Here is a 1114566-nt window from a genome sequence, read left to right as displayed (position 1 = left end):
CCTAAACTCCCTCTCTTCTGGGCAGTATTCTGCAGAACAAGTGTTTACTTGTCTTACCATGAGCCCCAAAGGCAGGATGTTTATCTTGTTCTGTTCTCCCCAGCTTCCAGCACCTAGAACCTTGCTGGGCACACAATCTGTGCCCAGAGACACATGCTGAGTGAGCGGGTGAACAGGGGTGGAGCCAGCACCCCCAGCCCCGTCCATTCACCCCTTTGCCGAAACTCCCTATCTCTGTGCAAACCGCCCCCACCCACCCCCTAGCCTGGGGAGACCTCGTACCTGCTTCCTGGATGAAGGGAAGCCTCTGGCCTCGTGGCAGCTGGCCCCCGCACCCCGCCTGGCTCACAGGGCTGTCTCCCCAGGGCTCTTGCCTCCGGCTGGGCCTCACTGTCCCCGTGCTGGTCCCCAAGCTGCGGCAGGTGCTCCAGGGCGCTCCGGAACAAGATCCTTGCAATAAGTCCATAGAGCACTGTGGCTGCCAGTAGGGATGTGAGGAAGAAGACGGTGAAGTCCAGCAGGTAGATGGGCAGGTACAGGCTGCAGGCCACCGGGTAGCCGCACTACAGGCCCCGGCACCCGCCAGCATCCAGGTCCACCAGGAAGAACCAGAGCAGGCAGTACACGGACGTGGTCCCCCAGATGCCCACCACGACTCGCTTGGCCCATGCCGTGGTGCACATGGTCTGTGCCTGCATTGGGTGGCAGATGGCGATGTACCTCCAGGCCACAGGGCGGTCCCGTGACCCACCTGCCCTCCTGGGCTATTGGGCTGCAGTGGGGACACCTGATGCACTTGGACAATCAGATTCCCCGATGAGGAACCGAAAGTGATGTGATGGTTTAATCGGCCCTTTCACTATGGACCTGGGAGGTTGTGGAGATCTGGGGAGCGGAATGGCCACGTTGAGGCAGCCTCGGGGGCTGGCAGAACAAGGCACCAGTCTCAAGAGGGGAAAGTGGGCCCGAGTCAGAATACACAGCCCCTTAAGGTCTGGCCAGGCCCACGAGGCAGAGGTGCCCCTGCAAAGACCTTGACCTCTGTGCAAGTTCCAGCAGGCTTCCTACTGCTCACCACCAAAGGTCTCGGGCTAAGTTGTCAAGGACACTATGATCCCAGATGGCACAGTGGGAAAGAGGCAGGACTGGGCCAGCGTATGTAAGTCAGAGGCCTGGGTTCTGTCCCCAGTCTGTGTGGCCCTGGATGAGACACTGAGTCTCTGGGCCAATGTGCCAAAGGCCAAACAGCTGGGAAGGAGCAGAGCTGATACTGAACCCAGTCAGCGGGCTTCAGCATTTACTTCCTGAGACACTGAATTGCCTCTCAGGTGTTAACTTCAGAGCTGGAACAGGCCCGGGGACTGTCCGGTCCAGCGCCCACATTCCCAAGGGGAATACTGTGCCCAAGGAGTGCCAGGCTGCCTTGGCATCCCACAGCAAGTCAGCAGCAGAGGTGAGATGAGAAACCCACTTCCAGGCACCTGCCCCCCTCCACCGGGCTCCTCCAGGGTCTCACCCAGAACCCCCTTCATTAAAGGAGAGCAGCCTCAGTTTACCAAGGACCACAGCCAGGAAGTCCTGACCTGTTGGCGGGGGCGGGTACTGGGGGTGCACATACCTCTCCACCGTGAACACCAGGATGGAGCAGGAGGAGGCATTGATGCCCAGATACTGCAAATAGGTGATGCCCAGGCAGCCGCAGTACACCCACTGCCCAGCCAAGCTCTCGGAGACATTGGGCAGCCCTGCAGCCACCAGCACAGTGAGGTCTGCCAGGGCCAGGCTGACCAGGTAGCAGCTGGTGGGTGTGTGCATGTCCCGGGTGGTCAGCACCACCAGGACCACTATGGCATTGCCTACGATGCCCACCACACACACGGGGAGCACCAGGAAGACGGAGACCACCTTGTACGCAGGGCTCAGGACAGCCTCACTGGGAGCCAGGGACATGGTGCTGGGGCTGCCTGGCCCGCTCCCATTCTCCATGGTGGCTTCTCAGGAGCTGGGGGAGCAGGGGGATTCCAGGAGGTGTCCACACCGTTGGCTGGGGCCTCGTGCCACTGGACAAACACCTGCCTCTCCTGAGAGCCCGGCCCCCGGGGACATACAGAGACCCAACACGCATGACGTGACTGCTTGGCCAAGAGGACACAACAGGGACGCTCCTTCCAGTCTCTGCCGTAAATGTAGCCAGCGAGTCACCGGCTCTGCCAGCCTCAGTCTCCTGGTGCATAAATACAAACGGTCGTGCTTAAGACATGAGACAGCGAGGAGACTAAACCCAGAAGGACACATGTCTCACCCCAACTCAGTGCCTCCTGGGTGCTCGGCGGCCCACAGTCCTTTCACTAGGAAGCCACGTGGCATCTCTAAGCCCCAGCCAGGTCGTCTGTGAAACTGCTTCTCAGAGATGCAGTGAGATCCCCACAGAACCAGGAGACACAGAGAGTTCTGGGCCTGGAGCCTGGCTCTGTCCCACATCTGTTCCTAATGTTAATGTTAAGGCTTTAATTCCCCTGGGCCTCAGTCTCCACACCTGGAGACCCTAACAGTAGCTCAATCCCAGGGGGCTGTGCAGAACGAAAGAGACAGGCCCACCAGGGCATCGGGGGCCGCACACAGACTCCGCTCCCCCACCTCTGGAAATGCCAGTCAGCCACCCCCCACTCCACCCATCACAGGGTGATGGAGCAGTGAAGTCATGGCTGGGACTCAGGCCAACAGGTGAGGTCCCAGGGCCCACACAGCCCTACAGCACACCTACACACGCACACCACACACCACCCACTCCTCCACCCTTTAATCCTGTGGGTGTCACTGCCAGAAGGGCCCCCGCCAGCTCCCTCAGAGTCCCGTCTGGGCCCCTGGTGGCCGAGCGACCCAGGACCAGAACAGAGCCCGCCTTGCACAGCAGCACACAGAAACCCAGGCACGCACGCAAGACACACACAGCACACGTGAAACAAAATCGCCCCGTACAGCACATCCAACACACACCGACGGAGCCCAACACACACACGTGTTCCCACTTTGGTGCAGACACAGACACACACTCAACTTCGCACACACACGTACCAACAACACAGGGACCAAATGCACACATGGGCACATAAATGCACATCACAGCTTGCCCACAACCCGAGCATCTGGTTACAACTACAGACACACACTGTCCACGCTTATTTACCCAGGTGCTCAGAGACACAAATCGCCACGTGCCTGTGCCCCCAGGCGCCTGCAGCCACTCCCTACACATGGAGCCACACTGCCCAAGCCCCTCGCCATCCTGAACACAAGCCTCCCTTCACTTTACCTGGAGGAGACTATCTTGCCCTGGGAGCCCAGCAGCCAGCACGATCCCAAAGGCTGAATTTCCCTCCAGCTGACAGAGGCCAGCAGCCCTGGGTCGGGGGGATGGGGGGTGGAGGAGAACCCAGAGCTCTCCCAGAAACCCCTCTTCCCCCATGGGCAAGGCCCCCTGCCCCCAGAGATGGGGGCTCACTCATCTCTGCCACCTCGGCATCCCAGGGTCACCCACCTCCCCACCTCCGTCTCTTCCTCCCCTGCACACTAGCCTTTCTCCAAAGAACATTCCCCCAGGCGGACAGCCAGGACCACTTTCCCCCAGCCCAGGTCAGCCCCCAGGAGAAACTTGCAGCGCTGAGAACTTACCGGGTAAGGAGCCTCGGGGCCTTCCCCCTCCTCCTCCTCCAGGGGAACAGAGGGAGGGGAGAGGCGGTACTGTGGTGCAGCTGCACAGGCTTCTGTTCTGCAGGCTGCAGCGCTGCGCAGACGTGCTGGGTGCTCACAGACATGCACGTGGCCCTGCCAACTTCTCCCGCCCCCTGTCGTCCCCCCTAGTCCCCCCTCACAGGGCTGAAGTCAGCTGATGTGGCTTCCCCAGCAGGGAGACCCCTGAGAAGAAATCCCAGGACCCCTGCTTCCCCCAGAGCACAGGCTGGCCAGGCTGGGAAGGACCCCATTAGCTCGCTGAGCCTCTGGAACCCCACAGGATGAGGCAGAGACCCGGGGAGGGTGGGGGTGGACCAGTCCTTTACTCCCTGGGGGGGGGCTCCCACTTCCATCTGGAGAGAAGGGGGTACAGAGCTGAGTGCCTCCTGCAGCATGTGCCTGCGGGGAGACTGGAACTGCGGTTGGGGCGTGAATGTTTCAGGTGAAGGAGTGGGACTGGGCTTGGGCCTGGGGGCTCCAGGGAGCAGGGACCCCATGCTTCCTGCTGGGCTGGGGCTGCCGCTGTGTTCCCAATGGCTGGCACACCTTCTGTTGGCTAGCTTTCAGGAAGAGACCCCAAAGGGACCCCTCAGCTGGCTCAGAGAACAGGAATCCTGCTGTGGCCCCCAAATGGCCAGGGGCCTGGCTCCTCTGAGGCATTTAAAGTGCAGATTTCATCCCCAGGCCCATCCATGGGCTGTGAGTCGCAGCCTGCACCCCAGGAACCCAGGAGGAGCCTGGGAAGGATGCACATTCCTGGTCACCAGGTCCAGCATCCAGGAGCCAGGCCCTTGAATTGTGTCTCCCACAAAGTCCAACAACACCAAGTGTCTTAATCTCTTTTTTTTTTTTAACATTTTGATTTTGGAATGTAATGTACTCATACAACTATGCTCAAAATACAAAATGACAATCGAATGAATAAAATGGGCGTGTGGATACCATCACCCTGCCAGCCCCACCCCTGCCCTGGCTTACATCCTGATTGCTGTCCTCTGCTGTGACCGTTGGGTGCTTTCTATAACCAGCACAGTGGACTGTGTCCTGCTCATTCCACCAACACTGGCAGGTGGGCATCTGCCTGACTGTGACTGTCCGGCTCATCCATTCCCCTGTGCTGTATGACTCTTCACTGTAGGACTGGGCTGCAAAGTGTCCACACAGGATGGACTGTTGGTGGACTTCTGTGTCATTTCTAGTTTGGGGGATCACAGATGCCACTGCTGTGAACTCTCCTGTACATGAGTCCTGGATGAGTGCATTTTGGGAAAGGGTGGCGGAAGAGATGGCAAGTCCCCCTGCCCCGGAGGGGGCACCCCAGCTCCCCCTGGGGCTTCCTAGAATGATGGGAAGCCACACGGAGGGCTCCACGGTGCGTGGTGGACAGACGATTTCCCTGCCTCTCCTTGGGACCACCCCCAGCCCACCCCCCCCCCACCACCCCTCCTCCAAACTGGCCCTCCCAGGGAATTCCCTCCCAAGAGAGCTCTCAACTGCTGTCCTCCTGGCTGGTGCTGAAATCACCTGGTTGGACTAGAATCTGCCTTCAGCCTCACACGGGGCCCTCTCTCTATACCACTCCTCTTGCCCGTTGGTGTGGGGGTCTGGCTCTTCTTTTGGACAGGAAAGACAACAGAGGCAGAGGCATCGCCACCCAGCACCTACGTAGAGAGCACCTCACTTGCCCTGAGTGCTCACACATTAGCTTGCCTGTAGACAGACCACATTCTGCAGTTTCCTGTGTCCATACCCTCTGTGTGTCCCAGGAGTCCTGCAGCCAGCAACTCCCTCCCCAGCAGCACAGAAACTCTCTGTGGCTTCTCCAGGTATAATGTGGTCATGGAGTTCTTGTTCATAATAAGAGAACTCACTGACAACTTAGATGTCCAGAGTGGTGAGGACCTGATGCTATTAAAACTGGCTGTTAAAACTGATGCCTTAGAGAAAAACTAATTGGCACATGATCCATTGAGTTAATGGGGCTTCCCAGGTGGCTCAGATGGTAAAGAATCCTCCTGCAATACCGGAGACCCAGGTTCAATCCCTGGATCCAGAAGATCCCCTGGAGAAGGGAATGGCTACCCACGCCAGAATTCTTGCCTGGAGAATTTCATGGACAAGAGGAACCTGGTGGGCTACACTCTATGGGGTCACAAAGAGTTGAACACGAGTGAGTGACTAACACTTTCACTTTTCCATCGAGTTAGAGGGCAGGCTGCAGATAGGCAAGTGTTCCCTCCTGTTTGAAGAATATATTAGTGTCTAATAGCAGCCGTCCACCAGGAGCTTGGCATGTGCCAAGCATGCGGCATGGCCCTAGGCATCTTGTGTAACCTTCACAACTGTCCCTTCATGCTGACAACTTCTTTGTTGTTTTCCGAAAGAGAAAGCAGAACCTCACAGATGCAAGTCGGCTGCTCAAAGCCAAGCAGCTGATCAAAGGCAGAGCTGAGGTGTGAGCCCAAATCTCTCCTTCTACAAAGTCGGTGTCCTCAACCACAGGGTGGATGGTCACCACTGTGCCTGTGCTGTGACTCCAGAAATGCCTGGAGAAAGGGAACACCCGGTGCCTGGGCGCCTACACCGATGAATGCGGGTGATTCCGTAGTTAGAAAAAGCAACAAAACGCCCGGATGAAGAGCTGCCGGCCTATATTTTGTCCCAAGGCCACAGTAGGGTGCAGGCAGGAGGAAGGTGACACTTCTTAAAATGTCAGCCTCGAGTCCTTGGACTCAGGGGCTTAGCAAGTGGTGTGAACATCCAGCTGGGGGGTTCCAGGCTCAGGATGTCACAAACAGCACACCCTGGGGTGCTCCAGGGCCCAGGGGAGGGATCGGTGTCTGGGTGAAACCCCAAAGAAACACCACGTGTCTGACTGGCACACATTAACATGGCCCCTCAGCTACCCTCTGTCAATACCCAAGGCCCTCCACCTGGCCGTGCCGACACCTGCTGGAACTGTCTAGATGTCCCTGCAGCCCAGGATCCAAAGAGTAAATGTGTGGCCCTACATCAGAGGCCCTTCTGGCCAGCCGGTGGCCATGCTGTCTGGTTATCAGTGAATATCTGAGAGGCATGCCTGGGTCTTGAGTGATGGGGTCTACTGAAATCTGGACAGAGAGGAGTGGGTGGCTCCAGGCCTGGTGAGGAAGGGGTCAGGTGGGAAGTGCTCCTGGGGGGTGACATCATGTTTGTGCAAAAGAAGCTGGAAGCAGAGATAGAAGTTTGCATAAAGACATGAGGCTGGTTGGTGTTAAAAGGCAAAAGTCACACTCAGGCAGTGAGCTCACACAGAGCCTGGCCCCCACCGCAGCAGTGGCCCTACAGCCTTGGTCCTCTGATGCTGGGGGGCCAGCCACCGCAGCAGAGGGCTGACACTACAGTTTCCTTGTCATATGCTCTTCTGAGTGTGGTGAAATCTGGGGCTGGGGCTGTCCAGGGCTGGTACTCACACACCCGGTGTCTGGCAGAGAGGATGGGCAGGCTGGCTGGGGCCTTGGGCTCTTGATGCAGTGGCACCAGCAGAGGATCCGGGTCCCTACAAGGCAGCTCTGTGCTGGGTCCTCTGCACCCACTGGCCACCAAACGGACTAAGGGGCTGCTTGGGACCACGAGTCCCCACAGGTGGGCTGGTGGGTTCCTGGGGCTTTCCTGGAGCCTGGCCACCACAGCCTATTGGTCTTCAGGATAGGACCACAGAGCTTCACCCGAGCAGGTTCCCTGGTGGCTCAGTCGTTGAAGAATCGGCCTGCAAGGCGGGAGACCCTGGTTCAATCCCTGGGTCGGGAAGATCCTCTTGAGAAGGGAATGGCTACCCACTCCAGTATTCTTGCCTGGAGAATTTCATGGACAGAGGAGTCTGGTGGGCTCCAGTCCATGGGGTCACAGTTGGACACAAATGAGTGACTAACACACACAAGGTGAAGGAGGGTGTTGGGGTGAGAAGTGCCATGCCCGGATCGTCACCGTGGGAGGAAATCCGGGGCCCTTGATGAAGGCCTGCCAGTGGGAACTGAGCTGACCTTTATCCCTTAGTTCAATTTTCATTCATTCATTCTGCCCAGGCCCTGCCGTGCGGGTAGCCCTGGGGCCACAGAGACAACAGAAGCCCACAGCCTCAGGCAGGGAAGGTCCCAGAGCTCTTCCCCCTACCTCCTGGAGCCTGCAAACCTCCTGAGACCGGCAGGGATAGGGGGCCATTCCTCAGTGGGTTTCAGGGTTGCCCCTGGATGTCTCCAGGGAGGGAAGGAGGCCAGGTGGAGTCTGTGCCTCAGAGGATGGAATGGAGCCTGTAGGAACGAGGTCCCCACTGAGGTCAGCACACCTGATGGTGAGCCCACCTTTCCGCAGCCTCTCACTCCATCTGCGTGGGGCTGTGATGTGAGTGGGGTCTGGATGAAGATGGGGGGTGTATGCACATGTGCACAAGCCTGCACACACCCGTGCCCCTCACCACGTGACCATGCACCAGTACAGGGGACGGAGAGCCTGTGAGTGTCTGAGAGTCTGAGGCCCACCCAGCCGGGACCCCAAATGCTGAGGTCTGGCTGGGGCGCTCTCTGGTGACAGCACAAGGCAGCCACAGAGGCCAGCAGGGGTTTGGCCACTTGAAGAGGCAAGACCTCCTGGTTCCCACCTCCGGTGGATCCTTCCAGAAGATCCACTTTCCCAACTGCAGTTTTCAGACAGTGGCCCTCGTGGGGAGCTCACCCATGCCCCTGGACACACTTATAAGGATGCACACGCTTGCGTTGAGGCACTTGGAGGCAGGCACTTGCGGGAGGAGCGGCAGCAAGGGGATGAACTCTGAGCCAAGGGAGAGGACTGAATGAGCCCCGCGCCCACCCTGGTGTTGGGCACAGCTTGCTGAACTGAGGAGGCGGGACACACCCTCAGAGGCTCAAGGGGAAGCTCCCACCCTGGGGAAAACCTCGGGGACAAGCGGAGGGCACTAGGCAGGGCAGGTGGGAGCAGAGCCAGAGTGCGTGTCCCTAGGAGAGCCAGGCTGCAGGTGGAGCCTGCAGAGAGGGAGGTGGGCTCAGGCCCTCTCCAGGGAGCGCAGATCAGCCCTGGTGACGCCGAGAAGCAAATTCACCTGGGCAGCGACCTGCTGGAACCAACTGCCGGGAAGAGCAAAGCCTCACCTTCTTTGGGAGTAGATAATTCATCCACACAGTTTACATTTCTCTTACTCAACAGCCCCAAGCAGGGCACCGTGATATGGCCACTTGGGTTTTGTGATCGGGCTGCCCAGGCTTGAATTCCAGCTCTGCAATGGTACAGCTTCTATTTCCCTGCCTGTACAATGGAGAGAATGCGGGGGCTGCCTCCCAGGGATTTCATGAGATGCAGGGCACCAGGCAGGCGGTGATTCAGTGCTCCACACAAGGACAGATGCTTGGCACCTCATCTCTTCCTTCATCCTGAGAGGGAAGCAGCAGGTGTGAACTGCCCCACTTTGAAGACTTGGAATGCTGAGGCCTGGAGAGCACTGCCTGCATCCTTCACCTGGGGCCTGAAGGTCAAAGGATTTGGACTCAGAGACCTGGGCTCTGATCCCACCTTGGCCACTTTCAGTCTTTCTAAATGCACCCTCTCCTGCCCCTGCTATACACACATACTCTGGATGTTGTAACATGGTGCCTGACTTGGGGTTATGGGCGATCCAGGAGCTCACGGCCCAGCTGCCAAGACAGCCAGGGGCCTGGGAGGAGGTCCATTGAAGGTGTGACCTGGAGAAAGGAGTGAGCCTGGTGAAAGGTGGAAGGCTGTTCCAGGTGGCAGGAGTGGCTCCTGCAAAGACCCAGGAGCACAGAAAGATGTGATGAGTCCAGGGCAAAGGAGTGAGCACACGGGCGGAGGGGCAGGTGGGGGCTGGGTGTACAGTGTAGGGGCGGCATGCTGGGGGTAGGGGGAGTTGCTGGAGAGACCTCCAGCTGGAGTGATGAGACTGGAACCAACCCGAGATTTAGAAAGGCGGTTCTGAGTGCCTGGGAGAGGCTGGGAGTCAGGGGCTGTGACAAAGCAGGAAACAGGGGCGGGGGGAGAAATGGGAGGACACTTCGAGGTCCAGCAATGAGGAGTCCCCCGCTTCAAGCCTCTCCCACTACCTCTCGGTTCCCAGTTGGGGTTTTCCCTCACCTCCTCTACTATATCCCTTCTTTTCCTTAAAAAAAAAAATAATAATAGCTTTATTGAGGAATAACTCATACACCATAAAATCCACCCTCTTAAAGTGCACAACTCAGTAATTTCTTAGACATCCATGAAGTTATACAACCATCACCACTAGCTGACTCCCGAATATTTTTATCATCCCTGAAAGAACCTTTGTTCCCATTAAGCAATCACTCCCCAGCCCATCTCCCCGAGTCCCTGGTAACCTCTCACCTACTTCCTGACTCTGTGGATTGCCTCTTCTGGATAGTTCATGTAAACGGAATGTATTAGTCAGCCCAGGACACCATAACAGACCCCACAGACTGGGGGGCTTAAACAAGGCACCTATTTCTCACAGTTCTGGAGCCTGGAAATCTGAGATCTGGGGTCTGGCAAGAGCTCCCTTCCACTTTCTTGTGTTCTCTTACCATTGGGCGGTGGTATCTCTTCTTAGACAGACTTCACCCTTTTATACTGCTGAGTAGTATTCTACTGCATGGATAGCCATTTTGTTTTTGTTTTTTTGGCCACACTGCATGGCTTGTGGGATCTTAGTTACCTGACCAGGGATTGAACCCAGGCTCTTAGCAGTGAGAGCCCTGAGTTCTAACCACCGGACCACAGGGAATTCCCTGGACCACATTTCTTGGCCCATCATCAGTTGATGGACCCCTAGGCTGTTTCCACTCTGGGGCTGTTGTGAATAACACTGCTGGAAGATTCGTGAATAGGTTTCTGTGTTTCATTTCTTTGGGATTGACATCATAGGTCGTATGGTAGCTCTATGTTGATGACCTCAGTTTCTTCCTACCCTTATTAATTCATGCAGGGCCCATTGCAAAGTGAAAATGATTTGATTTTCTTAAAAAATGATACAGTATTTTAAGGCGAGGACAGCAGAGCATTTGACTAAGCCCAGGGTCCTTCTAAGTGCAGGTTCCTATTCTAACAGGGAGAGTTTGAAGCTCTGCAGGAGGCTTGGTGGGGCTCTGCCCAGGGGACTGTGAAGGCAGTTAGTAAAAATGCTCCAAATGCCTCATAATGTCCCTCTGATCAAGGAAAGGCAACATCATATTAAGCTGATTGCATTTACTAAGATAGAGTTGTTGATCCCCATGGAAATGGTATAAAATTTTAAGCTCTGATATTTAAATGCAGTATCTAAAAAATTAACTTTTGTGTTGAGCTGATTACTATTTTTTTGTTTCTTGAGTTAATTTTTTTTTTTTTTTAGGCAAATCAGTCTTACAGTTCCATTTTATTTAGAAGATAGCAGGAGAGTGAGAGAGAGAAAGAAAAGAGCGCACGCATGCAGGAGAGAGAGTCCGAGAGAAAGCACTTTGGCTTTGAGTTAATTTTTTAAAAAGAAATCAGTGTTTAAAAAACTCAACTGAGTAAATTTGAAGATCTAATTAGCTTTATTCAACAATTTATGAATCAGGCAGCATCCCATTTAGCAAGCAGAAAGGCTTCTAGAAGCTGTACAAAATGGAGATTTTTATGGGCACAGTTCAGTTCAGTTCAGTCACTCAGTTGTGTCTGACTCTTTTTGACCCCATGGACTATAGCATGCCAGGCTTCTCTGTTCATCACCAACTCCCAGAACTTGCTCAAACTCATGCCCATTGAGTCAGTGATGCCATCCAACCATCTCACCCTCTAGCATCCCCTCCTCCTCCTGCCTTCAATCTTTCCCAGCATCGGGGTCTTTTCCAATGAGTCAGTTCTTCATATTAGATGGCCAAAGTATTGGAGTTTCAGCTTCAACATCAGAACTACCAATGAACACCTAGGACTGATCTCCTTTAGGATGGACTGGTTGGATCTCCTTGCGGTCCAAGGGACTCTCAAGAGTCTTCTCCAACACCACAGTTCAAAAGCATCAATTCTTTGGTGCTCAGCTTTCTTTATAGTCCAACTCTCACATCCATACATGACTACTGGAAAAACCATAGCTTTGACTAGATGGACCTTTGTTGGTAAAGTAATGTCTCTTCTTTTTAATATACTGTCTATATTGGTCACAGCTTTTCTTCCAAGGAGCAAGCATCTTTTAATTTCATGACTGCAGTCACCATCTGCAGTAATTTTGGAGCCCCCCACAATAAAGACTCTCACTGTTTCCATTGTTTCCCCATCTGTTTGCCATGAAGTGATGGGACTAGATGCCATTATCTTAGTTTACTGAATGTTGAGTTTTAACTTCTTTCACTTTCATCAAGAGGCTCTTTAGTTCTTCTACTGTTTCTGCCATAAGGGTGGTGTCATCTGCGTATCTGAGGTTATTGATATTTCTCCCAGAAATCTTGATTCCAGCTTGTGCTTCATCCAGCCTGGCATTTCGCATGATGTATTCTGCATATAAGTTAAATAAGCAGGGTGACAATATACAGCCTTGACATACTCCTTTCCTAATTTGGAACCAGTCTGTTGTTCCATGTCCAGTTTTAACTGTTGCTTCTTGACCCATATACAGATTTCTCAGGAGGCGGGTAAGGTGGTCTGGTAGTCCCATCTCTTTAAGAATTTTCCACAGTTTGTTGTGATGCACACCGTCAAAGGCTTTCGTATTGTCAGTAAAGCAGAAGTAGATGTTTTTCTGAACTCTCTTGCTTTTCCTATGATCCAATGGGTGTTGGCAATTTGATCTCTGGTTCCTCCGGTTTTTCTAAATTCAGCTTGAACATCTGGAAGTTCACGGTTCGTGTACTGTTGAGGCCTAGCTTGGAAAATTTTGAGTATTACTTCGCTAGTGTGTGAGATAAGTGCAATTGTGCTGTAGTTTGAGCATTCTTAGAGGAACTTCCCTGGTGGCTTAGACAGTAAAGCGTCTGCCTGCAATGCAGGGGACCTGGGTTCAATCCCTGGGTCAGGAAGATCCCCTGGAGAAGGAAATGGCAACCCACTCCAGAAGGAAATGGCAACCCACTCCAGTACTCTTGCCTGGAAAATTCCATGGACGGAGGAGCCTGGTAGGCTACAGTCCATGGGGTCGCAAAGAGTCGGACACGACTGAGTGACTTCACTCACTTTGAGCATTCTTTGGCATTGCCTTTCTTTGAGATTGGAATGAAAACTGACCTTTTCCAGTCCTGTGGCCACTGCTGAGTTTTCCAAATTTACTGGCATATTGAGTGAAGCACTTTAACAGCATCATCTTTTAGGATTTTAAATAGCTCAGCTGGAATTCCATCACCTCCACTAGCTTTGTTCCTATCGACGTTTCCAAAAGCCCACTTGACTTTGCATTCCAGGTTGTCTGGCGCTAGGTGAGTGATCACATCATCGTAATTATCTGGGTCCTGAAGATCTTTTTTGTATAGTTCTTTTGTGTATTCTTCCCACCTCTTCTTAATCTCTTCTGTTAGGTCCACACCATTTCTATCCTTTATTGTGCCCATCTTTGCAAGAAATGTTCCCTTGGTATCTCTAATTTTCTTGAAGAGATCTCTAGTCTTTCCCATTCTGTTGTTTTCCTCTATTTTTTTTGCATTGATCGCTGAGGAAGGCTTTCTTATCTCTCCTTGCTATTCTTTGGAACTCTGCATTCAATTGGGTGTATCGTTCCTTTTCTCCTTTGCCTTTCACTTCTCGTCTTTTCTCAGCTATTTGTAAGGCCTCTGCAGACAACCATTTTGCCTTTCTTCATTTCTTTTTCTTGGGGATGGTCTTGATCACTGCTTCCTGTACAATGTCATGAAGCTCCGTCCATAGTTCTTCAGGCACACTATCAGATCTAATCTCTCGAATCTATTTGTCACTTCCACTGTATAATTGTAAGGGATTTAATTTAGGTCTTACCTGAATGGTCTAGTGATTTTCACTACTTTCTTCAAGTCTGAATTTGGCGAAAAGGAGTTCATGATCTGAGCCAGAGTCAGCTCTCAAGTCTTGTTTTTGCTGACTGTATAGAGCTTCTCCATCTTTGGCTGCAAAGAATATAATCAATCTGATTTTGGTATTGACCATCTGGTGATGTCCATGTGTAGAGTTGCCTCTTGTGTTGTTGGAAGAGGGTGTTTGCTATGACCAGTACGTTCTCTTGGCAAAACTCTGTTAGCCTTTGCCCCACTTCGTTTTGTACTCATAGGCCAAATTTGCCTGTTACTCCAAGTAGCTCTTGACTTCCTACTTTGCATTCCAGTCCCCTATAATGAAAAGGACATCTTTTTTGGGTGTTAGTTCTAAAAGGTCTTGTAGGTCTTCATAAAACCGTTCAGCTTCAGCTTCTCAGCATTACTGGTTGGGGCACAGACTTGGATTACTGTGATACTGAATGGTTTGCCTTGGAAACGAACAGAGTTCTTTCTGTTGTTTTTGAGATCGCACCCAAGTACTGCATTTTGGACTCTTTTGTTGACTATTAGGGCTACTCCATTTCTTCTAATGGATTCTTGCCCACATTAGTAGATAAAATGGTCATCTGAGTTAAATTTACCCATTTCTGTCCATTTTAGTTCACTGATTCCTAAAAGGTTGATGTTCACTCTTGCCATCTACTGTTTGACCACTTCCAGTTTACCTTGGTTCATAGACCTAATGTTCCAGGTTCCTATGCAATGTTGTTCTTTATGGCATTAGACTTTACTTCCATCACCAGTCACATCCACAAATGTGTGTTGTTTTTGCTTTGGCTCCATCTCTTCATTCTCTCTGAAGTTATTTCTCCACTGATCTCCAGTAGCATATTGGGCACCTACGGACCTGGGAAGTTCATCTTTCAGTGTCGTATCTTTTTGCCTTTTCATACTGTTCATGGGGTTCTCAAGGCAAGAACTCTGAAGTTGCTTGCCATTGCCTTCTCCAGTGGACCACGTTTTGTCAGAGTTCTCCACCATGACCTGTCCATCTTGGGTGGCCCTACAAAGCGTGGCTCATAGTTTCATTGTGTTAGACAAGGCTGTGGTCCATTTGATCAGTTTTATTAGTTTTCTGTGATTGTGGTTTTCATTCTGTTTGCCCTCTAAGGGATAAGGATAAGAGGCTTATGGAAGCTTCCTGATGGGAGAGACTGGGGGGAACTGGGTCTTTATGGGCACGGAGGGTGGAAAAAGGAAGCTAAGAGGATAGGTTGCTCCAACAAGGGTGCCTTACCTTAGGGAGGGGACAGGTCTTACACAGGGCACCTCCCTAGTGCTGATCAGACTGTTGGGTTGCAGACTGATGGGTTTAAATTTCCACTCTAGGGACAGGCTTCAACATCAGTTAGATTAGGTATTAAGGCTTGATAAGTGATTAGATCTTTGACCTGTTGTACTTTTCAACAGCATGGGGATTAGTTTAAAACTTTTAAGCTTTGACATTTAAAGTGAAGAGGTCTCTCAGTCGTGTCCGACTCTTTGCAACCCCGTGGACTGTAGCCTATCAGGCTTCTCCGTCCATGGGAGTCTCCAGGCAAGAATACTGGAGGAGGTTACAATTTCCTTCTCCAAACTCAGTATCAAAAAAATGATTAAATTTTGTGTTGGACTGATTATACTTGATAAAGCAAGAGCTATTTAGTACCACAGAAAGTTTCTAAAATGTTTAAACTTTGCAATTTAAACTCAGTTTTTCGAAAACGATTACTTTCGTGTTGAACTGATATTTAACACAGAAGGAGGTATGCAGTCCCTAGTAAGCAATTTTAAATGTCTAAGTTTTGCTATTTAAACTCATTTCCCGAAAAGGATTAACTTTATGCTGGGGGCTCTTCAGCAGGACTGGAGAAGGTAAGCTCTGAGCCGGGACGTCGCAGGACCCACCTATGCCTGGTCGGATCCAGCGGGAACAGCAAACCGCTCGGGGGGAACCTGCGCCAGCACTTCACATGACTACGCGCCGCGGACACCCTTCCTTGCACCTCGACGGGCGGTACGCGCGCTCTGAGACCTGCCCCAGGGGCGGGGCCCCGGCCGCGCCTGCGCCGTGACTGGTTTGGGCGGGCGCGCCCTGAGGGGGCGGGGCCGCGCGGGGGCGGGGGCGCGGAGGCCGGAAGGAAGCAGGTGGGGGGCGTGGCGAGCGAGGGAAGCCCGCCGGCCCGCAGATAACCGTCGCGGCCTGATGACGTCGCACAATGGCCGGCCCCCGCGGCTAGTGGAGCCCGTTTGTTCCGCCCGCGTCGCGCCTGAAGCCGGAGCCTGTGAGCAGCGGAAGGGCCGAGAGACGCGTTCTCCGCGCCGTCCCGACCCCTGCGAAGCCGTGGCCCCCTATTTGCCCTCGAGCTGAGGTAAGTGGTGGTGGTGGCTGGGAGGCCTGGCCGGCGGGAGAAGGAGGCCGAGGCGGCCGGGCAAGGAGCGTGGCGGAGGTACTGAGCCGAGGCCCGGAGCCTCGCCGCCTCTGCCTCCGGGGAGCACTCCAGGCTGCCCCTGGCCGAAGCGTGACTCTCGGGCCCCGGGAAGAGGACGCTGAGCTAGGCACGATCCAGGTTCGGTCCGGGCGAGCTGGCCGGGGGTCCTGAATCCCCCTAAGCTCGAGCGCCTGGCGGCTGCCTCCGCACTCCGTCGTGGGGTTGGTCTCCCGAAGCTGTCATTTCTCTTCCGGGACATTCGCGTGGCACTGTTTTCCGCCCACAAAGATGGGGGTGCGGAAGGAGGCACGCAAGTTCGCCCTCCGGACTGAGGATGGGCTGTTTGGGAGCGTTGAGCTCTCTGGATCCTCCTGGAACTTGCTCCCTCGACTTCCCAGGCGGCACAGGTTGCATCTATTGGCTGTGCCCCAGGACGCACGCCACTCTTTGGAATAAACTTCCCTGTGCCCCTTTGGTTAAAAACCCATTGGATGCCGGGTCATTGCTGGGAGAACCTGACTTAAAAACTTCCAGTTTTACTCCTGCTAAAACTTAAGTTTTCCTGAATACTTTATGACAGCTGAGTTTGCCGGATAGAGTGGTTGATCACTTTATATGAGCTGTTCAGCTCTACATCTGTGAGAGCAGGTCAGTCTTTAGATCCATTTGGGGAGAATGGAAGAAGAGTGCGTTTGGGGGCATAGCAGTGGCTTTCATCCTTTCTCCTTCGTGTTGCCTGTGAAGTGGTCCTGTCCCAGAGCAGAGGTTGGGATTCTCAGGGTGAAGCTGGACCCAGGCCAATTCCTGCTTCCCAGGCAGGGGCATCGTTGCCTGATGATGTTACAGTCTGAGGACAAGTGTGGAACCCACCAGCTCTGGAAACCAGTCACAAGTGTCCTGGAGGCTAGAATTCTCTCCAGTTTTTGGTGGGTAAGGTAGCTTTGTGAAACCATTCCAGAGAGCAAAGGAGGTGTTTTCCTTTTTCACAGATCATCTCAAGGTGAGTGCTTCCTCCCTGAGAAGTCGTTTGATTCAAGCTTAGTCTTTTGGGGATGATGTCTATCACCAGTCTTGACATCCTTCCTTTGGATGTTGTAAATCCATGAAGTTACGAACATGAATTTTAACCAAATGTACCAGAACTTGGGCATTCAGATAGGGACAGCTCTATTAAAAATTGTTGTCCTGAAAAGTTAGACTTGTATTTCATTGGTACTCTTTTGCCAGAATCTCTTTAGAAGTCCTGTTTTGGTAGTAAATATGCAAGCCATAGGAGAAAAATCAGTCTTGTTCAACAGTCACACCACATGTTTGACCCAAAATCATCTTACCTGGCTTGGGAACTCACCTCACTTAACCACACCAGGCTTTGAATGGCTTCCTGCTGACCCACCTTGAGAGAGAGAAGATTTGCTGCCACTGAGAGTGCCCGGGGATTGTTCTGCATGTTCTAAAGTTCTCTGGGAAAGAAAAGTTCCCAAATGTTCTGTACTTTAGCAGTGCCCTTGGAGTCAGGATGCAGCCTTCCAGAACGACCCCTGGAAAATGAGGCAGCACCACTCTGTGTCTCCGTTCCAGAATAGTCTTCTAAAAAGTAGACACTAATTTCAAGTTTGTTTCTGGCATGCAACAGGTAATTTACAACCCAAGGAGACTTTGTGATTTATTTGACAAGCATCTATCAGTCTCCGTCTGCCAGTGTACTACGCTGTGGAGACACAATGATGGACACTGTTATTCTCTTTTCCAAGCAGTTTCACTATCTCATGGATCAAAGGCCTAAAAAGTTATAAATTTTGCCAAGAATGCCCGACGATAGGGTGATTGTCTGAGAAGAACACGCTAAGTAAGAGTTGTGAGCCTGGGATTTGTGAAGACGTGCCCAGAGGACCCTGTGTTTCACTATGTACACTCAGTAGACCACATGTTTTCCTGACTCCTGACACATAGCACTTACTCAGATTATTGCCAAATTGAATTAATCTCGGAATAGGACACTGATGCCCAGAGAACCTGTTAACTCTCCCAGAGTTGGCCTGGAACACAAACTGCATTCTGACCCCCAGCAGTACTTCCCTCCTGCCCAACAAGGTGTCACTCAGGGTGCTTCTGATAAGCAAGTCAGTTCTTTGGTATGTTTTCCTCTGCAAGCTCTTCGCCTGGATGTAGCCTCAGATTGTAAAATCCCAGGAGATTCCACAGGGAGAGAAAAAGTGGGTCTCCTTTCCCCAGGAGAGTGTCAGGGCCACCTACGGGTGACTGTGTCCTCGTATGCCTAGGAAGGCTGTGACTCGTGCCTGTGGGAGTTGTCAGCAATGCCCCAGGTTCAGACAGTAAGTTGTGTGGTAGCCATTTGCTGAGTTCAGAGGACCCAGGAGAGTCTGAGTCCTTCCACTCACGCCCTTCATGGGGGGATGTCTCCCCAACAGACTTTGCAAATGATAATGGCAGTATAGCGTGGTGAGTGTGGGTACCTGATAGAATACTGCACAACATACTCAGGGCAGTAGTTCTCAGTCTAGGGAGGTTTTGAACTCCCAGAAATGGGAGATAAATTGCTTATGTCTAGGTTTTTCTAGGGAGAGGAGCCATCCCCTTCCTCAGATTCTCAAAGCCATCCGTGACAGCACTTGTCCACCTGGATTGAAGCGGGTGCACAAAGGGCCTTTTGCTAAAAACAGCCCTTGAGAGGAGGGAAGATAGCTCTGTGCTTGGGGAAGAGGGTGAAGTGATTTCCATAATACAAACTGGGGGGCTCATTCAGGCTCTGCGAGGACTTCTTTCCACACACCATCCAGCAGCCTTGGGATTTTAGTTTGAGGCAGCGTTTCCTGTGGTGTTGGTATACAAGTGTGCACCTTTGGGGGATTTTTTTGTTAAGTTTACCTTTAGATTTAAGTGCCTAAGTTTCAAACTTGAGACACATTTAAAATAAGTGGTGTCACAGGTTCGATTTCCGTATGATTATCACTATTTTTTACCTAATAGTCTGTATAGACCATATAGTAACTTTTCCATCTCTGTAAAAAGCTGTCTTTTGGGTTCTAGAAGGGCTCGGACAGGAAGCTAGATGGATCAGCACAAAACTTGAGAAGGGAGAAGAGAACAGCAGACAAATCTCCTGGGTCAGTGGAAGTCCCCGGTTGATGTGAGGGCTGTATTCCAGAACAGAATTTGTAGAGTCATTTGGCGCTCAGGTCCCGTTTTCCTGTAGAACAATGGTGATGTGTGGCAGTTAGTCCCAGGGCAGGTAGCAGGAGCTCATGTTCTGCATCGGGCCGGCTCCAGGACTAAGCAGCAGAGTAGAGACTCCAGCTTGGACTGCACTCAGTGGCCAGGTGACCTCGGTTTCCTTCTCTGTGAGGGGTAGCATTGTTTGTCTGAAGGGTCGACGTGAGGGACTAGATGCAGTGCCTGGCAGAGTAGTAGTCTCACCGCAGGTAGGGTGGCTGTTGATTTTGCTGCAGAGTTGTGAAGACGTGATCGTGCTGAGTCCGTTCTGTGATATGTGTTGGGTGACTGGCCCTTGGGCAGTCTCATGGGGAGTGTTGGACACGGGTGTTGGAAGCCATCAGCTTTGTCTCATCTCACTGCTGCAGTGACTTCTAGAGTGGGTGCTGTTTCCCCATATTTCAGATAAAGAAACTAGAGTCTGGCAAGTTTACGTAATTCGTCCAGGATCCTAAGGCTGGGAGGCAGTGGAGCAGGGATTCGGGTTCTGACTCAGAAGCCCACACTGATCCCCATGTCCCGGAAAGACACGGTCCACTTGCTTGAGTTTGTATATTTGAAGCTAGGGGCTCTTTTTCTTCCATTTCTTAGCCTAGGATTTAAATCCAAGTTTGTCAAAATGCACAGAGCAATTTGGTTGGACCTAATCATGACAATAGAACCTTTTGGCACCTGGGCCCCAGGAATGGTCTGTTATCATGTTACTCGCAAGCAGCCTTAGTGCCAGGAGTGAACAGGATAGTATGCGGCAAGGCTCAAGTAGCAGTTATGTGGATTTTAAGCTAGTTTAAGAGGACATTTAATTTTGGTTCAGTTAAGTTCAGTCGTTCAGTCGTGTCCGACTCTGCGACCCCATGAATCGCAGCACCAGGCCTCCCTGTCCATCACCAACTCCCGGAGTTCACTCAACTTGGTTCCCGAGGTTACCGTTAGACTGTACGATGTGACAATCGGAATTTGTCTGAGGCTTAGTGACCAGTTGTATGTGACTGCCTGCCTCAGGGTCCCGGGGGCCAGCCTGAGCAACTGGGGAGTGAGTCCCTGCCTCTCTATGGAGAGGTTTCTTACGCACAGTGTAGTAAAAGCTATGCTAGGGTAGGCATAGGACATTGTACACCAAGGAAAATCTCATACATTTCATTGATACCATCAGCGAAGGTGGGGCGGGAGGCTGCTGGTTTGCCACTGGCCTCCAACTGGTTGCCGTATGTCCAATGCTGTGTCTGAAGGAGGCGAGGATGTGGGCCCTGTCTTGGTAGCTTTCTCACCTTGCCGGTCGCCCTGGTCTGCCAGAGGGATGTATGTGGTGACAGGCTCTCCCCTGTGCAGAGAGGCAGCAAAATACAGCACTTTAGGACTGACTTTTTAATATTAATAATTCCTTCAATTGGCCTACCTCTGGACAGTGTCGTTAGAAGGCCGCAAAGGGAATCATTTTGCAAGCTGTCTACTTTTAAGTGACTTTGAATGGATTGGTTTGTAAATTCCTTTCACTGCTGACTGTTTATAAAGTGATGAACTTTTAAGTGATTTGTCCTTATGTTTGCTGAATTTTAATAATTTCCGTTATCAGCAAAAAAACTTTTTTTAACTCTGGGTTCAGATACCAGTTCTTGATATGTGCATCTTTAAACGCACGTTCTTCTTTTGAAGGTGTACATTTAAAAGATATATTTTAAAATTTTGGTTGTATATAAATGCATAAATAATTATACAAATATGGGTATGTGTGTTTTCAGGTTTCATCAAGGTACCATGTAACATGACTGTGGCATACATTGTTTTAAATAAAAAGTCTTGAAGACTCAGGTGAATATTAAACCTTTCACTGTTCCTGCTCTTTCACACCAGCTTGATGGTGACCCCCAGCCTGGTGGATGGTCAGTGTTTGCTTATAGGCTGTGTGGTGTTGGTTGGCTATTTGGTGTTGATTTCACACACACACACATGGACACACACGCACACGCACACACACACTCTCTCTCACTCCAGCTTATGCAGCCTGCGTTTAGAACAAATGGGACAGTTTTCTGTCTTTGCACATTAGGCTGGGAAAACCAGGAAGTAGTCAGTTTATAATTAAATCTAGATAGTAAAAATAGAAAAGAAATCTTTTAGGATGACAATCAGTGTTTTTATATTTGAAACTACTGAAACACATATGGTTTTCTGCCAGAGTTGTTTCCTGCAGCATGCCCATCCTGGAAAGGTACTTCTTGAGAATCAGGGTGCATGGAAGCCTTCTGGCGTCCCTTGGTGGCTCCAGAAGGACCTGTGGTTTAAGGATCACCCCCAGTGATTGTGACTTGGCAGTCAGGGCTAGGCCTGGAGAGACGCATACAGGAGCAGAGACAGCCTGCATCCCGGGGACTGTCCGAGGCAGTCGGGTTTGTGTTCCAGACTCTGGGGGCTCCACACAGTGGTCAGGCATGCTGCCTTCTGTGTTGCCACCTTGTTCCTAATGCACATCCTCTTGAATTTCAAAAGAAATTACTTTAAGAGCCCAAAAAGCTATTGCTTGTGGTGCCCATCTTCCTGCTTACTGTCTGATAAGCTTGGGTTGTCCTGGGAGGAGGGGGGCATGCTGGGGCTCTTGCCACCTGGTGGCTCCCAGTGTGGGGCTCAGCGAGCCTGGCCTGGCCCCATGGAGGCCTGGGCTGTGGTGCCTGGTGCCACTGGTCTGCGGAGCGCAGTCTGGGATGTGGAGGAGCCGGGCAACCACAGGTCCTAGCCCTCCTGCAGATCAGGAGCCCTCCTGGGGCCAGGAGACCCGCACGAGATTGACTGGCCCTTCTGCTGGATGCTCTGAGTGTGTTCTCTTTCTTTTGCAGAACCGTGGGTACTGATGGATGTGGCCGAGAGCCCTGACCGGGACCCTCGCTCTCCGGAGGACGAAGAAGAAGAGCAGCAGGGGCTCTCGGATGATGACATTCTGAGGGAAAGCGGGTCTGAGCAGGATCTGGACGCGGCGGGTGGGAGGGCTTCCGACTTGGAGGATGAGGAGAGCGTGGCCCCAGGACTGAGCCAGGAGGACGAGGAGAGTCGCTCCGACGAGGACGACCGGGACTCTGAGGCTCAGGAGCTGAGCAGGGGCCCGGCCAGCCCCCCTCGAGCCGAGGGGGACTGTGCCAGCGACCTGAGGGACGAGGCCTCGTCAGTCACCAGGGACCTGGATGAGCATGAGCTAGATTACGATGAGGAGGTACCCGAGGAGCCAGCCCCCGGTGCGCAGGAGGACGATGCTGAGAAGGCCGGGCCCGAGGATGACGAGGAGCGCGGAGAGGGGGCTCCTGGGGAGGAGGGGAAGGTGGGGGTCCGCACCGTGGAAGACAAGGAGCCCCCGGAAGCTGCCAAGGAGAAGAGGAAAGAGGATGACGACGGGGAGATCGACGACGGGGAGATCGATGTGAGTAGGCGCGGTGGGCGCCCTGAGGAGGGGTCGGGGGGCTGGCGCTGGGGCCCTTGCCCTGGTGGTGAGGCACTGAAGGCACGGAGACGAGCCTGGCCTGGAGTCGGCAGCTGGCAGAAGTTCCACAGACCCTCACTCATCTGTCTGGTGCTGTTCGTTGGATCGTGTTAAAACTTGGGATTATTTTTTTTAAAGCATTTTCTGCCTTTTGTGTGTGTGTGTGTGTCTTTAAGTACTATTTGAGTTAGTGTTCAACTAGAACCATTGTGGATTTCAATTCCTGTTACATTCTTGAGACTGAGGAAACTTCCTTCCAGTTTTGTCTATTATTTTGGCCATTTTTCTCTTTGTCCTCTGCTGAGGGTCTCCGCTAGACCAAGCTTCCTTGGAAGTGTCTCCTCAGGACTGCAGAAAATGGGATTGTGTGTCAGAGCACTTTGACTTTTGACCATCACATTCTTGTAACTTTATTTATATTAATCTGGCCTTTCGGGTTAAGGAGAAGGTATCTGGTAATAATCGTCTTAGTTGTGGGCAGTTGGGCTTTTATGACAGATAATCCTGATGCAAGAACTTCCATCACCATCTTTTAAGAGGTTGAATTCTGGGGAGGGAAGAACCTGAAGTCCTGCTGAGAAATGCTTTTACTAAAGGAGGGGAGAGAGGGACAGAGCAGATTGACAGGACCTGGAGTTTTACTATCCCAGGAAGGAGGTTCTGCTCGTGGGAGAGGCACTGAGGGGAGAGGCGTGAGGAATAGCTCCCAGAAATGCTCTGGATTGCAGAGGGAGGGGGTTGTTGGTTAAGTATGGGAGCTGGATTTGCCTGACATGCTGGCTTCTCCGGCAGCTAGTACATATGCCGCGTCTTGGGGCCATGGTTGTGCCTGGTACTGCTTCTCGAACTTCACGAGAACAGAACTTTGTGGGGTGTTACAAGCTCATGTGTGTAGTTACAAGCTTAGAATTTTAGATCTTTTGTCTTCTCACAACTAAGCGTAGCAGGTGGTCTCCTAAGCCAGTAGGCACTGCTTGTCAGTGTTATACTTACTTACAAGGCTGCTGTCGGGACATTGTCTGTGAGCCTTCTTAGGTTCTGCCAGCTGTGCTTCCCTTGCAGTTTGGAAAATTCTCAACCAGAGGGTTACCAGAGGAGAAAGAGATGCCACGAGACTCCAGTTAATCAGTTTGGACGACATTTGGGGCAGAAGACAAAATCATTGATGGAGGTTGCCCTTGAGTTTGGTCTCTCAGTTTACAAAAAGAAAAGCTGAGTCAGCGTCCTGGCCCTAGGACGTGGGGCTCCTGGTGACGGGACGTGCGGCCGGCAGGTCTGGGCAGTCCTCCCCCGTTAAGAATGGACGAGGTGCAAGCTCTTCTTGCTTAAGCTGTGAATAGTGCGTAGGGGAAGTTCATTGGCTTCTCAGCCTTTCCATGCTCGCATGCGGTCAGATATCTCCCCACAGGTCCTGGGGGCTCTCCCACTGCACTGAGTTAGATGTGGTGGCCTAGGACATGGCGTTGACCTGAGCTGGCCCAGGAAAACACCTGTTGTTTGGAGATAGCTGGTTTCTTCAGAAACAACATGAGAGGTAAACATCCAGGTTGACTTTCTTGCCCACTTGACCCTAGATGGTTGTTTGGTTTGGCTTGTACCTGCCTGGCCTCTAAAGAGGGCCCCAGAGCCCCGCTGGCCCCAGGCCCAGCTTCATTCAGCCACAGGGTGGCGTGTCCGTCCACAGGCACCCCCATGGGCCCTGCAGTGTGCTGGGCTCATTGTGACACGTGGGGGTGTGACCAGGCAGAGCAGAGCTTGTCGCCCCTCCAGACAGGCAGGCCTGGACAGGGCTGGGCGCTACGAATGGAGACTCGGGCCTTCATGGGAGCCCCTCTGGTTCACTCGTGCCCAGCTGCCTGCATTCCAGGCTCCTCCCCATTCTTTGATCACTTGCTTAGATGTTACGCCCTTTCTATAGGCTCTGCCCCTGACTGTTGTGTCAGGCTTGGTGCCTTTGCTGTGATTCCATAGTCTGAACTGACTGGGTCATCACTGTGTGTGTTCCTGTTGCTCTTTAGCACCCTCACCTCCGAGAACACAAGTGATTTACCCTTCTTTTAACTGAGAAGTACTTTTCTCTGTTGGGGTACACTGACCTGCTTTTTTCCTTTGTAGGCTTTGGGTCACTGGGACAGGTCAGTTGGTTTGGCGGGAGTAGGCTCCCTCTCCCCAGCTTTTCCACTTTCTTGGTGGTTTCCTTGGTAGTGACATCAGTTTGTACAATGAACCTTTGACATTCTTTTGTTTGAACCACGTGGTTTATAAGTCAGGCCTTGAGTGACTTGTACGTGCTTTGGTGAGCTACCTTCAGATACCAGTGTCCTTCTGGAAGTGCCACTTCCCTGCTGCAGTGGGAGGGGATTTTGCAAACAGGATTGTGGGCCAGCTATTTATAGCATCTAGCTTATTTGTGGAGGGGGCCGAGGGTCCCCGCCAAGGGACAGCTGAAGCATGGGTGAACTTGACTTAGTCAGCGGTCTCACCTGTGCTGGCAGCTCAGACAGCTGGATGGCGCGAGCGGCCGTGTGTGCCTTGTGTGGTCCTGCACGGAGCCTCCTCCCTCAAAGGAGCCTTTGCAGACTCCAGGCCTTCCATCTTTGGCCCTTCCATCGTCTCCTCTGCTTTGTGACTTGATTCTGTTTTTATGTCTTGCATGTCATCTGGTTAACAAAACTTTGGCACCTGGAGCATGCCATCCACTTGGGAAGGGGCGGAGTATTCTGTTCCCTTCCTGCTCTGGTCAGTGACTGTTGCACTGGTAGGGTGGCTGCTCAGAGACGGCGGGACAGGGCCCGCACCCCGAGTGGACTGTCCACACAGATCCTCAGGCAGAAGTGATGGCTCTTGGCCCAGCCAGGGATGAACACACCTTGGAAGCCTTTTCTTTGCATATGGGCTTTGTCTTTTCTCATGTTCACTTCTGCCTGCTCCTTTCATATCTGGACATATAGTATCTTCTACCAAAGGATTTAGGGGCTTAGGAATCTGGGGCATTCGCAGCACTGCCCTCTGGTGGGAGGCGGAGAAGCAGCCGCGGAGGCCTGGCCCCAAGGGATTCAGTCAGGCCTGCCGCCTCCCTCTGCTTGGCTAGTGGGGGCTGGACCACTGTGCTTGCTTAGCCCAGCAGCCCAGAAGCTCTGGGGTAGGAAGGCTACGCTCCAGCCAGCACCCAACATGCTGGAACCTGTTTGTGGTTTGTGTTTATTGCTTCGTGCACAGGTCCTGGGTCCCCTCACAGGTGCTGCTCCACATCCCATCACCGATTGGAGACCAGAACATCGTCTCTGGCCCCGAAGGGTGTGCATGCAGGATTATAGACCTGAACTGCTACCTCACTATACAGGTGCAGAACTGTGGGCTCAAGGAGCCCCTGGTTGGCCCGGCGGCCCCTGGGCCTGTGCCCTGGTGCACGTGCCTGCATCTGCTTCCTTATCTGCTGTGGCCGGGGAGGTGCCGGGTTGGAAATGAGTTCTTTTTGTTGTTGAGGTCATACCCCGGCTTTGTGGTTTTGTTTTAAGGAAAATAACCCACACAAAGGAGAAGGTAGAAGTCACCTGTGCTCCCCTTGCTCACATTTGACGTGTTGCCTCTGAGGGGATTTTCTTGTCACGATGCTGATCACCCACCACGTGTGTCCCCTAAGGCCTGGGTGGGAGCTCTGGATGCTGGAAGGGTGGGGAGGAGGGCAGGGCTGGGGCTGGGGGGCCAAGTCCACGGTCATGGTAGCAGGAGGAGAACCCACGCCACCTCATGCCCTGTGCCCCATGCATACTCAACCCAAGGAGTTACCTTGTTCTCCCCAGATTTGTAAACTGTGGAGGGGCCTGGCGCAAGCTCCCTAAGTTAGTTGTTGGTGCCCTTTTAGCTGTTTATAGACCCACCAGTTTGCTTCTTGGGACACCTGCTCTCTGCTGGCTCTGCTCTAGGTCATGGGATCAGGGGCTACCCACTGGAATTCCTGCCAGTTACAGCCCTGACCTGGTGCTGGGAGCACCGGGGGGCTGGCTTTAGAGACATCCTTCTTGAATTGTATTAGCTTGAAACCCTTTATAAGATCTCAGAACTCCTTGTGTTCGTCACTCGAAAGGCCATTGTGCTAAATGAATGGTTAGTTGATGATTGAGAATATTCTCCTGCTGGGTGATTTATTGATGCTTTCGTCTGGCATCTGAGAAGTGGCTGAGCTGGGCAGCTGGCTCCTGATTGCTCTTGTGAATATTGAGAGTAACATCTCTGCAGAAACAGATCTCTAACCTGATCGAGTGCACAGGCTGTGAATCTTGGTTTTTTAAAAGCAGTTGCTCTGTGCTCATCATTTCAATTCCTGTGCATTGATTTCCAAACAAAACAGAAGAGTTGAATGAGTTCTGACCTCTCAAAAGAGTTTTGTTTTTCTGATGAGAACAAACAGAATCCGCTCTCAGCTCCGATGTGAGCATCTGTATGACCCGTGACAGCACATGAGGTGGTAGTGTAGGACCCATGCCTGAGGAAAGCAGGAAGGAGGACAGGGCTGGGAGACGGGGGTGGGGGGACCAGGGGGTGATGTTGATCACAGGGTACAAACTTTCAGTTATTAGGTGAATAAATTCTCAGGACCTTTAAAAAAACTTGTTACTTTCTCTAAAAGAAATCATTCTGCTGGTTCTCTTAAGAGAGAGAGCTCTCAGGCATCTGTTCTTTTTTTTTTTACAAAATACTTCTTAATAACTTGGTGTTTTTAAGGCAGAAATTACACAAATATTTAAGCTTTGGAATAAGTCACCTTAAGTCCAGGGTTTGTCTCCAGTGTTTCTTCACTCAATGAAAAGTGTTTATGGTGAGTCCGATGCTGCGCTTGGAGCAACAGCAAAGAAAAGCGAATGGCTCCATCTGATCAGCAGCCGCGGCAGCTGGGGCTGTGTCCGGGGTTGGGGGCTGTGGGGCCTCTGACTCAGGCTGTGTGTTACCCGCCGGGGAGGAGAGGCGAGAACATGGTCAGGCCGGACTCACCGCGGTCACAGAGCTGTGGGGAGTGTGCGGAGGGGTCACGGGTGTGGGTGCCCATCCAGAAGCAGTCCCTAAGGTGAGTGGGACAGGCAGTCATTTGGACGAGGGCAGTGCTCCAGATGAGAGGAGGGTCTCCCAGGCCTCTGCCCTGCTTGTGGTTCCCTTGTGTTGACCACACGAGGGCGCTCTGGAATGGGCTGGGGCCTGTGGACCAGGAGGGGCTCTATCCTGGACTTAGCATCTTAACTACATCAACAGGGCGCTGGATCCCTGTTCGGGTTAGGGGCCATCCTGGGCTGGGGTTTCAGCTCAGGGGCACAGGTTGGGGGCTGGGGAGAGTGCAGAGCAGTGGTCCAAGTTGCTCTCTGAAATTCCTGGAGGAGAGACCCACCCCGACTGTGGTCTTGAAACCCTCCTGCATTATAAAACCAAGGTTAGGAACTCTGGGCCAGAACAGAAAGAGAAGGCCCAGGTCTAAGCTGAAGCGGATCTGCTTGCTGACCTGAGTCGCCTAAATTACCTCCTCCTCAGCCCTAGACTTGTAAATTAGAGAAAGTGCCTAGTTTAAATGACACAAAATATTTTGTCCTATAAATTTTAAGTGTAAAAAATATTAAAAACCTGAAGTGTGGCCATTTCCTGCCCAGAATTGCTAATTAAGAGAACTGTGATGACAGCCTGGCCTGTGTCGCACGTCACATACATCACAGAACGTTGTTTCTTGGTGTTCGCTGTGACGTGGCAGTCTGTGGGTGAGCTTTGATCATCCCCATCGCCCGATGAGGAGGAGTCTCAGGTTTGGAAGTGTGTATGAACGTGGCCACGTGAGTCGCGTGGCTGTACCCTTTCTGGTTTAGGGAGTGCCGTGTGCATTGGTAGGTGTCCCTCCCGCCTCGTCACCTCATTCAGATGAGTCTGTCTTGTTTGTCAAGATGACACTTTCTTTGTCTTGATGACACTGTCTCTGTTTCAGGACGATGATCTGGAGGAGGGTGAGGTGAAGGACCCCAGTGACAGGAAGGTGAGGCCTCGTCCCACCTGCCGATTCTTCATGAAAGGTAATTGTCTGCGTGAGGGGCCTCTGTGTGGCCCATTGGTGTGACCTCGGCCATTCCCGGGACAGAGGTGGTGGTTCAGCCCTGAGCCTGGGCAGGGCTGTTCTCGGGGCCGCGGTGACCGTCTGTGGTGGTAGCAGTGGCAGAGCCTTGCTCTCAGCCGTGGGCCTTTCCTGGTCACTCTTGTGCCTTGCTCGGAGGGCAGCCAGCCTGCTTGTTTCGCCCTGGGCTCCAGCCCATCCGCCCAGCACAGACCCGTGTCTCCACTGTAGACAGCATCACTCCTCGTCTGAGTGGTCCTTTTTCTAAGACCACGTGCCCCAGCCGCCAGTTGTGACATTTCCCAACTCTGTAAGGAGAGTTCCCGCTTGTTACCAGGTGTCAGAGGCTGGAATGGAGCCTGTAGAAGGGTCGGCCTCTGAAGGCAGCAAGGCCCCTCGCTCCTGCAAAGCGGACGGAGTGAGTTGAGTGGCTATGACAGAGGTGTGACAAGGGGCTCTCAAGCCCAGGATGCATGTGTCGGGGCTGCTCCGGCACAGCGCCGTCCGGCATGTCTGTGATGGAGCGGCCCCTTGCACCAGAGGAAGATCTTCTGCCCAGGCTTGCTGTGACCCTAGACACCTCGCGCACTGACCCAGCCTACCTGTGCAGCCTAACGTTCACGAGAGCTTCCTGTACTTCTTTTCCAGATGTTGTGACACCATTGTCCACTCCTCCACCAATATCAAATTCCATACCATTCAGAGGCCAGGTTAAAGGTACAAAATATATGATATTCATCTCTCTAGTACCGCACAGTCCCCCTGCTCCGGAGGCCAGACTCCTTTCTTCTGGATCCAGAATCCTGCCATGACGCCAGGGGTAGGGGGAGGCTCCGAGGGCAGGCTCGCAGGGGCCGCGTGCACCTGCACGGGGGGCGGGGCGGGGTGGGGGGCGGCAGTGGAGCCCCGTCCTGCGGTGGCCTCTAACGAGCCCTTCCCTCATACCAAGGTGACCAAGGATGCAAGCGCCTGGGAGCGCTCGGGGCCCTGGTCAGCGCGTCCTCTTGGCTGTGCTGTTTCTGTGCTGCTCGTTGCTGCTGTGGGGTGGCCCCCTCTGTGCAGCCACGTGCGCCGTTCCCTGGATGGGAGCACAGCCACCCTAAGGATGCAGATGAATGTGCAGCACCTTTTAGAAAGTAAATGCTTACAGCTTCTCAAAGCCTGTGGTATTTGAAGTGTCAGTATTTCAGAAAACGTAAACTTAAGCCAAAGACTTTCTTGCCATAAAGAGTTCAGTCTATCTCTGGAATTTCTGGAGTAAATCAATGGAGCCCATGGAGCCTAACACACACGCATGCACACACATGTGCTGCGATCATTTCCAGATAGCACTGTGCACAGACCTTGTGGTTAGAAGTCTGGCCACGGCCAGGACCTGCCGGAGGCCCCGTGACAGCAGAGCAGGAGGCTGCAGCATCCACCTTTGAGGGCACAGAAGCTCTGGTCAGGTGCTTGGTGTCTCACTGCTGAAGGACTTGCCAGAATTTAGCTCCAGAAGCACACACACTACAAAGCGAAGCTGGTGGCCGTACCCAGAGGAGTATCGCAGTGTGCTGGAGGGGGTGCCCTCTCCAAGGACGTCTGCGGGTGGGGGTGGGTCACAGCACAGCAGGGGAGGGGCCTCAGATCCTACTGAGTGCCCGGGTGGGGTTTCAGGGAGTGACACCTCCCACACAAAGTGTCAGGCCTTTCTTGGTAGAGAAGTCAGAAGCTACTGGTAAGCAGTGTTTTTTGCAGTTTAATTGGCCACATTCAGTAACTTGTTTCAGAAATATACTTTTTAATTTATAGTGACCCTTCCCCAAATATTCTATACATTCTATAGAATAATGTGATAGATACTTCTTTGGATGTTTTGAGACATATCTCTTGCCTTTCCTTAGGAGAAATTGTGAGTGTAAACGTTTTTGCTTGTATGCAGTTTAAAAGATTATAAGTTGAGATGAATGCGTTTCGGTTCTCTCCAATAGCAAGAGTCACTGTAAAATAAAGTTTGCTGTGTCTGGTGAGGATGTGGAGAAACAGAACCTTATACCCTGGGCACAGCTTGCTCAGAGTGTGTGATGAAGAGGGCTGCGTCTGAGCCAGCCGCTCCCCTCCTAGGTGTGTCCTGAGCCACACGGAGACTTGTACACAAATGTTCATAGCAGCATAGTCACAACAGGCAGAAAGTAGAAACAGCTCCAGTGCCCATCAGCTCGTGAAGGGATAAACAGGATGTGGTCCTTCCATACCAGGGAATAATAAAAGCAGTATGGTTGAACCCGAGGACACTGCTGGTCACTAACAGCCCATATTGTATGATTCCACTTATGGGAACTGTCCAGGGTGGACAGATCCATAGAGACAGAAAATGGGCTGGTTACTGTCCAGGCCAGAGCGAGAGGGGCAGCCACTGAGTACAGGGTTTCACTTTGGGAGGTGGAATGTCCTAGAATTATGTAGTAGCAATGGCTGCACAACTTTGTGAACATACTAAAACCCACTGAATGGTGCCCTTAAAATAGAGGTATTTTATAGTATGCGAATTATATCTTAATTTGAAAATACTTAAACAATGTTTGTTAGGTATATTTCTATTACAGGTTGTGATCTGCAGATTGTTAAGTTGCCCAATGGCACCCCACTCCAGTACTCTTGCCTGGAAAATCCCATGGACAGAGGAGCCTGGTGGGCTGCAGTCCACGGGGTCGCTAAGAGTCGGACACGACTGAGCGACTTCACTTTCACTTTTCACTTTCATGCATTGGAGAAGGAAATGGCAACCCGCTCCAGTGTTCTTGCCTGGAGAATCCCAGGGACGGAGGAGCCTGATGGGCTGCGGTCTATGGGGTAGCACAGAGTCGGACATGACTGAAACGACTTAGCAGAAGCAGAAGTTGCCTAAATGGACACATTGATATTTGTAACCAGTGAGAACAACAGTGTACTTAGAAATACAAGTTGAAACATTTTAAAGTACCCGTACTTTGTTTATGGTATATTTTCACCTCTTACCTACTTAGATTGAGTCATGAAAACATGAAGTTATGTCCGCAAAGGCATAAATAGCGTTTTCTGTCAATTGTCCTTCTCCTGGGTCTCTGATTACTTGGCTGTCAGTAGCACCCAGCCTGTTCTGCAGACCAGGCCTCCTGTGTCTGCTTCTTCCTGCTCCCACCCCCACCCCCACCCCCACTTTCTTCCTCTTGATAAAATTGTGGTAAAAAACGCAACATAAAATTTACCATCTTACCTGTTTTTAAGTGTCCATTTCATTGGCCTTCATTGTGGCCATCACCACCATGGGCCTCCAGAGCTCCTTTCATTATGGGAACCTGCAACTGTCTGCACTAGACACAAGCTCCCAGCCCTCGGCCTCTGCCCACCTTGTCCCCATGAAGTTGAGTACCCCGTGTGCCTAACAGAAGTACAGTCTCGTCCTTTCGTGATGGGCCCATTTCACTCAGCACAGTGTCCTCAAGGTTCACCGCGCTGTAGCAGCGTCAAGATGGAGTAACAGTCCATGGTGGGGGTGGATCACGTGCTAGCCCAGCGCCCGTCAGTGGGCACCTCGGTTGCTTCCTTGTTGGACCTGTTGTGATAATGCTGCTGGAACATGGGTGTGCAGACGTCTCTTTGACACCTTCCTCTCCAGTCTTTTGAGTATACCCCCAGAAGTGGGATGGCCTGGTCGTGTGGTAGTTAGGTCTTGAAAGTTTTAGAAACTGCCCTACTGTTGTCCACGGGGCTATACTGTTTCACATCCCACCACGTCGCCTGGGGTTTAAGCTCTCTCCTTGTTGACGCCCATTTTCTGGTTTTGCAATAGTGAGTGTCATCATGGGTGTGGTGAGGTGTCTCCCCTGGGTTCTGATTTGCATTTCTCTCTGATAAGTGATGTGGAGCATCTCTTCAAGTGCTTTTTGGCCATTTGTGAATCTTCTTTGGAGAAGTGCTTACTGCCCATTTTTTAACCCCTGTATCCTCTGGTGTTTAAGGCAGGAGGTCTCCAGGTATGTTCTTGCGACCTAGGGGCCCCTGAAGTCAGAGCCTCAGTGAGACTGAGTGCACCACTCGGTAGGGGCCATGTGCTGCACATGCTGTGAAACAGCGTCCGTGATTAGTTTGAGGTTAGGTCTTTTCGTAAATAACTTTATTGAGGTATAATTGCCGTGCCATAAAATCCATCTACTTTAAGTGTCCAGTTGAATGGTTCTTATTAGTTTAGCAAGTTGTGCAGCCAGCACCAAAGTCCAGGTGTAGAATATTTCCTTCGCGCCACCACAGCCCCTCAGTGTGTGTCTTTTTGCTTTTCTAACAAAACTGCAAGCACTCACAGAGCTCCTTCGCTGCCCCTGAAGCTTGAGGGGTGCTTCCAGGGAGGGCTTGCCAGGTGTGGCCATGAGCCCAGTCCTGTTGCCTACAGGACACTGAGAAGGCCAGGACAGTGGCTGCTGATAAGGTCAGGCTCTCAAGTGAAAAATCAGCGTTAGGAAACTTGACAGCTTTGCAGGATTTGATGACTTTTCCAAGCGACTATTGTGTGATGTCACAAAGTCATACCTGGGTAGAAAGCCATTCACAGTTCAAGATGGAGCCCCCCAGGAGTCAGAGAAGTTCAGTGGCAGGGGTGGGGGAGTTCCTGGCCAAAGCCTCGGAGGGCATGCAGAGTCTGGAGAGGCCTCAGGGTCTCCCAGCGGCTGCAACTCTTCCCCTGAGCCACCCCCAGAACAGGCTAAGTTTCCTCAAAATATGTTGATAAAACCTTTATGTTAACAAATATTGTTAACATAAATTACATAGGTTATATTTTGTGTCTTCAAATTTTCTCAGTTTTAATATCAATAAATAAAATCATTATGGAGACTCTTAGGGATCCTGAGACCGAAAAGTTACACAAACCACTGTTTTCAAGTCTGTCATTTATAAAGAAGCAGCCCAGAAACTATTTTTATTCTTTCAACTACCATAATGAATAATGACTATTCCTGAAGAAGTCGAAGCAGCTCAGCACAGATGACCTGGTTGTCTGTCTTTGTCACAGTTCTGTGAGGAGGGGCGCACGGACTTCTGGGTTCTTACATTAAGTTTGTGTTCATTGAGTTTTATGCCTTTTAGAGGAAACATTTGTAGAACTTGGGTTTTTCCTTACTAGATTTTTATATATTCTGTTTTCAAGAAGTATTTTTTTAAAAAACCATGAAGCACTTTAAACTTATTTTGACAATCCCTATTTTTATTAGTTATTCTGAGTTGTTCAAATTAACAGGAAATGGGACCGAGGAATATCTAAATAAGTCTTGTTTATAAACAAGAAAGTCTTTGTTTAAAATTCTAGTGTGAAGAAAGCATTTTGTGTGGAAGCCAGAGGGAGAGTGTAAAATCATCTCCGCTGTTGTGGGAGGCACCACAGGTGTGGTGCCATGCTGGTTAGAAATGCCCGCAGAGGCACCTCACTGCCCTCTGGTCAGACTAGCAGTCAGAACTTTTAAGGTCTGGTGGTGTTTCTGACCGACAGGGGCTCCTGGGTCTGCTGTGTGGGGCGTGCTTTCTGTCATCTGTGTTTGGGTCTTTGGTGTCTGCTAAGACTGAGGCAGGCTGTGTGTGTGTGTGTGTGTGTGTGTGTGTGTCTGACAGGCACCTTTGTTGACATGTATTCCTGTGACCCTCCCACCCACCACTACACTGTGTCCTTTTTTTTTTTTTTTTACCTTTGGCAGCACCACTTGGATTGTAGCCAAGTCCTCTGCTTGTTCCCTTTGGGCTCCTGTCCCTGTCTGTGCAGATCCCTTACCGAACTGTAATCCTGTTTCATCATACATTCACAATCCACATAAATTTTCTGGTAGTAAAATTTCATTTAGAAGCAGAAGAGAGTTTTTAAACCTGTAAATCTATTTTTGCTTCCATTTCCTGGAGAATTTTTTTCCCAAACAAATTGCTTTCTTAAATTATGAAAGTAATGTGTGCTGACAGAGAGTCAAAACAGTTATCCTGATACAGTTGGGGTGTATCCTTATAGACTTCTTTCTGCATAATTGAAAATTCACTTTTCAAAAGGCTGGTGGGATTGCACTGTTCTTGCCACTTTTCCTGCCTGCAGGCGCGGGACGCCTGCCCTTGCATGTATATAGACCGCCCACACTTCCTGGAGCAGCCTCCTCCTTCTCTTTGGAGGCCCTGGGCCCAGACACAGGCAGTCTCAACTCCTCTCTCTGCTCATTCACCGTCTCCTCCTCCCTGCCCTTAAAACCTGAGGAACCAAAGAGCTTTTTTGTTAGTAGGTCAGGGGTGATGTTTTTGTTTTGTTTTGAAAATTCAAATACAAAAAGAACAAAGAATGACATACTCATTTACCCCCACCCATATATTAGATTATTTTAGATTTTAAATATTATAGAAGTGCTGTGGTTTATTTTGTTAATATTTTTATGTGCTTGCAATTTTTTTGTTACTTTTTAACTGCATGAGCAGTGTGAACTGTGATGGGAGTTTATGAGAGTCAGGCGATGAATAAGTGGATATTTTGGAATTCTTTATTTAGATGTATGACTGCATATTCTTTTTTATTTAAAACTGTCTGAGTCTCTGGGGTTTTGAAGCCCCTGTAGTGTTTCCCAGTCTCTGTCTTGCATGTGATCTCTCAAACACTTTTAGAAATTATAAACTTAGTTGGTTATTTTTGCATTCCCAGAGAAGCAATTTTTTTTAAGCATACTTTATTCCTTATTTAATTTGGAGCCATATGTTATTATGTTGGTTTTAATACAAATTGAAATGCTCATAATGTTTAAAAGGTAAAATTTAGTGTTTCCTTAAATATCAAATGATTATTTCTCTTAAATTTACATGATATAAGGAAAAACTTTTTTGACAGAAATATTCAAATGAAATATTTTGTTTAGGAGTGAATATATATTAAAAGATGGCTTACAGTTTAACTACGTGCTAACCAATGAAAATGTTTTCTAAAACCACTTAGATATTATATGCCATATTTATTTTTTAAGCCTGTGCACATATTACCTATTCAAAAAATTAAATTAAAAAAAACCATTCACTCACTAGTTAAATTTAAAATGTAGTCTTCTCTGTCCTGAAAAGTTAAGTGGTTTTCCTGAATCTTAGTGTTCTGTTGCTGAATAATGCTAAAAGTCAACCCTTTTAGTTCTTTGTTGTAAAGTATAAACACCGCATTTATTATAGTTGTCTATGTGTTCTCTCTCTAACCCATTTTTTTAAGTACCAGAAATAGCCTGCAGTGGCTTGTTAGGAGAAATGCAGATGTACAGAGCTGGTAAAGATCACCCTGGCATAAACTGGCAGAATTCTGATCGCTCTCATACTTCTCGATGATTTCTGTTTCAGTATGGGGCTCTCTTGAGTCAGAATCACAACCCTGTCTGTGCACCTTCGGGTGTGTATGTCCTGAGCTGTGAAACCCGAGGCAGGGCCACCCCGATTACCGGGATGCTCTGGGTGTCTCTGTTTAGGGGAGATGAGCTGCTCTCATGGTGACTGTGGGGGCAGGGTCCTGTGTGAGCCCTAAGGTGCTGCTCGCAGGGCGGCCCAGACTGTCCAGGCCTGCCTGCATGGTCTCGTGGGATGGACAGGGCTGCGCTCGGCCCGCTGCCTGGGTGTCGTGCCGGTGTCGTGGAGCAGGGGGAGCTGAGCTGTGCACATGGGCCAGGCCCCCCGACCTGCCTCTTGTTTCCACAGGGAACTGCACCTGGGGCATGAACTGCAGGTTCATACACCCCGGGGTCAACGACAAGGGCAACTACTCCCTCATCACCAAGGCCGAGCCCTTCCCCCCCAATGGGGCCCCGCCGCTCGGACCGCACCCCCTGATGCCTGCCAACCCATGGGTATGTGAACACCATGAACGCCATTCCTTGCTGGCAGATCACATCTAAACTCTGTTTGTGATGTTCCAGCTCAAAGACATGAATACATCTTGTGTGTAAGACATTTCTAGGCTGCCACGGAGGCCAGAGCTCCCTTCCAACCCCCTGGTTGTCCCCAGCTAGAGGCCACCATAGGCTTGGGGCAGCCAGTCAAGGGAGGGAGGGTGAGAGAGGAGAGCAGGCAGGACCCGCTGGGGTTTCACTTGATATTTTTGCTCCCGCATTTCTAAGTTTCGCTTCCTGTTGTAACTTTTTGCTTACTGTTTCTTATAGGGCGGGCCTGTAGTAGATGAAATTTTGCCTCCACCCCCTCCAGAACCCCCCACAGAGAGTGCCTGGGAACGAGGACTCCGGCACGCAAAGGAGGTAACAGACCAGCGGAAAGCCTGCGAAGAAAAGCACTAGTGGTGGTCCTCGCACAAAGCCAGCGTTTCTGCCTCTCCGAGGCTGCTGGGTCATCCAGAGGCCGGGGCCATGCCGCTTCCCCTGTGGCCTCTGGATCTGGAGAAGCCATCTTTCCTGGGGAAGCACAGTGTTCACCCACCTCCCCCTTCTCCCTCATCCTCAGCCACACCTGGTACCTGGCACCTGGCTCCCGGTGCCCAGGCTTACCCCGCTTGGCTCTGGGCCTTCCCTTCAGGGAAATGACCGGCTAAAGCAGAGCCGTTCCCGCCCACTCCCCGAGCTCCGCCCCACTCTGGGTGCCTCTCCTGCCTAGAGAACCTTCCCTTGCCCCCTCACTGAGTGCATGTCTGGAGCCCCCAGTTCAAGGCCAGGACTAGGAACAGGAAGTCAGACATAGGTGAGCTGAGTGCAGGGTGTGCTGGGCCTCCAGGGATGGGGCCCTTGTGGGGTCCCGTGTGCCTCCCAGCACAGAGCTTCAGCAGATCCCTACTGGGCGCTTGGTCATGCTCCTCTGGCATGCCAGCCCAGGCATCAGGGGTCAGTCAGGATAGGACACCCTGTGTTTCCTTAGCAGTAACAGTGTTGGCTTCTCTTTTTACAATGGTAGGTTTTGAAAAAAGCAACCATTCGAAAAGAACAGGAGCCTGATTTTGAAGAGAAAAGGTTTACAGTGACCATTGGTGAAGATGAGCGAGAGTTTGACAAAGAAAATGAAGTTTTCCGAGACTGGAACTATCGGATCACGAGAGATGTCAGAGACACAGCGTAAGGAGTGGTTCTGCCTCTGCTTCCCCCGTTGAGAGCTCAGCGTCCCCGGCTGGGTGGGGCCCAGGCTCTGGGGAGCAGCAGCACAGAGGTTCCCAGGGCCTGGGGTCCTGTCCACACCCCTGGGCTGAGAATGGCCTTCTTGAGGTGCTGCAGACAGTTTGCAGCTGACTTTCCTTGTTTTTCTTCTGAGAGGATATGTTTGAGTGCCATGCCAGGGCCTTGGGACTGTAGAGGGCTCACATCCATTGGGGTTCCTATGAACTCTGAGGGGGTTTACAGCTGTTCCTAAAGCCCCTGGGCCCCAGGTCTCTCCCACCTTCCCCCAGGCTCCCTAGGAACCAGGAGAAGCTGTAAAATTTGTCCCAAAACCCAGGAGTGTGGCAGGTTTCTTCACTGTTGCTTCCAGACATTTTATCATGGGCCTTTTAAATAGATTGCAGAAGCACATGTGGCTGAGACCCCCGTCAGCCCTTGAGGAGCTGTGTGGTGCCCCCACACAACCCGGGCCCCAGCACCTACTCCGTACTCAGCCTGCTCAGCTTCAGGCAGGGCGGGCCAGGTCTCTCCCCAGCAGGCGGCTTCAGCAGCCCCCTGGTCTCACAGCAACACCGTGCGAGGGGCCTTCCTACTGGAAAGCACAGCCCTGGTTTCCGGCTGAAACAACAGTCAGGGGCACAGAGAAAGGCTGTGGGATCAGCTCTGTGTTTCCACAGTCACTGCCACAGCCGCCCGTCTAGGCCTGAGGCTGGAGGGTGTGGAAGCTGTCTGGCTATTGGGAGCGAACAGGGCTGTCACCTAGCAGCACAGCCCCGGGTTCACCCCACCAGGGCCCCAGGAGTGTGGGGGGAGATGCCCTAGAAAGTAGCCACCGGAGGCTTTGTGGAGGCAGTGCAGGCTGGAGGGGGCCATGGGCCTCTCTGAGCTCTGGGCACCTCTGTTTCTCCTACTAGTTTACCCAACGGGAAGGGTTAGTCTGGAGCCAAGAATCCCTGAAAGAAGCTTGAGGGCCCAGCTGCTGTTGGGTGACCATCCCCTTCTCACACACGCACGTGTTTGTGCGCGCGCACACACACACACACACACACTCCTGGGCTCCAGGCCCCGTGCAGGTCCTCTGGGTCGGTGTGTGAGGAGGGCCCTCCTCTTCCAGGGCATAGGAGCATCCTGTCCCCATGGCTGAAGGTCCACCTCTGTCACCCACACCAGGGTCTGCGCCCAGACCTCCTGTTTTATTCCTTGGATCTGTTGCTTCATGACCTGGCCCATCTGTGATGTTGTGAGGTCTCAGAGGGTGTCTTTTTTTCCCCCCTAATTTTTGGCTGTGCCACGTGGCATGAGGAATCTTAGTTCCCCGACTAGGGATTGAACCCGTTACCCCCTGCAGGGGAAGCGTGGTGTACTAACCCCTGGACACCAGGAAAATCACACAGAGGGTGTATCTTATCCTTCCCAGGGTTTCTTGGCTGGTCTTGCATGTCTTGTGTCCACGTGAACCTGAGGATCAGTTGTCTACCCACATGAGGAACCTTGTCAGCATTTTTACTGAGATTGCCCTAAATTTATAAATTAATGAAGGGATTTGTAAATTAACTGACTTCTTGGTGACAGTCAGTTTTCCTTTGCGAAGATGAGGGATGTGATCTTATTCACCTGTGCTTTTGTGTCTGTCGAGAGTGTTGAAGTTTTCCTCAAGTAGGTTCTGCGTGTTTCTGGTTAAATGTATTGTTACCTTGTTCCTCAGTATGTCTCCTTTCTTGCTGGTTAAATGGGGTTTTCTCTACCCTCCTCACTGGCTATTGTCTAGAATTATCTATGTGCCTTACTGGGCTCTTCTTGCCGCTTGAATTGGCTTCACCATCATGTCATGGCTTTCACATATGGTGTCATTTAATCTGCACATTGAGATGGCTTGGGGGCTCCTGGAGTCTGGTTGCGGTGGTGCCCCCAGCACACTGGGTTGTCTCAGAGGCACTGGCCTTCCTTGCCCATTGGGATCTTAATGGGAACACCTCCCTGTTTCCAGTGAATAAGGTGCTGGCTTTAATTCTTCAGTGTATAAACATCAGTATCTATCACATTAAGAAAGTGTCATTTCCTCCTCTCATTGGGAAGGGGTTGGGTTTTTGTCACAATCGTTTTCACCATCTGTAGGTGTTATCCTTTGATTTCTCTGTAGGTCTGTGATTTTGTTTAGTATATTCAGTTTCTAATATTGACTCAGCCTTGCAGTCTCTCTCTTTTTTTTTTTTTAACGTGTCTAAATCCTGGCAACTATTTTATGTAATGTATTTGCATTAACGTTCCTAAGTGATAAGCTTGACTTTTACTGCTCTTTTTCAGACTTGAGCCTTATGCAGACCCTTACTACGACTACGAGATAGAGCGCTTCTGGCGTGGCGGGCAGTATGAGAACTTCCGGGTGCAGTACACAGAGGCCGAGCCGTACCATAACTACCGGGTATGTAGGTTGGCACTTCACTGGTGGACCCTTTCAATCACCCGTTTTCATTTATAGGGCTTTATATGGGCTGAATTGCATGAGCATGGAGTACTGATTTCAAGTCCCAGTTGACCATCTGTGCAGAACGGATTCTGCTCCGTGAACGGACCTTGTGGTGAACTGAACAGCTCCTTCCCTGAGCTGGTCTGTGCTCTGGCTCTGTTTTCACCGGAGCCTCGGGGTGGGTGAGCAATGCCAGCAGCAGGGGGTGTGCCTCTCTCAGGCTCAGGACCACCCTTGGTGGGTCGTGGCCATTCCTGTCGGCACTTCCCTAGATGTGGTAGGTTTATGAATATATGTGCTTCACCCTCTGAGACCCTGACCCTGTGCCTCTGACGCGAAGCTGCCGCTTGGAAGAGGTCATTAGAAGCAGGTTAGCGGTTTCTGTGCCACAACTTAAGTGACAGTCCTGAGTTTTTAGGGCCAAAGGGGAGTGACTGGTTGGGGACCCCATCAGACGGTGAGCCTGTGCGAGAAGAGGACCTGGCTGCTTGCCCTGCTGTGCCCCTTCCCCCGGCGGTTAGAGCAGACTCCTCACTCACTGGGGCCGGGCCACAGGGCTGTGGGTGCCTCCCACCAGCCAGGGCAGCCTCAGAGGGTGCGGGGCCTGCTTGGGTCCCCTGAGCCCCAGGCTGGGTTGCCTGTGCACAACCTTGGTGTCTACCTCTCGAGACAGGAGCTGAGGTCCAGGAGGCCTGCCAGGCCCACAGACCTGGTGCTGACGCTGGAGAGCCTGCTTTGCGGGCCCCCCATGTGGCCTCAAGTCCATTTCTGGCGCAGAAAGGAGACCCCCACCCAGGTGTTCTGTCTCCTCCACCCGCTCTCGCGTCCTGCCCACGCCTCCCCTTCTGAGGGTCTGATCCCGCGTGTGGGTGTGTTTGGCTTTTCCACGAAGGAAAGAGAGCGAGAACGGGAGCGGGAGAACAGACAGCGCGAGCGGGAGCGCGAGCGCGAGCGGGACCGGGAGCGGGAGCGGCGTCAGCGGGAGCGCGAGCGCGAGCGGGAGCGCGAGCGGGACAAGGAGCGGCAGAGGCGGAAGGAGGAGTGGGAGCGCGAGCGCGCCAAGCGGGACGAAAAGGACAGGCAGCACCGCGACCGCGACAAGGAGCGCGAGAAGGACAAGGAGAAGCCCAAGGCCCGCTCCCCGCAGCCACCCAGGTAGGAACCGAGCCTTCCGGCGCCTGGGAGCGGGAGGGCTGCGGGAGGGGCGGCAGCCCCCGTGCGGCGCTCTGCGGAGCCGGAGCCAGGCTGCGCACCCAGGTAGAGGGCTGGCCTCCCCGCGCTGTCTGGACCCCTCCTTTGGTTGTGCAGAAGCTTTCTAGTTAGATGCAGTCCCGCAGGTTTATTTTTGCATTTGCTGTTTGTGCTTTAGACATCATATATCTAACATTGCTAAGACCCATATCATGAAGCTTTTACCCTCTGTTTTCTTCTAAGAGTTGTGTGGTTTCCCACCTCACATCTTTTTTAATCCATTTCAAGGTAGCTTTTATTAGTGGTTTACGATAGGGTCTAATTTTCTTTTGCATGTGACTGTCCAGTTTTCCCCGTTGAGTGTTTTTAGCTCCCTTGGCAAATATTAGTTGCCTGGATATAAAGGGCTTTGTTTCTGGCCTCTGCCTCCTGCTTACATCTGTGCTTCTGTTTTGACACCGGTGCCACACTGCTTTGATTACTACAGCTTTTAGCACAGCTTTAATCAGGAGGTGCGGTGCCTCCTGCTCTGTTCTTTCTCAGGATTGCTTTGGCTATTTCAAGTCCTTTGTGGTGCCGTACAAAACTCTAGGGTGGTTTTTTCTGTTGTATGAAAAATGCCATTGGAACTTTGGTTAGGACTGCACTGGATCTGTGGAGAAGGCAGTGGCACCCCACTCCAGTACTCTTGCCTGGAAAATCCATGGACAGAGGAGCCTGGTGGGCTGCAGTCCATGGGGTCGCTAGGAGTCAGACATGACTGAGCAACTTCACTTTCACTTTTCACTTTCATGCATTGGAGAAGGAAATAGCAACCCACTCCAGTGTTCTTGCCTGGAGAATCCCAGGGACGGAGGAGCCTGGTGGGCTGCCATCTCTGGGGTCGCAGAGTCGGACACGACTGAAGCGACTTAGCAGCAGCAACAGCACTGGATCTGTAGATTGGTGTGGGTGGCACAGACGTTGTAACCATATTTTTCTGATTTAATGAGCTTGGTGTGTGTTTCAGTGTTTTGTGTCTTCTTCAGTTCCTTTCATCAGTGTCTTATGATTTAATTTATTTCTAAATATTTTATTATTTTCTATTATAAATAGGATTATTTGTTTTTTATGTAGTTGTTAGTGTATAAAAACACAACTGGTTTTTGTACATTGATTTTGTATCCTGCATTTGCACTGAATCTCGTTCATTAGTTCTAACAGTTTTTGGTGGAAAAGCCAGACTCTTATCCCTGATTCTTGTCCTTGCCATTGAACAGAGTCCTGTCCTGTGTTTCTGAAAGTAAACGTCAGGACCATATAGTCTTTCATTCTCGTCTTTTGTTAAGTATGGGTTCTATTCTCGTTCTTTAGGTGACAGTGAACTGACCTCCCTGAATTTGCTGTTTTTTCCTAATGTTGGGCAAAGTGATATATTTTCAGAACATTCAGAGTAAATCATATTTTAGATGTATTGAAAGAGTTCTTTCTTTAATTTTTCTGTTGTGGGGCCCTTTGAAGCCCCTTTTTGGTAGACACTGCCTTCTGTCCACATCGCTGGCCAGCCTCTGCCTCCTCTGGCCAGGCTCACCTCAATCTTTGCTCTGCCATTCCCCTGCCTCTGGGCTTTACCTGCTACTCAAAGAGGTCTGCCCCCACCCCACCCCCATTCCTGCTTTATTTATTGTTCTAACACCTCTTATCTCCTTCTGACTTCATAGTACTTGCTTACCTATTGTCCTCTGTGGTCTTTGTAGAGTGGAACCCTGACAGGGCACTGCAGTCTCAGGGCCCGGCACAGGGGGGCGCCAGGAGTTAATCTGTGTGTGACCCCAGGGCCTACCCAACTTAGGAGGAGTCTTGTCTCGAAAGACCCATTGTACGTTAAAAATGCATCTGATCTACTGAACAGTGTAAAGTGTGGAATCTTTCGTGAGGCTTATGGAAAGTTGTACTAAGGTGGAAAGCTAAAGGATTTCCTGGTTCCAGAAGAGCTCGTCTGCCCTGTGGACATGTGGGTGACCATGAGGAGGAGCTGTGGCTCACTGCCCAGGAAAGATCAAAATGCAAAATTCAAAGCACAGCTTCTCCTGAAGGCATGCCGCTTTCCACTGTTGTAAAAGTCTAGCCATCATAAGTCAGAGACTACCTGTAGCTCATGGACAGATGCCTGTGTTCACTCTCCACGGGGAAGTCTAGGGACATCAGACCCACAAGGAGGGTTTCTTGAAGGCAGTGGCAAGTCTTGGCCTGGCCCCCAGCAGTGGAGCACTGAGAGCAGCCGCCAGATCTGATGTCTGCACAGCGACAGGGTCTTCTATGAGGAAGGGCTCAGCGACAGCACAGCTGAACTAGAGGGTCAGGGTTCAGGGAACTTTGTGAATTCCTCCTCAAATCAGAGGCAGCTTTTGTCATGGGCTGGTGTGCTCTGCTGCCGGCCTCTGACCTGGTTCACTTCCCTTCTTTGGGCTCAGTTCTTCTCCTGTGGACCCCCTGCTGCCCTCAGTAGAGGGGCACATTCCATCGCTTGGCCTCAGTTCAGCCTGGCTCACTGGTCTTGGAAGTCTTGAATTTCATCTTTGATCACCCTGGCTGGGGCCCCACCAGCCCTGCCACCAGCCTGAAGGGTGGGGTTTCACCAGAGCAGAATTTCCAACACAGTCTCCTGTTTCCTTTCTTTTGATCAGCCCAAGCTGGTGTGACCACTGTGTCAGGAGGTGGCCAGGCTCCCTGCCGTAATTCCTTTACATGACCTCCCTTTTATGGAAGGGTTTGTTTGCTTAGCCTTTAACAGGTTGGCAGTTTTTCGTCAGCAGCTGGATGTAGAGAACGTGGTGGCTTCCCAGCTTTCCCAGTGGTAAAGAATCTGCCTGCCCATGCAGGAGACACAAGAGGTGCGGGTTTGACCCCTAGGTCGGGAGGATCCCTTGGAGGAGGAAATGGCACGCCACTCCGGTATTCTTGCCTGGAGATCCCATAGACAGAGGAGCCTGGTGGGCTACAGCTCATGGGGCCACAGAGAGTTGGACGTGACTGAGCACGCAGCAGCACACACCTGAGAGAGGAAAAGGCATAGCTTTTGCTGCTGCGTGCGGGCTGTGGACAGGGCGGCGTCTGTCGGGGAAGGTTCCACACGTGGGAGAAGAGGATGCCATTGGGTGTGGCGCTGGATCTTCCCTCATATCCACGACCAGTGAGAGCTCCCAAAACCCAGCTTGTGGCCAGAAGGGGGCTAGCAGCACACAGCAGGGTGGGTCCTGGCTCTGCCGGGCCGGGTCCCCCTCACCCCCCGCCTCACCTGCCCGAGCTGCCTCCTGTGGAGCGGCTGCCACAGGGACCGCCTGTTGGCGCTTCTGCAGGCCTCCGGGCCAGCCCCCGTGTTGCTCATTTGGAGTCGGCACCCCCACCTTCATTGAGGCTCACCTTCCTGATTGGGCCTTTCCAAGCATCTTGCCCACTTCTATAACTGGGCTGTTTTTAGAGCAGAGCCTATAGCCAGTTCTGTGAGAGGATCGCTGTGACGGAGGAGCACTTCCATGAAACCTTCTCCCAGCCAGGCCGGCAGGTGTGTTCTGTGGGTAGGGCGCCGCAGAAAGGAGGATGTTCTCAGACAGGTGGATGAATGTCATTCCAGACACAAATAGTAACCGGGACCTTCCCGAGGACTCGCCCAGACTGCCTGTTATCTTCAAAGCTGTTTACTGAGCATTCGAGTGCAGTGAGAGGTTTGGGGTCCCTTGGGGTTGAAATGGCCAGCTTCTCATCGCCTAGGGACCAGGGTTCTTCATGAGGCAGTGCTGTTCCCACTTCCTCACACTCCCCATGGCCTGGCGACTGTCACCTGGATGCCAGAGAGGTGACCTGCTCAAGTGCGCCCACCCGGGAGTCTCAAGGCCCTGGGAGCATGGAGGTTACTGTTCAGTTGACCAAGCCACGGCCCACGCGCTCCGTCTGGCTCAGACTGGTGCTTGGCCGAGGGTGATGGCCACTCAGGTCTCCTCTGACTTCCGTGGGAAACATCAGGTCCCCCTCTGCTTTCGGTGGCCTTTCCCTCCCTGTTTCCTCGAGCACCTCACCTCTTGCCGTGGCAGCTCCACCTTCAGTGCCATCTGTCTTACTTGTGGAATTCATGGGATCCCATGGTGGTGTTACCCGCCTTTGCTAAATAACACCGAGGGTTCCAGGCTCTCACACCCAGACAACTGCCGTGTTGGCCAGGCCACAGGGGCCTCCCGTTCCGCACTGGCTCCATCCTTGCACTTAAGGAGTTTGATCCCAGCTCGGACTTTCTGCTAGCAGGAGACACACTTCCTGGGAGCTAAGGAACCTTGTTTATCTTTCTCATCTCATTCCTCTTTCCCAGTCATGGCTTGCTTCCTCCTCTGGGAAAGTTATGCCCAGGGCATTCTCGAGGAAAAGTGGATCTGTGTGGATCCTGTGTTCTAACTTCTTGACTGATGCACAGAGTTTGCCCAAAAATGGAGAGACTTGTGGTCTCTCTCAAGTTCTGACCCGAGTGCCTACAAGCGGCCTTGGTGGGAACTGCGTCAATGCATGAGGTCACAAGAGCAGTCAGGCTATGACTGCCCTCCACGGTGGGAGCGCGCTGGGCCTCAGGGCCACCCCAGACTAATGCTGCTCCTCAGCATTAGTGGGCTTGGGAACGATGGGCCTCGCTGTGGAAACAAAGTCTTCAAGGCCCCACCCAGAAATTAAAAGTCCAACCTCGAGGTGGAGTCAAAATTTGTTTTCAAGTCTGAGGAATAAAGCGATGGGTCTGTGGTCCCAGATGCCCCTCCCTGGGAACTGCCCTCACCGTCCCAGGCCCCTGTGGGGGGAGTCGGGGGACCTGTTTGCTCCCTGCTCGTCTGTGCATGGGTCCCTGGGAGCTGCTGGCCTGGAGGAGGCTGCTGGGCAGGTTGTTCAGGCTCATGGCATCCTGGGGACCATCCTGGGAGCCGGCTCCATGTCCACGGGGACCCAGGGTGACCTTGTCCAGAGTTTGGAGGTGAGCAACTCGTGGGGAAGGGCCCGCGGGAGGCGTGAGCGAGTGCAATGGGTAAACCCACTGACGTGCTGCCCATTCGCTGTCTGCGCGTCTCTCTGAGCTCATCACCCTTCCATCTTAAAAGAGAACCTTCCTCCTTTTTATCTTTTCTTGTCTTTGACCTCAAGCTAGGCCGCTGCTCGAGGGTTTTCAGGCACCCCGACTGTGACCGCCGCGCCTCACACCTCTGCCCTGGTGTCTTAAGGGGACTCAGGCCCTTTGCTCCTCAGTGTCCTTCTCGTGTGGCCTTAATAAAGGCTCAGGAGCCTGGCAGATAAGACTGCTCGTGGCTTTGGCCAGGGGGAGGGCTGCTCAGAGATTATGGGAAGGTGTTTCCTCCTCTCTGTTCAGAGGGCTTATGCAAATGCCGAATCTGTTCTGTCAGCTTTCAGTGCCAGCATGGCTGACGGCTGTCCTCCTCCCAGCTGTCCCAGCGCACGCAGGTTTCCTCCCGTGTGGCCCCAGCTTCCTGTGGGCGGGTGGCCTGTGGGAAGAGCCCGGTGTGCCTGCCGTCCTGCGTCCCCATGTAGTTGCTGTTGCGGCTGCCTGGTTTCCCAGGTCTCTTTCCGCTCTCCTTGGTGTTGTCGGAGAGCAGGATAGCCCAGGCAGTAGCTGCATGTCGGGCGCCAACTCGGCCCCATGCTCTGTCCCTGTTCCCCAAAGCCTGACAGCGCGGGCCTGCCTGGTGCCCCTGCCCTTCCCCAGTAGTCTAGAGACAGCTTCCCCAGTCAGTATTGTGAATGAACTCTCTTGATTGTTCATCCAGTCCTTCTTCCCAAAACATCTGTCTTTAAAATGATTGTTTATAGTTTGTATCCAGGTGTGAAACCACTTCTCCCTGGTTTTGAGACCCCAGTCGGGGGAGGCGATTTGGGGCCCAGCTGGCTCATTCACATCCCACTTTGGTCTGCAAAGTGCCCTCCCTGTCCCACAGGTGTTCCACCTGCATGATTTTCTGTTTCCAGGTACCACCTACACTATTGATTCATATTTTAAGATATTTCCCAGGAATTCCATGGTAGCCCAGTGGTTAAGAGTCCATGCTGTCACCACCGAGCACCCACGTTCAGTCCCTGGCTAGGGAACTAAGACCCCACAAATTGCGTGCTGTGGTCAAAAAACCTTCATGGGATTAAAAAAAAAACTTCCACCTTTTAAACTTAAATACATTTTTAAAGGAAATTTTACACCCTTAACATGTAACACACCAGGTAATTTGTCATGGTGAGTCACTGTAGAAACGAAGTAAGAAATAAAAATAGTTTTCTTCATACTAATTAAAATCAGGAGCCCGGTTTCCCACATTTTGGGGAACACGGGCGGACTTGGAGAATGGGTTCCCGAGTGTCCTGGGCTCGTTGTCAAGCTAAAGGAAAGTGGCATGGGCCTTCAGCTCAGTCAATGCAAGGCCAGCTCTGGCCCGTCCATGACACTAGCCGGAGATGTGGAGGTCAAGGGATGCTTCCAGGTCTGGTTCTGGCGCTCATAAGATAGCCAGACCATCTTACTGCAGCCAGAGTGAGGAAGCCTTGCCTTTCAGAGGTTGGGGGGCTGCGCGGCACCTGTCTGGCCATGGGTGCTGTGTTCTGCGAGGGGAGAGGGTCCAGCGTTCTTTTGCTTCCCTGTTGCTGACGCACAGCCCTTAGTACTCACACAGCTCCAGTATGAATCACACACGCCTTCGGTGCCCAGCTGTTTCTCTCTCCCTGTATTGGAAGAGCCACAGGTTGACAGAGCTGGGCCATTTTGATGACTCATGAAAATACCAGTGACCAAGGTGTTTCCTTTGCTGTTGTCTTTTCAGAATGAGAACAGCACAGGAAGTGTAAAGGTGAAAGCAGCCTGGGATGGCCTGGGACTGGCACAAGTCAGCACGCGGGTTTCACTTCCTTCCTGGACTCACTTCCAGGAGGACACGCTTGGAGCCAGCGGGGCAGTGGCTCAGCATGTGGAGGCCGAGTTACAGGGTTTTATGCCTCCGTTCAGTGTCCTTAGGGTGGTTTTAAATGCTGGATGTTGTTCCTGGTGGGGGCTCTTAGCAGATAGTTGGCATGGCATTGGTGGATAGACTAATTGAAAAGTTCTGAAGATATCAGCAGACGGTGATTGTTTTATGTTGTGTGAATAAAACTGATGTTTTGCTAGCACTCATGGAAAGTGGGGGTAAGTGTCAGGACCCTGTTCATATGTCCGACACGGTTCTGATCCAGAGCCCCACGGGTCAGGCAGGGCTGACAGTGCTGCTACAGTTGTTCTCTAGGTAGATGGGCAGGACACTCCAGAAGCCTCTGAGAATTAGCATGTCTGGAATTGTCATGATGTGGTGGTCCTGTGTGCAGATCAGGTTCTGGAATAAGAAAAGACAGATGAATGGGGGAGCACAGCCCCTCTGAAGAAGAATCTGTGCCTGGAGATGGCATCACCCACACCTTCTGGAGGGAAAGCAGGTTCCCTGCCTGTGGGCGGGAAAGTGCCAGGCTCACAATATCCACACACACCCCCACCCTGGCCCGCACAGAGCACGGCAGCCAGCACACCACACTGCAGGGGCAGGAGAGGGGTTAAAGAAGAAAGACAGTGCCTCTCAGTCAGCTAGAAGCCAGCCTGGCTCAGGTGGAGAGGGCTCTGTGAGCCTGAACGAAGCTGATAACACTTGGAACAAGTGTCAGCAGCGCCAGTGAGCGGAAGCCGGTAGCCTGGGAAAATACCTGACAGCAGGGAGTTCCCATCGTCATACCCCAGGAGCTTCCTGGAAGACTGGCCAAGCACGGGCATGGCCGAACCCCCAAGTGGCCTCCCGGAAGCGCTCTGTGTGCAGAGCTCATAGGAGTCAGGTGTGCTCCTCTCTGGGCACGGTGGTGCTCCTGGTGACACGGGACCCCAGTGTCCCCAGGCAGGGAGTGTGGGGCAAGCACCACGCTGAGCCCAGTGTGAAATGCTTTCACTTCCAGGGAAAATATTTGATAACTTAGCAAGAACCTGTTAAAAAGTTGCCTCTTGCGGCCCCCTGATTCCACATCTTAAAAATTTACCCTCAAAAAGACAAGTCATTCATAAAGACTTAATAGAAAGGGTGACTTTATTGTTTGTGTTTTTAAACACAGAAATAGCTAACGGTAGAGAAGCGTCCAGGTTATGTGACACCTGACGGTGAAGCACTGCTGTCCGTGGCCAGGCAGGTCCACTCCAGGTGGGGCTGTCTCCGAGCAGCCCTGGCTGTACCTGCAGGGTCCTTGGTGGAGAATGAACACAGGCAGAGGGGACACTCGGACACGCCAGGAACGGCTGTGCCAAGAGAGCCGGATGACGGGGGTTATTGCCCTGCTTCACTTTCTGTGATTTTTATCTGATCGATGTGTCACGAGGCCAGCAGGTACCTTGGTATTGAACTGCTGTTGGTCTGGGACCCTGTGCTCTGGGTGTTGCCCTGCCGACCTGCCGCCCGGCCCCCACCCCTGTTCATGCGCTCAGGACTCAGCTGATCCCACTCTCCTGTCAGGCTCGGCTGTGAGCGTTTCCGACTGGTGGTGACCTGTGGTGGGGGCAGGTTGTTCTGACACTGTTGACTTGCCCTGCCTGGGAACAAAGGAAGTATCCAGGGCTGAGGTTTATATTTACAGAGTTTCTAACTCACTTGAAAACCAGGATTTCTTTAGTCACGTTAGCATCCTAAGTGCTGACGGTGCTGCCATCGTGCGCCTGTCTCTAGGGCGCACACGCACGGGCCCCTTCCTCCCGCCCTGCCCAGCGTCTGTGCTGTGGGCAGGGTGGGGATTCTGAGGGGCACTGCTGGGTGGCCAGCTCCCCCGTGGCCCTGTGAGACAGTGCTCGTGGAGAGAGCCCCGCGTGTCCGGTTCCGGGGCGGTCTCCCGTCGACAGTGCCTGCTGCCTTGCGTGTGGCATCCCTGGAGTGAGCCTGTAGGTCCTGGTCTCTCCCCCCACACAGTTTCTTTCACCAAATGGCAGAGTTGTCTGGTGGGAGGTGGCCCCAGACCTATTAACCCCTCTGTGATTTCAGCCGTCAAGCTGAGCCGCCAAAGAAGGAGACTGTGTCCACAGGACCCCAGGTGAAGAGAGCCGACGAGTGGAAGGACCCCTGGCGCCGGTCCAAGTCTCCGAAGAAGAAACTCGGGGTGTCAGTCTCCCCTAGTCGCGCTCGACGGCGTCGAAAAACATCAGCCTCGTCGGCCTCTGCTTCCAATTCCTCCAGGTAAGGGAGGTCAGCAGGACTGAGTGTGTGTCTTCTCAGCAAGGCCGGGTTCTGGAGCATCGCCAGCTAACAGGACTGACACTTAGCACTGAGGCGAGGCCTCCATGAACCCCAGAATAAACGGTGAGGTGAGCCAGGGTGCAGGCAGCCCAGAGCGGAGCACAGGCCTGGACAAGGGTCAGCGAGGGAAGAGGCACTGCTGGCGGAAGAGCCAAGAGCAGCCTGACCCGGTGTCCAGTCAGTTCACCCATCTCCTGCGAGCTCAGGTCGGCAGCTCTGAGGTGTGTGTGTGCACCAGGTCTGCACAAACGAGGACGCTGTGGGCGGTGAGAGTGGGGGCACTCCCTGAAGAGGGAGGAGGCTGGAGGTGTCTGTGGACTCAGCATTTCCACTACCTGCCCTGGTGGACACGCAGATACACACGTGTGTATCTGCCTGGGTCAGACTCGCTCATCAGCACTCACGGGGACATGTCCTGGCTCTGTGTCCGAGGGCCTGGGAGCTGTGTCACTCTTCACAGTGAGCATACCTAGCACCTAGATCTTGGTTTCTGAGCACCTCTCCCACGAGAAGGGGGCTGGACCGCAGAGTGTCCACAAGGTGCCCCTAGGTGGTGTGTCTGCATGAGCGGGGGTGCGTCTTTGTGAGAGGGGGCATGTCTGTGGGAGCAGGGGCGCGTCTGTGTGAGGGGGGGCATGTCTGTGGGAGCGGGGGTGCGTCTGTGTGAGAGGGCGCATGTCTGTGTGAGAGGGGGCATGTCTGTGGGAGCGGGGGCGCGTCTGTGTGAGAGGGAGCATGTCTGTGGGAGCGGGGGCGCGTCTGTGTGAGAGGGCGCATGTCTGTGGGAGCGGGGGCGCGTCTGTGGGAGCGGGGGGCGCGTCTGTGTGAGAGGGGGCATGTCTGTGGGAGCGGGGGCGCGTCTGTGTGAGAGGGCGCATGTCTGTGGGAGCGGGGGGCGCGTCTGTGTGAGAGGGGGCATGTCTGTGGGAGCAGGGGTGCGTCTTTGTGAGAGGGCGCATGTCTGGGAGCGGGGGTGCGTCTTTGTGAGAGGGGGCATGTCTGTGGGAGCGGGGGGCGCGTCTGTGTGAGAGGGGGCATGTCTGTGGGAGCAGGGGCGCGTCTGTGGGAGCGGGGGTGCGTCTTTGTGAGAGGGGGCATGTCTGTGGGAGCAGGGGTGCGTCTGTGGGAGCGGGGGCGCGTCTGTATGAGAGGGCGCATGTCTGTGGGAGCGGGGGGCGCGTCTGTGTGAGAGGGGGCATGTCTGTGGGAGCGGGGGCGCGTCTGTGTGAGAGGGCGCATGTCTGTGTGAGCGGGGGCACGTCTGCGCTAGCAGGGCAGGGGAAGACGCCTCACCTCTGCTCTCCCCGGGCCAGGTCCTCCTCACGGTCGTCGTCCTATTCCGGCTCCGGCTCGTCCCGCTCCCGGTCCCGCTCCTCGTCCTACAGCTCCTACTCCAGCCGGTCCTCCAGGCACAGCTCATTCTCAGGCAGCCGGTCCAGGTGAGCTGTGGGGAGAAGTGTGGAACCCAGCTGAGGAACCTGGGGGTTCTGGCGATCTCAGGGTGTGGGGCTCACCCATAGCCAGCCCTGTGTGAGCAGTGGGTGACGCTGGACCCACGACAGAGCCGTGTCTGAGCTGTTCTCACAACGTCAGGGACACTTTCTTCACTGCTGACCCTTCCCCCAGGCTGTGTCCGAGAGCCCCATGCTCGGCAGCGTCCCCGCCAGCTCCCCCATGACAGCTGATGGGGTGCTGTCTGCCCCCAGCATCTTTCACCAGAGGTGCATTTCAGGAAATGAGCACGAGCCACCCCAGGCTGAGTAGTTGCCCTTCGGGGCGTGGACGGTGGGGTGCCCCCTTCACACCTCTGCTCCCCAGCAGGTCCCGGTCCTTCTCCTCATCCCCATCGCCATCCCCGACGCCCTCCCCACACAGACCTGCCAGAGCCAAGGGAGAGCCAGCTCCACCTCCCACGAAAGCAGGGTGAGTTCTGCCAACGGGCCCTGGGGAAGAGGGGCAGGCCTGGCCTTTCGATTTCTGGACCTCAGGCCATGGGCCACGTTTCTTCTCCATTGGGGACATGGCCCTGCCAGGCTCCCTGTCATCCTTTACTTTCTTCACTGCTCCTGCCATTGGTCCTTCTCAACAGACGTGTCGAAGGGAGGGGTTAGAAGCGTCTAGAACTTGGCACATGAACCGCATGGCAACTGGCGTGCAGGGTCAGGGAGCACTGCCCCCGACACTGGCTGTCCCTGCACAGGTCTGCCCCAACCCCGCTGCAGGGCTTCCTCCTGAGCAGGGTCAGCTCCGGGGCCTCAGGCAGCCCCCTGTTAAAAAGTGAATGGTGTTGGGGTACAGCCTCCATCCCAGACACTGCAGCCACCTCCCCAGTGCCATCGGCCGCGAGACCCCAGCGCAGTGCCGGGCCCGGCCCCGAGCCTCACAGGTGGGGCTGTGTGTGGGCAGTCCTGCCACCGCGCTGGGCAGCTGCCCGTAACCCAGACGCTGTGTCCCACCAGCAACTTCGCCCACACGTGTTCAGGGCGCTCAACACTGGCAGGGTATCTTCCCCATGCAACAGTGAAGAACTGCTTTGGGGCCATTTTCCTGCCTGCCTAAGGTCCCCACACACGAGCACACCCAGCCTTCCCTGAGGGCCGCCGCCCCCGCCATGCAGGGCAGGGGTCAGGGTGCCATTACTGAAGGAGTGTGGCCTGGCTGGTGGGCTGTCCTCCAGAGCTCTCCCAATGGCCCCCATCTTCCTCCTTCTGCCTTTGAGGAAGAGGCAGGTGATGCTTGGTGTGGGGTGGGGTCTGCAGGAAACAACGCCTCAGGGCAGGGGGCAGGGGAAGTGTGTGTGTGTGTGTGATACCCACTCCCCGAGGTTGGCCAGCAGGGCTGAGGCCTGCCCAGCAGGGTCTCAGCTCGCTGTGTCCCACATGACAGAGAGAAGCTGCTAAAGAAGCCAGCCCCTCCTCCAGCCCTACCGCAGGCCCCCAAAACCACCACTGCCCCCGAGCCCACCAAGCCCGGCGGAGACCCTCGGGAAGCCAGGAGGAGGGAGCGGCAGGCCAGGAGCCCCCCCAGGAGGTGAGTGTCCCGCCTTCCAGAGCTGGGGGAGGGGTGCTCCCAGGGACTCGGCATGTCTCCCAGCCTTGGTGTCCCAGGAGCTTGACGGCGGAGTCCCTTCCTGGTGGTGGCAGGGGAGTGGGAGCTGGTGGGGGTGTGGTTTGACTCACTTTGAGAGGGAGTCCTCTATAGAAGAAATCCGAGTCCCACCTGATTTCGGTGGCCAGTCCCTAGTGGAGTGTTGGTCTCGGGCCAGTGAGCCCTGGCTTTGGGGGCGCCGTGTGTTGAGGCCCCAGAAACGTGAGCCGCGGCCTCTTGGTTGTGTTGCAGGCGCACGGTTAGCGGCAGCGGCAGTGGCAGCAGCTACAGTGGCTCCAGTTCCAGATCCAGGTTGTTGTCACATCTCTCCTGCCCCCATCCCATCCCGGCAGCCTCTGCCTGCAGTCAGGGTCCAGGAAACCCTGCAGAGGCCACCTCGGGTGGGCGCGGCCCCTCCCTCAGGCTGGCCCTCCGGCTCCGCAGAGCTCCAGCAAGGACGAGCAGGCCGAGGCAGCTGGGGGACAGCCTATTGAAAAAATCTGAGACAGGAACAAGCAGAAGAGAATTCTGTCATTTAGTTTAAAAAGAAGATGGTATCAGATTAGCCCTGAGATTCCTTGAATTCAATTTTCTGTTTCACTTGTAGGCAGCATGTGGTATACACATTTGCCTGAATCTCTCCGAGTAGGTCTGCAACCTATCTAACTTTCAAGAAGGCAGGGCTCTGGGCTTCCCTGGTGGTTCAGTGGTTAGGAACCCACCCACCAGCATAGGGGACACGGGGCAACTGAACCTGTGCACCACTAGAAAAAGCTCTTGAGCGGCAGCGAAGATCCAGCACTGCCAAAAATACTACGTACAAAAGGCTGCCTTTTGCCTTCCCCGCTGGAGCTCAGGACGTGGGGCGGGCGGTTTTCTCAGGGAGTGGAGCCCTCGTATAGCCTGGGTTGTGACGGGACTGGACCGAGGAGACCATCCATGTCTCAAGCCTCCTGACTGAGGAGACCATCCGTGTCTCAAGCCTCCTGAGCCAGCCCCTCGGGGCATCTCTGACACAGCGTCTGCTCGTCCTGCATCCCTTCCTTGCCCTCTGTTGTGTGTGGGTCACACCCAGTCGTGCATCCCTGCCCAGCTAACAGAACGGTCACCATGAGCACAAGGGCCTGGCCCCAGCCATGTAGGCGTCCCCTCACTGGGTGGCACCTGTAAACTGTCCAGAGCCCCTAAAGAGTCAAGCTGGTGGGTTCGCCTCCCTTGGGGTTCGGGACCGTGTGGGCACAGACGTGTTTGTGTGTGCAGATCTCTGAGCGTGAGCAGTGTGTCCTCGGTGTCCAGTGCCACATCAAGCAGCAGCTCAGCGCACAGCGTGGACTCAGATGACATGTACGCAGACCTGGCCAGCCCCGTGTCCTCGGCTAGCTCGCGGTCCCCCACCCCAGCCCAGACCAAGAAGGAGAAAGGTAGGTGCCCACAAGGTGTGCTGGGCCTTGGGGTCCAGAGAGGAGAGGTGGTGTGGGCTGGTCATCCGCTGTCTGTTGATGACACCTCCCCAAGACAGCACGCAGGCAGCTGCCTCACTGGAAGAGAGGCTGAGAGAGCATTTTTCGTTGGCAGGAAAATCTAAGAAGGAGGACGGTGTGAAAGTGGATAAGCGGAAACGGGATTCGTCCACACAGCCGCCTAAACCCTCAAGAACCCCCGCGGGTGGCAGGTCCTCCCAGCAGCCCACCACCCCCCAGCAGGCACCACCAGGCCAGCCCCCAGCGGCCACATTCATTGCCCACAAGGAGATCAAGTTGACGCTGCTGAACAAGGTGGGGCTGTGGGCAGTGCTGTTGGGACCCCAGGACCCACGGCTGGGCCAGCTAGTGGCTTTCCACACTGCCTGGCTCGTGATGCCCTTATGGACAGCCTCATGGGCAGCGCCACGTGGGCAGGGGGTTGATGGTGGGAGATGAGCCAATTACCACAGGACAGCCCTGGGACATGGGTCGGGGGGCAGAACAGACATGGCCTCTCTGAGTTGGCATCCACAGTGCCCAGGCGACTGGAGGGCCGAATCCCATCCCTGGCATGGAGGCCCGGAGACCATGGGCCCTGCCTCACTTGGGGCCCTGCGGCCCAGGGGCCCCCAAGGAGGGCCCGCGGGAGCGGAGAGCAGGTGGCTGCCTGCGTCCGCTCAGGCCCTGGTCCTGACTGCACACCCGTCACTCCAGGCCACTGACAAGGGGAGCAGGAAGCGCTACGAGCCCTCAGACAAGGACAGGCAGAGCCCACCGCCAGCCAAGCGCGCCAACCTCTCCCCAGACCGAGGTGAGCCTCTACCTCTGGAGCCGCACTTCCTGTGCCCTGAGAAGTGTTGAAGCCCCCAGGGGGCTTCTGACCGGGTGGTCTGCATCCGTCAGCATTTAGTTTTAGAAGTGAAAACCATAGTACTCGTAACAGTAATAGTAATATGATACTGTGTTTTGACACAAGTAAGGTTTTTTTATGGAAAATACATTTTCACAAACAGAAGCTAGCAGGCGTAGCACTGTTTTTTTGTGATGTGTTTTCCCCAATCTCCTTATGGCTGGGGTCGTCTCTTGTGATCACACAAGTTGCTCAACCTAGGAAGCCCCACCTGGGCTTGTGAGGCCATGAGCATGTGGAGGGGGTGGCATCTCAGTGCTGCAGGGCGTGCCTGGCCGCCCCCATACTGCTCGGCCCAGTTGCAGAGAGAGCCACTGGCCCAGGCAGAGCCTCTTCCTGGCTTGCTCCACTAGTAAAGTGAAACCCCAAGTGTTGCCAGAGCATCTTTCCCCCTAAAATAGGAGAGGGCCCAGCATACCCCACCAGGAGCAGGAGGAGGACACGGTGCACCCCTGAAACACACACCCCCGCCCAGGCCGCCCACATGCCTCTTGAGTGGTGGGACGCCTCTGTGCGCCCTCACTCGGGCCCCACACTCAGGGCAGCAAGCACTTCTGTTCTTGATCTTACTACGGTCTGTAAGCAGCCGTGTGTTTTTGTTCCACTTGAAGACCTGCACTGTGAGTTTCTTCCAAGTCAGTGTAGGAGGGTTTTGGTCTGCTTGGCCTTGCATACTGGAAGCTCCTTGTTTTGAACGACACTGATGGTGGCTCAGGAAACCAAAACCCAAATTAGACCTGGGTACTTTTGAGAATGAGGAAGCTGAGCTGAACGGCCGCTGCTCTCTGGCGTGGGGTCACCGGGGGCCAGAGAGAGGCTGCTGCTTCCCTGTGTGTGCCCTCTAGCCCCTGCACAGCTGGGCCCACATGGAGCTGGGACCCTGGTTTTATGTTGTCCCCTGTCACTCAGGTTCTCGGGACCGGAAGTCAGGTGGGAGAGTCAGTTCCCCGAAGCCAGAGCGGCAGAGGGGCCAGAATTCCAAGGCCCCCTCAGCCCCGACAGACAGGTGAGTGTCTCCCCACAAATCCCCCTCCCCCCACCCTGGGCACAGCACATCAGGTTCTTGGCCGCAGAGAGAGCCAGCCGAGCTTCCTCCCCAGGCGGAGGCCTGAGCCATCAGGACTAGCTAAGGGCAGGCTCAGAGGTGCTGGGAACATTATGCCGGCCCATGTCTTCACCCTGGGCCACCAGCAGGTCCTAGAATGCAGAGCAGCCCGGGAGCACGTGGCTTGCAGCCTGAGGACCAGGAAGCAGTTGGCAGCAGCTCTTCCCTCCCTCCCACTCAGCTCAAGAAGCAGGAGTGGGGCTCACCTTTTCCCTGGAAGCAGGCTGAATCCCTGCGCACCAGCACCCTGGGTTTGGGTGGGGGGGCCGGGCAGGAGGGCACAGACACAGCCCCACACCCCCAGCCCTTGGCCCATAGCGCTGCTTGAAGTCAGGGTCAGCAGTGTGGGTTCTACCTCAGCACAGGGTGAGGACCAGAGTGGGAGGACCAGGTCGGTGGGCTCCAGGCGAGCGCTGGTACTGTGCCTTCCACCTCGCAGGTGTGCTCCGCGATCGGGGCATGGGAGGAGCACGGGGGGCCATGCTGACTGTGGCCAGAACCCGAGCTGGACCCTGGACGCTCGTCTGTGGTGGGGGCCTCATCCGCTGGGGAGGGGGTGCCTTCTGTCTAGCAGGTGCAGCTCCTGGGACCCAGGCCCCTGGCAGGAGGCTCTCAGAGAGCAGCCCTCTCTCATGGCCTCCCCACCCCTGCAGGAAGCGTCCGCTGTCACCCCAGTCCAAGAGCTCCAGCAAGGTCACCAGCGTGCCTGGCAAAGCCTCGGACACCAGCACCACCGCCACTGCGGGCACCAAGTCAGGGAAGGCCAGCACACTGTCACGGCGGGAGGAGCTGCTGAAGCAGCTTAAGGCTGTGGAGGACGCCATCGCCCGCAAGCGGGCCAAGATCCCCGGGAAGGTGTAGCCCGGGCTCTGCTCCCCGAGGCAGGGACTCACCTGTTTTTATAAATAGGGTAAGCGCAGCCATTTTGGATTTTGCAGTTTATGTCTTATTTTGGCTGTGATTCTTTTTAAAAATTAAAAAAGAAAAAAAAAGTTTCTCAGCTGGAAAAGAAGCCACACATGTAATGAAGATGACGCTGAATCCCAGACTGAACCAACCCCTTCCCAGAGCAGAAGTCCTGCGAGCCAGGTGGGCGAGGGCACAGCGGCACCGAGGACCAGCTCCGATTTTATGTCAGTTACGAGTCCTCCCTCTGCTCAGGCAGGCGTCCCCAGCTCCGCCCTCCTCCTGTAACCAGGAACACTTGAGTGCTGCCGAGCGTCTTCCCCACCCCGCCTTCCCCAGGATCAAAAATATATATATTCTTGACTAAAGTCTGATTGGGAAATACTCCTGTCTTTTATTTTAAGCATCAAATTGTTTTAGTTGATTTAAAAAGGAAAAAAAGAAAAACACAGAAAAGACTGAAAAGAAAAAAAAAAAGGCCGAGGGTATTGTTGGGCATCTGTCAGATGTGGAGGGTCTTTTTTTGAGGGGTCTCCTAAAATAAAATATTTTGATAAACAGCTGTGTTGCCCTGGTGGTGATGTTTGCCTGTGCCTAGCCCCACTGCATCCTCCCCTTGGTGATGCCCACTGAGCATCGCTGGCTGAAGGAGGCTGCTGATACGCCCCTGGAGCTGCTAGTGTGGCCCCGCAGCATGCTCACCTGGTTTCCTTGCAGTGGCTGGCCTGGCAGGGCTTTCTGAGGGCCACCTTCCCGGTGGGCCCTGGACCAGAGATTACTCCAGCCTACAAGCCAGTTCTCCACCGAGTGCCTCACACGAGGTTGGACCCTGCGCGGACGTGCAGGTGTCTGTGCGTGAGACGTCCCAGCCGGGCCATGCTACCATCCCAATGCAGGGCAGGAACGCCACCACGCCCTGCTCAGCCCCTGCTCCCCTCCCAGGGGACCAGGACCACTGGAGGGAGACCCTCCCTTGTGGGTTGACTTTGCAGAGTGGTGCCAGGGGCCTGGGAGTGCCCTTGCCCAGACCTGTATCAGGGCCTTTGCCCTCGGAAGACTACCTTTAAAGCAAGTCCCGTGAGTCCTGGCAGACAACTCACCTCCCAGAACTTCACTGTGGGGGTGTCAGGAGGAGCCACCTAGGGCTCTGGCCTGGGGTCGTGACCCTGGAGCTGCATGCAGTGACCAGGTCCTCTGCCCCAAGGCTGCATGGCCCTTCAAATGTGGGACAGGAGAGCTGGGCGGGAGCCAGCGCCGCAGGGCCTCCAGTGGCCTGTCTGCAGCGCCGGCCCCGCAGCACAGCACACGTGAGGCCTCTTGCACCACCGGCCTTATCATGGCGTGTGTCTGGGTAATTCTTCAGGTCTTATCTGGTTTGCCATCAGGTCAAAGCCAGGTGCAGAGGGAACTCCCATTCTCCAAGTGGGCGGCCTTCGAGGACATGGGGCCGGAATGCACGGCACCTCAGGTTGACAGCCTGGCCCTGCACGCTGGGCCCCACCAGCCAGCCAGGCAGTGATGACATCTGAAGCCAGGAGTCCACAAGTGAGCCCCCAGGCAGGTCTCTGCACTCAGCCGAGGGGCTGGCCTGACCCGACCTTTCATGCCTGGGCTGGACCTGTGGCCTTGGGTCCCTGGACCGGGGCTGGGTTTAAACTGGCAGCTTGCCCTCTGCCACCTGGGAGCAGGGACCTGTCCCAGGAGGGCTGAGATCACACCCTGAGCCAGCTCCACCACAGGTCTAGTGGAACGAACATTCCAGGCCAAGCATCTGGGTAAAGGGAGGCTCCGTGGTGTAATGGGTTCTCAGCATCTCTGCCCTCCGGGGAACGTGCGGCCAGGCTGTTCACCTTCGAAGATAAAGAGCCGCGACCTGTTCCTCAAGCCCAAACTCTGCTTCCCGCCCCTCTTCCAGCCCTCCTCCTCCAGCCCTCCTCCTCCCCTTCTCCTCTGCGGCAGACCCCGCCCCTCCAGCCTCCTCCTCCGCGGCAGGCCCCGCCCCTCCGGCCTCTTCCTCTGCGGCAGACCCGGACCTGACCCGAGCCTTCCCTGCCCACTGGCATTCCTCCCACCCCAGGGCCTTTGCACACACTATTTCCTGTTCCTGGAACTCTGACCCAGCTGTGGCCCACACTTCCTTTCACAGCTCCAACCCCTCCCTTGTCCACTGCTCGAGTGCCATCCTCGAGCTGGCCCTCTGGAGGGTAAACTGAAACCCCAGCCTTCTGAGTTTTCTCATGTTAACCCTCCTCTTCTCCAGGGAAGGGGTCGGGTCTCAGTTACACCTCCCCGCCCCTGGCTGGTGAGCGGACCCCACCCATGAGGAGCAGCAGCCCTCAGGACCTCTGCCCACCAGGCCACCCCGCAGGTCCCGCTACCAGCTTCAGATGAGGCCTTCTCCCCTTTTCTTGAAAGGGTGAGAAAAGGAAGACACCATGTTTTTAGTTTATAATTTTTCTAACTCAAATGTGAAGTATAGTCTCCAACGTATGAGTGAACACATTGAGCTAATGGGGCAGCTCAGTTCAGTGACAGTGAAGTTCCCTCGGGTTTCTCATGATGGGGGTCACACCTGCCTGCCGCCCCACGAGCCTGCTATCATCTACCACTGACTTGGACACCCCCTCCCGCCCTGTGCCAACTGTCCAGCACCCCCGCCCCCAGGCCTGTACACCCCAGATGACGGCAGTCCGCCTCCATTGGCAGGAGGAGTTGGGCTGAAAGGAGGCACAAGCCCTGGGTATACGAGCGGGGACCCCCACCCTGGTCAGCCAGCCCCTGAAGGGCCATGGACTAGGACAAGGCAAAGAGATTGCTCCTGACAGTGCAAAGTTTGGGGAGCATAAGAAAACTGGACTGTGGCATAGACTCACTGTGGGCAGTGCTGCCTGGGCCCAGTGGTCGAGAAGGCCATGCTACAGGAGGGAAGGGGGAGGGGATTGCCACCCCCGCTTTACAGACGGTACTGAGGTCTGCCCCTAGGTCTCCCCATAAGATGAGGGAGAACTTTGAGCCTGGAGTTGCAAGAGCCTAGAGCAAACCTGTCCTGCAGGCCACCTCCCCAGCTCAGGCCCACTTGGGCTGCTCCTGTCCAGCCAGGGCTGTAAAGGCTCCGAGTCATGGGCAGGGACATAGGGACTGTCCCTGCTGAGTCTGTCTGTGTGTCTCCTGCCCTGGATCTGCCTTTTTCTCTCTCAGGGCTCCGAGTCATGGGCAGGGACAGAGGGACTGTCCCTACTGAGTCTGTCCATGTGTCTCCTGCCCTGGATCTGCCTTTTTCTCTCTCCACTGCCTTCTGTCCACAGTGTCTGCATCTGTCCGAGTCTCCTTGGATCTCTGTGCCTATCTTCTTCCATCCCTCCTCCCATACCTCCATTTCCCACTCTGTCCCCCCTCCATCCCTTTTCTGCATCTCTCCAGGCAGGGACTTGGGAGCATGGCCCTATGGGTGCAGTCTGGGGACAGGGATATGGTGGGTGTGGTTTAATGGTCTGGGGGTGGAGCCATCCAGGACACCTCCTCCACAACAGCCTTCTGGCCTTCCTCCTGCAGCTCCCTTTCCAGTCTTGCCCAACCTGGTACTGGTATGCTTGCCTCAGCCACCCGCAGGAATGAGGCACTGCTGGGCCCCGCCCTGTCTTTCCGGCTGATGCCCCAGACCCCGACCCCAACCCCAACCAGCCCGCCAGTGCCCACAGAACAGCTCAGGGCAGCGGTGAGGGAGGCACATGGCCTGGCCTCAAGACTTGTCCCTGACTCTCCCACTCACTCAGCTGTTCAGAAAGACACAGAAATTGCCAGAGCTCAGCCCTTGGCGTAGGGACCACTGCGTGAGCGAGTTCTACAGCCTTTCACTTACAAAGATCCTGTGTGGGAATCCCAGCCACACAAAGGCAAGGCCACTGCTGGGGCCACCTCCCCAGTCTCCAGGCAGCTTCTCCCCAGGGGCTGTTGCCAGGCACAGGTACCACTTCCCCTCACTTGTGGGGCCCAGGCAGGAGGGACTGGAATTTCTGAGGTCCGAGTGCCCTGTAGGAAAGCGGGGTCTTTCTCAACCTGAGCATCTGGCCCAGGGGAAGGTATAAGGGGCTCTGTTGTTCCCCTAAAACCATGCTGCTGCTGCTGCTGCTGCTAAGTTGCTTCAGTCATGTCGAGGTCCTAATAGCCCCAGTGCCCATGAGGAGTGTGCCTTTATCTGAGGAAAGGGTCTCTGCAGCCGTGGTCAAGGTCAGATCTTGATGATATCATCCTGGATTTGGAGAGTGTGAAAGCTGTGGAGGAGAGATACCTGGGGAGAGAGGCACCCGCGGGACCTCCGAGGACCACAGGAGCCACCAGGGCTGGGAGAGAGGCCCTGCCTACACTGACCTGGGGCTTCCGGCCTCCAAACCTGAGAAAAGACACTTCTCTTAAGGCCCCCACTTGTGACGAATACAGGTGGTGAGCTCCCCACTGCAGGAGGTGTATCAGCAGAAGGTGGGTGGCCATGGGCAGGGGCGTGGTAGGCAGGAACAGCCTGGGGACTCAATGTGTCCATCCATTCATCCGGAAGAAGCCAGGAGAACAGCTATGATGCAGCGCCTGCTTCGGAAAGGTTTACTCCAGATCAAGGCGTGGAGGGAGGGTGGACTGGAGGCCCAGAGTCACGCACTGCCCAGTAGAGGCCCTGGGAGGGCCCAGGTGTTACACTGCCTCTCCCAGTGCTGCCTCAGGGGTCTTCCTATCCACCGAGTCTGGGCCTCCAAACTCAGACTGGCACCTTGATGGTGTGCATTCTGCCTCCTGCGGGCAGGTGGGAAACCAGGAGAGCTGACCCCATGCTCCACAGCAAGGCCCTCCTCAGCTGGACATGTGGTACAGATTCGAGAGACCAGGGCAGACAGGCCCTCCCAGGATGGCGTCCAAACCTAGCACTCAAAACTTTGCAGAATCTGGCTCCAAACTGGCTCCTTTTCAGGATAATGAAGCCCCCCACCCCAGCACCCCCAGCCAGCTGCACAGAGTTGCTACAGGTGGGTTCCTGGGGCCTCCTTAGAAACCTTCCTAGGGCACCCTGCATCTTAAAGGTTCCAGGGCATCATCACCCCCTCGCGCTTAGACTTACACTTTGTTGATAAAACCACAAAAGCCCAACAGGGAAACCTAAAGACGCTCACCGACCCCTGTCCCTTCTGGAACCTCCCTCTTGGCAAGAAGAATGGATGAGAGAATCAAGCCTGGTGGGGGACTGGACGGCAGCGCAAAATGAAGGAGCCCCTCGCCCCCCGGGCACCAGGTCCAAACCGCAGAAACATACAAGTGGCTAGGACTCGATACAGAAGGTTCAAGAGTGTCAGGCAAGACCCTTCATTCTCAGCCACATTTGCAAGTGCTCTGCCTGAGGCAGGGTCCCCCTGGGGGGTGCAGGGGAGGGACGGGGGAGAGATGGGGGTGGTGGCGGAGGATGGAGGAGGAGGAGGGGAGGGGACGGTAGCAGGGAGGGAAGGAGGAAGCACGGCCAGGCACTTCCCGAGGAGGAAGCGGTGCCCGGATTTTCCCCAGGTGTGGCCCCAGGTATAAAGGGCACCACAGGCCAGCCGCCGCCAGGTCAACCACCAGGGACGTGCTGGAGCCGGGAGCCCAGAGCCCAGCCCCTGCTGCAATGGTAAGATGCTCCTCTCCCCGTACCCCCACCTGCACCCTGAAGGGCTGGAGGTTCACTGACCCCCCAGGCTGAGGATGCTGGGGGTAGGGTCCAGGAAACCCATCAGATCTCGGGGTCAAAGGGAGCCAGGATCCTGGATCCCAGGTTCACTGGCGAGCTTGGGCTGAGAGGCTGGCCCCTCTGGACCTCCTGTTCCCTCAGCCGTAAAGGCTACACCTCCCCCACCCCATCCTTCCACCGGGAGCAGAGCCCGCGGGTGGCAGTGGAGGGCCCCATCCCTGACCACCCCTGACCACCCCTGACCACCCACCGCCTGTTCCACCAGCTCCTCCCTGGCCTCCTGCTTCTGCTCTGGCTTCCCGCCAGCCTGGCTCGCCACAGCCCCTCACTGCTGGTGGGGGCCCACACCCACCCCCACAGCCCTGGGACCCTGCGCTGCTACTCCGCCGAGGAGCTGCCCCTGGGCCACGCCCCCCCACACCTGCTGGCCCGAGCTGCCAAGTGGGAGCAGGCGTTGCCGGTGGCCCTGGTGTCCAGCCTGGAGGCGGTAGGCCGCAGGAGGAGGCACGCGGGGGGCCCGGCCGGGACTCAGTGCCCCGTGCTGCAGCCGGGGGAGGTGCTGGAAGCTGACGTCCACCAGCGCTCCATCTCTCCCTGGAGATACCGGTGAGGGCGGGCTCCTGGGGCCTGGGCGCTCTCCCTGTGACCTCCGGCCGGCGGTTCCAGCTCCGTGAGGGCAAGGGTAAGGCTCCACGTGAGCCAGTCCTCGCCTCATGTCTCAATCGCAGCCCAGACCTGGGACACCAGGGTCCCCTGGGTTATTTTGGGCTCCCTATCTGAGTCCTTGCAGGGGTGAGACTGGGACAGGTGGGAAGAGAGCAGGCTTCCATGCTCTGGGAGGCCATGGGGCACGTGCATACCCGCACTCATTGGACACCAGCTGTGTGCCACGTGCTCTCAGTGCCCCACACCGCAGGCCCTGGGCCCTGAGTGCATATGGCTGGGTAGGGGAGCGTGGGGAGGGAGGGAGGCACCCTCCAGGCTCTCTGACACCCCACTTGTCCTCGCAGTGTGGACACGGACGAGAGCCGCTACCCACAGAAGCTGGCCTTCGCCGAGTGCCTGTGCCGGGGCTGTATCAGCGCTAAGACGGGCCGTGAGACGGCCGCACTCAACTCAGTGCCGCTGGTCCAGAGCCTCCTGGTGCTACGCCGCAGGCCCTGCTCCCGGAACGCCACGGGGGCGCCCACGCCTGGGGCCTTCACCTTCCATGCTGAGTTCATCCGCGTGCCTGTGGGCTGCACCTGCGTCCTGCCCAGGTCGGCCCGGTGACTGCCGCTTGGCTCCTGAACTGGCCTCCAGGGAGGCCCTCCTATTTATGTGTATTTATTGGTTATTTATGTGCCCCTGGGGTCTTGGGCAGGTACGAGCCTCCAGGAAGGGCTGGCTCCAGTAAAGGCTGGGGTGAGGAGCGGGGCGGGGGCCTGTGCCCGGCAGCCCCCACCTCGAAATTCACAGTTTACCCTTTCACAGAAACAGCCAGGCTAGAAGGAACATTTTCACTGTTCTAGGACTTGTTAAAACACCTACAGAAAAGGGAAACTGTGTTCTGATGGCTGCCTCCACCTCCAGGCCCCTGGGCAGCCCTCACCCCAGCCCCTTGGGAGGAACAAGTACCCCTGTGTTTCTAAAACAGCTTTTCATTTTCCATGTGAATCTAAGTTGTTTACTTGATAAACCGCCCCCAGAACACAGACCTGGATGGCACAGAGGGCAGTGGGTGAAGCCCCTCTCTCACTTTCACCCCCGCCAGGCCCTCTATACCCATCTGGGCCCAAGGGGCAGTCACTGATCACCGCCCGCCAGGGGCAGCCGCTGGTGTGGTGTGTCCTAGAAAGATCTGTGCATGATCCCAGGCGCACCCAGGGCGGGGCAGGTTTCAACAGAAGAGCCCAAGTGTGCCCTGATGGATGAGCAGTGGTTCCCGGGCCTGGCGATGGGCCACACTCCCAAAGCCCAGCCCTCTATTCACAGACATGGCTGTGGTCCCTGGGGACCACCTCCCCGCCCCACGGACAGGTGTCCTCAGGGTAACTTCAGGGCAAGTGGTCAACTCAGGGGACATGTCTTTAACTTGGCTGAGTCATGCTCCCCCAGCCCCAGTAGGGGCCCAGAAAACTCTAGACACCCCCCTAGGGTTTCTGTGCACTGTAGGTGACCTGCTAGAGAGGGGCAGCCAGGCTTACCAGCTCAGGTGCCCCATCAGCTACCGAGGAACTGCCCGCCCACTCGTGGCAGGATATCCTGGACCAGAGCACATTCCAGGCAGAGTTCAGAGTCTGAGTGCACAGCCTCAGCACAGCCTCAGTCACGACCCCCTTTAGAGTCTCAGCCTCCCGCTACCTGTGATGCACCTCAGTTCCGAGGGCTGATGCCGAGCCGCAGGGCTGCAGGACGGTTGTCTGCACCCCCTGCCGTTTTCACCCGATGACTGACACCTACTGTGTGTAAGGCCCAGGAAGGCGGGAGGGTCTCAGAGAAGGCTTCCTGGAGGAGGTGACTATGTCTTGAGCCTGGAAGGAGTCTTCAGTCAGCACTTACGCCCAGCACTGGGAATGGAGCAGTGACAAAACGCGCAGCCCCCCGCCGCCCTGAGGGTGGCTCACGGCCGCAGGACCCGTGGCAAAGCGCTTGGCCTGTTGGTTGTGAACACATCAGGAAGAGAGGCGCTGCAGTGGAGGCCACCTGGGGAGGACCCGGCTGGCCACCCAGGGCCCTGTGCTCCAGGCAGAGGGAGCGGACCATGCAGAGGCTGTGTCTGGGAGGTCAGGGTGGCTGGAGGCCAGTGGGCAGGGTGATGGGGTCCAGAGCAGTGGGGCTGGGGGTAGGGTGGGGTCTGCCCTGTGTGTCTCTGGGCTCTGAGCCGGGCACTGGGCAGGCCCAGGTAGTGCTGGGAGTAGCCAGGGGGTGGGGAACGGTGAGCCCACTGGATTTATGCTGAAGACAGAGTGTTGGTTGATGGGCAGGGTGCCCTCCGGGACAGAGGTCCCAGAGACCCCGGTTCTGAAACTGTGAGAGCAGGAGGCCAGTGACTGAAGGATTTTCCCAGACTTTGGGGGACTGAGTATCCAGGAAGGAAGGGCCTCGCAGGCTGGGTGTGAGCTGATGAGCTTTGGGGCCCCTGCCATGGCTTGTATGGTGTCTGTGTGGTGTGTTGGAGTAAGCAGGGGACATGTGTGGTGTGTGTGTGTGTTGTGGAACCAAATTTGGGTCTCTTGTCTGTTGATTACCCACCACCCTCCCTCACTGTCCTTAAAAACCTTTCCCTGAAAGCCATGAGGGGGCTGGGGGTCTTCTGAGCATGAGCCGCTTGGCCTCCTAGCTCAGCACCTGCGATAATGCTACGCTTTCCTTCACCACGACCCAAGTCAGTAGGTTCGCTTTGCTGCACGGGGGTAAGAGGACCTGCATTTGGTTTGGTAACAGTTTTGGCGACCCAGAGTGGGCGGAAGTTCTTGTGCGGGCGTCTTGCCTATGGCACATCAACCCTGGGGTGGTCTGAGGGGTGCTCCAGCAGGTGAGCCCTGGCAGATGGGGGATCTGGGAGGACACAGGCCCTCCCCCCAGACCCGAGACATTCATTTCCAGAGCAGAAACACAAACACAGGGAATTCCAGGTACATGATTCATGGAACAGGCGAGGCACCGAGACCCCAGCCCTGCTGTCAAGGAACCCCAAGGAGGCTGCAGGAAAGGGGACACCCCTGGCTGGGCGCCACACACCCCCACCCACCCACTAGCCTGCCCACAGGAGGAAGGACCTTCAAAGCTTCAGCGGGCCAGAGCGGCTTGAGGTTCTGGTCACACGACCTCGTCATTCACTGGCATGGGGTTTTCCTGGGGGCCACCCGTGGGGACCCCCGCCGCCTCCTCACTCGGCTTCTTGCGGGCCTCAGCCGGGGGCCGGGGTGGAGGGTTGCTGGGCGGCTGCTTGATGGTGCCCCCAATCTGCGGCCGCTCCTTGGGCTTGGGCTCAATGGGGCTCCACTGCTCCCCACGGATGGCTGCCTGCAGGACACACAGGCTGGGCGTGGGTCCTCCTGGGCCGCCCCCTTACCCAGTCCCTGCGCTCCCCTACCCCCGCCAGGGTCCAGAAAAGGACTGAGCTCAGCAAGACCTGAGGGGCTGTAGCTCAGTGAGGTTATGTGCCAGGCCTGAGGCTACATGGTCAGAACCCAGCTGTCTCACCAGCCAGGAGACACCTCAACTCGAGAGGGGGACAGTGGAACTCTGGGGCTTCTGAATGACCCCTGGAGGCCACTGCCAGGCGCACAGCCCAAGACCAGGCTTCCTCCCAGGGACTAAGGGCTGGGAGCAGGACAGGAGCCCAGGCCTAAGGGGCATGATGATGAACTGAGGCCAGCAGCTCTGGGTGGGGGTCGGGGGTGGGGTGGCAGGAACAGTGTGGGAGGCCAGGGGCCCAGGCATGTCAAGGGGGGAGACTGCAGCCCAGGGAAGTTGCCGAAATGCAGAATCCTGGGCCTGCCCCACAGCCATAGGCCAAGTGGACCTAGAAATGTATATCTCTAACTTTGTATCCCATAATAGTTGATTAAAAAAAAAAAGTGACGACATATAATTTATGAAGTATAAGAATGAAAAGAGGTTCTATAATCACACCTCCTAAGTTAAAGACTAGAACACTCTATCCCAGAAGCTAAAGCTAGAAAATTAAAGGAAGATAATGCAGGGAAATACAGCAGACAGGCAGCAGGGGGAGAAAAGCACAAACCATAAAGTAGAAAAACAACTTAGATGACAAACTTGTGTTCTGCTCAGTGAAGAATCCAAGGATCCCTAACAGAGAGGAAGTATCCTCAAAAGCTAAAACCTACAAAGGGTTCACAATGAAAGCACACTCACGGTTCCTGCAAACTAACAAGAAGACAAAACCCCAACAGAAAACATGGGGGAAAGATTGGAACAAGCGGCACAGGACTCAGCTGCGATGTACGAGGTGGGCGCCTGGAGTTGGAATTAGTAGAGCAATCGAGTCAAAACTGACTCTGGGAGGCTGGAGGCTGTGTCTGGGTTGGAACCCATGCCTGTGGGCTGACGGCGGCAGGCAGCATGCGAACAGTGGGCGTTCAGCAACCTGTGCCTGGCAGGGATCCTCGTCCCTCCCCCCTCCACTGTTGTAGCTCCCCGCCCCCTCCTCCCCACCTCCCAGCCTCCCCACCCTGCTATAAAGATGGCCTTAAGGGGCCTTTTGCATAACCTGGACTCCAGGCAAACCCAGCCCCGCGTGGCTTATGGCACCACCCAGGCTCATGAGTCCCAGGGAAGTGCTCCTGGCAGCACCCTGAACTAGATAGAAAACTCAGCAATGGATCCCACTTCAAGCAGGGCTCGGCGGGCCAGCCAAGTCCCCTCTCCGAATTTTTGCCGCTTGTCTGTAAAGTGGGGTTCCCCCCTCCCCTGTCGAGGCTCTGTGGCATGGGTTACAGGAGGATGTAGGGGAGTGGCTAGCACATTAGATGGGCCACACATGGAGGCCACAGTGTCACTGTCCCCACAACGTAAGCCAGGACACGGGCTCGGCTTGCAGGGCCAGCAATGAGGCTGAGGCTGACTGCAAGGATGCTACCCACCAGCAGATAGATGCCGCTTGCGATGGCCAAGCAGGCTGTCCCCAGGATGGTGGCGAGCAGGAAGCCAGCAGGTACCGCCAGCCTGGAGTAGGGGTGGAGGGCAGTCAGAAGGGACAGGGGAGACAGAGGATGGTCAGAGGGGGTCCGCAGCTCCCCCGCCCCCGGCCCGGGTCAGACAGCACAGGATCGCAGGACCCTGAATGGAGGGGAGGCCCAGTGCTACGGCTGGACTTCTAACTCCACCCCGAGCTGTTCTCTACCTGGTCTGCACCTTCCCGAGTCTTAGGACAGGGCTCTTGGCCCCTGGCCACCACCCTGGGAAGAGGTCTCGGCAGCATGGCGGTGTCTCCAACAGACTCACCGTGGGCAGCTGAGCCCGGGGCACCGATTACCCCTGAGTTAAGCTATCAGGCTGGGGTGAAGTGTTAATGGCAGATACAAGTTTGGGGAACCCCTGGCAGAGCCTGGGACATGGGTTTTTGTTTGGAACGGGTTCTGGGCTGGGAGGGGCCTGATTGACCCCAGCAGTCCTCTGCCGGTGGTGCTGGGGGGTCCCAAGTGGGTGCAGGCTCACCCGAGGTGCAAGAAGGCCCGGATGTAGTAGTTCCTGGTGAGGGGCCCAAACAGCTTCACCACTCTGGTCAGGTACTTCTGTCCACTAGGCGGGAGGGGGAGACAGGCCATGTCACCCTCCACCTGCCGCAGCCTCTCAGACCACCCAGTTCTTCGTCCCGGGGAGGGGAGGGGGTCTCAGGCTCAGTGGCAGGGCAGATCCTGAGTGGGCTAGTGCTGGAGCCTCGGAGAGACAGGAGTGACAGGCTCCTCGTAGTGACAGCTGGTGGGGGTGGGGGGGTGGTGCCCAGAGCCCGGAAGGAAACTCACCACCTCTCCATGGTGGAGCCCTTGCTCCTCCTCCCTCGAGGGTATTCCAGCAGGCAGACCAATACGCCCGCTGCTCTGAAGCGGAGGTTAAGGAACAGCCCAGATCAAGCCTGAGAGGCCCCAGGGAGTCAGCTCTTTTGATGAGAGAACAGAGAGGTGTGGCCACTGCCTGAGGTCCACAGGATTCCAACAGGGCAGCCTCCCTCCCCCATGCCTGCCTTGGCGTCTGGACGGCTTGTAACAGCTGGACTGGCCGGGACAAGTGGGGCTCGGTCCCCTGGGGAGGCCCGGCCAGTTGGGGAGGGTGACTGATAGAAGGGAATGTGGAGGGACCCCGAGCATTCTCGGGCCTCAGTGTCAGCCCTCAGGTGCCGCGGACACCTCCCTCCCTTGCCAGGGCCCAGGTCCCCAGGCTCTGTCACCTCCCTGCTCGGAGCCCCTCCTGCCTTCAAGGGGCAGCAGCCTCTGTGGCCCCAACCCCGATCTGGGTCTGCAGCAAGAGGATACATGGAGTAGGCGCCCAGGTACCACTGGGTGAACTGACCGGCTGTGGCCACGATGCCCCCGGTGATAAGGACTGTGGGCAGAGGAGAAGGAGGTTAGTAGGTGCCATACCCCATCCCTGCAGGGGCTCTGGCCACCTCCCCAGGGCTCCCTCCCCAAGGAGGGCCACCAGTCCACCACAGAGCTGCCCTGTCCGCCCCCGTGTTAGCCCAGGAAGGGGACCCAGGCGGGGGAGACCTTGGTAGATGATGGGGGTGGCTGTAGGCATGGGCGTTGGGACCCTTCCCCAAGAGCAGCATTTGAGGCAGGGAGGGGGCTGAGGAGCTGCTGAGAGGGAGGCAGGGCCTGGCTCCAGCCTGGACACACCCCCGAGGCCTGTGAGCCGCGGCACCCTGAGCGTTTGCTCAGTGCATTTAAGGACCACCAACCATTTAAGGTTGACTTTGTACCAGCTGCATGGACCCTCTCTCCCGGCCCGGGTGTGTGGACTGGTCCTGTTCGTGTGCTCTGTGTGATGCCGGGTCGGTGGGCCTGGTCTCTCTGGCCCTGTGTGCACCTGATCACAGCCCACCTGCTGTGAGCATGTGCATCGCCCCCGTTCCTCCCCAGTGATTTTCTTCTACAGTGGTAGCTTCAGCGTACCGCTCAGAGGCGTGATGCACACTCACACTTGTCACTCCGTCACGGCCACCCATCCTCAGGGTTCCAGTCACTTACCGAGGTATCACAATTACCTAAAGTGCACAGACTTTTAACACGTGTGACCCCCATCATGTGACCTCCACCCATATCAAGATTCTCCCCCACCCCAGGTTTCCTGGGGGCTCTTCTTTTGCTGACAGAAGGTTGGTCCAGGCCCTTCCTGGGGTGGTTTGCACAGAGCTTCAGCTCGCTGTTTGTCTCATCGGGTAGTTTTCCACAATTTATTTATGCATTCTCCTGCAGTACTCTTGCCTGGAAAGTCCCATGGACGGAGGAGCCTGGTAGGCTGCAGTCCATGGGGTCGCTAAGAGTCGGACACGACTGAGCGACTTCCCTTTCACTTTTCACTTTCATGCATTGGAGAAGGAAATGGCAACCCACTCCAGTGTTCTTGCCTGGAGAATCCCAGGGACGGGGGGCCTGGTGGGCTGCAGTCTCTGGGGTCGCACAGAGTCGGACACGACTGAAGCGACTTAGCAGCAACACCAGCAGCCTTTGGGACATGTCAGTTGCTTCCAGTGTTGGCCCTTTATGAATCAGCTGATGGAGTTAAATTCTTCACCCTTTAAGCAATCTGATAGTGAATTTGACACATTTTATTGACTGTGATCACAAATAACTTACTTTGTTATCTTACTTGGGTTTCCTCTTGAACAAGCTTTTCTTTTTTTTTTTTGAACAAGCTTTTCTTGTTGCTTCTCCTGCCTTCTACTGACTTGATCAAACTGTAATTTTAAAATTCCTCTTCCTGAACTAAATGTGGACTTTAGAAGGTTTATCTTTAATCTCACCCCAAATTAGCCACAATTATTAATTATTTACAGTCAGTGTCTTCACAGTGGCATAGCCATCTTCCCTCTGGATCCAGCTTCGCCCTCGCTGGAGCACGCCCTTCAGCACTCCTTTCTGATGACCTGAACTTCGCTGGTGGTCCCTGCAGCACAGTGGGAGAGGGCAGCCCCTGCCCCGTGTGTAGCACAGGCCTGAGTTTCCAGCGGTTTTGTCTTCCTTGTGACTTTCTTCATCCAGGCTGTGGTGGCAGATAACACAACTCCTTGGAGGGGACGATCTTTTGGTCTGTTTCGAGTTCAGGCAGCCTTTCCCGGTCTGGCCTCAGAGTCCCACGAGGTAAAAGCTCTGACCCCCCGCCCCTCCCTTCAGCCCCTGAACCCTGGCCTTCTGCTGGTGTCACGTTCATTCACACTTGCTGTGCTGGAGGAGGGAAGAGCCATTGCTCCTGCGTTCAGGCAGTGGCTCGTCCACTCAACCTGGGCATGCAATTTCCTTGGCCTGAGCCTGCGTCATTAGCGGTAGCCTCAGCTCTCAGAGGGCGCTGGGGTCTCTCGATGGGGACAGACACTTCAGATCATGGAGAATGAGGTGGGTGGCGTGGCTGTCAGGCTGGGAACTCTGGAAACACTTCTCTGAGCAGGTGGATGTGGGCAGAGAGGTGAAGTGGGGGGAGCCAGCCCTGTGGCAAACACCAGGGTGGTGGGCCCCCGAGGCCAGAGGGGTAGGGGCAGAGTGGTGGGAGATAGAGGGACCGTGATCTGATCAGATGCAATTCTCTACAACATAAAGGGCCGGTGGGCTGAGATGCTCATGGGGCCTGTAGTTGGTACTGAGTCAGGAGTTAGCAAGAGGAGGAATTTAGAGCCAGAAGGTTGTGAAGGAAGACGAGCAGTAGTCATTGCGGTGGTGATGGGGAGGGGTGGAGAGCAGAGGAAAAAGACAGCTCTGGGCAGAAGCAAGGACAGCCATGTACTGACCCACTGGGTTCTACACCATCTAGAAGCCAGGAGGGGGCTGCCCTGCCTGGCACCCCAAAGTTGCCCACCCCCCAAAATGTGACCTTAAAGTACTCCCTCCCCACACGCAGCCCAGCTTCGCAGGCTCCTTCCTTCAGTCCCCAGGTTGGTGGTGGGGGCCTCAGGGTGGGTCCCAGGTGAGATGCGGTGGCTGAGACCCTCCTCATCACTTTATCCCCGGGTCCTCTCGCCCGCCCACTCCCACTGGGGGCGGGGCCTTCCTGGGAGGGGCGGAGCCACGGGCGGCTTCCTCAAGCCTCAGGCCCCACCCTCTCCTGAGAAGTCGAGTCCAAGTGCGTACCGCGGTTGAGCACAGGGAAGCAGGGGGGACGGCCGCCTTCCTACCCAGAAGCAGGCCCTGGGAGCTGGGTGGGAGGGGTCACATGGGTCGTCCCCCGCTGCCTTGTGCAATGTCCTTCTGAGCAGACTCAGGGTTGCGCCCCGGGAGACAGAGCGGTCACCCAGTGCCATGGACCAAGCCCCTGGCCAGGAGGCAGGAGGAGCCCACCTCCGCAGCCCAGGAGCCTTAGGGGCGGGAGCTTCCATCCGAGGGCAGGAGGGTCACTCCAGGCAAGGGTGGGTCGTGCTGGGTTTTCCCAGCCCTGCTGGGCGGTGAGTTCTCCGGAAACCACGGGGGCAAGCGCTTCTTCCCCAGACTGAACTTCCTCTTTTGTGTGTGTGTGGGGGCGGGGGAGGAGGAGGGCAGAGGATGGGGGTGTGGGTGTGCACGGGGTGCAGGGGCAGGAGGGCCCCGAATCCCCCTCCCCAGCCCCAAGGCTCCTCTTGGCGGCTGCAGCCTGCTCCCAACAGAGGCCTCCAGCCCCCTTCCCACCGGCGCTGCAGGTCGCCCACTGGAGCCTCCGGGCCCGGAGCCCAACCCCAGGCTCCAGCCAGGTGTCTGTGGCTCCTCAGGACCCCTGCTCCCGTCCCTTCTCCAGCCTGTCCTTCCCCCTTTACCTCTCGCAGCCTGGGGTCTCCAGGCCCCTACTTCCCCAGCCCCAGCGCCCCCCTGCACTGCCGAGGCGCTCCGCCCCCAGGCTCAGCAGTCCCTCTGCAGCCCCCGCCCAAAGTGCGAGCGCCCCCCACTCACTCAGACCGGACGCCAGCGCCTGCTCGTTGGCCCACATGGCCCACTCGATCTGCCCCATGGCGGCAGATCGGCTCGAACGCGGCTCGGACTCTTCAGACCCCAAGGCCCCAGAGCTCAGCAAGCCTCCCGCCCCGCCCAAGTTCCCCAAGTTCCGGCGCCGCCCCGCCCCGCCGCTGGCTCCGCCCCAACCCGGTTCCCCAGGTGACAGGCCTGCGGCAGATGGGGTCCCAGGAGCCTTGCCCCCACTCCTTCCACGGGACCTCAGGTCTTCTTCCCCTGCAGGCCCAGCCAGCCCGGCCTCGGTGGACTCCTGGAGGGGAAGCTGGACTCCTGGAGGGGAAGCAGGGCTTCAGGCCAGCCCCTGACCTCGTGGGGAGCCTCCTGGGAGGCCGGCCGCATCCGGCCCTGCGCTAGTGCAGGTGTGGTGGCCTTGGCCCCATTGGTAACCCTGGACTAACTTGGGGGGAAGGGCGGGTGAGTATGGGAAGCTTCTGGGAAAACCCAGAATGTAGTAGTGCTGGGCCCTGTCCTTTGTCACCTCCCTCCTTGGACTCCCTTTTGGGTCAAGGTCAGAGGGCTCAGAAGCCCTCCCCCTACTTCCCCCAGCTGGGTTAGGACAGTGGAGAAGAATGGAACTCACTTGGAAGGGGGACATGGACCGAGCTTAAAGCCAAACCCGAATCATTTCCCCAGCCTGTCGGCCTTAGTGACCACGTCCACCCAGCACCGTGTGGCTGTGGCCTGTGCTGAGCATCCCACCCATGGCAGGGAGGCCCCAGCCCCGCCCCCTACAATGGCCACCCAGCTCCCTGGGTGAGGGCTGCAGAAAGCACACCAGGCCAGGTGGAGTCCTCAAACTGTCTTTACTCTGGCCTTGGCACTGCTCCCCGGTCCCGCAGATACAACACTGCACCCGCTCAGGGGCCTGGGCTCAGAGTTGGGGGAGCACCTCATGGAGCTGTCCTGAGGTCGTCCCCTGCATGGTGACCCGGCTTCCAGCTCTGAGGGGTACCCCGACATGCCATCACCTCCTGTGGCAGTGGGGTGGCCATGAGTCCAGAGCCCTAGAGCCCTTCATGATCGATGCACCAGCAGCTCCCTGCCGGCTCAGTCCCCTAGTCTTGGATCGGGGTCCAGGTCCCCATCTCAGCAAGCACTGGGTGCAGGTCAGGGAAAGGTGAGGCACTTGGGGGGCTGCCCCTGATCACCTGGGTGGCTGCAGGCGTCATTCCATCGCCCAGTTCGGCCACAGCACATGGCCCGGCCCAGAGCAGGCAGTCACCCACAAATCCCAAAAAGCGTGGCCTGTTGACCACCACACCCAGCTCCCAGTCCCAGCGAAGCGGCCCCTTCTCCCAGCGGCGGCCGGGCCCCATCAAAGAGGTGCTCAGGCAGCTGGCTTTGGCAGACCGTCAGGACCCAGGAGATGAGCACCAGGGTCATCCAGGACCTGAGGCCCGGGTCCCACCTGTGGGGTTAAGAAATTATTATCAGGGAGGGACAGAGTGCATCTGCCCTTCCAGGAAACGCAGGCAGGTCAGACACCCTGGTGATGCTGGGCCCACCCAGGGCCCAATCCTCAGGCAGAGCCTCAGTCCCTCTGGGAAGACATGGAGTGGACAGCAAGTCCAGGGCGGTCGGCAGAGGCCAAGGCCTGGGGAGCATAGGTCACAGGTCTGGGAGTCAAATGGGACCCTGACTTGCTCTGGAGGGTACCCTACAGTCCAGCCCCACCCCTGCATACCACAGGCATCCATCAGTCCTTAAATATCCTTCATGAGTGACTGAGGGGAACACTAGGTGCTGTGAAACCAAGGAGCAGGGTCACAGCTACCTCACTGACCCTCCTGTGGATGCCCTGGGGCAAGCCTGCAGGGCGCGTGCGGTGTGCAGCCAGGACTCACCTGGGTGGCAATGATGTATCTGATGCTGCCAGGGACGGGGTCCATGCCCAGCGCAGCTTTAAGCTCATCTGAGAGCAGGACGGGCTCCACGGGCAGCCCCTTCAGAAACCTGGGGTAAGAAGGCAGGGCTGGACTGCAGTCCAAGGACGGCAGGGGTGGGACGTGTGCAGCACAGGCAGATGCAGGACTGCTGGGGGTCGTGACTGCCAGCGGGGTTGGGGCTTTGGGGCTGATGAACAAGGGTGCTCAGCCTGTTCTTAACGCCACTGGGCTGCACACCTCGAGGTGGTTAAATGGTGGGTACAGGCACACACGGAGTGAGAAAGCCAAGGCCTAGCTGTCTCTGAGGGGAGGGCTTCAGGAGACCTCCACGAGGCTATAGTACTGCCCCTCGCCCTGGCCCACCATGCTGCCATGCCCCGTGGGGACACAGCTTAAGAAACGGCTTCAGTTCAAGCTTAATCTCACAAACCACCCCCGCGGTAACCAGGGTGATGAGTCCAGAGCCCCCACATCCTCAATTGTGGGGCCCATCCTACACAGTATGGGAGCAGTACTCAGCTCCACCTACCAGAAGCTTCACTGCCTCCTTAGGGTGACAGATAAAAAGAACCCACACACGCTTCTCACATCGCTAGTGGGTCAAGTGTCCCCACACTGAGAACAGGGCCCCTTAAACAGCTGGGAGGGAGAAATCCAGATACCTTCGTCATCACAGGGGCCGCTGGAGACAGGCACGTATGTGCCCCTGAGGCTGGGCCAAGTGGACGAGCATCCACAGCCACATGGGGACACATGTGGGGACACTGCCTGTGGTCCTCATGGCTGCTGCCTGCCACGGCCTCCTGGATGGGGGCCTGCAACTCACTTGTCTCCGTTCGACTCAGGGGGGAAGCTGTGCCTCACGGCAGCCACAAACTCAGCCACGGTGTCATCCAGAGTGAAGACCACAGCGTTGGGACCCGCATCAAAAGTGTACGCCACCTGGAACCGGGCAGTCAGATGGGCTCAAACCAGCTTCCAGGACCCAAGGGCCACCCACTCAGGATGGGGAGTGGAGTTTTTCCAACATGGTGGCTGTGCCACCAATGAGAGTGAGATGGAGACGCAGCCCCCAGCAAAGCAGGCTCCTTGAAGCCCGCCTGGGACGCCCAGCCCCACACCTGCCTTGGTCTGCCCATGGTGAGCGTTGAAGCGGTGCACCAGCTGGATGATGCGCCGGGATGTGTCACTGAGGTAGGAGATGGGCGGGAAGGTGTCCAGGCAGGTGGCGTGGAACTGGTTGCTGTCCTTCATGGTCAGCTGGCCAAAGGCCTGGAAGTTGCGCTCCCTGATGCAGCGGGTCATCTCGGCCATGCGCGGCGGCACCAGTGCCTCTGCCCGGAACTGCAAGGCAGATGGCCAGCCTGTGAGCTGCATGGAGCCGTGGAGCCTGGTTTCCGAGCACCCCTGAGGAGCCGCCCGCCCAGCTGCCCACTGGCCTCACCTTGAGCAGGGCACTGGTCTCCACGCTGGTCTGCATGCCTGCCGTGCTGCCCATCGGCTTCCTCTCAGCGCTCACCTGCGGTGAGGGAGGGAGGCTTTCACCATGCCTGCGGCCCAGGGAGCCTGGGAAGGCCCTCTCGACCCCGGCTGGGCCCCCCACTCACCACGAGGATCAGGACTCGGAGCTCCGGCCAGTGTGACTCGGGGGCCACCTGACGGGCGACGCTGTCCTTCCCATCAGGGCGCTCACCCATCTGCCACTCCACAAAGCCACCGTACAGGCTGCGGCAGGCGCTGCCTGAGCCCCTGCGGGCCACTTCCGACAGATCGCTGTCCACCCCATAGACCCGGGCCAGGGTGTAGGCTGCAGGTGGAGGTGGGGGAGGCTCAGATAGGCTGGGGGTGGGGGAGTGGTCTGTGCTCAGTGACAGAGAAGGGGGGCACCTGGGGGATGGAGCCTCGGCCCTCAGCTCCGTGGCTGGCATTCAGCACCCATGTGCTCACAGGCTTAGCCTCCACAGAGGGCTCTCAGGGTACATGAGCTGCTGGGAGGAGGAGCCCTCTGGGGACCAGGAGGCCTGGGGCTGCTGGCAGTGCTGGGCGTAGGCCAGGACTTCTTAAGGGCATGATGCCGGGATGCGGCCCTGGGGTGTCCACAAGGCAAGCTGTCTGCCCTGGTTCACTGGTCTCAGGGCTACGTGGAGGACGTGACCCAACCACCCACCGCTGTGGTGACCGGCTTTGCCCCCAGCTTTGGGGTGGGGGGTCCTGCTAGAGACTGAGCCACAGGAGGGCAGGGCAGAGCAGGGATTCCGAAGGAGCAAGATGGGCTTCTAATAGGCTGTCTGAGAGCCTGGAGCCTGGAGCCACAGCCCTGGGGTTCTGCTACGTAAGCCAAGAAATCACCCTCACTTAGTTTAAGCCAGTTTGAGGGGGATTTTGTCATGTGCCAGGTCCTCCCTTCAGAGCCCCCAGAATATCTCAGCGTTCAGAGGTGCGACATGGCTGAGGCCGTGGCCTTGCATGCAGGGCAAGCACTGGGACCTGTCCTGGGGCACCCACCTAAGCAGGCATAGCCTGCAGCCGAGGAGGCCAGGCCTGCAGCCGTGGGGAAGTTGTTCTCCGAGGCCACATGAACCTTGTAGCTGAGGCTGAGAGGCAGTGGGTCTTCATGGCCGTCGCTCCTCCGCTTACGGGCCAGGCGGCGGACTGCGAGGAGGGAGACGATGCCTGGGTCAGCACAGGGGGACTGGCCTCTGCCCGAGCTCCTTACACAGACCTCCCCCTTCTCGGGAGACCCCAGGCCCAGACCTGGCCAGGCTGACAAGCATCGGCGGCCCCTGAGATGTGAGGTGGGGAGGGGCAGGTGACAGCAGCGGCTTCTGTGCGCTCAGACCCACCCAGCGCGAGGAAGCAGCACAGGGGTAGGGGCAGGCTTGTCCTAACCCCAGCATCCCCAAGGAACCTACTCACTCTCCCTCAGGCAGGCCTGGAGGCGAGGGTGCCCCATATCCTCCTCCCGGCCATTCAGCCAAATCCGGTCCTCTGTGAAGTCCCTGCTGATGGCGGCCGTCGTGGTGGTTTTCAACTGGGAAAGAAAGTTCAGGGCACCTCAGTGGTGGGTACCGGCCAAGCCCCCCTCTCTGTGGGGCCTTTCCTCCCCTGGTCCCTCTTAGTCGCCGGCTCAGGGCAGTGGCTTTGCTAGAGAACAGGGACGTGGAGGTGGAGGCCAAGGCAGGCCAGGCTCAAGTGGTGGGGATGCCCCGTGGGTGTCCACTACACAGGGCAGGGCCCACACGCCCATCTCCCAGCAGAGAATGCAGGGCAGGGACCTCCTAGGAGGGCTCAGCATGTACGTGCCCGTGTGCTGAGCACACCTCACAGTGGGCGATGGGACGGATGGCGTTCGTTGGCTGGAGATGTACTGCTACCATCTGTAAACAGGGGTTTTGTAAATATTTTTTCGATGTGTAGCATCAACCCATGCTCACCTGATCCTGGTGCAATGTGACGCTCAGAGAGGAATTGATGGGCAGGATCAGCTCCTCATCTCGCTTTCCCCCTGGAACAGACGGCCCGCCGCAAAGCCAGTCAGTGTCCCAGCCCAGTGTACCAGCACCCTGTTGCTCTCGCCCACCAATTCCCTGCCCCTCCCCACCACCACCGCCACCTCATAGATCCCCAAGTTGCCTGGATCTTGCTCTTTCACTGCACAATCTAAGTCCCCCTCCTGTTGTGCCCCTGCCTTCAGGAATCCCTCGTCGATTGCTCCGTACTTCACTTAGCTCCTGAGAGCAGAGCTGGAGGCCAGTCCATCCCTTTGCTTCACTGCTTCTGTTTTGTTTTTCACTCATTCAGCAAGTATTCTTGGAGTGCCTGCTGGGTGCTGAGTGCTCTGATTTAAGTCTGTTCCCTTTCCCTCCCAAACAGAAGAAGCCCCATTTACTGAAAATTTTTTAAATCTCCCTGCTTATACCCCGGGAGACACTCTGGAATTACCCCCACTTCTGCTGAGCTCTTCCACTCCTGCATATCACAGCAAATACGGAAAACCTTCCAGAAAGTCCAAAATCTCAGATCCACTGTTAGGCACAGGTGGGGACAAAAGGGTCCCCACCTTCGTCTTTGGGGTGGCGGACAGTTACAGGACATGAGGAGAACGATCCTGGTAGGTAACCCAGGAGAACCCAGAACGATCCCCCATAAACATGCCCAGTTGCTTGCTGACAAAAGTGCAAAAGCAGTTCCTTGGAGGAGGCGTGCGGCCTCTTCTGAAAATGCCGCTGGGTGACTGGACATCCATGGCCCAACACAGCCACGCCTCAGTCTCATGTCTTGAACAAAAGTACTCAAAATAGATCAGACTTCAACTTAAAATGTAAAAGCCTAAAACTTTTAGGAAAAAACATAGTAAAAACTCCTCAGGATGAAGGGCTAGAATCAAGACGTCTCTGACTTGCTACCAAGGATGGAGCAGATGACACATTGGCCCCCACCACCATTTAACAACTTCAACCCTTTGAAAGGCTCTGTTAGGAGGATGAAAAGAGAAGCTACACGGCGGGAGAAAATATTTGCAAACCTTGTATGTAGCAAGGATTATTATCTAAAATACAAAACGAACTCTCAAAACTCAATGGTAAAAAGCAGACAGTTCAGTTAGAATGTGGACGAAAGTCCTGAAAAGAGATTTCACCTAAGACTCACGGAGAGGAAATGAGCACACAGAACGCTGTTCAACATCACCGAGCAGCAGAAGAAACAGGCTAAAGCCATAGTGTGATGTCACCATCAGAATGGCCAAAATAACAGCTGGTGACAACAATGCGTGCCAGAAAGCTGGATCACCCATACCGTTATATGTGGTTGGCGGGGATGAAAAATGGTACAGCCAAATGGGAAGTTTGTTTCTTTAAAAAACCAAATATGCAACCACTCTATGGCCTAGCAAGTGTACTCCTGGGGCATTTATCCAGAAGAATGAAAACTTACATTGACACAAAAACCTGAACACAAAAGTTTACAGCAGCTTTTTCCATAATTGATCCCAACTGGAAACAGCCCAGTTGCCTTGCAAAGGCATATTGCCAAGCAAATTGTGGCCCCTCCCCCCGGGGACTCCAAGATTCACGCGGGTGACTCTCCAGAAACTAGTGAGGGAGAGGAGCCAGTCCCGGGAGCATTCTTGAGACCTGAACAAGACAGACACCGAGAGCAGGTGGAGGTGGCAGGGTGGGCGTGGCCGTGGGAATCAAGCCCCCACGGGGACCGGCGTCCTGTATGAAACACGTCCCCAGGTCTCCTGGCTGCACGTGGTGCCCAGCTCCGCGATCGCACCGCGGGAGGGTCCCCACATCTGCACGCGTACCCACAACCACGTCCACACGAGGGCCCAGCCCACCTGCCGCTGGCCGGGGACCCGGTCCACCGCCCAAACAAGCTCCTCCCAGCCTCAGTTTCCCTGTCCGCAGGGCCCCTAGATCCTGCGCCTCACGAGCCCACCACTCACAGTACTTGACGACAGCGATGTTGACGGGCGCGGTGCAAGTCACCACCACGATCGGCTTCTCTGAGGCCATGGCCGAAGAACAGAGGGACCCCAACCCACGGCAGCCGGCCTTCCAGACCCGCGCCGCAGCGGGACCGGCGATTGGTCCTCAACGCCCCACCTGCTCGCGTGTTGCCCAGTCAAAGACGGATCTGGCCCATGCTCCGCCTCTCAGCCAATGAGTGGCATCGGAAGATAGGCTGGCGACCCTGAGCCCGCCCCCGCTAGCCCGAAGACGCGGTCTGACTCTGCGCAGGCGCAGGGATTGGTTCGCCTCCGCCCCCCGCCCCGCACACTCACGCGAAGTCCGCGCAGGCGCGAGCTCTGCGCAGGCGCCTGGCGGTGCCGTTCCCCAATCTGCGCGGAGGTTTCCAGGTGAAGACTCTGGGTGAATGACGCTGTCAGCGCCGTAAGACATGCGCTCCGCCTCCCGAGGTCCCTCACGCCTCGCCGCCCTGGGTTTCCCTCACCGAGCCGCCCGAAATTCCCCTCACCCGGCCGCCCTGAGATTCCGTCGCCCGAGTTTTCCTCAGCCCGGCTGCCCGGGGTTCCCACAGGCTCCCCACCCCCTCACCAACCAGTTCCTGGGTGAGGGGCTGCTAAGGGAGGAACTTCTTCGGAATAGGTACTTTCCAGCCCTACCCCCGTCTTTTAAAGCTCCGTACCAGCCGGGATTCTCTTTTCAGGGTTAAAGTTCAGTCGCTCAGTCGTGTCCGACTCTCTGCGACCCCATGGACTGCAGCACGCCAGGCTTCCCTTTTGAAGTGGGTTGCCACATTTATAATGACTCTTATTGGTGTAAAACGTACCATTTTAACCACTTTGAAGCTTGCAATTCTGTGGCATTAAATACCTTCACATTGTTGGGCAACCATCACCACTCTCCAACTCTAGAACTTTTTCGTTTTCCTAAGGTCAAATTCTATTCCTTACACAACAACTCCCAGTTTCCCCCTTCCGTTTGTAAGAATTTATTTTTGGCTTTAAAATGATTCGGTTTTCAGTGAAGATAGGAGCGCAGCCCGCACCCACCCCCCCACCCCCCACCCCCGCCCCAGTTCTGTTCCTACAAGTATAGCAAATAGCTTTCTTCTGATTAGGTGTTTTTTGGAGACCATCCTGAAGATCTCCATTTGCCATAACTTGTCCAACTGGTCCCCTGTTGGTTGACAATGAAGTTCTTATCAGTTTTTGGACACAAGCAGCTTTCTTGTGCAAGTGTTGAGTCCTTTTTTAGGATAAATCCCTGAAATTGGAATTGCTGGCCCTAGCAGGATGTACCTGAAGTAAAGCTGATAGCTCTTGGCAAGTTCCCTCTGGAAGTTCCATTGATCCCAGCCGCCAAAGTAAGGGATCTGGAACGTTCCCCAGCACAGCAGCTCCCCGTCAACCTGACTGGTGAAAAATGGTATCTCACTGTTTTCAGTTGTGTTTCTGATGGTTGTTACATTTTTCTTGGAATCACTGTTTTGTTTCATGCAGACCCATTAAAACTTCCTTTGAAGAGCCGTTGGTGCATTTCTCTGGACAGTGGTCACAGTGTATTCTCTGAACTATAGAAGCAAGGTCGCCTATGAATATCAGTGATTTGTACAGTGTGTGGCAGTGATGAAGGGACCTCTCACACGTTCATGATGCCATCTGTTTTGCATCAAGTACTGTGCCAGGTGTCCCACTCTGGGGGACTTCACCTGGGGGACTTCATTTTATTGTTTATAATTTAAGTATTGACTATAGAGTGAAATGTGTCACCCCACGTTCATATGTTGAAACCTAACCCCCAGTATGATGGCGTTAGGAGGGGGCCTCTGGGAGTGATGAGGTTATGGGGGTGGGGCCCTCATAACAGATCCCACAGAGTTCCTCACCCTTTCTCCAGGTGAGGGTACCATCATGATCCAGGAAGGGGCTCTCGTCAGACACCAAGCCTGCCAGCACCTTGATCTCTCATACTTCCAGTTTCCAAACTGTGAGAACTCAGAGGTGGTTGTTTAAGGCCCCAAGTCTGTGGTATTGTTTGTTACAGCGTCCTGAACAAACTAAGACAAAGACAGTATTATATGTACTTGATTTAAAGAGAGAATTACCAGACACTCTTCTATGCTTAACCCCAGGTTCGGCAGCCACTTTATTTTTTAACTTATTTTGGCTGCACTGGGTCTCCATTGCTGGGCGCGGGCTTTCTCTAGTTGCGGCGAGCAGGGGCCACTCTTGGTCGCGGTGTGCAGGCTTCTTATTTTGGTGGCTTCTCTTGTTGCGGAGCACGGATCTAGTTGCCCCATGGTGGGATCTTCCCAGACCAGGGATGGAAGGGACACTGTGTCCTCCTGCACTGGACTGCCAGGGAAGTCCAAAGGCAGCCACTTTTACATCTGTTATTTTCCTCCGTGTTACTTTTCTTTCTTAATTGATTGTTCTGGCTGCACTGGGTCTTCATTGCTGCATGTGGGCTTTCTCTAGTTGCATCTGGCGAGGGCTGCTGTCCAGTTGCGGTGCATGGGCTTCTCATTGCTGTGGCTTCTCTTGTGAAGCATGGGCCCTAGAGTGCCAGCTCAGTAGTTGTGGCACATGGGCTTAGTTGCCCCGTGGCATGTGGGATCTTCTTGGACCAGCGATTGAACACGCATCCCCTGCATTGACAAACAGATTCTCAACCACAGGGAAGCCCCTTCCTCCATGTTTCTAAACAGCCTACTTGTTTCCTTCTTTCTTTTTCTCCTTCCTTTATTATCATTTTTGATGGCATCTTTTGATTGTCACCAAGCAGAAATGAGGAATTGTTTTCTATCCCCGCCACAATCCATCCTCCCCCATACAGGTAATGTTCTCAGTGTTATGATCGTGTGAACCATGTTCACAGTTGAACATATAGGTATTAAGTGCCTGACTGTGCATTTGTGTAGTGGGGAACCTTGAACAAACAAGCCCCCTGAAAGAGGGCTGGGCATAGACCCCAGGTTGACACCATCAGCCCTTGCTCTTCCGAACAGTCAGCCTTCAAGCATGTAGAAGATAAGCTCATCACAGGGCCTCTATTTCTGGGGCTTTTTGTTAACTAGATGTGGGTTAATGCCTGTTCTGCCATAGTGGGAGTGATAAACCAAAGGACAGAAGCTTTTACAGATGGTCACGTGTTCTGATTTGCTCCATTAAAATGTATTTCATGGTGATGTGGTAGGTGCCTTGACACCTCAGGGAGTCAGCCTGAAGTGTCAAGGCTGCAGGACAAGAACAGAGCCTGGAGCATTTCTCACAGCCTTCTTCAGACTTCCTGTCTTATTTCAAAGCATTTTTTAAATGTAAAATATATAACATGAAATTTACCTTCTTAACCTTTTCCTTTAAAAAAAAAATTTGGCTGCACTGGGTCTTAGTTGCAACATGTGGGATCTAGTTCCCTGACCAGGGATTGAACCCAAGTCCCCTGCCTTGAGAGCACAGAGTCCTACCCCTGGACCCACCAGGGAAGTCCTTAACCATTTTCAAGTGTGCAGTTCAGTGGCAGTAAGTGCACTGACATCGATGTGCAGTCATCCCCAGGTCCGTCTCCAGAACTTTTTCCTCTTCCCAAACTGAGACTCTATGCTCAGTAAACTGAGTGTGAATCTCCTCCTCCAGCCCCTGGCAGCTACTCTTCTACTCTCTGTGTCTGAATCTGTCTGCACCAGGGACCCATGTAAGTGGAATCCGGTGTCTGGCTTATTTCACTGCGTATAATGTCCTCAAGGTTCATCCATGTTGTAGCAGATGCCAGAACTTCCCTGCTTTTTAAGGCTGAGTAATATTCCATTGTATGGATGGACCACATGTTGTTTATCCAGTCATCTGTTGTGGGTATTTGTGTTGCTTCCACCCCTTGGCTGTTGGCGAGTAGCGCTGCTGTGAACGTGGGTGTCCACTGTCTCTTGTTATAGTTCCTCTTATTTGGTTCTTTGGGGTACACACCCAGAGGTAGAGTTTCTGAGTCATGCGGTAGTTCTGTGTTTAATTTTCTGAGGAACCTCCAGTTTTTTTCCACGCTGCTGCCCCATGTTACCTCCCCACCAAAGTCCCCAGCTTCCATTTCCTGTGTCCTCACTGACACTTGTTCTTTCCCTTCCTTCCTTTTTTGCGCAGACTCCCTAACGGCCGTGAGGTGTGAAGCCATGTCTCCTTGTGGTTTTGATGTGCATTCCCAGATTTCCTTTCATTTGCAGTGATTTCTCAGTGTTGCTAAGCCAGCGCGTGGTGTGGCGTTGCCCAAACATTAGTGTGAATACCGGTCACCCAGGGAGCGTGTTGAAATGCTGATTCTGAGTCAGGAGGTCTGGAAGACTGCCTATGTAGCCAGTGTTCCGGGTGTTCAGGGCAGAAGCTTGCTGGTCGAGGGCCACACCATGAGTAACAAAGAGCCCAGGACACACAGGGGCTCTGCAGTCAGACCAACCCCGTGTGTACATAACTTTGCAAGCCACGGAGAAGTGTTTCCTACAGCAGAGCAATTCTCCCTCCAGGGACTTAATGGACAGGAGGTGACTTGAAAAGATGATGTGTAGAGTTTTCTTTATTGCCCTTTCATTTCAATTCAGTCCACCCTGGAGACGCTCAGCAGCGAGGTTTTTTTTGGAATCTGGGGGTGAAACATCACAGAGCGTGGCAGTGAGAGACAATAAGGGAAGGAGTCTTCTCTCCTGGGAGATGACCGTGGGGGCGGGGGCAATCTGACACTTACAGAAGAGGTGGCGGTGCAGAGGTGCAGGAGACTCCACCGTGCGGTAACTCGGGTGAGGCCCACAGCATGGGCTGCGGTGAGTATGTAAGAGGAGTCGGCAGTGGGAGCTGAGGTGGCCGGGGCACCAAGGAGTGACGCAGGCGGGGCGGTGTGCCAGCGAAAGGTGGGAGGGACGTTCTGGGGACGCAGGCAGAGGGGAGCGGACTGAACAGGAGCGCGCCATCCCTCCAGGAGGAAGTCCATCTCTTCCTCAGGCCGAGCTGGGAGCCAGCAGGCGGCCAAACCCTCCTGTGCACTGGTTGGGAGCACCTGTTCAGAGTGAGAAGGGCCCAGAGCCCCAGACTTCACCTCCCCCCCATCTCATTTTCTTGTCCTTTTCATTATCTCCTAAACTCCTCAGGACTTAGTATCTTGGCCTTGGGGATTAAGGCCTTGAACTTGGTGATCTCTAAAGACCCAGGACTTGTACTCTGTGCCCGCACAGCAAGCAGGTCTCCATGGGTCATGACAGAGACACGGAGGCATGACACTTAGAATATTTCCTGGCCACAAAATCTTTTGATTGTTTGGTACTTCTTTTTTTAACAGAATTTTTAAAAATTTCCATTGTAACCATTTTTAAGTGTACAGTTCAGATGCTTTAGGAGCATTCACGTTGTGGTATGGCCATCACTTCCGTCTGCTTCCAGAACTCCCTCACCTTCTCAAGCTGAGACTCTCTTCCCACTAAGCCCCTCCCTACCCCCACCCCTCCTTCCCCAGCCCCCTACAGCCACCATCTACTTGCTGTCTCTGTGACTGTGACTCCTTTAGGTCCCTGTATCAGTGGAATTGTACAGCACATGCCTTTTTGTTTCTGGTTTATGTCACTGAGCATCATGTCCTTGGGACACCCCCATGTGGTGTGTGTCACGATTTCCTCCCGTTTTATTGCTAAGGAATGTCCCTTTGTACGGATGGACCATGCTTTATTCATCCACCTGTTAACCACTGTGAATAATGCTGCTGTGTCTTCTGCTTTTTTCGGACACAACCATCCTCAGCTCATGGGCTGTCCAGAAGTAGGTGGGAAGAGCTGGGTTTGGTCTCTGGGCCATGGCTCACTGACCCTGCTTGCAAACATAATCATCCCCGATCACGTTCTGTGCTCAGCTTTGGGTCTTTCTGTGAGTCCCTGGGGACATTCCCATCCAGAGGAAAGGCTCTGGGTGGAGTGGCCCAGAGCCGAGGGCTGACCATGTCTACAGGCGGCCCCCGTTGTGCGCACCGTACCGCGGGCTGCTTCCTTGCGTCCCCTTTAGCCCCATGCCCGCTGTGAGCAGCCCACAGTCACCTGACTCAGAATCTTTTCAAGCTCTTCTATGGACCCATCACCCTTTTTAATTACAAAGTGTTCCTGTGAATTACGACTTCCCTGTAGCTCAGACGCTAAAGAATCTGCCTGCAATGCAGGAAACCAGGGTTGGATCCCTGGATCAGGAAAATCCTCTGGAGAAGAGAATGGCAATCCACTCCAGTGTTCTTGCCTGGAGAATTCCATGGACAGAGAAGCCTAGTGGGCTACAGTTCATGGGGCTGAAAAGAGTCAGATACGACTGAGTGACTAACACACACGCACATACACACACACACGCACACACGGACCCATCACTCCGACCTCCCTCTCCTCTTTTTCCTCTGCCTCTCTGTCTTGTTTCCCAAACTCTGGTCAGCTCTGAGTGGCTTCCTTCCGGCCTGCTTCCATCTGCAAGCCCTTCCTCCTCCCTCAGCCAGGCATGAGGGTCCCTGCCCACATGGCTTCCAGAGCTCCCCTCCCTGCACATCCTCCCAGCCCCTTAAGACCATCTCACCCCACGCCGTGGCCCCGGGTTAAAAACAGTATCTGCCGTTCTGATCTAGTGTGTTATTTCTGATTTCCAAGTAAAAGGAAATTCAAAATTGCTTACTGAAGAGCAGTGTGGTTTAGGAGCCAGGACCCTGGAGCTGGAAATCCCAGTTCTGCCACAGGCCTGCTGTGTGACTCTGGGAAAGCTGCTTCAGGCTCTCTGTGCCAGCACCCTCCCTTATAGGGGATAAAAACACGAGAGAGGTCATGTCAGTGCCGCGCCACGTGCATCTGCAGTAACTGCTGGTCACTCTTCGTCCCCAAAGGAGCTCTCAGGTAAGTCCAGTCGCTCTTCAGAAAAACTGTTAATTTGGTTAAATCAGGAGTAAGTTACACGGAGTCCGTCACTTCCAGCTCCCCCAAGCAAGAGCTCCAGACATGGCATCACGTACTGTATGCACGAGGTGGGGACGCCTGGCCAGCCGGGACCTGCAGCTGGCATCTGCCCACACTCCTGCCTTCCCGCCAGAGCCACCGACTGTGGAAACTATTCCCCTCATCCAGGAACACGTGCACCCAGCTCACCTGCTTTCAGACGCCCGCACGTGTGCTCCAGCACCCCAGCCACCCCTGTAAATAGATCTGGGGCTTGATTCCTGTGGCCTGGATAAACCAGGAGACTGCTTTGCAGGCCTCCTGGGGCTGATGATGGTATTTCATTTGTGCTAAAGAGAGCAGACCCCTCTCCAAGGCTGGGAAAAGCCCTGATATCTGGATTAAAAGGGGAGGAAAGTCTGGTTACGTCGAGATCGCCTTGTTCCGTTTATTCCCTCCTTCTCTTGATGGTTTTCAGGTGTCTGTCCAGGATCTGGTGGAGGTCAGGCATGGATATGCAGGCTGCCACTGCGCGGCAGAGGTCATGGGGGAGAGTGGCTTCATATGTGCTGCTGAGGATGTCAGGCTTGAACTCAAGGCTGCAGGACAGATAGACAGCCCATCTGAGGCTGCAGGACAGATAGACAGCCCATCTGAGGTTGGAGCAGCGCTGGGTGAGTGGGTGGTGGAGCTGCACCGGCGTGCAGGGTGGAACATGGATGCAAGATGGACCTGGGGGCCAGGAAGATTCTTCCGCTGTCAGCCTGAGAAATTACGAGAATGTGGACTGTGGTGCAGGCTATGAGGGTTGAGGTGAAGATGCTGGTCTGAGAAAGGCTTGGGAGGTGGAATTGGGTGACTGTGGGGTCAGGAAGGTGAATACAGGGGTGAGGAAGTCACATGGCCTCAGAGTTGTTCCCAGAGTCAGTGAATAAAGCAGAAAGCATCTAGGCAGAGTCACCCCCACGTGACCAGCCAGTGTCTCCCCTGGAGCGATGGGCCCACCGCCCAGCTCCTCCTGGGGCTGCCCACCTGCTGCTCCAGCCCCAAGAGCTCACGTTCACATGTCAGGGTCACACAAGGGACAGGGATTGCCACGCTGTGCATCTCAGGGACCCTCACACCCTCACAGACGATTGAGGACCCCAAAGAGTGAATGTGTGTGTGGGGGGACTCCTATTTATTTTTACCTGCTTCAGAAGTTAAAGGTGCTAAGTTTCTTAAAGATTTTGTTTATTTATTAAAAAAATCACAATAAACTCATCACACCTTAACATTTTGTGAACAATAGCTATTTTCTGAGACAAAGCTGTAATGAGAAGAGTGGCAGTGTTTGGCGTTTCTGCACATCTCCGCCTTTGGCCCCATGAACATCCTCCTTGTAACACTCTGCCTGATGGGTGGGCTGTACTGTAACCGCTTTTAGACAACACTGCTCTGGTTGGAAAGGACGAGATCTCCTCCAGGTGCACTCTGATCCTGGCACTGGGCAGTGAGCTTCCTGTGCGCTGCTCGTCTGTCTGCTGCTTTGTCTTTGGTGCAGGCAGGGCTTTGTGGCATCTACATTGGTCATTTGGAAAATACTGCTTCACTGACTAAGCAGAGCTTCCAAATGCCGACGAGTTTCATTTTATAGTATCAAAAACTCTCATCCGAAAAGTCCTTAAACTTGGGAAACTGCCAAGCTTCTAGGGAAGACAGACGTTTCCAAAATTGCCATTTTTTTCTTGAAAGCACAAATGCTTGTCACTGGCAAGTGTAGTTCTTCACTCAGAAGCTCAGAGGGACCAGGACTCAGGGACTGAAGATGTCCTGAAGCTGATGTGCTTTGTGTGGGTAGGTGGTGGTGAACTGTGGTGCCCTGGTGTGTGTGGAGCCTCTGGCAGTGCGGCCCCCCAGCTTCTGCACTGTCCATGGGTGTGGTGGCCGTAACCAGCCCCCCCCAGCGCAGCCCCTGGTCTGCTGACCACCTGAAGAACTGCTGGTGTAGGAGTGTGGGTTAAGTTCTGCAAGAGAAGGAGGTAGATGACCCCTGAGGTGACCAGAGCTGAGCGGCTAGCTGGCCGTGCCTCCCCAATGCCAGCGGGGTCACCTGACTGTCCTCAGTCTCGGGCTCTTTCTGACTGGTCCCAAGCCGCTACATCTCAGAGGCTGCCCTGCAGCGCTCACAGAAGAGCCCCTGGGCTCTATGACCCGCCTTCCTGCAGCCTCCCATTTCTGAAGCACAGGTGTGACTGTGTCCTGGGCCCCAGACCTGTTCCCAAGGGGAGGACAGGTGGCAGGTGTTTGAGCTGCAAGCAAGAACTGAAGTGATTCTGCATCTTCCTGAGCACTAGTTGCAGGCCATCCTTATGGGGGACAAAAGAGCAGCCCTGAGGGGCGGAGGCGTGGGAGGGGTCATCCTGGGGAGAGCGGGCTGTGAAACCCAGTCGGAGGCTCTGACTGACCCACGGGAGGACCGTCATCTGTTCTACATGATACCCAAGGATGGACCCTGGTGGGAGCCCCCTCCACTCTTGCCCTCTGCCCTCCTGTCCTCCAGCTCTGCCCAGTGCTCTGCGGGCACCTGGGGATGGATGCTTGGGCAGCTGCCAGACCACCTCTCCAGCAGCTCAATGGGCCAGGCGGAGGCAGCTGGGAGGAGAGGTACACTGGAGCTGGAACTTGGTGGTCAAGAATGGACAGAGCATCCGGGAGAGGTTAAGGGTGGAGGGTCTCCCTAGAATGAGCAGTTGTGTTGTGTTTTTGGCGTCTCCTGTCTCCTTGGCTGCCATGTCCCCCTGGCCCCTCTTGAGTTCTGCAGCAGAAGCTCACCTACTTTCTCGCAGACACCGAGGCGTCGCAGTAGAGTGAAGCTCAGCAGAGCCACGAGGCTGGAGCCAGCATGCCTCACTGCTCACCTGGCAAGGACTCTGTGTTTGCCGGCAGAGGCCTGCAGACCCCCGACTTGTAGAGGGGGTGCTGCCCGCCGCGCCCAGGTCCCAGCCTCTCCCTAGCACCTCTCGGTTTTGGCTGCCATGGTGCTCTCCCTGGAATGCTCCACCATCTGCAAGGTGATGGAGGCTGGAAACTTTTGTTCCACTGAACTTTGCCAGGGAGCTATACTTAGCCACCAAGTGGAGGCCAGGAGTGGGCTCTCTGAGTATAGATAGTAACCAGTGGGCTATTTTCAAACTTCCAGAGAACCCCCGGAATATTCTGGGCCAACCCGATATTTATGGAAGCCTCTGGGCTCCCTAGTGCGTCTACAGATTCAGGAGAGAGGTCTCAACAGGGAGTGGGGGGCAGCTGGGCCCCCAGGAGGCCGGGCATCCCTCCCACACCTGTCCTGGGATCTGAGCCATAAGCCGGGCGCGAGCGTCCCAGTCAGAAGGCGGCCCCAGGGGTTTTTTGTCTGCCGCCCCTCACGCGCCTCCCGGGAGCACTTTTCATATGGTGCAGATGCCGCCCCCACCCCAATTCTCTTGTCCAGAATCCTGCGGATTTCTTAGGCTCCTGCTTTTGCCCAGACTTAGCCCACTGCCTCCGAAACACCTGCTTCCTATTCCTCAGGTCCTGGGGCTCCTGTCCCCCAACCCAGTCTCTTGCCCTGGAGAGAGGCACTGACAGTATGCGTGGAGCAGTGTGATCAAAAGGCCTTCCGACGGGAGAAAAGAGAAAGTGTGACACATAAAAATCTGGGTAGAGAAAAGAAAGCCTGTAGTTGCAGGGCAGGAGACCCAGATAGCAGTGCCATACCTCACGTGGGGTCAAATGTGAGTGAGGGTTGGACCCCTTCTTGATCCCCACCCGTGGGTGTTGGGAGTGGGCTCCAGAAACCCGAACACTAAGCGAGTGTCCTGGGTCAGTGCTGCTGCTGACTAGGCAGAACCACGAGGAACAGAGAGGTGGGAAGCTGTGAGGCCTGAGTGGCCAGCGGGGACGTGGCCCCATGGCAGGGACGCGGTGTGCTGACTGCGGCCACCCTGCTCGGAGGGGAATGTCTCCCCCATTCATTCCACGTTGGCTCCCTGGCAGGTGCCCGGGCCTGTCTTCACCCTGCCTGCCAACCCACCCTCCGCCAGCCCAGATATAAATATAAGAGCATTTTCCATGGGCCAGCACAGAAGGGCAAACATGGGACTTTATTTTAGGCTTGTGAAATTCCCTTCCTCCATCCCCAACAGGTGCATCGGCTTCATTTAGATATTGGTGCTCAGAAATAGAACACAATTTACAATATAGCTTCCTTCAGGCATCTGGATGCCATTTTAAAAAAGCCGTCCAGCGCGGTGGTCGGACACAAACACAAGTGCAGTTGGAGCTCAGCCTTTGCCAGGAACCAGCAGAGGCTCCCGAGCCCTGGGTGCCCACCCCACCCAGCAGCGGCCTGGGCACTTCAGGAGACGGTGCGGGGTGGGGGTGGGGTGTCCCTGTAGGCCAGAGGCCCCTTCTTACCCGCAGTGGGGCCCTGACCAGGACAGTGGAGAGGAGGTGGGGTCAGGCACCAGCAAACTCCAGAGGGGGCTGTGGGGGTGGGCTCATGCTGCCTTTGGCGAGGTGTTTCTTGTGAGATGGCTGCCGCCTCGACCCTTCGTGCCTGAGGGGAACAGGGACCCACCCGACATCTCTGGGCAAATGTATGTTGTCGTCAGCTGTTACAGGGTGAACAGTGCCCCCATTCATATACTGAGGTCCTGACCCCAAGGAACCTCCGAATGTGGCCTCATTTGGAAACCGGGTCTTTGCGGATGTTGTCAAGAGGAGGTCATCAGGGTGGGTCCTCGCCCAGTCTGACGGGTGTCCTTATAAAAAGGGGAGATCTGGACACAGAGACAGACACACACGCGGGGAGATGGAGGCAGAGATGGGGGTGATGCTTCCATGAGCCACAGAATGTCAGAGGAGCCAGCAAAACAGGAGCTAAGAGAGGCCTGGGGCCCCAGAAGGGACCAGCCTGGCGGGCACCTCAGCCTCAGACTTCCGGCCTCCAGGCTTGTGGGGGAGTCATTCTCTGTGGTCTGAGGGCCCCGCTCTGTGGGTTTGTAACGGCCACCCCAGCAAAGGGCACATTTCCTTCAAGGGAAACGTCCGGTTCCTGCCATCTGTCCTCGAGAGAGGCTGACTCCTGTGAGGGGGGCAGCGGGCCTGGGAACGCGAGTGTGGCTTCCTCCTCAGGGTCTGTGTTGTCAGCAGATGCAGTCTGGTTCAGGCTGGATCAGGGGCTCTCCTGGGTGGTTTCATCAGGGTCACCCTCGGTCCAAAGAAGCCCAAGGTCCAGTTTCCTCTGGCATGTCCCCGGGTCCCTTCTGACGGCCGGATCAAACCAGCCACCTGGGGCCTGTTGGCCCCCTGATGTGTCCCTCAGGGTCTGTGTGTGCAGAGCCGGGGACGGTGTGGTCCTGTCACACAGGACACAGGAAGGGGGTCAGCAGGTCCAGTGGCTCAAGGCTGAGAGCGGGGGCCTCTGCCACTTGCCATGTGACTTCACCCTGGAAGCGGGACCGAGGTGCCTAACTCTGTCCCTTGGCCAGGACCAGCCCTCCTGCAGAGTGGAACAGGCGTCCCCTCCTGGTGTCAAGGACTCAACCCATCTCTGCCAGACTCAGGCTTCCTTCCTGGTTCCTGAACGCCACCCCACAGGGTCCAGTGCAGACGACTCAGACACGCTGCCAAGAAGCCGGGCCAGCCCAGCAGGTGACTGCCCATAACAAGGAAATGGGGTCTCAGCGTCTGAGTTAGCTTGGAAAGCTGTGTTCTGGGTGGGATCAAAGATGGGCTGTTCGCTGGTTTGAGGGTGCTGCAGCCTCAGGAGGGCGCTGCAGCCTCAGGAGGGCGCGTGCAGGAAGGAGGCTGGACGCTGAGTGATGGGCTTGGGCCGCGGGCAGGGGGCACTGTAGTGAAGCTGTGTCCGTGGTGGTCAGTACAGATGCTGCAGGCACAGCATGGACTGTCCTCTGAGTTAGGCTTTGAGGAGATAAACGCCCATCACAGACAGCCGGCCTCGGGTGCTCTCTCACACCCTCACCCCATCCCTCGTCTGCGTTGAACTGTCCCCACGTCCTTCCAAGGGAAGGTGCCCTGCTCACCTGGGGCTGCCAGCCCAGAAGGACCGCACAGCTCAAGGCCCTTGACCCTCGGTTTCCCCTACTCTGGCCAGAAGCCCGGATCATCCAGGTGCCCTGCAGCTGCAGCAGCCTGTCAGAGCTCAGCCTCTTCCGTGGACCTGGGGGACTGGGCGAGCCTCAGAGGCCAGCGCATCGGGAGTGCAGGCTCTTTATCACCCTGAATCCACCCGCCTCGGGGCCTCCTGCTGCTCCCTCCTCAGGACAGCCTAGTGAGGAGGCAGGGGGATGTGTGTCGTGAGTGTGCGCCTGTGCACACGTGACATGAAACAGCTTGGCCCACCCCCAGGCAGGTGGAGGTGAGCCTCGAGGTAGCTCTGCCCGCGGGTGGCCCCCAGGGATGTGCTTGGCCCAGGTCAATCTGTCAGTCAGGAGCGGAGGGCACCCAGGGTAGCCCCGGCTTTGTCAGCCTCGCTCAGGGGTTGCCTGTGTCGGCTGAGCACGGAGGTTCTAGTCAGGATGAGCGTCTTCCCTGGAGAGAAGCCCCTCACCTGGGCAGGGGAGGGCGCCGGGCTCCTCAAGGACACCCCTCCCCTCTCAGGGGGCGCAGCAGCCAGCCTCCTCATGCCGCGCCAGGAGCGCCATGCGGGAGAAGGTCTTGGCGCAGCGCTTACACCGATACTTCTTTGTGTCCGAGTGTGTCTGTAGGTGGGCCCGCAGGTTGGAACGGTCAGCGAAGGCCCTGCTGCAGTGAGGGCAGGTGTAGGGCTTCTCACCTAGGGGAGCAGAGGGGACACCGGTGAGGGACCCACTTGCAGCAGTCAGAACACTGAGGGGGAAGCCCCCGCCTTGTGAGTGAATAACTGCCCCATCCAGAGGCTCGCTCAGCCCCCCAACAGGGACTCCAACGCCTTCCTCCCCATCGCCCCCTCCCTCCGGATAACTGATGGGGGGGTCCTCTCCACGCCTGCCCTCAGCCGAGGGGTCACGTGCCCAGTAACCTGGGCAAGACCTCAGCAGCTAAAACACAGACTTTGGTGAGATGGCTCTTCTGCTGGAGCTCCCCAGGGCCCCTGCCACCAGCCCTGGGCAGGAGAGGCGCTGCGAGCCTTCTGGCAGCTGTGCCCACCCCCACCTCCCCCCAAGCCTTGAGAGTGGCCATGCGCGGGCAGCATACAGGCCCTGGAGTGCACCCGTGTCCTCCAGGCCGCCTCCAGTCAGGGCAAGCGGGGATTTGGACAGAGTCCTTCTGCTGGGACCTTCTGTTAGGCCGACCCAACAGGTGTAAAAGGAAGGTCAGTGAGAGTCCTCTGTTCAGCTCTGCCTGTGTGGAGAGTCCTGCAGGGCCCTGAGCATCACGTTCCCGCTGCCCAGCCCTTGTGTTCCCAGAACAGGGCGCTGACCCCTGACGGTGTGATCGGGCGCCCGGAGGGGGACATCCTCAGTGAGTGGTCAGGGAAAACCGGATGGATTTCCAGCCTGAAGAAAGGCTCCTATGAAACCCTCCTTCCCGTCCCTCATTCAGTACGACTCACAGGGCTGTGACCGAGGTGTAAGGGAGGGTCCAGTTATGGAAAGTGTGTGTTGTAAGGCCCGGAGCTGCCTCTCCGTGCCTGTCTCTCAATCACCAAGTGCTTCACAAAGCCCAGGACTCGAGATGAAGAGTCCCCGAGGGCAGGGCAAGGCTGGGCCCTTGCAGTCTTTCTGGGCTGTTTAGTTTACCACTAAGACGCGGCTCCCTGCCCCACATTCCCCTCCCATCTGCCCCTCTTCTGCAGCACTTGGCACTCCGCGGCCACCCTCTCACCCAACGATGGGTTTGCTCCAGAGTAACTCCCAGCCCCCGTCTCTGTCCCTCAGACAGACTGTGCGATCCCCTGGGGTCCTCCTGCCCAAGCCAGGCCCTTCTGGCTCCTCTCCTTTCCTTCTCCTCCAGAATCTGGAAAGGCCACGGAATGTGAGAAGTCAGCCCCTGCAGACGCCCTGTGCATCCCACCAGGTGTATGAGTTGATACTGGAGACAGGAATGTCCCCAAAAGGATGCCTGTGTGTCCTAAACCCGGGTACCTGTGAGCCTGGGGGTGTGGGCCTTTGAGCCGCAGCCTCAGGACACCAGGAAGTAGAAGCAGTGTGTGCATTTGTCCTCTTGCTTATGAAACCACCCCTCTCCCTGCACCTCCCGCTTTGAGAGCCAGGCCTCACCCCGCCCCCAGCTAGCTCCTGGGGGGCCCGCGTCTACCTGTGTGGGTCCGGAGGTGGCCCTGGAGCAGCCAGGGCCTGGAGAAGGCCTTGCCGCAGATGGCGCAGAGGCAGGGCAGCGTGTGCGTGCGGATGTGCATCTTGAGGGCGCCCAGGCTGCCGTACTCCTTGTCACAGAACTTGCAGGTGAAGCAGCGCTGGGCCTGCAGGTGGCAGTGCAGCTGCTGATGCCCGGCCAGGGCGGCCGGCGCGTGGAAGGGCCTGTGGCAGGGGAAGCCCCCCGGGCTGCAGGGGGCCCGCTCGGCCCCCGGCAGGCAGCAGCCCGGAGCCTGGGCCCCATCTGCGTTCAGGATCGAGGGCCAGCGCGTGGGCAGAGCCAGCAGCGGGGGCAGGTTGAGGTGGTTCACGCTGTCTCTGAGAGGTGCGCTGGGGGCCCGGCCAGCCCGGGGGTCCTCCAGGCTGACTTCCAGGGGGCCTGGCCCCAAGGCCCTGCCAGCTTCCTCATTACCCAGGAATGTGGGGAGGGGCAGGGAGACGTGGGCAACGACGGAGGTGAAGTCCCAGGGCTGGGGAGGGTCGCCAGATGTGGACGGGGCTGCCTTGTCTGGGAGGACGAAAGGCACCACCAGCCCCCCACAGGCTGCACAGGCACCACTGGTATCTAGAAGCAGGGCAGGGAGACAGGGCACGGTGAAGTCTGAGTCCCAGTGCTGGGAGTGCTCCAACCCGCCTTCCTGGCCCAATCCCACAACCAGGCCTTCGGCAGCCCTGTGCAAAGGAGGTCCTCACCAGACAGAAGTGTGGGCCACTGGGTCAGAGCAGGAATCTCAGCTCCTCTTTAAAAACAAGGACAGAGAAACATCTCACAGGGTCCCAGAGCAGCCCTCAGGGGCCAAGGGAGACCCCCTGACCCCCTGGGCAGGACAGGCCCTGTCTCTGAGCCCCTGCCCCAGCTCAGGGCCAGCTCAGAGCTCCGTCCTGCGGGCTCCCACACAGCATTAATTCACAGCACTTGGCAGCAGGCCGATGTATGTAAAATAGCTAATTGGCCTCCAGTCACCTCCGACCCCGCTTGCCCATCACAACATGGGTGCACACAGCCTCCTGCAGATGCTCCCAGGTCAAAACAGGTTGTTCCAGCTGGTGTCTACTGCCTTCTGGGTTGGCCTTCCCTCAGGCTGTGGGCCAGCATGCCTCATGCTTGACCCAGGGGGCAGAAGCCCCCAGAGTAAACAAGTTAGGCAAGTTCAGTTCTGCACTTCCCCAAGATCAAATCTCCAAACAGCTCTCAATCTATTTCTTATTTCATGTGTCAAAATAAATCTCTGGCCCCATTTCTGTGTCCGCACTATTGCTCTGGGTTGAGAAAGACAGACCATAGAATGGGGAAAATATTTGCAAATCAGATATCTGATAAGGAATTAGAGTCAAGAATATATAGGGAAACTTTGCACTCAACAATGAAACAACAAATAATCCAATTTTTAAATGGGTAAAGAATCTGAATAGACATTTTTCCAAGGAAGACATACACACAGCCAATAAGCACCTGAAAAGATGCTCAGTGTCCTTAGCCTGCAGGGAGATGCAGGTTAAAGCCATAGTGAGGTGCCACATCATACCCATCTAGGATGGCTAGAATTAAAAATAGGCAATTAGATGTGTTGACGAGGATGCAGAGAAATGGATAAGTGAAGGAAGTTTTCCCTTTCTCCACCCTCTCCTGACTTCACTGTTTCCCACTGCAGTCTTCCCAGTGATAACATCAACACACCAGTTTCCTGTCCTTCCAGAAGTGGAGGCTGGACAGTGACTAGCTAAGGGATGAAGTCCAAGGAATTTCTGGAGACAGCACTGGGGTGCCCAGAGAGTCTAAGGGCCCTTGTATAGGAAGAGAGTCACCTTAAGTCTCTGAGGCTCAGCTACTACCCAGGCCCCAGGTGCCACCATGGAGCCAAACCCTATCTGGGGGCCGGTGTTGACCCCACTGGGAGGGCAGGGGAGAGGCAGCCATCTGCTGGGTGCTTGTGACTGCATGCTTCTGTTAATACTTTTCTTTTTAGTTAATTAATTACTTTGGCTGCGCTGGGTCTTAGTTGTGGCATGTGGGATCTAGTTCCCTGACCAGGGATTGAACCCAGGCCCCATGCATTGGGAGCACAGAGTCTTAGCCACTGGACCACAGAGGAGTACCTCTGCTAATACTTTAAATGTTTCCCCATACATCCTGGGTTAGCTAGATTGTTTTATTCATCCTGTAGCTCAGATTCCTGGGAGAATAGACTTTTAAATTCCCTTCTGGCTTCAGGGGTTTCCTGGGGAGGCCCAAAAGGGCACTTATTGAAAAGTGAAGAATGCTGCTGCTGCTAAGTCGCTTCAGTCGTGTCCGACTCCGCGCGACCCCATAGACGGCAGCCCACCAGGCTCCCCCGTCCCTGGGATTCTCCAGGCAAGAACACTGGAGTGGGTCGCCATTTCCTTCTCCAATGCATGAAAGTGAAAAGTGAAAGTGAAGTCGCTCAGTCGTGTCCGACTCTTAGCGACCCCATGGATGGCAGCCCACCAGGCTCCTCCGTCCATGGGATTTTCCAGGCAAGAGTACTGGAGTGGGGTGCCATTGCCTTCTCCAAAAGTGCAGAATGGGGGACCCCAAATCCAGCATCTCAGGTCTATGCTAGGGTAACTGCCTGACAGAAAGAGGGTCACCACAGCCATTTGGCCTCAGGAAGCTGGTGCTCAAGGCTGAGGGAGAGGGGTAGGGAGCAGAACACTGGTGGCCCCAAGGCTGCTCCCTGACCATCAGTCACTGGGCCTTGGGCGACTGTGGGGTCTGCACAGATGAGTGGGGTGCCTGTGACACTGGACTCTAGACAATGGTTTTTCAGCCTGTAAAGCCACGACCCATGTGAATTATGTGTCCTGTCATACATGTATATCCAAAAGAAAAGTTTCCTTTACCATCTGCATTGTATTCTGATGGTTTCTGTTCTTTTTTATTTTATAAAATTGCTGGTGGTGACTCAACTGGATTTCTAAATGTGAAGTTGAGAATCCCAGTCCTAGACTCTGCCCACTGGTGACAGCACCCGCTCCCCCAGCCTGGACTGTCTCCCTGCTGCCAGTCCTGAGTGGGCACCGACTCTGTGCTCTAGTCTCCACAATGTCCCTCCACCCCGCTCTGAGACAGCAGTACCCCAGAGGGTCTTCACCCCAAGAAGCTATGGAGCTGGGGGCAGCTCTGACCACTCCGGAGAGGCCTTTGCCCTGGCACCTCCACGTGTTCTGACCCTAAAGGGAGTGGAGATGAGTGCACAGGCCTGGTTGCTGGACGCCCGTTTCCCCACCTGGGTGAGGACTGTCCTCCCTTAGTCCAACCTACCCTGGGCAACCTTCTCTAGGGTGAAGGGAGGTGGGAAGGAAGGAGACCCCCAGAAGAGGTGAGGAGGCATTGGAGGGGGCCCAGCAAACTACTGGGCGAGCTGGGGCTTGGCACCAAGGGCCCCCTGGGTCACTCTTCCCATTCCCTCTGCTCACCACCGACGCCAGGATGCTCTGGGGGCCTTTGGAGAGCAGCCTGGGGTCACGTCGTCTCTCTCCGCAATATCTGTGGGGCTCTCTCAAATATCTTGTCCCAGGAAGATGGCCCTGGGGTCCTTTTTCTAGGATGAACATGCCAGGCCATAGCGAAGAGCCTCAGAGTGACTAGGGGCCTGGAAACTTATCTAAGTGGACAGAGAATCCTCACCCACTCTGCCTGACGCGAGGCCGAGGTCCCTGGAGTGCACAAGGCGCCCGCGGGACACCTTCCTACCTTCAGCTCCGTGGTCCCTCCTCCCACCTGGGACAGGTGTCCCGGCTCCCGGGGGGCGCGGGCGGGCGGGGACGAGGCGTCTCCCCTCTTGCCCCGCGGGAGTCGAGCTCTGGGCGGGGCAGGGAAGCGAGCAGCCCCTACCTCTCTGCGTCTCCAGCTGCCCGTAGTTGGGGACCCTGTGGCTGGAGTGCGTCTTCACGAGGAAGGAGCGCGGCATGGTGCCCTCGCGCGGGTGGCGCTCAGCGTCCGCCTGGGCCCGCGGGCTGCGCGTCCCGCAGGTGCCTGGAGGGTCAGGTTATTAGCATAGCGCGCCGCCTCGGCCAACCAGCGCGCGGCGCGGCCGGGCCTGGGCGGGGCCGCGGGGCGGGGCCTCGGGCCACGCCCAGGACAGGTGCGCGGGCCGCGGGGGAGGGAGCGCGTGGCTGCGTGTCCAGCCCACGGGACTTCCCTGGCGCGCGCCATGAGTCACGCCGACCCCGAGACCTGGCGCGCCCACTCGCCGTGGACTGAAAGGAGGAGGTCAGGGCTGGGCGGAAGCCGAGCTGGGCTCAGTCCACCCTGTGGTGGGAGCGTGAGCAGAGTCCAGCTTCGGAGAACCTGCTCCAGCCAGTTATAAGCCCGCCCCGCCTCCTGCGCAAACCCTCAAAGGTAGGTTTGATGAGCGCCAGCCCTGAACTGCAGAGCTGACCCTGTTGACCCGCTAGAGTGGTGACCAGGGGCTCGACCGGCCTTGGGGAGAGTGGCCCTCTCCCAGTGGGAGGGGACCCAAAAGAGACAGTACTTTAGCAGTTGGCTCCAGAAAGCTCATTTGGAGAAAGGACACCACCTGACATTCCGGAATTCCGAGGGTTCAGACAGGCAGTTGTGGGAAGTGGTGTGAGAGGGCAGTGTGCGTGCACCCGCTGCCGCAGCCTAGTCTGTGTGACCCAGGCAGCCTCACCTTCTGTGTCTTTTGGAATTTTCAGTGCCACCAACAGCCGGCCATGCCTGCATGTCTGGTACCTTCTGATGTGGACATTTTATGAGTTCAGGGGTCCCTCTCTGGCGGGGGTGGAGGAACACACTGCCAGGCCCCTAAGAACCACCAGGCACTTCCCTGGCTGTGCAGCAGGCCTGCCTTGAGAGACACAGGCACCATGTGCAGCCTGATGCTTTGCCAGCCAGGAGCCTGGGGGTGAGTGGAGGTGGTAAGGAGTCCACAGAGGAGCCTCAGAGAGACGAGGGGAGGGAGGCCTGAGTCACATCGGGTCTTATATGCCTTCAGTTTTGCAGAAAAGAAAACGTGCCAAGGTAGGCTACAGTGGGACTGGGACTGGGGCCGGCACTTCCAGCCTCATTCAGGGTGTCTGTTGCTTGGTTAGGGCTCATGGAAGAACAGACAGGTGGGGCACAGATGGGAGAAGATGTCTGTGTCTCCCATCACCTGGCTTACCACCGGTTGCCACTCGCTTGCATTTCAGAGAACATGTGGCTGCCTTCTGCTTGTGTGTTTCTCCCGTGGCCTCGAGCTTTCCATGTGTACCTTCCCTTCCTTTTCTTCTTCCCAGATGTAGATAACACTTGCAGATACCCAGGCCAGCCCTGCACCCACACCGTCCTTCTTCGCCCAGTAAGCCACTGTGTGGCCACCCCAGGTTGACTTTAGTCCCCAGAGGGACTCGCGCACTCCCATGGAGAACCAGCTGATCTCATCCAGGAAACACCCCAGGGATTTCGAGGACCCTAGATCACCTCTGGGGTGGGGTGCTCCTTTCCGAGGGCTGCCATGAGCAGTGACCCAAAGGGAAGTTTGAGGTCCCTGCCTACTGCTCAGAACTGCCCTCCTGTGGTCACGCAGACTCCCTGTTCAGCTGTGACTCACAGGGTTGTGTCCGGGCCAGGCTGGAGTAGGATTCACAGAGGAAAACCCGAGTGTCTGCCCTGTTCGCACCCGGGCAGCGCTGGGAGGTCGGTGGCAGTGCCCCCTCACCCTGCTCTGTGTCCTCTGTCTTCAGTATGACCACCTTGCCTTACAGCTAGGCCCCATGCTATGCTGTCGGAAGCTCACTCCCCCCGGCCTCCTGGAATGGTGCTCCCCATCAGAGCAGGACGTTCAGGGACCCCAGCGTCTGCCCTTGACACCTGGTGACTTCTGCTTGTGGTCACATGCCCGCTTGCCTCTATCAGACACTGAGCCAGCAGAGGCCAGGTAAGATTGTTACAATTCCTCCTACACTGGTGTTCTCTTTCTTTTACAGGTATGTTTTGTTCTTTTCTGTGCTTTACAATGTGGCTCTGGGCTTGTGCACCTGTATTCTGTTAAGCCTGGATTTTCTACTGCCTGGGCTTCCTGGCCCAATGTGTAAAGCCCGTCTCTGTTAGATGCAGCCCAAGGGCTGGAGAGGTGGGACGCTCTCGCCCTCCCCCACAGCGCCTGGGCGAGGTTGGGTCTGTGGTTGGGGCTCAGCAGTACCTGTCAGATTAGATGGAAAAGTGTCAGGTGTGGTCCAGGCATGCCCCTCCCCAGGGATCTCTCAAGTGTAGACACGTGGGTGAAGGGACCTGGCCCCGCGGTGGGCCTGGCTCTGGGGCTCAGAATGGCACTCAGAACCTGGCCTTGCAGCTGGGGCTCAGCTGTCCCAGGACTCGGGGCACTTGCCCTGGTGGCGTGGCCCCTGTGTGGGTGTGTGGTGTATTTGTCATGAGGGCGTGGCTGTGACAGCCTGGCTTGGAGCATCCTTGTGGCTGGGTCCAAAGTCATGGACACAGTGCTCTGGCTCAGGCTGGTGGCCAGTGTGTGTGTGGTCACCCCCAGAAGGGGCTCACAGCTGCTGACAGCTGCAGGATCGCTCTAGAGGGCTGGTTGTTAGAGGTGATACTGGTTCTTAAATGGGGGGAGGGGTTCACATGCTGTGTGACATGGGGTTTCTGGGAGGGGACCCTGACCTTCACCCACAGCTGTGACCCACAGTGGGTGTATCACCAGGCACTGAGCCTCGCGGGTGATGCAGGGCTGAGGAGGGATGCATAGGTGTGCATGCATCAGTGCTCGGGGGTGTGCAGGCCTGCACTCTGGCGCGCACACAAGCAATGCCGCAGGAGCTGTTCCAGGTGTCACTGTGGTTGGGCTTCCGCAGGTACGCCGGGGTTTGCAGGGGAGTGTCTGCTGGTGCACAGCCGAATTCCCAACTCTGGGCCCCATGGCACCCTCTCAGGGCCCCTTCCCTGTCTGGGCCCTCGTTCCTGGTGGCTTGTGGGAGAGACCAGAGGGCCACGGGGCGTGGCTCTCTTCTCTGTGATTGTGAAGGCAGCTCCTCCTGGTGGGGTCCCGGCCCTGGCAGCTGGCTGGGCTGGAGAACAGGGCTCACCATGGGTTCTGGGCGCGGAAGCTCGCTGTCGGCTGGTGCTGATCACACGCTGCTGGGGATGTGTTATCAGGCCCACGGTGTGGAGGTGTCTTTGGGCCCGTTAGTCTGCACTGCCTTGTCATGAGGGAGTTCAAGGCTCCTTCCAGGGAGTACGTTTCGTGGGCAGATGCGTGGTGCTCAGGTATGTCAGAGTCCAGAGGAGGCGCTGCAGCCTGGGCGTCACCCCCGGGGACTGCCAGCCTGCTGTGGCCAGGAGCCCTTGGTCGAATGCTGACATGGTGGGTGCTGAGGCCTCTACAGGGCGAGACTCGGGGACAGACACCCGGGCATCGCCTCCTCGAGGGCACTGTGAGGTCAGGACCTGCTGAGGCTGCCCTAAGGCTGCCCCTGGGACTCTCTGGGCACCAAGGGTTGTGACAGGCACATGAGAACAGCTCCATCCTCCCCAGGTGGCCTGTGGGTGGCTGACCAGCCTGGCTGTGTCCAAGAGGGGAGAACGTAGCTGCCACCAGCCCCGCTCCCAGGGCTGGAGGCTGAACTGGGGCTGGGACACGGGCCCAATGACCCCAGAACCCCATGTATCCCAGACACGACGTGCTGGCAGCTCCGGGGTGGCAGGGGGAGAAAGCGACAGGTCCTGGATGGGGGCAGGGTGGCCAGCCCCGGAGGAGTCAGCAGTGATGACTGCCGGGGGCAGGGGAGGTCGTGGCGGAGTGAGGTGCTGGGCTGGTGGGGGGAGGACGCAGGGCAGCGTCTGCACCTGTTTTCTGGAGCCGGGCGGTCCCCACGCTGCCCCTGCTGGCTCCAGGCCCTGGGTGACCTGCCAGGGCCACCCCGAGGCTCCCCTACCTGCACACGGGGGCCTGAATCCCAGCCCCTCAGCCTCCTGCAGGAGGGGGACTTCAGCCACACGCTTCCTTTCCCTCCAGCCCTGGGGAAGCTGATGCTGGGCCTGGGTGGCCCCCGGATCATGTCACAGCCTCTTTTGGAAGGTAGCAGGAAGGACGGGCTGGCAGGTGGCATCTGTGGCCAGTGGGGGGCGGGGTGCTGGTGGCTCCTGAGGAAGGCTTTCTATAGCGGCTGAGCCCCAGGCAGGACGGTCCTCTCGTGGAGGCCTCTGCTTGTCAGCCCTGCCATGGTCAGCGGGAGCCTCACCTTCTCCTGAGGGGCAAGGTCCAGGGCACAGGTAGGGGAGGCAGGCAGGGACAGCTCAGCAGCGCACCAGGACCCTGACCACACGGGGTTCTCGTCGCGTTTTAAAGGCCTGTGGTGACTTGGAAACAGCAGGGGGCTCCTGGCATTGATGTTGGCCTGAGACCACCGTCCCTGGATGGATGTCTGAGAGGAGGGCTGGCTCCTGGGCTGGAGTGAGGGCACATGCTGAGGGCACAGCCTAGCAGGCTGCCTGGGGAGGCTGTGGGAGCCTCAAAGGTGGAACTCCTTGGGAAGGACACATGACCGCAGGCCTGCAGCAGAGGATGGCCTCCTGACCCCACTCCAGCCCTCTGCTGTTAATGTTTGCTGAAAGAAACGCACTGGTCAGGCCGCTTGAGATGCTTTGAAACGTTTTATTTAAATTTTTTTTTTTTTTTAAAGACAGCAATAATTTACTCCAGGAACCAAACGAAGGTGCCAGTGAGCATTTTCTGGCCTGACCAGCCACTGCCCCGGCCCCGCGTTCTGCCACCCTTGGGGGTGGCCCTGCCTGGGCCGGGAGGCTGTCAGCTTCAGAACAGTGACTGCGGGGCTGAGGCCGGGACCCAGGCGGGGGGCCAGGAGCAGACCCAGCTGCCTCCGCAAGTGGCCAGACATTGGGATTTCTTCTGGCTGTTATCACAGGGCCCCTGGGGAACGGCGAGGTGACCTGGGCAAGTAGTCACCTTGGTCCCCAGGCACAGCCGTTGTCCCGTCTCTCCCTTCCTTCCCCCACCTATCCCACAACCGTTCATTTTTGATTGTTTTTTTTAAAAAATATAATTTTGTAAATGTTCCATAAAAATACTATTGTTCCTAGTCAAACACAGATATTGCAATATGAAGGGTAACTGCTCTGTCTTTGCTCTAGAAAATGTGAAAAGGTCATCACACCGGATAATATAGAAAAGTGCGGAACCTCTAGGTATCACAAAAGCCAGTACCGAGCGCGCGAGGGGGAAGCGTTGCCAGGTGCTGGGCTGGGCCCCTGCGTGTCCCTGCTGGGTGGAGGGGCCTGAAGGGTCCTCTTGGCAGGGAGGACAGCATGGCTTTGAGACATGGACAGGGGCCGCACTCGCCACCCCACGAGGCCATGTGCTCAGCCCGAGCACCGAGGAGCCAGCAGCGCTCAGCAGGAGCGCAGGTGGTGGGGACGTGGCCTCTCCTCTGGCAGCAATGCGGTTCTGCCCGGCCCTCGAGGCGCCTTCCCAGGCGGGTCTGGGCGCAGGAGCTGGCGGGCTCTGTCCTTGGAGGTGGGAAGGCTCAGCCGGTGGTGGCACCGTCAGTTCTCGGAGAGAGACAGGGCCAGGGCGGCCTGGAAGGCAGCCTCCTCGTCGATGCTATAGTCCTGGAAGACGGGGCGGAGCTGGGCGGGACGCGTGGTCACTCAGGGCCACCCCTGCCCGGTCACCTCAGACAGACTGGAGTGCAGTCCCCCCGCCCTGCCGCTGTTCAGCCTCACAGTCACGGGTCCTGGGCACCTCGTGGCAACTAGTAGGGGATGGTCTGGCTGCCCTGAGGACACTGCGCCCGGTGACGGAGGGCTGGACAGACTGTGCGCGGTGGACGCGAGGAACGAAAGCTGTCCTTTCCCCCCAGATTCAAGGACGGCAGGGTGGGGAAACCAGCACCCCCGTGTTTCTACCATCAGGACCAGGTGCGGGCAGAGTGGAGGCGGGAGCCTACAAGGCTGGGTGCCCGCAGGCTGGCAGGGGACGGGAAGAGCAGACCTCGGGGCGCACAGGAGGGGAGCGTCTGCAGGCGGGATGTGGCTCTTTCCCAGTGGGCACTGGAGGGGCCTGTCCCCAAGGAGGGTCTGTGTCCCCAGGCCTCAGTGCAAACCCGGGGAGACGGTCCCCCTGCGATGGTGCCTCCCCCAGAGGACCCCCCGAGTGAGGAGAGCTGGTTGGCCCGTGGGTGAGAGGCCCACTCTGCACAGCCCAGGGTCCCCAGGCCTCTGCTGGCCCTGCAGACCCACCCACCACCAGCGCTGGGAGGGCAGGGGGGGGCGGGTCACCCACCACAAAGGTGTCGTAGGAGAACTTGTGCCTGTGCAGCAGGTGTTGCAGGAAGTTGGCGCTCTTGTAGCTGGGGTCACCCCAGGGCATGGCCGAGCAGATGGGACATACCTGGGACAGAGCCGGGGGTGGGGGGTGAGCCCACGGGGCCTGGGAGGCCGTGCGTGCGGGGAGCAGGGTCTGGGGCGCAGGCAGGCTTACCACGCGGTTGGGGTCGCTGCGGTGGTTGTCCACGCAGTGCTTCACCAGCTCCTGCTGGTCCAGGTTGCGGGCGCCACAGTAAGGGCAAGCGAAGGTGGACCTATTGGGGACGGCGCTGGGGCGGGGGCGAGGGGTGAGTGGCGCTGCCCCTCTTCCTACGGCCTAGCCGGCTCGCCCTCCCCCGCACTGTGGGCCCTGTGGTCGTGGAGCCCGTCCTCCTCTGCACGTTCCACCAGGACCTCCCACCTGGTAACTCCCAGTCTCTCCTTCCTCGACGTGGCTGCCCGCCCAGAGTGGTGTCTGTCTGGCCCCAGCCTAAGGACTGCGCTCCCATTAGGGGGTGACAGGTAGGCCAGGCCAGGCCCTCCTGGGTCCCCACCTGCAGGGGTTGAGGCCCTTCAGAGCCCTCCCACCTCCTCAGGGTTGAGCCACGCTGCCCATCCTGTGACGTAGGCCAGAAACTGCCCCAGAGGATGACCTGCGCGGGGCCTACCTGGGGATGGGCTGGGACGTGGGCACCACGGGGACGAACTTGGGACAGTTGGCCATCTGCTCCTGGACCTTCATGCAGGAGGACACGTGCACTCTCATCTTGGCCAGCGTCACCTGGGAAGAGAGAGGGGAGGGTCGGGGCGGGGGCTGAGGCCCTGGCTACTGACACCCCGGCCAGCACCGTGGCTGGAGAAGGAGGCCAGTGCACCCAGGGCTGCAGAGCCGCACCCAGAAGCAGGTGCTCACAGCTCACGCTGTGGTCATGCAGGGGGCAGGGGGCCTCCAGGGAGCAGCCCTGACGGGGCCCCTGGGGAGCTGGGAGACATGGGAGGGTTGTTCGTTTAACTGGTTGATTGATTTGGCTGCTCTGGGTCTTAGTTGCCCCACTTGGGATTGTCAGCTGAGCCTTGTAGGGTCTAGTTTCCTGACCAGGGGCCAAACCCGGGCCCCCTGCATCAGGAGCGTGGAGTCTTGGCCACTGGACCACCAGGGAAGTCCCATGGGAGGGTATTTACTTGTGAAAAGTTACCCCTCATAACGGGAGCCAGCAGACAAAATTCTAGGCAGTCAGATGTGCTGAAAACTCCTTACTAAGAAGCAGAAAAGCTAATGTGACACAGCCTTCTCAATCACCAGGTTGCCCGCTCCGGCCAGAGGTGGAACCGGCTCAACAGGGCAGGGCAGGGCGCACTGGCTGCCCGGGGCAGGCAGGAATGAGTGGAGAGAAAGAGGCCCGGGCAGCACTCCCAGGTGGCACAAACGGGAACCTCCAGGAGCGCCCACCCAGAGCCTGCGGTACAGGGGGAGGGCCTCTTGACACCGGCCTGGCCCCCCTCTGCCCAGGGCTGGGGACACTGCATGAGGCCTGCCCCTCTGATCCCACCTGTGTGGAAAGAACCACGACACAGACCGAGCGCGGGGGCACCTCATGCTGCTCCTGGGCTGGGAGGGAGGGGCGCGAGAGCCTGAAGGAGGCCCCTGGACATTCAGACCTGTGACCCTGAGGACAGAGCAACCAGGGCCGCTTCCTACTGTGGTAACTCAGGAGAGTTAACCTGTTAACCTGAGCAATGGCGGAATCTGAAAACCTCACTTCATGTTTTGCTCCCAGGCTGGGTCCCTTGAGAGCTGGTACACCTGCCTGCAGGAACAGCAGGTGTCGGGCGGACTGGGGGGGCTCGGGTGCTGGAGGGATGGTGGGCCTGGGCCTGCCTCAGTCACCGCCTGCAGCGTGAGGGTCACTGGGGTGTTAGGCTGCATCTAGGGCGGGCTCAGCTCAGCCCCCATCCCCGCATTGGCCACAGCCCAGAGCCTGGGCCACGCTCGGGAAGTGAGTGGAATGGTAGGTTGCTCAACAGGACTGGGGGGTGGCCTGCACCTGGTTCCCCCATGCACCCGCCAGGAGCCCAGCCAATACCTTCTTACTGCAGCCTCGGCAGGGCGCCTTGTAGGACGCGAGCTGCTTCTCCACGTGGGCAGCCTTGTCCACCTTCTTGGGGTCAAAGGGCAGGCGGCACAGCGGGCACAGCGGGGACGGCACCTGCAGGCAGGGCTGGAGGCACTCCCCACAGAACCTGCAGGGGGGACACGGGCCTGAGGGCTGCGCACCCCTACGTCAGCAGGTGCTTCTGTGCGGGGCCTGAGGGCGGAGTGGGCACTGTCTGGCTGAAAGATGACCACTGTCCCTGCCCCATCATGGGCTCCTGAGCTGCAGCCATGACCCCCTGTCCTGTGCTGGCTCCCAGACTTGGTCCCAGCAAGAGCACTGGCTGCGGGAGGGCCAGGGCCCACCCTGCCCATCTCACTGCCACGGGTGATGACAACACCTCGGGGGCTCCAGGACAGCGTGGGAGACCCAGGAGGCCCTCCACCCACTAAGTCTGGGGGTAAAATCACTAACCCCCAGTGCTGAGAGGAAACCACAGGGCCCCAGGGCCCAGCACTCACTGGACTGAGCAGGGCCAAGGCTGGCCAGGAAGCGTCACCAGTCTTGGGACATGCCCTGTCCCCAGGCAAGCAGGGCTCAGGCCCTGAGCAGAGGCAGGGTGGCAGAGGGGCTGTGCCCAGGTGCCCAGGCTCCTCTCGGCTCTGAGCTCTTAGCCACGTCTCTGGAGGTCCCATGTCCTACACCCTCAGGTGCTTGGCCACAGCAGCTCGTGTTCACAACCAGCCCTGTGCTGTGGAAGAGCACACGCCGCAGGTCAAACATTCTCAGCTGGGAGACAAGAGGGACTGAGAGCCTGATCTCAGGACCAGCTTGGTCTGGCCTTGTAGGAAGTGCTGAGGGGTCTGCTCAGCAGAGACTGGGGCCTCGTCCACAGCCCACAAGCTCAGCCCCGCAAGAAAGGTGGCAGCTTGGCGGCCTGCACAAACCCTGCTGGGCACTGGGGTTTGTACTGTTCCCCACGGGTCAGGCAGGTGGGGCTGCGGGCATTTCTAGGGGCCCAGCTGAGCGCAGGGTCCCCATCCTTCTGCCTCAGACTTTCACCTCTTCTCAGGAAGAGGCACCTCAGGCGATCCAGAGGCCCTTCTCCTGCATGCTGGCTTCCGTGCAGCCACCTCTGTGTGCTTTCAGTGAGGGATGTGTCCCCTGAGCCACAAGCAGCTGGAGGAAGCTTGCAGAGCGCCAGGCTGAGGGTGTACTCAGGACAAACTGGTCTTGGGTCAGGGGAGGGGTGCCTGGTAGGGATGGGAGGCAGGGAAGCTGCGGTTCCAGAAGCAGGATGAGCCCCGCCTGACCCGCCCGCCACACTGCCAGCTCATCTTACTCCCTAAGGAGCCGGGGGCAGAAGGAGGTGCAGCACGGCCCCTGCCCTCGCAGGTGCACGGAGGCCTGGTTAGGGGGTGGGGGCGCGGCCCGTCAGCTGGCCGGAGCCTCTTCTGCGTGGGCCCATCGCTCAAGTGCTGCCCCCACTGGTGAACCCCTGCACAGACACAGGGGAGCCACCTGGGACCCTGAGAGGCCACTGAGCCTGTGGACAGAGGCCTTGCAAACTGAGCAGAGAAGCCCGCCCCAGGCTGGTAAATGCTCAGCAGTCCCGGGTCTCTGCAGGCACTGGACCACGGGCGCTGGGGACTGTGGCCACAGAAGGGGCCTCAGTGACAGGGTGAGAGGCTGGCCTGGCCCAGTAGCCTGAGCTCCAGCCTCGGCTTTGCTGAACGCCTGGGGATTGCCCTCGGCTGCCCCGATCTCCTTTCCCTTGTGCTGGAAGAGTAACAGCACCTGTCTCCCAGGGCTCTGCAAGCAGGGAGGACTCAGAAAATGTCTGTTACCACCATTCTCTACACATCTCCTGACGCATAAGTGTGCCAGTTTTCTACAACTTCTGTTCATTAACAGACTGCACGTGGGGACACTTAAGCGGGGGACAATGTGACGGCACTGACCAGAGAGGGCGACAGAAGAGGCACAGTGGCTGGAGGCAGCCCAGGCAGAACTCTGGCCCGAATACACTGGCACTAGGGGAGGCTTTGTCAGAGCATTAGAAACAGGAGGTGGCTTCTGGTTCCAGATGCGGCTTACTGCCCAGGGCATCCCCTGAGTGTGACAGATTACTGGCTTATCTGGGGACTTCCTGGGAGCGCTTTCACAGTCTCCACCGAGGAGCCCCCTTGCCTCTGGGCTCCTGCTGGAAAGCCCTCCCTATGACCTGCCCCTTCTGTCGGGTGCTAGAGCAGGAGTCCAGGCCCAGGCAGGGCTGCTGTCACCTCCAGAAAACCTATTTTGTGGAAGGAAACTGCTTAGTTAGGTAGCTGTGGGGTGAGGCAGATAACCAGACCACCAGCAGACTTTTTAAAAGGAAAGGTGTGTCTTTAAATCTTTCATGTTCGTTTGTGCTGCTGCTGCTGCTGCTGCTAAGTCGCTTCAGTCATGTCCGACTCTGTGCGACCCCATAGACGGCAGCCCACCAGGCTCCCCCGTCCCTGGGATTCTCCAGGCAAGAACACTGGAGTGGGTTGCCATTTCCTCCTCCAATGCATGAAAGTGAAAAGTGAAAATGAAGTCGCTCAGTCGTGTCCGACTCTTTGCGACCCCATGGACTGCAGCCCACCAGGCTCCTCTGTCCATGGGATTTTCCAGGCAAGAGTACTGGAGTGGGGTGCCATTGCCTTCTCCTGTTTGTTTGCACACACGCCTTCAAACCATCGGACAAGAAACTTATAGAAAGTAGGCAGCAGAGATAACCAGCCAGGAAGTTTACATCAGCAGTAGGGTCAGGAAGGAAATATTTCTAAGGCAGAAGCTAAAGAAGAGGCTGCTGCAGGACCAGCTCAGGAACAGGAGCAGAGGAGTCTGATTCTGCCGAGAAAAGTGTGGGGAGAGGGTATTAGAGAAGAATATGCTTTCACAGCAGTTTGTGTAGTTCTGTATTCTAAAAAGACTTATTTGGGAAAAAAGGCTTGTGTCTAGGGCTGGGTGAGTGTTGATAGAAATCCTAAGCCCAGGAAAGGCTTTCTAAAATTGGGCCCCAAGACAAGCTCTGCAGCTCTCTCAACGATTGGCTGGAAGAAGCTGAACACACTGTGACAACACCCACTGATGTGTGTTGATGAGAGAGGTGCTGTTCAAAGGCTGCCCCTGCCAAAATGTCACAAATGGCATGAAAAAGTGAGGTGCAGCGCCTTCAGGACTCGTCAGCAACGCTCCCCCAGGATGCGCAGGTGGGTGTCTGTGCCGTGTGTGTGTGTGTGTGTGTGTGTGTGTGTGTGTGTGTGTCTGTGCCGTGTGTGTGTGTGTCTGTGTGTCTGTGCCATGTATGTGTGTGTATGTGTGTGTGTCTGTGTGTCTGTGCCATGTATGTGTGTGTATGTGTGTGTGTGTGTGTGTGTGTGTGTGTGTATGTGTGTGTGTGTGTAGGCTTCCCGACTCCTGACACCGTCCTGCAGCACGAGGATACACAGCATACACACCTAGCAGTTCCAGTTCCCTCTCTGCATCAAGACCCTCCTGGGCCAGCTGCCTTTGTTTGCAAAATGTTCTGGGGCCTCCTACTATCCTGGGTGCACCTTGGCCCCACCTCCTCAGCAGCTCTGCGGGCAGCCAAGCCCTCCTGTCCCCTCTCCCACCCTGCTATTTTCACTCAAGAGCTGTGTTATTCAGCCTTCTGGAGAGTTGGAGACCACACACTCTGATCTCAGGCCCCTCCCAATCAGGCTGGCAGCTCCCAGAAGACAGGAGTGCAGCTCTCTGCTGGGAGAAGAGCTACATCCTCAGGTTTGTGTTCCTGAAACAACTGGCCCTGGCGCAGCTTGAAACCCTAGCAATGTGTGTGGCATGTGGTCCACCGAGGGCCAGCCTGCCTGGCTGCTCAGTGACCCATGGTGACCCAAGTTCTCCATCAAAACAAAACAGCACCAGACTCCAAGAAAGCCTTTGTCCAAACTTTAGGGAACTCCTCTCCTCTGCAGTCACGACAAGCTGACAGCAGATCCAAAAAATAGTTGACAGCAAAAGCCACAAAGCATTTATTTACAATTGCCCACCCCAGTCTCCATTAGACCAGAGGGAAGGCGACCGGCACAGAGGTCGCACCCGCTGCCCTTTGAGTTCCCAGGGAGGCCCGCCGAGGCCGTCAGCGGCTCCTGGCACACGAGACCGGGCAGAGCTGCAGGTCGGCCCTGTCTGCCGACGGGGTGATCGGGGTCGAGCGCCCGGGGCGGGCGGGCAGGACGCTGGGCTGAGGCGGATGGACGTGCCCAGAGGGCAGAAACGGCGCTGCGCGTGGAACCCCTCGCCCCGCAAGTTCTCGCGCGCTGGGACTGCGCTGGGGTGGCCTCAGACCTCCCCACGGCGGCGCCCGACCCCGCGGCCTCCCGGAGGCCAGCGCACTCACGTGTGGCCGCAGCTGCCGATGGCCACGGGCCGGTGGTAGACTTCCAAGCAGATAGGGCAGCTGTACTGCGCCTCCAGGGCGCTGTCGCCGCCAGCGGGCCCGCCCGGCGGCTGTCGCTGCTGAGCCGAGCCCACCAGGCTGCGGAACATCGCCATCCCGGGGCCCGGCCAGCCGCCGCCGCCCCTGTCCCGGCTCGGCCTGCGCGTCACGGCCGCGCCGGCGCCGAGTTGACATCAGAAGGCGCGCCCGCCCCCAGCTCTCGAGTCACGGCTGCGCCGGCGTCGTGTTGACGTCATAGAGAGCGACCGCCCCTCGCGGCGGCGCCTAGGTGACGTATCAGGATGCGCCCCGCCTCTGCCGTCGAAGCTGTCTGCTAAGCGACACAGCGCAGCCATGTGCGAGATGTCTGAGGAGTACCGGGAGTCCGCCCCCAAAGGGCCGCCGCCGCCACGGCTTGGGTAAAAGTTGGGCAGCTGCACCCGCCACTTCCTTTCCGATCCTCCGGCAGGCGGCGAGCCCTGCCCCGAGGGCCAGCCCGTACGCGCTTTGCGCTCAGTCTCGGGGGCCACGCTCCGGGAAGCCCGGAGACCGCCCAGGGCGGGTCCTGGGAGTCCAGGAATCTCTGGTGTGGGGTGGACCTCGCTCTTCAGCATCCGGGGAGTGCCTGGCAAGCCCGTGGTAAACACTTGGCGCGCTCGCACCTCTAATTTTTGTAGCCAGTGGAATGGTTCCGCCTCTGACCAAGCTGTCCTTACTTGGCGAGGAAAGTCGACCTGCCGGCCGCTTCTGCACTCTGGTTCCAGTTCTCCCCTCCAGCGCCTCCCAGAGCTAGCTGTCTCTTTTCTCGTGCCAGTCCTAAGAGACAGAGCCCACTGAGCTGGCTTTGACGAACTGAAATCCCCTTAGGGCCCTGGTATTTCCTCAGCGGGGTAGTCTGGAGAAGAATACTAGGTCCGGTCTGTGAGGTGCAGGCTCCTTCCTCCCCACCCCGACCCCCACCACGGTCTCTCTGGTACAACAGCTTGGGATGAGAAACCGGCTGCCGCCTCCCTGAAGCCCCTGAGCGCATGTAATCAGTGTCCTGGTCTCTCTTCTCCCAATGCCTCAGAACTGGGGATCAGAAGTGTGTGAAGTGCAAGGAAGGCCTGCCTGTGGTGGTGATCCGGGCTGGAGACGCCTTCTGCAGGTGAGGCCTGGAGGTGGGAGGTGACCCGGCACACACAGTCTCAGTAACCAGGACTGCCTCCATTTCTGCGGCTTTATTTCTTGCTTTTGAAAGCATTTTACTCCTAATGTCCAGGGGTGGGTGAGTGTGTGTGTATGGCTGTGGGTGTCGGTTTTTGTGTGAGTGCGTTCTCCCAGGTGTGCATCAGGAGGCAGGAAGGTCCGAGTGGCGCTTACAGAGAGTTGGGAGCGAAGGTGAAGAGGAGTGTGGTGCAGGCGAGAAGAGCTCCTCAGGGCAGCTGGAACGTATTCAGGGGCAGCTTGGAGCACCCTGGGCTTTCTGGCAGGCGCTCTGTGTGTTGCCTGTATTACTTGTGAGAGAGGGATGAAAGGGGGAGTTCTAACCTCCCAGCTGTGGGGGCATCTCTGGGGATTTTTTGTTTTATTTATTTGGCTCCATCAGGTCTTATTTGAGACATGTGGGATCTAGTTTCTTGACCAGGGATGGACCCCAGGCCCCTGCATTGGGAGCACAGACTCTTAGCCACTGGACCACCTGGGGCAATCCATGGGGGGACCTCTGGACAGGAGCAGGGGCTGATCCCTGGTCCCAGAGAGGCCTAGCATGTTCCGTCTGATCTGAAGCTGTCTATGGCCCTGTCACGTTGGCCATGAATCATAACTTTCAGTGTCTGGTCATGTTTATGGGATACGTGGGTCCACAGGGGTCAGGCTCGTCACCTGCTTTATGAAATTTAGGTGACGTGACATGCATGGCAAACAAACACGTTGAATTATTTGACCAGCTCACATTTTTAAATTGGTCTCCCAAAGTATCAGACTCTACTTGTTAAGTTTCTGAAAAAGAAGCTAAAGGAATAGAATAAGTTGTTTTCTCCCAAACTTTCTCACAGTTGCCCATTTTTGCGGGGCTGGGTAGATTTGCTGTGTGCTGTCAGGAAATATGTTTTAGATACGAAAGTCACTGCTTTAACCACATAAGAGCATCTGGAAATGACGGTCTCTCCAGTCTGCTTGGAGAGCTCCCCGATGAAGAGGAGAGAGGCCACAGCGACTCCTTCTGGGCCCAGGGCTCCCCTCCCCTGCTCGCTTAGTCTGGAAAGAGGTGATAGGCTGATCTTCCAGGTTGCAGATTTTGGCAGTCTGGGTTTTGAGCAAGTTCCTCATTGGTGGAGAAGGTCAGCATGTAGGAAGCCCTTGCCTTGCCTGACCAGAGGGAGAACGTGGTTTCTGGGGCCTCATGGTGCTGTGGGGGGCACGGCTGTGGCAGCTGCAGGGTCCTCTCTGCCACTGTGATCATCCGTGTCTGCCCAAGGAACCTCCCGGGGCCCTGACCTTCCAGGAGCCACCCCGTGGCGGATCCCCTGGGGTCCCTGGAGCCTCAGTGTTCTGCTGTTGAGTTACTGTCCACAATGCCTCCATGGGGTGTTTGGTCAGCTATTCATAAGCAGGGCCTGCTCTGTGTTGGGGGCTGTTGTGACACTAGATCGTCTGACCAGCAAGAAGTAAATGCTGTGGGGCACAGCCCCAGGCTTGGCCGCTGTCTGGGGCAGCGCTGCTCACCTCTGCTCAGGTCCCTCTGCTTGGGTCCCTCTGCTTGGACCCCTCTGCTCCACCTGCCTGCCTTCTGGGTTGCTGGGGAGGGAGCTTGCTTTCTCTCTGCTTGTCTCTCTTCTCTCTTTCTTCTCTTTCCTCCCTTCTTTCCCCTTTTTCCTTTCTGTCTCTTTCTCTTCCTTTTTCCTTTCTTTACTTGCATTTTTTTTTTCTCATTTCTACCCTCGTACATCTTTGGGTGCAGCTCTTACTGTCAAGACATTGCTTTAAGGGTGGAAGTTGCTAAAAGAAAGTGTAACCTGGTGGACTCTCAGGCTGTGCCTTCGAGGTGTTGGTGGGTGGCCTGGGCTGTGTTGCCGCGGCTGCCAGTGTCTGTGTTGCAGGGACTGTTTCAAGGCGTTGTACGTGCACAAGTTCAGAGCCATGCTGGGGAAGAGCAGGCTGATCTTCCCAGGAGAGAAGGTAGGCTGTGGCGCCCCCCTCGCAGGCGGCCCGTCCCAGCCGCATCGTGCCAGCCCCTCCTACGGGCGCACACCCGGACTCCTGGGGGACTCACGTCTGGAGACATCCCTGGGCGGAGTAGGGGGCCATGTTGGAGGTGCGGTGCCCCCAGTGATGTTCCTTCTTCCGCAGGTGCTCTTGGCGTGGTCTGGGGGGCCTTCGTCCAGCTCCATGGTCTGGCAGGTCCTTGAGGTATGTCTCCACACCATCCTCCTGCCACGCCTAGCCAGGATCCAGTGTGGGGGGCTGACACCAAGGGACTCTTGCTTGGGGCTGGAGAGAAAGGTCCTATTCCCAGCCAGGATGCTCGGGGCTCCTAGATGCGGGCACGTGGACGCTGGCCCTGGAGTGGTATGGGGAGTGCCCAGCCATGTCTGGGTTTAGTGCCCTGTCCCTTTGCTCGAATGCAGACATGTGTTGCTGGACAGCACCAGGCACCAGGGTGGCACCAGGGCAAAGCGCCCCTCAAGGCGTCCAGGGGCGTTCCCCTGGTCCAGGGACGGTGTCAGAACAAGACAGTAAAGCAAGAGCAGGTGCCCCAGGGACCTGAGGGCTTGGGGGTTCAGGGTGGCTTCCTTGAGCAGTTTAAGGGGGGGCTTGGAGAGGCAGGGTCAGGGTCTCAGGGGTTCAGTGGAGAGACAAGGGGCATGGGGGCTGTGCTGGCCCATCCACAGGCCTACTTTGGGCACTGGAGGCAGTGGGACTCCTGGTAGCCCTGGGGCACTTGGGAGGCCTTGACTCGCGTGGCACATACCTGTACCCCTGCGCACCCTCTAAGGGACGGTGGTGTGGCCTGTACCAGGGCTTCCCGGAGGCGGCACTTCTGCGCTTGGTTTTCTGCCCTTGCCTCCTGGTCTCCTCAACCTGGCCAGAGGGGGTGAGACCAGCCCCCTCCCCGCCCTCGCCTGGCGGTGCTCTTCCCCGTGACCAGAGATGCCTTGCTGTCATGGTCTCTTCTTGCTCTGAGTGGTCTGAAGGGCTTGGCAGGGGCTTCTCGGGTGTTGCCAGGAGGCACAGACAGGCTTTGAGAGCGGGTTTTGCTTGGAGGGGGACAGAGGTACCCCAGGGAGTGCCACTCTGAAGCGCGCTGGGCTGTGCCTCTGCCCTGTGGGCCTGCGTGGAGTCCGGCACAGCACAGGGGACACTGCTGCCCTTTCCTGGGGCCCTTGGTCTGGAAGGAGCAGAGTCTGCAGCAAAGTGCCTGGTGGCTTCTGGCCTTGGAGCTGAGGCCCTGTCACATCCCCCCAGGGCCTGAGTCGAGATTCTGCCAAGAGGCTGCGTTTCGTGCCAGGGGTTGTCTACATTGATGGTACGTCTCCTCCTGGGCCCTGGTGTTCAGATGGGCCTGCTGACTGCTGGCGCTGTGCCCATAGGAAGCCCTCCTGGGGGCGTTTCTCTGGAGACAGTGAGCGTGTTCGGCAGACAGCACTGCTGCTGTCCTAAGTCTCAGACCATCCAGGGTTGGGCAGAAACGTCTACTGAGTGTCCACCACGGGGTCCAGGGCACTGAGTGAGAAGGGCGAGTTCATTGCCTGAGGGGACCTGCCCTTCCGGCCTCCACCCCATCCCCAGAGAACTCACCAGCCACTCTGAAAATGCCCCCCGAGGAGACAGGTCAGCATTCAGAGACTGCTGCCCCCACAGGGCTGTTGGTCCTGACCACTGCCCACATCTCTTGAAGCCTGACTCTCTTTTTCTGCCTGCGGGTCTCAGAGGGAGCCGCCTGCGGCCAGAGCCCCGAGGACAGAGCGAGAACTCTGGCGGAGGTGAAGCTGGCCCTGCAGACCACTGGCTTCCCATGGCATGCTGTGGCCTTGGAGGAGGTGGGCGGGCCGTCCCTGTTCGAGGGCCTGGGGGCGAGCACTGGGTGCCTGAGGGGCACGGTCTGCTTCCCCCACGTTGGGTGGGTCTCACAGCTCTGCCCTCCTGCAGGTGTTCAGCCTGCCACCCTCTGCACTGCGCTGCTCTGCCCAGGAGGCAGCGGGGACGGAGGGAGCCTACAAGGCAGCTGTGGACAGCTTCCTGCAGCAGCAGCATGCACTGGGCACCAACGGGGTAGAGCGGCAGAGCCAGCACTGTGCCCAGGACCCCCAGAGCCCCGCTGGGCCACCCACGACCGCCCAGACCCAGGCACTGTCCAGGTTGTTTGACTCAGTGAAGACGCTGACGGCCAAGGAGGAGCTTCTGCAGACCCTGCGGTGAGTCTGTCTCGCCCTGCCCCCCGAGTTCTGGGCCTGTCTCCCTGCGCTCCTGAGACCTCCCGCCTCGATCCACAGGACCCACTTGATTCTCCATGTGGCCCGGAACCACGGCTACTCCAAGGTCATGACGGGGGACAGCTGCACCCGCCTGGCCATCAAGCTTATGACCAGCCTGGCACTGGGGAGAGGGGCCTTCCTTGCCTGGGACACGGTGCGCCTGCAAGCTGCCCAGGGGTCACCCAGGAGGCGGGCAGAGGTCGGGACCCCCCAGCAGGCAGGGACAGCCGAGTATAGTGAGGAACACTGTCCCCCTCACCACCCCCAGGGCTTCTCAGACGAGCGACATGGTGACGTGGTAGTGGTACGGCCCATGCGTGAGCACACGCTGAAGGAGGTTGCCTTCTACAACCGTCTGTTTGCCGTGCCCTCCATCTGCACGCCGGCCCTGGACACCAAGGTGGGCAGCGTGCATGCCCCTTGTCGTAGTGGAACCCGCGTGGGGCATCCCTGTGCTCCCGGAGTGGGGGTTTGTGGGGGTGGGGTGAGGGGCAGGACGGGCTCTGTCAGGGTGCCTGATTGAACGGGGGGGCGCTCTAGAAGTGGGGCGCCTGGTTTGCTGCACAGCAGACTCTCAGGGCTGATGCTGTGAAGTCCGGGGTCCACGCTTCTCTCAGGTGGGGCCCCTCCCACAGCTGCCCCCTTGTCTCATTGCCCCAGGCACCCGAGAAGGCCAGCATCCACCGGCTGATGGAGGCCTTCATCCTCAGGCTGCAGGCCCAGTTCCCCTCCACGGTCAGCACCGTGTACAGGTGGGTGCGTGTAGGCACTGGGGGTGGGGGCGCTGGGGGGGTGGGGCCCCCGGCCAGCAGTGTCTTAGAGCCCTGTTCCCACCCCAGGACAAGCGAGAAGCTGGTCAAGGCCCCCAGGGCTGGCTGTGCCGCCGGCCCCCGCTGCCTGCTCTGCATGTGCACGCTGGACGTCGATACTGCTGGTCTGTCCTCACCCGTGCGGTGCTGGGGCAGAGCACCCGCGAGTGCTCTTGGGGTTTTGTGGCCCCCGAGGTCCCCTCAGCTCCTCTCTGTTTGCAGATAGCGCCACGGCTTTTGGGGCTCAGACCTCACATCTCCCCCAGATGCAGACCCCTGTCACACAGGCTAGGGCGGCTGCCGGGCCCTGCTGCTGTGCCGGAATGGGTGGGGCCCCCGGCTGCTGCAAGAGGTGAGTCCCTGCCTCGACCTGTCGTGCCCCCCACCCTGCTGTGGTCGGTACCTCGTGGTTGCACAGTGTGGGTGCGCCCTGGGATCCTCACTGAGGACCAGGCCAGGCGCTCAGTCCAGCGTGCTCTGCAGGGAGGACCCCCGGGCCCAGGTCATGGAGCAGCTGTGCTACGGCTGCCGAGTGAACATGAAGGACTTGGTGAGCGGCCACCTCTCTCCCGGGTGAGGGACAGGTGGGCACTGGCCAGCCTCGTGCCTTTCAGCCCCTCGCCTGTGCTAACTCTCTGTTGCAGCCCTCCTTGGAGCTCTTGCCACCCTATATCCTGTCCGAGGCCCAGCTCCGCAGCCAGAGGTACTGCCTGTTCTGCTGGGGAAGGGAGCATAGGAGGGGTCCTTCTGGGTGTCCGTTCCTACCATGCAGTTCCCCCAGGGCCACAGCCGAGCAGGAGATCCGGGAGTACCTGCTGGGGGACAGCGAAGACGAGGCCGGGACTGGCGAGAGCTGAGCTCGCGGACCAGCACCTGGGACAAGAGACCCCCCGGGAGCAAGAAGGCAGGCAAGGCTGGGCAGTCGGCATGTGATTGCCCCTTTGTATAAATAAAAACGTTTTAATTAGAAAACTACAGTACGCATGGGGGTGGGGGACAACATGAAGGGCCAGCAGTCCTGCGCCGAGCGGGCCGCGGCTTCCTGTGACAGCAGCATCAGGCTGGGGCCTCGACTCCACCCATGGTGGCTCTATTCCTTGTCGCGCGTCCACTTGATCATGGTCTCGGGTGAGCGGTACAGGAAGATGAGCTTGGCGTAGAGCTCCTCCTCCAGCTCCAGCTCCCGCGTCTCCCGCACCAGGAAGATGTCCTGGCATAGCTTGAGGATGCGGTCCACGCAAGGCAGCTCCTCAAACATGATGGAGTGCGAGATCTCGCTGAAGAAGCCGCGCACGAACTTGCCGATGACCAGCACGATGGACACGTACAGCCCCATGATGCTGGGGGCAGGTGGGTGGGCAAGTGAGCCTCGGGGCTGCTGCTGGCCTGCACCCTGCTCCAACCTGCCCCCCAGCACCACCACACTCACCCATAGCCGGCCAGGAAGCCCAGGCTGGGCGGGCTGACCTTGTCACTGAAGATGACCATGGGCAGTAGGTTGCAGTTGGCCTGGCAGTCCTGCAGCTCAATGACCCACCACTCGAGGAAGCCAGCTGCCCCTGTGCCCACACGCTCCCTGCGCAGCTGGATACGCACGCCGAGATAGTCAGCCTCCTCGTCTAGGTGGGAACCGGGAGGTGTCAGGGCCCCCGGCTGTCCAGGGCCACGGCCACAGCCAGCACCCCCACCCAGAACCCCTGCCCCGCTCACTGGGCTGCAGCTGCTTCACGGGGTTGGCTTCAGGCCCACTGGGGGCACGGATGTACTTGGGGAAGAGGTGGGGGATGACCCTGTGGGGAGAAGTGGTGAGTCAGGCCTGGTCCAGCCCTCCTGTGGCCTCCACGCCCGGTCCCCCCACCCACTCACACGGACTGGTCCGAGGTGCCTTCCAGCAGGCTGGCCAGCTGCCGCCGGGCAGTGCTGTTAGGGGCCAGGTCCAGGGTGTGCTTCTCGTTGGTGTACTCCACGCTGCCGCCCTTGGCCAGGTCCCTACAGCGGGGGCACAGTGTGACCTGGTGGGGTGTGTGACCCTTTGAGGTTGCCCTCTGCCCAGGACGCACCTCTGAAGTTCCAGGTGAAGGGTGGGGTGCCCCCCCGGACGCACCTCTGGAAGTTCCAGGTGAAGCGCAGGGTGATGTCGGCCGTGCCGTTATACAGCTCCCGCTTCATCTGTGCCCGGCTTGGCGGGCTGATGCGCCACAGTGCCCCGGAGCTGCCCTCGATGTGCACTGTGACGATATCCTCAGGGCTGTACTGGCTGATGAACTGCATGGCCAGCTGGGTGCAGGGCAGCATCTCAGTGGGGAGCAGCCGGACCCTCCCTCCCACCACAGGCAGACGCACGGGGGGCCACTCACTGGGTGGGGGTCAAACTGCTTGGACAGCTCCTCGTAGGCGTGGTGCGTGAAGGGCACGATGGATGGCTGCTGGGCGCTCATGGTGAACAGGGGCTGGCGGTGGGGACATGGTGACCTGGCGCCCGGAGAGGCCCCCCAGCCCCGCCACAGCAGCAACGTGCAGCCAGACCCCCTTATGATGCTCACCTCATAGCCGCCCAGCTTGAGGGTGACGGTGACGTCGATGGGCTGGTTGACGACGCCGACCACAGAGCGCACCAGGGACATGAAGAGCAGCGGGAACCAGATGATGGCCACGAGGAACAGGATGATGAGGCCGCCCATGCCGTACTTGACAATCTTTTTCTTCTTCTGCCCCTTGGGCTGCGGGTATTTCTGGGGGTGGGGGGTAAACACAGGTCACCCGCCTGGCCCTGTGCCAGCCCCTGACAGCAGGCATCGTGGTCTCAGGCTCCCCTGTGACCCCACAAAGTCAAGCCTTGACTATACATTGAAACTGAAGCCATAGCGGTGAAGACAGCTGACCAGGGAGTAGAGCCCAAAGCCAGAACCAGCCCTCACCTTGAGGCCGTGGGGAAGGAAAGCCTTTGCCACAGAGGGTACTGGTCACCCACATCCTTGACAAAGATGAACTCATGGGAGACCTAAAGCAGTAGATGCTTTCAGGGCAGATCTGCCTGATAAGGGTCTGACTTCCGGGATGCATAAGGAACCCTCACAATGACCAAAAACCACCCAAGTAAGAACCAGAGAGAAACCTGGACACTGTCTCTCCAAAGACAACGATACACAGGTGACCAACAAGCACAGGGAAAGATGCTTGATGGGAAACAGAAGTCAGCAGGTGAAACAGAAGGAGAAGCACAGTGCGACACCTCCCTGCCAGGGCGTGGCGCAAGCAGGCTGGCGTCCCTGCCATGCCACAGCCACAGGGCTCGGCAGGGGCCCCCAGAGACACGGTTCTTTCCTAAGCGCACACCCAGGAGATGTGAAAGGCTGTGGAGGCTTTTTTTTTTTTAGGACATATACAAGTCTTAACCACAATGGACTACTACTTAGCCTTGAGAAGAAACTGTGGTACAGCTGTATGGATAAGCTTGGACCACACTGCGCTGCGAGAAGCCAGTTGTGGAAGGCCATGCATTGTGGGTCCATGCAGCTGGCGTGACAGGAACAGGTACACCTATGTAGGGGTGGATGGGGGCCGGGGGCCAACTGCTTGTGGGGCTGAGGTTTCTGGATGATGAGTGTGGTCTTAACTGTTCTGATGTTTGTGGAGATTTGAATATACTAGAAACCATCCACCTGGTGATGTGTGAATGTTATCAATAAAACTGATGAGAAAGCACAAAAGCCCAGTTAACAGATCAGTGCTCACACTGTGACCCACAACAGTGAGCCAGGGCCCAGAGGCCAGGCCTCCTGCTCAGTGTTGGCTCTGGCCCCTCTGTGGTTGGGCCACCCCTGAGGCAGCCTCAGTCACCGTCCCCTGGGAGGAGCCCTTTCTGGCCACCAGGAGGATTTTAGGACAGTGCCCTCTCGACTTCTGCTGTGTGGGCAGTGAACCCCAGGCGGGACCCCAGTGGGGGTGAGTGGCCAGTGCCCCCTGGGGCCCCGGCACCTTCTCAGTCTCTCGGCTGCACTTGATGATGAAGATGTTGGCGTAGATGTCCTCCACGCACATCCAGTTGGACAGGGACAGCGTGGTGTCCGTCCACACCCAGTCCATCACTGCCCGCAGCTCCACCAGGAATGGCACCAGCCGGAACCTGCCCAAGGTGGGGCACCATCAGGAGGGCCGGAGGGATGATGCCCCCTACCCCCAGACCAGCACCCCAGGCTGGCCACACTCACCCCTGGAAGAGGAAAAGGTTGAGGTGGTTGTACTTCTTGGTGAGGAAGTTGCCGAGGATGCGGGTGGGGTAGCCACAGCGGATCTGGTAGGCGGACAGAGCGAAGTAGATGCATTTCACAAAGTACCACAGCTGGGCCACCGCGTTCTGGCTGAACATCCTGGATGGGACCGGGAGGCCAGGTCAGAGGTCAGGGTGCCCATGCCCCCAACCCTACCTCCACCAGGCACCACAAAGCCTGTGTCTGGGCAGGGCCTGCACCCTGGCACGCACCGCTCAGTGACAGCGGGCAGGATGAAGAACATCCAGAGGTGGACGGCCAGCACCAGGACGACCTGGAAGGCCAGCTTGCCCAGCACGGTCTTGCGCAGGTAGAGGGCGCGGTCAATGACCATGGTGCTGAACTGGATCAGCAGCATGACCAGGAAGGCCTCGGGCACCTGGTCATCTGACAAGGAGGACGTGATGTCCGTGGCTGCCGAGTGCTTCTGTGGCCGGGAGAGCAGAGGTCAGAGGTGCTGGGGAGGCCGTGGGGCCTGGGCTCACCAGGGCAGAGACCCAGCTCACCCCAAAGGCCCAGAATCCGAAGATGATGATGATGAAGTCGATGACGTCGGCCAAGAACATGAGCGCGTAGACGTCGGTCGCGGCCCGGTACTTCGTGTGCAGGATGTCCTGGAAGAAGCGCCGCACGGGCCAGTACATGCTCCGGGCCCTGCGGGCGGGCGGGCTCAGTCCAGGCCCTGCTCCTCCCACCCTCGCCTGGGCGCTCCCAGCAGGGCACTCACAGGGACAGGCAGAAGCTCTGCAGCCGGACCCCCAGCACCCTCACTCTTTCCTGGGGGCGACTCCGCCTCTTCTCTCTCCGCAAGGTCGCTGCCCCCGCCGCCACCACCGCCACTGCTGCCTCCTCCTCCTCTTCCTCGCCTTCTGTGAGGAGCAACCGCCACTGACGGTGGAGCCTGCACGGCACCGGCTGGCCCAGCTCAGACTCCTGACCGTCCCAGGAAACCCCGAAGGGGCTGCCAGTGCAACCAGCCCACTTTGTACAAACCAAACCGAGTGCAGGGACCTCCCCAGGGTCACCAGCAGAGGGTGTGAGGGCTGTGGGATGTGAGCGGCTCCACCGGGTGGGCCCTCGTACCAATGGCCTGTCCTCTGGTTTCCGTGCTCTCCTTCCTCCTCCTCCTGAAACGGAGGCTGATGCGCCTCTTGCCGCCGGGCTCTAGGGGCCCACCCTTCGCTTCCGCCTGGACATTGTCCTCAGCAGGGGGCCTGGCCGCCCCTCCTGGCTCCTCCTGGGGCGCAGGCAGGGCTGGCTCCTCCTCAGCCCCCTTCTCCTTTGCACTGCCCCTATCGTGCTCCTTGGACAATGGGGGGTCCTCATGGTCCCAGAGGCCGTAGCACTGTGGAGTGAGGCAGGCTGGTGAGGCTGGCATGGCCACCCTGGGCTGGGTGAGATGGCCAGGCCCACCCTGGGCCCCAGTATGTCCCGCCTGCTTCCTGAAACAAACTGGCTGTGTGTGTGCGTGTGTGTGCGTGTGTGTGTGTGTGTGTGTGTGTGTGTCGACCTACGTGTGCAGGTGTGTGTATGAGTACTCACCAGCAGCTGTGCGCGGTGGAAGAATAGCGCCATGAGCTGCAGCAGGTCGTACTTGACGTAGCTGTCGCTCTTCTCCAGGCCCAGGATGCGCGGCGGGAAGTAGGGCTTGTTTTCATAGCGCCGCAGCACAGCGTGGCTGTTCCAGGGGAAGAAGCCAAACTGGAACAGATACTTGGCGACCACCGTGACCTGCAGGGGTGAGAGGTCAGCGTGGCGCCCGCACCCTCCCCCACCCCCACCCCTCCAGCGACGCCCACCTCCGTGAAGATGATGGCCGTCATCCAGAAGCGCTTGCTGGGCCGCGGGATGGAGAGCATGGCCCACAGGAAGACCAGCACGGGCAGCACAAGGGAGGTAGCTGAGGCAGTGACCATGTGGTTGAGGACGATCACGAAGTAGCACAGCAGCTCCGAGTGGGCAGCCACGCACTGGTACAGGGCCTCCAGCAGCCGAAGCGCCCGGCCCCGCCCCGCCGCGAACTGCTCCGCCTCCTCCAGCTCCGGAATGTGCACGCGCCTGCGGGGGACCGGGCTCAGGCCTGGCGCAGAGGCCTGGACGGCACCAGCACCCAGCACCGGCACCGGCTCGGAGCCTCGGGGGCCACCTGCTGTGCACCCCTCCCTGCTCACCTGTCCACCAGCAGCTCGCTGGCCGTGCGCATTCGGGCGCGGCTGCCAGCGGGAAGCTCCCCAGAGCTGCGCAGAGAAGCCCCAGGCTCGGTGACCACCTCTTCGCTGCTGCTGCGGGTATTGTAGCCAGTGCTCAGGGGGCTGCTGGTGTCCTCGGTCACGCTGCTCAGCGGCTCCTCCACCCCCAGCCCGCTGCAGGAGAAGGCAGCTCACAAGGCGGCCTGTGCTCTGCCCGGGCTCTGGGGGCAGTCCTGGAGGGCTTCTGGGTCTCTGGTGGACAAGGGCCCAGCCGGCTACCGCCCCCTGTGCAGCAGCTCAGGCGCTGGGGCTGGACAGGCCGCGTGAGGTGAGTCCCCACTGTCCTGAGCCGCCCGCCTCCGCTCCTACCTCGATGCTGTGCTCAGCGCATCACGGGCTGCCTCAGCTTCGTTGGCGTACAGCTGGTCCAGCACGTCCCGGCGCACCTCTCCGCCCTGCAGGGCAGCCAGGGTCTCAGGTCAACCGACTTGGGCAAATGGGGGGCGTGGCAGGCGTCTGTGCAGGGGCGGGGCATGTGGTGGTGGGCGGGGCGTCGGTGTAGGGGGCGGACCCCGGGGAGTGGCAAGGCGGGGCCGGGGCAGCCCGCTCACCCGGAGCAGCTCCTGCGTGAGCAGGTAGCGCTCTGCGCGCAGTACGTCGCTTATGGCGCGGTGGTGCCGCGTGAAGTCGTGCAGCCAGCGCGTCAGCCCGTCCACCAGCGCCTGGCCCAGCACCCACAGGAACTGCACGGCGCTCAGGACTCTCTGCATCACATGGCTGCGGCCTGCGGTGAGGGTTGGGCAGGAGGGCATAAAGGAGCGGTCAGCGGGTAACCCCCACTCCCTGACCCCAGCCCTTGGCACCAACTCACCGGTCACCTCGTCCTCCAAGCCCTCTGCCGGCCCTGCTTCCTGGCTTGGGTCGCCTCCTAGGCACAGGGGACCTGATCAGCGCTTTGCCTCCCCACCACCCCACAACCTGCCCATAGCCAGACTCACCTGTGCGCAGCTGCTCGGCCCTCTGCTGCCGCTGCTGCCGAAGCACCGTCTGCGCGTTGGTCACCCACGCCTGGTAGGCCATCTGCAGGCAGGGCCCTGGGTTAGCACCCCTCCACTCCTGCCATGGGATCCCATTTACCCACCTCTGCCTCCCGTCCAGGAGCAGCCTGGGGTCAGGAGGCCAGAGTGGGGGCCATCAGATCCCTGGGGGGCTGTGGTGGGAAGACGGGGGTGGTACATGAGCCACCCAGCACATCCTGGCTTCCACTCAGTGCCAGTCCCCATGCTGAGAACAGGAGCCCAAAGGTGGACAGGAAGGGTGTGTCTAGCAAACAGTGAGCCTTCTCAAGAGACCAGGGTGGTCAGTCAGGGCCCGGGGAGGTGGGCAGAGAGGCACACAGCTGCCCATGACCTTTACCCCTAGATCCTGCCTTCCCCCCCATATGTGAGTGCAGGAGGTCTGAATGGGCTGGGTAGGTGCCCTAGGCCTAGGGAGTGTCAGGCCCACATGCTCACCTGAAAGGCGCTCTGTGACGATGGCCTGGGGTCCTCGGGCTGGGCTTCTTCCTCCTCCTCACTGTCCGACTCGAACAGGAAGTAGTCCCCAGAGTGGATAACTGCGGGCAAGGGGGGCACTGAGAGCCAGCCACCCTCCCTCCTCCCGCCAGACCCTCAAGTTCATCTCTTTGGTTTGGGATGGGTCCGGTAACAGTCTGGCTATTCTGGCCAGCTTGGGACCCTCAGCAGCCCGTGACCCTGGGGCAAAGGCCCGCAAGCCACCCTCCTCAGAGGGACGGCCACGGGCAAGAACCAGGGAGTGGCAGGCCGGGGGACAGCAGCACATGCACAGGACACAAGCAAGAGCAGGGGGGGACGAGACCAGACTGGACGAGAGGAACACGAGCGAGCAGGACTGGGAAGGAGGGACACTGCCAGCCAGCAGCCAAGACTCATACTTCTGAGTCCAAGAGTTAGAAAGCAGAAGACACACAGAGCCTGTTGTAGGGATGTGGCCCCTGATGACCCAGAGGCTCAGTGTGAAGCCTGAGAGCAGGGCTCCTGGGAGGTGCCGGCCAGGTCAGTGCAGGGCAAGAGGGAAGCCTGCCTAGCGCACAGCGGCTCTGAAAGGGTGGTCAGGGAAGGCCAGGTGGGAGCAGTACCTGTGGCGTGGTCCAGCCAGGGCCGCCACCACTGTTGTTGTGGCGGGGAGGAGCCCCCTGGGCTGCTGGGCCCTGTGGAGGGGCAGGGTGCGCATGAGCCAGTGGGAAGGGGCGCAGGCGGCCCCTCAGCAGACACAGACTCGGAGCCCCTGGGCAATGAAGGGGCTACATGAAGGGCCACGGTGGGTGGAGGACAGCCCACAAGTGCAGACGGATAGTCATGGTCCGGCCATGTGGCCTGCAGGGACAGAATGACCACACAGCACAGGGTGGATGGGCCAGAAGCCCCATGGGACATCACACAGCACGGACATGGCTCCAGCGGGCATGGACACATGGGATGTGGGCGCCGAGGCTCTGTCCACACTCACCTGGCTCTTGGCCGGGGTCCGGGGAGCCCTGAAGGCAGCCTCGGTTGGCCCGGCCCTGCCTGTGCTTCTCTTGCTTGGCCCGGATCCGCTCCATCCTGCAGAAGGGGAGGTGGCTCAGCATTGGGCAAGTCGGGAAAGCCCTGGCCTTGCCCACATGGCACCTACTGTCTTTTCAGCTGGGCCAGTGACTTCTCCTCCGCTCTGCGGTGGAGCTCGATGGTCTTGAGATTGGCAGCATTGTAGAGGGCAAAGCCCCTGTAGGGCAGCAAAGCTGCGTATTAGCTACGGCCTGGCCCAGGGGGCTCAGGTCCTAGCCGCCCACACCCCTCCTTGTCCTGCTGTGGGGAGAGGGAAACCCTCCTAGAACCTCCAGTATCACAGGGAGGGAGGGAACAGGAGCAGCCAAAGCGCAGGGCTGGGGAGGAAGGCCTCCCAGTGGGGACGCAACCTCAGTCCAGCCAACAACCAAGAGGGGGGCGAGACCGCGCCTCGCCAAGGTCCTGAGAAGGTCCCAGGGGTTCTGTCTCCTTGGTTCTCCCTCTAGGTGACAAGTCAAGTCACAGAGGGGCGGCACACCTGGAGGCCTGCAGGGCGGTGGCGCGGAGCTCAGCCTGAACGTGCAGGAAGTAGTAGCTGAGGAACACCCTGCGCTGCAGCAGCAGAAACAGGAAGCAGACGCTGTCCCACAGGACGCCCGCCTCCTCCACGGGCAGCAGGCAGTCCTGGTCGCGGCCCAGCATCTCCTTGGCTGCGTACAGATAGGGTCCAGGTCAGGGTCCTGTACGCCGGCTATCCCGGAGCACCCCCGGAGCCCCGGCCGCCTGCTTCGCCCACTCACGGTCGTAGTAGCCCTTGACGGTGCATACGAGGCTGAAGAGCTGGATGACCCAGCAGAAGCTGCTCTGCATCTGCTCCACGAAGACGCAGGACAGGAGCTGCGGGTGGAGGAGGGTCAGTCTGGGTGGCAGGGTGGGGCGGAGCCAGGGGGTGGGGCGGGGCCAGGCGAGATGGGGCGGGACGGGGCGGGGCCGGGCTCACAGAGAGCATGTTCTTGGAGACGATGACAGTGACATTGTAAAGGATGAGGCAGTCCCACAGCACGAGGCGGGCACGCGTGTCCTTCTGCTGCAGGCTGGTGCCGAAGAGCAGCAAGTAGAAGCAGGCCAGTAGGTAGCCCAGCCCAAAGACGCTGATGCGCGTGGCCCCCGTGATGAACACCACCACCAGCACCAGCCAGAAGAAGTAGCGGAAGACAGCCACCTTCAGCATGTCGAGGTAGGACCTGCCGAGTGGATGTCACCGTGGACCCAGGTCACCACCACTTCCCCAGCAGCCCGGGACCACGGCCCCAGGAGTCCCACAGCCTCTAAGACCCCCACCTGCAGTGGATGAAGTTGGGCACGGGGTTGGGCTCCCCCCGCAGAGGCTCCAGGCGGTCAGTATTGACGCCAGCCATGTGCCGCCACTCCTCCATGCGCTCGGCCGAGAACACCTGCCACTGCTGGGAGGCGCAGAGCAGCAGCAGGAAGTCACCTGTGGGCAAATGAGAGGCCACTGTCACGCCCTGGAAGTGCAGTCCACTTCCTGCCAGCTTGGCCCTTATCCTGGGGTGATGGGTTGTGTGGGCAGCTGGGCAGAAACGCCCATGCGTATTTACGCCAGCATCTACTCACCGTGTGGATGTGCACACGGGTGTCAGAGAACATACCTGTGTGCATTTTCTGTGTGTACATGTAGATCTACATACACACACACACACATCAGGAAATAGGCCAATGCGAGCCTAACTGTATGCCATGTGGCATCAGTCTCCACACCCGTGTCCGCCCATGTCCACTCCTGCATGCACACCTGTGCCCACACCAGTGAGCAGACATGTGTCTGTGTGGTGGACTGTGTACATGGGAGATGGGCCTGTGGGACGGGGTACATTCATGGAACACAGACCCCACAGGGATGGCAGGACTGGACTGCCTGGTGAGGCCTGGACAATGGGCCCCTTGCTGGCTGGAGAGGAGGGTTGGTGCCCACCCGCTGACCATCCCATGGGCATCTGCAAGGTCTCAGCATGGCTGGCAGTGGCACGTGTGTGTGAGGGGCTGGGGACTCACTGATGAGGTTGGTGGCATTGGGGGTGCTGAAGAAATCAGGCAGGTATAGCCACTTGATGAGCGCGGAGTTCATGGGGACGGCCCGGCTCCAGCGCCACGGGTAGTCTGTAGGCAGAGGGTGTGGTCACCCACTGTCCCAACCCACCTCCAACCCCAGTAACCCCAGGAGTCGCACATACACACCCTCTTGCACACAGGCCCAGGGAGCCCAGTTCTCACAGACATGCGCTCCAGACGCCCTGGGTGGGCGGGGGGATGTGGGTGGGGCACAGGGGTTGAGGGGGGTGGGGCCGGAGCCCTGCGTGTGGGCCACAGCCCAGATAGACCCAAATGAGGCTTCACTGCACACCTGTCAGAATCGCTAAAACAGTGTGGACACCCAGTAACGGAGCAGAGGGGAACTGGCAGGACTACCGGGGGTGATCACCCCAGAGAAACAGAAACCACGGCCCCACAGACACCTGCACACTGGTGAACAGCAGACCTCTGCAGCACCTCATCCCCGACATCTCCTGCACCTCTTCTGGTTCCTAACTTGGGTCGCTGTGCCAGGTCGAGTCAGAGGCTGACGCTTCACAACTACGTGAAGCGTGTTTACAAGCTCTGTTGTGCTTCTGCTGCTCTCTGTCAAAACTCACAGACTGTCAACCAAAAGCGGCATTTCCCGGGCCAGGGATCTGCCTTCCACAGACACTGAGGGAGGAAGGGCCTGCCTGGGGGCTCCAGGCACCGCCGAGACGCTCCGAATGTGAAAGGGAGCACAGGACATCACAAGGCGTCCAGAGAAACCCCTGTACCTGCAGACCACAGGAAACAGCAGGAGGGGGAGAAACCCCAACTCCTCTCACAGAGAGGACAACTAACGAGTGCGCCAGGAGTAACGGAAGTCGGAACCGATGTGCACCGCACGCAGGCCTGCCCCCAGCAGGGAGTCTGCAGGTGTGGATGTGCACACACAAGACTGCGCGCCAGCCCCTCAGCACGCAGGGCTGATGGCCGCTCACTCCCCCAGCTGTGGGCCGTTCCTGCCCACGTGTTCACCAGCCTCTAAGCCTGGGGCACAGCCCACAATTCCAAGATCAGGGCTTTCTGCCAGCCCGTGGCCTGACCCCGGAAAGGTCACAACAGAAAGGTGACGGAAGGAGATGGCCAAGCGCTCCTGTCAGGTCCTGCTCAGAGCCAGCAGCCACCAGGGACACGGCCTTGAGGATGCGGCCACTGAGCTTGGATGGCACACCAGACCAAGGTGTCGTCCAGGGATGGGCGGCCGAGCATGGTCACCGCCCTGCACACAGAGGCCTCCACCCTGGGCATACTGGACATGGACTCCAGACAGCCCCCACTAGCCAAGAGGAGCGCACGCCCAGACTATTTTTCAAACTCTCAACCTCTCTGATCATTTGAAACTTTTCAAAATAAAATTCTTGGCAAAAAGTAAACAACGGATTCAGGGAGACCAGTGAATGAGGGGCCAGCACTGCCCGCTAGAGCTGGCACGGCTGCAGCCCACAGAGCCCACGGAGGGGGAGGGGGTGCAGGTGGGAGGGGCCTGACGCCACACCAGTGGCCAAGGCACCCAGCGTGTGCCCAGCCAGCGGCCCACTCACCAATGCACAGGGCGGGGGGAACACCCAGGCACAGCAGGTACTGGTACAGCAGGAAGAGCGCCAGGAACAGGCAGTAATTGGGCCAGAGGCGGGCGATGGCCTCCCGGCGTCGGCGGGTAAGGATGGCCACCAGCCAGCAGCCGTGCAGGATGACCATGAAGTTCATGCGCTGCCCGATCACGTTCACGGCTGCCAGGAAGCAGACCTGGGGGTGGCAGAGAGGAAAGGGGTGGCCAGGGTGAGGACATTGAGCCGGCGGTGGGGGTGGGGGGTCCTCCTGACTCTGCCTCTGGGTGGCCTTGGGGGGCAGAGGGTGTTGTGCCCAGGACGGGGGCAGCGGCCCAGACCACTCTCCTGGATGAGAAGAGAGGCTAAACACGTCTCCATGCTGGGGGAATCAAGGTGGGTGTCCCACGACAGAGTTGAGCCCAAGCCCAAGCCCACCTCCAGCTGGGGCACCTGGCCCCCTTGGTCTGCACCCCCCCATCCCCTCTAGCCTTTGCTCAGCAAAGGCCCCACAGAGGGTGGCAAGGACCCCTGCGGCTGAGCCCAACCCCATGGAAGGGGCAAGAGTTGACCCCCGCCTCACCTCCAGCCCAAATTTGTAGAAGAAGAAGTTCACGTAGTACTTGAGGCAGCTGGGCAGGTCGCGGTCCAGCCGCTGGCGGGTGCCCTCGGCGCAGACAGCCTGGGCAGGCAGCGGGGCCAGCTGGTGCCGGCGGCGGTGGTAGTCCTGGCTCCGGTACACCATGGCCTCAAACACCAGCAGCAGCAGGATCTGCAGGTGGTTCTGAGGGGCAAGGGCAGTCAGGCCCCACCTACCCCACAGCGCCCCCTACCCGGCCCACCTGCCTGCTGCACTCACCTGGATGTAGCCCAGGTTGGGGAAGCCCTTCCGCACCCCAAACCAGTTGGCAGGGTCAACAGGCCCGCGATACAGCAAGGACTGGCGGATCTCCGTCTTCTGCAGGTTCGTACTATTGGGGAAGGGCTGGGAGAGGAGCGGCGGGCACTGCATGCTGACCCCAGGGATGGACCCCCACCCAGGCCCTCTGTGCCCGCCCTTCCACTGTGACACGTACCTCCGTGCAGTTGCTGGCGTACTCGTGGGGGTTGACCACCTTGAGCTGGTACAGCATCTTGCACACGATGATGATGCAGGTCCACACAGTGGCCAGGCATGAGGCCATGGGCCGGAAGCGTGGGTAGGGCAGGGCGAAGGCCCAGAGCACGACCAGCAGGAAGTTCAGCACCGACACCTATGGGTGGCGGCGGCCGGATCAGTGCCCTCCCCACAGGCCCCTTGCCCCCCTAACAGCACCCAGGGGGCCCAGGCGGGTATGCGAGAATGTCCACACTCACCTCCTTCAGGGCCACCCACACGGTGTACAGGGCCACCAGCTTGAAGACGTGCAGCTCCAGCAGGCGCCGCACCAGCACCTGCACGCGGGTGATGACGTCCGAGAAGCCGGTGGCCAGGTCCAGCAGCCGCTCAGCCACCAGGCCCCACTTGCTGGCTGGGGGGGCATTGGGGGGACAGTGAGGAGGAGGGGCCTGGGCCATCCTGTCCCATGCAGATGGGGCTCCGGGGCTCAAGTCTGGGCACCTTGAACTTACCCTCTGGGACCTGTGTGACCTGGTTGGGGCTGGCCGTGCCCAGCCCCTCGTTCCTGGGTACCTCCTCCTCTTCCTCCTGCTGCAGCAGGGGGGTCCGGCTCACCGCGTCCCGCCTAGGACAGGGCCCCGGAGTGTCCTTCCCACCCGCGCTCCTCAGGCGGCCCTGCAGCCCCTTCCTCTCCTGCCTCCCCCTCCCCAGCTCTGGGACCCTGGCTGTGGGTGCTGCAGCCACCAGGTGGGAGCATGGGGCCTGCTGATCTCCTGACCCCTGTGACCCCATTGGGGCACTGAAGGCTATGGCTGAGGCCCTACCCCCATTCCAGGTCTCCTGCCCAATACCACCAGCCTCTGCAGACCCCAGCCCCAGGGGCCAGGCCTACCCGGGAACCCAGCGTGGGGTGCAGGCACCAGGTAGGGGCCGGTGCTCGGGGTCGGTGAGCTGCATGAAGGGCCGGTGGAAGTAGTGCAGCTGCAGAATGCAGGCAAGCAGGAAGAAGCCGGGGACCAGGATGCTGGAGAAGAGCTCGGACACGCTGAACTGCTCCAGGCCCAAGTCCCCCAGCCTGGGTGGGGGGGCGGGGTAGGGGTCAGCATGGTTGCATGGCCCCTATGGTGGCATCCCACCGCCCCCAGCCCCATCCCAGACTCACTGCTCATCGGTGAGGCCCGTCAGGTTGCGCCAGTAGGCCGGGAAGTCCTGGAACTGGAAGGTGTAGACGGCCACCAACACCAGCATGGTGTAGGCCACCACCAGCCACCAGAATGCCTTGAGCAGCTTCCGCCACAGGCTGTAGTAGACCTGCCGGCCAACGGGCGCAGTGAAGCCGGCTGTGAGGCCCAACCGCCTGACTCCGTGCCCCTCTGTGCCCCCACCTCCACCTCTCTGTGCCCCGTGCCCCCACACCTGGAAGAGGATGAGACAGAGCAGGAAGAGCAACATGTAGACGATCTTGTAGACCACCAGGCGGCCAGCAAAGCTGACCACGATGAACATGCCTGCGCACACGTAGATCCAGTACTTGGCGTAGATGCCCCTGACCAGCTCCCCCAGGCTCCGCAGCAGCATCTGCGTCCGCGTGGGCTCTGCAGCGGGTGGGGCACGGCATCAGGACCAGGCAGGTGGGAAGGAGCTGCCCCCCAGTCACCCAGCCCTCCCACCCGCTCACCCGTGGCGGCCACGGTGACCTCCGTCAGCGCCACAGGGGCCCGTGCCCTCCTCAGCAGCTTCTCCTTCACAAACTGGCGCAGCAGGAGCCAGAAGGTCAGGGTGCACAGCAGCTGGGGAGACGGGGGCGGCATCACTGAGGGGCCCAGGCAGGGGAGCCGGAGGCGAGACTAGAGCAGGAAGGTGTCCCCCAACCTGCCATCCTCCTCACAGGCACAAGTTCACAAACAAACGCGCACACACTCCCACACAGTGGCTCCTACTCACACATGATCTTGTGTGCACACAGACCCACAGGTGAACACGGGCTCACATGTGTTTGCATGCTTGCATGCCCGTGGACTCACATGGTGAGGTGTAACCCACACCCCCCACATGGCCACCGGTGGCATGGATGCCCAGGTGCAGTGACCTGTCTCACAAGGGGCACCATGAGGGCACAGAAACTCACTGGGACCTGGGACCACATGCAGTGCTCACAGAGCCTGTCTCAGGCAGATAGGATGGTGCCCCCAGCAACGTGAGGTTGTCACACATTCACTCGACAAACACCGATTGAGCAACTATGCTGGGCTTGGCCAGGGGTCCAGGTGACACCCAGACACCCACACACCCAGACACCCAGACACAGGCCCTGGGCTGTAGCATGCCCACCACACTGGGAGCCGGGGGAGGGCCGGGCGGACTCACCATGGCACCCAGGTCCAGGCAGGGGTAGCGGGTGTGCTCCAGCCCCAGCTGGCGCAGGCTGACGGGGCCCAGGGCGGTGGGCAGCTCGGGCCGCAGGTCCATGGCCCACACGTAACGCAGGCAGCAGAGTGCCAGCCCATAGAGCAGGATGAAGGGCGAGCAGAGCATGGCCAGCTGGTGGCGGCTGCGTACCGTCCAGATGAGGCAGGCCCAGAGCAGCAGCACGAAGGTCAGCCAGCTGTGGTAGGTGATGCTCCACACCTGCGGGCCGGGCGGGGCAGGGCTGCACGCACGCTCCCCAGGCCAACAGGAAAGCAAACCCGCCCTGCTGGCCCACCCACACACCCACCGCACAAACGTGCACACACAACCACGCAGCTGCTGGCTGGCCTGGACGGCTTGTGGCCCAGCAGGCAGGCCACAGTCCCACCCGCTTCTGGCGACAAGGCACCAGGCCTCTCCTGGAATGCCGTGAGAGCCCGTGGGAAGGCCCAGCCCTCGGCTGGTCCGGGCCAGTGCCCTTACCATCATGGCGATGAGGGCACACACGTAGCTCTGGTCCATGATGAGGTGGCCCAGGCCGTGCAGCGGAGACGTCTCCTTTGGCTCAGCCAGCCGGGGGCATGCTAGGGTGAGGGTAGGGGTCACAGGTGAAGCAGGATGCCTGCTGGGGAGGCTCCAAAATCAATAGGGCAGAGCCCCTCACCCATACCTGACTCAGCCCCCAAGTGCAGACAGTGCTGGAGCTGCAGTCTGGGGCGGGGGCGGGGGGAGCCATGCTTAGCACAGTCTCATAGGGGCTCTGGGGGCAGAAAAGGGTCCAGGTTCCTGTCTGACCCTGTTCCCAATGTGTCGTGGGACCCTGGCCCATTCTCACCCCCCCTCCCAGCTTTGGTTTCCAAGACTCTAGAGGGACAGGGTGGACGAGATGGCCTCAGTCCTTCCAGCTCTGTGAGTGCCCACATCCCCCGAGGCCAGCAACTTCATCCCCTTTGTAAGATGGAAATCGAGGCTCGGGGCAAAAGAAAAGAAAGAAAAAGCACCGAGGAAAAACGCCCAGACCTGCCCTGGAGACACAGAGCCAGCCCAAGACAAAGCAGTGAATAACTCTGGGACTGAGAGGCAAGCGGACAGGCAAGGGAGATCCCTGCAGGGTCTTGGGTCCGTGAGTAAGTGAGTGAAAGTCACTCAGTCGTGTCCGACTCTTTTTGACCCCATGGACTATACAGTCCATGGAATTCTCCAGGCCAGAATACTGGAATGGGCAGCCTTTCCCTCCTCCAGGGGATCTTCCCATCCCAGGGATCGAACCCAGGTCTCCCGCATTGCAGGCGGATTCTTTACCACCCAAGCCATGAAGGTCCGTGGGCAGCCCCAAAGAAGGGTGAAGCTAGAGAGGCCGATACGGCAAGGCCGCCAGGGGGCAGCACTGCACGGCTACATATACTTACAGGTTCGCTGCTGGACGGCGCTGTGGCCAGTGAGGTCGTGTATGATGCAGTTGTCCTCGGGGTCTGGTGTTGTGGGAGTAGGCATTGTGTGCTGTAGACAAGCCAAGCCCATGAGCCAAGCCCGTGGGCAGAGGGGTGCCAGCCCCACCTCTCAGTCCCGACAGCTCACCTGGGCAGCCCCTTCCTCCTTGATGGCCACAACTCTGGCCTGACCCTGGGGCCACTGGTCCACCTCTGTCAACTCCACCTCCCGTGTGTCATTGTCCCCGGCTGCCTCCTTCCTCTGTGGAGACCAGAGGTGAGGCTCAGCCCCCTTGCCCTGGCCCAAGGGGGTAGGGGACGCAGGGCGCTGGCCTGGGTGCTCACCTGGTCCACAGGCTGGTGGGCATGGAGCTTCAAGAGCGAGGTCACCGTGTAGCAGAGCAGCAGCAGGATGCCGGGGCTCACGTACACGGGCCAGTCGTGGTTAGCATTGATGACCAGCACGTTGGGGCTGGAGCAGTTGGTGGGGGCCAAAAAGTCCTTGAGACCAAACACCCTGCCCAGAGAAGGCGTGTTGGTGACTGCGGCGAGGGGTCATGGGTGCCGGGTGGGCAGGGCTGGGGCGAGGGCAGGGCGGTGCCTGGGGCGAGCCCTCACCTGGCCCAGATGCCAGCAGGTGGGAGAGTGGCCTGGGCGAGAGGTGTCTGGTAGCAATAGAGGCAGATGAGATGGCCGGTGCCAATGCAGCTCACCATGACGCAGAGTGTGTTGAAGCCCAACAGGCTGATGGGGAAGTGACAGGCCCACCAAGTGCCAATGGCCAGGAAGAGCAGGAAGTAGACACTGGAGAAGGCTGAGGGGTGGGCAATGCCTGCGGGCCAGGCAGGGGCACACAGGGTCACTCCTGGCTGGGGTGGTGTGACCACCATCTCACTGGTCAGTGGGGAGCTTGGCTGCTGAGACCCCTCCCAGCGTGATGGTCAGAGGTGGGGTCCCAGCCCCCTGCCCAGTGAGTACCTGCCAGTGCGAGCAGCATGATGGCCAGAGTCCGCCCAGCTGCCACGAGCAGCCAGTGAGCTGTGATCCGGAACCGGGCGGCCAGCCGAGATCTCCGCGTGAGGGACAGTTCAGGGGCTTCCCGCAGCTCCCCCAGTGAGCCAGTGTCCAGTTCCTCACTGTCATCGTCCTGCCAAGGTCATGGGAAGAGCAGAGGTCAGGCACATGGTGGGGGAGGGGGAGGAGGGAGGAGGGAGTAGAGAGCGGGAGGGGGAAAGAAGGAAGGGGGGAGGAGGGGGCAGGGAGGGAGAGGGAGGTGGGGACAGGGAGGGAGAGGGAGGAGGGAAAGGGAGGAGGAGGGAGGGAGAGGGAGGAGGGAGGAGCCCACCCCTGTGGCCATCTCCCTGGCCCCCCTTCACACCCACTGCTGACCCTCTGAGGTCACAGGGCCACTAGCCTGTGTGCACCAGTGCTGCCCTCCATGCCTGGTCTGCCCACCACCTTCCCATGGCCTCGCAGCCCTGGAGGCCTTCCTGGAGGTGGCCCACTGCAGCAGCGACAGCTTCCTGCCAAGGCCTGGCACTCAGATGACCCAGGTGCCCCTCAGGTGTGTCTTCTTTATCTCCCACCTGCTCCAGGGGCCCCACAGGCTCATGCATCTGTGCCCCAGGCCCCTGGCCTGAGAGCACCCCAGTGGGTGTCCCCAGTGGACGCATGCCAGGACCACAGGTGCTCCTTATTCTATGGTCACAGAGCAGCTCCACACCCTACTCCTGGCCCACAGCACCTTCCTTATAAGAACGGCAATGGAGGCTTGGGGGTGGGGGGACTCAGGTCACACTGTCAGGGGAGACTGCGCCAGGGGACAGCCTGCTCTCATTCTGCTGCCCATGGGGCATCTGGAGAGTGAGGTGGGCCTCCTGGGTGTCCCTGGCCAGCCCTACTGGCCTCACCTGTCCGCAGGCACGGAGACCCACCAGGGTCTGTCTCCTTGGCCCTGCCTCAAGGTTTCCCAGAACAGACTATTTCGTGGAATTGGGGAGCCGGAGGGAGGCAGAAAGAACAGCCTCTGTGTCAGAAGCCCAGGCCCTGGGTCTCCACCTGAGATGTGGGCGCTGGCCTGTGCCTCACCTGTCCTGGCCAAGGCAGCCCTCGGTGTCCAGGCTGAGAGCGTGGGGGAGCCAGGAGCCCTGGTCACACCCCAGCTCCACATCTCCCAACTGGGCAGCCTCGGCAAGCCCCCTAACCTCTCTGAATCTGTCTTCTGCCTGTCAAACGTAGGTGGGGAGCTGGGCAGGCCCCAGGGAGTGCTGCTGGGCCATATCTGTTAGTGTGGAGGGGACAGGGCAGGGCAGGAGGCCCAGCCTTGGGGTCAGAGTGGTGCCCAGGGACATACCCCTCGTTATGTCCGGGAATGGGAGTGGGGGGTCAGCCCTAGAAGGCACAGCAGCCAGGCCTGAGCTCACTCCACCCACAGCCTGGCCCCAGCTCTGGGAAAGCTGCCGTGGAAAATGAGCGCTTCTGGGTGTGGGAAGAACAGAAGCAGCTGCTGGGCGAAAGAACAGGTGCTGGGGGCCGCTAGCAGCGTCCAGCCTGCCTTGGCCAGTCCCCCAGGCCGCACCCCCCACTGCAGCCCGTCTGAAATGCAGGGCAGGCATGGATACACGTGTGCCAAGTTGGGATGGGTGCATGTATGCAGACGCATGTACTATGGCCCTGCCAGGTGGGGTCGTCCGCAAGGGGTGCTGTGCCTGCTTCTGGCTCAGGCCTTAAATGCTGGGTGCCTGTAATGCCTTGCTCTGAGGTCCGAGGGGCGATGGGCAGGGTGGAGTGGGGGGCTGGCATGGGGAACCAGCTAGCTCCTTCCCGTCAGAGCTGTTCCTGGAAGCCCTGGCTCTGCTAACGAGGAAACCAGAGGCTGCCCTGTGCCTGCCAGTGCCACACGCCATAGGGATGGAGGGAGCCAGCCAGTCAAGGGGCTGCCCCAGCCCCCACTTGACCCCTACAAGTACCTGGAAGAGCTGCTTGATCTCCAGGCCCCATGTCCTCTGTGAAATGGGGGTGCCAGCCTTGTCCCCCAGGACTCAGGGGATGGGCAGTCAGTTGCAGGCTGAGCCCCACCCCAGTCCGTGACAGGAAGGGCCCCCTCTCTGGGGACTGAGGCCCTCATTTCCACTAGCATCAGCAGCCTGACCAGAGGACACTGGGGCTAAGGGTGTGAGCCTGTGTCCCCCACCGCCTCCTGGGCAGGGACCCTCCCTGGATATCACAGACCTGACCCAGCCCTGGAAACCAGGTCCTACTGACAGAGGCCGAGGCCGAGTGTGGGACCCAAACGGGGCTCAAGACTACAGCCCTCATGCAGGGACAGGAGAGCTGAGCCTTTAACCAGAGGACACGGAGGAAAGACCCAGGGTGGGACTCTGATGCAGGGCCCTGCTCTAGGCCTCCTGCCGACACAGCCTCTGCCTTGTCCACAAGCCCATCGACGCCCTTGCTGTGGGTGGTGATCCTCAAACATCCGTCTGTCTGTCCATCCGTCAGTCCCCAGGTGCTCCTTGACGGCCACACACACGGCCTCCCAGCACCACTGATTCCCTGTGGCCTGCATCCCTGAAGACCCTCCTCAGGAGCAGCTCTTGGGGCAGATGCTGCCTGCAGCCCCCGCACGTTCTGGGACCGTGCGCTGCGATGCCAGTGCCCCGCGGGACACACACTTGACCTCTCCGCTGCTGTCACGTCTCTCCACGGTGGGCACATATAGGCTTTTACAACTAAAATGTCCACGTTTGTTTAAGAAAAGAAAAGAAAGAAAGAAAGAGGACGTACAACAGTCCTCAAACGGCTGGGACCTGGGGTGCCCCATAGCCCTCACCGGCTCCTGGACGTGCTGGCTGCGCCGGGCTGTCCTCGTGAGGCGCCTGCAGACCCCAAGGCACAGGGAGGAGACTACTAGGATGCCCAGGTCAGGGGCCACCAGGCGGATGGCATTGGGAATGTCCTTCAGGTCCAGCCTGTAGAGGGCAGGGAGAGCCCATGGTGGGCTTAGTGGGGCTGGGGCCAGTGGGGGCACCCCGGAGCTGGAGGCCCCCACCTCAGGCCCAGGAAACCCTGAGGGAGACTGAGGACTCTCACCTCGTGACCCCAATGAGCCGGGAGATGGCATCCCAGGTGATGGTGTCCCCGGTGCTGCCTGCAGAGAGAGGCGGGGGAACCAGGTCAGGCAGGTGGGCGCCAAGAAACCCTCTCGTTGCCAAGAGGCCCTCAGAAGCCCTTAAGCCACAGGCCCCCAGGTTTCCAGGGATGCTCAAGAATGCTGCTTATGCTGGTGGGGAAACAGGCCCAGCCAGGGAAAGTCTGGTAGGTCAGAGGCATATTAGTTCTGCCTAGTGGAATAGGGCTCACAGCCCAGCTGGGCGCTGTGTGGCCATGGCAGGGCTCTCAGGTCTGTTGGCCAAGGCTGACTGCTCCTTGGGAGCCGGAGGGGGCACACATGGGAAACCTGGTCTCAGAGCCACCAGGACCAGAGAGCCCTCAAGGCACCTGACTTCCAGTGTCTAAGCTGCAGGAGACACACGATCTTCACAGAATGAAAATGGGAAGCCAGGTGGGACATCCTGCCCTCCACAATCCAGGCGGGACATGGAGGTGGGAAACCCCTCCTCCGAGCAGTGGGGATGGGACCCCAGGGCTCCGTCATCTGCACACTGGGGTGCTGGAGTCAGTGGAGGTGGGAGGGCTGGGTGCCAGCTGGAGATTCTGTCCACAGGTTGAAAGGGTGCAGGATGGTGGGCGGGCAGCTCACCTGGTCTGCTGGCATCCCTGTCCCCCCAGCCTAGTCTCTATGCCTCCAAAGGCTCAGGAGGAAGATGTGAGCAGGTGGGGCCTGAGAAGACCAGGGCTGTCCAGTGAGCCAGACGCCAGGCTCAGTTTGGTGTTGCTGATGTTCAGCCCAGCCCCATGGCCACCTGTTACTGGGGCAGTTAACCTGGGCCCATTTGCACTGGATATAAATAGTGGATAGACACTCAGAAGTAGACAAAGCCTGGGTGAGGCAGGGTGGCCCCTGAGGCTGGCTGACCTTGCTGAAGAGTGTGAGGCTCCCCAACCCTGCCCAGGCCCTCTGGTAGCTCAGGGAGACCATTGGCTCTCCCCCAGGCCTGCTGCCCTCAAGCATCCCCCCAGGCCCCCTGGTGACTCACAGTTTGGCTCCAGAAGCTGGTCCAGGCGGGGCACAGTATGCAGGCATATCTGGAAGGTGATGTGGGCTGCCAAGAAGAGGAGGCTGAAGCCCAGCAGGGCTCGGAGGAGGCGACCAGTGTGACCTGCAGGCAGAGTGGGCAGGGGTAAGGCCAGCATGCAGCTGAGCCTGTGGGAGTACAGGGAGGCGGAGACCAGTGAAGGCCAGTTAGCCCTGGCTGTCAGCCCTGAGCCAGGCTGTGTCCACCAGCCTAGCATGGACCCAGGGTCTGTCAGCAGAGAACTCAGGCAGCACACCCCTCCTACACCATCCCACTGATCACTCACAGCCGCCCCATGGTCCTGAGCTATTGTGACCTCACTTTACAAAGAAATGGGCACAGAGAGGTGAAGTCACTTGCCCACAGTTATACAACAAGGAATCAGTGGAGCACAGCACACCCAGCCTGCCAGTGCTTGAGTCTCGCCCCCTACTTGGGGCATGGGACATGGGGGGCAGAGCCAGCACCAGGAGGAAAGGTCCCCTCAGGCCGGAGGCCACCTTCAGGTCTGGTCACGTATCCAGCAAACATCTGTGTTGCTACTTGACCCTGGCAGCATGGTACTGCCTCACCCCCAATGTGGGCTGAAAACATGCACCATGCAGGGAAGACCCTGTCTGACACTCAACCACATGACTTATCAAACCTGCCCACAGAACAAAGCCTCAGATTTCCAGAGGTGACTGTACCCCAGGAATTCACATGATGGATGGGGGACAGATGGAGGGACAGACGGAGGGATGGATGATGGCTGGATGGAGAAGAGGATACACTGGATGGATGAGAGGATGTACCATGGGAATGGATGGGAGATGATAGATGGATGAATGAATAGATTAGAGAAGGGATGGATGGCAGAAGGTCGATGAGAAGACAGAGGATGGGAAGTTGGATAAATGGATGGGCAGCTGTGATTATGGACATATGAATGGATTGGATGTATGAGAAGATGGATGGATGGGTAAATGAGGAATTGATGGAAGGATGGAGAGATGGATGAATGGGAAGAAGGATGGTGGGAAAGATGGGATGGATAGATAGGAGGACGAGAGGTTAATGGATGGGGATGGATGGATGGATGGATAGAGCAGTGGGTGAATGGATGGAAGGATGGATCAACAGGTGGAGGATGGATATATAAGTGAATGGGTGGGTGGGAGGATGGGTGGATAAATGGAATGATGGATGGAGGATGAGAGGGTAGCAGGATGGCTGACAGCAGAGTTGGGTGAGGCCGGGAGGCAGCTCTAACTTCAGAGGGTGGAGGGCAGTCAGGCTGGTGTGGGGATCCTGAGAGGGTGGGGCGGTGTGTGTGGGTCCTGGGCCACCCACTGCAGTTGCTGGAAGCCCTGCCTGCCTCTCCCCTAGATCTGGGGTCACTCGTTTGGTCTTGTGAGGCCTGCAGGGCACAAGGAGCGTGGTGGAAGGATGGCGCCCTGCCTTGGTGGGCAGGCGACCCCCACCTCTGTCATGCAGGGGAGGGGTCACACAGAAGTGTTTCCTTCTGAAGGATCCAGGATGCCGCTCAGGCCAGAATCTCTGGAGAAGCAGGAAATGGGGCTGGGAGGCTGGGGCTTCAGGCGTGGAGGAGAGGGAGCTTGTGGGGGTGCAGAGAGCATTTGACCAGAGTGGGCACTGGGGCTCAAGCCCCAAACCTCCCTGATCTGACCGCTCAGTACTCAAACACTCCAGGACAGCCCCACTCCCATGACCCTGTTCTGGGGCAGCCTGGGACCCCTGTGAGTGTGGTGCCCACCTGGGCCCAGCTCTGGTACCATGGTGAGCTGCTGGTCGACCTCACCCTCCCAACATGAACTGGGTGAAGGGTGCTAAGGGAAGGGGAGTCCCCTACTCATCCGAGGCCCTATCACAGGGAGGATGGTCCAGAGGTGGGGGGCATGGAGGGACAGGGCCAGAGAAGGTCAGAGCCTGAGCTCGAGGCCCTGGGAATCTGCTATGCCACGCCTGGCACATTGTCCGCCCAAAGGCAGGAGGGCACAGGTCTCGGGAGGACAACAGAGCCTCTCATCCCCTCTTCCAAAGAGCACTGGGTTCTCCTGGGGCGCCGTTCTGTGACGTGAACGAGGTCTGCCCTCCAGACCCTCCCGTCCACGGCCCCCAAGTCCGAGCAGAGCCCAGGGCTCCAGGGAAGTCACCCTCTCCGGACAGCAGTTGCAGGGCCTGGCCCCTCAAGTCCCTGTTAATCAGGTCACAGGAGCTGACCCTCAGGTTTCCCTGAAACTTCTGCTGCAGCTGTGCTCTGCTGGGGCACATGGCCCACAGTGCCAGCAAAATGACCGAGGAAATGCTGGAAGGTTCCCGAGGATGCACTGAAATGGACATGTCTCTGGCCAGCACAGGGAGCTGGGGTCAAGCTGACACCCACGTGAGAATAGAGCCAGGAATCAGCACCCACAGGGGACCCGGGCAGCCTCAGACCTTCCACCCAGAGCTGGCGCCAAGGCCCAGCTGCAACACGACTGTGACCCTGTGGCCAGGCACTCAGGCATGGATGGGCCTCACATTTTCCTCTCTCCCACCCGGAAAAACCCAGCAGGCTCTCTGACCCTGAGGGCCTCTGAGGCCAGACAGATGGACAGAGGGAGGTCAGGCAGGCGAGTCTTCCCAGTGCCCTGACCCTTCCCCACCCTGGACTCCTGCCCTGGCTGAGAGCCTGTGCTTCTCCCAGCGCCAATTAGAAGAAAGTGTTCCCCATCACTGCAGGGCATGAAATACAATGGAACAAACAGCTGAGAGCTGAGACCCTGGGAACGGGGTCCACGGAGAGGAGGGGAGGGCCTGGACTGCCCGCAGTCTCCCCAGGTTGGCCCGAGCTGCGGATTGGGGAAGGGCTGGGACAGCCAGCTGTACAGGGTTGTGGCCTGGAGATCCCCGTGGCTCCCAGCCCTACACCTGTGTGGGACCCCTCCCTGAATTCTCCCTGCACTCCAAGGTCAGGGCCCCCCCATACCAGTGCCCATGGGAGCAGAGAGTCTGACCAGACACCACAGGCCGGGGAGGGGGACCTGTGACCCTGTGGGAAGCAGGTTGACACCCCTCCAGGAGGACCCATGCCCCAATCCTGGGACCCTGTGAACATTCCCTGATGCAACAAAGGGGAACCAGGAGTGCCAAGCAGCTAACCTTAAACAAGGGCTGCTCCTGACCACCCCCACCCAGGGCAGGCCCAGTCTCACTCCAGGGTCCCAACCATGGAGACAGGGCAGGAGGGCCCAATCAGAGTGATGGGGGGTGATGTTCAACTGGCCATTGCCAACCTGGATGATGGGGAAGGAGCGCCGAGCTGAGGAGCTGGAAACAGGAACCAGATTCTCCCCAGATCCCCCCAGGAGGGACCAGCCCGGTGACACCTGGGTTTTCACTCCAAGAAGCCCATGCTGGACTCTGACCCCCAGACTGTGAGCAGGGACCTGCAGGTGGCTGCTGGGTGTGAGGTGGTCTCTGCAGCCACAGGACACACCTGAGGCCCTGGGCGGCCAGCCTGCCGCCAGCACCTCCCAGGGGCAGCAGGTGTGGGCCTGGCTCCCTGCGGCGGTCTTGGTGATCCCTGCCAGGCTATTCTTCCATGACCTCTGTCCGGAATGGGATGGGGGTCACACCACTGACAATGTGCTCCCTGGGAACCCTCTTTTAAGCCTGGGCATCTCTCTTCACCCTGGGAAACCTAAGGGCCTCCCTGCCCATGGGGCACAGAGCCATCCACAGCACCTGTCCTTACTGAAAAGCCAGGACAAAAACTGACCCGGAAGCACCCCGAGAGTGGCTGGTGGGACTCCGGCCTGAAGGGGCTCCTCAACCACGCGCCTCGTGCTGTCAGCCTGCAGGTCTGCGTTCCCCTTCACAGGGACCTGTCTGTGCTCCACAGGACAGGGGGCAGGGCGCCCTCCTACTCTGGGATCCTCTCCACTCTCAGCCCCTCTCAGATAAGCCGGTTCTCTGGGCCTCACTGTGCAGACTGCCCTGGGGGCAAAGGCACCCTGACAGGCTTTCCCACACATCTTGTCCGCCTGGTGGACTCAGAGGCCACCCTCCAGGAGCTCAGAACTAGGTGGGGACCGCCGGGCACCCAGTTACCCTGACAACAAGGTGGTCAGAGGAAAGCACTGCCCCACAGAGCACCGAGCACACATGGATGGAGCCTGAGTCCACAGTGGGGCAGGGGCGCTGGTGAGGTGGCTGGACTTAAGGGTTGGCCAGAGCCGCTCAGGGCAGATGGGCTGCAAGGTCAGTGCTGGGACCGGGTAGGAGTCAGGGGAGGGACCTGGCAGGAAGGTGGCCCAGCCCATGGCCGGAGGAACACGGCATCGGCCCTGCAATATGAGGTCACAACAGAGATCTGAAACAGCCAAGGGTCCACCATGAAAAACGAACCTAGGACCACTCATCCTTCACCAGTGGCTCTTCAACCACAGAGAACATAACCCCTGCCTGGTTCAGCCATGGCCCAACTCTCCCCTGCCCCGGGCATCTGGAGAAAGAGCTCTGAGACCCCTGAATCCACACCCCCACCCCCACCGAGCCCCACCCACCCTTACCTCGGATGCTGTGCCGGGAGGGGCCCGGGAACCAGGGCAGCAGCAGCAGGAACAGCAGGTAGACCAGGGAGAGCGCGTTGACCCGGAACAGGCAGGCTGCGGAGGAGACGGGACAGTCATCAGGGCTGCTCGGCAAGGGAGGACAGCCAGCCCCACACCCCAGCCGCTGCCCCGAGCCTCCCTGCCACAGGTGCGGTGCTTGTCACCCCAGGAGGCTGCCCACCTCCCTCCACATGTGAGAGACCACACTCGGTACAGGACGAGTCACCTGCCCCGAGAGCCCTGTGTCTGACCTACGACAGGCTCTGTTTACACTGAGCAGGGGGCCCTCATGCTGCACATGTAGCAGGACTCGCTCTGCAGAGCTGCCCCCTGCCCCCAGGGCCAACACGGAGGTCATGACAACCTCCCCGCTTGTTTTCTCTCCTTTGTAAGACTTTACGTCCCCAGGCAACATACAGCATGGCTGACTTTGGGGTCTAGCTCTCTAAATCTCCTCCCTCCTGCCCGACCTCCACTTCCTGGACACCCTGGTGCACCCACTGGGGCCGTGGCCATGTCCCCCATCACGTCTCCCAGGGGAACCACGGCATGACCCCTTCAAGCCATGCATGCATCCACAACTCACTCCCGGAAGCCTCCCCAGCGCCATCCTGACAGAGTGCAGCGGATGCTGGGACTGGGGAGGCTGGGGAAATGCCAAGTGTCCCAGCTCGGGGCTCATCACCCAGAAACCAGCCCTCTCAGCCTTTCCCAGGGGCCTGAGAGGGAGCTGGGCCAGGAAAGCCAGGCTACCAGCCCAGAGGGTACTGGTATCCCTGAAAGCGGCCCCTGGCCTGGAGCCACCTCTGCCCATTCCACTCCTCAATCCACGGCCAGCAAGTGGCCCCAGTGACCTGGCCCTGCCCACCCACCCCCCAACCAGCCCAGGACAGAGTGGACAGATGCGGGTGCCAGTACCCACCACAGACCCAATCTCACCCCTAGACAGTCCAGCGTCTTGGCCCTGTCATCGTGACTGAGCAGAGTGGCACAAGGGTAACCCCCCCCTCAGACTGGCCTCCCAGGGGTGCTATCCCACTTCCACTCTCACCCCTCAGGCTCCCAGGTGGGGACCGTGAACCCAGCAATAGCTGGACCTCCGCTTAACAGCCCTCTGGACGTCCTGGGCCAAGACAAGCTGACCTGAACCTGGCCACACCATCTCCCCAGAGCAGTCAGCAGGGCCAGATTGGGTGTTCAGTCCCCAAGCCCTCCAACCACCCCAGCATCAAGGTAACCTGGAGAACCATATGGGAAGAGCTGCGACCCTGAACTCTGATCAGCAGTCTTCCTTTCTGGACACCACCATGCTCTCCTGCTCCACGGAGCACCCTGACATGAAGCTGCCTCCTTCCACGAGGTATACTAGCCATAGCGACCAGCTCAGTCAAAGCCTAAAACTGCTCACACTTACACAGTTGCATAAAAAACAAACAAAAAATCAATCTGATTTGGCCCGAGAAGACCAGGGAAGAGCATTTATGGCAAAGGCTTCTAATGTTCTGTTCTGTTCTCCAGGGCCGCACTTTTACCCTCTGGGCTCTGCCCCCTGCACCCACAGTACCAGCCAGGTGATGTCCACCCATCTGACCAGGTAAATTTCCTCCTAAGGGTGCATCCTGCTGGTCTCTGTACTGAGGTGTTCCTGTTCTGATCCGCCAGGGACAACAGCGCTGGACAAGCACTTGAGCCCCTTTGACAGTGTGCACAGGCCCGTGATAGGGAGGCTAGCTCAGTGCAGCCCTGGGGAGCTCCTGGCTCTGACACCAACCCTGAGCTGGAGGGATGGTGTGGAGAGAGGCGGAGTCAGAGTTTCATGATGAGGGCTGCAGCCTGGAAGACGCAAGGTTCTGGAGGTGATGGTGCCGGCTGCACGATGCTGAGAATGTAATTAATGTCACCGAACCATCCACTTGAAAATGGTTAAGGAGGGGACTTCTCTGGTGGTCCACTGGTCAAGACTCCACACTCCCAGGGCACAAGGGTTCCATCCCTGCTTGGGGAACTAAGACTCTGCATGCTGCATGGTGCGGTCAAGTAACTAAATCAGTTAAATGGTTAGGATGGTGAACTTCATTTTACGTGTATTTTACCAAAATAAAAGAATAAATGGTCCCAGAAATCAGTGAAGGATCTCAGACCAGAACCGGAAGGGCAGGGGCCACCCAAGCCCCCTCCTCTGCCACTAGTGGGGCCACAAGGCATGCGGAGCTGGGCCTCTAGGAAAAGACTCTAGAAGCTCCTTCTGCCAAAAGCAGGAAATCAGAGATGAAGGGTCAGAAGGGAGGGCGTGGGAAGACAGGACAGACACAGTCACCCCATGTGGGTGCTGCCGGGCACTGCCCTACCGAGATGGTTGCCAGGCACCAGAGTCCACATAGGGCCTGCCCTGGAAGGGGGGAACAAGGACCCCTCAGTCATTCATTCATTAGACGCAAAGCTGTCGGCCCAACGGGAGTCCTGTCTCCATGAGGATACGGCAGAGAGCTAGAGAGAGTGTCCCAGGTGGTGCTAGTGGTGAAGAACCCTCCTGCCAATGCAGGAGATGTAAGAGATGCAGCTTCCACCCTGATCAGAAAGATCCCCTGGAGGAGGGCACGGCAACCCACTCCAGTATTCTTGCCTGGAGAATCCCATGGACAGAGGTACCTGGCCAGTTCATAGGGTCGCAAAGAATCAGACACAACTGAAGTGACTTCACATGCATGCATGCACTGCCAACACAGATGAGGAAACAGAGACCCTGGGGTGTCCAGGAGTGCAGCCCAGCTGCTGGCCCCACAGAGACAGGCTGAGAGATGGCCCCCCGACCAGGAAACTGGCACCACAGGCAGTTGGTGCCCGGACAAGCCCTGGACTTGACCCAGGGGACGTGAGCTGGGAACGTAGCCCAGGGGTTGTGGGCCCACTGGCCTCCAGCCCCAGCAGGGCAGCCCTGGGCCAGGATGAGAGAGGCTGAGGTCACATTCCCAGACCACCTTCCCTTCCTGTTATCAGGGCCTGGGGCGAGAGGCTAGCAGAGCAAGAGTGACAGGGGCCGGCCTGGACACAGAGACTAGAGGCAAACTGGCCTCTTGGGGGAAGCCAGGGTGGCTAGAATCAGGTGCCTGGGGGCAAGGGGTTCGGATGGGAGACCGGGACTTTGGTGTAGACTCCTGGCTGCATACCTGCCCTTGGAGTCACTGGTCTAAATGCCAAGGACATGGACTCACTGTGACTCTGCAGGACCAGGAGACTCAGGGCATCTGAGCAGGCTGCCTGGAGGAGGAGGCACAGCTTTTGGTCTTGAAGGCCAACTAAGACTCAGGAGGTTTGGGTCGGCCCCAGCTCCCACAGAGAAGGAAGATGCTCAGCTGGGGAGGCAGTGGGGACATTCTGAGACAGGGGGACAGGCTGCTCTGCCCAGGCAGCTCCCACCTCCCCAAGAGAGCTGCCGGTGGCTGGTGACCTCATGGGGGAGATATGCCTTTTCCTGAGCAGGAACAATGGGGTGGGGGAGGGCTGTGCCTGCAGGGCTCTGCCGGCAGGAAAGGCCCTGCAACCCCTCCCCGAATGCTTAACCCTTCAGAGCCTCCCTGCCCCTGTCCTGCAGGTGAGGCAAGTGAGGCCTGCGGGGAGAGACGGAGTCCTGGTCTCGCTGGTGCCTGGCCAGGAAGGGAGGCGGCATGGAGGGTACAGACACCCGGACACTGCGTGCAGAGCTGGACCCCACCGCCTGGCCTGCAGGGAGACGGGGTCCCTTGCTGGGGGCTGGACTCTAGAGACCCCAGGCCTGCACGTGGTGCCATGACACAACCCCGAGTCTGGCTTGCGTGTGCCACCCCACCAGATGGGAGACATGTGGACAGTGAGGCCCCATCCTCTGCTCCCACGCCCAGCCCTGATTTCCCTGCCTGTGAGGTGGGTGGGGGCTGCAGCTCTGCCCGTGCCCTCGGGGTCCTCATCGTTACCCTCTGAGGGGTCTTTCAGCCCATCTGCAGGGAGGCCTGAGCATCATACCACCTGGCTGGTGGGACCCACACACAGGGTGGCACAGGTGGGTGACCCCAGGGTCAGCAGGGATGGCAGGAGGAGGCTCAGAGGTCATGTCAGACCTGCATCAGCATCCAAGCTGGAAGGACGGAGGAACTGGGAGAGACTCCTGGAGAGCACAGAGGTCAGGAGTGGGGGACGCACAGCGGCCACCACCATGACTGTCCTGGCACCTCCTCTTCGTAGATAGGGAGACAAAGAGAGTCCCAGGCACAGGGGCTAACGTTCCCGCCGGGGAAGTGGTGTGGGTCTAGGTGGCCCAGGGTGTAGAAGCAGGTGGGTGAGGGTCACTTCCAGGCCAGGCATTAGGACCTGCTGAACCAGCTCTGGAGAACAGCCGGCAGTGGACAGATGGGGCAGGAGGGCTGGACCAGGACTGGCAGACCTGTGGGGTCAGCTGCGGACAGGGGCCCGACGTGGGAAACCAGGCCCCGGGAAGAGCTGCCACACCCTCCACCAGGCTAGGGACACCAGGCCCCTTCCAGGGCGGCAAGCACCATGGCACCCGGAGAAACAGGGAGGAGGATGCATGGGCGTGGGGCCCAGAGTCCGGGGCAGCTGCAGCTCCCTGGCCCTTCCTACTCTCCCCACTGGTCCTGCTCGAGGTCAAGGGGAGAAGAGCTGTGGGCCTCCGCTTGGGGATCACTTCTGGTGTGAGGCGGCTCAGGAGTCCAGAACCTGGACCCCAGACCACGAAATTCTTCCTTGAGAAATGACTGGAGGAGACCCAGTCCTGCAGGAGACAGGCCGCTCCAGGCCGCTGTCTCCCCAGCCGCTGGGTGGGGTTGGAGGGCTCATAACCACCCTGAGGGGCTGCTGCCATGGGGACAGCGCCAGACGGGCAGCAGAGAGAACTAGCCAATCCCCAAGGTATCATGCAGGATGGAGGCCGCAGCTGGCAGCCACGCCCACCACCACTCCTTGTGTAAAACTTAAGTGAGAACAGACACACGCACGTGTAAACATCACAATTGCCCAGAAGAGCCATGCCAGCGGAGCCAGTGTTTACCTGCACAGGAGGGACCTTGCTTGCCCAGGAGTTTCCTCCTCGGGGGTGTGTTACTGGGCTTGTTGGCAGTGTGACAAAGAGGGTGAGACTGCAGGACACACCACAGAGCCGTGGGTCCCCAGGCCCAGGCTTCCCGGTCACAGACGTGGCGGGAGGCTGGGGAGGATGTGCGTCACTGGAGTCCCCAGGCGGTGGCAGGACTAGGCCCGGGGTCTCCTGACCCGACAACGGGCACCCTTGGGCCACCTCTGTGCCAGCTCTTCCGGGCAGAGCCGGGCGGGGCCCAGAGGCTCCGAGTCCCCAGGGGCCCGCTGCCAGGCCACAGCAGCAGCCAGGGCGGGGGTCCCGTCCGAGCCTGCCCTCCCCCAGCCTGCTGCATCTCCCGCCAGCTTGTTCACCCTGCCTTATTTGGCCTGGAGGAGAAACCCATAAACACTTCCCTGCTCACTTCGGCCAGGGGCCGGTGGGTGGGGCGAGGGAGGAAGAGGAAGACAGAAGAGGGGAGACAGACACAGTGGGACCAGCCATCCCCTGCCATCTGTGGGGCCGCACGGCCTCGGAGCGCCCATGGCAGCGCCCACAGCACTCGGTTGCTGCACCTGCCACCACTCCCACCCACACCAACCAGGCCCCGACCCAGAGAAAACCAAGACTCAGATCAGACCCGACTTTCTGAAGAAGAGGGCAAGGAGATGGGCTGAGGGCCCCCCAGTGCCTCCTACCTCAGGGGACAGGAGCCCGGGGCCAGCACAGGCAGTGCGGGTAGCACCTCAGGGCCCCTCAGAGGGCGTGCAGGTGGCTGGGGGAGAGGGGAGTGAAGGCCCTGCTGCCCAGACCTGCCTGCGGCCAAGACACCTAGCTCTTCAGCTGCACTTCCTCCACTGCCTGCTGCCTACCCCGTGCTCCATCCAGCTCGTGCCCGCCTGAGACCCCGTCCCACTGGGGTACCACTTCCACCGGAGCTCACCTACCTGAGACCCCATCCCACTGGGGTACTACCTCCACTGGAGCCCACCCAGCTGAGGGTTGCACACAGGCGTCCAGAGGCTCCCTCCATGGCCACCCTTGGGGTGGCGGGGGTACACTGCACGGCAGGAGGGACGAGGGCAGTGCAGGGTAGCCTCCTCCAGCTCAGGGACCAAGGAGGATGGGCCCACAATGCCCTGGAGCCTCAGTGACCTTCACAGGAGTCCCCTTCCCTCCACAGTAGAAGCTGAGGCCACAGGCGAAAGGAGGCCACAGACACGGCCGCAGGCTCGTAGGGGTGCAGGACGGAGTCAGGGGACAGGAGAGGCCAAGGGACACAGCTACCTACTTGGAGCCCTGCCAGCAGCCTGGGCGCCCAGGGCGGGCGGAGGGTTTAACCACCACCGCGTCCAGGTTTAATGAGCTCGGTGTCCAGGAAACCAGGTTCCACAACTTGCCTGAGTGCGCACAGGTGGCCGCCCCTTCCCCACAGCACGGGCTCCAGGAAGCATGGTGATCAAAGTTCCAAACAGCGCGGCCCAGGCCAGGGGACACGGCGGGGGCCAGGGGTGCTGAGAGAGCTGCTCCTGGGGTCAGGCATGGGCTTCGGGGCTGTTCACAGGCCTCCTAATTCAAAGGAGAGCCGCCCGCAGCCCATGCTCTGCCAGGGAGACGTAGGGGAGGGGAACTTTGGCACCTGTCCCCCCCAAGGCTGCTCAGACCCCTTCCCCCAGAGCTCAGCCTTCCCTGAAGACCCTCAAGCACTGCTGGGAATGAGCCGGTCTCCCCAGACCAGGGCCGCACTGCTGTCCCGAAAAACAGCTGCCCCCCAGGCCTGTGTCTGGAGCTTCATGTATTCGCTGTGGTCCGAAAGGGTCAGGGCTCCCACCCCAGCTAGCCCTCCACAATGGAGAGGCTGGATTCCAAGCCTGGGGTGGGAACCACATTCCACAGGGAGGGACAGAGAACCCCTGCCGGGCCCCCAGCCTCCCCGGGGCAGGAGGAGACAGCACTTATCTCAGTCTCTGCAGGTGGGACTAAGGGAGGACAGACACGCCCCTCCCACCCCTGCCCGGATGCGGCTTGACCACGCGGCCCTCCCCAGCACCTGGAGCCCAGGGCCTGGCAGACACATGGGTCACTGCTGGGGCTTCACGGAGGGCCACAGTGAGCAGGCGACAGTCAGCCGCGTCCCCAAGGCCAGCACCCAGCAAGAGGAACCCACCCTCCACAAGGGCAGACAGGGTCCACCGGCCTCTCCACGCGGGTCGGCTCTGGGCATGGCTCCTGCCCTCCTGGACTCCCCAGGGACAGGCAGGACCTTCTCCAGCCTCAAGGAAAGGGGCTTCCAGCTGAGCTGCACCCCCAGACTGAGGGGAGTACACCCCACTGCACACCGTTGCACACTGCCACCCCCAACTCCAGGCTCTGTGCCAGCAAGGGGCTCCTGCTGGCCATTAGTCAGGAGCAGAAGCTGAGGCCCGGCAGGGTCCACATTTAGACCTCAGGGCCTCCCACAGCCCGCTGCTTTTCCGGTGACCAAGTTCTGACCACCTCCTCCAGGCACCAGCCTCACTCGGCAGGTCCCACCTGCTCTCCCCTAGACCCTGTCCCCAGCCCCCCAGATCAGATCAGATCAGATCAGTCGCTCAGTCGTGTCCGACTCTTTGCGACCCCATGAATCGCAGCACGCCAGGCCTCCCTGTCCATCACCAACTCCCAGAGTTCACTCAGACTCACGTCCATCGAGTCGGTGATGCCATCCAGCCATCTCATCCTCTGTTGTCCCCTTCTCCTCCCACCCCCAATCCCTCCCAGCATCAGGGTCTTTTCCAATGAGTCAACTCTTCACATGAGGTGGCCAAAGTACTGGAGTTTCAGCTTCAGAAATCCCAGAGCTGATCTCCTTCAGAATGGACTGGTTGGATCTCCTTGCAGTCCAAGGGACTCTCAAGAGTCTTCTCCAACACCACAGTTCAAAAGCATCAATTCTTCGGCGCTCAGCCTTCTTCACAGTCCAACTCTCACATCCATACATGACCACAGGAAAAACCATAGCCTTGACTAGACGAACCTTTGTTGGCAAGGTAATGTCTCTGCTTCTGAATATGCTATCTAGGTTGGTCATAACTTTTCTTCCAAGGAGTAAGCGTCTTTTAATTTCATGGCTGCAGTCACCATCTGTAGTGATTTTGGAGCCCAGAAAAATAAAGTCTGACACTGTTTCCACTGTTTCCCCATCTATATCCCATGAAGTGGTGGGACCAGATGCCATGATCTTCGTTTTCTGAATGTTGAGCTTTAAGTCAACTTTTTCACTATCCACTTTCACTTTCATCAAGAGGCTTTTGAGTTCCTCTTCAATTTCTGCCATAAGGGTGGTGTCATCTGCATATCTGAGGTTATTGATATTTCTCCTGGCAATCTTGATTCCAGCTTGTGTTTCTTCCAGTCCAGCATTTCTCATGATGTACTCTGCATATAAGTTAAATAAACAGGGTGACAATATACAGCCTTGACGAACTCCTTTTCCTATTTGGAACCAGTCTGTCGTTCCATGCCCCCAGGAGCCCCCCAAACCCCGTGTATCAGCTCACAGGGGATGGACAGGCAGCCCCCAACAACCAGAGTGCCCATGTGCCCCCCGCAACAAGGTGCCTGCCTGGCGGATGCAGACAGAAGCGGCCGTGGTGACAGACAGCAGCCCAGGTGCTCAGCTCTGCGTAAACAAGGATGCTCACGACCCGGGCACTCCCACCCCACCCCAAACCTCAAGCCAATTGATATGATGGGGTTCCTACGGGGGTGGCCCCAGCATGGGGTCCCCTTGAGATGCCCTGTCCACAGTGTCAGGAGCGGGGTGAGGAAGGGCAGTGCCATATAGGGGACCCTCCTGAGCCAGCACTGAGGCATGTCAGCCCTGGGGCCTGAGGTAGCCTCAGCCACCAGCATGCCTCCCACAGCCTCAGCCAGGGCCTCCCATCCCCGAGCAATGTGAACAGGTCACAAGGTCATGGAGAATGCGGGGAGAACGGGGAGGAGACGTGAAGCCACGGGAGGTGCTGCTCACACGAGTCTGGGCAGAGCCTCCCCTCCGGGGTGGGCAGGCCCTGGACCCGGGCCTCCTGCACAGACAGGGTTCTCCAGCCAGCGGCCCAGATCCTCCCCAAAGTTCTTCACTGTGACCAGATGTGGCAGAACCCGTCCTACAGAGCCGTGGTCCTCCCAGTGGGTTCCCAGGCCACCCCATTGCATCCCCTGTGGATCTGGCAGCGAGGCCCAGCTTGCCCAGCCCTGCATGTTGTGACACAGCCCTGCGGGACTTGCCTGCAGACAGAAGGTTACCCAGACATGGAAAGAAGCAGGTGCGTGGTTCTCCCAACAAAACGGTTACTTGTGGGACCCCCTGCTACAGCCTAGCCTGACCTGCGGCATCTTGGCAAACAGTAACCCCCAAGTGCCCCCAGGAGAACAAGCTGCCTCCCTGAGTCCTTCATCTCCCGCAAGTGGAGGTGATGTCCACTGTGAGGCTGGCCTCAGCAGCCGGGGCTGAGGCCTCTGAAGGCTGAGGTGCTGACTCAGATCGCCCGCCCTGTGATTCAGCACCCCAGTCCCTCAGCCTCTCCGGTCTGGCTAGTGCAAACAGCCCCAGAGCCTGGTCACGGTCCCCCCACTCTCCAGGGCCCTTCCTGGCATCTAGTGAGGAATGCCACCCAGCCGCCTCGGCTGGCAGGTGGGGGCGGGCTCACTGGCTGAGGGAGGCAGGCTGGCCAGCAAGAGAAGGTCTGCAAGTGCCTTCAGAGCTCTGCCCTCCCCATGAGGTGGGACCTGGGGGAGAACAGTGTCCTTGCCTGGGCATTTATTTATTTTCAATCAGTTTATATTTTAAATTGGGATAAAGCTGCTGTATGACATATTGGTTTCTACTGTACAACCACGTGAATCAGCTATACATATACATAATTAAACACCGTCTTCCAACAACACAAGAGACAACTCTACACATGGAAATCACCAGACGGTCAATACTGGAATCAAATTGATTATATTCTTTGCAGTCAAAGATGGAAAAGCTCTTATACAGTTGGACAAAATAAGACCTGGAGCTGACTCATATCATGAGCTCCTTATTGCAAAATTCAGCCTTACACTGAAGAAAGCAGGGAAAACCACTAGGCCATTCAGGTTTGACCTAAATCAAATTCCTTATGATTATACAGTGGAAGTGATGAATAGATTCAAGGGATTAGATCTGATATGGTGCCTGAAGAACTATGGATGGAGGTTGGTAACACTGTAAAGGAGGCAGTGACCAAAACCATCCCAAAGAAAAAGAAATGAAGAAGGCAAAATGGTTGTCTGAGGAGGCCTTACAAATGGCTGAGAAAAGAAGAGAAGTGAAAGGCAAAGGAGAAAAGGAAAGATATACCCAACTGAATGCAGAATTCCAAAGAATAGCAAGAAGAGATAAGAAAGCCTTCTTAAGTGAACAATGCAAAGAAACAGAGGAAAACAATAGAATGGGAAAGACTAGAGATCTCTTCAAGAAAACTGGAGATACCAAAGGAACATTTCATGCAAAGATGGGCACAGTAAAGGACAGAAATAGTAAGGAGCTAACAGAAGCAGAAGAGATTAAGAAGGGGTGGCAAGAATACACAGAAGAATTGTACAAAAAAGGTCTTAATGACCCGGATAACCACAATGGTGTGGTCACTCACCTAGAGTCAGACAGCCGGGAGTGTGAAGTCAAGTGGGCCTTAGGAAGCATTCCTACAAACAAAGCTAGTGGAGGTAATGGAATTCCAGCTGAGCTATTTAAAATCCTAAAACATGATGCTGTTAAAAGTGCTACACTCAATATGCCAGCAAATTTGGAAAACTCAGCAGTGGCCACAGGACTGGAAAACATCAATTTTAATTTCAATCCTAAAGAAGGACAATGCCAAAAAATGTTCAGACTACCGTACGAATGCACTCATTTCACATGCCAGTAAGGTAATGCTCAAAATCCTTCAAGCTAGGCTTCAACAGTATGTGAACTGAGAACTTTCAGATGCATAAGCTGGATTTAGAAAAGGCAGAGGAACCAGAGATCAAATTGCCAACATCCACTGGATCATAGAAAAAGCAAGAGAGTACCAGGAAAACGTCAACTTCTGCCTCATTGACTATGCTGAAGTCTTTGACTATGTCAGTTCAGTTCAGTCGCTCAGTCATGTCTGACTCTGGACCCCATGGACTGCAGCACCTCAGGCTTCCCTGTCCATCACCAACTCCCAGAGCTTGCTCAAACTCATGTCCATCAAGTCGGTGATGCCATCCAACTGTCTCATCCCTCTATAGTCCCCTTCTCCTCCTGTTTTCAATCTTTCCCAGCATCAGGGTCTTTTCTAATGAGTCAGTTCTTTGCATCAGGTGGCCAAAGTATTGGAGCTTCGGTTTTAACATCAGTTCTTCCAATGAATATTCAGGACTGATTGACTGGTTTGATCTCCTTGCAGTCCAAGAGACTTTGAAGAGTCTTGTCCAACACCACAGTTCAAATGCATCAATTCTTCAATGCTCAGCTTTCATTATGGTCCAACTCTCACATCCATAAATGACTACTGGAAAAACCATAACTTTGACTATACAGACCTTTGCCGGTTTGTCATAGTTTTTCTTCCAAGGAGCAAGCGTCTTTTAATTTCATGGCTACAGTCACCATCTGCAGTGATTTTGGAGCCCAAGAAAATAGTCTCTCACTGTTTGCATTGTTTCCCCATCTATTTGCATGAAGCGATGGGACTGGAAGCCATGATCTTGGTTTTCTGAAATGTTGAGTTTTAAGCCAACTTTTTCACTCTCCTCTTTCACTTTCATCAGGAGGTTCTTTAGTTCCTCTTCACTTCCTGTCATAAGGGTGGTGTCATCTGCATATCTGAAGTTACTGATATTTCTCCCGACAATCTTGATTCCAGCTTGTGCTTCATCCAGCCCGGCACTTTGTATGATGTACTATGCATATAAGTACTCTTGCCTGGAAAATCCCATGGAGGGAGGAGCCTGGTGGGCTGCCATCTATGGGGTCACACAGAGTCAGATACGACTGAAGTGACTTAGCAGCAGCAGCAGCACTCTGCATATAAGTTAAATAAGCAGGAGTGGATCACAACAAAATGTGGAAAATTCTTAAAGAGATGAGAATACCAAACCACCTTACCTGCCTCCTGAGAAATCTGTATGCAGGTCAAGAAGCAACCGTTAGAATCAGACACGGGAAAACAGACTGGTTCCAAATTGGGAAAGGAGTACGTCAAGGCTGTATATTGTCACCCTGCTCATTTAACTTTACACAGAGTACATCATGCAAAATCCTGGGCTGGGTGAGTCACAAGCTGGGATCAAGATTTCCAGGAGAAATTTCAATAACCTCAGATATGCAGATGATACCATCCTAATGGCAGAAAGTGAAGAGGAACTAAAGAGCCTCCTGATGAAGGTAAAAGAGTAAAAAAGCTGGCTTAAAACTCAACATTCAGAAAACTCAGATAAATGGCAACCAGTCCCATCACTTCATGGCAAATAGATGGGGAAACAATGGAAACAGTGGCAGATTTTATCTTCTTGGGCTCCAAAATCACTGCAGATGGTGACTGCAGCCATGAAACTAAAAGACACTTGCTCCTTGGAAGAAAAACTGTGACAAACCTAGACAGCATATTAAAAAGCAAAGACATTACTTGCCGACAACGGTCCATATAGTCAAAGCTATGGTTTTTCCAATAGTCATATATGGATGTGAGAGTTGGACCATAAAGAAGGCAGAGTGCAGAAGAACTGATGGTTTCAAATTGTGGTGCTGGAGAAAATTCTTGAGAGTTCCTTGGACTGAAAGGAGATCAAACTAGTCAATCTTAAAAGAAATCAACCTTGAATATTCACTGGAAGGACTGATGCTGAAGCACCAATACTTTGGCCACGTTATATGAAGAGCCGACTCACTGGAAAAGACCCTGATGCTGGAAAAGACTGAAGGCAGGAGAAGGGGGTGACAGAGGATGAGATGGTTGGATGGCCTCACTGACTCAAAGGACATGAGTTTGACCAAATTCTGGGAGATGGTGAAGGACAGGGAAGCCTGGCGTGCTGCAGTCCATGGGATCACAAAGAGTCAGAGATGACTTAGCAACTGAACAACACCAATACATAATCCCGTCCCTCAGGGGCCTTCCTCCCACCCCTCTAGGTCACCACAGAGCACCAAGCTGAGCTCCCTGGGCTACACAGCAGCTTCCCACTAGCTGTCTGTTTTACACATGGTGGTATATATATGGCAATGCTCCTCTCCCAGTTCAGCTCACCTGCCCCTTCCCTGCTGCGTCTGCAGGTCCATTCCTACGTCTGCGTCTCTATTCCTGTGTTGCAAACAGGTTCATCAGTACCATCTTTCGAGATTACACATTATGCGTTCATATACATTTGTCTTTCTCTGACCTACTTTGCTCTGTATGACAGACTCTAGGTCATCCACATCTCTGTAAATGACCCAGTTCCATTCCTTTTTATGGATAAGTAGTAATCCACCGTATATATACGCACTGCATCTTCTTCATCCATTCATCTGTCATTGGACATTTAGGTTGTCTCCGTGGTCTGACAGTTGTAAATAGCGCTGCTGTCCACACTGGGGCATGCCTGGGCATTTAGGGAGGAGGCCCTGTTTGTGTGTGTGTGTGTGTGAGATCAGGAGATGAAAGGGGACATTCATGGCCCTCTGCCCCACGACCATCCTGCTTTTGAGGAGGTGCCTGCCCCAGCACGGTGCTGACCCCAGAAGGTACCCCACAAGTGTGTGACTGAGTGGGTGCCAACAGCAGGGAGCAGCTGGAGAACCTGGCCACCCTCTTCACTCGGGTGAGGGTGCTAAGGTCAGGGGATGGTCTGAGAGCCTGGAGGTGTGACCAGAGACATCACATGCCAACCAGCTCATGCAGATTTCTTCTCCTAGAGAGGCAGACGGGCTGAGAGCTTCTGCAACGGGCCTCAGGCCTGTGAGGTGCTTCATCCCGTATCCATCAGAAGCTGGAGGATGGCGGATACTTCCTCATAGTAAAGCCTGAGACCCCCAGAGAAGGACGAATTCTCCAGCCCCTTCAGAGTCTGGACACCAAACTGCAACACCAAGGCTTGTTCGAATTTCCAGCCTGCTGGGCTCCCTGCAAATTTCAGACTTGTCTCACAATTGTGCAAGCCAATTCTTTAACACAAATCCTTCTCTCCCTCATGAGTGTATGTATATGCCTCTTCTGTAAGACACCACACCCACTCTATCCCTCTATTACTGGCTCTGTTTCTCTGGAGAACCCTGACTGATCCACCGGCTCTCGGGGATTCTACACTGTGAGCCACTGGCTGACCTGCCCGTCTCTGAGGTCTGGGCCCTGGTGTCTGCAGGGCTGGGGCAGAAAGGGTGTCGGGGCCCTACTTGGGCTCTGGGACTGCAACAAGCTCAGAGTTACTGAGGGAGAAACCAACACCATCTAGTCCTAACAACCAGCCTGGGCAGGGTGGCTCAGCCTGGCTTCTCCCCCAGGGCACCAGCCCCTGGGGCAGAGAAGCAGCCCATGCTGCTCTGTGCACCCACCCCCAAGGGCAGGATGGCCGGGGGCAGGGCCTCCCCAGGCCTGAACTCTGGTTCCGTCAGGCCAGGAGTGGGCGATCTCTTCCCCTGGGCAGGAAAGGGTGCTGACCAGCTCACAGAACATTCACTTTCCTTTCCTTCCTTTTCAGAAGTTTTTTAGATGCGGAGAAGCACAGAAATAACAAACAAGTGAGTTCCACTCCTCCCGCTCCTGTGGTCTGGCTGTCACACAGTCCTCCTGCCAAAGCACGTCCCTCCAGGTCACACGTCACCCTCGGTCGTCACACTCAGCCCGAGTGTCCTTTGCTTATCTCCCCAGGCCTCCTCTCCCCTCTCTGAGAAAAAAACGCGCATGAATTTCAGGATATCCTTCCAGGAAAGAGGCACTTCTGGGCTCTGGAATTCCATCTGGGGTGGTTTCCAAGGGGGCATCTGGGCCTGCAGCTGCTGTGTGTTGAGCCGGAAAGAAAAAAAGAGCCCTGGGCATGAGGGGCCCCCTGGCCAAGCCCCAGGCCCACCATGGAGGGTGGGCCACCCTCACCCAGGCTCCCAGGGGCCTGTCTCAGCCCCTCCCCTCCTGTCTCCCAGAAGACCAGAACCCAGAGGACCCTGCCGGCCTGCCCGACAAAGGTTGAGCCGGTCTGGGGCTTTCTCCCCTTTTAAATCTGCGCTGAAACTTCCTGAGGCATGAATTTTGAGCCTGTGGAGAAGGGGCTGGGGAAGGGTGGGGGTCAGGGGCAATGATCAGCTTTGCTGGAAACCCCTGCCCCTCGGCTCCATGTTCTCAGATTCTCCAAGTACAATGCTATCAGCGCTCACCCAGGGCGCCAAGACAAGCCCACTGCTATCTGCTCATGGAGGAGGGAGGTCTTGCAGGTCACAAGTGACCATGGTCGCTGGGCCAGTGAGTGACCAAGCCAGGCCTCTCACTGCGTACGGGGCAGCCTCTCCGCAGCGGGAAGCAGCAGCCCTCTCGTGGAGGTCCTCTTGGGACGAGGTCTACTCCACAAGCTCCTCTGTGTAGCTCCTGTTGCCTACAGACAAGTCCACACTCCTTACTGTGCCCCCAGCCCCTCCAAGCTGTGCCCACAGCTCCACCACCCCTGGGCTCTTCCCTGAACTAGCCATGAGATTCACACCCTTCCCCATGCACAGAGGACCTGCCCAACCCCTGGCTGAGCTCTTCACCACCTCTTGTGGACAATGGACCCTCCAGACTGAGGCTGAAATCCCCAAGGGTCTGTGCTGTCAGGCGAGAGGCCAAGGCCAGGCCATCTCCCCCTGTCCAGCATCAGTGGCTGAGAGGTGTCCCCCTCCAACTTGCCCAGCTCTCAGACCACATGGTGGGAGTGTCCCTGCCAGCTCCTGATGATGGAGTCAGCTCCCCAGACAGAAGAAGCAACCACTTAAGAGCAGAGAGCACTGTCCCCGCACCCCAGGGGGAGGCAGTGGGTGAGGACAGGGCAGTCCTGGCCAAAGCCATACATTCAGTTCCTGGAAAAAGAGGCGTGACAAAAAAGATCGAACACTGCCTCTCACCCACCACATCCTGTTTTTATGGAAAACTAATCTAATTCCTGACAGCAAAGCAAGCAGCAGACATCCGCGGGGGTCCCCAGGGACCTGATGGATAGGCCCCCATAAGGCGTGAGGTGGAGCCAGCGCCCACCCCCCGCCCTGAGCAGCCCCACACCCAGGGTCAGAGCCCCCATCTAGCATCCCTGACTCCCCAGGGAGGCCGGGATTGACAGACCTTCTTTGGCAGTGAGGGGCAGGCCAGCTCCTGTCTACTTCCCCCTAGTCTCAGCTGGCCCTACTCCAGAGGGCCTTGGCTGGTCAGCACACAGACAATGGTCACCATAGGGCTGCCACCCACAATGGATGGGTCATGAAAGATGAGGACGCCCTGAGCTGCGAGAACAAGCTCCCAGGTGGGGCAGCCTCATGGCCACAGGATTCTGGCTCAGGAGTCCAGTAGCCTGGGCTGGGGGGCTGTGAGGTGGGGACACCAAGACCATCCATCCTAGAGGCTGGCTCATGGGTGGTTATCAGCTGGTGGTTCTCTGGCAGCAGGGAGAGAGCTCGCTAATGCCTGCCGGAAGCCTGGCCTGTGCTTGGTCCACCTGCCCAGAGCCCAGGGGCCCTGGGCCCGGAACCCAGCCTCAGGTCACCTCCCACCACTGCCACCTGGCCCTGGACTCCCTCCCAAGCCCACCTGCTCCTAAGGGTCAGTGCCAAGCCTTCGGGAACATGCAGGCTCCAGTCATCACAGGGAGGAGGCCACATCCAGACCTGGCTGCCGTTGGGTCCCCGTGGGGTACTCGCTACACAGGGACAGGCCACATGGTCTATGTTCCATCCAGCTGCTGCAGCCAGTGGCGGGAGACCAGGAAGGCCAGAAAACTGGAGGAGGCCCACAGAAACCCGCTCCCAACGCCCCGCAGAATGTCTCTCCACCCAGAGGGGCTCCCGAGGCCTGAGAGGTCCCCCATACAGACATGCCCACAAGCGGGGAGCCTTCTCACTCCCTTTGCCAGCTGAGCATGTGATTCCATCCTCGCACCCTCATCAGACGAATCCCTGGGAAGCCTGGGCAGGAACCTGACCCCAGGACTTCCCGTCCTTGTGCACCCTGATGCCAACCGCACACCCACCCCCCTGGATGGGTCACAGCCCCACTGACTTCTGGTTCTGAGGATCCAGTTTGGGACTGGGAACCAGCTCAGCTTCTCTGGGCTGCAAGACTCTCTTCTGCTCCCTCAGAGTCAGGCTGAGGCAGACAGACTCTTGTGGGGGTGTGGGGGGGGGGAGCGCCAGGAAACATGGCCAGCTGCCACAGCCCCAGGAGCCCCTGGCACCCCCACCCAGGCCTGGGCTCCAGGCAACATCCTCCATTCTCTCCCGGCCTCCGCCAGCAGCCCAGGGCCGGCCACGTGGTGTCCAAGCTGCTGTCCCAGGGGAGTGCCTGGCCGCCGTGACTTTCAGACCCAGCTGGTTCCACTGCGCTTGCCTGAGTGAGGTGTCCTCACCCCACCGCCCTCGCCTCAGCCGGGATGTCACCAGCAACCCTGCCCCAGATTCCCCCCTGGTGAGACCGCCGCATGTCCTGAGGCTCAGGGCACCTTGATTAAAGCACTGGGCGGCCAGGCTTCCTGAGAGGCGCCTGGGGGTGTGGGCGCAGCAGCACAGCAGCCTCACACTCAGCGACTCAACTGAATATTTCCACCCACGTCACCTGGCAGGTCACCCCGAGGGCCGCGGGGCCAAGCAGGGTAGGTGCTAGTCTCACAGCTAGAGGTTACGACAAGCAGGCGCAGAGATGCGGGAGCCTGGCGCAGAGCAGGCTCCGCACCCTGGCTCCGCTCCGGATGGCCTCCCCGCAACCCAGTGTGTCCTGCTTCTAAAGGTGAGGTGTGCAAGGCCCAGAGAGGCTGCGTCACTTTCCCCAGGGTGCCCAGCAGCAGAGCCAGGGCTTGGCCCAGCTGGAGACTGGGAGTGGAAAGGTGACAGAAGTTTGTCCCGGGAGCCTTTCCACCCCACTCCTCTGCTCTGAAGGTACCCGCCACCCAGCAGGCAGAGGGAGGAATGTGCGGCCTCAAAGTACGGGTGCTGAAGTCCCGCCGGCAGGTGCTGGGCACACTGCGGCCACACTCACTGGGGCCTGAGTCCTGGCCCAGTGGCGCCTGTGACAGCACTCAGGGCCAGGCAGGGACCGCCTGAGGTCCCAGGACAGGCCTGGTGGGCCCCCACGCCCCGCATGCAGAACAGGACCGGGCAGGGCACCGATGTGCAGGAGTGACACGGGGTTACGACATCCAAACACCCGTTCATAAACACCCCCGAAGCCCCGGGACCATCCCGGCGGGAGTTGGATTCCAAGCAGGGTGCTGGCACAACCATCCGCTACCTCTGGGTCCAGCATCTGTGTCTCCAGACCTGACAATCCAGGTCTGTGGTCAGAACGAGGAAGAAGTAACGTGACTCCAGGACCCCGTGCCAGGCAGCAAGTGAGGAAGCTGATGATATGCCCTTTCCCACACGGAGAGCCCAGTGGACTGTGGTGGCCTGGCCATCACAGGAGCCACCGGAGAGAATGCAGGGCAGAGAGGAAAGCAGCTTCAGGTTACAAGGAACCAGCAGACGGGCGCTGGATGCCTAACTCCTGGTGGCCTTGCTCACAGCGCGAGGCCCCTCGCCCGCAGACAGGAGAGACAGAACAGCCTCAGCTCCATCCCCCTCCGTGGCTCCAGAGCCTGCCGCTTCCTCGCTTGAAGGGTGGCAATGGCGCCCCGGCCCATGGCCTCAGGTCACCCCTGCGAGGGCGCACCTGCTCCCAGCCCGCCCCTCTGCAGCAGCACCATCCCCGGGGCCCCTTCATCTCCCAAGTCCCAGCACCCCGGCCCACGGCCCAGCCCCTGTAGGCACCCTTCACTTCCTGAAGACACGAATGGGCTCCCCCTGCCCACCCTCCACACACCCCCCCAAATGCCTGGAAGTGTCTCAGGCTCTGGAATGTGACACAGCCTGTCCAGCCCAGAAGCTTCCGGGAGCCGCCTCCAGAGGCAGCCATTCCTTCTCTGTCTGCCTCGTGTGCCTTCCAGGCCCCTGAGGTCAGAGGGCTCCTCCATTCAGCGTGGGCACCCTCCTCCCCAACAACTCTTGGCCTCCAGCCTTTCATGCCTCACTTTTGCGAGGAAGGGAGCAGACGAGGTGGGGTGGGCACTGCCCCCCTGGTGTGGTCACCCTTCTAGTCTTCATGGTGTGAGGGAGGCGATGGTGAGGGCAAAGGGGCCGCGTAGGGGTGAGGTGGGAGGTGCACCCCCCGGGGAGTGGAGCACAGGCTTCTCCCTCCCTGTGTAGCCCAGGTTTCGTTCATTCAGCGAAAGCCTGGACAGAGGATCCCCCAGCTAGAGACTCCACCTGCAACCCTGGGACAGAAGCCACCCCCCAACCAGAGGCCCCAGTTCCTAAGGACCGGAGTCTGATGGGGCAGCTGCTGACGGCCCCACAGAGCCAGGGTGCAGCCCCCAGGGGAGCAGGGGACACCAGGACAGAGGATCCAGGGCCCAGGCCCTCCCCCGACCCCAGAGCTGCCTCCAAGCCAAAAGATGCCCCAGCACTTTGCTTTCAGAGCTACTCCCGCTTCCTGAGGTCACATTATCTGCCCGTTTGTCAGGACGAGGTTTCAGAGGCAAGAGAGGCCCTGGCTGGGGTCACCTGTGACGCTGCCCACCCCAGGGCCCCCTCTGGGACCACTCAGGGGGCCCCACAGGGTGTCAAGACCCTGTCTCTGGATCACCCACACCCCTGCCAGTGTCCCCGGCCCCTGACCTCCAGAGATTAGGGCCTGACAGGCCAATTCTCCCCGGCGGGGAAGGTCTGCACCACTGATAAGCAGCAGAACACTCCTGGAGCAGGCAGGGCTCAGAGCCCGCAGGCCTCTGCCTCAACCACTTCCCACTCGCAGGGCTGGGCACGGGCCCACCCTGGCCGGGCCACAGCAACAGTGACAAGGAAACAAGCGCCCAGGGACAAATGGGCACCACCCCGACAGCAAGGGTGGAGATGAACCGTGAGGGCGCCTCCGCACAGGGTGGAGAGACGGGCTAAGCGTGTGCCGAGCTGGGCAGGGCCCAGAGGAGACAGGAGCAGGCAGGAGGCAGGGTGCCGGCCACCCTGGACGTGGACCGGCCCCCGGGACCAACCACCTCCCCAGAGGCTCACATGAGACTCACACCCCAGAGTGTGCATCCAACAGCAAGGCTGTCCTGTCCTCGGACTTGGGGGTCCGACTCTGGGGGGGCTTATGCTTGGGGGTGGGGAACAGTCAGGAGGGAAAGCCAGTGAACAAGAGCTGGTCACGTGTCCATGGGGACCACAGTAATTGAGGTCAGGAGGCCAAGACCATCTCTGCAGCGCTTGAAATGGACCCACTTCATGCCATCAGCGGCTGTGGGAGGTCACACGTCATGACAGGCAGAATGAGGGTCCCAGCGGCAGGACTGACACCAGGACAAGAGCCTGCCGTGGCAGGACAGAGGCCCCGGAGGAGGTCTGAGAGCCGGCAGAGCCCTGGGTGGGCAGCAGAGGCGGGTGGGATGGGAGGGCGAGTGGAGGGTGCAGGAAGGGCAAGGGCAGGGTGCGGCGGAAGCGGGCAGGCCCAGCCCAGTGAGTGGGGGGCCCACCCACCAGGGAACACTCAGAGACCCCGCCACCAGCTCGGGGGAGCAGGAGAGGATGTCCCAGCCAGTAACATCTGAGTTCACGGGACTTTGAGCTAAAGACACTTGCCCTTAACCGGACACCATAAAGATGACGATTAGCTCGTAACCGGGCACCATAAAGATGACAATCAGGATTGTAAGCCACAGGCAGGGAAAACCACACGCAGTACAGAAGGGTGATAAAGAGCTTACAGTCTCACATCCACAAAGAACCCCCCGAGTCAGAAATAAGAAGATAAACAATCCATTTTTTTTTAATGGGTGCAAGATTCTTAGAGACACATGCCAGAGAAGATACCAAGGTGATTAGCATCATTGGCATCAAAGTAATGCAGCCTGAAGTCTCAGGAGATGCCACCTCACGCCCACAGACCAGCTGGAATCAGAGGCCAACACCACATGTGGGGCGCCCTGGAACATCCCCAAATGACAACCAGGAGGACAGATTGGAGCATACTTGCAGTGGACAATCGAGGCCCGTGACCCGGCAACCGATGCCCAGGAGTGAATGAAACACATGTGTGTCCGTGGAGATGCACGCGCTCGCAGCCTACGCCGACTCGCCAGGAGGGTGGGTGACAGGATAAGCAAATGTGGCGGTACTTCCAGGGGACAAGCCAGCGCCAGAAGGGACCACCGCCATGCGGTCACAATCACACAAACTCAGTACTGAGGAGACAGCAGACACAGCAGTACACGCCCCCAGGGGTCCCTTAAGCATGGACCCCCAGAGCAGGCAAAACCAAGTTGAGGGCGGGGGGGTGGGGCAGCGCAAGAGGTGGAAACGTTTTCCAAGTCCTTGGGGAAGGTGGTACGTGGCTGCACTGGACTGTTAACCCAGCCTCAACTGTGAGGCCTGCCCTCCACCCCGAGCTCCAGCTGTCCCCATGGAGAGCTTGATGTGTGGGCTGTGCTGTCCTCCCCTGGGGGCTCTGTGGGGACCCCAGAGACTCCTAAACCTGGGCCGAGCGAGTGTCGGGGGGCCAGAGGGGTGGCCGTGGGAGGTGGTGGCAGGGGGACAGCTGGCAGGTTCCAGGGTGAGGACAGGTTCGGGGAGTTGGTGGGCCAGATGGAAGTTCTGCAGGCAAAGAGCTGCAGCCAGAGGAAGGAACCGAGGAGCCTCCCATGTGCTGACAGGCGCCGGGGCGGGCGGCTCCCAGGAGGCAGGGGTGTCACGGCCAGAACTCTGGCCCTGAGTGCTCATCTGTGACACGGGGCCACTACTGCCCACCCTCAGGAGTAGAAAAGTGAGTGGAGACTCATCCTGAGGGGAGACTAGAAAGCTGGGGGGCCCTGTGCCAGGTGAATGCAGCAGAGACGGCATGGTGGGCAGCAGGCAGTTCTCGAATGACTGGGAAGGTCACCTTGCCATGGGATGCATCTGGGAGCAGAGCTGGGAGCCTGGGGCCCCCGAGTGTCCAAGCAGAGGCTGTGATGCCAGTGGACGTGGATGGAGGCTGCAGGGTTGGGGTTGAGGGGTGAGTGGACACTGAGGCAGAGACATGATGCAGAGCTGTGTGCCCACATGACTGGAGGAGATGGTCAGTGCTGGCTGCCCACACAGGCACATGACGGTTAGGGGCCTGGGGACCTGCCCGGCAACATCACAAAGGCAACTTGTGCAAACCTTGTCCCAGCTGCCCCTGGGCCCATGGGAGCCCGCTAGGGTCTCTGCCATGAGACTGACTCGTTCCCCCATGAAGCAACCTAGGGATACTCCCCAGCAGGGGAGCCAGGTACATGCTGCACAGCCTCTGAGGGCTCCTGGGAGCACCCCGTGGTCACTATGACCCCTGGCCATTGACAGGGAGGAGCAAAAGGGGAGGATGAAGCAGCTGAAAGGGGGAGTGGAATAGGAGAGTGTGCTTCCCTTTGAAAAGCATCCTTTAATGCTGTTGTAATGATGTGTTGTTTCAGTGTTTTAACCATAAATATGAATCAAGTGAATGAGAGGACGGAATTGGGAGGGTGGTGGATGAGGGGGAGGGATGGGGGTGAATGAAGGGGAGGGACTGGGGGGAGCGGGAATGAAGGCAGAACAGGAGCCTGAGCCCCAAGGGGAGGCTGGGGTATGACAGGGCCTAACCGACAGGTCACAGGCCTGGTGGCTCCAGGAGGTGAGAGAGACTGAGACTCAGGCCTAAGGCTGGTGAGGCTTCTGCTCCGAGGCCCCTGCCCAGGAGCCCAGGCCGTGTGCTCTCTCGGTTGGTCCCTCCAGACTGGGCTGTGATCCTGGCCACAATCACAGGCCTTTGGCTGCTCATGCGGGCCCAAGGAATCTGTGCACATAGCAGTTCTGTTCTTTTGTTTTCCCTCAGAGGATCCACCAGAGGCCACCGAAGGGCAGGGGAGGTGGGGAGAGCCAGGGAATGGCCGCCGGTACACCTGGGCACTGCCACAGTCACAGCTGAGCCTGGACAGGGCCCAAGAGGCGCGTCCCTCACAGCCCACCACGCGGTCAGCGGTTCCGGACTAGGGACAGACCCCCACCTGCTCTCGAGGACAGAAGCCCCCAGGCCCCTCCCGCTCTGCGGAAGCTACGGGGCCTGGTTCAGCCGCCTGTTCACTGGCAAAGGAAACCACAGGAGGCGGCTGAGGTGGCCACGGTCCCGCTTTAGCCTGACCCCAGGGAAGGAGAGGAGGCCCAACTATATATACTCTGGGAGACAAACAGCGCAGGTCTGAGCCTGGTAAACAGCCGGCCGTTACAGGGAACTAAAAATACTCCCTATAATTATGTGATTAAAACACACCAGAAAAATCGACCCGCCCCACTCGGCAAAGGCCCGAGACGGTGCATGGAAGTGGGAGGCCACGCACGTCGGCCTGAGGTACCCGGGGCGGCTGGTCTGGGCCAGCACTGCCCATCGCATGCTGGTGGCTTTCCAGGGCTGCCCGAGTGCCGGGCCTCAGCCTCGCAGCCTCCTCCCCAGGGCAGAGGCTGGCGACCCCAGGCACCCGCAGAACCCCAGCCACAGGGCACTGCCATGGCTCCAAATGCTGAAGCCACCTAACCTCAGGAGGGGGACACAGCAACCTCAGGCCCTCACCACCGACCAGGGCCTTGCTTTGGACAAAAGGGAGAAGAAAGGATGAAAGAAGAAGAAACTTACTCTCATCTGATTTAACTCTTGGCTATTTTAAGACAAGTATTCATACGTTACTTTTGTAGTGAACAGTTAATACAGATCAAAACGTGGGGAGGGATCAAGTCCCTCCTGCCTGACTGTCCACTGGGTGCTGCCCCTTCCTCTCCACCCCACCTCAACCCTCCGACTGGCCACTCGGGGGACTGGAGCCCCCATCTGGAGGCCATTCACTGACCTCCTTCCACAGACGGCCTGACCCTGGCTGCACTGGTCTGGAGCCTTGGATCTGCCTTTCTGCCCCCTGCCCAGCATGGTGGACAACCTCTCTCCCTCCGGCAGACTGGTCTTGCCCGGTGCCCACCCCCACTGCGTCCGCCAGCCCCCTCCAGCCCAGACCTCGATCTGTATGACATTTACTAGGGGACATCCCCGGGGACGGCGTCACTGACAGCACCATGTTTCTCTCCCATCTGGACTCAGCACAGCGTGAACAAACACGGCAAAGGCCCTTACAGAACCAAGGTGCCGGAAGCTGGGGGGATCCACACCTCCCTTTATACCCAAGGAAACCTTGGCCCAGTTACAGAGGAGAGCAGGCCCAGGTCCTTCCATCCCACCGCCACGGGCCCTGAACCAGAGCCTAGGAGGCTGCCCGGAGCTCCGTCTCAGGACACCTGGTGAGACAATGCTTGAATGAACTTGGGAACACGTTCCACGTGAGCACAGGAATCTGGGCAGGCAGGTGTCAGGCAGGGTAGCCCGGCTGGCCCTGGATACCACACCTCCTGCCCTGGAAACCACCTGTGGCCAGTGGGCAGCCGAGAGGGTTCGCGAGTGTCGCGGACCCACTCGGCACCCCCAGCACTGTGCAAGGGAGGGCTGCCCGGCCCTGCCCCGTCCAGAGGCCAAGAGATCAGAGACCTGGCATTGGCCTTCAAGCTTTTACTGTCTTGTTTACAGGTGAGGAAACTGAGGCCCAGAGAGAGGGGCGAGGGCCTGGCAAGTCAAAGCAAGGCAGAGGCTGGCACCACCTTGAGCTCGTCCCGCAAAGCCAGCCCTTGGCCTCCCTGAGGCTGCCCACCCTGGGCTCTTCTACAGGTAACACCTGCCAACAGGTATGCAACTCACTTGCCCTGGGAAGGAAAACCCGCTTGTGTTCTCATCCCCCAAGCCCCCGCCCACCCTCATCCAGAGAGCAGGCTCAACTCAGAGGGGTTCAAAGGTCAAGAGTGGGAGGAGCTCACACAGAGGGCACTGACCTACCTCCTGGCGGCACTCAGGGCAGCCTTCTCACCTGCTTCTATAACACCTGGAGCCTGTACCCCAAGGAGGAAGGAAAACTGCTTTGGAAACCAGAAGGGAGAAGTCTACATACAAAAGAGTCTACATAAAAAATGTCTAGGAGAAGGAAATGGCAACCCACTCCAGCACTCTTGCCTGGAGAATCCCTTGGACAGAGGAGCTGGGCGGGCTACAGTCCATGTGGTCACAGAGTCGAACACGACTGAGCTACTGACACACACACAAAGTTGAGGAGATACTTGGTGGCACAAGTGTATACTTTATCTATTCTCCCATCTCCTGTAGGAAGCAGGATGGGGCAGGCAGCACCAGGGGGCAGGATGGCTCACCCCCACCATCCCTTCTGGAAGTCTTGGGGCCTCAGTGCCTGCAACAGCTGGCCTTGGGCAAATAAAAGACTTAAGTGTTTTTTTTTTTAAGTTTATATATTTCTAAAAATAGAAAACACAGAAAAGACCAATACTTCATCGGACGAGGGTGGTCAAGAGTGGCTTCCTGTAAGAGGCAGCTCACACTGGGCCCTAAAGATAAGGGGCAGGCCCAGGGGATACCCTCAACCCTTGCAGTGGCCCCGCCACAGAAGGCAGTCCCCTGCAGCTGCACACAGAGCAGAGGGCCCCTTTCCCTCTCCATCTCTGAGCACTGAAAGTGTTAGAGGAGTGACACCGCCCAGGAAGCAGCCTCAAAGCCAGGACCCAAGACGTTGCCCACCGCTCCATCAGCACTTCCTCTGCAGGACCCTTCCGACTGGTACAGATGCCGGTGGGGTGGCCATTCTCAGCTCCCGGGCTGACCCCGGCCCCTCCCTGATCACACTGATTCCTCAGGGCCCATCAGCCAGACACCTGAGTCCTGCAACATAATTAGTCCTGGGAGCAGGCAGGGGCTGCCAAGGCTGAGTCTCCTCCCTAAGGTGGCAGAGGAGAGCAAGACCCACCCCTAGCTCTGGGGGGGTCTCTGAACGGGACAGCCTGGGCTTGCTGCTGACTCCAAGAGCCTGGCAGCCCGGGAGCTGAGGTGGACTCTTGGGGCTGCATTCCTAACAGGGGCCCCTGTCTTAGGACTGCCTTCTCACTGCCTTCCTCACGGCAGCGTTGAAACAGTAACGGTGAATACCCTACGTAGAGGAGGAAGCATCCCCATTCTAAACGGTGACACAGCAGTGACAGGCTGGCAGGTGACGTGGCGTGCGGTGGGCGTGCCCGAGAGGCCGGAGCCCCATTCCACAGGAGGAAGCCATGTTGCCACCCTGCACATGTCTGCCGGTCAGTGATACAGTTACCACCTTCTCACCACCTGCCTCGCTGCTACAGTGCTACCTTCAGGCTGCCCCTGCCCCGTTAGGTCAAGAGTTGGGGGCGGGGCCGTTCCTGGGGAAGTCACAAAGCGTTCTGTCCTGACGTCTCTCTAGAAGCTTTCGGCTCTGGGTCCTGACCCCCGCAGGGCTGCAGGGACAACAGGTGAAATGATGAAGGCAGTCCTGGGATGGGGGACTGGGGAGCCTCTGACGTACTAAGGAAGTGGAAGTGGGATTTTGGGAGGCTAGAGGTGCCCTAGGATAACCCAAAGCCTCAGATGGCCTCATCCAGCACCCACTACTCACTTTGAAAACTCTGCCGAACTAACCATTTCTACCAAAGCTCATCACAGAGCAAGGGGTGCTCAGAAGGCAGAACAGTGACCATCCCGCCTCGAGCCAGCAGCACAGCAAGATCCCTCGGGAGCTACCCGGCCCTGAGAGCTGGCCTCCGGCCTCCACCCTCTCAGGTGTCACTGGGCAGGGCTCTTGGCCAGCTCTACATCACCCTCGCCTGAAGCTCAAGAAAAAACATGGAAGTCCAAATCCTACACCCAGACACAGAATCCGTGCGGGGTACGGCCTGGGTATCCAGGCTTTAATTAATAGACTTTATTTGGGGGGACAGTTTCAGGTTTACAGAAAAACTAAGCAAAGGACACAAAAAATTAGTCATCAGGATGTGAAAAGCTCCCAGGAGACTCCAATACACCCCAGGTGGGAACCCTGAGTAGCTCCACCCGGCATCCAGAGAACTAGAGACCTACCCTCCCCCCTACTCCATCACCCACTTGAGTTACAGCCAAGGGCCCGAAGAACACAGATTAATTCTCGGGGTCAACAAACCTCAGCTCTCAGTCTGAGCCTGGCTCCACCACTTGTTTTGCTGCAGCCCACAAGCTAGGAGTGGTGTTTACATTTTTTAATAGCTGGAAAAAATATCAGAAGAGTTGATGATGTGAAAATATTTACCATCCAGCTCATCAGAGAAAAGTCTGCTGACCCTGAACAAGGAGACTGCACCGTGGAGGGAGGCATGCCCCTTCAGGAGGGAGGCCCCTCTCGCACAGGCCAACCCGATTCCCCTCGTGTCTTCGGAGTCTAAGGAGAATGCACGTGTGCTGCAGGCCGTCAGAGGCAAGCCTGCAGTGAGAAGGTTACGGACTTTTGAGCCCAACCTCCAGCTGGGTCTCTTCTCCTGGCTTGGTAACGTGTGTTTTCCCAAGGCGAGAGGAGAAGGACAGGCCGGCTGACCCTGCGCTCTTCCCAGCACATCCTGGGCTGTTCTGTCCACACAAGGCTGACTCAGACCCTCCTCCCTGACCTCAATGGTTTTCATTGATTCCTGTCCTGAAAATTTCCCCAAGTTTCACCACCTTTCTCTGCTACAAATCAAAACACAGTCTGTGTGGGAGTTGGTGCCGGCTGCTCTGGGCCCCCATATTCCTGGCCCACTGGAGCCCACACCCACCTATGACAGAAGTGGGCAGAGTCCACCTGGAGAGATTTAAGAGGCTCTGCAAAGGCTTTCAGAGTAAAACCACCAACACCCACCACGGTCTGACGGATTTCCACCCAACAGGCAGACTCACAGTGCAAACCATTCCCTGTTTCTCTGAATTAATCAGACCACTCTTCAGTTCACACCCAGTAGAGGCAGCAGCCCCAGAGGAGGGAGCTGGGGACAGAGGGCTGGCGTGTGAAGGGTGAAAGGAGGCTCCGGCACTCTGCCCTGGGCACAGGGAGGCCAGGAGGGGCGCAAAGGGGAGGGGCCTTGAACAACAAGAACCACAGCTAGAGCTTTCCGGAAGGGGCGCAGATGACAGCTCAAGCTGGAGACACTGATGCCAGGGTGGGGACCTCAGCTCTGGGACCAAGACCAGAGTCTTCTGGGGGCACCCTCTCCCCCAGCCCAGATCAGAGCCACCCCCGGCCCCTCCCGCAGCTCTAGAGCCCAGCGGAGGAGCCCAGGCACCGGGAAGGCAGGGAGGAACCCGAACTATTTTTTCCAGAGCAAGGGCCTGCCCTAGTCCGGCCGGGGGTGGGGACGGGAAGGGGAAGAGTGAGGGGGGCCGAGCCCAGGGCACAACGACGTTAGTTCTGCTCCAGAGGCTCCAGATTAAACAGCTCCAGGCAGGAAGCCCGCCTTCTCCCAGATTGGTCAGGAAGTCGTGATGCAAGTTTGCGCTTTTTTTTTTTTTTTTTAACACGAAAGAGAAAAAGAGATTCGTGCCCCACTCACCGACACCCCAGCCCCTCCCATGAGGGCCCACATTCCTCCCCCTGTCCCCGTGTCCCTATCCCCAGCGCCGCGGGCCGAGGCACCCGCCGCCCTCTCCGGGGGGCGCTCGCCGCCGGCCTTCGTGGGCGCCAGAGTGCCATCTGCCCGCCACCCCGCCGCCGCCGCCCTCCCAGCCTGGCGCTCGGACGGGGCCCCGGCCTTCCCGGCGGGCCCGGCGCTCTCATGCTTCTGGAATGCGGGCGCCCAGGGCCGTGCGTCCCGGGGAATCTCCGCGCCCGCCCGCGCACCATCCTTGGCCCGACCATTCTCGCCGGGTGGCCCGGCCGGAATGCCGGGAGCGGGGACGCAGACCCTGTCCCAGTCCAGAGCCCTCCACGCACGCCCCCACTCACCGGCCAGAAGCGCGAAGGGCAGCAGCAGCCAGTACAGGACGGCGCCGAGCACGTGCGGCTCCATGCCCGAGGGGCCCGGGGGCCGGCCAGGGTCTCTCGGCCGGCGCGGCGCTAAGGGGCGGTGCCGGGGAGCCCCGGCCGGCGCATGGCGCACAGGGCGGGTGGCCGCACGTGCCGCGCGCCGCGGCCAGGACCCCGGCTGGTCAGCAGGGACCTGAGCGCCTCCGCTTCCTCCTGCTCCTTCTCCCAGGGCCGGGGTCCGCAGCGCCCCGCCGGTGCCGACGGCCGGGGTCCGCGCTCGCTCCGGTGTCAGCCCTGCCCCGTGGCGAAGCGCCGCGCGCGGCTCGCGACTCTCTCGGCGGCTCGCGACTCTCTCGGCGGCTCGCGACTCTCTCGGCGGCTCGCGGAGGCCGAGCAGGGCGGGACGCGGCTCGGCGGCTCCCTCCTCCCTCGGCCAGCCCGTGGGCCTTTATAAGCTCGGCCTCCGCCCTCCCGGCGTGCCCGCCCCCGCGCCTCCCCGACTGCCCGGCGCGCCCCGGCACCCACTCTGCGGCTCCACGCGGCCCGCGCCCGGTACTGGCCCTCACGGTACGGGGTGGCCAGTAGGGGCCGGAGACCCCCGCTCGGCGCACTTCCCTAGAAGATCCCCCACCCTCAGTAGCCTTGGCGGGGCCTTTCGGAGTCGCGTGGGTGCGGGCGGGGACAGCTTCCTCCCCGGCCGTCGCAGCCAGGAGCGCTCGGTACAGGTGCCCCAACCCCGGGCTTCTCGGACAGCACCCCACTCACAAGTGCGCCCCGCGTGGCAGGAGCAGCCGAAACCTTGCTCCCCCGGCCCGCAGCGCCCCCTGGGACCGTGGAGTGGCTCGGAGGCTTCCACCGGCGCCTCCGCCTGCCACCAGCACCAGCACGGGCCCTGCCGTAGGAAGGAAATGAGAGCTTCCCTTGGGTCAACAGGCCAGGGTCTGAATCCAGGCTGCACTGGGCACTTCACTTGGCCACCCCAGTTTGGCCTTCTCCACCTTGAGTTGGGCTGGGAAAGGAGAAAACAAGAGCCGCCCAGTGTGCAAGGCAGAGCGCACGGAGGTGGCAGGACTCAGGGCCCAAGGACACCTGAGGAAGCCGGCGCTGCCTGACCAGCTCCAACACAGGCCCAGACCCTCCCACTCTTCAAGTCAGAAACTTTCAGTGGACTTTCACGAAAGCTAGGATTTCAGTGCTGATCGTGTTTCTCCTTGCCTCTCTGCTTGCTCGTTCCTGGAGTCATGTCTGACCCCGGACTTTTTCTGGACCCCTTGAGACTTTAGCTTCAGGGTTCCTCCCCAGGTCAGAACCCAAAGGAGTCTGGGGACATGGGGTTGAGCTCACTGAGAGGCCCAGGACTGCCTGTAAATGCTACCTATTCCCAGCCTCTAGAGATGGCTGGAACCTGGCCACCGGAGCCATCCCTTCGCAAGGACGTGGCCAGAGTCTCTGAGCAGCACCAGCATCAACAGAGAAAACTGCAGGACAGCTCACAGCGGCTCCCCTGGGTGCCGGCCTTCTGCCCAGGAGGCCACCTGCCTCTCCAAGCCTCAGGGGACATCTGTGAGATGGGGTGGGGGCTCAGCTGCAAAACTGTGAAGACTTCAGACAAAGCCATGTAAAAGTGATGTGAAGTGACACACCCCCCTGAGGGGTCACCATCAGTCCCCTAGGTGACCTTCCATCATCCTTCTTTCCTGGGGTATGGGCTGGAGAGAAGGGGGCAGAGGGAGCGGGGCTTACCCAGAGAAATGGGCAGAACAGACTCAGCATCAGGGTCAGGGCTCCCTGAGCCCTGTCCTCTGCCTGGCCTGCCCTTGGCATGACTGGGGCAGCCGAGGGCCCCTCTCAGGACATGGGACACAGGGCCTTGTCTGCATAAACAGTTTAAATGCAAAAACAACAAAAAGCTTAAAAATCACTTCTTAAGCTGAGTCCATCTAAGGCCTGGGGTACAAGGTTCTAGACTCTGTCCCAAGAGCAAAGCCTGAGAGAGAAGCAGGAGGACTCAGAAAATGAAGACGAGGGGAGGAGAGCCCCGGGCGAGCAAGCCCCCAGACCCACCATGGCTTCAGGGACCTGGCTCACAGCGCTTCCCACCTTCCAGTCCGGCTCCAGAACAGAGCGAGAACTCTCCCTGCAAAGGAGCACAAGGTATGCTTCCAAGAATTGTGAGCAGCATGATTGGAAAAAAACTAACTGTTCTGGCCAAGTTAGGAGCCCTTAAAGAAATCACAGTGTATCCTGCAGTGGAGGCTTCAAAGCAGTTAGAGACCCAAGCAACTCTCTGTGTATCAATATGGAACAATTCCTAAGATACAGTGTTACAACTGGGGAAAGCAACCCCCTTGGACCCAGCCTGCCGCAGATATTCCACTCTCTGGGAGGCACACAAGCCTTAACCAAGCTTTGGGGGATATTATCAGATAGGAGGAACAGCGGAGAAGGCAATGGCACCCCACTCCAATACTCTTGCCTGGAAAAATCCCATGGACGGAGGAGCCTGGTAGGCTGCAGTCCATGGGGACACTAAGAGTCGGACACGACTGAGCGACTTCCCTTTCACTTTTCACTTTCATGCGTTGGAGGAGGAAACGGCAGCCCACTCCAGTGTTCTTGCCTGGAGAATCCCAGGGACAGGGGAGCCTGGTGGGCTGCCGCCTATGGGGTCGCACAGAGTCGGACATGACTGAAGCAACTTAGCAGCAGCAGCAGGAACAAAGGTCGCTGAAATGCCCTTTTATGTTTTGGGTTTTTTTTTTTTTGGCTGCACACATGTATCATCTATTCACATAATAAATTCTATATGAGCACAGTGGGGACAGATCCTCAGCAGAAGAACTTCCCCACCTGCCAACTTGCCAAGTATCAGGTGGGGGGAATCCTGGCTGTTCAGTAACACAGATTCTAATCCTTTGCAGAGGAGGACACAGGGGCCTGACAGGGGGACGTCTGCTGCCAAAGGCCAGGCCAGGCCTTGAGGGTTCCTGATTCCAAGTCCAAAGCCATTTCTGCCCCACCACCCCATGGCTTGGCGTCCTACCACATTTGTTAATTAAAACAGAAATTTAACCACTATGGAGAACAGTATTAAGGTTCCTTAAAATCTAAAAATAGAGCTACCATATGATCTAGCAATCTCACTCTCGGGCGTATGTCCAGAGAAAACCACAATTCAAAAAGACACAGGCACCCCAGTGTTCACTGCAGCACTATTCACAACAGCCAAGACATGGAAGCAACCTAAGTGTCCATCAACAGAGAAATGGATAAAGAAGATGTGGTCCATATATACAGTGGAATACTACTCAGCCATAAAAAGAGTGAAATAATGCCATTTGCAGCAACATGAATGGACCTAGAGATGATCATACTAAGACAGAAAAAGATAAATATCATATGCTGCTAAGCTGCTAAGTCGATTCAGTCATGTCCGACTCTGTGCGACCTCAGAGACGGCAGCCCACCAGGCTCCCCTGTCCCTGGGATTCTCCAGGCAAGAACACTGGAGTGGGTTGCCATTTCCTTCTCCAATGTATGAAAGTGAAAAGTGAAAGTCAAGTCACTCAGTCGTGTCCGACTCTTATCAACCCCATGGACTGCAGCCTACCAGGCTCCTCGGTCCATGGGATTTTCCAGGCAAGAGTACTGGAGTGGGGTGCCATTGCCTTCTCCGAAATATCATATGGTATCACTTAAAAAATACAAGTGAACTTATTTAAATAAGTTACAACTTATTTACTTATTTAAAAAGACTATTTGAAGAAACAGACTCACAGACTTTGAAAACAAACTCACGGTTACCAAAGGGGAAACAAGAGTAGGGGGGATAAATTTGAGGAGTTTGGGATTAATGTATACACACTGCTGTATGTAAAACAGATAAACAACAGGGACCAACTGTACAGGAGAGGGAACTCCACTCAAAATTCTGTAATAACCTATATGGGAAAAGAACATGGAAAAGAATGGGTATATGTATGTACAACTGGCAACTGTACACCTGAAACTAACACAACATTGTAAATCAACTACACTTCAACATAAAATAAAAATTAAATTACAAAAATAGTACTTTAGTCGTGGAAGAGCAGGAACTGTCAGGCCCCCCACGGAGAGAGGAAGGGCCAGGGCAAGAGCGTCATCAGAGGGGATTTCATCATTCAGGCCTAACTTTTCCCCAAGGAGATCACAGTTATCCTTACCTGTCTCTATACTTACAAATTATTTCTGAATGAACCCAGATACTCATGAACAGATGAATGAGTAAAGCAAATGTGATCCCTCCACACAATGAAACATTATTTGGCCATAAAAAGGAAAGTCCTATTGCTACTACAACCTGGATAAACTCTGGGAACATTCTGCTCAGTGAAAGAAGTCAGATACAAACGGACAAGTATTACACAGTCCCACTTAGATCTAAAATAGACAAATTCATAAAAGCAGAAGCTAGATTAAGGGTTCCTGGGGCTGAGAGGAGGAGGGAGTGGGGAGTTATTACTTAACAGGTATGGGTCTTCCTTTTGGGATGATGAGGAAGTTCAGGAAATAGTGGTGGTAATTACACAACAACGTGAACGTACTTAATGCCACTCAATTGCATGCTTAAAAATGGTTAAAATAATTCATCTTGTATTATGGATTTTTCCCACTTTAAAAAATTAATGTGGGGGATTTGCATGTAGCTAAGGTTTCCCTGTAGCCTACACCAGGAGCCTCCCTGCTGCTGCTGTTGCTAAGTCACTTCAGTCGTGTCCGACTCTGTGTGACCCCATAGACGTGACCCCATAGGCGGCAGCCCACCAGGCTCCCCCGTCCCTGGGATTCTCCAGGCAAGAACACTGGAGTGGGTTGCCACTTCCTTCTCCAATGCATGAAAGTGAAAAGTGAAAGTGAAGTCGCTCAGTCAGGTTCGATTCTTAGTGACCCCATGGACTGCAGCCTACCAGGCTCCTCTGCCTCCCCAGGCAAGAGTGCTGGAGTAGGGTGCCATTGCCTTCTCCAAGGAGCTTCCCTAGAGGCTACCAAGTTGTCTGTTTCTTCTGGATGCTGTCTTCCTGATTCCTGCCCAGAGACTTGATGAAATTGGGGATTATTTTTTAATTTCCCCGAGTACATTCCCACTGAGTCTCCCCAGACCCCCTTTCCTGGAAACAAGACCAGGAATCAATCCAGCAGAGAATAAGCCCAAGTCGTGCTCCTGTCAGTGGATCCCAGGCCAGGCTCCTTCTACAGGACACGTCCCCCCAAGAGCCCCCTCCCATCCAGCTGCCCATGAAGGCCTAGCCCTTGGCCCTGTCCCTGCTCAGGACGTGACTGGACCAGAGTCAACACTGGTGCTTGGTTCTGCACTCAATGCTCCCAGCTGGTCTGGAATCTGCCCGCTGACCGCACGGGCCAGCTGAGTCCAGAGGCTGGAAATCGGCGCCTACAACACAGAAACATGCCTATGGGGCCTGTGGCCGCAAGCTCTTCACGAGCCATCACCAGGAATGGCGTGGGCACTAAACCCACACTGTGGGAAAGGTGGCCTGCTGAGTAACTGAGTTTTCCATGTGAAGCCAATGTTCAGAAGTTGGTCAGTGGTTTCCCTACCCCCATCTCAGCAGCCAAACAGGACTCCAGCTGGACAGGATGACAGAGGGACCGGGCCAGAATGGCCTTGTGGTGCTGATGGCCCGGTCCCAGGCGGCAGATACTTCCCAGCTGCAGCAACAAAGCGGGCCAGCGCCCAGCATCCTGTGGCTGACAGGCCAACAGGGACAGTAGGCTGAGGGGCCTCACAGAGGTGACGGGCACAGCTGAGACTCATGGCTCTGCCCAGCCCCCCGCTCTGCCTGGGAGGGCGGTGGAGGGAGACTATGCCCACAGCAGGGGCACTGGCAAAGGAGAGGGGGTGGCCAGGGGCGGAGACAAGGCTGAAGCACAGCCCTCCACACGAACTGGGGTCATTTCCACCATCCCTGTGAACTGGGGTCGTTTCCGCCATCAGATATTTCTTGGGATTATGAGGGTAGGGATGCTGTGAAAAACGTCCAGCACTAAACTTGCACAAAGCAGGTGAATGAGGGAACAGAGGAGGCAGGTGACTGTGGGCAAGAGTGAGATGGCCTGTCACCCCTTCATGGATTAGCGCCTGGGGGCCTGGAGTCAACATTTCACCCGTGGTTCTAAAGAAAACTGGGGACTCCCTGGTGGTCCAATGGCTAAGAGTCCATGCTCCCAATGCAGGGGGCCCGTGTTCAATTCTGGTCTGGGAACTAGATCCCACATGTCCCAACTAAAGATTCCACAGGTCACAACTAAGACCTGGCACAGCTGAATAAATAAATAAATCTTAAAAAAGAGAGTAACACATGTGTTTGTTTCTAACACCTGAAGAAACTGAGCTCAGAGAAGGGGTTGCCAGGCCCAAGGACAGTCCAAACTGACCTGCCCCTCTGCCGGGTCCCAGATGTAGCAGAGGCTCGGGCTGGCTTTGAGGACTCCAGGGCCTCTCTGAGCAGAGGACCCCTGCCCCCTCAGATCCCACTCAGGCTACACCGAGTAAGGCGTGACAGGCAGACAGCAGTGTCTTTCATCACTTCTGCATCTTCTTCACCTTGGTTTTTGGGGAGATGGTGGTGTTCTGAGCTCCCATTGCCCCAGCAATATGCTGAAGGAACCCAGGGCAGACCACCAGGGTGTCCCAGGGCAGCTCCCCCCACCCCTGGGCAGAGCAGCAGGCAGATGCTACCCAGGATGCAGCAGCCTCAGCGACCAGGCACTCCAACCCAAGCCTGGCAGGACAAGGTGGGCATCACCAGGTGAGCAGGTCAGCTCATGGTCCTGCTGGGTCACACTCACCCCTCCTCCCTTCCGACACTGTCCGATCTCAGTAGCCAGCCTGCCGCAGCCTCCTCCAGGCCTCTCACCCCACAACACCCTCTGCACAGCAGTGGACTGGTCTATTGTTAACACGGATTTGCCTGCCGCTTTCCTCCCCACCAGCCTTGGAGAAAGTTCAAGCTTGATCACAGTATTCTGCGTCCTCTGTGGGCTGGTGGTCACACCTGCCCTGGCCACACTGTCCGTCCTGCCTTCAACTCCCGAAGTCGTGGGCTGGGCCCTCCTTATCCAGTCCTTGGATGTGCCAGCTTTGCCCCGTGCTGGTGACCAATCAGTTCTCGCACCCAAGCACTGCCCTAGAGGCAGCAACCTGTATGCTGGCCCTGCGGACACACAGGATGCCCTCCTGGGCGGTGCACTCACCCGCACGAGGGCACACAGCATCGTGTGGGAGAGTCGGCCTGTGGCCTGATCTTGGGCCTGCCCACTCCTCTCATCCAAAGCCAGGGGCTTGTGCCCAGGTGCCTGCAGCAACCCCTGCCTTCCTGCCCAGGCTTCCTGCCCAGCCAGGACAGTGTCTGAAAATCCTGCCAGCATGCGGCTTCCACTGCCCTCAGGAGAGACCAGATGCCCTCTGAGGCCAAGCCCGCCCCCTCCCACCAGCAGATAGCCCTCACTGCCTGGGCTCCGGGGGCCCCTAGCCCAGTCAGAGCCCACGGCGGCGCCCCCCCGGGTGTCACTGCACCCAGTCCACCTCGGCTGGGTCCTGCTCCCCTTTATACACTTGTTCAAGGTATGTTTCTGCCCTGGCGGCTCCCCGAGGTCCCCTGCTCGGAGCACAGTCGGCGCTCCGCGAATGCTGGACGAACGGCGGCCTCACTCCAGCCCCAGTTCTCAGCACCAGCTCACCTTCCACTCGGCCGGTCTTGAGCCCTCAGAGGCCGGACACCCCCCTGCTCACAGGCGGCAGGCCGTCAGGGCGTCAGAGGGACGTTTACAGAGCCTCGGGGGTAGTCCACGGGCCGCGGCTACCTCAGGAGGGGTGCCCACCGCCACCCTCCGGGGGAGGGAAGGAACCCCGCTGGGCAGACGCTGGTGTCATCTGGCTTCCGGAGACAAGCCCCTCGGTCTCAGGAACGTCTCTGTTGTCTCAGGTTGTTCACGCAGGTTTAGGACGTCTCGCCACGTGGGGCCACCCTGTGGGCAAACGGTGCGCCGGGAGGGCAGCAGGTGACAGGACTCGGGGTGGTCAGGGCAGGCAAGCCGGAGCGTGACAGGACCCTGGGACTGTGGTGACCAGGTAGCCCGGCGCCCCCTGGCGGCAGATGCCGTGACTGAGGTACCCTGTCCGGCGGCAACTCCTGGAACTCTCCCGCTTTGGCGCGCGGCCCCGCCCCTAGAGGCAGCCACGCCCCTGAGGGCTCGCCCCGCCCATCACGTGGTTCCCCACCGCCTGGGTGGGCAACGCCACGTGACGGACAACCAGGCCCCTAGCCTAGCCCCCACTAGTCCCGGGCCTGCGAGATTGGCAGCTCCAGGGTGCGTCGCTCTCATGCCCCGGGTGGTGCGCGTCCACTCGAGGGCTGCACCCAGGATTGGCCCTCACCTCCGGCCGCCTCTTCTTGCGTCGCAGGGCCCTCGCACCGTCTCTTCTTTGTGTCAGGTCCCTGGTCGTCCACACCGCTTCTGCCTGCTCCTGGCTCCACAGGCCGGTGCGCAGTGGGGGGCCTCTGGCCTGCTCTTGCATTTGCCTTTAGCTAATTTTAACACTTTTTGCCCTTATTGGAAAAATTTAAGTCTACTTAGAATAACTTGGGCACGTGATTCCACTCTTCCAATTTCATGATTTCAAAATAAAGATCGAGTATTTCCATGACAGTTTAGCACGCTCCAAATTGAGATGTGCTGTCAGTGTAAAATCTGAGAAGGCCATGGCACCCCACTCCAGTACTCTTGCCTGGAAAATCCCATGGATAGAGGAGCCTGGTGGGCTGTAGTCCATGGGGTCGCTAAGAGTCGGAAACGACTGAGCGACTTCACTTTCAATTTTCACTTTCCTGCATTGGAGAAGGAAATGGCAACCCACTCCAGTGTTCTTGCCTGGAGAATCCCAGGGGCGGGGGAGCCTGGTGGGCTGCCGTCTATGGGGTCGCACAGAGTCAGACATGACTGAAGTGACTTAGCAGTAGCAGCAGCAGTCAGTGTAAAATACAGGCTTCACTTCATATGATTGGTACTAGTGATTAGTACTTCGTGATGATGATGGTAATAGTAAATTTTATATTGGCTTGTTGAAATAACATTTTGGAAATACGGGTAATTTATCTCACAACTGTCACCTTATCCTTTATACCTTTTTAATGCAGCTACTAAAAAATTTAAACTACACTTGTGGCTCCAGCTACATTTCTTTTGGACAGCACTGTGGTAGACACTGACATTGGAGCAAGACAGTCCCCCACCCCCACCCCAACCTGCTCTGAAACTAAGAGGGCTGGTGACAGTATCTGTCATCATCACGTAAGAGTCTCAGGCTCAGTTCCCTTTTCCATGATTCTCACAGTAGCCTGCTGACACCAGGTTCCCTTTAGGTCCCCCTGGTATGGGAGGGGGGAAGGGGAGACTTCTTGGGTCACTCACACTGGAGCCAGTGGCTTCCACTTTGTCCCATCCTGTTATGGAGCCCAAGGTTGCCTGGTGGACAGTGAGCGAAGTGCAGATGGATCCTGGCTGAGATCCAAATGTCTTCACTGAAGGTGAAAAACCACCTCCATACTTGGCCACGGACCTCGTGTGACAAGCCAAGACCACTAAATGCACCCTGGTGGCTGCCAGTGGGGGCTTTTGGTCAGGTCCATGGGAGTCCCCAGAAGCCTGAATTCCACCACAAGTCTCTGACTGCAGAATAAAGAGCAGCAAACTGAGAGGCAGAGGTAGGGATACAGACACAGCTTCCCAGTGCACCTGCTCTGTGTGCCGGGAGAGTCGGTTTCTTCACCCAAAATGGGAGACCACTTATAGGGTGAGACAGATAAGGCATTCCACTCACAGGGGCCAGGGCCTGCACACAGCACACCCCAGCAGAGGCCAGCTAGTTTTGTTTTCTGAAACTGTGTAAAATCTGTAAGTGGCTACACACCCTGGGTAGTTGCTGTGACGTGTAAATGGTGCCAAGGTACAGAACTGGGGATCAGAGACACAGGTACTAAGGTGGCAAGACTGGCAGGAGCAGCAGTGGGGCTGGGTGGACCCTAGGGAGGTCAGACATGGCTGTGGTCCAAACTCGGAACCTACTGCAACTCTTCGTATTTTGCAGTGTGGCTAAAGTGATGGTGGTGATGGTGATGATGGCAAGCCCCATCTGCTTGGACTGGCTGTGGTCCGAGCACTGTGCTGGGCACTTCACCCACACTAATCCTCATGGGCCAAGTAGTATTACCATCCCTTGTTACAGATGAGAAGACTGTGGCTAGGGTGATGCAGCCACCTGTGTGGAGTCACATAGCCAGATTCCACTTGGGCTGTTTGACTGAAGATCCTTCACCCATTCAGACCCCAGCTGTACACCCCTAAAAATTACTGAGGACCCCCTAGGGGCTTTTGTTGATGTGGGTTATAGCTATCAATATTTGCCATATTAAAAGAGGCTTTAAAAGCCTACGTATTAAATCATTAAAAATAACAGTGATGGACCCACACTTTAAAAAAATGAAAATGAGTTGTACTTCCCAAGACAAAAAATGTTAGTGGAAGAGTGGCATTCTTTTGCTTTTTGTCAGTCACTTTAAAGTCTGGTTGAATAGGAGGTGGCTGGATTCTTACAGCTGCTCCACGTCCAATTTGCTGTGATGAGCTGTTTTGGTCAAAGCATATGAAGAACATCCAGCCTCACATTGGGGATGCTGTCTGGGACCAGGGCACAGTGATGGAGGGAGTGAAGCACCAGATTGCCGGAGTCTGTAAACTTCAGCTTGTGGCCTGATGAGACCAAACCCTGGGCTGAGGAATTCTGCAGGAAAAGCAAACTGGAGACCACAGCAGTCCCCTTGGCCAACCTCCAGGTTGAAAGTTTAGGTCAGCCCACAACCAGTGATGTTCCTGTATGTAGATCCAGAACAGGCCTGGCTGACAGAGATTAAGCCCACAGGCCTCTCAAGGAGCTGGTGGAGGGACCAAACTAAGTCATTCCAGTCAGGGATGGGGGTCACCTGGGTGGGCACAGGCTCTGGCTCACCTCAGATGGGTGGGCTGGCCAGCAGTGGGGGCATGGGTTTGAATTTCAGTTCGGTCTCTTGCAGGGTCTGTGACCTGAAACAAGTGGCTCAGCCTCTCTGATCTCAGTCTTCATATCCATGAAATGGGCATATCTGTAGAATCTATGTCCTAGGTAGCTGTGTGCGTCAGATGTAGCAGTATATATAAAGCTCTCAGGACTAGACCCGGCACGTGGTAATCACACACACTTTGGTCATTAATATTCAATGCCTGAGTCCCTTCTCCTTGTGGTCCTTCGTCACTCAATAAACACTGGTTGACCAAATGACTGAAGGCACAGTCCCAGATCTCCAAGTTTCTGCAGGGTAAACATCCACAGACAAGGACCCTGGCCCCTCTGCCATTTGGTCCCTCTTGCCCAAGCATTTCAGCCAGACTGTCCTCTCTGAGCATTCCACACCTACAAACTAACCTGACATGTCAGAGGAACCTTGTCACAGAAGGGGATCTTCCCAACCCAGGGACTGAATCCGCATCTCCTGCATTGGCAGGTGGATTCTTTACCACTGCGCCACCTGGGAAGCCCCAAGACTCCTTGGGTTGGGAGAAATAGAAATCCACCTGGCACTTTAAGCTAAAGAGGCGGGTGTGTGGGACGGAATCGAGGCTACCTCAGAAAACGTGGGCCCCACAAGAGATCAAAATGAAAAGAATAACAATCTGAGTTAGTTCTTCTCTGGGGCCACAAGGCCCTTACTCTGTCTCTACGCACATGGTGAAGGTGGCGGTCCTCCTCCATCTCACTTTTTGCCACCAGAGAAGACAGAGGGGATTCCAACTCCAGAGTCCTGGGTCCCAGAAGAGGTTCTGATTGGCTCAGCTGCCCCTCAGACCAGAGGGCCATGTAGGGGAGGGCTGACACACTCCATCACTGCAGGTGGGTGGGCAGTTCTCTTGAGAAGTAACTGGCCCCAGGGTTAAAGTCACCCCCAAATGCCTACTCTCCAGGGTGTATATATATATATGTGTGTGTGTGTGTGTAAAATATCACCGTGCTATACAGCAGACATTAACTCAACACTGTAAAGCAACTGTATTTCAATAAAGTAAATTAAAAAATTTTTACTGGGTGACACGAATACACACACCAAAACAAACGTGTAGCAAAATGTAGCCTTATAGCCTCGGCCCACGAATAGCTTGCTCCTGTCTGTTAACAAACTACGGATCTAGTTGCGGACACCCTTTATTACATACGGGAAACGATGCTTCTATATCCACCTGTCTCGGGGGCTCCCAACTTTATCAATCTCGTCATTTTGCAAACAGCAGCCCGACAGATGTTTCTGTTCCTTTAACTTTTCTAAAGGCACAATTCACACTCTTTACACAAAACTTGGCAAAGATGGCAAAGTAAAACGCCAGTCTAGTCTCAGTTTTCACCCCCTCCCAAAGACAACCCTTGTGATTTAGTTTCCTCCCAGACCTGCGGTCAGACTTCAGGACCGGGCTAACTGCATTCTTCTATGATGGGAATTCCACAGACACGGAACCTGCCAGATAGCCCGATAATCACGTTCACCCTTAAAGAAGTGTGCAATTCAGTGGTTTCGGTCAGAGAGGCGCACCCCCGCTGCCTCAGGGTCCGGGTCCACACACTGAGCCTCAGGCCTGGCCCAGGATGCGCCTCCCACATGCACAGCACCCTCCAGGTCCGAGCAGCCTGATGCCAGCTTTACTGCACCGTATTAGCTTAAATTTCCGCTGGAAGCAGCGTACCATTTCCCTCTTTGCCAGGACAGCACTAGCTTGGCGCCCACTCGCGCAGACCCGGCCACGGCCTGGAAGATAGCAGGGGGACAGCCAACGTCCCCAGGCCCTCCCAGTGGCGCATGCGCGGGAGGCGCAGCCCAAGCCAGAGCGGCGCGAGAGAACCACCGCGCATGCGCCCCGGAGCGTCTATTTCGCGCCAACTCCCCCGGCCGAGGTGCCGATGGTCCCGCCCATGGCGGGGGCGGAGCCAGGGCGCGGCGCGAAAATCCGCGGGAAGCGCAGCTCCACTTCCGTCCGCCGGCCCACCACGGTGCTCCTGCTGCTCCAGATCCCGCCGCTCCCGCCATGGCGCAGCGCCGCCTCACCGACTTCTTTGCGCGCCGCCGTCCCGGGGGCAGCGCCACGCTGCCGCGCGCCAAGCCGGCGTGGCGCACCCCGAGCCCCGCCAAGTCCGCGCCCTGCGCCGCGGCTCCAGGTCCCGGCAGCAGCCGCAAACGCACCCGCCCGCCTGCCGAGCCCACGCGCGACGAGCGTGTGCCGCCCGCGCGCAAGAGGCTGAAGCTGTCGGCTGACGCGGTAAGAGCGCGGGGCGCGGAGGGGAGGGGGAAACTGAGGCCGGGGTGACGGACAGACGGGAGGGAACCCGTGGAGAGGGGATTGGTGCCGGGCGGGAAGGAGGCGGGGCTGCTGGAGAGAGCAGCCCTGGAGGAGGGCACCGACAGGTGGCCTGGAAGCCCGGGGTGAACCTAGATCCACCCCCAGTGGGAGGAGGGGCTGGGCCAGGTCACGTGCACCTGGCAGGCGGGGTCCTCCCTTCCAGAGGACGTCCGAGATGCGGGGATGCCGGCCGGGTCTGACCGATGTTGGAAGAGGGCCAGCGGGCTGGTTAACACCAGGCTCGTCTGCAAGACTGGCCAGGGGTCGGGCCTGGATGATTCGACCTGTCTGTGAGTGGGTGTTTACTGGTTAATTGAGGGGACTGGAGAGACGCTTTCTGGGAGACGGTGCACCCCAGGGTCTTGTGGTTTCATCACCTTTGGGGTCCTTCCCATCAGGTCTCTGGCCCCAGTTCCCCGGCTGCCCGTGGCTCCCCAGAGCACCCTTCTCCCCAGAGCAAGGAGACAAAGAAGGCTGCCCGCTCAGCTGGTGGGCGACCCTGCTTGGCAGCCCAGGAAAACAAGGTGAGGAGGCTGGACCGAGGGGAGGGTAGGTGGACTAGAGTGGGCTGACAGGCGGGCTGAGGAACCCTGTGTCCACAGGTCCCTTCAAAGGTCACCTTATCTGAGCTCAAGTCGTGCCTGCAGCGGGCACAGGAGCTGGGGGCACGGTTCCAGGAGCTGAAAGCAAGTGCACAGAAGGATGCTGGGGAACCCAGCGCTCCAGAGGATGAGGGACGCCTGGAGGAGCCATGGTGAGTCCTGAGTGGCTAGGCACCCCAGGAAAGGGTAAGCTGATGGGAGGCCTGATGAAGCTGGGCTGAGCTGGGTGTAGGGGGACAGGATTGCTCCTTCCAAGGGGGTCAGCATAGTCCACAGGTCTCAGCTTCTGTCTGTCAGAGCCGGGCAAAAGTTACTGGGTACCTTTTGCCCGGCTGCATGCTGTCTTCCACCCCCAGGTCATGTGGTTATCATATGCCTCTTAGAGGCAAGGAAGCCAGGGCTGGAGGTGGTCGCGGACCTCCCTGGGTGACAGCTGGGTTTGAAGCCATGCTTTTGTCTCTGTCCCTTCGTCGTGCCAGGGAGGCATGTTGGGGCTTTGTAAACTGGAGTATAGTGTATCCTGGGGCAGCTCTGGGTTCTCCCCCACCATTCTGCCCGCCGTTGAGCGCTGGAGGGGGTGGGTCTGGTGCTTCTCTCACAGCCCTGCTCCCTCCCTGGCAGTGGAGAGCAGATGCCAGCCTACCAGCGCTTCCATGCCCTGGCCCAGCCGGGGCTCCCGGGCCTTGTGCTGCCCTACAAGTACCAGGTGCTGGCCGAGATGTTCCGCAGCATGGACACCATCGTGGGCATGCTCTACAATCGCTCCGAGACCGTGACCTTCGCCAAAGTCAAGCAGGGCGTCCAGGACATGATGCGCAAGTGAGCGGGGTGGGCCAGGGCCTCGTCCTGCCCTTGAAGTCTGTGTGCCCTCTGGCCCCGGCTTTCTGACCCCTGCACCCTCATCCCACAGACGCTTTGAGGAGCGCAATGTGGGCCAGATCAAAACTGTGTACCCCGGCTCCTACCACTTCCGCCAGGAGCGCTTCGTCCCCACTTTCAAGGATGGCATCAAAAGGTCCGATTACCAGCTCACCATCGAGCCGCTGCTGGACCAGCGTGAGTGTACCAGGCCTCAGGCTCCTGACTGGGACACTGCCTGCTTTGAGCATGGGTGTGAGGTGGCAGGCACTGGGCCTCATCTGAGACCCGCAGGTGTGGGCTGGGTGACTGGGTAGGCCTGGCCCCGGGGCTCAGGCCCTGACTCTTCCTGCAGAGGCTGGCAGTGCAGCCCCCCAGCTCACAGCGTCGCGCCTGCTGCAGCGGCGCCAGGTCTTCAGCCAGAACCTGGTGGCCCGAGTTCGGGAGCATCACAGGGTGAGCAGGTGCCCCAGCTTCAGTGCTCAGTTGTCCCTGCTATTGCAGTCGCATCAGATCCACAGGCAATGGGCTCCTCCCAAGGCTGAATCCTAGAGTTCTTCTAACTGTTCTCCCTGGCTGTCTTCTACACATGGGTGGCTGTAGGGCTGGGCAAACTGGGAACTCAGGGCTGCAGCCTCTGGCCCCCGGAGGCTTGGGAAGAGTCCCAGAGATGCTTCTGGGTGCTCTTTGCTTTGCCCCCAGCCTAGCTGAGCCCCTGCAGCTCAGAGGTGAAGTAACTTGCCCATTGCTTAGCTGGGACAGGAATTGGGCAGATGTGCCCAGGGTCACCAGCTGGCCCCTCTTCTCACATAGGCCTTCCTGGCCTCCCTGAACCCCCCCATGGAGGTGCCAGAGGACCAGCTGACACGCTGGCACCCCCGCTTCAATGTGGATGGGGTGCCTGACATCGAGCCAGCTGAGCTGCCCCAGCCGCCCGCTGTGGAGAAGCTGACCACCGCCCAGGAGGTCCTGGCCCGTGCCCGTAGCCTGATGTCACCCAGGGTAAGGCTGGGGTGGAACGGCCTGACCCCCATGTTGGTGTGTGACAGGCTCCACCTTTGGCCATAGGCCTCAGAGTGGGCGGACGTGCCCTTCCCACTGTGGAGCACCACCCACCAGCAGGCACTGCCCTGCGCAGGCGAGCATGGGCCCTGGATGTGCTGGAATGAACCTGGGCTGGATACAGGGCTCCTGCGGGCTCCCCTGCAGCTGGACGGGGGAGGCTTCTGACCTCTCCCTTCGTATTTGTCCCAGATGGAGAAGGCCCTGAGTGACCTGGCCCAGCGCACAGCTGAGCCTAGCAGCCCCAGGTCCCCCAGCCTGGCACAGCCAGCCACCCCGCCAGCCACTCCACCTGCTGCCCCGCCTTCTGCCCTGAAAGGGGTGTCCCAGGCCCTGCTGGAGCGAGTGAGTGTTCAGCGTTTCTATGGTGGATGGGTGTGGGGTGTGTGTGTAAGAGAGGAACAGGCCCCTGAACACCCATGCCCACCTCAGATCCGGGCCAAGGAGGCGCAGAAGCAGCTGGCACAGATGACACGGCGCCCAGAGCAGGAGCAGCGGCTGCAGCGGCTCGAGCGGCTGCCCGAGCTGGCTCGGGTGCTGCGCGGCGTGTTTGTGTCGGAGCGCAAGCCAGCGCTTACCATGGAGGTGGCCTGTGCCAGGATGGTGGGCAGCTACCGAGCAGCCATGAGCCCTGGTGAGTGTGGAGTGAGGGTGGGCACCGTACCCTTGGGGTTACCTCCTGAGGCCCCACGGGACTTGCCTGTTCTTTCAAGGCCTCTGGTCCCTCGAGGCAGGGCAGCCCATGGTGGGGTCTCTGTGGGAGCACGAGCTGCTGGGTGAGGCTGCGGGGTCACTGTGGCATCTTCTCCTGTCTTGTTATGGGAGGTTTGACAGGGTCCTGGCACCCAGCCTCATGCTCCCCTCTCTCTGCAGGGGAGATGGAGAAGCACCTGCAGCTCCTCTCTGAGCTGCTGCCTGACTGGCTCAGCCTCCACCGCATCCGCACGGACACTTACGTCAAACTGGACAAGGCCGCCGACCTGGCAGGTGTCATGGAGCAGCTGGCCCACCTGGCCCGTGCAGAGGAGACACTGTGAGCCCGGTGGACATGTGCCTGGCCTGTGTCTTACTCCCTTTTGGAAAATGATGCACTTTGCTGTCCCTGTCCTGAGTCTCATGAGGGCCAGGCTGGCCTGGGCTCAGGCTGCTGAGCTAGAGGGTCTCTGGTGGAGGCCCCTTGCCTTGTATACAGGATGCAGGGAAAAGGGGGGGTGGGGGAGGGTAGTGTGACAGCCAGAGTTACCCTCTTGGGGGCCCACAGGGGCTCCTGGAGGACCCAGTATCACACATGTTCCCACAGAGGGAGGCCTATGCAGAATCTGAGATTGAGTCTCCCTGCAGCCTCCAGGAGGAAGCAGCTGTGCCCTCCCATGCCCCGGATCTTGTATTTGGTCTCTAGACTGTCAGATAAAGTTGTTGGAAGTAAGCATGTTTGTGTGATGAGTTACAGCAACAGGGGAAGGCAAGTTGGGGTGCCCCTGTGCGTGCAGACAGCTCACAGGGCTTGAGAACCACCAAATGCTAACATCAGAAAGTGCCCAGCCTGCTTACTGGGCCGTTTCACCCCGTCGCTGGGAAGTAAACTCTGCTCTAGAAAGTTGTTTATTCTCATTCCATTATCAATCAGCAGGCAGCTCCTGGCCTCGGGGGTTCCAGAGCCTCAGCAGGGCCTCCGGGGCAGCCCCACCCTGAAGAAAGTCACTCAGCCACAGACCAGGTGAGAAGCCAGTACCCCCTGGTGGCCAGTGGGGGTTGCTGCATCTGCCCATGCTGGTCCTCTCTTCTTTCAGGTGGCTTGGGGCTGGGGTCACTCGTACTGCAGGAGGGAGAAGAAGGGCACAGCCCCCAGCTTCTCCCTGCCCTTCAGTGAGGTCAGCTCCACCAGGCTTACACACTCCAGCACCTCAGCCCGCAGCTGGCCCAGCAGCTCACAGGCTGCGCACATGGTTCCTGGTGGGGGAAGAAAGGGACCATGGAGACAGCCCCTAGGAGACTAGAGCTGAAGCCTGTTCCCACCCGGACACCAGGCCCACTGCTGGGAAAGACCCTCACCACCAGTGGCAAGCAGGTCGTCCACAACCACCACCTTCTGCCCTGGTTCCAGGGCATCTCTCTGGATCTCCAGTTCACCCTGCAAAGTAAAGTGGACATGTGACCTACAAGTGTCCCCAAAAAACGGCCTTGGTACACAGAGCTAGGGAACTAATAAGTGCCACCTCCTAGGCCCAGTTCTAACCCACCCTATCTCTTGGCTGTGTCAATCTGGCCCAGCTCCTCAGCCTCTCTGAGCTCCCATGTTCACTACAACCACAGTGGCTCCACTGGAGTCCATGGCTTTCCTTTTGGAAATGCACGGTCCACAGAGGCACCCCCCGGCCTTCTCACCTTCCCGTATTCCAACGCATATGAGGCGCACACGGTGGGGCCTGGCAGCTTCCCTCGCTTGCGGATGAGAATGCAGCCCAAACCCAGCTCCTGGGCCAGGGATGGACCAAACAGGAAACCGCGTGAGTCTAGGCCTGTTGGCGAGACCTGGGGTGTTGGGGAAAGCCGTGTACTACAGCAGCATTGCAGTCCCCGTAGTTAGGGCTGGACAGTGACACGTAACCATCGTGACACAGGACACATGGCCTCGTGGGCTCCAGGTGAAAGACCAACACCACCCATCCACTTCGGGGACGTTGACAGATTCCCCTATCACCCCAGGACTGCTGTGTGCTGGAGAGCAAGAGGTCAGGAGCTGGGCAGGGGCCACTCCATACAGCCATGTAAATAGCCCTGTGGCCTGGGGTAAGTCACCTGACCTCTCTCCAAAGTTCAGCTGCTCACCACTGGCTGGTGGTACCTGAAATGCCCTTTGCAGATGGCTCAGCATCTGCCCTAGGAACTTCAAGTCCAGGAGAGGCTGTGACTGCACGGGCCACCTCGGGGATGGACTGAGCCCTTCTGGGGGAGCTCAGGGTCTCCTCCCCACGTGGGAGTTTTGGCTAGGGAGGGAGGCTTCTGGAGGAAAGACCACCTCTGCTAGCCAGAGCCCCTCCCAGTTCCAGGGCCCAGCAGTTGGCCCCTCGGGGTATTCAGGAATCTAGTGACGGTTAGACATGGGGCTCTCAAGAAGACACATGACCTGACAGGGTCTTCTCGGATCTGCTGCTGCTGCTGCTGCTAAGTCACTTCAGTTGTGTCCGACTCTGCGACCCCATAGACGGCAGCCCACCAGGCTCCCCCATCCCTGGGATTCTCCAGGCAAGAACACTGGAGTGGGTTGCCATTTCCTTCTCCAATGAGTGAAAGTGAAGTTGCTCAATCGTATCCGACTCTTCCCAACCCCATGGACTGCAGCCTACCAGGCTCCTTCACCCATGGGTTGTCATTGCCTTCTCCCTCGGATCTTCTGGGTTTTCATAAAACCCTCCACTTGGTACAAGGCCTGGCACAGGGCAGGCGCTCTATAGGCAGCAGTACAAGAACAAGCAAGCATGTTTGGCCCTGGGGAGTCAGCCTGGGAGCCCCATCTGTCCAGGGCTGGGGCAGGAAACTGGGGTGCAGTCCTCAGCCCGCCGCCGGCAGCCACCGAAGAAGCCGTTCCCAGGCTGAAGGGGCCTATTGCCCCACTTTGGATTGTTAAGTGGGCGTAGGGCAACGGGTCTGTTCTTACAACTTCATTGGGGGCGTCTGGTAGGTCCCCCCTCCCCCCTCATCAAAGCCCTCCCCTAAGCAGAATGCGGCCGCCCTCCCAAAGCCTGCCCTGCCCAGAGTAAAGGACCCTCGACACCGCGCCCTCGTGGCGGACACGCGCAGCCTCGGGGAGGGTCCGGGGACCCAGCGAACGCCCGCCGCTCCACTTGCCCGCGATGTAGTCGATCCTGCCGCCGTGGGCCTTTTTCAGGTGATTCGCCAGGAGGTTGATGGAGGCGCGGAAAGAGGTGGGGTCCTTCAGGACGGGCGAGATGTCCCTGGCACGCGAGGACAGGCTTGGTGACTGCCGGACCCACGCAGAGGCCACCGCGTCCCGACAGCCCTGGCCGCGCGGACCCGTCAGTCCCTCCCGCCGCCCGTTACCTGAACAGCACGCCCGGGATGGGGAAGTCGGGGAAACTGCGGATGCGCCGCGCCACCAGCTGCAGCTCAGGATCCGCCATCGCCACTTCCGCGCGTGTCGCTGGCACGACGGGCCGGCTCGGCGGCTCCGCGCCTGCGCGGAGTGGCAGCGGAGTCCAGGGGGTGGGGCCGGACGCCAGGGGCAGGCTCAGCAGCTCCGCGCCGGCGCGGTGGGGGGGGGGCGGGGCGGGACCCCAAGGAGCGGGGCCACTTCCTCCCGCAGGAGGTACCGTATTTCATCGAGTCTTAAGTACGGTCGGTTTTAAGACGCTCGCTTGTTTCTGGTGCCCAGAACACAAGCGTCCCCGCCTCGAGGACGTTCGCGCAGGGCCCAGATGTGAGTCTGGGTTGATGAAGTACAGCGTCTACGCAGGCCCAACCAGAGTTTCGGGGAAATACTCGCCCAGTTTCAGCCGAGCCGAGAGTGACCGCAGGTCTTCGGCACAGCTGTGGCCGAGACCCCAGGCCTTGGGTGGCGCGCACCGACCGGCCTTGCCCACTCGCCTTCCCTCCCAGCGGGTCTCGGCTGAGCTCTGGCAGAACCATACGAGAGGGCCTTCCCCCCAGGACCCCCGCCTCCCCGCCAGTCCCCGGTGCCTGAGGACCGGAGCAAGAAGGGGTTCGGAGCAGGGCCTGAAGGGGAGCAGTTCAGAAGACTCAGGGCTGAGAGAGGGGCGAGCCAGAAGTGGAAGCCCAGGCATTTGGCCCATTCCAGCCCCCACCATGGCACCCAGGGGGCCACCTTCCCTAAATAGAATTTGTTTTTTGAAAAAGCTAAATGCCTGTTACTTTATTCTAAACCCGTTTTCTTCACCATTCCCCAAATCTTAACAGTAGAGTTGGCAGGGCAGCCTGCAGAGCGGAAACCACCCCATGGGAGTAGCCCACAGGCCCTTAGGGTGGGTCCCCTGGAAGCTATGCACAGGCTGGCTCAGGCTCATCTTCAAGCTTTGCCACCCTGGACTCCACAAAAGGAGGGCAGGCAGGGAACCTCTGAGGCACAGACAAACCCCAGTGTCTAAGATGTCTAAGGGAGGTGCTGGCATCAGCAGTCCCCACTGGACTAGGGAGGCTCTGGGTCAGAAAGGCCCTTGGCCACCCCCATCATGTTCACACCACACCCCTGCACCATGGGGGTGGGGTACACGGGGGAGGTGCTGGGGGAGGCCCTGTGCACAGCGCCAAGGAGCAACAGGATGGGAAGGCAGCCTCAACACCAGGACCACAGTCCTCGAGGGGCTGCATCTCAGCCTCTGGGTCCAGGGACAGAACTCAGACCCTAGACGAGGCGGCCATGAGGTAGCTGGAGCAGGGTGGGAACACGAGGCGGGTAGCCTCCAGTTCAGGGGCTGCTGTGGGCCTCAGGCAGCAGTCAGGCGGGCCAGGACAGCTGGCGAGAGACTCCAGGGCTGGGCTTGGGCAAGTACCGCTGCTGGCTACAGGCGACGTCCGTCTGGCAGGCTGGCAGGGCAGAGGGAGTTGGTGCTCTTCTAGCCGAGGGCCCTGAGGCCAGAGCCTTCCTAGCCCGGGGCTTGGGCCTGGCCTGAACCCAGGCTGTCGCTAGTGGGGCCAGGAGCACTTCTCCGGGACAGACTCCGGGGGTGTCAGGCACTTCCCTAACTTTTCACAGCCTGGGGGCGCCCAGTTCTAGGTAATGAAAGTTCAGAAAGAGGACATGCAGTTACTCCAAGCACTTTCAGACTAGGTACTATCCAGACTCATGCCCTGCCCAGGCCTGTGACCTGCCCCATCCCAACAGATGGATGCCACGGTGTGGAACCACCTGTCTCATCTCCACCTGGCCTGGAAGCAGCTCTGCGCCCGAGGCTGGCACAGGAGACACTGCCCTGCGGCGACCCGGAATTAACATGGCCTGCTTGTCACTGAAGGGGACAGTCTGCTAACTGCCCAGCACCATGGCCTCTGCAGGCCCCCAGGTGGTGGAGGGGGTGGGACAGACTCCTCTCTCCCCATAAGCTATGTAGGTGGTGGCCTTGGTGCCTCTGCAGGCTTGCCCAGCTGCACCTTCGTGCGCAGACTTGCTTTGTGTGGCCATGATTTCCTGGCAACAGGACACTCACATCCCTGAGAAGGAGCCTTCGTGGCTTTGCTGGGTCCCCCAACACAGGAAGTGTGCCCTCCCCAGAGTCACTCCACCCACTCTCGCCCCCCTCAGACCTTGAGTCTGAATTGGAGCATCAGTGCCTGTGAGAACCACGGCTCAAGTCTCCCCTGCCCTGAACACCATCAGGTGGCTCTCTGGATGCACAGCCACCTGGCAGAGCCAGGTTTAGGAAAGGGAGCAGTTCCCAACCTTTGAGGCAGGGCAGAGAAAGGGGTTGGGTGCACGCAAAAGCCTGTGCGCCTGGGGGTCAGGGAGGGTGTCTGTTGAGGCCCTAGGGAGACGGGCTGCAAGCTGCTCTTGTCCTGAGAGCGGAGGACACGATCCAGAGTCTACGCGCTGGTCCAGAGGAGCTGGGCGGAGCAAAGCACGGAGGCTGGGGAGTGCTTTGCACACTGGCGCGCACATATAGCTGCCCACATGTGTGTAAGCCGCTGAACCTCTTGTGGCTGAACCTCTTGCTGAACCTCTTGCTTCAGAGTCTGAGCCCAACCCCCACTGTTCACTCACTTGGGAGCCGTGGCAGTTCCTGCCACGCCCAGGAGGTGGCGGCAGCGCCTGTCAGGTTGGCCCCTCCCCATCTGCTGTACTGTCATTCTCTGAGCCACCTGGCCGCTACCTGGAGACTCAGCCCACAGGAGATGGTGTGCTGGGGTGGGGACAGCACCATGTCCAAGACGACAAGATGGGCTTGGAGGGGGCACCGGGGGCTCTTCCCCGGGTGGAGGTCTCTCAGCCACTGGGACCTGAGGGACCTCGGTGGTCCCGAGACGGGGCCCTTCTGCTCCATTGCTGAGTCCAGGGGCCAGAATGCCAGCCTGGTGTCCTTCTAAGGGACAGGGAGGCCCTGCTGGCCCCTGCCCCGAATCTTTCCCTGTGAGCCCTGGATGTGGACCACAGTGACCAGGACACCCCCAAGGACAGCTGCCCCCGGCACTCCTCACCCCCAGGGAATACATCCAATGTCCTTTAGTTCTTGTCCCCGCTCCTCCACCCAGCTCAAGGCAGCAGCTCGGGCTGCACATCCATCCTCACAACTCCAGCAGGGTTTGGTGGGGGTGGGTGAGGAGAGGGGCTCACAGGCTGGCCGTACCCCAAGCCATCCACCCAGCCGGTCCACACCCACATCCCACACAGGTTTGGCTCGTCTTGCTCCTGCAGAGAGGCCAAGAGACCCTCTGCCGCTCCTGTGAGGTTGGGGCCAGAGCGGCAGGAGGGAAGTGGGGCTCATGTCTGAGGCAGACAGCTCAGCACACACGCAGCCCTGGGCTGCCCCCACAGTCCACGTACAGACCACTCACCATGACTGCCCGGTTGCACACATTGAGCTGGGGCTGTCCGGGGACCAAGGCCTCCTGGTGCTGCTGGACGACTGGGGTGATCCTGCGAAGGGCGTCCAGGTACTCGATGCTGGCAACACTGCAGGCAAGCGGCACCAGGTCACGAGGTAGGGGAAGGGCAGAGCGAGCCTGGCAGCCCGCTCAGGTAGACCAGGGTGTGGGGAGACTGAGGGGACAGTCCTGCTCCAGGTGCCACCATATGGCAACCTGCCAGGAAGACAGGCTGGGGCTGTGGTCCCCCCTTGTCCTGCCTGCCCACCCTGAGGTGGGCACTCAGGAAACCATCCAGCAAATGAGGGTTCAGGCAGAGCCAGGGGCCCAGGACAGTGGCTGTGACTCTTCAACCTGCTCCTCAGCTGGAAGCCCTGGAGTGCTGCCCAGAACTGGGGGGCTCTTTCCTCTCTCGGGGTCCCTTTTAATCCTCTGGCCCAGGCTCCTTTTTCTTGGAGCAACTGGTCCTGGCGGATTTGACCGAGCCCACTTGGCTCCTGGGCCCTCGGCGTCCTGCTCTGTTGGCTGCACTCGTCCTACCAGCTAGTCTCCCCAGGATCCTGTGTGACGGCATCGGGGGAGACACCTGGGAGACCTCGTGCTCAGCCCTGCACACTTCCCAGACAGGTGGCAGCTCCAAGGGCTTCTTGCCCAGAGCTCTGTCCCCCAAATCACCCCATGCAAGTCATGTGGTCTCCCCACTGGGGGAGCCTGGTATCCACGCTGGGCCCTCTTCTTGGGCCAGTGACCCTGACAGTGATGGTGGGGTCTCCTGGGGGCACTGGCAGGTATGTTCCTTGGGACCTCGAATTTCAGGAGACACCATCTGGCCAGCTCACAGCTAGCTCACAGCCAGGGGCAGGGCTCGCTGCTGCCGCCGCTGCCGTCTAATAGGCACTTGTATTGGAAGTCACGTATCTCCCTCTCTCTCTCACACACACACACACACACACACACACACACACACACACACACCTGCCATCCAGGGTGGGGTCAGACGATGTCTCTCCTTATTCCCCACCTGGAGACCTGGAGGCCCACACTACTCATCTGTGAGGCGGGCTAAAGGCCTTGGGGCTGCCGGGGGTGGGATCATGTGCCCCACCTCCACCATGGCCTGGCCGGAACAAACATCGGGAGCAACAAGCAGGTGCTGGGAGGTGACTCAGGGGAAAACCCAGGAGATGGAAAACTATGGGGTGCAAGAGAGCAGGGCCAGTGACTCACTGGCCTTGACCTCTGGGTGGCCCCAGGGGGCAATCAGGCTGCTGGGGCCCTGTAGGCACAGGGCCTGTGGTCTGCTCTTGCCAGGTCTCAGCTCCACACTGACTCCCAGGCTGCCTCAGCCTGGTTGTAACCTCCAGCCTCAGTCTCCCCGACCTGTGCAAGCGTCCTGGGCCCCACAAGCCCCAGGCTCACCTGAGGGGGAACCTCTCTCCGGGGTCTCGGCCCAGGTGGAAGATGAGGGGCAGCTTCGTGTGCTCCTCCTGTGAGTGGGTGGTGACCCCTGAGACATTCTGCCCGGGACAGAAATCAATGCCCTGAAATGAAAGGTGGGGGGGTGCAAGTGAATGCTCGATCTATGGGGCTCCTTGAGGCGGAGCAGGTCACAGGACGGCAGCAGCCGGCGAGCCCAGCAGGAACCGCAGACGGAGCCTTCTCACACCCGGCCCAGAGCTGCACCACCTGCCCTGAGCACCGTCCCCTAGGGTTTCAGTACTTTTCTGTGGGGAGGGGTGAGTCTCTTTAAAATACTTTAGTCCACATTCTACCTTTTTTTTTTTTTTTTTTTTACATTCTAATTTCTAGAACAAAGCTTCTCACGTCCACCCTGTGAGCCTTGTAGTGATGAGGTACATGGCGACCAGCATTCGTCCGAGACCCCTTGGCTGGCTAAGGAGGAAGGACTACGGACCTGAAGCCAGAGGAAATACAGGTGATCCCAACGCCCGCCTTTAACAGGAGTTGGAGCATCTGTTCCACCAGGCTTAGGGTCCAGCCCTGCTCCATGCCCTCCGGGTGGCCTCTGCCCTTGGGTTCAGCCTTTGATGCTCGTGTGAGATGGGGTTCCTGTGCCAGTGAGGCCCCCAGGCTAGAAGATGCCCCCCGGGGCTCCCTGACTTAGTTCAGGGAACTGCCTGCTGCTATCCTGGGTGAGTCAGGTGAGGCTAGGGCAACCCTCCGGAAGGACTGGGACCCCAGGGCCCCATAAACAGCTGGACAGAGGTCTCCAGCCACCATTGGACATCGTTTACAGGATCTGGAATGGAGCCCTGACTGGGCACGTTAATCCTGACCAGGGCTGGGGACACAGTGGTGCTCCCTGCTCCTTCTGACAGGCGATCCTCCCAATACCCATGTGTCTCTCCTGGCCAGCCAGTCAGCAAGTATTCTGCTGTTCAGTAAAGCAGGAGCCGAGGAGCCTGGGAAATTCCATTGTCTGCACCAAGCTATAGACCCCAAAGTCCGTCTAAGCTGCTGAGGGCGGCGAGAATGGACACCCAGGTGGTTCCCAAGTGGGTGACTCTCTGACCTTCTGGGAGCAGCCCAGCTGGAGAACAAAACGGATTTAATGGTGGGAGAAACAACTACGTTCAGCGTAAAAAAGATGAGCAGTTAATGGAGAAGAATCCAAGTCTAGATAGAAGACACAAATTATAATTTGGATGCAAATCAAATAAGCTATTTAATTAAGAGTCCACTAATTAGCACTGGATTTTTCTCTTACGACTGCTCACGGGAGGGAGGCCTTGCCCCAGGGGCATTGCAGCTGAGCGCCACCACCGCAGCCCAGCCAGGCAGAGAGGGGTGCGGAGAGGCCCGCCCAGCACAGCGCTGGCTTCTGGAGGGCAGGGTAGAAGGAGGGAGAGAGGGAGCAGAGTTGTGCCCTTGAGCTGACCTTGTGGGTTTAGTCCATAAATGCAGAAGGTCACGTGGACACACAGACCCTCCTTCCTGCCTCAACCCCTAGGCATCAGACACCCTACAAGGGGAGGTCAGGGACTTGGTGGGGACAGGCATGGCACAGCCCTTCTCCTCCCTCAGTCTGGCACCCAGTACCTGACCCAGGACACCCTCAGGTGGCTCCCAGGATACCAGGCCAGGGGCACGGAGCCCTCCCCAAGAGGCTCCATGGGGCTGAGACCTCTCACCTGTTTGAACTCCTCCCAGGAATTAGTCCAGGTCCAGAAGTGGGCCTTGTACTGGCCGAGCGTCACTGCCATCAGCGTGTTGCCGCGGTAATAGAATATCGGCCTGTTGGGGGACCGGCAGGGTCAGGAGAAACGGTCCCTGGGCTTCAGGGGAGGTCCCCCGGCAGGCCCATGATCCTTGGTTCTGGGGAGGCTGGCAGCAGAGTGAGGGGGTGGTGCCTGGGCTTGGCAGGTGGCCTGGCAGGGAGGGCCATGGTGGCCGGCACCTCCCCAACCCCTGACCCTGCAGTAACAAGCTCTCATGGCAGGTTTTAAGACAGAAAAAAGGGAGCAAGCTGTCTGCTCCCAGCTGTAAACCTGCTCCAGCTATGCTGTTCACACTTTAGAAACTGCACTTGTTCACAGCACCCAGGAGAACTGATTTTGTTTGAGCACAACAGTAGTTGGTCTTGAGCTGGAGAAAATGACTGGACAGCGCCCGGGAGGAGCTGGACATGAGCAGAGGGTGGTGAGGGACACCGTGGGGAGGAGCAAGGCCTCTTGGCCCCACCACGCATCTCACGCCCAAGTCCCCTGTATCTCACCTCCCTCTGGGCAAGGATATCTACCTATCTGTCAGGCGGCCCTGCAGCATGGCGGGCAGGAGGTCCAGGCCATCGATGGCCCTGTCCCTGGGCGGCTCCAGGCCTGCGAGGGACAGGCTGGTGGTGAAGAGGTCCATGATGCTGCCCAGCTGGTGGCTCACCTGCAATGCATGTGGTTCTGTGCTGCCCAGATGCGCACAGTGAGATGCACACATACACGTGTGCACACACACACACACACATGCAGTTACATCCCACACGGAGAACAGAGGCAGTCCCTGACCGATGACACATACATGTGCCCTGGTGAGCACAGGGAGAAGCCCAGGAGGGGACAGAGCCTTCTTGCCCCAGGATGACCACAGGCCTGGCACAAGGCCCGCTCTGACTCACCTGGCCGGCAGGGATGTGTCCGGGCCACCAGGCTATCGCAGGCTCCCGCATCCCACCTTCAAATGTGGTCTGCTTCCCGCACAGAAAGGGCCCGTTGCTGCCACCTGGGGAGACAGCTGCCCATCAGCCCATGTGCCTGAGTGCCCAGGGTCACACATGCCCTGCCGGGCACTCGACCTTGTGACATGACTGTCCGCCTGGCTCCCTGCCCGGCCCTTCAGAGGTGCTGAGCACCAAGGCCACCTTGGAGACAAAGGACCAACCCTGGGGTTCAGGCCTCAAGTTCAAGGTCGGAATGACTGGAGATGGCTGTGACCTAGAGCTGTGGTTGTAAGGCTGTGCCCCTGTGGACAGCGACCATGGATGCACAGAGCATGTAGACTGTTGGTGAGACGTGAAATGTGAGACAGTTAGAACCCCAAGCGTGGCAGGTGCTGGACCCTCAAACACCAGTGTGCATAAGCAGTTCCTGTGCGCTGGGCTCTAGGGGAGCAGACCCCGTCTTTCTGATATGCCCCACTCTGAGCAGGCGATCCTTGAATCTCTGGGCAGAGGGCGGTCAGCCCGGCTCTGGCTAACAGTGCCCGTGACAGAGGGAGGGTTCCTGCCCCCTGGGGACCTGGGGGACAGGGAGATGAACGCAGTAGTGCAATGTTCAGCAGCGACCCCATGGCTCATCCCTTCCCTGCAGCCCAAAGCCCACCTTGCTGGTTGGCACAGGGCCAGCAAGGGTCACTGGCCAGTGGCCGACAAGAGCTGTTCCTCGTGTTTCTCCAGCTGCAGGTGCGTACACGGGTCGTCACCGTACTGTCCCCCCCCCTGCAGCTCCTTCTCGGCCAGTTGCTCTGGTCCTGTCGCTGAACATCCCCGGGCCCCTCTCTGCCCAGGACTCACAGCTGCAGGGTCTCCCAGGGCCTCCCCATGCAGGCGCAGCCCCGGAGGGTTTCCAGCTCCTTACAGAGCTGAATGACTCAGGCCCTCCTGGGGCCCCCAGCGTTTTTAGAGACACGTCACCACAGGGGTGTGAAACCCTTATGGGACCATGAAAAGCCAGGTATAACAACCTCCCTCCACGATGTGGAAAAGCCTCAGATCTGAGCGGCCTGGAGTTCAGGGTTCTGAGCAGGCCTGCAGTGGGCCAGGAACTGAGGGGCCCCAAGTGGACCCCATCTGCTGGGGCACCTGCCTTGTCTGGGCGCAGAAATGAGGGCGGCACCATTGTCAGACGTGAAGAAAACAAAGGTGTTCTCTGCGATGCTCAGGTCCCGGAGGAGACGCAGGATCCTCCCGACGCTATCGTCCAGCTCACGGATGGCGTCCCCATACCTGCGGGAAGAATGGGGCAATCAGTGGGGGCCAGCGGCGTCAGGACCCAAGGGCGGTCAGAGCCTAACCTCAGGGATGGAGAGGAAGGGGCACGCGGGTCAGTCTCAGGTGGAATCAGGGTAGCGCCAAGCCCTCCGTCCACCCCCTGGAAGAGGCACAGATGCTTCATCACCCACAGCTGATGGTCACTTGTGACAGTGACTCTGCCCTGCAGATGATCAGACATGGCTGACCACCCCCCTCGCCACTCCCGCCCCAGGGGTCCAGGTCTCTGGGGCAAAGGGCTCACCGCCCTCGTTGGCTGGTGCCCAGGAAAGGCTTGGAGGCGTAAACGGGCGCATGTGTAGCGTCGACAGCCCAGTAGAGAAAGAAGGGGCGGTGGGCTGCCTGCTGCCTCTGAATGAATTCCAGTGCCTCCTAAGGAGAAGGGATGACGGTCATCTCCACCGGAGACCACCCCAATCCCTGGCCCGGGGCCCACCCAGCACCATCATCCCTGCCCGAGACCACCCTACTCCCTGGCCCAGAGCCCACCCAGCCCCAATATCCCCACCCAAGACCATCCCACTCCCCAGCCCGGAGCCCACCCAGCCCTGTCGTCCTGCCCAAGACCACCCCCTCCCGGGCCCAGAGCCTGTGTGGCACTGGCAGCCGTCACCTGCAGATAGATCTGGGTGAGGTTCGCTTCTCCGGTCTTCAGGTTAATTGGAAATTCTTCATAAAATCTGAAAACAGTACAGACCCAAACAAAGATCAGCCTTCACTGCAGGGAAGCCCCCTCCCTTATCTCCTGGATAAGTCTCCCTTCCTCTCCTGGAGGAAGTCAGAGCCTGGAAGGTCCCAGGTCCTGGGGGACCAGGTCGGGGTGGGGCTGAGGCTGCGCCCCTGCCCGGCGGACAGGCAGGACTGGGAGAGGAAGGGGTGGGTCCCCGGGGCTGTGGAGGGCACAGGGCCTTTCTCTGGGGTGCAGGGGAGTGGTGCTGGGTGAGCTACCCAACTCTGTGGTGCACTGACGTGTAATAAGCTCCAGCAAAATACAAATAATAAAAAGGAACAAAGAAAGGGAAGTTAACCCAAACCCCGCCCCGCAGCCGCCCGATGGTCAGAACAGGTGGTCCTGCAGCTGATGGCCCCTGGACAGTGGATTAGAATGAGGCTGATCATTTGGAACACAGCCCCCTGGCCGCTTCAGGGGTCGGGCCTGAACCCTAGAAGCCGAGTAAAGCATCTGGGGCTCTCAGCACATTTCCTGAGACTGTTAGAAGCCCCCTGAGGTGGGGCGCTTATCAGCCATGGCTTACAGGACAAGTCTGGGCGTGTGCAGGAGCTGGTGGAGTGGAGCTCAGGACTCAATACCTGCCGACCATCTCCTGATCCCGGTACACCGGAATGTTGGGCCTCGCCTTGTTGTCGTAAGGTCCAAAGTGACAGTTGGGGGATCCAAACCACTCATCGAATCCGTGCTTCAGGGGGTGGAACTGAGGTCGGTGGCCCAGGTGCCTGGAGACAGGAACCCAGGGCACTTCAGGGAGCTCCGCAGAGCAACCACCCTCGCCTTTGGAGAAAGGCTCAGGAGACGAGGTCCTGCCAGCCCAGGGTGCCCTGAGTCTGGCACCCGGAGGCCACAGCCCCTCCCTCCTTGGCCACCCAGGAACAGCAGAGGGGAGCACACCCTGGGGCTGCCTGGACCAGGTCTGGTGATTGTGCTCAATGCCTGGGCAGGAGCCAGTGGAGACAACAAGAGAACATGGCGAGATGCCTGCAGGGCGACAGCCCAGCTGTTTCCTGAGGCTGTGCTCGGACCCACCCCCTGGTCCCACCCAGGGGCCCCTTCCCACGTCGGGTCCTTCTGCCAGAGACTCTTGAGAAGGTATGGCTTAGGAAAGCAGCGTCCAGGCAAGGTGCCCCCACCCTGGGAAGTGGACAGGTCTTCTAGAGTCACGTCTGCAGGGTCGCAAGCACAGGCTGACCCCAGGTGACCATGAGCTCGCCGCGCTGCTTGGTCACTCGGCCAGGATGGATGTGGCCAGGGCACCAGGGCAGGACAGGGCCAGAGCTGAGCTGGCCAGCAGCGGAGTCTGGGTGCCTATAAGCAAACCTCTCAGTCCCCCACTGTGGGTCCTGACCCACTCTGCCTCTGAGGGATGGCTGCCGGCCTCTGCAGCCCTTGTGTGGAGCAGGGTAGGGGACACCGCACCGGCTCTGCCCTGAGCTCTCTTTAGAGGTGCTTCCTCTCTGGGCCGCAGCTACACAGCAGGGCTGGGCCTGAGTCCTTCAGCCCAAACGGCCTTCACGGAACAGAAACACCCATGAAGGTCCAGCTCGTGTGAAGCTGTTGATTCAAAGAGCTGGTCCCAGAGTAGCTGTGGGGTCAGCACTGTCTGCAGGTCTCAGAGCCTATCCTAATCCTGGCCAGGGCCATCCTGACCCCAGCCCGTCCACCTCCCTGAGTCCACGCCGGCTGCTTCTCTAGGCCCTGCCATGCCCTTTCCTGCCCCAGAGTCCGCCTGCCTCCAGAGCTCATGGGGACAGGTTCCCCCTCCAGCTGGGGCAGCCCGGAGTCACTGACCATGAACAGAAGACTGCTGGACCAGGGTGGAGCTGCCAGGCTGGGCAGGGAGCACCAGTCATCACAGGCACTCCCTCTCTGTGGGTACAGCCCTGGCGCAGCCCAGCCACTGTCTCCCCGGGCCTTCCCGTCTCTGCCGGAGCCATGCAGGCTTCTACAACCCTCGTGCCCTCTTCGGCTTCGCGCTGCAGCCACCACCCTCTCCCAGCTCGTCAACTCAGCAGGACGGCTTCCGCCTGGTCTCAGGAGTGAGGAAGTGCTCCTGAAGCCTCCAGACTCCCCGACTCGCTGAGTCTCCTCTCCTGGCTTCTGCAGATCCCCCTGCCGCCACAACAACCAGGTGGAGCAGGGGCCCCCAAGAGGTACAGATGAGGTGCTTGAGAAGGTGCGTGCCAGGGGGCTGAAGGGGAGAGGGTCTGAAGCACAGCAGCAGCAAAGGAGACACAGTCAGGTCTGGAAAAGCAAGGGAGGTTTCCTGTAGACAGACAGGCCTGGTCTCTGAGGGGTCCAACGATCAGGAGAGGGAAGAGAGGACATCCGACCTCTGCATCAACCTCCAGGGCCAAGCATGGGGGTGTCCCCGGGGAGCAGGAGAGGAGACACCTCACAGCCCTCTAATCATCACCCCGATGACCCAACCACATGACCTTCCACCCCTGCCTGCTTCCTGGTTTCACCATGAGACAGAGCCTCCTGACGTGTCCTCCGTGATGGCATGTGTGTGCAATAATGGGGCTGCTTTGGTGGTGCTGTGCAGCCAACACCCCAGCCTTGTCACAGAGTTGGCTGGCGGGGTGTGGGACTCACCACTTGCCCACGATCTTGCTGGCGTAGCCAGCTCCCTTCAGCAGTGCCGGCAGCAGGAGCTCCGAGTCCGGGATGCCCCCCACTATCTCCTGTGGAGTGTAGGCTGCAGAGCAACACAGCCCGTGAGCTGCGCGCAAGGGAGGCCACGCACCGTGAGGATCGAGGGGCAGAGCCCTGGTGGGGGTGGCACCGCCCGGGCACTTTTTGGGTCTTCCAGCTATACCTCACTGTCAGCACTGTTACCGGGGTAGGACGGGCAAATGTGCCCCCCGAGGGGGGTCTGGACCTCAGGAGAGGGCCCACCCCGGGGTCTCTGGAACACACCCTCCTCCAAGGACCATGGGAAACCCCACCAGGTCAGGGAGCCCGCCCTGGAGCCTACCGTTCCTGGCGTGCCCATTGGTGGTATAGAAGCCGCTGCGGATGGGCAGACGTCCGGTGAGCAGAGCTGCCCTGGCTACACAGAAGGGACACAACAGAAACATGTGTCACACGTCCAGCCTGAGGCTGGCCCTGCAGTACCTGAGTCCCGGAAGCCCCTAGAGAGCCGGGTGGGCACACAGCCTCCCGCCTCATGCTCTCCAGCTCCTGGGACAGCCTGTGGGTCATGGCCAGCCCCACCAGGATTACTTCTCATCCTGAGATCAGAGATTCTCCTCACCTGTAGGGCCCCCACACCTCTGGCTGACAACCACTTCCCCAGCCCAGCGCCTCCCCTGAACGAGCCGCTGAACTCAGCTCCGTGAATGAATAGCTGCTGCCAAGGTCCCCACAGGCTCCAAGCCCTTGGTGACCTCTGACAGCTCTGGTGGCCCCATGTCCGCCAGAGGGTGGATCCTGGGAGCTCCCCAGCATCAGGGTTCGATGGACACCTGAGTCAAGGCTGCCCCTCCACACCCCCGCCCCGTCCCATGCCTGCCCCCTGTATCCCACCTCCCGGTCTGCAGGTCCCCCCACCCTGCCTCACTTCACTGCTGTCTCCCTGTTCCATGTGTGCCCCCTGCCCCCACGCCCCAGTGGCCTGAGCCAGCCCTGACTTACATGGGGAGCACAGGGGGTTGGCCGTGTAGAAGTTCGGGAAGAGCATCCCCTCCACGGCCATCCGGTCCAAATTCGGGGTCTCTCTGGAAGGTTCTCCATACACCCCCAGGTCGCCCCACCCCATCTGCAGGAAGGAGCATGTGGAGGTCGGGTGAGAACACAGCCGGAGCCGCTCCTGGTACCCCAAGTACGGCCAGGACACAGTCTGCCGCTTCCCCGGTGCAGATGCCAGCCCATGTGCTCACAGGGCACCAGCATCAAGACTCCTCTGTCCTCCACACAGACACAGAGGCCGTCCTACTCCATGGGGCAAACTCAGATTTGAAAACAGCGGTGAGGGCCCACAAAGCCAACCCAGTGAGGCCCCGAGACTCGCAGTCCCTCCTGAGCTTGCCACCTGGAGAACCGAGCCGGCCGGCACCCAGACACGGGGCAGATGTCCACAGCAGCAGGACTCCCAACAGCCCTAAGAAAACACCCGAGTCCATCACTGATCAACAGTGGACAGAATGTGGGCTGTCCACCTAGTACCGGGGTGAACAGAGGCCCCCCGCAAGCTTCTTTCCATTCAGAACCTGTGAACGTAACTGTATCTGGAACACAAATGTATCAGCCTGCCTGCACCTGTGCAGAAGGCAACCGGACCCCGGCCCTGTGGTTCCCCTCCTGCCCTCCACCTTGCTTTCCTTAGTGGGACGTTCAGGGCTTCTGGGCAGTACAGGTGTCACACGTGGCTATGAGGAATGATCACGTGCGCGCGCACGTATGTGTCCACGTCGACACATTTGGGAGGAAGCCCTGGAGATTCAGGACACTGTGGGGACCCAGAGCTGGTGTTTGTACAGCTCGGCCTCACACCTCCCAGGAGTCATGGGGGCCTCCTTAGTCCTGTTTTACGAGTAAAGAACAGAGACACACACAGCGCTAGGGTCCAGGTGGGCAAGAGGGAGCTCTGTGCCCCGGCCCACAAGCCACAGAGAACGGAGGTGAGCCAGAACCACTGAAAAAAGCTACTCAGCATCTTCTAAGAACTTCCATGAGCTGATACCTACTGGGCCTGCACTGGGTCTGAGGACCTGCGGGGGGGCACCCCCAGGCCTGATGACCGTAGGGGTGAGGCCGGGTGAGGACACAGCACTGTTGGGGGCCTGAAGCCTGTCTGGTCTGGAGAGCTGTGTTCCCCACTAATGCTCAAGTTGCTTTGAGTCTGTTTTCTAACATTCACTGACCAGGACAGAGGTCTCCCCAACTTCTCTGGGCTTCAGCTGCCAGAGTCACAGGAGGAGATGACACAGGAGAGGTGGGGGCACCAGGGTCTTTTGGCCTACTGTTCCTGGTTCCTGGGGCCCACCCTGGGCACCCAGGTGGACAGTCCCCCGGTCAGCCCCCTTGAGTAAGATGTGCCCAGCATTGGTCCCCCTCCACCACTCAAAGAATGCAAGAGAGACCAGGAAGCCACCCGCTAGGCCTGTCACCCAGCAGCCCCAGTAACAAGCAAAGAGAAACACTTGGTGTGGGCACAGGTTTTGTTTTGTTGCTTTAGCTGAGCAGGGCCTTAGTTGCTGTACATGGGACCTTCCATCTTTGTTGCAGAATTCGAACTCTTAAAAAAAAAAAAACTATTTATTTGGCTGTGCCAGGTCTTAGTTGCCGCACCCAGGATCTTCAGTCTTCACTGTGGCATGTGAACTCTTAGTTGCGGCAAGTGGGATCTAGTTCTCTGACCAGAGATTGAGCCCCAGGCCTCCTGCATTCGTAGTGCAGAATCTTAGCCACTGGACCACCAGGGAAGTTTCCAGGTTTTTTTTTAGCTCCATAAATCCAGGAAACGACCATCTCAACAAGCCTGCAGCGTCAGTCTTTCCTAATGAACCGTCACCTTGGGGAGAGGAGAGGCAGAAGTGGGAGAGGCTAAGGGCTCAGCTTGATTCAGCCTCGATGATTTAAGTACTTAAACAGCCTTCCTGCCTGGGAACCTCAGCTCTGAGAAGGCTGACCCTGACACAGCAAGCATTTCCAAGACCCACGTATTGGTTATGAAGCAAAGTTTCCTAACCAGCCATCAGACGGGCTCCCAAAGAGAGGAGCTTTGGGGCCCCTTTGGGAGCCAAGGTGTCTGAACAGCTGTGACTGAACTGAAACACATTCTATCTCACCTCTGAGAGGAGCCACTACATATTGGTGGCTCTGCGATCTTTTCTAGCTTATCTGAATGTTGTTAGCTTTTTGTAATAAAGAATTAGGGATTCCCTGGTAGCTCAGCTGGTAAAGGATCCGCCTGCAATGCAGGAGATCCTGGTTTGATTCCTGGGTTGGGAAGATCCACAGAAGGGATAAGCTACCCATTCCAAAGAATTACTTTGATAATAAAAAATGTTGCATGAAATATATTTTACGTTTTTGTCTTATAGTAGATGTTTGAAATCTGAGAGTTTTACACACACAGAACCTTGCAATTCTGACAAGCCAGGAGCGTAGAGCAGCAATGTGAGGCTCGTGGCCTCAGTCCAAAGACTACTGGGAGTCTTTGCTGGCCTTTTGGGGGAACTTTGAGATATTTTTACTCGCAACTCTTCTGACACTAAATGTGTGTGGGAACCTCCATTTCACTCATCCAAAATACATTCCTGGCTTTCTTGGGAAGGAGAATGAGGACCAAGTCATAAAGAAGCTGGGAACAGCTCGGTTTATCCCCAGACTTGGCTCACCAGAGTGACCAGGGTGACCAGGGGCCACACACATGCTCAACGGGGGACATTCCTCTGGTTCAGTTCTTTACCACCCCACAAAGACCAGACCTTTGGCCAGAAATCCCAGCAGAGGCAGAGCAGCCAGATCAAGGAACTCTGGTCCAGTAGGGCAAAGACAGCAGAAGGGACTTTCAGAACAGGCAGGCCGGAGTCTCAGTCAGCTCTGCACTCTTTTTCTGCTACCAACGCCCGGAGAATTGGAGGGCAACAGGTGAGCAGAGGTCCTGGAGATCTGGTCCTCACGTGGCCAGCACCACAGTTGGTCTGGGCTGCCACTCAGACCTTCCTGCGCGGTGTGGGGCAGGGATGGGGCAGTGGAGGCACAGGGCAGAAAGGTCTTCTGGTCCGGCCCGCAAACGCCCACCTCACTTCAGCTTCACTCAAGAGCCACGCTGCGGACGGCAGAACCAGGCATGACCCCCACACCGCTGGCCGCCCTTCCCCTGCCCCCGACCCCGCGCCGAGCGCAGCAGCCCTCCCCGGAGCCCGGCTCGCGCGGACACTCACGTCGTCCATGAGCAAGAGCAGGATGTTGGGGGGCTGAAGGGCGCGCGCGACCCCCAGCTCCGCGGCGCTTAGCACCAGAAGCAGCCACCACCTGGTCGCCACAGCAACCGCCGCCATGGCAACCAGGCCAAGTGCCACGGACCCCGGAAGCTGCAGGAACCTGACCGGCGAAGCAAGCTGTCCTTCCGGCCTGGCGATGGGGCGAGGCCATAATGTCTGAGTGACAGGAGGGGCGGGGTCAAGGCTCTTACACTAGAGTTGGGGGTGGGGGGTAGGGCGGGGTCAGGCCCACTGAATACCAGAAGAGGCGGGGCAAGGCCGGCTGAGTGACAGGAAAGGCGGGGTCGCGGCCGACTGAAAGACTGGCGAACGGGGCGGGGCCTGGCCGGCCTCGTGACCGGCGTCGTCGTCATGTGACGCGGCCGGTCGGGCTCCCAAGATGGCGGTGTGTGTAGCGGTGATCGCCAAGGAGGTGCGTATGCGGGCTGCAAGGCCCGTTCCACCGTCACCCTCTTTCTCCGCCTTCCCTCCTTCCCTGCCTCGGGGACTCCAGAGGGTGGGCTCCGGGACTTTGCCGAGCCTAGGTGGCCGGGGCGGGCCCGGGGTAGGCGCCGCGCAGACCTACACCTGCCGCTGCCGCAGCGTCACAGACCGGGTCCTCCTCTAACGTCCCGGCCCCTGCTCCGCCCAGCCGTCGTCGGCGGGCTCTGTGGTTTCCTGCTCCGGAGTCTAGCCGTCCACTTCGGTCCGTCGTGCTCCACCGCGCGCTTCCACTGGCCGGGCCATCGCTTACCTTCCACCCCAGACGACTGACTCGCTTTTCTCCGCTCGGCAGCCACAAATGTACCGTGACACACCCGTGCCTAAAATCTCAACAGTGGCTTCTCATTGGAATCACGTCTGAATAACCTTCCTCCCATACCAGTGACATCCTCCACTCCAGCCGACGGAATTACTTGCAGCTCCCCTGCCAGGCTGTGCTCTCTCACTGGGCCTTTGGACCTGAAACCCCACCCTGCCCTCCTCCACTCGCGTTCCCTCCACTGGCCACCATAGATTTCACTTTCTCTAGAAAGCTGTTTCTAAATCCTACGATTGAGCTGCGTGGCCATCCACCCGCCACAGTATACTGCAGGGAACCTTGGTAGCCTCACAACCTTTTGTTAAGACAAGGTTTCTGAGGCAGTTCTCCCGTGAAGCTCTTGCTACGCTGGGTTCTGTGTTAGCACTTGCTGCGTTACTTGTCGGTGGGTTTGTGGACTGTCTCCTTCACCCGATGTCATCCCTATCAGTCAGGGTAGGGGCAGTGTTGTGCACACTATATTTGTGCAGCACCAGGCCTGTGGCAGCCTGGAAAGATGCTGTTTAAACTCCAGGGTCAGTTCAGTTCAGTGGCTCAGTCGTGTCCGACTCTTTGCGACCCCATGAATCGCAGCACGCCAGGCCTCCCCGTCCATCACCAACTCCCAGAGTTCACTCAGACTCACGTCCATCGAGTCCGTGATGCCATCCAGCTATCTCATTCTCTGTCGTCCCCTTTTCCTTCTGCCCCCAATCCCTCCCAGCATCAGAGTCTTTTCCAATGAGTCAACTCTTCTCATGAGGTGGCCAAAGTACCGGAGTTTCAGCTTTAGCATCATTCCTTCCAAAGAACACCCAGGGCTGATCCCCTTTAGAATGGACTGGTTGGTCTCCTTGCAGTCCAAGTGACTTTCAAGAGTCTTCTCCAACACCACAGTTCAAAAGCATCAATTCTTTGGCGCTCAGCTTTCTTCACAGTCCAACTCTTGCATCCACACATGACCACTGGAAAAACCATAGCCTTGACTAGATGGACCTTTGTTGGCAAAGTAATGTCTCTGCTCTTCAGTATGCTATCTAGGCTGGTCATAACTTTTCTTCCAAGGAGTAAGCGTCTTTTAATTTCATGGCTGCAGTCACCATCTGCAGCGATTTTGGAGCCCCAAAAAATAAAGTCTGATACTGTTTCCCCATCTATTTCCCATGAAGTGATGGGACCAGATGCCATGATCTTCATTTTCTGAATGTTGAGCTTTAAGCCAACTTTTTCACTCTCCTCTTTCACTTTGATCAAGAGGCTTTTTAGTTCCTCTTCACTTTCTGCCATAAGGGTGGTGTCATCTGCATATCTGAGGTTATTGATATTTCTCCTGGCAATCTTGATTCCATCTTGTGCTTCTTCCAGCCCAGCGTTTCTCATGATGCACTCTGCATAGAAGTTAAATAAGCAGGGTGACAATATACAGCCTTGACGTACTCTTTTTCCTATTTGGAACCAGTCTGTTGCTCCATGTCCAGTTTTAACTCCAGGGTCAGGTTGCTCCAAAATGGCTCTGCAGAGATGGAGGTCTGAGCTGACCCTTGAAGGATCTAGAATGAGTCTGCCAGCGCCTCTGCCCAGGTGACAATTGCAGGAGTTGGCATGTTGGGAAACAGCCAGTATCATGGGGTTAGGAGAAGGGCACCCACTAGAGTGGGGCCTTGTTTTCTGGGCCAGTGCACCCAGGGTGGATCCTTGTCACTTCAGCCACCATCATCCTTTTCTTGCAGAATTATCCTCTTTACATCCGCAGCATCCCCACGGAGAATGAGCTCAAGTTCCACTACATGGTGCACACATCCCTGGACGTGGTGGATGAGAAGATTTCTGCCATGGGAAAGGCCCTTGTGGACCAGAGGGAGCTCTACCTGGGCCTGCTCTATCCTACAGAAGACTACAAGGTGTATCCTTGTGTCTGTCAGCGACTTCAAGTCTGAGGATTTTCTGCAGTCTCAGAGTGCACTGTAGCATCAGGTCCCTTTGAAAAGCATCTTATAACGTCACTTGGAAAGGAAAAAAGATGTGGGCTTTTGATCAATGGGGAATTAGAGCAGCTTGAGACCAATTACGACCTCATACCCCTTTTCCTTCAGTTAGGAGGATGATGTGGGAACAGCCAGGCTTGAGTTGCCTGGAGAATTGTGACAGTCCTCACTTGTCCCTGGGGTTTGTGGAGGGACTGGGGACTCTCTAGCATCATGCCTGCAAGGATGCCTTCCTGTGCCGTCCCAGCAGGGCCACCACCTCCTGAGCCAGGGGTCTTCGTTCACTAATCTCTTTTTTAGGCTCAGCCCCACCTGTCACTGTAAGATCTTGACCAGTCCTCAGGACATATTATTCCAAAACCCATGGAGTTCAAAGACATTCCAACAAATATTTCATAGTAATGACCTTGCCCAGTGTCACTGCCTGGGAGCCACTGGTCCACAAGACAAAGTAGCCTTTTGAGGTGTGGGTACCTTAGGCTGACTGCACCTCGTTTGTGCAGCCTCTGGTTTTGCAGTTAACTCTCTGGGGCCAGGAATTGGTGCAGAGAGAGGATGAGGTGCCCCAGGGTTTGGGCAGGTTGCCCCAGGACTTGAGTTGTGACAGGCCTTAGTTGCCTGCCCTCTGCTCCTCCAGCAAACACCGGAAGCTGTATAAGGAAGTGTCAGGTCACACCTGGCGTGGCCCTGTGACCTCCTGGCACTGCAAGACAGGCTCAGCCCAGGGCTGGTGCTGTGATGCAGGTTGTCATGCACCTCCAGAGCAGCTGAGGAGCTGGGAGACATATGCAGATGGCCCTGCACTCACAGACTCTGCAGTGATGAGTCCCTGTGTTAAGAGCGAATTCCCTAACCAGCTGTGCAGATACGGCTACGTGACCAACTCCAAGGTGAAGTTTGTTATGGTGGTGGATTCCTCCAACACGGCGCTCAGAGACAACGAGATCCGCAGTGTGAGTGTGGGGACTAGTGACTTGATTTTCCCTGTTTCTTTAGAAATGCTGAGAAGCCCCCAGCGTGGCAGCAGCTGTGCGTCCATGTGAAGTAAACATGTTGCTTCTTGTTTCAGATGTTCCGGAAGCTGCACAACTCCTACACAGACGTGATGTGCAACCCCTTCTATAACCCGGGGGATCGCATTCAGTCCAGGTGGGCGTGGCACCTTCTCTGGTAACCCCTGACCTGCTGAGAGGCAGCAGTTCTGAGAGGGATGGAGAGAGGGAAGGCCTTTTTAAGCAACAGGCACTGTGCCTCTAAGGCAGCTGTTCTGAAATGGCAGAACCCTGTTTTTCCAAACAGGGTTTGGAAATGCTTACAAGGATCTCCAACACATGAAACGGAAGGGGAGTTGGGGAGCAGGGCGGGGGCAGAGCTTGTCCATCTGGTCTTCCAGGTGCGCCCAGCAGGTACTGGGGCACCTCCCCAGATCCCAGTGAGGGCCCAGGCATATGGACAGGAGCCTTCTGGCAGAAAAGGTTCTCTTGCCAGTGCTGATTTTGTCTTTGACATTGAACTTGGATGATTAGAAAATTAGATTACAGATATCTTCCAAATAGCCTTCAGTTAAACACAGACAAAACATTGGAATGTCAAAAAAGATGTTTCCCAAAGAACTGTTCATGCGTATGTGCTCCAGAACTGCTCCTGGGAATTCCCTGCGTTCCCAACAGGTGACTCCAGCCAGACCCTTCCTGTGGCACCTCCCCTCAGTGGTGACACGGTGTCTTGGGTCATCCGGGTTCCCACCCCTGACTGGAGACCCAGCCAGGGCAGCTCTGTGGAAAGTCGCGCAGGAGTGAAGCAGGAGACTCAGATTCTCACCACCCAGTGTGGGAGGATGCACACGTGGGCCTCAGCCAGCTTCACTTACCCGGACCTGGGAGACTGACGTCTCTGCCAGCCGGGGATGGAGGGTGGGCGTAGGTCTGCCTCTTTGATTGGTCCATTTTTCTCTCCAGGGCCTTCGATGGCATGGTGACCTCCATGATGATCCAGGTCTGCTGAGCAGAGCTCTGCAGCCCCTGGCTGGAAAGAAGGGTTCTGTACATAACCGCATTGTCCAAATGTCTGTTCATCTCACTTGCCTCTCCTGGGGGTTGCTGGGGGCAGGGCCTCATGCTCGGGGCATGTTGACTAAAGGTCTTGTGAGATCAGCTTTGGGTTTTTCCTTCTGAGACAGCAGAGGCTTGAATTAAAGAGAGTTTAGGGACTCCCCTACTGGTCCAGTGATTAGGACTCTGAGCTTCCACTGCAGGAAGCCCAGGTTTGATCCCTGGTGGGGGAACTAAGATCCTGCAATCTATGTACTACACCCCAAAAAAGAGTTTATGTGGAACTTTACAGGGGACAGAGCTGATCAGGGACCAGATGGAACAGGAACTCTTGTCCCCACTAGGCACGAAGGGGCAAGGAAAGCCTGGTGGCAAGAGCTCCTGGAGCTTGGAGCCCTGAAGAGGCTGCGAAGGGAGGGGCAGAAGACCTGTAGACCGGCCACCCTGCTGCATCAATGCCGTGGCTGCACCCCCCAGTGACTGAGAAGGTGGGCTTGTCTGGAGGGGTCAGCCTCCTGTGCCCAGAGCCCAATTAGAGGGGCACGTGGGATGGCCTGCACACCTTCCCCTGGGGGTGGGGCTTGCCCTTTTTGGTTTTGCTCCACCCTGGAAGGCTGCCTTCCAGAGACCGTGTAGCTAGCATCTCATCAACTGCTGGTGGGCATCAAATGAGCAAACTCTGAGAGTTCCCTTCTGCCTCCTCAGTCACTCTGGAGGGGGTCTTTGGCCAGGAAAAGGGTGGTTTAGACTCATTGGGAGTGGGAAAGCTGTGATCTGTGAGTGTTGGCAGCCCAGGGCTAGATCTGGGGTGCATTCTGCTCCGCTTATCTTTGGGTTTACTAGCACAGATGAGATTTTTTTATAATTACAGAAATAAAAAAAATTAGCTCAGAGTGTGTGTGAAAGACACAAGTCCCAGGTCACCCCCCCCCCCCCCACCCTCCACACACACATACACACACACACACAAAGGTGGGATCATAGGACCTAGACGAGGGCCGAGAAGTGTGATCAGCAGGTATGGGGCTGATGCAGCCATCTTCATGTGGGCTTTCTCCCCAGTCCATCGTCAGAACTCTGGTTGAGCTGTTACTAGTAATCTGTCCTGCCTGAGGAAATGACCAAAGCAGGGATTGCAGTTTGCTAAGCCGACATCCATTTTGTCTTGTTTCTTTACTAATAGGTCCCCAGTGTTATTGGGGACAATTGGTCAGACAAAATATACTTCCTGTCCTCACACGGGTTGGTCATTGTGGCATGTAAGTGGATGGTGTTGGGAGGCACTTGCAGGAAAGATACTTAAAAGAGGGATTTAGCTGGCAGTATCTTCACTTTTCCTCTTCTATCCTGGAACTGGATGTGATGGCTGAAGCTTAGGAAACTATCTTGAGAGCATGCAGACAAGATTCATCCTCTAAAGATGGGGAGCAGAAAACTAGGCAGTGTCTGGGTCTTTGCTGACATATCAGTCCTGAATGTTCAGCATTTTTTTTAAATTAAAAAATAAAACCCCTATCTTGTTGAAGCTACTGCTGTTTGGGTTTTTCTTTGGGTGGAGCCAGATCAACCCATAAATTGCTTTATATTTATGGGTTTTCACATGCATTTCCATTTTCAGCCTGAGAAGATAAGGGTTAGAAGTAATGTGCTTGCCTTTGCCAGCAGAACTCTCAGATAGCACTTTCACCTTAACTTCTTTTTTCTTTGTACCATGAGGCTGGCCTCAACAGAGCCCGCCTGCCTGTTCGTCCCCACCTGCCCCAGGCCCATCCTCCCTCCAGGGGCTGAGCCCTGTCAGATGCAGCCCCTACTCAGCCCTTGGCTGTTGCACCAGTGATTTCTGTTGAAGTTGGTCTTCCCTCCCCATCAGGAATCCTTCTCCCTTCTGTGCCAGGCCAGATGGACCAAGAGGATGCTGCGTGTCTTGGCTTCCTCTGGGCACAGCTAAGGAAGTGTGGGTCGGAGCCCTGGCCGCCCATGTGGGCTGCTCAGACCTGAAATCCAAGGGAAAGGAGGGCCTCCCGGATCCATTCTCCTTGAAGTGGCCATACAGAAGGGATTAAGAAGGTACTTCTGAAAAGGGACCAGTTCCTTGGGGTAGATGGCTTGTCAGCAGGTACTTACAGAAAAGTAACATGCAGGGACTTCCCTGGTCATCCCAGTGGCTAAGGCTCCACACTCCCACTGCAGGGGGCTGAGGTTCAATACCTGGTCAGGGAGCTAGATCCCACACACTGCAACTGAGAGTTGGTGATAACTAAAGATCCTGAAAGTTGCAACTAACAGATCCCACATGCCACAACTGAGACCCAGCACAGCCAAAGAAATACACGTTTTCTAAAAAAAAAAGCAACGTGCACAGTGACAGTGTGTAGCCTGCTTGCCAAGGAGGGTACTGACCTCGTGTGTGGAGCAGCAGGAGCGGGTGCTTCACGAAGTTCAGCTCCAGAGTGTGGTGCAGGCAGCCTGTCTCTCCTGCAGCCCCCTAAGTGCACATGGTCCTGGCAAGGGCCTTGCCACTCAGCCCCTCCCACCCATCTCCAGGAGTGGGTAGTGGTGTGTATGTGTGAGCATGCTGGTGCGTGTGTAGAAATAGAATCTAATTCTCTCACACGGTTCTGGGGGGCAGAGTCAGAAACCTAGGGGTCAGCAGGGCTGGTTCATCCTGGAGGCTCTGCTGCTAAGTCGCTTCAGTCGTGTCGGACTCTGTGCGACCCCATAGACAGCAGCCCACCAGGCTCCCCCGTCCCTGGGATTCTCAAGGCAAGAACACCGGAGTGGGTTGCCATTTCCTTCTCCAATGCATGAAAGTGAAAAGTGAAAGGGAAGTCGCTCAGTCATGTCTGACTCTTAGCGACCCCGTGAACTGCAACCTACCGGGCTCCTGCGTCCATGGGATTTTCCAGGCAAGAGTACTGGAGTGGGGTGCCATTGCCTTCTCCAGAGGCTCTGAGGGAGGGTCTTTTCAGCCTCTCCAGCTTCTGATGATGGCCAGCAATCATCATGGCTCCTTGGTTTATGGACACATCACTGCAACTTCTGCTGTCTCCACATTGCTTTCTCCGTGTGTCTCATACCCAGTTTGTGTCACTGGGTTTAGGGCCACCCAGCTGATGCTTAGTTGCATCTGCAAAGACCCCTTTTCCAAATAAGATCACATCTACAAGCACCAGAGATTACGATGCAGACATATGTGGGGGGAGGTTTGTCATTCACTCCTCTATAAGGACCATTGCTGACCCCAGATCAGCAGGGGAATGTCAACCTGGCCTGATGGACAGGTGGATGGAGAGTAGAGGCCTACTGGCCCTCCCGAGAGAATGCTATCTTCACTGGTGCTGTAAAGACACCAGGGACTGGGGACCTTTGGGGCTTGGAGCCCCAGAGCAGCTGTGTTCGAAACTTGAGGAGCTGATAACTGAAAGATTACAAGGCAAAGAGGGTTGCTTTAGAGAAGCCCACGGAGAGGTTTTTTAGTTACTTAAGGCCGTGACCGAGTGTGTCTGCAGCCCAGACCCACAGCTTCCTTCCTCAGCTCTGAGCTGAGCGTAATCAGTGCACACTGCCCCTTCAGGGAGAGAGTGGGGCATCTGTCTGGGGGTGGGGGTGGTGGTGCAGGGCACAGGCAGGGGCCCAGCATGGAAACCTCTGTATTCAGGTCTCACCAGGGCTGGGCCTGTGCCAGGTGTACCATCCCTCTGCCCCTCGTCATGGGGCAAGCACGTGTCCAGAGGCCACCAGACCTGGGGTGAAGACACACGACAGCTTGCCCCTACGGTGTGAGGAGGCTGCCCATTGGCTGTTAGCGTGTGTCTCAGAGTGAGACACCCATCAACTGCTTTCTCTGCACCTGAGGAAACAACGTCCAAGTGAGGCGAATTAAAGGGGACACTCTTGCCATGTGCTTTTAAAAAATATTCAAGTTTAATAATTTATGCTTTACCAATAAGATACATATTTCTACTTTTCTATAAAAGGCGTTAGTGGAACATCCCTGATTAAGTCAAGCCAGCGCTGACCCCGTGGTGCCCGGACCTCACCTGCCCACAGCTTCGTCCCATGCCCTTCAGAGCCCGGACTGGCATCCGCGCCAGGCCCACCCTGTGCCCCGCTCCGTGCACGGTGGCATCGGTGGGGTCCGGCAGTCCTCCAGAGGAATGAAGGGGGCGGGGAAGTTATTCTTAGGAGCACCGCTGTTGATTCCTGACCCAGCGGCAAACCCCACTCTCAAAATCCGGTCCTCACTTCAATATGGAGAAAACCACGGTGAGAATCTTCCGCGTTCCCTGCAGGAAGGAGAATGGGAGGTGAGCGGCCTCCAGAGCTCCGCCCACCGAGCCCCGCCCCGCCCCAGTAGGTTACCGCCCTCCCAGGGCCCCGCCCACCGGCTCCGCCCTCGTGGCCTGAAACGGGCCCCGCCTTGAAGGCCGCTGTAGGGGAAGGATCCCACTCTGGCGCCTGGGTGTCCCCGAAGGCCCCCGCGGTCCGTGGAACTGATCCCTGGTAAATTGGTCCTTTTGGGCAGCACCTGGAAACAAAGGCCAAGTCCGCCTAAGACCTCTGTTCTCATATCCTCCTCCCCACCCCTAGCCGAGAGGAAGGCTAAAGCTGCCTTCCTGGGTTTCCCTGCTGAAGGCTCTTAAGCAGGTGAACATAGGCCCCAGGGCATGAGGCTGCCTGAGGCATCAGACCCTAGCCTGGTCCCAGTCCTCTCAAGATCTCCACTTAGGCCACAAGAGTACAGCCACAGCCTCAGTCAAGCCAGTATCTCCCCTGCAGGTGGGGTCTGGATCAGGAAGGAAGCCTCCCCCAGCAGTCCAGCTGATGTGCCCAAACACCAGAGACTGGCAAAGGGCCAGGCTGGGGCAGCTGTGTGTCCTTGCCACTCGCCCTACCCCCACCCCCTCGCCTTGCAGTGACACACACCTTGATGACCCGGCCTCGAAAGATGCTCTTGTCCAGCTCCACGGCGGCCTGGGCCGAGCTCTCCGTGGCAAACTCTATGTAGGCATAGCTGGGATGGAGCAGGGGCCAGTGAGGGCAATGCTTACCCAGGCACAGCTGTTCTCCCCGGGCACCGGACCCTTCCTCGAGGTCCCCTCCCCAAGGCCCCACACTGACCCCTTGGGGTGTCCAGAGAACTTGTCACACAGGATGGTGACCCGGTGGATCTCCCCACAGTGGTTGAAATAGGCCTCCAGCTCCTGGGCCGTGCCCCCATAGTCCACCTGCCAGGCATGGGCCATGGTGGGGGGCCTCGTGCACTGGCCTCCCCCTCCCAGGGGCTCGTGCAGCACGTTTTCTTGGTAGAGAGGGGTTGATCGGGCCCCGGGGTGGGGGGTAGTAGCTTGGGCCTCTGTCCTCCACCCCTGTTGGAGGAGGGGACTGGATACCTAGAGGAACGCTCCCCAAGTTCACTGGCCTAGGCAGGGGTTGTGTGGCTTTTCCCAGTGGAATTCGTTGCCAGTGATTTGCTCACTGGGAGACTGCATGTGGAAACCCTGAATCCCAGGCTACAGTGGGTCTGACCACAAAGGGTCCACACTCCCTCTTGGGGATGCCCCCTCATCGGACCCCCAACCCAGGCCACAGTGGGTCTGACCACAGAGGGTCTCCGTTCCCTCTTGGGGATGCCCCTTCATCAGACGCCCCTCCTGTTTCTCCCTTGCAGGCCTGTGTGGCTTTGGAGTCTGCCCCTGAAATGCGGCCCTTCGCCCTTCCTTTAATCCTCTCAGCCAGGAGGGGGCTGCAGTTGCCTTCCTCCCCTCACTCACATTGCCCACGTAGATGGATCTGTGGTCAGCCTCTGCCTTCTCCAGGGGGCTGTCTGTGGAGAGAGGGGCTTCAGGACCAGGGGCTTGTCTTGGGCAGGGGGCTCCTGGCAGCTGCTAAGGGCAGGCGCCCCACCTGGGTGGCTCAGTCCTCACTCCTCTGAGAAGAGGTGCACCCGCATCTCTCGGGGGCTCTTGGGGAAGACCACCTCTTGGGGCTTATCCAGAAGGCCCCACTGCCAGGCTGGACCTCATGGAAACCCCGGCCTCTCCCTGGGAGTTTGCAGTCATCCCAATTTACCAGGAAAGGGGTGCTCAGAGCCATGCAACCGAGGACTCAGCCCCACGGCCCAGGACAGCAGTCAGCCTGGCCTGCCGGCTCCTACCTGTCTCGGGACTCAGTAGCTGCCTGGCCAGCAGGGCCCCGGCGGCTTCCTCTCTTTCATCCAGGTTCTGCACCCTGGGCGGCTCCGGCCCCTGGGCCTGCTCCATGGCCCACAGCTTCAGTTTGATGGCCTCCAGCTCCTGCCAGCACATGGCCCAGGCTGAGCCTCGAGGTGGGACGGCCCCCAGGCTTCCCTGGAGCAAGGACAGAGGGGATGGGCCTGCCTGTCCTCAGGTCATGCTGGGGCTCCCCGGAGGGGCGAGGGAAGCCGTGAGGACCCGGGCCTGCAGAAAGCCCCTTTTTGACACCCCAACACACAGAGGCCTCTCCAGCTTATGTGTGGCGGGTGTCCCTACACCCTCCTCCAGGCGGGGGACAGTGGCCTTCTAACCCCTGGAGGCAGAGCTGCAGCGGTCTATCCCCCGGCCCCAGGCACCGGGTTCTTCCGGTTCCCAAGATCCCACTGGCTTCCCCCAGGCGTTCTGCTCAGTGGTTACCTGGTCAGGCACTGGGCACTCAGCCAGGCCCTCCCTCTCCAAGAGAGACAGCAGGAAGCCGGCATCTTCCTCATTGTCTTCCTCAGCTTCCCCTGTCTCCTCCTCCTCCCCGCCAGCCCCCGGGTCCAGATGGGTCTTCTCGGCTGGGCTCCAGGCCCCCCAGCCCTGGGCCTCAGGGTCTGAGGAAGCCCTCTGGAGCCAGGCCTCAGTAGGGGGAGGGAAGAGGGTGCGGCTGAGGAAGGGCCACATGGCAGCAGGGGCAGGCCAGGCTTCCGGGCTCACTCCACGCCAGCACCTGCCCGCACCCTCCTGGGTTTTAAGCCTGCCTTCCCAGGCCAGGTGTTCTCACTAGAGGCTTCAGCGGTCTCCTGGCTGGGGCCAAGCCTCCCCTCTGGCTTCTGGGCCCTGAGGGATCAGAGGCCAGACCCCCAGTCCCAGGCCTTTCTTCCTCGCAGGGTGGCCCCTCCGGGACACATGAGATGGAGAGGGTGCAGCTGAGGTGGGGGGTGGGGCTGGGAGGTCCGTCCCCCCACAGCTCAGCCTCACCTGCCAGGATGCAGGAGTTGTTGTCCATGGGGTTGTCTATGGGGTTGTTGTCTACACGCCTTGCTGTGTCAGGCCTCCAGTGGTCGACCACCGTCAGGATGACACAGGCACAAGCAAGTTGTCTGAGTGTGCAGAAGCGAAATTGGGGCATGGGGGTCAGAGCAGGCTTCCCGGAGAAGGTGGCATTCGAGCCAGCCTTCACAGATTGGGTCAGGCAGAGCCGAGGCGAGTGTGGCCTGGGTGGAGGGAACAGCTTGAACAAAGGTCTAGGGGTGGGGGTTGGGTGCCACGGGGTCAGAGGTCTTGCAGAGTGGGGTACTGGGCCAGAGGAGAGACATCCCTCCTCTTGACCCCCCTGGATCCCCCACGGACCCTCCCCCCTCAACCCTAGCTCTTAGGTGGGAACCCTTGACAAAACTGCAGGCCTGTGGAGATCAGGCCTGGATACCGGGGGCTTGACGGCAGCTTGTCAAATCCTGGCCTCTTCCCCGCACTCTCCTCAAGGACGGCTGCAGACCTGTGTCCCTGGGTGCCCTGGTTTCCGGTCTCCCCTCCCAGCAGCTGCTCTGGCCTCTTTCTCGCCCTGGTATGGCATCCTCCTGAGTGTTTGCTCACCCAGCCCATATTGCACCCTCTAGGCTGTAGCTGGTAGGTCCCCTTGGACCAGTTGGGGTCTCTTCCCTGGGATGTGGAGCTGGGGGATGGGAGAGCTGAAGCCTGTGGACCTTGGGGGGCCATTGGTGGGAGGGTGAGGCATGTGCTGTGGGGCCCGCGGTGGCTGCCTTTCTCCTCTTGGCTCTGTTCTCACCTCTGGGGAAGCTGAACTAAGCCTGCATCATCCCCCCTCCATCCCCCGGGGCCCTGGAGGGAAAGGAGCCGGCCTGAGCTGGCTACCAGCCTTTAGGCATGGCCTGCTAGCTCCCAGCCCTCCTGCCTGCTCTTCTCCCCTTGGCTTCACATGGTTTTATGCATTTGCATGTCTGAGGTCCCCGGGGCACTACTGCCACTGTGTTGCTGCTTCCAGGAAGCCCTCCTGATTGCTCCCTCTGTGGCCACAGTGCCCAGGCCTCTGCTGGTCCTGTGTCAGGCACACATCCCCAGGTCCCCCCAACCCCGGCTGGCCAGAGCACCTCAAGGGCAGCACTGAGGACGTGGCCCCGGCCTGAGGGTGGTGGACGAGGACAGAAGTGTCGCTGCCGCAGGTCTCTCTCACAGCTCAGGGCAGTCAGCTCCCCTCACTTGCAGGCCGAGACTCCATGGAGGGGTTCTGGCCCGGGCGCCTCCCTCTACCTCCACATGGCTAAGCGACAGCATGGCGGCTGTGTCCGAGCCAAGGGCCGGCTGGACTCCGGCCTGGCCCGGCAGGCTCCTCTGAACTCAGATCTCTGCAATGGAAAATTGCTGTCATCCCCTCTGTGCCGGCACTGCTGACGCACCAGGCCCGCTGGGGCTCCCGCCAGCCGCCTGGCGTGGGGACAGACTCGCCCCCACGCTGGCCTTTCCAGTGGTGCCGTTCAGAATACACCATGTTCCAGGCTGGGCTGGAGTATTAATAACAGCCTCCTCCCAGGACCGCCCCGGAGCTCGGAGCCCTAGCCCGGGACACCCGCTCTAGGCAGGACCTGCCCTGTGAGCCGGGACACTACGGCAGGGACACCCCGGCTCTTTGGGGTCAAGGTGTCCCTTCCCTTGGTGTCCACCCTCAGAGCTTGTGGATGGTGCCCACACGGCCACAGGGAGGGGTGTTCGGGCCCTTGAAGCCTTGAAGTCAAGGTCGTCCCAACCACCTCGAGGACACACCTTTGAGCGTGCACTGTCCTCCCCCAACCCTTGGCCAGAACTCAGGAGGCAAGTCATCTGCCCTGTCCTGTGGACACTCCCACCCTGTGTCACATGTTCGCCCATCCTCATGGGTCAGGGTCTTGTCCCTCTTGCCTGGTCCCGAGAAGGCCCCCACACAAATCTGTGTGAAATGGGTGTAGATGGAGTTGCCAGACACTCAAGGAGACGCGGAGCCCGTGCTGGTGAATGGTGGCTTTATTCCATGACACAGAACCCACGGGGCCTCGAACAGAGAGATGGGGGGCGTGGGAGGGCGGCTGCCAGGACCCTGCCCAGGACTGAGGAAGACAGACTGACCCCTTTGGGAGAATTAAAACATAGCGTGACATAAAAAGAAGAGGAAGTGGACAGTCAGTCCTTCCCCACCAGGCTGTGTGTGGCTATGCCTGGCTGGGCTCCCACTGCCTGAGCCCCTCACCCACGGAGGCTGGCCTGGCTGGGCCCCTAGCCCTGCATTCAGATGTTTAAGGTCAGGCTCCCACTGAATCCCTGATGTTGCATTACTGCTGTAGGGGTCTCTGGTGAGGCGCCCCAAGGGGCCGACTTAATTGAAATGAAAAGAACAGGAAGCAGGCAGACAGAGTTTTCTGGAACACTTCGGACTGTATGGGTTGCTCCAGACAGCCGGCTCCCCAGGCCACCTCTGTGTGGGGTGTCCAGGCCCCTCGACTCCTCCGCCTCCTCCTCGGCCAGCAGGACAAATCTGGTGGAGGGAGGGGGTACTGGAAGACACCTGTGGGCTGTGGGGGCCTGGAGGCAGGTATGGGGCCGCAGGGGCCAGGGAGAGATGGGGTGGGGGCTGCACTAGGCCTCCAGGGTCCTGGGAACTCCGGCCTCATCAGCCTGGGCGGGGTGCCTTCTCCACTCTCCAGCTCTGAGGGGCTCACTCCCAGCTCTGGGACCCCCGGATGGAAGACAGGCAAGGGGGAAAGGTGGAGCCAACAATGAGCACCCAGAGACGGGGCTCTGGGAGCCCTGGTGTCTGGTGCCAGCCAGCTTGGGGCTCTGTCTCCCTCCCTTCCTGGAGACGCCTCCGGGCAGTGACCCTGATGACAAGGAAAGCAGCAGGCACCGCCCCCTGCAGTGTCCAAGTCTTGTCAGGGAATGTGACTCCCTGACGGACGGCCCTGATCACAGGGCCCCTAAGCAGCTGTGTGGGCCACCTCCAGCACCTCTCCTGGCCCAAAGCCACCACACTTGCCAGGCGGGCCCAGAATGGCCAGAGCTGTTGCTACAGTGTCGGTCCAATCTGCCCACAATGCCTGTAGTGGAACATGGTCTGTCCCTGGAGCAGGCCTGGATCCATGGGAGGGGCACTGGGAGGGGATGGCCAAGGTGGCTTTGGGTCACTGAGGGTGTTGATGCTACACTGGGTCCTGGCTGGGGATGGACTGAGGCGTGGTTGTGTGGGTTAGATGGAGACACATGCATGGAGTGCAGACGGGCGGATGGTGGAAGGATGAATGGGGGCTCAGGTGACAAAGAGTAATGGACAGACGGACAGATGGATGGACGGATGGGTGAGAGACTGGATGGCCAGAGAGGTGACCAGATTGGCTGGAGGGATGAACTGATAAAAGGATCAATAGATAATTTACAGATAGCCTGAAGAGATGGGCAAAACAATGGGCAGACACACGTGCTATAGAACTGGGTCAGGCAAGGTGACTGGTGCCAGGGCCTGGACTCTGGTGTCCTTTTGAGGATATATTGGAAGAACTGGCAAACAGGAGGGAGTCAGAGCCGGTCCTGACCTCTCTCCACAATGTCATTGGGATGAAACCAGAAGGCCCCTCTCCTGGCCCCTTCCCAGAAGGCCGGCTCCTCTGTCCTACGGCCCGTACCCTCCTGGCCCTGAGGCTTTCTCCAGCTCTCCTCTCTGCCCTGTAGCACCTAAGGCTTTCCTTTGGTCCTGGTGGGCCATGGGGACAGGAAGCCTCTTGATTCCGATGGGGTCTGGGGTGTGCCAGCCTGCCTACACAGGGAACGGGGGACACTGGTCTTTGCCAACAGAATACCCCCAGACACCACCTGGGGACAGTGACACATCCTAGGAGAACGGCCAGAGAGCACAGGGGGTGGGCAAGGTCAAAGGGCCTCACACCAGGGGCTTTCCGCATGGGAGTCAGGGGGCCCAGGCCAGCATCTGCCACCCTGGCCTTGCCATCCTCCCTGGCAGCTGTGGCTGCCGCCTGCCTCTCTCTGCCCTCCTGTCCTCGCTTTGGCCTCAGAATGGGGGTAAAGCTGCTGTTTCGGTCTGACTTGCGGGGAGGGAGACTGCCAGCAGCCGCATCCCACAGAGCTTTGGGGTCACCAGTGTGTCCAACCTGGGCCTCCTGGGAAGAGATCCCCACACACGCACCAACCACCGGAGAGCCTAGGGGTAGCAGGGCAGGACGGCCTCGGGGCACAGAGAGGAGGGGGACCCCTTCTGTCCAGACGTCCTCTTGGCTTAAGAAAGTTAGCTGCTGTAGAAGCAAACTGTGGGAAAACACGGACCCCCAGTCCCCCTCCCACCAGGGCTACTCATTCTGAGTTTGCCTCTTCAAGCAGGGCCTGAACGCAGTGACTAACAGAAACAGGCTCCCAGGGCACAGAGGAGGCCTGCCTGTGTGACCCGGCCCACACCTTTGGGATCTGCTGACACGGCACCCACTGGGACGCCCCCTCCCTCCCGCTCTGGGCCTCAGCCTTCAACTGTGCTGCCCACCCAGCCACCACCCTCTGACCCTGCGGCCACTCGCTGCCGGCAGGGGCTCCATCCGTTGGCCTATGGCCGGCCCCTCACGTGAGGCTTCTGCAGCCCCGGCCAGCGGCAGGTCTTAGTGTATGAGATACGGGTGTGGGGGCCACACCAGGAAGAGAGCCTTCCCCGGCGGGCTTGCAGCGACCTCTTCCCAACCACTGGGGTGGGAGGGGCCACCCCAGCTCAGACCCTCAGCCTGTGGTCTGGTCCCCCAGGCTGGTCTGGACTGAGGCCACCATCTGGCCAATGTGCCACCACCCCTGGTGTGCCTGCCTGTCCTTGAAGAGGAGCAGAGGCCAGCCAAGCCCACCTGCAGGGCTGCAGTAGTCCTGACGTCAGGGCCTCGGACCCCCCAACCAGACCCCGGGCTGCCCTGGGCACCACCCGCTCCTGCCTACCTGCAACCTCATAGGAACAGAGGCCAAGGGAAGGTGGGCCTACATCATAGCATGTGCGAAACTGCCATTTCAACAGGTTCAGCGCTTGTAAGAGAGCAGACTGCCCACGTGACAGGTGCCTCACGAGAGCCTGAAGCCCACACAGCCCCTGCTCTTCTGAAACCCACAGAAGCAAGCCTCTGAGAGGCTGGCAGCCCTGTGCAGCTCACAGGCTTCTTGGAGGGTGAGAGGTCTAGCTGGGCGGTCAGAGTTAGGGCTCCTGCCAGGTGGGATTTGAACAGCACCTGGTCTGTGGCGATCGGATGGAGTCCTTCCTCTCAGTACTCAAAGGATAAGTTCTCACAACTCTGGAAAGTAACAGTGATCAACACACACATCGCTGCCTGGTGGACCACAGTTCGGATTTCTCTGAAAACCTAATTCCTATTCTTTACATACTTCCATGGTTTCTCTTAATTTTTTATTTGGCAAACATCTCTTCTTTATTATCATCATCATGAATATCATCATTTGGACCTCTGCAAGGACTATATACATTCACATTATCGTATACCATTGACTTCTTGCCTCTCGGCAGGCCCCTGGGCTCTGGGTTTCAGTAGCTGGTCACTATTGCACTCCAGTCCTGGAACTTCTTACAGCCATGCAGTAAAATCCCGATCAGAGACCGTGTCTGCTGTTTATTCTCCCACTGAGTACAGATCAGAATTTCCTTATTCCTTTATTTCCTCCTTGAGATCGCTGGGGGAGCGAGTGGGATGGGGGTCAGGGTGAGGCATGGGGCGGGGACTTCAGAGAGACCATCCCCTGAGGAAGAGCTGGACAAAAATGCAGGTTTATATACAGCTGGTCAAGTCTCCAGAAGGTGCAGGGAGGGCAAATTGCTTTTCTTTGTGGGTTTTTTTTTTTCCTTTTTCTGCAAAAGTGTGAAGACAAGAGAGGGGCTGCAGGAAACACGGGGGCTGGGATGGAGAGACGGGCTGGGCGGCAGGCTTGTGTAGCGGGCAGCAGAGGTAGAGGAGGACGAGGAGGAGCAGCAGTGGAAGGCGTGGTGGCTGTCTCCTCACACTCAGAAAAGCAGTCGAGAATCAACCCGAAAGATTGTCACAGTTTTGTCTCGGAATTATATTCTTTCTCGGAAGGACACATTAGCACTTTTTTCACAAGTGGAAAGGATGAAATGTGATGGAAATTCACAGAGGGTGTGAGGACGGACAAGATACCCTTCCTGAGCGTGTGCAGATACATGCTGGGTGTGCCCCAGTGGACATGCACACACACGCTTGCACACACGTGTGGGTGCCGAGGGCCTCACTGCCCACCCCACCTGGCCCCAGCGGAGGCGCTGCCATGGAGTTGAAAAGAAAGAAGTTGCTTCCTGTTGGACAAAACACTCCAAACCCCAATACCCCATCGCCCCCCAAACAGAATCAAAGCAAGAGAAAAGACGGACATTGGAACAAGCCCAGGCGTGGAGGAAAACAGTGAAAAACATCCTTTGGCAGTGACAACAAAATTTTGGATTTTGACTTCTTGTGTATGTTTTTTGGATTTCCTTTGGAGCAGAGGTGTGTCCGGCATCCTTGGCTAGCTAGCTGGCAAGGTAGTTTACAGGTATGCTTCCTTTCAGTTCAGTTCATTTCCGTCGCTCAGTCATCTCTGACTCTTTGCGACCCCATGGACTGCAGCATGCTTCCTTTACCTTTTTTTTTTTCTTTTTTTAAAAAAACTTTTTGGGTTTCTACTTAAAGCCAAAGAATTTGACATTAAAGGAGAAAAAAATCTGAAATGAAAAATTACGACTTGAGTCTGACATCTTTCTCACCAGCCTCACCGCACTGGCCACACACCCCTGGGGCGGTTTCCATGAACTGGCGGCTCGGATCTCCGGCTATGAAAGAACAGTTTTCCTTTTCCCTTTTGAATCAGGCAAGGGGAGAAAACCCCAGTTTTCTTTGTCCATTTCTGAGTAGCTCTCTTGCCACAAAGTCCCCCAAAATTCTTCAATGAAAATATAAGCCACCAAACAATTCGATTTTTTCATTGAAGAGAAAGTATGTGAAAGTCATAAAGAGATAAAAACAAGACAGAGAGCGAGACAAGGAGGGAGAGGCGGTTGTAGACGAGCTGGTCACCTCTGGCCAGCATCCATCCGCCACCTAAAGTTCAGCTGGGGGCTTCTGAGGATTCGGAAGAGGTCGAGGTGTGATCGTCAGGTAGCTGAGGAAGTCGTGTGGATGCAGTCTTGTTGGTTCTGTTTTCTTTTGGAGAGAAGCAGTAGCAGCGGTGACTCCCATGGTCGGCTCCCAGGGCTGGGTGCGCATCCTGCTGGGCCGGGCGGGGCTGGGCAGTTTGATGGACATCAAGTCCTGGCGGGTCAGCGGGGCGCTGCGTCCAGGGGGCCAGGTGGGCCAGGGGAGCCGGGGCGGGAAGGCCCAGTGGAGCCCGCCTCGCTGGGGCTGGCAGCGGCTGGGGGCAGGCAGGGGCCCAGGCCTGTGGCGGTGTCGGACTGTCCGGGCACAGGCTCAGCCACGGCGGCCGCGGGGCCCTGCAGGCTCTGTCCGCACACATGGTGGTGCTTCTCCCAGTCCTTGTGCTGGCAGAAGGAGCCGCAGTAGCGGGCCGCGTTGCAACCGCTGCACGTCTCGCTGGCCTTGCGCCCACAATTCCAGCAGCTCTGGAGGTGAGGGGGGACGATCAGGGTGGCCTGGGCTTGCCCCGTTTCCCCCAAGCACCCACCCAGCTGCAGACCAGGCACACACTCCAAACACACCGGCTCAAACCCAGCCAAGGCATCACCAAGCAAGAAGAGAAAAAAACTCCGCTCCCAGGCTCGCAGGTGATCCTCTGCAGACAAGGCCCCTTGGCTGGGCCACTCTTGGGGGACAGGTTCCCACCACCCCAGCCCACCCCAGACAGGTTCATGGTGTGCCATGGCCCCTTCCAAAGGGGATCTTTCAGTAATCCCTCCTAGCACTGACAGGGCTTTGATACCAGAATGTCACAGTCTGGGCAGAGTAAAGGGGCGGTGAGTGCCCACAGCTGCTGGAGTCCTTTCCCTACCACTGGGCCTCTGCTTTTTTTTGGAACAAGCAATGACCCCAGCCACCCACGTGAGCAGAAGGTGGGCAGGGATTCTACCTTCAAAAGGCCGGAGGCAGCAGCGTGGGCTGTAGGGTGGGGAAGCCAAGCCACCCTAGGAGGAAGGACCACGTGCCCAGGCAGCCTCCCGAGCCTCCTGCTGGCCACCCTCTGCAGGTGTGCCCCCAGCTCCCGCCCTCGCTGCTCCCTGCATTCCTGCAGGCTCACTCCCTCCAGGACTGCCCGGACGGACGACCCTGCTTATGGGCTTCCCTGACACCCACCGTCCCCCCCATGCACGTCCATGGCCTGAAGCAGCACAGGCCATACTCCTGCGTCCCCACTCCCTTGGCCCCTCAGACCGTCAGGTCTTTCTGCTCCAGCTGAGAGCGCAGTGGAAAAGAGATGCAGATGGGCACCACCTGACCGGAAGTCATCTCCTCATTCCCTCTCAGGGCCGGCCCAGCACAGACAGGCCCAGGGGATTTTGGAGAAGTGCCCTCCTTGAAGAGAGTCCAGGGGCCCCTGAAGAGGGCCGCACCCTTCTCTTCACCTCTCTGCCTTCCGAGCCATTCTCAGACAAACAGAGAATGTACTTGGTCACTCAGGGTTCCCACCCGCCCTTCTGGACCAGTCCAGCCCCCAGACACACAGGTGCCAGGACGGTGACTTGTGCACCCTTCTGCTTTCATGGGTCAGAGAGATCATGGGCTTTGGTGTCAGCCAGCCTGGGTTTGAACAATGGTCCTGCCACTTCCTGGGCAGTGACCTGGGGTGAGCCAGACTCTCTCTGGAGGCCTCAGTTTCCACATCTGTACAATGGGAACACCCACAGGATCCAGCTCACCAGGCCACGTGGAGTCAAGAGGCCCTGGGGCTGCACAAGGTCACGTGGCTGGGAGGTGGTGGAGCCGGGGTGGTGCCCCGAACTGGGGGCAGGGGTGGGGGGCGGCCCTACCTCGCTGGAGTCCTCCTGCTGGTTGACCACAGTGAGGGCGTCCTCGGATGCCTGCCGCCGCGCCTCGGCCAGGGCCCGCTCCATCTTGGCCCGCTCTGTGCTGATGAGCTCGTGGGCCTTGCGCTCAGCGTCAGACACGGCTTTCTGCAGCTCTGACATTGCCTGCCGCTTCACCTCGTTCACCGCCTCCTCTGAAAAGGACACCTTGGGCTGTTCGTCTCGTGCGCCAGCCCAGCTGGGTCTCCCCTGCCCACAACCCCAGAGGGGGCAGGCAGGCATGGTTATGGGGGAATCTCCAAAGCCTGCCCTCTACTGTGTGCAGAGCACCACACCCTAGAGGGTGGAGAGTCGGTCAGCAGGCCTGGGAAGGCCCTGCTGGGCCCCTCCAGCATACGGGGAGGGTGGGAGTCTGGGGCTCCAGGCCATCCACACTCACCCGCCTTCCTCCAGATCTCCTCGGGCATGTAGCCGGACAGGGTCCGAGGCATGAACTCCCGGTGGACATCTGAAACACAGGGGCACCAGCGTCACACACAAGACAGGGCCACGCCCTCTTGGGCCCTGGGGGCAGGGTGTGGGAGTGATCTTGGGGGTCCCTGAGGTACACAAGGGGGAAACCCTGTCTCTGCAGCTGGTGGAGGCGGGAACAGAGCAATGTCATGAAGGGAGACTGTCGGGGTCAACGGGCCTTGGATTTGACTGGGAGCTGGGCCAAGATGGCCTCTCTCAGGTTCCACGGTCATCAGGCCCCCCGGGGGCCTCCCAGTGCCGAGACCCTGTCCCATCGGAACCAAGAACTGGTCCTCCCTGCAGGTCAGGCAGTGTGTGTGCAACAGAAGACCTTTCTTCTTCAGGTGGGGCGATTTGGGTGCTATTTCCCTGCAGGGCCATGACCAGTGATGGCCTGGCCCCTGATCCCCCTGCTTCGGCCCCACACGTGCCCCCCAGCACACCTAGCTGAGCACCCTCTGTGCCCACGGAGCTGCCGAGGGGCCTGGCAGTTGGCCCAGGGCCCTTCTTGCTGTCCTCTGCCACGTCGCTGCAGCGCCGGATCCAGTGGTTGAGCTCCTCGCGGTCAGCCTCCTGGCAGCGGCGCAGCACGGTCAGCGACCGGCGCGTCTTCTCGGCCATGTCCATGATGCAGTTCAGGAGCTGTGGGCGCCCAAGGTGAGTAAGCCGTGCGCAGAGGACAGCTGGGACACTGTCCCACACTCCGGCCCGGTCCACCCGACCGTGTGACCTGCCCACGGCTCTTGACGCATTGGCTGGAAAACCCATTTCTGCTGCTGTGAAAGATCCCTGAGCACCTGGACAAGGACTGGGGAGGCACCCAGGGCTCCCACTGGTGGGGAGACTGTCCAGGACCCAGAGCTGGAGCTCTCCTTGCAGCCCTGGAGTCGCGGTCTGCCCTGTGGAGCAGAGGGGTCAGCGCTGCTCTGGGGACCGCCCTTTTCTTGGGCTCCCCTCCCCAAAAGGACGCGGGGCAGGCATGACCTGAAAATGGTGTTGAAGAGGTCCAACCCTTATGGTCAAGGGAGACAGTTCATGGTGGCCCAGGGGGGAGTGTTCTGAGGGCTGGCCAGGAGTGCAGGGGAAGCAGAGGTGTGGGCACAGCGGCCTGCCCCTGTAGCCCCTGCAGATTGGGCAGAGCGCCTGGGAGTGGCTGTGGCACCCCGTGGCCTGAGCCTGGACACTCACGTTATTGAGGTGCTTCCACTCTTCCGCCCACTCGCGCTCCGTGAGCCTGTGGTCAATCACTTCCTCAGGCCGGGATCCGTGCATTGCTGAGGAGGGAGAGGAAGCTCAGGCCCGGCTCCTGCTAATCAAGCCACGCCCCTGCTCACGCCCCCACCCCAGGTCCCGCCCACGGGCTGTGCCCTCCTAGGGAAAGTGGGGAGGTGAGGAAGGGAATCCAGGGCTCTGAGCCTCTCTCTGCCCACCGCCCTGGGTGGGGTGGGTCAGGAACAGGCCTCTCCTCTACTCATGCTTGAGAGGAAGAAACCAGTGTCCCCATCCCTCGCTTTGACTACTCCTTCTCCCCCAAATCCAGCCACTCTCTCTTTCTGCCCCCTGCTGCCAGAGAAGTGTCCGTGGACCTCACTTAAGGGGTGTCTCCACTGCTCAGGGTCTCCTTGTGGCTTCCTGGCTTCAACTCACACTTTACTGCTTTTTCTGAGCTAGCTGAACTCCTATGCGCCCTCCAAAGCCCAGGTGGCAGGCTCCTTCCTCCTCAGCAGCCTTGGGCTCCCAGATTTCCTTGAGCCCTATATATCTCTGGTTGTTTAGTAATCACAGGTGCTTCCTTGTTTATTCTCAATCACCCAGCAGACTGTGTCAGTCCACAGGGCAGGGCTGGCAAGGCCTGTTCCCCTCTGTGGGTTGAGCTCCTGGGCTGAGCTCCTGCTTGGTAAGAGGGGTGCATGGCTTAATCTGCTGGGCCTCAAATGAGCAGCTCCAAGTGTGCTCTCCTGGGAAACAGTGGGGCTTGGAAAAGTCAAAAGCCCTGGCACTCATTCCCCATGGGGCCTAGGCCCCTTGTCTTACCTGTGGCCTCAGTTTCCCAGCCTCCCTGCCTCCCTAGTGGGAGGGGAGAGTCCCTGGTGTGGATGGAGGAGGGCTCTGTACTTAGGGCTTTATCCATTCATCCCTGCTTCATCCTCTGGGGGAGGGGTTCCTGCCATTATTTCCACTTAACAGATGAGGAAACTGAGGCTGGTTAAGGGGACATGTTGATCAAGGTCAAGCAAGGTCGACTGGCACTGGGGCTGTGCTCTTAGCCACTGGCTGGTACAGCTCCAGGGACTGAAACAATGGGATGCCCCCACCCCATAGTCAGAAACAAAACAACCATGAGCTGAGAAATTCATGCCAGAAGGGCAGCATCTGGCGTTCTCACAGCTTCTCCTCTTATACTACTTGAAATACCGAACACGATCACCCTCACTGTGACCCAGCATGCTCCATGCTTCCTGGGCTGGGGTCTACTTAGGCCTTTCTTGGTCCCCAAACCTGAAATGCCTCCTCAAATTGCAGCTGAGGTGGGAGGTGGTAGCCACAGGCCGCTGTCCACCCACCACCCTGCCCTGCTGCCCGCAGAGCTGGGGCCCGCGCCAACGCCCCAACCAAAATAGTGGCTGAGATCTGCCTGACAGCTGGCGTTTATTTTTGCGTTAGCAGAAGCGGATGGGAATTAGCACCTGCCTGACCCTGCTGTGGGGAGCCAGACACTGTCACCTGCTGCCTGGGCCCAGGCCCTGGCAGCTCCCATAGGGAGGAGGAGGGGAGACGGCCTGATAAGGGGCAAGGCCTCTGCTGACCCTGCCTCCGGGCCCCCGGTTGGTGTGCTGGGCCTCCGTCTCAGGGGCAGCCTTTGCAGGCTGGTCTTATTCATCTCTTTGACCAGCACAGAGGAGGCTCAGAAGGCCAGTCGTCGTTGCTAGGCAACTTTGGGCATGTCCATTATCCCTCCGGGCCTCAGTCTGCCCATCTGTGATGTGGGCGGGCTAACACATGACACAGGTGTATCAGAACACGTTGGGGATGCCGCCTTCTGGAGCCCAGTAAAGCATACAGTGCCAACCAGACTTCCACCAAGAGCTGTCACCCTGCCGCCAGCACAGCTGGGCCCTATGGCACCCACTCTGGACCCAGCCCTCTATTAACCCCTCATGCCCCAAGGGCAGGGCTGCTAATCAGCAGAGAGGCTGCAGGTGTGCAGGGGTTGGGGGGGCTGTGACTTGCCCAGGGGCACACCTAGGGAATCTCAGAGCTCAGAGGACCAGGCAGTCCTGCCCCTAGGGGTGTGGCCCCAGTGCCCAGTCTCTCTCATCTCCCTCCTCTGCTCAGGGACCACCCCCTACGGATCTGGTGTTTTGGTGTTGATGCCCATCCCGTTAGAGGGCAGAACTGGCTGTGTGTGATCAGCGGTGCCTTCATGTTCCCTTGGGGCACCCAGGCCTTGGAGGCGAGGCCACAGCTCCTATGACTTGGGGACCCCCACGTGCCAGGTATTTCCTGGTTACCATGCACCCCGAGAGGCTCTAAGTCCCCCAGGACAGGTACCCCTGCAGCCATGGTGCCCCTCCCTCCATGGGGAAGGGTCTTCCTGGGCCTGGGGGATGTTGGGTTGCCCCCAGGACAGAGTCTCAAAAGATGACTGTCCCTCAGGCTTCCAGGCGCAGCCCAGCTGGGGTGGGGCGCAGATCCTTCCTCTGCACCGTATTCTCACGTCCATCCTTCCAGACAGACATGTCCAGGTGGCGCCCGCCTGCAGGTACACACAGCCGCCCTGGCCGCCCCTGCCCACACCACTCACCCAGCTGCCGATGGCGCTCCCGCAGCTCCCGGGGGTCAAGGTGGCGGTAGGAGTCCCGGAAGTGGTGGGCCATGGCCATGTCCTCCAGGCGGTAGTGTGGGGGCGGTGGCGGATGGGGCAGCCCATTGCTGGGGCTGTAGCGCTGGGCGGGGCTCAGGGTGCACGGCCGTTTGCTGAGGTGGTCTGGGTGCAGTGGGTCCCGGTCTGACCCATTCTCTTTGGTCCTGGTCCAGAGAGCAGGTGGGGGTAGTGGTCAAGGGACCACGAGCCACGGACCCAGGGGAGAGAGGGAGGCAGGGGCGTGGACAGTGTGAGCGAGCGGGAGACAGACCTGCCCACTGGGGGCCTGGCTCCCCCTCTCCCCTCCTTCTCAGGGGTGTGGGCTCCTGGGACTTGGGAGTCAGGGTTCTTGGGTCTTCTTGGAGAGAGCAGGGAGAGACAGCCTTCCTGGCAGCAGGACACACACCCGCGCTGTGACCCAGCAGTGGGCATCAGCCCAGGCATCTGGGGACCTTGGGTTGTTGGACGCTCAGGCACACCTGCAGGGAACTCCTGCCAGGTAGACTCTCTCCTGCCTCCTCCCTTGTCCCCCCGGGGTGGGGTGAGGGGCATCTGAGTCCTCAGGAGGCCTCGCCACGGCCGGATAGCATGGCCTCCCGGTGGTCAGCCTGTGCAGTTAAGGCTGAAATTGACCAGCCCAGTGGCTGCAGCCACAGAACACAACACGGTTTCCACCTGCGTTCTCAGCCCTGGCACTGGGCGCCCGCTGAGCCTTGGCAGGAGGGCAGCTCTCAGGAGTCAGAAGGGGAGGGCGCTGCCTGTTGCGCCCCTAGGTACCTGTCGGGGGTCCTCCTCTTGCCGTTGTCGTTAACCTCCAGCAGGAGCTCCGAGGAGTCGACAGGGGAAGAGGCGTCAGCATCCAGCAGGGCTTGCTCGTGCTGGGCCAGGTACTGTGCAGGGCTCTGCTTGGCCAGACGGGCGCAGTGCAGGAGCTCCCGCTGCAGCAGGGGCAGGTTAGCCTGCGGGGAGGGTGGGACCGGCTTGGATTGGCTGCTGGCTGAGGTCAGGGCACGAGTGTGCTCAGATGTGAGGCAGGGAGGCCAATGGCCAGCCTTGCTGTGTGACTTTGGGCAAGATGCACGACCTCTCTGGGCCTCGAATTCCTCTGCTACAGCTTGGGAATGAGGGCAAGACCATGCCCCTAGGGGATGTGGGTTTTTCTTCCAATCACTAAACTCCCTTCTGCTCCGGCATCAGGAGAAGGTGAGGAGGGCTCCTCCTCAGGACCCACTGCCTGTACCCGTGGGAGCAGGTCTTGGGTGAACCCCTCTCGGAGGAGGGGGTGAGGCTCAGAGCGGAGGGGCGGCCCCCAACTCGACTTGCACCATGGAGGAGCAGGACTCCAGCATGCCTGCCCCAGATGGCTGGCCCCTGCCTTCCCACTTCCTGTGGGTCCCCAGCCCGGCCTGGAATGAAGGCTCTGTGTGCCCACATCACTGAGGTGACATGTGGTCACCTCCCGGGGGAGGGGGGGTCTGGACATGACCACTTGGCTCCACATTTGTGGGTTAGGGCACCACAGCACAGGAGGGCGTGGTGTGTGTGGGGTGGGTACAGGATTCGAATGCAGATCTGGCCTGCGACAACCAGACGTGACCGCTGTGCCCTCCAGCCTCTGCCCTCACCAGGCTCTGGGCCTGCCAGCTGGGCCGCAGGGGGCTCTGTGGTCTTCCCAGAACCACCACTGGGTGAGGGGTGCAGGCTGGATGGGGGCCCAGCGGCAGGCCGCTGGGGACAGCCAGAGTTCTGAGTATTTGTAAATAAATGCAGTTCCTCAACTTTCTCATGGTGTTTCCAAGCTGCCTCGTGGCCCCTCCCACCTCCGCCTCCCCAGCCCCCGCCCGCCATCCACCCGGACGGATCAAGCAGCCGAAGCGTTTTTGTGAAGCAGCACCGGCTGCCAGGCCTGTTTTTCTATTTGGATAGCTGAACAAGGGCCAGCCCGCCATCTGTTGAACACGTTAGGAGCATGAGCTGGGAAAGGAGGTCCCGGGAGATCGGAAGACGCCAAACCTCCTCCCTCCCGCTCCTCTCCCGGCACAGCAGGGCGGGGACAGCACGGCTGGCCACTGGCTGCCCGCCACCCATGGAAACATCTGGATTCCTGGCCGGCTGGGGCCAGCTGGGAGCGGGGGCCCTGGGCAGAGGGCCGGCCGGGTGGGTGGCATCTCCCGGCTTCTGGAAAGCCCACCACACAGCCACGCAGAGTGTCAGGCTCAGGAGAGGATGCAGGGTTCCTGGGGCCCCAGGCTGGGGGAACAGGGACCCCAGGCCGGAAGAAATGGGTAGAGATTGGGGAGCCTCATGTCCCTCCAAGACAGCAGCCCGAGTGCTGTCTCCAGAACTCAGGATGCCTGGGATGCCTCACTGAGATGTGAACGCTGCTCTGCCCCTTGATCAAAGGCTCCACCCTGCCCTCTTCCCAGAGGGGAACTCAGGCCGGTGTCAGTTGAGCAGATGTCTCTCATGTAACGAGGGTTTATGATGTTTCCATCATCTCCACTGCACACACAGCCTGCGTGACTGGGGGCCCTGTGTCAGCCCACCCTGGCTATGCTGTGTGACTGTGGGCAGGTCACTTAACTTCTCTGATTCCTGCCTCACCTGCAGCTGGAGCTTCGAGAAGCTGTGGCTCCTCCCATTCCTCGTGTGAGTTAAGACCAGTCCCACCTGGGGAGGTGGGTGGTCACACCCAAGGGACCCGGGAGGGAACTGGGAAATGGGGGTTTCAGTTACCCAAGGGCAGAGCTGGTTGTGAGCCTGGTGGACCGGATGCAGCTCCTGCCTCTTTCCTGGGAAATGGCCCGGGGAGCCACCATGCAGGTGCACCATGGTGGGCCTGGGGGGCCATCAATTCACTGGAAGGCACTGTCCCTGCTGCTCCAGGTCACAGGCGGGAAAACTGAGCCCCCCCCCACAGCAGGCCGGCACAGCCTGCAGGCTCCCCAAGGCACTCTGCATTCTGAAGAGGCCAGTGTTCTACAGTGAATGGGGGTCAGGGGAGGGGCACTCCCTGGGCAGGGCTCTGGCTGGTGCCTTGTCCACAAGACCAGGGAACAGGCCTGATCTGCCCAGAAGCCCCATGTCAGGCAGGCGAGTAGACTCTGTCCCTGACAGCACCTTGGTCTAGGGCCCTGGGCAGGGCCATGGGCATTCAGTGTGGCCAGCACTTCCCTCACCCCAGTTGCCCGTTACTGGGAGGGCAGTCAGGGCACCAGAGTCCTGACAGCCCCATGGCTGTGCTGTGGGCAGAGGGGACACCGAGGCAGGCGGTGCCAGGTTGGGTGTGTCCCTGAGAGGAGGCAGGGGGTGGCCGAGCTCAAGGGGCAGGAGGCTGTGGGCCTGGTTGGGTGAGAGCGGGGATGTGTCGTGTTTTCCCTGCTCCTGGATAAATGTGGGCAGCTGACATGGGGGGGTGACATCTGCTGTAAATATCTGATCTGACAGAAGCAGGCGCACGGTGTCCCCAAAGATGGGGAGCGAGGAGTCAGCAGTAAGTTGAAAGGAGGAGCGGGAAGGGCTCCTGATGAATGCAAACGACTGCCAGATGGGGAAGCCTGGGCCCAGCTCAGCGTGAGCTCAGCAGGGTGTGGGCGGAGGACAGGAAGGCGAGTGGAGGCAGCGGATGTGGGGGCATGATGTGGGGTCCCTTCGGAGCAAGGTGCGGGCCTGGGGCACACCCTGTGCGGGCCGGGGGGCTTGGAGTCAATGGATCCTAGTACCCCTCCACAGGCGGGGGCCTCAGTTTCCCTGCTTGTTAACTGGGCACAGTGGCAGCGTCTGTGTCGCCCCCTGAGGGCTCCTGGGGGCTTGGTGGGGGCAGCTGCAGAAGAGTCTTGCAGGGGACACCTGTCTGTGGAACCCCTGAAATCCCCAGATGAATGGAGCACATGTCAAATTCTTTGCCTGATCGCTCCCTACCACCTTCCCAACAGCCAAAGAATGGCTCCCAAGTTCCAACCACAGACACGGAGGCACTCCATTAGTGGGACTCGCTGGGCCCAGGACCACAGGGGCTAAGTGGCAGGATCAGGGCTTGAACCTGAGTACATCTGCTCTGGCCTGTCCCCTGGAAGGCAGGCCCCACCAGGGCACAGCGCACATGGAGGGATGAACCCACAGCTGTGAGCATCACTGTGGCCCAGGAAACAAGAGCCCGAGGCGGGGATGTCAGCCACACTCAGGGCGGACGCTTCCCAAGTGCGCTGTGGAACCTGACCTGGGGAGGTGAGAGAGCAGAGGCGCCTGTGGTCAAATACTTTTGGGGAGCACCTTGTCTCTATCCACTCTGGGGGATGTGCGGTGCTCACAGGGGAGTGAAGGCCCTGAGAAGTCCTGCAGGGCAGACTTGGGTCTGATGCTGTCTGCACGCACACTCCTGGTTTTGTGCAAAAGCTTTGCTCGATGCTTTGTTCAATGCAGATTCTGACTCGGGGCGTCTGGGTGGGGGCCCAGAAGCATGCATTGCTCACATGCCCTGGTGTAGCTGCCACCAACCCAACATCAACTGCTCCTGCCGAGAGGCCCTGGGCCACTGTTCATCGCCCTGGGCCACTGTTCATCTTCCCTGATGACCACATCAGGTGGCTTCCCAACTGACACCCAGTCTTACCCATCTGTCTGCTCACTTACAAGCCTGCGGTCTGTCCACTGTCCTGATCCCCTCACTGTTCCAGGCACAGGATCGCAACACAGCAGGCACACACACCCCCCCATCCCCCACCTCAGGGCCTTTGCAGGCCTACCCCTGCCTCAGGGCCTTTGCAGGCATGCTCCCTGCTCCCTGGAAGGTTCTGCTCCCCGCTCTCCTCCTTCATTGAAATGCCCCCTGCCCGCAGCTCCACAGAATCTATGACAGGTTGGCTAGCACACAGCAGTTGCTCAGAACATAGCTGTTGAGAGGCTGAGTGTCCTGGCCACTAACTGCAGGACTGGTCCTGGGAGCTGTATGTCAGAGCCTGGGGTCAGGGGAGGACGGCTCCAGCCCAGCAGCAGGTTTGAAGCAATCAGCCGATGGGTTAGCACTGCTCTCCCTGGGGGGTGGGGGATTAGAGTTTTGAGGGTGGGGCTGATCTAAGCTGGCTGAGGACAGACTCAGGCCTCCTGGGGCCTCAGGGTGGGGAGGAGGTTTGGTCCCTACCTTCAGGAAAGGGATGACAAATGGCCGCAGTGGGAAATTGGTGGCCTCCTGGAGCTTGGAGTGGAACTCCTCGATGGTCAGCGTAGAGTTCTGGGGAAGAAGACGCTTGGCTTCAGCCTGGGGAGGGGAGGGCAGAGACCGAGGCTGGCCCAGCCTAGGGCCACCGCATCCCCACCCGACTCACCACGAGCCCCAGCACCAGTGTGCGCACGCGCTCCCCAATCTCTGGGGAGATGTCGCTGCCGAACTGCTGCAGAGTGGCCAGGAAGCGCTTGAGCTTGCTGAGCTGCCGGGCCCCGCAGGCTGGGGGCAGCTGCTGTGTGGATAGTGCGGCTGTGCATGAGGTGGCCGGGCCATTGCTGAAGCCGTTGGGTGTGGACGGGGCGCCGCTGATGGCTGTGGGCGAGTGGCTGCTGCCATTCATCACTGCGGGGGGAGGGGGTGAGGATGCAGCAGAGCGCCATGGACTCCACAGACACCCTTTACATACATGCAGACTGGGGCTCCGGTGCAGGCAGGAGCCGAGAGTGGCCACCCTCCAGATGTGCCCCCGCTCAGCTGTCCTTTGGCCTTGCTCTGGGCTGTGTAGTCAGGCCCTCCATACCCGGAGACACCTGGGCCCTCCCACTGCCTGGCACCCATGCATCTCCGTGAACAGGTGGAGGGGCTTCCCTTCCATCAGGCTCTGCTGGCCCATCTTCTCATTCCCCTGAAGGTCAGTGACCCTCATACCTGCCATGATGGCCCCAGGCTGTGTCCCAGTGCCTACACAGGCCCCACTGCCTGCATGAGGGCCCCAGTGCCAGGCTGACGGGGCTCAGGGTGGGCCAGAGGAGCCCGGACCCCAGGACAAGCTGGGCTGGATGCTGGCAGGGGCTGCTGCATGGCGGACATGTGTGCCCATGGGCCCTGTTGTGTGTGGAGGACAGGCTGGTGACCCGAGGGGTCTTAGATGAGCTTGTGCAGAGCTCCGGGAGCAGCACAGTGGGTCCCAGGGTGACAGACACTGGGGTGCTGTGAAGTGGTCCTGGGGCAGGACCATAAGCTCAGGGGAGCCTATCCCCAGGGGCAGGGAGTCCTCCCATGCCTGGCCACATGCAACCTGTCTCCTGGCCTCAGAGCCTGCACAGAGGTCAGGGGTAGAGGGCTTCCAGGGTCCTTGATGACAGGGGAGGGGGCTCTGGACATGGACACCTCTGGGAGTCCTGCAGCGCAGCTCATAAACTCAGCGGTCACTCACACCTCTGCAATCTGCTCCTTCAAGTTTGCACACTCGGCCTGAGTGTGCTTGCCCGCCAGCTCCTCCCTATGTGACCCTCCCCCTCACACATGCCCTTCATTCCCCATGCCCTCTCTCCCTTAGCATCTTTGCACGCACACTCTTACAACATACCAAATACACGTGCACTCATGCTCGTATACATATACATACACGTACACACAACACACACATGCTTGCACACAGGCCTATATGCACCACACACACACACACATGTAAGTGCACATGGACATAGTGCACACCCCACATGCACAAAGATGTATGTATGTTCACACACAGGCACACAGACACCACAAGCATACACCCCCATACACACCTGCACACATGTACACCTGTGTGTGCACATAGGCATGATGCAGTGCAGCCCCACAGCACACACGCATGCATGCGCACACACAGCACACACCTGTGCACACCTGCACAGTGAACACGTGCATGTCAGCATGGTGCATACATGCACGCACCTGCACAGCACACACACATGCACCAACATGGTGCACACGCACCCACATGGTGCACACACATGCACCGACACAGTACACATGCACCCGCATGGTGCACACACACATACATGCCCACAGAGTGCACGCATGTGCGCGCCTACACAGCACACGTATATGTGCACACGCATACCTCTCACTCGCTCTGCTGTGGTTCCCAGGCTGGCCCTGCCCCTACCCTGTCCCCAACCCTCCCCGGGCCTTGTCTGGCTGGGTCTGTGCAGAGGCCGTGCGCTCACACCTCATGGCGGGGATTCTGGGGGTGCTCAGAGCCGCTGCTCCCTCAGGGCTGCATTTCTCTGAGGCTCCAGCATCCCCTGGTGATGAGGGAGCAGGAACCCTTTCCTTCACGATTGGGACGTTGCTGAGCTGGGCTCTGGGAAGTGGCCCCTCCAGAACAACCACCTACAATCATTGTTTACTTGGCCACCTTGGATGGCAGGAGTGTCAGTTTGCCCCTCCAGACCACACAGCCCTGCCATCCTGCCCTGGCTCTGGGGGTGACCTCTGCGGACCGTCTTGGCCTTGCCAGCCTGGAAGGGCGGGAGCACGTGAGGTGGGGCCACACGCCTGCCCCCCTGCCCCGGGCCTCGGCTCTCCCAGGGCTTGGCTCTCCAGGTCCCTGTTACCGGCTCCAACCGCCCCTGCAGGCCCAGGGGACAGAGTTCCCGCTGTCTCCAGCCCCCCTGGGCTCTGGAACTGGCCCACCCTGTTAACCCTGAGTCTGCTGTCTGGTTGGCTCTGCCCACATCTCCAGCTTCCATGACCCCCTGCCTGCAGCGACACCCGCAAACACCCTCCTCCCCTCACTGAGCAGCAGGTCAGGGACCACCCCCTAATCCACAGACGGTGGGCCTCACGGTCCCTGCACCCTGAATGCATTGTTTAAGGTTGCCTTTTGCCCTCAGGTGCCCTGGCACCGTGCCGCTCCTCAGCGGCAGGCTGACATGGCCCTGCCCCCCAAGTGCCCTGGTCAGGAGTGGACGTCCCGAACCAGCCCAGATGTGCTGTGGGGGTGAGACTTGGTCCTGGCCTCAGTTTCTTCATCTGCAAATGGCCCTTGGCCCGAGCCAGAGGTGGGGTCTCGGGGCCGGGATGACGGTTTCTGGCCTCCTCTGTCTCATGCCCCTGCTTGTAGAACACAGGTCATCCTTCTCCCACCAGAAGGGGCTGGAAATGCTTGACCTGACTGCTTTCACGTGCTGGGTGATCGCTCATCCAGAACTGGCCCCCACTTGACAGATGTCTGGGAACCACTGATTGAAGGCCAGGTTCAGCACCAAAACAGACGTGCCCCCTGCATGTCCTGAGGAGGGCTGGCTGTAGGCAGGGGGCCTGCTCTGCCCCTCGGCCCCATCTTCCACTTGGCCCTTGGTGCTGCTGCTCCCTCCCATGGAGACGCAGTACGGGTTGAACTCTGTTTGCTCCCGATGGGCTGGGGGACCCTAGGAGCCCTTTCTAGAACCCACAGGTGACACCCTGGCTCGGGGACAACCCTGAGGACATTGTGCCTCATTCTGGGGATCCCTCTTGCCCGGGGATGGGTAAGCTCCAGACACAGACAAGAAGGGCCCCGTCCCTCATCCTCTCCCAGGATCCGGGGACCAGAAGACCCCACAGTTGTGCTACTTTTCTCTGTCCCTTCAGAGCTCCACTGATCCCCTTGGTGGACACCAAGACACACACACACCCCGACTGGGACTGATGACAGCCACTGGCGGTCACCCAGACAGGCTGGGGGTGGCCTGCTGCATGGGGACCTCACCGCAGCAGGGCCTCCTGGTCAGTCGCAGCAGAGCTGGGCTGTCACTTGGGGTCTGGCCTTCCAGGGGCTTCAAAGACCTGTGGCTGGCCCCGCCGCCTGGGCACCCCCCCGGTGGCCCCTGGCCCAGCCTCTCTGTGGCACCCTTACCCGCTGGCCTTCGGTGCCTGGTCCTCCCGTGGCTGGCCTGCCCTCGCTCGCCGAGTTCCCTCCCGGGCTGCCGGGCAGTCTCAGCAGCTTGCTAAAGAGACGCCGAAAATAACCCCCGGCCACAAGTGCTTTCATTCCCACAACAGGTGTGTTACTAAGATAGACCACACGTGTCCCGGCCGAGGTTTTTGGGGGCATGGAGCAGCATCCCCATGGCTCCCCCAGGCCCAGAGCCTGAGCGGGGTGAGGGGGAGCTTAGGATGAGGCATCGAAAACAGCCCCTCCCGCCAGCCCCCCACCCTCCTTCGGGCACCATCCTCCTGGCCACACAAAGCACCCAGGCCTGGCAGTACCGCAGCTGCATGGACGCGCCGGGCCCCAAATGAGGTCACACACCTGGGCTTACATAGCTGCACGTGCAGGCTGATACACTCCCAGCATCACCCTGCACGAGCCTCCCCTATGGCACCAGCTGCAGCCCAAGCTCTGTGATGGGAATGTCCACTGGTGACCAATACCCGTGGAGCACCCTGCATGTGCCAGGGACTCCCATGACATGACCAGCAGCACCCTGGGGCTCTGTGTCATTGCCTCAGCGCTGGGCCCATGACTCCTTTTCTACAGGTGGGGTTCCCTGCCCGAGGACATAGTGCCTGGAAGGGTAAGAGCGGGGTCCACCCTGGGAGAGGCTGCAGACTTGCTACTGGCATTCAACCATTCTGCAACTCTGGGACCCACCTGATTCGCCCAGTTCTGAGTCAGGGAGATGGGGGCTCAGAGAGGCCATCCACCTGCCCAAGGTCACAGTGTGTGGGCGGCAGGGCTGGGTGTGAACCCGGTCTGTGGGCTGCAGACCCCACTGCTCAGTCCTCCTGGTCTGCCCCTGGGCCCTTGTTCCCTAAGGGAGGCAGGCCTAGCATGGCAGATGCAGGGGGCGCAGACAGGGCAGTGGGCACTGGGCAAGGACCTCTGGGAGACCAGTGGTTTTTGTTATTTTACTTACAGAGACAGACCATAGACCATTTTAAGCAGCCATGAAAACGGCCATGGGGCAGAGACATCGCAGGCCCGTCCTCTCGATCTGTAAGCAAAATAAGAAAAACACGCTGTGAGGAAGGAGGCTGGGCTCCAGACCCTGCCCGGGGGGTGTCTGCAGCCAGCCCCTCCCCTGCTTCTCGACAGCGTTTTGGGGGTTGGGCCTCTGTCATCACCTAGGGCCAGTCCACTCCCTTCTCTGGGCCTCAGCTTCCTCATCTGTGAAATGGGTGGATCAGGGATCTCCTGGGGCCACTTTTGGTGGGAACTTCTGGGGCTCAACCGGAATTCTGGCTCCTCGTGGGCATGAGGGGACACCCTGGCTCTTAAACATCTGTTTCTGGAAGGTGCCTGGTGATCCCACTTGGCACCATCCTCAGGGACCTGGAGCCCAGGCTGAGGGGCTTGGGGTTTCCATCGACAGACAAGCCAATGGTGGTTCCAAAACAAAGGCCAGGTCTGAGCTGCCGTGAAGGGTGGAAGCACCAAACAGGAAGAGAGATTTGATTTGTCTGAGCTGAGGTCAGTGGACAAAAGCCACAAGGAGAAAAGCCGTACCACCAAAAACAGAGAGTGTGCCCCCTGTTGCAGGGGGTAAGGGCAAGATGGAGTGTTTGCCCCTTAAGGGTCCTCCCAGCTGCAGAATGGCTCCTCACATCCCTCCCCAGAGTTCTCTTGGCACTCCTGCCACCTTCCTGTGGCCACGCCACAGCTTCAACTCCAAAATAAATTTGTGCCCAGGGCAGTCACTGGGCAAGAAAAAAACCACAGCCCTCAAGCTGTGGCTCCCAGTCAGTCCCTGGTCAGCTTGGCTTGCAGGTCGGTCCTGGGGCAGCGGGGGAGGTTCTTGGCAGGAATCTACGCGGAGTGCAGAGGATCCATCTACGCTGGGCACCACCAGCCAGGTGCACAGATGAGATGAGATGTTAACCTCACGTTAACATCCTGCTTTCAGGGAATTCCAAGGGTTAGGGAACAAACCTGAGGCCACCCCAGAGGCAGCCTGACACTCAGACAAAAGCTCCCAGCGGCCAGAGGGAACTAGGTGTCGGCTTAGAGAAGAAAGACCCGTTCTCTCACAACCTGCATGTTCTGAACAGAGCCAGGACCCCGGCCAGAGGGGATGGACCCCACGCCACACACGGGCCTGCCACTGCATATCTGTTCACCAAGCCCAGTGGCAGCCCACCCCAGCCCCATCCACAACCTGGAACATCTGGTTCCCAGACCAGCGCCTTCCGGAACATGGGCTCCTGGACTGAGAAGAAAAGCAGGCCACAGAGCCACGCCCATGAGGATCGGAGACCCTGGCTCAGAGCCCTTGGCCAGACCCTCCAAGGGTCCACTGGTCTCTCCCACTTGGAACCGGACAACAGAGTGGGGCGTCATCATCCCAGAGGGACCTGCTGCTGCCCCGTCAGGAAAATTCCTTTTCCCGCCTGGGCTGCACGGACACCCTGGGCTGCATGGATGCGGGTGAAACTCGGCCAGGCCGGAGCCTCACCTCTCTACCAGTGAGGCTGGACAGGGCAGCTGTAGTCAGTAGACAGAGATCGGCCCACAGTTCAGCCCGAGGTGAGGACTGACTCTTCTGAAGAAGAGGGAGGGGTGACCGGATGGCCAGAGTCCCCAGGTGAGAACAGTGAGTGAGCCAAGTCTGGCCACCTCTGGCCCCTCCTGTGTGGCCAGTGCAGGCCGGGCACCTAGGGGTGGATGGCAGGGCCCTGTCTTGAGGCAGGAGGCAAGTGTGGGGACACGGGCTCATCCCAGTGTCCATCATGTGTGGGGCCCCTGGCTCAGACTGACCCCACTGGGGAGAGGTGCTGGAACTGTTTGTGCCAGACAGTCCTGTGTTCAGCTGGCCGCACCTGGGAGCAGGTAGCATTTTCCTGTTTACCAGCAGAGACCAGCATCCTGCAGCAAGGGACCTAGCTGGACCCCTCGTCCAGATGGGGGCCACTGCCCAGCCTCTGATGGCAGGACCAGCACCATTCACAACCAGGAACAGATGGAGCCAGGCCAGGGCCTGGGCTCTGGGAAGAGACATGGACCCCAGTGAGCGGGGTGGGGCCTGAGGAACCTGGGGGTGGCCAGGGGCCACCAGGCTGAGGAACTGAGATTCCTGCTCCAGGGAGGGGCTTCATTTGGGTCCAAAGCCTGGGGAAGGGAGCCCCAGTGCAGGGCTTTCTGTCCTCTGAATGTGTGGGTGGGAAGGCACGCGGAATGCCCAGAAACACTTAGGACACATTGCTGAGCCCCTGGTCTTAGGGACAGGGAACATTGTCCCCCACACAAGCACAAGCCGGGGGTCTCCTTCCCAACTGCTCCGACTCAAAGGCCCAGGGCTTCAGGGGTGGCTGTGGACTCCGCAAGCCCACCTATACCTGCTGTGTGCACCAAGATGCTCAACCATGGCCCAGTGCCAGTGAGGCACCACCTTGGGGTATGGTCTGCCTATCATGTTGCTGGCAGCTAAGGCCCTGCGGACCCAGTTCCTGGCCCACCCACACACCTGGCTCAGGACTGGCCGCAGAGCTCTTCCAAGGCCAGAGATGCCTCCAATTGCCCCTTCAGGGGGTGCAGGCCAAACAGGATTCGCCCACATGCAAGTAGTCTGCTGTGTGACCACGGAGAAGTCCTCGTCCCTGTCTGAGCACCGGTATAGCAGCTAACCTTGATGGAAGGTTTACTGTGTGCCCACCCTGCTGAGAACTATTAACTCACTCATCCTCACAGCAGCTCAGTGAGGCAGGGCCACAGCCAGCCCTGCTTTCCCAGTGAGAAACGCCAGGCCCAGAGAGGTTAAGAACTTTGCCCAAAGCCATACAGCTACCAAGTAGAAGAGCTGGGTCTGAACCATAATGAGATCCTCCCTCTCAAAGGCCCAACGAGGGGGCGTTTACAGGTCCAGGTGAAAGGTCGGACCTCAAACGACTCAAGGGATCCCCCAGAGGTGACTCACCCCAGTGCCCCCTTGAGACCCAGCCCTGGGGTTACTCACTTGTGTGGGGCGTGAAGGAGGGGTGTCGTGTGGCCCCCTGGGATGCGGCAGGCGGTGGGGGCGGCATGCTGGGGGGCGTGGCCCGGGGCTGCGTCTTCACCTCGGCCGGGGAGTCGGGCATCGCGGTGGCCTTCTCCTTCCTGTCTGCTGTGGGCACCACCGGGGGTGGGGGACGGAAGAAAGAGACAGAGAACAGGTTAGTCAGGCCAAGGGGTAGAGGGGTTGGCACAGCCCAGGCCCACCTGGTTCGTGGGTGAGGCCTCAAGCAGCTGGAGACCGGGCAGGGGACACTCTGCCCACAGCCCGCCCTGGAGAAGCCTCAGGTGTGCTCACAGGTGGCTGGCATCCCACCCACCTGGGATCAGACAGCAGGATGGGTCAGCCGATTTCAGGCACTGGAGGGCATAGCTTCAAGAACCCGGGCAGCTAGAACAGGCCTGGGGTTCTCATTGTGGGGGTGGCCCTTGGGAGCTTGGGTTTTCTCAACTGCAGACCAGGGAGTTGGGGGCACCCCCTGAGGCTGTGGTGCCCCCACTTCCTCAATTAGAAGCTCCTGGAGGGCCTGTGTGGACGACCTCCCCACCCCCATTTCTGATTTTGCAGGTGCGGGGCTGGCCTGAGACTCTGCATTCCTAATAGGATCCCAGGGGAACCCCCGCTCAGAGACACCCTAGCATTATCCATTCTAGAGCAGAGGCTAAAAGGCACGTCTGGGGGTCTTCCCCGGGGAGAAGACTGGGAGGCGGGAACCTGTATTTTCACCATTTCCTGGCCCAGGCAACCCCTGGGGACCAGCCAGGCCAAGGACACATTCGGTTTCAGGCCATTCTAGGCCTGGCCATCCAAGTGTGGTCCACAGAGCAGCAGGTCCTGCCCCGGACGCTGTGTCAAAGATTCCACAGAATCCCGCTGTGTCAAAGATTCGGATGCTCTGCTAGGAGTCAGGGGTGTGGAGATAGGGTGGAGACATGGAGAGACCCCGGCCTGACGTGCCCCCGAGCCCCTGGGCCCACAGAGCAGGCCCTGGGAAAAGGCCTCTGGGTGACTGACCGTCCACACGATCCCGAGGCAGCAGCTGCCTAGGTATTCTCAGCTGGGGGAGGGAGCGAGCCTCTGGGCCGCCCCCCACCCTACCCGCTCCCACCCCAGCTCAGCGTCAGCCAGCATCAGGCGACCACAGAGACCTGGGAGGGCAGCTGGGACTACAGGTGGGCGTCCCCGCCCATTACAAACTGGCCAAGCCTGTGCTGCCCGCCCTTCACCCCCGCCACTGCCCATCCTGCTAACCCTGATGGGGTCTCACCGGGAGCCAGGGGGTGACGGGGCTGGGCTGGACACCTGTCAACCCATTCACTTCTTCCCCTCCTCCTCCCAGGGGCCCCATGTGATCTGGGCCACCTGCCTCCATGGACAGTGACTGCAACAATAAAATGTTTGTGTCCCAGACTGAGCAGACCTCCTTCATTGCCCCCACATCCTCCATACCGGAAGGAGACACCCACAGCACCCCGGGGCCCCTGGGGTTGGAGCAGAAAGCCCCCCCCTCGCTGGCCCCACAGAGGGGGAAGCAGGCGGTCACCGGCAGCCACCGGGCCGCACAGCACCTGCTGTGCCCTCAGCTGTCCCCCCGCCGCCAGGCGCCCTGCCCCCCGCCGCCGCCTGTCAAGAGCTGACGGCCGGGCACACGTGCGCTGCAGCTGTGCGGGCCTGTCAACACCATGCCTGGCTGCAGGGCCGGTGGCCAGTCCCCAGTGACAACCAAAGAAGGCAAACGTGGCCAGCGCCACAGGCCCTGGGCCACCCCTGTGGGGTGCAGTCCTGCCTGTCCTGGCCAGCCCTTCATCTGACCAGGCCACCCTGGGGCAGGCAGTCCCGCCAGCAGGCTGTCCAGGGAGGGTACTCAGGACGCCAGGCTGGGACGCTGGGGACATGGCCTGTTTTGACCTTTCCAAGCCCTTCCACACTGGGGCTTCGCTGGAGTGTCACAGGTGAAGCAGACCAGAGACCCTGGCTCAGGGGGCATAGGGGAGGGGTGGACTGAGTGTGCCTGTGTCTCATGGAGCCTCTCACCCATCCCTCAGGTGTCCACGGACCCTGAGGGCGAAGCTCCAGGCTGCCTACCTATGGAGGAGACATGCCTGCACTTGGCAGATGAGTCATGGCTCCTGTTATCCTCAGGAAACCCAGCACGGGGAATGCTGCTTCCAGCCCCATTTTACAGGCACAGAGAGGTGCAGCCATCTGCTAAGGGCACACAGCATGTATGGGTGCGTCCCTGCAGGGCATGCAAGTCCGCAGGGTTTCAAGGACTGGTTTGCATCAATGCGAACTCTCCTTGCAGGAGAGGAATCAAACCCAGGTGGATGGAGGCTGCAGGTTAGTGGGGGTGCATCCCCACCTCCCACACTGGGCCTTGGGTCCCTGGGCTGCACACAGTGGGGCCACGGGTGCAGGAAGCCTCACATATGTTGAATCTTGTTTGAGTCTGGCTCTATTGCCTGCTGGCTGTGTGATGTAGGGCAAGTCACTTCACCTCTCTGAGCCTTTCTACTCCTCTGTAATGGATGATGGTGAGCTCTCAATGCAATCAAGAACAGTTTATGAAGCAATGCAAGTGCTAGAACCCTGCTCTTGAGGTTGGCCTCGGCCTAGATCCAAAGCAGAGCGTGCCGGAGGCCTCAGGGAAGAGCAAGGGTGGTGTGACGACTGCAAGGAACAGAGTGCACGGGCCTCTCTCTAGTCGTGCAAAGAATCCAGACGAAGCTGGCGGGTAGTAGGGAGCCCGTGAGGGTGTGCACAGGCATCGCCTCTGCCGCCTGAACCCTCAGCAGCTTCCACTGCACATGGGGCTCCCCGGGGCCTACCCCCAGCCCTCCTCCCACCACACCCATCTCCTCACCCACCCCTACACCCAGAGCTGTGGTTCCGAGCCCCCACCTCCCCCCATCTCCCCTTCCCTCCTGGGTCTTCAGCTCTGACCTCACGTCCTCAGGAGAGGTGCCCCATATGAGGGTCTTTGGCTCCCCTGGAACGTGATCCCCTCTGAGACGACCCTGCTTCCTGACCGCTGCCCCCCGGGCCCAGGGTCTCTGGCTGGGCTGGCACTTCCAGAAGGCTGCCCGTGCACATGCCGGAGGCCAGGGGAGGACTCAAGAGTGAGGTCACTGCTGGGCAGCCCTCTGAGAGGAGGGGCTCCCTGCTCAGAGCCTGGATGGGGCAGGTCAAGGGTCCTGGCTGCCCCAGCCCCAAGGTGGACCGACCCGGGGGGCTGTGGATGCAACCATAGCTCACCCTGGACACTTGCCTCCTCAGGGCTGGCCAAGCGAGGACAGTAGGGTGTGAGGGGGCTAGAGGCCCACCCTCCAGACGAGCGGCCGCCTCTAAGCTGGGCTCCTCGTGTCTACATGGGCACACTTGTCACCCACCTCCCGGGGTGCAACATGGGTCAAATGAGATGGAGAAGTGTGCTTAGCAGAGGGCAGGGCACCCACCATGGTCGCACCATCATGGTGGCAGCTGTTAATTGCTGTTATTAATTACTGCCCTCTCTCCACCTCTGCAGCCCTGCCTGCGTGTGGAGGCCAGGCCTGCCCGTCTGCCAGCCTGCATGGTCTGAGGGCACATGGCTAACAAGCTGCCAGATGGGCAGCCTCAGTCTCCTGAGCACCGGCCTCCTGACCAGCCCCTAGCTCCTTCTAAGGCCCACAACCCCCAAGGGTTCTGGCACAACCTGACTGCCTGTCTGGCCGCCCTATAGGGCCACCCAGGGGGGACCCTGAGCTCACAAACCAGCGTGAGCAGGAGCTGGCCAGGTCGTGGGGGCTGGGGAGGGGCCCACTGAGTGGTGCTGAGGGCCAGGAGGGGGGCAGCTCCCACCGCCGTGAAGACTCCTGAGGGTGCCAGCATGGTCAGCTGGGCACAGCTCCCGGTGAGGTCCAGACTCCACCCAGAAGCCTGAGCTGGCCGTGTGGGGCCGCTCTCTCCCCTCCCCCATTCTTAGGTCCTCCGCCCTCCGGGGTCCACTCCCAGGTGTCCCAGCCCCGGGGGAGCTGGGTCCTGTGCCCTGCACGTCCACGCAACCTCTCATTACACCCTCATGCCCTCCCCAGAAAGCGCCGTCAGTCCCTGTGCCTGCCTGTGAGAAACATTAGACACGTCTGTGGGACACCCCCCCAGCTCGAATGGTCCCCCCATACCCACTCTGGGTCTGTTTCCCCACTCCTGATTCTGAAGTCATTGGGGACCCTCAGTCCCACATATGCCCCCACCCAAAATCAGGATATCCCCTACACAAGCCCCCTTTTAGGGAGCTCTGACTTAGCAGGTCAGTGAGGGGGCCCTGGCAGCTGAACCTATGTCTAGCTTTAAGTTCTTTCACTTTTATAAGATTAACATATAAATAACAGCTCCCCAGGCGAGGGCTTGGCACGTGTCCCATGCACATCAGTGTGCCCACTGAGGGTCCCAGGCACGACTGTGACCCGGAATGCCACGCCCTGAGGGAGGATTCAATGCGTCTCCACAGGGGCCCCCATCAGGCCCATTTGTGGATGGGGAAACTGAGGCTCGGGGAGGACAAGTGTTCAGGGTCTCAGAGCCTGACAGACAGCAGGGCCTGAGCCCGGGGCTCTCCAGGGGTGCCTCAAGCACCAGGCCCCACCACCACCTGGGAGATTAGAAAGTTCTGTAGCCACCTCATGCTCCCTGGGGAACATCATGTGGGCTGACCAGACATAGAAAGGGTGGCTGCCTGGGGTTTGAGGCTAGGGTGGGTTTGCTGCTCTGAGTCAGTGGGTGATGCCCTGGGTGCCCCAGCTTTGCAGCAGGTTAAGTGCGAGGACCATCTTCCCAACTCCCTGGGCTCTTCCTAGATGTTCCGGGGGAGGGGGGAAATTGGAGCAGCCTTGGCATCCCTGGGCCTCCGCTGGCCCCATCAGCAGTCAGGGGCCATGGCGTCCACAGGACCCCATGGAGAAAAAAGCGGGAGATGGGGCGGAATTGGAGAAGACATGTCTGGGCTTCTCCCTGACCAGGGTCCCTGTCAGCTCCCCCGGAGCCCGCAGAGTGCCTTGCCAGAACAGCGGCCCTTATGCTGGTGTGTGGTGGGGGGAACTCTCGGGGTGCTGGCCCCTTCCCTGTGGTCCCCTCCCCGTGTGCTCAGGGGGCAGGAGTGTGCCGGGGGCCCAGCCAGGAGTCTGACCGTCCCACAACGTGGCAGGCAGCCCGGCTCTGCTCCATCTGACACACAGGAAACAGGCACAGAGAGGATGGGTGACCCGCCGAGCTCACACAGCTGACAGGGGGCTGGAGGTGGCCCAGAGTCCTACCCACCCGAGGCCTGCTGCTCCCTCATTCGCTCCTCTTTGAACTGTCCATCCCTCAATCCTGGAGGGTGGGGGCCCCCATGGTGTCCTGATGTCTGGCTGCAGTGCAGGAGCCAGAGGGTGAGAGGGGACAGCCTACTTGGTCGCAGCCCCACCACTGGCCCCGGCTCCAAGCCCTCGAGAACATTCCCAGACCTGGGCGGTGCTCCCCAGGTCCCTGGGGACCCTGCGCGTTTCCCAGACAGTGGCTCCAGTTCCCACTAAATGTCACTAACCCATCGTCAGAGGAAGCCGCTCTCCGGGGCCGGGCGGAGCCGGTGGGAAAGAACACGGAATGTGCCGGAACAAGCCACCCCATCCATCATTGTCCCTGTCCGCCTGTGTTCCCAGCCCGCCCTGCGCGGCTGAGAACTGGCCACAGCCCCGCGCTCCCAGCCCTGGGGTTCTAGAACCCTCCATGGGAGGGGGCCCTTAGCATCAACACAGCCCATCCCCCACTGGTGCTGTTGCGGAATCAGGGCTCACTTTGGCCTCTCGTGGTCTGACTCTTCCTTCATCTCATCTGACCCTCACAGAAGTGGCCAGGTAGGCCCAGTACCAACAGGTAACCCTGCTCCAGGGGCAGGGCCCTGACTGTGAGCCCGGCCTCGACCTGTGCACCCCACACAGCCCCTAGCCTGCTAGGTGGCCAACAAGGAAGCCCAGGGCCCAGAGGCCACTCTCTGCGGAGTCTCGGGCTGTGACCTGTGACATGCCCAGACCCTGTTCCTGGCACTGACCTGCAGGCAGGCAGGGTTCCCCAGGCCCGTGGAGGCTTGGCAGGGAGCCCTGCACCCCAAGGAGGGGCCCTGCTCCCCGGCCCCAGTGAGCGGGTGCCCCTGGGCACACTGCCCAGCTGCAGCTTCCACAGCTGCAGGTGGGGACGAGGACAGAGCACCAGCGGCCCAGGCCCTGATGTCCTGGCCTCCGCCCCGTGCTGGGGAGCAGGCCGAGGTCCAGAAGCTCCTACCAAGGCGGGCAGAACGCTGGACTTTCCTGGAGGCAGAGGGGCGAGCTGGCCCCTAAGACACGTCACCTGAAACCATTACCAGGTGGCCCCTGCCTCTTGGCGGGCATCCTGAGTGCCCTCAGGGACTTTTGTGACTGGCCGTCCCCTCCCTGCCCTCATCTCCCACGTCTTTGTCTGAATGTGACTGTCTTCCTCAGTGAAACAGTGTGCAGGGCAGGGCCAGGCACACAGCAGGTGCTGCATAAACGCTGTGGAGTCAGGACCAAGAAGGGAGATGGCCCGTGGATGGCAGGACAGTCCCGCCTCCCAGCTCCACAGGCGCTCTTTCGCCAAGGACAGCCCCGATTCCTCTGCCCTGTACATCGGCCAGGGACTGGAGGGAACCTCCCTGGTCAGGTCAGGTGTCCCCTGGAGCCCCGTCCCCGTCCTCCAAAGGTCCGGGGGTGGGACAGCAGCGGGCTGGTGTCAGGTGTCGGGAGCGACGGCAGGCACCACCTGTCCCCGGCGCCTCCAGGCACACTCTGTCCTGCTCAGGCCAGACTCTCCCGGGAGGATCTCGGCGTCCTGGCCTGCAGACACTCTGCCCGGGGCAGGGTACAGCTGCCCGTGGGAGGTGCCCCTCTGTGAAGGCCGCACCTGGGCTTCCAGGATCCTGACCATGAGCGGGGACTCCGCTGGCAGCCCTCGCCGGTCCTGGAGGAAGACGCACTACCACTGGGTTTACAGATGGGACCCCAACACTGAGAGTCGCAGAGAGCTACGGGCCTCCAGGGTCCAGAGACCACCGTGCCTCCCACAGTGTCCCAGCTCCCTGTGCGGTACTCAGGGCCTCACACAGCCTCATCCCATGTCCTCCACAATGGCCTCCAGAGCCAGCACCTTCCAGGCTCCTCCATGGGTCCAAGCCCCAGGCCAGGTGGGCATGACTGCCCACTGAAGCAGTGAGGAGATCGAGGGGGCAGAGGTCAGGCTTCCTCCAAGGCCGCAGCTCCGTGAGGCTGCAGAGCCCTGACTACAGATTTCCTCTTTTCTCCCACTCTTTCCTCCAAGACCTTCTATTACAGCACCACCATGAGCCCCAGAGCCCCCTCCTAACTACGACAGCTCCGGAACCTCCAGAAGCCCAATGCCACATTTGTGGAAGAGACAGAAGGTGGGTGTGTCTGAGGGGATTCAGGCCTCACAGCGCTCAGGGAGGGGCAGCTTCAGGGCATCCCTCCTGGGCAGGACCCGCTGGAAGACACCCCCACATGTCAGGGGTGGACCCGGTGGGGCCCTTGGACCCCAGCGCAGTGCACTCCAGCATGGGCGTGGTCCCCTGGCAGTGACAGCACGTGGAGGCAGGAGCCGGCTCCCCTGGCTCGCAGATGGCCCTCCTGAGCTCTGAGCGTCAATGGGATCCTCCTGCGTCCACGTGAGGGGTGGACATTGTTCTTCTCATGTCGTCCCAGGCAGGCTTCTGGCCGTGTAACTGTTGGGCCAACCTTGGAAGTCATGAGCAACACAGCAGATGTGGGTAGTGCAGCAAGTCTTTCCTGAAGGCCAGCCCAGCCCAAGTACCTCCCTACACTGCCTCCACCCCTACCCCCGGTGACAGATTCACCTCCTCTGAGCCCCTGACCACCGCACACTGCACACCAGCCACTGCAGGGCCTGGGCAAGGTGGGACATGTCCACTGCCAGCACACAGGGGCTAGCAGGAGGGGGGGCAGATATTTTGGGGGGCATCTGAGCCTCCATATCGCTGCTTGGGGAGCTTCTGCCCCCAGAATACCCTCCCTTGCCCTCAAGGCTTCTTGGAGAGTAGATGGGGACTTGTACTCCTGGACCCTGGGGATCTGGAGCAAGCCAGGCAATCTCCCCAACCAAGGGCCAAATTCCTGGGGCAAGGAGGGGCACGGACTCTCCTGGAGCCTCCCAGTGGGTGTGTTGGGGATGGAGGGAAAAACCAGGCATGCACCCCAGGAAGCAGCCATGACTCAGAAGGGACGGACAGGGCTCCCAGGCTGAGGCAGAGGGACTCAGGGAGCCCTGAGGACATGGGGTTGACCCCCCACATCAAGATGGGTGGGTCTGACCAGGAGGCTGACCCCTCCCTCACCCTCCAAGGCCAAGGTCAGGGATGGCTTGTCTTTGATCCCCAATGCTCTGCAAAGCAATGAGAATTTTCAGGGGGGCCACAGCCCTAACGAGTTCCAGGCGCTGGAACTTGGACCGCTGCCCACATCTGGTTTCAATCAGCCTCCGCCGCCTGATGAATCAGTGATAATACACACAAGGATTAGTGTTTCCCTCCCTTGGTCCAGGCGGCCCTCCCACCCCCACGAGTGCTCCAGCCACGTCCCCTGGATCCTCTGCCCAGCCCTTCCCAGTCCTGGGGTCTGACCGGGCTGCTGTTCCTCTGCCTGTTAACGCTGTGACCCTTCCCACTACACAGTGCTAGGCCTCTCTGGCCCTCCTTCCCCCAGGGACCCCATGATCCCCTGGGCCTGCGGGTGACAACACCAAGGATGCTGGTTGCCGTGGCAACATCACTGGACCAAAAGCCAGGAAACCTGCTCTGTGACAGACTGTGAACTGGGGAAATCACCCCAGCATGGCCCAAGCCTCAGTATACCCACTGATAAAATGGGCCCGTAACTCCTGCTTCTCAAGGTTGGGGGCAGGTGATGGGGGTAGTCTTAGACAAAGGACCAGAAGGGGAAAGGCCACCATGGTGCCCATGACACAGAGCTTCTGACTGGCCTCCCTCCACCCTATCTCAGCCTCTTGGCCTGAGTGTCACTGACTTTTCTACCCAGGACTCAGTTTTGTCACCTGTGAGATGGGGACAAGAGCAGAGCCCCTGCAGTGGCACAGAGGGATGGGACAAGCCAGCGAGAGGCTCCTCTGAAAGACCTGGGTGCTGAGCGGGGCCCAGCTCTGATTGAGATGGGCTGCCTTCTGCCGGGAGTGGTGTATATGCCTGGGTGCTGAGACCTCCTCATTCTGATAAAGCCCAGACAAGTAAGACCTGGGTTACAGACAGGGAACTGAGGCTCACAAGATGTAAGCCTGGATCACACGGCTGTCACGTGGCAGCTCCCATGCGTGTCCAGCATTCTGGCTGACCCACTGCTGGGCTCAGGCAGGGTCATCACTGTGGACCCTCAGAGCCTGGCCAGAAGGGTGGCCAGGAGGGTCCACAAGAGGATGTCCTGCTGCACAGGGAAGACCCTCGCAGCCCCAGAGGGGACATCGCGGTGGCTGGGCTGCCCCCTGTACCAGCAGCGGATTGCGAATCTCGCCAGTGCTGGGAGGGAGCCACCCTCCTGGACAGGAAGGTCCCTACCATCGAGATGCCACCGAGGTGCGGTGAAAGTGAGCCAGACCCAGTCTCACCACCATCCTCCAGCCCAGGGTCCCCTCAGAAAGGGCCCATACTCTCCTGACCTGACTGTGCCTCCAGTCTGGGAGGCCCGGCTAGACTCTCCCGGGCGGGCTTGGGGCGTCTCCACCTGCTGGGATGCTCCCCTGTGCTCCACAAGGCCGTTCCCTCCTCACTCAGGATCGAGCCCAAATGTCCCCCCTCAGAGGACCCCTGCCCTTCCCACTGCATCACCCACTTAATTTCTTGGGGAGCACTTGTCAGCACCTGCCATCGCGGTCTGTGTGGGTCCTGTCTCCCCGAGGACATGGGCCTTGTCTTTCTGTGCACTGCGAAGTCCAGACCAGCGCCGACACCTGGTGGTCATCGAGACGCTGCATGCAGGTGTGCTGACCGGCCTGTGAGAAACCCAGAGAGGCCCCGCCTGCCCCTGTGCCGTCTGGGACCCTGGCCTGTTGCCTTGGAGGCTGTGGCGGGAGCCTGGGCAGAGCTTGGGTCAGGAGCTGCCCCCTGCCCGGTGGCCTCAGTGGGCAGCTCCCCCATGTGTAGGGCGTGGGGACCAAGGAGCTACTCTGAGCCTACCCATCATCAGTAAAGTTCGGTTATGGCGGATTAAGATATCCTCCACCTGGGGGTGGATGCATCACAAAATGGCCTCAGTTCTCCTCCCCAACCACATACACCCCTTCTAATGTGACTGCAGCTCTTCCCGCCAAGCTGCTGTTGCTGCTGCTAAGTCACTTCAATAGTGTCTGACTCTGTGTGACCCCATAGACGGCAGCCCACCAGGCTCCCCTGTCCCTGGGATTCTCCAGGCAAGAACACTGGAGTGGGTTGCCATTTCCTTCTCCAATGCATGAAAGTGAAAAGTGAAAGTGAAGTCGCTCAGTCGTGTCCGACCCTCAGTGACCCCATGGACTGTGGCCTTCCAGGCTCCTCCTCCATGGGATTTTCCAGGCAAGAGTACTGGAGTGGGGTGCCATTGCTTTCTCTGCTTCCCACTCAGAAATGGGCTCAATTCCCTGCCCTTAGATCCGGGCTGGCCAGGGACTTGCTCTGGCCATTAGGATGAGGCAGGATGATGGCAGTCAGCTCTGAGCTGGACATGAGGCAGTCAGTACCTCTGGCTGTCCTGCTGAGCCTGCTGAATGGGAAAGCTCACTTGGGCGAGTTGGCCCACCTGCCCTAGGTAGGGATCCAGGAGTGTGAGGGCCCGGCCACACTCAGCAGAGCTGCCGACCTCAACCCAAGAGCAAGCCCTGCTGGGACTGCCCAGATGAGCCACCCAGTGGGACCCTATGGAGCCTGAAATCACGTGGTGGGTACCTTCACTTTGGAAACTGCTTTTCAGCACCCACCAGCCTGAAATATTGTGCACCCATGGCTCAGTGATTTGCTCTGAGGCAGGGAATCAACAGAAGAGCAAAGAGCCCAGCATCGGCAGCAAAGGATAAGAATACTCACTGGCCACTGTCACAGAGGTCCATTAGGAGGTCAAGGGGCAGATCCACACAGCAGAATACTACACAGCAAGGAAAAAGCACACACATAACCCCACACACCAATTTGTCAAATGTCACCAACACGTGGCTGAGTGAATGACACCAGACCCCAGAGAGGATGGGCCACATGCCTCTACTTACGGGCATTACAGTCAAGGTGGTGGGCCCACGACCGGCAGTGACCCGGGAGAGGGGCTCAGGGCCTGGGGCAGGTCAGGGAATGCTGTCTGTTAACCTGCACACTCTGAACCTTCATGCACACAACACTTTTCTGTGTGATGTGTTGTACTTCAAATAAAGAAAAATCAAAAGAAGTAGAAACACATGTAACTCCATCTTGCAAATGAACATACGTGCAGAAAATGACAAGAAATGAAAGGTGACCACAGCTCCTGGTAGAAGGCCGGTCAGAGCCTGTGTTTGCAGAAGGGGTCTGAGGGTTTGGTTGGGCCGAGAAGCCCAGAGCTGCAGCCACGTACAGACGCTCCAAACGAGTGGGGCAGGGGTGGGACTTCCTTCTCAGACGAGCTGGGATGGTCATGGAGCTGGGTCCGGGATGCCCTGGTGCTGAGCAGAGTTCCGAGGTGGGGAGGGTGGAGCGCGCTTAGCGGCTGGAATGGAAACCCTCCCTGCTCTCTGCCGGCCGCAAACGTGATCCAGATGTCCCCTGCTCGCCCCGCGGCTGGCGCACGGAGGGAGCACATTCCTCACCCAGCTGCTGGGGCTACGCTGCCAAGAGCAGCTCCCGAGAGCTGGCGGGGGGGGGGGGCACCCACCATCTGGGCCGCCTGCCGTGTGTGTGTGTGTGGGGGGTACCAGTGGAGGGGAGGGCCGCCCTCTCCCAGCACCTGGGACCAGCACTCTGGGGCCCTCTCCTGTTCCCCCATGCACACCTGCCACCAAGGGGGCGTGGCTCAGCTGCAGGCTGGCACACCCAGCGAGTGTGAATGGGCTGTGACAAGAAACATGGTGGACCCTGGGTGGGCTTGAGGGGTGTGGGCATGTGGACAGAGAGAGTCACGAGTGACTGAGCGGAGGTGGGTGGATGGTGGATGGGTAGGTGGATGAGTTGGGGGGGTTGCATCCTGACCAAAGCATGACACAGAGCCCCCTCCTGGAGCTCAGTGGTGGGTACACAGGCCAGCCCAGGAAGTCGAGTAGTAGTGGGAAAAACCCAGCTTTGGGGTCTGGCAGGCCTGAGTCCAGCCGCGGCCTCATCACTCGGGTGGCCTTGGCCAGGCTTCCTCCTCTGAGTCTCCTCAACTGTACACTCGGGCTGACGTCACTGTCAGGATCGGGCCAGTGCCTGTTAAGCCAGCTCTCTGCTTTGCTCACATACACACCTGGCAGGGACGTGAGGGGCGGGGGACCCTGAGACCCCAGGAGGCGCCCCAGCAGATGGGGGTTGGGGGGAGGTCCTCCTAGAGCCAAGGACCACCTACAGTTAGTCTGAACAGAAGACATGTCCCCCGAGGGGTTGTGGCAACATGGGGCAGAGTGTGGGCAAGCGCATTTCCTGGGGGAGGGGTGCGACCCCAAAAAAGACCACAGGAGCCCCTGGAATACAAGATGATCCAATATGTACAGAGTGTCTCTAGAAGGAAAAAGAAACAGCCCCTGGAGAGGGGCAGCAGGACCCCCTCCTCTCGGCCTGCCTCTTGTACCAGCAGCACTTCTAAAGTAATTCCTGATTTATTGTTAAACTGCCTGCTGCCCACCAGCACTGTGCCCACCCCAACTCTGACCAAGACAGACAACTACAAAGTTTCACTTAACAGATACACTCGTCCAGATCACTTGTTTTCAAGAAGGAATTGACAAAACTCAAGGAACAGCTCGGCCAGGACGCCTCTGAGGCCAGTCAGTGCTCAGATTCGCATGAAGCAGAAAGTCCCGCGTCAGCGCTCACACATCTGGATCGGGTGCTCGGGAGTCAGGGAGCCTCCCGAGAGGAGGAGAACCTGCACTTGTGTGCACGCCTGAAGCCAGGAAGGGCGTCTAGCAGAGGCACAGCTTGGGGAAGTCGGGGCAGCGGGAACTCTGTGCACGAAGGTGGGCAGCGATCGGGGAGGCTGGGGGCTCTGGAGACCCAGGCCGCATGGTTAGGGGTTCCCCTGCTGGCATCGAGGCACCACGGAAGGCTGACCTGAGTCCCAGAGCATGTTCATTGTTGGAAAGCATGCAGACTGGCTGCATGTCACCTTGAACTCCCCAGAGGAATGTTGCCAAAATATAAACTCATTGCGCTGCCCCTGCGAACACTAAGCAGTATTTAGGGCTGGTGGTTCATCCCACATGCACACCCCTCTGAGCGCATCCCTGAGAGCGAGATGATCCTCCCACCAGCTCCAAGCCACAGAACTGCCACCCTCGGTACACACAGCCTGTGAAGGCCCCGATGACCCATGATGGGAGACATCAATGCAGGATGCTGCCCCCAAGCTGGAGGGACCCCAAGTGGTGAGAGGCACCAGCTGGAGCAGGTTTGAGGTTGGGGCTGAGTAGGTGGTCTGGGCAGGCTTTGCTCAGGGGACCAGGGGCGTCTCCGATTCTCACGCCCCGCTTTCATAAGGATGACATGAGAGCTGGTTTGGCTCAGCTGTGATGAGTGTCAGCCTGACGTGGTGTGTCTTGGTGCCCACTGCGGGACCCCCGTGGATCTGGCGAGATGCCCAGAGACACCCAACCCCTCTTCTATGCTCTCAGTTCCTGGACATGGAAGGCCCTGCCCAGGGCCCTCCCAACCCGCATACCCAGGGACCAAAACTGGCCCAGGAGAGACTTCATCGCTGCAGGGCCCCAGACCCTCCCATCCTCCTGCCTCTGTCTTCATGGGCGAGGCTGGGGCCCCTGAAAAACTTGCGCTTCTTTTGGCAGAGAATGTGGTAAAGGTGGGAGGGGAGGCTGTAGGGATGTTTACATTTATGTCATTGTCCTAATTGTAGTCAAAGCTCACAACACTGGGGAGACCATCACTGCCTCCCTTCCCAGATGCTCAGAGAGGTTGAGGTCTGCACCTGAGGTCACACAGCACTGGTGCAGGCTGGAAGCTCCTGAGAATACCACTGGCACCTCTGGCTGCAGCAACTCTGTCTGCTGCTCACCTCAGATACCTGCGGTTACTCTTATGACTGAATCACAGCCATGCCAGAGAGGCCTGGCAGCGTGGAAGGAGAACACTAAGCCCCAGCCTCTCTAGTGTCTTGGGTGCGGAGCTCTGGGTGCCAAGCTCTGGGTGCCATCTTCCCAGGGCCCTTCTCCCAGAAGGATTCCAAACAATCCATATTCCCAGGAACCATCGAAATGTTCCAGAAATTCCAATCGTATGTCACCCCAATGGCACGGCCCAGACCCTCCCCTGCAGGGGAGGCCAGGAGCCTCTGGGGTCCCACGTTTTCTGGGACCCTGGGGTCCCAGACCTCTGGGGTCTGCCCGTTTTCACTGCAGAGAGCTATCTGTACGTTTGTTGAGTTCCACGGGCCATGTGCTTCACCCGCGTCACCTCACACAACTCCTGGAACCCCACTATTTCCTACTTTCAGAGTCAGCGACGTGTCCCGTGGTGAGCATGGCAGCTGGCCCAGCTTGGGGTTTTAGTCACACGGGAAAGGCATGTTCCCAACCGCCCAGCCCCCACCCATGGTAACCACTGTTGACGGGTCTATGGACCCCTCTAGATATTTCCGTGTGAATATAACCCTCGGTACGTGTACTCGCAAGGAAGGGGCAGCCACGACGCATACCCGTCAGCTCTACAAGCTGCGAGTTTTTCCGACGAGACCTGGAAGCTGTGTGCTCAGTCCAGCCTCAGGTTCTTCACCTGTGAAATGGGGAGATGAGCCCCACCCCCCAGGGTTAATAGGAGCTGGAGAGTAATAACCAGCATACACAGCAGCCAGGCATACAGCAAGTGCCAAATGAATGCCAATCTATAGACAGGAGTCACTCTGAGCACTCGCTTCTTGGAGGTCCTCCTTGGAGCCCTCTAAGGCTGACTCTGCTCTTCCACCCAGGGACATCCCCTAAAATGGCCAAAGGGTTGGACTCCGGGAAGACAGGGGCTGCTGGCCGGACACCACAGTCCCCAAGCTGGCCACGTGATGGAGGAACATGGAGCTGCCACAAATGCAGGTGGAAAGGAAGCCCCCCTCCCTGCCCAGAGGAGCCCCTGGCTTGGCTGGACAGGGTCCCCTGCTATTTCCCAGCCCTGCCTCCCATCCTGCTGGGTGGTCTCCCCGGCCTTGGCCCACCCACCCAGGAGGTCAGAGCCCCCTTGGGCCCTGGGGATGACACCACAGCAACCCCCTGGAGAGGCATCCCTCTAAGCTGGTGTCCCCACAACCTGGGAACAACCTCCTTCCTCTGGATATAAGGCAAACAGAGTCCTCTGGAAGCAAACCTTTTAAGCAGATGTTTCCTCTTGGCACGCACCTCCGGGCGGGGCCTACTGCTCTCACATGGAGGCACAGGGGAGACCGAGTGATTTCAATTCTTCTTTTTAGGAAGGGGGAGGAAAATATTTTAAAAAATGTGTTTTACAAGCCTGCTTTTGCCATTGTTTATGTAAACAGGTAAATTGTTTCCTGCCTCAATTAAAAACATCTGCCACATAAATGAATACCAATTAACTCATCCTGTTTTTAATTACTCTGTTAATTACACGCAGGCAGCAGAAAGGATGGCTGGGAGTAGGCGAAGTCGAGTGCACGCCCTCCCCCCAGTTGGCAAGGATCCGGACTGTGTCTGGCTCCTGGTGGATGAGGGTGGCAGGGAGGTGGTGGCGCAGTGCCAGCCGGGATTCCCTGATCTGGGGCTGCCGGGTGGGCACCTCCTCCAAGGGCCCTGGATGGGGGCCGGCCAGGGCTCCCAGCTCACTCTAGGGAGTGAGGAGCCCCCTCCTGCAGGCCCTTCTGCCCTCCCCCTTCCCACTCTCACCTCCTCCAGCCACTCTCCTCCCATCACTGGAGAGGAAGGAAGGGCCTTAAGGGGGCCCGTCATGTCTTGGCCATATTTGTTGGGGGAAAGGGGGCAGCTGGAGATGGAGGCCTGCACCCCCTCCAGGAAGGCCTGCCTGGGGCTGGGGGAGGGGAATACTGCTCTGACAAATGCTGCCTGGTGGCACCCTGAGCACCAGGACTGGGAGCCACCCCCGGAGCACCCCTCGCCGACCCATCACCCACTCTCCTTGTCCATAGCCTTCACCATGGTTTGTAATTTCTCTCCCCTCTCCTGCTTGCTTCCCTGAACCCGGCCCAGGGCAGGCAGGCAGGAGGCGCCCGAACATAAGTCTCCGAGTGAACCTTATCCAGGGGTGCTCACAGAGGAGGTGTCATTATTCCTATAGATGGGGTTGGCTTGGGAGAGGACCCTCTGAGGTGTCACATGGTTGCACCAGCCTTCATGAGGGGCTGGACTTGAACCCAGCAGGAGCCCTACTTCCAGGATGCGTTTACTGCACTGTCAACATCACCAAGGCCAAGCTAGGAGTCATGCTGTCTCCAGGGGCTGGAGCTGCTGGGCCCTGGGGTGCCCCCTCCCCCACCTCCCACAGATGCTCTCCCCACCCCCTCCCAGGTTACACGGCTTACAGAAGCAGAGGTGGTCAGAGCTGGCTGGCCCTCACAGTTGCCCAGCTGGTGTGGTTGGTGGGTTTCCACTTGGCCCATCAGAGGTAGGCAGCAGAGCATCTCTGTGAGAATGATGCCACTGCCTGAGGTGGGCTCAAAGGGAAAGGTGTGCCTGACATTGATTGGTGATGTCTGCCACAGCCATTGGAGTGTGCAGATTGACTCGCCATGTCTGCCAGTCACATCACATATGGAGTAATAGGGAGGTACCAGGATCCAGTCCACTTTCACAAACAGTGCTCCAGAACAGAGAACAGTCTGCCTCTCCTACTGCCTGTGGGCACCTGCTCAGGGGGCTGCCTGCACCAGCCTTCACTGAGACATGGGTCAACAGTCCACAGATGGACAGGCCAGAGTCCAGGGGCCAACCCCTTCCAGGCCAGGTCCCAGCTCACAGTCCCCACCCAGAATCCTGTCCCAACCTTGGAGCAGGGCTGGGGAACAGCAAGTACCAAGTGATCCACAGTTTATTAGCCCATTTAATCCTTCCAACAGCCCCATGAGGCTTTTCTGTTATTTAATAGTAACAGTGAAATGTAAAACATGTTATTACACCCATGTTACAGGTGGAACAACTCACAGGTTCAGTAACTGCGGGGCGCATGGCTGGAAAGGGCAGGGCTGTGAGTCTGACCCCATCGTGCAGACATGCACAGGTCTGGCCTGAATTCACCCTGCTGCCTGGACCCAACCCACTCCCTCCAGATTTCCAGTCTCCCAGACAAGCGACCAGGGGCAGGCATAGCCTCCAGGTTTGAGTTGGGCATTGTCCAGTTTCTGGCCATAGGCTGTGAGCAAGTGCCTCCACTTGGCTTGGTCTCAGCATTTTCCCCTGGAAGACGGGGGACGCTCACCCTGCCTCGCAGCACTGGCATGAGCATACTGGGGCTTTCCTGCCAGCCTCTCTGCCCACCGCTCCCCTCCTGCCTCTCCTTCCAGGCAAGCCACCAGGCTGAACACCAGCATGTAGCTGGGCAGTCTCCTGAGCTGCTAGAGGCCGAGGCCAGCGTGGGTCAGGGCCTGCCCTGCAGGCTGTTGGGGAGCCTGCACCTCAGCCTTGCCCGGTGGGGGTCCCTTTCAACATCCATCAGTCATCCAGATACTGGGCCATTCTCTCTGGGGCCTTTTAGCCACTTTCAGCCATAAGACATGTCTAATAGTAGCTCCTGCAGCGTGCTGGGCAGCTGGGTCTGGTGTGGGGAGCCGCGTGCTGGCCCACCTGACCACGTCTCCACACCTGGGGCTCACTGAGGAGCAGCCAGGAGCAAAGCCAGCTCCAGGGCTCCTTGGCAGCCCCTGTGTGGTTGAGAGGGCCCGCCAAGCTGTGGGGAGGAGCCCAGACTCACCGGTCAGGAGTTCAGAATGGTGGTGGCCACAGGAAAAGGGCCACAGGAAGAGGGCCACAGGAATCCTCGGGTACAGCCCCCAACCCAGGTCTGTGGCAAGGGCACACGATGACCAGAGTCAAGGGCAGGGACTCTGCACCCCAGAGGCTGTATCTTCCCAGGGAGGGCTGCACTTCAGAGTTTAAACCTTAGTGACCTCCTCTCTGTGCGAATGGAAGACCCACCCCCTCAGAGGTGACAAAGGCCGTGTGTGGCAGTTATAACAAGGGGCTGTCCCGCAGAAACCAGAAACCACCAGCCAGCTCACTGGTCAATCAAGTCCAAGGTTCAGAGTGTCCACATGCAACACCAGCCCCAAGGGGGAATCACTGTGCCACTTCTGAGGGGCACAGAGAGAGCGGGAGCCAGCCCGGGGTCACACAGCAGTGGAATCACACAGCGGCAGCCTCACCCGCCAGCCCTCAGCCCTGACCCGGAGAACAGGCTGTGTCCCTGGTGGACAGAGGGTCTGTTTCCAGCCCCTCCTCCCCGCCTTGGACGGCCCAAGGCAGGCAGATGGGCCGGCGCTGGTGCAGCCGCGGTGGCAGCTGCTCTGGGGGAGGCGAGCGGGAAGCCGGCTCCATGCCTCCCTCCCCGGCGGAACCTTCTGGATGTTTTGACTCATTCCACCACATGGTCTCCCAGAACCCCAAGGAGATCTGGGGGTGGGGCCCTGCTGAGTCAAAACAGCCTTGGGGGTTTTCGGCAGAGGGGCGTGGCATCCTCCTGCTCTGCCTGGAGTCTCCCCTCTTGTCTCTGAGAAAGCTCCAAGGCCATCTCCCCATTTGACAGCAGGGAAAACCGAGGCCACTGCTGGCCCCTGGGGTTTCCCTTCTGACCCAGGGAGGCTCCGTCAGGCCTGTCCTGAGCCCTGGGGCACACGTGGAGTCCACAGCACTTCATCCAGGGCTGCACCTCATCTCCCGTGTTCCCCTGGGGGGAATCTTCCCAAGGCATAGAAATGGGGAGACCATGGTGGCTTCAGAGGCCGCGGGGAGTGCCCAAAGTCACATGACACCTTCTGCCTGGTCAGTGTGAACATTTTCACAGGGATATTTATTGTAAAACAGAACGACTAAGGAGGTCCTGGTGCCTTGGATGGAAAATCTCTCCGTGTCCAGAGGCCTCACCCCAACCACACCCATAGGCTGTGGGCGGCCTCTGCGTGCCTAGTAGTGGAGAAGGGTGTGCGGGACTCGCTTGCTCCTCTTTGACCAGGGATACCCCACGGCGGTGCAGGTGTGTGAGCTCAGGCAGTTCAGACTTGCAACTCTCCAGCACAGCAAGCTTCCAGGGAGCCAGCAGGCTTGACCCGAGCGGCAACCAGGCTCAGTTGTGGGCTATTCCAGCTCCACCCCCTTGGTTGCCAAACCCCTCAGGATGCCCATGGGGCCTCCTAGTCTCTGAAATGTCCATCTTCTGACCCTCTCCAGGCAGCACAGGGTTCAGGGAATAAGCGACTCTCCTTCCTCTCCTCCCGCATGAGGGACCCCCGAGGCCTCGGGACAGATGGAGCTGGAGCACCGGTGGTCAGCTCAATCAGGAGGGTGGAGTGAGCGCCAAGCCCACCAGTGGTGGAACCACATAATAGCCGGCAGAACGGCAGGACCGGTTTTGGGTCCCTCACCCTGGGCTCCCACACAAAGGCTTTGGCTGCTGGCCACAAAGGCACAGCTCCGGGCGGAGATCTCCCCCAGGGACAAACTGGCCACTGCCGTGCAGTCGTGAGGAGGCATCAGGCAGACCCCCAGGGGAAGCCAGGATGCCTGCTGGATCAGCTCTACGAGTCTTCAGTGCAAACCCCCAGTGCACAGGAAATGCACGATGTTTTCATGCCTTAGTATTTATGCCACCACCTCCACCAGCTGAAGCCCTCAATGCCCACAGGCAGCTCCCAGGCCATCCTCCATCCCCTTGCCCTCCTCCCTTGTGCTTCTCCTCTCCACCTGCAAGGCCGCCTTGCTGGCCCGCAAATGTGCCAGGCGTGCTCCTGCCCCAGGGCCTTTGCACTGGCTGTCCCCTATGCTAGAGGGCTGTGCCCTGGTGGCCCCCTGGCTGCCTCCCTTCCAGGCCTCAGCTCAATGTCACCTACTCAGAAAAGCTGCATCTGGCAAGGACAGGCCCCACCTCCCAGACCCAGGCCCTGTCCATTCCTTGTTTCCTTCGTTTATTGTCCATCTCTCCCCAAACAGAGTAGCAGCCACACGAGGGCGGGTCCATCTGCTGGATTCCGGAATAGCGGCCGACACATGGCAGGCCCTCAGTCGCTATTTGTCAAAGGAACAAGCGCCTAAACCAACTACGTTCTCATCAACAGTTTATCTCATCTAAGTGTCACCCAGCTCTGAGCTGGTGCCTCACAGCCGCTGGGCATGCACTGTGCCAGGCAGCAGTGACTCCTACCCTGGGGTCAGCCTCCTGGGCTTCATCCGGGAAGGAAACAACAGTTGGAAAGGAGGGTCATCCTGGGAGGGGCACCCATGGGCAGATGTGAGTGGTGTGGGGGCGTGGCCAGTGCCTCTGGAGTCAGAATGCAGGTCCCCCAGGCCCTGTGCAGCTGAGGGTCGTGTGGCTTCCATCAGTCCCACCCCACCCCCACCAGCAGGGAGCTCAGAGGAAGAGCGAGGAACTGAATTTCTGCCATACATCGAGAGCTACATGGTCTTCTGATGTGCAGAAAAATGGAAAATGATTATTTCACATACCCTCACCAGCGCCTGGGTATTCGAATTCTGGCCTGTGTCCAGACAGGCTGGGGGAGGGGCAGGTCCACCTATCCTTCTCCAGGGACCTCCCTACCTGGTCCCCTGGCCCCCCGTGAGGTGACAGCTGGGATGCCCAGGGGGACAACAGCTGTGTCAGCTGATGGGGGATGGGCACACCACCAGGTGCCAACCTGGTTCCGTCCAGGCTCAGCGGTGACCCCAAAGCCTCGGTTTCCCTGGCATGCTGGGAAGGAAACACCTAATTTCTTAGCGGCTCCACGGGGGTGGGAGAAACGTCTCAACTTGGGAGACTGAAGCAAAGGTGACCCAGGGTGACCTCCACTGCCCTCCCCTCCTCTGCCCCAGACCAGTTCTGTGGGGTCTCCTTTCCCAGGGGCCTGTCCTGACCCCTCCACCCTGAAGCCTTCCATAATTCTTCCTGCAGGACCGGGGCTCCGGCCCCACCACACGGGCTCCTCATGCACGAGGAGTTCCCAGTCCTGGGCAGCCAGATGGAGGGGCAGAATCTGACAGCCGGCACCTGGTGGTCTGTGCCGTGGAGTGTGGGGTGTCCTGGCCACGGCAGTCAGGGCTGTGCCCTCTCCTGTCTCCGAGCTGCCCATGGAGTGGGCCCTCAAGGAGCTTTTGTTTGCGAGTGAGTGGGGTCAGGTTTCAGCGAATGGCCCTGCAGAACCCTGGCCACCTCCTCTGTGCTCCCATGAGGGCACAACCCTGGCTGCCTCCCTATATGCCCTCACACAGGCAGGACCCTGGCTGTCCATCCCTCCGTGCCCCTACGAAGGCAGGATGCACGACCCGACTCCAGGGCTGGAGAGCAGATGAGATAGCTGTTTGTGGAACCAAATACAGCGACAGCTTGCAGGCAGGCGGGCCCTGCTGTTCAAACAGCACTCTCCCAGCACCCAGCGAGGGCGTCCCTGCAGCCGTGACCCTGGCATCACTGCCTGGAGATGGGGCGCTCACAGGTGACACACGTTCCTGCCCGCCCCAGGCCTCCTGTGTGTCAGGTGCCTGCCTGGGCTCTGAGGCAGTAGGGCCAACAGACAGCAGTCTTGCCCTCACAGAGCTGACCTTCTGGGGAGGAAATGTGGTAATGTGCAAAGAAGAGGGGGCGCTGAGGGCTGTGGGGACACGGGTGGGGGTGGGGATGGGGGGCACTCAGAGCAGAGGGGACTTCTAGGTGGGTTGGAGCAGTATGGTGGGAGCCATGTGGATGTGGGGCGGGACACACAGGCAGAGGGACCCTCCAGTCCCTGGGGTGCTGGGGACGCAGCAAGGCAGGTGGGTCAGGATGAACATTTAGGGGGAGGGCTATGTGGTCTTGAAGTCACTGGCAATCTGCCTCTGTCCCTGGAGGGGGCCTCTCTGGTTGACACATGGTGGCCCCAAACTACTTCCTCTGAGTTTGGGGGGGTGGGGAGAATGAAACCAGAGAACAGGTGCAGAATCTTGTTCATGCCAAGGACCTGGGACGCGGGTGCCAGGGAGATTCAGTAAGTGTTTGTAGAACCAAACACAAGGACAGCTTGTAGGCAGACGAGCCCTGCTGTCCCAACCACCCTCAGGCTCCTGGCAGGGCGTCCTGCCAGCCAGTGACTTGGACAACTGCATGCTCCCCACCCCCACCTCCAGGCAAGGGTGTGGTCACCTGTGGAAGGGGTGAGCTGACCCAGGGACGTGATGCAGGGAAGCCAGGTGACCAGGGCAGGAGGCTTTTCATGTGAATTCATTCCTTGAAACCCGGAGGACAGTGACCTAAACTGATGACCGCTCAGCACAGCAGATGCTGTCCCAGGAGTGACCCCAAGAGAACTGAAAACACACACCCACCCAAGAAGGTGCTTGGGAAGGTTCACTCCAGATCATCCACTCTCACCAAAGGTGAAGTGGCCCAGCGTCCATTGACTGATGATGGACACACAAAATGTGCAGATCTGAGTCACTGAATCTCAGTCATTAAAAAGAAGGAGAGCAGTGACACATGTGACAACATGGACGGACCTCAGAAACATGGGACCAGCCTGCGGCAGCGCTAACTACAAGGGTCCTGCCCGTCTTCCCAGGCGTGGTGATCTGTTCACCTGGGGGCCCCACCTGACAAGCGGGCAGGACAGCTTCTCCCTTGCTGACCCCAATCCAGCTGGGCTGGCAGGCCCAGGAAGGAAGATGGTGAGGACAAGCCCTACCGGTTGGTGACCCGCTACCTTCCAAGGCATGCCCCACATCCAGATGTGCACCCTTCAGAGGCCAAGAGGAACCTTAAGATGGTCTCCCCTAATAACCTCCTGAACCAGGAGTCTAACTGGGATGATGTTCTGTGTAATGTGAGGATTATTAGCCAGAAAGAGGTCCGGGCGGCAATGAAGGGACCTCAGCCACTTTTAGACTCAGAGAAAAGCCTCCTGAACGCAGGGTCAGGCCCAGGACCTCATGACCACCCCGACCTGTCCCCTCCACTCTGAAGCCCCCAGGACCATGCTGATCAGCAGGGCCAGGAGCTGTGCTGGTACCTTACCAGGGATTGAATGATTACGATTGTGGAGATGTCAAAAAGGAGTTTTCACATTAACAGAGAGGAAACCGAGGCTCCAAAAAACCACACAATGTACTGCAGCTGGGGGTGAGCCTGTGGGCCGAGATTCCACCTGGGTGCCTGACACCCAAATGAGGCTCTCCTATGACAAAGCCACACAGGTGTGAAGTTACAGGCATCCTGGGAAAGTCCTTATAGATGGTAGTGACAGGCATCCTGGGACAATCCATGCAGATGGTGACAAGTGTCCTGGGACAGTCCTTATCTGTGTGCAGTGACAGGCTTCCTGGGATAGTTGTGCAGATGGTGTTGACAAGTGTTCTGGGACAGTCCATGCAGGTGGTGGTGACAAGTGCCCTGGGACAACCTTGTCTGTGTATAGTAACAGGTGGCCAGGGGAAGTCCTTGTCTGTGTGTAGTGACAGGTGGCCAGGGACAGTCCTCATCTGTGTGCAGAGACAGGTGACCAGGAACAGTCCTTGTCTGTGTGCAGAGACAGGTGGCCAGGAACAGTCCTCGTCTGTGTGCAGAGACAGGTGACCAGGGATAGTCCTCGTCTGTGTGTAGTGACAGGTGGCCAGGGACAGTCCTTGTCTGTGTGTAGAGACAGGTGGCCAGGGACAGTCCTTGTCTGTGTGTAGAGACAGGTGGCCAGGGACAGTCCTTGTCTGTGTGTAGTGACAGGTGACCAGGGACAGTCCTTGTCTGTGTGTAGTGACAGGTGATCAGGGACAGTCCTTGTCTGTGTGTAGAGACAGGTGGCCAAGGACAGTCCTTGTTTGTGTGTAGAGACAGGTGACCAGGGACAGTCCTTGTCTGTGTGTAGTGACAGGCATTCAGGGATAGTCTTTGTCTATGTATGCGTGAGCTGGGTCACCCTTCACAAGTGCTCACAGGGTCACTGTGAAGCTGGGCTGGGACGCGTAGGTGGGATCTGGTACAACACGCACTGCTGCAGCCGTCAGAGTGTAGACATCTAGACGGGTCACATGGCTCCTCTATGAGTGTCCTGGGCAGCTGCCCTAGGGACAGTCAGGGAGATCACACATCCTCCTTCTGCCTGGTTTTCACAGCCTTGCACACATACTTACCTGCCCCGTGTACACCCCCTCACGTGCACACTCACACACAGGGCTCCCATAGAAGGTGATATCCACTGTGGTCCCTGGAGTGAGCTGCTCCCCTCCTCCCAGGGACCTCCCTGCAGTTGCCCTGCCCCCTCTCTGCCACCAAGCAGAGGGAAAGGCAGGGCACTGGGAAGAACAGCTTTTCATGATTAAGCGCCCTTGCTTCAGACCATTCTACCAACACCCAGACCTTTGGACACAGTGGGGGGCTTCTCCACCTGTCCTGGGGGCTCAGGCTCAGTCTGCAGAGCTGGGGGCGCCTGCTTCTCCTAGACATGGCCTTGCCCTCCGAGCTACCTGTGTCTGGATGTCGCCTTCCTGGCCCTGTCCCCCTTCACCTGTCCCCCAGAACCATCTTCTCAAAATGCAAACCTGATCAGCTCCCACCACTCAGCTCCACTTAGGGGCCTTCCCTGGGCCCTGGAGACTCCAGGGACGAAGGCCAGAGTCCTGTCCAGGTCCATCAGCCCCACAGTCCTCCGGTTTGGTCCCGGCCCCTCCTCTTTGTGGTTGGTCACCTCTACACAGTCGTCCCCAACTACACGTCTCAGAGCCGCACGCCTGCACCACCAGGGCCACCACAGCGCCCCTCAGCAGAGCCGCCATTGGGGAACTCCCTGTGTCCTCACCCTGCTCTGTCTGACACAGTAGTCACCAGCTAACCAACAAGTTCGGAACTCAGACTCAAAGCAAATGTAAACACATGTGGAATTTCAAAGAGTTTTTTTAAAAAGATCTCAATACTTTAAAAAAAATCAACTACATGCTGAGATAACAACATTTTGGAGACACCAGGTTAAATAACACATATCACTAGAATCATGTGGGTTTCCTTCTTTTCTCCTTTTTCTCCACGTGGCCACAACCCTAAGTGGCACATGTCTGCTCTGCATGGGCACGGCTCACCAGGCCATGTAGGCTGATGCATCCCGGGAGAAGCTGCCCTTCAGAGCATCTCCTGTGGTCACAGTCTTGAGGGTCCCAGGGTGCGCATGGCAAGTCCCACCCAGTAATAGCTACTCGGATCACAAGCCAAGCAAACAAGCTGCAAACTGCTGAAAGCCTCTGAACGGTTCAAGATGACACCGTGTGTAAAGAGTCTGTCTCAGAGCACGGGGACTCCCTGTCTACACACAGTTGGACTCCAGGGAGCTATCTGGGCAAAGACCACATGGGGGGACAAGACCAGCGGTCAGTGGGCCATATGGAGAGGGTCTCAGACCCCCAACCTGAGCCTTCACAAGTGGGGATCTGCCGTGGGTAAGAGTAATACCTGCAGGGCTGCCCGGTCCAGTTCGGGCTCCCAGGGGCGTGGCAGACGGGGTCACTGCAGGGCAGTGTCGTCCTGTCCCCTGCCTGGAGACAGGCGCCTGGTGGGGTAAGGCAGTGCTCTTCGTGGGAGTGAAAGGGACCGCATGCCCTTCGCTCTCCTCCGATGTTCTCCACGCGGCAGAAGGGCCTCTCTTGCACAGCCAGGCATGCAAGTGTCAGCACACGAACCGCTGCCCTTCCCACCACCCTGCACACAGCCAGCTTGGATGCGGAATGCTGCCCTCCAGCCCACTCTGACTCCTCAGAGGCAGGGAGGTGGGGAGGAAAGCCCCTGGTTCACTCCGCTCACGAGTCTGGCAGGGCTGGGTGAGGCTGGGGAAGCCCAAGGCCCCCAGAAGAAGTCACAACAGCCACCTGGGGACTCAGGTATAGGGAGAAGACAGAGGTTCCCGAGTCAGAATCCCACCTCTGCCACCAAGTAGCCGTGGGATGCGGTTTCCCACTGGGAGGGGCGGAGTGGAGCATGGTCCCTGGGGACACTCAGGTCCTGTGCTCTGAGCTGTGTCCCCAGCATGGGGATGGGGTCAGCAGGCACAGGGGTCTGGGCTCCACTGAGGACACAGCCTGTCTCTCTGGACCTGGGGCAGGAGGACACGGGGGTAGGCTGGAATCAGAGCAACAGGGTGTGACATGGAGCTGCCCGACACTCACACCCACCAGTGAAACCCAGGATGCACTGAGTGTCCCCCAGAGAAGGCCTGTGACAACCACATCTAGAGCCACCCGTCAGTCAGATACACAGGACCATCCACCCTCCTCACAACCCCAAGAGGGAGGAGCCAGTGAGACTGTGTTTAGCATCGAAATAGATTCAGAGAGGGTGAGTGGTGTGCTGAGGGTCACACAGCCACCACCAGGAGGGGAATCAGGCTTCAAATCCCAGTAGCTCATAGAAGCCAGGTGGTGTCCCTCCCCCTCCCCCTGCCCACAGCCTGGATACACAGGGCAGAAGCTCCCCAAACTGCATGCGAGCTACAGCCTCCTCTGGTCCTGAACACCCCCACTTCTCCAGCCTCTCAATATGCTCCCCGCCCGCCTGTCAGAGGGGCCACTGCAGCCAGAAGCCTCTCCTTTCCTCCCTGGCTTCACTCTGGATTTTCTGGGTCCTCCCGGGTCGGGACCACCAGGTGAACACTTCCTGTGGGCCCCACGCATGGCCTGGGGCCTTCAGGTGCATAGGGAGCTCCACAGCCCTGCCCCGGCAGCTGTGACTCCTGCCCTACCCCCGCTGTGGACTTTTCTCTGCCCAAGTAAACAGAAGGCACCCAGGGCCGGACATCCTCCCAAACCTCCTCCCGCCACGTCCACCATGCTCCAGCCTCAGGGGCAGTGGGGGGTCTGAGAACCCAGGCCCTGGGGAGGCTAGGCGCATCCGTGGACAGGGAGTGGGATGGACAGCGGTGGCTGGGAGCCTGTGGGTGGACAGTCGATCAGGGCTGCGGACGCCCCGGCCCCAGGAGGCGGCTTTCTTATCACAGCCAAATGCATCTTTGCTTTCCTTCCTGCCGACATCTGGCCCCCGGCGCGTCCCCGGTTACAGCGAGCAGAAGTCCCAACGTCTGTTTTATTGCCAAAGGTCATCGGAGGCCCCACTCAGCCATCAGCCCGTGCCCCGTGCGTGCTGTGAACTCAGAAGCAAGAACTGGGAACCCACGACTCACTTTCCTTGTCCCGAGTTTCCATCCTGAGCACCAGGCCTCTGCCTAGGTCTTTCCACTGAGGCTACAAGAGTGACACCAGCCCAGAGTTTGCTTCCAGAAACCAAGCTCTTGCTGCCATTGTGGTCCTGGAACAGGGCCAGGCTGCCTTCTGAACACAGCAGACAGCTCCAGGGGTCTGTCCACCCCCTGTGCCATGGGAGCAGCACCCACCTCTCGTGAGCCTCTCCCGGCCTCAGTGTTCCCATGTGGAGAATGGGACGGCAAGGGTGCCCACCTTCAGGGTTGTCCTGAGGTCAAATGAGGGGCAAAGCCTGCAGCCAGCCTGGGAGCTGTTGTTGGGGCTGCGTGACAATGACTCTGCCCCCTGCCTGGGTGACCCTGTGTCCAGTGACACAGCCATGAGTGACAAGCGCCTTCCAGGTCAGTCCTGTCCAGTAAGTCCGATCGTGGCCACATTCCTGCATTTACCAGTTTCAGAGTTCAGGATCCTCCTCCACCTCCCACCCCCACGCCTCCAGGTCTGGGAAGTGACACTAGCTGCCCAACAGACTGTTATGCCTGGATACCCTGCTGAAACAGCCAGACAATGGCCAATGCCGACGAGAGGTCCTTGAAAGGACACCAACCCCCTAAGCTCCTACACTGGGTGGTGGGAAGGGGAGGGGGCTGGCCTCAGGCCTCTGCAACCCAAACAAGGCAGAAGGTGTTCATCCTCCCGGCCCTGATCCCCGTGGTCCCTAGCCCCAGGGAGTACCCTAGGTGTCAGTTACTGTGCCCACGTGCCAGAGTCTGTGTCCAGGTGACAGTGCTGACATCTGGGGCACTAACCCCTTGTCAGTGCCCAGCAGGCGTGGGAGGAATCCTTACAGGCAGGCAGGGGGCCAGGCCCACAGGCACGGATGCCAGGAGGCTGCTGTCTGGAGGGAGCACCGGGGCTCCTCTCGTGGGATCAACAGCCTGCACCTCCCTGGGCATCTGTGAAACAGGGAAAGTCCCCCCATGGGCTGTCCTGCAGACTCGGGGTGGTGAGTTCAAGCGCAGAGCCTGGCTAGACAATGCCCCGGGGTGACTTCTGCTGCTGGGGGCTGGAGAGGAACCATGCGCCTGAGAGCCACGCCACAGGCAAGATGGAGCTGCCCCATGGAAGCGCCTGTTCCCTCCTCAGAACAGCACTCATTTAGCACCTACTGTGTGCGAGCTCTCCAGCACACCCGTTTTGGATTCTGAGCATACACGTGTCTGCACACACACACACACACACACACACACACACACACACTGATTGGTGAAGAAATTCAGAAGAGCTGAATTCAACCACCATCCCGCAGGCCCGGGAGGAATCAGCCAACCCAAACACAACTGGACAGAGGAGGGAGGCCGCCGAGAGTGCCAGGGCACTTCCAGGTAGTAGGGAAATGCCTCCTTGGATGCCAGCGGCCCTCCTTGACTGCCCAGGAACCAGTAGCGCTCAGAGCCAGCCCCCTCTGCCCCTAGGGCAGCCTCACGGGCTTGGATCCTGCGGATTACTGACCCAGCCTGCCGGCGTCTCCAGATCCTTGCGTAGGAAGGAAAATTAATTTCTTCCAGTCATGCAGAAATGAAAATATGTGCAGCCAAATCAGAGAGATTTCCTGGAGGTGGTAACTCAGTTACGTGGATCACCTGGTGACAGAGGGAGGGCTGGCAGGTGGCCTGGGCACCCCCAGGGGGTCCCAGAGGAGGACCTCCGCCCCGCATCCGCCAGCTCGCTGGCCTGGGGGGGAGGTGCCCTGGGTGGGCCTGTGAGAAATGTCCCCTCCCCCAGTCACACACAGATCGAGGCAGCTCGAGAGAGAGCCGGATTCTGCCAGAAAACTGGTCCTAATGTGACATTCCCTCCCACCCAAGTCCGCCTAGCTCTCGGGAGCCCCGAGTGCCACATCTGTTCCTGCACTCAGCACCCCTCCCCTCCTTGTCCCTCGCACGTACGAGGGTGGCTCAGCCACACAGCCCCACGCAGCCCGGCTCTTTACGGACCGGGCTGTTGGCTGCACAGAGCAGAACTCTCTGCCTCCTGGGGGTCTCCAAGCAGAGGACAGAGGTGGGGGTTGGGTGACACACAAGACCCTCCTGTCCATCACAGTGCCAGCTCTCTGTGGATGTGCCCTGCCCCAGAAAGGATGCCCCCAGGGCCCCAGCCTGAAGAAGTTTCTCAAACCTTGTGACAACTTGGGAGAGCAACGCAGGAACCCAACAGCTGCCCATCCTCTGCCCCTGGCCAACCCCTGTCCTTTGAGGGCGGCCGCCCTGGGAACCTCCTGTTTCTGGGTCCAGGGAGGAAACACACGCCCAGTTAGACATAATGATTTGGCATCCTGGCTGCCGGTCAAAGTGGGGGCCTGACCGTTGCTCAGATCACCCCAGACAGAAGCACAAGATCTCTGTTCTCAAAGGAAATATTTTTCTCCCCGGCCTCTAGAACAGGCCAGAGGTCAGCCAGCCTCAGCTCCGATGTTGGGGAATACAGTTATCCTGGAGGGGAGGTCGGGGGGTCTGGCATTCCTCTGAGCACACACACAGTTTGCGGGGGGCCGGAAGGAGGGACAGCCTGAGGCTGTGTGTTCAGAGCCGGCGGCTCAGAGTGTGGCTTGCCACCAGCCCTGCTGCCTTCTGCTCCACGTAAGCCCGTCTAGGGCTGAATTTCCAGCCATCTGTCCCTCCACGTCGGCTCACACCTCCCTCCCCGCCGTTCCCACAGCCTGGCTCTGGGCCTGCCCAACATGCAGATGGACGGTTCCCAAAGCCTGTGAGTGGGACCGCTGCCACCGGGCTTTGCCCGAGGCCCGGGAGCTGACAGGATCCAGGGGCTGTTATTTAAGATCTTCTCCCCACCCTGGGAGCCGGGGCAGGACATCCCCTAGGGCAGTCTTCACCCCCAAAAATGTTCAATGCCTCTGCGCTGGGCGGCATGTCCAGGGACCAAAACAAGAAGGGGAGGGGCTAGAGGGAGCTCTGGCCCGCCTCCCCAGCCAGGCCACAGGCACGTCCATCTCTTCTAGGGTCACCTCCTGTACCCCCCGACTGGTCCCCTGTCACCTGGCCCAGGCCCTCTTTGTCAGGAAGCGCAGGCAAAGCAGGGGAACCCTCAAGACTCCCCACCTTCCACGCGCAGGTCCCACCTTAGGTCTGACCACACCCCCAGCAGGTCAAGCTCCGGCTCACCTGGGGGGTGGTCAGTGGGCGGGCGCTGAGTGGGCTGGCCCCACCCCGCTGTGGGCTCCAACTTTGCAAAGTGGGGAGGGGGTCCCCGGGAGGCCTATGCACTCTGTGCAGCTTCAAGGAGACCCCGGGACAGCAGCCACGGATGGAGTCGAGTGACAGCGGCGGCAGCGCGGACGGACGGAGGAGGCACTTACGGTCCAGAGGTCTGGTAGACCGGAGGCGATTGCACTCTCGCGACCCGGTTCTTGTAGTGGCTTTTCCTTCGAACTCGGTCCCTGCCTCCGTAACTTGGGGGCAATCCGCGCGCTGTCTTCTGGCGCCGACCGCACTCAGGCGCGAGGCGGGGCCGCGGCGCGCGGGGCGGCCGCCCGGGCCATCCCCAGGCGGGTCTCCGGCCGCTCGCTCCGCCCGCCGGCCGCCCGCGCGGGAACAAAGCGCGCACGCCGCCCCGGGCGGTCTCCGGCCTCCGCTGCCCGCTCCGGGTCCAGCCGCCGTGCCTTTGGCTCGAGGGCGCCGGCTCCGGCTGCCGCGCGCTCGCCCGAGCGTCTCACGGGGCTCCGCGGCCCCCGCCCCGCGCGCCCCGCCTCCGCCTCCTGTCCCCCGCCGCCGCCGCTGCGCCACCTGCCTCCCGCCCGGCGCCCATCGCGCTCAGCTCCGCCCCGGGGCGCCGGGCTCCGTGCGGGGCCGGCGCGGGAGAGTGGCTCCGCCCGCCGCCGCCCCAGCCACTCGGGCGGTCGCGGACCCCGGGGCGCGCCCTGAGAACTCAGCCGAAGGCGCGGGCCAGCCGCGGGGGCCGGAGGCTCTAGGGCGCAGCCGGCGGCCAGCAGCTCCGGTGCGAGTGTGAGGGCCGCGCGGGCGGGTGTGAGTCGGGAGAGCGCGGGTGCGCGGGGTGCCGGGGTGGGCGCGCTGTGCTGTGTGGAGAGAGACGCGCGCCGCTCGGTGGGGAGGGATGCCCGTGAAGGGAGCGTGGGGGCCGCGGAGCCGGGAGCGCAGAGGGTGCGGGAAAGCGCGGTGGCGTGCTGGGACGCACGGGCGCCGGGGCGGGGGGTGGGTGTTAGTGTGGGTGCCGTGGGCGGGGAGCGCGGGGTGCCGTGAGGAAAGCCGTGAGGGTGCCTTGCAGGGAGCGCGGGAGGCGCGCCGGCGGGCCCCTCGCCCGTGCCCACCCCCGCCGGCTCTTCAAGCCGCGCCCTGGGCGGCCGGGTGGGGGCCCGGAGCAGAGCGCGCCGCCGCGCACACCCACCTCGGAGCAGTCGGCGGCGCCCGCCTCGCAGTTTTACGGCCGCGGCGTCTGGAGTCCGGGAGGGAGGAGAGCAGCAGGCGCCCCTCCTCCGGCCGCCGCACCCCCTCCACCCCCGCAGCGTGGGCCGAGCCGGGGCCGCCTCCGCGCTCTGCCGGCAGGGGGCGTCCTCCCGCCGCGCCCTGTTCTCAGTGCCTGTGGCCTCGGGCCCATGCTGACCCAGTTACCCGCAGGAGTGCGGGGACACTGGACCCGGGCCCACAGCCTCTGGCCCGGGGCGTTTGCATGTGCTCTGCGTTATCTGCATCCCATTCGCTTAATTTCAGTCTGCAGGACTTCCCCAGCCGCTGCCCTGGCCTCTGTGCGCCCCCTTCTCTCTGCCTTGCAGCCCTCACCGTACCTCATCCCCCGCACCTGTTTGCCTCTTTCCCTAAAGTGCTTTGCAGTATATCTGATGCATCTACCCGGTTAGTACATTTTGGTTAAATCGGTGCCACTCCCCCTTTTCGCCTTCCCCAACCCACACAGACTGTTTCCTCGAGACAAGCTGGGGGTCCCAGGGTCGGGTCTTAGGAGACAGAGGGTCCAGACCTCGGAACAGCAGAGCCCTGATCTACATCTCATTTGGCATAAATCTGCATGTGAAAGTCCAAGGTCCCCAATTCCCAAGTTCAAAAATACAGCAGTATACCAAAAAACACCTTTCTCTTTGAATGAGCCCCACCCCCACCCCCACTCCCGTCACTGGGGCGAGTTGGGCAAAGGAAGCCAGTGGAAACACAATGCAAGGCTCTGGGCAGGGGGTCATCCCTGCCTCACCCTCGTGGCCACTCCCAGGGGCACTGGACAGAGTCTCTGGGTGTGTGGCCCCTGCCAGTCCCTGACCTCCTGCGTCTCTATCCTTGTGGAAATAAGAGAAGTGTGGTGAAGGATTACTTGGAACACAAGTTTCTGGCATCTCCCTTCCCCTGACTTTCCGAATGTGATCAGGTGTGGACCCCTCCTGTCCCAGGGGAGAGCAGACGGTCCTGAACTTGTGTGTGGAGATGACAAATAGATTTAAGAGATTAGATCTGGTAGACAGAATGCCTGAAGAACTATGGACGGAGGTTCATAACACTGTACAGGAGGCAGTGACCAAAACCATCCCCCAAAAAATGAAATGCAAGAAGGCAAAGTAGTTGTCTGAGGAGGCCTTACAAATAGATGAGGAAAGAAGAGAAGGGAAAGGCAAAGGAGAAAGGGATGCAGAGTTCCAGAGAACAGCAAGGAAAGATAAAGCCTTCTCGAGTGAACAATGCAAAGTAACAGAGGAAAACAATAGAATGGGAAAGACTAGAGATCTCTTCAAGAAGATTGGAGATACCGAGGGAACATTTCATGCAAAGATGGGTCACAGAAGAATGTGGATTTAAAAGTAAGCGTCCCAGACTTTACACACCAGGGTTCATTGATACCAGCTCCCTTACTTCATGGACTCTGAAGCACCACTGATGTTAAGATTCTCCTCATGTCATGCACCACTAAGAAAAGAGAATGCTCTCCTGGTTATAATCCTAAGACGCCTCTAGATTTCAGAGATGTTAGCAAGCCACCAGTGGACCAGGTGGGGCACTGAGCAGCAAGCAGACACCCTGAAGCCCACCTTGGTGCTCCCAACGGGGCAGGGAGGTGGACTGACTGACAAGCACCAAATTCTCACAGAGCATTAGCAGAAGCCGGGCCCAGCCTGGGGCCCGCTGCATCTCATCCCCTGCAAACAGCACATGGTTGTCAGTTCTTTGTGTTAAATTGCCAGTTGCAACGTCACTGATTTAAGCAGGGTATTGAACACCACTGGAGATGTGGCAGATCTCAAAACACCAGGAATAAAACAGCAATCATCAGCGACCACACGCTCAGGCCCCGAGCCAGCCCAAAGGCTCCTGAGTTCCTGCCTGGGAGGATTGAGGCCTGCGCTGAGTGGTCACAGGGACAGCCAGGCCAGTTTGACCTCGTCAACAGTCATGGTGAGTCATGGCAGGAGCTGTCACACTGAGGAGGGTTTGCTGACGGTGGGCACTGAGCTGAGTACTTAACTCTCCCTCAGCTATCAGGCAGATGCTCCTGGAGCCCCCATATTACAGGTGGAGGGACAGAGGCTCCGAGCGGCTGCATGGGTGGAAGCTGAATGCTTTACAGCCTCTACCCTTTGGGCTCCCTGTTGCCTCCCCTGGGCTGGTTTCTCAGGCTGGAAGTGGCCTCAGCACAACCCCTGGGTCTTTGGCAAAGCTGAAGTCCCACCATGCCAGTTCAACCTGGGCGTCCAGCCACTGCAGACCACTTGTCTGTAAAAATAATTCTGGGACTTCCCTGGTAGTCCAGTGGCTAAAACTCCACACTCCCAATGCAGAGGGCCCATGTTCCATCCCTGGTCAGGGAACTAGATCCCACATGCTGCAGCTAAAATCCTGAATGCCACAAGGAAGATAGAAGATCCCATGTGTGGCAACCGAGACCCCGCGCAGCCAGATAAATAAATATTAGAAGAAGACAAAGTAATTCTGAGTGATGACGGACTTCCTCAAATACATTTCTGTTGTACGTAGAAATCTTCATCAGGAGTTTAAATAGTTGCCAAGAGGATAAAATCTGCCGCACCGTTAAGCACGGATATTTCAAAATAAAAGAGAATATGCTGGTCTAGTAGTGATAGCCTTTTGATAGCCATCCTTGTCCATTTAAAAATCCACAAACTAAATCTTCTTTAACATCTGAATTTTCACCAACTTCCAAGCTGACACAATGAGCTTTTTAGATACAATATCAAAAGCATGATCCAGGAAAGAAAAATTGGGTCAGTTGGACTTCATTAAAATTTAAAACTTCTGTGAAAGATACTATTAGAATGAAAAGACAAGCCACAGAATGGGAGAAGAGATTTGCAAGACACACACCGGATAAAGAACTGTTTTCCAAAATGTATAAAGCCTCTGCTTCTCTGACACCTGACTTCACATAGCCCCTTCCCCCTCGCTGTGTGTTTCCATTCTGCCCAACAGAATTTTGCCCTAGTTTCAGTTTGAAATTATTTAGATTCCTGTATCACACAAAACGATGTAAAGACATCGGGATCTCAAGATTTAAACATTCTCTTGTGTTCAAGTTTGTCTTCTAGATTGGGTTATTGTTTTAATTACAAGTGGTATGTAGCTGATACAAATAATGTGAATTTATTACACATTTTGAGAATTATTAAACATAAAAGGTAATTTTTTAATTAGAAATTCCTAATAAATGGGCAGGTTTTTTGGAGTAGTTTGTGTATCCACCCATACATATTCCTTATTTCCAAGAAAAGAAGGAGTACAACACAAATCCCATTCCTATACGGATTTTTACTGTGCAACTGTAAGAAGTCCCAGTTACACAAGTAAACAGATCAGCAGAGGATGAGATGGTTAGATAGCATCATTGACACAGCGGACATGAATCCAAGCAAACTCTGGGAGATGGTGAAGGACAGGGAAGCCTGGCGTGCTGCAGTCCATGGGGAGCAGAGTCAGACACGACTGAGCCACTGAACAACAATGAAAGGTTCGTGTGCTCTCGTGACACCACCGTGGCCTCCTTCCATTAGTTTTCTGCCCTGGACCTCAGGGTGACCAGTCACAAGAATGATTTTTAAGGACTGTCAGCTGACAAATTCATGGGCCTCTGTCAATTTTGTGGCAAGGAGTGGAAACGGTCTGAATTGCAAGAAGATATGTTTGCTGCAAGCTGGGAGACAGAGAGGCATCATGGGTAAGCCCAGCAGGGGGTACTGACCTTTTTTGGGGAAGTGAGAGAGGGGTGACTATGCAAAGAAAGCTGGGAAGAGGGGCTGCACCAGGGCCCAGGTGGGCAGCGTCCTGCCCTGGCCATCAACTGAGCTGGTGTGGGCACCAGATTCTGTGGCTTTAAGTCAACCACAAAGGCAGGGAAAGAGCCTAAACAGAAAGAGTCTTAGGCTCCAGCAGGAAGCTGCCTGGACCCGGGGGCATCTCTCGGTTCCCCAACCCACCCGGATCTAGGGGTGGCTCCTCCTGCAGAAGGGGAGGCTCACTTAGAGCGCCAGGCAGACACAGCAGGAGGGCCAAGCAGGAGCGCCGTGGAGGTCATCCTGTGTGCCTGGCATCAGGGCTGCAGAGTGCAGCTGTGCAGGGTCCCAGCAGACAGGCAGGGAAGGCAGGTGAGGCTGTATTAGGGGGCAGAGGTGCCTGACTTCACGACCCCAAAGACAGCTCTGCCTATCACCAAGGGGCTCTGTCAACCACATCTGAAACACCTTCTTGGGGTGTCCATGGAGAACACTGCCTGCCTGGGCCTTTGGCCCACCACCCCACTGTCTCTCACCTCCTCTTCCACCTTCCAGGCACAGCACCAACTCCCCCGCCCCCGCTTTAGGTCTCCATCCTGACATGCCCACGATCCCTCCAGGACTCCAGGATACCACCCAGCACTGGACCCTGCCCAGCCAGCCCCAGCCTTTCTGCAGGTTCAGAAAGAAGCTCATTCTTGGCTCAGATGTGAGTCTATGACGCACTCCAGTCAATGGGATGTGCAGAGAAGGGGTTCTGGGGACTGTCCTGGCTCTCACGTGCCAAGAGGAAGCTGCTGTGTCCTTGCTCCAGGCACTGCTGTGTCTGGAGGGGGCCTGTGGCCAGCACCGAGGGTGATGCTGATGCAGGAGTGGGGCAGACAGATGGAGGGGATGGGGCCCGTCAGAGCATTGTTCAGCTGCTGAATCAACCTGCAACCTGTTTTGTCCCTGAAACCCACCCTTGTTCTGGAACTCTAGTGCAATAATACACTTCCTATTGTTTAAGCTGGTTTTACTGAGTCTGCTTCTTGCAATGAAACGCACCTGACTTTATGCCTTACTTTTTAGGCAGTCTTGATCTCAGCCATCTGAGGGCTGCTTTGGCTTATTAAGTATCACCCTTGATGCAGAGGGTCTGAAATTTAATGTACATTAGGATCACCTGGAGTGACTGTGAAAACGCAGTCTCCTGGGATGGGGACCTGAGAGGCATCAAAAGACTCCCCTCAGTGGTTGCGATAAGTCACATTCTAACCCAATATTTTAAAATATTAGAAATAATGACAAAATCCATGTGAGCAAAGTATCAAAACTTTAAATAAAGATGAGATCACCATTACTCATGTCTCCCTTTGGGTCAGGCTCCAGAGCCCCCATGGCTGGCTCCTTCCCCAAGGTGGGATTAGAAGGGCGGGGCATTAATCAATTACCAACCCACCATTCCCACCATGTGATGCTGGGGGGCTGGGGGTGGGCTAAGGCCACACTGTGGGAAACAGGACCCCAAAGCAGTCTCAAGTCATGCACAGGCAGGCTTCCCATGGATCAGGCCTTCCCTTTAGGTGGAGTCAGCTTGGCAGGTGGGCTGTCTAAACCAACTCCTCCCTGGATTCTGGGAATGAGAGACAGGCTTTGGGAAATGGGGCACTGTCTTATTTGGTTCCCCCAGAGGGTGTCTGGTCAAGGCCAGGAGGCAGGGCAGGGGAGTGGGAGGGAGGGAACCAGCAGCAGTCCACCCAGGGTCAAAGAGGTGGGAGGACACAGATTTATGCAGCAGCTCCTGCCCCTTCTTGCGGGGTTGTTCCAGGGACCCTCACCCCGCCTGCGTCCTCCCTGGCAGGCGCAGAGGGAACACAGATGAGGGTGGTGAAAGCTGATGGTCGCAAGCAAGTTGGTATGCGCAGAAGGGGGGGACAAGGCGATGTGGGCGTGGCTGGGAGTGGGCGGGGCCGAGCAGGGACTGACGACGTGGGCGGGGCGCAAGGACAGCTGCCTGCTGAGCAGAGAGGCTGGATGGACCCCTGCCAGGCTGGATGGACTCCATACTCTTCCATGGGTCTCCCTTCACTTGGCCCAGAGCTCCTCAGAGTCCTGGAGTCCTGGGAGATGCCTCTGGGGACTCGCAAGCACTGACTCCAGGTCACTGTTTTTATCTACATCAACCTTTGTCAGAAATCAGGATGGTGGCCACCTTGTGAGAATTGGGAAGACATGTTCTCCAGGCAAAGCCATTAATTATTCTGTGTGCAGAGCCAGGCAGCTAAATCCCCAGTTCCTGGCTGGGCCAAGTGCAGCCTGGGCTAGGTGGCCCCAGAGGCACTCTCTCATGGCGGGGGAGAAGCCACCTGGTGTCCCACCTGTGCAGGGCAGTACTGGGCGCTTCAAAAGCGCTTTCATCCAAACCCTGGAACAACCCCCGTGGCAGCTTTCTGCAGAGGAGGAGACCCAGGGAGGCTGAGAACCCACAAAGGGTGGTGGTGGGGCTGGGGTAGAGTGGTCCTCCCAACTCCAGCCTAGGCCCCTCTTTGCTGCACTGCCCTACCTTGCTCACTTCTGCCCTGTTATCTGGCTGGTCACACCCTGCCACCTCCTGGCCTGCCCATCTAGCAGCCTGGCCATGCCATGGGCGACAGCCATAGGAAAGGAGGCTGTAGAAGGGCAGTCCACGGGCCTCCAGATTGTGGGGAGGAACCAAGACAGAGGTGGCTCTTGAGGGCTGGGCACTGAGGGAGGCCCAGGAAGACCCAGATGTGGCTCCTGCCCAGGGGCGCAGCATAGCCACACAGCTGCAAGGCGGGCTCTTGCTGTGGGGGTCAGACCCGGTCACGGCAGCAGTTTGTTTCCTGCACCCGGTTCTCTGAGCGATTCTCGATGAAGTCAGAAAAGGAAGGTTTTCATAGACTTTCTCTGAAGTGCCCCAGACCCCAAGGCTGTAGGAAAACACGGACCCTCACTGGTGACCTCAGGACTGCTGGCTAAAGAGACAGATAAGCTCCCCACCCAGAGAAAGGGCCACATTGAAAAATGAAGGTGTCCAGGGACTCCCCTGTGATCTAGTGGCTAAGACTCCCTCCTCCCAATGCAGGGGGCCTGGTTCAATCCCTTGTCAGGGAACTTGAACACACATGCCGCTACTAAGACCTGGTGCAGCCAAACAAATAAATTTTAAAAGTATTTAAAAAACATGTTCAGTGTGGGTGAGGGTGCCGGTAAACAGGCCATGTGACATTTCAGCCATAATGACCCAGAGCTGTAAACAGACCCAGCAATCCCTACATGCATATTGGTGTACCAGAGGATATTTCCGCCGTGAATGTCGCAGTGCAACAGTGAAAGTCAGAAGTGGTTACCAAGCCCACCTGAAAGAAGCATACGCACATGTAATAACTTTCTCCACTTTCAGGGTTTTCCTGCTAACCCTCCCCAAGCACTAGATTCCATCGCCCAGGGTCTGACCACAGTAAAACAGGAATAGCCATCAGGTTGCGGGGCATGCACCCTGCACTGGGCGCGCCTGCGTCTCAGCGCCCCTGCTACCCGCTCTCAGGCCTGTGCCCAGGCCCAGCCTCCGTCAGGAGCACCGTGGACCTCCTGTGAACTCGCGAGGCACCTGTCCTTCATTACCGCTTTCAGATGTTTACCTGTGGTTTACCTGTTCCCTGGTCTCTCTCCCCCGGGGCAGGGAGTGTCTGTCTATGCCCCATCAAGTCCCCAGGGCCTCGAAAGGCCCACACCCTCAAAGAGTATTTGTTGAACGACTGCGTGACCTTGTTTAACTTTTATGCCAGTCTCTGAGAGGTTTCATTATTCTCACTTCATCTTCACCTTCCTTTCTCTTATCTGCATGTTTGGATTTATCATTTTATCTTAGCATGTTAAGTCGGGGAAAATAGCAGTTCTGACAGTGCACTTTCAGGGCATGATCAGGATGGCTGCCCCATGCCAGGCCTGTGGCTTCTCAGCTCACCCCTCCACCCCGCTGCCGGCTCTGGTCTTAGGCCCCAGGGCTGCACCCAGCTCAGAAGGCCTGTGGGCAGCACAGACTGGGCCACGAGGAAGGCATGTGACCTGGCCGGGCCAGTCACGATCCTTGTCTGGGATGTTTTGAACTGGACCAGAGAAGGGGACTTTCTCTTTGCTCTGCTCAGGAGGCTCCCTCAGAGCTGCCCAGGGCCATCTGCTCTGAGAGGCGAGAGGGCCTGCCCTGATCGTGTGCTGGCTGGACCAGGGCCCCTGAGGCCAGTTCCACCCCATCCTTCCTGAAGCCTGTTATTGAGCCAACACACCTGGGTCCTGCCTGAGCTCCAGGACGGGGTCTCTGTCACCTGCAAGCCTGGCACCCTTGCTGCACGCCCTGGCTTCCACTGGTCCTGGCCCCTGGCCACGCACACTGGGAGTTGTTTTGGGAGCAGCTGGCGGCAGCCACACTCCGTGCCTGACAGGGTGAGAACAGCCCGCCCACAGCAGCTCCACACCCGGGGCAGGCCCAGCTGGGCCATCTCAAGCCCACACACATCTCCCACTGAAACGGGTGTTTATTACCCCTGGGGCAGGGGCATCCGCAGGCCTTCTCCTGCAGGGGGCCTGGTGCCATCACCCCCGACAGAGACCAAGTCCACCTCCTGCGCGGCCCCTCAGATACCCGCAGCTCCCTCCACGTGGACCCTCTTGCCTGAAGCTTCTCTCTGCCTCAGAATCTGCCGAGAAGCCTTCCCGAGTCAGGGGGATGCCCTGCTGTACCCCCATGACAGTCGCATCGCAGCTGCTCACGTGTTCAAGGAGGCAGGGTGCCCCTCGACTCGTGGCTGTGGCTTCCTGCGCCCGCTTGTCCCAGGGTACGAGTGTGCAGGACCCGCACACGGGCTCTGCCAACACTGCTTTTCTGTGTCGCCCTTGAATGAGCAGCTGACAGAGGACCACCCTCACCCACAGAGAAAACCCTACTGGTTCCCCATTTGTGCCTCAAATATCCCTTGAACAATCCCTCCTTCCCCCAGGGGCACTAACAGAAGATGAGGCAGGAGGCAGGGAGGGTGTGTCTGGAGACGGGGTTCCCCCCGCCGGGTGCCCCAGATCCCCCTTCATCTTCTCTGTCCTTCAGTCTGTCTGGGGATACCCCCCATTGTCCTCGGTTTGTGACCTTCTTGGGGGGGGGCTCCCCATACAGGTGACAGACCTCGGAGCTGATTTCACAGCTCTGATTTCACTGATTTAACAACCATGCCCAGGCCAGGTTGTTGGCCGTTTCTTCCCAGGCCATCTCATTTCTGGGACTGCAGGAGTCTGACGGGGATGTAACCCCCAAAGGCCTTTTCCTGCCAAGAGGCCAGCCCAGCAGGGGTCTGACGGGGAGTGGTGTGTGGCTGACCTTCCCTCCTGCCCATGGGGCTAGTCTGGGAGCAGCTCTGAGGCTGGATGGAGCTGGAGCCAGGTCTGCCCTAGCTCTGCGGGAGAGCTGGGCTTTCTTGACAAAGATGAGGGGACGTTGCCTCCTCCCTGGTCTGCCCTGGGGAAGCCGGAAGACAAAGGTGGCCATGCCTGGTCCCCCAGTCAGCCCCACCCCCTCCTCTTGTGTAAGAGACGAAACCTCAGCTCGCGAAGGGGGCAAACCCATGCCCAGGCCCAGGGACACGCCACTGTCCCCACATTCCCGCGTGGGCCCAGGCCGGCTGGGGATTGATGAGCCCCTGGAGCTAGCGTGTGGGGCGCTGACCAGTGCTCCCCAACCTTCACAGACCTCTCCCCAACCCCAGCCACAGTCTACTTGACACCCCTGCTCAGGATGGGCCAAATTCCAGAGACAGCCCCCCTCCCACCCACACCCTGGAGTCTGGACACAGTTGGGTGTTGGGGGAAGGGAGGATGTGGGCAGGATCTGAATGCAGTGGGCGGAACACAGATGCTCACTGCAGGGCAGGCCGGTCATTTCCCACCCACATGGGGCACTTCACCTGTGACCCCCACGGAATCCTCACACCAGGCCCAGGCAGTAGACCTCACCTGAGCTGAGGCCCAGAGAGGGGCAGCCACTCCCCACCCGAGACACACAGCGTGTAGGCGTGGGCTGGATCTCACCAGGCTGCCACACACTCTGAACAACGGAATAGGATTCTCCAGAAAGAGGAATGATGAGCCCTGAAAGCATCACGCTCAGTGAAGGAGCCAGACACAAAGGCAGCACATCACAGCATCCCATTGATGTGAACCGTCCAGAGCGGGCGGATGGAGAGACAGGAGGAGACAGGGGTGGGTGAGGGTGACTGCTGAGGGGCACAGGGGTTCTTTTAGGGGAGATGAAAATGTTCTAAAATTAGACGGCAGTGACGGTTGCACAGCTCTGTGACCAGACTAAAAGCCACTGCAATTGGGCACCTTGCATGGGTGAACTGTATACTATGTGAGTTATCTCAAGAAAGCTGTTTTTAAATCAAAGCAGACCCAGAATTAAGGCACCTTCTGAACCACAGTCCACCCCTGGCTCCCAGGAGAGGGGGCAGATGAGGGCCGCGGTCCAGCCTCTCTCCACCATGGCGGGTGGGGCAGGCAGCCATGGGTCTGGAGGCTCGGGGAAGGGAGTTCCATGTGGCCGGTCCATGCAGAGAGGCAGGGCCGGGGTGCAGGCGGGTGGGAGGAAGACCTGAAATAGCTCTCAGAACCTGAAACTCCGGGGAGAAGCTGAGGGCAGTGTGGTGGCCGTGAATGGGGAACTGGGCTGCTCCGAGGGAAAGGAGAAGTTCTACTGGGGGGGTGTTGGAACGAAGAGGCAGGGGAGGGTGGCAGAGGTAGACAAGCAAGGATTCTCTCGTGGGAACACTCACATTTCCAGAGCCCCTGGGCACCACTCACTAGTTTGTTTGTGGAAGGACCCGGAGAGAGTAGGGGGGAGTTCCATTCCTCAGATCTGAGACCAGGGTGGGGGCTGGGGGAGAGACCAGTGCAGCCCCAGAGGAGAAGGAGGCCCACCCTTTTCCATCTGTAAAGGGGCAGACTCTGTGCCAGGCCCCAAGGGCACACGGCAGGTGCTGTGAACTCGGACAGGCTGTGAAAGGGTGGAGCCTTGAGTGCGGAGACCGTTTGAAAACTGCAGAGAAGGTGCGAAATGAGAAGTCAAAAAGTCCTGGTTTGGGAAGGCACTTCAGACTGGGGATTGGACCCCTGTCCTGGGCGAAACCAGAAGTCTGCTGCCTGGGGCTTCTGCAGAAGCCTGCTTTTCCTTATATGAAGGGGCTGGTCCAGTTTTGTTCTCTGCATCTTCTCTCTTCCTCTTTCTTCTTGCTTGGAAGGCAGACGTGATGCCTGGAGGTAGTGCAGCCACTTTGCAGCTAGGAAGCCACTAGTAAATGGAGGTGGAATAGAAAGAGCAAAGCAGCCTGTGTCCTGGATGGCCACACCAGCCTCGACCACCTGCTTCTGAGCTTCTGTTACGTGGACAAAGACGAACAAACCCGGTTTCTACTGCTGTTGGGTTTTCTGCTATTTGTAGTTGAATGCAATCCTGTTGGAGACAGGGTTGAAATCCTTCGTGGGGAGGGTTGCCAGATTAATACTCAGTTAAATTTGAATTTTAGATAAGCAGTGAATAGTTATCAGTATAAGTGTCTCCCAGGAATTATTTGGGATATACTTATGTGAAAATATTGTTTATCTGAAATTTGACTTTTCATGGATGAAGTAACGGATCCCAGAGAGCTTTCACATCTTGTCTGAGAGCTTGTCCTGAGCGGTGTGGGGGTGGGGACATAGCTGTATCCTTGTGCTCTGGGGACGCTAGGGCTTCCTAATTCTGTTGTTGTTCAGTCGCTCAGTCCTGTCCAACTCTTTGTGACCCCATGAACTGCAGCACGCCAGGCTTCCCTGTCCCTCACCACCTCCTGGTGTTTGGTAAAGCTCATGTCCATTGAGTCAATGATGCCATCCAACCATCTCGTCCTCTGCCGCCCTCTTCTCCTTTTGCCCTCAATCTTTCCCAGCATCAGAGTCTTTTCTAACGAAGGACTTCCTAAAACCTGCCGTAAAACCATGCACAAAGGAGACTCATTGCCCAGGACAGAGCAATCCAAACCAAGTGTGGTCCGAAGACAAGACTCGAAGAGAAAGCGATGATCGGTGGTGGAAGCCTCTGCCCCAGTTTTACGTGGTCATGACATTTTCATCCCATTTGACTAAAGTGCCAGCTGTGGATGAGGGGACAGTTGTTCCCCATGGACAGTGTGTGACCACCAGTCAGGACTAGCCCTGGGAGCACTCTGCTGTGAGTGATGCCGAGACCTCATCCATGCTCCACAGAAAACTACCGGGATTGATGAGCCAGGCCTGCCCCGAGCTGACAGAGGGGCGCAGGCTCCCAGGTGACCTGCAACCAGGTCAGCCAGGGGACCAAGCTGCCGAAAGTCCACACGCCAGGACTGAAACATGTCCAGGTTCCAGGACCCACCTTTCAGGGGTCACACTCACTGGGCCCCACGGAGCATGGTTGCCCTCAGCATGCCCTTTAGCCCTGGGGGCGCCTGGCAGAGCCTGATGTCACAACAGCAGGCAATCTGGTCTGGTCTGTGGCTGGGGTCTTCCCAACTGGCAGGCGTCTAAGATTCTCCAGAGACCTGGCCAAAGGTGTGTGACGGAGGCCTGGGGTCCTTGCCTTCCAGGCCTGTGGTCTGCCCCCTCCTCTCACCTCTCCTCTCCTGAGCCCCTCCTCCAGTGAACAGTGAGTCTCTTCCGCAGGCTGGACCACACCCGAGGCTCTGCCTCAGGGCATAAAGACCCAGCCAGACTCCTCTCCTCCTCACCTTCCTCTGATAGAAATGCCAGTCTCGTGTCCCTGTGTCCAGTCAGGCTTCCACGGTCAGTGGGCATCCCACCACGGGCCTGGATGTCTTTCTGTTGACGCTGATTGGGCCCCAGACGCTACAAGTTGAGAAATGGCAACCCACTCCAGTGTTCTTGCCTGGAGAATCCCAGGGACGGGGAAGCCTGGTGAGCTGCCGTCTATGGGGTCGCATAGAACCGGACACGACTGAAGCGACTCAGCAGCAGCAGCAGCAGCAGGAGAATCCCAGGGACGGGGGAACCTGGTGAGCTGCCGTCTGTGGGGTCGCACAGAGTCAGACATGGCTGAAGTGACTTAGCAGCAGCAGCAGCAGGAAACCGACAAGTTGCAAACCATTTATGCTCACAGTGAAGACTGTGCTTTACCGACTGTGTTTAGGGGTCTCAGGGTGGCATTCTCTCTTCTTGGGATGGAATGTCGCCCACATTCTTCCTTGAGTCACCTTTGCCTCCCAGCTGGCTACCTCAGCAATCACACAAACACAGACACACTCTTCATAGAAGAGTGGTGTTTTTAGCTTTTCAAGAGTTTGCTTTCACCTGCCTTCCAGCTTCCTTCGTTTTCTCCCCATCCACCCACCCGTCTGCCATCCATCCATGTACATCAGCAGTGGAATTCCAAAGTGAGATGAGCTGAGTCATTTAATAACATACTTATTTGAATTAAAGCTGACAAATGTCAGTCTTGTTGTTCAGTTGCTAAGTCGTGTCTGACCCTTTGTGACCCCACGGACTGCAGAACACCAGGCTTCCCTGTCTGGGCCTGGAAAGTTTGGTTTTGGGGCAATGCTTCCACTAATCCAGGTGTAAACCTGCAACTGCAGCCTCAGGGTTTCCATGAAAATAAGCCCCGAGCATATGTGCAGCATAAAACATATGACACGCTAGACCACATGACCTGTTAGATGGTAAACACAGTGTTAGATGTTGCAAGCCAGACTGTTGGCATCATCGCCCAGTCTTAGGAAGATGCTGGTGAAATCACTGCATTTTCCTAATCACCCAAGATCTCTGCTCCTTGAAATAATCGGCTTTTACTTTAGTCTCCCAGGCCACCATGAGTCTCAAAAGTCTGACTCAAGAGCAAATGATTACCCCAAGATCTCTGCTCTTTGAAATAAATGGCTTTTGCTTTAGTCTCCCAGGCCGCCCTGAGTCTCAAAAGTCTGACTCAAGAGTGAATGATTATGAAATATGAAGATGTAGAGGAAAAGAATTCATGTTGGGCTTGGAAATCGATTACAATTTAGACTATAAACCAGCCACAGAGCAGAGTCACTGAACTCCCACTTCCCTGAAAAATCTGGATAAAGGTCTGACACACGTGGGCTTCACCAGTGGCTCAGTGGTAAAGAACCCGCCTGCCAATTCAGGAGAGGCCCGTTCGATCTCTGGGTCGGGAAGATCCCCTGAAGAAGAAAATGGCAACCCGCTCCAGTATTCTTGCCTGGGAAATCCCGTGGTCAGAGAAGCTGGGTGGGCTACAGTCCATAGGGTCACAAAAAGTCGAACACGACTGAGCACACACACATGCACAACCGCACGCTGACACACATTCTGAAGTTGTTTTCAAGACCTCCGCTAGGTGAAAACTCCCGATACAAGCATGTAGATCCCAGACCAGGTGGAAAGCAGAAGGCTGATGATGCTCGAAACTTCACCTTGATGCCAACCAATCTGAGAACTGTGCACCAGCTGTGCAGACACCCTGCAGCCCCTCCCTCACCTGGCCTCTGAAGCCCCTTCCCTGAAAGCCATTGGCGAGTCTGGGTCTTTTGAGCTTGCGCTGCTCGCTCTCCTTGCTTGCCACCTGTAATAAACATGGTACTTTCCTTCATCACAATGCGGCATCAGGGGACGGGCTCTGCAGCCTGCGGGCAAGGGGACCTGAGTTGGTTCAGTAACAGTGGCAGCAAGATGCCCACTCGGAGGCCCCAGTTGGGCCTCTGCGACCTCATCTTGCTTTCTTCCGAGGGGCTGGGGCACCTGCTCGCTACCGCACATCTCACACATATTAGCCAGCAGGAGTGTTAAGGTCACTCTTTTCGCGGCCAGCATGTGGGGTGAAGCCAGCCATCACCGTCCAAAGCTTCTGCAGCGGCAACGGCTCCTGTCATACCCAACACAAAAGCAGCAGCCCAGGGCTGGTGTGACTGAGCTGGGTGAGGCCGCTTTGTGAGAAACAGCACCTTACAGGGGACTTGATTTTTAAAAGACATTTTAGGGAACATGCCAGCCAAAAGTCACGGAGCCAGCCTCAGATCCCCTGGCTTGGAAGCCAGATCCTGGCATCCAGTACATGGCAGGGCCATGGGAGTGAAATGGGGTGCTCACATGTCTCCTTTGTGGGAACAGGGAGAGCTCGGCGAGGTGCCACTACTATTACAAATGCCCCACCCCCTGCCTCTGGGCTCCGTCCTGACGGCAATACCCCATCTGCACACCCTCCGCAGCAGGGGCTGTCCTGCCAGGCCCGGGCTCCAGCACAGCCTGTCATGTATTCCTGGCCTTGCTGAGGGGTGCACGGGTGTGTCTGCTCAGTAGAGCAGTCTCCTGACTCCTCCAGGACTGGCCATGGCCACCTCTGTGCAGTGCTGTCTGGGGGAGGCCTGGGGAGGGGTGCTTAGGCAGCCAACGGGCAGATACCAAAGTCCCCTTGGCCACCTCTTCCTTCTAGCATCATCAAGGGGCCACTCAGAGTGCCATTTCTGGCTTCCTGGAGTGGGGTTTCCCAGCTTGGAGACCTCAAGCCTGCTGCTTGGCAGCCACACCACCAGGACTTTCCACCACCCAAGCCTCACACTGAAGGTCTGGAGCAGAGCTTGAGTTGGGGAGGGGAAGGTGCAGACCGAGGGAGACCACACCAGCCTCTCCTCTATTCATCACAGCCAGACTCCCTGCCACAGCCTCACCCAGATGACCGCTGAGCTCACGTTCAGAAAAGGTCGGATCAGGTGGGCCGAGGCCTCCACCGGCTCGGTGCTCAGATGCCACCCCACCTCCACCCACGCTGGTTTCCGTGGGTGGGGCCTCCCCAGCAGCCACGGGGATTCACAACCTACAGAAATGCCCAACATTGCGCTGGACACGTGACTGTACAAAAGGCCTTCTCAACAGGAGCTATAAGGGGTCACCTCGCAGCCCCACCCTCCAGCTGCCTGGCTCAAGGGGCCACCAGGCAACATGGCCACGCCGGTGCTGATGCCGTGTTATCTATCATCATGGGGAGAAAAAGGAAGATCGCCGGACTCAATACTTCTATGCAGCAATTTAAAACACAGACAATTACAACGTATCTGGGAAAGACACACAGATAAAACAGTTCCTTGGACAGTTCCACAGGTGGGCGACTCTGGTGTTGACATGCGACACAAGCCCCATTTTACATTGAGGATTCAGAGCCGAGTTTGGGGGACCGACCTCACAGGGCATCCTGAACTGGGTCTGGGACCTGCAGCCTGGCTTTCAGTGATCCCCAGGTTGGGGCAGGGGGGCAGCCTCCAGGGCAGTGGGCACTGGATCTATGAGCAACTCCTTTTTATGAAGAAGTGCGATGAGGGAGCAGCTCTGGGTCGAAGTGACAGCTTGTTTCCCCTGCTTGGGATGGGGCTTTCCTGATGTGGGCAGATTATTTCATAATTTAAATGAAAGGTGGCCCAATGGCAGGAGTGGGCAGCATGTCAGGGGCCCCCCGCAGATGCCGACCAGGCTGGTCCCTCTGTCTCCCAGGTCCTGCAGGCTCAGCAGCCTGTGTGGTAGAAACTGGATGTGGCCTGCGTGTGAAATGTTTCATATTCTGGCAGAGAAATCGGCTTTAAATCGTCTGTTAAATCTGGTCTACCTGAAACGTTATCATTTTCACTTGTATTCAAGTTAGAAATTATTCAGGTATCTGTTGCATCCTGCTTTTGCCCAAAGACTTTGAAATCCCATGCCAGGGTATCTCCGGCTGGACGGGCAGCCCCAGGGGGTGGCAGAGCCTCAGGGCTGGCTGGTCTCATCTGTGCTGAGGGTTGGGTCAGGGGCTCAGGGAGGTGCGTCGCCATAGTGACGGGTGAGAAGCAGAGTCTGGACCGCGGACATTTGCCTGAAAGGGAGGCGGCTGGGCAGGGCAGGGCTGCAGGACCTCGTCCAGCTGTCTCTGGTCCCCGCGGGAGGGAGGGAAGCACCTGGCAGTTTCAGTTTCCACAGGAAGCTGCCTGCTCCCGTCTCCCCTCCAGCCAGCTGTGCTCTCTGCCCTGCAGCTTCGAGTGGCGGCCCCCCCCTGGAGAGCCCCCCAGGTGGGGACAGCCCCTCGAGCTGCAGACGAGGAAGCCCGGGTCGAGGGGCCAGAGCTGAGCAGAGTCCCTCCCTCCTGGGCCTCAGAGGATGGAGCAGGGTGCGACGCACCTGGGGGCTGCGAACTGGAACGATACTGTTCTGACTTGCAGTTTTTTGTCACCTGCTTTAGAATATCAAGTCCTGACCCTGGGTCTAGAAAACACTGTGGTGGTGGAGGGGTGGAACGGCGCCTGTCCGTGCATCCGTCTGTCCAGGCCTCCTAAGAAACAGGAGCGGAGAAGCGAGGGTTGTGCACACGGAGCCTCTTGGGGAGGCTCCTAGCCCAGAGGCTGAGGCGCTGCCTGGCAGGAGTGGGTGTGCGGTCAGCAGTGGGGCTGGGGTGGCGGGCAGTGTCCTGGGGAGGTGGGCCCTGGGACCACTCAGTAAAGGGTGATCTCTCTGAGGTCTAGGGTATGGGTGTTGGGGTTCCTGTGTCTGTGCTGTCGCTCTGCTCACAGCGAGCCTGGAACCTTAGACCTTTTGTCTTAAAAAGAGGACCCGGATGTGGGGAGACCCCCACAGCCACAGCCCCTGAGCTTTCTGAGGGGCCCTGTCGGCCTGGGAGGCAAGCGTCCCAGTGCCCCTCCTGCTTGGCCTCCCCACTGCCATGCTGCCCCCTCCCAGGGCCTGTGAGGTTGGGGCTTTCCATGCACTCAAAATGCACCCTGATTTGGGAGGAAAGGAGGAAGCGCTGGGAGTCCCAGGGCGGGCGAATCCCTACTTCCTTCCACGGGGCCCCTTCTTCACTCCCACCAGGGGCCTTGGCCGGGGAGGGGGTACAGACAGGGGGTCACAGCCAGGATCCTGCAGGCTGAGAAGGGTGGGTTGGGCCGGGTGGGTGCCGGGGTCCTCCCTCTCCATCCCCAGCTTTTCGGGGGCTGGCTGCCACCCCCACATCATAGACGAGAAGACAGGCCTGTGGGGTCCTGGGCAAGTGATGGAGCTGGTTTCCAGCCCGGCCCTCCCCTCCTGGTTCTGACCTGGTCCAACCTGAGCAGACAGGTCTGGAGGGCGCATCTTCAGGGTGGCCTCCCTGACTCCTGGCCAGCATGAGGGCCAGGCCTTGGTTCCCTGTCCACCGGACCAAGGGCACCAAGGACACTGGTCACTTCTCTAGGGCAACAACAGTCCATCAGTGTGGCTCCTGCAGCTGTGAGCCGGTGGGGCCCAACTCTCTGCCGTCTGACATGTGCGCCTTCGTCCACCAGCCCCCCCAGGCCGTAAGCCCCCCAGGCTGTGAGCCCCCTGGAGCTTCCTCTCAGGAAGGGACCCCTTGCTGCACCCACAGAGTGAAAGCCACAGTCAGAGTCCCCCTTGCCCCATGAGCCCTCAGTTGCATGGAGTGGCCCTCAGAAAGCCCGAGCTCATTTCAAGGGCAGGCAGGAACCTGGCCGGGCCTGGTTTTCTAAAAGTTGCAGAGTAGCAAGGAGCACAGGGCTTTGCCCTGAGGCCTGGGGTGGGCGGCCCTCGGGCATCAGCGGGGGCGGTGCTCTGTCCAGCTGTCAACTGGGGTGCCGGCAGCATCTGCTCGGAGCTCCCTGGCATAGAGCCAGCAGACCCCACCATGGGCTTTCAGAGGGCTCAGCCCAGGTGCTAGGCTGCCAGGTGTGGCTCCCACACTGGAGTGCTGGGTGCCAAGGGGGTCCCTTTCCTGAGGCCCCACCCAAGTGCATTTCCTCCCAGGGAGGGTGCTGGGCAGACAGGGAAGCTCCAGCCCTCCTGGGGACTGCTGTGTGACCTTGGGTAGGTTTCTTGGCCCCTCAGATTTGCCTTCATGTGTGCAGCCAGGTCAATGGTGCCTTTGAAGGGTTACTGGGCAGAAGCCATGCCCAGGGCCAGGAAGGACTCTGGAATGGAGCAGCCCTCTCCTCTGCCTCCACCCTGCCCCCTCCTCCAGGGAGCAGCCTGTCCTTGGGGAACAACCTTGGCAGTCCCTCCTCTGTCCCTGCAGAGGCCCTGAGCCTCTGCTGTCCAAGGAGCAGGCCTACAATACACAACCCAGTCATCACCCAAGGATCACCCAGACCCCAGCAGTGTCACCCAAGCCCTCCCATCCGGAGCAGAGGTGGCCACGACTGAGGGATTCTCCGCTCAGACGCTGGCCTGGGTGGGTGAGTCCACATCTGACCCACCCTGCTCCCACTTAGGAACTGGGGGAGGAATGTGTGCACCCTGGGTGTCTGACCCAGTCCTCCAGGGCCAGATAGGTGAGGTACGAATGGGCCTGGGTGGGCTCTGTGGCTGAGTAGGTGCTGGGATGGGGGTCAGCAAAAAGGTTCCTCCATCCCTGGGATGTAGGATGGTTAGCAGGTCAGTGTTTGCAAGGCAACAGGACCCACCAGGATGGCGGGAGGTGCCTGCCCTCCCTGCAGTAAGCATCCCCATCTGGCCACTGTCCCTTCTCATCCCTCCCTGGGCCTTTCCTGGAAGTGCTGCTTGGTGGTGGTGGGGCACAGTGGACCAGGGAGCTCTTATCACACATCAAACCTGCTGGCACGTGATCTTGGATGGCCAGCCTCCTCATCTGCTGTTTATAAGCCGCCTGCCTGGGTGTTCTGTGGCTTGGCAGTCCCTTTCCCTTTCTGGGCCCTGTGCCCCCCTGTAGAGGACACGGGGAGGGAAGACGGGAGGGCAGGTGGCCCAGCACCATCCACGCCTCTGGCTGCGGGGGAGGGAACGCTGGTGCCCGTGGGGAGAGGCTGGGACGGGCTGCCCCGGTCTCACCCCCAGGCCTGGGTCCGACTCAGCCCTGGGGCCACATGCTGTCTGACCCCTGGCAGGTCACTCCCATCTCTGGGCCTCAGCTCCCGTCTGACAGCAGCTGTGATCTAGCATCTAGAGACCAACACAAGCCACTCACCAGGGCCCCTGTGCTGATCAGCGCACTCGCTGTCTGCGGGTGGTCGAGTCGCCTGGACACGGGGTGCACTCTCCACCCAGTGCTGGGCACCCTGGCAGTGCCGCTCCAGGTGCTGAGAGTGCCATGGCAAGCAGACAGCGGAGCCAGCACACCAGGGAGACAGGTTAAGTAGACACGGAACTGCTTCCTTCGTCAGATAGAGTAAAAAGTGAAGGGGAAACAGCAGGAAAGGAGGACTGGGCACACAAGTTGGAGGGGAGGGGAGGGTAACCAGAGCAAAGACTTAAAGAGGGGGTGGGAGGGAGCCAAACGGAAGACGAGCCCATGGGGAGGGAACAGTGCCATGGCGGGAGGGTGTCTGGGGTGTTGGTGGGGTGGCCATGTACCAGCTGGATAGAGGGAGAAGGGTGGGCATGGGAGGTGGGCAGGGGAAGCCCCCAGAGGGCGTGCACACAGTGGAGAGGTGATCCGGCCTGACTTTTCTTGAATTCAGTCTTGTAAACAACGGAATGGCAAATTGACTCCCCAAAGTCCCATGAAAAGAGCCTGTCAGCACCCCACCCCCAGAAGACCCTTGGATGGGGTCCCCATGGATGCCACCTCCATTCTGGGCCACCCTTTGCCGATCACTGCCTGCCCCAGGATGTCTGCCTGCCCTGGCTGTGCCGGTGAGACTGTACGAGGGGTTTTAATGCTGAGACTTTGATTAGCGTCATTGCAGCCCTACCTCTGGCCCCATCACCTGTGTGAATGAGCCCGAGTCCAGCAGTGGCCCCTCTTTCCCTTTCCTTGGCCTCTCCTCTGCCACTGCAGTTGTGGAAGTGAAGATGTGAGAGGTTAACACCAATGCCTTTCTTCTCAGTCAAGACACTTTGAGAAGTGAAAGTCTTTGCCTCCTCTAGCTACCCGCCAAGGGACCACTTCCTTCAGGAAGCTGGCCTGGATTGCACCCTGTCCCCTGGGCATCACTCCTGCCCCCAGCTCTGTCTTCTGAAGTTTGGATTTGTTGTCTAACAGGTGGGGAGGACGTGGGTGGCTGGAGTCCTGCTGGCTGCCCCCGGAAGTCTTTCTCCCAGGACTGTGGGATGGGACAGCGTGGAAACTGCAGGTCTCAGGGAAAGAGTGCTCCACATGTACCCTGGGGGTAATGCACTCCTCCCAGGACCTGGGGTGGAGTGCAGCCCTCCCTCCCCAGACTTACGCTGGGTCCTGACCCTGGGCATGGGGGGATGGGGGCAAGCTGCACCCCTGCTCCCCTGGAGGCTGGCCTGGGGCAGGTCAGGAGACCCTAGGAGATGGGCATGGAGGGAACACACGGGCGTTTGTCCTGCCGTCCTCTCTCCAGGGTTCTCCCACTCCGTTCCTCTCCTGGCCCCTCTCTTAGCTCATTCCTCTCCTCCCTTCCCACCCCTCAGGTCAAGGAGTGTCCCCCAGACTTCTGTGCTGGCCGGGCGACTCTGTTTGATCTGTGTCAGTGGTTTCTCTTCAAACTGTCCACACTGTTGCCCAGTGGTCATGTGAGCAGTTTCCTGCCAGGACCAACTGATCTGGCAGGTGTCCAGGGCTCCTTCCACTGTAATGGGCCCCCACTCCCATCTGGCCCTTCATCCATCCTGTAGGGTCAGTAGAGCCGGGTCCAAGCCTGCCTCTGCTCTTGCCTGCTGTGTGCCCCTCGGAACCTTGGTATCTTCTTCTGAGATGGCAGTCACAACCTCACATGGGGCTCGGCAGCCCTGAGCCGATATCCTGACACAGGAGCCCCCAGCACCATGTGGTCAACAAGCAGTGGAGATGGGCCTGGGGAAGGGAAGGAAGCCTTGCAGGATGTGAGCAGAGCAGGGACAGGACAGCCGTCCCACGTGAGGCAACGGTACACGAGTCAAAGGACAAATCGCTTGCAGTACTTTGCACAGAGATGCAGATGGACGGTCACTGTGGGGCTCGGTTCTCAGTCCCACACTACAGAGAGGGGCTGTGGACTTTGCCGTCCGCCCAGGCACATGCCAATCCCAGACGCCCTGGGCCCTCCCAGTATGAACTCCCCAGTATCCATAGCTGACTGTCTCCTGACAGCCCTGAAAGCGTGGCCAAGGGCCTCGGCTGATCGGAAAGTGGGGTGGCAGGCGGGCAGTGGGGCAGAGAACACACTGGATTCTGATAACCTGGCTCCCCTCTTGCAGGGTGCAGCCCTTGAGGCTCCGTGACCCCCATGGCAGCTGGAGGCCATGAGCCCAAGCCCTGGGCCTGGCTGTGCCGAAGGCAGCTGTGCAGGCCATGGGCTCCTTTGCCCCAATCCTGCCACCTGGAACACAGACAGGATGGTTGGAGCTCGGTCATCTGGAATGGGGTGGCCCTAGATTCCAAAACCGCTTTTTAGAAGAGGAGGAGAGGCCGCATTAAGATGGGGGCAGAGATGGGAGGGATGCAGCCACAAGCCAAGGATGCCTGGAGCCCCCAGGAGCTGGAAGAGGCAGGTGGGACCCTTCCTCGGAGCCTCTGCAGGGAGCCTGGCCCTGCGACCCTCCTGATTTCAGACTCTGGCCTCCAGAATCAGAAGGAGATTTCTGTTGTAATTCACCCATTTGTGGTGATTTGTTACACCCTTCCCAGGAAATTAATACAGCAGGGATCGGCATTCCAGACAAAGAATGTTTGTGGCTGGAGTGGGGAGGGGGTGGGGGGGTGGGGACAGGAGGAGGGGGACAGGGGAGGGAGGACAAGGCCACTTGGTAACAGTGGTGACCTCTGAACCCCACCCCTGTGGCCAGGTGACCCAAGGTTCGCAAGATGGCGCCCTCCACGAAGCTGTCTCGCTTGGACCCTCCAGTGATGGGACACTCCCTGTCTCCCTGTCACTCCCCTGTCCCTCTCAGGTGACACTGAACAGGCCTGACTCAGTTTCCCCTTCAGGCACTGCCCCTGAGCCTCCTTTGCCCGAGGCACCCCTGCCAATGTGCTGGCTCCACCTCTTGTTTGTGGGGTTCAGCTCCTAGCACACACGACTGGCACTTTATTTTTGCCCACACCTTGTGGCATGCGAGGTCGTAGCCCCCACAGTGGAATATAGAGTCTTACCACTGGGCTGCCAGGGAAGCTGGGCACCTAATAAGCCTGAGTACAGTGAACACCCTCTAACCAGCACTGTTCCTTTCTGTCTGCTGCCCGGCTGCACACCCCTCGGGGATGCACCAGCAGGGGTGGGTCTGTCCACGGGTCTGTCGTCCCCCCACCCTCAGCACTGCCCCCGCTTCCTACCAGCAGGAGGGCAGCGCAGGGTTCACACACGTTCTCAGACAGACAGACTCAACTTTACAAGATACTACTTACTATTCTTTTAGTGGTTTAGGTGCTACTTGACGTTTGGAATCTCAAAGCTTTTCACAGACTCTTGGGAAGGCTGCAGGACAGACCCACTGACCCAAGGCCTGTCCTGGACCCCCCGGCTCCCATGGACTCCAGCACAGCCCCACCTGCCACTTCCCATGGTGGAGATGTCTGGCACCTGGGGACCCTCTGCCCCTTTGCGGGGGCATGGGGAGCTGGACGTCTCCCCACGTGTCTGTGTCTGTCCCACGGAGCCAGGTGATTTAGAGAAGATGGGCCATAAGTTCCTAAAAGCCGCAGTCCCAGGACGGGGACCCCGTGCCCAGGCAAGCCCCCAGCTTGATGCATGAGTGAAATGCCCACTGCTTTCCCTCCTGTCCGTGAAGCGCCCCAGGAAGCTCCAGAGGCCCGCAGCCCAACCCCTGGAGTGACATTGTGAGCGCCTCAGGTGCATCACGTTTCCCGGCCTCAGACCCCTTCCACGCGGACATGCCACCATCCATCTGAACACGGCCACGGCCGGCAGCTCACACACCCTCACCCGCTACCCCCTGCCCACCCCTGGCCTTGAGAAGCAGCTTCTTGACCCTTTCATGGAGCCGAAGGATGGGGCCTGACACACAAGGAACCTGAGGCCCAGGTGAAGAGGGACTGGTCCCAGGTGAGGAGCAATGAGTGGTCCCAGGACAGTGGGGTTCAGGCAGGGCCACCCTGGGGAAGAAGGAACAGCTGTGTGGTCGCAGCTAGAGCTGGACGGGACCAGAGACTGTGGTCAGCCCGAGCGCAGGGCAGCCATATCCCAGGCCAGTGACTGGAGCCTCCCTGGCAACGTCTTAGAATCATCAGCAGCACGCTAGTGACTGTGGAGAGGCAGGCTTTGCACACCCTGGGGCCCCAGTCCTGGATGTGCTGAGTGCCAGGTGGAGCTGGCCCTCGGGTCCCTGGCTGGGGCAGGTGGGAACCCGCTTAGGGCAGGTGGTCCCTCTGCAGGGGAGATGGGCTGTCTGGGGTTGGGGTGCTGGGGTGACTCAGGCCTGCTTGCACTCTGCAGGCTACTGCAATGAGACTTGCGGATCTGTGTTCCTAATCCATGGCCACGTGGCTATGGCTGGTGAGCGGGGCCTCCTGTGTGCAGTTCTGTGGGCCCCTGAGTCCCGGGAGAGCCGGGCAGGTGATCCTGCAGCTTGGGCCCACAGCCTCCTGCACCCCCTAGTCAGCAGCCCCTGGAGGTCTTCCCTGTGCGACCACCTCTCCCTGGCACTGGCTCCGCTGGTGGGAGCCCTGGAGGGTTACTCCTCATTGAGGGCGGAGCAGGTCCTGGACCACCACTCGCTCCTGGGGCCCTGGACCAGCCCCTCTCCATCTGGCCTCAGTTTCCTCCTCTGACCTCCAAGTCTTAGGGGTCCCCAGCGCTCTGCACACCACCTTTCTCGCCGACTCCTGGGGCCCTGCTCACTGAGCAGCCTCCACCTCCAGCGTCTGCCTCTGGGTGGGGCCCACGGGTGGGGCCCACCCGTAGGCCTGGCACCTGCTGGCCCTCCCCGGCCACCTGCCCCAGCTGCACAGGTCTGTGCCTGGTGGGAGGCTGTGCTGATGTTGGACATGAGTCAACAGGCCGGGAAGCACAGCAAGGAGATGTCACTGCCTCATGCCACCTGCTCAGCGCCGCTTCCGCCCCAAACCGGTTCCATCCCCTTACCTGGACCGCCCTTCCTGGGACCCCGGGGCGTTGAACAGCTGGTGGATGCTGAGGGCCCACTGTCCAGCACGGGGGACGCCCGGGACATGGAGCCAGAGGGTGGGTTCAGGAATCTGAATCCTGCTGAGGTGGGAGGTGGGCAGCCCTGTGGTGGGCAGCAGCGTGGAGCCTGGTGAGCCGCACACTAAGTGCCCTTCTCAACCTCGTGGGCCCTCGAGGGAAAGACACAGGCCTCAGCCAGCCTAGGCTCCTCTGAACTAGAGGTCTCCGTCCCCCAGACTGCTTCAGGCCTTCTTGCAGCTGCCTGGGGAAGGGGCGGGCAGCCGCAGGGGCTCATGTGATGCGGGGCGGGCCTGGGGAGGCGCCGGTGGGGGAGGTCGCCTGCAGCCTGCGGCGAGGCAGCCAGCTGTGTCACCGTGATAGTGCGGCCGGCCGGGGAGCAGCCGTGCAGCTGTGCCCACTGCTTCCTCAACAGGAACCATCTGGGCCCGGCCCTGCCCGGCCTCCCCTCACGGCAATTCCGTTCTGACTTCCCAACAACTTCCTCCTCCAGCCCAGCCGGTGACACTCCACCCACCCTGAGCCTGGCCCACTGGGCGTGCTTCCTTGACCTGGGGTGGTGCAGGGGGGACGTGAGGGCACAGATCAACAACAGAGGGACAATGTCCACCCTGGCCAAGCCTCCCAGCCCAGTTGCGCCTGCCTATCTCCTCTCTGGCCTGGCTCATCCTGCAGCCTGGGGTGGTCCGGGGGTCTCCACCCTCTCCTGACCTCAGCCAGACTTCTCCCAAGGCCCTCCTCCCAGGGCCAGCTGTTCTTGGGCCTCACTCGTAACCTTGAACCTGACTTCTGGGTCAGCCCTGGTCTGATCCTGGTCCTGCCACTCTGGCCAGCCCCTGTACTCAGGCTTTCCCCTGCAGCCTGGAGGTCCTGGCCCCCAACCATCCTGAAAAGTGCTGCCCACTGGGCTGGACAAGGAAACCCCCTCTCTGAGCTTGTCCTCCTGGCTGGGGTCTCCTTGGAGATCCTCACCCCATTTCCTGATGGACACCTTGGGGAACAGTCAATTCAGACTCACAGGTGGAATTTGCTGAGCTTGAGGCTGCTCCCTAGTCTGAGGGATGACAGAAAGCATGCCAGGGCCCTCGGTCACCTCTCAGACTAGACACGGGCGTCCGAGACCCCTCACCCAGCACAGAGGAGGTGAGGCTGTGCACAGGCACACAGTCACTTGGTGAAGGTGGTGACCACCATGGGAAGACCCCTTGAAGGAGACAGCGTGCCCCTTGCCCTCCACTGGCCTGTCAATCAGGCCCTGGGGACCCAAACTTGGTGTAGGCTCAGGGCCTCAGACTGGCCAGAGGTGTGCAGCCTGCAGCCCCAGAGCTCATAAATTTTGACAAGCTGAATTGAATTTCTAGGTAATTCCTGCCCGTGGGGAGCAGTCCCAGCAGTGCAGAGGGCGCAGGGCACCCAGGGAGAACCCCGTCCATGCCCCTGCCTCTGTCTTTCCCCAGAGGCACTGCCTCCACAGGTGGGCATCCTTCTAGAGCCTGTGCAGCACAGACCCTGTCTGTTCCTGGAAGGGGCCGCCACGTGCACGTCCCCTGCGGGCCGGGCTGCCCTGAGTCCCCAGGGTTCAGATGGAGAGGACGGTCACGGGAGCCAGGGCCCAGTCCCCGGTGTCTCTGCTCTCCTCACGGCCCCTCCTGGTCTGCCCTGCTCCAGGTTAGGGTGGGATCCAGGGTCACACTGGCCACCAGCTCCCCCACCCCCCAACCCAGTTTCCTCGGTGTGTGTGATGCCCTGATCACCGTGGTCCCAGCTCCCAGGCCGCTCAGGGTGGAGACTATGGAAGATGTCGGGCACGGCCTGCATCAGGGTCCGTGGGGCAGCTGTGACCCCCACTGCTACTGGAGCCCTGGGTCACCCCATTTTCCAGGCTGCAGATGGGACCTCTCTAAGCTGGGGAGTGAAAGGGTCTTAGGGAGGCGCAGGCTCCTCCCCTGTGAAGGCAGTCCCCACCCTGGCTCTGGGCAGATGTTCAGGGCACCTTGCACCTGCGGGGCACCCCAGATGGGACACTTCCACTTTCGTGAGAGGCCTCTCATCCTGCCTGGTTTTCTGATCAGCGGGGCTGACAGAGGTTGAGTTGAAATAGAAGAAAGTTGTCCACGAATGGGGAGCGGGTGCCACACTGCTCTTGGTGGCCATCTCTGGAGTGTTTGCCTGCTCCCCACTCCCCCCGGGCCGGGCAGTTGGGGCTTGTGGGGAAGCAGACGTTGGTTGTGGCTTTCGGAGCTGGGAGGCCCAGGAGATAAGGCGCCCAGGAGGAAGCGGCTGCAGTAGGAGGGGTGGGGCCGCTCTCTCCAGAGGCCACGGCTGCCAGCACCCCGTGTGGCGGGGAGGGGGCGAGGGGCCTTTTCTCCCACGGGAGGCAGACATTCAACCAATAAGCCCCTAAGAGATGTGGCCCATGGGGCAATCAGGGGAGGTGATTTGGAAGCTGTGTCTCAGGGATCAGAGCTGCCCCTGGGGAGGTGAGAGCAAGTGCTTTCCAGATAGAAGGGCCCTGAGGTGGTCACAGCTCCAGGCTTTCAGGATTCTGTAGGACAGCCCGGGTGCTGGAGGGAGGCTAGTGGAGGCCAGTGGTGAGAGGCCACTAGGCGGAGAGGGGCAGGGAAGTCACTAGGATGGGTGTCTTATTTCTGCCTCCTTTCCTGTTCTGTAGGAGCCCCATGATTGCTGAGTGAATGACTGACTCGATGGAGGTGGATAGATGGATTAATGGGTGGATGGATGAATGGGTGGGGTGGATAAATGATGGATAGGTGTATAGATGGGTAGATGAATGGATCACAGGAGGATGGTTGGGTGGATGGAAAGATGGGTGGGTGGTGCATGGATGGCTCACAGGAGGATGGGTGGAGAGAGGGATGGGTGACTGGTGGATGGACCAGTGGAAACACAATTCTATGCAAATCTTAGGTAAGCTGTGCTTTAGAGAGCAGGGACTGCGACTCACAGGGGTGACATTCCCAACCACAAAGCAGCCCCCCAAAGAGGGATATGAGACACAGGACAGCCCCAGAGAAGGCCCGATGGGGAGATGTGAACTACAGGGGAGCCAGGACAGCCCAGCACTCTTCAACCCACAGCCTGGCGGGTGGCTAACCTCTGCTTCCAGGTCTGGAATGAAGTTGTCTGATGATCATAGTGTGCTCGCTCAGGACTGACAGGCGAAGCCAGTCCAGGGCTGGACTCCTGGCCCACCACTCCCCAGTCAGAGTGTCACAGAGCAAACTCAGGGTCACAGGGAAGGGCCACTTGCATCCTGGTTTGATACGTGGGAATCCCTCACACGAGGCAGGGCTCCGGGGCTCCTGGAGGAAGTTGGCACACTTACTGGCAGCAGGAGTTCTGTCTTTTGGGGCCAGAGGCTGGAGCCCACGCAGACAAGCAGGAGGACACTGAGCTGATAGCAGGTGTCCCGACCCTCTGGTGCTGTGGGCACCTCTGGTGTCTGGTGAAACCCATGAGCCTCGACTCAAAGCAATGTTGGGAACACGAATACATTCACAGAAGTACAAAGGAAACTCCTTTCATCCAAATACAGATGCCAAACTGTTAAGATCTTTCTGATGTAGCAATATACATGCTTCTCTATTTACCATAGATGTGAGTGAGAACTGTGACATCAAATGTCACAGCAGCCGAAATACAAGACGCTAGGTTGAACCCCATGAAATTCCTGCTACTTGACTGCTGCTGACCTACAAATGTGACAAACGCAGCTGAGTCTGTCTGTGCTGAGCTCACAGGAATGGCTGACACACCTGTGTTCGTGGTAAAAGGAAATGCTACACTTTGGTTAGAGGTTAGTGAAGTACAGGTGTAATCTTTTTTTTTTTTTTTTAATATTTATTTACTTGGCTGTGCCAGGTCTTAGCTGCAGCATGCAGGATCTTCATTGCATCACACAAGGTCTTTTGATGTAGAGCATGGGCTTAATTGATCTACGGCAGGTGGGTGGAATCTTAGTTTCCCGAACAGGGATCAAACACACATCCCATTCATTGAAGATGGATTCTTAACCACTGGACCACCAGGGAAGTCCCTGTAATCTTTTCCTTATCCAAGTTCATAGACCCCTCTCCCTCAATAAAGAACCACTGTTCTAGCTCATGTTGAAGACCCCTCCCTTCCAGTGCTTCAGTCAGGGCCTTCCATCCCTGGAGAACCTGCCACGTGGAGGCCTCGAGTCAGAGACCCCTGGGGTCACACTGTCACGTTAGCTGTCTTTGCTGGATACTCTTGGGCTGGCTACTGAACCTCCCTGGGCCTCAGTTTCCTCAACTAGAAAATAAGAGGACCACACGGCACACCTCACAGGGTGCGGTGCATGTTCAGTGAAACCACTCCGCGGAGATCCTGCTCTGCCGAGGCTGGCTGTGGTCTCTGTGGGCATGCTGTCGCCAGAAAGCTCATCCTGAACAGAGTTCCAGTCAGATTCCCTGAGAATTCTGCTTGTCCAGCTCAGGACCCTGCCCAGGGAAGCCCTTTGGGAGTGAGGGCTCCCCTCCCCTACTCCCCCTCCCTCTGTCCCCCCCTTTCACTGTCTGCAGAGACCTCCTCCCTCCTCTCAGCCCCCTGGCTCCTGCCCCCTACCCCCACCCACAGCAGAAACATCTGCCCAAATTACACAGTCATCACCAACTCCTCTTCATAAACCTTCAGGGGCTGCCCAAGGCCCCAGGACGGATGCCAAAGGCGACCCTGGATACCACCTTGCTCTACTCCTCTCCGCTCAACAGCTGTCTCTCTCATAGGAACTGCTTCTCTCCCCAAAGTGCCTTCGTTATGTCTGACCTTTCGCAGCTCCTCCCACAGACGGGTCCTCACCTGGCAAACTCCTACACGTCCCTCAGAGCCCTCAGGAAGCGCCTCTCCTGTGCCTCCACAGTCCTGGATGCCCCATCACAGCATTAGTACCTTGGATTGTGGTTGCTGTGAGCCAGCCTCCATGGACAGCAGGAGAGCAGCCCCAGGGTGGAGACCTCACCCTTCTTGGCGATGGCTGCGTCCTTGGCGTGCAGCCCAGGATCCACCTGAGTGTGGTGGAAGGCCGAGTGTGTGCACACACACCATCTCTGGATGCCCCCCACCCTTCTATAACCTCCCAGGCATGAATTCTGCCCTCAGGACTCCACTCCCCACCTTCATGAAGAAGACAGAAGGAATGACCACCTCTCCTCAACCTCCAACCCCAGTGGTCCAACCAGTTCAGGGGAAGTGGGTCCCGAGGCCCAAGAACCTGAGTGGGTTGCCTCTGGAGACCTGGCCCCTAGAGGGGTGCTCCAGGCTCAGGTTCCGGGAGGTAGAGGCATGGGGTAGCGTCCCCTGAGTTTGGGGACCAGGGCTCGGTAGCCTGTGCTGGGTCAGCGTGGGCCTCCCGAGCCCGGAGGTGGGTGTGGAGTGGGGGAAGCCATGCCGCTCCTCTTGCCCTGACCGTTGCCTACTCAACAAGCAGGACGGGGGCTTTGGGCTGAGCCCAGTGAGGACAGAGTGTGAGGATGGAAATAAGATGCTAGCAGTGATAGCCAAGCTCCCCTGACTTGGTGCTGAGATGGTTCCCCGGTGTGCTCCGCACCTGACCCAAACACCCTCGCCACCACTGTCACCCAGAGGCTCAGCAGCCTGCTCACGTCACCAGGCAGTGCACGAGTCTGGGGTCTGGTACCAGGCTGGGTCCAGTCAGACCCAGAGAGGGGCTGGGGAAGCCGGGCGGGTTGGGTAAGGACCTGCTTCACTAAGGACCCCAGCCCTCCCTGCCCCACCCCTGGTCTCTGCTCCTCATCAGCCCCCATCCTTTCCAATGGGGTCGAGCCTGGACAAGGTTGTCCATCTCTGGGGATGGGAAACTGAGGCTCAGAAGGGAAGACTGTCACCTCTGCGTGACCCCAACCCTCCTGGGGACCCGCCCACCTGCCTGCAGAGTGCATCCTCTGAGTCATGGGGAGCTGCCCACTCTGCTCCCTTGAGCAGCCAAGCTGCAAAGGGGAAGGCCCCTCCCTGAGGAGGCCACTTTCCCTTTGAGGAGTCCCAGGTGGAGGGTGGGGTCGGCCCTGTCCGGTCTTGGTTTCTCTCTGACTATGGGCTGAGGTTTCCCGCGTCCTGGGCACCACTCAGCCTCATGCCCCGAGCTGCCTGCCTACAGAGAAGCCGTGTCTGCCCCCATCTCAGCACTCAGCTCATACTGCATTTCCTCTGAGCCCACCAGACATGAGGCAGCAAATCTGGTGCTGTGTTTGGTCCAGAAAGAATTAAAGTCGTGGGCAGCTCCCCACGACTCAGAGGATGCACTCTGCAGGCAGGTGGGCGGGTCCCCGGGAGGGTTGGGGTCACACAGAGGTGACAGTCTTCCCTTCTGAGCCTCAGTTTCCCATCCCTAGAGATGAACAACCTTGTCCAGGCTCAACCCCGTTGGGTAGGGTTGGGGCTGGTGAGGAGCAGAGACCAGGGGTAGGGCGGGGAGGGCTGGGATCCTCAGTGAAGCGGCGTCCTTACTCCTCTGGGATCAAACTTACTCCACTGGGCACAGATGTCATTTTTCCTCCCTTTGCCCCCTTTTCTCCTCTCCCTCCAGCCTTGGGGTTGGCACCATCTCCGGGTGAGGAGATTTTCTCACTCATGTTGTTTACTGCCTGTCCCTCCACTAGAAGGCCAGCTCTGTGGGGCTGGGTCTTTTTCTCTAAAATAGACTACTTTTTAGAGTCATTTTCAGTTCACAGAAAAATCAAGCACCTGTCCCTCCACACTCACAGCCTCTCCCATTATCAATCCCACCAGGTGGTACTTTGATTACAACAGATGGACTTGCACCACAATCACCCAGAGCCCACAGTCTACACCAGCGTCCCTCCCGGTAGTGTACGTTCCATGGGTTTGGACAAGTGGATAATGACCTGTACGCACCATTATAGTCGCATGCAGAGCAGCTTCACTGCCCTAGAAATCTTCTGTGCTCCACCTGTTCATCCCCACCTCCCCCAAGTCCTAGCCACCACTGATCCTTTCACAGTCTCATAGTTCTGCCTTGTCCACAGTGTCTTAGAGTTGGAATCACACAGTCTGTAGCCTTTTCACATTGGCTGCTTCACTCAGTAACTTGCATTTAAGGCTCCTCCCTGCCTTTTCACGGCTTGACAGATCATTTCTTTTTAGTGTTGAGTAATATTGCACTGTCTGGATGAAGCATAGACTTTTTATCCATTCTCCTTGAAGGACCTCTTGGTTGCTTCCAAGTTTTGGGGACTGAATAAAGCTGCTGTAACCATCCAGGTGCATGTTTGTGTGTCTGCAGGCCCCACGTCTCTCTGTGCATCCAAGTCCCCTCTTCTTAAAACAACACTGGTCAGACTGGATCAGGACCATCCCAGCAGCCTCATCTTCAAATACAGTCACATTCTGAATCATTGGGGCTCAGGGCTTCAACCTACCAATATGTGGGGGGACACAGTGTGGCCCAGAAGCCTCTTGGAGCCTTTAGGTGGAGCGCAGCCTGTGGACACTTTGATTCTGGCCTCCCTGCCTCCAGCACTCAGAGGAGACAGCGTTCTGCCACTCTCAGTCTTCTGCACAGCCCAGAAGGCGAGGCCGTCTCATTGGTCATCCCTGCAGCCAGAGGCCAAGGGTCTGCAGGAGCTTGCCCCACATTCGGTGGTCCACGTGTTGCACACGCACCTCCCGAGCACCGACTGCAGCTGGATGCTGCTCTCTGCGCTGGGGCGAATGAGGCCATGTCCCACCCTTACAGGTCTGAGGACACCTCAAGAGGAAGGTCAGCAAAACAAGAAACCACAGTAAAAGTAACATGTCATATGCAGCGAGGCATGGAGGAGAACAGTCTTGCTTCGAGGGTACGAAGTCTTGAGGTTGACAAATCTCAGGGAAGGGCTGTCTCGCAGGAGGGAAATCTCGTGGGAGGGAAGTCTCGAGAATGGCAAGTCTCCTGGGAGGAAGTCAAGAGCTTTGCAGACCCTCGAACCCACATGGACTCTTCCCACCTTTTCTGTGGGGAGTGCTCTCGAGCAGAGCCAGCTGCTTCTAAAGACCCTGAGGCCAAGGCACTTGGCAGGTCATCTTTTCAGAACCCTGAGGTCCTTTCTGGGTCCCCTCCCAGGCCCCTGTTCCTTAATGCCGGCCTCTGGTAAGACTCATCAGCTCCCCTGAAAGGCAAGACCCTTCCTTAGAGGCCTCACAGCCTCCCAGGTGGTGGGGACAGACTCCCAGACTGGCTTGAGGCAAAAATATGACGCATTGGGACGTATTTGGATGTAAATATTTTCAGCTTCGAGAGTAGCTGAGAGATGAGGTCTTGTTCCCGGCGTCTCTGCAGAAGCCGGGAATCCGGGCCATCTGGCGCCTCTTCAGCTGCCCCCCTCCCTCACTCGGTGGGGAGGGAGGCTCCACCTGGCTCCGGGGCATCTGAGCCTCCCCAGCCTCACTTTCCCCATCTGTCCAGTGGGGGCCTGAGGGTGAGATGGGGCAGCAGCCTGGTTACCTTTCCTCGCTCATGGATCTGACCTAGTACAGGGGAACGGCCAGGTGTAGCCTTGTGGGTAAACCAGATGGCCTGTCGTGGGAGCAGGCGGGCTTGGCTGCCTCCTTGGCTGCAGGGAGGACCCCGGGATTCACACTCCTCCCCACCACCAGAGCAGACTCCTCCAGCAAAGCTCGAGGGCAGCCTGGGAGTCAGGGAGCTCCCAGGATTCAGCCTGGACTGGGGGTGGGGGTGTCCACTCATGACTCATCCCTGGCTCCCCCTCCCTTCTCAACCCTGATTAAGCCGCCTAGTGCTTGTCTCCAGGATGGCTCTGGGCAGTCTTTAGGAAGTCCACTCCCCTAGAGGGGCCACCACCTGCCTCCCCATGGCCAGCTCAGCTCTCTTCTGCTACAGTTGTGGGGTCATGGCTGATTCAAGCTGGCAAAGCCCTTGGAGAAGGCTCAGGGCAGTGGTTCCAGGCAGGGGTACACTGGAGGGGGCTTGGGGTCAGGGGGTGGGTGCTGGCCCCCCTCCAGTTTCAAATGGGGAAGCAGGACTTCCCTGGTGGTCCAGTGGTTAAGAATCCGCCTGCCAGTGCAGGGGACAAAGATTCAATCCCTGGTCCAGGAAGATTCCACATGACACGAGGCAGTTAAGCTCGTGTGCCACAGCTACTGGCCTGAGCACCACAACTGCTGAAGCCCATGTACCTAGGACTTGTGCTCTGCAACGAGAGAAGCCACCAGAATGAGAAGCTTGTGCACCACAGCTAGAGAGTAGCCCCCACTCGCCACAGCTAGAGAAAGCCCTCATGGATCAATGAAGACCCAGCACAGCCAAAAATAATTTTTTTAAAAATGGGCGAGCCCGGTGGGGGTGGTTTCAGTATTGGCCCAAGGTCACCAGGCAGTGAGTGGCGGGGCTGTCCTGGCCTCATCTCCAGGTTCTATGTCTTCTCCACTGGCCTCCAAGCAGGGCTGGCAGTGGACCAGGTCGAGCCTGGGAATTCAGTTACTATGCTTTGCATTTCCTGGGGATGCTTTCAGCTTCAAGTAACAGGAGGCCCAGCTAACAGAGGTTTAACAGACGCACTCACTAGTTCTCTGGAAACTTGGAGAAAGTGATGCTGGATTAGGTGCAGTGAGTTGATGTCATCATCAGGGACCCCGGCTCTCCCAGTCCTCATGCTTTGCTATCCTGAGTGTTGGCTTGTTGGCTTCTGGCTTGCTGCCTCGTGGTTCTACAATGGTGGTTGTGGCTCCAACCATCACAACTTGTGAACACTGCATTCAAAGAAGAAAAGGAGCCAGGGAGAAAAATCTTTTTCAGAAATTTTCAGAGTTCTCCCTTCCAGCTTATTGGTTAAACTGTGGCTGTGCCTAGATGCAAAGGAGGCTGAGAGCATCCCATGAGGTCCCTGCCTTTGGGAGGGGAAGATCTGGCCATGTGCACTTGAGAGGGAGGGGAAAGCAGCCAGGGGCCAGAGGAGGCAGGACTCGCAGGACCGGAGGACCGGGTGGAGAGGAGGATCTTCCCCGAGGGTGGGACAGAGGTGGGTTTAGGAGGGCAGGGAGGAGGGCTGGCCCTGCTGGTGCTCAGCACTCAGGCCTGTGTGGGGCCAAAGGTGTGTAGAGGGGTGCCTCAACAACAGTGCATGGTCCCTTCTCTGGACCTGGGCATGAACAACACAGCTGAACTGACGAGGGCCCTGTCCTGGCAAGTGGCTCAGGACAGCTCCGCTGGGATGTAGACAAAATGTGAGTTGCTTCTTGTTTCCAGGGGCCGAGGAGCAAACTCACAGCTGCAGAGCAGACATGTTCTTCTTGTCCTGGCCAAGGGGCCAGAGGAGGCACACCCCTGACTGATGCCCAGGGGTGTTTCCCTCTGCCCAGCTGGACACTGCCTGCCGCTGGGCATCCTCGGGAGACCCTGCTCCTTCTCAGTACAATGAGGACCCTCAGACCAACAGAAGGATGCCTTCCTCCTATTGCCTGCCACCTACTAAGAGCCCCAAAGAGATTAGCTTTTATTATTTGCCCTGAAAATCTCAATTCTTCCTTTTCAAATGAAGAGTCCTCTGATTCCTTTAGCTATTAATTCACGTACCACATAGGGACGTTGTGTCTATGGAGGGCAAGCATCTGTCTCTTCACTGATGTCCCATGCCCCTGGAACTGGGTCTGGCATACAGTATGTGATCGATAAGTGCTCGCTGAATGAATGAAGGAAGGAACATGTCAACCGCAGCCTCCCCTGTACCAGGTCTGGGAGGCCTGCGTGCACTCGTTCTCGTTATGTCTGTGTGTATATACGTGTGTACAACATATCAGTCTTCCTTCCCAGCTGGACAGAGCCCGAGGACAGGGAGTCCTCTCTGAGCACCACCCCTTGAGGACCTCACACCCAGCTGCAGTCTCTGGGGCCCTGGGAGGCAGGTGACTGATGCCTATGGACAAGGGAATCTGCACAGAGTGAGCTGGTTCTTGTAAGACCATCAGGCCTGAGAGGGACACAACACCACAAGCCAATGAAGCACACAGCTTTGCTCTCAGCCCACAGGGTCTGCAGCCCCGGCCTGCTCAGCTGTTGTTTGGGCAGGCTCCCTGGCTGCCCTGGGCCTCAGTTTCCCCAGGGTCAGCCGAGAGAACAGGTGTTGTCAGAGGAAGCAAGCTGTTCTCTGCAGGAAGAGCTCGGGCGGGGCAGGTGGGTGGCTGCTACCTGGCTCAGGACTTCAGCCACGGGATGGACATCTTCCTGCAGGGTCCCCCAGGACCCGGGACAGCACTGTCTCTCCATGGCAACAATCACATCGCCATGGGGTCACTGTCTGCAGGGTCCCGGTTGGAGCTCCAAGTCCAAGGCTGCATCCGGCAGACTTATCTGGGTCCCTGGGAACTTCCCCCGGGGCCAGCCGCAAAGGTGGCCCCAGAGATACTCAGCATGGGGGGTGGGTGCTTTCCTGCCTGTGACATGATTAAGTAACAAAAGCAGTTGCTGGTGGGAACATGAGCCACTACACTGCCATCTGGCCCTGCCTGGCCCCTCTCTGCCTGCTGACCACCCGCTCTCACTCCCAGGATGGACAGGGGAATTACTGCATCCTGCGGTTTGCAAGAAGCTTATAACAAAATCTGCGACCAAACCCAAGGTGCAGAATGAGGCTCCTTGCCCACGGGCACCTGGAGCCTCTCCAGCCAGGCTCTGGGGTCTTGCCTGGAGCCAGTCCCCGTCCCCCGCCCCTGGGACAATCTCCTCCCACCCTGCCTGCTGCAGGACGATGTTTTGCTCGCACACCTGCACTCTGTATGGTTCACATCAGCCCCTCAGTGTAACCGAATCCAAAAATATTAAACCGGGACCCATCTGTTGGCCAACTGATGAGCGCAGATGTGCTCTGGATTTCAGAGGCGACTGGCAGCCCATCAAGGCTGTTAGAAGTGGCACCTGCTGCCTGTTCCCCCCTTCCGCTGCCCCTCCCGGGCCCAGGAACCTGTGCCCAAAACAACCCCTCCCAGAAGGGGCTGGCTCTCCCCACCGAGCAGGAGGAGCATCCCAGGGCAGAACCCACAAAGAGCCTCACCCACCAGCGGGAGCAGGGACCCCCAGGTGCAGCTGGGCCCCTTTGCCCTGAGCCCCTGCAAGCCCGACTGCGGGGTTAAAGCAGGGACAGGCCCAGGGCTCCTCCGAGAGGCGGTGGCCGCAGCCAAGCGCCAGGCAGGCTACCTCAGGGCGTATGCACCTGCAGGGCCTCTCCCCGGAGCTCTCCCCAGGGGGCTGCATGCCCGCTCCCCACCTCCCGCAGGTCTTTGCTCAGACAGGACTGAGACAGATGAGTATGACTGCTTCTGTCTTGCTTTGAGACTCACATCAAGACTGTCTGCCTCACATTGTGAACATCTCTACTGGTCTTATCACAAGAGGGGACGAGAACAGGAAAGGCACAGGTCTTCTCCCCAAGACAGTGGCAGACACGGGGGGGACCAGCAAGAAGGCTATGATTCAGAAGCTGGAGGACGGGGCTTGACCAGGAGGCAGAGGTGTCAGAGGTGGAGAAGGTGCTGGAGTCGGAATGTAGCCAGAGGAAGAAGCAACAAGACTGCCCAGGGAGAAAGCTGAGGAATGAGAGGTGGTGCCCCCATCCCGAGTGCCCCTGTGGTCCACACCTGCTAGGCGACAGCCAGGTGAGCGGCAGCCCCAGGCCCAGGGGTCTGAATGGCTGGTCAGAGCCAGGGCCTGCCCAGAGAGATGGGCCGTTGAGGCCAAGTCCTGGGCATCTGTCCCCCACTGGACAGGCGGGAGACCTAGGTCTAGGCAGGGGAGAGCGTGGCAGCCCATCTGCTGTCCACCATCCCTCCGCTGTGGGCCGGCAGGAGGGCCATCTTTTAAGGCTCTTTCCTCTGTCCCTGAGGGCCATGATCTCCTAGGCCAGAGACAACAGAGCTGGAGTTCAAACTCAGTGCCTCCTCAAAGCTCCAGACATCCACACCCTCTGGTCCCCAGATGGCCGAGATGTGGGACACAGGCCAACCCTGCCTCGCTGAGCAGGGGACCAGACATCAGAGCTGCAAGCCAGAGGCCCTGCCTTCACAGCTGGTCACTCACTTCCCTTGGAGGGACCCAGAGCAAGGACTCCCCACCCAGGGACCCGGGAGCTCCATCTGTCCCCAACCCCTCAGAAGTCTAGGTTTCCTCACCTGTCAAATGGGAATCAGAACAATGGTCCTGGTGTTTTACTGAGAATTGCCCAGATCTGTGTCTTTAAAGCCTTTTTTTCTTTTTTTTTGGTAAGTATCACAGAGATCTTAGTGCCCTGACTTCCTGGACCCTCTGCATTGGGAGCATGGAGTCTTAACCACTGGGCCACCAGAGAAGTCCTGGTTTTCAAGCCTTTTTGAGTATGATCTATTGTGAGAATACAGTTTGTATGCTGCCCAATGCTTACTTGCTCCTGTGTGTTACATGCATTTGCTGGCACCTCTGATGTTCTACAGCTCACTGTGTGCATGTCTGCCTCTGTGTCCAGATTTCCCCTTCTTTATAAGGACACCAGTCAGACTGGGTGAGGACCCACTGTGAGGACCTCAGGTTAACTGACTGCACCTGCAGGGACCCTGTTTCACAGGTGCCAGGAGGACTCAGTTCAGCCCAGAGTTGTCAAGTTCCCTGAATTTCCCGCAGACCAACCCGACTTCCCAGAGTCAACGGTGTGGGGATACAGCAGGATCTTGAGGGGTGAGGGGCTTGGGCTCTTGGGTGGTGGGGCTGCACCTCGGGCACCCTGAGGCCCCTGTCCCCACCCCCTGCCGTGGCTTCCTGCTTGCAACTTTCCTGTGAGTCTCACTCGGGTGGCTTGGACAGACCCTGGAGGAGCTGGTCACACTCCACTGGGCCAGTAATACGGGCTCTGAGCCTGAGTCAGCGGAGCTCTGATTGCTTCCACCCCACTGGTGCCCCATACAGGCTGCTCATCCGGGCTGCCCAGCACACACGGTCCCCAACAGCAGTGCCCATGCCTGGCAGACTCCAGCCCCAAGCCACCATGATTCTTCTCCGTTGTGAGCGTGGGAAGGGCCAGCGGCCCAGCCTCCTGTGGGATCCACCTGGGCCGTGTGGGGATGAATTTTCTCTCTATTACTGGGGCTGCTTGCACTCAGTTTAAGGACTGATTTCCAAGGCCTTCTGGGGTCTGAGATGGAGCTCAGGCAGGCAGGATTTGAGAGGGTGTCAGTCAGGTTCCCCTGACTAGCCGAGGCTGCCCAGGAGGCTCCACAGTCAGCAGAGAGGTGGACAGGCTGCTGCGGGACAGACCTCCAGCCTGAGTTTATGCCCTTGATCAAGAACTGGGAGGGCAGGCTGGCCTCCCTACCTCTGAGTCTCTCTGAAAGCCTCACAGGGGTGTTGAGACCCCTGTCCACAAGCAGGAGGGGACTGGAGTCCCTGTGAGCTGTGGCCCAGCCCTCCCGCCCTCTCTCACTTCCTCTCTCTCTCCTTCTGTCTCTGTCTCTCTGTCTCTCCCTCTCTCTCTGTCTCTCCCTTTCTCTCCCTCTGTCTCTGTCTCTCTTTCTCCCTCTGTCTCTGTCTCTCCCTCTCTCCCTCTGTCTCTTTCTCTCTGTCTCTCCCTCTCTCTCTCTTCCTCTGTCTCTGTCTCTCCCTCTGTCTGTCTCTTTCTCTCTGTCTCTCGCTCTCTCTCTGTCTCTCTCTCTCTGTCCCTCTCTCTCTGTCTCTGTCCCTCTCTCTCTGTCTCTCTCCCTCTCTCTGTCTCTCTCCCTCTCTCTGTCTCTGTCTCTCTCTCTGTCTCTTTCTCTCTGTCTCTCCCTTTCTCTCTGTCTCTGTCTCTCTGTCTCTCCCCCTCTCTCTCTCTCTCCCCCTCTGTCTCTCTGTCTGTCTCTCTGTCTGTCTCTCTCTCCCCCTCTGTATCTCCCTCTCTCTCTGTCTCTCTCCCTCTCTCTCCCTCTGTCTCTGTCTCTCTGTCTCTCTCTCTCTGTCTCTCGCTCTCTCCCTCTGTCTGTCCCTCTCTCTGTCTCTCTCTCCCTCTGTCTCTTTCTCTCTGTCTCTCCCTCTCTCTCTCCCTCTGTCTCTGTCTCTCCCTCTCCCTCTGTCTCTCCCTCTCTATGTCTCTCTCTCCCTCTGTCTCTGTCTCTCTGTCTCTCCCTCTCTCTCTCTTCCTCTGTCCCTGTCTCTTCCTCTCTCTCTCTGTCTCTCTCTCTGTCTCTCACTCTCCCTCTGTCTCTCTCTCTCTGTCTCTCCCTCTCTCTCTGTATCTCTCTCTCTGTGTCTCTCCCTCTCTCTCTGTATCTCTCCCTCTCTGTCTCTCTGTCTCTCTCCCTCTGTCTCTGTCTCTCCCTCTCTCTGTCTCTCTCTCTTTGTCTCTCGCTCTCTCTATGTCTCTCCCTCTCTCTGTCTCTCTCTTCCTCTGTCTCTGTCTCTCTGTCTCTCCCTCTCTCCCTCTGTCTCTGTCTCTCCCTCTCTCTCTGTCTCTCGCTCTCTCTCTGTCTCTCTCTCTCTCCCCCTCTGTCTCTCCCTCTCTCTCTCTTCCTCTCTCTCTGTCTCTCTCCCTCTCTCTCTCTGTCTCTCTCTCTTCCTCTGTCTCTGTCTCTCCCTCTCTCTCTCTGTCTCTCTCACTCTGTCTCTCTCCCTCTCTGTTTCTGTCTCTCTCCCCCTCCCAGCCCCCTACAGTACCTGCTATTCCTCGTCACTCAGGCAGGCCATCATTCCTCAGCCAACTCTCTCTCATGATTATAAGAGAAATCTCCCCTCGAAAGCCTCCGAGTGTTTGTGCATCTTCAGGGCCTGTGGGCGGCACTGTCATGGTTGTGCCCAGTTAACAGTGAGGAGACTGAGGCCCGGACAGTGGAGGCAGCTGCCCAGGACCCATTTAGCTTGGTCTCAGAGCTGGGACTGACACCCGGCTTTGTCACCTACCCTCACACACTCCATGCTGTGGCAGTGTCAACAGGAACGTCCCCCCAGGAGGACGAGTGTGTCACCGCTGAGGATGGGCTTTGAGGACGCACAGAGCTTCTGTCCCGTGAGTTGCTGAGTCCACTTGCTTCTTACAGAAAATCTTCCCTGATTGAGTTGCAGTTGGTTGTGTTTTCGAGGGAAATTTTAAGAGAAGTGAAGACTGTGTCCGTCACAGGACACCACTCACTCTGGATCCCTCACCACGAGTCTTCCTGGGGGACTGGGCCCGCGGTTGCCAGGCTCTTCCTGGCGAGGCTGCCCATCACCCCTGTGAAAACTGGACACAGGAGGGGTGCAATGTGAAGCAGAGACAGCGGTCATCACAGGAAGTTTAAAACAACAGTGATTAATACATTAAGGGATCTAATGGGAAAGGCAGACTGCGTGAAGGACAGATGGGTGATGTGAGCAGAGAGATGCAAACTTCCTGAAAGAAGAAAAAGGAAACGTGAGAAACGAACGTGCAACAGAGATGAAAATGCCCTTCTGCAGGCAGGTTAGTCAGCCCAACGTGGTCAAGGAGAATCTGCCAACTTAAAGGCAGGTCGACAGAAAATTCCTAAACTGAAACAAAAGGAGGGGAAAAGGGAGAAATCAACCTCAGAACATCCAAGAACTGTGGTACAGTGTCGAAAAGTGTAGAGCACGCAGGATTGAACCAGGAGGAAGAGGCAGGGAGAACAGAGCTGGAGAGCCACGTGACGTAATCACGGCAAAGAACTGTCAAGAATTAACGCCCGACACCAAACCAGAGGTCCTGGAAATCCGAGGACACCCAGCAGGATAACAGCAGTGTGGCAAACCCCACGTCTGGGGACATTCTATTCCAACCTCAGGAAGCCAAGGACAACGAGGAAATCTCGAAAGCAGTGAAGAGGAGACCTTACCTACAGAAGAGCAAGAGCGAGCATCACAGCGATTTCTTGTCAGGCTCCAAACAAGCCAGAGGGGCGTGGAGAGAACGTTTCAGGAGTTAAAACAAGAAGACCCGCACCTAGAAATCAGCAAATTATCCTTCAAGGTGAAGAAAAAGCAAAGACTTCTTTGCAGAAACCGGGAGCTCATCTCAGCAGACCTGCCTTGTGGGAAATTAAGAGGAAGTGACCCCCTTGGTCTGCGTGACGGTGACTCACCCACCTCACTGAGCACCTACTGTGTCAGCGTTTTTTCAGGCCCTGGGGACATCTCTGAAGTGTGCCACCTGAGGAAATTCAGCCAGGAATGGGCTGGGGGTGCAGGGGCTCTTAGTGGGGACTCCTTAGAGCAGACTCGAAGGAAGGGAGGGAACAGGGGCCCAGGCAGGGGCATGGCAGGTGCAAAGGCCTTGGTGTTCAAGGCCAGTCTAGCCAGAGCAGAGGAGGGAGGCTGGGGGCGCAGGGTCAGAGGTCACATGGGGTCTCAGTGCTGGCCAGGGTGAAACCATTGGTGCCAGGCAGTGGGGAGAGGCTGATTCTGCTGACAGAAGGGCGGGAGCTGGTATAGGACGATGCCAACCGTGCGGGAGGGTAGGCTTCTCAGAGGAGAGACAGGCGACGGGGAAGGAGACGAAGGAGATGAAGGAGTTTACTCTGCAGGTTTGGAACCAGAGGGGAGAGGGGATCCGCAGAGGGAGTGGCCGCAGATGAGAGAAAGAGACCAGAGCTGTGGGTGCAGCAGAGGCCCTGCCGGAAGGCCAGGTGGCCAAGCATCTCCAGAGAAAGAGGTAGGAGCAAGGGTGGGGAGGCACAGAGCGGGGTGCTTGGTGGAAAGAGGGGGACAGCAGTCTCACAGGCGCCTGGCACAGCCCTAGTGGCCCTCCTCCTCCAGAGCCAGCCCCAGCCCAGAGGCCCATCCTCACCAGCCTGCTGGCTTTTTGGCCAGGCGGCCCTGGCCTGCTCCCCTGCGGCGGGCTCCCCAAAGTGAGCCCACTCCACTGCTCCAAAGCCTTGCCTACATCCCGGCTGCAAAGCCTTGGCTCTAAAAATAGGTGCCACCTGGGAGTGGAGACAGATGGGAAGCGGTGGCCCCGCCATCAGCATCCTGGCACACAGCTGGCTGGCTTGGCAGCTCCCTCAGCTGGCAGTGGGCCGGGCAGGCCCCGGTGGCTCCCGCATGGTCCAGTGCGTCCCCAAGTGGCAGGGGAGGCTGGCAACGTGGTGTGTGGGCCCCCAGGCTGGCTCCGGCTCACCTCTGCCTTCTACACCCCAAGCCCCTGTTGTGGAGTGTGTCCCACACTGGCAGGCCCTGGGCCTCACGCTGGCCCTTCTGCTCACTGCACACCTTGGACAGGTCCTAGGGCCTGTCTGGTCTGTGTTTCCTGCTCCTTCACCTGGCAGCGCCCACCCCAAGGGCCCGGGCAAGGGTCTGGGTAGTTAAAACACAATGAACGCCCAGGGCAAGAGGTGCTGTGACCATCACTGTCCCCAGCCCAAGGCTCCTCACCCCTTGGCTTCGCTTGTCTGATCCCCTCTCTCCTGGCCACCCAGGTCCAGCCTGGAGTCCTGGGGTGTGGCAGGTGGTGCAACTCTGATGATCCCCTCCCTGGCCTTCCTCTGATGGGATTACCCCTCAGTATGTACACTTGGGGCATCACTCAGCAACCAGAGGGAGCCCAACACACACACACACACACACACACAGTGTGTCCCTGAACTGGTAAGAGCCCGAGAAGGCAGGTACAAAGAGCATGCTCTATTTAGACAAAGTTCCACAAGCAGCCAAACCAATGTTGTAACAATAGGAGGAGGGCAGTGATTGAATTGGGGGTGGGGGGTGTTGATTTTAAGGAGGGGCAACATGATGGAAATATATCCTCATTGGAGAAACAGTTTACCTGTCAGTTCACACTCAAAAAACTGAAAATATCAGCTGTTGGTGGGGCTGTGGAGTAACCAGCAATGCCCCGAGTGTAGACACACCACATCACGACTGTCCACCACCTACACTCGGCATGGTCACTACTGTGGATGAATGGAGCTGCTGAGGGCATCTGTGTCTTGGTTTTTAAAAAATTTTAGTCTTTCTAGTAGGTGAGCAGTGATGGCCTGTGAGTCCGCTGGATACTTTCTCTGGTGACCAGTGGTGTTGAGCATCTTTTCGTGTGCTTATTGGCCATTTTTGTGTGTCTTCTTTTATTGACGTGTCTAAGTATCAGGGCCACATTTTGTTGGGTTGTTTGTATTTTTATTATGGAGCTGTTGAGTTCCTTTTTAATATTCATTTTTATTTGTTTTATGTCTTTTTCTGTGCTAGGTCTTAGCTGTGGCACACAGATTATCAATCTCTGTTGTAATGTGCAGGATCTTTAGTTGTAGTATGTGGGATCTAGTTCCCCGACCAGGGATTGAACCCGAGGCCTCCTGCATTGACAGCATGGAGTCTTAGCCATTGGACCACCAGGGCAGTCCCGGAGCTCTCAGGTTTCTTTATAAACATCCGTAGGAGCCAACTCCTGAGGACTGGGAGAGAGGTCGCTGCCCTCATGCCCCGAGGAGCTCTTGTCCAGGTGGGGACAGTGTGTTTGTCCTGGGGGGTGGGGTGTCTGAAGGCCTCATGCCCCGAGGGGCTCTTGTCCAGGTGAAGACGGTGTGTGTCCTGGAGGGAGGGAGGGGGCCCTGATGCCTTGATGCCCCAAGGGGCTCTCATCCAGGTGGGGATGGTGTGTGTGTTCGGCGGGGGGGCAGAGAGAGGGGCCTGAGACAACAGAGATCTACTTCCTCCCCATTCTGGGGGCCAGAGTCTGAAGCTCAGGTCCACCTCTCTCTCTGTTGGTTCTGGGGAAAGTCCCTCCTGCCTCTTCTGGTTCCTGAGGCTCCAGGCGTCCTTGGCTGGTGGCCGCCTCCCTCCCATCTCAGTCTGTCCCCACGTGGTTGCCACCTGTGTGTCTGAATCTGTCTTGTAAAGATTTCAGTCTTTGGGTGCAGAACCCCCTCAGCCCAGGCTGGTCTCATCCTGAGAGTCTTCACTCAGTCCACCTGCAAAGGCCCTTGATCCAGACGTGTCACGTTCCCAGGCTTCGGATATGGACATGCCTTTTTGGGAGATGCTTCAACACAGACAGAGGCATCTGTGAGACTAAAGCAGGGACTGGAGGGAGCTCAGCCCCTCTGCCCTCCCGCTGCCAGCCATTTCCGCGAGCTGTTCCACGCGCCGTCTTGGTGAGTTGTTGTGACAGGGGTGTGATCGCATGTGCCACGGATACAGGGAGGCCGCAAGTGGGCATCCTCTGTGCCTTCCTGTGCCGCTCAGATGCTCTGGCTCTGGCTTTGCACTTCCTGTCTCTGTCACGCGTCGCCAGCATGGAGCCAGGTGACAGCCAGTGATAACCTCTCGGAACCTCTGCTTCCTTGTCTGGGAGAGGGAGACAATGTCCCTCCAGATCAGTGGGGACGTGAAGGGAGGGAGGCTTGAACTGCCAGCTCCCCAACTGTGACGACCGTGTCTCGGATGGCACCCCCACCAAAGCCCAGGGTCCCCAGGGGCTGTGGGTGGAGTTCTTCATCAGGAACCCCTCATCAAGCTGGGCTGCATGAAGCATGAGGACTTGGATCTGGAGGGTGCAGATCACTGGGGAAGGATCCCATGGCAGGAGGAGAAGGTGGGAGAGAGGATGGGGGTGCACAGGTGGAGAGTGGGGGGTCAGGAGCCCCTCACCCCATCCTCAGCCCTCCTCCCCACTCAGCCAACGGGCAGCAAAAAGATGTCAGCCACCGACAGCCCTGCCTCGTTGCAGAGAAAATATTCCCTGAAAGACATTAAAATGAAGTAAATAAAAGAGATAAAAATGGAAATATCAAGGCAGCAACTTCTTCTCTTCTGATTACAAAGCAGGCGGCGGGCGGCGCGGGCCCTTGAAGACGCAGCTGCACAGCCGGGCTGGCCTGATAAGGGCCCGCCGCCTGTGCCCATGAGATAAAGCCGTGGTGCTGCCTGGCTCAATCCTGCCCGGCCATCAGTATTCACACGCGGCCGCTGGCGCTCAGATAGAGCAGAGACGGCTGCCTGCCGCCAAGCCCCTATTAATCCGCTCACAGGCGTTTAGACTCGGTGGAGAGTGCCTGAGTCCATCTCGTCCCTCCTCCCACCCTCCTTCGTGTCGCCTCTGAGACAGCAGTTCACTGGGAAGTGAAGTTTTCAGCTGCAGGGGAGGGACCAAGAGGGGCGGGGAAGGGGGTCCCTGCGCCTGCACACCTTCAGGGAGCAGGCAAGGGTAGCCCCCCACCTGCCCCAGCCTTGGGGGGCTGCAGTGATTCCGGAAGGAAATGACTCCTGTTGGTTCCGCAGAGCGAGCCGGTGGCAGGGCTCCGCACCTCCTGGTCTTTTGTGTGCTGGAGCCACCCTTTCCTCCCAAGCTGTCAGCAGCCGGCAGGGACCCAGGCCAGCAGAGGAACACAGGCAACATGATGACAATGACGGGAAAGGGGCACTTGGGCGTGACAGGAGCTGGGAGGACACCCGGCTAGGCTTGTGCTCATACCGCCGGGGCTCCAGAGGCCTGGCTCCTTCCCGGTCCTCAGCATGCTGGGCTCACTGAGCTCAGGGTTTCTGCTCGTGCACCTGCCTCCCCGAGATGTCCACTGGGCCCGCTCACAGAGGCCCTCCTGACCACCCTGAGCCTCAGTGCCCCTCCCCCACTGCACTCACAGTCACAGGCACAGGTGTGTGTGCCGCTGTGACCCTGCCGACCCTGGAGCTAGAGCGGTGCTGGCATGCAGCGAGTGTCCGCTGGTGCTCACTGAGAGAAGGAGGGAGGCCAAGTGGGGCACCTGGTTCAGACGCTGGGAGGGAGATGGGTGTGGGAATGTGGATGGACGCGTCAGTGGTGGACAAACGGAGAGTAGGAGGAAAGACCTCCAGGCAGAGGGACTGCCCTGTGTGAAGACCTCGAGGTAGAATCTGATGCCGTTCGGGGGTTGCTGAGGCGGAGGATGCAGGTGGGCCAGGAGACATGCCTCAGGCTGAGAAGGCTCGGAGGGGTGGGTTCTTCCCAATATCAACAAGAAAGCTTGTCCAGCTCCTCTGGGCACCCTGCACCCCTGCACCCATATCCAGCACACACACAGCACCTCTGCACCTGGCCAGGTACTACTGCATCTCCGAATCAATGATTCTGGTGGAATCCCAGTCCTACTGACTAACCTCAGGAGATGCCTCAAGCTGCCCTGCACCCCTCCCCCAAGGCTGCCCATCTGGGGCTGCGGCCCCTGCTCAGTGCCCTCTCCTGCCCATGCAGGGAAGAATCTGGATGGATTCTTCCATCAAGTCTTACCATAACCAGGTTTCCATGGGGGCGCACCAACAGGAGGGAGCACCTTTCCCCAAAATGAAGCAGGACCCTGGAGGGAGGCTGTGTCCCGGCACAGTCTCCTTCCAGGAGGGGTCCTGCCCATGTCAGCAGCAGTGTTTCCTGGAGCCGAGGTCTGTGGGTTACCTCTGTGGGCGAAGACCACTATTCTAAGTATAATTAGGACACACCACTCATGGAAAAAGCAAACACTGTGAGAGCTGGTTTTGGGGAGATATGCCCAAGTTTGGGGATGCCCAAGACTGCTTGCATCCACCCTGGACTGTTCTGCTTTGCACATGTGCACTGGTCCAGGCTCATAGCCTGCCTTCACTGACCCCGGTCCACAGCCAAGGAAACTGAGGTGCGGAGCAGTTAGCCTGCATGAGGGCAGCTCAACTTCGCAGTGGACAGACGAGGCAGGTGTGCTGGGTGTGTGCTTCTGGTGGGATGCCCCCAGATCAGTCTCCTCTCGTCTCTGAGCGTCCATTTCCTCATCTGTAAATAGGCGCTGCTGCTGTCACTGCACACAGCTCATCCCCACTCCCCCTGCCTCCTCTGGTGCCAGAGGCAGAAGGGACGAGGCCTCACCTCCTGGTTGAGGTCATAGCAGCCAGCACATCCAAAGTAAAATGTACGAAATGCAGAGAGGAAATATTTTAGAAAGTCCAAGGGCACAAGAATAGCCAAACTCCTAATTTTTCTAGTCAACAAAGTGTATATTTAGTCTTGCGAGCCTCCAGGTCTGGGAAGCATCAGTCCTGCATGTGAGGGCAGTTATCCTCTGGGCCGAGGCACTGCCTCCTCCAGCGTCTGTGCTCAGAGTTGCCCTTCACCTCCTGAAGGGAGCAATGGCAACGCCAGTGCCATTGCTTCCCTTCCCTCAAGTCCAGGCTGCTTCCGCATCTGGCTTCATTCATGAGCAAATGCCAAGTCACCCAGATCCAGAGCTGCTAGTCAGCTGGAAAGCTCTGTGCAAATTTCAGCATCATTAATAATCACTGATGAGAACTATAAATAAATGAGAATTATAATAGGAAGGTCTTTCTCAATAGTCAGTACCCAGGGAGGCACAGGGAGCCTTGGCTGATGCACCTGGCTCTCCCTGACTCCCTGTCACCAGCTCTGACTCTTGCACCCAGGCCAAGCTGTGGGCTGCTTCTGGGGGTTGTGGCTGTCAATGGTGATCTGACCTCTTCTGTAGCTCCTCTTTCTGGCTCCAATGCACAAGTAACCTCAGTGTTCTCAGGTGTAGTCGGCATCCCACCAGCCTTGCAAGGAGAATGCATGAAATTGTGGGTCCTATGTCTGGGTCTGACTCCTCTTCTTTCAAGCTGTGAGACTCGGGGCAAATCACTTCCTGCTCTGAATCTGAGATTCCTTATCTGTAAAGTGGACATGACAAGGCTGCCCTCACAGGCAGTTGTGGAGATTAAAAGAGTTGACACAGGTGGTGCACACTGCACACCCAAGCACGAATGGAGCCACAGCTTTTGGTATTGTGGCCACAGCCCCAAACTCCCCCGGATGAGCCTGCACTGGTCCTTCTGGAAGTGCTGCTCTGTCCGTGGTCCTGAACCAAGGTCTTGTGTGAAAAGTTGCTTCCTCCACCTCAAGATCCAGGCACCCTGTCCAACCTCCCCAATGCAGTCTGTGCCAGGTGAGGGGCAAGAAAGTGTCAGGAAAAGTGAGTTAGCAGAGTAAGGAGAGAGAGAAGAGGAAGAAAGACACAGACAGTGGCAGACAGACAGAGAGGGTCAGTCAGAGGATGCCATCTCTGCAGCAACACATCTTGTGGGAAGCCAAGCCTCTACTTTGTTCTCATGGATCTCCAGCCATCCATCTACCCTCATACCCACCCATCCAGCCTTTCACCCACCCACCAACCCACCCACTCACTCACCCACCCACATTCACCCGGCTGGACCATGTGAGCTGCTGTGCCAGCTGTTGGGAAGCAGAGCAATGACAATACCAGGTACCAACCATCAATCTCCCAATCTAAGTTGGGGCTCCAGGCAGGGGTGCACACACCCTGGGGGCTGCAAGGAGGGAGATGTAGGCACCTCTGTTTGCATGAATCTGAGCTCATCCCATTATTATTATTTTATAAAACATTTTCTTCTTTTATTTTTGGTTGTGCTGGGTCTTCCTTGCTGCATGTGGGCTTTCTCTAGTTGTGAGCTCGGGCTCAGTAGTTGTGGCACACAGGTTTAGTTGCCCTGTGGCATGTGGAATCTTCCTGGACCAGGGATTGAACCTTTGTCTCCTGCATAGGCAGGTGGATTCTTTATCACTGAACCACCAGAGAAGTCCCCATCCCATTATTTAAACAACTCCGTCTGTGCCTCTGTTTGCAGGGAGGGTGGTGCTCAGCCCATGTCTCCTCCAGGGACTGCAGTCAAGGGAGTAGCGACTCAGCCAGATAAGCATGAACTCAGCAGCTCAGCCTGGAAGAGCCTCTAGAGAGGGCTGTGAAGCTGCAGGACATGCGGTGTCCAGAGATCTAGGAGCTCTCCTAAGAGGAGGTGAGGAAGCGTGGGTCTTGGAGGAGGAGTCTGTGGGGTGGAGAAATTGATGAAGAACGTTCCACAGGCAGAACCAGCACAGCAGGGGCTGGACACTGGCAGGCACCACAGGACTGCAGAGTGGGCAGCTGCTTGGGCTACTGAGTGTGGGGCCGGGGAGCAGCAGGGGGCAGGGTAGGGTCAGTTCAGCCTTTGATGCTGGTTGGCCAGGCAACTAGAACTCCACCCTAGCGGGTGACAGAAGCTGCTAACGAGGACCTCAGAATCAGATCTCCCACGTCAGCATGTGCATGAAGCTCTGTGGGGCCCCAAGAGGACAGCGAGGCTGGCCCTGCTGGGGGAGATGGGGGATCAGGCCATGTCTGGGGAGTCAGGTCTGCTTGTGTTGTGTATCAGCTGATTCTTTATTTTAAAAATTATTTATTTGGCTGTTGGGTCTTAGTTGTGGATGTGAGGACTTCATTGCATCATGCAGGATCTTTTGTTGCAGTGCATGCCCTCTAGTTGTGGCGTGTGGGCTTATTTGCTCCCCTGCATGCGGGATCTTAGTTCCCTGGCCAGGGGTCAAACCCACGTCTCCTGCTTTGCAAGACAGACTCTCAACCATTGAACCACCAGGGAAGTCACTATCAGAATCTTCCTGTGTAGCAAAAGCACCCCTCATCTAAGTGGCTTCCGACAACGGCAACTGATTGTTTCTTGTGACTGTGGGTTGGTGGCTTCTGCCTGGGTTTATGCTGCAATCACTTCAGGTAAAGGATCTCTGGGCTTGACAGGCCATGACAGTATTGCTTACACGCTGGCAGGTGGAGTCAGCTATCCAGGGTCTCAGCCCCCATGCGCTGCCCAGCCTTCTCCCACGTGGGCTCACGGTGGCATTCCAAGAGGGTGAAGTGGAGGCCGTGTGACCTCTTAGGGCCCAGGCTCCAAACTCACATAACATCACTTTTGCTACGATCTATTGGCTAAAGCAAATTAGAGGCCCACCCAGGCCTGAGGGTGGGGGAGATGCACCACTTCATGGGAGTTTCCACACATCCTTTGCAGGCACATTTCATCATCAGGTATCTCTGTGCCGAGGACTGTGTATGCTAAGTGCTCACAGGTGTTTGCTGAGTATCTGGCTCTGGGATGTTGCAGGAAGGGAGAGGGGAGAGGCGCACACCTGCAGAAGTGCAGAGGTGTGAAAGGACAGGTCAAGGGAACCTGGAGGGGCTCTGTGAGCTGGAGCTGCGGATGGAGGTGGATTTGGGAAGGTGGTCAGTTAGGAGCTGGCCAGGTGAGCAATGGGGGAAGTCTAATGTGGGAGGGGTAGTGAGGTTGGGGAGAGCCATGGAGGGAGAGTAAGGGGCCTTAGGGAAGGCTGACATCCACCCATCTGGCTGAGGGAGGGATGCAGGACAGCTCCTGGCTCTGGTCTCCTACTGTGTTTCCAACTCTCTCTGCTCCTGGCCCATGGGGTCTTCCCAGGTCCTGAGGGAGACCCGATTCTGTCTCTTCACTCCCACATGAGCCACGCATCCAGCCCAGAGAGGAAATATCCTCAGATCCAGAAACCACCAGGGAGAGCTTTAAAAAATGCAATTAAATGGAAAATAATTAAATCCAATTAAAAATGAACCTTGGGGGGACTCCTGCCACTGCTGTTGGCTGTTTTCCGAGTGAAGGCCCAGACCACCTCCACCCTATCTTGGCAGCCTTCCCGGTGCTCACCGGGCTGGGTTTTAAGGTGGAAGGAAGAAGCTGAGATCCCACTTGCCAAGGAGCAAGTAAGCCCCTGCCCCCAACATTCACAGGGGCCCAGAATGCGCCTGGTCCTTCCCTGCCTCTCTGGCTTCCCAAAGCCCACCCCGCCTCTTGCTGGCCACCTGGTCAGCCTGTTTCTCCCGAGTCAGGAGCCCATCAAGGAAGTGTCAGAAGTGTATTTGTTCAGCGCTGCCCCAGCCTCTCGGGGTTTGTGATCCTCAGAGCCACCCAGTGTGGTGAAATGCAGATTCACCGGCCCCACCCTGCCCAGGCTGGTGAATCTCAGGGCTCTGAGTTTACACCAAGCCTCAGGGATTGTGCTGGACTGTGGCCCTAGTCCAGGGCCTTCCCTTCAGAGCAGATTTGTTGGTGGCCCAGAGAGGGGGCCTGGCTGAGGCTCTCAGGAAGCATGTGGGTCTGGGAGGATGCATTTGGAGAGATCGAGGGCATCGGCCAGTGGGGGCAGGTGAGGAGAGCAAGGGTGCCCTTTATATCTGTACACCCCACCTAGGAAACAGCCAGCTGTGATGGGCTTTCTCAGGAATCTGATGAATCCCTCCCCTGCCTCATGCATTCCAGGCAGGGCCACAGCTGTTTGCCAGGTGGGGGCTGAGTCCCAGGCCAAGAGTCCACGAGGCTGTCTCCCCAGGGGCCCAGCAGTCTGTGAGACTGAACTGCTCAGAGTCATCAGTAGGACAGGCTGTGGAGGGGACATCTGGAACCTCTGTCCCTAGAGACCTGGGGACCAAGGTGGAAATCCCATAGAGGGTGGCTGAGGAGGCCTGTCTGCCCCCAAATAATGCTCCAAGGCCGTCACTGACCAGAAATCCCAGGCTTGGAGGGAGGACAGAGTCTGGAGAAGGTATCCTTCTTGTTAAAAAATGTAATGCAAGTGGAGAACACATATGTGCCAAAAGCAACATGTGTGTGTGTCTGTCGTTTCAGTCGTGTCTGACTCTGTGCGACCCCATGGATTATAGCCCACCAGACTCCTCTCTCCATGGGGTTCTCCAGGGAAGAAAACTGGAGTGGGTTGCCATGCCCTTCTCCAGGGGATCTTCCCAACCAGGGATCGAACCCATGTCTCTTACATCTCCTGCATTGGCAGGTGGGTTCTTTACCACTAGTGCCAGAACAAAAGCAAATGACCAGCAAAGTCAGGCAGCTCCCAAGGCGTCCCTTATCCCTAACCCTCCAGGAGACCCCCAGAGAAGACCGACCCAGTGGAGGAATGGAGCTCCAGAGCCAAGGGCAGAATGGCCAGAACCCTGTGAACGGGGTCACTTAAGTTTTGGGGCTCATGACCTGTTCCTCCAGCCGAAGGGCTGGCCATGGAGGAGAAGCCGGCCTCCATGGCACCCCTGCCACGTGTTGGAAGGATGCTCAGACCCCTGCCCACCATTCTGCAGGCAGCTCACACCCCGGAGGTTAAAGGAACTGGGGCTTGGCTCCGGGTCTCCAGACGGCCAGGTTATCGGTGCCGAGGGTCTCTGGGTTCTGGGTCCCTCTTCCCACCTGTCTCTTCCTTCCTCTCGCCACCTGGGATCCCACTAGCACCCCCGGTGGACCCCGACCTCCCCAACGTCCTGCCTTCCAACCCCGCCTGCAAGCCTTCCTTCCCAACACAATGCAGGCATCTTGCTAGACTATGAGGGAGGCGGCCCTCCCGAGGTAGATCTGTGGACACATGGCTGGTTGCTCTGGATCTCCCTCTTCCACCTGCGCAACAATTTCCCGAAAGGTGCGACGGCAACTCCTGCGCAGGCCCAGTGTCTCCTGATGCCCATTGGGTCCAGCACGTGTCAATCATCTACATGGTAGAGGAGGAGCTTAAGCTGACCGGAAGTTGGGCTGGCTGCCATTGGCTGAGAGGTCTGACGGAGCCCATCTCCTCAGGTTGTCGAGGCAGATGAGTCCAGTGGTCAGAGCAAGGTTAGGACCCAGAGGGACTGGCCTCCCTGGTCTGGGCCACGTGAGGGGCTGGTCCTTCAGTCACTCCTGCCCTCACCCTATTCCTTTCCCCACAGGAGCTTCGTGGGGGAGGGGCTCAGATGGACTCCGGGAAGCGACTGAGGGTCCAGCTGCCGCGCTAGCGCTGCCTGACAGAGACATCCCTGGTGGTGCAGGGCGCGTCCTGGCGAGGGGGCCACGGAGGAAGGCTCTAGGGCCGCCAGCTGGTGACAGCTGGAAAAACGGACAGGGAGGTCAGGCCCTGCTGGCAGGGGCGCCCAGCCCCAGCGGCTCCTCAGCACAGGGGCAGCCTGAGTCAGGGCTGACTGCTTCCCTGGGGAGATGCCCCCCGCCCCCCCCCCGCCGCCCTCCAGTCAGATGCCTTCTGTCTCCAGCAAGCAGAAATGGCCTGGGGGTTCCCGCCTCCTTGGGGCCGGGCCACTGGCTTCGTGACGTTCCGGGAGCTGCTTGAGGCTCCCTCGAGGAGGGTCTGGCTGCTGGGACACGGTGGTGAGGGGAGGTGGCAGAGCCAGCAAAGAGGGCTTTCACGGGCTGAAGTGCGAGCTGCTTTGTCCTGAGGGGCTCACGGGCCCTCCGGATGGATGTCTTCGACAGCAGGTTCAGAAACGGGCATGAGATCCTTTAGAGGGAGACTCCTGGGAAACGTGCTTCTGGCTCTTCAGGGAGGTCCTGGGAGGACCACCATCTTTCTATGTGAGTCACCCATGTTTGCATGTGATGCCTGGATTGCTGAGGCTTCTCAGACCAGCCCCAACCACTGTGGGGACCTGCAAAGGGTCTGAGGGTCATCAGTTACTCCACCCTGGTTTCGAAGATGCTGGCAGGACACTAGCATCCTGGACCAGAGCCAGAGGGCTGTGTCACCCACGGCACAGTGGGAGCTGGACTTTCCTCGCGGCCCTGATTTCCCTCCCTGGACGTGGTGCAGGTAGGTGTTGTGCATGCCGGGGTGCCTTAAGAATGGTGAGCCAAGGAAACCTGAGAGCATCGTGTGGGCTGCAGGTAAATGGGCCTGTTCTTACCTCAGAGAACAAATCACCCTGCCCTCCACTTGGAGGGGTGATTTCTCTGTCAAGGCCGCTTGATGGGCCAAACAGGCATCCTGTTTGATGCCCATGCCCGTAGCTGTGCTGGTGAGATGTGCAGATGTGTGCAGGGCCAAGGCTGAGAGGGAATGGGGACTCTGCTACCCAGCCCGTTCGTGGGCTTCCATTTGGGAGGAGACTTTTCCTTATTGTCTCAACGTGTTTCCGCAACCATCAACATCGGCAGGGATCTGATTTTCTCTCCATTCAGTTAGTCTTACCTGCTCTTGACAGTGTGACCTGGGCAAGTAATGAAAACTCTGCTTACCATGCTAAGGGGTGCCTAGAGTCCAGTGGAATTTTGTTGGCAAAAGCATTTAGAAAACTACAGATTGTGTCAGGAGACACGTGAGTGTCTCCATTTCTTCTTTTCCTTCTGGTCAAAGATTGGGATCTGGATTCATTTCCTGGGTGCTTTGTTCCAACAGCTGAGATAAGTGCACAATCAGAGGGAGGAGCCCCTCCTTTCCCGCCATCCCCCCTACCCTTGGTAGATGTCTGTCAGAGCAACCCTTGGCCCAGCCAAGGCAGAGGCTGAATGTGGCCGTGCAGGCAGAGAATAAATGTGCTGCCGGAGACTGAACACTGTCTTCCCAGATTCACGTTTTTAGACTCGACCCCTGGTGTGATGGCATTAAGGGGGCCTTTGGGTTGATGAGGTCATGGGGGAGGAGCCCCACATGGGCTCCCTCCCCACTTCCTGCAGGTGAGGGCACGGACAGAAGGTGCTGTCCTCAAGCCAGGAAGGGGCTTTCACCAGACCCGGAGTGGACTTCCAGCCTGCAGAACTGGGGGAGCTCCATGATGGTTGTTTGAGGCCCCCAGTCTGCCGTATTCTTGTCATAGGGGCTAAAACGGGGGATGGGGTGGGGGTGCTGGGTAGGAGAGAAGTGAAGACCATCCTGGGCACATTTGTGTTCACCACTGGCAGGTGATGCAGGGTTTTGCTGAGCAGTGGCAAGAGGGTGAGCCCCGCAGGGCTAACTAGCACTATCTTGGTGGGCACAGCGGCATCCCCAAGGCTTCTGTTTGAGTGTCACCCATTTGCAGATCTTCCTTGTATAGAGTCTGTCTGATCCGTTGCCTCTTTTCCTACTGACGTGTCAGGGTTCTTCATGTATCTGAGGAGACAGCTTATTTCATAGCAATGGGGCAGGAGGCAACACAGGTCACTGTGCACCAGCCTCTCCTACATACGCAGCGAGCAGGGGACCACGCAGAGCTGTTGATCACAAGAGGGGCTCTGACATGTCCTGGGGGAACAGACCGGCTCAGCCGTGCTCCACCCGGTGCTCCGCGCTCTCACTGACCAGCTGTAGGGAATCTGTGAGCGTCCTCAGAAGGCTATGAGGTATGTTCTGAGAAATGAGTGGGAAATGCTGACCCAGCCTGGTCCTACCTGGAGCAGGACTCATGGACAGGCTCATGTGTACGTCACCCACCACACACACAAATACACATGCACACACCACAGACACAGCACGCACACACGCACACACAACACACACACACACACCCACACTGAGCCCTCCAGCGAGCATCCTGGGGCCCCTCCCCAGGGGCTCAGGGCACCCCTCCTCCTCAGCCCCTCCCCCACCCCGCCTGAGGCTGGCTCTGCCACGCGTCACGTCCCCTGAGCTCCACGACAGCTGGCTGAGCTTAATGAAGCCCCACAGCACGCCAGGGTCCACCTGGCGAGGAATTTCCAACAATAACAAAATAGCAGACACTCGAGGCGGGGTGAGGAGGCCAGGGGTGGAGCCTCCCGAGTAGCCTTCAGGTCCTGGCTGCACTGACCCACTCAGATACCACATGCCAGCCAGGGTGGTGGGCCTGGGTCTGCAGGCCTCCCATCCTTCACTGTGAAGGGAGGAGGAGGCTGTGGTGCCCATACCTGGGTGCTGCCCAGGGCACAGGCATGTCCCTAGCTCACAGGGTTCAGGCAGGATGACACGAGAAGACTGAGGCCTATTTCTGGAGGGGGTGGAAGGGGCTCTAGATTTGTCATGAAAGCAGGGGGCCTCCCTCCACGATGTCTTGTCTTTCCACAGGGAGTCAGGGAAAGGTGGTACCAGCAGAAGGGGTCCAGAGTGGGGGCTTGGAGGAGCAGTGAGGTCCCCTGGACAGCTCATGGCCTTGGAGATCCTTTAGCTGACAGATCCTTGGCTCAGCAGAGGGCCTCCAGCGGAGGGTGTGGGGATCCTGAGTGCAGCCTGCAAGGCTGGAGCTCTGTTCACTGCCCCTGATGCACCCGCCAGCCCCCCATGATGGAGAGGAGTCTCTTCCTGGCTTCAGGCACTGTGTTGACTTGAGAGAGGAGGGCACGGGGGGAGACCCACCTGGGAAGGCACTTTGCAGGAGCCTCAGTGCTGGGCAGGGCTGGGCAGTGGAGCTGGAGGGCCACCTGTGCACCCAGGTTGGTTCCTTTAGAAACTGTATTTATGACCTGCACCCCATCTGCTTCCAAAAGGGCTTTGGGGAAACAAGAAAGCGAGAGACTGTGGAGCAGAAGTGGCGGGTTGACACTCGATCGACTTGGGGTCCTGGCATCTAAGGAAAAAGGGCGGCAAGGATGTGGCAGCTACAGAGTCATGTTTGTGATTCAGATTTCCCAGGGAACTGTATGAGATGGAGTCGCTTTCAAGGGAAAGCCCTGTAAGGCCTGGAGTGAGAATGACACCGTCCACCTGCTCCCCAGGTGGTGGGCGGGCACAGGGCTGATGGCCAGAAGCTCAGTGAAAGTGGTGACATGGCTGTCACTGCCGTGGTTATTGTGTCCTGTCGGATCCCTGGAGAGCACCTCCTGCTCAGGCTGGTCCTGGTCTGTGCCCGTCGTCCTGAGGTGACCACCAGTGGTGCCCCTTTCACTCTCCAGGAGTCTTGGTCTGGTGGATAAATGATAGGGTTACCATACGTGTGTAGGGCATTTATGTTTCTGCTTTATTACCAGTGCAGTAATAAAACGGAGCCCCTCACCTCCAGGGGCACTTGCTACCAAAGAACCGACAGGACACAAAGTCCAGAGAGCAAGAAGGGGTGTCGCTGTCAGAGGGGCCTCTGTCCTTGGTCTGGAAGTCGAAGGTGAAATGGAAAGATGCAGGAGCCCAGATTCAGCAGCTCCACGCGGCCTCCCTGCCACGGGCACCGGGAGAGCTCTGCCCACGCTGCGTGACTTTGGCAGGAAATGAAATCTCTTTGAGCCTCTTCCTCTCATTGTGAACCCAGGTTGCCGGGAGGGTGAGCGGTGGTGGGTGCATCCCCAGGTGGTGCCCATGGCAGATGCAGGGGGAAAGCCACAGGCATTGGGCTCACACCACCGTCCGTGTATCGACCCTTCCCCTGTGCCTTCCTCAGCAAAACCCAATGACTCACCTTCCTGGCTCCAAACAGCTTCCAATTATGAAAACAAAAAAGTTTTATTTATTGTTTTTTGGCTGCATTGGTCTTGGTTGCTTTTCGGGCTTTTTTCTCTAGTTGTGGCGAATGGGGTGCTGCTCTCCAGTTATGGTTCACGGGCTTCTCATTGTGCTTCTCTTGTTGTGGAGCATGGGCTCTAGAGCACACGGGCTTCGGTAGTTGCAGCATGTGGCCTCAGTAGTCGCGGCTCCTAGAGCACAGATTCAATAGTTGTGGCACAAAGGCCGAGTTGCTCTGTGGCACATGAGATCTTCTCAGACCAAAGATCAAACCCGTGTCCTCTACACTGGCAGGCGGATACTTTACCACTGAGTCACCAGGGAGCTCCAGCCTCCAATTTTTGCCATGTGGAGAGGGGTTCAGTCATGAAATTCATTTTAAAAAATCAGATGTACATCTCTTCAGAGTTTCTGTTTTCTTGTATCAGTTTTAGTAATTTGTATTTTTGAAGGGGTTTGTCCATTTTCTCTGTGTCAAATTTATTGGCACAAAGTTTATAATATTCCTTTGCTTTATTTTAATGTCTATACAATCTGTGATGATAGCCTATCTTTAATTCCTAGTATTCATAGTTTGTTTCTCTTCTCTCTGTCTCTGTTCCTCTTCCCTTGAGTAGTACAACTAAAGTGAAAGTGAAAGTCGCTCAGTCATGTCCAACTCTTTGTGACATTGGACTGGACAGTCTATGGAATTTTCCAAGCCAGAATACTGGAATGGGTAGCCTTTACCTTCTCCAGGGCATCTTCCCAACCCAGGGATTGAATCCAGGTCTCCCACAATGCAGGAAGATTCTTTACCAGCTGAGCCACCAGGGGAGCTACCAGAGAACCGAACCTTAGATCACTTATTAAAAATCATTCATCTTTTCCAACATAAACATTTAAAGCTGTCAGTTCAGTTCAGTCGTTCAGTCATGTCCGACTCTTTGCAACCCCATGGACTACAGCACAGCAGGCCTTCCTATTCATCACCAACTCCCGGAGCTTGCTCAAACTCATATCCATCGAGTCAGTGATGCTATCCAACCATCTCATCCTCTGTCATGCCCTTCTTCTCCTGCCATCAGTTTTTCCCAGCATCATGGTCTTTTCCAATGAGTCAGTTCTTTGCATCAGGTCACCAAAGTATTGGAGCTTCAGCTTCAGCATCAGTCCTTCCAATGAATATTCAGGACTGATTTCCTTTATTATTGACTGGTTTGATCTCCTTGCAGTCCAAGGGACTCTCAAGAATATTCTCCAACACCAAAGTTCAAAAGCATCAATAGTTTTCACTTTAACCACTGCTTCGGCTCTAGCCTACAAATTTTGATATGTCATGTTTTCATTGTTATTTAGTTCAACATATTTCCCAGTGTCCTTTGTGATGTTTTATTCATGGGTTATTTAGAAGTTTTTAGTTTAATTTCCAAGCATTTGAAGGCATTTTACAAATATCTTTATCTAATTGATTTCCCGCTGTACTAGGCTAGAGTATATTTCATATGATTTTAGTGGGGGGGTTTTTTGGCAATTATTGAGACATATTTTATGGTGAATAATCCATGTTCATTTGGGGAGAAAAGTGTTTGTTCTGCTCTGGCTTGGTGGAATGCCCTATAAATGTCACGTAGATCATTTGGTTGATGCTGTTGCTGAAGTCTTTAAACCCCTTGCTGACTTTCTGTCTCCATGGCTAATCACTAACTGAGAGAGGAATGTTAAAATCCCCAGCTGGAGTTGCAGATTTGTCTCCCTTTAGTCTGTTAGTTTTTGCTTCACAAATTTTGAGGCTTCTAAGTGCATACTCACTTACGATTATGATGAATTGAAAACACACTGTATTTCACCTGCAGTTTTAAGGACTTTTTTGTGCAAGATATAGACTACCAGGCCCACAGATGTCACTTTTTGTACTGTGGACTGCATTATTTTGATGAGGAGTCAACTGTATTTCTCATCCTCGTCTCCTTGTGATATGCTTCTTTTTGAAGTGATCCCAGTATAGTTGGTTTTAGTATATTCCTGGGTATGAGTAGTTGGGTTTTTGTTTTTGTTTATTTTTCTTGGTTTTATTGATTTGTGGGTTGATATTTTTCATCAAATTTGGGAAATTTTTTTTTTTCTGCTCCACTCTCTTCCCTCTCTTTCTGGCACTTAAATTGTTTATATATTGAACTGCTTGATATTGTCCCATCGGTCACTGGGGGTCTTTGTTGTTTTTTTTTAAAAGGCTTTATTTTTCTCTCAGCTTAAATTTGGATTGTTGTTATTGGACCTGTCTTCAAGTTCACACGTCATTTCTTCTGTAGTCCAATCTGCTATTAGACTCATCCAGTGAATTTTTCATTTCAGACTTTGTGTTTTTCAGGTCTACATTTACCATTAGATTCCCACCATTATAGTTTCTGTTCTGTTGAGAATCTCCCTCTCCACACTCATGTCTTTCTTTTGTTTGAAATCTTTCTTCTGTAATTCCAACATCTGTGTTATCTCTGGATCTGTTCTACTGACTGCTTTTTTTTTTTTTTTTCTTTTCTGGTTACATTTTCTTGCTTCTTTGCATATCTAGTAATTTCTTTTTGTGTGCTGGACATTGTGAATCCTATGTCGTTGAGGGTCTGAGTCACACTGTGTTCTTTAAAGAGTGTTAAATTTGTTCTGGTAGAGTTATTTTACTAGCAGCTTGGCCTGATCTGTCAGGGCTTGGCTTGCGGCTTTTTTAGGGCAGGAGCTCAAGCAACCCTTACCCTCAGACTGGAATAGCCCTGCTCCTGAGAACTGTCATTCTGGGATATTCAGCACATTCCCTCCACTCAGCTGTCTGGACTGCTCCGTGCCTCCCGGCACCGCATCAACTCTAGACTCTCCAGTCGACTTGCAGTATAGTGGTTCTCTGCTGGGTCTTGTGCATCCCCTCCCTGCACATCTATGGCTGACTGTTCAAAGACTCAGGGAGCCGTGCAGGCTCCTGGGCCTTCTTTGCACAGCTTCCTCATCTCTGTACTCTGCACGTTACAGACAGCTCAGAAGCCCCAATTTTACCTCTCTCTCCTCTCCTGTTGAGACATTCAAGTATGTTGGGGCTCTGCTTCAGGAAGCTGGCGTGAATGTGGAGCTATCTATTGTGCAACATCTGGAGACAGTTTCTGCTTGTATTTAGTGCAGTTCAACAGGTACTTATAGCAGGAGTGTAAGCCTGTGCCCATTACGTGTATCATAACCAGAAACAAGAGCCCAAGCTCTACTTTTGCAGCCTGTTGCCTTCCATTTGTATTGGACTTCCCAGAGACACCCCCACCCCAGGCCCAACCAAGCCCTTCTTTTCTCTGGACACCATTCAGATGCTGTGTCATCAGTCACACTTCCCTGAGTCTCATCACATCCTCACAGGCCTCTTGTTGGCTGTTTGCCTACCTTCTTCTGGACCGTGAGCACCTCGAAGGGACCATGCACTGCACTCTGTAGAAACCATTTGCGGATCCTGGCACAGCACAGCTTCAGTAAATGTGGGGGTTGTATTATTGCTAAAGCAGGGACCCCTCTATCTCTGTTGCTGACCTCTTAGTTGAGCTAGAGTGGATGTGGGAGAGACCAGGGTGACAGTCCTCAAGGACAAGGGACCTGTGTCTTCGATTTCTCTATGACGTATAGGCCCAGAGAAGATTTGTGATGTGTTTCAATGATGTTATTCATTTATTCACCCTTTAACAAAAAGTTTTGGAGCACCAACCGTACATGAGGGAGGAGTTTGTGGAGGGGCCAGGGACTTGGCGGGTAGTGTCCAGGGTGCAGGGTGGGCTCACCTGCAATTTGGGGTAAGGGCTTTGTGGCCAGAATAAGGAGGGTGGATATAATCTGTGTGGTGGTGAGGAGCCGTGGGGAGAGGGTGGGCTCAAGGGGGACTGGGAGGTGGATGGGAAGTGCTCGCCAAATGCCAGCTGGATGTCTCCAAGCTGTACCCTGCAGGGTGCCCTGTGTGGACAGATGGGCTCACAGACAGGCGGTGTCTGACCCAGGTCCACGCAGCTGGCCTCCTAATTCCAAGCAAGGGCTTTCTGCACACGCATTCTGGGCATCCACCCCGCACTGCAGGGCTGTGCAGCCACTACTGCACACATGTGCTCACAGGTGCACACCCACATGAGTGTGCACACATTCACTCTGAGTGCAGGTGGAGGGGCGTCAGGGGGTTGCCTGGCCCTAAGCCTAACCCATAAGGTGTGGCCCCTTGTGCACGTTTCAGGCCAGCCTCCTGTCAAGCGATGGCAGGTAACTGTGCCAGGGCACCGGGCCAGCCCTGCACAGAGGTTGGTGAGATGGAGGTCCCACAGCTGTGCCCCACCCTGCGCTCGTGGGAAGACAACTGTTGTGACTGTGCTCCTCAGTCTTTGGGGCCTGGGGCCACATGGCTTGTCCACCAGAGAGGGCCAGGCAGAGCCAGCATGCCTCCTCAGCACATCCTGGTCCCAGGGTGGCTGCACTCTTGGGGTGCAGGGTGTGTCCCCAACCATACACCCCGGTAGGCCCCGCCTCTCCCTCACCCCCAAGTTCCTTCTCTTTCTCCCTCGCCTTCTTCTTCCCTGTCTCCCTCCCTGAACACCCTCCCTCTCCTCCTGCAGCAACAAAGAAATCAACTGTCAGCCACCCCCCACCCCACAGTTCACTCCCTCCTGAGATGCTGATGCACAGACCTGGTCATTAACCTGCCATCTCCCTCCCCTCCTGCGGACAGTCCTCTCTCTCTTTCTCTCTCTGTCTCTCTTTCCTTCCATCTCTCTCTGTCTCTCCTCATCCCCCTTCCCCACCTCCCCTCTTGAAAAGCAAGAGCATTGGGAGTCAAGATCTTCTCTTGGTGATAATTATTGAAAAGTTCAGTGTAGACAGAAGCGATGCTGTGAGGAGGAGAGGAGGGGAGAATATTAAAATGCATGTGCACAGCTTGGCTTTGCAGCAGATGTTGGCATAATTAGAGAGGAAAAAATTATGAAATTAATTTGTGGTTCAATGTAAATTTCAGCAATGGGGGAAAGCTGGGCTCCAGTCACCTCATGTGCACGGATAGACACACACACGCATGCACACACACACACGCATGCAACACACCCCAGCTGCCAGGGAAGTGGTAATTGTCAGAACCCATCCAGGGGGAGAAACTGGCATGAAAGCCAGGGAGGGGGCCGAGGGTGGGATTCGTCCTCTTAAAGGCACAGTGGCTCACCGCAGGAGGAGACTGGAACTGAGCAGGGACCTTCTGGCTAGTTGGGGTCTGAGCTCAGGCCCCGATATCACAACAGCCCGAGGATGACCCTCTGGCCTCAGCTGAGGACAGATACACCACAGGGTGCTGGGCCCTCACCCTGTGGGCATCACTTCTCCCCACATGTGGCCTGTCCTCCAACTGTGGGAGGCGAGGGTGGGTGGTACCGTCACACAGGGCCATCGCCGGATCAGAACAGAGGGTCCCTGCTGAGGGGCAGCAGCCCACCCGGTTCTGTGAGCTCAGGGATCCCTGAGCAGAGGCAGGGGTGCCAGCTGAGACATTGCTGGAGTGGCACGAGGGAGCCAAGGAAAGTTGCTGAGCAGGGGAGGGGTGTGGGAAGTGTGAGGCCCCTCTAGCCAAGCCTCCCAGCCTCTCTCTCTTGTACTCTCTGTCCGCCACCATCCCAGTTCCCTCTCACTTGTCAACTCATCTCTGGGGGCACCCCCTTTCAAGGAGTCGGGGGGGTGCCTAGGGCAGGTGGCAAGGCAGAGACTCACCTCCTGCTGTACCATGGCCAGGCTGGACCAGCCTTCCCCTCCTCCCCCTACTGTGCCGGACCAGCTGAGAGACCCTCTGGGCCTTGGTGTCCGTATCAGCCCAGGGAGGGCTGGCCTGGGCTCTCCATCTGCATCCTGGGTGCCGCTGCCCTCTGCCTGGCTGCCACTGCGCCCCCGCCCTGCCGTGAAGCCTGCCAGTAATGACAAACGATTGTGAATGTGGCCCCTGCCGCCTGCTCACCACATCCCCAGGCTGAGGAAGGACCTTCAGCCCAACCTGGGGGCTCCAGCCAGAGCCTCAGACCCCCCAGGCCTGCATCTCCACCTGCTTGGACCCTGAGCCCTCCTGTCACCCCTCCTCAACTGGGCACATCCCTTCCAGGTACTCTGGTGCTTGTCCCTAAGGACATCGTGCCCTGTGGCCCTTGTGAGCTGTTCCTGCCTGCAGCGGGCCTCCCCCCTGGGCCCCATCACCCCCCCGCTCCCGCCATCTCATCCTCTGCCACCTTATACACTGACCTGGGTCATTTTGGCCCCTGTGTCCCCCTGGTGAGCCCTCCTCCAGGAAGTCATCCCTGACCACCCTCTGTAGGCATTGTCAGAGATGTCTGGGCCCCTCCCCTCAGGACCACAAGCCTCTTCAAACAACTCCAGGTACACTGCAGGCCCAGAGTGCCTGCCCACAGGCCCCTAGGGGTGCCCCCATCCTCCTGGGAGCCGTGTCCACACGTCCTAGATTCATCATCAAAGTCACTGACTCTCCTTTGACCCTTCTGGGACCTGAGGAGACGGTTGGCCTCCCCAAGCCTCAAGCATTGGTGTTGATGAGGACCTGCCCACGGGCATCTGAGCTGTTTCTGTGGGACATCCAGCAGTGGCTCCACCCCAGTTCCATGGGTGGTCACTGGTCGCAGAGTTGCCCAGTGGCAGCTTCGTCACAGTGCAGGGCAGAGGGGGCCACCAGCCCCAGACAGGTGCAGAGGAGACAGCTGGGTGGCCTAGGGGCCCCGTGGCTTGTCCATAGCCTTCATGGCTGGAACCCACATCCATGTGGACAGAGCACCCGTGTGTCTGCTGCCTTCTCTGGACGGGGACAGACCTTGTGCAGGACTCTGGTCAGAGCCAGAGCCTCTGTTGAGAATCCCAGTGAGTCTAGCCCTGCCTGGGACCAGGGCTCAAAACCCTGGGGCCAGGCAGGTCTCTAGCCCTCCTCTCACACCTGGTCAGCTGGTCAGCATCAGGCTGATGCCACCTCCACACTCAGAGCATGAGGAGAGAGAGGCAGACAGACCAACTCCCATGCCGTCCTAGCAGGACCAAACCATGTGGCCCGAGCTGACTGTGCCCCCCAACTGTCTGAGGCCCCCTCGGATCCTGGGAGGCAAAGGGATGATGATAGAGTTGGGCTCCAAGGGCCCAGGTGGAGCAGGTGACTCCCCCTGCCCGACCCCAGCGGGGCTGCCCCCAGTCACAGGCAGGGAGTGCCCAGCCTCCTTGTCGCTCTGTTTCTTTGTTTCAACCTCTAAACTTATATCCTTATTTATAAGATAAGTAAGAAGTGGCAGGGAGGCTGGGGCTTGGTGAGAAATGTCTGTGTCCATTCTGGTGGGATCCTGTAACGTGTGTGCAAGTGGCCGTGGTGGGGGCTGCGTGTAGAGGATGCTTGTGCAGCAGCCACGGTCTGTGCACCCATCCTGTGCGTCTGTGTCATGTGTGGACTTGCCTGTTCTGGGGTTACTCCCAGCAGCCCCCACCCACTCCACCCCCCATCTCATTAAGGCTCTCCCATTATTCTGACATTTGTGCGCGTCACGTACCGGCAAGAAGTAATTTACTTAGAAGAAATTAAAAGTTCATTTTAATTGAGCGCACACTGCAGTATGCAAATGAGCGCATTATGCACCCCAAGCAGAAGAAATAGATGCAGTGCTTAACCCTCCGCTCGCCAGGCTCCTCAGCTCAAGGCTGGGGTGCTCCCAGCCTTTCCGAGGCCTCCCGTCCCCAGGTGCCCAGGTGGGAGGGGGCCGGCCACACAGGGAGCCATGCGTCCCTCCTGAGCCCTCCAAGAACTTTTTCCAGAGGTAACAGCTGCGTGAGCACCGGCGCCCAGGGGCCACATGAGTTCCAGCACCCTTGGGAGACACCCCAGCTCTGAGCCCATGTGGGCTCAGCCAGGTGCCAGGCTCTCTGGGGCAGGGGCTAGTGTCACCCCAGCTCCAAGAGGCCCCGAAACCAGGCTGAGTGCAGCAGAGTATCCCCAAGACCCGACTGCAGGGGGACCCCAGCATAGGGAGCGATCCTGGCCCCCCCAGATCTGTGACCGGGACTGGTGTCCAGCATGTGCTCCAACCCTGTGAGCTGAGACCCCGAGAGCTGGCACGTCACCACAGCCCAGGGTCTGGTCAGACAGGTCGAGGGCCGGGCCCCCCATGTAGACCCTTCCCCGTGCCCAGGCCAGACGCACACACCCGCCTCCTGCCGTTTACAGTTGTGGCCCCCGAGGTTCAAAAGGGACGAGCAGCTTGTCCAGATGATGAAAGAATCTCAGGAAACAGGGCTAGTGTCCATCCTTGGGGCCTGCTTGAGTGCCGTTGCGGCCATGTCACCCAGTTAGGGCACCAGGGACGCCTCTTGTGACCACGGAAAGACACATTGGCTACTTCTCTGGGCCCTGGGGATCCCCCCATGGGTGCCTCTCTTGCACCCAGGAGGGCAGCAGGCCTGGTCTCCAGCACAGGCCTCTACCAGGAGGTCTGGTGGAGGTCGGAGGCGGGTGTCAAGTTCCAGCTGGGTGCCGGTGGCATGGGGCACCTCGTTTGTCAGTGGGGTGTGTCAGGCTACCCACCATGGTGTCCAGCATCCCGCAAGGCCTGAAAGTATGGCCTGGGGCTGGTCTCTGCCCCCATGCACGTGCTTTCCTTCTCTATCCCTCCCTCTGCCTTGCTGTCCCCTGTTGTCCAGCCCTAAGGTGGGGATGACAGGTCAACACTTACACAGAAGGGCAGGGGAGGGCAGAACCTCACCCCCCACCCCGGCTTCCAGAGGGGCCTGGCCCCTGCGCCAGGAGCCAGGCTTCTGCTTGAGCTGTGGTTGGTCCCTAGGTGGTTGTTTTTATGTTGGATTTTCCCTACCTGTCAGACTTGGGATTTTTAATGACAGTGAGAGTGAAGCTGGCTCCCGGGTGTGCACTGACAGCAGCTGCAGGAGGCACACAGAGCATCTCCCGACCAGCCCACAACACCCACAGACGCAAACAAAGGTGCCATCATGGCGCACATGGATGCGTGGGCACAGCAGGGCCGAGCAGGCTGTTCCTGCCGTCCCCGGGTGTCTGGCCGACTGGGCACAGTCCCTCGGGGCCACTGACCACCTGGCTGCAGCCCCCTCCTGCCCTGCCACTCCACACGTGGGAGTCTGTGCTCCCCCCAGCAACGGCCACTCACCTCTGCCCCGCCTCCCAGTCCAGAGCTGTTTCATCTCACAGGTTCCTTGAAGAGGGAGGTGCAGGAGTGGGAGGCCGCCACCCCCAGGTGAGGCTCTCAGGCCCTGGGTGGCCAATGACACTGGGAGAACCCCACCAATCAGGCAGGGGGACCCTGGAGGGTGGGGTGGCTTCACAGGGCCTGGGAGTCTGCATTCTGAACATGTGCCTTGGGAGCAGGTGAGGCTCGCCAGGACCACCCCGAGAAGCCCTGTGAGCCGCTGGCCTGGGGTCCATGGTGAGCTCTCCACCAGCTCACCCCTCCAGGTCACCCTGAGGGGTACCCTGGCGGGGGCACAACCAGGAACCCATCAGCACCTTTTCCTGGAGGCTGAGGGAGGGGGCAGTGATCACGGGCCCATGAGAGATTGGGGTCAGCCTTGGGGCACCTTCCTTCTTGTTCTGCCAGACACAGTGCTGAGTCCCAGACCCTCCTGAGTTCTCCGGGCCCCTAGTTGGGAGGGTGGCTGGTTTCTCTGTAGCTGCTGGGTTCCTGGTTGTGCCCCTCGCCAGGGTACCCCTCAGGGTGACCCAGAGGGGCTGGGGGCAGGCAGTCCTGCTGCTCAGGCAGTTCCCGTGCCCCATGTCTCCCAACCCAGAGCGGGGAGCTTGGCTCATGGGGGCCCGTCGTGAGGGGCCAATCCTGGGGCCTGTTCGACTAGGAGACTGAGGACTTGTCAGGACCACACCACGTGTGGCCAGCTCCCCCCACTTACTGCAACTGCAGCTCCCAGGCGCCCACGGCTTCCGGCCCATTGGTGCACACCCACCACCTGCCTCCCTTCCCGCAGCCGTGCCCTGTATCCTCGGGCCCCCCGAGCTGGGCAGTTCCCACCCTGTGTGCATCACTGTGGCCCTTGCACTGCAGCTCCTGGCACCACAACCTTCCCGTGTGGGCGTACTGAGCTGTCCCGAGCGTGTGCAGCGTGCCCTATGGAGGCATCTCATCTGTGGCCCTGAGGCCTGAGTTCTTGGTCACATGCCTAGCTCAGAGGGGATGGAGGGGGTGTGTGGCTGGGGAGCGCCCCCCGGGGCAGAGTGCCGGGCAGACCTCACACCCCTGCAGGTGCATCTGGCCGCTGTGAGGGAGCTTGGTGGGAGCAGGAAGTTTCTCTTCTGTGCTGGCAGCCACGTGGGCTCCCTGATACCTGATGCGGGGCAGAGACTCACCCTGAGGGTCATCCAGGAGCTCATCCAGTCCAGGTGGCCAACAGCTGGTGGGCAGTGACTCCCTGGAATTCCCATGGGTGGTGGGAGAGGCTCTGTGATCGGTTAATGATGTTTGCCCTGACTCAGGAAGGGGCCAGGCCTCTCGTCAGGGACAACATGGCCAGCCTGGCCTGAACTCTCCCTGTGGATGCTGGTTTCTGTCTCTGTGGCCAGCCCTTCGCTCGGGCCTCCCAGGTCTTGTGGTTCACAGGCCAGTCCCGATTCTGAAGACGATGAAGTCCTGCGTGGTCCTGCGTGGTTTGGGTGGTGTCTGCATCCGTGATGAGGAACAGCCTGAGGCAGCTGGTTGCCACCAGGCATGTGGCAGGGCCCCTCCAGTCCTGCTCACCATGTGGGTGGGCCGACTGGCCTGTGGTGCACACTGGGCCCCAGGGGTAGGAGGCTGGTGTCCTCGGGCCTTTGCTGTGTGAAGAACTGGCTTCTGTGAGCTGTCACTCCTGGGGAGCCGGAGCTGCTCATGTGGCTCTGGTGCATTTTGCCCTTCTGAGCGGGCATGCTGCTGTCCACCTGAGTGGGAAGTGACCGCAGCGCGGGGCAGGGTCACCTGAAGACACCAGCCGTGCCAGCCGTGCTGGTCGCACTCAGTGTCTCGTTCTGTTCTGTGACAACCTTTGGAATATTACTGTCCCCCACAGACGAGATGGGGCTCAGAGCAAAGCGGGTGGATCCACGCCCCGCTTCGCTTGGTCCATCACTGGGTGCCTGCATAATCCCTTCTGGCTCTTGAGACCTCAGAACTCAGCTCCCCAAACGTCTCCCTCCTATGTGCCCCCTACCCTAGCGCCCTCCACTCACCAGTTCACTCCTACAGGGCCCTCGGCAAACACCACCTCGGCCTGGAAGCCCTCCCACCCCTCTGTGCATACCAGCTTCTTGCTCTAGTTGGGAGGCAGCTGTGGGTACCCTCCATAGTCCTTGGCACTGGGCAAATAAACAGGTGATGGTGGGGGGGTGGCTCAGGGGCCCCAGGAATCTCCAGTCCCGGAAAAGCATGGGTCAGGGTCAGTGGGGAGGGAGTGAGGTCAGTTCCCATGTTGTCTGGCCCCTGAGGAGCCCACATGGGCCCTGCAAAAGGAGGAAGCTGCAGCCTAGCACGTGCAGGGGCTGCCTGGGGTGGGACACAGGGGAGGCTGGGGGTAGTGGGGGCCTTTGGGGGGCTGATTGCGCCCCAGGCATGCCCTCCTGGCAAGGCTCCAGACAACAAGCAGGAAAGAGTTAAGTCCTCTGTGAGCGACTGAGAGAAAGAAGTGGTAAACAATTTTTCTCTCCCTCGGCTAAATTAATATGCAAATTCCTAAACCCCCTCCACTCCCTTCCCCTGCCTTGAAATTAGCGAGGTAGGATGCTTGGGCTAATTACGCATTCAAACGAGCGGGCTGTTCGGGCGCGGAGAGGATGCTGAAATGATTGTGCGAAGATGGGCGACATTCGAGCGGCCCTCCTGCTGCATCTGGAGCAGCTCTCCTGTGCTGTGTGGGCAGATGCCCCCCCAGCAGGGGCCGAGCCCCCAGGAGGGACCCGCCGGAGACCCCACACCCTGTCCCTGCTCCACCCTCCCCACAGCCACAAGCAGGATTGCCTGCAACCCCTGTGGGGCTGGCACCCGGACTCAGGACCCGGGCTGAGGGGCTCCAGTGATGGCTGCCACACGGCGGCTGGAGTGGGCAGGGCAGCCCGTTCTGCTGGCGGACAGGGCCTCCGAGCAGGGTGGGCAGGTGGCTGAGCAAGCAGGCCTCTCACTTGCAGCCCCTCTCAGCAGGGCTCTCACAAGCTGCTTTACGTACTGTGGCTCTAGGTTCACCTTCATCCCCAGAAGGTGTTTCTCTGCCAAGTGGGCATCTACATAACAGGAGAGGGAACAGGCACCAGAAGTGGGTGGTGTGAGCAGGAAGCAGGCAGGCCCAGGAGCTGACAAGGGCCAGAGCCGGACCACTCTCCTGGTCCTTCCTCTGCCCACGAAGCTCAGCTCGCTGTCCACCAGCCCAGGGCATCTGCCCCATCCTTCCAAACACCGCCCCTCCCTCTCGGGTGCTCACATGAGACTCCTTTTTCCTGTCTCCTCCCCCACTCCACTTCAGTTACCCCCCAGGGCCCAGCACCAGAGCTGGTGCCTGAGCCCCCTACACCCTGGGCCACTTCTGAGAAACCTCTCAGAGTCTGAGATGGTCCCCCCAGTTTGCCTCCAAGCCCTGCAGGACAGCGCCCCATGCTGGGCTCTGTGGCTCTCCTGGTCCTTGGCCCCTGACTCAGGGCTTATAGATCTGCTCGGGGGTAAGCCAGTGAACAGGCTGACCAGGTACCCTGCTTTGCAGGACCCCAGGAGTCACAGAGCGGAGGGAGTACCCATTCAGGAGTTTAGAAACTGCAGCAGGTTAGGAGGAGGCTAGGTGCGGGCAGATGGGTGGATGGGCACCAGCATCCTTGCCAGGCAGGCAGAACAAGGATCCCCAGGGCCCGGGGGCTGCCCTAGGCTGGACAGGGGTGCAGACCCTCACTTTCCCCACCTGGATGCAGAGGCTGGGCCGGGTTCTGAAGGGCATGGGAAGGGTAGTGGACAGAGCCTGTGCATGGTAGGCTGGTCAGCTCATGCCCTCCACACTGGCCTGTCTCCGCATCTGGGCTGAATTAGAAGCTGTCCCGAAACCTTGCCTGGTATATAGTTCTGGACCCAGAACCTCTTATCCCACTCGTTAAGCACTCGCCGAAGGCCTCAGGGTGCCCAACACCAACCTCAACAGAAAACGCACAATTCCAGGGCAACCCTTCTCCCGGCAGAGGAGAGACAGGAGGCAGAGGGGACCAGCAGACAGGCAGACACCCCGGCCCTGCACACCTGCCCTCTCTCTGCCCATCCCGAGGGCAGCCAGGTTTCCAGAGTTGTGGGGTGGGGGGTCAGGAAAGCAGGAGCAGGGCTGCAGGGATGGATGGATGGAAGGGTGACATCAAACATTCAGTGGGGTGGCAAGGATGTGGACCGCGGTCTGACCTTCCCTGACCCCAGAGGTGGTACTCACTGGGTCAGAGGGCGGAGCGGCCGAGGAAGGCAGATCACCCAGGGGAGGCAGTGCGTCTCAGTGTGGTCACCTCAGCTGGGAGCTGCAGCTCCGAGCTGCAGCGGTGATACTGCAAGTGGACGGGGACTGATTAGGAGAGAACCCCAGGGGGAGGAGAGCCCAGAGGTGGGGTGTCCTCAAGGCCTGAGAACACAGGGTCCAAGGCAGCGCTGGTCATCCACCCCACCACGTGTGACCTGGGTTCCTGGAGGAGGGGTTAGGGTTAGGTAAGATGGCTGGCCGCACCTGACCCCAGCCTGGACCCCACTCCTGACGCAGTGCTGGGCACTGGCTGCCCTGGGCAAGGATCTCCGGGAAGGGGGAGGGGCCAAAAAGCCGATCCTTTGGCTTCCTGGAGCCGGCCTCCTCCTGGAGGTGAGGGCTACCCCTAGGGGCCCAGGGGCTTTGTCCCTCTGACGGTGATGCATGGCCCCAGTAACTCCCCGAGCGAGCTTGTGGCTGAGAGTTCTGGCGCAGCTGCTGCCCCCCCACCCCCACCCCCAGGCGCTCAGTGATGCCAGGCTGCGGTGCAAATTAACACCATTTGTTCTGCAGAATGTGCTTCATTTCTGTGCTCCACACAGAGCTCATTACCTCGAGGCAGCTCCTCCATCCCCAGCCCACCTCCTGCACTGCACGGGGGAGGGTGCTGGGCCGGGTTCTTGGACCGTGAACTGGAAGGCTGGTGGGCTCTGGGAATCGTTTCTGGGGGGCTCCCGACCTGACACTCCTGCAGCATCATTTCTGCACCTCCCAGACCTGTGGCCTTTGGCGGGTGGGAATAGGGGTTGGGAGTGATTTGACCTCTCAGTCCCTGCACTGGCCTCCCAGACAATCAGACCACTTGGCCAAACTGGAGCTCAGCTCTCAGGAAAAGGCATCGAGTCTTATTTTGTCACTGTGGGTGACAGTTGTCAAGGTCAGAGCAGGCAGTTAGACAAAGACTCCACCCAGAGGCCAGGCCAGGCAGTCAAGGCCCGGGTGGGTTCGGGGAAGGCTGGCAGCCCTGGAGCCCCTGCGTGTGGCACAGTGGGTCCAGGAACTGGCCACCCACCTCTGACTCTGGGAGGTCTCCAGGATGGGACCCTGAGGGCACTGGAGGGGGCTGGGGGTGAGTACCTGATGCCCAGGGAAGGCCTAGGGGCAGGACTCAGGCCCCAAAGGGCACAGCCACCCTGTGGTCACCACCTGCCATGGGAGCCTGGGGTCTTATGGACCCCCTCACATGGCGACTCTCACCATGGTTCCCTGCTTCCAGGGGGTCTCAGGGCAGCCACTTGCCCCACCAACTGTCCCTCCAGAGCTAGGAGACTGGGCTAAACAGAGGGACCCAGCGCAGGATGGCGGCTGGACCCCATAGAGGATCTCGTTAAAGACCTGCCCTGCACTGGCTTCCCCGACTTAGACCTGGGCCCACAGGACCGCCTCCCATGGGCCCCATGTGCTGGCCTCAGCCTTCCTCCACTGGGCTTCCTCACCACCTGCCCTGCCCCAACCTGGGGGCTGGGGTCCCAGGGAGGTGCACCTGGGGAGCTCACACTGTGTGTAGAAGCTGCTTATCCCCAGAGCATCCCCTGACCAGGGCAATTCCCCCTGGGGGCTCCAGAGTTCTGGAGTTCTTTCCCTGATAGTAGTGACATGGAGGCCACTGGGCCAGAAGGTTCCACAGGGCTCCCAGGGCTTCCGTGGTCCACCTTGAGGATGGTCCGGGGATAGAGGTGGCAGAGGTTTGTGTAGACCCAGGGTGGCCAATGGCAGTGGCTGGCCTTGGCCAACCGGAGCCTGGTCCCTGACCACTGGCTTTTCCTGGGGGCAGTTGGGGTGCAGCACCACCCTTCCATGAACTCAGATTTACAAATGAGAAAGTGGAGGCTCAGAGAGGGCAAAGGTCACACAGCAAGCTGGGAGCTGAACTCGGCATCGAGCACTTTGCTGCCCCCCCGCCCCACCTCCACTCCACCCCCTGCCCCTGATGAGCCAAGACCAGGTGGTACAGGCATCGGTGTGGGGGAGCCACCTGAACTCCAGGCCTGAGCTCCGCCCACCTCACCCTCCTCTCCTGTCTGTCCAGCCCCCACCCCATCACCCAACAACCCAGCCTCCAGCACCAGCAGAACCTCGGCTTCAAGCTCAGACCACCACAGCCTTGTATCTGAGAGGTGGGAGGAGTGCTGTCCCGCTCAGGAGCCAGCGTCAGATCAGGGAGCAGAGGAGGGGCGCCTAGAGGCAGTCACTGCCCGAGTGGAGCTGCAGAGGTGCTGGCTGTGGGGCCGCTCAGGTGGGGAGAGTGACAGGGGTGGGGAGTGTCAGGATGTGCCTGGCACCGTGGGAGGGCACCTGCCCAGGGCACCGCTGGCAGGAGGCTCTTGGTAGCCGTCCACGGGCTCTGACAGTTGGGCAGTCAACACCTGTCCCGAGGGATTTGGCTGGGTTGTTTGGTTCTCCCATTTCGTAGAATGCTACACTGGGACTTGGGGGATCAGGATCCATGCATGTGGAGCACTTGGCCCATCTGTGAGCAGTGGCTGAGGCCACTCAGGGCCAAGCCCTGGGTCATGAACCCCCAGTCATCCTGTCCTTGGTCCCACCAGACATGGCTGGGGCAGGGTGCAGTGACTGTGACTCTGTCTATTGCGACTCAGGGACATGGTGGGGAGACCTGGGGGCCCCCTCACAGGCTGCAGATGGCAGTTGGGGTTCTGTGTGGACTTTCCAAAGGTCTGGGGATGCCCAGTGTGACCAGCATGGGGTAATGTAGGTGTGCGTGGCCCAGAGCATGGGGTTGGGTCCAGTCTGCTCCATTATGAAGCCATGTCTCCATGCATGGAAGCCAGCACATAGCTGTTTGACTGATACAGAATAAGCAAGTGGATGGACGGATGGACAGATGGATGGGTGGATGGCAGGTGACCAGTGAGGCCACACACAGCAGGTGGGACTTTGTTGGCTGTGCGCTGGTCTTGGTGTGAGGCAGGGGGCCATCAAACACCAGAGCAAATCATTGAGGGGAACTATAGATGCCTTTCTAGCTGGGGCTGCAGAGCAGACGGCTTGTCCCCATGGGGCAGCTGGTGCTCACGTGAGGTGGCCAGGGTTTGATGCAGTGGGCGGAGGATCTGCCCAGCAGACGCCCGCTCATTCCCGGGACCTTTCTGGGAGGCTGGGTCCCAGGCTCACTTTCTGTGTTGTGGGAAACTGCAGAGCCTGTTCTGTCAAGAAACAGAAAGACTCCATGAATATTTCATTAGGGGGTGCTGTGCTGGCCTCCAGGAATGTCTGGCAGGGTCTCCAGGGAGCTGGGAGCCCCCTGCAGGAAGCAGGACTGTGAGATGCTGGGGGCGGGGTGGGGCTTGGGGACAGTGGGGGAGGGGTGGCGCCAGCCTCTGCCCCTGCAGGTGGCTCTCATGTCCAGCCGACTGGGGTCCTTCATGCTCTGCCTGTCACCGTGCTGGCTTGAGCACCAGCCCATTTCTGTGGACAAAGACTTGCTGACGTGAGGGCAGAGGTCCTGGGCCAGCTTCCTCATTGCCCGCAGCACAGCTCCCATGGCCCACACCCTGCCCCACCCAGGCCCGTGGCCAGATCAGAGCTGCTTAGGGAGCAGGGGATCCCAGAGAGGGGCGAGACCTGGTGAGGCCATGGAGCTGGAGCAGCATTGGGACCAGGGTACCCAGAAAGGCTTGATGGGGAGGTGGGCTGTGGTTGGGGGGGGCTTGCACCCATCACTGGGAGCACAGTGGATGGGCACAGTTGCCTAAAGACCCTGGTGTTCCGAAATCCCCTGCTGGGTGCTCAGACTAGGGCTCACCTCTGCCTGATCAGCACCTGGCCTGCTGGCTGGAGTGTCAGGGAGGGTGATGGAGAGACCTGGGGCTAGACAGGTGACCCCTCAGCCTCAAAGACCCGGCCAACCCACAGAGCGGGGAAGGCTCTCCACAGGGCCCCGCTGTCCCACTGGCAACTCACCCAGGGGGCTGCCCACTGAGGCCGGGAGCCCTTGCTCTCCTGCTGCTTCCAGGAGCCCCTAGAGTGCTACCCACCCAGTGCACTGAGGCTGCTGGCCCAGTTCCCAGAGATGGTGGCTGGGCTGGGTGCCTCCTTCAGACCCCCATTACGCACCCCATTACCCGCCCAGTGAGGGGGACAGCCTGCCATTGGGAGCCCCTTCCCTCTGCCCAAGTGACTACTTGGAGCCCAGACCCCTCTCTGCCCCTCAAAGCCAGGCCCCTCCAGCCCCGCCAAACCCTGCACTTGGCTTTTCAGTCTCTTCCTGACTTGGCAACACTGGGACCAGCTGCTACCCCGGGTGCAGGCACCAAGGGGGAACCACCACACCCTGCCCTGCCACTCCCCTCATGCACCTTCTGTCTAGGTCTATAACTGGGTGCTCTGAGTGTCAAGGAGAACAGCGTCCAGCCCAGTGGTCCCTGGGGTGGCAGTGGTGTCCTGCCTGCTCCTGTGCCCCCGGCCAAAACCTGCATCCCTGTGCCCCTCGACCGAGGTGCTCAGGGGCTGCCCCCCACCCACCACTACCACGGGTCTTGCCTAGGGAAGGGTGGCCAGGCACCTGCAGGGCTTTGTCCAGGGAGCCTCTGACACGAGTCCTCCCCAGCCAGGCGGCTCGCCCCCACCCCATGCCCTCGACAGCTGGGCTGCTTGGCACCGCCATCCGAGCTCCTGTGATGGGCACGCTTGGCCATGGTCCCACGGGTCTGCACACAGCCCTGCTGCGCCAGGCAGGCGGTGGGGCTGTGCAGACAGGAGGAGGGAGGGGAGTCTCGGGATCGCCCAGCCCCTCCAGGTGTCGCCCTCCAACCACCTTTCCCAACCCTGCCTGATTTCCCTGGGTTGGTCTCCAAGAAGAAACAGACATTCAAGGACGGTTTGGGGACGTTCCAAAACGGGGGACAGAGAGGACCTGGCCCTGAGAGCCGCAGGGCTTCTCGGAGTGGAGATGACACAGCCACAGGACCCCGGAGGGAGGCCCGAGCACCAGAGCCGGTGGTGCTGCCACGCGGAGCCAGGGACCCGGGCGTGGCTACTGGCCGCTTCATTCCCTGCTACAGGGGCGACCGGCCCACTCCCGCACCCAGGACAGCGCTTGGGGAGCCTGGGACTGAGAGAGCCAACTGCACTGGCCCAGACATGGAGGGCCCAGACCCCCACCGGTCCCCGAAAGCTGGTGCCGTGTCATCCGCACCCAGGCCAAGACCTGGCCACCTGCTGGATGAGCCCCACGCGGCTGTTACCTGTGCTGCGCTGGCCGCCTGCTCCCAGCCGGTCCTCCGTGGCTCCTCTGCCAAGCGGCTGCCGCCTTCAGGATGGGCTGCCAGCAATTTGCCGCGGGTTTTGTTTGTGAGTATCGGCCCTGCGCGCCCGCTGGCACCCAAGAGGCCCCGGCCCTGCCGCTCTTTGTGGCAAGTGTCCATCCTCTCCTCCTCGGCGGCCCCTCACCTCGCCCTCCTCCCGTCCCCACCACACCAGCTCGGACGGAGCCGGCCAGCCTCTTGCAGCTGAGTGCAGCCACGCTTCCTTTTTCCGTATTTTAAACGCACACACATACTCTGGCACATGCACACGCGCACACGCCAGGCCCCCGCCCCTGACGACACGCATCCCGTCTGTCGGGAGTAGCTCCAGCCAAGACAGCCCGGCAGTGGGCGGTGGAGACCCAGCTTCTGCACGCCTCCTCTTGCCATCGCCTCCCTCTTCCGCCAACCAGCGGAAAGGAGACAGGCCTGAGTCACACCACCCTTCAGAGACCCCACACAGGTCCACCTGGTCAGCAGCCTGGTCCCTCCGCACCCCGCCCGGCCCCAACATCCCACTGTCCTGCTGTCCCAGTGATCACACCCACTCCCCATCCTTCCCTGAGGGGTGCCCATTTGCGGCGGGCCGACCGCGGGGCTCATGCTGGGCAGCCAGCTGGGCAAGCATGGGGCCAGCCTCCTGGAGCCCAGTTTAGCAGACATGGTGAAGCGTGGCTCTGGGGACACACGTGTGCTGCGTGGGGATCACTGAGTCTGCCTGAGGGGCCAGGGCGGGGCCCCAAGTGGGCATGAGTGTCTGGACCGACCTCAAACCAGGACCAGAGAGGCTGGAAAAGGGGCCTCGCTCCAGGGAGAGGATGGCAGGGTAGATACCCTGCTGCCAGCTCTGAGCCTGCCCTAGGTCACTCCTGGAACCCGACGTGGTCGGCACTTAGCTACTTCTGACCCAGGAGTTGGCCGTGGCTGCCAAAGGCAGGGGATATGGGCAGGTGCAGCTCCCATCCCGACCTCAGGACGCAGAGCAAGGAGTTGGGCTTTAGTGATGCCCCAGCAGCTCTTTCCCCTGGGCCTCCCGCCTCCCTCCTTCCACCACTGAGAAAACAACCCCTGCTGGACCAAGCCCCTAGCCACGGTCTCAGGGAACCTGCAGAGACCACTGTGCCCACAGATGCAGGTGGGAAGCAGGCAGCTCTTAAGATTGTTCCTGCCCTCCTCTGGCTGGGGGTCTGTTTGGGTCAAAGATCACCCAAGGAAATACCTGCCATCCCTAAGCACCTGCCCTTGCCAGGAACCTCTCTGATCTTCTGTCTCCAGGCCTTGCTTTGCCCTTCTCTCTATGAATTCTTTTCCTACCAATTATTCTAAGCACTAGAAAACTGTAATTGGCTTCAAAACTCCTTGAAGAGCCCCAGGTGGTCAAGAAGGAGAAGTTGCTGCCGGACAGTCCTTGTCTGTGGGGCTGAGGCCCAGCGGCCCCTCTGCTCTGCCTGGGCCTGGCCCTCCGCACCATCCAGGTGGCTCCAAGTTGACCTCCAGGGCAACCTCTGACCTTGAGCTCACTGGGTTCCCTCTATGTAGGGTGGGCCCAGCCCCCACTCCCCACCCTCGTTCTCTGGAACATGCCAGCAGCTCCTACTGAGATAGCCCTCTTCCCTCCCTTCTAAGGGCCCTGTTTTAAATTGTGTTCAAACACTCATACAAGTCACCATTGAAACCACCCGGGAGAGCAGAGGTCAGTGGCATCTGACTGGTCCCCAGGCTGCGCGGCCACCAGCTCTGTCCAGTTCCAGAAAGTTCCGTCACTGACCCCAGCACAGCCACGTCCGCTTCACGCCTGGGGTTCCCCACAGGGTACCACCCACACACGGCTCCCCTCTGGGGCGCTTCAAGGCTGCTCCGCACCATGGCCTGCAGCAAGCCGCCTTCCTGTGGGGCTGATTGGCTCCTCCTTCAGCAGCCCTGCCTCCTCCTGTGCAGCTGGTGGCCCCGTCCACAGTAACCATAGGGTACGACCTAGTGGGGCTGTGACAAGAATGAAGCTTTTTAGTGACTCAGGATGGCTCTTAGCCTGGTGGGATAGGAGGAGGCGTGATTCCCTGAAAACAAGCCCGTCTGTCTCAGTCAGGTTGAGGGTCACCCTGCCCCGGAACCCCCTGCCCCTTGGATGAGGTCATACAACTGACTGTGCTCTTTGTCCAATTGGGTGCACCCAGCCCCAGGGCCCGAGCCCCACGGCCACCCTAGCGTCCACCCCTGTGGGGTGAAACAGCTGCCATCTGTGTATGGTTGTGGGAGCCAGGTCCTGTGGAATTGAAGAAGTGAAGGTTCCAGATGTCCTGCTGACCACTGAGCAGGGAGAGCAGGTGTGGCCGCGGGATGATGAATCCATTGTGGGCCTGAGGCTGGCGTGCTCAGGGCAAGGTCAATAGGAGGGCAGCCCATCAGGAAGGTGGACCGGCAGCCTTGGTCTGACCACCGAACTACACTGGCAAAATGGCCCCAAGCCCAGCGTCCTTGGGATGCCTGTGTGTGCAGTTCCCGGAGGCCCAGCCTCCCCCCAAGGCCCACCCCCAACTCGCCGGGGCTCCATCTGTCATGCTGATGGATGGGCTGAGTCAGGGGACCCCCAGCTGGGGTCAGTGCCCTGCTGCCTGTGGGACTCATGCCTCATCCATCACCAGGGGCTCCTGGCGGGCTGGGTGGGGCAGCTGCACGAGAGCCCAGCACGTGCCTTCAGAGGCCACCAAGTGGGACCCTCCTCCCCATCCAGGGTGGATGGGTGCATGGCCAGCCTACACCTGCCTCCCTCAGCTTCCAGAACCCTGGCCAGGCACCACCTGGCACTGTCTGCCATGGCAGAGAGGCTTTTGGCAGCCTGGCTGCAGGAGGGGCGAACCCCGGGGCCTGTGCAGTGGGCAGAGCCAGGAGTGGGGGAGGCTGCCTGCAGCCGCACCTGGTGACTGCACACGCGAGACACAACCAGCAACCTCAGTCCAGGTTCAGCTCTCCCGGTGCGGCCTCGCAGTGTCGCACCTTCGGTGGCCTCTGGGCCTTGGCCTCCAGGCGGCTCTGACAGTGCTGCTCCTGAGGCCTCCAGAGGCTGAGGAGAGCTTGGACAGAAGAGGACCACGTGCAGGTGCGGTCTGCCTGCCTGTGGGTGCTGTGGACACACTGAGCGCATGGGCTCCAGGTATGCATGAACCCACAGGCCGTGTCTGTGAGTAGGACGGGTCCCGAGTCCTTCCACGGCCCCCTTTCCACCACCGGGCTCCCCAGGGCTGGAAGTGATCTCAGGGTCAGCCCGTCCAGCCCTGCAGTCCGTCCTGAGTCCTGGGACCCCACGGCTTTCCCAGCTCTGCAAGGCTGACCAGTGACACACGATTAGACGCTGACACCAGAGCCTTGATACGTCTCTCCCACCCTCGTTGGTTCAGGTTGGCCTGGCTGTGTGGTCTTGTGTCTGGTTCTGTCCTGATTTGCCCTTGGCCTAAGGGAACATCATGCACAGTGAATCCTGGAAGCAAATGGCAGGCATTTCCTCTCCTTTCATATCTTCTGCTGGCCCCTCCAGCCTGCCTGCTCTCCCTGGAGCTCGCACTGGCTTCTGCCCCAGAACTTTTGCACTGTGGCGCCATCAGCCTGGAAGTCACTTCCTCACCAGGCTTCCTGGGGAGCCTCCAAGAACTTTTCACATGCCCACACCCCCTGGACTTTCTTTGAGGTGCTGCCGCTGAGAAGCGCAATGTTACTGACCCCCAAGAGACTGGCAGCTCCATGAGGGCAGGTGCATGGTCACAGACCGAGCTGCAGCTGGTAGCTGAATGAGGCAGTGGATGGGAGGGAGCTCCCTGCCCATCCATCAACTGTTGGCTTCCTTCTGATGCTGGAGGCCTCTGGCTCCCACTGAGGGTGCCCTGGGACTTGCTGGGATGAGGCCCAGAAGTTACCCCTTGGGGCCTGCACTGAGGCATGGTCAGGCAGTGGCTCTTACCATCTGGGGGCTCCCTGTGTGCCAAGCCCCACAGGTGAGCGTCACCTGCAGTCCCTTCCCCAACAGCCTGGGATGTCCACACAGCCTTCTCCACTTAGACGAGGAAACCCAGGCTTGGACATGAAGTGCCCACAACTCAAACTCCAGGGGCCTGATTGTGACATGCACAGCCCCCTGCCCCGCCTTTGTGGGTGAGTGGGTGGGACCTCCCACACCCTGTCCCCCAGCTAGGGTGGGTGTGCGTCTCTGCACGTGTGCTGGGCCATGTGAGCTGTGCTGGGGAGTGTGCAAGTAGTCAGGCTGCCAAGGACCACCAGGTGCTGCTTGGCGGTCCTGCCAGTTTCTAAGACATCTGTCCTCCCACCTGGCAGACACCCAGCCTGCTTGTGAGATCACTGGACTCAGGGTGGGGAGACGGTCAAGTGGTGCTGGGAGTTTAAGTTGATTTTCATTAAGGAAGGAGGTGACATAGATGTTTTGAGGGGTAAGAAAGCATCGTGTCTGCAACTTCACAATAATGTAGAGAGAATGGTAAAGAAATGTCAAATATTAATAATTGGGGGAACCAGGAAAAGGTGTGTGACATTTTTCCTATGATTCCCCCCAATTTTCTGTCAATTTGAAATTATTTCAAAATGTTACAAAATAACAAACATGATAATGTTATCAAGTGGGATTTTCTCCTCTGATGTGTTGATGTGAGGAATTCCAAAAACAGGTCCCATGTGGAACTACCCTGGGGTTTCTACTACACTTGGAAATGTGCAGTGTTCTTTCAAATACCATGAGATTCAATCTCGAGTATTTGTTTTCAGTGTGTTGCTTTCAAAGAGCAATCTGTATTTTCTTTTCTTTCTGTGTTATCTTTATTTGGTTTTGCTCTCAGGGTTAAGCTATCCTTGTAAAATAAATTGGGAATTGGTTTTCCTTGACTCTTTAGAAGAACTTGCCTGTAAAACTTTCTGAGCCTAAGGCCCTCCTCAGAATAACCTCTAAATTATTTTTTCAGTTTCTTCTTTGGTTGTGTTTATTGGCTTATTTGGATTTTCTACTTTTTTAGATCAGTTTTGATCACATACATTTCTAAAAAATTATGTATTTCAGTAATATTTAGAGTATATTGGTATAGAATTGCGCCTGTTCTCTTGTAATTTTTAAAGTTTTCTCATTGGTTATTTTGCCCCCTTTCTTAGGCTTTGCTCTGTGTTCCAGTTTCTTGTTTTCTGGATCAGATTAAGTTGAAGTTAAGATACTTTACTGTTTGCTTGTTTAATCAAGAAATATCTCTCAGTTAAATCTACCAGTATGCATTTTTCTGTTTCCTAATTTATTATTTTCTGCCTTATCTTTCTTTTATTGAAACTTTCTTTGGGTTTATTTTTCTCTTTTCTAACTTTTGATCTGAATGCCTTATCAGATCAGATCAGATCAGTCACTCAGTCGTGTCCGACTCTTTGCGACCCCATGAATCGCAGGGGTCGCAAAGAGTCGGATATGACTGAGCGACTGATCTGATCTGATCTGATCTGATAAGGCATTCAGATCAAAAGTTAGAAAAGAGAAAAAAAAATTATTTAGCATAGTAATGTAAGCTACAGCAATCAGACAAGGAAAAAAAAAAAGAGGCATCAAAACTGGAAGGGAAGAGGTAAAACTGTCACTATTTGTAGGTCACATAATACTCTACGTTGTTGTTCAGCTGCTCAGTCGTGCCCAACTCCCTGCGACCCCATGGACTGCAGCACCCCAGGCTTCCCTGCCCTTCACCATCTCCCAGAGCTTGCTCAAACTCACGTCCATTGAGTCAGTGATGCCATACTCTTAATGTAGAGAACCCTAAATTCTTCTCACAAAGACTATTAAATGAATTCAGCAAGGTAGCAGGATACAAGATTAACATACAGAAATCTGTTGCATTTCTTCACACTAATAATGAAATATTAGAAAGAGAAAGTAAAAAAAAAAAACATTTAATATCCTGTCATAATATCAAAAATATCAAAAACCAAAATACCTAGGAATAAACTTAATTGAGGATGTAAAAAACCCATACACTGAAAATTATAAAATATTGATAATGAAAACCGATGGTGATTCAAATAAATGGAAAGATAATCCATGATCTAGGATTGAAGGGATTAATACCGTTAAAATGGCAATACTACCCAAAGCAATCTGCAAATTTAATGCAATCTCTATCAAAATACCCATGATATTTTTCACAGTACTAGAATAAGAAATCCTAAAATTTATATGGAACTACTGTGTAATAAGGAAAATATTTCATAATAATGAAAATATTTCAAGTGATGTGCCTTTCTTGCCTGGAGAATTCCCATGGGCAGAGGAGCCTCCGGGCTACAGTCCATGGGGTTGCAAAGAGTCGGACATGACTGAGCAACTAAGCATATATGCCTTTAAGTTCAGCTTGAACTGTATCCCATAGGTATAAAAACGTAAGAATTTCATTGTTATTTTCTAGATACCCTGTAATTATAGTTTTGCTTTTCTTTTTGTTAAAGTAGTCAATTAGGTTATGTTTTACATTCTAATAGAGAATTGTAACAAACATTTAATTATCAATTTTAATGTGTTGTGGTCTCTGGATTCTGTCTGGATAGTATCTGGGTGTCCAGCCATCCTGGTTTTCTTGGGACTGAGGGGCTTCCAGGACTCAAGTCCTTTGATGCCAAGCAAACCAGGATGAGCTGGTTTCCCTAGCCACTATGGCTTTCTTTGTTGCCGAAAATGTGACTTGTATTAGTACTTGCTGCAAAGGAACTTGTGAAGAACATGTTTCCGGATTGTAGGGTGCAAAATTTAAATTTAGATCTACTTAATTAACTTAATTAATAATATTTCTCAGTTCCTCAATATCTATTTTTTTGCTAATTTGATTAGTCAAAAATTAACAGAAGTGCATTAAAGTATATCACCACTGCTGTTGTATCTGTCAATTTTTTCAAACATATTTTGCCTTATAGATTTCACTGCTATTATTTTTCACTTAAAAGTTTGTTATCACAAAATTGATAAACCCCTAGCAAGACTGATGAAACTAAAATGAAAGAAGACTCAAATCACCAGTATCAGAAATGAACCAGGGGACTTCCCTGGTGGTCCAGTGGCTAAGAATCCACCTGCCAATGCAGGGGACATGGGTTCATCCCTGCTCCAGGAAGATTCCTCGTGCCACGTGGCGACTAAGCTCGTGTACCACAACTTACTAAGTCTGTGCTCTAGAGACTGCAAGCGGCAGCTGCTGAAGCCTGAGCACCTGGAGCCCGTGCTCTGCAACAGGAGAAGCCACCGCAGTGAGAAGACCACACCACAGTGAGAGAAAGTCCAGGCACAGCAACGAAGACACAGCACAACCAAAAATGAAAAATACAATAAATTTTAAGAAAGGAAAATGGGAAAAAGACATGAAGAGACATTTCCCCAAAGAGGAGATGGCAAATAAGCACCTGAGAAGATGCTCAAATCTTTAGTCTTAGGGAAATGAACACTAGAATCACTACACATTACATATCCCATATCTATCAGAGTGATTAAAATAAATAGCAACCACACCAAACGCTGGTGAGGATGCAGAGAACGTGGACCTCTCCAACGTTGCTGCTTTGGGAGCGGGTCATGGTGCAGCCTCTCAGGAGGGCAGTGTGGCAGCCTCCCACAAAACAGTATAAGCAGCTTCCACATGACCTGGCAACTGCACTCTCCAGCATTTACTGCATAGAAATGAAGACTTACACTAAAACCTGTCCATGCATATTCACAGCAGCTTTATTTGCAACAGCAGAAAACGGAGAACAACCCAGATGTCCACTGACAGGTGAATGGTTAAACCAATTGAGGTACAGTCACATCAGGGAACACCCTTCGGCAAAGGAAGAAACAAACCACGTGTTCATGCAGCACCTTGGGTGGCCGCCAACAGAGTCCCGAAAGGTTGCATACTGTGGGGTCCATTTGTACCCCATCCCTAAAATGACTTGCCAGGGGTCACAGAGAAAGTGGGGCGGGAGGGAGGCTACCAAGGGCAACAGGAAGACTCCCCACCAGGGTGGGGATGTTCTAGGTCCTGAGTGCACTGTGCCAGCACCCCAGTGGTGACGTTTTTATGTAGTTTTGCATGATGGGATAAAGGCCACACAGGGTCTCTGTGTTATTCCTTACAGCTGCATGTGATTCTCTAATTATCTAAAAAAAATTTAGGCAAAAAAAAAAAATGACGGTAAGGACTAGAAAACCTTGGGAATAGGCCATCTGTGATGGTTTGGGGACTCTGCCATTAGGACTTAGACACAAGTATGTGGTCCGTACAACTTGTTTGTCCATTTGCTACATACCAGTGAGCGCCTTTGAAAGGATTACTGCTGTGGTTGTACACTTCATCAATAAGAAGTGGGCTTAGCTGCCTCAGGGCGTGTGGGATCTTAGGTCCCTGACCAGGGATCGAACTGAGTTCCCTGCACTGGAAGGCAGATTTCTTAACCACTGGACCACCAGGGACATCCCAACACTGAAACTTTTATCTCCTTTGCTCTGCACTCGCTGGCCTGTCTTGTCTCATGTAAATTTAACCTTTCTGATTTCCTTTCTTTTAGATATTCTCTTATAGAATTCAACCGTATATAATTTTTTAAGACCAAATCTAAGCTCCTTTGTTTCCCTGGTGTCTCAGACAGTAAAGAATCTGCCTGCAATGCAGGAGACCCAGGTTCGATCGCTGGGTTGGGAAGATCCCCTGGAGGTGGGCATGGCAACCCACTCCAGTATTCTTGCCAGAGAATTCCATGGACAGAGGAAACTGGCGGGCTACAGTCCATGGGGTTGCAAAGAGTCAGACACAACAGAGTGACTAAAATACACACACGCACACACTCTCCTTTGTCTTTTGTAAAAAGCACCAAGTCTGTTTCTGGTTATTGATACACAAGCCAGTGACGTGGTAGTCATTTCTCCTTCATCTCACCTCGGGGTACTTGTTCTGGTGTTCTTTTCACCGTGTGTGCGTATGAATGCGTGCATTTGCAGATTGACTATATTTAATTTATTTTCAGTAGTTGCTTGGGAGATATTATTCCTGTTCTTAATGTTCTTGGAGTTACCATATTTAAAAAAAAAAAAAACCACATTTGACTCCTGTGTTTCTGTCCACTGCATCGGTTACGAATCCTCTCTGGGCGGTTTGAGGAAATTCGCCCACATCGCTGCCCGCTCCTGCCCCCTCGCCCTAACCCCACCCTTCCTTGTTTTCACTGGCACATTAGGCAAAGGAGGCCGGGCTGGCGGACAGTGTTTGTTTTAGCATGTTATATTTTCTTCTTGAGTCATTTCTGGCAATTTTATCCTGTTTGTTTTTTTAAACCACATTGTAATGGTGACCTGGATTTGCCTCTAAGAGTAGGCATTTGTTGCTCAGTCTTCCTTATTCTTATGGGTGTCCCACCTCACCTCTCATTGGACTGGGGTCACCTGGGGCATCATTTTGGGGCTTTTGCATGAGTGGAAATGTCTTTCTGCTGCCACCACACCAGGGAACACCTCGGTTTTACATAAAATCTTGGACTAGAATCATTTTCTCTGTGAGCTCTCACAGTGTACTCCCTATTCTCAGAATTTATTATTTTGAGGAAGTGATGAATTTAACGTAATCATTTTTCTGCCTAGAAGTTAATAGAATTATTTCTTTAGTCTCAAGACTTAAATTTTTTTTTCTTTCTGAGAATCACCTAAGGCTTTTTCCTTTCATTAGCTTCACCAGCTGCAAGACGCGGGGCTCCACTTTGATGGGAGGTTTCCCCGTCACGTGACACACGCTCTTCTGCCCCCACTCTCGGCCCTTCCATGGATGGCAGCCCCTGCCCACCCCCGACATCCTCCGCCTCTCCCTCACTGTCCTCCTGGCGCCCCAGCTGCTTCTCCTTGCTGTCCAGGCACTGACACCACTTTTTAAACAGATTTATTGGGACATAACTGACACAGGATGAACTGTACACATTTAAAAGATACGATTTAAGTTTTGACATTTGCATCCAGTTGAGACCATCACCACAACCGAGATCATCACCCACCAAGCTTCCTGTGCACCTTGGGGACGCCGGGGGCCGGGGAAGAGGAGGCTATGGAGGGGATGAGGGGAGGGTCCTGAGAGTCCAGGGCATAGAAAGTCCCAGAGGTGGGCACCACGGGGGTGCTGTGGACACAGCCAGATGGGACCCTCAGGACAGAGATTCCCCCACCCCGTGTGTGGTCACTGGGGCCATGATGCCCAAGCGGCCCCAGAAGGTCCAGGATAGGTAGATAGAGAAGAGGCCGGGGGGCTTCCTGGCACAAAGGCCTTAAGATGCTTTGCAGGAGTCCATCTGTCCTTTGGTGTCACAGTGCTCCCGGCTGCTCCGACCTAAGAACAGACCCAGGACCCCTACCATAAGGGTTAGCTCCCCACACCTGATGGGCCTCTTCTGGGACAGCCCCCCTGGGTGGAGGGAGACCACCGGCCTGAGGGCTGGAGATGCTGGAGGCTCTCGGGATGCAGGAGTAAAGCCCAGCCCGCCAGGGAGCACAACGCGGAACCCAGAGGCCCGGCCCCTGGCCTGGCCCTTGGGCCTGGTGGTACCTCCTCTGTGGGTCACCGGCGCCCGCAATAAGGCCGCCCAAGGCCCCACACTGTCTGAGCTGGGTCATTGTTGGGCTGCTCACTGGCCGTGTGGCTGGAGGCCAGCTCTGGGCCAATGAGGAGCACGGGGGTCTCCGAGAGAGCCTCACCTCACACCCCCTCCTTATGGGAGGAGGCTGCTGGCTCTTGGGCCCTGGGGTGCGGGGGCGTCCACAGGAGGAGGCACAGTGGGCAGGGCCGGAGCCCAGGTGTCCGACCAGGCCAGGCCGGAGGAAAGAGGAAGGCAGGCGGGCGCGGGGAGTTTCCCAGCCACACAGCCAACCCTTTAGACGCTTCCGGGGACCCGGAAACACGGGCTGGCCTTCAGTCGAGCCGGGCTCGTGACCCACCCCTGCCGACCGGCCCTCGACCATGCGATGGCAGGACAGGCTGGGGCCACGTGTCACCTAGGGAAGGGAGGCCACCCCAAAGCTCTCATGTGGACCCGGGATGCCACAGTCTGCTCACCAAGGGGCCTGGGAAAGGAAGGGACCTGGGGGCTCCTCTGAGACTCGGAGTCCAGTTGTTCACATCAAGCCCCAAAGTGGGCCCTGAGCAGGGCAGGGCTCAACTGGACAGGTGATAGTTGGAGTCCAAGACCTGCCACCCGCTGGCTGTATGTGTTCCTCTCTGAACTTCAGTCTCTTCTTCTTCTGGCTGGGAGTGGGGGTCCCTAACACAGCTGGTCTGTCTGAGAGGACCCCCGTGCTAGTTCCTGTTCCTTCCCTGACCCGCACAGCCTTCATTTCAGGGCATGAGAAGCTGTCCTTTCTCACCCAAGAGTGAACTCCCTCTTGGGGGGCCATGTGGTGATTCTAGAAGACATTTATCAAGGAAGTGTCTCCTAGGCCTGTTACCCGTGACCCTCGGAGCTTTACAAGCATTCGAGTGTCAGGGCTGTGCAGTGTCATGGGTGTTACTCCTAAGACACCCACGCAGAGCCCTTGGCCTCCCCTTTGCCGAGACCCCTCTGGCCTCTGCAGGATCAGAGTCCCAAAGCCTGGGTGAGTTGACCGCTGGGTGGACACTCAGTTCTGAGGATCCTTGATCCTGTGGAAACAGCAGAAGCAAAGACTGGCCCCAGGGGGTCAACCGCTGCCCCCTGGGTCTCCAGGACTGATCGAGGCAGCCATCCCACAGGGAGTCAGGCCCCTGCTGCCCTCTGCCGTCGTCCTGGTGACCCAGAGAGCTGAGCGCTTGTCCTTGTCCCAGCAGGTGTGCGGCCACATCTGACTGGGACCAGGCTTGCCTGTCACATAAGGGTTTCCTTCCATCTGTCCCAGGAGGCCCTTCCAGCGGCCAGGAGGACACAGAGGCTGCAGGAATTACCCTGAAGAGCCCAAGATAGCCAAGTCCTGTGGAAGGGCTCAGCTCTGGCCACATTGCTTGGCTGCTGCTTCTGGAAGTTTCCATGAACTGAGGCATGTTAAAATGAACCATTTTCCTGTCTGATCACATACTGACCCTGCTGCAAGGAGGGTGTCCCAGGCCTAGGGCCTAGTTTGGAGGCCCTAGCCACCCCTCCCCCAGCACAGCCCTTCTACAGCTGGTCCTGGCCCTGGGGAGTGACCATCTATGCGGCTGCAGCCTCACAGACCTGTGACAGTGGAGGGGCAATCCGGCCAGCCCACGTGCTGGCAGCCGTTCCATCAGGCGCCTTGGGCTCCGAGGCCCGCGCCCCAGCTGCACCTGCGCGGATGCGGGCGCTGCGTGGGCGCAGGGATGTTCCGCCCGCTGCGCCCTGCCCACCGGCACTGGGAAGTGAAATTGCTGGGTGGGCGGGCGAGGGGCCGGCTAGGGGCGGGAGGGTCCACAGGCGAGGCTGCCAAGGCGTCATGGGAGGCTGGTCTTCTGCCCAGGCACAAGGGTGGACTCCAGTGTCCTCCGCATAGGATCTGCAGGCGATGGACCGCTGGGAGAGTGGGAAAGAGACCCCCGCCCTGCCGACATGCCTCTGACCACCGACCAGCCCAACCACAGGGAGAAGAGATGATTGTGCAGCCAGATCCACAATGCCCATGCACATGGGTGGCCTGTGGGTCCGGTGTCCCACATGGCCGGTCTGGGGGAGAGGGTCCACTTAGCCTCATCACTCATCACAGCCCGGAAGTGGCTTAGTTATCCATGCCCTCCCCTTGTGTAGATGAGTAATCAGGACCAGACCCAGGGCCGGCTGCCTCCTCCGTGCAGCCCATGGAAAATGAAAATTCAGGCCCTTGTCTAAAAAGTATGAAGCATTTCAAGACGTTAACAGCTGAGTCTTAACCAAGTGTAGGTGCTCCTGACCCTTGCAGAGGGCCACGGGCTTGCTCCTGCACAGCCCCCAGCAGGCCAGTGCCACCTCCGGGCACTCCCAGGCCAAGCTAGGGGTCTGAAGCAGCCTAGTCCAGGCACTCTCAAACTGGGTTCCCTAGAGAATCAGTTCCCATGGGCCTCCCAGAGGTTGCCCTGGGGGGTGGCCAAGCAAAACCTCTAGCTTCCACCACTGGACCCCCAGGAACTCCAATTCTAGCTTAGGTATTTGTGGTCAGTAGTTTTTTTGGAGGAAAGATGGTTCAAAGAGTTATATGTGTTAAAAATGTAAAACATGGATTTCATCCAAGCCCTGATTTCAACGTGAAGGAAACTGAGGCCCCAAGAGTTAGTGGGAGCTCCTGCAGGGCTGACCCAGGGTCCAGGTCTCCTGCCTGGTCACTCAGAGCTGCTTGGACAGGCTGGGAGCCAGTCCTCTGAGTCGGGTCTGGGGGTCTCCTTGCTGGCTGGAGGGCTTCTCTTGTGGCTTAGCTGGTAAAGAATCCACCTGCAATACAGGAGACCTAGGTTTGATCCCTGGGTTGGGAAGAGCCCCTGGAGCAGGGAAAGGGCACCCACTCCAGTATTCTGCCCTGGAGAATTCCATGGACTGTATAGCCCATTCACAAAGAGTCAGACACAACTGTGCGACTTTCACTTTTACTTGCTGGCCAGAGGTGCTTCAGGACTCCCGACACCATTTGCAGCACGTCTACATCCACACACGTGACTGTCGACCAAGGTCCCTTCTTGTGGGACTGTGTCACTCTATCTTGAGATGCCTGTCCCCTGTCGGGGAGCAGGACCCATGTGTGGAATTGCCTCAGTTGAGGAGGGGCAGGTAACAGGAGGCCAGCCCATTCTCACAGCTGGCTGCTGTCCCCATCCCCACCAGCCAAGGACCAGGAGCAGTGACAGTAAAGGGAAGCCCAGCAGGTGCAGGCCAGAGGATGAGTGGGGGCAGGGGGAACAGGAGGGCACACCCTACCAAAGAGACCAAACTTCCCAGACGTCACTGTGTGCTGGCCAGGCAGCGAGTGTGGCCAGGTCTGCGGTTCAGGCCCCCGCCCCGTGCCTTGCAGGCCCTCCTTCCACTGCGTGGGGATGTGGGCACACCCCACCCGCCTCATCGCTGCCAGCAGCAAATACCAGCTGTGCAGCTGTGGGCCACTGTTCTGGGGGTCAGAGCTTGGATCCCACTCTGCAGGGGGCCTGCTGTGTGGCCCTGGCAAGCTGCTGGGCCTCTCTGAGCTTCAGTGTCCCTACCTGTAAAATGGGCAGTATGCTCAGAGCGAATGAGTAGATCACACATGTGAAAGGCTGGCCCAGGGGAGGCTCATTCAAGAGGCATTTTGCTTGGGTTTTTTTAGGAGTAAGTGTCTCCTGTGAGCCTTGCAGCTAAAGCAAGATGAGGAGTGGGCAGGGGATGGCCTCTAGGGAACTGGGGGTGCTGACCAGGTCATGTGAATGGTGCCAAAGCAGTGCCCAGGCTCTGGACTCTAGCTGCCGTGGAGGCTGTCTGTCATCTGGTGTGCACCTCCAGTGCGGGGGCCTGGTCTTGCTGCTGTGGCAGGGGCCCTGTGTGCCCAGGCAGATGTGTGGCAGGCTGCCACCTAGCCCTGCCCCATCACTGTGGCTCTTGTCTGAAGAGTGTGTTGCTCAGAGTGGCCAGGCCTCCCTGTGGCAGCTCTGCCCCGATCGTGATGCCCAGGGCTGCAGGCAAACCTTTAGTGGGCAGCTGCAGCCCTTACCTGTTCTGTCCTCTACTGGGGCTGCCAGGTCCCCTCCCATGCAGGAACTGCCTGCCACTTACGCAGCCCAATGTGCTGACCAATGAGGGGTGATCACCGAGTCCCAGGTACCATGGGAGACTCGGGGGCAGGGGGTTGGCCCAGTCCCAACACTGAGGTTGTGCAGGGCTCTCAGCTGGAACACTTAAGTCCCAATGCCCAGGCTCAGCCAGACCAACCCATCAGAACCCTCATCAGCCAGTGCCTGGCATCACTGACATGCACTCAGAACTGAGACAGAGCGATGAAAAGACGGTTAGGAAGGGATATGAACAGAGTCCAGCCCTGGCCAGTCCCAGGGTGGTTTTCCAGGTCCATCACCCACCAGCTCCGAGGCCTTAGCAGATCCCTGCCTTCCCTAGTCCTCAGTTTCCCCATCGGTAAAACAGACGGGAGTACTTTCACCCTCCTGGATTCTTGGGAAGATCAGACAAGAAGTCAGCCACCTGATATGTACTGTGGTGTCATCCGCAGAAGCCAGAGGTTTTGATCCTCACAGCTACCTAAGAACAGAGGCACTGTTACTGCCACTTACAGGAAAGGGGACAGCGCAGAGGCTCAGCAGTTCACAGTTCATGAAGCCATGCAGCCAACAGAGAAGGGAGCTAGGGATTCAACCAGGATGATGATGGTGACGGCAGTGATGATGGTCGTGGTCGTGATATGTAACACGTGCGTGTGTGCTAAGTCCTTCAGTCGGGTCTGACTCTTTGTAACCCTATGCACTATAGCCCGCCAGGCTCCTCTGTCCATGGGATTCTCCAGGCAAGAATACTGGAGTGAGTTGCCATGCCCTCCTGCAGGGGATCTTCCCGACCCTGGGATGAAACCTGCATCTCTTATGTCTCCTGCATTGGCAAGCGGGTTCTTTACCATTAGTGCCACCTGGGAAGCCCATGTAATTCTTCCATAGCATTTACTCCACACCTGTCACTGTTCTTAGCAATTTATACATGTTAACTCCTTTAATTCTCACAACTAACCAATGATCATCTCCAGTTTACAGGTGAGGACAGGGAGGCATAAAGAGGGGGAGTAAATCACCTGCTTAAAGCTACACAGCCAGGAAGTGACAGAGCAGGGATTCAGAGCAACAGAATTTGTAGTCTGTGTCAGGAGCTCCCCGGTGAAGCTATCCTGCCTCCCACAAAGGTACCCAGTGAGAACAGCATAGGGCTGAGCCTGGAGTTGAGAGTGAGAACGCTGTGGAGGGGCCAGGGTTGTGCAGGAGATAAGGTTTGAGCTGTGTTTTGAAGGATGCATATAGGGGCTAGGTGGGAGGGTCTGCCCGGTATGGGCGGGGCTCTCTAATGGACCCTCACAGAGGGAGTCCCACTCCAGGGAGCTGCAGCCCCCCGAGTCACTCATCCCACTGACCAGGAGGTTCCCTCCTGGGCTTGGGGTTTAGGGCCTCTCTGCCTCAACCCTCCCACCCACCTGGAGTCTTGCCTTCAGACCTGATCTGGGCCACGCCTGGTGCCAGATGCGCTGGAAGTTACTGGACTCAGGCAGGGACAGTGGGCCCCCAAGGGGGCACCACCAGCAGGCTCAGGCCTCGGATCCCCTGCCTCCAGAGCCCAGGCTACCCACCTCCTCCCTGTGCCTCACTGTTCCCTTGGCCACACCGCAGGACACAGCCAGAAAACTCCAGACTTGGGAAGAAACCTGGACTCCTCGCCCCCCACCTCAGTTCCTTTTCCTGGATATACACCCGCATTCAGCAAACACCACTGGCTGTCTCGTTCTCCCTCAGCAACCCGGCCCAGATCTGCCCCCTGGAGTGACCACCCTGGCTCAGGTGGCAATGTGGCCGCTGGCCTAACTGGCTGTTGGTAGGACTGTTTGGCAGCAAGGCCTGGGGTGTCCATTGGGGGTTTCCATCTCTACTTCTGCCAGGGAGCACTCTGGGGAGGTCAGCTGCTCTGGGTGAGGGGCAGAACAGGTTCCCAACTCTTAGTTCTTAGGCCAGTTAGTCAGGCTTTTGGCTGCTTGCACCCATGGCCACCCCATCACCTTCTTGTCCCGAAGATCAGTGGGACAGGGGTGGGACACCTGTGTTGGCTGGGAGGCCGGGCCCTCGGGCTCCTTCCTGAGTTCCTCTTTTCCAGTGGGACTCTACTTGAGAGACAGAAGGAAAGACAGAAGATGTGTCTGTCGACCAAGCTTGCCTCCTCGATGTTCTCATTCAATCCCCCACCCCTCTGGAGGTCAGTGCCTCTGCTCAACCCATTTTACAGATGAGCACATTGAGGCTCAGGGAGGCTCAGTGGTAAGTGATGGAACCCGGACCCCCTCTCCTCTGCTGCCCCTCACAGTTCCTGAGGCTGCTTTCCCTTCTGTTGGGGCCCCAGCTGCAGCTACTTCTGTTCGGCACCCCCTTCCCTCACCCCATGGGGCCTGTCTGTGGTCTAATGCAGTGGTGTGTCTATCCATACCTCTATAAGGAGGACAGTCTCCGCTGCCTGTCACTCACCATGTGTGGCCCCCCAACCCCTGCTCTGCTTCCTGGGCTGATCTGCACTGGGCAGTTTTGTGGCCTGTGCTGAGCTTGGTGAGTTACTCGTGTCATCACTGCCACGCTCACCATCAGTATCACCCTGCCTTGTTTCTGCAGGGCCCTAAGGGCCCAGTCCATAGTGCTCTGGACCGTCAGATGACAGCCTCCTATGCCAAGAGTCAGTCTGACCCATGGCCTCTCCCGAGCCCAGGTACCCAGGGAGCAGCTCCCGTCTGAGACAGGACGGGGTCCTGCACAGGAACCGTCTGGTCCAGCATCTGGCCCTCCGGGCGGGGGACAGAGGCACCAAGGGGTGGTGGCACGGCAGGCAGGGGAGTGAGGACAGGACAGCTGTGCTGCAGGCTGGCTCGCCTGCAGCCCACTCTGGAACGACCTGGGGCGAGGGGCCCAGGGCACTCAGCTGTCATCAGACGCCCCTCCCACCGGTGCACACATGTCCTGGGAACATTTTAATGAAAAGCACAAGGATGGAGAAGTGTTTCTAGGAACCGCGTGGGGCTGGGGCAGGGGCAAGCAGGCTGTGGGGTCTCCAATGCTCACCCCTGGCCAGTGGTCCTGGGCAGGGAGGTCCTCCCGCCTCTGCCCACTGCTTCCAGCCACTAGAACAACCCAGACCTGCTTGGCAGGAGCTGGGCAAGTGTTGAGCGTGGGCCCGGGGCCACCTGGCTCCCCTAAGGCCACCCAGGGCGATGCCTGGGTGGAGCATGGCCCCTGTGTTCTGAAGACTCTGCCCTGGGTCTGGAAATGGGGCGTTGAGCCCAAAGTGACCTGAATTCAAATATCATTCCGACAGAGAAGAGCAGAGAAGACCAGGAGCGGAGGCTGAGTCCAGGCCCCAGGATGGGGAACTTGAGGCCAGGCCCCAGCAGGTGCGGCATGTCCGCAGCAGCTCAGAGCCTGTGCTTGCTGAAGGGTCGGGCGGGGCCCGGGCCCGGTGGGAGGGGAGGGGCCTCGTGGGGGAGGGTCCTCATCGGAGGGGAGGGACCTCGTGGGAGGGGTGGGGCCTGCTGGGCTAAGGCTGTGATCTGCACTCAGCGGACTTCCTGCTCCAGGCTCGTCCTGTCTTATGACATGGACGTGAGCCGGGCAGGACCCCGGTCCAGAGCCACCTGCTGGGTCCAGACTACGGCAGAGCTGGGCCCTGGACTGGTCTGGAACCTTGCCAGGACATGGTTTTCCCAACAATAAACTGCTCTGAGGAGCTGGGGTGACCCTGGAGCCCAAGTGACCACTCAGCCTCTCATCCCCATGGCTCTGCCCTGGGAAACCCAACATCTTGCTGGACCTGGGGACACTGTGGACGAATCCCTCAGCTGCTGGCCTCGGGGGTAACTCTGAGCTTGTGACTGATGTAGAAAGACCCATGGAGGAGTCCAGGTGCATTGTCTGGTTTACTACTGCCCTCCGCCTCACTCTTCCTGCTCCATCCTCCACAGACTCCTAGCACCGCTCACCTTGCTGCCACTGCCACCTCCGTCCCTGCAGCTGCCCAGACTCCACCTTCTTCTTCTCAAGTGAGAAGCTGAGACTCAGATTAACTTACGCGCTATCACTATAATTAGTGGAAGCAGGGTAGTGGCTTTCTGTTACTATGTTCAAATCACCCCACACTTAGCAGCCGCCATGGCACACACTTATCATCTCACTGTTTCTGTGGGTCCAGAGCCCAGAAGTGGCTTGGCCTTGAGTGAGGCTGTGTCTCACCTGGAGGCTTGACCAGGGCTGGAGGCCCGATTCCTGGGAAGCTCTACCCCTGGCTGTGGGTGGGGCCTCAGTTCCTCCCATGTGGATTCTCCCTCAGGCTGCCTGAGCACCCTCACTACATGGCTTCCCCAGATAAGCAATCTGAGAGACAAGAGGAAGTTCAGGGCATCATGGATGTGCCCGGAGCCACTCACATTCCTGCCCAGGTCAGCCGTCTTCAGCTGGGACAGACCGTACATGGCAGGGACACCAGGAGGTGAGTCCAGTGGGACTGGACCTCCCGTCTTGGAGGCTGGTGGCCACAGACAGGGTGGAAACCCAGGCCTTGCCTGACTCTAACCCCAGCTGCTGACCGGTCTGTCCTCTGTGTGTCCAGGGCCCACTTGGCGCCCTCAAACCTGTTCCCCACATGACAGCCATCCCTCTTCAGAGGGAGGCTCCATGCTCACAATCTGCAAATGTTCCCCTCCCGAGAACGCTGCTGCCAGCACATCTGTGTTTTGCTTTAATCAAGTGAAAAGGTGTGACCCAGACACCCCCAGCAGTTTGGGCTCATTAAGCTGGAGGTGTGAACAGAACCAGTGGAGGAAAAGCCTGCTGCCTGGTCTCCTGGGCCCCCAGGTGCTCCAGCTGGAAGGGTTTCCCCAGGGGAAAGCTGGAGGTCAAGAATGGAGGGGGCCTCAGGGCAAGCTGTCAGGTGGGGAGGCTCCAGTCTCAGTTGCCCTCTGTGGAAGCATCCCATTCATTCCACTCCCACTGACTGAGGACCTGCTCGAGGTCTCTGTTGAGGGGCGGGCAATAAAGATGCTGGTGACGCCAGTAGCAGAGAGTGTCCACAGTTAGCACTGATGAACAGCTTTAAGTGTCCTGAGTCCTGGATCCTCCCAGCAGGATTGAACCAGGAACGGAGGTGGGAGCTGCCATGACCTATTTCATGGACCAGAGTGTGCACGCCAGCAGCACTGCCACACGTCCTTAGGGCTCTCAGTTGGAGGCAGGTGCGGACTGAGTGGCCAGTACCCCACAGCCCTGCCGAGGCTGCCCCCCACCAATCCTTTCCCCGGGCACTTCTCCTCCCAGGGTCAGATCCAAGACCAGCTCAGGTCCAGAACAGCTGGACTCCTCCAGATGCCCCAGGAGCAGGGAGGCGCTCATCTTTTGTGGCCTCCCAGCTCCAAGGGGCTGCCATGCAAGGCCGCCCCCAGCACTGTACACACAGGGATGGCCCCCTCCTGACCATGTAGGTGGCCATGGGGAGATCATAGTGGCCAAGATCCCAGCAGCCTGTCTCTTCCTCTTTGCAGCCACCCCATCCTTCAGGGCGTGTCCGCGTGCTCAGCGAGACACCTAGTGCACATGGTTTTGTGTTCCAGTTTTTAAGTGTTAGTAGCTAGGAGTTATTTTATGCTATTAGTATTCAGCCAGCGATGGCTGTGAGCAAGTCTAGCATTTCTCTGTGGCTTCGCTACTGTAGTTTGCGTGGCCCTGTCGTCTTGCTGTTTTCCTCTCTCCTGACTCAGCATGCCCCAGGCAGTTCTTAGCTTGTTTCCTGGTTGTGGAAGCAACACCTTTTGAGGACACAGCTGTGGAGACCACTCATTCTTGATGGAAGGAGCTGTCTTGCACTGTGTGGGGAAGACTTTGGTTTTAAGCACAGCAACACACACCCGTTCATTCACTCAAGAATCTCACAGCCACAGAGAGACTAGACACCCAAGACAGGGAGCAGAGCTCTGTCACTTTGTCAGAGGGAGTGTGGACACTGGGAGCCTCAGTTTCCTCATTTGTAAACTAGGGATGACGCGGTCCTGGTGTCACATGCCCTCAGAGCCCCCGCCTGGTGGTGTACCCCTCCCAGGACCCTGGGACCTCCATGTCTGCAAGCCCCCATGGCCTTGCCTGACTTGATTTTGGTCCAGGTCACTGTCTGTCTTGGCTCGGACGGCCTGTTTCTCACACTTCTGGAGGCTGGACATGTGAGACCCTGTGCCTGATGAGAACTCATTTCATGGCATCTTCTCACTGTGTCCTCACCGGCTGGACAGCAGAGGGAAGCAGGCTCTCTTGTGACTAATCCCATCCTGCGGGCTCCACCCTCATACCTCAAATAACCCCATCTCCCAAAGACCCAGCTTCTTAGCACTGTCACACTTAGCACTGTGGGGTTTCAACATGTGAATTGGGTGGAGGAGATTCACTCTATAACATCAATGGCGTATGACTTGTTTGTCTAACTATTCCCTTTTCTTCTCCCCATGATCATGTTAAGTGACAGGAGGGCAAGGGCTCTGTTTACATCCTCAGTAGCCAGACCATACCTGCGGACACAGCAGCACCAGCACAACCACCCACTGGCCTGTCGTGAGCTGTGGGAGGCCGAGGGGTCCTGTGTTGCTTAGCTGAAGTTGGTGGCGTGATAATAAGAATTTGTGATGGCTGCTGATTAGGCTCCTTTTCCCATTGTGTGCCTGGTGGAAGGAAAACCCTGGGAATCCTAGAAGTGTTTTGAGGACTGGAAGTGAGAGTGCAGCCACGGAGACTCAATGATGGGCAGAGGCTGCCTGGAGACGGAGAGGAGCCATGTTCTTGTGGGCATTCTTGAAGCGTTTCCCTGTCCCCTCCCCATTTAAAAGTTACTTTATAGTCTAGATGAACTTTTATCTTTATCGCAGGCATACGCAGCTATTCATCCACACAGTTGAAGAAACCACCCTTCCCTTCCCAATCACCAGAGGCACGACTTTTGGCTGATTCCTTGATATTTACCACCATGTGTCCAAAGAGTCTCCAAGGTCGCCCTGTTACAGTTTGCTTCTGCGATGGACACCTGGCTTCACTCTGTCCCTCCATCCCACACCCTTCCTGTGTCCCCATCCCTCCAAGGCAGGCTGGGGGGGAACTGCCTAAACTCAGATAGATCAGTGTCAATGTTTGCATTATTTGTTGTCATTCAGTTGCTCAGTCATGTCTGACTCTTTGCGACCCCATGGACTGCAGCATGCCAGGCTTCCCTGTCCTTCACCATTTTCTGTAGACTGCTCAAACTCGTCCAGTGAGTTAATGATGCCATCCAACCATCTCATTCTCCGTCACACCTTCTTCTCCTGCCTTCAATCTTTCCCAGCATCACGGTCTTTTCCAATGAGTCAGCACTTCTCATCAGGTGGCCAAAGTGTTGGAGCTTCAGCTTCAGCATCAGTCCTTCCAGTGAATATTCAGGATTGATTTCCTTTAGGGTTGACTGGTCTGATCTCCTGGCTGTCCAAGGGACTCTCAAGAGTCTTCTCCAGCACCACAGTTTGAAAGCATCAATTTTTCGGTGCTCAGCCTTTATTGCAGTTCTGCAAATGCTGTCTGAACCAAGCCTCCTAGAGCCACAGGATACTTTGCCTTTACTGCTGTTTTCCCAGTATTTAATTATCACCTATTTCCTCTTGACCAGTTTTCTACATATTTATCCTTCTTCTACCCCCAAACTCTCCCTCGATGCTTCAGATCTTCTCTCAGTAGAGCAAATGCACCCATTATTGCCCCAGCTTCACCTTCCTGAGGATGACTGGTCCTGTCTGTCTGGTGGGAGACCCAGAGTCCAGGATGCTAGGATCTGACTCAAGTGGTCCCTGGACCACTCCAGTTGCTGTGCTGGGAACAGACTGAGGGGGTTGGGTGTGCAAGCAGGGAAGCCAGGAGGAGGCTACTTTAGTAATTGGGGTAAAGGACCAGGCTCCCTTCTCCTCTGTGGTTGCAGTGCTGGTGGTGGTGGAAGTGGCTGGACTCTGAAAGATGCTGAAGGAGAAACCAGCAGAACTGCACGTGAGGCGGGAAGGAAGGAGAGGAGAGGAGTGTGCCTGACCCCACAAATGATGGATGCAACACTATCAATGATTAACATCCTCAGTCAGTCAGTTCAGTCGCTCAGTCATGTCCGACTCTTTGCAACCCCATGAATCGCAGCACGCCAGGCCTCCCCGTCCATCACCAACTCCCAGAGTTCACTCAGACTCATGTCCATTGAGTCAGTGATGCCATCCAGACATCTCATCCTCTGTCGTCCCCTTCTCCTCCTGCCCCCAATCCCTCCCAGCATCACAGTCTTTTCCAGAGTCAACTCTTCGCATGAGGTGGCCAAAGTACCGGAGTTTCAGCTTTAGCATCATTCCTTCCAAAGAAATCCCAGGGCTGATCTCCTTCAGAATGGACTGGTTGGATCTCCTTGCCGTCCAAGGGACTCTCAAGAGTCTTCTCCAAAACCACAGTTCAAAAGCATCAATTCTTCGGTGCTCAGCCTTCTTCACAGTCCAACTCTCACATCCATACATGACCACTTGAAAAACCATAGCCTTGACTAGACGGACCTTTGTTGGCAAAGTAACGTCTCTGCTTTTGAGTATGCTATCTAGGTTGGTCACAACTTTTCTTCCAAGGAGTAAGCGTCTTTTAATTTCATGGCTGCAGTCACCATCTGCAGTGATTTTGGAGCCCCCAAAAATAAAGTCTGACACTGTTTCCCCATCTATTTCCCATGAAGTGATGGGACCAGATGCCATGATCTTCATCTTCTGAATGTTGAGGCGCAAGTTCTAGTCCATCCACACTGTTATAACAGATGCCGCAGGCTAGGGGGTGGGGCAGGGAAGGGGGATAGTTATTCCAGTTATGGATGCCAGAAGTCCAAGGTCAAGGTGCCAGCAGACTCTGTGTCTGGTGAGAGCCCCTTCCAGGTTCATGGAACAGGTCCTCTTACTGTGCCCTCACCTGGAGAAGAGGTGAGGTAGCCCTGTGGGGTCTCTTTTCTAGGAACACTGATCCCATTCATGGAGCCCCTGCCCTAATGACCTAATCACTTCCCTGAAGGTCCCCACTTCCTGACACCATCACATTGAGGGGTCCGAGCTTCAACACACGAATTTGTTCGGGCACAGACATTCAGGTCATAGCAAGGAAGATCCCAAGTTCAGGTGGGGCCACGTCCACGTGGCTATCAGGTCAAGTGGGCGGTTAGGATCGTCCCCACCCCCAGGCTCGGAAACAGCCCCGTTGTTCGCCCAAGGGCTGTGGGTCTATTGCCACTCATTCCCACCAGGAGGTTCTGCTGATTTTCTTGAATTTCTTCGGTGATTCCTCCTTTGTCTTGTCTGCGGTCCCTTCCTGAAACTATTACACTTTTCTTACTGGACCGCTCGGAGGCCCGGGGATCTTGTCATTTTTCCTCTCCGTCGCAGTCGTTCTGCTGCTCCTGGGAGATTCCCAGCCTCTCTTCCCTCAGGCTCCCGTCTTCAGCCCCCCGGGGATTCACGACCCCGAGGGTGCAGCGGCCCAGCCCTGAATCGGCCCGCCCCGACCCGCGGCGCCCGAGAAGGAGGCCGGGAAGCGCGCTGGCTCTAACCGTGTGTCTGCAGCCCCACAGAGTGCGTGTTTATTGATTTGTTACTTAGGAGAAGTCTCACGTTTCGGTCAAGTGGACTTCGTGCCCAGCTCCGCCCCACAGGGACTTAGCACACCTGCGGCGCCTGATTCCCAGCCCGCTTTGAGGCCGGGAGCGGCGCCGACCCCTGAGGGGAACGTTCGCACCCGGAACCCTCGCCGCCGCGCCCCGTCGCACCGGGGGAATGCGCTTGGGTGAAGGACGAGCGGTGCGCGAGTACCGCGGTTCCTGTTCCGGTTTTGACCCGGCTAGGAGGAGGTGCGCGACCCCGGCCTGCGGAGGTAGAGCCCGCCCCCTCACCCCTCACCCTTCACCCCCCTCACCCCGCCCACCGCATCCCGCCCCGCCCCGCCCCCTCCCACGCAAGGGCCGCGTCACGTGGGGACCCTGCCTGGCGTTCTCGGCGCTGAGGCGACGTCCAGGCCCCTTTGGTGTGGAAGGGAGTCGAGTTCAAGTTCAGCCAGCGTTGGAGGGGAACTTGATCTGTTGTGACGGAAGTAGATCCATTTCCTTCCTCTTTGGCCGCTGGAATCCTCCTCGAAGCACCCCGCCCCACAGTCTTTTACACTAAAGAGAAGGTGGTAGTGAGGGGGACTCTGAAGGATGATTAGGAGTTTACCGAAAAGGGGAAGGATGACAACGTAGAGGTGGAAAGAGGAATCACGTGTTTGGGAAGTCTGTAGCTTTCCAGCCCGGGGAAAGGGCGATGTTTGTCTGGAGGCCTAGGCAGGGACATTTGTGGGTAGGGAGCACCGGTGCTGAGCCCAGGAGCACACAGGTCCACAATTGGCTTCCGAGGGCCCCTGGCGGTTCTGATGTGAAACTTGACAGACCAGCAAGTCTAGCGACCTTTTCTCAGCCCCTGCTGGGCCCGGGCAGCATGCAGAAGATCCACTCTTCAAGGCAGACAAATTAAACCACAGGCCAGGGGTCATAAGCTTCTTCCCTCCAGCTGGCATCTTTAAAATGGTATTTTATGTCCAAATATGGATATGAGTTTAGCATTTGTTTTCTTCCTTTTTTTTTTTTTAATACATTGTGAATGTCTGTTACTTAAAAATGTAACTTTGAAAACAGCTCCCAAACCGCAGGTGGCGTGCTGAAACAAGTGTTCCACCCCAGAGGGAGAGTGTGGTCCCCTCTCCTGCCCCACACTTCCACCCAGGCCTCAAGACAGCAGGCAGGAGGGTGGGGGGAAGGTGGTGCTGACCCATCAGGTGCCATTTTACTCATTTCGAAACCAGCCGCCTTCATTTGAATGCAAGTATCATTCTTATCGTGTAATTTTTGTCACACGGCTCCGTGGTGAGCAAGGTGCTGAACATGGCTGGTCCACTTGCCTCCCCCCTCTGTCCGTTCTCACAGGAACTGAAGGCTCAGACAGGTGAGGAAAACTCAAAAGGACCAGTGAATGTTTCAGTCTGGGTCTGTTTTGACTAAAATCTGTGCACCCGGATTAGGACATGAAAGATGTTATCATCTTCCAGGTGTCAGGCTCGTGTCCTAAGAGGGCCGTGTGCCTCAGTGCTCTGACCCAAGAACCTGATGGTCAGAGCACCGAGTGGCCTCTGCCGCATCTCTGCTGGGCTCCAGCCACCTGGCAGAATCTGAACGCAGGGTGGCCTTCCCAGGAGCAGGCGTCTGGCTCACCACAGTTCAGGTTTCCATGCTCTTGGCTGGGATCCTTTCTTGTTGCACACCGTGACAGTGGTCTCATGATGTCGGTTGACTGAGACAGGGAAAATTCATGGCCATGTTGCACTTACTTGGTGGCAGCATCGCTCCAGTCTGTACCACGGTGGTTGAGGGCAGCCCGTAACAAAGCGCACCTGTGGTTAGGAGGCAGGGCTCTTCCTGAGGCTGCTGGTCTGTCTGGACCTGGACCTGCTCAGGACACAGTCCTCTGCCCTGACCTGATGCTTTTTGCTGCTCCCCATTACCTTGGACACGTCTGTGACCATGGACAGAAGAGCCTGGCAGGCTATAGTCCATGGGGTCGCAAGAGTCGGGCACGAGTTAGCAACTAAACCACCACCATGACCTTGGAGGTTTTAGCTCTGTTGAATGACTGGAAGATGAGTGGCTTCAAGAGCACATGAAGCTGTTCTGAAGGGGTGACCCCTGTTCCCACACATTTGGCTGGAGAATAAGTTAGTGCAGCCTCTGTGGAGGCCACCTGGGCCATATTTACCCATTTGAAAGTCACTGTTGTGAGGCTCAAGGGTGAGCAGGAGGGGCCCTTCTCAGCCTCTGCTTCACAGACACCCCTGGGTGACCACAGCTAAACATCCCCCCAGCTTTCTTCCCTGCAGGCTGATGTGACAGGTTCCCTGTCTCCCCAGCTCCAGCCACCTGTCCCACTGTGCCACGGATCACCCGTCTCCACATGGAGCCAGCGTACCTCGCCACCTCCCAGCCCTGGCACTGGGGTCAGGTCACTGCTGCTGGATACCACCTGGCGGTGTTCTGAGCACCAGTGTAGCAGCCTTCCAACTGACTTGATAACTGACTTCTTTATTCTCCACGTGAGACTTCGGTGAACCGCTAGCTTTAATTAAGAGAAGAAGGCCATTGTCTCATTTTTATTTGCTTCTGTCATTTTGAAAAATTGAAGAGTTATCGACAATTACAAACACCCTGTAGATACACCATCCAGAACACATAATTTTAATATTTTCCTGTTTCTTTTCTGTATCAAAATGTTTGTGCTGGGGTTGAAATAGCTCCATTTTAAAATATAAGCATCATTTACTAAGTTTTTATTTTCTTGGGCTCCAAAATCACTGCAGATGGTGACTGCAGCCATGAAATTAAAAGATGCTTGCTCCTTGGAAGAAAAGCTATGACAAACCTAGACAGTGTATTAAAAAGCAGAAACATTACCTTGCCACCAAAGGTGTGTATAGTCAAAGCTATGGTTTTTCCAGTAGTCACGTATGAATGTGAGAGTTGGACCATAAAGAAGGCTGAGCGCTGAAGAATTGATGCTTTTGACCTGTGGCATTGGAGAAGACTTGAGAGTCCCTTGGACAGCAAGGAGATCCAACCAGTCCATCCTAAGGGAAATCAGTCCTGAATATTCATTGAACAGACTAATGCTGAAGCTGAAGCTCCAATATTTTGGCCACCTGATACAAAGAGCCAAAGCCCTTGATGCTGGGAAAGATTGAAGGCAGGAGGAGAAGGGGATGACAGAGGACAAGATGGTTGGATGGCATCACCGACTTGATGGACATGAGTTTGAGCAAGCTCTGGGAGATGGTGAAGGACAGAGAAGCCTGGAGTGTTGCAGTTCATAGGGTCGCAAAGAGTCAGACACGACTTGAGAGACTGAACAACAGCTAGACTTTTAAAATCTGATCACAAAAGTCATACATGCTCATTGCATAAAAACTGCAGAGAGTGGAGAAGCACGAAGAAGAAAACAAAAGCCACCTGCCACCTGGGGCTCACCTTCCCATCCCGGGGTGGGATGTCCCTCCCCTGGGCCTCACTGAGGGCTGTGTGGTCAGACTGTGGCCCAGCCCCACACACATGTGTATGCCCTGCTCCCCTCAGATCTTCCGGATCACCCAGGTCAGCCCCAGTTTTTCAGTATCAGAAATAATGCTGCAGTGAAGACCCATGGTGAACCTTGACGTACATCGCTGATTATTTCCTTAAGATGCATTTGAAAAGCAGCCGTAGGAACAGAGGGCCTGCATTTCCTATATTCATGTTTCATCTTGAAGGGACTACTGATGTCCACTCAGATGGCTGGGCCGAGGCCCCAAGCCTCACTAGGCTGGGGTGCTGGCCAGTTAACGTGCAGTGTCCCTTGGGGCAGCTCGCAGCATGGTTTTGACCTTCCTCACCCAAGGCCTTTCTCACCACTCATGGTGTTGCAGAGTGGTCAGGGCCTACGGGCCAGCCGGGCCTGGGTCTGGGAGTTGCTTTTCCTGCTCCTCTGTGGCCCTGGGCAGGTGGCTTCACCTCTCTGTCTTCCTTGGAGGCACTGCTCTGACCGCTGGCTCACTGCATCCATTCCTGCCTGCCCCATGTGCAGTCAGAAGTCAGCTAGCCCTCCTGCCCTGGCCAGGGTGAGGGGGTGGGCAGGGAAAGTGGGGTTCAGCCCTGTTTTTTCCAGTTCAAGTCCTAGAACCCCAGCTTTTCGCTGGGGTGGTGCAGCCCCTGATTCCCCAGAGGGAGCAGGCAGACGGCTCGCCCCTCAGCCCCTTGTGTTAGAGGAAGGCCGCTCCAGTGGTCTCGCTGGCAGCAGTGTGACACTGCCCATGATGCCCTGTGAAGCCTGGTAGGTAGATCGGTGGGAGCAGTGGCCACTCCTGGCCGTCCATCTGTCTGCTCCTCTGCACCCCAGAAAATGCTGCCACTTCAGCAGGCATCCCTGAACATCTCTCTTGCATTGTCACCAGCAAAAGTCAGGCCTCGGGCCGTAACCCAGAAACAGGCAGTTCGTTTTCTGTTTACGGTTTCCGTTTGTTTTCGTTTCTCTGCCCTTAAAGCAAATAGAGAAGGATTTGCTAGAAGTGAGAAGGGGAAGCACTGAACCCCTGGTTTGCTTTTCAGTGGCTCACTTTCTCTCTGAAACTGTCACGTCCCACATGTTCATCACATTTCTTGTTTTCTCTGGTCCAGGCGAGCTGTTTTCTTAGAACTTGTCATATTTATGGTAACAAAAATCCAGAGGTGTGAATGGCTATGAGCCCACCTCTGAACCCTGCATAGAGGGTAAGCCATAAGACACTCCGGCTTTTGGTCGCTGCCTCTGAAAGGGATGTGGGCCATGTGCCCTGGAGGGGCCATGATGGTGGAGGCCTGGAGCCTTCCGGAGCAGCTGCTGGGCCGGGCAGGTGTCTCCCCTGTTCCAGGCTTCTGCCTGCTGGGCCTGGAGGCTGGCAGACCTTGTGTCAGGAGCCCCTGCTGCGGGGAGCAGGTGGCCAGCAGGCTGCACAGGGAGGAGCTCAGGACAGGCCTTTACTGCTGGGGGCTGTGTTTGTTTTGTTAGGTAATTATAGAGTGCTGTGTGTAATCTTTTTTTAAATGAAAAACAGAGGGCAAAACTGTTTGGTGTGGTATAACAAACACAACATATTCTCTTTCCCCTGGAGCAAGTTAGTGACAGAGAAAGTGAGGCTTGTCAGGAACAGGATGCCTGAATCCAGGGCAGGGAGGAGGGGGCTGGGGTGGGGGGCAAGCCACCAAGCCGTGGGTGAGGGTCCACCTGCTCATTTTAGCCTCTGACATTCAGAAGAGCCCTCTGGGGTGCCTGCGCCTGTCCTCTGTCCCTCGAGCACGGAGAGATGCTTCCCCCCACAGTGCAGCCAGGATCAGGCCATTTCCTTGTGCTCTCGTGGGCAAGTAGGATGTGGGGCCTGGCGTGGTGGCTGATGGGGAACGATGGCTGGGGGTGAAAGGCTCTGGCTGGACTCTGGGCTCTGATTTAGGAGCAGGCCGACTTGGAATTTTCTCATGGGTGAGATAGGGTTACCAAAGATTGCCCTGTTTACTGAACAAGGCAGTTGAAGATGAAAACACATCATGATATATTAAGTGTAGTATCGCTGTCAAATAACACTTGTTAAAAAACCTTTAGGAGGACTTCCTTCGTGGTCCAGTGGCTAAGACTCCACTCCCAGTGCAGGAGGCCTGGGTTCAATCCCTGATCAGGGAACTAGATCCTACATGCTGCAACTAACACCCACTGCAGCCAATTAAATAGATATTTTTAAAAATCCTTTGGGAACAACTCGGAAAGCTGGTCTACCCATCATCTCCTAGTCAGGGGCGCTGCTCTGGCCAAGAGCACTGAGGTGGAGCAGAGGTGGGCCTTGAGACAGGGCAGGCAGTGGTCTGTGGACCTCGCAGGCTGCCCTGGTGCTTGGAGGGCACCATCTTCAGTGGTACCGGGTGGCAGGCGGGTTCCTGACTGCTCCAGTTGCGGGGAGGTGTGGAGAGGGTGTGCCCTGGTCCCTGGCCACCCAGGGTGGGTGGGGTCCTAGGGCAGGGCTCAGAGTCCGGCTGGCCCTTCCCCAGGCTTCGTCCTCTCAAGCAGTCTGATGAATTCCAGGTGCGTGTGGCGGGTCACGGCCCTCCTTCTGGCTGTGCTGCTTGTTGTTTTGTCATCAGGTTGTGGGGGAGAAGGAGAGAGTTCTCTTCTAGCTTAAAGAACAGATGCACAGACTGTGAGCATGCTGCCTCTGAGGGTCTGCTCTGCTTTAGACAAGTTCCTGGGTGACCTCAGCGGGGTGAGTGTCTGGAGCAGAAGTGAGCCCTGTGTCTGTATCCGGCTCGCTGGAGCGTCCAGGCCCCTGCTGAGGGCGAGGGGGCACAGTTTGGGGGCTGGGGTGGGGGTTAAGGCACCAACCCCACACAGCTAGAAATCCAGGTAACCTCACAGTCAGCCCTCCTGTGCATCCCCAGTCTCCATGTTCATGTTGTGGAAGGACGTAAGTAGTTGAGTTCTGTTTCTCCTTGACTTACCTAGTTTAATTCATTGTTTTAGAATCTTGTGTTTTTAAAATCCTTAACATAATGAGATTAAATAAAAAGCCATTTAAGTTCCAAAGGCATGCATCGAGAGGGCGTTAGTGTTTCCTGTCTTGGGACTACCCCCGACTGGAGGTGAGGCCGCCTCTCCTGGCCACCATGGGAGTCAGGCCAGGGCAGGCTGTGACCTCAGTGCCTTCTTTTCCCGCCCAGGTACCACCAGCTGGCGTCTGCTGCCGCAATGCCATCGCCATACGTGGGGATGGCCCTCCGGCGCCTAGCCTGGGCCGTGGCTTCCTGCCGGCTGGCCCCCTGGACACGTGGAGCAAGTGGCCCCCTGCACTCGGCCCCGGCCGCACGCTCGGACTGCAGTGCCCCGGTCTTCATCCGCGCCCCAGCCTTCGGGGACAGGCTCGCCCTCATTGACCAGCACGGCCGCCACACGTATAAGGACCTCTACTTGCGCAGCCTCCGCCTATCCCGGGAGATCTGCCAGCTCCGCGCGTGTGCCGATGGGGACCTCCGGGAGGAGCGGGTCTCCCTCCTGTGCTCCAACGACGTCTCCTTTGTGGTGGCACAGTGGGCCGCGTGGATGAGCGGCGGCGTGGCCGTCCCCCTCTACAGGAAGCACCCCCGGGCCCAGCTGGAGTACTTCATCCAGGACTCGCGCAGCTCCGTGGTCCTTGCCGGCCCGGAGCACGTGGAGCTTCTAAGCCCGGTGGCCCAGAAGCTCGGAGTCCCGCTCCTGCCTCTCCCGCCCACAGTCTACCATGGGGTGGCCGAGGACCCTGAAGAGGGCCTGGTGCTGGAGCGGAACTGGAGAGACCGGGGTGCCATGATCATCTACACCAGTGGGACCACGGGGAGGCCCAAGGGCGTCCTGAGCACCCACGACAACATCAGGGCCGTGGTGAGTGACCTGGCCACCACCTTCGAGAGGGGTGAGCTGGGTCCCTGTGGTCAGTCCCTGCAACAGCCATGGCCGGACAAGTGACTTCCTGGTAGCCTTCTCTTCACAGGCCCATGACAGCTCTCATCATCACCCCCACCCTGCTGGAAGCACCCAGAAATGTAGGGCCAGGGCCGTGGGACCACCAGCCCCACTGGCCGTGTAGGGGCGCTGTGCCAAGGTGCCAGGGTTATGGGCCCCCCCAGGCTCCTCCAGCACAGGATGGGCCACTGTACGTGGGGGAAGGTTTTCAAAGAAACCAGCTGCAAGTGAGTACCAGGACGGTGCCCTCAGCACCTGGAAGCGCAGCTTCTTTGGGAAGCAAGAGAGCAGGAGGTGCGTGCCACGGCTCAGGTATTACTCTGCATACTCAGTTACCATCTTTGTAAAGCTTCGCAGCTGCTTTATTCATCTGTAGTTTATACTCTTCTTGCTTCCAAAAAGTATATGCGTGTACAGCAGGAGTGGGAAACAGAAGTTCAGACCCACCAGAGGGAGGCCAGAGATCTGGCTAATTCAGTCCGTAAGTCAGCGTGAACCGAGTCGGGCTGGCTGCAGGCCAAGCGAGATTATAGACTGTCTCTGTCCCCCAGGAGAGGCCATCTCTGGGCCAGTATTTCTGGGGGGTGGCAGTCACCGTGGCACACGTGAGGACAGGCTCGGCAGTGACTCAGGAGTTTTTGGTGGAGCTGGGGAGAAAGAGGTGCTGGAATCAGCAGGGTCAGACTGGCAGCTGGATTCAAGCCTGGGCTTGAATCTACAAGAAGCACATGTAGATTCTCTGACCGCCTTGGGGGAGAGCTGCCCAGAGTCTGCAGAGGCCTTGAAACCCCAAATCTAAGGTCCTTTTAAACTGGCTGAAACCCCTGACTGCATGCAGCCCTGCTCTCCAACAGAAGGGCTGGAGTCTGGACAGACAGCCCCAGGTCATTTCATTATCAGCTCCCCGGGATGCGCCAAGGGCAGGCCAGCCGGTCTCCCCATCCCCCGCCCGCCCCTCCCCTCCCCCTCCCCCTGCCACCCTCTCCCCCTCCCCACCTTGGCTAGGGAGGCCAGCCCTCCTGCCCTGAGGCTGTGCTGTCGTCCTGCAGGTGACGGGGCTGGTCCACAAGTGGGCCTGGACAAAGGACGACGTGATCCTCCATGTCCTCCCGCTGCACCACGTCCACGGCGTGGTCAACAAGCTGCTGTGCCCACTCTGGGTAGGGGCCACCTGTGTGATGCTGCCCGAGTTCAGTGCTCAGTTGGTAAGTTGGGGATGAGCTCTCAGTGTTGCTGGCTGGGCCCCTATGGACCCGGCACCTCCTGGGGGCGCGCAGGCACCCAACGGGGAGTTTCCTGTTGTTGTTGGAGCCAGGGATCCCGAGTCAGGGCTTCAGGCAGTACAAGTTATTCTGTCAGTTCTGGAAGTCCACGTCCAGAAGGGTCTCACGGAGCTGGGGTCCAGGTGTCCCAGGCCTGATTCTGTCTAGAGGCCTCAGCAGGATCTGCTCCCGCCTCTCCCAGATGGGGAGGCACCTGCATCACTCGAGCCTCCGCTTCTGTGTCCTCGTGGCCGCCATCCCTTCTGTGGTCAGACCTCCCGCTGCCCCCCTCCCATAAGAACCATGTGGTTGCATCGGGCCCACCCAGCGTCTGGTCCCCGTGCTGTCGTCTAGCGTGTCTCGCCATCCCTTCTGCTTCTAGAGGTGTGATGCCAAACTGTCTCCCGGAGTGGCGGTAGTGTCCACGTTCTCACCAACACTGCACGAGGCCTCCAGCCCCCCATTCTCACCAGCATCGTTATCTCACTGTGGTTTAAGTTTGCATTTCCCTGATGACCGAGGAGAGTGAGCATTTTCTCGTGGTCTTATTTGCATTTGTGTATCTTCTTTGGTGAGCTGTCTATTCAGATGTTTTGCCCTGACTAAAGTCAGGTTGTTTGACTTAAGTTTGTTTATTCTGGATGCTAGTTCCTCATCACACAGATGGTTTGCAGGTATTCTCTCCCATTTTGACTTGTCTTCTCATTTTTTTAATGACATCTTTTGAAGCACACATGCTTTTAATTTTTTTGATGAAATTCATTTTATCAGTTTTTTTCGTTTCTTAGATCATGTTTTTGCTGCCATACCTAAGAAATCTTCGCCTAACCAGAAGTCATGAAGATTTTCTCCTATGTTTTTTCCTTCAAGTTTTATGGTTTTAGCTGATACGTTTAGGTCTCTGACCCACTTTGGATTAATTCTTAGGTATGGTGAGAAATGGGTCTAGAATTCCTCTTTTTGGACGTGGATATTCAGTTGTCTCTGCACTGTTGGTTGGAAAGATTGTCCTACTGGAGTGATCTGGTGCCCCTGTCACAGATCAATTGGCCATCATCGTGGCAATTGTTTCTGGAGTCTCGTCTGCTCCAGTGGTCTGTGTATCTGACCTTACACCGGCGTCACATGCTGTTGAATGTAGCGCTCTGGAGTCAGTTTGGGGGCATCCTCCACTTTCCTCCCTCCTCTTCACATTTGTTTTGACTCCTCTGAGTCCTCTACCTTTTCCTGTAAATTGTAGGGTCAGCCTGTTGATTTCTGCAAAACAGAGTGTGCTGGGGTTTGGGGAGAACTGCGGTCTTAGCAACACTGGGTCTTCCCATCCGTGGATGTGGACGCATCTCTACTGACCGAGCGCTCTGCCTCTCCTGACGCGTCATATTATGTCATCTCGGCCTACACGTGGTGACACTCTTCTTTTTCCTCTTATCTCCTGTGTGTATTTCTGTTTGGATCATTTCCATTGACTTGTGCCTGACTTCTGTCTTTTCTCTGCTGTGTCTAGTCTGTTAAGTGTTTGCAGTGAATTCCTAGTTTCGTGTAATGTACTTTCCAGCTTGTAATGGTTCTCTTATATTTCTACTTCTCTGAGGAAATCCTTGATCATCCCCCAATTCGTTCATCTTCTCCAAATTTCTGAACCTAAGAATTTATACTCCTTGCCATAATTTCAACATGTGTATTCTGAGGCTCTGCTCCTGTTGACTTTTCTTTTTTTCATACAGGCTTTATAATGGGGCAGGGTTGTCTGTAAAAGAACCATACAGTTTTCTCCCTACAGAGGCACGCCTTTCCTGTGGAGTAGCTCAGGTGAGGAACTAGTTACTAGCATCTGATTAGGAACCGGGGCGGGGACTGCCTGTGGGGGAGGCTATCTGTGTGGGGTGTGCTGAACCCCTGTCCCGCCCTGACCACGTGCTGGTGCAGTGGCTCCATGGAGATGAGGGTGAGCACACGCGAGCACTTTGTCAGCGTGAGCTGAAAAACTCGAAGCCTCTCTATATTAAAATAAGAAACATCTGTTAAAGAGAGTAAAATACAAAATTGACGTGACTTCTTCGGATACAACAGCACCACTCTCTGCCCCCGTCGTGCGTGGTCTGTGCTGTGCTCCAGCCTGCATGGCCCCTTGCCCAGCTGCATCCACGCCCATCTGCATGGCTGGAAAAGTCTGAGGTGCCACCTCTCCCCTGATGGTGGATCTGAGGCCAGTCCCTGAGTCAGGACCCATCCCCTCCCCCCACCATCCTCTTCCTCCTCAGACCAGACACCAGGGTCCCCTGCACAGTGACTCCACGAGGGCCAGGAGCGTCTGTCACCCTGTGAAAGTGAGACCCTCTGACACTTGAGAGAAGGGGGTCCTCTGCTGAGAGCACTATTCCTGGAACTGAAGGCCCACACACCTGTTTGTGCAGATGTGTCTTCTAGTCTTTTTGCTGTCTGCGTCCTCTTCTCTTTTTAGGTTTGGGAGAAGTTCTTAAGTTCTGAAGCTCCCCAGATTAATGTATTTATGGCAGTGCCTACCATCTACAGCAAGTTGATGGATTATTATGACAAGCATTTTACCCAGCCTCATGTCCAGGATTTTGTGCGTGCAGTTTGTGAAGAAAAAATCAGGTCAGTGAGTATAGTCCACCTTCCCATCTGGAAAGTCCCAAAGATCAGCAAATGTAACTCACTTTTAGTGAGTCAGTTCTACTAAGTTTAGGAAGCACTGTGCTCTTTGTACTTTAAAATGTGTCTCTACGTCTCTCTCAACACACCTGTATTCCCAGCACAGCTGCCTGGGTTCTGCATCCATGTGTCTGTTCTGTCTCTGGGTCCCTCTGTCCATCTATCTCTGTCTGCCCACCCATCTTCCAGTGGAGCCTGAAGGATGAGGGTGAGAATGTCCTATCTGAGCCCACATCTGCAGGCTCTCAGCAGCCCCCCAACGCCCACGCAGACACCCTTCCTAATGGACATGCTAGCTCTTTGGCCCCTTTGGTGGCGCGTTTGGTCTCCATGTACCCACGAGTCTGCAGACCATGGCAACTCTCCGTTTGTAGTTGCTCGGTTCACCTGAGAGTGCAGGTACGGAAGTGACTAGTTTGGCAGGTCTTTACAGGTCTGTGCAATGAAAGATGCACAGACATGTGCAACGAGAGCCCGAACAGCCATGAACTTCTCCCCCTCTGTGCATCTGATTCCTGGTCCTTACGAGGAGCTCAGGAAGTGTTTCCTGGAGAGAGTTCCCAACTGCCCAAGATGAATATCTGATCTGGGCCTCTGCTCCTGTTTAACCGCTCTCTGCTCCTCTTCTGTAAGATGCTTGGTGGAACTGGAGCCCTCTGTGAGGGTGCCGCCCTCCCACGAGGCACTGCTCTGGGGCCCCCAGGACAAGGATGGCGTGCTTGTCACTGTGCTGAAGCAGCTGTGTGCTCCTGAGAGACTGAGGTGCCTGTGTTGTGCTGGGCAGGTTGATGGTCTCGGGCTCTGCTGCGCTGCCCCTGCCGGTGCTGGAGAAATGGAAGGGCATCACCGGCCACACTCTGCTGGAGAGGTACGGGATGACGGAGATTGGCATGGCCCTGTCCAACCCCCTGACCGCAGCTCGCCTGCCAGGTATGAGCAGCGCCCGCAAGCTGTGTCCTCTCTCTGCTCTGGGTCCTCGGGTGAACCAGTCTATAGGTGATGCTGCCCTGTTGGGTTAGGGGAGCCTTCCCAGGTGACCCTGGATTCCACGTGACCCGGAAGCCATGTGCTTGGTAGATCACCTCCAGGCTGGGTGCTGCTTCCTCCAGACCAGGTCACCTGTGGCCCAGAGCCTCCCATCCAGGCGCCCTGAGCCACACAAGGGCAATGACAACAGAGGAGATGGCGGGTGTGGGGGGCAAGGGAGGAAGGGCCCCAACCTGTGCTTGGTGACCTGCGTGCCTCTGGATGGCCTGCTGCTCTGGGAGGCCTCCTGCCCTTTGGTCTTCCTGTCCCTCCTTCTCTAGGGCATTCCACACAAACAGCCTTGAGGTCTTGGATCCCTGAGAGGGAACCTGAGGGCAGAGTCCAAGGCCTGAGACGTGAGCCTGTTGTGTTCTGGGCTCTTTTCCAGCCCTCGTGGTCTGTCTCCTCCAGTTTTTCCAAAACACAAGAGGAGTCTCAGAAATAAATCTAAGGTGATTCTGCTCCTGTACTTCTGTCTGTCCATTCACTTGTCTTGCATGGACAGTAAAAGGCACCCTTCTTGGGGGGTGGTCTGTGAGTTCTCAGTATGCCCATCACTGTCAGGTAGACGACTCTGAGTCACCTCAAGAGCCTCCCCATTTTGTGGTCAGCACCCTGGCCAGCGAGCAGGTCCCTGGTTGCACTCCCTGTAGCTGTGCGTCTCCTGGACCGTCACACAGACTCAGCCTCTGGACCTGCCTCTGGAGTCTGTCTTCTCTCACGTGGCAGGACGAGTCTGAGACATCCTGTGCCAAGCATCATCGATGGTGTGCATGGGCTGCCTTTTGCTAACCTGTCCACCACCGATGGATACTGGATTGTGTCCAGTCTTGGACAGTTACTAGTCAGGCTGTTGTGAAGGTTTGTGTGCAGGCTGCTGTGTGAACATGTCCTTACATCTCGTGGGCAGATGCCTCAGAATGCAACTGCTAGGTGACGAGGTGGGTGTGAACTGTGCACAGAACAGTCCCGAAGCAGAGCTGATCTTACCCCCAACAGATGAGGACCCTGAGGCTTGAGCAGGTGTTCATGCTCTGTTGCCACCAAAGACAGACGGGTCTGGGGTAGGGGGCCAAGAGGTGGGCAGGGAATCTCCTGGTCAAGACCAAGAGCAAGCTCAGGGTGGGAGCTGGGACCAGGGCCAGGACAGGATTCAGCAGCACAGGGCCACCTGGGGGTCTGCGGGAAGGTGTGGAACATGCTTGGGGTGGAGGCAGAGGCCGGGGACGGAGGGACCTGCGCCAGCGCCCTCCTAGGGTGAGGCCCCGGGGGTGACCTGGACACGCACTGACAGGAGGCTGCCAGCACTTACTGGGCCCGGCCGAAGAGGCACCCCAGGACCCAGTGCAGTGCGGCTTCCCACCCCAGAAACCAGGAGGGGCCATAAGACAAAGTCACCCGGACACAGCTGACACCCATTCTAAAGGGTAGCGGAAGGACGGAGTGACCCTGACCACAGCCAGCATGCTCCTTGGTGGACACGAAAAGTCCATGCAGTGTGAGAGGGGCTATGCCTCCATGTTGTGGGAGGGGCCATGTCCCCGCTCTGTGAGAGGGGTGGTCACACCGTGTGGGAGGGCTTACGCCTCATGCTGTGGGCGGGGCTGTGTCATGCAGTGCTGGAGAGGTCACATTCCGTGCTGTGGGAGGGGCCGCATCCAAACAGTGTGGGAGGAGTCATGTCCCATAGTATGAGAGGGGCTGCTTTACGCCCTGTGGGCGGGCCCACGTCCGCGCAGTGGGGAAGGGCTTTGTCACGCAGTGTGGGAGGCTTCGTCACACAGTATTGAAGGGGCTGCGTCACACACTGTGGGCAGGCCGGTCATGTTCACGGCATGTGGGAGGGGCTACGTCAACATCGTGTGGGACAGGTTTCTTTCTGGGCTGACAGAAAGTTCTGGAACTAGATAGAGGTGCTGCTTGCACAAAGTTGTGAATGTGCTAAATGCCACTGAGTTCTATGCCTTATACTAAATAACTGCATCATATATAGATTTTGCTTCCGTTTTAAAAACCTTTGGGAGCAAAAGAGGAGGAGGCCCCTAGAACCTTAAAAGACAGGCTGAAATGAACAAGACATCACCATCTAGCAAACTGAGACCTGGTCACAGACTCTCCCAAGAGTGTGGATTCCAGAATACTGGGCAGCTCATGGAATTTGCCAACTGGGTTTCCTGGGGGTTTTTCAGTTCAGTTCAATCGCTCAATCGTGTCCGACTATTTGCGACCCCATGGACTGCAGCACGCCAGGCCTCCCTGTCTATCACCAACTCCCGGAGTCCACCCAAACCCATGTCTGTTGAGTCAGTGGTGCCATCCAACCATCTCATCCTCTATCGTCCCCTTCTCCTCCCGCCTTCAGTCTTTCCCAGGATCAGGGTCTTTTCAAATGAGTCAGCTCTTAGCATCAGTTGGCCAAAGTATTGGAGTTTCAGCTTCAACATCAGTCCTTCCAATGAACACCCAGGACTGATCTCCTTTAGGATGGACTGGTTGGATCTCCTTGCAGTCCAAGGGACTCTCAAGAGTCTTCTCCAAAACCACAGTTCAAAAGCATCAATTCTTCGGCCCTCAGCTTTCTTTATAGTCCAACTCTCACATCCATACATGACCACTGGAAAAACCATAGCCTTGACTAGACGGACCTTTGTTGACAAAGTAATGTCTCTGCTTTTCAATATGCTGTCTAGGTTGGACAGCATAACTTTCCTTCCTAACTTTCCTTCCAAGGAGTAAGCATCTTTTAATTTCATGACTGCAGTCACCATCTGCAGTGATTTTGGAGCCCAGAAAAATAAAGTCTGACACTGTTTCCACTGTTTCCCCATCTATTTGCCATGAAGTGGGTTTTTATCCTGTGACAAATATTAAAATAAAGGGCCTGAAACCTTGAAGTGAAGGCTCAGACACCAGGCCTCTGGCCCTAGAGGCTCTGTCCCGCCTTAGCTGTTCATTACAGTGTCATCACGGCCACCACCTGCCCTCACTTTTGCAGGTTCAAAAGTTGATTGTAACTATGTGGAGGGATGCCCTGAGCAAACTACAGGCATCTAATAAGTGAGCCAGGATGCTAGCTGCATCACCCCTGCTGTGAGGATGCCCACTGCCCTGCCCCACACCCGTTCCTCTCTTGCCCCTTCACCAGACAAATTACAGTCACCTAGGCTCTGACTCGGAGAAGGCAATGGCACCCCACTCCAGTACTCTTGCCTGGAAAATCCCATGGACAGAGGAGCCTGGTGGGCTGCAGTCCATGGGGTCGCTAAGAGTCAGACATGACTGAGCGACTTCACTTTCACTTTTCACTTTTATGCATTGGAGAGGGAAATGGCAACCCACTCCAGTGTTCTTGCCTGGAGAATCCCAGGGATGGGGTAGCCTGGTGGGCTGCAGTCTATGGGGTTGCACAGAGTCGGACACCACTGAAGCAACTTAGCAGCAGCAGCAGCAGCAGCAGGCCCTGACTACCCAGACAGGTGCTCCAGTGAAGCAGACGTGCCCTGCATCCAGCTCTGGGTGCTGGGCGACCACCAAGGTGACCTAAAGACCTGGGGCATTTGGGGCCCCAGCTGCTGCTCTGTGGTCCCACCTAAGGCTCTGCTCTTGGCTGCTGGTGCTTTGCCCCTCGGTGTGCACCTGACCCTAGGTGGGATCCCCCTGTCTGTGCACGAGGCGGTCCGCGGGTCTCCCCCCACCCCACCCTGGTGTGCCCACATGACGTCAGGCAGCTCCCAGCACCTCCACGTGCAGGCACTCTCCAGAATCCTACTGACCGCCTCTGTTCCTCGTGCCTCCCCACCCTTTGCAGGCTCTGTGGGGACCCCGCTGCCCGGCGTTGAGGTGCGCATTGTGTCGGAAAACCCACAGAAGGACAGCTCCCCCTACCTTATCCACGCAGAAGGAAGTGAGGAGAATACCAAGGTGAGTCTGTTCGCACTGGTGGCACATGGGCATTGCACAGCCATTACCACCCAGCAGGCCGGTGGCAGAGGTGAAGTCCCCACTGCACGGGGCAGCCCCCGGACCACAGCAGTGCTAGTGGGCCTTGACTCCGGGCACTGCTGGTGTTTAGGGCACCGCCCACCATGCAGACAGTGCAGAGCAGGGTGAAGCCAGGCTTCTCCCCAGCTCCTTCCTCTGAGCCGTGTTGAGGGGGGTCAGGAGGGCCTCAGCTAGGACAGCCCGAGCTGACGGTGAGACCGGCCCCCCAGCCTAACAGTCACCCTTTTGGACAAATTCACTGGAAATGGAGATTCCTGCTTGGGAAGCCACTGTCTATTGTCTGTTTTTCTAAGATCTGGAGGTGAAGGGAAGCAAGGACTGTGGTCTCATTTCAGTGAGGACTGTCACAGCCACAGGCCTGCTGGTCACAAGTGATCAGGGTCACAGAAGAGGTCGGGATTGGTGGGAAGTGGAATTTTTAAGAGATGGTTTTATCTACAGCAGCTCTTTATACTGTGGACTTCTGTTAAAGCTGAAAGTAGCAGTGTTTCCTCATTTCAGCGTTTTTTTCCTTCCTGCCCGTACTCTAGCATCACCCACCACGCCCCCCACCCCACCCCTCACCTGTGCCTGGAGGGGTCCTGGCATCCCTGCCCTTGTGGACCTCGATCTCATCATGGGAGATGGCAGCATCCAGGAGATGGTTGTTGAATGTCTGAGATCGAGCCCGTGAGGGGAACTTGGGTCGTTTTTACTGTAACTTTATGAAAAATGACATCAATGCTGTGGTCTGGGCATGGGTTGGAAAAGAATTTTCAGACAAAAGGCAGAATGAGAGGAGAATGGAGTTTATTAAGATGGGAGACAGTGAGCTGACACCTTTCGTAGGCTAGTAGCCAGTTTTTACAGCCTCAAGACAAAGCTCCTGCTGGAAGAGTGGCATTAGGTGATTGGTTAGGGTGCTATAAGGTGGGTATTTTTAGCTAATGTGAGGTCAGGGAGCTGCTGGTTTAGATCCTGGGGGCTCACGGCAATGGTTGCTATGGGACTCGGTTGTTCTGGAGATGACCTTGGTATAGGGCTCCACAGTCAAGAAGTATGTGTTCCTTTAACTCAAGAACCTCTCACCTGGGTTGCTTTTGCTGGGCATGTGCCCTCTTGGCCTCTCCTCCCAGGCATGATGGGCCTCTAGACCAGCCTTGCTCATGTCCACAGTGTGTGGGCAGATTTCAGGGTGGCCTAGAGGTCCCCAGTCCTGGTCATCACTCCCTGACCAAACTCTGCCTGGGCTCTAGCGTCAGCCCAGCTGCAGGGCCACACTCACATCCACAGGATCCTTTTTTGGCTCTTGGCCTGTTCCCTGAGGTTCCCTCTGCCTCCTCATGGACTCCTGCCCACACCCGAGTCACCTGCCCCAGCGTCCAGCCCTCCCTGCAGTATCGGGGCAGCTTCCCCCCATACCCTTCTCCCCGCACCACCCCTCCAGATGCTCAGCTCGCCCCCATTTTTGGTGTTTTTCCAGGGACCCCACACTGGAGGAGGTCTCCCCAGCAGAGGAACAGTGTAGATAGCTGGGCCCATAGGCATCAGCAGCACAGACAGCATGGGGGCCCTTGCACCACCCTCCTCCGGGTGCCTGAGCACCTTTCTGCGAGATGTCTCGGGACCTGCTGGAGAGAACACGGGGTGGGGAGCAGGTCCCTTCTCAGTCACAGCCAAGCCTAATGACTTCGTGCCTGTGGGGCGAGCAGCCCGCCCCCTCCGCCAGCTCCTGCTCCAGCCTGTAGGGCCTTCCTCACTGAAACATGCTCAGAATAGGAGGCTCTGAAGTGGCAGCCCGGGCCCTGAGCACCTTGACAGTCAGAGAAGGAAATGAGTGGTCCACAGGGGTGGGGCTCCAGGGCCCTGGGGACAGTAAGGGTGAGGAAGCTTGGGACTTGGAGCTCTAGGCGGCGTGCTCTGGAGCATTTCCAGTTCAGTCGAAGGGCCCGTGGGAATGGAGCTGTCTGGATGGCTCACCAACAGGTCTTTTGCCCCCTCGGCCACGCGCCGCACCCCCCCCCCCCGATGCTTGTGCTCACGAGAGGGGTGGCAGTGCCCCCACTCCAAGGCTGGGCTGGTCTCTGGATACTTCTCACCGCCCTGCCCCTGTAGGGACCCTGTAGAGAGAATAAAGCGAGTCTCCACACGGGGGCAAAACCTGCATGGAGCCTCCGCCCAGCTCCCCGTGCTTAGTGGGACAGAGTGGCAGGGTGAGGCCCAGAGGCACGGCACCTGGGCTCAGGCCTTGCTGGGGGAGCTGGGCGCAGGTACTGTGCACTGCTGGCGGCGGTAGAGGAGGACGCGGGCTCCCAGGTGCACACCTGGTCTGAACACGTTGCTGAAAAGTACTGGTTATGTCCCTGACCTGGGGCTCGCAGCAAAACCCTCCAGCTCTCATCTGATGGATGCCCACACACACAGTCCAGACAGGAGGGACTGTAATGTTCAGAAGTCAGGGGGCCTACTGGTGATGTGGTTCAGGGGTTTTGTTAACATCTAATTGGAAATCACTTCAAACTTAACGGAAATTTGCAAAAATACCTGAGTCAGGAAAGCCCGCTGGCCTGTGCCCAGTGCACCTGTCCTTCTCCACGCATGCGGGCTCACCCTCCTGATGGTGGCCCCAAGTGGGCGTCCACTCCTGCCGGTCCTTGGCTCACTGCCTGCACACCCCGCCACCCCACCTCCGTGCAGTGACACCATGTGGTGACTTCCCCCTGTGCAGGCTCATCAGGGGTCTTATTTTGTCCATATGGAGGTCCAGTTGTTCATATGCTATTTGCTGAGAAGACTACTCTTTCTTGTTTGTAAAGTATATACCTATTTGAATATATGTGTTGTTTAGTTGCTCAGTCCTGACTCTCTTGCACCCCAAGGGTAGCCTGCCAGGCTCCTCTGTCCATCTCCTCTGGGATTTCCCAGGCAAGAATACTAGAGTGGGCTGCCATTTCCTTCTCTAGCCGATCTTCCACACCCAGGGACCGAACCCACGACTCCAGCATTCCAGACGAATTCTTTACTGCTGAGACCCCAGATATATTTTCTTCCACTGTATGTGTATCTGTTCTTCTGCAGTATCACAGTCTTGACCACTGTGACTTTATAGTAAACCTCAAAATTGTAGTGTTAATCTAGCAACTTTTATTCTTATTCAAAGGTTTTTTGGCTGTTCTAGTTCTTTTGCTTGCCCATACCATTTTAGAAATAGTTTGCCTATATCTACAAAAAATCCTTTTGGGAGCTTGTTGAAAATTGCATTCAACTATATATCAGTTTGGGGAGAGCTGACATCTCTACTCTGAGGATTCTTTCAATCTGTAAACCTGGTACACCTCCCCATTTAGTTCTGCTTTGGCAGGGGTTGTGTGAGTGAGATCTTCAGCATGCTGCTGCTGTACATGTTCTGTTAGATTCATACCTGAATATTTCCTCCTTTCTCCATCTCTTACTCCTTTTTCTCTTTTTCAATGATTGTAAGTAAGGTCAGAATTTTTTTGGTTTTTGTTTCTAATTTATCACTAGTATATAGAAATACGGTTGATTCAAGCTATTCACTTTGTATCTTGGTAAATTCATTTTTTAACTTTCAGTTCAGTCGCTTAGTTGTGTCTGACTCTTTGCGACCCCATGAACTGCAGCATGCCAGGCCTTCCTGTCCATCACCAACTCCTGGAGTTTACTCACACTCATGTCCATTGAGTTGGTGATGCCATCCAACCATCTCATCCTCTGTCCTCCCCTTCTCCTCCCACCTTCAATCTTTCCCAGCACTGTGGTCTTTTCCAGTGAGTCAGTTCTTAGCATCACGTGGCCAAAGTATTGGAGTTTCAGCTTCAGCATCAGTCCTTTCAATGAATATTCAGGACTGATTTCCCTTAGGATAGACCGGTTGGATCTCCTTGCAGTCCAAGGGAGTCTCAAGAGTCTTCTCTAACGCCACAGTTCAAAAGTATCAATTCTTTGGTGCTCAGTTTTCTTTATGGTCTAACTCTCACATCCACACATGACTACTGGAAAAACCATAGCTTTGACTAGATGGACCTTTGTTGGCAAAGTAATGTCTCTACTTTTTAATATGTTGTCTTGTTTGGTCATAGCTTTTCTTCCAAGGAGCAAGCGTCTTTTAATTTCATGGCTACAGTCACCATCTGCAGTGATTTGGGAGCCCAAAAAAATAAAGTCTGTCACTGTTTCCATTGTTTCCCCATCTATTTGCCACGAAGTGATGGAACCATATGCCATTGATCTTAGTTTTCTGAATGCTGAGTTTTAAGCCAACTTTTTCACTCTCTGCTTTCACTTTTATCAAGAGGCTCTTTGATTCTTCTTCTCTTTCTGCCATAAGGGTGGTGTCATCTGCATATCTGAGGTTATTGACATTTCTCCGAGCAGTCTTAATTCCAGCTTGTGCTTCACCCAATCCAGTGTTTCTCATGATGTACTCTGAATATAAGTTAAATAAGCAGTGTGACAATATACAGGCTTAATGTACTCCTTTCCCGATTAGGAACCAGTCTGTTTTTCCATATCCAGTTCCAACTCTTGCCTCTTGACCCGCATACAGCTTTCTCAGGATACAGGTCAGGTGGTCTGGTATTCCCATCTCTTTAAGAATTTTCCACAGTTTGTTGTGATCCACACAGGCAAAGGCTTTGGCATAGTCAATAAAGCAGAAATAGATGTTTTTCTGGAAATCTCTTGCTTTTTTGATGACCCAATAGATGTTGGCAATTTAATCTCTGGTTCCTCTGCCTTTTCTAAATCCAGCTTGAACATCTGGAAGTTCATGGTTCATGCATTGTTGAAACCTGGCTTGGAGAATTTTGAGGACTACTTTGCTAGTGTGTGAGATGAGTGCAATTGTGTAGTAGTTGGAGCATTCTTTGGCATTGCCTTTCTTTGGGATTGGAATGAAAACTGACCATTTCCAGTCCTATGGCCACTGCTGAGTTCTCCAAATTTGTTGGCATGTTGAGTGCAGCACTTTCACAGCATCATCTTTCAGGATTTGAAATAGCTCAACTGGAATTCCATCACCTCCACTAGCTTTGTTCGTAGTGATGCTTCCTAAGGCCCACTTGACTTCACATTCCAGGATGTCTGGCTCTAGGTGAGTGATAACACCATCGTGATTATCTGGGTCATGAAGATCTTTTTTGTATAGTTCTACGTATTCTTGCCACCTCTTCTTAATATCTTCTGCTTCTGTTAGGTCCGTACCATTTCTGTCCTTTATTATGCCCATCTTTGCATGAAGTATTCCCTTGGTATCTCTGATTTTCTTGAAGAGATCTCTAGTCTTTCCTACTCTATTGTTTTCCTCTATTTCTTTGCATTGATCACTTAGGAAGGCTTTCTTTCTCTCCTTGCTATTCTTTGGAACTCTGCATTCAATTGGGTATGTCTTTTCTTTTCTCCTTTGCCTTTTGCTTCTCTTATTTTCACACCTATTTGTAAGGCCTCCTCAGACAACCATTTTGCCTTTTTTGCATTTCTTTTTCTTGGGGATAGTCTTGATCACTGCCTCCTGTACAATGTCATGAACCTCCATCCATAGTTCTTCAGGCACTCAGTCAGTCAGATCTAATCCCTTGAATCTATTTCTCACTTCCATTATATAATTGTAAGGGATTTGATTTAGGTCATACCTGAATGGTCTAGTGATTTTCCCTACTCTTTTCAATTTAAGTCTGAATTTGGCAATAAGGAGTTCATGATCTGAGCCACAGTGAGCTCCCGGTCTTGTTTTTGCTGACCGTATAAAGCTTCTCCATCTTTGGCTGCAAAGAATATAATCAGTCTGATTTTTGTGTTGCCCATCTGGTGATGTCCATGTGAAGTCTTCTCTGGTGTTGTTGGAAGAGGGTATTTGCTATGACCACTGTGTTGCGTTCTCTTGGCAAAACTCTATTAGCCTTTGCCCTGCTTCATTCTGTACTCCAAGGCCAAAAATGCTTGTTACTCCAGGTATTTCTTGACTTCCTACTTTTTAGCTTTAGGACTTTTTAAAAATTATTTTTCCTTGAGGTTTTCTATATACGCAGTCGCAAATAGAACAAATTTGTTTCTTTTACAATCTGTATCCCTCATTTCTTTTTCTTTACTTATTGCCCTGACTAGGATTTCCCGTATGATGTCAAATAGGAGTAGTAAGAGTGAATGTCCTTATCTTATTTCCGATCTTATGGGGAAGGTATTAGGTCTTTCACTGGAAGCATGACAGTAGCTAGACTTTCTGTAGATCCCATTCCGTTTTTTATATGCTGAGAGTTTTTTCTCATGAATGGATATTTTCAAATGTCTTTTCTGCATTAATTTCTTCTTCCTTATTTGGCTGCTAATATGATGGATTATGGCCTTCCCTAGTGGCTCAGATAGTAAAGAATCTGCCTGCAATGCAGAAAACCCGAGTTCGATCCCTGCGTTGGGAAGATCCCCTCAAGAATGGAATGACAGCCCACGCCAGTATTCTTGCCTGGAGAATCCCCTGGACAGAGGAGCTTGGCAGGCTGCAGTCCACGGGATCAGACACAACTGAGCAACTAACTCACATGGTGATTGCACTGAATGATTTTTCTTTTTTTAACATTTACTTATTTATTTGGCTGTATTGGGTCTTAGTTGTGGTACTCGGAATCTTGGTTGCCTCATGCGACAGTCTCTCACTGTGCTGCACGGGCTCTGGCTGCGACCCCATGAACTGTAGCCCGCATGTGGCACCTTAGTTCCCCAACCAGGGGTCAAACCCTTGTCCCTTGCATTGCCCAGTGGATTCTTAACCAGTGAAGTCCCTGCATGATTTTTCTAATATTGAACCAGCCTTGCATTTCCAGGACACACCCACTTGGTTATGGTGTATCATTCTTTCTATATAGTATTGGATTTGCTTTACTGACATTTGTTGAGGATTTTTGCATCTGTATTCGTGACGGATTTTAGTCTGTAGTTTTCTTAGACTTTTTTTGTCTTGCATATGAAGGTAATGCTGGCATCATACAATTAGTTGGGAGGTGTTCCCTCTTTTATTTTCTAGAGAAGATTGCATATAATTGGTGTTACGTATTTTATAGAATTTCTACCTAACCATCAGGCCTAGTGGTTTCTTTTTTTTATTTTTGGAAGGTTTTAACTATGAATATAGTTTCTCTAATAGTTATAGACGATTCAGATCATCTGTTACATTTGGGGTGAGTTTTGGTAGATTGTGGTTTTTGAGAAATTGAATACTTTATGCATGGCGTTTTTCACAGTATTCCTTTATTGACCTTTTAATGTCTGCTTAGTATAAAGTGATACCCTTCTCACAACACATATTGATAATTTGTCTATTTATTTTTTTCTTTGTTATTCTTGCTAGAATTTTATCCATTAAAAAAAAATTTTTTTTTAAATTCACTTCAGAATTCCTTGATTTTTCTCTATTTCTTTTCTCTTTTCAATTTTAATTGGTTTCAGTTTTTATCTATATTGTTTCTTCTACTTGCTTTTGGCTTACTTTTCTCTTTTTCTTTTTTCTTAAAGTAAAACATTAGGTTATTGATTTGAGACTCCCTTTTTTCTAATATATGCATTTAATGATATGAACTTCCCTTTAAGCGTTGCTTTAGCTTTGGTGGTTTAGTTGCTAAGTCATGTCGGACTCTTGGAACCCCATGAACTGTAGCTCACCAGGCTCCTCTGTCCATGGAATTTTCCAGGCAAGAATGCTGGAATGGGTTGCCATTTTCTTCTCCAAGAGATCTTCCCAACCCAGGGATCAAACCCATGACTCCTGCATTGCAGGTGAATACCACTGAGCCACCAAGGAAACCTTACCTCTGAAATTTTGATACATTGTATTTTAATTTTCATTATATTCAAAATATTTTCTATATTCAAAATATTTTCTAATTTCTCTTAAAACTTTTTCTTTGATTGATGGATAAGTTAGAAGTATGTTGTTTATTTTCCAAGTTTTAAAATTTTTTCTTTTATTGATTTCTAATTTAATTCCACCGCAGTCAGAAATGAAGGAAATGGCAACCCACTCCAGTACTCTTGCCTGGAAAATCCCATGGACGGGGGAGCCTGGTAGGCTACAGCCCTGGGGTCTTGAAGAGTCGGACTCGACTGAGTGACTTCACTTTCATTTTTCACTTTCATGCGTTGGAGAAGGAAGTGGCAACCCATTCCAGTGTTCTTGCCTGGAGAATCCCGGGGACAGAGGGGCCTAGTGGGCTGCTGTCTATGGGGTCACACAGAGTCGGACACAACTGAAGCGACTTAGCAGCAGCAGCAGTCAGAAAACATACTCAGTATTATTTCCGTTTTTATAAATTTGTTGAGATGTGTTTTATGACTCAGAATGTGGTCTTTCTTGGTGACTGTTCTGGTGCGCTTGAACAGTGTGTATTCTGCTGATTTTGGTTGGGGTGTAAATGTCCCTTAGATGAAAACGGTTGATGATGGTGTTCAGGTCTCTCTCGTATCTGTGCTGGTTTTCTGCCTACGAGTTCTAGTACCACATGAGGAGTGTTGAATTCGCCAGCCAGAATTGTTTGTCTGTTTCTCCTGTCAGTCGTGCGCAGCTTGTGGGATTTTAGTTCCCTGACCATGGATTGAACACAGGCCCGCAGGAGTGAGAGTACAGAACCCCAGCCCCTGGACCCCCAGGGAATTCCCTATCGGTCTTTTGTTTTGTGGACTTTGAAAGTCTGATGCTTGGTGAATACACATTTATAATTGCTCTGCCTTGTTGGTGAATTGACTTTTATCATCATGTAAGGCCTTCTTCAATAAACAATGCAAAGAAATAGAGGAAAACAATAAAATGGGAAAGACTAGAGGCTCTTCAAGAAAACTGGAGATACCAAGGGAACATTTCATGCAAGGATGGGAATAATAAAGGATAGAAATGGTATGGACCTAAAAGAAGCAGAAGAGATTAAGAAGAGGTGGCAAGAATACACAGAAGAACTATACAAAAAAAGGTCTTAATGACCTGGATAACCACGATGGTGTGGTCACTTACCTAGAGCCAGACATCCTGGAATGTGAAGTCAGTAGACCTCAGGAAGCATTTTTACAAACAAAGCTAGTGGAGGTGATGGAATTCCACCTGAACTATTTAAAATCCTAAAAGATGATGCTGTTAAAAGTGCTGTGCTCAATATGTCAGCAAATTTGGAAAACTCAGCAGTGGCCACAGGACTGGAAAATGTCAGTTTTCATTCTAATCCAAAGAAGAAGCAGTGCCAAAGAATGTTTAAACTGCTGTCCAATTGCACTCATTTCACATGCTAGTAAGGTAATGCTCAGAATCCTTCCAGTTAGGCTTAAGCAGTACATGAACTGAGAATTTCCGGGTGTACGAGCTGGGTTTAGAAAAGGCAGAAGAACCAGAGATCAAATTGTCAACATTTGTTGGATCACAGAGAAGGCAAGAGAATTGTACAAAAACATCTACTTCTGCTTACTGACTACACAAAAGCTTTTGACTGTGTGGATCACAGCAAACTGTGAAAATTTTTTAAAGAGATAGGAATACCAGACCACCTTACCTGTCTCCTGAGAAACCTATATGTGGGTCAAGAAGCAACAGTTAGAACCAGACCTGGAACAACTGACTGGTTCAAAATTGGGAAAGGAATACGACAAGGCTGTATGCTGTCACCCTGCTTATTTAACTTATATACAGAGTACATCATATTAAATCCCGGGCTGGATGAATCATAAGCTGGAATCAAGATTTCTGGGAGAAATATCAACAATCTCATATAAGCATATGATACAACTCTAATGGCAGAAAGTGAAGAGGAACTAAAGAGCCTCTTGATGAGGGTGAAAGAGGGAAGTGAAAAGGCTGGCTTAAAACTCAACATTCAAAAACTGAGGTCGTGGCATCTGATTCCATCACTTCATGGCAAATATAAGGGGGAAAAGTGGAAGCAGGGACAGATTTTCTTTCCTTGGGCTCCAAAATCACTGCAGATGGTGATTGCAGCCATGAAATTCAAAGACGCTTGCTCCTTGGAAGGAAAGCTGTGACAAACCTAGACAGAGTATTAAAAAGCAGAAACATCACTTTGCTGACAAAGGTCCATTTAGTCAAAGCTATGATTTTTCCAGCAGTCACGTATGGATGTGAGAGGTGGGCCATAAAGAAGGCTGAGCACTGAAGAATTGATGCTTTCAAATTGTGGTGCTGGAGAAGACTCTTGAGAGTCCCTTGGACTGTAAGAAGATCAAACCAGTCAATCCTAAGGGAAATCAATCCTGAAGATTCACTGGAAGGACTAACGCTAAAGCTAAAGCTCTAATGCATTGGCCACATGATGCGAAGAGTCTAATTATTGGAAAAGACCCTGATGCTGGGAAAGATTGAAGGCAAAAGGAGAAGGGAGCAGCAGAAGATGAGATGGTTAGATATTACCACTGACTTAATGGACATGAATTTGAGCAAACTCCAGGAGATAGTGGAGGACAGAGGAGCCTGGCATTCTGCAGTCCACGGGGTTGCAAGAGTTGGACACGACTTAGTGACTGAACAACCATGAAGCTGCTGGTAACATTCTGCTGTTAAATTTATTTTGTTTGTATTAATATAGACTCTTCCTGATCTATGGCTTGGTTTCTTCTGATTGATGTTTGCATGGCATATATTGTTCTATCCCTTTGCTCCTAACCTGCCATGTAACTGTATTTGAAGTGAGTTTCTTATAGATAGCACGTGTGTGTTAGTCGCTCAGTCATGTCCGACTCTTTGCGACCCCATAGACTGTAACCTTCCAGGCTCCTTTGTCCATGGAATTCTCCAGGCAAGAATACTGGAGAGGGTTGCCATGCCCTCCTCCAAGGGATCTTCCCGACCCAGGGATTGAACCAGATTCTCCCGCATTGCAGGCAGATTGTTTACCTTCTGAGCCACCAAGGAAGCCCTGTAGATAGCACATAGTTGGATCATGTATGTTTTTTAATCTAATTTGAAGTTTGTCTTCTAATTGTTATATTTAGAGCGCCATGTACATTTAATGTGACTGTTGATATGTTTGAATTTAAACCTCTCATTTGTTATTTGCTTACGGTTCTGGCCCTCAGTTTCTCATTGCTTGGCTTTCATCCAACTGCCCTGTTTGGGGTCATTTTTTTAGTATTCCATTTTAATTTGTCTGCTGAGTTTTTGAACATACATCTTGCAGTTTTTAGTAATTGGTCTAAGGATTACAAAATACATGGTTCACGGTTTGAGATCTACTTAGACTCAACATTGTGACACTTCCAGCAGGACACAGAACTCCTACTACTGCAAAGAAAAGGTAATCATCGCTCATGTCAGTGCTGAGGCTGACAAGGACCCACATGATGGGCGTAGGGACCCCTCGTGGGATATGCAGAAGGCAGAGAGACTGGGCTCAGCCCTGAAAAGAGCGTCAGCAAGAGGGGGTGACAGCCAAGGAGCAGTGGGGGTCACTGGATGGAAGTTTACTAAGAGGAAACCTCATGGGTCAGGGGGATCCTGGCTAAACAGGATCCTAACAGGATTTGTACTGAAGGCTGGCTGGGTGGGTGGTCAGCCATCACCAGCGAGGTGGCAGAGGACGAGGAACCGGACAGATAGGAGGGTGAGCAGATATCCGAGTGGAGGGGCCTCTCACTAAACTGACTTAGCTGAGTTCTTGCTAAAACTGGCTTTCATAGGAAGTACACTTTAGCTCAGTTTGTAAAGAATCTGCCTGCAATGCAGTTTGATTCCTGGGTCAGGAAGATCTGCTGGAAAAGGGTTAGGCTACCCACTCCAGTATTCTTGGGCTTCCCTTGTGGTTCAGCTAGTAAAGAATCCACCTGCAATGCAGGAGACCTGGGTTTGATCCCTGGATTGGGAAGACCCCCTGGAGAAGGGAAAGGCTACCCATTCCAGTATTCTGCCCTGGAGAATTCCATGGACTGTATAGTCCATGGAGTCGCAAAGAGTCGGACACGACTGAGCGACTTTCACTTTCACTTTCACCCTGATGGGCCCAGGAGAGGTTTAGGAGGCTGACTGCAGTTGAATGGAGCAGTGGGTCTTTGTCATACCACATGGGTCACTGTGCCTTCTCCCTTTTAGGTTATCGTTGTCATACATAATGGTGCCGTGTATGGCAAGCTTCCTTAGACAGTGGTACAATTTTTGCATTCAGTGGTCAAAAATTCACAATGAAAAGAAGAGTCGGTTTTATTCAACCAAATATTTACCAATTCTGTTGCTTTTCCTTTACTTCTGATCTCCCAGGTTCAATCTGACTCAGGAATTTTGTAGTAACTTTTCTAGGTCAGATCTGCTGATAAAAGATTCTTTTCTTTCTTCATCTAAGACTGTCTTTTCTTTATCTTCATTCTTGAAAGTTCACTGGATTTGGAATTCTGGGTTGTCAATTATTTCAATGCCTAAAACATGTTATTCTGTTTTGTTTTTTCTGGTCTCCACTGTTTCTGCAGAGAAGTCAGTAGTTGTTTGAATGCCTCAAAGTTATGCCCTGATATCAAGAGTTTTGTCTTTCTTTTTAGTTTTCAGTGATTGGATTATATGTCTTGGCTTGTATTTCTTTGGGTTTATTTGGGGCTCATGGAGCTTCTTGAGTCTTGAATCTTGAGCTTCTTGAATACATTTATGTATTTCACCAAACTTGAGGGATTTTAAGCCAAATTTTATCAAATATCTTTGTGTCCCTAGCTTTTCCTCTTCTGGGAATTTGATATCATGACTGTTAGCCCTTGTGATACTGGTCTTGGCTTCTCATTACTGGTTTATTTTTTCCGGTAGTTTTTCTCCTATTCAAGTTGAGTAATATCTATTGCTGTTTCTTCAGGTTCTACGATTCTCTCCTTTGTGCTCTCCATTTTGCTACTTAGCCCATTCAGCATGTTAGTCACTTCAGTTCAGTCGCTCAGTCGTGTCCGACTATTTGCGACCCCAAGAATCACAGCATGCCAGGCCTCCCTGTCCATCACCAACTCCTGGAGTTCACTCAAACTCATGTCCATCGAGTCGGTGATGCCATCCAGCCATCTTATCTTCTGTCGTCCCCTTCTCCTCCTGCCCCCAAGCCCTCCAAGCATCAGGGTCTTTTCCAATGAGTCAACTCTTCGCATAAGGTGGCCAAAGTATTGGAGTTTCAGCTTCAGCATCTGTCCTTCCAATGAACACCCAGGACTGATCTCCTTTAAGATGGGCTGATTGGATCTCCTTGCAGTCCAAGGGGCTCTCAAGAGTCTTCTCCAACACCACAGTTCAAAAGCATCAATTCTTCAGTGCTCAGCTTTCTTCACAGTCCAACTCTCATATCCATACATGACCACTGGAAAAACCATAGCCTTGACTAGACCAACCTTTGTTGGCAAAGTAATATCTCTGCTTTTCAATATACTGTCTAGGTTGGTCATAATTTTCCTTCCAAGGAGTAAGCGTCTTTTAATTTCATGGCTGCAGCCAGCATCTGCAGTGCTTTTGGAGCCTAAAAAATAAAGTCTGACACTGTTTCCACTGTTTCCTCATCTATTTCCCAAGAAGTGATGGGAACAGATGCCATGATCTTCGTTTTCTGAATGTTGAGCTTTAAGCCAACTTTTTCACTCTCCTCTTTCACTTTCATCAAGAGGCTTTTTAGTTCCTCTTCACTTTCTGCCATAAGGGTGGTGTCATCTGCATATCTGAGGTTGTTGATATTTCTTCTGGCAATCTTGATTCCAGCTTGTGCTTCTTGCAGCCCAGCGTTTCTCATGATGTACTCTGCATATAAGTTAAATAAGCAGGGTGACAATATACAGCCTTGACGTATTCCTTTTCCTATTTGGAACCAGTCTGTTGTTCCATGTCCAATTCTAACTGTTCCTTCCTGACCTGCATATAGGTTTCTCAAGAGGCAGGTCAGGTGGTCTGGTATTCCCATCTCTAAGAATTTTCCACAGTTTATTGTGATCCACACAGTCAAAGGCTTTGGCATAGTCAATAAAGCAGAAATAGATGTTTTTCTGGAACTCTCTTGCTTTTTCTGTGATCCAACAGATGTTGTCAATTTGATCTCTGGTTCCTCTGCCTTTCCTAAAACTAACTTGAACATCTGGAGGTTCACAGTTCACATACTGGTGAAGCCTGGCTTGGAGAATTTTGAGCATTACTTTACTAGCGTGTGAGATGAGTGCAATTGTGCGGTGAGCATTCTTTGGCATTGCCTTTCTTAGGGAGTGGAATGAAAACTGACCTTTTCCAGTCTTGTGGCCACTGCTGAGTTTTCCAAATTTTCTGGCATATTGAGTGCAGCACTTTCACAGCATCATCTTTCAGGAGTTGAAGTAGCTCAGCTGGAATTCCATCACCTCCACTAGCTTTGTTTGTAGTGATGCTTTCTAAGGCCCACTTGACTTCACATTCCAGGATGTCTGGCTCTAGGTGAGTGATCATACCATTGTGATTATCTTGGTCGTGAAGCTCTTTTTTGTACAGTTCTTCTGTGTATTCTTGCCACCTCTTCTTAATATCTTCTGCTTCTGTTAGGTCCATACCATTTCTGTCCTTTATCGAGCCCATCTTTGCATGAAATGTTCCCTTGGTATCTCTAATTTTCTTGAAGAGATCTCTAGTCTCCCATTCTGTTGTTTTCCTCTATTTCTTTGCATTGATCGGTGAGGAAGGCTTTCTTATCTCTCCTTGCTATTCTTTGGAACTCTGCATTCAGATGCTTATATCTTTCCTTTTCTCCTTTGCTTCTCACTTCTTTTCTTTTCACAGCTATTTGTAAGTCCTCCTCAGACAGCCATTTTGCTTTTTTGCATTTCTTTTCCACGGGGATGGTCTTGATCCCTATCTCCTGTACAATGTCACGAACCTCCATCCATGGTTCATCAGGCACTCTATCTATCAGATCTAGTCCCTTAAATCTGTTTCTCACTTCCACTGTATAATCATAAGGGATTTGATTTAGGTCATACCTGAATGGTCTAGTGGTTTTCCCCACTTTCTTCAATTTACGTCTAAATTTGGCAATAAGGAGTTCATGATCTGAGCCACAGTCAGCTCCCGGTCTTGTTTTCACTGACTGTATAGAGCTTCTCCATCTTTGGCTGCAAAGAATATAATCAATCTGATATTGGTGTTGACCATCTGGTAATGTCCATGTGTAGAGTCTTCTCTTGTGTTCTTGGAAGAGAGTGTTTGTTATGACCAGTGCGTTCTCTTGGCAAAACTCTATTAGCCTTTGCCCTGCTTCATTCTGTACTCCAAGGCCAAATTTGCCTGTTACTCCAGATGTTTCTTGACTTCCTACTTTTGCATTCCAGTCCCCTATAATGAAAAGGACATCTTTTTTGGGTGTTAGTTCTAAAAGGTCTGTAGGTCTTTATAGAACCATTCAACTTCAGTTTCTTCAGTGTTACTGGTTGGGGCATAGGCTTGGATTACCACGATATTGAATGGTTTGCCTTGGAAACGAACAGAGATCATTCTGTCATTTTTGAGATTGCATCCAAGTACTGCATTTCGGACTCTTTTGTTGACTGTGATGGCTACTCCATTTCTTCTAAGGGATTCCTGCCCACAGTAGTAGATATAATGGTCATCTGAGTTAAATTCACCCATTCCAGTCCATTTTAGTTCGCTGATTCCTAGAATGTCGACATTCACTCTTGCCATCTCCTGTTTGACCACTTCCAATTTGCCTTGATTCATGGACCTGACATTCCAGGTTCCTATGCAATATTGCTCTTTACAGCATCAGACCTTGCTTCTATCACCAGTCACATCCACAACTGGGAATTGTTTTTGCTTTGGCTCCATCCCTTCATTCTTTCTGGAGTTATTTCTCCACTGATCTCCAGTAGCATATTGGGCACCTACCGACCTGGGGAGTTCCTCTTTCAGTATCCTATCATTTTGCCTTTTCATACTGTTCATGGGGTTCTCAGGGCAAGAATACTGAAGTGGTTTGCCATTCCCTTCTCCAGTGGACCACATTCTGTCAGACCTCTCCATCATGACCCTCCCGTGTTGGGTGGCCCCACACAGCATGGCTTAGTTTCATTGAGTTAGACAAGGCTGTGGTCCTAGTGTGATTAGATGGACTAGTTTTCTGTGAGTATGGTTTCAGTGTGTCTGCACTCTGATGCCCTCTCACAACACCTACCATCTTACTTGGGTTTCTCTTACCTTGGACGTGGGGTATCTTTTCACGGCTGCTCCAGCAAAGCGCAGCAGCTGCTCCTTACCTTGGACGAGGGGTATCTCCTCACAGCTACCCCTCCTGACCTTGGATGTAGAGTAGCTCCTCTCGGCCCTCCTGCACCCGCGCAGCTGCCTCCCCTTAGATGTGGAGTTGCTCCTCTCAGCCGCCTCCCCTGACCTCGGGCATGTGGTAGCTCCTCTCGGCCGCCGTTTGTCACTTAGTCATGTCCAACTCTTTGTGACCCCATGACTGTAGCCCACCAGGCTCCTCTGTCTGTGGGATTTCCCAGGCAAGAATACTGGAGTGGGTTGCCATTTCCTTCTCTAAGGGATCTTCCCAAGCCAGGGATTGAACCCGGGTCTCTGACATTGCAGGCAGCTTCTTTGCCATCTGAGCCACCAGGGAGCCCATTCAGTAAGTTTTCCTTGTTTCTCTTGTAGTTTTAGTTCTAAAATTTCCGTTTGGTTCTGCCCTGTGTCTTTTATTTCTCAGCTGAAACTTTGTATCCCCTGTATTTGCAGTGTTTGCTCTTACCTGTTAGAGCATGTTGATAATCTGTGCTTCAGCATCTTTCTTAGGCGCACCGAGTACCTGTGCCATCTGGTGCTGTCCCATACTGATGCCCTTTTCCCATAAGAGTTGGCACTTTCTTGGCATTTCACGTGCTGAGTTAATTTTGTATTGTGTCCTAGACACTCTGTATTGTGTTATGAGACTCTGGATCTTGTTCACGTCCAATGGAGAGGTCGGTATTTTTCTGTTACTGTTATCTAGTTGGTCTAAGTCTGCAGCCTGCCATCTCTGGGGTCGGTTTCCACGTCAGTTTCATTTTCACAGCCTCTGTTTACTGTGCATACCAGCCCTGCAGACGTGGCACCCTGTGGCCAGGCCGACGTTAGCAGTGCAGCAGATGAATGATGGCAGTGGGAAAAATGGTGAAATTCAAATAAAGTCTGTGGTGTAATTGAAAAAACAAACACCTCCTCTGAGCAGACTGGATGGCAGAAGCCCCTCTGGCCTGGAACACGCAGCCCAGTCCCCCTGGGTGACATCAGTCCTGTGTGGGAGCCAGGCGGTGGGGAGGGTCCCCTTGCTGTCCACCCGCTGTGTCAGTCCCAGGGGCATTCAGCTTTCCATCCAGGCCTCAGACAACTCAGACAATTCTACAGCACATTTCCAAGGGTCTCTTTTCTTTAAAATAGGGGGATGTTCTCCCCCACGAAAAGTTCATCTCAGGTGGGACCTGATGAGCCAGGCAGGGTTTTCCAGGGGCACTTGGTCTCATGGATCGTAGTTACATTGCTGTCAGGCAAGCCATGAGTGTGGAGCCAGTGAGGCCCCACTGAACGTGGTTCCGCCTTTGCTCTGTCCTTTTCCAGCATCACAGACCCCGACTCCATGTCTTAGAACACCCAGACCCCTTCCACCCTCACTGTGCCCATAGCTGGGAGACTGTAGGGTCCCTGTTCATGACTGCCTGGCTCTCCCAGGCACCCGGCTCCTCCCACCATAACCCCCATGGGCCCCCTTCCCGCCCAGCAAAGCTGCTGATCCTGAGCTCTTCCCAGCAGCCATGGCGGATGTGGGCAGCTGCCCACTTCTCCCGTGTCCAAGGTCGGTCTAAAAGACACCCTGAAGACAGTTTCACAAGAGCGTGGCCCTCAGAAGTGGACAGACAGGCCAATCAGGCCAGGCTGTGAGCTCTGGGACGGGGTGGGCACAGAGGCCTTGGGCAGCGTTTCTGAGTGGGGCGTGGAAGCTGGTTGGTGCTTCCCATCAAAGCATCTAATCTCAGGAGAGCATATGGGCCTCGGGAGGAACTGGAGTGGTAGAGATCAGCCTGAAGGGGTGAACTCTGATGCCTACCTTTGTCTTTCACCACAGGTGACCCCAGGGTTCGAGGAGAAAGAGGGTGAACTCCTGGTCAGGGGGCCCTCTGTGTTTCGAGAATACTGGGACAAGCCGGAGGAAACGAAAGCCGCCTTCACCTCAGACGGCTGGTTCAAAACAGGTAGGCGGGTGGGTCCAGAGGGGACGAAGAGGAGCCAGTACCGCTGCAGCAGGACACCCCCAGAATCCTCCCTAGAGAGGGGAAGGGGGCACTTTGCATCTCCTGTCTTTAAAGCTGTACCCCCGACACTGTACCCTAGCCCCCCGCAGCCTCTGGAAAGAAGATCCTGAGGCTGTGAGCTTCGGGGGCCAGCTTCCCCCAGCCCTGTGGCCAGACTCTGGCCCTGTCCCTTGCCCAGCCGCCCTGCACGTGGTGGTCCATCTGCCCCTCAAGGGTCAGGATTCCCCTCCTGAGGGACCGCTTCTCTCCACATCAGAGACCCTCCCTGCCTTCCCATCCCCACTCCCCCTGCTTTGTAGCCCCTCCCCCACCCCCACAGAAGGAGTTTGCTTGCGGTTTGGTTTGGTCCCCTGAAGTCTGCTCTCTGTCACCTGCCTGCACAGTGTGTGTAGCCAGAGCCTGGGGCCCTGTGCAAGGGCAGGCAGGGGTCCCCCGACGTCCGTGCACCCAGAAACTGCTCTGAGGTGCCTCACCACCCCCCCGCCCCGACCCCCATGCCCCTCTCCTTGGTCCCATTGGTCCCATCGAGTATGAGGCCAATTCTGCAGATACTGGAAGTGTTCGAGTTTGTAGCTGCACGGGATTCACTGGTGTGTGCTCACACAGGACACTCCCAGCAGTTCCTGACAGCCAGGAGAGGGGCTCCGGGCATTTGTCCTTTGCTTGTTGCCTATCTGAATTTCTAAAACTTGCATGCTGAGCACGCATTATGTCACAATTATCTTAATAATCTTAAAGCAATATTTTCCCAAAAGAAAGGCCTGCTCCTCTGTCATCATGAGACGGCCTCCTAATTAGAAACGCACCTCTTGACAGTTCCTCTGTGGGCAGCAGAGCGGAGGAGAGAGTGAGGCGCAGCCGTGAGGGCACACGGGTGCGTCTGGGGGTGGGAGAGGCAGTGGTCGTGCCCTTGGCCTGGTGACCCCCTGGGAACCACTCCAGGCCGAGGCACACACATGAGTCTTCATGGGCTCAGGCAGCGTGGGTTCTCAGGGTAGAATTCACTCTCTAGTCTGCCACCATCGTGGGCCTCAGGTCACTGGGTGACAGAGCAGGGCCATGCGCATACCCCCCAGCAGTCCTGGGGTGCTGGGGGCCGTCAGGTGGGGCTCGAGGAGGGGAGGGGGCAGATGAGAGTTCCCCAGAGCAGAGCAGAGGCCTGCTCCAGGGGCCCTGGGTGGTGCCGGCAGAGAGCTCAGTGGTTGGGCCCCGGGGCCGGGGCAGCTGTTCATGCATTCCAGCTTCCCTTTGTAAACGTTGAATTCGTACAGGCCGGCCTGGTGGCAACAAGATTACCACTGCCCTTTAAACGCAGGGTTTAAGAAATACAACTTTAGGCTCATCCTGCTTTTGTGTGTCCCTCCTGGAGCCCTCTGAGCATCCTGACTTGGAAATCTGACTTCTTTGTGGGCATCTTCCTTTATTTTTAAACTCAGCTAAAGCTGCAGTCTATTTCTTTAAAAGCACAGGAACCAAAGCCCTGTGGACTTTGCCAATAGCAGGGCTCGCGCATGCTGGGCCAGCAGCGTGCAAAGTGAGGGGCAGTCAGCATAACACGTCTCAGTCCCTGGTCGTGATGAATATTTCAGTTGAAAGGAATAGCATGCATTAATTATCGTAAAGAGATGTCTTTAGGAGAAAATCATTTTGAAATTCAGTTTAATTTCATTGTAATGCACAGCAAACAGGAAGGGAGTCTGTGTGTTTAATTGGCTCTCGGGGGTGAGGCCTGGAAGCCGCGTGCCTTTGTCACAGGCCATTAGTGATACAGGCTGCATAATGTGCGCGGCAATCAGCGCACAGCTGCCGCTCCTGCGGGGCAAGCGAGCGGGATATTAAGTAGAAATCAGGATGAATTAAACTTAACCCTTTCCCCGACCAGCCCTCCTGCCACACACATTCTGGCCCAGGCTGCAGGGGGCTGTGTCCGGGGCTTCTCAGAGGATGAGGGGAGAGAGGCCGCCCTCCCCCGCCTGCACAGAGCTCAGTTTCCATCGCCGGGAGCTCCCTGCCAGCCCCTGGGGTCCTGGCTGCTGTTCAGGCAGGAAATCAGAGCCTCTCTTCTGGAGCACCCCCGATGATGACCCTGACTGCATCCCGCCTTCCACGCGTGCATGTGCACAGGCTCAGTGCTGGCCCCCGGGGAGGGGGGGAACGGTGATGCCCGAACTCCCTCCTCAGGGCTTTACACTGACCCCGCTGTCAAAAACGAGGATGCGGGACAGATGGATGTAAGGACACAGGATGAAGCTAAAGATAGAGATGAGGACATAGACAACCTGGGACAGAGACGATGACCGAGACAGAGCCGAGGACACGGGACAGACATGGGGACACGGCACGCATAAGGGAATGCAGACCTGAGCCGAGCCAGCGCCGCAATCGTCCTGCCCTCTGGACGCAGTAGAGTGACTGGCAACTGAACAAGGAAACAGAAACATCACCTCTGCCTTATTCTAGAGAAGATCTCCTGGGGCTTCTCTGGTGGCCCAGGAGTAAAGAATCTGCCTGCCAACAGAGACACGGGTCCATCCCTGACTCGGGAGGATCCCACATGCCATGGAGGAGCTGAGCCCATGTGCCCTAGAGCCCAGGCTCTGCAGTAAGAGAGGCCACCACAGTGAGAGGTCTGCTCGCTCGCCACAACTAGAGAAAAGCCTGCCCACCAGCGAAGACCCAGCACAGCCACAGTTAAATTAAGCGTATGAAAAAAGAGACAAAGTCTCTACCCTTTAAAGGTTTCATCACACAGTTTGCTGTTAGTGACATAGGAGATGGAGCATCCCTGATGATAAACCCACACATTTGTGGAAGGAGCTCAGGTAACTGGGGTAGGGTGTGTAAGAAGCCCACCAGGATGTAACAGGGTACCTGGCACTGAGTTGATGATCCCTTTTTCTTCTGTTAACGAAAACACAATGATATTATCAGAGAAAAACTTTAAAGGGTATTTATCTAAGAAAGAAGGTTCACCAGCAGAAAACAGAAGGGAGCCGTTCCGTGGCCCTCTGCACACTCGGCTGAGCGTGGGGTCCACTGAGAGGTTGGGGAGCCTGGGACATGAGGGCTGACCCAGGCTGAGAGAGTGGCCCCCTGCGCCCAGAGCCCAGGAGGAAAATAAGGCCACAGGCAAGCGGAGGGGAAGTGCGGTCGGCCATAAAAATGCAGAAACTGTTTCACTTCCCAGTGGTGAAAGGCAAGTATGGAGACAGACTCCATCCACCAAACTGGCAGAGACTCTTCTGGAGCTGACGCTCAGTGCTGCGGGGTGGGTGCTTGGCTCCCGCGGGCGGGGTGCATGTCAGGAGGGCTCCTGGGAATCCATTCACAGACAGAGGTGTAGGCTGCTGGGTTCATGGGCGCCTCGGGTGCGTCCAACCCGCAGAGGATTGCGAGCCTTCCACACCCACGGCCCGAGTGATCCCAGCCTCAGGGAGCCCTGTTGGCATGTGCCACACACGCGTGTCTGCGGGCATGCACAGCCGTCACGGACGGGTTTGCGCACCATGCACAGGACACTGGCTGCTGTCTCTGCATGATTCCCTCTAGGCCTTTGTTTCTCTCAGCAGAATTTCCTGGGTGAGCTCCGCCGCCACAGGTGAGGGTGAGACGCTCTCAGTTGTGTGAGACGAAGGCCCCCCCCCCGCCCCGCCCCGGCGCTCACCCTGCGCCAGGCTCACCTGCCCCGCGCTCACCCGGTGCACACTCAGCTCTGACACATTTTTTCCGTAACCTGTGCATCCGTTGTGACCAACAACAGTCAGGAATCAGGCAGCATATTGATCAGGCAGGGTTTCTTGTTAGGGTGTGACAGCGTGTGTAGCTGGAGGATGTCGACCCCTTTGCGGCTGCTGACCGTGAATGATTAGCACATGCCCGCCCCCCGGCAGGGCCCTCCAGACCCCCAGGACGTGCGGTGCGGGCAGACTGCTGACCCACTGGCCCCGGCCACCCCGCGGGGCACAGCCCGTGTGGCGCACTGTGGTGCTGCCTGGCGGCCGTCCCTTTGTGTGGGCTTTACTTTGTGTGTCTCGTGAAACCCTTTGTTCCCCGGTGGTCGCCGAGACCTGCTTCTCTGTGTTCTTCTGGCACACCCTGCTTTGCTTCACCTGGCAAAGCTCCTGTGCGGACGGTGGGTCCCATCCCATCTCACTCCTGCTGGGCCTCGGTGCTGCCCTTTGGCCTCCGTGTCTGCCCAGGCTGGCCCAGGCCTCTGGGCAGAGGGTCCTTGTTTTCATCAAGGTCCCATACGGGCAGCTGGGAGACTCCAGCCGTCTGTCAGGTTTGGGGAGGAGCCCTCGTACCCCAGCTGTGTCCATGCTGGCGGCTGGAGGCCACCCAGGGACTGCCAGACAGTGGACACACTGTTCGGGGCTTCCTGAGTTGGGGTGCTTGTCTGTCCAGCCCCACCAAGAGATCCCCCAGGGCTCCCCCTCCCCCACACCAGCATACAGCTTCCACCCACCTCCTTCCTCCAGGGTCATGTCTGTCCCTGCAGCCCTGAGTCCTCCTCCTCGGCTCGGGCCATGTTCCCAGGAGCCTCTGAAGTGGGCAGCAGGAGGTGCACTCCGGAGAGCTGTGTCACCGGCATACTCATCTGGCTGGGCCGAGCTGGGCACAGAGCTCTAGTGTCCAGCTTTCAAGGGCACTGCTGGCCGCAGCCGCGTTGCTCCTGGTGCATCGTGACCTTTCCCCCCTCTTGAGTCCCTTTGCCCTGGGAGCCCTTTGGTCGACAAGCCCCCTGCCTCTGGGGCTCTGACTGTCCTCGTCTCGCTAGTGCGCTTGATGGCTGCATTCTCCTCTCCGATGTCCAGCGGGGGTCGGGGGCTGAGAGCAGGAGGTGGGTTGGGGGTGGGCTCCGTGCTGCCGTCCACCCGCTCTGTCCCCAGAGCGTGAGCGGCAGCCGTGGACTGAGGGCCAGTGCCCCTGCGCCCTGCTCTCAGCCATCTTCTGAGCCTCCCCCAGGGTACCTGCCAGCCTGGCTGTAAATGGTCCACAGAGTCTGTCTACCTTCCTTCCAGCTGCCAGTCTTCTCCCCAACACGCCCTCTCCCGTCCCCTCTGCTTTGGTGCCTTAAAAAAACCAGTTGCTGTTGACTTTATTTCAAGAGGGAGCAGTCTGAGCTGTGTGTTGAGGCAGGCCCCGCTCAAGGGAGGTGTCGTGTGTCCGTTTTCCTTCTGTTCTTCTTGGCCTCCTGCTGGGCTATGCCGAGGGGCGCAGACCCACCGGGACCTTCTGCCTCCATCCTCATGTTCTGCGTCCGTCTGTCTGTCTCAAATCTCCGTCTTCCTCCCTCTTATGAGGATGTTGTGACCAGTTTGAGGCCACCAGGGAATCAAGGACCTCCATGACGTGTATCCTTACTTCCTGCCTGACGGTGACCCCAGGGAGTAGCAGGGCCTCCCTCACCCAGCACACAGGCCCGGGACCTCCCCGGTCCATCGTCCGTATGTCCTTCCACCAGCCCTGCCATCTCGGGGCTGGCTTTGCTCAAAGACCCTAGTCTCAGTGCTCTTCATGTGGCTGGAGGAGGTCAGTAAGTGGACCACCTGGTGTGCAGGGTCGAGGCGGGGTGCCAGGCAGCTAGTGAGGCCATGGGAGTGATGTCTGAGCGGAGCGGCGGGCGGACAGGTGGAGAAGCAGACGCTGCAGGTGGGCGGTGGGTGTGAGCGCCCCCGGGCAAGGGGCGTGGCTGGGGGTCTGCCAGAGGACGTGGGTGTGGTCGTTGGGAGCTCTCGCCCTGGGTTTAGTTGACATCAGAGCAAGGAGGGTGCAGGTGTTGTGGCCAGGAGCCCTGAGGCCACCTTAGCCTTGGTGTGGGCATTGGGGGTGTCCCTGGTGGGACTAGGTGTGGGATGCGGAGCCCAGGGCAGGGCAGTGACCCCCACACCCCTGGGTCTCTGGCAGGCGGAGGCCAGTGGGAGCCAGGTCTGGAAGCCACAGGAGGGACCACCCTGGGCTGGGGTTGATACTCAGGGATGGAGGAGCCGTCCTGTGTGGAGGGGACACGGCCAGAGCCAGAGCCGCGTACCAGGGCCCTGGTGGGCCTCGGGGGGTGGGGCACCCTGCGTCCTGTCCCTGCAACCTGCCTGTCACTCCTGTCACACGCGTCCTTCCCCGCCATCCACCTACCCATCACGCATCCGGGACCGCGGTGGCTCCCAGGGCCTCCCCTTCATCCTGCTTCATGTTGGGCAGGAGGGCCCCCACCTCAGGAGCCCAGCTCCCGCCGCGGCCAGCTGGGCACAGCCATCCATCTTGTTTAATAGGCTGGAGCGCCCCGCGCGGCTGGGCTCCGGGAGAGCGAGCTGATGGATGGGCCTCCTGCGTTGGACGGCAATGTATCATGAAATATTGATTTATTCCAGCTAATCACCCGCGTGAAGTGTGTGAGAGCAGACGGTGGTGCATCAGTGCGGCTCTCAGAGCACGGGCGGGCGTTCCCATGTGCCCAGTCTCACACGTGCGTGCACACTTGTGTGAGCGCGTTCACCCTCAGCCCTGCTCCCCCTGTGCCCACGATGCCCCAGTGGGCATGTGCCCTGTGCCCTTGCTGGGGTGGGAAGCACCCACACTGAGCATGGCAGGGGGGGTCCCTTCCTCCTGCCAGATCCCCCACGTGACACCATGTGTGGCCCACGTCCTGTCGGGAAGGGTCTACCCTGATGCCCACGCCAGGCCCTTCTGTGGCTGGAACCCAGGGAGGCCCCATGGCTTGTACGTCCTGCCTCTGTGGTCCTGGGAAGCTGTGGGCTATTTCACGATGGTCCTTGTGGGATGTGGCCACATAGGCGTCTGTGTGGGCATCACGCAAGGCCCCAGCTGTCCACGTGGCACTGGCCGGCTTGTTCCAGAGAGATGTAGACGCCCCGAGACACAGGGCCACACCCAACCAGCTGACCCAGGCCTCTCCCCAGGTGACACGGTAGTGTTCAAGGATGGCTGCTACTGGATCCGTGGCCGCACCTCTGTGGATATCATCAAGAGCGGCGGCTACAAGGTTAGCGCCCTGGAAGTGGAGCGGCTCCTGCTGGCCCACCCCAGCATCACCGGTGAGTGGCCCTGTGACCCTGCCCTTCGGCTGACACAGCTGCCCTCGGCTTCCCAGGCCATCTTGGGACTGGTCCAGATGTGGCTTCCTGTGTGTGTCAAGGCACACCATCTGGTCCTCCGCTCCCCTCGCAGCTCCCCATCTCAGGTCCAGGCTGGCCAGTGCAGGCCATGACCCCGTGGTCAGGAGTGGTGGTGTCCCGGGCTGTCCTGACACCCTAGGGGTGCCCTGTGCCCACGTTTCTAGCCACTCGGGCTTCTCTGGGCCCTTCCTGCAGCCTTCAGTGCTCGTCCTCTTGTGTCCTGAGATCCCTCCCTCTGCTTCCTCCACAGACGTGGCTGTGATTGGAGTTCCAGACATGACATGGGGCCAGCGGGTCACCGCAGTGGTGACCCTTCAAGAGGGCCACTCGCTGTCCCACCGGGAGCTCAAGGAGTGGGCCAGGTGAGGGCTGAGCTATGTGGTCCTTATGGGAGCTGCCCCCCAACCCCGCCATACACACAGACACTCGAGGCGTGAAGGACCCCAAGACAGCTGTGTAATGATGGCTAGCGGGCAACATGGTCCTTACAGGAGCTGCCCCCACATACATAGACATAAGTGTGAAGGTAGTCCTTAAGGAGCTGCTCCCTCCCCCACACGGACACATGTGAGGCATGAAGGACCCCAAGAAGGCTGCGTTGTGATGGCAGGAGCAGATGTAGGACCCTGACCCCTGGCTTAGGTCTGAGCTTCCCAGGCAGGTTCTGAGGCAGACAGGGGACCTGTGAGCGCCTGCGTCCTCTCCTGGGTGTAGGAGGGACCTCGTCAGGGAAGGTCCATTCACAGAGCCTAGCTCAGAGGACGCTGGGGCAGGCTGAACAGGCTGGGGGCACCGCTGAGCTCAGGGCATTGCAGGGGCCTGTGGGTGCTCGCTGCCAGCTGAGCTCAGAAAGAAGCTGTTAGTTCTGTCCCCAGGTTCTCTATCTTAGATGTAGGAGGTTCCTCCCTCTCCCCTCCCCACCCCACCCCCTCCTTCTGCTGCTTCCTCGACACTGAAGATACTTGTGGCTCTCCCAGCGGGGTCTCGGGAGCAGTCGGAGTCCTTGTTTATCGGGCAGCACAGCTGGGCCATTAGATTCCCCTGGATTTGCAGAATCACAGCTGGAACGTTATAGTTTCACAAAGGCGTGAGCAGGATTCTAGTTGGCTTTGCTGCTTTGGTTAAACAGTTGCTTTGTTAAAAGGCAGAGCTCACCATCCTGTGCTGAGAGCGGGTCTCCTGGCATTAGAGGGGCTCCTTGTCGCCCCAGGCTCCCGGCATCCCTCCATGGGGTCTGCTGCCTGCCGAGAGCTTGGGGTCCTGGGAGATGCTCCCCGCAGGGTGGGCCTGGGGCAGCTGGGACGCTGGGCTTTGTGTCTCACACAAGGCAGCCATGGATGGTGACCCCACAACTGCCCACCCCATGGATGGAGAGCAAAGGTCCTCCTCTCAGAGGGCAGGGCCGGCTCCAGATCTGTCTACACCCCTGGTGGGGGAGTATGCAGGAGGGGCCTCACTCCAGTCCTTCTTGACACTGGCTCAGTGAAGCTGCTGTTCCTATGTCATGTCTGTTGCCATATAAGGGTCTTTTTTAAGATTATTTTAAAATCATGTTTTCCCTTCTGCTGCTATTTTTCATTCTTGAAGATTCTTGCTTCACAGTCTGTCTGCCCCCCAGTAAAGGTCCGTCCTGCCCCTTCCCCCAGACTGCTGTGCTCCTAGAGGAGTTGGGGGAAGCTGGCAGCCACGCCCTCCCCAGCTCAGGCACTGTGAATCTAGGGGTGCGCGTGGCTTGGGGCTGGGCGGCAACACCACATTCCCAGGTCTGGACATGGCCTGCCCATCACACTGTCCAGTCACAGAAGCCCATGTGAGGCTTACACCCCCTGGGCAGGGGCGGGGGGTTAGTTCAGGAATCCCATGCCCAGATGGAGCTCTGCGGGATCAGGTATCAAGCAGGGACGATGCTCCCAAGGCACTGAACAGTGGGGATTTCCCTGCAGGGAAGCTCTGGAACAAACAGCTCAGCTCTGCAGGGTTCCCACTCAGGCGGCACTTTGCCCTGACCAGTTCCTCCCAGACCACTTGCTGAGCTGATGCTCTCCAGAGGAGAACGGGTCTGTTCTCAGAAATGGCGAGCTCACAGGCTTTTAGACTGCTCCTCTCCATGCCTGCGACTTCTGTTCCCGTTTTGGTGACTATGGGTTGGGGTTCGGGCTGTGCGTCCTGCCTCTGTTGCCCCCCTGCCCCAGGCAGCACCTGTGCTTCTGCTGGTCTCTTACAAAGGGGCCCGTGTGCGGCCATGGCGCAGGGAGCTCTGCCCAGGATAGCCGCGGTGCCTGCAGCCTCAGCGTGGGGTTCAGAGCTGACCGCGGCTATTCACAGGAGGATGCCTCATCAACGGGGCCCCTCCCACTCTGTGGGCTTTGGCTCTGGTGTGGGCGGGGCAGTGCTGGCCAGTGTGCATGCATGGTCAGGACACCCAGAGGTGTGCGAGGTGCCAACCACCCCCCTCCAGTAACCTCCCACTGGGGAAAGGTGCCAACCATCCCTGCGGCCCCTGCACTCAGGCCCCTTGTCTCTGCAGAGGCGTCCTGGCCCCATACGCTGTGCCCTCGGAGCTGCTGCTGGTGGAGGAGATCCCGCGGAACCAGATGGGGAAGGTCAACAAGCGAGACCTCGTCCGGCAGCTTTACCCGCATGAGAAGGGCGCCCCCGAGGCCGGGAGCCAGTGAGCCAGCCTCCCGCGCAGCCAGAATGAAACCACCTTAAACCCTGCAATGGCATCGTGGCTGTAGCCACACCCCACAGTTCCATATGCTCTGCACCCCTAACCCCCAGGTCCCAGTGTGTCCAGAGGTGTCTCGGGGAAGCCGGTCTCCCTGGAAACTCAATAAAGGCCTCACAGAGAAGCCAGTGCCTGTCCGGCAATCCCGCCTGGGTCTCTGTGGTCCCTGCCCTCGCATGGGGAGGGCGCGGTCTGCATATGTGTGCACACTGCAGGGCAGGGTGAACAGCGGCCCTGGGCGTCCAGGGGAGGGCGTTTCCCACAACAAGAGTGGGTGGCTGTGGGGTCACCCTGTGACCCTGGCCGAGGCTCACTAGGCCTTCAGGGCCAGGGCCGTGGCTCAGGCGACCAGAGGGCAGGGAGTGCCTGACTTTTGGCCCCAGAGTGGCCACCTAGACCAGGGTCGGGCTGGGAGCCAGTATCTGGGGCTCTGGGGCCACTTGTTCCCAGTTGTGGCTGCAGCCTGTATCCCACCATCCTCAGGGTCCAGAGTGCTCAGTAGCCAGAAGTTGACCACAAACGGCCCCACTACTGCACCCCTGACCCTTGACCCCTCTGTTCCCCTGTACTGTTCCTCTGCAACACCCCCAGCCCGCTCCGGTCTTTGTCTGGATGTCTCTCTCTCCTTCCTAGACCCCCACTGGCCCCTGCTGCCCGGCCCCAGGCCCCCCTGCCCTCCCCAGCCAAAGGCAGAGGTGCCCTGGGAGGCCCAAGGGTCGGGGGGAGGCTGAGCAGGAACCAGGACAGAGCCGAGGCCCAGGTGGGAAGCATGTGGGGCCAGGGGCCCTGTTCCACCCTGTGTGCACGGCCCGAGACTGCCTGAGGCCAGCCCCGGGCACATCCACCTCAGCACCCTCTGGCGAGAGGCCTGGCCATGCACAGTCGCCGCCTATGCAGCAGGCTGGCCTCCCCGGCTGGGCGCTGGCCGGTGGCCAGTCCTCTTGGGCGGCACTGGACCTCTGGGTCCCGCTGTTTCTCACGTTGCCGGCTCTTCACCTGATCCCACTGGCTGACTCTGGCTGAGGGGGCTGCGGGGTAACAGCTAGTCGTTCTTTAAGTGCTTAGTTCTTTAGTGCTTACTTCTTTTTGTCCAGAAAAAGCATCGGCAGGTTGGACAAGGCGTGGTGTCCACTCAGGAAAGTGTGAATCAGGAGTCAGTTTCGGTTGCCTAGTGATGTCACTCCTATAATTAGGTTCTTGTAAGGTTAGAGGGAGAGGAGCTGCCTTCACCATGCCAAACCTGCCACAGACACCTGGAGATGGACTCCCCACACACTGGCCAGGGGTCTCACTTAGGGCTCTGAGGGAGGGTGAGGCTGGCCTGAGACCCCCAGGGCCAGTGGTCTCCTCGGTCGGGCTGGGCTGTCTTTGGTGGTGGATTTGGGCTCTTCAGGGGTTACTGGTTTATTCAGAGTTCTTACTTCCATTTCATGACCTGAATCTTCTATAAAGCTATTTACTTCATCCAGGTTTCAGACCTCCTGGCACGAAGTCACTCACCAGTCTTGCTGGTGCGTCTGGTTGGCTCTCCTTTTTGTTGGCTCATCCTCCTCCCAATTTCTTCTGTTTCTTTAGCGTCTCTTTTCCTGGTGGCTGACTGGACCTGCCCCGACTGTCTTCACCTGGCTGTTCTCCTAACCCCTTCCTGGGCACCTCCCTCCCCATCCAGCTCCAAACTCTGGGTCACTTCTGCTTTGAGATTTTTCCTTAATTTTTAAAATTTGCTTTGTTTTTGGCTGCACTGGGTCTTCGTTGCTGCGTGAGGCTTTCTCTAGTTTCGGCGAGCCAGGGCTACTCTCCAGTTGTGTGCGGGCTTCCTGTGGTGGCGGCTTCTCTCATTGCAGTGGACAGGCTTGAGAGCACAGACTCAGTAGTTGGGGCTCCCGGGCTTAGTTGCTCCACAGCACGTGGAATCCTCCTTTAACCAGGGATCGAGCCGATTTTTAATCACTGGACCACCAGGGAAGTCTGCTGCTTTGATTTACTTTCTTAACCCGTGAGTGATGAAGGCATGTCCTGTGTCCACCATTTCCCCACTGGTCTCTGCCGTGACCCCGAGAATGTGGGCCATGGGGCTCCAGTGCTTTGGAGTTCCTGGTACCTCCTGTGCCCCCTTCACAGCAGCAACTTCTGTCCCTTCAGGAGGCTGCTCTTCTGATGTGTTTCAGCAGTAGGTGCTTAGCCCCTGGTCATACTCCATTATTACATATCAGTTCAATTCAGTCGTTCAGTCATGTGGCTGACTCTTTGCGACCCCATGGACTGCAGCACGCCAGGCTTCCCTGTCTATCACCTACTCCCGGAGCTTGCTCAAACTCATGTCCGTCCAGTCGGTGATGCCATCCAACCATCTCACCCTCCATTGTCCCCTTCATTCCTTCCAATGAATATTCAGGACTGATTTCCTTTAGGATTGACTGGTTTGATCTCCACAGTCCAAGGGACTCACAAGAGTCTTCTCCAACACCACATTTCAAATTACATATGGAGTCTCTCTTTATCTCTGTTTGAGTTTCCCTGTTAAGTCACACACTGTCTGAGTTCAGTACTGCCGTGCGGCTTCTGGGGTTGGCGTTTGCTCTGTCCCTGCGCTCCTTCACACCCCACCCCCTGTAGCTGTACTGTCTGCTGTACTGTCCTGTGAGCAGCGCAACTAGGTCTGATGTTTTTACTCCAGTGTCTTCTTTAGTGAACAAGTGCAGTGCATTTATTGTTACTGTTGATGTCTTTGGATTTATCTCCACAATCCCTAGTTGTGTTCTCTGCCTCCACCTTAGGAATGTGGGGTTGCTGTTTTGCCTTCTCTTTCATTGTAGTAATAAACTTCTCTACTTTTTTCTCTTTGTTTGTTTCGAAATTATAAACTAAAGTTCTGTTTTTTGAGTACCCTTAAGACATTTAAATACTTGCTAATATTAAAAAGCAGAGACATTACTTTGCCAACAAAGGTCTGATAGTCGAAGCTATGGTTTTTCCAGTAGTCATGTATGGATGAGAGAGTTGGACTATAAAGAAAGCTGAGTGCCAAAGAATTGATGCTTTTGAACCATGGTGTTGGAGAAGACTACTGAGAGTCCCTTGGACTACAAGGAGATCCAACCAGTCCATCCTAAAGGAAATCAGTCCTGAATATTCATTGGAAGGACTGATGCTGAAACTGAAGCTCCAATACTTTGGCCATCTCATGAGAAGAACTGACTCATTTGAAAAGACCCTGATGCTGGGAAAGATTGAAGGTAGGAGGAGAAGGGGATGACAGAGGGTGAGATGGTTGGATGGCGTCGCCAACTCTATGGACATGAGTTTGAACAAGTTTGGAGAGTTGATAATGGACAGGAAGCCTGGTGTGCTGCAGTCCATGGGGTTGCAGAGTCAGACACGACTGAGCAACTAAACTGATAAAGTCTAAGTTCTTCGCGGTTTTGCGGCACTGGGCTCCCCCATGGCCAGGATGATGCCTGCCAGTACCTGCCCCGCTGCCATCTCAATAGGTTTCTATAACAGTTCAGTTTTGTTTTTGATACAAAAATTAATAGGCTTCAGGGCTTCCCTGGTGGTCCAGTGGTTAAGAGTCCACTTGTCAGTGCAGGGGCATGGGTTTGATCCCTGGATCACTGGACTGAGAAGATCGCACAGACCTAGAGGCAACTAAGGCCGTGTGCCACAGCTACTGAGCTTGAGCTCTGGATCCTGAGAACTGCAGCTACTGCGGCTGCACACCTGGAGCCTGTGCTCCACAACAGGAGAAGCCACAGCAGTGAGAGGTCTGCACACCACAACCGGAGAGTAGCCCCTCCCTGTGACTAGAGAAAAGCCAATGCAGCAACTAAGCCCAGCACAGACAAATAAAAATTTTAAAAATTACTATACTTTTCCATAGTCAGTCATTAAGTTTACTGAAGTTTTATCCACTTCTTGGTTTAATGGGATTTCATTTTAACCAGAAATTCTCTGCAGTTGTTTCAAGAATGCAGCTGAGGGTTTTTACAAGTCTCTACTTTTCCTCACTCTCGAATGACGGACGGGCTGTCTGCTCCTCTGGTGCCAAAAAGGTTTTCCTTGTCCTGGACACCGGTAAGTGTCTGCCTCACTCACGCCTAGGACAGAGCCCTGAGGGCCTGGGTGGGGGCAGGTCCAGAGGACTGGCAGGAGGGGAGCGACAGTCTGGGAAGTTCTGGTCCCAGCAGTCGGGATGGAGAACGTGTGGGGAAAGGGGCGGAGGTGGGGCTGGGATACCTGCCAGGTACGCACAGGCTCTTAGCTTTCAGGAGCGAGCGGGACTTCAGGACCAAGGAGAGTGGCCGGAATGTAAGACTCTTCTCCAGTAGAGGCTAGAAGGCTGCTAGCTGGGCGTTGCTCAGTAGGGCCCGGGCCTACAGCTCCAACCAGTGCAGGTCTCTCCCTGGACATCCTGCCAGGGTCCTGTGTCTGGAGGAGAAAGGCCGACAGGAAGGGCCCAGGTCCCCAAGCGCACCCAGCCCGCATCTTCCTTCTCAGGCGGGGACCAGGAGAGGGACGGCCTGCTGAGTGGGCGGGGCAATGAGCTCCCGCCCTTGGGGGTGGGCGGGGCGGGGAGCTTCCCCGCCCTCAGGGTAGGCGGGGCGGAGTCCTCTTACAGTGGCTGATTTAATCTGAATGGCGGTTAATGTGGTTTACGTGGCAGTTTGGGATCCTTTGCTCCCAAGTTTGTCACTAGTCCTCTTGGTATTGATTGAGAGAAAGTGTTGCTGGTGCCCAGTTGGGCGGGCTGGGGATAGGGGGAGAGAGTCTGCCTGGGCAGACGGGAACCCCACGTTCCTTCTGGAGGTCCCTCCTGGCGCACCGCATGTCCCCCTCCCATGCCAGCACCCCTCCATTCTTCCTGGCCCTCACCAGCTCTGATTGGGGAAGTTACCAAGGAGCAGCTGCACTGGTGGCATCTCTGGAACGCCTGGGAAGAGCCAAGAGGCAGATGAAAGGACTGGTACCCTGCAGCCCAGGGAGCCTGTGGTGCCCGAGGCGCCCGGAACAGCCCCTGACCTTCCCTCCCCTCTCCCCAGGCCAGAAGGATCAGCCACTGAGCAGCCTCATTTGCCAGAGCCCATTATTGGATCATAGAGAAAGCAAGGGTATTCCAGAAAAACATCTGCTTCATTGTGTGGATCACAACAAACTGTGGAAAATTCTTAAAGAGATGAGAATACCAGGCCACCTTACCTGCCTCCTGAAAAACCTGTATGCAGGTCAAGAAACAACAGTTAGAACCAGACATGGAACAATAGACTGGTTCAAAATTGGGAAAGGGGTATGACAAGACTGTATATTGTCACCCTGCTTATTTAACTTACGTGCAGAGTACATCCTACAAAATGCTGGGCTGGATGAGTCACAACCTGGAATCAAGATTGCCAGGAGAAATACCAACAACCTCAGATTTGCAGATGATACCACTCTTGTGGCAGAAATCAAAGAGGAACTAAAGAGCCTCTTGATGAGGGTGCAAGAAGAGAGGCCTCTGCTATGGCCCCAGGAGCTCCACATTGGAACCAAGAGCCCCAGGCAGCACCATGGGTTTCGCCTGACATTTTCTTCATGCCCACCAGGAGCACAAAAAGAAAGTGAAAAAGCTGGCTTAAAACCCAACATTCAAAAAATTAAGGTCATAGCATCTGATCCTGTTACTTCATGGCAAATAGAAGGGGAAAAAGTGGATGCAGTGACAGATTTTCTTTTCTTGGGCTCTGAAATCACTGTGGACAGTGCCTGCAGCCACGAAATCAAAAGATGCTTGCTCATTGGAAGAAAAACTTTGACAAACCTAGACTGCATATTAAAAAGCAGATACATCACTTGGCCAACAAAGGTCCATATAGTCAATGGTTTTTCCATATGGTTTTTCCAGCAGTCATGTATGGATGTGACAGTGGACTGCAAAGAAGGCTGAGCGCTAAAGAACTGATGCTTTCAAATAGTGGTGCTGGAGAAGACTCTTGAGAGTCCCTGGACTGCAAGGAGAGAAAACCAGTCAATCCTAAAGGAAATCAACCCTGAATATTCATTGTAAGGACTGATGCTGAAGCTCCAATACTTTGATCACCTGATGCAAAGAGCCCACTCGTTGGAAAAGACCCTGATTGCTAGGAAAGATTGAATGCAAAAGAAGGGGGCGACAGAGAATGAGATGGTTAGATGGCATCACCAACTCAATGGACATGAATCTGAGCAAACTCCGGGAGATAGTGGAGGACATGGAAGCCGGGTGTGCTGCAGTCCATGGGGTCCCACAGATTTGGACAGGACTTAGGGACTAAACAATAACATCCCCCCAGTTTCTTCCAGACGAGGACCCTCTCCAGCCCAGGCTGGCACCAGGTGCACATGGCATGCACAGGGCGTGGCTTATGAGGCTGTGACATGACGTGTGTGCAGGACATAGGCTCACTGAGGCCTCTGAGTGAGCAGGATAGAGGAGTGCACTCCTGCCTGAAGTCTTAGGGTGCAGGGGTGCCTTGGCCCTGCCCACTTGGTCGAGGTTTTTACTGGAGTGGGATTTTCCATGAGAGCCACCCTCTGGGGGTGCCAGTTATGTTTACGAATTGCTTTCAAGCCTGACAATTTGAGCCCAGAGACCTCTGTTCGCTGGCCTGTCCTGCACTGCATCAGTGTGGCTGGGCCTGCTGCCCTGGACCTTGCAGGTCCTCGCTGTGGCCTGAGGCTCAGGCTGGCCTCAGGAGCTTGGGATTCTGGCGGGGCAGCCTGGCTCGGTCATTGAAGATGCCACTTGGCAGAGGCCATGCCCCCTAGACTCAGGGCCGGCCCCTTCAGGGAGGACCAGACAACCGCCTCCACCTTACCTGGAGCCACACTGTCCTCTGCTGGTGTTTCTGGGCATAGCATGGATAGATAGAGGAGAGATCCCTGCCCTCCTACTCCAGTACCTGCTGGGACCCTTCATCCCTTGTGTCAGGACAGCTGGGCAGGAAGGACCCTGGTCCCAGAAGCTGGAGGCGGGGGGGGGAGGGGGGGGGTGGAGGGCGGCCGGGGCGGGGGGTAATTTGAAACTCAGAGACAGCCCTGGGGATGGCTGGTACAGAGCCTACTGCCCCAGGGCCTCTAGCCCGGCTCCCATTTTCTCAGGGCTGTAGGGCCAGTGGGAGCTGCCAGTACCCCCAGCTCCTGCTCTGTCTTCTGTCTCTGTCCATTTGTTTGTCCAAAGTCTTCTGTGCACCCAATACTTTAGAAACAGTTTGAGAATGACCATTCAGTGTGTGTTTGGGAGCCGTCACTGGGCTCCAGAATAGGCAAGGCCCCCCCAAACTTGCCTGCAGACACTCATACCTGTGCGGTCCTGGGAGGCCCTGCCTGGCTGTGCTGTGGCCGCCAGGGGGCGCGCACAGTCTGGACGGGGTAGTGACACCCTGCGCTCCCCACGCTCCAGCCCACCCTGCTGTCCTCTCTGACCCTGGGCCCCATTTAAAGGACAAGAAGCCCTCTTCAGGCAGCGGGTCAGGACCCTCCCAGATCTGCCCCATTGTTTGCCTGTCTCCATGAAGACCGCCCCCCCACCCCATCCCCCACCAGCCCCGCAACACTCATGCTGCCTCACCATATTGGGATCTGTTGGTGTCTGACTTCCCAGGGAGGGCAGCCTTGGAGAGCTGATGCCCCAGAGCCTGGAAGGGGCCTGGAAACCGCACGGTGGGAGGGTTGGGAAGGGAGAGACAGGGAAGGAGGAAGAGGGGAGGGAGTGTCTGCCTCCACCCAGCCTCTAGACCAGGCTTGAACTTGGAAGGGGCGAGGGCCTTGCTGCCTGTTGCCTGGGATCCTTCCCAGACCCCACCAGGATTGGCTGTGCCACCTTGGCCTCTGGCTCCTTGCCTGGTAAAGTGGGGTCCCAGAGGGTCCAGCCACTGTGAGGTGAGGTCAGTGCCTGGCCCCCTGGAGTAGCACTGCCCTTGACAGTTGTTGCCAACAGCTGCCCCTGGGCACCTCCACCTGGACGACCACAGGCACTCCGTTCTTGTCCACGAGGAACCTGTCCTCACCCAGGTCAGTGCCTGGTGTCCAGGTCACCTCCTTTCTGTCCAATTCTCCTGAACCCCCAGGCATTCTCCCTCCCCCTGTGTCCCCATTCTGGACACAGAGCCTGAACCCTGGGTGGGTAGGGGGGCACCGCTCTGTGCAGCCATCTGTCCCCTTGCCACACGACCCTAGCTGAGCCTCTCTTGCAGAATGGGCATGTGCACCATGGAGCCCTGGGCAGACTGGGCCAAGGGTGGGAGCATGAAGTTATCCCAGGGAGCCCAACAAGCAAATGCCCACTGAACACCAGCCGTGCGGCCCAGTTACACACCCGACTACATTGCCAGAAAGTTACTGTAAACTTAGCAGCTGAAACAACTTTATAACCTCACTGTTTTATTCTTTTACACATAATAATAATCCTTGTTACACTATCATTACGTTATTATTGATATAACTACATTATTTTTTAAAGTTATAGGAGCTTCACTTCCCTGCTGAAAGCCTCAGTGCCTCTCTTTTATCAAGAGAAAGCTGCAAATCCCTAAACAGGTGGATGAACCTCCCAAGGTTTGACCCCCACCTCCCACACCCCCTACACCTACTCCCTCCCCCAAGGCTCCCCCTAGTGGAGCCTCTGCCCTCCACCCAGTTCACAGGTGCCCAAGCCCCACCAAAATCAGGGGAGACCACCCCGGGGAAGGGGATCCAGACCCCTTGGAGCTGGGTGAGGGCACCCACACCTCAGGCCCCCCCACCCCATTGACACAGGACCCCAGGGAGGGTCTGCTGGTGGTGAAGGGTTGAACCCTGGGGTTGGCAGCCTGGGGCCTGCAGAGTTGGGAAGGGGAGGGGATGCCCAGAGGGTCAGTAGCCTTGAGTCCACTGGGAAAAAGGCCAACTAGCCCTGGCACCCTGGGGTGGACCAGTGCTGGATAGGCCCTCGAGGCTCAGACACAAGCAGTCAGCGGAGAGAACTTCCTGTGCAAGGGCCGGAGCTGGACTGGGCCCAGGCTTCTGCATCTCTTGGGCCACCCCACCCCCAGACCAGATCCAGCTCACCCTCCCCCTGGAGCCCCCATCCCGAGGCTGTTGAGCAGATAGATGGCGCAGAGCAGGGATGGACTAGAGAGAGGAGAGGGTGCCTGAGGGTAATCAGGGGACTTAGGCACTCAGGGCCCCCCTTACCCCCTTCTACCTCACCTATGGGGGCAGAAACCCAAAAGCATTCAGAGGGCTCCTCCTCCATCCGGGTTTGGGTCCCTGACCTCAGAGGCAGGACGGTGGCCTCCAGGAACTATTCAGCATCAGGGCCTCGGAGCCTGCAGATGGAAGGGACTCCCGCCCTCCACCCCCACCTTGGAGCCCTGAGTGCCAGGGATACAGTCACTGCCAGAGCCCCCGCCCCACGCCGGCAGCCTGGCCTCCTTCCAAGCAGGCTACAGGCACAGATGGTGCTGCACCTGCTCAATCTAGAGAGGAGGGCAGAGGCCCCATGCCTGCTTCTGCCGCGGAGACCAGCTCCCGCACAGGATACTCCTCACTCCCCTGCTCGAGGTCCGCAGGGCACCCCCTACCTCCCTACCTCCTGCCCTCCCCTGGTTCTGAGCGACACACCAGGAGGTAGGGGCTGGGAGGGGAGAGACAGCCTGCCCCTACCACCCAGCAGTTTCCGACCGACGAGGAAAGAAAGGAGGGAGCAGGCAGGGCTGGGCTCTCTTTCCTGTATGCTATCCCTAGAGGGCAGCAAGGGTCAACCCGCCCTGAGGAGCTCCACCCACAGCAGGAACACTAAATGAACACCGCAAAAGTGATCGAGCCCTCAAGGTGGCAAGCGCCTTGCCTTGGGACTGGAGCCTGACGGCAGTCCGGGTAAAGACATGGCCAGTGCAAAGGCCCTGAGGCAGGAGCACGAAAGTGCCCAGTATGAGGGAGAATGTTCTCAGCCTTTCTGACAGGCCTCCTCTCCCCCACCTGACCCGGAGCCCAGCTTTCGGCTCCGCCCTGGACACGTGCTGTCACTCAGCCGCAGGCCCCGCCCAGGCCCCGCCCCTCCTGCCCCCGCACACGTGCTGTCACTCCCTCGCCCGTACACTTGTGCTGTCACTCACCCGGGTCCTGTCCCAGCAGAAGGCGCCACTCCCGCCGCCCGACACTCTGCCCGCCGCCTGCTACCGGCCCATGGACGCCGCGCTCCTCCTCGCCCTCGGGCTGCTGGCCCAGGTAAGGCCGGGGGCCGCGCGGGGATTGCTGGCCCCTGTGCTAAGCGCCGCGTCTCAGAGTTGGGCAGCCCGGCCTCCGGTCTCCGGGACCGCTGGCTCTGGGCTCCCGTGGGCGGCTGTGAGCTGAGGGGCCCTGGGTGGGTTCTGGGTGGGGCAGCCCTGTCCAGCGGGCTCTGTACCCTTGGGGGAGAGTAGTGTAATTGCCCCCAGTGGACAGGCCGGGGAGCCAAGTTCAGGGACTGCCAGGAGAGAGGACCCAGAAGGCCGCCCTCACGCTGGAGGTGCTGGCCTCAGCCCTAGGGTCTTGGGGTATTCAGTCTTATGGGGTGCATGGGGAGAGGGGGCAGCAGGAGCACCCCTGGCTGGGAAAGCCTGGAGGCCAGGTTCCAGGCACGTCGACCCCCCATGAGTTGGCCGCTGACCCGCCTCGTTGGATGGAGCCCAAGGTCCCCTTGTGTCCGGTGGGGAGGGGCAGCTCTGCCCTCCAGAAATCCATTCTCCCTGGGGAGCCCCATGCCCAGTAGAGACAGGTCCCAGCACACATAGCCGCTGCCTCCACACTTCCTGCCAGCCCCCTAACCCCCACACCCTGAGGTCTCTGCAGCCTGGGAGCCAGCAGGCGGGGGGGAAGCACAGAGCCCCCACTCCGCACATGGGCACCCCTAGATATGACCACATCCTCACACCCCTTAGCTGTTGGGAAGGCACTGGGCTGGGCCCAGGAGTACAGTGTGTGAGCCAGTGCCACTGGTGAGGCCGGAGGGGTCGGCCTCAGGCCTGTTAGACTGGACAGGTGATGATCAGGAGGGCGATGAGCCACGCTTAGGACCCGTTGCTTGTTGTTACACTTTCACACCCAACAGGGCATCCCCTCTCATCCCCACAGACCCTCCCACAGTTCTGGTGTGCCAGCTTGGGTTTCAGCCCCTGGCAGCTAAGTGCCTGTCATCTGGACCCTCCAGCGCCTGGCCTCCAGCCCCTCAGGCCTCCAGCCCCCAGCTCCAGCCACCTCCACACCTGCCTTTGGGCCCTTTCACTGACACCCCCACCCCCTGTAGACCATGCTCACCACTCCCCACTGTTGTGTCTAGCTAGCTCAGAGAGGCCATGGTCACCCTCTGCCCAGCACAGCCCAGATGCCCATGACCTGTGCCCCTCAACCCCCTGCTAGGAGCTCATTGGGTGCAATGGGCTCTCTGCTCCTCCCAAGCCAGGCCCAGATGCCCCACATGCTCCAGAAGGCTCCACTCACTCCAGAAACAGCGTTCCAGCCCCTGGTTCCCAGAGACCCACTCCTTTAAGACTGAGGGTATCATCCCCTGACCAGGTCCCAGAGGAGGGGAGGAGAGCTCAGATTCCTCTCCCCTCCCCCAGGGCTAGTACAGAATGCACCCCCTCCCAGACAGCTGGGACTGCAAGGATTCTGGGGGGCGGGAGTGGGGGGGTGGACCAGTCAGTGGGCCTGGCCGCTCATGTTCCTGCACTCAGCCCAGCTCGGATCAGCACCCAAACAAGGGGAATGTCCCCTGGACCAGCCCTCCCCAACCCAGTTCAGCTTTAAGACTTTTGTCCCTTCCCGTCCAGCCACAGGGGTCCTGTGGCCACTTCCTGGACACACCTTCCTTCCCCTCTGAGAGGCCCTGAGCAGGGCTGTCTGGGGTGGGCCCCTGGGGTAGGGGCTGTTGACCAGACTCTGTGTAGGCCCAATGCCAGCTTGGTGGGCTTGAAGGAGGCTCACCTCCCCCCTGCCTATGTCTCCTGAAATCTCAGCCAGGGGGCTTCGCGTGTGTCTTTTCAGAGCCGGCCTCTGTCAGTCCCTCCCCTGTGCCCATAGTGTCCCCAGTAGCTGGGTCCATACTGGGACCCCACCCCAGGACCCTGCCCCACCTGGGGAAAGGGAGCAGATAGTTCGGAGCCGACCCACACACTGCTGGAAGGGGCCCCCAGCTCCGGTGAGCTGCATGATAGACCTTGCACTTGTGTGTGGGGACACCCCTCCAACATTACTTCCGAGCCTGGGTTCCTCAAATTCTAGGGACCCGGGGGAGGCCTGGAGCCTTGGGTCATGTGGGTGCGGTTTGCCTGGGCCAGGGAGAGGCCGAGGTACATTGTGGGCAAAACGTTTCCAGTCTGGTTTCCCCCGCAAGCTTCCCAGGCCTGAGCCCCTTCCCCCAACCTCCTCGGCTGGAATCCAGGCCACCCCGTTCCTGGATGGCCTGGCAGGCATCAGGCATGCCAGGAATGGAGCCAGCTGTCCGCCTGGCCCAGAGGCCCTGTGGTTCTCCCTTGAGCCCCCCTCCAGCTGTTGCAGGCCTCAGCGGAGGGACAGGATGGTGAGGCAGAGGACAGCTGTTCCCCCCACCCCCACTAGGGCAAGCACCATGCTCCCTGCTGTCCCGCCCACCGTGCGAGGGCGGCACCTCGGCTTCCCTCCCTGCAGCCCTGCTTACTGTCACGCTGATGTGGGGCTGATCCCCTGGCCTGCTCTGGAGGAGACCGTGTGTCTGCTGTGGGGGCTGCCCTGTTCCAGGACTTTCCTTTTGCTAGGGGGTCTTCAGAGTTTGCAGAGCCCCCCGGAGCATGGCTGAGGTTTCCTTCCAGAGGCCACGTGACTCAGCAGAGCCCCAGAACCCCTTCCCCTGTCCGCAGCGGCCTCTGATTGCACCAGGCAGGGAGATTGAAAACACCATTCTGTCAGCCAAGATGCATGGGGATCCCCTGCTCACCACTCACAGGGGCCCCGGAGGCCACAGGGCCAGGAGCTGAAGCAGGCTCTCCCTGCTGTCTCTGGTCACCAGGGTCTCTACCCAGCACGGAAGAGTGTCCAACTCTTTTCCCTGGGCCCCTGGGAGACAGCCTGCCTTGTAATTCTTTGTTCTGAACCCGAGGGTTGGTGAAGACAGCAAAGAGCTCTGCGGGCTGCCTCCAGGCCCCTGGGCAGGATGGACCCCAGCGGAGGTCAAGGGCAGCTGGCCGCCCCTCTGGGGCTCTGGCACTTTTTTCCTTCTGTACAGTCGATGGTAGGGATGGATCCACCAGGGACCCCAACGCCACCCCACACCAGACCCTCTGAGAGGTGGGGTGGAGCCCAGTCCGGGTCTCCCAGTCCCACCTCTCAGCCCTGTGCCTGCCTGGATTCCCAACTCAGTAGAACTGGTGGAATCTGTCCGTATTGTTTACCAATCCTGGTTGGTTCTGATGACAAGTCAAGCTGAAGTAGCCCAGCTGCACTGTGGCGGCCAGGTGGAGAAGGCACCCCACAGGTCCCAGGGGATGAGCGGTCCTGAGCCAGAAAGGCCCCACAAGGAGGTTTCGGCCTCGGGGCCTGGCACTTGGTAGCCCGCAGCTGGACAGTGTCACCCACTCCAGCCCTTGCCTGGTCTGGGGTGGGCAAGGCCGTTCCTGCCCTTGTTGCCGGTTTGTGGGGTGCTCACCATACGGCTGGGCTCCACGAACTCCAAATGTGGCGGGGAGCTCTTTTACTCAGAAGCCTTGGGATTGGGGGCCCAACAGCAGGGCAGGGGGCCCGGCATCTCTAGGAGTTCCAGGTGTTGTCTTCAGCTCTTGGTTAAGGGTGGGGCTGAGGGTAACCCTTGGGGAGCTGCAGGACCCCACTGGGGGAAGGGGGTCCCTGACACCCATTGCTTCTGTGTGGCACAGGGGCTTTTATGAGCTTCTTCCGATCAATGTCCACAGTTCTGTCCATGTGGCTTCGTCCCGGCCCTGATGTTTTGTGATTCCTAGGCAGTTCCCAGGCCTTCACTGACCACCATTGTCTCTGAAAAGGGGGTGTTGGGAGAACAAAGGACTGAGACACATTCCCAGAGTGGGAAATGGGCTGCAGGCCAGCCCAGGCCCCCACCCCTTGCAGCCTCTCATCTGGGTAAGGGGCCCCTGCCAAGGCTCCATAGCTTCTGCTGACCTTGTGACCGTGGGCTGGGGAGAGTCTGGTGGCTGGGAATCCCACAGCCCACCCAGGCCACTTGCCCTGTGCCAAGTTGGTGGGCATCATGGGGTGTCGCCAAAGCTGGGGGTGGGGAGGGGTCAGCCAGAGGCTCGATGGGGGGCTCCAGGGGGGTAAGGGCCAGTGCAGGTGTGGACAGGGCAAAGTGTGTCCCTCAGGGTCCCTCCAAGAGCCTGAGGTCAAGAAGCACCTGCTGACTGTCCCCCACACCTGCCCAGCCCAGCCCTCCACCACACTGAGGTCAAGGCAGGGCCTCTGTGTCACTGGGCAGCTCAGAAACTCTCTTGACAGAGGTTCCAGCATTGGTGGTGCTGGGGCTCCCAGCTCTGCTGCTCCCTGAGGGCCGAGAGGGGCAGGAAGAGTGGGGTGGGGGAGCAAAGGAGCTGCTGCCTTGAGATGCCCAGGAAACAGATGCCGTCCCCCGAGCCTGTGACAAAGGCCAGCAGGTCCTCGCCTGGTGGCAGTGCCACACTGGCTTGTGCTTGGTGAGAGGCCAGCAGCCAGGGAGCCTGGAAGCTTCGCGGCCATCTGTCAGGCCGCGGGGAGTTTGGGGGCCTGGTGAAATGGCTGGTCCTCTCTCCTAACCAAGTTTGCTACTTTCTGGACCGTAGGCTCCTGGCATTTCAGGTGAGAGGGCAGGACCGGGAACTCAGAAGTATGGAGGTGGCTCGGGGCCCCTGGGGAGGCTGGTCTTAGTCCGGGTGTCACTGTGGTTCTGTAAGCAAAGTGTGCGAGGACCCAGCTAGGCAGAACAGGGAGGCTGTGCTGGGGAGCGGGGCACGGGCCAGAGGTTGCCCAGAACAGCAGCCTCCTGGCTGAGGGGCTTCTCCTCCCTCTCAGCCCCCACCCCGAGACACCACACTCACCAGTCACCTCGCCCTCCTTTCCTGAAGCCACCAGCCCAGTTGAGGGGCTCATAACAGCCATGAATGGCACATTGCTCACATTCTTCTATAGCCACGCCAAGCTGGGTCCCAGCAGTGCCCCCACCAAGCCCCGCCTCGGGCCCTGACAGCCCTCATCCAAGTCCAGCCAGGCTCTGTGTCCCCCAAGACTGCACCAGCCTCAGCCCCACTCACCACTCGGGGGGTGTGGAGGACCCCTAATACCTCTATGCTCAGCTGGCCACAGTGCCTGAGCCCAGGCTCAGACCAGCTGCTGCTCGATCAAGGAGCCGACACAGAAACTGCATGCTTCAACCAGGCCTCAGGAAGCCCTGGGTGTTAGCTGGGGCTGCTGTCAGCTCTGCCTCAACCCCCAACCGGGTTCCTTCTCTGGGCCTCAGCTTCCTTGTCTGAGTGTGGCAGTGGGGTGAGCTCATGGTGGGTCTGGGAGCATTTTGGCAGGTGCTCTGTCTCCCACCAGGCCCCTTACTGGCGCGGTTCTGAGCCCAGAGCTCAGTAGGTGGCAGCCAGGCAGGGCCTGGGAGGTGGGTGATGTGCCCACTTCTGCCTGTTGGGTAGACTTGGGGAAGCATGGCAGCCTTACACAGTAGCCCCACACGCTGTCCTGCCTCCCCTGGCCTTATTCCTGGAGGAAGAGGCCTGTGCAGGGGGGGACCCTGCATCCTCCCCAGTCTGGCAGAGGAGGCCTGCGGTGTGCACAGCTGCCCTGGGTGTGGGATGGGTGCCCCCGCCTCTTAGGACAGAAGCGTTGGCCTGGTCAATCTCGATCAACCCTCAAGAACTCAAACAGTGGTGAGGCTTGGGATGGCCGTGTGTCACCCCCATGTCCCCAGCCAGGAGCTCCACAGTCACCTCTGGCAGATCAGCCATGTGCGGGGAGGCTGATCTCCTCCTGCCCCTCCACCCCATTATCGGCACTATTTACCCACAACATAGGGGGAGGCGTGGGAGGGCTGCCCAGCTTGGCCCAGCTGTCTTTTCTGAACAACCCACCTCCCCCACCCCCTGCCTCCCCAGGATCCTGGGAGCCAGGCCACCTTCTGTCCTCCTGAGCTCCCCATGCCACCCAGGTCCTTGCACCATAGCCTCCCCTGGCCATATGAGGGAGGGCCTGGTATTCAGGGAGGGGATGTCGGGCCCTGGATGGGGAGCCCTGGGCACTGCTGTGCTGGTGATGGCCGTTCTCCTTCGTTGCAGAGCTTATTTCCCTCAGCGGGGGTCCCCAGGCTGAGGCGGCCCCGCACCCTGTACCCCTGGCGCCAGGCACCCACACTGGGTCGCGTGCGGAGAGCCTGGGTCATCCCTCCCATCAGCGTGTCCGAGAACCACAAGCGCCTCCCTTTCCCCCTGGTGCAGGTGAGGGGCCAAGTGGAGGGGGGCCCTGAGGGCGTGTGCTTTAGGAAGGGGAAACCCTGGGGCCACAGGCCTAGCGACTTCGTCCCAGCTGGGGGAGGGGCGGAGAACTAGGGGAGAGACCCCCTGCCCTGGGGGCAACTCCCCAGCCCATTTCCTGGCCTGCAGATCAAGTCGGACAAGCAGCAGCTGGGTAGCGTCATCTACAGCATCCAGGGGCCCGGTGTGGACGAGGAGCCGCGAGGCGTCTTCTCCATTGACAAGTTCACGGGGAAGGTGTCCCTGAACGCGATGCTGGACCGGGAGAAGACCGACCGCTTCAGGGTGGGCCCCGCCCCGCCCCGCCCCGCCCCGCCCCGCCCATTCCTGCACCATTCCCGCAGGGGCCCCGCCCACACCTCCGCCTGCGAGACTAGCGTCCTTAGTTGGGGGCAGCGGGCAGGGTTTGGGACCCGTTCCCACAGAGGCAGGTGTTCAGGGTCGCTCGCCCATTGGACAGATGCGCGTGAGCAGGCTGAGGTCTGCGTCCTGCCTGGGAGGACTGGGCAGCCGGCAGCAGGGTGAGCGTCAGCTTTCCCAGGTGTGGAGGATTCTCCCCTCGGCTTGCTAAATGTGGCGGGGACGGGACGCTGTGGGGGAATCCCACAGAATAGGCCACCCACGACGCAGCTGCCCCATAGTGACCGTCAGGGTGGGGTGGGTGGCATGGGACCTGCCCCTTGGAGGTCTTGGGATTGTGGAGCCTGAGAGGAAGGGCGTGGGGAGGGGAGTCAGGACTGGGTGAGCCAGGCGTGGAAGAGGGGAACCTGGAACTCACGAGTCTCCTATAAACTGAGGATCAGCCCTCCAGCCTGGCCCAGGGAGGGAGCTTCAGACTTTGTTTTCATGTGCCCCGAACCGTCGCCAGACTTTGAGAGGCTGGTTCCCTTACACTGAGTCAGAGAGCGTATTTCCCTGGAAGTTGTATCAAGTCCATCCTCCAAAGGGACAGGAGGTGGCTTAATCTAAAATTTCACGTGGGGAGAGGAAACTTCAAAAGCAGCCCAAACCGTTTACAGAAAAAGGGCCCCGAGACCAGGAGCACTTAGGAAGCGCTCCAGCCACACTTAACACAAGGCTCTGACTTCCCCGAAAGTGGGCAGGCTTGGTGGCCGGCCGGCCTGCTGAGAGGACGCAGGCGCCCCCTGGTGGGGATATACCGCTTGCCCAGCACCGCCGGGCCGCGGGCCGCGGGCCGCGGGCCGCTTCTCACCTGTTTGCTGCGGGAAGCAAAATCGGCTCTCACTGTCCCTGTCGCCCTCGTGCGAGCTACTGGAAATTGGGGGCCACAGTGCCAGCCCTTGCTGTCTGCTTCACTAGCTCAGGGCCTTTGCTCTGGACCTGGGGGGGGCCACCCTGGAAGAGCCCACGGACCTGGAGATCGTGGTTGTGGACCAGAACGACAACCGGCCTGTCTTCAGGCAGGAGGTGTTCACTGGCCGGGTGCTGGAGGGTGCTGTCCCAGGTGAGCCGGGTGGGGTCCCAGTGGGGGAGGGGGCTTTGCCGTGGGCACTGGTGGGTCAGAAGTCCAGGATTTCCCGTCAGCGAGAACTTGAGAGGTCCTTCAGAGAGTCTCCAGGATGGAGGGAATTTCCATGGGTCGACTCAAGTCACTTCCTGTTGCAGTATAAATTTCAATGCCCCAGTCTTCCAAAATGCAGAGGTGGCAGACCCTGGATGGCAAACCTCTGGTGGTTTCTGTTGCACTCCCCTCCCGCTTCTGCCTCCTGCCCTTGTCTCCCCCCCACCCCTCCTTCCTCTTCCCCACTTCCCTTCTAAATAGAGGTGAATTCACATAATGTAAGAGTACACATTTGGAAGTGAACATTCAGTGGCGTTTACCACATTCACAGTGTTGTGCAACCAGCACCTCTGTTCCTTCCAAAACAGTCTCAGGCCCAAGAGGAGACCCCCTGCTCATTATCGGCACTGCCTTTACTGCTTATTAATTCTACACTTTGATTGCGGAACCCCCCACCCTCTATCCCTCATGAGTCCTCACAGGATGGACTCGCTGGCCTGAGTCTGTTCCAAGGAAGATAGACATTGCAGACAGCAGTCTACCCCTGCCCCTCCCACCCTGGTCCCAGGGGCTCCAGTCTGATCCCCAGGCAGTCATGCTGCAGAGGTGGGAAGGCTCAGGGTCACCACCGAGGCATGCCCCTCCTTTGTCACATGCGTGTGTGTGTTTAATCTGACTGTGCTGGGTCTTAGTTGAAGCATACAGGGTCTTCAGTTTCTGCACTGAACTCTTACTGGTGGCATATGGAATCTAGTTCCCCAACCAGGGATTGAACCTGGGGCCCCTGCTTTGTGAGCCGAGAGTCTTAGCCACTGGACCACCAGAGAAGTCCCCACATGTGTTTATTTCATCCCATTTTGTGCTTTTCAAGACTTAAAATGACAATAATTTTTTTTTTTTTTTACTTCTAATTTCTCCTTCTGACATGGTTCCATAGTTTTGGGAAAGTGGCCCCAAATCCCTCTACAGGCTTCAGAGAGGTGCACATGTTTGCCTCAACCACTGTTTCCTTGTTTCCCATCCTTCCTGTCTGGACCTGGTTACAACACGAGGCCTTCAGAGCACACACTCCAGTGACTTAGTGTCGCCATCATCAGGAGGGTGACACTGACAGTAACATCTCGCCTACAGCCTCAGTGGGTGGGGGGGAAGGGCACAGCCCCCCGCGCGGGCACCAGTGGCTGCGACGACCTTGGCCTCTCTTCCTGCTTCCACGGGGGACTCCTCCTACTGTACCAGGGGAGCCCCCGTGTGTACACCTCCGTGGGGACCACTCACACCCTGGACCCCCAGAACATCAGGTCGCCTGTGTCCCATCATCTGACATGCTCACACAGGGGTGATCTTGAGGATTCCCCCTTGTTCTGCTTGTGGGGCAAGACTGACACCCCCACCTGCTCATGCGTCCTTGTTGGGGACAGTTCCTGGGCCACTAGTCTTCACAACGCTGCCTTTTATTTTGCAAACTTTTATTGTAGCAAAATGCATGTAAGAAAATTTACCCTCATAACCATTTCTAAGTGGCTTTAAGTCCATTCACATCGCTGTGCAACTACCACCACCATAGAATTTTCTCATTTTCCCAAACCAAAACTCTGTCTCTATTAAATACTAGCTCTCCATTTCCCCTCTTCAGCCCCTGGCACCTACTGGCTACTTTTTCCTGCATGATTTGGCTGTGTATGGGTGAAATCACACAGCATTTGTCCGTCCGTTTCTGGCCCATTTCACTGAGTGTCACATCCTCAAGGTTCCTCAGTGTGGTGCCCGGGTCAGGCTTACCTTCCTTTTCAAGCCTGAATAATACTCGCTGGATGTTTGCACCACATTTTGCTGATCTGCTTATTCTTCAGTGGACACTTGGGTTGCTTTCACTTTTTAGCTGTTGTGAGTAGTGCCGTACTGGACATGGGTGTGCAAATATGTCTTTGAGACCCTGCTTTCAATTCCTTTGGGTACGTACCCAGGTGGGATTTCTAGATCATGTAGCAGTTCTATTTTTAACTTTTTGAGGATCTTCCATCTCCATCATGGCTGCACCAGTTTTCATTCCCACCAGCAGTGTAGGAGGGTCCCAGGTTCTGCACATCCTCACCAGCACCTGCTGTTTTCTGTTTTGTGGTCGTGTTGTTAGCAGCCATCCTGTGAGGCTGCTAACAAAGCAGGGGCCCCAAGTTCAATCCCTGGTTGTGTGGCTGGTGTGAGGGGATATATCGTGTGGTTCTCCTTTGCTTTTCCCCAGTGATTTGTCATGTCGAGCATTTGTTCATGTGTTTATTGACCATTTGTACATCTTCCTTGGAGAAAGGACTGTTCAGTCTTTTGCCCATTTTTGAACAGAGTTGTTTGTTTTTTTGTGTGGTTGAGTTTTATGGGTTCTCTACATATCCTGGATATCAGATCCCTTATCCCTTAACAGATAGATGATTTGAAAATGTTCTGTAGATCCCATGGGTTGTCTTCTTGCTCTGTCGATGGTGTCTTTTGATGCATTTATGATGCATCATGAAGTCCAGTTTGTCTGTTTTTGTTGCTGTTGCCTGGGCCTCTGTTGTTGTAAACAAGAAATCATCACTAAATCCAGCGTTGTAAAGCTTTTGCCCTGTGTTTTCTTCTAGGAGTTTTATAGTTTGGGGTTGTACATTTAGACTTGATCCACTTTGAGTTGTTTTTTGTATGTGGTGTTAAGTAATTCCAGGTCCAGCTCCATCCTTCTGCAGGGGGATGTTCAGCTTTCACAGCACCATTTGCTGGGAGATGGCCTGCTCCCTGTTGAACGGTCCTGGCGTCCTGTGTAGACTCACCTGCCCGGGGGGTGAGGCTTATTCTTGGGGTCTCAGTTCTGTTCCACTGGTCTGTGTGTCTGTCTTGAGGGCAGATGTGCACGGATTACTGTACCTGTGGAGAAAGCTTTGAAATCAAGAAGTATGTCCTCTTAACTTTGTTCTTTTTTCAAAATTGTTTTGGCTGCTCAGGGTCCTTTGAGATTAGACAGGAACTTTAGAATGATTTTTTTTTTTAATGTCAAGAAAACATCCTTGGGATTTTGAGAGGGCTTACGTTGAATCTGTAGGTCACTCTGGGTGGTACTGACAACTTGGCAGCAAGTCTTCCAACCCATGATCATGGACTGTGTGTCCATTTATTTATGTTTTCTCCAACTTCTCTCACCGATTTTTTGTAGTTTTCATTGTGAAAAGTCTCTCGCCTCATTGGTCACAACACTGACATCCTGAGGCATGTATAGTCACTGTGAACCTTGTCTCTGAATGAGGCTGTGTGGCTGGATCCCCTCAGGAGGCACACAGGTCCTGTTCCCAGAGATGCCCGACTTTGGCCCGTAGTTAGGAGGGTGTCTGCCAGGCGTCTCCGCTGTGATTGTACTTCTCTCTTCATGGAGATCCTTTCGCAGGTGTCCCCTCATGCTGGCGCAGCAGCTTTGGTGTCCCTGAGGCTCCTGCCTGCCAGGAGTTAACTGTCCTGATGGTTGGGAAGTGACGGGGTTCTAGTCCATCTTTTCCTCTTTGTCATCACTTGGCTTTCTATTACGTAATAGAACTTTCAGTCCTCCCTTTATGAATGTATGTGTTTATGTGTCACCCACCAAGGTGCTTGGCCTCCTTAATCAATAGAAGTTATTCAAAGGCCAGGCAAGAAATTCAGGCAAGGCTTTACTGAGGCTCCCGCAGCCACAGGAGGGGGGCAAATACAAGAAACAGGTTTCCTTGCTCACTCCCCAAGTTGGGGCAAGCTTGTTCCTTATATGGGGTGAGGGGAGGGGTATCCAGGGTTCAGGGACCAGGCGGGAGGTTGTGGCTTAAATGGTTTGCCCACCCCTTATTGGGTGTTGAGTGCAGGGGGCATGTGCAGTACCCTGCTTTTGCTTCCAACCCCGTTTTTGCTTTTCAGAAGTGGTAGTTGGGGGTTTTTTGGCCTTTTTTAAATCTTGTCCGTAATTTGACCCACTGCACATACACACAGGCATGCAGCTATTTTCAGTCCCTTATAGTTTTTTGTATTTGTTGATTGAGGAGAAGTCTGTCCAGATGCAAGCACTGCAGCCCTGGGTCCCAGGTCCCAGCCTGTCTCATATGTATTTTGTTTTTATGTATCAGTATGCCTTTATGGAGCCTCACTTCATTCAATGAGTTATAATTCTTTGCATCATTCTTTTGAAGCTGAAAGCTTTGCTGATCAGAAACTCATCAAAGCAGCCCAGGCCCTTTCAGCAGCCAGAGCTGCTCATGTATATAGAGTCCAGAGTGTGCGTGCTTGGATGTGTGTTTGTGCATATATGTGTGCTCGCTCACAGCCGTGTTTGTACGTGTTTCTACCTTCATCACAAGTCACGAGTCCTCTCCGGCACTTCCACTTCCAGTCCAGCTCTGCGGGATCCCTTCTGGGTTCCCTTCTCTGATGGTGAGAAGCTGGGCTCCTTTTGCAAGTTTGCTCACTTGCTCGGTCGTAGAGAGCATGGCAGGTGCTTTAGGAAGCACTCACTTGCGCCCCAGTGCCTGTTCTAAGCATTCTTTTTGGCTTCAGCCTGGGGTCCAACATTGTGCCAGGAGTTACCTGGTTGGTAGCCCCCCACCTCTAAGGCTAGGCCAGTGGTTGGGTCATTTCTGCTCATCAGACACCAGCGTGACTCTCAGATGACCCGACAGGGCCCAGGAGGGTCTGCGGTGAGCCCAGTCACAGGTTGCGGGGCAGCTCCCCAGATGGCCCAAGGCCAGCCCGCCTCACTGGGCTCACTTAATACACCTGAGCTGGGCTGGGGGGGTCAGGCCTGAATCACTGCAGAGGAAAAGCAAGGTGGGCACAGATGCTGAGATGTCTCCAGGGCCTGGCAGACCCCCCCTCTCCTGAGATTGGGAACGCAGGTGGACACAGGTGCCGAGTGCCTGGGGGGCCCACGTGCCCCTGTCTCCCGAGATGTGGGGCCATGTTTGCCCCAGAGTGCAGATACAGCCTGGGTACTGCTTCACTCTGAAGGTGGGGCTGAGGTCAGGGCCTGATCAGTGGCGGGTGCACCGGCTACCTCCCCAGGGGCTGGTTCCCAGTGAGCTCGCCTGGTCTATCTTGGGGTCCTATGGGAGACAGCTGTCAGCTGTGTGCACTGGACACCCGCCTCCTCCCCCACAAGCAGCACAAGCCAGGATGCTGGGACGTTCGTGTGTGCACAGGCTGACCGAGAGCCTGGAACTGGCACAGTTGCATGCCACAGGGGAGCAGGCGACGCACCCTGGAGCTGGAGGCTGGCACCCCTGGGCATCACCCCTGCACATCCCTGCCCTTCACAGGCACCTACGTGACCAGGGCTGAAGCCACAGATGCGGATGATCCGGAGACAGACAATGCAGCGCTGCGGTACTCCATCCTGGAGCAAGGCGGCCCCCAGCTCTTCAGCATCGACCCGCTTACGGGGGAGATCCGCACGGTGCAAGTGGGCCTGGACCGCGAGGTGAGGCCACCTGGCTGTGCCTCGACAGCTGGACAGGGCGGTCCGGACACTCCCGGTTGCCCTGGGCTCCCGCAGACCTGCCCCGTGGGTGGCTGTGCCGTTGGATTCAGAGACAGCGTGAGGGGCCCTCAGCTTGTTTCTGTTCAAAAATCTCCCTCACCCCACTGCCTGCAAAGCAGTTGGGCTCCCCAGCCTGGGTTAGGTCCATCAAAGGAGCCCCTCACCTCTTGGGCTCCACAGTGCCTATTTATTCTCTGTGGGGCCCCTGCAGCCGCTCACTGCCTGGCTTCTGTGTGGCTTTGGCACCTCCAGGAAATCCTCCTTGATTTCCCCAGGGCCAGTCACTATGTTAGCTGATCTCTGTCCCCTCTTGGCCATTGCTCCTGTCTCTCCGGGGCAGAGACCAACCCCCCATATGGAGCACATGCCCTCCAAGCATTTATCCAATTCGGCAGCTGACCTCTTGCCTACTCACAGGCTGGGGCAGAGTCTGGGGTCAGCAGTGGTGCCGTCCAACCCTGAGAGGACAGGCAGTCTGTTTTGCTCCAGAACTTGGGAGCAGGACAGGAGCTGGAGCCTCCTGGAGTATGCCTGCCCTTCCCCCAGGCCCTAAGGTGGCCAACCAGCCTTGCCCTGCGCTCCACCTAGGTCTCCTGACCCTCTGTCACTGTGCCCCCAGGTGGTCGCCGTGTACAATCTGACTTTGCAGGTGGCGGACATGTCTGGAGATGGCCTTACCGCCACCGCCTCAGCCATCATCACGCTGGAGGACATCAATGACAACGCCCCTGAGTTCACTGGGGATCAGGTGCCACCTCTACCTGCTGTTGCCCGGGGCTGCCCTCCCCCTATCCTGGTTGTCGGAGGACGGGGAGGCTGGGTGCTCAGAGGAGGCACCCTGAGTGGGTTGTGCAGGACCCCCGGCTAGAGGCCAGCATGGGGCCTGTGAGCATATCAGGAGCTGGAGGGCCCTGGAGGGAAGCCACTGAGACCCTGGGTTAGGATGTGTCCCCAGTTCCTCCTGGGTGGGAGTGGGGGCAGCCCTGCCCCCCAGGTAAGACGCACCCGGGGCATGGCTGAGTCTGGAGGGGGCTCCCTGGGTCCTGGACTCCCCGAATGTAGGTAGCAGGAGGGTGAGGCCCCAGGGGACCATTACCCACCCCTGCCTGCCAGTGAATAATGGGGCTGGGTTCCCACAGTTCTTCATGGAGGCTGCAGAGGCTGTCAGCGGAGTGGACGTGGGACGGCTTGAGGTGGAGGACCGGGACCTGCCCGGCTCCCCCAACTGGGCAGCCCGGTTCACCATCCTGGAGGGTGACCCTGACGGGCAGTTCACCATCCGCACTGACCCCAGGACCAACGAGGGTGTGCTGTCCATGGTGAAGGTGAGCTGAGGAGGGAGCCTCTCCTCACACTCTGGAAGCCTGTTTGGACCCTCTGTGCACCCTAAGAAGGGAGCCAAGGGGACCGGGAACACGGACTGTGGGCTGGGGCCACGCTGACCACAGAGGACTGGCGCTGGAAGGAGTGGGCAGCCCCCAAGCCCATGTGTTATTTCTGGTATTTTGCCTCTTCATGCAAGTGATCAATGTGCACAAGTACAGACCTCATGTGTCAGCCAACCAGAGACAAAACCAGCAGGAGATATGTGTGCAGACATCCACATACACACCCATGCCTACAAACATGTTCCTACACACATCTGCAGAGAGACACAGATGTAGCTATCGATATATGAAGACCTTTCTTGTAAGAGACTGACTAGAGCTGGCCACCCAGTTTGTTGTGAGGGCAGCTGATGAGTCCAGAGTCTGCAGGGCTGTGAAAAGCTGCAGAGTCAGGAGCTGAGGCTGTGTCAGAGGCAGGATCCTGCTTTCCCAGGAGAAACCTCAGGTTTGCTCTCAGAGATTTACCCACACATGAGACCCACCCAGGTTCTCCAGGATCATCGCTGGTCGTACAGGTCCATTCAACCACATCCATCAGATACCTTCTTAGCAATAAGACCCAGATCACTGATTGAGTCACTGAGGAGGAAGCCTGGCCAGGGGATGGAAATGGACCTCACAACACCTGACAGAGGCATTTGAGTGTCCAAAGTATTTTCCTGTTATTCTCTCTGCATAGTTTTTATCTTTCCAAAGCTACAAAGAAGAAGGAAAGAAGGCGCTCCGAGGACAGCCCAGGAGAGGCCTCGCCAGCATGGGTGCCCTGAATGTGGGGTCCAGATTCCTGACGGGCTGCCACCTTTCTTCCCCCTACAGCCCCTGGATTATGAGAGTCGGGAGTGGTATGACCTCAAAGTGGCCGTGCAGAATGAGGCCCCCCTGCAGGCAGCTGCCCCCAGGGCCGAGCGGGGCCAGGCCAGGGTCAGCGTGCAGGTGCGGGATGTCAATGAGGCACCTGTGTTCCAGGAGAACCCTCTGCGGACCAGCTTAGCTGAGGGGGCCGCCCCAGGAACACCTGTGGCCACCTTCTCTGCCCGGGACCCTGACACACAACAGCTGCAGAGGCTCAGGTAAGGGCCCGCCCCTCTGCCTCCCAGCCAGGGTAGGAGCACAGCTAAGGGTAGGCAGCCCTGTGTCCTGAGGATTCTCTTCCCATGAGAGACCCAGTCAGAGGGTGGAGGGCTTCTCTGCATGGTCACTGAGGGCTCAGGGGCTCTCAAGGGCCTGTGTGCTTGTTCACACGACCTCGTCCTGTAGGCAGGGCTGGGCTCCAGATGGCACACACCTACACAGCCAGCCTGTGTTGGCCGCCTCTGGGTGTCTGGCCCTGTCCATGCCAGGGAGCCCTTGCTCCCTGGGACTGGCTGTCACTGTGTTGGATTTCACCCCCTGCCCTGGCCTTGTTTGTCTGTGTCTGTTTCCACTGTGCCCACCACTGTGTCTTGGTGTCACCTGTGGCCATGGGGCCCTGGGCAGCTCCCCTGCCCTCCCCAAGCCTCTGTTTCTTCGTCTGTTGATTGAGTCGGAAAACACCAGCTTAAGGCTGTGGGAGGACTATCCTTAAAGGGGGCATGTGTGTGTGTGAGAGTGTGTATGTGTGTAAGTGTGTGTGTGAGTGTGCTCCCATCTACACATGACCACGCACCTCTGGGAGTCCTGCTCAGGCTCTTTCTGCACCCTCCTCCCCTCCTTGCCAACAGCTACTCCAAGGACTATGACCCCGAGGACTGGCTGCAGGTGGACGGGGCCACTGGCCGGGTCCAGACCCAGCGAGTGCTCAGCCCCTCATCCCCCTTCCTCAAAGATGGCTGGTACAGGGCCATCATCCTGGCCCGAGATGATGGTGAGTGGGGAGCCCAGCCTGGTTCCTGGGCTCCCTAATCCAAGCTGAGGCCCCTGCTGCTGCCCAAGGGCCGAGAGCCAGGTGCTCCACTCAGCAGACTTACAGGGTGGGTGGGGGCTCCGCAGGGGCCAAAGGCCCACTAGGCCTCTCCCGCCTGCAGCCTCCCCACCCAGCACGGCCACTGGGACCCTGTCCATTGAGATCCTGGAGGTCAACGACCACGCCCCTGAGCTGTCCCCGCCGTGGGGCAGCCTGTGCAGCACACCAGACCGGGGTTCCGGCCTTCTCTTGGGGGCCACGGATGAGGACCTGCCCCCCCACGGGGCTCCCTTCCACTTCCAGTTGAGCCCCAGGGTCCCAGAGCTGGCCCGGAACTGGAGCCTCAGCCAGGTTAATGGTGAGCCCCCCACACACACCCCTGGGGTTCAGAGCCTGGGGGAGGTTCCCGCTGGTGCACCCTCAGGCCCGGTAGGGATTGGTTATCAGACGCAGAGGACGGATGGGGAAACCGAGGCCTAGCATGCCAGGAGCGCCGCCCAGTCGGCTGCTGCCCAGGGCACAGACACGGGAGGGGGTACGGCCGCCCCCGGCCCCTGCTTGACCGCAAGCGCCCTCCGCAGTAAGCCACGCGCGCCTGCGACCGAGGCTCCGGGTCCCGGAGGGGCTGCACCGCCTCAGCCTGCTGCTCCAGGACTCCGGACAGCCGCCCCAGCAGCGCGAGCAGCCCCTGAACGTGACCGTGTGCCGCTGCGGCCAGGACGGCGCCTGCCTGCCGGGAGCCGCGGCACTGCGGGCGGGTGGCGCGGGCATTAGCCTAGGTGCCCTGGTCATCATGCTGGCCAGCGTCATCCTGCTGCTCTGTGAGTGCCGGCGCCCGCAGGCCCTTGCCCTTGGACCCCAGCCTCTTAGCAGCCCCACCCGCCCTCTAGCCCCGCCTCCTGGCAGCCCCACCCGCCCTCCGGCCCCGCCCTCCACCCTCGCGCTCCACCCCCACCCGACCCCGACCTCCGCCCCGACCCCCACCCAGTGCTCGCCCTGCTGGTGGCCCTCCTGGCGCGGTTCCGGCAGCAGTCCTGGGACAAGAGGCTTCTGCATGGACTGCAGGACGACCTCCGGGACAACATCCTTAACTACGACGAGCAGGGGGGCGGGGAGGAGGACCAGGTGAGGGGGCCGGGGCGGCTTACAAGTGCTGCGGGTAGGGCCAAGGGCCCCAGCTGGCCTGCATCGTCCCGACCCGCGACGATAGCGGCTGACCGGAACGCGCTCCATCTGCCCTCAGGACGCCTACGACATAGACCAGCTGCGCCACCCAGCAGAACTGGCAGCCTTCGGCGCCCCCTTGGGACGGCCGCCGCTGCGCAGAGACGCCCCGTTCGGCCGAGCGCGCCCCCAGGTGACCCGTGCGCTGCCCACCAGCCCCGCAGACATCGCTGACTTCATCAACGACGTAGGTGCCCCGGGGGCGCCCCGTACACCCTCCTCCGAAGCCTGAGGCATCGCTCTGGAGTGGGACAGGGAGGTGGTGGCTACAGACTAAGGAAAGAGAAAGGCCCAGAGGAAGCCTTGCCTCTAACTACCATCTGGGGCAGGGGCAGCGCGGGGCTCAGAGCTGCTCCGAGTACCCTCGGCCTCCACTTAGGCCTCCTCTGCCCCCTCCCCTTCCCGGTTCCAGGCCTCGCCCCACCCGGTGGCGGAGGTCACCAAGCCGGCATGTACTGGTCCTGAGACCCGGGCCTCTCCACAGGGTTTGGAGGCCGCAGACTGTGACCCCAGCGTCCCGCCCTATGACACGGCTCTCATCTATGACTACGAGGGGGACGGCTCCTTGGCGGGGACACTGAGCTCCATCCTGTCCAGCCTGGACGATGAGGACCAGGACTACAGCTGCCTCCGGGAATGGGGCCCCCGCTTCTCCCGCTTGGCTGACTTGTACGGGCCCCCGTGAGGGCACCAGAGAAGGGCTTTCTGATGGGGACCTGCACCGCCCTGTGAAGGGCACAGCCTCCTGGACACAGAGGGCAGACCTGAGGGGCCAGAGCGGACACACCTAACTGGGCTGTGTGCCTAGGAATTCCAGCGGACCTCCATCAAGGTGGAAGATGGCTCTGGGCCCTACCCTGGCTCCTTGGTCCGTCTGGTTTCCCCCAGGGAAGGTCAAGGCTCAGAGCTCGAGTGGAGTGGCCAGAAGGAGGCACCCATTCTGCCCCCGTCAGTCACCTACCATGGGGTCAGGCCCCGTTCCCAGCTGTGCCTCCCACCCACGCTGACCTTATCTCTGTGTGAAAGGACGCAGCCCTGGGGCAAATGTGAATTAAAGTGTGCTTCTCTCTTCCTTGCACAGTTGGCCTCCGCCACCTCAGTTCCACCAGAGCTGTGGCAGCCGGCTGGCCCCCAGCTGTTCCTGGGGTGGGGGGCTGTGGGAGGGGCTATGGATGCCTGGTTGTGAGGGGGAGGTGGATGCCAGAAGCCCCTTTCAGCCAAGAGTGGGGCCTGAGGGAAGAGCCAGAGAAGAAGCCAAGTTCCACACATACCTTTATCTTCCTCACTTGGAGGGGGGCCAGGGCGCCTGGAAACAAGCCGGCTCCCCACCACCCTCCCAAGTCCCTTCCACCAGCACTGGTGGGTGGCAGTGTCTCTGCAGCCTGGTCAGCCCTCCTGGGCCAGCTGTGTTCCTGCCCCAGGGAGGGAGGCTGGCAGCAGAGGCAGGAGGTCTTGGCGTGGGCAGCCCCGGAGGAGTGGGGAGCGGCACAGGCGGTCAGCCTCCTGCAGCGATTGGGGCAGCGTGCGGCCGCGGCTCTCCGGCAGCAGCAGGACACACAGCAGGGCGAGGAGGGCGAAAGATGCGAAAAGCACGTGTTGCAGGAAGAAGCCATGCCGGCCGTGCATTGTGGTGAGCGGGACAGCTGCCTGGCCCAGGAACCCAGCTCCCAGCACCAGGCCCAACCCGGCCCCCCTGCAAGAGAGGGCGGTAGGACATGGCTGCACAGGGTGCGCAGTGCTCCCGGGGTGGGTACCCTTAGTGGGGGCCAAGGTGTGGGGGTCCCATGACAACACCTGAAAAGTCTGGGGGAAAGCTGTCCAGGAACCAAAGTTGTCCTTTCCGTTAGAAAATCCAGTCAATTTCCCCCTGGAATCCCACCCTCTCTGGGGGCTCTCATCTCTGACTGCCCTGTCCTCCACTCCCGAGCTGATGTGCAGACCATTCTGTGACCAGCGTGCCCCTCATCACCCAGGAAGAGACAGCTGAACTCCCGTCCTGATGGCACGAAGATGGGGAGTGTGGGGAGCGTTGGGGTGTGCTGGCAGGGCCTGCTCACCTGATCACCGTGGGGAAGATCTCAGCTGAAAAGAGGCTGCTGAGAGCGGACACGGTCTGGGAGGCCAAGAGCCCCAGGACAGAGAGGAATAGCACCATCCAGCTGGGCAGGTCTGCAGAGGAGGAGAGTCTCCCACACTGCCCACGCGCCCTCCCTCCCCTCACCGTGTCTCCAGGCTCTGGGCCTCACTAGCTTTCCCTCTCTGCTCCTGCACTTGGAAGTTGGCCCGCATTCAAAATTGTTAGTTGATCAATCGTGTCCAACTCTGCAACCCCATGGACCATAACCTGCCAGGCTCCTCTGTCCATGGGATTCTCCAGGCAAGAATACTGGAGTGGGTTGCCATTCCCTTCTCCCAACCTAGGGATTGAACCAGGTCCCTTGCGTTGGAGGCAGATTCTTTACCATCTGGGCCACCAGGGAAGCCCTCGTCCAATCCAAACCCTTACATTAAACCCCGTCTACTGAATCATTTTGGCCCTCAACTCTTTTGGCCTCAGTTTCTCTGAGTGCACAGTGGGGAGATGATGGATGGGGTGAACAGCGACGTCATCCTGCCTCCCCAGCTCTGGGAGGGGGCTCATCTCAGGACTACCCCCCACACACACATTGGGCAAACCCCTGGCCAAACATGACAGCCCTGCCAGCCTGCAGGGCCCCACACTCACACTGGGCCCCTGCAAGGAGCAGCTGGGATGCCAGGACCAGGACCAAGGTGCTCAGCAGCAGGACTGAGCGGCGCCCCCAGAGATCTGCTGTCAGGAGCAGGAAGACGGTGGCTGCTGCCTCCAGGCCAGCTGCCAGGAAGTAGGGCCAATAAAAGCTGGGCTCACTTGGGACGAGGCTGTGCAGGAAGCTGGCTCTGATGCCCCCACTGATGAGCCTGGGAGGGATACAAAGCTACAAGCCCAGCCAGAGCCGGGTATCTCACCCAGGGGGAAGGTGAAGACCCCTCCCTCCCTCCCTTAGCCCGCCCACACCCCCCCTCCTCACGAACTGAAGCCCAGGATGAGTGCGTTCCTCCAGGTGACGTGTGTGTGCCGGAGCTCCAGGACTGAGTGGTGCCGGGGCTGGGGGTGTCCTGCGCACAGCACATCCAGCTCTGTGGACCGGGAGACATAATGGGGCACCAGTGAGGGGATGATGCCCTTCCTTCTTCCTCTAGCACTCAGGTCTCTCTTCTCCCTGGCTGGTCCATTACCCATAGCCAGGGAGCTCTCCTCCTCCGTGCTGTTCTCGGGGTCCACACCGCTGGCTTTGGCAAAGTGCCACAAGATCCTCCTGGCTCGGGCTGGCTGCCCTGTGGCCAGCAGCCAGCAGGGAGACTCGGGGAACATGGCTGGAAACCTGCAGGGTTTGGGTGAGGATGTTGCAGGACCTCCCCGTAGGGCAGGAGCCAGTGGGGATACATAGCACATGACTCTCTGTGTCCCTGTCCCGTGCCCACCTGCATGGTGCTGAACGGTCAAAGGGAAGCGATACACATGGCCTCTGCAGTGGACATGACCCCAGCTCACTTACCCCCAAAAGAGCAGCAGCAGTCCCGTTGCCAGGGCGCTCAGTCCCTGCAAGAGTTGCCAGTCCTGGGCGAGGAGGGCCAGGCCAGGCAGCAGCAGTGTGCCCACCACTGAGAAGAGGCCAGCCCCCATGGAGAATGCCAGGCGGTTTGGGGGGTCACACAGCTCCAGGCCTGGGCAGACAGGGAGAGCCTGAGGCCCAGGCCTCTCAGGAGGACTGCTTTGTCCAGGGAGGTGAGGGCCAGTGGCTGGAGGACCAGGACCTGGACGTCTGAGGCCAATGTGTGGCCTGTTCTGTCACCCAGGCCTGCCCACGAAAAGCAGAGCCCACAGAGTAAACAGCGTCTCTCCTGCCTTCTGGAGAAGGGCCCTCAACTGGAGTGCCGGAAAGGCACCCTCCAATGGGTCAGAGGCCTAGCCTGAGTGGGCGCCTCCCAGGGCCCCCCATGGTACTCACGAGCCACATAGAGGGCGAGGGAGGCCCCTGCCAAGGCCCCCCCTCGAAGCAGCCGCAGAGTCAGCAGGGCAGGAAAGCTGGCAACCAGGGCCTCGCCGACCCCCAGGCCCGTGGCCAGCACCAGGGAGCCCACAAACACAGCCCGGCGGCCAAACCTGGTGGGCAGCAGGGGACAGCCGTCGATTCAGTCAGGAGAGCTCAGGGGAGGGCTATCTGAGCAGGAGGGAAGGGGCAGCGCCTCACCAGTCACAGCCCAGGCCCAGGAGGGCACAGCCCAGCAACCGGCCCAGGAGGTGGTCCACCTGCTCCAGGGGCACCTTCCAGCCATCCTCACACACGAGATTCCTCTGTTGGGGACACCAGTTACCCGTCAGCTAGCCAAGACCCTCCTTTTCCTCTCCTGCCGGAGTTCCCTGAATGTCAGGATAGAAAGGACCCTAGAGGTCCTGCCCCAATGCCTCCCTGGGCGGGGCTGCACCTGCTTTCTCCAGCCATCACCCTCCCCCAGGCTGGCCCCAAGGCCTCTCCTGCACCTCCCCCGCCCTCTGCACTTCAAGAGCCACTTCCAGAACAGGCTGTGGGGCCTTGCTCACCGGCTTGTCCCAGCCAAGGGCCCTTGACCCCAGCTTTGCAGCTCTCTGCCTACCCTGTTCCTTCTCCCTAAGCTTAACATTATTTTGGGTCACACTACATCAGAGATTTTGTTTTAAAATCTGACTGCTTGTGAAAGCTGGTAGACAAGGATATGTCACCACACCAAACAGGTGGGCAGAAGGAGAAGGCCCAGAGGGTTCAGGGCCCCAGAAGAGCCTAAGCAGGAATGTGGCAACCCTGTCCCAGTTTCCAAGCAGATGCCCTTCTTCCCTGGGCTGGGGTGTGGCTGTGGGGCATAGGCTGCCAAGAGGGAGGTAGGGGTGGGCAGGCCCTAGCTGGGAGGGGGGTGAGGGGGTGGGAGTTGGGGGGTGTGTGAGTGGGGGGTGGGGGTGGGAGGTCCCAGTTACCCAGTTACCCCTCCCAGGTGCCTGGGATGTCTCCATGGCACCCCTACCTCTAGGCCAGCCTGCACACACCTCACAGTGGAAAGACCTGCTCTTCAAAACGGAACTGAACAAATCACTCCTTTGATTCAAACTCTTGGGAACCCAGTCTGGACACCTACACAGCCCCAAAGTCACAGGCGGCTGGAATGTTCATGGCACTGCTGACCTCTGTAAACTCACCGGCTCAACTTCAGTTTACTGCCTCCGCCTCCCCAGACTGCCTGCCGTCCTGGGCAGCCGCCAACCTCAGACTCTGCCTTTAGGCCTGGCACCCTGCCTATTTGGACATCTGCTACACCGTCAGACAGGAGGGGGCTGACCCCCCAATCAAAAGCCCCAGGATGACAGTCCCCGTCGACCGAGGGCAGAAGAGCGAGGAGAACCCCAGGAGGGGACAGAGGGTGGGGGAGACAGAGCAGTGAAGCAGAAGACCTGGGTGACCGGGCTGCGCAGCAGGTCGGCGGCGGGCTGCGCGTAGTACCAGCCGCGTGAGCAGGGCCGAGCGCCGTCGGAGCCGGCGCGGGGCACGGACTCGGGGTAGCTTAGCGGCAGGCAGGTGCTCGGGGCGCGCGCGGGGTCTGAGCCGCAGTGGTGTGCCGGCAGCGCGGTGAGCAGGAGCTCCGAGCCCAGCGCCAACCCCAGCGCCACGCACGGTAGCCACGAAGCGGCGGCCAGAAGGCACCGGGCCCGGCCGAAGCCGCCGGCCAAGCGCAGAACCCGCGCCTCGTGCTCCATCCGAGGCCTCTACGCACTATGGCGGTGGCGGCGGGGCTTGAGAGGGACAGTGTGTGAGGGGCGGGGCCTTATAGGGGCGGTTTAGGCGGGGCGGGATCTGAGAGGGGAGGTGTCTGCGCTCTGGCTGTTAGAGGGGCGGGACCTGGGCGGGGCACGGAGAGAGGTGGGGCGGGGCCTTGGACGGCAAAGGCGGTCTCTGGGCGGAACCTGTGGGGAAAGCGCGGGTGAAGGGCGGGGCGAATGGGGATGTGGCCTGGAGTTGACGGGGGCGGGGCCCTCGAGGACCTGGCAGGTGAGGGGCTTGGGCCCGTGGTTTCGGGGGCGTGGTCAGCGAGACGTCCTGGCGCGGAGCGTGGTTTGGGGCGTGGCCGGAGGGGCGCTCACGTGCGCGCGAGGTCTGAGCGGTGTGAGGCTGCAGGCGACTCTCGAGGCGGCTTCTTCGTCGACCCCACAGACCCGGGGCGGACGCTCCCTCAGGAGGCTCCGAGCTTGGGCAACGTGCGGGGGTCGCGGGCCGGATACTTCCTGGACCCGATGCCGACGTGAGACCAGGCCTGCGGAGCGCGGGCCACCACTGCTCCCCGGCGGCCGGCCGCGGCGCTGCAGCGTGCGAGCGAGCGGCTCCGGCCGTCCAGCTCCTGTGGCTTGCTCTGACCTTCCTGGGTGACCACCAGGCTGCGGCCCCGGGGGAGCGTGGTGTCCGGAATGGAGGGACCCCGCTCGGTGCTGTGCGCCCTCAGAAGTTTGGGGCTTATTGAACAGATTTTCACGAGCGGAACGAGTTCCTTCGTCAGGTGCTGGGCTTCCCTTGAGATAGGCTCGTATTCGCTGCGCTTCGGCTTCTCCCGTCCCGGGAACAAGGTAAGTCGAGTTTGTTTTTCATTTTCCTTTTTCACAGGAAAGTTAAAATAGGTCCTATAGATTACGTTTAAATTTTGTTTTTTTTTCTCCTGAGGAGCAATTCACATCACATAAAACTAACCATGTTTGGTACCGCCACCTTTCTCACCACGGAAGAAAACCTGGTACCGATTAAGTAACGGCGGAGTAATCACCGCTGTCCCAGCGCCTCCAGCCACCTGGCGGCCGCCCGCCAGCCCGCGCGTGGCCTTTGGGGTCTGGCTGCTTTCACTTAGAATAATGTTTTCCAGGTTCACCCACAGTGTCGCAGGTATCAGGACGTCATTCCCTTTTGTGGCTTCATAATATTGCATTATGCAGATTCGTCACATTGTGCATGTCCGTTCATCCTTTGGCGGACATTTAGGCTGTTTCCACTATTTGTTGTGACTAGTATTGCCGTGAAGATTTGTGTACAAGTGTTTGAGTCCCTGTTTTCACTTCTTTCAGGTGTATATACCTTGGAGTGGAATGGCTGGGCCCTGTAGTGTGTCTGTGTTTAATTTTTTGAGGAACCACCAGGCCATTTTCCACAGTGGTTGCGTATTTTGCATTCCCGCCTGCGATATATGAAGGTTCCAAGTTGTCCACCTCCTTGCCAACACCTGTTTTCTCTTAAAAAAAAAAAAAAAAAGATCTATCTACGTCCTGGTTATGTGAGATATTTCAATGCGGTGTGTGTTTTTATTTTTTGTTTTGGCCCTACTGCAAAGCTTGCGGGGGTCCAGTTTCTCCAATCAGCGATCAACCTTGGGCCCTGGCAGTGAAAGCTCACTGAGGTTTTTTTATTTTTTAAAGTTTATTTATTTATTTTTGCTACGCTGGGTCTCTGTTGCTGCAGGCGGGCTTTTTCTAGCTGCAGCAAGTCGAGGGGTACTCTCTAGTTCCGGTGCGCGGGCTTCTCCTTTCGGTGACTTCTTAGCTGTGCAGCGCCATCTCTAGGGCGCACGCTCAGTACTTGTGGCGCCCGGGCTTGGTTGCCCCGCGGCATGTGGAATCTTCTTGGGCCAGGGATCGAACCCGTTTCCCTGGCATTGGCAGGCAGATTCTTAACCACTGGACCACCAGGAAAGTCCCTGTTTTTGTTTCTAACTATTTATTTATTTGGCTGCCCCCGGGCTTAGTTGTGGCATGTGGGATCTGGTTTCCTGATCAGGATGGAACCCGGGCCCACTCTGTTGGGAGCAAAGTCTTAGCCACTGAACCACCAGGGAAGTCCCTCAGGGAGGTTTTGATTTCCATTTTCCTAATGGCTAGTGACCGGAGAAGGCAGTGGCACCCCACTCCAGTACTCTTGCCTGGAAAATCCCATGGACGGAGGAGCCTGGTGGGCTGCAGTTCATGGGGTCGCTAAAAGTCGGACACGACTGAGCGACTTCACTTTCACTTTTCACTTTCATGCGCTGGAGAAGGAAATGGCAGCCCACTCCAGTGTTCTTGCCTGGAGAATCCCAGGGACAGGGGAGCCTGGTGGGCTGCAGTCTATGGGGTCACACAGAGTTGGACATGACTGAAGTGACTTAGCAGCAGCAGTGACATTGAGCAGACTTTCATATGCTTGTTGGATGTTTGTCTTTGGAGAAGTCACTGCTGAAATGTTTTGCCCGTTTCTTACTTGGGGTGCCTGCCTTTTTGTTGTTGAGTTGTATGAGTTCTTTGCATATTATTCTGAATCCTTGCATCATTAGATATATGTGCAAATATTTTCTCCCATTCTGTAGGTTGTCTTTTCACTTTCTTTATTGTGTCTTTTGATGTACATATGTTTTTAATGCTGATGAGCTTCTATTAATTTTTTCCTTGAGCTCATGGTTGTAGTGTCACATGTAAGAAGCCATTACCAAATTCAAGACCATGAAGACTTATGACTTCTGTTTTATAGTTTCTGCTCTTGACTTAGAGCTTTAATCTAAAGTAATTTAACTTAATTTTATATATGTGATAAGGGTCCAACTTCATTGTTTTGCATGTGAATATCCAGACTTCCAAGCATCATTTGTTGAAAGATGTATTTTTTTCCCATTGCATCATGTTGGCACCCTTGATTAAACCAGTCATGTAGTTAATATATGGACTCTGAATTTTATTCCACTGATCTATGTCTGACCTCATGTCAGAAACATAATGGGTTGAAAACTGGAGCTTTGTGCTACAATTTTGAAATTGAGAAGTGTGGGCTCACCAATGCTTTTTTTTTTAAAGATGATTTTGACTATTTGACTATTTTTCACTAGCAACTCCATATGAATTTTAAGATCACGTTTTCTGTTTCTGCAAAAAAGAATGTTGGGCAATCTGTAGAATGCTTGGGGAATATTGTCCTCTTAACCATATTAAGTTTCACAAGATGTTTTTTCATTCATTTAAGTTGTCTTTAGTTTCTTTCAGAAGGGTTTTATGGTTTTGGTTTATAAATCTTGGGCGTGATTAAATTTATTCCTAATTTTTTTTAATGCTATTGTAAATGAGAGGTTATCTAATAAATTTCCTTTTCAGATTGCTTACTGCTTGTGTATGGGCTTCCCAGGTGGCGCTAGTGGTAAAGAATTCACTTCCCAATGCAGGAGATGCAAAAGACGTGGCTTGGATCCCTGGGTCAGGAAAATCCCCTCGAGAAAGGAATGGCAACCCACTCCAGTATTCTTGCCTGGAGAATTTCGTGGACAGAGGAGCCTGGCGGGCTACAGTCCATGGGATCGCAGAGAGTCAGATACGGCTAAGCACAAAGCACAACAAGTGTATAGAAATACAAGTCATTTAAAAAAATAAAAACTGGTATCCAACAATTTTGCTGAACTTCTTTATCAGGACTTTCTATTAATACATGGGATACCAAGTCATCTGCTATAGAGACAGTTTTACTTCTTCCTGTCTAATTTGGATGCCTTTTATTTCTTTCTCTGACTAGAATTTCTATTATAGTGTTGAATGTGTGTGTGTTAGTCGTTCAGTTGTGTCTGACTCTTTGTGACCACAGGGACTGTAGCCTGCCAGGCCCCTCTGTCCATGGAGTTATCCATGGGTTCAATCCCTGGGTCGGGGTTGAACCCGGGTCTCCTGTATTACAGGCAGATTCTTTACCGTCTGAGCCACCAGGAAATAGAAGTGGTGAAAGCAGTCCTCCTTGTCTTGAACCAGATCTCAGAGGGCAAGTTTTCAGTCTCTCATCACTGATTATTGTATTAGCTTTGGGTATTTGGGATGTTAGCTTGGAGACATGTTGAGGTACTCTCCTGCTATTCCTGGTTTGAAAAGTGTTTTATCATGAAATGATGCTGGATTTTATTGAATGTCTTTTCTGTATTAATTGAGATGATCATGTGGTTTTTTCTTCCTTCTAATCATGTGATATTATTATGTTGATTGATTTTTGTGTGTGGAACCACCCTTCTATTCCTTGGATAAGTCCCACGTGATCATAGTGTATAATCATTTCATGCTCTAGTGGATTCAACTTGCTAGTATTTTCTTTCTTTTTAAAAGAATTTTATTTATAGATGATTTATAGTGTTGTGTTAGTTTCAGTGTACAGCAAAGTGTTTCAGTTATACATATATCCATTCTTTTTCAGATTCTTTTCTCATAGAGATTATCACAGAATATTGAGTAGAGTTCTCTCTGCTATACAGTAGGTCCTTGCTGATTATTTATATTATACATGGTATTTTGTGTATCTTAATCCCAAGACCCTGATTTATCCCCACCCCATGTCTCCCCTTTGGTAATCACAGATTTGTTTTTGATGTCTGTAAGTCTGTTTCTGTTTGGTGAGTAAATTCATTGGTATAATTTTTAAAATTAGATTCCATGTGTGAGTGATACTTGATAGTATTTTCTTGAGGATATTTGCATCTGTTTTCATAGGATCCTGGCTTGTAGTTCTTTGCTTTGTTGTTTTTGACTTTGGAACCAGGGTTGTGCTGTCCTCATAACTTAGGGCATGTTGAGTAACTTTAGTGATGTTCCTTCCCCTTCTACTTTTGCAAGAGTGTGGTATGGATTGGGGTTAATTCCTTAATGTTTGGTAGAATTCACCTGTGAAGTCATCTGATTCTGGGCTCGCTTGCTCGGGCTGTTTTTGTTTCCTGACTTAGCCTCTCTATTTCTTATAGGTCTGTTTAGACTTCTGTTTCCTCTTCAGTTCGGGTAGTTGTGTGTTTCTAGATATTTGTCCTTTTCGTCTGGGTTTTCTAATATGCTGGCATTGTTTATTGTATAACCCTTCCTTGTTTCTGCAAAATCCATCATAATGCCAGCTTGTTCACTCCTGTTTTTAGTAATTTGAGTCTTTTTTCTTAGCTTATATAGAGAATTGTTCATTCTATTGAACTTTTCAAAGAACCAACTTGTTTTGCTCTGTTGTTTGTTTCATGTATCTCCACTCCAGTATTTATCCTTTCCCTCTTCTAGTGGCTTTGGGTTTAGTTTTCTCCTCTTTTTCTTGTTCCCTAAGGTGTGCTTATTGACTTCATTGTTTTTTAGGTAGCAGTCGTTTACAGCTGTAAGAGTCCCTCGGTGTTCCTCTGCATTCACTGCATCCTTTGTGTTTTTTCATTTTCTATAGTCTCAAAGCATTTTTTAAAGTTTCCTTGTGATTTCTTCTTTGACTCGTTGGTTACGTAAGTGTTCTTTAATTTCCATGTGTTTGGAATTTTCCACTTTCCTTTCTGTTATTGATTTCTAGCTTCATTCCAATATGGTCAGAGAAGATTATTTGTGTTGCTCCAGTCATTTCAGATTTATTGGGCGTTGTCTTGTGCCCAGTGAGTGACCTGTTCCTTTGAGATTGCTCCACGTGCACACTAGAAGAGTGTGTTCCGCTTCAGGTGAAGTGTTCTCTATATGTCTGTGAAATCTGACTAGTGTATAGTGGTCGGGTCCTCTGTATCCTTACTGAATTTCCATCCATTATGAAAGTGAGAAATTGAAGTTTTCAACTACTGTTGAGGAACTGTCTATTTCTCCCTTCAATTCTGTCAGTGTTTAGTTCGTGCATTTTGGGGCTCTGTTATTTGGCATGTATATACTGTTATATTAACTCCTTGATGGGTTGACTTTTTAAAAAATCAATATATAATGTCATTCTTTGATTCTGGTAACAATTTTAGGTCATATTCTGTTCTGATTTTAGTATAACCACCCCAGCTCTCTTCTGGATTTCCTTCTGCATTTATTTATTTGTTTTATGTATGTCTTGTGTTTTTGTTATGTTGCTCAGTTCTTCTAGTACTGCCTGCTTTTGTATTTAGTTCATTTTTTTAAGCATATGTCTTGATTCCATTCTCTTTTCCCATATTTTTTTAGTGATTTGTTCATGGTTACCTTGGGAACTACAGTTCATATATTATGGCAACCTTAAACTTACTTGAATAATATTTAAATGGAACTTAATAATACCTTGTTTGTATTATTTGAATAATACCAGTTAGTTTCAGTATATACTTTGTTCCTGTGTCTCTATCTCTCCTTTAGATTGTTACTTTAATACATTACATCTTTTTTACAGATTACATCTTTATATATTTTAAGACTTATAATGATTGCCTTGTGCATTTGTCTATTAAATAATACAAGGAAAAGTGGAGTTATAAGCCAAAATACAGTAATAGTGGCTTTTAAAAATATTTTTTATTTTTAGCTTTTCTTCATTTAATATTCATTGCTAATTTCTTGTCAGGACTTTACACCAGTAGTGTCCTTTTTTCTTTTTTAATTTAATTTTTAATTGGAGGATAATTATTTTACAATATCGTGTTGGTTTCTGCCATACATCAACACGAATCAGCCATGTGTGCATGCTCAGAAGCTTCAGTCATGTCCAACTCTGCTACCCCATGGACTGTAGCCCACCAGGCTCCTCTACCCATCAGATTGTGCAGGCAAGAATACTGAAGTGGGTTGCCATTCCCTTCTCCAGGGGATCTCCCTCACCCAGGGACTGAACCTAGGTCTCCTGTGGCTCCTGTATGGCAGGTGGATTCTTTACCGCTGAGCCACCGGGGAAGCCCCAGTAGTAGTGGCTTTTATGCTTACCTATGTGTTTACCCTTACTGTTTGCTGTTGACTGAATTGTGTCCCCCAGAATGCATGTGTTGAGGCCCTAACACCCAGTGGGATAGTATTTGGGGTGGAGCATTTGGGGGCTATTTAGTATTGAGGGTAGAGCTCTCAGGATGTGACTGCTGCTGCTGCTAAGTCACTTCGGTTGTGTCCGACTCTTAGCGACCCCATGGACTGCAGCCTACCAGGCTCCTCCGTCCATGGGATTTTCCAGGCAAGAGCACTGGAGTGGGGTGCCGTCTAGTCCTCTTAATAAGAGGAGAAATGAGAGCGATCTCTCTCTCTCCCCACCGTGTGAGGACATAATAAGAAATTGGCCATTTGCAAGTCAGGAAGAGAATCCTCACCAGTCTGCCAGCACTTTAATCTTGGGCTTTGCAGCCTCCAGAACTTGTGTTCCTTACTTTATTACAGCTTTGGATCATGGTCTGCCATCCTTTTCTTTCCACCCTCAAGGACTCCGTTAGCATCTCTGTAGAGTGGGTCTACGGGGAATTAACTTTTGCTTATCTGGAAATATCTTAATTTCTTTTTCACTCTTTTCTTTTTATCGATATATATTTTATTGAAATATAGTTGACTTACTATGTTGTGTTAATTTCTAGTGTACAGCAAAGTGGTTCGGTTATGTATATATGTGTATGTGTCTATATATACTTTTTAATATTCTTTTCCATTATGGTTTATTATAGGATATCACGTAGAGTTCTCTGTGCTATACAGTAGGACCATGTTGTTACGCATTCTATATACAAAAGATTACATCTGCTCAACCCTGACCTCCCCTTCATCCCTCCTCAAACCCCCTCCCCCTTGGCAGCCACCCGTCTATGTCTGTGATTCTGTTTCTGTTTCACAGATTCATTTGTGTCACATTCAGGATTCCACATATAAGTGATGCAGTATTTGTCTTTGTCTTTCTAACTTATTTCACTGATAATGAAATGAAATGAAATATGATAATCTCTAGTTGCATCCATGTTGTAGCAAATGGTATTATCTCGTTATTTTTTATGGCTGAGTAGTATTCTGTTGTGTATATATGTACCGTATCTTCTTCATCCACTCGTCTGTCAATGGACGTTGAAGTTGTTTCCATGTCTTGGCTGTTGGGAGTAGTGCTGCTGTGAACATAGGGGTGCGTGTGTCTTTTGTAGTTCTCTGCAGATGTGTGGCAGCAGTGGGGTTGCTGGGTCACATGATAACCGACTTTACTGTTTAAGGAACCTTCATACTGTTTTCCGTAGTAGCTGCACCAACTTACGTTCCCACCAACAGGGCACAAGGGTTCTCTTTTCTCCACACCTTCTCCAGCATTTGTTACTTGTAGACTTTTTAATGATGGCCGTTCTGATTGATTTGAGGTTGTATCTCATTGTAGTTTTGATTTGCATTTCCCTAATCACTAGTGATGTTGAGCATCTTTTCACGTGCCTATTGGCCATCTGTATTTCTTCTTTGGAGAAATGTCTATTTAGGTATTCTGCCATTTTTCGATTGGGTTGTTTTTTGTTGTTGTTGCTATTGAGTTGTATGAATTGTTTGTATATTTTGGAATTAAGCTCTTCTGGGTTGCATCATTTACAGATATTTTCTCCAATTCTGCAGTTGTCTTTTCGTTTTGTTTATGGTTTCCCTTGCAGTGCAAAAGCTTGTTAAGTTTGATTAAGTCTCTTTTGTTTATTTTTGTTTTTATTTCTATTGCTTTAGGAGACTGACCAAAGGAACCATTGGTACAATTTATGTCAGAGAATGTTTTGCCCATGTTCTCTTCTAGAAGTTTCATGGTGTCATGGCTTCTATTTAAGTCTAAGTCATTTTGAGTTTTATTTTGTGTAGGGCATGAGGGAGTGTTCTAACTGCATTGACTTATATTCAGCTGTCCGACTTTCTCATGTGGCTTTCAATATTTTCTTTGTCTTCCCACAATTTGATTATAATATGTGGTGGGTTGACTTTCAGTTTACCCTATTTGCAGTTCATTGCATTTCTTGGACATATGTACTCATTTGTTTACTCAAAATTGGGAATTCGGGGCCATTTCTGTAGTATTTTTTCTTCTTCTTACTCCTCTTTCAGGAATTCCTATAGTGCATGTGTTGGCATGTTTCATGGTGTCATACATGACCCCGAGGCTGTGTTCATTTTCTACCTTTCTTTCTTTTTTGGCTGTGCTAAACAGCATGGGGGAGCTTAGTTCCCCAACTAGGAATTGAGCTTGCGCTCCCTGCAGTGGAAGCATGGAGTCTTAACCACTGGATGGCCAGGGAAGTCCCACCAAGACTGTGTTCATGTTAACTCGTGCTTTTTTCTTTCTGCTCCTCAGGCTGAATAGTTTCAGTCAACTCCACGGTTGCGGAGTCTTCTGTCTCCTCAGGTTTGCTGGTGAACCGCTTAGGTGAGCTTATTGTTTTAGTTATTTTATTGTACTGTTTAGTTTCAGAGTTAGATTCCATTTGTAGTTTCTGTGTTTTTATTCATGTTTTCATTTTATTACTATGTTGTTTTCCTGCTTTACTGTAGTTCTTTGTGATTTTCTTTAGTTCATCAAACATTTAACACAATATATTTAGTATCTGTGACCAACAATTCCAATGTCTGGGCTTCCTCAGGGATGGCTTCTGTCGAAAATTTTCCCCTGTGAATTTGACATATTTTCCTGTTTCTGTGTTTTATACTTTTTTCTTGAGAATGGGCTTTTTTGAATAATATGTTGTGGCAACTTCGAAAATCATTCTTAATCCTCAGGGATTACTGAATTTTTCAGGGCTGGTTTTATTGTGACTTTTCCAAACTATTTCTGTACATTTCTTGTAGTTACAGCCACTAGAATCTCTGGTCCATGATCTCTGCAGTCAGCCAGTGACCTGACAAAGATTCCCTTAAATGTTTGCCTCTCAAAAGGGGGGAAAGCCAGCAAAAATAAACACTGTCCCTTGACCTCTGCAAGAATCCACCTCAGCCCCTGGAAGTAAACAGTGGCCAGTGTCCTCTGTTCTGGCCCCTTAGTCATCAAAAGCAGCGGTTAGCGACCAGAACCTAGAATCCCTGTAACATAGAGAAAGGGTTTGTCTTGCTCTTTCTGGCTCTGACAGGCTCCTCGAAACATGGGCTGCTGCCTGCATGGCCGGGATGGGAGATAGCAGCTGCTTTCATGCCACAGGCTGGAATTTACCTAAATATACCCACTTTTTCATCCAGCTCTGCCGCACAGGTACACATAGAACAGTCACAGTGCTAGACAGTTTCTGCCAGCTGATACTTACTTAGGTGGAGGGCAGTTCCTGGAGCTTCCTGCCCTTCTGTGCTGTTACCAGAATTTAGCAGCTTATTTCTGCATTAAGCATTCCCAGGTATTGAAAATGTTCAGTTACTTTCCAGAGATCTGTAAAGGTTAAGTCTGACATGATTTTTACCCTCTGAATTGTTGCTTTTAACAGAGGGATGGAACTTTGGACTCCTGCTCCACCAGTTTTAGTGATGTCACGCCTGTGTTATCTTTTTAAGAAACTGTTTTCCAAGTAGTTGTGCCGTGTTACATCTTCATCATAAGTATACCAGACTGCCAGTTCTCGCCAGTTCATAGTGTGTTCAGGGTGTGTGTGGACCTTCAATTGGAAAGACGTCACATCATTCTAGTTTGCATGTCCACTTGTATGCTGGTGGTGGTTGTTCAGTCGCTCAGTCATGTCTGACTCTCTGTGACCCCATGGACTGCAGCACACCAGGCTCCTTTGTCCTTCACTGTCTCCTGGAGTTTGCTCAAACTCATGGCTGTTGAGTCGGTGATGCTATTTAACCATCTCATTCTCTGCTGCACCCTTCTCCTTTTGCCTTCAATCTTTCCGAGCATCAGAGTCTTTTCCAGAGTTGTCTCTTCACATCAGGTGGCCAAAGTATTGGAGCTTAAGCTTTGGCATCAGTCCTTCCAATGAACATTCAGGGTTGATCTCTTTTAGGATTGACTGGTTTGATCTCCTTGCAGTCCAGGGACTCTTGAAGAGTCGTCTCCAGCACTACAATTAAAAGCATCAGTTCTTTGGCACTCAGCCTTCTTTATGGTCCATCTGTCACATCTGTACTGGAAAAACTGTAGTTTTGACTGTGTGGACCTTTGTCAGCAAAGTGATGTCTCTGCTTTTTAATATGCTATGTAGGTTTGTCATATTTTTTCTACCAAGGAGCAGGAGTCTTTTAGTTTCATGGCTGCAGTCCCTATTCGCTGTGATTTTGGAGCCCAAGAAAATAAAGTCTGTCACTGTTCCCCATCTATTTGCCACGAAATAGCAAATAGACGGGCCTGGATGCCATGATCTTAGTTTTTTGAATGTTGAGGTTTAAGCCAGCTTTTTCACTCTCCTTTTTCACCTTTATCAAGAGTCTCTTTAGTTCGTCCTCACTTTCTGCCATTAGAGTGGTATCATCTGCATATCTGAGGTTGTTGATATTTCTCCCAGCAACCCTAATTCCAACTTGTGATTCATCCAGCCAGGCATTTCACGTGATGTACTTCATGTAAGTTAAATAAACAAGGTGACAATATACAGCCTTAATGTACTCCTTTCCCAGTACTGAACCAGTCCATTGTTCCATGTCTTGTTCTGTTTCTTCTTGACCTGCATACAGGTTTCTCAGGAGACAAGTAAGGTGGTCAAGTTTTCCCATCTCTTTAAGAATTCTCCACAGTTTGTTGTGATCCACACAATCAAAGGCTTTAGAATAGTCAGTGAAGCAGAAGTAGATTTTTTTTTTTAATTCTCTTGCTTTTTCTGTGATCCAAGAGATGTTGGCAATTTGATCTCTGGTTCCTCTGCCTTTTCTAAATCCAGCTTGAACATCTGGAAGTCCTCAGTTCACAAACTGTTGAAACCTAGCTTGAAGGATTTTGAGCATTACCTTGCTAGCCTGTGAAATGAGCACAATTGTGCAATAGTTTGAACATTCTTTGGCATTGCCTCTCTTCAAATTGGAATGAAAACTGAACCTTTTCCATTCCTGTGGCCACTGCTAAATTTTTCAAATTTGCTGGCATACTGAGTGCAGCACTTTTTCAGCATCATTTTTTAGGATTTGAAATAGCTCAGCTTTAATTCCATCACCTCAGCTTTGTAATAATGCTTCCTTGAGAGTCCCTTGGACTGCAAGGAGATCCAACCAGTCCATTCTAAAGGAGATTGGTCCTGGATGTTCTTTGGAAGGAATGATGCTAAAACTGAAACTCCATTACTTTGGCCACCTCATGCGAAGAGTTGACTCATTGGAAAAGGCTCTGATGCTGGGAGGGATCGGGGGCTGGAGGAGAAGGGGACGACAGAGGATGAGATGGCTGGATGGCATCACCGACTCGATGGACGTGACTGTGAGTGAACTCCGGGAGTTGGTGATGGACAGGGAGGCCTGGCATGCTGCGATTCATGGGGTCGCAAATAGTCAGACTCGACTGAGCAACTGAACTGAACTGAAGGCCCACTTGACTTCACATTCTAGGATGTCTGGCTCTAGGTGAGTGACCACACCATCATGGTTATCTGGGTCATTAAGACCTTTTTTTGTATAGTTCTTCTGTGTATTCTTGCCACCTCTTAATCTCTTCTGCTTCTGTTAGATCCTTGCTGTTACTGTCTTTTATTGTGCCCATCTTTGCATGAAATGTTCCCTTGGTATCTCTAATTTTCTTAAAGTCATCTCTTTATCTTTTCCGTTCTATTGTTTTCCTCTATTTCTTTGCATTGTTCACTTAAGGCTTTCTTATTTCTCCTTGCTATTCTCTGGAACTCTGCTTTCAGTTGGATTTATCTTTCCCTTTATCCTTTGCCTTTTGCTCCTCTTTTCTCAGCTATTTGTAAGGCCTCCTCAGACAACCATTTTGCCTTCTTTTGTTTCTTTTTCTTGGGGATGGTTTTGGTCACCGCTTCCTGTACAGTGTTATAAACCTCTGTCCATAATTCTTCAGGCACTCTGTCTACCAGATCTGATCCCTTGAATCTCTTTATCATCTCCACTGTGTAATCATAAGGGATTTGATCTAAGTCATATTTGAATGGTTTAGTGGTTTTCCCTACTTTATTCAATTTAAGCCTGAATTTTGCAATAAGGAGCTCATGATCTGAGCCACAGTCAGCTCCAGGTCTTGTTTTTGCTGACTGTATAAGAGCTTCTCCATTTCTGAGTTCAAAGAATATAATCAGTTTGATTTCAGTATTGACCATCTGGTGATATCCATGTGTAGAGTCGTCTCGTGTTGTTGGAAGAGGGTATTTGCTATGACCAGTGTGTTCTCTTGACAAAACTCTGTTAGTCTTTGCCCTGCTTCATTTTGTACTTCCAGGGCCAAACTTGTCTGTTACTCCAGGTATCTCTTGACTTCCTACTTTTGCATTCCAGTCTCCTATGATAAAAAGGACATCTTTTGGGGGTGTTAATTCTAGAAGGTCTTGTTAGGTCTTCATAGAATCATTCAACTTCAGCTTCTTCGGCATTAGTGATTGGGACATAGACTTGGATTGCCGTGATGTTGAATGGTTTGCCTTGGAAATGAACCAAGATCATTCTGTCGTTTTTGAGACTGCACCCAGGTACTGTATTTTGGACTCTTGTTGACTATGAGAGGTACTCCATTTCTTCTAAGGGATTCTTGCCCACTGTAGTAGATATAATACTCATCTGAATTAATTTCTCTTATTCCTGTTCATTTTAGTTACTGGTTCCTAAAATGTCAGTGTTGACTCTTGTCATCTCCTGTTTGACCATGTCCAATTTACCTTATTTCACGGACCTAACGTTCCAGGTTCCCATGAAATTTTGTTCTTTACAGCATCGGACTTTTACTGTGTTCACCACCAGGCACATCCACAACTGAGCGTTTTTCCACTTTGACCCAGATGCTTCATTCCTTCTCAACTCTTAATAATTACTCTCCGCTCTTCCGCAGTAGCATATTGGACACCTTCCGACCTGGGAGGGCTCATCTTCCCACGTCATGTCTTTTTGCTTTTTCATACTGTTCATGGGGTTCTTGAGGAAAGAATGCTGACGTGGTTTGCCCTTCCCTCCTCCAGTGGACCACATCTTGTCAGAACTCTCCACCATGACCCGTCCGTCTTGGGTGGCCTTGCACAGCATGGCTCATACATTCATTGAGTTACGCAAGACTGTGATCCATTTGATCATTTTGGTTAGCTTTCCGTGATTGTGGTTTTTGTTCTGGAGGTTGTGAGATTATAATTCTTACTTTTTCTTTCTGCCATCTGATGGATGAGGAAGGCTTGTGCAGGCTTCCTGATGGGAGGGACTGACCATGGGAAAAACTGGGTCTTGCTGTGGTGGGCAAGGCGGTGCTCAGTAAATCTTTAATCCAATTGTCTGCTGATGGGTGGGGCTACGCTACCTCCCTGTTAGTTGTTTGGCCTGAATGGCAACCCACTCCAGTATTCTTGTCTGGAGAATCCCATGGAAAAGGAGCCTCTTGGGCTATGGTCCTTAAGATTATAGAATCAGACACAACTGAAGTGACTTAGCACGACCCAGGCCTGGAATCTACAGGCTCTATGGTAGGGCTATGGTAGGGCTATGGTAGGGCTACTGAAGACCTCCAAGAAGACTTATGCCAATATGCCATGACTCCCTAGGACTGCTGAAGTCAGCACCCCTGTCCCTGCAGCAGGACCCTTCCAACCCACGCCTCCACAGGAGACCCTCAGTCACAAGCAGGTCTAGCTCAGTCTTGTAGGGTCAGTGTTCCTTTCCCCTGGGTCCGAGTGTGCATAAGATTTTGTTTGTGCTCTCCAAGAATCTGTTTCCCCCAGACCTGCGGGAGTTCTGTAGTCAAATCCCGCTGTCCTTCAAAGTCAGGTTCCCTGGGGCTTCCAGTCCCTTTGCCAGATCCCCAGTTTGGGAAGTCTGATATGGGGCCTAGAACCTTTGCAATAGTATGAGAATTTATTTGGTATTATTGTTCTCCAGTTTGTGGATTGCCCACCTGGCGGGTGTGGGATTTGATTTTATTGTGATTGAGCCCCTCCTCCCATCCTGTTGCAGCTTCTCCTTTGTCCTTTGCTGTGGGGTATCTTTCTTGGTGGTTCCAACTTCCTCCTCTCAGTGGTTGTTCATCAGCTAGTTGCAGTTTTGGTATTCTTGCAGGAGAATTTGAGCACACCTCCTTTTACTCTGACATCTTGATAACAGCTATTGACTTCTCAAATACTTAGAGATTTTGAAAGAATCTTTCTGTTACTGGTTTCTCATGTCCATTACAAGTGAGAACATACAGTTGACCCTTGAACAACATGGATCTGAACTGTGCAGGTTCACTGCTATGCAAGATTTTTAATAGGAGATCCTATGGAACTACACAATCCACAGTTGGTTGGACTCATGCGTGTGGAGCTGCACATAGAGAGGAGCCTGATACAGGGGTGGGCTGTAAGTCACATGTGGACTTACTAAGGCTGGTATGTCAGCATCCTTCACTCCTGTGTTGTTCAGGGTCGGCTGTCTTTTGTATGACTTGCATCCTTTCTATTTTTTGATACTTGTTTTGTGATCAGAGTAGAGTATACCTTTGATGAATGCCCATTGTAATTGAGAATTATGTGTATTCTGCTTTTGTTGTGTAGTGTTCTGTAAATGTTAATGCAATGCAATATAAAAATGTAAATGTTAATGGTTTTGTTCAAATTTACTGTGTCCTTCTGGTTTTCTCCCTAGTTACTCTGTTATTGAGAGAGGTATTCAAATCTTTGACTAAAATTATGGATTTGTTTATTTCTCCTTGCAGGTTAATCAGTCTTTGCTAAATGTATTTTAAAAATTGCCATTAGGTATGTAGACACCAACAACTGTTTTGTTCTCTGTGAACTGACTGCTTTATTATTATGAAGCGATCTGTCTTATTCCTACTAATAATCTTTCCTGAAATCTACCTTGTCTCATAGGAGAATAGCCTAGATTCTAACTTGCTTCCCTTTTTTGTAAATAAACTGTATTTCATGATTTGCACAGGTAAGAAATGTGGTATTATGTTTGTGTAAAAGTAATTGTGGTTTTGGACCGTGAATTGTAAATCATTATTACTAGGCTCAAACACATCTTTACTATAATCAAAATAGGAACTATTACAGTCAACACACTTTTGTCAACAAAAAATGTTTGCTTATTCCTGTAGCATAAAAATCCAAGTTGTGGGATTTGACGAACTCTTAGAAAGCATTTTCTGTATCCTGCTGGTTGTGGAAGCGTTTTCCCAGCAAACAGTTGTCGAGATGCTTGAAAAAGTGGTTGTCAGGTGAATATGGCAGAGGAGGCAAAGCTTTGTAGCCCAATTTGTTCAATTTTTGAAGTGTTGTTTGTGCAACATTGTGGTCGGGCGTTGTCGTGGAGAATAACTGGGCCCTTTCTGTCGACCAGTGCCGGCTGCAGGTCGTGCAGTTTTCAGTGCGTCTCATCGATTTGCTGAGCATACTTCTCAGCTGTAATGGTTTCACTGGGATTCAGAAAGCTGTAGTGAATTAGACGGACAGACAGCAGACTACCGAACTGTGACCATGACCCTTTTTTTGGTGCTAGTTTGGCTTTGGGAAGTGCTTTGGAGCTGATTCTTGGTCCAGCCACTGAGCTAGTCGTTGCCAGTTTTTGTATAAAATCCACTTTTCATCTCTTGTCACAATCCGATTGAGAAATGGTTCATTGTTATGTAGAATAAGAGAAGGCAACACTTCAAAATGAGAAATTTTTTTTTTATTTGAAGTCAGCTCATGAGGCACCCACTTATCGAGCCTTTTCACCTTTCCAGTTTGCTTCAAATGTCAAACGACTAGAACGGTTGGCGTTGAGCTCTTCGGCAACTTCTCACGCAGTTGTAAGAGGATCAGCCTCAATGATTGCTCTCAGTTGGTCGTTGTCAGCTGCTGATGACCGGCCACTACTCTCCTTATCTAAAGGCTCTCGTCTCCTTTGCAAAACTTCTTGAACCACCACTGCACTGTACGTTCATTAGCAGTTCCTGGGCCAGAGGTGATGTTGATGTTGTGAGTTGTCTCCCCTGTTAACTATCCATCTTGAACTTGAATAAGAAAATCACTCAAATTTGTTTTTTGTCTTACATCATTTCCATAGTCTAAAATAAATATAAACAGCAAATATTATCACATAAAATGAGAAATGTGCAATAAAATGATGTATAACATAACCACATTTATTAAGAATGATTCCGGTATCAAATGGCAAATTTCAACAGTGTAAAAACTGCAAAAATGTTTGCACCAACCTAATACAATTTGGGTTCCTAAAAAGAAAATTTGAATTTTTAAACTTTATTCTTTTGACATTGAAAACTAGATCTGTTAGCTCCATACCACAGTCTCTAGCTTTGTAAATGTGAATATGGTACAGTTCTCAAATCTCTCCACTTTTGACCTGTTGATGTTGTTATATTTAAAGTTTATTTCTTGTTGTTGTTGTCATTGTTTAGTCACTAAGTCGTGTTCGACTCTTTGTGACCTCATGGACTGTAGCCCTCCAGGCTCCTCTGTCCACGGGATTTTCCAGACAAGAATACTAGAGTGGGTTGCCATTTTCTTCCTCCAAGGGATCTTCCCAACCCAGGGATTGAACCCATGTCTCCTGCATTGGCAGGTGGATTCTTTACCACTGAGCCCCCAGGAAGCCCATGTGTTTCTTATAGGCAGCATATAGTTGGGCCTCTGCCTGTAGAATGTTCAGGACACTGACACATTCACACTTGGTATGACCATCGCCCTGCTCTTTGTTTTCTACTGGTCCCATCTCTTCTTTATTCTTTTATTTCTGCTTTTGAATTTTTTTAGTGATTTAATGATTTCATTTTATTTCTATTGCTTTATTAGTTGTAACTTTTTGTTTTGTTATTCTGTTCTTTGTGTTAGGGTTTTTAATATATATGTAACTTAACAATCTGTCTTCAGGTGATGGGGTGCCTTTTGTGCCCTGGAAGACCATGGTTCTTGGCCCTCCCCAAGCAGTCGATCAGAGGCCAGATGAGAAATGAAGAGAAGGCTCTAGTGGGGCCCCTACTGCAGCAGGAGGAGCAAGCGCAAGGAGCAGGCCCCCTTGCTCACTCCCCAGGAAGGGGCGAGCTGGTTTCTTCTGTGGGGGGCTCGGGCCACAGGATGGCTGGGCTGGTTTGCCCACCCCTTCGGTGGTGCTGCCACACAGGGGCACGCTCAGTACCCTGCTCTGGCAGCTCTTCAGAAACGGCAGTTGGGTTTTCTGGTCTCTTTGTATCTTTTGTCCATAATTTGCCACACTGCACCTGCAGGCAGCTATTATTAGTCCCTTATAGTTTCTTTGTATTTGTTGATCGAGGAGACATCTGTCCAGGTGCAAGCACTGCAGCACTGCTGCGAAGGGGCTCAAGTCCCAGGCTGCCCGGCTCCCCGGAGAGGGGCTCTACACCCTTAGGGGCTCAAGTCCCAGGCTGCCCGGCTCCCCGGAGAGGCTCTACACCCTTATTCCTAAGGGGGTGTGGCCCAAGGTCTCTTCTCCTAGACGTCCCCCTGCTTGACAGGGGCCACAGACCCCAGCCTGCCCTGGGGGTGTGGAGCTCCTCACTGAGTGTTCCAGGAACCGGGGGGACCCGGGCCGCTCTCCCCCGAATGGGCTGGATTTCTTGTGTCATCATGAGCCTCACTTCAAACTGTTGGAGCCTAAAAGACACAAACTTAACCAGAAGCTTAAACAAACAAGGCCAGAAAAGGGAGAAAACAACAACATCCATTAAAGGGCCTAGAAAGAGGAAGAACCAGGGTAACTGTGAAAGGGCCTCCTTAAACTGTTGACCAGACAGGGCAGGCGGTACTGTCCTTGCTTGGCTGTATATTTTTGTTAACCTCAGGGTTAAAGTTTAACATGTCTGTCTATTTTTAGAGTGAAAGATCTGGACCTCTTGGTCACAGGTCTCCTTGTTGGACCAAAAAGTCTTAGTCACAGAGTCACAATAGTAGGGAAGACACCAAAACACTATAAACGAGATGCAGCATAAATCATGGCTGAAAAGAGGGCTATGAGAAAATGAAAACCTGCCAGAAAGGTTTTTTTTATATTTATTTATTTTTGATTGCTTTACAATATTGATTTAATTTCTGCCATATATCAACATGAATTAGCCATAGATGTACATATGTCTCCTCTTTTTTGAATCTCCCTCCCACCTCCCACCCTTTCCTGCCCTGTAGGTTGTTACAGAGCCCCAGTTTGAGTTTCCTGAGTCATAGAGTAAATTTCCATTGGCTATCTACTTACATATGGCAGAAAGTTTTTTATACCTTCTGGGATCCACAAGAATAAACTAGGGAACCAGTTTTCAGTGTCCTCGCCCATATTGAATAGCAAGGATTGTCAGCTAATTGTGTTTGTGTTGGTTTTGTTTTTAAAATTTTTATTGGAGTATAGTTGATTAAAGTGTTGTGATTTAAAAAAAAATTTATTGGACTATTGTGTTTGGTTTTGAACCACTTCTGCAGATGTAAAAATCTCGGCCCCATATTTTACATGGGAATTTTTTGCATTTAAGAGTCCTCTTTTCTTACCATATAGCTGCATGGGCGTATAAGACAAGGAAGACTTATTTTGATTCTGTGTATAATTTTTCCTTCCCCTCAGGTTAAGGCTCAAGTCAGGGCTATTAGCTCAGCCCTCTGGGCTCAAGTGTTGGATGCAGAGGTTTTGCTTCCGTAGCACTGTGGGTGCTGCCCAGAGCATGCCGTGCCCTCTTGACTCCATCTGTAAGGAAGCTGTGGCCACGTCAGTAAGCCAGGCTCCTCGATCTTCTGTGGCCTCCTCTGTAGGATCAGGCCTGCAGGCATAGACCTGGCCAAGGTTCCAGAGCAGCAGTGTGTTACATCTCGGCTTGCCGTGGCATTCGGATAGCCGAGTCAGGGTGTGGCAGGTTAGAGGATTAGCTCTGGGCAGTCAAGGAGCAAAGCCTGGTCCTTAGTAAAGTGGCCTCCGTTAGTGAGGGGTGGCCTTTAATCTCTAGGAGCCTCTGTACTGATGATGGGTCTGGGCCTCCAGAGACTGTGCAAAGGTAAGCTTGTTAGCGTCTTCCACCAATAAAGTAGGGGAGCTGCCGCCTGGCGGCATCCAGGCCAACCTTGGGGCATAGACTCTAGTTGTTTGGAAGAAAAAACAGCCTGCAGGCAGAGGAACTTCTCTTAGCTTTTGTATAGGAACTCCCAGAATGTCCCCTGTGTTCAGCTATGTATGGATAAATTTTTTTTTAATTGGGGAGATGCAGAGCAGGGGCTTGTGTGGTATTATTAAAAGCTTTTCTGTGTTCCCCAGTCCAAAGTAACAGTTCTGTATCTGCAGTGGCTTCATCCGTAGGGACTTAGCCCTTAGGCCAAATCCTGGAAATCAGATTCTACAAAATCCTGCCCTGCCTAAAAAAGCACAAAGATGTTTCTTTGTCTTTGGAGCACTTAGGCCTAACAGCTTGTTTTCTCTATCGAGATAGCTGTCTACCTCCAGGGCTTATAATATATCCCAGATATTTAACTTGATTGTACTTTTTCTCTGAGATAGCCTATAGCCCTAGGCTCCCAGGAAATGAAGGATTTCAGTGGGTTCTGATCTGAGGGCTCCATGATGGGACTTGTTAGTATGTCATCTGCATACTGATGAATAACTCCTCCATGGTGGGCCTGCGTGTTAGTGTGTTATCTACATACCGTAGAATAACTCCTTCATGGTCAGTATACTAACAGTATACTACTGTAGCTGCGTTTCCCTTAGTTCTTTACCTAGGCTCTGGGTGAACATATGTGGGCTGTCCCGAAACCTTTGAGGCAGTACTGTCCAGGTATATTGTTGCATTTGGCCCAGGTGGAGGTTAGGCCACTCGAAGGCAAACAGATACTGAGATGAGGCATGAACTGGGATGCCAAAGAAGGCATCCTTGAGGTCAAGCACAGAGAACCGTTTGGCATGTCCAGGATTCTAGACTGATATATAACAAGGATTGGCCACAGGGGGGTGTGTAGGGACCCCTGCCTCATTTCCTGCCCCTAGATCTTGTGCCATCCTGTATTCCCCATTTGACTTAACAACTGGCAGAATAGGGGTTTGACAGGGAGACTGATGGAGCACCAAGAGGCCGTGTTTTAAGGACTTATCTACAAGGGATTCCAAACCTTTTCTGCTTTCAACTTTAGGAGGTCTTGTTTCTAGTTAGGATAAGTGGATTCTGGTTTAAGGCTAACTTTTACAGGTTGGGCATTTATAGCCCTCCCAGGGATCCCTTTGTTCCAAACTGTCTGGTTTTGTTGTTATTCATTCGCTCAGTTGTGTCTGACTTTTTTTGACCCCATGGACTGCAGCACACCAGGCTTGCCTGTCCTTCACCATCTCCCGGAGCTTGCTCAAACTCATGTCCATTGAGTCAGTGATGCCATCCAACCATCTCGTCCTCTGTCATCCCCTTCTCCTGCCTTCAGTCTTTCCCAGCATCAGTGTTTTTTCTAATGAGTCGATTTTTCACATCAGGTGGCCAAATTATTGGAACTTCAGCTTCAGCATCAGTCTTTCCAATGAATATTCAGGATTGATTTCCTTTAGAATTGACTAGTTTGATCTCCTTGCAGTTCAAGGGACTCTGAATAATCTTCTCCAACACCACAGTTCAAAAGCATCAATTCTTCAGCACTCAGCTTTCTTGATAGTCCAACTCTCATGTCCATACGTGACTACTGGAAAAACCATAGCTTTGACTAGACAGACCTTTGTCTGCAAAATAATGTCTCTGCTTTTTAATACGCCATCTAGATTTGTCATAGCTATTCTTCCAAGTTCAGCTCAGTCGTGTCCGACTCTTTGCAACCCCATGATTTCTTCCAAGGAGCAATTAAGTGTCTTTTCATGTCATGGTTGCAGTCACTATCTGCAGTGATTTTGGAGCCCAAGAAAATAAAGTTTGTCACTGTTTCCATTGTTTCCCCATATATTTGCCATGAAATGATGGGACCAGGTGTGGTGCCATGATCTTCGTTTTTTTGAATATTGAGTTTTAAGCCAGCTTTTTCACTCTGCTCTTTCACCATCATCAAGATGCTCTTTAGTTCCTCTTTGCTTTCTGCCATAAGGTTGGTATCATCTGCATATCTGAGGTTATTGATACTTCTCCCGGCAATCTTGATTCCAGGTTGTGCTTCATCCAGCATGGCATTCCTCATGATGTAGTCTACATGTAAATTAAATAAGCAGAGTGACAAAATGCAGCCTTGACGTACTCCTTTCCCAGTTTGGAACCAGTCCGTTGTTCCATGTCTGATTCTAACCACTTCTTGACCTGCATACAGGTTTCTCAGAAGGAAGTGTTTATTGCATGTAGAATACGGCTGGGAACAGGCCGTTGCTCTTTCAGTTGGTCTAGAGTCAAGAAAAGGGGTGCTCAGGGTCTCCTAACGATGTGACCCTGAGGGAGCCCAGAGTGGGGCGGGACCTGCAGGCACACCTGAAAAGGCGCGTGAGGTCAGGTGCTGCTCAGATTGGCCCGTTAGAGGCCCCGCAGAGAAACAGGTGTGAGGTTTTCTGTCCACGTGGGTCCCAGTACAGCTTTTGGAGGCCCAGAATGAGAGGTCAAGACAGAGTGGTAAATGGCTCCCATGTCAGTTAAAAAACTGGCTGTCTTACGAGCCGCGTCAAGGACACCCGGTGCTTCCGATGGAGACTTACATCTCGTTGCAGGGAGCTGCCAAATCCCTGGGCCGCCTCAGTTGTCCAGCATGGCTGTCAGCGGGAGCCCCCTTTCCCCTTCCCTTTCAGGACTGGGGTAGTCCCATTTCCAGTCACCTGTTCGTTTGCAGGCTGGGCATGGTCCACGGGTGGTTTTTGGCACTTTGGGGCCCAGTGGCCGTCAGACTTGAAGCATTCCCCTTCTGGTTTATCTCCAGGTGGATGGTTAAACTTCCTTGATCCTTGGTTGTCCTGAAGTCGAAAGATGTGGCTGACAGCTCAGTTTAGCTTGAAGCCTGGCCTTCCTGTTTTCACATTGGGTTCTCTCTTCCTCCTCAGCTTGATCTGGGTTATTAAATAGCCCAAAGATCATCTCTAGAAGTTGGGGCATCAGAGTTTGTGGGCCTAATTGTAACTTTTGGAGTTTCTGCCTAATATGAGGGGGATACTGGCTGAGAAAATGTTGTACCAGCAGGATTAACCCTCGGGGAGATGGATCAACGTTAGTCAGTTTTCTGAAAGCCTCCACAAGCTGTGCCTGAAAGAGGGCTGGGTTTTCTTTTCCTTCTTGGTCACTCCTTTAGCCCTTTCATAGTTAACCAGCTTTTTGATACACTTTCTCTTCCCTTCTAACGCACAGTAGATTGTGTGCTTCCTGGCTTCTGTTCCCTCCTGGGAATTATAATTCCCTTTTGGGACCACACCCATAGCAAAATGTGTGGACTGGTCCCTGGGAAGCTGGTCAGCCTGCCCCTGGGCTGCTGCCCAAAGTCTCTGTGTGTCCTCACAGGCACAGCAAGTAGGCAGGACCATTTGGACACCCTTCCAAATCAAAGGCCAGAGTTAAGGCTGAAACCCTTCCGCAAACTCACCAGCGTCTTTAGAAACCCTCCCAGGCTCTGTCTGCATTGGGCTGAGTGGGTTAGGGAAGGGCATGTACTCTGCTTGTCCCTTCGCCGTTTGCCACTTCCTGAGAGGGTACACTTTTCCCCATCCTGGGTTACCCCGGAGGCTCTGGTCTCTTTCCTGAAGTAATGGAGAGTGTGAGGGACACAGGGAGGCGGAGTGTGGGATGGTCAGAGGAGTCTGAAGAGGTGGGTGGGGCTCAGGTCCCCCTGAGAGTTGGGGAGGCTTAGAAGAGATTGTCTAGAATGTCGGGAGTACTGTGTGGCTCCCCAAGCACAGGAGCTGCACAGAGCAGCGTTTGGTAAAGTGCCAGGAAGGCTTGGGCACAGGGAACCTCAGTCCATTTTCCCATCTTGTGACAGTAAAGAGCCAGCTGCAAGATGGTGTTGTAATTTAGAACCCACTTTCAGGCCATTTTTCTCCACCCACCCCTCCCCAACTCATATAAAGGTCAGGCAGTGTTACAGTACAGGTTAAGTTTTTCCCTTTTCAACCTGTCTTTTTTTAAAAAATATTTATTTGGCCACTCGAGGTCTTAGTTTCAGGATGTGGGATCTAGTTTCCCAACTGGTGATTGAACCTTGGCCTCCTGCATCGGGAGCACTGAGTCTTAGCCACGGGACCATCAGCAAAGTCCCGACCCATCTCTCTTTAAATACATTAATTCTTAAAAATGCATTTGGCTGTGCCGGGTCTTAGTCACGGCACGCAGGTTCTTTAGTTGCACCGTGCACTCTTCGTTTCAGTGTGTGGGATCTACTTCCCTAACCAGGGATGGAACTTGGGCCCCCTGCAGGAGGAGTGCGAAGTCTAGCCACCGGACCACCAGGTAAGTTCTAGGATTTTTCATTTCCAAGGATGTACTCCAGAGGTGTCCCTTCTGGCTTAGCAGAGGATCCTGCCGTGTGGAGTGGCCTGCACCTGAGAAAGAGCTCCAAGAAAGGAAGTCCTGCGTCTGGAGGCGTCGTACTAGGAGGCTGTGTGGAGAGACGGTCAGACATCCTCCAGGTTCCCTTCCTACCTAATGGGGTTTGGAGCACCCTCTCCTCTCCTGGCACCTGACCAGATGTCTCTGGTTGACCTAGGCCCCCCATGAGAGTAGTCCCTGAGAGGGGGGCGTTTGAACCAGTCCCAGTGCATTCCCAGGGCTCCCCAAGGGGGTCTGTTGTCTATAAAGCTCATGTCTGGGACTTCCCTGGTGGTCCAGTGGTTAAGACTCCACGCTTCCAGGGCTGAGATTCGATTCCTGGTTGGGAAGCTAGATCCCACACGCTGAGTGGCACGGCCAACAGAGCACGCTCGTGTCCTGTAGTAAGCGTCCCTGTGTTGGGGTGTGTTCCTTGAGACTGAGCACCTGTAGAGGTTCCAGTGCAGGCTTCTGGGCAGCCCCCAGCCCAGTGGGTTGTCTGTAGCCTTGGATGTGCTGCCACCACCTGTAGTGAAGCGGCCCTGCAGGTGCAGAAAGGACCTCCTGGAGGAACTGGAGCTGGGCACAGTGGAAAATGCCACGAGGTCAGGACCTGACGGCCTGGAGGTGGGAGTATTCACACAGGGGATTTGGGACATAAAGTGAAAAGACTAGATAGAAGAAGAAGCTCAAACCCTTTTCCCTGTTTGGTGGCTGTGATCAAACTGGGGAGAGGCTGATGATTCCATCTGACACAAGCAGCAGCATATCAGAGGAGCCCAGTAGTTGGGTCTCTCTGGGATGCTCCAGGGGCCCTTTGAAGTGGTCCAGAGTTAGCTAGAGATCAAAAGCACTTTAGTTAGAATTTGATGTTTGGAAAGTCTGTCAAAAGCTTTAAAATACCTGTTCAGATAGACTGATAGGTTGCTGTGAAACAGTTGTTCTAATGTGAAAAAAAAGATTTCAGAGTAAATACAGATCACTTAAAGACACAGAAACTCACACAATTTGATATCAAGAGCAGCATTCCAAGAAAGCTTTGTTTTCTTGTGAGAGAGAAAAACCAAATCCAGTCTTGCGTAGCCTACTCTTAATAGAATCCATTTACCTAGTTAAATTTAATCCAGCCTTAGAATTCCTGACCACATACAAAAATATATTCTCAGTGTTCCTTTTCTGCAGACGTTCTGTAACTTTCTGTAAGCATATTTTCTCCCATTCAGAAACAGCCAGCTTTATTTTAAAAATCCTCTTTTTTCCTGTCAATTAAATGTTTCCATTTCTCATACCTTCCCTTCTGATAGCACACATCCTACTTTCCATAAGCAGCCAGGAACTGTCTTTTACATTATATCCTATAGATTGATAGAGAACATTTCAGGTGGCACCAGACAGCTTTAGTTTCTCCCTCATAAGAAGACAGATGTAGGTAAATCTAGACCTACTTAGCAGTGAACTTTCCAATAGTTCATCTTATTTGAAGTGGCCTAGATATTCAATGAACTCCTGTTTTTTAATTTAGTTTCAAGTTTCCAACATTTGGTGATGGACATTTCTGCAACATAGTCATTCCCATAGAATTGACCAAAAAGCTCTTATCTCAGTTACATTTATTTAAAAATTTAATCATATCAGGTTATTCTCCTTGATGACAGACTTTATGACAGAAACAATATGCACGTACTGACTTTCAGTGACCCTCGGTACAATAGAAGGCAGGAATACTGGAGTGGGTTGCCATTTCCTACTCCAGGGCATCTTCTGGACCCAGGGATTGAACCCGTATCTCTTGCTCCTCCTGCATTGCAGGCGGATTCCTTACCATTGCGCCACCTGGGAAACCCGACAATAAAAGTATTATGCTCAGCTCTGTGGACTGTATAGTCCATGGGGTCGCAAAGAGTCAGATGCAGCTGAGCGACTTGCACTTTAATGTCGATGACTCTAAAGACAGGTCTGTGTTAATTAAATCCACAGGCTTCAGCTAGCTCTAGTACCAGGTTTAATTCAATATTGAATATTTCCCAAATCACAGGAACCTGAAATGTATTCTGGTGAGTTTTCTTTCACGTTTATGATAATGTATATATGCACGCACTTTCCTTTAAGCCAGTTAAATACAGCTCGCTTGCAAGTTAGTTGTTACATCAAGACAGAACCAGAGACCTTATAGTTTTGTTGTTTGAATTTTGAAAGGCCTCTTTCCCACCTTGTCTGGGGACTACAGATGGATCAGGAGGTTCCTGAGAGCCCAGGCGGAAAAGTTACATGTGAAAACAGGAGAGATGGCACTCCTGCTCCTGGAAGTGACCCGAGGCTGGAGCCTCAGGCCATGTGGGGCCCGCTTGTATTTCAAGATTTAAATGCTCCCTCGTGCCTGCAGTGTTGACAGACAAAACGGCATAAAACCAAGATACCAATGATGAAAACCTAAAGACAGAATCAAGATATTTGGGGATAAAGGGTATGGAAGTGTAGGTGTAAGGATCAAGAGGGAGGGACAGAAGAAGCTGAAAAAGAGAACAAGACAGCAGGGAAATAAAGGCGAGAACACTGGGACGATAGGTATTCCAGCCACTACATGACTAGGGTCTGAACCGCTGTCACTCTCCTCTCTGGTCAGGGGGATGCCGCTGGACCAGGGTCTGCACGGGGCGAGGCCAGCCTGTCACCCGTCAGAGGGAGCAGGTTCACAGGCCGAGAGGAGTGAGACTGTAGCTGCCCGACATCCACTCTCAGTGAGAGGAGAGAGACATGGACAGATTTCAGGGAGGGAAAGCACTGCCCGAATGAGGGTCTGAGGTCCCAGGGGCCAGGAAGGCAGACTTACAAACACGGTGACGCTGAAGTAAGAAATTCAGGCGGCCGCTTGTCACCCATGGGGAAGCTCTGTTCAGTGGGCCCAGAGGTGCCCAGACCCTCTCTTTGGAAGGGGACAGCTGCCCCAAGTTGGGTGCCACTAAGTCTGATACAGACCAGGGTTCCTAGCCTCCTCCTCATCAAGAGAAATTGACTAGAGGTCACACGTGAAGTTCAGGCAAGGCTTTATTGGGGCCCCTGCTTGCTTGCTCCCTGGGGGTGGGGGAGCTGGTTCCTTCTGGGAGGGGAGTGGAGAGGTGTGTCCAGGACTCAGGCCACGGCGGGGCCTGGGTGGTCTGCCCAGCCCTTAGCTGGTGGTGTGTGTGCAGCACCAAGCCCTTCAGAAGTGGCAGTTGGGACTTGTTGGGTCTTGGTGTATCTCTCTGTCCATCATTTGCCCCAGCTGCTTGAGAAGAGGTCCGTCAGGTGCCAGCACTGCAGCCAGGGGTCCCAGGGCCCACCCAGCCTGTCTCAGTTTCACATTCCCATCTCTTCCATACTTTTCTTGAGCTGTTGTTGTTAACATTTATTTTCATGTTTATTCCATAAATGCACTGTTATTTCTTAAACAGGCAATTATGTTTTGAAGAAATACGTACAATGTCCCTTATCAGTTTAGCCGTGTAATTGACAGTTCTAAAGATCTCTGTGTCCTTAGGTAGATGCAGATTCTCTGATGTTACTTTACTTTTGTCTGGACTTCTTTTAACACTTCTTGCAGGATGGGTCTATTTGAGATGCATTATTTTTACTTTGTATTACATTGTAGATATCTTTATCTCACTCAAGGTTTTCTTTTTATTGTGTTAAAATACGCATAACACAAATTTACCATTTAACCACTGTTTAGGGTGCAGTTCAGTTAAATACTTTCACATTATGTGTAGCCCTCGGTACCCTCCATCCACATAACTCTCTTCATCTTGTAAAACTGAAACTCTGCACCTATTAAATGACTCCTGGTTCTCCCCTCCCCTGGTGACCACCACTGTATATTGTGTCTCTCTGATTTTGACTAATTACAGTATTAATCTCATATAAGTGGAATCATCCAGTATTTGTCTTATTTCTTTTAGCATAATGCCCTCGAGGTTCCTCCATGCTGTAAGCATCTATCAGCACTGCATCTCTTGTAAATGCTGAAAAATGCCAGTGTCTGTGTACACCACCTCTTCCTTATCCGCTCACCGTCAATGGATAGTGGCTTTGCTCCACGTTTTAGCTGTTGTGCGAATAGTGCTGCCAAGAACATGGGCGTACACGTGTGTCTTTGAGACCTTGGTTTCAGTTCGCTTGGGGTATGTACCCAGAAGTCGGATCACGTGGTAATTATATTTCTAACCCTTTGAAGAACCTCCACAGTGTTTTCCCCGTGGCTGCATGGTTTTACATTCCGAACAGTAGTGCACAAACATTCTAAATTCTCCACATCCTCACCAGGGCCTGCTGTTTTCCGTTTTGTTGTTGTGTGGTTAGCAGCCATCCTGATGGGTATGAGGGGGTCTCTCATTGTGGTTCTCATTTGCTTTTCTGCAATGATTAGTCATGTTGAGCATTTGTTCATGTGTTTATTGACCATTTGTTCATCTTCTTTGGAAAAAGGACTGTTCAGGTCTTTTGCCCATTTTTGAAAAGTTTGGTTTTTTGTGTGGTTGAGTTTTACGGGTTCTCTACATATCCTGGATATTAATCCCTTATCAGATAGATGATTTTAAAATTCTCTGTCTAATCTCACGGGTTGTCTTCTTGCTCTGTCGATGGTGTCTTTTGATGCATTTCTGATGCATCATGAAGTCCAGTTTGTCTGTTTTTGTTGCTGTTGCCTGGGCCTTTATTGTCATAAACAAGAAGTCATCACAAATCCAGCGTTGTAAAGCTTTTGCCCTGTGTTTTCTTCTAGGAGTTTTATAGTCTTGGGTTGTACATTTAGACTTGATCCACTTTGAGTTGTTTTTTGTATGCGGTGTTAAGTAATTCCAGGTCCAGCTCCATCCTTCTGCAGGGGGATGTTCAGCTTTCACAGCACCGTTTGCTGGGAGACGGCCTGCTCCCTGTTGAACGGTCCTGGCGTCCTGTGTAGACTCACCTGCCCGGGGGGTGAGGCTTATTCTTGGGGTCTCAGTTCCACTGGTCTGTGTGTCTGTCTTGAGGGCAGATGCGCTTGGATTACTGTACCTGTGGAGAAAGCTCTGAAGTCAGGAAATCTATTCTCTAGCTTTGTTCGTTTTCAAAATCATTTTGGCTGTTCAGGGTCCCTTGAGACTGGATAGGAATTTTAGAATGATTTTTTTTTTAATGTGAAGAAAATATCCTTGGGATTTTGAGAGGACTTGTGTTGAATCTGTAGGTCACTCTGGGTGGTACTGACATCTTGGCAATGTGAAATCTTCCAGTCCATGATCATGGGCTGTGTGTCCATTTATTTGTCCATTTATTTATGTTTTCTTTTAAGTTCTTTTATAGTTTTCACTGTGTAATTCTTTCACTCCCTTCATTAAGTTAACTCCTAAAAATTTTGTTTTTTAATGAAGTTTTTGTAAAAGAAATTTTCTCAGTCATTTCCTTTTCAGATTGTTCATTTCTTTCTCTTCGGCTTTCCTTATGTTTGGTTATGATTTACTTAGGCGTGGCTTCCTTTGGGCTTACCTTCTTTAGGGTTTTCTTAGCTTTTTGAATCTTTGGTGTATATCTTTTGCCCAGCTGGAACGTGTTTTTTTAGTTTTTTATTTCCTCAACCTTTTCAGCACCGTCTTTCTTCTCTCCTTCCGTGGCTTCTGTGAATGTTAGGCCTACTCTTTACATCCCCCGAGGTACCTATGGGTCTGTTCATTTCTTAAACATGTTTTTTCACTTTATAATTAAAAGTGAACAATTTCTGTTGATTTCTCTTCAAGTTCACTGACTCCTTCCATTCTGCTATTAAGTGCATATAATGAGTTTATTGTGCTTACTTTATTTTTCAGTTTTAAAATTTCAGCTTGGGTTTTCTTTATATCTTTTATGAGATGTTCTATTTTGTAACATTTGTTTGAAGAATGTTAGTGATTGCAGTTTGTGTATTTGCATAGTCAGTACTTTATCATATTTGTGAGAGAATTCCCACATCCTTGCCATTTTTGCACTGGTATCTGTTGATTGTCTCCCTGTGTGAATTGAAATTCTTCTGGTTTTCATATGCTGAAGAGTCTTTTAAATTGTATCCCTTCCCTGACTGTGGGATGCTGGATCTTGTTTAAAAATCATGAAGATAGGTATATTAGTTTTATTGGGCAGCCCACCTGGATAGAGTCAAGCCGTAAGTTCCAGCCTCTGTCTGTGGGCTCCAGCTCAGAGCCTTCCTGGCTTCTCGTCGGTCCCAGATGTGTATCACACAAGGCAGTCTGCGGTCTGGGTGTGCATGGTCCCTGCTCCAGAGTTTGTCCTGTGCTGATTAGAGACAGACCCACGTATGTATGGGTGGGCTGAGCCCTGGAGTGAAAAGATCACCTGGGGACTCAACGTTTCCGATCTCCTCTCTACCCACAGTCTCCTGGTGCTCTCTTCACCCCTTTGATCCTCAGGCAGATACTTGGGTGTCTAGTTAGTTACCCAGCTCTGCTGTGAACTTGGGTTTGGGTCCATATCCAGGGCCACCTACTGGGAGAATTGTTGTTTAGTCGCTAAGTCGTGTCTGACTCTTTAGTGACCCTGTAGACAGTAGCCTGCCAAGCTTCTCTGGCTGTGGGATTTCCGAGGCAAGAATACTGGAGCAGGTTACTATTTCCTTCTCCAGGGGATCTTCCCAACCCAGGGATCAAACCCCACATCTCCTGCATTGCAGGTGGATTCTTCCTTACCACTGAGCCACCAGGGAAGCCTAGTGGGAGGAGAGAGAGAGGAAAAAGCCATGGGAGTTGGCCCCCCTCTTGGTCTCAGAGCTGCTCTCAGCAGAAAAAAATTTCCATTCCTCAGTATTGGCCCTCCTGGGCCCCACCTCACCACCCAGCTCCTTTACCAGCTACTGCCAGTCCCACCACAGAATTGCCTGGACTGGGACATTAGAAGTTGGAGGAGAAGGAACAGGGGATTACTATGCTCAGTCTGAGCATTAGGAATCCCCACTTTCCCTCCTCCAGCCCGAAGTGTTTTGTCCTGGATCTCAGATCGTGTTAAATTCAAGCTGGGTGACCCTGCAAGAAAAGACAGTTGTAGACATAGGGCTGGGTCGGCAGTACCTGAGGTCTGTGCTCCCAGCTCTGTCCACTAGCTGTGCCCCTTTCTGCTCAAGTTCAGCGCTGTATCGGCAGAGGAGGAGGGTGGAGTGTGTTGGCTCCGTCTCACCTGGGGGTCATGACTCTTACCCTCTGGTCGTGGTGCTGGCCTCAGGGATGTCCTCGGGCATCCCTGCTCTGGTGCCTCAGCGCAGGGGCTCAGTGGGCACCCTTCCCGCATGCTTCTGTTGCTAATTCTGTGGTGCATTAGCTCCATTTTTTTCTATTAAGTTCCTCAGAGTATGTTCTGATTTTTCTTGTAACCTCTTCTGTGACTATTTATGAGTGTGATGTCTAATTTCCACATAATTTTGTATTTTCCAAATTCTCACCTGTTACTGATTTCTGATTTTATTCCATTGTGGTTGGAATGGAATAAAACGGAATGGTATACTTTATCTCAGTACTGAACCTGGATTTATGGCCTAACCGATGGTCTTTTTTGGAAAATATTCCTTGTGCACTTGAGCAGAATGAGTGTTTAGAAGTCTCGTTGGTTTATGGTGTTGGTATTGTTTCCTCATTGATGTTCTGCCTACCTGCTCCATCCATACGAAAAATGAGAGTGCCATCTCCAGCTGTGATTGTTGTCTGTCTAGGTCTCCTTTCTGGAGTGCCAGTTTTTGCTGAGTCTCTTGTACACATGCATGCATGTACGTGTGTGTGTGTGTGTGCGCGCGTGTGCACATGTGCACATGCTCAGTCCCTCTCTCGTGTCTGACTGCAACTTTGTGGACTATATATAGCCCGCTAGGATCCTCTGTCCATGGTGTTTTCCAGGCAAGAATACTGGAGTGGGTTGCTATTTCCTTCTCCAGAGGAACTTCCTCTGGAGACATCAAACTCCAGGGGATAACAAATAGTTGAGTCATAATCTTTTTAAAATTAATTCTGCCAGTCTCTACCTTTTAATTGGAGAATTTTAACTCATGTACATTTAAAGTAATTACTAATAAGGCTTCTGACATTTTGCTGTTTTTATGTGTTGTTAACTCTGTTTTCTTTGTCAGTTCCTCTGTCACTGCCTTCTTTTGTTTGATATTTTCTAGTATTCCTTGTAAATTCCTATTTCTTTTACTGTATATTAAAAAAAATTGGTGTGGGGCTTACAATCAACACGGTAAGGGATTTCCATAGTATCCAAAAGCTTTGCTCCAGCATAGCTGTCTCCTTCCTGCCTTTGTGCTGCAAATTACACACAAATCACATCTTTATACATTGTAAATGCATGAACAGTTTTATAATTACTGCTTTGTGTAGCTGTCTTCTAAATAAAGCAGAAGTTTAAAATAGAAGTGCATCCACACTGTCTTATGTTTGTCCATAGAGTTGCTTTAGCAGTGTCTTTTATTTATTCCTGTAAGTTCAAGTTACTTTTGTTTTTCATTTGAACCAGAGGGGCTCTTTTTTTGTATCACTTGAAGGGCAGATATGCTAGCAATGAGCTCTCTGCTTTTGTCTATCTGGAAGTGGCCTACTGTCGCCTTCATTTTTTGGATAGTTCCACCAGGTACAGAAGTCTTGGTTGGCAGCCTTTTAGTGCCTTGAACATGTCATCCCACTGCCTTCTGGCCTCCGTGGTTTCTGATAAGAAATCAGCTGTAAATACTACTGGAGGTCTATCCTGAGGGCTAAAATGACTTCTCATGCTACTTTCAAGATTCTTTGTTTTTTTAGCTTTTGACAATAACATCTTGATGCATCCAGGTATGGATCTCTTATCCTCCCTGTAGTTCATTGAACTTCTTGAAGATAGTTTTTTCCAGTAAATTTGGGTAAGTTTTGGCCATTATTTCTTCACATATTTTCTGCCCTGTTGTCTCTGTCTAGGATTCCCGCTGTGAATAAGTTGCTACACTTGATAACAACCACTGTCTCAGGCTCTTTTTATTCAGTCTTTTTCTTTCTTTTCCTCAAACAGACCATCTTCATTGACTTAACTCCAAATTTTCTGACTCTTCTACCAATTCAAATTCAGCTTTTGAACTTTGCAATTACAGAATTTCCCCTTGGGTCTTTTTTAAAAGTATTTATTTATGCGGCAGTGTTGGGTCTTGGTTGCAGTACGCAGGATCTTTGTTGTGGCATGTGAGATCTTCTAATTGTGGCATGTGGAATATTTAATTGCAGCATGTGGGATCTAGTTCCCTGACCAGGGATTGAACCCAGCCCCACTGTGTTGGAAATAGCAGTCTTAGCCACTGGACCACCAGGTAAGTCCCTCCCCTTGGGTCTTTAAACATTTTGATTCTCTCTCTCTATTGGTATCCTCTATTTGTTAAGATAGCAATTCTCTTAACTGTCACATTAATTATTTAGGCGTGATTTCCTTTAGCATTTGTATAAAACTTATAAAAGCTGGTTCTTTACTTTGATGTATTAGGGTTCTCCAAGGAAACAGAATCATTAGAAGATATTATGTATAGATGGGTGGATAGGTAGGTTTTAGGATTTGGTTTCTATGATTGTGGAGGCTGGCAGGCCAAAGACCCAGGGATGAGTGGATGCTGCATTTGAGTTTTAAAGAAGTCTGGGGCTGGTTCCCCTCCTCTCTATGGGATTCAGTCATTTTCTGTTAAGGCCTTGAAGTGACTGGGTGGCAACTTGCTGTGAGCCCCATAATATATACTTTACTCAGCCTCTAGTGATTTACAGTAGATATTAACCTCCTCTAAAATATCCTCGCAGAAGCATCTAGAGGGATATTTGGCTGAATTTCTGGGTACTGTGGCCTAGCCACAGACATAAAATTAACCATCTTCCCCTTTGTCTCTTTCTTTCTGGCCCTACCTTTCAGCATTGATACCCTTGGTCACATCCTGAGGGTCTCTGGAACTGCTCATTTTCCTTCTTTTTTCTGGTCCTCACATTATGATAATCTCAGTTGACGTGTCTTCAGGTTTGCTGGTTCTTCTCCTCACTCAAGGGCTTCCCCTGTGGCTCAGCTGGTAAAGAAATATGCCTGCTGTGCAGGAGACCTGGGTTCAGTCCCTGGGTTAGGAAGATCCCCTGGAGAAGGGAAAGGCTACCCACTCCAGTATTTCAACCTGGAGAATTCCATGGACTGTATAGTCCACGGGGTCGCAAAGAGTCAGACACAACTGAGCAACTTTTACTTTCTTTCTGCCCACTCAAATTCTGTTAATGTATTTCCAACTGCAGAATTTGTTTTCTTTTTAAAACAAATTTTCTCTTTACTAGTATTCTCTTGGTGAGAACCATTCTGTCGTATTAATTCCTTAGACATAGTTTCATTTAGTTCTTTGAACCTGATTTTTGAAAGCTGACTTTGTCTTATCTAGTATGTTTAACATTTGAGCATACTCAGAGATAGTATCTATTAGTTTCTTTTTGAAAACTTTCCTAGTTTATGGGCCATACTTTGTTCCTTTGTATAACTAAGTTTCTGTTCAAAAGTATTCATTTTAAATAACATCAGTATAATGTGGTGACTCAAGAAATCAGTTTCCTGCTCCCCAGACTTTCTGTCTCCCTTCTGTGTTTAGTGACTTTCCTGAAAGGATTCTGTAAAGTCTGAGACCCTGCTGCATGTGGGTCAGGAGGTCTCTGTACTCTTAGCTTGTTGCTCAGCTGATGACTAGACGGAGATGTCTGTGATCCAGTAAGTCATCTCCCATTTACCCAAAGGCTCTTAAATTCCCTCAGGTTACAGCTCTGCCTTGGCCTTCACTTCCTGCCTCACGAGATCTCAGGCTTCTGTTATTTCCTACATGTGCACACAGACCTGCACATGTGCATGGCCTTCTGTGTTCCCAGGGGTGTGTCAGAGCATTGAAGAGTATTCGGGGCATTTTATTCCCCAGGTCTTCCTCCCCCCTCAAATTGATATGTGTGTGTGTGTATACATGTGTATATATACATGTATGTGTACATGTGTGTGTACATATATGTATGTGTGTATATTATGTGTGTGTACGTGTATATATGTGTGAATGTGTATGCAGTTATATTGTGTGTACATGTGTGTACTGGGTGTATGTTATATATGTCTGCATGTGCCTGTGTATACGTGTGTGTGTGTATGAATTGTGTGTACACATGTGTTACATGTGTTCATATACACGTGTGTTGTGTGTGCGCATGTGTGCACATGTGTGTTGTGTGTAGATGCATGCATGTGTGTGTACGTATGTATGTGCACACATGTGTGTGTGTCTGTATGTGTCTGTATCTGTGTTTTTCTTGAAGTATAGTTGACTTACAATGTTGTATTAGTAACTTCTGTCAGCAAAATGTTTCAGTCATATACAGAGAGATGTGCATTCTTTTATTGTATTCTTTTCCATTATGGTTTATCATAGGACACTGAATATAGTTCTCTGTGCTGTACAGTGGGACCTTATTTATCCATTCCATATACAATAGTTTGCATCTGCTAACTCCAGCCTCCTGCTCCATCCCTCCTCCAGCCCCCATCCCCTTGGCAAACACCAGTGTGTGCTCTGTGTCTGTGATTCTGGTTGTTTCACAGACAGCTTCGTGTTGGCATATTTTAGATGACACACATTAAGTGATATCATATGGTATTTGGCTTTTTGTTACTTCACTTATGATGATAATCTCTAGTTGCATCAGTGTTGTCATTATTCATTCTTTTTTATGCCTGAGTAGTATTTCATTGCATATACTAAATACATGTATATATCTCACATGTTCTTTATCCATTCATCTGCTGATGGACATTGAGGTTTCTTCCATGTCTTGGCTACTGTGAATAGGCTTCTATGAACATGGTGGCTGATGTATCTTAATTCTTTGAATTACAGTTTTGTTTGGATATATACCCAGGGGCAGGATTGCTGGATGATGAAAAACCTCTGTACTGTTTTCCACAGTGGCTGCAGCAGCTCCCATTCCCACGAACAGTGCAGGAGGGTCCCCTTTTCCCCTCCCCCTCTCCAGCATTTGTTTTTAACTTGGCTGTACTGGGTCTTCGCTGCAGTATGTGGGATACTTGTTGTGTCATGTGGGATCTTTCACGCAGCGTGCCAACTCTGTCTGTGGTGTGGGCTCAGGAGCTGCGGCACACGGGCGTCAGCCGGCATTTGTTTTGCGCTTTTTTACTGATGGCCATCCTGACCAGTGTGAGGTGGTGCCTCACTGTAGTTGCGATTTGCACTTCTCTGATCACTAGTGATGTTGAGCATGTTTTCATGTCCCTATTGGCCATATGTATCTCTTCTCTGGAGAGATGTCTGTGTGGGTCTAATGTCCTCTTTTCAATTGGGTGGTTTTTTGTTGTTGAGTTGTATGAGCTGTTTGTATCTTTTGGAAATTAAATCCTTGTTGGTCGCATCATTTGCAAATATTTTTTCCTATTCTGTAGATTGTCTTTTTGTTTTATGGTTTCCTTTGCTGTACAAAACTTTGGGTCTCATTTGTTTATTTTTCTATTTCCTTAGGAGACTGACGTTAAGAAAACTTTAGTAAGATTTATGTCAGAGAACGTTTTGCCTGTACTCTATTCTAGGAGTTTTATGGTATCTTATATTTAAGTCTTTAAGCCATTTTTTTATTTTTGTGAACGGTAGGAGAGTGTGTTCTCAGTAACTTCATTGATCTACATGTAGCTGTCCAGCTTTTTTTAACACTTGTTGCAGACACTTTTTCCCACTTCCCATATTCACGCCTCCTTTGTCCCAGCTTGATTTGGTGGGCTCCGTTCTGGGCTCTGGGCTCCAGGCTCCGGGCTCTGGGCTCTGCCCCATCGAGTCTTACGTCTTGTTTTTGCCGGTGCCACACGGGTTTTATTACTGCAGCTTTGTGGTGTTGTCCGAAGTCTGCAAGGGTATGCCTCCTGTTTTGTTCTTTTTCCTCAGGTTTGCTGTGGTGATTCTGGGTCTTTTATGGTTCCATATGAATTTCAGGATTACTTTGTTCTAGTTCTGTGAAAAGCGTCATGGGTAATTTGATATAAATCACATTAAATCTGTAGATTGCTCCAAGTAATATGACCATTTTAACAATATTCTTCCAATCGAAGAGCATGGGATATCTATTTCTTTGAATCATCTTTGATTCCCTTTATCAGTGTTACAGGTCTCAGTGTATAAGTCTTTCACCTCCTTGGTCAGGTTTATTCCCAAACACTTTATTGTGGGGAGTGCAGCTTTAAAAGATATTGCGGGACTTCCCTGGCAGTTCAGTGGTTAAGACTGCACTCCCACGACAAGGTGCGTGGGTCTGATCCCTGGTCAGGGGACTAAGGTGCTTGCATGCTGCCTGGCATGGCAAAAGAAACGAGCAGTTACTGTTTAAATACCCTTTCTGCTGTTTCATTGTTGATGTGAAGAATGCAACCCATTTCTGTATGTTAATCTTGTATCCCGCCTATCTTGCTGAATTTGTTCATCAGTTCTAGTAGTTTTTGCGTGAAGTCTAGGGTTTTCAGTATACAGTAGCATATTATGTGCATATAGTGAGTTTTACCTCTTCCCTTCCAGTTTGGGTACCTTTCCTTTTTCTTTTATTATTGCTGTAGTTAGGGTGTCCAGTCTTCTGTGTTGAATAGAAGAGGTGACAGTGGGCATCCTTATTTTGTTCCAGCTTTCAGTGGGAACCCTTTCAGCTTTTTACCATTATTATTATGTTGGCTGTGGGTCTGTCATCAGTTCAGTTCAGTCTCAGTCGTGTCCGACTCTTTGTGACCCCATGAACTGCAGCACGCCAGAGCTCCCTGTCCATCACCAACTCCCAGAGTCCACCCAGACCCACGTCCATTGAGTTGGTGATGCCATCCAGCCATCTCATCCTCTGTCGTCCCCTTCTCCTCCTGCCCTCAATCATTCCCAGCACCAGGGTCTTTTCAAATGAGTCAGCTTTTTGCATCAGGTGACCAAAGTATTGGTGTTTCAGCTTCAGCATCAGTCCTTCCAATGAATATTCAAGACTGATTTCCTTTAGGACGGACTGGATGCATCTCCTTGCAGTCCAAGGGACTTTCAAGAGTCTTCTCCAACACCACAGTTCAAAAGCATCAATTCTTCGGCGCTCAGCTTTCTTCACAGTCCAACTCTCACATCCATATGTGACCACTGGAAAAACCATAGGCTTGACTAGACGGACCTTTGTTGACAAAGTGATGTGTCTGCTTTTTAATATGCTATCTAGGTTTGTCATAAGTTTCCTTCCAAGGAGTAAGCGTCTTTTAATTTCATGGCTGCAGTCACCATCTGCAGTGATTTTGGAGCACAAAAAAATAAAGTCAGCCACTGTTTCCTTTGTTTCCCCATCTATTTCCCATGAAGTGATGGGACCAGATGCCATGATCTTAGTTTTCTGAACGTTAAGCTTTAAGCCAATTTTTTCACCCTCCTCTTTGACTTTCATCAAGAGGCTTTTTAGTTCTTCTTCACTTTCTGCCATAAGGGTGGTGTCATCTGCATATCTGAGGTTATTGATATTTCTCCTGGCAAGCTTGATTCCAGCTTGTGCTTCTTCCAGCCCAGCGTTTCTCATGATGTACTCTGCATATAAGTTAAATAAGCAGGGTGACAATATACAGCTTTGACGTACTCCTTTTCCTATTTGGAACCAGTCTGTTGTTCCATGTCCAGTTCTAACTGTTGCTTCCTGACCTGCATACAGGTTTCTCAAGAGGCAGGTCAGGTGGTCTGGTAGTCCCATCGCTTTCAGAATTTTCCACAGTTTATTGTCATAAATAGCTTTAAAAAATACATATATATATATATATACACTTGTTGTTGTTGTTACGCTGGGTCCTTGTGGCTGTGCACGGGCTTCGCACTGTGACGCTTCCTGTTGCGGAGCAGGGGCTTTAGCTGTGCAGGCTCCAGTGGTTGTGACACACGGGCTGAGTTACCCTGAGGCATGTGCACGTGGAGTCTTCCTGGACCAGGGGTCAAACCAGTGTCCCCTTCATTGCAAAGTGGATTCTTAACCACTGGACCATCAAGGAAGCCTCATAAATAGCGTTTATTATATTGAGGTATGTTCCCCCCATACTCACTTTGCTAAGAGTTTTGTCATGAATCGATGTTGACTTGTGTCACGTGCCTTTCTGCATCCGTTGAGATGACTGCTTTTGTCTTTTATGTGTATCACATTGACTGATTTACCTATATTGAACCATCCTTAAGAACCTGCGATGAATCTCACTTGGTTTTGGTTTGTTCTTTTTATGTGTTGTTTGATTTGGTTTGCTCATTTTGTTAAGGATTTGTCCATCTTTGTTCATCAAAGACATTGGCCTGTAATTGTGTTTGTCTGGTTTTGGTATCAGGGTAATGGTGGCTTCATGGCATGTCTTTGAGAGTGTTCCCTCCTCTTCTTTTTTTGGGGGAAAGAGTTTGAGAAGAATCAGTATAAGTTCTCTATATGTTTGGTAGAATTCACCTCTGGAGCCATCTGGTTCTGGACTCACATTTGTAGGTTTTTTTTTTTTTGGCAGTGCTGGGTCTTTGTTGCTGCATAGAGCAGGGGCTACTCTCTAATTGTGGTACTTGGGCTTCTCACTACGGCACATGGGCTAAATAGTTGTGGCTCCTGGCCTCTGGAGCACAGGTTCAGTAGCTGTGGCTTAATTGCTCCACGGCATGTGCGATATTTCCGAATCAGGGGTCAAACCCATGTCTCCTGCATTGGCAGGTGGCTTGTTTGTTACTGAGCCACCAGGGAAGCCTGGGAGTTGTTTGTTTTTTTTTTTAATTACAGACTCTTTTTCACTTCAAATGATTAGTCTCTTCAAATTATGTTTCTTCTTCAGTTTTGGTGGACTGTGTATTTCTAGAAACTTGTCCATTTCTCTTAGGTTGTCAAATTTGTTAGCATATAACTGCACGTAGTATCTCCTTGCGGTTTTTCTCTGTTTCTGTGGTAGGAGCTGTTATGCTTCTGTTTTTGTTCATTTGGGTCCTCTCTTTTCTTGGTGTGCCTGGTCAGAGCTGTCAGTCTTATTTATCCTTAAAGAGAAACAACTCTTGTTCTATTGATTTTTTTCTGTTTTTTTAAATACCTACTTCCTCTCTGATGTTTATTTTCTTCCTTGTGCTGACTTTAGTTTTTGTTTGTTCTTCTAATTCTTTTAAGTGGTAGGTTAGATTGTTTAAGATCTTTCTTGTTTTGGGAGGAAGGCCAATATCACTATGAACTTCCTTCTAAGAACTTCTTTTACTACATTCTGTAGCTTTTGTATGGTTGTAGTTTCATTTTTCTCAAGGTATTTTTAAATTTCCTCTGATTTCATCATTGACCTATGTTTTTTTTAACAGGTTATCTGTCTGTGGCTGTGCGGGGTCTTTTTAACAGATTACCTATCTGTGGCTGTGCGGGGTCTCTGCTGTGTGGGCTTCTCTAGTTGCCGTGAGTGGGACCTGCACAGTTGTGGTGTGCTGGCTTCTCACGCAGTGGCCGCCCCTCCGTGAAGCACAGGCGCCAGGCACTGGGCTCAGTAGTTGCCGTGTGTAGGCTCGGTGTTTGTGGTTCACGGGCTTAGCTGCTCCACAGCATGTGGGATCTTCTTGGACCAGGGATCAAACCTGAGTGCCCTGTGTTGGCCGACGGAGTCTTAACCACTCCAAGTCCTGACCCATTGGTTTTCCAGCAGCATGATGTTTAGCCTCCATGTGATTTTTCTCCCCTCCTTTCTTTTATTCCTGATGTCTGAACTTATTTATTTGTTACTCTTAGAATATCTCATTTTTGACTGGGCTCAGGTAGACACTATCAGAGAGGACAGCCTCCTCCTCTTGGCAGTCTACTCCTGCCATTTTTCTTTGGCCTCCTTCATCCTCTTGGCCAAGAACTTAGCATATTCTGCAGCCTCTTCCTTATTTTCCAATACGCTGATTTGCTGCAGAATGGAGTGGAGTAGAAAGACACTGAACCTCGGGTACGTTGATGGTTTCTTACCTTCTCTGTTTAGGAGCTTTCTCACAGTGTCCTGGGGGACATCACGTTACTTAGAGATTGAAAAATCTGTAGATTGTGCAGGCAGTGAGGTACAGTAGTGTCAGGGAGTCCAGGAATATTTCTCTACCCCTCCTTTTTTTTAACAATGACCAAATTGAGAGCACTCAGGTTGGCATCCAGAATGGTACAGACTGGGACAGGAACGCCCCTCACTCAGTGGCAGGCAGACTCAGAAGCCTCGTTTGTCATCCCCACCACTGACTCAGACCACATGACCTTCCTGTGTTCTTCACCCAGAGGGTCAGCAGCAACTTCTTTGGCCACACGCTTTTCATAAAAGGTGCAAAGTGTTATTCATCATCCACCAGGAAAGAGATGTTCAGCTTCGTCCTGAAATGGTGAAATGCCTCCAAAGTGCCACAGAAAAGAGTAGTCATTTATTTTTCTGTGGTCAATTCGAGTTTCATGCCATTGTGGTCAGAAAAGATGCTTGGGGGTAATTTCTGTCCTCTTAAATGTGTTGAGGCTTGTTTTATGCCCTGGTATGTGGTCCTAGCAGCTTCCCAGGTGGGGCTAGTGGTAAAGAGTCTGTCTGCCAATGCAGGAGGTGCAAGAGACATGGGTTTGCTCCCTGAGTCAGGAAGATCCTCTGGAGAAGGGCAAGGCAATCCACTCCAGTATTCTTGTTGGGGAAATCCTATGGACAGAGGAACCTGACGGGCAATAGTCCATAGGGTTGCAAAGAGTTGGACACGACTGCAGTGACTCAGCACAGCATGGCACATGCAGTACTACAGACTGTTCCGTGTGTGCACTCGAATGTGTATTCAGGGTTTGGGGATATAATGTCCTGAAAAGATCAACCAAAGTCTGTTTTCTTGTGTCATTTGGGATCTCTACTGCTTCACTGATTCTCTGTTGAGGATCTATCCATTGGTGTAGATGGGGGTGTTAAAGTTTCCTACTATAACTGTATCCCTCTCAATTTCTCCCTTTACGTGTTAGTACCATTGTTGTTCAGTCACTAAGTTGTGCCTGACTCTTTGCAACCCCATGAACTGCAACAGGCCAGGCTTCCCTGTCCTTCACTATCTCCCGGAGTTTGCTCCAACTCATGTCCATTGAGTTGGTGATAACATTCAACCATCTTGTCCTCTGCCGTCCCCTTCTCCTCCCGCCTTCAGTCATTCCCAGCATCAGGGCCTTTTCCAATGAGTCAGCTCTTTGCACCAGGTGGCCAAAGTATTGGAGCCTGAGCTTCAGCATTGGTGTTCCAACAAATATTCAGGGTTGATTTCCTTTAAAAGAACTGACTGGTTTGATCTCCTTGCAGTCCAAGGGACTCTCCAACACCACAGTTCAAAAGCATCAATTCTTTGGTGCTCAGATTTCTTTATGATCCAACTCTCACATCCACACGTGACTACAAACCATAGCCTTGACTAGATGGAACTTTGTTGGCAAAGTAATGTCTCTGCTTTTTAATATGCCACCTAGGTTTGTCATAACTTTCCTTCCAAGAAGCAAGCAACTTTCAATTTCATGACTGCAGTCACCACTCGCAGTGATTTTGGAGCCCAGGAAAATAAAGTGTGTCATATTTTGTCTGATTTTGAGTACTCAGAAGTATGTCATATAAGTGAAATTGTCCAGTATTTGTCTTATTTAGTATAATGTCCTTAAGGTTCATCCATCGTACCTCACTCTTTTCTTTTTAAAGGCTGAAAAACTACTCCACCTTTTCCTTATCCACTCGTCTGTCAATGGATAGTTCAGGTTGACCCTATGTTTTAGCTGTTTTGAACAGTGCTGTAGTCAACACTGGGATGTAGACGTGTCTTTGAAACCTTACTTTCAGTTCCTGCAGCGTATGTTCCTAGAAGTTGGATCCCTGGACCACGTTACATTTCTTGAAGAACCTCCAGTGTTCTCCATCACGGCTGCATGATTTTTCATTCCCACCAGCAGTGGAGGAGGGTCCCACTTTCTGCACATCCTCACCAGCACCTGCACAGCCATCCTGATGGGTGTAAGGGGGTATCTCATCGTGGTTCTCATTTGCTTTTCCCCAGGGATTAGTCATCTTGAGCATTTGTTCATGTGTTTATTGGCCATTTGTTCATCTTCTTTGGAGACAGGATTGTTCAAGTCTTTTGCCCATTTTTTAATAGAATTTTTTTTTTTTTTTTTTTAATGGTTGAGTGTTACAGCTTCTCTACATATCCTGAAATTTAATTCCTTTTTGTTCTCTGGGTCCCACCTGTGCACAGGCATGCAGATGACAGCATCTGTGACGTTTGTCTTTTATGGCCAGGAGTCACATCATTGTGGTTCAGACATGCCAGAACACGGGGGTGGGGGGGGGGGTGCACTTCTGCACAGGCTCGTTGGTGCAGAACCAGCACCTGCAGCAGGTGGGACCCATACCAGGTGTGGGCTCCGCCAGGTGCAGGATCTCCATGGGGGTGGCCTGAAGGTGCTGAGGCCAGGATGGGCCAGGTGAACAGGTGTGGCCTAATTCCTGATGTTGAGAAAGGTGCTGGGCGATGAGGGGGAACACAAAGTTGGGGGGCTGGTGAGAGCTTAGGCCAGGGAGCCCACAAAGAGGAAAATGAATGGGGTCGTGTCTGCAGCTCCCACCCCTACCAGGTATAGAAAAGCACGGGAGTGGGGGTCAAGGTGCCCAAGGATATGCCCAAAGGCCAGGCTGACCCCAGCTTGGCCCTGCTGCCTACACCTGTTGCCTTCCACCTTGGGCCAGCCATTGGACAGGGCATTGTGAACTGAGTGGACAGGGCACCTCTGCTCAGAAGACACCACTGGCCTGAGAGGGGAGCACAGACCCCAAGATGTAATGAGCTCAGATCTCTGACTCATAGAGATCAGAGTATGTGATTTCAGGCGAGACCCATGTCCTAGGTGGACACCCTGCGTGGTGGGGTCCCATGGGGAGCTGGGAGACCAGGGATCCATGTTTGCACCTCCCAGGGCACCAGCTGTCCCATGGCTCATGCCTCGCCTGTCTCCTCCCGCTCTGATGGGCCCTGGGGACACAGCCTCTGGGTGACCCCCACCCTCAAAGCCACCTGGTTGTGAGCAGAGGACAGCCCCTCGGGGCCCAGTAAGGGCAGGAAAGGAGGAGCAAGTATAATTTGTTTCAAAAGGAAAAAGGTTGAAGGCATTCGGATTTCCAGGGAGGGACCCCTCCCCCCACAGCCACATCTGCCCTCCTGAGAGGGGTTGTGTACAAAGAGCATGTAATTAATTTATTTATTTCTTTACACATAACTGAAGTGATGTTACAGTACATAAGTTATTTACAACTGTGCAGTAATGTGTTGCAAAATAAATTATCTAGAAGGCAGCAAAAGTACATTGTGAACGTGTATAAAACTGTACAGCGTTTACGGGTACACTTTTTATATGATTATTGGCTCTGTAGTGTTTCAAGTTATGTTCTCAGAAAGAGAAACAAAATGCCCAAGATTAAAGGAAAAAATATACAAACCACGTGGATTTGACTCCATTAAAAACACAACTGAGTGTCCTGCCTCCGTGTCCCTGTGAGGCAGGTGGGCGGGCGGCGCAGCCAGGCCCTCGCCCGGCCCAGCGTCCTGGCCCCGGTCCGAGGCCCGAGCCATCGGCAGCTTCGTGGTGACAGGACGGCAGCCGGCCCGGTGCTCTCCCCGCCCTCTGACCAGAGACCGCTGTTGCTGAGGGGTAGACGCCTTAGTTTTATTCTCTTGAGTCGATCAAAAGTGGAACCAGGAATTTAAAGACTGCTCTCCATCCTACAGCTCCTGAGATGCCTGCGTAGCCGCTGGAGAAGAGCCCGAGGCCACCGCGCCCACGCCTGTGCCCCCGGCTCCGCGTCCTCCCGCGGGGGCCGGTGGGAAGGAGGCGCACCAGGGACCCAGCGCGGTTTCTCCCTAGGCGTCCCCACTGGGGACATGGTCTCCTCCCGCCACCTGGACTCGGCAGCAGACGTCAGGGGGCTCGCCTGTGTCCTGTGCAGCTGTCCCTGCACATCAGGCCGGCAGGAGCACAAAGTCGTCGTTGACGTCGACCATGGGCACGTAGAAGGACGGCACCTCGTTCACGCACAGGGACTTGTGCCCGGCGGGGTCCAGCTCCTGGACCTTCAGCTGCCACTCCATCCTCTGCACAGCGTTGAGAGCCGCTGCCTCATGCTGCTGCCGCATCAGGAGACACGTCTGCACGGGAAACGCGGCAGGTGAGAGGGAGCAGAGACCCTGCCGCCCACTCCCCCTGCCGCGGCACTTATGCGAGGTCGGGGCGGGGGACCCTTTTAAGCTCTGGCCTTGGGACGGCCTCTCGCATCTGGGTCTCTTCCTGCCCAGTGAGTGGCCTTGCTGAGCACACAGGCGTCTGTCCATCCCTGCTTCATGCCCCTGCGCCTGGGGGTTTCGCCTCTAGTCAGAACTTGTAGCAGTTTTGCTTTTCTGTTTTCATTTTACAATTACTTTATTTATGGCTGGTAAGATTGGCTTAACATTTGCATTCTCAGTATTAGAAATAGGTACCAAGGCAAACAGACTAATACAAAACCTGTGCAGTGTATTTCACGTTAAGAATGCAGAACGTTGGAATGAGGACGGTACCTGGGTTTCCCAGATGGGTCACAACCCGAGGCAGCACGTGTGGACTGGGGGGAGGTGTGGGGGGGGGGGCGGGGCACGTTGTGGGAACACATGGGAGATAGAAGCATGGCGGGTGGGAGCACAGACTCGGGTTAACAGACTTAACGATGTCACAGTGATCGTGCAGGAAGCTCATCTTATTTTCTTAGATGAGCACACAAGCATTTTGGGCAGGATATCACAGTCTCTAAATTGCTTTAAAATAATTCAGTTTAAAAAACTATTTCAGAACTAAGCCCTGTGTGCACCAGCAGGCCAGGCGTCCTCGGCACGCAGTCACTCATGACCCTCAGAGTCGCGCTGCTCTTACTTAATTTAAGGTACTACGTAGTGTCTCCATCTCTGGGTGCTCCCGAGCCTGAGCTACTCCTGGGCTTCTGAACTGCTGTACAGTCCGAGTTTTCATTGACTGAAATGAAACTGTTAGGCTGAAACCCCGTGACACCCCACAGGCATGCCTGTTTACCCAGAAAACTGCCCTGAAGATGCGGGACCTGAGGAGGGTGGCCTGTCTCCTAGTGGGACCTTGTCCACCCTGTGGTCCCAAACGAGCAGCCACGCACAAGGAGCCCGTTCCACGGGGTGTGGCCATTTCATGCCCCTGCACTCTCTATACCTCACCAGTTGCTTTTTCTGTCCATTACTTTTTAAGTTCTTGGCACATTAAGGAAATTTAGACTCACGTGATCTTTTTAATGTACCAAGTCTCGTTTTACTTTGGTCAAAAAGTATCTCCCTATAGCAAAGTTTTCCAGGCAGGCTGGTGGTGGGAGGACTGACCATGTGACCTCCACGCCTCGGAGCTCGTCAGAAACGTGGCCTCAGCCAAGCCTGAACGCCCTGTAAGCTGTTGCCTCTCTGCTCTGGGCCCCTGGCCACCCCCTTGGGTATGGTGCTGGGGGCAGGGGTCACCGAGGTAAGGTTGGGGTGAGGCCGGCAGCCCAGCGTGGAACCTGGGTCTCGCCTCCATCAACTCCACACTCAGCAGGCCCTGCCTCATGGGCGCTACTCTGTAGCAGGCGCGTCACTGCCGGTGTGTGTTCACGCGCCTACAGAGGAGGACGTGCTTCTTACTTGCTAAGCTCTCTATCTCCCCCCTGTCCTCTGCCTGCTGCACTGGTCAGCACATCCAGGGCAGGGCTGCTGGTGGATGCTGTGACCTTTGAGGAGGGTCAAGGTGGGGTCCCACAGAGGTCTGACCGCCAGCTGGTGACAGGAGCTGCTCCCCGCACACCTGGACAGGAGGGAAGACACTCTAAGAGGCAACATGGGGGCGGGGAGGCCTCGCTCGCTTGCTGCCAGCTGGGCTCAGAGCCAGTGTGAAGCTGCCTCCTCCACACGCAGCTCCACAGCAGCCGCCCCCACCCGGAGAGCCCAGCCCGCCACTGCCGCTCAGGGAGGGGGGCTCACCTTCATGCGGTCGTACTTGTCGTCCACGTCCTGCAGCCAGGATATGAACTGGCGGGCGTTGAACCTGTCCCGCACTGACTTGTTCTCATCACCCTGCAGGGAGAACCAAGTGCACGTGAGCGTCTGGGAGGGGCAGCTTCCTGGTGGTCAAGATCCGCCCCCCTCCTTGGGGTGCAGGTGCTGGAACCCCCCCAGTGCCCCCACATCAAGGGCCAACCAGCAGGACACACCCCCACCCTCTTTATGGGCCCAGGCAGCCGCCCCTGGGCCCAGGCAGCCGCCCCCCAACACTGTCCAGGGTGGAGCCGCCCTGCAGGTGACTCTGGACCCCCTCAGGGTGGGCCCACGCTGGCATCTGTCCAGTTTCTTCTTTGTGAAAACTGCAAGTGGTTTTTTTCTTTGAAAAGGACATTTGGGAGGCCTGAGGCGGCTGAGGGCCCCTGCGGTGGACAGTGGTTTCGGAGTGGACCAGGTGTCCCCACCGGCTCCTGGCGGCTGGGTGGGCGGGGCCTCTCCTCAGAGCCGCAGGCAGCCACCTGCCTGAGGGGCCCCAGCCCAAGACCTCCCGTCTCTGGACCTTCAAAAGGAAGCCCAACAACGCCCTTTCAAGGTCAGGAGGTCCTTTTTCCTTTTAGATGCAAAAAGCAAAACTTCTATCTAACCAATTAATGCTTTTTTAAGAAAAACATGTCACTGCTAGCACATTTTGAAGTTTTGTATCCTTAAAGATAACCACTGTTACGTCACATGTGGCCAGCCTCCATGTGTGCCAGTGGTTGGGGGATGGGAGCCTGTTAGGGAACTTGGTGCCGAGGCCTGAACAGGGACAGAGGCAGAAGGCAGGCCCGGAAGGACACACTCTGGGCTGTTTTCAGAGTTGCAGCGGCTGATGAGAGTAGGTCAGGGTGCACACAAGTCAGCTTGCTTTTTGCACATTAGATCTCTGACATGTCCATGCGTAGGGTGGGGGCCCTGAGGGGCACAGGCTCCACCTACTGGGACAGAGCGGGCTGGACCCTTGGAGTGGACACACGGGGCCACTCTAGAGGACCGACGAGGCAGATCGTGTGTTCTGACAGGTGGCACCCTGGGCCCTGCCCCAGACCGGTGAGTCACTGGTAATGGCCCCTGGGCCTGCCTTCTGTCAGTGGCAGCACCGCGTCCCCAGGGCGACAGTCTCTCTGGGTCCTCTGCTCAGGAGCTCAGGAAGCCCCAGGGCAGCAGCTCTGGCTGCTCGTGTCCGAAATTCATGTGAGCTTCAGAGGAAATGGTCAGCAGATGCCCAGCCCACGCCCCACCTGGCTCTCCAGCGGCATGTTGTACACCTCTGAGTCCAGCAGCATGGTGCAAGCGCTGAACGGCACCGCCTGGTTCGCGATGGTCCTCGCCGCCCGGCAGTGGACCCGCAGGATCTCCTGTTCGCAGGAGACGATCAGCTTTTCCTGAAGAAGAGGGGCCGGTGAGCTGAGAGGGTGGGAGCTGGGTGCCCCGGGCCCACAGCTGTACACTCACCCGCTCGATGCTGTGCTGCAGGCGAAGCTTCCCCGGACGGCCTCCTGCTGCTTGAACAGCTCCTTCAGGGGCTCCGCCAGTGAGGGTGGGGGCGCAATCTGTGGTCACAGGAGAGATGGGCTCACCAGGGGCCAGGAGCTGCCCCAGCTCCACTCACCACGGCCCCATGATACCAAACCAGGAGCCCACAGCATCTGGATGCTTGTCCCCGAGAGCAGGTGAGTGAGCCCCCCTGCCCCAAGGGAGCTGCAGGCACCTGTGAAGAGGGCGGGGGAGGAGGAGGCAAAGGAAGCCAAGAACTGGGGGTCTCTACTGCTACCTTGGTACGGTCAGGGGACAGAGGACCAGCAGGGTCCTCTGTTTACCACAGGCTTCACGCACCCTGAGTAATGTGAGGCGTACTGGGACGCAGCTGCCCAGAGGCAACACAAACAGAAGAGTGGGCCTGCCCGTCTCCCCTGGGTGTAGGGCTTGCCTGGCCACTTTTGAAGAGACACCGCCAGGCCAGAGAAGCCCATGGATGCCGGCAGCCACCCCCCAGGGAGAAGCCAGTGCTTCTGAGTCACCCAGGAAACGTGCAGCCATGACCATGGGCTGGAGGGGGCAGGAGGGAGGAACAGCCCCCAGCTGCAGACAGACCGTCTAAAGGGCTGCACTTGTGGCCAACACTTGAGGTATTTGCTGTCTTCCAATCTTTTGAACTTGAACTTGAAAAGGGAAACCCCAGCTGGGTCTCTTCAGCTGCCGGCCTGCCCCCTCAGGGCCCAGGGCACCTGGCAGATATCTCCGTCAGGGTCTCGGCCCTGAGATCCCCTCCTCCTGCTCCTGAGGGTGGAAGCCCAGGCCCACCTGCGGGGCGGCCTGCTGTGACCCCAAGCCCTGCACCCCAGATAGGGTTGAGCCTGGCACACACGCAGGCTGCTGTGGGTGAACTTGAGTGGCAGGGGCACAGCACCCTTGGCTGTTGCCTGGTTTCTAGTTCCAAGTGTTCTACAGACAATGAGCAGAAAGTCCCTCTCCCTGAACAGAGATCCCAGGACAGGTTCCTGAACCTAGTGCCTCAGGCCCTGTCTGTCTGGGGACAGGCCGCACATGTGGGACACAGCCTGCCCTGAGCCTGATGGACAGAACAAGAGGAAAGCTGGGTTTTCCGCACAGAAAGGTGTCGAAAAGTGAGGCGAGGTAGTGCACACGTGTGAACAGGTGGCGCCTGGGGAGCATCACGAAGCTCAAGCGGCCAGGTTCTGGCTACAGGTGGAGAGAGGTGGCCCAGGTGGGCTCTCCTGGCCGTGAACCCTGTGCCTGCTCCCAGGTGGGGGGGTGGGGGCCAGCCAAACGTGGAGGACACGCTTCCCCAGAGATCCATGTGGCAGGACCTGCCCATGGCCCAGATGCGAGTATGGGGATGGGATAAGGGGTATGCATGATGGGGCTTGGATGGTCACAGCTGCGCAAATGCAGGGTGAACCACGGTGCAAGAGGGCAGGGTGGGGGCCTGTGTCTGGTAGGCCTGCTGGGTGGGGACCTGCTTCAAGGAGGCAGGAGCAGCGCCCTCCGGCCCCTGGGGAAGAGGGGTCTAGGGCCAGGTTCTGTGGAGGCCTCATGCTGTGTGAAGGGGAGCAGAGGGGGCTGGGCATGCCTGAGCTGGGTGGGCTGGGGTCCAAGCGCAAGGTGACCCGGTGGCTGCGGGGTGGGAGGCGACACTGGGCAGTGTCATGGGCAGATGGCGAGTGGCAGAGGCCAGCACGGAGGGGGCTGCTCCCCACCTCCAGAGCAGGCACTCACCACGGGGATGTGCAGCTTGCTGAGTGGCTTGCCGTCCAGGAGGTAGGAGCCGGTGTAGGTGACGTACTCGGCATAGCACTGCGGCGCCTGCGGACTGATGTAGCACAGGATTTTGCGCTTCTCCTCAATCTTCTTCCGGATCTGCAGGTACTCGAAGTATGGGTTCGACCTGTCGCTGTGGTAAGGCTCGATGGCGTCCAGCTTGATGGCGTCCACGATGGCGGCCAGCGTCTGCTGGATCACCTCACGTGTCTGCCGCGTGGACGTGTGCATCTGCTGGGCCAGCTGCTGGCTGGAGCGCTGGAAGCGGCGTTTGCGTGGGTGCTGGGCCTGGGGGTCGTCATCCTCAGAGCCGCGACCCTTGGCCCTGGGGGTGGGCGTGGGCGTGGGCTCCTTTTCGGTGGGCGGTGAGCTCTGCTTGTGCTGGTTGGCCAGCATCTGGGCACGGGTCCTGGTCATGCGCTGAGGGATCTCCTCCACTTTGGGTGCCTTTGGGGCCTCAGCCGTCACTTTAGGTTCTGGTTCGGTGGATTCAGGCTGGACGCTGTCCAGGGGCCCCTCGAGCCCGGCACTGTCCTGAGGGCCGGCCCCATCTGCCACATGGGTCTGAGCCGAGCCATCCACGGGGGCATCAGGGGTGCTGTGGGGTGAGGCCGAGAGGTCTTGGCCCTCAGCCTCCTCATCCCCACTCCCTGGTGGACGCTGCTCCGAGAGGGCTGGTGTGAGCCCTGAGCCAGGGTGGGAGTCCTCAGGGGCTCTCCCGTCTGGCCCGGACCCCGTCTCTGCCGTGGCCTCAGGCAGCGCTGCTGGCTTTGGCTCCTCCAGGGGCTCTGGTGCAGCTTCGGTGGGGAGCCGGGCGGCCGCCTGGTCAGAAGGCGACACCAGCTGTTGGTCAGCAGCTGTCCCAGCAGCCTCCCCACCGCCCGGGAGCACAGGGGCCCCCAAGGGGGTGTTCTCTGGAGGAACAAGAGGACTCTCTTCCACAGGCTCTGCTTCCACGTCAGGAACATCCTTGGTCTGGAGAGGGAGCTCTGGCAGTGAGAAAGGCCCCAGGTCGAGGTCATCCTCGGCAGCGGGGAAGGCACCGGGCCAGGGCACCGGCTCCACCTGGCCGAGCACCGACAGGTTGTGACCACCTTCCAGGAAATTATTCTCCAGGGGCCCCAGGGCCTCCACCTGAGCCACGGCCGTCACACACGCAGGCTCTGGGGGTGCGTCAGGGGGCGCGTCCGGAAGGGACTTGCAGTTACTGAAGAAGGACTCCAGCCGGGAGGGAGGGGCGAACGGGGCTGACTCCTCGGAAGCAGAGACTGCGGCTGGGACTGCTCCCTCGGCCTTGTCCTTAGCTTCCAGTCCCGGCTCGGGGACTGGCAGAGGGTATGAGACTGGGGACCCCGGGTAAGGGGGCTCAGGATGGAGCGACTCGGCCGGGCAGAAATGTTTCGGGGACTCTGGGAACCTCTGTGGGGACTTCAGTAGGAGGTCCGACCCCACAGGCCAACCGGCCGTGTCACCGGGAGCACCCCCAATAAGGCCAGGGGGTAGGCCCTGCTCTGCAGCAGCAGGATGCGCCCATTCGACCGGCTCCTCTGTGATGACCGTGCTGAAGGGGCCCTCATCCAGGGGCTCCAGGAAGCTGGGCTCTGGGGGGATGATGGCTGCAGTGGCCTGCTGGTCCTCCGTGGCATCCAGGGGAATACCAAGGTCGGGGGGCAGGGCCCCCTCCATGGACGGGGCCAAAAGCTCATCTCTGTGTGAAGGGGGGGACTTGGCTTGTAAACCAGCGAAGGCGCCCTCTGGGGAGGGGGTGAGGTTGACTGTGGCCGCAGGCGGGCAGTGCAAGGCGTCGACTTTCGGGGAGGGCATGCCGTAGTCCGGGGAGTAATACCCTGGAGACAGGCAGGTGAACTTCTCCGCGGGTGCTGGAGGGCCAGGGGCCTTGTCCTCGGGGTGCTGCCCTGGTGAGCCGTAGCTGGGTGCAGCAGGGACGCTCTGCTGTCTGAACAGCTTGTCCCCGAGGCCAAACTCCTCCTCGGGGGTCCTCCTGACGTCCACAGAGACCGAGCGGTAAAGGTTCGTGCACAGTGGCCTCGTTGGTGTCTGGCCTGGGGTCTCTGAAATCCCACTTGTGGCCACGGAGAACCTGTCAAAGAAAGAGGGTGAGCAGGCGCTGGCAGAGGTGCTGGACATTGGCTGGGGGTCCGTGCAGTCAAACATGAGGTCGGGGTAGTCGTCGGCGCTGCAGGACGGGGTCCGGGGCGTGTGCATGGCCTCCTCGTAGCTGGGGCAGGACACCACCGAGGCGGGGGTGGGGACCCCAGTGGGCCGGCCATGGTCAGGCCTGGGGGATGCAGGCAAGACCTCTTTCATGTGGGGTCCTGCCAGCCAGTCCCGGGGGTCCACTGCTAGTCCCGGGTGGGGCTTGTTCTCAGTGGCGGGGGCAGGAGGAGCGGACTCCTTAGGTTTTCTGTCCTTTGGGGTGAGGTCGGGCCCAGGCGGCTTCTTGGGCGGGCCGTCCAGACTCTTCTTGCGTGCATCCTCTGCGGGCCGCGCCTTCTCCTTGAGCTTGGGGTCCCCAGAGCGGTGCCGCAGCTTCTCCATCTGCCTCATCCTCTCCTTGTGCCGCTTGTGCCGCTCCTCGATCTCCAGGTCCTTCTGGGACAGCATCCGCTCGAAGCTGGTCATCATCAGGTCCCCGTCGCCCAGAAGCTTCTCCCGAGGCCGCACGTCTTTCTTGCCCGGGTCTCTGGTCGGGAGCAGCTTGTCATTTCCGTTGCTGAGCTTCGTGGGGTCACCCTTCTCCTTCTCGGGATTCTCCTTGATCTTCTCCTTCAGCCTGGCCTCGCCGAGCTTCCCGCCCTCGTCCTTGGCCTTGTCTCGGAAGGCGCCGGGGGCGGTGTCCCTGGCCGGGGGCTTGGGCTCCTCGCGATGGTGCCGGTGCCGCTCCTTGTCCTCCCGCCACCGCTCGCGGTGCTTCTCCCGCCGCCGCTTCTCCTTCAGGAGGCTGAGGGCGCTGGAGCCATAAGGCCGCAGCTCCTTCTCCACCTTCTTGGGGGGCTCTCGTTCAGGATCATTTTTCTCCTTCTTTTCGGTAGAAAACAACTCGAGAGCTTTATCCAGCTCATCCTCTGCGTCAGCCTTGGAGCCATAGGAGGCGCCGTAAGCGTCGCTGTCCAGGAGCTCCTTCTCATACTGGCTGGCGTCCTTCCGGCTGCCTGCGTCCTTGTAGTCGTCGCTCTTGTCCTTCTTCTCGAGCTTGTCCTTCTTGCCCCGCTCTCGATCGTGGCTCTTCTTGGAGGAGGACGAGGCGTGCCGGTGCCGCTCCCTCTCCCGCACCCGCTCCTCTGGGGGCTCCGGGAAGGACACGTCCAGGAGGGCGCTGAGGCTGGGGTCCTGGCCGCGGTCGGGGAAGCCGTCAGAGGATGCCTCACTGGCCTTGTCGTTGGAGTCCTCGCGGAAGTCCTGCAGGGCCTCCTCCTCCAGCCGTTCCAGCAGGCTCTTCTCCACCTCGGCGCCCTTGCTGGCCTTCCTCTCGCGGCCCTGCTCGCGGTCCGGCCTCTCCCGGTGCCTGGTCTTGGCCTTGTCCTCCGCAGGGGGCCTTTTCTCCCCCTTCTCAGGTGGCTTCTGCTTGCTCCTCTTGTCCTGCACAGAGTCCACAGATGTGCGGTCCTTCCTGTCCTTCTTCTCCTTGTGCTTCTCGAAGGTCTTCTCCCTCCTGTCCTTCCCCCCGTCCGCGGCCCCCTTCTCCTTCTTCTTCTCCCTCATCTCTTTGTCCTTCTGCTTCTCAGCATGGGCTTGCCTGTCGGCTGAGTGTTTCCGGTGCCGGTCAGGGGGATGCAGCTCCCGCCCGTCCTCTCTCTCGGGGGGGCCGTCCCCCCGCCCCTCACTCGCCTCCCCGATTTTGAATCCGCTTGCTGTGTAGTCGTCTTTTTCATCTTCACTTTCATCTGTGAAGATATCTGCAATATACCAGCTTTTCTCTTTGCCCTTTTTCTCGTCTTTTTTTTCGGAGAAGTCCTCGGAGAGGACTCCAGGGAAGGCCTTCTCCCGTTTGTCTCTGCCTTGATCAAGGGACGCCTTCCTCTCCTTGTCTTTGCTGTGCACGTCTTTATGCTTTTCCTTGGCATCCTTTTTCTCTTTAAAACACTTATCAAACTCTCTGTCCCTCTGACATTTCTCAAGGATGAGTTTTTCGCTTTTGTCCTTGTCGCTAGACTTCTCCTTGTGCTTCTCCAGCTTCAGCTTCTCCTTCTTCTCCTTCTCCCTCCCTGGGTGGTGCCTCTCCCAGGGCTCCAGGCTCTTCCCAAAGTCACAGCCGTACTCCTTCAGGTCCTCCCTGTGCGCCTCCTCGGGCTTCACGCGCCCATCTCTCCGCTCCTTAGCAGCCTCGGGGGCCTCCTTCCGGTCCCGGCTGCCCTCTGTGGACTCACGCCGCCGTTTGTCCTTCTCGCAGAGAAAGCTGGGGACAACCCTGTGCCTGTCGGCCACATGCTCTCGCCGCCGCTCCAGGCTGTCCCTGTCCTTCTTCCGAGAGAAGATGTCCCTGTCACCGCGCTTCTCCCGGGCCTTGCTCTCCCGCCTTTTCTCCTTGCTGTCCTCCTTCACCGTCTCCAGGATCAGCCTGGCCACAGAGTCGCTCTTCATGTCCCTGTAGTCTGTCACTGGGGAGTCCCAGCTGTCTTCCCCTTTGAAATCGAAGGAGGAATCTGACAGGTCTGAGAACCAGCGATCCTGCTGGTCGTCAGAGAGACTGAACTTGGTGTCTTCGTTCTCCAGAAACTGACTTTTGTTACAGTACTCATCAAAAGCAGAGTCCTCCCGATACCCTTTTTCTTTTCTGAGTTTTTCTTTATCCTCCTTGAAGATCTTCTCCTTCTCTTTGGGAATTTTTTCCTCCTTAAAGTCATTCTTTTTCTCTAACTTTGAGGGCCTGTCTTTGGACTTCTTCTTTCTTTCCTCTTTGTAGAGCCGCAGCTTCTCCTCTTTAGGAGACTTTTCTTTCAGCAGCCTCTCCTTCTCCGCCTTGTTTGAACGGTCCTTCTCCTCCCGGAAGGCCCTGCCCCCATCCTTGTTCAGGTCCCTGATTCTCTTCAGCGACTTCTCCTCTCTGGAAACCTTGATCATCTCGTCCTTAAAGAGCCAGTCTTTCTCTTCCGACTTCATCTTGCTGAGCTTCTCCTCCTTCTTGCAGTGGTCTCGCTCATGCTTCAGGCCCTTCAGCTTGTTCTCAGCGGGCACGTCGTCCAGGAGGATGGCCTTGTCTGCCCTCTGCTTTGAGTCCTCATACTCGTAGGTAAAGCTCTTCAGCTTCAGTTCCTGGCTGACAGAGCACAACCCCTTCTCCTTGCTTTTGTGTTTATGTTTAGTCTTGTGTTTCTTGACGACTTTGCCCTCCTTGTCCAGCTTGGGGATGGCACCGTCCCCGCTCGGGTGAAAGGAGTTCTTCCTGTCGGGTAGCGTGCCCTGCAGGCCAGCCCTCTTTTTGTGCTCCTGTCTCTTCCTGACTGGCTTCAGTGACTCCACGCTGGAGCCTTCGGAGGAGCCATCAGACTCACTGCTCAGTCTTGTCCTGGTGGAGTCTGATAAGGAGCTGACCTCAGACCAGGCGGGAGAGGAAATGGTTTTCCAATTGTCTGTCCGCCAGTGCTTGGCGTGTGGGTCCGCGTGGCCGGTATTATGCTTCTGGGCAGTGGAGCTGCCGTGGGATGAGGTGGAGGAGGCGGACAGGGAGCTGAACAGGGCGGGGTCCTTCAGCACCAGCGGGGACTCCTTGAGGCAGCCCGGGCTGCCTGCTGAGTCCCCGCCATCCTCGCCACTCTCTGAGGACTCGCTCTCAGACTCGGATGAGCAGAACGTGTCGCCCCTCTTCCCAAACCGCACTTCTTTGCCCTTTATTTCTTTCTTTCGCTTCTTTTTCACTTTATTTCTTTCCTTCTGCTGCTTGCAGTTCGAAGGCTCCCGGGTCTTGTTGCCGGGCAGCATGGTGTGGGCTGAGAGTCTCAGCTTCTCCCCCGCCCCCACAGCGACACCGACGTCCTCCTCGTCGGACGTGTCCGACAGGATGCGATGAGACGCCTTCTTTGGTGCAATCGTGCTGTTTTTAGTGTAGCTTTTCACTTCCATTTTGGGTATAGAAATAAAACTATTTGACTTGGCTTCTCTTCTGTAGTCCTTTTTCAGTAAGTGTTTGTCGTCCACTGGGGGGTTCTGTCCTGCTCGTCATCTTCGTCAAACTCATACTCGTCCTTGACCGGGGTCACTGTTTTCTGTGGCTCTGGATTCTTGGCCTTGTGCTTCAGGCCCTTCTCAAACTCAGAGTCTGTGTTATTGCCATCGACTGAGCTGGAAGGTGCGAACGACGGGGCGTCCTCCTCCTCCTCCTCGGAGCTCTCTGCAGGAACAGAGAAAGGAGTCAGGAGCTGTTCAGGCAGGGGCAGTGGCAGACAAGCCCAGAACTTGAATAACTTGACTGAGGCTGGCCCTGGGTCGAGTAGCCAGATAGGGGTCTGCACAGACATGGGGCTGGAGGCCTTGCACCAGAGCCCCACCCAGGGTGGGGTGCCCTCACAGTCTGGAAGCTCTCACCAGGCATCCAAGCAGGGCATCCAAGCAGGCTGCCTGCAGTGAGACCACCTGTCCTGCCCCCTGCCTGCCCCGCTCCCCACCCCAGCACTGACCAGCTGAGCTCTCCTCGCTAGACGTGTAGGTGCCCTTGCCCAGAAGCAGGTTCACCATGGTCGGGGAGCTGGCCACCTTCAGCGGTGTCTCGCCCTTCCTGTTGCTCTGCTGAGGGTTCCCTCCGTACCGGAGCAGCAGCTTCACCACCTGTGTAGCAGTGAGAGGCACATCAGGGACGTGAGGAATGTGGAGCAGCCACTGCACCAGCGCCTGCTCATAGGGTCTGAGCATGCTGCCCACCAGGCCTCTCCCCACCACAGACCCATCACACAGGTTCCTGGTATTTGGTCCAAAGTTTTGTACTGGGTAAGGGTGGGGGTGGGAGGGCTGTTTCAGACTAGGGAAAACAAAGACCAAGCTTCCACAAGCAGGTGTATTTCATGTTTTTTATTTTGAAAGTAAGATTGCCTGTTTCTAGTTTGTGCCCAGGACAGCTGAACCCAAGGACAGGCGGACCTGACGTGTCACACCTTATAGAGACGAAGGTCTGTGAGGACCCTGTACCCAGCACGTCCATTGGCACCATTTCCCTGAGGCATTTGCTTCCTTGGTGTCTCTGTGTTACCTTTTTAGTAATAATGTATTTTTATCCCTTCTTTCAGGCCCTGCCATGCCTCATTTGGGATCTTAGTTCCCTGACTCAGGGTGGAATTTGTGCCTCCTGCCGAGTAAGCATGGAGTCCTAAGCACTTGACGTCCAGTTAAGTGGGGTGTAGTTAATGTTTTACACTCTTTTTTGATGTGGTCCATTTTTAAAATCTTTATTGAATTCGTTAAGATTTGCTTCTGTTTCTGTTTTTCTAGGCTGTGAGGCATGTGGAATCTTCACTCCCTGACCAGGGGCTGAAGTGGTGTCCCCTACATTGGAAAGCGAAGTCTTGACCACAGGCAAGTCCCCTAGTTGATGTGTCTGTCTTGACGAACAAGTGCAGGCTGTTCACAGACACTACTACCGCACACCCGACAGCGACCGTCCAGTGCAGACAGTGTTCAGGTGCGTCAGGAAACCACCGCTCCGTTGCCATCCTTGTTTCAGTCCGGTGGCCTCCCCGCCCCTCCGGCGGCTGGCAGACTGGACAGGGGAGAGCAGTAACTGCCTCTCCACTGCGGAAGCTCCCCTGCCCTCAATCACCACCGTGGACAACCCTGGGGCCAGAGGCTGGGCTCCAGGGCCATGTCCTTGCTGTCTGTCAGCTGAGGGCCAGCCACCCCAGCTGCTGAAGGCCACCATGTTCCCAGCGCTATGGGCCCTCCCTCTAGGACTAGAGCAATGCAGGCCAGTCCCCTTCACATGGAGAAAGGGTCTCTGCTGTACACACCCTTGTCCACCTGTACAGTCCAGGGTCACTTCCCATCTCCTGGTCTTCCAGCTCCCCTCTGCAGAGGCCCCCCGTCCTAAGGCCCCATGTCCACAGGCCTCTGACTGCTCTCTAACAAGTTTAAAGATGAGCTTACAAACGCAGGCCTCATTTCATGTATACCTGCCCACTGACCTGGGGATATTTTTAGCAAATCCTGGATATTTCATGAATTTTTCAGCCTATTTCTCTAAAAGGGCTCTTAAGAAAGAAAAACAAAACCCCTCTCATCTTCCCTAAAAGTTGCCTAATTCCTGACATCAGCACTCTGTCTGATGTCAGGTGTCTGCAGGAGCTTTGGCATCTCGAGCCCTTCCCAACCTCTCCCGGCACCCATGTGTCATTGTCCTATTGTGCCCATCCCCCTGGCCGAGCTGCTGGTTCCCTGGCACCTGCCAGCAGTGACCAGCAGGGCCACCACCAAAGACCAGATGTCACACATCATCACGCTTGCCTCACGTCTCTAGACAGGGGCCTTTTGAGGACACTGTGCTGTGGAAGTGGCCAGACACCCCTGCACGTGTGTCTCCAGTGCTGGGCTGGCACCCAGGCTCACAGCTCTGGGGCTGGTCACACGGTCACCCCGTGTGGCTGCACCCGCCCAAGGTGCCTGGTCTGACAGCACAGGGATGCGGACAGACAGAGCTCCCATTCTGGGGCTGGCCACGCCACCTTCTATCAACCAGCCATACCTGTGTGGCCAGAGCAGAACCCTGACTCACAAGCCATGGCAGGTATGCAGAAAGCTGGGCTGAGCTGGGGTGGGGGGTGGTCAAAGACTCATTTCCTGGTCGCCCTGCCACCAGGAAGGAGAGAGACTAGGAAGCTGCAGCAGGCCCACCCGGGGGTCTGTGGGGAGGCACCCACCTTGTAGTGCCCGTTGTTGGCGGCATCGTGCAAGGGTGTGTCATCATCCAGGCCCTTGGTGTTCACCTCCGCGCCCGCAGCCAGCAGCTGCTTCGCGACATCATAGTAGCCTCGGTTACAGGCCTCATGCAATGCCGTCCAGCCTGGAAACAGACACTCAGCACGTATGTGACTTAACCCTCAAGGCCACTTCCACCTCGGGCGGCACAGGAAACTCTAAGGACGGGCGCCCAGCCTGGGTGTTCTTTCCTGGGGCACCTCTGGGTTGCCCATGACCGCTAGCGGTTAACCCTACAGACTAGGAAGCTGTGAAGGGTCCAGACAGGTGAGCAGCATCATTACACAGGAAAGCAGAGCAGGCCGTGGGTTTGGATAGGCCTCTGTGCAGCAAGCGCCAAGGCCTCCCAGGGAGTGACCACCCCATGGATTTGGAAAAATTCAAGGTAGCACCTCTTAAAATATCAGTATTCCTAAGTTAGGTTTGGATCAAACATACGGGGATCGTGCTCAGCAGGTGTTCTGGGGTCCCAGGCCTCCTGAAGAGGCAGCTCTAGGCACACAGGCAAGAGAAGAGGGTGCTGTGTCAGAGAGTCTGCCCTGGTCCTACCCTCCGAGCGCTCACCCGCAAAGTCCTTGACGTTGACGTCCGCCCCCTCGCTGATAAGCTCCTTGATGCGCCGGGCGTCCCCCCGGATGGCCGCCCGGTGCAGGCGGGTCTCCCCACGCTCGTTCCTCTTGTTCACTTTATCTTTGGTTTTTGAGGCAGAGTTGGGCGTCCCCTTCTGACACACTGTCGACTGGGAGGGGTGCTTTGGTGTCATATCCACTGCAGGCCAAGGAGAGGACGGCAGAGGTTAGCAGGTGGGATCCACCACCGTCCAAGAGAGGGCCGCCCCCAGCCCTGGACCTCCTGGGCTCACCTGGGCTGTTGGCGGATTCCTCGGCCGTCATCTGCATGAGCAGAGCCACCTGCTGGCGCTCAGAGAGAGGGTAGCCAGCGCGGATCCCAGACAGCCCCATGCCGAAGAGCAGCCCGGCCTTGCGAGTGACGGGCTCCTTCCTGATCCGCTTCCGCTCAGGACCCTGCTTCTCTGTGAGGCGTGGGGGAGAGAGGGGACACTTCATGCCACGGAGCCCTCAACCCTGGAGCCTCACCTGGCCGCGCGGGAAGGGAAGGGACAGCTGGCGGCACGCAGGCCACCCGGCATCACCTCTTCTGGCAGTAACCGTGCTGGGGACACGATTCCAACACCTCGTCACCAGCCACTGAAGCCAAGCCTGGCCCCCACCGACCATCCACTGCTCCAGGTGCCTCCCCAGACCGTTCCCTGCACGCCAGGCGGCGGGACGGCCGACCCGAGTCCCCGCTCACACAGGACGGGCCTCGGTCTAGCAACTGCTTGTGCCTGTGGTCCAGGGCCTCCGCCCCACCCGCCTCCAAGACAGTTCAGATGTAAAATGCAAACACAGTTTAGAGACCCATGGAGAGGTCAAGGCTGACTGGGCGGTACTGTACCTTTCTTCTTGCTTCTAGGAGCCTCCATCTCATGCCATGGCGCTTCGAGGAGCGAACCAGCCTTGCAGTACCACGGCGTGGACTGAGCTGGAGGCATCTAAAGGCATCAACACAGAGCACTAACAAGATACGGGGCCAGCCCGGCACCCCTCAGCCTCCTCACAGCAGGCACGCTGCGCTCCTCGGGCCCCTCACACACACCCTGTTGGCCGCAGACAGCCACAGTGCCCGTGTCTTTCACGGGGCAGGGGTGATGGAGAGAAAAGCACTCCAACTCCTGGGATCAGGAGCCCAAAAAAAAGCTCATGGGAACCGGGGATCCACCAAGTCTCAGATCCCTCCCCTGCGTCCCTGTGCGTTTTGGGGGAGCCCCTGTATGGGGTGTCCTAGGCCATGGGGTGCAGACCACAGGGTCGCCACGGGGGGCCACGCTTGAGAGGTTCTCCCTGCACCCCTGGGCTGGGTCAGACCCCAGAGAGAGGCAACGTCGCCACTCCCAGAGCCACACACCTTTACCGCTCACCACCTCAGGCCCTGCAAGTATATCACTTTGCATTTTCTTTTAAGAGTTTTCACTGCCACTTCCTTAAACTGCTTGTTTATAAAAACTACAGCTGTGACTTGCTGACAGTGCTCATCTGTGTCGTACGTGATCACCCCCCAGGCCACCCCACCAACTACTGATTTTTAACCAACCCACAAGGCAGAAGCCCGAGAAAGGAAATTCAGAAAAGATGCTCCTTATCATTGACCAAGAGCCCTGCTCCCCCACAAGCTGTGAAGGCAGTGAGGAGGGGGTGGCGCAGGGGCCCCGGCCTTGCACCAGACATGGCTGGCAGAGCAGGGACCTGGTGGCTCCAAGGAGTCCTGAAAAATGAAGCCATGGTGGATGGCAGTCAAGCCGCAGGGCCTGGCCCAGAAGCTACGCCACAGCTAAGTGGTCACCCAGATCTGTCTGGGCACAGTTTCGCACAGTGGAAGGGTGGCCGTGGGTGTCAGAACCCCTGTGCCCCGCCCCCTGGGAAGGGCCTCAGACAATCGGGGGGGGGTGTGGCCTCCCAAGGGCTGCTGCCGAGGGACAATGCAGACATGAATTCCCCAGAGACAAGGACAGAAGCAAAGCCTCCCACCAGGCTGCCCTGCCAAGTCCACGAGGTCGCCCTGGAAGCTAACAAACCAGCGCCACTCCTCTTGGGTTACATAGAGGCCTTCGGGACAGACGCCATGCCCATGACTGTACGACTCCAGAGGAACCTGGCAGAAAGGCCACAGCTGACTCTGTCTTCAAGTGGCTGTGCAGGCAGTGACACCCAGGGCCAGGGGTGCGCCTCAAGGGCTCCACCTGCACAGCTGTTAGTGGCAGCTGAGAAGCACCTGCTGCCCAGACACTGACCCCAGCTGCAAGGCAGGGCCCTGGGGACCCAGGCCTGCAGTCTCAGGAAGAACGAAGGCCACCCACAGGTACACCGAGCACATGGCAGGCAGGCCCCCCACCCTCGGGGATGGGAGAGCTGGAGGGCTGAGGCACCCCCAGCAGGAGTCCTCATGTGTGAGGAGGCCTCACCCCACAGGTGGAGGTTTCCCGAGGCTTCACACAAAGGAAGCCCTAAATGTAATCCTATCTCCTGAGATGCCGGCTTCTCCAGACTGAAGTGCGGTTTTTTTCTACAGGCACAGCGGGTGCCAGTATCTAGAGGAGCCCATGTCTGGCTGGGCTGCGAGTCCCGGATGGAGTGGGCGCCCCCGGAAGCTTGGCCACAGAGGAGTGGAGGCTGGGGTGCTGGCACTGTAGGAGGGCCCGCCTGCCTGACCGCCGTGTCCTGTCAGCACGCACCCACCCCAGAAAGACTTGCAGAGCCTCCTTCCTGCCCTGTGTGACGACCCCAAGGACACGGCAGAGGAAGTGTCCCAGGCAGTGGGCCACTCCCCTTGGTGTTCTGCTAAGGTTTTGTTTCTTACATCCACTCAGAAGCAAAACAGAACCTACAGAAGCCCAGACGGCAGGTGCCAAGTTAAGAGACATGGATACTGACAGGTGCGTGTAAGCAGCAAGGGCAGGCCAGGGGGTGATGTGCAGGGGCTGGAGGCGCCGTGCCCCCCTTCTCTGGAGACATGCCCCTTCCCAGGCTGATGAGGGAGTGGTCTCGTGAGCTGAACGTCCCCTCACCACTAGGAAAGCACGACTATGTGACTTGGCACCCTGATTCTCAAGCTTGGTCATCTTGCTGGTCCTCTGTGAAGTCAGTGCAGATTTATCATCTCTTCCTGGGACGTGGTCACCCAGCCGTAGCTGCAAGGATTCCAGCAGCCCTCAGGCCTTCGCTGGTGTCCCCCCAAGAGGCCTCTGGAAGATGGCTCTGCTCCCCCAACAACTGCCCAGCTGGGGCTGTGACGAGAGCAGCCCCAAGCACCTCTGTTTCAGAACCTAGCATGCAGAGTTGTGCCCCCCTGACCCCAGCAGAACTGACAGCATCCAGCAGAGAAGAACCCCTGAGTCAGTGGATCGTGGCAGCAAAGACGCAGAGTAAGTTTCGGGGAGAAGACCTCCTTGTGAAACCAGGGCCACCTCTGGCTTTCGGGTGAGCTCTGCAGATGCCTCCCCCTCCACATCCCCTGGTTCTACCTGCCTTCCACTCTGAGTGGGGCCCACTCTCACACCTGCACAGCCACTGGGCGACCGTGTGCTCTTTCCAGAGCCAGGCTGGGCGCCCCAGCTCCTTTCTGCACCTCAGCGAGGGTGCCAGCACCGTGAGGGTTCACACTTTGCTGCCTGTGCTGCTTCCCAGTGCGGGAGCTCCGTCCTCTTGGGGACGCCGTCTGATCTCCTTGAGCCGGCTTCCCCATGCAGCCCCTCCCACTGCTGCCACCTGGGGGTTTGTCCTCGCTTCCACCTCTCCAGACAGAGCGGACAACAGCTGTTTCCAGCAGAGGCCATCCCTCAGGGGCAGGATGGCACGAGCCTGGGAGACCTCGCGGCCCCTGAGCGAAGGACAGCATCCTCTGGCCCAAGGTATCATACGGCCGGCAGGCTGTCCTCGGCCTGTCGCTGCCACCAGAAGCCTGTGTCTGGGGCACAGGGTGAGTACCCATCATCACACAGTCCTAGGCTTCCCGGCAGAGAGGTCTCTCTGGAGACTGGTTTGGCACAACAGTGCCAAAAACAGTGGGGAATCGATGACCCCCTCAGATGTCACCACTGCCTACACTCACTCCACCCTGAAGGCTGGGTGGGCATCCACAGTCCAGGGCTCGGTCACAGCAGGCAGGAGGTGGGGTCAGTGCCAGGCCCTGCCATCCTGACAGTGTCCTATCTCTTGGTCTCAGGAGCACACGGTCCACCACGCAGGACAGAGTCACAGCCAGGCTTCTGACCTAGAAGCCCGCCCGGGCACCGTCCACACGTGGCGCCACCCCCCCCACCCCCCCTGGCCCGTTACGCTCTGGCCTCAGGCCTGTCACCCGGCTGCAGCGAGGACCTGCTTTCATCCGGTTTCCTGCTGCCTCCTCTGTTTAAAGCAAATGACCATCACTGACCAGCGAGAGATATCTGTGTGGCCTTCAGCAAGTCCCTGACCCGAGGCGGGGCGTGGAAGGCAGTCTTTCTCCTCCCCATTCCCGACTAAGGCTTTAGCGCCTGGCGAGGGCGACAGAGTGTATTACACAGGACCAGATGGGAGGCCAGAATCTATGAGGTAAGGTCAGCATGAAGGGACCGAACAACAGGGCTTCCCAACCACTGACCCCAGCTTTCACTTCAGCAACCCCTGCAAACTGAAGCCAGGATTCCAGCAGCACACGGACGGGTCGCCCACTCTGCTGGTCCAGCCCATCTGGAGGCCTCCAGGCACCCCTCAGGCCCCATCCCCAAACCCTGGCGACCAGTAGACAGAGCAGCCACCTGACCCAGACCAAGTGGGCCCAGCCACACCCTCCAGACTCAGCCCGAGATGGAGCTGGCCAGCACCCCACACCAGTCCTGCTCTCACTGGGGTCCTGAGGACTCCAGGGTCATGGCATGGGTGGCTCACAGAGTGTTACTCTGCTTTGGTCCATGCCCAGCAGGTGGCCAAGCGCCTGTGTGGTCACACAACTGGCCTCCAGCACTCAGTAGGGCATGTTCTCAAAACTCCAGAGCCCAGCACATCCCCCCAGAACAGGCCCTGCCCCTCAGGGAAGCCACGTGCAGCCATCTCTGTCCCCAGGTGGAGGCAGTGAGACTGTCGTGAGACTAAGCAGGAAGCCTGGTGTGTGGTGGTCAGGTAGGTGTGTGTAGAGCTAAGCTCTGGGGGGGGGGGGGGGGGGGGGGGAGGGGGAGGCAGAATAACCTGAAGCAGGTCCCAGTCCCACCAAGACTGGCACTGGGCAACAGCAGCAGGCAGGAGGATGCCCCTTCTGGACTGTCCTGGGTGCATGTTCTCAGCAGGCTGGCCCCCAGGGCAGGGGTGGGGGTCTGGGACACAGCTGAGGAGACGCCACTGGTGGCTCAGAACCAGGCTGCATCTCCCAGCAGGGGGCGCCGGAGGGACACGGGCACTCGCCAGGGAGCCCCGACTGCAGTCGGGGAGGGATGGGGATGACTGCAGCCCCTGGCCTCTTGGGGAGGACTTCATCCCACCCAGATGGCTGGTCACCAGGAAGGGCAGACGGGTCAGTGACCAGGGCTGCAGGCGAGGTGCCCAGTACTGACCCAAAGGACATGACGCTCCCCGTTACTGGAGTCTGGTTTGCCCCATGAACAAACCAAAGAGGTAAGAGAGCTGCGCAGTGGGCCCCTGGGGGTCACAGTCACCCCCTGCTCCAGCAGGCAACTCATACCCTGCTGTTGAAGGGTCACTGGTCCAGTAGGACCTGTCCCCAAAGGGGCGATGATGACCAGGAGGAGGGTGAGTGCTCCGTGTTGGGTCTCTGCACACAGTCACCCCACAGGCCTTGTGCTGAGGTGCTCCCAGCCCCCGGCCGCCCCCTCCTGGGGCAGCAGTCTTCCTGTGAGTGGCAGGAAGGCCTTGCAGGAGGACACTGACCTGCAGATACCCAACAGCAGCACTGCCCTGCACAAACCAGGACTGGCCGAGGCGCTCAAGCCTGAGCACGTGTCTGGGCCGGCTGTGTCCTCTGCACCAGACCTGACCCAGAGGGTCCCTGGGAGGATGCCCACGACTCTCCTTGTGAAGGACCCCATGGAGGCTGGACCATGGGAGCTGGACCACGACTTCCCAGTAAAAAGTCGTACCCCAGCTGGCACTACCACCCCCACCACCTGCAGCACCTGCCTGCAGCGCACGAGCCCATGTGCTGACTCAGGACTGGGGGCCCAGGGGCCACACGCCGGGGGCGCCTGTGCAGGAGCTTGAGGAGGAATAGACTCCTTCCAGGCTTCTCCCTCTGCCACTTCTCCCAACTTTCTACGTCTATCTCATTTCTGTGCCTGTACTTGTCCTGTGACCTGACGCAAATTCTCACACAGCAGGGCCTGCATCCCACTTCATCCTGGCAGGACCTCCGCTCCTTCCCCCGTGGCTGCATCCTGGGGGAAGCAGGACCCCCTCGCGGCGCCATGGATTCGCCCATGCTTGCCCCTGGCTCAGACGATCGGCAGGCTGGGAAGGCTCCAGCCCCAGGGCCAAGAGGAGGGGAGTGAGCTGGCCAGCAGGGGGGCCAGGTTCTTGCCCGGACCCAGCTCGTCCCTGTGAGCAGCTCAAGACGAACAGCCCTGGGAGCACAGGCAGTGTGTCTCCAGTCCTCCTGCACGCACTCCACCACACGTGAGGGAAGACGGCACTCGCTTCTGCCCGTTTCACAGTACCCTTTGGCTTTTACTTCAAACAACTGGGTTAATTTATGTGCGTCAGCAGCCCTGAGGGGAACCCGTTTATCCTCCCATATAAAGCTCTCCGGAGGCTGAACAGAGTGCAGGTGCCTGGGAGCTCAGAGGAAGAGGAGCTGGTGGTCACACACACGGTGGACAACACGGGAGGCCCCTGGGCTGGGGCGATTCTCTGCAGGAAACCTTCCCTGTCGGCTCCCAGTCACCCCGCCATCAGTAAAGAGCCTCGCCCAGCACCCCTCGCAGGCCTTCAAGAAGGACCCCCCGGAGTCAGCGCAGAGCCCAGGCTGCGAGGGTGGGCAAGAATGGTACCTGTGTCCGAGTCCTTCTGTTCTCCATTGGCCCCCACGGTGAAGGGCAGCTTCCTCTTGGGCGCGCGCTCTCTCACCTCCTTCCCACCATCACTGCGGTCCAGCTTTGGGGTCTTGGTTAGAGAAACTTTATCTTTGTCCTGGAAAAAAAGAAAGTTAACACCTTCAGACACCATCCCCGAATTAAAGTTTCAATGTCCTCACATCTACAAGGACTTCACTTCCTGTGTCAGGAGAACACACTTCATACTTGGTAATGGAGCCTTCTACCCGCCAGCCATGGCACTGCTCCTGGGACGGACCTGGAGGTGAGCAAACACACCTTCAGAGAGGCTTGACCAATGGTGCCACTGTGCACTGTAAAGCCTCCCACTGGACAGGAGCATGTCTACCCAAGACAATGGGCTCCCCTTTCTGTGAAGCCTGGTCTCCCCACCTTCCCATGGGCAGCCCCCTGCCTGTTCCATGCTCTAGTCATCTCTGCCCTCGCTGCAGGCCTGTGACCCTGCAGGCGGCCCCAGGGTGGGCGGCCCACCCCAGCGCAGGAGCTGGCCTGGATGGTGGTGGGGTGTGGCCATCACTCCCAGCCCTGCTGGCCTCTCAGCAGGTTAAGGACCCAGAAGCCCGCATTCCAGCCCCATCCAGGGAAGTCCAGTCACGCATCTGCCTTGGTGTCACTGTCTGCAGAACCGGAGGTGATGCCTGCCTCGCAGGAGGGGTGGAGGGCTGAGACTCCACAAGGCCCCACCCAGAAAGAGCAGCACGCAGAGCCCTGTGAGTGGGGTGGGACGGGGCGCACTCCAACTACGCAGTGCCCGGCTCATGGGCCCACAGGGCGCCACACAGGCCGTTGGGCTCGCGCTGACACGGAAGACAGCACTGCTACCACCATGCGGCTCCCTTCCCCAGCAGCAAGCTTTCTTTCTGGAATCCTCCCCACACACACCACCCTCACAACACCGAGGCCCTCAGGTGATCCTGGGAGGGGACACTGAGGCCTGGACGCCACACAGCCCTGTCTCCTGGGGCCCCAACAGCCCTCTGGTCTTGGAAGGTAACAAGACACCCTGGGTGACCAGGGGTCCCACCAAAGCACACCACAAGCTGCAGGGGCATCTGGAGTGCACAGAAGGGCCAGCTAGGCGAGGCCCGACACAGGCCCACCTGTCCCCACCTGCACCCCACCCCTGCCAGAGAACAGACCCACCAGCTAAGCCCCAGGAGCCTCATCACCTTCTCACCAAGAAAACTCCTGGCCCAGCCGATGACTCTGATCTTTAGACATAAAAAAGATAATCTAAATCACAATGTCAGAAATGCAAAACATTTGAAAAATCAATGTAATGCACATTAAGAAAATAAAGTACAGAAACCATGACCCTCTCAACTGCAGAAATGGCCTGAGTCGTCCTGACACCACCCCCCAGGACACTGTGAGAAGGGTGTCCCCACTTGACACAGGCTCCGCTGCAAAAGACGGGGTTCAAGGCGAGAATACCTATAATTACAACTACTGAAAAACAAAACCACTTTTTAATGAGCAAAAAAATACGAGCGTGCACTTAAGAAAGTGCCTCCACTCCAGCACAGCCATGGGTGGGGGCGCCCACCCAGACAACAGCCTTAGGGGGTGGCTCCTCCAGTCAGAGCAGGCCCCCCCGCAAACCCTGATCTTCCTGAGGGATGGCAGGATTGGACACCTCGAAGAATAATGAGGAATATACAGTCCAACTCTTCAGACTGGTGAGTGGGTGAGGGAGGCTGCTGGACAGAAAGTGGGCGGTTCCTACACGCTACAGACAGCTAGGAAGTCACACTGAAGCATGCCGTGTTAATATCGAGAGACATCACACACAGGAATAAACCTAACAAAAGATGCTCAAGGCCTCTATGCAGCCGACAAATATCCCTGAGAACAGAAACAGGACTGATAAAACGGAGGCCACCTGTGTTCATCACTGTTAACCCAGCAAATCTCCCAAACACATCTTTGCATTCAGAGCAGTCAAAGCCCAGCAGATCCACCTTTTCCAAAATGTACATGGAAACCAAAGGGGCAAGAATAACAAGCACAATTCTGGAGAACACTGAAAGCGGACAAGTTAAATTACCAGGTACCAAGATAACACAACAGGTGGCCCTAAGCTAAAGGCCAAAGGTCCAGAGCAAAGAGCAGAAGTGAGCCCCACGTGACCACCACAACCCAGGAGGAACGGACAGCCTTCCAGTGACAGTGACCAGGGGGACATCCGTGGGAAGAAAATAAACATTGACCTTCCTTCGCAGCTCAAAACAAAACTGAGTCCAGACAGATCACAGAGAGCCTGTAGACAACAGGAAAACACGTGTCTGTCTATAAACGTCACTGAGTGTCAGCATGGATCGCGTCCACCTCGACCAGGTTCTGGGGTGCAGAACTGTGCAGTCACTTTGCAAAGTGAAAGTGAAGTCGCTCAGTCATATCCAATTCTGCGACCCCATGGACTGTAGCCTACCAGGCTCCTCCATCCATGGGCTTCTCCAGGTAAGAGTACTGGAGTGGGTTGCCATTTCCTTCTCCAGGAGATCTTCCCAACCCAGAGATTGAACCCGGGTCTCCCGCATCGCAGGCAGACACTTTACCATCTGAGCCCCTGGAGGAGCAGTCATTTTGACCAACTAGTAAACCCTATCTGTCACCTCTGCAGAAAACCCCCCAATGTACGTGTGCTCACATCCCAGACCTGCATCCGCACAACGGAGGTGGAGCTGAACATCCACACAGCGGACACCACGCAGCCCCAGAGGGAGAACCTTCTTCTTGACAGCAAGAGCCTATCCACGGGAAAGCAGCAAAAATCCCTGCCGTGGGTCCACATGCCCTGTGGCCGGGGAGGCATGGTTAGCGCAGAGGTTTGAGGGGGGCGGGATGGCCCCCAAGGACACTGGCGGTGCTGTGAAACCTGGTCTCGATCATGATGCTCCCAGGTTCTAGAAATGAAAGGTGCATTTCTACTTCAATAAAACTTGAGTACCTAGCAGCTGGCTAACAGTGTGCAGAAACACACTGTGCACACTGCTTTGGGCTGTGGGCTTGCCTCCTCACGCCCACTGCCCACAGCTTCCTGAAAACCCCTGGGCGCTCCTCCGTAGACACCCCCCCACCCCAAGTCTGGGTGCTCATCACTCTCAAGGTCGGACCCATCCCTTCCCTCATGGAGTCCGCTGTGGGCACACGTGGCTGTCACACAGCTGTGCCCGGTGAGCACAGGGAGCTACAGCCCAGGTCCTGCAGAGCGGGGCAGGGTGAGGGCTGGACTGGGAGCAGAAGGGGCTCACACGCGGCACAGTTTGTTCCTTGAGGCTTTTTCTCTATTCCTTCTGTGCCCTCACAGTCAAGCAGCAGTCCCCAGGTGACACCTGCCTCGCAGGTCACGGGGACCACCGGAGTCCATCCAGGATGGCAAAAGCCTGTCCCTTCGCTGCCACCAGAAAGCCTGTCTGGGGACCTCCCTGGTGGTCCAGAGGTTAAATTAACACTCTGCGCTTCCAGTGGAGGGGGCTCAGGCTCAACCGCTGGACGGGGAACTAAGATCTGGCAGACCCCTGCCCCTGCCGCCCTTCCTGGGCTTCAGCATCTGCACGTGGATCCTGAGAACCAGCGCTCCTACAGTTTCCCAGCATTCAGAGGAGCAGGGAGTCTGAGGCCTCGTCCAAGACCTGCTCGAAAACCACACGACGAAGCAGCACCAAGCCACACCCAGCTTCCACATGAGGTCATTTGTGTACCACCCCCTCCTTCTGGACAGGAGCCAGGGCATGGGCCACAGACCGCCTTTGCAGGTGGCCCTCCCTCGGGAAGGCTGCGAGTCTGGGATTCTGCAGACCGGCCTGGAGGGGACACTGGGGTCACGGTGCGTGGAGCACACGGCACACACACTGCACAGCCCCGAGCCCAGGGCACCAGCACGCTAACAGGACACAAGGGTGCAGGTCGACATCCCATTTCCTGTTCATACTGGGTCAAGCAAAACTGGGAGTCCAGTTGCCCAACAGTGTCTCGGTTAGGACTGCCCACACAGCCACTGTCACATCTGGCCTGCTCACAGCTGAGGTCAGAACCCGGGGTCCTGGGGTCTCTCAGACAGGCACCAGCTTCTGTCCATGGACCTAGTGCTGAAAGCACTCTGCTGCCAAACGACAAACACATCCTTCAGAGGAAGCTGGTGTTGTCATCCACAGCCACCCCAGACCACGGCAGCTCCTCCCACACTGGCCCCAGAGGGGGCCCGACACCAGCGCCCTGCGCTGGGGACAAGCAGAGCAGCCCAGGCAGGCAGGCGGGCGACACCCGGGTCTGACCCTGTGCGGATGCGGGAGCTCACCTTTTTTCCGGGCTGCTTCTCCACCATGTCGCTGCTCAGGGAACGCTCTTCCTGCTGTGGGGTTCTAGAACACCCACCCTTGGGCATCGTTTCTCCTCACTGGGCCTTCATTCACGCCGCCATCGCTTCATCATCAACCGTCTGCTTCAAAACAGAGGCATGGGATTAAGGTTCGGTGACCCCACAGGAAACCCAAGCACCTCCAGTCAGCGTTGCACGATGCATGGGTGCAGTGGCTCTTCTGAAGGGGTCCCCTCCCCCGTCAGGGTCCAGAACAGGGCTTCTCCTGACGCACCACCCAGTGGCCAGCCCAGCAGGGCACTGTCTACACCCCACGACAGAGAACACGGTGGGGCCTTGGGGTTCACGTGGGAGTCCAGCTACCAGGCAACTAGAGACCCCACTGCATCCCACGGAGTCGGTCAGTCCCACCCACCACCCTCCCCGCAGAAACCCAGCAGAGGCTCTGCCCGGCTTGATGTCTCACTACCGCGTGCCGCTCCCTGGCCGCCCGGCACGTGCCAGCCTCTCTCTGCACCTGTTCACGAGTCTCTTCCGCCTGCGGCCGCACTGACCCAACCCAAGCTGAGCCTGCCCAGCGTGGACAGTGCCGCACATCCCGTCCATCACGCCCAGGCTGTTCACTGTGTTTGGCAGAAGGAACAGGGAAAAGAAGCACTGCTCTGTCTTCCTGGCAGTGCCCTCCTCAGCCCTCATCCTCACAGTCAGAGAAAGCGTGTCACACCAACCAGATCACACCCCCAGGGCCTGCCGTGCTGGACGAGGGTCTCACACAGCTCACCAGAATTAGAATCAGAATCAGCCTCTGCTCTGAACGGCTTTTCAAACATACTGTTCGGAAGCATCTGGAGTGGGAGCTCCAACCTGCCCTTCACCAGCCTCCCAAGAACCTGTCTTCTGTCTCCACGTCAACTGGTAAGAGTTCACCAAGGACCCCCAGCTTGTAATGGGCTGACACAATCTGGTGGCACAGCACCACACGAGGGCCCAGGTTCACTTCCGCACATCCCAGGGCTGAGGCCGGAAATGGCATTTTCTGTCTACAATTGAAACTGGGAATTCCCAGCTTTCTTCTACTTTCCTACTACAAAACTGGACCATCTCAGAACCTGACTCAGGACAGTGGCTGAAGCTCCATACTACCTGGGAACTCATCAGTAATGTTTCCATAACAACTTAAAAGATTATGAAGATAAATTTTTTTAAAAACTGACTGCCTAGTCTCAAGATGAGAAAAATTGAGCCAAGGAGCCCTGGGACACTCGCCCCTCTTGCTCCAAGACATGGGTACCTCTGAGCGTGTGTGGCCACCTCACAGATCCATGAGTCCTGGACCCTGATCTCGCGGTGTCCAGACCAGGAGGGCATGCAGAGGCCAGTCCACACTTTTAAAACTTGTCTTAGTACACGCCCTGTGGATCTGAGTTGCACAAAGCCAGGCCACTCTTCACTAACCTTGTTTCCTTTTGTAAAATAGTTACTTTTCAGTAAAGGTCTGCTGTGGCAAACCCTCAGGCATGTGAGGATTCAGGCCCAGCCACTGAGCACCTGTGTGGCGACCCCGGGCACAGGGAGGAGCAGGGAGGACTTGCTGTCGGGAGCACGGTCAGGAAACCACACAGTGATCCCTGTGCAGAAGCCCATGTCGGCAGGAATAAAGTAGGAGAAAATCTTGTAGAAAGAAAGAAAGAACCCTGCTAATAAACCTAACAAGGAAAGCAGAGAACCTCAAGTTCCATAAATAAACATTAATTTAAAAAATTAATGTCACAGTTTTTAAAAAACTGCCTGACGCTGACACGTACCCCCACAGGCCCAGCCCAGGGCAGGTGAGCTGCACTCCCACTGAGGACTCTGCTGCCGGCAAAGTCCACATGCAGAAATGGCAGTGGTTCCCCCCATTCCAGCCCCGCCACAGAACCCACAGACCAGCAAGAACATGCACTGGACGGCAGAGAACGTCTCCGCAGCCTCAAGGTAAAGACGACGCGTGCAGAGCCAGAACACTGACCACAGTGGCCAAGTCTGCAAATTCTGACACCTGGAGAACAGCACGTTTTGTTCATTAAAGGTCGCCATCCCACAGGAGAAGAGGGCGCTTCCTACACACGCACCTGCCAGCAAGCCCTTAGGCAGCCTCTGCAGAGAGCACCCTCCAACCGGCAAGCCAGAGAGTGGACGTCCACTGCAGACATGGACGCAAGACTTAAATAGGCCCTTCACAAGAGAGGAAATCCAGATGAGAAATGCAAACAAAAACCAAAACAAGATACAGAACATCAGCAAGGACACAGAGCAGAACTGACATCCTGACAGGAGCATGGACAGAGCCACGCACACAGCCCCACCACACAGGCACCAGCGGCCCCAGGGGCAACTGAGTCACACAGGCCCAACCATCTCACAAGTCACGGGGGGAAAAGGGCATACTGTCTGTCTGCCTAACTGAGGCGACAGGACGACTAAGACATCGAGTGGTGATCGCTGTACAAATGTGGAGGGGAGTCACGCCCGGGAGTGTGACAGGAGTTTTCTACACAAAGGCCACACCCATGTGCACTTTGTGAGAATGAGATTCTACATTTTTATCAATATTTTGCAGATTTTTAGATGTTATGTTACATTTCACAGTAATAAAGTTTAAAATGCTGGTTACGGACAGACTGCACCCTAGGAGGTGATCAGAAAGTGGGGGGCTGGTTGCCAGGCTCTGTCCCAGGACCAACTCCCTTCTGGGGGCCCCATGCCTCGTACAGAAGGGCAGGTCACTGGACACAGGGCACAGCAGCTCAGGGCTCCCAGGCTGCAGGGAGACCCTCCCCTTGCACAGAGCACATGACAAGCCACTGTAACTGCGGCCAGAATGGAAACGAAAACCTGATCAATTAAAGGTGAACACACAGCTCTGAAGATGGGGGTGAAGGGGCTGCAAACGCAGGAGGAAAAACAGCCATCTTACACAGAAGGACCAAGATGCACAGGAAATGCAGGAGAAGACAGGGACAGGCTGGCACCCGCCTGAGAACTCAGGTGACCAAGAGCACAGGGGGCAAGTCCACACACCTCCACGGCTGATCCACAGAGAAACAAAGTGACAGAGATGACCAAGAGACAAAAGCACAAGCCAGAGGAAGACCAGACTGAAGGCCCAGAGGAGGACAGCTCTGGGGAGAGACAGGACAGGGAAAGTGGCCCTGGGTGACCCTGCAGCACTGCTAAAAGCCAGGGACACAAAGCCCACCCACTAGGCGGCTGCAGGACAAATGGAGAGAAGAGCCAGCACCAGGTCCAGAGTAACCCCCACAGGGTCACCACGTGGAGAAGGTGACCAGAGAGGTTGGACAGCGACGCTGGTGTTAGAAACCTGCAAACCTGGTTCAGTGCTCAAACACTAATCAACATAACCCACCACATCAACAGGTCAGAGAAGAAGAATCACCCAATCCTAACAACTGATGCAGAAAATGTGTCTGGCATTCAAAGCCTAAGACTTTGAGGCCCAAGCCCTCGGCACCACAGGGTCCAGGAACCGCTCAGAGAGAGGAGGGGCGTGGACAGCACCTCAGCCAGCATCGCCCTGACAGTGAGACACGGGACACGCCTCCCTCCCACTCCCGCTTCTGGACATCGTCCTTGAAGCACCAGTCAGAGGATGAGGAAGAAAAGGGGGAAAAGACACAAACTAATTGGGACGGAAAATAAAACATTCTACTTGATAACGACATGACTGTCTATCTGAAAAACTGCAAGGAATCAACCAAAAACTCCACGATACAGTGAGCTCAAAGAGGCTGCAAAATAGCAGATCAACACACAAAAATCCACCCTATGTCTACTAACTAGCAAGAACATGTAAAAACAACAAAAACACAGTATCATTAACAAGTGCTCCAAATAATAATGGGAATTCAGGTATACATCTCAAAAAAAACTATAAAAACCTGTACAAATTTTAGGAACCGTAGAAGAAATCTTTGAGGCAGCGTTCTTAGACACGACACCAGCAGAGCCATTCATTCAAAAAGGGAAACACCGGTCCTCTGCATCTCAACCAAACTGAAAGCCGCCCAGTGAAGACCGGATTTACAGGATGAAGAGACAAACTGCCCACCACAAGTCAGACGAATGACCAACATCCAAACAGAAAATGGACAAAAGACACAAGCGACACAAGCAGACTCTTCACCAAAGGAGAACATGAGCATGAGAGGGAGTCTGGGGGCGTGCCCGGAGATGCAGCTCACGTCCTGCGTGCTTCCTGACCATACTCGGCCCCCCGTTGCTGCAGCATGTTCAGCAACCATGTTTTAGGAAGTGGAGTAACACACAGCACAGAGCGCCAGGAGGCACCACACTCACAGCTCATGAAGTCACTGTGAGCGTGTTCCCAGGGTGTGCCAAGGGCAAAGACAGAAACAGACGGTTTTCCTCACAACGAGAGCTGTCAGGACATTTCACAAACACTGGCCTAAGTGGGTAAGGACAGAAATCTGTTGCTTTTCTTATACACTAATAATGAACTGTCAGAAAGAAAAAAATCCCATTTTGAATGGCATGAAAGAATACCTAGGAATAAAACTTATCTACAGAGATGAAAGATCTATACTGTAAAAACTATAAAACACTGGTGAAGGAAATTGAAGGTGATATAAAAAAATGGAAAGATATCTTATGCTCTTGAGTTGGGACAAATTAATACTGTTAAGATGGCCAGATGACCCAAAGCAATCTACTGGTTTAACGCAATCTCTATCATAATATCTATGACATTTCCCACAGAACTAAAACAAATAACCCTAAAATTTACCCAGAAGCACAATTTTTGCCAAATTGCCAAAGCAGTCTTTTTTTTTTTTTTAAAGGCTGCTTTGTATGGCCTGCAGGAGCGTGGTTCTCCAACCAGGGATCACACCTGTGCCCCTCATCCAGGGAGCACAGAATCTTAACCACTGGATGGTGAGGGAGTTACTGCCAAACCAGCCCTAAGGCGAAGGGACAAAGCTGGAGGAATCATGCTCCCTGACTTGAGACTAGATTCTAGAGCTCCAAAAGTCAGAACAGTATGGCACTGACAGAGACAGACATTTAGATCACAGATCAGTGTCACAGGACAGAGACCCAAAAACCTATGGCAATCAAGCTATGACGAAGAATACACATGGAGAAAAGACAGTCTCTTCAATAAGTGGTCCTGGGAAAAAAGGACAGCTATATGTAAAAGATTACAGATTAGAACATTTCCCTACACCATATACAAAAATAAATTAAAATGGACCTAAATGTAAGACCGCAAACCATACAACTCCTAGAAGAAAACATAGGCAGAGCTTTCTTTGACATAAGTCACAGAAATGTTTTTTTGGATCCATCTCTAAAGGCAAAAGAAATGAAAGCAAAGATAAACAAAGGGTATCTAAGTAAATTCTAAACTTTTGTACAACAAAAGAAATCATAAAAAGGACAACTTACTGAGTGGAAGAAAACACCTGCAGATGATATAACCAAAAGGGGTTAATATCCAAAAGATAGAAACATCAATCTCCTGGCAGTCCAGGGGTTAGGACTCCACACTTTCACTGCTAAGAACACAGGTTCAGTCCCTGGTCGAGGAATTAAGATCCCACAAGCCTCATACTATGGCCCTATGTGTGTGTATATATACAGATATATATGTATATTACATGTAAATATGTATACAACATATAAAGAATTTAGACACTGAAAACACTAAAAAAAAAATTCAGAAAACGGGCAAGAGACCTGAATAGACATTTTCCCAAAGAAGAGACACATATGACCAACAGGCACATGAGAAGATGCTTCACGCGGCTAATGATGAGAGAATGTAAGTGAGAACCACAGTGCGGCGCCACCGCACACTGTTCAGAATGGCCGTCATTAAAGCGTACAGATACCGAACGCTGGGGAGGACGTGGAGAAGAGAGCCCTCACGCACTGCTGGTGGGAATGCGGACTGGTGCGGCCACTGTGGAGAACAGTGTGAGGTTCCTTAAAAAACTAAAGACAGAACTATCATATGACCCAGCAACTCCACTCTGGAATATGTCTGGAAAAAACAAAAATACTAATTCACGATGATACACGCACCCCAGTGTGCACAGCAGCACTTGTCAGAATAGCCAAGACTCAGAGACAGCCTAAACGGCCATCTGCAGATGACTGGATAAAGATGTGATGCACATGCACGCATACACACACACACACAGACACGATGGACTAATAATCAGCCATAAAAAATGAAATTTTGCAGCAACACAGATGGATTTGGAGAGCATTACACAGAGCCAAGTAGGTCAGACAGGAAAGACACACCGCATGACACCACTTCTGCAGAATCTAAAACACACAACAGACTGGTGACTAGACTCACAGATGTCGAGGACAAACCAGCGGCCACCAGCAAGCAGATGTAAGGCAGAGGGGCAGGAGAGAGGTGTGGACCTAACAGAATCGAACTCCTGCATGTAACAGAAATGAGCTGCAAGGCTGCACTGCACAGCACAGGAATTACAGACGGCACCTTACAGTAGCCGTATTGGAGTCTGATCTATAGAAACACCGAATCACTGCCTTGTGGACCTGAAACGTACATAACATGGCAGATCAAGTATGCTTCAGTGAAGGAAAACAAAGCAGCGTGGTTCTGTGACTGCGCAGGAGGGTCTGTGCTGCAGACCCTGGGACCCAGCGACCTCACGGCGGCTCACCCAGGCCCCCAGCCGCCCCAGGTTGCCACATGCAGACTGTGGGCAGCAAGACCCAAGTCAGCGGGCGGCTGGACGCTGCCTCTGCTGTGATCACTTTATCACAACATGGACATGCCCCGCTGCCCCCGATGACACCCTTGGGTAGACCTTTCATCAGTTTCTAAATTAAGACGTGACGGGAGCTTCACAGGAAACTCAACACTCTTCCAGCCAGTTGGTTCGAAAAAGCCTTAATTGTGACTTTGACGATGGGCTACCAGCCACGTGACCAGGCAGCCAAGCAGCTTGAGGACTCAGCACCGCCATCCTCAGGCGTAGGCAAGGCCCAGGGTCGAGATGAGGACACTGCCTCCACCAGCCTGGAGCAGCCTGCCTGAACACAAACACACACGAGCACACAACACACAACCTTACAGTCTGGGCCACCAGCCCCGTGTGAAAGTGCTAACACCTCCCCTGTCCTGGCACTTTCCCACAAGGCTCGGATAACAGCCATCACCACCGTGGGAACCAAGCCCCCAGGAGCCCCGAGGCACCCGGCCTACAAAAGGTGCCTTCTGAGGAAGAGGAGGGGCCTCCTGCCCAGACTGGGGCCTCCGGGGGCCCTCCCACTCTGCCCGGCCCTCAACACCTCCCTGTGCCCCCAGGCTGGCCTATGCTGCTGGACAAACCGAAGGACAGCTGACAGAAGAATTCTGTACAAGCCTAACATTTTGGACATAAAAGGACATCTCCCAGTCAGGAAACTAGGCAGAGGGATGGACACGGAGCAGAGTGCCAGGGCGGGAGGCGCTGCCCAGCCTCGCGTGGCCGGCACGTGGTGATCACAGGCCTCCCAGGGCAGAGCAGGGTGCCGTCTGGGCGAGCCCAGGAGGAGGACCCACTGCGTGCCCCCTCCTCCTCCAGGGGGCCCGGCGCCCATGCACAGGTGACCGAGCAGGGGTCTCTCCGGGGGTCTGGTCCTACAGCCCACGCGCCCCACGGTGCATTCCTGCAGCGTGTCCTCACTGAGGACATGTGTCGCCCAGTCCCCCACTCTTCTAGAAGTGCTTTTTAAAAAGGCCGTTCATGTCAGCCTGCTGGGCCATGTGCTCTGACAGTGCGCTCACCCCTAGTGGCCGGCCGCACTTCAGCTGGTTGTCTGCTAGGCCTGTGTGGACTTGAAAAATTTTAGGGAGAAGACTGCAGGTTGGCCTCTGAGCAGGCCTGGGAGGGTGCCTTGCTTTTTGGTAGCCTCTTTCTACAAAACACTTTCTGTTTTAGGAAGCAGAGTGTACGTGGACACAGTGTTTCCAGCACAGGTAGGTCCAGGCTGCTGTGAGTCTTGGCAGCAGCGTCCCCTCTGACAGATGGCTGGGCCAGGGTGGCCTTGGCCCCGGGAAAACCTCAGCAGCACGTGACAGGGGCAGCAGCCTCGGCAGTGCCCGGCTTGGACAGGTGGACATGCAGGGCTGCAGGCGTGTCATTGTGGGGCCCAGCGGAGGACGCATCTGGGGAGTGCTCACGCCTGTCCTGTGACACCGTGAGAAATGGTGATGCTGCTGCACCAGGAGGCACTCACAGCTGCATTTCGTGTGTCTCACGGCAGAGGAGCCTTGGAGACGGGTTCACTAGGTCTGGGCTCCCACCGCAGGCTGAGAACAAAGGCAGGAGGAGGAAGCTTCTTGGCAGGTTTTTCCATGTCACTGGACAGATGTGAGCACCACCTTGCGTTGGACGGTGCCCCCAGACGCGTCCTTCGCTGGGCCCCATGATGACACCCCTGTGCCCTGAACGTCCACTTGTCCAAGCCGGGAAAGGCTGCTGCCCCCGTCACGTGCTGCTGAGGTTTTCCTGGGACCAAGGCCACCCTGGCCCAGCCATCTGTCAGAGGGGACACTACTGCCAGACTCATTGCAGCCGAGAAGGGGCCTGTCTGTGGTGGAAACATTGTCCACATACGCTCTGCTTCCTAAAACAGAAAGCTTTTTGTAGAAATAGAAAAAGGCTACCAAGAAAACAATCATCTCTACTTTCCTTACATTTAAATAAATGGCTGGTTATTTCCCTCTTTTAATAGCAAGGTTTGCCAGGGGGATGCATGGAACAAAACAAGCCTAATGAGTTAACAAATAAGTCATCCAGAAATAAACCCATAATGAAGCCACCTCTTTTGCCCCAAAAGTCACCATCAGTCAGCCTTGGGGATGAGGGACCAGGGAGGGATGCAGAGTCCTCAGCTCCCGACGTGTCACTGTGGAACTTGAGCAAGGAGACACTGGCTGACCTCTCAGAGCAACTGCACTGGCCGAGACCTTCTAAACACAGGTCTAGCACCACAGACAGGAGCTGTAAGCGCACACCCCAGCCTCAAGCCCTGCTCGTAGTGACCCTGTGCCTTTGTGACACTGGCGGTGTGGCCTCTGCCTCCCCTGAGGGCCCTTCCTGGGCACTGGCACCGCTCACTCGGAGCAGGACATGTGTTGACCGTGGCAGACGCTCGCCCAGACTCACCTCCTCCCTGGAAAGCCAGTCCTGGGTGGGGCAGCGGAGCTCACAGAGAAACAGTGATTGTTCCTTAGTGAGAAGGCACTGAGAATACAGGGGAAACGCATCAGCCCAAACACCCCACTTCCTGTGGGAGGGGTCCTCGTGCATGACAGCCGGAAACTGCAAACAAAGCGTGTCCACGACTCAGTGAGCGGCTGGGAGCACCCGGCACATGGAGCACCCACAGTGGTCCCTGCAGGTCACGAAGAGCTCCTCGATGGGCTGAGTCCCAGGTGAGCACACTGACACCGCACACCTAAAACCTGTGTGTTTACAAGAGAAAAACTCCACGTTCCCCTCTGGGAGACACTGCAAGGGGCTGAATGGCAGATCCCAAAGGTCCCTCCACGCGGCACTTGTGAGCACGACCTGACCAGGCAAGAGGGAACCAAGTGAGGGTCTCGAGGTGCTCTGAGCAGACCCTTGCCCCAGCGCAGGCATCCTGGTGAGAGAAAGGGGATGGCGCTGTGGCCACAAGCCCAGGAAACCGGGGGTGGCGGGGGCCTCTGCCGGGCCTGGCGAGGGGTGTCCCATCAGCACCCCCACTCCCGAATCTGGCCTTCAGAACTGAGGACGCACTTGTGCCGTGCCTGCTGCCGTTACCGTGCCTAGGGACAAACACAACATCTATGCAACAGCAACTGGCCGCTCACTCCCCAAGCTTCTCCCCCTGTCCTGTGCACCATGGCCCCTCAGACCCCTGGCTTCAGGGTCACCTCCACCTGAGGAAGGCCCCAGGCCTGGCTCTCTGGCTGCTCCCCTTGCCTGGGGAAAGGGACTCTGAGCGTGGCTAGTCCGAGCCAGGGAGTGGTTATCACAGAACCTGGGGTTTGTTTACAGCAGATTAACAACATTCTCAGTTTAGCCCAAAGCAAGTGGCTGGTCATTTGAAAAGACCCTGATGCCGGTAAAGATTGAAGGTAGGAAGAGAAGGGGACGACAGAGGATGAGATGATTGGATGGCATCACCGATACAATGGACGAGTTTGAGTAAACTCGGGGAGCTGGTGATGGACAGGGAAGCCTGGTGTGCTGCAGTCCACGGGGTCGCAAAGAGTCGGACACAACTAAGCAACTGAATTGAACTGAAGAGGCTGGTGGGCACATACTGCTCCCTCCCTGGAGAAAAGGGACAGCTGGAAGGGGACCCAGCAAGGACTTCTGACAGCCCTCCCATTGCCAGGGCAGGCTTTCCTCCCCGCCAGACCCTCCTTGGAGTCACCAGCATGTCAATACCTGCAAATAGTGGTCCTAGTACCTCTTAGGTGGCAAAGCCTGAGGTATTTCCCCTGGCCCTATAAGAAAAAGAGGGCCAATCCTGTGCCAGCTCTGACAGACACGCTGAAGGGCAGGTTGCAGCTGCTCTGAGGTCTGAGACGGAAAGGCAGAGGCCGCTGGGTGAGAAAGCAGCAGTTATAAGACAGTAGGATCTCGTTTTTGCTAAAATGCAACAGGTAATAATAGTAGGATCTCGTTTTTGCTAAAATGCAACAGGTAATAATAAAATATAATTAATCCACAAAGCAAGAATTCAGAAAAGCGAATAACACTGGGATCCCAGCGGGAATGTGTTTCTGGTCTTATTTGTATTTTATAATCCCCCACTATGCACATACAGTGCCTCTGTCATCCAGTTGACAAAATCAAGCTGATGGAACTGCAAAGTGCCTCCACAAACCTCATGTAAGATTCTGTGTTTCACTAATCATTTTACCTACATAATATGGAGAAACTCTACAAGTCTGGCCCTAGGACAGTTATTTCACAGGCACTGTGGGAATGAGTGTCCCAAGTGAGCAAGTGAGAAGCTCTGGGAGTCCAGAGTAGAACCATGTCCCACCCAGAAACCCCTCCAGGCGAGGAAGCTGGAGGCTTTCAGGGGACTCTGCCTGTCACAGGTCCCATTCAGGTAGGACAGGGACACGAGGTGAGGTCTAGGCACTGCACTAAGAGCTGGAGCTGGGTCATGAGGGGACCTGGGGGCTCCCCTGGACACAAGCCAAGGCTTGGTTCACACCGCACCACCTGCCAGTTAAAAACAAAACAGAGGTACCTCCCTGGTGGTCCGCACCTCCGCGCTCCCTACGCAGGAGGCTGGGGTTCAGTCCCCAGTCAGGGAACCGGATCCTGCATGCTGCAACCAAGACTTCCCTCAAGGTGCAACTAAGACCTGGTGCAACCAAAAGGAAGGAATAAATAAATACTAAAAAAACACAAGAACAATCACAAAAAAACTAAGAAACTTTAATTAAAAAAATTACAGGCTGGGCGAGCCCATCAACAGCAGCAACTGAGGTCAATTCTGCATCCTCAAAGCCCACAGCACCACTGTCTGACGCACATGTTCAGTGTTGAGGTTTAGTTCTTTCCCAAACCATTCCAGGAATCTGGAGGGCCGTGAACGTGCTTAAATTGGGTTGGTTCCTTTCGTGATCTCCTCACAGGAAGGATTTTCTATCCTTGTCATCTTACAACAAAGTAACAACGCAGAAGCAAACAGAAAAGCATGAGGCGCGATTAAAGGAGCGCTGACGTGTCCATCTCTGTTCATTTTGCCATATTTGGTCTGGAATGTATTATATAAAATAATACATGCGTAGCTGCAGCCCCGATGAATCCTGCTGTCTCCTCCTCTCTTCTCTGAAGATTTTGGATTCTGAGGCTAATCCTCACCATGCATGTCTTCACACTCGTGTTAATGCTGCACTGTCAGCCTCTACACATGACGTGGTATTCTTACAGGAGACATGTTGCGCAGATCCTCATACACCTTTGCCCTCCAGAATGCTTTAGGGATTCATCGAGGCCTCTGTTAAATGTAGTTCCGCTTTATTTTGACTGCAGTGTGGTGTTTACCTTCTCTTGTTGACTGGCATTTGTGTTGCTCCAACTCTGGCAATACAGACAGTGCTACAGTGAGCAGCCGCCTACACTTCTGTATGCGTATACCTGAAAGTTTAAGGCTTAGCACTAGAAATCAAAGTACAAGAAACTAAATCCTGGTAAAAACCTGATGCAGGACTTACCTGGTGGCTCAGTGGTAAAGAATTTGCCTGCCAATGCAGGAGACACAGGTTCGATCCCTGATCCAGGAAGACCCCACATGGTGCCTGGTAGTTACCAAACTAAGCCCGTGTGCCACAACCACTGAGCCTGTGCTCTAGAGCCCGGGAGCCGCAACTGCTGAAGCCCGCATGCCCCAGAGCCTGTGCTCCACAACGTAAGAAGTCACTGCCATGAGCGGCCTGAGCACTGCAACTTCCCCCGCTCATCACAACTAAAGAAAAGCCTGTGCAGCAACCAAGACCCAGCACAGTTAATAAATAGTTTTTAAAAACCTGATGCAGCTTCACACTGGCACAGTCATTCACACCACTCTCTGTCACTTCTGGTGGTGGCATATGTCTTCAGTTGTAAAACTATTAAGAGAGCTTGACTGAGAAAGGGGAAAAGGAATTCTGCGTGTAAGAGAGTCTTCTGTGGAGTAAGACCAGGTTCTACCCAAAGGCACTAATCAGGAACTTTCATCTAAACAGAGACTGAATTTGAAGCTCTGAGACCAAGTTCAGGGGCAGCAGAGGTGATAGCACAAGGGTCAGGGGAGCCCTGAGGCCCCAGAAACTCTGAAGTGTGAGAGGATCCATTCACAGCTTTGCCCCAATCCTCAGAGGGTTCAGGACCCAAACACGGTTGATGTTTCCTGTTCCTGAAAGTGCAGTGGCAGGTGAACAGAAGGCCCCGAATGACACACAAGTAATACTTGACTGTGCAAACAGCCTTCAGAGAGGCGGACTGGAGGAGCAGCACTGAAATATACACGACTTCAAACTCCTTTAACCCAGGGAAAAACCTGTAAATCATAACCCAGGTCATGACTAAAGTTGCTTATATGCAATATTTTTAAATGTTTAAATGGATATTTCCACTGACAAACACATGAAGCCCAAGTCACTTGTGTGTTTCTAACGAAGTCGGCTGAAAACCACCACAGAGGCAACATGGGTCCCCTTCGCTCCATGGGAAACGCATCACAGGATTTTTTTTTAAGTTACCAGGGAAAGCAGTCGAGCCATCAAGCTACAAGGGGGCAGCCTGTAGACCTCTTAGTGAACAGACCCCGCCAGGCAGCCCCTCCCAGCAGGACTGTGTGGGCGGTGAGAGGAGGCTCATCACCTTGGCAACAGCTCTGAACATATGTGCGGTGACACCAGATGATTCCTGAAAGCTGTAAATAGAGGGTAATGTCACAAAAATTCCAGATTAAAGGAATTCCAGATTAAAGGAGCACCCATCCCCTCTCCTTATTACCCTGCCCACTGCTTAAATCCCACTGGTACCAGTGAAAGCAATTCCATGTATGCAAACGTGCTTCCAATCCCCAAACACTGCAAAATTATATACCTGCAGAAGCAAAATAAAGCCCCTGGATGAACCATCTTTGTGCAAACTCGTGTACGGACATGAAGGGGCCATGAGATGGCAGCCTTGTGGCACAGGGCATTGAGCCACCTCAGAGGCGTCCAGTCCTCCTTCCCACACATCATCACCTGAGCCTCCCCAGGCCCATGGGTCCAAGGTTCCGAGGACTGGCTCCGCACCGGGCTTCACAGGCAACTGGGAAGTCCCAGAAGAGGGGGGGGCGGGGGGGCAGCCGCAACCTGAGGAAGGGCCCAGGCCAGACCATCTAAGGTTCGAGCCTCAGAACCCAGTTCCAACTTTGTTTGGAAAACAGAGGCCATTTCATCTTTGGAGAGTTTGAGACCTTGGAGCCAAACCATTCAGTCCAGGATAAACCAGTGGTATAAACAGGGGAGCTCCTGACAGGCTTGCAGAGAGATGCCCAACATGAACCAAACAGCACAGAAGGGAAGCAGGCGTGCCCTGGCGTAACTCCAGCACCGTCTCCTTGGATCGGAAGCGTCTGCCCTGTCCCCTTTGGTCTTCCAGTCTGCGATGTGGTGAAGAGAAACACACTTTTCTCCTATCTTCTTCCTACCATATTTTTAAGCCACTGTACAGAAAACAAGGCAAATAAACCCCTGGATCATGAGCTCACATTATTAAGAGAAAAAAACAAACTTGATACTTCATGTTGCAAAAATCTATTTATGGGCCCTACAGATACACTTCTCAGTATAGTCATCATTAGAATCAAATACTAAATATTCCAGGAAAGAAAAAATTGTATGGTAAAATGGAGTTGCTAAAAATGTTCTGAGAAATTGTTTTTATAGAATAACCAAACTTTCATTTCTTCAGTGTCTTCTTCAGTAATTCCTCCACATGGCGAAGGGGTGGAAGACAGAGAAGAGGTGCGGACAGGGGCCTGGGCAGGTCCTGGACTCAGGAGGACCTCTAGTCACGACCACTCACAAACCTAACTTCCTGAACAGACATACAAATCAACAGCTAAAAACTCCAGGGCTTTGTTTTAAAGATTCAGCTATTTAAACTGCATCTGTGGCAAATTCTTTCAAAGTGTGTATCTCTGAATACACGTGTGTGATCTTCTGTGTAAGTCACAGCACACAGGTGTTCCCACGCACGAGGCTGGCGCGGGGCGGGGGGGTGCGGTGCAGCAGGCAAGCCCCATGTCTCCTGTCAGCAGCTGCTCCAGAGAGAGGACCTGGTCCCGAGTCCACTCCAGGGAGGAAACACACGTGCGCGAGGCTGCGTCCAGCACCAGGTTCACTGCCAGCACTCACTGCTCCTGCTTCCTGGTGTTCACACGAGTGCCTTGGGCCCTGAGAGAGAATCCCAGGACCATGGAAGGCTCCCTCCCCTGTTCTGGCTCCAAACCGGATGGAGTAGAGGGAGTGAAGGCCTGCATGACAGGCTGCTTCAGGCCAGGGCTTCAGGAAGTCGGGCCCCTCACCGCCTGCGGGGTGGCTGTGGCCATGGCACACACTTGATGCTCACGGGCTGAAGTCGTGAGCAAGCCATTCAACCCGCCACTCCGTCTCCCTGTCTATAAATGAGGACAAGCATCACTGCCCTGTGGGGCCACACGGACCCAGGCAAGTGCCCGGGACCCAAAGCGACTATCAACGACAACAACAACAGCGCCCACTCCTCAGGGAGTGTGTGGGGCTTGACGATCCATTTCAATTGCATTTGCACGGAGCTGAACTCGCAAGTGTTATTTTATTTACAGCCCCTGACAAGTCTCAACTGAACAGATGGTACTGTCTGGGCTCAGGTAATCACAGGGGTACTGACCAGGCCTCTGTGCAGGGAGGGCATCCAAGGACCAGTTCTAAGGACCACGGCCACTGGGTCAGCAGCTCCAAGTGAACCAACCAACACAGACTTGAGAGGATAAAATAATTCCATCTTCCAAAATTATGCTGAATCAAGGAATCTTGGGGACAAATGCAGGCGCTCCTCTGCAGCCTGGAGAAGGCATCTGGGAGTAGGAGAACCAGGGGCGAGAGCAAGGTTCGCATCGCAGGCAGGCAGAAGCCCGGCTGAGGCCTGCACAGGTCAGGGCTGGCTCTCCCCTGTCTTTACCTTCAGGAAACACTGCAGTGCACTTCTCTGGTTTCATTATGAAGCTTCAGTAAAGATCATTCGGAAGAAGTGAAAGTTGCAGGTGAAAATATATAAACACACACACAGAGGACAGGAAACGAGGAGATGAGAACTGTGAGGAAAGGCGAGAGGGTCAAAGAGTCAGGGGGTCGTTTCCCTACATCTCACACTGAACTTCTTCAAAGCCATACAAGTTTCAAAATCTTCAAAAGCCGTGCAGCCACCAGGAAACCAAGAGAAAGGCTGGTTTGTCACACATCACTGACTTCCAAGGTGACCACGAAAATGTATAATTCCCAAACTTGTAGAGAAAAAAACTAAAAAGGCAAAATAGGAAAGAAAAAAGAAACAGAAGTCAAGTGTGACAGTGTGACAGAACTAAACATTTATTAAGTACCAAAGTGAGAGGACTAGGAAACACAGCTGAAGACGAAGTACGTCAGACTAGAACGGAAAATGTATCTGCCCAGCTCAGGATAAGCAAGGCACGGCGAGAACGTAACAACCCAGAAAGACTGAGAGGACAGGAAAGACACCCGGGTTAAACAGCAAGCAGAGAGCCCTGGACACAACCAGGGGGGAAGCAGCCACCCCTGCAGAGCAGAGGCTCCCTTCAGGAGACGGGAGGACGCCCTGGAGTCAAAAGCAAACCCTGATACAACGACAGAACAGATGCTCCAGCACCCTGCAAGGGCTGACGGGCCATGGACATTAGCCCAGCAAACATCAGAACACAGGAGACTGGAACACAGTAGCCAGTCTGACCCAGTGAGCACACACGACACCCCAGCCAGTCATCACGCCAACGCCCTTGCTCTTCAAGGACATGGGACAAGCAGTCACACAGACTGTCCACACGAGGCCCACAGAGCAAGTCTAACAAACCTGAAAGCACCAACCTCTTAACACCGGAGTGCAGTGCGGTGGGGGAGACCACAGGCACCTTAAGTCTGAGAACCAAGAACAAGGGTCAGAGAGATAGGAAACTACACTGGGAATTAAGTCTTTAAAACCGGGGATGACAAAATGCTACACAGTTAACTGGGAGACACCGGTAACAGTGATTCTTAGAGGAAAAAGTGTTTACTTCCAAAAAATATCTCAATAAAGAGGCGTTTCAAATCAGAATATATCTAACAGCTTAGAAGAAACGTGATGAAGTTAGTAACACAAAACCAATAAAAAGCAGACATGTAACAGAGCCTAAACAGTCAAAAGTGGACTTTCATTTTAATGACCCATAAAACAGGCAAGCTGAAAGGCACAGCCAAGGCACTAGTGCAGACGGGCAGAGGCAGAGGAGGGCTTGGTGGGCAGGGCGGGAACTGCGTCAGGGAAAGGCCGGGGGCGAGGCCCCGCACCCCGGAGGCCTCTCCACGGCCCTGCAGTAGGCCAGACAAAGCTCGCCGACACACACCAACAGTCACCGACTGTAAAACAGGACTGTAAAATTAATAAATACGTATCACATACTCATCAGCCAGGGTTCCATCAGAAACACAGATATGCATATTAAGAGGTTTATTGCAAGGAATCAGCTCCCAGGGCGTGAGTGCAGCCCTGAGTAGGAGCCTTCCCCCAGATGCAATCAGGCCACTCCTTCACCCCAGCCGCTGACCACTGACCACAGAGCTGTCCACACAGCTGCCAACATTCCAGAGCAGTACCGGGACCAGTGCAGGAACACCTGGGCCCTGCAGCCTCACACACACAATACATGCATTGTTGTTGTTTGCTGTTGTTCAGTCGCTCAGTTGTGTTCAACTCTTTGCGACCCCATGGACTGCAGCACACCAGGCTTCCCCGTCCTTCACCATCTCCCAGAGTTTTGCTCAAACTCATGTCCATTGAATCACTGATGCCATTCAACCATCTCATCCTCTGTCATCCCCTTCTTCTCCTGCCTTCAATCTTTCCCAGCATCAGGGTCTTTTCTGATGAGTCAGCTCTTTGCATCAGGTGGCCCAAGTATTGGAGCTTACTGGTTTGATCTCCTTGCAGTCCAAGGGACTCTCAAGAGTTTTCTACAGCACCACAGTTCAAAAGCATCAATTCCTCAGCACTCAGCCTTCTTTATAGTCCAACTCTCACATCCATACATGACCACTGGAAAAACCATAGCTTTGACTAGACAGACCTTGGTCAGCAAAGTGATATCTCTGCTTTTTAATATGCTGTCTAGGTTTCTCATAGCTTTTCTTTCAAGGAGCAAGCGTTTTTTAATTTCATGGCTGCAGTCACCATCTGCAGTGATTTTGGAGCCCAAGAAAATAAAGTCTGTCACTGTTTCCATTGTTTCCCCATCTATTTGCCATGAAGTGATGGGACCGGATGCCATGATCTTCGTTTTTTGAATGTTGAGTTTTAAGCCAGCTTTTTCACTCTCCTCTTTCACCTTCATCAAGAGGTTCTTTAGTTCCTCTTAGTTTTTTGCCATAAGGGTGGTGTCATCTGCATTATCTGAGGTTATTGATATTTCTCCCAGCAATCTTGATTCCAGCTTGTGCTTCATCCAGCCTGGCATTTCTCATGATATACTATGCATATGCTAAATAAGCAGGATGACAATATACAGCCTTGATGTACTCCTTTCCCAATTTTGAACCAGTCTATTGCTCCATGTCCAGTATTAACTGTTACTTCTTGACCTGCATACAGGTTTTGCAGGAAGCAGATAAGATGGTCTGGTCTTCCCATCTCTGTAGGAGTTTTCCACAGATTGTTGGGAACCACATAGTCAAAGGCTTTAGTGTAGTCAATGAAGCAAAAGGAGATGTTTTTCTGGAATTCTGTTGCTTTTTCTATGATCCAACGGATGTTGGCAATTTGATCTCTGGTTCCTCTGCCTTTTCTAAATCCAGCTTGAACATCTCAAAGTTCTCAGTTCATGTACTGTTGAAGCCTAGTTTGAAGAATTTTGAGCATTACTTTGCTAGCATGTGAGATGAGTGCAATTGTGGGGTAGCTGGAACATTCTTTGGCATTGCCTTTCTTTGGGACTGGAATGAAAACTGACCTTTTCCAGTCCTGTGGCCACTGCTGAGTTTTCCAAATTTGCTGGCATATTGTGTGCAGCCCTTTTACAGCATCATCTTTTCAGATTTGAAACAGCTCAGCTGGATTTCCAGCACCTCCACTAGCTTTGTTTATAGTGATGCTTCCTAAGGCCCACTTGACTGCGCACTCCAAGAGGTCTGTCTCTAGGTGAGTGATCACACCATCACTAATTTAAGATCTTTTTTGTACAGTTCTTCTGTGTATTCTTGCCACCTCTTCTTAATCTCTTCTACTTCTATTAGGTCCACACCCTTTCTGTCCTTTATTGTGCCCATCTCTGCATGTATGCACACGTGTAAACACACACACGCATGCACACACACACAAGATCTCTTCTCCATATGATGAATATATGGTATTTTATGCAAAAAAGTTCCTTATTACTATTTCCTAATTTTCCGCAATGCAGAGTATTGCTTCAGCAATAAGGTTATTTTTATTTTTAAGAAGAGAACAAAAGAGGTGCCCCCAGCAGCCCACTTTCACCTGGTGTCAGGGGAGGCTCAGCCAAGCTACTCACAGGTAAGCGCGCCGAGCCACGGCAGGGCCCCAGCTGCTCAGCAGACCAAGGCGGCCTTTGGAACTTGGCATGAAGGGGTACGGGGTTTTGTCACTTTCTTTTCTTTGCATCTTTCGAGATGATCTCCCAGTTTTTCTTTTTTAGGTGTCAGTCTGGCATGTTACAGTGATTGACTTTTGAATGTTAAATCCAATATGAGCTGCTGAGAGAAATCCTGCCTGCATCACTATCCTTTTAAATCGCTAATCTACTTTGCTTCAAAGTCAGGGTCTTCACAGCCACATTCATGTGGGAACTGGCTTGTGGCTTTTCAGCATGACCTTCTCTGATTACAGAACCCACGTAACCCTGCCTCAAGGACAGAGGGGAAGCCTGTGTATGACGGATGCTCCCCACTCTTTAAGGGATGGTAGAAATCACCAGTGAGGACACCAGGGACTGAAGGCTTCTTTGTGTCAAGATTTTAATTAAAAATTCAATTTCTTTAATAGACACAGGGTTTCTCAGGCGATCCATTTCTTCTTCAGTGAGCTTAGGTAATTTGTGTCTTTTAAGGAATTTGTCCATCTTATCTAAGATGCCAAATTTATTGGCATAAAGGTGTTCATATGCCAGTTGAACTGTTGTTTCCAGAACAACACTGCAGATTGAAGTGTCAGTTCTGTGAAAAAGGTACAGTGTAATTTTGGGGATTCCCCCCAAAGGACATGGCGGTGCAGTAGTTAAGACTCCGCACTCCCGACACAGGGCCCAGGCCCCACCCCTGGTCAGGACACTAGATCCCACATGCTGCAAATGAAGATCCTGTACGCCACAACCAAGACCCAGTACAGCCAAATAATTTTTTTTTTTTTTTAAAAGGACATCACACATCATAGATGTCAACAGAAGCCAGGCTGTTGCCTGCAAGGGCTGATCCCAGGCCCTTCAGCCATCCAAGGCCCAGGACCAGCTATTGGCAGGGGTGGCTCCTGAACCCATGGTGCGCTGTGGGGAGAATGTAAGACGCCACAGCCACTGGGAGGGTCCACAAAAAGCCCAGCTCCTAATTACCACGCGACCCCGCAAGTCCACTCCTGAGCACATACCCTCCCCGCAAATGAGAGCAGGGTTCCAGAGAGTTATTTGCTCTTTCACATTCACAGGAGCGCTACTCATAAGAGTCAAAACATGGACACAACCCAAGTGTCCATCAACAAATGAATGGATGACAAAATGTGGTTTATCTATACAATAGAATATTCATCATTCAGCCTTAAAAAGGAAGGAAATCCTGCAATATGCTACCACACGGGATTTTGAGGAACAGAGAACATTGAGGACATTATGCTCAGTGAGGCAGCCAGTCACAGAAAGACAACTACTGTAAGATTCCACGGATATGAGGTCCTTGGAAGAGTCAAAGCCACAGAGAGACACAGTAGATGAAATGACAAAGGGCCGTTTTTAACTCGGGCATCATAGTCCCTCCCAGCCCGCCTCCTTCCCCGGCAGGATGGCCCTTCTCCCTGGACAGGAGGAGCACAAACAGGTCCTCCCCAAGGCCACCCCTGCAAGGGAGCTGGGAAGGGGCTGCCCCCAGCTGCTCCTTCTGTGCTGGGACTGGGGTGGGGGCAGCGGGGGCGACAGAGCCAGGAGCAAGCTGGGTGCTCTGGGTGAGGGAAGGACCTTGGGGAGGGGCCGACGACACCCCGCCCTCCCCCAGCGCACCTCCTCTGCTCCATTCCTTTTGTGAAGAACACTGCGCTGAGAGCAGTGAGAAGCAGCAAGCCCTTTACAACGCGAGGCAGGCGTTAACTACTATGCTGACTGCTGACATCTGGTCCTTTTCCTTCTGTGAGGCCACACCCACTTCTCACAACCACAGCCCCCAGGCTCCTCCAGGGGTTTGCAGTCCTCACACGCCACCAGCACCAAGCACATCCACAACCTTGGGTCCCAAAGACCCCTCCATACCCCCACACACAGGAACACTCCCCACACACACCCTCACACCCCACATACTCCACACACACCCACCCCCTCACATAAACACAACACACACACATCCACACACACATCTTCACATAAACACAACACACACACACATCCACACACCCCCTCCACACACACACACCCTCACATAAACACACTCCACCCACATACCGCTGCTGGGTTTAATGAAGGAGAGACTGTGGGTCTTGCTGCAACTTCCAGCCCCACGTCACAGATCCCTGTGAACAGTGGGGCTGCAGCCTCTGGGCTCTTGTCCATGTCACAGGGGCTTCACACCCACATCCACTCCCACTCCCCATGTCTACACCTGTGCAGATCTGTGACAACACAGGCAGCAGTGTACATGTGCCTTGGTCTTGGGACCAGCTTTCCAGGCCAGGCTGGCACTGGGCCCCTGGGAGCAACCTGGGTGAGACCTTTCCCTCATGGCCCTCCCCATGGGCCTCACACAGAGGCTCTGCTTCAACCAAGCGGGTGTTCTGTTCAGAAAGGTCAGCAGCAGCTGGAGGTTCAGCTCTGCTGTGTGACCAGTGGGGGCCTGTGTGGACATTCTCTGAACTTCGTCTCTCAAAGCCAAGGGCAGCCAGGCCCAGAGGCTTCTGTGCTGGGGATAGGCCCCACACCCACTCACTCCACTCAGGTCTCAGAAGGTGATGCTCTGAAAGCCCAAAAGGTGAAGAAGAAAGAATGCCTTGAACACAGACAACCAGACCACCCAACACCTAGGCATCTTCTTGACGAATCACCACCATTACTACTGTGACACAGGGCACCGCCTGCAGCCAACTTAACAACCATCAAAAGTTCTAGACTTTCCATGTGTGTGCTGAGGGGCCAAGCAGAACAGAGAAGAATTAATTCACCAAGAGCTCTAGGTGGAGTGAAACACTTCAGGATAATTACTTAAAAAAAAATCAAATGTCAACAAGCAGCAAACGGGGATCTTGGTCTGCCCTGGAAACTGAACATGGGGTTAGGAGGGAGCTGGGCTGGAGCAACGTGGCCTGGACGCGGGCGGGCAGAGGCCAGCTGTGCCCAATGCCCAGTCTCAGCGGCTGCTGCGCAGTGCTGACCTAGGTCCCAGGGATGTGCGGTGTGCACCCTTGCACTTACAGAAGTGGGAACGGAGGCAGAGGGCAAACGAGGCATCAGCTCCATTCACGTCATTGTTTTCATCGAAGATTCTTGTAAATAGAAAAACAAAAAATTTAGAAGGAAATGACCTGCTACAGACACTTGCCATTTCAGTTTCCTTATCGCGCAAAAATAAACACTTTCACCTTTATTTAACACTCCATTTTCTGCATCTCCAAACTACTCAATCCAGGTCCAAAGATAAATGGGTATATAAAAGCACCTCCTTTCTACTAAGCAATTTATTGTGAAGAGATGATTATTTCTGGCCACCAAGTACAGAACACCAATACGATTTTAACTCCTTTGCTCCCAGGTTGGCTAAGCCACAGGCTCCGCTAGGGCCCCTGGTGGCCACACCTGCGTTCTCAGGGGCCCCAGAGGGAGGTGCTCTGGCTGGTGGACAAAGCAACAACCCAGAGCACGCAGGCTCAAGGGCCAAGAGAAGACACACAGGCACCGCCAAGTGCACTTGCCAGTCTCCGCGTGAATGACCCACACGAGGCCTGGTGTCTAAAGGAGGGGAGAGGCTGAGTGGGTCTTGCCTGAAATGTAGCCCTGATAACAAATGTCATGCCAGGCATGGCCTCAACAGGTCCCAGGGCCCAACCCTGAGAGGAGAGCAAGTTACTGACCCACACAGCCGCACAGGCCTGGGTGACCAAGGGAGCGCTGCAGAAAGAAACCACAACACCCCTGGGCGGCCAGTCCGAACAGGCAGTGGCTCTCCTGTGGCCTGCCCCTCAATCGTACACCATCAACAAAGAGCCACACGGGACAAGCATTCCGTCCAAAAACCAGGTGCGGCAACCCCATGGGACAGCCCACTCTCAGCTCTCACAAGCAGGTGGACCTGCTCCTGCACAGAGGACCATGGGGCAGTCACACGGGGGCGTCAGTGCACAGCCCCGCCCGCCGCCCCTTCGCTGCAAACAAGTGCCAGTCGCAGTCGCCTCATCTCCTGGGTCTGCATTGGCAGCTGATTCCATGTGAAGCCGCCTCGGGACGCGTCCAGAGTCAGCCTTTTGTGCAAAGGGGAAGCCACACCTGAATCAGACCTACGGAGCTGGACTGTCAAGCGCCCAACAGGGACGCCCTGCAGCACTGCCAGCAGGACCCGAGTGTGGCCCCAGTTCCAGAGCAGGGGCCCAGGGCCCGCCCTATAGCCCAGGCCCCTGTCCTGGCCAGACAGAACCCTGTCCACAGGCTCATCAGGACACATGAGCCACAGAACCAAACCTTCAGAATTCTCTTCGCAAGAAAGCAATGTCCCGTGACTACTCAGATCCTGCCTGGAGAGTATCTGTTGGTGGACATGTTTGTGTACACACACACAGACACACACCCTGAAGTTACTCACTTCACCATCCAGTGCCGGTGGACATCTTCAGCCCCAGGAATGGATGTCAAGCAGGGGGAAGACGGCTGGGCCTGGCTCACCCACAGTGCAGGCAGGCCAGCTCTCTGGGCCGTGGCCTCCCAGCACTCACTGTTCAGACCATGTCTGCTCTCCCCCTTAGACCACTGGGGACCCTTCAAGTCCAGGTGCCGTGTGGCCATACTGTGGAGGCCGGGAAGGCAGCAGGGGGCAGAGACCCCTGCTCAGACCCACCTCCTCCTTCCCCGGAGCCCAGAAAGCCAAGGTAGACGTGTCAGACCGTGCCCAGTGCAGGGGCCAAGGCAGAGCTGAAAGCAGTCATTACTGCAGCCTCCACTGCACCAGGCTCTCCAGAACTAGAGATCAACAGTTTGTCCCGGCCTTATAGCCTAACCCAAAAATACAAGTGCAGTCTTTAAAACACAAGGCCATTTATTTATTCAACTATGCTCTGTCAAATAACTTTTTTGTCTGGATTTTCAACTTTCATACCACTGTCAAAGATAACAATTATCTTATTGTTGTTCAGTTGCTAAGTCATGTCCAACCTTTTGCAACCCCACAGACCGCAGCACACCAGGTTTCCCTGTCCTTCACCATCTCCCAGAGCTTACTCAAACTCATGTCCACTGAGTCAGTGATGCCATCCAACCATCTCGTTCTCTGTCGTCCCCTTCTCTTCTCACCTTCAATCTTCCCAGCAATCTTTTCCAGGGAGTCGGCTCTTTGCATCAGGTGGCCAAAGTAGTGGAGTTCAGCATCAGTCCTTCCAGTGAATGTTCAGGGTTGATTTCCTTTAGGATTGACTGGTTTGATCTTCTGGCTGCCCAAGGGACTCTCAACAGTCTTATCCAGCACCAGTTCAAAAGCATCAATTCTTCGGTGCTCAGTCCAACTCTCACAACCATACACAACTATTGGAAAAACCACAGCTTTGACTAGATGGAGTTTTATCAGCAAAGTAATGTCTCTGCTTTTTAATACGCTGTCTAGGTTTGTCATAGTTTTTCTTCCAAGGACTCAGGCCCCCAACCCCTCACAACACAGTCCAGTTGCTGGGTTCAGGGCTTAAGACAGTAAGAGAGGTGAGGAAGGGTCTGTCTTCATTGTAAAAAATTTGGATAATATTGATACACTACAAGAAAACTAAAGACAAATCCCCCACCTTCAAGTCTCCAGCGAAACAATGAATCAATATTTCCCCCTCTCCACTTAAGATTACAAGTGTTACTCACAAGCAACCTCCCCTAAAGTAACACAGAAACACACCCTAAAGTGACACAGAAACACACGATTGAGTCCCCAGATCTGCAGGGCTCCACACCAACCTGTACAACTGCCAGGACCGGTCATCAGGCCCTGTCTCCCCCACTGCTCTGTGCAAGAACAGAACAGTGGGGAGCAACGCGTGCGTCCCAGGCTGTGGGGCGCACTCTCTTCACCCGGAGTACAACCTCAGGAAACAGTCCCTCTCAAGCCCTGTCCGCCTCCTCGGACCACCACTGCCTGGTTCTCCAGGAGCCTCCTGCCACTTGGAAATGCCCACCTGTGACCTAAGGCAGAAGAAGATGCTCGGTGCTGACTAAGGCCCAGACAGGTGTGAGGACCAAGGTCACCTGGGGTAGGAGTGGGAGGAGCCACAGAGGAGAGGGTGAGCCTGTGGACGAAAGTTCCAACAGGACAGAAACCTGCCAGGAGGCAGCCCTGAGGGAGCACGGATATCCCACCTCTGCTGGAACAGCGGGGACAGGCCCTTCCTGAGGCTGCTTTCTGTCTGACTTCAAGCCTCCCCGTCCCGCTATGTGGACACCTGCCATTTAACCTGTGTCTGCAGTGACAGAGCTGTACCAGAAGCAGCGGGGGCGCAGTGCTCCACACAGTGCAGATACAGTGGGTGGAAAGCCCACGGAAAAGAGTTAAGAAGCAGACACCAAGTGCACCAGTGCAGGCCCCACTGACCCTGGAGAGAAGCCTCCCCCGACCCGCCCTCCCACCTCCCCCACAGCACGCCCACAAGGGGAGGTGACGGTGGTCACACTCACCAGAGCTCTGTTCCCACAGACAGAGGCGCTCTAAGAGCCACAGGTGAGATAAAGAACCTAAAACACCTACCTGTCCTGAGTCCTGAAATCCCCCCAGAAGGAGAACATTCCCTAAGCTGAAGCCTGTCCCAGACTCCACCCTCAGACCCTGGGACGGGGCACGCCAAAGGGACTGGCCAGCTGTTTGACACGCCTGCAAGTCTAGCCCTGAGCCAAACCCAGAGCCTGCCTGGGGAGTCAGGGAGTCACTGGCCACAGCCTGCTCGCCTGCACAGAAGGTCAAGCACATCTCAGGAAGCAGGTGAGACCCGTCTGCAACCTCCCCCGGTCGTGCGCAGGAGCCACCTGCCCTGAAGTTGTTCTGAGACAAAGGCGTGTGCCTCAGCTTCATACGGACACTGATGCAGAACACAACAGCGATCGACACACACACAGAGCTGAGAGGGAGCCCACGAGAGGCAGCTGGCACAGAGAGTCAGGTGTGGTGGAGGAGGGAGATGGCAGAGAGGGCAGAGCGGTCTTACAAGTTCTTATCACAAGAAACAACATTTACCGCTGTGTGAGGTGACAGAAGATGACTAGATCCATGGGGTCATTTCACTGCACACCTGAAACTTACACAAGGTGAAATGTCAATTGTGTCTCAATAACACTGGGGGGGGGGGGGGGGTGCGGAATAAAACATAAAAAAATTTTAAACTTAGGGACGGAATGATCTTTTCCTTCCATTTGCCTCAAACACATCCTTTGGTCTGACAACATTTTACAGCAGCCCACATTTAGTATATGCATAATTCAATCCTAACGACAGCCCCATTGGTGTCTGCATCACGGAAGGTCTGTGAGGAGTTTGCTTGTGTGTGTGCACATGCAAGAGCACAGACATAAGCACGCACCAAGAAGCCACTTTCCACAGCAGAGTTGGTTAGAGAGGCAAGAGCTTCCAAGCCATAAAAAGGAAACCAGATCTATCCTCCAGCACAGGGCAGCGTGTGGCACAGAGCACCCCACACAGAGAGAACCCCTCCCAGGAAGCCTGGCTGGATTCCAGCCAGAGATGAGCCACAAAGGGAAAGCACCCAGCAGCATCCAAGCCGCCGCCAGCTCTGCTGCAGAAACGCAGCTAAACCCCACATCCCGAACAACCGACAGATGTTGTATGCCACCTGTAACCTCTACCCTCTTCATGACTTTCTAGTTGGACAACTAAATGCTTTCTAGGCAGCCCCGAAGCCAACACCTAACGAACAAATCCTACTGCTCCTCTACTCTAGCTTTTCTGAACACAGGCTCAGAGAGAAGGTTCAAAGAAACGCCAATTCTCCATGGCCGGGACCCAGAACATCTGAGTAAACGCACTCCCCAGACAGCTACAGCGCCCGTGGTGCTCGCATCTTGAGACCTCAGCCCAGGAGCCTCCCCGCCTGCCCCCTCCCTGCTGGAGATGGAGACACTCCGGTCCACAGCAGGGAGGCTCGGACGGGCTCCCGTGTCCTAGGCTGGCCAAGGGCTGCCCTCTATGGCAAGAAAGAGGGCGAAGAAACTGGTCCCGACAAGAAAACAGAACCAAAGGACTACGCCTTCACTTCTCAGAAATTATATTCACTGGGGCTTCCCTGGTGACTCAGTGGCAAAGAATCCGCCGGCCAATGCAGGAGACACGGGTTTGCTAGCCCTGGTCTGGGAAGACACCACATGCAGTAGAGCAACTAAGCCTGTGTGCCCCAACTACTAGGCCAGGGCACCCTGGAGGCCGTGTTCCCACCAAAAGAAGCCACTGCAATGAGCAGCCCACGCACCGCAACTAGAGAGCAGCCCCCGCTCGCTGCCACGGGCAAAAGCCCACGTTGGGCTGGATGAGTCACAAGCTGGAATCAAGACTGCTGGGAGAAATACCAGCAACCTCAAATATGCAGATGATATCACTCTCATAATAGAAAATAAAGAGGAACTAAAGAGCCTGTTGATGAAAGTGAAAGAAGAGAGTGAAAAAGCTGGCTTAAAACTCAACTTTCAAAAAAACTTAAGAACATGACATCCAGTCCCACACTTCACAGAATACAGAAGGGGAAAAAGTGGAAACAGTAACAGACTTTACTTTCTTGGGCTCCAAAATCACTGCAGACAGTGACTGCAGCCATGAAATTAAAAGATGTTTGCTCCTTCGTTGTAAGGACTATTGCTGAAGCTCCAGTACTTTGGCCACCTGATGCGAAGAACCACCTCATCAGAAAAGACCCTGATGCTGGGCAAGATTGAAGGCAAAAAGGAGAAGGGGGCGGCAGAGGATGAGATGGTTAGTCAGCATCACTGACTCAAAGGACATGAATTTGAGCAAACTCCAGGAGATAATGAAGGACAGGGAAGCCAGGCGTTCTGCAGTCCATGAGGTCACAAACAGACACAACCTAACAACTGAACAACATCACACAGAACTCCAAGCCAGCAACTGTGTACCAATATGTTCTGAGTCATCACAATCCAGATCATCTTAAAAGATCTGCAAAATCTGGAAAAACAAAGACAAATTTTTAGATCAAGTGACGAGGCTGAACCACAAAAGACAAAACTTCAGTCAGCCAAGTGTGAGCTACATGGTTCACGACCAAGAGAATCGGTGTGTAAAGCTGTGAGGCACACAGCCAGTCTGGAGACAGCTTCTGCACAGGTAGAACTATGCAAGGAAACCGGCTGAGGCCCAGGCAGGGGCGGCGCTGCTAGAGGAGGGCGGGACGGCACCCAGCAACCTGTCCCAGGAGCAGCCGCCCAGGAGCAGAGGCACGCAGGGTGTGTGGCCTTCGGCCTTCTGCTGCCTTTCTGCTGCCAGTCTGCAGAGAAAGGGGAGGCCAGAGGAAGGGAAAGCAGCTGAGGGGACTGATCCACAGCTGAGAATGTGAGCTCGCCAAAAGACCAAGCCGGGAGACACATACAGACACCTGCTCTAAAGGGGGCCTATGTTCATGTCCCCTTGACAACTACAGGAGGGGACTTACCACCAAGGCTCTACCGGATCAGGAGCCTTCTGAAAATGCACACAGACTCAAGCACTGACGCACTGGGGAGAAGTAATGCACACTCTGGCGGTTTCCTGAGGCTGTCACATTCTGAGTGACCAACAAGCATGCAGGCTGACTTGATTTGTTAAACTACGATTTCTCATACAGGCTGAAGAGCTCAGTATAGCTGTTTATAAAATGTGGTCCAAGGACCCGAAGGAATTTTGGCAACCCACTTTGGAAACTTTTTTCATAGCAACACTGCCTCTTTGGCTGGGGTGGTATTTGCACTCATGATGCAAAGGTGATGGTCCAATTGCTTAAGAACCTCCATGATGAAGTAGTAATTGTTAATTTCATTAAACACCAGGCCTTTCCATACTTGTCTTTTTCATATTCTATGTGACAAAATATGAAATGCACATGAAACATTTATCCCGTGTACCAATAATAGTTGCCTCCAGCAAAAGCATTTTTTCAGGGAACACCATTTTTATATGCAAGAATGACTGACAGGCAGGCTCTAGAGACACAGGAATTTGGCAGACTGCTTCTAGAAAATGAACAAAGTTAGACTGCCACTTCCAGGAAAACACCTGAACTTTGGCTTTAATTCTACTTTTTATTTTTGGCCGCACAGCTTGAGAGATCTTATTTCCCCACACCGGGATTGAACCCAGGCCCCCAGTATCAGAAGCTCAGGATCCTAACCACTGGGAATTTGCCAATGCTAAAATTCAAGTATTTGATCAAATACCAGAATTTTGGAAAACTCTATGAACAGACAGCTTCTGGTGGCTTAAAGGCTCCTCTGATGAGAGAGAGAACAAGAAAAACAAAAGCAGCAAAATAAAATATGTTAGCATCTGAAAGATGGAAAGAATTGAGTACACCACAGCTGACCAACTGCCCGTGGGCACTGCTGCAGAACTCAAAACAGGTAAAAGGTCTGGTTACAGTACAAAAAAGACCAAGGGTCAAACACGGCTGAGAAGAACTAACTGGGACCCAGAGCAGGACCCCGCGCTTCCTCTGACCTTCACCACATGGCCATTCGTTCAGTTTCAGTATCGTATCAAACACCACCTCCAGAACTGTACCAGAAAGCTATTAAAGGGAATTCCCTGGTGATCCAGTGGTTAGAACTTGGTGCTTTCACTGCCATGGCCTGGGTTCAATCCCTGGTCAGGGAACAAAGACTCTGCAAGCTACAGGGTGTGGCCCCCCCAAAAAGCTATTCAAATATTCTTCCCTATTCCAGCTACATTTTTCTGGTATACTTTAACCAAAGGAACATATGACAGTTTTTCATTTTGGAAAATACAGTGGTTTTTGAGTAAAGCTGTGCTATTTAGAGTAATGTACAATGAGTTTATTACTCCTACTTTTTAAACGAAATGAGTAAATGAGAGTTTTAATTGATAGATGTCCCGGACAGGGACACGGACAGGACTCATTTGGGCCCCTCGGTGCTCCCAACATGAAGAGTTTCCAAAACGACAGGGTCCAGGAACACGGGCGGGCAGGAAAGATGCCTACTCCAGGCCCCATTCCGTCACAGACCCTCCCAAGACCGCACCTATAACGTGACCCTTTAATACATGTGTGTGAGAAGAAGTAAAAGATGAACATACAAAAATCTGAGCACATCTCTCCAGGAAGCGCCGGCTTTCTGTCTCCCAGGGCCGTGTGGACGGAGGAGACTGAAGCAGGGAAGCGGGCCTGTCTGTTGGTTCTCCTCCCCCTGACACGCGGGAGGGCCCTGTGCCCCGGGCAGACAGGACTGGGCCTGCGTGCTTCCTGCTCAGCAGACTGAACAGCAAGCACCCCTGTGCAGACCCAGCACTCAGTACTCTGAGGGTCAGGATTCAAGGGTCCAGAATCAACGTCATTTACAGATGGGGATGAAGGCCTTGCAGTGAAGCTGCAGAACAGGGGTGGATGGACGGTCCCTGAGCTGGCTACCTGAACCACCCGGCAGACCTGCTTCAGAACAGGGCTCAGGCCCCGAGCATCAACCCCACTGCTGAGTCTGGGAACAGAGCCCATTCTCAAAAACGCAGTGTGTGGGTTGAGTCTGGAGACTGGCAGCACACAAATGGCTACAGACCTCATGACTCTACATGTTTAAGCCCAGGCTAAATACTGCTGGTCTAGTCTCTGAAAGGAAAGTTAAGTGGTGTGGCCCAAAGCACAGTGACTGGACAGGCACACAGGCTCCCTTGGGCCCAGTGAGGGCCCTGCACCACCTCTGGACTGGGGTGTGCGCCCCCAGACCCCTGGAGACCAGGGCCTGAGGCCATCCTTCTCCCTGTTGCCCATCACTGGCTTCGCACTGTTGGGATGGCTTCTCCGAGAGGCATCTCAGGCTGCAGTGTTCTGGAGCAACATCCCGCACAGTCCAGGGCTCTCGGAAATGGAGGACAGCATAGGACAAGTGTCCAGAGGGCAACGCCCCCTTTTCCAAGCAGTTCACAGAGAGGTCAGAACTGAGTTCAGAGGTCAGCAGCGGGCTTTGTTTACTGTCTATTTCCCATCCAAGAAGACCAGAGAGACAATAAAGTGATCCAAAATGCCTTTCAGTAGGTGAATGGATAAATAAACTGTGGAACATCTAGACAATGGGCTATTATTATTATTCAGCACTAAAAAAGAAAAAGAAAAATGAGCTATCAAGCCTTGAAAGGACACGGAAGCCCCTTAAATGCACGTTACTAAGTGGTAGGAGCCAACCTGAGAAGGCAGTATGAGCCTGACCACCGGATGCTCTGGAGAAGGCAAGAGTGCAGACAGGGGAGGTGGAGGGAGACACTGCAGCACACACAGAGCGCCAGCACCCAGAGGGAGGCCGGATGCAGCCTGCGGACCCTGGGGACGCCCAGTCTGTGCAGCAGCATATCAACTGCAGGCGCCTGGGGGCACAGAGGATAGGAATCCGCCTGCCAATGCAAGGGGCATGGCCAGGAAGATACCACAAGCCACGGGGCAGCTTAGCCCGTGCCCCACAGCAACTGAGCCTGCAGTGCAGAGGCTGCAGTCACCACACCGCAGCTAGAGAGGACTCACCTCCCGCTGCAACCAGAGAAAGCCCGAACAGCAGCGAACAGTGCAGCCAAAAATAAACAAACTTTTAATAAATAAATACACAGATCAATCGCTCCTCTGGGGTGAGTGAGTGGGCGCTGAGTGTGTATGGGAAATCTCTACACCTTGCTGTTTGATTCTGTTGTGAGCCTGAAAAAGAGGAACAGAGCGCCTGGCTTCTGTAAGAGAGGTAGCCCGAAAGGCTGGTCCGGGCCCTCCGCCACCAGCCCGGCCTCCCGTCTCACCTGCTCCCCACCCAGTGCCCAGGCTCTGCCCTCCTCAGGCTCAAGGGGCCCCTCTGCTGTGGGAGGGCAGAAAGGGTATACGACTCCATCTCTGGCCAAGGTGACAAATGATCAGGTCAAGAACGAGGACGTCGGCAGCAGTGTGGGATCAGCCACCCCAGCAGGGCCCCGGGCGCTGCCCCATTCCACACAGGCAGCCACGCACCCCCAGGGGCCGACAGCTGGGCGGTCTCCACCTGCCACCCTCTCAGGGGGCTGCAGATGCCGCTGACTCCTTTGAGGCCACTGTCCTGGGGACATGAACCAAGGTTCACTTAAGCCTCAGGACAAAGAGCAAAAGGCTCAGAGTGAACAGGACAGCAGCTTCTTCCCTGGACAAGAAACGGACCACGACGGCAGGCACAGGGCCTCTAGAACACAGCTCTGCCGTCAGCCTAGTACGCAGGCTTGGTCCTGCCTGCCCTGCGCCCAGGCCTCACCCTGCACTGCGCACATCCAGGCACGTGACCCCTGTGCCAGCGCTGAGCACTGCGTGACGGCCCAAGACACCACACACACACACACACACAGCACCCCCCACGCCACAAACCCACACACACACACACAGCACCCCCCACGCCACAAACCCACACATACACACACACACACACACACACACACACACACAATCCCCCCACCACAGACACCCCCACACACACCAGAAACCCACACATACACAACACCCCACCAGACACCCACACACCCACACCCACACCACAAACCCACACATACACAACACCCCACCACCACAGACACCCCTACACACACCACAAACCCACACATACACAACACCCCCCCACCAGACACCCACACCACAAACCCACACACACACAACACCCCACTACCATAGACACCCCCACACACACAACACCCCCCCACACAGACACCCACACACACACCACAAACCCACACATACATACACACACAACACCCCACTACCATAGACACCCCCCACACACACAACACCCACCAGACACCCCCCCACACACCAGAAACCCACACATACATACACACAACACCCCACCACCAGAGACACCTGTAACACACACCACACACATACACACACACACACACCACCCCACCACAGACACCTGTAACACACACCACAAACCCACACATACACACACACAGCACCCCACCACCAGACACCCCACACATACACACACACACAAACACCCCACCACCACAGATACCCCCCCCACACACACACAACCCAAACATACATACACACACAGCACCCCACCACATATCCCCCACCACGGATATGCCACACACCCACACACTGCACCCCACCACTATACCCCACACCAGATAAGCCACACAGCCACTACAAACACACACACATACACAGCACCCCACTACCACGTATCCCCCACCACAGATACACCACACAGCCACCACAAACCTACATACACAGCACTGCACATTTCCCCCACCAGATACACATTATACACATCACAAGCCCAAACCCACATACATACACACACACAGCACCCATCACACAGCCACCACAAACCCACACACACAGCACCCCACCACCACGTATCCCCCACCACAGATACACCACACAGCCACCACAAACCCACACCCACCCCCACCACACACACTGCAGCACAACCATGGCACAAGTGTAAAGAGGGGCCCCTGCATTCGCTCCCTGCCCCCCCTCAAGGCAGACGCCTGCATGGTGACCTCTCTCCTCAGTGTAACCAGGACTCCAGGATGCACTCAGTCTGCTGCTGATAGTTATGGAACCTTGAAAATGCTACTATTCAGCGTCTTTGAAAAGTGTGGGGAATGGGGAAGAAATACAAAAGTGAAGGTGTCTGGACAGTTGGTGCCGCTCACAGCCCTTTGAGGTTCCTGGAAGAGTAGAACCCCTCCCACATTAGCCTTGGGAGATGGAGACCCCACCCAGAGACCTGAAGAACAGCTGTCACCAGATGGAGGATGCCAGGGAGATGTTGTGTGCAGACTCAAGCACAAAGAAAAGGGATATTTTTTCTTCTAAAAAAAAAAGTGAAGTATTAGCTAAAGGAGATTAGAGGAGCTTACACATCTGATCATAGCTTTTCCCATAAAAATGCCCACAACAGGGTTTCTCCAGCTGTGCCCTGCCCCCCAGGCAAGGCTGAAAACCTGTTCGTCCCCTGACCCATTCATGCCATAGGCCTCAAGCCAAGACAGCATCCGACATGCTAGCTGTGAGGCTGGGCTACAGCAGCGCTGACTCCACAGGCTCCAGCACCCAACTCACACAGACTCTAGAGACCCCCCCCCACACACACACACAAACACAGGGCAGGAACCCACTGTCCTGCTTCTGCAGCCCAGGCTTCCTGCGGCTCCTCCCTACGTCCGCCGCTCTGCCCGAGGCCAAGACGAAAACACGCAGGGGTGCCAGGCGCAGGGGAGGTGAGCTAGACAGTAAACTTTTCAAAAGAACAGAAGAATTAAAAAAGTAAAAAATCCTTGCCCCAAAAATTAACAAGAACAAATTTTAAACCCAGGCTGACCCTAACTAGGAGATGGAGAAAATGGACAAGGAGGAGGTTCCTGGAGGAGGCTGAAGTGGACAGTCGGCTGGGAACCAGATGCAGATGCACGGCCCATGAGACCCCACCCACACAGACAGCCAGGACCCTCCAAGGTGCTCAAGGGCCCTGGGTTTACTTGTGATAAACCACCCATTCACAAAAGGTCCACAGAGTCCAAGGCCTAAGTGCCACGTGACTTCCCAAGAGCTGGTTCCCACCCCCTCCTTCCTCCCAGCACTCTGGCCTTGCCCCAGGGCCTCTGCCTGCACAGACGCAGGGAGCGGGCAGGCGCTGAGACAGCGAGCACACGAGCACTGCCTGCCCCGCCTTCCTGATGGCAACCCGGGGGCCCACGCTACCCTCGGCCACGGCTCTGCACTGCTGTTGGCTCTGCTCTGCTTACCTTCCTCGCCTTCTGGTCAGCCCTCAGTCCACCTGCAGCACCCCCAGCAGATAACTGCGGATCAAACATGGCATCCTCACCCTCAGAACACAGCACACCGAGAACCTCACCACCATCCCTTTTCTTGACACTAAGAATACCCAAATCCCTATTCCCCAAGGGCAACACAAATGTCTGGCTTCCCTGGTGGCTCAGTGGTAAAGAATTCTCTTGCCAATGCAGGAGACACGGATTCGATCCCTGGGTCAGGAAGATCCCCTGGAGAAGGGAATGGCAACCCACTCCAGTATTCTTGCCTGGAGAATCCCATGGACAGAGGAGCCTGGTGGGCTACAGTCCAAAGGGTCACAAAGAGATAAAACTGAGCGACTGAACAACAACACAAGTGACGATCAAGGTACCAATTCCATGGCAGATAAGCACTACTACGTATAGAACTGATAACTCTAGGGAACCCTATCAACACTCTGTAATGACCTATATGGAAATAAAATCTAAAGAAGAGTGGAAACATGTATAACTGAGCCACTTTGCTGTATGGCAGAAACTAACACAACATTATACATCAACTAGACACCAACAAAAATTAATTTTTAAAAAAGGCATCTATTCTAGAGTAAACACCGTCCAGCCACAAAGGCGCCTCCCCACCTCCGCCCACACCCTCCTCCCCACCTCCATCTGGTCAGCCCCCAGACAATCCACCAGCGCACAGCACCTCCACCACCTTACCCAACCTCCTCCTCCCGTTGAGGTCCAAGTGGACTCAGGAATGGCCTCAAACACCGGCCTGCAGAAACCTCGAAAGCCTCACAGAGCCCGGTCCTGAGGGGCGGCAGGAAGGAGGAGGGACTCCATGCTGGCCCCACAGGCCAGTTCAGCTCGGGTTTCACAGAAGCTGTGCAGTTCTGTTCTGAAGCAGATGCAGGCCATCTCTTCACCCTCCAACATAACACTTGGAGGAAATCCCTTTAGCCAGCTTTTAAAATCTGATGGCTCAAAAAATAAAATAGGGAGTTCCCTGGTGGTCCCTGGTGGTCAGGACTCCACACTTTCACTGCCGAAGCCCGGGTTCAAGCCCTGGTCGGGGAACTCAGATTCCACAAGCGACACAGTAGAGTCAAATAGATATAAATAAATACGAAGAACACTGGTTCCGTGAGAATCCCTGTTGCTAACAACGGAAGGAAAATGACTGCAATATTATAAGCAACAGATGAGCTGCTACTAACAGCCCACAAGCCCTTCCAGCTCCTTCCTGCCCAGCACAACTGTGTGGAACCAGAGCCCTGAGGCTGCTGCAGCCAGAAACACCCGGACGAACTAGGGTGCAAGCTGGGCCCAGACGCCCTGTTTCTCTCACCTGCCTGCTTCCCAAACCCTCTCCTTGGCCACACGAGTTTTCCCAGCACCTCAAATGTCTTGGCGTAAGAGACCCAGTGTTTACTGACCACCAAGACCTGTGGCGGGCAAGAGTGAGGACTTTTCTGGGAAAGCGTGTAAACACAGTGGCCAATGTCTATAGGAACAAAAGCGAGCATTTAATGAAGCCTAATTTAAATGGCGTCTAATATTCCGTACTCTGTATGTATTTTAAGAGAGCCTAGAGCAGCCAGAACTCTAAAATTATAATAAAAAGTTATTATACTCAAAAATCTAGAATACATAAGTTTTACTTGTATAATTAGCTATGCATATTTCTTTGAGAAAGAAGCAAAAAGTGTGCTTTGTTATCTATTTTTAAATCCTGACAAATATCTGTTAAACAGGCAAATGTATTATTAGCACACTATGATCTATGAGCTTCTCACCAACTGCAAATCCACCCGCCACCGCCCTGCAGCCAAGGCACACCGCGTGTGCTGTGATGTGAAGGGCCACAGCCACCAGTGGCCGGATGCTGCTCAGGTGGCGGCAGGGTCAATAACTGTAACACAGTATGACCTTCAAACCGTGTGATCCAAAAAAAAACCATGCAAATCCAATCAGCCCGCCCCGTCATGGACCCCGGAGCCACAGTCACTACAGACCAGCCCAGAGTCTATCCAAACTGGGCCCTAAAGGATGCCGGGGAGGGACACGCGCACAGATGGAAACACGTAGCCACCTCTGTTGGAAACGGTGACCTCAGATGGGACCTCAGTGGTTCACATTCCACCTTATGTGGTCAGAATGAAAATTAAGAACAATGGATGATATGAATAACAATGAAAAAGCATTACAAAGCCTGCAAAATTAGTGTTTTTAAACTTGTGCCTTCAGATGCTAGGAAAGGTCACGGAATGTAGACCCTTCCACCAGTGTTCACACCCGCAGTCACACCCTCATCTCTATCACATCCAAACAGTGGATTTCTGAAGACAATTATAATCAGTGTAATCAGTATTGACTGAATATTTATGGTTCACAAAAGTGATCAACAGCATTAGATACCCTGGATTACCTGTGTGATGTACTGTCAAAATGACAACCCTTCCATCTCAGACAGCATTCCAAACAGGAACACGCCCACTGCTCGAAATCCACTAGAGCCATCAGGCCAGCCCCGGAACCTGTCAGCAGCCTGGCTGGTAAATTGTTTTCTTTTCATCAAGAATCACCAAATGCTTACTAATTACCTCATTTAGGCAGCATCTTGTTTTTTCTTGTCATAAATTAAGGCCAGCCTTCCAGTCTCCAAACAAAGGCCAGGCTCAAGCCTGCAGGTGTGGGTGGGCCTGGCTCCCCTCTGCCTCCTGCCCCAGGGCAGAGGCTCTCAGTGGCTGCCCTGGAATGCATGGGTTCATCCTGGAAGACCGCCCTGGGGGCCTCCCGGGGGCAACAGAGCCCACCACACCCCGACCCCACACCACCCACCAGTGGCCGGGCCGGCTGCTCTCCCACTCCAGACCACCCTGCAAACTCAGAGTTCTCCATCGCACTCAACTCCATTTCCAAGGAAACACTTCTATCATCAGAGAGGCCGGCCAGGTGCATCTCAAAGTGGCCGCACAGAGGACAGTTGAGGCAGGGTTGAGTCTGTGGGGTTGAGCAGCAGGAAAGGCTTCTTCCCTGTCTGCTGGAAACAGCACAAAACACACAGAATACACTCTGGGGCTGTTGGCTTTAAAACCTTAATACCAGGTCAAGGTATGAAACACTGAAAGGAGCCAAGTTTTCTTTCCAACTGTTATCAATCCACAGATCAGAAGACACGAGGAACTGCCCCTGGGACGTGTCCCCTAAGGGAGGAGGACTCTATCCTAGAGCAGAGTGTCCAGCCAGGCTGAGGCTGCACCAGGACTCCCAGGAGAAGGCAAGCTCAAGGCAACCCGGCCAAGAGCCCACCCCACACCCACCAACCACACACGCGGGCCTCAAACCTAAGGAAATTCACGTGTGCCTACTGGCCGGCCCGCACACAGAGCAGCATGGGCCACCCCGCTTCCCCGGCGGAGGGATGACAACGCTCAGGTGGTGCGAGCGCCACAGGCCCAGAGCACCAGACAGGGAGCAAGCCGGGCCGCGGGCCCAGGTCACCTGGGGAGAGAGCCACTAAGACAGAACGTTGGTAAGAAGTCAACTTTCGGCACACACCAGGCTGCCCAGCGTCTTCATGTGTCCACAGGCGCCTCTCTCTGGGACACCAGGGAAGCTACCTACTGACCCACAGGGCTCACCACCACCCTGCAGCCCCTTGTTTCCCTGAAATCCAAGACAAAACCCAGATACTGAGACAAAACTCTATCAAGCCCAAGAAAACCAGCAAGGAGAGGTAAGAATGACTTTAATACTTCTTTTTACAAACCAATGAAAACAATACAAACTGTTGAGAGAGAGCAGGTGCAATAAAATTCTTACCGAGTCCATCGCTGAAAGCCGTGGCTGATGACTGTAAATTAAATCCAACAGAGGCGTGTCCCAGAGCAGCGGTGAGGAGATTCTGAAACAAGAGGATCCAGTGAGCGCCTATAAATACTAATTTCCCCTCAGTTCTTTTCGTAATGTCGCCTCTCTCTGTGTGGACTACACCATGGCCCTTCCTTCACTTTGGGTCACTCCAACAACCCCGAGGTTTTAGGGTGTCTGGCTGTACAGGAGAGGCGCTCACACCCGGGACTCAGGGAGGGCACCCTAAGCAGACACCTCTGTCTGGACTCCGCTCCTGGACAGCACTGCTCAGAAAGGCCAGTTAAGGAGAGAACACCGGAACGGGCCAGTCATTCTCCCCAGAGCAGGCGCCTGAGGCCTGGGGCCCTGGAAGGGCCATCTGCAGACGTTCTCCTTTCAGGAGTTTGACAGTAAGCCTCTGCCAGAGTTACGGATTTTGTAGCTTCTACAGACTCACTGTCACACTCAAGAGTAAAATTGGAACTCACCCCGCACGCCAGCCACGCCTGCCCCTCAGACAGGCCAGTCCCACGACACTGTCCCCTCCCCACTTCCTCCCTTCACCTACCCAGGGACCTGCCCGCAAAGGCAAAGGACAATGATTCAGACCAAATGAGCTCCCAGGATCCAAGGTCAGAAACGTGCCTCTAGGTCCAGCTCAGGAGAAGCCAGAGGGCCTGGGCGACCCCACAAGGACCAGCACGTGTCATCAATGTCACTAAGAAATATCACACAGAGGGGCCTCGTGGGCAGGCCAGCCACAGGCAAACAGCCCCCTTACTCACAAGTAAGCTGCAGCTACACAACAGAAGCAAATCTCAAAAATCTTATCAATGAATGAAAAAATGTCTTGGAGGGATATACTGAATGTATCTGGGTCTTTCAAAAACACATGAAACTTGAGACTTCCCGGCAGTTCAATGGCTATCTACCTGCCAATGCAAAGTGCACGGGTTTGAGCCCTGGTCTCGGATGATTTCACATGCTGCGGGACAAGCAAGCCCATGTGCCCCCACTGCTGAAGCCTGCCCACTCGAGGACAGGTGCTCCGCGATGAGAAGCCACCGAAACGAGAAGCCTGTGTGCTGCAACAAAGAGCAGCCCCTCCCCACCACAACCAGAGGAAGCCCCCACATTGCAACAAAGACCCAGCAAAGCCAAAAATAAAATAATAATAAAAAATTTAGGTACATGAAATAATACATTTGATTTATAATGTATTCATTCAAAACTAGGAGTTTAAAGGTACACAGACAACTAAAAACATCTTTTCATTCATCAAATATTTTTACATCAAAACCAGCAACTTCAACTATTTGAAAGTCAAAATCTAGTATCAAAAGAAGAGCAAATGGTACCATATATGATCCTCCAAAATCACTATTAAAAAAAAAACAAAACACAGATTTTATTGAGAAGCCTCTCCAAAGACCTACGCCAGAAATCAAATCAGTGGACACTGTGGCCTGGCCGTATGAACAAGCGACACTGCCAGCGGGAAGAGGAGGTGACACGGCAGGGTCACAGCAACACTGCCCTTCCGAGAGAGCTGTGCGGTCTCAGGAGCATACAAACCCGGTTTCCACAATCCCATCAAGAACCCTCCCATCTTCACACACACCAGTGGTGCCATGTCAGGATGGGACGCGCAGACAGGAACCGGGCACGGCTGGCGGGACAAGCGCTCGTGGACAGTGGACTCCCAGGGTCTGCACATGAGCTACACGTGTGTGTACACAGCTGGGTCAGGACTTTTTTGTCCTGTTGCTGGCACAGGATTTCTGAAGCTGACGTTAAGCACAAGGACTAGAAAAGCAGCTTCCAACCACACCTTGGTTTTCTTGAAAAGCACAAGCTGCTCCCTAAGTGTCTTGATTTTCCTATTAAGACAGTAACAGGATAACACAGTGTTTATGATGAAGTCGACACCTAGAATACAGCAAATAACAACTACTGCTCAGTCTCTGAAACCAGCACGCTGTCACTTGGGACACACCACCCTCCACCACCCTGGGCACTTCCTGGGCCTAGGGTGCTAAGCGCCCACACCCCTTCCACACAACAAGCCACACAGAACACGGTCACTCAGACATCACAGACACACTGGAGACCCTGACCACCAAGACAGGAGACAGCTTTCCTGGGGGTCTAAGTCAGGAAACAGACTACCAGTGTTTAGCTCCCAGCAAACTCAGAATTCCTAGTCAGCACCCCACTCTCCACAGAGAGGACACTGTCCCCTGCCGTGGCCGGGGGCACTGGCGCCTGGCCCTACAGACACCCCGTCTCAGAAGCCAGGGCTGCGGCCGTGACACTTGTGTCCAGAATCACAGCCCGCAGCAGCCTCTCTGCTGTCAGCGCTCCTGCTCCTGTGGGCCCACCAGGGGCAATCAGAGCAGCCCTCTGTTAGACCCCATTCCCAATCTCCAGCTCAGAGCTCCTCACTGAACTCACAAAGCTCACCACACCAGAGACACGCCACATCACACACGCACACAGACGAGCCCCAAGGTAATTACGACTGTATTTCCTGCCCTGGTTCAGGGCACTCCTGTCTAGAAGATCCTCCAAGTCCAAACCTGCTGTGCCCAGCTCATGACCAAACCCTAGACAGAAGCCTGGAGTCATCCAGCTCCAAACCTCTGCTGCCTCAGCCCCCACCAGCCGGCCAGACTCCTGACTCAGCAGCCCCAGTGCTTCCCCACCCGTGTCATCACAACCCCCACCACGCTGCTGGGAAGGGAACGCGCCGTGTCTCGTTTATCCCTACATACCCCACTCTGCCCACAGGAGTCACTGGGCTCACGAGGGGTGGATTCGAGTCCAAACTTGAGACGCCACCCTGATGACGCACATGCGTATGTGCACACACGTACACGCACACACACACACAGAGCAAAGGAGCTCCCACTTTCCTGCTGGGAGGGCGGGTTCCCACTGCAGGCACCCCACTAAAGGTGTGCGCCCCGGGGACACAGGCACCCCAGCAACTCCAGACTGCTTCCAGTTTCTGGAAGACACCCCATTTCCCTCACAGGAGATGGCTCCCCTCCGCTCCCGTGTCCAGGGGCTGTTCTCCAGGCCCACTCTCTGGTTCTCCGTCAGGTGGCCATTATGCTGGAAGACAACGGTTGTGCTCAACTCCGGGGCTGCACACCGCGCCCTGGGCACTAGCAGGCCCAGCATTGGCCTCGGAGCAAGAGCACACAACTGATCCCTGGGAGAGCGGGTGCGGAGAGGAGGCCACTTCCCAGATCACAGTCAAGTGCCCGGCTCTAGACCTCCGAGCATCCGTGCCCTTACAATCCACCCAGCTCCCAATCACCCTTTGACCCAAGTAAAAATTCACCCCAAATACATGCGATTAGTGGGCAAAATTAACCAGAGGTAAAAACACAGTAAGTAAGATGCCCTCCCCGGCCACTGCGTCCCTCTAGCCCAGCCAAGCGATGGTGCCCGGTGGGCTCCTGACAGCTCTCAAGGTCACAGGCCCAGCATGCCGTCTCCCAGAGCGCCGGGGGCTGCCTTACTTCCAAGTCAGTGCATGTCCAGAAACGAAGTATCCACGGTCTCCTTTCTGGACTCACCAGTTTCAAGAGCTGCGACAGCCCTCGCCGCACCCACCTGCACACTGTGCTCCTCCTCCACCTCGCTCCCACCACGGAGCTTCCAAGCCAGAGTATCGAATGCAAAACAAGGTGTGTTCAACCAGCCCCATTCAAGCCAGCTTAAGTGCTCAGACTGGAAGCACTCCCTCAGCCTGCAGAGACTGGGTGAGGAAAGCTGCGTGACATACACACGTGCTCTTCTTTAACCACAGAAACCGGGCCAACGACGCAGACACTGGCCTCCAAGTCTCCAGCTCCCACCAGGAATTTCAGACTCCACCGCCACCCAGGACTTTCCACGCTCCAGGTGGAAACAAGTGGCTCAGAAGAAACAACAGGTTGCTCAGAAGACATGCCCTTGTATTTCAAAGACTTCAATCTTGAGTGATCTGTTCCCGGAACATTCCCACCCCGGAAGATGCTTCAGATTCTGTGTCTCGGGGTGAGTATTGCAAAACTGTTTTAATATTTTCCAAGCAAATCTAATACATTATCACTGCTCTAGTCCCATTTGCCTACCCAAACCCCTAAACACAAAACCTTGAGAATCCTTACCACCCTCACCCTCTAAATACATTGGAGAGGGCTGGTTTGAGATGGAAGACCACAGAAATGAGAGGGTTCCACGGAAGTCACCGGAGCAGGACTAGCTTCACGCTCAGAGGGGACCCGAAGTCCATCTGTCAACACAAGGACATAAGAACGCCAGCTACCGGTCCACTGACCGTGCTCCAGCCCAGCTGCCTGGCCACCAAATGAAAGCCTACCCAACAGCCTGACACAATACCTGCCAAGACACACGCCTCCTGGGTCCAAAATCTGCTCCGAGGGGCAGGACCCAAGCCTTCCTAATAAAGCAAAGAGTGTGGACCAGCTAGGCCGTGCCACTCATAGGAAGTCAGGGCTCAGGTCAAGATCGTCTTTGGGCTACCAGTGATCTAATGTGTCGTGAGTGATCTGTGCTGTGATCCTGGGTGTGAGAGGGGTCCCCACCCTGAAGACTACACAAACACACAATCACAGCAACAGCACCCTGAAACGCCTTGTGCAAAGGGCTACAGGGTGGGGTGCGGCCCAACCGGCAGGTGTGCGCAAAAGTGTGGTGACCGGCCTGCTGGGAGCCCGACGCCCACCCACCAGCCCTCGGTCGCAGTCGCCCTGCCTGCACAAACGTGCTTTCAACTTGTCAAGTCAAGGAAGGAGAGATCTTCCTCTTTTAAATGTCTGTGTTTAACCTAATGTGCTGGTGCTGCACCTCATTTCTAAACCACCTCAAATTTCCAGAAGACACTCTTGCAATGACAGTGCTAGACTGTTAGAGTGACAAGCACGTCAGCCGACAGGCTCTGCCGCCAAGCAAGGAGACGCCCACCGGTCTACCTGCGTCCCCTCCGCCCAGTCTTCCAGGAGACCCCTCAAGCAAAGAATCTCCATTCCGAAAAGTGAGTAAATTCTTCTATTAAAACATTAATATCCAAATTTCTTTCCTGGCAGATGACCCTCAGCAGGAAGAGAAACTCCAGTAGAAAAGACACATTGTTTCCTTACAGCAAGTATTACTAGGAAATCTCAAACCCTGGGTGTGAGAAGAGAACAAAGCAGAATGATCATTCAGCGAGAATATCGCAACTCAGACCAAAACGCATGAGAGCATCAGGGCAGCCCTTGCCTCCTGGAGCCACTGTCTACTTCCTTCAGACTTAAATACATCAACAGCACACTGTAGGACACGTGCAAACAAAACATCCTGACTGTAGACTTTTCTGTTTTTTATTTTTTAAATAATTTTATGTATTTGTTTCTGGCTATGCTGAGTCTTCGCGGCTTTCTCTAGTCTCAGTGAGCGCAGGCTCCTCATGCGGTTGAGGCTCCACTCACCATGGGGCACAGCTCCTCAGGCACACAGGCTCAGTAGCTGCGGCTCCCAGGCTCTGGAGCACAGCTCACTCGTTGTGGCACTGTGGGCGCAGTTGCTCCGCAGCATGTGGAATCTTCCCAGACCAGGGATCAAACCCGTGTCTCCTGCATTGACAGACAAATTCTTTACCACTGAGCCACCAGGGAAGCCCTAACTACATATTTTTCAGTAATTATAATTACGAGAGTAAACTAACCAATTATCAGCTGAGACATCTTGAAGTAAGGATCAGGGGCTTCCCTGGTGGCTCAGATGGTAAAGAGTCTGCCTGAAATGCAGGAAACCCTGGTTCAATCCCTGGGTCAGAAAGATCCCCTGGAGAAGGGAATGGCACCCCACTCCAGTACTCTTGCCTGGAAAATCCCATGGATGGAGGAGCCTGGTGGGCTGCAGTCCATGAGGTCACTAAGAGTCAGACACAACTGAGCGACTTCACTTTGACTTTTCACTTTCATTCATTGGAGAAGGAAATGGCAACCCACTCCAGTATTATTGCCTGGAGAATCCCAGGGACAGGGGAGCCTGGTGGGCTGCCATCTATGGGGTCGCACAGAGTCGGACATGACTGAAGCAACTTAGCAGCAGCAGCAGCAGCAGCTCTTAGATGGACTGACTCGCTTACCCCAAGTTAGTGAAATTCTGAATTTAATATACATTTATCAATGGTATCGTTAAAAAGATGGGAGGGGGCCTCATGACTCAGCACAGACTGTCCCCAATCTCCTAAAAGCTGACAAGGAGAATTGTGAAGAAAAATCATACTCACCCAAACTTAACCTGACATGTATGCTACCATTTTCAGAAAAATGACATTAGCACTAAGTTAGATTCCTGAGAAGAGACCCACAATGAAAACACAGGACAGATCTCTAAGTGAAGTAATGTCAATGTATAAGCTGCGAGGGGACGGAACATGGCTCTCATTCCATGAGTCAAAAATGACACTTATAGGGCTTCCCTGATGGCTCAGTGGTGATCAATTCGCCTGCCAATGCAGGAGACATGGGTTCAATCTCTGGCCTGGGAAGACCCCACATGCTGTGGAGCAACTAAGCCCGGGCACCACAAATACTGAGCCTGTACTCTAGAGCCCGGGAGCCGCAGCTACTGAAGCCTGCGTGGCCCAGAGCGCGTGCTCCACAAGAAGAGAAGTCACCACAGTAAGAAGCCCTCGCACCACAACTAGAGAGCAGCCCCGCTCACTGCAACCAGAGAAAAGCCCACCCAGCAACCAAGACCCAGCACAGCCAGTAAATGAATAAACAAACTTTAAAAAAGACACTTATGTATTTTATGACTGAGAATACAAGACAGAAGTCACACAAAGTCTTCAATATACACCAAAAACGGAGCACTGTCTGCCTCGGCGCCTGCACTCCTCCCAGCAGCAGGCAGGCCACAGTGAGGCCCTGCCCCTAGGGCCTCCTCCCGAGAGGGCTGCACACTCCACTGACTGCCATCACAGACCATGCACCTGGGCACAGCTCTCCTGCCCCTGATGCATCTGTGAGTGCCAGCTCACCACCTTCACAAGCAGCCAGGTTAATCTCCTGAAGATCAACGTGGGGCCATGCATGCAAGCTCAGGTCAGAGTCAGTGGCGTCTAATGGCCGTTGTTAAAATTCTGACCATGCCACTGTATTGGCAGTGCCCCTGGGTACATTCTAACAGCCTGTATCAGTCTTAAGTTTTCTCATCTGTAGAAAAAGAAATTCCTGGATACAAAATACAGATGAACACATACAAGCCAGTTGCATTTCAAGACATCAGCACAGTTAGAACCTATGATGAAAAACGGGACCGTGTCCCCAGGACAGACGAGGCAACCAATGGGACGCACACAAGCTCCAGCACCGTGGGCACACAGGGAGACCCCATTGATGACAGCAGGCACTCCAGATCAGCAAGCAGAGGGCAGTCCGCCCATGGGTGAAGCTGTGAGCAATCAGCTCGTGCACAGACATCAGTCTGGGACAGAGTACAGGCTCAAACATAAACAGCAGAAATACAACAACATTTTCAGACGGTACAGAAAGCTGTGTCTATGTCCTTGGGGCGGGGAGATTTTCTTAACTAAGAATGACGGGTCATGATTCACATTTTGGAAGACACTGTCCTAGAGGATCTCGCACAGATCCTTCAAAATAAAAGGACTTTATCTCAAGCATCAAATGTAACTACATCCTTCTGATCATCTCACAGGTGACTATTATGACAGAGCATCACCTTCATGCATGGCAGCTGTTGTTCAAAATGCACATATGTACACAACAACAACAAAACTCTTACCGTTCCTACTTAGCACTGAAGGTTAATAAGTTCCACTGTCTTCGGTAAAAACAAAAGATTTCTGAAAGATGGACGATACTTAGGTAAAAGCAGCTCTATGTATGAATCATGAGCACAACTATATTGGGTTAGCCAAAAAGTTCACTCTGTTTTTTCCATAAGATGGCTCTCTCCAGTAGTGCTTAGATGTCTTTAACTTGATTCAAAACAATTTTGTTAGATTATATTGTGACGGCTGTCACATCAGCACACGTTTTCTAAAAACTCAAAAATGGTGAATTTGTGTGTGTGCGTTTTAATACTGAATATGGGGGAAAAGCAACATTTTCAGTATATTATGCTTTACTATTTCAAGAAAGGTAAAGTCACAACTGAAATGCAAAGAAAAGATTTGTGCTGTGTATGGACACGGGGCTGTGACTGACCAAACGTGTCACAAGTGGTTTGCAAAGTTTCATGCTAGAGGTTTCTCCCTGGACGATTCTCCAGAGTCAGGTAGACTAGTTGAAGCTGGCAGCGATCAAATCAAGACATTAACTGGGAACAATCAACGTTACATTACGAGGGAGAGCCGACACACTTAAAATATCCAAATCAAGCAGTGAAAATCATTTGCACCATCTAGATTATGTTCATCACTTTGATGTTAAGGTTCCACATAAAGTTAAGCAAAAAAAAAACTTATTGACCGTATTCCCGCATGCAATTCTCTTCTTAAATGTAAACAAAAATGTTCCAATTTTAAAACAAATTGTGACAGACGATGAAAAGTGGATACTGCACAATAATATGGAACAGAAGAGATCTTGGGGCAAGCAAAATGAGCCACCACTAACCTCACCAAAGGCCGGTGGTGGTGTGCATACAGCGGGATTAGAAGAGAGTCCTCTACTATGAGCTCCTTCTAGAAAACCAAATGATTAATTCAGTAATGCTCCCAATCACACCAACTGAAAGCAGCACTCCACGAAAAGCAGCCAGAAATAGCCAACAGAAAACACATAATCTTCCATCAGGATACACAAGAATGCATGTTTCTTTGATGACCAGGAAGTAACTATTACAGCTTGGCTGGGAAGTTCTGATACATCTGCCATAGTCAGCAGACATTGCACCTTCAGATTTTCATTTACTTGAATCTTTAAAAATTATCTTAATGGAAAAAATTTCAATTCCCTGGAAGACTGCAAAAGGCACCAGAAACAGTTCTTTGCTCAAAAAGATAAAAAGCTTTGGGAAGGCAGATTTTTATGAAATTACCTGAAAAATGGCAGAAGGCAGTGGAACAAAACAGTGAATACACTGTTCTATAAAGTTCTTGGTGAAAATGAAAAATGTATCTTATTTTTACTTTAAAACTGAAGGAATTTTTTGGCCAACCCAATATGTGATCTCTGAATGTATAACACAAAGTTAATGGTTTTACTTCTAAGAAAATGGAATCAAATACATATGCCCTTTTAGTGCTAAAAACGGCATCAAAAGGAAAAACAAGTGACAACGGGCTCCATGTAAAACAGTGATGAAGGGTGTGGGTGACGGGACTCCCTGCAGTCCAGTGCTTAGGACTGGGCGTCCACTGCCAGGGGCCCGCGCTCAGCCCCTGCTCAGGGAACTAAGATCCCACAAGCTGCGCAGTGTCTGGGCTGCTGCTGGCCTGAGTTCACGTTAACATGATTGTTAAATTGCTACTAGTAAAAATTTTGTGGGGGATGGTGTGTGTAAGAAAATTGATCTAAAATGCAAAGCAATATTCAAGATGAAGTTGAAACACACAGGACAGACCTCAGGACTGAGGCCTGTGAAAATGGCCATGCTGTCCACAACACTGGTCCCATCGCAACAGCCTCATGAGCCATACGCAGCTCCACAGGCAAACCCAGCCCAGCACAGCGTCCACTCCACGTGTTCACACACAGACCCTGGGCAGGCTGAGCAGTCACCGCAGCAGAGGTCAGTCGGGTCTGGACCCACGGCCTGCCCGAGGCCGAGTGCTCTGCAGCACCAAGGCCCACACCCTCTGCTTGTCCTTGGTTTGGGAGCTGAGTCAAGCCCAACTTTTCAACTCTGTGATCTGTGACTCTGCTCTCAGAAGAAGAGCTGCAGAGGGATTCACTGCAGTTCTGAAACATACAGTGCCCTCGCTTCCAGCTCTGCACTCTTTCTACTACCTCACTCTCCCTGCCTCTTTCTCCTCTCCGGTCTTCAAGGGGACAATGGAACAATTCACACCACAGGCGTCCTCCAAAGATCCCAGGGTGCTGCAGTTGAACAATGGACAGCTAACACACACATCGGGATAAAATGTCTATGGTCCCCGCGGAGGGGCGCATGGGAACCAGAGCCCAACCAAGGGTCCAGAAAAGTATGACCCAACAGCCAAAGGGCTGGAGCCCTGGAGAGGGCTGCGGGCCAGAAAGAGGGACACCCACTCTGGGGGCTGCAAGTCCTGCTGGTGCCTCCTCCAGTCTCCCCACAGCACTGCGCATGTGCTCAAACTCTGGGAGACAAGTCTTAAAATATTTAAGTGAATTTTCATTCTGAAAAGACTGAAAAAATTTACACAACAGTCTATTACATATTTTACTTTTAATTTCGCAAATCCAGTGTCAGAATATATTATGCTACCCAATAACAAATGCAAAGTCATAGAAAAAAAATCAATCTTCAAAAGAATGATTTCAAAGATGTGCAAACCTGATTCTAAAAAATTAAACCTATCCTGCATAATTAAACAGAAGCTGCACGCGGCAGTCCACGTAACCCAGTGTTGCCATAGTGACCTCATGGTGCTGGCCAATGACTGCCACTCCTGGAAACCTACCTTCCCATGCCCTCCCTCGGTGACTTTAGCACTTTTTGAATTCACCAGAGAGTTCAACCTGGCATTGCATTTGTTGGGAGATTTCAAAACAATTTATTCCAGTTTAAACAGCTCCTAATTAAAAGTCTAAAATCAAGGTGAACTGTGACTAAAATCCTAGAAATATAATATTTTTTTAGTAAAGTAATAAGCATTAATTCAATGATCTGTGAAGGGTTTAGGTAGGCCTGAACATCCCTCGTGGACACCAAGCCCACGCGGACAAGACAAGGGGTGCAGAAACCATAAAGGACAGAGCAGGGAGAGGGCAGCCAGGCGGACGCAAGTCCCTGGGAGAGGCGACAGGCCTGGCCTCCTTCCTTCTTACTGGGGCTTAATCTCAACAGTCCACATCCTTACTCTTCAAAATATAATTAAGACTACGTTTTCGGACATGATGAATCTTGTGCAAACAAACTTTGGAAACTTCTCAGAAAGCCACCTGTTAACAAGGGACAAAGACTGTTCCTTTTCCTTTCCCTAGAGTTGTGTTCAAAACAGATGCTGAACAAAGACAATTCTAGGGAATTCCCTGGTGGTCCAGTGGTTAGGACTCAGCGCTTTCACTGTCAAGGCCTGGGTTCAATCCCTGGTTGGGGGACAAGATCCTGCAAGCTTGTCTTCATCTCTCCCTCTCAATACTTCTAGGTTCTGGGCCAAAACAAATCCATTTTACTGAGCTGGAGTATGTCATTCAGGAGTAGTTTTACACACCCTAACACTGGTTTCCAAAAGATGTCCGTAAACACCTTGTGGAGAAGCCTGCATCCTTAAGAAGGCAGACTCGGGTTGGTTCAGCCTCTTCCCCAGACCCTCACAGGAGACCCCACTCCCCCAGCAGCAGGAAGGCCTGGGCTCCCGGCTGCCTCCGACCCCATCCCGGCCCCTCGGCCCCAGCCAGCCTCCAGGCTGTCACCCTCACTCCCGCAGCTGGCTCACAGCCACTCTTAGCAGCACTTCACCACAAGAGCCGGTCTCTCCCTCTTTCACTAGAAAGATAAATAGGAATTTTTATTCTAGCCAAGAAACCTGTCAAATGTGAAGTCTTTGATGCTAGGCCTGTTCTCAGCAAAAACAAACAGGCACCTGCACTCGCGGCATCAGGAGCCCTCCAACTGGGGGGGTGATACGCAGAGGAGGCACACTCCCCAGGCAGATGCCCTGCACACCTGTGAGGGTGAGAGTCACACACGTCACCTGCCCACGACACGTGGACACTGTGGGAGCGACACCCTCCCCACCCAGGGCCAACCAGACCTGTTAATCCCTTTCAACAGGTTTTACAAGCAACAGAAATGAATTAAGGACACTGTAGGGACAAGTAAGGAACACCCTTTTATACATGTAAAGAGATACACGAACGGTACGAATTAAGCAGGGGCACAAAACAATGACCTATGACCAAGCCAGGCTCAGAAGGACATACTTGAGAACAAAGAGGTCTGTCCCTGGAGGGCGGCAGGAGCCGAGCCTGTGCTAACGTGCACCTGTGAGACAGGACACAGCACGGCCAGGCTGCACAGGCGATGAGTCTCAGTCAGGCACACAGCTTCAGGGAGCATTCACACGCACCAGTGCTGGGGCAAAAGCTGATGGAAAGTTTCAATCTGAAATCAACAATAACTGGCTGAGATGTTTTACCAAGGAAAGTATTTACATGAGTTCTATGCTCCTGCGTAAAACAGTAACAGGACTCAACACAGATAAACAGGGCTGTGCAACTTTCAAACAACACACTGCACTGCAAGCCTCCACATCAAACAGCAGTGCGCACAAGACTTTATCAGCAAGAACGGTTTTCATGCCCAGAGACGCTCTAGTTATAACTTCCGTCTGAAATGGAACTGAACAGATGGAAAACTGCAAGTGGCTGCTCGCCCAAGATCTGCTGTGCATTAAAGGCTTTCTGCTGGGAAGAGCAGCTGAGCGTGAAAACACACTTTCTCAGACAGCCTCCTTTTGGGAGAGAGGTGCAGGGGGGCCAGCTGTCAGCATCAGCCGCTTTACCCATTACAGAGGCCTGGACCTCGGTCCCAGGAACTCCGTCCATCCCTGGACGGCACCTGAAATCCGACAGATCAAGAGCACCAGAGGAGCCAAGCAAACAACTTCTGTCCACTGCCTCTTCTCCCAGACGTGGGAAGGGATGGAGGCCAATGCACAAGGGCCACCGGGGGCTTAGCAGCACACAAGCCCACTTTTCCCAATTCTAACAAACAGAAACCAACCACAAGTACCAACCAAAGACCAGGCAGGGCTCCACCCACAAGGTGCGAGGGGGCCAGCCGGGCAGCAAGGGTCTGGAGGCATCCACGGCACCCACCAGGCATGATCCAAAACCAAGGCCAGCACAGGGCACCCAGGCACAAGCTTCCCGAAGCCCAGATCTCTGCACAGCAGGCCAGAGGTGACTGCAAACAGCTGACTCGTCCCTGGAAGGCTAAGCCCTGGCTTGAGGTTGCTCATCAAAGGACATCAGACTGTGTGGAGACGGCGAGGAGCACCACCATCCATCAGACAGCCCAGCACCCACTCTGCCTCGAGCTTTCCAGCCCCACAACTCTAGCCGGGAGCACCGCTTCACCACCCCACACATGGCCAGACTACCGCCCCCCCCCACCCCCCACCCCCTGCCCACAGGAGACACGTCTCCCCACACGTTGAGCGGTGAGAGCAGAGCCTCTTCTGTGGAACACAGGAACAGGCAGGGACCCAGGTTTTCAGGACACAGACAAATGTCGGAGAACAACATTGGGGTCACTGAGGGAAGCACCGCAGGAGAAGGGCTCCGGGGCCCTAGGCCATCCTCGACCCCACAAACCCAGGACAAGCCTGCCAGCTCTTCAGAGCCCGGAGTGCTGCCCCTGGGAGCCACACCCTACCCCCCACACGGCACCCCTAACCCCCTCCTCTCCCCGGGACCAGTGCTGAGCGCCCAGCAATCACCCCACATCCTCCAACTGCCAGGAACACAGGGGAACACCATCACAGATGCTGTGACCACACCCTCCTACATCCATCCCTCCTCTGACTTTGATATCCTGACAGCCTCAGGTTTTTAAAAAGGGAGAATTAGCCTAGCCTAGCATATGTCCTGCAACAAGTAAACAGCAAAGAGAACATGAAGTTTTGCTTTTGAGAAGAATCCACCTAAAACCACTCTCCTGAGGAGCAGTGCCTGCCCAGTCTATTTCCAGTTCTATTTCCAAGGTAATTTTCAAAGAGCCTCCTAACTGCATTTGTGTAGGATGTAAGAAATGCACACACGATCAGCTTCTAGTTAGATGTGATAATGCACTACTGTGAGGGAGAGCCAAGCCCTGTTGGCAGAGGCCCCAAGGGTGCCCGGACCCTGGCAGGGACAGAAGGGGCACCGGAAGCCAGAAAAGGTTCCGGTGTAGAAAAGGTGTAGAAAAGGTGTAGAAAAGGTGTAGAAAAGGTCTTCACCCCTGAAGCTTAGACAAAACTCCTGAGTGTCAAGAATATGGAAAAGAAGCCAGGTTTTCCTTGGTGCTCACACCTAAAAGAAGAATAAGACAAAATCAACCAGGTCAGCGAGTCGCAAGGGGCCTGGAGGTGAGACCATGAAATCCCCAGCAGGAGCCTGGACACACAGAGGGCGCCCAAGAAGCTTGGCCCAGGCGGGCCCCCCCACCCCTGCACTCTGCACCTGCTTAAGGCTTCCGGGAAGCAGAGCTTGGGAAGAGCCCAGCACAAGGCCCCGGCCACAGTCCAGCTGCTGCCAAAGACAGTGCCCTCTCGACCTGCGCCAGCCCCAGGAGGACACAGCCTGCTGCAGGAGTGACATGTAAGTGCAGGCTGCAGTGTCCACACCATGTGGGACCGGTTCTCCAGGCCTCCAGACCTCAGGATCCCCTCACAAGTCCCCTATGTGGCCCAGGCGCTCCTGCTTCTCCCCAACTTGTTCAGTCGCTCAGGCGTATCCCTCTTTGCAACCCCATGGACTGTAGCCTGCAGGCTCCTATGTCCATGGGATTCTCCAGGCAAGAACATTGGAGTGTGCTGCCATTTCCTACTCCAGGGGATCTTCCCAACCCAAGGATCGAACTCACATCTCTGGCATCTCTTGCATTGGCAGGCGGGTTCTTTACCACTGAGCCACCAAAGAAGCCTGCCCAGAATGACTACTTATGTATTTTAATAGAAATTCAAGTATAAATAAAAATGGATCAAGTTCATCACATCATCTTCTTCCTGGAGTTCCTTTCTTAGACACAAGAAATTATTAGAAGGGAAAAATTAAAATATTTGAACTACACCAGAATATAACTAAATTCTGCCCCCAGAAAAGTCCCAAAAAACCCCAAGCGAGTCTCAATTCTACAGCACACAGCCAACTGCCCCAAGTCCCACTGGATGTTGCATTATGCATGAAAAAGCAAGAACAAATACAAGTCAGAAGCCACCCACAACTCCAGTCACAAAGTAGAAGCCACCTTACACAGGGCTCCCCACTGCTAGTGATACCTGGATACGCATGACTCCTCCAAACGCCCCGTTAAGAACAAAGGCCACAGGCCAGAACCCTAACACCTGGAACAATCTGGTGGGGGCTCTCACTTCACTTGCGCCTTTGTTGAAAGATGGCTCAGCAAAGCACTCCCTCAGGAAGAGGCTGCAAAGGGCCCAGCACCCAAGGAAGCGTACGCACGGTCATTTCCCCATGGCCTCTGTGTCCTGGGAGCCACCAGGCAGGGGTGGGAGGACCACAGGGCACAGGAGGTCCCCTCAGGGACCCGGCTCCCTGCAAGCAGGGGTCGCTGCCCAGCACCTGCGGGGAGACACCTGTGAAGGGAAGAGGGGCACATGGGTAAACTTCTGTATTCTTTCCTCAGATTTCAAATGAACATCCAGCAATTCAAGAAGTGAAGAGATGCGCACAATGTAGTAAGAGAAAAAAAGAGAAGACTATATGTCTTAGTGTACAAAGGCCTCTAACTTTCACTCACATTTCTAACTTCCATTTCAACATATATACACACCTATTCTCACAGGCCCAGGACAGGCACTCAGCCTCCAGAGGAAGACACAACCAACCCACCCACCCTCCCACCTCCTCCCTCTGTGATGGGACCACACACGTGCATGGCCAGTCTGCGTTGCACCTTTACCAACTGGAGGAAAGAATTTTTCCATCTTTGTAAAGAAGTAAATAAAAATTGAAGACTCTGACAAGGAGTCTATTTTTGCCTTGGGCTTCAAATCACTGCAGATGGTGACTGCAGCCATGAAATTAAAAGATGCTTGCTCCTTAAAAGAAAAACTATGAAAAAGCTAGACAGCACATTAAAAAGCAGAGACATTACTTTGCTGACAAAGGTCCATTTAGTCAAAGCTATGGTTTTTCTAGTAGTCATGTATGGATGTGAGAGTTAGACCATAAGAAAGCTGAGCACTGAAGAACTGATGCTTTTGAACTGTGGTGTTGGAGAAGACTCTTGAGAGTCCCTTGGACTACAAGGACATCCAACCTGTCAATCCTAAAGGAAATCAGTCCTGAATATTCACTGGAGGGACTGATGCTGAAGCTGAAGCTCCAATACTTTTGGCCACCTGATACAAAGAACTTACTCATTTGAAAAGACCACAATGCTGGAAAAGACTGAAGGTAGGAGGAGAAGGGGACGACAGAGGATGAGATGGTTGGGTGGCATCTCTGACTAGATGGACGTGAGTTTGAGCAAGCTCCAGGAGTTGGTGATGGACAGGGAAGCCTGGTGTGCTATAGTCCGTGGGGTCGCAAAGAGTCAAACACGACTGAGCGGCTGAACTGAACTGACACAGAGAGTGAGACAGAGCACAGACAGCTGGAGGGGCAACTCCCACAATAACCACCACTTTCCCAGGGAAGAGGGGCTGCAGGCCAAACCCATACCTCACGGTGCAGGAGGCCTTGTTCTCCCAGTTAAATGTGACGGATCCATATTTACAGTCACCAAGTTTGGGGGATTTCCTTGGCAGTCCAGTGGTTAACACTCCACGTTAACTGCAGGGGGCAGGGGTTTGATCCCTGGTCAAGGAATGAAGACCCTAGAAGTCAAGAGCTGCAGCCAATAAATTAGTTAATGAAACAAGTTGCAAGTCCCAAATCTGCTCATTTTCATATTTACTGCTGCTGAGTGCCTGTTTATGATCCTACAAAACCCAAATCCTTTCTCATGATTACCATTCCTAAACTCTTTCTAAAACTTACTACTATGCATGCACTCCTAAATTCCTCATTTCTCTTAATCTAAATTCTAGCTTTATTTTCCCAGATATCTTCACATTTTATATGACTTCACATATCCCCCAGAAATTAAGTAAGTATGTTCTCCATCAGCCATCAACATGTCACACCCCTGGAGAAAGGGCCAGGAAGTCCACAAGAGGTCCACTCCTCACAGGACGTGTAGCCACAACCAGAGGAGCCAAGGGCTAGTTCTGTGAAGGGCTCTCCTGATTCCTTCCCATCCCCACCGCTATTCTCATGGTTCAACAGCAAAGCTGGGTACCTCTGACAGACACCTGTGGCCCACAGAGTCCAAAATACTGACCACCTCGTCCTCTTATGTCAGACCGCAAGGTTTTACTCAAAGGTAAAGTGCGCCTTCATACAGATGAGTAAGGAAGGTGCTTCTGCTGCCTTTAAAGGTGTTTAAGGGCTTGTATGTTAATTATTTATAAAGGGAAATCTACAGAAATGTAAGCAGATGAGCAAGTGGCTGGGTTGAGTGCAGAAATAGGAATTAATTGGAAATAGGTTAAGGGGGATCTTACACAGTAAACCTCGGAAAAATCACTAAATTATACACATTAGATGAGTCCATTTGGGCTTCCCAAGTGGGGCTCAGTGGTAAAGGATCTCCATGCCAATGTTTGATCCCTGGGTCAGGCAGATCCCCTGGAGGGGCAAACAGCAAGCCAATCCAGTATTCTTGCTTGGAGAGTCCCATAGATAGAGGAGCCTGGCGGGTTACAGTCCATGGTTACATCCAGAGAGATGGACATGAATGAGCGACTGAGCACGCATGCATGAGTCCATTTATGCTATGAAAATTAAACCTCAATAAATTCTAAAAAAACTTAAGTTTGTTATCTGCGTAACTGGGCTTTTGTCATGTAAGACCAAAGCTGAGGGTACAACTCACAGTAATTCTCAACAGATCCCTTTGACACATGTATCCTAAATCTTTAACCCTGTGATCTGTGACAGCAGACAGCTCAATGTGGCTGGAGGGACGCGCACCGTGAGGCCAGGCGGTCTGTGCGTGGCCCACCCACATCTCCAGTGCCACCGCCAACCCCCATCTCTCCACCCTCTACCCACCCAAGTCCTCAAAGGTGAGGGTGTCCACATTCTGGATTTGGGGTAACCAAATAATGCCTTGCACTTAGTAACCGCAGAGGTGAACACATTCACCTGTCACAAGTCAAGAATACTTTACGAGGAGAAACGCATCTTCAGCACATTTTCAGTATTCTCTACTATGGACTACTGGTGGTCCAGCGTTAAGACTGTGCTTCCACTGCAGGGGCCACGGTTTAATCCCTGGTCAGGGAACAAGATCCCATATGCCTCAACTAAAGATCCTGCGTACTACAACTGAGACCCAGGGCAGCCAAATGTTTTTTTAAAAACAGAACAAAACAGAACAAAACCACAAAAAGACAAGTTGTACAACTACTCTGTCGCTTAAAAAAAATATATGTATTTATATATATGTACATATATAAAATATACGTATGTGTATGAATACATGGGACAAGCTTAACCATAAATTGAAAGTAATGTTTAAAAATTGTATTTTAAAAACCTTTAATAAAAATAAATTAAGGAGTTTGGGATTAACAGATACACACTACTATACATAAAATAGATAACCAGTAAGAACTACTATATAGCACAGGGAACCATATTCAGTATCTTGTAATAACCTGTAGTGTAAAAGAATCGAACATCTGAATCACTTTGCTGCACACGTGAAACTCAGTTTGTAAATCAATTAACAGTTCAAATAAACAGAGGCAAGGATCCCTCAGACAGAACCTATACTTTTATTAACATTCCTAAAAGGAATTTATAGCTGAGTTAAAGTACTGAAGCTGCTAACCTGATAAAAGTTTTCTCCCTCTACAAAATGACCGTTCTGCCAGCCAAGCTGCCTTCCCTTTGAGCAGGAACTGACTGCCAAGGACCCCAGAACAGCGCCCTCAGCAGCTCAGAGCAGCCACACAGGACGTCCACAGCATGGCTCACACAGAGGCCAACAGAGATGCTCCTGCGAGAAAGCACGTCATCAGCACAAGCTCACAGTGCAGTGAGAAGGAGGACAGTCACTCCCCACTGTGCTACCTGCTGGAGACACAGCTGCCCACACAACAGACGGCATTTACTGTATTACAGAACACGTGACCAGAGGTGGGGCTCTGGAGCCAGGCTGCCCAGGGCCCAAAGCTAGCCTCGCCACTCATGATCTGCGCGGCCTCTCTAGGCCTGGATTTACTCGTCTCAACAACAGAAATGAGCGGGTCTGCCCCTCAGGAGTCAACAAGATGAAATGAGCAGATCCTGAGAACTAGGCAGAACGGCACCTGGCAAGTAGTGCATGTTTTATACTTTATAGCTGTTCCTTCAGTGACAGACAGAAATGACGCGCTCACTAAATACACAGGGGAAAGTGAGTCACAAAGGGCCTGGGGACTTGCCTGGCACCCAGTAGTTAGGACCCCAGACTCCACTACAGGAGCAATCCCTGGTCAGGGAACGAAACTCCCGCGTGCTCCGCAGCACAGCCAAGAATATAAATTAAAAATACAATTTTTAAAAATTAGGCACAGAACTGTCACAAAGCCAGCAATACCACTCCCAGGCAAACACCAACCAGGTGTTCCAAGGAAACTTTACACACTTGCTCATAGCAGCACTGTTCACTATAGCCAGAGGTGGGAACAGCCCACATGTGCATCAACAGATGAATGGAAACAAAGAGGTGCATATCCCTACTTTGCAAACATGAAAGAGAATGGAATCCAGTACACACTACAACAAGATGAGCCCTGAAAATATTGAGAGACAGAAGACCAACCGTGGAAGATGCTCTTGACCTGCAATGTCTAGAGCAGGCAAATCCACAGAGCACCAAAGCAGAGGAGAGGCAGTGAGGGGCTGGGGTGGCGGGGCTGAGGGCCCACAAAGAGCAACTGCTGAATGGGGACAGGGACTCCCTTTGGGTAATAAGATCGTCCGGAACAAGACGGTGGCAGGGGTGACAACACCGTGAGTGTGTCACAGGCCACAGAACCATACACTCGAAGACAGTTAAAACAGTGGATTTCTCAATGTGAATTTTATCTCAATTCTTCTAAAAATCATGAGAATAACGTGAGATGCAAAAAGAGTATCCGTTCATGAGAAACTCTGCTAAATCTATGACAAGAACAGAATAGGTGGTGGCTGGGGCATTCAGTGCTACAGGAACTTCTAGGAGCTGCTGGCCACATGGGGTAGGATAACTGCGGAAATGCACCTGGCAACAGACTTCAGAACAAGCACTGTTACTGTGGAGACGGCACCTGCAGAGATGCCACTAAAACCATCACAGGCACACGAGTCGCTTCCCTGAGAAACACAATGCAGGTCGGACGGACAAGAGAAATGACGTGCTCTGGCTAACGTCAGATCAAGTGAAGGCCCAGAGGCTCCACCTGAGGATGGGCTGCCCCCACAAAAAGCCCCCACCAGAGCCCCAGAGACGCCCTTCCTTGGAAGAGAGGCCAGAGCACATCTGCCTTCTGTCCTCAGAGGGACCCGCTGCTACAAGGCAACCAAGGGAAGACAGTGGTGCTAAGACAAGAGTCTTCTGAACGATTTTTAAAAGTTTATTTAAAATAAAATCCAGTCAACTTTGTTCTTCAAAATATATACCCTGGCTCCTGCACTACCTGAGCACTCAGGTTACGTGATTCAATCTGCAGCAGGGCTTTCGCCGACGTCAAGTCTGCTGGAGTCTGTTAGGTCGACATCTTCCACTCATCTCCAAAGCTGCAGGCCACAAAGCCGCCACTGCACTCAACAACACTTCTTCACACAAAATCCAAACTTGTCTTACATAAAGTAGCAAAACTGGTTTAAAATTCTCCAAAAGAGAAATAAGCCTACAGTCATCTTCTCCACCTTAAAAATACCTCAAGCCCCTCCAGCCCCTGGGCTCAGCACTAGCCCCTCTGGACGTGTCTCACCGAGCAGTGGGGGGCTGTGAGCTCAGAGCCAGGTCAGTGCGGAAAGGTCACATCCTCCCCGGACCAACGCCTGCCGGGCAGGTCGCCTCTGCCACCGCACCACACGTACAGCAGCGCAGTCCCCACGGCCAAATGACTGCAATTCTACGTGCAATGTTCTGTCCCAGTAACAACCCTTACTGTTCTGAACCAGGAAAATGTAACTGTTCTAAATGTCAACACTGTGGTCCACGCTGTGACAGAAGCAAGAGGGCCCATGGCATACCTCTGAAGACAGCCTGGGGCTCCCTGGGCTGCCATCTGAGCTGCATCGGCTCCAGGGGGCCCAACAGGACTTGGGCAAATGAAAGACAAACCTAGTTTTTCAAATAAACGACTGTAAGTATCTTTGGTCAATTATAAAATCTAAGCTTTCAAGCAAAAATACTAAAATTCTGGAAAATGTCTATCCCAGCTTCCATTCTGACCAACGTGGAATAGAAGGAACACATTCATCCCCCTCGCCCTGGACAGAAGTAAGGAATATCGATCTCCAGACTGAACACCAGGCAAGGGGAGAGTGACCCTGAGAGGTGAGAAGCAGGGGAGGGAGAGGGCGCAGGCAGAGGGGCCTCAAGAGGACAGAGCTGCTCCAGGCAGGCTCACAAGCGACCTGCACAGACACCAAGGGCCAAGGGGCGGGAACACCTGCCCTGGACTGACCACTGTTCTGGTCCCATCCAGCAAAGCTGCAAATAAAGAACTGAAAGAAGCCACCGGTTCAAAGGATCTTGACTATCCCCAAGAACAAAGCCCAGGGATGTTTACAGTAACATAAAAATATCCAGCCACAACACGGTACAATGAACAATGCCTGGCACACAATCAGAAATGACCAACACGCAGAGAAGCAGGAGAGCATGGGTAACAACAGGGAACTTGTCAGACGGACTTGGACTCAGATGCTGAAGACTCACCTGCTGATCAGACAGATGAAGATCTGAAGGACTCAAATCCAACTATTGACAAATTAAAATTTCTATAACGTTATGATGTAAAATTTTCTGAGACAAAAATGTCTGGCAGACATCAAAGAATTAAGAGTGGTGTGCTGAGAGACACAACAATAAGAAGTGTCCAAAACGTGGACTAGAAAACACAGGGCACCACCGCGCTGGGGGACACTCAGGCAATCGCCGCACACACGCAAGTGGAGTCTCCAAAAGAGAAAGGCAGGAAGAGAAAATTATTTAAAAACAATAACGGCCAAGACCGGAGAGACCCTGCAAACCCACAGACCCATAAAGCTCAACAAACACCAAGCATAAGAAACATGAATAAAACCTCTCCATATTGGGCTCCCTGGCAGTTCCAATGGTTAAGTTCTGCCTAAGGCAGGGGACATCAGTCTGACCCCTGGTCCGGGAAGATTCTACATGTCTCAGGGCAACGAAGCCTGTGGGCCACATCTACGGAAGCCAGCTCGCTCTAGAGCCTGTGCTTGGCAGCAAGAAAGAGAAGCCACCACAGTGAGAAGGCCGAGCACCGCAAAACAAGCAAGCAGCTGCCACTCGCCGCAACTAGAGAAAGCCTGCACAGCAACCAAGACCCAGCGTAGCCGTAAGAAAAATAAACAAAAATGCTTTTAATAATAAAGGAAATAGGAAAATTTTAATAAGACACTATGCTGCATTATAAACCAAGTTACCTGAACACTCAGCCTTCAGAGGAAAAGGCCTGTTCCACACAGAGGGCTGAGGACAAGCAGGACAGATTTCTGGTGGAGACAGCGCACGTCAGAAACCAGTGGCGCAACGCCAACAAAAAGCACCTGGAGAACGGGGCCAGCCTGCAGAGTGCCTCTCAAACAACGGCAGAAGAAACACATGGTGAGGCAGACAGAAGCTGGAAAAACTCAAACCTGAGTCCACAGTGAGCACATCGCAGAGAGGGACGGAGAATGGAAACGGCAACCACCCAGCTTCTCCGCAGTTTTAACTTCTAAATCTTATAGAACTGCTAACTACACCATATAATTTAGGTGACCTAAAAAATTCTTCCAAGTCTAGGTTTTAAAACCTTTTAACCTTTTTATTTAAATCTCCTTTATAAGCAAAGTAGCCATTTAAAGCAAAAATAACACAGCATGCATTCTATAACATGTAGAGGATGTATCAGAGCAACAAGACAGCCCTTGCCGGGAGGATGGAGCACAGCACAGAGAGAGCAGCAGGCGTGCAACGTGCTGCTCACAACCCTGGTCCCCCACCACCGACAACAACACACACTCCCCGTGGCCTAGCCACACGAGGAACAGCATCATACAGTCTGGATAAACCTTAAAGACAGGACACTCAGTGAGGTGCTGCGCTCAGTCACTCAGTCCTGTCCGGCTCTTTGCGACCCCATGGACGGTAGCTCACCAGGCTCCTCTGTCGGTGTGATTCTCCAGGCAAGAATACCGAAGTGGGTAGCCATGCCCTGCTCCAGGGGATCTTCCCAACCCAGTGAGGTGAGCAGACACAAAAGAACAATGCTGTCCGACTCTGTCACACATCCCTAGGGAAGTCACATTCACAGACAAAGAGCAGCAGCGTGGGGTGCTGGGGGCCGAAAGAGTTTCCTGGGAAGAGCACTTCAGTCAGGGATGACGAGCAAGTTCTGGAAACGGATGGTGGTGGTGAGGGCTGCACAATAATGTTAACATGATGCCACAGAATTATACTCAAAAATGGCTAAAATGGCTTCTTTGTATTTTACCATAATAAAAAGAACACTCAAGTTGGCAATAATCCAGCTTGAATGTAGTTTTACTAAACAAGGAAAAATTCACAGAACCACAAACTATACCATTCTATTTTACTTAGTTAAATTCTCCAAACTTTTTCTCCTAACCTAGGAAAATAAGGACAAACACCTCCTCTGATTAATTTCCACTACACTGTGAAGCTGTATCACGAGGGCACTCCTCTCAGCCACACTCACTGACCAGCAGCGCAGCTCCCACCCCCAATCCCATCCTGAGGAGTCCCCGGGACACGGCAAAGGCCCCTCAGCATCCCTTCAATCAAAGAGATACTACTCTTGTCACAGCTTCATTTCACAAGCAGCCTCATTATAAATACTCATCAATCATCATACATACTCTATCCCAATGTGCTACTCCACAAAGTGTTCAGTTCACAACTCAAAATTAATTCCTTAAGCTGGCATATGCGCATGATGTTAACTGTTAAAGTTTAATATTCCCACAGCTTTCAACATGAGGAAAAAATGTTTCTTCTGTACCAGTCAGAACATGCTTGGAGAAAGAAAGTACTTCCTGTTCAGAGTGCAACTATGTTCACAAAAAGATCCACACTAGTACACTACAATAATGGACTATATCCTTCAGTCTAAATTTCTTAAATGTGGCAAACATCTTAGAAAAAATAAATCTACCACAGCACTGAGAACCAGACCAATGTATCAGTAGCTGACCAGATCAGAGAGACCAGGGAAACCACACAGCAAACTCAGTTCAGTTCAGTTACTCAATCACATCCAACTCTTTGCAACCCTATGGACTGCAGCACATCAGGCCTCCCTGTCCATCACCAATTCCCAGAGTTTACTCAAACTCATGTCCATTGAGTCGGTGATGCCATCCAAACATCTCATCCTCTATGGTCCCCTTCTCCTGCCTTCAATCTTTCCCAGCATCAGGGTCTTTTCAAATGAGTAAGTTCTTCCCATCAGGTGGCCAAAGTACTGGAGTTTTAGCTTCAGCATCAGTCCTTCCAATGAATACTCAGGACTGATTTTCTTTAGGATTGACTAGTTGGATCTCCCTGCAGTCCAAGGGACTCTCAAGAGTCTTCTCCAACACCACAGTTCAAAAGGATCAATTCTTCAGTGCTCAGCTTTCCTTATAGTCCAACTCTCACATCCATACATGACTACTGGAAAAACCATAGCTTTGACTAGACAAACTTTTGTTGGCAAAGTAATGTCTTTGCTTTTTAATATGCTTTCTAGATTGGTCACAGCTTTTCTTCCGATCTATAAGGCCCTAAGTCAAGACTGCTGCAGTTAAAAGAAAGCTGCAAGGACAAAAATCAATGAACTGATGCACTTCCAAATTCGTCCAATGTGTCAGGGTTTAGCAAGCGGGGGTTGGGGGCAAGCCTGTCCCACTGCTGTTTTTGACACAGTCCACAATAATGTACATCTGATCCAAAAATAAAGAATATTTTGCGACAAGAGAAGATTACATGAAACTCACATTTATTGAACTCACTCATATTTATTGAAACATTTCAGTTTCAATAAATAAAGTTTCACTGGAACACAGCTAGTCTCCTTTGTTACATATGGGGCCTCCATGGCAGAGCTGAGCAGGTGCAATGGAGGCCATACACCCCAAAGTCTACAACAGTTACTACCTGGCCCCTTATAGGAAACCTTTGAGAGATGAATTTTAAAAAAAAGACAAGTTTGCATGCTTGAAGAGCTACTAAATACTGATGAGAAAGTCAAATACCAAGATGAGAAAGTCAAATCCAAATCAGACGCCCACAAAAGGCAAAAACCCTACAAGTCACCATGAAGTCCTAAGAGATGACCTACACAGAATCATTAATCACACTGCTGTCAGATGCCATGTGACACAGAACAGGGGTCTGGAAAACGCTGATGTTCAGGGCGCCGGTGCTGGAACCACTTGAGCAGCACAGCTGTGTGCTGGCCGGAGAACAGCTGTCCCCTGCTCCCACTCACTGCACACGCCCCCAGTCTGCCTGTGTCCAGAAACAAACACAGGGTTCTTGGTGACTCCCAAGAAGTCACAGCCACAGCTCCAATCACCAATCACACGTTCAGAATGTCAGGATGCTGACAGCAACAGGGACTGTGAGAACGAGGCTGTATCTGAACCTGGCAGGATGCCGTGGGGCGGCCACCTCACGCTACTACTACTCTTTCTGTAACAGGACCAACTTTGCTGGCAGTTCAACTGTCTGAAGAAGAAATGACTCTCACATTTATCTAAAACCTGAGAACCTGACTCCTTAACTTCTCGCTAAGCCTCAGTTTGGCCATCAGTCAAGCAGAAACCATCCTGCCAACCACACAAGATCGCCAAGGGATGATGGGTGGCACACAAACAGCTAAGCACCTGACAAATGTTAGCATTACGTGTTGGCTAAAAACTAAGTAAATTTTGGAAGAAAATCACACTGACATCAAAGGGAAAAAACAAAGCTTAACTGCTCCCTAAGCTTAGGATAGCTAGGCCAAGCCGCTCAATGAACAGTCTGACCTCATAAACTCAGCATCAAAGGAGCTGTCAGATGAGAAGGGAGAGTGCACCGTGCACAGGGCCACGAACAGCACTTGCCCCCTCAGCCCACACGCATGCACACACGTGTGTACATACACAAATCCACACGGATATACAGTCAGTCAAGATATCACAAGATAACACTGAATTTATAAAAGTCACACACAACAACTCAGTTAATTGCTACCCTCGTACTTTTGGCCTTGACTCACAGCTTGTAGGAACTTAAGTTCTCTGACCAGGGATTGAACCCAGGCCCTGGCAGTGACAGTACCGAGTCCTAACCACTGGACCACCAAGGAATTCCCACTCCCCACGTTATTTAACACTCCTGACACTGTAGTCAGGATCCACCAGTTTAGTGTTAACTTGAAAAGGAAAACCAAAACAGAAAACCAGAAGGTAGTTAGAGTACAGCAAGAGCAAGAAGATCCGGGATGTGCCGTAGAATGCCTGTGCCCCCAGATGACCGTGGAAAGGCATCTTCCCTGCCGTGTCATCCATACCAGCAGCCTGCGAAGTGAGCAGCCACCTTCTTTTCACACCCCTTCAACATGGGCTGATCCCACAACATGCTCTGCATGGCAGGATGGGACAGAAGTGACATTATGCAGCTCAGGCCTCGGGGGTCACATGGCACCTGCCCTCCGGTTCACTGTCCAGGAAGCGTGTCGAGGGGCGCACGCCCTGTCACCTGCCAGCCAGCCACCAAGACAGTCAATTAGCCCATGGAACTAAGGGTTTAACTCTCAAAAACAAGATTGGTTTCATACTCAAAACACAATCCATGTAATTCACAGATTTTACAAACCAGAAAAGCAAAATCATACAATCAACTCAAATAGGTACAAAAGGTGTGGGTTCTGTTCTGTTTGGCTTAGTATTTATTCGGCTGTGCCGGGCCTTAGTTGTGGCATGTGGGAGCTCTCCTTGCAGCACCTGGATTCTCTAGTCGTGGCCCATGGGCTCCACAGCTGCGGTGTGCAGGCTTAGTTGCTCTGCGGCATGTGGGATCTTAGTTCCCAGACCAGGATTCGAACCCGAGTGCCCGGCACTGCAAGGTGGATTCTTAACAACTGTACCACCAGGGAAGTCCCGCAAAAAGTTTTTGATAAAATCCAACATCCATTCCTGATAAAGGGGAAGAAAAAAAAAAAAAGAACTGAGCATATCTGGAATAAAAGGGAACCTCCTCAACCTATGAAAACCCTACAGTTAGTTAATGGCGAGTCCCAGTTAATGGTGAAAAGTGACGGCTTCCCCACAGTCAGGAACAAGCCTCCGACGGGTGGCTACTGCCCCTGCTTCTTTCCATCCCTGCACTGAAGGATCTGGTCAGGGCAGTCAGATCAAGAGGAGACAAAAAGGCACCAGAGTAAAGGAAGAAGTAAAGCTGCCTTCCTGTGTGGGAGGCACCGTCGTCTTCGAGATAAGACAACCAAACCGAGTACAGAGTCACCAGAACCAGTCATTGAGTTTAGCATGGTGGGAGGATCCAAAGTTAAAAAATTTTGACCTCTCTATTAGCACAAAATAATAGTAATTTTGGGAATTTCCCAGTGAGCCGGTGGTTAGGACTCGGAGCTTTTGCTTCTGAGGGCCTGGGTTCAATCCTTGGTTGGGGAACTAAGACGCCACAAGTCACACAGTGCAGTTTTAAAAAAAGGAAATTTTTTTAAAATATCATTTACAACAGCATCAAAACATGAACTACTTTAGAGGAAAATGTGACAAAAGATGTAGAAGACTCTAAGCCTGACAAGTGAAACCCCACTGAGGGAGAACACAGGACACAGAGTCGGCAGAGACCCAGCGCCCATGGCCAGGAGGCTCCAGCCTGCTCAACTTAAGAGTCAGTGCGACCCCAACCAAAACCCCAGCCGGCTTTTCTGTGCAATGTGACAAAGTGAAAGTGAAAGTGAAGTTGCTCAGTCGTGTCCGACTCTTTGCGACCCCGTGGACTGTAACCCTCCAGGCTCCTCCGTCCACGGGATTCTCCAGGCAAGGATATTGGAGTGGGTTGCCATTTCCTTCTCCAGGGAATCTTCCCAACCCAGGGATCGAACCCAGGTCTCCCGCATTGCAGGCAGACGCTTTAACCTCTGAGCCAAAAAGCAGGAAATAAGAGTCTGCAGAAAGAAAGAAAAAAAACTGAGTCTGCAGGCCTCTCTGTGCAGCTCCAGGAACCGTGGGGGTGCTGCAATCAGAGACAGGGAAAGAGACAACCGACAGAGGCGCATGCCCAAACGGACACAGCTGAGTCTCCACCAAGCACAAGGGCGATGGAGAGGAAAGCAGATCCCATCTATATAAAGTTCTGGAAAACACAAAGTACTCTGCAGCAAGTCAGAAGCAAGACAGGGGTGGGGTGGGGGAGCGGCCCTGGACTCTGGGGGTGAAAGATACTTTCACTTTCTTAAGTGTGTTAAAACCACACACTTTAATAGTAAGTACAGTCTACTGCATGTCAGTAACACCTGAGTAAAGCTGGAACAAAACAACACTTAGCTGGCATCAAAGGTCACCCTTAGCCAAGTGAAACAGGTGAGGAAGATAAGCAAGATTATCGTAATTTAGGGCTTGTGTGGTGGCAGCTTTAATAGTCATCAGCTCATGGTGGAGGCGGGGGGGTGGGGCAGGCAGCGCTGAGAGGCAGATGTAATCCCAATTCTAATCAGAACAACAAGAGATGCAATGACCCACGATCGGTCCTGGCTCTGACCCCACCTAACCTCTGCAGAGGGAGACCAAGGTGCCACAGCTGGAGCCCAGCACTCTCAGGACAGGGTGCCCAGTGGCCAGGCTGCGGATGCAGTCAGGTGACCACGGGCTTTGTGGGCAGATGTGGTAGAAAAACTGACGAAGGAAGCTAACAGATTAAAGGAGAAGCAGAGCATCAGCCTCAGGAAGGGTAAAAATCAATCTCTTCTACTCTATATCCTAAACTGAAAAGCACTACTGAACTGCAAACTAGAGACTCTGGAATTTCCAATAATTTCCCTGCCACAGTCTTTGAGCAACTGAGCACAAAAGTCAAAGGACTAGTAACCTCAGCCCCTGAGCATCCAGATTTCACACCCTCGGAAACACAAATCTGAGCCAGGTGAGGACAGCAAGTCAAGGAAGGCTCACAACACAGCAAGCACACGGCAAACTGGCCTGGAGGCCCGGTGCCCCACAGGAAGGGCTCTGCAGAGGCCACCCCGAGCAAAAGCGTGCAGCCGCGGTCAGGAGGAAGCACGGCACAGCAGGCTTAAGGTACGACCCACCACCCAAATCATACCCTCAGGTGCCACGCAGCAACGGACAGAAGAGGGAAAAGGAACCCTTCTCTAGCTATGTATTTGCTTCAGGCCCTTAGGACCCTAACTGCCAGGCCCTGCCCACCACAAACGGGGCAGCTTAGGGGTGTCCGCAGCTGCGCCAAGCACCACAGCATTCACTTTATCTTAATTTTTACATTATATTCACCCTCTGCCATAAGGGTCCATGAGGGATAAACTTAGGATAATTAGCACTTTTCCCCATGTACCAGGCATACATCATCACTCACAGACAGACAAAGATCTGTAAACAAACAAGAGGCCTCTCCAGAGTGCCACCACACAGGTTCCACCACGCAGGAGCAGGCAGAGGTGGGGACAGAGAAGGAAAAGGGCAGGTGGTGGACGCTCCAGATCAAACGGCAGGCATCCCACCTTCTCTCTGAGATGCCCTGCTCAGGGCCAGGGCGCAAAAAGGCACAGCTCAGCAGGAGGCAGAAGAGGAGGGGCCAAGCAGAGTGGCCGAGCACCCTCTCCACACACCGAGGCTGGGCACAACACATTCTTATTTTTGCACAAAAGTGGGAAGAGGGTGCCAAAATCTGTAAGTTGGGTGTGACGTTTAGGCGATACAGACAGTAACTAAAAAGAAATCACTTCAGACTCCCACAACAAACCCAAGTCATGGAACACAGCCATGGAGATGGACACAGAAGCAAGGGAGATGCAGCGGGGTCCAGACAGCCAGAGCCGATGGCCGCCACAACACCTGCTCCGGGGGGGCCACCACGCACCAAAACAGCTTCATGGGTGGGAAGACAGTTCACCGAAGGACAACTGTTACACAGAACAGGAACCCACGACCAGAGAAGGGAGCGGGGACGTCCCCTGGAGACGGAGGATGAGAATCCACCAAGAGGGTGCCGACGGCACAGCCAACAGAGGACCAGTCGTGACATGGAGAAGGCTGACTGGGGAGCGGAGGCCTGAGGATGAGCAGTGGCACCAGACACGGGGCAAGGGGGGAGAAGGCACTCCCAGGCAGGAAGCACCCCATTTAAGACCTGGAAGAGGGCCATCTCCTTAAGGAAAAGAGCAATGGAGTCAGAGCACCATTTCAGAAACTCACTTTGGTAACTGTGTGGAAGCATCAGGGACCCAGAGAAGGACCAGTAGTAAAAGGGAGGGATGACGGGGAGAGAGCTGAGAGGAGAGACAGGAAGGAGGGTGTTTACGGGAAAACACGGAGAAAGACCTCAGAGAACGCCCCACACAGAGGCTGAGCCCAGCTGGAGGAGCGAGAGGCTTGAGAGCTGCAGTCAGGATCACCCTCTACCGCCTCCTGCAAGAGGAACCTGGAGTATGGAGGGGGGTTCAGCCCAGAGCCCCGTCCGGGGTTCCCTGACACACCCATCACCGTCCGGGCAGGTACACACTTGAGCCTCAAGATCCCACATGTGCGAGCAGGCCCAAGAGGGCGGGAAGCATGGGCACCACGCAGCCAGAGCCAAGAGCCAGAGTTCTCAGAGGCCCCATCCCAGGAGCCACCCAGGGCGGACGCTCAGCGCGTGCCTGGTCCTGGGAGGGGCCCCTGCTGGGAGAAGGGCGGCTGGCATGAGGCTCAAGATGCAAGCCGAGAGGGGGCTCCTGGGCCAGGAGGGGCGGAAGCAGACCCCGAGGGCATGAGGAGGGGACGACTCTCCCGATGCCTGGCCGTTGACCAGGTGAGCCCAAGCGAGGACCCCAGACTCCACACAGCGGGCACTCAAGCCTCCATGGTCACCTGTGAGGTATCGTGCGCACCCACAAGCCCCTCCTGCTCCACCTCCTCACACAAACAAGTAACGACAGGGGACACGTTGCCGAAAGCGTATACAGGCCTCTCGGACACAAAGTTCAAGGGAAGAACACCAGAACACAAAGTGTTCTGTCACTCAAAGGGAGGCTGAGCCACACTGTGCTGAACTGCCAAGAGCCCGTCAGGAGGCCTGGTAGCTCAGCCCCGACCAGCACTCACCACCACGCGGGACTGTTTCCACAGCAACCAGAAAGGAAATACAAGGCAATCAGTTTTACATGAAAATTATTCTCCATTACAATAAAATGCTACAGTCAGGAAAAACATTTTGACAAAGAACCAGGTAAACAACATCCATAATGTTAATGCTAATTATTCATTCACCATCCATACAACTTTTCCTTATGTTTTAAAATACTTTGTATTATATTACTCACCCCAGAAATTTAAAGGCTATTTCATGTCACTAAATATTACTGTCAATAAAGCATGCTGGGTCTTCCATCTTTAAACGAGGAAAAAGTGGCAGATGACATCACAAAAGCAAGTCAACAAGTACAAAAATTACAATCAAATCAAACTTATCTTTTCTCCAGTATCTACATGGATCAAGAAATGGCCTCAGAAGTCTGAAGAAAGATCAGACATAAAAACAGCTGAGCAAGACAAAGATGAAAAGATAGAAATATACAAATTCTAAGAACAAAACCATCTTAGCCAATGCCTTCTCACATCAAAACCACCAAGTTACAAACACAATTCAGGCACATCAACCAATTCTCAAAAACCAGAATCAAATTCAAAAGTCCGTCTTCCACACCCCTAAGGCTGCCTGTATCTTGCCACAGCCTTAGGAGCTCAGTCTCATGCCGCGACAGAGCTCCGAACTCTGAGGAAAAGTACAGCACGCAGCAACCCTGGCACACGCGGAAAGGTGCGAGGCTCGTGGGGCCACGCCCGCCTCCGAGCAGCCCCACAGGTCCTGACTCACGGACAAGGCTCTCCCCACAGCAGCAACGGCTGACGCGGGCACCGGGCTGCCCCCCTCCCGCCTGACCAGGGGTGACTGGTTCTTCCACAGAGAGGCTCCAGCACCTCGCCTGCCAATAGCACTGTGATCACTGCCGTCCTCACACAGGCCAGAGAAAAGGCCTGGGCCAGCAACTGACCCCATGACCAACACAAGGCCCACCCCTGCACCCTGACTGGCATTCCTTCCCCAGACCAGTTTCCAGTTATGTCTGGAAACTCTCCAACCCAAAGAGAAGAAAGATAGCCTGCAAGATGCCATCTTCTCCCCTCCTGACCCACACGCTGGTCTGAAGGTACCTGAGTCCGGAGGGGCGGGCACTCACCATGGTTACGCGCGTTCTGTGGTCCAAAAGGACCTTCACGATCTAATGAATGTGCGGATGCTGCCAGCTTTACTACAAACTAAAACCATGACAAATTTTAGTAAGACTAACTCTCTAACCAATGACTTTTTCAGCCTTTTCTAGAGAGAAATCTCTAAAATACAAACACCCACCAAATACCAGTCCCTCAATGTACGGAAGCTTTCATCTGTTCAGAAAGCCTGGCCATCCTGACAGACCTCTCAAAGGTCAGAACTGCGCTGCTTTTAAAACAAATCAAAAGCACTCAGATCCCACTGGTGGGCCGTGAGCCAACACAGTCTCAGCAAAGCCCTGACCTCACAATCCTAGGAATGGAACCCACAGCTGACACTCATACCAGAAGGGTGCACAAAGCTGTCATTCTGTCACAGCGAGATGCTGGAAACAAGAAAATGTCCATCAGGAACAGGCAAGTTAGGTAAGTTGTGGCACATATACGTTACCACGATGGAAAACATGAAGCAGCTCCACAGGTATTAACACAGAACAAACTCAAAGAATAAGTGGAAAAAAAACAAAGTACGGAAAAGCATCTATCCACACAAACTCAAACACTCACACACACGAGGCCACCCAAGGGATGTGAAGGAAGTGCCCTGGAGCTCAGCACTGGGGGACAGGAACCAAGGCTTCCTGTGCCAGCCCACAGAGAAAACCTTGTTTTCAACAGAAACTCGAGCATAAAGACTAAAGTGGGAAAAAAAAAAAAAACTGGGAAGACAAGACAGTACAGCTTTGGCCATCACAGCAGGGGTGATCTACGCTATCACCACAACTCTTAACAGTCCAAAGCAGAGGAATTTTTGCTTTCTATTTGGTCTGAAAACCCTAGGCCAGCAAGGCCCACACACACATACCTGTCCAGCTGCTGGGGTTACTTCCATGTTCCCTCGGATCACGTGACGCAAGCCCTGGAAGTGTCCCCTGGAAGCAGTCCTCGCTGTGCTCACAGCAGAGCAGACCTCAAGTCCAGAGAAGCTGGGCTCTCTGAGGGCATCAGAAGTGCTGAGTGGGGACCAGACACACTGTTCCCTCTGGGCAGAGAACACACAAACACGGGTGCACAGGCCGGCACCTGGACCACACACAGCTGGTCAAACGGGTGAAAGTCCGCCCACGAGCAGCCTCTGTGGCCTCTCCACCAAGAAATCACTCTTAAACCTGAGCAAATTAACAATGACTCACCAATACCACCTGACACCTGGTTCACATTTAAATGTCCATGTGTCCTCAAAACACTTTAATTGAGGTGTAACTGACACGTAGTTCAAAACATTTTTTTTAAAGCTCTTCTGTTCTCTCCCTGCAAACCAGGACCCAAGCAAGGCTTCCTCACTGCCTGTGGTCACTAACACAGGTTACACAACAGCACAGGACTTCCATGGAGGTCCAGAGGCTGGGAGTCCACCTGCCAGTACGGGGGACACAGGTTCAATCCCTGGTCCAGGAAGATCCCTACAAGCCATGGGGCAATTAAGCCCATGGGTCACAACTACTGAAGCCCAAGCTCCTAGGATCCGTGATCCACAGCAATGGAAGCCACCACGATGAGAAGCCTGTGCACCTCAACCAGAGAGTAGCTCCTGCTCGCCACAGCTAGAGAAAGCCCATACGCAGCAACAAACACCCAGTGCAGCCATAAGTAAATAAATAAAAATTCTAACACATCAGCACAGCTCACAGACAACACCAAGCACGGCATCGGTGACACCGAGTTTCATCGCCTGGCTAAGGTGGGACCACGAGGTCTTTCTACTAGAACGACATACAAGTCACTGTGCAACCTAGAAGTCATCAGTGAGGCGACTTTTTGTCAGTACTTGAATATTTTTACCCAAAAAGGTAAAAATGTTTAACCCAACTCTAATCCAGATGACCTTTATATCTACTACTGCAGGCAGGAATCCCTTAGAAGAAATGGAGTGGCCATGATGGTCAACAAGAGTCTGAAATGCAGTACTTGGATGCAATCTCAAAAACGACAGAAGGATCTCTGTTCGTTTCCAAGGCAAACCATTCAATATCACAGTAATCCAAGTCTGTGCCCCAACCAGTAAGCTGAAGAAGCTGAAGTTGAACAGTTCTACGAAGACCTACAAGATCTTTTAGAACTAACACGCAAAAAAGATGTCCTTTTCATTACAGGGGACTGGAATGCAAAAGTAAGAAGTCAAGAAACACCAGGAGTAACAGGCAAATTTGGCCTTGGAATACGGAATGAAGCAGGACAAAGACTAATGGAGTTCTGCCAAGAGAACGCACTGGTCATAGCAAACACCCTCTTCCACAACACAAGAGAAGACTCTACACATGGACATCACCAGATGGTCAACACCAAAATCAGACTGATTTTATTCTTTGCAGCCAAAGATGGAGAAGCTCTATACAGTCAACAAAAACAAGACCAGGAGCTGACTGTGGCTCAGATCATGAACTCCTTATTGCCAAATTCAGACTTAAATTGAAGAAAGTAGGGAAAACCACTAGACCATTCAGATATGACCTAAATCAAATCCCTTATGATTATACAGTGGAAGTGAGAAATAGATTTAAGGGCCTAGATCTGATAGACAGAGTGCCTGATAAACAACGGACTGACGTTCATGACATTGTACAGGAGACAGGGTTCAAGACCATCCCCATGGAAAAGAAATGCAAAAAAGCAAAATGGCTGTCTGGGGAGGCCTTACAAATAGCTGCAAAAAGAAGAGAAGTGAAAAGCAAAGGAGAAAAGGAAAGATATAAACATCTGAATGCAGAGTTTCAAAGAATAACAAGGAGAGATAAGAAAGCCTTCCTCAGAGATCAATGCAAAGAAATAGAGGAAAACAACAGAATGGGAAAGACTAGAGATCTCTTCAAGAAAATTAGAGATACCAAGGGAACATTTCATGCAAAGATGGGCTCAATAAAGAACAGAAATGGTATGGACCTAACAGAAGCAGAAGATATTAAGAAGAGGTGGCAAGAACACACAGAAGAACTGTACAAAAAAGAGCTTCATGACCCAGATAATCACGATGGTATGATCACTCACCTACAGCCAGACATCCTGGAATGTGAAGTCCAGTGGGCCTTAGAAAGCATCACTACGAACAAAGCTAGTGGAGGTGATGGAATTCCAGTTGAGCTATTTCAAATCCTGAAAGATGATGCTGTGAAAGTGCTGCACTCAATATGCCAGCACATTTGGAAAACTCAGCAGTGGCCACAGGACTGGAAAAAGTCAGTTTTCCTTCCAATCCCAAAGAAAGGCAATGCCAAAGAATGCTCACCGCACAATTGCACTCATCTCACATGCTAGTAAAGTAATGCTCAAAATTCTCCAAGCCCAGGCTTCAGCAGTACGTGAATGTGAACTCCTAGATGTTCAAGCTGGTTTTAGAAAAGGCAGAGGAACCAGAGATCAAATTGCCAACATCCGCTGGATCGTTGAAAAAGCAAGAGAGTTCCAGAAAAACATCTATTTCTGCTTTATTGACTATGCCAAAGCCTTTGACTGTGTGAATCACAATACACTGTGGAAAATTCTGAAAGAGATGGGAATACCAGACCACCTGACCTGCCTCTTGAGAAACTTATATGCAGGTCAGGAAGCAACAGTTAGAACTGGACATGGAACAACAGACTAGTTCCAAATAGGAAAAGGAGTACGTTAAGGCTGTATATTGTCACCCTGCTTATTTAACTTATATGCAGAGTACATCATGAGAAACGCTGGGCTAGAAGAAGCACAAGCTGGAATCAAGATTGCCAGAAGAAATATCAATAACCTCAGACATGCAGATGACACCACCCTTATGGCAGAAAGTGAAGAAGAACTCAAAAGCCTCTTGATGAAAAGTGAAAGAGGAGCGTGAAAAAGTTGGCTTAAAGCTCAACATTCAGAAAACAAAGATCATGGCATCTGGTCCCATCACTTCATGGGAAATAGATGGGGAAACAGTGTCAAGACTATTTTGGGGGGCTCCAAAATCACTGCAGATGGTGACTGCAGCCATGAAATTAAAAGACGCTTACTCCTTGGAAGAAAAGTTATGACCAACCTGGAGAGCACATTGAAAAGCAGAGACATTACTTTGCCAACAAAGGTTCGTCTAGTCAAGGCTATGGTTTTTCCTGTGGTCATGTATGGATGTGAGAGTTGGACTGTGAAGAAGGCTGAGCGCCGAAGAATTGATGCTTTTGAACTGTGGTGTTGGAGAAGACTGTTGAGAGTCCCTTGGACTGCAAGGAGATCCAACCAGTCCATCCTAAAGGAGATCAGCCCTGGGATTTCTTTGGAAGGAATGATGCTAAAGCTGAAACTCCAGTACTTTGGCCACGTCATGTGAAGAGTTGACTCACTGGAAAAGACTCTGATGCTGGGAGGGATTGGGGGCAGGAGGAGAAGAGGACGACAGAGGATGAGATGGCTGGATGGCATCACCGACTCGATGGACGTGAGTTTGAGTGAACTCCGGGAGTTGGTGATGGACAGGGAGGCCTGGCGTGCTGCGATTCATGGGGTCGCAAAGAGTCAGACATGACTGATCAACTGAACTGAACTGAACTGCATCCAGACTTTCAACCAGTTAACAGGAAACACAGGACAGAGGAAGAACAAGTCAGACCCCAGAACTAGACAACTCAAGGATGTTCTTCCATCTATGGGTGACTGATCTGGCTTCAGGAGTAAGAAACAAACAGGGTGCCTAATGCTAAAGACCCTAAAGGAAAGGTGTAAACATGGCTTGGGGTCAGCTAGGACCCAAGTAGGGCCCCCACAAGCTGTGCTATAGCCCACAGCACTAAACAGCTCAAGATACTGGTGAGGGTGAGATGTCAGAAGGTCTACCTCTCGTTTCCAAATTGCCAGGCAGTGTACACACCCCACAGACAATGCAAACAGGGCAAACTATTAACAAGAGTTGAATCTAGATGGTAGCACATGGGTGATCACTGTACTCTTCCTGACTCTTTATATTTCTGAAAATTTTCATACTAAAAAATTGGAGAAATGGACTCCCTAGTGGTCCAGTGGCTAAGATTCTGTGCCCCCAATGCAGGGGACCTGGGTTCAATCCCTGGTCAGGGAACTAGATCCCACATGCTGCAACTACAGCCCAGTGCTACCAAATAAATAAATAAAAAATTTTAATTGAAGGAAAAATTTAAAACATTTTTTTTTCCACTCAAGTTTGCTGAACTTAGTAATAGGTACTTACAAAATCAACTAAAAGTACTCGTTACACTGGGTATCAGATGATAGGGAATTAGTTTATTCCGTTTAGTATGACAAAGGTAACGTGATTGTGTGAGTAACGGGCCTACGTGAAGTTTTTATGGACCTGTAGTTTGCTTTAAAATATTTCAACAACATAATAATTAAGCAAATACGGCAAGATACTAACTGTTAAATCTAAATGATACATACAGGATGTTTATTTTACCATTCCGTCCTCTTTTAAAAAAAAGGGGCTTCTTAAAAAAAAAAAAAAAAGAGTGTTACTGGTGCAGCTGCTGTGGAAAACACTCCGGCAGTTCCTCAAAAGTTAGACACAGAACCACCATGTGATCCACCAATCCCACTTCTGGGTGTGCACCCAAAAGAACTGAAAGCAGAACCTAAACCAGTATTTGCACACGCATGTTCACAGCAGCACTATTCAGAACAGCCAAAACATGGAAACCTAACCATCAACAGAGAAAAGGAGAAACAAAACGTGTTCTATACACACAATTCAGCCTTTACAAGGGAGGAAATGACGCCACAACAGGGATGAACCATGCAAACATCACGCCAAGGAGAAGAGGCCGGGCACAAAGGGTTAAGTATGCAGAATCCACGTCCAGGGCCCTCTAGACAAGTCAGTTTCATAGAGATGCGGGAAGGGAAGCTGGGACAGTCTCCCTGAGCAGAAGTGAAGGAGTTCTGAAACAGCAATAATGGTCAAATGACACTGTTGATGTACTTAATGCCACTGAATTGGACATTTGAAGTGGTTAAAATGGTCAATTTTATGTCATTTTATCACAATAAGTGAAGTGAAGTTGCTCAGTTGGGTCCGACTCTTTGTGACCCCATGGACTGTAGCCTACCACACTCCTCTGTTGTGGGATTTTCCAGGCAAGAGTACTTTGACATCTCCTTCTCCAGAGGATCTTCCCAACCCAGGGATCGAACCTGGGTCTCCCGCATTGTAGACAGACGCTTTACCATCTGAGCCACCAGGGAAGTCTTATCACAATAAAATTTTTTTAAAAACCAAAGGATGAGAATACTTTGGCCACCTGATGCAAAGAGCTGACTCACTGGAAAAGACCCTGGTGCTGGGAAACACTGAGGGCAGGAGGAGAAGGGGGCAACAGAAGATGAGATGGTTGGATGGCATCACCAACTCAATGGACATGTATCTGAGCAAACTCCAGGAGATAGTGAAGGACAGGGAAGCCTAGCGTGCTGCAGTCCATGGGATCACAAAGAGCTGGATACAACTTAGCAACTGAACAGCAACAACAAAGGATGAGAAAAGTCTAAGAACATACAGATGGAGAGGACAGCCCCCACCTCTATACTAGAGCGCCTAAAGAGGACTCCACCTAAAAATGAACAAGTGAAAGGCAAAACCAACGCAGCAGGCAAGAGCTTTCTAAGCTGCTTCCGGAAAGCACGGGTCAGTGTCAAGGCACCTAAGACGAGGGGCCCCCTGCCTGATGAGCCTGTTTCTACTACATCTTCCCTGAGCCCACACACCGAACACAAAGGTCTCACCCACGAGTAAGAAGCATTAAGCTTTCTCAGTGGTGAGGGCCTGGACTGACCAGCTTCCCAGGATGTGGGAGACTGTGGGGACAGAGCTAGAATCCCTTCTCTCTCCAGCCTGCATTTCTCTTCTTTCACCCACGTGCTGTCAGAGCACTGGTGACAATATATCTTTGAATATTATTAGCTGTGCTCCATGGGAAAACAGGTCCCATGACTGATACATTTTAAATCTGAAAAATTAGACCTTGTATTTGTTTTTTTGGTGTGTTTTCTTCTATCTCCAACTTATGGCTTCCAGAGAAACCAAGGGAAGAGGGAAATGGCTTACTGCGGGGAGTGCTCAGTAAGTTGGTTCTGCACCCACCTCTACAGGAACAGTCTCCATCGGGACACCACGGACAGGGCACAGAAGCAGTGACGGGGTGCTTGCCCACCCAGCCTGGACATGGGTTCTGGGGAGTAGCACACACGGGGCCCTCCGGGTTGGCAGTCCCCAAGCCTTGAGGACCTTACCTTTACAGTCATGTCTGACAAAACTGGAGGGCACGTGTGAACAAACACTCAAAAATGAGAGAGAGGGATAGACAAGAACTGGAGGGTAAGTAAAACCAAAGCGTTGGAGCTGGGTTTTCTTTTGAAATCCCTCAAATCTGTCTAAAAATAAGACATCCTATTCCAAACACCTCAGTAAAAAGTAAAGGCCCTGCACCCTTAACCAATCTGATGCCTTCAGCCCACACGTGAACCTTCCCCACAAGTTCTCAGGGCTTGGCTGCCACTGGAGGCAACCTGGACGTCCTGCCCCAACGGGCAGCTCCCCGGCGGGGTGACAGGCACGCACTGGTGGGGCTGCTCCCTGCCTCACGCCCGCTCCACCGCGGGCTGCTGGAGAGTGCTGCTCACACGTACCCACTCCTGGTCAAGTCTGCCAACCACCAGCAGCTGCTTCCTACCTTTGTCATCACCATTCTAGGTAAGTAATGAAAAGCCCTCGTTATAATGCTAACCTCGAGGTACCACCCCTCGGCAGAACGAAGCCTTGATTGTTCTGAAGTTCTCCAGGATGAGGGGATCTGGAAAGCTCACCGTGCCTAAACTGAGACATCTCACGGTGACACACCTGGGCACCAACATCAACGATCCCAAGCAGGTAAACATCCCACCACTGGCACGGACACCACACCTCCTGCTCCCCATGTGTCCCCCACCCAACACTCAGTCCCTGGAGACTCAGTCCTTAAGGGTTTCAGTGTCAGATAACTGACCTCGGGAAAGTGTAGGGTCACTAGAGGGCAGTTTTGTTCCTGCATAAAACAAATATGACCCGATATAAAAATATCCTACTACTCAAAGTGACTTTTAATGAAACTGAAGGCTATTTAAAGCAGCCGACTTCCTAGATTCATCAGCACTTAACACTTGCTTCTGTATAACCTCAACTTATAAACTGTGTTTACCTTGTTATCTTTTTAAGCAAATACAGGTACAGATATACTAACAAGGACAGGCGCAGAGCGGTCCCCAGGTGGGCCATGGGCAGGCTTGCCCTCTGCATTCCCACAACTAGATCTTGTAGTCAACTTTGGTATTTTTTTCATTTTACTGAAAAATAACTTAGATTACTATATAAATTGAAGGTGCACAGCATGATGGTCTGATTAACAGACATTGTGAAATGATTACACTAGGTTCAGCTGATGTCCATCTTCTCATTAGACACAAACAAACAAAAGAAAAGGAAAATACCCTCTCCTTTCCCTGAAGACGCTCAGGCCTTCCTCTCCTGGGTGTGGCACACCACACCAGAACTCAGCTGTCTTACAGCTGGGTTTGTACCTCTTAACCACCTTCCTCGAGTTCCCCTCTCCCCTCCTTCCGCCTCTTTTCTAAGACTTCAGTGTTTTGTTTTCTTTTGTTTTCGATCCCACACATAAATGAGCTTATACAGCATTTGTCTTTCTCTGACTGATTCACTTACATGATATCCTCAAGGTCCATCCATGTTGTTGCAAACGACAGGCGTGCCTCGCTTTTATGGCTGAGTAATACTCCACTGGATATCTGTACTACATTTCCCTTATTCATTTATCTATCAACAGATACTTCAGTTGTTTCTCTATCTTAGCTATTGAAAATAATGCTTCAATGAACATATATCTTTTCAAAGTAGCATTTCCATTCTCTTAGGATAAATACTTAGGTGTAGGCTGTTGGCTCATGCAACCGTTCTAGTTTTCCTTTTTTGAGGAGCCGTCACTGTTTCCACGGTGGCTGTACCAGTTTACATCCCACCAACACTTGTTAGCTGTCTTGTTGGTAACAGCCCACTCTGACGGTGTGAGGTAACAGCTCACTGTCATTTTGATGTGCACTTCCCTGATGATTCGTGATGCTGAGCACCTTTTCATATGCCTGTTGGTCGTTCATATACCTTCTTTGGGACAATCTCTACTCAGGTCCCTTGGCCATTTTTTAAATTGCATTATTTGTTTTTTTGCTATTGAGTTGTATGAGCTCTTTCTATATTTTGGATATTAACTCCCTATCAAATACATGGTTTACAAGTATTTTCTCCCAATTCCATACATTTTCTTTCCACTTTGGTAATAGTTTTCTTTTAAAATTAAACCAAATTATTAACATAAATTTGCTAACATCTAGAATTAACTTGACTTTTACATTTTACATCCCCAAAGAGTAGTTTTCATTACTTAATCAGTCTGTAACATTTGCAAAATAGGCCCCTAGGGATGAAACCAGCCAGCACCACCTCGCCCACACAGCACAGGGAGCCTTTGGGCAAAGAATCTGACGTGCTCTCCCTACAAGGGCCAGGACAGCCTTTTCTCCCCTCTGATGCAGGGACAATACCCAGAGAATCTACTCACTAGACAACATCAACTATTAACAATGAGGGCTTACTTCTCTGAACTACAGGCTAGGTTTCCAAGTCAAAATGGAAATTCATTTAATCCAAGGGGGAAAAGTCTCGTGAGCAAAGTCTCATCTGTGTGACTCAGCTCTAAATCTTATAGGTGACTAGCTGTATTTTCAGCAGTAAAGCTACAGTTTAGGGAATGTAGCCACTAACGACAGTCATCTACATGAGAAGTTTAGAAGGTACCTTAGCTTTCGGTAAGGACATGGGTCCTAGCCAGCTCTCAGGTCACTGCCCTGTAAACACCCAGACGCCAGGCAGGAAATAAACTCGTCAACATTAATCTGTTTGCTACAAATCTCTTCGCCTCCTTTAGAGCCCCACAACCCACTTCCAGCCTCCACCGAGAAGACAGAAGCTGCCATTTCCAAGCTCGCGAAGCTTGGCCCCTTAGTACAGACACCTGGCACCCCTGCAGCTGGTATCTGCTGCTAGGAGGACTTCAGCCTGCAAGTAGCTCAGTAAGAACAGAGTCTATGGACGGGGCTGGGGGGAGCACAGACTGCTTCCTTAGCTTAAAACCAACAACCCAAACATGGACTTCAGCCCCACTTGCAAACACTTGGAAACCAAGTAGCCTTTGCCTGTTTAGGAGCTTTTATAAATGAGGTTTAACAAATACCAACTTACAGGTGTCAGTAGAGCAAGTCACTAGCATGGTGTGCAGCTGCAGTGACACCAAGGCTGCAGTAGCTTCTGTGGCCTCGAGTCTCCAAGGACATTTACATCTTAAAATCACAGAATATTCCTTTCCTGTCTGCATTTTTGTTTTTTTTCAAGTTATTTTTACAGAACCCTCTTCGCTGAAAGCCCAACCCTCAAAAGCAGCCCTGGATAAACAAAGAAATAGTGCCAAGCCTGCCTCAGGGAGGGCGAGAAAAGGCCAGAGGGCACCAGCCGCCTGAGCCCCTGCCCACCCCGGCCCCACTTCTGTGCTGCTGCGCAGCCATCATCACTGCAGTTAGTTCAGAAGCAATGATGAAGACAAGCTCTCTCCCTCCAGGGAGCAGCAGCTGTCAGCCGGCAGAGGTGAGATGTTCTACTGTCATGGAGGGGTGGTGACATGGGGACCTGGCAGAGCAGGGAGAGCGTGAGTGAGAATGAACACAAAGCCAAGCACCTCGCAGCTGAGCAGCCCCAAACGTCCACTTCTGCATCTGTGATGAGACTGTGAGCAATTCAGGGCCCTGCCAGAAACAGTACAGCCTACAGAGACCATCCCCCGCTGAAGGCCAGCAGCCAGACGCCCTGAGTGTCACTGCTGCCCCGCCCACGGTCAGACCAAAGGACGAAGTCCTTGTGACACGGCACATGACCAGCGTGCTGTGACAGAGCAGGACAGAAGCTCTGTTCTGATGGCGTGAAGCCAACCAACCGCGCCTACTCTCACGCAAGCAGGCCCCCACGCAGCCTCAAAGCACACGAGCTCCAAGCAGAACACTGAGGCTCTCCTGCCAGGTGCCACTCCTTTCGCAGCCGAGAGCCTTTTAACATTGATCTTCTGGGCAAACACTGGCTAAGCATCTAATCCTATGTGCATAACATGTGCGCAGAACTATGAGAGACACAAAGCAGACAGCATCCAAGAGAAGCCTAAGATAGGGCGGTCTTTCTCCTCTGGATACATCCACCACCTCCACCGCAGGCTGCTTCTCCAGCTCCTACTACTCAGAGCTACTCTGAGGACCCAGAGCTACTCTGCTGGGCCTGCAGTTGAATGTATGGGACAAAAGAGGTGTTTGAGCCAATCGCAGGCTCCTGGGGAGTGGCCCACTCCTCCCTGCAGTGGGGCAAGCACCAGAGACGGGGCACCTGGGTCTGTCACAGCTCCACAGGCAGGGCACCTTCCATAAAACTGGTCATCCCTCTCAATCGACCCTCAAGTATGTACAACAACACTTGTCAGGAAACACCATCCTGCCCACACAGCCCACTTTCAAGATTCCCTGGACGCTCTGAGGACCGCTTTATGATGGGAGGCCCTCCCTGTCCCCTGAGTGGCCTCTGGCCAGGATCCAGCAAACATATTTCATTCCTCGGTCACTTTCCCAGGACAGCATCTCTGCCATGTATGTGAACTCAGGCATCATTCCTACAGCAAAATCTCAACCCTGTCATCTATCTCTTTCTGGTCGTCATCATATACTTTTCCCCATAAAATGGTGTTCCCACTTTCCCTAACAGTGTCTCTTCCACTGAGACCTTTTTAAACCTGATATTCATCCCAAAGCAAAGGACAACAGGGGGACAAGAACAGCCAGAACATGAGGCAGGGCCTCTCATGAGCAGTGGCCACCTGGCCACTCTCCCTCCGCCCGAGCCCTAGATGCTGCCTTCTCCCGGCCCCAGATCCAGGCGCCGGGCGCTCGCTGCCAAGCCTTCCTGCCCACCATGCACTGGCGTTCCTCTAGCCTCTCTGACACCACCCACTCCATGTGTGGTCTCCGCCTCCCCATCCCCATCAGCAGGGCCCTCATCCCCAGAACACACACTCAGACCGCGCTCTGCTTTCCTGGCTTCGGCTGCTACCGGCTCCTGCATGGGCTCCAGGCCGTCCTCACGTTACCACCCGTCCTGCCTGCCTTTGTCCAGAGGCTTCTGACTCTGCTGCTGCCCCTGCTCTGCGCACCAGAGCGCCTCCTCCAGCACACCTCCCAGAGCTCGCAGTGCCCTGGCCCCCACGGGCAGCTCCGGCCCCACATCCTCCTTCCTCTCCCTGCATCCACCATGCAGTCCTGCACACAGTGAGCAGCCAATGAACATCTGACTACATCAGTGGAACGTGGGGAAAGCTGTCTATCCAGTCTCAGAGGCCCCTCCCTAAGACGTGTACTCACCCCAGTTCCCAACTATCCTCCCAATACACAGCAGGCCACATTCAGAAAAACCAGAAGTCAGCTACACAACTGCCGATACACAGTGGCTTTACACAGTGCCAAATGGGTGAATGGTTACGACGACAGAAAAAACAAAGACGGTACTCTTCACAACTGCCAAGGTCATGAAAAACAAGGAAAGCCTGGAAAACTGTTACAGACAGGAGGAGACTAAGAAGACATGCAACTAAATGCCATGTGGGATCCTGGAGAAGGAAAAGGACATTAGTGGGAAGTGAGTGAAATCTAAATGCATCAGGGGTTGAATTAACAGCATAACGTATCAATGCTAATTTCTCAGCTTTGCCAACCTTAACATTGCTATGTAAGATATTAATAATAGAGGACCTGAATAAAGAATATAATGCAACTGTCTATTATTTTTGCAACTTTTCTGTATATCTAAAATTATTCCAAAAAAGAAAGTTTATTTAAAACAAAACCTTGAGACTTCCCAACAGTCCAGTGGTTAAGACCACGCTTTCACTGCAAGGGGGCACACATTCCCTGGTCAGGAAACTAAAATACTGCATGCCAAGTGATGCAGCCAAAAAAATAAGATGACATTTAATTTTTTAAATGAAATTAAAATTTTTAAATAAAATTTTAAAATAAAACAGTGTGCACATACAAAATGTGCATTTCACCATACCCTGTCAATGCCAAACTACACTAGCTGATGGATGATACTGCGTCCTCCAGGAATCAAGAGAGCTCTGACGAACCGAGGCCGAGTGCCAGCGCCTACTGCACACTGACCTGACCCAACTTCACCTGTAAGGACAGCATCTAAGGACGCCGAGCCTAGTGCGGTCAGCAGAGTAACTCCCCCAGAGAGGTCCACATCCTGATCCCTGGCACCTCTAGACATCTCAGGCTAGTAATCAGCAGACAGGGGACTGACTACCATGGATGATTCTGGTGAGCCCAACATAATCACAGGGGTCTTTAAAAGTCGAAGACGGAGGCAGAAGAGAGTCAAAGGAGGACGTGACTTTGGAATAAGGTCAGAGAGATGCAAGGTTGCCAGCTTTAAAGACGGAGGAAGGGTCCATGTGAAGAGCCTCCAAAAGATGAAGAGGCAAGGAAATTAAGTCTCCCTGGAACTGGCAGAAGGAACCAGCCCTGGTCATTTGTTACACAGTCACAGAAAATAAGCAGTGACAGCATTGAAACGGAAAACTCACAAGCCCTTCTCCAAACCCTTAGACCATGTTTCCCCACCCTGCACAGCCGCCTGAGTCAGCCCCCACCCCTCCACCTCCCTTCCGGGTCCCACCTCCCTCCACCCAACAGACTTGGAGGCTTAGAAGAAAAACATCAAGGAAAAGGAGGTGTGATGGGTTAAATTCTAAGAGATTTTTCTCCCCAACTTTTTAAAATTTCACTATGCCATTAAATAACTTTTTTTTAAAGATTAGTTACTGCTTAAACATAATCTTTAAAAAGTCAGTCATCTGATGAGAACCCAGATTCAGCAGAATCAGATCTAATCACTTTACCAAAGAAAAACAAAGTTCACATGTACCTCATTAAGGTCACAGCTGCTGAAATCACTCAGGATATGAGTGAAAGCACATGTTACTTTTCTAAGTTTCATACTAAATGATAAGACACTTCAAAGATCACCTTTCCCAAGTATTAGGGAAAAAATCTCCCCATAAGAAAACATTCTGAGTTTAAGCATATTTCATATATTAACCTCTAAACTCAAAAACTTCAAATTCTAGATGGACTCTTTTAAAGATAATGGAAATATCTATGTAGGCAAGCTAAAATTAAATATATTAGGAGCCAATCATACAACTCTGGCAAACAAAGAATTCACAAAGTCTAGAAATTCCTTGAAAACATAATCACCTTGAGGGCTACAATTTCCAACCCCTAAGGCTGGCCGTTCTCCTCTGTAAGCATCCAAAAGGATAGGATTTCTTTTAAAATGTTCTGCACATCCTTTAATTAGTCAGGCGTTTTAGTAATTTTTTTTTTTTAGTTAATTCCTTCAAGAGCGGTGTCTTGGGGTTTTGTTGAGTTTTTATTTTTACTTCCTGTTTTACAGGATGTAAAACCACATTTAGAAACACACTAGCAAGGCTTAATTTCTTAAGAGTAATAAGGTTCTCCACTGCATTTTTCATGCTCTCTGTTTTAGGTAAGTTTACACAATATAGCCATAATATCTTCAAGTCTACTTTTTCACCCTGAATTAAATGAAAGTTTTACTTTGCTGGATATGAATGAAGTAAAAAGAAAAAACAAAAACACTGTAACTTTAGCCCAAACCTTATGAACCAAGCACCTTCCCGCAATGTCCTCATTATTTAGAAATGTTCATTATTCCAGCACATTCACATTCTGGGTCTGAAGACGACCACTGGAAGGGGAAGAGGACAGGACACTCTCTACTGACGAGCTGAGGACAATCTACTTGCTGCATTTTAGATGAAAAATAATCTCTGATATCAGAAAGTTATTAGGCATTTACAAATTAAATTTCAATCCCAGCCCTTCTTAAAGGTCACCTTTTTTAGTTGAACAAGTGGCTGGAGAAGGAAGGATTTTATGAATTTTAGTTAACCTTGACCAAAAAAACACTTCTTTTTCAATCTAAGTGATCAAAAATGTTTTTAGTTAAGAAAAGGCCAATGTTATGTCATGATGAGGTGCACACTGGTTTTTTTACAAGTGGAAAAAGAACACCTACAGATTTTCAGGATAATAACTAATTCACTGCACAGATGCCAAGGGCAGGACTGGACATGCGGGTCTCGCCCAGCCAGCAGGCACTCTGTAACTCAGACAGCACTGCTCACCTCGATCCTGGCTGGGGTGGGCTTCCCGGAAGCCGTACCCCTGCAACAGGACTTTCAGTCATTTCAGCCCTTGAAATATCTGAGCTATATTAATAAGCCAGACTTCTTGTATTTTTACACCGAAAACCCCCTTAACTGTTTATTCAAAGGATCATAGTTGGAACGGATCGTTTTCTCAAGTTCTAGAATGATGTCTTTAGTTTCAAAAACAACCAATCCCCCTCACCTAAAATGTTAAAACCACACAAACCTAAACCTACTGTTATCTAAACCAAGAACTCAAGTCTTTATCACCCAAATTATGTCCACAATTCGGGTTTTCAATAACAACCTTTTCCCAAGTACATAACAGGTTCATTTTTTAAACTTTAGAAAACATAAACCACACACAACCCTATTTTCGTGAATTTCTCCCCAAAGAGATTTTTTTTTTCCATTAAAATACCAAAACTGAGCAGGGGGATAAGGGATAACATAAAGGGGGCTGCCTCCATTCTGGAGAATGTATATTGCTTTGGCCTTTTTTATTACAACTGCTCAGGAAGTTAAAAACTAAATCAAAGAACGCTAAACCTTTCAAGGGACTCCACTATGACACTAACCCACTGTTGACACGACACACGACCAGCACCAGCAGCAAAGTACACCTGGCCAGCCTGACTGTGGCCCCAACACAGCAGTCCTACCAAAACTCCTTTCACAGAGAACATTCTTCTTCTTCCACAAAGAGAACCCACCTTCAATTACGGACATTTTCTTTTGTCTCTTGTTTTGTGCCAACTGTAAAAGCCATGCTCCAACCATCCTCTAAACTGTAAAGGTAAACTTGTAATGATAACAAATGGGAAAACAGCTAAAATGTACATAGCATAATTTCTAGTCAGTCAAATAAATGTTCATAATCCTAAGTTTATCCTTTCAAAATTACTCAAATACTTCCATACACAGTCTTTGAACAGTTCAACAAATACTTCTTGAGGCAATTCTATGACCATGGTCCTTCCTAGCCTGCAACTCTGATAACAAAGAGACCATGCCTACCTTTATTAAGCTTACAGCCCTGCTATCACGGGGCACATACAAACCAATCACATCTGATCAACTGTCAAGTTCTACATGGCTATTACAAGGTGGGTATTACATAGAGAAGACTCCATGAGGAAGCATATTTAACTAAGACCCAAAGGCTGAGCAGGAGTTATCTTAGAGGTTTTGGGGTGGGGGCAAGTAGGGAAGACTTGCAAAGGAGACAATAATGGATACTCAGCAAGACCCTAGTCCAGGCAGAGGGTCATCTAGGAAATGAAAGGCCAATGGAGCCAAAGCATCAGGAGTTGAAAAGACCTGAGTGAAGTGGGGGGGTGGGGGGGGGGGGTCACACAATCAGGGTTAGACTGATTAATAACCATCTGGGACACTTTTCTTAAAAATGCTTGTAGTTCTAGCATATACATAAAACACTAAATAAATAAAACACTATTGTGGTAAAAAATCAGCCTGCCAATGCAGGAGACATGTCACCCCTGGTCCAGAGAGATCCCAAGAGCCAAGGAGCAACTAAGCCCCTGCACCACAACTACTGAGCCCACACGCCGCAACTACTGAAGCCTGGGCACCTAAAGTCAGGGCCCCACAACAAGAGAAGCCAATGCAATGGAAAGTGCTTGAACTGCAACTGGAGAAAAAGTCCACATAGCAATGAAGACCCAGCACAGTCATATATTAAAAAAAAAAACCTATTTGGTCCAAAGGTGAATTTGAAGAAAATTTTAAATGTGGAGAGGGAAGAATGGGAGTTAAGAAAAGCACAGAAGAATGCTAACAAAAACATGTATTTATGTACACAGCTGAGCCTGACTCTGGCTTAAAAGATATCAAGAATTACATCCACCAAACAACAACAACAAAACCACTTGGAATAGAAACATCTCTATCAGAATTAACAAAGTAGATGTTAAAGTGGATCCTTCCCTAAGCCTTTTTAAAAAGGCTTTCTAACTGCCTGCATTCCAGGTGCCGGGGATTGACCTCTTTTTTTTCTGTATAGCTTTAAGATAAAACTGGAAAAGTTGAACTGCAAAGAAATTCCATTTGAAATTCAAATTAAGAGAACACATATGAAAACATTTCAAGACAGTTTAACTTTCAGTTATTTGTGTTCACTTATTTTTTGCGTTAGGTTTACCAACTGGCCGAGCTCGATCCCCACAGAGCACTGACTGAATAACAATAGTGAACTGACCTGGTGCGCGGTCAGACGAGCAGTGCAGCTTCAGTCTCACCTATTAACTCGCGAGTATCTTGCTATTAAAGGAAGTTCATCCATTACACTTTCATTTGAGACATGAAGGGACTTACACAGGATAATGGACAGATCAAAACACTTATTTTGGCAACAAATGACGATTATGCCCTGAACCGGCATTTACTGACACTCTCTAATTATGTTATTTAATTGATGATGGGCTCAGTGCCACCCTATGCAAAGTAACTCCTCTCTCATACTGGATGAAATGGAACCTTACTATGTCAAATGTACTTAAAAACTCAAGGATCACAAAGCATCTTGACAAATACTCTTCAATACAAATACCATAGTTTCTTTAAGTCTATGTGTAGAAAGTTCTACTTGCCACTGTATCAACACTGTAATTAGAGCTGAGATGACAGCCACTGGTCCCAAGCAGCCCATCTGGTTTGGAGAGATGAAAGGCCTGCTGTGCGGTGTGATTATCACGGCCAGGCCCGCAGCACACCCAGAGAAAAACATCCAAGAGTGGCAACCCAGCAGCACAACTGCAAAGGAGGAATTCACGATTACGTGACACCTTTAAAAACAAACTTCTGGTAAATCCTGTTATGCACATTTTCCCACAATTAAAAAAAAAAAAAACAACTTAGAAGAAAAAGACCTTTTCCAAGTTCTAAATCTGGGGCAAATTTGGCACTATCTTTGGGCAGCTTTTTAACTAACTCAGGAGGCACGCACAAAGAACAGAGGAATATGTCACAGCAACTTGGTCTTTGTTTCCTCTGTCCAGAGAGCCAGCCTATCAAAGGCGAGCCTGCTCCTGAGCGTGACACCACAGAGGGCGGACAACAGCTGAATGGAGGGCGGGGGACCAAGGGTCACAATCTAGGTTGAGCAAGATGTGTTCCCTTTTTCTTCTCCAACGACAGTTTCAAAGTAATACCAGAGTACTTGTGCAATCATCCTCAAAAGACACAAACAGAACTCAGGTCCTCCAGGATGGCAACACTGAGGAAGAGCAATCAAGGTCCTCCAGAGAGCAAATGCAGTCTCAGGGTCTCTGATTTAGAACTATCCAAGTTATGCCATTGACTGGGTCTGCAGGAACCAAAAATAGTAACTGTTTCAATGGCACTTTTTCCACAAGCAGAATCATCTTACATCTTTTGGCTAAGAGCATTTCATCACCACCCCCCACCACCACCAAAGGATCAGAAGTCTTAAGTTTTGCAATTCAACAACTGCATACACTCTCACTCCTCAGTGGAGAAGGAATGTGAAGGATATTGCGCAAGTCACTTCAGAAGACCCTCTCACCATAAGAAAGTCTGAAATTTGACTATGGAGAAATTCTTGCAAAGGAATATAAAGCTTCTCAAAGCCTACAGAAACCATGAAACCTAAGCCTGTTGCATCTGAACTGCTAGAAAGAAAATGGTTCTGAGAGCACGGAGCCCTCTTAGGCCAGCTTAATCTTCCAAAAGCCTCTTCCAAAACTCTTCGGAAGTTGGGATAGGAAACACAACAGAAGCAGAAAAGCTTGACAGGACACCAGGAAAAGAGCAGCCCCCAAGAAAAATTAAGACTCCCCGCAAAACGCCAGCGATACAAGACTCAACACAATCCCTCTTTGAGAGGGGACTGAAACCATGTGGCAGGGCCAACCTTACATACACACTCACACATACACACTCACACATACACATACACACACACACACTCACAGCTACCGCCCTGCCAGGGGATGATGAAATGAGGAACGGAAATTAACATTTCAGGCAACGTCTCACATTGTTCCTTGAGGCCAAGGGCTGCTGCTGGTGCAGCCGCCGCCGCCGCTTCCCTCCCACCCGCCCCCAGTCCCGCCTACCCTCCCCCCGAAACACCCCCGCGCCGCTGCCCCGCATTCCTGCCCCTCCGCGGGCCCACGCGCCTCCCGCGGCCCCAGCGCCCCCTCTCCCTCCAGGGCCCCGGCTCTCCCGCCCCCTCCGGCTTGGAGCCCGAAGCCGCCTGCTCCCATTTCAAAACAGCGATAATAATAGGGACGCTGGGAATAACAACTACAGCCCACACCGCAAATGCGCCCCTCCCGCGGGTAAGAGGTCGGCGCCCCGCTCTCCAGGTGCCCAGGGCCCTCCGCAGCTCTGGGCCGGCCTTTCAAGGTTGCCTGGTCCCCCAGGCCCGCCTGGAACGCCCAACGGCCCCCCATCTGCCCCTCGCGCTGCCCCGAGACCCCCAGGTCCCCAGGCCCAGCCGAAGCGCCCCGTCGGTCCCTCGGGCTTCGCAAGCTCACCCAGAGCCCACCCTCAGCCGCCTACGGCCCCCCCTCAGGCCTGCCCCGAACCCCTGTCTGCTCCTCAGAACCCCTGAAGACCCCCGTCGGCCCCTGCCCGCCCACAGTCCATCCTCTACCCCTCAAGGCTGCCCAGGACTCCTGTAGCCGCCCCCCACCAAGGCTCCAGGCCCGCCAAGAGCCCCTCGTCGGCCCTCTGGGCCCTCCAGGCCCACCCCGAGACCACCCTAGCCCTCGCCTGCCCCTCAGGTCAGCATGGAGCGCCTCGTCGGCCCCCGACCCCCAAGTCCGCCCGAAGACCACCGTCGACCCGCCGGCTGCCCCCCACAGGCCCACCTGAATCCCCGCACAAGTCCGCCCGGAGACCCAGAGCGCCGTCACCACTGCCCCGGACACCCTGGACCCCAGGCCCGCAGGAGCCCGCCGCTCTGCTCCGCCCGGTGCGCAAGGCCTGCAGGCCGCGAGGCCGCCCCACGCCCGTCCCGATCCCTGCGCGGCCGCGGCTCTCACCGGCTCCGGCTCCGACTCCGGCTCTGGCCCGCGGCTCAGCGGCGGCGCGCGGGCGAGGCCATGCAGCCCCGGCCCGTCACCGGCCCGCGGCCCGAGCGGGAAGGCGGCGCGGGCTCCGAGCGCCGGAGAGGCGGGCGCAGACGAGCCCGCCCTCGGGCGGCGCCGCGGCAGTCTGGCTCTCACTGAGGGGGCGTCGGGCCGCGCGCTCGGCGGCGCCTCCCCGCTTGGGGCCCTCGCTCCATCGCGCTCCGGCTCGGGCGGCCTCTGGCTCCGGGACCCGGCGGCGGCTGCGGCGGCGCCGGCAGCATGAGACGTTCCCTCCCATTGGCCCGCCGTATCCGCCACCACCATTGGTCCGCCGAGTTCGGGCACAGGGCTGCTTACGTCACGGCGTCGGAGAGGAAGTGCGCATGGGACCAAGGGAGACGGCGAGATTGACAGTTTGTAGGACGGGCTGGGGCGGGACCAGAAGGACGTCCGGGGTTGGATTGGACAAGGTCGTGCGTCCAGGCGCAAGAGTCTCCGAGGTAGCGAGAAGCTGGATTGGCTACGTGTTTCGCAAAGGGGGCGGGTCTTTTGGCCTCGAACATGACGATTGGCCTTTCCAAGTGCCGGAAGCGGCGAAGGGAACGGTCGGGAGCGGATCTGGGCGGAAGGCGGTAGAAGGCGCGGTGTCGCGGAACGCACACTGGTAGGGAGGCGCGCCCGCGAGTTCAGGGCCGGGTAGGGGCAGTTGGTGCTCTGTCAGCTCACATCCAGACCATTCTGCTCTGGTTGCACCTGCCGCTCGCACAGGGACGCTTGACCACCGTCCACCGACCGAGTCGCCTCTCACATCTGCTTTTTTAAAGGGAACGGAGATCCTTCCAGCCGCGCGGCGGGGCCGAAGAGAAAAACACTGACTTCAACCAAATACGGAATTAAAATTAGGAAATATGAATAAGGAGGCAGTTTGCCTAGAAGTAATCTGAGAACATACTAAAGCAAAAACAAAGTGAAGTTCCACAGAAGCAGAAGCTATGGATAAAAATATACAGTAGCGAAAAGAAGTGCAGAGAAAAGGAAAGAATGAAACCTTTGAACATATTAATTCACAAATGTTTACTGAGTGTCTTTTACCAGCCAGGCACTAAATCAGGCACTGGAAACGAACTGGAACAGCAACTCTATCTACCAGCATGTGGTTTCTCACCATGGAGGGAAGACACACCTTCGTTGAATACAAGTACCTAATTACAGGCTGTGATAAGTGCTTTGAAAGAAAAGTATAGGGAGTTATGAAGGAATACTGAGTGAAAATCAGGTCTAGTCTGAGCAGTGGCTTGACACTTAAGGTGCTGCCAGAAGGCTGAAGAGGAAGTAGGAGTAAGACGTGGTGGAGAATATCCAGTAAGGTGGCTTCTAGCCACATGTGACAAGCACTAGAAATGTGGCAAGTCCAGGTTGACATGTGCTGTGAATATAAAATATCGGGTTTCGAAGGTGTGGTGTGAAGAAAAGAATGTAAAATGTAAAAAAGTAAATCTTTGTATTTTTTACATGTGTGTGTGCTTAGTCACTCCCCCTTTGCAACCCTATGGACTGTAGCCCACCAGGCTCCTCAATCCATGGGATTCTGCAGGCAAGAATACTGCGATGAGTTGCCATGCCATGCGCTGCTCCAAAGGATCTTCCCAACCTAGGGATAGAACCCACATCTCCTGCATTCCAGGCAGATTCTTTGAACAACCAGGGAAGTCCTACTACATGTGAAAATGATAGTGTTTGGGACAATTGCATTAAAATATAGTGTTAAAATTAATGAAATCTTCTTTTTTCTTTTTAATTGTAGCCACTTAGGAATTTTAAATGACATCTCCTGGCTGCATTCCGCTTCTGTTGGACCGCCCTGGGCAAAGGGGCGGCCTAACCCATCTCCTTTAGATAGAGAGAGGCCTGGTGGCTCAAGGGACAGCACTCATTTATTCAAAGCACACTGAGGGCTTTTGAGTGCCTACTATGTGCCTGGAACAATTCTAAAAGTGAAAAAATGAATGTTAGTCCCTCAGTTGTGTCCAACTCTTTGTGACCCCATGGACTATATAGCCCACCAGGGTCCTCTGTCCATGGGATTCTCCAGGCAAGAATAATGGAGTGGGTTGCCTTGCCCTTCTCCAAGAGATCTTCCCGACACAGGGATTAAACCTGTGTTTGCCTTCATTGCAGATAGGTTCTTTACCTTATGAGCCACGAGGGAAGACCAGCACAATTCTAAGGCCTGTGTTAAATATGGGGTAGTGAGGGGCTCAGATTAGATCACCTTTGAGCTGAATCACAAAGGAAGCAAGGCATGTGGATTGGGGAAGAGCACCCCAGGACTCACAGGAAGGAGCCTCAGCAACCACAGAGCAAAGATGGAGCAAATGAGATGAGGCAAGTGGCTGGTAAGAGTCTCGATTCAGAGTTGAAATTTCACTCTGAATGAACACTAAACCACAGAGAGTCTCAGGAAGGTGAGAGGCCCCACTGTTGAAAGGGTCACTCTGGAGATGATGGAAGCATGGAGGAGGTGGCAGTGATGTCCAGACTGGTGAGACAGTGGCATCTGGAGTGTGTTTTGAAGATAGAGTAGGCATGATTTTGTGAGCTGTGAGAGAAAGAGGCAGGTCTGGGATGCAGTCAACATTGGCTAGAAAGAAGGGGAGGAATAGGTCTGGGTCACAAAACTGGGAATTTAATTTTATACAGTTAAGTCTGAGATGCTTGGGCCTCCTCATGGAATACTAGGGGGACAGCAGCAGACCCCTGGAGGCCTCCAGGCACAGGGCTGGATCTCAGCCTGCAAGTAGCACCTGCAGTGAAGGGTCAGAGGCAGCAACTGCCAAAACAGTGCGAACTTGACAGAGGGCTAGCAGGAAAGCTGTCGCAATAGTTCCAGAGAAAAGACATGGGAGGAGTGATGGGGACCTAGAGAAGGTGGACAGTGGCAGGGTGGTGGGACAGGGGTCAGGAGCCAACCGCCTGCTGGGCTAGGGAGTTGGAAGGGGCCTGCCAGAGCCAGCATTGCCACATCTTCTAGTTTTTTATTGGAAAATAAATTTTGATTGGACGTTTCAAGAAGAGGGCATTTCAATAAGAGTTCAACAATTTGTCAAACATTGTGCAGCCAAGCAAACAGATCTACAAATTCCTGACCTTGATCCCTAAAGGGCAGTTCTCCAGCCCTTGCCTGTGAAGTCTGCTTTCCTTCAGCAGTTGCCTGGGCTCACCTCAAGGTTCTGGCCCAGAAGCTCTGGGAGAAGCCCAGAGCATCCCCAAGCCCAGTCAGGAAGGCCTGGCCCCAGCAGCATCTGTGGTTGGCCATCTGGCATACTGCTGTCTGAGTATATGCACCAGAGCCCATACCTCCCTGTCCACCCCCCAACCCAAAGCTTCTAGGTTCACCTTGCAAACACTTATTCAGGCCTTTGTTTGCCAGGAACTGACCTGGGAACTGTGTACTGAGCCACGAACAAAACCAGGTTCCTGCCAAAGGCACTCATGTTCCAGTGTGTCTGTGTCTCTGGAACCCAGTGGAGCTCATAGTTGACCAGACACAAGCCAGTCCATGGCTCCCCCAGTGATGCCGGGAGCCCTCCCAGAGAAGAAATGATGCGTCCTACCTGGCTCTTCCCTGAGTGAAGGCACCAATCACCTTTCCACACTCACCAGCCACCCACACCCCGTGCCATGTGTGGCCTGGGAGACTGGCGGGCTGCTGTGCCCAGTGGAACTCCTCCCTCCATTGCAGAGTGGTCAGAGCAGGCCCACAGCCTGGCCCGTCCCTTCTTCTTTTTCCCTGGGGCCCTGTGTTAAGAACTGGCATCTGGGTTTGGGCCCAACTGGCCCAGCCTCAGCCCTGTGCTCGACCCCAGCTTGCTAGCATTCTCAGCATTAGAATCTGGAACCCAGGTTCATTTCACAGTAAATTATTACACGTTTCACTTTCCAGTTACCATAGCTCTGTGTTGCTCAGTTGTGTCCAACCATGGGATTTTCCAGGCAAGTGTACTGGAGTGGGTTGCCACTTCGTTCTCCGAGCTTTGTGTTGTATTGTCCCCCAGACCTCAAGAGGAGGAGGAACTGTGGCAGAAAGCAGGATTCAGATATTCCTGTGGCCCCTGAACTTGGGGCCATCAGAACACCCCCCAATGTTTAAAACTCTCCACCCAATACTTTTCCTGTAGTCCTACAAGTTTTGATGTCAAGAGTCAAAATATGATGATGTAATTTTTTCTTTAATCAATTCATCACAAATGCAACTAGAAGCCTGAGAGTAAAAATAAGTCTTCCTAAGACATTCCCTAATCACACTGTCCTACACTTGCACAATGAATTTCCGCCTGCAGAAGGCGAGGGCCTTGTTCAGTTGGGAGATGGACACATGCTCATTCAGCAAATGATTGGATGCCGGATATGTGTGCTGGACAACATTACAGCCTCAAAAACACACACACACACACAAAAATGTGTTGACACTTTCACAGTCAGATAGTCAGGATTTGACACACCATCTTGTGATAATGTAACTGGAGAAGGGTGTGCCAGAAGCTTTCTCAGGCAGCCACATTCAGTCAGTGGCATGATACCCACCTGCAGCCCCCTCCTTGGACTTCTGAGAAAGCCACAGACATCTCTGTGCTCCTCGCCATCCATAGAAAGCTGCCCCTGGGGACACAACTGAGCTCTGCTGCTGACAGTGGTTGGGACAGCAGTCCTCTGGCTGGTGCCAGTTATTCAACTAACTACGATGCTTTTTTTCCAGAGTGGTAAATTCAGACCGTTTTACTAATGCTGAATTCAGTAAAGACTTTATACGAAAACAAATTCCCCAAATTGTTCCTTGGTACTTAGCTGGAGAGGGGTCCAAAGGAGCAATGTTTTTTAATGGTCTTTTTTTTTTTTTTTCAATTGAAGTATAATTTATAATGTTTTGTTAGTTTCAAATGTACAGCAAAGTTATTCAAATATACATATATATGCATGTTCTTTTTCAGATTCTTTTCCATTATAAGTTATTACAAGGTATTTTATACAGTAGTGTGTATATGTTAATCCCAAACTCCTAATTTGTCTCACCCTCCCCCCAAACCCTTTGGTAACCATAAGTCTGTTTCTCTATGTCTGTGAGTCTATTTCTGTTTTATAAATAAGTTCATTTCTGTCATATTTTACATTCCACATGTAAGTGGTATCATATATTTTTCTGTCTCTGACTTCACTTCATGAGATAGTCTCTAGGTCCATCCAAAGAATAATCTCGAATCCAAGTTCCCTTCTTAAATGTATGATGCTCATAGATGTGTTTGGTGGAAAATAATTCTAGTTACATCAGAATTGCCATGTTTGACTTAGACCACTAGCTTGCAAGTGAGGTTCCAGAGAGTCCTGGGGGAGGTGCACAAGACCCTCTGTGGGTGTTGGCAAAGTTCAGCTCTCTTCCTGATGGTACCATAGGTTGTGTCTCTGTTTCGCTCTCCTCCTGAGCACACGTCCATGACGCAGGACAACCATGTTCCTCTGACACTGACTAGTGTACTTTCTTGGATTTCTCAGTTCTGATAAGAATATGGTAAATATCTGTAGACACAACCCATGTAAACAAAAACTCTTCGGATGTGCTTCCCCAGTGGTCCAGTGGTTAAGAATCCACCTGCCAATGCCGGGGACGCAGGTTCGATCCCTGGTCTGGGGAGACTCCACATGCCTCACAGCAACTAAGCCTGTGTGCCACAACTACTGAAGCCCTCTTGCCTAGAGTGTGTGCTCTGCAACAAGAGGAGCCACTGCAATGAGAAGCCCATGCAACGCAACTAGAGATTAGACTCTACTCAACACAACTAGAGAAAGCCCTTGTGCAGCCACAAAGACCCAGCATGGTGAAAAATAAAAATAAAGTATTGAGCTATTCCATAGAATCTACAAGGGCTTCCTAGGTGGCTCAGTGGGTAAAGAATCCTCCTGCCAATGCAGGAGACTTGGGTTTGATCCCTGGGTTGGGAAGATCCCTGGAGAAGGAAATGGCAACCCACTCCAGTATTCTTGCCTGGGAAATCCTAAGGGCAGAGGAACCTGATGGGCTGCAGTTCAGGGGGTTGCAAGAGTTGGACATGACTAAGTGATAAACAGCAACATAGAATCTACATATTTAAGGGCTTGCTGCTGCTGCTGCTAAGTCGCTTCAGTCGTGTCTGACTCTGTGCGACCCCATAGACGGCAGCCCACCAGGCTCCCCCGTCCCTGGGATTCTCCAGGCAAGAACACTGGAGTGGGTTGCCATTTCCTTCTCCAATGCATGAAAGTGAAAGGTGAAAGTGAAGTCACTCAGTCGTGTCCGACTCTTAGCGACCCCATGGACTGCAGCCTACCAGGCTCCTCCATCCATGGGATTTTCCAGGCAAGAGTACTGGAGTGGGGTGCCATTGCCTTCTCCATTTAAGGGCTTAGCTGGAGCCAAAGGTGATGCAGCTGTGAGCATACCAGACCTTCACCGACCAAGCACTAATCATGCCAAGGTCAAGTCCCAAAGGTCACAGAGACATTTTAAAATAGTGCCTGTGAAAGTTGCTCGGTCGTGTCCAACTCTGCAACAGTCCATGGACTTCTCTAGGCCAGAATACTGGAGTGGGAGGCCTTTCCCTTCTCTAGGGGATCTTGTCAACCCAGGGATTAAACCGGGTGTTTCCTGCATTGCAGGCGGATTCCTTACCAGCTGAGCCATCAGGGAAGCCCCAAAGTAGTGCATGATGTGCAAACAATACGTAAACAGTAAGATTGTGACTGCGGACCCTAGAGTGGGCTTGTGCTCAGTGTTTTGCAGACCAGTCTCCACACATCCTCTCCCGCAGCAGTCATCAGGAAGGGCACGGGTTCTGGGACCAGTCTGCGTGGGTTCAGACCCCAAAACCGCCCCTACTAACTGTGATCCAGAGCAGCGGATTCACTCAGGGTCTTGGTTCCCCACCTACAGTGGGGGATGTGAGCACCTACCCAGTGTGCCCAACACAGCAGAAACCTGTTGACTGTGACTGCAAACCTAAGGGAATGCCCACATTAGACCTGTGGGTGTCCTTCTGTATCTGATTTCCGGAGGTCCCCTGCCATCTTGCTCCAGTTCTGAATGCCCGTGGGAGCAAGCCCGGGGCACGCACAGGCCTCTGTGACAACAGATGTTCCGTAGCCTGGGGACTGAGGCTGGGCTGCAAGGGTGAGTGTTCTGGAAGAAGGAGCTGAGGGGTCACCGGACAGGGTGGGTGCACAGCGAGGAAGGAGAGAGAGCCAGCCCTGGGGGTTGCGGAAGATGCTGGGGGCAGTGTGTAAAGGTGGGGCTGGGCTGGTCCTCAGCATCTCCTGAGCTTGCACATGGCTCCGGGGCTGCCCCTTCTCACTCACACACCTGCTGACAGATTTGCTGTGGGGGATGTGCCCTGACCAGGCCAGCTCTTGCCCTGAGAACTGGCCCTGCACCTGCTTCCACGAAGTCCTGGGTGGGGTTCCAAGCCTGCACCTACTCCCATGCCACAGTCATCTGATGCCAGCAACAGAGTAGGCGCTCAGTGTTGTAGGACTTAGTAGTTTGTCATTGCAACCCAGCTTTACTGTACAACTTTCAAACGTATCCAGAAACTAAAAGGACAGGTGTCACAGGAGTTAATGTAGAAACACTCTGGCTGGCCTGCACTTCAGTGTCCAGGGCTGTGATCCGTTTTGTGCCCTCAGGGTCCAGCCAGGCCAGGTGCTCCCCATCCACCCTCACAAGGGCTTCAGTTTTTCCCTCTGCCATAGACAGATTATAAACACAGTCTATGGGATTTGCTTTATTTTGTTTATTATGTTTACAAAGCTGTAATCTCGTATAGGATCACCTTAAGACCCAAGTTCCAAATAAACTGTCAAAGGAAATAAAACATAAAGCAGCAGGGTGGCGATGGCAAAGCCTAAACTGCATACTGCGATCTGAGAGTCTATGAAACCCAAGCACCCTCTGGTCTCCAAGTAATCTCCAAATTAACCTGATCAACTTTCCACTACCCCCAACCAGGGCTGGCTGTGAATTCCAAAGACACAGGACCCCGTGGCAGAAGCTGCTGGGAGATGCTGGCGCCCACCGCCTGTGCCCTGTGTTTTTTCCCCAACAATCCAGGGGGAGGGGGACTTAAGTGAGCATGGTTCAAATTCTCTGTGGAAGCAGCCACCTCTTCCTCTGTCAAACCAATGACAGAGAAAAGGAGACAGTGTCCCATTCCCCTTAGACCTGGGCCTCTGCCCCCGCAGCCTGTTCTGGAGGGAGGCCTGCCTGGGACTTACTGAGACTTCCCTGGGGCTGCGGGGCAAGCCCAGTGGCCCGCCACTGGAGTAAAGTGGAAGCTCCCCAGGTTTCCACTGCCCCCAGGAGACCAGCCCCTCTCACCCCACCTCCCCTTCCCCCATACAGGGTCTTCCTGTCCTCCCGTTCCCCACGGCATTCTGTCTAGAGTCTGTTCTCCAGGAAACAGTCCAAGTCATGCTTCTAAAACACACCAACTGGTCCTAGGCTCAGAATCCTTCAGTCCCTCCAACATAGAGGCAGGGTCCTGAGTAAGGCACATTCTACCACAATTTTTAAAATGTTCCCTTCTGTGTGCCCTTCTCTGTGTTTTGTCTGTCTCCAGGGAAAGCACTTTCCATGTGCTTTGTGGGCTCAGTTTACTGTTGTTTCTCCCTGGTCAGAAGAGGGGGAGCCACAGAGGCCAGGCATCACTTTGTTCGTGGCTGTGTCCTCCACACCCAGAACACAGCCATGCAGTGGACATCTGTCAAAGGCAATTCCAGTTTGTCCCACAAAAATCTCCTTTGCCCCCCAGTTCCTTCCTTCCCTGTTTCAAGGGCCTCTCACCAATCCCTCCAAAACTTGTCACAGAAGCGCCAGCCTCCTTCCCCATCTCCCCATCAGCTATGCTCTGGGTCCCTTCTCCATGCCCTGCCTTGTTTGTCCTTTCTCCTTCTATTCTGCATTACAGCACATCGAGAATGGGCCAGCCATCTCTGAGTTTGAGGGAATAGGGCAGGAGGCTGGAGGAAGGCAGGCTGTCCTTAGTGGACTGGAGGAGAGCACTTGTCTGTCACTGTCTTTCCCCATTATGCCTGGGGCTGTCTGCCTTGGGTACAATCTCAAAAATGACAGGATGATCTCTGTTCATTTACATGGCAAACCATTCTATATCACAGTAATCCAAGTCTATGCCCCAACCACTAATGCCAAAGAAGCTGAAGTTGAACGGTTCTATAAAGACCTAAAAGACCTTCTAGAACTAACACCCAGAAAAGATGTCCTTTTCATCACAGGGGGCTGGAATGCAAAAGTAGGAAGTCAAGAGATACCTGGAGTAGCAGGAAAATTTGGCCTTGGAGTACAAAATCAAGTAGGGCAAAGGCTAACAGAGTTTTGCCAAGAGAACGCACTGGTCATAGCAAACACTCTCTTCCAACAACACAAGAGAAGACTCTACACATGGACATCACCAGATTGTCAACACTGAAATCAGATTTATCATATTCTTTGCAGCCAAAGATGGAGAAGTTCTATACAGTCAGCAAAAAAAAAGACTGGGAGCTGACTGTGGCTCAGATCATGAACTCATCATTATTATTCAGACTTAACTTGAAGTACATAGGGAAAACCACTGGACCATTCAGATATGACCTAAATCAAATCCCTTATGATTATACAGTGGAAGTGACGGATAGATCTAAGGGATTGGATCTGATAGAGTGCTGGAAGAACCGTGGACAGAGGTTTGTAACATTGTACAGGAGGCGATAATTAAAACCATTCTCAAGAAGAAGAAATGTAAAAAGGCAAAATGGTTGTCTGAGGAGGCCTTACAAATAGCTGAAAAAAGAAGAGAAGCGAAAGGCAAAGGAGAAAAGGAAAGATATATCCATGTGAATGCAGAGTTCCAAAGAATAGCAAGGAGAGATAAGAAAGCCTTCCTCAGTGATCAATGCAAAGAAATAGAGAAAAACAATAGAATGGGAAAGACTAGAGATCCCTTCAAGAAAATTAGAGATACCAAGGGAACATTTCATGCAAAGATGGGCTCAATAAAGGACAGAAACGGTATGGACATAACAGAAGTATAAAATATCAAGAAGAGGTGGCAAGACTACACTGCAGAACTATATAAAAAAGACCTCAATGACCCAGATAACCATGATGCTGTGATTACTTATATAGATCCAGATATCCTGGAGTGCAAAGTCAAGTGGACTTTAGGAGGCATCACTGCAAACAAAGCTAATGGAGGTGATGGAATTCCAGTTGAGCTATTTTAAATCCTAAAAGATGATGCTGTGAAAGTGCTGCACTCAATATACCAGCATATTTGGAAAACTCAGCAATGGCCACAGGACTGGAAAAGGTCAGTTTTCATTGCAATCGCAAAGAAAGGCAATGCCAAATAATGTTCAAACTACCACATAATTGCACTCATCTCACACGCTAGCAAAGTAGTGCTCAAAATTCTCCAAGCTAGGCTTCAACAGTTCGTGAACCGAGAACTCCCACATGTTCAAGCTGGATTTAGAAAAGGCAGAGGAACCAGAGATTAAATTGCCAACATCCGTTGGATCATAGAAAAAGCAAGAGAATTTCAGAAAAACGTCTGCTTCATTGATTACACTAAAGCCTTTGACTGTGTGGATCACAACAAACTGGAAAATTCTTCAAGAGACGGGAACACCAGACCTCCTTACCTGTCTCCTAAGAAATCTGTATGCAAGTCAAGAAGCAACAATTAGAGCTGGACATGGAACAGTGGACTAGTTCCAAATTGGGAAAGAAGTATGTCAAGGCTGTATATTGTCACCCTGCTTATTTAACTTATGTTCAGAGTACATCGTGTGAAATGCTGGGCGGGGATGAAGCACAAGTTGGAATCAAGATTGCCGGGAGAAATATCAATAACCTCAGATATGCAGATGACACCACCCTTATAGCAGAAAGTGAAGAAGAACTGAAGAGCCTCTTATGAAAGTGAAAGAGGAGGGTGAAAAAGTTGGTTTAAAACTCAACATTCAAAAAACCAAGATCATGGAATCCAGTCCCATCACTTCATGGCAAAGAGATGGGGAAACAATGGAAACGGTGACAGACTTTATTTTCTTGGGCTCCAAAATCACTGCAGATGGTGACTGCAGCTATGAAATTAAAAGACACTTGCTCCTTGGAAGAAAAACTATGATCAACCTAGACAGCATTTTAAAAAGCAAAGAGATTAATTTGCCAACAAAGGTCCATTGAGTCAAAGCTATGGTTTTTCCAGTAGTCATGAATGGATGTGAGAGTTAGACTATAAAGAAAGTTAAGTGCTGAAGAATTGATACTTTTGAACTGTGGTGTTGGAGAAGACTCTTGAGAGTCCCTTGGACTGCAAGGACATCCAACCAGTCATTCCTAAAGGAAATCAGTCCTGAATATTCACTGGAAGGACTGAAGCTGAAGCTCCAATACTTGGGCCACCTAATGCAAAGAACTGACTCATTGGAAAAGACCCTGATGCTGGGCAAGACTGAAGGCAGGAGAAGAAGGGAAAGACAGAGGATGAGATGGTTAGATGGTACCACTGACTCAATGGACGTGAGTTGGAGCAAGTTCTGATGGTGTGGCAAAGAGTTGGACGCAGCTGAGTGACTGAACTGAACTGTCCACCTTCAGCATGGTTTGTGGAACACCTACAGAGGCAAGCCCACTACTGATGTGTTGAAAAGTCATAATGGCCACAGACCTCTGGGATCCAGAACCAGGCAAGGAACACTCTGTCTTAGTACAGAAGGGCTAGAGGCCTAGGACCATCCTCCTTCAGGGTGATAGTGTGCTCTGTGCAGGGGATGAATCAGAGGGGTGAAATGGAACTGCTGCTGCTGCTGCTAAGTCACTTCAGTCGTGTCCAACTCTGTGTGACCCCATAGACGGCAGCCCACCAGGCTCCCCCGTCCCTGGGATTCTCCAGGCAAGAACACTGGAGTGAGTTGCCATTTCCTTCTCCAATGCATGGAAGTGAAAAGTGAAAGTGAAGTTGCTCAGTCATGTCTGACTCTTAGCGACCCCATGGACTGCAGCCTACCAGGCTCCTCCATCCATGGGATTTTCCAGGCAAGAGTACTGGAGTGGGGTGCCACTGCCTTCTCTTAGCTGGGTGTTATGAGCACACAATCTGATCAGTGGCTATAGGATCCTAGAGCAATCTGTTGGCTACAGGGCATGTCCAACAGGAGCTCCTGGGAGACCAAACCCAGAGCAGCAAAGCCTTCTGTCTTCCCTTGTCTTATCATCTCCTTAACAAGTAACCCATGGGACCAGAGGGATATCAAGCCAGTGACTTTCAAGATACAGGCTATAAACTGCACTTCTAAACAAGGTCCCTCTCTCCTGGCAACTGGACACAGACAGTGCTTTGCAATGGCGCCGGGGCACAGAGGTGAACCTCACTTGTCTGGCTGTGTCTCCCCAGTGGCTAAAGGACTGGACAGACAAACTCCAACTTGGACAGATGGAAAATCCACTGCAAACTCACACTGTAGAAAAAGGGTTGGCTTGTAACAAGGGAATGCCCACTCCAACCACAGCCGGGAGAGTGCTGGCAGCCCTGTCAACATACACGTCTCCTCCATGACCCAAAGGCAAGGGCTGCTCCTCATCTTCACATACAAGTCCTGGGACTTGCCCGTGGTTAGAACTCAGTACTCTCACTGCTAGGGCACCGGTTCAGTCCCTGATCAGGGAACTAAGATCCCACAAGCCATGTGTCTCAGCCAAAAAAAAGGTTACAAGTCCTAAGGAAGGACGTGGGGAATGTCCATGAACTAACCAGTGTGGTGACTAGTGTGACAAAGGGCTAGGGCCACCAGTGGGGGCAGTGAGGAACCCAGTGGTCAGGCTTTGCAAGCAGATATGAACAGCAGGCATCTCCAGTCATTACTGCGGGCAGCAGCCTCCAAGCTGGCCCTCAGTGACCGTTGCTCCCTGGACTTCACACCCTTGGGTTGACCAGGCCACATGGCACCATGTCACCTGAAAAGCCCGTGGAGAGTCACATGGTGAGCAGCTTCCACCGGCCGGCCAGGAGCCAGGCAAGGGCATCCCCTTGGCAGCTTGGCAAGTTTCAAACGACTGCTTCTCTGGGTGTGATGTGCACTGCGTCTTGGTGAGACGCCTGAGCCAGAGCCAGCCAAACACTCAGGAGTGGTGAGGCCTTGAATACTGGTTGCTCTAACTTGCTGAGTTTAGAGTAACCTGTTACATAGCAATAGGTAGCTAATACAATCAACAGAGCAAGTGGTTACTTTAATGAATTTGGCATGTGCTGTTGACCTGAGAGGTAACGCAGACCTGCCCTTTCCAGGCCCTCCTACATACACATACTGAGAACCACTGAGGGACACATAGCTACCTAGTCATGTGCAAACTCCTGGACAGGTTTTCTGCTGGTAATAATGGAGTCTTCCCCTTTCTTGCAATAAATATTTATTTGGCTGCTCCAGGTCTTACTTGCAGTGGCACGCAGATTGTTTGATCTTTGTTGTGACATGTGGAATCCTTTTTTTTTTTGTAGTTGCATCATGCAGAATCTTTAGTTGCAGATGCCAACTTCTAGTTTCATCAGGATCTAGGATCTTGGATCGAACCCAGGCCCTCTGCATGGGAAGAATGGAGTCTTAGCCACTGGACCACCAGGGAAGTCCCAAGGACTTTTCCCCTTTCAAGAACAAATCGAACATTACAAAATCTTGTTGTACATGTGATATATAAAACCCAATAATGAGCCTTACGAAAAAGAATTGTTTCCTAAGAAGATGTTCAGAACCAAAATTTACCAAAATTCAGAGAGATGACAATTTTATTCAAACATTCCACAGGGAAGTCTATTTTGTAAATGACACCCTAACATTGGCCAAAAACTCAGGTGCAGGCCAGGTCATTCAAAGCAGCAAGACAGCCTCAGCCAGAAGCTTGCCACTGTGGGCACAGGTACAGCCATGAGCTTGTGTGACAACCTACGGGCTCCAAGGTCAGGCCAAGTGTGGAGTCACTAGGCCTTTTTCTAAACATTTTGATTGAAATGTAATTGATTTATAATGTATTAGTTGCAAGTGTAGAGCAAACTGATTCAGCTATACATACATAGATATATGCATTCTTTTTCAGATTCTTTTCCATTATAAGTTATTATAAGATACTGAGCAGAGATCCCTGTGCTATACAGTAGATCCCTGTCAGACCTGTGATTTTTTTAAAAAAAGTTTAGCACTTTGCTTCAGTTGCTGCCAAGCTGCCTAAATTGGGAAGAAGCAAATAATTATTTGCTCTGATATTAATAACGAAGTTAGATATTAATGCCAAAAAATGGCCCCAAAGATCAACTTCTGTCCCCAGACTGCAAAACTATTATCTCTATTTTACAGACAAGGCAACAGAGTGACACCCTGAGAGCTTGCCTGAAGCCCCCAGGAATCCAGCAAGCACGGAGAGGTGGAGTGCCCTGCCTGCTCCCTTGCCCTTCCTGCCACCACCACTCCCCAACCCCCCACCTCCCACCCCCAGCCAGGCCCTGCTTTGTGTGAGGTGTCTGGGAGGTGATACAGCAACCTCAACATGCCCTGGTCAGAACCAGCTCACCATGAGATCACCTCTCACACAATTAAGGGGAGCAGAGCCCAAAGGTCCTGATGTGTACAGGGTTCAGAGGGCTGAGGAAGTCGAAATGAGTAAACAGAAGTCACAAGGTACAGAAAGAACAGAGAGCAGGTGAAGAACAGGAAGGGCTCAGGAAAATGATCAGGAGTTGGGCCTGTGAGGACCCAGATCAGCTGAGGCCACCCCCACCCCCACCTCTTCCGGAGTCCAGGCCACAGGGCATCTGAGTCCTCTAACTAAACACCCGTCCCCAAGGCCACTGCAGAGGTGGGACTGAGCAGGACAGGGTTCAGAGTCAAGGTCCACCTCCTACCTGAGGCTGGGTCACAGCCAGCTCTCAAAGCACAGTTGTTCAGTAAATGTGTTTAGACGAGTGAATTAATATTTCCCAGCAATTCATTTCCCATGACAACCTGGATGCTTTCACTTCTGTTGCATTTTATCTTTACAACAAACTTGAGGGACACCCAATATCAGCCTGGCTCTGCAGATAATTTTACCTCCATTTTACTAATGAGAAAATTGAGGTGCAGAAGGGCAAAAGCCAGCACACTTTCTCCAGAGCTCAACTCCTGCAGTCACCCTGCACTGCTTTCAGATGAATCTCCTAAAAAGAGCTTAGATTCCAATAACGCTTTTTATTTCAAGCAATGTTAATGAGACTGCATCTTACACTATCCCCAAACACGTTCAAATTTGTTAGAGGCTCTGAGTCACACATTCTCTGGTCGGGGCGAGGAGGGAACCGGGGGAGGGTGGGGCTGGGTCACTTCCTGTCAGGGCGGCATTGCATAAGCTTCAATAGGGTGCAAGGGTGCAAGAAACCACTCTCGGAAGCCTGGTCATGATCATGGTCACGCGACTGATCTAGGGGGAGTGGACGGCAGAATGTGGGCGGGACATTTAACCAGAGAAAGAAAAACAGTGAAGGAGAAAACCAGGGAGGATGGATGGACTGTGAAAAGAGAAAGTGAGAAAGGCAAGCAGTCCAGATGTGCGGGTCAGGGGCAGTCCCTCTCCACACACAAGAACCTGGCTGCTGGAGCCGAGGACCAATAATCAAGACTCTGCATTTAAAACAATGTTCCTAAATCTTCTGAGCTTCAGGACTTTTACATTATACATGTTACTGCTGTAACATACAAAGCCATAGGGCGGAGAGCACAGGCCCTGAAACGAAGTCAGACCAGCTCTGAAACTCTGTGCATCAGTTCTTAGCTGTGACCTCGGAGAAATTACTTTAAAGTGTCCTGAGTCTGTTTCCTTATCTGTAAAACAGATGTAAAAGTATCTACGTCTCACATTTGTGAGGATTAAAAGTATGCCTGCTACAGAGCCAAGCCCTAGCTAGCACTCAGTAAGAATGGTTATTGCCTAATGACCTTAGGAATTTGGGGAATACAGAAAAACACAGAAACAAACTTAAAGTCACCATACAGTCAGCAGTCTCAGGGCTAAGCACTCCAGCACCAGACCGCAGGGAGCCTGGGGTCCGAAATCCCGGGATAAAACCACAGACTCCCCCCCTTCTCCCAGAGATGGAGTGGACTACAGTCTCCTAGGCCATGATCCAGAGCTAGGCATGACTTCTAGAGAGAGTCGGCCTGTCTTCAGGAGAAAAGAATAGTGGAGGAGACGGTTACCTCTTCAAAATTAAGCATCTGTAGGACAAGACTGCCGGCTGCTCGCGCCCGGGAGCTGGCTCAGCTACCCTGAAGTCCCTGCTCTTATCCTAAGCCCTTTCCTTTTCCTCTCCGTACACAGGGCCCTTGGGGAACCAGCCGGGCAGGCTCTGCGGCCAGAGCCCGGAAGAGCGAAACTTCCCCTCCGCAGCATCCTCCTCGCGCCAAGACTGCGGCGGGGTAGGAGTCAGGGGCCCGGGTCTAGGTGGGAGTCGGACTCAGAGTCTGGATCCGAGGCGGGAGTCGGGGGTCAGGGTTTGGGCCCGAAGTCGGGATCAGGGCCTCAGGCGGGCCCCGCCATCTGCGCACGTCCGCTCCCTTCCGGCTCCCGGGCTCACTCCGCAGCCCCTGGACCCGCTGAGCCAAGTCCTCCCGGGAGCCGCGACCTGGAGCGGCGTCTGATGCCCTCACTCGGGGCGCGCCAGGCTGCAGTTCTACGCGCAGCGCTTGTACTCGCAGTACAAAGTGGCAGTTCAAACCCGCTAAAGAATCCCAGCTGGATTAGAGTTGCAGCGGATCGCTCGGTCACGGAACCCGATCGCGGGGTACCGAGGATTGACCAACAGGCCTGACTTGAAGAGGCCCGACCGCGCAGGCGCCGGGAAGACGCCCGACCGCGCAGGCGCCCCGCGGAGACACCACCGCCCCCCCACCCCCCGCCCACCGCACCCCCAATAGCGCAGGCGCAGCTTCCGGGTCAACATGGCGGCCGCGTGGCTGCTGCTGCGCGCTCTCCGCCCGGGTCCGGGACCGGGTCCGGGGAGGCTGCGGTGCCCCTACTCGGGCTGGAGCCCAGGCTGCACTTCCGGAGCCAAGTGGAGGTGGCCGAATGACGTCCACAGGCCTCCGATGGGCCCCATCGGGCCTGGAGGCCGAGCCCTGCAGGTAACGTACGGGCCTCCGGCAGCGACGTTTGAGATGGTAATTTGGAATATGCTCTCCGCCGCTTCGGCTTCGTCTTCCGAGAGGCATCTCCTGCCTGCAACTGGAGGAGAGGCGGGCGGCGAGGCCGGCGGGCAGCCCAAGGGAGAAATCAGGGGCGAAGCCGCACAGTTGGACTTTTAAAGCCCTTGTTCGGGCTTCCCTGGTGACTCAGTGGTAAAGAACCAGCCTGCCAATGCAGGATGGTACCCTGCGTGGGTAAAATCTCTGGAGAAGGAACTGGCAAAGCACTGTAGTATTCTTGCCTGGGAAATCCCATGGACGGAAGAGCCTAACGGGCTACAGTCCATGGGGTCGCAAAGAGTCACACAGGATTTAGCGACTAAACAACAGGGCTTGTTTCGTATATTGATATTTTTTGCGCATCTTCCTGGCGTTTTGAAATTGAATCGAGTAAGAGTTTCACGAATATCTAGCAGAGGATTATTTGCATTCATATAGATCAGATCACTCCAGGATGAATTCTAGCGCCTTCCAATTGCTCTGAGCTGTTTTTCGTGTGAGCATTGTAAGTGTATTTTACTCTTATCGTGTAGCTTGCCATGTTATGGACACACATTCATTGACCCTCTGTGTCAAGGCTGTGTTCCAGGCCCTGTTAATGTTAGCATTTCACTCTGGAAACAGACCCTAAGTGCTTTTTTCACTGATTTTTTTAGCCCTCTCTTAGGACCCCAACCCTCACATTTTAGGTTGTAATGTATTATTGTATTTTACCATAAGTTGAGGACCAATTTCATACAATAATCCTATTCTACACCCTTTCTGAGTCTGTGAACAACTATAGATCATGGCATCCGGTCCCACCACTTCATGGCAGTAGATGGGGAAACAGTGGCAGACTTCACTTTTGGGGGGCTTCAAAATCACTGCAGATGATGACTGCAGCCATGAAATTAAAAGACACTTACTCCTTGGAAGAAAAGTTATGACCAACCTAGACAGCATATTAAAAAGCAGAGACATTACTTTGCCAACAAAGGTCTGTCTCATCAAGGCTATGGTTTTTCCAGTAGTGATGTTTGGATGTGAGAGTTGGACTATAAAGAGAGCTGAGTGTGGAAGAATTGATGCTTTTGAACTGTGGTGTTGGAGAAAACTCTTGAGAGTCTCTTGGACTGCAAGAAGATCCAACCAGTCCATCCTAAAATAAATCAGTCCTGAATATTCATTGGAAGGACTGATGCTGAAGCTGAAACTCCAATACTCTGGCCACCTGATACAAAGAACTGACTCATTGGAAAAGACCCTGATGCTGGGCAAGACTGAAGACAGGAGGAGAAGGGGACGACAGAGCATGAAATGGTTGGATAGCATCACTGACTCAGTGGACATGAGTTTGAGTAAACTTTGGGAGTTGGTGATGGACAGGGAGGCTTGGCGTGCTGCAATCCATGGTGTGGCAAAGAGTCGGACACGACTGAGTGACTGAACTGAACTGAACTGAATGGATATATTACACTTGTTTTTGTTTTTGATTCTATTGAGAAGGAAAATCATAATTCATTAATTTTAGTCAGACTTGATTATTCTGTGAAAATAAGCAAGGACTGAAGTAGGCAATTCACACGTACTTGTGGATACTTAACAGATTACCTCACTAACAACTAGAACAGTAATAACATAATCTGGTTTAAACAAACAGCGTTTAGGGTTGACTTTGAAGAATGACTTTTGTGTGTGCTGTGCCTGACACACTGTTCCTCGTTTATGGTGCCCAGTCCACCTCTCTGTGGTTCTCCCTTACATGCCTCCTGGCCATCACTGAACCAAGTATAGTAGTATTAATTAAACTGGATAATAATTGTATGTACTAGGAATTTTTAACCTGTTGCTAACAGGAAATTATATGTAGCATACTCCTTTGGTAAGGAGTTACTTTTCTTCATAATAGCAGCCGACCAGGGATGAACTAAGGGAAAGAATTTAAAATAAATGTATGTATGTTAAGTGTGTTAGTCACTCAGTCTTTGGGAACTAGACTATGGTCCGCTAGACTCCTCTGCCCCTGGAATTCTCCAGGCAAGAATACTGGAATGGATAGCCATTCCCTTTTCCTGGAAATCTTCCCAACCCAGCAATCGAACCCTGGTCTCCTGAATTGCAGCCAGACTCTTTGCCATCTGAGCCACCACGGAAGCCCTTAAAATAAATAAGTCAATGGAGAAATTACTACCACTGAGATAGAAAAAGTTAAGTTGGACCATTGACCATATTCAAGTGGGAAACTGGACTTCCTGGGAATGTTCCACAAGGCACGGTTGTCTGGAGATGTTGGGAGCAAAAGGTCTGGACAACCAGTGAAGCCTTTACTGCTTGTGTCCTGAAGGAGCCCTGGGGCACACAACAGCAGCCAGTGTTCCGCACCTCCATTTCAGCGTTTCTTTGACTTGCTTGCTTGCTGTTGACATTTGGAACTTTTTTTTCTTTTGATGTTATGGTAAAACTTTGAAATAATGCTCAGATTATTGGTTCATATTTCAGGGCAGTGGAAATATTACATAAATGAATCTTGGCGCTTTCAGGAAAAATTTTGTATCGGGGGTGAGTTTGCACTGCCAGCTGTGCGGTGGCGTCCGTGTGATTGAGGCTCTGTGACCTTCTTTTCTCTTCAGAGTTTCCAGTTGCGACTGCTAACCCCTACCTTTGAAGGAATCAGCAGATTGTTGGTGAAACAGCACATTGTACAGAATCCAGTTGGACTCTGGAAACTTCTAGGTTTGTATCTTTGAAAAGACAGAAGTGACAGGCAGAACATGTGGCATTTGTGAATAAATTCAGAGGACTGCTTGTTTGACATTGTCAGAAAAAATGAAATCACTAAGAGGCCCTTCAGCTGCTACCCAGTGTGAGCCCTCAGATGGCTCTGAAGTGAAGTTTTTGAGAAGGAAAAACTTAGACAAAAATTGTCTAAGGTCAAAACAGGCCATTTTTGCTTATTTTGAGTTGTCTCTTCTTTGTTTAAAAATTCTGGCCATGATTAGGCTGCTTGTCAAAGGTTTTTCATGTTCTGTAGCCAGCTCCAGTAATGCTTACTAAGGAGCTACAAGCTTAGTAAGAGCTGCTTGACAAAGGTTTTTCATGTTCCCTAGTGGCTCAGATAGTAAAGAATCTGCCTGCAATTCAGGAGAATATGGGTTCCATCCCTAGGTTGGGAAGATCCCCTGAAGAAGGGAATGGCTACCCACTCCAGCATTCTTGCCTGGAGATTCCATCAGCAGAGGAGCCTGGCGGGCTCCAGTCCATGGGGTCACAAAGAGTCGGACGTGACTGAGCAACTAACATTTTCATGTTCTGTAGTGAGCTCCAGCAGTGGTACGAAGCTACAAACTGTGTCTGGTTTATGTGCAGAAATTAAGTAAACATAACTTAATTTTACACTGGAGTTGCACTGTTTTCATGACATCTTGTGATATCCTGCTGTCTCTCTTGCTCTCTTTCTAAAAACTTTTGGCTGCACCCTGTAGCGTATGGGAGCTTAGTTCCTAGACCAGGGATGGAACCTGCGCCCTTGCACTGAAAGGGGGAATCTTAACCACTGGACCACAGAAGAAGCCCCCTGCTGTCTCCTTAAGTCAAAGGCCTGTAAGGGTTGACACCTATGTTTTTACTCCCCGCTTTATTCATTTGGAATAGGAAAACAGTAGAATCTTCCACTGCTGCAGACAAGCAGCCTTGTGCCTACCCAGTCCCAGCAGCCCACACGTGCCCCCAGCGGCAAGCCCTCACCCTCCCAACAGCCCTGTGTCTGGTGGACACAGAGGCGGTTTTATTTGTGATTTTGTTAGTATCTGTGAAGGAAGGTGCAGCCCAGTGACTTTCTGAGGCACTCTCCCCCGTTCTAAGTGCTGATGGGGACAAGCGAGAGCCTCAGTGCGTGGAGCAGGTGCTGCTGTGCCACAGCTGCTTGTGCTGCTCGTTTGTTTAATTCACTGCAGGCGACTGTGTGTGTGGCAAGGGTGGTTCTCCCACAGACCCATGACACTTTCTCAAGTTTATGGTCATAACTTTTATTCCATCATGTTGGATGTTTTAAGTTATAAAAACACTTACCTTCAGTTGAAGTGGTTTATCGTTTATAGTGAGTAAAGATTGTACCAAGAACGATCATCCAAATTTCTAAATCCTGTGCAGGTAGGTTCTCAATAGTTTATGTTCTGTTGGTTGTCTGGAAGCGTCCTCTTCTCCTGAGTGTGTGTGTTAGTGCTCAGTCATGTCCACCTCTTTGCAACCCCATGGACTGTAGCTCGCCAGGCTCCTCTGTCCATGAAATTGCCCAGTCAAGAATACTGCAGTGGGTTGCCATTCCTTTCTGGTCTCCACTGTGGCTCACATGGTAAAGAATTCTGCCTGCAATGCAGGAGGTCCAGGTATGATCCCTGGGTCGGGAAGATCCCCTGGAGAAGGGAATGACAACCCATTCCAGTATTCTTGCCTGGAAATCCCATGTACAGAAGAGCCTGACGGGTTCCAAGGGGGAAAGTTAAGTCCATGGGGTCACAAAGAGTTGGACATGACTGAGTGGCTAAACACTTTTGCTCTCATTCCCGTCTCCAGAGGATCTTTCCAACCCAGGGTTTGAACCCAGGTCTCCTGCATTGCAAGCAGATTATTTACCGTTTGAGCCACCAGGGAAGCCCTTTGTCCTGAATGTCTCCCTGTAATTGCAGGTCTGGTTGCTGTTAAGCACTTTCCCCATTTCTTGTAGGAGGCACTTACTATTTTAACACTTCGAGGAGAAAGCAGAAGACCAAGGACAATGATAAAGCCAAGGGGAGGAGCCCTGAGGATGACGAAGGTATATCAGTCTAATTTTTTGGGCAGAGGGGCTGCTTCCCCTGGGGACCTGTGGGATGGAACCCGTGCCTCCTGCATTGGAAGGGCAGTCTTAGCCACAGGACTGCCAGGGAAGTACCCCGGGGAGGTTTTTTACTTTAAAAATGGTTTCATGTTATCTAAGCAGATGGGACCTCAGTGAACAGGAATGTTCGTGACCTTGAACAGCTTGTAATTAGGCACTTTGTTGTAATATTGGCCAAGTGTAGACTGAGCAACTAAGCACAGAGGGTGCAGAGCCCTCGTGCGGGTGTAGGGTGGGGGTGGGGAGGGCCGCGGAGGCGAGCGCGGGCCCTGGGCGTTGAGCTCCGCCCTCCTCTCACGCCTGCTCCCCACCTGCAGAGGAGCGCAGGCGCAGGGAGCGCGAGGACCAGATGTACCGAGAGCGGCTGCGCACCCTGTTCGTCATCGCAGTGATCATGAGTCTGCTCAATGCGCTGGGCTCCAGTGGAGGCAACATCTCCTGGAATGACTTCGTGCACGAGATGCTGGCCAAGGGCGAGGTGCAGCGGGTGCAAGTGGTGCCCGAGAGCGACGTGGTGGAGGTGTACCTGCACCCCGGTGCCGTGGTGTTTGGGCGGCCTGTGAGTGCCGCGCCAGCGGGGGTTGCTTAGAGCGAGCCGTGAGTGTCTTGATTTAAGGAGGAGCCTGGAGGCTTTGAGAAGGGGGCAAGGCCATGTGGCTCTCGGGAAGAGCCGGGAGGGTGGCAGCGAATGTCCAGGGTCCACATGGCATGTGAGCAGCAGGAGGGAGGTGGTGGGGCTGTCGAGGTGGAAACCCCTCGGGCTGGGACAGGTCGCAGACAGGTTGGCAAGGACTGGCCCTTGGAAGGAGCAGGAAAGAAAGGGGGCAGAGGAGAGGGACCCTGCTCCTCCCCACCATAGGTGGCCCCCTGCTGTGCGGGCAGGGGAGAGGCAGAAGGGTCTGTGGGCTTCACCCCAGTAGCGGATCTGGCATTGGGGAGTGGAAAGGTAACCTGTGACAGCGCTGGAACCTGGCTGGGTGGACCCTGCTGTGAGGACCTGGCCTTTTAACTCTGAAGTGGAGCCTGACCACTTATAATGATGGTCGTCTTGCTAGACTTTGAAGAGACTTCAGAACAGAGGGAGATCTGGTTGCTCTGTTTAAGTTCCAAGAGATCTTAGAATCAGAGAGGACAGTTTCTTCTGGAAAGCATGGCTTCTGGAAAGATGATTGATGTGGGCTGGGGTGGCAATGATGAGACCTTCACACTAGAGAGCTTAGAATCAAGAGTGGACGATTTCCTCTGGAAAGCATGGCTGCTGGAAAGATGATTGATGTGGGCCGGGGTGGCAGTGATGAGATCTTCCCTCTAGCCTCCAGGAAGTGCCACCCACTTCCTCTTCCTTAGCCTCTTGTCTCCCTGAGGACCGAGGAGCTGCCTCGGTTGACTGTCAGGTCCAGCCGACAGGCAAACAGTGAACTTTTGGAGGGTGACTGCGGGTCTGGATCCCACACTTCAGGCTCCTTGCCAGGGTCTGCTTTGCCCTCCAGCAGAGTGCCAGCCTGGGGCTGAGTTTCAGTCGCATGTGCTGCCCTGCATTTGCTCAAAACCTTCTGTTAGTGAACATTTCACTGTAATTGTGTTTGAGGAAACAATAGCTTTCTAGATGTGGAGGAGGTTGCTGAGCAGCAGGCATCTGCTTCTGAAGCCCTGTAGCTGTCCGCAGTGTGGCAGGGGCACCGTTCTCTGTCCTCAGGGTCAGCCGTCTGGCCTGTTTGTCACTCTCACGTGCCTCTGCTCTCTGCCCCCAGCGGCTGGCACTGATGTACCGAATGCAGGTGGCAAACATCGACAAATTTGAAGAGAAGCTTCGAGCAGCTGAGGATGAGCTGAATATCGAAGGCAAGGACAGGATTCCAGTTTCCTACAAGCGGACAGGATTCTTTGGAAAGTAGGTTGGTTGTTTCTGGGGGCCTCTGAATTAAACCAGGCTTCACTTTGTGACGTGAGAGACAAAAAGTCCAAACAGAGTCTCACACTGGCTGTGCCCACAGTGAACTGAGCCCCTGGTGGAGGCAGGCCTGGAGTGGGTGGCGTGGGCGGGAAGCCTGGAGTTCCTTGGTCACTGCTCCAGTGGTCTGTGGTGCTTCTTGTTTAGCGCAGGGTGGGTTTGCTGCCATCTGCAAACAGGAAAGTGGGGCGGGGAAGGGAGAAGCAGATGTTCCTGGGAACCTATTGGTTCCGTGCAGGGCCTACGGGTGGTGGGATCTGCACCCTTCTGAGGGGGAGCCAGTTACTTGATAGGCCTGGGCGTGTAGCTGGGCGCTGGGACCATGGTGTGCATAGGGCTGTGTCCCCTCATGGGGACTGGCGGCATCTGGGAAGTGCCGCGTGTCTGTCACAGCTCCAGCTCCTCAGGGGGCAGGGCCCCCAGGCAGCACCTCTGCTTGTTCTAGGGTGTGGGGGCACACCCCTCTTCATCTGGGGGTGAGGCCCCAGGGTTTGCTCTTTGTACTGTTAGGCTGATTTCGCTTAGTGACCCAAAGCAGTGGCCTACTTTTGAAAGCAAAATGCATGGATGGTGAAGAGCTGCTGTTGGTGGGCGTGAGCTGTCCAGGGCTCTGGACAGTGGGTGGTGGTTCTGGCTTCACGCCTGGTTGGTGCTGCCTGCTCAGCACCGCGGTACCCAGACCTGGGCAACATATGAAGGAAGGGAGGTGGTGAGAACTGGATGAGATGCATTTTCAGTGCTGGCTCCACAGGTTGGTCTCAGAGCGAAGGAGTCCTTTTCCTTCTGGGAGGTCTGGGCCCAGCCTGGGTGAGGCGTCTGGGCGCTGCCCGGAGCCGCGCCTGAGCCTCTGCCCGCCTGTCTCTCCCGCCAGTGCCCTCTACGCCCTGGGGATGACGGCCGTGGGCCTGGCCATCCTGTGGTATGTTTTCCGTCTGGCTGGGATGACAGGACGGGAAGGCGGATTCAGTGCTTTTGTAAGTTGTGCACATTGTTCCCCTGAACTTGTGCCATTGGGATTTTGTCTGTGTTGGGGCTGAACCCTCTCCTGTAAACGGCAGGATGGGTGCATGGTGGATACTAGCCTGTCAAAGGCCTATCTGGATGTCGTCTGGCAGCTCCTCTTTCCTTCTGTTTGACTGACACGGGGGCTTGGCTCCCCAGCTCTAGCCAAGGCCCCTTTGGTGATGTGGGAGGGGCTGAACCCAAGGGGGTCCATACTACAGTGTGCTCTGCACTTCCCTCTCAGCCGGGCTTGCCTTTTGGGGGGTTCATGTACTAGCTGAGACATCTTTGAAGGTTGTCTTCAAAAGAACAACCTTAATACACTCCACAAGTATCCTCCTGTTCCAGTGCATTCGGCGCAGTATGCCCTCCCTGTCAAGTCATACCTGGCTCATCAGGCACGTCAGCCACAGGCCACAGAGGAGGCCCTCCTGGGAACCAGGATTGTGGGGGTAGAGTGCTCCTGTCTCTCCCTGAATGGGCCCTTGGGAGCTCTGGATTTGCATCCACACTGGGCAGCGTGGTGTCTCCTGGGGTGCAGTATACCTGGCTCAGCCAATGTGATAATTCTTGCACATTCTGGACTGTTTTTTTGTTGTACTTAAATAATGCTGTGACGAATTCTACACACTGCCTCTTTTGAGAGCTGAAGGAGATTCTGGCTGAGGTGAGCTGCTCACTGAGAGCTTATCTGTCCAGCCAGATTGCTTGCCAAAAATTGACGAGGTGACATTTTTACCAACACTTGCAGAATTGAGTGTCTTTAGGTAACTTTTAGGAGAAGGCAATGGCACCCCACTCCAGTACTCTTGCCTGGAAAACCCCACAGACGGAGGAGCCTGGTGGGCTGCAGTCCATGGGGTCGCTAAGAGTCAGACACGACTGAGCGACTTCACTTTCACTTTTTACTTTCATGCATTGGAGAAGGAAATGGTAACCCACTCCAGTGTTCTTGCCTGGAGAATCCCAGGGACGGGGGAGCCTGGTGGGCTGCCATCTATGGGGTCACGCAAAGTCAGACACAATTGAAGCGACTTAGCAGTAGCATTAGCAGGTAACTTTTATATAAACCAGTAAAAGAAGTCAGAGACTAATGGGGAAAGTCACATAGAGAAATAAGAACACTCCCACACGGACTCGGTTAAATCACTGGGTTAACGTGGGAAGCTTTTTCCTTTAGGGCAGATTGCTCAGTGCCAGGCAGCCTCTGTCACCGCCTTCATGTGTCTGGACTGTGCCCTTCCCTGCCATCTGAGCGAGTGGAGGGGTGGGAGGACGTGCGGGTGAACCGGCCCCCCGGCTCCTTCGCCCTGCCCCGCTGGGCTGCATAGGGCTCCGCCCTCTATCTTTCTGCCCAGAATCAGCTGAAAATGGCTCGTTTCACGATTGTGGATGGCAAGATGGGGAAAGGAGTCAGCTTCAAAGATGTGGCAGGAATGCATGAAGCCAAACTGGAGGTCAAGGAGTTCGTGGATTATCTGAAGGTGAGCACACAGGGCATGGTGGGCGGGGGGATTGCCTGGCCTGATGCTGCGCTCCTGGTGCGTCCCCTGCTCAGCCCAGACCAATGGTGCCCTGCGCGGCCCGTCACTGTCACGGCGGAGCACTCTGTTCTCCCTGAGCCGTATGGACGGGACCAGTTCAGGACCCAAGCCTTCCAAGGGTCGTGTCTGGATGATTCTCTGGAGCCCAGAGATCAGCCTGCATTCTGCTGCTGTCCTAGAGCCCGGAGCGCTTCCTTCAGCTTGGCGCCAAGGTCCCGAAGGGCGCACTGCTGCTCGGCCCCCCCGGCTGCGGGAAGACGCTGCTGGCCAAGGCAGTGGCCACGGAGGCCCAGGTGCCCTTCCTGGCAATGGCTGGCCCAGAGTTCGTGGAGGTCATTGGAGGTGGGCCCACCTGGCTGCGTATTGGGGGCTTTGAGGGTGAAGGTGGAAACATGAGACCCGTGTCTGGGAGTCATGGGCATGGAAGGAGCAGGTGCTGACATCCTGGGGAGTCCAGGAGGGAACAGGCCAGCCCATGTGTGCCAGAGGCCACCTACTGGGCTTTCCCTGAGAGCAGGGCTCGTGCCATGACCTGTCCACTTCCCCGTCCTCTGTGTCCTCAGGCCTCGGTGCGGCCCGTGTGCGGAGCCTCTTCAAGGAAGCCCGGGCCCGGGCCCCCTGCATTGTGTATATCGACGAGATCGACGCCGTGGGCAAGAAGCGTTCCACCGCCGTGTCCGGCTTCTCCAACACAGAGGAGGAGCAGACGCTCAACCAGCTGCTGGTGGAGATGGACGGTGAGTACCGTGGGGCTGGGATCGGCAGGGATGTTCGTGGACAGTGAGGGTGTGTCAGCACCAGGAGCTCTTCTCCAGCAGGAGGTAACCAAAAACATAGCTTTCAATTTCCCAAAGTCAGGGCAGTAGTGAAACAAGAAAGGAAAGCTGGGAATATCAAGTGGGGTCAGGTCATGACAGTGGTCGTCAGTCTCAGAGGGGGCCAGGGGTCATGCTGACAGGAGTCTCTGTGCCCAGCGTGGGTACAGTGGGTGCCTCAGGTACACTGCCAGGGCCTCTGTGTCAGCTGTCCTTGAGATGACCTCTGGAACTGGCTGCCACACAGTTTTTTAATGGAGTTGTTTTTCTTTTTGAGCTACTCCTGTAAGATCCTCTTTGGTGGGGTGTGTGTGTAAATATTATGTGTTTGTGTTGTTTATAGTAAAATATACAAACCATAAAATTAAGCCATTTTCACCATTTTTAAGTGCAGAGTTTAATGGCTGAAAGTACGTTCCCAGTGTTGTATAACCATCACCACAGTCCGTCTCCAGAACTTTCTTATCTTCCCAAACACAAACTGTCCCCATTAAATATCAGCTCCACATTCTCCCCTCCCCATGCTCCAGCTGTGCAGGACCCATCTGTAAGTTTTCTTTAATCAGAATTCTAGTTCTGTTCTAGGTCTTGTAGATGAGAAAGATGCTTTTTTCTCAAAGTAGTTTTGGTCCTAAGAGAACCATTTATTGGTGTATTTATTTTCCTCTTTAAAGTGTTCTTAGTGTTTGGGATGGTGGATCTGGTGACCAGTGTGTGGGGCAATGGATTATGGTTGTATGTGGCTAAAGGTGAAACTTTTTTTAGCCTCTTATTTTCAAAGTCTCAGACTTACAAAAGCACTGCAGAAGCAGTCAGAATTCCTATAAGCGTCCTCCCCCCGCCCCGCCCCCCCACCGCAGCCTGAAGGCCTACATGGAAGAGGCGTGACGTGGGTGTTGGGCAGATGTGCGCTTCTGCAGGGCCCAGGGCAGGCTCGTGTTGCCTCAGTGTCTTGTCTCCTTAGTCTTCTCCAGCCTGGGCCTGACTTCCCCTCCTTGCCTTTGTGGCTGTGACACTTCCTCCAGGTCAGGCCTGGGAAAGGACGTCCTTAGAGCGAGGTCCAGCCCGGGTGTTGGCAAGAGCCATGCAGCTGGCCTTGGCGCCCACGCCCCCTGACCCTGGTGCCGGGACTCAGGCCTGCAGCTGGGCAGGTCAGGGGCTGATACACGGGAGTGTTTCATCATGTGAAAGCCCCGCAGGTTCAAAATCAAAGTGATTTCTCACAGGGCGAGGAAAGGGCGGCCTCGTCAGGGCCTGAGGACCGTTTGCATCTAGGGGTGCCCCTGCAGACCCCCATCCCTCTCTGCATCTGGGTGTGTCAGTCAGAACAGCTCAGGGTCTCTGCCCCATGGTCAAGGTCTGAGGGGCCGTCTTCCTGGGGAGGACGTGCCCAAGAACTGTGGACCTGAGACATGGCTGTATGAGATGCTCCTTGGGGATGGGGTCCCCAGTGGGGTCTGCCTCCCACCCCACCCCCGGCTCTGACCGGCCCCTCCCTGTGTGCTGGGCTGTGAGCGGCTGGATCCTGAGTGTGCCGTCTGTTCGTGTGCAAGTTAGACTCCTGCTCCCCAGGTATCCCATTGTAAGATGTGATGAGTCTGCTGTCAGAAGTGCAGACAGGACTGTGACCTCTGGCTGTCTTTAGAAAGATGGGCAACGTGGTGCTCCTATGGGACATGGGCAGAGCATCTTGAAGCCACTCTCATGGGGGCGGTGCAGGGACATGGTGGGGTGCCCCTCTCCTCTCGGAGCAGGGGTTTCCTGACATGTCGTCAGGCTAAAGCACAGCCCTGCGCCTAGTCGTGACCTTGTGCAGGTGATGGGGGGACTCCCTTGTGACCCTAGGGCAACAATCCCCCCACCCCTGCTCCTGTTGTTGTTTGCACTTGAAGCCAGAGACCAACCCTCCAGGCGACGTGCACCCCCAGGAAGCATTCCCAGCTGGCACCTTCTCTGCTCCTCTGTGCTGCTGGCAGGGGGGTGACTTCTTCCGGCTCTGCTGCAGCCGTGAGAGTCCCTGCTCCCTCCTCGGACACCCCCCAGAAGCCCTGGCAAGGCTGGGCTGCTGCGAAGGGGCCTTTGTGCACAGAGACAGCTGAGCCTCTTCTGCCTGCAGGGGCAACTGAGGAGCCTTTGTCACCCCTCGGGGAGGAGTGGGCGCTGGCCGTGGGAAGCCAGCGCTAGAGGAAGCCCACCACACAGGCGGAGGCCGGGCACCTGCCACCCCTCTCACAGCCTGATGGGCAGAGAGAGGCCTTCGAGCTCAATGCCCCACGGTGGACATTTCTGTCCACACCCCCGTGGACTTGATTCTGCCCAAGTTCATGGAAAGCCCAGTATCTAACCAGCAAGGACCTATAGTCAGTGCCTCATAATGACGTGTGATGGAGGAAAACCTGTGAGAACGTACATCAGTATATACGTATATGCGAACATAGTGGGGCCACTGTTGTGTACGTGAGCACTGTAAATAACATACACTTCAATAAAAATAGAAAGGAAGCAAAGGGAGCCACAAGTGGCCCTCCCACGGCCTTGTGGAAAAACATTAGCCTGTGACCCGTGTTGGCTGAATCTGCAGGAGGCATGCCGCTTAGTCCTGGCTCAGTGTGTGTGGATGCCAGCGGCTCCAGCACGTTTTGCTGAAGCACCGTCCTCCCGCGCTGAGCCGTCACCTCCTCGCGAGCGCAGCCAGTGCCTCTGCAGAGCCTGTTCTCAGCTCTCTAGTGCTGGGCCGTGACTCCGTCCTCAAACACGCGTCACTTGTCATTTAGCTGTGCACTCAGTCTTTGATCAAGGTAGTGGCAACAGCAGACGTGGTGAGGATGAGGAGACTGGATCCCAGACCCCATTGTGAACCCGGGCCCTCAAGTGAGTGAAGCAGCTGTGAAAAGGAGTCCGTGAAGCAAACCTGACCCCCTGCAGTGGGGGTGGACAGCATGCTGCCTCTCGGGCTGGCTCTGAACAGACTGAGCACGCCAAATCTGCATGCTGATCCGGTGTCCACAGAACACGGTACTCCAGTGTTCCCTTGCTGAACACCCTGGAAAGAGCCTGTGCGACCTTCAGTGGGTGCCTGGCTGAGCTCTGTGTGCTTACCCGGCCACAGTGCAGACACCAGGTATTGTTATGCAAGCCTGCCTGACTGGACCTCAGGATTTATGCCAAATGAGAGGGTCACCTCAGAGAGTATAAATCATCTGATCCAATCATCTGAGATTGTGCAAATGACAGAATTCTAGAGAACAGACAGATGAGTAGTTGTGAGGGGCTGGCACAGTGAGGTTTTCATGGTGATGGTAGTGGAGGGGCACGTGCCCAGCCAGTGGGGGCAGCATACGGCCTGTGCCTGCAGCGTGGGCCCTGCATAGGAGTCAGCACTCAGCCGTGGGGACGTCTGTACGGTGTCACCCTCTCGTGTGTCCACAACTGTGAGTCCCTAAACCAGCCCTGTGGCGGGTTGCTGACAGAGGCCGTTCTGCGGGAGCGCCCTCCTGGAGCCCCTGGCATGGCTGTTGTTTTCTCCTGTATCCTTTGTTTCTGCCGTTTTTCAGTGTCTTTTCACTGTTACATAATCTCACGGTCTGTGTTCATAGCCCTGGCCTGTGGCAAGCAGGCATTTGGGGAACCCTAAGGGGCAGCCCAGGCAGGAGGCTGAGACAAGCTATGGGGGTGCCCCTCTGTCCCCAGGTGGCCCAGGGAGTAGAGTCCGGTCTGTCCAGGGCCCTGGCCTCCAGCAAGCCTCTCGTTTCCGTGGGAGACTTTGGCTTTTCCGGCAGTGCAGCTGTGCCTCTTGCACACTGGGTGGTCCTCATTTTTTCTGGTGGTGTTGCTATCGGTGGCGGTCTGGGGAAGCTGCCCGGTTGGGGTCTGCACCTTCACGGCCACTGTCTGTCCCTCCAGGAATGGGTACCACCGACCACGTCATCGTCCTGGCGGCCACCAACCGAGCTGACATTTTGGACAACGCTCTGCTAAGGCCGGGCCGACTGGACAGGCACGTTTTCATCGACCTTCCCACGCTGCAGGTCAGTGCGACCCTGCTGGTCCATCCGGGCTCCCTGCCCTTCTTCTGGTTTTGACTCCCACTGACCTTTATGATGAGACGTTTGGGCTGAGTTCCTTGGATAGCATTTGCAGAGCCTCACGCCCATGTGCTGGTGGCTTTGGAGAGTGAGCTGCACAGTGGCCCTGACGGGGTGGACGGCTGTGAGCCCTGGGACCTCTTGGCCCTGCTGCCTCAGGCCTCAACTTGGACACCCACCTCTGAGGTGTTGGGCCTTCCTGGTAGCTCCCAAGGGAGCAGGAGACCCCACAGGAGCAGGGAAGGGTCCGGAGGGTGAGTGTAGCAGGTGGCTGGCAGGTTAGTATTTCCGTGGAGACACGCGTGGAGGTATCGTTTGCAGCTCTTGAGTTGGTTTCTGAGAGTAGAAGCTGACCTCACAGCCAGCGGCTCCTGATCAGCAGGCAGGGAGCGGGCACTGTGGCCTTTGTCCCGTGGCCTTTGACCTGTGGCCTTTGCCCTCTGTCCTTTAGGAAAGGAAGGAGATCTTTGAGCAGCACCTGAAGAGCCTGAAGCTGACGCGGGCCAGCAGCTTTTACTCCCAGCGGCTGGCGGAGCTGACACCTGGCTTCAGTGGTAGGGCCGTAGGGGCGCTGGTCCTAGTCTGGGGTCAACGGGAGTGGACCTCCCCAGGAACTCTCCAGCCCTGCTCTGGGCTCCTCGGCCAGCACAGCTGGGGTGGGAGTGGTGTGCGCCCAGCAGGCAGGGGTAGAGGGACTCCTCCCCAAGGTTCTGTCCCGTGCCCCAGGGTGGTCCCAGCCTTGCTCCCTCCCACTGCTCCCCACCAGAGGCGACCCTGTGAGGCTGTGTCCCTCCCCGCCACCTTCTCCATGTTATCACAAATCTAGATTTTTCTGTACGGTTCTCATTTCACAGGGGGATGTAAATAAAAACCCCTGTTAGCGTGGTGTAAATCCTTGTTATCATGGTGTAAGTTTCTTCCCTTTGGACCTTTAACACCCTGAACTAGAACCTCATGGGTGTCAAGAACCTTTCTCATTCCTCAGTGTGTGTCTGAAACAGTGGGTGGAAGGAAAGAGGGGGTCCAGAGAGGCTGCTTGCTGAGCACAGCTGTGGGGCAGCTCGAGGGGGACAGGGTGGCTCTCCCGCCACCCCCATACCTCTGCGTCTACTAACACCCCCCACCCCCGTGCTGACAGGCGCTGACATTGCCAACATCTGTAACGAGGCCGCGTTGCACGCGGCGCGGGAGGGGCACACGGCTGTGCACACATCCAACCTGGACTACGCCGTGGAGCGTGTCGTGGCCGGTACGCGGACTCGTCTTTACGGGGCTGGAGGGGGCAGGCCTAGACATTGTGTGATGGCATTAGTGCCCCAGAGGGAACACAGGCCACCTGTTCCTGCTTCTCTGTCAGGTGTGACTTGTTCTCCTTAGTTTGAGATACTCTCTGTTGACCAGGAGCAGGCGTGCTCTTGAAACAGAAATATAGAAGGATCTTGCAAACTCAGCATCCTCGGCCCACCAGCTGATGGGCAGTGCCGGACAGCTGCTGTCCACATGGGCAGGAGTTGGAGCCGCTGCTCCTGAGGTCGAGGAGGAGGCCTTTTATGCCAGGGTCTCCGTGCCCTGTCGGGGGGAAGGGGAGGGCGGTGTCTGGGCAGTGTTTTCCACTGCTGTTGGATGTGGAATGCATGGACTTCTGTGAGGAGAGCAGGCCAGGGCTCCCGTGGCCCCTGTGGCAACACCAGACATGGTGTGTCTTATCCTTAAACGGAATTCCACCCAAGGCACCGAGCGGGATGCCGAGGAAGCCACGCCTCGCTCAGATGGCCGTCCCCCTCAGTCTTTCAGACCTAGGACAGACCCTCCGCAGTGGGGACAGCGAGTACGCGAGGACAGAAGGGCTCGCCTCGAGGTTCCTCACTAGATCAGAGTTTACATAAGCCAGTTGTTTTGCATGAAAAGTGATATGCTTGCAGCAAGTGTGTTCTAAGTGGGAAAGACTAGAGAAGAGTGCCCAGAATCCTGCCCGAGCGTGCAGCGCCTCGAGCAGGGTACTCCCGCGTGGCAGCCGCCAGGGCCCGGGGACAGCCCGACTGCCACAGCCAGCACGTAGGACGTGTCCTCTCGAAGCTGGCGGCGTAGGTGGTCCTGGTCGCATCCCTGAACCCAGGGCTTACTCAGGGGTAACGATGAGTGGACAGTGGGTGAGGCCTCAGCAGTGACCTGAGCAGGGGATGTAATGAAAGGTTATGAGGTGAAGGGTCAGCGATTCAGGTAAGAGGACTGGACAGTCGCAGGCTGCAGCTGCCCTGCTAGGTCATGCCGTCGGCCCCGCAGCCCAGCGAGGGCCATGTTGAAGGGGCTGCAGTCCACGGAGTTTTGAGTGGTGGGGTCAGTGGGCTGAGCGAGGCTCCTGCGGCATCCTCACAGTCTGAGCAGCCGGGGAGAGGATGGGTGGCTGGGCTGGGGACACAGAAGCTGAGAGTCCGGTGGCGACTTTGCGTTGGCACCTCAGGAATGTGCCTGCCATGTACTTGGGATGCCTGAGCTCACTTTTCTGATCTTCTTTCAGGGACTGCCAAGAAGAGCAAAGTCCTTTCCAAGGAAGAGCAGAAGGTGGTTGCGTTCCATGAGTCGGGCCACGCCCTGGTGGGCTGGCTGCTGGAGCACACGGAGGCTGTGATGAAGGTGTGTGTGGGCAGCCCTGGCTTGGCTGCCCAGTTGGGCTCACTTTGGAAGGCCCACGTTTTGTGCCTGGAGGGGTGGGGGTGGGTGACCGTGGGAAGGCCACATGATGACCTGCAGTCTCCCTCCCCATCTGCATGGTATGTTGTGGAAATAAGAACTGCCGGGCGAACCATCAGCTCTGAGATGTGCTAACTTAGAAGGAGGTCAGCACACGTTATGTACGTGGCAGGGCTAATGCCATGACGCCACCCCTGGTGGTAACATTCTGACCGGGGGTCCCTGAGTGACCACCAGGGACAATGCCCGTGTTGGGGACATGGGTGCCCCGTGTTGAGGGTTGTAACTGCCCGCCACTTGGACCTGTCCCCCCTCACTCCTTGTTCCCTGACCTCCAGACAGAGGGCTGTGCTGGCAGCTGCAACCTGGGTACAGGTGTCTCCCAGGGGCGTCGGCTACAGCTGAGCGTTGCTGTCAGGCTGCCTTGGATGGTGCCCCGCTACTCAGGCTGGTCCGTCATGTCCTCTACAGAGGGCTGTGACTGAGACCCGTGTACGTGTGAGAAGACCCAGTAATTAAGATCAGTGTCTACATGCAGTATCTCAAGAAAATGAATGTAGGACATTCATTTGGTGCCTAAGGGCCAGGTAGACGAGTTGTGCTGAGAAGGTCCTCTCGCTCGCACCCAGTCCCTGCCAGCCAGCGTGGTGACGTGCACTCCTCGGAGCCTCGGGGTGGCCTCTTACGGCTGTGACCCTCAGACCTGTGCCTGTTCGGGGCCGGCCTCATCACGTGGGCTCATCTCTCATCGTCACCATTCTTTCCTTCATGGACACGTGGTCATGTATGGGGTCCTCACGCCCTTCTCTGCAAATGCTGTTAGAAATATGGGGGCCTCGGATTGACTTCCTTGCTTCGAACCCTCTGAGCAAAGACTATCTTGTGCCCCCTCGTCTCTGAAGCCTGGGTCCTGCCGGCTAACAGACCACCTCACTGTGCAGGTGTCCATCACTCCTCGGACCAATGCAGCCCTGGGCTTCGCTCAGATGCTCCCGAGAGACCAGCACCTCTTCACCAGGGAGCAGCTATTTGAGCGCATGTGCATGGCCCTGGGCGGCCGTGCATCCGAGTCCATCTCTTTCAACAGGGTCACTTCCGGTGAGCAGCAGCTCCTGCGCTGCTTCGGTGCCCTCAGCCCTTCCTCGAGGGAGAGGGAATCTGTGGAGGGGTCTAAGTAGTGGGATGCACATGCCATCTTGAATTTCATTAAGGGTTGTGTTTGGCTGCACTGGTCTCGGTTGCGGCGTGCAGGCTTTTCATTGTGGTGGCTTTTCTTGTTACTGAGCGTGGGCCCTGGGGGGCACTTGGGCTTCGGTAGTTGTGGCCCATGGGCTTAGCTGCTCCTCAGCATGTGGGATCTTCGTGGACCTGGGATTGAACCCATGCCTCCAACATTGGCAGCTGGATTCCCAATCACTGGACCACCAGGGAAACCCCGAGTTGTTTTTTCACAGAAAAGAAAAATGTTTTAAGTTTAAAGGACCAGCAACAGGGCACAGTTGTTCCCTGGGTTCCCACCTCTGCTGTCAGGGTACAGTGGTCCCTGGGTACTGCCTCTGCTGTCCCGGCTGGTGGGGTCCCTGACCTGCAGTTGCAGGGAACCACCTCCTTTTCTGATCCCACACTCCAGGGGCACAGGACGACTTGCGGAAGGTCACCCGCATCGCCTACTCCATGGTGAAGCAGTTTGGGATGGCACCCAGCATCGGGCCTGTCTCCTTCCCCGAGGCCCAGGAGGGCGTCACGGGCATCGGACGGCGTCCATTCAGCCAGGGCCTCCAGCAGATGATGGACCACGTTAGTCCCTCCCAGCCCGAGCCATGTGTGTGGGGAGGGGGTTTGGTGTGCTGGCCCCGTGCCCACAGGAGCTGAGGTTCTGGGTAAGGACCCACTGGCTACTGATGGAACTGTGGGTGCTACAGGGCCATCAGGGACAGCGAATAAATGCCTCCGGGGACAGAGCCAGTGCCTATGATCTCTGCAGCCTGAGGAGATGGCCAGGCAGTGTCACCACCCTCAGACAGCTCTGGCAGCCTGGTGCACTGGCACGTAGACAGCCTTGGGTGTGGAGGATGAAATGGGGTCCCAGGCTCCAGGAGCTGGCGGCCCCTTGCACAGGGGGTTCCCGGGGTGGGGGTGAGGGCAGGAGACTCTTGGCCGCCGTGCTCTCCTGTCCCCTGTAAGACGCAAAAGGCCGTGTTCTGAACTCGTGCCTTAGTTTCTTCCACGTGCCTTAGTGCTGGGGCCAGGCCGCAGGGGACTCTGTGCGCAGCAGCAGCCATCCTGACCATCACACATCTTCTCCCTTCGCAGGAAGCGAGGCTGCTGGTGGCCACTGCCTATAGGCACACGGAACAGGTGCTTCGGGACAACCTGGACAAGCTCCACGCGGTGAGCCTCTGCTGTCCCCGGCCCCACGCCTGCCAGGAGCTGGGCCCACTGTCACTTCACACTGATGCAGCCACTCACCCTTCCCAGAAAACCACATGACCAACAGACCCCATCCAGCTCAGCTGGATCCAGCATCTTCCCTGCCTTGCTTAGCCTCATGTCACGCACCTGCCAGGCCAGGGCCAGTTTCTTCAGGGCAGACAGGAGGATGCTGCCAGCCCTCGGGCCCATTACCAGCTTCAGTGTGCAGTGGGTCTGGTTGATGTGGCTTAAGCCCTTTCCAATTCAAAGTTCTGGAAATTTTACACTAAACATTAAAGCTCAGAAGAGTTTCAGATGCACAGGGAGCTGCAAACATGGCACAGAGCCCTCAGCCCATGAACACTCCCCCCATCAGTCAGGCTTGTTTTCTGCAACCCAGTGACCACCACGCCCACACTTCACCCAGGTCACCTTCTGTTCTCGGTGCTCACGTCTGCCAGGCCCTCTTGGCTGGGATAGTCCCCCTCCTATTACAGACAGCAGAGCATGAGGGCTGGTCTAGTGTGTGGGGAGCAACCCCGGTTGGGCTGTGTGTGATGTCCTCACAGTGATGCTGGGTGTTGGGTCTGGAGTGACCCCAGAGGCAGTGTCTCTGGACCTAGTGAAGGGGCAGCTCCTGGTGGATGGTCAGCTGTTTCTTCAAGGCAACGTTGTGGGGACTGTGGTGTCACGTTCTCAAGACCAGCAACACCTGCCTGCGTGGAGCCATGGGCAGTGCAGAACCTGCCAGGACCCTGTCATGGGAGCCGAGTCTGTGCTGCTGCTGTGACCTGCCCGCACCGTCCTGGAGTTCCAGGACTGAGTGCCACACAACTTACCCTGGGCACCGCCTTCAGGTCGGCCCTCCCTGCCCACAATTCTACGTCTGCGGCTTGTAGGTCCCCAGTCCTGCAGTCAGGTTCATTGAAGAAAATCCTGAGTGCGAGCAGAGCCTTTCAGTTCAAGCCCGTGTTGTCCAAGGGCCAGCTGTCAGAGCAGTCAGTGTGGGGGTGACGGGAACCCGTCACTGGGGGCTATATCCTGCACATCACCTCCACTGCCCCTCCATGCTGACATTCACATGCATTTGCAGAAGAAATCCAAGTTGCCCAAAATAAACAGATTAGGAAGGGAAGTAGAAAAGTTAATGAGGCTGGCAGCTGGGCTTGTCTCTAAGGTGGAGACAGGGAGCGATTCTTTGCATGGGCTGCCCGCCTGTGCTGCATCCCTGGGAAGTGGCAGGTCTGGGAGGCCGGGCCCTCCCCCTTCCGCGCTCTGCTCTCAAAGGGCTCTTGTCTGGGCCCCCATCTGCCGCTCACACTGCCCTCTTGTTCCTCCAGCTGGCGAGTGCCCTGCTGGAAAAGGAAGTGATCAACTACGAGGACATCGAGGCCCTCATCGGCCCTCCGCCCCACGGGCCCAAGAAAAAGATCGCGCCGCAGAAGTGGAGCGATGCCCAGAGGGAGAAGCAGGACTCGGGGGAGGAGGAGGGGGCCTAGCAGCTGCCCCTGCTTGGGGAGGAGGCATCTTGGCCCCGGTAGTGCCCCCACCACCACCCCTGTTCTGGTGCTGGCCAGAGGGCCGGGCATGCAGTCCTCACCTCTCAGCCCTCGCTGGTCAAGACCCCCCAAGATCTATTTATTGACTTCCTTGCCTGGAGGAATAAAAGGCTCTGCCGAGATGGGTGGTTCATCTATGTTTATGGGTTGTCCTCGTGTGGAAAGGTCACCTGTGCTCATCACAGGTGCGCATGGAGTGGCCCCATCTCAGGAGGGAGCTGAACAGTTTCACAGTTTGAGGCTCCTCCTGGCCCCTGAAACCTGGTCAGAATATCTCCAGCTCTGCACAGGAAGGACCTCTGAGCCCCTTGCTGCCTATCCTCTGTGGGGCCCTGTCCTGGGCTCGCTGGCCCACGGTCAGAGCCAGGGGCAGGCGCTGGGGCTGGAGGAGTAAGGCATGGCCACCTCCTGCAGTGTGGACGTGGGCCCCTGGCGGATGTCTAGAGGATGGGGAGGGAAGCCTGTGCTCCTGCGTGGTCAGCTCTGCCCTGATGGTGTCCTGGATCAGGGATCCCGTGTCTGCAGGGTGAGAGGTCAGCTGTGCAGGAACCAGCTTCCTTTTCTAGGACTCAGGAGCGGCAGGGGGCACAGACAGACGAGGTGCACTCAGGGCCCCAGTCCCCTGTGACACGACCTGCTGCTTGTTACTTCCCCTTCTGTGCCAGCGCCTGGAGCCGCCCCCACGCCCAGTGCCCCAAAGAAGCACAGGGACAGGGCAGGTGCAGGTGCCCACCCAAGGAGAGGCCCTGAGGGGACACCTTGCCTCTGCCCTATCCTGTTTAATTCCTGAAGACAGCCTGGAGTTAGGAGGGTGGGGCCCTTCTGTGACCTCACTGGGACATGGCCAAGCTCACCCCCTTGTACTTTACATTAAAACAGCCAGTGTCTGGTGACACTTAGCCAGGAATAGGCTGTTAAGTGGGGTGAAGAGGGGCACCTCATTGTAGTGGAGGAAGTGCAGCCTGCCTTCCCAGGGCTTGCCAGGGAGTGGGCTCATGGGAGCCCAGCAAGGGGAGGCTGATGGGACAGTGCTCTGATGTACAGAAATGAGTTGTCACAGGTGACGTCACCTCCTGGTCCTTAAGACACAGGAGAGCCCTGGGAGTGGGGCCTCAGCCGTCCCTGCTACTCCTCACGCCTCCCTAAGGGGCTCCTGGGGGTGGAGGTTCTCCCACAGCAGCTCATGGCCGCCAGAGCAGCCAGACCACTGGGCAACCTACTCTGCCCAGCAGAGTGGATACGGCATGGCCTGACAGCAGTTTCTGGAACTCTCGGAGTCAGGTGTGTGAGGGCTCCTTGCTGAGACAGACATTAAGTGAACATACATTTAACACATCAGAGCCCAGAAGACAAAGAATATTGGAAGAATTAAAAGAGTTCTCACATCATAATGCAAGTTGTTTTCCAATCTGATCTATGCTCAAATAAACACAATTTTTTTTTATTACACTTCTTGTTTTTAAAATTTTTTGTTGAAGTCCGTTGTATTAATGCCAGATGTACAAGACAGTGGTTCATATTTGTATGTACTGGGAGATGATCACAATTAACATTTGTCACCATACACAGAGAAGATTTTCTTGTGATGACTACTTTCAAGATCCACTCTCTCAGCAACTTTCATATAAGACATCTGTGTTACAGTAACACACTGCCAGGTGGTCACTGACGTGAGGTGTTCCTCATGTAACAGCAATCGCCCAGCCTCTTATCAGGTTTACATATTGGCTCTGATGGATGTGAGAGCTGGACCATAAAGAAAGCTGAGCACCAAAGAATTGATGCTTTTGAACTGTGGTGGAGAAGACTCTTGAGAGTCCCTTAGACTGCAAGGAGATCAAACCAGTCAATCCTAGAGAAAATCAACACTAAATATTCATCGGAAGGACTGATGCTGAAGCTGAAGCTCCAGTATTTTGGCCACCTGATATGAAGAGCTGACTCATTGGAAAAGACCCTGATGCTGGGAAAGATTGAAGGCAGGAGGAGAAGGGGATGACAGATGATGAGATGGCTGGATGGCATCACCGACTGAATGGATAGAGTTTGAGTAAGCTCTGGGAGATGGACAGGGAAGCCTGGGATGCTGCAATCCATGGAGTGGCAGGGTCAGACACGACTGAGCAACTGAACTGACTGGAGATTTGAGAGGCCGAATGGTTGAGTTCTGTGGTGAAGCATTAATATCAACCTGTCCTTACTGAGTTAGTAGGTTCCTGCTTTTCCTAATTCAACCAATGGTTCATATTGAGGACACTGTTAGTGTGCTAGTTTCTGCAAAGTGCTATAGGAACATGCCTTTTTTTGTGTGTCAAAACAATAAAAACACATTGCTGCTTTGAGATTAATGTTTTAAATTAATTATTATTATCGGGCTCCCCAGAATTGGGCTCCCCAGATGGCACTAGTGGTAAAGAATATGCCTGCCAATTCAGGAGACATGGGTTTGATTCCTGGGTTGGGAAGATCCCCTGGAGGAGGATAGAGCAACTCACTCCAGTATTCTTGGCTGGAGAATCCCATGGACAGGTGAGCCTGGTGGACTACAGTCCACAAGGTTGCAAAGAGTCAGACATGACTGAGTGACTTGGCACACACACATCGTTATTATTTTGGCCGCACTGCACAGCTTGTGGGATCTTAATTCCCCAACTAGGGACTGAACCCGGCCAGGGGTGAAAGCACAGCATCCTAATCACGAAAGCCCAGGGAATTTCTTGAGATTAACTTTTAAAATCAAGACTGTGGGACCTTCCTGGTGGCCCCGTGATTAGGAATCCACCTGCCAATGCAGGGGATACAGGTTTGATCCCTGATCCAGGACGACACCACATGCCAGAGCAGCTATGCACGTGTGCCACAACTGAGCCTGTGCTTGAGCCCAGGAGCCACAACTGCTGAGCCCGCACACCCCAGAGTCGGCGCTCCACAAGGCAAAGCCTGCGCACGGCAATGAAGAGCAGGCCCTGCTCACTGCATCTAGAGAAAGCCTGCATGCAGCAGTGAAGACCCAGTGCAGCCAAAAGTAAATAAAAAACTTAAAAAAATCAAGACTGTGTGTCAAAGGGCTTCAGGAGGTAGTGCTGACTGTCTTTGAGGTCGACTCTGAAGCACCAGCTGGAGGGGGGCCAGTCAGGTGAAGGTGTGGGGCAAGCAGACCCCTCTGAGTAACTGGAGCACAATGACAAGGAAATTCTGGGAAGCTCTGTGTACCCCACCCCTCCAGGTCCTCCTCCAGAAACTTTGTGCCCAGTGAGCACTGAGTCCAGCGTCACTGGCCAGTCCTTTCAGTGGCCCTTGCAGGCCCCAGACTGGGAAAAAGCCCCTTGGCAGAGTTGTGCTGTGGAGTTCTGTGCCAAGCGGGGAGGGGCTTGTCCTGTAGCTGAAGACTTTTACAACCTTGAGCAAACAAGTGTTTGCATCAGAAGGACTCCTGCTCACTTCTTCAGTCTTCCCAACTGGGAAGCTCAGCAGGCTCTCAGCACTCACATGGGAGCCTCGGGACTTGCTTTTCTGCATGTTCCCTAAGGACGCAAGTGTGAACTATTCAGGTGTTGAAAAAATGTGTTGGGTTGCTGGGCTGTGTGCAGCAGACTGAGGTCCTCAAGCTACAGCTTCACCTTCTCACCATTAACTCCAGACTTCAAATCTTCCCCTGGTACCCCAGCAGCACCCTGACTATGAGCAGATGAGCTGCACGAGTCTGTGGGTCTGTCCAGAAGGAGAAGAGGATGGGGACTGTGTTCTCAATGAGAAGGATCCATGGCAGGATCACTGAAAAGTGTCTCAAAGACATGGGGTACTGCCTGATGCTCCAGAGGTTAAGAATCCACCTGCCAACACAGGGGACATTGGTTTGATCCCTGGGCACCTAGAGTTGGAGCACTGCAACTAGAGAAAGACTTTGTGCAGCCACAAAGACCTAGTACAGTCAAAGTAAAATAATAAATAAATCTTTAGTTAAAAAAAAAAAAGACATGGAAGGTGAGGGCTAACACTGGATTGTGTCTGAAGAAATAAACCCCAGGCCAACGCAAGCATTTCTTCAGCAAACATCTCCTACACAAACCCTCTGCTGCCAGAATGGAGTGTGGGTTCAGCTTCAACGGACAAAGTAATTTGTGAGGTGGATAATCCCTTGCTCTCTCCCTTCCTTCTCTCCTGCACTGCCTTCCCCACCCTGGCTCCTACCCTGTCACCTGGAAACAAAGTGGTGTGACCTTAACTTACCAAGAGCTGGGCACTGAGCTTTGTTCTGAGGCCTAAAAGGGCTCCCAGAAGCTTCTCCCATTTCACACCAATCACATGCCCAAAGTCTCTAGTACAAAAATTCTACTAGTATACTAGCTAACTCCACAGACACTTTCCTCTGGATCGTTGACCTTTCAGTTTAGCTGTCTGTGTCTATGTAAGGCTAGAGATTTTAAACATGACCCTATCTTCAGAGATAAGCACCACTTCCAAGTTTACTGAGAAGAGCTTTCTTGCATTTGCTAACAACTGTCATCAAAGCAAGGCTGGTACTGCCCTTGCTTCACAGCTGCTGCTGTTGTTCAGTCGCTCAGTTGCCTCCAACTCTTTGCCACCCCATGGCCTGCAGCACACCAGGCTTCCCTGTCTTTCACTACCTCCCAGAGTTTGCTCGAACTCATGTCCATTGAATCGGTGATGCCATCCAGCCATCTGATCCTCTGTTGCCCCCTTCTCCTCCTGCCCTCGATCTTTCCCAGCATCAGGGTCTTTTCCAATGAGTCGGCTTTTCACATCAGGTGGTCAAAGTATTGAAGTTTCAGCTTCAGCATCAGTCCTTTCAATGAATATTCCGGGTTGATTTGCTTCAGAGCTGAGCACACACCTACTAGGTATCAGGGCTCCAACCTTCCCCACAGCCTTGGCACTTGTGTTACACGCCTCCTCTGCCCTCAACATGTTCTGTCTACCCTACCGTAACCTTGTAATTCCTCACTGAGCCCCAACCTGATTTTTCTAGTACCCAAGGGTGTCTCAAGAGGGCACAAAGCTATCAGCATCAATATCAGCTACCTGTTTACTCAGTGCAGGATACAGGCCTCCGAATTTCTCATTTTCCGTTATGAAACTCTTAACGGTGATCAGGTTTCGCAAGAGGAATCTTGGCGATTGCCGTGAGGGTATGAAAGGAAGGCGGTTGCTGGGCGAAAAGGCTTACACATGGCAGATGTGCTGGCGTCGTCCCAGGCTGACCCGGGAACAGGAAGGCGCCAGGGTCCAGGGGGCGGACGCCTGCCTGACTACTTGGTGTTTTTATGACGCTCATCTGCGTGGAAGGCAGTGTGCACAGCGGAGCGCCGGCCACCCGCGGCCGGCCACGGTTCCTAGTTCCACACTGCGGGCTACTCGCCACCAGCGGCCGGACCACAGACCTCTGTGCGCCCAGGCTCCGGGCGACACGCTCGGGGCGCTCTGGACGCTCCTAAGTGCGCGCTCCGCCCACAAGGAGGGTGAGCGGACTCCACGCGGCGTCCGGCATTACAGCTTGGGACGCGGAGGGCGAGGCCTCCAGTGGCGTACTAGCAGGCTGGCAGGCCAGAGATTCGCCAGACCCAGACAACCGCTGTTCCCACAGCATGAACCACAAGAACGCCGGCAACGAAGCGCCATATCTGCCCGCGCCGCGAAGACTGCCGGGAAGGCATGGACGTCACTCTGTGGCCCTGGCTCTGATTGGTCACAAAGCTCTGACGCTTCTGATTGGCCGGGCCCACTACCATCCCAGGGTGCTCTGGGGCACTTCCTTCTTTCCCGGCCGTGAGCCCTCGGAGGAGGTGAGTATACGGGAGCTCGGCGCCATCGCTGTTATCCGATCCCATCTGGCTCCATCCGCCGTCCCCGGGGTATACCTGTCGCCAGCGGCGTCGGGCCTTGGCCCGTGCTCTGTGCGCTCGCCGACGGGACTCTGCTTCCAGACCTAACTCGCTCCCCGTCTTACCCGCTCGCCAGGCCTTTCGGCCGCAGCCATGGCGCCCAGCCGGAATGGCATGATCCTGAAGCCCCACTTCCACAAGGACTGGCAGCGGCGCGTGGCCACGTGGTTCAACCAGCCGGCTCGCAAGATCCGTAGGTGAGTGTCCGGGAGCGAGCGCGCCCTTCCCGTCCTCCGCGCGCCGGGCACGCTGCGGGAGGGCGGACAGTGACCCCCGCTCGGCTTCTCTCTGCGCAGACGCAAGGCCCGGCAGGCCAAGGCGCGCCGCATTGCCCCACGCCCCGCGTCCGGTCCTCTCCGGCCGGTGGTGAGATGCCCGACGGTCAGGTACCACACGAAGGTTCGTGCCGGCAGGGGCTTCAGCCTGGAGGAGCTAAGGGTGAGTGTCGACAGCCCGTGTTCTGAGACCCACTGGTTGTTCCTCGTGGCACATAGCCAAGTGATGACATTCTCCGGAATCGCTGCACTGCCATGATGAAAGTGCATTTGAACCCTTTTCCATCTGACGGCTGGGCCCTCCTGGTGTAGGGGGTGGGGGTCAGGGAGTTTTCGGGGCTTTAGCTGTTTCTGTCGGGGCAGGTGGCCGGCATCCACAAGAAGGTGGCCCGGACCATTGGGATCTCGGTGGACCCGAGGCGGCGGAACAAGTGCACGGAGTCCCTGCAGGCCAACGTGCAGCGGCTCAAGGAGTACCGCTCCAAGCTTATCCTGTTCCCCAGGAAGCCCTCGGCCCCCAAGAAGGGAGACAGCTCTGTGAGTAACCGGCTCCCACAGCGCCCAGCGGGATGAGGGTCTGGAGGTCTCACTGTGGGTCTAGCTGGGCTGCAAGGACAAAGTACCTGTCTGCAGCTTCCTATCTAAAGCAGGGTTGCCACGCAGAGGAGTAGGGAGAAAATAAATAATGTGGGAGAAAGCCTCTGAGGAGCCTCAAACTAATTGCCTGAAATGTCGGGATTCACTAAGGGCAGGAGTTGGAGCCAGCTTTGTTAAAATTGAAAGTGTACTGCGTGTTAGTAATCTTTGTATGAGATCAGCAGTGCCCATCTATATGGGTTGCTGGCAGTCATTCTCCCTGCATCCCTGGTTGATGCGTGGGTGTCTCATCTGACCCTGCCTACCTTTACTCGATCGGGTAGGAATCCACAGGCCCTCAGGGGTGACAAGTTTGGGGCTCCTTGGGAGATGAGCTAAACTCACCTGACTCCCTTCTCATTGACAAACAGGCTGAAGAGCTTAAACTGGCCACTCAGCTGACCGGACCTGTTATGCCCATACGGAACGTAAGTGGGCATGTTGGGAGAACCATGGATCTGGGGTTGGATTGGAGGGATTCTGTGTGGCAGCCGGGGCCCATGTTGAGATTTACTGGTTTGTGAAAGACCTACCTGCCCTGAGGAGAGTCAGCTGCATCCAGACAGATGGGCTCCTTGAGGAAAGCTTAGTCGCCCTCAGTTGTTTCCCTCTGTGTAGAGTCCTTTCCACTCCCTGATGTTTGGGAAGCCCAGGCTGGAGGCAGCTCTCCATGCATGTTTGGTGATCCTATAGCCTGACCAGCAATTGACAAGGCCCTTGAGGCTCCTGGGAGTGGGAGGTGGGGTGGGCCTGAGCCCCTACACCCACCTTGTATCCAAGCCCCACCCACCCTTCACATGATTTGGGCACTAGGTTCTGAGTTGGGGGTTACTTTCAACCAAGGAGGTACTGTCCTACTCTCTTGGTGGCCTCCAGTTAGCTTTACTCTGGGCGGATTCCCCTCCAAGGCCTCTCAGTTTGCTGACAGTTCGCTGGGCTCCCTTCTAGGTCTATAAGAAGGAGAAAGCCAGAGTCATCACAGAGGAGGAGAAGAACTTTAAGGCATTTGCCAGTCTCCGTATGGCCCGCGCCAATGCCCGGCTCTTTGGCATCCGGGCGAAAAGGGCCAAGGAAGCCGCAGAACAGGATGTTGAAAAGAAAAAATAAAGTGCTGTTGGCAACTTGTGATAAACCTGCAGTGTCCATGTGACCTTCGTTGTGTAAGGAGCCAGGGCCTGGGGGGGGGCTCCTCGAGGGGGACCTGAGGTGTGTCTGACCTTTGTTGCAACAGAGCTGTGGGGGAAGCAGCTTTGGTACGTGGGAGGCTTGTGCTTAGTAAGTGTTCTTGTCTGGATCCGCCAGCCCAGGAGGTGCTGTGTGTTCCTGTTACTATTAAAATACTATTTTCACATCTAAAGCTGACAGTTTATAAGGCGCTAATTTAACGTGTACACTCTGTATTGAAAATTCACGACCTGTCAAGGGTCAGCTGGTGTGGAGGCCTGGGGATTGGAGCCTGCCTCATGATCCATCCATGAAAGAGGGCTCGTGGGGCGCTACCTCTGGATGGCCCAAGCCGTGGTTCCATTTGCTTTGTGTTGGGATCCTGGTGAGAGGTTGGGAAGGTGACTGCCTTCCTGTTGGAGCCCTGGCTACAGTGCTCACAGAGTGGAGGGTGCAGAGGCCTCCAGGTGTGCAGGGCCAGGGGCTGCTATGGTTAGTGTCCACTTGGGCAGAACTGTGGGTTTTAGGGACGGATAACCATAGTGGGTGCACTGGTGACATCGCCTGTATCTGTAAGGGGTGCTCCGGTGATCATAAATTGTAGGAGGCTAGCACTGATTTCGGAGAAGGCAATGGCACCCCACTGCAGTACTCTTGCCTGGAAAATCCCATGGGCGGAGGAGCCTGGTAGGCTGCAGTCCATGGGGTTGCACAGAGTCAGACACGCCTGAAGCGACTTAGCAGCAGCAGCAGCATTAGTTTGGTGGTGGTTATAAAGTTTATTTTGTTTTTCCCCTGATTATTTTAAGTTACAGGGTATTTTAAAAGATTTGAAATTTATTCTAATTTCTAGTTGATTCAAATTGTTTTCAGAGAAACTATAGTCATTTTAGATTAGGCTTTTGGTTTTTTGTACCCTTTTAAGTTGTTAGTCGCTCAGTCATGTCCAACTCGTTGCGACCGCATGGGCTGTAGCCCGCCAGACTCCTCTGTCCATGGGATTCTCCAGGCAAGAATACTGGGATGGGTAGCCATTCCCTTTTCCAGGGGATCTTCCTGATCTAGGGTCTCCTTCTTTGCAGGTGGACTCTTTACTGCCTGAGCCACCAGGGATGTTCAAGCCAAAGAGCAGAGTAAGGGACACCGTGTAAAAGAGCTGATGGTCCTCTTTATTTAGGTCTCATATAGGTGGTTGCACTTGCTATTTTTCTTGTGTGCTTTCAGGGTGTTACAGAGGAAAAATAAGGTCTTTGTTTCATAAAAGATCCAGATGTAAAGGGAATCCGTGAGAAGCTATGACCTCCCTTATCCAATCTCCACCTCAATCGACAGTGGTTTGTGCCTAGTTCTAGGAATTTACCAGTGTCAGTATTCTTTTTTGCTGCCTCAGCAGCTTAGAACCAGACCAGAGGACAAGGAGTGAGCTGCCTAACACAGGGCCAGCCTGGCATTGACCATCTTGGGGACCGTATAAGCTGATGACAAGCAGGTGCTGGGTGGAGAAGTTAGAAAGTGAAAATGCAGGGAGTTTTCAGGATGGAGAACAGGCACTCAGGCGTTGAGCACCCACTGTGTCCCAGGAACACAGCAGTAACCAAAACAACCCTAGCTCCACAAAGTCTTATCGCAAAACTTTTTGGCGTTTTCTTTCTGAAAGTCCTTTGGCTGGCTCGCCAGTGTGTGGGCACATGTCAGCCTTCGGTTGCAGTGGTGACTGGCTACAGTCACCAAGGTACAGGAGGGCTGGGGAAGGGCCTGCTGCAGGCCATCAAGGGAGGGGCTGGCCTTCCAGATTCTTTGGGCCCACCATCCTGGGGAAGGCTCAGGGCTTTCTTGGGCGTCGCCTTTGGGGCAGTGGGAAGCTGTGTTAGACCTTGGTCCTGTCACCCTCCAGCTCTGGTGCCTCAGCTGGGCTCCCCTCCTTTTTAAGTCCCACTTGCAAGTGTATGAAACATGGTGTATGGTTAGTTATTGCTTCTTTGAAAATTTCACCAGGAAGGATGGTGCTTCCTGGGGAAGAGGAGGCAAAACTGGGTCACTGTTGAAAGGGACTGAGGGCAGAGGGGCTGTGAGCACCATCCAGGCAGCTTCACCAAGAATATCCTCAAAGCCTTCACGTGAGTCAGGTATAAAACCAGGTCTTTGTCACCTGGAAGTGCCACCCCATGGACACTGCTGCTGCCTGTCTCCTTGGCCCATGCTGCCCTCATCGATGGGACTGGAAGCACAAGGTGACCTCCTGACCTAGCCACTGGTTCACTGCCATGTGTCTGTCCTGTCCCTTCAGTGTGGGCTGGACCCGGCAGCTTGCTTCTTAACAAGCAAAGTAGCACGCTGAGATTGGGTTAAAAGGTGCAGAGATCTCACTCACCCAGTGAAGCAGGTCACCATCCCAGAAGCAGCAGTGTCGGTATCAGGTTCCCAGGGTAAGGCCTTCACAGCGGGACTCCTCGTTAGGGGAGCCGAGAAGCAGGGCAGCTCGTCCTGGACAGTGTCATGTGTTCCAGCTGGCCCTCCGCAGGTTCACAGGGGCTGCAGGACCGAGCTAACGGCAGAGGGGCTCAGACGGCTTAGCTAACCGCAGGCACTCCATGCCCTATGGTCCTCTGTGCTCTGGAGACACATGAGCCTGGAGGGTCAAGGGAGGTGAGAGAACTGGGTTCTGGGTAAGGAGTGAGGTCTGGGTAGAGTCCCACTGCTGTGTGACCTCACAAAGGCCATCCCCCTCTCTCAGCCTTGTCAGTGACACTAAATGTTCAGACCAGCTGTTTGCAGAGTGGGCAGCAAACCCCTGGGGGGAGGCGTGGGGGCTGGTGGCTGATTGTTCGAAAATACCAAAATGACAGACATGTCTTTGGAGGAGGGTTGAGAAAACAATGGGAGGGGGAGTTCCCCGCTTCACTCGGCCCCCCAGTGCTGCCTCTGGTGGAATGCCTGTGTCTCAGCACACTCAATTGTGACTGCGTGTATGCTTGTGTCTCACTGTATCTGTCTCCATTTGATGTGAGTATGTGTGTGGTGGTTGGGTGCGTGGGACAGAACATGTTTGCCGTGTGTGATAATGTGCACACGTGTGTACATATGTATGGCATACTCTGCTCTTCTGGGACAGCAGCGCTCTGGGCTCACCTGTCTCATTTTTAAAAGTGAGACTTCCCTGTGGTCCAGTGGCTGAGACTCCACACTCCCAATGCAAGGGTCCATCCCTGGTTGGGGAACTCTGCCACATGCTGCAACTACAGATCCCATGGGCTACAGTTAAGACTTGGTGCAGTCATTAATAAGTGTAAGAAATACTGTAGAGTCAAAGCGATGGTTTTTCCAGTAATGTATGGACGTGGGAGTTGGACCATAAAGAAGCTGAGCGCCAAAGAATCGATGCTTTTGAACTGTGGTGCTGGAGACTTGAGAGTCCCTTGGACTGCAAGGAGATCCAACCAGTCAATCCTAAAGGAAATCAATCCTGAGTATTCGTTGGAAGGACTGATGCTGAAGCTCCAATACTTTGGCCACCTAATGCGAAGAGCCGACCGTGATGCTGGGAAAGCTTGAAGGCAGAAGGGGAACAACAGAGAACAAGATGGTTGGATGGCATCACCAAGACAATGGACGTGAGTGAGCAAGTTCCGGGAGATGGTAAAGGACAGGGAAGCCTGGCATGCTCCAGTCCATGGGGTGGTAAAGAGTCAGACACAACTGAGCAATTGAACAACAACAAGAGAAATGCCAAATCCTGTAGGAAAACAGTTCTGACAGCAGGGTTCTGAGATAAAGTGACCTTTCTAGGTTAGTCAAGGAAGCACCCAGCCCACAGGTGTAAGCTTTTGAAAGCCTTGTCAGCCCCACCACCTCCTATTCTTGAAACTTAGACAGTTTCAGCATGCCTTCCAGAGCCTCTGGAACAAGCCCACTGGGCCCTGGGAAGGACAAAGTGGAGGGTATGGTGATGGCCTTGCCTGAGCAGTGCGTCACTTGGACACAGCCTGGACATAGCTCTGCTCCCCTCCCAAGGGGCTGAGCTTTCTGGCACTTGCTCAAGGCAACCCATCTGATGCTGAGGGGGAGAATTCCCAGAAGCTCAGAGCCAGTGCTGGGGGTGGAGCATGTTCAGCCAGGCTTCAAAGGCTGAGTAGGAGCTGGCTGCTGGTGGGGAGCCAGTGTAAGCAGGGTTCTGTGGCTTGAGAAGCAAGTTGTCTACAACAAGGATGCTTTATTGTTGCTCCAAAAACTGGTGATGTGGAAGCATTTAAAGAGAGAGAGATTGTTATTGTTCAGTTGCTAAGTCGTGTCCACCTCTTTGTGACCCCATGGATTGGAGCATGCCAGGCTTCCCGGTCCTTCACTATCGCCTGGAGTTTGTGCAAACTCATGTCCATTGACTTGGTGATGCCATCCAACCATCTCGTCCTCTGTCGCCCCCTTCTGCTGCCCTCAATCTTTCCTAGCATCATAGTCTTTTCCAATGAGTCAGCTCTTTGCACCAGGTGGCCAAAGTATTGGAGCTTCAGCTTCAGCATGAGGTTAGTTAAATACATGAGGAAGGGTCGCTTCTACCCCGCTGGCCCCCTCAGATATCCAAGCACCCAGGGTGGGCGGATAGGGACATGCACGCGGCAGACCGTTTCCTAAAGGACCAGATGGTGAGCATTTCAGGCTTTCCAGGCCACAGAGTATCCCTCTGCTCTTGCAGGGCGAAGCCGGCTTCAGACCGTCCGTGAACACACAGGATGGCCATGCTCCAGTAAAACTCTAGTGGCAACCCGGTGGCTTCTAGACTTAGCCTCAGGGGTTGAAGTGCCCCATCCCCCTGCTGTTGGCCTCAGCTTATCAAGGTAGAATGTCCCTTCAGGCTGCCAGAACAGAAACACCATAGACTGGGGACTGGGGGTGGGCGGGGGTGGGGGGGAGCAGGAGGGTTATAAACACCAAATACTGAGTTCTCACAGCTCTGGAGGCTGACTCCAAGATCAATCAAGGTGCCAGCAGATTTGGTATCTGGTTCACACATGGCAGAGGGGTGAGGGAGTGCTCTAGGGTCCCAGTTACAAATGCAGTGGGGCTCCACCCTCGTGACCTAAGCACCTCCCAAGACCCACCTCCTAGTGCCACCACATTGGGGGTCAGGATTTCAACATAAAAGTTTTGGGGTAACACTGTCGATGGCATGAAAGACGGCAATACAATGTAAAGAAAAGCAGTTACTAAAAAACTGCACACAGGAACATTTATTGAGTACCTCCTTGAACCTCTTTGAACATTTATTGAGTACCTACTGTGTGCCGGGCACAGTGCTAGGCCCAGGAACTCGGCTGTCAGGTGGGGCAGAGAGTCCCCATGCCTGTGATCTGAGGAGCCAGATGTAGGAAGGGCCCTAAGGGTGGGAAGCAGCTTGTAAAAACTAATACAAACAGATTTGTGTGGAAAAAAAAGCTGGAGGGATAAACATGAAAGTGTTAACAGTGTTTCTGCCTGGGTGCTAGAATTTCCATTTTTTTTTAATTGCTTATCTACATTTTGTAACTTTTCAACAAGGAACATGTGTTATTATTTCCTGTACAGCAGTAACAACAGAATATCTGAAGGTGGGGATCTCACTTCCTGCGTCTGGCAGCTTGAGCTCTCGCCCCCCCGCCCCCCCCCACCTTCCGGGCCCTCCCCTGTCCTGAGGCCTTTGTGGGCTGCTGGGTGAGGAAGGGCAGGTGGATCCTGCAGCCCAGTGGCCTCTCTTGGGCTCTGGAGAATCTTTCCGTTAGTGCTGCATGGAGCTGCCCTGCCGGCCTCCTCTCCAGGTCAGCTCTGGAGCTGAGCCCAGGGCCACCCTGCAAGGCAGGGAGGGGCCTGTTGCTGTGAGGCTGGGCAGAGACCCCAGTTGTTTATTGCTAAGTCATTTTCGACTCTTTTGTAACCCCATGGACTGTAGCCCACCAGACTCTTCTGTCCATGGGATTTTCCAGGCAAGAATACTGGAGTGGGTTGCCATTTCCTTCTCCAGAGGGTCTTCCCAACTCAGGGATTGAACCCATGTCTCCTGCTTGGCAGGTGGATTCTTTACCATTGAGCCACCAGGGAAGCAGAGACCCCAGGTCCATTAAAATCTCTGGACCTCAGAGACTTGAATCCCCAAACTCTGAATTCTCTTTTCCCTCTCCCCCGGGGATGGCAATACGAAGTTACTGTGGTGCTGTGTGTGATGATTAAGAGTTGAACTGTGGCGGGGTGTAAGCTCTATTCTCCTATTGGTGGGCTGGGCGGCCCCTCCTCGTCTGTGAAATGGGGCTGCAGTGGGTTAGTAGCTACCACATCACAGTTAGCATGAACACATGCATTGGAAAGGGCTGTCCTCAGGGCTGGCAGGGGAGAGGTCCCAGGGAAGTTCCCAAAGCTGACTCTGAGCCTCTGGGCATGCCAATGTGGGGCTGGGTGCCCATCTGAGCCTCCACTCTCCTGGGGTTTTGTATTAATCCCATAAAACTCAGAGAGGCCAGAAGCCTTGGCCAGGGTGCAAGTGGAACTTGGGCCCCTGCAAGCCAGTGAGTCCCCATGAGCCCAAGAGCACAGCTGATGGGCTACAAACACAGATTCTGGGAAGCCAGGCCAAGAAAGATGCAGGAACTGGAAGGCCCAGAGTGGCTCCAGGCTGGTAACTGTCTACAGAGAGAAGCCAGCCCTCCCAACGGCTGGTTTCTGAAGCTGTTGGGACCTGGGCCAGCTTCTAGGATGGGGGACATGGAGGCTTGAGGCAGCAGAAGGAGGCACCAGATTGGCCTGCAAAGAATTCCCCTTCTTGCAAATTGGGCACAAGGTCTTTGCCTTGCAGGCACCCTTGGGGTATGAGCCTGTATCCCACCGCTAAGGATGCTGTCCTCGGCATCGCACCTGTGGAGAACCCTCCTCTGAGCCTGGGGTGCAACCTTCCACTTTCCACCTCCGCCTGGGCAGCATCTTTGTCCTGTTGTTGGTGGGGCTTCCAACCCCAGGAACTTCTGGAGTCCTGGTGACCAAGGCTCAGCCCGAGCTCACAAGAGCCCAGTGTGCCCGAGACCTGGTTTCTGTTCCCCTGGCCCTTGGATCCCCTTTCACCTTAAACCCCCTTCCTGTCTCCCACCATGGCTTTTGGCCAGGTCTGTGCCCTATTTTTAGGCAGAAACTGGCAAAGAGAATGGACTGGGAGGTGGCTTCTGCCTCCACCAAACACCTCCTCTTCCACACAGCTTCGCTGCAAGCACAGGGTGGTCCAAGGTGAGGGTGAAGCTCAGGACGAGAGGGGCCCCTCCCAAGGAGCCCAGGCCTGTTCTGATTTGAGTGCAGCAGACACATGTGGAAGGACCCCAGACCCTGACCCTCAGTGTAGACACCCCCAGGACAGCAGGGGTTGTACTGGCTCCCGGACAACAGGCTCTGGGAAGGCAGACCCTGTTCTTCCTGCGTCCAGTCCCAGCCCCAAGGCACCTGGCACACGGGAGGCGCCCAGCGCACAGGGGGTGCCCACCACATGCTTGCTGACTGAATGATGCCTCACTAAATGCAGCAAGGCCTGGGGTTGGGGTCTCAGGGATGGGGAGAGGTGTGGATTTGGTGCTAAACTGGGCCTCTACTGGGCCCTGGCTTTCCAGGGGGGCAGCCTGCAGGGACCTGGGGCCCATGCCTAGGCCAGCAGAGAGCCTCCTGACCTGAGCAGGTTTCCACATGCAGGGGGCCCCGTGGGGCTCTGGTCATCCTGGGAGGGCCCACCCAGTTTGGACCCCAAACCTCTCCCACTGGGGATTTGAACCCGTGGAAACCCGGACATCTCGAAGGGGGATGGGGACGGAGGGGGATGGGGACGAAGGGCGGGCTAAGGCCACCGCTCAGCGCCCACTCCTCCCCACCAGGCTCCAGGGCCCCCTCTCGGCCCGGCCCCGCCTAAGCCCCGCCCCTTCACTGCCCCCTCCTCTGTCCCACCCTCTCTGACACCCCCTCCTGCAGTTCCCGTGCCGTGGCTGCTGCGGGAGCCACGTGTGCCCGCGCCGGGCTGGCGTGCCGGGAGAGAAGCGCGGCCACGCCTGGCCAGGCCATCATTTCCCCGCGCGGCCGCGGCGCCGACTGGCGGACAACCGCCCCTCGGTGGGCCCAGGCGGGTCCCGGAGCGCGGGAGCTGGGAGCATGAGCGCGGGCTCAGAGCGCCGGGCGGCGGCGGCCCCCGGGGTGGTGCCGGCGCCCTGCGCCTCGAAGGTGGAACTGCGGCTGAGCTGCCGGCACCTGCTGGACCGCGACCCGCTCACCAAGTCCGACCCGAGCGTGGTGCTGCTGCTGCAATCGCAGGGCCAGTGGGTGCAGGTAGGGGCGCGGGTAGGCGGGGGGTGGGGGCCTGGAGCCGCGGACGCGGAAGCCGAGAGGCTAGTGGGGTGCAGAGCAGGGTCACGGTGGGGTTACCTGGTCTAAAGATGGGTGCCCTGGAGCTGTGGGGTTGAAGTGTAGGGGCTGGGTTGGAGGCGAAACCACGAGAGGGGCTCCAGGTAGAGGGAGGGAGCCCTGGAGTGGAGGGTGCGACCCCGGGTCCGGGAGGGGGCTCCGGGGCCAAGTGAAACACCCAGACTTGAGGGAGCCGCAGGGGCTCTCCTGTGGGGCACAGAGGGGAGTAGGGGACACGGGGCTTTGACCGAGGTCACGGGTCCACCCCCGGCCCGCGGGGCAGCCGGGAGCACCAGTCCTCCGCCGGGTCCGCATTCGTAGGGCGGAGACAGCGCACCGCGGGTCCCACAGGAGGGTAGCCGGGCGCTCCGGGAGCCAGGACTCCATCTCCGAGACCGGGACGCCCCGCCCTAAGGGCTCCCAGCCTGGCGCCTGGCTCTCTAGTTCGGGAAGAGTCGAAGCGGTCCCGAGCGGCCGCGGGGTGGCCTGGCGAGCGCGGCGCGTGCGGCCGGGGTCGGGGCAGCAGCGGACGGTTCGCAAGCCTCGCGGACCTGGCTCTGGGCGCGTCCCGTCTCTCGGCTACGCGGGCTTCCCGCTAGTCCCGGGAGTGGCCGGGGCGCCTGCGCGGGGGCGGGCGCTTCACCCCAGACCTGCGCTGCCAGAGGGCGGGCCGCGGGACTGCTCAGACCTCTCTGCGCCCCACGAAGCGCTTTTTCCGCCACCATCTCACGTGAGACGCGTGGCCTCACCTCGGAAGGGCAAGAAATCGGGGGCGAACATGTGAAGTCGGGCATTGAGCCCCCGGAGAGCTGGGGGGCCGGAACTCGGACCCGAGTGCGCCCCAGCCTCCAGTGCTCCCCCTGCGACGGGTCTGTCCGCGCACGCGCGTCCCTGGCCTCGGTGGCCGCATACAGCCGGGGCGGAGGTAGGGAGGTTAGGGGCACGTCGAGGGTACAGCCACTGAGGGTTGCGCAGTCCTAGAGATGCGCAGCTCCAGCTCCCTGGACCGCACTGCTCCCTGGCTGTGACCTTGTGCTGTTTTTTGTCATCTCTGGACCACCAGCCTCCTGGCCTGAGAAACCCTCCGGTCATCGACTTCGGGGGCAAAGGATCTGCTGGAGGGGTCCAAGCCCCCATTAGCCTTCATTGCTTGGCCTCAGCGCTCCCTGGGGCATATGTCCCTTGAGGAAGCACATAAACACCCTCATCTGGGGTGTGGGAGTTTGTGGGGCTCTGGAACAGGGCACAGAAACCTACCTCCGCAGCCCAGTTTGCACTTTGATGGGTTGGGGCCCAAGTTGGAGGAAAGAGCTGAACCAAGGGGTTATCTCTGCAATCTGCACCCCCCCCACCTTCCCCCCCCCCCGCCCCCCCCCCCCCCCCCCCCCCGCAACTCTGGAGTCTCCATGCCTGCCCAGCTGGGTGCTGGCAAATGATCTCTGCTTTAAGGTTTGCCCAGCCAGGTTCCAATCCAGCTCTGTCCCTGACTTGGGGTGCCCTTGGACACCCCTTCCCTTCTCTGAGCCTGCTTCCCCATCTGTGGTGTGGGGATGGAGGAGGCCATGTGGGCATGAGACAAGAAGCTGTAACCTGTGGGGACCAGAGAACTGTGCCTTTATCTCAGGGAGGGAGGTGCCCGGGGTTCTGGGGAATGACCCCCCCCCCCACCCAGGGGGCAACCGGAAGCCTTGAAGCAACAGATGGGTCTTCCCACAGCACATCTGGAATGCAAGTCCTCCAGGACCACCTAAGGGCCGGTGGGTGGGACAGGGAACCTTGCAGGCTACAGCAGAGGCAAAGGGTCTCCCGGCAGTGCCCCGGTAGAATCTTGTCCCCCTCCTCCAAGGGTCTGCTCACCCAGGGCCGCTTGCAGGTGGACAGAACCGAGGTGGTCCGGAGCAGCCTGCACCCAGTCTTCTCCAAGGTCTTCACGCTTGACTACTACTTCGAGGAGGTGCAGAAGCTGCGCTTTGAGGTCTACGACACCCATGGGCCCAGCAGCCTGAGCTGCCAGGAGGATGACTTCCTGGGGGGCATGGAATGCACTTTAGGGCAGGTGGGTGCCCCATCCCCATGCCCTCAGAGGAGGAGGGCAGCATGGGCACCTCAGCGGGTGCAGTGGTGGTCTGGGAACTGCAAGATTATGCACCAACTGTGTACCAGGTGTTCTGTCTGACTCCTAGTTCCTTCTCCTTAAAAAAAAGTCTTTTAGTTAATTTAAAAAATGTAATTTGGAACTGGGTAATATAGTCATATGGATCTAAATTCAGAAAATGTAACAGGCATGCTCTGGGTGTCTCCCTCCTGCCCTGCCCCCAGGTTTGTTACATCCTTCTGGAGAGAGGTAGTCTTATCAGAGCAAAGGGACATATAGTTTTTTCTCTATATATACACTTTTAAAAACACAAATGACATACACTGCTCTGCAGCTTGCTTCTTCACTTCCACAACATAAGGGAGCCCTTCCCTTGCCTGTCTCCATGGCAGTGACTGGTCTGAGGGACCCTGCATCCTCCAGTAAAGTCATTCCCATTAGCTCTATGATTGTCAGTGAAACAACAGGTCTTGCCTCGAGCCAAACTGCTCAGCGCAGGCTCTGGGCAGAACACTCCATGTGTCACACATTCGATTCTCGTGAGTACTCTGAGGGCTTTTTAATGAGGTATAATTTACATACAGTAATATGTGTAAACCTCTAAGGTTGGGCTTGATGGGCTTTAGACAGTTGTATACACCTGACCACCACCAGATCACACAGCACATCTTTGTCATCCAGCAGGCCCCCCTGTTCCTCTCAACCCCCTCCCCCAATAGTTTTGCCTGTTGTAGAACATCGTGTCCGTGAATCACACAGTATGTTCCCATTTGTGTCCGACTTCTTTTCCCCGACATGAAGGCATGTGACTCATCTCCATTGCTGCCTGGGGCAGAGACGGCTGGGTCGAGCCTCTGTCAGATAAGAGGACTGAGATTTCAGCAGGGTCCACCCAATGCTGGCCACCCACTTTCCTCACATGCAGGGACACACATGCACGGACATCAGTGTGCAAACATGCATGCACCTACGGGTGCAGGTCCATGGACACGTGTATGGACACGTATGTCTGGATATACACGTAAACTCTGCATTATGGGAAGGCCGCCCAGTGCCACCAGGTCTGCAGGGCCGGCCAAAGGTTTGGACCCTGGCTTCAAATCCCAGTGGTGGTCCTTCAGTAAGTCCCGGACCTCTGCCTGAATCTCCACTTCCTTACCTAGGTGGTAGGTTGGGGAGCCAGGCCACCGAGGGTGACTGGGGTCACTGGGAAGGAGACGGGGAGGCCCTGGGCGGGGTTAGAGTCCCCAGGGAGCAGGTGCGGACCCTCCCTGACCCTCTGACTTCCAGATCGTGGCCCAGAAGAAGGTGACCCGGGCACTGTTGCTGAAGTTCGGCAGGAACGCGGGCAAGTCCACCATCACGGTGAGGCCCCGCCTTCCACCGGCCCCTCCCCTGCAGGCCCCGCCCTTTCGTCGCTGAGACTGTGGGGGACTAGGCCCAGGCTGCCGAGGTGTCTAGGCACCTCCCATAGACTACGCTGCAGGGCGGAGAAGGGTTGGAGTGGGCCGGCTGAACCCCGAGGCCCGCGAGGGGTCAGGCCCCTCCTGCCCACTCCATCCAGGTGATAGCCGAGGACATCTCCGGGAACAACGGCTACGTGGAGCTCTCCTTCAGGGCCAGGAAGCTGGACGACAAGGTGAGGGGTGCTCCCCTGGAGCCCAGCTCTCCCTGCTGTCAGGGGGTGTCCACGAGGAGAAGACAGGTGGCCGCGGAGTGGGACGCACTCAGAGCCAGGGCAGCTGTGCTGCTGTCGGGGTCCTGTTGTGTCACTGCCCTCAGTTCATCCTCATAGCTTCCTGTGACAACTCTCAGGGGCTCAGGGAAGTCCCTGGGCAGACAGTGGAGAAACTGGTGGGAGCCAGTCTCTGGGCTGGAAGTGCTGGGGAGCTAGGGAAGCTGGAGCAGGATGCTCTCAGGGAGGGCTGGGCCCTCACACCCGGGGAGTGGCAGAGCCTGGCCCCCAACCCACCTTGCCAAGCTCATCTTTTGCTCCTCTGCCAGGACCTCTTCAGCAAGTCAGACCCATTCCTGGAGCTATACCGGATCAATGATGATCAGAGCGAGCAACTGGTGTACAGGACAGAGGTGAGGGGGTCCCCGCCCAGCACCCGAGGGTAGCGTGAAAGCACAGAGAGGGCAGCCCCTGACCGTTCCTGCACCTCCCTGCCCGCCGTAGCTGTAGGGGCCTTGATCCCCAACACCGCCCGCCATCCCCCTTTGAACAGGGAGCAGCCAGGCGCGAGTGGACCTTGTGACCTAGAGTCAAGGATCTGCATTTGTTGTGACTACCTGCCCATGAAACAAGATCCCAGTGACAGCAGTGGGAAAGCGTTTCCTTTTGAGATAAATTGAGTTTAAAAAAGGCTATGTAAGGAAAGGAGTCCAGGTGGTCTCAGAATGTGGAGGAAGCTACAAAGGGGCTTCTGGATGGAACGAGGTTCGGAGATGCAGCTCTGGGCTCCCAGGGTCCTGCCTGGAGCCTGAGGCCGGGCCCCCTGAGCCGCCTGCCCCTCCTGGCCCACAGGTGGTGAAGAACGACCTGAGCCCCACCTGGCAGCCTTTCAAGGTGTCTCTGAGCAGCCTGTGCAGCTGTGAGGAGTCGCGGCCTCTGAAAGTGGGTGGGGCTTTGCGCCCGGAGGATGGAGATGTGGCTGGGAAGGGGCGGGGCGGGCGGTTGGGTGGGGCCAGCCCCACCAGACCACACCCTCTTGGAGTTGAGATGTGCGGGGTGGTGGGGGGTGGGGGTTAGGTACTGGAGAGGAGTGGTTGCGGAGGGGGCGGCCTACGTGCAGGGCCATGGAGACGCCAGGCCTGGGACCCCAGAGGGGCAGGCGGGCTGAGGAGTCCTGGGCTCCCCAGGGCCTCGTTTGGGATTATGACTCCCGCGGAAAGCACGACTTCATTGGAGAATTCTCCACCACCTTCGAGGAGATGCAGAAAGCCTTCGGGGAGGACCAGGTGAGCCGGCCTGTCCCCAGAATGCTCTGGGGCGCTGGCCCTGGGCTGAGTTCCCCAAAAGTGCTTGTGATGGCTTTAGAGAGGCTAAAGATGATGACAGAGCATGACAGCCACGCCCACCAGGTGGTCAGAGTAGGGATCACCGGCCTGTGTGGGACAGACAGCCGCCAATGGGCAGGGCTTCAAGGCCTCCCCGGCCCCTTTAGGGTGGGGTGTTGGGGGCTGGCACTCTGGGGTGGGGGTCTCTGCCTGTCCCTGTCCCCCAGGCCCAGTGGGACTGTGTGAACTCCAAGTATAAGCAGAAGAAGCGCAATTACAAGAATTCTGGGGTGGTCATCCTGGCAGACCTGAAGGTGAGCCTCAGCCCAGGCTGCAGACCCTCCCCTGCCCACCCAGGGTGCGGGGTTGGGGGGTAGTCCTGCTTCCACCTGAGCTCTGCGGAGAGCAAGCTCAGCAGTGGCAGGCCATTCCCTGGAATCTCCCCCATTGTCAGATGGACTCAAGGGCTCTTGTGCCCCCAATGCATGGAGGTGGGTTAGGAAATGGAGGGGAGGGGGAAACAAGAGAATAGATGATCGGGGGAGATGGGCATGCAGACAGCCTGAGGGCCAGAGAGGCAGGGACTGAGGCTGCCAGGCTCCTGCCTGCCCCAGCTGCCCTGGGGGACGGCAGGTCCCAGCAGCCCCAGAGGCCCTGCCCTGAAGCCCCGGCCTGAGTCTCCCTGGGGTGGGGTCCCTGGAAGCTCTACAGGGTGTACTCGTTCCTGGACTACGTCATGGGCGGCTGCCAGATCCACTTCACGGTGAGTCCGCACCCTCCACACCACCTGCAGGCTGCATCCCAGAGGATGGGGGGGTCAGCGCCTGGCCCCACTCAGAGCCCGTTTGATACCCGGGGTGGATTGTGCAGAAAAAGCCCTTCTGCAGGGCTTGCAGACCCCTTCCTTGTGACCCCTCTGAGCTTCTTCAAGTGACAGCCAGAAAGGCTTGAGGGTAGTGACTTGGCGGGGGGAGACACGGGACCCCATCTCGGGGATTAGTCCTCCCAGGCCCTGCCCAGCCCCTCCCTCCATCCTCGACTGCAGGAGGAGGTGCTGAGGGTCCACTCTGACTGCTCCAGCTCCTTGGGGTCCCTGGCTGGTGTTGCCGCAGAGGCGCTGGCTGCACCTGGGGACCCAGGAGCTTTGGGGTTGGTCTGTCCCTTCTCCTATGACTCAGCTAGCACAGCGTCAGACCCTTGGGCTTACAGCCCCCGGGTTTTCTCACATCCCTGGGCAAGCGGCTTCCCCAGGCCTCGGTGTCCTTAGCTGTCAGATGGGGTGCAGCTGCCACCCAGGCCAGGAAGGAGGGCTCCAGGCTCACAACGCCATGGCCTCTGCAGGTGGCCATTGACTTCACGGCCTCCAATGGGGATCCCAGGAACAGCTGCTCCCTGCACTACATCAACCCCTTCCAGCCCAACGAGTACCTGCAGGCCCTGGTGGCCGTGGGAGAGATCTGCCAGGACTACGACAGGTGCGCTGGCCTCCCATGCCTCCTGGGCTCTGCAGGGGTCATGGGTCAGCACCTCAGGGCCTGAGAAGGGAGATGGGGCAGCCCCCCACAGGGGTCCGAGTCCTTCTCACAGACACAGAGCAGTAAACTGAGGCCATGGAGGGGTAGGGCTCTCGAGGCCTAACGAGTGATGGGGCCAAGGTCCCTGCATCCAGTCAGCACCACCCCTGCCTGCCTGCGAGCCTGGTGGCCTCCTCACGGCTCTGGGCCTTAGTTTCCCCCATGTGGTTCGGGGCACCTGGTCTCCTGGCTCTGCTGGTGTCTCCCCGAAGCCCCCGTTCCCTCAGTGAGGTCAGGAGCCCTGGGTGATGAGGCGGCCTCTCTTCCAGCGACAAGAGGCTCTCTGCTTTGGGGTTTGGAGCCCGGATCCCTCCCAAGTACGAGGTAGGAGAAAGCCCGGGTCCCAGGACCCCAGGGGAAGCAGTGCCATGTGACGGGCAGTGGGGCAGGGGGTGGGGACCTGCCTTTGACCTCCCAGCAGTAGTGTTCTCGGTCAGCCCTGTGGCCCTGTGAGAAGGAGGACATTCGCCTGGAGTTTTCCGCTTAGAAAGGGTGTTTGGCTGGCTTGAGCAGAAAGTTTGGGGGTCGGGGAATTATTGGCTAATACATCTCAGAAGCTCCGGGTCCCCCTGGATCCAGGGCTGGCCTTCTGCCCTCTGTCCCCAGTGACCCCCTTCCACACAGGATGTGTCACATGGTGGCCCCGGGGGCTCCAAACCTACCTCTCTCAGTAGTTGGGGTGGGGGGGGGCGGTGCTAGGAGGTGGACCCGCTGACCAGTCCCTTCTGCCCAGGTGTCCCATGACTTTGCCATCAATTTCAACCCCGAGGACGATGAGTGCGAAGGTAGGAGCGTGAATGGCCCAGGGTGGGGGTGCGCTGGGGCCGTGCTCACACCCCTCCCCCCACAGGGATCCAGGGTGTGGTAGAGGCCTACCAGAACTGCCTGCCCAGGGTCCAGCTCTACGGCCCCACCAACGTGGCGCCCATCATCTCCAAGGTGGCCCGCACAGCCGCGGCCGAGGAGCGCACCCGTGAGGCCTCTGTAGGTGCCTAGTGCCAGGGCCGGTGTGTGAGGAAGGGCGGCCCGCCGCTGGGGAAGAGGGAAGGGTCAGGTCGGGCGGGGCCGGTGGGCGGGGCCGGGAGGTGGGGCGAGGGTGGCCGAGGGAGGGAAGAGGGGTCGGAAGCAGGAGTCCCGGGTATCTGGACCTAGTGAGGCCGGGCGTGGAGACGCCTCGAGGGCCCCAGAGCCAGTGAGCTGAGCACTGCTCTCTGCCCAGGAGATTCTCGCCCTGGAGGCTGATCTGCTGTCTGTGGTTCTGTTACACATGTATTGTTATTTTGTTTGCATTGTCTTTCGTTTTTGTTTTTTTTTTTTGACTGCACTGTGTTAGCTTGTGGGAATTTAGTTCCCCGACCAGGGATTGAACCCAGGCCCGGGGAAGTGAAAGTGCACAGTCCTGATTCACTGGACTGCCAGGGAAATCCCTCTTCTTAATTCGCACAAGTGGTGAGATGCTAAAGGCCGCCTCCTGCATTAGGGTTCTGTAGACCTGCCTGAGGCACGACGACTCTGTTGTCTTCCTTTAACCCTTTATTCTGGGGAAAAAAAAAAAGAATAGTCAACTTTATGGAAGAATAACCCAAACCCAACACCTTTGGCCCATCCTTTCCCTGGACTCACTGGTCAGCGACTTCTTGCCCTGTTACCTCCTCCTACTTCTCTTCCTCCCCTGCCCCCATCTACACATTGGTCCTGTCTTCCCTCTGAATCTCTTGAGAGCAGGCTGCTGGCTTCCTGAACCTCACTCTCCCCTCCAGGTTCTTGGTGTTGATCTGCTCACAAGATCCTGTACAGTACGGCTTTGCAGTCTCACATCGAAGACGACCCCTCCACTTGTCTCACCCCAGCCTCCATCTGTCCCCATGTGTCCATGTTCCTCAGCGTCCCAGGACCCATCCTTCCCGTGTTCTGGTCTCCTGATCTGTTTTTTCCCCTTTGTTTTAATGTACCCTGCGGCATGTGGGATCTTAGTTCCCTGACCAGGGATTGAACCTGCGCGCCCTGCAGTGGGAGTCCACTGCACCACCGGGGAAGTCCCTGTGGTGGGACTAGGCTGTTGCTCTCAGCCTTGCTCCATCCTTGGGACTTGCCATTGCCCAGTCCCTGGTGGTCCCTGGGCCCGTGCCCTGAGTGGGGGTGGCTCTCCCAGGCACACAGCCCCCAAAGGCAGGGTCACAGTGTCGCCTCCCACCCCTTCTTTCCTCAGATCCAGGCGTTCTCTTCTACAGTCACTGCACAAGTATCAATCTCAGGTGGTTTAATTTAGATCTGATACTTTAGTCATATAATATGCTCCAATTTCATTAATTGCCAAAAGAATAATAATTTTATTACAATATTATTTCTGGTGTAGAATCCAGCCTGGAGTTAAGGATTACATTCAGCTTTTATGTTCTTGTATTGTTTTGAAGCAAGTTTTAGACATAATTTCATCTGTAAATATCAGTATAAACCTCTGAAAGAGGTACTGCTGCTGCTGCTGCTAAGTCGCTTCAGTTGTGTCCGACTCTGTGTGACCCCATAGACGGCAGCCCACCAGGCTCCCCCATCCCTGGGATTCTCCAGGCAAGAACACTGGAGTGGGTTGCCACATCCTTCACAGTAAGGTCCCATTATCACACCTAAAGACAACATCAGTTCCCGAGTATTAAGTGTCCAGCCATCTCGTCCACACCATGGTGGATTTTCCAGGAGGCACAGGGTTAAGATAAGGGGCTGGGCCTGACAGTGGGTGTGGCCATCCTGCTGGGGACCCCTGCCTTCTCCTACCGGGTCCCCTTGCCATCCCCTCGTTAAAGAGATCGGCATGTGCATATAGTAGTGCCCTGGCTGACCATGCCCTTGTGGTGGCCTTCATGTCTTGTCTGATTCCTCTGGGAGGGGTTGAACTCTGGGGGCCTCAGTTCTGCCTCTGTTCTTGCTGGGGCTCAGGCCCTTCTTAGCTGCTTGAGGTGGATGTGGGCGGAGGCTGGGCGGCATCTGGGACCCCCTTCCCTGAGCCTCCTCTTGAACTTTGCCCTCACCCGTCTTCCTGTCCCGCGGAGAAGCCCTGTCCCTTCTGGCTGATGCCTCCCGGGGCCCCGACTGCAGTGGTCCCCGGGTTCAGGTGATGCTTCTGTCGCAGGCGGTGATGGTGTGGTGTTTGCATTGCTGGCAGACACAGGGCTGTGAGGTCTCAGTGGGGTGCCGCCCCTACTCTGAGGGTGGGAGGAGGGTGTGTGGGGCTCAGGGCGGGGCCAGGCACTGTGGGAATCCACCAGCCCTGGACAGGAAACTGCCCATCCCCCTGGTCTGGGGGCTCAGAGGGGTTCCCTGGGAGAGGGTGCCCACTCGGCCAGAGCTGGGCAGGCTAGGGGATAGTCTGGCCGGCCTTCCAGTGTTGCAGCTCTTCTGTGTTTTCTCGTGCCCAGATTTTTAGTAATGATTGCTGAGTGGTTTTGTTTTTTTCACACTGGAAATGGACCTTTATTTGAAACAAGCCCCAGTCTGTCATGCGCAGACACACTGGGCACCTGGCCAGGCTGGGCCAGAGTGTGTTGTTTGAAATCTCAGCGTCTCTTCAGGGTGTGGGAGCCCCTCCCCTCCCAGGGCTGATGATCACTTCTCCTCTGGCCTCAGACCTGGGTCAACCCCAGGTCCCCTAGCCTCGCTGTCCCCACCTGTAAGGTGTGGCCATATCCACCTCCGGGTTAGAGGAAGCACGTGGTCACAGCTCACTGTGATTCCATGTGTGTGTGTGCACCTGTGTACATGTGGTATGCTTCTGCGAATACATTTTTTAGAAAAGCTTGGCAACCGTGGTCACCCCCAGGCGGTCTGCTTGGTGGACTTGGGGTTCGACTGGGGGAGGTGCAGCGGCCCTGCAGGGTCCCCACGGCCCCTCCTCTGCTGTGCCCCCAGCAATACTACATTCTGCTGATTCTGACGGATGGCGTGGTGACCGACATGGCGGACACACGCGAGGCCATTGTGCGCGCCTCCCACCTGCCCATGTCCATCATCATTGTCGGGGTGGGCAACGCCGACTTCACTGACATGCAGGTGCTAGACGGCGACGACGGTGTCCTGCGCTCCCCACGCGGCGAGCCTGCCCTCCGCGACATCGTGCAGTTTGTTCCGTTTCGGGAGCTCAAGAGCGTGAGTGCCTAGCGGGTCCCTTGGCAGCATTGCGGGGGCGACAGGCTCTGAGCCCCCACCCCATCCTGAGCAGTTTCAGCCCCTAGAAACCTTTGCACTATGAGAAGCGTCACATGGACGCCCCAGAGGGCAGGGTGCCCCTCAGGCAGCCACCTCCCTGGCTTTCAAGCCTCTTTGTGACACAGTAGGAACTCTGTGTCACTTGGACACACACTCGCAGCTTCACAGGAGGACCTGGGCCATGGAGGGGCCTCAGCCGCTCTGCCCCGTGCCCAGAGCAGGGTCACACCCACCTAGATGGCTGTCTGTGCCCCCACAGTGACAGCAGGGGCGGACTGCCCAGCCACTGCGGTCTCAACCTTAACACAGGCTCACCTGCCTGCCCACTTGGTGAATTCCTGGTTGTGGTCCCTGGAGCTGGGGGCTCTAGGGAAGGGGGCTGGATGTGAGTAGGTGGAGAAGGGGGGCTGGGGGACTGGCTGGAGGCACCTTCTCCCCACACCCAGGCGTCCCCCGCGGCATTGGCCAAGAGTGTGCTGGCCGAGGTGCCCAGGCAGCTGGTGGAATACTACAGCCACAAGGAGCTGCCTCCAAGAGACCTCGGCGCCCACGCCTGAGAAGTCAGCTTGGGCTCTGCTCTCTGAGGACCCATGGGGCGGCCAGGACTGTGTCCACCGTCTGCCTCCAGCATCCTCCACCCGATTCCCCAGGGGCCTCCCATCCTGCAGCCCAGGCCCACCCTCGGCTCCTGTGACCCTGCTGCCTGGTGGGCTGAAGGGTGCAGAGGTCCCATGGGCACGCCTAACCCAGCCCCAGCCTAGTGGGTGGGGAGGGGCCTGGGGGACAGCTCCTTTGCTTCTGATCTTCACTGGGGAGAGTCAGAAGGCCGTGCCCTGTCTCTGAGAAAACCCCGGCCCCCCAGACCCCTGTCCCTGCAGCCAGATTCCTCCTGGTCCCAGCTGCATCCGCCCTTGTCTCTCTGTCTGTGGGGTCTGCGGGGGCGGGGGAGGGGACTTAGGCAGAATAAAGTGTCTTGTCCTTGCAGCGGCTTTGTCCCTTCACTGCCCACCCCCAGCAGAGGACTGCACCCCACTGGAGGGGTGGGGCACAGTGTTTCTGTGCCCTGGAGCCCCGCATTAGAGTAGGGAGCTTCTCAGCAGGTTCCTCAGGTCCTTCCTGGACTGAACCAAGGACGCTGCTGGGAATGAAAGGGCGCAGGGGGAAGTGCTCCACCCTGGGAAGGGCCAGTCGGTGCGATGGCCACCCGAAGCCAAGAGCCTCCGCTGTTCCCTGCCTGAAGTCTGTACCAGCTGGGCTCAGGTGGAGAGAGCTCCAAGCCCTGGGCTTTATGAGGGCCTTCTGGGTGCTGCGTGCTTTATGCTCCTGTCAGGGGAGGGGGCAGCACTTGCAGTACCTCCCAGCTCTGTGGGCATGGGTTTCAGATTGAGATTTCCCCCTAAATTATCTTGTCTGGGAAAAACAGACTGTTCCGACCCTGAATGAGGCCCACCCACCCCTGCCTCTATCCATCCGTCCATCCATCCATTTTGGGGGCCTATTTTTAGCTCCTGATTCATCTCTTGTTCAGCGGGGATAATGGGCATCGCCATGGTAACCTGGCTACCGCTGAATTCTGGAAGGGCTGATTTTGGTCTCTTTGGGGGTGAGAGGACACCAGAGATGCAGCCCCCCCCCCCATTCACATCTGGGAGGCAGCAGGAATGCAGGCTGGGGACACTGTGGCCCTGAGGAGGGAGGGCCAGTGTCAGCAGAACCCAGCCACTGAGCACTGAGTCTTGTATGACTGGGCTGCCCTTTCAGGAGCAGAAAGTCTCAGACAGTTCCTGGGCACTGATCAGGGGCAAAGCCAGCAAGAGCTGGTCAGCTGAGATCCCTGGGGAGACAGAAGCCAAGAAAAATGGGGGAATGGGGGGTCCATGCACAGCAGTGGCGACAGTGATGGCCCAGGGAGCTGCAGCCTCGATGGGCTGTGGCCTCTTCCAGATCTCATGTGGCAGGGAGGGGCCAAGGTTCAAGGTCCCAGCCTCTCCCCTCCTCCCTGGAGAGGAGTGGAATCGGGGTCAGGGCCGCTTTCAGGGGATGCCCTCCTGGGGCCAGAAAAGGTGTGGATGGAAGGACCAGGGGAGGCAGCCATGGGACCTGGCCTGTGGGCGGCTCGGCTGGGCACAGCAGGTGAGGGGGAGCCGCTGGGGGGGTGGGGGCAGGAAAGCATCAGCCAGCTCAGCTGTAAGGATGTGAGGAGTTTTCCAGCCAGCGCCCAGCCCAAGAAGGCAGCCAGCTCTGCCCAGAGGCAATAAAATAATGAATTGATTATGGTCCAGGGTGGTTCAGATGGGCACCAACCGCTCTCACCTCCTTGGTAACAGCAGCCCTGCTCTCTTCTGGGGGCCCATCTCCTAGTTCATATATTTAATGGGCCTGGACTACTGTCTGAATCCCAGGGTAGGCACGATGCAGGCCTGACCACTCAGCAAGCGTGCTGTCCCCTGGACACGGTGATTGGCTCCAGGTGGGCACTCCACCTGGATGGCCAAAGGGACTGGGTTCTGCGACTTTTCTGCCAGTTGCTAAGCTGCTGAATGGGCACCAGGAGCAGCTGGTGACCACTGCTGCAGCATGGGCAGGGCCTGCCTGGGAAGGAAGCTGGCACAGAGGAGGTGGACAAAGAAATGGTGCCAGAGTATGGGGACCTGGCTCCTCCCTTTCCGCTCAGACCAACTGGGGTCAGAGACGGGGCTTCTGTCTCTTGCCACTCCCAGATTCTGGCCCACAAGGATGGCAAATATTCCCAGTTCACAGACAAGGAAAGCAAGGCTCAGAACAGTTGAGTGACTTGCCCTGAGTCACACAGCTGGCAGTGGCAGAAGCAAGACCCACCAGCCCTGTGCAATTTCTGGACTTTCACCTTTCAATGCAAGACCCTCCATCAAGGGTTCTGGAATCCAGATGGGCTTCTAGGGAGGGAAGCCCGAGACAGGATGGTCAGAAATCCTGGCAGCTGATGTGGAGACCTACAGACGAGACGCCAGCCCCTAGTTCTTCATCACCACCCCTCCTGGGGATGCAGCCTCACTCTTGCTCACAACAATTGCATGTGGAGTCTGTGGGGTTCAGAGCAAGCTGACCTGAAGGAAGGCATCAGCCAGCTCAGCTGTAAGGACGTGAGGAGTTTTCCAGCCAGCGCCCAGCCCAAGGGGCTGCTGTGGGAGGCAACTGGGCCTGACTGTCTTCAGAGGTTGCTCCAGCACGCTTCTTGGAGCAACTCCTTCTTGCAGGATGGGCTTGGGATTCATGTAAACCTGCGGTGGCCAATGACTTAAGCACCGGTCCAGAGTTAGGTTGGACACCTGGTCCCACTCTCCTCAGCCTGCACGTGACCCCTTGCTTCACTTGGAGGCATGAAAAGTAAGTGTGATAGTCTCTCAGTTGTGTCCAACCCTGCAACTCCATGGACTGTACCTTGCTAGGCTACTCTGTCCATGGTATTCTCCAGGCAATAGTACTGGAGTGGGGTGCCATTGCTTCCTCCAGGGTATCTTCCTAAACCAGGGATCAAACCAGGCTGACCCTGAAGTTCTTGACTGACCCTCCCCTGGAGAAACGGGGTGTATAGTGCTTCCCCGTGAATCCAGGCGACCTCAGTGCTGTGTGTCTCCAAGGCTCAGTTATGGACACACACAGGGCTGTCCTGGTCCCTTGCTGTCTGAACAGGGGCTCGCCAGAGCCCATGACACCTTCCTGGACTTTCGGGAGAGACATCACTGGGACCATCACAATCCTTTCCTGTATTCCTGACCTCTAGAAATGGAATGAGTTTGTCTGTGTTTGCTGGTGTGCTAAGCCACCACGTGTTGGGGGTAGTTGGCTCTGCACGTTCTTGTAAGGACTGCATGGGGGGCGGGTGTACTGGGCCTGAGACAAAACACCTGTTGGTAAATAAATATCCATTTCCGGAGGGAGCAGGGTGTCCTTTCCTTGTTCTGAGCATCCCTAGTTATGGGTGTCGGCCTGGCCCTGTGCAGGGGAGGACTCCCGGCCCAGGCCCCCACCCCCGCATCCTCAGAGTCAGCCGTGGGCCAAGGGAGCAGAACCCTGAAGCTCCAGCCTGCTCTTTCCTCTGCTGTGGAGATGAAGCTGAGCAGGAAACAAGTGCTGTGATTGGTGTGGGCAGCAGGGCTGTCAGATGCTAGGCATAGGGCCTTGGGCACAGGGGCCCGTGGGCAAGAGCCCCGCTTCTCCTGCTCTGGTGTCTGCCCCCGAATGAGGGCACCCAGGACCCTTGCCCAGCACAGACTCTCCCCGACCCAGACCTACAACAGCCACGGAGCCCAGGGTGAAAGGACCCAGTCCTGGTTATCTGCCGAGGCTGTGGCTCCCTAGGCTGCCGCCCTCTGGGGATTTAAGTTCCAGGAGCCTCAAGCCTGAGGCTCCGTGGAGACTCCTGGAGGCCCCGGGCTCCATCCGGAGAGGGCAGCCGGGCGGTCAAAGGTTCGGGTAGTCCCAGCGAGGAGCCCGCCTCCCATCCCACCCTAGCCATCAGCCACAGACCAGGGACACAGTGGCTCCTGCCTCTTGTGGCCAGGGTCTGAGCCACAGCTGTCAGCCCCAGGCGGTACAGGCCTGTGGCGTCATAACACCAGCCTGGTTAGTGGGTTTTTCAGGTACAGGGCTCTTAGGACCCCAGTTCTTCACTCTGGGAGAACTGATAGACACAGCTTCGAGCTCTGAACTCAGAGCTACGGGTTCTCACCAGCTTCCCTCTCTGTGTAGGCCTTGGGTTCCTGAAGGGTGAGCTTCCCTGAGGCTCATGACCGACAGTGGGGAAGGGTTGTCAGAGCAGGCACCCTCTCTTGCTGCCAGGCCTGGGTGCTGGCCGGCGTTGAGGGCCCCAGCCAATCAAGGGAAGGTGGGAGGAAGCAGGTTGGGGGTCAGGGACGGGGTCGGTTGACATTCAGGGGAAGGGAAGGCCTTTGGACAGAGCTGTTTTGCTCTTGTGCTGGAGTAACGTGTCCAGTCCCCACATCAGGGAAGGGAAAGTCCACATGTCCCAGGGGCCCCTGCAGCAGGCCCCAGCTCCTGGGGGAAGGCCAGCAACCGTTTCCCCCACCCTCAGGGGTCATGTGTCTCCAGAAAAGACACGTTCAGTTCCTCAGGGTGGCCTGTGGATGGGGGCCTTACTTGTAAATAAGTTTTTGCAGGTGTGACCAAGTCAAATGAGGTCACAGGATGGGTCCCGTGTCTAAGGACTGGTTTCCTCAGAGGAAGAGGAGAGGGCCAGGGATGGGACAAATGCAGCCGCTGTTGCAGCAAAGACAGGAATGAACAGCCTTTGGCACATACCAGCCAGACAGACCTGCGAGAGGTAAGCAATTTAGCTGTTACTACTAACAAACACTTGTCGCTGGACTTGTCCTTCACAAAGCTCATTACTCTGACTCCATGTAGATTTGGAGCAGGAAATGGCAACCCACTTCAGTGTTCTTGCCTAGAGAATCCCAGGGACAGAGGACCCTGGTGGGCTGCCGTCTATGGGGTTGCACAGAGTCGGACACGACTAAAACGACTTAGCAGCAGCAGCAGCCATGTAGATTATGCTCTGGACCTAGCACGCTTCTCCCCATATGCTCTCTTTGTAGCATCCTGCATTTCAGAAAGAAGGTCGGGGTCGATAACTTCGTGGACACCAGACTCAGCTGCTGCCTGGTGCCAGCTGTGGCTGTTTTGATACTTTGCAAGAGAATTAAAAACACGAGACCTTCAAGAGGATTATAAAACCTCTCCCTATTCCTGAGAAAAGGGGGCACAGTTCTTGAGGCACTAGCCTGCTGTGTGTCCCTCTTGTCTGGCACAGATAATGAAGCTACTCTTCTCTACTTCCTCCAGACTCTGTCTCCATATTTCTGTTTGGCATCAGTGGACAGGGAGCCAAGGTTTTGACAGCATTGTGAGCTGGGGAACCATGGGAGCTGCCCCCACATCTCCACTCCGAGGGGCTGGGGGAGCTGGGAACCCAGAGGTTTCCTGGGACTTGGTGCATCAGAGGTGTTGAGGGACATCTGCTTTTTGCTTAATTTTTAAATTTTTCTAGAATACTTTATTGCTGGAACGGAAGAATTTCGTAACCATGCTCTTTTTTTCTCTGTCTTTGTTGTGGCTCTGGGGCTCCAGAGCGTACATGCCCAGTAGTCGTGGCACATCGGCTCTTGTGGGGCTGCATTTCCCTAAGGCATGTGAGATCTTAGTTCCCCCACCAGGGACCGAACCCATGTCCCCTGCACTCGGAGGTAGACTCTCAAACACTGGACCACCAGGGAAGTCCCCCGTGGTTTGTTGTGATAAACTGTTTTCTCACACCAGGGGTAGAGAGCTCTGATGTGGACAGTCATGACAGACTCCCCCTCCCAGCCCTGCCGGTCCTGGGGGGCAGCCAACTCTCAGAGTCCAGGGCCAGGGGTCCCTCAGGAGCTGGATCCACACCCCCAGACCCAAACCCTGCACAAAGGGCGAAAAGGCAGGATGCTGGCTTCCACTAGGGGGCGCCCCAAATGCAGGTGCTCACAGGCCCCCTGGCCCCTGCTGACAGCAAGTCCTGGGACCCCCACAGCTTCTTCTCCAAGTTTACTGAGACGCCAGTGACAGGTAACTCAGCTGGAGGAGTGTGACGTGGCGAACCGATACACCTGCCCACAGCGGGGTGACTCCCACAGCAGGGCTAGCTAGCACTGGCATCACCTCACAGAGTTGCCTTTTCTCTGTGTAATGAAATGTCACATCTCCTTCCTGAGCAGCTTTCAACTTCACACACAGTATCGTGAGCTGCAGTCGCCAGGCTGTACGTTCGAGCCCAGGACTCACAACTGCAGATCTGATTTCCAGATCTGTGGAAATCATTTGACCAACTCCCCCAGCCCCCGCTTGCCACAGTTCTACTGTCTGTCTTTACAAAGCTGGGCTTTTTAGATTCCACAGATAACTGAGCGCCTACAGTGAGGACAGAGAGTGTTTGTGTGGCTTATTTCACTGAGCGTGATGCCCTCAAGGTTCATCTGTGTTCTAGAAATGGCAGAATTTCCTTCTTTTTTATCACTGAATGATTCCCGTGTGTGTGTGACAGAGAGAACAGGCGCCAGTGGGGGAGAATCCTTTTATCCATCACCCGTTGATGGACACTCAGGTTGCATCTGCTGTGAATAGTGTTGCTGTGAACATGCAAGTTCACATGTCCCTTTGAGGGTGTTTTCATTTCCTTTGGATAAATACCCAGGAGTGGAGTTGCTGGGTCACACAGTAGTTCTGTTTTTAATCTCTTGAGGAACCTCCATACTGTTTTCATAGCAGCTGAACCAGTGTATGTTCCCACCAACAATGCATGAACGTTTCCTTTTCTCCACATCCTTGCTGACACTTTTTTTTTCCTTGCCTTTTCTGGCAGGTGTGAGGCGATATCTCACGGGGGCTTTTTTGTGTTTATTTATATATTAAATCTTCTGATCCGCAAACATTTATTTATGTCTTCAGTTTCTTTCATCAGTGCCTCATAATTTTCAGTGTGCAGATCTTTCATCTTCTTGATTAGATTTATTCCTGGGCTTTATTGTTTTTGACGCTATTACAAACGGGATGTTTTTCTTTTTTTCAGATAGAGAAAATATATAATAATTTTTGTCTCACTTGGAGTGGATATTCTAATATCTTGAGACAGAAACAGTCATTGTGTGTTCTCCGTTGCTGGCTGCTGCTGGGCATCACAGCATCTGTGGAAATGGATACCAACTCCTAAAATCAATATACTCTGAATTGCTAGACACTCATTCCCAGGAGCTTGGGATGAGGGACTGTGGATGTCTGAGAGGTCAGCCTTGGAAAAGCAATGTAAAACATGTGACTGAGAAATTGAATTCAACATGTGATTTGAAGTTGAAATCTTACTGTGTACACACAATATTGGAGTGGCTCAGAGAGCTCTTGGGGCTCCAGCTTCAATGGACTGAATGTATTAATATTATACAATTAAAAATGTTTGTAGGAGCTTGTCTAGGTCTATAAATGGAATCAGATGTGAATAAAAAAACTCTTTAAAAGTGATGGAGAAACAGAATATTAAACTTTGAGGGTTGAATGTGTAAGAAACTGGGATTGAAAGTTTATAACATTAATAAACTGAATTTTATTAAATTGTAAAAGGCCCAATGAACCACATGAAAGCCACGGAATCTCAAGTTGATGTCAGTTTTGGGAACTATAACCACCCGTTTCCCAGGACGAGTGACTCAGGCCTTTTTACCGCCCTCCCCTCTCCAGTGAACGGGCCTCCTGAGCAGGGGCTTTTGCACGGACCCTGCCTCTGAGGTCAGATTTCTGCATGTTTGCCCCCACCCCCTCTCTTCTGGGACTTGTGCACAAAGTGAGACCCAAGGAACCCCAGATTTACTCTCACTGAACTGCCGGGAGGCGGGTTCCACTTATCTTCAGGGCAGGGCCAGGTCCCAGCTGGAGGTGGGTGGTGAGAAGGCATGCCCGGAAGGGTACAGCAGTGGGTGGCAAGAGGTGGGCCAACCAGGGACCCTTCCTTTGCCCGAGGAATTGGCTGCCGACTGGAAAAAGGCCAAGAAGGACTCAGGGCTGGCTGGTGGGGCTTCTGCCCTCCTGGCTGATTCCTATATCCTGCCCATCCCTGCGGGCTTCCTGCAGCCTCATTCCCACCCTCTGAGGTGCCTTGATAGAGGCCGAGGTAATGTGGACGCTACCTGGGACACCTTTACAGCATTTGAGAAACCCCAGCAGACAACCGAGGCACGTTTTCCTACAGCCTGTTTGCAGGACAGGGGAACTTGAATCTTGGCCAGCTCCCCTCACACAGCGTATGGCTTCCCTGCCCCCACGCACACCTGCAACCCTGCTGGGGTTTCTCAAATGCAGTAACCTTTGACCTGAAGAGTAGTACTAGGAGTTGACCTGGAAGGCAAGGGCTTTCTTAGAAATGCTTTTACTCTCCTTGGGGGCTGAAGAGGGGGTCAGCCCACCCAGGGCTCCAGACTTGCTCCCTGTGCTGTAAACACCCATCTCCCACTGTCCTGACAGACAGCAGGGTGTATGCACACACACGCGCGCGCTTACACACACATGCACTTGTCTGAGGAGACATAAGAAGAGAAAGCGTGTGTGTAGAATGAGGTTGCCCACCCCAGGTTGGGGTGGGGTGGTGAAGGCTGGACACGAGGGGTGGGTGGGGATTACTTCTCGAACCCATGCATGCGTTATCTGGCTCAGGAGGTCCAGGCAGGCCCGGTGGAATTGTACAAGCCCTTAAATGAGAACTAACTTTTGGAGTTTGCCAGTCATATTTGTACAAGAATCTTATTGTAGTTTAAGTTCCCTTTTTCTCATTCTTTGTGAGGTTCAGCTTCTTCTTCTTTTTTTTTTTTTTTTTGTCATCTCTTTGTTCATGCCCTTTGCCCATTTTTCTGATGAATTGCTCATTTTTAGAAAATGACTTACAAAACCTGGTGTGCCGTGCGCACTATTATAGACATGTTTTCCTAGGTCACCAGCGGTCTTTGATCCTCCCCTGGGGTGTGCCAGCCTGCTACATCAGTATTTTTCTCTCCTGCCCTTTGCTTACTTCCAGGGCTTTCTGATTTTGTTTCCATTATACAAGACGATGCTCTGCATGGGGTTTGTGGAACATGAGGCGGGTTGGATGGGCTGCCGCCTCCATGTGCTGACCCTCCTCACGTGGTCTAAGCAGGGCAGTGAGCCGTGAGCTGCGCCTGCTAAGCTGTATCCAGCCAGCGTCTCCCGCGCAGCTCGGCGCTTGTCATGGATGGAACACCCTGGATTCATCTGCACCCTTTCCTCACGTGTGGACATTTGGTGGATAAAAAACAGCATCAAATCTCTCACAGATATTCTCCCACATGGAGAAGTGGTAACCAGAGCTTTTATCAACCCATTCAGGAACGTTTCTAGGGTGTACACTTCATGCCGGTTTAGAAATACAGCTATGAGCATGACCAGTATTGCCCTGCCTTTGGGGGACTCACCAGTGAGTGGAGGTCAGGCCAAAGTAGCAGGCGCTCACCAAGGAGCTTGAGGGTACTTCGGGGTCAGTGGGATCAGAGGAAAGTGTTGAACCCACACGAATGGTGAAGGCAAGGAAGACTTCCTGGAAGCAGCGGCATCTATCTGAGGCTGGGAGAATGAAGAGTTAGAATCAGCGGGGTGAGCATGTCAGGGCCATCTAGGCAGACTGAGGCTATCTCACACACTGGGAGGAGGGCTCAGCGTCCCAGGCCAGGTGCTCAGGGCATCATCCTCCTTGGTCACCCCCGAGGTGTGCACCCCAGCTCCCCAGCCTGAAGTGGAACTGCTACTATTAGCCTGCCCTCCATGCTGCTGACTGCCAGCCTGGGGACAGCTTGCTGACACCTCAGGAAAGCACCCAGCTGGCCGGGTGGCTGGGGGCACCCTCTCCTGGAGCCTGGGGTCTGGGCCTTGGGTTCTCGGCTGCTCAGGGAGAATGTTGCTCAGGAAGAGTGACCAGGGTGGACTCACTGTTCTCCCGTCCCCAGGTCTCCTTCCCTGACCAGACCCCCACCAGCCTCACCTGAGCCCCTCTTCCCACAAGCCTCAAGCCCGTTAAGTCTGGGCCACATACCAACACTGTTCTAACCGCTTAAACCCCACCCCAGGATGGCCAGGCCCCCTTACAGTGCCTGAGAACTCAGGGCAGCTCGAGGAACTGAGGCTTGTTCCAGCCTCCTCTGAGACAGGACTTGACTTGGAAAAGCTGGAGCCAGGGCCAAGCCCCACTTCCTGCCTTTTATTTAATGTGATAACTTCCGAATGACATATTTCAATCACAGCTAACATAACGCATGGATCATCCAATGCTTTAAGTGGAAGGTAGAGCAGAGACCCTGACTTTTACTGGTCTAAGGGTCAGAATTGCTTGGTTTCTGCTCCGTGTGAATTAACGCTTGCTTATTTGCTAGAGCTCTGCTGAGCTGCAGTGTTTCTGCAGGTTATTGTCTGAGAGCAGAGTGAACAAGCGTTTTTCCCACTTGGAGAGGACGGGGTGGGGGCCAGCACCTGCTTCTTACATCCTGTTCACCTGCCCTTTTCCAGCTCCCACGGCCAGTGCTGGAGGGCCTTCCTACTTTTCCTGGATTCCTGCTCCCCTAACGGCCGAACCCGGCTCACCCCCACCCAGGTCTCTCGGCACAGACACAGGGGCGGCAACGTGGGCTTCTTTCCCTTTCGCAACAGTTATCGCTGGTCGAAACCCGTCCTCCAAGGTCGGCGTGGGATCCAGTCCAGCAGTTTCCATTTAAAGGTCCTGGAGGCCGAATTTCAACCTCCTTTTTCCTGAGCTGACCCTCCTGCGGTGACCACAGAGAGCCGACGCCTGGCCCTGCCTGCATCACTGACCAGTGGGTGGTCTTTTCAGTCCTGCCAGCCGGGCCCTGTCGCCGGGCCCCCACTGAGGGCCGGTGTGCTCGCCCCACCCCCACCCTGTGCGGTGACTCCCCCACCACACTGCCTCTCCGCCCCACCCTCCATCCTCAGGTGACCTGTGGCGCAGAAGTGCTCCGGAAGAATCATCCAGGATAAGGAAAAGAGCCTTTGCGGCCACAGGGCTTTCTCCAGGCAGCCAAGGCCTCCCTGCACCGGCCCCCAGTAGGATTCTGGACACACTCCACTCAGGCTGATCCACGGGGTGCCTGGGGGAGCCCATCTCTGAGGGGGAGGCTTGTCTCTGGGCCTCCCCCGGGGTCTCAGCGAGCGAGCTCCACCTCCTCTGGGGCCGCTCACCCTCCCCTCTGTCACTCAGCTTCACCCTCTTGCTGTGACATCTGCCCCCAGGAGGAGGGCTGTGTCAGGGGTCTCCTGACTCTGGTGTTTCAGGGCCTGTGTGATACCCCGTCTTCCACGGAGGGCAGGGCAGCATCCTGGAGCGATCTTGGGGTGCACACCCCCGGCGCCCCGCCTAGATGAGGCATGTGTCCCTGCGAGGGGGGCTCCTGTGTCCCCCCTACCCCGATTGGAAGCTCATCCATTGGCTGGGTGGTTTCTGCAGGCTGTCTGACACTGTGAGCCCCTTTGGGAAATGGGGCACTACTGAGACCCAGCTGCAGCGGGTGGGGTGGTGGCCCCCAGAGGTACAGCCTCCGGAGCCGTGAAGGTGACCTTGTTTGGGGAAACGCTGCTGTAATCAGGCCAAGGCGGACTGTGTGGGTGGATGTCTGGTGCAGGCATTGCTGCGGGCCTGGCTGGCGGGCAGAGAGGGAGGGGTAAGGGGGTCCATGGGGTGGTGGGAGGCCAGCTGTGCAAGGCCAGGGGCCAGGGAAGAGTCTAGGTTCTGACTGGACTGGCAGGGCAGCCCAGGGGCAAGTCCAAAGCCTGCTCTGGCTCAAGTGGGCCCTCCTTCCCCTTTGCTGGGGGCGGCCCCTGCTGGCACCCTGCCTCCCGGGATCCAAGTCTTGTCTTTCTTGTCCACCAAACAGGCACACCCTGGCCACCTCCTGAAGACTTTCCCAGAGATGATCAGTCCAGGGCCCTCAAACCTCCCACCTCCCGGATTACCTGTCCCAGAAGCCAGGGCCTGAGGCCCAGCGTCCCTCTGACTCCTCCCTGTGCTCAGCGTTCAGCCACGTCGTTGCGTGTGTGTGTGCCCACAGTTCCCGTTCATTCCACGCCACCCTCCACGTGTGGATGCGCTACGATCCGCGGGTCCGTCCACTCTGGGTGGACGTCAGGGCTGCCCCCTGTGCTGTGGTGGTGATGGCTTTGCTGAGATACAGCTCACCTGCCACCTGTTACACCAGGAACGTGTGTGCCTGCTTCATGTGCTGAAATCCTAACCTGGATGTGGCGGTATTGGGTGGGGGGGGTGTGTCAGTCAGGGATTACTGCTATCCACGAGGGCAATTGGGCTGTAACAGCTATAAAATGCACTGTGACCTCTGCACCTGCCTCACATGGTGCGACTCTAACCACGCAGCTTGATGGACTACATTTTGTTTATTCATCAGACGTTGGGCTTTTGGGCTGTTGGTATCTTTAGGCTACTGTGAACATTTTTGTGTGGAGGTACAAACATGACTTACATAGTTTTTGGTACATATATGATATTTTCACAGTTAAAATGTAAAATAAACAGAACCAAGGAGGCTTGCATACGCCCGCCTGGAGCAGTCACTGAGACCTGCCATTGCAAAGCTGGACAAGGCAGCTGGCACTGCATCCACTCATCTGGGCTGCCCACTGGAAGGAAGCTGGGAGCCCATACAGCCGCTTCTCCCCTGGGCAGGGTGCTGGGAGGCTGAGAGGGGAGGGGACAGCTTCCTGGGCCAATCCCTCCCCCACACAGCTGCCCGCCCCGCCACCTCTCACAATCTGAAGACTAGGGCTTCTCGGGCGGAAATGGGGCATTTTCTCCTTCCTAGGAGGGGTGCTAGGGTAGGATCAGCACGGCCGTGACGTCCTGCAGCGAAGTCTGCATCGCTGCTGAGGCCACAGTGAGTGTGCTGGGGGCCAGGGGGCTGCCAGGGGTTGGGGGTCTGCCACTAGGGACGTGCTGTCTTGAGGGGAGGTGGCCAGAACACAGGTCAGCAGAGCAGGGAGACAGGGAGCCTGAAGCAGGTGCAATTCCAGAAGGTGAGAGAGCTGTGATCAGTGTGAAACTGAGGCTCACAGGGTTCCCCTCAGCACCCCAACTCCTTGTCAGCAGCCTCTCTGCTGTCCTTAGGATGTGGTCCAGACGCGCTGGGGCCGGTGAGGCCCCTGCCGCCTTCCCGCCCCCACACCTCTGCTGTTCTCTGCACAGAACCTTTCTCCCTGGCTGCCTGCCCTTCAAGATTCAGCTAGTCTGTCCCCTCCTCCAGGAAGCCTTTCTTTTCTGCAGTTCTGCCTGGCTGCCCTGCTCTCTGCTCTGCTCACTATCATCCCCTCGTCAGGCGGAATAGATGTGCTGAATGAATGAATGAGTGAAGGAAGGAGTGGAAGAATCAAAGTGGGCTGTCTGCAGGAGCCCATGTTGGGCAGATGACAAAGGCCTCCTGATTCTCACTGAAAGCTCAGAACGTTCGGTCCTCCTGGCGGCAGCAGATCAACTCACAACAGTAACAAAGCACGAGTGGGCTGTGTTCTTTGTATCTAAGGCAGAGACGTTTCCTAACCGAGTGGGTCTGTTCCGTGGGCTTGAAGCTCTGGGACATGGGATGCATACATGGGTCCTGCAGCCCCCTGTGCTCAGAGCCCCCCTCCAGCTGCCGCCCACTGGTCAGTGGGGAGAGGGCCCCATGGACGGGCTCCTGGGCCCACCCTGCTTTCCTCTCTGAGAAACACATGGTTAAAAGTGATGCCCCAGAGCAACAGGACTTCCCTGATAGCTCAGACAGTAAAGCATCTGCCTATAATGTGGGAGACCTGGGTTCAATCCCGGGGTCGGGAAGATCCTCTGGAGAAGGCAATGGCAACCCACTCCAGTACTCTTGCCTGGAAAATCCCATGGACGGAGGAGCCTGGTAGGCTGCAGTCCATGGGCTCACTAGGAGTCGGACACGACTGAGCAACTAAACTTTCTTTCTTTCCCAGACCAGCATACCTTCAGCAACCCCTCACCAGTCAGGGTCTCTGAGTCTACTTCACCTCGTTAAATAATGGTTTCAAGTCTCACAATCTTGCTAGGAACCTGCGTCACTTTTCTTTTTCCTTACTCAATCCCCTTTCCTGTGGACATCACTGTCATAGCCACAGGAAGGGGACAGGCTTTAAGCCCTTCGGGGGATGGTCGTAGCATATTCTAGGGAGGGGGTGCTGGGCACAGTGCGGGTCGTGCTGGACTGGTGGGTGGGGTCTGCCTGGGCCCAGGGAGCTTGGGGGCTGTGTCACTTTTATTCAGTAGAGCTGCTTCCGTAGGGGAGAAAGCACAGTGCGGTGTCTCCCTTGAGACTTGCTGGCTGTCGTGGGCCTGTGTCCAGACTCAGGGAGGCGGGAGTTCGGCGTCATGGCAGGAGGGGGCGTCTGGTTTCCCTGAGTGTGGCCCGTCCAGGCCTCAGTCTCCTGATTCACTGATGAATCCAGATCTGCATGTGTGTCCACAGCTCTGGGGATGAGGAAGGTGAGGACAAGGGCTCCTTCTTCATCCAGGCAGTGAGGCTGGAAGGCATCTGACGGCCTTGCCCACTGGGAATGGGCAGCGGGGCAGTTCTGAAGGCCACAGAGGGTGGCCTCGGACAGGGGAGCCAAGGGCTTCCGGGTCCCCTGGGGACAGCAGGCAGGGGAGGCCTGTGCCCCTCCCACCTTCTGGTGTCCTGCGGCCTGGGCTCCAGCCCCGGCTCTGAGCCATGCAGCCAGGGTGTGTGCAGCCCTCGCCTCGGTTTCCAGACCTGGGAAGGAAGGGGACCAGGAGTCTGCAGGGCCCTGCCCCACAGGTGAGACCTCCAGGCCACACTGCAGGGCGCACCTGGCCACCAGGGGGCAGCAGTGGGAGGGCCGGACCAAAGGGGACCCAAGCCCCTGGCCTCCTGTCTGAGCCTCTACCAGCCTCCGGGTGAGCCTGGAGCTCCAGGCCTGTCTCACAGACAGAACAGGGCAGCCCACATCCAGTGCATTTTCTCACCAGGGTCCCGCCCACATCTAGAGTGTCCCCATGAGAGCACCGCTGTCCCTGCCCTAGACTCAGGGGACAAGGCTGGCCCCACTGGGAGGCTGTCGCCTGCCCTGCCCTCGTTCAGCTCAGCAATCACCCTGCCCTGCATGGGGGAGCCAGGATGGGACAGGGGTGTAAACGGTGGCCCGGATTGGGGAAATCTGTGGGCAGAGGGACCTGCTGACGGAGTAGCTGGTGGGGCCCCCAGACCTGCCCCACCTTGGGCACCATCCGAACGTTCCTGGGACATCCGCCTGCCAGCGGGACACCTGGCGCCCACACAGGAACTCAGCCAGCAGCCAGACCCTGAGAGTGGAGGGCCTGGAGTCAGGGGCACCCACCCCCATCTCTGTGCAGAGCCTGCTTAAACACTCTTCTCTGTTTTAATTATTTTTCCATTTTAATTCACATGCTAAAAATGTCAAACAGTAATAACATCAAAAGATGTTATTACAAAGAGTAATAACATCAAAAGTAGGAATCTGCCCCTTCCACCCGGGCCTTGGCGCCTCTGGCCCTCCCCCATCCAGCGATGCCAAGACCCTGGGCAGACCCGGGGAAGTTCTGCTCTCCAGCCTCTGTGCTCACAAAGGGGTACCACCCCAAATATGGAACTGGGGGATCACCGTGCAGGCAGGGGCCACACGTGGCTGCCTCCCCCAGGCCCTGGTCCGCGGGGCCCAGGGTCAGACCTTCAGCCCCTTCTCCACCCTGAACCAATCCTCCTCCTGAACTCTCACCACCCTCTAGGGGAGGGTCAAGGGAGCCAACATGCTCCAGAGCCTTGGCAGGTGGCCCCCCAGCTCTGCCACCCTCCGCTAAGACCCGCATTGCTCTTGGGGCCCCCTTCTCATGCTACATCCCCGTATATGACCCACCCCCGTTATGACGTCCCATTCCTCCCAGTTCTAGTAACTGAGCGCCTCACAGCTGGGGCAGGGGCTGCCCCACTCAGTCAGTGTCTGTGAACCACGAGAGGGCCAGGGCAGAGGAGGTTGAGACTGGGGCACTGTGCCCTCACCCAGGCTGCTGGGACCCTCCCTGGGTGAGGATGGGACTGCCAGCTGTCTGCCAGCTGTTTGCCAGTGCCTGCCAGGGTGTGTCCCCCCCATCCTAACCTCAGAATCCTGAAACCAATTAGCGCAGCCAGCCCCCAGCTGGGCCGGGGCTCCACACAGACCTTCTCCTGGTCTGAGTCTCTGCCAGAGGACATTCCGATCCCTGCCTGCTTCAGATCCTCCTGGAGTCAAGCGTACTACACATATAGAATGTGGGCCCCAGCCTCTGGGCCAGGCTGCAGCGAAGATGCCTTCTAGCCCTGGACACAGCTATTACCCTTGACCCCAGCAGTGAGGGTGGGGTGGCATCCCCTCAGGTGCCAGGTTGCTGCTACCAGATGATGCTGTGGGCCTGGAGGGGGGAAGGGGGAGCGTGGCCCAGCCCAGCTATCCTTGTGACGCCCGCCTCCTAACTCAGCCCCCCACTAGATGCCACCAGCCTGTCCGAGGGAACGCCCTCGCCTGTCTGGGGACCCCGACTCCCTGTCATCCAGCCCGGCCCTGTCTGGCCTGCCCTGGGCCTGAGGCCCAGCTTGAGGGTCAGAGGGCGCTGAGTCTGGGTGGGCTGTATGTGCTGGGCACGCCTGCCTCTTGTGTCTGCAGAAACTCAGACCAGCTGACACGTGTGCAGTGTTCACCCCTCCGAGGCGGCCTGTGGAACTCAGGGGCGGGTGCAACTTGAGAAAAACAGAAACAACCCCCCAGGTCTCGTGACCTGAGGGGAGCCCGCCCTCCCGTTCCTGGGGAGCCTGGGCACCAGCACTCGCTGAGCTGCAGGAAGCCTGTCTCCTCCCATCGCGGGAGGGCTGTCTGGTTTACGCAGCACCCGGCAGGACAGCCATTAGTGGATACCTACTGTATGCCTGGTGAGGCCTCTGAGTCTGAGCTGAGGGGACCAGTTCAGGTGCCCGACGGGTGAGTGCATCGCGGGCAGGTGAGGAAAGGGCCTGCTGGGCTGTGGTTCTAGGGGTGAATGGAGGGCCAGGGCCTCTTGGGAGTGTCTCTGGAGCCCCTGAGGGAGGGACCGCTGCTGTGTCCAGTGGACCACGGAGCTCAGAGTGGTGGGGGCAGCCAGTGGGGCTGTACAGTTGACCCTGGACAGTGGGGGGCAGTGGGGATAGAGGGGGACAGAGGGGGCAGAGGGGGACAGAGGGGGACAGAGGGGGCAGAGGGGGACAGAGGGGGACAGAGGGGGCAGAGGGGACAGAGGGGGACAGAGGGGACAGAAGGGGACAGAGGGGGACAGTGGGGACAGTGGGGACAGAGGGGGACAGAGGGGACAGAGGGGGCAGAGGGGACAGAGGGGGATAGTGGGGACAGTGGGGACAGAGGGGGACAGAGGGGACAGAGGGGGATAGAGGGGACAGAGGGGGACAGAGGGGGACAGAGGGGACAGAGGGGGACAGAGGGGACAGAGGAGGGCAGAAGGGGACAGAGGGGGACAGTGGGGACAGAGGGGGCAGAGGGGGACAGAGGGGGACAGAGGGGGCAGAGGGGACAGAGGGGAGAGAGGGGGATAGTGGGGACAGTGGGGACAGAGGGGGACAGAGGGGACAGAGGGGACAGAGGGGGATAGTGGGGACAGTGGGGACAGAGGGGACAGAGGGGGATAGAGGGGACAGAGGGGGACAGAGGGGGACAGAGGGGGACAGAGGGGACAGAGGAGGGCAGAAGGGGACAGAGGGGGACAGAGGGGGCAGAGGGGGACAGAGGGGGACAGAGGGGGCAGAGGGGACAGAGGGGAGAGAGGGGGATAGTGGGGACAGTGGGGACAGAGGGGGACAGAGGGGACAGAGGGGGACAGAGGGGACAGAGGAGGGCAGAAGGGGACAGAGGGGGACAGTGGGGACAGAGGGGGCAGAGGGGGACAGAGGGGGACAGAGGGGGCAGAGGGGACAGAGGGGAGAGAGGGGGATAGTGGGGACAGTGGGGACAGAGGGGGACAGAGGGGGATAGAGGGGACAGAGGGGGACAGAGGGGGACAGAGGGGACAGAGGGGGACAGAGGGGACAGAGGAGGGCAGAAGGGGACAGAGGGGGACAGTGGGGACAGAGGGGGCAGAGGGGGACAGAGGGGGACAGAGGGGGCAGAGGGGACAGAGGGGAGAGAGGGGGATAGTGGGGACAGTGGGGACAGAGGGGGACAGAGGGGACAGAGGGGGCAGAGGGGACAGAGGGGGATAGTGGGGACAGTGGGGGCAGAGGGGGACAGAGGGGGCACAGGGGGGACAGAGGGGGACAGAGGGGACAGAGGGGGACAGAGGGGGACAGAGGGGACAGAGGGGACAGAGGGGGATAGTGGGGACAGTGGGGACAGAGGGGGACAGAGGGGGATAGAGGGGACAGAGGGGGACAGAGGGGGACAGAGGGGACAGAGGGGGACAGAGGGGACAGAGGAGGGCAGAAGGGGACAGAGGGGGACAGTGGGGACAGAGGGGGCAGAGGGGGACAGAGGGGGACAGAGGGGGCAGAGGGGACAGAGGGGGATAGTGGGGACAGTGGGGGCAGAGGGGGACAGAGGGGACAGAGGGGGACAGAGGGGACAGAGGGGGACAGAGGGGGACAGAGGGGACAGAGGGGACAGAGGGGGATAGTGGGGACAGTGGGGACAGAGGGGGACAGAGGGGGATAGAGGGGACAGAGGGGGACAGAGGGGGACAGAGGGGACAGAGGGGGACAGAGGGGACAGAGGAGGGCAGAAGGGGACAGAGGGGGACAGTGGGGACAGAGGGGGCAGAGGGGGACAGAGGGGGACAGAGGGGGCAGAGGGGACAGAGGGGAGAGAGGGCGATAGTGGGGACAGTGGGGACAGAGGGGGACAGAGGGGACAGAGGGGGCAGAGGGGACAGAGGGGGATAGTGGGGACAGTGGGGGCAGAGGGGGACAGAGGGGGCACAGGGGGGACAGAGGGGGACAGAGGGGACAGAGGGGGCAGAGGGGGACAGAGGGGACACAGGGGGGACAGAGGGGGACAGAGGGGGCAGAGGGGACAGAGGGGGACAGAGGGGACAGAGGGGGCAGAGGGTGACAGAGGAGGATACTGGGGACAGTGGAGACAGAGGGGGACAGAGGGGACAGAGGAGGGCAGAAGGGGACAGAAGGGGACAGTGGGGACAGAGGGGGACAGAGGGGACAGAGGGGGACAGAGGGGGACAGAGGGGACAGAGGGGGACAGGGGGGCAGAGGGGGACAGAGGGGGCAGAGGGAGACAGTGGGGACAGAGGGGGCAGAGGGGGACAGAGGGGGGACAGAGGGGGACAGTGGGGACAGAGGGGGGGGACAGTGGGGACAGAGGGGGCACAGGGGGGACAGAGGGGGACAGGGGGGACAGAGGGGGACAGGGGGGCAGAGGGGGACAGTGGGGACAGAGGGGACAGAGGAGGACAGTGGGGGACAGTGTGGACAGAGGGGACAGAGGGGGACAGTGGGGGGCACAGGGGTGACAGAGGGGGACAGAGGGGACAGAAGGGAACAGAGGGGGACAATGGGGACAGAAGGGAAATTGGGGGACAGAGGGTACAGTGGGGGACAGTGGGGGACAGAGGGGGACAGAGGGGGCAGAGGGGGACAGAGGGGGGCAGAGGGGGACAGAGGTGGACAGAGGGGACAGAGTGGGACAGAGGGGGCAGTGGGGACAGAGAGGACAGAGGAGACAAGGGGGACAGTGGGGACAGAGGGGGCAGAGGGGGACAGAGGGAGACAGTGGGGACAGAGGGGGACAGAGGGGACAGAAGGGGACAGAGGGGGACAGTGGGGGGCACAGGGGGGACAGAGGGGGACAGAGGGGACAGAAGGGGACAGAGGGGAAAGTGGGGGACAGAGGGGACAGTGGGGGACAGTAGGGGGCACAGGGGGGACAGAGGGGGCAGAGGGGGCAGAGGGGGACTAAGGGGACAGAGGGGGACAGTGGGGACAGTGGGAACAGAGGGGGACAGTGCGGGGGCACAGGGGGGACAGAGGGGGACAGAGGGGCACAGAAGGGGCAGAGGGGAACAGTGGGGACAGAGGGGGACAGGGGGCAGAGGGGGACAGAGGGGGCAGAGGGAGGACAGTGGGGACAGGGGTCAGAGGGGGACAGAGGGGGCAGAGGGAGACAGTGGGGACAGAGGGGGCAGAGGGGGACAGAGGGGACAGAGGGGGACAGTGGGGGAAAGAGGGGACAGAGGGGGACAGGGGGGCAGAGGGGGACAGAGGGGGCAGAGGGGGACAGAGGGGGCAGAGGGGGACAGAGGTGGACAGAGGGGACAGAGTGGGACAGAGGGGGCAGTGGGGACAGAGAGGACAGAGGAGACAAGGGGGACAGTGGGACAGAGGGGGCAGAGGGGGACAGAGGGGACAGAAGGGGACAGAGGGGGACAGTGGGGGGCACAGGGGGGACAGAGGGGGACAGAGGGGACAGAAGGGGACAGAGGGGAAAGTGGGGGACAGAGGGGACAGTGGGGGACAGTAGGGGGCACAGGGGGGACAGAGGGGGACAGAGGGGCACAGAAGGGGCAGAGGGGAACAGTGGGGACAGAGGGGGACAGGGGGGCAGAGGGGGACAGAGGGGGCAGAGGGAGACAGTGGGGACAGAGGGGGACAGGGGGGACAGAGGGGGACAGTGGGGACAGAGGGGACAGAGGGGGACAGTGGGGGACAGTGTGGACAGAGGGGACAGAGGGGGACAGGGGGGCAGAGGGGGACAGAGGGGGCAGAGGGAGACAGTGGGGACAGAGGGGGACAGGGGGGACAGAGGGGGACAGTGGGGACAGAGGGGACAGAGGGGGACAGAGGGGACAGAGGGGGACAGTGGGGACAGAGGGGGACAGTGGGGACAGAAGGGACAGAGGAGGACAGTGGGGGACAGTGTGGACAGAGGGGACAGAGGGGGACAGTGGGGGACAGAGGGGACAGAGGGGGACGGAGGGCAGAGGGGGACAGAGGGGGCAGAGGGAGACAGTGGGGACAGAGGGGGACAGGGGGGACAGGGGGACAGGGGCGACAGAGGGGGACAGGGGGGACAGAGGGGACAGAGGAGGACAGTGGGGGACAGTGTGGACAGAGGGGACAGAGGGGGACAGTGGAGGGCACAGGGGTGACAGAGGGGGACAGAGGGGACAGTGGGGACAGAAGGGAAATTGGGGGACAGAGGGTACAGTGGGGGACAGTGGGGGACAGAGGGGGGACAGAGGGGGCAGAGGGGGACAGAGGTGGACAGAGGGGACAGAGTGGGACAGAGGGGGCAGTGGGGACAGAGGGGACAGAGGGTGACAGAGGGGGGACAGAGGGGGACAGAAGGGGACAGACGGGGACAGTGGGGACAGAGGGGGCAGAGGGGGACAGAGGGGGACAGAGGGGGACAGTGGGGACAGAGTAGGCAGAGGGTGACAGAGGGGGGACAGAGGGGGACAGAAGGGGACAGACGGGGACAGTGGGGACAGAGAGGACAGAGGGGACAGAGGGGGACAGTGGGGACAGAGTAGGCAGAGGGTGACAGAGGGGGGACAGAGGGGGACAGAAGGGGACAGACGGGGACAGTGGGGACAGATAGGACAGAGGGGACAGAGGGGGACAGTGGGGACAGAGGGGGCAGAGGGGGACAGAGGGGCAGTGGGGACAGAGTGGGCAGAGGGTGACAGAGGGGGGACAGAGGGGGACAGAAGGGGACAGACGGGGACAGTGGGGACAGAGAGGACAGAGGGGACAGAGGGGGACAGTGGGGACAGAGGGGGCAGAGGGGGACAGAGGGGGGACAGAGGGGGCAGAGGGGGACAGAGGGGGCAGAGGGGGACAGAGGGGGACAGAGGGGACAGTGGGGGACCAGGAGGATTGTGGAGAAGCCAGCAGCCTGGACGCACCCTGGGGCTGGGTGGACAGGGGCCATCCGTGAGGGTTGGGGGCAGAGACCTGGGTGGTGGCCTCATGACTGGGCCTGGACAGCCGAGAGGCCTCAAGATGCCTGGACACAGAGGTCACATGGTCTGAAGGGCCTGTACCCAAGGCTCCCCAGGGCACACCAGCACACCCCATTGCCTCCAGGCCCACTGGGGGTTGCCACGTTCCAGGCTCTGTGGGTGGTCATGGGGCTGAGGGCCCGGCTGCAGGCCCCGAGGTGGACATGGGGGCCGGGTGGGCACAGTGACACAGAGACGAGGGCGCCTGCAAGGCTAAGCCTGTGTGCTGTGTGCGTGACAGGACAGGCCTGGGGTAAGAGTGTGTGTGAACCTGTGGTCACAACCATGCACCTACGTATTACTGTGAGTTTATATTGGTGTGCTAAATATGTGTCTGTGTGCGCGTCTGCATCTTGGTGTCTGTGTGTGTCTGATCACATGGGCAAGTCCACATGGGTGTGCTTATAAGCCTGTGCTGCGTCTGCACACGCAGGTCTCGTCTGTGATGTCCTGGTGCATACGTGTGCTGGTGTGTGGGTCACAGGAGGTGTTGGCACACTTGCTATGTTGGTGCCTGTTGGGGCACATGCATCTTGACACAGGTGGTTGTGCCAGGGCGCCTGTGTAACCGTGCACTGCATGTGGGTGTGTGGTTAGCTGTGTTTGCTCGTGTCCGCACACACAGGGTGTGTGTTCCTGAAGGGCAGGGGCTGTGCACTCAGGTCCTCCAGCTGCTCTGAGCTGTGTCGGGGCTGCGCCCCTGCGGGCACAGGTGCAGATGGGGGAATCTTGGGGGACCGTCCCAGGAGCCCCGGTGAACACCTGGGCTGCTCTGGGCGGGTTGATGAAGAGCCGGGCAGGCTCTGGCTGCTCCTGGACGCCTCTCTGGCTCCCACCAAAATATAACAGCACTGCTTAGTTTTTGCGTGTTTATTGTCACCGTGTTCCTCCTGATTACGGCAAGTGATGCTGATGTTTCCAATTAATAACATTATTCTCTTCATTTAAATAAAACGTGAAAACATTTTAAGGCAGACAATTAGGCGGCTCCCCTGAGAGCTGAGCAAGCAGCGAGGCTTGGCCATTCTCCCAGGGACCCTGGGGGAGAGCGCATGTCCTCAGCCCGCCATGGACCGGGGGCTTCTTGTTGCCAAGGAGACTGTGGGGCGCCGCCACCCCCAGCAGCCCAAGGTGGTTCGGGTTACTCACCCATTTTACAGACCAGGGCACAGTCACCAACACCGTCACCAGCCGCGAGAGGAGGGCCAGCGTGTCAGCTCTCTGCTGTTGAACAAGCGATCCTCCAAAGCTCCAGCTGGCACTCGGGGGTCTCTGGCATTGCTCACGTTTCCAGACCCAGCAGGGCCAACTGGTCTCTGGCCCAGAGTCTGGCCTCAGCCAGGAGCTGGCAGGGGGCCATGGCCAGCCGTCAGCTGGGGGGAGCTGGGCTGGTGGCTGCATCCCCCATGGTGTGTCCAGGACAGGAGCCAGATGGCAGCACGGAAGTCACGCCGGCCGCTTTCTCTGCGGGTCGAGCCGGTTGCTTCTCCTCTTGGCAAGGAGGATGGACAGGCAAGTGCTGCCAGTTCTGGAACACGCAGTCGGCCACACAGGAGCGTGAACCCCGGGCGGCCTGTTCCAAGCTTGTGCTCTCAACAAAGCCTGGTCCCACCTCCTGAGAGAGTCTCTAAAATCAAAGGACCTGGGCCAGGCCGTTGAGCCCACTCTGTCCCTGAGGCTTATGTCACGGGGTGCCAGCACAGGAGGAAACAGAGATGCCGTGAAAATCCTCCACAGCTACACCCACTGCAGCCCTTAGGTCAGAGGTGGGCCTGAGACGGGCATTTCCTTGCCATGTCCCTCCAGGTGGCAGGAAATGACTCAGGCAGAACCTGCAGTGTCCCAGAGAGAAAGGGTCCTTGACTGGCAGATTCAGCCAGTTTGGGGGGATAACTTAGATGGAGACGGCCTCTTCAGGAGCATTTACAGAAGGGGGCGGCAGGGGTGCAGATGGCAGGGGCCCATCAGAAACCAGAGGGGAGCTCAACTTAGATGTCACAGGAGCGGGTAGGAGTGAGAGACACGGGTAAAATCAGACTTATGGATGGCTGGATGGTGGACAGGCTGACCCCTGGTGCCCACGGACACAGATGGACAGTCCTGGTTGGTCCATGGCCAGGCTGACTCCAGGGAAAAAGACACGGTGGAGTGTCCCTAAAAATATGTTTGTTTTGAGAATCAGGGTTGCTGTGATGTGCTCATGTTAGATTCTGACATGAAGGGCCCCCTCTTGCTTCGGGAGGCTCTGGTATCCAGCAGTTTGCCTACTGCATGAAGTGACAATCCAGCTGGTTGAGGACAGTCTGCATATGCGATGAAAGGTCGAATACACAACGGAGGAAAGGGGTCCAGAGGAAACATTATCATCCAGTAAACAGGAGAAAAGAAAACAGAACTACCAACTGACACGAGATAATATTGCTTCCATATAAGAACAAGGAGCAAAGGGAAACAGAAACCCACCACCAACAGAAACACAAGACGGCACTTTGGGAGGTTAAGTACGTAATTTCTGAAAGACAGCTGGGTGAAAGTGTTTAAATTCAGAAACAAGGAAACTTATAGAATAAATTCAAAGAATATTCCATTCATAAATTCACAGAATAGAAATGCACAGAATAAAAGCACAAGAAAACCTAAAACAGGAGAGAAAAACACAAGAGTCAAATAGGAGCAGTGCCAGAGGTCCAGCATTCGACTGAACACGCTGCCTGGGAGCAGACAGAGGAGGATTCCAGGGCGTGTTCTGGGACCAGCGGCAGAGCCAGCGACCCCGCATGAGGAGCTGGTCAGATGAAAACAGTCTCCAGTGAGGCACGTCCCTGAGAAAGTGCAGAGCCAAGGAGGAAGAGGTAGCTCAAGGAGACTGTGCAAGAAGGCAACAAGCTGCCTACAAAGAAATGAATCTTCAGCAATAGTGCATTGTGGATAGCCCTTCACTTTCAAGAGGAAACAGGTTACGATCCAGAAGTGCAAGGCCAGCAAACCTGTCGCTCAGTTATGAGGGCATAATAATGTCAAGTGCAAACATTCCAGGGCTTGGAAGTTTTCCCAGCACCACTTCCAGGAGTGGTTTGGGAAACAGCTCTAGCGAAACAGGACGTAACCCTAGAGGCGGAGGGCCCAACGCAGAAATTCAAAGGGAACCGTGGACCCGAAGCTGGGCACTGTGAGGAGGCCCAGAGAGTGGAAGACTGTCAGGCAATCAGAGACCCCAGGATGAACAATCGACTTGAGCAGACACATTCAGGTGTGAGTGCGGGGCCTGACCCACGGGTCCACAGGTCGGCACTCCCAGCAGGGGGGCCCAAGATGACTTCTGTTCGCAGACAGATGCCACGGCTGAGAAGTCTGACCACGTGCACAAGCAGCCTGACCCCGAGCCCCACCAAGGGACACAGGCTGTGAGTTACTGGAGGGAGGAGGCGGAATGGACCCCACACAGCACGAGCCCTCCTGGGTATAGACTTGGGTATAGACGACACCCCTTGGCTGTCGTCTTCTGGGGCTATCATCCTGGAAATCCTCTCATGTTTGAACAAGGGTGCACCCGGCCCTCCCATGGGTGTAGTTGAGTGTCCTTGAGTCTTGTGTTTCTTGGGTCACCCAAGGACGTATGGTCATGCCCACAGCTTAACTCCTGGAAATGTGTCCTCTGTCATCAACTTGCAAGAGTCATCTGCAGCTGAAGTCCCGGAACTGAACGTGAATGACCCGGTAAGACCAGCCCTGTGGAACCCAGCAACCCCGAGGAGCCAGAGTTGCCCACCAGAACCAGGATGCTGGCCCAGCCCTGGGACAAGGATCACTGATTCACCCATCCCAGCAGCTCCTGGGAGCATCCTCAAACTGCCCCACCTAAGAGACCTGAGATGGTCCTCAAACAGATCCATCTGAGAGACCTGTGTGAGCCTCTAGTTCTAAGGAAGTACAAACACTCCAGGCTTCTGACCCCAAGCCCCCGCGTCCAACCTGCAGCTGAGCGTGGGTCACAGTGCTGTCCGCAGGACCAGGGTGGGGTGTGGAGGGAGCACCCCTGTGGCGCTGTGCTCCACTCTCTGTGGAAAGTAACATAAACTACTTGACAGGCAAACCGAGGGGTGCTTTCAAGGACGCAAAATTGAATCTTGTTTGCAGACCTCAGGCACTGAGTCCTAGGGGCGGGCGTGGAGGTAACCGGCCCTCCCCGCCTCTTCTCCTGTCCTCTGGGCAGCAGCTCCGCCCCTGGGGTTTTACTGCACCTGGGCTGGCCCGGACAATGACGCCCAGCCTCAGACAGCGACGCCCAGCCATGGGGTCCAGGAACTCCCATCTTCCCACCCTCACGGGGAATGCGCTGATTACTGATAAACGGGAGGTTGGGCAGCGATCACCTGGACCAAAGGCCTCCGTCTTCTGGCAGGACAGCTGGTCAGGACAGACGCACAGCAGCGGCAGGCAGCGGGTGCCCAGGGACAGTGCCATGTGGACCGGCTGGTGGCTCTGGCCCCTGGTGGCCGTCTGCACTGCAGACCAGTTCCGGGACAATGCGGTGAGACTCATGCAGAGCACGCCTGTCATTGACGGGTAAGCAGCCACTCGGGACGGGTCTGGGGTCTGGGCTGGGGGAGCTGTGATCAAGGCTCATGTGACCTGAGACAGGCACTGCCCTGTCTCCTCGAGACTTGGTCTCTCCAACTGAAACATGGCCTTTGCTCTTTGCTGAACTCTTTGTGGGCTCTCAGGGCCACAAAGACTTCAGCAGAGGAGGGTCTGTGGGAACGGAGCAGGAAGGGGGTAAGTGGTGAGGCCCCGGCATCTCAGCAGCTCCCGGGGCACCTGAGCCCAACCTGAACCTCCTGGGGGCTGGATCCCAGCTCCGGAAAGGGGGGCTGGGGGCCCTACCTCACAGGAAGGGCAGGTAGGGTGTCACTGGGGAGACCCTGCTGGCCCTCTTGACCCTTCTTCTTGAGGTCCTCTTGTCAGACCCCCCAACCCCGTCCACCTGGCGTGACCCCATCAAATCCCAGCTTGACCTCACCGAGGCATGTTGGCCTTCAGTGCCCCAGACAAGCTCCTGGGCACCCACTCCCACGGGTACCATTCCAGCCAAGACCCTAGAGACACCTTGTCAGTCCCTGATGTTGCGGCCAACCTGGGCCCGCCGGTCCCCTTCAGTTACCCTCCCCCACCACCCCACCCCCTGCTTGGGGTCACGCCTGCATCTCTGACCGTCCCCTCCTCCCACAGTCTCAAGGTCAGGTCTCACACTGCAGCCAGTGGGAGGCTTGGAGACCCAAGTCCCACCCCTGTCCTTCAAGATACCCCCTGCCGTGACTCCCACTAAGCTTGGAACAATAAAAACAAACAAGGAAAAAAAAGTCCTCACAGCTGCCCCTGGGGCCCCTCGATGCTGCAGGCAAGCCTGGCCAGGCCCCCTCCCCTGATCCTGGCCCTAGTTCCTCGGGGACTTCCAGAGCCCTGGGAAGGACACCACCTGCATACACACTCCCGCCCCGCCTGCTCTCCTGCCCGCCTGCCTGCCGTGCTGCCCGGCACACTGGCTGCACGCAGCCCAGAGAAGCAGTATCTGGTGTGCAGTGGCTCTTGGGTGCCAGGAAGGCTAGGAGAACACTACATGCTGCTGGGTTTTGTTGGACAAAAGCTCTACATGAAAAGCGAAGAAAGTGAGTGTCTTGTCACATAAGACCTGCCTGGAGCTGCAGGGTAGCCCTAGAGAAGGAAGTGGCCATCAAGGGTCAGTGTGCACACCACCTTCCCTCCCTCCCACAGCCCTCCCCTGACCACTCTCCTTCCCATGCTTCCTGGCCCTCCTGTCCCCCTGCTCGCCGCTCGCCTGCCCCACAGGTACAGAGAGCTTTCTGCAGAGGCTGCTGCCCTTGGCTCGCACCTCGGAGGCCCTTCTGTCTCACAGGTCCAGGTTCAGGGACTGGGCATCCCATGCCAGCAAGCATAGATAGATGATGCCAACAGAATGAACCAGGGAAGCTGTTCATTCTGGAGGACTCAGGGCAGCTGGGCACAGGGAGAGGGGATTGAGTCTAGGTAATGGAGCTGTCCAGAGGTCCATGTGAGGGGTAAGATGGCTCACAGAGCCCAGACAGCCAGGAGTACTCAGGACGCTGTGATCTGGGATTATCCAAAGTCTTAGAAAACTACAACGAGGCTGACAAAATCAAAAGCAGTGTAGCTAAGAGACACAAAGAAGTAGCTTTAACAACAGAAAAGTGCAGAAGAAGCCCTGGCACAGCATTCCACAATAGTGCAGCCACCATTCCCACAGTTACCTCATGATTTAACATAGCTGCACCAGCTCCAGCCATCACATCTGTATGCCAGAGCTGGTCTAAGTGTGCATTTGGTTGTCCTTTCTAGCACTGTCCAGCACTAGGAACCCTCTCCTCCCTACTTTTAGTAGAATGGAAGAGTCCTCTATCATGTCTGAGGATGCTCCCAGGCCACAGAGATAAGGAGAGAGGCTCCACAAGGCTCCAAAAAGTGGTATTGCCCACAGAGCAGAGACCTACAAAGGGAGGAGAGGCTGAGGGAAGGAAGGAGGAACAAAGTGGAGGCAGCTGGAGGGTGGGGCTGGACTTCTTAGACCAGCAAAGGAGTAAAGTCCTGCCTGGTGGCGCTGCCCCAGGGACAGCACCCCCCAATCCTGCAATGAGGTGATGACCCCGCCTCACTGGAGTTCATCCACCTCTCATTCAACAAAGGCCATGCCCAGTGGGCAAATCTCAGAATTTGCAGAAAACACAGCTGGGGTGGGAGCCCCACCCATGGCACCTGGGGCAGCTTCCACAGTCTGGAGCCCCCTAGGGTGGGGCCCAGGGAGCCCTCACTTCCCACCGGCAGGAAGACCCACCCCAGGGGGCTGGACAACCTGGGCCACCCACCGCAGTGTTAACGGTATAGTGATTGATCCACACTAGGCAGACACGAGGAGGGAGCGGAGCTGGGGATGGGGCAGGGTCCTGGGGACAGTGGGCCTGGCTGCAGAGCTGCAGAGGAGGCCTGGATGGGAGGGCTCCCAGTGGGAGTAAGGCCCTCTCCAGGTGTTCCCATTGTCACCAGACCAGGGATGCAGACGGGCGGCTCCCTGCACGGCTCCCTCAATGTCCCATGCGTGTGTGCACACAAGCTGATGAAAGCCAGACGGAGGGTCCGGGCTGGGCCTGGGACTCTGTTTCTCTCATCAGGTCCCAAGGTCCGAGGCCACTTCCAGCATCTGGAGATCGTGGGTCCCAGCGGCCTCTCTTCTGGGGCTGCTCCTGGTCCCCCTGTCAGTTCCTGGGGCCAGGGAGAAGGTGCCCCAGCCCCACCGGTGCCCACTCCCCAGCGGCTGATAGCCCCCAGCGCCCCCTGCGCCTTCTCCTCGGGGTCCGATCCGGTCCTCTCCGCCCTTCCCACCTCCCCCTCTGCCCCACCCCCACCTCCAATGCACTCTCCGCCTCCTGGCTCCTGGGAAGACTTTAGAGGGCCTGTCTTTTGGAAGCATAGAGGATCTTCTTGGAAATGGTGCGAGACTGTGCCCAGGGACAGAGGCAGAGAGGGTCTGCGGGGCGAGCGGAGGTGCGGAGGGAGCCCCAAATTCCGCGTTGGCGCGCTGCTCCTTTGCCACCCTCCCCCAGGGAAGGCCACGCCCCTCACTTCCCCCTGCCCCTGCAAGGGGAGATTTCAACTCCTTTTTTTGGCCACGCCCGAAGGCGGGGTCTTAGTTCCCCGCTGAGGGACTGAACCCGCGCCCCTGCATTGGAAGCTCGGAGTCGTAAGCACTGGATCGCCGGGAGTCCTAGAATTTAGTCTTTAATCTGTGAAATCTCACCGAGGCCCTACACCCAGTAACCCCATGGCAACCAGTCTTATCCATGGAGATTGTTTTAACCGTCCAGCCCCCCCTCCACGCCCCCCACGATTTTGAAGCCAAGTCAGTGTGCGCCCTCCTTTTTCCCCAGTGGAAGGCTCGGGGAGAGAAGTCCTGTCCCCTTAGTGCTCAGCTCGCTGACCTGGCCTGGGGGTGGGGCCGGCTGAGAAGCTCACCTGTGCTCAGGTGTGTTCAGGTAACAGTAATCACCCTGGGACCCTCCTAGTTCTCAGCCACTAGAAGAGGAGCCAGAGAAGGGGCAGCCTGCCTGGGAGGAAGCCGTCCTGAAACCCCTGTCCTGACCCCTCCTGGCCCCTCCAGGCACAATGATCTGCCCTGGCAGCTGCTGAAGAGGTTCAACAATCAGCTTCAGGACCCAAGGGCCAACCTGACCAGCCTGAACGGCACGCACACCAACATCCCCAAGCTGAAGGCTGGCTTTGTGGGGGCCCAGGTAGGGTTCAGCCCTGAGCCTGCCCACACGCGGAGCCCACCCGCTCCTCCCTTGGCGCCCCTCACTGGTGGCTGTGTACCTCCCTGGGCCCTTAGCCACCCAGGCTGTGGGGAGGGCTTCTGGGGCGCGAGGGGACCCCCAGGCCTGTAGGGGCAGGGGCAGGGCCTGGGTTCGGACCGCTCGGCTCCCAGCCCCTCCCCACCGTGGCCCCCAGTTCTGGTCTGCGTACACGCCCTGCGACACCCAGAATAAGGATTCGGTGAAGCGGACGCTGGAGCAGATTGATGTCATCCAGCGCATGTGCCAGCTCTACCCCGAGACCTTCTTGTGTGTCACGGACAGCGCAGGTGGGTGCCAGCGCCCTGGGCAGGGGGGCGGGGGCCATCCTGAGCAGCGCCGCTGGGCTGTCCCTTCACGTTGCAGCCCCCACCCCCAGGCATCCAGCAGGCCTTCCAGGAGGGGAAAGTGGCCAGTCTGGTTGGCGTGGAGGGCGGCCACTCCATCGACAGCAGTCTGGGTGTCCTGCGGGCGCTCTACCACCTGGGTATGCGCTACCTGACTCTCACCCACAGCTGCAACACGCCCTGGTGAGCAGCCCTGGGTCGGGTCTAGGGGCAGGGACCCTGGGGTACCTGCTGTCCTCCGAAGAGGCTCGAGGTGGGTGGGTCTGGACAACCACGCTTCCCCTCGGGCTCCCGCTCTCCGCTCTCCCAGGGCCGACAACTGGCTGGTGGACACGGGAGAGGACGAAGCCCAGAGCCAAGGCCTGTCATCCTTCGGGCAGGTGAGTGGAGGCCGGGTCGATGATGAGCCCCAGAAGGTCATGTGAACACAAGTGGGCGCAATGCAGCCTGCCTGGTCCCGGGGTGTCGTCCATGACCCTCTGGGCCGGACAGGTTCCCTGATCCCATCCCCCCTCAGAGCGTCGTGAAGGAGATGAACCGCCTGGGCGTCATCATCGACTTGGCCCACGTGTCCGTGGCCACCATGGAGGCCGCTCTGCAGCTGTCCAAGGCCCCGGTCATCTTCAGCCACTCCTCGGCATACAGCGTGTGCCGACACCGGCGCAACGTGCCCGACCACGTGCTGCAGCTGGTGGTGAGGGTGGGGCTGCTGCCTCTGCCCCGGGTGGCCCTCGCAGCCTGGCCGCCCTGCCCCCAGCTCCACCCTCTCTCCCTCGCAGAAGCAGACGGGCAGCCTGGTAATGGTGAACTTCTACAATGACTACGTTTCCTGCAAAGCGGAGGCCAACTTGTCCCAAGTGGCAGGTGGGTGGGCTTGAGTGGCGGCGGGCAGGGGTGGGGGTGTCCCTCTTGCGGGGCCTCATGTGCTGCCTCCGTGCAGACCACCTGGACTACATCAAGAAGGTTGCGGGAGCTGGAGCAGTGGGCTTTGGTGGGGACTACGATGGTGTGTCCAGGTAAGGCGAGACCCTGCCCATATGTTGTGGGGAGCGGAGGGCTCCAGGGCTTGGGATGGGGCCCCCAGGCTCCAAGTCCCGGGCTGCAGATTCTGGCTCTCTGTCCACATCTCAGGCTCCCCTCTGGGCTGGAGGACGTGTCCAAGTATCCAGACCTAGTCGCTGAGCTGCTCAGGAGACAGTGGACGGAGGAGGAGGTCAGGGGCGCCCTGGCTGAAAACCTACTAAGGGTCTTCAAGGCAGTGGAGCAGGTGAGGAGGGACTGCCATGCTCCCGTCCCCCAACCCCCGAGCTTCTCCTGCCCTCAGTTAGGCAGCTGACCTGTGTCTGTCCCCAGGCTAGCGATCACAAGCAGGCTCCTGGAGAGGAGCCCATCCCACTGGGCGAGCTGGAGGCTTCCTGCAGGACCAATTATGGCTACTCAGGGGCCCCCAGCCTCCACCTCCAGCCAGGGACCCTGCTGGCCTCCCTTGTGACCCTCCTCCTCAGCCTGTGTCTTCTCTGACACTTTGGGGGCTGGAATGGCCGTGATTCCCTGTGCACTCAAGTCTGCCCGGTCCTGGGAAGGCTGCAGGACTCCTTGGGCAGCACAATATGCAGGCACAGCTGGACCCTCAATAAAGGCACCGAGCCTTCAACTCTTATGTCATTGGCAACCGTAGCCCTGGAGGGGCCTCTGGCTGGACACCTGGACACATGAGTGCCCGAGTCCTGAAGGTCATCATGGCCAGCGGGCTCAGGGTCTGAGAAACTGTGTGGACGTTGCTGGAGGCTCTTTAAAAACACAGTCCAGGCTTCAGTTGCCACCTCCTCACACGCACTTGTACATAGGCACACACACAAACACACATGCATGCATGCTCATGTGTGCACACCTGCATCCCACACCCTCATATCCTCACTCATGCGTGCACATATATACTCCCAATGCATTCACACTCGTGTGCCCACCCTTGGGCCAGACTCTCTTGGTATAAAGGTCTGGAGCTGGGAGGCTCGCAGCCCCGCGGTGTCTCCTCACACACGGTGAACACAGATTCTACAGGGCAGGGCTTCCCACCTGGGCTCAGCACCTCCCCAGCCTGGTCATTCTGTGGATGTGTCTTGAGATGAATAACTTAGCGGGTGACAGACTCCAGACAAGACCACCAACATGTCCCTGCTGGTGCTTTTCCAGGCCAGAGCCCCCGAGAACACTGCTACAAACTCGTGCCTGCCAGCCAGCTGGCACCCTCTCAGGGAGGTCTAAAGTCACAAGCTGGGACGCTGTAGGTATTTGCTGACACTTGGGATCAGTTTAATGTTAAAGGAGGAAGGACTCAAATCAAAGGTTTTTGTCCTGAGTTGGCCAGTTATTCCAACTGCCCCAGCTGCTGCCACTGATTTACCTAGCTGGGCTGGAGGAGGCAGGAGGGGACCTTGGTGGGCTGCAGGTGGGCAGGCCTAAGTTTGCTAATGGGAAGGGATTTTCTCACAAGAAATGCTTTAAATCCATCTGAAATCACCTTCATCACAATGGAACCACACCCAGAGGCAACAGATCAAGTGCTGTCCCCAGAATCTGGTTCTAGAAATCTTTCTGCTTGCGCCTCATTCACCCTTGGAACTGCAGGCCACAGCCTTTCCCGGGGCTCCTGGTAATGGGCTCCATGGAGGCAGGTGCCATGCCTGAGCCAGCAGTGTGGAGTCCGTTCTGGAGCCCCTGAAGGGCCATCTCCCTGGGCAGAGCCCATATCAGCCATTCTGCAACTGACCTCAAATGGCCTTGGCCTGAAGAACAGCTTGAAGAGAGGCTTGGGTTCCCAGCCAGAGATTGGGCTGGGTTGTGGAGATGAGAGCACCAGGTTCTAGCCACTAGACCAGTGGTCAGTGGCAAAAGGCCCTGGCCCTTCAGCTTCTCAGGGAAGAATTTCCACAAAGACAGAAAGTAGTGAAACGAGTATTTATTAAGAGGGAGAAGAGCACAGTATGTGTGGACAAGCACACAAGCGGACTCAGAGAGAGGGGCTGCCCCTGAGCTGCACCCTCCTGGCAGATTTCCTTTTATGGGGCACTTATTCTGGATTTCCTTTAGTCATTCTGATTTTCCTGGTTCAGAGTTCATATTTGGTATATCTCAGGATCCTCCCGTGAGTGCGTGCCTCTCATAGCTAAGATGGATCCTACTGATAAGGCTTCTGGGTAAAACATCCCTTGACATGACTCCTCTTTGGCTTCTAAGGAGGCTTTTCTGTACATGTGTGGTCTGGGTGGTTTATTAGGGCCCAGCCTCCTCCCTTAATTGCCCTGCTATTCTTGTTTTGGAGTTTCCCTCAAGAGAGTATGAATCTCCAATTGCTTTACCCTGGTTGTTGTTGGTGGTGGGGTGGGGGTGGGGGGTTGCCTATCTGCCTCCTGCTTCACAACCAGGAAACAAGGAGTCTCAGGCCTGGTTCAAACCAAGGTGTGCTCGAAGCAGGGACAAGGGGTGGCCCAGAGCCACAAGTGGTCACTCTGGCAGGCGGATGGGCACAGAGGGCAGGGACCTAACTGCGGTTCTGACTTCAGAACCCTGTTAGGGGTTCACATGTCCCCAAAACTGATCAAGAGCAGACAGACTGAAGCACTGCCCCCCCGCCCCCAACATGAACCATTGAATCTAACAGACTGCCCAGAAGGCTTGGCTGAGAGCAGGGCCTTTTGACAATGCACCAGGGGCCCCAGCAGAGTGGCTGCACAAACTCTGTCCTCTGGTGGGCAAGAGCGTCTCACAGGGGTGCAGCCAGCTGGGCAGACTAGTTTCTGGAGCACACAGGGGCTACCCGGGGGTAGTTTCGGGGTACACAGGAGGCTGCCTGGATGGGGTTCCAGTGAGTACAGAGAGGGGCACACAGCGGCAGGGTGCACCATTCGGGGTCTGGGGCACACAGGGGCCATGCTATTGTGCCTCACATTTTCAGGTGCACACAAGGCTCTGCACGGAAGTAGTTTCTGGCTCTCACACGGGGGTGTCTGGAGGCAGTTTCTGGAGCACCGAGGGGGTTGTTGAAGGAAGGTATCTTCTGGTTCGTTCAGAGTAACGCCTGGAGGTCATTTCTGGTGTACAATGGGGCGCAGGAGCATCGTTTCTAGTTCGCGTCGGGGTGGTGCCCGAACGTCCTTTCTGGTGTACACAGGAACTGCCCTGACGTAGTTTCGGGCACACCGGTTGCTGCCCGCATGTGGTTTCCATGAGTACAGAAGGGCTCAGGGGCGCAGTTTCTGGAACTCAGAAGGCGGCTGTACACCAATCTGGTTCTGACGCACACATAGGGGCATACTGTAGTGTTTCAACGTGTCCACTGGAGGGCACACCAACATGCTTTCTGGTACAAACCTGGGGCCCACGGGCACAGTGCCGTCCACAGATGTGGTTTCGGGTGTACACAGGAGTTGCCCGGAGGTAGTTTCTGATACACACATAAAGTGGCCGGACACGGTTTCTGGAGCACACAGAGGGATGTAACGAACTGATTCCCGCACAGATATAGTGGCATGCTATTGTGTCTAACATGTCCACAAGAGGGCGCACAAACATGCTTTCGGTACACACCTGGGTGTCCTCAGACATAGTTTGTGCCCCCACCGTGGGGGCGAACGGATGTGGTTTCTGGTGCACATAAGCGGTTGCCCAGACGTTTATGATGCACACAGGAAGTGCCCTAAGGTTATTTATGATACACAGGAAGTGACCGGACGTATACCTGAGCATAGATTGTGGCATGCTGTCGTGCCTAACGTGTCCACTGGAGGGCGCACTGACATGCTATTCATGGATACATGGGTGCCCAAAGACCGGGTTTCTGTGCCTGCAGTGGGGGCGAACTGATGTGGTTTCTGGTATAATAAGGGGTGCCCACACGTTGTTTCTGATGCACATAGAGCGATGCAACAATATGATTCCTATGCCATGCTGTGCCTAAAATGTCTACAGGAGAGCACCCACAGACCTGGTTTCTGCGTGAACACGGGGTGAATGGATGGGGTTTCAGGTGCAGATAAAAGGGTGCCGGAATGTTTATGATACGCACTGCTAAACTGCTAAGTCACTTCAGTCGTGTCCGACTCTGTGCGACCCCATAGACGGCAGCCCACCAGGCTCCCCCGTCCCTGGGATTCTCCAGGCAAGAACACTGGAGTGGGTTGCCATTTCCTTCTTCAATGCCATGAAAGTGAAAAGTCAAAGTGAAGTCTCTCAGTCGTGTCAGACCCTTAGCGACCCCATGGACTGCAGCCTACCAGTCTCCTCCGTCCATGAGATTTTCCAGGCAAGAGTACTGGAGTGGGGTGCCATTGCCTTCTCCGATGATCTGCACAGGAAGTACCAAGACTATATATGAAACACACAGGAAGTGGCCGGAGACTATTTACGATGGACACAGGAAGTGACCGGACGTTGTTTCTGGAGCACACAGGAAGTGCCTGGATGGATTTTTGTACATATATAGGGGCACGCTGGAGAAGGCAATGGCACCCCACTCCAGTACTCTTGCCTGGGAAATCCCATGGATGGAGGAGCCTGGTAGGCTGCCGTCTATGGGGTCGCACAGAGTCGGACACGACTGAAGTGGCTTAGCTTGGCTTAGCTTAGGGGTACGCTGTTGTGCCTAGCGTGTACACAGAGGGCGAAGGAACACGCTTTTGGCACACGCATGGGTCCCCGTAGACCTGGTTTCCGTGCCCACAGTGGGGGAGTACGGATGTGGTTTCTGCTCCACATAAGGGAGTGTTCGCACGTTGTTCCTGATGCATAGAGGAAGTGCCCGGACGTTGTTTCTGGTGCACCGGAAGTGATGCAACAATCTCATTCCCGAGCATATATACAATGGAATGTTGTCGTGCCTAACGTGTCCATAAGAAGGTGCACCAACATTATCTTGGTGCACAAGAGAGTGTCCACACCTGGTTTCTGGGTCCAGAGTACGGGGTGAACGGATGTGGTTTCAGGTGAACATAAAGGGGTGCCGGGACCATTATTTTTGATTCACACAGGGAGTGTCCGACCAGTTGTTTCTGATACACACAGGAAGTGCCGTAACTTCGTGCATTCTTGCCTATACATATAATTTCGTGCAGTTGCGCCTAACATGTCCACAGGAGGGCGCGCTAACATGCTGTTGGTGAGCACATGGGTGCCAACAGACCTGATGTCTGTGCCTACAGTGGAGGCGAACGGATGTTGTTTCTGGTGCACATAAGGGCCGGGGTGCCCAGACGTAGCTTCTGAGGCACATAGGAAATGCCCGGATGTAGTTTCTGGAGCACACACAGTTCAGTTCAGTTAGTCGCTCATTCGTGTCCAACTGTTTGTGACCCCATGGACTGCAAGACGCCAGGCTTCCCTGTCCATCACCAGTTCCTGGGGCCTACTCAAACTCATGTCCATCGCGTCAGTGATGCCATCCAACCACCTCATCCTGTCGTCCCCTTCTCCTCCTGCCTTCAGTCTTTCCCAGCATCAGGGTCTTTTCCAATGAGTCAGTTGTTCACATCAGGTGGTCAAAGTATTGGAGTTTCAGCTTCAGCATCAGTCCTTCCAATGAATATTCAGGACTGATTTCCTTTAGGATTGACTGCTTGGATAACCTTGCAGTCCAAAGGTCTCTCAAGAATCTTGTCCAACACCACACAGTTCGAAAGCATCAATTCTTTGGTTCTCAGCTTTCTTTACAGTCCAACTCTCACATCCATGCATGACCACTGGAAAAACTATAGTTTTGACTGGACAGACCTTTGATGGTAAAGTAATGTCTCTGCTTTTTAATATGCTGTCTAGGTTGGTCATGGCTTTTCTTCCAAGGAACAAACGTCTTCTAATTTCATGGGTGCAGTCACCATTTGCAGTGATTTTGGAGCCCCCCAAAATAAAGTCTGTCACTGTTTCCATTGTTTCCCCATCTATTTGCCATGAAGTGATGGAACTGGATGCCATGATCTTAGTTTTCTGAATGTTGAGTTGTAAGCCAACTTTTGCACTCTCCTCTTTTACTTTCATCAAGAGATTCTTTAGTTCTTCCTCACTTTCTGCCATAAGGGTGATGTCATCTGCGTATCTGAAGTTATTGATATTTCTCCTAGCAATCTTGATTGCAGCTTGTGCTTCCTCCAGCCCGGCATTTAGCATGATGTACTCAGCATATAAGTTAAATAAGCAGGGTGACAATACACAGCCTTGACTTACTCCTTTTCCAATTTGGAACCAGTCTGTTGTTCCATGTCCCGTTCTAACTGTTGCTTCTTGACCTGCATACAGATTTCTCAGGAGGCAGGCAGGTGGTCTGGTATTCTCATCTCTTTAAGAATTTCCCACAGTTTGTTGTGATCCACACAAAGGCTTTGGCACACAGAGGTACGCAACAATTTGATTCCTACGCGCATATATAGTGTCATGCTGTCGTGCCTAACATGTCCACAGGAGGGCGCATCAACATGCTTTCAGTGCACATGTGGGTGCCCACAGACCTGGTGTCTGCGCCCACCGTGGGGGCAAACGGATTTGGTTTCAGGAGCACATGAAGGAAATGGTAACCCACTCCAGTGTCCTTGCCTTGAGCATCCCGGAAACGGCAAAGCCTGGTGGGCTTTGGATGCGGTAGCACAGAGTCGGACACGACTGAAGCGACTTAGCAGCAGCAGCAGCAGCAGCAGCAGCAGCACATAAGGGATTCCGAATATTGTTTCTGATTCACTCAGGAAATACCGGGACGTTATTTATGACGCACACAGATAGTGCCCAGACGTTTCTGATGCACACAGAAGTGCCCAGTAGTTTCTGAAACATACAGAGTTGCAACAGTTTGATCCCCACGCATACAGTGGCATCCTGTCATCCCTAACGTGTACATAGGAGGGCGCACCAACATGCTTTTTTTGCACAGACTGGTGCCCACATACCTGGTTCCCGCGCCCATAACGGGGGCGCAAGGATGTGGTTTCTGGTGCACACAAGGGGGTACCTGGATGTAGTTTCTGACACATAGGAACTGCCCGGAAGTAGTTTCTGCAGCTCCCGGGCGGTAGCCCGGATGCGATTTCAATGAGTACAGAGGAGCTGACGGATATAGTTTCTGGAGCGCACTGAGGGCGGGGTGCACTATTCTGGTTCTTGGACATATATGGGGGCATACCGTCGTGCTTCACATGTTCACGGGGTAGGGAGCGGCGCACCAACATGCTTTCTGGTACATACATGGGGGGCCCACAGAGGTGGTTCCCAAGCCCGCAGTGAGGGTGCACAGATATGGTTTCTGGTGCACAGAAGGGGACACCAGGACGCATTTTATGGAGCACCGAGGGGTTGAGAAACCTGTATGCATCTCAGGAAGCAACAGTTAAAACTGGACATGGAACAACAGACTGGTTCCAAATAGGAAAAGGAGTACGTCGAGGCTGTATATTGTCACCCTGCTTATTTAACTTATATGCAGAGTACATCATGAGAAACGCTAGGCTGGAGGAAGCACAAGCTAGAATCAAGATTGCCAGGAGAAATATCAATAACCTCAGACATGCAGATGACACCACCCTTATGGCAGAAAGTGAAGAACTAAAGAATCTCTTGATGAAAGTGAAAGAGGAGAGTGCAAAAGTTGGCTTAAAGCTCAACATTCAGAAAACTAAGATCATGGCATCTGGTCCCATCACTTCATGGCAAATAGATGGAGAAACAGTGGCTGACTTTATTTTTCTGGGCTCCAAAATAACTTTAGATGGTGATTGCAGCCATGAAATTAAAAGATGCTTACTCCTTGGAACAAAGTTATGACCAACCTAGACAGTATATTAAAAAGCAGAGACATTACCAACAAAGGTCTCGTCAAGGCTATGGTTTTCCCCGTGGTCATGTATGGATATGACAGTTGGACTGTAAAGAAACCTGAGGGCCAAAGAATTGATGCTTTTGAACTGTGGTGTTGGAGAAGACTCTTGAGAGTCCCTTGGACTGCAAGGAGATCCAACCACTCCATCCTAAAGATCAGTCCTGGGTGTTCACCGGAAGGACTGATGTTGAAGCTGAAACTCCAATACTTTGACCACCTGATGTGAAGAGCTGACTCATTGGAAAAGACCCTGATACTGGGAAAGATTGAGGGCAGGAGGAGAAGGGGACGACAGGATGAGATGGTTGGATGGCATCACCAACTTGATGGACATGGGCTTGGGTGGACTCCGGGAATTGGTGATGGATAGGGAGGCATGGCGTGCTGCAGTTCATGGGGTCACAAAGAGTCAGACACGACTGACTGAACTGAACTGATGGGTTGAGGACTGTTTTCTGGTTTGCACAGGGTGGCGCCCAGAGGTAGCTTCCGCTGTACACAGCAGGTACAGGAACATAGTTTCTAGTTTATACAGTGCCCGGACATAGTTTCTGTAACACACAGGAAGTGCCCTGATGAAGGTTTGTGAATATGGAAGGGGCATGAACATTGTTACTGGAGTATGTGGGGCGGTGGCAGGGTGGACCAATCTGGTTCTGGCACGCACGTAGGAGCATGCTGTGGTGCTTCACGTTGTCCATAAGGTGTACACACGGGGGCCCACAGTGGGGGTGCATGCAGGAAGTGCCTGGGTGCAGTTTCCAATGCACATAGCACAGTGCTCAGAGGTGGTTCCTGTGAGCTCAGGGGTGTAAACTGTGGCCATCCAGGTCAGAGAAACTAGAGGGCCTGTCCCAGACTTGGGGTTGGCATAGGTTTCTCAGTTGGTTCCTGGGTAATTTAGAGGCCTGAGGTGAGGAAAGCTCGTACATAAATGTATACTGATGTTGTGCACTAGGTTTTCAATTTTTAATAGTTTAAAATTATTTCATGGTAAAATCGTAAAGAAACTGGATCCTATCAAGTTGGACTGAGCAGGGCTTGGGAATCTCACTCCTCACACTACCTACCTGCCCGCTTCAGGAACGCATCAGCCTGTCCTTGGGGCTGGACCACACGCCAAGGGCCCCCACCTCAGGCGCACACCCACATCCTCCTCCCGCCTCCCGCCAGCCACTGAAACAAAGATGGAAACGGTTCTCAATCTTTTTACTCAGAACAGCATTTCAGAAGGCAAGCTTTGCCGGCTTCCCTTTGATGAGGAGTAGCCTCTGCCCCCACTGTGTCCCGGTGGGGCTCCACACCCCCTGGGGACACACTTGGAACCCTCTCTGGATCCCCAGCACATGGGAGCCCCAAGGGATGACGAGAGTGTAAGGCGAGGTGGTCATCACAGAAGACAGATCAGACACTCTTGATCCCTTTTCTCTCTGGTCTCACACTACTGTCTATAGTTTATTGTACAGAACACCTGTGGCCTCCAAGTCCTGGAGGAATGAAACGCAGTGAGCCTCGGGAAAGCTGTCCCACATTTCTGTCCACCAGAGCCGTCGCTGTGAGGACGGTTGGTCTGAGGCCTCTGGTCAGCCCCAACCACAGGTGCTTTCCGGTTGCTGCTTCCTGTCTACTGTTCCTTCTCTTTTGGCAAAAACAAAAAACCCTGGGAGCTTCAGGAAGACAAAGTAAACTTTAGGAATTGAAGAAAACAGAAACGTGCAGCCTATCTGAAGCTCCCCTCAGGCTCCCGCACGTCATCTGAACCAGTGTAGCCGCGGGCCCCACTGTGGCTCTCTTATCAGTCACTCCGGCTTCAAGGTCAACAGCGTGGGCCCACCATGCAGCAGGAGCCAGTCAGGGGAGGCACCGTGTTACTACAATTACGGGAATAACGTCCCCCCAGGAGGGGGAAGAGCCTGAGCCCATCTAGCGGCAGGACCAGGTTCCAGCTGGAGCAGGGAGCCTGGGGGTTGGGGGCAGCTGGCAACAGGGAGCTGCTCCGACCCTGGCTGGCTGACTACTCCCCATGCGTCTGCCATCACGGAGTCTGAAGGCCCCCATATCCATGTGGAGACCACTGGCCAGTCCCTGTAAATTTCTTAGCGGGTAGTGGATGGAGGGAGCCTGCAGACTGTCCAGCTGGTTGGCCCAGAGTCACAGAAATCACCCACAGAAGTCAAAAGTTTGTGCAAACTCACCCTGTAGGGCACAGACCCACGCCCACACTCAGACAAGAAGAAGAGTCCCAGGGCTGGCAGGTGAAAGGCTGAGAGCAGCAGGGGCCAGTGCTGCCGCAGGCTGTAGGCTCGCTCGGCAGAAAGGCCAGACCAGAGGGAAAGGGTGGAGGCGGCCTTCCCAGCCTTCCCCCAGGCCAGGAAGGGGCGCTGGTGCGGGCTCTGCTAATTCCTCAGGGCGGCCAACCTGCAAACAACAGGACCCTCTGAGGCCCCGCAACAGCGCCCTCCACCTCTTCCAGGCCATCCTAGTTGCCTTCCTCCCCTTCTAGAGTAAGCTGCCTGACGCCCCCACCCCCACTGCAGACACGGGGCTGGGTTTCTGCGCCCCGCCCACCTCCGGGACAGCTGGTCCTCCTGGCTGCGCACGGAGCTCTCGCCCACAGCAGAGGCGCCCTCAGGCAGCTGGCTGAGCTGGTCCAGCACCTCCAGGCCGTTCTCCTCCGCGATCTGCAGGATGAGGCTGTCTACCTGCTCCTGTGGCGTGGTCAGTGTGGTGGCCGAGCTCATGGAGTCTTCCATCACCTGGGGGTCGAGTGCTGGGCAGTCAGGGCACCCTGGGGCTCCCTCTGTCCCTCCAGCTCCTTCTGGCACTCTCCCCAGCGCACACTCTCCAGAGTGCTGGTCCTGGGGCACCCACCCCAGCCCCGGGCCCCCTCTCCCCTGCTGGACCTCTGTGGGCTGGTCTGGATTCCACACAAGGAACCGGGCTCCAGGGGAGTGACTGCCCCAGGGGGAGGGAGGGAGCAGACGTGGCCATTACCCGCACACCTGGGCGCACGTACCGACGTGTGTACATCCAGGTTCTGCACCTGCTGCTCGAACCTGTCCATCACAGCAGAGACCTTCTGCAGGTCCATGGTGCTGAGGGCCCGGTCCAGGGCTTTGGTCACCTGCGCCATGTTCTTGGTCACCTGGCAGAGGCAAGAATGAAGAGGTGGGCAGGGCCCTCAGGCCCCAGGGGTCCCTGCATGGCACGTCCCCAGATGGTGCTGTCGATGGAAGAATGGACAGGAGGAGACCCAAGCCGTGCATGGACACTTAAGAGCCTTCAGGGCGTGTCTCACACTGGTGCCTGCCTGACCGTAGAGAGGGAATCCCAGGGTGACCCCAGTCCCAGCTGCACCCTCAACTCTGCCAGCAGAAGCCGGCCGCATCCCCTGGCTAAGCACTCACCCCCTTCATGGTCACTGCTGTCTGCACCTTAGAGGCCACGGCATCCACGCGGGACGCCATGCGGAGCCAGTTCACACCTTCGTTCTTTTTGCGGATGGCGTTCTCAGCATACACACGTGCACACTCTACATTCTTCTGCTGAAGGGCCTGAAATTCAGGAGGGAGATGCCAGCTGGGGTCCTGTCCTGGGGCTCTCTGTCTGCTGGTGAGGGGGTGGCCCCTTCTCAGCCTCTCCCCAGGGGTTCTCCTCAGAAATGTCTCAGGAGTGAGGGTATCTAGGACCAGGGCCCCAACCAGCCCCCAGACAGGATCAGACAAAAGAAAGCCAAGCCCAAAGACCATGGCCGCCTTTCCATGCGTCCTCTCCACTGCCATGCCCGGCCCCCTCAGCTCCTCCTGGGTCACACATAGAATCTGTCCACCTGGAAGCAGCAGAGCTGGAAAGGCCAGCATGGCCAGTGCTGACCCTCTGGGGGACAAGGCTTCAGACCACACGGTCAGCTGCGTTCCTTTTCTTCCCCAGGGCACCGGGTCACTCAGACTGGCCCAGACCCCAGGAGCTACTGCAGCCACTCAACGGCTGTAACCAGTGGCTACAAGCAAGTCCCCCAAGAGCATGGGCGACCCCAGGAGCCTCCAGCCTCGCCCCGCCCCATGGAGGGTCAGAGCACAGGACCAACAGGACAGCCCGGCCAGCGTCAGGGCCCACACTCACCTTCTTCACCTTGGCCTGCTCTGCCTTGGAGTCCTTCTCCGCCTTCTTGGCCAGCTTCTCCAGCTGCTTTGCCGTGAACTGAGGTAAGGAGGCTGGGTCACCGCATCAGCCTGCCTGGCCCACACCCCGCCCTCCTGGGCCTCAAGTCCACCCGAGGGACTGCCGCCTCTGCTGGACAATCCGCTCCCCTCCCAGCATCCTGTCCGTGGGCTGTGCCTGCAACCGCCTTCCCTCCATACACAGGCGGGCTGCGGGGGCCTCAGCCCCACCTTCCAGCCTGTTCCACAGAACAGCAGCTGGGGGCCTGCTGAGAAACTGCCCACAGGCCTCACCAGCGTAAACCCCTCCCTCTCTGATCTCCTCCTTCCGTCTGGCTGTGAAGCAAACAGCTGAACGCCTTGGTGTCTGGGCCTCAGGCTGATGTGTGTCCTGCTCCCGTGGTCTGGCCCATGTAGGTCACCAGCTCCCTAACTGTAGGCTCATGGCCACAGGATGCTCTCTCCAAAGTCAACCCACTTCCTGGTCATCAAACTCAATCCTGAGAGGCCTTTAAATCAACATCTGCATCACCTGACCCCCAGACCGTTCTCTTCCTGCACTGTCCAGTCCAGTAGGCACTAGACACATGTGGCTATTTAAGTTTAAATTACTTAAAACTTAAGTAAAACATCAGTTCCTTGGTCCTGGGAGCCCCACTCCAGGCGCCCAGTGTGGCTGGCGTCAGCTGTCGCTGTGCACAGATAGCCGGGCTGGTGCAGCCCTTCTCCTGCCCCAGCCGCCAAGGCCCCTCCCGAGGCGGCTCCTCGGCCTCCTGTCCAGCCTTGCCCGGCCCCCCCACCCCACGCACAGCCTGAAGTACACACCGGACCACCATCTACTGCTGCTAAACAAGGTCCTTTCCTCTGGCCAGGTGCCCTGGGACTCTCTAGTCAGCTCCAAAACGGAGCCCCCGGCGTGACCTCGCACACCTCAGCCCTGGTCAGAGCGGCCCCCAGACCTCTGCTGACTGGAAGCTGGCAGGGAGAAGGCTCAGACGAGCCAGGGGAACAAGTGGCCTCCCAGAGGCCAGCAGTGTTCTCTCAGCCAGTGTCACCCGGGATTTCCAGTTGTAGAGAAAAGGTTTCTTGTGTGTCTACCTCCCGTCCTCCGTTCCTCAGGGAGAAGTCCAGGTGGTCCTGACCTGGGAATCTGGTCTGGAGGCCCCAGGGCTGAGCTGGTGCAGCTGCTACAGTTGGGACCAGACAACCTCACTCCCTTGTCCTTCAGAGCCCACGTGTGTGTTCCCTCTGAGGGACTAAGGAACTCTGACAGAGCCTGCCACCACCGCGGGCAGGAGGGATGCTCGCTGCCAGAAAGAATGCTGTCCCGTGTGTGACTCTGAAGGACGTGAGGCCACCATTTTAAACACCGCATGGACCGTTTACGGGATGCACACAGTCGCCCTCAGGGACAAGTCCAAGTGACCTGCTTCCGCTCAGCCCAAGAAAAGCCTGAAAGGCATGTCCCCGACCCTTTGGTCATCAGTCTGGCTGGGCACTGTCCTAAGTGTGACTTACACCATCTGTCCCCACTGACAACCACCGGGATAGGGTCAGGGTGAAAGGCTGATCAGCACATACCTTCAGCTGGAACAGGGTGTCTGCAAAGAGAGACGATTAAAAGATGGTGAGGAGTGTGAGAAGCCAGCACTCCTAGTTGGCTGATGGTCACCACCTCCCCTGAATGTGAAGAGCTGCCACAGAACTGGGGCCTGGAGGGAGGCCCACTCACACCAGCTTGGCACCTCCTTAGCCACAAAGCTCAGGCAATGAGAGTTTCCCTGACCTTCTGACACCTCTAGGAAACACCTGGACAGCACCAGCTGACCTTAAGGGTATGAGTGCAGTCCACAGTGAAAACTCAGTACGGTCTGTAATCAGTGCAGCTTTACAAAGGACCCTTGGGAGTTCTCCCCAATCTAGTAAGGTTTACTACTTGTTGTTCAGTTGCTAAGTCTTGTCTGACTCTTTGGAACTCCATGGACTGCAGCACGCCAGGCTTCCCTGTCCTTCACTATCTCCTGGAGTTTGCATAAACTCATGACCATTGAGTTGGTAGTGCTATTTAACCACTCATCCTCTGCCACCCCTTCTCCTTTTGCCCTCGATCTTTCCCAGCCTCAGGGTCTTTTCCAGTGAGTTAGCTCTTCACATCAGGTGGCCAGAGTATTAGAGCTTCAGCTTTAGCATCAGTCCTTCCAATGAATATTCAGAGTTGATTTCCTTTAGGATTGACTAGTTTGATCTTGCAGTCCAAGGGACCCTCAAGAGTTCTCCAGCACCACAGTTCAAAAGCACCTTCAGTGCTCAGCCTTCTTTATGGTCCAACTTTCACATCTGTACATAACTACTACAAAAACCATAGCTTTGACTAAAAGGATTTTTGTTGGCAAAGTGATGTCTCTACTTATTAATAGGTTTGCCACAGCTTTTCTTTCAAGGAGCAAGTGTCTTTTAATTCCATGGCTGCAGTCACCATCTGCAGTGATTTTGGAGCCCAAGAAAATAGTACTTGACAGTCTGTTTTTCATGGATAAAAACAGCAGGGTAATGATTCTTAAGTTATAAAAGAGCTGGCCCACAGAGACCACTCTCCATGGGAGCTGCCATTTCTGAGCCATCAAATCTGCAATGACCAACCGGAGACGTGCATGTGCGAACTTGTTACTGGCGAAGTCCCTTGGTATCTGAATTTGCCACTCGCCCAAACTCAAGAGCTAGGTCGTTTCACCTTAAAACTATCTCAGTGTATCCCATTCCTAAATTTGGGAAATGATTCTTGAAACTGTTTACCACACTAGCCCAGAATGAAGAAACAAAATTCTGGAACCAGAATCCAGACCCATAAAGGCAGGTGAAGGCTCCCAGCTGAGAGCTCCCCTGGGCCCTGTGCATCTGCCACCCATGAGCGCAGGCCCTGGGCAAGGCCAGGTTGTCTGTGCATCTAGAGCAGGTGGCAGGCAGCGTGCTTACTGCGGGGGACAGCAAGGCTGTGTTAGGTGTGGCCCAGACTCGGGTGGGAGGGACAGACTCCCACCCGAGGCAAAACCTGGCCCTAGAGAAAAGGGATATAAGAAAACAGAACTCCCTGGGGAGCTGAAGCTGAGTGGGAGGGGCAAAACCCAACGTGTGTGTGCTGGGCATTGGGGTGGGGTGCCTTCATCTTCTCTCTGAGGCAATCTGTATAGAATTTCCTTCTCGACAGTGACGTTCCACCTGTCTATCACACCAGCACTGAAACATTCTAGCAAATGTATCTATCGTCACTTTATCACAGATGCTTCCTGTTCCTAGGCAGAGCAGGGCAGAGAGCCCTGAGGTGGTACTGCTGGCAGCGGAGGACCAGACGGACGACCAAGCCGCCTGGGGCTTGCGCCTGCATGGACTCCCTCCCAGCCTGTTTTCCCATCTGCGGAATGGAATCATACGGTTCCTACCTCAAGAACTTCTGTGCCTGTACCTAATGAGGATTTCTTGCCTTAGCTCTTATTTCTCTTGGTAATGTTCTGGGGGCACTGGTACAACTGCCTCCTTTTCGGGTGCCCTCTGACCCGGAATCCCAGGGCCCAAAAGCCTGATGTCCCTCACCAATACAGCAGCTTGGCAAGTGGCGGGGGGAGGGGGGGGCGGGGCGGGGGTAGGGGCAGCCGGTCGTTGGGGAGAGCCGGGGAAGTGGGCGGGGATCAGGGAAGGGGCTCTGGTATCGGAGTTCTGGGTCGAGGTCCCGGGTTATGGGGTCGGGGACTGGGGTCCCGGGTTCAGGCCCCGGAGTCCGGGGTCGGGTTTCAGGTCTGGGATCGAGGCCAGGGGCACCCGCCTAAGCCCCGCCCGCCCCGCCCCGTGCAGCCCCGGAGGGCGGCGGCCTCTCACCGTCCATGGCTGGTCCGGCAGCGGCAGGCCTGGAAAAGGCAGACCGACAGGATCTTCCAGCGGCGTCAACAGAACCGACCGCGGCTGGCGAGCGGACCGGAGGGCGGGTGGGCACTTCCGGGTCGCGCCTATTTCGGAGGCGGGGCGCTCTCGCGAGAGGATGGGCTGGTCCCGCGGGAGGTGGTGTTGCCGTGGTGACCGCGCAGGCTTGGGTGGCGGCTGTCCGGCGTCTGTGAGTCAGTGGGCAGGGCGCCCACTAGGTGCAGGGGCTGGGACTGACTCTGGTGGGGGCCTGGGGCGGTGGGTTCACCTATGGGCCTTTCCAAAAGCAAACGCAAACTGGGGAAAGGTAAAGGGCCGGTGGCCTCTTCCCGGCGCGGCCCCGCCCCCGTAAATCTTCCGGCGCTGGGTCCTCTCTGAGGACGGTGCCTCGGGGACCTTTTCATCCGGGGAAGTATTCACATGTAGGGAAATGGAGTGCCCCAAGTCTTTCAAGCTATCTTATTTCATTCCAAACAGAGCAGGCAACTGAAGGATGGGGTCCATTGCCCAGACTCAGTAAAATAGGTCCAGTTAATTGTACATGTATTTTCAGATGAGGAGTCGAAGACCCGGCGCACTTACTTAGTTTCAAAGGCTGAGGAAAGGCGGGTGGACAGACCTTCACGAGAGTCCAAGAAGCCTTCGGACACCAAGCCTGCGGAGAGCCTCCGTGAGGAGAAAGGGGCGGCTAAGCGGCAGTGGCCTTCATCTGAAGTGGGAGGTAGGACACTCCCGAAACCAGACGTGTATTTGAGGATGAGGCGCACAGGAGCCTGCGGTGGGGTGCTAGTAGCAGGGGGCGTGCCCTGATGATGGAGAAGGTTTGGGGACCTTTATCTAGGAGGTAAATATGAGAGTTCTCGTAAAAAATGTAATAAGTTTGCATTTAAGTTTAATGTAATTGGTTTTAAGTTTCCAAGTGGTAGCTGCGTAACACACAGCAAGAAGGGCCAAGCCATGTGCAGACCCAAACCAGCCTGTAGTCCTCCCGAAGGCTGCACACCTTTGGCACCCGCCTGCCACTCCCTCCGCATTCCACAGACTGGAGCCTGAGCAGCTAACTTGGCGGGGGGCGGGGGTGAGGGGGGTGGTGGGGTGGTGGTTGGTGGGGAGAGTAGGAGGTAGTCGGGCTGTGCAAGGGGACTTCCTGTCTGACAGGATGTGGGGGCAAAGAGAGGAGCCAAGTGGGCTTTGGTGACCATGAGAATGGATAGCCAGTGCATCCAACAAGGAAGGTATGGAGGAGAGAGAAGCTGGGCACAGAGCTTCACACTGAGGCCCCTTTGGGGTCATCAAGGGCAGAAAACCGTTTGAGGGGAGCACACTGGACATGGGAGCGAGGCCTGGACTTCAAATTCCAATTCACGAGCTCTTATATAAGGCAGGAAGGGCCAGAGTCCTAGGGGGAGGTTTGGAAAATTGCTGCCAGTCTGTCAGGAAGCTTTTGGCCGCTGGTCACAGAAGAGCTTTACTACCAAGGGGCTCAGTGTCCTCCAAGTAAAGAAGAGGTCAGAGGCTGGGCCCTGGGCGTGGCAGCATCCAGGATTGTGTGTTCACACTTGGCCACCCTCAGTGTCCATGGTCCACAGAGGGCTGGACAGGTTTCAGTGGCATGCACACAGACTATGTCTCGTTTGTGAGAGGTGTTATCTTGCTTCGTATTAGCAAGGGCACCGTCCCTCAGAGGCCTGCGTGCCCAGCTCTCCAGGACGGGCTGGACCTGTGCCAGCAAGGAAAGGTGTGGCCGTGTGTGTCACACCCTAATTTCGGGGGCAGAATGAGGGTGGAGTTCCCAGAAAGCAGGTGAAGAGTGCCATCACATGGAACACAACCCTGGCACACGCTGTCCTGGGTAGCACACCCCAGAGCAGATGCGAGTGAAAGAAACCAGACACAGATCCTGCTCTGCTTACGTGAAAAGTCCAGGAAAGTCAACCCCATATGGAAGGAGCCTGGGCCAAGGGTGGGCACAAGGGCTCTTCGGAGAATGATGGAAATAGACTTAAAGACTCAGTCAGTGGGTGCCCAACTTTGAAAGTTTACTAAATCCCATTGAGTTGTATGCTTTACACAGGTAAGTTTCATGGTTTTTAAATTATACTGAATCAAGTTTTAGGAAAGGAGAACTTGTTGGCAGTGTTGAATGCTGCAGAGAGGTGGAGTAAACCCAGGGAACACTATTGAGTGAGACCAGCCACTGCACTTGGTGGCCTTAGTGGGAACCAGGAGTGAAGACACATACCTGGTTTGCCAGGAGGACCACCTCAAGAAGGGCAGGGGCATCTTCTCATTCACAGTCATTTTTAAAAAAATAACAGTTTTTATTTATTCCTTTATTTGGCTGCTCTGGGTCTTAGTTGTGGCATGTGAGATTTTTAGTTGTAGCATATGGGATCTAGTTCCCTGACCAGGGATGGAACCTGGGCCTCTGCCTTGGGAGTGCAGAGTCTTAGCCACTGGACCACTAGTGAAGTCCCAACATCCAAGTTTTAAAGCTGAGGGATTTCCCTAGTATATTTGAAGAAATGAAAGTTAACCTAATACCATAAAAACCTTAGAGAAATGATGAGTTCAACAATAAAAAATTCTGTGTATTATACAATTAATAAAAATGGGCTTTACTACTGTTGAATGATTGCTGGGCTAGGGTCAGGGGAGGTGTGCTGACTGAAACAGGGCCCCTGGGAGCTCTGTGGGATGCTGGAAAGTTCTGCATCTTGTTTGGATATGGGAAACTGCAGCTGAACACTTAAGAACTGTGCCTTGTGTCTGGTCTGAAGTATGCCTCAGAAAACATGGAATGGAATACACATGAGTCCTTGTCTCTTAGAGCTGCACCCCCAGTATTCTGAGTGTAAATAGTTGTGCTGGATTGCCAGGTGAAGGAGAGTACGTGTTTTCACAGATGCTGCTTCCCTCCCTCTCCGCAGGTTCTGTGATGTGATCTCAATGCTTCTCCTACCTCGGGGGTCTTCATCCCCTCTCTAAACCTTTTCAGGTTTGACATTGTCTTGTAACCAGTAGAGTGGCTGAAGTGACTTCCAGGTGGTGTGCGATGAAGGGTGGCAGGGTCTGGCAGGCTCACCTGGGTGCCAGCTGTGCTGTGCCGGCCGCTGGGGAGGCCATGGGGGAGCAGCAGTCGCATAGCGCATCCCACCCGGGTGATGGGCATGTAAGTGACGAGCCTACAGCGACTGCAGCTGAGCTGCTGCACAGCACCTAGCAGCTTGGTGAGTGGGTGTCCGCCGTGGCCAGCCCAGTCGAGCCTTCAGATGGCATTTGACTGTAGCCCCTGGGAAACCACAGTGATAACTGTCCAGCTGAGCCTTTGCTCAATACTTGACCCGTAAAATGGTGAGAAAGTGGTTATTTCCAGCTGCTGAGGTCAGGCTGAGTTGCTACCCAGCAGTGTAGTAAGCAGAACACAGGTGAGTGCATGCTGCGGTGGAGACCAGGTGTGACCGGGTTTGTAGTTGTGGCAGCTGGTGATGCAGATGTATTGTACTGTGCTCGCTTCTTGCTGCTTCTGTCCGTACTTCAACTTTTGCATTAAAAACCCAGAAACATACATTATAGAGACTAAGGCACCACAAGTTGGCAATCAGCCAGTTCCAAAATGCTGCAAAATCTTCTGGAAAAAAAAACAACAACAACCAACTTTTCTACAAATAAATGACTTGAAGAAAAGGAGCTGTCTTATCGGTCTGATCAGGTGGCCATCACAAACACCATGGGTTGGGGACTTGCTTGGCGATCCAGTGGTTAAGAGTCTACAGTTCACTGCACGCAGAGTGGGTTCGATCCCCTCTCAGGGAACTAAGATGCCACATACCCAGGGGAAAAAAGCAAATCCTATGGGCTTGGTTTAAACCACAGACCTCATTTCTCATCATACTGGAGCCTGGGGGGCCCCCTATCTGTCTGTGTTCCTGTGAGGATCCCAGACAGCTGTCTGATGGCTGTGTCCTCACGCGGCCAGAGGAAGAAGGTTGTGGTCCCCTCTTCCTCCTGATCCCTTCCTGAGGGCTTCACCTTCATGATCTCATCTAACCTTAATTCACAAAGGCCCCACTTCCAAATACCATCACATCAAGAATCAGGCCTTCAACATATGATTTGGAGGGAGGGGAACACCAACTTTCAGTCCACAGCAGTTGCTAGGAGATTTAAGAGACCTATGAACAAAAAGCAGTGTTTGGATCTGGGCTAAGTTATTCTTGAGATAATCAAACTGGGTATTAGATGATAATAAAAAGTCAATGATAATATCCTTAGATGTGACAGTGCCATTGTGGTTATGCTAAAAAAAACATTCCTCATCTGATAGAAATACTGTATTGTATTATCAACTATTAAAAAAATGTGAAAAACCAGTTTCCAAAGGTTTATATGCTGCATGATTTTATTTATGTAACATTCTCCAATGACAAAATGATAGTGATGAGGACAGACTAGGGACTGCCAGGGGTTGGGGTTGGGGGCGGTGGGGCGGGACTGAAGTGTGGCAGGAAGACGGGCCTTGTCCAATGTCTGGATCTGGTAGTGGTTACAGGTGACCACACGGCTCAGGACACTCACTGCACCGCAGTCGGCCCTGTTCGTCACCTGAGGTGAGCATATGTTCTGCTGCCTGAGGTGAGTCACCTGAGGTGCTGCCGCTGAGGGCAATTGACAAGGTAGCAGGGAGCTCTCTGGGCTACTCGTGCAGCTTTCTATGAATTGATATTGTCAAAGTAAAACATTTTAAAAGACATCAAAAGTTATAATAATTAAAATAACATGGCTACCATATAAAAAGGGCAGGTGAGTGAAAGGGGAAACATGGACAAGAGTGACTGTGTATGTATCGATGTCACCATGTCTATATATAATTAGAGTATGATAAAGCTGGCATCAAAATCAGATGGGAAAAGGAAGGCTTGTATGATAAACTGTGCTAGGAAGATTCCTTAACATTTTAAGAGAGAATGTAAGGTGGACTGTAACATCCTGCTGTATGCTCTGATAAATTCTAGATGGATTGAGTGAATATAAAAAGTGACTACATGTACATCAAGTCTACTTAAAATTTTTTAAAAGGTAGACTGTAAACTGATCAGGCAACTCAAAGGGGAAAGGAAAAGAGCAATTAGTACCATCTTCCAGTTGACAGTGTGTGGTCATCTAAAAAAAATTTCCTTACTGGGGGAAAAAAAAAGGTGCCTACAAAAAATAAGATGTACATTTTATTCTGATTCCTCAATTGGGAACATCTCTCTAAACCTCAGAGCAAAGACATTACAGATAATATTGAAGGATTTGACTACATTAAAAAGTAAAACATCTCCCCAGCCCTCTATAAACAAATGTAAAACAAATAACGGTAAGCTCAAAAAATATTTACAACAGAAACAAGAGGTCAAAGAGTAACACATGACAGGTCCAGAGCCCAGACACGTTGTGGGTGGAAGTCAGACTGAAGGCATCTGGTAACGCGGGAGGTGGGTTCAGAGGCCCCCAGATCGCAGTTCTGCGAACAAGTCTGTAGGAGCCCCTGCCCTTACGTGTGGTCATCCCTGGGAGGGGGATGGGGGAGGCTTCCAGGATCAGGTTAGTAACCTTTGGTATTGGCTTAACCCAAACGGAACTTTTCTGGAGCATTCCTGAGCTCATCAGAGAAGCCTTTGAAACAGGTGAAAGCATCAGAGAGGTGGCTGTGAAGCAGTCAGCTCCCGTGGTTTGAGAGTCGCCAGCCAGCAGGGAGACAGTGCTTTGTCCTTGGCCCACAAAGAAATGAACTCTGCCTACAACCTGAGTGGCTGTGGAAGGTCTCCAGGTTCAGATGAGGACACGACTGGGCTGACAGCTGAACCGTAGGCTGGACTCCAGACCCAGTGGAGCCCGTGGTGATGTGTGTGCTGTTTTACGTTGGCCACTAAAATGTAACTTGCAGGCCGTAACTGAAAAATAGTGCAGGCTGTGTGCATTAAGAACTGTGAAAAGATTCGTGTTTCTAAATGAAGAAGCTTTAAAACTCTGAGGAAGATGCAAGGAGTCTTGTTTGGGGTTAGAAACCTCAGCAGTGTCACGGTGTTAATTCACCCTTATTCTAGCAAGTCAGTGTGACAGGAGCAAAAGAGCACAGGTCATTTTGAGAACAGAACCAAATTAGCCCAAAGGTCACGTGAAAGAGTAACAGTGTAGGGATGGCAGGAAGCATCTGGAAAAGTGGCTAGAACAGATAGAACCCTCTGACGTGTGAACGTGTCTCACAGTGATGAACTCACGGTGTCCTTCGTGCTCCAGTGGGGCCCCGAGAGGTGCTGTGGTAAAGATGGTAGTGGTTGGGGGAGATAGGCAATCTCACTAGACAACTGAGAAAACAAGTATAAAGTAAGTATGAAAAGGAAACGAGTGAATGGTTTTTACAAGTTTGGACCCGGGGGTGCCTTTTCCAGTCTGACAAACTACAAGCCATTAAGGAACAGATGGATGAATCTGTTGCAGAAGGAAGCTGTAATAAAAAGCCAGGAGCTATCTGTAACATATTTAATAAATCCCTAACAGTGAGTTTCCCAAATATAAAAAAAAGCTCACACACAAAAAAGGTAAAAGTAGAAAATGCAGAATGACATTCATTCACAGGAAGATACAAGGGCGGAATGAGCACTTCCGCGGTCACTGTAGCCTTGGAAAAGGTTTAGAAAAACGAAAAAAGCAGGAGCATGTGGAGAAATGTCCCTGGTGATAATCTCTTAGCGAAACACAAATTAATCTTTACGGAAAGCAAGTTGACAATATTGGCCAACATTTTCCTAGTAACTTACCCAACAGGTAAACCTCCAAAAGTTTGTAAATACATAAATGCAAGAATGTTCACTGCAGCATAGTTTAAACAGAGAAACTGGAACTAAGCTAAGTTATATTCATCAAAGGGAGCTGTTATAGCATGATGGCCTCCACAGTGAACTCCAGGCTTGTCTGTGCTCAGCTGGGGAGGGTGTGGTCACTGCGAGACTCAGTGTGTGGTTCCAGCAGCAAGTATGTGTGAAGTATCTGCAAGAAGCAGCATTCCAAATATAGCTTTTAACCAGTGTGGATTATTTTTAAGTGAAATGTTTTTAGGTAAATATTTTTAAGTAGTCTTAATATATAACATACCCGCTCGGTTGGTAAAGAATCTGCCTGCAAGGCAAGGCAAATTCAATTCCTGGGTTGGGAAGATGCCCTGGAAAAGGAAATGGCAACCCACTCCAGTATTCTTGCCTGGAGAATCTCATGGACAGAGGAGCCTGGCGGGCTACAGTCCATGACATTTCAAGAGTCGGGTACGATTTAGCAACTAAACCACAATATGTAAAAAAGCTTGTGTAAATCGATATGAAGAAATTATCTTAATTTTAATTCAAAATACAATGAAATGCACATTGACTTATGATAAAAAGGAGAAGAAAGGATACTCTTGAGCTGAGTGCAGGCGTGGGCCCCTCGGCCATGGTTAGAACCATGGAAGCTGTGTGTGTGGCACTGGATGGTGGCAGCATCTTCCTCGGCTGCCAGCCCTGGGAAGGTGACAGCACTGCTCTATGCCTCAGTTCCTTCTGTAAAACGTAGGTGTTAAAGGACCCACCTCAGAAACATGCGGGTCGCTATTCCAGGACTCAGAGCAATGTCTGGCGCAGAATGGGCTGCTGCTCCTCCTCCAGGTGGCTGAGTTCCTGAGGTGTTCAGTGAGGAACAAGCAGGTGACGATGTCTTCTAATTCTGTTCAGGACACATGTGCGCACGCGGGACACAAAGACCTCTCTGTAGGGCTGAACAGAGGCCCAGGTGGAGGAGCCCCGAAGTGGTGACCTCCAGGAAGCAAGGCAGGAGGTGAACGGTGGAAGCAGTAAGGAGCTCTGCATTTAGGCTTGTAGCATTTGGTAGTGGTTCACATGCCCTGTGCATTCCTGGAGATGGTAACGAGTTTGAGGAAACGCTGTGGCCCCCAGCTCTATAGCACCCCCACTGATGATGTTCTGTACGGAGAGCTTCCACTCTGTTTAGAATCCTGTGGAAACTGTGTCTGAACCTTCACCTGTGGGGCAGACCCTGCCTCTTCCAGGTATCTCTCCTGCGTCTGTCTCTGGGCCGCCCCAGAGCTGAGGCTCTCCACAGGATGGTGGGGGTGCCTCTCCCCCGCCTCATGGAGGGGGCGCCTCCTGGATTCACCACCTGCGTGTCTGAGTTGTTGCTTGGTTTAAGCTTTGGAATGTTCACTTAGGGTTCTGACTGTTTTCAACCTCGCTCATTTCTTTTCCTTAGCCACAAACCTAATTGCTTTGCTCTGGCCCTAACACAGACTTATGAAATGCTTGGATGTTTTCCTTCCTTCTAGAGAAACCTGATGTAAATCCAGAAAAGAAGAAGCTTGCCATCCCACAGATCATCATCACCACACCGTCAAAAGAGACTGTGATCAGCTATGGTTCCATGGGAATGCAGGAGCAGAGAACCATTCGGGAACGGGCTGAGCAGGGTCCCTACTCCCGACACAGAAACCCCAGCACAGTAGACGCCTATAACATACAGACCACAGAATAAACAGGCACCCCGGCAGCTGTGGTTCCTCCCTGTGCAGTGTCTCGGTGGTGATGGCAGAAGGGCCACCCCATCCTGTGAAAACCTGCAGGTGCCCCTTCAGTCAGCAAGGTTTCCCCAGCTCTTTGATACTGGCAGGCAGCTTGGCAGAGGGCAAGAGTGACTCTGGCTCCAAGAGTGAACGTGGGGTGATCATGAGATGAGCCCTGCTGGAACTGGCTGCCTGCACATCACGATTGAGAGGTATCAGGCCGCCATCTCTTGCAGTTCTCAACTGAATCCTTCCCGTTCAGGACCAGAGGGCCATGGCACAAGCACCCAACAGTGGAAGTGAAGGAGGTGTACCCACCCCGGAACCAAAGGTGGGACTCTGAGGTGTCAGCACCCAGAACAGAGAAGGGCTCTTAGCTTGAGTACCACATGATGCGGAGAACGGAGACGCAGCCCCAGCACTTGGAACACTGGCTCTGTCAGAGCCACCCAGGGGGGAAGGTGAGTTGAGCTGACAACTTCCCCTCTTTCTGGCTGTGTTTGAGGGCTTCCAGTGGGGAGGGGCCATTAGGGGACTCACAGCCTCAGGTGTCCCAGCCTCATCAGCAGCCCTCGGGTCAGAGTCCACTCTTCTCTGGGTTGGCTGGAAAGCATCCTGCCCTGTCTGAACTCACATGTTTAGTCTGGTGACAGTGTGTGCCAGCTTTCTTCATTCCTGGAATGATCAGCAGGCTGCATACAGAGGGGCTCTGTCTTTGTCTGTTGAGGAGCATCATATCTTTTTAGTAGTAAATAGTACAAGTGACTTCCAGTCAGTGAGTTTTGATATAATCAGGAAAACAGACATCTCATATTGACATTGTTTACTAACACATTGTTAATATACTCATTTGTATTTATTTAGTACATTTATTTATGCAGTCTGACTGCCACGAATAAATATTTATACAGAAAGGTCAAGCCCATACAAAGGTGAATTTGATCACAGAGGGTCAGCATGCTTCTCCTCCATAAAATTGCAAGTAGCTGTTGCATTTCTATCATTCGACCTAGAAATTGCCCTCCTACCCTGCCCTAAGCATCTCAAGCAAATAATCCAAAAACTTATTTAGTTGTTTAGTTGTGTCCGACTCTTTTGTGACCCCAAGGACTGTAGCCCACCAGGTTCTTCTGTCCATGGGATTTCCCAGGCAAGAATACTGGGGTTGGTTGCCATCTCCTTCTCCAGGCATCTTCCCAACCCAGGGATTGAACCTGCATCCCTGCATTGGCACATCTGCTGAGCCACCTGGGAAGCCTCCAAAGCTATATTTCAGTTCAGTTCAGTTGCTCAGTCGTGTCTGACTCTTTGCGACCCCATGAATCGCAGCACACCAGGCCTCCCTGTCCATCACCAACTTTTGGAGTTCACTCAAACTCATGTCCATTGAGTCAGTGATGCCATTCAGCCATCTCATCCTCTGTCGTCCCCTTTTCCTCCTGCCCCCAATCCCTCCCAGCAACAGAGTCTTTTCCAACGAGTTAACTCCTCGCATGAGGTGGCCAAAGTACTGGAGTTTCAGCTTTAGCATCATTCCTTCCAAAGAAATCCCAGGGCTGATCTCCTTCAGAATGGACTGGTTGGATCTCCTTGCAGTCCAAGGGACTCTCAAGAGTCTTCTCCAACACCACAGTTCAAAAGCATCAATTCTTTGGCGCTCAGCCTTTTTCACAGTCCAACTCTCACATCCATACATGACCACAGGAAAAGCTATATTTACTATGGCATTAATTCTAATCTCGTTATTAGCTATAAGTTTAGCTTATCAGAATTCAAAAACAACCAGAATGAAGTGAATGTGGTAACTAGTTTAAATCATTTTGACTCATTATCTCCTTTCATAATTATCTAATGTCCTTCACTTACATTAGTAGTATTTTAGCACTTACAGTGTCTTTCCTCCTGAGCAGGCCGTGTACATGACTTACCTTGTTTACTGCTTCCAGTGAGAATGTAAGGTGCCATAGGGCAGACTCGGACATGGGCAAGTACGTAGTGAGTGCTCAACAAGGATGTATTAGGGGACCCATTGGTCCCAAAGTCCGTCCGTCGCCACGTCGTGTCAGTTCTTTCCACATCTCTCAGACGCGCCCTCTACTCTCTCTCAGTCCCCCTGGCTCTGCCAAGCCTTTCCCTTCTTGGCTCCAAGGGAGAGCTCTAAAGCACAGCTCCCACTGCCGGGAGAACACCACAGATTCCCGCCCTCTCAAGCCCCTCCCCGCCCTCCCCCACCCCGCACCCCTGGGACCCATTGTAACCCCCAGATCTCCTCCTCCTCCGGTGGCCATTACGCAGCGCGCCAGCGCAGTCACGTGCCTGTGTGTGTGTGTATGTGTGTGTGTCGCTCAGTTGTGTACGACTCTTTGCGACCCCATGGACTGTATAGACTGTAGCCTGTCAGGTTCCTCTGTCTGTAGAATTCTCCAGGGAAGAATACTGGAGCAGATTGCCATATCCTTCTCCAGGGGATCTTCCCAACCCAGGGACCGAACCAGGGTCTCCTGCATGGCAGGCAGATTCTTTACGGTCTGAGCCACCGTACTTAAAACTAAAATAAAGCTAGAATCTTGGTAGTCTGAGTGCTTCGTAGAAACTGAGGTTCTCGGGGATCTTGGGGAGGTTTCCTTGGTAACTGTTGCTAAGGAGCGGACGCCCCGGAAGTAGGCCATGCGCCTGCGCAGAGGATCCCTGGTCTGCGCCTGCGCAGATGGGAAGCTCGAGGGGCTGCTCTCGGCATGGGGGAGCCGGAGCCGGAGCAGATCCGTCTGAAGTGTGTCCGTAAAGAAGGCTTCTTCACGGTGCCTCCAGAGCACAGGGTACGAAGAGGGTCTGTTCTGGTAGCTCTGTCCTCGCTAGCGGCAGGGCGGGGCTGAAACGTACTAGGGCCCTCAGCGTCGCGCTAAAGCGCCAGGAGCGCCAGGAACGTCAGCAGCGGGAACGGCAACCCCAGCGGTCCTCGAGGGTAGCGTCCGCCCCGGGGACTGGCCGGCTCTCAGGTCGCCGGCCTCCTCGTCAAGAGCGCGCTGCAGCGCGGGCGTTTCTTAGTTTTGCGTCCGGGACGGGCGCCTTGTGTTAGGGGAGAATAGTCGTGGGAAGTGTTGGAGACGTGTCTCCTACCAGCCTGTGGGTACACTGGGCGGGGTCCGTCTGTGACCCGGCAGCTCCGCTTGTGCCTTGCTCCGTGCGGGGCCTCTCCGTGTGTCAGTCACTTAGTCCTTTCGAGCACCCTTCGTAGAGGTGAGAAGGGTGAAGCTTAGGGGCTTCGAGTGGTTTTACTAAGGTAGACAGCTCGTGCAGGGGCAGGTGTGATCCCTGGTGGCGGGTTGTTTTGACTACTTGCTGGTGCTGTGCGAGGCCGCGTCAGTGTCCAGTAAGAACGGTAACAGACTGAATGAGTGAGCGCAGGAGCCAGCCTTGAGCGGTACCCCCGGCGTTGTTCATCGAAACGCAGCAACTAATCTCAGTTAAGACATACCTAGACGAGGACAGTGCAAAGTGCGCAATTGTAAGTGCTGCAAGACCAAAGTGTCAGGGGATTTTGCAGAGAAAGAAATGTTTTCAGCTGGGGCTCAGGAAGCAGTTTTGAGAAGGGGCAGCATTTCTGCTGGGCGGGAAAGTGTGACTAGGTTTTGGATGCACAGATGAGGAGGCAGGTGGGCTTGCTAGACCTAGGGAGCAGCAAGAGCAAAATCCCGCTAAAGGCAGTGTGTACAGGAAGCACCAGGAGTTCCGCAGAGAGAGGGGGAAAGAGGGAAGCAATTAGGTTGGGATGGGATGAGGGAAGGGTTCGTTTGGAGCCAGGTGACCCTAACTTGGTTTCCCAAGATGGAGGGCAAGGTAAATAGAGGCAGAGAGTCAAGAGAGGGGCAGTTTAGAACCTGAAACTTGCCGCATGTTGTACGACCCACAAGGAAGTGCTACAGATGAAGGTGTATTAGGGTACAGGCTCTGCTAGAACTTGGAGACCCCAAAATACAGTGCTTTAAGGACGGGACTTTTATTTCTGGTGCCCCTAACATCACACAGGTTTGCAGGCACTCAGGTTGTCAGTTTTTGCTCCACCAAATCCTAGCTTGCCTCAGGAGGCAGAAAGGAGTGAAGAGCAACCAGCTTCCTTTGGTCAGGAAGTGGTGCTTGTCCCTCTGTGTACATCGTACTGGCCAGAATTTAGTCACATGTTTACACCTAGCTGCAAGGGAGACTGGGAACTCGGGCCACCATCTGGGTTGCCATGTTCCCTTGGGATTGTTTCATAACGCAGAGGAAGAAGTAATGTATGGATGTTGGAGACAGTTTCTGCCACTGTGTTTGGTAGATGCTTTGTGAAGGTCTTCAAGCTTTTTCATGTCCAGAGCTTTGTTTATTTATTTATTTATGGTCACACTGCTTAGCCTGTGGGATTTCAGATCCCTGATCTGGGATCAGCCCTCACCCTCCGCATTGAGAGTACAGAGTTCTAACCACCGGACCACCAGGGAATTGCCCAGAGCATAGTTCAGACCATTGCTGCTCAAGTGGACTTTCTGTGATGATGGAAACGTTGTGTCTTCTGAATTGTCCACTGTGGCCACCATGAACTGCATGGGGCCCTCGAACACTTCACATGGCTCATGCAGCTGAAGAAATGAACTTTTAGTTTCATTTTAGTCAATTTTAACCAAATGTGGCTGGTAGTTACTCTTTTTAGGCAGCACACATCTGGACCATGGGATTGAAAGGGAATGGTTGGACCGACTTTGATTTCATTTTCAAAGTGTCTGGCCAGTATCATCACCCCATTTTCTCACCCGCAAACCCAAGTGTGTGGTCAGGACAGGTGCTGGCTCTTTGGAACAGCTTAAGTGTCAGTATCCATCTCTGGTTCCCTTAGCTACCAGATCCCCTCACTGCCAGCACCTCTCTCTTTCAGCTGGGACGGTGCCGGAGCGTGAAGGAGTTTGAGAAGCTGAATCGCATTGGGGAAGGCACCTATGGCATCGTATGTGAGTGGCTACAGTGGCAGGCCTGGGACCCAGGGACTGTCCTGGCAGCAGCTGTGTCAGGGCTGGAAGGAGAGTGCAGGTGACCTTTAATCCTTGGTATAATTGCTGTCGATTTCATACTACGACTGAGTGAACGGAAGCATCAGATTGTTCATGTGTCCCTGTGAGTGGAGGGCGCTATCACACGATCAAGTGTAGCACCGTGGGACAGTGGCCAGAAGTGTAGCCACAGCCACTGGGACGTCGGTGTGTATCACCCTGCCGTGGGTGTGGAAGCTGCACAAATCCCCACAGTGCTCTAGGGATCAGCTTCATAAAGATAAGGCTGCTTTTTTCACGATAAGGACATTATTTGCTGTTAGAACACAGAAACCACAGAACGCAAAGCAGTGGTCTGCACTCCGACTCTAAGAAGGAAACGTTTAGGGAGACTCTTCTAGCTGGGGGCCCGCTATCTGCTCAAACCAGGGGACTCCCCAGGGAGCACCTGTCTCCCAGCGTTGGAGTATTGCTTGCACAGGGTACCAGCAGTCAAGGAAGAAGAGCAAGGATGCCCCCATGTGGCAGGAGGGCAGGGGGTGGGCCTGGATCCTACTGTGGAGGCGCTTCCCTTCCAGATCGGGCCCGGGATACCCACACAGATGAGATTGTCGCCCTGAAGAAAGTGCGGATGGACAAGGAGAAGGATGGTGAGCTGGGAGGGGCCGCTGCACCACTTGCACTCAAGTGGGAGGGTCTAGGAAGATGCAAGTTGCCTGAGCTCCCTGAGTGGCGCCTGCATGATGGTCAAAGGAGGCTGGTCTCTAGGGGGCTGCAGTCTGGCCTGCCTGTCTCCCCTGGACTTCTCCAGCTCATCACCCCTCCTCCACACCCTAGCGTCAGTTCCCCTGAGTCGTGTGCAGTTCATTCCCTTCATCTGTCCTCTCCTTCCTGCTTTCTGACTCTGCCTCCTCTCCTGTCTCAGCTCAGCGTCACCCTCCCCAGGACTTTCCCACTGAAGCCTGGGCAGGTAGCCCCTGTGTGCTGCTCGCACCCCTGCTGACTGCCCCTTGGGCGCCTGTGCGTGCAGGGCTGTGCTGTGCTCACTGGGGGCTGGCTGCCATACACAGTGGTCAGTACAGAGAGCTGCTTGTGTTTGATGGAGGAGGAGAGGGTTAAAGGTGCTGATTTGGATGGCCTTGCTTCTCCATGAAGTAGCAGGCAGAGTTCTGCCAGGTAGGGCTGGGAGTCACCGAGGCAGCTGGCTGTCAGGGGTCCCTGTCTGCAGGGGTGGGGTCATTGAGTGGGCCAGCTGCAGAGATGGGGTCACCAAGGCCAGGCTGGTTGCAGGGGTCCCCATCAGCAGCCTTCGAGAGATCACACTGCTGCTTCGCCTCCGCCATCCCAACATTGTGGAGCTGAAGGAGGTGGTTGTGGGGAACCACCTGGAGAGGTGAGCGGTCGGTCTGCTTGCTGCCCCCACATTAGGCCCTGCCCAGCCCCCTCCCTACTTCCCTTCCTGCTGCCCAGGAGGCTCCCTTGGCTCACCTGGGAGGAGGTGGGAGGTGGCATGCGTTTCTCCCTCTTACTTTAGCATCTTCCTGGTGATGGGCTACTGTGAGCAAGACCTGGCCAGCCTTCTGGAGAACATGCCAACACCCTTCTCTGAGGCCCAGGTTGGAGGCGTGGGCTGGGGTGGCCGGGAGTGGGGGCTCTGGTGGGGGGCTTCCCAAGCCGTTGTTAGGCACATTGTGCCAAAAGCAGACCTCCTGGCCTTCTGCAGGTCAAGTGCATCGTGCTGCAGGTGCTCCGGGGCCTCCAGTACCTGCACCGGAATTTCATCATCCACAGGTGGGCGGGGCTTGTGGCTTGGGGGCGGGGTGACCACTAGACTGACTCAGCACCAACACGCAGGGGAGTAGAGCAACCTCAAGGCAGTGGAGCTCCTGTAACTGGTCCCAGGGGAGGGCGGGACAGCATAGTACCTGTTTTCCCCTCTGCCAGGCAGATGGCCGGGGAGGGACCTGGACTCCCTGTGCAGGGTGGCTCGTGCGGCCCTGGGGGGGACCAGGGGCAGGACTCTACCTCTCAGGAAGTCACTGAGAGCTCTCTGCTGTTTCCAGCTACTGAATGGCCTTGCATTACCTGTGCTCCTCCTTCTAAAAAGTACAAACAGGACGAGATGTGTGGGGAAGCGTTCTGAGTGTTGCTGCAGCGGTAACAACCTTGTTCCTGCATGCGAGTTTCTGGGAACCACTGGTGTTATCTTTCTGTCATAGGGATCTGAAGGTCTCTAACTTGCTCATGACGGATAAGGGCTGCGTGAAGACAGGTGGGTGCAGGGGTCCATGAGTGCCCCTGCACTGGGGTGGCAGGCTGGTCTCCAGAAGCTCCCTGCACACTACACACTGGCTCGAGGTGGCAGTGGTCAGCCTTCCCTGGGTGACACTCTCCCTCCCATCCCTCTGCCTCCATCTCAGCGGATTTTGGTCTGGCCCGGGCCTATGGCATCCCAGTGAAGCCAATGACTCCCAAAGTGGTCACACTCTGGTAAGTCCCTGGAGACCAGGGGAAGTTTGGGCGGGTGTGGGTGGGTCATGCTGAAGTGGCCAGAGCATCTTGGAGGTCTTTCAGCTGCCAAGAAAGAGCAGTGCTGTCATGGGGAGGGACCTGCCCATCCAGATGGGGTGCTGTTCTGTCCTGAGGCAGCCCCGCCCCCAGCTGGCCTTGGCGCTGCTCAGAGGGGAGATGGCTTCACCACTGGAGCGTGGGAACAGCGCCGGTTTCTGCAGTTACTTCTCACTTGACATTTTGAAGCAAAACGGGTTGTGGTTCAGGGCAGGCTGCATTGTGCTGTCACTCACCCCCGCCTGTGTAGAAGGGCCGGCATAGGACACTGCAGCACTCAGGGCTCACCCAGTAATAGCAGCATGTTTGTCAAGCTTTCGTGGAAGGGACAGCCATAGCTGAGGTTCATGCTCCCTCATCCCAGGCTGTCTCTGGCTCTCAGGGCAGGGTGGTGGCCGGTGGGTGCCCTGTGGAGGCCAGGCTGGAGGAGAGGAACTGCCAGATGCAAAGCAGGGGCTTCTGTTCGCAGGTACCGAGCCCCTGAACTGCTGCTGGGAACCACCACGCAGACCACCAGCATCGACATGTGGTGAGAGGTGGACGCTGCTCCCAGGCCTTTCAGACAGTGGGGTGGTCTTGTGGGACCTGGGGCGGGGGGGGGTGGACAGCTCTGGGGCTGGGGTCTCCCCAGCTCCCAAGAAGATGGGCCTATGCCTGGGGTCCTGAGAGGCCGAGGGAGACAGCCCCATCACTGAGGACCTGCCCTCATGGCCATAAGAGGCCTGCTGAGGCCAGGTCACGTGGCTCAGCTGGAGACCCCAGTGGTCATCCCATCATGACCTCCTCCCAGCTCTGCCCCCAGCCTCCACCCCAGCAGCTGGGGGACTGGTCCAGGCGGAGCCAGGGAGCTGAGAGGAGACCCCGCACTCCTCTGCAGGGCGGTGGGCTGCATCCTGGCTGAGCTGCTGGCCCATAAGCCCCTTCTCCCCGGCACTTCCGAGATCCACCAGGTGGACCTGATCGTGCAGCTGCTGGGGACCCCCAGTGAGAACATCTGGCCGGTGAGTGCCAGCCCCGCCCTCCTCCCTCCTGCCCCTGCTGGCCATTGGCCTTTACCGGCCCCTCCCCACAGGGCTTCTCTCAGCTGCCGCTGGCCAGCCAGTACAGCCTGCGGAAGCAGCCCTACAACAACCTGAAGCATAAGTTCCCGTGGCTCTCAGAGGCTGGCCTGCGCCTGATGAACCTCCTCTTCATGTACGACCCTAAGAAAAGGTGCTGAGAGAGCCCCACACGTGCATGAGTCAGGCCCGATTTTGTGGGGTTCTGTTGGTTTACCCAACTTTCTCTTGTGTGGAGGGGAACCAGGGGGCGCTCTGCGGGGCAGCTGTGCGGGAGACAAGCCTGACTGGGCCTGGGCCCTGTGAACAGTGAGCTCTCCTCTCCAGGGCGACGGCCGGTGACTGCCTGGAGAGCTCCTACTTCAAGGAGAAGCCCCTGCGTGAGTCTTCCCCGCTGGCACCTGGCCGGGGGCCCTTGTGTAGGGTGGGGGTTAAGACAGATGGGTGGTGGGGCCCAGGCGGGTAGGGGCTGTTTTGGGCCACATAGGGAGGCTCAGGAGGGGAGCAGAGGGTAGCGTGGGGCCCTTCCCTCACTCAGGGCTGATGCAGTCCGTTCCCCCCACCCCCAGCCTGCGAGCCGGAGCTCATGCCCACCTTCCCCCACCATCGTAACAAGCGTGCCACCCCGGCCACATCCTTGGGCACTGAGAGCCAGAGCCGGCGCGGCAGACCCTGACAGGTGGAGGTATTCCAGCTGAGTACGCCGCCTCCTGTGCCCTTGCCCACCTCTGCCCTGGGACAGCAGAGGGTGGACCTTGGGGGTGATGCCAGCGGTACACTCTGAGGGCCCAGCCACCCAGAGGCCGGCCCACCGGGCTGTGACTCCACGTTGCGGCTGGGCTGGGTCCGACCTGTGGCCAGGCCTCAGGCCCTCGGTTCCCAGGAGGAAACCTGGCTGAGCCCGTCTCAGCAGGTGTTGCTGGCTTGGGACAAGCAGACCTCAGACCTCGTATGGTCACTTTTGTCCCCACTTGATCTGCAGGATCTGCCTGGAATGGAGAGGCCAAGGTGACCCCCTGGTGGGGCTAGGGAGACACGGAGAGGGGAGGAGGGATGGAGATGTGGACTGAGTCTGAGCTGCTCTGTGACCCCTAGAGTGAGAACCTTGCGCTGTGCCCTGTGCCCACGCCCCTTCTCTGAGGCCCATGGGGAATGGGGGTGGTTCGAGAGATAAACGCTTTCCTCAGACGCGGTTGGAGCCAGTGTCCTTTAATGTACTTGGAGGTTGTGATTTGTGTGATGTGACAGGTGTGGGGGGAGGGGGGCAGACGGCCTGGGGTGGGGGCACCATTGAGCAGAGGCCCACAGAAGACTGGTACCTGCCCCAGGAATCCCGGTGGGCAGAGCACCCCCAGTCCAGTGAGCTGGGGATGGCTGCTGGCATCTGTGCGCCGTTACCACTGAATCTGGGGTGGGCAGCCTTTGAGGTCTCCCACCCTGCCTTCCAGAGTTGGGGGTGGGACCAGCGGGGAGCTGTCCATGGAGGGTGAGTCCCCACCTCACCTGGTAGGGTACAGACTCCACATGGCAGGAGGAGCAGGGTGGCCAGTGGGCGGGGCCTGAGGTGGGACAAGCCCCAGAAAAGCACCACGGAGTTTCTCCGGAGAGCCCTTGCCCTGGGGCCAGGTGGGTCTAGGGCCCGGCCGCAGGGCTGTCGTAGAGCAGGGCGTCCACCTGGGCTCGCTGCAGCCACAGACGCCGCTGGCTGTTCCCACGCAGGGTGCGCAGGCTGTGGCCGGGGTGGCAGCTGGGAAGGGCAGCACAGTGGGCGGCGTGCAGCTGGCGACACGTGTCGCAGCAGAGGGCGGGCAGGGCTCCTGGGGCCAGGCAAGTGTGCATCTGGTAGCCAGGGGGCTCTGGGATGGGTGGCGGGCTGGCCTGCTCAGGGCTTCTAGGGGCATGGGGAGGGGCCAGGTCCCCAGGCCGACTAAGCAGCTCCCTACGCAGTGAGAGGAAGGAGAAGGCTTCGGGCTGAGGCTCCTCCTCTTCTGAGGCCCCGGAGGTGGGGCTGCTGACCTCAGCCGGCTCCCATGGCCCGCCCCCCGCCCCCCACAGTCTGGCACTCTGCTCCCAGAACCGAGGCTGACAGGCCAGTTCTGAGGTGGGAGAGTCAGGGCCGGGCGAGGGCCCCCCGTACAGGCTGGCCTCGTCTGAGCCCTCGTCCTCCTGCACGTCCCGGTACAGGTCCAGCCGGGCCTGGCACCCGGTGGGGGAGCCACGGCGGGGCAGGGGTGGTGGTTCTTCCTCGCGGGCCAGTCGCTGCTGCAGCCAGGCCACGCAGGAGGCCACGTCCACACTGGCCCGCCGTGCCTGAAGCAGCTCCTCAGCTGGCAGCATGCTGGTGCCCAGCTGCGCCAGCACCTCACCCAGGATCTCGCACTCCAGCCGCAGGGCGAAGCAGCCCAGGGCCACCTGCACCAGCTGGCGGGCGGGGGGCAGGGCAGCCACCATGAGGCGGTGGGCATCCCTGCGCACGTAGCCCATCTTCTGGAAGCTCTGGATGAGGAGGTCCTCCGAGAGCGCGCCCTTTAGCACGTGCACGTAGCCCCCGGAGAACGTCTGCAAGGGAGGGGGTCAGTTGGTGGCAGCCCCGCTCCCGCAGACCCGATGAGCTCCCTTCCAGGGGGTGCAGCCCTGGACACAGCCTCTACCCAGGCTGGGGGTGTGAGCTAGGTTTTTGTCTAGGCCAGCTCCCCTAGGGCATGCAGGGGTACCCCCGGCCCCTGCCTACTTCATAGGAGATGCATTCATCTCATGTCCTCCTCTACTCCCTCCACCAGGTTCAGTCCCTGGTTGAGAAACTGGTATCCATCCCGAAAGCTGTGCAGCCAAAAAAGAAAAAAACAGGTGTTCGGGTCACCCCTGAGGTTCTAATATTACTGGCTGAGGCAGGCCTAGGCGTCACAATCTTTTTTAAAAGTCTGATACATTTCGCCTGCATCATAGAGTCCCTTCCACCTCCTGTCACCTGTAGAGGTTTGCTCCTCTAGTTAGTTTCTTGTGTACCTGCTGAGTGTCTGGTTATGCAAACAAAAAATAGAGGTGTTTTTCTGCTTCTCTGAGCAGGTAGCCACCTAAACACTTTATTCTGAGCTCTACTTTTGCAGTTTCTGAGAGCTTTCTTTGTTAGGAAAGAGGGCTGTGTAGCTTTCCCACCACATGGATGGAATGTGTAGTTTTGGGAGGCTCCAGACTGCAGAGGAACTAAAAGTTTCCTAGGATGGTGATCTGTGTCTCCCATGTGTCTGCAAGTCTGTGACATCTGGGACCTCATGAGTGCTCTGCTTAGAGCCACACATGGGGGAGCTACTGTGTGTAAGATTATACCCAGGGCTGTGCCTTCACCCCTCAACAATGGACCTTATGCTGGACTGTTCTTTTGTCTGCTTCCCAGAGGAAGAAATGGATTCTTGCCCCAAGCCACAGCAGATCCCATACAGGTCTGCTCAACACTGAAGCCAGTTAGCGTCTCAAGAACAGGCCTGCCCATTCTGCTCCTGGCCCCTGTGGGGCTGGATCCTGCCCTCTGGTCAGAATGGATGAATGAAAGCCCTAGCAGATGTCCTGTGGAGCGGTGAGCCCCAGAGCTCACTGTCCCTGAGAGAGGCTGCTGTTGCCATGACAACCAGCGGAGGCAGCCGCCCACGTGCCCAGTGACGTCATTATCTTCCCACTCTTGTGAATTAGCTCCGGAGCACAAAGCAGCCTGCCCCCTCCTGCCAGCCGGCAGCTCACCTGGAGGGGCCAGGCCGGCCCTGGGCACAGCCTCTACCCAGGCTGGGGGGTGAGCTAAGGTTCTTGTCTAGGCCAGCTCCCCTAGGGCATGCAGGGGTACCCCCAGCCCCTGCCTACTTCATAGGAAATACATCCACCCTATGTCCTCCTCTACAAACGGGATCAGCCCACATCCTGGAGGGACGAGGGTGATCATAGAATGATCCTTCCCATGCACCTGTCCTAGGGTTTCTATGGTAACAGGCCACAAGGCCGCTCTTAGGGCAGCGATACAAGCTTTAAGAGGCAGGATTCCCTGAGAAGGCAGGTACCCAGACAGGTGTTCTTAGCCCTAGGAGTACCAAGGGAAACCTCAGCCAAGAGATGCTCCAACACGCCCAGGACACTGGCACACTGAGCCCTCTGAAACCCATCTGGCTCTGTGGACACCTGCAGTCCCTCATCCCAACGGTAGCCCCCGTCCGGGCGGTGCCTAGCACCCAGTAGCCGGGGCAGGGAACCTCCATGCGGCCCGGCACCCTACCTTGATGGTTGTGAACTCCTTTCTCCACGGCAGCAGGTACAGGTGCACGGCGGCCAACTCTAGCAGCTCGAAGGCACGGGCCAGGCCGCGCAGCGCGGGGGCCAGGTCGGCGCGCCCCCACAGGCCGTCGGTGAGCAGTGCCAGCGCGTCATCCTGCAGCGCCCCGTGCAGGTCGAAGTCTTCCACGAGGATGTGCCAGAGCACGGCCCGCAGCGATGGATCCCCGCACACGCCCGCGCGGCCGCGCCGCAGTTCCCGCTCCAGGCACAGGCGGTAGTCCTCGGACAGTGAGCTACTGCCCATGCTGACGGGCAGGAGTAGGGTGTCAGCACCCAGAGGCCCCTCCCTGCGTGCTCCGCGCCTCCAGAGTCCCCGCCTGCGTCCACAGTACCCCCTCACCCCCAGCTGAGCGCCCCTGCTGTCCACAGCACCCTGTTCTCTGGAGATTTGCGCCAGCTGAGTCTCCCTTCCCAAGCAGAAATCCGCTTTTGCCCAGCAGCCCACCGCCCTACCTATCTGCCCCCAGCGGTGCCAAGCGCCAGCCGCTCCGTTCGGGCTTCTCAGCAGGCAATAGCGCGCTTCCGCTGGGGGCGGCTCCGCCCCTGGGCTTTGGCCCTGACGTTCTGGGCGGAGTCTCCTCGGGGGCGGGGCCTGGTCGGGGAAGGGGAGCACTAATGCAACGCACCTGCACTGCCCGCGGGGCGGAGTGAGGGGTGCACGGCGGGCGCTCCCACCCAGGCTGGCACGGGGCGCTCTCCTGCCGCGGCGGCAGACTGCCAGAGCTGGTCCCTTGGGAAGGCTAGGCCGCCAGGGAAGCAGGTACCGGGGCTCCTCGTGGGCACGTAGGGGTCCCGGGACGAATCTTGAGGGCGGGGCTACCCCGAGGGGGCGGGACCCTCCTCGTGGCCTGACACAGACATGGGGACGAGGGCGGAGCCGGCGCTCAAGGTGGGCGCCAGACGTGCGTTTCCGTGTGATTTAAAATAGCAACCCGGGGGTCCATTTGGTAGGACTCCGCGCTTCCGCTGCTGGGGGCCCCGGGTTCCATTCGTGGGCTGGGGAGTTCCTCGTGCGTGCCTCCCAAAAGAAAAAACCGAACAGCAACGTGGGCCTCTTGGACTCGGTCAAAGATTCCAGGCATCCAGGCCCAGAAGGGCCACAGCTTCCAATTTCCTTATTTTGGTTTTCCTGCCTAACTCACCGTTAAGACTGTGTGGAGGAAGGGTGAGGGAGGGGTTCGCTCCCTGGGCGGGCAAGGCTCCGCGATTTCTGGGACTCTAACCTCTCCACGCCAAGTGGGACCTGACTGGGGAAAAAATTTCTATACTTTGAGAAGAATATCATAACCAAGTAGGGAATCTGAGCCGAGCGGTGTTTTGCCGAGCACCGCTGAACATTCCAATCTTTCACTTACTGTTTACTTGACTCAGCCCCCTCCGGGCTCGCATCAACCCTGAAGGGACATCTGACTTCGCACACCTCCAAGTGCATCCTTGTGTGAAGGAAGAACAGCTGCGCTTTCTACGCTCCTCAGTTTACAGTGGTTTATGGTGGGTGCACAGCGCCTGCCGCTCTGTGGCATCTCCTATGGCCTTGCCCACGGCTCCCCTCCCCCACAAAGGCGATCGCTGAATGCGGTGGACACACCCTTGGAGCACATTGTTGCCAATGTGCAGGCCCATGTGTGGACAGTGTTCTGCTTCGTGTCCTGCTCTGCTGCTCCACTTGGGCCCTCAGTGGCTGCAGGTGCTTTCTCTGGATTGTGTGTGCTGCTCCAGGGAGCAGGCCCCTGTTCTGGTGGGACCCTTGAACCTGGGTAGGTCTTGGCACCGTCCTTCCATAGAGGACACAGAATGAAAATGACAGTGTGTGACTTCCTAGGTTAGGTCACAAAAACGCCTTGTTGTCTTGAGATGCTTACTCTTGGAACCTAGTCACATGCTGGGGGATGCCAGCAACTGTATGAGGGGCTAGATAAAATTCAAATTCCACAGAACCTGGGAAAGTGAGCTTATATAATCAAGTTAAGACGAAGTCAGACTGGATGAGGGTGGACCCTAAGCCAAGTCAGAACAGTGTCTTTACGAGGAGGAAGGTTACACACTTCAAGAGGAGGCATATGATGGACACAGAGACTTGCAGCCACGGGCAGAGGCTACAAGAGCCCCCAGAGCTGGACGAGGCAGGGAAGGGATCTGTCTGGCACTCTGCCAGCCCATGGTTCTGTGGACACCTTGATTTAAGACTTTAGGACTTTGAGAGTAAACTTTTGTTGTTTTGCGCTCCCCAGTTTGTGTTTTGTTATGGCATCTAGTTAGTTACAGGAAATGGATGTGGGCCTCGTATGACTGTCCTCACAGCCCCAAGGCCCTTGCTGATGGCAGAGGGGTAGGCAAGCCTCCAGATGACCCTAAGCCCTGGACCCTGTGTCACCCCAGCTTGAAAGCTGACCTAGTTGATGCTGGAGGGGGGCAGAGATGAGACTTCCATACTGAATCCTGCCGAAACAGGAGTTTCAAGAGCAAAGCAAATGGCTGTCCTGTGTTTAAGCCACCAAGTGGACTGGCTTGTCACCCAGCAGGCTGCTCTGCCTCCTGTGACCTTGGGCTACAACCGCGAGTGGAGTAGGTGGGTGAGAGGATCAGTTGATACTTACCTTGGCCCAGCATGCTGCACACTACGTGTGGCCCTGTCTCCCAGGTAGCACTGCCCTCTGGATTTTCCCACCTTATCTTCGCCAGTCCAATGCCTAGGTTTCCTATCTTGTGTTTTACTTTGTATTTCTTGATTTTTAAAATGATTTCAGACACTTCTTATGCTGATTAGCTTTTAAAATTTCTTCTTCTGAAGACAGACTGTTCATAGCCCGTCTATGAACAAGGCTTTTTTCTTGTTGTTGATCTGCAGGATTTTCTATGTGAAGAATCCATCATTCACTCATTCTATGGAGGGCCACGGGCTGGGAGAGGCTAAAGGACTGGCCCAGAATAACCAGCAGGAAAGCTGTCTGATCAGGGGAAGGGGCCTTCCCAGTCAGGCCTAGCTTGAGACCCACATTTACCTTCACCTGCTCTGTGAGGGAGACTTTACAGTCCCATCCTCGAGATGTCCCCACCAAGGCCTGGACCAGGGGTGTCATCCTCCCCAGGCTTCACAGCTGGCTGGGACTTGTGTCCAGGGCTGGGGGCTTTCCTCTGGAGAGGGCAGGGGTGGGAGACAAGGGCAGGAATTCAGAGGCCGCAAGTTCTGAGAGCAGGGCAGGGTGAGTGGGTGGGTGCCTCCTTGTTTGTTCCTGGGGTGCTGGTGGGCAGGGGACTCCTGCTCACAAAGGCTCCCAAGACAGACAGCTGCCCCAGTGCACTGGGCCTGTGCCTGCTCTTCAGGTTATGTCCACTGGTACCCTCTGGCCTCTGGAGTCAACCTGCTGGGCTCAAAGCCAGCTCTGCTCTGGGAGGTGTGGCCTGGAGGAGGCAGTCACCTCCTCATGCCTCACTTTCCTCATGGTCTCCTGCAGAGCCCTGGGATACTGTGCACACAGGATGGACAGTCAAGTCCAACTGAGCCTTTCCTAGGGACCTGCCCACTCCTCCCATGATGGGCCTCTGCCGTGGTAGGGGGCCGAGGCTCTGCCATGGGGGGCAAACCACCCACCTCCTTCCCTGGCAGATGCTGTCTGGGGCTGCGGCCAGGCCACCTGTCTTGTATTCTCCAGGAGCCCCTGGGTGTGCTGCCCACCTGGAGAGCAAAGCTGACTCCAGAGAACTCTTCAGGATAAGTGCTCTAGGCTTAGGTCCTGCCCAGTGATGACCTCTGACCCTACCAACCCACTAGGCCCCACAGAGTGTCTAATGCTAGAGCGAGTGGCCCCTGCAAGACCCCACTCCTGGGCAGAGGGCTGGGAGGCAGGCTGAGTTTGGCAATGGCCCCCTGGGCTCTCTGGGACTGTCTGGTTCCTGCTGCTCAGCCAGGCGTGGCTGTACTGCCCAGGCCTTGGGCTGGCCAGTGGGTTGGGGGGCAAATGAGCCACGTAGAGGGAGATGCCAGTGACCTTTTTATTTCCAGTTGGGTCAGTGGCTGCCCAGGGGCCTGTAACAGTTTGTGGGCAGGTGGTGGGCTACAGGCAGGTGCTGACCCAGGCTTCGCACTGACCCCACAGGGGCTGAGTGGGGGTGGGGATTGGTGGGGGTCTCAGGATTTCCATGCCCACTGCCAAGGGTGAAGTGTGGCTCAGAGATCCCAGACATGGGTAGATGCCCTGGGGACACTTGGGCCTCCAGGACAGAGTGGTCAGTGTCCAATAAATAAACAGCATGGTCTGAACCCACCTGGGCCTCGGGCCTCTATGGGGGTGATCAGCTCTCTTCTTGACTCAGACAACAACCTGGCTCGGGGGCTCCAAACGTCACAGAAATGTAGGGGAGCAGAGCTGCCCTCGGCCAGGCCCACAGCCCCCTCAGTCCTCACGCTGTCAGCGGCCCGAGCCGCCAGGATGTTCATCCTACCAGGAGCAGAGAGGCCTCCCCAAGCCCTGGGGGCCGAAGTCAGGTGGGGGCAAGAGCCCCTCCATGGCTGGCCTGCTGACCCGCACAGGTGCCTCCTGGCCAGTCCTTGGCCGGCCAGTCCTCCACTACTTGCCCAGGGCCCGCCGGGGCAGCAGCTCCACGTAGCTCAGGGCGCTCTGCAGGGATGTCAGGCAGTAGCCCTCCTCTCCAATCAGGTACCTGCATGGAGGCGACACACGGGTACCTGTCACTGGAGGGGCTGCAGGGCAGAACCTCACTGCTGAGGTCCCATAGGGGCTGTCGGGGGCACCTCTGGGCCACGTGCTGAGGGTGGGGCAGGGACAGACTCAAAGACCCCACCTCTCATGGATGAACTCCTCCAAGGCTGCACACTCCGACACCAACTGAGGGAGGCCACTCTTCAGCGCCACAAAGGACAGGATGGGCAGCAAGTCATCAGCACCACTGTTGGGGAGACACACATGCAGCCAGGAGGCTCCAGGGACCTGGGCAGGGGGGCCTGCTCTGTCCCCAAAAGCCTGAAGCTACAGCTCAGTCCCTGGAGCAGCCTTGAGCTTGCTGGCTGCTCTCTGTGCTCCTCCCACCCACCAGCCACAGGGGATAGGGGTGGGCTTAGATCAGCATAACAGAAGATCTGGGAGCACTGAGGCCATCCTGAATGGGGACCCTGTGCTGCAGAGCTGGAGGAACCGTTCCTCATTCCTGTGCACTTGCCCGAGCCCAGGGACAGGCTGCTGGAGTGGGAGGCCCATATTACCAGGCAGCCTATTCACTCCTGGGATCAGGGTCACTCATTTGCCACGCCTGGTATCCCAGACCTGATGCAGGAAGCTTCTCAGTGAGGGAGTCCCTGAGGGATGGTCAAACCCCCGGTGAAGGCCCCACAAGTCAGTGCTCTCTGCCAGAAGCATGAAGGCACAGACCAGGGACTCCTGTTCCCACTTCCCAGGGAGCCACACACCTGCAGCCACTCACCACCCTCTCTAGCTCCTCAGAAATCCTGAAGGAGCTTGTGTGGGGACTTGGACTCTGAAACACTTGTAGTTCTGGGACCCTTTCACCTGCAACAACTTTTTTGGAGGCCAGATGGTAAAATGGTGAAAGCAACCCCAGGCCTCTGCACAGGTAGGCACCACAGCCTGCCCACTCGGCTACAAGCACAGGTGCCTTCAGGGTGACCCTGGTCTCTGGCACAGGATAGCAGGAGGCAGAGCCCTGGCTGGTGCCGAGGGTTCACCAGTACCAAGGCAGGAGACTGCCAGCTCTAGGCTGGCCCAGGTGAGTTAAGGCAGGACACGGTGGGGAAGGCCCCTACCTGCCTCCGGAGTCTGGGCAAAGACTAAGGAGGCTTCCCCAAGTGTGAGACAGAGGGGAGGCACAGCCTTCGAGAATGCCACCAGAATACAGAGGGGCAGGGCCCTGTCGTCTGCAGGGCTGGAGCCAGGGGTCTTTGGTGGCAAAGGGCCATCCTGTCCTTAAGGAGAAGCAAGGCGAAACCCCAAGCGCCCAGTGCCGGGTCAGGGTGAAGCGTTTCTGCTTTCCTGAGCCTCTGAAGGCAGCCACAGACAAGCCCAGCGCCCCCCGGCCCCCAGCCCCACCCCAACCTCACAATCGCACCCTTCTGGGACTCACATAGCGGCGATGCCAGGCTGCAAGGCAGCCTCCCGGGCCCGGTAGTAATCCTCCGCACAGGCGCAGATGACCCGCAAGGCCCGAACTGAGGCGCAGAAGCCAGGCTTCGGGTGAGGGGGTGGGGACGGCGTCCCAAACCGGCCCGGGGCACCGCCGCACCCCGACCCCGTGCAGGACCGGGCAGGGCAGGACGAGCACCTCTTTTGTCCCAAGGGACTCCTCCCCACCAGACGGGACCAGGCTGTGGTTCAGAGGTGCGGACTCAGGGTGCCCCGTGGGACGGGACACTGCTCTCCCTTCCCAAACCGCCCCCTCACCAATGCACTCCAGCTTCTTCTGGGGGCAGCTCTCCAGAACCAGCAGCCCCAGCTCCTGGGCTGCGGCGCAGTAGGGGTAGGGACCCGCTCCCGCGGCCTCGGGGTCCTGCGGGAGGAGCCTTGTGGGGACGCCGATGGCTGCCGGGGGCGCATTCCTGTACAGCTCCATGCTCCGGCTCAAGGCCGCCTCCCGCAGGCGGTGAACATTCCTGGGGTGGAGAGAGGCCAGGTTCAGCGGCCCAAAGACCCCGGCCCCGGGGCGGACTGAGACCCGGCTGAGGGAGCCGGCCACACCCAGAATCCTGGACGGTGGGCGTGGCACCGCCTGCGAACCCAAAACACCTGAGGCCGGGAAGGGAAGGCGTCCGCGGAGAGTAGCACCCAGGTGGACCTCGGGGGCGGGGCCCCACCTGTAGATGGCCAGCAGCAGGGGCCACAGTGGGGAGAAGAACGGCTCCTCGATGCAGGCCAGGCAGCGGTCCTTGGAGGCGGCCGTGTTTAGGCCTTCAAAAGCCAGGAGGGTGAGCGAGAGCAGCCTGTCTGCCGGGAGCAGAGCCGGCTCAGCGGGGACCTCCAGCCCCGCCCCGCAGAGACAGCCTCCTCGGGGTGGGCCTCACCGCAGGCTGCTTCTGGGCTCCTTGGGAGGGCGCTCTACCTGGCCCTGCCTCCCCTCCCCTTGAAACCCTGCGGCCTGGTGAGCCCTTATCCCTGGGGTCACAGGGTCACATGCAGCCGCCCAAGCGCCCGTCTTGGGGCCTCACCGATGGCATCGTGTATGTCCTGCACGGTGCCCTTCAGCTGCTCCAGCACAGGCTCCTTCCTCACCCCTGGGGTCTGGGGCTCAGGCCGCTCCCCAGGGCCCCGGCCCCTGCTCTCAGGAGTAGCCAAGAACTGTTCTAGGTCCTCGAATGAGCTGTCCTTGCCCAGCAGCTGGGGTGAGGGAGGCCCTGCGGGGCTGCCGGGGCGGGGTGGGCTGGCGCAAGGGCCGTCTGGGGGCTTTGGGGCCGGGCTGGGCTCCAGCGGGGAAGGCATGCAGTAGAGGCTCTGAGAAGGCCGGAGCCGCCGGCTTCCAGGAGCCAGCAGCCCGTCGGCATCGGGGGGCAGGGAACAGCAGCCGGGGGCGGCGCCCTTGCTCACGATGGGGTACAGCGCCCGGTACACCGCGCACTGGAGCTTCTTCAGGAGCTGGGAGATGGGGTGGTCGGGAACGCTGTGAGTGGGGTAGAAGCAGTGTAGAGGGCAGCCCTGTAGGTCTGGCGGCTGCAGCCTCCTCACCAGGCTCTGGGGTGGGGGCTACAAAGCCTGCCCAACCCCCCACCCACTGGTCATGTGGCCCCACTGTGAGGGGTTTCAGAGAAGGGACTCACGGATAAACCTTGTGGGCAAATGTCCCTCCCCTCTGAGAAGGCAGAAGGCCTGTGAAAGGCCATCAGGGGCCTACTGCCCCTGCAGTCACCCCAGACCTCCTCTTTCCCTCTTAATCCTTTCCTCTGCCCACAGCCTGCAGCCTGCTGGAGGGAGCTGAGGCCCGATACCTGAGCAGGTGGGAGACCAGACTGGTCACCAGGGACAGGTCCCCTGGGCTCCTCTTGAGCTTGGCCTTCCAGAGCTTTGGCCAGTCCTGCAGGACAGGAGCCCTTGGGAGAGAGCCCCGGGAAGCCCCTCCTCCCTCACCAAGGCTGCACCCCCGGGACTAGACCTCCCCACCCAGCCCCGCCCAGCACTCACATGGTCTTGCTCATACTCCAGGATGGCAGCATAGACGGCCCGCTGCTCCCGCTCCTCGGGGGTCAGGGCAACCTGGCTGCAGAACCTCCTGGAAGGAAGGACAGGTCTGGGGACCTCAGGGCTGGACAGGCAGGCACGGGAGCCCCCACCTGCTCCCCCACCCCCCGAAGTCCCGGGACCTGAAGCAGGGACGCACTTGTTGGCGGCCTCCTGGAGCCGCAGCCGGCGCTCTTCCATCTTCCTCTGCAGCTGGGGCAATAGAGTCAAGGCCCTTTCTGAGTGGCATGTATGGACCCCCGGCGTCCCTGAGCCCTGCCGGCCACGGGCCGGTGGGGTGGGTGGAAGAAGGCAAGTCCTAGTCGACCTGAGGGGTGGAGAGGAGTCTGTGGGTGCTGGGAGGGGCAGGGTGGCCTGTGCAAAGGCCAGGAGGCGAGACAAAGCAGGCTGGGCAGGAACCACTGCCCCCCGACCCCAACAAGGATGCTGGGCTCTGGCACCTCTACTCCCTGCCTCCTCCCTCAGCTTAAGCCTCTGGACCCCAAGGCTGGATGGAAAGGATACTGTGTCCTCCCGGGCCTTAGCGATCACCAGGTTCTCCATCATCTGGCGCTGCAGGGACAGGGTCTAGGACAGGAAGAGGGAATAAGGCCTGCCCCCCTGGTACCCCCACTCCACATGGTCCTGGGCCCCACTCACCAGGGATGTCTTCTGCATGGCCTGGCTGGGGTCCAGCCGGGCCATCCGGGCCTCATAGGCAGCCTTCAGCTTCTGATTCTGCAGGGAGGCCTCTTCCAGGGGTGTCAGCTCCCTGAAATGGTGACAAGCTGCTGGCCAGGCTCCAGGAAGCCCACAAACCCTCCAGTCATCTGAGGACCCCTCCTGACCCTCCCCTGAGGCCCCAAGGTGAGGAGGTGGTGATGAGGGCCAGCAGAAATGTAAAGGAGAGAGGACGTCTGGGGTGGATGGGAGACACCTGCCCCCCTGAAATATGGCCCTACTGCCTGGACTCCAGACCTTTAAGCAACTCAGTTATTTGAGTTTCTGAATAGTATGAAACTCTTTGAAGGCACCATGCAGCCTAAACAGCTAGTTTGCAGCCCACGAAAGGGAGGTCACAGTACTCCGTAACAGCCACTGACAGCCCTCTCACCATCCAAAGTTTCAGTCTAATATCTTCCTGCTTTCATGGCTGGGAGGAGGTAGGCTGTGGGGCACAAGACTGTCCTGGGATGGGAGTTGGTGCCTGGCCCTGCCCCAGAGCAGCACATGCAGAGACAAAGTGAGCAGTGGCTCAGAACCTGCAGCAGGAGGAGCCCGTCCTCTTGCCTACCCTGCTGGGGTTCTGGCATTTGTGTCTTGGGGTCTTTCATCAGCTCTATAAAGAAAATTGTCTTTCTCTCTTCAAATAATGCTCCTCTTACATTTTCTTTGTCATCTGTTTCTGGATAGACCTTCCATGTCTTTTTCATCTTTTCTTTTTGTGTGTGTGAGCCATTCAGGAAAACCTTTAACCTTTTATCCAGTTCTCTAATTCTCTCTTCAGCTATGTCCACTCTGCTGTCACAAACTTGTACACTTCTTTTTGGGTCCACGTGTGTATTTTTACAAGAGAATATAATTTGTTTCCATTGTTTTTGATTAATTAAAAAAAATAATTTCAGTATTTCTTATTACTACTTGGTTCTTATTTGACCTCTATTATAAACAAGAGTCAGATTTTACAGTTTCTTCTTCCCTAAAGGTATTTTAAAACTTTCTTTTTATTTTTCTGAATATAGAGAGCATGACTGTGTTATAATCTGTGTCCCATAACTCTATCTGAAGAGTTTTCAGGTGTGTTTCTGCTACTGCTCAAACTTCTTTTTATGTATGGTTGTCTTTGACTATGTACCACTCATTTCATGGAAGTTGAAGGTGCTTTTCTCCAGAGACAATTTGCATTTGCTTCTGCTAGGCACCAGGTTATTTCCATTCTAGGATTCCTTTTGACTAAAGCCACCACAGTTATCTCACCGTGCCTCCAAACCCAGGTTTAGCCCATATGCCGTGCTGTCCCATCTTACTTCTTAGAGCTTTGTGACTCCACGACCTGAAGCTTCTGGAAGATCTCAGGTGGCAGGAACGGAGAGAGCTTCCCTCCCTCATCTGAGTATACCCGGCGGTGTCGACTAGCAGGGGAGGGCACAGGTGCAGCCACAGGCATGGCTGGCCTCAGGCATGTTTTCCCTGTAAGACACGTACAGCCACGGATCCGCATAGGGGCCCCACTGAGCCAGACTGAGCTAGGGCCGGGGTGGGTGACCCAAGAAAGCTTTCTGCTGGACACCCACCAAGCTTGGCAGCTGTTGACTGGGCCCTCTCCAGACACTGCTCGGCCAGCTTCAGCATCTTTGAGGTATCAGAGGTCACAGTTTCCCCAGCTTCTGGGGAGCAAGTGACAAAAAAGATGGTCACCATCCCCTCTGTCACTGGTCAGATTCTTGCTGAGATACAAACAAAGGCACTCCCTCTCCTCATCTCGGACCACCTGCCCTCTATGTGGCTATCCTGTCCTGCCTGGACCATCAGAGCCTTTTCTCTAACTACCCTGGCCTTTTCTCCCGCGGACAGCTTCACATGTACTTACAGCCCCTCCCCCAGGCGGGCCCTGCAGGCAGTGTGGCTGTTTCCCAGAGATCATTTCCTCACCACCTCCAGCCCCCCACCCTGCATCCCATGCACCCCGGGGGCGTCTGTTCTCTGCTTTGCACTCCTCCTCAGGAATCGCTCCTGTCAGCAAACTCGTGCTGGAGGGGCTGCCACCTGACAGTCTCCCATGGACCCCACCAGCCTCAGCTCCTGACCCACCTCCTACTGCCTTCAGGGCCAGCCCCTCACTACACCCTAGTTCAGCCACCAGATTTCCACTCATCCACTCATGTGCTGCCCTTCCCCACAGGTCCCTGACCCCCATAGTCTTTCCTCTGGGACATCCCCTCAGGGCCTCTCCCACCATGCCCTACTCCCTGTGCTCAAAGCTCTGCTGAGCTCCCCAGGGTGGTGCTCACTGTGGGGACAGCCACCTCCCCTTGACCATGTCAGGCTGCCATACGCCCGGAGCAGACCATGCCCATGATGGAGGCCTCAGCTTCTGCCACCTCCTGCTCCACCTCCGGTGCTCGCTTGCCCCCAACCAACCCCAGCACCTCACTGCCCCCTGAGAAAGTCTGCTGAGGCAGATCTTTAGAGAACATCCCCTAAGCCCTTCACTTGCCCACCTCCTGGCACTCCCACCACTGCTGTCCCCACTGTGGGAACCTCCTGGAGGCTCTGCTGCCATGCTGGCCTCTGCCCACAAAGCATCCATTGAGCTTCTCCTCATGCCAGAACAGTCCCAGGCCCACCCAAGGCCCTGCCTGCCCCAACCGCACCTCCCTCTCTCCAGACTGCCTTGTATCTGACACCCTCTTTGCTGCAGGGCCTCTGGGCCGCCCCCAGCCCCCAGCCATCGTGTAGTTCACTCCTCCCAGAACTGGGGTTCAGCGTTCAGTCTGTGGTCGTGTCCCCACCCATCTCCATCCTCTGAGTCACAGCAGCCGTCCCTTCCTGCTCCATGTCACACTCATGCTGAGTGTTCAGGTGTTCACCTGCTAATGACCAGGTAGGTAGGACATGGGACACGCCCAGGTCTGGGGCCCAGAGACCCATCAAAGGCCAAGATGTCCACAGTCTGGGCAGCACAGGAGAAGCTGTACCTTTAGTGGCCTCCACTTCTTCCAGCAACACCTGGGAAATGTAGTGGATGCTCCTCAGGTATTCTGTATATGCCTCCTGTGCCCAGGGAAGAGAAATGACATAGGTCATGCCATTAGAGGCAAATAATTCCATCATGTCTGCTTGGTGCCCTTTTGAAAACAGCAACCATGATGCCTGCTTATCTCTGAGATACACCTGCATTATCCCAGCTGCTTAGCTGGTAACTGCTCTGCCTGGGGCACAGAGAATAACCCTTTTTTCTAGACTTGAAGCTGGTGTCACTCCTTTCTCTCCAGCACGGAAAGGAATGGAGGTTCTCATTCAGTGGGTCAAGGAAGCAGCACTGGCGGGTGCTGCCGTTTCCACTCTATGCAACAAGTTCTTTTCCTGTATAACTCAAGGGCCATTCATTCAGTGGCTTTAAAGAAATATTTCCTGGGAGGTGAATCAGGGACTGTGTTGTAAATCTTAGAGTCACTTTCTGACTCAGTCTGGGAAAACCCTTTCCTGAACCCCAGTGTAAGAATTCCTTGGGCACGCAGGAGTCTATGCCACTAGAATGCTGGCACTTTCAAACGTGTGACCCTCCTGGTCAGGGCTGCCTGACAGAGCTCAGGGCATTTGGAATGACAGCATGGGGCTTTGCTTTTTGTTTCGTTGCATCCCAGTTCTCGTTGCTGCTGCTAAGTTGCTTCAGTCGTGTCCGACTCTGTGTGACCCCATAGACAGCAGCCCACTAGGCTCCTCTGTCCCTGGGATTCTCCAGGCAAGAACACTGGAGTGGGTTGCCATTTCCTTCTCCAATGCATGAAAGTGAAAAGTGAAAGTGAAGTCGCTCAGTCTTGTCTGACTCAGCGACCCCATGGACTGCAGCCCACCAGGCTCCTTCGTCCATGGGATTTTCCAGGCAAGAGTACTGGAGTGGGTTGCCATTGCCTTCTCCGCCCAGTTCTCATTACCCACCTTTAAATCTACACTTCACGTAAAGATAAAATGGATTCCGGGAAGGATTTATGACTTGTGGGGGCATTTGCTGCCCTAGAATCCCGACTTGGGAAAGGAAACGGATGGAAGACCTGAACGCCTCTTCCCTTGGGCGGCCCAGAGTGGCTCCGCCGGCTTTTCCACGCGGTTGCCACCCTTAGGATTAACACTCGTTCTCAGAAACAAGCCGCACCCCTCCCCCGCCGGCACTTCCTACCAAACAAGCTCTGAAGGCGACTGGAAAGCCGCAGTTACCCTCTTCTGCGTACCGTCCCCTTTGGGAATCTGACTAAATCTACAGGGCCCGCCTCCAAACTACACAAACACACGGGACTGTCTGCTAGATACACTTTGGCGGGCGGCTTCACGGCACCTCCTGAGTCCCTTCACAAATAAAAACGCCTCGGCTCCGACCGAATTGCTAAACAGACGGGGTGGGGAGGGGGGAAAGGTCGGGAGCTGTCCAAGGTCACGGCCCAAGCCGGAGCCGGCACCCCGGAGTCTTCAGAGAGGCCTGGAGGCGCCCTCCCCGCGGCCCCGCCCTCGCCCACGCCCACCAGGCCGGTCGCTGGTCGGCGACCGCCCCCGCCCCGCTCTGCTCCGCCCGCCTTACCCGGGGCCGGTTGCCGGTGTCCAGCTCGATGGCCCCGTTGGCTAGCTTCATGGCGCATTGCAGTGGCTTCACAGAGCCGTCTCCGGCCGCAGCGGCCATGGCGCCGGCGGGGGAGGCGGTGGCGGCGGCCGAGGGGCGGGGCGGCCGGCTCCAGGCCCGGAACGCAACGTGTGCAGGACCAGGTTCCGCCCGAGCCCAGGACCATCGGAAAAGGCGGTACCCGCAAGGGCCCACTTCCGGCAGCCCGGACCCACTTCCGGCAGCCCGGACCCACTTCCGGCAGCCCGGACCCACTTCCGGCAGCCCGGACCCACTTCCGGCAGCCCGGACCCACTTCCGGCAGCCCGGACCCACTTCCGGCAGCCCCGCCCCGCTGGCGCGCTGCGCGCTCTGCTCCCGGGGCCGAAGGGGCGGAGGTAGGGGTGACGGAGCTCTCAAATAACCTCATTACGCTGTAGCCAAGAGCGTGTAAGTGCAACTACTGCTGCCCGCACTCCACGTCGGTGACAGGCCAATCGCGTAGACCGTGTCCCTTGCCCTCAGGCCGTACTACTCGGCCCTCCTCACTGCGCCCCTCCCCTCCTCACTCCGCTCCTCCCTTTACGCTCTCCTCGCCCTCCCCTCCGGTGGTCAGCCCGCCCCATCCAGGTCTCTTCATCCTCCTCCTCCCCCCTCCCTCGCCCCGCCCCTCCCTCATCGCCTCCCCCGCTTCCAGTAAGTCCAGCGAAGCCGAGCGGCGGAGTCGAACGGAAACGAACGAGCACAGTCCGCCTAGCGGACTAGAGGCTCCGGACGTCCTACCTCGGCCCAGCTAGCCGAGCGGGGCCGGGCGGAGCCGGGCCGGACGGAGCCGGGTGGGGCGGAGCCGGGCCGGACGGAGCCGGGTGGGGCCGAGTTGGGCCGAGCCGGTTCGGACGGGGCGGAGCGCTGGGGCCGAGCTTAAGCAGTCTCCACGGCTATGAAGCGGGACCGGCTCGGGCGCTTCCTGTCGCCCGCGGCGTCCCGGCAGCGCGGGAGTTCGGGCCGCGGTAGTTGTGGCGGAGGCCGGGTCCGGGGCCGCCCCGCCCGCAGCGGTCCCGACGTGGCCGAGGCGGCTGCTGTGGTGGCGGCGCGGCTGGGCTGGGGCCCGGCGCGGCCCTGCGGGGACGCGGGCGAGGACGGCGCAGACGAGGCAGGTGGGTCCGGCCGTCCGGTCGCGAGGGGCGGCGGATGGGACCCCTGTGACCGTAGAGTGCCCTCGGTGGCCACCGGGACCCCGCGGGACCCCCCGGCCCAGGGTGTCTCAGAAAGCGGACTAGGCCTCCCCGCTGGGAGAGGTGAGGCGGCCTCCCCGGGACGCCGCAGCTGCGCGGGGTGCTCTTTCGCAACACAGCTGACCCGTCAGCTCCCCTCAGAGCTTGAGGAGTAGTATAGTGCTCGAGTCGTGCCGTCTGTCGGGCAGGCCTGGTTTCAGTCGTGGTTTTGCCCTGTGCTTTTAGGATAATGGCTGAATCTCTCAGGGCCTCAGCTTCCTCTTCGTTAAAACAGAACTAAGGATTAAGCATAGGAGTGCCTGGCCCCCCCGCCTGACGGACTGTAATGGGGGTTAATATGCACTTGGTCTTAGTGTCATGCTTTTGCCCCCTCAGAAAAGACTTCAAGCTGCTCTCCTATAATCCCGGGGCAGAGAGGCAGGGGCATCGTCTACTCCTGCAGTCAGGAGTAGAGACCCCCTGGAAAGCAGTGTGTGGACGTGACTCCTTCGCTTCTGGCCTCAGGGGAGTGGTGTGAAGAGGAATGAAGTTTCCAGCTCAGTTTATGACGGTTCCATAGCTGTGGAGGCATTTATATACTCAAACTTTTTTTTTGAGAAAAAAATTTGATATATAGTTGGCACATAACATGATGTTGCTTTCAGGTATGCTAGCTAACACCCATCACCACTCCAAGTTAGCAGTCTTTTTCCCTTGTGATAAGAACTTATAGGATCAACTTTAAAGAGCTCTTAGCAATTTTCAGATATACACAAAAGTATTATATTGTAGACGACGTCACCAGGACGTGCTTTATAACTAGAAGTTTGCACCTTTTGATCACTGCACACCGCATTTCAGCACCTCACTCCCCTTCTTTCAACTAACAATATATCTTTTCTGTAATCATTAGTTCATGATTTTCTCTTTTTGTAGATTCCACATGTTAGTAACATCATATGGTATTTATCCTACTCCATCTGACTGATTTCACTTAGTATAATGCTAATAATGTCTATCTTTGTCATCGGAAATGGCAGAATTTTCTTGTTTTCTAATAGCTGAGTAAATATTCCATTGAGTATATATGCCACTTTGTTTATACATTCATACATTGATATACACTTTGGTTGTTTCCATACCTTGGGTATCATAAATAATGCTGTAGTGTATATAGGGGTGCATGCACGTACCTTTTCAAGTTAGTTTTCATTTCCTTAGGATAAATACCGAGCAGTGGAATTGCTGGACTGTATAGTAGTTTTATTTTTAACTTTTTGAGGAATCTCTGTACTGTTTTCCATAGTGGCTGCACCAAGTTACATTCTCACGAACTGTACAAGGGTTCGCTTTTCTGCACATCCTCACCAACACTTGTAATTACTTGTCTTTTTGATGATGGCCATTCTGATAGGTGGGAGGTAAATGTCTCATTGTGGGATTTTTTTTTTTTCTTCATTGTTTTGATTTGCATTTCCCTCAGTACCCTTGCCTGGAAAATCCCATGGATGGAGGAGCCTGGTGGGCTGCAATCCATGGGGTTGCTAAGAGTCTGACATGACCGAGCGACTTCACTTTCACTTTTCACTTTCATGCATTGGAGAAGGAAATGGCAACCCACTCCAGTGTTCTTGCCTGGAGAATCCCAGGGACGGGGGAGCCTGGGGGGCTGCCGTCTATGGGGTCGCACAGAGTCGGACACGACTGAAGTGACTTAGCATGAAGTAATGTTGACCACCTTTTCATACACCTGTTGGTTATTTGCACATCTTCTTTAGAAAGAGGTCTCTTCAGAGCCTTTGCTCATTTTAAAAATCAGATTATTTTTGTTATTGAGTTGTATGAGTTCTTTACATATTTTGATTATTAACCCCCTATGTGATACATAACTGGTGAATATTTTTTCCTATTCAGTAGGTTGCCTTTTCATTTTGTTGATGGTTTTCTTTGCTGTGCAGAAACGTTTTAGTTTGACATAGTCCCATTTATTTATTTTTGCCTTTGTTGCCTTTGCTTTTGGTGTCAATCCAAAAAATCATCTTCAAGACCGATGTCAGGGAGCTAACTATTATGTTTTGTTACATCGAAGTTTTATGGTCTTTCAAGTCTTTAAATCATTTTGAGTTGAGTATGGTATAAGATGGTCTAGTTTCATTCTTTTGCATATGGCTGTCCAGTTTTCTCAACACTATTTGTTGAAGAGACTGTCCTTTCCCCATTGTATCTTGGCTTATTTGTTGTAGATTAATTGGTTATATATACATGACTTTATTTCTGTACTGTCAATTCTGTTTCATTAGCTTATGTGTTAATTTTTTTTTTTTAACTAAAAATATTTATTTAGGTGTGTTGGGTCTTAGTTGTGGCATGCAGGATCTGTGATATTTGTTGCAGTATGTGGGATCTTTAGTTGTGGCAAGTTCCCTGACCAGGGATTGAATCTTGGCCACTTATAATAGGAACGCGGAGTCTTAGCCACTGGACCATCAGTGAAGTCCCTTTATGTGCCTCTGTTTATGCCAGTACTGTACTGTTTTAATTATTGTAGCTTTGTATTATAGTTTGACAGAGAAGGCAATGGCACCCCACTCCAGTACTCTTACCTGGAAAATCCCATGGGCGGAGAAGCCTGGTAGGCTGCAGTCCATGGGGTCGCGAAGAGTCGGACACGACTGAGCGACTTGACTTTCACTTTTCTTTTGTTTTTTTTTTTTTGACTTTCACTTTTCACTTTCATGCATTGGAGAAGGAAATGGCAACCCACTCCAGTGTTCTTGCCTGGAGAATCCCAGGGACGGGGGAGCCTGGTGGGCTGCTGTCTATGGGGTCCCACAGAGTCGGACACGACTGAAGTGACTTAGCAGCAGCAGCAGTATAGTTTGAAATCAGGAAGCATGATGCCTTCAATTTTGTGGTTCTTTCTCAGAATTGCTTTGGTTGTTCAGGGTCTTTATTGGTTTCATATAAATTTTAAGATTGTTTTATTTTTGTGAAAAATACCAATGAGATTTTGATAGGGGTTGTTTTGAATTTGTAGATGACTTTGGGGAGTATAGACATTTTAACACTGTCTTGTTAATTAATGTCAATTGTCTTATTATTTGATGTCAATTAATTATTCCAATCCATGGTCATGGACTACTTATTTGTGGTTTCAATTTTTTTTTGTCAGTGTCTTATAGGTGTCAGTGTACAGGTCTTTCATCTCTTTGGTTATATTTATTCATAGGTATTTTATTCTTTTTGATAAAATTGTAAATCTGATTATTTTCTTAATTTCTAATAGTTTTTTATTAGTATATGGAAATCAACTTTTATATATTGATTTTGTATTCTATAACTGAATTTGCTTATTCTAACAGTTTTTCTGGTGGAGTCTTACAGAATTTTCTATATGTAATATTATACACAAACAGATTGTCTTCTGTCTGTATGATGTGAGTGGTTTTTATTTTTCTTGCCTAATTGCTTTGGCCAGAATGTCCAGTACTGTGTTGAATAAAAATGGTGAGAGTGGGAATCCTTGTTTTGTTCCTGATCTTAGAAGAAAGCTTTTAGCTCTTTACCATTGAGTATGATGTTAGCTTGGGGCTTGTCATGTATGGCTCTTATTATGTGGTGGTATTTTCTATCTGTATACAGTTTATTGAGGATTTTATCATGAATGGATATTGAATTTTGTCCACTACTTATTTCTCCATTTATTGAGAGGAGTATGATTTTTATTTTGTTAATGTGTGTCACATGAATTGATTCGGGAAGGTTGAGCCATCCTTGCCTCCCTGGAATACATTCCAGCTGATCATTGTGCATGATCTTTTAAATTAAGTGTTGAGTTCAGTTTGCTGTTACTTTGTTTAAGACTTGTACATCTATGTTTATTAAAAATAAATATTATTTTATTTTCTTGTTGTGTCCTTGTCTGGTTTTAGTATTAGAGCAATACTGGCTTTGTTTTGGAGGCATTTAGAGTTCTTTGAAAGGATTTTCCACTCAGAAGACCCTCCACTGGCCATTCTCCCAAAAGACTGTGTGTTCATCTGGGAGCTTGGAGCCAGAGCCCTGCCTCTGGCCCAGACCTGGACTTGTATCTAAGGGGCGTGTCTGGGGAGGTCCCACTCCAGGAGCTGGGGCGGGGGGCTGGTGGAGTGTGGATCTCACTTCGCCTGGGAGCTGTGTTCTGCATGCCTGACTTCATGTTTCCTGTGCTTGCCCAGGAACAGCCCGGGCCCTGGCCATGGGGCACTGTCGCCTTTGTCATGGGAAGTTCTCCTCCCGGAGTCTCCGCAGCATCTCCGGCAGGGCACCTGGGGAGAGCTCAGAAAGGCCACCCCCTGGGGACCGTGTTTTCATCCGGGATTTCCAGCGCCTCCTGGGCGTGGCTGTCCACCAGGACCCAGCTCTGTCCCAGTTTATCTGCAAGAACTGCCATGCCCAGTTCTACCAGTGCCACGGCCTCCTCACATCTTTCCTGCAGCGAGTCAATGTTCCCCCGACAGGCCGCCGGAAGCCTTGTGCAAAGTAGGCGCCCCTTCCCTCCTTTGCTGGGGGCGTGCAGGAGACCCTGTGAACAGGGCTGCATGGGCACAGGGCAGCCCGGGTGCCTGGTGAGGCAGACACTCATGAGCACCAGTGCGCTGGGTGTGTCGGGAGACTGACCGGAGAGCACAGGGCGGGGAGGGCCTGGTGGGTGGCCTTGGAGGAAAAGGCTCAGCCTGCACACACAGTGGCCACTGGGCCCCATGCTTGCTCTTGGTGAGCAGCCCTGCTCCTTTGCAGGGTCGGTGTCCAGCCACGGATGGGGCCAGAGGAGGGAGCGTGTGTGGGTGAGTGCGCCCCCAGGGTGGGGTGCAGGGTGGGTGGGAGGCGGGGGGACCCAGATGCTGACTGGCCACGGGCTGGCGTCTCTCTGCCTCTCCTCAGTGGACCTGATTGCTTCGAGCCCCCAGGGCCTGCGTGGCTTGGTAGGGTGGGTGCACAGACACGCGGCCGGCTGCGGGGCCCTACCTAGCCTCCAGAGGACGCTGTCCTCCGAGTACTGTGGTGTCATCCGGGCCATGTGGGGCTGCGACCAGGGCCATGACTACACCATGGACGCCGACTCCAGCTGCGGGGCCCTCTTGCTGGACAGTGCTTTGGGTGTCAAGTGGACGTGGGACAAGGATTCAGCCCCGCGACTCCCCCAGCATCGGGGGTTCAACCCCACTGGGGCTGCCCCTCAGAGCTCCCAAGGCAAAGCAGCTGCGGCTGGGGCTGAAACCGAGACACTCCCCAGCATGGACACAAGCCGGCTTCCTTCAGATGGTGACCCAGTGGGGCCGGGGCCGGGCCCCCCGTCTCAGCCAAGCCTCCCCCCGGGTGGGGCCCCAGGTAGGCGGCTCCTCTGGGCTATTTGACCAGTATTCCTGGTCCTGAGCCGGGCAGGGCCCTTGGCAAGAAGTGGGTGTTGTGGTGGTAGCAGTGGTATCATACGCAGAGGGGCAGTATAGTAACCAAGGCAGCCCTGGCACCGCCTCATGTGCGTCTGACAGCAGAGGGGCTGAAGACCCCGTTTGAGCGCCTTCCTTCAAGGCATGCTCACCTGCGATCCAGGTGTTCCTCCAAGCCTGCTTTGGGCCAGGGCACAGAGGGAGGAAGAGCCTGGGCCTTTGTGGGGCATGAAGGCAGCTGGGGTCAGGGGTTGTCCCGAGCCAGTGCAGGTCACTGCCTGGGCCTGTCAGTGCCCTGTGGGGCCTGATCCTGTGGCCCTGTGTGTTGGGTGCAGCTGTTCACCAACGTGGTATTAGAAGGGCTGGGCCGGCTTCCTACCCACGTCTCTGAGCTTCCATGTGGGTGCCAGGCTGCTCCTGTGAGTGATGTTTGCCACCGGATGGTTCAAAGTGAGGCAGTACTCATGCTGGAGGGCTTCACTGTTCTTAGAACTGCTTGGAGTTTTGAACTGTGTGCCTGCAGTACTTGGATACCAATGATCTTTTTCGATGTTCTGAAGCATCCCAGAGTGACTGGATCTGAACCTCTGGGGCAGGGCTGGATTTGCTGCTGTTACTACTGTTGGCAGGACATGGGGGTGGCATGGTGGGTTTGGCTATGCAGGCCTTGTGGGCGGGGGCGCCAGGAGGTGAGTGGATTTGGAGGCATAGGAACCCTAGGCGCCCTGTCATGCCTGTGGGGAGCACTACCACGCTGTTCCCTGGGGTGACAGGTGACTGGAGTCTTGTTCTTTGTTTCCCAGGGCAATTGGGTGAGAAGCAGGTTCCATCTCCAACCTCGGATGATCGGGTAAAAGACGAGTTCAGTGACCTTTCTGAGGGGTGAGAGAAGAGTGGGTTTACATAGCCTAACATTCCTCCTTGGCAACCCAACGCCACCATCCCAGGGGCTGCAGCCTGGCTCTCACTGGCCTCCCACTTTCTCTGTTGGGAGGAGGGGAGTGGTAGGGGGTGCTTAACAGGCTTCCATTTTTGATTGGGGGCACTTCGGACCTGATGGAGCTGCACAGGGGGCCCAGCCAGGTGTGGACATCACTCTATTTAGATGGTCCTCTGGCTGCTGGCTCATCTCCGCCTCCAAGGCTGAGTTTTATGCCAACCCCAGATGTTACTAGAACAGAAGCCAGCCTCTGGCTGTTTATCATGGTGTTTGTGGTGTGGAGTGGAGGACAGACCTTCTAGAGTCAGGCAGGACCACCTGTCTGCTCCTGGGGCCACCCCCTTCCCCGTCTCCAAGATCAAATCTCTCAGGGTGGAGGCCGCACGCCAGCTGACCTTTCCACCCTGCCTTGTGCACTGTGGCTGGACCACAGATGTACTTTGTCCAAACAAGTAGAACGACAGCGTGATTTTTGGTGCCAGTGACAGATGACCCAGGTGTTGGAGGAGAACCAGTGGGTGCCAGAAATCCACCCCCCACCCCAGGTCAGGAGGCTGTGGCTGTCCTCCAGCCACCAGCCATCCTTGGGCCTTTCTCTGTGGGGAGGGTGGCAGCCTGTAGGGGCAGCTGAGGCATGCCAGCCAGGCTCTGTCTGCAGACTAGCAGAGCTTATGTCGTGACTCACATTTTAGGGTAGAGATTACAGACATGCAGATCTTTTTCAGGTCTTTGTTACCCTTTGAAATCACTGACAGCTGGCCTGTCATTTGGGCAGGTGTTTCTAGTTACGGGAGTGAGGTGACATTCTAAAAGCCCAGTTTCTGCGAAGCTACCTCTTGTGAGGGTCTTCCCCTCTGCCTGGGGCCCCGTAGGCTGACTTTCTGAGTTTGGGGTCCTGGTGTGATGAGAGGCATGGCTTACCAGGGATCCTCAGCCTGTGACCCTGGTTTTCCCTTTCTTTTAGGAGATGGTATTAGAGTATTGGGGATTTTAGGCCTTCTGAGAAGTAAAACATGTAGTGTGGGGATCCACATGGTGTTAGACAGGAAGTTTCACTGCCTCCGTCACCTGCTCCAGAGCATTGCTGAAGGTTCTCTTCTTTCCTAGAGATTTCCTGAGTGAAGATGAAAATGACAAGAAGCAGAACACCCAGTCCTCGGATGAGTCCTTTGAGCCGTACCCAGGAAAGAAGTAAGGGGATGGTGGTGCCATGAGCTCCCTGGGGTTTGGGAGGTGTCCAGTGGGTGACCTGGAGATCTGAGCCTGCCCTGGGGGCAGCGGGGACCAGACAGTAGCTTTCCCCTGTCTGCCTTGGTCAGCACACGCTCTGCTTCTCTAATGGCCTGACCTCACCAGCCCAGTGAAGGGTGGTTTCTGGGTAGCCCAGGACTTTCCCAGTTCAGCACAGGGACCTGGCCTAGTGCAGCACTGTGAATGTGATCCGTCCACCCACCTGTATCTGCTCTGGTTGCCTCTGGTCCCCCACTCGCCTTCTGCCCTCTGTGCCCAGGGCCTTGGCGACATGGCCACCTGGCCCTGCAGTTGCTCCGGGTCTACCTCTGGCCCTGATCCCTTGTTGAGGCAGCCCACCTCCCACAGGGTTTTGTGTTCTTGCTCTGTGGGTGCTGGCAGAGGAGGCTGGTTATCACTGTGTCATCCTGGGCCCAGGAACACCCAAACGCCTCGTTAGTAGATGCCCAGCTTGGGCCTTTGATGTAGAATGAAACCACACCATCAGCCAGGAAAGTGCAAAACAAAATGGAGAAGCAGGCACAACTTCCTTTTTCCTTTGTGGGTGGAGACAAGAGAGGCGGTGGCTTGGGAGTCCCCAGTTGGGATGTGGGACTGGGTCACAGCCCTTAAGCGGGCCTGAGTGAACAGATGCTGCTGGGCCAGAGGGGGTGTCAGGAGGGCCAGGATGGAGGGGCCAGGTCTGCTGCAGCAGGAGCCCTTGCTCTCCACCCTGATCTCCATGAGCCCACCTCTTAAGTCCTGCTGCCAGCAGTCCTAGGGCAACTGGCATGGGGTTAGGAGAGGGAGAGGCCCTGCCCTGCCCTGCTCCAGGTGGAGACGGCACGCAGGCGGCCCCCCTGCCCTGGGTTTCTGGGAGGGCGCACAGACACTGCAATAGGACGGGACACATCAGGTATGTGTTCAGAAAGAAAGTGGAGTCGCTCGGTTGTGTCCGACTCTTTGCGACCCCATGGACTGCAGCCTGCCAGGCTCCTCCATCCATGGGATTTTCCAGGCAAGAGTACTGGAGTGGGTTGCCATTTCCTTCTCCAGGGGATCTTCCCAACCCAGGGATTGAATCCAGGTCTCCCACATTGCAGGCAGACGCTTTACCATCTGAGCCACCAGGGAAGCTGCAATGTGTTCAGAGGCCTTGGTCAGATGGAACGTTAGTGGAAGTTGTACCTGTTGGAGGCTGGAGCTCTGGGCTCATCCCTGACGGCCTCTTGGTGCCTCCAGCACCACAACACGAATGCCTGCTGACGTCCTAGGATGTGGCCTAGGTCCATGTGACCTTGCAGCAGACGTGCCTGTCGAGGTCCTCAGCCACAAGACAGAAGGGGACACCAGCTGCCGGGGCTCCCACAGGAGCCTGAGTGGCCACTGGAAGGAAGAGCACCAGCAGCCCCAAGTTGGGCCTGTGAGCGCCATCCTCCCACGCCTGCAGGGACCCCAGCCCCTTGTCCTTCAGGGACGCACTGGGAGACATGGAGGCTGCTCCTGCTCTCAAGGAGCATGTGATGTGGTGCGAGCACCGGGCATGGCTGAGCTCTCACTAGGTGCCTGAGCGGCACAGCAGCGGAGGGTGGAGGCCAGGACCGTGGCCGGGTGGCAAAGAATAGTCATAGACAAAGAAGGGGAGGAGCAGCCTGTGCAGTTGTTGAAAAGGTTCTTGTTAATATTACTGTTTGAAGAGGAAAACAGCTGTTCATGTTTTTATTTGTGGTAAATTAATACACAGCAAAGGTTACTGTTTTACCATTTTTTAAGTGTACAGTTCACTCCCGTTTCAGAACTTTTACAATGTTGTGCTACCATCAGCACTGTTTCCAGACTTTCACCATCCCAAACGCATCCTCATGAAGCAGTGAATTCCCTGTCTGCCCCTCAGGCCCTGCCCACTCCTAGTGTAGGTATCCATTCTGGGGACTGTGTGTGTCTCTTTCCCACTGGCTTCTTTCACTCAGAATAGGGTTTTTGAGATTCATGCATGTTGTGACCTGTCAGTTTGATTCCTTTCTATAAGGTCCTATTAAAGGGACTTTCCTGGTGGTCTAGTGGTTAGGATGCCACATTTCCACTGCTGGGGACATGGGTTTGATCCCTGGTCGGGTTGTCATGCAGCACATGGTATGGAGGGACCACATTTTGGCTGCTGTCAATGGTGCTAGAAAGGTTGGTGTAACAATTACCTGTTTGAGACCTGTTTTTGATTCTTTGGGTCCTATGGTACTTTTAACTTTCTGAGGAACTGCCATAGTTTTCTACAGCAGCTGCACATTCTACATTTCCTGCTGCCGATGTACAGGGGTTCTGATTTCTACACATCCTCACCAAATCTTGTTATTTTAGGTCCTGCTAGTGGATATTAAGTAGTATCTCACTGTCATTTTGATTTGCATTTCCCTAGTGACAGTGATGTTAAGTAGCTTTTCATGTTTGTATCATCTTTGGGGAAATGTCTGTCCAAGTTCTTTGGCTGTGTTTTAACTAAGTTGTTTGGTTTTTTTGCCACTGAACTGTAGAATATATTTTGCCCTTTTTTCACTGTCTTGAAGTCCAGTGTTCCTGTTTTTACTTTTTTAGTTTACTGTGCTTTTGGTGTCATATTCAGGAGAAACCATTACCAAGTCTAAGGTCATGGAAGATTTACCCATAAGAGTTTCACAGTTTTCACTTAGATTTAGGTCTTTGATCCATTTGAGTTACTTCTGTGTATGGTGTGAGGTACAGATCGACCCCACTCTTGCATGTGGATATGTGATTGTCCCAGCACCTTTTGTTGAACAGACTGTCCTTTCCCTAGTGAGTGGTCTTGCTACCTTTGTCAAAAGTTAGTCGATTGTACTTGCAGGGGTTTATTTCTGGTCTCTGTTTCTCGGTATGTCTGTCTGTCTTTATGCCAGTACCATGCTGCTTTGATTACCGTAGCTTTGTAGTAAATTTTGGAATTAGGAAGTGTGAATCCTTCAGCTTTGTTGTCTTTCAAACTTGTGTGGCTATTCAATGTCCTTTGAAATTCCATGTGAAACTTAGGATTTTTTTTCTACTTTGTAAAAAAAACACAGAATTTTTATAGGGATTGAATGTATAGATTGCTTTGGAAGATTATTGCCATCTTTACAGTTTTAAGTTTTCCAGTTCATGAATATGTTTCTACTTGCTTAGGTCTTAATTTTCACAGCATTTTCATAGTTTTGTGTACCAGTCTAACTTTTTAAGTTTACTCCTAAGTATCTTATTTCTTTTGATGCTATAAAAAATGAATAGTTTTCTTAATTTCCTTTTTTGGACCATTCATTTTAAGTGTGTAGGAACAGGACTGGGTTTTAATGTGATTTTTCCACCCTGCAACTTTGCTTAATTTTTCTGTGTAGGTTCTTTAAGGTTTTCTACATATAACATCATGGCATCGTGAATAGAGGTAATTTTCTTTCCTGTTAATTTAGATGCCTTTTTCTTTGCCTAATGGCTCTGGCTAGGACTTTTAGTGCTGTGTTGAGAACTGATGAAAGTGGGCATCTCTGTCTTCCTTCTGATATTAGAGGAAAAGCTTTCAGTTGTTGACCATCGAGGATTGCGTCAGCAGTGGCTTGTCATTATGGCTCTAGAAGTTGACTTCTGTTCCTGACAGATTTCCTTACATTCCTGGATCTAAGAAGAGGTGTGCATGTCTCTTTAAGACTTTGAAGGACACCAAGGGGGAAGCTGCTCTGTTTGGCCTGGTCCTCAGGGCCCTGTGAGACTGGCTGAGGTGCACAACCCCATGCTTGGAAGACAAGGTCCCCACTGCCTAGGGTCTGCAGTAGGGGACAGCAGTGGGTGTGGAGCTCCCCACTGGTTGCTGAGGGTCTCCTGGCAGGTCCCAGGAGAGTGGATCTGGATCTTCTTTCTAGCTTCCCCCACTCCACTATTTTCCCTGATGTCTCCAAAGTTGTGTTTTGGTGTGACAACAGGGAGTGACACTTGGCCCTGAAGGCCCACTCCTGGGTCCTGAGGTGGCAGAGCAGGGCCTCCACCTCCCCAGAGTCTTTTTAGCTCTGGTGGCCAAGCGTCAGTGTGAAGGCCAGGTGGTCAGCATGGGGACTGGAGGCTAGCCCTGGAAATCCAAAGAAACTACCTCAGTGTTTAAAGAAAAATGAGCACTGTGTATGCAAAAGGTCAGAAACATCACTGACCAGTGTTGTCTTTTCTTCCAGGGTGTCTGGTAGGAAGAGTGAAAGCAAAGAAGCCAAGAAGTCAGAAGAACCAAAAATCCGAAAGAAACCTGGGCCTAAGCCGGGCTGGAAGGGCAAGCCACGGTGTGAGAGGTGAGGGGCTGGAGCGGGGGTTGCACAGCCTGTGGGGGCCGTGGCTCCACGTGTGCTCTGCATTGCAGGGAGGAACTGCCCACCATCTACAAGTGTCCGCACCAGGGCTGCACGGCCGTGTACCGCGGGGCCGACGGCATGAAGGTGAGGGGGCTCCCAGGAGAGCGCACCCCCAGCTCTGCTGACAGGGCCTGCCTGGGTCTGTGCCTTCGCTGGGAGGAGGCACGTGCGCTGCTCTGGGGTGTTGGCCATGCCAGGGGACTCACGCCCCTGGTCCCTCCCACAGAAGCATGTCAAGGAGCACCACGAGGAGGTCCGGGAGAGGCCCTGCCCACACCCCGGCTGCAACAAGGTGTTCATGATTGACCGCTACCTGCAGCGCCACGTCAAGCTCATCCACACAGGTGTGTCCCCTCCCCTGCAGATGGGGCTCCCGGGAACTGACACTGAAGAAACCCTGGTGCTGTCCTGTGAGTTTATTGTGGTCTGTTTTACATCATTGTGTGTGTCAGTTGCTTAGTCGTGTCTGACTCTTTGCGACCCCATGGACTATAGCCCACCAGGCTCCTTTGTCCATGGGATTCTCCAGGCAAGAGTACTGGAGCGGGTTGCCATTTCCTTCTCCATTTACATCATCACTGGAAGAAAATGGTATATGCTTTTCAGATTATAAAAGTAACCCAAAGCACAGGGAAGGTGGCGCCCGTGATCACCGCCTTCAGCGTGTGAGGTTGCTACCGCTCCTCTCTGAACACGCGTCCACGGCCTTGGACTCGTGTGTGCCAATGCTCGTCACTGCTGTTCTGCCCAGAAGGCAGCTCTCCCGACCTGCAGCCCCCATGTCCAGATAGTCCATCCTAAACGATATCTTTGCTCTGTTGATCTTTGTACAAACGACTGACTTCCTCACTCTGATTTGCCCACTTAATGGCTGGCTCACAGTCCCTTGGTTTCACAGCATTTCATGCTGTGAGTGTTCTTGTCTGTTAGTCCAGACACAGTAATTCCCTGGTGTCGGGTCAAGCTGTTGTAACTCAGTCTGACCACAGTCGTGACCACGAGCAGTTTTTATTTTCAGCACAGAACAGTCTAGACCTCACAGTTTCAGGACGATTGCTCCTAGTCACGGAGGAGCCTGCCTGTGCGGCTGCGTCACATGTTGGTAGGCGTGCAGTGACGTAGGAGAGAAGCATGTGGTCTTGCTCCAGGTGCATGGCTGGGGGTGTGACGTTCAAGTTTTGTTGAAAAGCTCTTGTAAGACTGACTGCCACAGTGGGTACCCCTGTGGTGGGGACAGTCCTTAGAGTAGGAGTAGCTGTAATCAGTCATCTGTGAAATTGCACTGATTGGGCTTCCTCTTAAGAATTGGTGCTCCAGAAAATAGGTTTAGGGAAACATGCTACAGCCAAGTGACGTGGGTCAGAGCTGTGTCACCTGTGAGTCAGGTGCTTGGGCACCAAGGGGACAGTGTCAGGGCCTGTGGTCACTCCCTATCTGGTCCCCAGAGGTGCGGAACTACATCTGCGATGAGTGTGGACAGACCTTCAAGCAGCGGAAGCACCTCCTGGTCCACCAGATGCGCCACTCGGGAGCCAAGCCTCTGCAGTAAGTGGGGGGTGGTGGCCCTCCCACTGGCAGCACCCTGGCCCTGGCTCACTGCCCCCATCCCATAGGTGTGAGGTCTGCGGGTTCCAGTGCCGGCAGCGGGCATCCCTGAAGTACCACATGACCAAGCACAAGGCTGAGACAGAGCTGGACTTTGCCTGTGACCAGTGTGGCCGGCGGTTTGAGAAGGCACACAACCTCAACGTGCACATGTCTATGGTGCACCCGCTGACGCAGGCCCCGGAGGCCCCGCCCCGGCCCGCAGCAGGGCAGGTGGTGAAGGCTGAGCCCACCTGAGGGCCTGCCTGCCCCAAGCTCGGGTGGTGACTGAGGTTCCAGCCTGTGCGCAGAGTGGTGCCCTGATGTACCCCCACTATGCGTGCTGGTGGTGATGGTTCAGTCTACGGCTCCGGGGTCTTGTGGCCTCTGCTCTGGGACCAGCAGTTTCTTCTCCTATAACCAGAGTGACTTGGGCCAGATGCAGATTTTAGAGAACTGATTCCTCTTCCCCACTAAAGCAATTGAGATTTGTAACCCACTTTCCAGGGCAACAAGAGCTCCATGTCATGCTTGTAATAAATTATTTACTGAGGAACTGGGCAGTGCCCTGTGCAGATCGGGTCAGAAGAGTTGGGGCTCCTGGGAGAGATCGGGGTCCAGCACAGCCTGCCGCCTGCTCAGGAGGGCAGCACTCACTTCCGGGTCACAATCTCCACTCTCAGCCAGCAGCTGCAACAAAGCCCACATGCTGGGCCCGTTCTGCCCCCGTCCCTCCCGGGCCTGGATGCTGGATGCCAGCTTTCCCCAAGGCGTCCAGCATCCTCACGTCACACGGTGACATGGACCTAAACACAGACACCGCGGTGAGCACCTGGGGGTTACCTCTGCCACGTGCAAGAAGCTCCTTTCTGGGCACCGAGGTATCAATTGCAGCAGAAACAGACGGGCATTTGTTATCAGGCTTACGGGGTCACCCTAGAAAGAAGATGGGCAGTGCCAAGGTCAGGGTGCCCACAGCTGTGAACTGTGCCAGGAGCATCACCCTGGTCTGTCTGGAGATGGGGCCTGGCCCTGCACCTGCCTGAGTTGGGAGCTCCCCATCATGGGCCACAGTCCAGACTGCACCAGTCTCCCCGGCCACAAAGAGGCCAACGAGCTTCAGGTACATGTTGAGAGCAACGTGCAGGAAGGCATCTTCTGTGAGGAGGGCATCCTCGTCAAAGTAGGGAAGGAGGCTGAAGGCAGACACAGGTGTCAGGTGACGACCTCACACGTCTGACTGGGGCTGGTGGCAGGCAGCAGGGGCGCAGCCTCTCCGTCTTGAAGGACCCCTGCTGTCTCTCCCCTGACCTCCAGGCCCTGAGGGTTACCTGTAGAAGGCGACCGGCAGCAGCCTGACCTGGTGGTTGGGGGCCAGGCCAAGGAGGGTGCGCCCCAGGGGGACATCTGCAAAACCAAGAGGCTTGTCAGCAGCGCGGGATCCTCCCATAGTGTCAGGGTCTCCAGGAGTTGTGTGCCTGCTGACCCAGAGGTGGCAACCTCACGCCACAGACTAGGGGGTAGGGGCTGGGTCTCTGAAATCCTCAGGGCTCCACTAAATTATTAAGTGAATCTGCATACTTAACCAAGAACATAAAGTTGCAAAAATGAGTTTTTAAAGTGAGCCCCAAGGAGGGCTCCTGCATAATCATTTGAAAGTTCCTTCTGAAGAGGACTGAGTCGGCTGCAGTCTGACCTGCTCCCACCAGAGGGCTGGGGGCCAGCACAGACATGGCTGGCAGCCTCTGGATCTCTCACCCGCCTCCGTCAGCTGAAAGACCAGCAGCCAGGAAATCCTCCTCCTCTGCAGACACCCCAAGATGTCCGCACAGATGTCCAGAGCCCTCAGGGAACCAATGGCCTGTGACCCACAGAAAAACAGGAGAACTCAAAGGTGACAGTGGGCAAGGAGGGGGTGTCTACCTGGGGCCCTGCACAGACCCTCAGGGTACAGGGTCTGAAGGGAGACCCCACAGGGCAGGCCCATGGCCTGGGGTTTTCTCTCCTGAGAAAGTTTTTGCCCCAAAGGTACCACACCTCCCCTGCTCAAGAGACCCAACTTAGGAGGTCTGCGGGGAAATGGGGATCCATGGTTTCAAGCGCCCTGGGGGCAGGAGCTCACCACCCTGTCCAATGTGGGAGAGGGTCTGACTTACCTGTGGAGTCAGATATGAAGAGAGCAGGCCCATCAAGGAAAAGAAAAACAGGGAAACGAACAGCTACAAATGAAAACACATCCGCTTACAACATTAGACTACCTGTATTCTGTCCCTGAGAGTAACTATAAGTAAAAAACATTCCTCACTAATTGAGTGTTTATAGGCCTAGGTTAGAAATCTTTAGGGGAATCTTCGCAGGAATAAAATTTCCAATCGCTTTTAGAGAATTTAATGGGTTATAAACAATTACTGCTTGGCGCCCATCTCTGTGGGTCTGTCAGGGAACAGTGGTCTGGAAGATACGGAGCCACTAAAAGCCTTCCAACAAAAACAGCCTGAAAAGTCTAAGAACAGATGCTCCCTGGGACTCTGTTACTTGAAATTCTAATCACTCAAACCCCACACAGCTCAGCAGTTGTTGTCAGGCAGGTGTATACAGCCTGAGCTTCTGGGGAGCTCTGGGTTTTAGAGAATCGGGTTCAGCTGGGTGCACCATGGCAGCTCCCAGTGGGGACATCAGCCTGCCCTCCGAGCAGCCCTCCTCCATCCAGCCCTGGTCTCAGCGAGCAGCTGAATGGGGTATAGGTACCTTGATGAGTGCCAGCCAGCCCTAACTGCCCCCTCCTAGGGATTATGGGGAGGATAAACAGGTCAAATAAAAGCAGTTGAGAGTTAACCTGAAAGTAAGTCTTATCAAACCTGTACACCCAGGAAGGTTTGCTTCCAAATAAAGTCACAAGGACCCCAAACACTTATGTGTCCTTGAAAAGCACAATGTGTTAGATGAACCCTGAGAGAAAGTGACCCTCAAGGAAGAGCGTCTCATCCTTGCCTCCTCTCCTTGGCCATCCAGCTTCCCCAGCTCCTGCCGGAAGCTCTCCTTCCTGGCCCGTTGAATCGCAAAGTGCAGGGCAGCCGCGCAGAGCCAGGACGGGCCAGGTGCGGGGGACGGTGTGAGGGGGGAGGACACGCTGCACAGACAAGAGGAGTGTATTACCACAGGAACCCCTGCTCCCAACCTGGCTCTGCACAGACTGGCCCTATGCCCTGGACACAGGAAGCGGTGCAGCTTGCAGGGGGTCTCAGCTTTGTCAGGAGGGTGTGGAACGCAGGGTCGCCTGGAGCCCTTGCCCCGACCCCCTTCCCCCGATTCCCCAGAATCTACACCAGCCTCCCACACAACCCCTGCCCCAATTGCACTGTGATGTTCAAGGTCCTTCAGCAGGTTAAAACGGACAAAAGTGAAAAACAATAAGTGCAGTGATTTAAGAAACTCCTGCTCTCTATATGATTAGAGTCAGTGGGCAGACTGGCTTTCCTTGTTTTCTGAGGTTTCCGGCATCCCTAATTCTTTGTGGGTGCCTGAGGGATGGAAATGGTCACAGAGGAAAATGTAAGGAGGCTGGAGAGGGCCAGCGATCCTCTCTGTGACCGTTAGGAGGGCACCCACTGGGAAGTAAGAGGAGATGGGTAGGTAAACACTGCACCTTGCAGGGACTGTCCAGAGGCCTCTCCAGCTCCCGAGATGCTGGGCAGGTCAACAAGAGCGTGTGCCCATACTCACCTCTCAGCGAAGAGGTGGGCCTCCTGCAGCTTCCGCAGCTCTGCAGGGAGCGGGCTCTGGGACCACCTCCTCCACCGGCAGTGCAGCTCGGGCTCCAGGCTCGACCACCACAGCTCATGGGAGAGAACGGGCACCGACAGTCATTCCCCACCACCAGGACTCTTTGGAGACCTCAGTGACCCTGACCATCTGGGCAGGACACGTCCACCTGCTGGCTGACACCCACCCCCCCGAGCCTGGCTCTGCTCATCTAGTGCTTCCTAACCACAAGGACAGTGTCTCATCTACGGCCCAACACAACTCATCCTCAGAGGACGCACGGTTGTCCAGGGAGCTCGGCATAGGACATGCTGCTCTGAAAGAATGGGGCTGTGTCCTCCCTCCTGACAAAACGAGAAGGGTTGAGAAAGCCCACAAGGGAGCCCCTCCTGAGGAACTTCGGAACGCCATGCAGAGGCCGGGCTGCAGGGGCCGAGCCGGCAGCTCCAGCCCAGAGCACACAGTGTGAACGACTCCTGTCGCTTGCTCTGGTACGGATGGACTCCTGTGACCCTGTCCTCCCACTCCAGTTCTCTCCCCACTGCTCCCGGCCATCTTCTCCTGACTTAACACCCACTGTGCCTGGGATCACACAGCCAGGAAGCCCTAGATGGACGTGCAGCCCCAGCCACACTGACCCTCATGGCACCTCACCAGGCCTGGGAGCTCCCGCAAGAAGATGGCAGGCCTACCAGAGCAGAGGTGAGCAGCAGGGGGCACTGGGTCTGGCAGGCGGTCAGGGCCAAGTCGGCTGCCAGGGATGGGTCTCTGCTTCGTGCACAGGTGTTGAGGAGCCCCTGGGGGAGGAGATGCCCACCACTGGGTTTGCACGTGGACCCTGGGAACCATTGTATACACAAGGGCCAGGCCAGAGGTCTGAGCAGTGACACGGGAGGGGTGGAGGGAACTGGAATTACCCTGAAGAAGTGGGCGGTGATGTCGTGGGTGAGGGCACCATCATGGGAGAAGTTCCTCTGCAAGATAGTAGAGGCTGGTGAGGAAGGAAGGCGGTGGACGGGGGTGGGCGGCCATGTGCTGTCCCTCCTCCCCCAGCACCTGGCTGCTTTCACAGGCCGTTCTCAGAGCTTGAGGGGGAACAGCCTCCAGAACGAACTAGAACAGAAAATCTCACCTCATTTCTGTTGCTCCCCAGTTACCCTATAAGCTCCACACAGATGACCAGAACCTCAGATCAACCTCCAACCACATGGTGCAATTTTACAAAGCCTCCTGCGGTGGGCACAGCACCTCCCTGTCCCTGACTGTGCACAAGTAAGGGAGGGCACCCTTTGGAGCCTGAAGAGCCAGGTGTGGGCACTGTCTGGCTTTTGTGCCCAGAGGTGAAGCAGGCAGGTCGGTCAGCACTTCTGGGGCCCAAACTGCTAACCTGGGGAAGCTTCTGTGAAGGAGTCGTGTTCCAGAGAGGGCACTGTGGCCCCAGTCTCTGGCCTTGCCGCCAGTGTCCAACAGGGTGAAGGACTCCCTGTGGCTCCAAGTGCCACAGCCTATCCTCAGTGACCTGCTGCAGGTGGGACTTATACCGAGACCGCTGGCTCCATGTAACCACAGATGCACTCCTGAACTTTCCCCAGAACTAGTCTACGGTGCCCACATGGCCCCCAGCCCCGCACCTGACCTTGCTCGCTCCACACCTACCAACTCTGAGTTGACCAAGTGGAAGAAATCAGTGCAGCTGGGGGCGGCCGGCTGCTCCGCACGGGGGCTGCTGACCAGCATGGAGGGGGGCAGGCCAAGGAGGGTGCTGGGAGGACAGAGGTGTGGACAGTCACCCCCGAGAGCAATGCTTGGAGCAGTAGCCACCCTCCCAGCCTGTTGGGAACTGGCCCTAGTCTGCGGCCCATCCCTCCCTGGAGGGCCTGGGCTCCTGTGCTGCTGGGTCCACAGACACCACTGTGCTTCCCCAAAGCAGCCATGCAGTTTCATGATGACCCAGGGTGGGAGCAGTGTGCGAACCAACGAGCTCACTAGCCTGGGAAGGATGTCAACTCACAGCTCAGTTGTGATGAAGCTGCTGTGAGGACCCCTGAGCCCACATTCGATGTGAAGCCTTTGAACTGAAGGGATCCTGGGCCCAGACCCTGCTCTCCAGGGGACTCCCGGGGAGAGGCCAGCCCAGAGACCCGCAACTAGAGGGAAGAGAAGCCAAAGTGGGGAGAGACCCTGGGACACGACCGTGTTACCGTTTGCAGGTGAGCAGCTCCCGCTGTCTCTGGAGGCGGCTGGCCATGTCCCACCCGTGAGTCAGGGCCTGGAGGCGTCTGCGGAAAACTCCAAAGAGAAAGTGTCCGTGGGGAGCAGCGTGGCCGAGGGGCGCAGGGCCCTGCTCCAGGTCAGCAGCCATCTCCTGGAGACGGCAGCAGATGAAGAGCACCCGTCTCCTTATCATTCTGTCACACGCGACCTCTAACCCCACGACTCCTGCCGCGGCCGCCCTCCCAGGTACTTTCTTCCACTTCCCGTTACGATGGACGCAGAGGACACACGTCCCTTTTGTGTGGAGTGTTAGGATCTCCCTTTCATCCTCCACATTTTCTAAATTCAGGCACTTTTAAAGAGAGATAGCGGGAATTCCAGATCCCATAAGACAGAGCTGTGTCGGCATGTCCACAGTTACAGACTCCCAGTGTACAGCCGGCGAGAAGGACAGGCCTGGTCTGCCCTCTGACCCCAGAGCCCACTCTCAGGAGATCTGGGCAGCAGCATGCTGACAGAAAGGCACTTTTCACTGCAGGACGAGAACCTGAAGGGCTTCTGCACCCTTCTCAGTGTTCCTGCCTCAGTGACAAGTGACCCAGGAAACAGAAGGGACTGTATTCCAAACTCTCAATACTCAGCCAAGTGGAGGGTTATTTATATCAGTTCTCAAGAGTCTGACCTCCTAGCGCAGCACCCAGAGTTAAAGAGCAGAGAATGGGAGTAGCAACCAAGTTACTACTGAAGTCCATATTTTTACTTCCTGTTTTCAAATCTTAAATGTCCTAAAGCCTGGAGATGCTTCCTGTATTTCATCTTTCATTTTTGTGTTCCTTTGACGTTCATGGTGACATGAGTTCACAGAACACATGGTCTCTGGTCTGAGTGACCATGTCTGTGACTCAGGCTTTCATTCTGCTTAGAACAGGCATCTGGACTCACTGGATACTCAATAAATATCATGATAGCACATGGCTTCGATGCAGTGGACACACTGAGTTTTGCATTTTCTAACTCACCTGCAATCTGGAAAAAATGTCCCGATTTCCTTTGCAGCCACTGAGAACCAAATCAGAATTCTCTGAGTGATGATGACTCCTCGAACTGAAATGAAAACACACTGAAAGCCTCCTTAGTGTCTCCTATCTATGCTGGGCTACCTCTTCTTCTGCCTCCAGTATGGCCTGTAGTCACAGGGCCAGGGAGTACCCAGGGACCACAGCGCACGCACAGTGCCCCAGCAACAGCACAAAGCCAGCAACCAGCTCCAGTGACACATCAAAATGATTACACAACCAACTGGGATTTATCCTAAGAATGCAACGTTGGCTTAATATGCAAAAATCAATTAATGCAATAAACGTGAGTAAAATAGAAAACCAAAACCCACACAGATAAAACATTAAGTTCAACACCATCTCATGACTAAAAAAATAAACTAACTAGGAGTAAAAGGGACCTTCCTCAACCTGGCAAAGGGCATTTATGAAGAACCCACAGTTCACATTGTACTCAATGATGACAGACTGAAAACTGTTCTCCCAAGACCAGGACCAGGACAAAGTGTCTGTTCCTACTGCCTCCAGTGAGCATTGCACTGTAAAGTTCTAGACAGGACAACTCAGCAAATAAATCAGCACATAAAAGTCATTTGGATTGGAAAGGAAAAGGTTAAACCATCTCTATTCACAGATGACAAGACCTTATATATAGAAAAATCATAAAAAATTAACAATAAAAAGCCATCTGAGCAAATAAGCGAAATTAAAGCAATGATCCCATTTACAATGGTGCTAAAAAAAAAAAATACTGCAGAATAAATTTAATCAAGGAGATGCAAGACTTGCACACTGAAAACTATAAAACACTGTTGAAAAATATCAAAGATGACCTAAACAAATGGAAGGACCCAAACTGATATACAGATACAGTGCAGTCATTATCAGAATCCCAGCTCATTTTGTACAAATTGATAAGCTGATCCTAAAAATCCAGATGGAGCTGCAAGGGCTCCAGAACAATCTTGATAAAGAAGGACAAAGTTAGCGGACCCATGTCTTCCAATTTTACTTCCTTGTTTATTTTTTGGCTGCACCGTACAGTTTGTGGGACCGTAGTTACCCAAGGCAATGGCACCCCACTCCAGTACTCTTGCCTGGAAAATCCCACGGACGGAGGAGCCTGGTAGGCTGCAGTCCATGGGGTCACGAAGAGTCGGACACAACTGAGCGACTTCACTTTCACGCACTGGAGAAGGAAATGGCAACCCACTCCAGTGTTCTTGCCTGGAGAATCCCAGCGATGGGGGAGCCTGGTGGGCTGCCGTCTATGGGGTCGCACAGAGTCAGACATGACTGAAGCGACTTAGCAGCAGCAGCAGTTACCCAAGGATTGAACCCAGGCCCTTAGCAGTAAAAGCGTGGAGTCCTAACCACTGGACTGCCAGAGAATTCCCACATTTTCCAGTTTTAAAACTTATTACAAAGCTATAGTAATCAAAATAGTGTGGTCCTGGCATAAGGATAGATGTAAAGATAAGCAGAACAGAGTTGAGAGTCCAGAAGTAAACTCTCACACATATGGTGAGTGGACTTTTGACAAGAGTAACAAGACCATTCAATGGGGAAAGAACAGTCTTTTCAGCAAAAAGGGCAATTGGACATTCACATCCAAAAGAATGGGGCTGGATCTCTACCTCACATCTTACAAAAAATTTACTCAACAGACTTCCCTGGTGGTTCAGTGGTTAAGAATCTGCCTTGCGGGGATGTGGGTTCCATGCCTAGTCAAGAAACTAAGATCCCACATGCCGAGGCACAACTGAGCCTGTGGGCTGTAACTGGAAAGTCTGTGTGCCTCAACTACGACCTGATGCAGTCAAATAAATAAATTTAGGGGAAAAAAAAGTAACTCAAAATGGATCAAAGGCCCAAAAGCTAAAACTAAAAACAGATGAATATGGCTTCTTCAAAATGTAAAACTTATATGAATCAAAGTACTCTATTAAGGGAGTGAACCAATGACTTTAAGGGATGGGAGAAAGCATCTGTGATTCACGTGTCTCAGGGGACCTGGCATCTGGACTATATAAAGAACCCTTAAGACTCAACAAACAAATAGCCCAATTGTAAATGGGCAAAGGATCTGATCAGACATCTGTCCAAAAAAGATAAATAAATGGTCAACACTGTGAGCCATCAGGGAAAAGTAAATCAAAACCATAACAAGATAACACCACATATCACCTGGACACAGCATATGTCCCCAACCAGGAGGACGATGAGACTGAACAGGCCGTGTCAGACGCCCACAGCCTGCACGGCCCAGACGGGACTGGGAAGGCCTGCCTCTCGTGGCAGCCAGTCCACACTGGTACTTCCTGCACTGTGGGTGGTGACACTGGCACCCACCACCTACTAGACCTTTTATTCTCCTCACGTTTGCTGACCAGGTGATGCACAGAGAAAAAGATGATACCAAAAGCTTGCCTTCACTGCGAAGATTCAAACTTGTTATCAGATATGTCCAAATGTGTGGACCGAGAGAAATAAAAACATTCTTAGAGCTACCAAAATCAAAACACACATGCCTCTGGGCACCAACGTTCCTAACCTTTGGCAGAAGTCCATGAGCACGTCGACCAGGGTGGTGCAAGCAGCTTCCAGGTCTCCATCGCAGCCACCGGTGGCAGAGGGCATGGGGAGGAAGTGCTGGTGGATGGCCCACTGCTGGAAGTCCTGCCTACAATGCAAATGCCAGTGTCTGTGCCTAGGGAGGCCGCCTCAGCTGGAGGGGTTGGGGACTGCAGGTGCACGGCTGTTGAGCTGGGGGCAGAGGGGGCGTCTGTACTGGCTGGTCCAGCAGCAGAGCATCCAGATGTGGACCAGGCTCCACAGTGCTAAGACCACAGCACTGGCAGCCACCAGTGCTGCAGTCTGCCCCCACAGGGAGACCAGAACCCGAGCAGGGCCTCGGCCACGACCACAAGAGGAAGGGGGCACTGCAGTGAGGAGTAAGAAAGGAGGCCCCAACCTGACTCCTCACCGACAGCACAGTGGCCTGAGGGAGAGCTAAGAAGGCGTACTCTGGAGCTGCACGCCAGGACGCTGGAGAGGAGGGAGGCCCCGGGCCCATGAGCATAGGAAGGAAGTGCTCAGGAAGCAAGCCGGGCACAAAGCTGATAGGTGGGAGCGCCCCACCAGCCCCTCCACCCCCACCCTCCGAGCTGCAGAGGCATTGTCGTCACTCCCACTCCTGTTTGCCGTCATCCCTAAGCCTACTTGTTCCACCAGAATCTGACACCACGTCACAGCATCTCCATGTGCGGGAACGTCTCTGACCACACCACAGATGGCGGCCTGAGGACAGCCACCCCTGCTGCGAAGCCCCTCAGCACACACCTGAGCCCCAAACAGCATACCTTATGGCTCAGCCATCTCGTTCACCCGCCCCGAGACCCACAGGGGCCCCGGGACCCACAGGGCTCAGACCCCAATTTGCTCACTCCTGTTGCCACGCCTTGAAGCCAGCAATTGGTGAAGCCATGCCCACCCTCCCCCTCCTTGGCTGACACCAGCTGAGATCTTTGTGGCTCCCTGACCATGGCCCTCTGGGGTTCAGACTCTTTGTTCCTCACCCGGCAGCACCTGCTCCCACAGCCCTGCTGTATCTCCCTGCCTGCCTCCGGGCTGCAGTCCCTCAGTAGGAGTGCCCACTCAGGGCCAATGGGGCAGAAGCGCAGGCGGGGAGCCCCGTCTGTTTTGTTCACGCTACATCCCTAGCTCCCAGAACATTCTAGAAGTATCTGCCAAACCACAGGAGCTCAGGAAGTATTCCTTGAATAATAGAATGAATAAAATTATATTCACAGACTATACTATAACAGACTATGTTAAGCTGAACATTAAATTGAGGATATCAAAAAATAAATAAATAAATAAATAAATAAATTGAGGATATCATGACACAAAACAGTGTAACGTTTTAAAGGGCAGATCCTTTAAGCACTTACCTTTCTGTATCTGAAAGAGAATCAACTTCAGGCTGAATTTCTATTTCCAGTTGTAACCAGTCTCTATAAGTCAACTGAGAGAAAAAGCTCAAGTGACCACCATGCCAAGGACGGTGCACAGGAGCCACAGGGCGGGCTGTGAATGTGGCTCTCATGGCAGCTGGAGGTCTCCTGTGTCTCGGACCCTCTCGCCACTTCCCAGTGTTAGACAGGGAGCTTGGCATGAAGCCCAAGAACCAGTCATTTAACCCTGAAAGTGAAGCTAACTGAAACTTTTCAAACTGGTCTTCAACTGCATCCTCCACATTGCTGCCTGGCTCTGGACAGATCGTGGCATCTGCATAACTCGTTTCAGCTCACCGAATTGGGCATATAACATGAAGCTTCCAGCAGTTGCACAGCACTCGCCCTGTCTTTAAATTCTGGGGCAGCTCACACGTCCACAGAGACCAACCTCAAAACCTCACACTGCGTGTAGCAGGTGTCCCAGGAAGGGGACTGCAGGACGTACCTGGAGCCCCTCCTGCTTGAGCAGTTCCTTCAGGGCTCTTTGCTTCCACAGGCAGAGCGCGGCTCTCCGCCAGTCCACGGAGGGCAGGCACAGGGGCCTCCAGGGTAGGCTGGCCGGGTCCTCCTGAGACGGGGGGTCTCGAGCTTCTGGGAACCATCTGAACATGAGGAACTGGAACTGAAAAAAGCCAGTGGCGTGTGTGCTGTGAGGCTGGCCATGCTCGGCTGGCAGTGGGGAGCCCCTGCTCTTCAGATGGCACTTCAGGGGGCAGCAGCTCTGACTGCACATGTGAGGCCGCTGTGTCCTGCAGCCATGCTCAGCCGTCCCCTGAGGCTTGCTGGCACTGGGGTCTGTGTGAGATGCTCCCAGGTGATGGACAAGCCACCTGTCTTTCCTTAGGAGACAGAAACCCCTGCCCTGTGCTGCCGGAGTCACAGGTAGCACAAGAGGACCATGGCAGCTTGGGACCTGAGGTGGGCTTCCTCTTCTGGGAAGCCACTCCCCCTGACCTGCCCCAATCCCACACTGTGAAACTGTGGTACCAGCCCCCAGGCTGCTCCTGACAAGGCAGCTCCCAGCAGGGCCCAGGAGTCGAACACCGAGCCTGGAACTGAGAAGCAGGCTCACTGCCCAGGGGACAGGCTCCCTGGAACTCTGCACGTGCCGCAACCCCGGCTCCCGCTGGAACAGACAGCCCTGCCACCCTTGACACAGAATCCCAACACGCAGTCTCCAGGGCTATCTTTAGAGGAAGTAAAGGGTGCCTCTTTACCTGGGAAGACGCTACTTATGACTACTGAGCCAATTTTATAAACGGGAGGGACATCTGTGGTTCACCTTACACCCCCTTCTCTTAACTCAGCCAGTGAGAAAAGGCAGAAGGCGGTGGCTCCCAGGAGAGAGCCCGCCACAGACCAAGGCGGTGCTGAGCACGAGATGGAGGCCACACAGCCTCGGGCCAGAGACCCGTAGAAAACAGGAACTCGGCCGAGAAAGGAACCCAGAAGACTCACCTTTTTTATAAGGCCAGGAGACAGACAGCTGTGCAGAAGCTCATGTGACTGGGAAAACTTACACAAGGAATAAGAAATTGCTGCTGTAGAAAATCTGAAAATAGAAAACGGAAATTATAACACAGAAACAGGATCCACACAAAATACAGGGTGGAAGTCAGCATGAGTCACATGAAGTGAACCAAGGGCATCCAGCACCCCCACCCCACCCCCTAGTAATGCATCTTGGAAAATGTAAACACGCAAGCACTCCACGTAAGGGCTTGCTTCCCCAGCATGTTGGGGAGGGCGTGCTCCGTGAGGTTCATGAGCATGACCACACATTGTTTGCCGTTCCTGCCTATAAGGACCTCCAAGCCAGGGAGAAGTGGGTCCAGTTGCAGCCTCAGCTCTGCCCACCATGGTGGCTCAGACGAGTCGGGCAGAGGCTAGAGGCCAGCAGGGAGTCTGGGTAGTGAGGACAGGGCCTGATTCCCGGGGGCCTCATTAGTGAGAGCTGCTCCTGTGCTTGGCTCTCCCTGTCTGCTGACGTCAGCTAAGTCTGCAAGCCAAGACCCTGCCCCTGCCAACATCCCTCCCACCAGAGTCTGGCTTCTGTCCTGACTTCAGTCTGTTCACGTCAGCAGCTGCAGAAAGCCCCAGGTCTCTGCCATGGGGTGGCCACTCTCACCCCAGCCATCTCTCACACCTGCCAAGCCTGGTGCTGGGCTCCCTGCAATGGCTGGGTCCTGGGAGAGGTTCTGGCACTTTGTGTGCAGTGACGGGACAGCCATGCGTGCAGAAGAGTCCTCCAGAGAAAGCTGCTCGCCACAGGGAGACCCCAGAACTGAACCTGAGGGACAGGTCCACCCAGCTGCTGGCCACCCAGCCTAGAGAAGGACACCTGCAGCCCAGAGCCAGTGTCTCCAAAGGCAGGGAGCAAGGCAGGATGACTTCACTGTCCTAACCAGAGATACCAGCATGTGCCCAGATACATCCAGACAAGGTTCCTTTCGGGAGGTGTGGACCAGCACAGTATGGAACACGTGTTGTCCGTGCTGTGCTGTCTGAGGAACACACGTTACTACTGACAAGGTGTACTCACTTCAGACACAGGGCCGAGGCCTGCTGGGCCGTGCAGGGCAGGAGGCTGTCAATGAACTCAGGGATGGGCAGGCCCCTGGCAGGGGCTGGAGGACCCACGTGCACCTTGGGGAGCTCAGACCTGGACTCACCCAGGTGAACAGCCAGCGCAGCCAAGCCCAGCACGTGTGAGGTACTCAGGCTTGGGCCCTAAGAGAGAAAAGGTGTTTGGTGCTGGGGGGCCGGGTGGGGGACCCACTCCCAGCTGGAGGGAATGGCAGCCCTACCTGGTGATGGAGCAGCTGGCAGAGCCTGGTGAGCACGGCTGGCAGGAACCTGTGTCCACACAGGGCCCTCACGAAGTGGGTGGCCCAGGGGCCCTGCCTATGGGGACAGCCATAGAGAACAGGGCAGTGGCAGTCCCAGCCCTCCCAGCCCTTCCAGAGCCCATGGATGAGCAGGCAGGCACCACAGACCCAGAAAGAGCCAAGTCACTCCCCAGACAGCAGGCTCACCTGCTGCGAGGCTGCCTTGCCCACGTGCCTGTAGTACATCAGCCCCCAGCCCTCCCCGCCCTCCCCCAGTGCAGCAGGACATCGGGGGTGGCCCAGGGCCCAGAGCTGGACCAAGACCGATGGCCTCTCATCAGGAGCACCAGGCCACCCTCGGGGCAGCTCCAACCACCTGCTGGGACCACCCAGCCTCTACCTGTCCGGTGGGGCGACACTGGAGGCTGCCATGAGGTTCTGACAAAAAGACGTCAGCAGGAGGTCCACCACCTGAGAGGAAAGGTCTTGTCAGAGCATTTACACCCCGGAGACATAGGATCAGGGCTAAGCTCACGAGACTACGAAACAGGCTGCTGCCCAGAGAGAAGGCTGCCATTCCCAGGTCATAGGAACCCCCAGACCCTAGGAAGGTCCCCCGGGGTCATGATGGGATGTGTCAGTGGAGAACAGGGTCGGTAGACCTGCCCACACCTTTGTCCCAAATGCAGAGTCTGCATGCAGACAATACCAAACCCTCAACTCACTCACACATGGTCTCCCACACTCACCCTCTGCTCCAGCGGCTGCAGCTTGGGGGCCTGGACGCTGAGCTGCACCGGGGCCGCCTCGTCACTGCTGACATCCTCGCTGAGGCCCAGGACAGAGTGGAGCCTCTCGGAGACCATGGCCACCTGAGCTGATAGCTCTACGAGGGAGGGACTGCCATGAGCAGGGGCGTCCCTGCCCCCACTGTGTCTACACCACCCTCAACTTGCATCGCCTGCCACCTCTGCAGGCGCTGACACCTGCTTCAGCCCCTTGGCCCAGCCTTGGTGTCCCCCAGGACCACAGGCTGCAGGGGCAGTGTTAGGAATGGCCATGCTGGCCACAAGGGGATGTCCTGGGCCCGCAGGGTGACCACAGCTGCGGTAGAGCTAACCACACAGGGCTGGGACTGTGAAAACCATGTGTCACTTCTGACCCTCAATTTTAACTCCTCACAGGCTTTCATGTTCTCTGCAGGTCAGATGTGAACGTACATACATTATATGCGTTCACAACATACCTAATTTTTTTGATATCTCTAGGCTACATGGTTTATCTGCAAGTTTTTTCAAATTGTCATTTACCTCTGAAAAATTAAGTATATTTACTGAAAATAATCTGCATATACTGAATGGACCTGTGCAGTTAAAAACATGGCTTATTTATATTAGTTTCTGCATTTAGCATAACAAAGTCTAAAACTACTGGAACTGAGCACTTTATTTTGTGGCCACTGCGTGCTCTGAACTGCACAGACTGGTTCTCCAGGTCCCCCAGAGGAGACAGCCCAGGAGCAGAGACCCAGTGCTGAGGGCTGGAGGTGCCGGGCAGTGGAGGTCAGAAAGAAAGCCATACCCAGCCCAGCACACGGCTTTCTCCTCTACATCACCTATCCCACCAGTGCCAAGGAGAGAAAGTTCACCTTCTGCCAAGGCTTGGGACAGCCTGCATGTCAGAAACAAGGCTGCGTCCTCCACACCCACCAGGCCATGGTCAGGCTTTGTGACAGATGCTGAGCTCAGGGAACGCAATGACCACTGTGGCTCAGGGACCAGCCATGAACTTGAGCGCACAGGACATGCCTTCCCACCCACAAACACCCACTGTGGACAGTCCTGCCTGCAGCCCCCTCCTCACCGTCATGCTGGGTGGGGTCCGTCATAGAGGCCCTGAGCTCCTGCAGGGCAGCCATGAGCAGATCCAGTGGCTCCTCTGCACAGCTGGGCTCCACCTCCCCTCCCTGGGCTGCATCTGAGAGGCAGGAGGTGATTTTCACAATTGGGCTAGACAGCAAGCACATGGAAGTTTAGGAAAAAACCACGGTTCTATGCACATCATCGCCGCAAGTGTAAAATGCACATACGTAATAAAAAAGACCAAACGCTTGTGGAGGGAGGCTGGGCTGGGGGTATGAATTATGGACAGATGATGGTCAAACTGATGATGATGTTTCTTAAACTTTTAAGTAACATTGTGATACTGTTTTTTACCATAGGATGTTAAGATGAAATGTTAGAGGGAATTACCAGTCCTCAACATACATTTAAAAGGTTCTAGAAGCCCTTTTCCAAAAGCAGGACCAGAGATCAGGAAGAGAGGCAAGGCTGCTCTTGGCTGTGGACACAGCCCTCCAGCCCCTTGGCACCTCATCAATGAGATGTTCTGATACGGGTCCAAACAGGTGTGGGTCCCCTTGGCCATCAGAACCTGTGGCAGACTCTGTGAGAGTGTTCTGCCAGACAGAATCAGAGAACAGAGTTGCAGGCAGTCAGTCAGCCTAACTGGCCAGCAGGCAGCAGAGGCTTTGACCAGCAAACAGCAGCACCATCTCAACACTGATAGACCAGGCCCTGTGCAGATGGCACCTTGCTCCTGGGGGGTGGGGTAGGGACAGTGTCCCCGGCTGCTCCAGGTCTGATGCATTCTTGGCCCAGGTCTACATCATTGTCCCCTAGAAGCAGCAAGATCCCCACCAACATCACAAAGAGCTGAGGCAGACCCCCAGTAGGACACGGTGCAGAACCAACACCATGACCTCAGCCTGGCTGGTCACCTGAATGTAAAGCTCGAATCAGATGGGCAACAGAAACCACGTTACAACCTCAGTGGGGCACACAAAGATGACAGTCAAGTGGACTTGGTACCACTTCCTTCAGGAAGTGTACGGCAGGTACTTCCCGGCTGAGACCTGAGAGGGTTGATATCACAGGCAGCCCTCCGGGTGTCACAACCATCCTGGGGCTGAGCCAGTCAGTCTCTGAAGCCACAACTCTGACCAGACCAAGCATGACCTGACCAGACCAGAGGGACTACGGCTCCACCGACAACGTCTCGTGATTCGGGAAGCGGAGATGGGCACAAATGAGGACCACACCTTCTGGCTGCTTCTGTCCGGCAGTGGAGCAGGCTTGGCGGTAGGCGGAGTACAGGGCTGGGGGAATTTTATCCGCTCTGGGTCAGAAGCAAACAGTAAAATAGTCCATTGCAATTTAAATTGATTCTCAAGGTTACAATTCCAGAAACTATCAGAAAACACAAATATGCAATACAGTAAACTATACGACACATAAACAGATTATACAACACCACACCACGTGACTCTACTGAATAATACATGCTACATAAACGTCTGCCAATGGTTTTTGTTGGGTAGAGAGATTAGAAATGATTTTCACTTCTCTCAGTCAAGTTTTGGTAATTCTCACATTTTAAAGGTGAAATTAATTACTTTTAATGAGAAATGCTAAGAAAAACACCCAATTAATGTTTACGACACTCAAAATATAAGTCCAGTGATGATGCAGGGCAGCTACAGGGCATGGACCCAGGTGGCATGCCCTCATGGCACAAGGACGAGTCCAAAGACAAGAGCCACGGAGTCACCTTCAGAGGAGTGGAAGTCACAAGTGGCCCAGTTATGAGACACATGACAGCAGCATGGTCTGCAGGACACTCCCCTCCACACACACTGTGCTGCAAACTGTGATGACAAGACTCAAGCAGAACAGAGAGAGACCTGCTGCGGTCTAGAGTATGACTGTGCACAGGGGCTGGAGACTAGGAGCTGAGGGGCACCGCCTTCTGCCCTGGGGTCAGTACAGCCTTTAGCCCAAAGTCAGAAACCAGTGCAATTAAAAAGAGCAAACTCAAGGAAACAGAGAAATCCACAGAAAAGAAACTGTGAGTCATTGCTTTCATTAACATCTTCAGAGAGACAAGACATAGCACTGCATCTATGAAACAAGAATGGATTGCTGGGGGTTTCCCTGGAGGCTCAGTGGTAAAGAATCTGCCTGTCAATGCAGGAGACAAGGGTTTGATCACTAGTCCAGGAAAATCCCACATGCCATGGAACAGCCAGTGCATCACAACTGGTGAGTGTGTGCCTTAGAGCCCATGCTCCACAAGAGAAGCCACCACAATGAGAATCCTGTGCACCACAGCTAGAATGGCCCTTGCTTGCTGCAACTAGAGAAAACCTCACACAGTAACAAAGACCCAGCACAGTCAAAAACAGATTGTATTAAAAAAGGAATGGACTGCTGTACAAAGAAATATCTGATGGCAGAAATGAAACACTCAGTAAAAGTACCTACAGATAAACTTTAAGAAATCTCCCAGAAAGGAGAGGGAAAACAAAATGAAACAGATATGCAAAATATGACAAAAGAGGAAAAAGTCAGAAGACACTTCAGGAAATATAACACCTAAAAAAGAGAAGTTCCAAGAAGGAAAAAGACACAGAGGAAACTTTCAATGACATGAACCAAGATAAAATAATCAGAGTCTGGGACTGGCTTCAAAACCATCCAGAATACTGAGTGGGTAAATGAATTTGAAGGCTACAGATGAAACAAGATCGGTCATTTATTGATAACTATTAAATCTGGGTGACAGATTCTATTCTGCTTTTCTGTCTTAAATTTTTCATAAAATTTTAAAAAAGGGTTTTAAATATCCAAGAAAATTCCTCAGTACTGAAGAATATGAACTTCCAGATTAAAAGCCCCGCCACATGGGGCTTCTACAAGCTTCTACACCTTGCTCCAGTCCATGCCTCCCCTTCTACACCTTGCTACATCATTTCACCAGAAATGAAATCAGATCTACAGTGAAATGCACTGCTATAAAACTTCAGAACACAGGGAACAAAGACACTACAGGCCTCCAGAAAGAACACAGATCCCATGCAAAGAGTCAGAAATTGTAAGTTTCTAACATCTCAGCAGCAACACTGGACATTAGAAGTCAAGGAAGTGATGCAAAAATTTGAGGGAAAATAATTTCCAACTTAGATTTCTATACCCAGCCAAACTACCTATCAAATGACGGGCTAAAAAAGTGTCAAAAATTTACCTCCCATCCATCCTTTTGTGAGAAGCTTCAATAGGACGCTTTCCACCAACACAAAGGAGTAAACCAAGAAAGAGGAGGATCTTGATATAGAAAAGAGAAGCCAGCACAAGCCATGGCAGAGGACAGCACAAGGTGATGCTGAAGGGAGACGCAAGGGTGACAGCCGTCTTAAAGGCATAAACAGCTAGTAAGTAGCAATGGAGCAGGTTAGAAGGCCTAGAAGAGATTTCCCTACAATATAACTGCAGGGATACTCAACGATTCTGAACAAGAGAACAGTTAGACACCCAGCTGAGTTTGCAGGGAAGCATATAAATATGTACAAGGAAAACTACGATAAAACAAAGATGATTATGAACTCCAGAGAAAACAAAAGGAACAACTCTGAACAGTGTCTGGATAGTCTTAAGAACAAGCACTAAATACTGAGGTTTTTAAAACTATTACAGGAAGGATAGCTATGTTTGTTGGTGGAGGACAGAAAACTAAACCAGAAAAAGTGGTAAGTACGGAAATAAAGTTATTTGGAGATTTGGGGCAAAATATAAAAAAATCAGGTAAGAGATGAAAATGCTTGCTTCCAGAAAGAAAGTGAAGTGGCAGGATGGGTGGCATGGCTCTCTGTCTTAAACTTCATAGAAATATCTGATTCTTTAGTCTAACTTGTTTTTTTTAAATTTTGACATATAGTTGAATTACAATGTCGTGTTAATTTCTGCTGTACAGCAACATGACCCAGTTATATATATCGATACGTTCTTTTTCATATTCTTCTCTATTCTGATTTATCACAGGATATTGAATAGTTACCTGTGCTATATAGTAGGATCTTGCTGTTTATCCATCCTTTATGTAACAGTGTACATCTGCGGATCCCAAACTTCCGGTCCATGCCTCCCCTTCTACACCTTGATCCCCTCCCGGCAACAAGTCTGTTCTCTCTGTTTGTGAGCCTGTTTCTGTTTCATTTGGGCCATGTTTTAGATTCTACGTACAAGGGACATCATATGGTATTTTTGAAGTTGTGATATTCAGAATCAAAGAAATTTTCTTTTTAACATTTTAAGCAACTAATTTTAAGGCAACTTTATAGATAAATAGAGCACACGTGTGACACCACACAGGTCTCTGTGCTGCTAGCTCCCAGCCGCACTGGCCACACATACCTCCTCAGGGACTCGATAAGAGCCTCGCGGGAATCAGGGGCTCTCGGGAGCTATGAAGAAAGACAGACTCTGTGAGATGCCGAGAGGAACCCCAGTCTCTGCCAACCCGGCCCCAGGGTCACGGAGACGTGTACTGACCACTCGTGGTGTGAGCAGCGCAGGGAGGAAGTGGGACAGGTAATAGGACCTCCGGAATATGCTGCAACGGAGAAGGGCAGGCTCAGGGCGGCCCCTGGCAGAGGACCTGCAGCAGGGCAGTGCCATCCACATCTGGGGCCGTCCCTGAAGGTCAGCATCATGTTTTCAAGTCTTCTTTCTCACTGTTTAGGGGCCCTTTGCACAAACAGAACTCTGTGCTGGTGACCACCTGTGGCTGGAGAGTCAGCGCATTCTGGAATCTGGGCTCATCCATGATCAGGAGGTTGACCGTGGGAGCTGGAGGCCATGCACATCCCTCAGGGGCAAAGCCTTAAGAAAGCTACCCCATGCTGGGAGCAGCCAGAATTCATGCTTTGGGGTCACAGCAAATTCTACAAAATTTTGCTATTCAACTCCCTGCACTGGCCTCACACAGTCACTGCTGAAGCATGAACAAGAAAAATCATTGTGGCTTAAGGGCGGGCCTGTTCTGATCCCTCTGAACAGCTTTCCTAAAGGGCCCACCCATCATGGCCACAGAGCTTCGCTGGGGCCTGCCCAATAGCCCTCCCGGTGTGTGACCCTACCTGGCCTCTAGGATGGCGACGGGAACCTTCCCTGTGTGTTCAAACACCGAGAGTGCCTTCTCGACATCCTGGGATGCTTGGCTCTGGGGCTGGATGGAAATGAACAGAAGACTTAAAGAAAAGGCAGGAGCAGAGCAGGGCCACGGTTTTGTGGTCAGGTGAGAAGCACGAGAGAGCAGGGCATGTGGACAAGCCCCTGTGCCAGCAAACTGCTAGGAGGGATCGACTGCTGCCCCCAGCCTCAGTGAGCTCACCATGTTGGAGAGCTGCCCTGCTGGCCCCCGTGGGTCTGTCCCTCCACCCTCTTTCTGCTTCCCTTCTAGAGCAACAAAGATCCCAATGCAAAATTTTCAGGTGGGAAGATGCAGAGACCTGATATTTGACATTTAAAAATATTATGAAATGGCAACTTGTAAACAGCAATAAATCTTAAATGGAAAACTGCTTTACATATTTTAAAGCTTTAATCTGACAGTCCAGCAGCACCTCCAAAAGTTCTTCATAGACTCATAACTTTGAGGTTAGAGTGTCTTAGGAAAGTATACACAGCCCATACACCCACCTGACATGTGTCTACACGAACAGAGTTAACACTTTTTTCTATAATTCTGAGAAAAACACAACCTTGCCCTTCCCCAGCTGATTTACAGACCACTTTGTCCATGAAACCACGTGAAGGGGACCCCAAGAAGAAACGTTACTGGCCGTGGGGCCCCTGCTGCTGCTGTGAACAGACACCAGAGGACGGCTTGCCTGGCCGCCGCACATGCGGGTGCCCCGACGGCAGAGGCTCTGACGCGCAGAGTCCAGGAAGGAGGCCACGCAGAGAGGAGCATGGGCACGTTACCTGCGTGACATCTCCAGCAGAAGACAGGTCTTCATAGAGCCCCATGTTCTCTATAGAAATCTGCAGAGAGGTGAGTGTCGGTGAGGACCCCTGGGGGCGCTGGGCTCCACGGACAGAGAAGAGGAGCTGGGACTCACTTTGAGGTCGGCCAGGCGTGTCTTGGCCAGCACCACATAATCGGTGAGGAGGGTACGATACTTGCCAGGGACCAGGGGTGGGTGGAGAATGTGCACCTGTGGGCAGAGGGTGGGGGCGTCCATCAGCTCCTCAGCTGCCCCGACTTTCTGGGGCAGTCACTCACACTGACCACAGAAGAGTCCCAGCATCAGCCACAGACCAGAGGACATGCAGCAGACAGGGCCCTGGGCCAGGCGAGGGCAGGAAGGGTCCTGTCACAGAGCTGGCTCCCAGGCCCCACATGGGAGGGAGGCAGTGGGGGGCAGGGGGACAGGACTCAGGAGGGCATATGCTCACTCCCTCTATGTGCGTTACTTCGTGCGTACTCTTTGAAATGAAATATACATTTAATTAAATAGGAAGATGATGTTCATTTTCCAAGTGCTTTACCCATGAAAGTGAGTGCTGGGGATAGTCATCTCATCACAAGCAAGTGCACAGCAGGATGCTTTTGGTGACAACATGAACTGAGCATCCAGTCTTACACCCCAGGAATAACAGTCATGGCCTCGGGGGCGTACTCCCCCAGCTTCTTCTTTTTTTTTTTTCCCCCAGCTTCTTTGTCAGTATACAAATAGATCATTTTGAACACCAAGCACAGGGCCCAGGACGCTTGCCTGCCTCACCGTCTGTGGTGTGTAGGCACGCAGACGGCCCTGCTCACAGACCAGCTCCCAGGACCACACACGCTGGTTTCTGGGCATTTACCAGAAGAAACCTGGCTCCCTTGGGTACACCCTGACACCCCAGGGTGGCGTCCCTGCTGTGACTACTCCCTGCTGCAGTGTCCTGGGGGAACCCCAGGACCGGGGACTGAGCAGAAGGTCCTGCTGGCCTCTCACCTGCAGGTACCGGGGGACCTCGAAGGGCACGAGGTCAGACAGGAACTTGAAGAGGAAGACCAGCGCCTTCTTGCTGCAGCTGTGGATGCCCCTAGTGCTGCCGAAAGTGGCCTGGGGAGGAGCCGGGAATGAGGTGGGGCGACAGGAGGACCTGCCATGCAGTGGCCATGACTACGTCCCAGCCTCAGCAACAGTGGGAAGAGGGAAGCAATGTCATTTTAGCTTGTTCGTCTCCAGGATGCCATGGCTGTGCCCTAGCTAAACAGACAGACTGAGAATTTAAAAAGTAAAAAATACAGTCCTGTAGGACTTCGTGATGGCCCAGTGGTTAAGAATTTGCCTGCAAATACAGGGGACATGGGTTCCATCCCTGGTTCAGGAAGATTCCACATACCGAGGAGCAAGTAAGCCAGTGCACAACTCCTGAGCCCCCACTCTAGAGCCCATGCTCCACAACAAGACGCTGACTCTGCCCAGACCGCGTGGCTTCCCACCTCCTCATGAGTGCAGTCTGGCAGGACGGCGAAAACCAACACGGCTGCTTTTGTGCACGCTGGGCTGCTCTGTGGTGGTTCTCACGTGCATGGGGATGGGGTGGGGGGTGCCCTTCTCTCTGCTTACTTCCCACCAGGTCAGGTGTTTGTTCGACTCTCACAGCTAGAGAGTAGCCCCGCTTGCTACAGCCTGTGCAACAAGGAAGACTCGGTGCAGCCAAAAATAAATAAAAAATTTAAATTTAAAAACATTTTAAAAATTTATAAAGGATACATTCCTGTGGAAAATGGTAAATATGGTGCCTTTCTGTGAACCTTAGAGACAGGATTTGTCAACTGCCCACGAGAGCCCTGTCCTCGAAGACACACTCATTCCACTCTAACCACACGCTCAGCTGAGTGGACGACAGCCCTGCAGGGGAGGTAGCCACGGCAGGTGGGCCTTTGGCAAAGCCCCAGGTCACAGCAGGAAAGTGAAGAGGACCCTTAGAGAACTGGGTGCGCCTGGGGGAGGGAGGTTCTGAAGAGTCGGCCCTGAGCAGTCTGGATGAGCCAGCAAAGAGCAGCACCCACCCCACATGAGGCCCACCCACCACATTGCAAGGCCTGCAGCAGCTCCTCCTCCAGATCACACCCCTAGTTCTTCTGACAAAGGATGGTCAGACAGACAGCAGACATACAGTCACCAGAGTGAGCATGCAGGACACACAGTCGACACCACTGGGCCTGCCATCAGAGCACTGCCTGGGCCCCAGGGGGATCCTCAGTGCCAGGATGGTGGACACAGCTGCGGAGCCACATGCAGAAGCCCCTGGTCCACTGTGTGGAGCTGGCCGACACACTGGGCAGGAGGGAGCTTCATTCAGTGAAAGAACGAACCACGCCCACCAACCCAACAGGCAAGCCGGGCAGAGAGTCCAGCAAGGAGACAATAGCTCTGCCACCCAAGCTTCTACAAAGAATAGGCCTTGTAATCCCAGATCCAAATGCACCCAGATGGGCTCAGCAGTCTGGAAGGAGCAAACCCCGGCAAACACCTGCACCTGGTGGGAAGTAAGCAGAGAGAAGGGCACCCCCCGCCCCACCCCATCCCCATGGATGTGAGAACCACCACAGAGCAGCCCAGTGTGCACAAAAGCAGCCGTGTTGGTTTTCACCGTCCTACCAGACTGCACTCACAAGGAGGTGGGAAGCCATGCAGTCTCAGCAGAGTCAACCACAGCTGCAAACGTGGGCCATGCTGGACCCCGGGGGCCAGGCGGGAGTGCAGGCAGCTCACCTGGAACCAGGTAGCGTAGGATGGGAAGACAGCCGGGCCCTCCAGCGCAGCCTGCCGCACAACTAGGAATGCCAAAACCATGCTGTCCAAGTCCCAGCTCTCGAACGCACGTGCCAGCAGACGGGTCACCCAACCTAGGTAAGAACACCAGCACGGCTGTGGACAAGGCAGGACCGTCCACCTGCCCACACCGATCCCCAAGCATGGGTGGCGGCCTGCACGCAGCCTGGCAGTGGGTACGAGGGCAGACGGCAGCAGGCAGACGGCTGAGCAGGGTGGGGTCCTGGGAGACACCACAGCCACAGCTGTCCCCGGCTGGACGACCACCTGCTGAGCAGGTGTGAAGGGCTTCATTTTCACTGAGCTGGAATCAGTGATTCCATGACAGGCTCACTCACAGACACCGGTCCATAAATCACACACAGACACACACTGAGAACAGGACACAGCTCTCTCCCTACGCGCCAACACACACACACCCAGAAAAGGACACAACTCCCGCCCCACGCACCATTAACCAGCTGCTGTGCATCTGGGAGGCAGATGACCAGTGTGGACACACAGGACAGCACGTGTCTCCAGTTTACCTCCTGCGTCTCCAGAACGTCTTGTAAGTGGCCCACCAGCTCCTCTGGGCTCAGGATCACAAAGAGCTGGAAGCAGAGAGTCAAAGCTGGACCTTCACCTCCTCCCACTCTGCATCAGACACAACCTGGACTCAAAACACCTGCCCATGCTGACCCCCACGGCCAGCACCAGCCAGAGGGAGTTCTCCTCTGAGGCTATGGCGCTCTGCCCTAGTAACAAGTTCAGTCTTGGACCTAGATGGTCATCCAGCCGGGGACAGCTGTGGCTGTGGTGTCTCCCAGGACCCCACCCCATGCACTTACCCTGCGGTACAGGCCACTGAGCAGAGCGGGGGTCCTTGCAAAGCTCCACTCTCTCTGCATCTGAACGGCATCGGAAACTTCATTCAGGAGCAAACACACAGAATGACAGGTCAGCAATCATCAATGTTCATTGAGTCCATGTCAAACACTTACCGTGTTTTAATTTGCACTTTTCCAAGTGTATGTGAACTTCATCGTTTCATTTGTCAACCATTTTTTATGTCATATCCTTTATCATACATATCTACTAAATATCCTCCAACCCATCAGTTACATTTTAATTATTTGGCTTTCGAACTTTCACTGTGAACAAGCAGTGAGGACGCCGTGGAAAGCATGGCAGGTGGAAAAGCACAGGTCAGCGGGCCCAGGCCCTCTGCTGGAGCAGTGGCCTCTGAGGAGTTTCCTGTGCTCCGAGGGCAGGCGTGTTGGGAGCCACGCAGACCTGGAGAAGGCCTAGGTGCTGGACACCTTTCAGGAAGCCATGTACCCACAGGAAATGCTGACCTGAGCCACTGAGACAGAACCCTGGAATTCACAGAAAGCCATGCACACACAGGAAATGCTGACCTGAGAAACAGAGACAGAACCCTGGAATTCACAGTATGAGCACTGTTTTAAAAACCTACCTAGACTTCCCTGGTGGTCCAGCGGCTAAGACTCTTGGCTCCCAATGCAGGGGACCCGGGTTTGATCCCTGGTCAGGGAACTAGATCCCACATGCCACAACTAAGATTCTGCATGCTACAACTAAGACCCAGCTCAGCCAAATAAATATTTAAAAAAAAAAAAAAAAACAACCAAAACCTACCCAGAAAAGACAAGAAGGCCTTCACCCATTGCCATTCTACTGTGGCAATGGGTGACACTTCTTTAATTCAAACTTTCTTTATGGGAAAGTGTTACTCTCAAACAAGATGTTTAATGACAGAAGACTGTCCTTCCAGTGTTAACACCCACAGTCTGAGTTCCCGTAGTGGGGAGCGCCAGGACGCTTGGACCCACCTTTTAGCACAGGCTTGTGGGTGAGGATCTGGGTCAGAGTATGACAGAACCACCTCTTCAGAGTCTCTGCTGAAAGTATACTCTGGTACATGGGTCCACTGAACACACTGAACCTGTAGACACAGCGGAGGCACTCAGGGAAGGGACCCTCTAGGTTCCCATTGCATGGCAGCGACACCTCACGCACAAGGAGCAGCTCATCCGAAGAGCAGCGGAGACCTGCAGGCCCCACACTCCAGACCCCTGGCTTGGGTGTATGGGCTGGCCTTGCCCACACCCTGCCATGCTTCCCTGGCAGGCCTGCAGCCCGGCTTCCATGCTGCAGATGGAAAGGAATCTAGGGGGGCATCACTCTAGAGGACAGGATGAAAGGTAACAGTCGCTGTCACAGAGAGAAGCAGGCAGGTCAGACTGGGGGCGTGAAGGGCCGCTCCTCGCAGGTTTCACAGGCCACAGGAACCACAGCCCCGCCCTAGACCACAAAGCTCTCAACCACACCCACGTTCCTCAAGCCAAGGACGCCATCCCCCGACACGAGAGGGAAGGAAAGACAGTGCAGAGAGTCACCGACAGGTGAGGAGGGACAGGGGCTGGGCCTGACAGTGGGGTGCCCCTTAGGGGAGAGAACTCAGGGTCCCAGATGCCATGTGACCTGCCTGCATTCCACATGCAGTGAGGAGGCTCTGGGTGGGAGACAGGGCAGAAGCCACCCAGACAGGGAGGGGCCTCTGAGTTTACTGATTTAACCTGGGAGGCCGTGATCGCACAGTCAACACACGATGAACATGCACACACGTACAACACAGCTGTGTGCTGTAGCTGCTTACTAAGTGCTGAACCACACAGCAGGCTGAGGACTCCTGATGTCATCGTGGGGACCAGCAACCAGGAGCAAGGTAATTAAGAAGGGGAAGGAGTAACAAAGCACAGAAGCCTCCCACGGAAGAGCCACAGTCTGGGTGGCCTCAGCCCACGATCCCCTGAAGCAGGTTCGGTCCCCAGGAGCGTGGGGCACACCCCCACAGAAGCATATACAGGTCCTGCGGGGGCAGCATGGCAGGGCAAGGCCACCCTGGCTTGGACCCTGAGGACCCAGGCCTGCCCCCTCCTCACAACCCGGAGGGCACAGTTCCCACAGGAAGGGCCCCATCTTCAGACGGTTCCTAGCACTTTGAGCTGTCACCACGATGGCAAAAGATCACGGAGCTTTCAGGAGGGAGAGCGCAGCTGGGACGCTCAGCCTGCAGGCCCACCCCAGGAACTCACCAGCAGCTCCCTGCCTTGTATGCTGGGGACCCCTCCGGTAGGCCAGCTGCCACAGCTTCGAGAGTGGCTGAGGCAGAAAAGAGACATCAGCATCATATCGTCACATCTGTCAGAAACAGCCCTGACCAAGTGCTTCTGGGCAAGTCAGGTCATGGACCCCCAACCCACAATCCCTTCAAGCTCCCACACGTCTCGGTGGCATCAGACTCAAGCCTTGAAAATCCACCCAAATACAGATAAGACAGTGCTTTCCTAACAAACCATCCAGCTGTTACCACTGCTGCTCTGGAGACCAGACGTGAAGACAGCAAAGCTGGTCTCCAGAGGAGACTGTAGTGAGTTGGTCAGTTTGTACCCCATCATAGACGTCAAAGGGCCTCTGAAGGGCACGACTGAGCTGGAAAGGCAGGAGCTACAGGAACCCCAACCAGCCCGGCCCACAGGGCCACTCACAGGCCAGCATCTGCTCAAGAACAGCAGCGGCGATCTGTGGGGACAGAACACTGCAGTCACCTGTGTGCAAGCAAGCCTGCCATCACCCCAGATCCAGTCTCCAGACCCCCTCGGGGGATCTGCCCAGGACACCCTTCCCCCTGTTCCCAAGCACTGGCCCAGAGTCTGGGAGCTTCAGAAACCAGAGACGCAGGAGAGAGACCACTGCCCAGGCCTACGCCCTCGCAGCTAGACTCAGGGAGCGCCCCCATATGGGGCTGCACACCCAAGCCCCTCATCCTGTGCCTGCTGCCCAGAGTCCTGTTCCACTTGCCTGGCACCCACCTGGGCCATCTGCGCTGGTGCCCCGTCTCCCCTCACACCGTCGCTTTTCTGGAATCCCCTCAAAACAAACATTTGCACAAGATCTGAAAAGCACAAAAGCAAAGTGTTTTTGTGCACTGTGGTCCCTGGGCAGACCACCAGCTTCAGAGGGGCTGGGAGGGCAGGGTCTGCACGAAGCTGGGACGCTGGCTCTGGGCACGGGGGGCCCACCAACCGCATCCACCAGACCCAGCCAAGCCTTCCCTAAGCCCACTGCACAGAAAGGGAGACATAGCTGGTCAGGTTTATGGAAGGACGTTCTCACTTAAATAAATTTCAAGAGGGTTTCACGTGTCCTTTCCCTCCTACTCAACCACACTAGGACGCTTTTAGGGCCCAAAAGTGTTAAACTGTGGGGAGCAAGGCAGGAGATGGACTCAGAGCTTCTGACAAGGTTACCATCAAGGGACTGAAATTAAACAGTTTAAGCTTCATCTGGGAGCAGGATAACTCACATCAGCAGGACAGTTTTAGGAAGAAGGAATGCCCCTTCCGCAAAGGAAGACTGTATAAGCCCCACAGGGAACCCTCTCGTCCAGGCTTCCATTTACTCATGGGCCGCATTCCTCGGGGAGGATGGGTGATGGCAGACCTGCTGACCCAAGAGCCGCAGGGGCCGGGTGTCTGAGCGAAGGGCCACAGCAGGCAACCCTGCTCACCCAGAGTCCCCACATTCAGAGAACCCGAGGTTCTTGCCCAGTTTCCTCTCTTGCACCTTCTAAAATCACCACTTGGAGCCGGGCCTCGCAGAGGCATGGATACTGCACAGGTCCTAGGAGCCGACTGTCCGCCCTCTCCCGCCCGCTCGGGGCCTGGAAGGCAGGACAGGTCATCCACGGAGCCCCTGCCTCTGTGCTCAGAAGGCCACCACGTGCCTATCCTCAATACAGCAGCCGGCCCACCCAACAGGCCAAGAGGCTGCCAGCACATGCCCTCGAGGACAGGTGTGCCTGAGCTGACTTCTGTTGGCTCTCCACACCCCAAGTGTGGCCTGCTGTGCTTCCCTGACCATCGCCACGGGACGCACCCGCCCGCTCCATGCACTCACCGGCAAGCACAGCCCTGGCGACCTCAGCGTGCGGACAGGGGACCTCTATCTGCTCACACAGCAGGCCTAGGTCCTTGCAGAGCCAGACCACCACGGCCTGGGTGTCAGCGCGGCTGAGGGCACAAGCACAGCATTCCATCGTCTGTCACACTCACTCCACCAGGGAGCTGAGGCCACAGGCAGCAAGCCGGCACTGCTCAGCCTCCTGCCCCCACCACTGTGGGGCCAGCCAAGTAAAAATCATCACTTTTTCCACAGTGTATTTACTTGGAGTGGCTTATTATTGTTGGGGGAAAAGAAAAATCTTAATAACAGTAATGAGAGTAGTAATAAAGTAATGAGAGTAGTAATAATGGGCTCGGGCTCTAGACCAACAAGTGAGTATCTGGCAGAGCAATGCTGGTTTGGGGGCGTCGCAGTGGGTGGGCAACTCTCACTTGCCGGGTTTGTATTCCCCTGGTGACTAATGATGGTGAGCATCTTTTCATGTGCTTAGCTATTGGTGGATCTTTTTAAAATTTATTTTTATTTGGCTGTAGTAGGTCTTAGTTGTAGCCCGCAAACTCTTAGTTGTGGCATATGGAATCTAGTCTTCTGACCAGGGATTGAACCTGGGCCCCCTGCCTGAGGAGTGCAGCATCTTAGCCACTAGACCACCAGGGAAGTCTCTGTAAAATCTTCTTTAGAGAAATGTCTATTGAAACCCTTTATCTGCTTTTTAACTGGATTATTCCTCTTCTTATTGTTGGAGTAGAGGAATTGTCTGACTTGTAAACAGTTTCCTGTGCACTCTTTTCATTGTCCTGATAGTCGCATGAACTTTAGGTGTCACGTCCGAGAAATCCCTGCCTGGTCCAAGCTCATGAAGATTTACCCTTGGATCTTCTTCCAGGAGGTTTATGGTTTTAGCCCTTAAGTTCAGGTCTCGGATGCACAGAGTTAACTGCTATCTGTAGTGGAGGTAGGGGTTCAACTCCATCCTTCTACATGTAGATATCCAGTGGTCCGAGCCCCACTGCTGAAAAGACCATTTTCCCTCCATTAAATGGTCTTGGCACCGCTGTCAAAAACAACTGACCATAATGTATGAGTTTACGTCTGGACACTCAATCCTGTTTTTCTGTATGTCAACTGTTATGCCAGGACCCCGCTATCTTGATAATGACTGTTTTGTACTAAAAGTTCTGAAAACAGGATGTGTGGGAACTTCCCTGGTAGTCCAGTAGCTAGGATTATGTGCTTCCACTGCAGGGGGCATGGGTTCAACCCCTGGTTGGGGAATCCCACAGGCCGCATGGCAGGCAAGCAAGCAAGAACTCAAACAATCAATTCAGTAGGTGTGACTCCTTCAGGTTTTCCCCTCTTTCTGAACAATTTTTGGTGATTCAGGGTTCCTTGCATTTCCGTATCAGCACTGGGACAAGCTTGTCAAAGTCTGTGAGCAAAGCAGCTGAGACCCGAAGGACCCGTACTGGGTACACACGTCGTGTTGGTGAGCAGTGCCGTCTTGATAATAATATGTCTGATCCAGGAGCCTGGAGCATCTATTTAGGTCTTAGCTTCTTTTAGCATGTTTATAGCTTTCAGTGCACTAGTCTTGTTCTTTTTCTTTTCGATGCACTATTAAATGAAATTATTTCTTAGTTTCACCTTCAGGCTGTGTGTTGTTATCGTATGAAAACAAAAGTGTGTTTGTGTATTGGTCTAGTACCCTGCGACCACATAGAATTCATTTATTCACACCAGAACTTTTGGTGTGGATTTCTGAGGATTTTCTATATGCAAGATGATGTCCTCTGCAAACAGTTCCAGTTCTTCCATTCCAATCTGGACGCCTTTTTATCCCCTTTGACTAATTCCCTGGCCAGAAAGTCTGGTGATATTGAACAGAAATATTAAGAATGTTCCTGATCGTACAGTCTGCAGTCTCAGTATGATGTGAGCTGTGGGTTTTTTCTCAGATGACCTTTATGAGGTTGACACGTTCCCTCTACTCCCAGCTTGCTGAGTGTTTATCATGAAATAGTATTAGACTTTGTCAACTGCTTTCTGCTTCTATTAAGATGATCACTCTTGTCCTTTATGCTATTAATGTATATGTTAATTAACATTCAGATGTTAAACCAACCTTGCATTTTGGGGATAAATCTCCATTTTTATGATGTTTAGACCTTTTTTGGTTGCTGGATCCAGTCTGTAAATATTTTGCTGAGTTTCTGCATCTATATACATTAGAGATGCTGGTTGGTAATTTCTTGTCCTGGGGTCTCTCTGTCAACTTTCCTGTCAAGGTACTACTGGCCTCATGCAGTAAGGTGGGGAGTATTCCATCGTCTTTATTTTCTGGAAGAATTTATGAAGGGACACTGCATTTCCTCTTTAAATGCTTGGCAGAGTTCTCAAGAGGAGCCAGGGCCTGAGGGTTTCCTTGTGGGAAGCCTCTGAATCATTTAATAGTGACTTGGTTTCCTCTCCTGTTACAGTCTATTCAGTGCAATCTTTTGTATCTTTCTGAAAATTCATTCATTTCATCTGTTTTCTAATTTATTGGCATAAAACTCCTCACAGTATTATCTTACAGTGCTTTTAATTTTCTGTACGGTCAGCAGTAATAACCCCCCTTTCATCTTGATTTTGGCTGGCTGTGTCTTCTTTTCTGGGTAAGTCTAGCTAAAGGCTTATCAATTTTGCTGACATTTTCAAAGACATCTTCATTGATTCTATTATGTTTCTCATTTCATAGATTTCTGCTCTAATGGTTATTATTTCCTTCCTCCTTCTTGCTCTGGGTTTGGTTTGCTTTTCTCTCTCTAGTTTCTTAAGGCCAAACTTTAAGTCACTGACTTCAGATCATTCTTCTAATATAGGCTTTTGCAGCTAATTTCCCTCTAAGCACTACTTCAGTGGCACCCAATATATGTTGGTATGTTATTCCCATTTCCTTTGTTATGCTATTTTCTAGTTTCCCTTGTGATATTTTTCGCCAATCCATTGATTATTGAAAAGCGTGTGGCCTACTTCCCAAACACTGTGGATTTCCCAAATTGTCTTCTGTGGATTCTTTTCAGCTGCTCTGTGATTTGAGAAGACGTTTGTATGGATTCCACCCTTTTAAATTTATTCCCACTCTCTCTAGGGCCTGACCCATGCGGCCCCCTCCTGCAGACGGTTCCACACTTGAGAGCCAGTGTGTTGCTACCACTGGGTGGGACATACTGCAGGTGTCAGATACGTCGGCTGGTCATCACCAGTCTGACCACTGGATTGACCCATTACTGAAGGCTCCAATTAGTATGGTTCAAAGTCCATCTCTCCCTTCATTACCATCATGCTTTGCTTCATATATTTGGCACTCTGACATTAGGTGTGTACGCTAGGAGATAATGGTTTTCATGTAGTCAAACTAACCAAACTTGCATAACTTCTGGATGTGACCCACACATCATGAAACCACTGGCTTCAATATGGCACTTACCACTGTGCCTGACAGTCCCCCAGACTAGACACTCTGTGTTTCTTCTGGCCAGAGAACAAACACCTAAACCTCCAGCCTTCTGTTGACCAGGGACGGCCAACCACTAAGGCTCCTGACCCTTCTCACATCTGGACAGGTGGCAGGCAGTGTGCATGTCCGACTGGCTCCACCTGGATCACCTCTCCTTCAGTCCCTCCACTTTCTGCCCCTCCTCCCCTTGTCTCTCCTAACTATACAGGGTTGTTCCTTTGTAAACCCCCCTTTCTGACTCTTGGTGGCATTTCAGGAGGTAACAGTTGCACACATTTTACCAGTCATAAATTTACCTGAGAAAAATATTTTATCACATTATGTATCTCATAAAAAAAAATTACCAAGTCTGTGCATGATGAAGATTTCAATTATAACAACGTTGTCTTTAAATAATAAAGCAACTGCTTCTCTGGGTGATTTTTGGTTTCACATATACGTGAGTCAAATTAGACTAGATTACAAAAAGTAAATCAAGTAATATTAACTTTATGTTACATAAAGTTTTCATTTTAGCTTATTTTAATGCTAAATAATCACTGGTTTACCTTTCCAGCAGCTCTGGGATGCTTACAACGTTTTGAACATGAAGACGCCACACAGCTTCAAGCAGCAAAGAATTCTGAAGAAAGTGACAGAACTATGAGTCCTTCACCTACACATTTTCTTCTAAGACATTCAACCTATATGCCTAATGACATGCTTTCCTGAAAACCAAGCCGCCAACACTCACATGACCACCTGAACCCCCATCCCCACCATGATCCTGCGTTCAGGCCCAGACTCCAGCTTAACTTACCTCCAGGCCTTTCTCTGCTGTGGCCAACACAAGACCCCACAGTGTAGCTGGTCACGCCAATTTCTCCTTTCTAGGGCCCTTCAGTGGTTTCTCTCCACTTTCAGGACAAAGGCCCTCCAGTTGTAGCCCTGACATGCCCCACCCCTCGGACACGGTGCCCCAGTCTGACTCGGGCCCTCACACCCACTGCACCCTTCTCTTCACCCAGGAATTCTGACTCAGGCCCCCCCCCCACCAACCCCGATGAGCTTCTTCCTAGAAGCCTTTCCTAACCACCCAATCAGACACCCTGCCCACTCTTCTCTGCTGCCTGCAAACACCCGGGCCATCACAACCCTCATGCATTCAGCTCATTATCAGCAGGTGCTGGGACCATAGTAAAGCCTGACAATCACTTGAACTCTAGATAAACGCTGGATAAAAGTAGGGAAAAACCATGAATGCATCACCACCCTTGGGTTTCTTCTTTGCTACATAACTGACCCCGTTTAGTAACTAAGCAATAACTTTCAACTGTAAATCAACTATGCGTGTGTTCTGTCACTCCGTTGTCTCTGACTCTTTCCGACCCCATGGACTGTAGCCCACCAGGCTCCTCTGTCCATGGGATTTCCCAGGCAAGAATACTGGAGTGGGTTGCCATTTCCTTCTTCAGGGGTTCTTCTCAACCCAGGGATGGAACCTGTGTCTCTTACGTTGGCAGTGGATTCTTTACCACTGCACCACCTGGGAAGCCCCGTCAGTCAACTATACTCCAGTAATAAAGTCTGTTTAAAACCCTGTAGGCCTACTGAATTTATAACTTTCCAAAAAACAACAGATAAGGGAATTCCCTGGTGGTCCAGTGGTTAGGACTCAGCCCTGTCACAGCCTTGGCCTAGGTTCAATCCTTGCTCCAGGAATTAAGATCCCACAAGCTGCACAGTGTGGCCAATAAAAATAAAAATAACTTTAAATTACATTTTTATAGTTTACTACCTTGGGAAATTATTCATCATAGTACACCTAAGAAGGCATAACATGATGTTTCTGTGTACTGTCTATTCTAATAAATATGACTAATGATGGGAGAATACTGATAAATACGGTAATTGAAGGTCCTTCTTCCCCATTCACAGAGACACTTGCTGAAAGCTTTCCATTCCAGTCTCTGTGATTAACAAGACGCTTGCTGGAAATTCCTAACAAAACCTGGGGATTCTATTGGCTCCACCAAAATGAACAGAATACTGCTTGAAGATCCTGGAATCAGAATTACCATCTCAACTTTACCTGTGCTTTCCATAATTCTTGACAGAAGTAGAGACGGGAAAACATGTTCTGTGCTAATAAGTTCTGAGCGATCTCCAACAAGGACGACAATTTCTTCTGAAAAGAGATTAAATCCTTTCTAAGAAAGCATATTAAATGTCCAGTTTTCCCAGACAGCCAAACAGCAACAAGCAGAGTCCCCTCACTCACGCTATATCTTACCCTCTGCTCTGGTGTCAGCAGCACCTTGGGAGGGGGCCTCGTGTCTGCCTCACAGATCCGCATGAGGCCAGATGCCACCACCTGGCTGGACAGGACAGCCACTGGAACGCCCAGCCGTGTGGCTTGATCCCGCAAAGCAGAGCCTTAAAGACAGAACAAAATATGGAGATACCCAACAAAATCTACTACTGAAGGAGACTGGTTAAATGCCTTCTCTTAAGCTCTAGCACTACAGAAAACTGCCTTTTGAAGGGGAGAAGAGACCTGGGGGACACAACATATAAAAGTAAGGCAATTTCAGTCTGGTTGAAGCATCTCACGATGGTCTGGGGCCCCTGAAGCCTAGGGCTGCATACACATACACACACGTTTGGACGTTATGGGTGACACAAACAGGGCGCCTGGCAGATGGATTCTATTTCCATTTAATTTTTGGCTGTGCTGGGTCTGTAATAAATTACAGAAACTGAAAAAAGAAGAAGTGGAGCCTGAAGATGTGACTGATTTCCTGCAACCTCATGATAAAGTGAAGGATGAGGAGCTGCTTCTTATATCTGAGCCAAGGATGTGGTTTCTTAAGATTGAATATAGTCCTTGGGAATATGCCAAGAAGACGGCTCAGATGACAACAAAGGATTTAGACTATTACAGAAACTTAGCTGATAAAGCAGCAGCAGGGTTTGAAAAGACTGACTCCAACTTTGAAAGTTCTACTGTGGGTAAAATGCTATTACCCAGCATTGCAGGCCACGGAGAGAGAATCTGTGAAAGGAAGACACAGTGGATTTCACTGTTATCTTGTCTTAAGAAATGGCCACAACCACCCCAGCCTTCAGCAACTTCTACCCTGATCAGTCAGCAGCCTCAACAGTGAGGGAGACTCTCTACCAGTAACAGAGATTATGGCTCTCTGAGGGCTTAGACGATGGTTAACATTTTTAGCAATAAAGTCTTTTTTAAATTTTAGCAGTAGAGCATGTTCTAATTCAGGTATGCACACTGTTCTTTTAGACATAATGCTGTTGCACACTTAGTAGATTACAGTGTCATGTAAATGTAACATTTTTATGCACCAGGAAATGAAAAAATCTGTGGGACTTGCTTGCCTGCAACACTGGCTTCCCAGCAGTGGCCCAGGGCAGCCTTCATCTCCAGCTGCCTTCTGCTCTTCCCTACCCAGCACGGCCTGTTCCCACCACTTCCAGAAACGAGGACCATATTTCTGTCCCATCTTCCCAAGGGTCACTTAGGTTCCTACTGTTCTGAGCCCGATGCACAGTTGCTGTTTTTAAACAAGAGCCTCAAAACAAGCCCCAAGCAAGCCACAGAAACTTGTTGTTGGTGACCACACATGTAAGTAGAAAACCATTATCTGGGGGAATTTAAACACATCTGCCTGTTAGAAGCACATCAAAGTCACTTTACGTACAGCTCTGCCATAACGCAATATATTAAGAAAACAAATCTATAATTCACCTATCAATGAACTGGAAAGGTTAGTGTGGGCCTCAGGACCATCACAATCAATCAACTGGCGGAGACACAGCTGGTCACAGGGAGGACCTTCTACCTAGAAACAAAACATCAAGAACTCCACTTTAAAATGCAAGCCATGTCCTGAAGACAACCAAAGTGTACACAGTGCTTGCCTACTGTGCGATTCCCAAATAATCTGAGGTGAAAAAAATTTTAGGGTGAAACTTACTAAAACCTTTGAGAATTACCAGACTCCTCTCTGGACTATTCTACCTCCAAATAGATATATGCTCCTGATTACTTTTCTCACCTGGACAGCATTTAGTGGGTGCTCCTCCCAGATACTCACAAGTCTTGCCAGGTGTCTCTTCATAAAGGTGATGCCTTTGAGAGGCTCGAAAACCTGCAACCCAAATGTGCTTACAAAGGCGAAGCCAACTGCCTCTCACCTCCAGAATGAGGTCATTCAGGTTTAGATGGCTTCTCAGGAGGCGCACGGCTGACTCTCTCACCTTCTGCTCCCCTTCGGGACTCAGTTTCTGCCTCTCAACTCTTCCCTCTAGGGAAGAAAATCAGTTTCACAAAAATTACAGCACTCCTTAAAAACTCAGGCAAGGAAACACCGTGACACGCTGTACCCCTGGAGGTGATGCACCCTGGAACGTTATGTCCATGGGACTCCTGCCAAAAACCGCACAAGCTTAATCTAATCCTAGGACATATCAGACACACCCAACATAGGGGCACTCCTTCAAACGCCCAGGTCAGGAGGACCCAGGAACTGTCACCCACGCAGGGACCAAGGAAAAGGGAGTAATTGACACGTGGGAGCCTGGACAGAAAAAGGACTTTTACGGGGAAAACTGATGAAATCTGAGCAAAGTCTAGTTTAGCTGTTTAGGACTGTACCAAAGCTACTTTCTTGGGATTGATCCTTTCAAAGATGTTAAGGTGACTCGGGCTGAGCGGAGCTGAACAATTATTGTCATCCAGGCTACTGGGGGGTGGGGGAGGTGAATCTTACGTCTCTACCTTCTGGAATCGCCCCCTCGTGACCGCACGTAGGACAGAGTGGACAGAGGGCTGCCAGAATGGGAAGCTCGGGTGAGCGTGGAGGGATCAGGGCTCCGGGATCAGGATGAAGGGGGACGAGGATGGGCAGAAGAAGGTTCGGGGGGGAAGGAGTCTTGGGGCCCGCGCCCACCTACCCAGCAGCTCAGCCCACGCTCTCCTGCGGACCCCAGGCCCCTGATCCGAGGCGGCGACCCGGGCCCCGGGGGCTGACATCTCTCAAACAGAGCGCGGGTCCAGGGCTCTACGGGTCCTGCCCGCGCTTCGGGTCCAGGGCTCTACGGGTCCTGCCCGCGCTGCCCTCTCATTGGCTGCGGACAGACGCGAGCGCCCATTGGCTGCCAGCTGCCAGGTCACACCCACCTCGGGGGCGGAGACTCGGCGGCCATCTCGTCCGGGGCTGAGGCGGCCATCTTGCAGGTGGCGGGAGACAGGGGCCAACCGTGTCTGTGGCATTTATTTAGGTCCGACTGAAGGCGGAAGTTAGCGGCCTGAGTCAGATGTCACCACCGGGAGAAGACTGTGCTATCCCTTTTGCGTTATTCCTGACGAGGTGAGCAGAGCTGTGCGTGAGGAAACAACCGACAACCCCAAATTCCGGAGACGCCAGAACCGCGCCGCCTGTAGGGAACCGAGGATAACGAGTCTGCGCGCGAGACCCCGCGGAGCCCAGCGGCTGTACTGAGGCTGCCCCTCCCTCCTTCTCCCCAGACTTAAGCGAAGTGTCACCGCGAGGCCGCGCACGCCGGGGTCGCACAACAGGGGTCTCCCACTGAAATCCATTTCCATCCCCCTCGCCCCTCTCAGGAGGATGTGGGGAGGAGGACTGGAAATCCGGGCTTGTAACCATGGTGACCAGCTCTTGTCCCGTAAAGTCCTCTTGTTAGAAAGATGCTCCCAATATTCAGCCCACTTAGGAATTTACAGGGATTCAATGGGTATGTGCCTGGACTGGGCGCAGACACTGACGTGCACCCCAGTCTCTGTGTCCAGGTTTTCAGGCAACGTGGTTTCCTCGGCCGTGAAGACGGGGTGACGGATGCCCTCAGAGAGCGCTCACTGCCACCCGCTGAACCTTTTCCAGGTGGCTGGAATGTGGGTGCAGGCCGTGACCACCACTCCTGCTGCCCCACCCCTCCATGGGGGCTGTTGAACTTGAGTAAACAAGGGTCCGAGGGAGGTGGGTCTTGTGGGTTGCAAAATATGGCCAGAAGTCCTCCCCCTCTGTCTCTGTCCTTTCCATTTGGGCTGGTGATGGTATGCGAGTGACATGCAAACAGGAGTTTGAAAGGAGCTCATGCTGAGAGTTAGGGACCCTCCAGCAACCCTCAAAAGAACAGCCTGAACCAGCCCACCAAGGACCAGACACATGGAGGAGAGGCAGCCGCTCAGCCAGCAGTCCCTGGCCAGCTGCCTGCCCACTGCCAGAACCTGCAAATTAGGCCATCACAGGCAATCCAGCTGCCAGTGACCTGTAAACGAGGGGACAAGGTTGGCTGACACCAGAACTGCCACAGGCACATAATGAAGCACTAAGCACACTGCTGAGGAGGGGAGCACCCACGTGGCCTTATAAGTATTGAGAAGACCTTGCCTCCAGGCCCAGAGAGCAGAACCCTGGCAGGTGCATGTCCTAAGTTATGCAGCTGGTTGAAAAGAGACTGTGGGGAGGCAGAGGCGGCTGAGATGGACTCAGGCCATCATTCGGCAGTGGAACAGGGGCTTGACCAGAGCGGAGGCCTTGAGGTGAAGAGAAGTGATGAGATCGATTCCTGCCTCAAAGGTTGATCCCCCAGCTGAGGAAGAAGTGCAGAGTTTTCTAACCTGAGCCCGTGGGAATGCAGAGATACACATACATTGTACCCACAAGCACATTATGTTCACATACATCATACCGTATACTTGTACATCATATATGTACATGTGCATCATACACACAAACATCGTATGTGTGCATTGATACACCATATGCATGTGTATGTATGACACATACATATTCACGTACCCCATACACATGTCATATTCACATACATCATAGGAGTATATCATACGTTTACACGTGTTGTATACACGAACATCGTACGCATACATACATTGAGATGCCATATGCATACATGTATACATCACACACATATATCATATACACACATCACATACCTACCCACATACATCAGCTGAGAGGTGGCAACACTGGGAGGATGGTTGAGAGACAATAACAGGACAGGCCCAGAGTTCAAGTGTGAGTGTGTCAGATTCAAGATGACAGACCCTGGGTGGGGCTGCCAGGGAAGTAGGTTGTAGGAGCCTCAATACACACATGCACACACACACACCAGGGCTGCCCGTCACTGCCGATCATGGCAGTCCTCACCCGCCTGCTTCAAAGAACAGTGGAGAGCAGATACCAGTCACTTGAAGCATGTCAAACGTGCCACTGTCGTGACCCACATGTCCCCTGTGCTGGATGGACCTTCTCTGGGGAAGGGGCTGTAACTAAGTATTTCCAAAACATCGTTGGAGCCTGTGCCTTCCCAGCATCCACTGATAGACTGCATTATTTAGGGGCTGCTGCTGCTAAGTCACTTTAGTCGTGTCTGACTCTGCGACCCCATAGAAGGCAGCCCACCAGGCTATTTTCCTTTAAATTTAGTCAGTTTTTTCCCTCCTTCCTGTTTGGCTACCTTGGGTCCTTATTGCTGTTCACAGGCTTTCTGTAGTTGCGGTGCTTGGGCTTCTCATTGCAGTGGCTTCTTTTGTTGCAGAGCCCAGGCTCTGCAAGTAATTGTGGCTCACAGGCTCTAGAGCCTGCAGACTTCAGTAGTTGTGCAAAGGCTTAGTTGCCGAGGCATGTGGGATCTTAGTTCCCAGACCAGGGATTGAACCCAGACCCCCTGCATTGGGAGTGTGGAGTCTCAGCCATTGAACTACCAGGGAAGTCCCTGACTGCATTTTATTTATTTTTTAAAATTATTTATTTAATTTTTGGTTGTTCTGGGTCTTTGTTGCTGCGAGTGAACTTTCTCTAGTTGTGACAAGTGGGTGCTACTCATCTTTGCAGAGCTTGGGCTTCTCATTGTGGTGGCTTCTCTAGCTGTGGCATGCAGGCCCTAGGCCCGCAGACTCAGCAGTTGAGGTGCACGGGCTTTAGTTGCTCCTCGCCATGTGGAATCTTCCCAGACCAGGAATTGAACCTGTGTCCCCTGCGTTGGCAGGCAGATTCTTATCCACTGTACCACCAAGAAAGTCACCTGACTCCATTTTAAATGAGGTTTCTGTTCATTTTCACAACGTAAAGAAACCCCAAATTTTGCAATGACCGCCAGGGTCACCAGTGGGAAGCAAACGGTGTTCTTGAGTGTTTTCTCAGCTGCTGATCGGGAATCCAGAGAAAGCACCTCCATAAGCGCCCCCTCCTTGTCCCCTCTGCAGAACAGCTCTGTCTGCTTCCCCTCCATCGTAGTCTTGTGGGATTTCCTCTAACCACCTTGGTTTAGCTCTGGGTCCCCACTTCCTGCTAGTACCAGCCTAGAAATCTGTAGTCACGCCCAGCCCCAGTGCCCTTCCCCCGGAGCTGTGTTGGCTCCTTTTAGAGATCAAGCACAGCCTAGCTGAATCCAGCACCCCTGGGAATTCATGGCCTTTACCATTATCCTAAAATAAACCTAAAGCACAAACCACAGCCTCTTGAATTTCAGCTTTTCCTCCCAGACCCCTGAGCCCTGCCTCTCTGCAAGGATGGTGACAAGAGAAGGCATTCAGGGGCCTGGTTGCTCACAGCGTCCAGTGTGCACAGATCCCCTGGGAGAAGCCGACCTGTTTTTCAGGCTGAAGTGGAATTCGGTACAAGCTGAGAGTCTCTGCTTCCCTCACAACAGGTGAAGTGGCTCAGCCTCTGTCTAGGGGAGTTAACTGGGCTTTCATCTCACATTGTTTGACGTTTAACCTAGTTGCTTATATGCCTGACTCACTCTGACCTTTGTCTCTGAACTCTCAGCCTGCTCTCAGTGTGTCACCGTGGAGCCCTACACTGTCCTCCTGGAGTCACGTACGTGTATTCCACATGGCACCTGTACTTACAGCTCTAACTTTTTGGCGTCCAGGGGCCAAACCAGGATCCTTTAGTTTCTATTCTGCTAAGATGCTCAGCGGTATAATTCCTGGAGATTTTAACCTCTGGCCAGTGGCAGTCATGAGCCACCCACCCCTCTGATTGCTCTGCCCTGGCACAGACACTTATCTGTAATTCCCTTAGCGCGTCGGACACAGAGCGTGAGAAAAGCGAACAGCCAGTGGGGTTGTGTAGCCATCTGTCCGTTTCCCACCTGCAGTGACGATGTTTCCCTGTGGCTGTTTGCCCCTGAGGACCTGGGGGATTCTTAGGGGGACCTGGTCAGGTTTTTCAGACTGATCTTCCCAGTCTTAAGACATGAACACCTAGTACTCAGCAAATATGTGTGAATGAACAGCCTACACTATGAGTATCTGGGGAGTATGCTAGTCCAAGTACTGGTGGATTAGTCACTGCACTGAAGGTTTCAGTTCTGACCCCAAGCACAGCCCATGGTGACTGACAGCCTTCCTCGTGTACTGGACATGAAGGGTGAAGGACATGGCTTCAGAGTGGGCTATGGCTGATCCCATCATTGTAGAATTGATCTGGATCCAACGCTTTCCCTGTTGGCTTCATGACTGACCTGTCAGTTTCTGTTTCTTTTTGAGACTTTGAACAGCTGGAAATACACTAAAATTTCATTTCTAAAATCTAGGGGGCAACTTCAGGTTATGGAAGAACTAACATTTCTTCGACTTAGTTCCGTGTAGTGTTATTGGTGGACAAAGAGCTCCATGTTTGACTTGAAAGCCACTTTCTACTGGGATGAACCCCATTCCCATTTTAACCAGGCATTGTCTGCCCTCCCTCAGTGGCAGAGTTACCCACACGAGTTTTTATTAAAGTATGGGTGGGGCTTGGCTCTCCACTCCAGGAAGGAAGTGATCACCTTGACTCTGACTTGTAACCACTGTGTGTGCCCACCAACCAGATCAGAACCCGCTGCATCTGGTTGATCAGTTTCAGTCTGGCGGAGTCACTCCGTTGCCCTTTACTGACTTAGAAGCCGTGCTTACACTCCTAGGCTACACCCGTGACACCCCTCTCGCTGCCACCACCTGCAGGCTGCTGCTGCTTACCTGTGTCCATTTCTGGAGCTCATTTGGGACTTTTTTGGGAGATGTGTGAAAAGTGACCTGGCAGGAAAAAAAACAAAATGGTTTCTAGGGGCATCTCGAGAGCTGCCTGATGCTTCTGTTTTCATAATTTGCTACGGCTAGAAAGACAAACCTTCAGATATTGAGATGCAGAAGTAGAACCTAACAAATCTTTTTTTTTTTTTGAGTAAAACCCCAGTGTTGTAAATCTCGCTGGCTAAAGTGCACAGGGATCCTTGAAAAAATAATGACAGATCAGAAATGGTCTTGTACCTTACACGGGTAATTGATTGCAGGGCCCCTGGATCAGGTAGATGTGAGTCATCACTACGCCAAGTACAAATTGGCATAACAGGTCTTCAGGTAGTTATTTTCAGAAGATTTTATAAGCCCAATTCTTTTTTTTTTTTTTTTAAACCCAATTCTTATATGTCTTCGTGTCTAGAAAAGCAGTAAAAGCACTGTGACATCTGCTTGTGACTAGCACCAAGCCTCTGGCAAAATGTGTGCCTGACTGCACATCCCCTTCACTCAAATCATGTACATACTGACCTTCCCCTGCCTCTTAGAGGCAGTTCTGTACAGCTGTCTGATGCTGCCCCACTCCAGATAAACTTAACTCACAGCTCTCATGGTGTGCTTTTTTGTTTGTTTGTTTGTTTTCTCCCAGTGAACAACTAGGTCCTTACCAAGGCCTGTCCTCATCAAACAAGACCCTCAGTTAGGGAAATTGAGGCCCTTTGAAGAAGTACCAAGAAAGGTACTTTTGCTACAACCCAAGCACCTTCCAGTTAGAGTACTTGCCACTTTCTGCCCTGGGACTAGGGTGCCCCTTGTGAGAGGCTCATGCCAGCAGGAGGCAGGGGGTGGCTCTGCCTAAGGTAGGAGCAGTGACCCTAACTTCCAGTGAGTTAGTGGTGGTCTGAATGGAAGACTTTACCTGCACAGAGTCTGAAAGCACCCCTTGTGTGGGTCTATGGGGAACAGCCACATGGGGGAGGACAGCTCTGTGTCCTTTGAGTCTGGGCCTTACCTCACCACTGTCTGGGAACTCCCCACTGTGGTAAGACACACCTGGAGGTTCTCCCTGACCTCTACTGACAACCATGGGTGGGGGTTCCAGTGGGTGAAGATTAGGCAGAAGATCGGGTCTTAGCTGTCATGCAGGATCTTTTCTTGCAGCACAAGGACTCTAGTGGTGTGTAGGCTTCGTTGCTCTGCATGTGGAATCTTAGTTCTCTGACCAGGGATCAGACCTGCGTCCCCTGCATTGCAAAATGGACTCTTCACCACCGGGCCACCAGGGTCCCTAGGCAGGAAGATTAACTTGAGTCCCGGTGCTTGCAGTTCTTGGAGCCCCAGGCTCCACCTTCTCCACAGTGGTGGCACTGCCTGGTTTCTGCCTGCATAAGCGCCAAGAACCAGGAAAGCTGTGAAAGTGCCCAGCTATTGGACACCAAAACTTGTACGGTTGATTCATCTGTACAAACTCCTTTTTTAGGAAGATGAAAATGCGAGTTGGGGTTATCTGAGAGTAGGGCCCTGGAGGGCCGCCTACAAGTCTTCAATGAGGTGACATTACAACTCTGCTGTGATTTCTATCTTCAGCTGTTGAGAATTCCCAGGAACTTTCCAGTCCCAAGTTCCACTACAGACCTGAGAGAATCGCCCGCAAGGAGGAATTCAGGAATCTAGGCCATGTGCTATCCAGGGTGGGGACTGTCGCCTTTCTTGCCTCACCTACCAGTGTATTTTGGCCATGTCACTCTGACCCCGTGCAACCAGGGCGGAAGAGCCCGCGGGGGCGCCTTTGAGCCGGTGCTCCCGGCCAAGGATGGAGCTCCGCGCGCGTTCCACGGAAACGCCAGAGCTGTCAACACTGACGCGTATCTCCGCTGGAAAAGGGACACTTAAGTGCTTCCTACCGCGGGTCTTCCTGGCTCTCTTCACGGAGTGGTGACTCCCGAGGTGACTTGGCCAGCTGGCTCTGCAGCACCGCCTGCGCCTCCGGGAGTCACTGGCCTCCGGCTCCCCCGCAGTCACCGCGGTGGGGCTTGGGCGGGATGTTGGCCTGACACGCGTGTTGAGAGCCTAGTGTGGGTTCGCGGGCCGGGCGAGGAGGACCACGTCTCCACAGGTGGCCCCCACCCCGGGCGCCCCTCTGCGGGTCGACCCTGCGCACCCCTGCCCCCTCCCCCGGACTCTCCCCCGACCTCCTCCCGGCTCTGCGTTCCCCCAGCACCCCGATCCTGGCCTGTCCATCCCCGCCTCAAGCCCAGCTCCGCGCCCTCTCCCGCCTGCCAACCCCCTCCGCGGGACGCCCCTCCCTCCCCCTCTCCTGCCCTCCTCCCCTCCGCGGCTTCACCTGCGGCCGCTCGCGCTGGGCGGGGCCGGGCGATGACAAAGCAGCGGCCGGCTGCGCGGGATCCGCCCCCAGCGCTTCGCGGGCGCGCCGGCCCCGGCGCGGCTGTTATGGAAACCGGCCGGGCGCGCAGGCGGCGATGATGGGGCGGCCATGGCCCGGGCCGGCAGCTCCAGCGGCGACGCGGCCGCGGGCGAGCGGGCCGGGGGCGCGGGGCGCTCCGAGCCGTGGGAGCTGTCCCTGGAGGAGGTGCTGAAGGCGTACGAGCAGCCCATCAACGAGGAGCAGGCGTGGGCCGTGTGCTTCCAGTGCTGCCGCGGGCTGCGGGGCGCGCCGGGCGGCCGGCGGCGCATCCGGGACACCGCGGACATCCTCCTGCGCAGAGACGGCTCGGTCAGCGCGCGGCGGGAGTCCGGTGCGGCGGGTGAGGACGGGGACGGGGGCGCGACGGGGCGGGGGGCGGTGCCCGCGGCGGGGAGGGGCTGCGACCCTCCGTCCCTCCCTCTGCCGGACCTGGCCTCGGACCCGGCGCCCCCTTTGCCGCGCCTTCTCTCTGCGAGACCCGCTGACCTCTCCCACTTCCGCGCCCCCTCTGCCGCACTGAGGGCCCTCCTCCGGCTTCTCTACCGGGGTGGAAGGCCCTCCTCCCCCTCTCCCTTTTCTGGGTTGGGAGCCCCGCAACTCTCCGCTGGAGCTCGGACCTCTGCCCCTCGGGCCGCCCCCCGCCCCACCTCCGCCAACACGCACACACACACCTGGAACCCATCTTACCATCATGGCCAGTGCTGGCTGGAGAGGAGAGGAGCTTTGGCTCCTTGGCTGAGGACGTTCCGCAGGGAGACCGGACTCTGCCTCTCCTGCCCGCTCTCCCCACCCGGTCTGCTTCCTTCTGCTCTGGGAGTCGGTCCCACCCAGTGACTGATGGTGTGGATCGTTGTTGGACTGGTATTTAGGCAAGAAAGGAAACGTGTTTTGCTTGGGCTGTTTTTTGTGGGTCTGCCGATTTAATAGAGGAAGGAAAATGTAAGATTTGAGGAACAGCTTGCTTAGTGTTCGGCTCTTAACCATGAGCAATATTCAACAATGAAGCCCTTGAAAGATATTTGAAATCCTTGGAGAATGGTGAGTTTAAGTGATTTTTAGCCTCTTTAAGAAAAAAGTTTTCTTCCCTGGAGAACCAGGGTGCTGGTGCCGAGCACACTACCCCTAAAAGGGATATACCTGGGGAAGTACACCGACCGGCTGTGTGTGCTGGAGAGGTGGGTTTGCAGAAATCCATGCGATGGGCCAGGCCAAAGCTAGCCAATAGGACAGTTCCTTTGCTAACCAGGCAGTCTTCTGAATGCTTGCCACTCCTCGACCCTCAATATTCTTCCACAAGCTCCCATCTCATCTGTGTGCCCTGTTCCCACCTCCCTAACACCGCAGCTGGGTGATATTTGAGAGTTGCTCTATTTGCACAAAAAGCTCTAATATATTTGACAAGAGAAAATAATAAGAACTGGACTCAAATGGTACTGTTTACATTCTGCACGCAGGTAATCTGAGGCTCAGGCTTACCTGTCACACAGGAAGGGTTAGGATCTGGATTCAGCACAGATGCTCTCAGTGCCTGTGTACACCGTCCTCACAGGTGGGCTCAGAACATGGGACAGGGTGGCCTCGTCTCACCTGTGGGCCCTGGAGTCTGTATGTTCACAAAGAGCTTTTCTCTCACAACTGTATTTCCTCCTTGAAAGACCTTCCCTGTGCCCCTGCTCATCCCTGGGGACAAACAACATAACCCAGGGACTGGCTTCTGCCACCGCAGAACAGGACTGTAAGGGCCTGCCTGGTCTGACCCTCTGATTTAAAAGGTGGGGAACTGAGGGGGAGAGTAGTAAGTGGTCTGCTGCCAGTCCTGGCAGGTGGCTAGAACTGAGGGCTTCTCTTTGTAGAGGAGTCAGTATTGTCCACATGGACCACGATGGCCATCCTCTGGGGTGGTGGTCTTCTGGACCTGTCCACCTCTCCTGCCCACCCCCTCTTCAGCCCCTTCTTCCTGGTCCCTGCAGACCCAGAAGCACTGACCTGTACTGGCCTGTGACACAGGAGCCCAATTTCATTTTCCATTAAATATGATCTTTGGTTTCTGTCCATAAGCATGAGAAATAGACTACCCTGAAGTTTCTTTTCTGTCCTTGTCGAGCTTTCGTCAATCAGCTGAAACTTTAGGCCGACTGTCTCCTGTAGGTAGCTAACCCAGCATTTCTCTGGGACTTGGGTGTTTCTTTCAGTGGATTCACTGCAAGAAGTGTGCTGTAATAGCCATCAGGAAAAAGGTCACATGGGCCCTCAGTTCCCAGCCCCCCTCATGAAGTTCTGGTAAAGCTAGGCATTAAGTCAGTGTTTAAGGTAATGGTAAAGAAAGCAACAACCAGGTACTTCCCCAGTGGTCCAGTGGTTGAGACTCCAGGATTTCATTGCAGGGGGCACAGGTTTGATCCAAAAGAAAAAAAAAAAAGAAAAAATTCAACAACCAAACAACTTTACCTGGGGAGGATGAACAGTATTATCTTAGGACATGAGCAGGAATACTTCCCACTTTCTGCTACTTGGGAAAAGCTGACTTGAGTAAACTTCTTAATCTCAACTTCTTCATAACTGCTTGGAAGCCCCCCTTCTTCAAGTGGGGAAAATGAAAAACTATGTTAAGTGAAGTTATTTTTAGGAAGCTATTATTAAAACTTCCTGATAGGCAAAGGTTTTGGGTTTTTTTAAATTAAGGCAAGAAACTCTATCAGGCAGCATATGTGCTGACCATTCCCTGAGAAAGCTCACTCTTTCCATGCAGCGTGGTCGTGGTCAGTGACCCTGGGACAGTTTAAGTGGCATTTGTCCACCTGATGCCTCCAGGACAGATCCTGCAGGACACTGGCTGCTCTCAAAGTGACACTTGGCTGCCTGAGACCTGCCTGCCCAGCCACCATCTGCAGGGGAAACAGACATACCTTCTCTTCACACAGGCTCTCCACCCTGAAATCCCCGGGCAGGCGGAGGGTGGATGCGGGGCTGTCACAGGGCTGTGCCTCCTTTCACCACCTTCTCTGTTCTTATATGAATCCACACACTGCCCTACTTTTCCATGTTTGGTGTTTTTTTTTGTCAGTTTTGATGCTAAAATTTTTCACAGGACCCATTCTGCACCCCCGGGTGCCTCACGTGGCCCGTCCACCAGGTCACACCTGCATCTGCAGCCCTCCCTCCTTTTCTGCCTGTAGTTCTGCAGCCCCTCTGCCACCCCCCAGACACCGGCACCTGTCCCCTTGCCACCCACCGCTACCTGGAGGCAAGACCTTTCCAGTTTACCTCCTTGGCGGCCCTGTGTCATGACCTCCGTGCTTCACCTCTTTATCTCCAGCCCAGCAGCTGGAGTTAGGGTTAGCTGAAGTTTAGGGGCCCCCTTTCCTCCCACATAAACTGGGGTGAGAGTGGCACGTGCCCAGGGACAGAGGGGGACTAATGAGGGAATGTTAGTGTGAAGCCTGTGTCCACCCTGGGCCCAAAGACCTGTGCACACAGCAGACACATGGACACACACACGGGCACACAGACACATGGGCACGTGGACACGCGGTGCTGTCACCGCCACCGCTGCTGCGTTTCTGTGCTGCTGGCACTGTGTGTGTAAGTGGGGCTGCCCCTTCCCATGAGAGGCACCTTTTCACGTTTCTCCTGGCCCAGGGTGTCCGCTCCCGGAAGCTGAAGTGGGACCCCCAGTGTTCAGGGCAGCCCTGTGTGTCCTGTGGGCTCTGGGCCCTCATGTGACTTGATGGGCCTCTGGCAGGTGGCCTCCTAAGTGACCAGGGTTGCCTGTATCTTTTAAATGGCCTTCCTCACAGGGGGTTGTGCAGTGATGTGGGGAGAACTTGGGATGGCTGCAGAGCTGGGATGCTCCCCCTGGAAGACAGCACACATCCTGAACAGAGCAGCCAGGGCTTTCCCATGTGGCTCTTGTCTCCTACTTCTTGGTCCTCTCCGAAGCTGCTGGTGCCACCCATCCTGGCGGTCCCCCAGCTCCCCCCACCCAGGCCCTTTTCTCCTCTGAGGGTCACCCAGGAAGACATGGTGTGGGGCTGCAGCAGCTCCACCTCATCATCGAGGGAGATGGGGGCTTGCTCTGCAGCCCGCAGCCCACTGTCTCATTCACGCCTCTGACAGGAAGGCAGGGCTATGCGCCCATCATACAGACAAGGAAACTGAGGTTCAGGAAGGCAGAGCAGCCATGCAGTCACCCGCAGGGAGACGTGGGGGCAGGGCTTGGGAGTGGGCTTGGCTGGCTTGCGCCCACCCCTTGCCTGACCTTGGGAAGTTACTTAGGCCTCTCGGTGCTTCAGTTTCAGTCTCTGTGGAATGGGGCTTTGCTAGCAGCTTCCCCAGAGGTCATGTGGGTGTCTGTGGAGACTTGGGACATGCTGGCCCTGGGGAGGTGCTGCTCACATGCCCCGTGTGCTGCTCACATGCCCCGTGTGCACCTCACCCAGGCATCGAGGAGGCTGTGCTGAGCCCAGGGCACCTGTGCACATCACTGCCTCAACTCCACCAGGAATCCCCCTGTTCAGTGAGTGCCAAGTTCGTGGGTGTCCACTCGAGTATTTTCCCCAGGGATTGGAGAATGCAACCAAGTGAAGTGGTTTAAAAAATCAGAGCTACCAAGGGAGCAAGTTACACAAACTTACTGCTTACTACAAATTTACCCTTGTAAAGCCATGATAATCCCTTTGCCTTAAGGTCACCTGAGTAACAACTGAACCTCCGTCTGGAACCTGAGACAGGTTTCTGTCTTGGGTCTCCCTGGGGCTTGACTCACTTCCTGGGCCTTGCTGCTGGGTAGGAAGCCACACCCATGGTGATGTGTGAGTTTATGGCAGAAATGAACTGGAGGAGGAAGGACACACCGCAAACACAAGGCGCCTTTGACCCCGGCGCTGAACAGACAGCTTCCGGGTTTGGAGCACATGTCTCCTCTTGGCTTCAGGTGGCATCTTGCTTTCACCAGCTCCTCTCTCGAGTGAAGAAGTGAGGAGTGGAGAGCGGAGTCCAAGGCTCCTTCCTGTGCTGACCCCAAGCCCAGAGGACGTCATCAGCGGACGATCACCACCCCCCTTCCCCAGCATCCTTGCAGGGCACTGCGTCCACGTCCCCCTGTTCCCCGCGGTCAGGGAGGCAGGACACCAGGGTCCTTACTCACCACAGTGCTCCTCAGCCCCAGCCCTGCAGAAGGGGGAGAGGCTGCCCGGCAGGCACCCCATCCCACCACCCCCCACTGGGCACAGGGAGGCACCGCCCCCGGGATTCCAGACTGCAGAGTCCTCACAGAGTTCTCTCCCACAAACGAAACCTGTTTCCTGTACTATAACAGGGTCATCTCAAAGAAAACGCCCTCACTTCTTGAATTCTTGTCTTTTGTTGTTTCCCAGAAGAAACCAAAACAATTTTCCACCCCAGCACATATCGGGGAGGGTGTCCTTTGGGGTATGGGTGGTGAGGATGCCAGGGAAACCAGGTGGCTGCGTCTAGCTCCCACCTCACCGTGCATCAGTAGAGGCTTGCGTTTATCTCCGTCTCTCTGCTTTTCCCCAGGGAGCAGTTGGTTTGTAAATAAGTATGAGCTAGTGTGCAGGATGCCAGGTGAGCAGCTTGTTATGTCAAGCTTCTGTCAAAGTTATGTCGACTCCAGGTGTTCCGGGGGCTCTGGAGGGTGCACCCAGAGTCTTACTGTGCCTGGTGGGGCTCCCAGCACCACCATTCCTTAGCTGTGTGATCTTGGTAAACCCTCTCTGTCTCTAAGCTCCAGCTTCCTTATCTGTGCAGAGGGAGCCGTGGCCCTAAACTTTGCAGCAAAGCACTGGGCAAGGGACCACTGCAGGGCTCCTTGCTCTGCACAGCCCAAAGGTTCCCCAAGCCTGTGTGACTTTAAATACAGTTGGGTTGGTGCAAACTCAACCTCCACACCATACTGGGTTTATAAAGAGTTTGAAGGGTTGGCTGCCCCCTCCCCCTTTATAGCAAGGTAACTCGGGGCCCCGGCCCCTCCATTTCTCCCACTTTCCATGGTCCCTGTCCTTCACAACTACAGACTTTTTACTGAACCCTCAATAAGGCCAAGATATGTGCCCAGGTGCTCACTATTCCATCAATGCCACTAATGTTGGGAGTGCAGTGTTTTAATGGGAAAGTGTTTTCATGGCTCAGCCCTATGCAAACTCCCTTTATCCCTGGCAATCTTCCTGTCTCTTGATGGCATTTGGAAAATATTTGCAGAGTTAGCAGGTTCACTCAGCGGAGAATGTCATGGTTTGTGTTTTTATCCACCTCAATTAAGGCAGCTGAAATTCATACCCTCCCACAGCTCTGTGTGCTTTATTCAAGCAAGGCTGTGGAAGGAGGTGGGTTTCCTGTCTTTCCAGCCTGGTCTCTTAGAAGGCTGGAGGGTGGCTCAGGTAGTGACTGGAGCACAGATTCTGGGGTCCCCCAGCCTGGCCGCAGCCAGCACCACCACTTACTAGCTGTGATACCTCGGGGCACATAAGCTCATCCCCTAGAGCCTTTGTTTCCTTATCTGTGAAATGGGTACCAGGACCATTGATCTCCCAGGCTGTACACTGGCTGTGCAAGTGCTTGTAAACATGCCAGCTCAGTGCTATGTTTAATAATAAAATACCCACAGCCAAATTCAGCACCTGGGCACCCTGTGTGTCTGGCTGAGGTGCTGACAGTCTGGGGAGAAATCCCCAGTGCCAGAGGTGCAGCCAGATGGCAACTCACCCGTATGGCTGCTGGGAACCCTGGAGCAGAGCCTGCCCTCCCCACTGCACCCGACTTTCTCATCCAACTGGTTTGGGAATGCATGGCTCCCCACTGCACCCGGGTTTCTCTTCTGACCCTGATTTGGGGTTGCATGGCTCCCCACGGCACCCAGTTTTCTCATCTGACTCTGAGTTGGGGGTATGCCGCTTCCTACTGTGAGGCCTTTCCTCAGGCCTGGCTGACCTGAGCTGCCCCCTTGACCCTTCCTCTCCCCTTCCACTCTTGCCCCATGCCTGCTTCCCCAGGGGGCGGGATGGGCTTCGAGGCCCTGTAGGCTGCTCCTGTCTGAGTGGTCACTTTGGGGTGTGACCGCTGTGCAGGGCGGGACCATCTGCCCCAGGGCAGGACCACATGGCTCTCCTGGCATCTGGTGCAGAGCTGGGTCTTATCAGTGTCCATCTAGTGACTGATAGCTCGGTGCCCTGGTTTCTGGTGGAGATCTTGGGAGATGCGCTGTGTGTTCCTGGGGGGTAGGTGGGGGGCTGGCCTAGGGGATGCTTAAGCTTGTCTTGACTGCTGCTTCTCTTCTCTTGCAGAGCCCACAACAATGGTGTCACCGGCCAGCTCGGAAGCCCAGGTACTTTAAAAACAAAATTTAAATGTACTTGATCCGAAGTAACAGTTAGGTGTGTTGTATGCTGTAAATTAGAAGCACATACAGTTGTGCTTCTAGAAGGACCGGGAGATAGTGAATCCTGGCATGCTGTAGTCCATGGGGTCACAAAGAGCTGGACATGACTGAGCGACTGAACAACAACAGTTGTACAGTTGTTCCTCTGAGGCAGGATGTGGATAAGTGCTCAGTGGCTTAGTGGAAGGGCTTGTGGGGAGACGATGCCTGAAAACAGGCAGGGTGGGGAAGCCCGTACACACAGTGGGGGGGGTAGACTCGAGGGTCTGAAACGTGGGGTCTCCCTGGTGACCCCCTGGCTCCTGGAGGTGCCTCCCGCTGACCAGAGGGAAGAGGGGGCAAAGGTGATGTGGTCTCCCTGGTCAGAGCGTTGGAGAGGTGTGGGGCTGGGGGACAAACAGGAAAAGCAGCCCATCCCCTGTGTCCCTGAGCTCCCCCCAGTACCTCATCCCTGGGACCTTTATCTGTGTCTCCTGTCCCATCTGCCTGCCCCCAGGTGCTTTGTCCTGAATTTGATATTTATTCCACTGCTTTATAAAAAGTGGTTTTGTGTAAATATGTATTTATATGTTAAACACAGTGTTATAGAAAGGGGATTGGTCTGCTGTGAAAGTGAAAGTCACTCAGTCATGGCCAGTCCTTTGCGACCCCATGGACTGTAGCCCACCAGGGTCCTCTGTCCGTGGGATTTCCCAGGCAAAAATACTGGAGTCGGTTGCCGTGCCCCCCTCCAGGTGATCTTCCTGACCCAGGGATCGAAACCGGTCTCCTGCATTGCAGGCAAATTCTTTACTGTCTCAGCCACAAGAGAAACCCATTGGTCTGTCACGGAGGATTTTTACCAACAATGATAAAACCATCCCAAAGTTTTCTGACTTTTTCTAGTCACCGCATGCTGGCAACTCTTAATTGTGTCAGTGATAAAGTACATCCTCTGGCCGGGCAGATGCCCTGCTGTTTATACAACACGAGTTCCCAGGGGTTGTGAGCTCGTGCTACCCAGCGTCCTGGAACCTGAGTAAGAAAAGCCTAGCCCTGTTTCAGGACGCGTCCATCTCACTGCTGTGTGCGGCTCCTGCTGCCAGGCTGCCCTGCCCCACCGCCCCAAGTGAATTTGTGTTCCCCACCCTGTTCCACTTGTGTTCCCTACTGTCATCAGTCTTGAAAACACTTACAAAGAACTTTGTATATAGGCTCAGGAATCAACGTGGGGGCCCCAGGAAGTCGGTCAGGGCAGCCTCCTGGCCTGGTTGCGGAGATTCTCATTCCCGCCCTTCAGTGCCTCACGGTGGTCCCGGGGCCTCAGCTGCTTGGTGCCCACACTGCCAGAGGCAGGGGGGCTCGGGGTTCTGCCTAGACTTTTCCCTGTGGGGAAGCCAGTGGTCTCTCCAGTGTCTGGGTCTGGGGCGGCTCTCTAGAGGCTTGCAGTGGAGTTAACCCTTTCACTGATGTGAAGCCAGCACAGGCCAGAGACCAGAACCAGGGGAGGCAGGCCCAACAGGGGCGCTGTGTGCCGCACTGGAGCCAGGAAGCTTTGGTGCTAGGCCTCCTGCCTGCCCGGCCCGAGGGGTAGAGCAGTCCTTCGGAGAGAGAGGGTCACCCTGGGGTCAGTGGGGGCTATGGGACAAAGCTGGGGTGAGGTGGAGTTCACTCTGCTTTTTTGTAAAAGTGATTTTATTCGTTTATTTTTGGCTGCGCTGGGTCTTTATTGATGCGTGGGCTTTTCTCTGGTTGTGGAGAATGGGAGCTACTCTTTGTTGTGCTTCATGGGCTTCTCATTGCGGTGACTTCTTTTGTTGTGGAGCCTGGGCTCGAAAGCACAGGCTCAATAGCTGTGCCACTTGGGCTTAGCTGCTCTGCAGCACATGGGATCTGCCCAGACCAGGGATCGAACCTGCCACGTCTCCTGCATTGGCAGGCAGAGTCTTCACCCCTGAGCCACTAGGGAAGCTCATCTCTGTCTTCTTCCTGCACCTCCCTCTGGGCTAAGAAAGGACCAATGGGAACTTGTGTGAAATGAGGTCCTTGCCCACCCAGCAGTCCCAAGGGGCTGCCCCAGGGACTCCACTGGCCAGAGCAGGCCCTTTGACTCCTGATTCTGGGGTGTGACTTGTAGCCCAACTGGTCCTCACCTCCTGAGGCAGAGATAAGGTGCCTCCAGGCTGGGATCGTTATTGACTTTCACTGGAACTTCGCTCCCACAGGGCCTCACCTTCCCCAGGCATCCTCGAGCCAGGCAGACCCCCCCTAAGCCCCTCCAGACTCAGGGCATCTTGGGAGGTGCTTCTGTGGACAGAGAAGGCCTGTTCTTGTGCCCCGCCATCTGCCCAGCACTGACTGTCACACTTCCCTTCAGCTCTGCTCTGACCCCTTCCCTTGGGGTCTGGGGGTGACATCATGGGAAACAGAGGAGAGACCAGAGAGGCCCAGAGGCCGGGTGGCCTGCACATGCCTGGCAAGGGTGTGGCTCCGTCCAGGGGCACGAGGTCAGGGCACAGGCTGCAGGCTGACCCCACCCCCAGGCCAGCACGGTCCCCCTGCCTGTGGCAGGCAGGTGACCAATGTTTGCCCCACCTGTGAGAGTCTTGAGACTAGTGGCAAAGAGCTGTTGTCATTTTGGGGTGTGTGTATCTCTTGTACTGAGTCGTGACAGGAAACCATTAACACCCTTTCAAACACAAACACGCAGTGCTGTGAGCGCTGGAAGCAGCTTCCTCATTCTTCTTGCTGTGTGCCACGGGCTGGCGTTGAAGTGCTTCCCCGGTGCCTCCCTCGAGCAGACCCAAGGCTGTGGGGCACACGGTACAGAACCCGGATCCGAAATGCTAATGGTGGTCCCTAAAAGCTCAATTACCTAGGGGCTAAGTAACACCAAAAGCAGAGTTAAGAGGTGTGCAGGACTCATCTCTAATGTGCTAATCCGCTTTTTAAAACCTTGTTGTGGAGAAAGAATTTTGAGCTTATGCAAAGCCAGCAGAATAGCATAGTGGCCCCACACAAGGCTCCAACAGCAAAGGACTCACCTATTCCCTGCAGCGCCCCCCCACTACCTGCCTGCTGGTGACCCCACCCCCTCTCCCAAAACAGGTACAATTATTTTTTAGGTTTTTCTCTTTCAGGTTAAATTCACATACATTGAAATTTACATGCAGCTGAAAATACTTGAGGGGTCTCATTGTTTGTGAGTTCCAGTGTCAAGCTTTATATGTGTCACTAAGCAATTACTGCAGCAGCATTTATTGAATAAGCTAGCCTTTCTCCTCTGATTTAAAACATACTGTCATTGCACATGAAAAGCTAATGCTTCCTTAGGTTGCCTCTCTGTCTTTCTCTAAACACTTTTATTGGGGGTAAACTACATCTAGTAAGCTCTGACTGGTGTGAGACCACCACACACACCTTTCCCAACATGCTTCCCCGGCCCCGCACCCCCCCCCTACCCCGGGAGCCAGGGGCCTGCCCTCTGTGGCTGTGGACTGCTTCTGGCTTGTTTAGAGCTCTAGAGTCCTGGCTCTGGGCGGTGCTGGGGGTTCAGGGCTGTGCACGGCTGACTAGTATCCCTCGGATCACCACCCTACTTGGGACCCGACCTTTGTGGATTCCCCTACAGGGATTTCCGGTTTTCCTCTCTTGGTGAACACCGCCCCCACCTCGCCCCCAGAGGAGCTGCAGTCCAGCGGTAAAGCGTGTCTTGATTATAAGAACCTGCCACGCAGTTTTCCACGGTGGCTGTGCTGCTGGGGAGCACCGTATTTCCCGGGTGGGGGCGGTGGTGCACCCCTCAGAGGACAGCTGCTATCCCATTTCACCAGTAGAACCCACGCGATGGTGACCTCCTGCGGCGGCTAGAACGCAGCCCACCCCCATCCCACCCCCACCTCTGCCTTGTGTGCCCGCCCTGCCCTGGCCTAACAGCAGGGCCCTGTCCCGCAGGTGGTGCAGTCGCTGGGCTTCGCCATCTACCGCGCGCTGGACTGGGGGCTGGCCGAGCACGAGGAGCGCGAGCTCAGCCCGCAGCTGGAGCGGCTCATCGACCTCATGGCCAACAGCGACTGCGATGACGACGGCGGTGGCGGGACGGCCGACGAAGGATACGGGGGTCCCGAGGAGGAAGAGGAGGCAGAGGGCGGCCCCCGCACGGTGCGCACCTTCGCGCAGGCTATGCGCCTGTGTGCCGCGCGCCTGACCGAGCCCCGGGGCGCCCAGACCCACTACCAGGCCGTGTGCCGCGCGCTCTTCGTGGAGACGCTGGAACTGCGCGCCTTCCTCGCCAGGGTCCGGGAAGCCAAGGAGGTGAGCTGAGGGAGCGGCCCAGGCTGCAGGGCCAAGGATTTGCCCGGAGTGGAGGGTGGTAGGTGGGGCCGGGCGAGCGAGGGGTGGGGTCCCGGAGGCGCCTCCACACGCAGAGGTGGGGCAGGTCGGCAGGGCCCGGCCCTCTCCCTGCCTAGTTTCTTCTGTTCCTCCGTCTGTCCACAGTGGGTGTCTACTCTGTGCCAGACGGTCCTGAACACTTTGTAGGTTTTAGCTTAATCCTCAGTGTCCTGCTTACCTGGCTTTGCACAGGAGGGACCAGAAATTCACAAACTGGTGTTTTTCCCCATGACCTCACTCGTGTCGTCTCCAAGTCAGTCCTTAGCTTCACTGGTCCTCGTGTTTACATCTGCAAAAGGGACTGTGTCTCCAGGTCTCCTGCCCCAGAGCTGGTTCCTTCTGAAAACAGGGAGCAGAGGTGCCAGCATGTTGGAGCTTTGGGGAGGTGGGCAGTTCAGTGAGGGGTCACTCGTCCAGGTGTTTGTCCCTGGATGACAGTCCCACATTCCTCTCCACCCCCAAACCGCCACCACCCCCACCCCCATGGTGGTTTTTACCCATTTCCCAGTTGAGCAGCTGGAGGCGCTAAGAGGTCGTGTTCTCACCCCAGGTCACAGCTAGTACGGAGCAGAAGGGCTTGACTGGCTCCCGGCTGCCATTCTCCCCACAGCTGTTCTGCCGCTTCATGGTCTCAAAGTCAGGAGGTGACAGTCTTTGCTCAACTCTCACAGCCTCTCCCTTGGAGAGAACTGAGGTGTTTCTTTGAAATGGGGGTCACAGCCCACAGGGACCCCTGCCTTCCACCAGCATTTCACAGATGAGGAGAAAAATGGAGACTTTGGAGAGGTCAGGAGGTACTTTTGGAATTAACCGATGCTGGTCCCTGATTTTACCCTGACCCTTTGTTGGTGTGTGTCTCCTTCCTGCCCAGCTTCCCTAGGCCTGGGCCTGAGCAGACTCTCAGGGTTTTTCTGACCAGGGGCCTGGGATCTAGTGCAGGACAGGTCAGATGCTGCTTGGGTCACTTGGCCTCGTCTGCAGCCCACTTGTAGCCCAAAGTGTGTGGTCCCTCTGCCCACCCGCTGCCCCCTAGCCCGGTCCTTTGTCTTCCCTCCCACCCCTGCTCAGCATCTCAGAGATATCCTGCCAGTGCTTTAATTGTAGCTGCCTCTAATTCTTGTCTGCTTTTCCTTTTGTTTTGACTGGACTCTAGAGGATGGGTGGGGGTTGTGTCTGAAACTTACGCCCCACTAGGGAGATGTCCATTCTGGTTTTCCCGAGATGGCCTTCAGAGCATTGTCTTCTTGGAGCCGCTGCTCTTGCTGTAGCAGCCTCTTCAGGTCCACTGCTGAGTGAATCCTCCCTGGAAGACAAGTTCCTCTTTTTCTCGAGGACCCTCCTGTTTCCTGACTCTACAGGGTCACTGTGTGGTTCCTTTTTGGGGAAAGATTTCTTCCTCTTGGGAGGAACTCCACAGCCAGCTGTCTCTTCAAGGTCACCACTAACCGGCTCCTCCTTGGAAAGCATTTCTTTTCCTTGAGTTTGAGAAGGAGACAGATGGGTTTTCCATTCCATTCTCCTGAGGAGCCTTTTGGGCTTCTGTTTTTCCTTCTTTGGGGTCTTTTACTTGTCTCCTCGTGCTCCTGTGTGGCACTAAGGATCCTAATGACTTTCAGTTGCCTGGCTGTTGCTAAGGTCAGTTCCTTGCCCAGGCAGTAAAAGCTCTTTCTTTAGGTGTAAACAGCTCTAGACTTCAAGCAGTTGACCCAGGAGAAGTCAGGGGACTGGGGAGGCAGTGAGAAGTGGGCTACTGGCAGTGTGTGGCTGGGCTGGCATTGGGAGCAGAAACAGCCTGCTCAGAGGCAGTAGAGCTGCTCCAGAAAGGACAGGAGACCCACCTTCCTGCCCTTTATCCACAGAGACGCAGGTCACACCCAGCTCTATTTTTAGAACCACACACCTTGTGCTTCCAGAAACTTGGCTGAGTTTTCTAGAGCATCCCAGGGCAGTTTGGCAAGTGGCTTGGGAGGGAAGCCGGGGTGACTGGTTCTGTTCGACCTAGGGGATGGGGTGGCAGAGGCTGTGTGCTAAAGGCAGATGCTCCTCCAGCGTGGAGAGCCAGTGAGAGCAGAGCTCCCGCTGCTGCTAAGATCCAGGGCAATGAACCTAGCAGCCTCTTCACAAATTCTCAGCAGAAAACAGCTCCCTGAGCATTCCCAACATCCTTCCTGGGCCCTCACCTTGCTGGTGGCGTTTTTCCCAGTTCGTGAAATACATCTGTATGACTTTGGGGCCTGCTAAGTGACTCGCCCTCTTGCCCATCCATCCACCCATCCAACTATCCACTTACTGATTCATTTATTCACTCAACCAATGCTTAAGACCTAGCATGTGTCACACAGTGCTGGGAGCCAGATTTAAAACAACCCCAAAGCTGAAAACATGGTTCTGACCTCATGGAGCCAACCATTCAGAAAACAAAGAAGCAGATGACTGTAGACTCCAGATGGGATGACATGCACAGAAGTGGCCGTGGCGTTCCACGAGGGTGGATGTGCCCTGTAAGCGGCAGTCTGGAGCCCTTCCCAGATGTGGGAGGGCCTCATGCCTGCATCGTGGAGGATGGGGGCCCCGTGGAGGAGTGTGGGTCAGTGTGAGGAGGCTGTGGGTTCTGCTGCAGCCAGGGGTTGCTGCAAGGGTCATGCTTCCCCCCGCCCTTGCACTGGAGGAGTGGCCTCTGATAGCCAGCAGGACACGAGTGTTTCCATGTGGTTCTAAGACTGATGGCTTGGTTCCCTCAGATACCTTTCTGTGCCCCAAAGCCTTGTCCAAAATGCCCACGTGGTGCAGAAGCATCCCCAGGGGGCCAACCAGCACCACCACTCCTGTTCTCTCGTTTCTCCCGGACTTAACAGATGTTGCAGAGGTTCCGGGAGGATGAACCGCAGGCAGAGAAGCCCCTTGTGGAGCTGGATAGCCTGAGGCGCACAGACTGGGTAAGACACGCGCCCCCCACCCCCACCAGGGCACAGACGGGGCACAGGCCCGGAGCCCCACCCAGGGCTAAGAGCCATTTCCCTCTTCTTGTGGGCCTAGGCCCGCCTCTGGGTCCAGCTCATGCGGGAGCTCCGCCATGGGGTGAAGCTGAAGAAGGTGCAGGAGCAGGAGTTCAACCCCCTGCCCACAGAGTTCCAGCTCACCCCCTTCGAGATGCTCATGCAGGACATCCGTGCCAGGAACTACAAACTGCGCAAGGTCATGGTGAGCCGCCAAGGTCATGGCGGGCTGGGTTAAAGAGGTCACATGTTCAGGCCCCTCTGCCTGCCGGAGCCCCTGCTTGGTGCGCTGGTGACTAAACCAGGAGTCCAGTGGGAACGGTCAGTGTGGCCTCGAGTCATACACCTCATGGTCCTTTCAGGGGCCCACTGTGACACTGGCAGGGAGAAAGGGCCCAGGGGTGGGAGCTGAGGCTGTGGGATTGTCCCACTTAACTCTCACAGGGCCTCGTGGTGTGCCAGCATCGCTCTGAGAATCTAAACGTGTGAGTTAATCTCACTGTTATGAAGACCCTGTGAGGTAAAGCTACCGACCTGCATTTCAACATAAAGAATCTGAGATGCAGGGAAAGCTGGAGGTCAGGTCTTGAAGGCCACAGCTACTGAGGGGAGGCTGGGGGAACCCCTCTCTTGGCTGCAGCCCAAGCAGACGGTCCCTCAGCCTTGCTGCCCTCCTTCTCTCCCACAGGTTGACGGGGACATCCCTCCCAGAGTGAAGAAAGATGCCCATGAACTCATCCTGGACTTCATCCGCTCCCGGCCTCCACTGAAGCAGGTACCAGCCCTTCGGGGCGTCTGGAAGGTTGGTTCTGGGGACACTGCCTGCCAGAGCACGCAGGGCCTCCAGGGAACTGGCCCCCAATGTGGTGCTGCCACACCCCCTGCAGGTCTCAGAGAGAAGGCTTCGCCCCTTACCCCAGAAGCAGAGAACTCTGCACGAGAAGATCCTGGAGGAGATCAAGCAGGAACGCAGGCTACGCCCCGTGGAGAGCAGGCGCTGGGACGGCCGGGGCGAGCGGGGTGAGCACGGGACACCCCTCCCCTGCGCCTCATCTCCCCCCACACTGTCCTGTCCCTCCTGCCTCACCTCCTGCCTCCCCCAGGGTTCGGCTCTCTGCCCTGCATCCTCAACGCCTGCTCTGGGGACGTCAAATCCACTTCCTGCATCAACCTGTCCATCACGGATGTTGGGAGCAGCGCCCAGCGCCCGAGGCCCCGGGTCCTGCTCAAGGCACCTACATTGGCTGAGATGGAAGAGATGAATACTTCTGAGGTCAGAGCCCACAGGTTCCTGAAGAGAGACTGACATGAGGAGGAGGTGGGGGAGGGGAGGGGGGGTGGGAGGGGAGGAGAAGGAGGAAAGAGAAGGAGGTTCTGGGGAACTGAACACAGCCAGGGTGCAGCATCCAGCTGTGGGCCCTCTGCTCGGGGTCCTGTCTGCACCCTGCTGTGAAGCTGTGTCCTGCTGTGGGGCTGCGTCTGCACTGGGGACAAGCGTGGCGGGGCTCAGGCACCCTCTCCCATCTTGGTCACTCACAAGGGTGACTGAGACAGTGGCCTTGAGCCACTGTTGCCTCAGCACATAAAAGGATGAAATGGAGAGCCATGTCCTCCTGGGCTGGGCAGCCACACTTGGAGGTGCAAAGCTTACAGGTCCCAGCGTGACTCCCCACCCTGGCTGCATTGCCCTCTGACCCTGGAGACCAGGCTGAGGGCTGTCTCCACGTGACCCCAGGCCTGTCATCTCCAGGACTTTCCAGGGACCTCAGGCCAGGGGCTGGCTTCTGAAGCATGTCTCCCCTGGCCAGGGTAGTGCATAGCTGTCAGTTTGTGCACCCCACGCCTTGGTCCAGGGACAGGCAGGAGGCACTGGGGCAGAGCGGTCATGGTGATGCTAGACTGGACTGTCCACAGGAGGGTGGACAGTGTGTTGCTGGGCTGATGTGTCCACAGGAGGAAGAGTCACCGTGCGGAGAGGGGACGCTGAAGCGAGATCGTTCTTTCTCTGAGCATGACCTGGTGCAGCTCCGGAGTGAGGTCACCTCTGGTCTGCAGCCGGCCCCTCAGCCCCCCGGAGGCCTGGAGTTGTCCCGGCCGCGAGCAGGCAGCATGCAGTCCTGGAGGCCGAGCCCCCTGGAGCCAGGTACGTGGCCTCTCCCTCCCTGGATGCCTTCCTGCAGGTCCTGCTGCTCCAGAGGGAGCTTGCACTGCCAGAGGGACATTTATCACTTCAGGCAGCCACGCCCCACCTTTTAAAACTCTGCTAAAGTAGTAATCCATATCCAGTGTAAAACTTCAGAAAAGTCCTCACAATTCTTTTACCTAGAGATATTAACTTTGCCATATTGGTCTGTAGAAAGACAGCTGGACCAATGGATGGATTGACAGACCGTTCTCATCTTTTTCTTTCCTGTCAGTGGAAAGGGGCCCAGAGAGCATGCACACCACTCTGGACTGGACTAGTCCCCTGCGGTTTGTCACAGCCCCGTCCCTTCCCGTCGGTCAGCCGGCCACTCTAGGTTAGCTGGTCCCACAGTGCTGAGGCCTGGGGTTGCCATCCCACCTGCTGCTTCTTCGTGCCTAGCACAGCCCTGCGACACCAGGGCTGCTGCGGGTTGTCCTGACAGCCCCTGTCTCTTCCTCCAGGTTCCCTCCCCGTCAGTGTCCAGTCCCAGCCTGACCCCAGCTCCCTACCACGCAGTGACATGAGCTCAGTCGAGGATAGGCAGGGGGCTTCCGCGGCCCCGGACGCCAGTCACCTGTGGCTGGTGAGTGACAGAAGCACTGTGGTGTAGGGTGGCCAGGGTGGGGGACAGCGAGAGGGGACTGGGAGTGCCCCTTGTGGGCTCAGGAGTGGTGGGGCCCTCTCAGTGGATGCCTGGGAAGGTTGGTCTTTGCTGCCACCTCCTGGGCCTTCTGGGCACTGCAGCCCAGGCCAGAGAAGGACCTTGCTAAGGGCACAGCCTAGTCCCAACTCTCAGGGTCAGGGCACATGAGAAGGCAGCATGGTGACACTGGACAGCACTTTCTCAGGTCTCAACTCTGGCTCCGGGCCCTTCCCTCTCTGTGCTGCAGTTCCCTCACCTGTGAATTTTGTCTGACCTGTAATCATGAAGAACTAACAATTGCTGACATCTTGAGGCTCCCACTTGGACCTGAGCCGAACGGAGTGCCTGCAGGGCCACAGGGCACCTTGCTGGCATGTGGAGGGGGGTCCAGAGGGTGGCTGTCATTATTGATTCATTGAGGTTTTACCGAGAGGCTCAAGTGAGAACGGATGTTCAAAGGCTTTGGAAAGTCAAGGTCATATTACTGTAATACTCCCCAACTGAAGGGCATGCTTTACCCTTTGAGTCCTGTATTAGGAATCTGGCCACATATAAAATCACCCCTCACTTAGCAGCTGCAACAGCACAGTTACCATCTCATCATCTTTCTGGGTCCAGAGCCCGGAACTGGCCTCCATAGGGCTGCAGTGGCAGGGCTGCGTCTCACCTGGAGGCTTGACCTGGGCTGGAAGACCCTTCCTACGAAACTCCTCCCCTGGCTGTGGGCGGGGCCCCAGCTTGTCCCAGGTGAAGCACCCTCATGAGGTGGCTCCCCTGAGTGAGCCATCTGAGAAGCAGAGGGAAGCCCGTGTCTTTATGACGCATTCTTGGGACTGACACTGTCAATTCCACCTTATCCATTCCATACAAGTCAGTCACTAAGTCCTACTTAGGGAACTATGTCTTGTTTATTTATTTGGCTGTGTGGGGTCTTGGTTGCTGCCCTCGGGATCCTCCTTGCCCTCGGGATCCTCCTTACATCATGCGGAGTCTTTCCTTGCGGCACGTGGCTTTTCTAGTCGTGGGGCAGGCTCCAGAGCACAGTAGTGGGCCCAGTAGTCGTGATGTGAGGGCTTAGTTGCCCTGTGGCTTGTCCCCCTTTTTTAAAGATGGATTCTTTATTAAAGATGTTATTATTTTTTATTATTTTATTTATTTTTGGCTGTACCGGGTCTTTGTTGCTGCATGCCAGCTTTTTCTAGTTGCAGCGAGCAGAGGCTGCTCCCTGGCTGTGGGGTGAGGGCTTCTCACTGCAGCGGCGTCTCGTGCTGTAGAGCACAGGCTCCAGGTGCATGGGCTTCAGCAGTCGCAGAGTGCAGGCCCATCAGTTGCAGCACATGGGCCTAGTGGCTCTGTGGCATGTGGGATCTTCCTGGACTCGGGATCAAAGCCTTGTTCCCTGCATTGGCAGGTGGATTCTTAACCTCTAGGCCACCAGGGAAGTCCCAGGACCACCTCTTGAAGGGAGGGATGTCAAGCAATCAGGGGGCATGTGTTGAATAGCAAGTCTCATGAGTCTTTTTCCAGCTCAGGACTCGAGAGCTTTCCAAGAGGCTTGGCTATCAAACCCCTGAACTGCGATGACCTTGCCTCAACCCAATCTGTTGAGCACCCAACTTGAGATCTCTTGGCAATGTGTACAGTGAGTGTAACATCTGTAAGGTTAGAGCGAAATTGTTCACATATAAACAGCACCACCAGGCTACAGGAAACACTAATCAGAAGCCAAGAGACCTGGATGCTTCAGGTGAGAGGAGAGAACACAAGGTCCCAGATTCACCCCATGCCAGACAGTAGCAGCTGACCAACAAGTGTAAACAGGAGAAAATCTGACCACAAACACCATCCACTTCCACATCCTCTGGTGCCTCCCATGCCACCTGGTCTTCGTAGCTAACATTTTGATTCTGGTGCCAGACACTGCATCTTCTTAGTGGAGCTGAAATACCCTACTTCATAGAAGAGGAAGTGACCCTTTGAGAAGTCAAATTCTATGCTAAGAACACAGGACTGTTCTCCTGGGGCAGAACAGGGTATACTCACCACGACAGCCCAAAGGGCCAGGCGGTTATGACGAGGTGGACAGGAGCATCCAACGGACCAACAGACCCAGAGTGGCAGTGGATGGATAGCACTGGGAAAGAGGAGGGGGTGCGGTGGTTGGGGGTTCCAGGAGGCTGGGGGCAGGAGGGGGTGCAGTGGTGTTGGGGTTCTAGGAGGAGTGAGGTGGGGGGCAGGAGGGCACTCTGGTGGGGGTTCCAGGAGGGAGGCAGTGGGCCTGGGGACTCTGGGTGACTTTGATTGTCCTGGGGTGTTTTCAGGTGAGCAACAAGGTTGGAGGCAGATGGTTCAGGTCTGGGTAGCATCATGAACATAGGTGGGATGTGCTGAAGGGTTATGTGAGCAATGAGGTCATCGAGGGGCTGGCTGCCAGTTGAGTTGTTGGGCCCAGGTCAGAGAGCTGCCTATAGGAGTATCCCAGGAGCAGTACAGTCTCAGGCATGGGCGTTCTGGGGAGCTTGCCTGGACTGAGGCCAGGAAAGTGCCAAGTCCTCAGGGAAGTGGGGAACTTGTGGAGATGTCCTGAGAGCCTGAGACCAATGCCACAGGCCTCCTGTCCCAGGAGTTCAGCCACCCCGTGGAAAGCCTGGCTCTGACGGTAGAGGAGGTGATGGACGTGCGCCGTGTGCTGGTGAAGGCAGAGATGGAGAAGTTCCTGCAGAACAAGGAGCTCTTCAGCAGTCTGAAGAAGGGGAAGGTGAGGAGCTGGGTGGGGGGTAGGTGTGGGCAGGGCTGGGCCTGGCAAGTTTGGGACAACACTGGGCTCCAACTAGGCTCTCCTCACAGATTTGCTGCTGCTGCCGAGCCAAGTTCCCGCTGTTGTCATGGCCACCCTCCTGTCTCTTTTGCAAGAGGTGAGCCTTCTGTACGCACCTTGGCTGTGAATTCACAGGGGAAGGAGGTAGGAAGCCTCTTGCTTTCTGTCCAGTAGGGCTTCCTGTGGTTTGGGGCATGTTCCATCAGGCACGGTGACCAGTGCAACCAAGGAACAAAATTTTTAATTTAACAACTGAGGGGCCCCCACTTTCATCCAAGATTGGGTAATAGGAAGCAGAACAGGCATTTTCCACAGGAAACGGCCAAAAAAAAAAAAAGATGCAAAGACATAAAACATTGGTTCTCAAGAACCAATCAGGTTTGAAGCAAGTACCAGAAAGCAGACAGGGTAAGCTCTGTCCTACGACTGCCTCAGCTCTGGACTCAGGCCTGTTCAGCTCCTGCGGTGGAGGAGGTACAGCTGAGAACAGGGGTACCCGGGCAGCTAGAGTTCACAGCACAGATCTCCAGAGGGGAGAGGGTTCTCCAGGAAGCAGGTCTCAGAGACCTTCACAAGGTCCTCCTTGGATATTCAGAGTTCTGATCAGCACAAACATGAAGGAAATGACTGAGGCTGTGGAAACCTGGCCCACTGCCTATTTTAGAAATACAGTTTATTACAACACAGTCACACCCACTTGTTTATTATTCATTTAGTCACACCTAAAATGTTGACTATCTGAGCTTTTAGAGGAAAAGTCTACTGACCCTGTCCTACAGATTTAAAGGAGCAATACCAGGAATAGTGTCTGTTCCCACCAACCAAGGTGGCAAGTTGTGACTCAACGGGCTGCTGAGTGAATCACAAAAAGGTCTTGCCTCACTACCAGGAATAAGCGCCCCCACAACTGAGCAACTTCACTTTCACTTTTCACTTTTCACTTTTCATGCATTGGAGAAGGAAATGGCAAGTCACTCCAGTGTTCTTGCCTGGAGAATCCAAGGGACGGGGGAGCCTGGTGGGCTGCCGTCTATGGGGTCGCACAGAGTCGGACACGACTGAAGTGACTTAGCAGCAGCAGCAGCAGACTGAGTGCTGCTCCAGAACTAACAAATCAAAGTCAGACCAGAAAAGACCAAACTATTCCCAAGGATCTTAATTGCTTCCTAGAATAAAACTCAAGTCTATGTGTCTACATATATTCGCTCAGTTGTGTCCAACTCTTTGTGACCCGGTGGACTATACATGGAATTCTCTAGGCCATAATACTGGAGTGGGTAGCCTTTCCCTTCTCCAGGGGATCTTCCCAATCCAGGGTTCGAACCCAGGTCTCCCCGCATTGCAGGCGGCTTCTTTACCAGCTGAGCCACAAGGGATGCCTAAGAATACTGGAGTGGGTAGCCTATCCCTTCTCCAGCAGATCTTCCCAACCCAGGAATTGAACTGGGGTCTCCTGCATTGCAGGTGGATTCTCTACCAACTGAGCTATCAGGGAAGCCCATAAAACCCAAGAATAGGAGTAAAAAAATACCCAGCATCAAGCCAGATAAAACACCTGTCATCTAATTGCAGATTATCAGGCATGTCAAGAAGCAGGAAAACATGACCCATGGTGAGAAAAACCAATCAAATCATGGAGAACTGACCCAGATTATAGGATTAGCAGATAAGGACATTAAAAATTTTGAACTGCATTTTATACCTTGAAAAAGTTAAAGACATGGAAGATATAAAGAAGTAACAAACATCTAGACATGAAATGTATGAGATGAAAAAAATTACACTGGATGATATATAGCAGATTAGACATTTAGAGTAATGTACAGAAGAAAAGATTAGTTAACTTGAAGATACAGCAGTAGAAACTATCTGAAATAAAACACACAGAAAAAAAGAATTGAAAATGGCATTGGCAAGCTGTGGGGTAACATTAAGAAGCCTAATACACCTGTAAAGAAAGTCCCTAAAGATGTGGGGACAGAAAAAGTATTTGAAGAAATAATGGCTAAAAAGGTTTTCCAAATTTGATGAAAACTATAAACCCACAAGAAACTCACTGAACCCCAAGCACAAGAAACATGAATAAAATCACACCAAAACACACAATCAAATTGATCAATGATAAAACCAATGATAAAGAAAAATACAAGGACAGAAATTCCTAAATTCAGTCAGCAAATAAAAAACATGTTGTGTATAGAGAAAGATAAAGATGACTGCAGATTTCTCATCGAAACACTACAAGCAGGGTGTCAGTGGAACAACGTCTTTAAAGTACTGAAAGAAGAAAAAAGTGGTCAGTCTAGAATTCTGTACAAGAATATTTGTGTCAAAAACAAAGGCAAAAGTAAAGACACTTCGAGAAATACGAAAGCCCCCAGCAGACCCATACTGGAACAAACGGTAAACGAGGCCTGCTGCACAAAATGAAAATGATGCCAGATGGAGATGTGAATGTACACAGAGGAATGAGAGCGCTAGGAGCAGTAGCTGCTAAGATGCAACTCTCCAACGTGAAAGATTCTCTTCTTATGCCTCCTTAAAAGCTAAACCAGTGCTTCCCTGATGACTTACTGGTAAGGGGTCTGCCTGCCAAGGCAGGAGACATGGGTTTGATCCCTGATCTGGGAGAATCCCACTTGCCACACAACGACTAAGCCCATGTGCCACACCTATTGAGCCTGCACCCTAGAGCCTGGGAGCTGCAACTACTGAAGCCCACGTGCCCTGGGGCCTGGGCTCCGCAAGAACAGGAGCCACTGCAGTGAAAAGCCTGTGCACCGAAGCTAGAGTGAGCCCCACTCTCTGCACTAGAGAAAAGCCCATGCAGCAGTGAGGACCCAGCACAGCCAAAAATAAATAAATGAGAAAAAAACAAACGGTAAGCCAATATCTAGCACCCAGCAAGGTGAAATTCAGTCTGCCATCCAAACAAAGTTTATTAGGAGTGCAAAAAAGAAATAAAAAGTGTATTTTGGGGCTTCTAACAGATGTATAAGTAAAAACAGCCTAACAATATCATTAAGACTGAAGGTGAGGATCAGAAATACACTGTTATAAGTTTTTTATACTGTACATTAGATGGTAAAATATGACTTGAAGGAAACTGTGATAAGTTAAAGATGATCCTGTGAGCCCAAACACAACCACTGAATTAGCCTTTAAGTCAAAAAGAATATACTGGATTGGCTGAAAAGTTCATTTGGGTTTTTCCAAACAAACTTTTTGGCCAACCCAATAAAACGGAATCATAAAAAAAAATACTCAATACAGAAAGCAGAAAAAGGAAAAAAGAACAAACACAACAGAAAGAAAACAAATCCCAAGATGACAGACTTAAACCCAACTGTTTCAACAATTACATTAAACATAAATGGCTTAAACAAGCCAATTAAAAGACAGAGTTTCCCATATCGATTAAAGAAAGCAAGACAATCTGCTGTCTATAAGTCGTGTATTTTGGTTTGTTTGTTTTTTTTTGGCTGTGCCATGCAGCTTGTGGGATCTTAGTTCCCTTGCCAGGGATCAAATGCACACCCTCTGCATTGGAAGTGTGGAGTCTTAACCTCTGGGCCACCAGGGAATTCCTATGGCCTGTAGTTTAAATAAAAGACACACATTGATTGGAAGAAGGATGGAGAAAGATACCCCATTCCAATAGTAGTCTAAAGAAAGCCTGAGTTGGTATGTTAATACCATACAAAGTAGAATATGGAGCAAAGAATATTACCAGAGTTAAAGGAGTTCATTTCATGGTGATAGAGGGAGGAAATAATTCTGAACACTTTCTGTACCTATCAAGAGATTCAAGATACATGGAACAAAACGTTGACAGAACGGCAAGGGAAAATAGCTAAATCCATGGTTATAATTATAGAAATGAAAAACTAAGGGTATAGGGGATTTGAATGACACCATCACCAACTGAACCTATGTGATGTTTACAGAAACTAATCTGTACAATGGGATGTACATTCTTGTCAAGTACACATGGAATGTTCACCAACATGACTGTATTCTGGGTCATAAAATAGGTCTCAGAAATGTGGAAGGATTCATATCATACACAGTATGTTCCCTGACCACAGTGAAATCAAATCAAATGAATACAGAGGTCTGTTGATGGCAGATTAAGTATGGGACATCCCTCTAAGAGTATATGGTCCCTTGTTTTAAAAAATGAATTTGGACAGTTTGCACTGATGTGGAGAAGAACCCTGGTGTATCTTTATAGGATAGTACACAGGATACCCCATTCCATTTATTGTACTCTTATTTTAAATGTATGTTTTTATTCATTTATGCCTAGATCTGGAGCATGGAAAGTGTGCTAGTAGGGAGCATCTCCAGAATGGGCTATACAGGAGAGGACTCATGACTAAATTAAAATTCTCTCTAGTGTTTGAATTTTTACAATAAAAAGGCATGTACTTTTGAAATCACATGTGGATGGGAAATAAACGTTACTCACTGCTTAAAGCTGGGCATGTCACCTGACGGCCCTCTGGCTGCAGCAGTGCTCATGTGTGGGGGAAGTCAGGCACCCTCCACTGCAGATCCGTGGTCCCCAGAAAGAGCCTGGAAGGAAGGAGTATTTTGTGTGTGGAGCTAAGTAAAAAGAAAAGCAAGATTTGGGAGTAAAATGAGAGTAAAACACTGATGTAGCCAGGGAGCAAGCAGAAGGCGGCAACAGTCTGGCCTGGCCTGCGTGCTAGACCCCTTGAGCTGACCCTACTAACCCTCTTCTTTCCTCTCCAGAGCCGTCTGCAACTCCTGTAGCATAAAGGTGAGGACCACCTGGGGTCAGAGCGAGGCCCCGTGTCCTGAGCGTCCTGCAGCCTGGCTGGGTTGTCCGGGAATGAGGTCGGGGGTTGACAGAGGCTCTGCTATCTCGAGTCTGATGACCCCCCTCACTAGTCACTTCTTTCATCTTCTCCTTCCAGGAAGAACCCACTCCTACACTGCCCAAGACTGCAGTGTAAAGACCCTGTGGATGGTTCTTGTTTTAAACAAATATTGTTTTAGTATCCCAGTGCCAAGAAACTCTTCTCTAAAGTCTCCTTCCAGCACCACAGTCCTCGAGTGTTTCTGGAAGGGCTCGTTTTAGATGCAGCAGCTTGTGGCGTCTGTGTACACCTGGGGTGCAACTCGGGTGTCACTCCTTTACCTCTCCTTTATCCCAGAGATAGTCATCTGTTTGAGGGGTTTTTACCACCACGATTTTCAAACCCTTGCCTTTTATGACCCCTCTCAATGTTAAGTGATGGTTACATACAGGCCACTGGGCTACCCCTGGCATGTTAAAAAGGCACACTTTGCTCTACAAGGCAAGGGAACCATGCCTTCAAACACCAGGTGTGAAGGGGCGTCCAGTGAGCATGTGGGAACAAGTGACCTCAGGCAGGGTCCTCTGCTGGCCGGGCAGGTGGCCTTTTTTCGGGGGAGTGGGGTGCCTGGAGTGTCTCTCTGTATTGCAGATGAAGATGCCTTCTAAGAAGTTTGCTCACATCCCTGTCTACACACTGGGCTTTGAGAGTCCTCAGAGGATGTCAACTGCCAAAACCACACCAACACAGAGAAGAGACGCCTTCCAGTGCGTGCTGCCCTTGGTGATGTTCCTGGTGGGCCGGGAGCTGGGCGGGGGTTTCTCTGCTGGGGAAGGAGGAGGGCAGAGTGCTCAGAGCCCAGAGTCCCAGTTCTTCCAGAGGAAGGGCTTTTGTGGGGTGGCTTTGCTCTGCCTGGCGTGGGTGTAGGGGACGCAGAGGCTCGGGCAGAGACCCCTGACGGCCCTGTCTTGCCCCAGATCCCTGCAAGGGCTGCAGTGGCGGAACGTGGAGGAGGAGTTCCCGCACATGTACACCCACGGCTGTGTCATGAAGGACGTGTGCAGCGACTGCACCGGGTTCGTGGCGGATGTGGTGCACTCCAGCCGCAGGAGCGTGGAGGCCCTCAACACCACGCCACGTCGTGCCCGCCAGACCCAGTCCCTGTATGTCCCGAACACCTGGACACTTGACCTCAAGTGATGTCCTGTAGCCCCTGGGCTGCCTGGCAGATGCTTCTCAAGGTGCCCCCAGACGGCCATGCCTCCAGGGAGGAGCTGGGTTAGGCCTGGACCGGGATGAGTCTCCATCCTGGGACAAGAACCCCTGTCCTCCTGATGTGCATGTACATATATACATACGTTTATATAATATATACACACAGCCTATATATTTATATTCATGTCCCCTGGCCCCCAGAGCTCACTCCAGGACCCTCCCTGGGGAGACTGTTCCTCTCAGGATTCCTTGGGTGGGGTGGGAGCAGGTCTTCTCACTGAGACAAGGAGGGGCAGGTGGGTGTAAGCAGAGCACACTCAGAGGTGCCGGGGTGGTGCTGGTCCGGGGGCCCGGGTGATGCTGGAGGCCCTGGTATGGGAAGGCACTCCGTAGATTGTACCCATGGCTACTCCTGGCCTAATAAAGGTGGTCTCACAGTCTCCGGTGTGGGGTGTAAACTGAGCTCTCTAGTTGCAGCAGTGGGCCTGTGCTCCGAGGGCCGTCATGACACAAGGGTGCTCAGGCTTACTCCATGACCTGGCCATCTTGGTCTTACGGCCAGCAGGGCTGCGTGTGTGATGACCACTCAGCCTGCTTTCTATCACCTGCCAGCCTGGGAGACCCTTTGGCCTCGTCCCCCAGATCTCTACTGCTGTTGTCTAGGCAGAGGGTTCGCTCAGGACCTGCAGAGCTGGGGGGAATGTACGCGTGGGCACCCAGGTGCTCTGCAGTGGGCTTCTGTGGTCACCCCATCTTACAGATGAGGAAGCTGAGGCTCAAAGAGGTGAGGGAACTGAACAAGATGCACAGCCAGGCCTGCTGGATGCCAGGCTCTAAGGCCTGAGGAGACCCCAAGGGACAGAACGTGCAGCAGTCGGGCCTTCCGGTGAACTGCTTTCTTTCCCCAGCTGGGATCTAGGGACACTGAGTGACACAGAGAGAGCAACCAGGAACAACATCCAGTTCCCAGACTTGTTCTAAGCACTTCCTGTGCAGGGAGTATTATTCCCATTTTAGATTGAGAGAACTGGCACAGAGACGGTAAGGAATTGCGCCCAGTCACACAGCCAACAAGGAGAAAGCACCTCCAAGGGCAATAACATCCCCAAGGGCAGATAATCCTGCAGGTGAGGAAGCAGGCAGGGGACACATGCAGGTCCATGCTCCCAATAAGGAGAGACTTGGGTTCTAATCCTCACAGGGATACCGTGAAATGAAAGCCACCTTGGGACAGCTGGGCTAAGCCAGGAGGGCCCATATGGCTCCAAGGTGAGGTCAGGAGGGAGGGTCTAGGGTTCCCAGTGCTCCTACAGCCTGGCTGCTATGGGTTCGCCTCCTGCTGAACCCAGGGGAAGCAAGCTGTAGTGTCCACCCAGCAAACCTGCCCCACCTCCGCTCACCTAATGTACCTCCTGACAGGGAGGGTGCTTGCTCTAGAACTGTTCACAACCAAGCTTCCAGCTCAGGCCAGGCCTTTGGGAATACTGGGAGAGACTCAGGCCCAGAGTTTCCTGTTCAGGGAGGGCACCCCTCACAGTTCCTGGGCAGTCTTAGGGACTTAGGGACAGCAGAGCAGGAAGCAGCTTTAGGTGACACCCCCACGTTTCCATCCACAGGTGAGATGACAAGCCTGCATAAGCTAGTCACATCTGGGACTAGCCTAGCCCTGCACAGGAGGGTGGCCTGGAGGTACTGTGTGTGAACTTAACTCTTAGTGGCTGGATTGGGGCCGGGGTGGGGGTTGAGGCAGCAGCCACGTGCCAGCCACGGTGAAGGAGCCCCAGGTCCCAGGGACTAGCATGGCTATCCGACCAGCGGTGTGGGCACTGGCACACACCCCTGCCTCCCTCTGGGTCCTCGCCAGCAGTCTTCCTCATCTGAGCTTTGGAACCGCAGGCAAGAAGGAAGAAAGACCTACGTTCTACGTGGGCCAGTTCCCTTACCTATAAACGGATGGATATCGACCTTCTAGGGCGACGTAAGAACTCAGTACAGGGATCGGCCTGGTGCCGCAGTCAGAGTCGTCCGACTGACCGTGGCCCTTTGCTCTCCTCCGTCAGGGAGGGAGGGCCCATTTCCACGCAGATCAAGATTATCTTGCCCTCGCGTTTGGAGCTCTGCAGGGCAGGGTTTCTCAAATCTGCTTGCACGTTCTAGTCCCCTGAAGATCTCACGTCGGTATTTCTAGGGGAGGCGTCGACCTTCACTGTAAACCGCCCCCACTCCACGCCCGCCCTGGGAGGTTATGACACACGGCCAGAGTGGCGAGCCTCCACATTAGATCACGGATTCCCCCATCCAGATATGCGGAAGAATCACCGGGGACTCACTAATGACGACAAGGGCAAATTCCTAGGGCGAACCCTAAGGGTCGGTTTCAGCCTGTCCAGGGAGGGGAGTCCAAAGGACCTGTCCAAAGGACCTTCATCTTCAGCATGTCCAGTCCGCAACTTTGGGAAGCTCCTCAGCTTGGAGACGCCTACTTTTAAGGAGGACAGAACGGTCTCGCGGGCAGCCTCATAGGCGGCCGGCACGGGATGGCCCCGCCTACCCCAGGTGTTGCCTGGACCCAGCCGACCCACACTGCGGGCTGGAGGCTCGGAGCCCCACCCCGCCCAGAAGACCCAGAGACACGAGCCCGTGTGGCTCCCAAGTCGCGCGAGAACTCTCCCGGAAGTGTCAGAGCCTTTTCTAATACTATCGACAACAGAGAGGAAGTTCCGCAAGGCAGCAGCGCGCAGACGCGACACGCCAGCCTCGCGCCACCGCGCCTTAAATGCGCAGGCGCGCCAGCTGCTCTCTTTTCTGCTCTTCCTTCTGCCTGTCTCCAGACGTCAGCGGCTGTTGGGTCCTATGTCGCGCCGGGCCCTCCGGAGGCTGAGAGGGGAACAGCGCGGCCAGGAGCCCCTCGGGCCTGGCGCCCTGCAGTTTGTCCTTCATGATGACGATGATGTGGAAGAAGAATGCCCAAAGCGGGGTCCAGGTGGCCGGCGCCCCCGGGGCGCAGGGAAGGAGGGAGTCCGAGTCAACAACCGGTTCGAGCTGGTGAGACGTGGGGCTACCTGGGGTGGGGGCAGCAGGTGGGGGCGGTGTGCGAGGCGGGCCAGTGACGTCACGGGGCGGGGCGAAGAGGGTCTGGGCTGCAGTGGGGAGGGCGGGGCGAAAGAAGTGGGCGGTGACCTGAGGCCAGGGGGTGGAGCTACGTTGGGTTTGTGCCGCGGTGAGGGGAGGGGCCATAGCGTTCAGGGGCGGGGTAAGTAGGGTCCAGGCTGCCGCGGGGTGGGCAGGGCCTGTCATGGGGGCGGGACCGCGGTGTGGTGGGCGGGGCATCACTCCCATAGACTCGGGGCTCCAACTCTGATTTCAGGGTTAAGTATCTCCTCCGCGGTGCCGTCGCAGGGCCTTCGCAAATGTTCTCACAACCCAGTACTCTGTGCCTCTCCCTTGCTCGTCGCTTCATCTCCCACAGCAGGTGCCAGGCACCGAGAAATAACGCCCCCACCCTGGGTTCTCCAAAGCTCTGGCTTCAGACTGTAATTTTATTTTTTTTCTTTTGGCTGCGTGGCTAGTGATATCTTAGTTCCCTGACCAGGAGTGAACCTGGGCACTTGGCACTGAGAGCTTAGAATCCTAACCACTGGACTGCCAGGGAAAACCCAACTGGGTCTGTAATTTTGCATGTGCTGGTTCTGGCTCCTCCGACTCCCCTGTGTAGCAGGTAGCATGTCTGCTTCCTGTGCCCAGCACACACCTGGGGCTCCACACTACTGCCTAGCGATTGGAGGAGTAGCAGTAGGTCTGAAGATCTGGGAGAAAACACCTCTCTCTTGGTCTGGCTCCCAACTTCACAGGAAGGTGGCACGTTAGGACCCATCCTAAGACAATGGGGAGTGTAGGCCGCCCGTCCCACACAGGAAGTTTGGTTTAATGGTTGTCCATGTCTCTCTAAGGTGAGAAAGCCTCACTCCAGTTTCTGCTGGGGGTGGCATGAAATCTGTCTTCAAAATCTCTGGATTCTCTGTCCACCTCTTCTGAGCCTCCCCACACCCTTGTTTCTTGTCATTTCTTTCTTTGTAACTTTTTATTATGGAACATTTCCAACACATGCAAAAACAGTGTGTTATAAGTAACCTTCATGTTCCCCCTACCAAGCTTCCCTGGCTCCCCACATACAGCCACATCTGGTTGTTTTACCCCAAGGCTCTCATCAAATCATTTATCCCTAAATTTTGCAGTTACTTTTGACTTGTCCCAAAACCCTCAGGGCTTCTTTCCATCCCACTTGTTCACAGTCTGAAATGGGTTTTGCTGGAGTTGGCCATTTTCACGGATCTTCTGTCAGGGTAATTTCTCCTTATTCTGACATCCTCCAGGTTTAGTCTTTTTTTTTTTTTTTTAAGTCAAACAATAATAAGTTATTTGGAGAACATTCACACATCCCAGGCACTCGTGTGATGTTGTGTGCCTTACTGTTTGCCCAGGTCATGTTGTCCCCATTGTACAAATGAGGTAGTAAGTGACACCCACTGTGTAAATCCAGGCTTGATGACTTACAGTTGTACTCTTAACCATGCCCTGGTATTTGTCTCTGAGGCATAGTTAGTGTCCCTTCTGAAGAAGAATGGAAAGTAGAATGGAAAGATGGACAGTAGGGCAGGGTATGTGGGATAAATGGGGGAAAAGGCAGGTTCTTCTCTGTGTGAACAGAGGGAAAGGATGCTTATGTGGAGCCCCATGAACTCAGGTCAGGGGACCAGTGGCTGCACCTGTCTGTCTGTGCTGTGTGTGTTCCCTTGTGCTTTCCGGTAGGACACTGATGTGGCCGGCACAGACCTCCATCGTGGTCTCTGGATTCACACCTCACCTCCCATCGTCCCCTTTAGATGTTCTGCAGACATCTCAGACATGGTGTGTCCAAGCTTCAGCTGCCTTCTGCCTTCTCCAGCCCTCCCTGACTGTTGAGGGAGCTCCACTCTCCTGTCACTAAGGCCAGCAGCCTGGAAGCACCCATGACCTTTCTCTCTCACACACCACATGCAGAGCCTGGTAAGGCCTGGACGGCTCCAGGCGCAGCGCCTGTGGGGTGGCCATCGCCTCCGCCTGAATCATTCTGACCACTCCTGCTCACCCTCTTGTCCTCTGCAGCCTGTCTGGACGCAGTAGCCACAGGGATCCTGTCAGGTCCATGTCTGCTGTCAACCCTGCTTCCTTATAGCCCCCGAGGGCCTGGGTCATGTTGCTCATCTGCTGGAGCCACAGGCCAGAAACACAGATCTCCTGCTATCCCCTCTGCCTGGGGATGCTGTTCCCCCTCTGTTCCCCCATCGCTCACTTCTCAGGCTTTGCTCAGATGTTGCCTTCTGAATCTTGCTCATCCTTCCCAATTTAAAATTACACCCCCCTCCCACTCCCGTGCCCGTTCTTCTGGTCTTTGTCCTTTTCCCATGGAGGTTTATCACAGAGGAAACCAGCCAAGTTACCTCCATGTTCTTTTTATCTTGTGCTGCTTGCCTCCCTCTGCCTTGTGAGAATGGAGACTTCATTGTTCCCCCGTGTGTCCCCACCCCTGGAGTGGCATCTGCCCCCGTGGGTGTGCAGGGAGGTTCTCTGAGGCCAGCCTGTGAGAGCCTGCACCTAACTTTGCAGTCAGAAGGACCCAGATTTGCATCATGGCTCCACCTGTCCTTACCTGTGGGAACTCAGATGGCATTCGTAACATATGTGAACATATGTGTCAGCTCCCCTGCTTCCTGCCCCATGGGATTGTCACAGGGGATCAGTGAACTCCATGCCAGGCACACAGCACTCAGCAGATGTTGGTATTAAATGATGTTAACAACCAAGAAAGGGTGTAATAGGACTTAAGTGGTTCCCCCACCATCCCTGCGAGTGGGAAGATCTCTAGGGTGTCTGTGACTGGGGCTGTCCTCTTTTCTGGCTCTTGGGTGAGTTTCCTTGGCCTTAGATTAGAAATCATCTGTCCTACCTCATTCCGAGTGGTTTTTGAAAATCCATTTTATTGAAATATAATGTATATGATAAACATGCCTGTTTTGAGGGCATAGTTTGAATTTTGCAGCATAACGTACTGCACAACTGTTACATAGTGTTGTGAAATAGAACTCACTAGTGTTTTGGGGTCAGGAACCACTTTGACAATTTGATTAAAACTACAGAAACTTTTGAAAACTGTCAAGTTTTACTCTATATCATTGAAAAGTTTTAGCAAGAAGACCATTTTGTTCCAGAGAATTGCATGAGTCTGTCTCTCTGTTTTCATGTACAATGCAGTAACCAGTCTCTGAAAGAAACCTCAATTTTAAAGGAAATCTAAAATTATGTAATTAAATAAAAACAAACTGCTTTCAAAATAAGCTTCATTGTTCAGGTTGCTATTGTTTGAGTGGAGTAAGAACTTGACGTTGTTCAGTGACTGCCGACTTGCCAATATGTGTCATCTTCGTCTTTGATGTCCAGTTCAGGAGCAAAATGCCTGGCTTCATATTCACAAATGCGTTTAATATCAGGTGGCGTTAGAACCTCAATAGCTGTTTTCACTGGTCAAGGGCACATTTGGATGAGGATTACCATAGTTTTCTAAGATTCTTCGTGTTAACGTCATGTCACATCAATTGTTTTATCCTCAAGTTTGTGAGAAAACCTTAGCAGAGATGGCCTCACTGATGCCAGTGTCTGCCTACAGTAGACAGTAGATGAGGCTTTGTACTCATTAACTACACACCATAGGGGTACTCTGTCAGTATCGCAGAGGTTTAATGTTTTCTCTCTTTAAATGGGAAAAATAACTAAAATAAAAGCCTTTTTGTTTTTTCAACCTGCAGGATCTTAGTTCCCTGATCAGTGATCAAACTCAGGCCCCTGCAGTGAAAGCACAGAACCCTAACCACTGGACTGCCAGGAATTCCCCAAAAGGCTTATTTTTGTAGAGCCAAAAATAATCTCTCAGTAAACCAAGCAGTGCATTAATAGAAACAAAAGTAAGGTTTCTACTTGAGCCCTGGCAGAATAACAGGTACTGAAGTAGCCCTCTTGCCCTAAACAACTGTAGGACCAGCAGAATACTGAACTAATCGTGTTCAGACATTAGACAACAAACGTTGCAGGTCTCAGGTCCCCAAGTCCCCTGTGCCAGCTTTCTGCTTGGAGACACTGTCCAGAGATTAGCACAGGGAGGCTGTCCCAGCAGACCACGGTGCTCTCGGTGAGTCGGGGGGTGAGGGGTAGACTAGATTTGGGGTCTGCAGAGGTGGCTTGAGTTAAGGGAGAGGGAGCTGGAAAGAGGGAGTTCTAGAAGCCTGCTTGGAGTCTTGGGCTCGATACCTGGCTGTTTGGGCATAGAACAGCCAGTGGAGGAGGGACAACACCAGAGATTGACCACCACTTGAGTTCATGGGCTTGGGAAGACATTCAGCTCTGACCAACCAGAGCAGAGAGGCCGCATAGAGAAGCCTGGTGATGAGTGGAGGCCTCCGAAAGGCCTTGCCGTAGGAGTAAGGCAGTCACCCTCCGGTGAAGAATGCCCTATGCCCGTCCTAAGGTAGCCTAAAGATAAAGTTTGGAGAAATTGTGCTAATCTGCAAGTAAACTTACTGCCTGCCTAAATAAATATCAACACTCTGTTAAAGAAAACTACAAAATCCAGTCATTCGGCAGTGTCAAATCATGACAATCAGTGCCCACTAAAAAATTACAAACACATGAAGAAGCAGGAAGATGTGATTTGTAATCAGGAGAAAAAGCATTCAGTAGAAACACACATGCTGATGACAGATGGTAAAATCATATACAAGCCTAAGACAAGATATAAATATGTTCAAGGATTTAAAGGAAATCATGAATAAAAATAAATAAATAAAGGAAATCATGAACATAATGAGGGAAAAAATAGAGAATCTCATTATAGAAGTAAAAACTATAAAAGGGCAAATTCCAGATGGGAAAATATTTACTATCTGGAATGAATAACTCAATGGTCTGAGTAGCAGATTAGATAATTGAGAAGAAAAGATCAGTGATCTTGAACTAAGGGCAAAAAAGGCCATCCAACGATCCAGAAAGGGGGAACGTGGTGGGAAAAATTAGTACTTTGTAGAGCAGTATCAGGTTGTTTAATGTCTGTAATTGGAGGAGCAGAACGGGAGGGGTTCTGCAGAAAAAGCCATCAATGAAATTGTGGTATAAAGCCTCAAATTTGACACAGAAGAAAGCCCCATAGATCCAAAATGTTCAACAGACTCCAAGTGGGATACAATTTAGCAACAGTTTAAATCATAATTGCTGAAAACCCATGGTGAAGAAAAGTCATAAAAGACGCTGGAGGTAAGAGACAGGTTGTCTATAGGAAAGCAATTACTGACCCACTCTGGCTCAGAGTGGGTCAGCATCCTTAAAGTGCATTCTATGTCCAGTGAAATGTTTATCACAAATGATTGTGAAATAAAAATATTTTCATAAGCACAAAAGCTGAGAAAAATGATTGCCATAAGGCCTACACTAAAAGAAATGTTAAAGGAAACTTCATTTTGAGGGTAAATGATACCAACTGGTAATGTGGATGTATGTGGCAGAGTGAGGAGTGCTGGATATGGTACATATTAGGGTAAGTACACAATGTTTTTTAGTGTTAAAATTTCTCTTAAAAGCAATTGACTGTTTGCCTCTTCTTACTATTTATTTACCTAATGGGGTTTTGATATTCTTTTATTTTCCTTTCTGTGAATGTTGTCATGAAGTTCTTTGTGCATTGAGCATGAGGACATGGGTTCGCTTCCTGGTCTAGGAAGATGCCACAGGCCAAGGGCCATGTAAGCCCGGGTACCACAACTGCAGAAGCTCACTCGCTGTGGAGCCCATTCTCCACAACAAGAGAAGCCCCAGCAATGAGAAGCTCAAGCACCATAAGTAGAGAAAGCCCACATGCAGCAATGATGAGCCGGCGCAGCCAAAAGTAAATCTTTTAGAAAAAGAATGAGACGACCCTCAGAAGCCGTACACTGTGGGACTAGACACAAGAAGACACTGGCCTGTGGGTGCAGCGTGCTGGGACAGTCAAAGTCATAGTGGTGAAAAGCCTAGGACTCGGCCGCCTGAGCCGTGGCCCGTGTTTCTGGGGTCATGGAAGGGCCTTGTCTTTCGACCAGAGTTTGGGTCACACACCTCCTCCAAAACTTGTCCTGTACATTCATTTCAAGAGTTTTAGTAAAAAGCTTCCTACCTCCAACAGAGATCCAGCCCCTCCTGCATCCTCACTATTAGTGTGCTTTGCGCCCTGTCTTACTGTGGATCCCAGAGTGCACACCGGCAGTGGACAAGAGCCTCTGGAAGTTGGCATCCATTTGGGACCTTGAAGCTGATGACCGACCTGGAGGCTCCTGGATGGCGAGTCGAACACGTCAGGGTGCTGGACAGCACCAGCCAGTGTGGGTAGCAGTGAAGCTGCCGATGTGCAGAGCCCTTGCGTCCTGCGTGCACAGACAGAGGTTTTCTTTCCGGGGAAGTTGATCTTGGCATGCTTGTTATTAATTGAAATTTCTCAAAACTTTCTCAGAGCTTCCAAAGGGGGCTCAAAAATGAGAGTTTGTTTGAAGGAAGTGAGCAGGACTTAAAAGAGAACCAGTCCCTAACTTCCCGGAGGTGCAGAATCCTAGACAAAGTGTGCGGGCCGTTCCTCCAGGACCCCCGCCACAGAGAAGAAACATCACAAGACCCTGCCTGTACTTCCTCCCTTTGTGGCGCTGGTGTGGGGAGCAGCCCCCCGCCCCTGCCGCTCCCCGTTTCCAGTCGTTACAGAAGAGCTGTGAATTTGAGGGACCGGCAAGCCATCACACAGCCTCATGCTTTGTCCCTGCCCCATGGGAACCTCTACTGCTGAAGACAGGAAACCAGGGCACCCATACAGGCGTATGTCCCTCCCTGAGACCTTCTGTGGGAGCCTGGGCCTGCGGGAGCAGGCAGTGCGCGGTCGCTGAGGACGTTGTCCCAGTTTTGTTTTGAAATCATCTTAGGGCTCTGGGGTTAGAGTGGATTTTATTTTTTATTTTTTGAGCTTTATGTTTTTTGGATGTTCTGAATCAAATGTGGTTTCATTTCTCTACTTTTGGACCTCAGCAAAGCAGCGTGGGGCCCTCAGATCTGGCTCGTGGAGCCTGGTGGTTGCTGCTGCGTTGCCTCTGGCTTGCTGGTTCGTTTACTGGCCAGAGGGCCAGAACTTGTCCCATGACTTGTCCCCCGCCCCTCTCGAGCGCGAGGATGTGTGTCTTCTGGGACCTACCATCCATCCAGATTTGGGTCCCTGAGGTTTGCGTGCATGCGTGTGTGTGGCTTATCCCTGTTCACCACCAACTGAGGTCCCATCCTTAACTCGTGCGTGTCGCCCACCTTCTCCCCAGCGCTGGTCCTATCTGCCGGTGTAGACCAGCTAGCTGGAGTCCAGGCAGGAAAAGGGAGCAGTGAGGCATTAGCTGAGCAAGTATGTTTGCAAACCGTCGCTCTGGAGTGGTGCTTGAGGGGGAGCACTTGTCACTGCTCAGCACAGATGATGTGGCCTCATGGCGCCCTTGCGTTCCCTGGGGACCCTAAACAGGTGATGTTCATGGTCCTCCCCTTTGCCACTTCAGTGACCTGACATGCACCCACCACCCCAAGACACGTGTGTCTCAGATTCACCTTTGTAATTGGTGACTAGGATGCAGCCCTAATGCCCTTGCTTCCCCATCTATGTTTCCAGATAAACATCGAGGACCTGGACGAGGCACCCGGGGTGAATGGGGAGAGGACAGACTGTCTGCTTGTGGATGCTGTGGTGTCAGGGAACAAGAGGAGGGCCCAGAGCGGGCATTCAGAGTCCACCAGGGGCGGCAATGCGGCAGACACAGCGGTTCCCTCAGAACAGGTGCGGCCCACCTTCCATCCCGCTGCTGTGCTCTGTGACTTGCCTGGCTCCCTGGATTGCCTTGGGAGCCATGATCAGACTCGCATGGACTTCTCGAGACTTGTGGTGGCCGGGGAAGGGCCACAAGTAGGGGCCTCTAGGCACGTCTTCCTGGCACAGGGCCTGCCTCCCACTTTCTGGGTGTGTTGTTTGCCACTGGGTGGATGCTCCTTGAAGAGACACATAGGCTAGGTTAGGGTTGGACGAGAAGGGGTCCCCATAGGAGGCCCCTCATCATTCACCTGGTAAGTGCTGACTGCAGGCCCATCTGTGCCCTCCAGGGACCTCTGGTGCAGCTGGGCACCACTGGTCTTGGGGTGTTGGGGGGCTTCCTTGAGGACCTTCGCACTGATGGAAGGAGGTGGCCAGGTGAAGGCACGAGAGATCTTGAGGCAGGGGGCCTTGCAAGTGGGAGGGGCCTGCTGACCGAGGTGGGGAGTGGCTGACTCGGTGAGGCACAGCAGCAGAGGGCAGGCGGGTGTATGGTCCAGAGCCCATGAGTTGTCAGGGACACCTAAGAAAGGCAGGGTGAGACCGGAGTCAGGGAGACTGGAGGAGGGTCAGCTGCTGGAGAGAAGTGGGTGTGTTCCTAGGGGATTCAGAAGGCAGGCTGCTGCCATCTTCCCCTCAGCTGACTGCCCCTCCCCCCAGCTAGTTCTTGGGTTTAAGATGTCCTCGCCTCTCACCATTGAATGAAATGTGCTTCTTTTGTTAGTCCAATACCTGTAGCAAACTCCGCAAGAAGAAAAGAAAACAGAAAAATAAGAAAAACGCAGGAGAAACCTCGGTATGTACAGCTGGCAGATTTCCTCTCTGTTCTTTTCTGTTTCTTGAGGTGGTGTTGAAAACAGGCCAGTGTTACTTGATATTTTGTTGACTATTCAGAGATTGGGGAAATGAGCAAACTTGTTCACTTAGATCCCAGAGGCTTGGAGCCGTCTGTGCTGTCCGTTTTCTGGCAAACATCTGAAACAGTGCAGACGCTGAGTCCCTTCCCGGTCCGTGGTTCTGACTGCCCATCTTACGACACACCTCTCCTTTTTCCTCGCTATTCCTGCAGTACATAGTGTTCAGAGTGGACTGTCTTTCAGGAAGGAGACACGATATAATACTTGCTTTTAGTGAAAGTAGATTTTGCCACTGATGCTCCGTTGGTGTGTGTGTCATTTGGGACTCTCAGCAGAATGGCCTGGAGGACATTGACCGCATCCTGGAGAGGATCGAGGATGCCAGCGGTGCCAGCCGCCCGGGCCCGCCCCCCCTGAGCACGAAGAAGCATGTCCTGTATGTGGAGCACAGGTGCGGCCGCGCGGGGAAGCAGTGGGCATGGGCGGTGCTGACCCAGCAGGACCTTTCTCTAGCTCTATGTGCCTGGGAATATTCCGAGTGTATGACCTCCTCTGCTCCTGTCCCTACCACCGACCGTGGCCTCCTTCCTTCCTAAGGCAGGGAAGACCCCTCGATTTCATGCCCAGCGAGTGGTGGCCAGCGTGGCCACAGGCTATGTGGTTGCAGAGAACGTCAGCAGGCAGGAGAGCGATTTTCCCTGTTGGGTTCTCATGTGACTTTCTAACATTCCCAGGATTGTTGTCAGAGCGCTCATCTTCATTTTTCTCTCTAAAATTTTCAATTCTCTAGACACTTGAATCCAGACACAGAGCTGAAAAGATATTTTGGTGCCAGAGCTGTTCTCGGGGAGCAGAGGTAAGGCCACCGCTGTGTTCTCACTGAAGGGGGCGGGGAGGGGCTTTAGAGCCACAGTGACCAGCGGAGTCCCAGGGCCTGAGGGGAACTGGGGAGAAGTCCTGCGGCCTTGCCGGTCGGAGCCGGGCTCCATCCCTCACTGCTGCTGCCCACCAGGGTCCTAATTTTACACAGCCTTGAAATCTCAGCCAGGTGCATTTTTGCTTTGCAGTCGAGAGCAACTCTAACCTGGAGTTCGGGTTCTGACAGAAGTCTGATCTTTGTGAAGTGGGTTCTGTGGCCACGGCCGTGTTTTCAAGGCCATGGGAGTGCCCAGAGCACTGTGATCCCAGGCTCTGTGGGAGGGGCTGTTCTGCCCTGTGCTCCCTTGCAGGCCCAGCCCCAACTGAGGGAATTTTCCCTCAGCCCAGGCTTTATCTTTTCTTTTTTTTTTTTTCTTTTTTAAAAGAACTTATTTTAATTGGAGGCTAATTACTTTACAGTATTGTAGTGGTTTTTGCCATACACTGACATGAATCAGCCATGGGTGTACATGTGTTCCCCATCCTGAGCTCCCCTCCCATCTCCCTCCCCATCCCATCCCCGTGGGTCATCCCAGCGTACCAGCCCTGAGCACCCTAGGCTTTATGTTTTCAAGTGCATGTTTCTGACTGTAGGACTCAATGCTTCTGTGAAAAACAGCCGCTTACTCCAGCAGCTCCAGGCCGGCTGTCTGCTGTGCATCCTGGGCCCGCGGGTCCTGCTGTCTTTCACGTGCCTGGTTTGCATGGCTGAGCTCTGGGCACCGTATAACAGGGCACAGGTGCTGGGGTGTATTTGACTGTAGCCCCTGCTGGCACTTGGCGTGGGGGTGCCACCCACTGCCCTCTTTAGAGTTGAATGTGGCTTCCTGCTCGGATCCATGGGAGGCGTGGGAGGCTTTAAAGACTGTTTTGATAACAAGGTGAAAAATAGTTATGTGTTGAGATTTGTTGGTTTGGTTTTTCTTGGCCTGGTTGCTCACCATGAGGGATCTTGGTTCCCCAGCCAGGGATTGAACCCACGACCCCTGCAGTGGAAGCACGGAATCTGAGCCACTGAGTTTCTCATTGTGTTTGCTTTATAATTTGATTTTGGTTTTGGTGTTCAGTTATTCAGGACACAGAGGTCTCTGACTTTGTCTTCCTTTTTGGAGTATTAAGGAAGAACGTTTTTAGCTCAAAACGTTGTCTTTTTCACCTGGGCTCCCCTGGGCTCGACCTTCCACCCTGCTTCCTTGCGTCCTCTGTTGGCCATCTGCCCGGTCGTTCTGTACCGCATCTTTACATGTTTGCCTGATTGTATTTCTGTGCAAATTACAGTTGTTAGTATACTAGTATTTAATAGCTCTGCATTTATGTTTTCAGTGGTAAATTGTACTTTTTATCCCATTTACTCCTTTGAACACTTAAGTCCTGTGTATAGGCTCCCCTGAGAAGCTGTGGTTTCTCCTGGGCCCCAGGCCCCACGCGTCTCTGGCCATCTTGAAACCTCCTGGTGCCCTGTGCGCCTCACCTTCTCTGCCGCTGGTGTCTGCCCCCCGCTTGGCACACCACCTCCCAGGGCAGCCTCTCCTGCCTGGCAGCCCCCTGCAGGGTTGGACCCTCCCTCGGATTCCTAGACGGGACAGTTCTGAGCATCTGGTTAATGCTTTTTTGTACACCTTACCAGTCACCCAGAACCATCCCACATTTCAGTTTCCTCCAGGTTTTGACCGCTGTTTTCTTAAGAGTTGTGTTTTCTCCTGTAGTTTTTTACTTTTTTTTTTGGAGTAAGTGGGATTTTAAAAAATTTATTTGGCCGCGTTGGGTCGTAGTTGTGCATGTAGGATCCTCGTTGTGAAATGCTGGATCTTTGGTTGTGGCCCATGGGCTCCAGAATGGGGAAGCTCAGCAGTTGTGACATGCAGGCCTGGTTGTCCTGCAACATGTGGGATCTTAGTTCCCCGACCAGGGATCAGACGCATCCCCTGCGTTTGAAAGGGAAGGCGGATCCTGAACCACTGGACCACCAGGGAAGTCCCAGATTTTTACTTCTGTGTTGGAAGAAGGGCCATACTTTTTCATCCCGTTCCTCACCCAATCCAGATTCTTACTTATTTTTTTTTCTTGATGAAATAATTCAAATAATCAAAGAATTATACAGAGAAATATAGGCGAGTCCACTAGGCCACTGCTGCTCAGTTCCGTCATAGAGGAGAAAGCCTTTGGTGTAACCAGGGCTGAGGGGAGGGCCTGGCGCCTGCAGCAGAGAACACCGCAGCAGAGAACACCGGCCTTTAAGAGATTGGGGGAGGGCTAGGGGAGGGAGCCGGGCCACGGCCCACTCATGCTGGTGTTTGTGTGGCTGGTTTTCTCTCTCCAGAAGCGTGCTGGTGTTTGGGCACTGATGCCCCGTCCCTCTGGGGTTTGTTGGTGGACCCTATTCAGCGGGTCGTCGACCACGGAGGCCAGCACATCTGCAACTCGTTGCAGGCTCCCTCTCTCCTTGTCATCTTCACGTTAGGTTCCACCTTGTGCTGCTTTTTTTTTACCTTTCCTGCTGTTTCACTAGCCTGAGTTTCTTGTTTTTCTTACCTCTACATGTGTGGTTTGGTTGCTCGGATCACAGTCTGCAGTCCCATCTGGCAGCCTGACGGCTGTTGTCCAGTTTATATGCTGTCCTTGCCTGCCGAAGTAAAGCCATGCCCTGTCCATTCTCCCCAGGCCGCGGCAGAGACAGCGCGTGTACCCCAAGTGTACATGGCTGACCACCCCGAAGAGCACGTGGCCCCGGTACACCAAACCAGGTGAGGGAGGGGGGCCGCCAGGCTCTGTGTGTGCATGTGCTCCCAGGGGCTCCAGCATCTGGGCTCAGACCCCACCACCGTCTGTCTTCTCAGCCGTGTGGTAATCCGCTTTGCTCCACCTTCTCCCTTTGTGCTGTGGGTCCTGCCGCACAGGAACCAGTAAGTTCATTCTTTAGCTGTGCTGTTCTGTGTTCGGTTGCAAACTCACAAGTGTACAGAATTCATAGAACAGCTGCAGAGCAGAAAGGTTTGGATGTGGAGCAGTGCCCTGCTGGGGGCTTGGCTGTGTGGCGTGACGGATGGGGGTGCCCTGGGGCCTGGGGTGCCCTGCGAGGCCCCTTGTGCCCAGTGAGGGCCTGGTGGACACCTCGTCCCCCTGGCCCTTCCCTCCCACGCTCGCAACAGCGGCCCCTGAGTGCAGGCAGAGGACACAGTGCCACGGGGTCCTGTTGGGCTGGAGTAGACTTTGTCAGAGACTGTGGCTAAGGGCATCCCCCGACCCTGACGGGTCTCACGAAGGTGCCGAAAGAGATGAAGTTGTCAGGCTTCTCAGACCCTGGACCTGGCACCCAGCGTCAGCATAGGAGCAGAGGGTGTCATGAGTTAGCAGTCCCTGTCGCCTTGGGGGTGGCATCTGGATTCTGACTTTAAGCAAACCATGTCCAGGGCTGACCAGGTTGGGGGGTTGGGGCGGGCTCTGCATGTCCCCCTGTTGTCCACCTTTCTCGGGGGAGAAAGGGTAGAAGGGGCGTCGGAGGTGTGGCCTGAGCCACGGGCAGTCGGCTCTGGGCATCCTGATGTGGGCAACCCCCACCCCAGGTCTGTCGATGCGGCTGTTGGAATCCAGGAAAGGCCGCTCAGTCTTCGCCTTTGAGCACAGCGAGGAGTACCAACAGACGCAGCACAAGTTCCTGGCCGCCGTCGAGTCCATGGAGCCCAATAACATTGTGGTGCGTTGGTACCCTGGTGTGGTCCTGGGGGCGTCCGGAGGCCCGGGGCCTGCCTGGGTGTCATCTTGTCAGCACGCATCCCCCCTCCCCCATAGGTCCTGCTCCAGTCAAGCCCCTACCATGTGGACTCGCTCCTGCAGCTCAGCGACGCATGCCGCTTTCAGGAGGACCAGGAGACGGCACGCGACCTCGTGGGTAAGGCCGGCCAGCAGCCAGCACCTGCCTGCATATAGGCGGGGACGCTCTCTAAATACAGCTTTATGGACCTAGTGTACACACAGCTGTTTAGCCACACCCCTGCTGATACTAGATCATTCCCATGGGGTGTCAAAGGACCTTGACCATCAGCCGTCACCTCCCCTCCCCCGCCCCAGCAACCACCAGTCCGCCCTCTGTCTTTGAACTGTCCTGTGAATGGAATCTCGACCTGTGTGTCTCGGCCTGGCTTCTTTGATTTATCACGATGTCCTCAGGGTTGACCTGTGTGAGCCCTGTGTCAGCATTTCATCCCTTCATTCATTCTCCCAGCCGGTTCCCACCCTGGCTCCCGGGAGTTGGCCCCTGGGGGCATCTGGGTTTCTTGAGGGGTGTGGCCAAGTCACGACTCCCTTGTGACTGACGCCCGCTGTGTGTTGGCCGGCAGAGCGTGCGCTGTACAGCATGGAGTGTGCCTTCCACCCCTTGTTCAGCCTCACCAGTGGGACCTGCCGGCTGGACTACCGCAGGCCTGAGAACAGGTGAGCCGACCGCCCGGGGGTTTGTGGGCCTCTGTGTTCCCTTGCAGGGGTCATAGGCGTCACGACGTGAGGGCTGGACAGTCTATGGGGGCACCACTGTGATCCTCGGGTATCTCACTGTGTCTAAAGCTTGGATGCAGGAGGGCTGGGCCCAGGGATGGACAGGACCGGCTGGCCTGGGGTTGACACTTGTGCGCAATAGGACGGAAACCATCAGCCATTTCACCACATGGGACCTGCAGTTGTACTTCCTCTTGTGTCTGGACTCAGGATCCTTTGGAAAGCCTATGGGCAGGCGTGCATGTTGGCACTGCGAGTGAAGTCATCATGTCCATGTGTGGTGGTTGGTCACACACGCATGTGGGACCCTCTTCCTGCAGATGCCCCTCCCCCGAAGCCCCCACTCAGCAGCGCAGCCTCCCTCCTGGGCCTCCGCCTCAGGGCCCTGCACACGTGGACAGGCTCCACAGCCCAGGCTCCCTCTCCACCCTCCTGTCGTGTCCCACGTGGGCTGGGTCCCCTGAGCTGGGGGCTGTGCTGGGCCCCAGGGCACCGGGCCAGTCCTGAACTTTCTCTCTTGCATTTAATTATATGAGCTCTCTCCAGTGAAACTCTTTAGTTCTTTGAGATGCTGAAAACACTGACGTTCCTGGCATTAGCAGGCATTAACAGAGCAGTGGTGACAGTTGAAATTGGAGGATAAATGAAGATGGTGATTACAGTTGGAGGTGTTAAGTCTCTTCCCTTAAACAAGATTTATTTTTAAGAGAAAGCCTAAGAAGATGGAGGTCTCCACTAACACATCAGCTTGGTTTTCTGTCCGTGCTCCCACATGTGACTGCAGACAACAAGCAGAGTCACCTTCTCTGCAGACAGGACCCTGGCGAATGTTGGCGCTGATTAGGCCACACGGGATACGCCAGCGCAGCCCGCGGGCAGAGGGTGGACGCGGCGTCGGACGAGGCGCCGAGCGACGTGCGGTGTGGCCTGCTGCCGCGCTCGTTCACGAGGAACTGTCTTGGGTCTAGGAGCTTCTACCTGGCCCTCTACAAGCAGATGAGCTTCCTGGAGAAGCGGGGCTGCCCACGCACGGCGCTGGAGTACTGCAAGCTCATCCTCAGGTAGGGCTGCCGCTGCTCCCCAGCCTGGGGCTGCAGCCCGTGGGCGTCCGCGCTGGCCCACTCTGGGTTTTGTCTCCCTCTGCCTGCCCTGCTCACCATGCTGCCTCCCCCTGGAAGCCTGGAGCCGGACGAGGACCCCCTGTGCATGCTGCTGCTGATCGACCACCTGGCCTTACGAGCGCGGAGCTACGAATACTTGATCCGCCTGTTCGAAGAGTGGGAGGTGGGTATGCGCACAGGCCAGGCAGGGTGGGCCTCCAGGGAGACTCTGGGGCAGACCCTAGTGCTCCTGCCTCTCTGCCTCGCCACCTGCTTACAGGTGAGTGCAAGCGCAGAGGAGGCCTGGGGGAGGGGATGGCCATAGACCCCTGGACACGTTGGTGCCAGAGGGGTCTGAGACTGGGCAGGAGTGAGGACACCAGCAGCCCCACTGATGGCCTTCAGGGTGGCTTCACACGCAAGCGTTGCTGTGTTAGGTGCACTAGGTTGCATGTAAGGTATTAGCATCAATTTCACCCGTTTTCTTTTAATTTGCTGCTAGAAACTGTATACTGATGGTGTGCTCCTGTTGGGTGGTGCTGTCTCGGGGGACACCTCCAGTCAGGAGTGGGTAGAGGCAGGAGGTGACAGCCGTTGCTGCTCTTTGAACTTCCTCATAGCACACGCCGGTGTGTAATTGAAGGCTAAATACATGGATCCCTTTGAACTCTGGGTCTGTGGTGTAGTTGGGCGAGGATCCCCACCCATGGGGTCTAGTTCACACAAGTTCCTGAGGTCACAGGAACATAGCTGCAGGGGCTGCCCCTGAATGTTTGGGGTGAGACCGTGGCTTCATCCTCCCAGAGCATCTTACATCGTGTGTGTTCTGCCCTGTGCCCGTAGGCAGGGTGGCGAGGGCCGGGCGTCAGCAGCCGTGGAGGTGGGGGGCGATTCCACTGCCCAGATGACCCTGAGCCTTGGGAAGGTGGGCATCTGGCCTTCCCTCACTCACCCGGCCTGCCTCTGTCCCCACACCTGGGTCCTTTTATTTGCCTTTCTGCACAGAGGAAGGGACAGTTTGCCCGTGCAAGCCATGTGCCCGTGAGTATCATCTTGAAGCCCCAAACTTCTCCTTCCCCTTGTAGGCCCATCGGAACCTGTCCCAGCTCCCAAACTTTGCCTTCTCTGTGCCGCTGGCCTATTTCCTGCTGAGCCAACAGGCAGACCTCTCCGAGCAGGAGATGAGCTCCGCGAGGGAGGAGGCCTGTGTCCGGATCCAGCAGGCGCTCACCATGTTCCCCGGAGGTGGGTGTGCCCTGCAGCTCTAGGCATGAGTGGGTCCCATGCTGGCCCAGCTCCCGATGATGCACCTGAAAGCCAACTGTGCTCTCAGAGCATCTGCGGGGCTTAGGGCGTCTTCACATATTGACAGTTCTAGCAGAACTTGTCACCTGAAGCGTACGCTTCCAGGGAGAGGGCACTAGGCTGGGTGTGACGGGAAGCAGGGTATCTGTCCTTGTCCTGAGGACCCCGTTCTCACTGGGTGAGGAGCTCGGGGTCAGGGTTGCCCTGGTTTTCTCTGATGACCTGCCGGTTTCCATGGGCCCCTGAAGTCTGGCTGCGTGGATGGGAAGAGGGCCCGCCGCCCCATCAGGCCCTGGTGGCGCTGCGGTCCTGTTCTGTGTGTAGTTCCCAAGGGGCTCCCTCCCCGGTACGAGCCTGCCTGCGGGTGGCCTGGTTGCTCGGGGCCTCCTGCTCATCTCAATCTGGCTCCATCCACGCATGGGGCTGCCTGGCTGGGTCTGAGGGGAGCTGACCTTGCCCCATTGAGACCCCTGCACAGGGAGGTCACCCGCTTCATGGGGAAGCCCCATAGGGCAGGTGGGCAGCTGTATGGTTGCCTGTCCCAGGGAGAGCGCTGGGGGAGGGTCTCTGATGACAGCGTCCAGCACACGTGCTCGGGAGTCTTGGGTGAGTTTCCTCGGCCTCAGCCCCTCAGGGTGCCGCCCTGCTCCCCCACAGTGCTCATGCCCCTGCTCGAGTACTGCAGTGTACGCCCCGACACCACCGTGGCCACGCACCACTTCTTCGGACCCGACGCCGAAATCAGGTACAGACTGGAGGTGCCTGGGGCCTGGGGAGCAACCACCTGGGTGTCAGCCTGGGGCCACTGCAGTGTGTCTGCTGGGCGAGCATAGTGTTGCTGTAGCTGTGCATGTGGTCCAGATGCCTGTGTTGCCACCTGCTGCCTTTTAAAATTTCTCATAATAAATGAAGGAAAACCTGTGACGGGAGCCAGGCACCTCAAGGCTGGTCAGTACACCAAGGCAGGTCCTCAGGTCTGTGTCCACAGGTGCACACTTTCTCCGAGTGTTTATGTTGTCATTGGGGAACTTGTTCTTAGTAAGGGTGCTCGCTGCACAGAAGGAAATGCCTGGGTGCCCCGCCCTGGGAGCCGCATCCCGGGACAGCAGCCCCCTCGGGGCAGCCTCCTTCTGCTCGGGGTTGCCAACAGCCTGGGACCCCCAGAGCACCAGTGGGCCCATGGAGCTGGCCCACAGGGTCTCACAGTCCCCGCTGCCCACAGCCAGCCGCCCGCCCTGAGCCAGCTGGTGAGCCTGTACCTGGGGAGGTCACACTTCCTCTGGAAGGAGCCGGCCACCATGAGCTGGCTGGAGGAGAATGTGCACAAGGTTCTACAGGCGGTGGACGCCGGGGACCCTGCCGTGGAGGCATGTGAGAGCAGGTGAGCTGGGGCGTGGGAGCAGGCAGTGCGGAGGGCCGGCCTCTCTCGTGGGGCTGCAGCCTCCTGCAGCGCCACCCTCGTCTCCCGGCCCCAGGCGCAAGGTGCTGTACCAGCGGGCGCCCAGGAACATCCACCGGCATGTGGTCCTGTCTGAGATCAAGGAGGCTGTGGCCGCCCTGCCGCCGGTAAGGAGAGGGCTGACCGCAGGCTCTGTCCCTCCAGCAGCTCTGCCCCCAGGTCATGGTCCATGCAGAGCCCCCTGAGAGGCAGAGCCGTGCCTGCAGCTTCCGTGATCTTACGGGGTACAGAGTGGTGACCCGGCGGCTCAGGGCCCACGGCCTGTAGCCAGCAGCCCTGACATTTGGGGGGAGTCACAGCACCTGTGAGCGGAGGCCTTGTGATTCCCACACATGTGCTTGTCCCGGGTTCACCCCGATCCTCAGAGCAGACAGGCTGAGTGTCCTGGTGGAGGAAGCCCCCCGCCCCAGACTTCCCCGACAGGGAGTGCGGCCCACTCTCAGCAGAAATGTCTGGTCCAGAGTCGAATCAGTTGAAAGCAGCCCATGCTCTTTGTCCCTTTCCGTAGGATGTGACCACACAGTCTGTGTTGGGCTTCGACCCTCTGCCCCCACTGGACACCATCTACTCCTACGTCAGACCAGAGAGGTACTTCTTTCTTTGCTCCTAGGCTTGCACTGCTCCGAGGTCAGTGCTGGGGCTCGGAGGGTCTCAGAAAAAAGAGTCAGCCTCTGCTGGCCGTGTGTTTTCACATATCTGTCCACCCAAGGGCGTTTCTCTGTCAGGTCTGGAGCAGGTGGTGGATACAGTGGGACATGGGTATCGAATCCAGGAGTAAACGTAATCAGAACTGGTGTAAGAACCTGGAGGAGACAGCTGTGAGCCTGGGTTGTGAGGAGCAGCTGGTTTCCCGTGGGAGCTTCAGCCCGTGCAGGGCCCCAGGGACAAGCATCCGGCACAGCCAGAGGCTGGGAAGGAGGCCCCGAGGCCCAATTGTCCAGGCTGCTCCAGAATCGTGTCGGAGACAGGCTTTTTTCCCTTTCCTTATGGCCTTTAGCACTGAGTGAGTAAGTGCTTCACTTCACGCAGAGCCCACCTCACAGTCCCCAGCCTAGGAGACTCAGACAGACTTTCTCATGTCCAGGGCTCAGGTGGAGGTATTTTCTAGAGCCAGGTATTTTTTTCCTCCGTTGAAGTATAAAACTTAGAGTACACGTTCATAAATACAGTCCACAGTTAAATTGTCAGTGGATTAAGATGAAAATTATTAATGATGAGTATCAGAAGGCTCAAAACCAAGCTGGCATGTGGGGTGTGGTCCCACTAAGGACAGTTGGGGACCATCCTGGCTCCAGGCGCCCAGAAAGTGCAGGAGGCCCCCGAGATGCACTTGCTAACATCGTCTCTCACTGTACAACTCGGAGGGAAGGACGCTTGGAAACACAGCTTTTCTCAAGATGCAGTGGGGCTTGGCTGCAGTGGCCCCGCTTTGTACTCTGCTCAACCAGCCTCGTTCCAAAGGGCCAACCCTGCTGTAGATCCCCTTCCCCCCTCAGGCCCCAGCCTTCATGGGGGCTGCCCTCCCAGCCCACCAGGCCTTTCTGACCATCCTGACTCCCTCCTGCAGGCTCAGCCCCATCAGCCACGGAAACACCATCGCCCTCTTCTTCCGCTCACTCCTGCCCAACTACACTGTGGAGGTATGTGGCGTCAGCCCACAGGGCGCCAGCCTGAGACTGGGTGTTGGGCCTGGAGGCCTGGCTCAGACGAGTCTCGTTTCCACAGGGGGAGCGACCGGAGGACGGGGGGCCCGGGGGTCTGCACCGTGACCAGGGCCTGAACAGACTGATGCTGGCTGTGCGGGACATGATGGCCAACTTCCACTTCCACGACCTGGAGGTGCTGCCCGAGGAGCACCCTGAGGGCGACGGGGAGTGGGACTGAGTCCAGCGGGTCGCACGCCCCAGCGCTGCACAGTTGTGCTCCAGGTTCTGTTCTGGTCGGATCGGCCAGGTCGCCGCCTGCTCTGCTCTTCTATAAACTACGTGGGTTGCACTCTGCTGCGTGAACTCTTCTTTCCCAGGGCTGCAGTCGCCGACCCCAGCTCCCCTCACGGGCAGGACCTCGCCGCCACTGCCCTGCTGCCCCGGGGCATCACAGGGCCAGAGTCCACGCTGGCTTCAGGGAACGCGGGTGGGTGTGGAAGCCAAGAGATATGTCTTGGGAAGATTGCTCATCTTGGCAGCTCTGGGGAGTGAACGAGGCAGAGACTAGGGGGCACTTGATCTGGGGGCAAATGGACTGAGGGGTGGAGAGGGCGAAGACCAAGATGCTTCATCCAGGATGCGTCCTAGCACTCGAGTGACAGCTCAGAACCACACGGGCCACCTGTGACTGAGGACGCTGTGTGGTGGTACAAGGATCCAGGCCACCGAGGTTGAGTCCCACTGGGTCCTCTTGTCTACTGAGCACCCTCCCGGCCCTGACCTCTGCCCACAGAGGCTGCCTGTGTGCTCCAGGGCAGCATCTGGGCCCCAGGCCGGTCAGTGTGGCAACAGGTGTGACCTAGTCATCTCCCATCAACAACCACTCAAGTCCGTTCCATCGCCCATCTTCCAGGAAGTCCAAGGCATCCTAGTGATGTGAGCTCACCCTCCAGCCGTTCCCAGGTGAGGGGCACCTGAACACCTGGCAAGGACCGCGCCCTTCAGACATGATGCTGTGAGCTAAACTTCCCACCATCCACACCTAGCTCCAGAGACCAGGCCTGCCCTGGAGCCACACGGCCCCCACCAGTGTGGCCTGTGATAGACTGCCCAGTAACAGTCTGCTGGGCATCTTCTGGGAAGGGACTTGCTCTCTGAAAATGACAGGCAAGCAAGGAGAGCTTGGTGCCCTGCCTCTTTCAACTTTAAATACATTTAGGTGGGGCTGTGATGTATGGAGCTACAGCAGCCATCTTGCAACCAGCAGTCCAACTTTATGATGAAGAGCCAGGGTCCTGGGATAGTGAAGCAGAGGCTGGGCCCAGGCCTGCTGCCCACACAGTGCTTAGCCATGCTGCTCTGGCTGCTAGAATTAGACAGCCAGGGCCCTTACATCTAGACATCTGTGCTATAAAGTCTCACCTGATCACTCAGACCTTGTGTTGCTCATGGATTGCTGTTGTACTCTTTCCTACCAAGTCACACCACACCTCAGGTCTTCAGCATGAGCACCAAAGAAGGGGCACAAAAGCCCCTCCCTTCCCCAAGTTCAAAAGAAAATAGACAGTTCTTGAACCAAGACCCTATGACTTGACTCTGGGCCAGGCCTTGCTGAGCTCTCCCTGCGGGGTGGGGCGGGGTGGGGAGTGGGGGTTCGGCAGCACATTCCCCATGGCTGCCCTCGGGTGACCCCTTGAAGGTGGGCCACTCTGGTGTGACTGGCTGCATGCAGGCACCCCTCAGCTCTGCAGGCAGAGGCTCCTCAGGCTCCGGCTCCCAGGAGCTCCCTCATGGGACGAGCCTCTGTGTGCCTGGCCCTCTTCTGGTTCTGGGGTTCCCACTCAGCCTCCACATGTGCTTGGCACATGGTCTCACGTGGTGTATCCTCTGAGGGGGTGGCCATGCCCCCCGCCCCGCCTGTCTCCCCTCACTCGTTTACTCCCAGGGGTAGAGGCGGACAGGCTGCAGGGCTAGCTGTGGGTTCGCATGGATGGTTCCCAGGACTGTGACCAATTGCAGCTCGGCGGTCCTGCTGTCCCCCGCCTGCGGGTGAGCACCAGATGGGGAGTCGCGAGGCCTCCCCAGGAAGAGGGCTGTGGCTCCTGGCAAAGGCAGCCCAGTTCTCACGCCCTTTGAAGTCTCAGGCTGGGCGACTGGGGGCTGGAGAGGCGCAGGCAGCTCAAAGGCCTCATTTATGGGGCAGCAGTGACATGGAAGCTGGAGGCAGGATGCCACTCACCCAGTGGCCTTGGTTGGTACCTGGGGAGTCCTAGGCTTGCATGGCCGGTTCAGGGCCGAGGTCCCAGCACAGGCCTTGCCGTGGCTCTTGCGTGGTCCTCTTCTGGGACCCTTTTTTCCTTTGGGGGCTGTCCACCAGGGGGGCACCCCGTGCCTGGTTCTTCTACACAGGGGTGTGAGGCTCGTGCCCAGCCAGGAATAGGCAAACAGCCCACCAGCAGGTAAAAGGGTTTCCCTGAATCTACCAAAGCTGAAAGTGTGGCTCTGACCAGGTGTTGTCACCCAGCAGCAATGTTTGTGACAAAACAGGAGCCGCCCAGATGCCCACCTGGCCAGTGCCTTGCTGACCACTGAGTGCAGCCAAGAGAGTGTCTCAGTGCTGAGTGAGAAAGGGCCCTGAGTCCTATGGGTCAGGTTCTAAAATGGCAAAAACGATGGTCAGGGAGTGGCTGCTGGGCAGGAGGCGCCCCAGAGAGTCTGGTGTGGTCATGTTAGGTTGACTGATTATGGAGTGCTGCGGTCCCGAGGGTGCTGGGTGAGGCATGCACCAACCTGCATGTTTATAACCTGTGTACTGTCTCTCACCTACCATGAGCTTCAATAAACAGCACTGACAGAGCCACAAAGGAGAGGGCCATGTGAGTCCCGGAAAGGGAAGGGAGGAGGGCACGGGACAGGTGCGGGCCTTGGCCGTCTGGCGGAGGAGGAGAGACCCTGACAGACCAGCGCCGGTAGCATACCAGCCCCATCGGCCCACCTCTGACTCCCCCACCACCCCCCGGTGGGGCCGGCCTGTACACTCCACCCTCCTCCTAGGAGGGTTTGTCGTCAGCACCACGCACTCCTCAGTGAGAAAGTGCTGGGGGGCTGGCACGCGGCTGCAGACAAAGGTTTGTCCTTGAAGTGGTTGCTGGCTCTGGGCCGGCTGTGGTGACCTTTCACAGAGGAAATGGGGGCTGTTAGGGAAGGACTGGCAGTCCCCCCCCCCCACCCCGCCCCCGCACCCCAGGGAGAAGCCACAGTGCGGTGAAGGGGCTGGGAGTCCTTGGGCGGGGTTGCCCTCAGCCAGCCTTTAACATGAGTCGGGAGGGAAGGTGGCTAGGGCCAGGGTGGGGGTTCCTGAGCCAAGATTGGACGGCTTCAGGGAGGAGGTAATGGTTTTATGTCGGGCTTGGAAGAGGGTTGGAGGTCTCAGGCAGGTCTGCAGGCCCCCCGCCCCCACCTGCATCACCTGGAGCACCCGTTGGCCGAGCACTGACCGCTGCACAGGCCGGACTGCCTCCGTCTGACAGGCCTGGGCTCCGCCTGCGCCACCTGGTGGCGGACCTCGCTGCAGCCCGGCACACGCCCATCATGTGGCCGCCCTCAGGAGGAGGGACTCCGTGACGACTTTAAAGATGCCAAGGAAGGCTCTGTTCTCCCTGGACCTCAGCCTACCGCGGCCCGGTAAGGCAGGAGGTCCCCACAGGACAGGAGGAGGCAAGCGGCCCAGAAATGTCTGCCTGTGGGCAACCGCACATCCAGGGAAGAGGTGGGGAGGCGGACTGAGAACAGAAGAGCGAAGCCGCGCCCAGAGGGCTGGCCCCACAAGCTTGGGGCCATGCCTGGGCCGACATTTGTCCAGCCAGGGAGGGGAGGTGTGAGGCCCCTCCCAGGGGAGCCATGAGTTGAGCAGGACCCTGAGAGCAAGCACCCCTTCCTGCTCCCTGCGGGACGATGCCTGCACTTGGCTCCCAGAGGCGGCTGCTGGGTTCCCTTAACTGCACGCCCCCAGCCACCCTCCCCTTCACCCTGGCCCCCAACCGGACGGGGCCCCAGTGCCTGGAGGTGTCCATCCCTGACGGGCTCTTTCTCAGCCTGGGGCTGGTGAGTCTCGTGGAGAACGTGCTGGTAGTGGCTGCCATTGCCAAGAACCGCAACCTGCACTCCCCCATGTACTACTTTATCTGCTGCCTGGCTGTGTCTGACTTGCTGGTGAGCGTCAGCAACGTGCTGGAGACGGCAGTCATGCTGCTGCTGGAGGCCGGTGTCCTGGCCACCCAGGCGGCCGTGGTGCAGCAGCTGGACAATGTCATCGACGTGCTCATCTGCGGATCCATGGTGTCCAGCCTCTGCTTCCTGGGTGCCATTGCTGTGGACCGCTACATCTCCATCTTCTACGCCCTGCGGTACCACAGTGTTGTGACACTGCCCCGAGCGTGGAGGATCATTGCGGCCATCTGGGTGGCCAGCATCCTCACCAGCCTGCTCTTCATCACCTACTACAACCACAAGGTCATCCTGCTGTGCCTCGTTGGCTTCTTCATAGCTATGCTGGCCCTGATGGCCGTCCTCTACGTCCACATGCTGGCCCGGGCCTGCCAGCATGCCCGGGGCATCGCCCGGCTCCAGAAGAGGCAGCGCCCCATTCATCAGGGCTTTGGCCTCAAGGGCGCTGCCACCCTCACCATCCTGCTGGGCGTCTTCTTCCTCTGCTGGGGCCCCTTCTTCCTGCACCTCTCGCTCATCGTCCTCTGCCCCCAGCACCCCACCTGTGGCTGCATCTTCAAGAACTTCAACCTCTTCCTGGCCCTCATCATTTGCAACGCCATTGTGGACCCCCTCATCTATGCCTTCCGCAGCCAGGAGCTCCGGAAGACGCTCCAAGAGGTGCTGCAGTGCTCCTGGTGAGGGTGGCAGTGCTGTCGTGTGCCCCAGGCCTGTGAGGCCAGGGCAGTCCCTTGACAAAGAGGATCGGCTAGACCATCCCTGAAGGTGAGGGTGCACAGGCCTTTGGGGCCTGAGAGGGGAATCGCAGGACTCTCCAGGAGGCTGTGCAGAATGAGGAGGCTGGGGAGATGGTGGGGCATGGCCTCCCACACCTAGAAAGGAGGGCCCCCACCCCTCCATCTGGGGCCCCACTCTGGGGCCGGTGCCCACACCCCACCCCACCCAAAGCTGTGGGAAGTCCCGCTCCAAGGACTTCATGACCAGCACAGGAGGAGGTGGGGCCCACAGTGGGGGGCTTTTCTCTTCTAACGCTCTGTGGTGACTGGGAGCCGGGCTCAGCCCGTCTGCCAGCAGCACATGCATTCGGCAGACACCCCAGCCAGGCCTGCTCTGGGGAACCAGCAGCCAATATGCAGGCTCCAGGGCCAGGAAGCAGTGCAGCAGTATTAATAAACGTGATGCTTGGTGCAACCTCCTTCCCATCTTTCTTGCCTCTTTCCGGAAGTTGCCTGAAGCTTGGGGCGGAGGAGTGGGAGTGTGGTGAAGAGGGGTAAGACCTAAGTCCCAGGAGCCAGTCAGAAAACATGGCTCACCTGCCCAAGTCATGACACCACAGCCCCCAGTGTCAGAGGACTCACCTGGGGAAGGGCGAGGAGACCCCAGTCACACCCACTCCATCCTGTGTCTTTGCATTCTGTCTATGGTGCAAACCCCAGCCCAGAGGTCCCCCGCCCCAAGTCACCTCCATTGTGTCAAGACCCTGGCACTTCCCAGCTGCCCTCAGCTGCAGCAGAGGCAGGACCATGGTGACCCGTGTGTGACTCTGGCCAGAACATGGCCCTCTCTCAGCCTCCGTATCTGCTGCAGGGTGGCCCGGAGGCTGGGGTCTGCTTTTAAGTTCCGTCCTGCTGGGAGAAGGGTCAGTGCCCCGCCAGCCCTGGGAGGTGTGAGACAAGCTGCCCAGAATAGGGTGTGGTTGTCCAGGGGCTAAGGGGCATCCAAGCCCCAGGGGAGTGGGCGGGGTCCTCCCCCTGCCCCACCCCCACCTCATTCCTCCACAGACAGAGCATATGCCCTACCCTCTTGCTGGGACAGGCTTATGGACGAAAAGCAGGGGTACCAGCCAGCCCTGCAGCCCCCTGGCCAGTCCCCTACCCTGGCAGTGCCACCTGACTGTTGGCCTCGGGGCTGGGAGCTGGTTCCCGGCAGGGCCGGCCTTTGCTGGGAGATGGACGATGAGTCAGCCTCGAGCCAGCCTCAGTTCCTCTGGGGATGGAGGGGGAGAGGTCCTGGCCGGGAGCCATCCCGCAGGGCGGCAGGCAGGTGGGTGATGGGTCCTGCTCAACTGGGTGCGAAGCTTCTTCCTTCCAGGGAAAAGGACCCCCTGAACGGGGACAGGGAGGGGCCCCAGGCAGCTGGAAACCAAACACAGGAAACCACATCAGAGACACATTGTGGGGGAGGGGCATCTCTTGAGAACAAAAGACCCTTTCCAGACTTGCCAAGTTGGGGAGCTTCATGAGGGGAAAGAGGGGCACCCACAAGCAGTGTGAGCACATGGGAACAGGCTATACACTCTGTGGCTGAAACCCTCCCAGAGGCTTTTGTCACTGAAATGTAAGACGGGCTTTCTTGTAGGTGGTTTCACTCTACCCTGTGACCTCAGGAGACTGGTGGTGTCGTCCAGGGTGTGTACCGTGAGTCTCTTCTTTTCTGACAGTGACCTCTCCCGGCTGCAAATACCAACTCCTTACAGAGCCTCTCCCCACCCACTGAATTTCCTTGGCCTCATTTGGATCAAGACTCTAGGGGTACGAGTGACAGCAAGGAGTGAGTCAGACACACCACCCCCCAGACTGATAGTTCTGTGTCTGGCTTGTGTGTGTCCTTATGACAATCCTGGACACCATTGCTCACTAAGCAGCAGCTACGTCCAAGTGCGTGTCTGGCAGGGGTACAAAGCACCCATCGCAATAGGTCCACCTGGAATGTCATGGCAGTGCCCTGGGGCAGCAGGGGCAGGTGGCACCCCACTGCAGAGATGAGCAGTGACAGAACTGCCATAGGAACCCACCTCCAACTCCTGCAGCCACCGCCCTTCTGACTCAGACGTCTAGGAGCCTTGCCCCAGCTTGCTTTCTTCTGGAGAGAATCTAGTGCCCGCTGCAGCCTTGCCTGCCTCCCCCACCATCAAAGGCTGCGGGCAAAGCTCAGAGTACCTGGTCTGCCCCTTCTGACAAAGGAGGGGTGCTGGGAGGCGTCCCTTCTGGCCTTCCGGTGTGGGAACATGGGGTTGGTCCCTAATCAGGTGTGCACAAGAAAGACCCTCCTTGCTGCGCCGAGGGGTGAGGCTCCCGCTGGGGAAGGGAGCAGAGGGCAGTCGGGGCGGGGGCCAAGGGCCAAGGGGGGCTTCTATTGTCCTCCCTGGAGCTCACCAGCCCCGCCTTCCGGATGCGCGGAGCCCAGAGACCCGGTGGCGGAGGGAGGCGGCGCCGCCGCAGCGCGCGGTCGAGCAGGGATGCGCGGCGCGGATGCTTGCTGCAGCCGGTGCCGCAGTCTTCGGCGGCGCCCCGGGATTGGCCGCGCGCGATGACGCCGTGCCGGGCGAGACGGGCGGGGCCCCGCCTATAAGAGCGGGCGGCGGGGGCGGCAGAGCCTCCGCAGCCAGCTGCAGCCGGTCCGCTCGCGTCTCGCAGCCGCCCGCCATAGCACCGAGCATGAGGGAGATCGTGCACATCCAGGCCGGCCAGTGCGGCAACCAGATCGGGGCCAAGGTGAGGCTGCGTGGCCCTGTGTGCCGGGCCCCGCACTGGGCGCGTGTCCCGCGTCCCCAGCGCGAGCGGGTCCCGGGGGAGGGAAGCAGCGGGGAGGCGTTGTGTGCGCACAGCGGCACCCCAAGCCCGGCTCACCACTGCGAAACCTAGGAGAAACGGACGGGATCGTCCCCGCTGCCGGCGGGCGGCCGGGACGCCGAGTCGCCCCTCTGCCAGTCCTACCCCGGCCTTTCCGCTGCCCCGCCCGGGTTACCTCGGGCCTGCCGGAGGCACAGCGCAGGTCAGCGGCTCCCTACTCTCCAGCCCCCCGCCGCTGCAGGTGCAAGTGGAAGGCGCTGGCTGGGCGTGGCCCTCTTCTCTGGGGTCGCAACTCGGCCTCGGGTGAGATGGGTGGGGTGGACAGGCTCGGGTGGGGCTCCCCCAAAAGCCATAACGATTCCCTCTGCCCTCCCACGCCAGGAGCTTGATGTCCCCCAACCGTTCAGAGCCGCCCCCATTCTCCCAGCTAGCTTTGACAACCCTCAGTTCCCTGGCCCCGCCCTGTTCCTTTGTTGGGGAAGAAACTGTGCCCGGACTCCGAATGACCTTGGTCCAGGACGGGGCTCTCCCCCGGCGTAGCACCTCCCGGGCCACCCCTCCCCCAACCCCACTTAGGGACGGCAGTTCTAGGGGTCGGTGGTGGGAACAAAGCCGGGCTGGAGGGGCGCGGTCCAGAGCTGCTTCCCCGCTAGGCCCCTCCCCTCCATTGTTAGCCCCCCTCACAGATGTCGGGATTGAGGCGCGCAGGCCACGTTCCCCCCCACCCCGCCCCCAACCCAGGAGGCAAGTGTCGTATCCCCAGGTCCAGAGACGCTGTTCCTTGCCCAAGGTCACACAGCAAGTGGAGACAGAGCCTCTCCGCCCTCCGGCTCTCGGTCCCTGCAGGTGCCCACCCAGCACGAGGCTCAGGCTGGGTGGGTGGGGCCTGCTGCCCTTTGTCAGCACCAAGGCCAGGGGCCCAGCGGGGTGGTGTGGAGCAGGTTCCCCAAGGAGAAAGTGGGAGGAGACAGGTCCTGGAGGGGAAGGGACCAGGAAAACCTTCCTCCGGAGGCTGTTGCCATGGAAACCAGGCAAGAACAAAAAGCTAATTACAACAGGGCTGGGGCAGCCACGTGGCTGACATGTAAATTGCAACTTGGGCTCTAGGGTGGTGGCGCCTCGGATGGGGGGAGGGCATGGTGGGGAGACACCCTAATCACTGAGGAGACAGCTGTGCCTGCCTGAGGAAGGGAGTTGGGGGAGGGGAAGCCTGGGGGACCAAGGCCTCAAATTAAATCAGGCCTCTGGGGGCCGTCACTGACAGATGCCCTGGCTGGGCAGGAGGGGCCAAAGACTCATTACTGTGGCCACAGGGGCCAGGCCTGCCCTGAGCATCTGCTCCTCTGAGGGTCAGGGGTCACTGACGGGAAGGAGGGCAACCCAAGTTCCATCGCAAGCCTGGGGAAGTGTTGGTCGGGTTGCTCTGTTTCCTTCTGTGGCTGCATGGGCACCAATCATGCAAAGGCAGGTTCATGCCCAGCTGCAGCCCCAAGGGGCGGGGTGGGGTGACGTAGGGATGGGCAGGGGGACAGGGGCAGCTGCCTGAGTGCTGGGCAGTGTCTTCTGCAGAGATTTTTTTCCTGCTTCAAGTTCGGTGTCCTTTGGGTTTTCATTACTTCTTATTCATTTGAGGTTAATTTCCTTAACTCATGTTTGTTTTAAAAGTAGTATCTGATGTTTTGTAACAGTACAAAAGAGAAGTGGATTTGGGAGGAGGGGAAGCAGTGAGCAAAGGAGGCAGTCAAGTGGTTTCCTTCTGGGCGCCCCTGCCCTGGAGCACCTGGCAACCAAGCTGGAAGAGCTCAAAGCCCGGCGGGGGCATTTGCCTGCACAGGCGCTCAACAGCAGCCTGTGGACAGGGTCTGGCCGCTTCCTGCTCCCACACAAGTGTGGGCTCTTGGCGGAGGGAGACCAAACTTTTCCCGCCAGTTGCCAGCGGCCGCTGACTGGTGGGGGCGGGGCGGGGTGCCACCAGACTGTTACAGGTAGGCTGTTACCCTACTTGGAGGCAGGCTGCCTGCTATGGGGAGGGTCCTGGCTGCGGGTGGGGTCGGGATGGGAGGGGTTATGGAGGGAGGAGGGGAAGTCTGGGCGCGATCAGGGCTAGGAGAGAATGCGACAGCATTTATGACAGTGACCACTACGTGTTGGGCACTGTGCCAGGTGCGTCCCTCACTGCGCCTCTCGAGGTTGCGGTGAGACAGGGTGCTGCCCTCCCCGCAGGGCACGGGTGTGAATCCAGGCCTGTGTAGGCACATCAGGATGGGCGGGGAGCCCCCAGCCCCCACCACGGGGCGAGGAGTCAGGGTACCCCACCCCCCTCGCCTAGGGGGTAGGGCGGTCCCGAAGCCTTTGTCTGCCCCATCTTCCTTGACCGCTGGGCGGGGCCTCGGAGAGACGGCCCTGGCCCTGACAGCCAATGGGAGGAGGGAGTTTCTGGTTTCCGACCCCACCCCCACACGCCCACTGCTGCTTTGCGCCTGGTGGGGAAGGGCGTGGAGTCCTAGAGGGGCTTAAGCCCCGGAGTCCGCCAGCCCACCCTCTGGAGTCACACACTCAGCTAGCTTTGGGCTCCTCTGTGTGCGCCCCTCTGCCTCCCCGCCCCAGGTGTGGGCGCGGCGACCGTCAGCACCACGGACAGCGCCGCGGAGCTGCAATTGCGTGTGTGAAATAGGAGCCTGGCCTGGACCCTGGGGTCCACGCGCCAGTTCTCATCTGTGGTGATGATCATAAGCATTATTTAATTTATTATATAGTATTTTGTTGTTTATTAATGTTATATAATACATGTAATATATTCTGCTAAGCTTTTATTAATAATATATTAAATTGCAATTTATATTCGTTTTAACTACTGAAGCTATTATTAACATGTGTCCCTTCTAGGAAGTTGAAGCATTGCAGATAAGGCTAAAGTGCCTGTTTAAGCACCTCCCCCTAGTGGTCCCCCTCTTCTGGGTGGAGCAAGTTTTTTTCCCTTATTCTAGTCCATTTTCTGTGCATGTCCACCTATGCATAAGAATTACAGCATCTGTTGTGAGGTGCCTGTTTTTACCCTGAATATCCTTGCCATGTGCCTTCCACCCCAAGGATGTGCCTTGGAGATCTACTCATACCAGTGATAATCTTTTATTGTGCCACAATATTCCAAAATATATTGATTTTTTAAAGTACTTTTTATTTTATTTATCAGTGAATGTGCATTGGTTGCTCAGTCATATCACTATTTGTGACCCAATGGACTGTAGCTCAATAGTCTCCTCTGCCCATGGAATTCTCCAGGCAAGAATACTGTAGTGGGTTGCCATTCCCTTCTCCAGGGGATCTTCCCAACCCAGGGATTGAACCATGGCCTCCTGCATTGCAGGCAGATTCCTTACTGTCTGAGCCACCAGCAAAGTCCTTATCAGTGAATAAGGCTTGACAAATTTAAATAGCAACCTAAGGACTTTTAACTTGGTGAGACCAACATTTGCTGAATGCTTTTATTTGTCAGGCCTTGAGTTGACCACTTGAAGTGAGTACTGTCATCGTGTCTACTTTACAGATGAGAAAATGGAGGTCCTGAGAGGTGGCACTCACTCTGGTCTATTGCCTTCTGGAAGCCTATGCATTCCATACATGAGTTCCAGAGAACTCTCCATAGATGTATTGGTGGCTGGGCCACTGAGTCGCTCTCTGCCGCCCCCTCACCTGCCGTCTCAAGCTCATTCCTTCTCTACGGGGCTTGTGGATGTCCCAGGGCTGTGGGGCCAAGGTCCTGGAGCCAAGCAGTGATTTAAAGCTCTGATCAGGCCTGGAAGGCCTCAGTGACACCTCCAATTACAGCATTAACACATACCTAATGCAGGGAGAAAGACGAAAACTTATCAGTGACACAAATCACAAAGACCAGCTGAGAACTGACTTTTGCCAACATTGTCTCCGGGTGAACTGCCAAGATTCCTCTGTGCATTTGATAATAATGACTCTTCATATTTTTCAGATTTTAAAATTTTTAAGTCTTTTAATTTTTTATATATATTTTTTAATTTGGCTGTGCTGGGTCTTAGTTGCGGCATGTAGGATCTGAGTTCCCTGACTAGGGATCAAACCCTGGGCTCCTGCATTGGGAGTGCAGAGTGTTAGCCACTGAACCACCAGGGAGGTCCCTAAAATTTAAAAAAAAAAAAGTTTAAAAAATTTTAACTAATCTTTTTCTTTTCTTTTGAGAAGTTAACATGTGCACGTGATAAAAATTAAAAACCACCAAAGAGTGTTCAGGGCAAAAGCCTTTCTTCCCAACCAGGACCAGGCTTCCCTTGTGGCTCAGCGGATAAAAAATCTGCCTGCAATGCCAAGACTTGTGTTCGATCCCTGGGTTGGGAAGATCCCCTGGTTCTAGAAGGAAATGGCAACCCCCTCCAGTATTCTTGCTTAGAGAATCCCATAGATGGAGGAGCCTGGTAGGCTATAGTCCATGGGGTCACAGAGAGTCAGATATGACTGAGTGACAGCAACAAACCCCATCCAGAGTAACTGGATTTATTCTCAAAGCAATCAGACTTCATCTTCAGGCCTTTGGGCCTTCAGGCCCAAGGCCCTGAGACATGGAAGCTTCAGGGGTTGGCTGAGGTCACGCTGGGAAGGGGTGGTCCAACTTGCAAGCAAGACCCTGTCCTGCCTTAGTCCTGAGAGAAGCGCTATGGGTTCTGCCCAGGGCAAACAGGACAGATTGCATTGCAGTGAGTGAGCCCTTGAAACTGGGGCTACGTCATCTCAGCTCAGACAAGCTGGGTGAGCCCAGGCGAGTCACTCCCCATGCAGGGCTCCTATGGGCTGAGGCTGCTGCTGTGGGCTGCTTCCAGGCCCTGGCACTGGACGGCCTATGCTCGACACTGAGGGGTTTGCATATCTTAGGCCTGGTCTCCATCACTTACCTTCCTGGGCCTCAGTTTTCTCATCTGAAAAGAGGGAAGTAAAAAAAAATACCCCAGGTGGGTGTTTGTTACTAACCCCCTCATGGAGAAGTGGGCTCTCAAGGCCCCTGTCAGCAAGTGCAGATCTGGGTCTGGGGCCCAGGTCTGTGTCAGTTGGGCACTGATCCACCCTGAGGACTCTGGTCTCCATGGACATGCATATTTTTTATTATGACAATTCTCTTGATGACAGAACTTGGGGCTCTTTTTCAAAGTCACTCAAAGGGACTAGTGCAGGCTTTGGGTCCACACCCCTCATTTTGTAGCCTTGAGGCTACTGGAGGGAGGGCTTTGCCAGGGGTCATGACCACCAACTGGCCCTTCCTTTCCCTGCAGTTCTGGGAGGTCATCAGCGATGAACATGGGATAGACCCCAGTGGCAATTATGTGGGTGACTCGGACCTGCAGCTGGAGCGCATCAGTGTCTACTACAACGAGGCTTCTTGTGAGTCCTCCTCAACTGGGTGGGGGTGGGGTGGGGGCCTTGACTGTTGGGTCCCAGCATCCCTGACTTCCTTCCCTTGGCTGGCAGGTGTAACCGGAGACTAATAGAGTAAAACAAGGAATCCTAGTCACCCTAGTGAGATGCAAGTGTGTTTAATGGCCATGAGACACATGTAAGGGAATGACCAGGGCTGGGCAGGGTCCCAAAGACCCTTCAGGAGGCCCATGGAGGGTGCAGAGCAGGGGTTATCTGGAGAGGTCAGGCAGAGGCCATTCAGAAGCTGGTGTGAAACGGTGCCCTCAGAGACACCTGCCCATGTCCAGGTGTCAACCATGTGATCCCGGCCTCTCTGATCCCAGAGTCTAAGCTTTTAGGTGAGAGCATGAGGCTGGCAGGCCAGGGCAGGATTTAGGAGGCAGAAGGGGTGCCCAGCTTCTGTGATCCATGTAACCCATCCCTCTCCTCTCAGCACACAAATATGTGCCTCGGGCCATCCTGGTGGACCTCGAGCCTGGAACCATGGACAGCGTCCGGTCTGGGGCCTTTGGGCACCTCTTCAGGCCTGACAACTTCATCTTTGGTAAGTTTCCCCTTTCCCCACCTTCTCATGGTGGACCCCACCACCAGCAAACCCAGATCAACAGAAACAAGGGCAGAGTTACCCCTGCCCACAGTGCTGCAGAGCATCACTGAGCTCCCTGATGTGCAGTGAAAGAATCCCAGAGAAAGAGTTCTGTGCAGGAAACAGACACTTGTGATTTCAAGTAACGTGGTGTGTTATTAGGATATTAGAGAGCTAGATGGGGTCTCCAGAGCACACCAGCTCATGAGTACACCGCATTGCTGTGGTCAGGGGTTGCCCGTCCTCATGCCCGTGATGGTGACAGAGGGAGAGCCTCACCCCACTGTCACCTCCTAGAGCTCAGCACCCGATGCGTGGGCATGGCCCTCATCCGGATCCTGGGCTGCGAGGCACTCAGGGTTGTAGTTTACCCTTCCAGCACAGCGGGCTAGAGGATGGGTGGACTAGAGGGCTGGGTGGATCAATTCCACTAGGAGTTCCTCCTGAGGCAGAGCAGAAGCAGAAGCTCCAGAAGCTGTGTCTGTGTCCAGATCCCACAGCACTAGGTGCCGGGGGCTACATCCCCACACACAATGTGACTGGCACGAAGAGCCATGGAAGTGAGAGTTGCATGCCCCCACTTCATGGAGGTCAAAACAGGCACCGATCTGCCTCCTCAGCTGCTCTCTGGGGTGGGCTGTTCAGGCCGGTGCTGGAGCTGTGACCCCGTCTGTATCCCCCCTGCCCTCCCCACCACAGGTCAGAGTGGGGCTGGTAACAACTGGGCCAAGGGCCATTACACGGAGGGCGCCGAGCTGGTGGACTCAGTCTTGGATGTGGTGCGGAAGGAGTGCGAGAACTGCGACTGCCTGCAGGGCTTCCAGCTGACCCACTCCCTGGGTGGAGGCACAGGCTCGGGCATGGGCACACTGCTCATCAGCAAGGTCCGCGAGGAGTACCCCGACCGCATCATGAACACCTTCAGCGTGGTGCCCTCGCCCAAGGTGTCAGACACGGTGGTGGAGCCCTACAATGCCACACTGTCCATCCACCAGCTGGTGGAGAACACGGACGAGACCTACTGCATCGACAACGAGGCGCTGTATGACATCTGCTTCCGCACCCTCAAGCTGGCCACGCCCACCTACGGGGACCTCAACCACCTGGTGTCGGCCACCATGAGTGGGGTCACCACCTCCCTGCGCTTCCCAGGCCAGCTCAATGCCGACCTGCGCAAGCTGGCTGTGAACATGGTGCCCTTCCCGCGCCTGCACTTCTTCATGCCTGGCTTCGCCCCCCTCACTGCCCGCGGCAGCCAGCAGTACCGGGCGCTGACCGTCCCCGAGCTCACCCAGCAGATGTTCGACGCCAAGAACATGATGGCAGCCTGTGACCCGCGCCACGGCCGTTACCTGACCGTGGCCACCGTCTTCCGAGGCCGCATGTCCATGAAGGAGGTGGACGAGCAGATGCTGGCCATCCAGAGCAAGAACAGCAGCTACTTCGTGGAGTGGATCCCCAACAACGTGAAGGTGGCTGTGTGTGACATCCCACCCCGCGGGCTGAAGATGTCCTCCACCTTCATTGGCAACAGCACGGCCATCCAGGAGCTGTTCAAGCGCATCTCGGAGCAGTTCACGGCCATGTTCCGGCGCAAGGCCTTCCTGCACTGGTACACGGGCGAGGGCATGGACGAGATGGAGTTCACCGAGGCCGAGAGCAACATGAACGACCTGGTGTCCGAGTACCAGCAGTACCAGGACGCCACGGCCGAGGAGGAGGGCGAGATGTACGAAGACGATGAGGAGGAATCCGAGGCCCAGGGCCCCAAGTGAAGCAGCTGAAGGGGTGGGACGCGGCTGCGGCCAGGACCAAGTGGTCTGTCCCCCGAGCCATGTAGCCACTGACACACCCCCAATCTTACCCCCACGAGGTTCAGTCATGTCACCCTGGGGCTCCCGAGTGTTTTTCCTCCAGTATTTACAGCATCCCTGCCCTGCGTGAGTTCTCTCAGCTATCTTCGGCCTTAGGTCAAATCCGTTTCCAGTCTCTGCTTTATTGTTAGCTCCAGGCCTGATGTTTCATGTTTTTTTTTTTTTTTTTTTAACTGGTTTCTGTTTATATTTGGGGGGGATATTTAATAAATTTATTGCTGTCAGATACCCATGCCGGGTGCTGGAGTTTTCCTCTTTTTCTAAAAAGATGGGGCCAGAAGAGGTAAGGAGAGCAGATGGGGAGGCCTGGCGGAGGCAGGACAAGTGACAAGTGGGAGGGGTTGAGACAGACCTGTGCTTGGAAACTGCAGGAGTCTCAAGGTGCTGCCCATGGCAGGGGAGATGCTGGCAGTAGTGTTGGGAGAGATGGCCATGCCTGGAGGAGCCTCATCCTCAAACCTCAGACGGGCTCTCAGGCAGCTCAGGACAACCCTCCAGGGTGGCTCATGCTGGAGAGCTTTCCCCTGGCCTCTCTGTGTGCCAGACGTTAGAGGCAGGTGGCTGAGAACCAAACAAATGTGAGGAAGTAAGGAGCTTGAGGATTCCCCCAGAAAATGTGGTGTGTTGGAAGGTGGGGGTTTGAACCCCAGGGAAGGGCTGGTTGGGTCAGCAAGTTGTGGCCACCACACCTGGGTGCAGGGGCGCTGGGAGCAAAGTTCTGGCCCCACATGCCTTCTGGAGATCATTTCCATGGCTGCAGGGCACCCAGGGTCCCACAGACAGGGGCAAATCTGGCCACCCCTCCTCCTACAAGAGAAATGGAACCCAGAGTTGCTGTCTGCCTGGGGCCCGGGTGAGCACGCACAGAGCTGGACGAGCCTCAACCCTGGTGCCCTGAGCCTCCTCATACCCCACCCCTGCATGCCCCCCTCCGGGTGGGTACCTGAGCAAAGAGAAGCCAAAGGGGCTGATCTGGACCGGGGAACAGAAGCCCCAAGAGGGCCCACATCCTGGGCTCAGGCTTGAGCGGATGCTCTGGGCACCTGCTCTGTGCTGGGTGGCTTGAAGTCCACTGCACTGCTGGCCCTGAAGGCGGCCAGCTTTCAGCGTGTGAGCCTGTGCAGGGCCCTCCGACCCCACCTTCACAAGACTGCAGCCTCCACGCTGTTGGGGGGAAGGGTGTCCACAGCCCAGGTTCTGCAGGCTCTCCATGATCCCCAGACGGTTGAGTCACCCACTGAGTGTTGACAAGGGTGCCCCAGGCTCCTGATATCCCGGTGTTCATGCTGGGCTCTGGGTCCACGATCTTGTGGGGTCTCTCCTGAGGGTTTAACCTTCACACTGAGGCCACTAGTTTCCCTGGCAAGAAGTGGGACTCAGAGGAGCATCTGCCAGTTGGCAGGTAGTACAGCAGTGGGCCGGCCCACTCCACTCCACTTTGCTCAGACAGCTGCAATCACACATCCCTCCTGAGCACCTGCACGGTGAGAACTTCATCCTGGCTCAGGTCACGTAGATGAAGCTGGCCTACTGGGGCCACCCCGCCTTCTCCCCTGGACCACACCCACTCCAGCCCTTGTGGGGGAGTCTTCTCTTTGTCCTTCCTCCAGCCCCCCCTCCCTTCCCCCTGCAGAGTCCCTCAGCCCTACCCCTTGAGGCTCCAGCCCCCTTTCTGATGAGAGGCCTTTTAGTTCTCTCCTGTGTTCCTCAGTCATGGCCTCATTCCTCACCCTCACAGCACAGGCATGGTGGAGCAGACGCGGCCCTGAGCGGGGTGAATGGCTGTACTCCATGTCACTGCATTTCAGAGTGGTTCGCTGTGCACCTGCAATTGGGAACACACACGGAAAGTGGCGGGGACAGCATGTGGCCCATATCGAGAGCCCTAAGCGTTAGTGCTCATTTACCTGTGACTATTGCTGAGGGGTGTGTATTTGCAGGTGCACCTGGACAAGAGGGGGGCAGCCCACTCAGGGGTTGCTCCATCTCACGTGAGCCTCACAGAGGGCTCTGACTGGCCCAGCACCATGCAGTGTTGACGGCAGGTGCTCTCGGGCAGCCTTTGGCGCCACTTACCTCCTTGGCTATTTGCCTTCAGATCGGTCTGTTCCTTTCAGCCTGGTAATGGGCCAGGGGTGTCCAGACCTGGGCACACTCCTGTCCTGGGCACACCCTTAGCCTGGCATGCAGAGCTGCTCAGGGGCCAGCAGATGGCCTCACACCCAGGGGCAGGGCAGCCAAAGCAAATCCAGGATGCCCAGTCACACTGGGATTTCAGATGAAGAACAAATAGCATCGTTTCTGGGGACATGTTTGTACCAAGAGATTACTCCTCAGTTACAAAGCTGGGGTAAGCCTAGGCTAGGGGCTGGCCAGCCTTGCACTGGGCCTGTTCTGGGGGCCCAGCCGCCTTGAACTCATCATCCACTATGTTACACATCCCTACAGACTTGTGAGGCGGATACTTTCAAGGAAGAGGCTGAAGCCTGGGGATAGACAAAGCTGCCCCAAGACCCCAGCTGCCGGGGGCAGGAACACAGGAGGATACTGGAGTTGTCACTGCTCTCACCACTGTGGGAACCACAGCAGATGTGAAGGGGGACAGTGAGTGTGGGATACAGGTGACCCTCAACTCTGCCACGCCACCTGGCAGGGCACATCCCCTCTTTAGGGCAGTTTCTCCAGTGGAAAAAGACATGTCCTACTCATATTTTGGGAGCTGAAATTCCAGATGGACTCACTGGAAAGAAAACATCTTGCTTAGATAATAATAAATGAGCAGGTGCACATATGACTGTGATAAAACCCAGCATGCCGACTGGATGTGGAGTTCGCCGCCAGCACAAGTGTGGGTGGGGATGGGGGTGGTGGTCCTCCCAAAGAGGATGGATCAGAGTTCCAAGTCTGGATCAGGGGGTCCAAGACTGGATAGAGTCAGGCAGAGCTGAAGGGAATTGAGTCACCATGGGCGGGGTATGAAGGCACCCTTCTCAGACCAGGACCCTGACACTGATGGGAATCTGCTCCCTGGGGCGCTGCTGAGCCCAGGTGCAATGGGGACATGGCTGTGCGTGCTTCTGTGCGTTTCCCTGTCTCCTTCTCCAAGGGCCTTTGGAGGAGGGCTGTGTTCTCCTCCAGCAGGAGCCATTTATAAGGTAGCTTAGAGTCTCCCCAAGATTCCCACACTTTCCAGCATGTTTACAAGGGCCGCTCCTGAACATTCCCCCAACTGTCCCCCACCTCCCTCATTCTTACCCTTGGGAGCACTGGGGAGTGAGAACTTGTCGGCTGCCTTGTCATCCTGTTTATTTTCTTGCTGTGCCTCACGTCTCTTACTAATGTGCATCTTTGTTTACTGTCTGGCTCCTTGCATTCTGGGGCTGCGCCAGCCTTCTCCCTGCTGAGTCAGAGTCGGGCTGGGCCCCTGTCGGTGGGGGAGGGGGGCACAAGTGAAGTGAGGCCAGCTCTTCCTTAGTCCCTGAAACTAAGCACCTATGTACCTAGGAACTGTTCTAGGCCCCAAAGCAGTGAAGAAAGCAAACAAAACCCTTGCCTGCAGCCTTTAGTTTCTGGTGCCAGGTGGAGGTTGGGGGTGCCCGTGGAGAAAGACAAAAATCAAGTGAAAAAGTACAAGATGTAGGACATTGGGCAGTGACAAGAATTATGGAGAGAACCATAGCAGGGGCCTCTGGAGAGCAGTAGGCTTCTCCAACACCTCTCCCATCTGGACTGAACAGCCCCTTGTCTCACGGTGGCTCAGTTTCCTCCTTTGTGAAATGGGTAGCATCGCAGTAACCTCTCCCTCACTAGTGATGAACATGGTGGAGGCAAACACAGCTGCTGCTTCTGCTCAGCTATCACCTATTCCATTTTCCCCACAATTGCTAGGGTTTAAAAGAAAATCAAACACCATTTTTTTCTTATACACACACACACACACACACACACACACACACATATATTTTTAAATTTGGCTGCACTGAACCTTAGTTATGATGTGTAAACCGTTACTTGCAGCATGTGGGATCCAGTTCCCCAGCCGGGGATCAAACCTGGGCCTCCTGCATTGGGAGTGTGGAGTCAACCAGTGGACCACCAGGGAGGCCCCACCAATTTTTAAAAGAGTGTTTGGTTTTTGATTTAAATAAAAACTTTTGTGATTATGGAAAATCTAGTCAGTGCTGCCTCACCCCCACCCCCGCCCCAACCTTACCATTGTGGGCAAAAAATCAATCAGGTGATCTAAGAAAGAAATGGAAATTTTTATTCAATCCAAATTTGAGGATTATAAGCCAAGAACAGCATCTCAGAAAGCTCCAAGGACTGTTTTCCCATTAGAAGTTAAGTCACAGTTATACAAGTTTCTTGAGACAGAGCACAGGAGCGTAATCCACAGTTTGCTGCTGCTGCTGCTGCTGCTAAGTCGCATCAGTCGTGTCCGACTCTGTTCGACCCCATAGACGGCAGCCCACCAGGCTCAGCCGTCCTTGGGATTCTCCAGGCAAGAATACTGGAGTGGGTTGCCATTTCCTTCTCCAATGCATGAAAGTGAAAAGTGAAAGTGAAGTCGCTCAGTCATGTCTGACTCTCAGCAACCCCACAGACTGCAGCCCACCAGGCTCCTCCATCCATGGGATTTTCCAGGCAAGAGTACTGGAGTGGGGTGCCATTGCCTTCTCCGAATCCACAGTTTACACAACTCAAATCTAAGCTCATCATGGCCCCTCACAAGATCAAGAAGCTGTTCAGTTGCTAAGTTGTGTCCAACTCTTTGTGACCCCGTGGTCTGCACCATTTCAGGCTTCCCTGTCCTTCACCATCTTCCAGAGTTTGCTCAAACTCATTTCCATCGAGTTGGTGATGTCATCCAATTATCTCATCCTCTGTTGTCCCCTGCTCCTGCCCTCAGTCTTTCCCAGCATCAAGGTCTTTTCTGATGAGTCAGCTCTTTCCATCAGGTGGCCAAAGTATTGGAGCTTCAGATTCCAAGGAGCATTAGCCCTTCCATTAAATATTCAGGGTTGATTTCCTTTAGGATTGACTGGTTTGATCTCCTTGCAGTCCAAGGGAGTCTCAAGACTCTTCTCCAGCACCACAATTTGGAAGTATCAATTCTTTGGTGCTCATCTTTCATTATAATCCAACCCTCACATCCGTACATGACTACTGGAAAAACCACAGCTTTGACTATAAGAACCTTTTGGCAAAGAAGTTCAGGAAGTGACCTTATCTTTTAAGCAGATGTGCTGGATTCCAGGAGGCGTTTCTGCTGATGGGGGTGGTTTGGCAGATGCATAAATGCAGATCAGATGCACAGCGAGGAGAGAGGCGGGTAAAGAGCAAAGAAATTTTTCGTGTTTAAATTTTCCTTGTCTTCCATGAAGCGTGAAGTTTATTTCACACCATCTTCAACAATTGGCATGAAGGGTCACCCATTTCTTGGACTGGGGGTGGAGGCCTGAGTCCGGGAGTGGGACGCGCAGACTCCGCCGGTGTCGTGAGCCTCCCGACCGCAGGAGGCAGCAGCGAGCGAGGCGGATACAGTGTATTTAGGGCGGCGATGGATACGCTGTAACGAGCCCGGCGGGGCGGCTACAATGTAACCGGGGCGGCGGTGGTCAGGTGAGCGGCGGGAGGGGCGCGGGCGGGGTTCTGGGTGGCGGGGACTCGGACGCTCGGGCCGCCGCGCCCCGGAGCCCGGGGAGCCTCTCTCCCGAAGTGGACACCGGGGCGTAGGGGGCGAGGAACCCGGCCGAGGCCCAGGCCCGGGCGCAAAGCAGGATTCAGACTCCCGGGCGATCACCTGGGGGCAGAGGGGCTTGGGGACCTCAGCGGCCCCGATCCCGCTCTGTCAGGGTCTAGCTGGGAAGGCCGTCCTCGGGCACACTGTCACCCCTTCCAGCTGTCACCGCGCGCGTCTGTGGGATGCGAGAGGGCAGAAGGGACCCCACGGCTGTGCCACGGTGCTCTGGGGCTGGACCACTCTGAGCCTGTTTCCTCATTTCTTAAACGGACGGGGTGTGGTGGAAGACAGCTGGCCCTGTGCGGAGCCACTTAGCGAGGGTCCCCAGAGTGTATGTTGCTGCTGTTGTTGTGGGTGAGGGTGGGGGAGGCCCTCTTGGGGTGGCGTCACCCAGAGGTGGGGGTGGCGCTGCCAAGCTTCAGTGGCAAGCAATCCTTAAAGGGACAGTATCGGCCCTTCTCCCGGTGGGGTCCTGGAGGCCTCCTCATGGCCGTGAGCAGCTAGGGTGCACCTTTGCCCTGTCCCCTCTGGTGCAAAGTTTAGGGACCTCTGGTGGTAGCCGGGTGAGGACAGGACCTCTGGTGGCTGTGTCACAAGCAGAACGGGCAAGGCTGGTTTGGGCACATCTGAGCTTCAGCCCTGTGTTCCTCAGGGCCTGAGAGATGCTGGGCTTTGTTCTCAGGGTCCTCTAGTTGCAAAGTCGTGGGCTCCTCACCCTGACCCTGGTGAGAGGAGGTCTCTGGAGAAGGGGAGACAGTGGACTAGTGGGTGTCCTGCATGCTGCTTGCTCAGTGTCCACCTTCTGGCCTGCTCCTGTCTGAGGTCAGGCCTGAATTTGGGGTGCAGAGCTGAGATGTGGGTGAGATGTGGGTGAACCTGGTCGGGTGGTGAGGGTGGCTATTGCTCTCCTCTAAGCCAGTGGCTGCACACTTTGTCTGCTGGGCCCCTGCATTAGGACCCCTTCTGGCTGCTCCAGGCACCCCCTTCTCCCTGGAAAATGCAATTTTCTTAACTTTGGCAGGAGAGGAACTGAGGCTGAAAGAGGTCAGGTTACCCAGTCACTCACTCATCCATGGCCTCTCTGCCTGGCCTACCCATCAGGAGCTTAATGAGAGATGCGATTTCCTGGAGGGCTTGTATCCCAGAGGAGGGCAGCTGAGCAGTGTTACTGCCTTTGAGCTCCTCAGGCCATGTTTTATTTTCTTTCTGACCAAGGCCTAAGAACGTGTGCATTTTATGTATTTTTAAAAATTTAAACGTGGTTGATTTACAATGTTGTGTTAGTTTCCGGTGTACAGCAAAGTGCTTCTGTTACAGATATAGATATCTTTTTCATGTTCTTGTCCATTATGGTTTATTACAGGATGTGGAATATATTTCCCTGTGCTATACAGTAGGATCTTCTTGTTTATACATCCTTTGTATAATGGTTTGCATCTGTTAACCCCATAACCCCAATCCAACCCCCACCCCCCCACTTGGCAACTGCGAGTCTGTTTTCTTGACACATCTGTGTGTCTGTTTCTGTTTTGCTGATAAGTTCACTTGTGTCATATTTTAGACTCCACATTTAAGTGATATCTATGGTATCTGTCTTTTGGACTTAGTGTGGGAATCTCTAGTTGCATCCATGTTGCTGCAAATGGCATTATTTCATTCTTTTTTATGGCTAATATTCCATTGTGACGGAGAAGGCAATGGCACCCCACTCCAGTACTCTTGCCTGGAGAATCCCACGGACGGAGGAGCCTGGTAGGCTACAGTAGTCCATGGGGTCGCTAAGAGTCAGACATGACTGAGCGACTTCACTTTCACTTTTCACTTTCATGCATTGGAGAAGGAAATGGCAACCCACTCCAGTGTTCTTGCCTGGAGAATCCCAGGGACAGAGGAGCCTGTTGGGCTGCCGTCTATGGGGTCGCACAGAGTCGGACACGACTGACGCGACTCAGCAGCAGCAGCAGCAGCATTCCATTGTGTGTGTGTGTTTTTTTTTTTTTTTGGGTAAAAGCAAAGATAGCTTTATTGGGAAAGCTGACAATCCTGGGAAGAAGCTGGACTCATGTTCCAAAAAACCAAATCCCCATTGCTGATCAGAGGGCAAGAGATTTTAAAGAATTAGATGTCCATCAGCAGATGAATGGATAAGAAAGCTGTGGTACATATACACAATGGAGTATTACTCAGCCATTAAAAAGAATACATTTGAATCAGTTCTAATGAGGTGGATGAAACTGGAGCCGATTATACAGAGTGAAGTAAGCCAGAAAGCAAAACACCAATACAGTATACTACTACTACTACTAAGTCACTTCAATCGTGTCCGACTCTGTGTGACCCCATAGATGGCAGCCCACCAGGCTCCCCCGTCCCTGGGATTCTCCAGGCAAGAACACTGGAGTGGGTTGCCATTTCCTTCTCCCCATTGTGTGTATTTGTACCACACCTTTATCCACTCATTTGTTGATGGACATGTAAGTTCTTTCCATGTGTTGGCTATTGTGAATAGTGCTCTGATGGATGCTGGGTGTGTATATCTTTTTGAATTTCAGTTTTCTCCAGATGTGTGCCTGGGAGTGGCATTGCACAATCATATTGCAAGTCTGTTTCTAGTTTTTTCAGGAATGTCATCCTGTTCTCTCTAATGCCTCTGGCTGTATTGTAAAATGCTGAGAGGTTTCTGAGGAGAGACCCATGGGGGTGGCTCCTGACCCTCCAGTCTTTGGGGGCTGGACTGACTGCCATGCACTTGTGCTTACTCTCCAGTTTGTAGTCTCGTTTAGACAGTAACTCTTTACAGCGGATACTATTATTATCCCCACTTGAAACATGACAGCTCAAAAGCACAGAAAGGTTTAGGCATTTGCCCAAGGTCACACAGCTAGAGCTGATAGAGTGTGGATTTGAGTAGGGCCAATTTGCTTGCTGATCACAGTCTGTTGGGGGTCATTAGTATGGATCTGTTTTGGCTGCAAGAGACAGAAATCCTCCTCCTGGTAACAGTAGTTTAAACAGAAGTTTATTTGTGTCTCAGTTGAATGAAGCCTGGGGGTGAGCAGCCCAGGGATTCTTCACCACTTGGGAAGAAGGGGCTGGTGAGTATGGGGACAGCTGGGTCTCCCCTGCATTCTGGAGGCTTCCCTGGGCACTGTGGTTCCTGTCATCTGGTGAGGCACTGGGCATCAGAGCTGAACAGTTTGCGAGCTTCCCAGAGACCTCAAGTTATAAGGGAGATAGGGATTTGGGTTCGTGGCACCATGTCCTGCCCTGCTCTGACCAACAGGTAGTTGGTCTGCAGGTGCCAGTTCTACTGGTCCAGAATTTTCAACCCACATCCCTCTAGAGGCAGACAGGTCCCGCAGAGGTGTGGGGGTCCCCACCCAGGTGCAGGGCAACACTACGGGTGGAGGGTGGCCTCGGGCCATCGCTGCTGGCTCAGTTTTCCTTTCAGTGTGTGTGTGGGCACACAGGAGTCATAGGATTGCCTTTTATAATTACAGATTATTCAGACTGCAACCCAGGTGTCAGCAGAGCATAGCCAACGTCCATGTCCTTCCTACAAAGTTTTGAAAACATCTTTCAGCCTCCTGTGAACTCATTTGTCCTTGGAGCAGAGAGAAGCTAAGGAATGTGGGTCAGCTAGTTAAGTGTGGGCCTCTGTCTCAGGAGCCACCAGCCCTGTATGTCTGTGGTTTGCTGAGCTCCCAGCTGTGAGCTCAGCACTAGCTGCCTGTGCCCTTGGGTCCCGGGGTGTGGGGCCAGCCGTGGGCTCAGGCCGCATGGTGGTCATACAGCATTCAGAAGGCCTCTCCACAGGGCAGTGTTAAGGTCGGTCCTGCCCTGGGCCACACTGCAGGTGGCAGGGCAGGCCTGAGCCCTGGCATCAGCACTGAGCCTTCTGCTGGCCGGGCTTTCTGAGTGCTCTGACAGGGAAGGAGCACCCTGGGTCCCGGGCAAGAGGGAGACACTGAGTGTTGGCTGGCCAGGCGATGTGCACGGGACCAAAGGGGCTCTGTGCTGGAGGTCTGGCTGGGCACCCCCAGCCCTGCCTGCCCCATCGGTGACTTGGGCATCACTGCTGTCACTGAGGGGCCAGCTGTGGGGGCTGAGCTGACTTGGGGAGGGGTTCTGAGGGGGAGGCCATGGTGTGGGGATATTTGGCCTGGACCCTCCGGGAAGTGAGAGGGGCCAGGTCTCCCCTCTGATACCTCAGGCACTTGAAAAGGGAAGGGGACCCCAGTGAACCTGAGTGCTGGACACCCACCTCTGCTCTTCCCGGCTGTCCGCAGGTGGGGTGCTATGGAATATGACGAGAAGCTCGCCCGGTTCCGGCAGGTCCATCTCAACCCCTTCAACAAGCAGCAGCATGAGCAGGGGGCTGGCGAGGAGGCCCCGGGCATTACTTCTCAAGGTGGATTCGGGGGGTGGGGTTGTGTAGGTGGTCTGCCCTGCTCACACCAGCCCCCATCCTCAGGTGGTTCCTCCCTGGGGGCATGCAGGTGGCTTCTTCACAGTTCAGACTGCTTCCCCCTGGTCCATCCTCAGGAGAATGAACACGCCCCTGGGCAGGGATGTGTCACTGTCTTGTCTGCCATGTCCCAGGGGCCGCACACAGCAGGTGCCCCTCGGGGAACACCTGGGGTGTGAACTCAGAGCCGAGACCTGCAGGGTGAGAGGTCAGCAGGATGTGAGCCCTGAGATTGCAGACTGAGCCCACAGGGTGCCAGAGTCCACACAGGGGCTCCCATGTTCCAGCGTGTAGCCCTTCAGAGGTCCTCCTCCAGTCCACAGATGCACACCCAAGCTGTGAGCCTTAGAAACCGGCATGTTTCTGTAACCCTGGTTTTGCACGGCTCTGTCCTGTCGCCACGAGGACACAGGGTCCTCTGCAGGTGCACGCAGGGCTCACCCCAGAGTAGAGACCTGCTTCCCTGGGCACCTCTGTGGGCTCCCTGTTCCCTGAGGGCTCCGCAGCACCCTCCTGGGGTGGTGGGCTGACTCATCTCTCTGCCACCCTCCCCACCTGCCCCGCTGCAGCACGCCTGCCTGAGCTGCCTCCCGGGGAACCAGAGTTCCGCTGCCCAGAGCGTGTGATGGATCTTGGCCTGTCTGAGGACCACTTCGCTCGCCCCGTGGTAAGGTTCAGGGTCTGTGGGTGGACAAGGTGACCCACCCCCCCCACCCTCCCCGAGTTTGAAGAGTTGGCCATGTCCATCTCAGCCGGGCCTCCTAGGCGTGGAGTCTGAGGCCTGCGTGACACCCGGCTCCCACCCTATACCTATGTGCCGGCCTGTGGGAATGGGTTGGATGCGGTGTTTGGGAGCCTGGGCTCTGTCCTCCTGGGCAGCCATTCTCTCCCCTCCATGCAGGATACTACAAAGCAGATGTGGGGGCTGACTCCATCTGGGGTCCTGGGGAATCCTGTGGTCCATTGCAGGGTGAAGGCGAGGGCGGCCACTGCCCACCACCACCTGCTCAGCTAGGCAGGGCCACTCCTGTCTGAGCTAGGTTTTGTTCCATGAAAACCTTGTGGGGTGTTTTTTTTTTTTTTTTTTTTTTAATTAAAGGGCTCTAATAATTCCTTTAAAGTTTCAAAATCTTTGCAAACTATCTCCAACTGTTGTTTGAGAGAGATGCTATGGTAACATTCACATAGGACTTTAAGATTCGCCTGAGCCCCCGTTTCTCGTTTGCTGTTCATTTTGCTGGTCATGTGGCCTTTAACTTTACATTCTGTAGGTACACACACTCCTCTCAGTTATGTGTTTGAACCCTTATTTTGCACTCCTGCGGGCAGTGACCCCCCTTTCTTGGGGCCCCAGCCTCTAGCTCTGACACCTGGCCTGTCTCCTTGCCCAAGCTTAGGGCTTTGCTGGACCCGAGCTCGGGTCAGCCTGTGAGGTGCTGGGCCTGAGGGCAGGTGGCAGCCAGGGGTGTCTCTGAGCTTGGCGATTGAACCAGAGGCCACTTCCTCTCCTTCTTGACAAACAAGTGTCATTTCCCCTGATTTCATCCAAGAGGAAGTTCTGTAGAAGCAAGTGAGATAGCACAGCCAGAAGAGCAATTGGATTTCTAAAAGAGGGAAGTTGTGTTTTGAAGAACACCATGAATTAGGTCTCCAGAGGCCCATGGGTGGACAGGTCCAGAGAGTGGGCAGGTGGTGTGGCCTGGGGCCTGCCTCTGCTGCTGACGGTCCTGGGCATTGAGCAAGTCTTTGGGCCATCGGGGCTCGAGATGGGTGGGGAGATCTGTTCTGGGCCCAACGACACACAATCTGACTATCATTGTCCCCAAACTGCTCCCCCTCCACGTGAGCAGGGCCTGTTCCTGGCGTCTGATGTCCAGCAGCTGCGGCAGGCCATCCAGGAGTGCAAGCAGGTCATCCTGGACCTTCCAGAGCACTCAGAGAAGCAGAAGGACGCCGTGGTGAGACTCATCCATCTCCGGCTGAAGCTTCAGGAGCTGAAGGTAGGTGCCAGTCCACCCTCACCAGCAGCCAGAGCTGAACTGGAGGCTGGGGGAGTGATGGGCCCTCAACCCAGCTCTGATCCTGCCTGTAGTCCTGGGTCATGTGTCCACCTACTGAAGCAGGTGGGTGAGTTAGTCCCACCTTGAACCACATGACCCAGAGTGTGGCCTGGTTCCCTGAAGATGACAACAGAAGGGGTCATGGATCCTGGAAGCCAATAACCGCTGGGGTCCGTCATGTAGTCCTTGAGTCTGGTTCATGAGTCCATGGGTTTTGGACAGTGGTAGTTTCATTAGAATATAGGTAAGGCAATGGTATGGGCTCAGACAGCCCGAAAGACAGTGGCTTAAAGGAGTTGGTTGTGTAGATTTACTCACATGGATGTGTTGCGGGTTCCCTGGGCCTATCTGGCAGCTACTGGCATTGGAGACCACAGGTTCCGCTTTTCTATTGCTCTGCTCTTCTCTGGCAAGTCCAGGACAGCTTCCACCAATCTGGGTCTGCTCTCAGCCAGCTGAAACAAAGCAGGGAGGGCAGCAAGAGCCCCTCAGTACTGCTCACGTGCCCTTGGCCCTAATGTGGCCCTGGTGCAGCAACTAGGAACAGAGGTGGTCTGTAATCTCAGTGGACCAGGCCTGACCGGGCACCCTGTCCTATTGTAAAGGGAGGGGTCTGTGGTAACCTTTGCTATGTGGTGCCTGGGAGATGCAGTCAAGGGGCTCATGTGTCCAGAAGGAGCTGTGACCCTTCCCTGGTCTCCTCCCTAGGACCCCAATGAGGATGAGCCCAACATTCGAGTCCTTCTCGAGCACCGCTTCTACAAGGAGAAGAGCAAGAGTGTGAAGCAGACATGTGACAAGTGTAACACAGTCATCTGGGGCCTCATTCAGACCTGGTACACCTGCACAGGTGGGCGGAAACCAGACTGCCCTTCTGGGCTGGCAGTCTAGGTCTCTGGGGAGAGGGGTTCTCTATCGTGTCCTCATTATTTGCAGAACCTGGTAGTGTGTGGTGGGTGTAGCAAGAGATGAGAGACCCAGGTGTCTGCCTTCACTGGGCTCAAGTCCACTAGCCACATGTGACTCTTCAAATTTAAATTATTGAACATAGATAACTAGCTCCTCGGTTGTACTGTGCATGTTCCAAGTACACAGTAGCCATGCAAGGTTGGTGGCCACCCCGCTAGACATTGTAGAGACACATCACTGTATTGGAGGTGCTGCTCTGGATGAGAAATCAAATGAGTCAGTAATGTGGTGTGTTAGAAACAGTGAAGAAGGCTAGGGGGCACAAGCATGTCAGGGAGTGGGGTGCTGCTATTTTAGGGTGAAATGAAAAGGCTTCATGTAACATTTAATAAAAAAGCTTGGAGGTTAGGGGCAAACCAGGAGCATATCTGGGAAGGAACATTTCTGCAGGGGAGCTGTATGTACAAAGGCCTGTGGTCAGTGTGTGTCCAGTGTATTTCATGAGGAGTTGAGAGCAGCGTGGCATAGAGGTACTTCAGAGGTGGCAGGGGGCTTTTCTCTAAGTGCACTGGGTCCATGTGGGTGGATATACTTAGGTTTTAACTCCAGCTGCTGAGCTGAGTATGGCATGGGGGAGGGAAAATGATGGCCTTCTGACTAGGGTGAGACTCTGACATTCAGATGAGAAGGGCCAAGTGCAGCTATAGCTGGACATGGGTGTAAGAGAGGAGTCGGGATGACTTCCCAGTTTGTAGTCTCAGGAGGTTGAAAGACAGAGTCCCTGAAATCTGAGATGGGAAGCTGTGGTGGATTTGGGTAGGAAGAGCCGGGTTTCACTTACATGGCTTGGCCTTGATCCCCTTGGGTATCCCAATGGGCATGGCTGGTAGGCCCCTGGACTTCTGAGTCTGAAATTGGGGGAAAGGTGTGCACGTACTTTCAGGGCAAGGCTTGGGATGGGGACATTTGGGGACCTGCAGTGGCACCTGGAGAGGCTCTTGGGTTGATCTGGGAAGCTGAGTGGAGCCCCCTGGGGGTCCCGGAAGCTGAAGGTCAGCCTGGGCTGCAGAGTGGCCCTCCTCCTAAGAGGCATGCTGTTGGGCCCCCATCCCAGGGTGTTATTACCGCTGTCACAGCAAGTGTTTGAACCTCATCTCCAAGCCCTGTGTGCGGTCCAAAGTCAGCCACCAGGCCGAGTATGAGCTGAACATCTGCCCTGAGGCAGGCTTGGACAGCCAGGATTACCGCTGTGCGGAGTGCCGAGCACCCATCTCTCTGCGTGAGTGCCCCCGGGGTGGGGGGTGGGAGTTGGGCAGGGCGCAGGGCTGAGGGGAGCTGTCCTGGGCAGGGTGCCCTGCCATCAGCTGCGTGAGTAAATGGGAGGAATGCGCAGTTGAGCTCCTCTCCTTGGGAAGCCAAAAAGGACTGCTTTTGGCACCTTTTCACGCCCGCCCAACCTGACCAAGGTTCCCCTAGGAGTCCCTGCAGGGCTGGGCTAGTCTCTCTCCTGTGACCGCATCATCACAGAAAACCCACCCCATGGGAAGACCACACTGCACTCACACGCTGTGTGTCAGGCCTTCCTAGAAACATACTGACATTGACTCAAGGGATTCCCCATCTACTGTCTCGTTTTACTGATGAGAAACGGGAAGCGGGGCGACTTAGAAGAGGACGAGTCAGGGGCGGGGCCGGGCGGTGGGGAACCCTTGGTGCAGCTGGGGGAGGCGACCTCTCAGGTCTTCCTGACTTTGGAACATCTCCTCCACAGGGGGCGTGCCCAGCGAGGCCCGGCAGTGCGACTACACTGGCCAGTACTACTGCAGTCACTGCCACTGGAACGATCTGGCTGTCATCCCAGCGCGTGTGGTGCACAACTGGGACTTCGAGCCGCGCAAGGTGCGGAGAGAGAGAGCGGGGAGCGAGGGGTGCCGCCCTGGGGATTGGGTGGGGGCGTGGTGTGGCCGGGGGCGTGGCAGAGCGCTGGGGCATGGGGCGTGGCTGCGGGGGCGGGTCAGGGCACAGGCTGGTGCGGGGCCTCGGGGTGGGGCAGAGTGGGGCGGGGCCCGAGACAGGGCGGCGGTGCTGCAGGGGCGGGGCGGAGCGCAGAGGTGCCACCTTTCCGCCCCTCTGGCCCAGGTGTCCCGTGGCAGCATGCGCTACCTGGCGTTGATGATGTCGAGGCCAGTGCTCCGGCTCCGGGAGATCAATCCTCTGCTGTTCAACTATGTGGAGGAGCTGGTAGAGATCCGGGTAAGACAGTGGAGTGGCGGGCGTGGGGCAACCCTGCTCCACTTTCGCAGCTGTGTGAGGAGATGCCACCTGTGTCGCTGCCCCCCGCACCCCCCCCCCCCACCACTGCCTTTTAAGTTAAAGTCGCTAGAGCAACTGTCCAGTCACAATACGACGAAATAGCACACGAGGCTCAGAGGCAGTTTGAAATTTTGTAGCAACCACAGTAGAAAAATGAGGTGAAGTTCATCTCAGTGATGTCTTTTATTTCGTGCACATTGTTGAGACACATCGTGTGGCGTTTCTGTCTTGTATTAGACTGCGTCCCAGTGTGTATTGTCAAGAGCAGCCTCACATTGGCCCAGCCACATCTGGTCGCTGTTCTGAGGAGCTGTGTGTGACTGGGGGTCCTCTCTTTGGCACTCAGCAGGAGGGCGGGGTGGGGTGTGCCTCAGGTGGGTGCGGAGAGGGATGGGACTTGGTGGGGAGGAGCTGAGGCACAGGGCCACTGAGCTGAGCAGGGGATCTGGGTTCAACTGGGCAGTCTGATGCAAGCTCAGGCGCTCCCAAGGTGTGTGTGTGTGCATGTGGAGCTGGGCGGGGAGCAACTGTGCACTATGGAAGCTTAGGGTCCTGCCTGGTGGGGAAACTGTGTCTTGACCTTGAGCTCGGTTGGAGGCCTCAAAGCTGGGACTGTTGTGGGGGGACGGGAATGCACTTACGGTCCTCTACTGACCCAGACTGTAAAGTGACAAAGCTTCCCACAAAGCCAGCCCTGCCTCACCCCCACTGGCCATGCAGACATGCCCAGCACAGCCCCTGCTCTGGCCAGAGATGCCCACCTGCCCCTCTTGTCCACAGAAGCTGCGCCAGGATATCTTGCTCATGAAGCCATATTTTATCACCTGCAGGGAGGCCATGGCAGCGCGCCTGCTCCTGCAGGTCAGTCCACCCGCCCCCCGGGGTAGAGGAGGGGTGGGGTGGGGAAGGGGCCCTCCAGGAGGGCAGGAAACAGACCAGGATCGTGAGGGGAAGACTTGACACTGCGCATGTGCTGTGCCATCAGCAGAGGGTCTCCACACTGTCCCAGGGAACACCAAGTCTACCCACAAAAGCATTCTACCCACAAAAGTGTTCCCTGCTTCTGTCAGCTTGAGAAGCACTGAGAGAGTGGGTTGTCACCCTGCAGCCTTCACGGGAGCCTCCATGGAGTGGACCCAGGGATGGCCAACCACAGAACACTTCGAGGCCCACCTACTTACTTGTTTGCAAGCACTCACTGGGTGCCTGCTGCGGGCCGATGGTGTTCTGGATCCTGGGGAGCAGAGTGGGCGGGACCTGGCCCTCACCTAGGAGTGCACTCTCCGGGTTGGGCCGGCAGGAAGAGTAGGAAGCAGCGTATTGTGTGATGATATGTGTGGACAAGATAAAGCTGGGAAGAGGGCTCTGGTCAGGCAAGGGCCCTGGCCTGGTGGCTCCGGGGTCACATGGCTGTGCCTGCAGCTCCAGGACCGGCAGCACTTTGTGGAGAACGATGAGATGTACTCGGTGCAGGACCTGCTGGACACGCACACGGGCCGGCTGGGCTGCTCACTGGCTGAGACCCACACGCTGTTTGCCAAGCACATCAAACTGGACTGTGAGGTGGGCCCCTACAAGCCAGGTGGGGAGGCGGGAGGGCGGCTCGGGAGGATGTGCCCCCCTACCTGGGAGTGGGCACTGACCTCCCCGCCTTGCCCGCAGCGGTGCCAGGCCAAGGGCTTTGTGTGCGAGCTCTGCCGGGAGGGAGATGTGCTATTCCCCTTCGACAGCCACACATCCGTGTGCGCCGACTGCTCTGCTGTCTTCCACAGGTCTGTGTGAGCGTCCACCTCCGTAGATGGTAGATGACAGGTGTGGGAGAGAGTGCTGGGAGTGTCAGGTGGGGAGAGGCTGGGGCTTGACCTTTGCCACCTGGTTTCAAATGGGACTTAGGTTTACTGAGGCTGGAGCTTCCTAAGCTTTCTAGTTTTTGTGATTTTTTTTTTTCCAAACATCTCTAGGCCACAAGAAATACCCAACAGTTTTATTTATTAAGTACTTAGGTTCAACAATGGAAGCATTTATGTCCTAAAGCCTTGTGGATGTTTGGAAGAATGATACACAGCAGTGGGAAGAAGATATGTGAACTCTTTAAGTACACTTATCAGTAGGTGTGTGCCTGTGGGGCCCACATGGCTTGTCACACTGGGCTCAGATGGGACCCCACCACCCCGTTTCTGTCCACACTGGATTTTCCTGGCCCTTGCTGTTTCTCAGAGTGACCCTCAACCTCATTGGTCAGCAGAGCTGGACTGCGGTCTCAGTAAGGACTGTAGCACAAAGTGTTGAAACTCTGAGCCACCTTGAGCTGGCAGTTTGTGAGGTGTCCTGTCAAATGTTTCTGTGCCCCCTTCAAAAATTTAAGCTGCCATGGGGACCATGTGCACCTCCACAGAGCCCTGAGCGGGGGGTGCTTTACATGGTAGTGGGAACAGGTCAGGGAGGGGAGTCACTAAGAGGGTCAGAGGGTACCAGGTGATAGGTGTGGCCCTTTGGGATGTCTATACAGAGGTATGGGATACAGGCCTGGCTGGCACACCTGGATGAGACTGCTGCAGGCTCCCGTCTGTTAAAGGAATATTGTGAAGACTCAGGGTTACAATTCTGCTTGTGGAGCCCCCTCTTCACGGCCATTCCTGTCTCCCCCAGGGACTGCTACTACGACAATTCCACCACATGCCCTAGGTGTGCGCGCCTCACCCTGCGGAAGCAGTCGCTCTTCCGGGAGCCTGGTCCAGACCTGGACGCCTGAGCGATGGAAGCCCTTCTAGGCCTGTCTGTCCTGCTGGCCGTTGCCACAGTCAAGGTGTTTCCTATACTCTGGAGACCTAGGGTCTAGCCCCTGGACCCCCCGACTGCTGAGCCAGCACCACCAGGACCACCGTCCCCCAGTGCGTGTTGGGGCTTGGGGCGTCTGTTTTTTGGGTGGGCTGCTGTGAGGGCCAGGACGTGTACCCTTCCTCCACTGCAGAGCTTTGAGGGTCAGGTGTGGGGAGCATCCCTCACCTCCCCTTTGGTCAAGAGCCCCCCACCCTACCCTGCCCACCTTGGGACCAAGGCTACTGGGCCCTGGCTACACTGGAAATCCTGGAAGCCTTCCAGGGAGTGCCGACAAGACTGAGGATGCAGTCTTAGCCTGACTTTTACCTGTGGTGGACGGTATGGGTTCTACTTGGAGGCCCCTCCCCCAGCCCCTTGCCTCTTTGAGGTCCCCTGGTTGTCCCTGGCTGGGGCTGTGTTCATCCCTGTCTCCCGAGGGCCCTGCCCCTGCCCCCCGGGTTCTCTGGGGCCTTCGCCAGCAGGACCATTCCAGCGGCTACTGGCTGCTGTGGAGATCTCACCTCCTACCGCCCCTGCCTTGGCCCAGCCCAGCTCACTCTGGTGCTTCATGCTGGGTGGCTGAGGGGGTCCCACCCAGCGAGGAAGTGCGCTTCCAGGTATTGGGCAGGACTGTGCCCCTGGCAGGTCAAGGTTAGGTGAGAGGGCTAGGGGACAGTAGACCTGGCCCAAGTGTGCCTATGGAGGGCTCCGGATCACTCGGAGACCCCCCCAACCGGGGCCTTCTGTTTGGGGAACTGAGATCAGGCACTGGAAATACTTGCTCAGGGGAGCACCAGGCAGGACTCATGGGGTGTGGGAGGTCCTGCCACCAGCGGCAAAGGGAGCCGGGCATGGAGGACTGACCCAGTGGGGAAGATGCATTTGTGGGAACCATCCAGGGGAAGGCTGCCCTAGCCTTGCTGGCCTTCTCCTTGCCCTGGACTGTGCTTGGCTGTTGACACCTGGGGTGGCTGGTGGGCAGGAGGCAGTCACCTGGACATCCATCACCTTTGACTGGGAAGTGCAAGGAGAGGCTTGGCCCACAGGGAGGCTGGCTGAGCCAATGTGGGGGGTGGGTAAGGACAGTGCCAACCCCTCCTTGCCCCTCTGCACCCCAGGGAAGCCCTGCCCAGGGACTTTAGGCCACCCTCCGACTGTGCTGGGCTGTTCAGAGTGTCAGTGTGGGGGTTGGTCCACATGGGGCCACCCTGCTTCCCGTTCTTGGGTCTAGGGGGTTAAAGGCTAAGCGCCCTCTTCCTACACCTCACATCTATACGTCTCACTGCGGCATCGCATTTCTGTCCCAGGGATCCTGGCTTCTTCCAAATGGACTCTGTAATCAGCACTGTGTTATTCCAGTTACAGTCACTGTGTCCGTAAGAAATGTCAGTAGCCATTTGTTGGGCAAAGTTGACTCTTTTTTTAAAACTTCCTCTCACATCACGTCTTCTCCTCCTCCCCCTTCTGGGTGACAGATTCTTTAAACAGAATCATGTGTAGGTCTTTCTGAGACCACGTCACAGTAGCCAGAACCCAGAGGAACCAGTTAGTATGGCCAGGCCTCCCAGGAGAGCCGTATGGGCTGGGTGCTGGGGATAGGGCGGGGTTTGCTGCAGGGTTAGTCAGAGCCCACAGGCCCCTCCCACAGGGTCAGGTGTAAATGGGGCACCTGACCTTGGCCTCAGTGTGCTGACACCTCCTCTGTAGGCTGCACTAAAGCACCCTCTGGGGTTGTTTGGGTTCCAGGAAGTGCTGAGCCCAGTCTGGCTCTGTAACAGAACCTACGTCCTCTCTCCTGAGTCCTCCCAGAGGGAAGACTGTCACGTTAACTCAATGCAGGCAGTGCCGGTCCCAGGTCTAGCTCCCAGAAGCACTTCTGGTCTTCAAGTTTGACTCACTGAAAGGGCCCTTGGAGCTCAGGAGAACCCAAGACCCCCTCCCAAATGACATTCCAACCTCTGTGTATGTACATTTCTCTCTGGAGATACGACCTCTGGTTTTGAGGATGATCTCAAAGAAACATCAGGAGTGTGCGGCAAAGGGGTGGGGGAAGGGTGTGTGTGGGCTGTCTGTGGGCCCACGCTAGCACCTCCACTTCAAACAACTAAAGCCACACTTTGTGTCAGAGGGAGCATGCGGTCTCCACCCACCCACTTCAGGTACGAGGATGAGTTTTTCTTAAACTTTTAACAGCTGTAGGTTTACAGAAGTGCTGCAAACACATTCCCAGGTACCCATCTCCTGGATTCCGTGAATGTTAACATTTTCCCCATTTGCCTTACTCTTTCTCCACACACTTTCTTTTGAACCATCTGGTGGAAGTTGCAGATGGTGCCCCTTTGCCTCTAAGTGCTCCTGTGTTACCCCAGCAAGGATATGCCTCCCACAGCTATGGTGTGGCCATGACATCAGGATGCTCACGTGGATGCCGGCCGTAAAGCCTACAGCAAGCCGTGTTCAAATTCAGCCACTTAGTTGCCATGTCATTTTAGCCTTTAATCTGGAAGGGTTCAGGACTCTGACACAGAAAATCACAGACAAATTATTCTGAAGACTTTCCTTCAGTGTGGGTTTTTCTGACTGGACTCGGGCTTTGCCCTTTTGGTGGGATTTTCCACCCACCAAAGTGGTGGGTGGGTCCAATTTGTCATCTATCCTGCTCAAAACGCTCTGGTCCACTTGGCCCAGCTGACTGACATCTTCCTGGCACTCTTTAGGCACTTTCTTACTTTCCAGCACAGGAAAGTGTTCCAGGCTTAGTTAGTAATTGCCCCAGTCCCAGCCCTGACACCAGTCATCTCTCCAAGGAGCCCTGGGACCTTCTGGTGGAGGACGGATGTGATAGTTGGGTGTGCTCACTTTTGGGCTGATCACTGCCCAGAGGTCCTTTCAGTAGTGTGGAAATAGTACTCCTTATCTATTTCTTTTTTGGTCTATAAACATTAAAAACCATGAGTTCACAGTGAAACTTCCAATTTCAAAACAACACAAGTCATTCTTTCCCTTTTTCATGTTTATTATTTCCTTGCTCGACAGTGAGAAAGCTGGCTCCCTTATCCAGAATACACTTATTTGCTCAGTCCGACAGTACACAGAAAGCACCTTTGGGACTGCTCACTTACGCTGGTGAGAAACAAGGCTACTCACGAGCCTTTAATATTTGTCTATAGCCCGAGGGCATACAGTCAAAAAGTACTTGCTTTTGCTTCTTCATTGTGGGTGTGCAGTTCCTGTGAAATACGGTTCCGTTCAGGTAGTCCACTGCTTTACTTCCCCATCCTTGTTTACTTTTGTTTGTACAGTATATTAACATGGTCCCCAAAGTCAGAACTTCATAAAAGGTACAAAAGTTATATCTCCTCCCACCTCTGGAACCAATCTCTTTAGTCTGATTTCTCCCACCTTTGTTTCTTATTGTACAAATGAGTATGATGTATGCATATTTTCTTATTCCCTGTCTTTCTTCCACAAAAGGTAGCATACTCTACTCCTGATGTTGCTTTTTTTCTATTAATAATATATCCTGGAAACCACTCCACATCAGTTGAGTTCTTCCTTGTTCTCTTATTATTGTAGTTATCATCACTTACAACTGTCTAACTCTCCGTTGTGTACAAGCGCCATTTCATATTTGACTTTTTACATGAGACTCTTCAGGCTATTTCCTAGGTTTTGAAGTTACAAACAAGGCTGCAACAAAATCCATGCATCTGTATTTTCTTTTGTTGGAAGTGTATCCTCCTAAAAGTGGGATTGTTAAATCAAAATAAATATATTTTGTATTAGTGCTTGATATTCTTCTGTAAGGGATGTACAAGTTTGTGTTAGAACCAGCAGTGAATGAGGGTGCCTCTGACCCCACAGCCTAACCAGTGGAGTATGTAGCCATACTTTTGATTATTGCTGATCTGAATAATGAGAAATGGTATGAGTGTTGTTTCATCTGCACTTCTCTTATGTTTGAAGCACTAATTTACCTGCTTATGAATTATATCTTTTGCCTACTTTTCCATGGGGTTTTTGGTATTTTCTTCTCAATATTTATGAGTTCTTCACATATCAGAGATATTAACTCATTATCTGTGAGAAATTTTCTTCCAGTGTATCATTTGCCTTTGACTCTGTTTGTCCTCTTTTATCCTCTTGGAAAAGTTTTATTACATTTTCATATCATCAAATTGATTAATCTTAAATTTCACCTGGACTTTGAGTTACAGAAGATCTTTCTGACCACCCATGGGGAAGAGGCATATATCCGTGGGTTGTGTAGCACTTGTATTGTTTCAGCTTTTAGATTCAAATCCCTCATCTGTTTATTTCTGTGTATGCTGTGAGGTGTGAACTAATTAGCTTTTGCCAAATTTTATCTAGCTGTCCTGCACTATTAAAAAAAAAAACAACCTATCTGTATCTACTTCTGGACTTTCTATTGTATTCTACACGTTTGAGTACCTCCTTGATTCAATCAGAGGTTTTATAGTGTGTTTCAATGTCTAGCAGGGCTGGTCTCATCGTGTGTTTTAAATAACTTTTCCTGGATTTTTCTTTCAATCTTCTTAAAGCACATATTTAAGCACAATTTCAGTAACAAGATGTGATGTTCTTTAGTGTCAAAATGAATGTACCAGAAGCAGGGTTTCCAAGGATGTTAAACATCTGGAGGCCAAGACTTGGCCAGGCGTCACCCAGGAGGTTGCCCTGTTGTGTCTGGTCTTCCTGCCGTGGAGTGTGTTGTGCACTGAGGTCACCTAGGAGAGCTGTTTGGAGCACCGCTCTTTCTCACTGTACAGCTCCCTGTAGCAGCTTATTGCATCATTGATTTCTCTTGAAACTTGCAGTTTCCACGCAGCATCAGGGCTGTTACTGGTAAGGACCTGCAAGCCAGCCTCAAAATGTGAGAAGGCTGCTGACAGCTCCCGTGTGGTTAGTTGGCGCAGGGCAGGGGCAGCCTCTTCACCCTCCTCTTCCTCTCCTGCGGGCTCCTGCTCCAGCTGCATCAGCTCCTCATTTGAGAGACCCTCCTCATGGGACTGCAGCAGCTGGTCCACATCAGCTTCTCCCACCTCTCCAACAGCCACACTCTTGGCAAGGATCACAATATTTTGTTGAAGCTGTGCAATGCCATCTGTTTGGGAAGCACTCTGGAACTGAACACACTCAGGCCAAATCTTCTTCCACACACTGTTCATTGTTGCTGGTCTGAGCTCCCCCCAGGCTACTGCGATGTTGTCCACAGCGTCCACAATGCTGTAGTTTCTCCAGAACTCCCTGATCTCTGCTGTATCCTCCCCATCTGTTGCTTCTAGGATGTGCTCAAAAGTCCTTCTCAGGTAATGAGCTCTGAAGGCAGAGGTTACACCTTGACCCATGGGCTGGATCGAGTCAGCTGTGCTGTCATGAAGATACTCCACTCTTACAGTATCAGACAGATCGTTCAGATTGACTGGGTGGCATGGTGCCTTGTCTAAGATGAGCAGGGCTTTGTTGGTCAGGTTGTTTTGGGCACAGTATTTCTCAATGGCAGGGCAAAAAAAATATGTGAACCATTCATGAAAGATGCTCCTGGTTGCCCAGGCCTTTCTGCTTGAGCGCCAAATCACGGGCAGATTGGGCTTGGAGTACCCCTTCAGAGCCTTGGGGTTTTCTGAGTGGTACACCAATAGGGGTTTCAATTTGAAGTCCCCAGCTGCGTTGCCACCAAGAAGCAGCATCAAGCGATCTTTGGATGATTTAAATCCTGGCTCAGCTCTCTCTTCTACTGAAAGAAACATTCTTTCAGGCATTCTTTTCCAATAAAGACCTGTCTCATCCACATTAAAAACTTGCTGGGGGGTGTACTCACCTTCCTGAATGATGCTCTTCAGTATTTCTGGATATTCATCCTTCTTGGCAGGAGCTGAGATGTTCATTTTGAAGTGGGGCAAACAGTGGCGTTCCTTGAATCTCACAAACCACCCTTTACTTGCAGTAAACTTTTCTGTTTGAGAGCTTTCACCTTGCTCACGCTGTAAGTCATCAAACAAACTCTTGGCCTTCTTCTGAATAACGGTGACACTCAGGGGCACGTTTCGCTGGCTCTCGTCTTCAAGCCACACGCACAACAACCGCTCCATGGTCTCCATGACTGCACTTCGGCGGCGAGTCAACCGGGAGGCTCTCAAAGGAGTGGCTATTTGTGAACTCGCTTTGATTTTGTCTTTATTATCTCTGATGGTTGCCACCGTAGAGGCAGCAAGGCCTAAGGCCTTTGCGATCTGGCTGAGCTTCTCACCCACTTCAAAACGTCTTAACACTTCTAACTTCACGTCGAGAGTGATTGCTTTCCTTTCCCTTTTGGCACTCCGGATGACTGCGGCGTTTAGGGACCTTTTCCCAGTCATCTTTGCCGCCGGTGTGTACTAACCACAGCAGTCTCAGGGGCGAGAAAGCCTGTGGTTACTCCATGCCCCTTCGCAGAATTTGGGGAAGAGAAACTGGGGCTTCCCGGAGGCGCAGGATGACTACACCGGGGACGTGACCGGCTCAGCACAGGCCGGCCCACGATACAGCCCAGGACAGGGCCGGTTCCTTCTGGGTTCCAGGGAGTCAATCAGAGCGGCCTAATCCCTGGACAGCAGGACTGGGTTTCCCTGAAGCAGAAACAAAGCTCCGTGAGGGGCGGTAATACCGCACAGCACACGCCGCCCGGGATCTTCGGTTCCTCGGGAACCGGTTCCCAGCGCTGTACCTGGACCACAAGGAGTCGGCGGACAGGCGGGGTGGTGTACGCCGCTTCCCAAGGAGGACTCCAGATTTAAAGTAAGTCTAAAGGATGTCTCCTCAGCACCTTGCCCGCGTCTGCCACCGTAGTGCAGGTGGCGCAAACGTTCAGATCCGAGTCAGGTCCGACAGTAGACACCTGAGGCAAGGTCCCCACCTAGGCGCCTTGGCCTCACCGCGCATGCGCGAGACCCCGAGGTCCGCTGGAGGTGTGGTGCCCTATGACCTACTCGCCGCTGCACTGCGCGTGCGCGCGCCGAGCGGCGCGAGGTCTGAGGGGGAATGTCGCAGCGGCTGGTGGCGGCGGCCGGCAGCAGGGCGGTGGTGGGGCCGCTCGCCTTGCTGTGGCGGTGCGGCCTTGGCCCACGAGGGGGCAGGACGTTCGCGGCAGGCGCTCGGGCGCTCGGAACCACTCAGCAGGTGAGCGGGGAGGCGCAGCCCGCCGATTCCGGGCGGCGGGGGCGGTGGTCGCTCTCGACGCCGCGGTGACGCCATCCACGTGCGCCACCGGCGCGGGGAGCGGGTGAGGGAACCAGATGCGCGAACCCGAGCCCCAAAAGCGGAGGCGCGTCGGCGGCGGCCACAGCTCCGGCCAGCTGGCTGGTCCCGGGGCTCCAGCCCTTCCCAGCGGCTGAGGCGGCTGCCGCTGGCCCAAACAGGTCTCCGTCTGCTTTCCTTCTTGTGGCCTCTTACGCCCTTTTCTTTGAAAGTTCCCTCAGCCTCTCAGTGCCCTGCCCACTGCCCCTGCGTTCTTGTTCCCCGCTCCCAAGAGCCGCGTTGAGCGAATTGCGTTCAAGCCTTTTTCCGCTGTGAGCCTAACTTGTTTTCTCGGACTCTGGCTCCGACTGCGAGGTGGTTTCCTCCTGGGCTCAGCGGTGATACCACTTCTGCTCAGTATCACAGGGTTGTTCTCCGTCATGATACAGTTTTGTAAAGTGTTACGTGTTTTTTATTCAGACAACATTCGTCGAGCCCAGTTCTACACTGTAATCATAGCTAACGTTGTTTGAGGGGTTTCATGCTGAAGGCTTTACAGGGAATGTCTCATTTAAGTCTTATCCCCGTCCGGCAGGTAGGCGCTGCACTAAACCCTGTTTTATAGGAGAGGAGACGCTAGAGCATAGCTAGTCAGTATCTCCGCTTTTAGATACTTCTGTATTGTACGCCTTCCTCTGGGTTAGATTCTCTGAAGTAGACCATATTTTAAGGTTTATTTTTGTATTGAGCATCCCAGGGGGACAGTGATCACGTAGATTTCTTTTGTGGCGGACTGATGTGGAGCGTCTGGATTCTGGTCAGAGAAAGCTGTCTTGATTTCAGACAGTATTGAAAGGGGAAGAAGGGGGCCCATGCGTTTGTTTTCTGTCCTGTTTCCAGGAGTGAACTTTTCCTTCTTACCTCTTCATTTTGGGGATGGTGCACTGTCAGTTTGATTGTTTTTGGCAATATCAGTGAAAAGAGAGCCTTTCATCTGTGGCTGTGTGGCAACTCAGCCTTGCAGGGGGACTGTTCAAGTTGTTAGCTGGATGGAATGCAGTGATTGAGGGGTGCAACACAGCTGTGTCATGAGGCTCTGAATTCCATGGAGCTCAGTGGTTTTAGTTAGGGAGGGAGGAAGTTGGATGATCTTTGAATTCCTTTCCAGACAAAGCTGTTCTGCTGTGGAGTCTATTAGCCATGGCATCTCATCTGGAACAGATGTGAGCTCTCCTTTGAGGGACTTGAAGGCTAGACCTGGCGTGGGAAGGCTGGAGATGAAGTCGCAGTTTGCCTTTTGGTTAAAAGAAGTGTGGGAGCAGTCAGTACTCCTCAAGGGGAAGCTTATGTTTTGGATGCTTCTGGCAGTTACGTTTTCATTGACTGAGCTTCCTACATTGTCCATTCCATTCCAGAAGGAGAACCAGACAACAACATGTAGGTAGCGTATTAGGAGGTATGAAGGAGAAGGAAACGGAACAGAAGCAGTAGACAGTGAAGAGAAGGGTGGAGGAGGATGAGTGCCACGCTGTGAGAGGTGGGGTAATCGACTCCTGAAGGATGTGAGGCTTGAGCAGGAGCTGCCAGCAGATTCGCAAGCGCCTGCTGGGGCTGCACCTGTGTGCATCTGAGACACAGGCTGGAGTCACCTGATTCGTGACCTGATAAAGGACAGTGACACTTTGCCTGTTACGGGAAGACTGCTGTGCACAGCTTCACATGCTGGCTTTGCATATCCAGACACCAAGAATGGGTGGTAGATCCCTGTCTTTGAGAGCTGTATCTGACCTACTGTGGTCCCCTAAGCAAATCAAAACACTAAGTCATGAAATAAAGGAGAGGGATGTTTCTCAAGTTTTGAAGGCCTGATGATCGTACTTTGTCTTTCTAGGGCTGGAGACCTCCTAACACCTCTAGGAGCCCCAGCTCCCTCTCTGGGGAGGTGCTGGGGAAACCCTGGGGGCTGGGTGCCAGAGCACTCATCACATACCGCTGGCTCCCCGTCACCTTACCTCAGGCCCTCACCTCCCTCTCCTCACTTCTGCATTTTCCACCCGACACGGGAGGGCCTTGGGGAGCAGAGGGGCCCAGGACCATCTTCTTCTGTGAGCCTTTGTCTAGGCCTCCCCTTACGGTGACGTGACAACCTGTGTGACATTACGTTCTGGTCCCCTTGTGTGTGGTGACTTGCTCTGTGTGGGGAGGGGACACTCATGGAGCAAAGGCTCCAGGAGCCTCATCACCATTACTGCTGTGTCTCCTTCCTGAGCCCCTTGTTTATGGTTTTCCCGGATTTCAATAACATTCTCATGGCTTACCTGACTTTTTAGTGCTCTGAGGCCTCTGATAAGGATGTGTGAATGATTGGGCTTATCAGCAAATTAATAATTACTAAGAAATGGTGTTTGCACTGGGGAATAGCCTGCCACCTTAAAAGACGACACGGCTGAAATAACACAAGAGTCGTCATGTATGGATCCAGTTTCATTATAATAAAATATTGGGAACAATCCAAATCTTTGGTTGGGGTTTTTTGTTTGTTTAACCATTTATGGACCTTTTTAAAAAAGAATTTTATTTTTAATTGGAGGATAATTGCTTTATAATAATGTGTTGGTTTCTGCCCTGGATCAACATTTAAAACAGTTTTTTTTTAAAGTATTTTTTTTTTTCACATTTTTTTTTAAAATTTTATTTTATTTTTAAACTTTACATAATTGTATTAGTTTTTGCCAAATATCAAAATGAATCCGCCACAGGTATACATGTGTTCCCCATCCTGAACCTTCCTCCCTCCTCCCTCCCCATAAAGTATTTATTTATATTGGCTTTGCTGGGTCTTTGTGGCTGCGCGGGGGGCTACTCTCTAGTTGTGGTGCAAGGGCGTCTCATTGCAGTGGCTTCTCTTGTTTCAGAGCATGAGCTCTAGAGCAGGGTCTCAGCAGCTGTCCACAGGCTTATTTGCCCTTTGGCATGTGGAATCTTTCCGGACCAGGGATCGAACCTGTGTCCCCTGCATTGGCAGGTGGACTCTTAACCAGGGGACCACCAGGCAAGTCCTGGTTGAGGTATTTTGGCTGCAGTTAATACTCAGTGACTGTGCTTAGAGCTGTTTTTTTTTTACTGTGGTGGCTTCTGTTGTACTCGTTTTTCCTATAATGGCTTTTGACCTATGATAGTGAGAAACCAAAATTGTCTTTCATCCTGTCTTTAACTGATGTTAAGTATTGTTAGTAGCTTATGGTAATAAAAACTGTCATTTTCCTTTTTGAGAACTCAAGAAAATACAGGGTTTCTCAGGTGGTGCTGCCTGCCAGTACAGGAGACATAAGAGATGTGGGTTCAATCCCTGGGTCAGGAAGATCCCTTAGAGAAGGGAACAGCAACCCACTCCAGTATTCTTGCTTGGAGAATCCCATGGACAGAGGAGGTTGGTGGGCTACAGTTCATAGGGTCATAAAGAATCAGACACAACTGGAGCAAGTTAGCAGGCAGAAAATGTTTGCTTTCCTGACAAAACCACTGACGTGTGGCTGATCAAAGATAAATCGTAATACCCTTTGGTTTTTGAATTTCACATGATTTTAATGTTTGTTTTTAAGGGTTATTAATATTTGTTTTAATAGCTTCAGTGACAAAAATTGCCTCAGGCAGGAAGTGATTACTTAGCAGTTTTTTTTGATAGCTGTAGCTATAAAAATTCTTCATGTATTTCTGCACTGAATGTAGTTTCTGTTTCTCCTGCTTGAATCATATTTGTTTTTAAAGATTTTTTTTTTGATGTGGACTGTTTTTAAAGTCTTTTTTGAATTTGTTACAATATTGCTTCTGTAGTTTATATTTTGTTTTTTTTAGCCACAAATCTTAGCTCCCCAACCAGGGATTGAATTCACAGTCCCTGTATTGGAAGGCAAAGTCTGAACACCTGGACCATCAGGGAAGTCACATTGAATCATATTTTTAATGAGATAAAGCAGGTAAAGGCTTCAGGTTTATGCCTGCACTCGAATCCTGGTCCTTTCCAACCTGGAACTGCCACTGTGAGAAGATGCTGCATCAGAATTTGTGGAAACTAATTCTGTCTCCTGTTTCAGTGTCTCCAGGGAATCCGCTTTCAGCAGTCGGCTCTGCAGATAAGACTGGCGTCAGTTTCCCATTGGCTGTGTTCAAAACCACCCAAAGGTATGTGTCTTTCTCCTGCCATCGTTAGCAGCATGAGGTCACAGGACCTGAGAGTGGCTTCCTTGGTGCCCTGTGTTTGTGGGGAGCAGGGACAGTGTGCATGACGGCCCAGGAGACCCAGGCCGCTCCTCTTCTAGCTTATATATGTATTGAGTCACACCTAGTTCCTCTCCCGTTTCTGGGTCACCTGCCCCACGTCTTTGCAGTGTTAATATATCAGTGAAGGTGGCAAAAGAGAGAAGGTGTTCCAGAAGGAAGTGGTGGGTGAATCTTTGGGGATGCTGGGGAGCAAGGCTTTGTTTCTGCACATCTGAGGGTTAAGCTGAGTCTCATGTTTGGAAAGCAGGACAGGGACCTCATGTCTATTGCAGTTAGTTTGGAGCACATGTGCCCTTTGAGCGCAGGTTATGGGCTGTGCAGTGGGTCTCGGAGACCCTGTGTGGGGAGGCTTGCAGAGTTCGGACTTGGAGGTGCGTGCCGATTGCACCAGGCTGAAGCCAGGAAGAAAATCGGCTTCTCCCTTACTCCTTTCCTGTTGGACAGTCTGGCTGCTTGTGTGAGTGTGGCGCGTGCTTTTAAAGTGCCAGAATCTCATCATTTTCCCTATGGGTTTGAGAAATTCTTTAAGAGGAGGAGAAGAAACACAGAATTAGAAATGCAACAGCTCATAAAACAGCTCGTAAAAGGAACAATTTGACCAATCAGACTATCAAAGTTTTACATTTGAGAATTTTTAATTTTTTTTAAACTTTTATTTTTGGTCATGCCACAAGCATATGGGGTCTGGGTTCCCCAACCAGGGATGGAACCTGGGCTTCCTGATGTGGAAGTACAAGATCCTGGCCACTGGACCACCAAGGCAGTCCCACACTTGAGAATTTTTGAAGCATTCATTAATTTTGGGATAATCGTGGGAGGTGGCGAGCAGTTGGGCCTATGTGCATGTGGTCTCAGCACTTCCTTCCCTTCACTGGTTTGTGGACATGGCCTCACTACCTTCCTTTGTCTTCGGGCCTCTGCACCTGCAAAGCTTGTGTGGATCTGAAGCCTCGACAAACCTATCTTTGATCATAAGTTTGGTGACGTGGGGGGTGTGCAGTAGTGTCTTCCTGCTTGGGGAGCCTGGAGCATCGTGAGAGAAGAGGCGCACAGAGCTCGCTGGGAGGTGATTCGCTGTGACTGTAGGACTTCGTGTTTTGTCCTTCACGTTTATGCAGATCTTTGCTCTACCCTGTCCTGAGTTTGGCCTTCCAGGCATTGAGTTTTGGTTGTTGCTGTGGTGCCTGTACATCAGGGGCTGCTCTGGCCCCGTTTCTCCGGGAACTCTTGTGATGTCGTGCTCAGGCCCTGTGTCTTCTGCTGTTGACTGACACAGAAGTGATTTTTGTCTCACGCCTCTGTCTTTCTACCTTTTCTTTTCTCAGGGGAATGATTTTTTTTCTGTTTTGGGTTATTTTCTTAAGTTCTTTTGGGAAAACACATTCCTGTGTGTTCTTTACTCTCAACTCTTTCCTTCTGGTTTTGCACCAGAGTAACAATCTTGTGTTATTTCCCCTTGTCATTCTGTGTATGCTGAAATGCCTTCTGGATGTTTTAATGGGAGGAATAGTTGATTGAGTTGCCTATGCCCAGCTTTGCGGATGGTTCAGGCCACCTGACCGTTAGCTTGTACTTGGAGGTAGTGGGAGCTTTAGACCACAGATGGGTGTGTCCTGAGTGAGACCCATCCCCCCAGGACATTCTTGGCACCTGATGGAAGGGTGGGGGGGCTCCAGGAGTGTTTCTGGGGGTGCCCTGGTGTGGTTTGAGCTGTTATTACTTTACACGCACACATTAAGAAAGAGGCTTGGGGACTGGGTTCAGTCATCTAGTCTGTGCGTCACAAATGTTCTGAGAGGTGATGACGTGAGTGCCAGCCTAAAGAGTTCTCTGGCTGTCCCGAGACTAGGACTTCATGCTTTCAGTGCCAAGGGTCCAGGTTCAGAGAGCTAAGATCCTGAAAGCCATGAGGCTCAGCCAGAAAAAAGCAAACCAAAAGGTAATGCCTCCTAGATCTCACCTGGCACACACACAGTCACTCTGATTTCAGAAAGCGCAAGAAACTGTTGTAAATTTCCCTTCTTGCTGGAACTGTCTGGGATTGGTGTAGACTTGCAGTCTCTACTACCCTGGCCCCTGCCCTGATCCCAGGAGGGCACTGTAGGTTTTCCTCTCAGCTTGAGAAGCTCTGCCCCTTGCCACACGCAGCACTTGCTTTACGCTCCCCGTTTATCTCAAGGCAGCTGTGTTGGGGAAATTGTGTTTTGGAAGAGTTCTTCTCTTCTCTGAATCCTCTTTCTCTGGGCAGTTCGGTGTGACCATTCCCTGAGGTCAGAGTTTGTTTTCTCTTAGGAACTAGTGAACCAAAGGATGCTGGTCCTGGAGCGGACGGAGGGAAGAGAGGAGGAAAGCGGGATGACTTTGCCTGGTGGAAACGAATGCAGAAGGTTCGTGCGTGTCCGTAAGGGCCAGTTCCAGACGGCCTGTCACTTTTCTGAGGAAGTAATCACTGAGGGCTTGGGCTTTGTACAAACTAATTCAGAGATTTTAAGCAGTGTATTTAATTTCTAAAACTAAGATCTCCATCGGAGTTTTTAAAGACCCAGAGAAGCGATGGTCTCAGGAAGGCTAGCTGCTTTTCCCGAGTGGCCTGGGAGCTGCTGTGGCCTTACACGCTGGCAGATGCTGCGCCCATGGAGGCCAGTGGCAGGGGGGGTTCAGGTGGAGGGCTTGGCGACTTCTCCCTCGTCTGTGAAAGGACATTTTTGTGAGAGAGCCACTCTCTTTCAGTGTAACCCATGTTGTGTTCTCTCCCTGCAGGGGAAGGTGCCCTGGGACGACAAGGATCTCCGCAGTCTGGCCGTGCTGGGGGCAGGTGTCGTTGCAGGATTTCTCTACTTCTATTTCCGAGATCCTGGGAAGGAAATCACTTGGAAGCACTTCGTGCAGTATTACCTGGCGAGAGGTCTGGTGAGAGGATTTGCACACTGCCAGCCTTGGAAGGAGATGGCCTGTCGGCCTCGGGGTGCAGATGTGACTACCTTGCTTCACCCCCACACCTGCCCACTCCCTGAAACACTCACTCATTGTGTGTTAGCTCTGGCTTCTCATTTCACTTGGTTCTGTTTGTGAATCTTGACACTGTAGTCGTGACTCTGACTCAGAGCCTTTCTCCTTGAGGGCACCCCTGGCCCACTGCTAGGCCCTGGACAGTAGGGGCCAGCACTGGGCTCTGAGTCACACCAGTGGAGTCCTCCGTCCTCCTCACACTTGGGCTTGAGCGTACACCTTCACAAACACAGTGGCCTTGCTCCCCGTTGCATGAACAGCGCACTGTTAAGGCTGGGCCTTCCTGCTGTGTGGTGACATCCGCAGGGAGTTCTCCTTTGCCCTGAGGTCTGTCCACATTCTGTCCTCAGGGAGGCCCGTGGTGATGGTCTCTACATGGTGGGGGAAGGGCTGCTGCAGCCCCTTCTGCTGAGGACCTGCCCCCAGCAGGTGTGGCCTGAGGGGCGGGGGGAGACAGGTGTCCTGCTGTGTGCGGTCTGGATTGGTTCCAGATGTTCCTCGAGGTCTTAGTGGCGGACAGTGACATGCTTATTCTGGAGCACAGCACAGCCCGGAACACAGAAAGGTGACATGTTCATCCCCCCACTCAAGCCCACCTAATGCAGCCCTGGCCAAACCTGTGGTGCCTGATTGGGAGCTGACACTCGCCTGGCCTAGCTAGACAAGGACCAGATCCCCTCACATAAGGGGACTTCCACATCAGCTCGGAGAGTCTAGCACCTGAACCTGAGGGCTGCGTCTTGTTCCAGCCCCTCTGAGCTGTCCGAAGAGGTCCCCTGATAAAATCTCAGAATGTCATGGAAATAAATGATGTTATGTGCAGAGGTCCCTGGCCTGGACCGGTTGTTCTTTTGTGAAAGGCTTGTTTAGGAACAAAGAACTATAACAAAACCTCAGTAGCGGACTTCGTTTCATTCAGTTCTTTACTTATGGCTGCATGGTGGGGTACGCGGGATCCAGTTCTGCGCCTAGGGATGGAACCCGCCCCCCGCGCTGGTGGCTCGCAGTCTCAACCACTGCACTGCTAGGGAAGCCCCTGCAGTCTTTGTTTCAAGCAGCGCTTTTGTTTCCCCTGGTCACAAACGTACCATGAAGTAAAAGTATAAAGCAGGAAGTTACCATCTGTGCCCGCCCAGGGCCTTTTTCTGTGACCCTGTTGGCCACAGTCTGAAGGCGAGGCTGCTCACCCTTCTGTGCCCTCTGTCCCGTTGCACACTGGCAGTGAGCACTGCGGTGGGGAGGCATGAGGGGTCAGCTGGCAGGAGTCTTGCAGGGCCAGGAGGACATGCCACGCCCTTGTCTCATGAACCTGAGAACTGATGGGCCTGGCTGGCTGGGGCTCTGCATGTTGGCGGAAGAGAAACCAAGGGGGCAGTCGCCCGGAGTCCTGTCTACCATGGTTTCTGGAGTCATGTTGGGTGGCGGTGAAGTTCCACACTCATGATCGTGTCCTCACTGGAATCCTGAGTGTTCCTGTGTTTTCCAGAAGGAGCTTAGTCATGGTTAATGAGGTGGTGACAGCAGGCCTTGTCTGAAGCTCCCCAGAAAGAGTGTGGCTTCCAGGCGGTGGGCTGTAACCGGATGGACTGAGTGTTACGCACAAGTGTCAGAACAAGACTTTCATTTGTGTTCCTTTTGGAGTTTTTTTGTTTTTGGAATTTTTTGTTTTGTTTTTTTTTTTGGCCATGCTGCACATTTTGCAGGGTCTCAGCTTCCCACCTCAACCAGGGATTGAACTGGAGCCTAAAACTTATTTTAGGATCCTAACCACCAGGGAACTCCCCTCCTTTTAGAGTTTTAAGCCAGTTTGAAGGCTTAGTGCTCAGATGTGCCACATTTTAATTCATCTTCTTGAATCGGTTCCTGTTTATTGCCATAATCCCAGGCTAGAATTGTCCGTGTTGGTAGGAAGACAGAGCCGAAACTGTCCTGCAGAGTGTGAGCTACGCTGGGACAGGTGCCACCCATGCGTGTGGGGCTTGACTGAGACCGAGGTGCAGGGTGCTGTGCTGGTCCTGACTGGCTGTCTGTCTTCTAGGTGGATCGGCTGGAAGTGGTGAATAAACAGTTCGTGCGTGTTATTCCTGCCCCTGGGACATCACTCGAGGTGAGGGCTGGGGTCAAGGCCAGTGTTCCACGTGTAGGCTTCAGTGTCAGTGTAAGGTGGAGTTTTCTGGGATTTCCCTGGCAGTCAAGTGGTTAGTAGCAGGTGCCCTCACGGTCAAGGCCTCTGGTCCAGGAACTAAGATCCCACAAGCTGTGTGACCTGAAAAAAAATACGTGATAGTTTTCTGTTTTATTGGGGAAGTGCCGCTCCTGGCTTCATTTTCCAGCACCCACCTGTGCTCATGTACCTGTAGAGAAGAGTCTTCCACGTAGCACAGGACTCTCCTGAAGCTGTAGCCATGCTTCAGTTTTGCCCAGTACCATGGACAGTCACCAGCTGAGATCCGAGAGGGGAGACTAAAATGACAGATAGGGGACAGAGGCAGACTCAGTCATCGATAGACATTTATACTTTGACCTCAAACCCAAGCCTGTGGTTTGGGGCCAGGACAGGAGGCCCATCAGAGCCGCTCAGGACTTCGCTGTGAGAGAAGCTGGGGAGCGGGTGGTGGCCATGGGGGCAGCCCCCTACAGCGCTTGGCACCTCGGTTTCTGCAGAAGTATGCGTGGTTCAGCATTGGCAGTGTGGACACCTTCGAGCGCAACCTGGAGACCGCCCAATGGGAGCTAGGCATCGAGCCCCCCAACCAGACGGCCGTGGTCTACACCACCGAGAGCGATGGGTGAGCGGGTGTGGTCGGGCCCTGGTACTGGACACGTAGCACTTCCTGCTGAACTTGTTCAGGCATGTTGTAGGTGTCTTCTGGTAGTCAGTGTCTATGGTAAAGACAAGTTTGTTAGCTGTGTTTTTACTGGGGAAAGAGTTGGTGGGGAAATGTTTAGCTTGGTAGCCTGAGGGCTGTGGTGCGGCAGCAGGGCAGAACTAGCTGGAAGGAGGCCGTGCTGGGTCAGGGGGTTTCTGGAGATAGCCCACAGCTACCCTGCCGTGCCCACAGGGGCAGTCAGGCAGACAGATGCTCGTGGACAGGACCTTTACAGTGGGTGAGGCCGTGTGTCCAGACGGACAGTGCTTGCTTTTGTGTAGCAGAGCCAGGTCCACTGTTCACAGCCTGTCTCTCAAGGGAATGTGACAGATGGTTTTCTTGGCCTTTCTAGGACTTTCTTGCGAAGCCTGGTGCCCACCCTTCTCCTGATTGGCATCTTCCTCTATGCCATGAGGAGGGGTCCAATGGGGGCTGGGCGTGGTGGGCGAGGAGGGCGCCTCTTCGGCATTGGTGAGACAATAGCCAAGATCATCAAAGATGACATCGGTGTGCGGTTTGCAGACGTGGCTGGTTGCGAAGAAGCCAAGCTGGAGATCATGGAGTTTGTGAATTTCCTGAAGAACCCCAAACAGTACCAGGACCTTGGGGCCAAAATTCCAAAGGTACTGACATGAGAGAGCACGCAGTGGTGCTTGAGCCAGAACCAAGCAGCTTCTGGTAATGATTCTGTGTTTTATTAATCACATCGAGAAGTGGAAATAGCATTTGCGGAGTCGAATCCTCTTATCTGGTAACAGTGTAAGCAGTGCACACCCACCTGTGTTTATTTCACCTGCCAGCACAGATGCCCGTGCTTTGTTTAGAAAACAGGCCTTCCTTTGAGTGTGACACCCGCGATTAGATTCTCTGTTCAGTACCCTGCACAAAGCACTACAGTTTTTTATTTAAATGGAAAGTTTGCATTTTTTTGTTTAAAGTTTTAGGGTGTACTGGGTCTTCATTGCTGTGTGCAGGCTTTCTCTAGTTGCAGAGAGTGAGGGCCGCTCTCTAGTTCTGGTGCAAGGGCTGCTCACGGCGGTGGCTCCTTTTGTGCTCTAGGGTGCACGAGCTTCAGTAGTTGTGGCACACGGGCTTACTTGCTCCTTGGCTTGTGGGATCTTCCCTGAGCAGGGATTGAGCCTTTGTTGCCTGCTTTGGCAGGCAGCTGCTTTACCACCGTGCCACCAGGAAAGCCTTTGTCAGTAGTTTTGTTTCTCTAAATTGACCTGAGAACTTTAAAGCAGTTATAAGCACAGAATCATATATTTTTATCACATTTTCTTACTATTTCAGTTTTTTGTCCGTTCAGTTTGACAGCATTTTTTTCTTTAATAATTTGCCTTGATTTATTATATTAACAGTTTCAGCTTTGTTTTTGAAGAAAGGACTTTCTATTCTATTATTTATTGTTAAAGTATATAATTAAAGCAAGTGCAGGGAATTCCCTGATCCAGAGGTTAGGACACCACACTTTCATGGCTGGGGCCCAGGTACAGTTCCTGGTTGGGGAACTGAGATCCTACAAGCTGTGTGGCATAGCCAGAAAACCCAAGAAAACAAAGAACCAACAAGTACGAACTGCCGTGAACGGGTCTGGGGTCAGCTGCCTGTCAAATAACCCACGACCCAGCAGTGGGACAGGTGTGCAGCGTGGACGTGGGTCGAGGCTCTGCACACAGGAAGTGACACTGTGGAGATTGTGGCCGCTGGCTTTCCCTGCAGGTGGCTCTGGGTGTCATGGATGTCCAGGGGCCCCAGCAGTAGCTGAACCCCTTCCTAGAAAGGTCTGCATCTCACATGGAAGAGGGTCACAGACCACGCCCTCCCCCGCCCACCCCCACGCAAGGCATCTCTGGGCTCTAGATCAGGCTGCGAGCTCTCTAGGGTGGAGACTCAGTGCACTGACTTTCCTGGTAACCCTGTGTGCTTCCCTGAGACTGTCCTGAACAGCAGAGAACGTGACTGACCTCTGGAGATTAGGCGGCAGGAGGCCTGTGCTTCTCTTTGACCACCTGGTAAGGTTGGCTGGAAAACTGGGCTGTGGTGGGCCCAGGGGTCCCCTGGTCCCATGGCCCACTGTCTTGTGGAGACCCTTTGTGAGTCCATATCCATGTTTATGGGGACCTGGGGCCCTGGTGCCTTGTGAGTTTGTTTTGAGGCTCCCTCATCCTCCTTAGCTCTATATGTTTTGTTTTTATTTTTACAGACTTAGAAAAAACAACTTTTTTGTTTCTTTTGAAATAAGTAGATGTTGGCAATGGCACCCCACTCTAGTACTTTTGCCTGGAAAATCCCATGGACGGAGGAGCCTGGTAGGCTGCAGTCCATGGGGTCGCTAGAGTCAGACACGACTGAACGACTTCCCTTTCACTTTTCACTTTCATGTATCGGAGAAGGAAATGGCAACCCACTCCAGTGTCCTTGCCTGGAGAATCCCAGGGACGGGGGAGCCTGGTGGGCTGCCGTCTATGGGGTTGCACAGAGTCGGACATGACTGAAGCGACTTAGCAGCAGCAGCAGCAACCCATACTGTCAACTAGAAATGAAGTAGTGTGACCGTCCGCCCCCAACCCCTTTAAGTCCCTTCTCATGAAAGGAATACCTAGGTGTGTTACTGGGTGCGAATTTCAGCCTTGAGTCAGTCTAGAACAAGGCAGGTTGCGGACAGAACCACACACAGGTGCTGCTGTCAGACCTGCTGGACAGAATCATGGGAGCGAGTGTGGGGAGGGCCTCTTGCTCTTCCTGGTGTGAGTTGGCGTGTTTCATAGAGCAATTTGCTAGTAACTGTTAAAGTAAACATTGGACCGCGAGGTCCATTGAGTCCTGCCCTGGGAGCGTCACTTGAAGAAGTAACCTGCTCGGTTGGGCTGGGGCTTTGGGGGGTTTCCTCTACCTGCAGCATTTGAACTTTTCATGGTGAATGCACATTCGTTTTACAAGCAGAAAGTTTCAAATGGAAGGCACACCTCAGCCAAAAGCGTGGAGTAGGCCAAGGAGTCAGTGGAACGAGACTCTCCTTGGCCCTGTCTCTCCCCTTTCAGAACCAGGTGCCGCCTTTCTGTTTCAGGGAGCCCTGCTCACAGGTCCTCCCGGTACCGGCAAGACGCTTCTCGCCAAGGCAACCGCAGGGGAGGCTGGTGTGCCCTTCATCACCGTGAATGGGTCTGAGTTCCTGGAGATGTTTGTTGGTGTTGGCCCAGCTCGGGTAGGTAGAGGCACACTTGTCCTTGCCCTGGCCTTCAGGTGGGACCCTGGGGACGGGTGCAGGGCACAGCACGGATGTAAAAACGACCTGGCAAGCAGACAGAGCAGCCGAGGTGGGAGTCAAGCCCCAGAGGTGGGCCGAGCCCAGGGAACTTAGTCCTGTCCTGGCGCCAGTGACAGAGCAAAACTGTGTGTGGACCCCGTTTCAGGTTCGTGACATGTTTGCACTGGCCCGGAAAAACGCTCCCTGTATCTTGTTTGTGGACGAGATTGATGCAATTGGCCGGAAGCGTGGCCGTGGGCACTTTGGAGGCCAGAGTGAGCAGGAGAACACCCTGAACCAGCTGCTCGTGGAGATGGACGGTGAGCGGGCTTGCTCTCTGGGCAGAGCTCCCCGGGCGAGACTCCCGCTCAGTCAGTCTGAGGAAGGCTGTCCTCAGGCCCCACGGTGCAGGGAGCTCCCTCCGAGCTCAGTGGCTGGATAAGGGCTGACGCCCAGGCTGCGTCCTCGCCGCCTCTGTCCTGCTGCCTCCTGCTCCAGAACCCTCTCTCCACCTCAGGACTCCTGTTCAGGCAGGGTCTGGTCTGGGTAACAGCCACGGGCCTGCTGCTGCCTCTTGGGGAAGGTCCGGTCTGGGGTGATAGCCATGGGCCTGCTGCAGCCTTCTCGGTGAGGGTCTGGGCGTTTGTGCCAGGTTCGAATTTGGAGAAGCTTTGACTGAACCTTTGGCAGGTCCTGTGCTCACTTGGCTTTGTAGCTAAGTCAGGGTACCCAGCGTGACCCCAGGTTGGTCACTTGCTGGGAGGAATCCGTGGGTCCTTGGATTCATAATCACGGTTGACTGCCAGGCCAGGACACGGGAGAATCATGGGGAGCAGGTGCTTGGGCTGGGAAGGTGGCCACAGCCTCCAGAGCTCTCTGCCCACTGAGTCTGGGTCGCAGCTTCTTCCTGGCAGCCAGTTGGGGGACACTCAAGAGTGTCATCGACTAGGACAGGGTTTCCCCTGGGGCTGGTCACATGGCAGTCTTTAACCAGCATGGGTCACAACCCCTGCCTCCCAGGAGGAAATATCATCTACTCAGATGACTGAGGCATGCGGGGCCTCTCCCTGAATCCCAGGTCCTGGGGCGGCCGAGGGCCCCAGCTGACCTTTCTGAGGATGAGTGCTGGTGAGTCAGGCCCTCACCCTGCTGGGTACCCCCATCCTCTCCCCACTGCATCTCCCCTGCTCTCGCCCAGCCTGGTTCCCTGGGCCCAGCAAGCTGTCCAGGACCTGGGTGGAGGGGTCTGCGTGGCTCCTGCAGCTCACTGTGTGGTGTGAGAGGTTGGCAGGGATCAGTACCAAATTAAGATAGGAGTTTACACCCTGAGACTGGGCCATGGGCCTCCCAGTTGGCTGAGGAAGGTTGGGTTACAGCCAGAGCCACCGTTTGCTGCCTGTCCCTGGGTGGTCAGTGGTCCCGGAAAGTGGGGACCAGATGTGCAGGGGAGAGGAGATAGCTGCTGGCCGGGCCCTGCCTGGGCTCACCTCCTTCTCGTATCCAGGATTCAACTCTACCACGAACGTTGTCGTGCTGGCTGGAACCAACCGCCCTGACGTCCTTGACCCAGCTCTGATGCGGCCGGGCCGCTTCGACCGTCAGATTTACATTGGTGAGTGTGCTGAGGGTTGAAAGTTTGGTTCGATCATTAGCTATGTATTTGGAGGAGGTTTTGAGGTGCCCTAAAGCAGCTAACCCCACTTGTGAAACAGTGGAGGTGCAGGACTGGGCCCCACTTCAGGATGAACAGGTGTGGCTGGGATGCGGAAAAGGTCATAGCAGTCCATGCAGCTGAGAGTGAGGTGACAGTGTTGGGTCCTTCAGCTTTTCTTTTTTGTGCACTGTTTACGAGAGAAGCATTCACCCTGGCCTTTCCCACTTGTGAGCAGGTCCTAGAAATTTAGGACCTCATTCCTGCCCAGGTCCCCTGCTGCCAGAGCAGCCATCCTGGGGATTGAGTTGTGCGGACTAGAGGCCCCACAGTGAGGAAGGGAGAGCTGAATGGATGTGACCTGTGGGTCGTTTCTGCCACTGGGAGCTCTGGCCCTGGTCGGGTAGTCGAGTGTGCAGTGCAGACAAGCAGGAGAGGGTCCTCCTGGCCCTGGTGAAGCGGCTGAAGGTGACCCTGCCCTGGCCACCTGTACCTCTCTCTCTCTCAGGGCCCCCGGACATCAAAGGCAGGTCGTCTATCTTCAGGGTCCACCTGCGTCCACTCAAGTTGGACGAGAGCCTCAGCAAGGATGCTCTGGCAAGGAAGCTTGCGGCCCTCACTCCAGGCTTCACAGGTGAGTGATGGAGGCCAGGCGGCTGCCCTGGGGCTGGCTGCATCATCAGCAGGTGGTGTCTGGTTGTGCCATTTGGTCCTGAAACTGCGCCCTTGTCTTTAGGACTGTGAATCCGGTGGGCACACCCGAGGCCCCAAAACTGGCTTTTGTCGGCTTTCACTGTGCCCCCACCCACCGCCCCACCGCCCTGGGAACGTAATGTGGTGACAAGGCCCCATCCTCTTGGTATGCTGCTTAGGGAAGAAGTCCTGCTCCACCCTTGCCACACTGCGTAAGAGATCTGAGTCTGCACATCCAGGAAGTGGGATAAAGTACGAGACGCCCACACTGAGACAGCATCATCTGTGTTGGTCAGATGTAGGGAGAGGCCTTGAGACCAGCAAGACCACAGGGTAGCAGCTGACTTCTTTTGGAAATGGAGCCCAGGAGGCAGTGGGTCAGGCAGAACTATTCTTCTGTAGTAAAGGAGAAATTAAGGCATCCCGTATAAAGGACAGGTGTGTAAAACCATAATCACATATCTGTGTTAATGGGCACACAGTGTAGAAAGATGTAACCTGTGAAGGTGAGAGGGGCTGCATAGGAGCAGAACCTTTGTACATTGTGAAGCTGGATCCTCAGGAGCTGCCAGGAGCTACCTGGAGCTGCCAGGGTATAGAAGAGCCACACAGCCTGTAAGAACAAAGTGGCAGACACTTCCCCAACGTGGAGCTTCTGAGGGTGGGCGCGGACCATCAGGATAAAAGTGAGAGGCCAGGTGTGTGCCTGTGCATCTCGGTCAGTTGTTTTGTCAAGGGTGTGAAGACCATCCAGCGCAGAAAGAATAGTCTGTTTGACCAGGTATTCACAAGCAAAAGGATGAAACTGGACGTTAGACCACATGTAGCAGTCAACTCGGAGTGGATAAGAGACCTGAGCAGTGGGGCGAGAACTGTAAAATGTCTTAAAATCTTGGATTTGGCAATGATTTCTTAAAGCACAGACTGCAAGTGAGAAAACAAAATAGAATTTTTCAAAACTGAAATCTTTTGTACATGGAGAGACATTATTGATGTGATGAAAAGAGCCTACAGAAAGGAAGAGAATGTTTGGAAATTATGCACCTGATAGGGTCTAGAATCCACAATATATACAGAACCCAATTTAAAAATGGGAAAAGGGTTTGAATAGACATTTCTCCAAAGTATATAGATGGCCAGAAACCATGTGAGAAGGTGGTCATGGTATTAGTTATTAGGGAAACGCGTATCAAAAGCACAGTTTGACACCACCTCACGCCCACCAGGGTGGCCGTAAAAGATGGAGGGTTGGCAGGGATGAAGGGAAACAAGCACGCTCATATGTTGCTGGTGGGGATGTGAAGTAGTGTGGCTGTGGAAGTCGGCCTGGCACTTCTAGAAGTAAATACAGTTAGCATATGACCCCCAGTTCCACTCCTACATAAGAGAATTGAAAACATTTGTCTGCATAAAGGCTTGCACATGGATGTTCACAGCAGCATTACTCATAATAGCTAAACAGTGGAGACCACCCCAGTGTCCAGCAGCGTGTCACCAGTAGATGCGTGTACTGTGGGCGGAACCTGCAGATAGAGCTGGCCGTGTTACATGAGTGACTCGAGCATCTGTGCAATCTGGTGTCTCCTGTGGCTGCCTCAGGGCAGATGGAACCTTATTCAGCCGTGAAAAGGAATGAAATACCAGGACACGCTCCTGACAGTGGATGAATGGAAAAACACTGTGTCGTGTGAAAGGAGCACACACAAAACACACACCATATACTGTGTGGTTGCACTTATGTGAGACTTCCGGGATGGGCATGTCTAAAGACGTAGATGGCAGAGTCATGTTCGGCTAAGCCTGGGTACAGGATCTAGCCCCAGACAGCACCTTCATGTTGGGGATGTCTGAGATGAGATGACAGCAGTCGTCACACATCTTGATGAAATTACTGAAAGTCTTTGACATGTACACATTTTTAAATGGATAGATTTTATGTTAAATGAATCACATCTCAGGAAATCACTGAGCCAGAAAATTGGCTGAAAGCAGCAGTGACTGACAGAGCAGGTCCTGTTTCCTTCACGCCCTTGACCTGTTTTAGCTCTGGCTCCAGTACTGCAGAGTCCCTGTGACAGCCTGCCCTGGGCCCCTGATGGACGATTTCTTCTCCGGGTCAGGTGCTGATATTTCTAATGTTTGCAATGAAGCCGCCCTGATCGCCGCTCGCCACCTAAACCCCTCTGTCGGGGAGAAGCACTTCGAGCAGGCCATCGAGAGGGTCATTGGAGGTAAGTTGGGCCACCATGGGTGAGTTTCCACCCTGGGGCCCCAGGCTCACTTCAGGGTACTCCACCTGGGCAGCTCTCCAGACCCAGATCTGGGACGTGGGACCTGCCAGCAGCTCTCCTGCTCTTCCTGGAGCAACATTCAGAATCTCAGAGAATTGTAACCTCCAGGGTGCTGAGTCAGACCTCGGTCCGGGTGCCCACTGTGCCCTAGAGGACGGCCTGCTGGGTGCTTCCCTGGGAAGTTTGCCAGGGTCCCCAGTGCTCCCAGTGGCCAGCGTACCCAGAGAGGGTGCAGGCTTCAGCATGAGGGGTCAAGGTCTCGGAGTGCCATCCTGGGGACAGAGGTCAGGGAGGCATCCGTGTGGCCAGCAGCCATCCATGACCCCACCTCACAGCTGTGAGCACCAGCCTGTCTAGATGGCAGGTAGCCAGAGTTGCTTCGTCTACTTCACTTTGTGTTGAGGTGTGACACGTACGCAGGCATGTAGTGTCAGGAGCCCAAGGCACTTGCCACGGCTGTTTGGGGCTGTCATGGGCCATGCTGAGCTGAGCTGCCGTGAAACTGACTCACACTAGTTGTGCCTCTCCGTGCCCTGTTCTCTGCCTGTGACTGGGTGTACAGGGTGTAGAGAACGCTCCTGTCTCCCTGCTTTGGCTTCACTACCAGTTGAGCCACAGAGTAGCTAACACTGCTGCCTAAGAACAGGTCTCCCTGAGCATATGTTGCTTGCACAGGAAGTGGAATGGGGTGCGGGATGTCTGCAGAGCAGAAGGCAGCTTAGCGTCTGGTTTGCAGGGACAGACCCCTGTGGGCCTGAGCAGTGTGTGTGGAGCTGACAGGCTGCAGGTCTGCTCTGATCAGCCCCCTGAACCCTGGAGTGGGGGCTTGGTTCCCACCACTTCGCTGGCGTTCCTCCTGTGCCTCTCACCAGGAGTGTGACTTGCAGGCCTTGAGAAGAAGACACAGGTCCTGCAGCCTGGCGAGAAGATGACAGTGGCCTACCACGAGGCTGGCCATGCGGTGGTGGGCTGGTTCCTGGAACACGCAGACCCCCTGCTCAAGGTCAGTCCAGCCCCTTACACATCTCCTGTGGGTCCAGGGCCTGCTCCCACCCCGAGGGCCATGTGTGCACAGTGTGTTGCGGGTGTCAGCCCTTTGGCTTTTGAAGAGATGGAACCATCTAGAATGTGTCCTTGAAGGGTGGGTGGGAGGGCAGGGGCGGGGTGCTGGTTCCAGGAGGGGTCTGGATCTGGACACCTGACACCTGGAAGTTCCTGGTTGAACTCACCTCACTGCAAGCTTCTCCCCGAAGGCAGGCCCCTCCACAGCTTCCTGGGGACTGCGGGACAGAGGGTGTTTTTGAGTTCACCCTCAAGGTGACCCCCTGTGTGTGCTGGGGCCCAGGGTCTCCTCTCCTCCCACACTTATGGAGATGGGTGGTGGTCAGGGGCCCTGGGGATGACAGGGCGCCCTGCTGTGTCTGACAGGTGTCCATCGTCCCCCGGGGCAAGGGGCTCGGCTATGCCCAGTGTCTGCCCAGGGAGCAGTACCTGTACACACGGGAGCAGCTCTTTGACCGCATGTGTGCCATGCTGGGCGGCCGCGTGGCTGAGCAGCTGTTCTTCGGGCGGGTCACCACGGGGGCCCAGGATGACCTGAGGAAGGTCACCCAGAGCGCCTATGCCCAGGTAGAGCAGCAGCCTTGGGGGGTGGGGGGCAGGGGGCTCTGCACCGGGCTGACCCCGGCACTCGCCTCCTGCAGATTGTGCAGTTCGGGATGAGCGAGAAGCTGGGCCAGGTGTCCTTCGATCTCCCGCGGCCAGGTGAGGCGCTGGTGGAGAAACCGTTCAGCGAGGCCACGGCCCAGCTCATAGACGAGGAGGTGCGGCGGCTCATTGGTTCTGCGCATGCGCGCACCCTGGACCTGCTCACGCGCTGCCGCGAGCAGGTGGACAAGGCAAGTGGGTGGCCGGACCCCGGGCGCGGGCGGGGCTCTGCAGGCCAGGCGGCCGGCTGACAGCTGCTGGGTGTGCAGGTGGGCAGGCGGCTGCTGGAGAAGGAGGTGCTGGAGCGGGCGGACATGGTGGAGCTGCTCGGGCCGCGGCCGTTCGCCGAGAAGGTCACCTACGAGGAGCTCGTGGAGGGCACCGGCGGCCTGGAGGAGGACACGGCCCTTCCCGAGGGTCTGCAGGGCTGGCGTGGGGGGCCCACTGCAGGAGAGCCCAGCCTAGCACCTCCGCCTGGAGAGCAGCCTCTGGGACCCCAGGAAGCAAATTAAAGCACATATAACCTGAAGCAATGGCACCCCACTCCAGTACTCTTGCCTGGAAAATCCCACGGACGGAGGAGCCTGGTGGGCTGCAGTCCATGGGGTCGCTGAGAGTCGGACACGACTGAGCGACTTCACTTTCACTTTTCACTTTCACACATTGGAGAAGGAAATGGCAAGCCACTCCAGTGTTCTTGCCTGGAGAATCCCAGGGACGGGGGAGCCTGGTGGGCTGCCGTCTATGGGGTCGCATAGAGTCGGACACGACTGAAGTGACTTAGCAGCAGCAGCAGCAACCCGCAAACAGCTTTCTTCCAATCAGGGTCCTTGAAGACCATGGGCTTCCTGCTCCTTGCAGGCACCCTTCCACTGAGGGGAGCTGGGACCTGGTCACTGCAAGTGCCCTCACCTGCCTCAGGGAGAGAAGGCCCAGTTCAGAAGCCCTCACAGGTCGTGAGGTTCAGCAGAAGTGTGTAAGCCCAGAATCTAGGGAATGGCAGTTTGGGTAGTGGAAAGCTAGCTGGTCCTCACGGATGGAGCTCAGCACTCCCACAGCCTTATGGCCGGGGTGGGGGGCGGCTTAGGGGTCTGAACCTGACGGGGAGGGGTTGCCATTTTCTCAGGGTGGGGCTTTGTTGCTGGCATGTCTCTGGGAAGCTGTTCCTGGTGGCCTGGTTTTGTTAGAATCCAGAAGGTGACTCTGGACAGGACAGCCCCTGGGGGTGCAGCTAAGCTCTTGGGCTGAGGCTGGCAGTTGTCTGGTTGGACCTGGAGCGAGACTAGGGCCCGGTCCCAGGGAGCTGGGGTTAGTGGAAATGGCCCCACAGGTCCCCAGCACACAGCCAGCGGGCTGGAGTCTTCAGAGTCATGATGGTAGCAGCAGTTCCTGCCTTGAAGGGATGGGGGGACAGGCATTCTGGGCTGACAGTGAGTGAAGGGGTGCCACCCCATGTTCCCCCCTGTTGCCAGCCCAGCCCACACACAGGGCCTTGGGGATGAAATTTTCCACATCGTTTGGTATGTTTGCCTCAAAAATAGAATTTCCAACTTGGGACAAACACTTTCAACTTTGCTCTTTGTAGAACATGTATTGTTGATATTCTTGTCTCTGGGGCTTGCCCTGTATTGCAGCCTCCACCATTTAGCCTCTGTGCTGAACTGCTGGGGACCCTGCAGGGGCCTGTTCTGGGACCTTCTGATGGAGGTAGGATGCTCCCTCATCTCAGGAAAGCCCTATGTTGTCCCAAGCCTGGGGTGCTGCCCCTCCCCAGGTCCAGGGCACACCCCTGGTGATAGCGCCCCTATGTGTGGGCCCTGTCCCCTCACCCCCTCCTGTCTCCTCAACTCCCTTCATCTGGCTGAGCACCTGGGCTGAGGCCTGGCTGAGAGTGTCTGCTCAGGGAGGCTCCACCCTGTGGGAGGAATTGCCTGCTCTCTTCTACTCACAGACTGGCCCTTCCTGCTGGCTGCCTCCCCAGATCCTGCCCTGGGCTGGGAGGAGTCTTTTGGGGCTGCCTCTTCCAGCCTGGGCTTGTGGGGACAGAGCCAAATGCTAGCCCCCCATGTGTCACAGTGGAGCCCCCAGAGGCTTCAGCTGGGGGAAGACCAGAGCACAGAGCTCCTGGAGGTTCCTAGAGCAGCCAGCCCCCTGCCCCTGCCCAGCCCTCACCCCTGAACTCTAGTGTCAGCTGGAAAGGAAGACACTGGTCCGCGAGACTGAGGACAGGGTGATGTTTTAATTGCGCTTTTTCGAAACGAGGTCACGGAAGCTGCAGCAGGAAGCATGAGGGCTGGAGGGGAGACCCTGGGGTGGGCGAGGTGCGGCTGCCCTCATGGGGTCCCTTTTCCGTTAGACTCTTGGTTGTGTCTGGAAATCACCCCCGTGCAGCTGTCCTTCATGTGCAGGAGTGTTGCCCCAGTGCTGGTGCAGAGGTGACTGTTTCCTGGCAGGGTGTGCCCAGGGCTTCCACAGAGGAGCCTTTTTTCCTTCCCCAGAAATGTCTCAGTGAAGAAGGGGTCAGGACAGGTGGCCTTGGGGACAGAAAGCAGACTAGACTTGCTGTCATACTGGAAGCTGGCCCTGTCCTCAGCACATAAGCAGCATTGGGAGCAGTCAAGCCTGGCATCCCTGAATTGGGGTTCAGGGGGTGTGCCCAGGTGCCCTCATGTCCCCACCCCCTCAGACTGCTGCACCCCAGACTGGGATGCTAGCCAGGGACACAGACCTACATGTGTGTGTGCCTGTGTGTGCATGTGTGCCTGGTGGGCTGTGGGGATTGGGCAAGCTCTGCCTGCCCTGCTGTCTGAGGCCATCTTGATGGACTTGGCATTCTGCGCTTAGGAAGGTGGGTCTGGCTGATGGGGAGGGAGGAGGACTAGCAAGTTGTTGGGAGTGTCTGGTGCTGACAGTGTTCCAGGGCAGCAGCAGGGAGCAGCGGGGAATCAGAGGTGATCTGGGGGACTCACTCCCCTATCCACTCCCTGGCTGGACAGCAGACTCCTGTGAGCTGGAGTTGGGCATGGCGGTTCATCCCCTTTCACCGGCAGATCCCCACTCACCCTGGCCCCACCCAGGATTCTGGTGGCAGATGATAACACCGTTCCTGCAGACAAGTCTCCTCTCATCCCTGGGCCTTGTCCCTGATCCAGGGACCAGGAAGGAGCTGATATAAGGCCACTGGGCTGTGCTTATGCTGAAGTGCCTTGAGACCCCAGCCCAGAGCCGCAGTGGGGAGGGCGGGCAGTGTCCACGTGGCCACGGCTGTCTGGATCTGCCCCATCTCGGCCCCGGGCCAGCTGGCCTAGTCCTCCTTGGGCCTCTCCACAGTAAGAATCGTGTCCACAATGGCAGGCTGTCGCTCAGGGTCACCAAAGGGCTGCTTCTCACGGTTCTGCTCCGCCCTAGTGCGCGTCCAGGAGGGTGAGCGGAGACAGCCAGCTCGGGGCAGCGGGTGCAGGCCTGGTGGGAACGTGGGCTGGGTCAGTGTGGCGGACCAGTCACTCCTGCACCTACTGCCTGGCCTGTTTGTGCCTCCAGCATGGTGTCCGGCCACACCTGGGGCCCCCTGGTGCCAGCAATGTGTGCATATGGGTCTGGGTGCAGCCTGGGCACTGGCTTTCCTGATGCTCCCAGAAGGGTCCACATGCAGCCAAGGTTCCACCCTGGGTGTGAGCCTGGCCTGTAGCTGGTGTGGGTGGGGAGTAGGGAGGGAGGAAGGTCTCTGGGCCCCCACACTCCCAGTGGCTTGCATGCCATTTCTTTGGTCAATGGGGTCCAGTGCTTCCCTGGAACTGAGATGAGCAAACAGGTTTGGTGAATGCCACCCCTTTTGTGTTCTGCCTTATAATTAAATCTGCATAGTGAATTCTACTGGGGGGCCTGTGGCTGTGGTCTTTTGCTGGTGTTTGAAAACCGAAATTAAGGAGGGGCAGACAATTCCTTAAAGTCAGCAGAAGGGTATGTAAAGTGCAGAAGCAGTGAGTGAAATGGTGCCATGTTGACAAACATGCATTAGGAAGGAAATCATTTTCCAGACCAGGTCTTCAGGGGGCGGTGCTGGGTGGTCTCAGGCCACGGGGCCTCCCCACAACACCCTCAGAGCCCGGTGGCAATCCCACCTGCATGCGAGTCGCTGGCCACGTTCTCGTCATCCGAGTCTGCAAAGACCTCGGCCAGCTCCTGGTCAGACATGTCGGTGAGCTCTGTGAGGTCCAGTAGGTCGAAGTGCACCTCCAGGGAGGAGACGCTGCTCAGCGGCTCTGGGGGCAGAGGGGCACGTCAGTGGGCCTGGTGACGGCCAGTGTAGGGGAACAAGGTGGGGTCGACCCATTCCTGGCGCTTGCTCCCTGGGGCACAGCGGGGCCCAGAGACCCATCCCTGGTCCCAGGGGGCTTGTGGAGCATGATGGGTGGGTGGGCCGTACTTACGCCGCCTTTCCGTGACCTGCAGGAGGCCTGGTGCTGGTATTGGGATGCCCAACTCCTCCTCAGCCATGGGAGACTGGCCACTGGTCCCCGTGACAGGGACGGGGGCACTGAGGGCAGCCTGTGGCATGTCGACCTCCTTAACTAAGCCTGCAACAGAGAGGGCGTTACCTGGGAGGGGCTGGGGTCTTCACCCCCACTGCCAGGACGCAGGCTGGGAGGACCTGAGAACCTGGCCCATGGAGCTAGCCCTCAAGGCTCAGGTAGTGATGGGGGTGGTCCTGGGTCAGGAAGGACAGGGCGCTGGGGGCTTCTCTGAGGAAGCTGACTTTCCCCGGCTCCTCATTCTCTGGTTTCCAGATCCTCTGCCCTCACTACTTGAACGGGAATCACCGCTGGTCTTGCGGGGACCCTTGCTGGTTCTGTCAGAGCCCCCAAGACCCCAGTACTGTCACCTGTCTACTTTTGGTCCCACTAGGGTTTACTAAAGAAGACTATGTTGCAGCTGAAGATGAAGAAGCTATATGGTCAGCAAAAATTAGACCGGGATCTGACTGTGGCTCAGATCATGAACTCTTTATTCCAAGAAGAGTCTGGAGAGTCCTTTTGACGGCAAGGAGATCAAACCAGTCAATCCTTAAGGGAATCAGTCCTGAATATTCATTGGAAGGACTCATGCTGAAGCTCTAATACTCTGGCCACCTGACGGGAAGAACTGACTCATTTGAAAAGACCCTGATGCTGGGAAAGATTGAAGGCGGGAGGAGAAGGGGACGACAGAGGATGAGATGGTTGGATGGCATCACTGACTCGATGGACATGAGTTTGAGCAAGTTCCAGGAGTTGGTGATGGACAGGGAAGCCTGGCGTGCTGCAGTCCATGGGGTTGCAAAGAGTTGGACACAACTGAGCGACTGAACTGAGGGTCTAGTGGACGGTCATACATTTGCTTTAATCCAGCCTGGCCCCAGCTCATGTGTCTATCGTATGCTGTGTTTGAACTCAAAATAACATATTCTCATAGTGAAAGAGACCCATTCCCCACCAACCTCACAATTGGGGATGTTCCCCCAGGGATTTTTTCTGCTCAAATTTTGTTTTCATGTAACAGCTTGTCTCTGTCAGGTGAGAGCTGAGGCCCCTTGGGGATCTGCTTGGTGAGCACTGCCACTCAGAGGTGGGGCTTCCACTCCACGGAGGGCCGTGTCCATCCACAGCTCACCCATTCCTCTCTTCCAGAGTGTTCTAGTGTCCCTCCCCCCACAGCTAGGGTCCCAGTCGTCTGTCAGGCATGTGCCCTGAGGCAGCTGGACCCCTTGGCTCCCCTGAGACGCCTTTCCACAGTGACCTCCCCTCAGCTGAGGGATCCCCCAGCTGAACAGGTGCCCAGTACAGAGTGCGGAGTCCCTCCTCCATCAGCAGTGGGGCCTTGCCGACCCGGCGGGCGAGTGTGGAGAGTGGGGTGTGGACAAGGCCACGGGAGCAGCTGCCAAAGGGGATCAGGGGGGCCCAGCACCAACAGCTGCCTTTGAGGGGTGGGCCTGTGCAGCCAGCAGCCTTGACGTGCCCGGCAGGCCGCATAGGTCCACAGGGTCCTGACTGAGTGGGAAGTGGGACATGGATTTGTGACTGCAGAGCTGGCTGGGCTGCCCCAGCCTCAGAGGGCACCCCTCCCTGGGAAGCGTGACTGAGGGCAGGTGGGCCTGCTGACTGGCAGGGCCTGCCCGGCTCTGCCCCATGCTGTGTTGTCACTGGGGCCCAGGGCTGGCCCTGCCAGACGGGGCTCAGGATCTGGTTTCCACCTCGCTGCCACATCTGGCACGTGGTGTCTGAGCATCCTCAGAGGGCAGGGTTACACCCTCTGGTGGCCCAGCCCGCCCAGCCTGACAGGGGCAGCTTTCCTGAGCCTCAGAGTTCCTGCTGCAGCTTTAGGCCCAGGAAGCCCTTGGGGCCTTTGTAGGGACACAGTTCTGTTTCTTAAGAGATGGCACAGCGGCCAGATCGCCCTTCCCCAAGGGCACATGCGTGCCTGGAGTGTCCTGCTCCTCTTCTGCACATGTGGCCCATCCTGGTGGGTGAGGAGGGTGGCCTCTGTCCAGCTGGGGGCTCCGGCCAGGTGCTGCCATTTCTGTGGAGCCTCCACATGGGGCGGGTGACTCTGGGTTAAGAAGAAGAAGAGTGACAGGAGCTCCTGGTTTTCTGTGCTAGACACAAGCCCAGCAAAATGGTTTTCAGCTAATGTCACAACCAGCTACGAGGGAGGGACTGGGAGTTTTGTCCTGTAACACGGAGGGGATCAGCTTGTCACAGGCATGTTAACAGGGGCTCTGGAGCTGGAACTCTTGGTCACCACTTGCCAGCCCATGGAGGGAGGGGAAACCCTGACCTTGTGCCCACAGGGAAGCTAGGGCCTGGCCAGGCAGAAGGGGACTAGGATCAAAGGTGAAGCGGAGGCCAGGAGAAGGCCCTGAGGGAGCCTGGCTGCTCTGGGTGAGCTGGGTAGGAAAGCACCTACCTGCATGTTTATGGAATGGGACTCGGTCCAAGTGGAAAGGAGGATGTCTACAGCTTCTGAGATGGGGGCAGGGCAAGCAGATGCGCCTCCTTATAGACCTTGGGATCCAGGGGTCCCTCCAGCCCCCACAGACACAGTGGCCTGTTGTACTGATTGTAAGAAGCACATGTTATCAAATTTCGGTGTGTCTGAAACAGCACCATTTAGCTGATGGGTGTTGCAGAGCCAGTGGAATATGTTAACCGTGAATTTTTAAGTCACCTTCTGTTGACTTTTTTATTCCTTCTTCTCCCTTTGGCAGTGGTCTGCTCTTTACTTTGTAAATCCTGGTGTCCTGGCCTGTGTCAGAGCTTTGGGAAGAGGGAGGGAGCAGCGGAAGACACAACTTTGGCATCAAGGACGCTGATCTTTCAGTCGGAAGTGAAGGAAACAGGCCCTTGGTTTGGTCCCTGTGCACGGCAGGTGCACCATAAATGCTGGTTGACCGAATGAGCCCTAGACCCCACCCAGAGTTCCTAAGCAGCTGTGCTACCTGAGTCTGTCTGATACCCTCTTGATAGACCTCTAGGAAGAAGGGGCAGATTCTCCATAGGTGAGACCCCCTTTTCTTCTGGGGTGTGAAGCAGAGCAGTGACTGATCACACAGGTAGACACAGGGGCAAGGGTGCTTGCCTGTGGTCCAGAAGTAACCCCAGGGTTGCCCAGGCCAGGGCAAAGGTGAGGGGTGTTTCTAGTTCCCCAGGAAGCTCAGCATGGACCAGTAGCCCAGTGCAGGCCCCATTGAAGAAGTGCAGCCTGTGACTCCTGCAGGGGGACCTGCTGCCCTGACCTATGGAAGCACTGAGGCAGTACCTGCATGGGGAGACTGGAGCTGGGGGGCCACAGTCCTGCCCTGTCCAGGGTCCGCTGTGAACAGATATGGTAGGGTTACCCTGTGCTACGCTGCTGACCTATTTTCCAGCACATTCGTGCCAAGAACTTGGCCCAGATCTCAAGTTCCCTGCTGTGTGCCCAGGACTTTGCCCCAAGCCTGGAGGAGGGGTTCTGCACACACCCATCACAAATGAGTGAATTAATGAAGTGAATGAATGAATAGCATAAAACCAACATGGTTGCAGCAAAGGAGGTGTGGGCACCATCCCCTAAGTCGAGGGTGCCTGGTGGATGCTGTCTCAGCTCAGCCCCAGGGTTGGGCCCCAGCCCCTCTCTCAGATAGACAAGACTTGGAGGTGGGTGGGCTAGACGCTTGGTCTCCCAACAGCACGTTGCAGAGTGCACCCCCAACTCTCCCCTCCTTGCCTGTGCATTTGATATTAAATTATTGATTCATTTAGGTTTTAATTATAAAACCTTATAGAAGTAATTTCAGAAGTACTTAAGGATGAAATAATACATTTAGATTTGCCACATTAGTACTGAAGGAAGGCTGGTGGAAGTGGGTGAGCAGCTGGCCGGGGCCATGCGGGGGGCTTCCGCTTTCTGTTCTACTTCTGTATGTGCCCCTCTCTCCAGTATAAGTTCCCAGAAGTTGGCAAACTCAGAATGACAGTCACAGCCACCCACACGTGACCCCTGTGGGGTAGGTGGCTGTGGGGTAAGAAGTCTGTCTGCCGGCTTTGGCCCCAGACCCACTGTGTGCCTGCACAGAGTAGGCACCTGGTGAACACAGGTCTCTGGGGCTCCAGAACACTCCCTTCCTCATGCCTGCTGTCTGCTCTCCTGATCTGCAGGGAAGAGGGTCTGTCTCCACTGAGAGGAGTGGTCACGGAGCTCAGAGAGGTCTGGCTGCCGGCATCCCTAAGCCCTTGCTCACCAAGCCTTCCCCATCGAATCATCATAAGGCCTCACGGAAGCCCTGGGGTCCTGGTGCAGCCCACAGGAATACAAAACAAAGACAACCACACCCACTGTCCCCCACCCTCCCCAGTGTTTCTCCTGGTGCTCAGGAGGAGGGTGACAAGGGCCCCCAGAAGGTGTCTGGAACGCACCTGCTCAGCTCAGACTTCAGACAGCAGTGAGTGGACTGACTGCTTCAGGACACTTTACGGCTAGCATTTGGGTCTCCAGAGGCGGCCCTCGTGGGCTACGTGGCCCCCGGCGGATCCCTGTGTGCTCAGGGAGTGGCTCCTGGGGAGGGGACCTCCAAGAAAGCCTAGGTGTGCCTGGGGTCTGGCCTGGTGGGTGGAGGAGCCCAGCAGTTTGCATCCAACTTCCTAGGCCGACGGCACAGGAAAACCCTTCCTGAAAGGGAACGTTCCTAGAGTTTTCCTCTCACCATCGGGCCAGGGTCAGGCTAGGGCCAGACCTCCAGGGGAGAGACCCCCGAGTACATCTCCACCGTCTGGACAGCTGACAGAGGCCCTGAGGAGGGGTCACTCCGTTCACCCCTCGACTCCCAGGTGTGTGCGCTCCTGGCCGCGCCAGGGCAAGCAACCCCTGCAGGCGTGGGAGCCCCCGCAGGCCGAGCCCGGGGCATCATCCGCCTCCCTCGCTCCAAGCCCGAGCCTGAGCCTGTATCTCAGCCTGGTGCCCCGCAGCATCCCGGCTTCCGCCTCCCCGCCCAACCCCCAGAGAGGTTCCGCACGGCCGAACAAAGCAGATGCGCGGCTGAGAGCGTAGCCTCCCCCCTACGCCTTGCTGACTTGGACCCCGACTCTGGTCCCGGCACGCCCCCATCTCCCGAATCCCTCCCTGGCTCTGCTGGGAGGGGGCGCAGGACCAAATTGTGTGCCGCCCACTCAGGAGCGCGCCGGGCACCGCTGCCCCGGCCGGGAGCGCGGAGGACGAGGGGGCGGGGACGCGGTCCGTGCGCCTCTAGCCCAGCGCGGGGGCCGCTCCCGGAGGTACCCCGGCCTGCCTTCTTCAGCACGGCGGGCTTAGGCTTCCACGCTCCGGCCCGGCATAGGGGAACTCGGAGCTGCCTGCGGGTCTTGGCGGCCCTGGGGCGTGGTCGGTGAGAGGGCCGGGGGAAAGGACTGCGGGGAGGCGCAGATCTCGGGCTCAGGGGGGCCACACTCACCTCCTGGGCTGGCGCCCTCCGAGGGCTCCATGCGGCCGGTAGGGCCTGGGAGCCGCGCGCGCGGCGGCGGCGGCGTCACCCGGCCCCGGCGCCCCTGCAGCTGCGGCGGCGACTCGGCCCCGACTCCCTGCGCAGCGCATCGGGGCAGCAGCCGGGGGACCGCGGCGGCGGGGAGGAGCCCGCGGGGCGGGGCGCGCAGCTGCTCCGGGGCCGGGTCCCGCCCCCCCCCCCCCCCAGCCCGCCCGCCCGCCGTCTCCTCCTCTGCCCCCGCAGCACAGGTGCGGCCCCGCCCCGCCCTGCTCGCGCCCCCTGTCGGCCCCTGCAGACCCTTCCCCGCCGACAGCACCCCTCCTGTCCGGCTTCCCACCCGGACCTGCCCGCGGCCCCCATCCCTGGCCTGGTCCCTGCGCGCACCCTCACTCAGCAGCCGCGCCACCGTGCGGGATCATCCTCACGCATCTGTGGGACTCCAACGACGTGCCGGCGCTCCGCGGGGCATGGAGGGACGGGCACAACATCCTAGGGCCCGTAAGCATTGCAGACCGTGGCAAACGCTTTGGAGAGACGCGGTGCGGGGATTGGGGCGTGAGGGGAATGGGGAGGGAAGAGGGGAAGGGAGGTAAGGAGAGGGAGGCGGGCAGAGAGGGGGCGTCCCGGAAGGTAGGCAGGCAGCGTCTGGGCGTGCCGAGAGCTCCAAACAGTTCAGCGGAGTCCCACTTCTAGTCGCTGGTCCCCTGCACAAGGCCCTGGAATGCAGCCCTGTGCCAATCCCTTGATGCACAGTATCGCATTTCATTCTCCTGGGGAATCCTTAGCAGACGAGGCCCTGATTTTCCAGGTGAAGCTGAACACGGGGGGGGGGGGGGGGGGGGAGGAGGGGCGGGGGCAGGGAAGTGCGACCAAGGTGCACAGCCGGTCACAGGAAGCCAGAGGAGTCAAGTGCAAGCCCCTGGTCTACACAAAGACAAACCAACCAAAGAAGAGCGTCAGGAAGACAGACTTGTTCCCAGCTGGGAGTGGAGAAATTCTCAGAGGAGGAAGGTGTGAACTTGGTGTTTTCAGAAAAGGTACCCTCCTAAGGCATCTTCAGCCATCCGAGGCCTCAGTCCTCTCCAGTCACCCCGAGCCCATAGCTAAGCTTTGTCAACTGTCAGTCAGTGAGGCAGGCTAATAGTTTCTATTTTTCTTTAGCTTACAAAACAAAGAAAAACTGCTAAAATGATGTCATGACCCATTAGGACAAGCCGCTGCAGTTTGCACTCCAAGAGGCAGGTCAGTCCCTCTGGGACAAAGCTGAGGGTGGTGGGGGTATAAGCCTTGAGAGGTCCGGACAGTAGGTGGACACTGGCTACTGGGGTGGAAGTTTGTATTGTCTCACAATGGTCAGAGCAGTATCTCTGATTCCCCATGTCTTCCAGAACCTTCTGGTTCCATCCAGCCATACCCTGTCTGTGCTCCTGCTCGCACCTGGGCAAGGCTTGTGCTGCTCTGACCAGTGGACTGTGTCCAGCTGATGCCATGTGACTCCAATGCTGGGTCTTAAGTAGGAGTCAGGTCTCGCTCCCCAGGCTCCCCTGGAATTCGGCCACTCTGTGTGAGAAAGCCCAGGCCATTTGAAGGGCCACTTGAGTGTTGTCTGGCCCACAGTAGCCAATGAACCAGATGTAAGGTCTCAGGCAGGAGCCAGACTCTTCCTTTGAGCCACTCTCCCTGGGGTGGGGGTAATACATGGAACCAAGGTGAGCTGTCCCTACAGGGTCCCAGCCAAGTTGCAGATTCATGGGCAAAACAGATGTTGTCACTATATTAAGCCATTTCATTTCAGGGCCAGCCTGTCACACAGCCATAGTAACTGTAACAGTCTTGGTGTTTAATAATTATCCCCATTTGACAGATGAGTAAGTGGATACACAGGGAGTCTTGTCCAGGGCACCAGCTGATCTGACCCCAGAGGCCAGGGTCAAACTTTTCGTTCAAAACATTTTCATGGAAGTCAACTATACTTCAATTAAAAAAAATTAAACTAAATAAAAATAAAAATCAAACAATAGTAGAATAGCATAATTAACCCACTTATACCCATCATTTAGATTCAGTGATTACTGACTCATGGCTGATCGTATTTCTTCTCTGCTTTCAATGCCTTCTTCCACTTCTGGGTTGTTTTGAAGCAAATCCTATATGTATTATGTCATTTCTTTTGTAAATACTTCACTGTTGATCTCTAAAAATGTTTAGTCTTCTTGAGGACTCTGTTATGCTAACATTCAGGCCTCCATCGAGCTGCTGTTGTGATCTGAGGCAATTTACCTGGATGACCATGTACGTGGGTGTTAGGAAGAGCCAGATATTCACCATAGGTCATTGGGTTTGTATTAACATTTGGTCTGTCATTTTGTAGGAAACTCAGATGTCATTTATCTGGGTTTCTGAGATGCTCAGCTTGATGCCGATTAAAAGTATCTCAAGCCACCCATGTGGAGAAAGGCTCTTTTCTATAAATCTGAACTCAAATTCAGTATGAAAAGCACAGGTCACCATGGGCCTTGTGGGGAGCCCAGAGAGCTGGCAACAAGGCCTCCCTGAACTCTTCATCTCTGCAGTGCACACTGATAAACCGTGCTGTGCTGTTCATTTGTGACAAACGAATACCCTGTCTTGTTATCCTGAGCTAACCCTCCTATTCTTGCCCTTTTTGTTGAAAGGAATTATTGTTAATGCATTCGTTTAATTCAGGACTCCCAGCCAGAATTCTAAAGCAAAAAGCCAGTCAGCATGAGGCACCTAGCATAGTAAGTGCTAAATAATAATCAATAACACTCTGTGCTACCCGGCTGCACTGTCTTACTTGCCAGAACTCCTGTGGGAGGAGCCTACCTTAGGGGAGAAGACCCCTATCAGACCACACGTGTCTGACACAGGCTCAGGCTCTTGCCAGCCCAGGCACAGAGACACCATCAGACCTTCCAGAGGCCCTGGGGCTGCTATAAATGTCACTCTTTGTGCCAGTCAGTTGATACAGTCCTTCCAAAGGGCCATTCCTCTCCAGGAACAATCAAGTCTTGGGTGGGCAAACAGGAACCCCCCAGGCTCGTTGCTGTGGCTCTCTTTCCTGACCGGAGCCTTTCCCCACTATTCACACTCTGTGCCCAAGGCAGTTCTCCAGGGAGAGAAGATTCCTCTCCATCCCCAAACTGACAGAAAACCTTGACCTACTGTAGAACCACTGTTTTGTAAGATGCTAATGTTAAGAGTGTGGAAAAGAAGACAACAAATGGTGTTGTTTTGGGTATAGGTAGCTGGATGGTAGGAGGGATCAGAAATTCTCTGCAATTTGTAAAGCAGTTAGCAGTTTTCAGAGCAAGAGGTTAGAGGGAAGAAACCCCCTGAAGACTTTTTTCCCTGCAGAGCTCGCCTGGAAACCCGTAGCAAAGGTTTCTAGTTTTTCTTCACCAGGAGGACAAAGTCTCTTTAGGAAGAACAGTTAGATTTTGTGAAGGGGAGACTTGCTGATTTCAAAACTGTGGACCCCGCTGGAATATGTTTTTTCTCGTCTTACTTTTGCTTCCTCTGAGGCTTTGTGGAAATCCAGCCGTCTTCCAGCCTCAGGTGGGAGTAATCGTCAAAGGGGGACAGGGTGAGGTGAGGCCCAAGGGCAGAGGTTCCGCGAAAATTTGAATCTAATTGGGTAAAGTCGCGGTGTGGCTGCCTCCCCTCGCTCACTCTTGGAGTTCACGCACTGTAGGTCTTGTACCCACGTAGAGTACGTAACAAGTGGACGGAAACCGCTCCTCCAACCTCCGTGGAGCTTAAGTTTTAGTGGGGAAGACCCGCAGTAAACATGACCTGTCCCGAAAGGAATGCGTTCCCAGGCGTCTTGGAGAGGTAGCTTGTGGATAATGTCCAGCTTCTGCCCAAATATACGGACTCCGCCTGGTTAGTTGCTAAGGACTCCTGCCGTTGCGAGGCACCCGCCCTGCCGGCGGGCTCTCGCGATGGTTCTCGAGACTTCGCGCGGGACCTTGCAGTCGTTGCCTGGAGACGGCGCATCCTCGGAAGGCCCCGCGCTTTGGTTTGTTGGTCCAGGCAGGCGGGAAACCACAACCATGGTGAGGCGGTCTCGTAGGGTCCGCGCCGGGGCCCTGGGGCTCAGAGGTCGGCGGGCCTTGCTCGCCGGGAGTCCCCGGGACGGGAGATCTGTAGCTTTGGCATCTTGGAGCTGCGGGCTTGGTGCTCTGGGGGGTGGCGGGGATGTCCTCTTGGGGAGGGCCCAGGGTGCCGCGAACGCCGGACGCGGCTCCCTAGTGGAGCTGAGAGATCTGGTCTCTCCAGAATCCTGTGCACACCGGGGTGGTGGTCAGAGAGCACCGTCTCCCCCGCCCCCAGACCTAGGGCCCGGTGTGTACGTGTCCGGACCGGAAAACCTGGGTCGAGTGGCTTCCCTACCTGGAATGGAAGGCTCATTGATCAGATCCTTGGGAAACAGAGGTCCTCCAGTCTCTGGGATCGAGAGCCTGGGGTATACCATGGTGGCCAGAGGGTCCTGACAGCGGTTCCAGAGCACGTAGAGTCCCCAGGGCAGAGCTTGGGCAAACCTGCGAGGAGTCAGGTGGGAACTGAGCAGAGCGGAGCTTGGTGCCTTTGGGGTTCTCCATCCCCACCCGCTCTGTGGTAGGGCTCTCAACTGCGCACTCCCCTCTGTGCTGTACGGGCTGTAGGTCACCCAGTTTCCAGGCAGGTGTGGCAGGGTGGCCATCAGTGTGGGGACCCCTCTGTGTGTAGGGGCCCCAGGAGTTCTAGAGGCCCCAACCACTGCCTTACTCCCAGATGCTGAGTGGCGACAAGCCCCCGGGCTCTTCTGATGGGTTGGATTTCTTGGAGTAGAGGGTTATAAAGAGGGCAGTGTTTTAGGAGTGAAGATTTCAGCAGCTCTGTCTTTTGCAAGTCAGCTGGGTAAAGATACATCATCACATTTGGTGATGTACACCAAAATACACCTACTTTCACTAACTTGTGGGAAATATGCATGATTTTCCTTTTTTTTTTTTTTTGTTACTTTGTGCTTTCTAACATTTCCTCATAAACTTTTTTGGTAATAAAAATGTTACAGAGACGTGTAGATGCGTGCCAACGTACAGACAAAAGCATGAGCCACAGAAACCTGGGAGAAGTGAGGGCAGAGGATAAGGCGTTAGTTTTCTTTCTGTTGAGTGGCCCCTGGAGAGGGAGTGGTGCAGAAGGTCCCCTCTGGCACCTTGGAGAAGTAGTTAAAAGCAGGTATCATCCCACTGACAAAGCCCACAGTGTGTGAGTGCCAGTCTGTGCCAGCAGTCTTCACCCTGGGTCTCTGAGGCACCCACCTTGCACCCATGGAGCGATATATTGCAGGTTTCTTTCTGGCACGCCAAGCACTATAGTCTGTGCTGCTGGGGATACTCCTTTGTGGGGGCGAGTAGATTTTGCTCCACACCAAGGAAGTCTCTGCTGTATACAAGGAACATGTTCTCCCTTTTCCTTTCCGAGGGAAAGCAATATTCTCTTCTGAGAAGGGAGATTTCTCCTTGCTGTTCCAAAGGTGTCAACAGAATGTGCCTGTGGTTAAGGATGGGAAACCTTAGGGCAGAGTGAGGCGGCCCGGGTGGAAGCCTGAGACAGTGGGCAGTCAGATGGAGGTTCCAGGCAGAAATTCCTCTCTCGAATGGCCCTGAAAGGGAATGAACCAGCCAGAAGTGAACCCTAACCCGACCATGTGTTCTTCAATCCAAGGCGCCCAAAAAGAAAGGGAAGAAAGGCAAAGGCAAAGGCACTCCGATTGTTGATGGGCTGGCTCCGGAGGACATGAGCAAGGAGCAGGTGAGCGGGCTGGCCGGGCCGCGGCCCCTTGCTGGGTGGGTAGCATGGGTTTGCTGCCCCCCGCTGATCCTAGGAACTTCTTTTAGATCACAGCACCCAAGCTCCTTGTCTGCCTCCCCTCAGTCTGGCTCCTGCCGTCTGTCCACACCAAGACATGTGAAACAGTGCAGCACGTGTGATGGGTAAACTTTTCTCTAGGGTAGTAGGAATTTGGAAGGAAATGTTTTTCTGATATAAAAGCTATTTTAAGTTTTTTTCATTCTTACCCTTTTTAGGCCCCTACTGTTTACAGAGATATTAATCATAGTATATACACTTATAGCATTCTCATTTATTTGATTTACTATTAAACACTGTGAGTTATTTTAGGCTGGTTGTTCATTTCAATGACATTAAGACCTAGGGAACATGATTTGATTAATTACAGTTTCAATTGAAAGGCTCCCGAAACCTATAACCTGTGCAACCCATGAGAGCAAATGTGGTCTGGAAGTGTTCATCACTCTTACTTACTTTTGATGGTTTTAAGATAAAAGAAATCAAAGGAGACTCAACAAGGCATAAGACCTGAAGATGGAGAGCTGGGCAGAGGCCCTTGAAAGTGGTGAATAGGCTCTGTTTCTCACACAGGGAAGCCATCGGCAGTGTCTGTAGAGGGTAATGAGGTCAGGTTGTGCTTTGAGGGGGTCGCTGGGGCTGCCTCATGGAGGTTGGCTTACCCACTGTGTCGCCCCAACAATCGGACTATTTCCTGCCTACGGGTTTACTTCCTGTCCTGTGACATGGCAGGGGTCAGTCTGCAGAGCTTGGAAGCTCTTGGGGTCCAGGCAGTAGTAAGATGAGAGATTCAGGGCAGCTGTGGCCAGGTCTGAATTTGGCAATAAGGAGTTCATGATCTGAGCCACAGTCAGCTCCCGGTGTTGTTTTTGCTGACTGTATAGAGCTTCTCCATCTTTGGCTGCAAAGAATATAATCACTCTGATTTCGGCGATGGCCACCTGGTGATGTCCATGTGTAGAGTCTTCTCTTGTGTTGTTGGAAGAGGGTGTTTGCTATGACCAGTGCGTTCTCTTGGCCAAACTCTATTTAGCCTTTGCCCTGCTTCATTCTGTACTCCAAGGCCAAATTTGCCTGTTACTCCAGGTGTTTCTTGTCTTCCTACTTTTGCATTCCAGTCCCCTATAATGAAAAGGACATCTTTTTTGGGTGTTAGTTCTAAACGGTCTTGTAGATCTTCATAGAACCGTTCAACTTCAGCTTCTTCAGCATTACTGGTTGGGGCATAGACTTGGATTATTGCCAAATTCAGATTTAAATTAAAGAAATTCAGGTATGACCTAAATCATATCCCTTATGACTATACAGTGGAAGTGAGAAATAGATTTAAGGGACTAGATCCGATAGACAGAGTGCCTGATGAACTATGGACAGAAGTTCGTGACATTGTACAGGAGACAGGGAGCAAGACCATCCCCAAGAAAAAGAAATGCAAAAAAGCAAAATGGCTGTTTGAGGAGGCCTTACATATAGCTGTGAAAAGAAGAGAAGCGAAAAGCAAAGGAGAAAAGGAAAGATATAAGCATCTGAATGCAGAGTTCCAAAGAATAGCAAGGAGAGATAAGAAAGCCTTCCTTAGTAATCAGTGCAAAGAAATAGAGGAAAATAATAGAATGGGAAAGACGAGAGATCTCTTCAAGAAAATTAGAGATACCAAGGGAACATTTCATGCAAAGATGGGCTCAATAAAGGACAGAAATGGGATGGACTTAACAGAAGCAGAAGATATTAAGAAGAGGTGGCAAGAATACACAGAAGAACTGTACAAAAAAGATCTTCATGACCCAGAAAATCATGATGATGTGCTGACTTACCTAGAGCCAGACATCCTGGAATGTGAAGTCAAGTGGGCCTTAGGAAGCATCATTACAAACAAAGCTAATGGAGGTGATGGAATTCCAGTTGAGCTATTTCAAATCCTAAAAGATGATGCTGTGAAAGTGCTGCACTCAATATGCCAGCAAATTCGGAAAACTCAGCAGTGGCCACGGGACTGGAAAAGGTCAGTTTTCATTCTAATCCCAAAGAAAGGCAATGCCAAAGAATGCTCAAACTACCACACAATTGCACTCATCTCACATGCTAGCAAAGTAATGCTCAAAATTCTCCAAGCCAGACTTCAGAAATATGTGAACTGTGAACTTCCAGATGTTCAAGCTGGATTTAGAAAAGGCAGAGGAACCAGAGAGCAAATTGCCAACGTCTGCTGGATCATCAAAAAAGCAAGACAGTTCCAGAAAAACATCTATGTCAAAGCCCTTGACTGTGTGGATCATAATAAACTGTGGAAAATTCTGAAAGAGATGGGAATACCTGACCACCTGACCTGCCTCTTGAGAAATCTGTTTGCAGACCAGGAAGCAACAGTTAGAACTGGACATGGAACAACAGACTGGTTCCAAATAGGAAAAGGAGTATGTCAAGGCTGTATATTGTCACCCTGCTTATTTAACTTATATGCAGAGTACATCATGAGAAACGCTGGACTGGAAGAAGCACAAGCTGGAATCAAGATTGCTGGGAGAAATATCAATAACCTCTGATATGCAGATGACACCACCCTTATGGCAGAAAGTGAAGAAGAACTAAAGAGCCTCTTGGTGAAAGTGAAAGAGAGTGAAAAAGTTGGCTTAAAGCTCAACATTCAGAAGACTAAGATCATGGCATCCGGTCCCATGACTTCATGCCAAATAGATGGGGAAACAGTGGAAACAGTGTCTGACTTCATTTTTTCTGGGCTCCAAAATCACTGAAGATGGTGACTGCAGCCATGAAATTAAAGATGCTTACTCCTTGGAAGCAAAGTTATGACCAACCTAGACAGCATATTAAAAAGCAGAGACATTACTTTGCCAACAAAGGTCTGTCTAGTCAAGGCTATGGTTTTTCGGTCATGTATGGATGTGAGAGTTGGATTGTAAAGAAAGCTGAACGCTGAAGAATTGGTGCTTTTGAACTGTGGTGTTGGAGAAGATTCTTGAGAGTCCCTTGGACTGCAAGGAGATCCAACCAGTCCATTCTAAAGGAGATCAATCCTGGGTGTTCACTGGAAGGATTGATGTTGAAGCTGAAACTCCAGTACTTTGGCCACCTGATGCGAAGAGCTGACTTATTGGAAAAGACCCTGATGCTGGGAAAGACTGAGGGCAGGAGGAGAAGGAGACAACAGAGGATGAGATGGTTGGATGGCCTCACAGACTCAATGGACATGAGTGTGGGTGAACTCCGGGAGCTGGTGATGGACAGGGAGGCCTGGCTTGCTGCAGTCCATGGGGTCGCAGAGGGTTGGACACGACTGAGCGACTGAACTGAACTGAACTGTTGCCAAGTTGCTGCAGGGTTACCCTGTGGACGTTGGGCTCCAGAGCTGTTTTCTGATATTTGAAGACAAGTGAGAAATCCAGATATTTATAAGAAGTCTAAATATCGAGTGAGGGAACATCCAGCATGAGCCACAGTCTGGTTTAGATGATTCGTTTGAGCGACACGAAGGCAGCAGGCCCGCGGGTCAGGACTTTTCCTGGGGAGCCAAGCCCCACCCCAGCCCTAGTCCTCCCAGTCTCCTGGCTACCCTTCCTTGCTGAGTTGTTGTCTTGGCCCTCTCTTGAAGTAAGACATCTGGTTTCCTTGTGGGGAACATGGTTATCAAAAGAGTGAAACTTTACAGCCTGGGCCTGAGGTTATGGTCAAAAGGTAACTAATTCTTACAAGTGAGAGTCTCAAGAAACTGGAAATCTGTCCTTTTTTCTTTTTCTTTTACCTATTTGCAGATTTGCATTTGGCTCTGGATCAAACCCTCTTGACTGTTTCAGATCTACTGGTTTTGTCTGCTATTTTTTGCTTGATGTGTATCCTTAAAGGTGAAAGGTTTTTACATTTTATATCATTTGTATGAAAATATTTGCATCATTTTCATATCTTTGTATCATAGGTCCATATGACCTTCTGGCTAATATACTCTTGTTTCTCAACCATGCTGTTTAGAAGCAACTTGGATCATGTCCATTTTAGTTGTTTGCTGTTGTACTAACAGTGTTGCTAATATCTTTAAGTGGAACACTCCTGTGTTCTTTTGAGAAATTTCTTTAGTGTAAATTCCCAGGGATGAATAAAAGGATATAATCATATTATGACTCTTGGCCAAATACAAGAGATTTCTGGTGTCTGCTGATGTCTCCTGTCCCTGAGCCTTCCCGGCACTCTGAGTTAGGTTCTCACTTTTCACTCATGGTTTACTTTGAGATGAGAGCAGCGCCCCCCCACCATCTTCCTGCCCTTTCTCTGCCCACCCTCCCTTGGCCGCGGGTAGGCCCTCTGGCTGCCTCACCCCGCTCTGCCCGCCAGGTGGAGGAGCACATCGGCCGCATCCGGGAGGAGCTGGACCGCGAGCGAGAGGAGCGCAACTACTTCCAGCTGGAGCGCGACAAGATCCACACTTTCTGGGAGATCACGCGCAGGCAGCTGGAGGAGAAGAAGGCCGAGCTGCGGAACAAGGACCGGGAGATGGAGGAGGCCGAGGAGAGGCACCAGGTGGAGATTAAGGTGAGGGGGCTGGCCCCATCCCATGGGAGTCGCCGCGCGCAGAGGAGCTGGCCCGAGGTCCGGGGGCACGGTCATGCCTTGCTTTGGGGTCACCGCCCTTTGTGTCCTTTGACATTGGGAGCTTGAAGGTATTTTTTAATAACAAAGCAGGTATGTTCAGATGAGCATGTGAGCCTATGTGTGCAGATGAGAAGTCGTGTAGAGGTGCGCAGGTGGGCATGTGTGTGCAAGTGAGCCTGTGTGTGCAAGCGAGCCTGTGTGCACAGGCGAGCATACGTGTGTGCAGGTGAGTGGACAGAGCAGGTGAGCAGCGGCACTCCCTCACCCCCAGGTCTACAAGCAGAAGGTGAAGCACCTGCTGTACGAGCATCAGAGCAGCCTGACGGAGATGAAAGCGGAGGGCACCGTGGTCATGAAGCTGGCGCAGAAGGAGCACCGTGCACAGGAGGGGACACTGCGCCGGGACATGCGGGCGCTGAAGGTGGAGCTGAAGGAGCAGGAGCTGGCCAACGAGGTGATGGTGAAGAACCTGCGGCTGGTAGGTGCCAGGGCAGCTATGAACATGTCAACTTAGCCACACCTGAGAATTCATGGTTCTGTATAAAAAGCCTGCTGGTGGGCAATTAACTGAAATGTTCAGCAACAACAATTGCATCAGCCAAACAAACCCCTTTGGGGCCAGGTGCAGAGTTCTGTCTCAGACTCGACCGGTTGACTTCCCGACAGGGAGATCCAGCCCGGGCCGCTCTCCACGTGCTGCCGACCCCGGGCCCCTGGAGTGAGCTGCCCACCAGCCCTTCAGCTGCTGCGGCCTTTGTCCTGTGAGCCATGCTGACAAGCACCTCACTGGCCTTGGAGATTCTTTGATCCTTTCAGAGGGAGGCTGAGGGGCTCTGGGTGGAGGTTGGAATTCCTTCTGTAGCACACCAGGCCTGGCTCTGATTGTGGGTGCTCAGAGGGTGGGGCTGACAGAATGCCTGCCCGTGTGTGGCTGATGGTCAGGAGAGGACAGGCCACCCCGAGACAGAAAACAAAGTAAACCGTCAAACACGCATCACAGGTCCGCGGGCATGAGGGGGTGCTCCAGGAGATGCGGGAAGTGAGGTGGTTGCATTTCTCTACGGGTTCTGTGAATTCATTGAGAAGGTGACACCCGAGCAAAGGTGGGGGAAGGCAGGGCTGAGCCAGGCTAGGGGAGACCAGGCCGTGAGAAGGGTTGGGATACAAGGAATGAGGAGGCTGCGGACAGGACTGGGGCTCTGACCACCCTGCCACACCTGAGTTGGGGACCTCTGGAGGGCTTGGGCAAAGGGAGGATGTATCCAACTTTGGCTTTCAAAGGTTCTCCTGGCTGTGGGTTGAAAGACTTGTCAATACATTTGCTATATGTCTGGACGCAGCCTAGCCTCAACTGAATCTGGGAACACTCAGTAAAATTGCAGTTTTCCGTGAAGCTTAAGGGTGCTGAAGATATGGTCCCTTGAGGGGCCTGGCTGTTTTGACAGAAGCACAGCATGGGCTGGCTTCCACCGAGTGCAGTCTCTGCTCACCCAAGGCATGGTGTGGAATAGTTACATGCTCAGAGTGCCTCTCGGCATGAAAATAAAGTATAATTTAAGCCTTTTATTCAAACTTTATAGCTGTCAGAGTAATTTGTCCTGGTGTTCTAAGCCAAAGCAGGTCAGCACCACACGGGGTGCCTGCAGCTCTGGGTGGGTATGGTCCTGCTGCCCAGCCTGTGGGCACAGCCAGGGTGTGAGTGTCATCAGCATCTTCCCCAGTCCATTATGAAACGTGGAATTTCCCAGACCCTCATTCCTCTGGGCTGGTCCTGAGCTCGGGGGTGAGGGTCTAGCCGGAGCAGCAGCCGCACAGGCTGTCGGTGCTAGTGAGGAGGGGACCCTGCTGCGGGGCCGGTGTCTGTCCTGTCCCGTCTGGCCTCCAGTGACAGCCCGCTTCCGCCTCTGCAGAAACACACCGAGGAGATCACCAAGATGCGCAACGACTTTGAGAGGCAGGTGCGAGGTCAGTGCTTCCCGCACTCCGCTGCGTAAGGCGGCCCGAGAGCCCCTCCTGTCAGGAAGGAACTGCCCTCCAGTTAAAACAGCCCAGACATGCGGAGTGAGAGGACATGGTCATTTCTAAGGCTGGTGTCTAGGAGGCTGGGAGGACCCCCCTCGCCCCCCCACCCTGGCACACAGTGACTCCTGGAGCAGGTCACCCAGCTAGGGGGTGGCATGCTGTCCCTCCCGTCCTGCAGAGGCATCGACCTTAGCCACAGTCTGGCTGGATGGCCGTGGCCCGTGCCCCCTGGCACCGGGTGGCGCTTGGCTGTTGGGATCCCTGAGGCAGGGACTGATCAGCGGTGCCTGAGACAGGCAGAGGAGGGCATGTGCTGGTGCCACGCAGCAGGAGAAGCGCCCCGCCCTGTCCCGCTGTCGATGGCCTCCGTCCCCTGGGAGGTCTTCCGCCTTGGGCACAGCCGCCATCTGTTCTCGTCACCACGGCACCAGGGGTTCTGCTCAGCTGCTCCGGGTGCTGCTGCCTTTCAGAAATCGAGGCCAAGTACGACAAGAAGATGAAGATGCTTCGGGACGAGCTCGACCTGCGCAGGAAGACAGAGATCCACGAGGTGGAGGAGAGGAAGAACGGCCAGATCACCACACTGATGCAGCGACACGAGGAAGCCTTCACCGACATCAAGAACTACTACAACGACATCACCCTCAACAACCTGGCTCTCATCAACTCCCTCAAGGTGCCGCCGGGGCTGCCTGCCGCCTCGAGCCCACACCCCTGCTCGTAGACACACCTGGCCTTCAGCGGCCCCTGATTGAAATGCACATATTGTGAGTCCCCTTGCGTGGCGGGGAAGTCATAGGCCCACGTGCATCAGGGGTGTCATCGCACCCAAGTGCTGGCAGTGAGCACAGCGGAAGCTCTGTTTGCATGCAGGCCGCGTTACTAGAGAATTCAGAAACTATTCTCCGTGTCTACACACAGAACACATGCCCAGGACCATCCTCTCTGTGCAGGAGAGCTCGCAGCCCCCGTGCAGGCCACAGCACCCAGTCCTGCCACCGACACCCCTGTCCCGCTCCTCCCCCGGCGCCCACAGGAGCAGATGGAGGACATGCGGAAGAAGGAGGAGCACCTGGAGAAGGAGATGACGGAGGTGGCCATGCAGAACTGGCGCCTGGCAGACCCCCTGCAGAAGGCTCGGGAGGAGATGAGTGACATGCAGAAGAAGCTCGGCAGTTATGAGAGGGACAAGCAGATCCTGGTGGTGGGTTTCCGTTGCATTCCCAGCCCTCCCTGGTGTGAAGGGGCAGGAAGGTCGGGCAGGTGTCTCCCGAGTCCCAGCGCAGAGCCAGCCCTCGGGGCACCAGGGGAGGTGCTGAACCCCTCCGTCCCCTGCCTGGTGACCTGGGGGCACGTGGGGTTGGCACCTGTTCTGGGAGCCCAGTGGCCCCTGGCCGCCATGGTGTGGCTCGGTCCATTGTGACCGGGAGCCATTCGCTCTGACGATCACCTCACCTGGTCATCCCTCCTGAGCTGCATCTTGTGGGTGCCTGAACTGGGGGTGCTTTCTGACCTTTTCTCCAGTGCACAAAAGCCCGTCTGAAAGTCACCGAGAAGGAGCTGAAGAGCCTGAGGTGGGAGCATGAGGTGCTGGAGCAGCGATTCATCAAGGTGGGCTCCAGGGATGTCTGGGGCCTCCTGGGGGGTCTGGGGGGCTCCCGGCACATCTGGGGGGCTGGCAGTTTGTCAAGGTGGGCTCTGGGATTTGTGGGGGCCTCCTGGGGCATCTGGGGGGCTCCAGGGCATCTAGGGGGCTCCCGGCATGTCTGGGGGCTCCTGGGGTATCTGGTGGGCTCCCGGTTCGTCTGGGGGGCTCCTGGTGCATTTGGGGCCTCCCAGAGCATCAGGGGGGCTCCCGATGTGTCTGGGGGCTCCTGGGGTATCTGGGGGGCTCCTAGTGCATCTGGGGGGCTCCTGGTGCATCTGGGGGCTCCCAGGGCATCTGGGGGGCTCCTGGCATGTGTGGGGGCTCCTGGGGTATCTGGGGGGCTCCCGGTATATCTGGGGGGCTGCTGGTGCATCTGGGGGCTCCCAGGGCATCTGGAGGACTCCCGGCATGTCTGGGGGCTCCTGGCACGTCTGGGGGACTAGGTCGCTGGCTCTGGCCCCTCCCCGTTCTGCGGGGCTCTCAGTGGACGAGCTTGATGTCTTAGCAGTTCCCCACTGCTCTCACCTTGGGCTGGCCTCTGAAGCAGCGGTGGTCTGGCCCATCTTTCATCCCTGTGTGTGTCTCTGAGTCCTAACCCTTTACGTGTGTCGTAGGAAGCCTGTGGGTGAAAATGCAAGGCCTTGGGGCTGCATGCTGGTCCTCACACGTGGCGAGAGCACCCTGAGTTCTTCCAAACTCTCGAGTGTGCTGGTGTAGGACCTTGCTTCCCAGAAGTGGGGGCCTGCCTATTCCTCCCAGCCCGAGTTTCTCTCCAGAGCAGCCTGTGTCCCCTGGTGAAAATCCCTTGTCAGTCCTTGCTGCTATAGGCACCCTGTTAGTGTGGTGTGTGACCCTTTTTTGGAATGGTGATTCCTAGCAGGGGAATTGCTGGGTCAGACGGCTGGTGTTGAGAATGTGGACGGTCTGCCTGAGGGCTGTTCAGGGTTGTGGCCTCATCCATGGTTTCCCAGGGGGCCGTCCCCAGCCCCAGGTCCTCACTGATGGGACTGGGTGTGTGTGTCTCACTGAACGTGCTTCTCTGCAGATAGCCCCCCAGCGTGCTTGGTTCCCGGGGCCTGGCCGCGGGCAAGCACCTCGTGTGTCAGCTGTTAGCACCTTTCCCACTGAAACACTCTTGCAGACTGTGACGGTGGAAAGGACCCAGTTCCTCGGGAACATCCCACAAGCAGCTGGATCTGGAGTCACCCCCAAGGGGCCTCCGAGGGTCCTGCAGGCACCAGGGAGATGCTGCTCCCGCTGGTCAAAGTGGGCATGAATCAGGAGGAGGCGGCTCAGGCAGGCTCAGGCCATTGTATGTCTGCATTCTCTGCCCCTTGTCCTCCATTTGCATGTCTACGCAGTATGTGAGAGAGGCAGTGTCCCGGAAAACCAGGGTCATCAGGTTTTAAAGAGCAGAGGGCCAGGGAGTGGACGGAAGCAGATGTGAGGTGTGGCAGTATGGTCAGAAGGACGGGGCCGCAGGTTTGCAGCGCAGTGCTCGTCATGCCTCGCAGTGCTGTGTTTTTTACGGGCGTGGAGAACATTCTGGAAGGAGTCCCAGCCAGTGCTCAGATGGTGGCCTCTGTGAAGTGGGGTTTAGGAGGGTCACTTTTTCCTGTTACACCCCTGCTAAGTCTTGACTTCTAAATGGTGCACAGTTAAAAGAAGACGCGGAAGCACGTTGTCCTTGGTGGGCAGGCACCTGGCTGTAGGATCTGGGCAGATGGAGTGTACCTCCTCAAGGCCCCTCACCCCAGCATTGCTGAGTCTGAGGCCCTGATCTCCTGTGGGGATGATTGGGGGTGGGGTGCAGTCCTGAGCCTGCCATCCAGACGCAGGGCAGGGCTGGCTCTGGCTTCTTGGTGGGAGGGTCGCTCTGCAGCTCATCCTGGGGGTCCCCATGGCTTCCTGCCACACCTCCCAGAGGTGTTTTCTCCTGCCTCCCATGGTGTGGAGACTGCACTCCTTTAATTTGGTTGCAGAGAGTGGGGCTTGGGCACAGACCAGCCTGCCTGTGGCTGGACGCTGGGGAAGGTGGGGGTGTGGCCCTGGGCAGAGTGGGAGGGGCGTCTTGCCAGCGAGGTACCCGTGCCCTGCAGGTGCAGCAGGAGCGGGACGACCTGTACCATAAGTTCACCTCGGCCATCCTGGAGGTGCAGCAGAAGGCGGGTTTCAGGAACCTCGTCCTGGAGCGCAAGGTGCAGGCGCTGGTTGCCGCCGTGGAGAAGAAGGAGGTGCAGTTCAATGAGGTGCTAGCGGCCTCCAACCTGGACCCCGCGGCCCTGACCCTCGTGTCCCGCAAGCTGGAGGTAGGCCTCGAGGGCTGTGCTCAGGGCTTCGTCCCTCCAGGGCAGACCCTCAGTCAGCCTCGGGGAGGGGCGGTCGCAGCTTCCTGGCCAGAGAGCCCAGGTCTGTGTGCGCTGTGGACTCCCAGCTCCAGTGTCTTCAAGGTCTCCCCAGCCCCTCCTTGGCCTTTTAACCCTTCTAGCCCGAGTCCACTGCCCACTCCAGCTTGGTCTCTTAGCCGAGGCCACAGCCTCCATCCGCCTGGACCCTAAGCTGTGCTGGAAGAGACCATGGCCCCTCACCATGGCGGGCGAGAGGCAGGCCTGCGGTGGCCTGTGCGGCGGGTGGTGGGAAGGTTTCCCTGGGACGCACGCCTGAGCACAGGCTGAGCGTCTATTCCCTCGAGTGTCCGCAGTTGTCTGTGGTGCTCCCCTGGGGCGGGCTGTCCTGGGCACTGGGCATTGCTGGGAAAGGACAGACAAGGCCTCGGTGCCCAAGGGCCAGAGGGCCTGACCGCACCTGGCAGGGACCCCGCCCAGAGCTGGGCCTCGACCCTCTGCTCCCTGACCTGGGATGTGTCACAGAAAGAGCAGGTGACGGGGGCGGGGGTCTCTGGTGTTGCCAGGGTGGCATGGCCTGGCTCTGGGGTCCTGGCCAGCTGGGTGACCCGAGGCTGCTAGGCCTGAGGTTAGGTCCCCTCGGGGTCTAGGGGGCGGACACACACTGGGGTCTCACTCTGAGGCCTTCCCATGGCAGTCCTTCCCTGTGTGGATGTCCCTGCGGTGGGGCCAGGCCATGGTTCCCTGATGCCTTCCTCTCCCCAGGACGTTCTGGAATCGAAGAACAGCGCCATCAAGGACCTGCAGTACGAGCTGGCCCGGGTCTGCAAGGTGCGGAGGGCCCCCCACCGCCCCCTCACCCAGGAGCCCCCGATCTTGACGCTGACCCCCGAGATCAGGGTGCTGACCCAGTCTGAGGCCATCTGTGCCCGCCCGGGGTCACTGGGCCTGTATGTGGCCGAGCCTCTGCTGGCGCCTCCCGGTGCACGGCCTGCCTGGTGTCCCGTGCGACCCTCGCTCTGGCACCGTGGTGCTAGCCTGGCCTCTGGGGCGGTTGTCAGGGGGTTCTCTTTGCTCCCCCAGGTTAATGTCCATGTCCTCCAAGCAGGGGCAGTTAGGGCTCTGGCCTTTCTCAACCATTCATGGAGACTTCCTGCACAGTGCTCTGACCCTGGTAACCATCTGTGTCCTGCACCAAGCGTCCCCAGCTCCTGGCTGAGCCCACAGTTCTGTCAGGGTTTGGCCTGTGGGGACACAGATGAAGTGCTGCCTGCAGAGAGCAGACACCCCACAAGTGTGACTCAGACACGAGCCCTGGGTCTTGGAGCCCCGGGTGAAGGCACTGCCATCATGGGCACTGGGCTCCGTGGTGACCAAATCCCCTGGCCTTCCCTGCCCATCGGGCCCTCCCCGGGTGCTCTGGCAACCCTGATGCGTACTCGCAGAAAATTAGGGCCATGCACTGGGTGCGTGAGGCTCTCAGGAGAACTTCCGTAACCCACATCTGATTGTCGGGAGGGCTGAGCCCCAGAGAAGGAGGAGGGCTGGGGCCCATCCCCGAGATCTTCCGGAGCCTGATCCTTGCTCACCCTTCTGTCTCAGCTCCCAGCATCTTGTCGTGACGATGCTGAGGACAAGGTATCCCTTTGAGCTTTTGTCCTGAGTCAGGCTAGGCTCTCAGCATGTAACGTGCTCCGCTCTTCACACCCTTACCACCACCTTGTGAAATGTGCTCTTTGAGAAAAAGTAGAGGGGACAGAGATCCTGCCTGCGTCGGTCCTGCCAGCACCATTGCCCAGACCTTGGCTTTTCTGGGAAGGGGAAAGGGAATAGATGCTGACAGACACGGCGGGGAGTGTGGTTCCCAGGAAGGCAGGGATGGTGAGCCTGAGTGAGAAATGCCTGCGGGAACCAGGAACTCTGAGTGCACCCCCTCTTCAGCCTCCCCAGCCGTGAATCGGACGTTACTGGAGGTCCCGCACATGAAGTGGTTGGGTAGCACCTGATGAAGTTCTTAGACTTGGGCCACACTTGTTCTCTCAGTAGGGAAGCTCCTGGTTATCTTCCAGCTGAGCTGGGAGGTGTCTGTGCATGGCCATCACCACCCACTTACCTGGAACCGCACTTCCGGGGGTGGAGACTCAGTGACTTCAATCCTCTTGGCTTAAAAGAGTGGCTCCTTCCATGGGGCCTTTCTTGGGTGAGTTTGGTCTTATGGAGGCCAATCACTGGGGTTTGTTCTGCTTAATCATCTCCTGGAGAGTCAGGTGCTCTGAAAAGCTTTACATGCCTGTTTGCACTGCTAACTGTCGAGCAAATGCTCTCCTTAAGACTGGGACATTAAGAAGAAGAGGGGGGAATGACAGAAGAGGGTCAGCACAGGCTGAGAGGCCACAGGTGGTGGCAGCTGAGACCACATCTCTCAGGCTGACAGCCTGATCAAAGCGGGGCTGTTAGAAAGCACCGGGACGCCCCAGTGGTCACTTGTTTGAGCCCGACCAGGGCTTCTGCCTGAACTGACCGCCACCTCAGCCTCTCCAGGAGTGGAGATTCCGACCCATCAGCCTGGGGCTTTCTGGTCAGCACTAGGGAGGTGACCTGCTAAAGACCCCCGCCTCCCTCAGGGAGGCACCGATGCTGGAGGGTGGCCGCACCCCGCCCCTCCACGCCCGTTGAGCCTCCATCTCGTGCAGCTCCTTGGAGCGCCCTTCTGTTTAACAAGTGGCTGTTGCCGACTCAGGAAGCCCCGAGTAGAGCTAGTTAAATCTAAATCTTTAAACTTACATAAATGCGTGTGGGTGTGGGGCTGGGCCTGGGCCTGGCACAGTCAGCACCTGGAAAAGGCGTGTCCTCCACGGGGCTGGGTGGCCTGAGCAAGGGTCACCCCGGCTACCCCCCTACAACACCGCTGTGTCCCTGCAGGCCCACAATGACTTGCTGCGCACCTATGAGGCGAAGCTGCTGGCCTTCGGAGTCCCCCTGGACAACGTGGGTTTCAAGCCCCTGGAGACCGCTGTGATCGGGCAGACGCTGGGACAGGGCCCCGCAGGACTTGTGGGCACTCCAACGTAGCCCCAGCCCGGGTGAGGTCCCCCCACAGCAGGACAGCAGGTATTTGTCCTGTAGGCGTGCGTCAGAGAATGAAGGTTCCCACGAGCGCTGCGTGTCCTCTTGTGTGGCTGTGTGGGGAGGTGCCCCCAGGGCCTAGTGCTCCCCCTGTGCACACACCCGCCCCTCATCCCCCCAGGGCCTAGTGCTCCCCCTGTGCACACGCCCACCCTCATCCCCCCGGGGAAGCTCCCTTGTGCACACGCCCGCCCCTCATCCCCCCGGGGCCTAGTGCTCCCCCTGTGCACACACCCGCCCCTCATCCCCCCAGGGCCTAGTGCTCCCCCTGTGCACACGCCCACCCTCATCCCCCCGGGGAAGCTCCCTTGTGCACACGCCCGCCCCTCATCCCCCCGGGGCCTAGTGCTCCCCCTGTGCACACGCCCGCCCCTCATCCCCCCGGGGCCTAGTGCTCCCCCTGTGCACACGCCCGCCCCTCATCCCCCTGGGGCCTAGTGCTCCCCCTGTGCACACGCCCGCCCCTCATCCCCCCAGGGAAGCTCCCACCAAGCTTGCCTCGTGACTGAAGCCACCTCGCAGATGTCAGCAGCAACTTTATTGAAGCCTGAGTGACACCTGCCCCTGCGACATGGGGCCAGAACATCCCAGGGAAAGTGTGACCCTGGTGCCCATCAGGAACTTGCCCACCCCCCTGCTCCGGGGTGGCCCGGTCTGCCATGGTGCCGTGTCCACGCCCACAGGCTGGCTGCTGGTCAGCCGCTAGCTCCCTCTGTATGTGGTGTAAGACCACGGGCTCAGCAGCAGTGGCACGTGGAACTTGTGGGTCTCGTTTGTGATGGTGAAAACGACCTGCGGGCAGAGGGGATACTGGGAGTACACACAGCCTGGCCAAGCGGAGACAGCACTGTGGGTGGGGCTGGGGTCTGCCCAGGGGAAGCACTCGGTCTAAGGGGGCCCTGGGCCTGAAGGTTCCCAAGGGTTAGGACCACCCTGAACAGGTCAGGCGAAGGGGACAGAGAGCTGGAAGGGCTCGGGTGAACCTCTGTCTGCCAGGGCTGAGTCAGCCTGACTGGAGTGGCGCGGTGCAGGCGTGGGGTGGTCAAGGCCAGGAGCTCAGAGCGGGTGCTTGTTGAGATGGGGCGGGGGAGGACCAGCCTGCAGGTCACAGTGCATCTCGGGCCTCCACCCGTCTGGCCCTCACCTCCACGTATGGGTAGAAGCTTTCCTGGCCCCTCTTCTGCCAGTAGCCCTTGGTGTCAAAGGACAGCTTGTAGGTGCCCGCCTTCATCTGGCCTGGAGGTAGGAGCCCAGGGCAGCGGCCGTCACGATCTGTGCAACTGGGGAGAGGAGCGTTGCTGCAGAGGGGTACACGCCTAGGTCTCCTGGGTCCGTGTGCCGGGTGGCCTGACTCGGACCTAGGTGAGCAGGGCCTGGGTGGCTCTGCAGCAGGGCAGCGTCCAGGACCAGGGCTATGTCCCCTCACTGTCCTTAGGGAACCCCAGAGAAGAGAAGGGAAAGAACCTTCCCTTCCCCCGCACTTCATATCTGGCACAAAGACTTCACATTTTCTCTATGCATAAGTGTGCTTATTTACAAATTAAAAAAAATTGTACTAGCCATACTGTTTCATGACGTGTGCACGTGTGCTAAGTCACTTCAGTTGTAACCAACTCTCTGGGACCCCTGGACTGTAGCCCATCGGGCTCCTCTGTCCACGGGATCTCACAGGCAAGAATACTGGAGTGGGTAGCCATATCCTCCTCCAGGGGATCTTCCCAACCCAGGGATTGAACCCATGCCTCTTAAGTCTCTTGCGTTGGCAGGCGGGTTCTTTACGCTGTCACCACCTGGGAAGTGTAAAACCAAGCACCTGCTGTTCACTACACTGTGCTTTCTGGGTGAGTAACTGTGTCCAGGCTGCCAGCCACGTTTCTAGCTGCAGTGCCGGCGGCTCTGAGGGCCTCTGCTCACCGAGAGGCCATGCTCTCAAGTGTCCGTGCTGTGATCAGCATCAGCAGCATTTACCAGCGCAGTTTAGGGGGGTTGGGAGTGGCTCTGTGTGGCTCCATGTGTTCCTCCAAGCTCAGATGTGACCTGGACCCCCTTTCATGAAGGGCTCCGTAGTCTCAGGCCCCAGGCCTTTGAGGTCCACCGGGGCAGGGGCCTCCTGCCTCACCTTCCATCTCCTCACGTGTGGAAGGGGTTCCTGCGGGGTCTGTACACAGGGTGCAGTGAGAACCTAACAAATGTCCAGCGCTCAAGAGCTGCCCAGCACAGGTCACCCGCCAGTCACGGTGACGACCAGGCCTTTCCGATTCCTCCTCAGGCCTCAACTGGCCAATGGGCAAGGAGAGACAGAGCCCTGTACCAGCGCAGTGGGCACTTGGGGTGTGAGCTCTGCCAGCAAGGCTGTAGCATGACCAGGACTACTCAGCCTGTTGAAACAGAGGCTCTGAGAGTCTGCAGGGAGACCGTCCGGCCCGGTCAGCCCTGCCACTTGCCAGCGGTGCCCACACCCTTTGCCCCAGTGCAGGGCCCCTTGCGGGGGGGTGGGGTGGGGTGGGTGGGGTGGGTGGGGTGGGGAGTGTTCTGGATTGAGCCCTGCCCCAGACCACCCTCCTACCTTTTCTTCAGCTCGGTCCACTGCTGGCCACAGTCCTCGAGCCTGGACAGACGGAGGTAGAGGCCTTGGGCCGGGAGCCCTGAGGCAGTGTCCAGCACGTGTGTGGTCAGCGGGCTGCTGCCCGGCTCCATGCCTCTGCCCTGGGCCACGAGAGGGGCAGGGATGCGCTTGTGGGGCAGACCTTGTGTCCACACCCCTTGGTAGGAGGCAGTGCCTTGGAGTGAACAGCCCCAGGATCAAAGTCCCAAACTGCCCTGAGCAGGGTTGGGGGGGGCGGGGCGCTGGGGGTGGGAGTGGAATTGGGTAACACATTGCCATATACAATGCTGACCCTTCCCCCTCCTCCCAGCACCGAAGGGGTCTCTACACCGAGCACCCTGGCCACCTTCAACCTCTTCAGGGCCTGGGTGACCTCAGGGGCTTCTCTCTGAATCCAGCTCAGTCCCCTGATCTGCGGGCCACCTCAGAACTTAGCCCCAGGTGGAGGAGAGGTCAGGGGCTCCGGACCCAGGTCTGTCCCCCTACCTCCCGGAAGCCCACGTGTCGCTGGAGTGTCTGCAGCCGCTGGGCGGCCCCAGAGCTCATGCCGGCCGACCTGGGGACTGGCGAGGAGGCCAGAGGTCACCACACCGCCAGCCCCAGAACCTCCCCGGGAAGCCCTGCCCTGGCACCTCCCACGTGTCCGGCCAATCCGGGGAGGAGTGGAAGGTGCCCACCCAGGGGGTCCTAGGGGTCTTCTTGGTGGTGGTTGCGGGGGCCAACAGAGCGAACGCAACGCGCAGACCTGCGGAGGATACGGAGGCTCCTCCCGGCGGAAGTGGAGTGGACCTGCCTCGTAGGGTTGGGAGTAGGGGTGGGGTATGAGGGGCGGGGTACGAGGGGCAGGGCTCAGACGTGGGGGTGGAGTGCTGGGCGGGACCGGACGGGGAGGGGCGCAGCACGGGCAGGGGGCGGTGGGGGGAAGGCCGGGCGGCGCTCCAGCTGGCGCCCACGCCTGCCACTGGAAGCGGCGCAGTGAGCCCAATCAGCCCCAGGGCCCTACACCGGTGCAGTTTCTTTTCCTTCCTTGGATGGTCAGGATCTGCTGGAAGCCCCGACAGGCCGCGTGGAGGTGCCTCAGGCAGGACCGACCCCTGGTTGAGAGTGATGGTACGGGGTGACACCCTTGTGGTTGCGTTTTACCCCCTCCTACCTGCTCTGACCCTCGACCCCCAAGGTGCAGGGACCCGGCACACTGACAGCGTAGGGTGAAGACTGTGCAGAAATGAAGGAAGAGACAAGTCTGAGCACACAGGCATGAATCTCCTCGTACTGCAATATCACGTGATGTGCGCACGAACAGATTTTATGTAACATAAAAATAAGGGCATTCTGTATTTACAGTCTGCGTGACATTGCCTGACGGGTTGTGTTGCTCTGGGTGTGGGGTGGTTTTTCTTCTCGCTAAACTGCATGGTCTAATGATCGGATAGTGAGCGTTCTCAGTTTGAACTTTTAAGTATCAAGCCCCTCTGAGGTGGGGAAAGAGACCTCTGGCAAAGTTTGTGCATTGGTTACAACTGCTTTGGAGATAACCAGGAAATGTGTGTTTGAGGTAAATATGATGAGGTTTGGCAGGGCTTATGTTTTTAGGAGGTGACCCCACAGAGATACACACACCTGTTTAGGCAAACTGCTATGGGGATGGGACCAGAAACAAGTTTACTTCCCCAACGAGGAATAATTAAATCAATGAACTCCTCCACACACTGGCAGCTGTGCAGCCCAGTACAGAGAGTGAGTCCAGTCCAGCCCGGTACAGAGAGTGAGCCCAGTCCAGAGAGTGAGCCCAGGACAGAATGAATCCAGTCCAGAGAGTGAGCCCAGTCCAGAGAATGAACCCAGTACAGAGAGTGAGCCCAGTACAGCCCAGGACAGAGAATGAATCCAGTCCAGAGAATGAGCCCAGTCCAGAGAGTGAGCCCAGTCCACAGAGTGAGACCAGTACAACCCAGTACAGAGAGTAAGCCCAGTGCAGAGTGTTGGTGTGTGAGTGAGCGGTGAGTAGTGGCTGGTGACTGGGGGGAGAGGCAGCTTTAGCCTCATGTTTGAATCTGCAGCAGCTTTCACTCCATTACAAGGGTTCGTTCACCTCTTCACCATCACAGGCTCAGGGTGCGGCTGTCAGAGTCTCCGTGTCGCAGAGGACAAAGCTGACGTGCAAAGGGGCTGTGTGCTGGAAAACTTCCTGGTGTGGGACACAGGCGAGTGATGCCAGGACCACGTCAGGGATGAGCAGTGTCAACGGGCTGATCATTTTCACTTTGTAACCTTTCCTTGTACACTTACAGTCTCAAATGTCAGAAGCAAGCTAACAAAAACAACAATCAAACTTTTTTGGCTGCCCTGTCACCCCCTCTGTCTAGAGCCCTGATGCCTTCTCTGCCCAAGAGAGAACCTAGTCCTGGGAGAGCACCAGGCAGGGCAGGGCATTGCCACAGCTGCTTCTGTGGCCCCACCAGGGCCCCTGCCCAGCCTGCAGGCTTCACCTGGAACCTGAGAGGGCAGGAGGCTGACTAAGAGCAGGCAAGGGGTCCAGCCTAATAGTGCCAGGGCCAGCCATGCCAAGTTCACCATGTGACCCCTAAGCGGTAGCTGCCACACAGCACCTTCATGCTCCTGGGAGCAAAGTGCAGCTCTGCTGGTGGGCCAGCCCTCCTCCTCCCACTCCCTTCTGACTGTGTGATGTGATGCTGGAGGTGCAGCAGCTCCCCAGCACAAGGAGGCACAACTTGTGCTAAGGAAGACTTGAGACCACGAGGAGGAGACGAGCAACTCCCTTTCTGGTGTTGCCTCTGGGCCTCCTGGCAGGTGTGTGGGGCCTTTTGTGTCTGGATTGTGTTTTCTTGAGTGACCTTAAACCACTCCTTTTGATTGTTTCAAGCATGTAGCCCGAAGCATTCTGCCTGAGGAAGTTGAGATCATGCAGGTAAAACGTGCAACAGCACACAGGGTGCTCAGTGCTGTGGAACTGACAGTCCTTCCCGGGCAGCCACGACCCTGAGCAGTGACAAGAGACTCTCCCCATTGTGGTCCCAGGAAGAAGGAAGCTGGTCTGCCTGCTGTCCAGGTCCGAGCCGGTGCTGGGAGGTCCCTGGAGTGGCCCAGGTGGGTGCAGCCTCTCAGGCTCCTCTGAGCCCCTGCTTCACACCTGCCTAGAGAGTCCTTCCAGGCTGCCGTGACAGGAATTTGTGGTGGGAACTCAACAGAAAGGGTGTGAAGGCAGCTGGGACCTTCCTTCACCAAGGACATAACATTGCCAGGTACACTGAGGTGATGCAGGTGTCAGGGAGGCCACTTCAGATGGCGGTACGTGCTGAGAAGGATACAGGGCACGGGGTACCAGAGGCTGATGGGCGGTGAGTTCAGAGAGTCGCCTTCTTGGAGGATGGGAGATGCTCAGATAGAACCACAGCTGTGGGCTGGAGTTTCAGGAGGGCCGGCCGATGGGCTGAGGAGGGTGAGGCTGGGGCCAGTGGCCGCAGGAAGGGTGCGTTTGGCCCCTGGTAGAATTTCTGCTCCCCAAGGACTGGGGTTATTGTCTGTCTCCTGACAGCTGTTCCTGTGCCTGGAACGTGACCTGGTGAGAGGCAGGTGCTAAACAAATATTCTTTGAATGAATGGACAGTCTGAGCATGCAGATGCACAGGACAGACAGTGTCAGGCTGCAGAGTGGGGGTTAAGTAGATTAGGAGGCAGAGAAAGGCATACAGGGTTTCTAAGCCCAACCTCCCAGCCCCCATTGGGCTCAGCTCCACCCAAGCCTGTCTGTTCTCCCAGATACTGTTTTTTACGGTAAACTCCCTCTGACCTTTGCTCACCTGGGTGTCCTGCTCTGCATGTCTTAAAAAGTGGCTCTGAGTCTGTTCCCACCACCTGCGCCTGGAGCTTCTTTATTCTTAAGCCAGGGAAGCCCCTTCCCTGCCTGGGGACGGCTGGACCTTGTCCGTGCCATGGACTCTGCTCTCTGCACTCGTCTGCCCGTTCAGGTCACTGCCTCGTCCAGGACTGGGAGCATTGATGGGTCAGGGTGTCCCCGCTGTTTCTAGCAGTCTGCCAGGCTGAGTCCCGCTGGGCTGCATCGTGACACCGCTGCTTACCAGTGACACAAGGGCCACCCTAGAGCACAGGTCATGGAATGTGCACTGGCCTCAGCTGGACTTTGCAGTCGGGCCAAAAGCCAGAGGGTCGATGCTGTTGGTGCCTGTGTATTTCTTGTTTGGAGATACGTCTGTTTAGTTCTTCTGCCCTTTTTTCAATTGGGTTGTTTGTTTGTTTTTTTTGTTGAGTTGTATGAGCTGTTTGTATGTTTTGGAAATTAAGTCCTTATTGGTCACATTATTTGGAAATATTTTGTCCCATTCTGTAGGTTGCCTTTTTCATCTTATTTATGGTTTCCTCTGCTGTGCCAAAGCTTGTAAGTTTGATTAGGCCCCCTTTGTTTATTTTTGTTTTTATTTCTGTTGCCTTGGGAGACTGACCAAAGAAACCATTGGTATGATTTCTGTCAGAGAATGTTTTGCCTGTGTTGTCTTCTAGGGGTTTTTACAGTGTCATGTCTTTCGTTTATGTCTTCATTGCTGTTGCTTATTCTCATTGGCTGCAGTGTCTGTCCCTCACCAGTTGGGACAAGTGTCGATTCGGTGGCTTCACTAGGTGGCCCCCTGCTGACCCTTGACTTGTGGGTGCATCTGGCAGTGGGCATGCTGGTGGTCTCCACGTGCTAGCTGATGTGACATGGCACCGAGGGGTCTTGGCTGAAGGTGTTGGCGACGGCCGAGTTGTCTGTGCTGTCGGCTTCATTATCGCCACCCATGTCCAACGCTGAGACTCACATCACAGAGGTTCCTGCGGGGACAAAGGGGAGGGGAGTTGGTAGTCTCAGCCAGTGTGACAAGGCAAACTAGCATAAAATCTACAATCAAATGTATCCCTATTTAGTCTACTCATGATGGAGATGATAAATTGATATCAACTGATACAAGTTCCAGTTCAAATACTTCATCACAGTATTTTAATAGTTTCCACATGGTTTGCTTACTCTTCCAAAAATCTTTAGGGCATCCTTTCAATGTGACTGTCACTATCGGGGAATAGGTTCCCCTTGATGTGATTAACTTCAGGGACTGGGAAACTGTTAAGTGCTGAAGGGGAGGGTGATGCTTCACACTCCCACCGTTCCATCATGCACTGATCCCTTCTCCCCGCCCTTGTTAGGGGCGTCTTATCTGGCCACTGGCCACGGGGCTGGAGCTGGGCTGAGCACACGAACCAGAGGGGGAGAAGTGGTTGGTTGGGGGCTGGCCCAACGGGTTAGGGGCATGTGTCCTGGTTGTTAGAACTGAGCCTCTTCTGTTTGGTCCACTGATGGCCTGAGACGGCCTTGGCCTCACATGGGTGATCAGAACACAGCTCGTCTTGCCCGCTGAGCAGCACAAGGTCTCATGTGAGTGATCAGAACACAGCTTGTCTGCCCGCAGAGCAGCGTGGGGTCAGAGGAGGCAGCTGGTCCACTGATGGGGCCTGAGATGGCCTTGGCCTCGTGTGTGATCAGGACACAGCTCGTCTGCCTACTGAGCAGCACAAGGCCTCACGTGCGTGATCAGAACACAGCTTGTCTGCCCGCAGAGCAGCGTGGGGGCAGAGGAGGCAGCTGGTCCACTGATGGGGCCTGAGATGGCCTTGGCCTCGTGTGTGATCAGAACACAGCTTGTCTGCCCGCTGAGCAGCATGGGGGCAGAAGAGGCAGCATTGGTGGCTGCTGGTTGCAGGTTGGAGGGGAAGGAGAACACCCTCTCCCAGCTTCCTTTCCTGGGAAACGCCTGGTACTTTTCAGTCCTAGGTGTCGGTCAGAGACTCTGGGTTTGTGGACATGGCATCAACAGAAGCTTCCTAAGACACCGCGGCTGGAGGTGGGGCATGAGTTTGAGAGCGGGACGGCACCCCCTGAGGGAGAGGTTGGCCCTGGAATGGCCAGTCAGATTCCTGTTTTCAGGGGCAGGGTTGGGAGCATGAAAGGACAACCAGCAGCTGAGCAGGGATGGGGGCAGCTGCGGGGAGGAGGGCCTGTGAGCAGGAGGGACACAGCAGGGGCGGGGCTGCCAGTGGATGACCCTGGGCTGTGGGTGACCCCAGATAGTGGACAGTGGCAGCCCCACAATCCCAGAAGGGCCCCCTTGCTGTGAAATGCTGCCTCCCCACCTCCGCCCCAGTCCCAGCACTCTGGACCAGGGTCTCTACTGCTTGAAGCCACAAAAGCCTTTGCAGTCCTGGAGCTGCCCTTGCTCGTCCCAAGAGGAACCTTCAGTGCAGTAAGATTTTCTTTGATCTTCATACTTTAGTTTCCCAGAGTCTTCATATTTTCCCTGGTGGTGTTTCCATGTGTCACTAAGACCCTCCATTGTCTAATGGTGGGCTTCCTGTCACAGATCTCTCAGAGGCCATCTGCTGGGTAAATGCAGGTTCGCCAGACCTCTCAGAGGCCGTCCACTGGACGAATGCAGGCTCTTGGTCATTCTGGTCTGTCACAGACCTCTCAGAGGTAGTCAAATGAATGTTCATCGCTCTGGCCTGTCCAAGACCTCTCAGAAGTCATCTGCTGGGTGCATGTGGGCTTGTGGTCACTCTGGCCTGTCATAGATGTCTCAACTTCTCAGAGGCCACCTGTTGGGTGCATGTGGGCTTGCCAGACCTCTCAGAGGCCGTTTGCTGGGTGAATGCACATTCATGGTCACTCTCATCTGTCACAGACCTCTCAGAGGCCGTTCGCTGGGTGAATGCATACTCATGGTCACTGTGGTCTGTCACAGATCTCTCAGAGGGTGTCTGATAGGTGAATGTGGGCTTGTGGTCACTCTGGTCTGTCATGGACCTCTCAGAGGCCATCTGTTGTGTGAATGCAGGCTCGTGGTTGCTCTGGCCACACAGTCTCCATGGGGCTGTCAAGAGGCACTGTGTGGCTGCCCCAACTGGGAGCCCCTTATCCCACTCTTGCTGCCCACAAGCTAGGTCTGGAGAAGGCCAGTCCCAGTGAGAAGCCGCTTTCTGACTTCATCTCACATCCCAGGAACTAGTCTTCCAGCCTAAGCAGGTCACTCAGGATTTCCTGTGTTAGTGCTCATGGCTCACATCCCCTAGAGAGAGTGTTTGAGCTGGGGACACATGTCCCCTGCCACTGGACATGACACAAGACCGTGTTCCCAGGGATGGACCAGAAAGGGCGATGGGAGACCCTCTGCCCTACTTGCACTGTGCCCCCAGCCCCTGCCTTATCCCCACTCAGATATGGAATGTGGAAGAGGAGGGGAACCTGGGTCCCCAGTGAGGCCCGCTCAGCAAAGCTGGGCCTTGGTCGGGCTTGGAGTGTGTGACCAAGAGTTTGCTCGACAGGGCGCCTCGTTTAGAAGGCCTCCTGCAGTGTAGGTTTTAGGGCTACATAGCAACTAAGCACAGAGCATGGTGGCTGAGCTGGTGGCTGAGCTGGTAGCTCTGGATCCTGCAGGCTGAATGCTGAACCCTGAATGTTGGAAGATTGTCTGGAGTCACAGGACATGCTTGCTCTCTCTGCTGAGGTGATCACAATGGGGACCCAGGTTCCCCCTCCTACCTGCTAGCAGCCATCAGGCTGCAGCCACTCCTCACTGTGAACCCTGAGGAATCTCGGGAAGGAGAAGAATACCTGCCCTCTAGCAGCCATCAGACTGCAGCCACTCCCCACCGTGAGCAGTGAGGAAACTCGGGAAGGAGAAGAATACCTGCTCTCTAGCAGCTATCAGACTACAGCCAGTCTCCACTGCGAGCCCTGAAGAAACTCAGGAAGGAGAAGACAAGATATTGGCCCCAGATGGTGAAGTGTGTATCAAAAGGAATAATTTCAATGAGATGACTCTTGCATCTTCCCATACATAGAAAAGTGCTAAATTCCTTACCTTTAGATGCTGCCTCCAGTTTTGAAGTCCTAAAAGATTCTCACTGAATAAAACTTAACTCTCACACCTATGTTATAAATATTTTTATGTCTACACATGTGAAGTAGACACTTTCCAAAGAACAACAGAAGACAAATCTCGACATTCAGAACACTGGCACCAATGGTGGACACGCCCCCAAAGATGTAACTGATGGAGTAATTAGAACAGTCATCACCCCTTTTTCCATAAGATTGTGGAATGGACACTGACAGTGGGGAATTGTTACAGGGAAGAACAAAATCTGACTCCATGTTTTAAAATTAAAAAAAAATTAAATCCTTTACTTTAAGCTTTGCTTCCTGTTGGCTTGTTTACTGTAAGGATACTGTCCATACGTAATGGCCCACCTCAGGAAACCCTGCCCTCTGCTTTTGTTCAGGACCTGTCCACCTGTGGATGGGTACGGGAAGGAAGAAAGTAACACATCTCCTCCCGAGCCTGGCCATTCCAGGAGATATTTGCCAGATTAATGGCCTTTTTACTTTATTTCCTTACCTCCCCAGCTCTGTGTCCTATAAAACACACTGGCATCCAGACCCCAACAAGGTGGCTTCTTTAAGACATTAGTCCGCTATCTTCTTGGTCTCCTGGCTTTCTAAGTAAAGTCATATTCCATGCCTCAGCACCTCACCTCTGATTTATTGACCTGTTGTGCGGCAAGCAAAGCGAGCTTGGACTTGGTAATAATCCCACATGCCTTGCAGTCAAAAAATCAAAACATAAAGTGGAAGCAATATGTAACAAATTCAACAAGGACTTCAAAAATGGACCATATCAAAAAATACCTGAAGCCAAACCCCAAAAAGAACTCAGTGGTTGTCTGATATTTTTAGAAAAGGGGTTAGTACTCTCATGCCAGTACCCCCTGAAGCCACACTGGACAGTTAGGCCCTGTCCGACATTCAGGACACCTTCTCCAGACCCCAGGTAGTGCTGCCCCCAGTGCTCACCTGGATCTCAGGAGGTAGAAGAGACACAACCTAGGGGGTCTCTTCCCTTGTCCAGGGGAGCATCACACCAGCCACCCTATCTCCCTGCCTATAATAAACACACCATAAGGAGCGTCTTGTCGGCACCTGGGCCAGTGATGCTGTGAACACCTGGACTGCCTTGTCCTTGTGAGATTTGATATGAAGACAACACAGAAAGAGAATTAGCCAAGAAGGATCTGATCACGAGTAAACCCCTCTTCACAGGGACCCTGTGAGACCCAAGCACTTGCTCTGCTCACCCTGCACTGACTTTTGGGAACTGGCCTTTGTCATTCTCTGGGCAGGAGGTGGGAGAGACAACCTAGTCTTTCTTCTACCTCCTGAGACTCAGGTGGGCACTGAGGGCAGCAGAACCTTCATCTGGAGTCCAGAGAGGGTGTCTTTTTTTTTTTTTCAGAGAGGGTGTCTTGAATGGACAGGGCCTAACCATTCAGTGAGGCCAGCCCTTGTCCATACTGCACTGACCTGCTGCAGGGTCTTGGGTTCCCTGGCATCCAGCTCACCCATCGCTAACCCCAGCTTGAGGTGTCTTGGGAGCCCCTCGCTGGCAGGCACCCAGGAGTAGAAAGCTGCATATCCAGCGAGAAATAAAAATTTCCTCCTTAGTCTCCACACGAAAGGGAACTGTGAGCAGATGAAGCCACCAAAGAGAGGGCCAAGTTAACACTGAGGCCGAAGACCTGTTTCATGTTTCCTAAGCTCACAGGCACCCAGCACTTCCTGTTACCTAAAGTAATCAGCGCTTCATAGTTCCTTTTCACATTCCTATATCAGACTTTACCCCCATTATCCCATCTGTGCCCATTCTTCCTTGCAGAAGTATATGGAAATGTCTTTGAAAGCATCTTTGGCCTAAGAAAAATAATAGAGTTCATCAGTGACTTACTCATATAAGTCAGACTTTAGAGCTGGGCCTTCTCTTCCACCTTGGGTGCAGGGAGTACCCTGAAGCTAGTGGATGGTCTCTGTGAGACAGGGATGAATAATTTCCTTCCGGACTATGTCCTGCTTAACTGAGCAAACACTGAGCCTCCTAACTGTCCCTGGACACAGAGCAGTTGATGATGCTAGTGTCCTGTTCCACCCCAGTCTATCCCACCGTCTCAGACAGGACCGGTACTCCCATCCTGTGTATGTTCACAGAGTTTACTCCGTGGCGCAGGCAAGCAGTCTGTGGTCCTTCAGGGACCACCTCCATGTCCTTCCTGTGGGGCCGGCTTAGAGTCCAGCTTTGCCACTCTGCCGCTCACCGTGGGCTTCCACTCTGTTCTCCCAGTATCTCCCTCAATGCTCTCCTCTGGGGACCTGTTGGGGCTCATGGCCATGGCACTGCCTCAAGGCCAAGGTTACCTGTGGAAGAAGAAGATGCTGAGATAGCCTAGACCACTGTCCAGGGCCAGGTCTGTCTTCCTTGTGTGGAGTGTCCAGGGCAGGAAGGTGTGGGGAAAGTTGGGGTGGGGGTATTGGTGGGATGGAGGGATCCTAACAAGCTATGGCAGACCAGCCTAATGTGAACTAGATTTGGTTTCTTTGATTCCCCTACAATTCAGCCCCTCTGAGGAAAGGCAGTGGGAGTGTTGTGTCTGTGGGTGACAGAGGGAGTCCTGAGGAGACCTGGAAGCCCCTAACTGCTGGACTGGGGTCAGGTTGAAATCAGGGCTCTGTTCCAGTGCCTGGGAGGGAATATTTCTCCAAAAAGTGTTTTGGGGATCTCCGCCTGGGTACTCTGGGAAAATCTGGGCACAACATGGGTTCTACATCTAAGGGACAAGTCGCTTGGCTTCAGGAGATCTGGGTCACACCGGCTGAAGGAACTGGGGTTCCTCAGAAGGAGAGGATTGGGGGGGTGTCTTTTGGCTGATGTAGAATGCACAGGGTGAGAGAACTTGGGATCTTTGAGGCTGAGGAAATTGGGGATCTCTCATTAAGGGGCTTTAGGCGTCCAACATGCAGGACAGTTGGGGTCTTGAGCATGACAGGATTAAGAGTTCCCAGGCTAAAGTATTCGGGGTCTCTGAGGATAAGGAAATTTGGTCTCTCTGCAGGTGCTGTTTTTAGGGTGCCTCAGGCTGAGGGGAATTGGGGTTCCTCTAGATATTTGGGGGTCGCAGCACTAGGGGATTCGGTGTTTCTGGGATTTGGGGTTTCCCAGCCTGGAATTGGAAGAGGCCAGGCTAAGAGTTTACGAGGGTTTCACAGGGTGCTTTTCCGTCTATCCTCCGGCGCTGCCCAACCCGGCCCGGGGCGCGCCCGGAGCTGGGCGGCGTCCAGCCGAGCCTAGTCCAGTCCTCCCGGGCTGAAGATGAGCGAAAGGCGAGCAGCCGGCTTATACAGGCCTGTCAGGCACAAGCCTCCAATCGGCGTTGCGACCGAAGCAGCCCGGCCAATAGGCGCCGGGAGAGTGCGGAGCGCGCAGAAGGTCCCGCCCCACCACTCGGGGATTGGCTGCTCTGCGTCTCGCGCGTGTCTGTCAGGAGGCCTCCAGCGCGCAGGCGCATCTTGGCAATTGTCTTTGTTTTCAGGTGCAGTCTTAGTCCTGGAGCCTGAAGTCGGCGGTGGGTCCTCAGGCAGGGTGTTTCCTTCCAGTTCCCTGAACTAGACTCTCGCCTCCACCAGACTTGAAGTCCTGCTCTCGAACTTTCTCCCAGGCCCATCTGTGCCCTACTTTGTCAAATCCAGTTTTGGCAAGAACTGTGTGATGAGTACCGCGTTATTCAGGGGAAAACTGTGTAATTAACTAAATCAGATGAGACACAAGATAAATAACATATGGACAAAGATTTAAACGCAACGCATGGAATAATAAGTATATTAGGAAAAACTTGGAGGATTTTTAACCTCAAAGTAGAAGTGGTACTGATGAGTAATCTGTATATTTAATGTAGGTATAGGCTTCCCTGGTAGCTCAGACGGTAAAAAATCCTCCTGCAATACGGGAGACCTGGCTTCGATCCTTGGGTTGGGAAGATCCCCTGGAGGAAGGCATGGCAACCCACTCCAGTATTCTTGCCTGGAGAATCCCCATGGACAGAGGATCCTGGCAGGCTACAGTTCATGGGATTGCAAAGAGTTGGACATGACTGAGCGACTAAGCACAATGTAGGTATTAAAAGGCTTCAGAAATGAGCCATAAATAAAACCTCAAAGCCCTACCAGTGTTTTCCGTAAAAGGAGGCATTGAACTGGAGGATGATGGATCCACAGAAGAGAATTTGTTTGACACCTACTGGCTTCACAAGATAAAATGGGGACACTGTTTCTGGCCCTTACTTAGCTTTGCTTGCAGAAAAATAACATGATTTCCATGTATTGGAAGCAAGACAACTGACTGTAGAATTATTATCAAAGGGGGCCAGGAGTGCTGGTTGGGAGTCTGGATGGAGAGGTGTTACCAGAAAAGTGGATTTGCCTCTCGGGGGTTGTTGAACCAGAAGCTACAACTCAGCCAAAGCTCATCGGAAGGAAAGGTGTATTACTTGAAGACGTATGGAGAACATCAGGGAGTTTTCCAGAGCAATGTCTCTTCAAACTACAGTTCAGTTCAGTTCAGTTGCTCAGTCGTGTCCAACTTTTTGCGACCCCGTGAATCGCAGCACACCAGGCCTCCCCGTCCGTCACCAACTCCCGGAGTTCACTCAGACTCACATCCATCGAGTCAGTGATGCCATCCAGCCATCTCATCCTCTGTCGTCCCCTTCTCCTCCTGCCCCCAATCCCTCCCAGCATCAGAGTCTTTTCCAATGAGTCAACTCTTTGCATGAGGTGGCCAAAGTACTGGAGTTTCAGCTTTAGCATCATTCCTTCCAAAGAACACCCAGGGCTGATCTCCTTTAGAATGGACTGGTTGCATCTCCTTGCAGTCCAAGGGACTCTCAAGAGTCTTCTCCAACACCACAGTTCAAAAGCATCAATTCTTCGGCTCTCAGCTTTCTTCACAGTCCAACTCTCACATCCATACATGACTACTGGAAAAACCATAGCCTTGACTAGACGGACCTTTGTTGGCAAAGTAATGTCTCTGCTTTTCAGTATGCTATCTAGGTTGGTCATAACTTTCCTTCCAAGGAGTAAGTGTCTTTTAATTTCATGGCTGCAGTCACCATCTGCAGCGATTCTGGAGCCCCAAAAAATAAAGTCTGACATTGTTTCCACTGTGTCCCCATCTATTTCCCATGAAAAGTGATGGGACCAGATGCCATGATCTTAGTTTTCTTGAATGTTGAGTTTTAAGCCAACTTTTTCTCTCTCTTCTTTCACCTTCATCAAGAGGCTTTTTAGTTCCTCTTCACTTCCTGCCATAAGGGTGGTGTCATCTGCATATCTAAGGTTATTGATATTTCTCCTGGCAATCTTGATTCCAGCTTGTGCTTCTTCCAGCCCAGCGTTTCTCATGATGTACTCTGCATAGAAGTTAAATAAGCAGAGTGACAATTTGGGGGAGCTTTAATCTATTGGAACTGGCATGTTCAGGCTTCCCTGGTGGCTCAGATGGTAAAGAATCCGCCTGCAGTGCAGGAGACCTGGGTTTGATCCCTGGGTGGGGACGATTCCCTGGAGGAGGGCATGTCAACCCACTCCAGTATTCTTGCCTGGAGAATCCCATGGACAGAGGAGCCTGGCAGGCTTCAGTCCACAGGGTTGAAAAGAGTTAAACACAACTGAAGTGATTTAGCACGCACACTCCATAGTAGCTGTTCCCAGTTGACTTTCCAGCATTGATGGAGGAGGGTTCTCATTTCTCCACACCCTCTCCAGCCTTGGTTCTTTGTAGAATGTTTGACAGTGGCCATTCTGATCGTTGTGAGGTGATAGCTCATTGTAGTTTTGATTTGGATTTCTCTAATATTTAGCAAGGTTGACAATGTTTCCTGTGATTTTTTTAAAGGTTATGAATTAAACCTCTTGCAGATGACTTCTTGAATGTCTGCCCTGTTTTTCGATGAACACTCCTAGAACATTTTTTGAGGGCAGTTGTTTACTCAACCCCACAGGCCTTCTGAATATCGTGTCCATCAGCACAGCTTTTAACGTTGCTGTTATGAAAAACGGCCACAGGGTGGCAGCATTTCTTTATGCCCCTTTCTTGTTTCTTTTACTTTCTCTGTAATTTCATTTTGATCTTATATTGGAATAGAGTTGATATCCAATGCTGTGTTTGTATCAGGTGTACAGGAACTTAATTCAGCCATGCATAAATGCATATCTATTCCATTTCAGGTTCTTTTCCCCATATACAGAAGATCCTAAAAAGTACTGAGAAGCAAGTCAGAGAAGAGAATAAAATGCAGCAAGATGTGGTGGAGGTGTTGGAAACAAATGGAAAATCCAAGAAATGTAATCCTGTAGAAGCAGGACTCTACAATATTTTTGCATATTTATTTATTTATTTGTCTTTGTCAGCAGCTGAGCAGGGATGGGGGCAGCCGGGATCATGACACTCGTGACAATCCTGTGACACTCGGGATCATCATTGCATCCCACAAAGTCTTTGATTGAGATGCATGGACTCTCTAGTTGTGGCTTGAGGGCTAGTTGCTCTGAGGCCTGTGGGATCTTAGTTTCCAGACCAGGCATCGAACCTGACTCCTGCATTACAAGGTGGATTCTTAAACCCTGAATGCTCAGGGAAGTCCTGAAAGCTCTGCAAATTTAAAGCATGGAAACTGGATTTCGGGATTCTTGATGGTGGATCCATTTTGTCTAAGAAACTGCCAGAGAAGCCACTCACCATCCCTACTGGCTTTGATTTTGAAACAGAGAAAGAATCAAACAATGAGAAGCAAAGAAGGTATGGGAGGATAAGCACTTTAAATTTCATGTGGAGCCTTGCCTTTCTTGTAGCTTGTTAGATGTTGTGGGTGTTCCTGAAAAGAAAGAAATTCCACTCATTGACCCCAGGTCACCTGCCTTTGTTTGGAAGAAGAGAACCCCAAAACTCACCTAAGAAGATGAAGACGAGGAACAGCCAATAGTGATAAGAGCTTAACAATTGCCCTACTGCGGAGTACCTTTTAAGCCCAAAATCCCGGTGAGGAGAACTATGGAAATAGGCCCTTTCTCTTTTGATTCAAAAAATTAATTTACAGGAGAAGAAAATAAAGCAACTGCAGAAAGGAGAGGTGCCCAACTTCTAGGCACTTCCTTTGCTTCATTTTAACACCATTAACCTGCAGGAGAAGATGAAGAACACAACTCAGGCTGAGCCTTCTGCTTGGAGCCTGGCAGAAGAGGTGCTTGAAGGCACACACTTGGGTTCTCTCCGTGCCCCGGTGATAAGGAAGGCTCCTCCTGGTGTGAAGGAGAGAGCAGCTCTGGTTCCCAGATGGTATCTGCAGCCGAGTCTATTGGTGGAGTCGACTGGAGAACTTGGGTGGTACCCACATAGTCAACGGCTGCTCACTTACAGTAATTTGTGTGGCTTCCATCCTCCTCCTGTGTTTTATAAATGTCAAAATATATAGTAATTTATTCACTTAAAGTGTAATTTTTACTGCTTTTATCCTTTACTTTTTATATTTAAATCTAAAAATAAAGATACTTGATTTCATTTATAGTTTATGTCTGATTCTTTTCTCTTCTCTGTGGAAAATGAATTTGGAGTTAAGGGACCCTTTTCTATGAGGGGGGAGCCTCGTTAACCGCCTGATGAGTATGAGACTTGACTGATGTGTCCCTCACCAAGGCTGTCTGCCGGCTTCTGGTGGAGCTGCTGTTCAGACACCTTCTTCCTTTGTTGGTGCTGATGATAAGGGAACGCTGAGCAGGACATATTTTAAGTCCTCCTGTGACCTAGGCTGGAATCAATATGTTTGTTGCCAGGGTCCAGCCCCAGCAGGATCCAGGGGTACCCTCAGGATGACGGCATCGGTGATAAGGAAAGTAAAAAAAAGGGAGAGAAAGAGGCTTGATCTTCCTTGGTTTACACAGAAAGCCAATAAAGCTCCTGGCACGGAACTTGCTCTGTTCACGGAGGCCGCAGGCGCCCTCTCGGTGGCGTGAGGACGCAGGACACCCCCTCCCTGGTGAAGACGCAGGGCACCTTCCCGATCAGGTCTTAGAAGCCCAGGCAAAAACGTGAATTCAGAGAGCCCCTGTGCCCCAAGGAGTCATCCTGAAAGAAGAACAGAGAGAGAAAAGGAAAAAAGAATGACATGGGGAGACCAAGCTTTGGTGAGTGAGGCCCATAACTTTATTTTCAAAAGGAACTTTTATACCTTGACTTGTACATAGAGGGAAATGAAAGATGCAAAGTCATGCAGAGTCAGCCCACACATTACATCTGTTTTGTCTTTAGCAAAACCAGGATTTTTTCTGCATACCTTTCCCACAAACAATGTTGTGTACATTATCTTCTGGCCTTGGAGGCCTGTGGACATTTTATGACCCTTTTTTGATAAAGGCTGATCAGCCAGAAAACTTATTTTCCCTTGAAGTGTTTTTTCTTTATATTTCTAATCTATGTCAGCCTCAGAAAGTGCTAAACAGAGTTACATTCTCACGGAGCAAAGGTGCAGTGGGTCACAACAAAGAAAGAACCAATTAGCTCAAAGGTCTGATGTGGTTAATTCCAAGGCTACTACTTGTTTTTTTACATTCCAACTATGCTAACTAATGCACTCCCAGGTGCACAGTGGATAAGGGATATGGGCACTTGGCAGCAAGCATTGGCTCAACAATGAAATCTTACACCAGCAGTACTCTAATAGTTTTTAACTCTTTGAAAGGCTCTATATTTTTAGAATGTTTTAGGCTTCCCGTGTCTCTCACGATTGGGAGGCTGTGAACAATCACATGTGTAGCTGCAAGAGTCTGGATAAACCTGTCAGGCAAGCTAGAAAGCCATCAGAGGGGTTTGAATTGAAACACTCCTATCGTGCCCAGGAAACTTATTAACTAAAGCCCTAAGTTGACTTTTTCCAGAGAAAGGTGGTCGGGGATAGCCCCCTGTTAATGTCAGAAGAGTTGGTGAAAGGCACAAAATAGTAAGACAGACAGATTCTGGTTTTGGGGTAGATGCTTGAGCAGATCCAGGGAATCCCTCGAGGCCTGATCCGCCTTTGCCTGTCAGGTTCTCTCCGCATGACCTTTGTCGTGGGTGGGATCTCCCGTGGTGGCTCCCGGCAGTTTGTCTTACTAAAAATTAAAAAAAAAAGAGACCGTTCCCTACTCCTCTCCACAGTGATTCTTAGCTTTTACATCTCATCAGCACCATAGGTATTCTCTTTCCTCCATATCTTCTCCACCATTTACCTTTGTAGACTGAGGATGGCCTTTCAAACAGGTGCAGAGTGTTCCCTCGCTGTGGTTTTGATTTGCATGTCTCTAACAATTCCTGATGTGCATCTCATTTTCATGGATTTTGATTTTAACTAGTGTGTGTGGAATTGACTGTGGACACTTTCTTCTTCACAGTCTGCCCAGTTTTTATTTATTTCAATTAGTTCAGTTCAGTTCAGTTCAGTTCAGTCACTCAGTCGTGTTGGACTCTTTGCAACCCCATGAATCACAGCACGCCAGGCCTCCCTGTCCATCACCAACTCTCAGAGTTCACCCAAACTCACGTCCATTGAGTCGGTGATGCCATCCAGCCATCTCATCCTCTGTTGTCCCCTTCTCCTCCTGCCCCAATCCCTCCTAGCATCAGAGTCTTTTCCAATGAGTCAACTCTTCACATGAGGTGGCCAAAGTACTGGAGTTTCAGCTTTAGCATCAGTCCTTCCAAAGGACACCCAGGACTGATCTCTTTAGAATGGACTGGTTGGATCTCCTTGCAGTCCAAGGGACTCTCAGGAATCTTCTCCAACACCACAGTTCAAAAGCATCAATTCTTCGGCGTTCAGCTTTCTTCACAGTTCAACTTTCACATCCATACATGACCACTGGAAAAACCATGGCCTTGACTAGACGGGCCTTTGTTGGCAAAGTAACGTCTCTGCTTTTGAATATGCTAGGTTCAATTAGTTACCCATGGAAAATTTTAAAGTGCCGTTATCATTTAGAGCCCAGCAATCCTTGTGAATATGAAGTGTTCATAAGTGTGGCAGTGAAATAAGAAATAGTTCTCTTTTTCTCTTTTGCCTTTTGAGTCCTTCTCTACTTTAACTGTTCCTGATCTACAGTCTGCATTGATAACTAAGTTTCCTTCTTTACAGAAGACTAATCTGTTATGTAAGCTATATCCTGCACCTGTGTGTGTGTGTATGTTAGTTGCTTAGTTGTGTCTGATTCTTTGTGATCCCATGGACTGTAGCTCACCAGGCTCCTCTGTCCATGAAATTCTCCAGGTAAGAATACTGGAGTGGGTTGCCATACCCTTCTCCAGGGATATCCCCCACCTATCGCCCTCTAACTCTGCATGAGCCATACTTTGCATCTATTATCTTTTAATTTCATGCTAGTCACATCCTTAAGTTAAGTGATGCTTAACTTTACGTTACTCTTTCTGCAAACCTTCCCTTGTCATGTGTTTGTCCCTCTTTCTGCATTACGGAGAGAAAGGCACAGTGCAATCCACAAAAGGCAATGGGTCCAACTCCTGGGACTGCCTGCCAGACCCAAGTTATTGGGCTCGCTGACACAGCCTGTTGACTGTTTTGAAACAATGCAAAAAGAAAGCATACAGGATCCTTACGTGTTTGCTCTTTATCTCCAGCCTCTGACTGTGAGCCCTAACTGTGTGATCCCCTTGACTCCCTATTGGGGGAGACACAGTTCTTGAGCATAAGCCTACTGTGTTCTCTCTTCTTCCAGCTTGGGGATTAAAGCCCTCTTTCTATTTCCTCCAAAAAACATTTATTTCCACAAAGGTATAAGGTTCCCATATTCTTGTTCCTTTTTGCATTGTTTCAAAACACTCAATAGGTTAATCTTCTGCAAAGAAGGAAACTTAGTTATCAATGTAGACTGCTAGATCAGGAACCGCTAATGTAAAGAAGGAATCAAAAGGCCAAAGAGAAAAAACTTTTATTTTTATTTCACTGTAGCATAAGCAATAGCTTTAAAGTTTCTGTTGCAGGAAATGGCCACAAGGAGACAGAATTTCTTCACGCCTTACTCCTGTTACTACAGTAACCAGAACCTTAGGGTTACTCCTAGTCTGTGGTTTCTTCTGACAGGTGCCAGAAGCCTGTGTCTCATTAATCCTTTTTTGTTTGTTTGTTAAACTTAATGTTTACTTCTTTTGGAGGATAGCTGACTTACAACGTTGTGTTTGTAGGTGGAGAGATTCTTCATCAGTTATCCCCATACACATTGATTCATCTTTGCTTTTATCACATACATATTGTTATAGAGTGTGTAGTACAGCACCTTTCTCAAAGTAGGTCCGTGTTGATTCTATATTCTACATGTATTTGTGACTATATTAATCCCAGCCTCCTAATTTATCCCTTCCACCCAGAACTCCCCTTCAGTAACCATGCTTGTTTCCTGAGACTGTGCGTGTATTTCGCTTTTATAAAATAGCTCATTGGTATCAGTTTCTCCTTCTGAAGTACTTCACTTACTATGATTGTCCTAGATTATCCCTGCAAATGGCATTTTTTTCATGGCTGAATCATATTCCATTCTATGCATATATGACTTCTTTATTCATTCATCTGTCCATGTACATTTTGGTTACTTCCATATCTCAGCTATTGTAAATGCTGCTCCAGTGCATGCTTGTGTGTGTGTGTGTGTTGTTGCTGTTCAGTCGCTACTTCTTTCTTGCAAAACTGAGACAGACCCCACAAGACACTCAGTCCCCTTTTACCTCCCTCAGCCTCTGGCACCCACCATTCTGCTTTCTGTGAATACGGAGCCGACTGCTCTAGGGGCTTGTATGAGTGGACTCAAACATCATTTGTTCTTTCGTTTCTGGTTTATGTCACTGAGCATAATGCCCTAGGGTTCATCCGCGCTGTAGACTGTGTCAGAACTGTCTTCCTTTCAGGCTGGACAACATTTATTGTGTGGATGGACCATGGTCTGCTTGTCCGTTCTTCTGTTGAGGGACCCAGGGAATATCTACATTCATCTCTCACGTCTTGTAATATTTGTGGAATAACTTCAGAAAGTCCCATGATGATCCAAAAGTCACTCACCACTAGCTACTTTATAAACTTTTTTATTTTGAAACCCATCAAAGCTCAGAAGAAGGGAAGAATGCATGTGAGCTTCACTTGTGTTTAGGAATGAACGCCTTAGGGTATTCATTTTACTTCCCGTGTGTGTGCTATGCGTGTGTGCGCGCCTGTTTGCAGACATATGCTGTTTGTGTGCATGGTGTAGGTGCACAGCGCATTATGTGTGCAGCATGGGCGTGTTTGTTTTTGTGGTAATGGATCATGGGCTGGGGGCTTGGGGCCCGAGCTGGGCAGGCAGGCGCAAGTGGGAGCTCCCTGTGGGTTCTTTGCTCTGATGGTGTCTATGCCCCACCTCTGCCCGCATTCTCCACTTGGATGCAGCGCGGTGCCCTGTGGGCGTCAACCCTGGCACGAAGTCACTTGACTGTGAGCCTAGGAGGTGTCAGGCTCCCTACCCCTCCACCCTGCAGGGAAGCAGGACTTGAGCGCGCTCCATCCCTGACCATCAGTATGGACGGACCCACTCTACTCGCCGGACCCTGCAGGACTGTCCTTTTTGGGAGGCCAGGGCAGCGCCTCCTGCTGGAAGCCTGGGACGCTGCAGCCGGGCCACTTGATCTGTCCTGCCGCGCTCCAGGAGGTTCCTGGCTCTCCCCTGGGCCCTGACCACCACGTGGCCACAGAACCTGGTGACGGTTTTATTTTGCCTGTTGGAATGTTTAGCGACAAATCTTTTGTTCCATTTCCTGATGTGGGTGACGTGTGGAGCCCAGTGATGATTTCTTCTTCAAGAAAGGTACATCCTTATTCTCACATGTGGGTGAGCCCCCTGTCCAACCATGAACGACCCCAAATGTGTGACCTGTGCCTCCTGGCACAGCCCTAAGTTTCTTTGAACCTGACCAAGTTCTGTCTACAGAGTAGATTCAGACCTCTGCAAGTCCTGACTACACTGCTTATGTTTAGATGAGATCATGTGCTTCTACACTGAGAACATTTACACCTGACTGGGTTCTCTGTGCAGTAGGACATGGAGACCTGGGTGGAGACCCGGCCTGGCCTCTGTCCTGGAAAACTCCGTGCCTGTGTCTGAATGTCAGTGCTCAGATGTCTGGGGTCTGGAGCTGAGGTGGGTTTCTCTGGGTAATCATGGGGCTCCATGGCCCTCCCAGGGGTCAGTGCTGAGGTAGGGCTCTTAGTCTTTCCTTCTGACGAGTTCACCTCCCCTGGGGCTCACCAAGACACCTCAGGTAGGCTACCTGGTTGTTGTTCAGTCTCTAAGTCGTGTCCAACTATTTGCAACCCCATGGGCTGCAGCATACCAGGCTTCCCTGTCCCCCACTATCTCCTGGTGTTTGCTCAAACTCATGTCCATTGAGTCAGTGATGCCATCCAGCCATCTCATCCTCTGTTGTCTCCTTCTCCTGCCTTCAATCTTTCCCAGCATCAGGGTCTTTTCAAATGAGACAGTTTTCCCCATCAGGTGGCCAAAGTATTGGAGCTTCAGCTTCAGTGTCAGTCTGTCCAACGAATATTCACAGTTGATTTCCTTTAGGATTGATGGGTTTGATCTCCTTGCAGTCCAAGGGACTCTCAACAGTCTTCTCCAGCACTACAGTTTGAAAGCATCAGTTCTTCGGTGCTCAGCCTTCTTTATGGTCCAACTCCCACATCCATACGTGACTACTGGACAAACCATAGCTTTGACCATATGGACCTGGCTTGGTTACACATTGGGGGCCCGCCGACCACAGCCATGGTGTCCTGACTAAGTGAACGTGTGACCCCAGGTTGAGGAGTCTGGGGACTGTGTGAGTCTCACCCCATCTGCATGGGTCAGAATCATATGCAGAGGGAGACCATACACTCAAAGCTAAGAAAAAGGGAAGAATACATGTGAGCTTCACTTGACTTGTGTTTAGGAAATGCATTACAGTATCATTTTATACAGGCCTGTGCCTATTCCCTCTTTATCCCTGTGAGTGAGGTTCCCCATCCCTGGGGCTCCTGGAGACTCCTCAGGTGAGCTCAGGTAATTATTCCAACTCACTAGCATGAGCATGGCGAGAAGGGAGCAGGTGTACCTGCGCAGTTGATTGCAGGGCACACGAATCAGGCAAAAAGCCAGTGAGTAGCAGGTGAGGTTGCTGCTGTGATCTCCTTCCAGTAGACCGCCCATGCTCAGCAGCGACCAGACCTGCCCCTCGTCTTCCAGCGCAGCGTCTGGTGTGTTTTCACAGCACCTCAGCCAGCACCAAGGTAGTGTGTTCAGCATTATCGTGACAGCTGTAAAAAAAAGTTAATATCACATAGAACCAAAGGGAAAAGAGGAGGACTTCTCTGGGACAAGTGTGGGGGAAGGAGACCCCCCCCCCCCAACACTTCTATCTTCCAAGCCAGGAGCTTATAGGAACTCACTCGTTCCACTGTAGGGGCCCAGCCAGCAGAGACCTGCTGTCCTAACCAAGGGTCTTGCCACCCCAGGTGCAGGGTCTGGGAGGGGTCAGCCTGGTCAGCCATTGATTTTCTCAGTCTGTGAGTCTGTTTCTGTTTTGTGAAGACTGTGGAGACTGTGGTCATGTGACCCCAGGTACAGGGTCTGGGAGGGGTCAGCCTGGAGACTGTGGACATGTGAGCTCAGGTTCAGGGTCTGAGGGTGGTTCACCCTGGAGACTGTGGACGTGTGAGCTCAGGTTCAGGGTCTGGGGGGGGTTCACCCTGGAGACTGTGGACGTGTGAGCCTGCGTGCAGGGTCTGTGGATTGTGTGGGTCCCACCCCATCCACAGGGTCTGGATCCTGTACCGAGAGGACCGCATGTCTGCTCTTTACCTCGGTGTGTCTACACTGCTCTGAGATTTCCAACATCTGAATTGAGGGTGTTGCCCAGCTTAACCTGTGGTCCTTTAACATCTCTTCATATTGTCACAGTCACATGAGGTCAGCCACCTCTGAGTGAGTTGCCGCTCTGCATTCTGCTGAGTGAAAGAAAACCTTTGGTTTTCTTTGATATTAATGTGTCACATTAATATCATATATCTAATTCATAGGGTCACCACTGTCTGGTTTCCTCTAGACTGAGTTCATGTAATTTAATGTGTAATTTACTGTTATTTTATATTGGGGGTAGAGTTGATTTCCAGTGTTTTGTTTTAGGTGTACATGAACTTGATTCAGTTCTACATAGATGTGTATCTATTCTTTTTCTGTTTTTCCCCCTCATATAGGCTATTACAGTTTGTTCAGTAGAGTCCTCAGTTCTATTCAGTAGGTCCTTTTTTGTTATCAACTTGATGTATATTAGCGTGTATATTTTCATCCCAAACTCTTAATTTATCTGTCCTTTCTACCTTTCCTTTGATAGTTATACTTTGATTTTCTCAGTCTGTGAGTCTGTTTCTATTTTGTTAATTAGTTCTTTGGTCTGAACTTACAGATTCCACCTGTAGGGGATATCTTAGGTTATTTGTCTTTTCTCTCTGAAAAGTATTTATCGTATGATACTTTCTTGGTCTATCCAGGCTGCTGCCAATATCATTATCTCGTTCTGTTTCATGGCTGAGTAGCATTCCAGTGTATCGATGTACCATGGAGTCTTCATTTTTCTGTCCATGGACATTTTGGTGGATTCTGTGTCTTGGTTATTGTAATAGTGCTGTCCTGAAAATCAGGGTGCACGTGTCATTTTGAATGGTGATTTTCTCTGGACCTAAGCTGAGGAATGGGGTTGCAGGATCATATGATACCTCGATGTTTAGTGTTTCAAGGAAACTCCATACTGTTTTCCATCGTAGCCTTACATTTACATCCCACCAAGACTGTGGGAGGATTTTATTTTCTGTACATTCTCTGAAGTAATTATTCTTTGTCGCTCTTTTCGACGATGGCTCTTGTGACCAGTGTGAGGTGAGCCCTCATAGTTTTGTTTGGCATTGATCTAACAATTACTGATATGGAGCATCTTTCCATGTGCTTTTATTATTGTTTTACACCTTGTGAGAACAATGTACCTCTTCGATCTGGCTTCTTTAAAGTTGGCCTGTTTGGAATATTTTTTCTGATCATTTACCCAGGACACTTCTTGACGGCGGGTGTCATTTACAGCCCTCTCAGAATTGTGACTATTATGAACCCTTTAGCATCTGTTTTAAGGTGTATAGATTGATCTGAACCAGCTAATTACTCCCTGTGCCTCTGCCTTTCTGTTTTGGTTACCATGAGTTTCTCTTCTAAGTCTGTGGGGCTGTTTCTCTTTTGTAAAGAAGTTTGTTTGTATCCATGTTTAGATTCCACAGGAAGTAATATCCTATACTTGTCTTTCTCTTTCACTTACTTCACTTAGTATGATTATCTCTAGTTTCTTCCTGGTAAATGGAAATGGCATTATTTCATCCTTCTTTACGTCTGAGTAATACTGCATTGTGTACATGTACCCCATTTTCTGTCTTCATTCATCCGTCCTTGTACACTTAAGTTGCTTCCATGTCTTCGTTATTGTACCTAGTGCTGCCATGATCGTTGGGTGAAGGTGTCTGTTTGAATTTTGGCTTTCTCTGGATCTGTGCCTAGGTATGGGATTGCTGGCTCACTGGGTACTTCTGTGTGTAGCTTTTTAAGAACCTCCATAATCTTCTCCCTAGTGGGTGTACTGACTGACATTCCCACCAACAGTGTAGGAGGGTTCCCTGTTCTCCACACCCTCTGCAGACTTTATTGTTATAGGGTCTTCAGTGTGGCCATTCTCATCAATGTGATGTGATACCTCATTGTACATTTGATTTGCCTTTCTCTAAGAACTAGTGATGCTGAGCATCATTTCATGTGCTTTATAGCCACCTCTGTGACTTCTTTGGAGAAATGTGCATTTATTCTTTGGCTGATTTTTTAAAATTTTTTTTTGATTTTGAGCTGTACTAGTGGTTTGTATGTGTGGAAGAGAAATTCCCTGTAAGTATCTTTGCAAGATTTTTTTTTCTCTTCTGAGGGTTGTCTTTTTCTTTCACTGACAGTTTCCTTTGCTGTGCAGATGCTTTTAATGTTTATTAGGTCCCATTTGTTTACTTTTTGTTTTATTTTCATGATTCTACAAGGTGGATCAAAAAAGAACTTGCAGCATTTTATGTCAAAGCGTGTACTCTTTTCCTCAAGAGTTTCATAGTATCTGTCCTTTTATTTAGATCTTTAATCTGTTTGGAGTTTATTTTTGTGTATGGTGTTAGGGAGCATTCTAATTTCATTCTCATTTTCATTGCTAAGGAACCTGCCCGATGTCCTCTATAGTGGCTGCTCCCAATTTCCATTCCCAGCGTCAGTGTAGGAGGGTTCCCTTCACTCTACACCCTCTCCAGCATTTATTGCTTGTAGAGTTTCCATCTATGGCCATCCTGACTTGAAGTTTTGATTTGCATTTCTCTCATATTGAGCGATGTTGACATTTTTACATGTGACTTTTTTTTAAAACAGTGTGACTTAAACTTATTCAAATTGGCTTCTTGAATGCCTGCTCTGTTTTTAATATTTTTCTGTTGACATCCCCTAGGCCATTTCTTGAGGGCAGCAGTTTTTTTACTTACAGCCCCCAGGCCTAGTGAATATTAAGTGCCAATGAGCAAAGGCAAAATGGTTGTCTGAGGAGGCCTTACAAATAGCTGTGAATAGAAGAGAAGCGAAAGGCAAAGGAGAAAAGGAAAGTTATACCCATTTGAATGCAGAGTTCCAAAGACTAGCAAGGAGAGATAAGAAAGCCTTCCTCAGTGATCAATGCAAAGAAATAGAGGGAAAAAATAGAATGGAGAAGACCAGAGATCTCTTTAAGAAAATTAGAGATACCAAGGGAACATTTCATGCAAAGATGGGCACAATAAAGGACAGAAATGGGATGGACCTAACAGAAGCAGACAGTATTAAGAGGTGGCAAGAATACACAGAAGAACTGTACAAAAAAGATCTTCACGACCCAGGTAATCACGATGGTGTGATCACTCACCTAGAGCCAGACCTCCTGGAATGAGAAGTCAAGTGGAAGCTTAGGAAGCATCACTATGAATAGAGCTAGTGGAGGTGATGGAATTCCAGTTGAGCTATTTCAAATCCTGAAAGATGATGCTGTGAAGGTGCTGAACTCAATACGCCAGCAAATTTGGAAAACTCAGCAGTGGCCACAGGACTGGAAAAGGTCAGTTTTCATTCCAGTCTCAAAGAAAGGAAATGCCAAAGAATGCTCACACTCTAGCAAAGTAATGCTTGTGTGGATCACAATAAACTGTGGAAAATTCTTCAACAGATGGGAACACCAGAGCACCTTAACTGCCTCTTGAGAAATTTGTATGCAGGTCAGGAAGCAACAGTTAGAACTGGACATGCAACAAGAGACTGGTTCCAAATAGGAAAAGGATTATGTCAAGGCTGCATACTGTCACCCTGCTTATTTAACTTATATGCAGAGTACATCATGAGAAATGCTAGGCTGGAGGAAGAACAAGCTTGAATCAAGATTTCCGGGAGAAATATCAATAACCTGAGATATGCAGATGACACCACCCTTATGGCAGAAAGTGAAGAAGAACTAAAGAGCCTCTTGATGAAAGTGAAAGAGGAGAGTGAAAAAGTTGGCTTAAAGCTCAACATTCAGAAAACGAAGATCATGGCATCTGGTCTCATCACTTCATGGCAAATAGATGGGGAAACAGTGGAAACAGCGTCAGACTTCTGGGCTCCAAAATCACTGCAGATGGTGACTGCAGCCATGAAATTAAAAGACGCTTGCTCCTTGGAAGAAAAGTTATGACCAACCTAGACAATGCATTTAAAAGCAGAGACATTACTTTGCCAACAAAGATCTGTCTAGTCAAAGCTATGGTTTTCCCAGTAGTCATGTATGGATGTGAGAGTTGGACTGTGAAGAAAGCTGAGCGCTAAAGAATTGATACTTTTGAACTGTGCTGTTGGAGAAGACTGTTGAGAGTCCCTTGGACTGAAAGGAGATCCAACCAGTCCATCCTAAAGGAAATCAGTCCTGAATATTCATTGGAAGGACTGATGCTGAAGCTGAAACTCCAATACTTTGGCCACCTGATGTGAAGAACTGACTTTTTTGAAAAGACCCTGATGCTTGAAAAGATTGAAGGCAGGAGGAGAAGGGGACGATAGAGGATGAGATGGTTGGATGGCATCACCGACTCAATGGACATGAGTTTGAGTAAACTCTGGGAGTTGGTGATGGACAGGGAAGCCTGGCATGCTGCAGTCCATGGGGTCATGAAGACAGGACTGAGTGACTGAACTGAGCTAAGGATTTTAAATTGTTGTTATGGGAAATGGCCGCAAGGCGGCGGCATGTCTCCATGCCCCTACCCTGGTTACTGGGGGAACCAGAGCCTTAGGGAAAGTCCTGTTCCTGGATTGTCAATTAGAGTGGAATGTGCCAGAAGATCCAAGGCTTGTCTCCCATTCCTTCTTCCTTCCTTACCCTATCCCCTGGACACATCCCAAGTCCTGCAACACCGTTCTGTGGAGGGTGATTTCATCATAGGTGGGGTGACCCTCAGGAGGGAAGCTGGAGGTGGGAACCCCATCACCTGGAAACATGGAACCCAGGGGGCTTTTCAGAGCTCTTCCAGCCCAGAGGCTCCACATCCTTTGGGTGCAGTAGGTGTAGTTTCACTGCAGGAGGACCCGCCAGGATCTGGAGGTTGTGGGCTGGTGTATAGGGGAACAGGGTCACCAGGTCCATGGGGCAGGGCTTCTTGGCTGGCACATCCTCCCCAGCTCCCTCAGCCCCAAGACAGTCCAAGGGACCCCGGCCTGCCCAGACTTCAGGGATGTGGCAGCAGCCCATGTCACTAAGGCCTGAAGGGAGTATACTCAGCATTCTCTTTTTGTAGAGAGCATTCTCTTTTGTAATTTGTATTTTGTAATGGTGTAGAGGTGAGTTTGGAGAAGGCAATGGCAACCCACTCCAGTACCTTTGCCTGGAGAATCCCATGGATGGAGGAGCCTGGTGGGCTGCAGTCCATGGGGTCGCTGAGGGTTTGGACGCGACTGAGCGACTTCACTTTCACTTTTCAGTTTCATGCATTGGAGAAGGAAATGGCAACCCACTCCAGTGTTCTTGCCTGAAGAATCCCAGAGACGGGAGAGCCTGGTGGGCTGCCGTCTATGGGGTCGCACAGAGTCGGAGACGACGAAGCGACTTAGCAGCAGCAGCAGCAGAGGTGACTTACAATGTTGTAGGGTTTATTTGTTTCTGGTGTACATGCATAGTGATGCATAAATGTTCTAGTGATGCATAGTACATGTTCTTTTTTGGGTTCTCTTCCCATGTAGTTTATTATGCAGTGTTGATTGGGGGTCCTCGTCCTATAGTGGGTTCTTGTTGATCATTTCACAGAGTCGTGTGTGTATGTTCATCTCCACCTTCTCATTTCCTTTGCCCACCACCTTTCCCTTTTGGTAACCATAAGGTGCTTTGCTATGTTGTAAGGCCATTTCTTTTTGGTAAAGAAGTTCATTTGTATCCATTTTTAGAATCCACCTCCAAGAAATATCATATGATACTTGTCTTCCTTTTTTTTTTTTTTTACGTTGATCAGGGGCGCAGTCCCCCACTACCACAAATTATGCAGTCGAGTTTCCCACATTTGGGGAAATCACAGGGGTCAGCACATCCAGAGTGCAATGGATAAGCCTCGCCCTGGGAAAACCACCTTCGTGATCATGGTATCTCCCCTGCCAGGTAAGTATGATACTTGTCTTCCTTTGTCTTACTTACTTCACTTAGTGTGATTGTCTCTACTTCTTTCCTGTTGCTGGACGTGGCGTGATGTCACCCTTTTATGGCTGAGCGATAACTGCTCTGTGCGTGTACCCCATCTAGTTTACCCATCCATCTGTCCTTACCCACTTAGGCTTCATCCATGTATTGGCTATTGTACACAGTGCTGCCACAAACATTGGGTGCACCTGTCTTTAAAATTATGGTTTTCTCTGGATGTGTGCCCAGGACTGGGATTGCTGGGTCCTATGCTACTTTGCTCTTTAGTTTTTAATGACCCTTTGTCTTGTTCTCCTTCGTGGATTTGATGACTTTCATTCCCATCAACAAGGAGGAGGGTTCTTTTTCCTCCATTCCCTCTCCAGCATGTATTGTCATAGATTTTCTGTGCTGACCATTCTGGCGTGTGTGAGGTGATGGCACTTCTGATTCACAGTTCTCCAACACTTACAGATGCTGAGCGTCTTTTCATGTGCTTCTTGGCCATCTCTATGTCTTCTTTGGGGAAAGGTCCACTTAAATCTTGTGCCCCTATTTGACTGGGTTGTTTCTTTGATATCAAGGTGCATAAGCTGTTAGTATGTTTTGGAGAGAAATTCCTCATGGGTGTCTCTGTTTGCACATATTAGTTTCATTATGGCGCTTGTCTTTTTGTTGTATTTATGGTTTCCTCTGCTGTGCCAGTGCTTTTAAGGGGAATTAGGGAAACAGTGGAAACAGAGTCAGACTTTATTTTTGGGGGGCTCCAAAATCACTGCAGATGGTGATTGCAGCCATGAAATTAAATGACACTTACTCCTTGGAAGGAAAGTTATAACCAACCTAGATAGCATATTAAAAAGCAGAGACATTACTTTGCCAACAAAGGTCCGTCTCGTCAAGGCTATGGTTTTTCCAGTGGTCAAGTATGGATGTGAGAATTGGACTGTGAAGAAAGCTGAGCACCAAAGAATTGATGCTTTTGAACTGTGGTGTTGGAGAAGACTCCTGAGAGTCCCTTGGACTGCAAGGAGATCCAACCAGTCCATCCTAAAGGAGATCAGTCCTGGGTGTTCATTGGAAGGACTGATGCTGAGGCTGAACTCCAATACTTTGGGCCACCTCATTCGAAGAGTTGACTCATTGGAAAAGACTCTGATGCTGGGAGAGATTGGGGGCAGGAGGAGAAGGGGACGACAGAGGATGAGATGGCTGGATGGCATCACTGACTCAATGGACATGAGTCTGAGTGAACTCCGGGAGTTGGTGATGGACAGGGAGGCCTGGCGTGCTTCGTTCATGGGGTCGCAGAGTCAGACAGGACTGAGCAACTGAACTGACTGACTGACTGAGGTCCCATTTATTTTTAAAATTTTTTTTCATTTATTTATTTTTGTTTTATTTTTCATGATTCTAAGAGGTAGGTCAAAGAAAAACTTGCCGGATTTTATGTCAAAGTGTGTTCTGCTTTTTCCCTTGAGAGTTTCATATTGTCTGTCCTTTTATTTATGTCTTTAATCTATTTGGAGTTTATTTTGTGTATTCTGTTAGGCAGTATTCTAATTTCATTCTCATACATTTCTTAAAAAACCTGCACACGGTTCTTCATAGTGGCTGCTACTAATTCACCTTTTCACTAACAGTGTGGGGGTTCCCTTTTTCCCACACTTTCTCCAGCATTTATTGTCTGTCAACTTTTGGACAACAGTCTTTGTTAACCACGTGAGGAAATGCCTCATTATAGTTTTGATTGGCATGAGTCTAATATTTGGTGATGTGGTCATCTTTTCGTGTGATTCTTTTATAGGGTGTGAGTTAAACTTACCTCTTGAAATTGACCACTTGAACACCTGCCTTGTTTAGAATTTTTTTTTTCAGTGACACCGAGGACATTTCTTGAAGATATTTTTTACCCTCAGCCCTTGATCCTTGTGCCTATTAAATACCCAGAGCACTGCTTTTAGGACTTCCCTGTAGCTCAAGTGATAAAGAATCTGCCTGTGATGCAGGAGACCAGGGTTCAATCCCTGGGTCGGGAAGATCCTCTGGGGAAGGGAATGGCAATCCACTCCAGTATTCTTGCCTGGAGAATTCCATGGACAGAGAAGCCTGGCAGGGGTCACAAAGAGGCAGACACGACTGAGTGACACACACACACACACACACACACACACACACACACACACACACACACTGCTTTTCATGGTGTTGTTAACTTGAAAGGCCCCAAGGGAGCAGCACTTCTTCATGCCCCACTCCTTTTCCCCTGTAATTTCCTTGCTATTCTGTGTTGGAATATTGTTGATTTCTGATGTGTTTGTTTCGGTTGTACACATACATGATCCAATTACGCATAGATGTGTATTCTCTTTGGGTTCGTTTTCGCGTATAGGTGATTACAGTGTGCTCGTCAGCGTTCCTATGCTGTTCAGCAGTCACTTTTTATCATCTATTTGATATATATTACTGTGTATATGTTAATTCCGAACTCTTAATTTCTCCCACTTGTTTCTGAAGGTTGGGGGCTCTGCAGAGGGCAACAGGCACTCCAGGTTGGTTGTGGAGATACACTGCCTGCTACATGCTCCCAGGTCCCTCAGCCCCAGGACACTCCAGCCTTGGTACCCAAGCCAATCAGGCTCCAGGGATGTGACATCAGCTCAGGTCACTATGGCCTGAGGGGAATAGAATCAACATATTTTTCTGTTTTTACCCTACAATTTGAACAGAAGTGAATTACAATCTTGTGGGGCTTTTTGTTTTTTTCTTTTCAATCTACCACATCTTGATTTTCTTGGTGACCAGAAGTTTCTTTTCTAAATCTGTGAGGCTGTGTCTCTTTAGGAAAGAACTTCATTTGTATCCATTTTTAGGTTACACCTAGAGGTCATATCGCATGATACTTGTCTCTCTCTGTCTCCCTTCCTTCACTGGGAATGATCACCTCTACTTTATTTCCTGTGGCTTTTATTTCCTACCTCCTTATCATTGAGAAATATTGCATTGTGTACATGTGCCCCATCCTCTGTTTCTATTCAGCTGTAATTTCTACATTTAGCTTGCTTCCCAGACTTGACTGTTGTACCTTGTTGGGCCAAGATTGCAGCAGTTCCCATGTCTTTAAAAAAATTTTTTTCTCTGGGTTTATGCCCAGCTGTGGGACTGCTGGGTCCTAAGGTACTCATGTTGCAGTGAAAAGGGAATAAAGAGGAATTTGTTGCAGTAAAAAGAAAAAAGAGCGTAATGAGTTTTTCTCTTTCCCCTTCCTGAGAACAAAGAAGATAAAGAGAACAGTGAGCAGACCTGAATATTCCTATTTTTTTTAGCCTGCAGCAGCTCTGCATGTCTGTAACTAAGTTTGCTTTCCTGCCCTCTTACTCTTCAGGAGCTACGCTTTGCACCTATTTAAAGTCTCCTCTATACTGGGAACAAATCATACTAAGAATAATCAGTCTAATAACACTAGAAAACTAGGCCGGGTGCCTTATGGACAATGCCAGTATATAGTTTTCTTACCAAGTAAGGATTTGTATGGAACAAACTAAGTCAGATGACTTAGGTATATATTGGGCTATACATAGTGGAAGTTCTTGACTTTACTTCTTACTGATGACCTTATTATTATTGCTAGCTATATTGTTTTCTATATTGCCTGTTTCAAAAGTGTTGTCCTGAGCCAGAGTGAAGTAAGTCAGAAAAACACCAATGCAGTATATTAACGCATATGTATGGAATTTAGAAAGATGGTAACAACAACCCTATATGCAAGGCAGCAAGAGACACAGATGTAAACAGACTTTCGGACACTGTGGGAGAAGGCAAGGGTGGGATGATTTGAGAGAATAGCATTGAAGCATGTGTATTACCATATGTAAAACAGATGACCAGTGCAAGTTCGAAGCATGAAGCAGGGCACTCGAAGTCGGTGCTCTGGAACAACATCCCCAAAAAGGGATGGGGTGGGGAGGGAGGCGGGAGGAGGCTTCAGAATGGGGGCAGCACATGTACACCAGTGGCTGATTCATGTCGTTGTATAGCAAAAACCACCACAATATTGTAAAGTAGTTATACTCCATTAAAATAAATAATCTAAAAAATTTAAAAAGTGTTGTCCCTTACATTACCAAGTGTGTGACAAAAATGATCATGTAATGTCCCCAAACTGTGGACAGATTCATGACCCTGAAGGGGCTCTGCCATCTACCTCTACAAAGACTAAATCATGGCCATGAAGCTGCTGACCTTCAACACTCCCTGAAAGGAGTTCAGGGTGGAAATTAGGAATGAAGCACTCTATGCTCTGGGGAAAAAAAAAAAAAAGCTGCAAAAGAGGCCTTCAGATAGTTGACACTTTGGGGAGGAGATTTTTATGACCCCTGATTCTTGTATCTTCTCAAACCTAGAGAAACACTAACATCACCAACAGTGACAGCCGCTTTGGCTATTAAGAACAAAATTTACAGTTAAAGACAAAATAGAGTAGCTGTGGAAATAACTAGGTGACACTATGGTGTGGTTTCAGGTAAGGCCTTGTATTGTTGAGAACTTGAGTTTTCTGAGCTGTGTCAGGCTTAGGATGCTGTCAGCCATTCTGAAAACCAAGTCTGTAGCAGCAGCTGACTACAATCTTACTTTTTAAAGGTCTCTTGTAACTGTTATATGTATAGACAAGGAAATTGCTCTGGATCATATGTTAACAAGAAAAAAAAAATGTGTAATGGCCAATAGCCACATTAAAGGATTAAAGGTTAAGATCTACATAGATAAACCTAGACAACTGGCTACCGGGCAGCTTGTACAAGTCCCCTGAAAGTGTTAAGTCTAAATTAGGATTCAGGTTCAATTTCAGGCTTCATTTTTTCTAATTTGTCTATTAATGTTCAGGTTGTTATTCCTCCAACTATTTCTGAGTCTGAATGGCTCCATCCTTTTGGACAGGATGCCCCAAGCACTGACCCTATCCGGACCACAATCAAAATCGTCATCAAACGTATCTTGGTTCTTACTCCTCCTTTGACCCCTAGTTACAATAACTCTTTTACTGATCTATGGCCTCTGTGTTCTTAAAGTACCTGTTAAGACTTGTCTCCTCCTGATAACAACAGATTTACATCAAGATAATAATTATGTGGAGAGAAAATACACGCCCCCAAAGAGATTACAGCCACTCCTCTGAGCAGATCCCGTGGCAATAACCACAAAAGTCACTCTGGGGCCCCTTAATAAAACAGGGAAAGAGCTCCATGACCCTGATTAGATAGGGTCTCTGAGTCCCATGTCAGCATTCGAGAAGTTACGAAAGATTGACTTTCTGTCCCTCATCACCCCAATGAAGATTTCTTGGGGTTCATGCCTCTCAAGGAAAATTTGAAATAGAAGATAGATGGGCCCCTGGGCTGAACAGCTGGTGATTGTCAAACAGAGCAAAACTGAGGTTTTGTCCTCAGCTAGACAAGAACAAGAATGACACCTATTTCCCTTTCTCCACTGATATGGAGGAAATAAAATGATGGGGAAATTTGTTGCCATGAAAAGGAAAGAAAAAAGAAGAGTGAGTTTTTTTCTTTTCTTTCCTGAGAACAAAGAAGATAAAGAGAACAGTGAGCAGGCCTGTGCATCCCTATCTTTTTTACTTTCAATTCAGTTCACTCAGTCACGTCCAACTCTTTGTGACCCCATGGACTACAGCACACCAGGCTTCCCTGTCCATCATCAACTCCCGAGCTTGCTCAAACTCATGTCCATCGCGTTGGTGATGCCATCCAACCATCTCGTCCTCTGTCATTCCCTTCTCCTCCTGCCTTCAATCTTTCCCAGCATCAGGATCTTTTCCAGTGAGTCAGTTCTTCTCATCAGGTGGCCAAAGTATTTTTACTTTAGTTACTGCTAACTGTGCGTGTCTGTAACTTAGTTTGCTTTTCTGCCCCCTAACTCTGCAGGAGCTACACGTCACTCCTATGGTCCTTTGCTTATCCTTACAACACCCTTCCCCTTGTGGTCACACATCAGAAAGAAGGCTGCAGAGACACCGAACTGCTAGACTCAATCACTGGGTTACTGATGCCAGCCTATGACTGTTTTTGAGAAGATTCTAACACATCTGTTCCTCCTCACCAGTCCCTCACTGTGAGCCCTTGCCTTATATATAGGCCCCTAGATTCCTTATTGGGAGGGGCGGTTCTTGAAGCTTGAGCCTACTGTGTTCCCTTCTCCACCGGCTGAGGATTAAAGCCACCTTTCTATTTCCTCCAAGTTCTGTCTCCATATTTTTTTATTCAGCTTTGGTGGACAGAGAAAGCCAAGATTTTGGCCAGCAACACTTGTATGTTATTTTTAAGTGACCTCCACACATTCTCCTAAGTATCATTGTGAACAACAGTGCAGGAGGGTTCCTTTCTCTCCACACCATCTCTAGCATTTATTCTTTAAGATGTTTAGAGGTGGCCAATCTGATGAATGTGAGTGCTTACCTCATTGGACTTTCGATTTGCATTTCTCTAGTCATTATGAAGAGGAAAAATTAAAATTTTTACATAACCTCCTGCTCTTTCTGCCTCTGTAACTCAGCTTGCTCCTTGCAAAGTCTAGATCACGTAGGTCTCAGAAAGTGGGGACTCACAATACTAGAAACTGGAGCTTATCTCACTCACCCTTGTCCTACTTTTGCAATTGCCCTAGCCCCTGCAAACCCGCAAACCCACTTAATCATGCCTGTGCATGTATAAAAACTCTGTAACCCCTTTGGGGCTCAGAGCTTGGAGCGTTAACTCCTCTGGGCCCGCCAGCATAGTAAGTTGAATTCTCCAACTCTCTGAGTGTGGTGCTTGGTTTCTCGAGTACTGGTTTCTGCAGCGTTTCTGGAGGCCCCAGTGAGATTCAACCACGCTGGCCCCCTGAGCCACGGGACTGGTGGCTCGGCCAGGTCGGAGCAGAGGAGCCCCGAGCCGAACGAGGAGGTGCCACCTGATGGTCTTCCGGTTCTCTTTCCAGCTGGCGTTCTGACTCTCCGGATGGCTGAGCCCTGGCTGGACTGATTGGAGGGATGGACCAACTCACCAGGAACAGCCATAGGATAAGGTAAGGCCCCAGGGCCGGTCCCCAGGCAGAAACCTACCCCAGTGGGTAGAAGAGGAGACTGATCACCTCCTTGGGCTCCCAGGAAGGGAGCATCAGATAGGGAACCCTGGGGACTCAGGACAAGGGAGGTATTGTGATAACCTCTGAGGGATTATGTATGCATGATTTCTGATTGGAAGAAGTGAAAGTGAGCTCCACAGTCCTCAGACTTCAGAGCCTGAGAGGGTCCAAAACCTGCAGTTCCGTGACGACCTCATAAGGCTGAAGGGTGGTGCCGGTCTCTGGGGGGGTTTGATCCCTCCCTGAGGGGCTGGTCTGGGTCGGGGTTTATACCGACCTGCCAATGCTAAGAGGATCTTAAATCTCCCTCAGGAGAGGGGCCAGGTGGACAAAAAATGAATGTGAATGAGAGTGCGGCCTGATTTGCTTGCACTTCAGGCTCGATTGTGTGGCTTCATGGCCTTCGTGGCTATGGAGTCCGAGTGGGCCTTAGCTTGTGGTTCCGTGGTGACGTAATACGGCTCAAGGCGGTGTCTGCCTCTGGGGGACCCAGTCCCTCCCTGCAAGACAGATCCAGATCAGGGGTTTATACTGATCTGCCAATACTAAGAGGCAGCTAAGTTTCCCCTGGGAATGCAGCTAAGCAGGAACCTGAATGGTCTCCTCTTTTGACGGGGCACCCGCCCTTGTTTTTCTCTGCGCCACTGACTCAGGGCGGGATACACAGGGAGGGAGAAATTCAGTTCAGTCCAGTCACTCAGTCGTGTTTGACTCTTTGTGACCCCATGGACTGCAGCATGCCAGGCCTCCCTGTCCATCACCAACTCCCAGAGTTTACTCAAACTCATGTTCATTGAATCAGAGAAATTTTTGGTTACTGGTTATTCTGTCAACTGACTCCTTGAGCCGACATCTAAGAGGTTTCCTCAAAACCCTGCCAGGTAGATAACATTTGTCAACATGGGGGGAAATTCCTGTAAGCCAACAGTTTTAGATTGCATGATAAAGAACTTTAAGAAGGGCTTTGTAGGAGTCAAGATGACCCCCAGGAAGCTTCATAAATTACGTGAGCTCGATTTGCTATCCTTTGATGTTGGATGACCGCCAGAGGGCACTCTCGACCTGCCCACTGTCCAAGCAGTACACCAGGTAGTCAGTGGGACTCCAGGACATCCAGGTCAGTTTCCATACATAGATTCCTGGCTTCTAATAGCACAGACCCTGCCCCCATGGGCAAGATTTTGCACGAACAGACAGGGACAGAGTAGGGTAATTTGTGGCCCAACCGCTCAGAAAAAGTGACCCAGAAAGCAGCCCGGCTAGCAGCAGCACTGAGGAGCTCAGATCCAGTGGAACAGACTGTTCCCTCGTGCAAGGGGAAAGCTAAGAAGAGACCACCACTAGGCCCAGTGCGCCCATTGCAAAGAGACCGGACACTGGAGGAATGAATGCCCCCATCACAGAGGGACATCTAAAGGGTCGAAGAAGTTCAGTCAACCCAACACAGAAAGGTACCAGCCTGAGCAGGCTGTCCAAAACCTTATCAGCCTGGCTGGAGCAGACGGACTGGGGAAGACTGGGCTCCCTGATCCTGGGCCCCTGGGAGCCCGCGGTCATGATGAAAGTAGGGAACCAATCAATGACTTTTGTAGTGGATGTTGGAGCTGAACACTCCGTGGTAACCACACCTGTGGCTCCCCTCACAGGCTGAACAGCACCTATAGTTGGGGTCACAGGGGACATGGCAGCCCGCTCATTTTGCAAGGCCTGTTCATGTCAGCTATGGGGCCATCTGGTGACACATGAATTTCTGTACTTACCAGATGCCCCATTCCCCTGCTGGGTAGAGACTTACTGACAAAACTGGGGGCACAGATCACCTTTGCCCCCAGAAAGCCTGTGAGCCTCCCCTTGGGGAGCCAATCAGCTCTGAGGATGGCTGTGACCATGCCCAGGGAAGATGAATGGTGTCTCTATTCCTCAGGGAGGGAACAAATAAATCCCCCCAGCCTGCTAAAAGAATTCCCTGATGTCTGGACAGAGAAGAGGGCCCCAAATTTGGCCAAAAACCATGCCCCCATTGTAGTGGACCTGAGGCCACGAGCCACTCCTGTTAGACAAAAACAAATATCCAGTACCATGGGAGGCATGCCTGGGAATTCGGGACAACATCCAGCGTCTACGAGTTGCCGAGATCCTAATCGAATGTCAGTCTCCCTGGAACATCCACTCTTACCAGTCAAAAAGTCTGGAGGGAACAACTACCACCCCGTCCAGGACCTCCACGCGGTCAACAGTGCAGTGATCACCATCCATCCAGTGGTCCCAAATCCCTACACTCTCCTTAGTCTCTTACCGGCTCAGGCAAGCTGGTTCACATGCCTCGATCTCAAAGTCACATTCTTCTGCCTCTGGCTGTCACCAGCCAACCAGCCATTGTTTGCCTTTGAATGGGAAGACCCACACTCCGGGAGAAAGACACAGCTGGCTTGGACTCGACTGCCACAAGGCTTCAGGAACTCACTACCCTGTTTGGTGAAGCCCTGGCCGCGGACTCTGCTGCCTTTCCTGGAGAAACTTTAAACTGCACCCTACCCCAGTACATGGATGACCTGTTGCTAGCCAGCCCCACCCAAGGGGACTGCTGGAGAGGCACCAAAGCCTTGTTGGCTCTACTGTCCACCACAGGGTACAAGGTGTCATGGAAAAAGGCTCAGATCTGCAGACACGAGGTCAAGTACCTGGGGTTTGTCATCTTAAAAGGGCATCGGGCACTCAGACATGAGAGGAAGCAAGCCTCTGTTCAGTACCTCAGCCGAACACCAAGAAAGAAGTCCATGAGTTCCTTGGGGCTGCTAGATTCTGCCGAATCTGGATACCAGGTTTCTCTGATTGCCAAGCCTTTGTTTAAAGCCACAGCAGGGTCTGGTAAGGACCCCCTGGAGTGGGAACCTGACCGGGGGAAAAAGCCTTCGAAGAGATAAAGAGACTCTTGACCCACGCTCCAGCATTAGGGCTGCCGGATGTGACACAGGACTTCAACCTCTTTGTAGGTGAGAAAAGTCACACCACACTGGGGGTCCTCACGCAAACAATTGGGCCATGGCGGTGCCCAGTCACATACCTGTCCAAATGACTGATCCAGTGGCCACGGGATGGCCGCCAGGCCTCAGGGCTTAGCTGCCACTGTGGCTTTGGTCAGAGAAGCAGATAAGCTTTCTCGAGGGCAAAATATAGATGTAAAGGTTCGCCATGCTGTTACTGCCCTGATGAACAGCCAGGGACATAAGTGGCTGACCAGCTCCAGGATGACTCACCATCAAGGACTGCTTTGGGAAACCCACAGGTCCAACTTGAGCCTGTGCGGACACTGAACCCCACCACCTTTTTACCTACGGAAGCGGGAACCCCCGATCATAACTGAAGGAGGTCATAGATGAGATTTACTCGAGCAGGCCGGACCTGGCAGACATTCCCCTCCAGAACCCGGAACTGGGACTGTTCACTGACGGAAGCAGTTTCATCCCAGATGGGCAGTGCAAAGCAGGCTCTGCCATAGCAACAACGGACGAGAGAGTGAAGGCTTAGGCCTGGCCACAAGGGTGGTCAGCACAGCAGGCTGAGCTGTGGGCACTCGCCCAGGCGCTAAGGCACGCCGAAGGGAAGCGAGTCAACATCTATACTGATTCAAGGTATGCCTTTGCTACTTCACATATGCATGGAGCCATTTATAAAGAAAGGGGACCGTTGACAGCAGGAGGAAAGGAGATTAAAAACAAAAAAGAAACCCTTCAGCTGTTAGGAGCAGCCTGGAAGCCTTCCCAAGTGGCAGTCATCCATTGTAAAGGCCATCAGCGAGGAACTGATCCAATCAGCAAAGAAAATTAGTTGTCTGACCAGGCAGCCAAGGAGGTGGCAACTCAACCGAGCCCCACAGTGGGCCCCAAGGCAATCTTTAAGGTCCTCTTGACACCACAATTGCCTCTGTCCCCGAGATACACCAAGGAAGAAGATCAATGGGCTGTAAATGAGGGAAGAATAAAAGAAAAAGAGGGCTGGAGGAAGCTCACAGACCAAAGACTCTTTGTCCCCAGCAATATAACAGTCCAGCTGGTAAAACAACATCATGAGACAACTCATTTAGGAAAAACTGTGCTGGAGAGTTTACTAGCCACTACTATTTCATTCCTAAGCTCCCTATGTGCCCAGATCAGGGCTAGATGTGTGACTTGTGTGCAAAACACCACCAGCCAAGGACCAAGACCCAACCCAGGGGTGCAGGCAGTTGGGACACTGCCCTTTGAAGATCAAGAAGTGGACTTTACTGAAGTCAAGCCCTATAGGGGCTATAAGTATTTACTTGTGGTAGTCTGCACCTACTCGGAATGGACTGAAGCCTCCCCCACATGCACTGAATGGGCACAAGAAGTGGCCAAGGCCTTACTAAGAGACATAATCCCGAGATATGGGCTGCCTCTTTCCATAGGGTCTGACAATGGGCTAGCTTTTGTGTCTGAGATAATCCAAACTTTATCCAGGACACTGGGAATCAAGTGGAAGCTTCACACTACTTTACAGGCCACAGAGCTCAGGGAAAGTTGAATGCATGAATCGGACTGTCAAGACTACATTAGCTAAACTCTGTCAGGAGACCCAGTTATCTTGGATCTACATGTTACCCCTAGTCTTACTCTGAGCCTGATGCACCCTGAGGTCCTACGGCTATTCTCTCTTTGAGATCTTATATGGGAGAACAGCCCCAGTGATAGGAAAACTCAATGGAAACCCCCCAAAACTAGCTGAATTGGAGATGTCCCAACACCTCCAGGCCCTGGGAAAAGTCCTCCACCATATCACCTGAGAAACCTTAGAAAGGACACCTATTCCTTTGGGCAATTAGGTTCATCCCTATCAGCCAGGAGATGAGGTATGGGTTAAGGATTGGAAACTCCTCTGGGCCCACCAGCATAATAAACCTGAGTTCTCCAACTCTCCGAGTATGGTGCTTGGTTTCTCGAGTACTGGTTTCTGCAGCAGTGCTGGAAATGGCTCTAAGCCGTTTACATTTAACCTCAGAACAATCCTATGAAGTGAGTATTTTATGCATAAGAAAGCAGAGGCACCAAGGGATGACATAGCTTTCCCAAGGTCATTCAACAGGGAAATGGTGAATTTACTAAAAGATGTGGAAGCCCTGAATATCAGAGCATTGTATTATGACCATGTTCATTACAAACTTGAGGCCAACAGCCCTAGGAAGGCAGAAACTGATATCCAGCATGACCTTATGGGGCCTTCCCGGGGCAGATCCTTTCCCCATATTCTCTGCTGTAGCTTCTCTCTGAAGTACGCAGATAACAGTATTTGATGCACATTTCCTGAGATCTTTTACAGATGTAAACCCCCACACGCACCAAATGGGAAATGTTAACTACTTGATGCCCATAACCTCCAAACTTCCTGGAGCCTAAAGATTGATAATGGTAAACCCTGTGACACCACTTTGTTACCTCACCATCAACCACTCAGGGAACTGTGCATGAGTTGAATACTTACCCTGTAACTGCCCCCCTCACCTAGCCTTTAAAAATATTTTCTTGAAAGCCTCTGAGGAGTTTGGGGTGGTGGTGGGCATGAACCCACAGTTCTCCTTGCATAACCCTCTGAAAACCTTTTTCTCCTCCAGACTCCACCATTTTGGTTTGTTTGGCCTCACTGTGCATTGGGCCCATGAATTTGCATTTGGTAATAGTAGTAGACTCATGTCATTTTATGAATGTGAAACTGATACTCTGAGAGAAGAAATAACTTGCCTAAAATCACACCACCAGGAAAGGTTGGGATGTAACTCAAACTCACATTTGAATGACTCATAGCCCCATGCTCCTAAGTGCTCTGTTGTACTGCAGGAAGGCCAAGATATCTCTAAAGGGGATTTGACTTGCTCTGTAGAACTTAGCAGCACAGGATTAGTGAGTTATAGGAAAACTGAAATCACTTCATATGAAGACAAATGGATCACAGCAGTGTGAGTGCACCTCAGGTCTCACATAAGGTCTCTTATGTTGGTCTCACTGTAAGACCAATGCTGACAGGTCTTATGTTGAGGTTGATGAAGAGGGGATTCTTGCATTATGAAAAGGTTCCATCAAGGACCTCTGAGGTCCTTTTCAACCTCCAGACTCAATGATTCACATGGCTAAAGCCCCTGTCCCTTTAATTCCTGGGAGCTTTATTCTTTGTGCCTTACACTTCTTACATTAAAATTGAGAAACAATAATGAGTGAGAACATAAAACTCATTTTGGCTTTTTTCTATTTTTACATCTAAAGAATTGGGGTTCAGTTTAGGTGATCTGAAAAATATAAGGAACTAGCCTTCAGTGTTTGATTCTCCAAGGAGTTAATATTAGTAGAAGTCACTTTTGAATTCAGCAAGGATATTTCATTTTCAGCTGCCAATGAGTTGATCTCTGTGGCAGACAGATTGAGTTGTGAGCAGCATATTTATATGGTCCAATGCAGACTGTGTATGCTTAGCTTGGGTATAAGGTTTTATACTTGCTACAGATGAATTCCTTTAAAAATTTTTTGCAAATTTGACTCAAATAAGAAATCTTTGGCTAAGGCTTTGGATCTTAAACACCTGATTCACTTCTTCTGATAAATAATTTAAGCATTCCAAGTGCTGTCATCCTACTCAGCTCGATGATATGAGCATACCATGCTTTGAACATCATGCTTATTTCTTTTTCAAGAACAGTTTATTTTGTCTGCCAAATGCATAAGAAGGATTATTTCCAACAAAGGATAAAAGCCGAGAAAAAAAGGAGTAGTTGACAATTTGCATGTGTTCAGCTCAGCTCAGTGTCTCCCCTTCTTCCCCTATGCAAGCTTAACTCAATCCTTCCAGACATGTAGGTCCAAGAAAAATAACACTGATCTCTAGAGAAATATGTAATTCTCAGAAAAATAGAAGGTGTCAGGTTGAAATGTTCTCATCTTCCATCTACCAAATCCATGAACCTTCCTCCGGCAGTGCCTCTCCTCTTTCTGCTCTCTTACAGTTGAGGACAAAGTCCTTCCTGATATACAGGAAAGGCCCACTCCTCTGTTTGTGCTACGAGCCTCAAGCCTTTTATCCCTCTAACGGACCCGTCGACGCCATTGTTCTCTTCCCGCCCTGTATCTCCATCATCCCCACCTTGGTATAGAGGACAGGAATGTTTCCTACCATTCCAGTAAACAAGAATCAAGCCATTAGCTACTATGGCTGCTTCCCAACTCCGTTCCCAGGATGCACCATGAGTGGAATTCAGGATAGAGAAAAATAGGAAGCTTTATGTGCTTTGGGTACTGAACCTAGATAGTTCAAACGCACATCTAAGGAATAATTTCAATGACCTCAGATTCTTGCATCTTCCCATACCTACAAAAGCACTAAAATAATTAACTTAAGATGTCTGGTTTTGTGATTAGTAGTAATCTTTTGATATCTGACTACAAGGATGTTTTCCTGGCAAAAAACTCTGATACATTCTGGTTCATCCCTTGTCTCTTTGGAAGAGTTATCACAGCTGAGAAGCTGTCTCCTGAGCATAATCTTCAGTAAGGTCCCTGAATAAAACTTAGCTTGCAGCTTTTAAGTTGTGCATTTTTCTTCAGTTGAGAGTTTAAACAAATGCTCTAGTCTCTATCCTCTTTAAAAAAAGAAAACACAGTATACCGCACATTGCCTCAAAACCTGTCCTGTTTCTTCTCTCTTCAAAGTCAGTCTTCAAAAGCACCTGAGTTGTCTACATGAGGCGTTGCCATTTCCTCTCACCCCCGTTTCCTCTTCAGTCCACCCCAAGCTGGCCTCACCATCACAACCCCACCAAATGAGCTCTTACCAAAGGCACTAGGGGCTCCAGTGTTCCTCGATCCACTGACTACATTTTAATTCCCACTTCACCTGGCCTTTTAGAAGCATCTGCCATTTTTCTTAAAAAGCTCTCTGTCCAGGCCTTCATGACTGAATGCTTTCCTGGGTTTCCTATGGTCTCTCAATCTCTGCCTTCCAGGTGCGCCATCTTCTCCACCCAGCTTTACGTAGCAGAGCTCTTCAGGGTTTAGCCCTGCCTCTTGGTCTCTTCATATTTCTTCCTTGAGATCTCTCTCTCCCCCACCCCCAAGATGTCAAACACAATGCAAATACAGAGTCACAGCTATCTTGTTTGCCATAGTTCCTCAGCACCTACTCTCCATCATCTTTGCTTAATTAACAAACTTGAAGCCAGAAGTGCTGGATTCATCATAGAGAAAGGAAGAGCATGTGACAGGGAGTGAAACACAAGGATTAAAGGTGTAATCTGTGGGGTCAGAGCTTTGTTCATAACCCAGCTCTTGTCTGTGATTTTGGACAAATTAATTTTTCCCCTTATTTCTAAAATAGAGCTAAATGTGATACTGATGATGGATTTTTCTGAGAATGAAATATATACTAGAATTAAAATTTCATAAGGGCATATCTTTATGTTTTTTTGCTCAGTGAATAATATATATATCACTTAGAGTCTAGTTTGATCAGTAAGCTATACTTGAACATCAAATCCAGCCCACCACGTATTTCTACATGACTAAGAATGTTTTTTACATTTTTAAATAGTTGAGGGAAAGCAAGAATATGTGATAGAGACAGTATGTGGCTTGCAAAATCTAAAACATTTACTGTCTACTGAAGCTGAGTCCCCGTAAAACTGTTGTGAGTGCTGCTCCAGGTCTTTGCTCAAAAATCATCAACCAACACCTCACCCCCACCTTTAACAGGACTGCGTGCATGCTAAGTTGCTTCAGTCATTTGCGACCCTATGGACCGTAGCCCGCCAGACTCCTCTGTCCTTGGGATTCTCCAGGCAAGAATACTCGAATGGGTTGCCATCCCCTCCTCCAGGGGATCTTCCCAATCCAGGGATTGAACCTGCATCTCTTATGTCTCCTACATTGGCAGGCATGTTATTTAACACTACTGCCACCTGGGAAGCCCTTAGCAGGAGTATCCTTGCTTAAAATCTGCCAACACCTCTTCACCCTTTAGCAGGAGTTAGCATAAAGTGCTTGCAGTACACTTATGAAGTATTTTTAATATCGCCTCTGTGTATGGTAAACACGTATGCCTGGATCTTACAGGAAACCAATTTGGAACCTCTGATTTAGAACAGTTTCCCTTATTTGGTAGTTAGGAGACCAAGGCCATCACAGAAGAATGTACTTCATGATTGAAGTCATGAAGCAAGTCACTGACAGAGCCCTCACAGAAACCCAGGCCTCCAAGCTGATAGGCCAGTGCTCTGACCCCTTTATTAAACCTCTACAGATTTCTTCCTTCTAATCCAACCGTGCCAAAACTCTGGAGTGGGCCAGGCATAAGAACATTTTTTTCAAAGCTCCTCAGATGATTCTGATGATCAGTAGATGCCGGGAGCCGGTGAGGCATTCCACTCGTGACAAAGGTCATGAGGAAGGAGGCTCGGCATACGCAAAGGCGGGATCGAGCCTCAGGAGTCCCCCTAGATATTCTCGAGCATCTACCCCCCAAAAAACCAGAGTCTGCCTACTTTATTGCTTTGTGCTCTCACCTCTGACTTTACTGGGGGCTGTCCCCTACCACCATCTCGCTCTCTCTGTCAAAGAGTTAACTTACAGCTCCAATTAATAAAGTTCCTGGGCAATTAGGAGTGTTTAAATCCAAACTCCTCAGATGGCTCTCTAACTCTCCTGACAAGTTTACTCGGACTCCTACAGCTATGCATACGATTGTTTACAGTCTCCCAGCCTCGAGAGGCACGGGAAGCTTAAGATATTCAAATAGTTTAGAGCCTCTCAGAGAGTTAGAAACTGTCAGAATAAACTAGTAAAAGATTTCATTGATGAGCCAATGATTGTTGCCAAGTTTTCACATTCCCTGAATTGTATCCTTGAATATGTATTAATTAATAGTTGGTATGTAGAAAAAATAAGTAGTGGCCTTGGTGTTAGTAACTTTAGACCCTTAAGGTAATAAATTCTTTTCTTTGTTGTAAACCCAGTACACATCCACCCTATAGGAATGCAATTTTATCTTCGGAAGATGGCGCCAGACCTTAAAATAATTACTCTTAGAGAAAATAAGTCTTTGTTGATAAGTCCTTGTCAAGAGTCATAAAATGTTAGTAGGCCTTCTGGCCAGAAGATGATGTAAATCACCTAAACCATTTGTATACGATAAATTTGCAGGAAAGAAACCCTGGTTTTTGATAAGAACCAAAGACTGCTGACTTTGCATCCCCTATTATCCTCTATGTGTAACTTAGGGTATAAAAACCCCTGTTGAAAATAAAGCTACGGGCCTTGCTCACCAATGCTTGGTCTCCCCATGTCATTCTTTTCACATTCTGGCTGAAGTCTCCATCTGGAGTGCGGAACCCACCATGCTTACTAATTATGCCTGGGCTTCTAAGACCCACTCGAGAAGGTGTCTAGGGTGGGGCACCTTCCGCTATTCGAGAGGGCGCCTGCGGCCTACGTAAGTGGTGCAAACTTCTTGTCTTGAAGTTTTATTGGTCTCCCGTGTAAACCAAGCTACTCAGCCTCTTTTCTCCATTGAATTTTCCTACTGAGCTATCCTCATTCTATTACTCTTTATATCTTTGATAAATATGTAAATAGTCGCCGACTCCGTCTCCCCTTCGAATACCCTGGATCAGCCGGGGCTGGACCCCGGCAAGTAGATCTGCAAACACGGCTGCAAACGGTGCCATTGGCACACCAGTAAATTTTAGTCAGCCAGGTTCCTCTGTAGGAGAAATTTAGAAAGAATGATGAAATTTCTATGAAGGCATTATTTAATTAACTCTTATTGGATTCTCACATAGAAGATGTGCACATATATGTTGGGACTGAAAACCAGTTTTTCACCAAGCCCTTAAATTCTGTCTTACTGTTGTACTAAAAGGAAGAAAATAAAAGGAGAAGATGTTTAAATATTGATAATGATTGAGCAGTAGTGGAATAGGGATAACATGAGCACCAGGATTGGAACTGGACAGGCCAGATGAATTTCATCTCTATCAGTTGCTAATTGTATATAGCCTTAAACATCTCACTTTGAATTTCTCCATCTCAAATTCTCTATCCACCAAGTGAAGACAGAAATGCCTATCAGGCAAAATAACTACAAATTTCAAAGATAAAACAGTGAGTTCTGGATTATCTTGCCAGTGAGTTCAGGGACAGTAGGAGCCTCCTCCAGATAACCAGGTAAATGTGTAGCTTCTGTTCTCCCACTGGGAGGGCAGTACAGACTTATCAGCCCCTGCCCAGCGACCAAACCCAGCCACAAAGGAAAAGACAGCCCAGGCTTATGTGGTACCTTAACCACTTCTGATGCTCACATGGATGAGTTCAGCTCAGGTGTCAATAACTGACTCTAGGAATTTGTAGCCGTGAGTTGGAGTTACCTGTGAATGTCTACTGGCACATCCTACAAGTAACTGTAGAGCTGACCTTAGTCATAAGGCACTTCGCACAGGGCCTGACATACAGGGGCAGCTGTAATGATCGTGATAATGACTATATGACTGCAGCATAGTGATATACAGTCCCACTCTAGAGCCTGACCAGCCAAGATGCAGCTAGTGACCTTGAACATTATTTCCAAATGTCTCTAAGTCTCAAATTCACTGTCAGTGAAATGAAAGTAATAATAGTATCTCCTGTTTTACATTATTATACTAATTAAATGAGCTGATATAGAAAAGGGTTTAACATAGTACCTGGTATATAATAGATATTCAGTAAACATTCCTCCAATTGAGCTATTTCAAATCCTAAAAGATGATGCTGTGAAAGTGCTGCACTCAATATGCCAGCAAATTTGGAAAACTCAGCGTGGCCACAGGACTGGAAAAGGTCAGTTTTTATTCCAATCCCAAAGAAAGACAATGCCAAAGAATGCTCAAACTACCACACAATTGGATTCATCTCACACACTAGTAAAGTAATGCTCAAAATTCTCCAAGGAAAGCTTCAACAATACGTGAACCATGAACTTCCAGATGTTCAAACTGGTTTTAGAAAAGGCAGAATAGCCAGAGATCAAATTGTCAACATGTGGTGGATCATCGAAAAAGCAAGAGAGTTGAAGAAAAACATCTATTTCTTCTTTATTGACTATGCCAAAGCCTTTGACTGTGTGGATCACAATAAACTGTGGAAAATTGTGAAAGAGATGGCAATACCAGACCACCTGACTTGCTTCCTGAGAAATCTGTATGCAGGTCAGGAAGCAACAGTTAGAACTGGAGATGGAACAACAGACTGGTTCGAAATAGGAAAAGGAGTACGTCAAGGCTGTATATTGTTACCCTGCTTATTTAACATATATGCAGAAAACGACTGAGCGACTTCACTTTCCCTTTTCACTTTCATGCATTGGAGAAGGAAATGGCAACCCACTCCAGTGTTCTTGCCTGGAGAATCCCAGGGACGGGGGAGCTTGATGGGCTGCCATCTATGGGGTCGCACAGAGTCGGACACGATTGAAGTGACTTAGCAGCAGAGAACATCATGAGAAATGCTGGGCTGGAAGAAGCACAAGCTGGAATCAAGATTGCTGGGAGAAATATCAATAACCTCAGATATGCAGATGACACCACCCTTATGGCAGAAAGTAAAGAACTAAAGAGCCTCTTGATGAAAGTGAAAGAGGAGAGTGAAAAAGTTGGCTTAAAGCTCAACATTCAGGAAATGAAGATCATGGCATCTGGTCCCATCACTTCATGGCAAATAGATGGGGAAACAGTGGACACAGTGTCAGACTTTATTTTGGGGGGCTCCAAAATCACCGCAGATGGTGACTGCAGCCATGAAATTAAAAGATGCTTACTCCTTGGAAGGAAAGTTATGACCAACCTAGACAGAATATTCAAAAGCAGACATTAGTTTGCCAACAAAGGTCCATCTAGTCAAGGCTATGGTTTTTCCAGTGGTCATGCATGTATGGATGTGAGAGTTGGACTGTGAAGAAGGCTGAGCACAGAAGAATTAATGCTTTTGAACTGTGGTGTTGGAGAAAACTCTTGAGAGTCCCTTGGACTGCAAGGAGATGCAACCAGTTCATTCTAAAGGAATCAGCCCTGGGTGTTCTTTGGAAGGAATGATGCTAAAGCTGAAACTCCAGTACTTTGGCCAGCTCATGCGAAGAGTTGACTCATTGGAAAAGACTCTGATGCTGGGAGGGATTGGGGGCAGGAGGAAAAGGGGATGACAGAGGATGAGATGGCTGGATGGCATCACTGACTCGATGGACGTGAATCTGAGTGAACTCCGGGAGTTGGTGATGGACAGGGAGGCCTGGTGTGCTGCAATTCATGAGGTCGCAAAGAGTCAGACACGACTGAGCGACTGAACTGAACTGAACTGACTATATAACCTAAGTGTACATGCTCAAACCCACCTCCCCAAATTCTCTGAAACTAGTCTGAACAAAGGAAAAGATACAATCAATGTTAACCCATGATTCATATGCCTTAAGCCTAGGTAGTTAACAGTGGACAATTATCAATAGGCCTATGGTCATACCCCAATAAGCATAATAGAATATATGATTCTATTCGGTTACACAGATAATTAGGGTATTTTTTTTTTTAGGTGATGGAGAGTCTAGGTACAAGCCCTGGGGCTCTTCCATCGGGGGCGGGGACGGGGGTCCGATTTTCCAGTTTGTATGTCCTTTCCATAGACACAGGGCATATAGCTCAAAGTCCACAGTCTGGCCCAAGATGGAGTCCTGCTTTCAAGATGGAATGTGTTCTGTCTGTTTCCTCCTTCATTGTGTTCGCTACATTTAAAACTATATAAACATTAGATATTAGTCACAGCAGTTGTGTTATAGACTACAATGTGAATTTTTTTTTCCGCTTTATTAACTTTACGCCAAGATTTCATCTCTGGAAGACAGAATATACAAAATGTTGCTGAGAGATATGGGGATTAGAAAATATAAATTAGAGAATAACAGGGTTGGAAGAACAATTAGATCATTTAGTACTCTATTTTCATTTTCAGAGGGAAAATTATGATACAGAAAGGAGAAGTAACTTATCCAGAGTCACACAGTTGTAAATAAAAATATTGCCTTGTTATATCAGTAAACAAAGGATGTTACAGCCATTGAGCCATCACAGCACCATCACCCTTGAGGGAGCCTTGAGGGAACTTAGCATAGAAACAAGAAGCCCATTATTTAGCAGTCAACAGCTGCCGCAGCCCCGATGGTGCACCCTGAGGGGACTCGGGATGAGAACACACAGGATACTGGCCTCAGATAGCTGAGGTGTATATCAAAGGAACGATTACAGTGAACCCAGATTTTTGCATCTTCTCATACCTAGAAAAGCACTAAATTCCTAATCTTGAAATATCTGACTTTCTTAACTTCCCAGTAACCTTTAGATTCCCCAACTACCTGGTCTCTATTACAAAAACTCCTATACATCCTAGCTCCTCTCCTTTCCTCTTCAGAGCAGCCTCTCAGAAATATCTGACACGCTTTGTCCCAGGCTTAAGTCCTCAGTTTTGTCTGCCAAATAAAACATAACTCTCAACTTTTAGGTTATGCATTTTCCTTCAGTCAGCACAGTAATAGAGAAGGTATAAGACCTCAGGTATTCTGGCTGCAGTTTAGTATTTTGTTCCCCAGAAAAACATAAGCCCCTCGGGGACAGGTCCACACAGGTAATGCCTATAGTAGAGCCTCAATATGTAGGTTACAGAAGGGAGAATAAATGGGTATGTTGACTCATGCCCATCCAGTCAATTTGCTTGGACTGTCAGGTCATAGCCCTTCCCATTATGACCCGGTTGCCCTGGTGACTTGGAGAAGGCAATGGCAACCGACTCCAGTACTCTTGCCTGGAAAATCCCATGGATGGAGGAGCCTGGTAGGCTGCAGTCCATGGGGTCGCACAGAGACGGACACGACTGAAGTGACTTAGCAGCAGCAGCAGCAGCAGCCCTGGTGACTCAGTCATAAAGAACACACATGTCAATGCAAGAGACACAGGTTCTATCTCTGGGTCAAGAAGATCCCTTGGAGAAGGAAATGGCAACCCACTCGAGTATTCTTGCCTGGGAAATCCCATGGACAGAGGAGCCTGGCGCGTTACAGACCATGGGATGGCAAAAGAGTCGGACATGATTTAACAACTAAACAACAAATATAATTAGATCTAGTGAATTGAAAGGAATGCATCCCTTTCAGTGCAGTGACTAGAGTCAAATACTTAAGTGCCTTAGGCCAAAGCTTTTTCACCACCTTGCAATATGCAGAGTACATCATGAGAAACGCTGGACTGGAAGAAGCACAAGCTGGAATCAAGATTGCTGGGAGAAATATCAATAACTTCATATACACAGATGACACCACCCTTATGGCAGAAAGTGAAGAGGAACTAAAAAACCTCTTGATGAAAGTGAAAGTGGAGAGTGAAAAAGTTGGCTTAAATCTCAACATTCAGAAAACGAAGATCAAGGCATCCGGTCCCATCACTTCATGGCAGATAGATGGGGAAACAGTGGAAACAATGTCAGACTTTATTTTTGGGGGCTCGAAAATCACTGCAGATGGTGACTGCAGCCACGAAATAAAAAGACGTTTACTCCTTGGAAGGAAAGTTATGACCAACCTAGATAGCATATTCAAAAGCAGAGACATTATTTTGCCAACAAAGGTTCGTCTAGTCAAGGCTATGGTTTTTCCAGTGGTCATGTATGGATGTGAGAGTTGGACTGTGAAGAAGGCTGAGCACAGAAGAATTGATGCTTTTGAACTGTGGTGTTGGAGAAAACTCTTGGGAGTCCCTTAGACTGCAAGGAGATGCAACCAGTCCATTCTGAAGGAGATCAGCCCTAGGATTCTTTTGGAAGGAATGATGCTAAAGCTGAAACTCCAGTACTTTGGCCACCTCATGTGAAGAGTTGACTCATTGGAAAAGACTGTGATGCTGGGAGGGATTGGGGGCAGGAGGAGATGGGGACGACAGAGGATGAGATGGCTGGATGGCATCACTGACTCAATGGACATGAGTCTGGGTGAACTCCGGGAGTTGGTGATGGACAGGGAGGCCTGGCCTGCTGTGATTCATGGGGTTGCAAAGAGTCAGACACGACTGAGAGACTGAACTGAACTGAATGTAAATTTCATGACATCTTAGGAAGAATTTATATATAATTTGCTGAACCTTAAAGCCAACATTGAATTATTTTCTATTGAGTCTTGTTACATACTTGGTGTAAAGTATTACCCTGGAATTCACAATTTTATCCCCTGTCCTGTGTTTCTTACTGTAGCAAGACCCAAACCGGATATTCTCTTCCTCTTGATAGCATTTTTCTCTCTGGTTCTTCAAGAAAGAAATGCTGGGAAAAGCGTTCAAGAATAAGAAATTTATTTAAAGGGTGATTCCAGGAAACACAGGTAGAGGAATTGAAAAGTAAGATAGAGAAGATGATGGAGGATTAGGATGGGAAGACCACCTTGTACCCTACAAAGTCATTAAAAGATCATTTGAATGCTGAGCAACTTCCACAAAATAACTTCTGAACACTGGCAGAGGACACCAGGCACCCAGAAAGGCAGCCCATTCTCTTCAAAAGGAGGTAGGACAAAATATAAAAGACAAAAAGAGAGACAAAAGAGTTAGGGACGGAGACCCTTCCTGGGGAGGGAGTGGTGAAGGAGGAGAAGTTTCCAAACAGTAGGAAATCCTCTCACCCGGCGGGTCTGTGGGGAGTTTTAGAATCTCAGAGGGCAGCATAACTGGGAGGGGAAAAAAAAAAAAAAGCCCGCAGAATACGCATCTAACCGTAACTGCCAGAGAAGTAGCCCAGACGTTCATGTCTGCCACCAGTGAGCAGGGGCTGGACAGGGAGGCACGGGTTACATGCTTAGGGTAAGGACCAGGTCTGAATGTCCTGAGGACAATCTGAGGGAGCTAACGTGAGATAGCAACCCAAAATGTGGGATATAGCCAGAGAGAGAGAAAAAAAAAAAGAGAGAGAGAGAGAGAACTTTCCCGTGAAAAGCTCTAACCTAAGGCGCAGCTTGGAGAAGGCAATGGCACCCCACTCCAGTACCCTTGCCTGGAAAATCCCATGGACAGAGGAGCCTGGTAGGCTGCAGTCCATGGGGTCACTAAGAGTCAGGCACGACTGAGCGACTTCACTTTCACTTTTCACTTTCATGCATTGGAGAAGGAAATGGCAACCCACACCAGTGTTCTTGCCTGGAGAATCCCAGGGACGGGGGAGCCTGGTGGGCTGCCGTCTATGGGGTCACACAGAGTCGGACACGACTGAAGCGACTTAGCAGCAGCAGCAAGGCACAGCTTGGCCCACTCAGAACAAAGGATTGAGTGAACACCAAAGGAGAGCCAACTGGCTGCGGACTGGCCCCTCCCTCCCTTGGAGGCAGAGGGGCAGGCGGGTGACAGCCAGAGCCGGAAGGCAAGAGGCTATCTTGGCCCTAGAGACGGCATCCTCCACCGAACTGTGAGCAGGCTCCCAGTTGCTAACCACGTCTTCCTGGGATCCTGGACGGTTGATGCCTACCAGGAGGGTTGTAGCCTGAGATCAGTTCCCCAGAGGTGACAAGCGGCACACCTGAAATGGTGCTCTCGCGGTGCACCCAGGAAACCAGTGGCCGGGACCAGGAAGGTGATTAAGACTCACGGTCCACCTGGGACAGTGCAGTCGCCAAGCACCTGGTCGCCTGAGCTGTTCAGACCTGGGGAGGGCACAAAACGCACGCCCAACCGAGTCTGCCTTTGTGGAGTACCTGAGAACCTGAACCTGGGAAGTGCACGAAATACAGGGCCCGCTTTGGACAGAGCAACCTGGACCCCGAGCAGTGTAGATCCAGAAAGCTCACACTGCTGTGAGCTGGGGCAAACCCAGTGAGATCCATACACTGCAACCACTCCCCACACACGCCACTCATATTTGTTTGCAGTGCTCCTCCCTCCCCACAACACAACTGAGCAGATGAGCCTAAATAAGTGACCACCTTCACCCCCTTGGGTCAGGATGGAAATTAGACACTGAAGAGACTTGCAAAAAGAGGAAGCCAAAATAAACAAAGAGGGAACCGTCCTGGAAGTGATAGGTGCAACAGATTAAAACCCTGTAGTTAACATTGACAGGGCCGTATATTGCACCCTGCTTATTTAACTTATATGCAGAGTGCATCATGAGAAATGCTGGGCTGGAAGAAGCACAAGCTGGAATCAAGATTGCTGGAAGAAGTATCAATAACCTCAGATATGCAGCTGACACCACCCTTATGGCAGAAAGTGAAGAAGAACTAAAATGCATCTTGATGAAAGTGAAAGAGGAGAGTGAAAAAGTTGGCTTAAGGCTCAACATTCAGAAAACGAAGATCATGGCATCTGATCCCATCACTTCATGGGAAATGGATGGGGAAACGTGGAAACAGTGTCAGACATTATTTTGGGGGGCTCCAAAATCACTGCAGATGGTGACTGCAGCCATGAAATTAAAAGACGTTTGCTCCTTGGAAGAAAAGTTATGACCAACCTAGATAGCATATTGAAAAGCAGAGACATTTCTTTGCCAACAAAGGTCTGTCTAGTCAAGGCTATGGTTTTTCCAGTGGTCATGTATGGATATGAGAGTTGGACTGTGAAGAAAGCTGAGCGCTGAAGAATTGATGCTTTTGAACTGTGGTGTTGGAGAAGGCTCTTGAGAGTCCCTTGGACTGCAAGGAGATGCAACTAGTCCATTCTAAAGGAGATCAGCCCTGGGCATTCTTTGGAAGGAATGATGCTAAAGCTGAAACTCCAGTACTTTGGCCAGCTCATGCGAAGAGTTGACTCATTGGAAAAGACTCTGATGCTGGGAGGGATTGGGGGCAGGAGGAGAAGGGGACGACAGAGGATGGGATGGCTGGATGGCATCACTGATGCCATCAGTGATGTCCATTGACTTGATGGATGTGAGTTTGACTGAACTCCGGGAGATGGTGTTGGACAGGGAGGCCTGGCATGCTGCGATTCATGGGGTCGCAAAGAGTCGCACACAATTGAGCGACTGAACTGAACTGAACTGAAGCGTTGGAAGGGGCCTATAGACCTTGAGAAGACATACAAGCTGGAACAAGGAACCATCTGAAACTGAACTGACCCCACACTGCCCACAACAGCTCCAGAGATAGTCCTAGATATATTTTTACTATTATCATTTCAAATTAAAAAAAAAATTTTAAGTTCATTACTCCTTTTTCATTTTTATAACCTTTAAAAAAAGACCCAATTTTTAAAGCAAATTCATATATATATATATATATTTATAATTTTTGTGATTGATTTTGTTTTTTATTTTTAATATTGTATTTTTGAGAGTCTAACCTCTACTCTAGATTTTTATCTTTGCTTTTTGGTATTTCTTATCAATTTTGTACCTTTAAGAATCTAATCTTCAGTATCCATTTTCACTTAGGGGTGTGATTACTTGCTTGATTACTCTCTCCCCTTTGACTCTCCCTTTTCTCTCCCAGGTCACCTCTATCTCCTCCCTCCCCGTTCTCTTCTCTATTTAACTCTGTGAATCTCTCTGGGTGTTCTGGGCTGTGGACAACACTTAGGGAACTGATTACTGGCTAGATTGGTCTCTCCCCTTTTGACTCCTCCTCTTTTCCTCCTGGTCACCTCTACCTCCCTCTTCCCTCTTCTCATCTCTATGTAAATCCATGAACCTCTCTGAGTGTTCCAGACTGTGGAGAGCACATAGAGAATTGCTTACTGGCTAGATTGCTCTCTCCCCTTTCGATTCCCCCTCTTCTCCTCCTGATCACCTCTCTCTCCTTCCTCCCTCTTCTCTTCTCCTTGTAACTCTGTGAACCTCTCTGGGTGTCCCTCACTGTGGAGAATTTTTTCACCATTAACCTAGATGTTTTATCATCTGTGCTGTATGGATGGAGAAGTCTTGAGGCTACTGTAAGATTAAGACTGAAAGTCAGAGGCAGGAGGCTTAAATCCAAAACTTGAGAACACCAGAGAATTCCTGATTCCAGGGAACGTTAATAGACAAGAGCTCATCAAAATGCCTCCATACCTACACTGAAACCAAGCTCCACCCAAGAGCCAACAAGTTCCAGAGCAAGACATACCATGCTAAATCTCCAGAAAAAGCAGGAACACAGCCCTGAGCATTAAAATACAGGCTGCCCAAAGCCATGCCAAACCCATAGACACCCCAAAACTCACTACTGGACTCTTCATTGCACTTCAGAGAGAATAGATCCAGCTCCACCCACCAGAACACAGACCCAAGCTCCCAAAACCAGAAAACTTTGACAAGCCACTAGTTCAACCCCACTCACAGGGAGCAAGCTCCACAATAAAGAGGAACCACAAACTTCCAGCCTACAGAAAGGGCACCCCAAACACAGCAATCTAAACAAAATGAAAAGGCAGAGAAATATTCAGCAGGTAAAGGAACATGATAAATGTCCACCAAACCAAAGAAAAAAGGAGGAGATAGGGAGTCTACCTGAGAAAGAATTCAGAATAATAGTAAAGATGATCCATAATCTTGAAAATAAAATGGAGTTACAGATAAATAGACTAGAGACAAGGATTGAGAAGATGCACGAAATGTTTAACAAGGACCTAGAAGAAATAAAAAAGAGTCAATCAATAATGAATAATGCAATAACAGATCAATAGCACTCTGGAGGGAACCAACAGTAGAATAACTGAGGCAGAAGATAAGATAAGTGAGGTAGAAGATAGAATGGTGGAAATAAATGAGGCAGAGAGGAAAAAACAAAAAAGAATTAAAAGAAATGAGGATAAAACCTCAGAGATCTCTGTGACAAAATTAAACGCACCAACATTCAAATCATAGGAGTCCCAGAAGAAGACAAAAGAAAGGGCATGAGAAAATACTTGAGGAGATAATAAATGAAAATATCCCTAAAATGGGGAAGGAAATAGCCACCCAAGTCCAAGAAACCCAGAGAGTCCCAAACAGGATAAACCCAAGGCAAAACACCCCAAGACACATATTAATCAAATTAATGAAGATTAAACTCAAATATTAAAAGCATTAAACTCAACAGATATTAAAAGCATCATGGGAAAAGCAACAAATAACACATAAGGGGATCCCCATAAGGATAACAGCTGATCTTTCAATAGAAACTCTTTAGGACGGAAGGGAATGGCAGTACATACTTAAAGTGATGAAAGAGAAAAACCTACAACTCAGATTACCCAGCAAGGATCTCATTCAGATATGAAGGAGAAATCAAAAGCTTTACGGACAAGCAAAAGCTGAGAGAATTCAGCACCACCAAACCAGCTCTTCAACAAACGCTAAAGGATCTCCTTTAGACAGGAAACAGAAAAGGTTTATAAACTCGAACCCAAAACAACAAATTAAATGGCAATGGGATCATACTTATCAAAAAAGAAAAAGACTGGCTGAATGGATACAAAAACAAGACCCCTATATGTGCCAAGATACCCACCTCAAACCAAGGGACACATATAGACTGAAAATGAAGGGCTGGAAAAGGATATCTCATGCAAATGAAGACCAAAAGAGAGCAGGAGTAGCAATACTCATATCAGATACAATAGGCTTTGAAATAAAGGCCATGAAAATAGACAAAGAAGGACATGACATAATGATCAAAGGATCAATCCAAGAAGAATATATAACAATTATAAATATATATGCGCCCAACATAGGAGCACTGCAATATGTAAGGCAAATGTTAACAAGTATGAAAGGGGAGATTGACAGTATCACAATAATAGTGGGAGACTTTAATAGCCCACTCACACCTATGGATAGATCAACCAAACAGACAGTTAACAAGGAAATACAAACTTTAAACGATACAATGGACCAGTTAGACCTAATTGATATCTATAGGACACTTCACCCCAAAACAATGAATTTCACCTTTTTCTCAAGTGCACATGGAACATTCTCCAGGATAGATCACATTCTGAGCCATAAGTCTGGCCTTGGTAAGTTAAAAAAAACTGAAATCATTTTAAGTATCTTTTCTGATCATAATGTGGTAAGATTAGATGTCAACTACAGGGGAAAAAAACTATTAAAAATACAAATGTATGGAGGCTAAACAACACACTTCTGAATAACCAACAAATCACAGAAGAAATAAAAAAAGAAATCAAAATATGCATAGAAACAAATTAAAATGAAAACACAACAACCCAAAACCTATGGGATTCAGTAAAAGCAGTGCTGAGGGGAAGGTTCATAGCAATACAAGCTTACCTCAAGAAACAAGAGGAAAAATCAAATAAATAACCTAACTTTACACCTAAAGCAACTAGAAAAAGAAGAAATGAAGAGCCCCAGGGTTAGTAGAAGGAAAGAAATCATAAAAATTAGAGCATAAAAAAGTGAAAAAGAGAGTATAGTAAAAATCAACAAAACTACAAGTTGGTTCTTTGAGAAGATAAATAAAATAGACAAACCATTAGCCAAACTCATCAAGAAAAAAAGGGAAAAGAATCAAATCAACAAAGTTAGAAATTAAAATGGAGAAATCACAACAGACAACACAGAAATACAAAGAATCATGAGACTACTATCAGTACTATATGTCAATAAAATGGACAACTTGGAAGAAATGGATGAATTTTTAGACAAGTATAACCTTCCAAAACTGAACCAGGAGGAAATAGAAAATCTTAACAGACCCATTACAAACATAGAGATAGAAACTGTAATCAAAAATCTTCCAACAAACAAAAGCCCAGGACCAGATGGCTTCACAGGTGAATTCTACAAAAAATTTAGAGAAGAGCTAACACCTGTCCTACTCAAACTCTTCCAGAAAATTGCAGAGGAAGGTAAACTGCCAAATTCATTCTATGAGGCCACTGTCACCCTAATGCCCAAACCAGACAAAGATGCTGCAAAAAAGAAAACTATAGGCCAATATCATTGAGGAACATAGATGCAAAAATCCTCAAGAAAATTCTAGTGAACAGAATTCAACAACATATTAAAAAAGATACATCATGACCAAGTGGGCTTTATCCCAGGGATGCAAGGATTCTTCAGTATTTGCAAATCAATCAATGTGATACACCATATTAACAAATTGAAAGAGAAAAACCATATGATTATCTCAATAGATGCAGAGAAAGCCTTTGACAAAATTCAACATCCATTTATGATAAAAGCCCTCTAGAAAGCAGGCATATAACGAACATGCTGCTGCTGCTACTAAGTCACTTCAGTCGTGTCCGACTCTGTGTGACCCCATAGGCGGCAGCCCACCAGGCTCCCCCATCCCTGGGATTCTCCAGGCAAGAACACTGGAGTGGGTTGCCATTTCCTTCTCCAATGCGTGAAAGTGAAAAGTGAAAGTGAAGTCACTCAGTAGTGTCTGACTCTTAGCGACCCCATGGACTGCAGCCTACCAGTCTCCTCCGCCCATGGGATTTTCCAGGCAAGAGTACTGGAGTGGGGTGCCATTGCCTTCTCCGAGAAGGAACATACCTCAACATAATAAAAGCCATATATGATAAACCCACAGCAAACATTATCCTCAATGGTGAAAAATTGAAAATGTTTCCCCTAAAGTCAGGAACAAGACATGGGTGTCCACTCTCACCATTACTATTCAACATAGTTTTGGAAGTTTTAGTCACAGTGATCAAAGAAGAAAAATAAATGAGAGGAATCCAGATTGGAAAAGAAGAAGTGTAAAACTCTCACTGTTTGCAGATGACATGATCCTCTACATAGAAAACCCTAAAGACACCACCAGAAAATTACTAGAGCTAATCAATGAACATAGTAAAGTTGCAGGATATAAAATTAATACACAGAAATCCCTTGCATTCCTATACACTAACAATGAGAAAACGGAAAGAGAAATTAAGGAAACAATTCCATTCAACATTGTGATGAAAAGAATAAAATACTTAGGAATAAATCTACCTAAAGAAACAAAAGATCTATATATAGAAAACTATAAAACACTGATGAAAGAAATCAAAGATGACACAAATAGATGGAGAAATATACCATGTTCATGGATCGGAAGAATCAACATAGTGAAAGTGAGTATACTACCCAAAGCAACCTATACATTCAGTGTAATCCCTATCAAGCTACCAACGGTATTTTTCAGAGAACTAGAACAAATAATTTCACAATTTGTATGGAAATACCCAAAACCTCGAATAGCCAAAGCGATCTTGAGAAAGAAGAATGGAACTGGAGGAATCAACCTGCCTGGCTTCAGACTATACTACAAAGCTACAGTCATCAGGACAGTATGGTACTGGCACAAAGACAGAAATATACATCAATGGAACAAAATAGAAAGCCCAGAGATAAATCCATGCACCTATGAACACCTTATCTTTGACAAAGGAGGCAAAAATATACAGTGGAGAAAAGACAATCTCTTTAACAAGTGGTGCTGGGAAAACTGGTCAACCATCTGTAAAAGAATGAAACTAGAACACTTTCTAACACCATACACAAAAATAAACTCAAAATGGATTAAAGATCTAAATGTAAGACCAGAAACTATAAAACTCCTAGAGGAAAACAATAGGCAAAACACTGTCTGATATAAATCACAGCAAGATCCTCCATGACCTACCTCCCAGAGTAATGGAAGTAAAAGCAAAAATAAACAAAGGGAACCTAATTAAACTTTAAGCTTTTGCACAACAAAGGAAACTATAAGCAAGGTGAAAAGACAGCCTTCAGAATGGGAGAAAATAGTAGCAAATTAAGCAACTGACAAAGAATTAATCTTAAAACTATGTAAGCTGCTCATGTAGCTCAATACCAGAAAAATAGATGACCCAATCCAAAAATGGGCCAAAGAACCAGACATTTCAAGCTAAAGAAGACATTCAGATGGCTAGCTAACACATGAAAAGATCCTCAACATCACTCATTATCAGAGAAATGCAAATCAAAACCACAGTGAGGTACCATCTCTTGCAGTCAGAAAGGCTGATATCAAAAAGTCTACAAACAACAAATGCTGGAGAGGGTGCGGAGAAAAGGGAACCCTCTTACACTGTTGGTGGGATTGCAAACTAGTACAGCCACTATGGAGAACAGTGTGGAGATTGCTTAAAAAACTGGAAATAGAATTGCCATACAACCCAGCAATCCCTCTGCTGGGCATACACACCAAGGAAATCAGAACTGAAAGAGACACCTGTACCCCTGTTTATTGCAGCACTGTTTACAATAGTTAGGACATGGAAGCAACCTAGATGTCATTGGCAGACGAATGGATAAGAAAGTTGTGTTACATATACATGATGGAATATTACTCAGCTATTAAACAGAATGCATTTGAATCAGTTCTAATGAGGTGGATCAAACTGGGACCTATTATACAGAGTGAAGTAAGTCAGAAAGAAAAACACCAACACAGTATATTAACACACACATATATATATGGAATTTAGAAAGATGGTAATGACGTGAGACAGCAAAAGAGACACAGATATAAAGGACAGACTTTTGGACTCTGTGGGAGAAGGCAAGGGTGGGATGATTTGAGAGAATAGCATTGAAACACGTATATTACCACATGTGAAACAGATGACCAGTCCAAGTTTGATGCATGAAACAGGGCGCTCAAAGTGGTGAACTGGATCAACCCAGAGGGATAGGATGGGAAGGGAGGTGGGAGGTGGTTCGGGATGGGGGACATATATACACCCATGGCTGATTCAAGTCAATGTGTGGCAAAAACCACCACAGTATTTTAAAGTAATTAGCCTCCAATTAAAATTAACTAATTAAAAAAAAAAAAAACTACAGCAGGACACAAGACATGAGGAATGGACCTGGACAGCCCTATGGCTGAGGATTGGAGATGGCAGTGTGAAAACTGGAGATGGCAGCATGAATACTGAAGACAGCAATGTGAAAACTGGAACCAGCTCACAAACCCTGTCTTAAGTCATCACCCCCATTTCCGGGCCCTTTTACTTCATACACATGCATGGCCTACCAGCCCCTGAAAGCTTTTGAGTTTGTATAACTCCACCTAGTAGTGTGAGAACCAGTCAGCAGAGGGATGCAATAGGCAAGAGATAAGGGAAGCCTGAACCAAGGCAACAGCAGTGGGCCTGGATGGGAGGCCTGAACGAGACAGTTCAAAACAGAATGAATGGGATTAGGACAGAGGGACCTGGGAGGTGGGTCACTGGACAGACACAGATAGAAGTAATTTGGTTCTCTTGCTAATAACGTCACACCCCTGCAGAGCTAGTCTTCCTGTTATGCCAAGTGAAAATGCAGAGTTGGAGACACGGCTCAGAGTTTCCTGCCTAAAGATTGTATTTGAAGTTGTTTTCATAGAGGTAACCAGCAAGAAAGTGGGTATCTAGAGGAGGAGCGCCAGTGACTACATGCAGCAGAAACAAGTTCCAACTCTTTGGACCTCCTACCACATATCCTTTCAGGAGACTCCTTTTTGTTTGCTGGCTAAGGGAGAGCTGTCTGAGGGACAGAACCAGTGCAGCCCCAGAGACCCAGGAGCAGGGATTTGGATTAAGCACCACCTTCGGAATGAGCAAATTCCCACCATTTTCATTCTTCAGTCACTCTGCTCAAAAACCAAGTTCTTGGGCATTTGACTGAGTGTGTGTAGCAATCTCTAGGAAAGCCTTCCTGAAAACATGGGAAAGAGGCCAATAATATTCCCATTTTACAGAAGAAAGGTAAGTGGTTGGGCCCAGACAGCTTGGCAGGACCAGGGAGAACTCCAGTTCCCCTACCTCAGAAGTAGGTTGAGAAGCAATGCCACTTTCCTGGCCTGATGCTGGGGACATTTCCACAGGCCAACAAAGGGCTCTGTTTTATACAGAAGCATTATGACTTTTGTCTGCATATGTGCATTTTCACACAGTTAAACACTTATTACTTTGCATCTGTATTTCTTTTTCTTCAATTTATTTTTTTATTTTTTATTGTCCTTGTATATGTCAATCTCAGACCACATGTGGTCCTAGAAATTTAGACACTTTGAATTTGAATACACGCACAGCCCACAATCTCATCCAAATTAACATCTTTGGCATGATTTGGAATGTAGCTACATGTTTTGGAATATAGCTTACCTTTAACATGATAATAACAATGTTTGAAATACTGTCAGAAAAAAAGTCCAGGCTGTATTTCTTAACCTGAGCTTGTATCACCAGTCTAGAACAGGAAACCAGAAATGACCATTGCCCCAAGATAGCATCCAATGTGAGAGAGAGGGAGAGGTCCCCTGAGCAAAACTGGGGCATTTTACCATGTGGTTTTAACACTCATGCAGAGACAACCGCGCTGATACTAGGGGAGGGCACTGCCCAGAACTCATGTGTGACCACTCATTCAAGAAAGCAGTCTCAACAGATGATGACACAGAACCCAGACTGTCTTCTCCTTCCCATCTCCTTCTGAAATCCATGCAGAGACAATGGGGAGATAAAGGTAGAGCAAACACTTAGGGAATGGGTTTGGAGCCATGCTCAAGGTTCAGTGCAATGTTCAAGCAACTCATTTGTGACTAAAAAGTAAACAAGCAAACAACCAACCTTGAACTCAAAAGCATTCTTGGAGAATTTAAAAATACCTCTTTCGGGTATGAGGGATTTCAAAAAGTCTGTCTGGAGTCAGAACCCTGTCAGCACTCCCTGTGTACCACAGCCATCACCCACAGTGATAAAGAATGACCACCTCTGTGAGCCTGGGCTGCCTAATGGGGCCTGAGAGAGCAGCTTCTCAGGCAAGAAGACCAAGACAGGGAAACTTAATGAGTTAATGTTTTCAAAAGCTTTTTGAGCACTTTGATGTGAGCAGATGCACCACCACAAAGCAGCTTTTCATCTTCCCAAATAGTCTCTCTCTCTTCCTGCCTACTCCACCCTGCTAGTCCTAACCATCCCCACCTGCAAGAGGAGAGGACAGCAGGAAGCTAGCTCACAGAATGCTACCTGAGCACCCCAAGGTGTCGCATCCTTTTCTTTGCTTAATGAACCCACGTACATTTTGCCCAAACAGCATCCTCAGAGACCCATGCAGCCCTCCTTTGATGCTCTATGCCATTTGAGGAAGCAGAGAAAACCTGCTGCAAAATGAATGCAAATAGATTCTAATCAACAGGCAGAGCTCAGTCAGAGCCAACTTTAGCACTCTTCAAACGTGTTGCTATTTTTCCTCTAGCTTACCCAACACAGCCGTTTTGAAGTGGGTCTCTGACCTTGGGAGGGGCTTGCAAACCATGACCTCTTCAGGAAACACCATAGCTAGACCAGCAAACTTCTATTCATCTTGGATGCCTTCTGCAAGCCAGAAAAGGGCTCTTTTTAAGGGCTTCTACTATAGATGGTTGAATTTAGAGTCACATTGACCAGAATTCTTGGCCTCCCCAATCACAGACCCTAGACATTGATTAGAGGCCAGATAAAAATTTCAGGCAAGGTTTTATTGATGGCCCTACTATAGTAGAGGGGAGCCAAAACCAGTAACATATTTCTTTGCTCATTCCCTGAAGAGAGGAGAGCTGGTTCCTTATATGTGGTGAGTGTAGGAGCGTGTCCAGGGGTCAGGCTAGAGGGGTGGCTTAGGTGGTTTGCCCACCCATTTGGTGGTTCTGTGTGCAGGGGGCTTTTGCAGTACTTTGTTTTTACTCCTGACACCTTGATTTGCTCCTGGCTCTTGAGAAGTGGCAGTTAGGTTGTTTTGAATTTTTTTTTGGGGGGGGTTGGTATTTTTGTATCTTCTTGTCCAAAATTTGCCCCAACTCTGCATGCATGCAGTTAATTTTAGTCCTTTATAATTTATTTTGTTGCTTAAGGAGACATTTGTCCAGGTGTAAGCATTTCAGCAAAGGGTCCTGAAACCATGTACAAGGCCCTGTGTCCTTGTCTTTAAAGTAAAATGCTTACTCAAGAGTTAATGATTGGGAAATGTGAAGATGTAGAAACAAAGAATAGCTGTTGGACTAGGGAACTGATAACAATTTAGAGTACACTCAAAGCTATGGTTTGTCCAGTAGTCATGTATGGATGTGAGAGTTGGACCATAAAGAAGGCTGAGCACTGAAGAATTGATGCTTTTAAACTGTGGTGCTTGAAGAAGACTCTTGAGAGTCCCTCAGACTGCAAGGATATAAAAATCAGTCCATCCTAAAGGAAATCAACCCTGAATATTCATTGGAAGGACTGATGCTGAAGCTGAAGCTCAACATTCTGGCCACCTGATGCAAAGAGCCAACTTATTGGAAAAGATCCTGATGCTGGGAAAGACTGCAGGCCAATGGAAAAAAGGAGGCAGAGGATGAGATGGTTAGAAGGCGTCACCAATGGACATGAATTTAGGCAAACTCTGGAAGAGAGTGGCTTCCCTGGTGACTCAGATGGTAAAGCATCTGCCTGCAGTGCGGGAGACCCGGGTTCGATCCCTGGGTTGGGAAGATCCCCTGGAGAAGGAAATGGCAACCCACTCCAGTATTCTTGCCTGGAAAATTCCATGGACTGAGAGGCTCCTCAGAGCCTGGTAGGCTACACTCCATGGGGTCACAAAGATTTGGACACGACTGAGTGACTTCACTTTACTTTTCACTTAACTTGGAAGATAGTGGAGAACAGAGGAACCTGGCAAGCTGCAGTTCATGGGGTCACAAAGGGCCAGATACAACTTAGTGACTTCAGTTCAGTTCAGTTCAGTCGCTCAGTCATGTCTGACTCTTTGCAACACCATGAACGCCAGGCCTCCCTGTCCATCACCAACTCCTGGAGTCCACCCAAACCCATGTCCATTGAGCCGGTGATGCCATCCAACCATCTCATCCTCTGTCGTCCCCTTCTCCTCCTGCCCTCAATCTTTCCCAGCATCAGGGTCTTTTCCAATGAGTCAGCTCTTTGCATCAGGTGACCAAAGTATTGGAGTTTCAGCTTCAACATCAGTCCTTCCAATGAACACCCAGGACTGATCTCCTTTAGGATGGACTGGTAGGATCTCCTCACAGTCCAAGGGACTCAAGAGTCTTCTCCAACACCACAGTTCAAAAGCATCAATTCTCTGGTGCTCAGCTTTCTTTATAGTCCAACTCTCACATCCATACATGACCACTGGAAAAACCATAGCCTTGAGACAGACTTTGTTGACAAAGTAATGTCTCAGCTTTTTAATATGCTAAGTTGGTCATAACTTTCCTTCTAAGGAGTAAGCATCTTTTAATTTAATGGCTGCAATCACCATCTGCAGTGATTTTGGAGCCCAGAAAAATAAAGTCAGCCACTGTTTCCCCATCTATTTCCATGAAGTGATGGGACCAGATGCCATGATCTTCGTTTTCTGAATGTTGAGCTTTAAGCCAACTGTTCCACTCTCCTCTTTCGCTTTCATCAAGACGCTTTTTAGTTCTTCTTCAGTTTCTGCCATAAGGGTGGTGTAGGCTTTGACATAGTCAATAAAGAAGAAATAGATGTTTTTCTGGAACTCTCTTGCTTTTTCGATGATCCATCAGATGTTGGCAATTTGATCTCTGGCTCTTCTGCCTTTTCTAAAACCAGGTTGAACATCTGGAAGTTCACGGTTCATGTATTGCTGAAGCCTGGCTTGGAGAATTTTGAGCATTACTTTACTAGCCTGTGAGATGAGTACAGTTGTGAGGTAGTTTGAGCATTTTTTGACATTGTCTTTCTCTGGGATTGGAATGAAAACTGACCTTTTCCAGTCCTGTGGTCACTGCTGAGTTTTCCCAATTTGCTTGTATATTGAGTGCAGCACTTTTACAGCATCATCTTTCAGGATTTGAAAGAGCTCAACTGGAATGCCATCACCTCCACTAGCTTTGTTCATAGTGATGCTTCCTAAGGCCCACTTGACTTCACATTCCAGGGAACACAGCAGCTGTGACAGCGCAGGAGTGTGGCTGAGAGGAGCTACCCCAAGTCCAAGGTAAGGAGCTGCGGTTGTACTTTGCTGGAGCAGCCACGATGGGATAACCCACGTCCAAGGTAAGAGAAACCCAAGTAAGACAGTAAGATGGTAGGCGCTGAGAAAGGGCATCAGAGGGCACACAGAGTGAGACCACAATCACAGACAACCAGCCAATCTGATCACATGGACCACAGCCTTGTCTAACTTGATGAAACTAAGCCATGCTGTGTGGGGCCACCCAAGATGGGAGGGTCATGGTGGAGAGGTCTGACAGAATGTGGTCCACTGGAGAAGGGAATGGCAAACCACTTCAGTATTCTTGCCTTGAGAACCCCATGAACAGTATGAAAAGATAAAAAGATAGGACACTGAAAGATGAAGAAAATGGCAATAGGAACATATATATCAAAAATTACTTTAAATGTAAATGGATTAAATGCTCCAACCAAAAGACACAGACTAGCTGAATGGATACAGAAACAAGACCTATATATATGCTGTCTACAAGAAACCCACTTCAGACCTAAAGACACATATAGACTGAAAGTGAGAGGATGGAAAAATATATTCCATGTAAATGGGAAGCAAAAGAAAGCTGGAGAAGCAATCCTTATATCAGTCAAAATAGACCTTAAACAAGATTACAAGAGATAAGGAAGGACACTACATAATGATCAAGGGATCAATCCAAGAGGAAGATATAACAATTGTAAATATCTATGCACCCACCATAGGAGCACCTCAATACATAAGACAAATACTAACAGACATAAATGGAGAAATGGTCAGTAACACAATAGTAGGAGACTTTAACATCCCCTCACCAATGGACAGATCATCAAAATAGAAAACTAATAAGGAAACATACATCTTAAATGATACATTGGATGAGATGGATCTCATTGATATCTTCAGGACATTCCATCCAAATGCAGAAGAATACACCTTCTTCTCAAGTGCACATGCAACATTATCCAGGATAGACCACATTTGGGTCACAAATCAAACCTCAGTAAATTAAGAAAATTGAAATCATATCAATCATCTCTGACCACAACGCTATGAAACTAGATATCAATTACAAGAAAAAAACTGTAAGAAACACAAACACATGGAGATTAAACAGCATGTTTCCAAATAACCAACAGGTTACTGAGGAAATCAAAAGGGAAACCAAAAAATTTCTAGAAACACATGACAATGAAAACACAACAATTCAAAACTTATGGGATAAGAGGGAAGGTTATAGCAATACAATCCTACCTCAAGAAACAAGAAAAATATTGAACAGACAACCTAATTTCACACCTAAAACAACTGGAAAAAGAACAAAGAACCCCCAAAATTAGTAGAAGGAAAGAAATCATAAAGATCCAAGCAGAAATAAATGAAAAAGAAATGAAAGAAACAATACTAAAGATTAATAAAACTAAAAGCTGGTTCTTTGAGAAGATAAACAAAATTGACAAACATTTAGCCAGACTCATCAAGAACAAAAGAGAGAAGAATCAAATCAACAAAATTGGAAATGAAAAAGGAGAGGTTGCAATAGACAATGCAGAAAAACAAAGGATTATAAGAGACTATTATGAACAACTATATGGCAATAAAGTGGATAACCTGGAAGAAATGGACAGATTCTTAGATAAATTCAATCTTTCAAGACTGAACCAGAAAGAAGTAGAAATTATGAACAATCCACTTACAAGGCCTGAAAATGAAGCTGTGATTAAAAATCTCCCAAAAAACAAAAGCCCAGGACCAGATGGCTTCAAAGGAGAATTCTATCAAACATTTAGAGAAGAGCTAATGCATATCGAAGGGAACATTTCATGCAATGATGGGCTCGATAAAGAACAGAAATGGTATGGACCTAACAGAAGCAGAAGATATTAAGAAGAGGTGGCAAGAATATACAGAAGAACTGTACAAAAAAGATCTTCATGACCAAGATATTCACGATGGTGTGATCACTCACCTAGAGCCAGACATCCTGGAATGTGAAGTCAAGTGGGCCTTAGAAAGCATCACTACGAACAAAGCTTGTGGAGGTGATGGAATTCCAGTTGAGCTATTCCAAACCCTGAAAGATGATGCTGTGAAAGTGCTGCACTCAATATGCCAGCAAATTTGGAAAAGGCAGCAGTGGCCACAGGACTGGAAAAGGTCAGTTTTCATTCCAATCCTAAAGAAAGGCAATGCCAAAGAATGCTCAAACGACCGCACAATTGCACTCATCTCACATGCTAGTAAAGTGATACTCAAAATTCTCCAAGCCAGGCTTCAGCAATACATGAACCGTGAACTTCCAGATGTTCAAGCTGATTTTAGAAAAGGCAGAGGAACCAGAGATCAGATTGCCAACATCCACTAGATCATGGAAAAAGCAAGAGAGTTCCAGAAAAACATCTATTTCTTCTTTATTGACTATGCTAAAGCCTTTGACCATGTGGATCACAATAAACTGTGGAAAATTCTGAAAGAGATGGGAATACCAGATCACCTGACCTGCCTCTTGAGAAACCTGTATGCAGGTCAGGAAGCAACAGTTAGAACTGGACATGGAACAACAGACTGGTTCCAAATAGGAAAAGGAGTACGTCAATGCTGTATATTGTCACCCTGCATCATGAGAAACGCTGGGCTGGAAGAAGCACAAGCTGGAATCAAGATTTCTGGGAGAAATATCAATAACCTCAGATATGCAGATGACACCACCCTTATGGCAGAAAGTGAAGAGGAACTCAAAAGCCTCTTGATGAAAGTGAAAGAGGAGAGTGAAAAAGTTGGCTTAAAGCTCAACATTCAGAAAACGAACATCATGGCATCTGGTCCCATCACTTTATGGGAAATAGATGGGGAAACAGTGTCAGACTTTATCTTTTTGGGCTCCAAAATCACTGCAGATGGTGACTGCAGCCATGAAATTAAAAGACTCTTGCTCCTTGGAAGAAAAGTTATGACCAACCTAGATAGCATATTGAAAAGCAGAGACATTACTTTGCCAACAAAAGTCCATTTAGTCAAGGTTATGGTTTTCCAGTGGTCATGTAAGGATGCAAGAATTGGACTGTGAAGAAAGCTGAGCGCTGAAGAATTGATGCTTTTGAACTGTGGTGTTGGAGAAGACTCTTGAGAGTCCCTTGGACTGCAAGGAGATCCAACCAGTCCATTCTAAAGATCAGCCCTGGGTGTTCTTTGGAAGGAATGATGCTAAAGCTGTAACTCCAGTACTTTGGCCACCTCATGCGAAGAGTTGACTCATTGGAAAAGAGTCTGATGCTGGGAGGGATTGGGGGCAGGAGGAGAAGGGGACGACAGAGGATGAGATGGCTGGATGGCATCACTGACTCGATGGACCTGAGTTTGAGTGAACTCCAGGAGATGGTGATGGACAGGGAGGCCTGGAGTGCTGCGATTCATGGGGTCGCAAAGCGTTGGACACGACTGAGCGACTGAACTGAAATGAATTGAATGCATATCCTACTAAAACTCTTTGAAAAAATTTCAGAGGAAGGAACATTTTCAAACTCATTCTATGAGGCTACCACTCCCTGATACTAAAACCAGACAAAGACAACAACAAAAAAGAAAACTATAGGCCAATATCACTGATGAACATAGATGCAAAAATTCTCAACAAAATTTTAGCAGAGTTCAGAAACACATCAAACAGTTCATACACCATGATCAAGTTGGGTTTATTCCAGGAATGCAAGGATTCTTTGATATATGCAAATCAATCAGTGTGAAACACCATATTAACAAATTGAAAGATAAAAACCATATGATGATCTCAATCAGATCAGATCAGATCAGATCGGTCGCTCAGTCGTGTCCGACTCTTTGCGACCCCATGAATCGCAGCACGCCAGGCCTCCCTGTCCATCACCAACTCCCGGAGTTCACCGAGACTCATGTCCATCAAGTCAGGAATGCCATCCAACCATCTCATCCTCTGTCTCAATAGATGCAGAAAAAGCCTTTGATAAAATTCAGGACCCATTTATGATTGAAGTGAAAGTGAAAGTTGCTCAGTCATGTCTGACTCTTTCCACCCCATGGACTAAACAATCCATGGAATTCTCTAGGCCAGAATCCTGGAGTGGGTAGCCTTTCCCTTCTCCAGGGGATCTTCCCAACCCCGGAATTGAACCCAGTTCTCCCATATTGCAGGCAGACTCTTTACGAGCTAAGCCACAAGGGAAGCCCAAGAATACTGGAGTGGGTAGCCTATCCCTTCTCCAGTGGATCACTTATGATTAAAACTCTTAAAAAAAATGGGCATAGAAGGAACTTACCTCAACATAGTAAGACCATATATGATAAGCATACAGCAAACATTATTCTCAATGGTGAAAAACTGAAACCATCCCCCCTAAGATCAGGAACAAGACAAGGGTGTCCACTTTCACTACTATTGTTTAACATAGTTCTGAAAGTCCTAGCTATAGCAATCAGAGAAGAAAAAGAAATAAAAGGAATTCAGATTGGAAAAGAAGAAGTAAAGTTCTCACTGTTTGCAGATGACATGATACTGTACATAGAAAACCCTAAAGATAGTATCAGAAAATTACTAGAGCTAATCAGTGAATTTAGCAAAGTTGCAGGATACAAAATCAATACACAGAAATCACTTGCATTTCTGTATACTAACAATGAAAAATCAGAAAGAGAAATTAAGGAATCAATCCCATTTGCCATTGCAACAAAAAGAATTAAATATTTAGGAATAAACTTACCTAAGGAGACAAAAGAACTGTACATAGAAAATGATAAGACACTAAAAAAAGAAATCAAAGATGACATAAACAGATGGAGAGATATTCCATGTTCCTGGGTAGGAAGAATCAATATTGTGAAAATGACTATACTACCAAATACAATCTACAGATTCAATGTTATCCCTATAAAATTACCAACAGCATTTTTCACAGAAGTGAAACAAAAAAATTCACAATTCATATGAAAACACAAAGGATGCTGAATAGCCAAAGCAGTCTTGAGAAAGAAGAATGGAGCTAGAGGAATCAACCTTCCTGACTTCAGATTATATTACAAAGCTACAGTCTTCAAGACAGTATGGTACTGGCACAAAAACAGAAATATAGACCAATGGAATAAGATAGAAAGCCCAGAAATAAACCCATGCTCCTATGGATACCTTATTTTTGACAAAGGAGGCAAGTATATACAATGGGGAATTGCCGGGGTCCAGCCCCAGCTGATCCAGGGTATTCGAAGGAGAGATAGCTTAGGCGACCTATTCAAATGTTAATTAGAGATATAAAGAGTAATAGAATGAGGATAGCTCAGTAGGAAAATTCAGTGGAGAAAAGAGGCTGAGTAGCTTGGTTTAGGCGGAAAATCAATATAACCCGTGACACCAGGTTAGCTCTGACCACGGAGGCCGCAGGCGCCCTCTCGAATAGCGGAAGGTGCCCCACCTTAGGCACCTTCTCGAGTGGGTCTTAGAAGCCCAGGCAAATAAATGGTCGCAGAGGATATCCACGCTCCAGATGGAGACTTCAGCCAGAATGTGAAAAGAATGACATGGGGAGACCAAGCATTGGTGAGCAAGGCCCGTAGCTTTATTTTTAACAGGGGCTTATATACCCTAAGTTACACATAAAGGATAATAGGGGATGCAAGTCAGCAGTTTTTGATCCTTATCAAAAACCAGGGTTTCTTTCCTGCAAATTTATCGTATACAAATGGTTTAGGTGATTTACATCATCTTCTGGCCAGAAGGTCTACTAACATTTTATGACCCTTGACAAGGACTTATCAACAAAGATTTATTTTCTCTAAGAGTAATTATTTTAAGGTTTGGCGCCATCTTCCGAAGATAAAATTGCATTCCTATAGGGCGGATGTGTAATGGGTTTACAACAAAGGAAAGAATTTATTACCTTAAGGGTCTAAAGTTACTAACACCAAGGCCACTACTTATTTTTTCTACATACCAACTATTAATTAATACACATTCAAGGATACAATACAGGGGATGTGAAAACTTGGCAACAAGCATTGGCTCATCAATGAAATCCTTTACTAGTTTATTCTGACAGTTTCTAACCCTCTGAGAGGCTCTAAGCTATTTGAATATCTTAAGCTTCCCTTGCCTCTCGAGGCTGGGAGACTGTAAACAAACGTATGCATAGCTGTAGGAGTCTGGGTAAACTTGTCAGGCGAGTTAGAGAGCCATCTGAGGGGTTTGGATTTAAACACTCCTAATTGCCCAGGAACTTTATTAATTGGAGCTGTAAGTTAACTCTTTGACAGAGAGAGCGAGATGGTGGTAGGGGACAGCCCCCAGTAAAGTCAGAGGTGAGAGCACAAAGCAATAAAGTAGGCAGACTCTGGTTTTTTGGGGGGTAGATGCTCGAGAATATCTAGGGGGACTCCTGAGGCTCGATCCCGCCTTTGCGTATGCCGAGCCTCCTTCCTCATGACCTTTGTCACGAGTGGAATGCCTCACCGGCTCCTGGTAGGGAATAGACAGCCTCTTCAATAAATGGTGTTGGAAAAACTGGACAGCTATGTGTAAAAGAATGAAATTAGAACACTTCCTAACACCATACACAAATATAAACTCAAAATGGATTAAAGACCTAAATGTAAGGCCAGAAACTATGAAACTCTTAGAGGAAAACATAGGCAGAACACTCGATGACATAAACCAAAGCAAGTTCCTCTATGACCCACCTCCTAGAGTAACGGAAATAAAAACAAAAGCAAACAAGTGGGACCCAGTTAAACTTAAAAGCTTTTGCACAGCAAAGGAAACTATAAGCAAGCTGAAAAGACAACCCTCACAATGGAAAAAAATAATAGCAAGTGAAATAACTGACAAAAGATTAATTTTCAAAATATACAAGCAGCTCATACAACTCAATGCCAGAAAAACAACCCAATCCAAAAGTGGGAAGAAGACCTAAACAGACATTTCTCCAAAGAAGACATGTAGATGGCTAACAAACACATGAAAAGATGCTCAACATTGCTCATTATTAGAGAATGCAAATCAAAACCACAATGAGATGTCACCTCACACCAGTCATAATGGCTATTATCAAAGTCTATAAACAATAAACACTGGAGAGGGTGTGGAGAAAAGGGAACACTCTTGCACTGTTGGTGGGAATGTAAATTGATACAGCCACTATGGAAGACGGTATGGAGATTCCTTAAAAAACTAGGAATAAAACCACCATAACCCAACAATCCCACTCCTAGGCATATATCCTGAGGAAACCAAAATTGAAAAAGACACATGTATCCCATTGTTCATTACAGCACTCTTTACAATAGCTAGAACATGGAAGCAACCTAGATGTCCATTGACAGATGAATGGATAATGAAGTTGTGGTACATATACACAATGGAATATTAGTCAGCCATAAAAAGGAACACATTTGAGTCAGTTCTGATGAGTTGGATGAACCAAGAACCTATTATACAGAGTGGAGAAGGCAATGGCACCCCACTCCAGTACTCTTGCCTGGAACATCCCATGGATGGAGGAGCCTGGTAGGCTGCAGTCCATGGGGTCGCTAAAAGTCGGACACAACTGAGCGACTTCCCTTTCACTTTTCACTTTCATGCATTGGAGAAGGAAATGGCAACCCACTCCAGTGTTCTTGCCTGGAGAATCCCAGGGACGGGGGAGCCTGGTGCTGTCTATGGGGTCGCACAGAGTGGGACACGACTGAAGCGACTTAGCATATCATAGCATTATACAGAATGAAGTGAGTCAGAAAGAGAAAGATAAATATCGTATTCTAACTCACATATACAGAATTTAGAAAAATGGTACTAAAGAATTTATTTACAGGGCAACAGTGGAGAAACAGACAGAGAATGCACTTATGGACATGGGGAGAGGGGAGGAGAGGGTGAGATGTATGAAAAGAGTAACATGGAAAGTCACATTACCATATGTAAAATAGATAGACAATGGGAATTTGCTGTATGGCTCAGGAAACTCAAACAGGGGCTCTGTATCAACCTGGAAGCATGGGATGGGAGGGAGATGGGAGGGAGGTTCACAAGGGAGGGGATATATGTATACCTATGGCTGATTCATGTTGAGGTTTGACAGAAAACAACAAAATTCTGTAAAGCAATTATTCTTCAATAAAAAAATAAATTAAATTTTTGAGAAATAATATGCTCAATAAAGTGTGCAAACCCTAAGTGAACAGTTTGATGGATATATGCATACACACACACACACACACACACATATATCAGCACTACACAAGTCAAGAGAAAGAATCTTTCCAGCACACCAGAGTTTGCCCTCAAGATCCCTTCTAAATAGGCCCTCACCAAAGGTGATCAATTATTCTTTCTTCTATCATATAAAATATGTTCTCCTTTTTTTAAACTTCCTATAAATAGAATCATATAGATTCTGCTGTTTTATACGTATGGCTTCTTTCCTCCAGCATTACAACACACACGTTGTATATACTAGTCTAGTCTGCGAAAATACAATTACATATCCATTCTCCTTTGAGACGTTTGGGTTGTCTGTAATTTGGGGCTAGTATGAGCCAGGCTGGGAGACAGCTTGGGACCTGGGACCCTCTGCTGTGGTGCTTGCACCTGAAATCTCCTTGAGTAACAAAATACAAAGAAACTATAAGGGATTAAAAATAACTGCCTGCACATCCAGTTGGGGCAAATTACAGACAAAATACAAAAAGACCAAAAATCCCAGCTGCCACTTCTGAAGAGCTGGGAGCAGGGTATCTGGAATAAAGCCACATGACCCATGCACACACCACTGAAAGGGTGGGCAAACCACTTAAGCCACCCTTTGGCCCAACTCCTGATCCTACCCCTGCCCTCACCTGATGTAAGGAACACCCTTGCCCTCCTCAGGGAGGAAGCAAGGGAACATGGTACTTTTCACTACCCCCTGCTGCAGCAAGGTCTCCATTGTCTGGCCTCTTACCAATTTCTGTTGATTAAGGAACCCACAAACCCTGGTTGGTAACACTGCTATGAACCCATTTCTTGTGGTTCTACATAGTTGGAGGTTGGATCTTATACATCCTTTACTCTCCCACAATATCCAGCAGGATGCCATACATAGAGCACTCTCCAGATAAGTCCCTGGGTCAATACTCAGACATTATGATATTAATACTTAGTCAAGAGACTTGGACATTAAAGAAACCTCATGAAATTAACTCAAAGCAGGTCAGCAAAGCTGTATTCCATTTCTCAAGTCAGAAAATGTTCGGGTGGGTTATTCACATGTTCAAGGTGACATGAATAGTTCGTGGCAGATTTAAGAAAGAGGAATTTTCACACAACTCTAGACATTTAGAGTTCTGGGCTTTCTTGCAAACAACAATGTAACAGATGTTTTATTTTAAATTATCTATGCCTGAACTGACTTTAGATCAGTTATTTCAGGATCTTGAGAGGGTGGTGGTGCCTATGCATAATGTTTCAAGCGCAGCTAAGTGCTGAGAGTCATGAGCTAATTTTCCAGCCTTGTCATCTTATAGCACTGGCATGGAAAAAAAAGGGGGGGGTGTGGGCTGAAATAATGACCCTACATGCTTGGTCTCTAGAAATTGCAGGAAGACACAGACTCACATGCATTCATAATCAATACCATGAGTGATGAACCTGAAATAATTCTGTCTTCATGTTCTATGGAAATTATCCTTAGGCTCTTTTTCTAGAGAAGCAAAAATGCTGGATAAAAATGGGATATTCATACATTTCCATGATGTCTATCTAAGATAGTATTTTCTGAGAGCCTCCTATACTCCTGCCATTATCTACATCCTTAACATCTTCAAAATTTGGATGCAGAAAAGACCAAATCTCTTCCCTCAAGTACCCAGATGCCCTAACATATGCTATAGAAAAATACCTGTAGTCCAACATTTTTGTCTTGGGAAAAATGATTGGCTTTCTATTGTCAGTATTTGCTTTAATAGTCTCAGATCTTTCCATATGATATTACGCAGTTAATTTCATAGTGTAAGCACTTCTCTTATATTACCAGTGCCTATCAGACCTCCCTCCAGAAAAGCTTTCAGGTGATAGTGTTCTACAGAGTAGATTTCCTCCCTCCCCTCCATCATGCCATCAGCAAATTAGTCATTACATTCCACAGCCTAGCAGAACCCTCCCTTGTCAATTGCTGAATAGTCAGTTACAGTCTGGACAGAAGCAGTTTCACACTGATTAAAAAAAGAATTACAGTTGTTTCTGTTTTTCAAATTAAGGGACAACATCTATGTAATACAGAATTAGAGACTTGGCTCAACAAAACGATTACTTAAAAGAACAGAAAACTGAATTTAGAGGGAAACTCTGTGACCAAGACAATATGACTTTCTTAAAACAAGAAGTTTGAAATCTGTTAACCTTTCTAAATCCAGAAAATTGAAAGACCCCAGGGAACTGTAAACTAACCTAATATCAATACTATGTTGAAAAGTCAAAATGTTAATTTCCTCAAGCACTGGAGAGGATTTGTCTCACTAGCAAATTTTAGATATAAATACCAAGTCAAAAATAATTCTCCAATGACTCTGAGCATGTTACCAATGACAACAGATTTGAAATGCATTTTAGAAGCAATGAAAGGGAATTAAATAGATTTCCAGTGCTATAAAGCTTAATATTACTTTAGAAAGTGTTGAACTCTCTTTCTCATCTTCCTTGCAACTCATTTGGTGCCTTGTAAGCATTGAAGTCGGACACGACTAAGCGACTTCACTTTCACTTTTCACTTTCATGCATTGGAGAAGGAAATGGCAACCCACTCCAGTGTTCTTGCCTGGAGAATCCCAGGGACGGGGAGCCTGGTGGGCTGCCATCTATGGGGTCGCACAGAGTTGGACATGACTGAAGCGACTTAGCAGCAGCAGCAGCAGCAAGCATTGAAGAAAAGCTAAGTGCAGGAGCACTTTATTAATGCACCAAAAGCCACATCAATGTTAATATGCTAACACCTTCAGAAAGTTTTTGAGATCTAAAATAAAACAGTATGTGGATTCCTAAAAGCCTTGACGGAAAAACATCACTAGTTATCACCTAGGAGAGCTGCCTTTAGCGCAAGGACCAACTATAAGTTAGGGATACTTGATTTTTCAAGAATATTCACAAGTTAACTGCAATGCATTATGCTTCCCATGAAAATAATGCAAAGATTTGAATTAGTTTTTAGTTGCTTGCTAAATTGGTCCAATTTTACTCAAAACGGCCTTTAAAGGGCTATACACCAAGATTATTTCAGTGAGAAAGTTGTCAGCCAACCTGGCCTTCAGGCAATAAAAGCTGAACTCAGAAGCATGCATGCATGGTAAACTCCTACTTTTGGATGCGAGCAAACCAAATTAGAGTTGGTTAAGATTCTAGAATGTGATGTGCTCAATTCAGAGTTAATGCCCTGTGACACCACCCCACCAATACTTGCTTTTATTTAAATGCTCCAAAAATGTTTTTATAGTCAAATACCAACCATTCTAGTAAATATTTCAACAGAAATAAGCTACAGAGAAACTCAGGAATTTGACCTAGTTACTAATTGGCTATCACAGAGTATCCTAACATAGAGAGACTCCATAACATAGTCTCCTAACTTCTCTCTCTACTAACATAGAGTCACCCATTTCTTTTGGAAATGGTTCTGATCTCAGAAGGAGAGTGGTCCTGAAGAGAGCTCTCAGTTCCCTGCCCAGGAATGGAATCTGGGTAACCTGTTTGAAAACCAGGAATCCTAGCCACTAGACCATCAGAGGCTAGAGGCTAGAAGCGAAGTGGCCCTGGCTCTTTCCGTTTGAAAACAAAAATGTTTCAAGGAGGCAAAAACCGTAAGAACAGGCACAAAGTTTATTATTAGAGACAGTACAATGTGTGGGAGAGCACACAGGAAAACAGTCTAAAATCAGAAGCTAGGCAGAAATACACCCCAGAGAGAAAGGGTATGGGCATCCTCTTTGATGAGGGGCCCAGTAAGGTGATTTCAATCACTTATATAGGACAGTCCTTTCAGGTCTTTGCTTACATTTGACCAATTATCTTGTTTCTTTCTTCACATCTCGGACCTTCCCCAAGATGCATGTGCGGCTTTTTCCTAAGATGGATTCTACCACAGGCCTATGGGTGCATGTCCTCACTTGTTATGGAGTGGAGCCCTCTCCCTTTTCAACCCCCAAGAAGGCTTCCTGCACATTTGCACACAGGAAAGTCTTCCTTGACCTCAAGAACGGGCACCTTATTGCTTTACTTTGGCAGAGCTCAACTTTTGCCACTAGCTTTGCCCTTGGAGTGTCTGGGTGAGAACAAAGCTTGAATCTCACTCCACTCAACAAACACTAGGTGGGCAGCCCAGAGGCCCACTGTCTTTTACCTCAGTTCCAACCTGGAGGATTAAAGACGACTTCCACTTTCAGTGAAGACTGAGTAACAAGTTTCAGATTTACCCTCCTGCCTTAAATAACTATACAACTGGACAAAACATATGAGACAATGGTTTTCCATACATCAGACAACAGATAACACAGGACTGTGATACCTGAGACGGGAAATAAAATTATACCAGCCTTCTGCCTGGAGGCAGTTTCCAGGCCTCAACACAGGGACAGGGAGCAGAGCACAGCTGATTCACTAAGGCTAGGAAACAGAAATCAAGAGTTTAGAGGCCAAGGCACCCAGAATTTGCAAGGCAAACTATTAGAGAAAGGAAATGTACAGGAGAGCTTCAGAAACCTGCAGTGGGTCCCCTTGAGTATGGGTTGAGTACCAACCGCATGTGTGTGAAGAAAGGTACCCAAGGCTGGGGAAAGGGTCACCAGAAAAGAATGAGCAGAAAAGAGTTCACTCCTACCAGCCAAAGTGAAAAGATCTCATAATATATGGGGCACCAGATAGAGTTCTGGAAAAGCAAAGAAAGGTGTAAATTGACCAGACTATAAGCTGCTCTGAACCTACCCAAACAGAGCTTAAAAGCAAACATTGAAAGAATTCAACTGATTCCAAGTAACTGCATTCCAGGAAAAAAAACAAAGCCAACACTATAAAGGACTAAAACAAACTATACGTTAGCAGAAAATTCATGATGCCTAGCATCCAATCAGAAATAAGCAAGCAGCAAAGAAACAGGAAAATATGACCCATAACCAAGAGTGAAACCAATCAATAGAAACAGACCCAGAAGCAACAGAGATGATAAAGCTATCAAATAAGGATACTAATAGCTATAATAAATATGTCCTATATGATCAGGAAACTAGAAAATATAATCATGTTAAAGAGCAAAAGGAAAGATGTTATAGTCACCCTGAAAAACCATCTTGGGATTAAAAAATACATAATATCTGAAATGGGTGAGATTGATAGAAGTTTAAATTATTTGGAAGAAAATTTTAGTAAACTTGAAGACATACCAATAGAAACTATCCAAAGTGAAACACAAATGAATAATGTATCAGTGACCTTAGGAACAAAATAAAACAGAGAAACATGTATGTAATTAGAATTAAGGAAATAGAGATGAGAGAGAGAGCAGGACAGAAAAAATATCTGAAAAAAAACTCACACAATGAAGAAGTACAATGAACTCCATGCAGGATAAATAAAAATAAAACAAAATCAACACAAAGATATAGGATAATGAAACTGCTGACTGACAACTAGTGATTGAATAGTCTGCTTGCCAGAAACTATGAAAGTGAAATGATAGTGAAGGACATCTTTAAACACTGAGATACACTGTCAATTTAGAATTCTCTAAGCAGCAAAAAAGATGTCCTTTTCATTATAGGGGACTGGAATGCAAAAGTAGGAAGTCAAGAAACACCAGGAGTAACAGGAAAATTTGGCCTTGGAATACTGAATGAAGCAGGGCAAAGGCTAATAGAGTTTTGCCAAGAAAATGCACTGGTCATAACAAACACCGTCTTCCAACAACACAAGAGAAGACTCTATACATGGACACCACCAGATGGTCAACACAGAAATCAGACTGATTATATTCTTTGCAGCCAAAGATGGAGAAGCTCTATACAGTCAGCAAAAACAAGACCAGGAGCTGACTGTGGCTCAGATCATGAACTCCTTATTGCCAAATTCAGACTTAAATTGAAGAAAGTAGGGAAAACCACTAGACCATTCAGGTATGACCTAAATCAACTCCCTTATGATTATACAGTGGAAGTGAGAAATAGATTTAAGGGCCTAGATCTGATAGATAGAGTGCCTGATGAACTATGGACTGAGGTTCGTGACACTGTACAGGAGACAGGGATCAAGACCATCCCCATGGAAAAGAAATGCAAAAAAGCAAAATGGCTGTCTGGGGAGGCCTTACAAATAGCTGTGAAAAGAAGAGAAGTAAAAAGCAAAGGAGAAAAGGAAAGATATAAACATCTGAATGCAGAGTTCCAAAGAATAGCAAGAAGAGATAAGAAAGCCTTCTTCAGTGATCAATGCAAAGAAATAGAGGAAAACAACAGAATGGGAAAGACTAGGGATCTCTTCAAGAAAATCAGAGATACCAAGGGAACATTTCATGCAAAGATGGACTTGATAAAGGACAGAAATGGTATGGACCTAACAGAAGCAGAAGATATTAAGAAGAGATGGCAAGAATACACAGAAGAACTGTACAAAAAAGATCTTCACGACCCAGATAATCACGATGGTGTGATCACTCACCTAGAGCCAGACATCCTGGAATGTGAAGTCAAGTGGGCCTTAGAAAGCATCACTACGAACAAAGCTAGTGGAGGTGATGGAATTCCAGTTCAGCTATTCCAAAACCTGAAAGATGATGCTGTGAAAGTGCTACACTCAATATGCCAGCAAATTCAGAAAACTCAGCAGTGGCCACAGGACTGGAAAATGTCAGTTTTCATTCCAATCCCAAAGAAAGGCAATGCCAAAGAATGCTCAAACGACCGCACAATTGCACTCATCTCACACGCTAGTAAAGTAATGCTCAAAATTCTCCAAGCCAGGCTTCAGCAATACATGAACCGTGAACTTCCTGATGTTCAAGCTGGTTTTAGAAAAGGCAGAGGAACCAGAGATCAAATTGCCAACATCCACTAGATCATAGAAAAAGCAAGAGAGTTCCAGAAAAACATCTATTTCTGCTTTATTGACTATGCCAAAGCCTTTGACTGTGTGGATCACAATAAACTGTGGAAACTTCTGAAAGAGATGGGAATACCAGACCACCTGATCTGCCTCTTGAGAAATTTGTATGCAGGTCAGAAAGCAACAGTTAGAACTGGACATGGAACAACAGACTGGTTCCAAATAGGAAAAGGAGTTCATCAAGGCTGTATATTGTCACCCTGTTTATTTAACTTATATGCAGAGTACATCATGAGAAACACTGGACTACAAGAAACACAAGCTGGAATCAAGATTGCCGGGAGAAATATCAATAACCTCAGATATGCAGTTGACACCACCCTTATGGCATAAAGTGAAGAGGAACTAAAAAGCCTCTTGATGAAAGTGAAAGTGGAGAATGAAAAAGTTGGCTTAAAGCTCAACATTCAGAAAACGAACATCATGGCATCCGGTCCCATCACTTCATGGGAAATAGATGGGGAAACAGTGGAAACAGTGGCTGACTTTATTTTTTGGGGCTCCAAAATCACTGCAGATGGTGACTGCAGCCATGAAATTAAAAGACGCTTACTCCTTGGAAGGAAAGTTATGACCAACCTAGATAGCATATTGAAAAGCAGAGACATTACTTTGCCAACAAAGGTCCGTCTAGTCAAGGCTATGGTTTTTCCAGTAGTCATGTATGGATGTGAGAGTTGGACTGTGAAGAAAGCTGAGCGCCGAAGAATTGATGCTTTCGAACTGTGGTGTTGGAAAAGACTCTTGAGAGTCCCTTGGACTGCAAGGAGATCCAACCAGTCCATTCTGAACATCAGCCCTGGGATTTCTTTGGAAGGAATGATGCTAAAGCTGAAACTCCAGTACTTTGGCCACATCATGGGAAGAGTTGACTCATTGGAAAAGACTCTGATGCTGGGAGGGATTGGGGGCAGGAGGAGAAGGGGACGAGAGAGGATGAGATGGCTGGATGGCATCACTGACTCGATGGACGTGAGTCTGGGTGAACTCTGGGAGTTGGTGATGGACAGGGAGTCCTGGCGTGTTGTGATTCATGGGGTTGCAAAGAGTCGGACACGACTGAGCAACTGATCTGATCTGATCTGAAGCAGCAAAAAGTCATCTTTCAAAATTAATGACAAAATAAAGGCATTTTCAGACAAATGAAATCTAGAAGAATTCAGTGTCAGCAGACCTATGCCAAAAGAAATGATAAAGAATATTATTCAGGTAGAATATGATACCAAATAGAAAACTGGATCTATATAATGAAGAATGAAAAGTGCCAGAAATAGTCCATACATTAACAAATATAAAAGACACATTTTTCAATCTTCCTGACAGCTAATAGTTTAAAACAAAAATGACAGCAAAATATCAAGGGGCTTATAAACCTGTGTAAGGGTAAAGTGTTTGACAACAATAGCACGAGGCAAAGAAGGGAAAATGGACTTTACACATAAGGTGAGAAGACAGTTTCTGTCTATTGTAAACTGTAGAGCAAGGGTCAGCAAATTCAGGCCATAGGACAGATTCATCTTGCTACTTATTTTTGTTCCGAAGCTAAGAATGTTTTATACATTTTGGAAGCGGGTGGGTAGAAGGAGATATAAGACCATGTATTTACTATCTGGTTCTTTACAGAAAAAGTTGCTGAGGACTGCCTGGAGCAGGAGCTTTTCTTGGTACAACTGACATTTTTGGCCAAAATGTCATTCCACAGTGTGAGGGTACAGGTACACTGTTAGGTTCAGATGTTTACTGGCATCCCTGGCCTCTACCTAATACACACCATGAGCACTCCACTCTAAGTTGTGACAACCAAAAACGTCTCCAGACTTTGGCACATGTCCTTTTGGGGTAGAGGTAAGGGGCCAAACTTGCCTCTGATTGAGAACTACTGCCCTGAAGCAAAACTATCAAATATATATTTAACGCGTGTATAATAAGCCACTGGTAGAGATAAAATGGATCCATTTTTTAAGTTAAAAAAAAAAACAACCCAAAAGAAGGTAAGTGAAAGTCACTCAGTCATGTCTGACTCTTTGTGACCCGGTGGACTATACAGTCCATGGAATTCTCCAGGCCAGAATACTGGAATGGGTAGCCTTTCCCTCTCCAGGGGATCTTCCCAACCCAGGGATTGAACCCAGGTCTCTCATATTGTAGGTGGATTCTTTACCACTGAGCCACAAGGGAAGCCCAAAAAGAAGGTAGGAAAAGAGAAAAAAAGGTTTCCAGAGAAGGCATAAACTGGTACTATTAAGAAAATTAAAGCCCACACCACAGGCAGAAAGGAAATATTTGCAAAACATATATTTGATTAAAAATTTGCATCCAGAATTAAAAAACACAAACCGTACAACTCAATAAGACAACCTGATTGGGGGGAATAAAATAAGCAAAAGATGTGAATAGACACTTCACCAAAGATATAGAAATGGCAAGTAAGTATATGAAAAGATGCTCAACACCATTAATCATAAAGTAAATGCAAATGAAAAACACAATGAGCTATCACTGGACATCCGTTAGAATACTTAAAATTTAAAAGAATGGCAATTACCAAGTGTTAGCAAAAATGTAGAGCAACTAGAACTTGCATAGACTGCTGGTAGGATATTCAACAGCTACACAATGGAAAACTATGCAGCCATAAAAACGAAATACAGACACATGAAACGATATAGATGTACTTTAAGAGCATTATGCTAAGCTTAAGAAGATGGACACAAAGACTATATGCTGAGTCTTTCTTTATTATACACAATTCTAGGAAAAAGCAAAACTATGGTGACTGACAGCAGATAAGAGGTTGCCAGGACCCAACAGGAGGTAGAGGGGATTGACTGCAAAGAAAAATGAGGGAACTTTTATTAAAGATGATGGGGACTTTCAATATTATGGTTGTAGTAGTAGTTACATAACTACATATTTGTCAAGACTCAAAAGGAGTTGTAGATTTAAAATTGATGATTTTTTATTATATCAAAGAAAGAGATAAATGTTAATTTTCAAGAAGGTTTTGAAGGTTTTCAAAAGAGTAAGTGAGGCTATATTTTCCTCTGGTGACTAAGAGGAGAAATAACTTGCTACAATGCAGGATGGCTAGAAAATACTTCTATTCAAACTTGATTGAGTGCTAGTGATGTAGACTCTTGTAACAGAATATACACTTAGCTAGAGATTATCAGACAGTAGTTTTTAAGCCAGAGGGTCAACTATAGGCAAACATGGGAATTTAGCATGATTCCAGTTAAGTGGGGAAGATGAACTAGTCAACAGGCACTATCAAGGGAACCTGCTACCCACTGAGAGAAAACCAGTTCTACATCATAACATCCACAAAACCAAATTACAGGTGGATTAGAAGTGTAAACTGAAATAAGCCTACTTGTACTAGAAGATAATATAAAATACTTTTATAAGCTTGTAATGGACAAGCCCTATGTAAACAAGTCACAAGACTCAGAAGAGTAGATTTGACTATATATTAATACTTAATCTCAAGTAAAAACTTTTTCCATGTCAGTATTTTTACTTCAACTGTCAAATCCCTCGAGGGCTCTCTCTATACTCCCTGAACTAAGTTATCTGAGATGCTCAATCCTCCCCAATAAGCAAAATGGACTCTATGTAACTTAAATAAGAATATACTTGTCTATTCACTAACTCATCATTTGAACAAAAATTAATATATAGTAAGGTTAGATTTAAACTGAGATAGAAATGAAATCTGAAAAACCATCATCCTATAATAAGGAACAAAGAAGGTATTAACTTTACTTACCTGGTCATTCTCCTGACACTCTATCTAGTAAGTTACAAGAGAAAATAAACAAAATCTAAACTCTAAGATAAAACAGAAATTTAATCCGAAAACCAATTTGATCTTTTTAAGTTGAATAAATGGTTTTCAAAAAAGAATTTAGCTCAAGTGACACAGAATTAATTAGTATTACTTTTGGAATAGGATTTAAAGAGTAAAAGAAAAATGCCTTGCAATGGTCAAACGAAAAGTCTAACACAAATCCTTCCACACTTTTTAGCATCTGAAAAATAAAATTACAACTTATTCAAATTTAAGAAACAATTTCTCTGAGAAAACATTTTAATAGTCTTTCTGAAACACTAAAATGATGTCAAAATACTGTATGTACTTCAAAGGATCACACGTGCACATGTGCACTATGGCCCATAATGCATTTGAAAAAATATCACAAGATTCAATTTCTTATTTTCATCATTGTAATTTTAATCAGTAGGAACATTAATGTCACATATACTTTCTTATAATATAAATATTTTAAAAAGCTGTACTTTACAATAAGATATCAAGAACATAGAGCTGATATGTTTATAGGTAATCATTTTGCCTATGTAAGAAATCTGATCAGAGTACTTTTATGGTGAAAGAAAAGTACCTTCTTTTTAATCATTCATATTCAGCAACAGGGAAAATGCTCTATGTACACACTGGCTCTGAAGAACACGTTTCATTCCTGTTTCAAACCTGCTATGCCATTATTGCTTTGATGATTACATAGTTCAGCATAAAAAGGCATTTCTTCTCAAGATTCTCAATATGTCTGATAAGGCAGGTCACGTCCCAATCATAAAAGCTTTAATGCAAATATTACAAGCTTTATGCAAATATTACAAGTATTATGCAAATAAAGCATGGCTATCAGACTCACTGTAACTGGGATTAAAAAGACAACTATAAGAATACTGCATCTTGATACACTACGTTTTTGTGCACGCACCTGGCATTCTCTGCCTTTCTTCCTCATCTTTGAAGTGCTAAAGTATATTTATACTAGAAAGTTATTAATAGACTTAATGTGGGAACTATGTATTTGAGAAAGCAAGACTTTCTGGATACGAATCTCCAAATGTTTTCTATTTTGTTTTATGACTTTATTAAACAGAGAGAGAGTGTTTTACGTGCAACACTTGCCGAGAGAAATGAAGCTACATTTCACTCAAATCCAACTGAATATATCAGATACAAAATATAGACATGAAGCAAAGTATGATAGCAGCAGTGATTCTTGGGGGCAACGTGCAAAATTCAATATTTTGCTATCTATTTACATCACAGTGGTCAGAAAAGAAATGTGCCAAAACTCCCTTTCCCATTCCACTTGAACTGGTTCCCCACAATTGAAACAAACATCTCCTGTGACATTAAGTTGTCATCAGCTTGTGTGATCCCCAGTTCACTCAACCTTTTCTTCTTCATCTGGCCTTTTTGTGTGGAGGCAGCAACTAGTTCATTTACAATTTCACAATTGCCTTCAACTTGCTCAGAAAGCTCAGCTCTCGCATAAAGCTCCATTTTACCAGTTGCACATTGAATCAGCTCTTCCAGATCCACTCTTTCAGCTACATCTGCCTCTCCACTTGTTTGAACTTTAAGTGCTTTATTTTCTGGAAAAAAAATTATAAAAATTGAGTTAAATATACAAACCACCCCAACTAAAACATGTATTTCTACAGTCTATCACAGCTTTCAAGTTTTTTCTGTCAAGGGGTCCTGTGTCATTTGACTGGACTTTCCAAACTCTCTGCCATAGTGTCTCAACAAGCAGTTGTATTAATTGTCAAGCTTTCCTGACTCTCATACAGGATTACCAACTTCGAATTTTCTCTTTTTATCCTAGATCTCATTCATTCAACAGACCTCTCCTGGATATTTACAAGCACTGTATTAGAAGCTAGATACAAAGATAAACAGAACAGTACTAGTACTTTAGTTTCCCTAAAGGAACTCCCAATTTAGCAGCTTTATAAGTGATTGCCTGTGATAGGCAGAATTCTAGATGGCCCTGTGATGCCTGCCCCTTGTTACTTTTACGACTGTTAAATGGTAAAAGGACCTTGCAGATAAGGTTACTTATCAGACCTTAAGAAAAGGATATAACTCAGGTATTCCTAACCTAATCATATGAATCCTTTAACAGCAAGGCTTTCCCTGGCTAGATGATGAAGAAGAAAGCATAAAGAGATTTAAAGCGTGAGAAAGATTTGAAGCGTGAGAGATTTGCTCTGAGGGAGGTCCTCTGTTGCTGAAATGGAGGGGGGTCATGGGGCAATAACCCAAGAGTGATCCCTAAGAGCTGAGAGCAACCCCTAGCCAACAGCTGGCAACAACAATTAAAAAAAAGAGATCTCTGTCCTACAACCTCAAGGAAATTGATTCTGCCAACACATAAGGAATTTGGAAGCAGATTCTCTCCCAGAGATTTCAGATAAGGGCCCTGTCCAGCTGATACTTCACTTTCACCCTTGTGAGACCCTAAGCAGATAACCCAGCCAAGCTCACCTTAACTTCTGACCTATAGAACAATGAGGAGAAAAACAACAGATAGAGTGGACCTTGAAGGATGAGAAGGACTACTCATCATCCTTTAAATGTTCCTCACCCATGCCAAGGCATAATCCTGCATGGCTGAGATTTCATAGTGATCTGGGTCATGGCTTGGAATTCAAGAATTTCCTGCAAATCAAAACCACAATGAGGTACCATCTCACGCTGGTCAGAATGGCTGCTATCAAAAAGTCTACAAACAATAAATGCTGGAGAGGGTGCAGAGAAAAGGGAACCCTCTTACACTGTTGATGGGAGTGCAAACTAGTACAGCCACTATGGAGAACAGTGTGGAGATTCCTTAAAAAACTGGAAACAGAACTGCCACACGACCCAGCAGACCCACTGCTGGGCATACAGACCGAGGAAACCAGAATTGAAACAGACATGTGTACCCCAATGTTCATCACAGCACTGTTTACAATAGCCAGGACATGGAAGCAACCTAGATGTCTATCGGCAGAGGAATGGATAAGAAAGCTGTGGTACATATACACAATGGAATATTACTCAGCTATTAAAAAGAATGCATTTGAATAAGTTCTAATGAGGTGGATGAAACTGGAGCCTATTATACAGAGTGAAGTAAGTCAGAAAGAAAAACACCAATATAGTATATTAATGCATACATATGGAATTTAGAAAGATGGTAACGATGACCCTATATATGAGACAGCAAAAGAGATACAGATGTAAAGAACAGTCTTTTGGACTCTGGGAGAAGGCGAGGGTGGGATGATTTGAGAGAATAGCATTGAAACATGTATATTATATGTGAAATAGATCGCCAGTCCAGGTTTGATGCATGAGACAGGGTGCTCAGGGCTGGTGCACTGGGATGATGACCCTGAGGGATGGGATGGGGAGGGAGGTGGGAGGGGGGTTCAGGATGGGGAACACATGTACACCCATGGCTGACTCATGTGAATGTATGGCAAAAACCACCACAATAATGTAAAGTAATTAGCCTCCAATTAAAATAAATAAATAAATGAAAAAAAAAATTCAAGAATTTCCAACTGAGTTAGCTCAGCTTTGCTGCCAAGAAAGACAGCTGTCAGGGAGACATTTACTTTTACAAATAAAAAATAGAGGCAAACTCTATGATCCCCTCCAGTCAAATGCAGTTTTCAACCTGGAATGTTCATTTTCCTGCCTCCAACCTTAAATGCTAACAGGATTTGTTAGCAATAGCCTCCATTGCTAGTGTATGCCCATCCTTATTTTATAAATTTAGAGAAAACCGAACATGAGAAGGGAACTGCAGGACTACAGAAACCACACATCAAGGCTTTGACCAGCTGACTTTGAAAGTTTCTTTCACACCTAGACTCCATATTATAGCTTTACCAAGTTCTCTATCTCTGTGCCTAAGTGTATGCTAGTTATTTTTTTTTAAGTAGAAGATTTCTATCTTTAATCAGAGCTTAATGCTGAAATAAACTAGGTCGAGATTTTATTTAGAAAATTACTAAATATACCATACCTTCAGTTTCATCTTGGGCATCTTCTTGCAGATCAGAGAAAATTGTAGGTTTCACCAAGACAACACCATAACCTTCATTATTATGTATGACATTATTCACCATGGATATTTTGGGAATGTCATAATGTTCATCTAAGAAGTCCTGTGACATTGAAAAAAATGTTTCAAGGAACCGTCACATTCAACACTGCCTGCTTTAAAAACCTCACTTTTTTCAGGCTATTCTAAAAGTAAAATAGAAAGCTATGCTTATTAAAATGTGGTAGCACAATCTGAGCTGTGAATGACACAGCATTCCTCTGCTCTTTTTGCAGAGCTATGGGGCAGCAAAGTATTCATAAGAGACTTTCAACCACCAACTATTGATATCATTAAAATTTATACACTGTTTATGCTTTTTAAAACAGAAAACAGAAATAACATGGGAATTTCATAAAACATAACTGTTTCTTAGGTAAAACCTAAATTCTAAATTTAAAATTCTAAAACCTAAATTCTACCCTTTGGAAAGAGGGTGTCTCAGCAGGGGCTCACCTTAATGAGGATCCCTTCCTTGCAGTGATGGATCCCGTTATCACTCAGAGTGCACTTACTCCCAGGATATATTTCTATACCAGCACCCTACAAATTACATTTTAATCACAGTCAGTTTTAAATAGGCAGGACTATAAAAGAAGGCTTATCACTTCTTAGACTTTTAATGTAGCACAAATATAAAGTGTATTATAGAAAGTTTTATTAAGTATTTTTAATCAACATTTCCATTTGCTTAATTTCCAGCAAGTTGTCTATCATTTATCATATTCAGATACCATACAGACACACACACATACACACACACACACACACAAGACAATGGCTAAGAGTTTCAACACTTGATTACTATTTCACTCTTTCCTTCTGGACAAATCAGTTTTCTGATTCTGCCCAAAAAATGTCAGTTAACAATTACACTGAAAGAAGCACATATTAAAAATAACCATTCTTTTATATATAATCAATTAGTTGGAGAACAGTGTTCAAATCTAGTAAAATATTGTTAAACTGTAGATAGAAATAAGGCTCTATATTTTGAAAAGCACACCAGTTCAAGAATATCCCAACATAACTTGAAAATCATTTCTGTGAATTAAAATAACTAATGCTCCCCACTACTACACATGTTAAATTAGTAGCTAATTCAAATGTCCTATTTATACCCTAACAGTAACCAGAATAATCCATGCACAGCCCAGTTCTCTCATATTGTCCCTTGGCACCAAATGGTACCAACAAAAAAAAGTAACAGTAATGGAATAATTTATTTCTTGACACTATGCTAGGTATTCTAGTAAGTAAAAATGTTCACTCAAACCTCTATGATTATTTAAAAATTCACTTTTAGAATAATTTCATACACAATATCCTAGAAGAAGAGTTGCAATTAACCATTTATGGCACATCTATTGAGTGTATGTTGAGCTGTTTCCCTAGGAATGGTAGTGTACCATGAGAAAATAGTTATTATTACTTCCCCCTTTAGAGATTACGGATATGTAAGGGCATGGTCACTACACACCAATCTAACTCTCTGTAGAAATTGTAAGATCTGTGAAATGGGCCTTCAGCTAAGACTTTCAGTTTGTAGCTATATACAGAAATAGATTTATGGGCAATAACATTAAAAATACATACACAATAAAACAGTTTAAATATCAAATTATCAGGAATCATATAAAACCTGAAAAGAACAACTTAAGCCAGCAGTCACCTAGTAACTGGGACAATCATTTTCAAAATATATTATGAAACTGAACAGATATTTAATAACTATAAAGAAACTGAAAAGGCTGCCTCTTCTAAGATGATGGTACAAGTAAAAATCACGGACATTATATATAAAACAAACATAATACGATTGAAAAGTGGAATAAAGGAGCCAGACCACCTAGACACTTCAACCCCTGAGAAATGACACCAACCTAGTTAGACTGGGTTTTCTTTTTGCCTCACATTTCCAGACATGAAACTAAAGAAGCTGGCAATCTATAAACATCAGACACAGACCAGAAAAGCCTCCCCCAAATCCCACTCTCTCTACCCAAAGGACTAGGCCAGCCTCAAAGGACAGAAAACTTCATCCATGCTGGCAAGTGCCAAGGGAGAGCCTAGACTTCTACCCTCTCAAGGCTGTGACTAGGTACCCCAATACTCACACAGAGGTAGTATCACTTAAAGCCAAAGATTTTCATCCCCACTAGCTGGTAACAAGTCCCTCACCCTCGTGGAGACTCCATATAGGGCCTGGACTCATGCCGTCAACTGATAACAAGATGTTGCACCCATTCCCTACTGGAGTGGGGTCAGAGCAGGCCCAGTGGGGGGGTCTAGATTTTCATCATTGCCAGTGGTAATAAGCCCACTGCCATGTGCCAGAGTGTCAGTGGAGACATGTAAGAAACTAGAATTCTTACACCCGCCCACCAGTAACAAGGAGCTTTCTCACTTAACTTGGATACCAATGGAGGCCAAATGGGGAACTTAGAGACCTGGTAGTAATAACGCAGTAGCCTTTACCCCATTCCCTCCTGTAGTAGTGTAAGAGAAGCCTACCTAAGACAGAAGATGTAGATTCTAATAATATAATACAAAACATCCAGGTTTCAGTTGAAAATCACTTGTCATATCAAGTGCCAAGAAGATGTCAGCTTAATAAAAGGTAATCAATACAAACTAAAACCAAGATGTCAGAGATGATGGAATTAGCTGATAAGGGTTTTAAAGCAGCCAATTATTTCAGTGAGCAATTATTAAATACTTAAATGAAAAACAGAAGACTGAATAAGAAAATAGAAAGTCTCGTCAAAGAAATAGAAGATATAAAGAACCAAATGGAAATTTCAGAACTGAGAAATACTATAACTGAAATAAAAAGCTCAGTGGATGGGCACAGGAAAAGAATAGAGGAATAAAGGAAATAGAGGGATAGAGGAAAGAATCAGTGAAATGGAAGACAGAACAATAGAAATCATCTAGTCTGATAGAGAGGAAACAATCTGAAAAAGGAAAAAAGAATGGAACCTTAGGGACCTATAGGACAATAACAAAGGATCTAAAATTTTTGTTATCAGTCATAGAAGAGAAGGAGGGTGAAGCTAAAAAAAGAAAAATCAAAGAATAAAATAGCTAAAACTTCCCAAATTTGGCAAGAGACATTAAATTTACAGATTTGAAAATCTGAGAAAACAGGATAAACTCAAAGAAATCCATTTCAAGGTACATCATAATTAAACTTACAAAAGCTTAAGGCCAAAAGGAAAGGGAAGAAAGGAAAAGTTATCCTGAAAGCAGTCAAAGAAAAATAATGTCTTATCAATTAGAGAAAAAATTCAAGTAAAGAGGATTTCTCATCAGGAACCATGGAGGCCAGAAGAGAGTGGCACAGTATTGTTCAAAAGAGCTAGCAGAAAAGAGTTGTCAATTGAGAATCCTATACCCAGTGAAAATATTCATTAGGAATAAAGAGAAATTAAGACATTCTAAGATGAAAGAAAGTGAATAGCATTTGACAAAAGCCAACACTTCAACATCAGTCCTTCCAATGAACACCCAGGACTGATCTCCTTTAGGATGGCCTGGTTGGAGCTCCTTGCAGTCCAAGGGACTCTGAAGAGTCTTCTCCAACACCACAATTCAAAAGCATCAATTCTTTGGTGCTCAGCTTTCTTTATAGTCCAACTCTCACATCCGTACATGACCACTGGAAAAACCATAGCCTTGACTAGACGAACCTTTGTTGGCAAAGTGATGTCTCTGCTTTTTAATATGCTGTCTAGGTTGGTCATAACTTTCCTTCCAAGGAGTAAGCGTCTTTTAATTTCATGGCTGCAGTCACCATCTGCAGTGATTTTGGAGTCCAGAAAAATAAAGTCAGCCACTGTTTCCACTGTTTCCCCATGTATTTGCCATGAAGTGATGGGACCAGATGCCATGATCTTAGTTTTCTGAATATTGAGCTTTAGGCCAACTTTTTCACTCTCCTTTTTCACTTTCATCAAGAGGCTCTTTAGTTCTTCACTTTCTGCCATAAGGGTGGTGTCATCTGCATATCTAAGGTTATTGATATTTCTCCCAGCAATCTTGATTCCAGCTTGTGCTTCCTCCAGCCCAGTGTTTCTCATGATGTACCCTGCATATAAGTTAAATAAGCAGAGTGACAATATACAGCCTTGACATACTCCTTTTCCTATTTGGAACCAGTCTGTTGTTCCATGTCCAGTTCTAACTGCTGCTTCCTGACCTGCATACAGATTTCTCAAGAGGCAGGTCAGGTGATCTGGTATTCCCATCTCTTTGCTATGGTTTTTCCAGTGGTCATGTATGAATGTGAGAGTTGGACTATAAAGAAAGCTGAGCACCAAAGAATTGATGCTTTTGAACTGTGGTGTTGGAGAAGACTCTTGAGAGTCCCTTGGACAGCAAGGAGATCCAATCAGCCCATCCTAAAGGAGATCAGCCCTGGGTATTCATTCGAAGGACTGATGAGAAGCTGAAACTCCAATACTTTGGCCACCTCATGTGAAGAGCTGACTCATTGGAAAAGACCCTGATGCTGGGAAAGATTGAGGGCAGGAGGAGAAGGGGACAACAGAGGACGAGATGGTTGGATGGCATCACCAACTCAATGGACATGGGTTTGGGTGGACTCCGAGAGTTGGTGATGGACAGGGAGGCCTGGCGTTCATGGGGTTGCAGAGTCAGACATGACTGAGCAACTGAACTGACTGAACACAAATTCACTATGAAAATTCTCAGAAAACAGAAATAGAGGACAACTTCTTTAATTTGATAAAGAATATTTACAAAAAAGCCCTATAGTTAGACTGGTGGCAAAGATGGTGAAGTGGGAAGACCCTGAGCGCCTCCCCCAAGAGGCACACCAAAAATAAACTATTTATCAAAGGGACTACCAATGAGAACAACTTGGTAACTAGCAGAAAATATTTCCCACTATTAAAGTTACAAAGAAGGAACCGCAAAGAGACAAATAGAAAGGGTGGAGACCCAGTACAGTCAAGGTCCACCAAGGTAGACAACCCACAAACAAGAATTAGGCAAAATGAGGTGCAGAGGAACATGTTCCAAAAAAAGAAACAAGACAAAAATCCCATAGGCAATCTACCTGATAAAGAGTTCAAGGTAGTGATCAAAATATGATCGAAGAACTCTGGAGAAAACTGGATGAATACAATGAATTTAACAAGGACTTAGAACTTATAAAAAAGAACCAATGGAGAAGGGAATGGCAACCCACTCCAGTATTCTTGCCTGGAAAATCCCATGGACATGGAGCCTAATGCGCTGTAGTGCATGGGGTCACAAAAGAGTTGGCCATGACTTAGCTGTCCCTACAACCCTCCTCCCAAATGGTCATCCCGCTGCTTGAGTTTGTTTGCTGGCAGAGTGCTCTCTCATGGGTGACTCTAACATTCTACTGATAGCGAAGGGCTTCCCTCCTAGCTCAGTTGGTAAAGAATCTGCCTGCAACGCAGGGGACCAGGGTTCGATTCCTGGGTCAGGAAGGTCCTCTGGAGAAGGAAATGGCAATCCACTCCAGTATTCTTGCCTGGAGAATCCCATGGACAGAGGAGCCTGGCAGGCTACAGTGCACAGAGTTGCACGAGTCGAACTCGACTGAGCAACTAAACCACCATGAAGAATCAAATTTGCCTCCTTGTAAATTGCAACTGTTGATTTCAGCGCTGCCTCCTGGAGCTTCCCCCACTGCAAATTAAACTCCTCTTCTACACCAACAGCCCTTCAGACACTTGAAAATGGCTCTCATGCTCTTCTGAAGACCTCTGTTCTTCAGAATATGCTATACTAGGGACTTCCCTGGTGGTCCAACGGCTAAGACTCCATGCTCCCAACGCAGAAGGCCCGGGTTCCACCCTAGGTCAGGAAACTAGAGTCCACATGCCAAAACTAAGAGTTTGCAAGTCACGACTAAAGATCCCACATGTTGCAATAAAGATAGAAGATCCTACATGCCACAACCAAGAGCTGGCACAGCCAAATAAATAAATAAAAACAAATTAAAAAAAAAAAAAAAAAAGAACCAAACAGAGATTAAATGCAATAACTGAAATGAAAAATACACTAGAAGAAATCAATAGTAGATTAAATGATGCAGAGAAACAAATCACAATATGGAAAAGAGATAGAAATCGCTGAGGCTGAACAGAAAAAAAGAATGAAAAGAAATGAAGACAGCTTAAGTGGCTTGTGGGAGAACATTCACATTGTAAGGATCCAGGAGAACACCAAGAGAAAGGGGCAGAGAACACACTTAAGGACATAAAAGCTGAAAACTGCCCTAATCAAAGAAACAAAAATCTAGGTCCAGGAAACAGAGAGAGTCCCAAATAGGATCAAACCAAAGAGGACCATATCAACACATATTATAATTAAAATGGCAAAATTAAAGAAAGAATATTAAGAGTAGCAAGGGAGGACTCTCTGGTGGTTCAGTGGTTAGGAATCCGCCCGCCAATGAAGGAGACACAGGTTTGATCCCTGGTCCAGGAAGATCCCACGTGCTGTGGAGCAACTAAGCCCATGCACCACAACTACTGAGCCTGTCTGCTGCAACCACTGACGTCCAAGTGCTTAAGGCCTGTGCTCTGCAATAGAGAAGGCGCTGCAATGAGAAGCCCGCAGACCATAATGAAGAGCAGCCCTCACTCGCCATAACTAGAGAAAGTCTGTCAGCAGCAACAAAGATCCAGCACAACCAAAAAATAAATACAATTTTAAAACAGAAAAAAGCAGCAAGGGAAAAGCATCAAGTTATATACAACAGAACTCCCATAGGCTATCAGCTGACTTTCCAGCAGAAACTCTGAAAGCCAGAGGGCACAATATATTTAAAGTGATAAAAGGGAAAAAACTAAAATCAAGAATACTATCTGTGAAAATAATCTGAAAAATATATATATATACATATATATGTTGTAACAGAATCATTTTGCTGTATACCTGAGACTAACCCAATATTGTAATATATCAACTATGCTTGAATAAACAAACAAAAAAGAAATCCCCATATTGGACACCAGCTGATAAAAAGGCCAGCATACTTCACGGTCCGCCCAAAAGAGAAAGGCAACAGGGATGGCCAGGGACAGATCAAGACACTCCTGGCCTGAAATGTGGTGGGAAGGAAGATACCCTGCAGGGACAGTGAAGTTAAGAGGGGGTTAAGGAGAAAACTGGAGCCCAAAGGAGGCATCCCACCATCCTGGCTGCATCACTCCCTTTTTACTGAGATACAACTCACATACCATGCAATTCACCCAGTTAAGTTTAATGTACCATTCAATAGTTTTTAGTATATTCACAGAGTTGCTCAACCATTACCAGAATCAACGTTAAAACACTTTCATCATCTTAGTACAAGACCCTGTACCCTTCAGCTATTACTCTAATCCCCTCTTCCCCACTCTAAGCCCAGCCCTAGGCAACCACTACTTTACTTTTAATGCATATAGATGTGGCTATCCTGGACATTTCACATAGAATGAATTATATACTATGTTGAAAAAAGAGAGAATACTTTATCCAGCAAGGCTTTCATTCAGATTTGATGGAGAGATCAAAAGTAAAGCAAAAACTAAAAGCATTCAGTACCACAGAACCAGCTTTGCAAGAAATCTCAAATGGAATTCTCTAAGCAAACAAGAAAAGGTCACAACTAGAAACATGAAAATTATGAAAGGAAAAGCTCATTGATTGATAAAAGCAGCTATACAGTAAAAGTAGTAAATCAACCATGTACAAAGCTCACAGGAAGATTAAAAGATATAGTAAAATCATCTATATGTACAATAAGTAGTTAAGGGATATACAAAAGGATGTAAAATAAAATGTCAAAAAACAGTAACTGTAGGGGCAGGGGAGTAAAATTGCAGGGTTGTTAAAAAATATATTTGAAATTGAGATTCAGTTCAGTTCAGTCGCTCAGTCGTGTCCGACTCTTTGCGACCCCGTGAATCGCAGCATGCCAGGCCTTCCTGTCCATCACCAACTCCCAGAGTTCACTCAGACTCATGTCCATCAAGTCAGTGATGCCATCCAGCCATCTCATCCTCTGTCGTCCCCTTCTCCTCCTGCCCCCAATCCCTCCCAGCATCAGAGTCTTTTCCAATGAGTCAGCTCTTCGCATGAGGTGGCCAAAGTATTGGAGTTTCAGCTTTAGCATCATTCCTTCCAAAGAAATCCCAGGGCTGACTTAAAATAATCACATATACATAAAAGTTGATATATATATATAAATCTCACTGTAACAACGAATCAAAAATCTATAATAGACACACAAAAAGAGAAAGGAATCCAAACAGCAAAGACAGTCATCAAATCATAAGGGAAGAGAACAAAAGGAACGAAAGGAACAATAAAGAACTACAAAAACAACCCCCAAACAATGAACAAAATGATAATAAATATATCTGTATCAATACTTTCAGTGTAAATGGACTCAGTTCAGTTCAGTCGCTCAGTCGTGTCCGACTCTTTGCGACCCCGTGAATCGCAGCATGCCAGGCCTCCCTGTCCATCACCAACTCCCAGAGTTCACCCAGACTCACGTCCATTGAGTCAGTGATGCCATCCAGCCATCTCATCCTCTGTCGTCCCCTTCTCCTCCTGCCCCCAATCCCTCCCAGCATCAGAGTCTTTTCCAATGAGTCAACCCTTCGCATGAGGTGGCCAAAGTACTGGAGCTTCAGCTTCAGCATCAGTCCTTCCAATGAACTAAATACTCAATTAAGACACAGAGTAGCTGAATGGATATAAAATAAGACCCATGTATACATACTGTCTACAAGAAACTACTTCAGATCTAAAGACACACAAACTGAAAATGAACGACTGAAAAATGGTACTCCATGCAAATGAAAAGAAAACTGGGATAGCAATACTTATACCAAACAAAATAGACTTGAACACAGAAACTGTAACAAGAGATAACAAAGGAAATGACATAAATATAAAGGAGTAGACCCAACAAGAAGATATATCAATTGTAAATATGTATGCACTTACACAGGAGAATATAATGAAACTGACAGTAATACAATAATAGTAGACTACTTAACACCTCCTCAATGGATACAACATCTAGAGAGAAAATCAATAAGGAAACACTGGCCAGATGGACTTAATAAATACCATTCCATCAAAAGAAGACGACATCCTTTACAAGTGCTTATGGCAATTCTACAGCCAGAAAACAAATCTCAAAATTCTAGAAAACTGAAATCCTATCAAGCACCTTTTCTGATCACAACGGTATAAGACTAGAAATCAACTACAAGAAAAAAGACTGCAAAAAACACAAACATGTACAAGCTAAACAGCATGATACTAAACAAACAATGGGTCACTGAAGCAATAAAAATATACCTGGAGACAGAAGAAAACAGAAATGATCCAAAACACAATGATGAAAATAAAAACACAATGATCCAAAATCTATGGAATGCAGCAAAAGCAGTTCTAAGGGACAAGTTTACAGTGAAACAAGCCTACCTCAGAAAACAAGAAAGATCTCAAATAAACAACATAATGTTAAAGGAACTAGAAAAAGAACCAAGAAACTCCAAAGTCAGGATAAGGAGATAAATAACAAAGATCAGAGTATAAATAAATGAAGTAGAGACTGAAAAATAATAGAAAAGTTCAATGAACTCAAGAGCTGGTTCTTTGACAATATAAACAAAATTGATGAACCTTGAGCCAGACTCACAAAAAAAAAAGAGAGAGGGCCCAAATAAAACCAGAAATGAAAGAGGACAAGTTACAACTGATACCACAGAAATACAAAGGACCATTTAAGACTACAAGGAACAATTATATGCCAATAAAACGGACAACCAAGAAGTAATAGATAAATCTCTAGAAATGTACAATCTTTAAAGACCAAATCAGGAATAAATAGAAAATATGAACAGATCAATTACCAGTAATGAAATTGAATCAGTAATTTAAAAAGCTCTCAGCAAACAAATGTCCAGGACCAGACATCTTCACAGGCGAATTCTACCAAACATACAAAGAAGAGTTTACATCTATCCTTCTTAAATTATCCTCCAAAATTGAAGAGGTACATTCCCAAACTCATCCATGAGGCCACCATCACCCTGATATCAAAACCAGAAATAGACAACACACACACACAAATCACAGGCCAATATTCTTGAAAAAATCCTCAACAAAATATTAGCAGATAGAATCTAACAATACATTAAAAGGATCATATGCTATGATCAAGTGGGATTAACCTAGAGATACAGAGATAGTTCAATATCTGCAAATCAATCAACATGACACAACATATTAACAAATGAAAGAATAAAAAAACCATTTGATCATCTCAGTTCCTGCAAAGAAAATTTTGGACAGAATTCAATATCCATGTATGGATTCTCAACAAAGTGTCCATTAATGGAATATATATCAATATAATGAATGATTTACAGCTAATACCATACTCAATGGTGAGAAGCTGAAAGTATTTTCTCTAACATCAGGAAAACATGACAAGGATGCCCATTCTTGTCATTATTATTGAATGTGGTACTGAAAGTCTAACCACAGCAATCAGACAAAAGATAAAAGAAATTCAAATAGGAAAGAAGTAAAACCATCACTGTTTTCAGATGACATGAAACTATCCATCAAAAATCCTAAAGACATCACCAAAATCCTATTAGAACTCATCATGAATTTGGTAAAATTGCAGAATACAAAATTAACATACAGAAATCTGTTACCTTTCCATACACTAATTATCAGAAAGAGGAATTTAAAAAACTATCCAATTTACAATCACATCAAAAAGAATACCTAGGACTAAATCTAATTAAGGAGGTAAAAAGCCTGTATATTTAACAAGACTTCCTTGGTAGTCCAGTGGTGAAGACTCTGCACTCACTGTAGGGTGTGTGGGGTCAATCCCTGGACAGGGAACTAAGATCCCATATGATGTGTGGCATGGCCAAGAAAAAAAACAAAGCTGCACTCAGAAAATGTAAGAAACTGATGAAAGAAATCAAAGATGACACAAATAGATGGAAAGATATACTGTGCTAGTGGACTGGAAGAATACTGTTAAAATGACCATACCACTCCACACAATCTACATATTCAAAGCAATTCCTATCAAAACACCAATGGCATTTTCCACAGAACTAGAATAATTCTAAAATTTGTATGGAAACACAAAAGACCCCAAATAGCCAAAACAATCTTGAGAAAGAACAACAAAACAAGAGGTCCCAGGTTCCCTCTTCTCAAGCTATACTACAAAGGTACAATAATCAAAACAGTATGGTACTGGCACAAAAACAGGAGAGATCTTCGCACCCTAGGGCTAGACAAAGAGTTCTTAACACCTAAAAGGAAAAAGTGATAAACTGGGCTTCATCACATTTTAAAACTTTGCTCTGTCTGTAAAACCCTCATGAAAACAATGAAAAAACAAGCTACACACTAGCACATCTGTAAATGATGTACCCAACTGAGGATTCATATCTAGAATTTATAAAGAACTCTCAAAGCTCTATAGTAAAAAAAAAAAAGGACATAAGTCATGAATTTTTCACTGAAGGTAAGGATGGCAAAAAAGCATATGAAAAAATGTTCATCATCATCAACCACTAGGGAAATACAAATTAAAACACACCTATCAAAATAGCTAAAATTAAGAAGTAGTGAAAATACCAAATACGGATCATTGGATCCATAATACCAAACCAAAAATTGGATCCAATACAAAAAATTGCATCAAAAATACCAAACTGGATCATTCAGATTTTGTTAGTGGGAATGTAAAATGGTACAACTAATCTGGAAAACAGTTTGGCAGTTTCTTAAAAAAAGTAAGCACACAACTAACCACACGTCCTGCAACTATACTCCTAGGCATCTACCCCAGAGAAATGAGAATGATGTTCACACAAAAACCTGTACACCAATGTGTACAGTAGCTTTACTTACAAAATCCCCAAACTAGAGACAACAGATGTTCTTCAACAAGTGAACAGTTAAAAGTGTGGAACAATCATACATGGAATACCACTTAGCAATAAAAAAAGAACCTATTGGTAAATGCAACAACCTTATACAGATCCAGAGAACTGTGCTGAATGAAAAAAGCCAATTCCAAAAGGGTATATACTGTATGATTCTATTTATATAACATATTTGAAATGATGAAATACCAGAAATGGAGAACATATTAGCATTTGCCTGTGATTAAGGAGAAGGTCAGAAGGAGAGGCACATAGACAGCTTTAAAGAGCAACATGAAGGATCCCTGTAGTGATGGAAATATTCAACTTAACTGAGTTTTATCCTGGTTGTGATGCTGTACTATAGTTTTGGAAGACGTTACAATTAGAGGAAACTGGTAAAAGGTACACGTATAGGCTATTTCTGTAGTATTTCTTACTACAGAATGTGAATCTACAATTATCTCAAAATAGAAATTTGATTTAAAAATAGCAAACAAGCCTCAATTACTACATCACTTACAAAGTTACAACTTAAAAAGTCTAACCTCTTTTTTAAAGGTATGACAGAGAAACTGTGAGATGCATTACTGTCTTCCTAATAATCTGTTTTGAAAATGCTAAATAAGAAGAACATTATATAGTTGAGTCTGGCCAACTTAATGCATGTAAGTATCTAAAGTTCTCTGAAGAAAGAGAACAGAAGTATGCATATACATCTTGTCCTACATTTTATTTATCTATTTAGAACTTAAACCTAAGCTACTCCCCAAAAGGCTAAGAGATGATCATACCTTAGCACCATATAAATCTGAGTTCTTCATTAAAAACTCTGCTGAAGTTCGTACTGTGACTCCTGTGGTTTCACACTGCAGTACACAGTTTTCCAATGTCGTCTTGCCACGGTGAATGACTGTGATGAAAACATGCGATCAAATGCTTTAAGAAGTAATGTATCTTTTACAGTAGTAGAAATGGCCTAGAGTTGATATTAGATACAGTCTAAATAATTCTCATTTAAACTTTGTTACTGAATTTATGAATTCTTATTTTATAAAAACAATGATTATTTTGAGCTATTTTCTAAACTCTAAAAGCGCTATTTTTAAAAAAGAATAACTTGACCTCAGAAATGCAAAATCATGTCAAAAATCACTTCTCATTACAAAAAAAAATTATGAAAGTAACTTTCATAACTGTCTTACAAGAGAGAAGAAAAGGAGGCCCAATTCAAAATAGGGGATACAAGTCCCAGGAAACAAATACTGTCACAATGTGAAGATAGCTGGTTTGAGTCCAGGACTAAATCAAATACAAAGAACACAGACCACATATTGGAATGTTCTAGTAGAAAAAAATGACCACTCAGAAACAAATATTAAACTAACAAATTTTCAAGAATACACTGAACTATTTTTCACTTTAGAATAAGCTTCCTAAATTGTCTAGCTACATAATTAACCAGCTTTTCATACTACTCAAAAGTAGTATTTCATTAAATTCTATCTTCCAGGGGAAATAAAGCTTTTCTTCAAAGCCAGGAACAAATAATAAATGAAATATTCAGATATTTACTCAAGATTCCTTCTACGGCATCATGCTGAACAAATTTCATGCTTGAGATTTTAATATCCGCACCCGTACAATCCACAAAAGTGTCTCCTTTGCCTTTCTTTTCTATCACAATATCATCTGGTAGACCATATCCTAAGGAAGAGAGCAAGAACATTTAGGATGGGGGAGGGGAAATGTCTAAACACAAAATTTCTATGACACATTTCTTCATTTCAAATGACTCCAAATGATATTTAAGACCAGTCAACCTAGTTACCTGTAACTAAAATCGAGGGACTTTCCTGGGGGTTCCATGGTTAAGACTTTGCCTTAACTGAGCGACTGAACTGAACTGAACTCCAAAGCAGGGGGTGCAAGTCAGATCCCTGGTTGGGCAGCTAAGATCCCATGTGCCTCATGGTCAAACCAAAACATAAAACAAGCAATATTCCAACCAATTCAATAAAGACTTTTTTTTTAAAAAAGGTCCACATCAAAAAAAGAAAAATCTTTTAAAAAAATTAATAAAATCTATTTCTCCACGTATCTAGCTTGACTTTTACCAAGGTATACAATTTGTTAACAAGTGCCTGCATATCAGGAAGACTACCCCCTATCAGTCATCTCATACCAGTTTCGGCAGTAAACTCACTTATAAAACTGCTACTAAAAAATAATAATAATCTTAAGTACTCACAGCTGGGTCAGAAGGCTTTCATGCATTTAGCCTTTATAAGTTTTTACTTCCCAACCCAAAGATTCTATTATTCTAATGCAATTAGGTTTGAAAAAGCATAAGCATTTCTCAAGATTTTCTCATTTTTATATTCTCTTAACCAGATAGACCTAAAATCTGACAAAGTGGCTTAGAACAGTTTTAACTATTGGAAAAATAGGTCTACCTTGTTAACCAATAAAAAACATTGTTCTCTACAAATCTTAATCAAACTAATAATGCAGGTAGACCTCTGAGTGGGCTTATGAAAAACCGGAGTATCAAAAACTAGAAAACTTTGCCTGACTATCATAAACCAGAATTATACAGACAAAGCTTTAAGAATTAACTCTCATTTCCTAACGTCAAAGACTCGTTGAGTCTTTGCTTGAGGAAATGAAAGTAGTAAAACATTAAACAGGCAAAATCTCTGAAGTTTTCTACATTTGAAGAGGGTGGCGGCACTAGAGAATGCAAGAGGGCTCCACCCATGGGAATGCTACTAATGCTGTATTCTGGATGACTAGATTGTAGATTTTTTCCCCTGATTCTTTTTATGTGTCTATGTGTACTTTGCACATTTTTAAAAATAACAACTTTTTATCATCAGAAAATTAAAAATATAAAAAGAATGGCCATGTTACATTATATAAACAAGTTACATAATCCTAGCAGTTTAAAACACAAAGCCTTCACCTAAGTGAAAGGATTTTCTAAACAAGAAAAATCTTATTACAAGTACTATTAATATCATGCAAATAGTGGGTACTCAATATATATCACTTGTTATAAGTGTTAGCTATAGATCAGATAAGCTATCATATAAGCTTTAATCTACCTCATGAACAGTTACTCCATATAGTCACACCAGAGATACCAGCTGATTCCCCAGATTCTCAGAAATGCCCTATGTTCACAGATTTATAGCCATTCTTACACTTAACTATCAGAATTCTATATGGTTATTCATGTGCTTAGTTGCTCAGTTGTGTCCGACTCTTTGTGACCCCATGGACTGTTGCCTGCCAGGCTCCTCTGCCCGTGGACTTTTCCAGGCAAGCGTACTGGAGTGGGGTGCCATTTTCTACACCAGAGGATCTTTCTGACCCAAGGATTGAACTCTCATCTCTTGCATCTCCTGCAACGGCAGGTGGATTCTTTACCACGAGCACCACCTGGGAAAGTGAAAGTCGTTCAGTTGTCTCCAACTCTTTGCGACCCCATGGACTATACAGTCCACGGAATTCTCCAGGCCAGAATACTGGAGTGGGTAGCCTTTCCCTTCTCCAGGGGATCTTCCCAACCCAGGGATCCAAACCCAGGTTTCCCGCATTGCAGGCAGATTCTTTACCAGCTGAGCCACAAGGGAAGTCCAAGAATACTGGAGTGGGTAGCCTATCCTTCTCCAGGGGATCTTTCTGACCCAGAAATCGATCCAGGGTCTCTTGCATTGCAGGTGGATTCTTTACCAACTGAGCTATCAGGGAAGCCTTGTTTATTTGTGGCACATTGGCACAATTACATTATAATTTCTTCACCAATCTAGGAAGAATGCTTATCCACCATATAATCTATAATATCAATGCTGTTTGCACTATGCCAAAAAAATTAAGTGCTTTTATTGCTGTGATTTATTCTGCAGATGTGTTATTTATAAAACACACATCTGTTATATACCAAATGTTGGAGAGGAAACAGAACAAAAATTACATACATAAAATAAAAACGGGGGTGAGGTGATGTATTGGTGAACAGCAGGATATTAAACTCCCAGCCTAGCTTCTATTAAGAAGTTTTGACAAGATAAAGAACAAAGCTTAAGCAGTTTGTGAACAGCTGCACCAATCCCAAAATGATATATGATTTTTTGCATTACAAGTTTTATTGCTGACTTGAAATTGTTTTGATAAATAGTTGAACAGGTGCCTTTAAATTTGACAAGCTATGGAAATACAAAAGACCAAGGTGAACTACTGTAAAGCAACCTAAATTTAGGAATCACTCTAAATGTACAGTAAGATTATAACAGCTAAAAGCTATTTTTAATAGACTCTTTCAACACTAATATTCTCAAAAGTACTGTAGAAGTTATGATATTCAGAAGTTCTTAAAATAATTAAGATAAAGATGTTCAGTCTACTTTCAAGTTGGACCTATACCTCTCACAAAAATAAGCTAAATTTAAAACAAAAACCGTGCACCAATATATCTACAACATACATGAGGTAAGAGGAAACAACAAATTAAAAAATAGTAAACTTTAAAAAAAATATTGCTGGGAATTTTTTTTATTCTAGAAATTAATTCATTTTCATCAAGCACCTATAGTCTGGAATTATGTTTCTCCCTAGTGGTTGTTCCTCTATATTTTTGTCTTCCCAACATTTATAATGTTGTAAAGACTCATATTTCATGTTGTTCAAACACTGAGTCAATAACCTATACACTTCAAAAACCCTTAATGTTTCCAGACAACTCATTTGAAATTAATTGGGTTGAAATAAAATTCTTAGAGCTTCAACAAGATCAGTGATTTCCTGTTTCTTAAGTGTCTCATGCAGGAGAGTTTGGTTGTATCATCTTCCATACTCACCTTCCAACTCAATGGAGTCAGCAATGGAGAAGGCACCATGTACCACATAATGGCCAGGACAGACAATCACAGTGTCACCCTCATAGCAGGCATTTATAGCAGACAACGGGTCACTATGGAACTAGAAAACAACAGCATATTGCAAATACACACCCCTCAAATGCAACCTGAGTATTACTCCAGGTGCCTTCATGTTTCATTTTGAAAAGGGAGCCAAAACTGTATATTTATCTACCGAGCCCAGTACGTGACTGATGACTAATGCTGTGGAAAGGCAGTACTCTCACTACTTCCCACTCCACAGAAAATCAGCTCAGGGAAACACCTATAAACTTCCTGTAGAATTCAGGAAAGCCTAGGGTGAATCAGATGGAAAAAAGCAACTGGAAGAAGAAACTCTCCTTTTACCTGAATTTCTATTTCTTCCTTACAAGGCTCTGGGCAAAGCCTATCCCTGAGCAGGGACTGCAGCAGACCAGTCATCATGGTGGAGGAGACCACATGGGTGATCTTCCGGCCATTTGGACGGATGCCTTTTGCTTGTATATTAGAATTCTTCTGATAACCAAATACATATCTTAAAGAAACCAAACAGACCTGTCAGTTCTCAGTAAGACAGCTGGTTAGAAAAGATGCTGACTAGTTGAGAATAACAAAAATACACATACCTCAACAAAGGATTCTCAATGAGTTTTAGCTTTTGTTTCAACTGTTCGATTTCTGAATACAACTTTAACCCTTCCACCATGGAGATGTTTTCCTGCTCAGAATCAGAGTTACAATTTGACAAACTGCTTCTCAAATTTAAAAATTTCCTGTAACTCTCCTCACATTGAGTCAACAGATTTTGGTAGTCAACAATAAGTCCTGAAGGAACTCGGTCTTCAAGAATGTCATAATGCCTGAAAGTTTAAAAGCAAATTGAAACCCATTGCCTTTCAGACACATTTCCCCATCACTAAGACAACCATTTAGTCCTCAAAGACCCCGTTAGAAAAGTGTCTCAGAGTATGCAACTCAGCAGCAACATGTTCAGTTCAGTTGCTCAGTCAGGTCCGACTCTTTGCGACCCCATTAATCACAGCACGCCAGGCCTCCCTGTCCATCACCAACTCCCAGAGTTCACTCAGACTCATGTCCATCAAGTCAGTGATGCCATCCAGCCATCTCATCCTCTGTTGTCCCCTTCTCCTCCTGCCCCCAATCCCTCCCAGCATCAGAGTCTTTTCCAATGAGTCAACTCTTCGCATGAGGTTGCCAAAGTACTGGAGCTTCAGTTTTAGCATCATTCCCTCCAAAGAACACCCAGGGCTGATCTCCGTGAAGTCCAAGGGACTCTCAGGAGTCTTTTCCAACCCCACAGTTCAAAAGCATCAATTCTTTGGCGCTCAGCTTTCTTCACAGTCCAACTCTCACATCCATACATGACCACTGGAAAAACCACAGCCTTGACTAGACGGACTTTTGTTGACAAAGTAATGTCTCTGCTTTTCAATATGCTATCTAGTTAAGTCTCACTAAATAGGTGGATGTTATTGAAAGTTTTAAGGGCCACTTCATTAAGGCCACTAATTTTTCTTTTGAGGAGTTGCTATTTTTTTCCCCCTTAGATCCAGGCATTTGTGTTCTTGAAGCACTGAAAGCTTATGTTGCACAATTTGTAATTATTATTTAATAAGAAATTATTTTCTCATATATTAAATTCAAAATCTTAATAAGTGGGTGGCAGGGGACAATCTGGAGATGGGGTGGGGAGAAAAGCATCCCAAATAGTTCATAACAATGTTTAAGATTACCACATTTATAGGATTAAAAATTTTAAATAATTCAAATCATCTAGTCCTGTCCTGCATTTTAAGCACTATGGAGCAGAATATGCCAAATATTTCTTCAGGAAGATTACTAGAGTATTTAAAAAATACAAGCCTTTGAGATTCTGAGGAAAAAAATAAAGCTGTTATTACTAAACTGCTGCTGCTGCTACTGCTAAGTCGCTTCAGTCGTGTCCGACTCTGTGCGACCCCAGAGACGGCAGCCCACCAGGCTCCCCCGTCCCTGGACTCTCCAGGCAAGAACACTGTAGTGGGTTGCCATTTCCTTCTCCAATGCATGAAAGTGAAAAGTGAAAGGGAAGTCGCTCAGTCGTGTCCGACTCTTAGCGACCCCATGGACTGCAGCCCACCAGGCTCCTCCGTCCATGGGATTTTCCAGGCAAGAGTACTGGAGTGGGGTGCCATTGCCTTCTCTGTATTACTAAACTAGAGAGTGATTAAAACAAAATAACCTTGTATTTTGTATTGGACAACACTGTTGGCACTTAAAGTTTATTATTAATTTATATACCTTCTCAAATATATAAACACAACAAAAAGTTCTTCTAGATGCAATAATTTATAAATGTGCAATTAAGTTAATGGATATGAAATGGATTTGAAAATAAATTATAATATTATTTCATTACCTATAGTTTTAAAATAATTGCTTTATTTCTCAAGTATATTGACTTAGGCCAGAGCTTATTTTTTTTTAAATTAATTTATTTATTTAAATTGGAGGGTAATTTCTTTATAATATTGTGGTGGTTTTTGCCACATTGACATGAATCAGCCACGGGTGTACACGTATCCCCCTCACCCCATCCCGAACCCCCTTCTACCTCCCTCCCTATCCCATCCCTCTGGGTTGTCCCAGTGCACCACAGGCTTTGAGTGCCCTGCTTCATGCATCAAACTTGGACTGGTCATCTGTTTCACATGTGGTAATATACATGTTTCAATGCTATTCTCTCAAATCATCCCACCCTCACCTTCTCCCAGAGTCCAAAAGTCTGTTCTTTACATCTGTGTCTCTTTTGCTGTCTTACATATAGGGTCGTCGTCACCATCTTTCTAAATTCCATATATATGTGTTAATACACTGTACTGGTGTTTTTCTTTCTGTCTTACTTCACTCTGTATAATAGGCTCCAGTTTTATCCACCTCTGAAGAACTGACTCAAATGTGTTCTTTTTTATAGCTGAGTAATATTCCATTGTGTATAAGTACCAGAACTTTCTTATCCATTCGTCTGCCAATAGACATCTAGGTTGTTTCCACATCCTAGCTATTGTAAACAGTGCTGTGATGAACATTGGGGTACATGTGTCTCTTTCAATTCTGGTTTCCTATGCCCAGCAGTTGGTTTGCTGGGTTGTGTAGGCCAGAGCTTTTTAACTTGGCTGCTTATTAGAATCACTGGGGAACTTTTAAAAATACAGATACTCAGGTCCCCATCCAGACCAATTAAATTAGTCTCTAGAAGCAGAGGAGTATTTTTTTTTTTAATTCCCTGGAGATTCTAATGTGCAGCCAAGGTTGTGCACTATTACCTTAATGTCTTAACTTTGTCATGCTCTAAATAAGATAGGAGGACAAAAAAAGAAAACCACATCCTAAAGAAATTTACATCAAATTACAGCGAGCATTTAAATAGTATTTAAGATGAATAAAAAATACTTTTTCCACTTTTCAAGTAAATGAATTAGTTGAAGCCTGAAAAGCAAGGATTTTGTCTGCTTTGGTTAATCCATACTCATTTAAAAATATTCTAGAAATCCATTTCGCAAACAAGAAACTGGGGAACCCAACCACTGACTGCTTGATCAGGTCTATTAAGTTATGGAGATTAAGACTCAAATTTTAAAATAAATTTCTTAGCACTTCCAATATCCATGCCATTCAGCTTATTTCTTCTCATTATAATGATGCTTCATAGTCTGAAAGTAATGAACCAATACATGTGTCTCAGACCCATAACCTTTGAAGCAGAGTGTTTTGAATTAGAAAGGAAAAATATTTACTTCACAATGCAAAATCAAGACAATATAGTTTGGTTCCCTTTAGCTCTTGCCTGTGAATAGCTCTACTCCTGTCTTAGCCCAGGGACTTTTTAAAGAGTCTGTCTATATTTGATAACATTCTGGTTTCCCCATCAAGTCCCATAGTTTCTTCTCCGTAACTGAAAACAATTCCTCCCTTATGCTTTTCCATCTGCCAGTGAAGTATAAGATATGTATGTAAATAATTGCTTATTGTTTGAACATGTAAAGCTGTCAAATCAGAATATAGTATTTTCCAAATAAAGATCAAATTTGCCAGATACACGATATTCATCCACCATTATATTTCCCTTCAATCAAAACCAATCACTGCTCTTTAAGAGCAAGTGTATCAAAACTAGAAAGTATGCAAGATTATTGAAAGTCTGGATTTTATTGACTACATTATGGAAAACTGGGAAATGAACAATGGAAAAATTGGAAAGGCTAAACAAAAATCATAGCCAATTTATGAAAATCTGAAATTAGACATTCATAATTCTAAACCAAGTAGAACTAACCTTAACCAAACTTCTCAGGTATTTTTTACTTATGACTTACTATTTAAACCAAGGGAAACTTACTAAATCAAATCAGTTCTGCAGAAATGTAAAGAGTACTGCCTTATCTTATGTAACCACATCATCTTTTACACAGAGAAAAAAATTACCTTCTGCAATTTATTTTTGTCATGCAAGGTCTAATTTTATTCTTATTGCAGCACTGCCTATTAAATTACAGTGCACAAATATTAAAAAATTATCTGGTCTTATAGCACCATCTAGTGGAAACAACATTTAACAAAATCCGTGCAGGACAATTACTCCGGTCGCATGGTTAATTCGGGGTATTTTTATAATGGAAGGGTTTTTCCCTACCAAAACATGATATATCAGAAGAATGTGTTTAGGTATTTTGTTTACTTCAGTATGTGTTATGTTTGTTTAGCTATTTTGGAAACTTTTATTCACCATCAATATTAACTATGCAGTATTTTTATCTGTAAAATAAGATTTAAGGAAAAGAACTTGATAAAATATCCTGAGGTAAATCTGTTTAGCTTAGTATGTTTTACTTAGAGTAAACCCCTGTCTTTAATTTCACTGTTTTTCAAACAATTATCTTTGAATTTGGTTCTTTTTAATATATGCTCAACTGAATTTTACTTAAATTCAAAAACGAGTAAGCTGTTAACTTATATGTTCTTGAATTCTCTGCTTTTAGATTCTAAAAACACTACAGGTAGGTTTATAAACACAAAGTAGGTTTCTCTGCACTTACACAAATTTCATTTAATAACTTGTCAATGGGTTATTAGAGAAGGCAATGGCACCCCACTCCAGTACTCTTGCTTGGAAAATCCCATGGGTGGAGGAGCCTGGTGGGCTGAAGTCCATGGGGTCGCTAAGAGTCAGACACGACTGAGCAACTTCACTTTCACTTTTCACTTTCATGCATTGGAGAAGGAAATGGCAACCCACTCCAGTGTTCTTGCCTGGGAATCCCAGGGATGGGGGGGCGCCTCGTGGGCTGCCGTCTATGGGGTCGCACAGAGTCGGACACGACTGAAGCAACTTAGCAGCAGGAGCAACAATGGGTTATACTATTTGTCTCTGTCTGTAGGCCCCTGGAGTATATATACAGTATACACAAAACACGGGTTAAATTAAACTATAAATAGCTATTTTTTCCAACATGTTCAAGGCCACTAATAAATACTTACAATCTCAATCGAGGTTCAACACATCTGACAAAATAATCATATTCATCCTCCTCTTCTTCATCCCAACTCCTCCAAATGTTCTGATAGAAAAACCTGAAAAGTAAATCAGTATCACTCAATCACTGGCTCAAAATGTTAGAGGCGTAAGAGTAAATCAAACAAGTTTACCAAGTATGGTAGAGAAGAATGCATATTTGCTAATTTGACAATTGTGAGTCCCACAAGAACTTCTTTGGATTGGCTAAAGAAGTTTTTCTACAATATTGGTTCTGTTACGACCTTCTTTTTATCAGAAGAACTATTTGTTGACCATCTGAAACTTGGTGGAAAGTAGTGCCATTTGTCGGAGAAGGCAATGGCACCCCACTCCAGTACTCTTGCCTGGAAAATCCCATGGACAGAGGAGCCTGGTAGGCTGCAGTCCATGGGGTCGCTGGGAGTCGGACACGACTGAGCGACTTCACTTTCACTTTTCACTCTCATGCATTGGAGAAGGAAATGGCAACCCACTCCAGTGTTCTTGCCTGGAGAATCCCAGGGACGGCGGAGCCTGTTGGGCTGCCGTCTCTGGGGTCGCACAGAGTCGGACACGACTGAAGCGACTTAGCAGCAGCAACAGTGCCATTTGTTTAGAAAAGACTGGGAGAGAAACAAGTTTGGGGCTAAAAATAAAGAGTTCTGTTTTCACTATGTTCAGGTTGAGATGCCTATTTGAACTCCAAGTGGATGACATCAAGAGTGCAGATGAATATACAGGACCTGAGCTCAAGAAAAAGGTCAAGGCTAGAGACATAAATCTGGAAGTTGTCAGCATATAGATGGCATTAAAGCAATAGATGAGATCATCCAGAGAATAAAGCAGGAGCTCTCAACTCTGGCTGCACGTTGGAGTCCCCCGGGAAGCCTTTAAAAATTGATTTGCAGCCCTATCCCAGACCAATAAATCAGAATCTCTTGGGTGGGAGACAGGAGAGAGAGTGTGCAGGATCCACATTTTTTTAAAGTATGTATCCATGATCCAGCTCTGACAATGCCAACTCCTGGCAATCTCATTTTGCCTCTGCTCTACCCACTTACTTCTCTGCTCTCCTGCACCCACTATACTGACACTGGATTATTTTAAAGCAAAATTCTGACATATCACTCATAAGTGTTTACTTTGTGCCTCTGAGATAAATCTTTATACAAAAAAGTTTTAGTTACTTAATAACCAAGTATCCCCAGTGTTTCCTTTTCCTTAATTATCTCTTTCTTTCATTGTTGCTGCTGTTGTTTTATTTGGCTAATTCAAATCAAGATCCGAACAAAGGTCAGCCATTAAATTTAATTAAGTCACTTTTACTCTATAGACTATCCATACTTCTTTTTCACCTTGCAATTTATTTAATAGTTTCCCACACTCTGAATTTTACTGATTGCACCCCCATGGGGTCATTTAACATGTTCTGTTTCCTTTATTTCTAGTAAACTGATATTAAGAACTAGAGACTTGATCATCTTTAGGAAAGACTTTTTGGCAAGAATGCTTCAAGGGATATAATGTACTTTCATCACAAAGCACATGATACCTGGCCATCTCTATTTTATTATGGGTTGCAAACACTGATACTCTCATCATTCTTTCCTCATGTGCCAGATGGAATACTCCTATGAAGAAAAGTCCCAGGAGATTCTAATGTGTTTCCAAAGCTGATTAGAGAGAGATAAGAGTAGACAGCCTAGCCCTAAGCCCTGGGCTCTAATTTGAGTATGAGAGGAAGGACCAGCCAGGCCAAGATTACTAAAAAAAAAAAGCAAGCCTGTGACATACCATCATAAGGTGGTGTCCCAGAAGCTGGGAGGAGAGGATATTAAGAAGATGAGAATGATCAAATAATTAGAATGTGACCAAGAGGTCAAGGCAAGATGAGATCAGAGGAGTGATGACTAGACATGAGAATATAGGTGACCTTAAGCACAATTTCAATACTGTAGAAGTAGAGGCGTGAGTGGAAAGCCAGTAAGTACAGCCTGTATAACTGTCAAAAAGTTGAAAAGGAGGGAGCAGTGAAAATGAAGCTATCTTTGGATTCATGTTGATGTTTGACAGAAAACAACAAAGTTCTAGAAAGCAATTATATTTCAATTAGAAAATAAAATTTTTTTTAAAATGAAGCCATTCTTTGAATTCTTATAAATTGGACTGCTAGTCTCTTCACCCTCTGGAGTCTATCTCTTAAAAACAAACAAAAAAAAAAATAAAACAAACCTGAGCGTGCCTTTGTGTGTGTGCACGCTAAGTCGCTTCAGTTGTGTCCAACTCTTTGTGACCCTATGGACTGTAGCCTTCCAGGTTCCTCTGTCCATGGGATTCTCCAGGCGAGAATACTGGAGTAGGTTGCCATGCCCTCCTCCAGGAGATCTTCCCGACCCAGGAATCGAATCCACATCTATTATGTCTCCTGCATTGGCTGGCGGGTTCTTTACCACAAGCACCAGCTGGGAAACCTGAGCATGCCTTTACTCAACCAAAAAACTCTGCTGGCTCCTTGTTGTCCTCAAAACAAAGTCCAAATTCCTGAAATTGGTGATATTAGATGGACTTACAGTCCACTTCTAGAGCACCTGTCTTGCCTTGGAGCCCCTATATGCAAACTTCCAATTTCACAAGCTCTTTCAAACCCGCTGTGACATGCTGGTCAGGCTGCCTTCCACTTTTTCCACCTGGTGAGCTTATATTTGGGCTTCCCTGGTGGCTCAGACGGTAAAAGAATCTGCCTTCAAGGCAAGAGACCTGGTTTCAACCCCTGGGTCAGGAAGATTCCCTGGAGAACGGAATGGCAACCCACTCCAGTATTCTTGCCTGGAGAATTCTATGGGCAGAGGAGCCTGGCAAGCTACAGTCCATGGGGCTGCAAAGAGTCAGACACGACTGAGCGACTAACACACAAGCTTATATTTACCCTTCATGACCCAGCTCAAATATCATCCTCACCAGCTCAGAACTGGGCAATCACCTTTCATTCACATCTGCACTTCCACCAGTGTTTATCCTCTCGAGACAGAAACTTGGTCATCCTTGCCTTCTCCCATATCCATTCCACCATCAAGTCTTAGCCATCCTACTTTCTCAATAAGCCTAATCGGTATTTGCTGTATCTCCACTCTAGTCCACTCTGTCTCTTAACTGGTCTCTCTACCTGTTCCCCCTCCATTTACTTTCTACACAGCAGCCAGAACGAAACTTTTAAATAAAAAGCTGATCACATTCTCCCTTGATTGAAAACCCTTCACGGGTTTCCCACTGCACTTGAAGACAAAAATGATTCATTGGCTAACAAATCCCTGCATCTTCTGACCCCTGATAACCTCTAAGCTGGTTTCCTAAGTCTCATCTATCACTGTCTACGTTCCAACCAATCTGGCCTTTCGGCTCCTTAAATTCAGAGCTGCCCAACATGTTTCTTCCTCCACCCTGCTGCAACAACTTTCACCTAGCCAACCCTTCAGACCCAAGTTCCAATACCATTTCCTCAGGAAGTAACCATATTACAGAAACCTGAGCTAGACTTAGAACACTCTAATCCCTCACAGCACTCACTGCAGCTTCCAATCACACGCATATCTTTATGTGATTATTTCATCAAGGTTCATCTCCCACATTAGACTGCCAACTCCCTGGTGATGGTGATTGCGTCTGTTTTGTGCACCACTCAAATCTCATCCTCAACTTAAGATGCAGCACTGAAATACTTACTGAATAAAATGAGCAAATGAAAACTCTCATAATCTAACTTTTTCTTGACTGTGATCAGAATCTGAGCCCTCAAAATGAAAAATAATTTAGCCAGGTTCTCCTTCAAATAATACTAATTCCAGATACTTGTTTTTCTACCAACTTCTATACCCGTAAGAGATTAACTCCCTGATTTCTAATTTCCTAAATGCATCAATTATCCCTTTACTTTCAAATGCCTCGTTGACAGCTTTTTTAAGTGAGAGAAACATAAGGAGTTATTTTGGCTCTGGACATAAGCCAGTTCTTTAGATTTATCTTGTTTGGCCTAATATTGAATACCTATGGTTAAATGCCCTTGAATACAATTAGAAATCTTCCATGAAGTGTCAGAGATAGGGTGCAAGACACTCTGCTTCTTTGTAGAGTATCAAATTAAGTTCAACAAAACCAGGTTAACTCACGAATGGTATAGAAACTGGAAATTACTTTTTGAACTACATAACACCAAGCAGCATTATTAACATGACCTTTATATTATCCAGTCTTCCAGTTTATGGAGGAATATAAGTCTACTTTCAAATAGCCAAAAATAAGCCTTCCTTAGTAAATATACTTATAAAAAGATGATTCAAAAAAACTATCTGTATCAGGAACTATCTGACAAAAAAGTCATCTGAAACTAAAGAAAACATGAGGTATGAGTTTTCCTTCTCATTTAAGGGACAAGGCATGCACCTGTACAAAGGGAAACCAACTCAGCCAAAAAAGGTTGAAAGGCACGCACATCGCCCCTAAGGATCCCAGAAGTGGCCTGAGAAAACATCTTCTTTGGCCAGACCCATCCTTGAAAACACTGTATGCTAGTCTTCTCAGTGCACAGGTGATGGTATATCATCTTCTTTCCTTTCCTTATATTTAAGTGTATCAACTATAGCCTTAGCATCCAGAATTTTTAAGGCAGTTTCTAAACATATACAAACCAAATTAAGAATCCCCTGTCTTTTGTTAATATTTGGGGACACTGAGAAAAGGCTATACAGGAATCCCTAGTACTATTTTTCTCAACTTTTCTGTAAGTCTGAAATTAGCTCAAAATGAAAATTTTAAACACTGAAATCATTCTTTAATTTAAAAAAGATCCCTCTATCTTTGAATATTTTAAAATATTGCAGTGACCAGGTTTACAGTTTGAGCTTTAAATCTAGGTATAATACAGACCAGAATTACAGCATTTCATCCAAAGTTTTTGGCCACAAGGTTACTTTTATCAACCTCTATTCCTACCTGACATGCTCAATTGCAAGTGCTGTCTGGTCAAATAATCCAGAATCATCAAACACCACCCACAGCTCCTGCAGGGGCAACCGGTATTCCTTCAGATCAAGGAGCTCTTTCATACACTCCAAAGTAAAAGCGCTCACTTGCGATTCACAGAGGTACGGATCGGCAAGCCTCACCACTGCCTTCAAAGCTGCGAAGTCTACGTCTGTGACCTGAAATTTAAAATGTGACTTAACATACGCAAATCAAAATTAAGGTGCATCTAAAACACTACTTACAGCTTGATTTCTTTTTTAAAGCATGAAATAGGAGTGGCGAGCCTTCTTCCATAAAGACAAACAGAACAGACCTGGCTTGTACCCACATGTAGCTGACATTGTAATTGAAGTGACAAACAAATAAGGTGGCAACAAGTATGAGACAAAGAATAAGTAGCAGGGGTGGTGGTCTGGTTTTACTGGGAGGGTTGGGGAAGTCACTTTTGAGCTGGGATGAAAAGGAAGCAGCTGTTTCAAGAGCAGGAAAGATGAAAAGGCCCTGAGGCAGAGATGAGGTTGGCAGATGGAAGAGCAGAGAAGCAGTTTTTCTTGCTGGAACAAAAGGAAGGAAATGAGGTAGGGGCAGCAGGAAGGGACAGGAGAGGCAAGATGAGGACAGGAAGGGCACTGAAGGAACTTGGCTTTTACGTGTTATCTAACAATGAGAGGCCAGAAAGCCAAAACCAGACCTCTAGTATATTCAATGCATGAGAGGAATGCAGGGGAATGGCACATTTCTCTTTTAACATAATGATTTTGGCTGCTTTTAGAGAACTGAGGTATGTTGAGGGGAGGGCGTTACTATCATGATCAACTTAATGGCCTGAACTGCAACCAAAGGTATTACCATAATCCAAAATTTAAACATCCATGAGCAGCAGCTGCAGGCAAACCACTGCCTCATATAGAGCCACTGTAGGATGTGATGTCATTTTCTAAAGGGGCTGCAGGTTCAAGCTGTACTCACACTCCCTGCTTTACCATTTTAGTTTAATAGGTTTTTTTTTGGTGGTTCAGTTAACAAACACTGAGAAAAATTCACAGCTGTAAGTAGAGTGCAAATTTAATGTAAAAGGCCCAGCCAGTTGAAAAATAAGACTGTTTTTACTTTCTGCAGTGGAAGATAATATCAATAGGTTAACTACATACTTACAAATCTGTTAGGCAAAAAATAGGCTAGTTTTAAAATGCCTACTTGTTTTGAGCTACTTTAATGGGCTATAACTAAGAAGAAAAAAAATTAATTCAAACCCCACTGATTTTATAATTAGGCATCTTATTTTTTAAATGATCTCAAGTACCTCCCCCACTACATAGGTTTCTAGTCCGTTTTCCTCTTTTAAAGGACGGTGAAACTTAAACCACCCCAATTCCCTCTTCAGTTGCCTTTAAAATTTGCAGAACACTTCTTACACCACAGCAATTAGATGTCAAAAAACACACCATTTTTCAATCAGCTCATAAATCTTAATTAAAAATAAGCACTTTGGTTATAACAGTCTGAGGGAAAGTGTTTTTAGGTAGAGATAAATGTCTTAACAACAGAATTAAATTTACCTCAACTAGCACCTCAAACACATTAGTCTGCCAGACTGCCCGCCATCCAGATGGTTCAAGGACCTTCTCTAAGAACTCAGCTGTGAATTCTTTTACCTCAGAGGCCTTGCAGTCAGCTACAAACAAATTAAACACAGTAAGAATTGAGACAGCATAAAGCAGAGAGAAGTTAAATAAATCCTTGTAAGTCTACTTTCTCAGAACCAGCAATGGCAGTCTGAGGAACTGAGACAATCTACCTGTAGATTAAAAGATAAAAGAAGCAAAAAAAAAAAAAGGACCTACTCACCTAAAATGTAATCTTGATAAGCTCTGAATCGCTCATAGAACAAAAGTTGACTTGTCTGGAACATTTCTGGGAAATGAGTTTTTCCTTCTGGCACAAAGCTTTGTAAGCTACTACCTGGTTTAGCACGATCACTACAATCGCTGCATGAATCTTCATTTTCAAACAAACCTAAGAGAGCAACAAAAACAGTCAGGCGCAACTATCCCAGATACCTCAAATGCTTATCAACTGCTATTTTCATATATTTGCTTAGAAATTTCAAATAAAATATAAACAAGGATTTGGATATAATGCTTTACTTACCTCTATCACTATCAAAACTTTTTTTTTCTAAATTTAAAAATATCTCAAAACTCAAGTTTTACTTCAAAACAGTTAAGAACTTAAAATCTTCCATGGGTTAGGTTTTTGTTGCTGTTCTGTGAGGCAAAGAAAGAGGGTTGTTTTTTAATTCAGTGGAAATCACCCAGGTTCTCCTTCAGAAGATACAGCTATGATTATTACTAGAGCTAGAGAGGAAGAAAAACAATGACAAACCTAGGCAGTGGATTAAAAAGCGGATACATTACTTGCCTACAAAGGTCCATATAGTCAAATGGTTTTTTCAGTAGTCATGTATGGATGTGAGAGCTGGACAAGAAAAAAGGCTGAGTGCAGAAGAATTGATGTCTCTGAACTGTGGCGCTTGAGAAGACTCTTGAGAGTCCCTTGGACAGCAAGGAGACCAAACTAGCCGATTCTAAAGGAAATCAACCCTGAATATTCATTGAAGGACTGATGCTGAAGGTGAAGCTCCAATACTTTGGCCACATGATGGGAAGAGCCGACTCACTGGAAAACACCCTGATGCTGGGGAAGATTGAAGGCAGGAGAAGGGGATGATGGAGGATGAGATGGTTGGATGGCATCACTGGCTCAATGGACATGAGTTTGAGCAAACTCTGGGAGATGGTGAAGGATAGGAAAGCCTGGTGTGCTGCAGTCCATGAGGTCGCAAAGAGTCAGACACAACTGAGCGACTGAACAACAACAGCAAAGCAACTCATAATGGTCAAATATCTTACAGTCATTTAAAAAAAAAAAAAATTCCATAAAGCTGTATTAAATGTAGAGGTGGTTTCCAATATGTCATCTCAAAACAAGTTGAAACTTCCCTTTAATTTCTACAATATCACCTGTCAATACCATTCAATAAACATGGATATGCATTCTTAATAATGCATATCTATCTCTTTTATACTTTAATAAAACTTTATTACACAAAGACTCTGAGCAATCAAGCCTTGTCACTGGCCCTGGATTGAATTCTCCTCCTCCGGAGGCCAAGAATCCAGGTGTCTTTTGTGGTTCAGCAGACACCTTTCATCTTGGGGGCCCGTCGGGGATTCTTTAGGACAGGGTAAGGATGCTTGGAGCTCTAGTTCTTTGTTCTCCTAGCGACCATGTTTTCTGCTATACTTTACTAACTCTACAGTGTGCTTGTGTGAATGAATGACACTCCCTGCACGAATCAAGTGAGGAGCCCTGTTCTGCGGTTCCCCGGTGACCTCATAGGGCTTATGGCAGGGGGTTTATACCGACTTGCCAATGGACTCCCCTGGTAGCTCAGATGGTAAAGCGTCTGCCTACAATGCAGGAGACCCAGGTTCAATCCCTGGGTCAGGAAGATCTCCTGGAGAAGGAAATCGCAACCCACTCCAGTATTCTTGCCTGCAAAATCCCATGGATGGAGGAGCCTGGTAGGCTACAGTCCATGGCTAAAGTCCATGGGGTCCATCGCAAAGAGTCAGACGTGACTGACTTCACTTTCACTTACTTCACCAAAGCTACTAGTTCTTCCCCATTAATTTCAGTGCCTATGTCTAACGAAAGGATTAGAAAATGCTAATCGAATTAGGTTTGGGCTGTATGTAATTATGTTTCACAAGGCATGATTGAGCCAGTGGCATATCTAATTCTGTGTAATATGATGTTTTTAACAGACAAAATTACCACTATAATAAATAAACATGCTGAGGATAGCATTTAGATCAGCTAAGTCCTTTCCAGTGGTTTCAGGAAGGTTATCTGAGACTTTTGGCAGGAGTCTCTTTCTCTTTCCCCATCCCTTATATTTCTCCCTTCCACTTCTTTGCCCAGTTTAGGGCACCAGAATTATGCGACCCCACAGACTGTAACAGGGAAGAACAAATCTGACTCCATATTGGATCTGTTTCTTGTACTTTAATCTTTGTATTCTATTACTTTTGATACAAGTTAAGAATGTTGCCTATAGCCTGAAGTAGACAGGATAGCCCATTCTCAAGGCTCTGACCTTTAAAGGTAAAACAACTTTCCCCCATTCATATACAGATAAAATGTTGCAGAACAAAGAATAACATTTGCTTTGTTGAAGGTTTAAAGAAACATCATGACTTGACCTACCTTAACAGCTGCAAGAATAAAGGCTTCTGAAACAAAGAAGTGTGCAACAACCAGCCACACCCTCTCCCCTTTCAGTATAAAGGAAAGCTGAATTCTAACTTTGGCAAGATGGTTCTTTGGGACACTAGTCCACATCCTCTCGGTCTGCTGGCTTTCCAAATAAAGTCACTATTCCTTGTGCCAACAACTCCTCTCTCAATTTATGGGCCTGTGGTGCAGAGAGCAGGGAGTGAGTTTGGACTTGGCAACAAGACAACCAAGATGTACTCTAGGGTTTCCTGCTCATAGACACCAATGCACCTGAGCTTCAGAGGACATAGATACCTTATCAAATGCGTGAAAATCTCTCTGAACCTCGGGAAGATGAAACTAGAATGCCAGCTGCAATTACGAGAATAAACTATTTCACACCGTCCATCACATACATAACATAGATATGTTTTTTAAAGAAATAATACATCATCTCACACCCATTAGGTGACTATTATTCAAAAAACAATGAGAAGCTACCAAGAAAACAAGTGTTGTCAAAGATGTGGAGAAATAGGAACCCTTGTGGACTGTTGGTAGGCATGTAAAATGGTATAGCCACTATGGAAAACTTATGGTGATTCTTCAAAAATGTAAAAATAGAATTACCATATGACCCAGCAATTTAAAGCAGGGTCTCCAAGAGATATTTGTACATGCATGTTCACAGCTAAAACTATTTAGCTTTAAAAAAGGAAGAAATTTATGATTATGCTGGATAAACATTAGGCTGAGTGAAATAAGCCAGTCAGTCACAGAAAGACAAATACTGTGTAATTCCACTGATATGAGGTTACTTAAAGTAGTCAAAACCATAAAGGCAGAAAGTTTAATGGTAGTTGCCAAGGGCTGGGGAGAGGGGCGAATGGGGAGTTGTTATTCAATAGGTACAGAGTTTCAGTTTACAAGATGAAAAGAATCATAGTAACAGATGGTGGTGATGGCTACACAACAATGTGAATGTGTTTAATACCACTTAACTGTACACTTAAAACTGGTTAGGTACTCAGTGGTTAACCAACTCTGCCACCCCATGGTCTGTAGCTTGCCAGGCTGCTCTATCTATGTGATTTTTCAGACAAGAATACAAGAGTGGGTTGCCATTTCTTATTCCAGGTTATCTTCCCAACCCAGGGATTGAATCCACATCTAAAATGGTTAAGATGCTAAGTTTTATGTTATGTGTGTTCAGAGCCAATTTGAAATACTTTTCACACATTATTTCACTTAATCTTCACACTTAGCAGCACTACTACCTGTTTTGCAGATGAGAAAACTGAAGTCACCTGACTGTTGCCAGATCACCAAGAGGGGTGAGTAGTGGAATTAAGTCCCACTTAAGGTTTTCTCACTTCTCCAGGACTCTTTCCACTACACAATACAACTGAAAATGTTAAAGTAAAAGACTGAACCACCTTAAAATATCAGGGGGAGAAAACGGAGTCTCCATGAAGAGACAGAAAGAACTATAAATTAGAGCTGGGTTCGTTGTAGACAGATGGAAAAGCGTCTGTCTACAATGCAGGAGACCTGGGTTCGATCCCTGGGTCGGGAAGATTCCCTGAAGGAAATGGCAACCCACTCCAGTACTCTTGCCTAGAAAATCCCATGGATGGAGAAGCCTGGTGCAGGCTACTGCCCATGGGGTCACAAAGAGTCGGACACGACTGAGCGACTTCACTTTCACTTTCTATTTTTTTACACTGTGTCACAAATTGGCTCCCCTACCTTTGGGCACGTCACCTGCTCTCAATGCTCAGTACTGCTATCTAGGCCAAGCGTCCAAGCTTCTTTTCTTCCGGGAAAGGGGATAGTGGTACGTGGTCTCCTTTGAGACGCAAATAAAAAATATGCGTCCACTCTAAACACACAAACTCGCGCACAAAACCGGGGCGGTGGGGGTGAGGGCGGAGCGGCGCGGGGTGGGGAGACACCCAGACAGCAAGAGTAGGGATCTCCACCCAGCCCAAGTCCCTCCAGTCTCAGGGAAGCTGAGGCCAGATTGGGCGAGGAGGAGAGGTGTTCTGGGTGCCTCCCGATTCGACGTCCGGAGAGTGGGTCGGGGCCTCGCCCAGTCACAGCCGCCACCCAGGCCAACCGCCTGCGGCCCAGGCGCCCTCGGAGAGTCCCCACGCCCCCAGCGCTGCCGACACGGTCTGTCGCAGACGGCGGCTCCTCCCGCACGGCGGGTGCTCACCTTTCTCCAGGCGCTCCAGCTCCTCGTCGGTCGCCCAGCCAGGAAGCTCGGGCTCCGGCGCCATCGCTTCCGACCCCAGGCCACCACCAGCCAGCAATCCCTCAGCCATTTCAAATTTCCGCGGGCGGCCTCCCTGCCCAGTAATGTGATGACGCAGCCGCTTCTAATTGGATAGTGGGCCGAGGCCCTCGGACCAATTAAAGGAAGGCTGGCGTGGCCCGGGTAGCCGCACGAGCCCCGCCCCCTTCAGCCTCCACCCGCCCTGGAGGGGAGTGTCTGGGCTCTATCTACTGGCCCGGTGGACTGCTCTTCTCGTCCAAGATCTTGCTCTTTTTGTTTACTGGGGTGAACTTGTATGAAGTTAAATTAGAACATAATTTGGGATAATTTCCGAAAAACTAACAAGCCATACATGGAATGGGGTAGAGTGGAAAAGGCACTGGCTTGAGAGTCAAAAAACAGTATTTAGACTTGTTTTTTCCATTATTACCACTTCACCTCTCAGAAAAGCATCTTCAATTCTAATTATATATTGACCTAGATGGTTCCAAACCTTTCACCACCAAAAGTCTGTTGCTCTCTGGCTTTCTCTTTCCCCTTCTCTTTCTTTGACTATCTACACATAGAGGATATTTTCAAAAAATATAAAATTATATTTAGTATGTAAAAGTATGTTTTACCTACATTTATTAATCAACAACAGATATAACCTCCAAGGATAAGAGCTAACATTTATTGAGTACTGTGTGCAAGACACCTTTCTGCATATTTTACAGTGTCTTATTCAATCTTCAAAACTATCCTATGAGAAAAGAAATTTTACTATTCCCATTTCACAGATGAGGAAGTGGAGTCATCAAGAAAATAAGCAGTGCCCAAGTTAACCCAGCAAAGCCAGTATAGCAACCAGTCAAATTCCTGAATCCACCCTTTAATGGCTCTGCCAGATCATTACTAGTCAGAGTTGAGATGGCCAGCAAGAGCAGGGGTTACTAGAACACCAGGAAGGGTGAGACCCACAGAAGGACAAGGGCCTGGTCATGACAGTGTTATTACAGTGAAGACATTTCCACTCACTGCCTTTAAGGAAAACCTTGGGCTAAAGTCTCTCAGATTCCTCACAGCTGAAATGAAATGGAACCAGAAGAGGTAACTGTAAAAACCTGCACTTAATTCAGCTAGCTTTTCCAGAAAACAAGATTTCTTTGACTCTCATGTACAAAGTCTGACCTTCCATTTATTTGTTCACTGAACAGATACTTATTGAGCACCACAAGGGGAAAACACATAAAACAATAAAATCAAGACTAGCATCAGGCCTTGAAGACTAAGTTATCTTTCTCATAAGTCTCCTTTTAACCTACTGCCACAAACCCCACAAGTGGAGGGATTTCTACTCACCCACCCCTGTCTCTGCTGGAGACAACATAGTTCTCTCCTTGTCCAATTATAGAATATTTCACCAGCCCTCAAGATATTGCTTCTGGAAAAAATCTTGGAAATGAACATGTGGCCACAGGGTCAGATGAAACACCTGTGTTGCTGCAGACTCCATAAAGGACAAATCATTTATTAAACTGGATACATTTCCTGTGCAACCTATGCTTGCATGGATTATATGGAAGGTTTTTAGAGTTTTCCCCTAAATGGAGACCTTTCAGGAGCACACATGTCTTGGGGGTTTGCTTTCCCTGCCCCCTCCCCCTTATCCAGACGAAAGGGTTTTTTAATTCTTTTTTTCCAGTCTCTCTATCTGCAGCCCATCTCAGCCTTCCATCTGCCTTAGGTGGGGTGGAACCCATTATTCCCAGTCTTTTTTATATCTTCAGTCTCTTTCTTGGCACTAGGTCCTTAGACTCTGTCTACACAGGGGCTCAAAACTTACTGCTCTCTCCTAGAAACTTCCAAAGCCCAACTGAAGTCTTGAGATACTACCTCTATACTTTCTTTCTGGATAGCACTAAATCATTCCTGTTGCAGCAAAATAGAAATGAGTGAACAGCCTTTGGCACATACCAGCCAAACAGGCCCACAAGAGTTAAACAATCTTGGTTAGTCTTTAGCTGTTACTACCAACAAACGCTTGTAGCTGGACTTGTCCTTCACAAAGAAAACTACTCTCGGACTCCATATAGATTATATTTGCACCTGGCATTCGTGTCCCCCTACACTCTCTTGTAGCATTCTGCATTTCAAAAAGAAGGACATAAGCGGATAACTTCAGGGTCACCAGACCTGGTTGTTGAGTTGCCTGATGCCAGCTGTGGCCATTTTGAAACCTTACAAAAGAAAGAAAGAAAAAAAAGAAATCACAGACTTTAGGAGGATATAAACCTCTCCTTATTCCTGAGAAGAGGGGCACAGTTCTTGAGGCGCTAGCCTGCTGTGTTTCCCTTTTGCCTGGCAAAAATAATAAAGCTACTCCTTCCTATTTCCTCCAAACTCTTGTCTCCATATTTCTATTTGGCATCAGTAGACAGGGAACCAAGATTTTGGCAACACCCCGGGTAGAGCATTTTCTCTCCTGCTTTCTTAATGGCCAGTAGCTTCCCCCAGAGGCCCACGGTCCCTCGCTCCCATCAGCCTCCGCCCGCAGCAGCACTCACCGTCCACCACCCCCGCTCCATAGTCCTTCCTCCGGTGGCCTCGGGGCCCTCGCTCTTCTGGTCCTCCTTCCTGCCTCATTCCTCTTCCTCCGCCTCAGATTCCCTGAACACAGGGGGCTCCCAAGGGCACTATCCTGAGTCTGTCTTCCTCAGGGGGTAACTCAAGTGAGTGAAGAAGGCCATGTGTGGACTCTAGCACTCACTTCACGCTCATAGGAAAGCGCATGTGCTAATTCACTTGACAAATAATAAATATAGAGAGTATAGATTGTGTGCCAGACACTGATCTAGGCTCAAGGGGAGCAGGGGCAAACCAGACAGACAAGGTCCTGCCTGCGCGGAGTTCACAGCCTGGTGGAGATACACAACGAACAAATAAAAAAGTTCAATTATGAGAGATACTACTAATAAAATTCAGTGATGTGATAGAGAATGATGAATGGAGAAGACAGATTCAGAATTTTATGTGAAAATGCCTGATTTTAAGCTGTTGCTGCTGCTGCTGCTGCTAAGTCACTTCAGTCGTGTCTGACTCTGTGGGACCCCATAGACGGCAGCCCACCAGGCTCCCCCGTCCCTGGGATTCTCCAGGCAAGAACACTGGAGTGGGTTAGCAACTTTGAAAAAAAAAAAATTAAGGTTTTTTTTTTAATGTGGACCATTTTTAAAGTCTTTTTTGAATTTGTTACAATATTGTTTCCATTTTATGATTTTTGGTTTTTCGGCTGTGAGGCATGTTCAATCTTAGCTCCCCGACCAGGGATTGAACCTGCACCCCCTGCTTTGGAAGGTGAAGTCTTAATCACTGGACCGCCAGGGAAGTCCCACAACTTTTTAAAATGTAGACACTATGCAACCCTGAAAAACCTTATTTCCTAGACAAAATTTGGCCCACAGCCCACTAGATTGCAATCTGTCTTCTAAGCCCCAAGTTCTCAAAGTATAGTCCAGGGACCAGGAGCTTGTTAGAAATGCAGAGTTTCTCCCCTATCCCCAGATCTGCTGGATTGAAATCTGTGTTTCAGCAAGATCCCCAGTCCTCGAGCAACACCATTCATATTTGCTACAAAGATCTTCGAACCTGAGTTCTCTACTGTGGCTATTTCAGTTTTCATTTCCTGCTGAAAAATTTGACTTGGAATTCTCGTTCACCGTCATGTTCATTATGCTCCAAAGCCAAGAGCAGCCCATCCCAGTGTATTAGGCTCTAATCCCATCACACTCTCCCTGCCACGGCCTCCTGTGACCATCACCCATGCAGGCTGTCGAGATGGCACTTGGGAAGCCATCACATCTGAGAAGACTCATTCACCCTCTCACCTGCTTCAGAGTTAATTGCTCACCTCTCACTGCTCCTAGGGAAGCAGGGGTTCCCTAGGACCCTGCAGATGTCTCAACACAGTGCCAGGCTGGCCAGACAGGTGACAGAAAGGAGAGAACGGGGCACCGGTGCCAGTCCCATAGGATGTGATGGGTATGGACCCCATGTTGCTTGTCATCCAATTGAAGCCAGAAGTCTAGATTTTTATAAGAAATTTCCCATATTAAAAAGTTGGCAACTAATTTTTAAAAACTTAAAATACTGTGCCAGCCAAATAAAACATATCTGCAGACCACCAGTTTGCAACTTCTGAGGCTTCGTCTACTTGTGACATTTCGTCAGAGGCTGTGATTCTTTGAAGGCAAGTACCATGTCATATTCATTGTTGTATTGCTGGTGCCTACGACTAAACTTCACTTAGTAAAGGGACAAACTAAATTAACACTCCTCCTTTTATATATATTTCATGCATAGTGTAATATCACTATGGCATTAGCCAAAGGCTCAGATTTAGAGCCATTTCTGGGCCAATTCTGCTGCTTCTGCCCAGAGACTTCCTACCCAGAACCACAGATTCAATGTTACTACCATTACCTAAGTCAGGGTCAGCGAATGCTGCTTGTATCAGGGGCCCTCTGTCCCCAAACAGCTCTCCCAGGACAGAAACACTCTGAAGTGTGCAGCTCAGGGCTTTGATTCCTGGGGGGACAGAAGCCCAGCAGAACCCCCCCACTGCCCCACTTTAGAATGTGTCCGCGCATCCATATGAATGGGTTTCCGAGTGCAGACAAGGACCAAGACACATAATGAAAAAAATTTTTTTGGCTGTGCTGGGTCTTCGTTGCTGTGTGGGCTTTTCTCTAGCTGTGGAGAATGGGGACAACTCTCTAGTTGTGGTTCGTGGGCTTCTCACTGTGGTGGCTTCACTTGTAGAGCATAGGCTCTAGACACGTGGGCTCAGCAGTTGCTGCTCCCAGGCTCTAGAGCAGAGGCTCAGTAGTTGCGGTGCTTGGGCTTAGTTGCTCAGTGACGTGGGGGATCTTCCTAGATCATGGTGGAACCGGTGTCTCCTACATTGGCAAGTGGATTCTTTACCACTAAGCCACCAGGAAGGCCCTATGGTGCCAATCCTGAACATCATCAGAGAGGGGTGGGGAAAGCGCCCAGATTCTGGGAGGGGTGCTACAGGGGGAGGCCGGTCCCTCCACCTGGAGTTGTGGGGAGCTCCACGTGGGCCTGGGGTGGGCAGGTAGCCCATGATATCCAGAGAGAGGAGAGGTGCTAGGCCTCTGCTATTCTGATCTGAGAGTCTGGGGCTCTCATTGACAAAAACAAAAACGAAGAACAAAACCAGGCCCCAATTTTGGCTTGTATTTTCCACTAGAGGGCAGCTTAAACTTTCAAAAGAAAAGAAATCTTTAGCAACTTGGTAGAGCAGGGACGGAGGAGCCTGGTGGGCTGCTGTCTATGGGGTCGCACAGAGTCGGACATGACTGATGCAAGTTAGCAGCAGCAGCAGCAGAGCACTGAGAAGTCCTTTCAGCGTTTCTTCTGGAGCCTCTGGGCCTTGTGGAAAGCTGCAGGGATTAGAAGGGAACCAATTAACTTCTTACCTCACAGAACCCACAGTCTGTTTAGGGGAGAGACATATTAAGCAAAAGAATACCTGGTGAATATAGTCAGACCTGGGATAAACGGCACGAAGGAGACAGAATCTTAGGCAGGGCCCTCTTTGAGGGGTACTGAGCTAAAACCTTCAGGATAAGACAGAAGCAGCCATTGGTGGGAGGTGGAGGGGGACTCAGGAAGAAGTGCAAATTCAGGAAGGAAAGTGGGGTGACTCAGGAAGACAAGACCCCCAGTTCTAGAAGCCTTGAGACAGAAGAAAGTTTGGCATGTTCCAGAAACAGAAAAAGCATCTTAACTGTGATGTTGGATATATCAACCTACACAGGTGATAAAATTGTATAGAATTTAATACACACACACATACACACATGATGAGCACAAGTAAAACTGTGGAAATCTGATTAAGGTCAGTGAATTGTATCAGTGTCCCTGGTATTCTATATTCTATATTATATTATAGCTTTGAAACTGTTCAGTTCAGTTCAGTTCAGTCGCTCAGTCATGTGGACACTTTGCGACCCCATGAACTGCAGCACGCCAGGCCTCCATGTCCATCACCAACTCCTGGAAATGTTACTATTGGAGAAAACCCTGGTCTCCCACGTTGCGGGCAGACGCTTTAACCTCTGAGCCACCAGGGAAGCCCCAGTGGAGAAAACAGGGCAATGTATTTATTCAACCTGAGGAGAAACCAGAGTATTCATTTCTTTGTTCACACCAATATTATTGTTAAGAATAAATTACATAAATAAAAATATACCCTTTTAAAGTATACACTTCTAATGGGGTCGCACAGAGTCAGACACAACTGAAGCGACTTAGCAGCAGCAGCAGCAGCAGCCTGTCTTTTTCTTGTTGGGTATTTTTGAGTGGTGGCAAATTGAATGACTTGTGTTTTTTTTAATTTCCCATTTGCTATTTTACGAACTACTTAAAATTTTTTTAAATAATAAAAACACATAGAGACTTGCAAAAAAAATAAAAAAAAATAAAGTATACACTTATAGAAGTTCCCACTCCAGTACTCTTGCCTGGAAAATCCCACAGACAGAGGAGCCTGGTAGGCTGCAGTCCATGGGGTCGCAAGAGTTGGACACGACTGAGCGACTTCACTTTCATTTTTCACTTTCATGCATTGGAGAAGGAAATGGCAACCCACTCCAGTGTTCTTGCCTGGAGAATCCCATGGACGGAGAAGCCTGGTGGCTGCAGTCCATGGGGTCGCACAGAGTCGGACACGACTTAAGGGACTTAGCAGCAGCAGCAGCATAGTTGTATAATCACCTCCACAGCAAAGATATAGAAGTTCTTCATTGCCCCACAAGGTTTTCTTATGCTTCTTCCCAGTCAACTACCCCCAAAACTGCTGCTTCCAGCCCCTGGTAACGACTGATCTGCTGTCAGTATAGCTTTGTCTTTTCTAGGTTTCATATAAATAGAATTATACAGTGTGTACTTTTTTTGTGTTTGACTTCTTTCACTTAGAATAATGTTTTTTTTAATTCACTCATATTATTGCATGTAATAGTAGTTCATTATTTTTACTCCCAGTATGTAGTTTTCCCACACAATTTATTTAATCATTCACTATTGGTGGATATTTATGTTGGTTCAATTTTTGACCATTATGAATTAGATTTTTATGAGTATTTGAGTACAAATTATTTTGTGATCATATGTTTTCATCTTTCCAAAGTAAATGCCTGGGAACAGAATTTCTGAGTCATATAAGTATATACTTAACTTTCGAAGAAATTGCAAAATTGTTTCCGTAAGTAGTATGATGGTTGATTTTGTGTCAATTTTACTGGGCCATGGAGTATCCAGACCTTTGGTCAAACATTATTCTCAGTGTTTCTGTGAGAGTGTTTTTTTTGTTGTTTGTTCAGTCACTAAGTGGTGCCCAGTTCTTTGTGACCCCATGGACTGTAGCATGTTAGGCTCCTCTCTTCTCCACTATTTCTCAGAGTTTGCTCCAATTCATGTTCATCATGTTGGTGATGCTACCTAACCCTCTCATCCTCAGCCACCCTCTTCTCCTTTGGCTTTCAATCTTTCCCAGCATCAGGGTCTTTTTCAAAGAGTCAGCATCCAGTGGCCAAAGTATTGGAGATTCAGCTTCAGCATCAGTCCTTCCAGTGAATATTCAGGGTTAATTTCCTTTAGGATGGACTGGTTGGATCTCCTTGTAGTCCAAGGGACTCTCTAAAGTCTTCTCTAGAACCACACTTGGAAAGCATCAGTTCTTCAGCACTCAGCCCTCTTTATGGTCCAACTCTCCCATCCATATATGACTACTGGAAAAACCATTGGTTTGACTATACAGATCTTTGTTGGCAAAATGATGTCTCTGTTTTTTAATACACTGCCTAGATTTGTCATAATTTTCTTTTCAAGGAGCAAGCATCTTTTAATTTCATGGCTGCAGTCACCATCCACAGTGATTTTGGAGCCCAAGAAAATAAAATCTGCTTTCAATTTTCCTCCTTCTATTTGCCATGAAGTGATGGGACCAGATGCCATGATCTTAGTTTTTTGAATGTTGAGTTTCAAGTAAGCTTTTTCACTTTCCTCTTTCACCCTCATCAAGAGGCTTATTCATTCCTCTTTACTTATTGCCATTAGAGTGGTATCATCTGCATATCTAAGGTAGTTGATATTTAGGTTGAGATTAACATTTAAATTGGTGGACTAAGTAAAGTTAGTCTTGATGAAAGTGAAAGAGGAGAGTGAAAAAGTTGGCTTAAAGCTCAACATTCAGAAAACTAAGATCATGGCATCTGGTCCCATCACTTCATGGCAAATAGATGGGGAAACAGTGGAAACAGTGGCTGACTATTTTTGGGGGCTCCAAAATCACTGTAGATGGTGACTGCAGCCATGTGATTAAAAGACGCTTACTCCTTGGAAGGAAAATTATGACCAACCTAGACAGCAAATTAAAAAGCAGAGACATTACTTTGTCAACAAAGGTCCATCTTAGTCTAGGCTATGTTTTTTTTTTGGATGTGAGAGTTGGACTATAAAGAAAGCTGAGCACCAAAGAATTGATGCTTTTGAACTGTGGTGTTGGAGAAGACTCTTGAGAGTCCCTTGGACTGCAAGGAGATCCAACCAGTCCATCCTAAAGGAAATCAGTCCTGAATATTCATTGGAAGGACTGATGCTCAAGCTGAAACTCTAATACTTTGGCTACCTGATGTGAAGAGATGACTCATTTGAAAAGACCTTGATGCTGGGAAAGATTGAGGGCAGGAGGAGAAGGGGACGACAGAGGATGAGATGGTTGGATGGCATCACTGACTCAATGGACAAGAGTTTGGGTGAACTCCAGGAGTTGGTGGTGGACAGGGAGGCCTGGCATGCTGCGGTTCATGGGGTAGCAAAGAGTCGACACAACTGAGCAACTGAACTGAACTGAACTGAAGTAAAGTAAAGCAGATTGTCCTCTTTAATGTGGGAGAGCCTCATCTGATCAGTTGAGGCTGGAGAACAAAAAGACTGACTCTACTCCCAGTAAGAGAAAAATTCTTTCTACCTGACCACCTTCAAATTGGGATAACAGCTTTTTCCTACCTGTATGTGTGCATGCTAAGTCACTTCAGTTGTGTCCAACTCTTTGTGACCCTATGAACCGTAGCCCACCAGGCTCCTCTGTCCTTGGTATTCTCCAGGCAAGAATACTGGGGTGGATTGCCATGCCCTTTTCCAGGGGATCTTCCTGACTTAGGGATTGAACCAGCATCTTTTACATCTCCTGCATTGGCAGGCAGGTTCTTTACCACTAGATCCACCTGGGAAGCCTTTTATACTTGAACTTTATTCTCCTTCCTTTATACTGGAACTGAAACATTGGCTCTTCCTGAGTTTCAAGCCTGCTGGCCTTTGGGCTGAAACTATACCATCGGCTCTCCTGGTACACAGGCCTCTAGCATCAGACTGTGAAACTACCATGAGCTCTTGGTCAGCAGCTTGCTGACTCATCCTGCAGATCTTAGGATCTGTTTGTATTTCAGTTTTTCTACAGAACTCTATTACAAGTAGCTGTGCCATTTTCCATTACTTCTAGCAATAAACAAGAGTTTCACTTGTTCCACATCCTCACTAACACTTGTTTTAATTTAGTTAAATTTTGGACACTTTAGTAAGTATATAGTGCTATCTCATCATGCCTTAAATTTGTATCCCTTGATAATTAATTATGTTGAACATGATATCTTGTACTTTACTATTTGTATATCTTCTTTTGTGAGCTACTTGCTGAGGTCTTTTGCCAAGTTTTTTTTTTTGGCTGCACCGTGCAGCTTGCAGGATCTTAGTTCCCTGACCAGGGATTGAACCCATGCCCGCTGCAGTGGAAGTGCACAGTCCTACCCAGGAAAGTCCCCAGTCTTTGGTATTTTTAGCAACTTTATTGAGATATCACTCACATGTCACACAATTCACCCATTTAAAGTGTACAGTCTAGTGACTTCTAGTATATGAACAGCGTTATTTATCCATCACCACAGTCAAGTTTAGAAAAAAATCACTACTTCAAAAACGAGCTCTGCATCTGTTGACCATTACTCCCTAAACCCCAACCCATCTTCTACAGTCAGAAGAAACCACTAATCTACCTGCTGCCTCTACAGGTTTGCCTATTCTGGGCATTTCATATAAAATTAAGCATACTGTCTGTGCTCCTTTGTGACTGGCTTTTTTCACTTAGCATGTTTTCAAGACTCATTCATGCTGTAGTATATAACAGTACTTCAGTGCTTTTTATGGCTGAGTAATACTCTCTTATAAAGATATATCACATTTTGTTTATCTGTTCATCAATTGATAAACTTCTGATTTTCTACATTTTTTGCTATTATGAATAATGCTGCTATGAATATTTATGTACTACAAGCTTTATGGCACCCCCTCCAGTACTTTTGCCTAGAAAATCCCATGGACATCCCGGAAGCGCGAGCAAGGCCGCCAGATGTGCAGGCAGCGGAGGAGGAGGAAGAGATGGACCCCCCAGACTCGGCCTCGAGGGTCTTCTGTAGCCGCATCCTGAGCATGGTGAATGCGGACGATGTCAGTGCCATCATCCTGGCCCAGAAGAACATGCTGGACCGCTTTGAAAAGACCAACGAGATGCTGCTCAACTTCAACAACCTGTCAAGTGCCCGCCTGCAGCAGATGAACGAGCGCTTCCTGCACCACACAAGGACCCTGGTGAAGATGAAACGGAACTTGGACAGCATCTTCCGCAGGATCAGGACACTGAAAGGGAAGCTGGCCAGACAGCACCCGGAGGCCTTCAGCCACATCCCAGAGGCATCTCTCCTGGAGGACGAAGATGAAGACCCCATTCCGCCTAGCACCACCACCACCATCGCCACCTCAGAACAGAGCACAGGCTCGTGTGACACCAGTCCCGACACTGTCTCGCCCTCCCTCAGCCCTGGCTTCAAGGACCTGTCCCACATCCGGCCTGGTTCCCCTGCCATCAATGGTCGCAGCCATACAGATGACGAGGAGATGCCGGGCGAGTAGCCCTGCTCCCAGGAGCTCCGAGGGGGTCTCAGGGCAGCAGCAGCGTCACTCCCCAGATGTCTGAAGTGGCAATGGAGAACCCTGCCTCGAGATACTCAGCTTTACCACCCTAGTCTGTCACTTAGGGCTTGCTGAGGGGACAAGGCTCCCTCCTTAGAATTTCTGGGGATCTTTCATTCCTGCTCCTTCCTCACTGAGAACATCTTTTCTGTAGATTCCTCTATCAAACTGGGGATGACCAGTCCATCTGGAGTTGGGCTGGGCACAGGGAGCTTTTCCAGAGTCAGGCCGTAGGTCTACTCTGAACAACACTTCAAGCTTCCCAGAGACCAGAGCCAGATGTCCCCTACCCCAGCCCCCTGGTCAGAACCCCCTCAAGACAGTCAAGCACTGTCATCCGTGTCCACCCAGCCCACCCCTGCGCCTACTGATTCTGGTCTTCTTGCCCCTTCCTCCAATGAGAGTACTGAATCCTTTCTCCAATCATTATCTCAAGGAGGTTTCTGAAACAGTTGTAGAAGGCTCAAGACAGAGATTAGCCATCCACTCAGCCCC

General features: G+C 53.7%; 41 protein-coding genes, 2 long non-coding RNA genes, 1 other non-coding gene and 2 pseudogenes across 117 annotated transcripts in view; 25 read left to right on the top strand and 21 right to left on the bottom strand.

The window, feature by feature from the left end:
• Window positions 1-1986, bottom strand: part of LOC113876622 (thyrotropin-releasing hormone receptor-like) — a 4736-nt gene extending 2750 nt beyond the window's left edge. Inside the window, 3 exon segments of the mRNA XM_027516049.1 lie at window positions 283-328; window positions 379-720; window positions 1619-1986. Coding sequence (XP_027371850.1) covers window positions 283-328; window positions 379-720; window positions 1619-1986 — 756 coding nt within the window.
• Window positions 1987-15927: 13941 nt separating this feature from the next.
• Window positions 15928-59024, top strand: ZC3H18 (zinc finger CCCH-type containing 18). 5 transcript variants are annotated; one of them, XM_027513829.1, is made up of 19 exons: window positions 15928-16099; window positions 22222-22796; window positions 28819-28903; window positions 29590-29658; window positions 36643-36791; window positions 37104-37196; window positions 37843-38000; window positions 40344-40461; window positions 41399-41661; window positions 50742-50933; window positions 52307-52432; window positions 52815-52916; window positions 53880-54023; window positions 54333-54392; window positions 55341-55501; window positions 55656-55855; window positions 56258-56354; window positions 57363-57459; window positions 58212-59024. In XM_027513829.1, exons 2-19 carry the CDS (start codon window positions 22236-22238, stop codon window positions 58417-58419), a joined length of 2883 nt encoding a protein of 960 aa, XP_027369630.1. In that variant the 5' UTR covers window positions 15928-16099; window positions 22222-22235; the 3' UTR covers window positions 58420-59024. The 5 variants fall into 5 exon arrangements, with proteins under 5 accessions (XP_027369630.1, XP_027369628.1, XP_027369632.1 ...); XM_027513827.1 differs by having other exon boundaries at window positions 52812-52916; XM_027513828.1 differs by lacking the exon at window positions 15928-16099 and adding an exon at window positions 21178-21199 and having other exon boundaries at window positions 52812-52916.
• A 5376-nt stretch (window positions 59025-64400) lies between these two features.
• Window positions 64401-65493, top strand: IL17C (interleukin 17C; the record flags this gene model as incomplete). The annotated part of the gene is made up of 2 exons (XM_027513671.1): window positions 64401-64774; window positions 65179-65493. Coding segments are annotated over 2 exons (636 nt in total), but the record flags the coding sequence as incomplete, so codon positions are not given.
• A 2279-nt stretch (window positions 65494-67772) lies between these two features.
• Window positions 67773-74884, bottom strand: LOC113875431 (cytochrome b-245 light chain). Its single transcript, XM_027513826.1, has 6 exons — window positions 74746-74884; window positions 71149-71218; window positions 70642-70716; window positions 70334-70417; window positions 69760-69841; window positions 67773-68176 (listed from the first exon to the last, which is right to left on the bottom strand). The coding sequence occupies exons 1-6, from the start codon at window positions 74801-74803 to the stop codon at window positions 67970-67972; spliced, it is 576 nt and encodes a 191-aa protein (XP_027369627.1). The 5' UTR covers window positions 74804-74884; the 3' UTR covers window positions 67773-67969.
• Window positions 74885-75589: 705 nt separating this feature from the next.
• Window positions 75590-82288, bottom strand: MVD (mevalonate diphosphate decarboxylase). The gene is made up of 10 exons (XM_027513824.1): window positions 82144-82288; window positions 80126-80196; window positions 79608-79722; window positions 79197-79343; window positions 78299-78498; window positions 78136-78210; window positions 77817-78035; window positions 77518-77633; window positions 76650-76758; window positions 75590-76213 (listed from the first exon to the last, which is right to left on the bottom strand). The coding sequence occupies exons 1-10, from the start codon at window positions 82211-82213 to the stop codon at window positions 76133-76135; spliced, it is 1203 nt and encodes a 400-aa protein (XP_027369625.1). The 5' UTR covers window positions 82214-82288; the 3' UTR covers window positions 75590-76132.
• Window positions 82289-88509: 6221 nt separating this feature from the next.
• Window positions 88510-89525, top strand: LOC113875816. Its single transcript, XR_003506346.1, has 2 exons — window positions 88510-89054; window positions 89133-89525. It is a non-coding gene; the product is annotated as an uncharacterized LOC113875816 (long non-coding RNA).
• A 3673-nt stretch (window positions 89526-93198) lies between these two features.
• Window positions 93199-101417, bottom strand: SNAI3 (snail family transcriptional repressor 3). Of its 2 annotated transcripts, XM_027513823.1 has the most exons (4): window positions 101289-101417; window positions 97377-97997; window positions 95689-95913; window positions 93199-95039 (listed from the first exon to the last, which is right to left on the bottom strand). In XM_027513823.1, exons 1-3 carry the CDS (start codon window positions 101362-101364, stop codon window positions 95735-95737), a joined length of 876 nt encoding a protein of 291 aa, XP_027369624.1. In that variant the 5' UTR covers window positions 101365-101417; the 3' UTR covers window positions 93199-95039; window positions 95689-95734. The 2 variants fall into 2 exon arrangements, with proteins under 2 accessions (XP_027369624.1, XP_027369623.1); XM_027513822.1 differs by having other exon boundaries at window positions 93199-95913.
• Window positions 101418-101567: 150 nt separating this feature from the next.
• CTU2 (cytosolic thiouridylase subunit 2) lies at window positions 101568-124245 on the top strand. 3 transcript variants are annotated; one of them, XM_027513816.1, is made up of 16 exons: window positions 101568-101795; window positions 103163-103335; window positions 115342-115419; window positions 117356-117434; window positions 117606-117665; window positions 118722-118782; window positions 119187-119296; window positions 119406-119671; window positions 119750-119885; window positions 120000-120131; window positions 120392-120483; window positions 120571-120665; window positions 120763-120892; window positions 121024-121090; window positions 121185-121243; window positions 121322-121512. In XM_027513816.1, the coding sequence occupies exons 2-16, from the start codon at window positions 103172-103174 to the stop codon at window positions 121395-121397; spliced, it is 1605 nt and encodes a 534-aa protein (XP_027369617.1). In that variant the 5' UTR covers window positions 101568-101795; window positions 103163-103171; the 3' UTR covers window positions 121398-121512. The 3 variants fall into 3 exon arrangements, with proteins under 3 accessions (XP_027369617.1, XP_027369618.1, XP_027369619.1); XM_027513817.1 differs by lacking the exons at window positions 101568-101795; window positions 103163-103335 and adding an exon at window positions 114183-114691 and having other exon boundaries at window positions 121322-124245; XM_027513818.1 differs by lacking the exons at window positions 101568-101795; window positions 103163-103335 and adding an exon at window positions 114736-114911.
• Window positions 106043-114488, bottom strand: RNF166 (ring finger protein 166). 2 transcript variants are annotated; one of them, XM_027513819.1, is made up of 6 exons: window positions 114234-114488; window positions 109817-109973; window positions 108401-108513; window positions 107908-108022; window positions 107710-107817; window positions 106043-107036 (listed from the first exon to the last, which is right to left on the bottom strand). In XM_027513819.1, exons 1-6 carry the CDS (start codon window positions 114386-114388, stop codon window positions 106971-106973), a joined length of 714 nt encoding a protein of 237 aa, XP_027369620.1. In that variant the 5' UTR covers window positions 114389-114488; the 3' UTR covers window positions 106043-106970. The 2 variants fall into 2 exon arrangements, with proteins under 2 accessions (XP_027369620.1, XP_027369622.1); XM_027513821.1 differs by lacking the exon at window positions 114234-114488 and adding an exon at window positions 110347-110576.
• PIEZO1 (piezo type mechanosensitive ion channel component 1) lies at window positions 121485-177626 on the bottom strand. 5 transcript variants are annotated; one of them, XM_027513812.1, is made up of 51 exons: window positions 177167-177619; window positions 147946-148041; window positions 143351-143473; window positions 142284-142341; window positions 142024-142162; window positions 139170-139338; window positions 138810-139023; window positions 138537-138708; window positions 138340-138453; window positions 138171-138261; window positions 137245-137345; window positions 136720-136980; window positions 136031-136142; window positions 135769-135947; window positions 135515-135663; window positions 135245-135427; window positions 134865-134977; window positions 134610-134764; window positions 134330-134506; window positions 134113-134238; window positions 133837-134037; window positions 133248-133452; window positions 131641-131745; window positions 130909-131062; window positions 130568-130811; window positions 130368-130464; window positions 130106-130277; window positions 129695-129784; window positions 129530-129624; window positions 129159-129230; window positions 128515-128615; window positions 127999-128080; window positions 127872-127928; window positions 127612-127784; window positions 127370-127455; window positions 126983-127174; window positions 126611-126869; window positions 126354-126542; window positions 125895-126156; window positions 125539-125680; window positions 125318-125465; window positions 125024-125238; window positions 124752-124910; window positions 124519-124666; window positions 123084-123272; window positions 122898-122990; window positions 122645-122817; window positions 122407-122529; window positions 122251-122330; window positions 121970-122159; window positions 121485-121880 (listed from the first exon to the last, which is right to left on the bottom strand). In XM_027513812.1, the coding sequence occupies exons 1-51, from the start codon at window positions 177228-177230 to the stop codon at window positions 121631-121633; spliced, it is 7542 nt and encodes a 2513-aa protein (XP_027369613.1). In that variant the 5' UTR covers window positions 177231-177619; the 3' UTR covers window positions 121485-121630. The 5 variants fall into 5 exon arrangements, 4 of the variants coding, with proteins under 4 accessions (XP_027369613.1, XP_027369615.1, XP_027369612.1 ...); XR_003506243.1 differs by having other exon boundaries at window positions 122407-122552; window positions 122898-123272; window positions 177167-177620; XM_027513814.1 differs by having other exon boundaries at window positions 122898-123272; window positions 177167-177626.
• A 12642-nt stretch (window positions 177627-190268) lies between these two features.
• On the top strand, window positions 190269-194612 carry CDT1 (chromatin licensing and DNA replication factor 1). The gene is made up of 10 exons (XM_027513800.1): window positions 190269-190582; window positions 191062-191187; window positions 191266-191417; window positions 191887-192084; window positions 192176-192321; window positions 192479-192579; window positions 192937-193125; window positions 193378-193530; window positions 193618-193819; window positions 194059-194612. Exons 1-10 carry the CDS (start codon window positions 190352-190354, stop codon window positions 194220-194222), a joined length of 1662 nt encoding a protein of 553 aa, XP_027369601.1. The 5' UTR covers window positions 190269-190351; the 3' UTR covers window positions 194223-194612.
• A 157-nt stretch (window positions 194613-194769) lies between these two features.
• On the bottom strand, window positions 194770-197385 carry APRT (adenine phosphoribosyltransferase). The gene is made up of 5 exons (XM_027513805.1): window positions 197248-197385; window positions 197035-197141; window positions 195571-195704; window positions 195238-195316; window positions 194770-195135 (listed from the first exon to the last, which is right to left on the bottom strand). The coding sequence occupies exons 1-5, from the start codon at window positions 197325-197327 to the stop codon at window positions 194993-194995; spliced, it is 543 nt and encodes a 180-aa protein (XP_027369606.1). The 5' UTR covers window positions 197328-197385; the 3' UTR covers window positions 194770-194992.
• GALNS (galactosamine (N-acetyl)-6-sulfatase) lies at window positions 194775-214094 on the bottom strand. Of its 4 annotated transcripts, XM_027513801.1 has the most exons (16): window positions 213869-214079; window positions 210612-210735; window positions 209953-210027; window positions 209571-209673; window positions 207551-207694; window positions 206853-206919; window positions 206484-206611; window positions 206055-206194; window positions 204869-204972; window positions 204500-204636; window positions 203892-203994; window positions 202159-202280; window positions 200710-200827; window positions 197248-198933; window positions 195238-197141; window positions 194775-195135 (listed from the first exon to the last, which is right to left on the bottom strand). In XM_027513801.1, exons 1-14 carry the CDS (start codon window positions 213983-213985, stop codon window positions 198847-198849), a joined length of 1569 nt encoding a protein of 522 aa, XP_027369602.1. In that variant the 5' UTR covers window positions 213986-214079; the 3' UTR covers window positions 194775-195135; window positions 195238-197141; window positions 197248-198846. The 4 variants fall into 4 exon arrangements, with proteins under 4 accessions (XP_027369602.1, XP_027369603.1, XP_027369605.1 ...); XM_027513802.1 differs by lacking the exon at window positions 209571-209673 and having other exon boundaries at window positions 213869-214094; XM_027513804.1 differs by lacking the exons at window positions 209571-209673; window positions 209953-210027; window positions 210612-210735; window positions 213869-214079 and adding an exon at window positions 208764-209216.
• Window positions 214095-214232: 138 nt separating this feature from the next.
• Window positions 214233-220270, top strand: TRAPPC2L (trafficking protein particle complex 2 like). 4 transcript variants are annotated; one of them, XM_027513807.1, is made up of 5 exons: window positions 214233-214340; window positions 216440-216612; window positions 217560-217647; window positions 217764-217843; window positions 219090-220270. In XM_027513807.1, exons 1-5 carry the CDS (start codon window positions 214308-214310, stop codon window positions 219223-219225), a joined length of 510 nt encoding a protein of 169 aa, XP_027369608.1. In that variant the 5' UTR covers window positions 214233-214307; the 3' UTR covers window positions 219226-220270. The 4 variants fall into 4 exon arrangements, with proteins under 4 accessions (XP_027369608.1, XP_027369609.1, XP_027369610.1 ...); XM_027513808.1 differs by having other exon boundaries at window positions 218653-220270; XM_027513809.1 differs by having other exon boundaries at window positions 214245-214340; window positions 216463-216612.
• A 2377-nt stretch (window positions 220271-222647) lies between these two features.
• Window positions 222648-227868, bottom strand: PABPN1L (poly(A) binding protein nuclear 1 like, cytoplasmic). 2 transcript variants are annotated; one of them, XM_027513798.1, is made up of 7 exons: window positions 225399-227868; window positions 224903-225041; window positions 224520-224572; window positions 223867-223973; window positions 223672-223759; window positions 223131-223273; window positions 222648-223031 (listed from the first exon to the last, which is right to left on the bottom strand). In XM_027513798.1, exons 1-7 carry the CDS (start codon window positions 225645-225647, stop codon window positions 222992-222994), a joined length of 819 nt encoding a protein of 272 aa, XP_027369599.1. In that variant the 5' UTR covers window positions 225648-227868; the 3' UTR covers window positions 222648-222991. The 2 variants fall into 2 exon arrangements, with proteins under 2 accessions (XP_027369599.1, XP_027369600.1); XM_027513799.1 differs by lacking the exon at window positions 223867-223973.
• A 3505-nt stretch (window positions 227869-231373) lies between these two features.
• Window positions 231374-309393, bottom strand: CBFA2T3 (CBFA2/RUNX1 translocation partner 3). 5 transcript variants are annotated; one of them, XM_027513792.1, is made up of 12 exons: window positions 309113-309388; window positions 252212-252358; window positions 249179-249256; window positions 244669-244910; window positions 244485-244574; window positions 240122-240303; window positions 239285-239508; window positions 236668-236753; window positions 235923-236121; window positions 235406-235474; window positions 234970-235160; window positions 231374-233607 (listed from the first exon to the last, which is right to left on the bottom strand). In XM_027513792.1, the coding sequence occupies exons 1-12, from the start codon at window positions 309198-309200 to the stop codon at window positions 233308-233310; spliced, it is 1896 nt and encodes a 631-aa protein (XP_027369593.1). In that variant the 5' UTR covers window positions 309201-309388; the 3' UTR covers window positions 231374-233307. The 5 variants fall into 5 exon arrangements, with proteins under 5 accessions (XP_027369593.1, XP_027369596.1, XP_027369595.1 ...); XM_027513795.1 differs by lacking the exon at window positions 309113-309388 and adding an exon at window positions 283200-283573 and having other exon boundaries at window positions 231810-233607; XM_027513794.1 differs by lacking the exon at window positions 309113-309388 and adding an exon at window positions 283200-283275 and having other exon boundaries at window positions 233204-233607; window positions 252212-252355.
• Window positions 309394-385468: 76075 nt separating this feature from the next.
• On the top strand, window positions 385469-429958 carry ACSF3 (acyl-CoA synthetase family member 3). 3 transcript variants are annotated; one of them, XM_027513790.1, is made up of 10 exons: window positions 385469-385567; window positions 391986-392682; window positions 393813-393968; window positions 396487-396641; window positions 397483-397628; window positions 401533-401645; window positions 419768-419894; window positions 426872-427006; window positions 427338-427449; window positions 429615-429958. In XM_027513790.1, the coding sequence occupies exons 2-10, from the start codon at window positions 392014-392016 to the stop codon at window positions 429760-429762; spliced, it is 1761 nt and encodes a 586-aa protein (XP_027369591.1). In that variant the 5' UTR covers window positions 385469-385567; window positions 391986-392013; the 3' UTR covers window positions 429763-429958. The 3 variants fall into 3 exon arrangements, with proteins under 3 accessions (XP_027369591.1, XP_027369590.1, XP_027369592.1); XM_027513789.1 differs by lacking the exon at window positions 385469-385567 and adding an exon at window positions 388560-388862; XM_027513791.1 differs by lacking the exons at window positions 385469-385567; window positions 391986-392682 and adding an exon at window positions 392721-393075.
• Window positions 429959-439913: 9955 nt separating this feature from the next.
• CDH15 (cadherin 15) lies at window positions 439914-458914 on the top strand. The gene is made up of 14 exons (XM_027513786.1): window positions 439914-440039; window positions 446105-446263; window positions 446429-446584; window positions 447620-447764; window positions 453122-453282; window positions 453962-454090; window positions 454482-454667; window positions 455547-455800; window positions 456431-456573; window positions 456734-456970; window positions 457194-457433; window positions 457601-457737; window positions 457856-458023; window positions 458321-458914. Exons 1-14 carry the CDS (start codon window positions 439998-440000, stop codon window positions 458519-458521), a joined length of 2358 nt encoding a protein of 785 aa, XP_027369587.1. The 5' UTR covers window positions 439914-439997; the 3' UTR covers window positions 458522-458914.
• A 176-nt stretch (window positions 458915-459090) lies between these two features.
• SLC22A31 (solute carrier family 22 member 31) lies at window positions 459091-463669 on the bottom strand. The gene is made up of 9 exons (XM_027513788.1): window positions 463340-463669; window positions 462111-462214; window positions 461868-462022; window positions 461415-461583; window positions 461095-461240; window positions 460887-460995; window positions 460562-460776; window positions 459894-460005; window positions 459091-459529 (listed from the first exon to the last, which is right to left on the bottom strand). The coding sequence occupies exons 1-9, from the start codon at window positions 463640-463642 to the stop codon at window positions 459223-459225; spliced, it is 1620 nt and encodes a 539-aa protein (XP_027369589.1). The 5' UTR covers window positions 463643-463669; the 3' UTR covers window positions 459091-459222.
• A 44696-nt stretch (window positions 463670-508365) lies between these two features.
• On the bottom strand, window positions 508366-627910 carry ANKRD11 (ankyrin repeat domain 11). Its single transcript, XM_027513785.1, is given in 15 exon segments — window positions 508366-509334; window positions 511192-511284; window positions 512490-512633; window positions 512704-512738; window positions 512741-512801; window positions 514489-520694; window positions 520697-520879; window positions 521166-521313; window positions 523392-523534; window positions 524014-524217; window positions 524312-524482; window positions 531044-531182; window positions 535407-535547; window positions 574486-574567; window positions 627622-627910. Coding segments are annotated over 13 exon segments (7800 nt in total). The 5' UTR covers window positions 535494-535547; window positions 574486-574567; window positions 627622-627910; the 3' UTR covers window positions 508366-509148.
• Window positions 627911-644680: 16770 nt separating this feature from the next.
• Window positions 644681-665979, top strand: SPG7 (SPG7, paraplegin matrix AAA peptidase subunit). Its single transcript, XM_027513784.1, has 17 exons — window positions 644681-644880; window positions 647553-647655; window positions 649646-649735; window positions 650116-650357; window positions 651550-651689; window positions 652621-652723; window positions 654110-654235; window positions 654475-654637; window positions 654859-655032; window positions 659014-659138; window positions 659647-659749; window positions 660334-660444; window positions 661714-661829; window positions 662828-662984; window positions 663517-663683; window positions 664200-664277; window positions 665639-665979. The coding sequence occupies exons 1-17, from the start codon at window positions 644698-644700 to the stop codon at window positions 665795-665797; spliced, it is 2340 nt and encodes a 779-aa protein (XP_027369585.1). The 5' UTR covers window positions 644681-644697; the 3' UTR covers window positions 665798-665979.
• Window positions 665980-671552: 5573 nt separating this feature from the next.
• RPL13 (ribosomal protein L13) lies at window positions 671553-674028 on the top strand. Its single transcript, XM_027513783.1, has 6 exons — window positions 671553-671661; window positions 671837-671957; window positions 672057-672198; window positions 672399-672572; window positions 673043-673099; window positions 673620-674028. Exons 2-6 carry the CDS (start codon window positions 671854-671856, stop codon window positions 673776-673778), a joined length of 636 nt encoding a protein of 211 aa, XP_027369584.1. The 5' UTR covers window positions 671553-671661; window positions 671837-671853; the 3' UTR covers window positions 673779-674028.
• On the top strand, window positions 672260-672343 carry LOC113876857. Its single transcript, XR_003506596.1, has one exon. It is a non-coding gene; the product is annotated as a small nucleolar RNA MBII-202 (small nucleolar RNA).
• A 7782-nt stretch (window positions 674029-681810) lies between the features above and the next one.
• On the top strand, window positions 681811-694079 carry CPNE7 (copine 7). Of its 3 annotated transcripts, XM_027513780.1 has the most exons (15): window positions 681815-682151; window positions 684100-684282; window positions 685612-685686; window positions 685886-685960; window positions 686326-686409; window positions 686849-686938; window positions 687184-687282; window positions 687549-687635; window positions 688025-688084; window positions 688663-688796; window positions 689165-689219; window positions 689629-689680; window positions 689746-689879; window positions 692799-693035; window positions 693542-694079. In XM_027513780.1, exons 1-15 carry the CDS (start codon window positions 681978-681980, stop codon window positions 693650-693652), a joined length of 1650 nt encoding a protein of 549 aa, XP_027369581.1. In that variant the 5' UTR covers window positions 681815-681977; the 3' UTR covers window positions 693653-694079. The 3 variants fall into 3 exon arrangements, with proteins under 3 accessions (XP_027369583.1, XP_027369582.1, XP_027369581.1); XM_027513782.1 differs by lacking the exons at window positions 692799-693035; window positions 693542-694079 and adding an exon at window positions 690656-691353 and having other exon boundaries at window positions 681811-682151; XM_027513781.1 differs by lacking the exon at window positions 687549-687635 and having other exon boundaries at window positions 681814-682151.
• Window positions 694080-710500: 16421 nt separating this feature from the next.
• DPEP1 (dipeptidase 1) lies at window positions 710501-726086 on the top strand. 3 transcript variants are annotated; one of them, XM_027513776.1, is made up of 12 exons: window positions 710501-710684; window positions 719334-719418; window positions 720104-720267; window positions 723890-724022; window positions 724237-724369; window positions 724459-724609; window positions 724737-724806; window positions 724944-725120; window positions 725206-725290; window positions 725367-725442; window positions 725558-725693; window positions 725780-726086. In XM_027513776.1, exons 1-12 carry the CDS (start codon window positions 710629-710631, stop codon window positions 725945-725947), a joined length of 1434 nt encoding a protein of 477 aa, XP_027369577.1. In that variant the 5' UTR covers window positions 710501-710628; the 3' UTR covers window positions 725948-726086. The 3 variants fall into 3 exon arrangements, with proteins under 3 accessions (XP_027369577.1, XP_027369578.1, XP_027369579.1); XM_027513777.1 differs by lacking the exon at window positions 719334-719418 and having other exon boundaries at window positions 720109-720267; XM_027513778.1 differs by lacking the exon at window positions 719334-719418.
• Window positions 726087-734472: 8386 nt separating this feature from the next.
• Window positions 734473-741445, bottom strand: CHMP1A (charged multivesicular body protein 1A). The gene is made up of 7 exons (XM_027513773.1): window positions 741311-741445; window positions 739022-739041; window positions 737403-737480; window positions 736688-736834; window positions 736297-736425; window positions 735849-736036; window positions 734473-735698 (listed from the first exon to the last, which is right to left on the bottom strand). Exons 1-7 carry the CDS (start codon window positions 741315-741317, stop codon window positions 735677-735679), a joined length of 591 nt encoding a protein of 196 aa, XP_027369574.1. The 5' UTR covers window positions 741318-741445; the 3' UTR covers window positions 734473-735676.
• A 10-nt stretch (window positions 741446-741455) lies between these two features.
• On the top strand, window positions 741456-749932 carry SPATA33 (spermatogenesis associated 33). Of its 2 annotated transcripts, none has more exons than XM_027513774.1 (3): window positions 741456-741570; window positions 741906-742073; window positions 749712-749932. In XM_027513774.1, exons 1-3 carry the CDS (start codon window positions 741471-741473, stop codon window positions 749915-749917), a joined length of 474 nt encoding a protein of 157 aa, XP_027369575.1. In that variant the 5' UTR covers window positions 741456-741470; the 3' UTR covers window positions 749918-749932. The 2 variants fall into 2 exon arrangements, with proteins under 2 accessions (XP_027369575.1, XP_027369576.1); XM_027513775.1 differs by lacking the exon at window positions 741456-741570 and adding an exon at window positions 741578-741659.
• Window positions 749933-750033: 101 nt separating this feature from the next.
• CDK10 (cyclin dependent kinase 10) lies at window positions 750034-759781 on the top strand. 3 transcript variants are annotated; one of them, XM_027513769.1, is made up of 13 exons: window positions 750034-750406; window positions 754855-754927; window positions 755545-755616; window positions 756257-756359; window positions 756501-756582; window positions 756690-756757; window positions 757186-757238; window positions 757387-757456; window positions 758004-758063; window positions 758412-758535; window positions 758607-758746; window positions 758920-758972; window positions 759162-759780. In XM_027513769.1, exons 1-13 carry the CDS (start codon window positions 750335-750337, stop codon window positions 759266-759268), a joined length of 1077 nt encoding a protein of 358 aa, XP_027369570.1. In that variant the 5' UTR covers window positions 750034-750334; the 3' UTR covers window positions 759269-759780. The 3 variants fall into 3 exon arrangements, with proteins under 3 accessions (XP_027369570.1, XP_027369569.1, XP_027369571.1); XM_027513768.1 differs by lacking the exon at window positions 750034-750406 and adding an exon at window positions 752626-752761 and having other exon boundaries at window positions 759162-759781; XM_027513770.1 differs by lacking the exon at window positions 750034-750406 and adding an exon at window positions 752661-752761 and having other exon boundaries at window positions 754855-755173; window positions 759162-759781.
• SPATA2L (spermatogenesis associated 2 like) lies at window positions 759781-763470 on the bottom strand. The gene is made up of 3 exons (XM_027513767.1): window positions 763363-763470; window positions 762851-763154; window positions 759781-761151 (listed from the first exon to the last, which is right to left on the bottom strand). The coding sequence occupies exons 2-3, from the start codon at window positions 763151-763153 to the stop codon at window positions 760225-760227; spliced, it is 1230 nt and encodes a 409-aa protein (XP_027369568.1). The 5' UTR covers window position 763154; window positions 763363-763470; the 3' UTR covers window positions 759781-760224.
• Window positions 763471-766884: 3414 nt separating this feature from the next.
• VPS9D1 (VPS9 domain containing 1) lies at window positions 766885-776586 on the bottom strand. 6 transcript variants are annotated; one of them, XM_027513761.1, is made up of 15 exons: window positions 776383-776533; window positions 774785-774860; window positions 773381-773473; window positions 773114-773276; window positions 771747-771858; window positions 771612-771674; window positions 771247-771299; window positions 771051-771138; window positions 770858-770943; window positions 770084-770532; window positions 769733-769826; window positions 769323-769531; window positions 769006-769090; window positions 767713-767817; window positions 766885-767571 (listed from the first exon to the last, which is right to left on the bottom strand). In XM_027513761.1, the coding sequence occupies exons 1-15, from the start codon at window positions 776479-776481 to the stop codon at window positions 767478-767480; spliced, it is 1869 nt and encodes a 622-aa protein (XP_027369562.1). In that variant the 5' UTR covers window positions 776482-776533; the 3' UTR covers window positions 766885-767477. The 6 variants fall into 6 exon arrangements, 3 of the variants coding, with proteins under 3 accessions (XP_027369562.1, XP_027369561.1, XP_027369560.1); XM_027513760.1 differs by having other exon boundaries at window positions 769733-769862; window positions 773381-773470; XM_027513759.1 differs by having other exon boundaries at window positions 769733-769862; window positions 776383-776532.
• A 145-nt stretch (window positions 776587-776731) lies between these two features.
• On the top strand, window positions 776732-791726 carry ZNF276 (zinc finger protein 276). Of its 3 annotated transcripts, none has more exons than XM_027513765.1 (11): window positions 776732-776850; window positions 781832-782135; window positions 782394-782440; window positions 782538-782984; window positions 783847-783925; window positions 785091-785174; window positions 789416-789526; window positions 789595-789670; window positions 789813-789930; window positions 791032-791131; window positions 791200-791726. In XM_027513765.1, the coding sequence occupies exons 2-11, from the start codon at window positions 781852-781854 to the stop codon at window positions 791426-791428; spliced, it is 1575 nt and encodes a 524-aa protein (XP_027369566.1). In that variant the 5' UTR covers window positions 776732-776850; window positions 781832-781851; the 3' UTR covers window positions 791429-791726. The 3 variants fall into 3 exon arrangements, with proteins under 3 accessions (XP_027369566.1, XP_027369565.1, XP_027369564.1); XM_027513764.1 differs by lacking the exon at window positions 776732-776850 and adding an exon at window positions 777060-777557 and having other exon boundaries at window positions 789416-789517; XM_027513763.1 differs by lacking the exon at window positions 776732-776850 and adding an exon at window positions 777064-777557.
• On the bottom strand, window positions 791495-829285 carry FANCA (FA complementation group A). Of its 6 annotated transcripts, XM_027513746.1 has the most exons (44): window positions 829150-829285; window positions 828391-828500; window positions 827942-828035; window positions 826466-826608; window positions 826265-826360; window positions 824742-824815; window positions 820689-820801; window positions 819602-819684; window positions 819278-819311; window positions 818825-818891; window positions 817559-817671; window positions 816554-816630; window positions 816175-816316; window positions 815664-815797; window positions 813891-814001; window positions 813009-813104; window positions 812872-812931; window positions 812025-812113; window positions 811438-811498; window positions 811300-811349; window positions 808152-808228; window positions 806915-807028; window positions 805801-805937; window positions 805452-805522; window positions 805031-805127; window positions 804766-804953; window positions 803682-803775; window positions 802669-802845; window positions 802158-802231; window positions 800759-800887; window positions 798166-798250; window positions 797134-797297; window positions 796589-796694; window positions 795850-795906; window positions 795625-795729; window positions 794894-795006; window positions 794162-794300; window positions 793327-793389; window positions 792929-793031; window positions 792502-792577; window positions 792213-792366; window positions 792014-792106; window positions 791720-791860; window positions 791495-791584 (listed from the first exon to the last, which is right to left on the bottom strand). In XM_027513746.1, the coding sequence occupies exons 1-43, from the start codon at window positions 829226-829228 to the stop codon at window positions 791753-791755; spliced, it is 4350 nt and encodes a 1449-aa protein (XP_027369547.1). In that variant the 5' UTR covers window positions 829229-829285; the 3' UTR covers window positions 791495-791584; window positions 791720-791752. The 6 variants fall into 6 exon arrangements, 5 of the variants coding, with proteins under 5 accessions (XP_027369547.1, XP_027369546.1, XP_027369548.1 ...); XM_027513745.1 differs by lacking the exon at window positions 791495-791584 and having other exon boundaries at window positions 791696-791860; XM_027513747.1 differs by lacking the exons at window positions 791495-791584; window positions 796589-796694 and having other exon boundaries at window positions 791696-791860; window positions 797134-797211.
• Window positions 829286-836679: 7394 nt separating this feature from the next.
• On the top strand, window positions 836680-863556 carry SPIRE2 (spire type actin nucleation factor 2). 7 transcript variants are annotated; one of them, XM_027513752.1, is made up of 16 exons: window positions 836680-836997; window positions 843968-844008; window positions 847996-848355; window positions 851289-851369; window positions 851470-851634; window positions 852118-852204; window positions 852317-852449; window positions 852533-852702; window positions 853383-853572; window positions 853847-853948; window positions 854076-854197; window positions 856881-857015; window positions 857105-857172; window positions 861834-861861; window positions 862553-862684; window positions 862879-863556. In XM_027513752.1, exons 1-16 carry the CDS (start codon window positions 836736-836738, stop codon window positions 863089-863091), a joined length of 2289 nt encoding a protein of 762 aa, XP_027369553.1. In that variant the 5' UTR covers window positions 836680-836735; the 3' UTR covers window positions 863092-863556. The 7 variants fall into 7 exon arrangements, 6 of the variants coding, with proteins under 6 accessions (XP_027369553.1, XP_027369557.1, XP_027369551.1 ...); XM_027513750.1 differs by having other exon boundaries at window positions 836682-837006; XM_027513751.1 differs by having other exon boundaries at window positions 836696-837006; window positions 862553-862668.
• Window positions 863557-865755: 2199 nt separating this feature from the next.
• TCF25 (transcription factor 25) lies at window positions 865756-887267 on the top strand. Of its 2 annotated transcripts, none has more exons than XM_027513758.1 (18): window positions 865756-866161; window positions 873864-874028; window positions 874783-874854; window positions 875251-875366; window positions 875706-875771; window positions 878495-878577; window positions 879397-879527; window positions 879623-879722; window positions 880171-880264; window positions 881293-881385; window positions 881503-881608; window positions 882510-882669; window positions 883387-883474; window positions 883952-884110; window positions 884205-884295; window positions 884697-884776; window positions 885756-885828; window positions 885914-887267. In XM_027513758.1, exons 1-18 carry the CDS (start codon window positions 865970-865972, stop codon window positions 886070-886072), a joined length of 2028 nt encoding a protein of 675 aa, XP_027369559.1. In that variant the 5' UTR covers window positions 865756-865969; the 3' UTR covers window positions 886073-887267. The 2 variants fall into 2 exon arrangements, with proteins under 2 accessions (XP_027369559.1, XP_027369558.1); XM_027513757.1 differs by having other exon boundaries at window positions 875248-875366.
• On the top strand, window positions 866419-869490 carry LOC113875411. Its single transcript, XR_003506242.1, has 2 exons — window positions 866419-868162; window positions 868262-869490. It is a non-coding gene; the product is annotated as an uncharacterized LOC113875411 (long non-coding RNA).
• Window positions 887268-887593: 326 nt separating the features above from the next.
• MC1R (melanocortin 1 receptor) lies at window positions 887594-891256 on the top strand. Its single transcript, XM_027513772.1, has one exon. It carries the CDS (start codon window positions 889789-889791, stop codon window positions 890740-890742), a length of 954 nt encoding a protein of 317 aa, XP_027369573.1. The 5' UTR covers window positions 887594-889788; the 3' UTR covers window positions 890743-891256.
• A 2170-nt stretch (window positions 891257-893426) lies between these two features.
• TUBB3 (tubulin beta 3 class III) lies at window positions 893427-901764 on the top strand. The gene is made up of 4 exons (XM_027513766.1): window positions 893427-893555; window positions 898928-899036; window positions 899506-899616; window positions 900358-901764. The coding sequence occupies exons 1-4, from the start codon at window positions 893499-893501 to the stop codon at window positions 901431-901433; spliced, it is 1353 nt and encodes a 450-aa protein (XP_027369567.1). The 5' UTR covers window positions 893427-893498; the 3' UTR covers window positions 901434-901764.
• Window positions 901765-907037: 5273 nt separating this feature from the next.
• Window positions 907038-923855, top strand: DEF8 (differentially expressed in FDCP 8 homolog). Of its 5 annotated transcripts, none has more exons than XM_027513730.1 (12): window positions 907038-907154; window positions 911565-911686; window positions 912313-912410; window positions 913594-913743; window positions 914512-914653; window positions 915827-915991; window positions 916484-916611; window positions 916852-916965; window positions 917806-917886; window positions 918448-918588; window positions 918688-918797; window positions 919675-923855. In XM_027513730.1, the coding sequence occupies exons 2-12, from the start codon at window positions 911575-911577 to the stop codon at window positions 919775-919777; spliced, it is 1344 nt and encodes a 447-aa protein (XP_027369531.1). In that variant the 5' UTR covers window positions 907038-907154; window positions 911565-911574; the 3' UTR covers window positions 919778-923855. The 5 variants fall into 5 exon arrangements, with proteins under 5 accessions (XP_027369531.1, XP_027369534.1, XP_027369535.1 ...); XM_027513733.1 differs by having other exon boundaries at window positions 907049-907154; window positions 917809-917886; window positions 919675-923638; XM_027513734.1 differs by lacking the exon at window positions 919675-923855 and adding an exon at window positions 918987-919630 and having other exon boundaries at window positions 907049-907154.
• CENPBD1 (CENPB DNA-binding domain containing 1) lies at window positions 923055-926830 on the bottom strand. The gene has a single exon (XM_027513718.1). It carries the CDS (start codon window positions 926223-926225, stop codon window positions 924594-924596), a length of 1632 nt encoding a protein of 543 aa, XP_027369519.1. The 5' UTR covers window positions 926226-926830; the 3' UTR covers window positions 923055-924593.
• A 17-nt stretch (window positions 926831-926847) lies between these two features.
• On the top strand, window positions 926848-950706 carry LOC113875392 (AFG3-like protein 1). Of its 3 annotated transcripts, none has more exons than XM_027513715.1 (16): window positions 926848-927024; window positions 931176-931263; window positions 933655-933749; window positions 934123-934272; window positions 936410-936478; window positions 937036-937160; window positions 937594-937864; window positions 940312-940449; window positions 940658-940811; window positions 941996-942103; window positions 942651-942776; window positions 944956-945066; window positions 946014-946129; window positions 946555-946755; window positions 946830-947024; window positions 947103-950706. In XM_027513715.1, exons 1-16 carry the CDS (start codon window positions 926887-926889, stop codon window positions 947343-947345), a joined length of 2328 nt encoding a protein of 775 aa, XP_027369516.1. In that variant the 5' UTR covers window positions 926848-926886; the 3' UTR covers window positions 947346-950706. The 3 variants fall into 3 exon arrangements, with proteins under 3 accessions (XP_027369516.1, XP_027369518.1, XP_027369517.1); XM_027513717.1 differs by lacking the exon at window positions 926848-927024 and adding an exon at window positions 927133-927263 and having other exon boundaries at window positions 947103-947366; XM_027513716.1 differs by lacking the exon at window positions 926848-927024 and adding an exon at window positions 927190-927263 and having other exon boundaries at window positions 934123-934267; window positions 947103-947366.
• On the bottom strand, window positions 949054-957297 carry DBNDD1 (dysbindin domain containing 1). 6 transcript variants are annotated; one of them, XM_027513735.1, is made up of 6 exons: window positions 956795-956966; window positions 953776-953924; window positions 953290-953418; window positions 951264-951410; window positions 950955-951095; window positions 949054-950295 (listed from the first exon to the last, which is right to left on the bottom strand). In XM_027513735.1, the coding sequence occupies exons 1-6, from the start codon at window positions 956932-956934 to the stop codon at window positions 950138-950140; spliced, it is 864 nt and encodes a 287-aa protein (XP_027369536.1). In that variant the 5' UTR covers window positions 956935-956966; the 3' UTR covers window positions 949054-950137. The 6 variants fall into 6 exon arrangements, with proteins under 6 accessions (XP_027369536.1, XP_027369541.1, XP_027369538.1 ...); XM_027513740.1 differs by lacking the exon at window positions 956795-956966 and adding an exon at window positions 954037-954119; XM_027513737.1 differs by lacking the exons at window positions 953776-953924; window positions 956795-956966 and adding an exon at window positions 957209-957297.
• GAS8 (growth arrest specific 8) lies at window positions 957234-994561 on the top strand. Of its 9 annotated transcripts, none has more exons than XM_027513725.1 (12): window positions 957234-957322; window positions 957986-958066; window positions 962561-962647; window positions 967049-967246; window positions 967578-967784; window positions 969217-969271; window positions 969799-970004; window positions 970365-970532; window positions 970853-970939; window positions 973076-973285; window positions 974087-974152; window positions 976244-978007. In XM_027513725.1, exons 3-12 carry the CDS (start codon window positions 962633-962635, stop codon window positions 976391-976393), a joined length of 1362 nt encoding a protein of 453 aa, XP_027369526.1. In that variant the 5' UTR covers window positions 957234-957322; window positions 957986-958066; window positions 962561-962632; the 3' UTR covers window positions 976394-978007. The 9 variants fall into 9 exon arrangements, with proteins under 9 accessions (XP_027369526.1, XP_027369528.1, XP_027369524.1 ...); XM_027513723.1 differs by lacking the exon at window positions 957234-957322 and adding an exon at window positions 957671-957835; XM_027513722.1 differs by lacking the exon at window positions 957234-957322 and adding an exon at window positions 957671-957861.
• On the bottom strand, window positions 976966-979829 carry LOC113875399 (5-hydroxyisourate hydrolase-like). 3 transcript variants are annotated; one of them, XM_027513741.1, is made up of 5 exons: window positions 979730-979829; window positions 979539-979615; window positions 979014-979153; window positions 977592-977727; window positions 976966-977239 (listed from the first exon to the last, which is right to left on the bottom strand). In XM_027513741.1, the coding sequence occupies exons 2-5, from the start codon at window positions 979596-979598 to the stop codon at window positions 977150-977152; spliced, it is 426 nt and encodes a 141-aa protein (XP_027369542.1). In that variant the 5' UTR covers window positions 979599-979615; window positions 979730-979829; the 3' UTR covers window positions 976966-977149. The 3 variants fall into 3 exon arrangements, with proteins under 3 accessions (XP_027369542.1, XP_027369543.1, XP_027369544.1); XM_027513742.1 differs by having other exon boundaries at window positions 979798-979815; XM_027513743.1 differs by lacking the exon at window positions 979539-979615 and having other exon boundaries at window positions 979014-979227; window positions 979730-979747.
• Window positions 994562-1007666: 13105 nt separating the features above from the next.
• Window positions 1007667-1007820, bottom strand: LOC113876877 (annotated as a pseudogene).
• Window positions 1007821-1065934: 58114 nt separating this feature from the next.
• Window positions 1065935-1103060, bottom strand: SHCBP1 (SHC binding and spindle associated 1). The gene is made up of 13 exons (XM_027513714.1): window positions 1102924-1103060; window positions 1098273-1098440; window positions 1097984-1098099; window positions 1096392-1096600; window positions 1091390-1091482; window positions 1086478-1086711; window positions 1086218-1086386; window positions 1085810-1085930; window positions 1082523-1082654; window positions 1081742-1081860; window positions 1069432-1069518; window positions 1068898-1069039; window positions 1065935-1066471 (listed from the first exon to the last, which is right to left on the bottom strand). The coding sequence occupies exons 1-13, from the start codon at window positions 1103030-1103032 to the stop codon at window positions 1066146-1066148; spliced, it is 2025 nt and encodes a 674-aa protein (XP_027369515.1). The 5' UTR covers window positions 1103033-1103060; the 3' UTR covers window positions 1065935-1066145.
• Window positions 1103061-1113428: 10368 nt separating this feature from the next.
• Window positions 1113429-1114566, top strand: part of LOC113875390 — a 1316-nt pseudogene continuing 178 nt past the window's right edge. The window contains exon 1 of the transcript XR_003506235.1: window positions 1113429-1114566. This exon is cut by the window's right edge and continues 178 nt beyond it. The product of XR_003506235.1 is annotated as a kxDL motif-containing protein 1 pseudogene (transcript).

Source organism: Bos indicus x Bos taurus, chromosome 18 (assembly GCF_003369695.1).
Source record: "Bos indicus x Bos taurus breed Angus x Brahman F1 hybrid chromosome 18, Bos_hybrid_MaternalHap_v2.0, whole genome shotgun sequence".
Classification (NCBI taxonomy): domain Eukaryota; kingdom Metazoa; phylum Chordata; class Mammalia; order Artiodactyla; family Bovidae; genus Bos; species Bos indicus x Bos taurus.
The sequence above is the reverse complement of the archived record's forward strand: the minus strand, read 5'-3'. Positions and strand labels throughout refer to the sequence as shown.

Coding starts and splice junctions, on each gene's coding strand:
- CPNE7 (XM_027513780.1), top strand. CDS start 681,978: ATGAGCGCGGGCTCAGAGCGCCGGGCGGCGGCGGCCCCCGGGGTGGTG. Junction 686,410..686,848: donor AACTGGTGTACAGGACAGAG/GTGAGGGGGTCC, acceptor CCTGGCCCACAG/GTGGTGAAGAACGACCTGAG. Junction 686,939..687,183: donor AGGAGTCGCGGCCTCTGAAA/GTGGGTGGGGCT, acceptor TGGGCTCCCCAG/GGCCTCGTTTGGGATTATGA.
- APRT (XM_027513805.1), bottom strand. CDS start 197,327: ATGGCGGATCCTGAGCTGCAGCTGGTGGCGCGGCGCATCCGCAGTTTC. Junction 195,317..195,570: donor ATGCGTTGGAATACGGGAAG/GTGAGAAGGCCG, acceptor TTTACTTTGCAG/GGTGAACTGGAGATCCAGAG. Junction 195,136..195,237: donor CGACCTGCTTGCCACTGGTG/GTGAGGGTCTTT, acceptor TTCCCCCACCAG/GAACCATGTGCGCAGCCTGT.
- CBFA2T3 (XM_027513792.1), bottom strand. CDS start 309,200: ATGTCCCGGGCGTCCCCCGTGCTGGACAGTGGGCCCTCAGCATCCACC. Junction 244,575..244,668: donor CACTGGTGCTGGGGCTCGTG/GTGAGTCGGGTG, acceptor CTTCTTCCCCAG/AACTCTACGCTGACCATCGA. Junction 240,304..244,484: donor TTGTCATCCCTTTCCTGAAG/GTAGGGACCAAA, acceptor CCCTCCCCGCAG/GCTAACCTGCCCCTGCTGCA.
- FANCA (XM_027513746.1), bottom strand. CDS start 829,228: ATGTCAGCCCCCGGGGCCCGGGTCGCCGCCTCGGATCAGGGGCCTGGG. Junction 815,798..816,174: donor TGCACAGCAGCTGGTTAATG/GTGCGTGGGGCG, acceptor GTTCTTACCTAG/GTTGGGTGACCCGTCTGCTG. Junction 807,029..808,151: donor CGGACAGAAGCAGCCAGAAG/GTGTGGTCCTCA, acceptor CCTGCCTCTCAG/ATGCAGCCCAGGGAGGGGAG.
- DEF8 (XM_027513730.1), top strand. CDS start 911,575: ATGGAATATGACGAGAAGCTCGCCCGGTTCCGGCAGGTCCATCTCAAC. Junction 914,654..915,826: donor GACCTGGTACACCTGCACAG/GTGGGCGGAAAC, acceptor CCCCCATCCCAG/GGTGTTATTACCGCTGTCAC. Junction 916,612..916,851: donor GGGACTTCGAGCCGCGCAAG/GTGCGGAGAGAG, acceptor CCTCTGGCCCAG/GTGTCCCGTGGCAGCATGCG.
- DBNDD1 (XM_027513735.1), bottom strand. CDS start 956,934: ATGCGCTGCGCAGGGAGTCGGGGCCGAGTCGCCGCCGCAGCTGCAGGG. Junction 953,419..953,775: donor CCCATTCCATAAACATGCAG/GTAGGTGCTTTC, acceptor TTCTTAACCCAG/AGTCACCCGCCCCATGTGGA. Junction 951,411..953,289: donor AGAGGAGCAGGACACTCCAG/GCACGCATGTGC, acceptor TCTCTGTTGCAG/GCTTAGTTAAGGAGGTCGAC.
- CENPBD1 (XM_027513718.1), bottom strand. CDS start 926,225: ATGACTGGGAAAAGGTCCCTAAACGCCGCAGTCATCCGGAGTGCCAAA.
- SPATA2L (XM_027513767.1), bottom strand. CDS start 763,153: ATGGGCAGTAGCTCACTGTCCGAGGACTACCGCCTGTGCCTGGAGCGG. Junction 761,152..762,850: donor AGGAGTTCACAACCATCAAG/GTAGGGTGCCGG, acceptor CCTCCCTTGCAG/ACGTTCTCCGGGGGCTACGT.
- ACSF3 (XM_027513789.1), top strand. CDS start 388,759: ATGTCCCTCCCCTGGGCCTCACTGAGGGCTGTGTGGTCAGACTGTGGC. Junction 393,969..396,486: donor CCGAGTTCAGTGCTCAGTTG/GTAAGTTGGGGA, acceptor TTCTCTTTTTAG/GTTTGGGAGAAGTTCTTAAG. Junction 396,642..397,482: donor GTTTGTGAAGAAAAAATCAG/GTCAGTGAGTAT, acceptor TGTGCTGGGCAG/GTTGATGGTCTCGGGCTCTG.
- MVD (XM_027513824.1), bottom strand. CDS start 82,213: ATGGCCTCAGAGAAGCCGATCGTGGTGGTGACTTGCACCGCGCCCGTC. Junction 80,197..82,143: donor CATCGCTGTCGTCAAGTACT/GTGAGTGGTGGG, acceptor CGTCTGTTCCAG/GGGGAAAGCGAGATGAGGAG. Junction 79,723..80,125: donor TCACATTGCACCAGGATCAG/GTGAGCATGGGT, acceptor TTTCTTTCCCAG/TTGAAAACCACCACGACGGC.
- CDH15 (XM_027513786.1), top strand. CDS start 439,998: ATGGACGCCGCGCTCCTCCTCGCCCTCGGGCTGCTGGCCCAG. Junction 457,738..457,855: donor GGGGCGGGGAGGAGGACCAG/GTGAGGGGGCCG, acceptor ATCTGCCCTCAG/GACGCCTACGACATAGACCA. Junction 458,024..458,320: donor TCGCTGACTTCATCAACGAC/GTAGGTGCCCCG, acceptor GCCTCTCCACAG/GGTTTGGAGGCCGCAGACTG.
- GAS8 (XM_027513721.1), top strand. Junction 967,785..969,216: donor TGGTGAAGAACCTGCGGCTG/GTAGGTGCCAGG, acceptor CCGCCTCTGCAG/AAACACACCGAGGAGATCAC. Junction 970,940..973,075: donor TGGAGCAGCGATTCATCAAG/GTGGGCTCCAGG, acceptor CGTGCCCTGCAG/GTGCAGCAGGAGCGGGACGA.
- TCF25 (XM_027513757.1), top strand. CDS start 865,970: ATGTCGCGCCGGGCCCTCCGGAGGCTGAGAGGGGAACAGCGCGGCCAG. Junction 879,723..880,170: donor GACGGCACGCGACCTCGTGG/GTAAGGCCGGCC, acceptor GTTGGCCGGCAG/AGCGTGCGCTGTACAGCATG. Junction 885,829..885,913: donor TGCCCAACTACACTGTGGAG/GTATGTGGCGTC, acceptor TCGTTTCCACAG/GGGGAGCGACCGGAGGACGG.
- GALNS (XM_027513801.1), bottom strand. CDS start 213,985: ATGGCGGCGGTTGCTGTGGCGACCAGGTGGTGGCTGCTTCTGGTGCTA. Junction 210,028..210,611: donor CAACCCCCTGTGCTCCCCAT/GTAAGTCAGGGC, acceptor CCTTCTGTGTAG/CCAGGGCAGCTCTGCTCACC. Junction 209,674..209,952: donor CAATGGGCACGCCAGGAACG/GTAGGCTCCAGG, acceptor GTTGCTCTGCAG/CCTACACTCCACAGGAGATA.
- DPEP1 (XM_027513776.1), top strand. CDS start 710,629: ATGCCTGGTGAGGCCTCTGAGTCTGAGCTGAGGGGACCAGTTCAGGTG. Junction 719,419..720,103: donor AACTGAACGTGAATGACCCG/GTAAGACCAGCC, acceptor GTCTTCTGGCAG/GACAGCTGGTCAGGACAGAC. Junction 725,121..725,205: donor ACCACGTGCTGCAGCTGGTG/GTGAGGGTGGGG, acceptor TCTCCCTCGCAG/AAGCAGACGGGCAGCCTGGT.
- SLC22A31 (XM_027513788.1), bottom strand. CDS start 463,642: ATGGAGCACGAGGCGCGGGTTCTGCGCTTGGCCGGCGGCTTCGGCCGG. Junction 462,215..463,339: donor TGCGCAGCCCGGTCACCCAG/GTCTTCTGCTTC, acceptor TGTCCCCAACAG/AGGAATCTCGTGTGTGAGGA. Junction 462,023..462,110: donor CTGGGCCTGGGCTGTGACTG/GTGAGGCGCTGC, acceptor GCTGCCCACCAG/GTTTGGCCGCCGGGCTGTGT.
- RPL13 (XM_027513783.1), top strand. CDS start 671,854: ATGGCGCCCAGCCGGAATGGCATGATCCTGAAGCCCCACTTCCACAAG. Junction 672,573..673,042: donor CCAAGAAGGGAGACAGCTCT/GTGAGTAACCGG, acceptor ATTGACAAACAG/GCTGAAGAGCTTAAACTGGC. Junction 673,100..673,619: donor CTGTTATGCCCATACGGAAC/GTAAGTGGGCAT, acceptor GCTCCCTTCTAG/GTCTATAAGAAGGAGAAAGC.
- CTU2 (XM_027513816.1), top strand. CDS start 103,172: ATGCTATGCTGTCGGAAGCTCACTCCCCCCGGCCTCCTGGAATGGTGC. Junction 117,666..118,721: donor TGGTCTGGCAGGTCCTTGAG/GTATGTCTCCAC, acceptor ACATCCCCCCAG/GGCCTGAGTCGAGATTCTGC. Junction 120,132..120,391: donor CGCCGGCCCTGGACACCAAG/GTGGGCAGCGTG, acceptor TCATTGCCCCAG/GCACCCGAGAAGGCCAGCAT.
- VPS9D1 (XM_027513759.1), bottom strand. CDS start 776,481: ATGGCCGCTGCGGCCGGAGACGGCTCTGTGAAGCCACTGCAATGCGCC. Junction 771,139..771,246: donor CTCCAGGAGGCCGCCAACAA/GTGCGTCCCTGC, acceptor CCTTCCTTCCAG/GAGGTTCTGCAGCCAGGTTG. Junction 769,532..769,732: donor CTGCTGCTGGCCATCTACAG/GTGGGGCCCCGC, acceptor TCTCCACCCCAG/GAATGTTCACCGCCTGCGGG.
- SPG7 (XM_027513784.1), top strand. CDS start 644,698: ATGGCGGCCGCGTGGCTGCTGCTGCGCGCTCTCCGCCCGGGTCCGGGA. Junction 651,690..652,620: donor CGGACAGGATTCTTTGGAAA/GTAGGTTGGTTG, acceptor CTCTCCCGCCAG/TGCCCTCTACGCCCTGGGGA. Junction 659,139..659,646: donor TCGACCTTCCCACGCTGCAG/GTCAGTGCGACC, acceptor TCTGTCCTTTAG/GAAAGGAAGGAGATCTTTGA.
- SHCBP1 (XM_027513714.1), bottom strand. CDS start 1,103,032: ATGGCTGAGGGATTGCTGGCTGGTGGTGGCCTGGGGTCGGAAGCGATG. Junction 1,086,387..1,086,477: donor ATTGAGAATCCTTTGTTGAG/GTATGTGTATTT, acceptor GGTTTCTTTAAG/ATATGTATTTGGTTATCAGA. Junction 1,066,472..1,068,897: donor TGCCCAAGATGAAACTGAAG/GTATGGTATATT, acceptor TTTTTTTTCCAG/AAAATAAAGCACTTAAAGTT.
- CDT1 (XM_027513800.1), top strand. CDS start 190,352: ATGGCGCAGCGCCGCCTCACCGACTTCTTTGCGCGCCGCCGTCCCGGG. Junction 192,085..192,175: donor GTCCAGGACATGATGCGCAA/GTGAGCGGGGTG, acceptor CTCATCCCACAG/ACGCTTTGAGGAGCGCAATG. Junction 193,126..193,377: donor GTAGCCTGATGTCACCCAGG/GTAAGGCTGGGG, acceptor TATTTGTCCCAG/ATGGAGAAGGCCCTGAGTGA.
- CDK10 (XM_027513768.1), top strand. CDS start 752,681: ATGGGGGAGCCGGAGCCGGAGCAGATCCGTCTGAAGTGTGTCCGTAAA. Junction 752,762..754,854: donor CGGTGCCTCCAGAGCACAGG/GTACGAAGAGGG, acceptor TCTCTCTTTCAG/CTGGGACGGTGCCGGAGCGT. Junction 756,758..757,185: donor CGGAATTTCATCATCCACAG/GTGGGCGGGGCT, acceptor TTTCTGTCATAG/GGATCTGAAGGTCTCTAACT.
- TRAPPC2L (XM_027513807.1), top strand. CDS start 214,308: ATGGCGGTGTGTGTAGCGGTGATCGCCAAGGAG. Junction 216,613..217,559: donor CCTACAGAAGACTACAAGGT/GTATCCTTGTGT, acceptor CCAGCTGTGCAG/ATACGGCTACGTGACCAACT. Junction 217,648..217,763: donor GAGACAACGAGATCCGCAGT/GTGAGTGTGGGG, acceptor TTCTTGTTTCAG/ATGTTCCGGAAGCTGCACAA.
- LOC113875392 (XM_027513715.1), top strand. CDS start 926,887: ATGTCGCAGCGGCTGGTGGCGGCGGCCGGCAGCAGGGCGGTGGTGGGG. Junction 936,479..937,035: donor CCCCTGGGACATCACTCGAG/GTGAGGGCTGGG, acceptor CGGTTTCTGCAG/AAGTATGCGTGGTTCAGCAT. Junction 940,812..941,995: donor GCTGCTCGTGGAGATGGACG/GTGAGCGGGCTT, acceptor TCTCGTATCCAG/GATTCAACTCTACCACGAAC.
- MC1R (XM_027513772.1), top strand. CDS start 889,789: ATGCCTGCACTTGGCTCCCAGAGGCGGCTGCTGGGTTCCCTTAACTGC.
- RNF166 (XM_027513819.1), bottom strand. CDS start 114,388: ATGGCGATGTTCCGCAGCCTGGTGGGCTCGGCTCAGCAGCGACAGCCG. Junction 109,974..114,233: donor ATCGGCAGCTGCGGCCACAC/GTGAGTGCGCTG, acceptor TCCCCCCTGCAG/GTTCTGTGGGGAGTGCCTCC. Junction 107,818..107,907: donor GCAGCGACCCCAACCGCGTG/GTAAGCCTGCCT, acceptor GCTCTGTCCCAG/GTATGTCCCATCTGCTCGGC.
- SPIRE2 (XM_027513750.1), top strand. CDS start 836,736: ATGGCCCGGGCCGGCAGCTCCAGCGGCGACGCGGCCGCGGGCGAGCGG. Junction 853,949..854,075: donor CGGTCAGCCGGCCACTCTAG/GTTAGCTGGTCC, acceptor CTCTTCCTCCAG/GTTCCCTCCCCGTCAGTGTC. Junction 861,862..862,552: donor GCAACTCCTGTAGCATAAAG/GTGAGGACCACC, acceptor TCTGTATTGCAG/ATGAAGATGCCTTCTAAGAA.
- SNAI3 (XM_027513822.1), bottom strand. CDS start 101,364: ATGCCGCGCTCCTTCCTCGTGAAGACGCACTCCAGCCACAGGGTCCCC. Junction 97,998..101,288: donor GCAGCTGGAGACGCAGAGAG/GTAGGGGCTGCT, acceptor CCCTGCTTCTAG/ATACCAGTGGTGCCTGTGCA. Junction 95,914..97,376: donor CCACCTCCGGACCCACACAG/GTAGACGCGGGC, acceptor CTGCTCCCCTAG/GTGAGAAGCCCTACACCTGC.
- PABPN1L (XM_027513798.1), bottom strand. CDS start 225,647: ATGTGGCCCTTCCTCAGCCGCACCCTCTTCCCTCCCCCTACTGAGGCC. Junction 225,042..225,398: donor AGTGCCCAGTGCCTGACCAG/GTAACCACTGAG, acceptor ATGTGCTGGCAG/GAGCTGGAGGCCATCAAACT. Junction 224,573..224,902: donor GCTACTGAGTCCCGAGACAG/GTAGGAGCCGGC, acceptor CTCTCTCCACAG/ACAGCCCCCTGGAGAAGGCA.
- TUBB3 (XM_027513766.1), top strand. CDS start 893,499: ATGAGGGAGATCGTGCACATCCAGGCCGGCCAGTGCGGCAACCAGATC. Junction 899,037..899,505: donor CTACTACAACGAGGCTTCTT/GTGAGTCCTCCT, acceptor CTCTCCTCTCAG/CACACAAATATGTGCCTCGG. Junction 899,617..900,357: donor GCCTGACAACTTCATCTTTG/GTAAGTTTCCCC, acceptor TCCCCACCACAG/GTCAGAGTGGGGCTGGTAAC.
- ZC3H18 (XM_027513827.1), top strand. CDS start 22,236: ATGGATGTGGCCGAGAGCCCTGACCGGGACCCTCGCTCTCCGGAGGAC. Junction 37,197..37,842: donor GACTCCGGCACGCAAAGGAG/GTAACAGACCAG, acceptor TTACAATGGTAG/GTTTTGAAAAAAGCAACCAT. Junction 50,934..52,306: donor TCTGCTTCCAATTCCTCCAG/GTAAGGGAGGTC, acceptor TCCCCGGGCCAG/GTCCTCCTCACGGTCGTCGT.
- PIEZO1 (XM_027513814.1), bottom strand. CDS start 177,230: ATGGAGCCGCACGTGCTCGGCGCCGTCCTGTACTGGCTGCTGCTGCCC. Junction 137,346..138,170: donor CGCCGTCCAGCAGCGAACCT/GTAAGTATATGT, acceptor CCCTCACCCTAG/CATGCCCCCGGCTGGCTGAG. Junction 134,038..134,112: donor CCAACCTGGGCTACATCCAG/GTGAGTGCAGCA, acceptor CTTGCCCCTCAG/AACCACCTGCAGATCCTGCT.
- LOC113875399 (XM_027513741.1), bottom strand. CDS start 979,598: ATGAGCTCTGGGGCCGCCCAGCGGCTGCAGACACTCCAGCGACACGTG. Junction 979,154..979,538: donor GACACGTGGGCTTCCGGGAG/GTAGGGGGACAG, acceptor CTCGTGGCCCAG/GGCAGAGGCATGGAGCCGGG. Junction 977,240..977,591: donor GCTTCTACCCATACGTGGAG/GTGAGGGCCAGA, acceptor CTCTGCCCGCAG/GTCGTTTTCACCATCACAAA.
- CHMP1A (XM_027513773.1), bottom strand. Junction 736,037..736,296: donor ACCTGGATGTACACACGTCG/GTACGTGCGCCC, acceptor CTCGACCCCCAG/GTGATGGAAGACTCCATGAG. Junction 735,699..735,848: donor GAGGACCAGCTGTCCCGGAG/GTGGGCGGGGCG, acceptor TGTTGTTTGCAG/GTTGGCCGCCCTGAGGAATT.
- ZNF276 (XM_027513763.1), top strand. CDS start 777,341: ATGAAGCGGGACCGGCTCGGGCGCTTCCTGTCGCCCGCGGCGTCCCGG. Junction 782,985..783,846: donor CCCCCCGGGTGGGGCCCCAG/GTAGGCGGCTCC, acceptor TTTGTTTCCCAG/GGCAATTGGGTGAGAAGCAG. Junction 789,671..789,812: donor GCGGGGCCGACGGCATGAAG/GTGAGGGGGCTC, acceptor TCCCTCCCACAG/AAGCATGTCAAGGAGCACCA.
- LOC113875431 (XM_027513826.1), bottom strand. CDS start 74,803: ATGGGGCAGATCGAGTGGGCCATGTGGGCCAACGAGCAGGCGCTGGCG. Junction 71,219..74,745: donor GGCGCTGGCGTCCGGTCTGA/GTGAGTGGGGGG, acceptor CTCTGCCCACAG/TCCTTATCACCGGGGGCATC. Junction 70,717..71,148: donor TACCTGGGCGCCTACTCCAT/GTATCCTCTTGC, acceptor CCTCCGCTTCAG/AGCAGCGGGCGTATTGGTCT.
- SPATA33 (XM_027513774.1), top strand. CDS start 741,471: ATGGGCTGGTCCCGCGGGAGGTGGTGTTGCCGTGGTGACCGCGCAGGC. Junction 741,571..741,905: donor GTGGGCAGGGCGCCCACTAG/GTGCAGGGGCTG, acceptor ATGTATTTTCAG/ATGAGGAGTCGAAGACCCGG. Junction 742,074..749,711: donor GCCTTCATCTGAAGTGGGAG/GTAGGACACTCC, acceptor CCTTCCTTCTAG/AGAAACCTGATGTAAATCCA.